Here is a 1,073,423-nt window from a genome sequence, read left to right as displayed (position 1 = left end):
GTTATATTGCCCTGTGCTAACTCTTCTTCCTCTTCTCCACACTGGCTCTTGTATCGAGAGAAGTCATATATTTAACAAGATGTATATGGGGAGTAACGCCGCAAACTAAGGAGAAATACTGTGGTATCAAAATGACATTGTAAGGAAATGGTATCGCCTAGGAAGCAATAACAATGCGTCAACAGTAAATATGCCTTCTAATGGAAGTAAAATATATTATTTGAATATGCAATTGTTAATTAAATGGATGGATTGGATGCGTACATATTATTAGAATTGTTAGAGTAACGAACCTACTGTGGTAAAAAAGTCACATTTCTTGATAATACAAAGATCAATTCGACGATTTTGAATGAATTTCTAACAAATGATATTGCTCACTGCGATTGACAGTATCATATATGATTGGCAAGCTCTCCCAATCGACCAGCTGACCAGCATGTCGTTCCATTCCTTTTTAATCAATGTTATATTCGCTGATGAAAGTTCGAACTTTTTTGATTGTAGAGCCTTTTACACTACAAACTATAAACCGCGTGTTAATACAAATCCAAACGGCATATATTTAAAGGCCTAGAAGTTAAAATACTTGGGACCAGTAATACAGAAGAATGTGACACCCACGATAGAAAGACAAGCCAATATATTAAAAGATCATATATAGGATTTATTGTATCAATAGGGTCTCAATGCTATCAATAAGTCATATTTTTCTTCCTTCAAATAAAAATTTAAGTTACACATAAGAGCTACAAATATATAATGCATTCTCGATATTATAGCATGTCACCATAGAATATAAAAATAGAGGTAACATGAAAGCGTTTAACACCTAGACTTATAATTATCTTCCAATGAACATGAAATTAAATAGTAGCCTAATTGTGCTGGAAGAATTAACATTTTTTTTATAGAAAACAAGTTAAAAACCGATAATCAGAAAATTTCACTTGAATAGTTTTATTAAAATTTAGAAAGAGATCACAAAACTAGCAGTTTTAGATCAGTAAACTGCAGTAATTATTAAGCCATGTACCGCAGTTCAAAACCGCATCTTGTTCATGAAGAAGGTTGGCTTACTACGTTCGGCGAGAGCCTGACGTAAGATTAGACCTAAGAAATAATTAGATATGCTATATTTATTATTTTACTTTTTCTTTAATAAAATTGAAACAAAGTAAAGTAACATAAAAAATACGTACATAATTATTTAGTTTATTAAACATATAATTATTTAGAAATTTAGTTACCCGAAACACAATCTGCTACAAAGAGAGCCCATCGGTTACACGGGGCAGCAGATACTTCAGAAGAGCAATCTACGTGCCCAGAGGGGTCAATCAAAATAATAAAGAAACCTTTCTTTTCCTTTTTAACGTTAATCAGGATTGGTAATGAAAAAATCCTTATCTTCGAGCTCAACATACATAGATATAGCGCTAAAATGAATTAATTATAATTTTTTTTAAACAATTACCCAGCTTTAAAGAGAAAAATCTTCAAAACATCTAATCGAAATTATCACATTCCTTCAATGGTTAGCAAATTTCATCATTCAATATTTCAAACGACTACATATTCTTAATATGCTTACGATGATTTAATGGTGATACATCTTTCTTGTTCATCTTTTCTGCTATTTGTAAAACGTGTTTCTCTAACTTTGGAACCAGCAATAATACCAGCTTTTGATACTAAGGAGTCTGTTAAAGAAGATTCTTCGTGATCTACGTGAGCTATGGCGGATATATTCGGATGTTCCGTTTATTGTCCTACATGGCAAGAATTTCATCTATTGTAAATTTCACCTGTAATAAAAATAAATTTTAGGCATTCTTAGAATTTCGAAACATAAAACAAAATTCTTTAATAACAGAAGAAAGCTCATAATAAATGAAAGTAACTTCACATATTGTTTGTGTATTAAAATAAAGTTCAACCATCTGGTGCATGTTATGTTATTGAATTAAATGCACTTTTCTTGTAGCTATTATACTAAGTATTAATCTCATGTATAATCTTACTATATTTGAAATAAATGGAGTAATAAAAATAAAATAATTCGCATTTTGATAATCAAAATCTATGTTATCAAATTAACATATTGTTAACTAATTCTCAAATATGTAAACACTTTACACCACATAGTCTGCATTTCATACTGTTGTGCAATGTTGAAATTCGAAACAGTTAGTCACTATGGCATTAATATTTTCAAAATATTTTTGGTTTAACTATATACAAAGAATGTAATCATATATTTAATTAATTAAAACAGTATTTACCATTTTGATATTTGATTTATTTCTGAAGAAATATAAATAAAATGCCATATTTAAATGCACTCGGTGAATTTCCTGTGGGTGCTTACATGCGAGTAATAAGTCCGAACTGTTCTATACTTCTGTAACGAATACCTATGTTAAATTTTGACGATAAAATTATTAAAACACATTAATTCTTAAATCAAGTAAAACGTCAAATTACTAACGAGAATAAAATCTTAATGCATCCGTTATGATTAAAACTTGAGCCTTTACCTTTTGATCGAAGGACCTCCATGTTCAATATCTCAAGTCTATCAATACGTTTTTCACTCTGCATGATATTCTCTCAATACGCATCACATACACGTCAGCTGCTGGGAACACAACTTAGGAAAACGATATAAAGGAACATTTTGATTTTTTAAAACATTTATTGCATTTCTTCGTCATCACTCAACTGTCTATATTAATATACTTCAGACATATCATAGATTTCGAAATATAAATAGGTCATACCTTAATGCCAATCCATCACTAGATTTATTTATTTTAAAATTGGTTTTATTGGTTACGTCCCAGTCTATGACGACATCTAATTTCAGGAGCAAAACCGTAACATTTACAACTAATATATAAAAAAATTTCAATTATGCCGTCCGTAAGACCCTTATAAGTTCACAGGTGCCATCATTGAATACCGTCTCTGTTTCCCGACCTAAAACTATCTGCATGAAATGTTTTATATGTTTGTCGATTTTTCAGAAATTTGTTGTGTTTAGGATGTTTCTGCAGTAGTTGAAACATTAGTTGTTTGTAGGATATTTCTCCCCCACAGTCATCTATTATATTAAAATGCTATGTCTTGTTATTAAACAACAGAATAATAATAGGGAATTTATGGAGATTTCTTTTGTTGTATAGTAGAGCAATTAATATTTCTTTTCACGCCATATAGCACGTTTACGCGAATTCAGTTATTTCTAGCTTCTGTTCTAATAAGATGACAAGCGAACTTTCTAGACAGTCTGATTTTACCACTTTTGAAGAGGATGGACCATTGACTATTTTATCACAATCACCACTTATGTCAATAAAGTAATTGTTATTTAACTTACTATTATACTTCATTTCTATATACTATTAGCACAAGTGGTCTAGTCAAATGTTCATTATATTCGAACCATACACACTTATACTTATACTAGTTTAATGGTCACACAGGTAAGACAATCTTAGGTATTTCTTGAGTTTTTTTTCAGATACTACTACTGGAAAAGTCTTCGATATTTCACAAAAAATATATAGATATTTTGAATACAAAATGAAAATATTTATATATAGGCCCAAAAAATATGATAAGGTGTTTTATTATTAAAGGCAGTTTGTTTATCAAGGCAGTACTTTTATTACACTAGTATCACCATAGTACCTGTCCAGATAAAAGCATATAGAATTGCAGCTAATAAAAGAAGGCAGCCAAGTTGCAAATTTGGTAACTTCTCTAGAATCTATTAAGCACCAACAGTTGATGATGTTTGAGATCGTGTAATTTATGATTTTATACAATCCTAATAATCTATAAATATATTTTTTCGTATTTTTAGTGTGAGGGCCCAACTTATAATACAGAGCAATATTGTCTCGAGCATCAAGTATTAAGACGTTTGAACACTGAGTCTGCTTCAAAGAGACGGTATTTTCACCCTTCTGAAAGAGAGAGATTTGGACAACTTAGATTCTGTCCTACCCAATAAATCCAAATTGAATAGTTGCCAGGATCGTGAAAAGGTAATGTAAACTTTTGAGCTTTTCTTCAAAATTAGACTTGTTTTGATTAGTTTCTTTTTAGAGAAACCTACCACCAATATCATTGGTTTCATCACGAACAAAAGACAAAACATTTGACGAAATAAGTGACATAATAATGAAAAAGTGAAAAAGTCCAAAAACTATATTACCTAAACCAAAAAAAAAAATTAAATATTTGTGTGCAAAAATATTAAATAAAGTGTGCGATATGAAGTGTTTCTATGATTTATTGGAAATTGTCTTTTTTATGTTAAGACATTTACGTTTTGTTTGAACCGATTTTGTAGAATCGATTTGGTGAAGGTGTTTGGGCAATTAAAAGACTGGATTCGACTTACTCCCTCTCTATTTATTTCGACAACCAACTCGGTCAAAGCCCCAACACAGAATGAATCAAGATGGCGGCATCTTCATCCTGTCCGGATGGCTTTAACACGAGCATGCGCCGTAGCGTTCATTATATTTTACAGAAAATTAATTTTTATAATTTCAATTTCTTGTAAAACTTATTCCATATTTTATTTTATTATTATTAACATAGTCATTGATTTTTTGTTATTCTATTACTTCGGTTAACAATATAGTGTCTGATAGTTAGTCAAGTCTTGATATGCTAATAAGTACAACTACTACTTGCTTAGTATTGAAAATTAATTCCAATTGAATATTTGATCAGTCGGAAGACATCGTGAAGATAGAAGATGGACATAACATATGTATATTATATTTTTAAGGGGGAAAAATTCTTTAGAAACCCATTTTATATTGGTGGTATGCAGCAAGAGTTTTAAGCTATGAAATACGTAGGTATTAAATAATAAATTTATTCAAATTGTTTTTTGTCTTTCCGCTCAAGGTAATGTTATTAGAGTGGTTGGACGGTAGTAAAGTAGGAAGTAATAAGTGTTGGTTGATTGTTTTACATAATGAAGATATACAGATACGATTTAGTACACACACGCATAGCTACTAGAAAGAATATCGATATCTAATAAAAATATATAGATATTCTGTATATTGGATATTCTCAGTATTGTTTGAGACGTCGTCGGCATGGAGTGTTAACTTAATACAAATAATTTCAGAATTGTTTTATGTGGTCTCAGCAGGAAAGCGCTGAGGACGTCATTTCGGTGAATTTCATCGGTTAGTTTAAATTACCATTACGGGCACCTGTAATAAAAATATGTTTTTAAGGAGAGCATTTCATTGGTCTAGGACTTTTAGCTCAGGGTTGACTTGCCTTAACAATTATCATGCTATCACTTACCCCTAATTCGAAGTTTAGATTAATAACATATCCAAACCATTCCCCATAAAATTGCTGCTATAATAGGATTCAAATTTGACAACATAATTGGCGGCACAGCTTGTGCACTCGAAGCATCAGATGAGGAAGTTTACCACGACATACAGCATTTTCATTCCCATTCCTTCTGTCATCCGGAGGAGAGAGTATTGCGCATAGACATAATAAACATCACAGAATCACTCTACATTGACGAGGTACGTAAACTTCTCTTTGATCAAGGCATAAATCTCAAATTTGTGCAAAGAGGGAAATTAAAATACGGGATAGAACTACCAATTGTTCAGGTAATAGTCCCTCGCTACGAGCAACAGATTATCTATATGACCAAACTCGGCGTCATCACTCTGAAGCTCGAGATCCAGAGAAGAAACGGCTGGCCAGTGCAGTGTTTCGGGCATTCGAACTCGCATTGCCGAGAAACCCCCCTCCCCTACATCAAATGTACCGGTCATCACAACACTAGATCCTGATCTTCCGTTCTGCTCTAAGTTTTTCAATAACCTTTGTCATTTCGACCTGCTTCTTTAAATTCCAGCAGCCTCTTAATGGCCGTTACAATATCTTTTATACTAATGACAAGGAATGCAAACAGCTTACGCGGAAAGGAATCAGAATTGGAAGACGCCATGACATTCTATGACATCGACATCGTTCTCATCCAAGAAACTATCTTAAATCCTTCGCATCGTCTCTCTTTCGAATACCTTTTTGCGTACAAAATCCAAAAAACCCCAGGTCGAGGCGGTGGAACCGCCATTCTCGTCAGAAAAGATCACAAACACGAGCTCCTACCCTCGTTATCAGCAAACAAATTCCAAACAACCTCCATTAAAATCGATATCCAAGATCGTCTCTTCGTGATTACATACCTGTATAGGACATCTTCTGCATTCAACTATACCGATCACAGACTCATTTATTTATCCTTCAAGGCGTGAATCACCCTTCCGTAGTTCGCATCCTTGACGAGCTAGACTTTGATTATTATCCGGCCCTTCTCTCGGAAACTGAGCCACCACTCAAGTCCCACTTACAATATTCAAGAAAAAGACCGAATGGAGGAACTACCAATCTCTTCTCCTGGAATCCGATCCAATTCCGAAAATTAACACTCCAGAACAGCTCGAGTGAGCCGTACTCAAGCTAATTCGTGATATTCAATCTGCTCACGAATCTGCCACAGTCGATATTTCATCACAAACCCAACTGTAGAGAAACAACCTTCCCGCTTCTCTTAAACTTGAAATTCGCATCAAAAACCGTTTACGCAGATTAGCTCGATTCACCCTTAATGCTGCAGACAAAATGGAGGCTAACAGAGCATGCAAGCATGGTTAAGGGTGGTTGTCTCGACCTGGCGACTGATGAACTGGAACTAATTTCTTGCGGACTAAAGACTGGATGCCCCCCCCCCTCCTTCTTTCTGACTTGTCTTTAAATGCCTCCTGGGGAAGATGCACATTGTCATATGCCTTGAAGTCAGCGGTTACAGGAAATTTCGCAGTCACTGAACAAGAAAATTCGAGATCCTTGCAGAGGCGAGGCTAAGATGAAATTACTCCCACCCCACCCGCAGAAAGCACTAAATCTAAAGACAACGACACTGTCATCAATGTTTGACGAAATATCGATTACCCAGTTAAAAAGCTCCCGCATAAGCAGCTCGAGGAACTGGCAAACATAATTAGATACATCATGCGACTGCAACATTTCCTTCCGTCTTGGAAACACGCACATATAGCGGGAATACCCAGAAAGGTGCAATATCACCTATATCTGATAACAGGCACATCCGCCTTCTCAGTGCCGTTGAGAAGCTTGGCGAGAGGGCAGTACTCTACGCTCTCAACTCTTTCACAAAGGAAAGCAACATCATTCCTGATGAACAATTCGGTTCTCGCTTTCACCATTCATCCATCCACGTACCTTTCAGAACGCTCTGTTGTAAAAACAAATATCTGTGTTACTGTTGGTGTCATAAAGCTACCGGTCATAAAAAGTGAAAACCTAGTCAAAACCATTGTGAACATGAAATTTAAAATTTATTTTTTATAAGCAAGGCTTTACCTTCTATGAATTTTCTTTCTGATTTTCGGAACGGTCAATCTAGTGAGCAAAACATGATGCGCGTAAAAAAAAATAAATTAAACATTTAATAACTATTAGGTGATCTGTACGGTTAATTTCAATAAATAATGGCTAATCTACAACATCTTTCTGCCGATTTATCAATTGTATCACTCGCTATTCGAAATGACGATCAACTGGCAATAACTGAAAGCCATCAAATGCACCAATGGAACATTGTTACAAACAAAAAACGTTTGAGAAATCCCGAAGAACAAGTCGTCCAAAAACAGACGAAAATATGCGAGTATTTAAAAAACCAATTTAAAGCAATTCCCAGACCACCCCCAATAACAATATATAATAATGACACAATAAAAACAATCGGATCTGAAACAATGAGGATTCAAGTGTTTGACCCCGAACATTTCAAATTTTTAATAAGAGAATTGGAGAATAGAAGCACGCAGTGTCATACTTTTCGATTATTGTCCGAAAAACTTTTAAATTTGTCATAAAAGGACTATATTACCGCAAAGTTGTCAATATACATAATATTCAACACCATGCAACAAAGAAGCCACTGCCAATGTTTTATATTGATTTGAAGCTAAAAGAATAATAAAAGATGTTTACGATATTAAGTACAGTATAACGCCAATCATCACTGACCCTGTGAGTACTAGTAGTAAATTAGCGGAAATGATGGGTAAACTTATGGAATAAATGAGTACAATGATGAATTTACTCACCGCCGTCATTACGAAGCCAGACTGAGCAATTACAGCAAATACAAAATAGCCATCTGGAATGCCAACAGACTCCAGCAACATGCCAGGGAGCTTAAAATATTCTTATATGAACAAACTATTGATATCATGATGGAATCCGAAATACATTGCACTCATAGACAAGCTGTATCACATAAAACATCCAAATGATAAATCACATGGAAGAACATCTGTAATTATTCGTAAAAACATAAAACAATGTGTAAGAGAGAAATTCAGCGAGGAATATTTACAAGCCACTAGTGCTTGTAAATATTCAATGGAGAAATGCACGGCCCATTACCAACAAGGCAGAACAATACAATGGTTTCTTTAACACGCTGGTTACTAAATGCATTGCCGGAGGAGACTGTAGTGCGGTGTTCTTGATTAATAACAGCAAAAGGCAGAGAATTGGTCAAAGCAATGAAGGCACATAACTTACAGCATATCTCTACTGGTGAGTCAACATATTAGCCGTCAGATATAAATAAAATTCCCGATACCATAGACTATTGTGTTAAAAAAAATTAACACCAAAACGTGCAAAGCTGAATCATGCTTCGATCTATCATCTGATCACTCACCAGTTAAACCACAGTGAACTCAAATATTCTCAAAAAAAAAACAAAACCACCTTCTTTTCATAACACAAAAACCAACTGACCATTATTTAGAGAAAAATTAGACAGTTTAATATCTATAAACTTACCTCTCGAAACAGAAAGAGATATAGAAATAGCAGCAAAATATATAACAAAATCTCTACAAAAGGCCGCATGTACGCAACACCTAATAGCGCGACATATCAAAAATATAATTATATTTCATCTATAATTAAACAAAAAATTGCCGAAAAGAAAAAACTGCGAAAAACCCGGCAACAAATCATAACAGAAGAAAACAAGAAAAAATTCAACAAGGCCACAAAAGAGCTGAAAGGGCTAAATAAGGAACAAAATCAAGGAATTCAAAACTGTTTAGAGAACTTAACGCCAACTGATGAAACAGAATATTCTCTGTGGAAAGTAACAAAAAATAAATAAAAAAATCTCAACAACATAATCCACCCATTAAAATTGACAACACCTGGGCTAGAAATGATAAATATAAAGCGGAAGTTTTATCCAAATATTTAAAGACAGTATTTAATGTTAAATATATAACTTGTCTCGATACAAGAGAGAGTATAGAAAGGAGAAAGAAAAGTTAGAAAAGGGCGCTGTGACTTGTATCGAGTGGATATAAATTACCAGGGATCAAAATAAAGTTTCTCTTTTGTTCCAAGGCCATAAGTGGTGCATTAATTCCGTCCCGTCCCGAATCATAAGTGATTCATAAAAGGTTATGGGCCCAGAATTCTCGGTGTAAATGAGAAGTAGTAGGGTGACGACGGAGAGTGCAGGGGAATATAGATTAGGTAAATTTTTTATGTATGCAACAGACGGAAATTAATTTGGGAGCACTAGAGCGCTCAAAGATCAATGACCATCAGAAGGAACACCAGAAAACTGGAAAAATGTGATCTTGAGTTATCAGTAAGAAGGAAGAAAACATTGTAATCAATGTAGTAAATAGTAATGGAGTAATTAAGAGTTTAGAGAATCAATCACGAGTATAATATTCAAGGATCAATTAAGCACTAGTAAACTAGTAACATGGGATCCAACAGAATTATCAGTAGTATAGAAGGAAACATTCTAATCAATGTAGACATTAAATTGGACAGTGTTTTGGCGACTATTGCTATGATTGTTCAAAGAGAGAATTGTTTTTAAGTAAAAAACTGACTGTTACCTTTGTTTATCACATAATTGTGTATATTCATTTGATAAAATTATTAATTAAAGATAAAATTCTCGAAATGTGGATATAGAATAGTTCTAAGTTCGAACAAATTTGTATATACAATTGTTATCTTTGTTTACGATCTTAATTAGGTTAAGTTATATAGTACATTTAAATTGAAGGGGAGTGTTAAATATATGACTTGTCTCGATACAAGAGCCAGTATAGAAAGGAGGAAGAAAAGTTAGTAGAGGGCGCTGTGATTTGTATCAAGTAGGTATAAATTACCGGGGATCAAAATAAAGTTTCTCTTTTGTTCCAAGGCCATAAGTGGTGCATTAATTCCGTCCCGTTCCGAATCATAAGTGATTCGTAAAATGTAATCCGTACCCGTCCGAAATATCCGCAACAGAAGAAAATAACATAGTTGACTTTCTTAGCACTTGATTTCAAATGGATCTGCCACATGAGAAATATACTGCTAAACAGGTAAAACAAACAATATATAAAGAAAACAATTTTTAAAAAGCTCCTGGTTGTGATCTAATAATTGAAAGAATCTTAAAAGAACTGTCTGGAAAGTGCATCAAATTAATAACATTCATATTTTATTCCATGCTAAGACTTAATTACTTTCCTAGCACTTGAAAAGTGGCTCAAATCATTATGATTCTCAAACCTATGAAAAACCTGTTACCTGTGATCTCTAAACTATTCGAAAAATAATACACTAAGAGACGTAAAATAATCGAAGAGGAGAGAAATATTATTCCAGGCCATCAATTTGATTTCTGTAATAAACACGGAACAACAGAACAAATATAAAGATTAGATATTTCTCAGGCATTCGACAAGGTGTGGCACAGTGGACAGCATATTAAATTGAAAAAGCTTTTGCGTCATACGCACTTTTAATTGCTAAAATTGTAGCTCAGACAGACATTTTATTTTCAAACAGGGTGACGAATACACTGACCTACACCCAATATATTCGAGTGTTCCCCAAGGCAGTGTTGTTGGCCCATTGTTATATCTTATGTATACAGCTGAACTATCGATCTCAAGAAACACTACTGTTGTAATATATGCTGACGCTACAGCGGTTTTGTCATCAGACGAGGATCCGATATCAGCCACAAGAAACCTCCAACTTCATCTTAACAAATGAGACAAAATCTACCCATGTGACATTCACCCTTTGTAGAAGAACATGTCCGTCAGTAAAATTGAATAATGACGAACTTCCGCAAGCAGACAATGTTAAATATCTGGGAATGCATTTCGATCGACATTTGACATCAAACCGATCTCAAGAAACACTACTGTTGTAATATATGCTGACGCTACAGCTGTTTTGTCATCAGACGAGGATCCGATATCAGCCACAAGAAACCTCCAACTTCATCTTAACAAATGAGACAAAATCTACCCATGTGACATTCACCCTTTGTAGAAGAACATGTCCGTCAGTAAAATTGAATAATGACGAACTTCCGCAAGCAGACAATGTTAAATATCTGGGAATGCATTTCGATCGACATTTGACATGGACTTAAACTAAACCAAATGTATCGGCAAATAGGACGTAAATCTAAATTATCGTTAGATAATAAGGTTTTGCTGTATAAGTCAATACTTAAGCACAGTAGAACCTATGGTATTGAACTGTGGAGTACTACTAGCAAATGTAACATAGATATCCTCCAGAGGTTCCAGAATAAAGAGCTGCCAGTCATCGTCCATGCCCCATATTGTGTCCAACAAACTGATTCAGCGTCATATACAAATAGAACCAATAACGAGTGTGATTCGAAGTGTTTGTGCGAGGTACTCGCCAAAGAGTTAAATGTGCGGGATGATAGTGAAGTGGTCAAACGATGGGTCAAACGCAAACTGCAATATGAACTGATTAATAGACACATAGAGAGAGATTTAATAATCTCTAAAATAAGCTAGAATAGGTTTTAGAATAAGTTAGGATATACTTTAAAATAAGTTAAAATAGCATCTAGAATAAGATTTAGATTAAAGTTGTACAGCAGATTACTTACTGAAGTGATCTACTACATGTCAGGATAGTTATATATAATTGAAATCATATAATAATACTTATTTCCCACGGGGAGATTGTTGACGTTCTAGGAGATTAATAAAAAAATTCAGGTGAACAATCTGGTTTTCGCGCTCACCACTCATACGTCCATCAGACTACCCGTCTGGCCGCACACATCTATCATGCTCTTGACCAACGTAAAAAGATTGGAGCTGTTCTTCTAGACCTAACCAAAGCTTTCGACAAGGTCTGGCACGACGATTTGATAGCAAAATGCGTGCGGTTGGACATCCCCACCCCACAACCCCCGAAGACCATCCAGTTCTCATCAAGGCCTATCTATTGTACAGATATTTCCACGTCAAGATCAGGAAATCAATTTCCAGTCGAAAACAAATCGAGGCTGGCTGTATCAATGCGATGTACCTCAAAGTTCCCCACCGGCCACAGCTTTATTTAACCTCTTTATTTCAGATCTGGCGAGAAAAGAGCACATTGCCGTTGCGTTTAACGCTGACGATCCTGCTATCTTCACGGTCGCCAGCTTCAAAGTTACAATTCATGAACGTTTGCAGAAGCAGCTCGATCATGCGGTCAAGTGCTTCAAATTCTGGAGGATGCAAATCAACCGGCTAAAAACCCAGGCATTCATTTTCCATAAGAAGCGTTACGCACTGCGCGTCTCACAACTTAAGATCGACACTGAAATAATTCTCAACAAACTCAATGAATTACATCCGATATGTTCAAAAATTCCGCAAGGCAGTGTATACAGTTCGATACTACGTTTCTTATATACCAACCACAAAAATCACTATTGTGGCAATATATGTAAGTGACATAGAAATTCTAACAACTCCAGAAGATCTTATAATAGTATCAAAGAATTTCCAAACACACATTGACGAAATACAACAATGGCAGAAGGCATAGCACATCAAAGCAAATTAAACAAAATCTACCTATGCAATATTCATTCTCAGTAGAAAAGCATGCCCGCCAATGAATATTAGTAGTTCTCAATGTCCCCAAGCTCAATGGAGACAGTGATGCGTAGTGGCATAGCTGAAGTCGAAAATAACGCCTTGGATCTAAAAAATTGTTCAAAAATCATTTTCCATAAGAAGTGTTACATACTGCGTGTCTCGCAACTTAAGATCGACGACGCAATAATTCCATGATTGGATAACGTCACGTACATAGGTTTTCACATCGACCGACGGTTGGGTTTTAATCTCCATCAAATGATTATTTTACAAGATGTTAATTCGGTCCTTACTCCTCTACGGATCTAATGTCTACTTCAAGTTTGTTACACCCAACCATGTGAAACCGCCGTTAAGTTTTCCAAAATAAGCTCCTCGAGAGAATCTTAAACACTCCATGGTTAGCCAGAAATAATGAAATTCATAGGGAAACACATTCCAGAAATCAAGCACATCATATCTCAATTATTCCACAAACAACTCAGCTCAAGTTCTTCGGAAAACGCGCTAGTTCACGAGCTGGTCGATAGGCTGGGAGCTTAGCACCGCATCACCACTTTTCCAGTCTGAAACGACCTAATCCGTCGCTGCAGTCATAACTTTTGCTCCCATACGACAGTATCCAGCCGTGTGTTAATTTAAGTTCGTGAATAAATAGAATCGCCAGGTCCTCGTGCCCAATAACGGCTGCTAGATCAGCGGATGCCATATCCCCAAATTTAATGCAGTAGCAGTAGCGATCCACAGGGGTCAACAGTGCGGCAGTCCTCCGGTCCAACTTGTCACTCCAGGGAAAGTCTCCGCGAACAAATATTCCACCGCCTGGTTTTAGGTCAGGACAAATAAAGACTTTTTATTAAGTTATTCTATAGATAACTAATATTCTATAACTAACTAATAAAATAAGTTTAAGCATAAATTACCCATTCAGCTTAACATATGCCCACGAATATCCAAGTTGGCAAATCACATAACCAAGATGTGTATTACATCAGCACAAGTCAGGTCTATCAAGCCGGCTAGCTTTAATAATTATCTAATATGACGGCTGTATTTTTCAGATATTCAACCAAAAATGGTAAGACGCTAGATTAAGAGATTTCCGAAAGGTAGATGTAACCTAATAAGCCTCATTTCTGAGCCATGTAGATATTCGTAGGTGATAGCATTTTAATATATAATTATCATCATTAATACTTATAGACTGTATAAGATTCAAGACAAATTTTTAGACAAGTAAAAAATAAAACTGCAAATTAGAATAGCCCTTACGTTAATATAATTAAAGAGCAGGTTTTAAAACTGAACAATAATTACAATTAAAAACATGAAACAATTTTAAACAAAAACATGTACATTATATACTTGGATGTTAAATGGCGTTAAAATTGAATTCCAGGCCTTAATAATTGAATAGATAGGGAGGAAAATCCTCGACCTCTGCCTTCTATTGAAGGAGAAAAATTACTACTGCTGCTAGTACTGATATTAGATTTGGCCTGGTAAGAAGACCCAAAAGCCATAAAAAACTAAAAATTTCCGAAACTCTAAAATCAAGGATAGATCACTTGAAGAAGACCATAGCGCTGCCCTATTATATATATGGAAAACCCCTTCCTTTTGGATTATATGTATCCTGTGTTCCATTGTCGGGTACTAAAACGGCATTGTTATTAGTAATCTATTAGATTAAGTTTTATTTGATTTCTACTTACTTGTTACTACTAATTGCTGCGATTCATTGTGGGTACTGAAGTTATCGATAAATATTATTAATAATTCTATAGACTAATTTCTACGTGATATTTGCTCACTTTTTGCTTTTGAATTCTAGGATCCCTTGCTGGGCACTGAAGGCATTGATAAATATCATTAGTTCAATTGATTAACCTTTACGTTATTTTTACTTACTTGTTACTGTCGATTTCTATGATATTTCCCTGGATGCTGAAAACAAAAAATATAATCACTGGTTTGATTAAGTTTTACCGCATTTTTACATACTTTTCCCTTAACAGTCTTCCAACTATCAGATTCGTCGCTAGTCCCAGTATTCTAAAATAATTAACATTTAATTTACACCATTTTTAATATATCCATCTTTAGTTAATTAATTAATGTAAATAATAAATTCAATAAATTAAATTAATCAAATACATAGAAGAACAAAACGATTCGAATTAACTTCCCAGTGTAAACTTCCTGAAAGTGTTGATAACACTTTCTTTACACAAGACAAATCGAAAGACAGAATGGTCAAGTCAGACGACATTCGGGGGTGTACATTTAAGATTTGGTATATAATGAAAAACAATCTGAAAGCAGGAAAATAAATATCACATATATACCGATAGATAGCGAGAAAAGGAGACACAAAATGGAAAATTATGCTTGCATTTAATAGTAACTCCAAAAATAATTAGGCATATATTAGAAGTCTAAATGAAAAACATCATGGTAATCTAACGATGTTTCATCGTAACGAGTTGATCCAAAATGAACAAAGCCAAGGTATTCTAAGGAAGTTTTCGAGAAATTATACATAAGAGGAATTTAGTTGGAACAATTAGGAATTTGGAAAACATCAATTTGGGTTTGGTAATACGCACGGGACTATAGTACAGGTGCATATATTTGTAAACAAAATAAGTACCGACTTAAATGCCAAAAGAATCTATATGTTAGCATTTAAATCCAATATACAATCCCTATGCAACAATCAGATATTAAGTCAGCATAAATGAACGATGCCAATACCACGGAATGATATCAGAAGTTTCCCTTGGATACAGATAGATATTGACACATTACCTGGTTTTACCTGTAGGACTAATAAACCAGCATTTTTGTCGAATAAAGGCCATTAATTTAAACAAGTTGGGCCTTTATTTATTATTCCTAACATATAGGTTGCTTTCCTGGACATATCTTAGTCTTTTCATAAAGTATAGCATACAGGGTTACAGTATAGTACAAAAGTTAAATAAAAAAAGTTTCTCCATCATTCTTGTAGTCATAAAGCTTAGTTTTAGTTACTAAAATCGAATTCAGAAATAGAGATTTACACTCTAAAAGAAGTCGATGAACCCAATGAATTACTTCTGATTTATTCAAGAATTCCGCAAGCTAGTGTACACAGTTCGATACTATATTTCCTATATACCAACCACAAAAATCACCATTGTGGTAACATATGCAAGTGACATAGTAATCTTAACAACTTTCCCAACACACATTGATAAAATACAATAATGGCAGAAGGCATAGCATTATAAAGCAAATTAAACAAATCTACACATGCAACATTATAATATCTGCCTAAATATCTTGATGCTTCTAAGGCACATCTATACCGACGCCTAGCCTAGCCTGGAAGAAGCACATACTAGCTAAGTGAAAACAACTAGAACTTAAACTATATTAAATGAATTATTTTATCGGGAACAAATCCAAGTTATCAGCCTATTTGACAATGTATAATCCTACTATGGGGTACTGCAAGCAAGTCTCGCGGTTCCAGATTTGCGATCCTAACTTAAATTGCAAAACAAACGTGTGAAATATATGGCGTAAAAGTCTGACGTATTTGACTCAGAAATTAAGAAAATGTCACTATCAAAAAATGTATCTGGGGCTCTCTCTGGGCTCACACGACGTCTTTCTCCACAGCGGATTATTTTCCAACACCGCTCATACAAAGCTACTGCCTCGTGCCTACAGATCAAGCGAGATGTTACCTCTTAATGGAGACAGCGACGCGCAGTGGCACAGCTGAGGTCGAAAATAACGCCTTGGATCCAATAGATCGTTTAAATATTTTAAATATAATTTTTAATATAATAATATTTTAATGATAATGTATTTTAATACTTTTTAATTAAGGCTCACCCCTGATTGTGACACTATTAGTGGTGGATATTCTTGTTCAAAAGTCGCAGCATTTGATCCGCTACTGGTTACTACTGTTTTTTCGCAATCAGAAACCAATGTTGAATATGTAGTTGAAGTAAAAGCAGATTCACACTCATTGCTGGGCTAAAAATAAAAGACATTAATGAGCTGAAACAAACATCATGAATTGAAAATATAAGAACTCAATTCTTACTGCATAATTACAGCTTCCACTCACAAAAGGAAGCAAGCCATTCTTGTATTGTAACATACTTGAGGCAGTATGTTGATCAGGAATCGGATCAATATTAAGTTCATCACAACAACAGTCACAAAGTACATAAACATATCTTATTACAGCAGACCGGCAACAATATTGGGGTTTTGATGTAGTTTTATGAAACTGAAGGTAAGAAAAGAATAAATAACTACAGTAAATAAACTACATTATATATCATTATCTTACTCTACATGCAATATCATGTACGTGTGAGTAAACATCCTTCTCCAGTAGCCTATCAGTCAGAGAGTAAGGAATACACTTTGTTGATTTTGAAACAATATTTTTAATTATGTTCAACAAATATTAAAAAGTGGAAACGATTGTCATCCTTCCATATAAATGCTTCTCAACACTTACCTGAAAGTTATAAATCTTATACTCTCCTTCTATATTATCAAATTTCTGACACCATCTGTTTAAAATCTCTGTGCATATATCAACATTTTTAGTGTCACCATAAATTATTGGGAACATATTATCACCTGATACATTCTGAAATAATACAATACTCCAAAATATAATTTAACCTGATGCCAAAAATTATTACTTGAAGAAATGCCTTGAAACGATGATAGACATCTTTTTGATTATCAGGGGCATTTTTTTCAAAAGGTACCGGCAGCAAGTGGGTCATATCAGAATGACTTTTGGCAATACACTTATATCCAGCAGGTAAGGGACCTGAAAAATAAACAAACCAAACCATAAAACTTATAAATAATTCCTACATGATGAAATAATCTTAAATTATTTACCGGAATCTACCATGGAGTAAATAAGATTAGCTTCAACTACTCCATCTTTGATGTTAAACTTCAAAACACTTATTTCAGCTGGATAGTATCTATTTGAGGTTTCACAATGACAGAAAATGTTAATATCAATTACAAAAAACTCTTTGGTTGCTAATTCTACAAAAAAAAAGATTAAAAGACATACAAAAGATATACAAATTTTTTACCTCCTTTTGCATAAGCCACTGATAGTACTTCATATATATCATTCTTTGCTTTTTGATCGGCATAATCTTTTTCTTTTTTTTGTTTTAAAATTGTGTCAACTAAAACTCCTTCGGATGTAAGGTTTGTAGATTTTCCGCCCTTCATCTGCTTGGCCTTCTCGTCGTAAGACTTCCGTTTCTCAAAGGGCATTTTCTAAAGATATAATAGCATGATTATTAGAGATTGAGTAAAAAATAATATTGCTTTCAGTGCAAGAACGTACCGACCAAATCGGAGCAGCTCCTTCGCGAGCTTCTTTTATTGATGGATATTTGATACTATCTTGTTTTTGAAGATCCAAAGCAAACAATAAAAAACCGTTGGGTTTTGCCTTCTTCTTGGATGCCATCAAAAGTGCCGTCCTATTCGAATCACACGATCTAAATAACAAGGTCACGAACTAGCTAACGAACGGAATAAAAAGTAGCAACTTTTTGTATCCCAAAGATTTCAGTATTAAAGGTTTGATGGCAACAAAACCAATTCAAGTAAATATACCAGAAATATCAATACATATTTCCATGGAAGCACCATCCAACCTCTGTCATTCGAGGACAAAATGACGGACTGCAACGTTGCCGATATTTTAAATTAGTATTTACATATAGGGAAAATATATATAACATTGATATAGTGGGGGATTTACAAATTTGCCGCCAGCTGCATATTGAGATTTTGCCGTTCATCTGAAGTCTGCAATCCGCTAACCTAATTCACGATCATACTAATGTCTCGTTTTCTTCATTTTTCAGCATTCTAATATTAAATTTTTAGGGCGCTTCGGTTTTGTTTGGATTATTTATTACATATGACTGTAAAGAAATCGGTTTTGTGCAACCAACCGCAAAAAAGAACATAAATTAATAAATTGAACTAAAATATATCCAGGCAAATAATTTAAATTTTCCTACAATAGATTCACCGATAAAAACTACTGTGTGATTGTAACTAAAATAATATTTTCAAAAAAATAGTTTATTAAGATGTCTTTGTATTTCAAGATTTCAAGATATGGTTTAAAATGATTTAGTGTTCCAAACAATTGACAATGATCCTATTTCGGTTATTGAGTATTTTATTTCCAAGTTTGTTAATATTCGAGAAGCTTTCGGTCATTCCATTTTATCATTATTCCTCCAGTTGAAAAAAACTACACGAGTGACAAAATTTGAAACATATGTTGTTAATATGATTTTTTTATCAAAGTTAGGAGTATTTTACTATAAAAGGTTTCACAATTTCATCGAATTTTTAATAAAATCAATCTATAATATTTAAAAAGACCTATAAATAATTGTATTTTATTCATTTTCATTTCTTGACATACGAAATCTACCATGGATTTCATTTTGTTAGTTGATCATGTATTTTCGGCACTACCCAAAATGGAGAATTCCATGATGATATTCTATGATGTATCCTTTGATATTAATATTTATCTTCTTATTTTTGGTAATATTTTATTTTACAACTGAAAGTTACAGGTTCATCTTTATCTAAAACAATGCCAAAACATTCTATACGTATATTTTTCAATTAAAACCACTATTTGTTCTTTTTGTCTTTTTAGTAATGAGTCATCACTGAATATAACAAGATGAACATTATCTTTCAAGCACAAGAAATAGTAATACTAAAATTGAGCTTACTCATTACCTCATTTCGTGTTCCATCTTTTAGGTGAATTTCTCAGTCCATACCGTGCTCAATTAAATTCATAGTATCTGGTTTAATTAATTAAATCCTCCAATTTCCTGATATAGACATCTAAATATATTTTTCTATTTATAATATGATCTAGTGTCAATTTGATTTTGTTCCACTTTAGATCCAATTGTGTTCGAATTGATAATTATATCAAAATTCTAATACCTTACAACGGAACTCTTCTCCATTGGTCTAAAAAAACTTTTCTATTCTACCTGCAGCTCTGTTAGACCTCATGTTTCTAGTTTTCAATACTTTTCTGGTCCTTGCAACTTATACATGGTTGATTTTCTAAACTCTTCTTCATTGATTACATTGTTTCTGTTTATCCTATATATAATTCTATTGGACCTCATGTATTTAGTTTTTCTATTGCTTCACTGGTCATTGTAAATTATACATGTTTGATTTTCTAAACTTTTCTGCATTACTGATTACTACATTGATTACAAAGTTTCTTTATCCTACTGATACTACTTCCGTTGAATCCCATGTTAATAAGTTTACTAGTGCTTCACTAATCCTTCTAAATTATACACGTGATTAATTCTCTAAACTCTTGATTACTTCATTACTAATTATTACATTGATTACAATATTTCTTTCCACCTTACTGATAATTTCAGATCACGTGTTCAAGTGGGTTAACGGAGTCAGTTAAAGAGGATTCTTCGTGATCTACGTGATCTATGACGGATGTATTACGGATGTTCCGTTTATTGTCCTTCATGGCAAGAGTTTCATCTACTGTAAATTTCACCTGTAATAAAAATAAATTTTAGGCATTCTTAGCATTTCGAAACATAAAACAAAATTCTTTAATAACAGAAGAAAGTTCATAATAAATGAAAGTAAATTCACATATTGTTTGTGTATTAAAATAAAATTCAACCATCTGGTATATGTTACGGTATTGAATTAAAATGCACTTTTCTTGTAGCTATTGTACTAAGTATCAATCTCATGTATAATCTTACTATATTTGAAATAAATGTATGAAACAAAAATAAAATAATTCGCATTTTGATAATAAAAATCTATCTAATCAAATTAACTTATTGTTAACTAATTCTCAAATATGTAAACACTTTACAACACATAGTCTGCATTTCATACTGTTGTGCAATGTTGAAATTCGAAATAGTTAGTCACTATGACATTAAAATTTTCAAAATATTTTTGGTTCAACTATATACAAAGAATGTAATCACATATTTAATTATATAAAACAATACTTATCATTTTGGATATTTGAAGATTTATTTCTAAAGAAATATAAATAAAATGCCACATTTAAATATACTCGGTGAATTTCCTGTGGGTGCTTACTGTTTTTTTTTTTAATTAAAAAAGTCATGAGAGTAATAAGTCTGAACTGTTCTGTACTTGTGTAACGAATATTTACGTTAAATTTTGACGATAAAATTATTAAAACACATAAGAATTAATGTGTCAAGTAAAATGTCAAATTACTAACGAGAATAAAATCTTAATGGAAAATTTAACTTATCAGTATTTAGCACGATGGCGCAGAAGATTCTTTGCACATCACTGTATTTTAGATAAGATCTCTAGTTAAGTTTTCTATTTTTAAATTGCCATTAAAATTCATTCTAATGAAATAAATCTGCTTAATTGCTTGAGATTCGTTCGGCCATTCTGCTAATAAATGGAAATATAAATTTTAAGTCTATAGAGGCATACAATATATCAAAATAAAAATAATGAAAACATCATAATAAATATGAAATATGGAATCAAAACGAATAGAAGAAACAGATAGAGCAAGTTTTTATAAGATTTATTCATTTTTAATGTAAACATTTAAGTCCACGTTGTTGTTGCTTAAGAGCTGCAACGATTATATAGTTTATAATAAGCTCATTTCGTTCATTAATCATTAATTTTATAATAAATGTTTCAAGTTAAATTTGTTTGCAACCTCAGCCGACTTCTACGTTCGAATACAAGCGTCCTTGCCCGCTCTTGCAAAATACACAATGCCGCTAAAGATCAAGCCAACATCCCGCCATCACTTCGCAGCTCTAATTTAATCCAAATTAAAGTAATGCAACTTGCAAAATGCAAATTTATTTCTTAAGGAAACCTGCAGTAATCTGAAAACAGTGCGGATCAAACGTTCCAAGGAAATTGCGAAAAGTTGCAGATGTAAATTGTGCTGCTCTATCTGCTATATTTCTTCGTGGTGTATTGTATTCATTTTAGTATTTTGTAGAAAATTGTCTACAGCAGTTATGTCTATCTAGTTGTTCGTCTGTAGTCTTGTTTATAATGAGATAACGCCAAAAGTATTTTTAAAAATGTATCCGTTATGATTAAAACTTGAGCATAGCCTTTGCCTTTTGATCGAATGACCTCCATGTTCAATATCTTAAGCATATCAATACGTTTTTCACTCTGCATGAAATTTTCTCATTACGCATCACATATACATCAGCTGCTGGGAACACATCTTAGGAAAACGAAATAAAGGAACATTTTGATTTTTTGAACATTTATTGCATTTCTTCGTCATCATACAACTGTCTATATTAATATACACAGATTTCGGAATATAAATAGGTCATACCTTAATGCCAATCCATCAGTAGATTTATTTATTTTAAAGTTGGTTTTATTGGTTACGTCCCAGTCTATGACAACGTCTAATTTCAGGAGTAAAGCCTTAACATTTACAACTAATATAAAAAAAATATCAATTTAAGATTTGTTGTGTTTAGGATGTTTCTGCATTAGTTGAAACATTATTTGTTTGTAGGATATTTCTGCCACACAGTCAGCAATATAATGAAATGCTATGTCTTGTTACCATACACTAGAATAAGAATAGGGAATTTATGTAGATTTCTTTTGTTGTATAGTAGAGCAATTAATATTTTTTACCACGCCATATAGCATGTTTACGTGAATTCAGTTATTTCTAGCTTCTGTTCTAATAAGATGACAAGCAAAGTTTCTACACAGTCTAATTTTACCATTTTTGAAGAGGATGGACCATTCACTGTTTCATCACAATCACCACTTATGTCAATAAAGTAATTGTTATTTAACTTAATATTATACTTCATTTCTATGCAGTATTAGCACAAATGTTCATTATATTCTAACCATACACACTTGACTGGATAAGAATCCCACTTCTGTTAGAAATTAATATAAAAAGGCCATATTTTTTTTAAAGAAAAATTTAATCGACAAAACTACTAGTTTATTGGTCACACAGTTAAGACAAGCCAATTTGTTTCTATCAACGAACCAAATGAGACAGTTCTGAAACCATTCGGTGGTGTGGCATGGGAACATATCGTCAACGTGCACTCGGCCTGATATCATTTTGCTCTCGAATGAACGAAATTGAATGGTATTTACATCCACTAGTGTCACTGTCCCACTGAGTTAATTTGGATAATTTTAGGTATTTCTTGAGTTTTTTTTACAAATACTACTACTGGAAAAGACTTCGATATTTCACAAAAATTATATAGGTATTTTTAATACAAAATAAAAATATTGATATATAGGCCCAAAAAATATGATAAGGTGTATTATTATTAAAGACAGTTTGGTTATCAAGGCAGTACTTTTTTACACCAGTGTACCTGTCCAGATAAAAGCGTACAGAATTGCAGCTAATAAAAGAAGGCAGCCAAGTTGCAAATTTGGTAACTTCTCTAGAATCTATTAAATCTGTAACAGTTGATGTTGTTTGGGATCGTGTAATTTATGATTTTAGACAATCCTAATATTCTATAAATATATTTTTTTGTATTTTTACTGTGAGGGCCCAACATATAATACAGAGCAATATTGTCTCGAACATCAAGTATTAAGATGTTTGGACACTGAGTCTGCTTCAAAGAGACGGTATTTTCACCCTTCTGAAAGAAAGAGTTTTGGACAACTTAGATTCAGTCCTATCCAATAAATCCAAATTGAATAGTTGTCAGGTTCGTGAAAATGTAATGTGAAATTTGACTTGTTTTGATTAGTTTATTGTTAGAGAAACCCGCCACCAACATCAGTGGTTTCATCACGAACAAAAGACAAAATATTTGACGAAATAAGTGACATAATAATGAAAAATTGAAAAAGTCCAAAAGCTATATTACCTAAACCAAAAAAAAAATTAAATATTTACTATAAGTGTGCGATATGAAGTGTTTCTACGATTTATTGAAAATTGTCTTTTTTATGTTAAGAAATTTACGTTTTGTTTGAACCGATTTTGTAGAATCGATTTGGTAAAGGTGTTTGGGCAATTAAAACACTGGATTCGACTGAGTCGCCCTCTATTTATTTCGACAACCAACTCGGTCAAAGCCCCAACACAGAATGAATCAAGATGACGGAATCTTCATCCTCTCCGGATGGCTTTCACACAAGCATGCGCCGTAGCGTTCATTATAATTTACAGGGAATTACTTTAATATATTTTTATGCGACCATGTATACATGAGGATGTTACATGTGGCGCATTCACCTAATTACTTATATATCCAACAATTTATTAACAATATATGATTTTACTTACGTAGTTGACAAATATTTTTAGAGATAAATAGTTTTCTATTTCTTGTAAAACTTATTCCACATTTTATTTTGTTATTATTAACGTAGTCATTGATTTTATGTTATTTTATTACTTCGGTTAACAATATAGTGTCTGATAGTTAGTCAAGTCTTGATATGCTAATAAGTACAAGCCTGTGAGGACCAACTACTGCTTGTTTAGGATTGAAAATTAATTCCAATTGAATATTTGATCAATTGGAAGTCATCGTGAAGACAGAAGACAGACATAACAATCTCTTCCCCTGGAATCCGATCCAATTCCGAAAACTAACACTCCAGAACAGTTCGAGTAAGCCATACTCAAGCTAATTCGTTATATTCAATCTGCTCACGAATCTGCCACAGTCGTTATTTCGTCACAAACCCAACTATGGAGAAACAACCTTCCCGCTTCTCTTCTTTTAGACTTGAAATTCGCATCAAAAACCGTCTATGCAGATTAGCTCGATTCACCCTTGATGCTGCAGATAAAATGGAGGCGAACAGAGCATGCAAGCCTGATTAAAGGTGGTCATCTCGAACTGGCGAGCGATGAACTGGAACTAATTTCTTGCGGACTAAAGACTGGATGCTCCCTCTTCTTTCTGACTTGTCTCTAAATACCTCCTGAGGAAGATGCACACTGTCATACCCCTTCTTATCTTGAAGTCAGCGGTTACAGGAAATTTCGCAGTCACTGACCAAGAAAAGTCGAGCTCCTTGCAGAGGCGAAGCTAAGATGAAATTCCTCCCACCCCACCCGCAGAAAACACTAAATCTAAAGACAACGACACTGTCATCAACGAATCCAACTGCATCAAGACCAGTAACCCCAGCCTTTCTTCTCAACCATTTCGTGTCTCTAAAGTCTACACAGACTATTATCGGCAAACTTCGAAACAAAAAATCTCCAGAGTTTGACGAAATATCGATTACCCAGTTAAAAAAGTTCCCGCATAAGTAGCTCGCGGAACTGGCAAACATAATTAGATACATCATGCGACTGCAACATTTCCTTCCGTCTTGGAAACACGCACATATAGCGGGAATACCCAAGAAAGGTGCAAAATCATCTCCATCTGACTACAGGCACTTCCGCCTTCATAGTGCCATTTCGAAGCTTGCTGAGAGGGCAGTACTCTCTCTCTCAACTCTTTCACAAAGGAAAGCAACATCATTCCTCATGAACAATTCGGTTCTCGCGCTCACCATTCATCCATCCACGTACATTTCAGAACGCTCTGTTGTAAAAACAAACATCTTTGTTACTGTTGGTGTTATAAAGCTGCCGGTCATAAAAAGTAAGTGAAAACCTAGTCCCAATCGTTCTGAACGTGAAATTTAAAATTTATTTTTTATAAGCAAGGCTTTACCTTTTATGAATTGTCTTTCTGATTTTCGGAACGGTCAATCTAGCGAGCAAAATATGAAGCGCGTAAAAAAATTAATTAAACATTTAATAACTATTGGGTGATCTGTACGGTTAACTTCAATAAATAATGGCTAATATACAACATCTTTCTGTCGATTTATCAATGTATCACTCGCTATTCAAAATAACGATCAACTGGCAATAACTGAAACCCATCAAATGCACCAATGGAACATTGTTACAAACAATAAACGTTAGAGAAATCCCGAAGGACAAGTCGTCCAAAAACAGACGCAAATATGCGACTATTAGCTTCAAAAACCTATCCAAACACACAACAGATTCAATGCCCTGACAGAAGAGACAGAAGAAACCACAACCAGAACAACAAAGAAAACTAATTTAAAGCAATTGTGAGACGACCCCCAATAACAATATATAATAATGACACAATAAAAACAATCTGAAACAATGAGGATTCAAGTATTTGACACTGAACATTTCAAATTTTTAATAAGAGAATTGGAGAATAGAAGCACGCAGTTTCATACTTTTCGATTAATATCCGAAAAACTTTTAAATTTGTCATAAAAGTATTATATTACGCCTCCGATACAAATACAATTAAAACAGTCCTAGCTGAACAAGGCCGCAAAGTTGTCAATATACATAATATTCAACACCATGCAACAAAGAAGCCACTGCCAATGTTTTATATTCATTTGAAGCTAATAGAATATTAAAACATGTTTACGATATTAAGTACAGTATAACGCCAATCATCACTGACCCTGTGAGTGCTATTAGTAAATTAGCGGAAATGATGGGTAAACTTATGGAACAAATGAGTACAATGATGAATTTATTCACCGCCGTCGTTACCAAGCAAGACTGAGCCATTACAGCAGATACAAAATAGCTATCTGGAATGCCAACGGACTCCAGCAACATGCAAGGGAGCTTAAAATATTCTTATATAAACAAACTATTGATATTATGATGGAATCCGAAATACAATGCACTCATAGACATTAATTACGGATTCCGAAATACAAGCTGTATCACACAAAACATCCAGATGATAAATCACATGGAGGAACATCTGTAATTATTCGTGAAAACATAAAACAATGTGTAAGAGAGTAATTCAGCGAGGAATATTTACAAACTACTAGTGCTTGTAAATATTCAATGGAGAAGTGCACGGCCCATTACCAACAAGGCAGAACAATACAATGGTTTCTTTAACACGCTGGGTACTAGATTCATTGCCGGAGGAGACTGTAATGCGGTGTTCTTGATTAATAACAGCAAAAGGCAGAGAATTGGTCAAATCAATGATGGCACATAACTTACAGCATATCTCTACTGGTGAGTCAACATATTGGCCGTCAGATATAAATAAAATTCCCGATACCATAGACTACAAGATCTTTACAAAAGGCCGCATGGTACGCAACACCTAATAGCGCGACATATCAAAAGTTTAATTATATTTCATCTATAATTCTATCATCTACAAAAAATTGCCGAAAAGGAAAAACTGCGAAAAACCCGGCAACATATCAGAACAGAAGAAAACAAGAGAGAATTCAACAAGGCCACAAAAGGGCTGAAAGAGCTAAATAAGGAACAAAAACAAGGAATTCAAAACTTAACGCTAACTGATGAAACAGAATATTCTCTGTGGAAAGTAACAAAAAAAAAATAAAAAGATCTCAACAACATTATCCACCCATTAAAATTGACAACAAAAGCTGGGCTAGAAATGATAAATATAAAGTGGAAGTTTTTTCTAAATATTTAAAGACAATATTTAATCCGTACCCGTCCGAAATATCCGGAACAGAAGAAAATAACATAATTGACTTTCTTAGCACTTCATTTAAATGGATCTGCCACATGAGAAATATACTGTTAAACAGATAAAACAAACAATATATAAAGAAATAAATTTTTAAAAAGCTCCTGGTTATAATCTAATTATTGAAAGAATGTTAAAAGAACTGTCTGGAAAGTGCATCAAATTAATAACATTCATATTTAATTCCATGCTAAGGCTTAATTACTTTCCTAGCACTTGAAAAGTGACTCAAATCATTATGATCCTTAAACCTGTGAAACAATCAGACGTCGCCTCTTGTCGTCCTATAAGCCTGTTACCTGTGATCTCTAAATTATTCGAAAAATTATACACTAAAAGACGTAAAATAATCGCAGAGGAGAGAAATATTATCCAGGCCATCAATTTGCTTTCTGTAATAAACACGGAACAACAGAACAAATACAAAGATTAGTCAACCAATTTAACAAAAGCTTGAATGATAAAAAGTATTGCTCCGCTGCAGTTCTCGATATTTCTCAGGCATTCCACAAGGTGTGACACACTGGACAGCATATTAAATTGAAAAAGCTTTTGCGTCATACACACTTTCAATTGCTGAAATTGTAGCTCAGACAGACATTTTATTGTCAAACAGGAGGACGAATACACTGACCTACACCCAATATATTCGGGTGTTCCGCAAGGCAGTGTTTTTGGCCCATTGTTATATCTTATGTATACAGCTGAACTACCGATATCAAGAAACACTACTGTTGCTCCAACCACTTAGAATTAAGAGTAACTGTACTTATACACCATACAAGTCTTCCAGCTGTATTGGATCCACATTTCTATAATTCAGTAACCTTAACTATGAACATTGGTAATTAATAGAAGTACTTTATCTTGGCAATGTTGGATTACCAGTTATATTGATGTTTTAGTGCAAAATCATATTTTCATTCCATAGGTGCAAATTGGCTAAATGATTGACAGATAAACTAATCTCTTTGATTAAAGATCAAGTTCAGAGTATTTTCCTACCAATCTATACAGTTGCTTGAGTTTGATTATGATTTGCTCAGCTTTTTGTCCAACGTGATGTTTCTGGTTTAATCCATCATCAATATGGATGCCGAGGTACTTAGTTGATTGTCCTTGAAATCGTTGATTGAAAAATCGGGAATCCATCAGATGATAATTAGATCAAACTGTATTTTTCCAGACTCTAGTCTATTTGTAGATATTGTTGGTTACGCCTTATGTTTTTTCTATATTAATGCTATATAGAACAGAGATAATATATTTGGCCATAATAACTGTGTCTTTATTAAATATTTCATATATTGTTTCTTGTGCTGTTGGGATTCAACAATGTAAAGCAGACAGAGGATTGGTCTCAAGACACTACCCAGGAAACTTTAGCCGAAATAAGTTTAAATATTAATAATGCCCCTTCATGCGAAACTCTAAATTTAGTTGACAATATTATTTCGCCGTAATGCAAAATTAGCATGAACAAATTTGGAGCTACTAAGTTGAATTTTCCAATCTTTCGTCCATTTGTAGATTTTGTTGATTGCTATTTGTACTTTTTCTACTACCCTATGTAGAGATATGTCTTTTGCCATAATAATTGTGTCGTCATCAAAAGTTCCAAGTAGTGTTTCTATAGCAACGCATCGTATACAACACCTAATAGAGTGACATATAAAAAGTTTAATTATAAATATATTTCTACAATTAAAAAAAATTGATGAAAAGAGGAAACTGCGAAAAACCTGGCAACAAATCAGATCAGAAAAAAAAAACAAGAGAAAATTCAGCAAGGCCACAAAACAACTGAAAGAGCTAATAAACAACGAACAGTAACAATTCAAGGAATAGAAAACTATTTAGAAAACTTAACGCCAACTGATTCAATGGAATATTCTCTCTGGAAAGTAACAAAAAGATTAAAAAACATCATCAACACAATCCACCCATTAAAATTTACAACAATATCTGGGTTAGGAATGATAAAGATAAAGCGGAAGTTTTCTCTAAACACTTAAAAAGTCCATCTAGTCAGTAGCCGGCTGAAATATCCGCAACAGAAGAAAATAACATAGTTCACTTTCTTAACATTCCGTTTCAAATGGATCTGTCACATGAGAAATTTACTGTTAAGGAAGTAAAACAAACAATACTTAAAGAAATCAAGAATAAAAAAGCTGCCTGTTTTGACCTAATTACTGGAAGAATTTTAAAAGAGCTCTCGGTAAAGTATATCAAATTAATAACATTTATATTTAATGCCACGCTAAAACTTAGTTATTTTCCCTACTTTACCCCTATGTGCATCTTACAAAGTTTACTGTGGAATAATTTGCTGTTTTCTGTGAGAAGATCTTCAAAAATATTCTTCCAATAGGTCTGCTTCTGTGTGAATGCTGTTGGATCCTTCTTTTCTTGTGTCCATGTAACTTTTGCATAACAGCCTATGTGTTATTTCCATCATTCCAACATCTATCTGCTTTTCTATAATAATGTACTCGAAACAAAATATTAATTAGCATTAATCCAAACTCATGTAGATTTACTACTTATACTACCAAACCTATGTTTCTAGTATTCTCTCACCCTACTAATTTTGTGTACATCAATTGGATGTTTATCTTACTTGCCTCAATCTTGTGTACTGGTAATATTTAATGCACGTGCTTGTTACCGACTTGCTTCTAAAACATGGCCATTGTTAACGTCTTTTACTGACTACATGGTTGACCTTTTAATTACTTGATTTTGTTTCTTAACAGCCTGTTTGTTTATGTCCACATTGTGGTGGTTCGTTTGATGAATGTTTGCTTATTGATAGCCTGTGTGTTGACATTCTCCATATTGGCAACATGTGTAATTCTAGAGGTTTTGTTTATTATTTTTGTTACTGTTTTATTACTACTTTATTTTCTATGATTACTACTTTTATTGTGTTTGGCTGTTAGATGACATTCACCATATTGGCAGCATGTGTATTTAGTGAGGTTTTGTTTACTAATTTTGATACTGATTAACAACTACTTTCATCACTACTTTGATATAAACCTTATTGGCTGTATATTTGCTTATCGCTGAAATTTTATTAATAGTTCTTTCTCTTGATGGCTCATTTGTTGACAACCACCTTGCTAGCGGCTTGTCAATTATTCTTCATAATCCTGATAGCTGGTTTGTTGACATTTACCTTATTACCACCTGGTCGTTAACATACATATTGGTGTACCACTTTTAGATGCTTATTTCTCAACATGGCAACCTGTTTGTGGCCAGTTGTCTAGTTGGCGACAGCTACTGGTTTCCTCCTAATGATGGCAGTCTGATTGCATACACCTATTAGGTTGGCATGACTGTTGCTGCTGTTCTCGATGGTAGTCGAAATAGTGGTCTGATTGCAGCCAACTATCTTGTTGGCCTGGAAGCCAATACTCACTCTAATAATACCCTGATTTCAAATGTCTGATTGCCGTGCGTGCTGTTGACCCCGTGTTGGTAGCCTGACTGCAGACATTCATCTGGTGGTAATGAATGATGCTGCCCTCATGTCGGTGGCCTGACTGCAGATATTCAACTGGTTCTCTTGGCTGTGCGTGTTCGCTGGAGTGTCTGCTTGGCGGTTCTGCAGGTGTTCGTCTTGTCAACCTATATGTTAATACTCACTGTAATCATGGCCTGATAGACTATCTGTATTGTTTGCGGATGCCTCTGTGATGGTGGTCTAAGTGTAGACCTCAATCTGACTGTTCTAACTGGCCATGGTGAAGGCCTGATGGCGGACAAACTTCTTGTTTGTCTGACAGCATGCATCCCCTGTGATGGCGGACTGGCTGCCGACATTCATGTGAATGTCCTGACTGCTATTGTCGTCTGTAGTGGAGACCTGGCTGTAAACGTGCAACGTCTCTCGTGGTGATCACCGGTTGGTTGGCCCCCTTTTGATGACTGCCGAGTTGTAGACTTTTACAGAAACGTCACTTGCGATGGCCACCGGTTGGTTGGACCCATTTTGCTAGCAGCCTGGTTGTAGACGTTCATAGAAACGTCGCTTGCAATAGCCACCGGTTGGTTGACCCCTATTGCCCTGGCAGTCTGGTTGTAGACGTTCATAGAAATGTCGCTCGTGATGATCACTCGTTAGTTGACCACCCTCTTGCATGCAGCCTTGTTGTAGACGTTCATGGAATGTCACTCGTGGTGGCAACCTTTTGGTTGACCCCCCTCTTGTAGGCGGCCTTTTTGTAGACGTTCATAGAAACGTCTCTGATGATGGTAGCAGATTGGCTGGCCCCTGTTTGGTTAGTACCCTTCATATTGGCGGCTAATTTGCTGTCGCTTGCATCGGTGACTTTAGTTGTTGTTCATCTCGTTGGCGTACCCCACATAGGTATGTACTTGCTGCAAGCTTTCTCGCTGTGTCGCCGTGCTTGGTGATTCTGTAGTGGTCTCTTGGATGGGCAGCTGGTCTGCGATGGCTCCACAAGGTTGGTGGTTCGTACGTGTGGCCTCCTTGGTTGCTTGCACGTCTGCTGCGTGGCCCCTGTTTAACGGACTGCCCGTTGTGGCCACCAGGTTGGTGGGACACTCATTGTGGACCTTCCTGGTTGACAGAACGCTTGTTGTGGCCTCATGAAGTTGACGGCCAGCTCGTTGTGGACCCCCCAGGTTGGATGGCAGCTCATTGTGGACCTTCTAGGTTAAAGCAACGCTCGTTGTTGCCCCCAGGTTGGTGGTCGGCTCATTGTGGACCCCCCTAGGTTAGTGTGCAGCTCGTTGTGGACCTTCCAGGTTGAAGGAATGCTCGTTGTAGCCGCCAGGTTGGTGGGCGTCTCGTTGCGGATTTCTCGGGTTGACGTCGCACCTGCCGTGCGACTGTCAGGTTGCGGTCATACTTGTTGTGGGCCCCTCGAAGAGGCTGCACGCTGATTGCAGACTCCCAGGTAGGCGGCACGCGCGTCTGGTAAGCGTCGTGCATGTCGTGGACCTTTGTATTGGACGTACGCATATAGCGAATTTTGTTGTGACAAGTTGGACCGGGTTATGTGGGACTGCCTCTGGGCGTACCAATACACTAAACCGAAACCGCCTCACTGATCACCGCTGTGGACTGTGGTGCTACTGCATTAAATTTGGGGATATGGCACCCGCTGATCGAGCAGCCGTTATTGGGCACGAAGACCTGGCGATTCAATTGATTCGCGAACTTAAGTTAACACACGGCTGGATAATGTCGTGTGGGAGCAAAAGTTATGACTGCAGCGACGAATTAGGTCGTTTCAGACTGGAAAAGTGGTGATGCGGTGCTGTGCTCTCAGCCTATCGACCAGCTCGTTAACTAGCGCGTTTTCAGAAGAACTTGAGCTGAGTTGTTTATGGAATGAGATATGAAGTACTTGATTTCTGGAATGTGTTTCCCTATGAATTTCATTATTTCTGACAAACCATGGAGTGTTTAAGATTCTCTCGAGGATCTTATTTTGGAAAACTTAACGGCGGTTTCACCTGGTTGGGTGTAACAAACTTAAAGTAGACATTAGATCTGTAGAGGAGAAAGGACCGAATTAACATCTTGTAAAATATTCATTTGATCTAGATTAAAAGTCTGCTAGAAGGGCAGATAAGAAAAGATAGCAGGTTTGTTATACCCGAACCTTTCTGGATTTGGGATTGCCAACCCAACCGTCGGTCGAAGTGAAGACTTAGGTACGTGACGTTATCCAATCATGGAATTATTGTCCAACCGGACGCATTTTGCTATCAAACCGTCCTGCCAGACCTTGTCGAAAGCTTTGGTTAGGTCCAGAAGGACAGCTCCAATCCTTTTACGTTGGTCAAGAGCGTGATGGATGTGTGCGGTCAGACGGGTAGTCTGATGGACGTATGGGTGGTGAGCGCGAAAACCAAATTGTTCACCTGGATTTTTTTATTAATCTCCTAGAACGTCAACAATCTGCCCGCGGGAAATAAGTATTATTATATGATTTCAGTTATATAATATAACTATCCTGACATGTAGTAGATCACTTCAGTAAGTAATCTGCTGTACAACTTTAATCTAAATCTTATTCTAGATGCTATTCTAACTTATTTCAAAGTATATCCTAACTTATTCTAAAAACTATTCCAGCTTATTCTAGAGATTATTAAATCTCACTTTAGGTGTTTATAAATCAGTTCGTAGGGCAGTTTGCGTTTGACCCTACGCACTTCACTATCATCCCGCACATTTAACTCTTTGGCGAGTACCTCGCACAAACACTTCGAATCACACTCGTTATTGGTTCTATTTGTATATGACGCTGAATCAGTTTGTTGGACACAATATGGGGCATCGACGGTGACTCGCAGCACTTTATTCTGGAACCTCTGGAGGATATCTATGTTAGATTTGCTATTTGTACTTCACAGTTCAATACCATGGGTCCAACTGTGCTTAAGTATTGACTTATACAGCAAAACATTATTATCTTACGATAATTTAGATTTACGCCCTATTAGCCGATACACTTGATTTAATTTAAGTCCAAGCTGCTGGCATTTTGTAACTATTTTTTTTTTCATGTCAAATGTCGATCGAAATACATTCCCAGATATTTAACATTGTCTGCTTGCGGAAGTTCATCATTATTCAATTTCACTGAGAGACATGTTCTTCTACAAAGTGTAAATGTCACATGGGTAGATTTTGTCTCATTTGTTAAGATGAAGTTCGAGCAACAGTAGTGTTTCTTGGGATCGGTAGTTCAGCTGTATACATAAGATATAACAATGGGCCAAAAACACTGCCTTGCGGAACACCCGAATATATTGGATGTAGGTCAGTGTATTCGTCCTCCTGTTTGACAATAAAATGTCTGTCTGAGCTACAATTTCAGCAATTGAAAGTGCGTATGACGCAAAAGCTTTTTCAATTTAATATGCTGTCCAGTGTGCCACACCTTGTGGAATGCCTGAGAAATATCGAGAAATGGAGCGGAGCAATATTTTTTATCATTCAAGCTTTTGTTAATTTGGTTGACTAATCTTTGTATTTGCTCTGTTGTTCCGTGTTTATTACAGAAACCAAATTGATGGCCTGGATAATATTTCTCTCCTCTGCGATTATTTTACGTCTTTTAGTGTATAATTTTTCGAATAATTTAGAGATCACAGGTAACAGGCTTACAGGACGACAAGAAGAGACGTCTGATTATTTTACAGGTTTAAGGATCATAATGATTTGAGTCACTTTTCAAGTGCAAGGAAAGTAATTAAGCCTTAGCATGGAATTAAATATGAATGTTATTAATTTGATGCACTTTCCAGACAGTTCTTTTAACATTCTTTCAATTATTAGATTATAACCAGGAGCTTTTTAAAAATTGATTATATATTGTTTGTTTTATCTGTTAAATAGTATATTTCTCATGTGGCAGATCCATTTAAATGAAGTGCTAAGAAAGTCAATTATGTTATTTTCTTCTCTTCCGGATATTTCGGACGGGTACGGATTAAATACTGTCTTTAAATATTTAGATAAAACTTCCACTTTATATTCATCATTTCTAGCCCAGGTTTTGATGTCAATTTTAATGGGTGGATAATGTTGTTGAGATCTTTTTATTTTTTTTTTTTGTTACTTTCCACAGAGAATATTCTGTTTCATCAGATGGCGTTAAGTTTTGAATTCCTTGATTTTGTTCCTTATTTAGCTCTTTCAGCACTTTTGTGGCCTTGTTGAATTTTCTCTTGTTTTCTTCTGTTCTGATTTGTTGCCGGGTTTTTCGCAGTTTTTTCTTTTCGCAATTTTTTGTAGATAATAGAATTATAGATGAAGTATAATTAAACTTTTGATATGTCGCGCTATTAGGTGTTGCGTACCATGCGGCCTTTTGTAAAGATCTTGTTGTATATTTTGCTGCTATTTCTATATCTATTTCTGTTTTGAGAGGTAAGTTTATAGATATTAAACTGTCCAATTATTCTCTAAATAATTGCCAGTTGGTTTTTGTGTTATACAAAGAAGGTGGTTTTGTTCTTTTTGAGAATATTTGAGTTCACTGTTATTTAACTGGTGAGTGATCAGATGATAGATCGAAGCATGATTCAGCTTTGCACGTTTTGGTGTTAATATTTTTTAACACAATAGCCTATGGTATCGGGAATTTTATTTATATCTGACGGCCAATATGTTGACTCACCAGTAGAGATATGCTGTAAGTTATGTGCCTTCATTGCTTTGACCAATTCTCTGCCTTTTACTGTTATTAATCTAGAACCCCGCATTACAGTCTCCTCCGGCAATGAATCTAGTACCCAGCGTGTTAAAGAAACCATTGTATTGTTCTGCCTTGTTGGTAATGAGCCGTGCACTTCTCCATTGAATATTTACAAGCACTAGTGGTTTGTATATATTCCTCGCTAAATTACTCTCTTACACATTGTTTTATGTTTTCACGAATAATTACAGATGTTCTTCCATGTGATTTATCATCTGGATGTTTTATGTGATACAGCTTGTCTATGAGTGCAATGTATTTCGGATTCCATCATGATATCAATAGTTTGTTCAAATAAGAATATTTCAAGCTCCCTGGCATGTTGCTGGAGTCTGTTGGCATTCCAGATGGCTATTTTGTATTTGCTGTAATTGCTCAGTCTGGCTTCGTAATGACGGCGGTGAGTAAATTCATCATTGTACTCATTTATTCCATAAGTTTACCCATCATTTCCGCTAATTTACTACTAATACTCACAGGGTCAGTGATGATTGGCGTTATACTGTACTTAATGTAGTAAACATCTTTTATTATTCTATTAGCTTCAAATCAATATAAAACATTGGCAGTGGCTTCTTTGTTGCATGGTGTTGAATATTATGTATATTGACAACTTTGCGGCCTTGTTCAGCTAGGACTGTTTTAACTGTATTTGTATCGGTGGCGTAATATAGTCCTTTTATGACAAATTTAAAAGTTTTTCGGACAATAATCGAAAAGTATGACACTGCGTGCTTCTATACTCCAATTCTCCTATTAAAAATTTGAAATGTTCGGGGTCAAACACTTGAATCCTGATTGTTTCAGATCCGATTGTTTTTATTGTGTCATTATTATATATTTATATTGGGGGTGGTCTGGGAATTGCTTTAAATTGGTTTTTTAAATAGTCGCATATTTTCGTCTGTTTTTGGACGACTTGTTCTTCGGGATTTCTCAAACGTTTTTTGTTTGTAACAATGTTCCATTGGTGCATTTGATGGCTTTCAGTTATTGCCAGTTGATCGTCGTTTCGAATAGCGAGTGATATAATTGATAAATCGGCAGAAAGATGTTGTATATTAGCCATTATTTATTGAAGTTAACCGTACAGATCACCCAATAGTTATTAAATGTTTAATTAATTTTTTTACGCGCGTCATGTTTTGCTCGCTAGATTGACCGTTCCGAAAATCAGAAAGACAATTCATAAAAGGTAAAGCCTTGCTTATAAAAAATAAGTTTTAAATTTCACGTTCAGAACGATTGGGACTAGGTTTTCACTTACTTTTTATGACCGGCAGCTTTATAACACCAACAGTAACAAAGATGTTTGTTTTTACAACAGAGCGTTCTGAAATGTACGTGGATGGATGAATGGTGAGCGCGAGAACCGAATTGTTCATGAGGAATGATGTTGCTTTCCTTTGTGAAAGAGTTGAGAGAGAGAATACTGCCCTCTCAGCAAGCTTCGAAATGGCACTAAGAAGGCGGAAGTGCCTGTAGTCAGATGGAGATGATTTTGCACCTTTCTTGGGTATTCCCGCTATATGTGCGTGTTTCCAAGACGGAAGGAAATGTTGCAGTCGCATGATGTATCTAATTATGTTTGCCAGTTCCGTGAGCTACTTATGCGGGAGCTTTTTTAACTGGGTAATCGATATTTCGTCAAACTCTGGAGATTTTTGTTTCGAAGTTTGCCGATAATAGTCTGTGTAGAGTTTAGAGACACGAAATGGTTGAGAAGAAAGGCTGGGGTTACTGGTCTTGACGCAGTTGGATTCGTTGATGACAGTGTCGTTGTCTTTTGATTTAGTGTTTTCTGCGGGTGGGGTGGGAGGAATTTCATCTTAGCCTCGCCTCTGCAAGGAGCTCGACTTTTCTTGGTCAGTGACTGCGAAATTTCCTGTAACCGCTGACTTCAAGGGGTATGACAGTGTGCATCTTCCTCAGGAGGTATTTAGAGACAAGTCAGAAAGAAGAGGGAGCATCCAGTCTTTAGTCCGCAAGAAATTAGTTCCAGTTCATCGCTCGCCAGTTCGAGACGACCACCTTTAATCAGGCTTGCATGCTCTGTTCGCCTCCATTTTATCTGCAGCATCAAGGGTGAATCGAGCTAATCTGCATAGACGGTTTTTGATGCGAATTTCAAGTCTAAGAGAAGAGAAGCGGGAAGGTTGTTTCTCCACAGTTGGGTTTGTGACGAAATATCGACTGTGGCAGATTCGTGAGCAGATTGAATATAACGAATTAGCTTGAGTATGGCTTACTCGAACTGTTCTGGAGTGTTAGTTTTCGGAATTGGATCGGATTCCAGGGGAAGAGATTGTTATGTCTGTCTTCTGTCTTCACGATGACTTCCAATTGATCAAATATTCAATTGGAATTAATTTTCAATCCTAAACAAGCAGTAGTTGGTCCTCACAAGGCTTGTACTTATTAGCATATCAAGACTTGACTAACTATCAGACACTATATTGTTAACCGAAGTAATAAAATAACAAAAAATCAATGACTACGTTAATAATAACAAAATAAAATGTGGAATAAGTTTTACAAGAAATAGAAAACTATTTATCTCTAAAAATGTTTGTCAACTACGTAAGTAAAATCATATATTGTTAATAAATTGTTGGATATATAAGTAATTAGGTGAATGCGCCACATGTAACATCCTCATGTATACATGGTCGCATAAAAATATATTAAAGTAATTCCCTGTAAATTATAATGAACGCTACGGCGCATGCTCGTGTGAAAGCCATCCGGTGAGGATGAAGATTCCGTCATCTTGATTCATTCTGTGTTGGGGCTTTGACCGAGTTGGTTGTCGAAATAAATAGAGGGCGACTCAGTCGAATCTAGTGTTTTAATTGCCCAAACACCTTTACCAAATCGATTCTACAAAATCGGTTCAAACAAAACGTAAATTTCTTAACATAAAAAAGACAATTTTCAATAAATCGTAGAAACACTTCATATCGCACACTTATAGTAAATATTTAATATTTTTTTTGGTTTAGGTAATATAGCTTTTGGACTTTTTCAATTTTTCATTATTATGTCACTTATTTCGTCAAATATTTTGTCTTTTGTTCGTGATGAAACCACTGATGTTGGTGGCGGGTTTCTCTAACAATAAACTAATCAAAACAAGTCAAATTTCACATTACATTTTCACGAACCTGACAACTATTCAATTTGGATTTATTGGATAGGACTGAATCTAAGTTGTCCAAAACTCTCTCTTTCAGAAGGGTGAAAATACCGTCTCTTTGAAGCAGACTCAGTGTCCAAACATCTTAATACTTGATGTTCGAGACAATATTGCTCTGTATTATAGGTTGGGCCCTCACAGTAAAAATACAAAAAAATATATTTATAGAATATTAGGATTGTCTAAAATCATAAATTACACGATCCCAAACAACATCAACTGTTACAGATTTAATAGATTCTAGAGAAGTTACCAAATTTGCAACTTGGCTGCCTTCTTTTATTAGCTGCAATTCTGTACGCTTTTATCTGGACAGGTACACTGGTGTAAAAAAGTACTGCCTTGATAACCAAACTGTCTTTAATAATAATACACCTTATCATATTTTTTGGGCCTATATATCAATATTTTTATTTTGTATTAAAAATACCTATATAATTTTTGTGAAATATCGAAGTCTTTTCCAGTAGTAGTATTTGTAAAAAAAACTCAAGAAATACCTAAAATTATCCAAATTAACTCAGTGGGACAGTGACACTAGTGGATGTAAATACAATTCAACTTCGTTCATTCGAGAGCAAAATGATATCAGGCCGAGTGCACGTTGACGATATGTTCCCATGCCACACCACCGAATGGTTCCAGAACTGTCTCATTTGGTTCATTGATAGAAACAAATTGGCTTGTCTTACCTGTGTGACCAATAAACTAGTAGTTTTGTCGATTAAATTTTTCTTTAAAAAAAATATGGCCTTTTTATATTAATTTCTAACAGAAGTGGGATTCTTATCCAGTCAAGTGTGTATGGTTAGAATATAATGAACATTTGTGCTAATACTGCATAGAAATGAAGTATAATATTATGTTAAATAACAATTACTTTATTGACATAAGTGGTGATTGTGATGAAACAGTGAATGGTCCATCCTCTTCAAAAATGGTAAAATTAGACTGTGTAGAAACTTTGCTTGTCATCTTATTAGAACAGAAGCTAGAAATAACTGAATTCACGTAAATATGCTATATAACGTGGTAAAAAATATTAATTGCTCTACTATACAACAAAAGAAATCTACATAAATTCCCTATTCTTATTCTAGTGTATGGTAACAAGACATAGCATTTCATTATATTGATGACTGTGTGGCAGAAATATCCTACAAACAAATAATGTTTCAACTAATGCAGAAACATCCTAAACACAACAAATTTTAAATTGATATTTTTTTTATATTAGTTGTAAATGTTAAGGCTTTACTCCTGAAATTAGATGTTATCATAGACTGGGACGTGACCAATAAAACCAACTTTAAAATAAATAAATCTACTGATGGATTGGCATTAAGGTATGACCTATTTATATTCCGAAATCTGTGATATGTCTGAAGTATATTAATATAGACAGTTGTATGATGACGAAGAAATGCAATAAATGTTTAAAAAAATCAAAATGTTCCTTTATTTCGTTTTCCTAAGATGTGTTCCCAGCAGCTGATGTATATGTGATGCGTAATGAGAAAATTTCATGCAGAGTGAAAAACGTATTGATATGCTTGAGATATTGAACATGGAGGTCATTCGATCAAAAGGCAAAGGCTATGCTCAAGTTTTAATCATAACGGATACATTTTTAAAAATACTTTTGGCCTTATCTCATTATAAACAAGACTACAGACGAACAACTAGATAGACATAACTGCTGTAGACAATTTTCTACAAAATACTAAAATGAATACAATACACCACGAAGAAATATAGCAGATAGAGCAGCACAATTTACATCTGCAACTTTTCGCAATTTCCTTGGAACGTTTGATCCGCACTGTTTTCAGTTTACTGCAGGTTTCCTTAAGAAATAAATTTGCATTTTGCAAGTTGCATTACTTTAATTTGGATTAAATTGGAGCTGCGAAGTGATGGCGGGATGTTGGCTTGATCTTTAGCGGCATTGTGTATTTTGCAAGAGCGGGCAAGGACGCTTGTATTCGAACGTAGAAGTCGGCTGAGGTTGCAAACAAATTTAACTTGAAACATTTTTTATAAAATTAATTATCTTGACTATAAACGATAAAATGATTTTATCAAATGAACGAAATGAGCTTATTATAAACTATATAATCGTTGCAGCTCTTAAGTAACAACAACGTGGACTTAAATGTTTACATTAAAAATGATTAAATCTTATAATTTTTTCTATTCTTCTATTCGTTTTGATTCCATATTTCATATTTATTATGATGTTTTCATTATTTTTATTTTGATATATTGTATGCCTCTATAGACTTAAAATTTATATTTCCATTTATTAGCAGAATGGCCGAACGAATCTCAAGCAATTAAGCAGATTTATTTCATTAGAATGAATTTTAATGGCAATTTAAAAATAGAAAACTTAACTAGAGATCTTACCTAAAATACAGTGATGTGCAAAGAATCTTCTGCGCCATCGTGCTAAATACTGATAAGTTAAATTTTCCATTAAAATTTTATTCTCGTTAGTAATTTGACATTTTACTTGATTTAAGAATTAATGTGTTTTAATAATTTTATCGTCAAAATTTAACGTAAATATTCGTTACACAAGTACAGAACAGTTCAGACTTATTACTCTCATGACTTTTTTAATTAAAAAAAAAAAACAGTAAGCACCCACAGGAAATTCACCGAGTATATTTAAATGTGGCATTTTATTTATATTTCTTTAGAAATAAATCTTCAAATATCCAAAATGATAAGTATTGTTTTATATAATTAAATATGTGATTACATTCTTTGTATATAGTTGAACCAAAAATATTTTGAAAATTTTAATGTCATAGTGACTAACTATTTCGAATTTCAACATTGCACAACAGTATGAAATGCAGACTATGTGTTGTAAAGTGTTTACATATTTGAGAATTAGTTAACAATAAGTTAATTTGATTAGATAGATTTTTATTATCAAAATGTGAATTATTTTATTTTTATTTCATCCATTTATTTCAAATATAGTAAGATTATACATGAGATTGATACTTAGTACAATAGCTACAAGAAAAGTGCATTTTAATTCAATACCGTAACATATACCAGATGGTTGAATTTTATTTTAATACACAAACAATATGTGAATTTACTTTCATTTATTATGAACTTTCTTCTGTTATTAAAGAATTTTCTTTTATGTTTCGAAATGCTAAGAATGCCTAAAATTTATTTTTATTACAGGTGAAATTTACAGTAGATGAAACTCTTGCCATGAAGGACAATAAACGGAACATCCGTAATACATCCGTCATAGATCACGTAGATCACGAAGAATCCTCTTTAACTGACTCCGTTAACCCACTTGAACACGTGATCTGAAATTATCAGTAAGGTGGAAAGAAATATTGTAATCAATGTAATAATTAGTAATGAAGTAATCAAGAGTTTAGAGAATTAATCACGTGTATAATTTAGAAGGATTAGTGAAGCACTAGTAAACTTATTAACATGGGATTCAACGGAAGTAGTATCAGTAGGATAAAGAAACTTTGTAATCAATGTAGTAATCAGTAATGCAGAAAAGTTTAGAAAATCAAACGTGTATAATTTACAATGACCAGTGAAGCAATAGAAAAACTAAATACATGAGGTCCAATAGAATTATATATAGGATAAACAGAAACATTGTAATCAATGAAGAAGAGTTTAGAAAATCAACCATGTATAAGTTGCAAGGACCAGAAAAGTATTGAAAACTAGAAACATGAGGTCTAACAGAGCTGCAGGTAGAATAGAAAAGTTTTTTTAGACCAATGGAGAAGAGTTCCGTTGTAAGGTATTAGAATTTTGATATAATTATCAATTCGAACACAATTGGATCTAAAGTGGAACAAAATCAAATTGACACTAGATCATATTATAAATAGAAAAATACATTTAGATGTCTATATCAGGAAATTGGAGGATTAATTAAACCAGATACTATGAATTTAATTGAGCACGGTATGGACTGAGAAATTCACCTAAAAGATGGAATACGAAATGAGGTAATGAGTAAGCTCAATTTTAGTATTACTATTTCTTGTGCTTGAAATTCATGTTGTTATATTCAGTGATGACTCATTACTAAAAGGACAAGAAGAACAAATAGTGGTTTTAATTGAAAAATATACGTATAGAATGTTTTGGCATTGTTTTAGATAAAGATGAACCTTTAACTTTCAGTTGTAAAATAAAATATTACCAAAAATAAGAAAATAAATATTAATATCAAAGGATACATCATAGAATATCATCATGGAATTCTCCATTTTGGGTAGTGCCGAAAATACATGATCAACTAACAAAATGAAATCAATGGTAGATTTCGTATGTCAAGAAATGAAAATGAATTAAAATACAATTATTTATAGGTCTTCTTAAATATTATAGATTGATTTTATTAAAAATTCGATGAAATTGTGGAACCTTTTATAGTAAAATACTCCTAACTTTGATAAATAAATCATATTAACAACATATGTTTCAAATTTTGTCACTCGTGTAGTTTTTTTCAACTGGAGGAATAATGATAAAATGGAATGACCGAAAGCTTCTCGAATATTAACAAACTTGGAAATAAAATACTCAATAACCGAAATAGGATCATTGTCAATTGTTTGGAACACTAAATCATTTTAAACCATATCTTGAAATCTTGAAATACAAAGACATCTTAATAAACTATTTTTTTGAAAATATTATTTTAGTTACAATCACACAGTAGTTTTTATCGGCGAATCTATTGTAGGAAAATTTAAATTATTTGCCTGGATATATTTTAGTTCAATTTATTAATTTATGTTCTTTTTTGCGGTTGGTTGCACAAAACCGATTTCTTTACAGTCATATGTAATAAATAATCCAAACAAAACCGAAGCGCCCTAAAAATTTAATATTAGAATGCTGAGAAATGAAGAAAACGAGACGTTAGTATGATCGTGAATTAGGTTAGCGGATTGCAGACTTCAGATGAACGGCAAAATCTCAATATGCAGCTGGCGGCAAATTTGTAAATCCCCCACTATATCAATGTTATATATATTTTCCCTATATGTAAATACTAATTTAAAATATCGGCAACGTTGCAGTCCGTCATTTTGTCCTCGAATGACAGAGGTTGGATGGTGCTTCCATGGAAATATGTATTGATATTTCTGGTATATTTACTTGAATTGGTTTTGTTGCCATCAAACCTTTAATACTGAAATCTTTGGGATACAAAAAGTTTGCTACTTTTTATTCCGTTCGTTAGCTAGTTCGTGACCTTGTTATTTAGATCGTGTGATTCGAATAGGACGGCACTTTTGATGGCATCCAAGAAGAAGGCAAAACCCAACGGTTTTTTATTGTTTGCTTTGGATCTTCAAAAACAAGATAGTATCAAATATCCATCAATAAAAGAAGCTCGCGAAGGAGCTGCTCCGATTTGGTCGGTACGTTCTTGCACTGAAAGCAATATTATTTTTTACTCAATCTCTAATAATCATGCTATTATATCTTTAGAAAATGCCCTTTGAGAAACGGAAGTCTTACGACGAGAAGGCCAAGCAGATGAAGGGCGGAAAATCTACAAACCTTACATCCGAAGGAGTTTTGGTTGACACAATTTTAAAACAAAAAAAAGAAAAAGATTATGCCGATCAAAAAGCAAAGAATGATATATATGAAGTACTATCAGTGGCTTATGCAAAAGGAGGTAAAAAATTTGTATATCTTTTGTATGTCTTTTAATCTTTTTTTTGTAGAATTAGCAACTAAAGAGTTTTTTGTAATTGATATTAACATTTTCTGTCATTGTGAAACCTCAAATAGATACTATCCAGCTGAAATAAGTGTTTTGAAGTTTAACATCAAAGATGGAGTAGTTGAAGCTAATCTTTTTTACTCCATGGTAGATTCCGGTAAATAATTTAAGATTATTTCATCATGTAGGAATTATTTATAAGTTTTATGGTTTGGTTTGTTTATTTTTCAGGTCCCTTACCTGCTGGATATAAGTGTATTGCCAAAAGTCATTCTGATATGACCCACTTGCTGCCGGTACCTTTTGAAAAAAATGCCCCTGATAATCAAAAAGATGTCTATCATCGTTTCAAGGCATTTCTTCAAGTAATAATTTTTGGCATCAGGTTAAATTATATTTTGGAGTATTGTATTATTTCAGAATGTATCAGGTGATAATATGTTCCCAATAATTTATGGTGACACTAAAAATGTTGATATATGCACAGAGATTTTAAACAGATGGTGTCAGAAATTTGATAATATAGAAGGAGAGTATAAGATTTATAACTTTCAGGCAAGTGTTGAGAAGCATTTATATGGAAGGATGACAATCGTTTCCACTTTTTAGTATTTGTTGAACATAATTAAAAATATTGTTTCAAAATCAACAAAGTGTATTCCTTACTCTCTGACTGATAGGCTACTGGAGAAGGATGTTTACTCACACGTACATGATATTGCATGTAGAGTAAGATAATGATATATAATGTAGTTTATTTACTGTAGTTATTTATTCTTTTCTTACCTTCAGTTTCATAAAACTACATCAAAACCCCAATATTGTTGCCGGTCTGCTGTAATAAGATATGTTTATGTACTTTGTGACTGTTGTTGTGATGAACTTAATATTGATCCGATTCCTGGTCAACATACTGCCTCAAGTATGTTACAATACAAGAATGGCTTGTTTCCTTTTGTGAGTGGAAGCTGTAATTATGCAGTAAGAATTGAGTTCTTTTGTTTTCAATTCATGATGTTTGTTTCAGCTCATTAATGTCTTTTATTTTTAGCCCAGCAATGAGTGTGAATCTGCTTTTACTTCAACTACATATTCAACATTGGTTTCTGATTGCGAAAAAACACTAGTAACCAGTAGCGGATCAAATGCTGCGACTTTTGAACAAGAATATCCACCACTAATAGTGTCACAATCAGGGGTGAGCCTTAATTAAAAAGTATTAAAATACATTATTATTAAAATATTATTACATTAAAAATTATATTTGAAATATTTAAACGATCTATTGGATCCAAGGCGTTATTTTCGATCTCAGCTGTGCCACTGCGCGTCGCTGTCTCCATTAAGAGGTAACATCTCGCTTGATCTGTAGGCACGAGGCAGTAGCTTTGTATGGGCGGTGTTGGAAAATAATCCGCTGTGGAGAAAGACGTCGTGTGAGCCCAGAGAGAGCCCCAGATACATTTTTTGATAGTGACATTTTCTTAATTTCTGAGTCAAATACGTCAGACTTTTACGCCATATATTTCACACGTTTGTTTTGCAATTTAAGTTAGGATCGCAAATCTGGAACCGCGAGACTTGCTTGCAGTACCCCATAGTAGGATTATACATTGTCAAATAGGCTGATAACTTGGATTTGTTCCCGATAAAATAATACATTTAATATAGTTTAAGTTCTAGTTGTTTTCACTTAGCTAGTATGTGCTTCTTCCAGGCTAGGCTAGGCGTCGGTATAGATGTGTCTTAGAAGCATCAAGATATTTAGGCAGATATTATAATGTTGCATGGGTAGATTTGTTTAATTTGCTTTATAATGCTATGCCTTCTGCCATTATTGTATTTTATCAATGTGTGTTTGGAAAGTTGTTAAGATTACTATGTCACTTGCATATGTTACCACAATGGTGATTTTTGTGGTTGGTATATAGGAAATATAGTATCGAACTGTGTACACTAGCTTGCGGAATTCTTGAATAAATCAGAAGTAATTCATTGGGTTCATCGACTTCTTTTAGAGTGTAAATCTCTATTTCTGAATTCGATTTTAGTAACTAAAACTAAGCTTTATGACTACAAGAATGATGTAGAAACTTTTTTTATTTAACTTTTGTACTATACTGTAACCCTGTATGCTATACTTTATGAAAAGACTAAGATATGTCCAGGAAAGCAACCTATATGTTAGGAATAATAAATAAAGGCCCAACTTGTTTAAATTAAAGGCCTTTATTCGACAAAAATGCTGGTTTATTAGTCCTACAGGTAAAACCAGGTAATGTGTCAATATCTATCTGTATCCAAGGGAAACTTCTGATATCATTCCGTGGTATTGGCATCGTTCATTTATGCTGACTTAATATCTGATTGTTGCATAGGGATTGTATATTGGATTTAAATGCTAACATATAGATTCTTTTGGCATTTAAGTCGGTACTTATTTTGTTTACAAATGTATGCACCTGTACTATAGTCCCGTGCGTATTACCAAACCCAAATTGATGTTTTCCAAATTCCTAATTGTTCCAACTAAATTCCTCTTATGTATAATTTCTCGAAAACTTCCTTAGAATACCTTGGCTTTGTTCATTTTGGATCAACTTGTTACGATGAAACATCGTTAGATTACCATGATGTTTTTCATTTAGACTTCTAATATATGCCTAATTATTTTTGGAGTTACTATTAAATGCAAGCATAATTTTCCATTTTGTGTCTCCTTTTCTCGCTATCTATCGGTATATATGTGATATTTATTTTCCTGCTTTCAGATTGTTTTTCATTATATACCAAATCTTAAATGTACACCCCCGAATGTCGTCTGACTTGACCATTCTGTCTTTCGATTTGTCTTGTGTAAAGAAAGTGTTATCAACACTTTCAGGAAGTTTACACTGGGAAGTTAATTCGAATTGTTTTGTTCTTCTATGTATTTGATTAATTTAATTTATTGAATTTATTATTTACATTAATTAGTTAACTAAAGATGGATATATTAAAAACGGTGTAAATTAAATGTTAATTATTTTAGAATACTGGGACTAGCGACGAATCTGATAGTTGGAAGACTGTTAAGGGAAAAGTATGTAAAAATGCGGTAAAACTTAGTCAAACCAGTGATTATATTTTTTGTTTTCAGCATCCAGGAAAATATCATTCGTCAGTAACAAGTAATTAAAAATAACGTAAAGGTTAATCAATTGAACTAATGATATTTACCAATGCCTTCAGTGCCCAGCAATGGATCCTAGAATTCAAAAGCAAAAAGTGAGCAAATATCACGTAGAAATTAGTCTATAGAATTATTAATAATATTTATCGATAACTTCAGTACCCACAATGAATCGCAGCAATTAGTAGTAACAAGTAAGTAGAAATCAAAAAAAACTTAATCTAACAGATTACTAATAACAATGCCGTTTTAGTACCCGACAATGGATCACAGGATACATATAATCCAAAAGGAAGGGGTTTTCCATCGATTTCCAAGTGATCTATCCTTGATTTTTGAGTTTCGGAAATTTTTAGTTTTTTATGGCTTTTGGGTCTTCTTACCAGGCCAAATCTAATATCAGTACTAGCAGCAGTAGTAATTTTTCTCCTTCAACAGAAGGCAGAGGTCGAGGATTTTCCTCCCTATCTATTCAATTATTAAGGCCTGGAATTCAATTTTAACGCCATTTAATATCCAAGTATATAATGTACATGTTTTTGTTTAAAATTGTTTCATGTTTTTAATTGTAATTATTGTTCAGTTTTAAAACCTGCTCTTTAATTATATTAACGTAAGGGCTATTCTAATTTGCAGTTTTATTTTTTACTTGTCTAAAAATTTGTCTTGAATCTTATACAGTCTATAAGTATTAATGATGATAATTACATATTAAAATGCTATCACCTACGAATATCTACATGGCTCAGAAATGAGGCTTATTAGGTTATATCTACCTTTCGGAAATCTCTTAAACTAGCGTCTTACCATTTTTGGTTGAATATCTGAAAAATACAGCCGTCATATTAGATAATTATTAAAGCTAGCCGGCTTGATAGACCTGACTTGTGCTGATGTAATACACATCTTGGTTATGTGATTTACCAACTTGGATATTCGTGGGCATAAGTTAAGCTGAATGGGTAATTTATGCTTAAACTTATTTTATTAGTTAGTTATAGAATATTAGTTATCTATAGAATAACTTAATAAAAAGTCTTTATTTGTCCTGACCTAGAACCAGGCGGTGGAATATTTGTTCGCGGAGACTTTCCCTGGAGTGACAAGTTGGACCGGGGGACTGCCGCACTGTTAACCCCTGTGGATCGCTACTGCTACTGCATTAAATTTGGGGATATGGCATCCGCTGATCTAGCAGACGTTATTGGGCACGAGGACCTGGCGATTCTATTTATTCATGAACTTAAATTAACACACGGCTGGATACTGTCGTATGGGAGCAAAAGTTATGACTGCAGCGACAGATTAGGTCGTTTCAGACTGGAAAAGTGGTGATGCGGTGCTAAGCTCCCAGCCTATCGACCAGCTCGTGAACTAGCGCGTTTTCCGAAGAACTTGAGCTGAGTTGTTTGTGGAATAATTGAGATATGAAGTGCTTGATTTCTGGAATGTGTTTCCCTATGAATTTCATTATTTCTGGCTAACCATGGAGTGTTTAAGAATCTCTCGAGGAGCTTATTTTGGAAAACTTAACGGCGGTTTCACATGGTTGGGTGTAACAAACTTGAAGTAGACATTAGATCCGTAGAGGAGTAAGGACCGAATTAACATCTTGTAAAATAATCATTTGATGGAGATTAAAAGTCTGCTAGAAGGGCAGATCAGAGAAGGTAGCCGGTTTGTTATACCCGAACCTTTTTGGATTTGGGATTGCCAATCCAACCGTCGGTCAAAGTGAAAACCTATGTACGTGACGTTATCCAATCATGGAATTATTGCGTTGTCGATCTTAAGTTGCGAGACACGCAGTATATAACGCTTCTTATGGAAAATGATTTTTGAACAATCTTTTAGATCCAAGGCGTTATTTTCGACCTAAGCTATGCCACTACGCATCACTGTCTCCACTGTGCTTGGGGACATTGAGAACTACTAATATTCATTGGCGAGCATGCTTTTCTACGGAGAATGAATTTTGCATGGGAAGATTTTGTTTAATTTGCTTGGATGTGCTATGCCTTCTGCCATTGTTGTATTTCATCAATGTGTGTTTGGAAATTCTTTGATACTATTATAAGATCTTCTGCAGATGTTATTATTTCTATGTCACTTGCATATATTGCCACAATAGTGATTTTTGTGGTTGGTATATAAGAAACGTAGTATCGAACTGTATACACTGCCTTGCGGAATTTTTGAACATATCGGATGTAATTCATTGAGTTTGTTGAGAATTATTACAGTGTCGATCTTAAGTTGTGAGACGCGCAGTGCGTAACGCTTCTTATGGAAAATGAATGCCTGGGTTTTTAGCCGGTTGATTTGCATCCTCCAGAATTTGAAGCACTTGACCGCATGATCGAGCTGCTTCTGCAAACGTTCATGAATTGTAACTTTGAAGCTGGCGACCGTGAAGATAGCAGGATCGTCAGCGTTAAACGCGACGGCAATGTGCTCTTTTCTCGCCAGATCTGATATAAAGAGGTTAAATAAAGCTGTGGCCGGTGGGGAACTTTGAGGTACGTCGCATTGATACAGCCAGCCTCGATTTGTTTTCGACTGGAAATTGATTTTCTGATCTTGACTTGGAAATATCTGTACAATAGATAGGCCTTGATGAGAACTGGATGGTCTTCGGGGGTTGTGGGGTGGGGATGTCCAACCGCACGCATTTTGCTATCAAATCGTCGTGCCAGACCTTGTCGAAAGCTTTGGTTAGGTCTAGAAGAACAGCTCCAATCTTTTTACGTTGGTCAAGAGCATGATAGATGTGTGCGGCCAGACGGGTAGTCTGATGGACGTATGAGTGGTGAGCGCGAAAACCAGATTGTTCACCTGGATATTTTTATTAATCTCCTAGAACGTGAACAAACTCCCCGTGGGAAATAAGTATTATTATATGATTTCAATTATATATAACTATCCTGACATGTAGTAGATCACTTCAGTAAGTAATCTGCTGTGCAACTTTAATCTAAATCTTATTCTAGATGCTATTTTAACTTATTTTAAAGTATATCCTAACTTATTCTAAAAACTATTCTAGCTTATTTTAGAGATTATTAAATCTCTCTCTATGTGTCTATTAATCAGTTCATATTGCAGTTTGTGTTTGACCCTACGCACTTCACTATCATCCCGCACATTTAACTCTTTGGCGAGTACCTCGCACAAACACTTCGAATCACACTCGTTATTGGTTCTATTTGTATATGACGCTGAATCAGTTTGTTGGACACAATATGGGGCATGGACGATGACTGGCAGCTCTTTATTCTGGAACCTCTGGAGGATATCTATGTTATATTTGCTAGTAGTACTCCACAGTTCAATACCATAGGTTCTACTGTGCTTAAGTATTGACTTATACAGCAAAACCTTATTATCTAACGATAATTTAGATTTACGTCCTATTAGCCGATACATTTGGTTTAGTTTAAGTCCATGTCAAATGTCGATCGAAATGCATTCCCAGATATTTAACATTGTCTGCTTGCGGAAGTTCGTCATTATTCAATTTTACTGACGGACATGTTCTTCTACAAAGGGTGAATGTCACATGGGTAGATTTTGTCTCATTTGTTAAGATGAAGTTGGAGGTTTCTTGTGGCTGATATCGGATCCTCGTCTGATGACAAAACCGCTGTAGCGTCAGCATATATTACAACAGTAGTGTTTCTTGAGATCGGTAGTTCAGCTGTATACATAAGATATAACAATGGGCCAAGAACACTGCCTTGGGGAACACCCGAATATATTGGGTGTAGGTCAGTGTATTCGTCACCCTGTTTGAAAATAAAATGTCTATCTGAGCTACAATTTTAGCAATTAAAAGTGCGTATGACGCAAAAGCTTTTTCAATTTAATATGCTGTCCACTGTGCCACACCTTGTCGAATGCCTGAGAAATATCTAATCTTTATATTTGTTCTGTTGTTCCGTGTTTATTACAGAAATCAAATTGATGGCCTGGAATAATATTTCTCTACTCTTCGATTATTTTACGTCTCTTAGTGTATTATTTTTCGAATAGTTTAGAGATCACAGGTAACAGGTTTTTCACAGGTTTGAGAATCATAATGATTTGAGCCACTTTTCAAGTGCTAGGAAAGTAATTAAGTCTTAGCATGGAATTAAATATGAATGTTATTAATTTGATGCACTTTCCAGACAGTTCTTTTAAGATTCTTTCAATTATTAGATCACAACCAGGAGCTTTTTAAAAATTGTTTTCTTTATATATTGTTTGTTTTACCTGTTTAGCAGTATATTTCTCATGTGGCAGATCCATTTGAAATCAAGTGCTAAGAAAGTCAACTATGTTATTTTCTTCTGTTGCGGATATTTCGGACGGGTACGGATTAAATTTTACGAATCACTTATGTTTCGGGACGGGACGGAATTAATGCACCACTTATGGCCTTGGAACAAAAGAGAAAATTTATTTTGATCCCCGGTAATTTATACCTACTTGATACAAATCACAACGCCCTCTACTAACTTTTCTTCCTCCTTTCTATACTGGCTCTTGTATCGAGACAAGTCATATATTTAACACTCCCCTTTAATTTAAATGTACTATATAACATAACCTAATTAAGATCGTAAACAAAGATAACAATTTTATATACAAATTTGTTCGAACTTAGAACTATTCTATATCCACATTTCGAGAATTTTATCTTTAATTAATAATTTTATCAAATGAATGTACACAATTATGTGATAAACAAAGGTAACAGTCAGTTTTTTTACTTAAAAACAATTCTCTCTTTGAACAATCATAGCAATAGTCGCCAAAACACTGTCCAATTTAATGTCTACATTGATTAGAATGTTTCCTTCTATACTACTGATAATTCTGTTGAATCCCATGTTACTAGTTTACTAGTGCTTAATTGATCCTTGAATATTATACTCGTGATTGATTCTCTAAACTCTTAATTACTCCATTACTATTTACTACATTGATTACAATGTTTTCTTCCTTCTTACTGATAACTCAAGATCACATTTTTCCAGTTTTCTGGTGTTCCTTCTGATGGTCATTGATCTTTGAGCGCTCTAGTGCTCCCAAATTAATTTCCGTCTCTTGCATACATAAAAAATTTACCTAATCTATATTCCCCTGCACTCTCCGTCGTCACCCTACTACTTCTCATTTACACCGAGAATTCTGGGCCCATAACCTTTTATGAATCACTTATGATTCGGGGCGGGACGGAATTAATGCACCACTTATGGCCTTGGAACAAAAGAGAAACTTTATTTTGATCCCTGGTAATTTATACCCACTCGATACAAGTCACAGCGCCCTTTTCTAACTTTTCTTTCTCCTTTCTATACTCTCTCTTGTATCGAGACAAGTTATATATTTAACATTAAATACTGTCTTTAAATATTTGGATAAAACTTCCGCTTTATATTTATCATTTCTAGCATAGGTGTTGTCAATTTTAATGGGTGGATTATGTTGTTGAGATTTTTTTATTTATTTTTTGTTACTTTCCACAGAGAATATTCTGTTTCATCAGTTGGCGTTAAGTTCTCTAAATAGTTTTGAATTCCTTGATTTTGTTCCTTATTTAGCTCTTTCAGCTCTTTTGTGGCCTTGTTGAATTTTCTCTTGTTTTTTTCTGTTATGATTTGTTGCCGGGTTTTTCGCAGTTTTTTCTTTTCGGCAATTTTTTGTTTAATTATAGATGAAATATAATTATATTTTTGATATGTCGCGCTATTAGGTGTTGCGTACCATGCAGCCTTTTGTAGAGATTTTGTTATATATTTTGCTGCTATTTCTATATCTCTTTCTGTTTCGAGAGGTAAGTTTATAGATATTAAACTGTCTAATTTTTCTCTAAATAATGGTCAGTTGGTTTTTGTGTTATGAAAAGAAGGTGGTTTTGTTTTTTTTTTTGAGAATATTTGAGTTCACTGTTGTTTAACTAGTGAGTGATCAGATGATAGATCGAAGCATGATTCAGCTTTGCATGTTTTGGTGTTAATATTTTTTAACACAATAGTCTATGGTATCGGGAATTTTATTTATATCTGACGGCTAATATGTTGACTCACCAGTAGAGATATGCTGTAAGTTATGTGCCTTCATTGCTTTGACCAATTATCTGCCTTTTGCTGTTATTAATCAAGAACACCGCACTACAGTCTCCTCCGGCAATGAATTTAGTAACCAGCGTGTTAAAGAAACCATTGTATTGTTCTGCCTTGTTGGTAATGGGCCGTGCATTTCTCCATTGAATATTTACAAGCACTAGTGGCTTGTAAATATTCCTCGCTGAATTTCTCTCTTACACATTGTTTTATGTTTTCACGAATAATTACAGATGTTCTTCCATGTGATTTATCATCTGGATATTTTATGTGATACAGCTTGTCTATGAGTGCAATGTATTTCGGATTCCATCATGATATCAATAGTTTGTTCATATAAGAATATTTTAAGCTCCCTGGCATGTTGCTGGAGTCTGTTGGCATTCCAGATGGCTATTTTGTATTTGCTGTAATTGCTCAGTCTGGCTTCGTAATGACGGCGGTGAATAAATTCATCATTGTACTCATTTATTCCATAAGTTTACCCATCATTTCCGCTAATTTACTACTAGTACTCACAGGGTCAGTGATGACTGGCGTTATACTGTACTTAATATCGTAAACATCTTTTATTATTCTTTTAGCTTCAAATCAATATAAAACATTGGCAGTGGCTTCTTTGTTGCATGGTGTTGAATATTATGTATATTGACAACTTTGCGGCCTTGTTCAGCTAGGACTGTTTTAACTGTATTTGTATCGGTGGCGTAATATAGTCCTTTTATGACAAATTTAGAAGTTTTTCGGACAATAATCGAAAAGTATGACACTGCGTGCTTCTATTCTCCAATTCTCTTATTAAAAATTTGAAATGTTCGGGGTCAAACACTTGAATCCTCATTGTTTCAGATCCGATTGTTTTTATTGTGTCATTATTATATATTGTTATTGGGGGTGGTCTGGGAATTGCTTTAAATTGGTTTTTTAAATACTCGCATATTTTCGTCTGTTTTTGGACGACTTGTTCTTCGGGATTTCTCAAACGTTTTTTGTTTGTAACAATGTTCCATTGGTGCATTTGATGGCTTTCAGTTATTGCCAGTTGATCGTCATTTCGAATAGCGAGTGATACAATTGATAAATCGGCAGAAAGATGTTGTAGATTAGCCATTATTTATTGAAATTAACCGTACAGATCATTAGTAGTTATTAAATGTTTAATTTATATTTTTTACGCGCATCATGTTTTGCTCACTAGATTGACCGTTCCGAAAATCAGAAAGAAAATTCATAGAAGGTAAAGCCTTGCTTATAAAAAATAAATTTTAAATGTCATGTTCACAATGGTTTTGACTAGGTTTTCACTTTTTATGACCGGTAGCTTTATGACACCAACAGTAACACAGATATTTGTTTTTACAACAGAGCGTTCTGAAAGGTACGTGGATGGATGAATGGTGAACACGAGAACCGAATTGTTCATCAGGAATGATGTTGCTTTCCTTTGTGAAAGAGTTGAGAGCGTAGAGTACTGCCCTCTCGCCAAGCTTCGCAACGGCACTGAGAAGGCGGATGTGCCTGTTATCAGATATAGGTGATATTGCACCTTTCTGGGTATTCCCGCTATATGTGCGTGTTTCCAAGACGGAAGGAAATGTTGCAGTCGCATGATGTATCTAATTATGTTTGCCAGTTCCTCGAGCTGCTTATGCGGGAGCTTTTTAACTGGGTAATCGATATTTCGTCAAACATTGATGACAGTGTCGTTGTCTTTAGATTTAGTGCTTTCTGCGGGTGGGGTGGGAGGAATTTCATCTTAGCCTCGCCTCTGCAAGGATCTCGAATTTTCTTGTTCAGTGACTGCGAAATTTCCTGTAACCGCTGACTTCAAGGGGTATGACAATGTGCATCTTCCCCAGGAGGCATTTAAAGACAAGTCAGAAAGAAGGGGGGGGCATCCAGTCTTTAGTCCGCAATTTCTTGCAGTTCCAGTTCATCAGTCGCCAGGTCAAGACGACCACCCTTAACCATGCTTGCATGCTCTGTTAGCCTCCATTTTGTCTGCAGCATTAAGGGTGAATCGAGCTAATCTGCGTAAACGGTTTTTGATGCGAATTTCAAGTTTAAGAGAAGCGGGAAGGCTGTTTCTCTACAGTTGGGTTTGTGATGAAATATCGACTGTGGCAGATTCGTGAGCAGATTGAATATCACGAATTAGCTTGAGTACGGCTCACTCGAGGTGTCCTGGAGTGTTAATTTTCGGAATTGGATCGGATTCCAGGAGAAGAGATTGGTAGTTCCTCCATTCGGTCTTTTTCTTGAATATTGTAAGTGGGACTTGAGTGGTGGCTCAGTTTCCGAGAGAAGGGCCGGATAATAATCAAAGTCTAGCTTGTCAAGGACGCGAACTACGGAGGGGTGATTCACGCCTTGAAGGATAAATAAATGAGTCTGTGATCGGTATAGTTGAATGCAGAAGATGTCCTATACAGGGATGTAATCACGAAGAGACGATCTTGGATATCGATTTTAATGGAGGTTGTTTCGAATTTGTTTGCTGATAACGAGGGTAGGAGCTCGTGTTTGTGATCTTTTCTGACGAGAATGGCGGTTCCACCGCCTCGACCTGGGGTTTTTTGGATTTTGTACGCAAAAAGGTATTCGAAAGAGAGACGATGCGAAGGATTTAAGATAGTTTCTTGGATGAGAACGATGTCGATGTCATAGAATGTCATGGCGTCTTCCAATTCTGATTCCTTTCCGCGTAAGCTGTTTGTATTCCTTGTCATTAGTATAAAAGATTGTAATGGCCATTAAGAGGCTGCTGGAATTTAAAGAAGCAGGTCGAAACGACAAAGGTTATTGAAAAATTTGGAGCAGGACGGAAGATCAGGATCTAGTGTTGTGATGACCGGTACATTTGATGTAGGGGAGGGGGGTTTCTCGGCAACCCTGAGCTAAAAGTCCTAGACCAATGAAATGCTCTCCTTAAAAACATATTTTTATTACAGGTGCCCGTAATGGTAATTTAAACTAACCGATGAAATTCACCGAAATGACGTCCTCAGCGCTTTCCTGCTGAGACCACATAAAACAATTCTGAAATTATTTGTATTAAGTTAACACTCCATGCCGACGACGTCTCAAACAATACTGAGAATATCCAATATACAGAATATCTATATATTTTTATTAGATATCGATATTCTTTCTAGTAGCTATGCGTGTGTGTACTAAATCGTATCTGTATATCTTCATTATGTAAAACAATCAACCAACACTTATTACTTCCTACTTTACTACCGTCCAACCACTCTAATAACATTACCTTGAGCGGAAAGACAAAAAACAATTTGAATAAATTTATTATTTAATACCTACGTATTTCATAGCTTAAAACTCTTGCTGCATACCACCAATATAAAATGGGTTTCTAAAGAATTTTTCCCCCTTAAAAATATAATATACATATGTTATGTCCGTCTTCTATCTTCACGATGTCTTCCAACTGATCAAATATTCAATTGGAATTAATTTTCAATACTAAGCAAGTAGTAGTTGTACTTATTAGCATATCAAGACTTGACTAACTATCAGACACTATATTGTTAACCGAAGTAATAGAATAACAAAAAATCAATGACTATGTTAATAATAATAAAATAAAATATGGAATAAGTTTTACAAGAAATTGAAATTATAAAAATTAATTTTCTGTAAAATATAATGAACGCTACGGCGCATGCTCCTGTTAAAGCCATCCGGACAGGATGAAGATGCCGCCATCTTGATTCATTCTGTGTTGGGGCTTTGACCGAGTTGGTTGTCGAAATAAATAGAGAGGGAGTAAGTCGAATCCAGTCTTTTAATTGCCCAAACACCTTCACCAAATCGATTCTACAAAATCGGTTCAAACAAAACGTAAATGTCTTAACATAAAGAAGACAATTTCCAATAAATCATAGAAACACTTCATATCGCACACTTTATTTAATATTTTTGCACCCAAATATTTAATTTTTTTTGGTTTAATATATGTTCTCTTTTTTTCCAAGGCAATAAATGGTGTTATTGATTCCGTCCCGTCCCGAATCATAAATGAATAGTGAAGGGTTATGGGCCCAGAATTCTTGGTGTAAAGTAGAACAAGTAGTAGGATGACTGTGCAGGGATATGGAGATTAGGTAAAGCTTGAGTTCGGTAAAGTATATATATATATATATATATATATATATATATATATATATATATATATATATATATATATATATATATATATATACATATATATATATAGATCAATGATCAATGACCATCAGAAGGAACACTAGAAAACTAGAAAAACGTGATCTGAAATTATCAGTAAGATGGAAAGAAACATTGTAATCAATGTAATAATTAGTGAAGAAGTAATCAAGTGTTTAGAGAATTAATTACGTGTTTAATTTACAAGGATTAGTGAAGCACTAGTAAACTACTAACATGGGATTTAACGGAATTGTCAGTAGTATAAAGAAACTTTGTAATCAATGTAGTAGTAATCAGTAATAGAGAAAAGTTTAGAAAATCAACCGTGTATAATTTACAATGACAAGTGAAGCAATAGAAAATCTAGATACATGGGGTCCAACAGAATTATAGATATGATAAACAGAAACATTGTAATCAATGGAGAAGAGTTTAGAAAATCAACCATGTATAAGTTGCAAGGACCAGACAAGTATTGAAAACTAGAAACATGAGGTCTAACAGAGCTGCAGGTAGAATAGAAAATTTTTTTAGAGCAATGGAGAAAAGTTTTGTTGTAAGGGATTAGAGTTTTGATATAATTATCAATTCAACAGAATTGGATCTAAAGTGGAAGAAAAATGAAACTGACACTAGATCATATTATAAATAGAAAAATATATCTAGATGTCCATGTCAGGAAATCGGAGGATTTAATTACTTAAACCAGATACTGTGAATTTAATTAAGCATGGTATGGACTGAGAAATTCATTTAAATGTTGGAACACGAAATAAGGTAATGAGCAAGCTCAATATTAGTATTACTATTTCTTGTGCTTGAATTATAATGTTCATGTTGTTATATTCAGTGATGACTCATTACTAAAAGGACTGGAAGAACAAATAATGGTTTTAATGGACAGTCTGTATGAAGTTAAATAGTTTATTGAAATGGAAAGAGCGAAGATAGAATAGATTAAAAATTCATTAAAAACACATAATTTAACAACTGCTTGAGAAATTCTATGGAGAAGATTGTTACACAAATTGAAATTAATATTAACACCAACAAAATTATAAAATAATTTAGTTATAATTTAATGGGTACTATATACAAGATTAAAATGCAGTTTTATATAAGTTTCGCTAGTTACAAGATCGCATCTAAACAGATCAATTTGGTAAGCCAATGGAAGTCAACTTCAACATGGATAATAGTAAAGAAATAATTAAAGATATACCGTTTAAAATTATATAAAGAGACCAATATAATGCGAGCATAGAAAATTCAATGAACAATCTGTGAGTAAACCGATGCAGACAGTTTTGCAACAGGAAAAAGAAAACAAGAATGATGATGATAAAAAAAGCATGCAAGAACAGATAACAGACAGTGATGACGAACCTATCTAAATTGGAGGAAACAAATTCTAGAAGAAAAACCTCGAGACCAACGAAATTAAACGACTATGACATATATGTCGCCTATTGTCTGCTTATTTAAACAGAAAAATTACCAACATTTGAAGGTGATACGTTTTCATGAAACCAAGTTAACGATAAGAGAAAGTTAAATAAAGTAATATATCAAGAACCTGATTATTTAGCTTCATCCGAAGACGAAGAAAAAAACCCTAAACAAAAATTTATTTTATTAAAAAACTTATTTAAGATATGATAAAGATGAACAGCACTTAGATAGTTCTGAGTTATATTAAAATGATTCTGATTTCTACTTGGAAATGGAAAGTGCTAATAAATCTGTTAATAATAGAAATAACAAAAATGGATTAGGATTTGATTCTGATGAATTTGATGTAGAGCAAAATAATAAAACAAAGGGAAGAATGTTAAAGGAAAAAGCTAAAGAGAACAGCTATTAATAACTGATTTAGACTATAGAAATAGAGAAAAGAAGAAAGCTTATAAAGCAAAATAATAGTTTTAAAGAGATATATTTAAGGATTTAATTGATGAAACAGTTGAGGATGCAGTGAATTGCTGTTAGTGAGTGATTAAGTTGAAAGTAATAGATGAAGGAAATGAACTAAAAGAAGTCGTGAAGAAGTTAAAACACTGGAGAAAATAAAATTAACAAAATGAAGTACAATATTAGAAGCAGAAAATGGGCATAATGGTGACTAATTAATATGATACCTCAGTGATACCAGAAAATCATGGATTAATAATGTAATGTTAGGTGGAAGTGGACTTGAAGGAGCAAGTTATGAAGACTGGGATGGCAACTAACTACAAAGTTTTAATAGATTCATACCATTTGATAAAAGCAACCCAGTGGCAGCATATAAATTCATTCGAAGACAAATACATGTGTATGTTTGGCAGCCTAAAAACAAACTACATAATCGATATTAAATTGTACAGCGTTTAGGCAACTATTTCTATGATTGTTCAAATTTTTTTTAATAATTGATATTGTTTAATAGATAATTGTTTTAAGTAGAAAATTGACTGTTACCTTTGTTTATCACATAATTGTACAAGCTTATTCGATTAAACCATTAAGTAAAGTTAAAATTCTCACCATGTAAAAATAGAATAAGTTGGATAATTATAAGTTGGAAAAAATTTGTATGTATAATGTAATGACTTTGTTCTGACAATTTAAATGTATTTTTGTAATTTTTGTTTATAATCTTAATTAGGTTAAGTTGTTTGGTACATTTAAATTGAGGTGGAGTGTTAAAAGGGGGAAAAGAGTTAGTAGAGGGCGCTGTAACGTGTATCGAATTCTGTATAAAATACCAGGAATAAAAATATAGTTTATCTTTTGTTCCAATGCCGTAAGTGGTGTTATTGATTCCGTCCCGTCCCGAATCATAAGTGAGCATTCTCCCTAAAGCATTTGCTATATCTGCAGAAGTATACTCTTTCTCTTTTCTTACATTTTTAACCTAATGCTTATGCATACTATTTTTATTGTAATCTTATCACGAATGACTCAATACCCCATTCCGAAATATCCATGTCTTATCTAAATAAATAAATTGAAACAATAAACCTCCCTTGATTTTATTGTATGCTTTTAAAAATTTTATACTTTTAAATGCAATGTATAGTTTACTAGACCTTTTCGTGTATTATATGTATGCCATTTAAATCCTATATATACGCCTTCCATTCTAACAATTTCCTCTGAAATAATTGTACATTTTAAACAGGAACAATTAAACATTTTCGGATCGTATGTTATTGTGAACATCTTGACGTATTTGTTTTATTGTCTAAATCAATTTTTCGCACTCTAATCAACACTCTTGAAACAATTATGTAATAATTAAAATATTGCAAAAAATATTCCTTTAAGCTGTTTATAAAATATATATATTTAAGCAACAAAACGTAATATACAACAAATTTCATTAAAATCATAATAATCAAAATACTCATGTAAATGAAATAATGAAACAAAAATAACTTTATAAAATATATTTTATTTTAACATTATAGTGCATCTAATGCATATTTATTGAAGGACTTAAAATACAGTTAATTAAAAAGACACAGTAGATTGTAGATTCATGTTTGAGTTAATTCAATCTATTTTAAACAATTAATTAGGATTACTCTAAAATTAGTAAAATGAAAAAGATATATGCTCCTGGCTTAAAAATAATTATACGTTTTACTAAATGTGGCAATACGTTCGACGGTTTTGATGACGTGCATTGACTGTTTTATTGGAAATACTATACGTATATTTACTCCTAATAACTTCTTTAAACTTCTTTAATTAAGAAAAAACAACTCTTATTGACAAAACAACACCAAATATCTATCATTGAATGGCAGCAAGTGTTAAATACGAAGTTAACATGTCAGGACGCAGGGTTTACTCAAGCAGATCACAGATTCGAATTCCTATGATTTTTAATTTTGATGTATGTTGATACATGTGGATTATTTACAGCACACATTACTAAGAATATAAATTTTTTAAATATATTTGTCCTAAATATATTTAGCTGTCGATCAGCACATATATAGAATTGTTGCGACAAACGTATGGTATAAGCGCCCATCAAAATAAACATTAATAATATACTAAAGATTATTATTATAATTAAGAAAAAGAAATCAACTTAATAATATACATGTGATCATATCTATTAATACAAGATTTTTACTTGTTGCTGTAGTATAAAACTAAAACAGCTAGTTTTTAATATAGTATATAGGTGGCCGGTTGGGGCGTAGAGGGGTGAGATAGTGACAGTGACACAATTATTCGAAAGTAAAACAACTGTTCTAACTGTTAAACATTGCGTGTTCATGTAGATATTAACGTTACCATCTACCGTTCTTATTATATATTCTTTATTATACCAGGTACAACCAAATACAGTATTTCAAGTACTCAAAGCTGATTTGATTTAGTTCGTTTATATCTGTTGTTGTTGATATCTGGTCTCTGAGTTTTCTGATCGAAAGCGAATACATTTTTTACGTTACCATAACGGCCAACGTCTATTTTATTGGCATACATTATAAACTAGTATGGTTCCTTCTAAAAAACGGAAAGTCGAGAATTAATTTCTATGCCTCTAGTGGCACTGATATCCTCTTATATGCGACGTTTAATTCATTAGAAAGTCACGTCATTTATGTGTAACATCAAGTTTTATTAACAATAAACATATAATTAAAGACATATACGAGGTGGATATCGAAAGAGCGTTTGTCCTTATAATCCTCTATAGAATATTATAAGGGGAATCTATATTTTTAATATTAGTTACTTCCATATAATCTCCCATAGAATATACAGTGTGATCTAACAATTTCAATGAAATATGATTTAGATATGCAGCCAAAAACACATATAACATGTAATTTGTAATGACACACTATAATATTATTATATATTTAATAATAAAATATTTAATAATAAAATATTTAATAATAAAACTATATTTAATAACAGCTTTCTTCTTAATGCTTTTGCCTTATCTTCAAAAGAGTATTGAGAGATGAAAGAGAAAAATGACGGTTTGATCATAATGATCAAACATGGCATTGCATTGTGCGTCTTTCCTACGAGGCATTTGGAGACACGCCAGTAAGAAGGTTGGCCATCCAGTCTTTGGTCCGCGAGAAATGAGTTCCATTCCATCACGCACCAGGTCGAGACGGCCTTTCTTACCCCCTTGCATGGTATGTTCGCCTCCCTTTTGTCTGCAGCATCAAGGGTGAAGCGAGCTAATCTGCATAGAACGTTTTTGATGCGAATTTCACGTTTAAGAGTAGCGGGAAGGTTGTTTCTGCGGTTGGCGGGAAACTTGGTTGGATCGGATTTCAGGAAAAGAGTCTGTCTTTTTCCTGAATCTCGTCAGTTTGACTTGAGTGGTGGCGCAGTTTTCGAGTTTGAGAAGGACCGGACGATGATCAAATTTTAGTTAGCCAAGGACTCGAACTTCGGAAGGGCGGTTTACGTCTTGACGAATAAAGAAATCAAGGACTCTTGCTGCGCCTTGAGAAGCTGAACTAGTGGGTTCATCTGGCAGGGAAATACCTCCAGATCTGCACTTAGAGCAACAATGACGCTATTTCTGACGGGAATGGAGGTTCCAACGCCTCGAGCCGTGGTTCTATCGTTTCTGGAAACAAGAAAGTGTTCAAAAAGTTTCCTGGATGAGAGCAATGTCGACGACATAGAATGTCACGACTTCTTCCAATTCTGCTTGCTTTCCGAGTAAGCTGTTTACATTCCATGTCACCAGTATAACAAATTCTGGAACAGCCAATTCAAAGATTTAAAAGGCTGTTGGAAATTAAATAAACAGGTAAATGTTGCCGCTTAGACGGCGACATTTGGGAAAACACGAGTATGTGTGTGGGCCAGGGCGGTCACTTGCAGAAAAGTCTGCGTCAGTAAATACTTGCATTGCAAAAGGAGTTTGAGTTGGAGCAGGCTGGGTAGCGTCGACTAGTTTTTGGGCTAGCTTCCTGCCACCATGGTTACTCCATACAGAACCTTGTGCAGGAATAGATTGGGTCGGAATTTTTAGTTTCCTCGGAGCAGGGCGGCAGCTGCAACCAGTAATACCGGTTTGCGGTATGAATTTCACCGCAGTTGCCTGCACTTTGGGTATGCTTCTGGGATTTTTGTACTGATCCTGTCAGTTTTTTGAAATAATTTTGGGGATGCCCGGCACATTTGATGCGGGGGGGCTCGGTAATGTGAGCTGGAATGCACGAAAAGCTGACAGTTGAACCACTGCACTGACTGGCTGTTTCCCCTCTGGACCTCGACCTTCACTGTGATGACGCCGAGTTTGGTCATATATATGATCTGTCGCTCTTCGCGAGGGACAACTACCTGAACAATTGGTAGTTCTATCCCGGATTTTAATTTCCATCTTTGCACCAATTTGGGATGGAAGCCTTGATCAAAGAGAAGTTCACGTACTTCGTCAATGCAGAGTGATTCTGGGATGTTTTTTATAATTACCCGGAATGCTCTCTCCTCCGGATGACAGAAGGAATGGTAACGGTAACTCCTTTCCTCGAGCAGGGTAGTGCGTTTACGGTAATTGTCGCTTGTGGCGACGAATAAGAAAATGCCCTCCTTTTTGTTTCGGGTTATGATGTCTATTGATTGTGCCTTAGTAATTCTAATGAGCTCCATGAACCTCTTCTTGTCACGGAGCACTATAGGCGGAATTTTTTCCTTTGGGGGACTTTGAGAAACAGTCGCCGAAACGGTTGGCACTGTTTTTGCTGTGGAGGTTAAGACTTGTTTAGTGGCCTGGCTACTTACCTGTGGTCTGGTGGCAAATTTTGTAATCGAAGGCTGTACGTTAGCCTTGGATTTCGATTGGGTAGATTTAGTGGCCGGCTTGGCTACCGGATTGGGTTGTGATTTGGGAGCCTGTTTTCCCTTGTTGCCGGCCTTCGGCAGCTGGCTTTCCTGAGGTGGAGAGACGGGCCCTCTTTTCCTTTTTCCCACCAAGGTGAAACAGTTTAGCTGGTGTCTGGGTCTGGATTTCTATGGCAGCGGGAATCTTTACTTCCATGGCATCTTTTTGATGCTTCATGAATTGTGTTATCGTAGCTGTGAGAGTTTTGATTTCTTCCTTGAGATCTTCGGAAGCCTTTTCGCTCTTTTCCAGCTTTTCCGTCTGTTTGGGCTTTTGCGAACGTTTTAACGTCAGCTATCTGCTTTCGCAGGTCTTCGTTCTGTATAAATATAAGGTCTAAAAGGATTAGTTTTCCAAACAATTGACAATGATCCTATTTCAATTGTTTAGTATTTTATTTACGTATTTGTTAATATTCGAGAAGCTACCCGGTCGTTCCGTTTTACCATTATCCCTCAAGTCGGAAAGAATTAAACAAGTTACAAAATTTTAAGCATCTGTTGTTAATATGAATTGCTTATCAAAGTTAGGATACATTAAAATACTATCAGATGTTATAATTTTTTTACATTTTTCAAAATATGTTCTTATTTTTTTTAATATGGAATTAAGAGATTTCAAGATATTTTAAACAAATTTAGAATATCAAAAAGACCTATAAATTTTTTTAAAATTGGAAAATATGGAATTAAGAGGTTTCAGAGATCTGACAAAAGGCTTGCCGGTGATAACCCCAAGTTGTCGTTATTGTGGGATATTTGTAATTTTTTCTATATATGTAGGGAACGACACCTGATCCATCTGTCTGACGGAGCCGTATCTACGTTTCAAGAATACGCACTGAATGGTTCCTTGTTTGTGGAATAGCCGCCACCGAAAGAATACGTTCGAGTGGCATACAATAATGATTAGTTTTTAATTTTTTGTTATATTAATTTTGGTTATAATTTATATTAACAGAAGAAGCCGTACAATTATTATTATTGGCTTGCCATAAATTGTGAATTATGATACACCTATATATACTAAACAAGTTCCTGTGGTTTGGTTCGCCTCGATCTTCTGATTTCCTGCGTGTTGTCCAATAGCTGTATAGCTTTCACGTTACTGTGATTATGCAACCGTATTTCAAGGCGAAATCTTGGATCACTTCTTGTATCCATTTGATTTCGAGGTCATTGATAATTATTCGCAAAACTGTTTGATGTTTGGCGTATTATCAATATATGGCATTTGTCAACCCCATATGTGCACACCATGGATCCAAATTGGCTTTATGATTGACTGATAAACCAATCTCTTTGATTTTAGGTTAAGTGGAGAGTATATTTCAATTAACCAATACATTTTCTTGACTTTGAATCTAATCTGCTCTGCTTTTTGTCTAACATGAGGTTTTTAGTTTAACCTACTATCGAGACATATTTCGACGTATTTAGCTGATTCTGCTTGAATCAGGCATCTATCAAGTGATATAATTATGTATTTGTCATTTTACTTCAATTCAAAATTAACATGGACGGATTTGGAGCGATTAAGCCATATTTTTCAGTCTCTAGTCCATTTGTAGATTTTTTTACCGCTACTTGTACGTTATCTACAGCCTTAGACAACTTAGACAATTTTTAATATGAAAACTGTGTCGTCGGCAAATGTTCCAAGTATTGTTTCTTCTGTTGTAGGGATACGTGGATCTTCAGCTGAAATAGGGTTGAGTGTAGAGATTGCTCGTGCATCTAAATCTCTAAATTTTTTCAAAATGTTATTATTCGAGGAGTCGACAGTAATTGGGCAGAAGCAATCTGTTCATTTTGCCAAAATCCCATTTTAATTCAGGATCATATAGGATAACAGGATTTGTATCTATTGCAGATTCTATAACTCTCGGTTGGAATACGTTATACGTTCTTGCATTATAAGACTAAACGGGTCTCTGCTAGTAAATGTGTTAGTAGGATTGGGTTTGTTTGTTTTTTTCAGATTTGTCGCATCTAGTGCTAACAATACTGGAGTGTGATCAAATGATACTTCGCAAAATCTCTCGATTTGTATTTAATTTGAAGAGATGCCTTTCGAAATGTAAAAGTCCAGTAGGTCTGATAATTTTTACTGCCCCAGTAAGTGGGTTTGCGCCCAGAGTAATAATTACGTGTAGTTATATTTATTGCTGCGAATAGTTCGCTGGGTTTTCCAGGTATTATTAATCGTGAACCTCAGGCTGTATGTTTAACATTTTATTATTATTTAGTTATTATATTGTTACTAGTCGTTTCCGTCTAACCTACGATTTGTCTTTATAATAACTTAAATCTGGGTATATAACTAGGAGGACCCATCGGCCCTCTCTCAGTCTCTGGTGAAATAATGTTTATACGTGTCACTGCTGAATTTTTTAATATATGCACCTCACTACACAATGCTATACAAGATCAGGTGATTTGATTTTTTTGAGTCTGTGTCGTGTTCTGGTGGTATCCAATAGATGCAATATTTCAATATTCGTATGAGAATGGAATCTTTCCTCATGCTCCCTTGCAATTCTCTTGATTTCTTGACTGACTGTGGGTATCTGAAGGTCTCGATGTAGGTAACAAGTCCTATAGTATTTGGGTGCACCCACAATACCTCTCAGGACTTTGTTCTGAAAAACTTATTTTATTTATGTTACTCTTTGCAGAACATCCCCATAATTGAACTCCGTATGTCCATATATGTTTTAGTAATTGCTTATATAATAGAAATTTATTATATACTGTTAATTGTGATTTTCTTCCAATTAGCCAGTAGATTTTCCTATTTTTCAACTCCAGTTCGTTTCTTTTCTTCTTTATATGTTCCTTCCAGCGAAGTTTTGCATCGAGATTCATTCGAAGATGTTTAGCGTTGTTGCTATATGGAAATATAGTGTTATTTAATCTTATTGGTGCTTGTACGGTCTGTTTATATTATGAACTGCACGTGTCCAATTATTTAAATTGTCACTTGCCTGTTGTAATTTTCGTGAGGCTTCTTCATTATTATTTCCGACAGCTATAATCGCAGTATCATCAGCAAATGTAGCCTTTTTCCATTTAGGGTATATCACAAGTGTAGAGCAGATAAAGCATTGATCCCAGTACACTTCCTTGTGGTACACCTGCTTTAGCTTCTTTTATTGTAGAGTAAGCTTCTTCTAGTTTGACTCTGAACATTATGGTTGTAATGTATGAATGTAATAGTTAGGTGTGTTGTTTTGGTAGTACTTTCTGTAGTTTATGCACAAGGCCTTCATGCCAAACCTTATTTCGTAGGCTTTTTCAATAACATCTGTTATTCTGTGAACCTGGTCAATTGTTGAGTGCTTGTTAAAAACCCAAACTGGTGTGTTGGTATTAGGCTTTTTTTCTTTATATGATCGGTTTTATTCTTTTCAACAGGAGTTTTTCAAAAACCTTAAATATTACTGGAAACAGTGATATAGGTCTAATTTCCACATAGGTCTCTTATAGACGAACTGTGTAGACATGAACGCTTTAAATATTTTGGGACTTTCCAGATTGAGTAATCAGTTTCTTTATCATGTGTTACATTTCTCAGATAATCATTTATGGTTTTGTTTTTTATTTCCATTATTTCCCTTTTCACTCTTTGGGTTATATTTTTTAAACTATTTTTATTTTCAGGTGTTCTGTTTTGTTGCCATTTTTTTCGTAATTTACGTTTTTCAGCTACCATTACCTTCACTTCTTTTGGATAATTAATTCCTTTAGTTGTACTATTAATTTGTGGAGTATTATTCCAAGCAGCTTGTTGAATATCAACTACGAATTTCTCTGCTTCAAAATTTAATTGTTCAGTTGTCTTGAGGATTACATTTAGTTAAGTTCGTTTGTTCAATTGTTCAGCAAATCGTTCCCAGTCTGTTCTCTTGATTGTTAATGTTTGGTTTCTTTCTCGTCTTATTATATTTTCGCTCAACGTCAGAATCACTGGCGTATAATCTGAACTTAGCTCAAAATTTTCTTCGATCTTTTTATATTTGACTTATATGTTTCTTACTATGAAGAAATCTAACAGGTCTGGGGTTTTCTCTTGATTAGTCGGCTAATAAGTTGGTTTTCCAGTTGACATGTAACTACATCTAAGTTCAGCAGCTGCTTTATGCCGTTCATTGCCTTTAGTTGATGTCATTGTGGGTCCCCATCTAGTATTTTCTGCATTGAAATCAACTCCAATTTTAAAATTTTCTCCCAGGTTGCTTAGGACATTCAAATAATTTTCCTTTTTTTGATTGTATCTTGGAGGACAATAAGTTGCGGCTATTGTACCCTTGTATCTGCTTGATTTAATAGTTAGTGCTGTTACCTAATTCTCTGCTGTACTGAGCCGGGGTTCTTGATGGAGGCAAATGTTCTTTTTTATTATTATTACACTTCCTTCTCTTGCGGTGTTAGCTGGATGTATGGTATGATAAAATGTATATCCTCTAGATTTTAAGACTCTTTTGTTAAATGGGTTTCTGATATTAGGCAAATATCTATTTTTTGCATACCTAGGAATACTTTTAGGGTAGCGTGATGTTTCTGGAAACCATTAGCATTCCAAATTGCTATTCGGATATATTTTTTGCCATTTAGGGTTTTTGGTGCCACAGCCCTAATATTTTTCATTTTTAGTTTTTTAATCCCTTCGGAAAAATATTCGATCATTTTTTCTTGTTTGTCCAGCTTTCCTATTAGTTTAAGTAGCAATTCGTTGGTGGTTGCTCCATCTTCCTTTGTGTCTCTTTGCTTATTTTGACTCATACTTTGGGCATAAGTCATTTCACCATGAACGTTATTATATTTTTTCGGTTGTTACTTTTCACTTATTGGTTCTTGAGGTTTAACTTGAGCTATTCTATTTCTCCTAACTTGTATTGATTTAGCAACTACATATCCTCTATAACTTGCCGGATGCGCTTCACTGCAGTTTACACATTTCGGCTTAGCTTCTTTGGGTCACACTCTATGGTGATATGTTTACCGGAACATTTTACACATCTGTTTTTTTGTGTCCGTATCATGTTCAAAGGCTAACATAAATAGACGTAATGGCTTCTTGTGGACTAAAAATTCTTCTTTGTTAATTTTGATTTTTTATTTCTTAAAACTATTTGTCGCATTTAAGCATTTAAGCCCATTTTGGTTTAGTTCTGCATTAATTTTTCACTTTTAGCTGATGATGGAAGCGCTCTTGCCATAGCTTTGATGCCTCTGTTTTTTTTTGTCGTTATAAGAGTGCCATTACAGTTTCAGCAACTCTAAACAATCTATTATTTTTGTGAATATTGTACGACATTCGGCGTCGAGTTTTATTTGTCCATTGTTTAGTACCGTTGCTTTGAATATTATATACTTGGACCTCATCGTAAAGCAAGTCAAAGTCGGTAATATTACTTACGATACTTGGGGGTGACCTGGGCATTCTAATTTCTTTATTTTGTTCATTATTTGGTTTTACTTTTATTTGCTGTGATGATGATCCTGGGGAATTATTTGCTTTTATTTTTTTACTTTTACCCGTTATTCAGCCTATTTCTTTCTGCAATTCTTCTTCATCTCTTTCGTATGTAACAATTGGACTGCTTTTGTTGGCTTGGTGGTTTGTTCTTGCCTTCAGAGCTTTGTTTATTTAGTTGTAGCTGGAGGGCATATATTTGTTTTTGAATATTGGTTAATGCAATTTCAAGACTCTCTGACTTCGTTCATCCACGCATTGTAGAGTGCCCGTTCGTTCTGGGTTCTAGTTGTGTTTTCTACATTCAAAACTGCAATATGTGATATCCTGATGTCGATATTTCCATTTTATCTAATTTTTGTGTAGTGTTCTCATATTTTTTTACGTGTTGTTGAAATAATACTGTTATTTTTATGTTTAAAATTATCCTACGCTGCATTTGTGGTCCAGATATTCAGTTTCGGCTCTTAACGTTTTATGGCATTTTGCATTTATTTTCTACTGTACTGACCTTTTTTTCCGATGGCACTTTCACTTTTTCGTATATTCTAAAATCTCCTCCAATAATATATCTTGGGCTTAATTTTAATAATAAATGTCTATAACATAAACATAATAAAGGAGGATTTAATAAATAATAAATGGAAATTAGAGAGAGAAAGATGGAAGACTCTATGAACAAATTATCATGAAACTCAATCAGGGTGGTACAAAAGACACTAGAAATAGAAAATAAGAAAAGCGTAGTGATTCTGAACATGGCGTCTTTGGAAATGATGTGTTATGAAGTTCTAACATCTCTAGGATGTGTTACAACAACATGTCGTCAAAATGTGGACAAATTGTACATTTAAAAAGAAGTGGCAATCCCGTCTAGTTCCTTTACACTTTCCTTCAAATTTAAGAAAAAACATAACTGACATTAAATGAAACGGTCTAAAATATCGCATTACTAGATCGAATTCTATGTACCATAGATATTTGGAACCATTCATGATTTTCTTGAATAGTATAAGTCTTCGTCGGTATTTTTGGCCAAAATATTGAGAAAATATTAACAGTAGAACTCGCTTTTATTCTATTATGTAATATCTAGAGGAATAATACTAAAATTATGGATTTATAAAAACATAAGGATTGATAATCAATTTATCATAAACATATAAGTTGCATTTAATATATCTTAATATTAAACTTGAAAATCCGTTGTAGATCCTTCAGGTCTCTCCTAAAACCTTCTCTGAATAACAATAATCAAAATTCCCAAATTTAAATAAATATATGCTACCTACCTAAATATACATATATTTATCTTAATCAATTTTAAGGCATATTGATATTTATTTTGCTTGTAAATACTCTAATATGCATCAATGATGCTGATGTTATAACAAAGCGATATTTAAGTTCAAAATAGCTATTCATTTCAAAAATATACGAAATATCTAATACCTGCATAACTAGACATTCAAAACTCTTTTGATTTATTTGTAATATAAATATTGTAAGATCAATTTCGTATTAAAATGGTACTGATAAAATAAATTGATTATGGCCAAAAGCATACCCTTAATCTAGTATTATTTTATCAACCACCTTATAATACACTAATATTAATGGTTTACTGAAATCCTTATTTGGGATTTTTATTAATTAGACCTCATAAATGAAATTGACGATGGGCGATAATTGAAATTACAATTACTGACATGTTTAAATGTACTAGGTAAACTAATACATATTTATCTCAAAATATCTACGTTTCACTTATGAAATTAGGAAAAATACAAAACAACAATATTACAATAAACATAATTTATTTAAGTATAAAGGACAATAGGATAAAGTTATGTTATTTGTGTTACATCCACTTCATCGATTTTCTCTGGACTATTTCTTAAGGGTCTAAGTTATATAGACTCACTAAGATTGTGGTAACATGGGCCAATAACTGCAAATTTATCATTTTCTTTATAATTGAGGTAGACGTCCATATATCCACCTTGTGGGTTATATAACAGTATACATCTTGTATCTTTCAACTCATTTGCCCATGGTTCCACACTTATGGCGTCATTTTCTTCTCTATTAGCTGTGGATTCAAAATCATAAGCTGCTTTTATGTTTTGGAACTCTTCATGAGTCACTAAATCTATTCTTCTTACATTAGTAATATCCACAACGTTTCTTACATCATCCTCTATAACATTAAATGGTATTTTAGCTGCTCATTTGGTTACAATTTATTCTCTATTTGTTTTCGAGAGCTGCAAGAGTTTAAGGTATTTTCATGTCCAAAATATGTTTTGGTGAATTCTACTTCATATTCTTCACCTTTGTTCTAATTTAATACTAGCTAGGCAATGTGTATTTATCTTGTTTCTTCCTTGAACTTCCTTGGACCCTGAAATATTATGCTAGCACAATATAAGGAAATATAGCTTCTTCTCTCTTGACACGAGGTTGGGGCTTGCTCCATATCATTTTCCCATATTTGAATTTCTTTAAAGGTATTAATTTTCAATAACTCCTTAACGTTTAAGTTATGAGTTGACTGTAAATAATTCATTAGAAGATTCGCTTACATTGTAGTATGCCCGCATAACTTACATGTGTACAGTATTTTTGTTATTTTGGTATCTTCATTAATAGCAGGATGCTTTGTTTTGGATCCACGCTGTTTCAATATTCGTTTGCTGCTATATTTATTTTCACAAGTAAAATATTTAAAAATGAATACACCCTTCAGATTTAATGCAGATATTTTTTTTAAAACATAAAATTATTGTAAGATTCAGCAGGAAAGTCTCTTGATATGGACATTCAAATTAGAGCAGGTATTTAACTTCGTACAGTTTTCAAAATAGAAAAGCTTCTTTTGTTCCATGTTTTGTCTTTCCATAGCAATTTGATTTTCTTATATAATTACTTAATTCTACTATTATAATATAAAACAAAGCAATATATATAGAAAAAATTAGTGTATACAATAATATAAACTAAATATTTCAATCAAAAACTAAATAAACTAAATAAACTATATTTCAATACAATCGTAAATTAAACTATCTAAAATTATAAAAAAGACTAATTAAGTAATAATTTGGTTAAAAAAATTTGCGTTTGCACTCGAAGAAGCCCACTTTTCCCCACTAAAAACACAAAGTGAAATTCACGTAACAGCCTTGGCGTGAAATTTAAATAAAAAACAATTTTTTTTTGAAATAAATTTGTTAAATTAAATACAATTAAATATATATATATATATATATATATATATATATATATATATAATATATAACAATAAATATAAATTTATAATGTAAATGTATCTACATTTATCTAAATTTATCTAAAAATATAAATATTATATACATAAATATAAACCATAAGCAAAAAACTTTGGTGCATAGCAAAATAAAATTACCTCTTCCATCTTTCCGTCAGTACTTTTAATATTTTATCCGAAAGATCATTATGGAATGTACAATTGAAGGAGTTTTAATTTACTTTTTTAAAACATTTGACAAAAATTTTGTTATATAATCGTCATGACAAAATCGCTGAATAATTTAAGATATAGCTCAAAGACCTACTGACTACTTGTATATTAAAACAATTTTGTTAGAGTTTGGGACACGATATATTGTCTTGTCTCTATAAAATCAGTCTCAATTTGTGGGTCTACTGATTTATTCATAATTGTATGTAAACAAAAATCACATTTCATATCTTTTTTAAAAAGTTATACTAATTAACCTGAGATATACACTACGGTACAACGTAAAACTTTGTTTGCTGTTATAGGAACAGCTGGACTGAAGTTATAGTCAAGTAATTAACAGTAAAAATGAGCAGAAAGGGGGATACTAGTTGAATAAATACAAACTTTACCATTACCTTCTGGAGTTTGTTCAAGTGTCAATGATACTTGCTTCGAACACCCTGGTTGCGGGCCTGGAATGATGGAAATAGGTACTATCAAGTAAGACAGTTTTGAAATTAACAATTATGAACAGAGATGTGACTGACTCCTTCAATTTACCTTCGATATAATTTTGATTTTGATCCACTTCCATTTGTACATGTTCTGGGCTCGTGGTATTATTTTCACCATCACTAAATTGTTCATAAGTACTTAAAGGAAGGTTTAAATGTATCACAAAAATGTCTCACGTGGTAACGATAATAAATTATGCCTCATGTTTAACCAACCAGTTTAGGATTTTGAAAGTTTTCTACTCATTTCTTAAGAATCGCTTTTTTAATGGAAAACAATGATGCATTTCCTCACTATCTATGCATCCGGGCACAGAACACCTCCTAGAATGGGAATGCATTTCAGCTACGGACTTGCACCTAGTAATAAAAAAAAATAATAAATTAATCTATAAACGTTATAAAAAGCTGACCACACTGTTCTCTACGTAGGGATTCCGTCGCGGCTCTTAGCATAGCGAATAAAACAAGAAATGTGTTAAAGGTAGCGACATTTACATGTTGGACGTGGCGAAACATTACGCCAAAACTTAACGTTAGAATATAACGAACATTTCAAAGGCTATAACATTTGTGCTGAGGTTGTAATAGTGAGTTAAATAAGAATTACTTTATTAACATAAGTGGTGACAGTGATAAAATAGCCTCCCCGTCAAAATGGTAAAATCAGACTGTGTAGGAACTTTGCTTATCATCTAAACATAATAGAAGCTAGAAATAACTGAATTAGCGTAAAAATGCTGTATGGCGTGGTAAACTTCCTCATCTGATGCTTCTAATGCATAAGCTGTGCCGTCAATCATGATGTCATAATTTGTTTGTCAAAAATATAAACTACAAATTAGGGCTAAGTGATAACATTATAATTGTTAAGGCAAGTCAATCTATCAAATTCCGGTACATTGTTACTATTTGAATGTCAAGCTATATATAATAGTAGAGGGAAAGAATGTAGTAGACCTTATTCTTGAGTTAGCTATAAATAATCTCCGAGTTAACTTGCCTATAATGCAACCACTCTCTGATATGGTGTCAATGTCCTGTAAGAAATACTTCTGTTTATTGGTAATTAAAATACAAATATTCAACAAACATTATAATGGTCACTATCTTGATAACATACTGGGGGTTGCATCGGTGATTACAATAACAATCGTATATCAACTACGTCAGTAAGATACTCTTCGAGAGACTCTAAGAAACTATATGATTTCCGGTCAAGGCGTCGTCCTTTGTATCCAAAAGTTTACATCTCAGCATTCCCATCGTTCGGACCCGTTACCACGTCCACCTCGATTAGCGAATGAGTCATTAGGTGCCCTCTATGTTATTGGTCAACAATGCCGATCTATATTTTCTTACGGTCATTTTGATGCACTGTATTCAGAATCATTGAATAGGGACTATGTCTTTTTAATCTGAAGCGGCAATAGAAATAAAAAGTTGTGGGAATATACGAATAGTTAATTTAAATTAAGAAAGAAAAGAATTTTATGCAAGTTCAAAGCCCCGTCCCCCATTCTTCCTGTTCTGTCGGAAATTAATTGTCGGTTAAAAAAATTTTAAACTAAATAATACTAATTATTTTACTATAGAACAAAAGAAATTTCCGTAAATTCCCTATTCCTACTCTGTTGTGTGATAACAAGACATAGCATTTCATTATAATGATGACAGTGGTGCAGAAACATCCTACAAACAACAAATTTCCGAGAAATCGACTGACATATTAATATAGACGATTAGTATTAATATAGATGGCGAAAAAATACAAAAAATGTTTTAAAATCCTCAAAATGTTCCTTTATTTCGTTTTCCTAAGATGTATTCGCAGCAGCTGTTGTATATGTGATGCGTATTGGGAAAATTCCATGAAGAGTGAAAAATATGTTGATATGCTTGAGATATTGATTATGAGGGTCTTTCGATCAAAAACAAGGGTTATACTCAAGTTCTGATCACAACGGATATAATTTTAAAAATGCTTTTGGCGTTATCTCGTAATAAACAAACAACTACAGACGCACTACTACACGGACATGACTACATATAGACAATTTTCTACAAAATACTAAAAGGAATACAATATACCACGAAGAGATATAACAGAGAGAGCAGCACAATTTACATTTGTAACTTTCGCAATTTCCTGGAACATGAAATGTGAAATTACGTCTCATCGCTATTGGAATGCCCCAAAATACATTATCTGTTGGAACTTTTGATCCGCACAGTTTTCAGTTTACTGAAGATCTGCTTAAAAATTAAGAAGGAAAGATAATAATTTGAATTAAAATATCTATCGGGTGTTGTGTTGCTTCGTTTTAATTTGGATTTAAATGGATTGTTAGTTGGACTGCTTCGATTTTGAACATTACACAACAGTATGAAATGCATAATGTATATAATATATATAGCAACTAAGTAGTAGCTATATATAATAACTATGTAGTTTAAATGTTTACATATTTATGAATTAGTTAATAAATAAATTATTTTGAATAGATTTCTATTATAAAATTGAGAATTATATTATTTTTATTACTCCAGTTATTTCAAATATGGTAAGAATATACATGGGATTGACCTTAGTTTAATAACTACAAGAAAATTTCATTTTAAATCAATAGCATAAAATACACCAGACGGTTAAGCTTTATTTTAATATACAAACAATAGTATGAGCTCTCTTCTGTTATTACAGAAATTTGTTTTATGTTTTTAAACATTACGAATTCTTGACATTTATTTTTGATATAGGTGAATTTTACAGCAGATGAAATTTGTGCCATGATGGTCAAAAAACGAAACATCCGTAATATATCCGTCATAGCTCACGTAGATAACGGAAAATCATTTTTAACAGACTCCTTAGTAGCAAAAACTGTTATTATTGCTGGTGCCAAAGTTAGAGAAATACATTTTACAGGCACCGGAAAAAATTAACAAGACAGAATTATAAGCATATTAAGAATATGTAGTCTTTTGAAATATTGATAATTTTGATTAGTGATTCTGAAGCTTTATCTCTTTAAAATAAAACTGGGTATTTGTTATAACAAAAATACTAACTTTTTTCATAAATAATATTGATTAACGCGAAAAAGAATAGAAAGTTTTCTTGATTAATTTGATTGGTTCCTCTGGGCACATAGATTTCCGTTCTGAAGTAACTACTGCCCTTCGTATAACTGATGGTGCTGTTGTAGTAGATTCTGTTTCGGATAAGAAAATTCCTAAATAATTATTTGTATAATAAATTAAATAATTATGTAAGTATTTTTGGTGTTACTTCACTTTGTATTAATTTTACTAAAGAACATGCATAATGCAATTCAATGCAAATGCAATAACGCATATCTAAATATATTTCTGTGGTAAAGACAATTTATTAAGAACTTCCGAATTACAGTAGGAAACATTGTAGTGTCATTACAATCTTTTAATTAATCGTGATGTCATCTCCAACCGCCCCAGGCCATCATCGGTTAATGATTGGTGCTACTGATGCTGCTAATTCGCTATAAATTATGAATTAAGTTAGAAACAATTTTGTAATAATGAATTATTTGCAGGTGTGTGTACAACCGGAAACTATGTAACGTCAGGCTATCGACGAACGTATTAAGCCAATCTTGTTCATGAACAAGATGGACCGTACCCATATGAAATTGCAGTTGGATGCTGAATAACTTTACCAAATTTTCTGACGTTTAACAATGTATGGGGTTAGGAATATTTCAACCCAAAAATAGGATAATGATAACAAAAGATCGTTTTGCATGTACATCTTGTATCACATCTACAATATTTTTGACTTGATTATGAACTGCAAGTAAACATTTGTTTTATTATAAAAAAAAATAATTCTTCAAACACAATTAGGCCACTATATGGTTTACAAAATAACTTTTATGAAGTCATTAGGAAATAAATATATTGTTGGCAGTGCATTGGAAGAAAATTATAAACCTAGGTATTAAACGCTTTCATATAACCTCTATCTTTATATCCTATGGTGACAAGCTATTATATCGAGAATGCATTATATATTTGGAGTTCTAGGGTGTAACTAAAATATTTATTTTAGGAAAGAATAATATGAAGCCCTTCTCTCCTCACTGCGCACTAACTTGAAATATGAAGACAAGGATAAGGATGGAAAACAATTTAGGCGGACATGGTTACCTGTTGGTGAGACCTTGCTTCAGATGATTGCCGCTCACTTACCATACTCAGTAACTGCTCTGAAATACAGAATGGAAATGTTATACGAAGGTCCACATGATGATGAAGCCGCTCTTGGTATGTGTCACCAGTATGGATTTTTAAAACGCTTTAAATTTTGGTATTTACTTGTACTTGATGATGAGTATGTTTACAACTCCAGGCTGATTCACTGTAAATGATTGGTATAAACTGAGCAACAATTACCAATTTTTATTATTTTTTTAAATATTTTCAAATGACTATACTTTGTTTTTTTGTTTAAAAAAAAAGCCCCTATCCCAAGACATAAATTCGTGGCATCATGAAAGAAGATTTAAACGAGAAGACAATTCAGGGAGCCATCCTCAGGATGGGTCGTTATGTAGAAGCCATTGAAGATGTCCCATAGGGAAACATTTACAGGTTGTTCGGTGTGGATCAATTTTTGGATAAGTCCGATACCATAACCACATTCACAAACATGCAGAACTTGAAAGTCATGAAATTCGGCGTAACTCTCGTAGTACGTGTAGCTGTGGAACCCAAGAATTCGGCCGATTCACCAAAACCTTTAGATGGTACGCAAATGTTCGCTTTTATTGTGTGATTATCACTAAGGTCTGTGTCATTTGACCTCAGGTTTGAAATGTTTGGCTAAGTCTGATCTTATGGTACAATGTGTCATTGAAGAATCTAGCGAAAACATCATTGCCGGTGCCAGAGAGCTCCACTTAGAAATCTGTCTGAAGGCCTTGGAGAAGGATCATGCTAGAATTCAAGTTACTTAATCCGACCCAGTAGTATCCTTCGTGTAACTGATGGTGCTCTTGTTCTAGTAGATAGTATTAGGGGTAAGTAAATTCCTAAATAATTATTTGTATAATAAATTAAATAATTATGCATGTATTTTTGGTGTTACTTCACTTTGCATTAATTTTACTAAAGAAATATGCATAATGCAATTCAATACAGATGCAAGAACGCATATCTAAATATATTTCTGTGGTAAAGACAATTTATCAAGAACTTAGGTATTAAACGCTTTCATATTACCTCTATCTTTATATCTTATGGTGACAAGCTATTATATCGAGAATGCATTATATATTTGGAGTTCTTGGGTGTAACTAAAATATTTATTTTAGGAAAGAATAATATGAAGCCCTTCTCTCCTCACTGCGCACTAACTTGAAATATGAAGACGAGGATAAGGATGGAAAACAATTTAGGCGGACATGGTTACCTGTTGGTGAGACTTTGCTTCAGATGATTGCCGTTCACTTACCATACTCAGTAACTGCTGTGAAATACAGAATGGAAATGTTATACGAAGGTCCACATGATCATGAAGCCGCTCTTTGTATGTCTCACCTATATGAATTTTTTAAACGTGTTAAATTTTAGTATTTATTTGTACATGATGATGTGTAGTTTACAACTCTAGGCTGACTCACTGCGAATGATTGGTATAAACTAAACAACAATTACCAATTTTTTTTAATATTTGCAAATGACTATATTTTGTTTTTTTGTTTTTAGGTATTAAGAACAGTGATCCTAACGGTCCTATGATGATGTGTCTAAAATGGTACTCACTTCTAATAAAGGTATTTTCTACGATTTTGGTCCTGTTTTTTCCGGTAAAGTAGCTACCGGCATGAAGACCTCTATCCTAGGACCTAACTATATGGCCTCAACAAAGAGGATTTATACGAGAAGGCAATTCAGGGAGCCATCCTCATGATTGGTCGTTATATAGAAGCCATGGAAGATGTCCCATCTGGAAATATTTGCACTTTGTTCGGTCTGGATCAATTTTTGGTTAAGCCCGATGCCATCGCCACATACACAAACAAGTAGAACTTGAATGTCAAGAAGTTTAGCTTATCTTCCGTAGTACGTGTAGCTGCGGAACCGAAGAATCCGACCGATTCAGAAAGACCTGTATAAGGTACGCAAGTGTTCGCTTTTATAGTGTGATTATCACTAAGTCGTCTTTACAATCTTTAATTAATCGTGATGTCATCTCCTACCGCCCCAGGCCGACATTGGTTAATGATTGGTGCTACTGATGCTGCTAATTCGCTATAAATTATTAATAAAGTTAGAAACAATTTTGTAATAATGAATTATTTCAGGTGTGTGTACAAACGGAAAATATGTTACGTCAGGCTATCGACGAACGTATTAAGCCTATCTTGTTCATGAACAACATGGACCATACCCATTTGAAATTGCAGTTGGGTGCTGAATAACTTTACCAAATCTTCTGACGTTTAAAAATCTATGGAGTTAGGAATATTTCAACCCCAAAATAGGATAATGATAACAAAAGATCGTTTTGCATGTACATCTTGAATCCCATCTACAAAATTTTTGACTTGATTATGAAGGGCAAGTAAACATGTGTTTTATTATTTAAAAAAAAATTAATTCTTCCAGTACAATTAGGCCACTATATAGTTTTCAAAATGACTTTTATAAAGTTATTAGGAAATAAACATATTGTTGGCAGTGGGTTGAAAGAAAATTATATGCCTAGGTATTAAATGCTTTCACGTTACCTCTATCTTAATATCCTATGGTGACATGCTATTATATTGAGAATGCATTATATATTTGTAGTTTTTGGGTGTAACTAAAATATTTATTTTAGGAAAGAAGAATATGAAGCCCTTCTCTCCACACTGCGCACTAACTTGAAATATGAAGACGAGGATAAGGATGGAAAACAATTTAGGCAGACATGGTTACCTGTTGGTGAGACTTTGCTTCAGATGATTACCGTTCACGGGCCATCCCCTGTAACTGCTCAGAAATACAGAATCGAAATGTTATACGAAGGTAAACATGTATGGATTTTTAAAACGCTTGAAATTTTAGTATTTATTTGTACATGGCGATATGTAGTTTACAACTCTATGGTTATTCACTGTGCATGATTGGTATAAACTGAACAACAATAACCAATTTTTTATTATTTTTTTAGTATATGCAAATTACTATACATTTTTCTGTTTTAAGGTATTACGAACTGTGACCCTAACGGTCCTCTAACGATGTATGTGTCCAAAATGGTAGCCACTTCTCATAAAGGTCGTTTCCACGCCTTTTTTTTCTGTCTTTTTCCGGTAAAGTAACCAACGGCGTGAAGGCCCCTATCCCAAGACCTAAATATGTGGCATCAAGAAAGAATATTTAAACGAGAAGACAATTCAGGGAGCCTTCCTCATGATTGGTCGTTATATAGAAGCCATGGAAGATGTCCCATCTGGAAATATTTGCACTTTGTTCGGAGTGGATCAATTTTTGGTTAAGCCCGATACCATCCCCTCATTCACAAACATACGCAACTTGAATGTCATCGTAGTACGTGTAGCTGTGGAACCCAAGAATCCGGCCGATTCACTAAAACTTTTAGAAGATACGCAATTGTTCGCTTTTATTGTGTGATTATCACTAAGGTCTATGTCATTTGACCTCAGGTTTGAAATGTTTGGCTTAGTCCGATCTTATGGTACAATGTGTCAGTGAAGAATCTAGCGACATCATTGCCGGTGCCAGAGAGCTCCACTTAGAAATCAGTCTGAAGGCCTTGGAGAAGGATCATGCTAGAATTCAAGTTACTTAATCCGACCCAGTAGTACCCTTCGTGATGGTGCTCTTGTTCTAGTAGATAGTATTAGGGGTAAGTAAATTCCTATATAATTATTTGTATAATAAATTAAATAATTATGCATGTATTTTTGGTGTTACTTCACTTTGTTTTAATTTTACTAAAGAAACATACATAATGCAATTCAATGCAGATGTAATAACCCATATCTAAATATATTTCTGTGGTAAAGACAATTTATCAAGAACTTCCGAATTAAAGTAGGAAACATTGTAGTGTCTTTGCTATATTTTAATTAATCGTGATGTCATCTCCAACCGCCAAAGGCCGACATTTGTTAATGATTGGTGCTACTCTTGCTGCTAATTTGCTATAAATCATGGATAAATTTAGAAACAATTTTGTAATAATGAATTATTTCAGGTGTGAGTACAAACGGAAAATATGTTACGTCAGGCTATCGACGAACATATTTAGCTAATCTTGTTCATGAACAAGATGGACCATACCCATATGAAATTGCAGTTGGGTGCTGAATAACTTTACCAAATTTTCCGACGTTTAACAATCTATGGAGTTAGGAATATTTCAACCCCAAAATAGGATAATGATAACAAAAGATCGTTTTGCATGTACATCTTGAATCCCATCTACAAAATTTTTGACTTCTATCTTAATATCCTATGGTGACAAGCTGTTATATCGAGAATGCATTATATATTTGTAGTTCTTGGGTGTAACTAAAATTTGTATTTTAGGAAAGAAGAATATGAAGCCCTTCTCTCCACACTGCGCATTAACTTGAAATATGAACTTTGCTGGTGGGACTTTGCATCAGATGATTGCCGTTTACTTACCATCCCCAGTAACTGCTCTGATATGCAGGATGAAAATGTTATACGAAGGTCCACATGATGATGAAGCAGCTCTTGGTATGTGTCACCTGTATGGATTTTTAAAACGCGTTAAATTTTGATATTTATTTGTACATGATGATGTGTAGTTTACAACTCCAGGCTGATTAACTGTGAATGATTGGTATAAAATAAACAACAATTACCAATTTTCATTTATGACTGTACTTTGTATTTTTGTTTTTAGGTATTAAAAACAATGATCCTAACGGCCCTATGTCTATAATGGTACCCACTTCTCATAAAGGTTTTTTCTACGATTTTGGTATTGTTTTTTCCGGTAAAGTAGCCACCGGCATGAAGGCCCCTATCCTGGGACCTAACTATATGGCCTCAACAAAGAGGATTTACACGAGAAGACAATTCAGGGAGCCATCCTCATGATTGGTCGTTATATAGAAGCAATGGAAGATGTTCCATCTGGAAATATCTGCACTTTGTTCGGTGTGGATCAATTTTTGGTTAAGCCCGGTATCATCGCCACATTCACAAACAAGTAAAACTTGAATGTCAAGAACTTCAGCTTATCTTCCGTAGTACGTGTAGCTGTGGATCCGAAGAATCCGGCCGATTCAGAAAAACCTTTAGATGGTACGCAAATGTTCGCTTTTATTGTGTGATTATCACTAAGATCTGTGTCATTTGACTTCAGGTTTGAAACGTTTGGCTAAGTCTGATCTTATGGTACAATGTGTCATTGAAGAATCTAGCGAAAATATCATTGCCGGTGCCAGAGAGTTCCACTTAGAAATCTCTCTGAGGCCTTGGGGGAGGATCGATCATGCGTAAATTCAAGTTACTTAATCCGGCCCAATAGTGCCCTTCGTGTAACAAGATGGACCATACCCATTTGAAATTGCAGTTGGATGCTGAATAACTTTACCAAATTTTGTGATGTTAAACAATCTATGGGGTTAGAAATATTTCAACCCAAAAACAGGATAATGATAACAACAGATTGTTTTGCATGTACATCTTGAATCCCATCTACAAAATTTTTGACCTGATTATAAGCTGCAAGTAAACATGTGATTTATTATTAAAAAAAATTAATTCTTCCAGCACAATTAGGCCACTATATAGTTTACCAAAAACACTTTTATGAAGTTATTAGGAAATAAATATATTGTTGGCAGTGTATTGGAAGAAAATTATAAGCCTAGGTATTAAACACTTTCATGTTACCTCTATCTTTATATCCTGTGGTGACAAGCTGTTATATCGAGAATGCTTTATATATTTGTAGTTCTTGGGTGTAACTAAAATTTTTATTTTAGTAAAGAAGAAAATGAACCCTTTCTCTCCACACTGCGCATTATCATGAGATGTGAAAACAAGTATAAGGATGGAAAACAATTTAGTGGGACATGGTTACTTGCTGGTGGGACTTTGCTTCAGATGATTGCCGTTCATTTACCATCCCCAGTGACTGCTCTGATATACAGAATGGAAATGTTATACGAAGGTACACATGATAATGAAGCCGCTTCTGGTATGCGTCACCTATATGGGTTTTTAAAACGCGTTAAATTTTGGCATTTATTTGTACATGATGATGTGTAGTTTACAACTCTCGGCTGATTCACTGTGAATGATTGATATAAACTAAATAACAATTACCAATTTTTTATTATTTTTTTAATATTTGCAAATGACTTTATTTTGCTTTTTTTATTTTTAGGTATTAAGAACTGTGATCCTAACGGTCCTATGATTATGTGTCTAAAATGGTACCTACTTCTCATAAAGTTTATTTCTTCGATTTTGGTCCTGTTTTTTCCGGTAAAGTAGCTACCGGCATGAAGGGCCCTATCCTGGGACCTAACTATGTGGCCTCAAGAAAGAGGATTTACACGAGAAGACAATTCAAGGAGCCATCCTCATGATTGGTCGTTACATAGAAGCCATGGAGGATGTCCCATCTGGAAATATTTGCACTTTGTTCGGTCTGAATCAATTTTTTTATGAAGCCCTTCTCTCCACACTAACTTGAAATATGAAGACAAGGATAAGGATGGAAAACAATTTAAGCGGACGTGGTTACCTGTTAGTGAGACTTTGCTTCAGATGATTGATGTTCACTGGCCATCCCCAGTAACTGCTTAGAAGTACAGAATGGAAATGTTATACGAGGGTCCACATGTATGGATGTTTAAAACGCGTGAAATTTTAGGTTTTATTTGTGCATGACGATATGTAGTTTACAACTCTATGCTGATTCACTGTGAATGATTGGTATAAACTGAGCAACAATTACCAATTTTTTATTATTTTTTTAGCATATGCAAATTACTATACTTCCCTTTTTGTTTTTAGGTATTACGAACTGTGATCCTAACTGTCCTCTGATGATGTATTTGTCTAAGATGGTACCCACTTCTCATAAAGGTCGTTTCCACGCTTTTTTTCCTGTCTTTTCCGGTAAATTAGCCAAAGGCATGAAGGCCCCTATCCTAAAATTGAAATATGTGGCATCAAGAACGAAGATTTAAACGATCAGACAATACATAGAACCATCCGCATGATGCGTCGTTATGTAGAAGTCATGAAAAATGTTCCATCTGGAAACATTTACAGGTTGTTCGGTGTGGATCAATTTTTGGTTAAGCCCGATACCATCACCACATTCACAAACAAGCAGAACTTGAATATCAAGAAGTTCAGCTTATCTTCCGTAGTACGTGTAGCTGTAGAACCGAAGAATCCGGCACGTTCAGAAAAACCCGTAGAAGGTACGGAAATATTCACTTTTATTGTGTGACTATCATTATCTGTGTCATTTGACTTCAGGTTTGAAACGTTTGGCCAAGTCCGATCCTATGGTACTATGTGTAATTGAAAAATCTGGCGAATACATCATTGCCGGTGCCGGAAAGTTCCACTTAGAAATCTGTCTGGAAGCCTTGGAGGGGGATCATCATTCGACCCTACTGGGTCTCTACTGGGACCCTACTTAGTCTAAACCGTCAGCGAAGAATCTGACCAGATGTGCCTGTCAAAGTCGCCAAACAAATACAACAGATATTGGCCCAAGTATTTTAGGTTCCAGGCTTTTAAATATATGCCGTTTGGATTTCTATCAACATGTAGTCTATAAGATGTAGTTTATAAGGCTCTGCAATATAAAAGCTTGGAGTCTCATCAGTGAATATAACATTGATTAAAAAGGATTGAAACGACATGCTAGTCAGCTAGTGGGATACCCATAAATTATTTAGACGGATATATAATTAGAGAATGATATATATTAGGTGAGTTAGTGTACAGTTCTTTTAGTTTAATTTTAAAATATTTCTTCCGTACTCTGGAATAAATAAAACACGCACTATATAGAGTTTTGAACGAAAAGTTGCAGGCATCTGAAAATTTTGAAACAAATGTGCTGTCTGGTATCTTGTACACTAAGATAAACGTTACTAATTATGTTTCTGTTTTTGTCTAGAAGTCTTCCACAGGCTTTTGGTTTATAGATCATACCAATTAATAAGCAAAAAAATGGCAACGCCCTCTTAATTTATTTTTTAAATCATATTTAATGGAGTGAGTTTTATTCTTAATTCTATTTGCAGGATTCCAATGGGCAACAAAGCAATCCATCGTGGTGGCGGTTAGATCATTCCTACAACCCGTCGTATGTTGTCTTTATGCTTGCCTATTAGTCAATATATTATTAGAAGTTCAATAGTCTCTGCAGACGTCCAGCCCAGACTCAATGAACTTGTTTGTCAGTGTGAAATTCAGGTAAATCTTTTATACAATTAAATTTTCTCTCCAACTTAGAAATACGTTCCATATCACAGAAAGCGGCACCAGATGATACAGCGTTGTATAAGTAGCAATTTTGAATTGTTTACATAATTATATCCCGGTTGATTTAGGACTTCTATCCATTCTCAGATGATTCTCTAGAATCGACTTGTTGTAGGTATTTGAGCAATTAAAGTACTGGATACAACTTAGTCCATGCATATTTATACTTTACAAACATCTCGATTAAAACCACAACACAGAAATGAATCAAGAGTGAGGGATCTTCATCTTGTCCGGGTGGTTTTATCACGAGCATGCACCGTAGTACCGAAATATACCAAAAACCATACCATAAGTCATGTATCTAATATTTCACTGAACTGCTTTATTATTGAATTTTCCATTTTAATATTATAATTTTTGTGGAAACATAAATATTTATCAGATTATTTATTTATTATAAAAGCTAGTACTGTACTAATATACGAAATTCTTTTCTAACATATCTAATATTTTATTTTGTTGTTTTTCAGGATACATATAAAATAAAGAAAGTTTTCCAGATCTCAGTCAATACTTGGACAAAATGAAAACGCGTCGTTATTGACAATCCATTTTTTCTATAGTACAAATAAAAAGGGCGTGATCCACGTTCTCATCAGAGAGTAGACGGCAGACTGCATCTGTTTTTTAATTCCCAAATATAACAACTTAAGGGAGTCCAAACTTGCTGGAGAAAGCGAATTATAGGAGCATTGGGGAATTGGACAGTAGGGGTTGATAGTACTTTGGTTGAAGGCTGCAATCCGACGAACTGTAGCATTTAAAAAGGATGAGCAATTTAATATATATTTGGGTATACATGTATGCTAGAGCCTGGTCTGGAATAGGGCGTAAAATAGAGCTATAAGTATCACTCGCTGTTCGGTGAACTTGAGAGGACAGTTTTGTCCATTTTTAAGGTCCACCCGATAGAGGTGCGGTGGGCGTGGGTAGAAGAATGAGTCCATAAAGATACCAGATAACTGAAGTAAGGTAGTACATTCCATCTTACCGTGAACTTGTTAGGTTTACTAAGTTGTCTTTTTATAGCATTCATATGAATCGTAAAATTCAATTAATGTTATCAACGTTTTTAGTATTTAAATTTCAAACGTTAATTCATCAATAAACTATTATATTTCTTGTCATAGATTTTATAATTAATTAATACATTTTTTTGGAAAAATGACTTGTTTTAATGCTTGACCATAAAAAATGACACAAAGTTTTAAAATTACTTTCCTGACGATGTGCATCCATTATAATATTTTTAGAACCTATTTGGTGAAGGTAATTGGGCAATTAAAATACTGAATTCAGCTGAGCCGCTCTGTATTTATACTTTATGAATAAGTCGGTTATGGCCACATCACAGAATTAATTAAGATGCCGGAATCTTCATCCTGCCCGTGAGGCTATAACTCGATCTTGCTCCGTAGCGTTTTACATATTTATATTTCAAGGCAAAACATTTATTTATGCAATCGTGCTTAAAACCGCATTTACCATATAGGCCTCTCTAATCAATTATTTGTGTCTAAAATTCGGCCACCCTGACCTCGCAAAACTTCACTCCGACCTGCTCTTGGAATATGGTGGTTGTTATTCTGGTTTTTCTATAATGGAGACATACTCTTAACTACTTGATCTTTTAAAATTTCTTACCTTGTTGATGATTTTTTCTTTATAGTTCCATTTTATACTTTCCATACTGTGTATTTTATAACTTCTGTGAAATCAATTTTTTTACTTTTTGGGGTGACCTGCAGTTTATTCCTTCGGTGAGGTCTGACTGCCAGACACCATTTTAAATTCTCTTAATGGTCTGGTATATTCAATGATTCTTTTTCTGTTTTCTTTTTTTTTATGATCCTTATAATATACGTCTTGCTCGGACAGTAGTTCGGTGGTACTATGAACTTAACTTAAATATTATCTATATATTTTGATCAAACGATGATAACTCTATTCCTAATTTTTGAACTATTCTATACTGCTGGCGTAAAAACTTTCTGTTCGTCAGACTGCATGCATCCTATGTGATGGAGGGCTGGCTGGCATCATACTGTTGTCCGTAATGTAGACCTTTCCACGTCTATTGTGGTGACCACCGATTGGTTGGCTACTCCTGTGCTGGCAGCCTGGCAGTAAACGTTCATAGCAACGTCGCTCGTGATGGCCCCCAGTTTTTAGTACCCTTCATATCATCAGCTAATTTGTTGTCACGTGCATTGGTTGTTCTTATCGTTGGAGTACCCCACATAGGTATGCCCCTTTTGCAAGCCCTCTTTACTTTAATAAATATAACAATATATTTCTATTAAATATCGATGTTATTTCCAGTTGCTCTATGTATTTGTGTTCTGAATCGCATCTTAAATTAATGACTTTATGTCTAACACGATCTGAGAATAGAATAAATATTTTCATTGTGTAAAACAATCGAACACTTGTTACCTCCTACTGTTCAAGCACTTTGATAAAATTATTTGAGCTGAAAGATAAAAAATAATTTGAATACATTTAGTGTTTAATATCTTACTATGTATTTTATAGCTTATCACTTTTGGCGCATAAAAAATATAACACACATTTATCTAATTTTTAGGCATTTAATTTTTAATCCTAAGCAGGCAGACCTTGATACTCAACAAGGCTTCTACTTATTGGCATATCAAAACACTAAATGATAGATAATCGAGGTAATAAAATAAAAAAATTAATGAATATGTTAACAATAAAAAAATAAAATACGGAATAAGTTTTACAAGGAATAGACTATTTATCTCTAAAAATATTTGTCAACTGTATAATTAAATAATATATAGTTAATAAACATACATTAAGCACATTTTTATGACATAAAACAATGAATTTTCAATAAATCACATAAACACTTCATATCGCACACTTATAATAAAATTTTAAAATAGAACATAATTTATTTGGTTTGGATAATATAGCTTTTGGACTTTTCCAATTTTTCGTAATTACATCACTTATTGCGTCAGGTGTTTTGTCTTTGTTTGTGATGAAACCACTGGTGTTAATGGTACGTTTGCCTAAAAAGAAACCAATCAAAGCAAGTCAAATTTTGAAGAAAAACTCAAAAATTCATATTACATTTTGACGATCCTGACAACTATTCAATTTGGATTTATTGGATACGGCAGTGTCTGTAAGTTGTCCTATTCTCTGTCTTTCAGAATTCCGAAAATTCCGTCTCTTTGAAGCAGGCTCTGTGTCTAAACGTCTCAATACTTGATGTTCGAGACAATATTGCTCTGCATTATAAGTTGGGCCCTCACTCTAAAAATACAAAAAAATAATAATATTTATAGATTATTAGGATTTTCTAAAATCATAAATTACGTTATCCCAACTATCATCAACTGGTACAAGTTTAATAGGTCCTAGAGTTGTTACCACCTTTTCAACTTCATTGCCTTCTTTTATTAGCTGCATTTCTATACACTTTTTATCCGGGCAGATACTATGGTGTAACTAGTATAAAAAAAAGTACTGTATTGGTTTTCTTTAATAAATAATACACCTTACATTTAATTCTTCTGGTGGTACACGGTGACATGTATTATAATCACAAGGGACTAGTACAATATTCCCGCTGTTAGCAGCTTTACATTTCTTCAAATGTAATTCCATCCTTGATACTCTTATGTGATGTGAGTTATTGTAAGGACAAATAACTTTTCCATTGGGACTGTAAAATATCGGTTAAGTATTATCTTTAAATTCTTTGCTCATACATTACTCTCTTAATATCTCCATTGTTTAAATTTCTGTATTATATGTTTTTAAGATATTTTAAAATATACACTAATATAAATTGTTAATAGTTAAATTATAAACGTTTATACGTGAATAAATGCACTTAAACTTTGAAATATTTCAAGGTAGCAAACATTGTTTATCAAATTCTTTTGTCAAAATATTTTATGTTTTTTTATTGATTACATATATGGAAGATCAAAGAATAAACTAGAGATGATGAAAGAAAATCGATTGTAACTTCCGATGTATCGATAGTTACATAAATTATTCCATAAATATTATAAAACCTTTTAATCATTTTTAATAAACTATTAAATTTGGTACTTAACCTTAAAAGATTAGCTTCTCTACACTAATTAAAATAAAATATTTATTAAAAAATTCGATACTTTACTGTACATTTTACAATCTTTAAATAATATCGATATTTTTTTGGGCCTGCCCTATGTGTATGTTAAATCGCAATTTAAAATACTGACTATATTTCTAACATGATCTTAGAAAAAAAAACATTTCTAAAATGTAAAACATAATCGAAACATAACGATTAATATACTTTGAAAACGGATATTTAATTTTATATACTAATATACTTATTAATATGCTTTTTACAGTATTTACAAAACATCGGCCTATATATCAATATTTTTATTTTTTATTAAAAAATCTACATATTTTTTGTGAAATATCGAAGTATTTTCCAGTAGCAGTAGCTGTTAAAAAATATTTATATTTTATTCATCCCTTATATCCATATACTTTTTTTAAAAGTTGACCTTGAAAGTGAAAGGAATACAACAAGGAATACATTCAACATCTTCCATTCAAGATCAAAATGATATTAAGTCGACTGCACGTTGTCGATATGTTCCCGTGCCGCACCACCGAATGGTTCCAGAACAGTCTCCGTTAGTTCGTTGATCGAAACGCATTGCCTTGTCTTACCTGTCGGACCAATAAGGTAGTATTTTTGTCGAATAAATGCCTCTTATTTAAACAAATAAGGTTAGAATATAATGAACATTTTAAAGACTAGAACATCTGTGCTGAGGTTATAACAGTGAGTTAAATAAAAATTTCTTTATTAAAATAAGTGGTGACAGTGATAAAATAGCCGATGGATTATCCCCTTCAAAAATGGTAAAATCAGACTGTGTAGAAACTTTGCTTTTCGTCTTATCAGAACAGAAGCTGGAAATAACTGAATTAGCGTAAAAATGCTGTATGGCGTGGTAAAATTCCTCATCTGGTGCTTCTAATGCACAAGCTAGAATGGTTTGGATATGCAATTAATCTAAACTAAAAATTAGGGGTAAGTGATAACATTATAATTGTTAAGGCAAGTCAATCTGTCAAAGTCCGGTACATACTATACAGTACATAGTTACTATTTGAATGTTAAGCTATATATAATAGTACAGGAAAAATATGTAACAGACCTTATTCTTGGGTTTACTAACAAATAATTTCCGAGTTAACTTGTCTATAATGCAACAACTCTCTGAATTGGCATCAATGTCCTGTATGAAATACTTTTATTTCTTGGTAAATAAAATACAAATAATCAAAATACAAATTCAAATATTATAATGGTCACTATCTTGATAATATACTAGGTGTTGCAACGGTGATTACAATAACAATCGTATATCAACTACGTCAGCAAAAAACTCTTCGAGAGACTCTAAGAAACTATATGATATCTGGTCAAGGCGTCGGCCTTTGTAGCCAAAAAGTGTACATCTCAGCATTCCCATCGCTCGGTCCCGATACCACGTCTGTCTCGATTAGCGAATGAGTCATCAGGTGCCCTCTATGTAATTGGTTAACAATACCGATCTATATTTTCTTATAGCCCATCTCTTAGTGATTATGGAGAATTTCACTTGATTCATTTACCACAACGATCTACTTTGACGCACTGTATTAAGTAACATTGAATACGGACTATATCTTTTTACTCTGCATAGAAATAAAAAATTCTGGGAATATACGAATAGTTAATTTAAATCCAGAAAGAAGTCATCCGTTTGTACTCAATCATTGCAAAAAGGCCCAATCAATAAAGGTCAATATCTTGATAATATACTAGGGGTTGCAATGGTGATTACAATAACAATCGTATATCAACTACGTCAGCAAAATACTCTTCGAGATACTCTAAGAAACTGTATTATTTCCGGTCAAGGCGTCGCTCTTTGTATCCAAAAAGTGTACATCTCAGTGTGGGAATGCGTTCGGACCCGTTACCACTTCGAATGAGTCGTTAGGTGCCCTCTATGTAATTGGTCAATAATGCCGATCTATATTTTCTTACGGTCCGTCTCTTAGTGATTATGGAAAATTTCACTTGATTGATTTACCACAACGACCTATTTTGATGCACTGTATTCAGTATCATTGAAAAATTCTGGGAATATACGAAAAGTTAATTTAAATTATGAAAGTAAAGAATTTTAAGCAAGTTCAAAGTACCGTTCCGCCTTCTTCCTGTTCTGTCATTATTGTAAAGTCATCCATTTATACTCAATCATTGCTAAAAGCATATTTGAAATATGTACATAATTATCGTTGTAATAACTAAATAAAAATAAACAAAAACCTTGGGTGTGTTCCTTATTTATTTTTTGAAGTCGGTTTAATTTTCTTGTTAAAAATATTATATTATTCTCTTTTTGGTGTTAGATATTTGCTCAAAAAATTATGCAGTTAATATATTAAGTATTACAATGTGTAGGCCAAGTAAAGTTGCATTCTGTTTGAGGAAATATAGGAATAAAGGAACAACGATTGAAAATAGGAAATTCTTCAGGCCTCGGGGTCCGGTATCTAACCTAACTGATTTAACAAATACATTAACCAAACTAGAACAACCACGAAAAGTCGTTGTTCCCACCGGGAATCGAACCCGCGACCGCCACGTGTGATCTGAAGACTCTAATAACTATACCATAGAAGCAGTTGCCTGCAATATTTCTACGGCTTCTGATATGATACGGTTAGTCTTTAAAAAGCAAACTGAACGAATTTGTAAGGATAAGTAATATAGAATAATTAACTTAGATATTATAGACATCATTTGTGCATTTTCTATTTTCCGTTCCCTTTTCAAGATCTTAGGAACCTTTAATTTACTTAATGAACTATCCTTTTCTTGGAGTCTTGGAGTTTCTGTTTGGTCAGCTGATTAAAGTCCTTGTTGATATGGAACCCCTGTTTGGTGATATTAAGGATTTGGTATAGGAATTTTGCGATTGTACTGCGGTGAATTTTTTGAAAAGGGATGAGTGAAAATTTCCTTTTGAACCTTTGTGCTAATGTATTTGGGTAATTCTGTATATGAGGTGGTCAAATTTTTTTTGCCCTCAATTTCTAAATTTGTTCATCTCTTCATGACCGATGTACTTAGACTACATTAACCCATCTAAATAAAGGAGTATGTCTGATAGAGCAGAACCATAATTATTGGAGACAATTTGCTTTTTCTACACGTGAGAGGATACAGGATTTTCTGTGGAATATAATGGCCTGGGTTTTCTTTGGGTTGATTTGCAACTTCCAAAAGTTTAACCATTTAACCTCAACATTTAATTGTCCTACAAAAACCTCAATGTGAGAAGATTTTTGTCTTCCGAGATATCGGGCTATGTATATCTGGATTGTGAATCCTTCACGCCATAAACAAAATCTAAAGGGCCGGCTTGGTTGGCACAGTGGTCAAAGGCGACAGGAAAGCCCTCTTACTGTTGTGATAGTAGCGGTTTCGAATCCTGCTGGGTAAATTTATGTTTTTGATTGTTTATAATCCGAAAAATAAAATCTGTGAGTGCGATCAGTCACGCCAGTAACCAAGCTGGGTAAAACCGGATTTCTTCTGGAATCATCTCGAGGACCATGGTTCGGAGTGGGGAACAGATAAACACTAGTTAGTAAAAAAGAGACGTTCAGTGTTGTACGTACTATGTACATACATATGTAAAATATTTTCATGTCAACCCAATATAAACCCAAAAATATCTGAAAAATATGTAAAACATTGTTTGAAAACGTCTATATTGTGTTGTAGAGCCAGAGAGAATTACAAGAAGATAAATCAAATTGTAGATATGTTAAGTCACTATGCTACAAAAGAGTGGAAGTTTGAGAACAACAACGTGAAAACGTTATGGAAAGAAATGAAAAAGAGCGACCGGTAACTATTTGATTTTGATATGGGTGCTTTGAATTGAGACATGTACTTTTACACTTGTATCCGAGGTAAATCTTACCTAGACTGAAGTTCATTAATGATTGAATGATTATAAATATTGGTTATATGACATAAGAACTGAAAAAATCCAAATTAGAAGTTATGTTTGTTATTTCATTTGAACTCATATATATGTTTACATACTAAATACACCCAATTTTTCAATGATTTTGATATACCTTAAAATATTATTTGTTATATCAATTTATTTATTCATCATACAAGGTAACAAAAATTGGACAATTTGAATTATGATCTGATAGGAAATGACACCGTCATACTGGACCCAATAGTGATTCCTAACTAGTGCTTTTCAAACTTTTCTATAATGTTTCGTCAGTATTATGTTCCGAATAAAAAATATTTAATACTATAACATTTCTATTTTCTTATAAGAACAATGTGTATAAATCTAGTAATACTTGTTAAACTGCTCGTAACCCCTAATAACATTTCTAACCTTACTAGCTAAATATTTTCAGCCTTCTTTCTATTAAGTGTTTTCATTTGTCTTCATCACACTCTGTGATGGGCCACACGAGTGGTCTAGGGATTAAAATACGGCCTAATATCGGTAATATTCACTATATCACAGAAATTGAGTTGGAGGAATTCTTTCCTCAGGTCTTGAAGTCTGAATAAAAACTGAAAATATGTCATTTCCCATTTGGTTGCCTTTGTGAACTTGTTTTTCAATTGCGAACAGTCGCCTTCGAAATAAAATACCGAGACATAGCTTTCGCCGTTTCTCACCACGAAAGGCACAAAATGATCTTCATTAATCTGCAGGAATCCGCAGGAATCTTCATGTATGTCAATATATATGTTATTAATCAAAACGAATATGATCCTGGTGCAGAATTTCAGAGAATTATACGTCTGCAGAAAGTCTTCCATCAATATTTTTCTATCTCTGCCTTCTACGAATAATAGCTTCCCAAATGAACCGTCACAATGTTTAAAATTGATCTCATTAAATAAAGAGGCTTCGTATTTGCTAAGGGGATAACAATTTTCTCGAAGGCACTGATAAACTTCTGGTGAAAATTTATTCATCGTGAAGAAAATTCTCTCATTTATAATTCGAACGGAGACATATTTTAAATTACTCACTATGATGTAAGGAATGTGTTGAGATTCGATAGTGCTAATCTAGTTCTGCTAACCTATCGGTATTACTTACTGAAGCTGCCGGTACACCATGCCGGTTTGATTCAATATTTTTACTGTGTTCGTCATTACAATTATTTCTTATTATTCTAATATATCTTTGGCTATTTGGCGACGATTTAATTATATCAGTTTTTTTATCTGGATCGTTATTTATCGACATTTTCACTTTTTATTTGAATTTAATCTCTTATTGTTTCCTAGAGACGCCTGCCGTCACGTTGATAACTAAACAATAACAAAAATTCATCACTAGCAACTTGATTTTACATCACCCCCTAACAAAATATATAAAAATATTTTTTTACGTTTATGTTATTATTATAACTTCTGATAAAATATTAATAAAGCAGAGGTGTATTATTCAAAAAGACACCTTACTAATTTAAATGTATTAATTTATATGCTTATATATAAAAATAATCATAATTATTATAGTGACAGTAATAACGTCATTTAAATTATTTTGCTGTCACGGTGACAATATAAATATTAGTAAATATATCAGTTTATCATTGAGATCGGTGTTTTATTACATCATAACAACTGTCAAATAATTATAAAGTTATTGTTATGTTAAATTAGTATTGTTGTTATAAAGGTGATTTTATTCATTTCTATATTATGTTTACAAATTTTATTACGAATATTTTAGGAGCTGGAGTTTATATTTTGAAGGACCCATTGGACACTATTCCAGAAGGAATAAGAAAATTCTATAAGTTTATATGTATGTTGTGTGTTATATTATATAGTGCTTTTTTAATTTTAAAATATTTCGTTATAAACATATGTTAATTTTTGCGTTTGTTTTAATAGTCTTGATAAATATAACTTACCCAAATATATTAACCATTTTTAATTATAACGTTTTTTATTAATAATAATCCTTATTGTATATGATATTTGTCTTTTATCCCTATTTACATTCTATGTCATGTTATATTACTATAAACAAAATACCAGTATATAAAAGAAAAAATAAACGTATAAATGAACAAAAATAAGCTGTTGTTTTTATGTCATCAATGTTTTTGAAATACCGATTATTTTGATTTTGTTTTATATTTGTAAGTAATTTGTAATCAGCTATATTCCTCGTTCAAACGAGTAGATGACAGTTAATTTTAGATATGACTTACCAACAGCTGTTATCAAATGAGTCATCTACTTGATGTTTTATAACTTGCAAAAATTAACAACTTGTTCAAAAGCACCTCTAACTGTAACTACCTCTCTTAATGATAAATAAAACATCATAGTTGATATTTCAACTCTGTAACTGAAAAAAAACCGAATAATTGAATGAAACTTCAAATCTAAACATAACCTCAGAGAAACATAAGGCTATATGGACATTCATACGAGCAGTTTTATGGACCACTATAATTTGTTCAACAATATTAAGCAGTAATTAATATAGTACGTTTATTGATGAAAAAACAAATTTCACATAATAAACAAAAACATGTTTAATTTCTTATAAGAAAAATATTAGTGAACTTAATACTAATTTAACAGCCTATAAAACTTATAACAATATTTGGAATGTTACTGACTAAAAATTCATCTTCTACTTAACATTTCCATTCATTGGACTGCCTACACTCATCCAAGTGCAATTTGCAACGGGCCATTTGGGAACGAAGCTTTCTTGATGATCAAAATATTGGCTAACATCCACAATATTCACTAAATCACAAGAGTTTAGTTAAATATCTTCTTTCTCTAGACCATGAAGTCTAAACAAAAAGCGCAAATAAGTTAACTCCCATTTGGTGGCCTTCACGAACTTGTCTTTCAGCTGCCAGCAGGTTCTTTCGACACAGAACATCGGTGAATATTTTTCGCCATGTTACCACAAAGAGTACAAAGTAATCTATGGAAAAGATGTTTTATGATACCATGGCAACTGTCAAATTGTTATAAGATTGTTGTTTTTAAATCAGTATTAGTTCTATATGTAATTTATATACTCTATTAACTTTAATATAAATAAATAAATTATAAGTTGATCGGAAATCTTTACCGAAACCGTGTTTTCTGTATATGCTGATCTCTGTGTCATTACAATTTTGGTATATGGCTTAAAGTCGTGACGAAAGTGTTTAGCAAACAAAAACTATTTATTTACTTGAAAATATTATGTTATTTATCGGAAAGAAGAGGGTACTGGCTGAACGGCGATACATTGCGGCACTGAGGGTAAAACACACCTACCCGTCTCACAAAAAAAGAACAGATCGCCGGATAGCCTGGGCCAAAGCGAATACCGAAGAAATAGTTATATCAACATCTAGGTTAAATTTGAGTTAGTGAAGTGTTTAATATATCTATAGATTGTATACATTAGAACAAACTGTGAACGGTTTGTTGTATGCACATATTATGCCATTTAATCATTTTTTCAATGAAATATTTTAAAATCGACTGCTTTCATTCTTATACACTTCAAACTTCTGATGATATTTCAACATTTTCCATTTGTTTTAATAACTCAGGGATAAATATCATTTTGAAGGTTTTTCTTAATAATAATCAATAAGCACGGAATTTGATTTTTTCTGGTAGCTATTTACAGCTGAATTTAATGAAATGGGGTACTTGAACTAATTATAAGTCTCGATGCATTCCATATATGTGTAATTGTTTTCTATATCGATATTTATGTGTTTTTATGAGATCTCAGGATTATAAATATAACAACTAACAAATAAATTAACTGAAAATATAATTAATAATTTTAAATTTTATACAATTTCATTGTTTTTACCTATTAAATATAAGTATTAATTAAATTATATTATTACCTCCAAGCAGTTAAAATTTATTATATTGAAAACAAAATAAATTTCCATATAATTATGAAATGAAATATTATTTCCAGAGCTACAAACTAATAATCTAAAGAGTTCTATAGAGAGAGTTCGTAAAAATAAAAATGTAGATATTATGGGAGTTCCTGTTTCTCCAAGTAGGTCAAATTAAAAAAAATTATAATTATAATTTATATGATATTTTAATAATAATTAATAAGTATTAACTCATTACTAAATTGAATTAGTTCATTATTACAATAATATATTTTACAACCTGTGGACGATCCGGTATTTGGAAACAAACTTCTTGTAGTATTCCGAAACAAAAAAATCCATCATTAGTAAACATATGGTTATGGCTGTTTTTTTTAACATTTTTGCATTTTTTTAATACCATACACAATAAAATCCCGTTATAGAATATATAAATACACTTAATATATAGGCATACTTCCTAACATAGTATAATTTTTAAAAATTTTGAGGAAGTGCGAAAATTGATCGATGATTTAATTGAAACTAACATCGTTCTTTAGACACGTATCGCCATGTGACCAGAAAGATGACCAAACACGCATTGCTTAATCGATAGTATACTATTTTTTCTCAACAAAAGTCTTTTTTAAGAGGAAAAATGATCAGAATACATGTAAGGACCTAATAAACAAAAACATTAAAATACATAAATAAAAAAATAGATACTTAGAAGGGAAGGGTCATTTGTGGTAGACGTTCAGTACAGGCTAATTAAGACTCCCATGGATTAATATCGGGCCCCACCAGCATGGTGGGGTAGTGGTAAAGGCGATAGGACGGTCCTCCTAATGATGCGATAGCAGCGGATTCGAATCCTGCTGGGGCATGGTCGTAAATTTATGTTTTTGATTGTGTAAAAATCGTGATTGTCCTAGACAAGAGTGTGAAATCAAGAAAACAACAAGGAAATGATCCCAGTCACGCCAGTAACCAGGCTGGGTAAGACCGGATGTCTTCTGGGATGATTTTTAAAGTTGGCTATTCGCCAGTCGGTACGCTTAATGCTGAGGACCGTGGTTTGATGCCCACTCCAAACTGTAGTATCAGTCCAGATAAACCCATAGTTTGTAAAAGGAGACTTTAAAATGAATTTTAAAAAAATCGAGAATAATATATGCATAGACAGAGTAGCCTCGACCAAGTATTGTAATGCAAGCGGATTAATCTGCTATGATATATTAACATCTATCGGTTTCACGGAGTTTAATTTGTGGCATTACTAAAAATTCACAAATTTTCGTGTCTTTAGATCCATACAGGTTTACTATTACTTTAGCCGCTTAACCAATAAATTTGTAAACAAAATAGTTAAAATAATATAAAATAGAATTAATAGTACGTTTCAATATTTTTGATATATTAACTGTATCTATAACCTATAAATAAAAAATAGATAACGATAATGAATGACCTTGGGATGAAAGATTGACCAACTCAAAAAACTAATTAATAGTTTTATATCACTATTAGAAAATATTTATAGAATTTATTATTTTTGGTTTTTATATATATGTTTTTTTGAAACATAAGAATAGGTGAAATAATTTTTATGCAAAAATTAAACTTATTTCATATTAACTGAGAGATCAAAGTAATCAAGAAAAACAGTTGGCATAAACTATTCAGCCGTTTTGATATTATTTTAATCGTCCAGTTTATTAGTCGTATTTTATTGTGTTTATAATTTACAATTTCTGGCTAAAGAAAATAAAATCATTTATAATGCCATCAAATATAGCAAGTTTTGTGAAACATTTACTGATATTGAATATCGAAACTCAAGAACCGTATCTAGGAAATGTTACAGATTTACCGGCCGGTACAAGTACGCCATTAAAGGAACAGATACCAAGGACTGCCTCTAAAACACTCGGATGGCTCTACATCGAATCGTCTAATATACCTTATATTATTGTTGATGATCTTTATGTTCGTATCAGAATCTTAAACGACAAAGTGTTTTCGCGTGTGAAGAAATTCTCGCTTGAAGTTTATAACTTGTTTTACGTGAAATGTAGTCGAATGAAAGTAGTAGAAGCAGATCTGTTCAATATGATTAACATTGCACATGAGGAAACTTTCGGAAGCAGATTTCTAGAGGGTAGTGATTATAAAATGTAGTCGAACAATTTTTTAGGGCTGTATTATTTTATAAAATTTTGCGAATATATTTTGTACGATTTAACAAGGAACATGTACCAAACTTTTCCTAAAAATACGTGCGGCTTTTTACAGATAACTGCTAATTGCCACATTCCATTTGTAGTGAGAAACAAAGAACTTTATGCACCCTTGTTTTACGTTGAAGGAGATTGTTCCTTTTTGGAAGACAAAATTATAGTTTGTACCAAGTAGGAAATGTCCTACTTTAAATTATTAGTCAGACTTCAAAATATTCAAATCCAATTAGGCAAACATGACTTGTGCCTAATGGTTAAAATTGATGATTTATTACCCTTCGTTGAAACCAAACAAGTGAATATCAAAATTGTATTGTCCAACATTAATAAATATTGTTTTCTTTTTTTTATATGAATTTATGTATTTGTTTATATTTCTAGAATTTCACAACGTAGTTTAGTAACATTTAAAAAACTAGTTTACAGTGTTTATGTATTAATGTAATATACAGATTAATAATTAATAAGAGTTTAATTTAACAAACTAAATTCATTTTATAATTTCTTGTGTCATTTAATAATAATAAATTGAATATAATTTAATATTAGCGTTGGGAACAATCGGCTCAAAACAGTGGATAATCGGAAAACAGCCGAAATAGTCGATAGTCAAAAAACTATATAAACTAGCGACCGAAAATAATAATTACCATTTTCAAATGCACATTATATTATAGTTCAAATGCACAAATTTATGTTTTTGATTATTTAAAAATCGTGATTGTCCTAGACAAGAGTGTAAAATCAAGAAAACAACAAGGAAAATGATCTCAGTCACTCCAGTAAGCAGGCTGGGTAAGACCGCATATGTTCTGGGATGATTTCTAAAGTTGGTCATTCGCCAGTCGGTATGCTTAATGCTGAGGACAGTGGTTTGGTGCCCACGCCAAACTGTAGGATCAGTCCAGATAAACCCATAGTTTGTAATAGAAACATTGACATTGAAATAGTCGATAGTGAAAAAACTTTATAAACTAGCGACAGAAAATAATAATTACCATTTTCAGATGCACATTATATTATAGTTCAAATGCACGGTTCGAATGTTTTTATCAATTCGTCAGAAGAAGATGTACGACCCCCTTTCCTGTATAAATTTTTGGAGAGGAAAGGACGGATATAATTGCTTGGAGCAATTAATTTTATTTATGCTAATATTTTCTAACGGTAGTATAAACGAGACGGAGATGTACATATTCCTTAACGTACTTTACAATAGAAAATTTAGAAACTTACTTTAAAATAGAAAAGGAGAAAAGTAATTAGTGAATATTATTAACTCGCAATTAATTCATTAATTATTCATTAGTAAATTTCATTTTAAACGAAGCAGAATTACTTTTATATTTGAATGTTCTCTGGATCTGTGAAAAGGTGATTCTGTGAACACATACATTTACCTACTCGACAGATGTTAATAGAGACTAAAGCCCTCATGTTTAAAAGAAAACATCGAAAGTATTAAATAATAGAAAAATAGAAACTTGGAAGACAAAATCAATTCTTGGATGATTTTCAAGAAAGACAATTTGGAAGACATTCAGTTTTGTTTAGCTAAGGTATTTATCGATTAATATCGTGAAGAATGTATGCGGAGATCATTGAGATGATTAACGATGATAAGTGTATTTATTATGCTATCGCTAATATTATCCACCAAAACTCGCTGGAAAGCTGAAATTCTTAAATACACCAGATCTCATTGTAAAAAATAATAAATATAAAATATAATAGGGCGTAGAGTGTCCACAGATCAATTGATTAACTTCAGTTAATGTACGATTGGTTAATAAGACAGATAAACGAGTAACATTGATTGATGTTTCCACGCGGAAAATAAACATCCAAGTTCTTGCATCAAGCAAGCAGTGGCAAAGGAAAATGAGCTGGGTCTGTACAAATATCTATCAAAATCATGCAAAAAGCATCTTTGTTAGTAACAACCTTTACATAATACTAAATCGAAAACCTGAAAAGAAAACTGGAAGAGAAGAAAGAATTTTGATATTTGTATCATTTTGATACTTATATTATCAGGTATATATAAATGTTTCATTTAGAAATAGTGAAAAAATCAACAATCAAATCAATAAAAATAAAACGAATACGTAACAACTGGATTCCTATAGACGAACTTCGATTACGTCGAAGTAATCTACTTTCAAATATTAATTATTTCCTTAGAAGATATCCTGCTTAGTTGATCAGTGTCATCAACTAAGCGGTTTCTGGTTTTACTGTGTTACATGTCCACCATTAAATGTAAAAAATTATATAAAAAATAAACATTAACTGTAAATGTTGTATATTATATAAAATTAATTATATATGCTTATTTCAAACATATTTAGTAACAACAGTATACATACCATCTATCTACAAAGACGGTTGGTATCAAGTAATCGGCCATTTTGATATTGTTTTAATCGTCAAGTTAATTACTTGCTTCTTGCCGGGTTTTTCACACCATTTGTGAATTCGGAAATAATTATAATGTCATCTAATACAGGAGGTAACAATTTAGGGCAAATACTAATATTGGAGATGGTACCTAACGAACCATCTCTAGGAAACGTTAGAGATTTACCGGCTGGTACTACTACGCAAGTTCAGGAAGAGGTGCTAACGCCTGTTACTTATACCTACGGATGGATTAACGTCTCATATTCCTTATATTATCGTTGATGATATTTATGTTAGTGTCAGAATATTAAACGACAAAGTGCTCTCAAGAATGAAGAGATTCTCATTTGAAGTGTATAACTTATTTTATCTGCAGTGTAGTATTATGAGTAAAGTGGAAGTAGATTTGTTCAATATGACTAACATTGCACATGGTGATTCTTTGGAAGCAGTTTTCGAGAGGGCCGTGAGAACAAAATACAGTTGTTTGAATTTTTAAGAATGTATTGTTTTTTAAAATTTTGTGAATATGTTTTGTACAATCTTATAAAACAAATGTACAAACAATTTCCTAAAAAGATATGCGGCTTTTCACAGATAACTGCTAAGTATCACGTACCATATATAGTGAGAGACAATGAAAGTTATACGCCTTTGTTTTTCTTTGAAGGAGATTTTTCCTTTTTGGGAGACTATATTATAGTGTACACTAATTGGAAAATAGCCTATTTTAAAATGTTATTCAAACTTCAGAAACTTAAAATCGAATTTGGGAAATATGACTTGTGTCAAATGGTTAAAGTTGATGATTTGTTACCCTTCGTTGGCACAAAATTAATATGGCCATTATCCTACATGCTCTGTATGAAGCCAGATAATGACTGAAAATCAAATATTTATTCTTCAACAATAATTAAAGCTGTATAATTTGTTCTTCAGTTTGACTTCAGATTCTAGGGATCAATCTTCTATTTTCTTAGATCAATTTTCTACCTGGCAAGTGACTTTCCCTCTCTTCTTTCTCTCTAGATTCTTAACACAAAAAAACATTTTAAAATAAAATATTTACATAATAATCGTTGTAATAACTAAATAAAAATAAACAAAAACCTATCTACTACCCGTATTTTTTATTCCACTACATACACACAATTTAACTTATACCTACCTAAACTTATTTATCTATTTACAATATTATTTTAATTACTACCAACTAATCACTTTGAGCGTGTGTGTCGAGCAACAAATTAGATTTGTTTTGTTCGTAATTTAATGTTTTGTATATGTCACAAAATTATATTACTATTTTTGTATTGTTTGGGTTCTGCACCGACTTCAAACTGATCAGTAGGTAGTAGTTAAAATAATAATAAAAAAATCATATCACATCAGCTCAGCGATAAAGTTGTACACAAATATCTGATTATTTTAGATAAAAAATATGTGAAAACTTTGAAATTTGAGCGTTTCCTTCGATTTCCCCCCTTCCCCCCAACATATCCTGTGCAAGTGCACTCTTTCTTGCAAATAATAAAAGAATTATGAAAATCGGTCTATTATTGATGGAGAAATTGGCGAACATACATTTATATATATATATATATATATATATATATATATATATATATATATATATATATATATATATATATATATATATATATATATATATATATATAGGTCCGTAGGTATAAGTAACAGGCGTTAGCACCTCTTCCTGCACTTGCGTAGTAGTACCAGCCGGTAAATCTCTAACGTTTCCTAGAGATGGTTCGTTAGGTACCATCTCCAATATTAGTATTTGCCCTAAATTGTTACCTCCTGTATTAGATGACATTATAATTATTTCCGAATTCACAAATGGTGTGAAAAACCCGGCAAGAAGCAAGTAATTAACTTGACGATTAAAACAATATCAAAATTGCCGATTACTTGATACCAACCGTCTTTGTAGATAGATGGTATGTATACTGTTGTAACTAAATATGTTTGAAATAAGCATATATAATTAATTTTATATAATATACAACATTTACAGTTAATGTTTATATTTTATGTAATTTTTTACATTTAATGGTGGACATGTAACACAGTAAAACCAGAAACCGCTTAGTTGATGACACTGATCAACTAAGCAGGATATCTTCTAAGGAAATAATTAATATTTGAAAGTAGATTACTTCGACATAATCGAAGTTCGTCTATAGGAATCCAGTTGTTACGTATTCGTTTTGTTTTTATTGATTTGATTGTTGATTTTTTCACTATTTCTAAATGAAACATTTATATATACCTGATAATATAAGTATCAAAATGATACAAATATCAAAATTCTTTCTTCTCTTCCAGTTTTCTTTTCAGGTTTTCGATTTAGTATTATGTAAAGGTTGTTACTAACAAAGATGCTTTTTGCATGGTTTTGATAGATGTTCGTACAGACCCAGCTCATTTTCCTTTGCCACTGCTTGCTTGATGCAAGACCTTAGATGTTTATTCCACTACATACACACAATTTAACTTATACCTACCTAAACTTATTTATATATTTACAATATTATTTTAACTACTACCAACTAATCACTTTGAGCGTGTGTGTCGAGCAACAAATTAGATTTGTTTTGTTCGTAATTTAATGTTTTGTATATGTCACAAAATTATGTTACTATTTTTGTATTGTTTGGGCTCGGCACCGACTTCAAACTGATCAGTAGGTAGTAGTTAAAATAATAATAAAAAAATCACATGACATCAGCTCAGCGATAAAGTTGTACACAAATATCTGATTATTTTATATAAAAAATATGTGAAAACTTTGAAATTTGAGCGTTTCCTTCGATTTCCCCCCTTCCCCCCAACATATCCTGTGCAAGTGCACTCTTTCTTGCAAATAATAAAAGAATTATGAAAATCGGACTATTATTGACGGAGAAATTGGCGAACATACATTATATATATATATATATATATATATATATATATATATATATATATATATATATATATATATATATATATATAACATATACATATATATATATATATATATATATAACATATACATATATATATATATATATATATATATATATATATATATATATATATATATATATAACATATACATATATATATATATATATATATATATATATATATATATATATATATATATAACATATACATATATATATATATATATATATATATATATAACATATACATATATATATATATATATATATATATATATATATATATATATATATATATATATATATATAACATAGAACCTCCACCTTTTACGAAGTTGACTAAAAGAAGTCGCGTAGGGCCAAATCTAGAGACTATGGAGGATGGGAGGGCGGTTCGTATCCGAATTAGGAAGTGGCGAACAACTAGAACACGATAACGAATAGCTGGCAACCCCGAAACGTTTATCTGGGATGTTATTGAAAGGTATTTCGATCGTTCAGTAACAGACCATCGTTTGATTCAAACGTCCCACCATCGACTGCCCAAGCCTCGTCACCAGCTAACACCGCTGCCATCCGTTTTATCTATTTTGTATTTTCCACATTTTTTATATTATTTCAATAAATGACGGTCACAAAATGTAAACCACCACACCATTCACCGAACCATCTAATTTACTCTAAAATGTCTTAAAGCAAAATTACAAAAAAAAACATGAAATAATGCCTAGAAGTAACACGAGTAGCAGTATTAATAAAGAAGATGATCTTATTATTTTTGTGAATAGGGAGAGTGACCAACTCTATATATATTTAACAAATATTAAAAATAAAGTTAGTTTCCTAAAAGATAAAAGCAAAATGCCTACTATCTTTGAACATTATCTAAAATATAGGGCCTATAAATTAATTTAAAAAATTTCATATCAATTAAATCGCATCGCATCAAACATGTATAACCAACTTCATATTGAAGCCTCACTGACAGGCTCCAGCTTTTAGTATGTGTCATTTTGTCGAAGTGTGAACAATTGTTTTCAATCCATTGAAGATGTCTGAATTTGTACCGAGTAAATCGCTTTTGTGGGAACTTTTACTTTTTTGTCAATTTTAAGAAAAAAGGCTTCGACGTTTTAGAAGTGGTGATTTTCATGCCGAACACAAATATTTGAAGGCATTACTCGATGAAACCATCCATGGGGATCGCTATCGACTACATTTGGCGCATTTGAGCTGAGCACTGCGCAAAAAACAACCGGAATACTAGCAGACGCAACAATGTTGTTCTTCAGCATGACAACGGTCGACTACATGTTGCTAAACTGGCAAAAACATACTTGGAAAGATTAAAATGAGAAGAGCTGCCCCACCTGCCATATTCTTCAGACCCGTTCTTTCGAGATGATATCCGTAAATTGCCTGGAAGATGAGAAAAAGTGCAACTATCGATAGACATTACTTTGAATAAAATACGTTGTATTTTATTCAGTACCGATTTTTAATAATAAAGCTTCAAATTAAAAAAATCCTTTAAAACTAATTATGGCTAAGGCCAATACAAGATGTGTTTATACAATATAACACAAGTTTGTGCTGATCCAGACCTGTAGAGAGACTGTTTTCTTTAGCAGATTTTTTTCATGTCCCCACAAGAGGTTGTTTAATGGTATATTTAAAAATTTAGTGTTCATGAAAGTTTTATTCTATATACATAATCTAACAGTTGATTGTATTTTGTAATTTGCGTTTTCAGTTTTAAGTAAATAGATTTAAAATACTGTATTTTGTATTTTAAATATTGTAATTAGTTAATTAGTATTTTGCATCTCGTATTTTAAAAATTATTTTGTAATTAAATATATCTTTTATATATTAATCGGCCTTGACGCTTTTTGGAGCAAAACGGGAGCACTTGTGTAATATGCGCTACAAATAAATAAATTTCAATAAAACGAAATAAGCTTAAATCAAATAACCAGGAATAGGTGTCGGATTGGCGGTACAAATTATATAAACAAATATTTTAGGCTCTGACTGACGCTCTGCCAGTTCCAACTCTTATACGGTAGATTAATCGCAAAATGCTTGTCAAAGCAATTTTTAATAGGAAAGCACGGTTCTGTATTATTCTGCCTTTAAAATGGAAAATTAATAAGTTAAAATATTATTAAATATGTTATTTAATTTTAAGCCATGTTGTTTATGATTTTGTATTCGTTTTGGATATTCCAGTATTGTTGGAACTATAAAAAAGTAATCGTAAGTTGGGAAACAAGTCTATATAGAATAATGTGATAATATAAAGTTACATTTTACATTTTTTGTAGGTATAGTCAGCTGTGAAATAAAAATATGACATGTTAAAATTTTATCCTAATATACAATGACAAAATTCCAGGATAACAAGAATTGTTTGGCCTGTATTCACAAGGTATTTACATTTTCGTAATTAACTTTTTCAAATACATAATATAAACATTAATGAATTGATTTTGAATTTTAAGAATGTCTGTAAATTTGATCTATGGAAAATATAGTACAGCTGAAAATTTATATTCATTTAAGAACCGAAGTAGTTCATATGGTAATGAAAACATAGTAGATCAGATATATTTGATGAACTGGGGAAAAAATATAATATAGACAATGAGTGAATGTGATAGTTATTGCCTTGAAGGTGAATTTTATTTGATAGGTAAATTGCTCTTTTACCAATTAAGCCCTGGTATTACCTTGAATGTAAATTTTAGGTGAAAAATATTATGTAGTAAAATGTGAAGATCCATAATAGATTAATCTGAGTTATTGAAACTATACAGAAAAATTAAGGAAGTAGACACACAATTTGTGTTGATGGTCCACAATCGATGTTGCAATTAAAAGAAATTGTGAATTTTTCACAGTAATTTAGTAAGTGCTTCAAAATATTTATACATTTCACTGTTATACATATTATATAATAAAATATGCTTTTTATCAATCATTATTTTAGTTATTTACTTGATAAACATAGTTGTTTAAAAGCCTAATGACCTTTTAATGACTGTATTAGAGTTCTTTTAATATATATATATAATAACCTTATATTTTCATTAATTGAAGAGTTTATTCTGTAAAAATAGTATTAAAAAGCATGTTTAATACAATAATCAGTAAATTAAAATAATGTTAAAGTGAGCTATTTAAACATGTCACATTCATATTATTATTTCAGTGTATAAGTCCGTTCAATCAAACACTGAAATCACGTCATCTAAATTGATGGCGTCCAAACATCGCAATGTTGCCGCATTAGTTCCAGCTTTAAGTCATTTTGGCTGTAGTATCTAAGTTTATTCTAAATAAACTAATGAATCATAAAATGTTATTAAATATAATTTATTTTAACATTATAATATATCTAGTGCATATTTTATCGGATTAAACTACAATTAATTATACAGTCATAATATTTTGGAGGTTAGGTTCTATTATATTTATATTGAACTCTTTGCCAGACCTTCTATGAGGTAGTTCTAGGAGCGTTTTTTATGTAGTATCCCCTGGATGCCTAATCAACCTAATTAACAATTGTATATCCAAGTACTGTATTTTACTTTAATTAGATTTAATATATTTATCTTTTACAGTTTGTTCTTGTTTCCTTGTAAAGTCATCCTCATTGATATCACTGTCTCTCCTTAATTTATTATCTTACTAGCTGTATACATCTCTCTTGATAAAACTAGATTTAGTGACAGCATTCTCCCTAATGGATTTGCCATATCTGCAAAACAGTGAGTATTCTTTCTCTCCTAGTACATTTTAACCAAATACTTATATATATTCTGAATAACTACACACATATATATGCACATAAGTCTTTCACACTCCTCAATATGATTTCCTACAGTTATTTTATATAAATTATATGTACACCTTCAGTTGTTTTCGCTCCCATCACCCTGTCTTGGAGATTGTCAGCATTCAATCATAATCCCATATCCACAAAGTTTTATTCAAGCGAATAACTAAGCCGTTAATTTTCCAGTCTATCTAACGCTTGTTCACAATTCCATCTTTTGTTAATTTCTTCTTCAATGTGTTTGATTGTGTTCATTCAAGCCGGACGTATTATTAACCATTACCGTTTCCAGCATGAAGCACAATATATCTGCAATGAATTACTAACAAAAATTAATCAATTGTTTTTCCAACCTTTACCTTTTCTCATCAATTTTTGTTTTATTAACACTTTTTATTATCATATTGCCATGAGTGACTCAATGTATAATTTTGCAATATATATATTTCATCTAAATACACAAATTGAAATAAGTCCTCCTTGATATTATATGCTTTCCTTTGTATTCTTTTGAATTCATAAGCATTGTCTGGACCTCTCTTTGAGTTATTTTTAAGTTATTTAAATCCAATATTACCCAAGAGTGTATAACGGATATTCTGAATGTCCCTAAGAGCTGCATATCTATAAGCTTTCTATCGATACTTTCCAGGCTGACAGTTTCTGAAATAATTGTATAAAATTATCTTTATAATGAAAAAATTACTCACTGTTTTATACATTTCATATATTTGATCTCTGATACAGATCAAATTGAGCTTGATTCGTCACCCGCTTCGTATTAGGACGGTTTCTTTTCGTTGAATCCAAGATTATATTTTTAATTTTTTGAGATATTTTAGTGACTGATAAAGCCCGGTGCAATCGGCATTTTAAATCAGAGTATTAATGTGAAGCGATTTGAAATTTATCAATAGAAATAAACCCTTAAAACAACGTTTGTCGCTTCTTAACCTGTAGTTTCTATATTATTTGAAAGAATTTTTTGAAAACGAAAATGTCTGTTTTTAAAACGGTTTTACAAAATGCGACAAGCAATACTATAAGCAACTAACGTGAGCTCACTCTGATTTTGAATAGTTAACTATCGTAATAACATAACTAATTTAACAAAGTATGCTGGAATTTCGACCACTATTATATATAAAGATTGGTTATAATATATCGTATTCGCTAATTTTGATAAATCCTATCGAAGATTAGTTACAATGCTAGTGAGCGGTCGTACCCGGTAGAGACGGGTGCGGGCGCCTACTCCAGGAACCGTCTTGACGGGTGGGGCCGCGTAGCCGTGTGCCTTATACCGCTTGTACGCTGTGAGTCAGTTGTTGCCACACCGGCGCCGTGAAAACGTCGATGACCGTCGACGCTCGTTCGCGCCGAAACGAATGATTTAGGTTATTTCGATATTGTTTTGCGACTTTGATGCCGGTTTAGTGCCAGTTATTTTTTACTTTTTTAATAAGATTTATTTTATATGTACACTCATGCAATAAGATTTTATGCTTTTTGTTCGTAATATAAGGTTTGTATTATTTTTATGACACATTATATTATCGCCATTATGTATCAGTTCGTTTAGATGATTATAAAATCTGAAAACAATGTTATTTTTTACATTAATAATCTTTTTAATAAGATTTCTAAACAGGATTTACATAGTTCCTTAATTCAATCTTAACACTGATTTTTTATTTAAATTTATATAGTTTCAGGTATTTTAATTAATTTAGTATAAAAGTTATCTATTTTCAGTATTAACATATATTTAACTTAACAATATATCGGTTTTTATTTCATTTATTTATATACTACATACATAATATTGAATTATATTGCGACTCAAATAAATTGTAATTTATTGAAAATATTTTTTACATAATATTGAAAACATAAATTTATTATTATTAATAAAAACAGTTTTAAAACAATTATTATTACTAAATATATTTATGATTAAATGTTTTCTTATTATTTTTAGCTACATTTTAATATTCCATTATAGAAACTAAAAAAATCCATGTAGGATGAATCAAATAACTTATAAAGTATTAAATAAAAAGATGCCTAATTATTGATATTTGAATAAATATACCTTTGTTTCGATCGATTTCGATATCATAAACACATTTATTTCTTACCACTCCAAGGAATATGTTTCCCTTTAATAGTTTTTCGAAAAATAAAAATTGTTGCTTGCCCGTTTCGGAAATAGTTTGTGCTATGTCTTATATTAAGTATGAATCTGTGAATTTTAGTGATGTGCAATTCAGGTTTATATTTATATAAAAGTAATTGAAAATAAAATGTAAATATTTTCCATGACATTTCTTGTTCGATGTCGAAATTATGAAAATCCTCGGCAGTGAAAGTAAATTTAATTAATTTCAATACAATTATAATATTTAATCAATATACTTATAATATTTATCATTACATTTGTTTAAATTTATATTATGTGTTTAAATTACTTCTATTATTATATTACTATACATTTATTTGACAGTTCAATTGTTGAATATGCATAAATAGAAAACTGAAAATAATTTAATTCGTGAATATCTAGTCTACAAATATTAAGCTCTATTACTATATTAGATAAAATTAATCGATAATATGATTATGTAAAATATTCCGGTATCATTTCAGTATTATCTTGCTTTTATGGTCGATTTTCACTGCTTGTTGAAGTTCGTCGATGTTGAAATTAATAAGTCAGTGTGCCCTGGAAACATTTCAGCATCAAACGTCATATTAATTTTGACAAAATAAAGTTATCGTCGCTATGAAAAGTTAAATTGTTTCAGTTCTTTGTAATTGTGATATATTATTAAGAGAATCTATAATAAGGAGGTGTTTCAAATATATATGAGTGTGTTATGGATACTCAACGTAACAATTGTGATACAAAATGGTTTATTCGGCGTAAGCACTGATAATTATTATGTTTATTTTATTTGTATTATATATTTAATATGATTTACCCGTAACGCATAAATAACATTTTTTTAACGTCCAGCACAGACATTCATATAGAATAGAATATTATTACATGAGTTTTTATTATTAATATTTAGTTAATTATTTTAAAGATGCTTGTAATACAAAAAATTAGCTTTATTACTTCTTTTTTCATCATTTTACTAGCGACCCGCCCCGGCTTCGCACGGGTACAATGCTGATACTAAATTAAATACACTACAGAAAAAATATGAACGTTGTATATAAAAACATAGCGGCCCGCTCCGACTTTGCACGGGCATAAAATATATATGCCTATGTCACTCAATGAAAACATGATTAAAATCGATCCAGTATTTTTAGTTCATTCACTACTGCCCTTGGCCTGCACGCATTAAATTTGGAGTAAAACAATTCCTCTTCCCCTATACTTACTATGAAGATTTCCTGCTATCTTTGGAATATCTAAATTCTTTGGAATATCTAAAATAATAATTTTTATTACATTACACATTTTTAAACGCAAATTTTAAATTTGTAATATCTCCGAAAATATTTGTTTAATTTACATGCTGTAAGGAACCATATTGATCTATATTAATTGCACACTGTATTTAAGGTACTTAATTCGATAAGGATTAATGCCGTATTGCTTAAAATAGCTTCGTAAATAAGCCATTTTCTCACGTAAAAAGTAAACAATAAAAATGGTTAATGTGGGTTATCCCTAAAAGTTAAACATATACCATCGCGGACTTTTTTGTAGACCTTTTTTTGGTGTACAATACTGTAGTACATTAATTTGACCTAACCCGTAGGGTTAGGCAGCGTTTTTGCTAATTGCTAAATAAGCCTAAAAAAATAGGTTAATTTACGACATCACGTTAGAAACCTCTAAAATTAGCAATGTTGCCTTGGTATATTATGCATGTATTATACATATAAACCTTCCTCTTGAATCACTCTATCTATTGAAATAAACCGCATCAAAATCCGTTGCGTAGTTTTAAAGATTTAAGCGCACATAAGGATATAGGGACAGAAAAGGTGACTTTGTTTTATACTATGTAGTGATGTAAATGATGATTAAAACTATTTTAATAACAAACCAATTATTTTGATAGCAGGTTTTGTAAATTTTGGTTTTTTCGTAGTGGTAAAAATACTTAAAATTACAACACTTTAATATATTTATTTTTATATTTTGTATAGAGCAACGTCTTTAGCAGTCTTTATTCTTATTATTATTATTAACTATTAACTCGGAATAATAATTAATTATTAGAAGTTCAATTATATGCCTTTATTGTTAAAAAACTAAAGAACCTTTTGATTTGATATACATGAATTAAGCCAATTTTGGTAATTTAATTAATATATGAGTTGTTGCTCGGATAAGTTATTCATTTCAGCAACTTGAACAACAAAATAAGTCCTAACTTGAATGAATCATGTCCAACGAATATGTCCATGGAATACAACGGATAAGTGATAGGATATAAGGGTTTTAACGTAGATTTTCAGAGATTCTGTTCAAAACTGGTTATTTCTTTCAATGCTAAACCCAAACACATTATTTTCAACGTTATATAAGTCTGTTCTTAAATTAGATGAATTATTGGTGACATATTTCTTTGGATATTGTTGTCTGTATGTTATATTAAAAATATATATTAAATTAGTTCAAATTAGATAAGATATGCACAGTTTAAATAAATTAATTGCTTTTTTATTTAATTAGCTTTTGTTAACTTCAGAATTGAGATTTCTATTCGTAGTAGCTGTTTATTTTAAATATTTAATTACGGATAAAAATAGGATGTTATATAACTTGAATTATTGGATCTATCATTTGAGATTTATACATGAGTGAATTATATATGTTGTACTTGTTTCGGTGGTCGGTAAATTCCGATGACCTTCACGCACAAATATTGAATTAGACGAAACACACTATTTCAATTTTTGACCGAACACAGACAGAATCGAGAACAGACTTCCGTCTATAGCAATTTTTTGGAAATAGAATGATGGAAGTCGTAGAATAACCAATTCAAACTTTAGAATTTTATAAAAGCACAACAACGTCCCAAATATATAATAAATAATAACATAGTTTTATTTGGTTATATATAATATATTTTTATTATACGTCTGCTTTAACCGTTCTATTATTTTTATTCCTTTTTTATCGGATTAACAGCTATCATGTATGTTTTGAATTTACAGGAAAAATATATATTCCGGAAATATATGAAGTATAATACAGTCTTGATACCGTGATAACGTAACTATTATCTCCCCTTAGTATTAATGATGAGTTTATTAATTTTACATTCCGTATAGATAAAATGTTTACAATTATATTTTTAATTGGTATATCATTAGCTATCTGTCTTCCTGTTATTAATAGCTTTAATTGTTGTTCTTTAGTTTGAGTGATTCAATAATTAAAATCACATGGCACGCATATTACAACTGGTTCCTAACTATAAGTATCTAGACATTTTTCCTTTATATTGTTTTTATAGCCCAAATAAAAGACCTAAACTGAATTGACATTTGATGGACGTACTTCCAGTAGTGCATTCCACATAGTTTTAAAGCATGGCGCAATTTTAACGAATAACTATGTTAGTTCAGATGGTATTTTGTCTCTTCAACCTCCGGATCCAAGTCCACTGTATGTTAATGTCCAATGTGGACGTCTTTTCGTAAATCTTTTAATATCTTCGTTGACCCTTGATATCTGTAGATCTTTGTGGATAACATCATTTCTAATGTACCATGGGTGTTAATATTGCTGCAGAGAACTTTAGTAGTAAATTCGTAATAGAAGGCTTCAAGATCTACGTCTTTAATAAACGTTTATTTCTGAAGTCCTAATTCAAATCGATCAAACAATCACCACATTCGTTTAAGCCTCATAATTATTAGTTGATAAATTGATAATGATTAACATATTATGGTATAATATGTCAAACTGTGGTATACTCAGTATACCACAGTTTGACATATCTATAAACATTTTGTTATATTATCGACATAGTAAAATCGCCGAATAATTTAAGATATAGCCAAACGACCTACTGAGAGTATATTAAAAAAATTTTGTTAGAGTTTGGGACACGAGATATTGCCTTGTCTCTATAAAATCAGTCTCAATTTGTGGGTCTACTGATTTATTCATAATTGTATGTAAACAAAAAGCACACTTCATTTCTTTTTTTAAAAGTTTTAGTAAATAACTTGAGATATACACTACGATACAACGTAAAACTTTGTTTGCTCTTATAGGAACATCTGGACTGAAGTTATAGTCAAGTAATTAATAGTAAAAATGAGCGGAAAGGAGGATACTGGCTGAATGAATACAAACTTACCTTGGACAAATACCATTACCTTCTGCAGTTTATTCAAGTATCGATGATATTTGCATCGAACAGCCTGGTTGTGGGCCTGGAATGACGGAAATAGGCACTACAAATGTAGTAAGACACTTTTGAAATTAATGGTAACAATTATGAACAGAAATGTGACTGACTCCTTCAATTTACCTTCTACATAATTTTGATTTTGATCCACTTCCATTTGTACATGTTCTGGGCTCGTGGTATTATTTTAATCATCACTAAATTGTTCATAAGTACTTAAAGGAAGGTTTAAATGTATCAAAAAATGTCTCACGTGGTAACTACAATAAATCTGCTTCATGTTTAATCAACCAGTTTAGGATTTTTAAAGTTTTCTACTCACTTCTTAAGGATCGCTTTTTTAACGGAAAACGATGAAGCATTTCCTCACTATCTGTGCATCCGAGCACACAGCACTTCCTAGAACGGGAATGTATTTCAACTACGGACTTGCACCTAGTAATAAACTAAAATAATAATTTAATCCATAAACGTTATAAACAAAGACTATAACATTTGTGCCGAGGTTGTAATAGTGAGTTAAATAATAATAATACTCTATTAACATAAGTGGTGACAGTGATAAAATAGCCTATGGACCATACCCGTCAAAAATGTAAAATCAGACTGTGTAGGAACTTTACTTGTCGTCTAATCAGAACAGAAGCTAGAAATAATTGAATTAGCGTAAAAATGTTGTATGGCGTGGTAAACTTCCTCATCTAATGCTTCTAGTGCACAAGCTGTGCCGTCAATCATGATGTCAACATTTGTTTGTCGAAAATCTAAACTACAAATTAGGGGTAAATGATAACATATAATTGTTAAGCAAGTTAATCTATCAAATTCCGGTACATTGTTACTATTTGAATGTCAAGCTATATATAATAGTAGAGGGAAGAATGTAATAGACCTTATTCTTGGTTTAGCTATAAATAATCTCCCAGTTAACTTGCCTATAATACAACCACTCTCTGATATGGTGTCAATATCCTGTAAGAAATACTTTTATCTCTTGGTAAATAAAATACAAATATTCAACAAACATTATAATGGTCACTATCTTGATAATATACTAGGGGTTGCAACGGTGATTACAAAAACAATCGTATCTCAACTACGTCAGCAAGATACTCTTCGAGAGACTCTAAGAAACTATATGATTTCCGGTCAAGGCGTCGCCCTTTGTATCCAAAAAGTATACATCTCAGCATTTCCATTGTTCGGACCCGTTACCACGTCCGCCTCGATTAGCGAATGAGTCATTAGGTGCCCTCTATGTAATTGGTCAACAATGCCGGTCTATATTTTCTAACGGTATATCTCTTAGTGATTATGGAAAATTTCACTTGATTCATTTACCACAACGACCTATTTTGATGCACTGTATTTAGTATCATTGAATAGGGCTATGTATTTTTAATCTGAAGCGGCAATAGAAATAAAAATTTGTGGGTATATACGAATAGTTAATTTAACTCAAGAAAGAAGTTCAAAAGCAAGTTCAAAACACCGTCCCGCCTTCTTCCTGTTCTGTAATCATTGTAAAGTCATCCCTTTGTACTGAATCATTGCAAAAAGCCCCATGCTGAACTTAGTTTTCGGCTAAATATTTTAAAACAAATAATACTAATTGTTCAACTCTAGAACAAATGAAATCTCCATAAATTCCCTATTCCTACTCAATTGTGCGATAACAAGACATAGCATTTCATTATAATGATGACTGGTGCAGAAACATCCTACAAACAACAAATTTCCGAGAAATCGACAGACCTAAAGCTTATGATGCAGATCTTTTCAAGTCGATGAACAAAGAGGGTATTCAATGTCGGCACCTGTGAACTTACAGCAGTATTACGGGCGGCCCATTTAATATTTTTATATATTAGCTATACATGATAAAGTTTTGCTCCAGGAATTAGATGTCGTCATAAACTGTAATGTGATCAGTAAAACTCAAGTTTCTGATATTAGGCAAATATCTATTTTTTGCATATCTAGGAATACTTTTAGGGTAGCGTGATGTTTCTGGATTCCATTAGCATTCCAAATTGCTATTCGGATATATTTTTTGCCATTTCGGGTTTTTGGTGCCACAGCCCTAATATTTTTCATTTTTAGTTTTTTAATCCATTCGGAAAAATATTCGATCATTTTTTCTTGTTTGTCCAGCTTTCCTATTAGTTTAAGTAGCAATTCGTTGGTGGTTGCTCCATCTTCCTTTGTGTCTCTTTGCTTATTTTGACTCATACTTCCATGAACGTTATTATATTTTTTCGGTTGTTTCTTTTCACTTATTGGTTCTTGAGGTTTAACTTGAGCTATTCTATTTCTCCTCCCTTGTATTGTTTTAGCAACTACACATCCTCTTTAACTTGCCGGATGCGCTTCATTGCAGTTTGCACATTTCGGCTTAGCTTCTTTGGGTCACACTCTGTGGTGATATGTTTACCTGAACATTTTACACATCTGTTTTTTGTGTCCGTATCATGTTCAAAGGCTAACATAAATAGACGTAATGGCTTCTTGTGGACTAAAAATTCTCCTTTGTTAATTTTGATTTTTTATATTTTAAAACTATTTGTCGCATTTAAGCATTTAAGCCCATTTTGGTTTAGTTCTGCATTAATTTTTCACTTTTAGCTGATGATGGAAGCGCTCTTGCCATAGCTTTGATGCCTCTGTTTTTTTTTTGTCGTCATAAGAGTGCCATTACAGTTTCAGCAACTGTAAACAATCTGTTATTTTTGTGAATATTGTACGACATTCGGCGTCGAGTTTTATTTGTCCATTGTTTAGTACCGTTGCTTTGAATATTATATATTTGGACCTCATCGTAAAGCAAGTCAAAGTCGGTAATATTACTTACGATACTTGGGGGTAACCTGGGCATTCTAATTTCTTTATTTTGTTCATTATTTGGTTTTACTTTTATTTGCTGTGATGATGATCCTGGGGAATTATTTGCTTTTATTTTTTTACTTTTACCCGTTATTCAGCCTATTTCTTTCTGCAAATCTTCTTCATCTGTTTCGTATGTAACAATTGGACTGATTTTGTTGGCTTGGTGATTTGTCCTTACCTTCAGAGCTTTGTTTATTTAGTTGTAGCTGGAGGGCATATATTTGTTTTTGAATATTGGTTAATGCAATTTCAAGACTCTCTGACTTTTCGTTCATCCACGCATTGTAGAGTGCCCGTTCGTTCTGGGTTCTAGTTGTGTTTTCTACATTCAAAACTGCAATATGTGATATCCTGATGTCGATATTTCCATTTTATCTATTTTTTGTGTAGTGTTCTCATATTTTTTTACGTGTTGTTGAAATAATACTGTTATTTTTATGTTTAAAATTATCCTACGCTGCATTTGTGGTCCAGATATTCAGTTTCGGCTCTTAACGTTTTATGGCATTTTGCATTTATTTTTTACTGTACTAACCTTTTTTTCCGATGGCACTTTCACTTTTTCTGTATATTCTAAAATCTCCTCCAATAATATATCTTGGGCTTATTTTTAATAATAAATGTCTATAACATGAACATAATAAAGGAGGATTTAATAAATAATAAATGGAAATTAGAAAGAGAAAACTGGCCCACTCTATGAACAAATTATCATTAAACTCAATCAGGGTGGTACAAAAGACACTAGAAATAGAAAATAAGAAAAGCGTAGTGATTCTGAACATGGCGTCTTTGGAAATGATGTGTTATGAAGTTCTAACATCTCTAGGATGTGTTACAACAACATGTCGTCAAAATGTGGACAAATTGTACATTTGAAAGGAAGTGGCAATCCCGTCTAGTTCATTTACACATTCCTTCAAATTTAAGAAAAAACATAACTGACATTACATGAAACGGTCTAAAATATCGCATTACTAGATCGAATTCTATGTACCTTAGATATTTGGAACCATTCATGATTTTCTTGAATAGTACAAGTCTTCGTCGGTATTTTTGGCCAAAATATTGAGAAAATATTAACATTAGAACTCGCTTTTATTCTATTATGTAATATCTAGAGGAATGATACTAAAATTATGGATTTATAAATACATAAGGATTGATAATCAATTTATCATAAACATATAAGTTGCATTTAATATATCTTAATATTAAACTTGAAAATCCGTTGTAGATCCTTCAGGTCTCTCCTAAAACCTTCTCTGAATAACAATAATAAAAATTCCCAAATTTAAATAAAAATATGCTACCTACCTAAATATACATATATTTATCTTAATCAATTTTAAGGCATATTGATATTTATTTTTCTTGTAAATACTCTAATATGCATCAATGATGCTGATGTTATAACAAAGCGATATTTAAGTTCAAAATAGCTATTCATTTCAAAAATATACGAAATATCTAATACCTGCATAACTAGACATTCAAAACTCTTTTGATTTATTTGTAATATAAATATTGTAAGATCAATTTCGTATTAAAATGGTACTGATAAAATAAATTGATTATGACCAAAAGCATACCTTTAATCTAGTATTATTTTATCAACCACCTTATAATAAACTAATATTAATGATTTACTGAAATCCTTATTTGGGATTTTTATTAATTAGACCTCATAAATAAAATTAACGATCGGCGATAATTGAAATTACAATTACTGACATGTTTAAATGTACTAGGTAAACTAATACATATTTATCTCAAAATATCTACGTTTCACTTATGAAATTAGGAAAAATACAAAACAACAATATTACAATAAACATAATTTATTTAAGTATAAAGGACAATAGGATAAAGTTATGTTATTTGTGTTGCATCCACTTCATCGATTTTCTCTGGACTATTTCTTAAGGGTCTAAGTTATATGGACTCACTAGGATTGTGGTAACATTGGCCATTAACTGCAAATTTATCATCTTCTTTCTAATTGAGGTAGACGTCCATATATCCACCTTGTGGGTTATATAACAGTATATATCTTGTTTCTTTCAACTCATTTGCCCATCGTTCTACACTTATGGCGTCATTTTCATCTCTATTAGCTGTGGATTCAAAATCATAAGCTGCTTTTATGTTTTGTAACTCTTCATGAGTCACTAAATCTATTCTTCTTACATTAGTAATATCCACAACGTTTCTTACATCATCCTCTATAACATTAAATGGTATTTTAGCTGCTCATTTGGTTACAATTTATTCTCTATTTGTTTTCGAGTGCTGCAAGAGTTTAAGGTATTTTCATGTCCAAAATATGTTTTGGTGAATTCTACTTCATATTCTTCACCTTTGTTCTAATTTAATACTAGCTAGGCAATGTGTATTTATCTCGTTTCTTCCTTGAACTTCCTTGGACCCTGAAATATTATGCTAGCACAATATAAAGAAATATAGCTTCTTCTCTCTTGACACGAGGTTGGGGCTTGCTCCATATCATTTTCCCATATTTGAATTTCTTTAAAGGTATTAAATTTCAATAACTCCTCAACGTTTAAGTTATGTGTTGAATGTAAATCATTCATTAGAAGATTCGCTTACATTGTAGTATGCTCGCATAACTTACATGTGTACAGTATTTTTGTTACTTTAGTATCTTCATTAATCGCAGAATGCTTTGTTTTGGATCCATGCTGTTTCAATATTTGTTTGCTGCTATATTTATTTTCGCAAGTAAAATATTTAAAAATGAATACACCCTTCAGATTTAATGCAGATATTTTTTCTAAAACATAAAATTATTGTAAGATTCAGCAGGAAAGTCTCTTGATATGGACATTCAAATTAGAGCAGGTATATAACTTCGTACAGTTTTTAAAATAGAAAAGCTTCTTTTGTTCCATGTTTTGTCTTTCCATAGCAATTTGATTTTCTTATATAATTACTTAATTCTACTATTATAATATAAAACAATGCAATATATATAGAAAAAATTAGTGTATACAATAATATAAACTAAATATTTCAATCAAAAACTAAATAAACTAAATAAACTATATTTCAATACAATAGTAAATTAAACTATCTAAAATTATAAAAAAGACTAATTAAGTAATAATTTGGTTAAAAAAATTTGCGTTTGCACTCGAAGAAGCGCACTTTTCCCCACTAAGAACACAAAGCGAAATGCACGTTAACAGCCTTGGCGTGAAATTCAAATAAAAAACAATTTTTTTCTGAAATAAATTTGTTAAATTAAATTTCAATTAAATATATATATATATATATATATATATATATATAATATATAACAATAAATATAAATTTATAATGTAAATTTATCTACATTTATCTAAATTTATCTAAAAATATAAATATAATAAAAAAAAACATATATCTATAAAATATAAATATTATATACATAAATATAAACCATAAGCAAAAAACTTTGGTGCATAGCAAAATAAAATTACCTCTTCCATCTTTCCGTCAGTACTTTTAATATTTTATCCGAAAGATCATTATGGAATGTACAATTGAAGGAGTTTTAATTTACTTTTTTAAAACATTTGACAAAAATTTTGTTATATAATCGACATGGCAAAATCGCTGAATAATTTAAGATATAGCTCAAAGACCTACTGACTACTTGTATATTAAAACAATTTTGTTAGAGTTTGGGACACGATATATTGTCTTGTCTCTATAAAATCAGTCTCAATTTGTGGGTTTACTGATTTATTCATAATTGTATGTAAACAAAAATCACATTTCATATCTTTTAAAAAGTTATACTAATTAACCTGAGATATACACTACGGTACAACGTAAAACTTTGTTTGCTGTTATAGGAACAGCTGGACTGAAGTTATAGTCAAGTAATTAACAGTAAAAATGAGCAGAAAGGGGGATACTAGTTGAATGAATAAAAACTTTACCATTACCTTCTGGAGTTTGTTCAAGTGTCGATGATATTTGCTTCGAACACCCTGGTTGCGGGCCTGGAATGATGGAAATAGGTACTACCAAGTAAGACAGTTTTGAAATTAACAATTATGAACAGAGATGTGACTGACTCCTTCAATTCACCTTCGATATAATTTTGATTTTGATCCACTTCCATTTGTACATGTTCTGGGCTCGTGATATTATTTTCACCATCACTAAATTGTTCATAAGTACTTAAAGGAAGGTTTAAATGTATCACACAAATATCTCAGGTGGTAACGATAATAAATTTGCTTCATGTTTAACCAACCAGTTTAGGATTTTTAAAGTTTTCTACTCACTTCTTAAGGATCGCTTTTTTAACGGAAAACGATGATGCATTTCCTCACTATCTGTGCATCCGGGCACACAACACTTCCTAGAACGGGAATACATTTCAACTACGGACTTCTACCTAGTAATAAAATAAAATAATAATTTAATCTATAAACGTTATAAAAAGCTGACCACACTGTTCTCTACATAGGGCACATTAAAAATGGGGTGCAAAATAAACAAACCATAGAACGAAATGAACGAATCAGATTCCGTCGCGGCTTTTAGCAGTTTCATGTTGGACGTGGCGAAACATTTCGCCAAAATTTCCATAAATTTCCATATATTCGCAAAATGTTACCAAAACACCCACTTACGAAACTTCCTGCCCTACTCGTATTTAACATAATAGTTAGGAGAGCATAATTGGCAACGCCTCCGACCGTTTTAATTTGGTAATATTAGGTAAGTCTGTATTTCTATCCGGTAGTTTCCAGAACAGTTTCAAATTTAAAAAATTAAAATAATATTTTTAAATTTTCAAACAAATTCCGGTACATTGTTACTATTTGAATGTCAAGCTATATATAATAGTACAGGGAAAGAATGTAATTGACCTTATTCTTGGGTTTGCTATAAATAATCTTGTTCGTTGATTGAAACATATTGCCTTATCTTACCTTTCGGACCAATAAACTAGTATTGAGGTCGAATAAAGGCCTTCTATTTATCCTGTCAAGTGTGTGTGTTTAGAATATAACGAACATTTCAAATACTACAACATTTGTGCTGAGGTTGTAAAAGTGAGTTAAATAAGAATTATTCTATTAACATAAATGGTGACAGTGATAAAATAGCCAATGGACCATCCCCGTTAAAATGGTAAAATCATACTGTGTAGGAACTTTGCTTATCGTCTAATCAGAAAATAAGCTATAAATAACTGAATTAGCGAAAAAATGCTGTATGGCGTGATAAACCTCTTCATTTGATGCTTCTAGTGCACAAGCTGTGCCGTCAACTATATAATTGTTGACATTATATACATATATATACATTGATAACATTATAATTGTTAAGACAAGTGAATCTAACAAATTCCGGTACATTGTTACTATTTGAATGTCAAGCTATATATAATAGTACAGGGAAAGAATAAAATTGACCTTATTCTTGGGTTTGCTATAAATAATCTCCGAGTTAACTTGCCAATAATGCAACCACTCTCTGATACGGTGTCAATGTCCTGTAAGAAATACTTTTATTTCTTGATAAATAAAATACAAATATTCAACAAACATTATAATGGTCACAATCTTGATAATATACTAGGGGTTGCAACGGTGATTACAATAACAATCGTATATCATCTATGTCAGCAAGATACTCTTCGAGAGACTCTAAGAACCTATATGAATTCCGGTCAAGGCATCGTCCGTTAAATGTACATCTCAGCATTCCCATCGTTCCGACCTCTATGTAATTGGTCAACAGTGCCGATCTATATTTTCTTACGGTCCATCTCTTAGTGACTATGGAAAATTTCACTTGATTCATTTACCACAACGACCTATTTTGATGCACTGTATGCAGCATCATTGATAAATTCTGGGAATATATGAAAAGTTAATTTAAGTTAATAAAAGCACCAGCCTTCTTTCTGTTCTGTCATCATTGTAAAGTCATCCATTTGTACTTAACCATTGCAAAAAGAATATTTGAAATATGTACATAATAATCCTTGTAATAACTAAATAAAAATAAACAAAAACCTTATCTGTGTTCCTTATTTATTTTTTGAAGTCGGATTAATTTTCTTGTTAAGAACTCTATATTTTTCTCTTTTTGGTGTTAGATATTTGCTCAACAAATTATGCAGTTATTATATTAAGTATTATAATGGGCATGTCAAGTAAAGTTGCAGTCTGTTTGAGGAAAAATATGAATAAAGGAACAATGATTGAAAATAAGAAATGCTTCAGGCACCGGTGTCCGCTACCTAACCTAACTGATTTGACAGGCATTAACCAAACTAGAACACCCACGAAAAGTCGTTGTTTCCACCGGGAATCGAACCCGCGACCTCCACGTGTGGTCTGAAGACTCTAATAACTAATCTCTACGGCTTCTCATATGATATGGTTAGTCTTTAAAAAGCAAACTGAACGAATTTGTACGGATAACTAAAATAGAATAATTAACTTAGATATTATAGACAAACATTTGTGCATTTTCAATTTTTCGTTCCCTTTTCAAGACCATAGGAACCTATAATTTACTTAATGAACTCTGCTTTTCTTGGAATCCTGTTTGGTCAGCTGATTAAAGTCCTTGTTGATGTGGAACGCGTGTTTGGTGTTGATAAGGATTTGGTATAGGAATTTTGCGATTATACTGCGGTGAATTTTTGAAAAGGGATGAGTGAAAAATTCCTTTTGAACCTTTGCACTAATGTATTTGAGTAATTCTGTATATGAGGCGCTCAAATTTTTTTCTCCACTATTTCTAAATTTGTTCATCTCTTCATGGCCGATGTACTTAGACTACTTTAACCCGTCTAAATAAAGGAGTATGTCTTATAGAGAACCATAATTATTAGAGACAATTTGCTTTTTCTACACGTGGGAGGATACAGGATTCTCTGTGGATTATAACGGCCTGGGTTTTCTTTGGGTTGAATTGCAACTTCCAAAAGTTTAACCATTTAACCTCAGTATTTAATTGTCCTACAAAAACTTCAATGTGAGAAGATTTTTGTCTTCAGAGATATCGAGCTATGTATATCTTGATTGTGAACTCTTCACCCTATAATCAAAATCTAAAGGGCCGGCTTGGTTGGCACAGTGGTCAAGGGCGACAGGAAGGCCCTCTTACTGTTGCGATAGTAGCAGTTTCGAATCCTGCTGGGTAAATTTATGTTTTTGACTATTTATAATACGAAAAAGAAAATCTGTGACTGCGATCAGCCACGCCAGTAACCAAGCTGGGTAAGACCGGATTTCTTCTGAAATCATCTCTTGGACCGTGGGGAACAGATAAACATTATTTAGTAAAAAAGAGACGTTCAGTGTTGTACATATTATGTACATACATATGTAAAATATTTTCTTGTCAACCCAATATAAACCCAAAAATATCTGAAAAATATGTAAAACATTATTTGAAAATGTCTATATTATGTTGTAGAGCCAGAGAGAATTACAAGAAAATAAATCAAATTGTAGATATATTAAGTTACTATGCTACAAATTATTGGAAGTTTGAGAACAGCAACGTGAAAACGCTATGGAAAGAAATGAGAAAGAGCGACCGGGAACTATTTGATTTTGATATTTGTGCTTTGAATTGGGACATGTACTTTTATACTTATATCCGAGGTAAATCTTACCTAGACTGAAGTTCATTAATGATTGATGCTAGATGAATGATTATAAATATCGATTATATGACAGAAGAACTGAAATAATCCAAATTAGAAGTTATTTTTGTTATTTCATTTCAACTCATATATATTTTTACATACTAATTACACCCAATTTTTCAATTATTTTGATATACCTTAAAATATTATTTGTTATATCAATTTATTTATGAATCATCATCTAAGTTAAAAAAAATTGGACAATTTGTATTATGATGTGATGGGAAATGATACAGTCATACTAGACCCAATAGTGATTCCTAACTAGTGCTCAAATATTTCAATATTTTAACGACAGATGACGCTGACTTCAAATTTTCCTATAATGTTTTGTCAGTATTATGTTCCGAATAAAAAAATATTTAATACTATAATATTTCTATTTCCTTATAAGAACAATATATATAAACCTAGTAATACTTGTTAAAAAGCTCGTAACACCTAATAACATTTCTAAGCTTACTAGCTAAAGAATTTCAGCCTTCCTTCTATTGAGTGTTTTCATTTGCCTTCATCAGATTGCCTATTTTTATCCAAGCACAGTCTGTGATGGGCCACATGAGAACAAAAGTGGTCTGGGGATTAAAATACGGCCTAATATCGGTAATATTCACTATATCACAGGAATTGAGATGGAGGAATTCTTTCTTCAGGTCTTCAAGTCTGAATAAAAACTGAAAATATGTCATTTCCCATTTGGTGGCCTTTATGAACTTGTTTTTAAACTGCAAACAGTCGCCTTTGAAATAGAATACCGGGGCATACCTTTCGTCGTTTCTCACCACGAAAAGTACCAAATTATCTACATTAATCTGCAGGAATCCACAGCAATCTTCATGTATGTCATTACATATATTATTAATCAAAACGAACATGATCCTGGTGCAGAATTTCAGAAAATAATACGTCTGCAGAAAGTCTTCCATCAATATTTTTCTATCTTTGCCTTCTACGAATAAAAGCTTCCCAGATGAACCGTCACAATGTTTAAAATTGGTCTCATTAAATAAATAAGCTTCGTATTCGCTAAGGGGATAACAATTTACTCGAAGGCTCTGATAAACTTCTGGTGAATATTTGTTCATCATGGAGAAAATTCTCTCATTTATAATTCGAACGGAGACATATAACAATAACAAAAATTCATCACCAGCCACTTGATTTTACATCAAATTAGTATTGTTGTTATAAAGGTGATTTTATTCATTTCTATATTCTATTTACAAATTTTATTGCGAATATTTTAGGAGCTTGAGTTTATATTTTGAAGAACCCATTGGACACTATTCCACAAGGAATAAGAAAAGTCTATAAGTTAATGATTATTTATTATTTAATATTATGTATATGTTGGTGTGTTATATTATATAGTGCTTTGTTAATTTTAAAATATTTCGTTATAAACATATGTTAATTTTTGCGTTTGTTTTAATAGTTTTCATACATATAACTCAGCCCAAATATTTAACCATTCTTAATTATAACCTTTTTTTTTCTTAATAATAATCCTTATTGTATATGATATTTCTCTTTTTTTTATCACTATTTACCTTTTATGCCATGTTATATTACTATAATCAAAATACCAGTATATAAAAGAAAAAATAAACGTACAAATGAACAAAAATAAGCCATTGTTGTTATATCATCAATGTTTTTGATATACCGATTATTTTGATTTTGTTTTCAAATTATATATTTATAAGTAATTTGTAATCAGCTATATTCCTCGTTCAAACGAGTAGACGACAGTGGCGATGACGAATCTGTAGTTAATTTTAGATATGACTTGCCCACAGCTGTTATCAAATGAGTCATCTACTTGAGGTTTTATAAATTGCAAGAATTCTCAACTTGTTCAAAACCACCTCTAACTATCTCACTTAATGATAAATAAAATGCCATAGTTGATATTTCAACTCTGTAACTGAAAAAAAAACCGAATAATTGAATCTAACCTGAAATCTAAACATAACCTCAGAGAAACATTAGGCTATATGGACATACATCCGAGCAGGTTTTATGGACCACTATAATTTGTTCAAAAATAATAAGCAGTAATTAACATAGTACGTTTATTGATGAAAAAACAAATTTCACATAATAGAACAAAAAATGTTAATTTCTTATAAGAAAAATATTACTGAACTTAATACTAATTTAACAGCCTATAAAACCTATAATAAGATTTGGAATGTTACTGACTAAAAATTTTTCTTTTATTTAACATTTCCATTCATTTGACTGCCTACACTCATCCAAGTGCAATCTACAACGGGCCATTTGGGAACGAAGCTTTCTTGATCAAAATATTGGCTAACATCCACAATATTCACTAAATCACAAGAACTTAGTTGAACATCTTCTTTCTCTAGGCCCTGAAGCCTAAACAAAAACCGCAAATAAGTTAACTCCCATTTGGTGACCTTCACGAACTTGTCTTTCAGCTGCCAGCAGGTTCCTTCGAAACAGAACATCGGTGAATATTTTTCGCCATTTCTTACCACAAAGGGTATGAATTTGTTTTCGTCAATTTGTAGAAATCCGCAGGAATCCTCGTTTATATCATTGTGCATGTTTTTACTTAAAGCGAACATAATTCTACCGCAGAATTGGAGAAAATCGTACATGTGCAGAAAGTCCTCCAACAACATCTTCGTATCTCTGCCTTCTATGAATAAAAGTTTTCCAAATTGACCATCGCAATGTTGCAAATTAATCTCATTAAATAAACACGCTTCCCATTTATTCAGAGGATCATAGTTTACTTGAAAACACTGGTGGACTTCTGGTGAAAACTTCGTAAAATTATTACACAACCTATGTTTTATAATTCTAACGGAGACATATTTTAATTCACCGACAATGATGTAAGGCAAATGCTGCAGGTCTATTGTGTGCCATCCAAATTTTACAACTGGAGAACATGGTGGTTCTTGCAATTCTGGTAACGTTTCGGTCTTACTCACTGCGTCTAGGACAACATGTCGGCTTAATTCGTTATCCATATTTTGTCGGTTCGCTGAGTTAATTGATGCCAATTTAACTACATAAACTTTTTTATTCGACATTTCACTTTTTACTTATATTATTTCAATTAACACTCTTCTTATATACTTAAAAAGTACACTACTCTTATAATCTCTACTTATATACTACCTTCTGTCACTGTCACTTCTGTCATTTCAATTGCGAATAATATATATCAAGTAATCTATGGAGAATGTTTTATGATACCATGGCAACTGTCGAATTGTTATAAGATTGTTGTTTTTAAATTAGTATTAGTTCTATATGCAATTTGTATGCTCTATTAACTTTAATATAAACAAATATATTATTACAGGCATATTAAGTATATGATTTTTTAGGTATAAGAGTTTATATTTTAAATTGTGTCGTTTTATATAGGACCTTTTTAATTTAAAAACATTTGAAGAAATTTGCGAGTGTTGCCTAAGTTTGCAATTGTGACATTACAAATAACTGAATGAACTAACCTAACTTCTATTTAATCTAGGGATATATTCTGAAAAATATGTTATTCTTTTTATAGTATAAATTAATCGTTGAATTTTAAATTGATCTAATTTAATATGTTTATGAGAGCAATAATTCGTTGAGATATACATTTATTTAGAGACATTGGTAATATTCTGCAGAAAATTTGTGCATGATTGAGAAAATCCTCTCACTTGTACCTAATTCGAAATGAAACGTGCTTCAGATCACTGATAGTGATGTAAAGGCTGCGGATATTCAATGGTGTGCCATTCGAATTTTAGAAATGAAGGTTTCTGAAGGAATGAAGAAGGCTGATGTTTCTTTCAATTCTGGCAATATCATTGTTGCCTACTGATTTAGCCATACCGGCTTTGTTATTTAAACTATTATTTATTAACCATTTGAATTTTTATAGCTTATGATGCATTTGATTTATTTAGGGATAAAAATATACTTTTAATTCATTTCAAATTTAAAACTAAAATATATTATTTCAAGAACAAGATGTACTGAATTGGTTCCACCAAGGGAATAACGACTCTGCCATAGGGCTGCCGAAAAAATATTCATATTTTTCTATGTTCATGGTTTCATATCTTTGGTGATATCATGTTCATATATGATATCATCTAAATTAAGGATTTCAAGCAATCTAAGGAGCTTAGATAGGTTTTCCGAAGCGAACAAGTGATAAACCGTGAAGGGAACTTAAGTTCGGTTTTCGATGTGGTCCAACTGTGGTATACTCAGTATACCACAGTGTGACATATCTATAAAAAATTTGTTATGTTATCGACATAGCAAAATCGCTGAATAATTTAAGATATAGCTGAAAGAACTACTGACAGTATATTAAAAAATTTAGTTAGAGTTTGGGACACGAGATATTGTCTTGTCTCTTGATACACTACGGTACAACGTAAAACTTTGTTTGCTCTTATAGGAACATCTGGACTGAAGTTATAGTCAAGTAATTAACAGTACAAATACGTAGAGAACAGTGTGGTCAGCTTTTTATAACGTTTATAGATTAATTTATTATTTTATTTTATTACTAGGTGCAAGTCCGTAGCTGAAATGCAGAAAGGGGGATACTAGCTGAATGAATACAAACTTTACCATTACCTTCTGGAGTTTGTTCAAGTGTCGATGATACTTGCTTCGAACACCCTGGTTGCGGGCCTGGAATGATGAAAATAGGTACTACCAAGTAAGACAATTTTGAAATTAATGGTAACAATTATAAACAGAAATGTGACTGAGTCCTTCAATTTACCTTCTATATAATTTTGATTTTGATTCACTTCCATTTGTACATGTTCTGGGCTCGTGGTATTATTTTCACCATCACTAAATTGTTCATAAGTACTTAAAGGAAGGTTTAAATGTATCACAAAAATGTCTCACGTGGTAACGATAATAAATTATGCCTCATGTTTAACCAACCAGTTTAGGATTTTGAAAGTTTTCTACTCATTTCTTAAGAATCGCTTTTTTAATGGAAAACAATGATGCATTTCCTCACTATCTATGCATCCGGGCACAAAACACCTCCTAGAACGGGAATGCATTTCAGCTACGGACTTGCACCTAGTAATAAAATAAAATAATAAATTAATCTATAAACGTTATAAAAAGCTGACCACACTGTTCTCTACGTAGGGATTCCGTCGCGGCTCTTAGCATAGCGAATAAAACAAGAAATGTGTTAAAGGTAGCGACATTTACATGTTGGACGTGGCGAAACATTACGCCAAAACTTAACGTTAGAATATAACGAACATTTCAAAGGCTATAACATTTGTGCTGAGGTTGTAATAGTGAGTTAAATAAGAATTACTTTATTAACATAAGTGGTGACAGTGATAAAATAGCCTCTGGACCATCCCCGTCAAAATGGTAAAATCAGACTGTGTAGGAACTTTGCTTATCGTCTAATCATAATAGAAGCTAGAAATAACTGAATTAGCGTAAAAATGCTGTATGGCGTGGTAAACTTCCTCATCTGATGCTTCTAATGCACAAGCTGTGCCGTCAATCATGATGTCATAATTTGTTTGTCAAAAATCTAAACTACAAATTAGGGCTAAGAGATAACATTGTAATTGTTAAGGCAAGTCAATCTATCAAATTCCGGTACATTGTTACTATTTGAATGTCAAGCTATATATAATAGTAGAGGGAAAGAATGTAGTAGAGCTTATTCTTGAGTTAGCTATAAATAATCTCCGAGTTAACTTGCCTATAATGTAACCACTCTCTGATATGGTGTCAATGTCCTGTAAGAAATACTTCTATTTATTGGTAATTAAAATACAAATATTCAACAAACATTATAATGGTCACAATCTTGATAATATACTAGGGGTTGCACGGTGTTGTACGGTGATTACAATAACAATCGTATATCAACTACGTCAGTAAGATACTCTTCGAGAGACTCTAAGAAACTATATGATTTCCGGTCAAGGCGTCGTCCTTTGTATCCAAAAGTGTCCATCTCAGCATTCCCATCGCTCGGTCCCGATACCACGTCTGTCTCGATTAGCGAATGAGTCATTAGGTGCCCTCTATGTTATTGGTCAACAATGCCAATCTATATTTTCTTACGGTCCATCTCTTAGTGATTATGGAAAATTTCACTTGATTCATTTACCACAACGACATATTTTGATGCACTGTATTCAGAATCATTGAATAGGGACTATGTCTTTTTAATCTGAAGCGGCAGTAGAAATAAAAAATTATGGGAATATAAGAAATAGTTAATTTAAATTAAGAAAGAAAAGAATTTTAAGCAAGTTCAAAGCACCGTCCCTCATTCTTCCTGTTCTGTCGGAAATTAATTATCGGTTAAAAAATTTTAAGCTAAATAATACTAATTGTTCTACTATAGAACAAAAGAAATCTCCGTAAATTCCCTATTCCTACTCTGTTGTGTGATAACAAGACATAGCATTTCATTATAATGATGACAGTGGTGCAGAAACATCCTACAAACAACAAATTTCCGAGAAATCGACAGACATAAAGCTTATGATGCAGATCTTTTCAAGTCGAGGAACAAAGAGGGTATTCAATGTCGGCACCTGTGAACATACAGGAGTTTTACGGGCGGCCCAATTGATATTTTTATATATTTGTTGTACATGATAAGGCTTTGCTCCAGGAATTAGATGTCGTCATAAACTGGAATGTGATCAGTAAAACCAATTTTAAAATATATAAAACTACTGATGGGTTGGAAATAAGGTATGACCTATTTATATTCCGAAAACTACGATAGATCTGAAGTATATTAATATAGATGATTAGTATTAATATAGATGGCGAAAAAATACAAAAAATGTTTTAAAAACGTTAAAATGTTCCTTTATTTCGTTTTCCTAAGATGTATTCGCAGCAGCTGTTGTATATGTGATGCGTATTGGGAAAATTCCATGAAGAGTGAAAAATATGTTGATATGCTTGAGATACTGATTATGAGGTTCTTTCGATCAAAAACAAGGGTTATACTCAAGTTCTGATCATAACGGATATAATTTTAAAAATGCTTTTGGCGTTATCTCGTAATAAACAAACAACTACAGACGCACTACTACACAGACATGACTACAGATAGACAATTTTCTACAAAATACTAAAAGGAATACAATATACCACGAAGAGATATAACAGAGAGAGCAGCACAATTTACATTTGTAACTTTTCGCAATTTCCTGGAACATGAAATGTGAAATTACGTCTCATCGCTATTGGAATGCCCCAAAATACATTATCTGTTGGAACTTTTGATCCGCACAGTTTTCAGTTTACTGAAGATCTGCTTAAAAATTAAGAAGGAAAGATAATAATTTGAATTAAAATATCTACCGGGTGTTGTGTTGCTTCGTTTTAATTTGGATTTAAATGGATTGTTAGTTGGACTGCTTCGATTTTGAACATTACACAACAGTATGAAATGCATAATGTATATAATATATATAGTAACTAAGTAGTAACTATATATAATAACTATGTAGTTTAAATGTTTACATATTTGTGAATTAGTTAACAATAAATTATTTTGAATAGATTTCTATTATAAAATTGAGAATTATATTATTTTTATTACTCCAGTTATTTCAAATATAGTAAGAATATACATGGGATTGACACTTAGTTTAATAACTACAAGAAAATTTCATTTTAAATCAATAGCATAAAATACACCAGACGGTTGAACTTTATTTTAATATACAAACAATAGTATGAGCTCTCTTCTGTTATTACAGAAATTTGTTTTATGTTTTTAAATATTACGAATTCTTGACATTTATTTTTGATATAGGTGAATTTTACAGCAGATGAAATTTGTGCCATGATGGTCAAAAAACGAAACATCCGTAATATATCCGTCATAGCTCACGTAGATAACGGAAAATCATTTTTAACAGACTCCTTAGTAGCAAAAACTGTTATTATTGCTGGTGCCGAAGTTAGAGAAATACATTTTACAGACACCGGAAAAAATTAACAAGACAGATTTATAAGCATATTAAGAATATGTAGTCTTTTGAAATATTGAACGACGAAATTTACAAACCACTGAACTTATGTGATAATTTTGATTAGTGATTCTGAAGCTTTATCTCTTTAAAATAAAACTGGGTATTTGTTATAACAAAAATACTAACTTTTTTCATAAATAATATTGATTAACGCGAAAAAGAATAGAAAGTTTTCTTGATTAATTTGATTGGTTCCTCTGGGCACATAGATTTCCGTTCTGAAGTACCTACTGCCCTTCGTATAACTGATGGTGCTCTTGTAGTAGATTGTGTTTCGGATAAGTAAATTCCTAAATAATTATTTGTATAATAAATTAAATAATTATGTATGTATTTTTGGTGTTACTTCACTTTGTATTAATTTTACTAAAGAACATGCATAATGCAATTCAATGCAAATGCAATAACGCATATCTAAATATATATCTGTGGTAAAGACAATTTATTAAGAACTTCCGAATTACAGTAGGAAACATTGTAGTGTCTTTACAATCTTTTAATTAATCGTGTTGTCATATCCAACGGCCCCAGGCCATCATCGGTTAATGATTGGTGCTACTGATGCTGCTAATTCGCTATAAATTATGAATTAAGTTAGAAACAATTTTGTAATAATGAATTATTTGCAGGTGTGTGTACAACCGGAAACTATGTGACGTCAGGCTATCGACGAACGTATTAAGCCAATCTTGTTCATGAACAAGATGGACCGTACCCATTTGAAATTGCAGTTGGATGCTGAATAACTTTACCAAACTTTCTGACGATTAACAATCTATGGGCTTAGGAATATTTCAACCCAAAAACAGAACAATAATCACAAAAGATCGTTTTATATGTACATCTTGAATCCATCTACAAAATTTTTGACTTGATTATGAACTGCAAGTAAACATCTGTTTTATTATTAAAAAAAAATTCTTCCAGCACAATTAGGCCACTATACAGTTTACAAAATAACTTTTATGAAGTCATTAGGAAATAAATATATTGTTGGCAGTGCATTGGAAGAAAATTATTAGCCTAGGTATTAAACTCTTTCATGTTACCTCTATCTTTATATCCTATGGTGACAAGCTGTTATATCCAGAATGCATTATATATTTTTAGCTCTTGGGTGTAACTAAAATTTTTATTTTAGGAAAGAAGAATATTCTCTCTACACTGCGCATTAACTTGAAATATGAAGACAAGGATAAGGATGGAAAACAATTTAGTTGGACATGGTTACCTGCTTGTGGGCCTTTGCTTCAGATGATTGCCGTTCACTTACCATCCCCAGTAACTGCTTTGAAATACAGAATGGAAATGTTATACGAAAGTCCACATGATGATGAAGCCGCTCTTGGTATGTGTCACCTATATGGTTTTTAAAACGCGTTAAATTTTGGTATTTATTTGTACGTGACGATTTGTAATTTACAACTCTAGGCTGATTCCTATGATGATGTGTCTAAAATGGTACTCACTTCTAATAAAGGTATTTTCTACGATTTTGGTCCTGTTTTTTCCGGTAAAGTAGCCACCGGCATGAAGGCCCCTATCCTGGGACCTAACTATATGGCCTCAACAAAGAGGATTTACACGAGAAGACAATTCAGGGAGCCATCCTCATGATTGGTCGTTATATAGAGGCCATGGAATATGTCCCATCTGGAAATATTTGCACTTTGTTCGGTCTGGATCAATTTTTGGTTAAGCCCGATGCCATCGCCACATACACAAACAAGTAGAACTTGAATGTCAAGAAGTTTAGCTTATCTTCCGTAATACGTGTAGCTGTGGAACAGAAGAATCCGACCGATTCAGAAAAACCTGTAGAAGGTACGCAAATGTTCGCTTTTATAGTGTGATTATCACTAAGTCGTCTTTACAATCTTTTAATTAATTGTGATGTCATCTCCTACCGCCCCAGGCCGACATTGGTTAATGATTGGTGCTACTGATGCTGCTAATTCGCTATAAATTATGGATAAAGTTAGAAACAATTTTGTAATAATGAATTATTTCAGGTGTGTGTACAAACGGAAATTATGTTACGTCAGGCTATCGACGAACGTATTAATATTATATCGAGAATGCATTATATATTTGGAGTTCTTGGGTGTAACTAAAATATTTATTTTAGGAAAGAATTATATGAAGCCCTTCTCTTCTCACTGCCAACTAACTTGAAATATGAAGACAAGGATAAGGATGGAAAACAATTTAGGCGGGCATGGTTACCTGTTGGTGAGACTTTGCTTCAGATGATTGCCGTTCACTTACCATACTCAGTAACTGCTCTGAAATACAGATTGGAAATGTTATACGAAGGTCCACATGATCATGAAGCCGCTCTTGGTATGTGTCACCTATATGGATTTTTTAAACGTGTTAAATTTTAGTATTTATTTGTACATGATGATGTGTAGTTTACAACTCTAGGCTGACTCACTGTGAATGATTGGTATAAACTAAACAACAATTACCAATTATTATTATTATTTTTTTAATATTTGCAAATGACTATATTTTGTTTTTTGTTTTTAGGTATTAAGAACAGTGATCCTAACAGTCCTATGATGATGTGTCTAAAATGGTACTCACTTCTAATAAAGGTATTTTCTACGATTTTGGTCCTGTTTTTTCCGGTAAAGTAGCCACCTGTATGAAGGCCCCTATCCTGGGACCTAACTATATGGCCTCAACAAAGAGGATTTACACGAGAAGACAATTCAGGGAGCCATCCTCATGATTGGTCGTTATCTAGAAGCAATGGAAGATGTTCCATCTGGAAATATCTGTACTTTGTTCGGTGTGGATCAATTTTTGGTTAAGCCTGATACCATCACCACATTCACAAACATGCAGATCTTGAATTTCATGAAATTCGGCGTAACTCTCGTAGTACGTGTAGCTGTGGAACCCAAGAATCCGGCCGATTCACCAAAACCTGTAGAAGGTACGCAAATGTTCGCTTTTATTGTATTATTATTACTAAGGTTTGTGTCATTTGTCTTAAGGTTTGAAACGTCTGGCTAGGTCTGATCTTATGGTACAATGTGTCATTGAAGAATCTAGCGAAAACATCATTGCCGGTGACAGAGAGCTCCACTTAGAAATCTCTCTGAAGGCCTTGGAGGAGGATCGATCATGCGTGAATTCAAGTTACTTAATCCGGCCCAATAGTGCCCTTCGTGTAACTGATTATGCTCTTGTTGTAGTAGATTGTATTACAGATAAGTACATTTCTAAATAATTATTTGTATAATAAATTAAATAATTATGGAAGTATTTTTGGTGTTACTTCACTTTGTACTAATTTTACTAAACAAAAATTAAAATTTTAAATAATGCATATATAAATATATTGCTGTAGTAAAGACAACTTATTAAGAATTTCCTAATTAAAGTAGGAAACATCGAAAAAAGAATTTTGTAGTATCTTTTCAATCTTTTAATTAATCGCGATGTCATCTCCAACCGCCCCAGGCCGACATTGGTTAATGATTGGTGCTACTGATGCTGCTAATTCGCTATAAATTATGAATAAAGTTAGAAACAATTTTGTAATAATGAATTATTTGCAGGGGTGTGTACAAATGGAAACTATGTTACGTCAGACTATCGACGAACGTATTAAGCTAATCTTGTTCATGAACAGTACCCATTTGAAATTGCAGTTGGATGCTGAATAACTTTACCAAATTTTCTGACGTTTAACAATCTATAGCGTTAGGAATATTTCAACCCAAAAACAGGATAATGATAGCAAAAGATGGTTTTGCATGTACTTCTTGAATCCCATATACAAAATTTTTGACTTGATTATGAACGGCAAATAAACATGTGTTTTATTATTTAAAAAAATTAATTCTTCCAGTACAATTAGGCCACTATATAGTTTACAAAATGATTTTTATGAAGTTATTAGGAAATAAACATATTGTTGGCAGTGTGTTGAAAGAAAATTATATGCCTAGGTATTAAATGCTTTCACGTTACCTCTATCTTTATATCCTATGGTGACATGCTATTATATTGAGAATGCATTATATATTTGTAGTTTTTGGGTGTAACTAAAATATTTATTTTAGGAAAGAAGAATATGAAGCCCTTCTCTCCACACTGCGCACTAACTTGAAATATGAAGACGAGGATAAAGATGGAAAACAATTTAGGCGGACATGGTTACCTGTTGGTGAGACTTTGCTTCAGATGATTACCGTTCACGGGCCATCCCCTGTAACTGCTCAGAAATACAGAATCGAAATGTTATACGAAGGTAAACATGTATGGATTTTTAAAAGGCTTGAAATTTTTGTATTTATTTGTACATGGCGATATGTAGTTTACAACTCTATGGTTATTCACTGTGAATGATTGGTATAAACTGAACAACAATTACCAATTTTTTATTATTTTTTTAGTATATGCAAATTACTATACATTTTTTTGTTTTAAGGTATTACGAACTGTGACCCTAACGGTCCTCTAACGATGTATGTGTCCAAAATGGTAGACACTTCTCATAAAGGTCGTTTCCACACCTTTTTTTTTCTGTCTTTTTCCGGTAAAGTAGCCAACGGCGTGAAGGCCCCTATCCCAAGACCTAAATATGTGGCATCAAGAAAGAAGATTTAAACGAAAAGACAATTCAAGGAGCCATCCCCATGATGGGTCGTTATGTAGAAGCTATTGAAGATGTCCCATCTGGAAATATTTACAGGCTGTTCGGAGTGGATCAATTTTTGGTTAAGCCCGATCCCATCCCCACATTCACAAACATACGCAACTTGAATGTCATCGTAGTACGTGTAGCTGTGGAACCCAAGAATCCGGCCGATTCACTAAAACTTTTAGAAGGTACGCAAATGTTCGCTTTTATTATGTGATCATCACTAAAGTCTGTGTTATTTGACTTCAGGTTTGAAACGAATGGCTAAGTCTGACCTTATGGTACAATGTGTCATGGAAGAATCTAGGGAAAACATCATTGCCGGTGCCAGAGAGTTCCACTTAGAAATCTCTCTGAAGGCCTTGGAGGAGGATCGATCATGCGTGAATTCAAGTTACTTAATCCGGCCCAATAGTGCCCTTCGTGTAACTGATGGTGCTCTTGTTCTAGTAGATAGTATTAGGGGTAAGTAAATTCCTAAATAATTATTTGTATAATAAATTAAATAATTATGCATGTATTTTTGGTGTTACTTCACTTTGTATTAATTTTACTAAAGAAACATGCATAATGCAATTCAATACAGATGCAAGAACGCATATCTAAATATATTTCTGTGGTAAAGACAATTTATCAAGAACTTCCGAATTAAAGTAGGAAACATTGTAGTGTCTTTGCTATATTTTAATTAATCGTGATGTCATCTCCAACCGCCCAAGGCCGACATTGGTTAATGATTGGTGCTACTGATGCTGCTAATTCGCTATAAATTATTAATAAAGTTAGAAACAATTTTGTAATAATGAATTATTTCAGGTGTGTGTACAAACGGAAACTATGTTACGTCAGGCTATCGACGAACGTATTAAGCCAAACTTGTTCATGAACAAGATGGACCATACCTATTTGAAATTGCTGTTAGGTGCTGAATAACTTTACCAAATTTTCTGACGTTTAACAATCTATGGGGTTAGGAATATTTCAACCCAAAAATAGGATATTGGTAACAAAAGATCGTTTTACATGTACATTTTGAATCCCATCTACAAAATTTTTGACTTGATTATGAACTGCAAGTAAACATGTGTTTTATTATTAAAAAAAATTAATTCTTCCATCACAATTAGGCTACTATATAGTTTCCAAATAACTTTTATGAAGTTATTAGGAAATAAATATATTCTTGGCAGTGCATTGGAAGAAAATTATAGGCCTAGGTATTAAACGCTTTCATGTTACCTCTATCTTTATATCTTATGGTGACAAGCTGTTATATCGAGAATGCATTATATATTTGTAGTTCTTCGGTGTAATTAAAATTTTTATTTTAGGAAAGAACAATATGAAGCCCTTCTCTCCACACTGCGCATTAACTTGAAATATGAAGACAAGGATAAGGATGGAAAACAATTTAGTCGGACATTGTTACCTCTTGGTGGGACTTTGCTTCAGATGATTGCCGTTCACTTAGCATCCCCAGTAACTGCTCTGAAATACAGAATGGAAATGTTATACGAAGGTCCACATGATGGTGAAGCCGCTCTTGGTATGTGTCACCTGCATGGATTTTTAAAACGCGTTAAATTTTGGTATTAATTTGTACTTGATGATGTGTAGTTTAAAACTCTAGACTGATTCACTGTGAATGATTGGTATAAACTAAACAACAACTACCAATTTTTTATTAATTTCTTAATATTTGCAAATGACTATACTTTGCTTGTTTTTGTTTTTAGGTATTAAAAATTGTAATCCTAACGGTCCTATGATGATATGTGTCTTAAATGGTGCCCACTTCTCATAAAGGTTATTTCTACGATTTTTGGTCCTGTTTTTTCCGGTAAAGTAGCCAAGGGCGTGAAGGCCCCTATCCCAAGACCTAAATATGTGGCTTCAAGAAAGAAGATTCGAGAAGACAATTCAGGGGGCCATCCTCATGATGGATCGTATGGTCGTTATATGTATAATTAGAGAATGATATATATTAGGTGAGTTAGTGTACAATTCTTTTGGTTTAATTTTAAAATATTTCTTCCGTACTCTGGAACAAATAAAACACGCACTATATAGAGTTTTGAACGAAAAGTTGCAGGCGTCTGAAAATTTTGAAACAAATGTGCTGTCTGGTATCTAGTACACTAAGAACAACGTTACTAATTATGTTCCTGTTTTTGTCTAGATGAATCTTCCACTGGCTTTTGGTTTATAGATCATACCAATTAATAAGCAAAAAAATGGCAACGCCCTCTTAATTTATTTTTTCAAATCATATTTAATGGAGTGAGTTTTATTCTTAATTCTATTTGCAGGATTCCAATGGGCAACAAAGCAATCCATCGTGGTGGCGGTTAGATCATTCCTACAACCCGTCGTATGTTGTCTTTATGCTTGCCTATTAGTCAATATATTATTAGAAGTTCAATAGTCTGGGCAGACGTCCAGCCCAAACTCATTGAACTTGTTTGTCAGTGTGAAATTCAGGTAAATCTTTTATACAATTATATTTTCACTCCATCTTAGAAATACGTTCCATATCACAGAAAGCGGCACCAGATGATACAGCGTTGTATAAGTAGCAATTTTGAATTGTTTACATAATTATATCCCGGTTGATTTAGAACTTCTATCCATTCTCAGATGATTCTCTAGAATCGACTTGTTGTAGGTATTTGAGTAATTAAAGTACTGGATACAACTTAGTCCATGCATATTTATACTTTACAAACATCTCGATTAAAGCCACAACACAGAAATGAATCAAGAGTGAGGGATCTTCATCTTGTCCGGGTGGTTTTATCACGAGCATGCGCCGTAGCATTTTTACGATTTTATATACAAAGTAACTACTCTTAACATTTAATTATTCAACAATATATAAGCCGATTCAGTATATAGGCGCATCCACCCAATTATTATATGTCCAACTATATGTGTTGTAACATTCGCAAGATATGTTATATTAATGGTATATTACTTTCGATTCTAAAGAATTCTTACTTTTTGGCCATTTGGAATAGGGGAACTAATAAAACATTAACAATCGTTAACAAAATTATTATATTAACAAATGTTTTATTAAAAGATATCCAAAATTACCTGATTTCTGCTATAGATTTAATTGGCTGGTTTTCACAATGTGTCAACATGCTTGTTGAAAAATATGATTTATAATGTTTCGCATTTATAATTTAATTTTTGGAGATATTTCTTCAAGTTTAATATGTTTAAAAAATATACCAAAAACCATACCATAAGTCATATATCTAATATTTGACCGAACTGCTTTATTATTGAATTTTCCGTTTTAATATTATAATTTTTCTGGAAACATAATTATTTATCAGATTATTTATTTATTATAAAAGCTAGTACTGTACTAATATACGAAATTCTTTTTTAACATATCTAATATTTTATTTTGTTGTTTTTCAGGATACATATAAAATAAAGAAAGTTTTCCATATCTCAGTCAATACTTGGAGAAAATGTAAACGCGTCGTTAATGACAATCCATTTTTTTCTATAGTACAAATAAAAAGGGCGTGATCCACGTTCTCATCAGAGAGTAGACGGCAGACTGCATCTGCTTTTTAAATCCCAAATATAACAACTTGAGGGAGTCCAAACTTGCTGGAGAAAGCGAATTATAGGAGAATTGGGGAATTGGACAGTAGGGGTTGACAGTACTTTGGTTGAAGGCTGCAATCCGACGAACTGTAGCATTTAAAAAGGATGAGCAATTTAATATATATTTGGGTATACATGTATGCTAGAGCCTGGTCTGGAATAAGGCGTAAAATACAGCTATAAGAATCACTCGCTGTTCGGTGAACTTGAGAGGACAGTTTTGTCCATTTTTAAGGTCCACCCGATAGAGGTGCGGTGGGCGTGGGTAGAAGAATGAGTCCATAAAGATACCAGATAACTGAAGTAAGGTAGTACATTCCATCTTACCGTGAACTTGTTAGGTTTATTAAGTTGTCTTTTTATAGCATTCATATGAATCGTAAAATTCAATTAATGTTATCAAAGTATTTAGTATTTAAATTTCAAACGTTAATTCATCAATAAACTATTATATTTCTTGTCATAGATTTTATAATTAATTAATAAATTTTTTTGGAAAAATGACTTGTTTTAATGCTTGACCATAAAAAATGACACAAAGTTTTAAAATTACTTTCCTGACGATGTGCATCCATTATAATATTTTTTAGAACCGATTTGGTGAAGGTAATTGGGCAATTAAAATACTGAATTCAGCTGAGCCGCTCTGTATTTATACTTTATGAATAAGTCGGTTATGGCTACATCACAGAATTAATTAAGATGCCGGAATCTTCATCCTGCCCGTGAGGCTATAACTCGATCTTGCTCCGTAGCGTTTTACATATTTATATTTCAAGGCAGCAAAACATTTATTTATGCAATCGTGCTTAAAAGCGCATTTACCATATAGGCGTCTCTAATCAATTATTTGTGTCTAAAATTCGGCCACCCTGACCTCGCAAAACTTCACTCCGACCTGCTCTTGGAATATGGTGGTTGTTATTCTGGTTTTTCTATAATGGAGACATACTCTTAACTACTTGATCTTTTAAAATTTCTTACCTTGTTGATGATTTTTTCTTTATAGTTCCATTTTATACTTTCCATACTGTGTATTTTATAACTTCTGTGAAATCAATTTTTTTACTTTTTGGGGTGACCTGCAGTTTATTCCTTCGGTGAGGTCTGACTGCCAGACACCATTTTAAATTCTCTTAATGGTCTGGTATATTCAATGACTCTTTTTCTGTTTTCTTTTTTTTGTTGTGGTGACTACCGATTGGTTGGCTACTCCTGTGCTGGCAGCCTGGCAGTAAACGTTCATAGCAACGTCGCTCGTGATGGCCCCCAGTTTTTGGTACCCTTCATATCATCAGCTAATTTGTTGTCACGTGCATTGGTTGTTCTTATCGTTGGAGTACCCCACATAGGTATGCCCCTTTTGCAAGCCCTCTTTACTTTCCTAAATATAACTATATATTTGTATTAGATATCGATGTTCTTTCCAGTTGCTCTATGTATTTGTGTTCTGAATCGCATCTTAAATTAATGACTTTATGTCTAACACGATCTGAGAATAGAATATATATTTTCATTGTGTAAAACTATCGAACACTTGTTACCTCCTACTGTCCAACCTCTTTGATAAAATTACTTTGAGCAGAAAGATAAAAAATAATTTGAATACATTTAGTGTTTAATATCTTACTATGTATTTTATAGCTTATCACTTTTGGCGCATAAAAAATATAACACACATTTATCTAATTTTTAGGCATTTAATTTTTAATCCTAAGCAAGCAGACCTTGATACTCAACAAGGCTTCTACTTATTGGCATATCAAAACACCAAATGATAGATAATCGAGGTAATAAAATAAAAAAATTAATGAATATGTTAACAATAAAAAAATAAAATACGGAATAAGTTTTACAAGGAATAGACTATTTATCTCTAAAAATATTTGTCAACTGTATAATTAAATAATATATAGTTAATAAACATACATTAAGCACATTTTTATAACATAAAACAATGAATTTTCAATAAATCACATAAACACTTCATATCGCACACTTATAATAAAATTTTAAAATAGAACATAATTTATTTGGTTTGGATAATATAGCTTTTGGACTTTTCCAATTTTTCGTTATTACATCACTTATTGCGTCAGGTGTTTTGTCTTTGTTTGTGATGAAACCACTGGTGTTTGTGGTACGTTTGCCTAAAAAGAAACCAATCAAAGCAAGTCAAATTTTTAAGAAAAACTCAAAAATTCATATTACATTTTGACGATCCTGACAACTATTCAATTTGGATTTATTGGATACGGCAGTGTCTGTAAGTTGTCCTATTCTTTGTCTTTCAGAATTCCGAAAATTCTGTCTCTTTGAAGCAGACTCTGTGTCTAAACGTCTCAATACTTGATGTTCGAGACAATATTGCTCTGCATTATAAGTTGGGCCCTCACTCTAAAAATACAAAAAAATTATAATATTTATAGATTATTAGGATTTTCTAAAATCATAAATTACGTTATCCCAACTATCATCAACTGGTACAAGTTTAATAGGTTCTAGAGGTGTTACCACCTTTTCAACTTCACTGCCTTCTTTTATTAGCTGCAATTCTATACACTTTTTATCCGGGCACATACTATGGTGTAACTAGTATAAAAAAAAGTACTGTATTGGTTTTCTTTAATAAATAATACACCTTACATTTAATTCTTCTGGTGGTACACGGTGACATGTATTATAATCACAAGGGACTAGTACAATATTCCCGCTGTTAGCAGCTTTGCATTTCTTCAAATGTAATTCCATCCTTGATACTCTTATGTGATGTGAGTTATTGTAAGGACAAATAACTTTTTCATTGGAACTGTAAAATATCGGTTAAGTATTATCTTTAAATTCTTTGGTCATACATTAATCTCTTAATATCTCCATTGTTTAAATTTCTGTATTATATGTTTTTAAGATATTTTAAAATATACACTAATATAAATTGTTAATAGTTAAATTATAAATGTTTATACGTGAATAAATGCACTTAACTTTGCAAAACTTTGAAATATTTCAATGTAGCAAACATTGTTTATCAAATTCTTTTGTCAAAATATTTTATGTTTTCTTATTGATTACATATATGGAAGATCAAAGAATAAACTAGAGATGATGAAAGAAAATCGTTTGTAACTTCCGATGTATCGATAGTTACATAAATTATTCCATAAATATTATAAAACCTTTTAATCATTTTTAATAAACTATTAAATTTGGTACTTAACCTTAAAAGATTAGCTTCTCTACACTAATTAAAATAAAATATTTATTAAAAAATTCGATACTTTAATGTACATTTTACAATCTTTAAATAATATCGATATTTTTTTGGGCCGTGCCCTGTATGTATGTAAAATCGCAATTTAAAATACTGACTTTATTTCTAACATGATCTTAGAAAAAAAAAACATTTCTAAAATGTAAAACATAATCGAAACATAACGATTAATATACTTTGAAAACGGATATTTAAATTTATATACTAATATACATATTAATATACTTTTTACAGTATTTACAAAACATCGGCCTATATATCAATATTTTTATTTTTTATTAAAAAATCTACATATTTTTTGTGAAATATCGAAGTATTTTCCAGTAGCAGTAGCTGTTAAAAAATATTTATATTTTATTCATCCCTTATATCCATATACTTTTTTTAAAACTTGACCTTGAAAGTGAAAGGAATACAACAAGGAATACATTCAACATCTTCCATTCAAGATCAAAATGATATTAAGTCGACTGCACGTTGTCGATATGTTCCCGTGCCGCACCACCGAATGGTTCCAGAACAGTCTCCGTTAGTTCGTTGATCGAAACGCATTGCGTTGTCTTACCTGTCGGACCAATAAGGTAGTATTTTTGTCGAATAAATGCCTCTTATTTAAACAAATAATGTTAGAATATAATGAACATTTTAAAGACTAGAACATCTGTGCTGAGGTTATAACAGTGAGTTAAATAAGAATTTCTTTATTAAAATAAGTGGTGACAGTGATAAAATAGCCGATGGATTATCCCCTTCAAAAATGGTTAAATCAGACTGTGTAGAAACTTTGCTTTTCGTCTTATCAGAACAGAAGCTGGAAATAACTGAATTAGCGTAAAAATACTGTATGGCGTGGTAAAATTCCTCATCTGTTGCTTCTAATGCACAAGCTAGAATGGTTTGGATATGCAATTAATCTAAACTAAAAATTAGGGGTAAGTGATAACATTATAATTGTTAAGGCAAGTCAATCTGTCAAAGTCCGGTACATACTATACAGTACATAGTTACTATTTGAATGTTAAGCTATATATAATAGTACAGGAAAAATATGTAACAGACCTTATTCTTGGGTTTACTAACAAATAATTTCCGAGTTAACTTGCCTATAATGCAACAACTCTCTGAATTGGCGTCAATGTCCTGTATGAAATACTTTTATTTCTTGGTAAATAAAATACAAATAATCAAAATACAAATTCAAATATTATAATGGTCACTATCTTGATAATATACTAGGTGTTGCAACGGTGATTACAATAACAATCGTATATCAACTACGTCAGCAAAAAACTCTTCGAGAGACTCTAAGAAACTATATGATTTCTGGTCAAGGCGTCGGCCTTTGTAGCCAAAAAGTGTCCATCTCAGCATTCCCATCGCTCGGTCCCGATACCACGTCTGTCTCGATTAGCGAATGAGTCATCAGGTGCCCTCTATGTAATTGGTTAACAATAACGATCTATATTTTGTTATAGCCCATCTCTCAGTGATTATGGAGAATTTCACTTGATTCATTTACCACAACGATCTACTTTGACGCACTGTATTAAGTAACATTGAATACGGACTATATCTTTTTACTCTGCATAGAAATAAAAAATTCTGGGAATATACGAATAGTTAATTTAAATCCAGAAAGAAGTCATCCGTTTGTACTCAATCATTGCAAAAAGGCCCATGCTGAAATTAGTTGTTGGTTAAAAAATTTTAAACCAAATAATACTAATTGTTCTACTATACAACAAAAGAAATCTCCATAAAATCCCTATTCCTACTCTGTTGTGTGATAACAAGACATAGCATTTCATTATAATGATGACTGTGGTGCAGAAACATCTACTAGAGGATAGAAACACCACTTAAAATCTGTCATTCGAGGGCAAAATGACGGCAAATCGACTGCTACGTTGTCGATATTTTAAATTATTATTTACATATAGGGAAAATAGTTTACTGGAGGATTTACAGATTTGCGGCTAGCTGCATATTAAAATTTTGCAGTAAGTCTTAAGTCTGCAATACGTTAACCTAATTCACAAACATACTGAATAATTTTTTCTGTTAAATAGATTTTGCAAATACTAAAATATCGCAATATAATATAGTTTTAAGCAATATAAATAAATATAGTTTTGCATAGTACTAGGATTTGTATTAAAAGTTTGAGTCTCGTTTTCCTCATTTTTCCGCTTTCTAACTTTTAAACTTTTAGGGCGCTTCGATTTCATTTGGATTATTTTATCATATTTCACATCACATCATAATGCAACCAGCAGCAAAAAGAACATAAATGAATAAATGGAACTAAAATGTATTAAGGCAAATAATCTAAATTTGCCTACAATATAACGACTACTGTGTGACTATAACTAAAATAATTTTAAAAATAGTTTAATAATATTTTTCTTTGTACTTCGAGATTTTGACTGTTTATGATCTGTGATCGGTGGTTAATTGAAATATTACTCCAAAAATATAAGGTTTTTTTTTGTTCTGGCCTAAAAACCAGGCGGTGGAATGCATGACGCATACCTGATCGCGGAGACTTGCCCTGGAGTGACAAGTTGGACCGGGTTATGTGGGACTGCCTCTGGGCTTACCAATACACTAAACCGAAACCGCCTCACAGTTGACCCCTGTGGATCACTACTGCTACTGCATTAGATTTGGGAATATGGCACCCGCTGATCGGGCAGCCGTTATTGGGCACGAGGGCCCGGCGATTCTATTGATTCTCGAACTTGAGTTAACACACAACTGGGTACTGTTCTATGGGGGCAAAAGTTATGACTGTAGCGACGGATGGGGTCGTTTCAGCCTGGAAAAGGGGGAGAGCTTAGCGGTGACGCGGTGCTAAGCTCCCAGCATGTGGACCAGCTCGCGAACAAGCGCGTTTTCAGAAGAACTTGAGCTGAGTTGTTGTTTGTGGAATGATTGAGATATGAAATGCTTGATCTGGAGTGTCAGTTTCCCTATGAATTTGATTATTTCTGACAAACCATGGAGCGTTTAATATTTTCCTGAGGAGCTTATTTTGGAAAACTTGAAGCCGTTTGACCTGGTTGGGTGCAACAAATTTGAAGTATACATTAGATCCGTAGAGGAGTACGGACCGAATTAACATCTTGTAAAATAAGCATTTGATGGAGATGGGAAGTCTGCTAGAAGATCAGATCAGAGAAGAAAGCAGGTTTGCTATCCCCGAACCTTTTTGGATTGCTTTCTGGATTTGGGAATGCCAACCGAACGCCGGTCGAAGTGAAGACCTAGGTACGTGACGTTATCCCGCCATGGAATTATTGCGGTGTCGATCTTAAGTTGCGAGACGCGCAGTGCGTAACGCTTCTTGTGGAAAATGATGGCCTGGGTTTTCAGGGGGTTGATTTGCAACCTCCAGAATTTGAACCACTTGACCGCATGATCGAGCTGCTTTTGTAAACTTCATGAATTGTAACTTCGAACCTGGCGGCCGTGAAGAAAGCAGTGTCGTCAGCGTAAAAGGCGACGTCAGTATGCTCTATTCTCGGCATATCTAAAATAAAGAGGTTAAATAAGGCTGGGGCCAGCCGGGAACCTTGAGGAACGCCAGCATCGATTTGTTTACGACTGGAAAGTGATGCCCTGATCTTGACCTGGAAAGATCTGTCCGAGAGATAGGACTTGAGAGCGGTTAGGTCTTCTGGGAGGCCTAACCGCACGCACTTTGCGAACAATCCGTCGTGCCAGACCTTGGCTTTGGTTAGGTCCAGAAGAACTGCTCTAAGCTTTTTACGTTGGTCAAGAGCCTGATGGATGCGTGCAGCCAGACGGGAAGTTTGATGGACGGATGAGTGGTGAGCGCGAAAGCCGAATTGTTCATCTAGAATGATGTTGTTTTCCTTTCTGAAAGAGTTGAGAGCGTAGAGTATTGCCCTCTCAGCAAGCTTCGAAATGGCGATGAGAAAGCTGATAGGCCTGTAATCAGATGGAGATGATTTTGCTCATTTCTTGGGTATAACCGCTATATGTGCGTGTTTCCAAGACGCCGGGAAGTGTTGCAGTCTCATGATGGAGTTAATGATGTTTGCCAGTTCTGCGAGCTGCTTATGCGGGAGCTTTTTTAACTGGGTAATCGATATTCCATCGAAACCTGGAGATTTTTTGTTTTGAAGTTTGGCGATCATAGTCTGTAGAGACTTTGGAGACACAAAATGGTTGAGAAGAAAGGCGGGGATTACTGGTCTTTTGACGGAGTTGGATTCGTTGATGACAGTGTCAATGTCTTTAGCTTTAGTGTTCTGTGCGGGTGGGAGGCATTTAATTTGAGCTTCGTAGGTCTCTGCAAGGAGCTCGACTTTTTCTTGGTTAGTGACTGCGAAATTTCCTGTAACCGCTGACTTCAGGGGAGGGATGACATTGTGCGTCTTCCCCATGAGGCATTTGGGGACACGCCAGAAGGAAGGGGGGCCATCCAGCCTTTGGTCCGCGAGAAATGAGTTCCAGTTCATTGATCGCCAAGTGGAGACGGCCGCCCTTACCCTCTTGCATGCTCTGTTCGCCTCCCTTTTGTCTGCAGCATCAAGGGTGAATCGAGCTAATCTGCATAAACCGTTTTTGATGCGAATTTCACGTTTAAGAGAAGCGGGAAGGTTGTTTTTCCACGGCTGGGGTTGTGATGAAATTTTGACTGTGGCAGATTCGTGAGCAAACTGAATATCGCGAGTTAGCTTCAGTACGGCTTCCTCGAGGCGTTCTGGTGTGTTAATTTTCGGAATTGGATCGGATTTCAGGAGAAGAGATTGGTAGTTTTTCCAGTCGGTTTTTTCCTGAATCTTGTTAGTGGGACTTGAGTGGTGGCGCAGATTCCGAGTTTGAGAAGGACCGGACGATGATCAGAGTCTAGTTCGTCAAGGACTCGAACTTCGGAATCACGATTTACGTCTTGAAGAATAAAGAAATCAAGGATTCTTGCTGCGCCTTGAGAGACTGTACTAGGGTGATGGGTGGGTTCATCTGGCAAGGCAAGACCGTAGCCCAGATCTGCACTTAGAGCTACGATGGCGTTACCTGCGGGATTCGCTCTGGAACACCCCCAGATGGGGTGGTGGGCGTTGAAGTCGCCACCTATTATTTTCGGAAATTTTCCTTCCACGAGTGATCGGTATTCGGCATAGTTGAATGCAGAAGATTTCCTGTACTGGGATTTAATCACGAAGGGACGTTCTTGGATATCGGTTTTAATGGAGGTTGTTTCGAAGTTGTTTACTGATAACGATGGAAGGAGCTCGTGTTTGACTCCTTTTCTGACGAGAATGGCGGTTCCACCGCCTCGACCCGGTGTTCTATCGTTTCTGTAGACAAAAAAGTGTTCGAAAGAGAGACGATGCGAAGGTTTCAGGAAAGTTTCCTGGATGAGCACGATGTCGACGTCATAGAATGTCATGACATCTTCCAATTCCGCTTGCTTTCCGCGTAAGCTATTTGCATTCCATGTCAGCAGTATAAGAGATTTCGGAACAGCCATTTCGAAGAGTTAAAGGCTGCTGGAAGTTATAGAGACAGGTAAGTGTTGCCGCCTAGGCAGCGACATTTGGAAAAAGACGAGCAAGTTGGTGAGCCAGGGCGATCACTTGCAGGAAAGCCTGCGGGTCAGTAAACGCCTGTATTGTGGAGTTAAGGTCCGGTGTATTGGTTGGAGCAGGAGTTTGAGTTGGGGCAGGCTGGGTGGCGCTGGCTAATTTTTGGGCTAGCTTCCTGCCACCTTGGTTACCCCATGCAGAACCTTGTGGAGGCCTGGTTTCGGTCGGAATTTTTGGTTTTCTTGGAGCAGGACGGCAGCTGCAACCGCTGAAGTTTGCGGTATGAATTTCACTGCAGTTGCTGCACTTTGGAGGTGCTTCTGGGATTTTGGTACAGTATCTAGTGTCGTGATGCCCGGCACATTTGACGCAACGTGGGGGGGTTCGGCAATATGAGCTGGAGTGCCCGAAAAGTTGGCAGTTGAAGCACTGCACTGACTGGCCGTTTCCCCTCTGGACCTCGACCTTCACTGTGATGACGCCGAGTTTGGTCATATATATGATCTGTCGCTCTTCGCGAGGGACAACTACCTGAACAATTGGTAGTTCTATCCCGGATTTTAATTTCCATCTTTGCACCAATTTTGGATGGAAGCCTTGATCAAAGAGAAGTTCACGTACTTCGTCAATGCAGAGTGATTCTGGGATGTTTTTATTATTACCCGGAATGCTCTCTCCTCCGGATGACAGAAGGAATGGTAAGGGTAATTCCTTTCCTCGAGCAGGGTAGTGAGTTTACGGTAATTGTTGCTTGTGGCGACGAATAAGAAAATGCCCTCCTTTTTGTTTCGGGCTATGATGTCTATTGATTGTGCCTTAGTAATTCTAATGAGCTCCATGTACCTCATCTTGTCACGGAGCACTATAGGCGGAATTTTTTCCTTTGGGGGACTTTGAGAAACAGTCGCCGAAACGGTTGGCACTGTTTTTGCTGTGGAGGTTAAGACTTGTTTAGTGGCCTGGCTTCTTACCTGCGCAGGTTGGGTTGGCCTTGTGGTAACTTGTTTCGGTACTGGCTGTGGGGCCGTCTTGGTGGTCGGCTTGTTTTGCACTGGTCTGGTGGCAAATTTTGTAATCGAAGGCTGTACGTTAGCCTTGGCTTTCGATTGGGTAGATTTAGTGGCCGGCTTGGCTACCGGATTGGGTTGTGATTTGGGAGCCTGTTTTCCCTTGTTGCCGGCCTTCGGCAGCTGGCTTTCCTGAGGTGGAGAGACGGGCCCTCTTTTCCTTTTTCCCACCAAGGTGAAACCGTTTAGCTGGTGTCTGGGTCTGGATTTCTATGGCAGCGGGAATCTTTACTTCCATGGCATCTTTTTGATGCTTCATGAATTGTGTTATCGTAGCTGTGAGAGTTTTGATTTCTTCCTTGAGATCTTCGGAAGCCTTTTCGCTCTTTTCCAGCTTTTCCGTCTGTTTGGGCTTTTGCGAACGTTTTAACGTCAGCTATCTGCTTTCGCAGGTCTTCGTTCTGTAAAAATATAAGGTCTAAAAGGATTAGTTTTCCAAACAATTGACAATGATCCTATTTCAATTGTTTAGTATTTTATTTACGTATTTGTTAATATTCGAGAAGCTACCCGGTCGTTCCGTTTTACCATTATCCCTCAAGTCGGAAAGAATTAAACAAGTTACAAAATTTTAAGCATCTGTTGTTAATATGAATTGTTTATCAAAGTTAGGATACATTAAAATACTATCAGATGTTATAATTTTTTTACATTTTTCAAAATATGTTCTTATTTTTCTTTAATATGGAATTAAGAGATTTCAAGAAATTTTAAACAAATTTAGAATATCAAAAAGGCCTATAATTTTTTTTAAAATTGGAAAATATGGAATTAAGAGGTTTCAAAGATCTGACAATTCATCCGGTGATAACCCCAAGTTGTCGTTATTGTGGAATATTTGTAATTTTTTCTATATATGTAGGGAACGACACCTGATCCATCTGTCTGACGGAGCCGTATCTACGTTTCAAGAATACGCTCTGAATGGTTCCTTGTTTGTGGAATAGCCGCCACCGAAAGAATACGTTCGAGTGGCATACAATAATGATTAGTTTTTAATTTTTTGTTATATTAATTTTGGTTATAATTTATATTAACAGAAGCAGCCGTACAATTATTATTATTGGCTTGCCATAAATTATGAATTATGATACACCTATATACACTAAACAAGTTCCTGTTGTTTGGTTCGCCTCGATCTTCTGATTTCCTGCGTGTTGTCCAATAGCTGTATAGCTTTCACGTTACTGTGATTATGCAACCGTATTTCAAGGCGAAATCTTGGATCACTTCTTGTCTCCATTTGATTTCGCGGTCATTGATAATTATTCGCAAAACTGTTTGATGTTTGGCGTATTATCAATATATGGCATTTGTCAACCCCATATGTGCACACCATGGATCTAAATTGGCTTTATGATTGACTGATAAACCAATCTCTTTGATTTTAGGTTAAGTGGAGAGTATATTTCAATTAACCAATACATTTTCTTGACTTTGAATCTAATCTGCTCTGCTTTTTGTCTAACATGAGGTTTTTAGTTTAACCTACTATCGAGACATATTTCGACGTATTTAGCTGATTCTGCTTGAATCAGGCATCTGTCAAGTGATATAATTATGTATTTGTCATTTTACTTCAATTCAAAATTAACATGGACGGATTTGGAGCGATTAAGCCATATTTTTCAGTCTCTAGTCCATTTGTAGATTTTTTTACCGCTACTTGTACGTTATCTACAGCCTTAGACAACTTAGACAATTTTTAATATGAAAACTGTGTCGTCGGCAAATGTTCCAAGTATTGTTTCTTCTGTTGTAGGGATACGTGGATCTTCAGCTGAAATAGGGTTGAGTGTAGAGATTGCTCGTGCATCTAAAACTCTAAATTTTTTCAAAATGTTATTATTCGAGGAGTCGACAGTAATTGGGCGGAAGCAATCTGTTCATTTTGTATATTAATCCCAAATGCCGTACCCGGTCAAAAGCTTGTGAGACGTCCAGTAATATTGCAGGGCAGTATTTCTTTTCTTCGAATTCCTTTTTAATTACCGCTGTTACTCTATGCGCTTTGTCCATTTTTGAGTGGTGATTTCAAACTGCAAATTGGAAATCTGGTATTTCTATAAATTACTTAATGCGTTTTAACAGCAGTTTCTCATATAATATTAATATCGTAGGTAACAGCGAAATACACTGGTAAGATCTAACTTGGTCTACTGGTTTATCAGGTTTTTTAAGCAAATGAATTCGAGCAACATTAAATAATTCCGAAACATGCCTCAGTCTCAAACAGGCATTGAATATTCAATATATCTTTTATTAACCAGCCTTTTTAGGATTGATGTTAATATAAATTTCTGTGGCAATTTCCATTGGAGAAATCTGATTTACAACAACATCGGCCTTATAAACAGGATTTGTATCTATTGCAGATTCTATAACCGTCGGTTGGAATACGTTATACGTTCTTGCATTATAAGACTAAACGGGTCTCTGATAGTAAATGTGTTAGTTGGATTGGGTTTGTTTGTTTTTTTCAGATTTGTCGCATCTAGTGCTAACAATACTGGAGTGTGATCAAATGATACTTCGCAAAATCTCTCGATTTGTATTTAATTTGAAGAGATGCCTTTCGAAATGTAAAAGTCCAGTAGGTCTGATAATTTTTGCTGCCCCAGTAAGTGGGTTTGCGCCCAGAGTAATAATTACATGTAGTTATATTTATTGCTGCGAATAGTTCGCTGGGTTTTCCAGGTATTATTAATCGTGAACCTCAGGCTGTATGTTTAACATTTTTTATTATTTAGTTATTATATTGTTACTAGTCGTTTCCGTCTAACCTACGATTTGTCTTTGTAATAACTTAAATCTAGGTATATAACTAGGAGGACCCATCGGCCCTATCTCAGTCTCTGGTGAAATAATGTTTATACGTGTCACTGCTGAATTTTTTAATATATGCACCTCACTACACAATGCTACCCAAGATCAAATGATTTGATTTTTTTGAGTCTGTGTTCTGGTGGTATCCAATAGTTGCAATATTTCAATATTCGTATGAGAATGGAATCTTTCCTCATGATCCCTTGCAATTCTCTTGATTTCTTGACTGACTGTGGGTATCTGAAGGTCTCGATGTAGGTAACAAGTGCTATAGTATTTGGGTGCACCCACAATACCTCTCAGGACTTTGTTCTGAAAAACTTATTTGATGTATGTTACTCTTTGCAGAACATCCCCATAATTGAACTCCGTATGTCCATATATGTGTTAGTAATTGCTTATATAATAGCAATTTATTATATACTGTTAATTGTGATTTTCTTGCAATTAGCCAGTAGATTTTCCTATTTTTCAACTCCAGTTCGTTTCTTTTCTTCTTTATATGTTCCTTCCAGCGAAGTTTTGCATCGAGATTCATTCGAAGATGTTTAGCGTTGTTGCTATATGGAAAGATAGTGTTATTTAATCTTATTGGTGCTTGTACGGTCTGTTTATATTATGAACTGCACGTGTCCAATTATTTAAATTGTCACTTGCCTGTTGTAATTTTCGTGAGGCTTCTTCATTATTATCTCCGACAGCTATAATCGCAGTATCATCAGCAAATGTAGCATTCGTAATATTTTCTATTTGAGGTATATCACAAGTGTAGAGCAGATAAAGCATTGATCCCAGTACACTTCATTGTGGTACACCTGCTTTAGCTTCTTTTATTGTAGAGTAAGCTTCTTCTAGTTTGACTCTGAACATTATGGTTGTAATGTATGATTTTAATAGTTAGGTGTGTTGTTTTGGTAGTATTTTCTGTAGTTTATGCACAAGGCCTTCATGCCAAACCTTATTTCGTTGGCTTTTTCAATAACATCTGTTATTCTGTGGACCTGGTCAATTGTTGAGTGCTTGTTAAAAACCCAAACTGGTGTGTTGGTATTAGGCTTTTTTTCTTTATATGATCGGTTTTATTCTTTTCAACAGGAGTTTTTCAAAAACCTTAGATATTACTGGGGGCAGTGATATAGGTCTAATTTCCACATAGGTCTCTTATAGACGAACTGTGTAGACATGAACGCTTTAAATATTTTGGGACTTTCCAGATTGAGTAATCAGTTTCTTTATCATGTGTTACATTTCTCAGATAATCATTTATGGTTTTGTTTTTTATTTTCCTTTTCACTCCTTGGGTTATATTGTTTAAACTATTTTTATTTTCAGGTGTTCTGTTTTGTTGCCATTTTTTTCGTAATTTACGTTTTTCAGCTACCATTTCCTTCACTTCTTTTGGATAATTAATTCCTTTAATTGTACTATTAATTTGTGGAGTATTATTCTAAGCAGCTTGTTGAATATCAACTACGAATTTCTCTGCTTCAAAATTTAATTGTTCAGTTGTCTTGAGGGGTACGTTTAGTTAAATTCGTTTGTTCAATTGTTCAGCAAATCGTTCCCAGTCTGTTCTCTTGATTGTTAATGTTGGGTTTCTTTCTTGTCTTATTATATTTTCGCTCAACGTCAGAATCACTGGCGTATGATCTGAACTTAGCTCAAAATTTTCTTCGATCTTTTTATAGTTGGCTGTTATGTTTCTTACTATGAAGAAATCTAACAGGTCTGGGGTTTTCTCTTGACTAGTCGGCTAATAAGTTGGTTTTCCAGTTGACATGTAACTACATCATTATTCAGCAGCTGCTTTATGCCGTTCATTGCCTTTAGTTGATGTCATTCTGTCATTGTTTTTATGATTGTATCTTCTTCTTCACTTCCTTCTCTTGCGGTGTTAGCTGGATGTATTGTATGATAAAATGTATATCCTCTAAATTTTATAAAGGACTCTTTTGTTAAATGGGTTTCTGATATTAGGCAAATATCTATTTTTTGCATATCTAGGAATACTTTTAAGGTAGCGTGATGTTTCTGCATTTTGCACTGTATTTTGGTTTAGTTCTGCATTAATTTTTCACTTTTAGCTGATTATGGAAGCGCTCTTGCCATAGCTTTGATGCCTCTGTTTTTTTTTGTAGTCATAAGAGTGCCATTACAGTTTCAGCAACTCTGAGCAATCTATTATTTTTGTGAATATTGTACGACATTCGGCGTCGAGTTTTATTTGTCCATTGTTTAGTACCGTTGCTTTGAATATTATATACTTGGACCTCATCGTAAAGCAAGTCAAAGTCGGTAATATTACTTACCATACTTGGGGGTGACCTGGGCATTCTAATTTCTTTATTTTGTTCATTATTTGGTTTTACTTTTATTTGCTGTGATGATGATCCCCGGGGAATTATTTGCTTTTATTTTTTACTTTTACCCGTTATTCAGCCTATTTCTTTCTGCAATTCTTCTTCATCTGTTTCGTATATAACAATTGCACTGCTTTTGTTGGCTTGGTGGTTTGTCCTTGCCTTCAGAGCTTTGTTTATTTAGTTGTAGCTGGAGGGCATATATTTGTTTTTGAATATTGGTTAATGCGATTTTAAGACTCTCTGACTTTTCGTTCATCCACGCATTGTAGAGTGCCCGTTCGTTCTGGGTTCTAGTTGTGTTTTCTACATTCAAAACTGCAATATGTGATATCCTGATGTCGATATTTAACATCGCATAACTTACATGTGTACAGTATTTTTGTTACTTTGGTATCTTCATTAATAGCAGGATGCTTTATTTTGGATCCACGCTGTTTCAATATTTGTTTGCTACTATATTTATTTTCGGAAGTAAAATATTTAAAAATGAATACACCCTTCAGATTTAATGCAGATATTTTTTCTAAAACATAAAATTATTGTAAGATTCAGCAGGAAAGTCTCTTGTTATGGACATTCAAATTAGAGCAGGTATATAACTTCGTACAATTTTCAAAATAGAAAAGCTTCTTTTGTTCCATGTTTTGTCTTTCCATAGCAATTTGATTTTCTTATATAATTACTTAATTCTACTATTATAATATAAAACAAAGCAATATATATAGAAAAAATTAGTGTATACAATAATATAAACTAAATATTTCAATCAAAAACTAAATAAACTAAATAAACTATATTTCAATACAATCGTAAATTAAACTATCTAAAATTATAAAAAAGACTAATTAAGTAATAATTTGGTTAAAAAAAATTTGCGGTTGCACTCGAAGAAGCGCAATTTTCCCCACTAAGAACACAAAGCGAAATGCACGTAACAGCCTTGGCGTGAAATTTAAATAAAAAACAATTTTTTTCTGAAATAAATTTGTTAAATTAAATTCAATTAAATATATATATATATATATATATATATATATATATATATATATATATATATATATATATATATATATATATATATATAAATATAATATATAACAATAAATATAAATTTATAATGTAAATTTATCTACATTTATCTAAATTTATCTAAAAATATAAATATAATATAAAAAATTTATATCTATAAAATATAAATATTATATACATAAATATAAACCATAAGCAAAAAACTTTGGTGCATAGCAAAATAAAATTACCTCTTCCATCTTTCCGTCAGTACTTTTAATATTTTATCCGAAAGATCATTATGGAATGTACAATTGAAGGAGTTTTAATTTACTTTTTTAAAACATTTGACAAAAATTTTGTTATATAATCGACATGGCAAAATCGCTGAATAATTTAAGATATAGCTCAAAGACCTACTGACTACTTGTATATTAAAACAATTTTGTTAGAGTTTGGGACACGATATATTGTCTTGTCTCTATAAAATCAGTCTCAATTTGTGGGTCTACTAATTTATTCATAATTGTATGTACACAAAAATCACATTTCGTATCTTTTTTAAAAAGTTATACTAATTAACCTGAGATATACACTACGGTACAACGTAAAACTTTGTTTGCTGTTATAGGAACAGCTGGACTGAAGTTATAGTCAAGTAATTAACAGTAAAAATGAGCAGAAAGGGGGATACTAGTTGAATGAATACAAACTTTACCATTACCTTCTGGAGTTTGTTCAAGTGTCGATGATACTTGCTTCGAACACCCTGGTTGCGGGCCTGGAATGATGGAAATAGGTACTACCAAGTAAGACAGTTTTGAAATTAATAATTATGAAAAGAGATGTGACTGACTCCTTCAATTTACCTTCGATATAATTTTGATTTTGATCCACTTCCATTTGTACATGTTCTGGGCTCGTGATATTATTTTCACCATCACTAAATTGTTCATAAGTACTTAAAGGAAGGTTTAAATGTATCACACAAATATCTCACGTGGTAACGATAATAAATTATGCCTCATGTTTAACCAACCAGTTTAGGATTTTAGAAGTTTTCTACTCACTTCTTAAGGATCGCTTTTTTAACGGAAAACGATGATGCATTTCCTCACTATCTGTGTATCCGGGCACACAACACTTCATAGATCGGGAATGCATTTCAACTACGGACTTCTACCTAGTAATAAAATAAAATAATAATTTAATCTATAAACGTTATAAAAAGCTGACCACACTGTTCTCTACATAGGGCACATTAAAAATGGGGTGCAAAATAGACAAACCATAGAACGAAATGAACGAATCAGATTCCGTCGCGGCTCTTAGCAGTTTCATGTTGGACGTGGCGAAACAAAATTTCCATAAATTTCCATATATTCGCAAAATGTTACCAAAACACCCACATACAAAACTTCCTTCCCTACTCGTATTTAACATAATAGTTAGGAGAGCATAATTGGCAACGCCTCCGACCGTTTTAATTTGGTAATATTAGGTACGTCTGTGTTTCTATCCGGTAGTTTCCAGAACAGTTTCAAATTTAAAAAATTAAAATAATATTTTTAAATTTTCAAACAAATTCCGGTACATTGTTACTATTTGATTGTCAAGCTATATATAATATAGTACAGGGCAAGAATGTAATTGACCTTATTCTTGGGTTTGCTATAAATAATCTTGTTCGTTGATTGAAACATATTGCCTTGTCTTACCTTTCGGACCAATAAACTAGTATTGTGGTCGAATAAAGGCCTTCTATTTATCCTGTCAAGTGTGTGTGTTTAGAATATAACGAACATTTCAAATACTATAACATTTGTGCTGAGGTTGTAATAGTGAGTTAAATAAGAATTATTCTATTAACATAAGTGGTGACAGTGATAAAATAGCCAATGGACCATCCCCGTTAAAATGGTAAAATCAGACTGTGTAGGAACTTTGCTTATCGTCTAATCAGAACAGAAGCTAGAAATAACTGAATTAGCGAAAAAATGCTGTATGGCGTGATAAACCTCCTCATTTGATGCTTCTAGTGCACAAGCTGTGCCGTCAACTATGATGTCAAAATTTGTTTGTCAAAAATCTAAACTACAAATTGTAAGTGATAACATTATAATTGTTAAGACAAGTGAATCTATCAAATTCCGGTACATTGTTACTATTTGAATGTCAAGCTATATATAATAGTACAGGTAAAGAATGTAATTGACCTTATTCTTGGGTTTGCTATAAATAATCTCCCAGTTAACTTGCCTATAATGCAACCACTCTCTGATACGGTGTCAATGTCCTGTAAGAAATACCTTTATTTCTTGATAAATAAAATACAAATATTCAACAAACATTATAATGGTCACAATCTTGATAATATACTAGGGGTTGCAACGGTAATTACAATTTCGAATTCGTATTTCGAATTTTGATTTTTTGTGATCTGTGATCGGTGGTTAATTGAAATATTACTCCAAAAATATAAGGTCTAAAAGGATTAGTTTTCCAAACAATTGACAATGATCCTATTTCAATTGTTTAGTATTTTATTTCCGTGTTTGTTAATATTCGAGAAGATACCCGGTCGTTCCGTTTTACCATTATCCCTCAAGTCGGAAAGAATTAAACAAGTTACAAAATTTAAGCATCTGTTGTTAATATGAATTGTTTATCAAAGTTAGGATACATTAAAATACTATCAGATATTATAATGTTTTTACATTTTTCAAAATATGTTCTTATTTTTTTAATATGGAATTAAGAGGTTTCAAGAAATTTTAAACAAATTTAGAATATCAAAAAGACCTATAGATTTTTTTAAAATTGGAAAATATGGAATTAAGAGGTTTCACAATTTCATCGAAATTTTAAACAAATTTAGAATATCAAAAAGACATATATTTTTTAAAATTCACTTTCATTTCTTGATATACGAAATCTACAATGGATTTCAAAACCTGAAAAACATTCACTAGAAAATATAAATCCTAAATACCATCGAAAGGAGATTTTTTGAAAACATATTAAGAGATTTATGCTGTCAGAGTGTAATAGAGGTTACATTTATTCCAAGTATATTAAATTTTTCTATTTCATTTTTACTATAAAAAAAGAATAATTCAAAATAAAGAAGCTACCGAATCCACAAATTATTTTAATAGCGACTGACTACTTATATGAAAGATTGTAATGCCGTCTGGGGATATTTGTTTACCATGAAGCTTTGGGGGTAAAAATTTGATCTAGCTCTATTGCAATTTCGTCGTTTTTATCAATATTTTCTTCATTAAAAGAAGCGTTGGGAGCCATTTTAATTTTAAAAGTTTAATAACAAATTTCGGAATTATATCTAATTGTATTGTACGTTCTCCATTTAGAATATTTAAGTTTCAAGCTACAAACATGTTAATTATACTAACTGCATTATCAAAATATAAAGTATAGCCAGTTTGAGTTGGATTTATTAAATAATATTTCATATTATTTTACTAATTTGATGTATATTCACTTTTATTTAATAATAGAATTTGAAAAACTTACAATTCACCTATTGTCTAAGACTTGCAGACGTTTCTTCGTCAGAACGATTTAGTCAAAACATTCAATAAATCAGATCTGACAAAAGGCTTGCCGGTGATAACGCCAAGTTGTCGTTATAGTGGAATATTTGTAATTTTTCCTGTATATGTAGGGAACGACATCTGATCCATCTGTTTGACGGAGCCGTATCTACGTTTCAAGAATACGCTCTGAATGGTTCCTTGTTTGTGGAATAGCCGCCACCGAAAGAATACGTTCGAGTGTCATACAATAATGATTAGTTTTTAATTTTTTGTTATATTAATTTTGGTTATAATTTATATTAACAGAAGCAACCATACAATTATTATTATTGACTTGCCATAAATTATGAATTATGGGTAATATAACACCTATACACTGATACATTTATACACACTAAACAAGTTCCTGTGGTTTGGTTCGCTTCGATCTTCTGATTTCCTGCGTGTTGTCCAATAGCTGTAGAGCTTCCACGTTACTGTGATTATGCAACCGTATTTCAAGGCGAAATCTTGGATCACTTCTTGTATCCATTTGATTTCGAGGTCATTGATAATTATTCGCAAAATTGTTTGATGTTTGGCGTATTATCAATATATGGCATTTGTCAACCCCATATGTGCACACCATGGATCCAAATTAGCTTTATGATTGACTGATAAACCAATCTCTTTAATGTTAGCTCAAGTGAAAAGTATATTCCAATTAACCAATACAATTGCTTGACTTTGAGTCTAATCTGCTCTGCTTTTTGTCTAACATGATATTTTTAGTTTAACCTACCATCGAGGCGTATTCCGACGTATTTAGCTGATTCTGCTTGAATCAGGCATCTGTCAAGTGATATAATTATGTATTTGTCATTTTACTTCAATTCAAAATTAACATGGACGGATTTGAAGCGATTAAGCCATATTTTTCAGTCTCTAGTCCATTTGTAGATTTTTTTACCGCTACTTGTACGTTATCTACAGCTTTAGACAACTTAGACAATTTTTAATATGAAAACTGTGTCGTCGGCAAATGTTCCAAGTACTGTTTCTTCTGCTGTAGGGATACGTGGATCTTCAGCTGAAATAGGGTTGAGTGTAGAGATTGCTCGTTCATCTAAAACTCTAAATTTTTTCAAAATGTTATTATTCGAGGAGTCGACAGTAATTGGGCGGAAGCAATCTGTTCATTTTGTATATTAATCCCAAATGCCATACCCGGTCAAAAGCTTGTGAGACGTCCAGTAATATTGCAGGGCAGTATTTCCTTTCTTCGAATTCCTTTTTAATTACCGCTGTTACTCTATGCGCTTCGTCCATTTTTGGTAAGATCTAACTTGGCCTACTGGTTTATCAGGTTTTTTAAGCAAATGAATTCGAGCAACATTAAATAATTCCGAAACATGCTTCAGTCTCAAACAGGCATTGAATATTCAATATATCTTTTATTAACCAGCCTTTTTAGGATTGATGTTAATATAAATTTATGTGGCAATTGGAGAAATCTGATTTACAGTAACATCGGCCTTATGAACAGGATTTGTATCTATTGTAGATTCTATAACTCTCGGTTGGAATACGTTATACGTTCTTGCATTATAAGACTAAACGGATCTCTGCTAGTAAATGTGGTAGTAGGATTGGGTTTGTTTGTTTTTTCAGATTTATCGCATCTAGTGCTAACAATACTTGAGTACAATACTGGAGTGTGATTAAATGATACTTCGCAAAATTTCTCGATTTGTGTTTAATTTGAAGAGATGCCTTTCGAAATGTAAAAGTCTAGTAGGTCTGATAATTGTTACTGCCCCAGTAAGTGGATTTGCGCCCAGAGTAATAATTACATGTAGTTATATTTATTGCTGCGAATAGTTCGTTGAGTTTTCCAGGTATTATTAATCGTGAACCTCAGGCTGTATGTTTAACATTTTTTTATTATTTAGTTATTATATTGTTACCAGTCGTTTCCGTCTAACCTACGATTTGTTTTTATAATAACTTAAATCTAGGTATATAACTCTGCTGAAATAATGTTTATACGTGTCACTGCTGAATTTTTTAATATATGCACTTCACTACATAATGCTACACAAGATCAGGTTTGATTTTTTTGAGTCTGTGTCGTGTTCTGGTGGTATCCAATAGTTGCAATATTTCAATATTCGTATGAGAATGGAATCTTTCCTCATGCTCCCTTGCAATTCTCTTGATTTCTTGGCTGACTGTGGGTATCTGAAGGTCTCGATATAGGTAACAAGTCCTATAGTATTTGGGTGCACCCACAATACCTCTCAGGACTTTGTTCTGAAAAACTTATTTGATTTATGTTACTCTTTGCAGAACATCCCCATAATTGAACTCCGTATGTCCATATATGTTTTAGTATTTGCTTATATAATAGCAATTTATTATATACTGTTAATTGTGATTTTCTTCCAATTAGCCAGTAGATTTTCCTATTTTTCAACTCCAGTTCGTTTCTTTTCTTCTTTATATGTTCCTTCCAGCGAAGTTTTGCATCGAGATTCATTCGAAGATGTTTAGCGTTGTTGCTATATGGAAATATAGTGTTATTTAATCTTATCGGTGCTTGTACGGTCTGTTTATATTATGAACTGCACATGTACATGTGTATTATTTTCCAAGCTTGTGTCCAATTTTTTAAATTGTCACTTGCCTTTTGTAATTTTCGTGAGGCTTCTTCAGTATTATCTCCGACAGCTATAATCGCAGTATCATCAGCAAATGTAGCCTTCGTAATATTTTCCATTTGAGGTATATCACAAGTGTAGAGCAGATAAAGCATTGATCCCAGTACACTTCCTTGTGGTACACCTGCTTTAGCTTCTTTTATTGTAGAGTAAGCTTGTTCTAGTTTGACTCTGAACATTATGGTTGTAATGTATGATTTTAATAGTTAGGTGTGTTGTTTTGGTAGTATTTTTTGTAGTTTATGCACAAGGCCTTCATGTCAAACCTTATCGAAGGCTTGTGTTACATCTAAAAATATAGCTATGCATACTTTTTTACTTTCGTAGGCTTTTTCAATAACATCTGTTATTCTGTGGACCTGGTTATTTCTTGAGTGCTTGTTAAAAACCCAAACTGGTGTGTTGGTATTAGGCTTTTATTCTTTATATGATCGGTTTTATTCTTTTCAACAGGAGTTTTTCAAAAACCTTAAATATTACTGGGAGCAGTGATATAGGTCTAATTTCCACATAGGTCTCTTATAGACGAACTGTGTAGACATGGACGCTTTAAATATTTTGGGACTTTCCAGATTGAGTAATCAGTTTCTTTATCATGTGTTACATTTCTCAGATAATAATTTATGGTTTTGTTTTTTATTTCCAATATTTCCTTGCTTCCTTCCTTCCTAGACTTGCCCTAGAGTGACAAGTTGGACAGGGTTATGTGGGACTGCCTCTGGGCTTACCAATACACTAAACCGAAACCGCCTCACAGTTGACCCCTGTGGATCACTACTGCTACTGCATTAAATTTGGGGATATGGCACCCGCTGATCGGGCAGCCGTTATTGGGCACGAGGGCCCGGCGATTCTATTGATTCGTGAACCTAAGTTAACACACAACTGGGTACTGTTGTATGGGGGAAAAAGTTATGACTGTAGCGACGGATGAGTTCGTTTCAGATTGGAAAAGGGGGAGAGCTTAGCGGTGACGCGGTGCTAAGCTCCCAGCATGTCGACCAGCTCGCGAACAAGAGCGTTTTCAGAAGAACTTGAGCTGAGTTGTTGTTTGTGGAATGATTGAGATATGAAATGCTTGATTCCTGGAGTGTCAGTTTCTTAAGTTGCGAGACGCGCAGTGCGTAACGCTTCTTGTGGAAAATGATGGCCTGGGTTTTCAGGGGGTTGATTTGCAACCTCCAGAATTTGAACCACTTGACCGCATGATCGAGCTGCTTCTGTAAACGTTCATGAATTGTAACTTCGAACCTGGCGGCCGTGAAGGAAGTAGTGTCGTCAGCGTAAAAGGCGACGTCAGTATGCTCTATTCTCGCCATATCTGAAATAAAGAGGTTAAATAAGGCTGGGGCCAGCGGGGAACCTTGAGGAACGCCAGCATCGATTTGTTTACGACTGGAAAGTGATGCCCTGATCTTGACCTGGAAAGATCTCTCCGAGAGATAGGACTTGATGAGAGCGGTTAGGTCTTCTGGGAGGCCTAACCGCACGCACTTTGCGAACAATCCGTCGTGCCAGACCTTGTCGAAGGCTTTGATTAGGTCCAGAGGAACTGCTCCAAGCTTTTTACGTTGGTCAAGAGCATGATGGATGCGTGCAGCCAGACGGGAAGCTTGATGGACGGATGAGTGGTGAGCGCGAAAGCCGAATTGTTCATCTAGAATGATGTTGTTTTCCTTTCTGAAAGAGTTGAGAGCGTAGAGTATTGCCCTCTCGGCAAGCTTCGGAATGGCGCTGAGAAGGCTGATAGGCCTGTAATCAGATGGAGATGATTTTACTCCTTTCTTGGGTATAACCGCTATATGTGCGTGTTTCCAAGACGCCGGGAAGTGTTGCAGTCTCATAATGGAGTTAATGATGTTTGCCAGTTCTGCGAGCTGCTTATGCGGGAGCTTTTTTAACTGGGTAATCGATATTCCATGGAAACCTGGAGATTTTTTGTTTTGAAGTTTGGCGATCATAGTCTGTAGAGACTTTGGAGACACAAAATGGTTGAGAAGAAAGGCGGGGATTACTGGTCTTTTGACGGAGTTGGATTCGTTGATGACAGTGTCAATGTCTTTAGCTTTAGTGTTCTGTGCGGGTGGGAGGCATTTCATTTGAGCTTCGTAGGTCTCTGCAAGGAGCTCGACTTTTTCTTGGTCAGTGACTGCGAAATTTCCTGTAACCGCTGACTTCAGGGGAGGGATGACATTGTGCGTCTTCCCCACGAGGCATTTGGAGACACGCCAGAAGGAAGGGATGCCATCCAGCCTTTGGTCCGCGAGAAATGAGTTCCATTTCATTGCTCGCCAAGTGGAGACGGCCGCCCTTACCCTCTTGCATGCTCTGTTCACCTCCCTTTTGTCTGCAGTATCAAGGGTGAATCGAGCTAATCTGCATAAACCGTTTTTGATGCGAATTTCACGTTTAAAAGAAGCGGAAGGTTGTTTTTCCACGGCTGGGGTTGTGATGAAATTTTGACTGTGGCAGATTCGTGAGCAGACTGAATATCGCGAGTTAGCTTAAGTACGGCTTCCTCGAGGTGTTCTGCTGTGTTAATTTTCGGAATTGGATCGGATTTCAGGAGAAGAGATTGGTAGTTTTTCCAGTCGGTTTTTTCCTGAATCTTGTTAGTGGGACTTGAGTGGTGGCGCAGTTTCCGAGTTTGAGAAGGACCGGACGATGATCAGAGTCTAGTTCGTCAAGGACTCGAACTTCGGAATCACGATTTACGTCTTGAAGAATAAAGAAATCAAGGATTCTTGCTGCGCCTTGAGAGATTGTACTAGGGTGATGGGTGGGTTCATCTGGCAAGGCAAGACCGTAGCCCAGATCTGCACTTAGAGCTACGATGGCGTTACCTGCGGGATTCGCTCTGGAACACCCCCAGGTGGGGTGGTGGGCGTTGAAGTCGCCATCTATTATTTTCGGAAATTTTCCTTCGACGAGTGATCGGTATTCGGCATAGTTGAATGCAGAAGATTTCCTGTACAGGGATTTAATCACGAAGGGACGTTCTTGGATATCGATTTTAATGGAGGTTGTTTCGAAGTTGTTTACTGATAACGATGGAAGGAGCTCGTGTTTGACTCCTTTTCTGACGAGAATGGCGGTTCCACCGCCTCGACCCAGAGTTCTGTCGTTTCTGTAGACAAAAAAGTGTTCGAAAGAGAGATGATGCGAAGGTTTCAGGAAAGTTTCTGGGTCTGGGGTTTTCTCTTGATCAGTCGGCTAATAAGTTGGTTTTCCAGTTGACATGTAACTACATCATTGTTCAGCAGCTGCTTTATGCCGTTCATTGTTTTTAGTTGATGTCATTCTGGGTCCCCATCTAGTATTTTCTGCATTGAAATCAACTCCAATTTTAAATTTTTCTCCCAGGTTGCTTAGGACATTCAAATAATTTTCCTTTTTTTGATTGTATCTTGGAGGACAATAAATTGCGGCTATTGTACCCTTGTATCTGCTTGATTTAATAGTTAGTGCTGTTACCTGATTTTCTGCTGTACCGAGCCGGGGTTCTTGATGGAGGCAAATGTTCTTTTTTTTTATTATTACACTTCTTCTCTCTCTCTCTCTATTTTGACTGATACTATTATATTTTTTCGGTTGTTTCTTATTGGTTCTTGAGGTTTAACTTGAGCTATTCTATTTCTCCTCCCTTGTATTGTTTTAGCAACTACACATCCTCTATAACTTGCCGGATGCGCTTCATTGCGGTTTACACATTTCGGCTTAGCTTCTTTGGGTCACGCTCTGTAGTAATATGTTTACCTGAACATTTTACACATCTGGGTTCTCTTCTGCACAATTTAATCATTGGCATCTTTTACATTGCGGTATTATGTTTGATTTTTTTAGAGGTTTGTTTTTTATTTCAACCCCTAAAATTCTTTTATACCTATTCTAAAATACCAAAAATGTTTTTTGTGCCCGTATCATGTTCAAAGGCTAATAATAAATAGACGTAATGACTTCTTGTATACTAAAAATTCTCTAATTAATTTTGGTTTTTTATTTTTTTAAACTATTTGTCGCATTTAAGCATTTAAGCTCATTTTGGTTTAGTTCTGCAGTAATTTTTCACTTTTAGCTGTTGATGGAAGCGCTCTTGCCATAGTTTTGATGCCTCTGTTTTTTTTGTCGTCATAAGAGTGCCATTACAGTTTCAGCAACTCTATCAATCTATTATTTTTGTGAATATTGTACGATATTCGGCGTCGAGTTTTATTTGTCCATTGTTTAGTATCGTTGCTTTAAATATTATATACTTGGACCCCATCGTAAAGCAAGTCAAAGTCGGTAATATTACTTACGATACTTGGGGGTGATCTGGGCATTCTAATTTCTTTATTTTGTTCATTATTTTGTTTTACTTTTATTTGCTGTGATGATGATCCTTGGGAATTATTTGCTTTTATTTTTTTACTTTTACCCGTTATTCAGCCTATTTCTTTCTGCAATTCTTCTTCATCTGTTTCGTATTTAACAATTGGACTGCTTTTGTTGGCTTGGTGGTTTGTCCTTGCCTTCAGAGCTTTGTTTATTTAGTTGTAGCTGGAGGGCATATATTTGTTTTTGAATATTGGTTAATGCAATTTCAAGACTCTCTGACTTTTCTTTCATCCACGCATTGTAGAGTGCCCGTTCGTTCTGGGTTCTAGTTGTGTTTTCTACATTCAGAACTGCAATATGTGATATCATGATGTCGATATTTCCATTTTATCTATTTTTTGTGTAGTGTTCTCATATTTTTTTACTTGTTGTTGAAATAATACTGTTATTTTTATGTTTCAAATTATCCTACGCTGCATTTGTGGTCCAGATATTCAGTTTCGGCTCTAAACGTTTTATGGCATTTTGCATTTATTTTCTACTGTACTGACCTTTTTTTCCGATGGCACTTTCACTTTTTCTGTATATTCTAAAATCCCCTCCAATAATATATCTTGGGCTTAATTTTAAAAATAAATGTCTATAACATGAACATAATAAAAGATGATTTAATAAATAATAAATGACACGAGGTTGGGGCTTGCTCCATATCATATTCCCATATTTTAATTTCTTGAAAGGTATTACATTTCAATAACTCCTCAACGTTTAAATTATGAGTTGACTGTAAATAATTCATTAGAAGATTCACTTACATTGTAGTATGCTCGCAAAACTTACATGTATACAATATTTTTGCTACTTTGGTATCTTCATTAATAGGAGGATGCTTTGTTTGGAACCACGCTGTTTCAATATTTGTCTGCTGCTATATTTATTTTCGCAAGTAAAATATTTAAAAATGAATACACCCTTCAGATTTTATGCAGGTATTTTTTCTAGAATATAAAATTATTGTAAGATTCAGTAGGAAATGCTCTTGATATGGATATTCAAATTAGAGCAGGTATATAACTTCGTAAAGTTTTCAAAATAGAAAAGCTTCTTTTGTTCCATGTTTTGTCTTTCCATAGCAACTTGATTTTCTTATATAATTACTTAATTCTAGTATTATAATATAAAACAAAGCAATATATATATATAGAAAAAATTAATGTATACAATAATATAAACTAAATATTTCAATCAAAACTAAATAAACTATATTTCAATACAATCGTAAATTAAACTATCTAAAATTATAAAAAAAAGACTAATTAAGTAATAATTTGGTTAAAAAAATTTTGCGTTTGCACTCGAAGAAGCGCACTTTTCCCCATTAAGAACACAAAGCGAAATGCACGTAACAGCTATAAAATATAAATATTATATACATAAATATAAACCATAAGCAAAAAACTTCGGTGCATAGCAAAATAAAATTATCTCTTCCATCTTTCCGTCAGTACTTTTAATATTTTATCCGAAAGATCATTATGGAATGTACAATTGAAGAGTTTTTAAGTTACTTTTTTTAAAACATTTGACAAAAATTTTGTTATATTATCGACATGGCAAAATCGCTGAATAATTTAAGATATAGCTCAAAGACCTACTGACTACTTGTATATTAAAGCAATTTTGTTAGAGTTTGGGACACGAGATAATTCTCTTGTCTCTATAAAATCAGTCTCAATTTGTGGGTTTACTGATTTATTCATAATCGTATGTAAACAAAAATCACATTTCATTTCTTTTTTAAAAAGTTTTACTAAATAACCTGAGATATACACTACGGTACAACGTACAACTTTGTTTGCTGTTATAGGAACATCTGGACTGAAGTTATAGTCAAGTAACTAACAGTAAGAATGAGCAGAAAGGGGGATACAAATTTTACCATTACTTTCTGGAGATTGTTCAAGTGTCGATGATACTTGTTTCGAACACCCTGGTTGTAGGCCTGGAATGATGGAAATAGGCACTACAAATATAGTAAGACAGTTTTGAAATTAATGGTAACAATTATGAACAGAGATGTGACTGACTCCTTCAATTTACCTTCTATATAATTTTGATTTTAATCCACTTCCATTTGTACATGTTCTAGGCTCGTGGTATTATTTTCACCGTCACTAAATTGTTCATAAATACTTAAAGGAAGGTTTAAATGTATCACACAAATGTCTCACCTGGTAACGATAATAAATCTGCTTCATGTTTAACCAACCAGTTTAGGATTTTTAAAGTTTTTTACTCATTTCTTAACGATCGCTTATTTAACGGAAAACGATGATGCATTTCCTCATTATCTGTGCATCCGGGCACACAACACTTCCTAGAACGGGAATGCATTTCAACCACGGACTTCTACCTAGTAATAAAATAAAATAATAATTTAATCTATATACGTTATAAAAAGCTGACCACACTGTTCTCTACATAGGGCACATTAAAAATAGGGTGCAAAATAAACAAACTATAGAACGAAATGAACGAATCAGATTCCGTCGCTGATCTTAGCATAGCGAATAAAACAAGAAATGTATTAAAGGTAGCGACATCTACATGTTGGACGTGGCGAAACATTTCGCCAAAATTTCCATAAATTTCCATATATTCGCAAAATATTACCAAAACTACAATATTAGGTACGTCTGTGTTTCTATCCGGTAGTTTCCAGAACAGTTTCCGTTAGTTCGTTGATTGAAACATATTGCCTTGTCTTACCTGTCGGACCAATAAACTAGTATTGTGGTCGAATAAATGCCTTCTATTTATCCTGTCAAGTGTCTGTGTTTAGAATATAACGAACATTTCAAATACTATAACATTTGTGCTGAGGTTGTAATAGTGAGTTAAATAAGAATTACTCTATTAACATAAGTGGTGACAGTCAAAAAATAGCCGATGGACCATCCCCATCAAAAATGGTAGAATCAGACTGTGTAGGAATTTTGCTTGTCCTCTAATCAGAACAGAAGCTAGAAATAACTGAATTAGCGTAAAAATGCTGTATGGCGCGGTAAACTTCCTCATCTGAAGCTTCTAGTGCACAAGCTGTGCCGTCAACTATGATGTCAAAATTTGTTTGCCAAAAATCGACAAATTAGGGGTAAGTGATAACATTATAATTGTTAAGGCAAGTCAATCTATCAAATTACGGTACATTGTTACTATTTGAATGTCAAGCTATATATAATAGTACAGGGAAAGTATATAATAGACCTTATTCTTGGGTTTGCTATAAATAATCTCCAAGTTAACTTGCCTATAATGCAACCATTCTCTGATATGGTGTCAATGTCTTGTAAGAATTACTTTTATTTCTTGGTAAATAAAATACAATTGAATATTTGTATTAAAAAATCATTATAATGGTCAATATCTTGATAATATACTAGCGGTTGCAACGGTGATTACAATAACAATCGTATATCAACTACGTCAGCAAAATACTCTTCGAGATACTCTAAGAAACTGTATTATTTCCGGTCAAGGCGTCGCTCTTTGTATCCAAAAAGTGTATATCTCAGTATGGAAATGCGTTCGGGCCCGTTACCATGTCGAATGAGTCATTAGATGCCCTCTATGTAATTGGTCAATAATGCCGATCTATATTTTCTTACGGTCCGTCTCTTAGTGATTATGGAAAATTTCACTTGATTCATTTACCACAACGACCTATTTTGATGCACAGTATTCAGTATCATTGAAACATTCTGGGAATATACGAAAAGTTAATTTAAATTATGAAAGTAAAGAATTTTAAGCAAGTTCAAAGTACCGTTCCGCCTTCTTCCTGTTCTGTCATTATTGTAAAGTCATCCAGTTATACTCAATCATTGTTAAAAGCATATTTGAAATATGTATATAATTATCGTTATAATAACTAAATAAAAATAAACAAAAACCTTGGGTGTGTTCCTTATTTATTTTTTGAAGTCGGTTTGATTTTCTTGTTAAAAACATTATATTTTTCTCTTTTTGGTGTTAGATATTTGCTCAAAAAATTATGCAGTTATTATATTAAGTATTACAATGGGTAGGCCAAGTAAAGTTGCATTCTGTTTGAGGAAATATAGGAATAAAGGAAAAACGATTGAAAATAGGAAATGCTTCAGGCCTCGGGGTCCGGTACCTAACCTAACTGATTTGACAAATACATTAACCAAACTAGAACAACCACGAAAAGTCGTTGTTCCCACCGGGAATCGAACCCGCGACCTCCACGTGTGATCTGAAGACTCTAATAACTATACCATAGAAGTACTTGCCTGCAATATTTCTACGGCTTCTCATATGATATGGTTAGTCTTTAAAAAGCAAACTGAACGAATTTGTACGGATAAGTAATATAGAATAATTAACTTAGATATTATAGACATCATTTGTGCATTTTCTATTTTCCGTTCCCTTTTCAAGATCTTAAGAACCTTTAATTTACTTAATGAACTATCCTTTTCTTGGAGTCTTGGAGTTTCTGTTTGGTCAGCTGATTAAAGTCCTTGTTGATGTGGAACCCCTGTTTGGTGATGTTAAGGATTTGGTATAGGAATTTTGCGATTGTACTGCGGTGAATTTTTTGAAAAGGGATGAGTGAAAATTTCCTTTTGAACCTTTGTGCTAATGTATTTGGGTAATTCTGTATATGAGGTGGTCAAATTTTTTTTGCCCTCAATTTCTAAATTTGTTCATCTCGTCATGACCGATGTACTTAGACTACTTTAACCCATCTAAATAAAGGAGTATGTCTGATAGAGCAGAACCATAATTATTGGAGACAATTTGCTTTTTCTACACGTGAGAGGATACAGGATTTTCTGTGGAATATAATGGCTTGGGTTTTCTTTGGGTTGATTTGCAACTTCCAAAAATTTAACCATTTAACCTCAACATTTAATTGTCCTACAAAAACTTCAATGTGAGAAGATTTTTGTCTTCAGAGATATCGGGCTATGTATATCTAGATTGTGAATCCTTCACGCCATAAACAAAATCTAAAGGGCCGGCTTGGTTGGCACAGTGGTCAAGGGCGACAGGAAAGCCCTCTTACTGTTGTGATAGTAGCGGTTTCGAATCCTGCTGGGTAAATTTATGTTTTTGATTGTTTATAATCCGAAAAATAAAATCTATGAGTGCGATCAGTCACGCCAGTAACCAAGCTGGGTAAAACCGGATTTCTTCTGGAATCATCTCGAGGACCGTTGTTCGGAGTGGGGAACAGATAAACACTAGTTAGTAAAAAAGAGACGTTCAGTGTTGTACGTACTATGTACATACATATGTAAAATATTTTCATGTCAACCCAATATAAACCCAAAAATATCTGAAAAATATGTAAAACATTGTTTGAAAACGTCTATATTGTGTTGTAGAGCCAGAGAGAATTACAAGAAGATAAATCAAATTGTAGATATGTTAAGTCACTATGCTACAAAAGAGTGGAAGTTTGAGAACAACAACGTGAAAACGTTATGGAAAGAAATGAGAAAGAGCGACCGGTAACTATTTGATTTTGATATGGGTGCTTTGAATTGGGACATGTACTTTTACACTTGTATCCGAGGTAAATCTTACCTAGACTGAAGTTCATTAATGATTGAATGATTATAAATATTGGTTATATGACATAAGAACTGAAAAAATCCAAATTAGAAGTTATGTTTGTTATTTCATTTCAACTCATATATATTTTTACATACTAAATACACCCAATTTTTCAATTATTTTGATATACCTTAAAATATTATTTGTTATATCAATTTATTTATTCATCATACAAGGTAACAAAAATTGGACAATTTGAATTATGATCTGATAGGAAATGACACAGTCATACTGGACCCAATAGTGATTCCTAACTAGTGCTTTTCAAACTTTTCTATAATGTTTCGTCAGTATTACGTTCCGAATAAAAAATATTTAATACTATAACATTTCTATTTCCTTATAAGAACAATGTGTATAAATCTAGTAATACTTGTTAAACCGCTCGTAACCCCTAATAACATTTCTAACCTTACTAGCTAAAGAATTTCAGCCTTCTTTCTATTAAGTGTTTTCATTTGTCTTCATCACACTCTGTAATGGGCCACATGAGTGGTCTAGGGATTAAAATACGGCCAAATATCGGTAATATTTACTATATCACAGGAATTGAGTTGGAGGAATTCTTTCCTCAGGTCTTGAAGTCTGAATAAAAACTGAAAATATGTCATTTCCCATTTGGTTGCCTTTATGAACTTGTTTTTCAATTGCGAACAGTCGCCTTCGAAATAAAATACCGAGACATAGCTTTCGCCGTTTCTCACCACGAAAGGCACAAAATGATCTACATTAATCTGCAGGAATCCGCAAGAATCTTCATGTATGTCAATATATATATTATTAATCAAAACGAATATGATCCTGGTGCAGAATTTCAGAAAATTATACGTCTGCAGAAAGTCTTCCATCAATATTTTTCTATCCCTGCCTTCTACGAATAATAGCTTCCCAAATGAACCGTCACAATGTTTAAAATTGATCTCATTAAATAAAAAGGCTTCGTATTTGCTAAGGGGATAACAATTTTCTCGAAGGCACTGATAAACTTCTGGTGAAAATTTATTCATCGTGAAGAAAATTTTCTCATTTATAATTCGAACGGAGACATATTTTAAATTACTCACTATGATGTAAGGAATGTGTTGAGATTCGATAGTGCTAATCTAGTTCTGCTAACCTATCGCTATTACTTACTGAAGCTGCCGGTACACCATGCCGGTTTGATTCAATATTTTTACTGTGTTCGTCATTACAATTATTTCTTATTATTCTAATATATCTTTGGCTATTTGGCGACGACTTAATTATATCAGTTTTTTTATCTGGATCGTTATTTATCGACATTTTCACTTTTTATTTGAATTTAATCTCTTATTGTTTCCTAGAGACGCCTGCCGTCACGTTGATAACTAAACAATAACAAAAATTCATCACTAGCAACTTGATTTTACATCACCCCCTAACAAAATATATAAAAATATTTTTTTATGTTTATGTTATTATTATAACTTCTGATAAAATATTAATAAAGCAGAGGTGTATTATTCAAAAAGACACCTTACTAATTTAAATGTATTAATTTATATGCTTATATATAAAAATAATCATAATTATTATAGTGACAGTAATAACGTCATTTAAATTATTTTGCTGTCACGGTGACAATATAAATATTAGTAAATATATCAATTTATCATTGGGATCGGTGTTTTATTACATCATAACAACTGTCAAATAATTATAAAGTTATTGTTATGTTAAATTAGTATTGTTGTTATAAAGGTGATTTTATTCATTTCTATATTATGTTTACAAATTTTATTACGAATATTTTAGGAGCTGGAGTTTATATTTTGAAGGACCCATTGGACACTATTCCAGAAAGAATAAGAAAATTCTATAAGTTTATATGTATGTTGTGTGTTATATTATATAGTGCTTTTTTAATTTTAAAATATTTCGTTATAAACATAAGTTAATTTTTGCGTTTGTTTTAATAGTTTTGATAAATATAACTTGCCCAAATATATTAACCATTTTTAATTATAACGTTTTTTATTAATAATAATCCTTATTGTATATGATATTTGTCTTTTATCCCTATTTACATTCTATGTCATGTTATATTACTATAAACATAATACCAGTATATAAAAGAAAAAATAAACGTATAAATGAACAAAAATAAGCTATTGTTTTTATGTCATCAATGTTTTTGAAATACCGATTATTTTGATTTTGTTTTCAAGTTTTATATTTGTAAGTAATTTGTAATCAGCTATATTCCTCGTTCAAACGAGTAGATGACAGTGGCGATGACGAATCTGCAGTTAATTTTAGATATGACTTACCAACAGCTGTTATCAAATGAGTCATCTACTTGATGTTTTATAACTTGCAAAAATTAACAACTTGTTCAAAAGCACCTCTAACTGTAACTACCTCAGTTAATGATAAATAAAACATCATAGTTGATATTTCAACTCTGTAACTGAAAAAAAAACCGAATAATTGAATGAAACTTCAAATCTAAACATAACCTCAGAGAAACATAAGGCTATATGGACATTCATACGAGCAGTTTTATGGACCACTATAATTTGTTCAACAATATTAAGCAGTAATTAATATAGTACGTTTATTGATGAAAAAACAAATTTCACATAATAAACAAAAACATGTTTAATTTCTTATAAGAAAAATATTAGTGAACTTAATACTAATTTAACAGCCTATAAAACTTATAACAATATTTGGAATGTTACTGACTAAAAATTCATCTTCTACTTAACATTTCCATTCATTGGACTGCCTACACTCATCCAAGTGCAATTTGCAACGGGCCATTTGGGAACGAAGCTTTCTTGATGATCAAAATATTGGCTAACATCCAGAATATTCACTAAATCACAAGAGTTTAGTTAAATATTTTCTTTCTCTAGACCCTGAAGTCTAAACAAAAAGCGCAAATAAGTTAACTCCCATTTGGTGACCTTCACGAACTTGTCTTTCAGCTGCCAGCAGGTTCTTTCGAAACAGAACATCGGTGAAGATTTTTCGCCATTTTACCACAAAGAGTACAAAGTAATCTATGGAAAAGATGTTTTATGATACCATGGCAACTGTCAAATTGTTATAAGATTGTTGTTTTTAAATCAGTATTAGTTCTATATGTAATTTATATACTCTATTAACTTTAATATAAATAAATAAATTATAAGTTGATCGGAAATCTTTACCGAAATCGTGTTTTCTGTATATGCTGATCTCTGTGTCATTACAATTTTGGTATATGGCTTAAAGTCGTGACGAAAGTGTTTAGCAAACAAAAACTATTTATTTACTTGAAAATATTATGTTATTTATCGGAAAGAAGAGGGGACTGGCTGAACGGCGATACATTGCGGCACTGAGGGTAAAACACACCTACCCGTCTCACAAAAAAAGAACAGATCGCCGGATAGCCTGGGCCGAAGCGAATACCGAAGAAATAGTTATATCAACATCTAGGTTAAATTTGAGTTAGTGAAGTGTTTAATATATCTATAGATTGTATACATTAGAACAAACTGTGAACGGTTTGTTGTATGCACATATTATGCCATTTAATCATTTTTTCAATGAAATATTTTAAAATCGACTGCTTTCATTCTTATACACTTCAAACTTGTGATGATATTTCAACATTTTCCATTTGTTTTAATAACTCAGGGATAAATATCATTTTGAAGGTTTTTCTTAATAATAATCAATAAGCACGGAATTTGATATTCTATTAAAATTATTAAGATTTTTTCTGGTAGCTATTTACAGCTGAATTTAATGAAATGGGGTACTTGAACTAATTATAAGTCTCGATGCATTCCATATATGTGTAATTGTTTTCTATATCGATATTTATGTGTTTTTGTGACATCTCAGGATTATAAATATAATAACTAACAAATAAATTAACTGGAAATATAATTAATAATTTTAAATTTTATACAATTTCATTGTTTTTACCTATTAAATATAAGTATTAATTAAATTATATTATTACCTCCAAGCAGTTAAAATTTATTATATTGAAAACAAAATAAATTTCCATATAATTATGAAATGAAATATTATTTCCAGAGCTACAAACTAATAATCTAAAGAGTTCTATAGAGAGAGTTCGTAAAAATAAAAATGTAGATATTATGGGAGTTTCTGTTTCTCCAAGTAGGTCAAATTAAAAAAAATTATAATTATAATTTATATGATATTTTAATAATAATTAATAAGTATTAACTCATTACTAAATTGAATTATTTCATTATTACAATAATATATTTTACAACCTGTGGACGATCCGGTATTTGGAAACAAACTTCTTGTAGTATTCCGAAACAAAAAAATCCATCATTAGTAAACATATGGTTATGGCTGTTTTTTTTAACATTTTTGCATTTTTTTAATACCATACACAATAAAATCCCGTTATAGAATATATAAATACACTTAATATATAGGCATACTTCCTAACATAGTATAATTTTTAAAAATTTTGAGGAAGTGCGAAAATTGATCGATGATTTAATTGAAACTAACATCGTTCTTTAGACACGTATCGCCATGTGACCAGAAAGATGACCAAACACGCATTGCTTAATCGATAGTATACTATTTTTTCTCAACAAAAGTCTTTTTTAAGAGGAAGGACCTAATAAGCAAAAACATTAAAATACATAAATAAAAAAAATAGATACTTAGAAGGGAAAGGTCATTTGTGGTAGACGTTCAGTACAGGCTAATTAAGACTCCCATGGATTAATATCGGGCCCCACCAGCTTGGTGGGGTAGTGGTAAAGGCGATGGGACGGTCCTCCTAATGATGCGATAGCAGCGGATTCGAATCCTGCTGGGGCATGGTCGTAAATTTGTGTTTTTGATTGTGTAAAAATCGTGATTGTCCTAGACAAGAGTGTGAAATCAAGAAAACAACAAGGAAATGATCCCAGTCACGCCAGTAACCAGGCTGGGTAAGACCGGATGTCTTCTGGGATGATTTTTAAAGTTGGCTATTCGCCAGTCGGTACGCTTAATGCTGAGGACCGTGGTTTAATGCCCACTCCAAACTGTAGTATCAGTCCAGATAAACCCATAGTTTGTAAAAGGAGACTTTAAAATGTATTTAAAAAAAATCGAGAATAATATATGCATAGACAGAGTAGCCTCGACCAAGTATTGTAATGCAAGCGGATTAATCTGCTATGATATATTAACATCTATCGGTTTCACGGAGTTTAATTTGTGGCATTACTAAAAATTCACAAATTTTCATGTCTTTAGATCCATACAGGTTTACTATTACTTTAGCCGCTTAACCAATAAATTTGTAAACAAAATAGTTAAAATAATATAAAATAGAATTAATAGTACGTTTCAATATTTTTGATATATTAACTGTATCCATAACCTATAAATAAAAAATAGATAACGATAAAGAATGACCTTGGGATAAAAGATTGACCAACTCAAAAAACTAATTAATAGTTTTATATCACTATTAGAAAATATTTATAGAATTTATTATTTTTGGTTTTTATATATATGTTTTTTTGAAACATAAGAATAGGTGAAATAATTTTTATGCAAAAATTAAACTTATTTCATATTAACTGAGAGATCAAAGTAATCAAGAAAAACAGTTGGCATAAACTATTCAGCCGTTTTGATTTTATTTTAATCGTCCAGTTTATTAGTCGTATTTTATTGTGTTTATAATTTACAATTTCTGGCTAAAGAAAATAAAATCATTTATAATGCCATCAAATATAGAAAGTGTTGTGAAACATTTACTGATATTGAATATCGAAACTCAAGAACCGTATCTAGGAAATGTTACAGATTTACCGGCCGGTACAAGTACGCCATTAAAGGAAAAGATACCAAGGCCTGCCTCAAAAACACTCGGATGGCTCTACATCGAATCGTCTAATATACCTTATATTATTGTTGATGATCTTTATGTTCGTATCAAAATCTTAAACGACAAAGTGTTTTCGCGTGTGAAGAAATTCTCGCTTGAAGTTTATAACTTGTTTTACGTGATGTGTAGTCGAATGAAAGTAGTAGAAGCAGATCTGTTCAATATGATTAACATTGCACATGAGGAAACTTTCGGAAGCAGATTTCTGGAGGGTAGTGATTATAAAATGTAGTCGAATAATTTTTTAGGGCTGTATTATTTTATAAAATTTTGCGAACATATTTTGTACGATTTAACAAGGAACATGTACCAAACTTTTCCTAAAAATACGTGCGGCTTTTTACAGATAACTGCTAATTGTTACATTCCATTTGTAGTGAGAAACAAAGAACTTTATGCACCCTTGTTTTACGTTGAAGGAGATTGTTCCTTTTTGGAAGACAAAATTATAGTTTGTACCAAGTGGGAAATGTCCTACTTTAAATTATTAGTCAGACTTCAAAATATTCAAATCCAATTAGGCAAACATGACTTGTGCCTAATGGTTAAAATTGATGATTTATTACCCTTCGTTGAAACCAAACAAGTGAATATCAAAATTGTATTGTTCAACAATAATAAATATTGTTTTCTTTTTTTTATATGAATTTATGTATTTGTTTATATTTCTAGAATTTCACAACGCAGTTTAGTAACATTTAAAAAACTAGTTTACAGTGTTTATGTATTAATGTAATATACAGATTAATAATTAATAAGAGTTTAATTTAACAAACTAAATTCATTTAATAATTTATTGTGTCATTTAATAATAATAAATTGAATATAATTTAATATTAGCGTTGGGAACAATCGGCTCAAAACAGTCGATAATCGGAAAACAGCCGAAATAGTCGATAGTCAAAAAACTATATAAACTAGCGACCGAAAATAATAATTACCATTTTCAAATGCACATTATATTATAGTGCAAATGCACAAATTTATGTTTTTGATTGTTTAAAAATCGTGATTGTCCTAGACAAGAGTGTAAAATCAAGAAAACAACAAGGAAAATGATCCCAGTCACTCCAGTAAGCAGGCTGGGTAAGACCGGATATGTTCTGGGATGATTTCTAAAGTTTTACATACAAGTTTTACAGTTTGGTGCCCACGCCAAACTGTAGTATCAGTCCAGATAAACCCATAGTTTGTAATAGAAACATTGACATTGAAATAGTCGATAGTGAAAAAACTTTATAAACTAGCGACAGAAAATAATAATTACCATTTTCAAATGCACATTATATTATAGTTCAAATGCACGGTTCGAATGTTTTTATCAATTCGTGATGTCAGAAGAAGATGTACGACCCCTTTCCTGTATAAATTTTTGGAGAGGAAAGGACGGATATAATTGCTTGGAGCAATTAATTTTATTTATGCTAATATTTTCTAACGGTAGTATAAACGAGACGGAGATGTACATATTCCTTAACGTACTTTACAATAGAAAATTTAGAAACTTACTTTAAAATAGAAAAAGAGAAAAGTAATTACTGAATATTATTAACTCGCAATTAATTCATTAATTATTCATTAGTAAATTTCATTTTAAACGAAGCAGAATTACTTTTATATTTGAATGTTCTCTGAATCTGTGAAAAGGTGATTCTGTGAACACATACATTTACCTACTCGACAGATGTTAATAGAGACTAAAGCCCTCATGTTTAAAAGAAAACATCGAAAGTATTAAATAATAGAAAAATAGAAACTTGGAAGACAAAATCAATTCTTGGATGATTTTCAAGAAAGACAATTTGGAAGACATTCAGTTTTATTTAGCTATGGTATTTATCGATTAATATCGTGAAGAATGTATGCGGAGATCATTGAGATGATTAACGATGATAAGTTTATTATGCTATCGCTAATATTATCCACCAAAACTCGCTGGAAAGCTGAAATTCTTAAATACACCAGATCTCATTGTAAAAAATAATAAATATAAAATATAATAGGGCGTAGAGTGTCCACAGATCAATTGATTAACTTCAGTTAATGTACGATTGGTTAATAAGACTGATAAACGAGTAACATTGATTGATGTTTCCACGCGGAAAATAAACATCCAAGTTCTTGCATCAAGCAAGCAGTGGCAAAGGAAAATGAGCTGGGTCTGTACGAACATCTATTAAAACCATGCAAAAAGCATCTTTGTTAGTAACAACCTTTACATAATACTAAATCGAAAACCTGAAAAGAAAACTGGAAGAGAAGAAAGAATTTTGATATTCGTATCATTTTGATACTTATATTATCAGGTATATATAAATGTTTCATTTAGAAATAGTGAAAAAATCAACAATCGAATCAATAAAAATAAAACGAATACGTAACAACTGGATTCCTATAGACGAACTTCGATTATGTCGAAGTAATCTACTTTCAAATATTAAATATTTCCTTAGAAGATATCCTGCTTAGTTGATCAGTGTCATCAACTAAGCGGTTTCTGGTTTTACTGTGTTACATGTCCACCATTAAATGTAAAAAATTACATAAAAAATAAACATTAACTGTAAATGTTGTATATTATATAAAATTAATTATATATGCTTATTTCAAACATATTTAGTTACAACAATATACATACCATCTATCTACAAAGACGGTTGGTATCAAGTAATCGGCCATTTTGATATTGTTTTAATCGTCAAGTTAATTACTTGCTTCTTGCCGGGTTTTTCACACCATTTGTGAATTCGGAAATAATTATAATGTCATCTAATACAGGAGGTAACAATTTAGGGCAAATACTAATATTGGAGATGGTACCTAACGAACCATCTCTAGGAAACGTTAGAGATTTACCGGCTGGTACTACTACGCAAGTGCAGGAAGAGGTGCTAACGCCTGTTACTTATACCTATATATATATATATATATATATATATATATATATATATATATATATATATATATATATATATATATATATATATATATATATATATATATATATATATATATAAATACAAAACAATACAAAATTGGTAATATAATTTTGTGACATATACAAAACATTAAATTACGAACAAAACAAATCTAATTTGTTGCTCGACACACACGCTCAAAGTGATTAGTTGGTAGTAGTTAAAATAATATTGTAAATAGAATAAATAAGTTTAGGTAGGTATAAGTTAAATTGTGTGTATGTAGTGGAATAAAAAATACGGGTAGTAGATAGGTTTTTGTTCATTTTTATTTAGTTATTACAACGATTATTATGTACATATTTTATTTTAAAATGTTTTTTTGTGTTAAAAATCTAGAGAGAAAGAAGAGAGGGAAAGTCACTTGCCAGGTAGAAAATTGATTCAAACGAGATCATCGCCTGCCTACTTTGCAGTCCTCGAAAAACCGTAATTTTCCAACGGGTTAAAATGAAGGTCGGAAATTATGGATTAAAATCGTCGGAAATTAAAATTGGAAAATATGACTTGTGTCAAATGGTTAAAGTTGATGATTTGTTACCCTTCGTTGACACAAAATTAATATGGCCATTATCCTACATGCTCTGTATGAAGCCAGATAATGACTGAAAATCAAATATTTATTCTTCAACAATAATTAAAGCTGTATAATTTGTTCTTCAGTTTGACTTCAGATTCTAGGGAATAATAAAATATTCATCTTGACGATAACAGTGTATACATACGCTGATCAGACCTATGGAATGCTCGATATTGCATATTTGACATTAATTACTTTCGTTGTGAAATCTGTTGCTGAATAAGCAAAGTGCTTTAAAGGTATATACTCAACCGAGTGAAACTGACCAGCTGATAGCGAGTAACAAACGCAAAGTTAGGATATACTGTTGCAGCTCGAATGACAAGTTACTCACCGGATTTTAAAATGCTGAAGATTTGCGAAACAACCAAATTACCAACATGGTTCTTTCAGCACAGTATCGTCACAAATATGAGGAAGCACTTATTTAATATGTCGTTTTTGCCCCTGTTATAACTATGGTATCTGTATGATTATGTCTCCTAATAATAGTCTCCTAAGTTTTTCTTGTACTATATTTTTTATGTATATATTGACATACATAGTTCGTCAACGTCTCAAAAAGCCAACATAATATCGTTGTTATATTGGCTGATTTTCGTATTGTTTGATGTACTAATAGAAGCATAATTTGATTTTTTGATAAAAATAATTAATATTTAAGAACAACAATACAGCTGTAAGTAAAGCAGGTTTTATTTCTCACTGCCTGAAAGACAAAAATAAATGCAATTGAAATCAGAATAAATTAGTTTCCAAATTCTGAGGATATGTGGGAATATATAAGTTGTAGAAAAAATATTTTGATTTATGTATATTGTGCCAATTTATAATTTAATTAATTTATCTACTATTATTAATTTATTGTTTTAATTAATAAAAATATTACTGAAATGATTATATGATTTATGATATTACTAAACTGAAATTGAGCTCGAACAGTTAATGAAAGAGCAAACCAATAATTACTGGCATGATTTTGTTTAATTGACGTCGGTAGACATCTGCAAAAACAGTTACATTGTATTTTCTGTTTTGTTTAACCCATGAATTGGTGCCTTGGGCTTGGGATTGTCGTAGTACAACCTCTTTTCATCGAATCACAATACACTACAGAAAAATATCCTGTCTTTTTGTCTGTTAAGCTGTATGAGAGTTCCTTGAGCAGAGTTTCCGTTCAATAAGTTTTACGATTTATTGTCGTCTAACTGATATCAATTTCGCCACTTTTAAGTCATTGCAGCCTATACCAACAATTGGAATATCACGAAGCAGCATGACAATACATTTTTAAAAGTGTTTCATGGGCTTCGGTAAGTGATTTCTTCGGTACTAAAAGCAACGAATATCGAAAATACATTTCTGAGAAGTAAATTATTAGCGTTTCCATACAACAAATAAATTAATAATCATAAGAGAATGCCCTTTATAACTATCTGAGATTCTTTATATTGATACAATGCATTTCCAGCAATAAATATCGCTAATTACGCAAATACACGCAAGCTCCTTGTAAATTGTATGACAATTTATCCACTAAGGATGGAGGTTACTGTTCAGTGGACATTTTAGTGCGTAAAATGGATTTAGTTCGTGGGTTACCTATAAACTGACAAAACAACAAACTATAAATATTATTCACATTTTTGTAATGAAACAATTCCTGAATAAAGATTTAATTTGCAGGTTAAAAAATACTTTTATTAAATGAGAAATAATTAGTTGCCATTGAGAGATATTTTATTCAGCATCCAGAAAACCATTATTAGTATGTAATTTTTTTATGTTTACGCATTTTTTGAACAACATGTTGATAGTACAAACCATAATGAGAGTTTGAAAGTAATGTCTGAAATTAAATTGTCATCACTATGGTTATATATTATAAAGCAACATCCCATGCTGCCTTTGTCCATTCGTGATAAACTGAAAATCGACTATACAGAGTTTTATGCGGTTTCGGAAAATTATGCGGAGAAAGGCCCGGGTGTGTATTATCTTGAGGTTTTAAAAATATCGATTGAAATACGAGGATGAACCAATAAGTACTTAGCCAAAAAAAGAAAAATGAAAATTTTGGAAAAGTGTTGATTTATTTCTCAACAGTCTCCTTTTAGCTCAATATACTTGACTCAGAGATGCTTCAACTTCTTTACCCGACCTTCATTTTAACCCGTTGGAAAATTACGGTTTTTCGAGGACTGCAAAGTAGGCAGGCGATGATCTCGTTTGAATCAATTTTCTACCTGGCAAGTGACTTTCCCTCTCTTCTTTCTCTCTAGATTTTTAACACAAAAAAACATTTTAAAATAAAATATGTACATAATAATCGTTGTAATAACTAAATAAAAATGAACAAAAACCTATCTACTACCCGTATTTTTTATTCCACTACATACACACAATTTAACTTATACCTACCTAAACTTATTTATTCTATTTACAATATTATTTTAACTACTACCAACTAATCACTTTGAGCGTGTGTGTCGAGCAACAAATTAGATTTGTTTTGTTCGTAATTTAATGTTTTGTATATGTCACAAAATTATATTACCAATTTTGTATTGTTTTGTATTATATATATATATATATATATATATATATATATATATATATATATATATATATATATATATATATATATAGGTATAAGTAACAGGCGTTAGCACCTCTTCCTGCACTTGCGTAGTAGTACCAGCCGGTAAATCTCTAACGTTTCCTAGAGATGGTTCGTTAGGTACCATCTCCAATATTAGTATTTGCCCTAAATTGTTACCTCCTGTATTAGATGACATTATAATTATTTCCGAATTCACAAATGGTGTGAAAAACCCGGCAAGAAGCAAATAATTAACTTGACGATTAAAACAATATCAAAATGGCCGATTACTTGATACCAACCGTCTTTGTAGATAGATGGTATGTATACTGTTGTAACTAAATATGTTTGAAATAAGCATATATAATTAATTTTATATAATATACAACATTTGCAGTTAATGTTTATTTTTTATGTAATTTTTTACATTTAATGGTGGACATGTAACACAGTAAAACCAGAAACCGCTTAGTTGATGACACTGATCAACTAAGCAGGATATCTTCTAAGGAAATAATTAATATTTGAAAGTAGATTACTTCGACATAATCGAAGTTCGTCTATAGGAATCCAGTTGTTACGTATTCGTTTTATTTTTATTGATTTGATTGCTGATTTTTTCACTATTTCTAAATGAAACATTTATATATACCTGATAATATAAGTATCAAAATGATACAAATATCAAAATTCTTTCTTCTCTTCCAGTTTTCTTTTCAGGTTTTCTATTTAGTATTACGTAAAGGTTGTTACTAACAAAGATGCTTTTTGCATGGTTTTGATAGATGTTCGTACAAACCCAGCTCATTTTCCTTTGCCACTGCTTGCTTGATGCAAGAACTTAGATGTTTATTCCACTACATACACACAATTTAACTTATACCTACCTAAACTTATTTATCTATTTACAATATTATTTTAACTACTACCAACTAATCACTTTGAGCGTGTGTGTCGAGCAACAAATTAGATTTGTTTTGTTCGTAATTTAATGTTTTGTATATGTCACAAAATTATATTACTATTTTTGTATTGTTTGGGCTCGGCACCGACTTCAAACTGATCAGTAGGTAGTAGTTAAAATAATAATAAAAAAAATCACATCACATCAACACATTCATCAATCACATTCATCAGCTCAGCGATAAAGTTGTACACAAATATCTGATTATTTTAGATAAAAAATATGTGGAAACTTTGAAATTTGAGCGTTTCCTTCGATTTCCCCCCTTCCCCCCAACATATCCTGTGCAAGTGCACTCTTTCATGCAAATAATAAAAGAATTATAAAAATCGGTCTATTATTGACGGAGAAATTGGCGAACATACATTTATATATATATATATATATATATATATATATATATATATATATATATATATATATATATATATATATATATATATATATACATACATATATATGTACAGGCTAACATAGAACCTCCACCTTTTACGAAGTTGACTAAAAGAAGCCGCGTAGGGCCAAATCTAGAGACTATGGAGGATGGGAGGGCGGTTCGTATCCTAATTAGGAAGTGGCGAACAACTAGAACACGATAACGAATAGCTGGCAACCCCGAAACTTTTATCTGGGATGTTATTGAAGGGTATTTCGATCGTTCAGTAACAGACCATCGTTTGGTTCAAACGTCCCACCATCGACTGCCCAAGCCTCGTCACCAGCTAACACCGCTGCCATCCGTTTTATCTATTTTGTATTTTCCACATTTTTTATATTACTTCAATAAATAACGGTCACAAAATGTAAACCACCACTGTTCCATTTCGTTTTACCACCATTCACCGAACCATCTAATTTACTCTAAAATGTCTTAAAGGCAAATTACAAAAAAAACATGAAAAAATGCCTGGAAGTAACACGAGTAGCAGTATTAATAAAGAAGATGATCTTATTATTTTTGTGAATAGGGAGAGTGACCAACTCTAAAATATAGGGCCTATAAATTAATTTAAGAAATTTCATATCAATTAAATCGCATCGCATCAAACATGTATAACCAACTTCATATTGAAGCCTCACTGACAGGCTCCAGCTTTTAGTATGTGTCATTTTGTCGAAGTGTGAACAATTGTTTTCAATCCATTGAAGATGTCTGAATTTGTACCGAGTAAATCGCTTTTGTGGGAACTTTTTTGTCAATTTGAAGAAAAAAGGCTTCGACGTTTTAGAAGTGGTGATTTTCATGCCGAACACAAATATTTGAAGGCATTACTCGATGAAACCATCCATGGGGATCGCTATCGACTACATTTGGCGCATTTGAGCTGAGCACTGCGCAAAAAACAACCGGAATACTAGCAGACGCAACAATGTTGTTCTTCAGCATGACAACGGTCGACTACATGTTGCTAAACTGGCAAAAACATACTTGGAAAGATTAAAATGAGAAGAGCTGCCCCACCTGCCATATTCTTCAGACCCGTTCTTTCGAGATGATATCCGTAAATTGCCTGGAAGATGAGAAAAAGTGCAACTATCGATAGACATTACTTTGAATAAAATACGTTGTATTTTATTCAGTACCGATTTTTAATAATAAAGCTTCAAATTAAAAAAATCCTTTAAAACTAATTATGGCTAAGGCCAATACAAGATGTGTTTATACAATATAACACAAGTTTGTGCTGATCCAGACCTGTAGAGAGACTGTTTTCTTTAGCAGATTTTTTTCATGTCCCCACAAGAGGTTGTTTAATGGTATATTTAAAAATTTAGTGTTCATGAAAGTTTTATTCTATATACATAATCTAACAGTTGATTGTATTTTGCAATTTGCGTTTTCAGTTTTAAGTAAATAGATTTAAAATACTGTATTTTGTATTTTAAATATTGTAATTAGTTAATTAGTATTTTGCATCTCGTATTTTAAAAATTCTTTTGTAATTAAATATATCTTTTATATATTAATCGGCCTTGACACTTTTTGGAGCAAAACGGGAGCACTTGTGTAATATGCGCTACAAATAAATAAATTTCAATAAAACGAAATAAGCTTAAATCAAATAACCAGGAATAGGTGTCGGATTGGCGGTACAAATTATATAAACAAATATTTTGGCTCTGACTGACGCCCTGCCAGTTCCAACTCTTATACGGTAGATTAATCGCAAAATGCTTGTCAAAGCAATTTTTAATAGGAAAGCACGGTTCTGTATTATTCTGCCTTTAAAATGGAGAATTAATAAGTTAAAATATTATTAAATCTGTTATTTAATTTTAAGCCATGTTGTTTATGATTTTGTATTCGTTTTGGATATTCCAGTATTGTTGGAACTATAAAAAAGTAATCGTAAGTTGGGAAACAAGTTTATATAGAATAATGTGATAATATAAAGTTACATTTTACATTTTTTGTAGGTATAGTCAGCTGTGAAATAAAAATATGACATGTTAAAATTTTATCCTAATATACAATGACAAAATTCCAGGATAACAAGAACTGTTTGGCCTGTATTCACAAGGTATTTACATTTTCGTAATTAACTTTTTCAAATACATAATATAAACATTAATGAATTGATTTTGAATTTTAAGAATGTCTGTAAATTTGATCTATGGAAAATATAGTACAGCTGAAAATTTATATTCATTTAAGAACCGAAGTAGTTCATATGGTAATGAAAACATAGTAGATCAGATATATTTGATGAACTGGGGAAAAAATATAATATAGACAATGAGTGAATGTGATAGTTATTGCCTTGAAGGTGAATTTTATTTGATAGGTAAATTGCTCTTTTACCAATTAAGCCCTGGTATTACCTTGAATGTAAATTTTAGGTGAAAAATATTATGTAGTAAAATGTGAAGATCCATAATAGATTAATCTGAGTTATTGAAACTATACAGAAAAATTAAGGAAGTAGACACACAATTTATGTTGATGGTCCACAATCGATGTTGCAATTAGAAGAAATTGTGAATTTTTCACAGTAATTTAGTAAGTGCTTCAAAATATTTATACATTTCACTGTTATACATATTATATAATAAAATATGCTTTTTATCAATCATTATTTTAGTTATTTACTTGATAAACATAGTTGTTTAAAAGCCTAATGACCTTTTAATGACTGTATTAGAGTTCTTTTAATATATATATATATATATATATATATATATAATAACCTTATATTTTCATTAATTCAAGAGTTTATTCTGTAAAAATAGTATTAAAAAGCAAGTTTAATACAATAATCAGTAAATTAAAATAATGTTAAGGTGAGCTATTTAAACATGTCACATTCATATTATTATTTCAGTGTATAAGTCCGTTCAATCAAACACTGAAATCACGTCATCTAAATTGATGGCGTCCAAACATCGCAATGTTGCCGCATTAGCTCGAGCTTTAAGTCATTTTGGCTGTAGTATCTAAGTTTATTCTAAATAAACTAATGAATCATCAAATGTTATTAAATATAATTTATTTTAACATTATAATACATCTAGTGCATATTTTATCGGATTAAACTACAATTAATTATACAGTCATAATATTTTGGAGGTTAGGTTCTATTATATTTATATTGAACTCTTTGCCAGACCTTCTATGAGGTAGAGTTCTAGGAGCATTTTTTATGTAGTATCCCCTGGATGCCTAATCAACCTAATTAACAATTGTATATCCAAGTACTGTATTTTACTTTAATTAGATTTAATATATTTATCTTTTACAGTTTGTTCTTGTTTCCTTGTAAAGTCATCCTCATTGATATCACTGTCTCTCCTTAATTTATTATCTTACTAGCTGTATACATCTCTCTTGATAAAACTAGATTTAGTGACTGCATTCTCCCTAATGGATTTGTCATATCTGCAAAACAGTGAGTATTCTTTCTCTCCTAGTACATTACAATTACAAACATATCTATGCACATAAGTTTTTCACACTCCTCAATATGATTTCCTACAGTTATTTTATATAAATTTTATGTACACCTTCAGTTGTTTTCGCTCCCATCACCATGTCTTGGAGATTGTCAGCATTCAATCATAATCCCATATCCACAAAGTTTTATTCAAGCGAATAACTAAGCCGTTAATTTTCCAGTCTATCTAACGCTTGTTCACAATTCCATCATTTGTTAATTTCTTCTTCGATGTGTTTGATTGTGTTCATTCAAGCCGGACGTATTATTAACCATTACCGTTTCCAGCATGAAGCACAATATATCTGCAATGAATTACTAACAAAAATTAATCAATTGTTTTTCCAACCTTTACCTTTTCTCATCAATTTTTGTTTTATTAACACTTTTTATTATCATATTGCCATGAGTGACTCAATGTATAATTTTGCAATATATATATATATATTTCATCTAAATACACAAATTGAAATAAGTCCTCCTTGATATTATATGCTTTTGAAAATTGTATTCTTTTGAATTCATAAGCATTGTCTGGACCTCTCTTTGAGTTATTTTTAAGTTATTTAAATCCTATATTACCCAAGAGTGTATAACGGATATTCTGAATGCCCCAAAGAGCTGCATATCTATAAGCTTTCTATCGATACTTTCCAGGCTGACAGTTTCTGAAATAATTGTATAAAATTATCTTTATAATGAAAAAATTACTCACTGTTTTATACATTTCATATATTTGATCTCTGATACAGATCAAATTGAGCTTGATTCGTCACCCGCTTCGTATTAGGACGGTTTCTTTTCGTTGAATCCAAGATTATATTTTTAATTTTTTGAGATATTTTAGTGACTGATAAAGCCCGGTGCAATCGGCATTTTAAATCAGAGTATTAATGTGAAGCGATTTGAAATTTATCAATAGAAATAAACCCTTAAAACAACGTTTGTCGCTTCTTAACCTGTAGTTTCTATAACTATTATTTGAAAGAATTTTTTAAAAACGAAAATGCCTGTTTTTAAAACGGTTTTACAAAATGCGACAAGCAATACTATAAACAACTAACGTGAGCTCACTCTGATTTTGAATAGTTAACTATCGTAATAACATAACTAATTTAACAAAGTATGCTGGAATTTCGACCACTATTATATATAAAGATTGGTTATAATATATCGTATTCGCTAATTTTGATAAATCCTATCGAAGATTAGTTACAATGCTAGTGAGCGGTCGTACCCGGTAGAGACGGGTGCGGGCGCCTACTCCAGGAACCGTCTTGACGGGTGGGGCCGCGTAGCCGTGTGCCTTATACCGCTTGTACGCTGTGAGTCAGTTGTTGCCACACCGGCGTCGCGGAGACGTCGATGACCGTCGACGCTCGTTCGCGCCGAAACGAATGATTTAGGTTATTTCGATATTGTTTTGCGACTTTAATGCCGGTTTAGTGCCAGTTATTTTTTACTTTTTTAATAAGATTTATTTTATATGTACACTCATGCAATAGGATTTTATGCTTTTTGTTCGTAATATAAGGTTTGTATTATTTTTATGACACATTATATTATCGCCATTATATATCAGTTCGTTTAGATGATTATAAAATCTGAAAACAATGTTATTTTTTACATTAATAATCTTTTTAATAAGATTTCTAAACAGGATTTACATAGTTCCTTAATTCAATCTTAACACTGATTTTTTATTTAAATTTATATAGTTTCAGGTATTTTAATTAATTTAGTATAAAAGTTATCTATTTTCAGTATTAACATATATTTAACTTAATAATATATCGGTTTTTATTTCATTTATTTATATACTACATACATAATATTGAATTATATTGCGACTCAAATAAATTGTAATTTATTGAAAATATTTTTTACATAATATTGAAAACATAAATTTATTATTATTAATAAAAACAGTTTTAAAACAATTATTATTACTAAATATATTTATGATTAAGTGTTTTCTTATTATTTTTAGCTGCATGTTAATATTCCATTATAGAAACTAAAAAAATCAATGTAGGATGAATCAAATAACTTATAAAGTATTAAATAAAATGATGCCTAATTATTGATATTTGAATAAATATACCTTTGTTGTAACTAACACTATTTACATTTAATTAAAGTAATATAAAAGTTGATTGTTTTCATTATTATATTTTTTAATATTTAACATATTTTTAATATCAATAAGTTTAATTTTGGTAAATTTGTTGCCAAGTTGCTTAATTATTTCGATATCATAAACACATTTATTTCTTACCACTCCAAGGAATATGTTTCCCTTTAATAGTTTTTCGAAAAATAAAAATTGTTGCTTGCCCGTTTCGGAAATAGTTTGTGCTATGTCTTATATTAAGTATGAATCTGTGAATTTTAGTGATGTGCAATTCAGGTTTATATTTATATAAAAGTAATTGAAAATATAATGTAAATATTTTCCATGACATTTCTTGTTCGATGTCGATATTATGAAAATCCTCGGCAGTGAAAGTAAATTTAATTAATTTCAATACATAAATTATAATATTTAATCAATATACTTATAATATTTATCATTACATTTGTTTAAATTTATATTATGTGTTTAAATTACTTCTATTATTATATTACTATACATTTATTTGACAGTTCAATTGTTGAATATGCATAAATAGAAAACTGAAAATAATTTAATTCGTGAATATCTAGTCTACAAATATTAAGCTCTATTACTATATTAGATAAAATTAATCGATAATATGATTATGTAAAATATTCCGATATCATTTCAGTATTATCTTGCTTTTATGGTCGATTTTCACTGCTTGTTGAAGTTCGTCGATGTTGAAATTAATAAGTCAGTGTGCCCTGGAAACATTTCAGCATCAAACGTCATATTAATTTTGACAAAATAAAGTTAATCGTCGCTATGAAAAGTTAAATTGTTTCAGTTCTTTGTAATTGTGATATATTATTAAGAGAATCTATAATATAGGAGGTGTTTCAAATATATATGAGTGTGTTATGGATACTCAACGTAACAATTGTGATACAAAATGGTTTATTCGGCGTAAGCACTGATAATTATTATGTTTATTTTATTTGTATTATATATTTAATATGATTTACCCGTAACGCATAAATAACATTTTTTTAACGTCCAGCACAGACATTCATATAGAACAGAATATTATTACATGAGTTTTTATTATTAATATTTAGTTAATTATTTTAAAGATGCTTGTAATACAAAAAATTAGCTTTATTACTTCTTTTTTTATCATTTTACTAGCGACCCGCCCCGGCTTCGCACGGGTACAATGCTGATACTAAATTAAATACACTACAGAAAAAATATGAACGTTGTATATAAAAACAAAGCGGCCCGCTCCGACTTTGCACGGACATAAAATATATATGCCTATGTCACTCAATGAAAACATGATTAAAATCGATCCAGTATTTTTGATTCATTCATTACTGCCCTTGGCCTGCACGCATTAAATTTGGAGTAAAACAATTCCTCTTCCCCTATACTTACTATGAAGATTTCCTGCTATCTTTGGAATATCTAAATTCATACAATTTTTATTACATTACACATTTTTAAACGCAAATTTTAAATTTGTAATATCTCCGAAAATATTTGTTTAATTTACATGCTGTAAGGAACCATATTGATCTATATTAATTGCACACTGTATTTAAGGTACTTAATTCGATAAGGATTAATGCCGTATTGCTTAAAATAGCTTCGTAAATAAGCCATTTTCTCACGTAAAAAGTAAACAATAAAAATGGTTAATGTGGGTTATCCCTAAAAGATAAACATATACCATCGCGGACTTTTTTGTAGACCTTTTTATGGTGTACAATACTGTATTACATTAATTTGATCTAACTCGTAGGGTTAGGCAGCGTTTTTGCTAATTGCTAAATAAGCCTAAAAAAATAGGTTAATTTACGACATCACGTTAGAAACCTCTAATATTAGCAATGTCGCCTTAGTATATTATGCATGTATTATACATATAAACCTTCCTCTTGAATCACTCTATCTATTGAAAAAAACCGCATCAAAATCCGTTGCGTAGTTTTAAAGATATAAGCGCACATAGGGACATAGGGACAGAAAAGGCGACTTTGTTTTATACTATGTAGTGATGTAAATGATGATTAAAACTATTTTAATAACAAACCAATTATTGATAGCAGGTTTTGTAAATTTTGGTTTTTTTCGTAGTGGTAAAAATACTTAAAATTACAACACTTTAACATATTTATTTTTATATTTTGTGTAAAGCAACGTCTTTAGCAGTCTTTATTCTTATTATTATTATTAACTATTAACTCGGAATAATAATTAATTATTAGAAGTTCAATTATATGCCTTTATTGTCAAAAAACGAAAGAACTTTTTGATTTGATATACATGAATTAAGCCAATTTTGGTAATTTAATTAATATATGAGTTGTTGCTCGGATAAGTTATTCATTTCAGCAACTAGAACAACAAAATAAGTCCTAACTTGAATGAATCATGTCCAACGAATATGTCCATGGAATACAACGGATAAGTGATAGGATATAAGGGTTTTAACGTAGATTTTCAGAGATTCTGTTCAAAACTGGTTATTTCTTTCAATGCTAAACTCAAACACATTATTTTCAACGTTATATAAGTCTGTTCTTAAATTAGATGAATTATTGGTGACATATTTCTTTGGATATTTTTGTCTGTATGTTATGTTAAAAATCTATATTAAATTAGTTCAAATTAGATAAGATATGCACTGGAAATATACAGTTTAAATAAATTAATTGCTTTTTTATTTAATTAGCTTTTGTTAACTTCAGAATTGAGATTTCTATTCGTAGTAGCTGTTTATTTTAAATATTTAATTACGGATAAAAATAGGATGTTATATAACTTGAATTATTGGATCTATCATTTGAGATTTATACATGAGTGAATTATATATGTTGTACTTGTTTCGGTGGTCGGTAAATTCCGATGACCTTCACGCACAAATATTGAATTAGACGAAACACACCTATTTCAATTTTTGACCGAACACAAACAGAATCGAGAACAGACTTCCGTCCATAGCAATTTTTTGGAAATAGAATGATGGAAGTCGTAGAATGGCCAATTCAAACTTTAGAATTTTATAAAAGCACAACAACGTCCCAAATATATAATAAATAATAACATAGTTTTATTTGGTTATATATAATATATTTTTATTATAAGTCTGCTTTAACCGTTCTATTATTTTTATCGGATTAACAGCTATCATGTATGTTTTGAATTTACAGGAAAAATATATATTCCGGAAATATATGAAGTATAATACAGTCTTGATACCGTGATAACGTATCTATTATCTCCCCTTAGTATTAATGATGAGTTTATTAATTTTACATTCAGTATAGATAAAATGTTTACAATTATATTTTTAATTGGTATATCATTAGCTATCTGTCTTCCTGTTATTAATAGCTTTAATTGTTGTTCTTTAGTTTGAGTGATTCAATAATTAAAATCACATGGCACGCATATTACAACTGGTTCCTAACTATAAGTATCTAGACATTTTTCCTTTATATTGTTTTTATAGCCCAAATAAAAGACCTAAACTGAATTGACATTTGATGGACGTACTTCCAGTAGTGCATTCCACATAGTTTTAAAGCATGGCGCAGTTTTAACGAATAACTATGTTAGTTCAGATGGTATTTTGTCTCTTCAACCTCCGGATCCTGACAATCCAAGTATGTTAATGTCCAATGTGGACGTCTTTTCGTAAATCTTTTAATATCTTCGTTGACCCTTGATATCCGTAGATCTTTGTGGATAACATCATTTCTAATGTACCATGGGTGTTAATATTGCTGCAGAGAACTTAAGTAGTAAATTCGTAATAGAAGGCTTCAAGATCTACGTCTATAATAAACGTTTATTTCTGAAGTCCTAATTCAAATCGATCAAACAATCACCACATTCGTTTAAGCCTCATAATTATTAGTTGATAAATTGATAATGATTAACATATTATGGTATAATATGTCAAACTGTATGACATATCTATAAACATATCTATAAACATTTTGTTATATTATCGACATAGTAAAATCGCCGAATAATTTAAGATATAGCCAAACGACCTACTGAGAGTATATTAAAACAATTTTGTTAGAGTTTGGGCCACGAGATATTGCCTTGTCTCTATAAAATCAGTCTCAATTTGTGGGTCTACTGATTTACTCATAATTGTATGTAAACAAAAAGCACACTTCATTTCTTTTTTTAAAAGTTTTACTAAATAACTTGAGATATACACTACGATACAACGTAAAACTTTGATTGCTCTTATAGGAACATCTGGACTGAAGTTATAGTCAAGTAATTAATAGTAAACATGAGCGGAACTTACTTACTTACTTACTTACTTACTTACTTACTTACAAACTTACCTTCTGGACAAATACCTTTACCTTCTGGAGTTTATTCAAGTATCGATGATACTTGCTTCGAACAGCCTGGTTGTGGGCCTGGAATGACGGAAATAGGCACTACAAATGTAGTAAGACACTTTTGAAATTAATGGTACCAATTATGAACAGAAATGTGACTGACTCCTTCAATTTACCTTCTACATAATTTTGATTTTGATCCACTTCCATTTGTACATGTTCTGGGCTCGTGGTATTATTTTAATCATCACTAAATTGTTCATAAGTACTTAAAGGAAGGTTTAAATGTATCAAAAAATGTCTCACGTAGTAACTACAATAAATCTGCTTCATGTTTAATCAACCAGTTTAGGATTTTTAAAGTTTTCTACTCACTTCTTAAGGATCGCTTTTTTAACGGAAAACGATGAAGCATTTCCTCACTATCTGTGCATCCGAGCACCCAGCACTTCCTAGAACGGGAATGTATTTCAACTACGGACTTGCACCTAGTAATAAACTAAAATAATAATTTAATCCATAAACGTTATAAAAAGCTGACCACACTGTCCTCTACATAAGGCACATTGAAAATGGTGTGCAAAATAAACAAACCATAGAACGAAATGAACGAATCAGATTCCGTCACGGTTCTTAGCATAGCGAATAAAACAAGGAATGTGTTAAAGGTAGCGACTTCTACATGTTGGACGGAAACTTCCTGCCCTACCCGTATTTAACATAATAGTTTGGAGAGCATAATTGGCAACGCCTCTGACCGTTTTAATTTGGTAATATTAGGTACGTCTGTGTTTCTATCCGGTAATTTCCAGAACTGTATCCGTTAGTTGGTTGATCGAAACACATTGCCCTGTCTTACCTGTTGGCCCAATAAACTTTTTATCTTAATTAATTACTGACATCAGAAGTGAGATTCTTATCCTGTCAAGTGTGTGTGGTTAAAATATAACGAATATTTCAAAGACTATAACATTTGTGCCGAGGTTGTAATAGTGGGTTAAATAAGAATTACTCTATTAACATAAGTGGTGACAGTGATAAAATAGCCTATGGACCATACCCGTCAAAAATGTAAAATCAGACTGTGTAGGAACTTTACTTGTCGTCTAATCAGAACAGAAGCTAGAAATAATTGAATTAGCGTAAAAATGTTGTATGGCGTGGTAAACTTCCTCATCTGATGCTTCTAGTGCACAAGCTGTGCCGTCAATCATGATGTCAACATTTGTTTGTCGAAAATCTAAACTACAAATTAGGGGTAAATGATAACATATAATTGTTAAGCAAGTTAATCTATCAAATTCCGGTACATTGTTACTATTTGAATGTCAAGCTATATATAATAGTAGAGGGAAGAATGTAATAGACCTTATTCTTGGTTTAGCTATAAATAATCTCCCAGTTAACTTGCCTATAATGCAACCACTCTCTGATATGGTGTCAATGTCCTGTAAGAAATACTTTTATCTCTTGATAAATAAAATACAAATATTCAACAAACATTATAATGGTCACTATCTTGATAATATACTAGGGGTTGCAACGGTGATTACAAAACCAATCGTATCTCAACTACGTCAGCAAGATACTCTTCGAGAGACTCTAAGAAACTATATGATTTCCGGTCAAGGCGTCGCCCTTTGTATCCTAAAAGTATACATCTCAGCATTTCCATTGTTCGGACCCGTTACCACGTCCGCCTCGATTAGCGAATGAGTCATTAGGTGCCCTCTATGTAATTGGTCAACAATGCCGGTCTATATTTTCTAACGGTATATCTCTTAGTGATTATGGAAAATTTCACTTGATTCATTTACCACAACGACCTATGTTGATGCACTGTATTTAGTATCATTGAATAGGGCTATGTATTTTTAATCTGAAGCGGCAATAGAAATAAAAATTTGTGGGTATATACGAATAGTTAATTTAAATCAAGAAAGAAAATAATTTTAAGCAAGTTCAAAACACCGTCCCGCCTTCTTCCTGTTCTGTAATAATTGTAAAGTCATCCCTTTGTACTCAATCAGTGTAAAAAGCCCCATGCTGAAATTAGTTTTCGGTTAAAAATTTTAAAACAAATAATACTAATTGTTCAACTCTAGACCAAAAGAAATCTCCATAAATTCCCTATTCCGACTCAATTGTGCGATAACAAGACATAGCATTTCATTATAATGATGACTGGTGCAGAAACATCCTACAAACAACAAATATCCGAGAAATCGACAGACCTAAAGCTTATGATGCAGATCTTTTCAAGTCGATGAACAAAGAGGGTATTAAATGTCGGCACCTGTGAACTTCAGCAGTTTTACGGGCGGTCCATTTAATATTTTTATATATTAGCTATACATGATAAAGTTTTGCTCCAGGAATTAGATGTCTTCATTACCTAATATTTTTCTTTTTTAGTTTTTTAATACCTTCGGGAAAATATTCGATCATTTTTTCTTGTTTGTCCAGCTTTCCTATTAGTTTAAGTAGTCCTTTGTGTCTCTTTGCTTATTTTGACTCATACTTCCATGAACGTTATTATATTTTTTCGGTTGTTTCTTTTCACTTATTGGTTCTTGAGGTTTAACTTGAGCTATTCTATTTCTCCTCCCTTGTATTGTTTTAGCAACTACACATCCCCTATAACTTGCCGGATGCGCTTCATTGCAGTTTACACATTTCGGCTTAGTTTCTTTGGGTCACACTCTGTGGTGATATGTTTACCTGAACATTTTACACATCTGTTTTTTTGTGTCCGTATCATGTTCAAAGGCTAACATAAATAGACGTAATGGCTTCTTGAGGACTAAAAGTTCTCCTTTGTTAATTTTGATTTTTTATATTTTAAAACTATTTGTCGCATTTAAGCATTTAAGCCCATTTTGGTTTAGTTCTGCATTAATTTTTCACTTTTAGCTGATGATGGAAGCGCTCTTGCCATAGCTTTGATGCCTCTGTTTTTTTTTGTCGTCATAAGAGTGCCATTACAGTTTCAGCAACTCTGAACAATCTATTATTTTTGTGAATATTGTAATTCGGCGTCGAGTTTTATTTGTCCATTGTTTAGTACCGTTGCTTTGAATATTATATACTTGGACCTCATCGTAAAGCAAGTCAAAGTCGGTAATATTACTTACGATACTTGGGGGTGACCTGGGCATTCCAATTTCTTTATTTTGTTCATTATTTGGTTTTACTTTTATTTGCTGTGATGATGATCCTGGTGAATTATTTGCTTTTATTTTTTTACTTTTACCCGTTATTCAGCCTATTTCTTTCTGCAATTCTTCTTCATCTGTTTCGTATGTAACAATTGGACTGCTTTTGTTGGCTTGGTGGTTTGTCCTTACCTTCAGAGCTTTGTTTATTTAGTTATAGCTGGAGGGCATATATTTGTTTTTGAATATTGGTTAATGCAATTTCAAGACTCTCTGACTTTTCGTTCATCCACGCATTGTAGAGTGCCCGTTCGTTCTGGGTTCTAGTAGTGTTTTCTACATTCAGAACTGCAATATATGATATCCTGATGTCGATGTTTCCATTTTATCTATTTTTTGTGTAGTGTTCTCATATTTTTTTACGTGTTGTTGAAATAATACTGTTATTTTTATGTTTAAAATTATCCTACGCTGCATTTGTTGTCCAGATATTCAGTTTCGGCTCTTAACGTTTTATGGCATTTTGCATTTATTTTTTACAGTACTGACCTTTTTTTCCGATGGCACTTTCACTTTTTCTGTATATTCTAAAATCTCCTCCAATAATATATCTTGGGCTTATTTTTAATAATAAATGTCTATAACGTGAACATAATAAAGGAGGATTTAATAAATAATAAATGGAAATTAAAAAGAGAAAACTGGAACACTCTATGAACAAATTATCATTAAACTCAATCAGGGTGGTACAAAAGACACTAGAAATAGTAAATAAGAGAAGCGTAGTAATTCTGAACATGGCGTCTTTGGAAATGATGTGTTATGAAGTTCTAACATCTCTAGGATGTGTTACAACAACATGTCGTCAAAATGTAGACAAATTGTACATTTAAAAAGAAGTGGCAATCCCGTCTAGTTCATTTACACTTTCCTTCAAATTTAAGAAAAAACATAACTGACATTAAATGAAACGGTCTAAAATATCGCATTACTAGATCGAATTCTATGTACCATAGATATTTGGAACCATTCATGATTTTCTTGAATAGTACAAGTCTTCGTCGGTATTTTTGGCCAAAATATTGAGAAAATATTAACATTAGAACTCGGTTTTATTCTATTATGTAATATCTAGAGGAATAATACTAAAATTATGGATTTATAAATACATAAGGATTGATAATCAATTTATCATAAACATATAAGTTGCATTTAATATATCTTAATATTAAACTTGAAAATCCGTTGTAGATCCTTCAGGTCTCTCCTAAAACCTTCTCTGAATAACAATAATCAAAATTCCCAAATTTAAATAAAAATATGCTACCTACCTAAATATACATATATTTATCTTAATCAATTTTAAGGCATATTGATATTTATTTTTCTTGTAAATACTCTAATATGCATCAATGATGCTGATGTTATAACAAAGCGATATTTAAGTTCAAAATAGCTATTCATTTCAAAAATATACTAAATATCTAATACCTGCATAACTAGACATTCAAAACTCTTTTGATTTATTTGTAATATAAATATTGTAAGATCAATTTCGTATTAAAATGGTACTGATAAAATAAATTGATTATGGCCAAAAGCATACCCTTAATCTAGTATTATTTTATCAACCACCTTATAATACACTAATATTAATGATTTACTGAAATCCTTATTTGAGATTTTTATTAATTAGACCTCATAAATAATATTGACGATCGGCGATGATTGAAATTACAATTACTGACATGTTTAAATGTACTAGGTAAACTAATACATATTTATCTCAAAATATCTACGTTTCACTTATGAAATTAGGAAAAATACAAAACAACAATATTACAATAAACATAATTTATTTAAGTATAAAGGACAATAGGATAAAGTTATGTTATTTGTGTTGCATCCACTTCATCGATTTTCTCTGGACTATTTCTTAAGGGTCTAAGTTATATGGACTCACTAGGATTGTGGTAACATTGGACATTAACTGCAAATTTATCATCTTCTTTCTAATTGAGGTAGACGTCCCATATATCCACCTTGTGGGTTATATAACAGTATATATCTTGTATCTTTCAATTCATTTGCCCATCGTTCTACACTTATGGCGTCATTTTCATCTCTATTAGCTGTGGATTCAAAATCATAAGCTGCTTTTATGTTTTGTAACTATTCATGAGTCACTAAATCTAATCTTCTTACATTAGTAATATCCACATCGTGTCTTACATCATCCTCTATAACATTAAATGGTAATTTAGCTGCTCATTTGGTTACAATTTATTCTCTATTTGTTTTCGAGAGCTGCAAGAGTTTAAGGTATTTTCATGTCCAAAATATGTTTTGGTGAATTCTACTTCATATTCATCTTTGTTCTAATTTAATACTAGCTAGGCAATATGTATTTATCTTGTTTCTTCCTTGAAATTCCTTGGACCCTGAAATATTATGCTAGCACAATATAAAGAAATATAGCTTCTTCTCTCTTGACACGAGGTTGGGGCTTGCTCCATATCATTTTCCCATATTTGAATTTCTTTAAAGGTATTAAATTTCAATAACCCCTCAACGTTTAAGTTATGAGTTGAATGTAAATGATTCATTAGAAGATTCGCTTACATTGTAGTATGCTCGCATAACTTACATGTGTACAGTATTTTTGTTACTTTGGTATCTTCATTAATCGCAGAATGCTTTGTTTTGGATCCAGGCTGTTTCAATATTTGTTTGCTGCTATATTTATTTTCGCAAGTAAAATATTTAAAAATGAATACACCCTTCAGATTTAATGCAGATATTTTTTCTAAAACATAAAATTATTGTAAGATTCAGCAGGAAAGTCTCTTGATATGGACATTCAAATTAGAGCAGGTATATAACCTCTTACAGTTTTCAAAATAGAAAAGCTTCTTTTGTTCCTTGTTTTGTCTTTCCATAGCAATTTGATTTGCTTATGTAAATACTTAATTTTACTATTATAATATAAAACAAAGCTAATATATATAGAAAAAATTAGTGTATACAATAATATAATCTAAATATTTCAATCAAAAACTAAATAAACTAAATAAACTATATTTCAATACAACCGTAAATTAAACTATCTAAAATTATAAAAAAGACTAATTATGTAATAATTTGGTTAAAAAAATTTGCGTTTGCACTCGAAGAAGCGTACTTTTCCCCAATGAGAACACAAAGCGAAATGCACGTAACAGCCTTGGCGTGAATTTCAAATAAAAAACAATTTTTTTTGAATTAAATTTGTTAAATTAAATTTCAATTAAATATATATATATATATATATATATATATATATATATATATATATATATATATATATATATATATATATATATATAATATATAACAATAAATATAAATTTATAATGTCAATTTATCTACATTTATCTAAATTTATCTAAAAATATAAATATAATATAAAAAACATAAAAAAATAAAAATCTATAAGATATAAATATAAACCATAAGCAAAAAACTTTGGTGCATAGCAAAATAAAATTACCTCTTCCATCTTTCCGTCAGTACTTTTAATATTTTATCCGAAAGATCATTATGGAATGTACAATTGAAGGAGTTTTAATTTACTTTTTTAAAACATTTGACAATAATTTTGTTACATAATCGACATGGCAAAATCGCTGAATAATTTAAGATATAGCTCAAAGACCTACTGACTACTTGTATATTAAAACAATTTTGTTAGAGTTTGGGACACGATATATTGTCTTGTCTCTATAAAATCAGTCTCAATTTGTGGGTTTACTGATTTATTCATAATTGTATGTAAACAAAAATCACATTTCATATCTTTTAAAAAGTTATACTAATTAACCTGAGATATACACTACGGTACAACGTAAAACTTTGTTGGCTGTTATAGGAACAGCTGGACTGAACTTATAGTCAAGTAATTAACAGTAAAAATGAGCAGAAAGGGGGATACTAGTTGAATGAATACAAACTTTACCATTACCTTCTGGAGTTTGTTCAAGTGTCGATGATACTTGCTTCGAACACCCTGGTTGCGGGCCTGGAATGATGGAAATAGGTACTACCAAGTAAGACAGTTTTGAAATTAACAATTATGAACAGAGATGTGACTGACTCCTTCAATTCGCCTTCGATATAATTTTGATTTTGATCCACTTCCATTTGTACATGTTCTGGGCTCGTGATATTATTTTCACCATCCCTAAATTGTTCATAAGTACTTAAAGGAAGGTTTAAATGTATCACACAAATATCTCACGTGGTAACGATAATAAATTTGCTTCATGTTTAACCAACCAGTTTAGGATTTTTAAAGTTTTCTACTCACTTCTTAAGGATCGCTTTTTTAACGGAAAACGATGATGCATTTCCTCACTATCTGTGCATCCGGGCACACAACACTTCCTAGAACGGGAATACATTTCAACTACGGACTTCTACCCAGTAATAAATTAAAATAATAATTTAATCTATAAACGTTATAAAAAGCTGACCACACTGTTCTCTACATAGGGCACATTAAAAATGGGGTGCAAAATAAAAAAACCATAGAACGAAAAGAACGAATCAGATTCCGTCGCGGCTCTTAGCAGTTTCATGTTAGACGTGGCGAAACATTTCGCCAAAATTTCCATAAATTTCCATATATTCGCAAAATGTTACCAAAACACCCACCTACGAAATTTCCTGCCCTACTCGTATTTAACGTAATAGTTAGGAGAGCATAATTGGCAACGCCTCCGACCGTTTTAATTTGGTAATATTAGGTAAGTCTGTGTTTCTATCCGGTAGTTTCCAGAACAGGTTCAAATTTAAAAAATTAAAATAATATTTTTAAATTTTCAAACAAATTCTGGTACATTGTTACCTTTCGGACCAATAAACTAGTATTGTGGTCGAATAAAGGCCTTCTATTTATCCTGTCAAGTGTGTGTGTTTAGAATATAACGAACATTTCAAATACTATAACATTTGTGCTGAGGTTGTAATAGTGAGTTAAATAAGAATTATTCTATTAACATAAGTGGTGACAGTGATAAAATAGCCAATGGACCATCCCCGTTAAATTGGTAAAATCAGACTGTGTAGGAAATTTGCTTATCGTCTAATCAGAACAGAAGCTAGAAATAACTGAATTAGCGAAAAAATGCTGTATGGCGTGATAAACCTCCTCATTTGATGCTTCTAGTGCACAAGCTGTGCCGTCAACTATGATGTCAAAATTTGTTTGTCAAAGATCTAAACTACACATTGTAAGTGATAACATTATAATTGTTAAGACAAGTGAATCTATCAAATTCCGGTACATTGTTACTATTTGAATGTCAAGCTATATATAATAGTACAGGGAACGAATGTAATTGACCTTATTCTTGGGTTTGCTATAAATAATCTCCGAGTTAACTTGCCTATAATGCAACAACTCTCTGATACGGTGTCAATGTCCTGTAAGAAATACTTTTATTTCTTGATAAATAAAATACAAATATTCAACAAACATTATAATGGTCTCAATCTTGATAATATACTAGGGGTTGCAACGGTGATTACAATAACAATCGTATATCAACTACGTCAGCAAGATACTCTTCGAGAGACTCTAAGAACCTATATGAATTCCGGTCAAGGCGTCGTCCGTTGTATCCGAAAAATGTACATCTCAGCATTCCCATCGTTCCGACCCGTTGTCCGCCTCGATTAGCGAATGAGTCATTAGGTGCCCTCTATGTAATTGGTCAACAATGCCGATCTATATTTTCTTACGGTCCATCTCTTAGTGACTATGGAAAATTTCACTTGATTCATTTACCACAACGACCTATTTTGATGCACTGTATGCAGCATCATTGAAAAATTCTGGGAATATATGACAAGTTAATTTAAGTTAATAAAAGCACCAGCCTTCGTTCTGTTCTGTCATCATTGTAAAGTCATCCATTTGTACTTAACCATTGCAAAAAGAATATTTGAAATATGTATATAATAATCCTTGTAATAACTAAATAAAAATAAACAAAAACCTTATCTGTGTTCCTTATTTATTTTTTGAAGTCGGATAAATTTTCTTGTTAAAAATATTATATTTTTCTCTTTTTGGTGTTAGATATTTGCTCAACAAATTGTGCAGTGATTATATTAAGTATTACAATGGGCATGTCAAGTAAAGTTGCAGTCTGTTTGAGGAAAAATATGAATAAAGGAACAATGATTGAAAATAAGAAATGCTTCAGGCACCGAGGTCCGCTACCTAACCTAACTGATTTGGCAAAGGCATTAACCAAACTAGAACACCCACGAAAAGTCGTTGTTTCCACCGGGAATCGAACCCGCGACCACCACGTGTGATCTGAAGACTCTAATAACTAATCTCTACGGCTTCTCATATGATATGGTTAGTCTTTAAAAAGCAAACTGAACGAATTTGTACGGATAACTAACATAGAATAATTAACTTAGATATTATAAACAAACATTAGTGCATTTTCCATTTTTCGTTCCCGTTTCAAGACCATAGGAACCTTTAATATACTTAATGAACTCTGCTTTTCTTGGAATCCTGTTTGGTCAGCTGATTAAAGTCCTTGTTGATGTGGAACGCGTGTTTGGTGTTGATAAGGATTTGGTATAGGAATATTGCGATTATACTGAGGTGAATTTTTGAAAAGGGATGAGTGAAAAATTCCTTTTGAACCTTTGCACTAATGTATTTGAGTAATTCTGTATATGAGACGCTCAAATTTTTTTCTTCGCTATTTCTAAATTTGTTCATCTCTTCATGGCCGATGTACTTAGACTACTTTAACCCGTCTAAATTAAGGAGTATGTCTTATAGAGCAGAACCATAATTATTAGAGACAATTTGCTTTTTCTACACGTGGGAGGATACAGAATTCTCTGTGGATTATAACGGCCTGGGTTTTCTTTGGGTTGAATTGCAACTTCCAAAAATTTAATCATTTAACCTCAGTATTTAATTGTCCTACAAAAACTTCAATGTGAGAAGATTTTTGTCTTCAGAGATATCGAGCTATGTATATCTTGATTGTGAATTCTTCACGCTATAAACAAAATCTAAAGGGCCGGCTTGGTTGGCACAGTGGTCAAGAGCGACAGGAAGGCCCTCTTACTGTTGCGATAGTAGCGGTTTCGAATCCGGCTGGGTAAATTTATGTTTTTGATTGTTTATAATACGAAAAAGAAAATCTGTGACTGCGATCAGCCACGTCGGTAACCAAGCTGGGTAAGACCGGATTTCTTCTGAAATCATATCTAGGGCCGTGGGGAACAGATAAACACTATTTAGTAAAAAAGAGACGTTCAGTGTTGTACATACTATGTACATACATATGTAAAATATTTTCTTGTCAACCCAATATAAACCCAAAAATATCTGAAAAATATCTAAAACATTATTTGAAAATGTCTATATTATGTTGTAGAGCGAGAGAATTACAAGAAGATAAATCAAATTGTAGATATGTTAAGTTACTATGCTACAAAGGAGTGGAAGTTTGAGAACAGCAACGTGAAAACGCTATGGAAAGAAATGAGAAAGAGCGACCGGGAACTATTTGATTTTGATATTTGTGCTTTGAATTGGGACATGTACTTTTACACTTGTATCCGAGGTAAATCTTACCTAGACTGAAGTTCATTAATGATTGATGCTAGATGAATGATTATAAATATCGATTATATGACAGAAGAACTGAACAAATCCAAATTAGAAGTTATTGTTGTTATTTCATTTCAACTCATATATATTTTTACATACTAATTACACCCAATTTTTCAATTATTTTGATATATATTAAAATATTATTTGTTATATCAATTTATTTATGAATCATCATCTAAGTTAAAAAAAATTCGACAATTTGTATTATGATGTGATGGGAAATGATACAATCATACTAGACCCAATAGTGATTCCTAACTAGTGCTCAAATATTTCAATATTTTAACGACAGATGACGCTGACTTCAAATTTTCCTATAATGTTTCGTCAGTATTACGTTCCGAATAAAAAAATATTTAATACTATAATATTTCTATTTCCTTATAAGAACAATATATATAAATCTAGTAATACTTGTTAAAAAGCTCGTAACACCTAATAACATTTCTAACCTTACTAGCTAAAGAATTTCAGCATTCCTTCTATTGAGTGTTTTCATTTGTCTTCATCAGATTGCCTATTTTTATCCAAGCACAGTCTGTGATGGGCCACATGAGAACAAAAGTGGTCTGGGGATTAAAATACGGCCTAATATCGGTAATATTCACTATATCACAGGAATTGAGATGGAGGAATTCTTTCTTCAGGTCTTGAAGTCTGAATAAAAACTGAAAATATGTCATTTCCCATTTGGTGGCCTTTATGAACTTGTTTTTCAACTGCAAACAGTCGCCTTTGAAATAGAATACCGGGGCATACCTTTCGCCGTTTCTCGCCGTTTTCACAGAAAAGTACCAAATTATCTACATTAATTTGCAGGAATCCACAGGAATCTTCATGTATGTCATTACATATATTATTAATCAAAACGAACATGATCCTGGTGCAGAATTTCAGAAAATTATACGTCTGCAGAAAGTCTTCCATGAATATTTTTCTATCTTTGCCTTCTACGAATAAAAGCTTCCCAGATGAACCGTCACAATGTTTAAAATTGATCTCATTAAATAAAGAAGCTTCGTATTCGCTAAGGGGATAACAATTTACTCGAAGGCTCTGATAAACTTCTGGTGAAAATTTGTTCATCGTGGAGAAAATTCTCTCATTTATAATTCGAACGGAGACATATAACAATAACAAAAATTCATCACCAGCCACTTGATTTTACATCAAATTAGTATTGTTGTTATAAAGATGATTTTATTCATTTCTATATTCTATTTACAAATTTTATTGCGAATATTTTAGGAGCTTGAGTTTATATTTTGAATGACCCATTGGACACTATTCCACAAGGAATAAGAAAATTCTATAAGTTAATGATTATTTATTATTTAATATTATGTGTATGTTGGTGTGTTACATTATATAGTGCTTTGTTAATTTTAAAATATTTCGTTATAAACATATGTTAATTTTTGCCTTTGTTTTAATAGTTTTTATACATATAACTCAGCCCAAATATTTAACCATTCTTAATTATAACCTTTTTTTTCTAATAATAATCCTTATTGTATATGATATTTCTCTTTTTTTTATCACTATTTACCTTCTATGCCATGTTATATTACTATAAACAAAGTACCAGTATATAAAGAAAAAATAAACGTACAAATCAACAAAAATAAGCCATTGTTGTTATATCATCAATGTTTTTGATATACCGATTATTTTGATTTTGTTTTCAAATTATATATTTGTAAGTAATTTGTAATCAGTTATATTCCTCGTTCAAACGAGTAGATGATAGTGGCGATGACGAATCTGTAGTTAATTTTAGATATGACTTACCAACAGCTGTTATCAAATGAGTCATCTACTTGAGGTTTTATAAATTGCAAGAATTCACAACTTGTTCAAAACCACCTCTAACTATCTCACTTAATGATAAATAAAATGCCATAGTTGATATTTCAACTCTGTAACTGAAAAAAAACCGAATAATTGAATCTAACCTGAAATCTAAACATAACCTCAGAGAAACATTAGGCTATATGGACATTCATCCGAGCAGGTTTTATGGACCACTATAATTTGTTCAAAAATAATAAGCAGTAATTAACATAGTACGTTTATTGATGAAAAAACAAATTTCACATAACAGAACAAAAAATTTTAATTTCTTATAAGAAAAATATTAGTGAACTTAATACTAATTTAACAGCCTATAAAACCTATAATAAGATTTGGAATGTTACTGACTAAAAATTTTTCTTTTATTTAACATTTCCATTCATTTGACTGCCTACACTCATCCAAGTGTAATCTGCAACGGGCCATTTGGGAACGAAGCTTTCTTGATGATCAAAATATTGGCTAACATCCACAATATTCACTAAATCACAAGAACTTAGTTGAACATCTTCTTTCTCTAGGCCCTGAAGCCTAAACAAAAACCGCAAATAAGTTAACTCCCATTTGGTGACCTTCACGAACTTGTCTTTCAGCTGCCAGCAGGTTCCTTCGAAACAGAACATCGGTGAATATTTTTCGCCATTTCTTACCTCAGAGGGTACAAATTTGTTTTCGTCAATTTGTAGAAATCCGCAGGAATCCTCGTTTATATCATTGTGCATGTTATTACTTAAAGCGAACATAATTCTACCGCAGAATTTGAGAAAATCGTACATGTGCAGAAAGTCCTCCAACAACATCTTCGTATCTCTGCTTTCTATGAATAAAAGTTTTCCAAATTGACCATCGCAATGTTGCAAATTAATCTCATTAAATAAACACGCTTCCCATTTATTCAGAGGATCATAGCTTACTTGAAAACACTGGTGGACTTCTGGTGAAAACTTCGTAAAATTATTACACAACCTATGTTTTATAATTCTAATGGAGACATATTTTAAATCACCGACAATGATGTAAGGCAAATGCTGCAGGTCTATTGTGTGCCATCCAAATTTTACAACTGGAGAACATGATGCTTCTTGCAATTCTGGTAACGTTTCGGTCTTACTCACTGCGTCTAGGACAACATGTCGACTTAATTCGTTATCCATATTTTGTCGGTTCGCTGAGTTAATTGATGCCAATTTAATTACTTAAACTTTTTTATTCGACATTTCACTTTTTACTTATATTATTTCAATTAACACTCTTCTTATATACTTAAAAAGTACATTACTCTTATAATCTCTACTTATATACTACCTTCTGTCACTGTCACCTTTGTCATTTCAATTGCGAATAATATATATCAAGTAATCTATGGAGAATGTTTTATGATACCATGGCAACTGTCAAATTGTTATAAGATTGTTGTTTTTAAATTAGTATTAGTTCTATATGCAATTTGTATGCTCTATTAACTTTAATATAAACAAATATATTATTACAGGCATATTAAGTATATGATTTTTTAGGTATAAGAGTTTATATTTTAAATTGTGTCGTTTTATATAGGACCTTTTTAATTTAAAAACATTTGAAGAAATTTGCGAGTGTTGCCTAAGTTTGCAATTGTGACATTACAAATAACTGAATGAACTAACCTAACTTCTATTTAATCTAGGGATATATTCTGAAAAATATGTTATTCTTTTTATAGTATAAATTAATCGTTGAATTTTAAATTGATCTAATTTAATATGTTTATGAGAGCAATAATTCGTTGAGATATACATTTATTTAGAGACATTGGTAATATTCTGCAGAAAATTTGTGCATGATTGAGAAAATCCTCTCACTTGTACCTAATTCGAAATGAAACGTGCTTCAGATCACTGATAGTGATGTAAAGGCTGCGGATATTCAATGGTGTGCCATTCGAATTTTAGAAATGAAGGTTTCTGAAGGAATGAAGAAGGCTGATGTTTCTTTCAATTCTGGCAATATCATTGTTGCCTACTGATTTAGCCATACCGGCTTTGTTATTTAAACTATTATTTATTAACCATTTGAATTTTTATAGCTTATGATGCATTTGATTTATTTAGGGATAAAAATATACTTTTAATTCATTTCAAATTTAAAACTAAAATATATTATTTCAAGAACAAGATGTACTGAATTGGTTCCACCAAGGGAGTTCCACCAACGACTCTGCCATAGGGCTGCCGAAAAAATATTCATATTTTTCTATGTTCATGGTTTCATATCTTTGGTGATATCATGTTCATATATGATATCATCTAAATTAAGGATTTCAAGCAATCTAAGGAGCTTAGATAGGTTTTCCGAAGCGAACAAGTGATAAACCGTGAAGGGAACTTAAGTTCGGTTTTCGATGTGGTCCAACTGTGGTATACTCAGTATACCACAGTGTGACATATCTATAAAAAATTTCTATGTTATCGACATAGCAAAATCGCTGAATAATTTAAGATATAGCTGAAAGAACTACTGACAGTATATTAAAAAATTTAGTTAGAGTTTGGGACACGAGATATTGTCTTGTCTCTTGATACACTACGGTACAACGTAAAACTTTGTTTGCTCTTATAGGAACATCTGGACTGAAGTTATGGTCAAGTAATTAACAGTAAAAATGAGCGGAAAGGAGAATACTGGCTGAATGAATACAAACTTACCTTCTGGACAAATACTATTACCTTCTGGAGTTTATTCAAGCGTCGATGATACTTGCTTAGAACAGCCTGGTTGTGGGCCTGGAATGATGGAAATAGGCACTACAAATGTAGTAAGACGCTTTTGAAATTAATGGTAACAATTATGAACAGAAATGTGACTGACTCCTTCTATTTACCTTCTACATAATTTTGATTTTGATCCACTTCCATTTGTACATGTTCTGGGCTCGTGGTATTATTTTCATCATCACTAAATTGTTCATAAGTACTTAAAGGAAGGTTTAAATGTACCAAAAAATGTCTCACGTGGTAACTATAATAAATCTGCTTCATGTTTAATCAACCAGTTTAGGATTTTTAAAGTTTTCTACTCATTTCGTAAGGATCGCTATCTGTGCATCCGAGCACACAACACTTCCTAGAACGGGAATGCATTTCAACTACGGACTTGCACCTAGTAATAAAATAAAATAATAATTTAATCCATAAACGTTATAAAAAGCTAACCACTCTGTCCTCTACATAAGGCACATTGAAAATGGTGAGCAAAATAAACAAACCATAGAACGAAATGGACGAATCAGATTCCGTCACGGTTCTTAGCATAGCGAATAAAACAAGGAATGTGTTAAAGGTAGCGACTTCTACATGTTGGACGGAAACTTCCTGCCCTACCCGTATTTAACATAATAGTCTGGAGAGCATAATTGGCAACGCCTCCGACCGTTTTAATTTGGTAATATTAGAAGTTTTCAGAACAGTCTCCGTTAGTTGGTTGATCGAAACACATTGCCTTGTCTTACCTGTTGGACCAATAAACTAGTATTGTGGTCGAATAAAAGTCTTTTATTTAAAAAAATACGACCTTTTTATCTTAATTAATTACTGACGTCAGAAGTGAGATTCTTCTCCTGTCAAGTGTGTGTGGTGGTAAAATACAACGAATATTTCAAAGACTATAACATTTGTTCCGAGGTTGTAATAGTAAGTTAAATAAGAATTACTCTTTTAACATAAATGGTGACAGTGATAAAAATAGCCTATGGACCATCCCCGTCAAAAATGTAAAATCAGACTGTGTAGGAACTTTGCTTGTCGTCTAATCAGAACAGAAGCTATAAATAACTGAATTAGCGTAAAATGTTGTATGGCGTGGTAAACTTCCTCATCTGATGCTTCTAGTGCACAAGCTGTGCCGTCAATCATGATGTCAAAATTTGTTTGTCAAAAATCTAAACTACAAATTAGTGGTAAGTGATAAAATTATAATAGTTAAGGCAAGTTGATCTATCAAATTCCGGTACATTGTTACTATTTGAATCTCAAGCTATATATAATAGTAGAGGGTAAGAATGTAATAGACCTTATTCTTGGTTTAGCTTTAAATAATCTCCCAGTTAACTTGCCTAAAATGCAATCACTCTCTGATATGGTGTCAATGTCCTGTAAGAAATACTTTTATCTCTTGTTAAATAAAATACAAATATTCAACAAACAATTACAAAAACAATCGTTTATCAACTACGTCAGCAAGATACTCTTCGAAAGACTCTAAGGAACTATATGATTTCCGGTCAAGGCGTCGCCCTTTGTATCCAAAAAGAGTACATCTCAGCGTTCCCATTGTTCGGACCCGTTACCACGTCCGCCTCGATTAGCGAATGAGTCATTAGGTGATCTCTATGTAATTGGCCAACAATGCCGGTCTATATTTTCTAACGGTATATCTCTTAGTGGTTATGGAAAATTTCACTTGATTCATTTACCACAACGACCTATTTTGATGCACTGTATTCAGTATCATTGAATAGGGCTATGTATTTTTAATCTGAAGCGGCAATAGAAATAAAAAATTGTGGGTATATACGAATAGTTAATTTAAATCAAGAAAGAAAAGAATTTTAAACAAGTTCAAAACACCGTCCCGCCTTCTTCCTGTTCTGTAATAATTGTAAAGTCATCCCTTTGTACTCAATCATTGCAAAAAGCCCCATGCTGAAATTATTTTTCGGTTAAAAATTTTAAAACAAATAATACTAATTGTTCTACTCTAGAACAAAAGAAATCTCCATAAATTCCCTATTCCTACTCAATTGTGCGATAACAAGACATAGCATTTCATTATAATGATGACTGTGGTGCAGAAACATCCTACAAACAACAAATTTCCGAGAAATCGACAGACCTAAAACTTATGATGCAGATCTTTTCAAGTCGATGAACAAAGAGGGCATTCAATGTCGGCACCTGAAAACTTACAGCAGTTTTACGGGCGGCCCATTTGATGTTTTTATATATTAGCTATACATGATAAAGTTTTGCTCCAGGAATTAGATGTCGTCATAAACTGTAATGCGATCAGTAAAACCAATTTTAAAATATATAAATCTACAGATGGATTAGAAATAAGGTATGACCTATTTATATTCTGAAAACTATGATAGGTCTGAAGTATATTAATATAGACGACTACTGTTAACATAGAAAGCGAAAAATACAAAAAATGTTTTAAAAACGTCAAAATGTTCCTTTATTTCGTTTTCCTAAGATGTATTCGCAGCAGCTGTTGTATATGTGACGCGTATTGGGAAAATTCCATGAAGAGTAAAAAATATGTTGATATGCTTGAGATATTGATTATGAGGCTCCTTCGATCAATTAACAAGGGTTATACTCAAGTTCTGATCACAACGGATGCAATTTTGAAAATGCTTTTGGCGTTATCTCGTAATAAACAAACAACTACAGACGCACTACTACACAGACATGACTACAGATAGACAATTTTCTACAAAATTCTAAAAGGAATACAATATACCACGAAGAGATATAGCAGCACAATTTACATCTGTAACTTTTCGCAATTTCCTGGAACATGAATTGTGAAATTACGTCTCATCGCTACTGGAATGCCTCAAAATACATTATCTGTTGGAACTTTTGATTCGCACAGTTTTTAGTTTACTGCAGATCTACTTAAAAATTAAGAAGGAAAGATAATTGAATTAAAATATCTAAGGGGTGTTGTGTTGCTTTGTTTTAATTTGGATTTAAATGGATTGTTAGTTGGTCTGTTTCGATTTTCAACATTACACAACAGTATGAAATGCATACTATATATATACATATATATATATATATATATATATATATATATATATATATATATATATATATATATATATCTATATATACATATATATATAATAACAATATAGTTTAAATGTTTAATATTTGTGAATTAGTTTATCTATTCAAAATAACAATAAGTTATTTTGAATAGATTTTTATTGTAAAATTTCGAATTATATTATTTTTATTACTCCAGTTATTTCAAATAAGGTAAGAATATATATGGGATTGACAGTTTAATAACTACAAGAAAAGTTCATTTTAAATCAATAGCATAAAATACACCAGATGGTTGAACTTTTATATACTATTTTTAATTTTAATATTCAAACAATATTATGAGCTTTCTTCTGATATTACAGAAATTTATTTTATGTTTCTAAACATTACGAATTCTTAACATTTATTTTTGATATAGGTGAATTTTATAGCAGATGAAATTTGTGCCATGATGGTCTAAAAACCAGACATCCGTAATATATCTGTCATAGCTCACGTAGATAACGGAAAATCATCTTTAACAGACTCCTTAATATCAAAAACTGGTATTATTGCTGGTGCCAAAGTTAGAGAAAAACATTTTACAGACACCAGTATAAATGAACAAGACAGATTTATTACCGTTATATCATATAATCATATATCAATATATAATTACCATATAATCATATGATAATTATATATAATCATATTCATAGCAACGTCGCTCGTGATGGCCCCCGGTTTTTGGTACCCTTCATATCGGAAGCTAATTTGTTGTCACTTGCATTGGTAACTTTAGTGGTTGTTATTATCGTTGGAGTACCCCACATAGGTATGCCCCTTTTGCAAGCCCTCTTTACATTTTTAAATATAACTATACATTTGTATTACATATCGATGTACTTTCCAGTTGCTCTTTGTGTTCTGAATCGCATCTTAAATTAATGACTTTATGTCTAATACGATCTGATAATAGAATATATATTTTCATTGTGTAAAACAATCGAACACTTGTTACCTCCTACTGTTCAACCACTTTGATAAAATTACTTTGAGCGGAAAGACAAAAAATAATTTGAATACATTTAGTGTTTAATATTTTACTATGCATTTTATAGCTTATCACTTTTGGCGCATAACACCAATATAAAATGAATTTCTGGAGAATTTATCTTCCTTAAAAATATAACACACATTTATCTAATGCTGTCTTCTAATTGATCCAATATTCAATTGGAATTAAATTGAGTTATATGGTGGCATTTTCTATGGAGGAATGTTGTTTTGTATATAGATTTCTTATTATTTTGATTATTTTTAGTCATTTAATTTTTAATCCTAAGCAAGCAGAACTTGGTACTCAACAAGGCTTCTACTTATTGGCATATCAAAACACCAAATGATGAGATAACCGAAGTAATAAAATAAAAAAATCAATGAATATGTTAACAATAAAAAAATAAAATACGGAATAAGTTTAACAAAGAATAAACTATTTATCTCTTAAAATATTTGTCAACTGCATAAGTAAATCATATATAGTTAATAAACACAAATTAAGCACATTTTTATAACATGAAACAATGAATTTTCAATAAATCGCATAAACACTTCATATCGCACACTTATAATAAAATTTTTAAATAGAACATAATTTATTTGGTTTGGATATTATAGCTTTTGGACTTTTCCAATTTTTCATTATTACATCACTTATTGCGTCAGGTGTTTTGTCTTTGTTTGTGATGAAACCACTGGTGCTTGTGGTACGTTTGTCTAAAATGAAAACAATCAAAGCAAGTCAAATTTTGAAGAGAAACTCAAAACTTCATATTACATTTTCACGATCCTGACAACTATTCAATTTGGATTTATTGGGTACGGCAGTGTCTGTAAGTTGTCCTATTCTCTGTCTTTCAGAATTCCGAAAATTCCGTCTTTTTAAAGCAGACCCTGTGTCTAAACTTCTCAATACTTGATGTTCGAGACCAATATTGCTCTGCATTATAAGTTGGGCCCTCACACTAAAAATACAAAAAAATTATAATATTTATAGATTATTAGGATTTTCTAAAATCATAAATTACATTATCTCAACTATCATCAACTGGTACAAGTTTAATAGGTTCTAGAGGTGTTTTCACCTTCACTGCCTTCTTTTATTAGCTGCAATTCTATACACTTTTTATCCGGGCAGATACTATGGTGTAACTAGCATAAAAAAACTTGTATTGGTTTTCTTTAATAAATAATATACCTTACATTTAATTCTTCTGGTGGTACACGGTGACATGTATTGTAATCACAAGGGACTAGTACAATATTCCCGCTGTTAGCAGCTTTGCACTTCTTCAAATATATGTACATAATGTAATTCTTCAAATGTAATTCCATCCTTGATACTCTCTGTATGATGTGTGATGTGAGTTATTGTATGGACAAATAACTTTTTCATTGGGACTGTAAAATATCGGTTAAGTATTATCTTTAAATTCTTTGGTCATACATTACTCTCTTAATATCTCCATTGTTTAAATTTCTGTATTATATGTTTTTAAGATATTTTAAAAAATACACTAATATAAATTGTTAATAGTTAAATTATAAACTTTTATACGTGAATAAATGCACTTAAACTTCAAAATATTTCAAGGTAGCAAATATTGTTTATCAAATTCTTTTGTCAAAATATTTTATGTTTTCATATTGGTTACATATAAGGAAGATCAAAGAATAAACTAGAGATAACGAAACAAAATCGATTGTAACCTCCGATATATCGATAGTTACGTCAACAGATATTTTTAAAAAAATTTTAAAAGTATTACATAAATATTATTAAACCTTCTAACTATTTTTAATAAACTATTAAATTTGGTACTTAATTTTAAAAGATTAGGTTCACTTCACTACTTAATATAAAAGATTTATTAATAAATTCGATACTTTAATGTACATTTTACAATATTTAAATAATATCAATCTTTTTTTGGGCCGTGCGCTGTGTGTATGTTAAATCGCAATTTAAAATACTGACTTTATTTCTAACACGATCTAAAAAAAAACATTTCTAAAATGTAAAATATAATCGAACAACACTTACAACAATAACATTTGCAGCATTTTTAAGAAAGTTTGGAAGAAATTTGAGTTATATCATAAGCGATTCACACATAAATAAACGCATTTAAAGTTTAAAATATTTCAAAGGAGCAATTCTTTTTTCAAATTTTTTAGCAATTTGTGGTAGATCACAGCGTAAACTAGAGATAGCGAATGAAAATCGATGTTTTCGATTGATAAATCCATATTTATATTTTTGATATTTCCTTCAATAATATTTTGAAAACGGATATTTCATTTTAAAAATTAGATGCACCTTGCTACTTAATTTTAAAAATTTATTAATATTACCATATTTTAATATACTTTTTACACTATTTACAAAACATCAGCCTATATATCAATATTTTTATTTTTTATTAAATCAACATCAAATGTCTACAAATTTTTTGTGAAAGATCGAAGTATTTTCTAGTAGCAGTAGCTGTTAAAAATATCTATATTTCATTCATCCTTTATATCCATATACTTTTTTAAAAGTTGACCTTGAAAGTGAAAGGAACACATAAAATTAAACAAATTAACTCGGCGGGAATGTGACACTAGAAGTTGGAAATATCATTCAACTTCTTCCATTCAAGATCAAAATGATATTAGGTCGACTGCACGTTGTCGATATGTTCCCGTGCCGCACCACCGAATGGTTCCAGAACAGTCTCCTTTAGTTCGTTGATCGAAACGCATTGCCTTGTCTTACCTGTCGGACCAATAAGGTAGTATTTTTGTCGAATAAAGGCCTCTTACTTAAACAAATAAGGTTAGAATATAATGAATATTTTAAAGACTAGAACATCTGTGCTGAGGTTATAAGAGTGAGTTAAATAAGAATTTCTGTATTAAAATAAGTGGTGACAGTGACAAAATAGCCGATGGATTATCCCCTTCAAAAATGGTAAAATCAGACTGTGTAGAAACTTTGCTTGTCGTCTTATCAGAACAGAAGCTACAAATAACTGAACTGAATTAGCGTAAAAACGCTGTATGGCGTGGTAAAATTCCTTATCTGATGCTGCTAGTGCACAAGCTAGAATGGTTTGGATATGCAATTAATCTAAACTAAAAATTAGGGGTAAGTGATAACATTATAATTGTTAAGGCAAGTCAATCTGTCAAAGTTCGGTACATACCATACAGTACATACTTACTATTTGAATGTTAGCTATATATATATAATAGTACAGGAAAAATATGTAACAGACCTTATTCTTGGGTTTACTAACAAATAATTTCCGAGTTAACTTGCCTATAATGCAACAACTCCCTGAATTGGCGTCAATGTCCTGTATGAAATACTTTTATTTCTTGGTAAATAAAATACAAATATTCAACAAACATTATAATGGTCACTATCTTGATAATATACTGGGTATTGCAATGGTGATTACAATAACAAACGTATTGTATCGTAACATCAACTACGTCAGCAAAATATTCTTCGAGAGACTCTAAGAAACTATATGATTTCTGGTCAAGGCGTCGGCCTTAGTATCCAAAAAGTGTACATCTCAGCATTCCCATCGCTCGGTCCTGATACCACGTCTGCCTCGATTAGCGAATGAGTCATCAGGTGCCCTCTATGTAATTGGTTAAAAATACCGATCTATATTTTCTTATAGCCCATCTCTTAGTGATTATGGAAAATTTCACTTGATTCATTTACCACAACGACCTACTTTGAGGCACTGTATTAAGTAACATTGAATACGTACTATATCTTTTTAATCTGAAGCGGCAATAGAAATAAAAAAATCTGGGAATATACGAATAGTTAATTTAAATCAAGAAATAAGTCATCCGTTTGTACTCAATCATTGCCAAAAGGCCCATGCTGAAATTAGTTGTTGGTTAAAAAATTTTAAACCAAATAATACTAATTGTTCTACTATACGACAAAAGAAATCTCCATAAAATCCCTATTCCTACTCTGTTTTGTGATAACAAGACATAGCATTTCATTATGACTGTGGTGCAGAAACATCTACTAGAGGATACAAACACCACTTAAAATCTGTCATTCGAGGGCAAAATGACGGCAAATCGACTGCTACGTTGTCGATATTTTAAATTATTATTTACATATAGGGAAAAGAGTGTAGGATTTACAGATTTGCGGCTAGCTGCATATTGAAATATTGCAGTTTATCTTAAGTCTACAATACGTTAACCTAATTCACAAACATACTAAATACATTTTTTTGTTAATTAGATTTTGCAAATACTAAAATATTTTACGAATCACTTATGATTCGGAACGGGACGGAATTAATACACCACTTATGGCCTTGGAACAAAAGAGAAACTTTATTTTGATCCCTGGTAATTTATACCCACTCGATTCAAGTCACAGCGCCCTCTACTAACTTTTCTTCCTCCTTTCTATACTGGCTCTTGTATCGAGACAAGTCATATATTAAACACTCCCCTTCAATTTAAATGTACTATATAACTTAACCTAACTAAGATTGTAAATAAAGATTACAAAAGTACATTTAAATGGCCAGAACAAAACTATTACATTGTACATACAAATTTGTTCAAACTTAAAGAACTATTTTATTTATACATCGCGAGAATTTTGACTTTAATTAATAATTTAATCAAATAAATCTACACAATTATGTGACAAACAAACGTAACGGTCAGTTTTCTACTTAAAAACAATTCTCTCTTTGAACAATCATATAAATAGTCGCTACAACACTGTCAATTTAATATCGATTTTATAGTTTGTTCTTGGGATGCCAAATATACACATGTATTTCTCTTCATTGAATTTCTTCCATGCCTCTGGGATGCTTTTATCAAATAGTATGAATCCATTAAAACTTCCTAGTTGATTACCGTACCAGTCTTCATAACTTGCTCCTTCAAGTCCACTTCCGCCTTAGATTAGTCCAGGGCCTTCTGGTATCACTGAGGTATCATGACTAATTCATCACTACTATCTCCATTTTCTGCTTCTAATATTGTACTCAATTTGGTTTTCTCCAGTTTTCTAACTCTATCACCTTTATTTATTACTTTCAACTCAATGATTCACTAACATTATTCTGCTTTATGAGCTTTCTTCTGATCTTTATCTCTATACTCCAAATCAATTATTAATGGGTGTTCACTTTTGTTTTTTCTTTTCTTTTAACATTCTTCACAGTTCCCTTTGTTTTATTCTTATTTTCATCTAGACCAGATTCATCAGAATCAAATCCTAATATGTTTGTTATTTCCATTACTATCAGATTCATTATCACTCCATTTCCAGCTCGAAATCAGAATCTTTTTAATATAACCCTGAACTGTCTAAGTGCTGTTCGTCTTTATCATATCTTAAATATTTTTGCTTAGGGCTTTCTTCTATGTCTTCGGATAAAGCTTCAGCTGTTGGTGTCTTTTCTGTTGAAATAAGCAGACAATAGGCGACACATATCTCATGGTCGTCTAATTTCCTTTCTCTTGCAAAATTATCTGTATCGGTTTACTCACAGATTCTTGTTTGGAATTTTATCTGCTCATCTTATATATATTCTCTAGTCTCTCTATATATTTTCAAATTGGTCTGTTTAGATGCGATTTTGTAACTAACGAAACTTATATAAAACTGCCTTTTAATCTTCTTTATAGTACCCTTTAAATTATAACTAAATTATTTTCCACTTTTGCTGGTATTAATATTAATATCAATTTGTGTAATAATCTCCGCTTTTTCCATTCCAATAAACTGTTTAACTTCATAAAGACAGTCCATTAAATCCACTATATGCTCTTCATGTCATTTTGTATTCCAACCTTTAGGTGAATTTCTCATCTATACAATGCTCGATTTAATCGATGGTATCTTGTTTAGTTCGTATACAGAACTAAATTTAATTAATTAATAATGTCCTATTTAATCTTTCCGCTTTTCCATTACTTTGTGATGAATGGGCTATTGCTATATTCTAAATGAATTCCTTTTTTCCTCCAAAATAGCTTTACTCCATGCTGTTTTTCTAATTCATTAATGTATTGTTTGAAATTATCTTCAGCTTCGTTTTCTGTCTTAAGGATTTTTACTGGTAAAATGGGACAAATCATCTAGTATTTTCTATCCTTTATAAATATCTTCCTCCATCTTCAGATATTGGGTTTACTAGTCTATAAATATCTGAATAAATTAACTCTTCGATTACACTTGTGCTTGCCTCTTTAAAGTAGAAAGGGCTCCTGGTTGCTTTAGCTTCTACTCTCATAGAACAAGATTTATCCTTCTTCTTAAGTCCCAATCGTATTGATATTTATATCAAAGTTCTAATATTTTGTAATTAAACTCTGCTAAGTAACTTTGTTCTCTATCCTTAAAAATTAAAAATTCTTCATTGGGTTCAATAGATTTCATTCTACCTGTAATTCTGTTCGACCCCTTGTTCCTAGTTTTCAATAATTCTCTGATCCTTGCAACACACATGGTTGATTTTCTAAACTCTTCTTCATTACTAATTGCTACATTGATTACAATGTTTCTTTGTCCTACCGATAATTATGTTGGACCCCATGTTACTCGTTTTCACACTAGTTTCCCTGATCGTTGTAAATCATACACGTGGTTAGTTTTCTAAACTGTTGATTACTTCATTACTAATTACTACATTGATTGCAATGTTTTCTTCTATCCTACTGATAATTCTGTTGGATCCCATGTTACTAGTTTACTAGTGCTTCATTGATCCTTGAATATTATACACGTTATTGATTTTCCAAACTCTTGGTTACTCCATAAATATTTACTACATTGATTACAATCTTTCCTTCTATCCTACTGGTAATTCTGTCAATTCTCATGTTACTAGTTTACTAGTGCTTCACTGATCCTTGTATATTATACATGTGATTGATTTTCTAAAATCTTAATTACTCCATAACTATTTACTACATTGATTACAATCTTTCCTCCTATCCTACTGATAATTCTGTTAGATCTCATGTTACTAGTTTACTAGTGCTTCACTGATCCTTGTATATTATACATATGATTGATTTACTAAACTCTTAATTACTGCATTACTATTTACTACATTGATTACAATGTTTTCTTCCTTCTTACTGATAACTCAAGATCACATGTTTCTAGTTTTCTGGTGTTCCTTCTGATGGTCATTGATCTTTGAGTGCTCTAGTGCCCCGAAATTAATTTCCGTCTGTTGCATACAACCATCTTGTTACTTCCACTTTCCTTCGTGTATATATAATTATATATACACTATACCGAACTAAAAACTTTACCTAATTTACATTCCCCTGCACCCTCCGTCGTGACCCTACTACTTCTCATTTACACCGAGAACTCTGGGCCCATAACCTTTTACGAATCACTTATGATTCGGGACGGGACGGAATTAATACACCACTTATGGCCTTGGAACAAAAGAGAAACTTTATTTTGATCCCTGGTAATTTATACCCACTCGATACAAGTCACAGCGCCCTCTACTAACTTTTCTTCCTCCTTTCTATACTGGCTCTTGTATCGAGGCAAGTCATATATTTAACAAAATATCGCAATATAATATAGTTTTAAGCAATATAAATATAGTTTTGCATAGTACTAGTATTTGTATTAAAATTTTCAGTCTCGTTTTCTTCATTTTTCCGATTTCTAACATTTAAACTTTTAGGGCGCTTCGATTTCATTTGGATAATTTATCATATTTCACAGTAAAAAAAATAGAACATAAATGAATAAATGGGACTAAAATATATTAAGGCAAATAATCTAAATTTGCCTACAATATAACGATTTTAAAAATAGTTTATTAAAATTTTTCTTTGTATTTCGAGATTTTGATTGTTTCTGATCTGTGGTCGGCGGCTAATTGAAATATTACTCCAAAAATATAAGGTCTAAAAGGATTAGTTTTCCAACCAATTGACAATGATCCTATTTCAATTGTTTAGTATTTTATTTCCGTGTTTGTTTATATTCGAGAAGCTACCCGGTCGTTCCGTTTTACCATTATCCCTCAAGTCGGAAAGAATTAAACAAGTTACATAATTTTAAGCATCTGTTGTTAATATGAATCGTTTATCAAAGTTAGGATACATTAAAATACTATCAGATGTTATAATTTTTTTAAATTTTTAAAAATATGTTCTTATTTTTTTAATATGGAATTAAGAGGTTTTACAATTTCATCGAAATTTTAAACAAATTTAGAATATCAAAAAGACCTACATATTTTTTTAAAATTCACTTTCATTTCATGATATACTAAATCTACAATGGATTTCATTTTCTTAGTTAGTCAAGTATTTTCGGCACTACCCCAGTTGGAGAATTCCATGGCGATATTCTAATATTCTCTAATCAAATAACTTTTAAATTTGATTTTTAATTTCTTGTTTTAGGTTATAACAGCACCCATAGGTTTAGTAATTGTGGGATACTCAAAATTTGTTTTTATGTGATATTTTATTTTACAACTGAAAGTCAAAGGATCACCCTTATCCCAAACAATGCCAAAACATATATACGTACATATTTAATTTTATTTTGTAAATCAAAATTTAAATATTTTGTTAAAAAATTGTTTCACGTAATTTGCTTCTTTGCATCTTTTGAATTGGATGAATATTTGGATGAGGATTGTCTTTGATTAAAAAAATAGTTGATAGCTTTCCCCGCTTATAAGCTATAAGAATTCAAAACCTGAAAAATATTCACTAGAAAATATAAATCCTAAATACCATCGAAAGGAGATTTTTTGAAAACATATTAAGAGATTTATGCTGTGAGAGTGTGTAACATAGGTTACATTTATTCCAAGTATATTAAATTTTTCTATTTCATTTTTACCATAAAAAAAGAATAATTCAAAATAAAGAAATTATTATTTATATTAACACAAATTATTTTAATAGCGACTGATTACTTTTATAAAAGGTTGTAATGCCGTCTGGGGATATTCGTTTACCATAAAGCTTTGGGGGTAAAAATTTAATCTAGCTCTATTGCAATTTCGTCGTTTTTATCAATATTTTCTTCGTTAAAAGAAGCGTTGGGAGAAATTTTAATTTTAAAAGTTTAATAACAATTTCCGGAATTATATCTAATTGTATTGTACGTTCTACATTTAGAATATTTAAGTTTCAAGCATCAAACATGTTAATTACACTAACTGCATTATCAAAATATAAAGTATAGCCAGATTGAGTTGGATTTATTAAATAATATTTCATATTATTTTACTAATTTAATGTATTATTCACTTTTATTTAATAATAGAATTTGATAAAACTTATAATTCACCTATTGTCTAAGATTTGCAGACGTTTCTTCGTCAGAACAATGATTTAGTCAAAACAATCAATATATCAGATCTGACAAAAGGCTTGCCGGTGATAACGCCAAGTTGTCGTTATTGTGGAATATTTGTAATTTTTCCTATATATGTAGGGTACGACACCTGATCCATCTATCTGACGGAGCCGTATCTATGTTTCAAGAATACGGTCTGAATGGTTCCTTGTTTGTGGAATAGCCGCCACCGAAAGAATACGTTAGAATGGCATACAATAATGATTAGTTTTTAATTTATTTATACACTGATGCACTTATACACACCAAAGAAGTTCCTGTGGGTTGGTTCGCTTCGCTCTTCTGATTTCCTGCGTCTTGTCCAATAGCTGTATAGCTTCCACGTTACTGTGATTATGCAACCGTATTTCAAGGCGAAATCTTGGATCACTTCTTGTATCCATTTGATTTCGAGGTCATTGATAATTATTCGCAAAACTGTTTGATGTTTGGCGTATTATCAATATATGGCATTTGTCAACCCCATATGTGCATACCAATTATTGATCCAAATTAGCTTTATGATTGACTGATAAACCAATCTCTTTGATTTTAGATCAAGTGGAGGGTATATTCCAATTAACCAATGCAATTGCTTGACTTTGAGTCTAATCTGCTCTGCTTTTTGTCTAACATGAGCTTTTTAGTTTAACCTACTATCGAGACGTATTTCGACGTATTTAGCTGAATCTGCTTGAATCAGGCATCTGTCAAGTGATTTAATTATGTTTTTGTCATTTTACTTCAATTCAAAATTATGGACGGATTTAGAGCGATTAAGCAATATTTTTCAGTCTCTAGTCCATTTCTAGATTTTTTTACCGCTACTTGTACGTTATATACCGCCTTAGACAACTTAGACAATTTTTAATATGAAAACTGTGTCGTCGGCAAATGTTCCAAGTATTGTTTCTTCTGTTGTAGGGATACGTGGATCTTCAGCTGAAATAGGGTTGAGTGTAGAGATTGCTCGTTCATCTAAAACTCTAAATTTTTTCAAAATGTTATTATTCGAGGAGTCAACAGTAATTGGGCGGAAGCAATCTGTTCATTTTGTATATTAATCCCAAACGCCATACCCGGTCAAAAGCTTGTGAGACGTCCAGTAATATTGCAGGGCAGTATTTCTTTTCTTCGAATGCCTTTTTAATCACCGCTGTTACTCTATGCGCTTGGTCCATTTTTGAGAGGTGATTTCAAACTGCAAATTGGAAATCTTGTATTTCCATAAATTACTTAATGCGTCTTAACAGCAGTTTCTCATATAATAATGATATCGTAGGTAACAGCGAAATACGCTGGTAAGATCTAACTTGGTCTACTGGTTTATCAGGTTTTTTAAGCAATGTCAACATGATTGTTACTTTTCGTGGAAGCTCTTTTATTAACCAGCCTTTTTAGGATTGATGTTAATATAAATTTCTATGGAAACTTCCATAGGAAAAATCTGATTTACAGCAACATCGGCCTTATGAACAGGATTTGTATCTAGTGTAGATTCTATAACTCTCGGTTGGTATACGTTATAGGTTCTTGCATTATAAGACTAAACGGGTCTCTGCTAGTAAAAGTGTTAGTAGGATTGGGTTTGTTTGTTTTTTTCAGATTTGTCGCACCTAGTACTAACAATACTGGAGTGTGATCAAATGATACTTCGCAAAATCTCTCGATTTGTATTTGATTTGAAGAGATGCCTTTCGAAATGTAAAAGTCCAGTAGGTCTGATAATTTTTACTGCCCCAATAAGTGGGTTTACACCCAGAGTAATAATTACATGTAGTAATATTTATTGCTGCGAATAGTTCAATGGGTTTTCCAGGTATTATTAATCGTGAACAACAGGCTGTAACATTTTTTAAATTATTTAATTACCATATTGTTACTAGTAGTTTCCGTCTAACCTACGATTTGTCTTTATAATAACTTAAATCTAGGTATATAACTCTGGTGAAATAATGTTTATACGTGTCACTGCTGAATTTTTTAATATATGCACTTCACTACACAACGCTACACAAGATCAGGTGATTTGATTTTTTTGAGTCTGTGTCGTGTTCTTGTGATATCCAATAGTTGCAATATTTCAATATTCGGATGAGAATGGAATCTTTCCTCACGCTCCCTTGCAATTCTCTTAATTTCTTGACTGACTTGACTTATTTGATTTATGTTACTCTTTGCAGAACATCCCCATCATAATTGAACTCCATATGTCCATATAGGTTTTAGTATTTGCTTATATAATAGCAATTTATTATATACTGTTAACTGTGATTTTCTTCCAATTAGCCAGTAGATTTTCCTATTTTTCAATTCCAGTTCGTTTCTTTTCTTCTTTATATGTTACTTCCAGCGAAGTTTTGCATCGATATTCATTCAAAGATGTTTAGCATTGTTGCTATATTAAATGATACTGTTATTTAATCTTATTGGTGCTTGTACGGTTTGTTTATATTATGAACTGCACATGTACAGATTTACTTTCATTAATTCTTATTTTCCAAGCTTGTGTCCAATTATTGAAACTGTCACTTACCTTTCGTAATTTTCGTGAGGCTTCTTCAGTATTATCTCCGACAGCTATAATTGCAGTATCATCAGCAAATGTAGCCTTCGTAATATTTTCCATTTGAGGTATATCACAAGTGTAGAGCAGATAAAGCATTGATCCCAGTACACTTCCTTGTGGTACACCTCCTTTAGCTTCTTTTATTATAGAGTAAGCTTCTTCTAGTTTGACTCTGAACATTCTGGTTGTAATGTATGATTTTAATAGTTAGGTGTGTTGTTTTGGTAGTATTTTCTGTAGTTTAAGCACAAGGCCTTCATGCCAAACCTTATCGAAGGCTTGTGTTACATCTAAAAATATAGCTAAGCATCTAAATGCTGTATTGATCTAGTTGGTGAGTTTTATAATTCCCTTTCTTATTAGTTTTTGCAGTAGTTCTCCTGTTATTAAATAGTAGCCTGGTGATTTCCTGGGGTTAATGTCAGTTTTAATAACTTTGTTTAACTCTTTCGACGTCACTAATTCAATCATCGAATTTTCAGCTTCTATATCCGGCAAAATATGTTCAATATTAGTTTCGTTTGGTTTGAAAGTATTTTCTAGATATTCAGCAGATGCTTCTGCTTTTTGGTGATTGTCACGTGCCTAATTTCCACATAGGTCTCTTATAGACGAACTGTGTAGACATGAACGCTTTAAATATTTTGGTGCTTTCCAGATTGAGTAATCAGTTTCTTTATCATGTGTCAAATTTCTCAGATAGTCATTAATGGTTTTGTTTTCAATTTCCTGTATTTCCCTTTTCACTCTTTGGGTTATATTGTTTAAATTATTTTTATTTTCAGGTGTTCTGTTTTGTTGCCATTTTTTTCGTAATTTACGTTTTCCAAGCAGCTTGTTGAATATCAACTACGAATTTTTCTGCTTCAAAATTTAATTTTTCAGTTGTCTTGAGGGGTACATTTAGTTAAATTCGTTTGTTCAATTCTTCAGCAAATCGTTCCCAGTCTGTTCTCTTGATTGTTAACGTTGGGTTTCTTTCTTGTCTTATTATATTTTCGCTCAACGTCAGAATCACTGGCGTATGATCTGAACTTATCTCAAAATTTTCTTCGATCTTTTTATAGTTGGATGTTATGTTTCTTACTATGAAGAAATCTAACAGGTCTGGGGTTTTCTCTTGATCAGTCGGCTAATAAGTTGGTTTTCCAGTTGACATGTAACTACATCTTAGTTCAGCAGCTGCTTTATGCCGTTCATTGCCTTTAGTTGTTGTCATTCTGGATCCACATCTAATATTTTTTGCATTGGAATCAACTCCAATTATAAATTTTTCTCCCAGGTTGCTTAGGACATTCAAATAATTTTCCTTTTTTTGATTGTATCTTGGAGGACAATAAATTGCGGCTATTGCACTCTTGTATCTGCTCGATTTAATAGTTAGTGCTATTACCTAATTTTCTTCTTTACTGAGCCGGGGTTCTTGATGGAGGTAAATGTTCTTTTTTGTTATTATTATACTTCCTTCTCTTGCGGTGTTAGCTGGATGTATGGTATGATAAAATGCATATCCTCTAAATTTTATAAAGGACTCTTTTGTTAAATGGGTTTCTGATATTAGGCAAATATCTATTTTTTGCATATCTAGGAATACTTTTAGGGTAGCGTATATAAAGCGTAAAAATATTCGATCATTTTTTCTTGTTTGTCCAGCTTTCCTATTAGTTTAAGTAGCAATTCGTTGGTGGTTGCTTCATCTTCCTTTGTGTCTCTTTGCTTATTTTGACTGATACTTTGGGCATAAGTCATTTCACCATGAACGTTATTATATTTTTTCGGTTGTTTCTTTTCACTTATTGGTTCTTGAGGTTTAACTTGAGCTATTCTATTTCTCCTCCCTTGTATTGTTTTAGCAACTACACATCCTCTATAACTCGCCGGATGCGCTTCATTGCAGTTTGCACATTTCGGCTTAACTTCTTTGGGTCACACTCTGTGGTGATATGTTTACATGAATATTTTACACATCTGGGTTCTGTTCTGCAGAATTACTGTATGTGTCCATGCAATTGGCATCATTTACATTGCGGTATTAAGTTTGATTTTTTTAGAGGTTTTATTTTTATTTCAACCCCAAAAATACTTTTATACCTGTTCTAAAATACCAAAAATGTTTTTTGTGTCCGTATCTTATCAAAGGCTAACATAAATAGACGTAATGGCTTCTTGTGGACTAAAAATTCTCCTTTGTTAATTTTGGTTTTTCCTTTTTTTTTAACTATTTGTCGCATTTAAACATTTAAGTCCATTTCGGTGTAGTTCTGCATTAATTTTTCATTTTTTGCTGTTGATGGAGGCGCTTTTGTCATAGTTTTGATGCCTCTGTTTTTTTGTCGTCATAAGAGTGCCATTACAGTTTCAGCAACTGTAAACAATCTGTTATTTTTGTGAATATTGTACGACATTCGGCGTCGAGTTTTATTTGTCCATTGTTTAGTACCGTTGCTTTGAATATTATATATTTGGACCTCATCGTAAAGCAAGTCAAAGTCGGTAATATTACTTACGATACTTGGGGGTAACCTGGGCATTCTAATTTTTTTATTTTGTTCATTATTTTGTTTTACTTTTATTTGCTGTGATCCTGGGGAATTATTTGCTTTTATTTTTTTACTTTTAACCGTTATTCAGCCTATTTCTGTCTGCAATTCTTCTTCATCTGTTTCGTATGTAACAATTGGACTACTTTTGTTGGCTTGGTGGTTTGTCCTTGCCTTCAGAGCTTTGTTTATTTAGTTGTAGCTTTAGGGCATTTATTTGTTTTTGAATATTAGTTAATGCAATTTCGAGAATCTCTGTCTTTTTGTACAAATTGTACAATTAAAAAGAAGTGGCAATCCCCTCTAGTTCCTTTACACTTTCCTTCAAATATAAGAAAAAACATAACTGACCCTAAATGAAACGGTCTAAAATATCGCACTACTAGATCGAAAGTTATGGATTTTTAAATACATTAGGATTGATAATCAATTTATCATAAAGATATAAGTTGCTTTTAATATATCTTAATATTAAACTTGAAAATCCGTTGTAGATCCTTCAGGTCTCTCCTAAAACGTTCTCTGAATAACAACAATCTAAATTCCGAAATTTAAATAAAATTAATAATTAACGATATTTAAGTTCAAAATAGCTATTCATTTCAAAAATATACGAAATATCTAATACCTGCATAACTAGACCTTCAAAACTCTTTTGATTTATTTGTAATATAAATATTGTAAGATCAATATCGTATTAAAATGGTACTGATAAAATACTTTGATTATGGCCAAAAGCATACCCTTAATCTAGTATTATTTTATCAACCACCTTATAATACACTAATATTAATGATTTACTGAATTCCTTATTTGGGATTTTTATTAATTAGACCTCATAAATGAAATTGACATTACTGTGATAATTGAAATTACAATTACTAACATGTTTAAATGTACTAGGTAAGCTAATACATATTTATCTCAAAATATCTACGTTTCACTTATGAAATTAGGAAAAATACAAAACAACAATATTACAATAAACATAATTTATTTAAATATAAAGGACAATAGGAGAATGTTATTTTATTTATGTTGCAGCCACTTCATCGATTTTCTATGGGCTATTCCTTAAGGATCTCAGTTATATGGACACACTAAGATTGTGGTAACATTGGCCAATAACTGCAAATTTATCATCTTTTTTCTAATTGGGGTAGATGTCCATATACCTTTTGGGTTATATAACACTACACATCCTGTATCTCTCAACTCATTTGCCCATGGTTCTACACTTAAGGCGTCATTTTCATTTCTATTAGCTGCAGATTTAAAATCATAAGCTGCTTTTATGTTTTGTAAATAATTATGAGTTACTAAATCTATTCTTCTTACATTAGTAATATCCACATCGTCTCTTAGATCATGCTTTATAATATTAAATAGTATTTTAGCTGCTCATTTGGTTACAATTTATTCTCTATTTGTTTTCGAGAGCTGCAGGAGTTTAAGGTATTTTCATGTCCAAAATATGTTTTGGTGAATTCCACTTCATATTCTTCACCTTTGTTCTAATTTAATACTAGCTAGGCAATGTGTATTTATCTTGTTTCTTCCTTGAACTTCCTTGGACACTGAAATATTATGCTAGCACAATATAAAGAAATATAGCTTCTTCTCTCTTGACACGAGGTTGGGGTTTGCTCCATATGATTTTCGCATATTTGAAATTCTTTAAAGGTATTAAATTTCAATAACTCCTCAACGTTTAAGTTATGAGTTGACTGTTGATTCATTAGAAGATTCGCTTTCATGGTAGTGTGCTCGCATAACTTACATGTGTAAAGTATTTTTGTTACTTTGGTATCTTCATTAATAGCAGGATGCTTTGTTTTGGATCCACGCTATTTCAATATTTGCTTGCTGCTATATTAATTTTCACAAGTAAAATATTTAAAAATGAATACACCCTTCAGATTTAATGCAGATAATTTTTCTAAAACATAAAATTATCTTAAGATTCGGCAGGAGAGTATCTTGATATGAACATTCAAATTAGTGCAGGTATATAACTTCGTACAGTTTTCAAAATAGAAAAGCTTCTTTTGTTCCATATTTTGTCCTTCCATAGCAATTAGATTTGTTTTGATTAAATACTTAATTCTACTATTATAATATAAAACAAAGCATTATATATAGAAAAAAGTTAATAAATAATATAAACTAAATATTTCAATCAAAAACTAAATAAACTATATTTCAATACAATCGTATATTAAACTATCTAAAATTATAAAAAAAAGACTTATTAAGTAATAATTTGGTTACCAAAATTTTGCGTTTGCACTCGAAGAAGCGCACCTTTCCCCACTAAGAACACAAAGCGAAATTCACGTAACAACCTTGGCGTGACCTTTAAATAAAAAACAATTTTTTTCTGAACTAAATTTATTCAATTAAATTCATTTAAATATACATATAAATATAATCTATAACAATAAATATAAATTTATAATGTAAATTTATCTACATTTATCTAAATTTATCTAAAAATATAAATATAATATAAAAAATATATATCTATATATATATATATATATAATATATATATATATATATATATATATATATATATATATATATAATATATATATATATATATATATATATATATATATATATAATATATATATATATATATATATATATAATCATAAGCAAAAAACTTTGGTGCATAGCAAATTAAAATTATCTCTTCCATCTTTCCGTCAGTACTTTTAATATTTTATCCGAAAGATCATTATGGAATGTACAATTGAAGGAGTTTTAATTTACTCTTTTTTAACATTTGACAAAAATTTTGTTATATTATCGACATGGCAAAATCGCTGAATAATTTAAGATATAGCTCAAAGACCTACTGACTACTTGTTGTATATTAAAACAATTTTGTTAGAGTTTCGGACTCGATATATTGTCTTGTCTCTATAAAATCAGTCTCAATTTGTGGGTCTACTGATTTATTCATAATTGTATGTAAATAAAAATCACACTTCATTTCTTTTTTAAAAAGTTTCACTAAATAACCTGAGATATACACTACGGTACAACGTAAAACTTTGTTTGCTCTTATAGGAACATCTGGACTGAAGTTATAGTCAAGTAACTAACAGTAAGAATGAGCAGAAAGGGGGATATTGGCTGAATGAATACAAACTGTACCATTACTTTCTGGAGTTTGTTCAAGTGTCGATGATACTTGTTTCGAACACCCTGGTTGTAGGCCTGGAATGATGGAAATAGGCACTACAAATATAGTAAGACAATTTTGAAATTAATGGTAATAATTATGAACAGAAATGTGACTGACTCCTTCAATATACCTTTTATATAATTTTGATTTTGATCCACTTCTATTTGTACATGTTCTGGGCTCGTGGTATTATTTTCACCATCACTAAATTGTTCATAAGTACTTAAAGGAAGGTTTAAATGTATCGCAAAAATGTCACGCGTAGTAACGATAATAAAACTGCTTCATGTTTAACCAACCAGTTTAGGATTTTTAAAGTTTTCTACTCATTTCTTAAGGATCGCTTTTTTAACGGAAAACGATGATGCATTTTCTAACTGTGCATCCGGGCACACAACACTTTCTAGAACGGGAATGCATTTCAGCTACGAACTTTCACCTAGTAATAAAATAAAATAATAATTTAATATATAAACGTTATAAAAAGCTGACCACACTATTCTCTACATTAGCATGGCGAATAAAACAAGAAATATGTTAAAGGTAGCGATATCTACATGTTGGACGTGGCGAAACATTTCGCCAAAATTTCCTAAGAAATTAAATTTCTATTTCTCTATGAGTATATTCGCAAAATATTACCAAAACACCCACCTACGAAACTTCCTGCCCTCATATTTAACATAATAGTTTGGAGAGCATAATTGTATTTGTATCCGGTAGCTTCCAGAACAGTCTCCGTTAGTTCGTTAATTGAAACATATTGCCTTGTCTTTCTTACCTGTCGGACCAATAAACTAGTGTTGTGGTCGAATAAAGGCCTTCTATTTATCCGGTCAAGTGTGTGTGTTTAGAAAATAAAGCACATTTCAAAGACTATAACATTTGTGCTGAAGTTGTAATAGTCAGTTAAATAAGAATTACTCTATTAACATATGTGGTGACAGTGATAAAATAGCCGATATACCATCACCGTCAAAAATGGTAAAATCAGACTGTGTAGGAACATTGCTTGTCGTCTAATCAGAACAGAAGCTAGAAATAACAGAATTAGCGTAAAAATGCTTTATGGCGTGGTAAACTTCCTTATCTGATGCTTCTAGTGCACAAGCTGTGCCGTCAACTATGATGTCAAAATTTGTTTGTCAAAAATCGACATATTAGGGGTAAGTGATAACATTATAATTATTAAGGCAAGTCAATCTATCAAATTCCGGTACATTGTTACTATTTGAATGTCAAGCTATATATAATAGTACAGGGAAAGAATGTAATAGACCTTATTCTTGGGTTTGCTATAAGTAATCTCCGAGTTAACTTGCCTATAATGTTAATTAATACTTTTATTTCTTGGTAAATAAAATACAAATATTCAACAAACATTTTAATGGTCACTATCTTGATAATATACTAGGGGTTGCAACGGTGATTACAATAACAATCGTATATCAACTACCTCAGCAAGATACTCTTTGAGAGACTCTAAGAAACTATATGATTTCCGGTCAAGGCGTCGTCCTTTGTATCCAAAAAGTGTACATCTCCCAATCAAAAAGCATTCCCATCGTTCGGACCCGTTACCACGTCCGCCTCATTTAGCTTCTGTTCTGATTAGACGACAAGCAATGTTCCTACACAGTCTGATTTTACCATTTTTGACGGTGATGGTATATCGGCTATTTTATCACTGTCACCACATATGTTAATAGAGTAATTCTTATTTAACTGACTATTACAACTTCAGCACAAATGTTATAGTCTTTGAAATGTGCTTTATTTTCTAAACACACACACTTGACCGGATAAATAGAAGGCCTTTATTCGACCACAACACTAGTTTATTGGTCCGACAGGTAAGAAAGACAAGGCAATATGTTTCAATTAACGAACTAACGGAGACTGTTCTGGAAGCTACCGGATACAAATACAATTATGCTCTCCAAACTATTATGTTAAATATGAGGGCAGGAAGTTTCGTAGGTGGGTGTTTTGGTAATATTTTGCGAATATACTCATAGAGAAATAGAAATTTAATTTCTTAGGAAATTTTGGCGAAATGTTTCGCCACGTCCAACATGTAGATATCGCTACCTTTAACATATTTCTTGTTTTATTCGCCATGCTAATGTAGAGAATAGTGTGGTCAGCTTTTTATAACGTTTATATATTAAATTATTATTTTATTTTATTACTAGGTGAAAGTTCGTAGCTGAAATGCATTCCCGTTCTAGAAAGTGTTGTGTGCCCGGATGCACATTAGGTGCCCTCTATGTAATTGGTCAACAATGCCGATCTATATTTTCTTACGGTCCATCTCTTAGTGATTATGGAAAATTTCACTTGATTCATTTACCACCACGACCTATTTTGATGCACTGTATTCAGTATCATTGAAAAATTCTGAGAATATAAGAAAAGTTAATTTAAATCACGAAAGAAAAGAATTTTAAGCAATTTCAAAGTACCGTCCTGCTTTCTTTCTGGGCTGTCATTATTATAAAGTCATCGGTTTGTACTCAATCATTGCAAAAAGCATATTTGAAATATGTACATAATAATCGTTGTAATAACAAAGTAAAAATAAACAAAAACCTTGTGTGTGTTCCTTATTTATTTTTTGAAGTCGGTTTAATTTTCTTGTTAAAAACATTATATTATTCTCTTTTTGGTGTTAGATATTTGCTCAATAAATATGCAGTTATTATATTAAGTATTACATAGGGTAGGCCAAGTAAAGTTGCAGCTTGTTTGAAGAAATATAGGAATAAAGGAACAATGATTGAAAATAAGAAATGCTTCAGGCCGGTACCTAACCTAACTGATTTGACAAATGCATTAACCAAACTAGATCAACCACGAAAAGTCGTTGTTCCCATCGGGAATCGAACACGCGATCTCCACGTGTGATCTGAAGACTCTAATAACTATACCATAGAAGCAGTTGCCTGCAATATTTCTACGGCTTCTCATACGATATGGTTAGTCTTTAAAAAGCAAACTGAACGAATTTGTACGGATAATTAACATAGAATAATTAACCTAGATATTATAGACAAACGTTTGTGCATTTTCTATTTTCCCTTCCCTTTTCAAGATCTTAGGAACCTTTAATTTACTTAATGAACTATCCTTTTCTTGGGGTCTTGGAGTTTCTGTTTGGTCAGCTGATTAAAGTCCTTGTTGATGTGGAACCCCTGTTTGGTGATGATAAGGACTTGGTATAGGAATTTTGCGATTGTACTGCGGTGAATTTTTTGAAAAGGGATGAGTGAAAAATTCCTTTTGAACCTTTGTGGTAATGCATTTGAGTAATTCTGTATATGACGCGCTCAAATTTTTTTCTCCCCTCTTTCTAAATTTGTTCATCCCTTCATGACCGATGTACTTGGACTACTTTAACCCGTCTAAATAAAGGAGTATATCTTTTAGAGCAGAACCATAATTATTGGAGACAATTTGCTTTTTCTACAGGTGAGAGGATATAGGATTTTCTGTGGAATAAATTGGCCTAGGTTTTTTCTGGGTTGATTTGCAACGTCCAAAATTTTAACAATTTGACCTCAGCATTTAATTGTCCTACAAAAACTTCAATGTGAGAAGATTTTTGTCTTCAGAGATATCGGGCTATGTATATCTGGATTGCGAATCCTTCACGCCTTAAACAAAATGTAAAGGGCCGGCTTGGTTGGCACAGTGGTCAAGGGCGACAGGAAGGCCCTCTTACTGTTGCGATAGTAGCCGTTTCGAATCTTGTTGGGTAAATTTATGTTCTTGATTGTTTATAATCCGAAAAAGAAAATCTGTGACTACGATTAGTCACGCCAGTAACCAAGCTGGGTAAAACCGGATTTATTCTGGAATCATCTCTAGGACCGTGGTTCGGAGTGGGGAACAGATAAACACTAGTTAATAAAAAAGAGACGTTCAGTGTTGTACGTACTATGTACATAGATATGTAAAATATTTTCTTGTCAACCCAATATAAACCCAAAAATATCTGAAAAATATGTAAAACATTATTTAAAAATGCCTATATTGTATTGTAGAGTCAGAAAGAATTACAAGAAGATAAATCAAATTGTAGATATGTTAAGTTACTATGCTACAAAAGAGTGGAAGTTTGAGATCAACAACGTGAAAACGATATGGAAAGAAATGAGAAAGAGCGACCGGGAACTATTTGATTTTGATATGGGTGCTTTGAATTGGGACATGTACTTTTACACTTGTATCCGAGGTAAATCTTACCTAGACTGAAATTCATTAATCATTGATGCTAGATGAACGATTATAAATATCGGTTATATGACAGAAGAACTAAAAAAATCCAAATTAGATGTTATTTTTGTTATTTCATTTCAACTCATATATATTTTTACATACTAATTACACCCAATTTTTCAATTATTTTTATATCAATTCATTTATTCATCATATAAGGTAACAAAAATTGGATAATTTGTATTATGATGTGATGGGAAGTCATACTGGACCCAATAGTGATTCTTAACTAGTGCTTTTCAAACTTTTCTATAATGTTTCGTCAGTATTATGTTCCAAATAAAAAATTATTTAATACTATAACATTTCTATTTCCTTATTAGAACAATATATATAAATCAAGTAATACGTGTTAAACTGCTCGTAACACCTAATAACATTTCTAACCTTTCTAGCTAAAGAATTTTAGCCTTCTTTCTATTGATAAATTTACAAATGAAGGTTTCTGAAGGAATGAAGAAGGCTATGCTGCCGAAAAAATATTCATATTTTTCAATGTTCATGGTTTTATATCTTTCATGATATCATGTTCATATATGATATCAAGTAAATTAAGGATTTCAAGCAATCTAAGGAGATTAGATATGTTTTCCGAAGTGAACAAGTGATAAACAGTGAAGGGAAGTTAAGTTCGGTTTTCGATGTGGTCAAACTGTGGTATACTCAGGTTGGAGAGCCATAGCGAGCACACCGAGGAGGGGGTATCCCTTCAGAAAATGGGAATATGTGCATTTATAACGACTTAGCGTAAGTGGGTTAGGCATAACTTGGCAGGATCATTAAGTATGAGCGTCAATTATTAATGGATGATCACATGAATATGCTTGAATTGCGTTCAGCGTAGTATAGAAATCCGTGCAGAATAGCTATTCACCAGGCCCTTCTTTCAATAGCTATCGAAGCTATCTCCAAACGGCAAACCTGTCAGCAGTAAAAATTATTATGTGTTTTGGGGTGCTGAAAATTAAGGAACTCGAAGGGCCTATAACGGACATGTTAACGCTCTCATTGCGTTTTAATCCATCGTTATTTGGGTAGGGATGTAAGTTGATCGGAAATCTTCACCGAAATCGTGTTTTCTGTATACGCTGATCTCTGTGTCATTACAATTTTAGTATATGGCTTAGAGTCGTGACAACAAACAAAAACTATCTTGGAGCATGGTCGTAAATTTATGTTTTTGATTGTTTAAAAAACGTGATTGTCCTAGGCAAGAGTGTAAAATCAAGAAAACAACAAGGATAATAATCCCAGTCACGCCAGTAACTAGGCTGGGTAAGACCGGATGTCTTCTGGGATGATTTCTAAAGTTGGTCATTCGCCAGTCGGTACGCTTAATGCTGAGGACCGTGGTTTGATGCCCACGCCAAACTGTAGTATCAGTCCAGATAAACCCATAGTTTGTAAAAGGAGACTTTAAAATGTATTTTAAAAAAAGCGAGAATAATATATGCATAGACGGAGTAGCCTCGACCAAGTATTGTAATGCAAGCGGATTAATCTGCTATGATATATTAACATCTATCGGTTTCACGGAGTTTAATTGGTGGCATTACTAAAAATTCACAAATTTTCATGTCTTAAGATCCATACAGGTTTACTATTACTTTAACCGCTTAACCAATAAATTTGTAAACAAAATAGTTAAAATAATATAAAATAGAATTAATAGTACGTTTCAATATTTTTAATATATTAGGCAAAATCCATTCTTGGAAGACATTCAGTTTGAGATGATTGACGATGATAAATGTATCATGCTATGGCTAATATTAACCACCAAAACTCGCTGGAAAGCTGAAATTCTTAAATACACCAGATCTCATTGTAAAAAATAATAAATATAAAATATAATGGGGCGTACAGTGTTCACAGATCAATTGATTAACTTCAGTTAATGTACAATGGTTAATAAAACAGATAAACGAGTAACATTGATTAATGTTTCCACACGGAATATAAACATCCAAGTTCTTGCATCAAGCAAGCATTGGCAAAGGAAAATGAGCTTGGTCTCTACGAACATCTACTAAAACCATGCAAAAAGCATCTTTGTTAGTAACAACCTTTACATAATACTAAATCGAAAACCTGAAAAGAAAACTGGAAGAGAAGAAAGAATTTTGATATTTGTATCATTTTGATACTTATATTATCAGGTATATATAAATGTTTGATTTAGAAATAGTGAAAAAATCAACAATCAAATCAATAAAAATAAAACGAATACTTAACAACTGGATTCCTATAGACGAACTTCGATTATATCGAAGTAATCTACTTTCAAATATTAATTTTTTCCTTAGAAGATATCCGGCTTAGTTGATCAGTGTCATCAACTAAGCGGTTTCGGGTTTTACTGTGTAACATGTCCACTTTACTCGCTTTACCAATAAACCATTTTGTTGTAAACGAAGTAGTACTATTCAACATCTCTAGAATATTAGTTATGGTGTAAACCTTAACCTATAAATTGATTCTGGACATTGGTAATGAATGACATTAGAATTACAGGTTGGCCAACTAAAAAATAATTAATATTATAAATATATAAGTTAAAAAAAGTTATAAATATTTAATCTTTACGGATTATATAATTGTTGTATATTATATAAAATTAATTATATATGCTTATTTCAAACATATTTAATTCCAACAGTATACATACCATCTATTTACAAAGACGGTTGGTATCAAGTACTCGGCCATTTTGACATTGTTTTAATCGTCAAGTTAATTACTTGCATCTTGCCGGGTTTTTCACACAATTTGTGATTTCGAAAACAGTTATAATGTCATCTAATACAGGAGGTAACAATTTAGAACAAATACTAATATTGGAGATGGTATCTAACGAACCATCTCTAGGAAACGTTAGAGATTTACCTTCTGGTACTACTACGCAAGTGCAAGAAGAGGTGCCAACGCCTGTTACTTATACCTACGGATGGATTAACGTCGAATCATCTAATATTCCTTATATTATCGTTGATGATATTTATGTTAGTGTCAGAATATTAAACGACAAAGTGCTCTCAAGAATGAAGAGATTCTCAGTTGAAGTGTATAACTTATTTTATATGCAGTGTAGTGTTATGAATAAAGTGGAAGTAGATCTGTTCAATATGATTAACATTGCACATGGTGATTCTTTTGGAAGCAGTTTTCGAGAGGGCCGTGAATACAAATTGCAGTTGTTTGAATTTTTAAGATTGTATTGTTTTTTAAAATTTTGTGAATATGTTTTGTACAATCTTATAAAACATATGTACGAACAATTTCCTAAAGAGATATGCGGCTTTTTACAGATAACTGCTAAGTATCACATACCATTTATAGTGAGAGACAATGAAAGTTACACGCCTTTGTTTTACTTTGAAGGAGATTTTTCCTTTTTGGAAGACAAAATTATAGTGTGCACTAATTGGGAAATGGCCTATTTTAAATTGTTATTCAAACTTCAGAAACTTAAAATCAAATTTGGAAAATATGACTTGTGTCGAATGATTAAAGTTGATGATTTGTTACCCTTCGTTGAAGGGGTTGTTGACACAAAATTAACTTGGCCATTATCCGATATGCTCTGGATGAAGCCAGATAATAACTGAAAATCAAATATTTATTCTTCAACAATAATTAAAATTGATGTTATTTTCAAATTTCTATATTTTAGTTTATGTTTGAGAACTTTCTCTAAATATTTTGTTGCAGAATACTTATAATCCTAGTTATAGTATTGTAATCATGTTTAAACACATTAATATTTAATAAAATTTTGATTTAACGAATCATATTCGTTTTAATTTTTATTGTGCCGTTTAATAATAATGAATTGAATATATTATTTGTATATAGTTTAAAAGTTGTTTTAAATAACATTAATTGATAGTGTTTATAGTTATTTAAAATTAAACATTTAAACCTCTCTATTTCGTTTAATATTTGTTTTTTTCCCTTGTTCATTTTAAATTTACTATTCATACATTTAGCCTATTTTTTAGTATGTGTCTTTTTTACCTGTTGTAACTATGGTATCTGTATGATTATGTCCCCAAATAATAGTCCGCTAACTGTTTCTTGTACTATATTTTTTATGTACGCCAATCTATATCGAAGGCCCATCTAAGAATATAACTGAGCTTATTTTTTAGCTTTCTTCTGTTATTACAGAAATAATTTTTATGTTTCTAAACATTACAAATTCTTAACATTTATTTTTCATAGAGGTGAATTTTACAGCAGATGAAATTTGTGCCATGATGGTCTAAAAACGAAACATCCGTAATATATCCGTCATAGCTTACGTAGATAACGGAAAATCATATTTAACAGACTCCTTAGTATCAAAAACTGGTATTATTGCTGGTGCCAAAGTTAGAGAAATACATTTTACAGACGCCAGAAAAAATGAACAAGACAGATTTATTACGAATATGTAGAATAAGAACTTGTAGTATTTTGAAATATTGAACGACGAAATTTACAAACGACTGAACATGTGGGATAATTTTGATTAGTCATTCTGAAGCTTTATCTCTTTAAAATAAAGCTGGGTATTTGTTTTAACAAAAATACTAACTAATCTATTTTTAGCGCCATATTTATGTATTTTGAGCTCGAAGATAGGGATTTTTTCACAAATAATATTGATTAACGCGAAAACGAATAGAAAGTTTTTTGATTAATTTGATTGGTTCCTCTGGGCACATAGATTTCCGTTCTGAAGTAACTGCTGCCCTTCATGTAACTGATGATGCTCTTGTTGTAGTAGATTGTGTTTCCTATAAGTAAATTCCTAAATAATTATTTGTATAATAAATAAAATAATTATGTATGTAATATTGGTGTAACTTCAGTGTGTATTAATTTTACTAAAGAAACATGCATAATGCAATTTAATGCAGATGCAATAACGCTTATCTAAATATATTTCTGTGGTAAAGACAATTTATTAAGAACTACCGAATTAAAGTAGGAAACATTGTAGTGTCTTTACAATCTTTTAATTAATCGTGATATCATCTCCAACCGCCCTAGGCCGACATTTCTACAATTTTGGTCCTGTTTTTTCCGGTAAAGTAGCCATCGCCATGAAGGCCCCCATCCTGGGACCTAACTATGTGGCCTCAAGAAAGAGGATTTAAACGAGAAGACAATTCAGGGAGCCATCCTTTTGATTGGTCATTATATAGAAGCCATGGAATATGTCCCATCTGGAAATATTTGCACTTTGTTCGGTCTGGATCAATTTTTGGTTAAGCCCGATACCATCTTCACATTCACAAACATGCAGAACTTGAATGCCATGAAATTCGGCGCAACTCTCGTAGAAGGTGTAGCTGTGGAACCCAAGAATCCGGCCGATTCACTAAAACCTGTAGAAGGTACGCAAATATTCGCTTTTATTGTGTGATTATCACTAAGGTCTGTGTGATTTGACTTCAGGTTTGAGACGTTTGGCTAAGTCTGATCTTATTGTACAATGTATCATTGAAGAATCTAGCGAAAACATCATTGCCGTTGCCAGAGAGGTCCACTTAGAAATCTGTCTGAAGGCCTTGTAGGAGGATCATGCTAGAATTCAAGTTACTTAATCCGACCCAGTAGTGCCCTTCGTGTAACTGATGGTGCTCTTGATGTAGTAGATTGTAAAATGTAAAATTTGTATTTTAGGAAAGATGAATATGAAGGCCTTCTCTCCACACTGTGCACTAACTTGAAATATGATAACAAGGATAAGGATGGAAAACAATTTAGGCGGACATGGTTACCTGTTGGTGAGACTTTGCTTCAGATGATTGCCGTTCACTTACCATACCCAGTAACTGCTCTGAAATACAGAATGGAAATGTTATAGGAAGGTCCACAAGATGATGAAGCCGCTCTTGGTATGTGTCACCTGTATGGATTTTTAAAACGCGTTAAACTTTGGTATTAATTTTTACTTGATGATGTGTAGTTTAGAACTCTAGGCTGATTCACTTTGAATGATTGGTATAAACTAAACAACAATTACCAATTTTTTATTATTTTTTTAATATTTGCGAATGACTATACTTAGCTTTGTTTGTTTTTAGGTATTAAAAATTGTAATCCTAACGGTCCTATGATGATATGTGTCTAAAATGGTGCCCACTTCTCATAAAGGTTATTTCTACGATTTTGGTCCTGTTTTTTCCGGTAAAGTAGCCACCGGCAGCAAGGCCCCTATCCCAAGAGCTAAATACGTGGCATCATTTAAGAAGATTTAAACGAGAAGACAATTCAGGGAGCCATCCTCATGATGGGTCGTTATGTAGAAGCTATTGAAGATGTCCCATCTGGAAATATTTACAGGCTGTTCGGAGTGGATCAATTTTTCCCGATCCCATCCCCACATTCACAAACATACGCAACTTGAATGTCATCGTAGTACGTGTAGCTGTGGAACCCAAGAATCCGGCCGATTCACCAAAACCTTTGGAAGGTACGCAAATGTTCGCTTTTATTGTGTGTTTATCACTAAGGTCTGTGTCATTTGACCTCAGGTTTGAAATGTTTGTCTAAGTCCGATCTTATGGTACAATGTGTCAGTGAAGAATCTAGCGAGAACATCATTGCCGGTGCCAGAGAGCTCCACTTAGAAATCTGTCTGAAGGCATTGGAGGAGGATCGATCATGCTAGAATTCAAGTTACTTAATCCGACCCAGTAGTACCCTTCGTGTAACTAATTGTGCTCTTGTTGTAGTAGATTGTATTACGGGTAGGTAAATTCCTAGATAATTATTTATATAATAAATTAAATAATTATGTATGTATTTTAGGTGTTACTTCACTTTGTATTAATTTTACTAAACAAAAATTAAAATTTTAAATAATGCATATATAAATATATTTCCGTAGTAAAGACAACTTATTAAGAATTTCTGAATCAAAGTAGGAAACATCAAAAAAAGGATATTGTAGTGTCTTTACAATATATTATTTAATCGTCATGTTATCTCCATCTGCCCTAGGCCGACATTCGTTAATGTTTGGTGGTACTGATGCTGCTAATTCGCTATAAATTGAGAAACAATTTTGTAATAATAAATTATTTGCAGGTGTGTGTGTACAAACGGAAACTGTCTTACGTCAGGCTATCGACGAACGTTTTAAACCAATCTTGTTCATGAACAAGATGAACCCGTACTCTTTTGCAATTGCAGTTGGACCCTGAATAACTTTACCAAACTTTCTAATGTTAAACAGTCTATGGGTTTAGAAATATTTTAACCCAAAAACAGGATAATGGTAACAAAAGATCGTTTTGCATGTACATCTTGAATCCCATCTACAAAATTTTTTACCTGATAATTAACAACAAGTAAACATGTGTTTAATTATTTAAACAAAATTAATTCTTCCAGCACAATTAGGTCACTATAACAATTTATCGAGAATGCATTATATATTTGTAGTTCTTGGGTGTAACTAAAATTTTTATTTTAGTAAAGAAGAAAATGAAGCCCTTCTCTCCATACTGCGCCTTAACTTGAAATGTGAAGACAAGGATAATGATAGAAAACAATTTAGTCAGACATGGTTACCTGCTGGTGGGACTTTGCTTCAGATGATTGCCGTTCATTTTCCGTCCCCAGTAACTGCTCTGAAATAGTGAATGGAAATGTTATACGAAGGTCCACATGATGATGAAGCCGCTCTTGGTATGTGTCACCTGCATGGATTTTTAAAACGCGTTAAATTTTGGTATTAATTTGTACTTGATGATGTGTAGTTTAGAACTCTAGGCTGATTCACTGTGAATGATTGGTATAAACTAATCAACAACTACCAATTTTTTATTATTTTTTTAATATTTGCAAATGACTATACTTTGCTTGTTTTTGTTTCTAGGTATTAAAAATTGTAATCCTAACGGTCCTATTATGATAAGTGTCTTAAATGGTGCCCAGTTCTCATAAAGTTTATTTCTACGATTTTGGTCCTGTTTTTTCCGGTAAAGTAGCCACCGGCAGCAAGGCCTCTATCCCAAGAGCTAAATATGTGGCAACATTAAAGAAGATTTAAACGAGAAGATAATTCAGGGAGCCATCCTCATGATGGGTCGTTATGTAGAAGTTATTGAAGATGTCCCATCTGGAAACATTTACAGGTTGTTCGGAGTGGATCAATTTTTGGTTAAGCCCGATACCATCCCCACATTCACAAACATGCAGAAGTTGAATGTTATGAAATTCGGTGTAACTCTCGAATGTTATGAAATTCACGTGTATCTGTGGAAACCAAGAATCCGGCCGATTCACCAAAACTTTTAGAAGGTACGCAAATGTTCGCTTTTATTGTGTGATTATCACTAAGATCTGTGTCATTTGACTTCAGGTTTGAGACGTTTGGCTAAGTCTGACCTTATGGTACAATGTGTCATTGAAGAATCTAGCGAAAATATCATTGCCGGTGCCAGAGAGTTCCACTTAGAAATCTCTCTGAGGCCTTGGGGGAGGATCGATCATGCGTGAATTCAAGTTACTTAATCCTGCCCAATAGTGCCCTTCGTGTAACAAGATGGACCATACCCATTTGAAATTGCAGTTGGATGCTGAATAACTTTACCAAATTTTCTGATGTTAAACAGTCTATGGGGTTAGAAATATTTCAACCCAAAAACAGGATAATGATAACAAAAGATTGTTTTGCATGTACATCTTGAATCCCATCTACAAAATTTTTGACCTGATTATAAGCTGCAAGTAAACATGTGATTTATTATTAAAAAAAAATTAATTCTTCCGGCACAATTAGGCCACTATATAGTTTACCAAAAACACTTTTATGAAGTTATTAGGAAATAAATATATTGTAGGCAGTGCATTGGAAGAAAATTATAAGCCTAGGTATTAAACACTTTCATGTTACCTCTATCTTTATATCCTATGGTGACAAGCTGTTATATCGAGAATGCATTATATATTTGTAGTTCTTGATTGTAACTAAAATTTTTATTTTAGTAAAGAAGAAAATGAACCCTTTCTCTCCACACTGCGCATTATCTTGAGATGTGAAAACAAGTATAAGGATGGAAAACAATTTAGTGGGACATGGTTACCTGCTAGTGGGACTTTGCTTCAGATGATTGCCGTTCATTTACCATCCCCAGTGACTGCTCTGATATACAGAATGGAAATGTTATACGAAGGTACACATGATAATGAAGCCGCTTCTGGTATGCGTCACCTATATGAGTTTTTAAAACGCGTTAAATTTTGGTATTTATATGTACATGATGATGTGTAGTTTACAACTCCCGGCTGATTCACTGTGAATGATTGATATAAACTAAATAACAATTACCAATTTTTTATTATTTTTTTAATATTTGCAAATGACTTTATTTTGCTTTTTTTATTTTTAGGTATTAAGAACTGTGATCCTAACGGTCCTATGATTATGTGTCTAAAATGGTACCTACTTCTCATAAAGTTTATTTCTTCGATTTTGGTCCTGTTTTTTCCGGTAAAGTAGCTACCGGCATGAAGGGCCCTATCCTGGGACCTAACTATGTGGCCTCAAGAAAGAGGATTTACACGGGAAGACAATTCAGGGAGCCATCCTCATGATTGGTCGTTACATAGAAGCCATGGAGGATGTCCCATCTGGAAATATTTGCACTTTGTTCGGTCTGAATCAATTTTTTTATGAAGCCCTTCTCTCCACACTAACTTGAAATATGAAGACAAGGATAAGGATGGAAAACAATTTAAGCGGACGTGGTTACCTGTTAGTGAGACTTTGCTTCAGATGATTGATGTTCACTGGCCATCCCCAGTAACTACTTAGAAGTACAGAATGGAAATGTTATACGAGGGTCCACATGTATAGATGTTTAAAACGCGTGAAATTTTAGGTTTTATTTGTACATAACGATATGTCGTTTACAACTCTATGCTGATTCACTGTGAATGATTGGTATAAACTGAGCAACAATTACCAATTTTTTATTATTTTTTTAGCATATGCAAATTACTATACTTCCCTTTTTGTTTTTAGGTATTACGAACTGTGATCCTAACTGCCCTCTGACGATGTATGTGTCTAAGATGGTACCCACTTCTCATAAAGGTCGTTTCCACGCTTTTTTTCCTGTATTTTCCGGTAAATTAGCCAAAGGCATGAAGGCCCCTATCCTAAAACTGAAATATGTGGCATCAAGAAAGAACATTTAAACGAGCAGACAATACATAGAACCATCCGCATGATGCGTCGTTATGTAGAAGTCATGGAAAATGTCCCATCTGGAAACATTTACAGTTTGTTCGGTGTGGATCAATTTTTGGTTAAGCCCGATACCATCACCACATTCACAAACAAGCAGAACTTGAATATCAAGAAGTTCAGCTTATCTTCCGTAGTACGTGTAGCTGTGGAACCGAAGAATCCGGCCCGTTCAGAAAAACCCGTAGAAGGTACGGAAATATTCGCTTTTATTGTGTGACTATCATTGTCTGTGTCATTTGACTTCAGGTTTGAAACCTTTGGCCAAGTCCGATCCTATGGTACTATGTGTAATTGAAGAATCTGGCGAATACATCATTGCCGGTGCCGGAGAGTTCCTCTTAGAAATTTGTCTGGAAGCCTTGGAGGGGGATCATCATTCGACCCTACTGGGTCGAATGATGATCTACGTGTTAAGGTATACTACTGTATCTTACCGTTAAACCGTCAGCGAAGAATCTGACCAGATGTGCCTGTCAAAGTCGCCAAACAAATACAACAGATATTGGCCCAAGTATTTTAGGTTCCAGGCTTTTAAATATATGCCGTATGGATTTCTATCAACATGTAGTCTATAAGATGTAGTTTATAAGGCTCTGCAATATAAAAGCTTGGAGTCTCATCAGTGAATATAACATTGATTAAAAAGGATTGAAACGACATGCTAATCAGCTAGTGGGATACTCATAAATTATTTAGACGGATATATAATTAGAGAATGATATATATTAGGTGAGTTAGTGTACAGTTCTTTTGGTTTAATTTTAAAATATTTCTTCCGTACTCTAGAACAAATAAAACACGCACTATATAGAATTTTGAACGAAAAGTTGCAGGCGTCTGAAAATTTTGAAGCAAATGTGCTGTCTGGTATCTAGTACACTAAGAACAACGTTACTAATTATGTTCCTGTTTTTGTCTAGATGAATCTTCCACTGGCTTTTGGTTTATAGATCATACCAATTAATAAGCAAAAAAATGGCAACGCCCTCTTAATTTATTTTTTCAAATCATATTTAATGGAGTGAGTTTTATTCTTAATTCTATTTGCAGGATTCCAATGGGCAACAAAGCAATCCATCGTGGTGGCGGTTAGATCATTCCTACAACCCGTCGTATGTTGTCTTTATGCTTGCCTATTAGTCAATATCTTATTAGAAGTTCAATAGTCTGGGCAGACGTCCAGCCCAGACTCATTGAACTTGTTTGTCAGTGTGAAATTCAGGTAAATCTTTTATACAATTAAATTTTCACTCCATCTTAGAAATACGTTCCATATCTCAGAAAGCGGCACCAGATGATACAGCGTTGTATAAGTAGCAATTTTGAATTGTTTACATTATTATATCCCGGTTGATTTAGGCCTTCTATCCATTCTCAGATGATTCTCTAGAATCGACTTGTTGTAGGTATTTGAGTAATTAAAGTACTGGATACAACTTAGTCCATGCATATTTATACTTTAAAAACATCTCGATTAAAGCCACAACACAGAAATGAATCAAGAGTGAGGGATCTTCATCTTGTCCGGGTGGTTTTATCACGAGCATGCGCCGTAGCGTTTTTACGATTTTATATACAAAACAACTACTCTTAACATTTAATTATTCAACAATATATAAGCCGATTCAGTATATAGGCGCATCCACCCAATTATTATATGTCCAACTATATGTGTTGTAACATTCGCAAGATATGTTATATTAATGGTATATTACTTTCGATTCTAAAGAATTCTTACTTTTTGGCCATTTGGAATAGCGGAACTAATAAAACATTAACGATCGTTAACAAAATTATTATATTAACAAATGTTTTATTAAAAGATATCCAAAATTACCTGATTTCTGCTATAGATTTAATTGGCTGGTTTTCACAATGTGTCAACATGCTTGTTGAAAAATATGATTATAATGTTTCGCATTTATAATTTAATTTTTGGAGATATTTCTTCCAGTTTAATATGTTTAAAAAATATACCAAAAACCATACCATAAGTTATGTATCTAATATTTGACCGAACTGCTTTATTATTGAATTTTCCGTTTTAATATTATAATTTTTCTGGAAACATAATTATTTATCAGATTATTTATTTATTATAAAAGCTAGTACTGTACTAATATACGAAATTCTTTTTTAACATATCTAATATTTTATTTTGTTGTTTTTCAGGATACACATAAAATAAAGAAAGTTTTCCAGATCTCAGTCAATACTTGGACAAAATGTAAACGCGTCGTTAATGACAATCCATTTTTTTCTATAGTACAAATAAAAAGGGCGTGATCCACGTTCTCATCAGAGAGTAGACGGCAGACTGCATCTGCTTTTTAATTCCCAAATATAACAACTTGAGGGAGTCCAAACTTGCTGGAGAAAGCGAATTATAGGAGAATTGGGGAATTGGACAGTAGGGGTTGACAGTACTTTGGTTGAAGGCTGCAATCCGACGAACTGTAGCATTTAAAAAGGATGAGCAATTTAATATATATTTGGGTATACATGTATGCTAGAGCCTGGTCTGGAATAAGGCGTAAAATACAGCTATAAGAATCACTCGCTGTTCGGTGAACTTGAGAGGACAGTTTTGTCCATTTTTAAGGTCCACCCGATAGAGGTGCGGTGGGCGTGGGTAGAAGAATGAGTCCATAAAGATACCAGATAACTGAAGTAAGGTAGTACATTCCATCTTACCGTGAACTTGTTAGGTTTATTAAGTTGTCTTTTTATAGCATTCATATGAATCGTAAAATTCAATTAATGTTATCAACGTTTTTAGTATTTAAATTTCAAACGTTAATTCATCAATAAACTATTATATTTCTTGTCATAGATTTTATAATTAATTAATAAATTTTTTTGGAAAAATGACTTGTTTTAATGCATCCATTATAATATTTTTTAGAACCGATTTGGTGAAGGTAATTGGGCAATTAAAATACTGAATTCAGCTGAGCCGCTCTGTATTTATACTTTATGAATAAGTCGGTTATGGCCACATCACAGAATTAATTAAGATGCCGGAATCTTCATCCTGCCCGTGAGGCTATAACTCGATCTTGCTCCGTAGCGTTTTACATATTTATATTTCAAGGCAGCAAAATACTTATTTATGCAATCGTGCTTAAAAGCGCATTTACCATATAGGCGTCTCTAATCAATTATTTGTGTCTAAAATTCGGCCACCCTGACCTCGCAAAACTTCACTCCGACCTGCTCTTGGAATATGGTGGTTGTTATTCTGGTTTTTCTATAATGGAGACATACTCTTAACTACTTGATCTTTTAAAATTTCTTACCTTGTTGATGATTTTTTCTTTATAGTTCCATTTCATACTGTGTACTTTCTTTATACTTTCCATACTGTGTATTTTATAACTTCTGTGAAATCAATTTTTTTACTTTTTGGGGTGACCTGCAGATTATTTCTTCGGTGAGGTCTGACTGCCAGACACCATTTTAAATTCTCTTAATGGTCTGGTATATTCAATGATTCTTTTTCTGTTTTCTTTTTTTTATGATCCTTATAATATACGTCTTGCTCGGACAGGAGTTCGGTGGTACTATGAACTTAACTTAAATATTATCTATATATTTTGATCAAACGATGATAACTCTATTCCTAATTTTTGAACTATTCTATACTGCTGGCGTAAAAACTTTCTGTTCGTCAGACTGCATGCATCCCATGTGATGGAGGGCTGGCTGTCATCATATTGTCGTCCGTAATGTAGACCTTTCCACGTCTGTTGTGGTGACTACCGATTGGTTGGCTACTCCTGTGCTGGCAGCCTGGCAGTAAACGTTCATGGCTACGTCGCTCGTGATGGCCCCCAGTTTTTGGTACCCTTCATATCATCAGCTAATTTGTTGTCACGTGCATTGGTTGTTCTTATCGTTGGAGTACCCCACATAGGTATGCCCCTTTTGCAAGCCCTCTTTACTTTCCTAAATATAACTATATATTTGTATTAGATATCGATGTTCTTTCCAGTTGCTCTATGTATTTGTGTTCTGAATCGCATCTTAAATTAATGACTTTATGTCTAACATGATCTGAGAATAGAATATATATTTTCATTGTGTAAAACTATCGAACACTTGTTACCTCCTAATGTCCAACCTCTTTGATAAACTTACTTTGAGCGGAAAGACAAAAAATAATTTGAATTCATTTAGTGTTTAATATCTTACTATGTATTTTATAGCTTATCACTTTTGGCGCATAAAAAATATAATACACATTTATTTAATTTTTAAGCATTTAATTTTTAATCCTAAGCAAGCAGACCTTGATACTTAACAAGGCTTCTACTTATTGGCATATCAAGACACCAAATGATAGATAATCGAGGTAATAAAATAAAAAAATTAATGAATATGTTAACAATAAAAAAATAAAATACGGAATAAGTTTTACAAGGAATAGACTATTTATTTCTAAAAATATTTGTCAACTGTATAATTAAATCATATATAGATAATAAACATACATTAAGCACATTTTTATAACATAATTTATTAGATACGGCAGTGTCTGTAAGTTGTCCTATTCTCTGTCTTTCTGAATTCCGAAAATTCCGTCTCTTTGAAGCAGACTCTGTGTCTAAACGTCTTAATACTTGATGTTCGAGACAATATCGCTCTGCATTATAAGTTGGGCCCTCACTCTAAAACGTTATCCCAACTATCATCAACTGGTACAAGTTTAATAGGTTCTAGAGGTGTTACCACCTTTTCAACTTCACTGCCTTCTTTTATTAGCTGCAATTCTATACACTTTTTATCCGGGCAGATACTATGGTGTAACTAGTATAAAAAAAGTACTGTATTGGTTTTCTTTAATAAATAATACACCTTACATTTAATTCTTCTGGTGGTACACGGTGACATGTATTATAATCACAAGGGACTAGTACAATATTCCCGCTGTTAGCAGCTTTGCATTTCTTCAAATGTAATTCCATCCTTGATACTCTTATGTGATGTGAGTTATTGTAAGGACAAATAACTTTTTCATTGGGACTGTAAAATATCGGTTAAGTATTATCTTTAAATTCTTTGGTCATACATTACTCTCTTAATATCTCCATTGTTTAAATTTCTGTATTATGTGTTTTTAAGATATTTTAAAGTATACACTAATATAAATTGTTAATAGTTAAATTATAAACGTTTATACGTGAATAAATGCACTTAAACTTTGAAATATTTCAAGGAAGCAAACATTGTTTATCAAATTCTTTTATCAAAATATTTTATGTTTTCTTATTGATTACATATATGGAAGATTAAAGAATAAACTAGAGATGATGAAAGAAAATCGTTTGTAACTTCCGATGTATCGATAGTTACATAAATTATTCCATAAATATTATAAAACCTTTAAATAAACTATTAAATTTGGTACTTAACCTTAAAAGATTAGCTTCTCTACACTAATTAAAATAAAATATTTATTAAAAAATTCGATACTTTAATGTACATTTTACAATCTTTAAATAATATCGATATTTTTTTGGGCCGTGCCCTGTGTGTATGTTAAATCGCAATTTAAAATACTGACTTTATTTCTAACATGATCTGTGAAAAAAAACCTTTCTAAAATGTAAAACATAATCGAAACATAACGATTAATATACTTTGAAAACGGATATTTAATTTTATATATTAATATACTTATTAATATACTTTTTACAGTATTTACAAAACATCGGCCTATATATCAATATTTTTATTTTTTATTAAAAAATCTACATATTTTTTGTGAAATATCGAAGTATATTCCAGTAGCAGTAGCTGTTAAAAAATATTTATATTTTATTCATCCCTTATATCCATATACTTTTTTTAAAAGTTGACCTTGAAAGTGAAAGGAATACATAAAATTAAACAAATTAACTCGGCGGGAATGTGACACTAGTTGGAAATATCATTCAACATCTTCCATTCAAGATCAAAATGATATTAAGTCGACTGCACGTTGTCGATATGTTCCCGTGCCGCACCTCCGAATGGTTCCAGAACAGTCTCCGTTAGTTCGTTGATCGAAACGCATTGGCTTGTCTTACCTGTCGGACCAATAAGGTAGTATTTTTGTCGAATAAAGGCCTCTTATTTAAACAAATAAGGTTAGAATATAATGAACATTTTAAAGACTAGAACATCTGTGCTGAGGTTATAACAGTGAGTTAAATAAGAATTTCTTTATTAAAATAAGTGGTGACAGTGATAAAATAGCCGATGGATTATCCCCTTCAAAAATGGTAAAGTCAGACTGTGTAGAAACTTTGCTTTTCGTCTTATCAGAACAGAAGCTGGAAATAACTGAATTAGCTTAAAAATGCTGTATGGCGTGGTAAAATTACTCATCTGGTGCTTCTAATGCACAAGCTAGAATGGTTTGGATATGCAATTAATCTAAACTAAAAATTAGGGGTAAGTGATAACATTATAATTGTTAAGGCAAGTCAATCTGTCAAAGTCCGGTACATACTATACAGTACATAGTTACTATTTGAATGTTAAGCTATATATAATAGTACAGGAAAAATATGTAACAGACCTTATTCTTGGGTTTACTAACAAATAATTTCCGAGTTAACTTGCCTATAATGCAACAACTCTCTGAATTGGCGTCAATGTCCTGTATGAAATGCTTTTATTTCTTGGTAAATAAAATACAAATTCAAATATTATAATGGTCACTATCTTGATAATATACTAGGTGTTGCAACGGTGATTACAATAACAATCGTATATCAACTACGTCAGCAAAATACTCTTCGAGACTCTAAGAAACTATATGATTTCTGGTCAAGGCGTCGGCCTTTGTAGCCAAAAAGTGTCCATCTCAGCATTCCCATCGCTCGGTCCCGATACCACGTCTGTCTCGATTAGCGAATGAGTCATCAGGTGCCATCTATGTAATTGGTTAACAATACCGATCTATATTTTCTTATAGCCCATCTCTTAGTGATTATGGAAAATTTCACTTGATTCATTTACCACAACGACCTATTTTGACGCATGGGAATATACGACAAAAAGGCCCATGCTGAATCCAACAAAAGAAATCTTCATAAAATCCCTATTCCTACTCTGTTGTGTGATAACAAGACATAGCATTTCATTATAATGATGACTGTGGTGCAGAAACATCTACTAGATGATAGAAACACCACCTAAAATCTGTCATTCGATGGCAAAATGACGGCAAATCGACTGCTACGTTGTCGATATTTTAAATTATTATTTACATATAGGGAAAATAGTTTAGTGGGGGATTTACAGATTTGCGGCTAGCTGCATATTGAAATTTTGCAGTTAGTCTTAAGTCTGCAATACGTTAACCTAATTCACAAACATACTAAATAATTTTTTCTGTTAATTAGATTTTGCAAATACTAAAATATCGCAATATAATATAGTTTTAAGCAATATAAATAAATATAATTTTGCATAGTACTAGGATTTGTATTAAAAGTTTGAGTCTCGTTTTCCTCATTTTTCCGCTTTCTAACATTTAAATTTTTAGGGCGCTTCGATTTCATTTGGATTATTTTATCATATTTCATATCACATCATAGTGCAACCAGCAGCAAAAAGAACATAAATGAATAAATGGAACTAAAATGTATTAAGGCAAATAATGTAAATTTGCCTACAATATAACGACTACTGTGTGACTATAACTAAAATAATTTTAAAAATAGTTTAATATTTTTCTTTGTACTTCGAGATTTTGACTGTTTATGATCTGTGATCGGTGGTTAATTGAAATATTACTCCAAAAATATAAGGTTTTTTTTTGTTCTGGCCTAAAATCAGGCGGTGGAATGCATGACGCATACCTGGTCGCGGAGACTTGCCCTGGAGTGACAAGTTGGACCGGGTTATGTGGGACTGTTGATGAATGATGTTGTTTTCCTTTGTGAAAGAGTTGAGAGCGTAGAGTATTGCCCTCTTGGCAAGCTTCGAAATGGCGCTGAGAAGGCTGATAGGCCTGTAATCAGATGGAGATGATTTTGCTCCTTTCTTGGGTATAACCGCTTTATGTGCGTGTTTCCAAGACGCCGGGAAGTGTTGCAGTCTCATGATGGAGTTAATGATGTTTGCCAGTTCTGCAAGCTGCTTATGCGGGAGCTTTTTTAACTGGGTAATCGACATTCCATCGAAACCTGGAGATTTTTTGGTTTGAAGTTTGGCGATCATAGTCTGTAGAGACTTTGGAGACACAAAATGGTTGAGAAGAAAGGCGGGGGTTACTGGTCTTTTGACGGAGTTGGATTCGTTGATGACAATGTCAATGTCTTTAGCTTTAGTGTTCTGTGCGGGTGGGAGGCATTTCATTTGAGCTTCGTAGGTCTCCGCAAGGAGCTCGACTTTTTCTTGGTCAGTGACTGTGAAATTTCCTGTAACCGCTGACTTCAGGGGAGGGATGACATTGTGCGTCTTCCCCACGAGGCATTTGGAGACACGCCAGAAGGAAAGGGGGCCATCCAGCCTTTGGTCCGCGAGAAATGAGTTCCATTTCATTGCTCGCCAAGTCGAGACGGCCGCCCTTACCCTCTTGCATGCTCTGGGTGAAGCAGCATCAAGGGTGAATCGAGCTAATCTGCATAAACCGTTTTTGATGCGAATTTCACGTTTAAGAGAAGCGGGAAGGTTGTTTTTCCACGGCTGGGGTTGTGATGAAATTTTGACTGTGGCAGATTCGTGAGCAGACTGAATATCGCGAGTTAGCTTCAGTACGGCTTCCTCGAGGTGTTCTGGTGTGTTAATTTTCGGAATTGGATCGAATTTCAGGAGAAGAGATTGGTAGTTTTTCCAGTCGGTTTTTTTCCTGAATCTTGTTAGTGGGACTTGAGTGGTGGCGCAGATTCCGAGTTTGAGAAGGACCGGACGATGATCAGAGTCTAGTTCGTCAAGGACTCGAACTTCGGAATCACGATTTACGTCTTGAAGAATAAAGAAATCAAGGATTCTTGCTGCGCCTTGAGAGACTGTACTAGGGTGATGGGTGGGTTCATCTGGCAAGGCAAGACCGTAGCCCAGATCTGCACTTAGAGCTACGATGGCGTTACCTGCGGGATTCGCTCTGGAACACCCCCAGATGGGGTGGTGGGCGTTGAAGTCGCCACCTATTATTTTCGGAAATTTTCCTTCCACGAGTGATCGGTATTCGGCATAGTTGAATGCAGAAGATTTCCTGTACAGGGATTTAATCACGAAGGGACGTTCTTGGATATCGGTTTTAATGGAGGTTGTTTCGAAGTTGTTTACTGATAACGATGGAAGGAGCTCGTGTTTGACTCCTTTTCTAACGAGAATAGCGGTTCCACCGCCTCGACTCGGTGTTCTATCGTTTCTGTAGACCAAAAAGTGTTCGAAAGAGAGACGATGCGAAGGTTTCAGGAAAGTTTCCTGGATGAGCACGATGTCGACGTCATAGAATGTCATGACATCTTCCAATTCCGCTTGCTTTCCGCGTAAGCTATTTGCATTCCATGTCATCAGTATAAGAGATTTCGGAACAGCCATTTCGAAGAGTTAAAGGCTGCTGGAAGTTATAGAGACAGGTAAGTGTTGCCGCCTAGGCAGCGACATTTGGAAAAAGACGAGCAAGTTGGTGAGCCAGGGCGATCACTTGCAGGAAAGCCTGCGGGTCAGTAAACGCCTGTATTGTGGAGTTAAGGTCCGGTGTATTGGTTGGAGCAGGAGTTTGAGTTGGAGCAGGCTGGGTGGCGCTGGCTAATTTTTGGGCTAGCTTCCTGCCACCTTGGTTACTCCATGCAGAACCTTGTGGAGGCCTGGTTTCGGTCGGAATTTTTGGTTTTCTTGGAGCAGGAAGGCAGCTGCAACCGCTGAAGTTTGCGGTATGAATTTCACTGCAGTTGCTACACTTTCGAGGTGCTTCTGGGATTTTGGTACAGTATCTAGTGTCGTGATGCCCGGCACATTTGACGCAACGTGGGGGGGCTCGGCAATATGAGCTGGAGTGCCCGAAAAGTTGGCAGTTGAAGCACTGCACTGACTGGCCGTTTCCCCTCTGGACCTCGACCTTCACTGTGATGACGCCGAGTTTGGTCATATATATGATCTGTCGCTCCTTCGCGAGGAACAACTACCTGAACAATTGGTAGTTCTATCCCGGATTTTAATTTCCATCTTTGCACCAATTTGGGATGGAAGCCTTGATCAAAGAGAAGTTCACGTACTTCGTCAATGCAGAGTGATTCTGGGATGTTTTTTATTATTACCCGGAATGCTCTCTCCTCCGGATGACAGAAGGAATGGTAAGGGTAATTCCTTTCCTCGAGCAGGGTAGTAAGTTTACGGTAATTGTCGCTTGTGGCGACGAATAAGAAAATGCCCTCCTTTTTGTTTCGGGTTATGATGTCTATTGATTGTGCCTTAGTAATTCTAATGAGCTCCATGAACCTCTTCTTGTCACGGAGCACTATAGGCGGAATTTTTTCCTTTGGGGGACTTTGAGAAACAGTCGCCGAAACGGTTGGCACTGTTTTTGCTGTGGAGGTTAAGACTTGTTTAGTGGCCTGGCTACTTACCTACGCAGGTTGGGTTGGTCTTGTGGTAACTTGTTTCGGTACTGGCTGTGGGGCCGTCTTGGTGGTCGGCTTGTTTTGCACTGGTCTGGTGGCAAATTTTGTAATCGAAGGCTGTACGTTAGCCTTGGCTTTCGAGTGATTTGGGAGCCTGTTTTCCCTTGTTGCCGGGCCCTCTTTTCCTTTTTCCCACCAAGGTGAAACCGTTTAGCTGGTGTCTGGGTCTGGATTTCTATGGCAGCGGGAATCTTTACTTCCATGGCATCTTTTTGATGCTTCATGAATTGTGCTATCGTAGCTGTGAGAGTTTTGATTTCTTCCTTGAGATCTTCGGAAGCCTTTTCGCTCTTTTCCAGCTTTTCCGTCTGTTTGGGCTTTTGCGAACATTTTAACGTCAGCTATCTGCTTTCGCAGGTCTTCGTTCTGTAAAAATATAAGGTCTAAAAGGATTAGTTTTCCAAACAATTGACAATGATCCTATTTCAATTGTTTAGTATTTTATTTACGTATTTGTTAATATTCGAGAAGCTACCCGGTCGTTCCGTTTTACCATTATCCCTCAAGTCGGAAAGAATTAAACAAGTTACAAAATTTTAAGCATCTGTTGTTAATATGAATTGCTTATCAAAGTTAGGATACATTAAAATACTATCAGATGTTATAATTTTTTTACATTTTTCAAAATATGTTTTATTTTTTTAATATGGAATTAAGAGATTTCAAGAAATTTTAAACAAATTTAGAATATCAAAAAGACCTATAAATTTTTTTAAAATTGGAAAATATGGAATTAAGAGGTTTCAGAGATCTAACAAAAGGCTTGCCGGTGATAACCCCAAGTTGTCGTTATTGTGGAATATTTGTAATTTTTTCTATATATGTAGGGAACGACACCTGATCCATCTGTCTGACGGAGCCGTATCTACGTTTCAAGAATACGCTCTGAATGGTTACGCTTGTTTGTGGAATAGCCGCCACCGAAAGAATACGTTCGAGTGGCATACAATAATGATTAGTTTTTAATTTTTTGTTATATTAATTTTGGTTATAATTTATATTAACAGAAGCAACCGTACAATTATTATTATTGGCTTGCCATAAATTATGAATTATGGGTAATGTAACACCTATACACTGATACACCTATATACACTAAACAAGTTCCTGTGGTTTGGTTCGCTTCGATCTTCTGATTTCCCGCGTGTTGTCCAATAGCTGTATAGCTTTCACGTTACTGTGATTATGCAACCGTAGTTCAAGGCGAAATCTTGGATCACTTCTTGTATTCATTTGATTTCGAGGTCATTGATAATTATTCGCAAAACTGTTTGATGTTTGGCGTATTATCAATATATGGCATTTGTCAACCCCTTATGTGCACACCATGGATCCAAATTGGCTTTATGATTGACTGATAAACCAATCTCTTTGATTTTAGGTTAAGTGGAGAGTATATTTCAATTAACCAATACATTTTCTTGACTTTGAATCTAATCTGCTCTGCTTTTTGTCTAACATGAGGTTTTTAGTTTAACCTACTATCGAGACATATTTCGACGTATTTAGCTGATTCTGCTTGAATCAGGCATCTGTCAAGTGATATAATTATGTATTTGTCATTTTACTTCAATTCAAAATTAACATGGACGGATTTGGAGCGATTAAGCCATATTTTTCAGTCTCTAGTCCATTTGTAGATTTTTTTACCGCTACTTGTACGTTATCTACAGCCTTAGATAACTTAGACAATTTTTAATATGAAAACTGTGTCGTCGGCAAATGTTCCAAGTATTGTTTCTTCTGTTGTAGGGATACGTGGATCTTCAGCTGAAATAGGGTTGAGTGTAGAGATTGCTCGTGCATCTAAAACTCTAAATTTTTTCAAAATGTTATTATTCGAGGAGTCGACAGTAATTGGGGGGAAGCAATCTGTTCATTTTGTATATTAATCCCAAATGCCGTACCCGGTCAAAAGCTTGTGAGACGTCCAGTAATATTGCAGGGCAGTATTTCTTTTCTTCGAGTTCCTTTTTAAGTACCGCTGTTACTCTATGCGCTTCGTCCATTTTTGAGTGGTGATTTCAAACTGCAAATTGGAAATCTGGTATTTCTATAAATTACTTAATGCGTTTTAACAGCAGTTTCTCATATAATATTGATATCGTAGGTAACAGCGAAATACACTGGTAAGATATAACTTGGTCTACTGGTTTATCAGGTTTTTTAAGCAAATGAATTCGAGCAACATTAAATAATTCCGAAACATGCTTCAGTCTCAAACAGGCATTGAATATTCAATATATCTTTTATTAACCAGCCTTTTTAGGATTGATGTTAATATAAATTTCTGTGGCAACTTCTATTGGAGAAATCTGATTTACAACAACATCGGTCTTATGAACAGGATTTGTATCTATTGCAGATTCTATAACCGTCGGTTTGTCGCATCTAGTGCTAACAATACTGGAGTGTGATCAAATGATACTTCGCAAAATCTCTCGATTTGTATTTAATTTGAAGAGATGCCTTTCGAAATGTAAAAGTCCAGTAGGTCTGATAATTTTTACTGCCCCAGTAAGTGGGTTTGCGCCCAGAGTAATAATTACATGTAATTCCAGGTATTATTAATCGTGAACCTCAGGCTGTATGTTTAACATTTTTTTATTATTTAGTTATTATATTGTTACTAGTCGTTTCCGTCTAACCTACGATTTGTCTTTGTAATAACTTAAATCTAGGTATATAACTAGGAGGACCCATCGGCCCTATCTCAGTCTTTGGTGAAATAATGTTTATACGTGTCACTGCTGAATTTTTTAATATATGCACCTCACTACACAATGCTACACAAGATCAGGTGATTTGATTTTCTTGAGTCTATGTCGTGTTCTGGTGGTATCTTTCCTCATGCTCCCTTGCAATTCTCTTGATTTCTTTACTGACTGTGGGTATCTGAAGGTCTCGATGTAGGTAACAAGTGCTATAGTATTTGGGTACACCCACAATACCTCTCAGGACTTTGTTCTGAAAAACTTATTTGATTTATGTTACTCTTTGCAGAACATCCCCATAATTGAACTCCGTATGTCCATATATGTGTTAGTAATTGCTTATATATTAGCAATTTATTATATACTGTTAATTGTGATTTTCTTCCAATTAGTCAGTAGATTTTCCTATTTTTCAACTCCAGTTCGTTTCTTTTCTTCTTCATATGTTCCTTCCAGCGAAGTTTTGCATCGAGATTCATTCGAAGATGTTTAGCGTTGTTGCTATATGGAAATATAGTGTTATTTAATCTTATTGGTGCTTGTACGGTCTGTTTATATTATGAACTGCACGTGTCCAATTATTTAAATTGTCACTTGCCTGTTGTAATTTTCGTGAGGCTTCTTCAGTATTATCTCCGACAGCTATAATCGCAGTATCATCAGCAAATGTAGCCTTCGTAATATTTTCCATTTGAGGTATATCACAAGTGTAGAGCAGATAAAGCATTGATCCCAGTACACTTCATTGTGGTACACCTGCTTTAGCTTCTTTTATTGTAGAGTAAGCTTCTTCTTGTTTGACTCTGAAGATTATGGTTGTAATGTATGATTTTAATAGTTAGGTGTGTTGTTTTGGTAGTATTTTCTGTAGTTTATGCATAAGGCCTTCATGCCAAACCTTATCGAAGGCTTGTGTTACATCTAAAAATATAGCTGAGCATACTTTTTTACTTTCGTAGGCTTTTTCAATAACATCTGTTATTCTGTGGACCTGGTCAATTGTTGAGTGCTTGTTAAAAACCCAAACTGGTGTGTTGGTATTAGGCTTTTTTTCTTTATATGATCGGTTTTATTCTTTTCAACAGGAGTTTTTCAAAACCTTAGATATTATTGGGAGCAGTGATATAGGTCTAATTTCCACATAGGTCTCTTATAGACGAACTGTGTAGACATGAACGCTTTAAATATTTTGGGACTTTCCAGATTGAGTAATCAGTTTCTTTATCACGTGTTACATTTCTCAGATAATCATTTATGGTTTTGTTTTTTATTTCCCTTTTCACTCTTTGAGTTATATTGTTTAAACTATTTTTATTTTCAGGTGTTCTGTTTTGTTGCCATTTTTTTCGTAATTTACGTTTTTCAGCTACCATTTCCTTCACTTCTTTTGGATAATTAATTCCTTTAGTTGTACTATTAATTTGTGGAGTATTATTCCAAGCAGCTTGTTGAATATCAACTACGAATTTCTCTGCTTCAAAATTTAATTGTTCAGTTGTCTTGAGGGGTACGTATAGTTAAATTCGTTTGTTCAATTGTTCAGCAAATCGTTCCCAGTCTGTTCTCTTGATTGTTAATGTTGGGTTTCTTTCTTGTCTTATTATATTTTCGCTGAACGTCAGAATCACTGGCGTATGATCTGAACTTATCTCAAAATTTTCTTCGATCTTTTTATAGTTGGCTGTTATGTTTCTTACTATGAAGAAATCTAACAGGTCTGGGGTTTTCTCTTGATTAGTCGGCTAATAAGTTGGTTTTCCAGTTGACATGTAACTACATCATTGTTCAGCAGCTGCTTTATGCCGTTCATTGCCTTTAGTTGATGTCATTCTGGGTCCCCATCTAATATTTTCTGCATTGAAATCAACTCCAATTTTAAATATTTCTCCCAGGTTGCTTAGGACATTCAAATAATTTTCCTTTTTTTGATTGTATCTTCTTCTTCACTTCCTTCTCTTGCGGTGTTAGCTGGATGTATGGTATGATAAAATGTATATCCTCTAAATTGTATAAGGACTCTTTTGTTAAATGGGTTTCTGATATTAGGCAAATATCTATTTTTTGCATATCTAGGAATACTTTTAAGGTAGCGTGATGTTTCTGCATTTTGCACTGTATTTTGGTTTAGTTCTGCATTAATTTTTCACTTTTAGCTGATGATGGAAGCGCTCTTGCCATAGCTTTGATGCCTCTGTTTTTTTTGTCGTCATAAGAGTGCCATTACAGTTTCAGCAACTCTGAACAATCTATTATTTTTGTGAATATTGTACGACATTCGGCGTCGAGTTTTATTTGTCCATTGTTCAGTACCGTTGCTTTGAATATTATATACTTGGACCTCATCGTAAAGCAAGTCAAAGTCGGTAATATTACTTACCATACTTGGGGGTGACCTGGGCATTCTAATTTCTTTATTTTGTTCATTATTTGGTTTTACTTTTATTTGCTGTGATGATGATCCCCGGGGAATTATTTGCTTTTATTTTTTTACTTTTACCCGTTATTCAGCCTATTTCTTTCTGCAATTCTTCTTCATCTGTTTCGTATATAACAATTGGACTGCTTTTGTTGGCTTGGTGGTTTGTCCTTGCCTTCAGAGCTTTGTTTATTTAGTTGTAGCTGGAGGGCATATATTTGTTTTTGAATATTGGTTAATGCGATTTCAAGACTCTCTGACTTTTCGTTCATCCACGCATTGTAGAGTGCCCGTTCGTTCTGGGTTCTAGTTGTGTTTTCTACATTCAAAACTGCAATATGTGATATCCTGATGTCGATATTTCCATTTTATCTATTTTTTGTGTAGTGTTCTCATATTTTTTACGTGTTGTTGAAATAATACTGTTATTTTTATGTTTAAAATTATCCTACCCTGCATTTGTGGTCCAGATATTCAGTTTCGGCTCTTAACGTTTTATGACATTTTGCATTTATTTTCTACTGTACTGACCTTTTTTTCCGATGGCACTTTCACTTTTTCTGTTTATTCTAAAATCTCCTCCAATAATATATCTTGGGCTTAATTTTAACAATAAATATCTATAACATGAACATAATAAAGGAGGATTTTATAAATAATAAATGGAAATTAGAAAGAGAAAACTGGAACACTCTATGAACAAATTATCATGAAACTCAATCAGGGTGGTACAGACACTAGAAATAGAAAATAAGAAAAGCGTAGTGATTCTGAACATGGCGTCTTTGGAAATGATGTGTTATGAAGTTCTAACATCTCTAGGATGTGTTACAACAACATGTCGTCAAAATGTGGACAAATTGTACATTTAAAAAGAAGTGGCAATCCCGTCTAGTTCATTTACACTTTCCTTCAAATTTAAGAAAAAACATAACTGACATTAAATTAAACGGTCTAAAATATCGCATTACTAGATCGATTTCTATGTACCATAGATATTTGGAACCATTCATGATTTTCTTGAATAGTACAAGTCTTCGTCGGTATTTTTGGCCAAAATGTTGAGAAAATATTAACAGTAGAACTCGCTTTTATTCTATTATGTAATATCTAGAGGAATAATACTAAAATTATGGATTTATAAATACATAAGGATTGATAATCAATTTATCATAAACATATAAGTTGCATTTAATATATCTTAATATTAAACTTGAAAATCCGTTGTAGATCCTTCAGGTCTCTCCTAAAACCTTCTCTGAATATCAATAATCAAAATTCCCAAATTTAAATAAAAATATGCTACCTATCTAAATATACATATATTTATCTTAATCAATTTTAAGGCATATTGATATTTATTTTTCTTGTAAATACTCTAATATGCATCAATGATGCTGATGTTATAACAAAGCGATATTTAAGTTCAAAATAGCTATTCATTTCAAAAATATACGAAATATCTAATACCTGCATAACTAGACATTCAAAACTCTTTTGATTTATTTGTAATATAAATATTGTAAGATCAATTTCGTATTAAAATGGTACTGATAAAATAAATTGATTATGGCCAAAAGCATACCCTTTATCTAGTATTATTTTATCAACCACCTTATAATACACTAATATTAATGATTTACTGAAATCCTTATTTGGGATTTTTATTAATTAGACCTCATAAATGAAATTGACGATGGGCGATAATTGAAATTACAATTACTGACATGTTTAAATGTACTAGGTAAACTAATACATATTTATCTCAAAATATCTACGTTTCACTTATGAAATTAGGAAAAATACAAAACAACAATATTACAATAAACATAATTTATTTAAGTATAAAGGACAATAGGATAAAGTTATGTTATTTGTGTTACATCCACTTCATCGATTTTCTCTGGACTATTTCTTAAGGGTCTAAGTTATATAGACTCACTAAGATTGTGGTAACATTGGCCAATAACTGCAAATTTATCATCTTCTTTCTAATTGAGGTAGACGTCCATATATCCACCTTGTGGGTTATATAACAGTATACATCTTGTATCTTTCAACTCATTTGCCCATGGTTCTACACTTATTGCGTCATTTTCATCTCTATTAGCTGTGGATTCAAAACCATAAGCGGTTTTTATGTTTTGGAACTCTTCGTGAGTCACTAAATCTATTCTTCTTACATTAGTAATATCCACATCGTGTCTTACATCATCCTCTATAACATTAAATGGTATTTTAGCTGCTCATTTGGTTACAATTTATTCTCTATTTGTTTTCGAGAGCTGCAGGAGTTTAAGGTATTTTCATGTCCAAAATATGTTTTGGTGAATTCTACTTCATATTCTTCACCTTTGTTCTAATTTAATACTTGCTAGGCAATGTGTATTTATCTTGTTTCTTCCTTGAACTTCCTTGGACCCTGAAATATTATGCTAGCACAATATAAAGAAATATAGCTTCTTCTCTCTTGACACGAGGTTGGGGCTTGCTCCATATCATTTTCCCATATTTGAATTTCTTTAAAGGTATTAAATTTCAATAACTCCTCAACGTTTAAGTTATGAGTTGACTGTAAATGATTCATTAGAAGATTCGCTTACATTATAGTATGCTCGCATAACTTACATGTGTACAGTATTTTTGTTACTTTGGTATCTTCATTAATAGCAGGATGCTTTGTTTTGGATCCACGCTGTTTCAATATTTGTTTGCTGCTATATTTATTTTCGCAAGTAAAATATTTAAAAATGAATACACCCTTCAGATTTAATGCAGATATTTTTCTAAAACATAAAATTATTGTAAGATTCAGCAGGAAATTCTCTTGTTATGGACATTCAAATTAGAGCAGGTATATAACTTCGTACAGTTTTCAAAATAGAAAAGCTTCTTTTGTTCCATGTTTTGTCTTTCCATAGCAATTTGATTTTCTTATATAATTACTTAATTCTACTATTATAATATAAAACAAAGCAATATATATAGAAAAAATTAGTGTATACAATAATATAAACTAAATATTTCAATCAAAAACTAAATAAACTAAATAAACTATATTTCAATACAATCGTAAATTAAACTATCTAAAATTATAAAAAAGACTAATTAAGTAATAATTTGGTTAAAAAAAATTTGCGGTTGCACTCGAAGAAGCGCAATTTTCCCCACTAAGAACACAAAGCGAAATGCACGTAACAGCCTTGGCGTGAAATTTAAATAAAAAACAATTTTTTTCTGGAAATAAATTTGTTAAATTAAATTCAATTAAATAAATATATATATATATATATATATATATATATATATATATATATATATATATATATTTTTATATATATATATATAAAATATGATATATAACAATAAATATAAATTTATAATGTAAATTTATATACATTTATCTAAATTTATCTAAAAATATAAATATAATATAAAAAATATATATCTATAAAATATAAATATTATATACATAAATATAAACCATAAGCAAAAAACTTTGGTGCATAGCAAAATAAAATTACCTCTTCCATCTTTCCGTCAGTACTTTTAATATTTTATCCGAAAGATCATTATGGAATGTACAATTGAAGGAGTTTTAATTTACTTTTTTAAAACATTTGACAAAAATTTTGTTATATAATCGACATGGCAAAATCGCTGAATAATTTAAGATATAGCTCAAAGGCCTACTGACTACTTGTATATTAAAACAATTTTGTTAGAGTTTGGGACACGATATATTGTCTTGTCTCTATAAAATCAGTCTCAATTTGTGGGTCTACTAATTTATTCATAATTGTATGTAAACAAAAATCATATTTCATATCTTTTTTAAAATGTTATACCAATTAACCTGAGATATACACTACGGTACAACGTAAAACTTTGTTTGCTGTTATAGGAACAGCTGGACTGAAGTTATAGTCAAGTAATTAACAGTAAAAATGAGCAGAAAGGGGGATACTAGTTGAATGAATACAAACTTTACCTTTACCTTCTGGAGTTTGTTCAAGTGTCGATGATACTTGCTTCGAACACCCTGGTTGCGGGCTTGGAATGATGGAAATAGGTACTACCAAGTAAGACAGTTTTGAAATTAACAATTATGAACAGAGATGTGATTGAGTCCTTCAATTTACCTTCGATATAATTTTGATTTTGATCCACTTCAATTTGTACATGTTCTGGGCTCGTGATATTATTTTCACCATAACTAAATTGTTCATAAGTACTTAAAGGAAGGTTTAAATGTATCACACAAATATCTCACGTGGTAACGATAATAAATTATGCCTCATGTTTAACCAACCAGTTTAGGATTTTAAAAGTTTTCTACTCACTTCTTAAGGATCGCTTTTTTAACGGAAAACGATGATGCATTTCCTCACTATCTGTGCATCCGGACACACAACACTTCATAGATCGGGAATACATTTCAACTACGGACTTCTACCTAGTAATAAAATAAAATAATAATTTAGTCTATAAACGTTATAAAAAGCTGACCACACTGTTCTCTACATAGGGCACGTTAAAAATGGGGTGCAAAATAAACAAACCATAGAACGAAATGAACGAATCAGATTCCGTCGCGGCTCTTAGCAGTTTCATGTTGGCGTGAAACTTCCTGCCCTACTCGTATTTAACATAATAGTTAGGGGAGCATAATTGCCAACGCCTCCGACCGTTTTAATTTGGTAATATTAGGTACGTCTGTGTTTCTATCCGGTAGTTTCCAGAACAGTTTCAAATTTAAAAAATTAAAATAATATTTTTAAATTTTCAAACAAATTCCGGTACATTGTTACTATTTGATTGTTAAGCTATATATAATAGTACAGGGAAAGAATGTAATTGACCTTATTCTTGGGTTTGCTATAAATAATCTTGTTCGTTGATTGAAACATATTGCCTTGTCTTACCTTTCGGACCAATAAACTAGTATTGTGGTCGAATAAAGGCCTTCTATTTATCCTGTCAAGTGTGTGTGTTTAGAATATAACGAACATTTCAAATACTATAACATTTGTGCTGAGGTTGTAATAGTGAGTTAAATAAGAATTATTCTATTAACATAAGTGGTGACAGTGATAAAATAGCCAATGGACCATCCCCGTTAAAATGGTAAAATCAGACTGTGTAGGAACTTTGCTTATCGTCTAATCAGAACAGAAGCTAGAAATAACTGAATTAGCGAAAAAATGCTGTATGGCGTGATAAACCTCCTCATTTGATGCTTCTAGTGCACAAGCTGTGCCGTCAACTATGATGTCAAAATTTGTTTGTCAAAAATCTAAACTACAAATTGTAAGTGATAACATTGTAATTGTTAAGACAAGTGAATCTATCAAATTCCGGTACATTGTTACTATTTGAATGTCAAGCTATATATAATAGTACAGGTAAAGAATGTAATTGACCTTATTCTTGGGTTTGCTATAAATAATCTCCCAGTTAACTTGCCTATAATGCAACCACTCTCTGATACGGTGTCAATGTCCTGTAAGAAATACTTTTATTTCTTGATAAATAAAATACAAATATTCAACAAACATTATAATGGTCACAATCTTGATAATATACTAGGGGTTGCAACGGTGATTACAATAACAATCGTATATCAACTACGTCAGCAAGATCTTCTTCGAGAGACTCCAAGAACCTATATGAATTCCGGTCAAGGCGTCGTCCGTTGTATCCGAAAAATGTACATCTCAGCATTCCCATCGTTCCGACCCGTTACCACGTCCGCCTCGATTAACGAATGAGTCATTAGGTGCCCTCTATGTAATTGGTCAACAATGCCGATCTATATTTTCTTACGGTCCATCTCTTAGTGACTATGGAAAATTTCACTTGATTCATTTACCACAACGACCTATTTTGATGCACTGTATGCAGCATCATTGAAAAATTCTGGGAATATATGAAAAGTTAATTTAAGTTAATAAAAGCACCAGCCTTCTTTCTGTTCTGTCATCATTGTAAAGTCATCCATTTGTACTTAACCATTGCAAAAAGAATATTTGAAATATGTACATAATAATCCTTGTAATAACTAAATAAAAATAAACAAAAACCTTATCTGTGTTCCTTATTTATTTTTTGAAGTCGGATTAATTTTCTTGTTAAAAACATTATGTTTTTCTCTTTTTGGTGTTAGATATTTGCTCAACAAATTATGCAGTTATTATATTAAGTATTATAATGGGCATGTCAAGTAAAGTTGCAGTCTGTTTGAGGAAAAATATGAATAAAGGAACAATGATTGAAAATAAGAAATGCTTCAGGCACCGGGGTCCGCTACCTAACCTAACTGATTTGACAGGCATTAACCAAACTAGAACACCCACGAAAAGTCGTTGTTTCCACCGGGAATCGAACCCGCGACCTCCACCTGTGGTCTGAAGACTCTAATAACTAATCTCTACGGCTTCTCATATGATATGGTTAGTCTTTAAAAAGCAAACTGAACGAATTTGTACGAATAACTAATAAAGAATAATTAACTTAGATATTATAGACAAACATATGTGCATTTTCAATTTTTCGTTCCCTTTTCAAGACCATAGGAACCTTTAATTTATTTAATAAACTCTGCTTTTTTTGGAATTCTGTTTGGTCAGCTGATTAAAGACCTTGTTGATGTGGAACGCGTGTTTGGTGTTGATAAGGATTTGGTATAGGAATTTTGCGATTATACTACGGTGAATTTTTGAAAAGGGATGAGTGAAAAATTCCTTTTGAACCTTTGCACTAATGTATTTGAGTAATTCTGTATATGAGGCGCTCAAATTTTTTTCTCCGCTATTTCTAAATTTGTTCATCTCTTCATGGCCGATGTACTTAGACTACTTTAACCCGTCTAAATAAAGGAGTATGTCTTATAGAGAACCATAATTATTAGAGACAATTTGCTTTTTCTACACGTGGGAGGATACAGGATTCTCTGTGGATTATAACGGCCTGGGTTTTCTTTGGGTTGAATTGCAACTTCCAAAAGTTTAACCATTTAACCTCATTATTTAATTGTCCTACAAAAACTTCAATGTGAGAATATTTTTGTCTTCAGAGATATCGAGCTATGTATATCTTGATTGTGAATTCTTCACGCCATAAACAAAATCTAAAGGGCCGGCTTGGTTGGCACAGTGGTCAAGGGCGACAGGAAGGCCCTCTTACTGTTGCGATAGTAGCAGTTTCGAATCCTGCTGGGTAAATTTATGTTTTTGACTATTTATAATACGAAAAAGAAAATCTGTGACTGCGATCAGCCACGCCGGTAACCAAGCTGGGTAAGACCGGATTTCTTCTGAAATCATCTCTTGGACCGTGGGGAACAGATAAACACTATTTAGTAAAAAAGAGACGTTCAGTGTTGTACATACTATGTACATACATATGTAAAATGTTTTCTTGTCAACCCAATATAAACCCAAAAATATCTGAAAAATATGTAAAACATTATTTGAAAATGTCTATATTATGTTGTAGAGCCAGAGAGAATTACAAGAAGATAAATCAAATTGTAGATATATTAAGTTACTATGCTACAAAGGAGTGGAAGTTTGAGAACAGCAACGTGAAAACGCTATGGAAAGAAATGAGAAAGAGCGACCGGGAACTATTTGATTTTGATATTTGTGCTTTGAATTGGGACATGTACTTTTACACTTGTATCCGAGGTAAATCTTACCTAGACTGAAGTTCATTAATGATTGATGCTAGATAAATGATTATAAATATCGATTATATGACAGAAGAACTGAAAAAATCCAAATTAGAAGTTATTTTTGTTATTTCATTTCAACTCATATATATTTTTACATACTAATTACACCCAATTTTTCAATTATTTTGATATACCTTAAAATATTATTTGTTATATCAATTTATTTATGAATCATCATCTAAGTTAAAAAAAATTGGACAATTTGTATTATGATGTGATGGGAAATGATACAGTCATACTAGACCCAATAGTGATTCCTAACTAGTGCTCAAATATTTCAATATTTTAACGACAGATGACGCTGACTTCAAATTTTCCTATAATGTTTCGTCAGTATTATGTTTCGAATAAAATATAAATATAAAATTTAATACTATAATATTTCTATTTCCTTATAAGAACAATATATATAAATCTAGTAATACTTGTTAAAAAGCTCGTAACACCTAATAACATTTCTAACCTTACTAGCTAAAGAATTTCAGCCTTCCTTCTATTGAGTGTTTTCATTTGTCTTCATCAGATTGCCTATTTTTATCCAAGCACAGTCTGTGATAGGCCACATGAGAACAAAAGTGGTCTGGGGATTAAAATACGGCCTAATATCGGTAATATTCACTATATCACAGGAATTGAGATGGAGGAATTCTTTCTTCAGGTCTTCAAGTCTGAATAAAAACTGAAAATATGTAATTTCCCATTTGGTGGCCTTTATGAACTTGTTTTTCAACTACAAACAGTCGCCTTTGAAATAGAATACCGGGGCATACCTTTCGCCGTTTCTCACCACGAAAAGTACCAAATTATCTACATTAATCTGCAGGAATCCACAGCAATCTTCATGTATGTCATTACATATATTATTAATCAAAACGAACATGATCCTGGTGTAGAATTTCAGAAAATTATACGTCTGCAGAAAGTCTTCCATCAATATTTTTCTATCTTTGCCTTCTACGAATAAAAGCTTCCCAGATGAACCGTCACAATGTTTAAAATTGATCTCATTAAATAAAAAAGCTTCGTATTCGCTAAGGGGATAACAATTTACTCGAAGGCTCTGACAAACTTCTGGTGAATATTTGTTCATCGTGGAGAAAATTCTCTCATTTATAATTCGAACGGAGACATATAACAATAACAAAAATTCATCACCAGCCACTTGATTTTACATCAAATTAGTATTGTTGTTATAAAGGTGATTTTATTCATTTCTATATTCTATTTACAAATTTTATTGCGAATATTTTAGGAGCTTGAGTTTATATTTTGAAGGGCCCATTGGACACTATTCCACAAGGAATAAGAAAATTCTATAAGTTAATGATTATTTATTATTTAATATTATGTGTATGTTGGTGTGTTATATTATATAGTGCTTTGTTAATTTTAAAATATTTCGTTATAAACATATGTTAATTTTTGCGTTTGTTTTAATAGTTTTGATACATATAACTCAGCCCAAATATTTAACCATTCTTAATTATAACCTTTTTTTTCTTAATAATAATCCTTATTGTATATGATATTTCTCTTTATTTATCACTATTTACCTTTTATGCCATGTTATATTACTATAATCAAAATACCAGTATATAAAAGAAAAAATAAACGTACAAATGAACAAAAATAAGCCATTGTTGTTATATCATCAATGTTTTTGATATACCGATTATTTTGATTTTGTTTTCAAATTATATATTTGTAAGTAATTTGTAATCAGCTATATTCCTCGTTCAAACGAGTAGATGACAGTGGCGATGACGAATCTGTAGTTAATTTTAGATATGACTTACCAACAGCTGTTATCAAATGAGTCATCTACTTGAGGTTTTATAAATTGCAAGAATTCACAACTTGTTCAAAACCACCTCTAACTATCTCACTTAATGATAAATAAAATGCCATAGTTGATATTTCAACTCTGTAACTGAAAAAAGCCGAATAATTGAATCTAACCTGAAATCTAAACATAAACTCAGAGAAACATTAGGCTATATGGACATGCATCCGAGCAGGTTTTATGGACCACTATAATTTGTTCAAAAATAATAAGCAGTAATTAACATAGTACGTTTATTGATGAAAAAACAAATTTCACATAATAGAACAAAAAATTTTAATTTCTTATAAGAAAAATATTAGTGAACTTAATACTAATTTAACAGCCTATAATAAGATTTGGAATGTTACTGACTAAAAATTTTTATTTATTTAACATTTCCATTCATTTGACTGCCTACACTCATCCAAGTGCAATCTACAACGGGCCATTTGGGAACGAAGCTTTCTTGATCAAAATATTGGCTAACATCCACAATATTCACTAAATCACAAGAACTTAGTTGAACATCTTCTTTCTCTAGGCCCTGAAGCCTAAACAAAAACCGCAAATAAGTTAACTCCCATTTGGTGACCTTCACGAACTTGTCTTTCAGCTGCCAGCAGGTTCCTTCGAAACAGAACATCGGTGAATATTTTTCGCCATTTCTTACCACAAAGGGTATAAATTTGTTTTCGTCAATTTGTAGAAATCCGCAGGAATCCTCGTTTATATCATTGTGCATGTTTTTACTTAAAGCGAACATAATTCTACCGCAGAATTTGAGAAAATCGTACATGTGCAGAAAGTCCTCCAACAACATCTTCGTATCTCTGCCTTCTATGAATAAAAGTTTTCCAAATTGACCATCGCAATGTTGCAAATTAATCTCATTAAATAAACACGCTTCCCATTTATTCAGAGGATCATAGTTTACTTGAAAACACTGGTGGACTTCTGGTGAAAACTTCGTAAAATTATTACACAACCTATGTTTTATAATTCTAACGGAGACATATTTTAAATCACCGACAATGATGTAAGGCAAATACTGCAGGTCTATTGTGTGCCATCCAAATTTTACAACTGGAGAACATGGTGGTTCTTGCAATTCTGGTAACGTTTCGGTCTTACTCACTGCGTCTAGGACAACATGTCGGCTTAATTCGTTATCCATATTTTGTCGGTTCGCTGAGTTAATTGATGCCAATTTAACTACATAAACTTTTTTATTCGACATTTCACTTTTTACTTATATTATTTCAATTAACACTCTTCTTATATACTTAAAAAGTACACTACTCTTATAATCTCTACTTATATACTACCTTCTGTCACTGTCACTTCTGTCATTTCAATTGCGAATAATATATATCAAGTAATCTATGGAGAATGTTTTATGATACCATGGCAACTGTCAAATTGTTATAAGATTGTTGTTTTTAAATTAGTATTAGTTCTATATGCAATTTGTATGCTCTATTAACTTTAATATAAACAAATATATTATTACAGGCATATTAAGTATATGATTTTTTAGGTATAAGAGTTTATATTTTAAATTGTGTCGTTTTATATAGGACCTTTTTAATTTAAAAACATTTGAAGAAATTTGCGAGTGTTGCCTAAGTTTGCAATTGTGACATTACAAATAACTGAATGAACTAACCTAACTTCTATTTAATCTAGGGATATATTCTGAAAAATATGTTATTCTTTTTATAGTATAAATTAATCGTTGAATTTTAAATTGATCTAATTTAATATGTTTATGAGAGCAATAATTCGTTGAGATATACATTTATTTAGAGACATTGGTAATATTCTGCAGAAAATTTGTGCATGATTGAGAAAATCCTCTCACTTGTACCTAATTCGAAATGAAACGTGCTTCAGATCACTGATAGTGATGTAAAGGCTGCGGATATTCAATGGTGTGCCATTCGAATTTTAGAAATGAAGGTTTCTGAAGGAATGAAGAAGGCTGATGTTTCTTTCAATTCTGGGAATATCATTGTTGCCTACTGATTTAGCCATACCGGCTTTGTTATTTAAACTATTATTTATTAACCATTTGAATTTTTATAGCTTATGATGCATTTGATTTATTTAGGGATAAAAATATACTTTTAATTCATTTCAAATTTAAAACTAAAATATATTATTTCAAGAACAAGATGTACTGAATTGGTTCCACCAAGGGAATAACGACTCTGCCATAGGGCTGCCGAAAAAATATTCATATTTTTCTATGTTCATGGTTTCATATCTTTGGTGATATCATGTTCATATATGATATCATCTAAATTAAGGATTTCAAGCAATCTAAGGAGCTTAGATAGGTTTTCCGAAGCGAACAAGTGATAAACCGTGAAGGGAACTTAAGTTCGGTTTTCGATGTGGTCCAACTGTGGTATACTCAGTATACCACAGTGTGACATATCTATAAAAAATTTGTTATGTTATCGACATAGCAAAATCGCTGAATAATTTAAGATATAGCTGAAAGAACTACTGACAGTATATTAAAAAATTTAGTTAGAGTTTGGGACACGATATATTGTCTTGTCTCTTGATACACTACGGTACAACGTAAAACTTTGTTTGCTCTTATAGGAACATCTGGACTGAAGTTATAGTCAAGTAATTAACAGTACAAATGAGCAGAAAGGGGGATACTAGCTGAATGAATACAAACTTTACCATTACCTTTTGGAGTTTGTTCAAGTGTCGATGATACTTGCTTCGAACACCCTGGTTGCGGGCCTGGAATGATGAAAATAGGTACCAAGTAAGACAGTTTTGAAATTAATGGTAACAATTATAAACAGAAATGTGACTGAGTCCTTCAATTTACCTTCTATATAATTTTGATTTTGATCCACTTCCATTTGTACATGTTCTGGGCTCGTGGTATTATTTTCACCATCACTAAATTGTTCATAAGTACTTAAAGGAAGGTTTAAATGTATCACAAAAATCTCTCACGTGGTAACGATAATAAATTATGCCTCATGTTACTATTTGAATGTCAAGCTATATATAATAGTAGAGGGAAAGAATGTAGTAGAGCTTATTCTTGAGTTAGCTATAAATAATCTCCGAGTTAACTTGCCTATAATGTAACCACTCTCTGATATGGTGTCAATGTCCTGTAAGAAATACTTCTATTTATTGGTAATTAAAATACAAATATTCAACAAACATTATAATGGTCACAATCTTGATAATATACTAGGGGTTGCACGGTGTTGTACGGTGATTACAATAACAATCGTATATCAACTACGTCAGTAAGATACTCTTCGAGAGACTCTAAGAAACTATATGATTTCCGGTCAAGGCGTCGTCCTTTGTATCCAAAAGTGTACATCTCAGCATTCCCATCGTTCGGACCCGTTACCACGTCCACCTCGATTAGCGAATGAGTCATTAGATGCCCTCTATGTTATTGGTCAACAATGCCAATCTATATTTTCTTACGGTCCATCTCTTAGTGATTATGGAAAATTTCACTTGATTCATTTACCACAACGACATATTTTGATGCACTGTATTCAGAATCATTGAATAGGGACTATGTCTTTTTAATCTGAAGCGGCAGTAGAAATAAAAAATTATGGGAATATAAGAAATAGTTAATTTAAATTAAGAAAGAAAAGAATTTTAAGCAAGTTCAAAGCACCGTCCCTCATTCTTCCTGTTCTGTCGGAAATTAATTATCGGTTAAAAAATTTTAAGCTAAATAATACTAATTGTTCTACTATAGAACAAAAGAAATCTCCGTAAATTCCCTATTCCTACTCTGTTGTGTGATAACAAGACATAGCATTTCATTATAATGATGACAGTGGTGCAGAAACATCCTACAAACAACAAATTTCCGAGAAATCGACAGACATAAAGCTTATGATGCAGATCTTTTCAAGTCGAGGAACAAAGAGATTTTTATATATTTGTTGTACATGATAAGGCTTTGTTCCAGGAATTAGATGTCGTCATAAACTGGAATGTGATCAGTAAAACCAATTTTAAAATATATAAAACTACTGATGGGTTGGAAATAAGGTATGACCTATTTATATTCCGAAAACTACGATAGATCTGAAGTATATTAATATAGATGATTAGTATTAATATAGATGGCGAAAAAATACAAAAAATGTTTTAAAAACGTTAAAATGTTCCTTTATTTCGTTTTCCTAAGATGTATTCGCAGCAGCTGTTGTATATGTGATGCGTATTGGGAAAATTCCATGAAGAGTGAAAAATATGTTGATATGCTTGAGATACTGATTATGAGGTTCTTTCGATCAAAAACAAGGGTTATACTCAAGTTCTGATCATAACGGATATAATTTTAAAAATGCTTTTGGCGTTATCTCGTAATAAACAAACAACTACAGACGCACTACTACACAGACATGACTACAGATAGACAATTTTCTACAAAATACTAAAAGGAATACAATATACCACGAAGAGATATAACAGAGAGAGCAGCACAATTTACATTTGTAACTTTTCGCAATTTCCTGGAACATGAAATGTGAAATTACGTCTCATCGCTATTGGAATGCCCCAAAATACATTATCTGTTGGAACTTTTGATCCGCACAGTTTTCAGTTTACTGAAGATCTGCTTAAAAATTAAGAAGGAAAGATAATAATTTGAATTAAAATATCTACCGGGTGTTGTGTTGCTTCGTTTTAATTTGGATTTAAATGGATTGTTAGTTGGACTGCTTCGATTTTGAACATTACACAACAGTATGAAATGCATAATGTATATAATATATATAGTAACTAAGTAGTAACTATATATAATAACTATGTAGTTTAAATGTTTACATATTTGTGAATTAGTTAACAATAAATTATTTTGAATAGATTTCTATTATAAAATTGAGAATTATATTATTTTTATTACTCCAGTTATTTCAAATATAGTAAGAATATACATGGGATTGACACTTAGTTTAATAACTACAAGAAAATTTCATTTTAAATCAATAGCATAAAATACACCAGACGGTTGAACTTTATTTTAATATACAAACAATAGTATGAGCTCTCTTCTGTTATTACAGAAATTTGTTTTATGTTTTTAAATATTACGAATTCTTGACATTTATTTTTGATATAGGTGAATTTTACAGCAGATGAAATTTGTGCCATGATGGTCAAAAAACGAAACATCCGTAATATATCCGTCATAGCTCACGTAGATAACGGAAAATCATTTTTAACAGACTCCTTAGTAGCAAAAACTGTTATTATTGCTGGTGCCGAAGTTAGAGAAATACATTTTACAGACACCGGAAAAAATTAACAAGACAGATTTATAAGCATATTAAGAATATGTAGTCTTTTGAAATATTGAACGACGAAATTTACAAACCACTGAACTTATGTGATAATTTTGATTAGTGATTCTGAAGCTTTATCTCTTTAAAATAAAACTGGGTATTTGTTATAACAAAAATACTAACTTTTTTCATAAATAATATTGATTAACGCGAAAAAGAATAGAAAGTTTTCTTGATTAATTTGATTGGTTCCTCTGGGCACATAAATTTCCGTTCTGAAGTACCTACTGCCCTTCGTATAACTGATGGTGCTCTTGTAGTAGATTGTGTTTCGGATAAGTAAATTCCTAAATAATTATTTGTATAATAAATTAAATAATTATGTATGTATTTTTGGTGTTACTTCACTTTGTATTAATTTTACTAAAGAACATGCATAATGCAATTCAATGCAAATGCAATAACGCATATCTAAATATATATCTGTGGTAAAGACAATTTATTAAGAACTTCCGAATTACAGTAGGAAACATTGTAGTGTCTTTACAATCTTTTAATTAATCGTGTTGTCATATCCAACGGCCCCAGGCCATCATCGGTTAATGATTGGTGCTACTGATGCTGCTAATTCGCTATAAATTATGAATTAAGTTAGAATCAATTTTGTAATAATGAATTATTTGCAGGTGTGTGTACAACCGGAAACTATGTGACGTCAGGCTATCGACGAACGTATTAAGCCAATCTTGTTCATGAACAAGATGGACCGTACCCATTTGAAATTGCAGTTGGATGCTGAATAACTTTACCAAACTTTCTGACGATTAACAATCTATGGGCTTAGGAATATTTCAACCCAAAAACAGAACAATAATCACAAAAGATCGTTTTATATGTACATCTTGAATCCATCTACAAAATTTTTGACTTGATTATGAACTGCAAGTAAACATCTGTTTTATTATTAAAAAAAAATTCTTCCAGCACAATTAGGCCACTATACAGTTTACAAAATAACTTTTATGAAGTCATTAGGAAATAAATATATTGTTGGCAGTGCATTGGAAGAAAATTATTAGCCTAGGTATTAAACTCTTTCATGTTACCTCTATCTTTATATCCTATGGTGACAAGCTGTTATATCCAGAATGCATTATATATTTTTAGCTCTTGGGTGTAACTAAAATTTTTATTTTAGGAAAGAAGAATATTCTCTCTACACTGCGCATTAACTTGAAATATGAAGACAAGGATAAGGATGGAAAACAATTTAGTTGGACATGGTTACCTGCTTGTGGGCCTTTGCTTCAGATGATTGCCGTTCACTTACCATCCCCAGTAACGGCTTTGAAATACAGAATGGAAATGTTATACGAAAGTCCACATGATGATGAAGCCGCTCTTGGTATGTGTCACCTATATGGTTTTTAAAACGCGTTAAATTTTGGTATTTATTTGTACATGACGATTTGTAATTTACAACTCTAGGCTGATTCCTATGATGATGTGTCTAAAATGGTACTCACTTCTAATAAAGGTATTTTCTACGATTTTGGTCCTGTTTTTTCCGGTAAAGTAGCCACCGGCATGAAGGCCCCTATCCTGGGACCTAACTATATGGCCTCAACAAAGAGGATTTACACGAGAAGACAATTCAGGGAGCCATCCTCATGATTGGTCGTTATATAGAGGCCATGGAATATGTCCCATCTGGAAATATTTGCACTTTGTTCGGTCTGGATCAATTTTTGGTTAAGCCCGATGCCATCGCCACATACACAAACAAGTAGAACATGAATGTCAAGAAGTTTAGCTTATCTTCCGTAGTACGTGTAGCTGTGGAACAGAAGAATCCGACCGATTCAGAAAAACCTGTAGAAGGTACGCAAATGTTCGCTTTTATAGTGTGATTATCACTAAGTAGTCTTTACAATCTTTTAATTAATCGTGATGTCATCTCCTACCGCCCCAGGCCGACATTGGTTAATGATTGGTGCTACTGATGCTGCTAATTCGCTATAAATTATGGATAAAGTTAGAAACAATTTTGTAATAATGAATTATTTCAGGTGTGTGTACAAACGGAAATTATGTTACGTCAGGCTATCGACGAACGTATTAATATTATATCGAGAATGCATTATATATTTGGAGTTCTTGGGTGTAACTAAAATATTTATTTTAGGAAAGAATTATATGAAGCCCTTCTCTTCTCACTGCCAACTAACTTGAAATATGAAGACAAGGATAAGGATGGAAAACAATTTAGGCGGACATGGTTACCTGTTGGTGAGACTTTGCTTCAGATGATTGCCGTTCACTTACCATACTCAGTAACTGCTCTGAAATACAGATTGGAAATGTTATACGAAGGTCCACATGATCATGAAGCCGCTCTTGGTATGTGTCACCTATATGGATTTTTTAAACGTGTTAAATTTTAGTATTTATTTGTACATGATGATGTGTAGTTTACAACTCTAGGCTGACTCACTGTGAATGATTGGTATAAACTAAACAACAATTACCAATTATTATTATTATTTTTTTAATATTTGCAAATGACTATATTTTGTTTTTTGTTTTTAGGTATTAAGAACAGTGATCCTAACAGTCCTATGATGATGTGTCTAAAATGGTACTCACTTCTAATAAAGGTATTTTCTACGATTTTGGTCCTGTTTTTTCCGGTAAAGTAGCCACCTGTATGAAGGCCCCTATCCTGGGACCTAACTATATGGCCTCAACAAAGAGGATTTACACGAGAAGACAATTCAGGGAGCCATCCTCATGATTGGTCGTTATCTAGAAGCAATGGAAGATGTTCCATCTGGAAATATCTGTACTTTGTTCGGTGTGGATCAATTTTTGGTTAAGCCTGATACCATCACCACATTCACAAACATGCAGATCTTGAATTTCATGAAATTCGGCGTAACTCTCGTAGTACGTGTAGCTGTGGAACCCAAGAATCCGGCCGATTCACCAAAACCTGTAGAAGGTACGCAAATGTTCGCTTTTATTGTATTATTATTACTAAGGTTTGTGTCATTTGTCTTAAGGTTTGAAACGTCTGGCTAGGTCTGATCTTATGGTACAATGTGTCATTGAAGAATCTAGCGAAAACATCATTGCCGGTGACAGAGAGCTCCACTTAGAAATCTCTCTGAAGGCCTTGGGGGAGGATCGATCATGCGTGAATTCAAGTTACTTAATCCGGCCCAATAGTGCCCTTCGTGTAACTGATTATGCTCTTGTTGTAGTAGATTGTATTACAGATAAGTACATTTCTAAATAATTATTTGTATAATAAATTAAATAATTATGGAAGTATTTTTGGTGTTACTTCACTTTGTACTAATTTTACTAAACAAAAATTAAAATTTTAAATAATGCATATATAAATATATTACTGTAGTAAAGACAACTTATTAAGAATTTCCTAATTAAAGTAGGAAACATCGAAAAAAGAATTTTGTAGTATCTTTTCAATCTTTTAATTAATCGCGATGTCATCTCCAACCGCCCCAGGCCGACATTGGTTAATGATTGGTGCTACTGATGCTGCTAATTCGCTATAAATTATGAATAAAGTTAGAAACAATTTTGTAATAATGAATTATTTGCAGGGGTGTGTACAAATGGAAACTATGTTACGTCAGACTATCGACGAACGTATTAAGCTAATCTTGTTCATGAACAGTACCCATTTGAAATTGCAGTTGGATGCTGAATAACTTTACCAAATTTTCTGACGTTTAACAATCTATAGCGTTAGGAATATTTCAACCCAAAAACAGGATAATGATAGCAAAAGATGGTTTTGCATGTACTTCTTGAATCCCATATACAAAATTTTTGACTTGATTATGAACGGCAAATAAACATGTGTTTTATTATTAAAAAAAATTAATTCTTCCAGTACAATTAGGCCACTATATAGTTTACAAAATGATTTTTATGAAGTTATTAGGAAATAAACATATTGTTGGCAGTGTGTTGTAAGAAAATTATATGCCTAGGTATTAAATGCTTTCACGTTACCTCTATCTTTATATCCTATGGTGACATGCTATTATATTGAGAATGCATTATATATTTGTAGTTTTTGGGTGTAACTAAAATATTTATTTTAGGAAAGGAGAATATGAAGCCCTTCTCTCCACACTGCGCACTAACTTGAAATATGAAGACGAGGATAAAGATGGAAAACAATTTAGGCGGACATGGTTACCTGTTGGTGAGACTTTGCTTCAGATGATTACCGTTCACGGGCCATCCCCTGTAACTGCTCAGAAATACAGAATCGAAATGTTATACGAAGGTAAACATGTATGGATTTTTAAAAGGCTTGAAATTTTTGTATTTATTTGTACATGGCGATATGTAGTTTACAACTCTATGGTTATTCACTGTGAATGATTGGTATAAACTGAACAACAATTACCAATTTTTTATTATTTTTTTAGTATATGCAAATTACTATACATTTTTTTGTTTTAAGGTATTACGAACTGTGACCCTAACGGTCCTCTAACGATGTATGTGTCCAAAATGGTAGACACTTCTCATAAAGGTCGTTTCCACACCTTTTTTTTTCTGTCTTTTTCCGGTAAAGTAGCCAACGGCGTGAAGGCCCCTATCCCAAGACCTAAATATGTGGCATCAAGAAAGAAGATTTAAACGAAAAGACAATTCAAGGAGCCATCCCCATGATGGGTCGTTATGTAGAAGCTATTGAAGATGTCCCATCTGGAAATATTTACAGGCTGTTCGGAGTGGATCAATTTTTGGTTAAGCCCGATCCCATCCCCACATTCACAAACATACGCAACTTGAATGTCATCGTAGTACGTGTAGCTGTGGAACCCAAGAATCCGGCCGATTCACTAAAACTTTTAGAAGGTACGCAAATGTTCGCTTTTATTATGTGATCATCACTAAAGTCTGTGTTATTTGACTTCAGGTTTGAAACGAATGGCTAAGTCTGACCTTATGGTACAATGTGTCATGGAAGAATCTAGGGAAAACATCATTGCCGGTGCCAGAGAGTTCCACTTAGAAATCTCTCTGAAGGCCTTGGAGGAGGATCGATCATGCGTGAATTCAAGTTACTTAATCCGGCCCAATAGTGCCCTTCGTGTAACTGATGGTGCTCTTGTTCTAGTAGATAGTATTAGGGGTAAGTAAATTCCTAAATAATTATTTGTATAATAAATTAAATAATTATGCATGTATTTTTGGTGTTACTTCACTTTGTATTAATTTTACTAAAGAAACATGCATAATGCAATTCAATACAGATGCAAGAACGCATATCTAAATATATTTCTGTGGTAAAGACAATTTATCAAGAACTTCCGAATTAAAGTAGGAAACATTGTAGTGTCTTTGCTATATTTTAATTAATCGTGATGTCATCTCCAACCGCCCCAGGCCGACATTGGTTAATGATTGGTGCTACTGATGCTGCTAATTCGCTATAAATTATTAATAAAGTTAGAAACAATTTTGTAATAATGAATTATTTCAGGTGTGTGTACAAACGGAAACTATGTTACGTCAGGCTATCGACGAACGTATTAAGCCAAACTTGTTCATGAACAAGATGGACCATACCTATTTGAAATTGCTGTTAGGTGCTGAATAACTTTACCAAATTTTCTGACGTTTAACAATCTATGGGGTTAGGAATATTTCAACCCAAAAATAGGATATTGGTAACAAAAGATCGTTTTACATGTACATTTTGAATCCCATCTACAAAATTTTTGACTTGATTATGAACTGCATGTAAACATGTTTTATTATTAAAAAAAATTAATTCTTCCATCACAATTAGGCTACTACCCAAAGAACTACTTTCCAAATAACTTTTATGAAGTTATTAGGAAATAAATATATTCTTGGCAGTGCATTGGAAGAAAATTATAGGCCTAGGTATTAAACGCTTTCATGTTACCTCTATCTTTATATCTTATGGTGACAAGCTGTTATATCGAGAATGCATTATATATTTGTAGTTCTTCGGTGTAATTAAAATTTTTATTTTAGGAAAGAACAATATGAAGCCCTTCTCTCCACACTGCGCATTAACTTGAAATATGAAGACAAGGATAAGGATGGAAAACAATTTAGTCGGACATTGTTACCTCTTGGTGGGACTTTGCTTCAGATGATTGCCGTTCACTTAGCATCCCCAGTAACTGCTCTGAAATACAGAATGGAAATGTTATACGAAGGTCCACATGATGGTGAAGCCGCTCTTGGTATGTGTCACCTGCATGGATTTTTAAAACGCGTTAAATTTTGGTATTAATTTGTACTTGATGATGTGTAGTTTAAAACTCTAGACTGATTCACTGTGAATGATTGGTATAAACTAAACAACAATTACCAATTTTTTATTAATTTCTTAATATTTGCAAATGACTATACTTTGCTTGTTTTTGTTTTTATGTATTAAAAATTGTAATCCTAACGGTCCTATGATGATATGTGTCTTAAATGTTGCCCACTTCTCATAAAGGTTATTTCTACGATTTTTGGTCCTGTTTTTTCCGGTAAAGTAGCCAACGGCGTGAAGGCCCCTATCCCAAGACCTAAATATGTGGCTTCAAGAAAGAAGATTCGAGAAGACAATTCAGGGGGCCATCCTCATGATGGATCGTATGGTCGTTATATATATAATTAGAAAATGATATATATTAGGTGAGTTAGTGTACAGTTCTTTTGGTTTAATTTTAAAATACTTCTTCCGTACTCTGGAACAAATAAAACACGCACTATATAGAGTTTTGAACGAAAAGTTGCAGGCGTCTGAAAATTTTGAAACAAATGTGCTGTCTGGTATCTAGTACACTAAGAACAACGTTACTAATTATGTTCCTGTTTTTGTCTAGATGAATCTTCCACTGGCTTTTGGTTTATAGATCATACCAATTAATAAGCAAAAAAATGGCAACGCCCTCTTAATTTATTTTTTAAATCATATTTAATGGAGTGAGTTTTATTCTTAATTCTATTTACAGGATTCCAATGGGCAACAAAGCAATCCATCGTGGTGGCGGTTAGATCATTCCTACAACCCGTCGTATGTTGTCTTTATGCTTGCCTATTAGTCAATATATTATTAGAAGTTCAATAGTCTGGGCAGACGTCCAGCCCAAACTCATTGAACTTGTTTGTCAGTGTGAAATTCAGGTAAATCTTTTATACAATTATATTTTCACTCCATCTTAGAAATACGTTCCATATCACAGAAAGCGGCACCAGATGATACAGCGTTGTATAAGTAGCAATTTTGAATTGTTTACATAATTATATCCCGGTTGATTTAGAACTTCTATTCATTCTCAGATGATTCTCTAGAATCGACTTGTTGTAGGTATTTGAGTAATTAAAGTACTGGATACAACTTAGTCCATGCATATTTATACTTTACAAACATCTCGATTAAAGCCACAACACAGAAATGAATCAAGAGTGAGGGATCTTCATCTTATCCGGGTGGTTTTATCACGAGCATACGCCGTAGCGTTTTTACGATTTTATATACAAAGCAACTACTCTTAACATTTAATTATTCAACAATATATAAGCCGATTCAGTATATAGGCGCATCCACCCAATTATTATATGTCCAACTATATGTGTAACATTCGCAAGATATGTTATATTAATGGTATATTACTTTCGAATCTAAAGAATTCTTACTTTTTGGCCATTTGGAATAGGGGAACTAATAAAACATTAACAATCGTTAACAAAATTATTATATTAACAAATGTTTTATTAAAATATATCCAAAATTACCTGATTTCTGCTATAGATTTAATTGGCTGGTTTTCACAATGTGTCAACATGCTTGTTGAAAAATATGATTTATAATGTTTCGCATTTATAATTTAATTTTTGGAGATATTTCTTCAAGTTTAATATGTTTAAAAAATATACCAAAAACCATACCATAAGTCATATATCTAATATTTGACCGAACTGTTTTATTATTGAATTTTCCGTTTTAATATTATAATTTTTCTGGAAACATAATTATCAGATTATTTATTTATTATAAAAGCTAGTACTGTACTAATATACGAAATTCTTTTTTAACATATCTAATATTTTATTTTGTTGTTTTTCAGGATACATATAATATAAAGAAAGTTTTCCAGATCTCAGTCAATACTTGGAGAAAATGTAAACGCGTCGTTAATGACAATCCATTTTTTTCTATAGTACAAATAAAAAGGGCGTGATCCACGTTCTCATCAGAGAGTAGACGGCAGACTGCATCTGCTTTTTAAATCCCAAATATAACAACTTGAGGGAGTCCAAACTTGCTGGAGAAAGCGAATTATAGGAGAATTGGGGAATTGGACAGTAGGGGTTGACAGTACTTTGGTTGAAGGCTGCAATCCGACGAACTGTAGCATTTAAAAAGGATGAGCAATTTAATATATATTTGGGTATACATGTATGCTAGAGCCTGGTCTGGAATAAGGCGTAAAATACAGCTATAAGAATCACTCTCTGTTCGGTGAACTTGAGAGGACAGTTTTGTCCAATTTTAAGGTCCACCCGATAGAGGTGCGGTGGGCGTGGGTAGAAGAATGAGTCCATTAGGTTTATTAAGTTGTCTTTTTATAGCATTCATATGAATCGTAAAATTCAATTAATGTTATCAACGTTTTTAGTATTTAAATTTCAAACGTTAATTCATCAATAAACTATTATATTTCTTGTCATAGATTTTATAATTAATTAATAAATTTTTTTGGAAAAATGACTTGTTTTAATGCTTGACCATAAAAAATGACACAAAGTTTTAAAATTACTTTCCTGACGATGTGCATCCATTATAATATTTTTTAGAACCGATTTGGTGAAGGTAATTGGGCAATTAAAATACTGAATTCAGCTGAGCCGCTCTGTATTTATACTTTATGAATAAGTCGATTATGGCCACATCACAGAATTAATTAAGATGCCGGAATCTTCATCCTGCCCGTGAGGCTATAACTCGATCTTGCTCCGTAGCGTTTTACATATTTATATTTCAAGGCAGCAAAACATTTATTTATGCAATCGTGCTTAAAAGCGCATTTACCATATAGGCGTCTCTAATCAATTATTTGTGTCTAAAATTCGGCCACCCTGACCTCGCAAAACTTCACTCCGACCTGCTCTTGGAATATGGTGGTTCTGGTTTTTCTATAATGGAGACATACTCTTAACTACTTGATCTTTTAAAATTTCTTACCTTGTTGATGATTTTTTCTTTATAGTTCCATTTTATACTTTCCATACTGTGTATTTTATAACTTCTGTGAAGTCAATTTTTTTATTTTTTGGGGTGACCTGCAGTTTATTCCTTCGGTGAGGTCTGGCTGCCAGACACCATTTTAAATTCTCTTAATGGTCTGGTATATTCAATGACTCTTTTTCTGTTTTCTTTTTTTTGTTGTGGTGACTACCGATTGGTTGGCTACTCCTGTGCTGGCAGTAAACGTTCATAGCAACGTCGCTCGTGATGGCCCCCAGTTTTTGCTACCCTTCATATCATCAGCTAATTTGTTGTCACGTGCATTGGTTGTTCTTATCGTTGGAGTACCCCACATAGATATGCCCCTTTTGCAAGCCCTCTTTACTTTCCTAAATATAACTATATATTTGTATTAGATATCGATGTTCTTTCCAGTTGCTCTATGTATTTGTGTTCTGAATCGCATCTTAAATTAATGATTTTTGTCTAACACGATCTCAGAATAGAATATATATTTTTATTGTGTAAAACTATCGAACACTTGTTACCTCCTACTGTCCAACCTCTTTGATAAAATTACTTTGAGCGGAAAGATAAAAAATAATTTGAATACATTTAGTGTCTAATATCTTACTATGTATTTTATAGCTTATCACTTTTGGCGCATAAAAAATATAACACACATTTATCTAATTTTTAGGCATTTAATTTTTAATCCTAAGCAAGCAGACCTTGATACTCAACAAGGCTTCTACCTATTGGCATATCAAAACACCAAATGATAGATAATCGAGGTAATAAAATAAAAAAATTAATGAATATGTTAACAATAAAAAAATAAAATACGGAATAAGTTTTACAAGGAATAGACTATTTATCTCTAAAAATATTTTTCAACTGTATAATTAAATAATATATAGTTAATAAACATACATTAAGCACATTTTTATAACATAAAACAATGAATTTTCAATAAATCACATAAACACTTCATATCGCACACTTATAATAAAATTTTAAAATAGAACATAATTTATTTGGTTTGGATAATATAGCTTTTGGACTTTTCCAATTTTTCGTTATTACATCACTTATTGCGTCAGGTGTTTTGTCTTTGTTTGTGATGAAACCACTGGTGTTTGTGGTACGTTTGCCTAAAAAGAAACCAATCAAAGCAAGTCAAATTTTGAAGAAAAACTCAAAAATTCATATTACATTTTGACGATCCTGACAACTATTCAATTTGGATTTATTGGATACGGCAGTGTCTGTAAGTTGTCCTATTCTCTGTCTTTCAGAATTCCGAAAATTCCGTCTCTTTGAAGCAGACTCTGTGTCTAAACGTCTCAATACTTGATGTTCGAGACAATATTGCTCTGCATTATAAGTTGGGCCCTCACTCTAAAAATACAAAAAAATTATAATATTTATAGATTATTAGGATTTTCTAAAATCATAAATTACGTTATCCCAACTATCATCAACTGGTACAAGTTTAATAGGTTCTAGAGGTGTTACCACCTTTTCAACTTCACTGCCTTCTTTTATTAGCTGCAATTCTATACACTTTTTATCCGGGCACATACTATGGTGTAACTAGTATAAAAAAAGTACTGTATTGATTTTCTTTAATAAATAATACACCTTACATTTAATTCTTCTGGTGGTACACGGTGACATGTATTATAATCACAAGGGACTAGTACAATATTCCCGCTGTTAGCAGCTTTGCATTTCTTCAAATGTAATTCCATCCTTGATACTCTTATGTGATGTGAGTTATTGTAAGGACAAATAACTTTTTCATTGGGACTGTAAAATATCGGTTAAGTATTATCTTTAAATTCTTTGGTCATACATTACTCTCTTAATATCTCCATTGTTTAAATTTCTGTATTATATGTTTTTAAGATATTTTAAATATACACTAATATAAATTGTTAATAGTTAAATTATAAACGTTTATACGTGAATAAATGCACTTAAACTTTGAAATATTTCAAGGTAGCAAACATTGTTTATCAAATTCTTTTGTCAAAATATTTTATGTTTTCTTATTGATTACATATATGGAAGATCAAAGAATAAACTAGAGATGATGAAAGAAAATCGATTGTAACTTCCGATGTATCGATAGTTACATAAATTATTCCATAAATATTATAAAACCTTTTAATCATTTTTAATAAACTATTAAATTTGGTACTTAACCTTAAAAGATTAGCTTCTCTACACTAATTAAAATAAAATATTTATTAAAAAATTCGATACTTTAATGCACATTTTACAATCTTTAAATAATATCGATATTTTTTTGGGCCTGCCCTGTGTGTATGTTAAATCGCAATTTAAAATGCTGATTTTATTTCTAACATGATCTTAGAAAAAAAAACATTTCTAAAATGTAAAACATAATCGAAACATAACGATTAATATACTTTGAAAACGGATATTTAATTTTATATACTAATATACTTATTAATATACTTTTTACAGTATTTACAAAACATCGGCCTATATATCAATATTTTTATTTTTTATTAAAAAATCTACATATTTTTTGTGAAATATCGAAGTATTTTCCAGTAGCAGTAGCTGTTAAAAAATATTTATATTTTATTCATCCCTTATATCCATATACTTTTTTTAAAAGTTGACCTTGAAAGTGAAAGGAATACAACAAGGAATACATTCAACATCTTCCATTCAAGATCAAAATGATATTAAGTCGACTGCACGTTGTCGATATGTTCCCGTGCCGCACCACCGAATGGTTCCAGAACAGTCTCCGTTAGTTCGTTGATCGAAACGCATTGCCTTGTCTTACCTGTCGGACCAATAAGGTAGTATTTTTGTCGAATAAATGCCTCTTATTTAAACAAATAAGGTTAGAATATAATGAACATTTTAAAGACTAGAACATCTGTGCTGAGGTTATAACAGTGAGTTAAATAAGAATTACTTTATTAACATAAGTGGTGACAGTGATAAAATAGCCTCTGGACCATCCCCGTCAAAATGGTAAAATCAGACTGTGTAGGAACTTTGCTTATCGTCTAATCATAATAGAAGCTAGAAATAACTGAATTAGCGTAAAAATGCTGTATGGCGTGGTAAACTTCCTCATCTGATGCTTCTAATGCACAAGCTGTGCCGTCAATCATGATGTCATAATTTGTTTGTCAAAAATCTAAACTACAAATTAGGGCTAAGAGATAACATTGTAATTGTTAAGGCAAGTCAATCTATCAAATTCCGGTACATTGTTACTATTTGAATGTCAAGCTATATATAATAGTAGAGGGAAAGAATGTAGTAGAGCTTATTCTTGAGTTAGCTATAAATAATCTCCGAGTTAACTTGCCTATAATGTAACCACTCTCTGATATGGTGTCAATGTCCTGTAAGAAATACTTCTATTTATTTGTAATTAAAATACAAATATTCAACAAACATTATAATGGTCACAATCTTGATAATATACTAGGGGTTGCACGGTGTTGTACGGTGATTACAATAACAATCGTATATCAACTACGTCAGTAAGATACTCTTCGAGAGACTCTAAGAAACTATATGATTTCCGGTCAAGGCGTCGTCCTTTGTATCCAAAAGTGTCCATCTCAGCATTCCCATCGCTCGGTTCCGATACCACGTCTGTCTCGATTAGCGAATGAGTCATTAGGTGCCCTCTATGTTATTGGTCAACAATGCCAATCTATATTTTCTTACGGTCCATCTCTTAGTGATTATGGAAAATTTCACTTGATTCATTTACCACAACGACATATTTTGATGCACTGTATTCAGAATCATTGAATAGGGACTATGTCTTTTTAATCTGAAGCGGCAGTAGAAATAAAAAATTATGGGAATATAAGAAATAGTTAATTTAAATTAAGAAAGAAAAGAATTTTAAGCAAGTTCAAAGCACCGTCCCTCATTCTTCCTGTTCTGTCGGAAATTAATTATCGGTTAAAAAATTTTAAGCTAAATAATACTAATTGTTCTACTATAGAACAAAAGAAATCTCCGTAAATTCCCTATTCCTACTCTGTTGTGTGATAACAAGACATAGCATTTCATTATAATGATGACAGTGGTGCAGAAACATCCTACAAACAACAAATTTCCGAGAAATCGACAGACATAAAGCTTATGATGCAGATCTTTTCAAGTCGAGGAACAAAGAGATTTTTATATATTTGTTGTACATGATAAGGCTTTGTTCCAGGAATTAGATGTCGTCATAAACTGGAATGTGATCAGTAAAACCAATTTTAAAATATATAAAACTACTGATGGGTTGGAAATAAGGTATGACCTATTTATATTCCGAAAACTACGATAGATCTGAAGTATATTAATATAGATGATTAGTATTAATATAGATGGCGAAAAAATACAAAAAATGTTTTAAAAACGTTAAAATGTTCCTTTATTTCGTTTTCCTAAGATGTATTCGCAGCAGCTGTTGTATATGTGATGCGTATTGGGAAAATTCCATGAAGAGTGAAAAATATGTTGATATGCTTGAGATACTGATTATGAGGTTCTTTCGATCAAAAACAAGGGTTATACTCAAGTTCTGATCATAACGGATATAATTTTAAAAATGCTTTTGGCGTTATCTCGTAATAAACAAACAACTACAGACGCACTACTACACAGACATGACTACAGATAGACAATTTTCTACAAAATACTAAAAGGAATACAATATACCACGAAGAGATATAACAGAGAGAGCAGCACAATTTACATTTGTAACTTTTCGCAATTTCCTGGAACATGAAATGTGAAATTACGTCTCATCGCTATTGGAATGCCCCAAAATACATTATCTGTTGGAACTTTTGATCCGCACAGTTTTCAGTTTACTGAAGATCTGCTTAAAAATTAAGAAGGAAAGATAATAATTTGAATTAAAATATCTACCGGGTGTTGTGTTGCTTCGTTTTAATTTGGATTTAAATGGATTGTTAGTTGGACTGCTTCGATTTTGAACATTACACAACAGTATGAAATGCATAATGTATATAATATATATAGTAACTAAGTAGTAACTATATATAATAACTATGTAGTTTAAATGTTTACATATTTGTGAATTAGTTAACAATAAATTATTTTGAATAGATTTCTATTATAAAATTGAGAATTATATTATTTTTATTACTCCAGTTATTTCAAATATAGTAAGAATATACATGGGATTGACACTTAGTTTAATAACTACAAGAAAATTTCATTTTAAATCAATAGCATAAAATACACCAGACGGTTGAACTTTATTTTAATATACAAACAATAGTATGAGCTCTCTTCTGTTATTACAGAAATTTGTTTTATGTTTTTAAATATTACGAATTCTTGACATTTATTTTTGATATAGGTGAATTTTACAGCAGATGAAATTTGTGCCATGATGGTCAAAAAACGAAACATCCGTAATATATCCGTCATAGCTCACGTAGATAACGGAAAATCATTTTTAACAGACTCCTTAGTAGCAAAAACTGTTATTATTGCTGGTGCCGAAGTTAGAGAAATACATTTTACAGACACCGGAAAAAATTAACAAGACAGATTTATAAGCATATTAAGAATATGTAGTCTTTTGAAATATTGAACGACGAAATTTACAAACCACTGAACTTATGTGATAATTTTGATTAGTGATTCTGAAGCTTTATCTCTTTAAAATAAAACTGGGTATTTGTTATAACAAAAATACTAACTTTTTTCATAAATAATATTGATTAACGCGAAAAAGAATAGAAAGTTTTCTTGATTAATTTGATTGGTTCCTCTGGGCACATAGATTTCCGTTCTGAAGTACCTACTGCCCTTCGTATAACTGATGGTGCTCTTGTAGTAGATTGTGTTTCGGATAAGTAAATTCCTAAATAATTATTTGTATAATAAATTAAATAATTATGTATGTATTTTTGGTGTTACTTCACTTTGTATTAATTTTACTAAAGAACATGCATAATGCAATTCAATGCAAATGCAATAACGCATATCTAAATATATATCTGTGGTAAAGACAATTTATTAAGAACTTCCGAATTACAGTAGGAAACATTGTAGTGTCTTTACAATCTTTTAATTAATCGTGTTGTCATATCCAACGGCCCCAGGCCATCATCGGTTAATGATTGGTGCTACTGATGCTGCTAATTCGCTATAAATTATGAATTAAGTTAGAAACAATTTTGTAATAATGAATTATTTGCAGGTGTGTGTACAACCGGAAACTATGTGACGTCAGGCTATCGACGAACGTATTAAGCCAATCTTGTTCATGAACAAGATGGACCGTACCCATTTGAAATTGCAGTTGGATGCTGAATAACTTTACCAAACTTTCTGACGATTAACAATCTATGGGCTTAGGAATATTTCAACCCAAAAACAGAACAATAATCACAAAAGATCGTTTTATATGTACATCTTGAATCCATCTACAAAATTTTTGACTTGATTATGAACTGCAAGTAAACATCTGTTTTATTATTAAAAAAAAATTCTTCCAGCACAATTAGGCCACTATACAGTTTACAAAATAACTTTTATGAAGTCATTAGGAAATAAATATATTGTTGGCAGTGCATTGGAAGAAAATTATTAGCCTAGGTATTAAACTCTTTCATGTTACCTCTATCTTTATATCCTATGGTGACAAGCTGTTATATCCAGAATGCATTATATATTTTTAGCTCTTGGGTGTAACTAAAATTTTTATTTTAGGAAAGAAGAATATTCTCTCTACACTGCGCATTAACTTGAAATATGAAGACAAGGATAAGGATGGAAAACAATTTAGTTGGACATGGTTACCTGCTTGTGGGCCTTTGCTTCAGATGATTGCCGTTCACTTACCATCCCCAGTAACTGCTTTGAAATACAGAATGGAAATGTTATACGAAAGTCCACATGATGATGAAGCCGCTCTTGGTATGTGTCACCTATATGGTTTTTAAAACGCGTTAAATTTTGGTATTTATTTGTACGTGACGATTTGTAATTTACAACTCTAGGCTGATTCCTATGATGATGTGTCTAAAATGGTACTCACTTCTAATAAAGGTATTTTCTACGATTTTGGTCCTGTTTTTTCCGGTAAAGTAGCCACCGGCATGAAGGCCCCCTATCCTGGGACCTAACTATATGGCCTCAACAAAGAGGATTTACACGAGAAGACAATTCAGGGAGCCATCCTCATGATTGGGCGTTATATAGAGGCCATGGAATATGTCCCATCTGGAAATATTTGCACTTTGTTCGGTCTGGATCAATTTTTGGTTAAGCCCGATGCCATCGCCACATACACAAACAAGTAGAACTTGAATGTCAAGAAGTTTAGCTTATCTTCCGTAATACGTGTAGCTGTGGAACAGAAGAATCCGACCGATTCAGAAAAACCTGTAGAAGGTACGCAAATGTTCGCTTTTATAGTGTGATTATCACTAAGTCGTCTTTACAATCTTTTAATTAATCGTGATGTCATCTCCTACCGCCCCAGGCCGACATTGGTTAATGATTGGTGCTACTGATGCTGCTAATTCGCTATAAATTATGGATAAAGTTAGAAACAATTTTGTAATAATGAATTATTTCAGGTGTGTGTACAAACGGAAATTATGTTACGTCAGGCTATCGACGAACGTATTAATATTATATCGAGAATGCATTATATATTTGGAGTTCTTGGGTGTAACTAAAATATTTATTTTAGGAAAGAATTATATGAAGCCCTTCTCTTCTCACTGCCAACTAACTTGAAATATGAAGACAAGGATAAGGATGGAAAACAATTTAGGCGGACATGGTTACCTGTTGGTGAGACTTTGCTTCAGATGATTGCCGTTCACTTACCATACTCAGTAACTGCTCTGAAATACAGATTGGAAATGTTATACGAAGGTCCACATGATCATGAAGCCGCTCTTGGTATGTGTCACCTATATGGATTTTTTAAACGTGTTAAATTTTAGTATTTATTTGTACATGATGATGTGTAGTTTACAACTCTAGGCTGACTCACTGTGAATGATTGGTATAAACTAAACAACAATTACCAATTATTATTATTATTTTTTTAATATTTGCAAATGACTATATTTTGTTTTTTGTTTTTAGGTATTAAGAACAGTGATCCTAACAGTCCTATGATGATGTGTCTAAAATGGTACTCACTTCTAATAAAGGTATTTTCTACGATTTTGGTCCTGTTTTTTCCGGTAAAGTAGCCACCTGTATGAAGGCCCCTATCCTGGGACCTAACTATATGGCCTCAACAAAGAGGATTTACACGAGAAGACAATTCAGGGAGCCATCCTCATGATTGGTCGTTATCTAGAAGCAATGGAAGATGTTCCATCTGGAAATATCTGTACTTTGTTCGGTGTGGATCAATTTTTGGTTAAGCCTGATACCATCACCACATTCACAAACATGCAGATCTTGAATTTCATGAAATTCGGCGTAACTCTCATAGTACGTGTAGCTGTGGAACCCAAGAATCCGGCCGATTCACCAAAACCTGTAGAAGGTACGCAAATGTTCGCTTTTATTGTATTATTATTACTAAGGTTTGTGTCATTTGTCTTAAGGTTTGAAACGTCTGGCTAGGTCTGATCTTATGGTACAATGTGTCATTGAAGAATCTAGCGAAAACATCATTGCCGGTGACAGAGAGCTCCACTTAGAAATCTCTCTGAAGGCCTTGGAGGAGGATCGATCATGCGTGAATTCAAGTTACTTAATCCGGCCCAATAGTGCCCTTCGTGTAACTGATTATGCTCTTGTTGTAGTAGATTGTATTACAGATAAGTACATTTCTAAATAATTATTTGTATAATAAATTAAATAATTATGGAAGTATTTTTGGTGTTACTTCACTTTGTACTAATTTTACTAAACAAAAATTAAAATTTTAAATAATGCATATATAAATATATTGCTGTAGTAAAGACAACTTATTAAGAATTTCCTAATTAAAGTAGGAAACATCGAAAAAAGAATTTTGTAGTATCTTTTCAATCTTTTAATTAATCGCGATGTCATCTCCAACCGCCCCAGGCCGACATTGGTTAATGATTGGTGCTACTGATGCTGCTAATTCGCTATAAATTATGAATAAAGTTAGAAACAATTTTGTAATAATGAATTATTTGCAGGGGTGTGTACAAATGGAAACTATGTTACGTCAGACTATCGACGAACGTATTAAGCTAATCTTGTTCATGAACAGTACCCATTTGAAATTGCAGTTGGATGCTGAATAACTTTACCAAATTTTCTGACGTTTAACAATCTATAGCGTTAGGAATATTTCAACCCAAAAACAGGATAATGATAGCAAAAGATGGTTTTGCATGTACTTCTTGAATCCCATATACAAAATTTTTGACTTGATTATGAACGGCAAATAAACATGTGTTTTATTATTAAAAAAAATTAATTCTTCCAGTACAATTAGGCCACTATATAGTTTACAAAATGATTTTTATGAAGTTATTAGGAAATAAACATATTGTTGGCAGTGTGTTGAAAGAAAATTATATGCCTAGGTATTAAATGCTTTCACGTTACCTCTATCTTTATATCCTATGGTGACATGCTATTATATTGAGAATGCATTATATATTTGTAGTTTTTGGGTGTAACTAAAATATTTATTTTAGGAAAGAAGAATATGAAGCCCTTCTCTCCACACTGCGCACTAACTTGAAATATGAAGACGAGGATAAAGATGGAAAACAATTTAGGCGGACATGGTTACCTGTTGGTGAGACTTTGCTTCAGATGATTACCGTTCACGGGCCATCCCCTGTAACTGCTCAGAAATACAGAATCGAAATGTTATACGAAGGTAAACATGTATGGATTTTTAAAAGGCTTGAAATTTTTGTATTTATTTGTACATGGCGATATGTAGTTTACAACTCTATGGTTATTCACTGTGAATGATTGGTATAAACTGAACAACAATTACCAATTTTTTATTATTTTTTTAGTATATGCAAATTACTATACATTTTTTTGTTTTAAGGTATTACGAACTGTGACCCTAACGGTCCTCTAACGATGTATGTGTCCAAAATGGTAGACACTTCTCATAAAGGTCGTTTCCACACCTTTTTTTTTCTGTCTTTTTCCGGTAAAGTAGCCAACGGCGTGAAGGCCCCTATCCCAAGACCTAAATATGTGGCATCAAGAAAGAAGATTTAAACGAAAAGACAATTCAAGGAGCCATCCCCATGATGGGTCGTTATGTAGAAGCTATTGAAGATGTCCCATCTGGAAATATTTACAGGCTGTTCGGAGTGGATCAATTTTTGGTTAAGCCCGATCCCATCCCCACATTCACAAACATACGCAACTTGAATGTCATCGTAGTACGTGTAGCTGTGGAACCCAAGAATCCGGCCGATTCACTAAAACTTTTAGAAGGTACGCAAATGTTCGCTTTTATTATGTGATCATCACTAAAGTCTGTGTTATTTGACTTCAGGTTTGAAACGAATGGCTAAGTCTGACCTTATGGTACAATGTGTCATGGAAGAATCTAGGGAAAACATCATTGCCGGTGCCAGAGAGTTCCACTTAGAAATCTCTCTGAAGGCCTTGGAGGAGGATCGATCATGCGTGAATTCAAGTTACTTAATCCGGCCCAATAGTGCCCTTCGTGTAACTGATGGTGCTCTTGTTCTAGTAGATAGTATTAGGGGTAAGTAAATTCCTAAATAATTATTTGTATAATAAATTAAATAATTATGCATGTATTTTTGGTGTTACTTCACTTTGTATTAATTTTACTAAAGAAACATGCATAATGCAATTCAATACAGATGCAAGAACGCATATCTAAATATATTTCTGTGGTAAAGACAATTTATCAAGAACTTCCGAATTAAAGTAGGAAACATTGTAGTGTCTTTGCTATATTTTAATTAATCGTGATGTCATCTCCAACCGCCCCAGGCCGACATTGGTTAATGATTGGTGCTACTGATGCTGCTAATTCGCTATAAATTATTAATAAAGTTAGAAACAATTTTGTAATAATGAATTATTTCAGGTGTGTGTACAAACGGAAACTATGTTACGTCAGGCTATCGACGAACGTATTAAGCCAAACTTGTTCATGAACAAGATGGACCATACCTATTTGAAATTGCTGTTAGGTGCTGAATAACTTTACCAAATTTTCTGACGTTTAACAATCTATGGGGTTAGGAATATTTCAACCCAAAAATAGGATATTGGTAACAAAAGATCGTTTTACATGTACATTTTGAATCCCATCTACAAAATTTTTGACTTGATTATGAACTGCAAGTAAACATGTGTTTTATTATTAAAAAAAATTAATTCTTCCATCACAATTAGGCTACTATATAGTTTCCAAATAACTTTTATGAAGTTATTAGGAAATAAATATATTCTTGGCAGTGCATTGGAAGAAAATTATAGGCCTAGGTATTAAACGCTTTCATGTTACCTCTATCTTTATATCTTATGGTGACAAGCTGTTATATCGAGAATGCATTATATATTTGTAGTTCTTCGGTGTAATTAAAATTTTTATTTTAGGAAAGAACAATATGAAGCCCTTCTCTCCACACTGCGCATTAACTTGAAATATGAAGACAAGGATAAGGATGGAAAACAATTTAGTCGGACATTGTTACCTCTTGGTGGGACTTTGCTTCAGATGATTGCCGTTCACTTAGCATCCCCAGTAACTGCTCTGAAATACAGAATGGAAATGTTATACGAAGGTCCACATGATGGTGAAGCCGCTCTTGGTATGTGTCACCTGCATGGATTTTTAAAACGCGTTAAATTTTGGTATTAATTTGTACTTGATGATGTGTAGTTTAAAACTCTAGACTGATTCACTGTGAATGATTGGTATAAACTAAACAACAACTACCAATTTTTTATTAATTTCTTAATATTTGCAAATGACTATACTTTGCTTGTTTTTGTTTTTAGGTATTAAAAATTGTAATCCTAACGGTCCTATGATGATATGTGTCTTAAATGGTGCCCACTTCTCATAAAGGTTATTTCTACGATTTTTGGTCCTGTTTTTTCCGGTAAAGTAGCCAACGGCGTGAAGGCCCCTATCCCAAGACCTAAATATGTGGCTTCAAGAAAGAAGATTCGAGAAGACAATTCAGGGGGCCATCCTCATGATGGATCGTATGGTCGTTATATGTATAATTAGAGAATGATATATATTAGGTGAGTTAGTGTACAATTCTTTTGGTTTAATTTTAAAATATTTCTTCCGTACTCTGGAACAAATAAAACACGCACTATATAGAGTTTTGAACGAAAAGTTGCAGGCGTCTGAAAATTTTGAAACAAATGTGCTGTCTGGTATCTAGTACACTAAGAACAACGTTACTAATTATGTTCCTGTTTTTGTCTAGATGAATCTTCCACTGGCTTTTGGTTTATAGATCATACCAATTAATAAGCAAAAAAATGGCAACGCCCTCTTAATTTATTTTTTCAAATCATATTTAATGGAGTGAGTTTTATTCTTAATTCTATTTGCAGGATTCCAATGGGCAACAAAGCAATCCATCGTGGTGGCGGTTAGATCATTCCTACAACCCGTCGTATGTTGTCTTTATGCTTGCCTATTAGTCAATATATTATTAGAAGTTCAATAGTCTGGGCAGACGTCCAGCCCAAACTCATTGAACTTGTTTGTCAGTGTGAAATTCAGGTAAATCTTTTATACAATTATATTTTCACTCCATCTTAGAAATACGTTCCATATCACAGAAAGCGGCACCAGATGATACAGCGTTGTATAAGTAGCAATTTTGAATTGTTTACATAATTATATCCCGGTTGATTTAGAACTTCTATCCATTCTCAGATGATTCTCTAGAATCGACTTGTTGTAGGTATTTGAGTAATTAAAGTACTGGATACAACTTAGTCCATGCATATTTATACTTTACAAACATCTCGATTAAAGCCACAACACAGAAATGAATCAAGAGTGAGGGATCTTCATCTTGTCCGGGTGGTTTTATCACGAGCATGCGCCGTAGCATTTTTACGATTTTATATACAAAGTAACTACTCTTAACATTTAATTATTCAACAATATATAAGCCGATTCAGTATATAGGCGCATCCACCCAATTATTATATGTCCAACTATATGTGTTGTAACATTCGCAAGATATGTTATATTAATGGTATATTACTTTCGATTCTAAAGAATTCTTACTTTTTGGCCATTTGGAATAGGGGAACTAATAAAACATTAACAATCGTTAACAAAATTATTATATTAACAAATGTTTTATTAAAAGATATCCAAAATTACCTGATTTCTGCTATAGATTTAATTGGCTGGTTTTCACAATGTGTCAACATGCTTGTTGAAAAATATGATTTATAATGTTTCGCATTTATAATTTAATTTTTGGAGATATTTCTTCAAGTTTAATATGTTTAAAAAATATACCAAAAACCATACCATAAGTCATATATCTAATATTTGACCGAACTGCTTTATTATTGAATTTTCCGTTTTAATATTATAATTTTTCTGGAAACATAATTATTTATCAGATTATTTATTTATTATAAAAGCTAGTACTGTACTAATATACGAAATTCTTTTTTAACATATCTAATATTTTATTTTGTTGTTTTTCAGGATACATATAAAATAAAGAAAGTTTTCCATATCTCAGTCAATACTTGGAGAAAATGTAAACGCGTCGTTAATGACAATCCATTTTTTTCTATAGTACAAATAAAAAGGGCGTGATCCACGTTCTCATCAGAGAGTAGACGGCAGACTGCATCTGCTTTTTAAATCCCAAATATAACAACTTGAGGGAGTCCAAACTTGCTGGAGAAAGCGAATTATAGGAGAATTGGGGAATTGGACAGTAGGGGTTGACAGTACTTTGGTTGAAGGCTGCAATCCGACGAACTGTAGCATTTAAAAAGGATGAGCAATTTAATATATATTTGGGTATACATGTATGCTAGAGCCTGGTCTGGAATAAGGTGTAAAATACAGCTATAAGAATCACTCTCTGTTCGGTGAACTTGAGAGGACAGTTTTGTCCATTTTTAAGGTCCACCCGATAGAGGTGCGGTGGGCGTGGGTAGAAGAATGAGTCCATAAAGATACCAGATAACTGAAGTAAGGTAGTACATTCCATCTTACCGTGAACTTGTTAGGTTTATTAAGTTGTCTTTTTATAGCATTCATATGAATCGTAAAATTCAATTAATGTTATCAAAGTATTTAGTATTTAAATTTCAAACGTTAATTCATCAATAAACTATTATATTTCTTGTCATAGATTTTATAATTAATTAATAAATTTTTTTGGAAAAATGACTTGTTTTAATGCTTGACCATAAAAAATGACACAAAGTTTTAAAATTACTTTCCTGACGATGTGCATCCATTATAATATTTTTTAGAACCGATTTGGTGAAGGTAATTGGGCAATTAAAATACTGAATTCAGCCGAGCCGCTCTGTATTTATACTTTATGAATAAGTCGATTATGGCCACATCACAGAATTAATTAAGATGCCGGAATCTTCATCCTGCCCGTGAGGCTATAACTCGATCTTGCTCCGTAGCGTTTTACATATTTATATTTCAAGGCAGCAAAACATTTATTTATGCAATCGTGCTTAAAAGCGCATTTACCATATAGGCGTCTCTAATCAATTATTTGTGTCTAAAATTCGGCCACCCTGACCTCGCAAAACTTCACTCCGACCTGCTCTTGGAATATGGTGGTTGTTATTCTGGTTTTTCTATAATGGAGACATACTCTTAACTACTTGATCTTTTAAAATTTCTTACCTTGTTGATGATTTTTTCTTTATAGTTCCATTTTATACTTTCCATACTGTGTATTTTATAACTTCTGTGAAATCAATTTTTTTACTTTTTGGGGTGACCTGCAGTTTATTCCTTCGGTGAGGTCTGACTGCCAGACACCATTTTAAATTCTCTTAATGGTCTGGTATATTCAATGACTCTTTTTCTGTTTTCTTTTTTTTGTTGTGGTGACTACCGATTGGTTGGCTACTCCTGTGCTGGCAGCCTGGCAGTAAACGTTCATAGCAACGTCGCTCGTGATGGCCCCCAGTTTTTGGTACCCTTCATATCATCAGCTAATTTGTTGTCACGTGCATTGGTTGTTCTTATCGTTGGAGTACCCCACATAGGTATGCCCCTTTTGCAAGCCCTCTTTACTTTCCTAAATATAACTATATATTTGTATTAGATATCGATGTTCTTTCCAGTTGCTCTATGTATTTGTGTTCTGAATCGCATCTTAAATTAATGACTTTATGTCTAACACGATCTGAGAATAGAATATATATTTTCATTGTGTAAAACTATCGAACACTTGTTACCTCCTACTGTCCAACCTCTTTGATAAAATTACTTTGAGCAGAAAGATAAAAAATAATTTGAATACATTTAGTGTTTAATATCTTACTATGTATTTTATAGCTTATCACTTTTGGCGCATAAAAAATATAACACACATTTATCTAATTTTTAGGCATTTAATTTTTAATCCTAAGCAAGCAGACCTTGATACTCAACAAGGCTTCTACTTATTGGCATATCAAAACACCAAATGATAGATAATCGAGGTAATAAAATAAAAAAATTAATGAATATGTTAACAATAAAAAAATAAAATACGGAATAAGTTTTACAAGGAATAGACTATTTATCTCTAAAAATATTTGTCAACTGTATAATTAAATAATATATAGTTAATAAACATACATTAAGCACATTTTTATAACATAAAACAATGAATTTTCAATAAATCACATAAACACTTCATATCGCACACTTATAATAAAATTTTAAAATAGAACATAATTTATTTGGTTTGGATAATATAGCTTTTGGACTTTTCCAATTTTTCGTTATTACATCACTTATTGCGTCAGGTGTTTTGTCTTTGTTTGTGATGAAACCACTGGTGTTTGTGGTACGTTTGCCTAAAAAGAAACCAATCAAAGCAAGTCAAATTTTTAAGAAAAACTCAAAAATTCATATTACATTTTGACGATCCTGACAACTATTCAATTTGGATTTATTGGATACGGCAGTGTCTGTAAGTTGTCCTATTCTTTGTCTTTCAGAATTCCGAAAATTCCGTCTCTTTGAAGCAGACTCTGTGTCTAAACGTCTCAATACTTGATGTTCGAGACAATATTGCTCTGCATTATAAGTTGGGCCCTCACTCTAAAAATACAAAAAAATTATAATATTTATAGATTATTAGGATTTTCTAAAATCATAAATTACGTTATCCCAACTATCATCAACTGGTACAAGTTTAATAGGTTCTAGAGGTGTTACCACCTTTTCAACTTCACTGCCTTCTTTTATTAGCTGCAATTCTATACACTTTTTATCCGGGCACATACTATGGTGTAACTAGTATAAAAAAAGTACTGTATTGGTTTTCTTTAATAAATAATACACCTTACATTTAATTCTTCTGGTGGTACACGGTGACATGTATTATAATCACAAGGGACTAGTACAATATTCCCGCTGTTAGCAGCTTTGCATTTCTTCAAATGTAATTCCATCCTTGATACTCTTATGTGATGTGAGTTATTGTAAGGACAAATAACTTTTTCATTGGAACTGTAAAATATCGGTTAAGTATTATCTTTAATTCTTTGGTCATACATTAATCTCTTAATATCTCCATTGTTTAAATTTCTGTATTATATGTTTTTAAGATATTTTAAAATATACACTAATATAAATTGTTAATAGTTAAATTATAAATGTTTATACGTGAATAAATGCACTTAACTTTGCAAAACTTTGAAATATTTCAATGTAGCAAACATTGTTTATCAAATTCTTTTGTCAAAATATTTTATGTTTTCTTATTGATTACATATATGGAAGATCAAAGAATAAACTAGAGATGATGAAAGAAAATCGTTTGTAACTTCCGATGTATCGATAGTTACATAAATTATTCCATAAATATTATAAAACCTTTTAATCATTTTTAATAAACTATTAAATTTGGTACTTAACCTTAAAAGATTAGCTTCTCTACACTAATTAAAATAAAATATTTATTAAAAAATTCGATACTTTAATGTACATTTTACAATCTTTAAATAATATCGATATTTTTTTGGGCCGTGCCCTGTATGTATGTAAAATCGCAATTTAAAATACTGACTTTATTTCTAACATGATCTTAGAAAAAAAAAACATTTCTAAAATGTAAAACATAATCGAAACATAACGATTAATATACTTTGAAAACGGATATTTAAATTTATATACTAATATACATATTAATATACTTTTTACAGTATTTACAAAACATCGGCCTATATATCAATATTTTTATTTTTTATTAAAAAATCTACATATTTTTTGTGAAATATCGAAGTATTTTCCAGTAGCAGTAGCTGTTAAAAAATATTTATATTTTATTCATCCCTTATATCCATATACTTTTTTTAAAACTTGACCTTGAAAGTGAAAGGAATACAACAAGGAATACATTCAACATCTTCCATTCAAGATCAAAATGATATTAAGTCGACTGCACGTTGTCGATATGTTCCCGTGCCGCACCACCGAATGGTTCCAGAACAGTCTCCGTTAGTTCGTTGATCGAAACGCATTGCGTTGTCTTACCTGTCGGACCAATAAGGTAGTATTTTTGTCGAATAAATGCCTCTTATTTAAACAAATAATGTTAGAATATAATGAACATTTTAAAGACTAGAACATCTGTGCTGAGGTTATAACAGTGAGTTAAATAAGAATTTCTTTATTAAAATAAGTTGTGACAGTGATAAAATAGCCGATGGATTATCCCCTTCAAAAATGGTTAAATCAGACTGTGTAGAAACTTTGCTTTTCGTCTTATCAGAACAGAAGCTGGAAATAACTGAATTAGCGTAAAAATACTGTATGGCGTGGTAAAATTCCTCATCTGTTGCTTCTAATGCACAAGCTAGAATGGTTTGGATATGCAATTAATCTAAACTAAAAATTAGGGGTAAGTGATAACATTATAATTGTTAAGGCAAGTCAATCTGTCAAAGTCCGGTACATACTATACAGTACATAGTTACTATTTGAATGTTAAGCTATATATAATAGTACAGGAAAAATATGTAACAGACCTTATTCTTGGGTTTACTAACAAATAATTTCCGAGTTAACTTGCCTATAATGCAACAACTCTCTGAATTGGCGTCAATGTCCTGTATGAAATACTTTTATTTCTTGGTAAATAAAATACAAATAATCAAAATACAAATTCAAATATTATAATGGTCACTATCTTGATAATATACTAGGTGTTGCAACGGTGATTACAATAACAATCGTATATCAACTACGTCAGCAAAAAACTCTTCGAGAGACTCTAAGAAACTATATGATTTCTGGTCAAGGCGTCGGCCTTTGTAGCCAAAAAGTGTCCATCTCAGCATTCCCATCGCTCGGTCCCGATACCACGTCTGTCTCGATTAGCGAATGAGTCATCAGGTGCCCTCTATGTAATTGGTTAACAATAACGATCTATATTTTGTTATAGCCCATCTCTCAGTGATTATGGAGAATTTCACTTGATTCATTTACCACAACGATCTACTTTGACGCACTGTATTAAGTAACATTGAATACGGACTATATCTTTTTACTCTGCATAGAAATAAAAAATTCTGGGAATATACGAATAGTTAATTTAAATCCAGAAAGAAGTCATCCGTTTGTACTCAATCATTGCAAAAAGGCCCATGCTGAAATTAGTTGTTGGTTAAAAAATTTTAAACCAAATAATACTAATTGTTCTACTATACAACAAAAGAAATCTCCATAAAATCCCTATTCCTACTCTGTTGTGTGATAACAAGACATAGCATTTCATTATAATGATGACTGTGGTGCAGAAACATCTACTAGAGGATAGAAACACCACTTAAAATCTGTCATTCGAGGGCAAAATGACGGCAAATCGACTGCTACGTTGTCGATATTTTAAATTATTATTTACATATAGGGAAAATAGTTTACTGGAGGATTTACAGATTTGCGGCTAGCTGCATATTAAAATTTTGCAGTAAGTCTTAAGTCTGCAATACGTTAACCTAATTCACAAACATACTGAATAATTTTTTCTGTTAAATAGATTTTGCAAATACTAAAATATCGCAATATAATATAGTTTTAAGCAATATAAATAAATATAGTTTTGCATAGTACTAGGATTTGTATTAAAAGTTTGAGTCTCGTTTTCCTCATTTTTCCGCTTTCTAACTTTTAAACTTTTAGGGCGCTTCGATTTCATTTGGATTATTTTATCATATTTCACATCACATCATAATGCAACCAGCAGCAAAAAGAACATAAATGAATAAATGGAACTAAAATGTATTAAGGCAAATAATCTAAATTTGCCTACAATATAACGACTACTGTGTGACTATAACTAAAATAATTTTAAAAATAGTTTAATAATATTTTTCTTTGTACTTCGAGATTTTGACTGTTTATGATCTGTGATCGGTGGTTAATTGAAATATTACTCCAAAAATATAAGGTTTTTTTTTTGTTCTGGCCTAAAAACCAGGCGGTGGAATGCATGACGCATACCTGATCGCGGAGACTTGCCCTGGAGTGACAAGTTGGACCGGGTTATGTGGGACTGCCTCTGGGCTTACCAATACACTAAACCGAAACCGCCTCACAGTTGACCCCTGTGGATCACTACTGCTACTGCATTAGATTTGGGAATATGGCACCCGCTGATCGGGCAGCCGTTATTGGGCACGAGGGCCCGGCGATTCTATTGATTCTCGAACTTGAGTTAACACACAACTGGGTACTGTTCTATGGGGGCAAAAGTTATGACTGTAGCGACGGATGGGGTCGTTTCAGCCTGGAAAAGGGGGAGAGCTTAGCGGTGACGCGGTGCTAAGCTCCCAGCATGTGGACCAGCTCGCGAACAAGCGCGTTTTCAGAAGAACTTGAGCTGAGTTGTTGTTTGTGGAATGATTGAGATATGAAATGCTTGATCTGGAGTGTCAGTTTCCCTATGAATTTGATTATTTCTGACAAACCATGGAGCGTTTAATATTTTCCTGAGGAGCTTATTTTGGAAAACTTGAAGCCGTTTGACCTGGTTGGGTGCAACAAATTTGAAGTAGACATTAGATCCGTAGAGGAGTACGGACCGAATTAACATCTTGTAAAATAAGCATTTGATGGAGATGGGAAGTCTGCTAGAAGATCAGATCAGAGAAGAAAGCAGGTTTGCTATCCCCGAACCTTTTTGGATTGCTTTCTGGATTTGGGAATGCCAACCGAACGCCGGTCGAAGTGAAGACCTAGGTACGTGACGTTATCCCGCCATGGAATTATTGCGGTGTCGATCTTAAGTTGCGAGACGCGCAGTGCGTAACGCTTCTTGTGGAAAATGATGGCCTGGGTTTTCAGGGGGTTGATTTGCAACCTCCAGAATTTGAACCACTTGACCGCATGATCGAGCTGCTTTTGTAAACTTCATGAATTGTAACTTCGAACCTGGCGGCCGTGAAGAAAGCAGTGTCGTCAGCGTAAAAGGCGACGTCAGTATGCTCTATTCTCGGCATATCTAAAATAAAGAGGTTAAATAAGGCTGGGGCCAGCCGGGAACCTTGAGGAACGCCAGCATCGATTTGTTTACGACTGGAAAGTGATGCCCTGATCTTGACCTGGAAAGATCTGTCCGAGAGATAGGACTTGAGAGCGGTTAGGTCTTCTGGGAGGCCTAACCGCACGCACTTTGCGAACAATCCGTCGTGCCAGACCTTGGCTTTGGTTAGGTCCAGAAGAACTGCTCTAAGCTTTTTACGTTGGTCAAGAGCCTGATGGATGCGTGCAGCCAGACGGGAAGTTTGATGGACGGATGAGTGGTGAGCGCGAAAGCCGAATTGTTCATCTAGAATGATGTTGTTTTCCTTTCTGAAAGAGTTGAGAGCGTAGAGTATTGCCCTCTCAGCAAGCTTCGAAATGGCGATGAGAAGGCTGATAGGCCTGTAATCAGATGGAGATGATTTTGCTCATTTCTTGGGTATAACCGCTATATGTGCGTGTTTCCAAGACGCCGGGAAGTGTTGCAGTCTCATGATGGAGTTAATGATGTTTGCCAGTTCTGCGAGCTGCTTATGCGGGAGCTTTTTTAACTGGGTAATCGATATTCCATCGAAACCTGGAGATTTTTTGTTTTGAAGTTTGGCGATCATAGTCTGTAGAGACTTTGGAGACACAAAATGGTTGAGAAGAAAGGCGGGGATTACTGGTCTTTTGACGGAGTTGGATTCGTTGATGACAGTGTCAATGTCTTTAGCTTTAGTGTTCTGTGCGGGTGGGAGGCATTTAATTTGAGCTTCGTAGGTCTCTGCAAGGCGCTCGACTTTTTCTTGGTTAGTGACTGCGAAATTTCCTGTAACCGCTGACTTCAGGGGAGGGATGACATTGTGCGTCTTCCCCATGAGGCATTTGGGGACACGCCAGAAGGAAGGGGGGCCATCCAGCCTTTGGTCCGCGAGAAATGAGTTCCAGTTCATTGCTCGCCAAGTGGAGACGGCCGCCCTTACCCTCTTGCATGCTCTGGGTGAAGCAGCATCAAGGGTGAATCGAGCTAATCTGCATAAACCGTTTTTGATGCGAATTTCACGTTTAAGAGAAGCGGGAAGGTTGTTTTTCCACGGCTGGGGTTGTGATGAAATTTTGACTGTGGCAGATTCGTGAGCAAACTGAATATCGCGAGTTAGCTTCAGTACGGCTTCCTCGAGGCGTTCTGGTGTGTTAATTTTCGGAATTGGATCGGATTTCAGGAGAAGAGATTGGTAGTTTTTCCAGTCGGTTTTTTCCTGAATCTTGTTAGTGGGACTTGAGTGGTGGCGCAGATTCCGAGTTTGAGAAGGACCGGACGATGATCAGAGTCTAGTTCGTCAAGGACTCGAACTTCGGAATCACGATTTACGTCTTGCTGAATAAAGAAATCAAGGATTCTTGCTGCGCCTTGAGAGACTGTACTAGGGTGATGGGTGGGTTCATCTGGCAAGGCAAGACCGTAGCCCAGATCTGCACTTAGAGCTACGATGGCGTTACCTGCGGGATTCGCTCTGGAACACCCCCAGATGGGGTGGTGGGCGTTGAAGTCGCCACCTATTATTTTCGGAAATTTTCCTTCCACGAGTGATCGGTATTCGGCATAGTTGAATGCAGAAGATTTCCTGTACTGGGATTTAATCACGAAGGGACGTTCTTGGATATCGGTTTTAATGGAGGTTGTTTCGAAGTTGTTTACTGATAACGATGGAAGGAGCTCGTGTTTGACTCCTTTTCTGACGAGAATGGCGGTTCCACCGCCTCGACCCGGTGTTCTATCGTTTCTGTAGACAAAAAAGTGTTCGAAAGAGAGACGATGCGAAGGTTTCAGGAAAGTTTCCTGGATGAGCACGATGTCGACGTCATAGAATGTCATGACATCTTCCAATTCCGCTTGCTTTCCGCGTAAGCTATTTGCATTCCATGTCAGCAGTATAAGAGATTTCGGAACAGCCATTTCGAAGAGTTAAAGGCTGCTGGAAGTTATAGAGACAGGTAAGTGTTGCCGCCTAGGCAGCGACATTTGGAAAAAGACGAGCAAGTTGGTGAGCCAGGGCGATCACTTGCAGGAAAGCCTGCGGGTCAGTAAACGCCTGTATTGTGGAGTTAAGGTCCGGTGTATTGGTTGGAGCAGGAGTTTGAGTTGGAGCAGGCTGGGTGGCGCTGGCTAATTTTTGGGCTAGCTTCCTGCCACCTTGGTTACCCCATGCAGAACCTTGTGGAGGCCTGGTTTCGGTCGGAATTTTTGGTTTTCTTGGAGCAGGACGGCAGCTGCAACCGCTGAAGTTTGCGGTATGAATTTCACTGCAGTTGCTGCACTTTGGAGGTGCTTCTGGGATTTTGGTACAGTATCTAGTGTCGTGATGCCCGGCACATTTGACGCAACGTGGGGGGGCTCGGCAATATGAGCTGGAGTGCCCGAAAAGTTGGCAGTTGAAGCACTGCACTGACTGGCCGTTTCCCCTCTGGACCTCGACCTTCACTGTGATGACGCCGAGTTTGGTCATATATATGATCTGTCGCTCTTCGCGAGGGACAACTACCTGAACAATTGGTAGTTCTATCCCGGATTTTAATTTCCATCTTTGCACCAATTTTGGATGGAAGCCTTGATCAAAGAGAAGTTCACGTACTTCGTCAATGCAGAGTGATTCTGGGATGTTTTTATTATTACCCGGAATGCTCTCTCCTCCGGATGACAGAAGGAATGGTAAGGGTAATTCCTTTCCTCGAGCAGGGTAGTGAGTTTACGGTAATTGTTGCTTGTGGCGACGAATAAGAAAATGCCCTCCTTTTTGTTTCGGGCTATGATGTCTATTGATTGTGCCTTAGTAATTCTAATGAGCTCCATGTACCTCATCTTGTCACGGAGCACTATAGGCGGAATTTTTTCCTTTGGGGGACTTTGAGAAACAGTCGCCGAAACGGTTGGCACTGTTTTTGCTGTGGAGGTTAAGACTTGTTTAGTGGCCTGGCTTCTTACCTGCGCAGGTTGGGTTGGCCTTGTGGTAACTTGTTTCGGTACTGGCTGTGGGGCCGTCTTGGTGGTCGGCTTGTTTTGCACTGGTCTGGTGGCAAATTTTGTAATCGAAGGCTGTACGTTAGCCTTGGCTTTCGATTGGGTAGATTTAGTGGCCGGCTTGGCTACCGGATTGGGTTGTGATTTGGGAGCCTGTTTTCCCTTGTTGCCGGCCTTCGGCAGCTGGCTTTCCTGAGGTGGAGAGACGGGCCCTCTTTTCCTTTTTCCCACCAAGGTGAAACCGTTTAGCTGGTGTCTGGGTCTGGATTTCTATGGCAGCGGGAATCTTTACTTCCATGGCATCTTTTTGATGCTTCATGAATTGTGTTATCGTAGCTGTGAGAGTTTTGATTTCTTCCTTGAGATTTTCGGAAGCCTTTTCGCTCTTTTCCAGCTTTTCCGTCTGTTTGGGCTTTTGCGAACGTTTTAACGTCAGCTATCTGCTTTCGCAGGTCTTCGTTCTGTAAAAATATAAGGTCTAAAAGGATTAGTTTTCCAAACAATTGACAATGATCCTATTTCAATTGTTTAGTATTTTATTTACGTATTTGTTAATATTCGAGAAGCTACCCGGTCGTTCCGTTTTACCATTATCCCTCAAGTCGGAAAGAATTAAACAAGTTACAAAATTTTAAGCATCTGTTGTTAATATGAATTGTTTATCAAAGTTAGGATACATTAAAATACTATCAGATGTTATAATTTTTTTACATTTTTCAAAATATGTTCTTATTTTTCTTTAATATGGAATTAAGAGATTTCAAGAAATTTTAAACAAATTTAGAATATCAAAAAGGCCTATAATTTTTTTTAAAATTGGAAAATATGGAATTAAGAGGTTTCAAAGATCTGACAATTCATCCGGTGATAACCCCAAGTTGTCGTTATTGTGGAATATTTGTAATTTTTTCTATATATGTAGGGAACGACACCTGATCCATCTGTCTAACGGAGCCGTATCTACGTTTCAAGAATACGCTCTGAATGGTTCCTTGTTTGTGGAATAGCCGCCACCGAAAGAATACGTTCGAGTGGCATACAATAATGATTAGTTTTTAATTTTTTGTTATATTAATTTTGGTTATAATTTATATTAACAGAAGCAGCCGTACAATTATTATTATTGGCTTGCCATAAATTATGAATTATGATACACCTATATACACTAAACAAGTTCCTGTTGTTTGGTTCGCCTCGATCTTCTGATTTCCTGCGTGTTGTCCAATAGCTGTATAGCTTTCACGTTACTGTGATTATGCAACCGTATTTCAAGGCGAAATCTTGGATCACTTCTTGTCTCCATTTGATTTCGCGGTCATTGATAATTATTCGCAAAACTGTTTGATGTTTGGCGTATTATCAATATATGGCATTTGTCAACCCCATATGTGCACACCATGGATCCAAATTGGCTTTATGATTGACTGATAAACCAATCTCTTTGATTTTAGGTTAAGTGGAGAGTATATTTCAATTAACCAATACATTTTCTTGACTTTGAATCTAATCTGCTCTGCTTTTTGTCTAACATGAGGTTTTTAGTTTAACCTACTATCGAGACATATTTCGACGTATTTAGCTGATTCTGCTTGAATCAGGCATCTGTCAAGTGATATAATTATGTATTTGTCATTTTACTTCAATTCAAAATTAACATGGACGGATTTGGAGCGATTAAGCCATATTTTTCAGTCTCTAGTCCATTTGTAGATTTTTTTACCGCTACTTGTACGTTATCTACAGCCTTAGACAACTTAGACAATTTTTAATATGAAAACTGTGTCGTCGGCAAATGTTCCAAGTATTGTTTCTTCTGTTGTAGGGATACGTGGATCTTCAGCTGAAATAGGGTTGAGTGTAGAGATTGCTCGTGCATCTAAAACTCTAAATTTTTTCAAAATGTTATTATTCGAGGAGTCGACAGTAATTGGGCGGAAGCAATCTGTTCATTTTGTATATTAATCCCAAATGCCGTACCCGGTCAAAAGCTTGTGAGACGTCCAGTAATATTGCAGGGCAGTATTTCTTTTCTTCGAATTCCTTTTTAATTACCGCTGTTACTCTATGCGCTTTGTCCATTTTTGAGTGGTGATTTCAAACTGCAAATTGGAAATCTGGTATTTCTATAAATTACTTAATGCGTTTTAACAGCAGTTTCTCATATAATATTAATATCGTAGGTAACAGCGAAATACACTGGTAAGATCTAACTTGGTCTACTGGTTTATCAGGTTTTTTAAGCAAATGAATTCGAGCAACATTAAATAATTCCGAAACATGCCTCAGTCTCAAACAGGCATTGAATATTCAATATATCTTTTATTAACCAGCCTTTTTAGGATTGATGTTAATATAAATTTCTGTGGCAACTTCCATTGGAGAAATCTGATTTACAACAACATCGGCCTTATGAACAGGATTTGTATCTATTGCAGATTCTATAACCGTCGGTTGGAATACGTTATACGTTCTTGCATTATAAGACTAAACGGGTCTCTGATAGTAAATGTGTTAGTTGGATTGGGTTTGTTTGTTTTTTTCAGATTTGTCGCATCTAGTGCTAACAATACTGGAGTGTGATCAAATGATACTTCGCAAAATCTCTCGATTTGTATTTAATTTGAAGAGATGCCTTTCGAAATGTAAAAGTCCAGTAGGTCTGATAATTTTTGCTGCCCCAGTAAGTGGGTTTGCGCCCAGAGTAATAATTACATGTAGTTATATTTATTGCTGCGAATAGTTCGCTGGGTTTTCCAGGTATTATTAATCGTGAACCTCAGGCTGTATGTTTAACATTTTTTATTATTTAGTTATTATATTGTTACTAGTCGTTTCCGTCTAACCTACGATTTGTCTTTGTAATAACTTAAATCTAGGTATATAACTAGGAGGACCCATCGGCCCTATCTCAGTCTCTGGTGAAATAATGTTTATACGTGTCACTGCTGAATTTTTTAATATATGCACCTCACTACACAATGCTACCCAAGATCAGGTGATTTGATTTTTTTGAGTCTGTGTCGTGTTCTGGTGGTATCCAATAGTTGCAATATTTCAATATTCGTATGAGAATGGAATCTTTCCTCATGATCCCTTGCAATTCTCTTGATTTCTTGACTGACTGTGGGTATCTGAAGGTCTCGATGTAGGTAACAAGTGCTATAGTATTTGGGTGCACCCACAATACCTCTCAGGACTTTGTTCTGAAAAACTTATTTGATGTATGTTACTCTTTGCAGAACATCCCCATAATTGAACTCCGTATGTCCATATATGTGTTAGTAATTGCTTATATAATAGCAATTTATTATATACTGTTAATTGTGATTTTCTTGCAATTAGCCAGTAGATTTTCCTATTTTTCAACTCCAGTTCGTTTCTTTTCTTCTTCATATGTTCCTTCCAGCGAAGTTTTGCATCGAGATTCATTCGAAGATGTTTAGCGTTGTTGCTATATGGAAATATAGTGTTATTTAATCTTATTGGTGCTTGTACGGTCTGTTTATATTATGAACTGCACGTGTCCAATTATTTAAATTGTCACTTGCCTGTTGTAATTTTCGTGAGGCTTCTTCATTATTATCTCCGACAGCTATAATCGCAGTATCATCAGCAAATGTAGCATTCGTAATATTTTCTATTTGAGGTATATCACAAGTGTAGAGCAGATAAAGCATTGATCCCAGTACACTTCATTGTGGTACACCTGCTTTAGCTTCTTTTATTGTAGAGTAAGCTTCTTCTAGTTTGACTCTGAACATTATGGTTGTAATGTATGATTTTAATAGTTAGGTGTGTTGTTTTGGTAGTATTTTCTGTAGTTTATGCACAAGGCCTTCATGCCAAACCTTATTTCGTTGGCTTTTTCAATAACATCTGTTATTCTGTGGACCTGGTCAATTGTTGAGTGCTTGTTAAAAACCCAAACTGGTTTGTTGGTATTAGGCTTTTTTTCTTTATATGATCGGTTTTATTCTTTTCAACAGGAGTTTTTCAAAAACCTTAGATATTACTGGGAGCAGTGATATAGGTCTAATTTCCACATAGGTCTCTTATAGACGAACTGTGTAGACATGAACGCTTTAAATATTTTGGGACTTTCCAGATTGAGTAATCAGTTTCTTTATCATGTGTTACATTTCTCAGATAATCATTTATAGTTTTGTTTTTTATTTCCCTTTTCACTCCTTGGGTTATATTGTTTAAACTATTTTTATTTTCAGGTGTTCTGTTTTGTTGCCATTTTTTTCGTAATTTACGTTTTTCAGCTACCATTTCCTTCACTTCTTTTGGATAATTAATTCCTTTAATTGTACTATTAATTTGTGGAGTATTATTCTAAGCAGCTTGTTGAATATCAACTACGAATTTCTCTGCTTCAAAATTTAATTGTTCAGTTGTCTTGAGGGGTACGTTTAGTTAAATTCGTTTGTTCAATTGTTCAGCAAATCGTTCCCAGTCTGTTCTCTTGATTGTTAATGTTGGGTTTCTTTCTTGTCTTATTATATTTTCGCTCAACGTCAGAATCACTGGCGTATGATCTGAACTTAGCTCAAAATTTTCTTCGATCTTTTTATAGTTGGCTGTTATGTTTCTTACTATGAAGAAATCTAACAGGTCTGGGGTTTTCTCTTGACTAGTCGGCTAATAAGTTGGTTTTCCAGTTGACATGTAACTACATCATTATTCAGCAGCTGCTTTATGCCGTTCATTGCCTTTAGTTGATGTCATTCTGTCATTGTTTTTTTGATTGTATCTTCTTCTTCACTTCCTTCTCTTGCGGTGTTAGCTGGATGTATTGTATGATAAAATGTATATCCTCTAAATTTTATAAAGGACTCTTTTGTTAAATGGGTTTCTGATATTAGGCAAATATCTATTTTTTGCATATCTAGGAATACTTTTAAGGTAGCGTGATGTTTCTGCATTTTGCACTGTATTTTGGTTTAGTTCTGCATTAATTTTTCACTTTTAGCTGATTATGGAAGCGCTCTTGCCATAGCTTTGATGCCTCTGTTTTTTTTTGTAGTCATAAGAGTGCCATTACAGTTTCAGCAACTCTGAGCAATCTATTATTTTTGTGAATATTGTACGACATTCGGCGTCGAGTTTTATTTGTCCATTGTTTAGTACCGTTGCTTTGAATATTATATACTTGGACCTCATCGTAAAGCAAGTCAAAGTCTTTAATATTACTTACCATACTTGGGGGTGACCTGGGCATTCTAATTTCTTTATTTTGTTCATTATTTGGTTTTACTTTTATTTGCTGTGATGATGATCCCCGGGGAATTATTTGCTTTTATTTTTTTACTTTTACCCGTTATTCAGCCTATTTCTTTCTGCAATTCTTCTTCATCTGTTTCGTATATAACAATTGGACTGCTTTTGTTGGCTTGGTGGTTTGTCCTTGCCTTCAGAGCTTTGTTTATTTAGATGTAGCTGGAGGGCATATATTTGTTTTTGAATATTGGTTAATGCGATTTTAAGACTCTCTGACTTTTCGTTCATCCACGCATTGTAGAGTGCCCGTTCGTTCTGGGTTCTAGTTGTGTTTTCTACATTCAAAACTGCAATATGTGATATCCTGATGTCGATATTTAACATCGCATAACTTACATGTGTACAGTATTTTTGTTACTTTGGTATCTTCATTAATAGCAGGATGCTTTGTTTTGGATCCACGCTGTTTCAATATTTGTTTGCTACTATATTTATTTTCGCAAGTAAAATATTTAAAAATGAATACACCCTTCAGATTTAATGCAGATATTTTTTCTAAAACATAAAATTATTGTAAGATTCAGCAGGAAAGTCTCTTGTTATGGACATTCAAATTAGAGCAGGTATATAACTTCGTACAATTTTCAAAATAGAAAAGCTTCTTTTGTTCCATGTTTTGTCTTTCCATAGCAATTTGATTTTCTTATATAATTACTTAATTCTACTATTATAATATAAAACAAAGCAATATATATAGAAAAAATTAGTGTATACAATAATATAAACTAAATATTTCAATCAAAAACTAAATAAACTAAATAAACTATATTTCAATACAATCGTAAATTAAACTATCTAAAATTATAAAAAAGACTAATTAAGTAATAATTTGGTTAAAAAAAATTTGCGGTTGCACTCGAAGAAGCGCAATTTTCCCCACTAAGAACACAAAGCGAAATGCACGTAACAGCCTTGGCGTGAAATTTAAATAAAAAACAATTTTTTTCTGAAATAAATTTGTTAAATTAAATTCAATTAAATATATATATATATATATATATATATATATATATATATATATATATATATATATATATATATATATATATATAAATATAATATATAACAATAAATATAAATTTATAATGTAAATTTATCTACATTTATCTAAATTTATCTAAAAATATAAATATAATATAAAAAATTTATATCTATAAAATATAAATATTATATACATAAATATAAACCATAAGCAAAAAACTTTGGTGCATAGCAAAATAAAATTACCTCTTCCATCTTTCCGTCAGTACTTTTAATATTTTATCCGAAAGATCATTATGGAATGTATAATTGAAGGAGTTTTAATTTACTTTTTTAAAACATTTGACAAAAATTTTGTTATATAATCGACATGGCAAAATCGCTGAATAATTTAAGATATAGCTCAAAAACCTACTGACTACTTGTATATTAAAACAATTTTGTTAGAGTTTGGGACACGATATATTGTCTTGTCTCTATAAAATCAGTCTCAATTTGTGGGTCTACTAATTTATTCATAATTGTATGTACACAAAAATCACATTTCATATCATTTTTAAAAAGTTATACTAATTAACCTGAGATATACACTACGGTACAACGTAAAACTTTGTTTGCTGTTATAGGAACAGCTGGACTGAAGTTATAGTCAAGTAATTAACAGTAAAAATGAGCAGAAAGGGGGATACTAGTTGAATGAATACAAACTTTACCATTACCTTCTGGAGTTTGTTCAAGTGTCGATGATACTTGCTTCGAACACCCTGGTTGCGGGCCTGGAATGATGGAAATAGGTACTACCAAGTAAGACAGTTTTGAAATTAACAATTATGAAAAGAGATGTGACTGACTCCTTCAATTTACCTTCGATATAATTTTGATTTTGATCCACTTCCATTTGTACATGTTCTGGGCTCGTGATATTATTTTCACCATCACTAAATTGTTCATAAGTACTTAAAGGAAGGTTTAAATGTATCACACAAATATCTCACGTGGTAACGATAATAAATTATGCCTCATGTTTAACCAACCAGTTTAGGATTTTAGAAGTTTTCTACTCACTTCTTAAGGATCGCTTTTTTAACGGAAAACGATGATGCATTTCCTCACTATCTGTGTATCCGGGCACACAACACTTCATAGATCGGGAATGCATTTCAACTACGGACTTCTACCTAGTAATAAAATAAAATAATAATTTAATCTATAAACGTTATAAAAAGCTGACCACACTGTTCTCTACATAGGGCACATTAAAAATGGGGTGCAAAATAAACAAACCATAGAACGAAATGAACGAATCAGATTCCGTCGCGGCTCTTAGCAGTTTCATGTTGGACGTGGCGAAACAAAATTTCCATAAATTTCCATATATTCGCAAAATGTTACCAAAACACCCACATACAAAACTTCCTTCCCTACTCGTATTTAACATAATAGTTAGGAGAGCATAATTGGCAACGCCTCCGACCGTTTTAATTTGGTAATATTAGGTACGTCTGTGTTTCTATCCGGTAGTTTCCAGAACAGTTTCAAATTTAAAAAATTAAAATAATATTTTTAAATTTTCAAACAAATTCCGGTACATTGTTACTATTTGATTGTCAAGCTATATATAATATAGTACAGGGAAAGAATGTAATTGACCTTATTCTTGGGTTTGCTATAAATAATCTTGTTCGTTGATTGAAACATATTGCCTTGTCTTACCTTTCGGACCAATAAACTAGTATTGTGGTCGAATAAAGGCCTTCTATTTATCCTGTCAAGTGTGTGTGTTTAGAATATAACGAACATTTCAAATACTATAACATTTGTGCTGAGGTTGTAATAGTGAGTTAAATAAGAATTATTCTATTAACATAAGTGGTGACAGTGATAAAATAGCCAATGGACCATCCCCGTTAAAATGGTAAAATCAGACTGTGTAGGAACTTTGCTTATCGTCTAATCAGAACAGAAGCTAGAAATAACTGAATTAGCGAAAAAATGCTGTATGGCGTGATAAACCTCCTCATTTGATGCTTCTAGTGCACAAGCTGTGCCGTCAACTATGATGTCAAAATTTGTTTGTCAAAAATCTAAACTACAAATTGTAAGTGATAACATTATAATTGTTAAGACAAGTGAATCTATCAAATTCCGGTACATTGTTACTATTTGAATGTCAAGCTATATATAATAGTACAGGTAAAGAATGTAATTGACCTTATTCTTGGGTTTGCTATAAATAATCTCCCAGTTAACTTGCCTATAATGCAACCACTCTCTGATACGGTGTCAATGTCCTGTAAGAAATACCTTTATTTCTTGATAAATAAAATACAAATATTCAACAAACATTATAATGGTCACAATCTTAATAATATACTAGGGGTTGCAACGGTGATTACAATTTCGAATTCGTATTTCGAATTTTGATTTTTTGTGATCTGTGATCGGTGGTTAATTGAAATATTACTCCAAAAATATAAGGTCTAAAAGGATTAGTTTTCCAAACAATTGACAATGATCCTATTTCAATTGTTTAGTATTTTATTTCCGTGTTTGTTAATATTCGAGAAGCTTCCCGGTCGTTCCGTTTTACCATTATCCCTCAAGTCGGAAAGAATTAAACAAGTTACAAAATTTAAGCATCTGTTGTTAATATGAATTGTTTATCAAAGTTAGGATACATTAAAATACTATCAGATATTATAATGTTTTTACATTTTTCAAAATATGTTCTTATTTTTTTAATATGGAATTAAGAGGTTTCAAGAAATTTTAAACAAATTTAGAATATCAAAAAGACCTATAGATTTTTTTAAAATTGGAAAATATGGAATTAAGAGGTTTCACAATTTCATCGAAATTTTAAACAAATTTAGAATATCAAAAAGACATATATTTTTTAAAATTCACTTTCATTTCTTGATATACGAAATCTACAATGGATTTCAAAACCTGAAAAACATTCACTAGAAAATATAAATCCTAAATACCATCGAAAGGAGATTTTTTGAAAACATATTAAGAGATTTATGCTGTCAGAGTGTAATAGAGGTTACATTTATTCCAAGTATATTAAATTTTTCTATTTCATTTTTACTATAAAAAAAGAATAATTCAAAATAAAGAAGCTCCCGAATCCACAAATTATTTTAATAGCGACTGACTACTTATATGAAAGATTGTAATGCCGTCTGGGGATATTTGTTTACCATGAAGCTTTGGGGGTAAAAATTTGATCTAGCTCTATTGCAATTTCGTCGTTTTTATCAATATTTTCTTCATTAAAAGAAGCGTTGGGAGCCATTTTAATTTTAAAAGTTTAATAACAAGTTTCGGAATTATATCTAATTGTATTGTACGTTCTCCATTTAGAATATTTAAGTTTCAAGCTACAAACATGTTAATTATACTAACTGCATTATCAAAATATAAAGTATAGCCAGTTTGAGTTGGATTTATTAAATAATATTTCATATTATTTTACTAATTTGATGTATATTCACTTTTATTTAATAATAGAATTTGAAAAACTTACAATTCACCTATTGTCTAAGACTTGCAGACGTTTCTTCGTCAGAACGATTTAGTCAAAACATTCAATAAATCAGATCTGACAAAAGTCTTGCCGGTGATAACGCCAAGTTGTCGTTATAGTGGAATATTTGTAATTTTTCCTGTATATGTAGGGAACGACATCTGATCCATCTGTTTGACGGAGCCGTATCTACGTTTCAAGAATACGCTCTGAATGGTTCTTTGTTTGTGGAATAGCCGCCACCGAAAGAATACGTTCGAGTGGCATACAATAATGATTACTTTTTAATTTTTTGTTATATTAATTTTGGTTATAATTTATATTAACAGAAGCAACCATACAATTATTATTATTGACTTGCCATAAATTATGAATTATGGGTAATATAACACCTATACACTGATACATTTATACACACTAAACAAGTTCCTGTGGTTTGGTTCGCTTCGATCTTCTGATTTCCTGCGTGTTGTCCAATAGCTGTAGAGCTTCCACGTTACTGTGATTATGCAACCGTATTTCAAGGCGAAATCTTGGATCACTTCTTGTATCCATTTGATTTCGAGGTCATTGATAATTATTCGCAAAATTGTTTGATGTTTGGCGTATTATCAATATATGGCATTTGTCAACCCCATATGTGCACACCATGGATCCAAATTAGCTTTATGATTGACTGATAAACCAATCTCTTTAATGTTAACTCAAGTGAAAAGTATATTCCAATTAACCAATACAATTGCTTGAATTTGAGTCTAATCTGCTCTGCTTTTTGTCTAACATGATATTTTTAGTTTAACCTACCATCGAGGCGTATTCCGACGTATTTAGCTGATTCTGCTTGAATCAGGCATCTGTCAAGTGATATAATTATGTATTTGTCATTTTACTTCAATTCAAAATTAACATGGACGGATTTGGAGCGATTAAGCCATATTTTTCAGTCTCTAGTCCATTTGTAGATTTTTTTACCGCTACTTGTACGTTATCTACAGCCTTAGACAACTTAGACAATTTTTAATATGAAAACTGTGTCGTCGGCAAATGTTCCAAGTACTGTTTCTTCTGCTGTAGGGATACGTGGATCTTCAACTGAAATAGGGTTGAGTGTAGAGATTGCTCGTTCATCTAAAACTCTAAATTTTTTCAAAATGTTATTATTCGAGGAGTCGACAGTAATTGGGCGGAAGCAATCTGTTCATTTTGTATATTAATCCCAAATGCCATACCCGGTCAAAAGCTTGTGAGACGTCCAGTAATATTGCAGGGCAGTATTTCCTTTCTTCGAATTCCTTTTTAATTACCGCTGTTACTCTATGCGCTTCGTCCATTTTTGGTAAGATCTAACTTGGCCTACTGGTTTATCAGGTTTTTTAAGCAAATGAATTCGAGCAACATTAAATAATTCCGAAACATGCTTCAGTCTCAAACAGGCATTGAATATTCAATATATCTTTTATTAACCAGCCTTTTTAGGATTGATGTTAATATAAATTTATGTGGCAATTGGAGAAATCTGATTTACAGTAACATCGGCCTTATGAACAGGATTTGTATCTATTGTAGATTCTATAACTCTCGGTTGGAATACGTTATACGTTCTTGCATTATAAGACTAAACGGATCTCTGCTAGTAAATGTGGTAGTAGGATTGGGTTTGTTTGTTTTTTCAGATTTATCGCATCTAGTGCTAACAATACTTGAGTACAATACTGGAGTGTGATTAAATGATACTTCGCAAAATTTCTCGATTTGTGTTTAATTTGAAGAGATGCCTTTCGAAATGTAAAAGTCTAGTAGGTCTGATAATTGTTACTGCCCCAGTAAGTGGATTTGCGCCCAGAGTAATAATTACATGTAGTTATATTTATTGCTGCGAATAGTTCGTTGAGTTTTCCAGGTATTATTAATCGTGAACCTCAGGCTGTATGTTTAACATTTTTTTATTATTTAGTTATTATATTGTTACCAGTCGTTTCCGTCTAACCTACGATTTGTTTTTATAATAACTTAAATCTAGGTATATAACTCTGCTGAAATAATGTTTATACGTGTCACTGCTGAATTTTTTAATATATGCACTTCACTACATAATGCTACACAAGATCAGGTTTGATTTTTTTGAGTCTGTGTCGTGTTCTGGTGGTATCCAATAGTTGCAATATTTCAATATTCGTATGAGAATGGAATCTTTCCTCATGCTCCCTTGCAATTCTCTTGATTTCTTGGCTGACTGTGGGTATCTGAAGGTCTCGATGTAGGTAACAAGTCCTATAGTATTTGGGTGCACCCACAATACCTCTCAGGACTTTGTTCTGAAAAACTTATTTGATTTATGTTACTCTTTGCAGAACATCCCCATAATTGAACTCCGTATGTCCATATATGTTTTAGTATTTGCTTATATAATAGCAATTTATTATATACTGTTAATTGTGATTTTCTTCCAATTAGCCAGTAGATTTTCCTATTTTTCAACTCCAGTTCGTTTCTTTTCTTCTTTATATGTTCCTTCCAGCGAAGTTTTGCATCGAGATTCATTCGAAGATGTTTAGCGTTGTTGCTATATGGAAATATAGTGTTATTTAATATTATCGGTGCTTGTACGGTCTGTTTATATTATGAACTGCACATGTACATGTGTATTATTTTCCAAGCTTGTGTCCAATTATTTAAATTGTCACTTGCCTGTTGTAATTTTCGTGAGGCTTCTTCAGTATTATCTCCGACAGCTATAATCGCAGTACCATCAGCAAATGTAGCCTTCGTAATATTTTCCATTTGAGGTATATCACAAGTGTAGAGCAGATAAAGCATTGATCCCAGTACACTTCCTTGTGGTACACCTGCTTTAGCTTCTTTTATTGTAGAGTAAGCTTGTTCTAGTTTGACTCTGAACATTATGGTTGTAATGTATGATTTTAATAGTTAGGTGTGTTGTTTTGGTAGTATTTTTTGTAGTTTATGCACAAGGCCTTCATGTCAAACCTTATCGAAGGCTTGTGTTACATCTAAAAATATAGCTATGCATACTTTTTTACTTTCGTAGGCTTTTTCAATAACATCTGTTATTCTGTGGACCTGGTTATTTCTTGAGTGCTTGTTAAAAACCCAAACTGGTGTGTTGGTATTAGGCTTTTTTTCTTTATATGATCGGTTTTATTCTTTTCAACAGGAGTTTTTCAAAAACCTTAAATATTACTGGGAGCAGTGATATAGGTCTAATTTCCACATAGGTCTCTTATAGACGAACTGTGTAGACATGGACGCTTTAAATATTTTGGGACTTTCCAGATTGAGTAATCAGTTTCTTTATCATGTGTTACATTTCTCAGATAATAATTTATGGTTTTGTTTTTTATTTCCAATATTTCCTTGCTTCCTTCCTTCCTAGACTTGCCCTAGAGTGACAAGTTGGACAGGGTTATGTGGGACTGCCTCTGGGCTTACCAATACACTAAACCGAAACCGCCTCACAGTTGACCCCTGTGGATCACTACTGCTACTGCATTAAATTTGGGGATATGGCACCCGCTGATCGGGCAGCCGTTATTGGGCACGAGGGCCCGGCGATTCTATTGATTCGTGAACCTAAGTTAACACACAACTGGGTACTGTTGTATGGGGGAAAAAGTTATGACTGTAGCGACGGATGAGGTCGTTTCAGATTGGAAAAGGGGGAGAGCTTAGCGGTGACGCGGTGCTAAGCTCCCAGCATGTCGACCAGCTCGCGAACAAGAGCGTTTTCAGAAGAACTTGAGCTGAGTTGTTGTTTGTGGAATGATTGAGATATGAAATGCTTGATTCCTGGAGTGTCAGTTTCTTAAGTTGCGAGACGCGCAGTGCGTAACTCTTCTTGTGGAAAATGATGGCCTGGGTTTTCAGGGGGTTGATTTGCAACCTCCAGAATTTGAACCACTTGACCGCATGATCGAGCTGCTTCTGTAAACGTTCATGAATTGTAACTTCGAACCTGGCGGCCGTGAAGGAAGTAGTGTCGTCAGCGTAAAAGGCGACGTCAGTATGCTCTATTCTCGCCATATCTGAAATAAAGAGGTTAAATAAGGCTGGGGCCAGCGGGGAACCTTGAGGAACGCCAGCATCGATTTGTTTACGACTGGAAAGTGATGCCCTGATCTTGACCTGGAAATATCTCTCCGAGAGATAGGACTTGATGAGAGCGGTTAGGTCTTCTGGGAGGCCTAACCGCACGCACTTTGCGAACAATCCGTCGTGCCAGACCTTGTCGAAGGCTTTGATTAGGTCCAGAGGAACTGCTCCAAGCTTTTTACGTTGGTCAAGAGCATGATGGATGCGTGCAGCCAGACGGGAAGCTTGATGGACGGATGAGTGGTGAGCGCGAAAGCCGAATTGTTCATCTAGAATGATGTTGTTTTCCTTTCTGAAAGAGTTGAGAGCGTAGAGTATTGCCCTCTCGGCAAGCTTCGAAATGGCGCTGAGAAGGCTGATAGGCCTGTAATCAGATGGAGATGATTTTACTCCTTTCTTGGGTATAACCGCTATATGTGCGTGTTTCCAAGACGCCGGGAAGTGTTGCAGTCTCATAATGGAGTTAATGATGTTTGCCAGTTCTGCGAGCTGCTTATGCGGGAGCTTTTTTAACTGGGTAATCGATATTCCATGGAAACCTGGAGATTTTTTGTTTTGAAGTTTGGCGATCATAGTCTGTAGAGACTTTGGAGACACAAAATGGTTGAGAAGAAAGGCGGGGATTACTGGTCTTTTGACGGAGTTGGATTCGTTGATGACAGTGTCAATGTCTTTAGCTTTAGTGTTCTGTGCGGGTGGGAGGCATTTAATTTGAGCTTCGTAGGTCTCTGCAAGGAGCTCGACTTTTTCTTGGTCAGTGACTGCGAAATTTCCTGTAACCGCTGACTTCAGGGGAGGGATGACATTGTGCGTCTTCCCCACGAGGCATTTGGAGACACGCCAGAAGGAAGGGATGCCATCCAGCCTTTGGTCCGCGAGAAATGAGTTCCATTTCATTGCTCGCCAAGTGGAGACGGCCGCCCTTACCCTCTTGCATGCTCTGTTCACCTCCCTTTTGTCTGCAGTATCAAGGGTGAATCGAGCTAATCTGCATAAACCGTTTTTGATGCGAATTTCACGTTTAAAAGAAGCGGAAGGTTGTTTTTCCACGGCTGGGGTTGTGATGAAATTTTGACAGATTCGTGAGCAGACTGAATATCGCGAGTTAGCTTAAGTACGGCTTCCTCGAGGTGTTCTGCTGTGTTAATTTTCGGAATTGGATCGGATTTCAGGAGAAGAGATTGGTAGTTTTTCCAGTCGGTTTTTTCCTGAATCTTGTTAGTGGGACTTGAGTGGTGGCGCAGTTTCCGAGTTTGAGAAGGACCGGACGATGATCAGAGTCTAGTTCGTCAAGGACTCGAACTTCGGAATCACGATTTACGTCTTGAAGAATAAAGAAATCAAGGATTCTTGCTGCGCCTTGAGAGATTGTACTAGGGTGATGGGTGGGTTCATCTGGCAAGGCAAGACCGTAGCCCAGATCTGCACTTAGAGCTACGATGGCGTTACCTGCGGGATTCGCTCTGGAACACCCCCAGGTGGGGTGGTGGGCGTTGAAGTCGCCACCTATTATTTTCGGAAATTTTCCTTCGACGAATGATCGGTATTCGGCATAGTTGAATGCAGAAGATTTCCTGTACAGGGATTTAATCACGAAGGGACGTTCTTGGATATCGATTTTAATGGAGGTTGTTTCGAAGTTGTTTACTGATAACGATGGAAGGAGCTCGTGTTTGACTCCTTTTCTGACGAGAATGGCGGTTCCACCGCCTCGACCCAGAGTTCTGTCGTTTCTGTAGACAAAAAAGTGTTCGAAAGAGAGATGATGCGAAGGTTTCAGGAAAGTTTCTGGGTCTGGGGTTTTCTCTTGATCAGTCGGCTAATAAGTTGGTTTTCCAGTTGACATGTAACTACATCATTGTTCAGCAGCTGCTTTATGCCGTTCATTGTTTTTAGTTGATGTCATTCTGGGTCCCCATCTAGTATTTTCTGCATTGAAATCAACTCCAATTTTAAATTTTTCTCCCAGGTTGCTTAGGACATTCAAATAATTTTCCTTTTTTTGATTGTATCTTGGAGGACAATAAATTGCGGCTATTGTACCCTTGTATCTGGTTGATTTAATAGTTAGTGCTGTTACCTGATTTTCTGCTGTACCGAGCCGGGGTTCTTGATGGAGGCAAATGTTCTTTTTTTTTATTATTACACTTCTTCTCTCTCTCTCTATTTTGACTGATACTATTATATTTTTCGGTTGTTTCTTATTGGTTCTTGAGGTTTAACTTGAGCTATTCTATTTCTCCTCCCTTGTATTGTTTTAGCAACTACACATCCTCTATAACTTGCCGGATGCGCTTCATTGCGGTTTACACATTTCGGCTTAGCTTCTTTGGGTCACGCTCTGTAGTAATATGTTTACCTGAACATTTTACACATCTGGGTTCTCTTCTGCACAATTTAATCATTGGCATCTTTTACATTGCGGTATTATGTTTGATTTTTTTAGAGGTTTGTTTTTTATTTCAACCCCTAAAATTCTTTTATACCTATTCTAAAATACCAAAAATGTTTTTTGTGCCCGTATCATGTTCAAAGGCTAATAATAAATAGACGTAATGGCTTCTTGTATACTAAAAATTCTTCTTTGTTAATTTTGGTTTTTTATTTTTTTAAACTATTTGTCGCATTTAAGCATTTAAGCCCATTTTGGTTTAGTTCTGCATTAATTTTTCACTTTTAGCTGTTGATGGAAGCGCTCTTGCCATAGTTTTGATGCCTCTGTTTTTTTTGTCGTCATAAGAGTGCCATTACAGTTTCAGCAACTCTATCAATCTATTATTTTTGTGAATATTGTACGATATTCGGCGTCGAGTTTTATTTGTCCATTGTTTAGTATCGTTGCTTTAAATATTATATACTTGGACCCCATCGTAAAGCAAGTCAAAGTCGGTAATATTACTTACGATACTTGGGGGTGATCTGGGCATTCTAATTTCTTTATTTTGTTCATTATTTTGTTTTACTTTTATTTGCTGTGATGATGATCCTTGGGAATTATTTGCTTTTATTTTTTTACTTTTACCCGTTATTCAGCCTATTTCTTTCTGCAATTCTTCTTCATCTGTTTCGTATTTAACAATTGGACTGCTTTTGTTGGCTTGGTGGTTTGTCCTTGCCTTCAGAGCTTTGTTTATTTAGTTGTAGCTGGAGGGCATATATTTGTTTTTGAATACTGATTAATGCAATTTCAAGACTCTCTGACTTTTCTTTCATCCACGCATTGTAGAGTGCCCGTTCGTTCTGGGTTCTAGTTGTGTTTTCTACATTCAGAACTGCAATATGTGATATCATGATGTCGATATTTCCATTTTATCTATTTTTTGTGTAGTGTTCTCATATTTTTTTACTTGTTGTTGAAATAATACTGTTATTTTTATGTTTCAAATTATCCTACGCTGCATTTGTGGTCCAGATATTCAGTTTCGGCTCTAAACGTTTTATGGCATTTTGCATTTATTTTCTACTGTACTGACCTTTTTTTCCGATGGCACTTTCACTTTTTCTGTATATTCTAAAATCCCCTCCAATAATATATCTTGGGCTTAATTTTAAAAATAAATGTCTATAACATGAACATAATAAAAGATGATTTAATAAATAATAAATGACACGAGGTTGGGGCTTGCTCCATATCATATTCCCATATTTTAATTTCTTGAAAGGTATTACATTTCAATAACTCCTCAACGTTTAAATTATGAGTTGACTGTAAATAATTCATTAGAAGATTCACTTACATTGTAGTATGCTCGCAAAACTTACATGTATACAATATTTTTGCTACTTTGGTATCTTCATTAATAGGAGGATGCTTTGTTTGGAACCACGCTGTTTCAATATTTGTCTGCTGCTATATTTATTTTCGCAAGTAAAATATTTAAAAATGAATACACCCTTCAGATTTTATGCAGGTATTTTTTCTAGAATATAAAATTATTGTAAGATTCAGTAGGAAATGCTCTTGATATGGATATTCAAATTAGAGCAGGTATATAACTTCGTAAAGTTTTCAAAATAGAAAAGCTTCTTTTGTTCCATGTTTTGTCTTTCCATAGCAACTTGATTTTCTTATATAATTACTTAATTCTAGTATTATAATATAAAACAAAGCAATATATATATATAGAAAAAATTAATGTATACAATAATATAAACTAAATATTTCAATCAAAACTAAATAAACTAAATAAACTATATTTCAATACAATCGTAAATTAAACTATCTAAAATTATAAAAAAAAGACTAATTAAGTAATAATTTGGTTAAAAAAATTTTGCGTTTGCACTCGAAGAAGCGCACTTTTCCCCATTAAGAACACAAAGCGAAATGCACGTAACAGCTATAAAATATAAATATTATATACATAAATATAAACCATAAGCAAAAAACTTCGGTGCATAGCAAAATAAAATTATCTCTTCCATCTTTCCGTCAGTACTTTTAATATTTTATCCGAAAGATCATTATGGAATGTACAATTGAAGAGTTTTTAAGTTACTTTTTTTAAAACATTTGACAAAAATTTTGTTATATTATCGACATGGCAAAATCGCTGAATAATTTAAGATATAGCTCAAAGACCTACTGACTACTTGTATATTAAAGCAATTTTGTTAGAGTTTGGGACACGAGATAATTCTCTTGTCTCTATAAAATCAGTCTCAATTTGTGGGTTTACTGATTTATTCATAATCGTATGTAAACAAAAATCACATTTCATTTCTTTTTTAAAAAGTTTTACTAAATAACCTGATATATACACTACGGTACAACGTACAACTTTGTTTGCTGTTATAGGAACATCTGGACTGAAGTTATAGTCAAGTAACTAACAGTAAGAATGAGCAGAAAGGGGGATACAAATTTTACCATTACTTTCTGGAGATTGTTCAAGTGTCGATGATACTTGTTTCGAACACCCTGGTTGTAGGCCTGGAATGATGGAAATAGGCACTACAAATATAGTAAGACAGTTTTGAAATTAATGGTAACAATTATGAACAGAGATGTGACTGACTCCTTCAATTTACCTTCTATATAATTTTGATTTTAATCCACTTCCATTTGTACATGTTCTAGGCTCGTGGTATTATTTTCACCGTCACTAAATTGTTCATAAATACTTAAAGGAAGGTTTAAATGTATCACACAAATGTCTCACCTGGTAACGATAATAAATCTGCTTCATGTTTAACCAACCAGTTTAGGATTTTTAAAGTTTTTTACTCATTTCTTAACGATCGCTTATTTAACGGAAAACGATGATGCATTTCCTCATTATCTGTGCATCCGGGCACACAACACTTCCTAGAACGGGAATGCATTTCAACCACGGACTTCTACCTAGTAATAAAATAAAATAATAATTTAATCTATATACGTTATAAAAAGCTGACCACACTGTTCTCTACATAGGGCACATTAAAAATAGGGTGCAAAATAAACAAACTATAGAACGAAATGAACGAATCAGATTCCGTCGCTGATCTTAGCATAGCGAATAAAACAAGAAATGTATTAAAGGTAGCGACATCTACATGTTGGACGTGGCGAAACATTTCGCCAAAATTTCCATAAATTTCCATATATTCGCAAAATATTACCAAAACTACAATATTAGGTACGTCTGTGTTTCTATCCGGTAGTTTCCAGAACAGTTTCCGTTAGTTCGTTGATTGAAACATATTGCCTTGTCTTACCTGTCGAACCAATAAACTAGTATTGTGGTCGAATAAATGCCTTCTATTTATCCTGTCAAGTGTCTGTGTTTAGAATATAACGAACATTTCAAATACTATAACATTTGTGCTGAGGTTGTAATAGTGATTTAAATAAGAATTACTCTATTAACATAAGTGGTGACAGTCAAAAAATAGCCGATGGACCATCCCCATCAAAAATGGTAGAATCAGACTGTGTAGGAATTTTGCTTGTCCTCTAATCAGAACAGAAGCTAGAAATAACTGAATTAGCGTAAAAATGCTGTATGGCGCGGTAAACTTCCTCATCTGAAGCTTCTAGTGCACAAGCTGTGCCGTCAACTATGATGTCAAAATTTGTTTGCCAAAAATCGACAAATTAGGGGTAAGTGATAACATTATAATTGTTAAGGCAAGTCAATCTATCAAATTACGGTACATTGTTACTATTTGAATGTCAAGCTATATATAATAGTACAGGGAAAGTATATAATAGACCTTATTCTTGGGTTTGCTATAAATAATCTCCAAGTTAACTTGCCTATAATGCAACCATTCTCTGATATGGTGTCAATGTCCTGTAAGAATTACTTTTATTTCTTGGTAAATAAAATACAATTGAATATTTGTATTAAAAAAACATTATAATGGTCAATATCTTGATAATATACTAGGGGTTGCAACGGTGATTACAATAACAATCGTATATCAACTACGTCAGCAAAATACTCTTTGAGATACTCTAAGAAACTGTATTATTTCCGGTCAAGGCGTCGGTCTTTGTATCCAAAAAGTGTATATCTCAGTATGGAAATGCGTTCATTATTAGATGCCCTCTATGTAATTGGTCAATAATGCCGATCTATATTTTCTTACGGTCCGTCTCTTAGTGATTATGGAAAATTTCACTTGATTCATTTACCACAACGACCTATTTTGATGCACAGTATTCAGTATCATTGAAACATTCTGGGAATATACGAAAAGTTAATTTAAATTATGAAAGTAAAGAATTTTAAGCAAGTTCAAAGTACCGTTCCGCCTTCTTCCTGTTCTGTCATTATTGTAAAGTCATCCATTTATACTCAATCATTGTTAAAAGCATATTTGAAATATGTATATAATTATCGTTATAATAACTAAATAAAAATAAACAAAAACCTTGGGTGTGTTCCTTATTTATTTTTTGAAGTCGGTTTGATTTTCTTGTTAAAAACATTATATTTTTCTCTTTTTGGTGTTAGATATTTGCTCAAAAAATTATGCAGTTATTATATTAAGTATTACAATGGGTAGGCCAAGTAAAGTTGCATTCTGTTTGAGGAAATATAGGAATAAAGGAAAAACGATTGAAAATAGGAAATGCTTCAGGCCTCGGGGTCCGGTACCTAACCTAACTGATTTGACAAATACATTAACCAAACTAGAACAACCACGAAAAGTCGTTGTTCCCACCGGGAATCGAACCCGCGACCTCCACGTGTGATCTGAAGACTCTAATAACTATACCATAGAAGTACTTGCCTGCAATATTTCTACGGCTTCTCATATGATATGGTTAGTCTTTAAAAAGCAAACTGAACGAATTTGTACGGATAAGTAATATAGAATAATTAACTTAGATATTATAGACATCATTTGTGCATTTTCTATTTTCCGTTCCCTTTTCAAGATCTTAAGAACCTTTAATTTACTTAATGAACTATCCTTTTCTTGGAGTCTTGGAGTTTCTGTTTGGTCAGCTGATTAAAGTCCTTGTTGATGTGGAACCCCTGTTTGGTGATGTTAAGGATTTGGTATAGGAATTTTGCGATTGTACTGCGGTGAATTTTTTGAAAAGGGATGAGTGAAAATTTCCTTTTGAACCTTTGTGCTAATGTATTTGGGTAATTCTGTATATGAGGTGGTCAAATTTTTTTTGCCCTCAATTTCTAAATTTGTTCATCTCGTCATGACCGATGTACTTAGACTACTTTAACCCATCTAAATAAAGGAGTATGTCTGATAGAGCAGAACCATAATTATTGGAGACAATTTGCTTTTTCTACACGTGAGAGGATACAGGATTTTCTGTGGATTATAATGGCTTGGGTTTTCTTTGGGTTGATTTGCAACTTCCAAAAATTTAACCATTTAACCTCAACATTTAATTGTCCTACAAAAACTTCAATGTGAGAAGATTTTTGTCTTCAGAGATATCGGGCTATGTATATCTAGATTGTGAATCCTTCACGCCATAAACAAAATCTAAAGGGCCGGCTTGGTTGGCACAGTGGTCAAGGGCGACAGGAAAGCCCTCTTACTGTTGTGATAGTAGCGGTTTCGAATCCTGCTGGGTAAATTTATGTTTTTGATTGTTTATAATCTGAAAAATAAAATCTATGAGTGCGATCAGTCACGCCAGTAACCAAGCTGGGTAAAACCGGATTTCTTCTGGAATCATCTCGAGGACCGTTGTTCGGAGTGGGGAACAGATAAACACTAGTTAGTAAAAAAGAGACGTTCAGTGTTGTACGTACTATGTACATATATATGTAAAATATTTTCATGTCAACCCAATATAAACCCAAAAATATCTGAAAAATATGTAAAACATTGTTTGAAAACGTCTATATTGTGTTGTAGAGCCAGAGAGAATTACAAGAAGATAAATCAAATTGTAGATATGTTAAGTCACAATGCTACAAAAGAGTGGAAGTTTGAGAACAACAACGTGAAAACGTTATGGAAAGAAATGAGAAAGAGCGACCGGTAACTATTTGATTTTGATATGGGTGCTTTGAATTGGGACATGTACTTTTACACTTGTATCCGAGGTAAATCTTACCTAGACTGAAGTTCATTAATGATTGAATGATTATAAATATTGGTTATATGACATAAGAACTGAAAAAATCCAAATTAGAAGTTATGTTTGTTATTTCATTTCAACTCATATATATTTTTACATACTAAATACACCCAATTTTTCAATTATTTTGATATACCTTAAAATATTATTTGTTATATCAATTTATTTATTCATCATACAAGGTAACAAAAATTGGACAATTTGAATTATGATCTGATAGGAAATGACACAGTCATACTGGACCCAATAGTGATTCCTAACTAGTGCTTTTCAAACTTTTCTATAATGTTTCGTCAGTATTACGTTCCGAATAAAAAATATTTAATACTATAACATTTCTATTTCCTTATAAGAACAATGTGTATAAATCTAGTAATACTTGTTAAACCGCTCGTAACCCCTAATAACATTTCTAACCTTACTAGCTAAAGAATTTCAGCCTTCTTTCTATTAAGTGTTTTCATTTGTCTTCATCACACTCTGTAATGGGCCACATGAGTGGTCTAGGGATTAAAATACGGCCAAATATCGGTAATATTTACTATATCACAGAAATTGAGTTGGAGGAATTCTTTCCTCAAGTCTTGAAGTCTGAATAAAAACTGAAAATATGTCATTTCCCATTTGGTTGCCTTTATGAACTTGTTTTTCAATTGCGAACAGTCGCCTTCGAAATAAAATACCGAGACATAGCTTTCGCCGTTTCTCACCACGAAAGGCACAAAATGATCTACATTAATCTGCAGGAATCCGCAAGAATCTTCATGTATGTCAATATATATATTATTAATCAAAACGAATATGATCCTGGTGCAGAATTTCAGAAAATTATACGTCTGCAGAAAGTCTTCCATCAATATTTTTCTATCCCTGCCTTCTACGAATAATAGCTTCCCAAATGAACCGTCACAATGTTTAAAATTGATCTCATTAAATAAAAAGGCTTCGTATTTGCTAAGGGGATAACAATTTTCTCGAAGGCACTGATAAACTTCTGGTGAAAATTTATTCATCGTGAAGAAAATTTTCTCATTTATAATTCGAACGGAGACATATTTTAAATTACTCACTATGATGTAAGGAATGTGTTGAGATTCGATAGTGCTAATCTAGTTCTGCTAACCTATCGCTATTACTTACTGAAGCTGCCGGTACACCATGCCGGTTTGATTCAATATTTTTACTGTGTTCGTCATTACAATTATTTCTTATTATTCTAATATATCTTTGGCTATTTGGCGACGACTTAATTATATCAGTTTTTTTATCTGGATCGTTATTTATCGACATTTTCACTTTTTATTTGAATTTAATCTCTTATTGTTTCCTAGAGACGCCTGCCGTCACGTTGATAACTAAACAATAACAAAAATTCATCACTAGCAACTTGATTTTACATCACCCCCTAACAAAATATATAAAAATATTTTTTTATGTTTATGTTATTATTATAACTTCTGATAAAATATTAATAAAGCAGAGGTGTATTATTCAAAAAGACACCTTACTAATTTAAATGTATTAATTTATATGCTTATATATAAAAATAATCATAATTATTATAGTGACAGTAATAACGTCATTTAAATTATTTTGCTGTCACGGTGACAATATAAATATTAGTAAATATATCAATTTATCATTGGGATCGGTGTTTTATTATATCATAACAACTGTCAAATAATTATAAAGTTATTGTTATGTTAAATTAGTATTGTTGTTATAAAGGTGATTTTATTCATTTCTATATTATGTTTACAAATTTTATTACGAATATTTTAGGAGCTGGAGTTTATATTTTGAAGGACCCATTGGACACTATTCCAGAAAGAATAAGAAAATTCTATAAGTTTATATGTATGTTGTGTGTTATATTATATAGTGCTTTTTTAATTTTAAAATATTTCGTTATAAACATAAGTTAATTTTTGCGTTTGTTTTAATAGTTTTGATAAATATAACTTGCCCAAATATATTAACCATTTTTAATTATAACGTTTTTTATTAATAATAATCCTTATTGTATATGATATTTGTCTTTTATCCCTATTTACATTCTATGTCATGTTATATTACTATAAACATAATACCAGTATATAAAAGAAAAAATAAACGTATAAATGAACAAAAATAAGCTATTGTTTTTATGTCATCAATGTTTTTGAAATACCGATTATTTTGATTTTGTTTTCAAGTTTTATATTTGTAAGTAATTTGTAATCAGCTATATTCCTCGTTCAAACGAGTAGATGACAGTGGCGATGACGAATCTGCAGTTAATTTTAGATATGACTTACCTACAGCTGTTATCAAATGAGTCATCTACTTGATGTTTTATAACTTGCAAAAATTAACAACTTGTTCAAAAGCACCTCTAACTGTAACTACCTCAGTTAATGATAAATAAAACATCATAGTTGATATTTCAACTCTGTAACTGAAAAAAAAACCGAATAATTGAATGAAACTTCAAATCTAAACATAACCTCAGAGAAACATAAGGCTATATGGACATTCATACGAGCAGTTTTATGGACCACTATAATCTGTTCAACAATATTAAGCAGTAATTAATATAGTACGTTTATTGATGAAAAAACAAATTTCACATAATAAACAAAAACATGTTTAATTTCTTATAAGAAAAATATTAGTGAACTTAATACTAATTTAACAGCCTATAAAACTTATAACAATATTTGGAATGTTACTGACTAAAAATTCATCTTCTACTTAACATTTCCATTCATTGGACTGCCTACACTCATCCAAGTGCAATTTGCAACGGGCCATTTGGGAACGAAGCTTTCTTGATGATCAAAATATTGGCTAACATCCAGAATATTCACTAAATCACAAGAGTTTAGTTAAATATTTTCTTTCTCTAGACCCTGAAGTCTAAACAAAAAGCGCAAATAAGTTAACTCCCATTTGGTGACCTTCACGAACTTGTCTTTCAGCTGCCAGCAGGTTCTTTCGAAACAGAACATCGGTGAAGATTTTTCGCCATTTTACCACAAAGAGTACAAAGTAATCTATGGAAAAGATGTTTTATGATACCATGGCAACTGTCAAATTGTTATAAGATTGTTGTTTTTAAATCAGTATTAGTTCTATATGTAATTTATATACTCTATTAACTTTAATATAAATAAATAAATTATAAGTTGATCGGAAATCTTTACCGAAATCGTGTTTTCTGTATATGCTGATCTCTGTGTCATTACAATTTTGGTATATGGCTTAAAGTCGTGACGAAAGTGTTTAGCAAACAAAAACTATTTATTTACTTGAAAATATTATGTTATTTATCGGAAAGAAGAGGGGACTGGCTGAACGGCGATACATTGCGGCACTGAGGGTAAAACACACCTACCCGTCTCACAAAAAAAGAACAGATCGCCGGATAGCCTGGGCCGAAGCGAATACCGAAGAAATAGTTATATCAACATCTAGGTTAAATTTGAGTTAGTGAAGTGTTTAATATATCTATAGATTGTATACATTAGAACAAACTGTGAACGGTTTGTTGTATGCACATATTATGCCATTTAATCATTTTTTCAATGAAATATTTTAAAATCGACTGCTTTCATTCTTATACACTTCAAACTTGTGATGATATTTCAACATTTTCCATTTGTTTTAATAACTCAGGGATAAATATCATTTTGAAGGTTTTTCTTAATAATAATCAATAAGCACGGAATTTGATATTCTATTAAAATTATTAAGATTTTTTCTGGTAGCTATTTACAGCTGAATTTAATGAAATGGGGTACTTGAACTAATTATAAGTCTCGATGCATTCCATATATGTGTAATTGTTTTCTATATCGATATTTATGTGTTTTTGTGACATCTCAGGATTATAAATATAATAACTAACAAATAAATTAACTGGAAATATAATTAATAATTTTAAATTTTATACAATTTCATTGTTTTTACCTATTAAATATAAGTATTAATTAAATTATATTATTACCTCCAAGCAGTTAAAATTTATTATATTGAAAACAAAATAAATTTCCATATAATTATGAAATGAAATATTATTTCCAGAGCTACAAACTAATAATCTAAAGAGTTCTATAGAGAGAGTTCGTAAAAATAAAAATGTAGATATTATGGGAGTTTCTGTTTCTCCAAGTAGGTCAAATTAAAAAAAATTATAATTATAATTTATATGATATTTTAATAATAATTAATAAGTATTAACTCATTACTAAATTGAATTAGTTCATTATTACAATAATATATTTTACAACCTGTGGACGATCCGGTATTTGGAAACAAACTTCTTGTAGTATTCCGAAACAAAAAAATCCATCATTAGTAAACATATGGTTATGGCTGTTTTTTTTAACATTTTTGCATTTTTTTAATACCATACACAATAAAATCCCGTTATAGAATATATAAATACACTTAATATATAGGCATACTTCCTAACATAGTATAATTTTTAAAAATTTTGAGGAAGTGCGAAAATTGATCGATGATTTAATTGAAACTAACATCGTTCTTTAGACACGTATCGCCATGTGACCAGAAAGATGACCAAACACGCATTGCTTAATCGATAGTATACTATTTTTTCTCAACAAAAGTCTTTTTTAAGAGGAAGGACCTAATAAGCAAAAACATTAAAATACATAAATAAAAAAAATAGATACTTAGAAGGGAAAGGTCATTTGTGGTAGACGTTCAGTACAGGCTAATTAAGACTCCCATGGATTAATATCGGGCCCCACCAGCTTGGTGGGGTAGTGGTAAAGGCGATGGGACGGTCCTCCTAATGATGCGATAGCAGCGGATTCGAATCCTGCTGGGGCATGGTCGTAAATTTGTGTTTTTGATTGTGTAAAAATCGTGATTGTCCTAGACAAGAGTGTGAAATCAAGAAAACAACAAGGAAATGATCCCAGTCACGCCAGTAACCAGGCTGGGTAAGACCGGATGTCTTCTGGGATGATTTTTAAAGTTGGCTATTCGCCAGTCGGTACGCTTAATGCTGAGGACCGTGGTTTAATGCCCACTCCAAACTGTAGTATCAGTCCAGATAAACCCATAGTTTGTAAAAGGAGACTTTAAAATGTATTTAAAAAAAATCGAGAATAATATATGCATAGACAGAGTAGCCTCGACCAAGTATTGTAATGCAAGCGGATTAATCTGCTATGATATATTAACATCTATCGGTTTCACGGAGTTTAATTTGTGGCATTACTAAAAATTCACAAATTTTCATGTCTTTAGATCCATACAGGTTTACTATTACTTTAGCCGCTTAACCAATAAATTTGTAAACAAAATAGTTAAAATAATATAAAATAGAATTAATAGTACGTTTCAATATTTTTGATATATTAACTGTATCCATAACCTATAAATAAAAAATAGATAACGATAAAGAATGACCTTGGGATAAAAGATTGACCAACTCAAAAAACTAATTAATAGTTTTATATCACTATTAGAAAATATTTATAGAATTTATTATTTTTGGTTTTTATATATATGTTTTTTTGAAACATAAGAATAGGTGAAATAATTTTTATGCAAAAATTAAACTTATTTCATATTAACTGAGAGATCAAAGTAATCAAGAAAAACAGTTGGCATAAACTATTCAGCCGTTTTGATTTTATTTTAATCGTCCAGTTTATTAGTCGTATTTTATTGTGTTTATAATTTACAATTTCTGGCTAAAGAAAATAAAATCATTTATAATGCCATCAAATATAGAAAGTGTTGTGAAACATTTACTGATATTGAATATCGAAACTCAAGAACCGTATCTAGGAAATGTTACAGATTTACCGGCCGGTACAAGTACGCCATTAAAGGAAAAGATACCAAGGCCTGCCTCAAAAACACTCGGATGGCTCTACATCGAATCGTCTAATATACCTTATATTATTGTTGATGATCTTTATGTTCGTATCAAAATCTTAAACGACAAAGTGTTTTCGCGTGTGAAGAAATTCTCGCTTGAAGTTTATAACTTGTTTTACGTGATGTGTAGTCGAATGAAAGTAGTAGAAGCAGATCTGTTCAATATGATTAACATTGCACATGAGGAAACTTTCGGAAGCAGATTTCTGGAGGGTAGTGATTATAAAATGTAGTCGAATAATTTTTTAGGGCTGTATTATTTTATAAAATTTTGCGAACATATTTTGTACGATTTAACAAGGAACATGTACCAAACTTTTCCTAAAAATACGTGCGGCTTTTTACAGATAACTGCTAATTGTTACATTCCATTTGTAGTGAGAAACAAAGAACTTTATGCACCCTTGTTTTACGTTGAAGGAGATTGTTCCTTTTTGGAAGACAAAATTATAGTTTGTACCAAGTGGGAAATGTCCTACTTTAAATTATTAGTCAGACTTCAAAATATTCAAATCCAATTAGGCAAACATGACTTGTGCCTAATGGTTAAAATTGATGATTTATTACCCTTCGTTGAAACCAAACAAGTGAATATCAAAATTGTATTGTTCAACAATAATAAATATTGTTTTCTTTTTTTTATATGAATTTATGTATTTGTTTATATTTCTAGAATTTCACAACGCAGTTTAGTAACATTTAAAAAACTAGTTTACAGTGTTTATGTATTAATGTAATATACAGATTAATAATTAATAAGAGTTTAATTTAACAAACTAAATTCATTTAATAATTTATTGTGTCATTTAATAATAATAAATTGAATATAATTTAATATTAGCGTTGGGAACAATCGGCTCAAAACAGTCGATAATCGGAAAACAGCCGAAATAGTCGATAGTCAAAAAACTATATAAACTAGCGACCGAAAATAATAATTACCATTTTCAAATGCACATTATATTATAGTGCAAATGCACAAATTTATGTTTTTGATTGTTTAAAAATCGTGATTGTCCTAGACAAGAGTGTAAAATCAAGAAAACAACAAGGAAAATGATCCCAGTCACTCCAGTAAGCAGGCTGGGTAAGACCGGATATGTTCTGGGATGATTTCTAAAGTTTTACATACAAGTTTTACAGTTTGGTGCCCACGCCAAACTGTAGTATCAGTCCAGATAAACCCATAGTTTGTAATAGAAACATTGACATTGAAATAGTCGATAGTGAAAAAACTTTATAAACTAGCGACAGAAAATAATAATTACCATTTTCAAATGCACATTATATTATAGTTCAAATGCACGGTTCGAATGTTTTTATCAATTCGTGATGTCAGAAGAAGATGTACGACCCCTTTCCTGTATAAATTTTTGGAGAGGAAAGGACGGATATAATTGCTTGGAGCAATTAATTTTATTTATGCTAATATTTTCTAACGGTAGTATAAACGAGACGGAGATGTACATATTCCTTAACGTACTTTACAATAGAAAATTTAGAAACTTACTTTAAAATAGAAAAAGAGAAAAGTAATTACTGAATATTATTAACTCGCAATTAATTCATTAATTATTCATTAGTAAATTTCATTTTAAACGAAGCAGAATTACTTTTATATTTGAATGTTCTCTGAATCTGTGAAAAGGTGATTCTGTGAACACATACATTTACCTACTCGACAGATATTAATAGAGACTAAAGCCCTCACGTTTAAAAGAAAACATCGAAAGTATTAAATAATAGAAAAATAGAAACTTGGAAGACAAAATCAATTCTTGGATGATTTTCAAGAAAGACAATTTGGAAGACATTCAGTTTTATTTAGCTATGGTATTTATCGATTAATATCGTGAAGAATGTATGCGGAGATCATTGAGATGATTAACGATGATAAGTTTATTATGCTATCGCTAATATTATCCACCAAAACTCGCTGGAAAGCTGAAATTCTTAAATACACCAGATCTCATTGTAAAAAATAATAAATATAAAATATAATAGGGCGTAGAGTGTCCACAGATCAATTGATTAACTTCAGTTAATGTACGATTGGTTAATAAGACAGATAAACGAGTAACATTGATTGATGTTTCCACGCGGAAAATAAACATCCAAGTTCTTGCATCAAGCAAGCAGTGGCAAAGGAAAATGAGCTGGGTCTGTACGAACATCTATTAAAACCATGCAAAAAGCATCTTTGTTAGTAACAACCTTTACATAATACTAAATCGAAAACCTGAAAAGAAAACTGGAAGAGAAGAAAGAATTTTGATATTCGTATCATTTTGATACTTATATTATCAGGTATATATAAATGTTTCATTTAGAAATAGTGAAAAAATCAACAATCGAATCAATAAAAATAAAACGAATACGTAACAACTGGATTCCTATAGACGAACTTCGATTATGTCGAAGTAATCTACTTTCAAATATTAAATATTTCCTTAGAAGATATCCTGCTTAGTTGATCAGTGTCATCAACTAAGCGGTTTCTGGTTTTACTGTGTTACATGTCCACCATTAAATGTAAAAAATTACATAAAAAATAAACATTAACTGTAAATGTTGTATATTATATAAAATTAATTATATATGCTTATTTCAAACATATTTAGTTACAACAATATACATACCATCTATCTACAAAGACGGTTGGTATCAAGTAATCGGCCATTTTGATATTGTTTTAATCGTCAAGTTAATTACTTGCTTCTTGCCGGGTTTTTCACACCATTTGTGAATTCGGAAATAATTATAATGTCATCTAATACAGGAGGTAACAATTTAGGGCAAATACTAATATTGGAGATGGTACCTAACGAACCATCTCTAGGAAACGTTAGAGATTTACCGGCTGGTACTACTACGCAAGTGCAGGAAGAGGTGCTAACGCCTGTTACTTATACCTATATATATATATATATATATATATATATATATATATATATATATATATATATATATATATATATATATATATATATATATATATATATATATATATAAATACAAAACAATACAAAATTGGTAATATAATTTTGTGACATATACAAAACATTAAATTACGAACAAAACAAATCTAATTTGTTGCTCGACACACACGCTCAAAGTGATTAGTTGGTAGTAGTTAAAATAATATTGTAAATAGAATAAATAAGTTTAGGTAGGTATAAGTTAAATTGTGTGTATGTAGTGGAATAAAAAATACGGGTAGTAGATAGGTTTTTGTTCATTTTTATTTAGTTATTACAACGATTATTATGTACATATTTTATTTTAAAATGTTTTTTTGTGTTAAAAATCTAGAGAGAAAGAAGAGAGGGAAAGTCACTTGCCAGGTAGAAAATTGATTCAAACGAGATCATCGCCTGCCTACTTTGCAGTCCTCGAAAAACCGTAATTTTCCAACGGGTTAAAATGAAGGTCGGAAATTATGGATTAAAATCGTCGGAAATTAAAATTGGAAAATATGACTTGTGTCAAATGGTTAAAGTTGATGATTTGTTACCCTTCGTTGACACAAAATTAATATGGCCATTATCCTACATGCTCTGTATGAAGCCAGATAATGACTGAAAATCAAATATTTATTCTTCAACAATAATTAAAGCTGTATAATTTGTTCTTCAGTTTGACTTCAGATTCTAGGGAATAATAAAATATTCATCTTGACGATAACAGTGTATACATACGCTGATCAGACCTATGGAATGCTCGATATTGCATATTTGACATTAATTACTTTCGTTGTGAAATCTGTTGCTGAATAAGCAAAGTGCTTTAAAGGTATATACTCAACCGAGTGAAACTGACCAGCTGATAGCGAGTAACAAACGCAAAGTTAGGATATACTGTTGCAGCTCGAATGACAAGTTACTCACCGGATTTTAAAATGCTGAAGATTTGCGAAACAACCAAATTACCAACATGGTTCTTTCAGCACAGTATCGTCACAAATATGAGGAAGCACTTATTTAATATGTCGTTTTTGCCCCTGTTATAACTATGGTATCTGTATGATTATGTCTCCTAATAATAGTCTCCTAAGTTTTTCTTGTACTATATTTTTTATGTATATATTGACATACATAGTTCGTCAACGTCTCAAAAAGCCAACATAATATCGTTGTTATATTGGCTGATTTTCGTATTGTTTGATGTACTAATAGAAGCATAATTTGATTTTTTGATAAAAATAATTAATATTTAAGAACAACAATACAGCTGTAAGTAAAGCAGGTTTTATTTCTCACTGCCTGAAAGACAAAAATAAATGCAATTGAAATCAGAATAAATTAGTTTCCAAATTCTGAGGATATGTGGGAATATATAAGTTGTAGAAAAAATATTTTGATTTATGTATATTGTGCCAATTTATAATTTAATTAATTTATCTACTATTATTAATTTATTGTTTTAATTAATAAAAATATTACTGAAATGATTATATGATTTATGATATTACTAAACTGAAATTGAGCTCGAACAGTTAATGAAAGAGCAAACCAATAATTACTGGCATGATTTTGTTTAATTGACGTCGGTAGACATCTGCAAAAACAGTTACATTGTATTTTCTGTTTTGTTTAACCCATGAATTGGTGCCTTGGGCTTGGGATTGTCGTAGTACAACCTCTTTTCATCGAATCACAATACACTACAGAAAAATATCCTGTCTTTTTGTCTGTTAAGCTGTATGAGAGTTCCTTGAGCAGAGTTTCCGTTCAATAAGTTTTACGATTTATTGTCGTCTAACTGATATCAATTTCGCCACTTTTAAGTCATTGCAGCCTATACCAACAATTGGAATATCACGAAGCAGCATGACAATACATTTTTAAAAGTGTTTCATGGGCTTCGGTAAGTGATTTCTTCGGTACTAAAAGCAACGAATATCGAAAATACATTTCTGAGAAGTAAATTATTAGCGTTTCCATACAACAAATAAATTAATAATCATAAGAGAATGCCCTTTATAACTATCTGAGATTCTTTATATTGATACAATGCATTTCCAGCAATAAATATCGCTAATTACGCAAATACACGCAAGCTCCTTGTAAATTGTATGACAATTTATCCACTAAGGATGGAGGTTACTGTTCAGTGGACATTTTAGTGCGTAAAATGGATTTAGTTCGTGGGTTACCTATAAACTGACAAAACAACAAACTATAAATATTATTCACATTTTTGTAATGAAACAATTCCTGAATAAAGATTTAATTTGCAGGTTAAAAAATACTTTTATTAAATGAGAAATAATTAGTTGCCATTGAGAGATATTTTATTCAGCATCCAGAAAACCATTATTAGTATGTAATTTTTTTATGTTTACGCATTTTTTGAACAACATGTTGATAGTACAAACCATAATGAGAGTTTGAAAGTAATGTCTGAAATTAAATTGTCATCACTATGGTTATATATTATAAAGCAACATCCCATGCTGCCTTTGTCCATTCGTGATAAACTGAAAATCGACTATACAGAGTTTTATGCGGTTTCGGAAAATTATGCGGAGAAAGGCCCGGGTGTGTATTATCTTGAGGTTTTAAAAATATCGATTGAAATACGAGGATGAACCAATAAGTACTTAGCCAAAAAAAGAAAAATGAAAATTTTGGAAAAGTGTTGATTTATTTCTCAACAGTCTCCTTTTAGCTCAATATACTTGACTCAGAGATGCTTCAACTTCTTTACCCGACCTTCATTTTAACCCGTTGGAAAATTACGGTTTTTCGAGGACTGCAAAGTAGGCAGGCGATGATCTCGTTTGAATCAATTTTCTACCTGGCAAGTGACTTTCCCTCTCTTCTTTCTCTCTAGATTTTTAACACAAAAAAACATTTTAAAATAAAATATGTACATAATAATCGTTGTAATAACTAAATAAAAATGAACAAAAACCTATCTACTACCCGTATTTTTTATTCCACTACATACACACAATTTAACTTATACCTACCTAAACTTATTTATTCTATTTACAATATTATTTTAACTACTACCAACTAATCACTTTGAGCGTGTGTGTCGAGCAACAAATTAGATTTGTTTTGTTCGTAATTTAATGTTTTGTATATGTCACAAAATTATATTACCAATTTTGTATTGTTTTGTATTTATATATATATATATATATATATATATATATATATATATATATATATATATATATATATATATATATATATATATAGGTATAAGTAACAGGCGTTAGCACCTCTTCCTGCACTTGCGTAGTAATACCAGCCGGTAAATCTCTAACGTTTCCTAGAGATGGTTCGTTAGGTACCATCTCCAATATTAGTATTTGCCCTAAATTGTTACCTCCTGTATTAGATGACATTATAATTATTTCCGAATTCACAAATGGTGTGAAAAACCCGGCAAGAAGCAAATAATTAACTTGACGATTAAAACAATATCAAAATGGCCGATTACTTGATACCAACCGTCTTTGTAGATAGATGGTATGTATACTGTTGTAACTAAATATGTTTGAAATAAGCATATATAATTAATTTTATATAATATACAACATTTACAGTTAATGTTTATTTTTTATGTAATTTTTTACATTTAATGGTGGACATGTAACACAGTAAAACCAGAAACCGCTTAGTTGATGACACTGATCAACTAAGCAGGATATCTTCTAAGGAAATAATTAATATTTGAAAGTAGATTACTTCGACATAATCGAAGTTCGTCTATAGGAATCCAGTTGTTACGTATTCGTTTTATTTTTATTGATTTGATTGCTGATTTTTTCACTATTTCTAAATGAAACATTTATATATACCTGATAATATAAGTATCAAAATGATACAAATATCAAAATTCTTTCTTCTCTTCCAGTTTTCTTTTCAGGTTTTCTATTTAGTATTACGTAAAGGTTGTTACTAACAAAGATGCTTTTTGCATGGTTTTGGTAGATGTTCGTACAAACCCCGCTCATTTTCCTTTGCCACTGCTTGCTTGATGCAAGAACTTAGATGTTTATTCCACTACATACACACAATTTAACTTATACCTACCTGAACTTATTTATCTATTTACAATATTAATTTAACTACTACCAACTAATCACTTTGAGCGTGTGTGTCGAGCAACAAATTAGATTTGTTTTGTTTGTAATTTAATGTTTTGTATATGTCACAAAATTATATTACTATTTTTGTATTGTTTGGGCTCGGCACCGACTTCAAACTGATCAGTAGGTAGTAGTTAAATTAATAATAAAAAAAATCACATCACATCAGCTCAGCGATAAAGTTGTACACAAATATCTGATTATTTTAGATAAAAAATATGTGGAAACTTTGAAAATTGAGCGTTTCCTTCGATTTCCCCCCTTCCCCCCAACATATCCTGTGCAAGTGCACTCTTTCATGCTAATAATAAAAGAATTATAAAAATCGGTCTATTATTGACGGAGAAATTGGCGAACATACATTTATATATATATATATATATATATATATATATATATATATACATACATATATATGTACAGGCTAACATAGAACCTCCACCTTTTACGAAGTTGACTAAAAGAAGCCGCGTAGGGCCAAATCTAGAGACTATGGAGGATGGGAGGGCGGTTCGTATCCTATAGGAAGTGGCGAACAACTAGAACACGATAACGAATAGCTGGCAACCCCGAAACTTTTATCTGGGATGTTATTGAAGGGTATTTCGATCGTTCAGTAACAGACCATCGTTTGGTTCAAACGTCCCACCATCGACTGCCCAAGCCTCGTCACCAGCTAACACCGCTGCCATCCGTTTTATCTATTTTGTATTTTCCACATGTTTTATATTACTTCAATAAATAACGGTCACAAAATGTAAACCACCACTGTTCCATTTCGTTTTACCACCATTCACCGAACCATCTAATTTACTCTAAAATGTCTTAAAGGAAAATTACAAAAAAAAACATGAAATAATGCCTGGAAGTAACACGAGTAGCAGTATTAATAAAGAAGATGATCTTATTATTTTTGTGAATAGGGAGAGTGACCAACTCTAAAATATAGGGCCTATAAATTAATTTAAGAAATTTCATATCAATTAAATCGCATCGCATCAAACATGTATAACCAACTTCATATTGAAGCCTCACTGACAGGCTCCAGCTTTTAGTATGTGTCATTTTGTCGAAGTGTGAACAATTGTTTTCAATCCATTGAAGATGTCTGAATTTGTACCGAGTAAATCGCTTTTGTCAATTTGAAGAAAAAAGGCTTCGACGTTTTAGAAGTGGTGATTTTCATGCCGAACACAAATATTTGAAGGCATTACTCGATGAAACCATCCACGGGGATCGCTATCGACTACATTTGGCGCATTTGAGCTGAGCACTGCGCAAAAAACAACCGGAATACTAGCAGACGCAACAATGTTGTTCTTCAGCATGACAACGGTCGACTACATGTTGCTAAACTGGCAAAAACATACTTGGAAAGATTAAAATGAGAAGAGCTGCCCCACCTGCCATATTCTTCAGACCCGTTCTTTCGAGATGATATCCGTAAATTGCCTGGAAGATGAGAAAATGTGCAACTATCGATAGACATTACTTTGAATAAAATACGTTGTATTTTATTCAGTACCGATTTTTAATAATAAAGCTTCAAATTAAAAAAATCCTTTAAAACTAATTATGGCTAAGGCCAATACAAGATGTGTTTATACAATATAACACAAGTTTGTGCTGATCCAGACCTGTAGAGAGACTGTTTTCTTTAGCAGATTTTTTTCATGTCCCCACAAGAGGTTGTTTAATGGTATATTTAAAAATTTAGTGTTCATGAAAGTTTTATTCTATATACATAATCTAACAGTTGATTGTATTTTACAATTTGCGTTTTCAGTTTTAAGTAAATAGATTTAAAATACTGTATTTTGTATTTTAAATATTGTAATTAGTTAATTAGTATTTTGCATCTCGTATTTTAAAAATTATTTTGTAATTAAATATATCTTTTATATATTAATCGGCCTTGACACTTTTTGGAGCAAAACGGGAGCACTTGTGTAATATGCGCTACAAATAAATAAATTTCAATAAAACGAAATAAGCTTAAATCAAATAACCAGGAATAGGTGTCGGATTGGCGGTACAAATTATATAAACAAATATTTTGGCTCTGACTGACGCCCTGCCAGTTCCAACTCTTATACGGTAGATTAATCGCAAAATGCTTGTCAAAGCAATTTTTAATAGGAAAGCACGGTTCTGTATTATTCTGCCTTTAAAATGGAAAATTAATAAGTTAAAATATTATTAAATCTGTTATTTAATTTTAAGCCATGTTGTTTATGATTTTGTATTCGTTTTGGATATTCCAGTATTGTTGGAACTATAAAAAAGTAATCGTAAGTTGGGAAACAAGTCTATATAGAATAATGTGATAATATAAAGTTACATTTTACATTTTTTGTAGGTATAGTCAGCTGTGAAATAAAAATATGACATATTAAAATTTTATCCTAATATACAATGACAAAATTCCAGGATAACAAGAACTGTTTGGCCTGTATTCACAAGGTATTTACATTTTCGTAATTAACTTTTTCAAATACATAATATAAACATTAATGAATTGATTTTGAATTTTAAGAATGTCTGTAAATTTGATCTATGGAAAATATAGTACAGCTGAAAATTTATATTCATTTAAGAACCGAAGTAGTTCATATGGTAATGAAAACATAGTAGATCAGATATATTTGATGAACTGGGGAAAAAATATAATATAGACAATGAGTGAATGTGATAGTTATTGCCTTGAAGGTGAATTTTATTTGATAGGTAAATTGCTCTTTTACCAATTAAGCCCTGGTATTACCTTGAATGTAAATTTTAGGTGAAAAATATTATGTAGTAAAATGTGAAGATCCATAATAGATTAATCTGAGTTATTGAAACTATACAGAAAAATTAAGGAAGTAGACACACAATTTATGTTGATGGTCCACAATCGATGTTGCAATTAGAAGAAATTGTGAATTTTTCCGCGAAAACACCGTCCCGCCTTCTTCCTGTTCTGTAATAATTGTAAAGTCATCATATTTGTAAAGTCACTCAATCATTGCAAAAAGCCCCATGCTGAAATTATTTTTCGGTTAAAAATTTTAAAACAAATAATACTAATTGTTCTACTCTAGAAAAAAAGAAATCTCCATAAATTCCCTATTCCTACTCAATTGTGCGATAACAAGACATAGCATTTCATTATAATGATGACTGTGGTGCAGAAACATCCTACAAACAACAAATTTCCGAGAAATCGACAGACCTAAAACTTATGATGCAGATCTTTTCAAGTCGATGAACAAAGAGGGCATTCAATGTCGGCACCTGAAAACTTACAGCAGTTTTACGGGCGGCCCATTTGATGTTTTTATATATTAGCTATACATGATAAAGTTTTGCTCCAGGAATTAGATGTCGTCATAAACTGTAATGCGATCAGTAAAACCAATTTTAAAATATATAAATCTACAGATGGATTAGAATTAAGGTATGACCTATTTATATTCTGAAAACTATGATAGGTCTGAAGTATATTAATATAGACGACTACTGTTAACATAGAAAGCGAAAAATACAAAAAATGTTTTAAAAACGTCAAAATGTTCCTTTATTTCGTTTTCCTAAGATGTATTCGCAGCAGCTGTTGTATATGTGATGCGTATTGGGAAAATTCCATGAAGAGTAAAAAATATGTTGATATGCTTGAGATATTGATTATGAGGCTCCTTCGATCAATTAACAAGGGTTATACTCAAGTTCTGATCACAACGGATGCAATTTTGAAAATGCTTTTGGCGTTATCTCGTAATAAACAAACAACTACAGACGCACTACTACACAGACATGACTACAGATAGACAATTTTCTACAAAATTCTAAAAGGAATACAATATACCACGAAGAGATATAGCAGCATAATTTACATCTGTAACTTTTCGCAATTTCCTGGAACATGAATTGTGAAATTACGTCTCATCGCTACTGGAATGCCTCAAAATACATTATCTGTTGGAACTTTTGATTCGCACAGTTTTTAGTTTACTGCAGATCTACTTAAAAATTAAGAAGGAAAGATAATTGAATTAAAATATCTAAGGGGTGTTGTGTTGCTTTGTTTTAATTTGGATTTAAATGGATTGTTAGTTGGTCTGTTTCGATTTTCAACATTACACAACAGTATGAAATGCATACTATATATATACATATATATATATATATATATATATATATATATATATATATATATATATATATATATATATATATATATATATATATATATATACATATATATATAATAACAATATAGTTTAAATGTTTAATATTTGTGAATTAGTTTATCTATTCAAAATAACAATAAGTTATTTTGAATAGATTTTTATTGTAAAATTTCGAATTATATTATTTTTATTACTCCAGTTATTTCAAATAAGGTAAGAATATATATGGGATTGACAGTTTAATAACTACAAGAAAAGTTCATTTTAAATCAATAGCATAAAATACACCAGATGGTTGAACTTTTATATACTATTTTTAATTTTAATATTCAAACAATATTATGAGCTTTCTTCTGATATTACAGAAATTTATTTTATGTTTCTAAACATTACGAATTCTTAACATTTATTTTTGATATAGGTGAATTTTATAGCAGATGAAATTTGTGCCATGATGGTCTAAAAACCAGACATCCGTAATATATCCGTCATAGCTCACGTAGATAACGGAAAATCATCTTTAACAGACTCCTTAATATCAAAAACTGGTATTATTGCTGGTGCCAAAGTTAGAGAAAAACATTTTACAGACACCAGTATAAATGAACAAGACAGATTTATTACCGTTATATCATATAATCATATATCAATATATAATTACCATATAATCATATGATAATTATATATAATCATATTCATAGCAACGTCGCTCGTGATGGCCCCCGGTTTTTGGTACCCTTCATATCGGAAGCTAATTTGTTGTCACTTGCATTGGTAACTTTAGTGGTTGTTATTATCGTTGGAGTACCCCACATAGGTATGCCCCTTTTGCAAGCCCTCTTTACATTTTTAAATATAACTATACATTTGTATTACATATCGATGTACTTTCCAGTTGCTCTTTGTGTTCTGAATCGCATCTTAAATTAATGACTTTATGTCTAATACGATCTGATAATAGAATATATATTTTCATTGTGTAAAACAATCGAACACTTGTTACCTCCTACTGTTCAACCACTTTGATAAAATTACTTTGAGCGGAAAGACAAAAAATAATTTGAATACATTTAGTGTTTAATATTTTACTATGCATTTTATAGCTTATCACTTTTGGCGCATAACACCAATATAAAATAAATTTCTGGAGAATTTATCTTCCTTAAAAATATAACACACATTTATCTAATGCTGTCTTCTAATTGATCCAATATTCAATTGGAATTAAATTGAGTTATATGGTGGCATTTTCTATGGAGGAATGTTGTTTTGTATATAGATTTCTTATTATTTTGATTATTTTTAGTCATTTAATTTTTAATCCTAAGCAAGCAGAACTTGGTACTCAACAAGGCTTCTACTTATTGGCATATCAAGACACCAAATGATGAGATAACCGAAGTAATAAAATAAAAAAATCAATGAATATGTTAACAATAAAAAAATAAAATACGGAATAAGTTTAACAAAGAATAAACTATTTATCTCTTAAAATATTTGTCAACTGCATAAGTAAATCATATATAGTTAATAAACACAAATTAAGCACATTTTTATAACATGAAACAATGAATTTTCAATAAATCGCATAAACACTTCATATCGCACACTTATAATAAAATTTTTAAATAGAACATAATTTATTTGGTTTGGATATTATAGCTTTTGGACTTTTCCAATTTTTCATTATTACATCACTTATTGCGTCAGGTGTTTTGTCTTTGTTTGTGATGAAACCACTGGTGCTTGTGGTACGTTTGTCTAAAATGAAAACAATCAAAGCAAGTCAAATTTTGAAGAGAAACTCAAAACTTCATATTACATTTTCACGATCCTGACAACTATTCAATTTGGATTTATTGGGTACGGCAGTGTCTGTAAGTTGTCCTATTCTCTGTCTTTCAGAATTCCGAAAATTCCGTCTTTTTAAAGCAGACCCTGTGTCTAAACTTCTCAATACTTGATGTTCGAGACCAATATTGCTCTGCATTATAAGTTGGGCCCTCACACTAAAAATACAAAAAAATTATAATATTTATAGATTATTAGGATTTTCTAAAATCATAAATTACATTATCTCAACTATCATCAACTGGTACAAGTTTAATAGGTTCTAGAGGTGTTTTCACCTTCACTGCCTTCTTTAATTAGCTGCAATTCTATACACTTTTTATCCGGGCAGATACTATGGTGTAACTAGCATAAAAAACTTGTATTGGTTTTCTTTAATAAATAATACACCTTACATTTAATTCTTCTGGTGGTACACGCTGACATGTATTGTAATCACAAGGGACTAGTACAATATTCCCGCTGTTAGCAGCTTTGCACTTCTTCAAATATATGTACATAATGTAATTCTTCAAATGTAATTCCATCCTTGATACTGTCTGTATGATGTGTGATGTGAGTTATTGTATGGACAAATAACTTTTTCATTGGGACTGTAAAATATCGGTTAAGTATTATCTTTAAATTCTTTGGTCATACATTACTCTCTTAATATCTCCATTGTTTAAATTTCTGTATTATATGTTTTTAAGATATTTTAAAAAATACACTAATATAAATTGTTAATAGTTAAATTATAAACTTTTATACGTGAATAAATGCACTTAAACTTCAAAATATTTCAAGGTAGCAAATATTGTTTATCAAATTCTTTTGTCAAAATATTTTATGTTTTCATATTGGCTACATATAAGGAAGATCAAATAATAAACTAGAGATAACGAAACAAAATCGATTGTAACCTCCGATATATCGATAGTTACGTCAACAGATATTTTTAAAAAAATTTTTAAAAGTATTCCATAAATATTATTAAACCTTCTAACTATTTTTAATAAACTATTAAATTTGGTACTTAATTTTAAAAGATTAGGTTCACTTCACTACTTAATATAAAAGATTTATTAATAAATTCGATACTTTAATGTACATTTTACAATATTTAAATAATATCAATCTTTTTTTGGGCCGTGCGCTGTGTGTATGTTAAATCGCAATTTAAAATACTGACTTTATTTCTAACACGATCTAAAAAAAAACATTTCTAAAATGTAAAATATAATCGAACAACACTTACAACAATAACATTTGCAGCATTTTTAAGAAAGTTTGGAAGAAATTTGAGTTATATCATAAGCGATTCACACATAAATAAACGCATTTAAAGTTTAAAATATTTCAAAGGAGCAATTCTTTTTTCAAATTTTTTAGCAATTTGTGGTAGATCACAGCGTAAACTAGAGATGGCGAATGAAAATCGATATTTTCGATTGATAAATCCATATTTATATTTTTGATATTTCCTTCAATAATATTTTGAAAACGGATATTTCATTTTAAAAATTAGATGCACCTTGCTACTTAATTTTAAAGATTTATTAATATTACCATATTTTAATATACTTTTTACACTATTTACAAAATATCAGCCTATATACCAATATTTTTATTTTTTATTAAATCAACATCAAATGTCTACAAATTTTTTGTGAAAGATCGAAGTATTTTCTAGTAGCAGTAGCTGTTAAAAATATCTATATTTCATTCATCCTTTATATCCATATACTTTTTTAAAAGTTGACCTTGAAAGTGAAAGGAACACATAAAATTAAACAAATTAACTCGGCGGGAATGTGACACTAGAAGTTGGAAATATCATTCAACTTCTTCCATTCAAGATCAAAATGATATTAGGTCGACTGCACGTTGTCGATATGTTCCCGTGCCGCACCACCGAATGGTTCCAGAACAGTCTCCTTTAGTTCGTTGATCGAAACGCATTGCCTTGTCTTACCTGTCGGACCAATAAGGTAGTATTTTTGTCGAATAAAGGCCTCTTACTTAAACAAATAAGGTTAGAATATAATGAATATTTTAAAGACTAGAACATCTGTGCTGAGGTTATAAGAGTGAGTTAAATAAGAATTTCTGTATTAAAATAAGTGGTGACAGTGACAAAATAGCCGATGGATTATCCCCTTCAAAAATGGTAAAATCAGACTGTGTAGAGGCTTTGCTTGTCGTCTTATCAGAACAGAAGCTACAAATAACTGAATTAGCGTAAAAACGCTGTATGGCGTGGTAAAATTCCTTATCTGATGCTGCTAGTGCACAAGCTAGAATGGTTTGGATATGCAATTAATCTAAACTAAAAATTAGGGGTAAGTGATAACATTATAATTGTTAAGGCAAGTCAATCTGTCAAAGTTCGGTACATACCATACAGTACATACTTACTATTTGAATGTTAGCTATATATATATAATAGTACAGGAAAAATATGTAACAGACCTTATTCTTGGGTTTACTAACAAATAATTTCCGAGTTAACTTGCCTATAATGTAACAACTCCCTGAATTGGCCTCAATGTCCTGTATGAAATACTTTTATTTCTTGGTAAATAAAATACAAATATTCAACAAACATTATAATGGTCACTATCTTGATAATATACTGGGTGTTGCAATGGTGATTACAATAACAAACGTATTGTATCGTAACATCAACTACGTCAGCAAAATATTCTTCGAGAGACTCTAAGAAACTATATGATTTCTGGTCAAGGCGTCGGCCTTAGTATCCAAAAAGTGTACATCTCAGCATTCCCATCGCTCGGTCCTGATACCACGTCTGCCTCGATTAGCGAATGAGTCATCAGGTGCCCTCTATGTAATTGGTTAAAAATACCGATCTATATTTTCTTATAGCCCATCTCTTAGTGATTATGGAAAATTTCACTTGATTCATTTACCACAACGACCTACTTTGAGGCACTATATTAAGTAACATTGAATACGTACTATATCTTTTTAATCTGAAGCGGCAATAGAAATAAAAAAATCTGGGAATATACGAATAGTTAATTTAAATCAAGAAATAAGTCATCCGTTTGTACTCAATCATTGCCAAAAGGCCCATGCTGAAATTAGTTGTTGGTTAAAAAATTTTAAACCAAATAATACTAATTGTTCTACTATACGACAAAAGAAATCTCCATAAAATCCCTATTCCTACTCTGTTTTGTGATAACAAGACATAGCATTTCATTATGACTGTGGTGCAGAAACATCTACTAGAGGATACAAACACCACTTAAAATCTGTCATTCGGGGTCAAAATGACGGCAAATCGACTGCTACGTTGTCGATATTTTAAATTATTATTTACATATAGGGAAAAGAGTGTAGGATTTACAGATTTGCGGCTAGCTGCATATTGAAATATTGCAGTTTATCTTAAGTCTACAATACGTTAACCTAATTCACAAACATACTAAATACATTTTTTTGTTAATTAGATTTTGCAAATACTAAAATATTTTACGAATCACTTATGATTCGGAACGGGACGGAATTAATACACCACTTATGGCCTTGGAACAAAAGAGAAACTTTATTTTGATCCCTGGTAATTTATACCCACTCGATTCAAGTCACAGCGCCCTCTACTAACTTTTCTTCCTCCTTTCTATACTGGCTCTTGTATCGAGACAAGTCATATATTAAACACTCCCCTTCAATTTAAATGTACTATATAACTTAACCTAACTAAGATTGTAAATAAAGATTACAAAAGTACATTTAAATGGCCAGAACAAAACTATTACATTGTACATACAAATTTGTTCAAACTTAAAGAACTACTATTTTATTTATACATCGCGAGAATTTTGACTTTAATTAATAATTTAATCAAATAAATCTACACAATTATGTGATAAACAAACGTAACGGTCAGTTTTCTACTTAAAAACAATTCTCTCTTTGAACAATCATATAAATAGTCGCTACAACACTGTCAATTTAATATCGATTTTATAGTTTGTTCTTGGGATGCCAAATATACACATGTATTTCTCTTCATTGAATTTCTTCCATGCCTCTGGGATGCTTTTATCAAATAGTATGAATCCATTAAAACTTCCTAGTTGATTACCGTACCAGTCTTCATAACTTGCTCCTTCAAGTCCACTTCCGCCTTAGATTAGTCCAGGGCCTTCTGGTATCACTGAGGTATCATGACTAATTCATCACTACTATCTCCATTTTCTGCTTCTAATATTGTACTCAATTTGGTTTTCTCCAGTTTTCTAACTCTATCACCTTTATTTATTACTTTCAACTCAATCATTCACTAACATTATTCTGCTTTATGAGCTTTCTTCTGATCTTTATCTCTATACTCCAAATCAATTATTAATGGGTGTTCACTTTTGTTTTTTCTTTTCTTTTAACATTCTTCACAGTTCCCTTTGTTTTATTCTTATTTTCATCTAGACCAGATTCATCAGAATCAAATCCTAATATGTTTGTTATTTCCATTACTATCAGATTCATTATCACTCCATTTCCAGCTCGAAATCAGAATCTTTTTAATATAACCCTGAACTGTCTAAGTGCTGTTCGTCTTTATCATATCTTAAATATTTTTGCTTAGGGCTTTCTTCTATGTCTTCGGATAAAGCTTCAGCTGTTGGTGTCTTTTCTGTTGAAATAAGCAGACAATAGGCGACACATATCTCATGGTCGTCTAATTTCCTTTCTCTTGCAAAATTATCTGCATCGGTTTACTCACAGATTCTTGTTTGGAATTTTATATGCTCATCTTATATATATTCTCTAGTCTCTCTATATATTTTCAAATTGGTCTGTTTAGATGCGATTTTGTAACTAACGAAACTTATATAAAAATGCCTTTTAATCTTCTTTATAGTACCCTTTAAATTATAACTAAATTATTTTCCACTTTTGCTGGTATTAATATTAATATCAATTTGTGTAATAATCTCCGCTTTTTCCATTCCAATAAACTGTTTAACTTCATAAAGACAGTCCATTAAATCCACTATATGCTCTTCATGTCATTTTGTATTCCAACCTTTAGGTGAATTTCTCATCTATACAATGCTCGATTTAATCGATGGTATCTTGTTTAGTTCGTATACAGAACTAAATTTAATTAATTAATAATGTCCTATTTAATCTTTCCGCTTTTCCATTACTTTGTGATGAATGGGCTATTGCTATATTCTAAATGAATTCCTTTTTTCCTCCAAAATAGCTTTACTCCATGCTGTTTTTCTAATTCATTAATGTATTGTTTGAAATTATCTTCAGCTTCGTTTTCTGTCTTAAGGATTTTTACTGGTAAAATGGGACAAATCATCTAGTATTTTCTATCCTTTATAAATATCTTCCTCCATCTTCAGATATTGGGTTTACTAGTCTATAAATATCTGAATAAATTAACTCTTCGATTGCACTTGTTCTTGCCTCTTTAAAGTAGAAAGGGCTCCTGGTTGCTTTAGCTTCTACTCTCATAGAACAAGATTTATCCTTCTTCTTAAGTGCCAATCGTATTGATATTTATATCAAAGTTCTAATATTTTGTAATTAAACTCTGCTAAGTAACTTTGTTCTCTATCCTTAAAAATTAAAAATTCTTCATTGGGTTCAATAGATTTCATTCTACCTGTAATTCTGTTCGACCCCTTGTTCCTAGTTTTCAATAATTCTCTGATCCTTGCAACACACATGGTTGATTTTCTAAACTCTTCTTCATTACTAATTGCTACATTGATTACAATGTTTCTTTGTCCTACCGATAATTATGTTGGACCCCATGTTACTCGTTTTCACACTAGTTTCCCTGATCGTTGTAAATCATACACGTGGTTAGTTTTCTAAACTGTTGATTACTTCATTACTAATTACTACATTGATTGCAATGTTTTCTTCTATCCTACTGATAATTCTGTTGGATCCCATGTTACTAGTTTACTAGTGCTTCATTGATCCTTGAATATTATACACGTTATTGATTTTCCAAACTCTTGGTTACTCCATAAATATTTACTACATTGATCACAATCTTTCCTTCTATCCTACTGGTAATTCTGTCAATTCTCATGTTACTAGTTTACTAGTGCTTCACTGATCCTTGTATATTATACATGTGATTGATTTTCTAAAATCTTAATTACTCCATAACTATTTACTACATTGATTACAATCTTTCCTCCTATCCTACTGATAATTCTGTTAGATCTCATGTTACTAGTTTACTAGTGCTTCACTGATCCTTGTATATTATACATATGATTGATTTACTAAACTCTTAATTACTGCATTACTATTTACTACATTGATTACAATGTTTTCTTCCTTCTTACTGATAACTCAAGATCACATGTTTCTAGTTTTCTGGTGTTCCTTCTGATGGTCATTGATCTTTGAGTGCTCTAGTGCCCCGAAATTAATTTCCGTCTGTTGCATACAACCATCTTGTTACTTCCACTTTCCTTCGTGTATATATAATTATATATACACTATACCGAACTAAAAACTTTACCTAATTTACATTCCCCTGCACCCTCCGTCGTGACCCTACTACTTCTCATTTACACCGAGAACTCTGGGCCCATAACCTTTTACGAATCACTTATGATTCGGGACGGGACGGAATTAATACACCACTTATGGCCTTGGAACAAAAGAGAAACTTTATTTTGATCCCTGGTAATTTATACCCACTCGATACAAGTCACAGCGCCCTCTACTAACTTTTCTTCCTCCTTTCTATACTGGCTCTTGTATCGAGGCAAGTCATATATTTAACAAAATATCGCAATATAATATAGTTTTAAGCAATATAAATATATTAAGGCAAATAATCTAAATTTGCCTACAATATAACGATTTTAAAAATAGTTTATTAAAATTTTTCTTTGTATTTCGAGATTTTGATTGTTTCTGATCTGTGGTCGGCGGCTAATTGAAATATTACTCCAAAAATATAAGGTCTAAAAGGATTAGTTTTCCAACCAATTGACAATGATCCTATTTCAATTGTTTAGTATTTTATTTCCGTGTTTGTTTATATTCGAGAAGCTACCCGGTCGTTCCGTTTTACCATTATCCCTCAAGTCGGAAAGAATTAAACAAGTTACATAATTTTAAGCATCTGTTGTTAATATGAATCGTTTATCAAAGTTAGGATACATTAAAATACTATCAGATGTTATAATTTTTTTAAATTTTTAAAAATATGTTCTTATTTTTTTAATATGGAATTAAGAGGTTTTACAATTTCATCGAAATTTTAAACAAATTTAGAATATCAAAAAGACCTACATATTTTTTTAAAATTCACTTTCATTTCATGATATACTAAATCTACAATGGATTTCATTTTCTTAGTTAGTCAAGTATTTTCGGCACTACCCCAGTTGGAGAATTCCATGGCGATATTCTAATATTCTCTAATCAAATAACTTTTAAATTTGATTTTTAATTTCTTGTTTTAGGTTATAACAGCACCCATAGGTTTAGTAATTGTGGGATACTCAAAATTTGTTTTTATGTGATATTTTATTTTACAACTGAAAGTCAAAGGATCATCCTTATCCCAAACAATGCCAAAACATATATACGTACATATTTAATTTTATTTTGTAAATCAAAATTTAAATATTTTGTTAAAAAATTGTTTCACGTAATTTGCTTCTTTGCATCTTTTGAATTGGATGAATATTTGGATGAGGATTGTCTTTGATTAAAAAAATAGTTGATAGCTTTCCCCGCTTATAAGCTATAAGAATTCAAAACCTGAAAAATATTCACTAGAAAATATAAATCCTAAATACCATCGAAAGGAGATTTTTTGAAAACATATTAAGAGATTTATGCTGTGAGAGTGTGTAACATAGGTTACATTTATTCCAAGTATATTAAATTTTTCTATTTCATTTTTACCATAAAAAAAGAATAATTCAAAATAAAGAAATTATTATTTATATTAACACAAATTATTTTAATAGCGACTGATTACTTTTATAAAAGGTTGTAATGCCGTCTGGGGATATTCGTTTACCATAAAGCTTTGGGGGTAAAAATTTAATCTAGCTCTATTGCAATTTCGTCGTTTTTATCAATATTTTCTTCGTTAAAAGAAGCGTTGGGAGAAATTTTAATTTTAAAAGTTTAATAACAATTTCCGGAATTATATCTAATTGTATTGTACGTTCTACATTTAGAATATTTAAGTTTCAAGCATCAAACATGTTAATTACACTAACTGCATTATCAAAATATAAAGTATAGCCAGATTGAGTTGGATTTATTAAATAATATTTCATATTATTTTACTAATTTAATGTATTATTCACTTTTATTTAATAATAGAATTTGATAAAACTTATAATTCACCTATTGTCTAAGATTTGCAGACGTTTCTTCGTCAGAGCAATGATTTAGTCAAAACAATCAATATATCAGATCTGACAAAAGGCTTGCCGGTGATAACGCCAAGTTGTCGTTATTGTGGAATATTTGTAATTTTTCCTATATATGTAGGGTACGACACCTGATCCATCTATCTGACGGAGCCGTATCTATGTTTCAAGAATACGGTCTGAATGGTTCCTTGTTTGTGGAATAGCCGCCACCGAAAGAATACGTTAGAATGGCATACAATAATGATTAGTTTTTAATTTATTTATACACTGATGCACTTATACACACCAAAGAAGTTCCTGTGGGTGGTTCGCTTCGCTCTTCTGATTTCCTGCGTCTTGTCCAATAGCTGTATAGCTTCCACGTTACTGTGATTATGCAACCGTATTTCAAGGCGAAATCTTGGATCACTTCTTGTATCCATTTGATTTCGAGGTCATTGATAATTATTCGCAAAACTGTTTGATGTTTGGCGTATTATCAATATATGGCATTTGTCAACCCCATATGTGCATACCAATTATTGATCCAAATTAGCTTTATGATTGACTGATAAACCAATCTCTTTGATTTTAGATCAAGTGGAGGGTATATTCCAATTAACCAATGCAATTGCTTGACTTTGAGTCTAATCTGCTCTGCTTTTTGTCTAACATGAGCTTTTTAGTTTAACCTACTATCGAGACGAATTTCGACGTATTTAGCTGAATCTGCTTGAATCAGGCATCTGTCAAGTGATTTAATTATGTTTTTGTCATTTTACTTCAATTCAAAATTATGGACGGATTTAGAGCGATTAAGCAATATTTTTCAGTCTCTAGTCCATTTCTAGATTTTTTTACCGCTACTTGTACGTTATATACCGCCTTAGACAACTTAGACAATTTTTAATATGAAAACTGTGTCGTCGGCAAATGTTCCAAGTATTGTTTCTTCTGTTGTAGGGATACGTGGATCTTCAGCTGAAATAGGGTTGAGTGTAGAGATTGCTCGTTCATCTAAAACTCTAAATTTTTTCAAAATGTTATTATTCGAGGAGTCAACAGTAATTGGGCGGAAGCAATCTGTTCATTGTAGGATTTGTATCTAGTGTAGATTCTATAACTCTCGGTTGGTATACGTTATAGGTTCTTGCATTATAAGACTAAACGGGTCTCTGCTAGTAAATGTGTTAGTAGGATTGGGTTTGTTTGTTTTTTTCAGATTTGTCGCACCTAGTACTAACAATACTGGAGTGTGATCAAATGATACTTCGCAAAATCTCTCGATTTGTATTTGATTTGAAGAGATGCCTTTCGAAATGTAAAAGTCCAGTAGGTTTGATAATTTTTACTGCCCCAATAAGTGGGTTTACACCCAGAGTAATAATTACATGTAGTAATATTTATTGCTGCGAATAGTTCAATGGGTTTTCCAGGTATTATTAATCGTGAACAACAGGCTGTATGTTTAACATTTTTTAAATTATTTAATTACCATATTGTTACTAGTAGTTTCCGTCTAACCTACGATTTGTCTTTATAATAACTTAAATCTAGGTATATAACTCTGGTGAAATAATGTTTATACGTGTCACTGCTGAATTTTTTAATATATGCACTTCACTACACAACGCTACACAAGATCAGGTGATTTGATTTTTTTGAGTCTGTGTCGTGTTCTTGTGATATCCAATAGTTGCAATATTTCAATATTCGGATGAGAATGGAATCTTTCCTCACGCTCCCTTGCAATTCTCTTAATTTCTTGACTGACTTGACTTATTTGATTTATATTACTCTTTGCAGAACATCCCCATCATAATTGAACTCCATATGTCCATATAGGTTTTAGTATTTGCTTATATAATAGCAATTTATTATATACTGTTAACTGTGATTTTCTTCCAATTAGCCAGTAGATTTTCCTATTTTTCAATTCCAGTTCGTTTCTTTTCTTCTTTATATGTTACTTCCAGCGAAGTTTTGCATCGATATTCATTCAAAGATGTTTAGCATTGTTGCTATATTAAATGATAGTGTTATTTAATCTTATTGGTGCTTGTACGGTTTGTTTATATTATGAACTGCACATGTACAGATTTACTTTCATTAATTCTTATTTTCCAAGCTTGTGTCCAATTATTGAAACTGTCACTTACCTTTCGTAATTTTCGTGAGGCTTCTTCAGTATTATCTCCGACAGCTATAATTGCAGTATCATCAGCAAATGTAGCCTTCGTAATATTTTCCATTTGAGGTATATCACAAGTGCAGAGCAGATAAAGCATTGATCCCAGTACACTTCCTTGTGGTACACCTCCTTTAGCTTCTTTTATTGTAGAGTAAGCTTCTTCTAGTTTGACTCTGAACATTCTGGTTGTAATGTATGATTTTAATAGTTAGGTGTGTTGTTTTGGTAGTATTTTCTGTAGTTTAAGCACAAGGCCTTCATGCCAAACCTTATCGAAGGCTTGTGTTACATCTAAAAATATAGCTAAGCATACTTTTTTACTTTCGTAGGCTTTTTCAATAAGATCTGTTATTCTGTGGAACTGGTCAATTGTTGAGTGCTTGTTAAAAACCCAAACTGGTGTGTTGGTATTAGGCTTTTTTTCTCTATATGATCGGTTTTATTCTTTTCAACGGGAGTTTTTCAAAAACCTTAAATATTACTGGCAGTAGTGATATAGGTCTATAGGCCCTTATTTCGTTTGGTGACCTCCCAGGTTTTGGGATCATTATAATTTCCTACAATCTTCAAATGTCTGGGACATGTTTTAATCTAAATGCTGTATTGATCTAGTTGGTGAGTTTTATAATTCCCTTTCTTGGTAGTTTTTGCAGTAGTTCTCCTGTTATTAAATAGTAGCCTGGTGATTTCCTGGGGTTAATGTCAGTTTTAATAACTTTGTTTAACTCTTTCGACGTCACTAATTCAATCATCGAATTTTCAGCTTCTATATCCGGCAAAATATGTTCAATATTAGTTTCGTTTGGTTTGAAAGTATTTTCTAGATATTCAGCAGATGCTTCTGCTTTTTGGTGATTGTCACGTGCCTAATTTCCACATAGGTCTCTTATAGACGAACTGTGTAGACATGAACGCTTTAAATATTTTGGTGCTTTCCAGATTGAGTAATCAGTTTCTTTATCATGTGTCAAATTTCTCAGATAGTCATTAATGGTTTTGTTTTCAATTTCCTGTATTTCCCTTTTCACTCTTTGGGTTATATTGTTTAAATTAATTTTATTTTCAGGTGTTCTGTTTTGTTGCCATTTTTTTCGTAATTTACGTTTTCCAAGCAGCTTGTTGAATATCAACTACGAATTTTTCTGCTTCAAAATTTAATTTTTCAGTTGTCTTGAGGGGTACATTTAGTTAAATTCGTTTGTTCAATTCTTCAGCAAATCGTTCCCAGTCTGTTCTCTTGATTGTTAACGTTGGGTTTCTTTCTTGTCTTATTATATTTTCGCTCAACGTCAGAATCACTGGCGTATGACCTGAACTTAGCTCAAAATTTTCTTCGATCTTTTTATAGTTGGATGTTATGTTTCTTACTATGAAGAAATCTAACAGGTCTGGGGTTTTCTCTTGATCAGTCGGCTATTAAGTTGGATTTCCAGTTGACATGTAACTACATCTTAGTTCAGCAGCTGCTTTATGCCGTTCATTGCCTTTAGTTGTTGTCATTCTGGATCCACATCTAATATTTTTTGCATTGGAATCAACTCCAATTATAAATTTTTCTCCCAGGTTGCTTAGGACATTCAAATAATTTTCCTTTTTTTGATTGTATCTTGGAGGACAATAAATTGCGGCTATTGCACTCTTGTATCTGCTCGATTTAATAGTTAGTGCTATTACCTAATTTTCTTCTTTACTGAGCCGGGGTTCTTGATGGAGGTAAATGTTCTTTTTTGTTATTATTATACTTCCTTCTCTTGCGGTGTTAGCTGGATGTATGGTATGATAAAATGCATATCCTCTAAATTTTATAAAGGACTCTTTTGTTAAATGGGTTTCTGATATTAGGCAAATATCTATTTTTTGCATATCTAGGAATACTTTTAGGGTAGCGTATATAAAGCGTAAAAATATTCGATCATTTTTTCTTGTTTGTCCAGCTTTCCTATTAGTTTAAGTAGCAATTCGTTGGTGGTTGCTTCATCTTCCTTTGTGTCTCTTTGCTTATTTTGACTGATACTTTGGGCATAAGTCATTTCACCATGAACGTTATTATATTTTTTCGGTTGTTTCTTTTCACTTATTGGTTCTTGAGGTTTAACTTGAGCTATTCTATTTCTCCTCCCTTGTATTGTTTTAGCAACTACACATCCTCTATAACTCGCCGGATGCGCTTCATTGCAGTTTGCACATTTCGGCTTAACTTCTTTGGGTCACACTCTGTGGTGATATGTTTACATGAATATTTTACACATCTGGGTTCTGTTCTGCAGAATTACTGTATGTGTCCATGCAATTGGCATCATTTACATTGCGGTATTAAGTTTGATTTTTTTAGAGGTTTTATTTTTATTTCAACCCCAAAAATACTTTTATACCTGTTCTAAAATACCAAAAATGTTTTTTGTGTCCGTATCTTATTCAAAGGCTAACATAAATAGACGTAATGGCTTCTTGTGGACTAAAAATTCTCCTTTGTTAATTTTGGTTTTTCCTTTTTTTTTTAACTATTTGTCGCATTTAAACATTTAAGTCCATTTCGGTGTAGTTCTGCATTAATTTTTCATTTTTTGCTGTTGATGGAGGCGCTTTTGTCATAGTTTTGATGCCTCTGTTTTTTTGTCGTCATAAGAGTGCCATTACAGTTTCAGCAACTGTAAACAATCTGTTATTTTTGTGAATATTGTACGACATTCGGCGTCGAGTTTTATTTGTCCATTGTTTAGTACCGTTGCTTTGAATATTATATATTTGGACCTCATCGTAAAGCAAGTCAAAGTCGGTAATATTACTTACGATACTTGGGGGTAACCTGGGCATTCTAATTTTTTTATTTTGTTCATTATTTTGTTTTACTTTTATTTGCTGTGATCCTGGGGAATTATTTGCTTTTATTTTTTTACTTTTAACCGTTATTCAGCCTATTTCTGTCTGCAATTCTTCTTCATCTGTTTCGTATGTAACAATTGGACTACTTTTGTTGGCTTGGTGGTTTGTCCTTGCCTTCAGAGCTTTGTTTATTTAGTTGTAGCTTTAGGGCATTTATTTGTTTTTGAATATTAGTTAATGCAATTTCGAGAATCTCTGTCTTTTTGTACAAATTGTACAATTAAAAAGAAGTGGCAATCCCGTCTAGTTCCTTTACACTTTCCTTCAAATTTAAGAAAAAACATAACTGACCCTAAATGAAACGGTCTAAAATATCGCACTACTAGATCGAAAGTTATGGATTTTTAAATACATTAGGATTGATAATCAATTTATCATAAAGATATAAGTTGCTTTTAATATATCTTAATATTAAACTTGAAAATCCGTTGTAGATCCTTCAGGTCTCTCCAAAACGTTCTCTGAATAACAACAATCTAAATTCCGAAATTTAAATAAAATTAATAATTAACGATATTTAAGTTCAAAATAGCTATTCATTTCAAAAATATACGAAATATCCAATACCTGCATAACTAGACCTTCAAAACTCTTTTGATTTATTTGTAATATAAATATTGTAAGATCAATATCGTATTAAAATGGTACTGATAAAATACTTTGATTATGGCCAAAAGCATACCCTTAATCTAGTATTATTTTATCAACCACCTTATAATACACTAATATTAATGATTTACTGAATTCCTTATTTGGGATTTTTATTAATTAGACCTCATAAATGAAATTGACATTACTGCGATAATTGAAATTACAATTACTAACATGTTTAAATGTACTAGGTAAGCTAATACATATTTATCTCAAAATATCTACGTTTCACTTATGAAATTAGGAAAAATACAAAACAACAATATTACAATAAACATAATTTATTTAAATATAAAGGACAATAGGAGAATGTTATTTTATTTATGTTGCAGCCACTTCATCGATTTTCTATGGGCTATTCCTTAAGGATCTCAGTTATATGGACACACTAAGATTGTGGTAACATTGGCCAATAACTGCAAATTTATCATCTTTTTTCTAATTGGGGTAGATGTCCATATACCTTTTGGGTTATATAACACTACACATCCTGTATCTCTCAACTCATTTGCCCATGGTTCTACACTTATGGCGTCATTTTCATTTCTATTAGCTGCAGATTTAAAATCATAAGCTGCTTTTATGTTTTGTAAATAATTATGAGTTACTAAATCTATTCTTCTTACATTAGTAATATCCACATCGTCTCTTAGATCATGCTTTATAATATTAAATAATATTTTAGCTGCTCATTTGGTTACAATTTATTCTCTATTTGTTTTCGAGAGCTGCAGGAGTTTAAGGTATTTTCATGTCCAAAATATGTTTTGGTGAATTCCACTTCATATTCTTCACCTTTGTTCTAATTTAATACTAGCTAGGCAATGTGTATTTATCTTGTTTCTTCCTTGAACTTCCTTGGACACTGAAATATTATGCTAGCACAATATAAAGAAATATAGCTTCTTCTCTCTTGACACGAGGTTGGGGTTTGCTCCATATGATTTTCGCATATTTGAAATTCTTTAAAGGTATTAAATTTCAATAACTCCTCAACGTTTAAGTTATGAGTTGACTGTTGATTCATTAGAAGATTCGCTTTCATGGTAGTGTGCTCGCATAACTTACATGTGTAAAGTATTTTTGTTACTTTGGTATCTTCATTAATAGCAGGATGCTTTGTTTTGGATCCACGCTATTTCAATATTTGCTTGCTGCTATATTAATTTTCACAAGTAAAATATTTAAAAATGAATACACCCTTCAGATTTAATGCAGATAATTTTTCTAAAACATAAAATTATCTTAAGATTCGGCAGGAGAGTATCTTGATATGGACATTCAAATTAGTGCAGGTATATAACTTCGTACAGTTTTCAAAATAGAAAAGCTTCTTTTGTTTCATATTTTGTCCTTCCATAGCAATTTGATTTGCTTTGATTAAATACTTAATTCTGCTATTATAATATAAAACAAAGCAATATATATAGAAAAAAGTTAATAAATAATATAAACTAAATATTTCAATCAAAAACTAAATAAACTATATTTCAATACAATCGTATATTAAACTATCTAAAATTATAAAAAAAAGACTTATTAAGTAATAATTTGGTTACCAAAATTTTGCGTTTGCACTCGAAGAAGCGCACCTTTCCCCACTAAGAACACAAAGCGAAATTCACGTAACAACCTTGGCGTGACCTTTAAATAAAAAACAATTTTTTTCTGAACTAAATTTATTCAATTAAATTCATTTAAATATACATATAAATATAATCTATAACAATAAATATAAATTTATAATGTAAATTTATCTACATTTATCTAAATTTATCTAAAAATATAAATATAATATAAAAAATATATATCTATATATATATATATATATATATATATATATATATATATATATATATATATATGTATATATATATATATATATATATATATAATATATATATATATAATATATATATATATATATATATATATATATATATATATGTATATATATATATATATATATATATATATATATATATATAATATATATATATATAATATATATATATATATATATATATATATATATATATATATATATATATATGTATATATATATATATGTATATATATATATATATATATATATATATATATATATATGTATATATATATATATGTATATATATATATATATATATATATATATATATATGTATATATATATATATATATATATATATATATGTATATATATATATATATATATATATGTATATATATATATATATATATATATAATATATATATATATATAATATATATATATATATAATATATATATATATATATATATGTATATATATATATATATATATATATATATATATATATACATAAGCAAAAAACTTTGGTGCATAGCAAATTAAAATTATCTCTTCCATCTTTCCGTCAGTACTTTTAATATTTTATCCGAAAGATCATTATGGAATGTACAATTGAAGGAGTTTTAATTTACTCTTTTTTAACATTTGACAAAAATTTTGTTATATTATCGACATGGCAAAATCGCTGAATAATTTAAGATATAGCTCAAAGACCTACTGACTACTTGTTGTATATTAAAACAATTTTGTTAGAGTTTCGGACTCGATATATTGTCTTGTCTCTATAAAATCAGTCTCAATTTCTGGGTCTACTGATTTATTCATAATTGTATGTAAATAAAAATCACACTTCATTTCTTTTTTAAAAAGTTTCACTAAATAACCTGAGATATACACTACGGTACAACGTAAAACTTTATTTGCTCTTATAGGAACATCTGGACTGAAGTTATAGTCAAGTAACTAACAGTAAGAATGAGCAGAAAGGGGGATATTGGCTGAATGAATACAAACTTTACCATTACTTTCTGGAGTTTGTTCAAGTGTCGATGATACTTGTTTCGAACACCCTGGTTGTAGGCCTGGAATGATGGAAATAGGCACTACAAATATAGTAAGACAATTTTGAAATTAATGGTAATAATTATGAACAGAAATGTGACTGACTCCTTCAATATACCTTTTATATAATTTTGATTTTGATCCACTTCTATTTGTACATGTTCTGGGCTCGTGGTATTATTTTCACCATCACTAAATTGTTCATAAGTACTTAAAGGAAGGTTTAAATGTATCGCAAAAATGTCACGCGTAGTAACGATAATAAAACTGCTTCATGTTTAACCAACCAGTTTAGGATTTTTAAAGTTTTCTACTCATTTCTTAAGGATCGCTTTTTTAACGGAAAACGATGATGCATTTTCTAACTGTGCATCCGGGCACACAACACTTTCTAGAACGGGAATGCATTTCAGCTACGGACTTTCACCTAGTAATAAAATAAAATAATAATTTAATATATAAACGTTATAAAAAGCTGACCACACTATTCTCTACATTAGCGTGGCGAATAAAACAAGAAATATGTTAAAGGTAGCGATATCTACATGTTGGACGTGGCGAAACATTTCGCCAAAATTTCCTAAGAAGTTAAATTTCTATTTCTCTATGAGTATATTCGCAAAATATTACCAAAACACCCACCTACGAAACTTCCTGCCCTCATATTTAACATAATAGTTTGGAGAGCATAATTGTATTTGTATCCGGTAGCTTCCAGAACAGTCTCCGTTAGTTCGTTGATTGAAACATATTGCCTTGTCTTTCTTACCTGTCGGACCAATAAACTAGTGTTGTGGTCGAATAAAGGCCTTCTATTTATCCGGTCAAGTGTGTGTGTTTAGAAAATAAAGCACATTTCAAAGACTATAACATTTGTGCTGAAGTTGTAATAGTCAGTTAAATAAGAATTACTCTATTAACATATGTGGTGACAGTGATAAAATAGCCGATATACCATCACCGTCAAAAATGGTAAAATCAGACTGTGTAGGAACATTGCTTGTCGTCTAATCAGAACAGAAGCTAGAAATAACAGAATTAGCGTAAAAATGCTTTATGGCGTGGTAAACTTCCTTATCTGATGCTTCTAGTGCACAAGCTGTGCCGTCAACTATGATGTCAAAATTTGTTTGTCAAAAATCGACATATTAGGGGTAAGTGATAACATTATAATTATTAAGGCAAGTCAATCTATCAAATTCCGGTACATTGTTACTATTTGAATGTCAAGCTATATATTATACTACAGGGAAAGAATGTAATAGACCTTATTCTTGGGTTTGCTATAAGTAATCTCCGAGTTAACTTGCCTATAATGTTAATTAATACTTTTATTTCTTGGTAAATAAAATACAAATATTCAACAAACATTTTAATGGTCACTATCTTGATAATATACTAGGGGTTGCAACGGTGATTACAATAACAATCGTATATCAACTACGTCAGCAAGATACTTTTTGAGAGACTCTAAGAAACTATATGATTTCCGGTCAAGGCGTCGTCCTTTGTATCCAAAAAGTGTACATCTCCCAAACAAAAAGCATTCCCATCGTTCGGACCCGTTACCACGTCCGCCTCATTTAGCGAATGAGTCATTAGGTGCCCTCTATGTAATTGGTCAACAATGCCGATCTATATTTTCTTACGGTCCATCTCTTAGTGATTGTGGAAAATTTCACTTGATTCATTTACCACCACGACCTATTTTGATGCACTGTATTCAGTATCATTGAAAAATTCTGAGAATATAAGAAAAGTTAATTTAAATCACGAAAGAAAAGAATTTTAAGCAATTTCAAAGTACCGTCCTGCTTTCTTTCTGGGCTGTCATTATTATAAAGTCATCGGTTTGTACTCAATCATTGCAAAAAGCATATTTGAAATATGTACATAATAATCGTTGTAATAACAAAGTAAAAATAAACAAAAACCTTGTGTGTGTTCCTTATTTATTTTTTGAAGTCGGTTTAATTTTCTTGTTAAAAACATTATATTATTCTCTTTTTGGTGTTAGATATTTGCTCAATAAATATGCAGTTATTATATTAAGTATTACATAGGGTAGGCCAAGTAAAGTTGCAGCTTGTTTGAAGAAATATAGGAATAAAGGAACAATGATTGAAAATAAGAAATGCTTCAGGCCGGTACCTAACCTAACTGATTTGACAAATGCATTAACCAAACTAGATCAACCACGAAAAGTCGTTGTTCCCATCGGGAATCGAACACGCGATCTCCACGTGTGATCTGAAGACTCTAATAACTATACCATAGAAGCAGTTGCCTGCAATATTTCTACGGCTTCTCATACGATATGGTTAGTCTTTAAAAAGCAAACTGAACGAATTTGTACGGATAATTAACATAGAATAATTAACCTAGATATTATAGACAAACGTTTGTGCATTTTCTATTTTCCCTTCCCTTTTCAAGATCTTAGGAACCTTTAATTTACTTAATGAACTATCCTTTTCTTGGGGTCTTGGAGTTTCTGTTTGGTCAGCTGATTAAAGTCCTTGTTGATGTGGAACCCCTGTTTGGTGATGATAAGGACTTGGTATAGGAATTTTGCGATTGTACTGCGGTGAATTTTTTGAAAAGGGATGAGTGAAAAATTCCTTTTGAACCTTTGTGGTAATGCATTTGAGTAATTCTGTATATGACGCGCTCAAATTTTTTTCTCCCCTCTTTCTAAATTTGTTCATCCCTTCATGACCGATGTACTTGGACTACTTTAACCCGTCTAAATAAAGGAGTATATCTTTTAGAGCAGAACCATAATTATTGGAGACAATTTGCTTTTTCTACAGGTGAGAGGATATAGGATTTTCTGTGGAATAAATTGGCCTGGGTTTTTTCTGGGTTGATTTGCAACGTCCAAAATTTTAACAATTTGACCTCAGCATTTAATTGTCCTACAAAAACTTCAATGTGAGAAGATTTTAGTCTTCAGAGATATCGGGCTATGTATATCTGGATTGCGAATCCTTCACGCCTTAAACTAAATGTAAAGGGCCGGCTTGGTTGGCACAGTGGTCAAGGGCGACAGGAAGGCTCTCTTACTGTTGCGATAGTAGCCGTTTCGAATCTTGCTGGGTAAATTTATGTTCTTGATTGTTTATAATCCGAAAAAGAAAATCTGTGACTACGATTAGTCACGCCAGTAACCAAGCTGGGTAAAACCGGATTTATTCTGGAATCATCTCTAGGACCGTGGTTCGGAGTGGGGAACAGATAAACACTAGTTAATAAAAAAGAGACGTTCAGTGTTGTACGTACTATGTACATAGATATGTAAAATATTTTCTTGTCAACCCAATATAAACCCAAAAATATCTGAAAAATATGTAAAACATTATTTAAAAATGCCTATATTGTATTGTAGAGTCAGAAAGAATTACAAGAAGATAAATCAAATTGTAGATATGTTAAGTTACTATGCTACAAAAGAGTGGAAGTTTGAGAACAACAACGTGAAAACGCTATGGAAAGAAATGAGAAAGAGCGACCGGGAACTATTTGATTTTGATATGGGTGCTTTGAATTGGGACATGTACTTTTACACTTGTATCCGAGGTAAATCTTACCTAGACTGAAATTCATTAATCATTGATGCTAGATGAACGATTATAAATATCGGTTATATGACAGAAGAACTAAAAAAATCCAAATTAGATGTTATTTTTGTTATTTCATTTCAACTCATATATATTTTTACATACTAATTACACCCAATTTTTCAATTATTTTTATATCAATTCATTTATTCATCATATAAGGTAACAAAAATTGGACAATTTGTATTATGATGTGATGGGAAATGATACAGTCATACTGGACCCAATAGTGATTCTTAACTAGTGCTTTTCAAACTTTTCTATAATGTTTCGTCAGTATTATGTTCCAAATAAAAAATTATTTAATACTATAACATTTCTATTTCCTTATTAGAACAATATATATAAATCAAGTAATACGTGTTAAACTGCTCGTAACACCTAATAACATTTCTAACCTTTCTAGCTAAAGAATTTTAGCCTTCTTTCTATTGATAAATTTACAAATGAAGGTTTCTGAAGGAATGAAGAAGGCTAATGTTTCTATGGGAACAACGACTCTGTCATAGGGATGCCGAAAAAATATTCATATTTTTCAATGTTCATGGTTTTATATCTTTCATGATATCATGTTCATATATGATATCAAGTAAATTAAGGATTTCAAGCAGTCTAAGTAGATTAGATATGTTTTCCGAAGTGAACAAGTGATAAACAGTGAAGGGAAGTTAAGTTCGGTTTTCGATGTGGTCAAACTGTGGTATACTCAGGTTGGAGAGCCATAGCGAGCACACCGAGGAGGGGGTATCCCTTCAGAAAATGGGAATATGTGCATTTATAACGACTTAGCGTAAGTGGGTTAGGCATAACTTGGCAGGATCATTAAGTATGAGCGTCAATTATTAATGGATGATCACATGAATATGCTTGAATTGCGTTCAGCGTAGTATAGAAATCCGTGCAGAATAGCTATTCACCAGGCCCTTCTTTCAATAGCTATCGAAGCTATCTCCAAACGGCAAACCTCTCAGCAGTAAAAATTATTATGTGTTTTGGGGTGCTGAAAATTAAGGAACTCGAAGGGCCTATAACGGACATGTTAACGCTCTCATTGCGTTTTAATCCATCGTTATTTGGGTAGGGATGTAAGTTGATCGGAAATCTTCACCGAAATCGTGTTTTCTGTATACGCTGATCTCTGTGTCATTACAATTTTAGTATATGGCTTAGAGTCGTGACAACAAACAAAAACTATCTTGGAGCATGGTCGTAAATTTATGTTTTTGATTGTTTAAAAAACGTGATTGTCCTAGGCAAGAGTGTAAAATCAAGAAAACAACAAGGATAATAATCCCAGTCACGCCAGTAACTAGGCTGGGTAAGACCGGATGTCTTCTGGGATGATTTCTGAAGTTGGTCATTCGCCAGTCGGTACGCTTAATGCTGAGGACCGTGGTTTGATGCCCACGCCAAACTGTAGTATCAGTCCAGATAAACCCATAGTTTGTAAAAGGAGACTTTAAAATGTATTTTAAAAAAAGCGAGAATAATATATGCATAGACGGAGTAGCCTCGACCAAGTATTGTAATGCAAGCGGATTAATCTGCTATGATATATTAATGGCATTACTAAAAATTCACAAATTTTCATGTCTTAAGATCCATACAGGTTTACTATTACTTTAGCCGCTTAACCAATAAATTTGTAAACAAAATAGTTAAAATAATATAAAATAGAATTAATAGTACGTTTCAATATTTTTGATATATTAGGCAAAATCCATTCTTGGAAGACATTCAGTTTGAGATGATTGACGATGATAAATGTATCATGCTATGGCTAATATTAACCACCAAAACTCGCTGGAAAGCTGAAATTCTTAAATACACCAGATCTCATTGTAAAAAATAATAAATATAAAATATAATGGGGCGTACAGTGTTCACAGATCAATTGATTAACTTCAGTTAATGTACAATGGTTAATAAAACAGATAAACGAGTAACATTGATTAATGTTTCCACACGGAAAATAAACATCCAAGTTCTTGCATCAAGCAAGCATTGGCAAAGGAAAATGAGCTTGGTCTCTACGAACATCTACTAAAACCATGCAAAAAGCATCTTTGTTAGTAACAACCTTTACATAATACTAAATCGAAAACCTGAAAAGAAAACTGGAAGAGAAGAAAGAATTTTGATATTTGTATCATTTTGATACTTATATTATCAGGTATATATAAATGTTTGATTTAGAAATAGTGAAAAAATCAACAATCAAATCAATAAAAATAAAACGAATACTTAACAACTGGATTCCTATAGACGAACTTCGATTATATCGAAGTAATCTACTTTCAAATATTAATTTTTTCCTTAGAAGATATCCGGCTTAGTTGATCAGTGTCATCAACTAAGCGGTTTCGGGTTTTACTGTGTAACATGTCCACTTTACTCGCTTTACCAATAAACCATTTTGTTGTAAACGAAGTAGTACTATTCAACATCTCTAGAATATTAGTTATGGTGTAAACCTTAACCTATAAATTGATTCTGGACATTGGTAATGAATGACATTAGAATTACAGGTTGGCCAACTAATAAATAATTAATATTATAAATATATAAGTTAAAAAAAGTTATAAATATTTAATCTTTACGGATTATATAATTGTTGTATATTATATAAAATTAATTATATATGCTTATTTCAAACATATTTAATTCCAACAGTATACATACCATCTATTTACAAAGACGGTTGGTATCAAGTACTCGGCCATTTTGACATTGTTTTAATCGTCAAGTTAATTACTTGCATCTTGTCGGGTTTTTCACACAATTTGTGATTTCGAAAACAGTTATAATGTCATCTAATACAGGAGGTAACAATTTAGAACAAATACTAATATTGGAGATGGTATCTAACGAACCATCTCTAGGAAACGTTAGAGATTTACCTTCTGGTACTACTACGCAAGTGCAAGAAGAGGTGCCAACGCCTGTTACTTATACCTACGGATGGATTAACGTCGAATCATCTAATATTCCTTATATTATCGTTGATGATATTTATGTTAGTGTCAGAATATTAAACGACAAAGTGCTCTCAAGAATGAAGAGATTCTCAGTTGAAGTGTATAACTTATTTTATATGCAGTGTAGTGTTATGAGTAAAGTGGAAGTAGATCTGTTCAATATGATTAACATTGCACATGGTGATTCTTTTGGAAGCAGTTTTCGAGAGGGCCGTGAATACAAATTGCAGTTGTTTGAATTTTTAAGATTGTATTGTTTTTTAAAATTTTGTGAATATGTTTTGTACAATCTTATAAAACATATGTACGAACAATTTCCTAAAGAGATATGCGGCTTTTTACAGATAACTGCTAAGTATCACATACCATTTATAGTGAGAGACAATGAAAGTTACACGCCTTTGTTTTACTTTGAAGGAGATTTTTCCTTTTTGGAAGACAAAATTATAGTGTGCACTAATTGGGAAATGGCCTATTTTAAATTGTTATTCAAACTTCAGAAACTTAAAATCAAATTTGGAAAATATGACTTGTGTCGAATGATTAAAGTTGATGATTTGTTACCCTTCGTTGAAGGGGTTGTTGACACAAAATTAACATGGCCATTATCCGATATGCTCTGGATGAAGCCAGATAATAACTGAAAATCAAATATTTATTCTTCAACAATAATTAAAATTGATGTTATTTTCAAATTTCTATATTTTAGTTTATGTTTGAGAACTTTCTCTAAATATTTTGTTGCAGAATACTTATAATCCTAGTTATAGTATTGTAATCATGTTTAAACACATTAATATTTAATAAAATTTTGATTTAACGAATCATATTCGTTTTAATTTTTATTGTGCCGTTTAATAATAATGAATTGAATATATTATTTGTATATAGTTTAAAAGTTGTTTTAAATAACATTAATTGATAGTGTTTATAGTTATTTAAAATTAAACATTTAAACCTCTCTATTTCGTTTAATATTTGTTTTTTTCCCTTCTTCATTTTAAATTTACTATTCATACATTTAGCCTATTTTTTAGTATGTGTCTTTTTTACCTGTTGTAACTATGGTATCTGTATGATTATGTCCCCAAATAATAGTCCGCTAACTGTTTCTTGTACTATATTTTTTATGTATGCCAATCTATATCGAAGGCCCATCTAAGAATATAACTGAGCTTATTTTTTAGCTTTCTTCTGTTATTACAGAAATAATTTTTATGTTTCTAAACATTACAAATTCTTAACATTTATTTTTCATAGAGGTGAATTTTACAGCAGATGAAATTTGTGCCATGATGGTCTAAAAACGAAACATCCGTAATATATCCGTCATAGCTTACGTAGATAACGGAAAATCATATTTAACAGACTCCTTAGTATCAAAAACTGGTATTATTGCTGGTGCCAAAGTTAGAGAAATACATTTTACAGACACCAGAAAAAATGAACAAGACAGATTTATTACGAATATGTAGAATAAGAACATGTAGTATTTTGAAATATTGAACGACGAAATTTACAAACGACTGAACATGTGGGATAATTTTGATTAGTCATTCTGAAGCTTTATCTCTTTAAAATAAAGCTGGGTATTTGTTTTAACAAAAATACTAACTAATCTATTTTTCGCGCCATATTTATGTATTTTGAGCTCGAAGATAGGGATTTTTTCACAAATAATATTGATTAACGCGAAAACGAATAGAAAGTTTTTTGATTAATTTGATTGGTTCCTCTGGGCACATAGATTTCCGTTCTGAAGTAACTGCTGCCCTTCATGTAACTGATGATGCTCTTGTTGTAGTAGATTGTGTTTCCTATAAGTAAATTCCTAAATAATTATTTGTATAATAAATAAAATAATTATGTATGTAATATTGGTGTAACTTCAGTGTGTATTAATTTTACTAAAGAAACATGCATAATGCAATTCAATGCAGATGCAATAACGCTTATCTAAATATATTTCTGTGGTAAAGACAATTTATTAAGAACTACCGAATTAAAGTAGGAAACATTGTAGTGTCTTTACAATCTTTTAATTAATCGTGATATCATCTCCAACCGCCCTAGGCCGACATTTCTACAATTTTGGTCTTGTTTTTTCCGGTAAAGTAGCCATCGCCATGAAGGCCCCCATCCTGGGACCTAACTATGTGGCCTCAAGAAAGAGGATTTAAACGAGAAGACAATTCAGGGAGCCATCCTTTTGATTGGTCATTATATAGAAGCCATGGAATATGTCCCATCTGGAAATATTTGCACTTTGTTCGGTCTGGATCAATTTTTGGTTAAGCCCGATACCATCTCCACATTCACAAACATGCAGAACTTGAATGCCATGAAATTCGGCGCAACTCTCGTAGAAGGTGTAGCTGTGGAACCCAAGAATCCGGCCGATTCACTAAAACCTGTAGAAGGTACGCAAATATTCGCTTTTATTGTGTGATTATCACTAAGGTCTGTGTGATTTGACTTCAGGTTTGAGACGTTTGGCTAAGTCTGATCTTATTGTACAATGTATCATTGAAGAATCTAGCGAAAACATCATTGCCGTTGCCAGAGAGGTCCACTTAGAAATCTGTCTGAAGGCCTTGTAGGAGGATCATGCTAGAATTCAAGTTACTTAATCCGACCCAGTAGTGCCCTTCGTGTAACTGATGGTGCTCTTGATGTAGTAGATTGTAAAATGTAAAATTTGTATTTTAGGAAAGATGAATATGAAGGCCTTCTCTCCACACTGTGCACTAACTTGAAATATGATGACAAGGATAAGGATGGAAAACAATTTAGGCGGACATGGTTACCTGTTGGTGAGACTTTGCTTCAGATGATTGCCGTTCACTTACCATACCCAGTAACTGCTCTGAAATACAGAATGGAAATGTTATAGGAAGGTCCACAAGATGATGAAGCCGCTCTTGGTATGTGTCACCTGTATGGATTTTTAAAACGCGTTAAACTTTGGTATTAATTTTTACTTGATGATGTGTAGTTTAGAACTCTAGGCTGATTCACTTTGAATGATTGGTATAAACTAAACAACAATTACCAATTTTTTATTATTTTTTTAATATTTGCGAATGACTATACTTAGCTTTGTTTGTTTTTAGGTATTAAAAATTGTAATCCTAACGGTCCTATGATGATATGTGTCTAAAATGGTGCCCACTTCTCATAAAGGTTATTTCTACGATTTTGGTCCTGTTTTTTCCGGTAAAGTAGCCACCGGCAGCAAGGCCCCTATCCCAAGAGCTAAATACGTGGCATCATTTAAGAAGATTTAAACGAGAAGACAATTCAGGGAGCCATCCTCATGATGGGTCGTTATGTAGAAGCTATTGAAGATGTCCCATCTGGAAATATTTACAGGCTGTTCGGAGTGGATCAATTTTTCCCGATCCCATCCCCACATTCACAAACATACGCAACTTGAATGTCATCGTAGTACGTGTAGCTGTGGAACCCAAGAATCCGGCCGATTCACCAAAACCTTTGGAAGGTACGCAAATGTTCGCTTTTATTGTGTGTTTATCACTAAGGTCTGTGTCATTTGACCTCAGGTTTGAAATGTTTGTCTAAGTCCGATCTTATGGTACAATGTGTCAGTGAAGAATCTAGCGAGAACATCATTGCCGGTGCCAGAGAGCTCCACTTAGAAATCTGTCTGAAGGCATTGGAGGAGGATCGATCATGCTAGAATTCAAGTTACTTAATCCGACCCAGTAGTACCCTTCGTGTAACTAATTGTGCTCTTGTTGTAGTAGATTGTATTACGGGTAGGTAAATTCCTAGATAATTATTTATATAATAAATTAAATAATTATGTATGTATTTTAGGTGTTACTTCACTTTGTATTAATTTTACTAAACAAAAATTAAAATTTTAAATAATGCATATATAAATATATTTCCGTGGTAAAGACAACTTATTAAGAATTTCTGAATCAAAGTAGGAAACATCAAAAAAAGGATATTGTAGTGTCTTTACAATATATTATTTAATCGTCATGTTATCTCCATCTGCCCTAGGCCGACATTCGTTAATGTTTGGTGGTACTGATGCTGCTAATTCGCTATAAATTATAAATATATTGAGAAACAATTTTGTAATAATAAATTATTTGCAGGTGTGTGTGTACAAACGGAAACTGTCTTACGTCAGGCTATCGACGAACGTTTTAAACCAATCTTGTTCATGAACAAGATGAACCCGTACTCTTTTGCAATTGCAGTTGGACCCTGAATAACTTTACCAAACTTTCTAATGTTAAACAGTCTATGGGTTTAGAAATATTTTAACCCAAAAACAGGATAATGGTAACAAAAGATCGTTTTGCATGTACATCTTGAATCCCATCTACAAAATTTTTGACCTGATAATTAACAACAAGTAAACATGTGTTTAATTATTTAAACAAAATTAATTCTTCCAGCACAATTAGGTCACTATAACAATTTATCGAGAATGCATTATATATTTGTAGTTCTTGGGTGTAACTAAAATTTTTATTTTAGTAAAGAAGAAAATGAAGCCCTTCTCTCCATACTGCGCCTTAACTTGAAATGTGAAGACAAGGATAATGATAGAAAACAATTTAGTCAGACATGGTTACCTGCTGGTGGGACTTTGCTTCAGATGATTGCCGTTCATTTTCCGTCCCCAGTAACTGCTCTGAAATAGTGAATGGAAATGTTATACGAAGGTCCACATGATGATGAAGCCGCTCTTGGTATGTGTCACCTGCATGGATTTTTAAAACGCGTTAAATTTTGGTATTAATTTGTACTTGATGATGTGTAGTTTAGAACTCTAGGCTGATTCACTGTGAATGATTGGTATAAACTAATCAACAACTACCAATTTTTTATTATTTTTTTAATATTTGCAAATGACTATACTTTGCTTGTTTTTGTTTCTAGGTATTAAAAATTGTAATCCTAACGGTCCTATTATGATAAGTGTCTTAAATGGTGCCCAGTTCTCATAAAGTTTATTTCTACGATTTTGGTCCTGTTTTTTCCGGTAAAGTAGCCACCGGCAGCAAGGCCTCTATCCCAAGAGCTAAATATGTGGCAACATTAAAGAAGATTTAAACGAGAAGACAATTCAGGGAGCCATCCTCATGATGGGTCGTTATATAGAAGTTATTGAAGATGTCCCATCTGGAAACATTTACAGGTTGTTCGGAGTGGATCAATTTTTGGTTAAGCCCGATACCATCCCCACATTCACAAACATGCAGAAGTTGAATGTTATGAAATTCGGTGTAACTCTCGAATGTTATGAAATTCACGTGTATCTGTGGAAACCAAGAATCCGGCCGATTCACCAAAACTTTTAGAAGGTACGCAAATGTTCGCTTTTATTGTGTGATTATCACTAAGATCTGTGTCATTTGACTTCAGGTTTGAGACGTTTGGCTAATTCTGACCTTATGGTACAATGTGTCATTGAAGAACCTAGCGAAAATATCATTGCCGGTGCCAGAGAGTTCCACTTAGAAATCTCTCTGAGGCCTTGGGGGAGGATCGATCATGCGTGAATTCAAGTTACTTAATCCTGCCCAATAGTGCCCTTCGTGTAACAAGATGGACCATACCCATTTGAAATTGCAGTTGGATGCTGAATAACTTTACCAAATTTTCTGATGTTAAACAGTCTATGGGGTTAGAAATATTTCAACCCAAAAACAGGATAATGATAACAAAAGATTGTTTTGCATGTACATCTTGAATCCCATCTACAAAATTTTTGACCTGATTATAAGCTGCAAGTAAACATGTGATTTATTATTAAAAAAAATTAATTCTTCCGGCACAATTAGGCCACTATATAGTTTACCAAAAACACTTTTATGAAGTTATTAGGAAATAAATATATTGTAGGCAGTGCATTGGAAGAAAATTATAAGCCTAGGTATTAAACACTTTCATGTTACCTCTATCTTTATATCCTATGGTGACAAGCTGTTATATCGAGAATGCATTATATATTTGTAGTTCTTGATTGTAACTAAAATTTTTATTTTAGTAAAGAAGAAAATGAACCCTTTCTCTCCACACTGCGCGTTATCTTGAGATGTGAAAACAAGTATAAGGATGGAAAACAATTTAGTGGGACATGGTTACCTGCTAGTGGGACTTTGCTTCAGATGATTGCCGTTCATTTACCATCCCCAGTGACTGCTCTGATATACAGAATGGAAATGTTATACGAAGGTACACATGATAATGAAGCCGCTTCTGGTATGCGTCACCTATATGAGTTTTTAAAACGCGTTAAATTTTGGTATTTATATGTACATGATGATGTGTAGTTTACAACTCCCGGCTGATTCACTGTGAATGATTGATATAAACTAAATAACAATTACCAATTTTTTATTATTTTTTTAATATTTGCAAATGACTTTATTTTGCTTTTTTTATTTTTAGGTATTAAGAACTGTGATCCTAACGGTCCTATGATTATGTGTCTAAAATGGTACCTACTTCTCATAAAGTTTATTTCTTCGATTTTGGTCCTGTTTTTTCCGGTAAAGTAGCTACCGGCATGAAGGGCCCTATCCTGGGACCTAACTATGTGGCCTCAAGAAAGAGGATTTACACGGGAAGACAATTCAGGGAGCCATCCTCATGATTGGTCGTTACATAGGAGCCATGGAGGATGTCCCATCTGGAAATATTTGCACTTTGTTCGGTCTGAATCAATTTTTTTATGAAGCCCTTCTCTCCACACTAACTTGAAATATGAAGACAAGGATAAGGATGGAAAACAATTTAAGCGGACGTGGTTACCTGTTAGTGAGACTTTGCTTCAGATGATTGATGTTCATTGGCCATCCCCAGTAACTACTTAGAAGTACAGAATGGAAATGTTATACGAGGGTCCACATGTATAGATGTTTAAAACGCGTGAAATTTTAGGTTTTATTTGTACATAACCATATGTAGTTTACAACTCTATGCTGATTCACTGTGAATGATTGGTATAAACTGAGCAACAATTACCAATTTTTTATTATTTTTTTAGCATATGCAAATTACTATACTTCCCTTTTTGTTTTTAGGTATTACGAACTGTGATCCTAACTGTCCTCTGACGATGTATGTGTCTAAGATGGTACCCACTTCTCATAAAGGTCGTTTCCACGCTTTTTTTCCTGTATTTTCCGGTAAATTAGCCAAAGGCATGAAGGCCCCTATCCTAAAACTGAAATATGTGGCATCAAGAAAGAACATTTAAACGAGCAGACAATACATAGAACCATCCGCATGATGCGTCGTTATGTAGAAGTCATGGAAAATGTCCCATCTGGAAACATTTACAGATTGTTCGGTGTGGATCAATTTTTGGTTAAGCCCGATACCATCACCACATTCACAAACAAGCAGAACTTGAATATCAAGAAGTTCAGCTTATCTTCCGTAGTACGTGTAGCTGTGGAACCGAAGAATCCGGCCCGTTCAGAAAAACCCGTAGAAGGTACGGAAATATTCGCTTTTATTGTGTGACTATCATTGTCTGTGTCAATTGACTTCAGGTTTGAAACCTTTGGCCAAGTCCGATCCTATGGTACTATGTGTAATTGAAGAATCTGGCGAATACATCATTGCCGGTGCCGGAGAGTTCCACTTAGAAATTTGTCTGGAAGCCTTGGAGGGGGATCATCATTCGACCCTACTGGGTCTTACTGTACTACGTGTTAAGGTATACTACTGTATCTTACCGTTAAACCGTCAGCGAAGAATCTGACCAGATGTGCCTGTCAAAGTCGCCAAACAAATACAACAGATATTGGCCCAAGTATTTTAGGTTCCAGGCTTTTAAATATATGCCGTATGGATTTCTATCAACATGTAGTCTATAAGATGTAGTTTATAAGGCTCTGCAATATAAAAGCTTGGAGTCTCATCAGTGAATATAACATTGATTAAAAAGGATTGGAACGACATGCTAATCAGCTAGTGGGATACTCATAAATTATTTAGACGGATATATAATTAGAGAATGATATATATTAGGTGAGTTAGTGTACAGTTCTTTTGGTTTAATTTTAAAATATTTCTTCCGTACTCTGGAACAAATAAAACACGCACTATATAGAATTTTGAACGAAAAGTTGCAGGCGTCTGAAAATTTTGAAGCAAATGTGCTGTCTGGTATCTAGTACACTAAGAACAACGTTACTAATTATGTTCCTGTTTTTGTCTAGATGAATCTTCCACTGGCTTTTGGTTTATAGATCATACCAATTAATAAGCAAAAAAATGGCAACGCCCTCTTAATTTATTTTTTCAAATCATATTTAATGGAGTGAGTTTTAGTCTTAATTCTATTTGCAGGATTCCAATGGGCAACAAAGCAATCCATCGTGGTGGCGGTTAGATCATTCCTACAACCCGTCGTATGTTGTCTTTATGCTTGCCTATTAGTCAATATCTTATTAGAAGTTCAATAGTCTGGGCAGACGTCCAGCCCAGACTCATTGAACTTGTTTGTCAGTGTGAAATTCAGGTAAATCTTTTATACAATTAAATTTTCACTCCATCTTAGAAATACGTTCCATATCTCAGAAAGCGGCACCAGATGATACAGCGTTGTATAAGTAGCAATTTTGAATTGTTTACATTATTATATCCCGGTTGATTTAGGCCTTCTATCCATTCTCAGATGATTCTCTAGAATCGACTTGTTGTAGGTATTTGAGTAATTAAAGTACTGGATACAACTTAGTCCATGCATATTTATACTTTAAAAACATCTCGTTTAAAGCCACAACACAGAAATGAATCAAGAGTGAGGGATCTTCATCTTGTCCGGGTGGTTTTATCACGAGCATGCGCCGTAGCGTTTTTACGATTTTATATACAAAACAACTACTCTTAACATTTAATTATTCAACAATATATAAGCCGATTCAGTATATAGGCGCATCCACCCAATTATTATATGTCCAACTATATGTGTTGTAACATTCGCAAGATATGTTATATTAATGGTATATTACTTTCGATTCTAAAGAATTCTTACTTTTTGGCCATTTGGAATAGCGGAACTAATAAAACATTAACGATCGTTAACAAAATTATTATATTAACAAATGTTTTATTAAAAGATATCCAAAATTACCTGATTTCTGCTATAGATTTAATTGGCTGGTTTTCACAATGTGTCAACATGCTTGTTGAAAAATATGATTATAATGTTTCGCATTTATAATTTAATTTTTGGAGATATTTCTTCCAGTTTAATATGTTTAAAAAATATACCAAAAACCATACCATAAGTTATGTATCTAATATTTGACCGAACTGCTTTATTATTGAATTTTCCGTTTTAATATTATAATTTTTCTGGAAACATAATTATTTATCAGATTATTTATTTATTATAAAAGCTAGTACTGTACTAATATACGAAATTCTTTTTTAACATATCTAATATTTTATTTTGTTGTTTTTCAGGATACATATAAAATAAAGAAAGTTTTCCAGATCTCAGTCAATACTTGGAGAAAATGTAAACGCGTCGTTAATGACAATCCATTTTTTTCTATAGTACAAATAAAAAGGGCGTGATCCACGTTCTCATCAGAGAGTAGACGGCAGACTGCATCTGCTTTTTAATTCCCAAATATAACAACTTGAGGGAGTCCAAACTTGCTGGAGAAAGCGAATTATAGGAGAATTGGGGAATTGGACAGTAGGGGTTGACAGTACTTTGGTTGAAGGCTGCAATCCGACGAACTGTAGCATTTAAAAAGGATGAGCAATTTAATATATATTTGGGTATACATGTATGCTAGAGCCTGGTCTGGAATAAGGCGTAAAATACAGCTATAAGAATCACTCGCTGTTCGGTGAACTTGAGAGGACAGTTTTGTCCATTTTTAAGGTCCACCCGATAGAGGTGCGGTGGGCGTGGGTAGAAGAATGAGTCCATTAGGTTTATTAAGTTGTCTTTTTATAGCATTCATATGAATCGTAAAATTCAATTAATGTTATCAACGTTTTTAGTATTTAAATTTCAAACGTTAATTCATCAATAAACTATTATATTTCTTGTCATAGATTTTATAATTAATTAATAAATTTTTTTGGAAAAATGACTTGTTTTAATGCATCCATTATAATATTTTTTAGAACCGATTTGGTGAAGGTAATTGGGCAATTAAAATACTGAATTCAGCTGAGCCGCTCTGTATTTATACTTTATGAATAAGTCGGTTATGGCCACATCACAGAATTAATTAAGATGCCGGAATCTTCATCCTGCCCGTGAGGCTATAACTCGATCTTGCTCCGTAGCGTTTTACATATTTATATTTCAAGGCAGCAAAATACTTATTTATGCAATCGTGCTTAAAAGCGCATTTACCATATAGGCGTCTCTAATCAATTATTTGTGTCTAAAATTCGGCCACCCTGACCTCGCAAAACTTCACTCCGACCTGCTCTTGGAATATGGTGGTTGTTATTCTGGTTTTTCTATAATGGAGACATACTCTTAACTACTTGATCTTTTAAAATTTCTTACCTTGTTGATGATTTTTTCTTTATAGTTCCATTTCATACTGTGTACTTCCTTTATACTTTCCATACTGTGTATTTTATAACTTCTGTGAAATCAATTTTTTTACTTTTTGGGGTGACCTGCAGATTATTTCTTCGGTGAGGTCTGACTGCCAGACACCATTTTAAATTCTCTTAATGGTCTGGTATATTCAATGATTCTTTTTCTGTTTTCTTTTTTTTATGATCCTTATAATATACGTCTTGCTCGGACAGGAGTTCGGTGGTACTATGAACTTAACTTAAATATTATCTATATATTTTGATCAAACGATGATAACTCTATTCCTAATTTTTGAACTATTCTATACTGCTGGCGTAAAAACTTTCTGTTCGTCAGACTGCATGCATCCCATGTGATGGAGGGCTGGCTGTCATCATATTGTCGTCCGTAATGTAGACCTTTCCACGTCTGTTGTGGTGACTACCGATTGGTTGGCTACTCCTGTGCTGGCAGCCTGGCAGTAAACGTTCATGGCTACGTCGCTCGTGATGGCCCCCAGTTTTTGGTACCCTTCATATCATCAGCTAATTTGTTGTCACGTGCATTGGTTGTTCTTATCGTTGGAGTACCCCACATAGGTATGCCCCTTTTGCAAGCCCTCTTTACTTTCCTAAATATAACTATATATTTGTATTAGATATCGATGTTCTTTCCAGTTGCTCTATGTATTTGTGTTCTGAATCGCATCTTAAATTAATGACTTTATGTCTAACATGATCTGAGAATAGAATATATATTTTCATTGTGTAAAACTATCGAACACTTGTTACCTCCTACTGTCCAACCTCTTTGATAAAATTACTTTGAGCGGAAAGATAAAAAATAATTTGAATACATTTAGTGTCTAATATCTTACTATGTATTTTATAGCTTATCACTTTTGGCGCATAAAAAATATAACACACATTTATCTAATTTTTAGGCATTTAATTTTTAATCCTAAGCAAGCAGACCTTGATACTCAACAAGGCTTCTACTTATTGGCATATCAAAACACCAAATGATAGATAATCGAGGTAATAAAATAAAAAAATTAATGAATATGTTAACAATAAAAAAATAAAATACGGAATAAGTTTTACAAGGAATAGACTATTTATCTCTAAAAATATTTTTCAACTGTATAATTAAATAATATATAGTTAATAAACATACATTAAGCACATTTTTATAACATAAAACAATGAATTTTCAATAAATCACATAAACACTTCATATCGCACACTTATAATAAAATTTTAAAATAGAACATAATTTATTTGGTTTGGATAATATAGCTTTTGGACTTTTCCAATTTTTCGTTATTACATCACTTATTGCGTCAGGTGTTTTGTCTTTGTTTGTGATGAAACCACTGGTGTTTGTGGTACGTTTGCCTAAAAAGAAACCAATCAAAGCAAGTCAAATTTTGAAGAAAAACTCAAAAATTCATATTACATTTTGACGATCCTGACAACTATTCAATTTGGATTTATTGGATACGGCAGTGTCTGTAAGTTGTCCTATTCTCTGTCTTTCAGAATTCCGAAAATTCCGTCTCTTTGAAGCAGACTCTGTGTCTAAACGTCTCAATACTTGATGTTCGAGACAATATTGCTCTGCATTATAAGTTGGGCCCTCACTCTAAAAATACAAAAAAATTATAATATTTATAGATTATTAGGATTTTCTAAAATCATAAATTACGTTATCCCAACTATCATCAACTGGTACAAGTTTAATAGGTTCTAGAGGTGTTACCACCTTTTCAACTTCACTGCCTTCTTTTATTAGCTGCAATTCTATACACTTTTTATCCGGGCACATACTATGGTGTAACTAGTATAAAAAAAGTACTGTATTGGTTTTCTTTAATAAATAATACACCTTACATTTAATTCTTCTGGTGGTACACGGTGACATGTATTATAATCACAAGGGACTAGTACAATATTCCCGCTGTTAGCAGCTTTGCATTTCTTCAAATGTAATTCCATCCTTGATACTCTTATGTGATGTGAGTTATTGTAAGGACAAATAACTTTTTCATTGGGACTGTAAAATATCGGTTAAGTATTATCTTTAAATTCTTTGGTCATACATTACTCTCTTAATATCTCCATTGTTTAAATTTCTGTATTATATGTTTTTAAGATATTTTAAATATACACTAATATAAATTGTTAATAGTTAAATTATAAACGTTTATACGTGAATAAATGCACTTAAACTTTGAAATATTTCAAGGTAGCAAACATTGTTTATCAAATTCTCTTGTCAAAATATTTTATGTTTTCTTATTGATTACATATATGGAAGATCAAAGAATAAACTAGAGATGATGAAAGAAAATCGATTGTAACTTCCGATGTATCGATAGTTACATAAATTATTCCATAAATATTATAAAACCTTTTAATCATTTTTAATAAACTATTAAATTTGGTACTTAACCTTAAAAGATTAGCTTCTCTACACTAATTAAAATAAAATATTTATTAAAAAATTCGATACTTTAATGCACATTTTACAATCTTTAAATAATATCGATATTTTTTTGGGCCTGCCCTGTGTGTATGTTAAATCGCAATTTAAAATACTGACTTTATTTCTAACATGATCTTAGAAAAAAAAACATTTCTAAAATGTAAAACATAATCGAAACATAACGATTAATATACTTTGAAAACGGATATTTAATTTTATATACTAATATACTTATTAATATACTTTTTACAGTATTTACAAAACATCGGCCTATATATCAATATTTTTATTTTTTATTAAAAAATCTACATATTTTTTGTGAAATATCGAAGTATTTTCCAGTAGCAGTAGCTGTTAAAAAATATTTATATTTTATTCATCCCTTATATCCATATACTTTTTTTAAAAGTTGACCTTGAAAGTGAAAGGAATACAACAAGGAATACATTCAACATCTTCCATTCAAGATCAAAATGATATTAAGTCGACTGCACGTTGTCGATATGTTCCCGTGCCGCACCACCGAATGGTTCCAGAACAGTCTCCGTTAGTTCGTTGATGGAAACGCATTGCCTTGTCTTACCTGTCGGACCAATAAGGTAGTATTTTTGTCGAATAAATGCCTCTTATTTAAACAAATAAGGTTAGAATATAATGAACATTTTAAAGACTAGAACATCTGTGCTGAGGTTATAACAGTGAGTTAAATAAAAATTTCTTTATTAAAATAAGTGGTGACAGTGATAAAATAGCCGATGGATTATCCCCTTCAAAAATGGTAAAATCAGACTGTGTAGAAACTTTGCTTTTCGTCTTATCAGAACAGAAGCTGGAAATAACTGAATTAGCGTAAAAATGCTGTATGGCGTGGTAAAATTCTTCATCTGGTGCTTCTAATGCACAAGCTAGAATGATTTGGATATGCAATTAATCTAAACTAAAAATTAGGGGTAAGTGATAACATTATAATTGTTAAGGCAAGTCAATCTGTCAAAGTCCGGTACATACTATACAGTACATAGTTACTATTTGAATGTTAAGCTATATATAATAGTACAGGAAAAATATGTAGCAGACCTTATTCTTGGGTTTACTAACAAATAATTTCCGAGTTAACTTGTCTATAATGCAACAACTCTCTGAATTGGCGTCAATGTCCTGTATGAAATACTTTTATTTCTTGGTAAATAAAATACAAATTCAAATATTATAATGGTCACTATCTTGATAATATACTAGGTGTTGCAACGGTGATTACAATAACAATCGTATATCAACTACGTCAGCAAAAAACTCTTCGAGAGACTCTAAGAAACTATATGATTTCTGGTCAAGGCGTCGACCTTTGTAGCCAAAAAGTGTCCATCTCAGCATTCCCATCGCTCGGTCCCGATACCACGTCTGTCTCGATTAGCGAATGAGTCATCAGGTGCCCTCTATGTAATTGGTTAACAATACCGATCTATATTTTGTTATAGCCCATCTCTCAGTGATTATGGAGAATTTCACTTGATTCATTTACCACAACGATCTACTTTGACGCACTGTATTAAGTAACATTGAATACGGACTATATCTTTTTACTCTGCATAGAAATAGAAAATTCTGGGAATATACGAATAGTTAATTTAAATCCAGAAAGAAGTCATCCGTTTGTACTCAATCATTGCAAAAAGGCCCATGCTGAAATTAGTTGTTGGTTAAAAAATTTTAAACCAAATAATACTAATTGTTCTACTATACAACAAAAGAAATCTCCATAAAATCCCTATTCCTACTCTGTTGTGTGATAACAAGACATAGCATTTCATTATAATGATGACTGTGGTGCAGAAACATCTTCTAGAGGATAGAAACACCACTTAAAATCTGTCATTCGAGGGCAAAATGACGGCAAATCGACTGCTACGTTGTCGATATTTTAAATTATTATTTACATATAGGGAAAATAGTTTACTGGAGGATTTACAGATTTGCGGCTAGCTGCATATTAAAATTTTGCAGTAAGTCTTAAGTCTGCAATACGTTAACCTAATTCACAAACATACTGAATAATTTTTTCTGTTAATTAGATTTTGCAAATACTAAAATATCGCAATATAATATAGTTTTAAGCAATATAAATAAATATAGTTTTGCATAGTACTAGGATTTGTATTAAAAGTTTGAGTCTCGTTTTCCTCATTTTTCCGCTTTCTAACTTTTAAACTTTTAGGGCGCTTCGATTTCATTTGGATTATTTTATCATATTTCATATCACATCATAATGCAACCAACAGCAAAAAGAACATAAATGAATAAATGGAACTAAAATGTATTAAGGCAAATAATCTAAATTTGCCTACAATATAACGACTACTGTGTGACTATAACTAAAATAATTTTAAAAATAGATTAATAATATTTTTCTTTGTACTTCGAGATTTTGACTGTTTATGATCTGTGATCGGTGGTTAATTGAAATATTACTCCAAAAATATAAGGTTTTTTTTTGTTCTGGCCTAAAAACCAGGCGGTGGAATGCATGGCGCATACCTGGTCGCGGAGACTTGCCCTGGAGTGACAAGTTGGACCGGGTTATGTGGGACTGCCTCTGGGCTTACCAATACACTAAACCGAAACCGCCTCACAGTTGACCCCTGTGGATCACTACTGCTACTGCATTAGATTTGGGGATATGGCACCCGCTGATCGGGCAGCCGTTATTGGGCACGAGGGCCCGGCGATTCTATTGATTCTCGAACTTGAGTTAACACACAACTGGGTACTGTTCTATGGGGGCAAAAGTTATGACTGTAGCGATGGTTGGGGTCGTTTCAGCCTGGAAAAGGGGGAGAGCTTAGCGGTGACGCGGTGCTAAGCTCCCAGCATGTGGACCAGCTCGCGAACAAGCGCGTTTTCAGAAGAACTTGAGCTGAGTTGTTGTTTGTGGAATGATTGAGATATGAAGTGCTTGATTTCTGGAGTGTCAGTTTCCCTATGAATTTGATTATTTCTGACAAACCATGGAGCGTTTAATATTTTCCTGAGAAGCTTATTTTGGGAAACTTGAAGCCGTTTGACCTGGTTGGGTGCAACAAACTTGAAGTAGACATTAGATCCGTAGAGGAGTACGGACCGAATTAACATCTTGTAAAATAAGCATTTGATGGAGATGGGAAGTCTGCTAGAAGGGCAGATCAGAGAAGATAGCAGGTTTGCTATCCCCGAACCTTTATGGATTGCTTTCTGGATTTGGGAATGCCAACCGAACGCCGGTCGAAGTGAAGACCTAGGTACGTGACGTTATCCCGCCATGGAATTATTGCGGTGTCGATCTTAAGTTGCGAGACGCGCAGTGCGTAACGCTTCTTGTGGAAAATGATGGCCTGGGTTTTCAGGGGGTTGATTTGCAACCTCCAGAATTTGAACCACTTGACCGCATGATCGAGCTGCTTCTGTAAACTTCATGAATTGTAACTTCGAACCTGGCGGCCGTGAAGAAAGCAGTGTCGTCAGCGTAAAAGGCGACGTCAGTATGCTCTATTCTCGGCATATCTAAAATAAAGAGGTTAAATAAGGCTGGGGCCAGCGGGGAACCTCAAGAGCATGATGGATGCGTGCAGCCAGACGGGAAGCTTGATGGACGGATGAGTGGTGAGCGCGAAAGCCGAATTGTTCATCTGGAATGATGTTGTTTTCCTTTCTGAAAGAGTTGAGAGCGTAGAGTATTGCCCTCTCAGCAAGCTTCGAAATGGCGCTGAGAAGGCTGATAGGCCTGTAATCAGATGGAGATGATTTTGCTCCTTTCTTGGGTATAACCGTTATATGTGCGTGTTTCCAAGACGCCGGGAAGTGTTGCAGTCTCATGATGGAGTTAATGATGTTTGCCAGTTCTGCGAGCTGCTTATGCGGGAGCTTTTTTAACTGGGTAATCGATATTCCATCGAAACCTGGAGATTTTTTGTTTTGAAGTTTGGCGATCATAGTCTGTAGAGACTTTGGAGACACAAAATGGTTGAGAAGAAAGGCGGGGATTACTGGTCTTTTGACGGAGTTGGATTCGTTGATGACAGTGTCAATGTCTTTAGCTTTAGTGTTCTGTGCGGGTGGGAGGCATTTAATTTGAGCTTCGTAGGTCTCTGCAAGGAGCTCGACTTTTTCTTGGTCAGTGACTGCGAAATTTCCTGTAACCGCTGACTTCAGGGGAGGGATGACATTGTGCGTCTTCCCCACGACGCATTTGGAGACACGCCAGAAGGAAGGGGGGCCATCCAGCCTTTGGTCCGCGAGAAATGAGTTCCAGTTCATTGCTCGCCAAGTGGAGACGGCCGCCCTTACCCTCTTGCATGCTCTGGGTGAAGCAGCATCAAGGGTGAATCGAGCTAATCTGCATAAACCGTTTTTGATGCGAATTTCACGTTTAAGAGAAGCGGGAAGGTTGTTTTTCCACGGCTGGGGTTGTGATGAAATTTTGACTGTGGCAGATTCGTGAGCAGACTGAATATCGCGAGTTAGCTTCAGTACGGCTTCCTCGAGGTGTTCTGGTGTGTTAATTTTCGGAATTGGATCGAATTTCAGGAGAAGAGATTGGTAGTTTTTCCAGTCGGTTTTTTTCCTGAATCTTGTTAGTGGGACTTGAGTGGTGGCGCAGATTCCGAGTTTGAGAAGGACCGGACGATGATCAGAGTCTAGTTCGTCAAGGACTCGAACTTCGGAATCACGATTTACGTCTTGAAGAATAAAGAAATCAAGGATTCTTGCTGCGCCTTGAGAGACTGTACTAGGGTGATGGGTGGGTTCATCTGGCAAGGCAAGACCGTAGCCCAGATCTGCACTTAGAGCTACGATGGCGTTACCTGCGGGATTCGCTCTGGAACACCCCCAGATGGGGTGGTGGGCGTTGAAGTCGCCACCTATTATTTTCGGAAATTTTCCTTCCACGAGTGATCGGTATTCGGCATAGTTGAATGCAGAAGATTTCCTGTACAGGGATTTAATCACGAAGGGACGTTCTTGGATATCGGTTTTAATGGAGGTTGTTTCGAAGTTGTTTACTGATAACGATGGAAGGAGCTCGTGTTTGACTCCTTTTCTGACGAGAATAGCGGTTCCACCGCCTCGACTCGGTGTTCTATCGTTTCTGTAGACCAAAAAGTGTTCGAAAGAGAGACGATGCGAAGGTTTCAGGAAAGTTTCCTGGATGAGCACGATGTCGACGTCATAGAATGTCATGACATCTTCCAATTCCGCTTGCTTTCCGCGTAAGCTATTTGCATTCCATGTCATCAGTATAAGAGATTTCGGAACAGCCATTTCGAAGAGTTAAAGGCTGCTGGAAGTTATAGAGACAGGTAAGTGTTGCCGCCTAGGCAGCGACATTTGGAAAAAGACGAGCAAGTTGGTGAGCCAGGGCGATCACTTGCAGGAAAGCCTGCGGGTCAGTAAACGCCTGTATTGTGGAGTTAAGGTCCGGTGTATTGGTTGGAGCAGGCTGGGTGGCGCTGGCTAATTTTTGGGCTAGCTTCCTGCCACCTTGGTTATTCCATGCAGAACCTTGTGGAGTCCTGGTTTCGGTCGGAATTTTTGGTTTTCTTGGAGCAGGAAGGCAGCTGCAACCGCTGAAGTTTGCGGTATGAATTTCACTGCAGTTGCTGCACTTTCGAGGTGCTTCTGGGATTTTGGTACAGTATCTAGTGTCGTGATGCCCGGCACATTTGACGCAACGTGGGGGGGCTCGGCAATATGAGCTGGAGTGCCCGAAAAGTTGACAGTTGAAGCACTGCACTGACTGGCCGTTTCCCCTCTGGACCTCGACATTCACTGTGATGACGCCGAGTTTGGTCATATATATGATCTGTCGCTCTTCGCGAGGAACAACTACCTGAACAATTGGTAGTTCTATCCCGGATTTTAATTTCCATTGTTGTGATTTGGGAGCCTGTTTTCCCTTGTTGCCGGCCTTCGGCAGCTGGCTTTCCTAAGGTGGAGAGACGGGCCCTCTTTTCCTTTTTCCCACCAAGGTGAAACCGTTTAGCTGGTGTCTGGGTCTGGATTTCTATGGCAGCGGGAATCTTTACTTCCATGGCATCTTTTTGATGCTTCATGAATTGTGTTATCGTAGCTGTTAGAGTTTTGATTTCTTCCTTGAGATCTTCGGAAGCCTTTTCGCTCTTTTCCAGCTTTTCCGTCTGTTTGGGCTTTTGCGAACGTTTTAACGTCAGCTATCTGCTTTCGCAGGTCTTCGTTCTGTAAAAATATAAGGTCTAAAAGGATTAGTTTTCCAAACAATTGACAATGATCCTATTTCAATTGTTTAGTATTTTATTTACGTATTTGTTAATATTCGAGAAGCTACCCGGTCGTTCGGTTTTACCATTATCCCTCAAGTCGGAAAGAATTAAACAAGTTACAAAATTTTAAGCATCTGTTGTTAATATGAATTGCTTATCAAAGTTAGGATACATTAAAATACTATCAGATGTTATAATTTTTTTACATTTTTCAAAATATGTTTTATTTTTTTTAATATGGAATTAAGAGATTTCAAGAAATTTTAAACAAATTTAGAATATCAAAAAGACCTATAAATTTTTTTAAAATTGGAAAATATGGAATTAAGAGGTTTTAGAGATCTGACAAAAGGCTTGCCGGTGATAACCCCAAGTTGTCGTTATTGTGGAATATTTGTAATTTTTTCTATATATGTAGGGAACGACACCTGATCCATCTGTCTGACGGAGCCGTATCTACGTTTCAAGAATACGCTCTGAATGGTTAGCTTGTTTGTGGAATAGCCGCCACCGAAAGAATACGTTCGAGTGGCATACAATAATGATTAGTTTTTAATTTTTTGTTATATTAATTTTGGTTATAATTTATATTAACAGAAGCAACCGTACAATTATTATTCTTGGCTTGCCATAAATTATGAATTATGGGTAATGTAACACCTATACACTGATACACCTATATACACTAAACAAGTTCCTGTGGTTTGGTTCGCTTCGATCTTCTGATTTCCCGCGTGTTGTCCAATAGCTGTATAGCTTTCACGTTACTGCGATTATGCAACCGTAGTTCAAGGCGAAATCTTGGATCACTTCTTGTATCCATTTGATTTCGAGGTCATTGATAATTATTCGCAAAACTGTTTGATGTTTGGCGTATTATCAATATATGGCATTTGTCAACCCCTTATGTGCACACCATGGATCCAAATTGGCTTTATGATTGACTGATAAACCAATCTCTTTGATTTTAGGTTAAGTGGAGAGTATATTTCAATTAACCAATACATTTTCTTGACTTTGAATCTAATCTGCTCTGCTTTTTGTCTAACATGAGGTTTTTAGTTTAACCTACTATCGAGACATATTTCGACGTATTTAGCTGATTCTGCTTGAATCAGGCATCTGTCAAGTGATATAATTATGTATTTGTCATTTTACTTCAATTCAAAATTAACATGGACGGATTTGGAGCGATTAAGCCATATTTTTCAGTCTCTAGTCCATTTGTAGATTTTTTTACCGCTACTTGTACGTTATCTATAGCCTTAGACAACTTAGACAATTTTTAATATGAAAACTGTGTCGTCGGCAAATGTTCCAAGTATTGTTTCTTCTGTTGTAGGGATACGTGGATCTTCAGCTGAAATAGGGTTGAGTGTAGAGATTGCTCGTGCATCTAAAACTCCTCTTTGTATTTTAATCCCAAATGCCGTACCCGGTCAAAAGCTTGTGAGACGTCCAGTAATATTGCAGGGCAGTATTTCTTTTCTTCGAGTTCCTTTTTAATTACCGCTGTTACTCTATGCGCTTCGTCCATTTTTGAGTGGTGATTTCAAACTGCAAATTGGAAATCTGGTATTTCTATAAATTACTTAATGCGTTTTAACAGCAGTTTCTCATATAATATTGATATCGTAGGTAACAGCGAAATACACTGGTAGGATATAACTTGGTCTACTGGTTTATCAGGTTTTTTAAGCAAATGAATTCGAGCAACATTAAATAATTCCAAAACATGCTTCAGTCTCAAACAGGCATTGAATATTCAATATATCTTTTATTAACCAGCCTTTTTAGGATTGATGTTAATATAAATTTCTGTGGCAACTTCCATTGGAGAAATCTGATTTACAACAACATCGGTCTTATGAACAGGATTTGTATCTATTGCAGATTCTATAACCGTCGGTTGGAATACGTTATACGTTTTTGCATTATAAGACTAAACGGGTCTCTGCTAGTAAATGTGTTAGTTGGATTGGGTTTGTTTGTTTTTTTCAGATTTGTCGCATCTAGTGCTAACAATACTGGAGTGTGATCAAATGATACTTAGCAAAATCTCTCGATTTGTATTTAATTTGAAGAGATGCCTTTCGAAATGTAAAAGTCCAGTAGGTCTGATAATTTTTACTGCCCCAGTAAGTGGGTTTGCGCCCAGAGTAATAATTACATGTAGTTATATTTATTGCTGCGAATAGTTCGCTGGGTTTTCCAGGTATTATTAATCGTGAACCTCAGGCTGTATGTTTAACATTTTTTTATTATTTAGTTATTATATTGTTACTAGTCGTTTCCGTCTAACCTACAATTTGTCTTTGTAATAACTTAAATCTAGGTATATAACTAGGAGGACCCATCGGCCCTATCTCAGTCTTTGGTGAAATAATGTTTATACGTGTCACTGCTGAATTTTTTAATATATGCACCTCACTACACAATGCTACACAAGATCAGGTGATTTGATTTTCTTGAGTCTATGTCGTGTTCTGGTGGTATCTTTCCTCATGCTCCCTTGCAATTCTCTTGATTTCTTGACTGACTGTGGGTATCTGAAGGTCTCGATGTAGGTAACAAGTGCTATAGTATTTGGGTACACCCACAATACCTCTCAGGACTTTGTTCTGAAAAACTTATTTGATTTATGTTACTCTTTGCAGAACATCCCCATAATTGAACTCCGTATGTCCATATATGTGTTAGTAATTGCTTATATATTAGCAATTTATTATATACTGTTAATTGTGATTTTCTTCCAATTAGTCAGTAGATTTTCCTATTTTTCAACTCCAGTTCGTTTCTTTTCTTCTTCATATGTTCCTTCCAGCGAAGTTTTGCATCGAGATTCATTCGAAGATGTTTAGCGTTGTTGCTATATGGAAATATAGTGTTATTTAATCTTATTGGTGCTTGTACGGTCTGTTTATATTATGAACTGCACGTGTCCAATTATTTAAATTGTCACTTGCCTGTTGTAATTTTCGTGAGGCTTCTTCAGTATTATCTCCGACAGCTATAATCGCAGTATCATCAGCAAATGTAGCCTTCGTAATATTTTCCATTTGAGGTATATCACAAGTGTAGAGCAGATAAAGCATTGATCCCAGTACACTTCATTGTGGTACACCTGCTTTAGCTTCTTTTATTGTAGAGTAAGCTTCTTCTTGTTTGACTCTGAAGATTATGGTTGTAATGTATGATTTTAATAGTTAGGTGTGTTGTTTTGGTAGTATTTTCTGTAGTTTATGCATAAGGCCTTCATGCCAAACCTTATCGAAGGCTTTTGTTACATCTAAAAATATAGCTGAGCATACTTTTTTACTTTCGTAGGCTTTTTCAATAACATCTGTTATTCTGTGGACCTGGTCAATTGTTGAGTGCTTGTTAAAAACCCAAACTGGTGTGTTGGTATTAGGCTTTTTTCTTTATATGATCGGTTTTATTCTTTTCAACAGGAGTTTTTCAAAACCTTAGATATTATTGGGAGCAGTGATATAGGTCTAATTTTCACATAGGTCTCTTATAGACGAACTGTGTAGACATGAACGCTTTAAATATTTTGGGACTTTCCAGATTGAGTAATCAGTTTCTTTATCACGTGTTACATTTCTCAGATAATCATTTATGGTTTTGTTTTTTATTTCCCTTTTCACTCTTTGAGTTATATTGTTTAAACTATTTTTATTTTCAGGTGTTCTGTTTTGTTGCCATTTTTTTCGTAATTTACGTTTTTCAGCTACCATTTCCTTCACTTCTTTTGGATAATTAATTCCTTTAGTTGTACTATTAATTTGTGGAGTATTATTCCAAGCAGCTTGTTGAATATCAACTACGAATTTCTCTGCTTCAAAATTTAATTGTTCAGTTGCCTTGAGGGGTACGTTTAGTTAAATTCGTTTGTTCAATTGTTCAGCAAATCGTTCCCAGTCTGTTCTCTTGATTGTTAATGTTGGGTTTCTTTCTTGTCTTATTATATTTTCGCTGAACGTCAGAATCACTGGCGTATGATCTGAAATTATCTCAAAATTTTCTTCGATCTTTTTATAGTTGGCTGTTATGTTTCTTACTATGAAGAAATCTAACAGGTCTGGGGTTTTCTCTTGATTAGTCGGCTAATAAGTTGGTTTTCCAGTTGACATGTAACTACATCATTGTTCAGCAGCTGCTTTATGCCGTTCATTGCCTTTAGTTGATGTCATTCTGGGTCCCCATCTAGTATTTTCTGCATTGAAATCAACTCCAATTTTAAATATTTCTCCCAGGTTGCTTAGGACATTCAAATAATTTTCCTTTTTTTGATTGTATCTTCTTCTTCACTTCCTTCTCTTGCGGTGTTAGCTGGATGTATGGTATGATAAAATGTATATCCTCTAAATTTTATAAGGACTCTTTTGTTAAATGGGTTTCTGATATTAGGCAAATATCTATTTTTTGCATATCTAGGAATACTTTTAAGGTAGCGTGATGTTTCTGCATTTTGCACTGTATTTTGGTTTAGTTCTGCATTAATTTTTCACTTTTAGCTGATGATGGAAGCGCTCTTGCCATAGCTTTGATGCCTCTGTTTTTTTTGTCGTCATAAGAGTGCCATTACAGTTTCAGCAACTCTGAACAATCTATTATTTTTGTGAATATTGTACGACATTCGGCGTCGAGTTTTATTTGTCCATTGTTCAGTACCGTTGCTTTGAATATTATATACTTGGACCTCATCGTAAAGCAAGTCAAAGCCGGTAATATTACTTACCATACTTGGGGGTGACCTGGGCATTCTAATTTCTTTATTTTGTTCATTATTTGGTTTTACTTTTATTTGCTGTGATGATGATCCCCGGGGAATTATTTGCTTTTATTTTTTTACTTTTACCCGTTATTCAGCCTATTTCTTTCTGCAATTCTTCTTCATCTGTTTCGTATATAACAATTGGACTGCTTTTGTTGGCTTGGTGGTTTGTCCTTGCCTTCAGAGCTTTGTTTATTTAGTTGTAGCTGGAGGGCATATATTTGTTTTTGAATATTGGTTAATGCGATTTCAAGACTCTCTGACTTTTCGTTCATCCACGCATTGTAGAGTGCCCGTTCGTTCTGGGTTCTAGTTGTGTTTTCTACATTCAAAACTGCGTTATGTGATATCCTGATGTCGATATTTCCATTTTATCTATTTTTTGTGTAGTGTTCTCATATTTTTTACGTGTTGTTGAAATAATACTGTTATTTTTATATTTAAAATTATCCTACCCTGCATTTGTGGTCCAGATATTCAGTTTCGGCTCTTAACGTTTTATGACATTTTGCATTTATTTTCTACTGTACTGACCCTTTTTTCCGATGGCACTTTCACTTTTTCTGTTTATTCTAAAATCTCCTCCAATAATATATCTTGGGCTTAATTTTAACAATAAATGTCTATAACATGAACATAATAAAGGAGGATTTAATAAATAATAAATGGAAATTAGAAAGAGAAAACTGGAACACTCTATGAACAAATTATCATGAAACTCAATCAGGGTGGTACAAAAGACACTAGAAAAGAAAATAAGAAAAGCGTAGTAATTCTGAACATGGCGTCTTTGGAAATTATATGTTATGAAGTTCTAACATCTCTAGGATGTGTTACAACAACATGTCGTCAAAATGTGGACAAATTGTACATTTAAAAAGAAGTGGCAATCCCGTCTAGTTCATTTACACTTTCCTTCAAATTTAAGAAAAAACATAACTGACATTAAATTAAACGGTCTAAAATATCGCATTACTAGATCGATTTCTATGTACCATAGATATTTGGAACCATTCATGATTTTCTTGAATAGTACAAGTCTTCGTCGGTATTTTTGGCCAAAATGTTGAGAAAATATTGACAGTAGAACTCGCTTTTATTCTATTATGTAATATCTAGAGGAATAATACTAAAATTATGGATTTATAAATACATAAGGATTGATAATCAATTTATCATAAACATATTGTTGCATTTAATATATCTTAATATTAAACTTGAAAATCCGTTGTAGATCCTTCAGGTCTCTCCTAAAACCTTCTCTGAATATCAATAATCAAAATTCCCAAATTTAAATAAAAATATGCTACCTATCTAAATATACATATATTTATCTTAATCAATTTTAAGGCATATTGATATTTATTTTTCTTGTAAATACTCTAATATGCATCAATGATGCTGATGTTATAACAAAGCGATATTTAAGTTCAAAATAGCTATTCATTTCAAAAATATACGAAATATCTAATACCTGCATAACTAGACATTCAAAACACTTTTGATTTATTTGTGATATAAATATTGTAAGATCAATTTCGTATTAAAATGGTACTGATAAAATAAATTGATTATGGCCAAAAGCATACCCTTTATCTAGTATTATTTTATCAACCACCTTATAATACACTAATATTAATGATTTACTGAAATCCTTATTTGGGATTTTTATTAATTAGACCTCATAAATGAAATTGACGATGGGCGATAATTGAAATTACAATTACTGACATGTTTAAATGTACTAGGTAAACTAATACATATTTATCTCAAAATATCTACGTTTCACTTATGAAATTAGGAAAAATACAAAACAACAATATTACAATAAACATAATTTATTTAAGTATAAAGGACAATAGGATAAAGTTATGTTATTTGTGTTACATCCACTTCATCGATTTTCTCTGGACTATTTCTTAAGGGTCTAAGTTATATAGACTCACTAAGATTGTGGTAACATTGGCCAATAACTGCAAATTTATCATCTTCTTTCTAATTGAGGTAGACGTCCATATATCCACCTTGTGGGTTATATAACAGTATACATCTTGTATCTTTCAACTCATTTGCCCATGGTTCTACACTTATGGCGTCATTTTCATCTCTATTAGCTGTGGATTCAAAACCATAAGCTGCTTTTATGTTTTGGAACTCTTCGTGAGTCACTAAATCTATTCTTCTTATATTAGTAATATCCACATCGTGTCTTACATCATCCTCTATAACATTAAATGGTAATTTTAGCTGCTCATTTGGTTACAATTTATTCTCTATTTGTTTTCGAGAGCTGCAGGAGTTTAAGGTATTTTCATGTCCAAAATATGTTTTGGTGAATTCTACTTCATATTCTTCACCTTTGTTCTAATTTAATACTTGCTAGGCAATGTGTATTTATCTTGTTTCTTCCTTGAACTTCCTTGGACCCTGAAATATTATGCTAGCACAATATAAAGAAATATAGCTTCTTCTCTCTTGACACGAGGTTGGGGCTTGCTCCATATCATTTTCCCATATTTGAATTTCTTTAAAGGTATTAAATTTCAATAACTCCTCAACGTTTAAGTTATGAGTTGACTGTAAATGATTCATTAGAAGATTCGCTTACATTGTAGTATGCTCGCATAACTTACATGTGTACAGTATTTTTGTTACTTTGGTATCTTCATTAATAGCAGGATGCTTTGTTTTGGATCCACGCTGTTTCAATATTTGTTTGCTGCTATATTTATTTTCGCAAGTAAAATATTTAAAAATGAATACACCCTTCAGATTTAATGCAGATATTTTTCTAAAACATAAAATTATTGTAAGATTCAGCAGGAAATTCTCTTGTTATGGACATTCAAATTAGAGCAGGTATATAACTTCGTACAGTTTTCAAAATAGAAAAGCTTCTTTTGTTCCATGTTTTGTCTTTCCATAGCAATTTGATTTTCTTATATAATTACTTAATTCTACTATTATAATATAAAACAAAGCAATATATATAGAAAAAATTAGTGTATACAATAATATAAACTAAATATTTCAATCAAAAACTAAATAAACTAAATAAATTATATTTCAATACAATCGTAAATTAAACTATCTAAAATTATAAAAAAGACTAATTAAGTAATAATTTGGTTAAAAAAAATTTGCGGTTGCACTCGAAGAAGCGCAATTTTCCCCACTAAGAACACAAAGCGAAATGCACGTAACAGCCTTGGCGTGAAATTTAAATAAAAAACAATTTTTTTCTGGAAATAAATTTGTTAAATTAAATTCAATTAAATAAATATATATATATATATATATATATATATATATATATATATATATATATATATATATATATTTATATATATATATATATATATATATATATATATATATATATATTTATATATATATATATATATATATATATTTATATATATATATATATATAAAATATGATATATAACAATAAATATAAATTTATAATGTAAATTTATATACATTTATCTAAATTTATCTAAAAATATAAATATAATATAAAAAATATATATCAATAAAATATAAATATTATATACATTTATCTAAATTTATCTAAAAATATAAATATAATATAAAAAATATATATCAATAAAATATAAATATTATATACATTTATCTAAATTTATCTAAAAATATAAATATAATATAAAAATATATATCAATAAAATATAAATATTATATACATAAATATAAACCATAAGCAAAAAACTTTGGTGCATAGCAAAATAAAATTACCTCTTCCATCTTTCCGTCAGTACTTTTAATATTTTATCCGAAAGATCATTATGGAATGTACAATTGAAGGAGTTTTAATTTACTTTTTTAAAACATTTGACAAAAATTTTGTTATATAATCGACATGGCAAAATCGCTGAATAATTTAAGATATAGCTCAAAGACCTACTGACTACTTGTATATTAAAACAATTTTGTTAGAGTTTGGGACACGATATATTGTCTTGTCTCTATAAAATCAGTCTCAATTTGTGGGTCTACTAATTTATTCATAATTGTATGTAAACAAAAATCATATTTCATATCTTTTTTAAAATGTTATACTAATTAACCTGAGATATACACTACGGTACAACGTAAAACTTTGTTTGCTGTTATAGGAACAGCTGGACTGAAGTTATAGTCAAGTAATTAACAGTAAAAATGAGCAGAAAGGGGGATACTAGTTGAATGAATACAAACTTTACCTTTACCTTCTGGAGTTTGTTCAAGTGTCGATGATACTTGCTTCGAACACCCTGGTTGCGGGCCTGGAATGATGGAAATAGGTACTACCAAGTAAGACAGTTTTGAAATTAACAATTATGAACAGAGATGTGATTGAGTCTTTAGGGTATTATGATGTGGCTCGGTGAATGGAGGTAAATCGTAATAAAACAGTGGTGTTTACATGATGTGACCGTTATTTATTGACAATAAAAAAATGAGAAAAATACAAAGATAAAAAGGATGGCAGCGGAGTTACCTGTTGACGAGGCTTGGGCAGTCGATGGTGGCACGTCTAAACCAAACGAGGGTTGAGCACTGAATGACCGAAATACCCTTCAGTAATATCCCAGATAAACGTCTCGGGGTTGCCGCCAGCTATTCGGTGTCGGGTTCCAATTGGCACCCCGCCCGTATTCAACATCTGGGATTATATTTCTGGGTATTTTGTAGACCGTTATTCCACGATGTAAAATTCGACATGCCTCAATTCGCTACAAGTCCTTCAATTTACCTTCGATATAATTTTGATTTTGATCCACTTCAATTTGTACATGTTCTGGGCTCGTGATATTATTTTCACCATAACTAAATTGTTCATAAGTACTTAAAGGAAGGTTTAAATGTATCACACAAATATCTCACATGGTAACGATAATAAATTATGCCTCATGTTTAACCAACCAGTTTAGGATTTTAAAAGTTTTCTACTCACTTCTTAAGGATCGCTTTTTTAACGGAAAACGATGATGCATTTCATCACTATCTGTGCATCCGGACACACAACACTTCATAGATCGGGAATACATTTCAACTACGGACTTCTACCTAGTAATAAAATAAAATAATAATTTAGTCTATAAACGTTATAAAAAGCTGACCACACTGTTCTCTACATAGGGCACGTTAAAAATGGGGTGCAAAATAAACAAACCATAGAACGAAATGAACGAATCAGATTCCGTCGCGGCTCTTAGCAGTTTCATGTTGGACGTGGCGAAACATTTCGCCAAAATTTCCATAAATTTCCATATATTCGCAAAATTTTACCAAAACACCCACCTACGAAACTTCCTGCCCTACTCGTATTTAACATAATAGTTAGGGGAGCATAATTGCCAACGCCTCCGACCGTTTTAATTTGGTAATATTAGGTACGTCTGTGTTTCTATCCGGTAGTTTCCAGAACAGTTTCAAATTTAAAAAATTAAAATAATATTTTTAAATTTTCAAACAAATTCCGGTACATTGTTACTATTTGATTGTTAAGCTATATGTAATAGTACAGGGAAAGAATGTAATTGACCTTATTCTTGGGTTTGCTATAAATAATCTTGTTCGTTGATTGAAACATATTGCCTTGTCTTACCTTTCGGACCAATAAACTAGTATTGTGGTCGAATAAAGGCCTTCTATTTATCCTGTCAAGTGTGTGTGTTTAGAATATAACGAACATTTCAAATACTATAACATTTGTGCTGAGGTTGTAATAGTGAGTTAAATAAGAATTATTCTATTAACATAAGTGGTGACAGTGATAAAATAGCCAATGGACCATCCCCGTTAAAATGGTAAAATCAGACTGTGTAGGAACTTTGCTTATCGTCTAATCAGAACAGAAGCTAGAAATAACTGAATTAGCGAAAAAATGCTGTATGGCGTGATAAACCTCCTCATTTGATGCTTCTAGTGCACAAGCTGTGCCGTCAACTATGATGTCAAAATTTGTTTGTCAAAAATCTAAACTACAAATTGTAAGTGATAACATTATAATTGTTAAGACAAGTGAATCTATCAAATTCCGGTACATTGTTACTATTTGAATGTCAAGCTATATATAATAGTACAGGTAAAGAATGTAATTGACCTTATTCTTGGGTTTGCTATAAATAATCTCCCAGTTAACTTGCCTATAATGCAACCACTCTCTGATACGGTGTCAATGTCCTGTAAGAAATACTTTTATTTCTTGATAAATAAAATACAAATATTCAACAAACATTATAATGGTCACAATCTTGATAATATACTAGGGGTTGCAACGGTGATTACAATAACAATCGTATATCAACTACGTCAGCAAGATCTTCTTCGAGAGACTCCAAGAACCTATATGAATTCCGGTCAAGGCGTCGTCCGTTGTATCCGAAAAATGTACATCTCAGCATTCCCATCGTTCCGACCCGTTACCACGTCCGCCTCGATTAGCGAATGAGTCATTAGGTGCCCTCTATGTAATTGGTCAACAATGCCGATCTATATTTTCTTACGGTCCATCTCTTAGTGACTATGGAAAATTTCACTTGATTCATTTACCACAACGACCTATTTTGATGCACTGTATGCAGCATCATTGAAAAATTCTGGGAATATATGAAAAGTTAATTTAAGTTAATAAAAGCACCAGCCTTCTTTCTGTTCTGTCATCATTGTAATGTCATCCATTTGTACTTAACCATTGCAAAAAGAATATTTGAAATATGTACATAATAATCCTTGTAATAACTAAATAAAAATAAACAAAAACCTTATCTGTGTTCCTTATTTATTTTTTGAAGTCGGATTAATTTTCTTGTTAAAAACATTATGTTTTTCTCTTTTTGGTGTTAGATATTTGCTCAACAAATTATGCAGTTATTATATTAAGTATTATAATGGGCATGTCAAGTAAAGTTGCAGTCTGTTTGAGGAAAAATATGAATAAAGGAACAATGATTGAAAATAAGAAATGCTTCAGGCACCGGGGTCCGCTACCTAACCTAACTGATTTGACAGGCATTAACCAAACTAGAACACCCACGAAAAGTCGTTGTTTCCACCGGGAATCGAACCCGCGACCTCCACCTGTGGTCTGAAGACTCTAATAACTAATCTCTACGGCTTCTCATATGATATGGTTAGTCTTTAAAAAGCAAACTGAACGAATTTGTACGGATAACTAATAAAGAATAATTAACTTAGATATTATAGACAAACATATGTGCATTTTCAATTTTTCGTTCCCTTTTCAAGACCATAGGAACCTTTTGAAGACCATAGGAATTTATTTAATAAACTCTGCTTTTTTTGGAATTCTGTTTGGTCAGCTGATTAAAGTCCTTGTTGATGTGGAACGCGTGTTTGGTGTTGATAAGGATTTGGTATAGGAATTTTGCGATTATACTACGGTGAATTTTTGAAAAGGGATGAGTGAAAAATTCCTTTTGAACCTTTGCACTAATGTATTTGAGTAATTCTGTATATGAGGCGCTCAAATTTTTTTCTCCGCTATTTCTAAATTTGTTCATCTCTTCATGGCCGATGTACTTAGACTACTTTAACCCGTCTAAATAAAGGAGTATGTCTTATAGAGAACCATAATTATTAGAGACAATTTGCTTTTTCTACACGTGGGAGGATACAGGATTCTCTGTGGATTATAACGGCCTGGGTTTTCTTTGGGTTGAATTGCAACTTCCAAAAGTTTAACCATTTAACCTCATTATTTAATTGTCCTACAAAAACTTCAATGTGAGAATATTTTTGTCTTCAGAGATATCGAGCTATGTATATCTTGATTGTGAATTCTTCACGCCATAAACAAAATCTAAAGGGCCGGCTTGGTTGGCACAGTGGTCAAGGGCGACAGGAAGGCCCTCTTACTGTTGCGATAGTAGCAGTTTCGAATCCTGCTGGGTAAATTTATGTTTTTGACTATTTATAATACGAAAAAGAAAATCTGTGACTGCGATCAGCCACGCCGGTAACCAAGCTGGGTAAGACCGGATTTCTTCTGAAATCATCTCTTGGACCGTGGGGAACAGATAAACACTATTTAGTAAAAAAGAGACGTTCAGTGTTGTACATACTATGTACATACATATGTAAAATGTTTTCTTGTCAACCCAATATAAACCCAAAAATATCTGAAAAATATGTAAAACATTATTTGAAAATGTCTATATTATGTTGTAGAGCCAGAGAGAATTACAAGAAGATAAATCAAATTGTAGATATATTAAGTTACTATGCTACAAAGGAGTGGAAGTTTGAGAACAGCAACGTGAAAACGCTATGGAAAGAAATGAGAAAGAGCGACCGGGAACTATTTGATTTTGATATTTGTGCTTTGAATTGGGACATGTACTTTTACACTTGTATCCGAGGTAAATCTTACCTAGACTGAAGTTCATTAATGATTGATGCTAGATAAATGATTATAAATATCGATTATATGACAGAAGAACTGAAAAAATCCAAATTAGAAGTTATTTTTGTTATTTCATTTCAACTCATATATATTTTTACATACTAATTACACCCAATTTTTCAATTATTTTGATATACCTTAAAATATTATTTGTTATATCAATTTATTTATGAATCATCATCTAAGTTAAAAAAAAATGGACAATTTGTATTATGATGTGATGGGAAATGATACAGTCATACTAGACCCAATAGTGATTCCTAACTAGTGCTCAAATATTTCAATATTTTAACGACAGATGACGCTGACTTCAAATTTTCCTATAATGTTTCGTCAGTATTATGTTTCGAATAAAATATAAATATAAAATTTAATACTATAATATTTCTATTTCCTTATAAGAACAATATATATAAATCTAGTAATACTTGTTAAAAAGCTCGTAACACCTAATAACATTTCTAACCTTACTAGCTAAAGAATTTCAGCCTTCCTTCTATTGAGTGTTTTCATTTGTCTTCATCAGATTGCCTATTTTTATCCAAGCACAGTCTGTGATAGGCCACATGAGAACAAAAGTGGTCTGGGGATTAAAATACGGCCTAATATCGGTAATATTCACTATATCACAGGAATTGAGATGAAGGAATTCTTTCTTCAGGTCTTCAAGTCTGAATAAAAACTGAAAATATGTCATTTCCCATTTGGTGGCCTTTATGAACTTGTTTTTCAACTACAAACAGTCGCCTTTGAAATAGAATACCGGGGCATACCTTTCGCCGTTTCTCACCACGAAAAGTACCAAATTATCTACATTAATCTGCAGGAATCCACAGCAATCTTCATGTATGTCATTACATATATTATTAATCAAAACGAACATGATCCTGGTGTAGAATTTCAGAAAATTATACGTCTGCAGAAAGTCTTCCATCAATATTTTTCTATCTTTGCCTTCTACGAATAAAAGCTTCCCAGATGAACCGTCACAATGTTTAAAATTGATCTCATTAAATAAAAAAGCTTCGTATTCGCTAAGGGGATAACAATTTACTCGAAGGCTCTGACAAACTTCTGGTGAATATTTGTTCATCGTGGAGAAAATTCTCTCATTTATAATTCGAACGGAGACATATAACAATAACAAAAATTCATCACCAGCCACTTGATTTTACATCAAATTAGTATTGTTGTTATAAAGGTGATTTTATTCATTTCTATATTCTATTAACAAATTTTATTGCGAATATTTTAGGAGCTTGAGTTTATATTTTGAAGGACCCATTGGACACTATTCCACAAGGAATAAGAAAATTCTATAAGTTAATGATTATTTATTATTTAATATTATGTGTATGTTGGTGTGTTATATTATATAGTGCTTTGTTAATTTTAAAATATTTCGTTATAAACATATGTTAATTTTTGCGTTTGTTTTAATAGTTTTGATACATATAACTCAGCCCAAATATTTAACCATTCTTAATTATAACCTTTTTTTTCTTAATAATAATCCTTATTGTATATGATATTTCTCTTTATTTATCACTATTTACCTTTTATGCCATGTTATATTACTATAATCAAAATACCAGTATATAAAAGAAAAAATAAACGTACAAATGAACAAAAATAAGCCATTGTTGTTATATCATCAATGTTTTTGATATACCGATTATTTTGATTTTGTTTTCAAATTATATATTTGTAAGTAATTTGTAATCAGCTATATTCCTCGTTCAAACGAGTAGATGACAGTGGCGATGACGAATCTGTAGTTAATTTTAGATATGACTTACCAACAGCTGTTATCAAATGAGTCATCTACTTGAGGTTTTATAAATTGCAAGAATTCACAACTTGTTCAAAACCACCTCTAACTATCTCACTTAATGATAAATAAAATGCCATAGTTGATATTTCAACTCTGTAACTGAAAAAAGCCGAATAATTGAATCTAACCTGAAATCTAAACATAAACTCAGAGAAACATTAGGCTATATGGACATGCATCCGAGCAGGTTTTATGGACCACTATAATTTGTTCAAAAATAATAAGCAGTAATTAACATAGTACGTTTATTGATGAAAAAACAAATTTCACATAATAGAACAAAAAATTTTAATTTCTTATAAGAAAAATATTATTGAACTTAATACTAATTTAACAGCCTATAATAAGATTTGGAATGTTACTGACTAAAAATTTTTATTTATTTAACATTTCCATTCATTTGACTGCCTACACTCATCCAAGTGCAATCTACAACGGGCCATTTGGGAACGAAGCTTTCTTGATCAAAATATTGGCTAACATCCACAATATTCACTAAATCACAAGAACTTAGTTGAACATCTTCTTTCTCTAGGCCCTGAAGCCTAAACAAAAACCGCAAATAAGTTAACTCCCATTTGGTGACCTTCACGAACTTGTCTTTCAGCTGCCAGCAGGTTCCTTCGAAACAGAACATCGGTGAATATTTTTCGCCATTTCTTACCACAAAGGGTATAAATTTGTTTTCGTCAATTTGTAGAAATCCGCAGGAATCCTCGTTTATATCATTGTGCATGTTTTTACTTAAAGCGAACATAATTCTACCGCAGAATTTGAGAAAATCGTACATGTGCAGAAAGTCCTCCAACAACATCTTCGTATCTCTGCCTTCTATGAATAAAAGTTTTCCAAATTGACCATCGCAATGTTGCAAATTAATCTCATTAAATAAACACGCTTCCCATTTATTCAGAGGATCATAGTTTACTTGAAAACACTGGTGGACTTCTGGTGAAAACTTCGTAAAATTATTACACAACCTATGTTTTATAATTCTAACGGAGACATATTTTAAATCACCGACAATGATGTAAGGCAAATGCTGCAGGTCTATTGTGTGCCATCCAAATTTTACAACTGGAGAACATGGTGGTTCTTGCAATTCTGGTAACGTTTCGGTCTTACTCACTGCGTCTAGGACAACATGTCGGCTTAATTCGTTATCCATATTTTGTCGGTTCGCTGAGTTAATTGATGCCAATTTAACTACATAAACTTTTTTATTCGACATTTCACTTTTTACTTATATTATTTCAATTAACACTCTTCTTATATACTTAAAAAGTACACTACTCTTATAATCTCTACTTATATACTACCTTCTGTCACTGTCACTTCTGTCATTTCAATTGCGAATAATATATATCAAGTAATCTATGGAGAATGTTTTATGATACCATGGCAACTGTCAAATTGTTATAAGATTGTTGTTTTTAAATTAGTATTAGTTCTATATGCAATTTGTATGCTCTATTAACTTTAATATAAACAAATATATTATTACAGGCATATTAAGTATATGATTTTTTAGGTATAAGAGTTTATATTTTAAATTGTGTCGTTTTATATAGGACCTTTTTAATTTAAAAACATTTGAAGAAATTTGCGAGTGTTGCCTAAGTTTGCAATTGTGACATTACAAATAACTGAATGAACTAACCTAACTTCTATTTAATCTAGGGATATATTCTGAAAAATATGTTATTCTTTTTATAGTATAAATTAATCGTTGAATTTTAAATTGATCTAATTTAATATGTTTATGAGAGCAATAATTCGTTGAGATATACATTTATTTAGAGACATTGGTAATATTCTGCAGAAAATTTGTGCATGATTGAGAAAATCCTCTCACTTGTACCTAATTCGAAATGAAACGTGCTTCAGATCACTGATAGTGATGTAAAGGCTGCGGATATTCAATGGTGTGCCATTCGAATTTTAGAAATGAAGGTTTCTGAAGGAATGAAGAAGGCTGATGTTTCTTTCAATTCTGGCAAATATCATTGTTGCCTACTGATTTAGCCATACCGGCTTTGTTATTTAAACTATTATTTATTAACCATTTGAATTTTTATAGCTTATGATGCATTTGATTTATTTAGGGATAGAAATATACTTTTAATTCATTTCAAATTTAAAACTAAAATATATTATTTCAAGAACAAGATGTACTGAATTGGTTCCACCAAGGGAATAACGACTCTGCCATAGGGCTGCCGAAAAAATATTCATATTTTTCTATGTTCATGGTTTCATATCTTTGGTGATATCATGTTCATATATGATATCATCTAAATTAAGGATTTCAAGCAATCTAAGGAGCTTAGATAGGTTTTCCGAAGCGAACAAGTGATAAACCGTGAAGGGAACTTAAGTTCGGTTTTCGATGTGGTCCAACTGTGGTATACTCAGTATACCACAGTGTGACATATCTATAAAAAATTTGTTATGTTATCGACATAGCAAAATCGCTGAATAATTTAAGATATAGCTGAAAGAACTACTGACAGTATATTAAAAAATTTAGTTAGAGTTTGGGACACGAGATATTGTCTTGTCTCTTGATACACTACGGTACAACGTAAAACTTTGTTTGCTCTTATAGGAACATCTGGACTGAAGTTATAGTCAAGTAATTAACAGTACAAATGAGCAGAAAGGGGGATACTAGCTGAATGAATACAAACTTTACCATTACCTTCTGGAGTTTGTTCAAGTGTCGATGATACTTGCTTCGAACACCCTGGTTGCGGGCCTGGAATGATGAAAATAGGTACTACCAAGTAAGACAGTTTTGAAATTAATGGTAACAATTATAAACAGAAATGTGACTGAGTCCTTCAATTTACCTTCTATATAATTTTGATTTTGATCCACTTCCATTTGTACATGTTCTGGGCTCGTGGTATTATTTTCACCATCACTAAATTGTTCATAAGTACTTAAAGGAAGGTTTAAATGTATCACAAAAATGTCTCACGTGGTAACGATAATAAATTATGCCTCATGTTTAACCAACCAGTTTAGGATTTTGAAAGTTTTCTACTCATTTCTTAAGAATCGCTTTTTTAATGGAAAACAATGATGCATTTCCTCACTATCTATGCATCCGGGCACAAAACACCTCCTAGAACGGGAATGCATTTCAGCTACGGACTTGCACCTAGTAATAAAATAAAATAATAAATTAATCTATAAACGTTATAAAAAGCTGACCACACTGTTCTCTACGTAGGGATTCCGTCGCGGCTCTTAGCATAGCGAATAAAACAAGAAATGTGTTAAAGGTAGCGACATTTACATGTTGGACGTGGCGAAACATTACGCCAAAACTTAACGTTAGAATATAACGAACATTTCAAAGGCTATAACATTTGTGCTGAGGTTGTAATAGTGAGTTAAATAAGAATTACTTTATTAACATAAGTGGTGACAGTGATAAAATAGCCTCTGGACCATCCCCGTCAAAATGGTAAAATCAGACTGTGTAGGAACTTTGCTTATCGTCTAATCATAATAGAAGCTAGAAATAACTGAATTAGCGTAAAAATACTGTATGGCGTGGTAAACTTCCTCATCTGATGCTTCTAATGCACAAGCTGTGCCGTCAATCATGATGTCATAATTTGTTTGTCAAAAATCTAAACTACAAATTAGGGCTAAGAGATAACATTGTAATTGTTAAGGCAAGTCAATCTATCAAATTCCGGTACATTGTTACTATTTGAATGTCAAGCTATATATAATAGTAGAGGGAAAGAATGTAGTAGAGCTTATTCTTGAGTTAGCTATAAATAATCTCCGAGTTAACTTGCCTATAATGTAACCACTCTCTGATATGGTGTCAATGTCCTGTAAGAAATACTTCTATTTATTGGTAATTAAAATACAAATATTCAACGAACATTATAATGGTCACAATCTTGATAATATACTAGGGGTTGCAACGGTGATTACAATAACAATCGTATATCAACTACGTCAGTAAGATACTCTTCGAGAGACTCTAAGAAACTATATGATTTCCGGTCAAGGCGTCGTCCTTTGTATCCAAAAGTGTACATCTCAGCATTCCCATCGTTCGGACCCGTTACCACGTCCACCTCGATTAGCGAATGAGTCATTAGGTGCCCTCTATGTTATTGGTCAACAATGCCAATCTATATTTTCTTACGGTCCATCTCTTAGTGATTATGGAAAATTTCACTTGATTCATTTACCACAACGACATATTTTGATGCACTGTATTCAGAATCATTGAATAGGGACTATGTCTTTTTAATCTGAAGCGGCAGTAGAAATAAAAAATTATGGGAATATAAGAAATAGTTAATTTAAATTAAGAAAGAAAAGAATTTTAAGCAAGTTCAAAGCACCGTCCCTCATTCTTCCTGTTCTGTCGGAAATTAATTATCGGTTAAAAAATTTTAAGCTAAATAATACTAATTGTTCTACTATAGAACAAAAGAAATCTCCGTAAATTCCCTATTCCTACTCTGTTGTGTGATAACAAGACATAGCATTTCATTATAATGATGACAGTGGTGCAGAAACATCCTACAAACAACAAATTTCCGAGAAATCGACAGACATAAAGCTTATGATGCAGATCTTTTCAAGTCGAGGAACAAAGAGGGTATTCAATGTCGGCACCTGTGAACTTACAGGAGTTTTACGGGCGGCCCAATTGATATTTTTATATATTTGTTGTACATGATAAGGCTTTGCTCCAGGAATTAGATGTCGTCATAAACTGGAATGTGATCAGTAAAACCAACTTTAAAATATATAAAACTACTGATGGGTTGGAAATAAGGTATGACCTATTTATATTCCGAAAACTACGATAGATCTGAAGTATATTAATATAGATGATTAGTATTAATATAGATGGCGAAAAAATATAAAAAATGTTTTAAAAACGTCAAAATGTTCCTTTATTTCGTTTTCCTAAGATGTATTCGCAGCAGCTGTTGCATATGTGATGCGTATTGGGAAAATTCCATGAAGAGTGAAAAATATGTTGATATGCTTGAGATACTGATTATGAGGTTCTTTCGATCAAAAACAAGGGTTATACTCAAGTTCTGATCATAACGGATATAATTTTAAAAATGCTTTTGGCGTTATCTCGTAATAAACAAACAACTACAGACGCACTACTACACAGACATGACTACAGATAGACAATTTTCTACAAAATACTAAAAGGAATACAATATACCACGAACAGATATAACAGAGAGAGCAGCACAATTTACATTTGTAACTTTTCGCAATTTCCTGGAACATGAAATGTGAAATTACGTCTCATCGCTATTGGAATGCCCCAAAATACATTATCTGTTGGAACTTTTGATCCGCACAGTTTTCAGTTTACTGAAGATCTGCTTAAAAATTAAGAAGGAAAGATAATAATTTGAATTAAAATATCTACCGGGTGTTGTGTTGCTTCGTTTTAATTTGGATTTAAATGGATTGTTAGTTGGACTGCTTCGATTTTGAACATTACACAACAGTATGAAATGCATAATGTATATAATATATATAGTAACTAAGTAGTAACTATATATAATAACTATGTAGTTTAAATGTTTACATATTTGTGAATTAGTTAACAATAAATTATTTTGAATAGATTTCTATTATAAAATTGAGAATTATATTATTTTTATTACTCCAGTTATTTCAAATATAGTAAGAATATACATGGGATTGACACTTAGTTTAATAACTACAAGAAAATTTCATTTTAAATCAATAGCATAAAATACACCAGACGGTTGAACTTTATTTTAATATACAAACAATAGTATGAGCTCTCTTCTGTTATTACAGAAATTTGTTTTATGTTTTTAAATATTACGAATTCTTGACATTTATTTTTGATATAGGTGAATTTTACAGCAGATGAAATTTGTGCCATGATGGTCAAAAAACGAAACATCCGTAATATATCCGTCATAGCTCACGTAGATAACGGAAAATCATTTTTAACAGACTCCTTAGTAGCAAAAACTGTTATTATTGCTGGTGCCGAAGTTAGAGAAATACATTTTACAGACACCGGAAAAAATTAACAAGACAGATTTATAAGCATATTAAGAATATGTAGTCTTTTGAAATATTGAACGACGAAATTTACAAACCACTGAACTTATGTGATAATTTTGATTAGTGATTCTGAAGCTTTATCTCTTTAAAATAAAACTGGGTATTTGTTATATCAAAAATACCAACTTTTTTCATAAATAATATTGATTAACGCGAAAAAGAATAGAAAGTTTTCTTGATTAATTTGATTGGTTCCTCTGGGCACATAGATTTCCGTTCTGAAGTACCTACTGCCCTTCGTATAACTGATGGTGCTCTTGTAGTAGATTGTGTTTCGGATAAGTAAATTCCTAAATAATTATTTGTATAATAAATTAAATAATTATGTATGTATTTTTGGTGTTACTTCACTTTGTATTAATTTTACTAAAGAACATGCATAATGCAATTCAATGCAAATGCAATAACGCATATCTAAATATATATCTGTGGTAAAGACAATTTATTAAGAACTTCCGAATTACAGTAGGAAACATTGTAGTGTCTTTACAATCTTTTAATTAATCGTGTTGTCATATCCAACGGCCCCAGGCCATCATCGGTTAATGATTGGTGCTACTGATGCTGCTAATTCGCTATAAATTATGAATTAAGTTAGAAACAATTTTGTAATAATGAATTATTTGCAGGTGTGTGTACAACCGGAAACTATGTGACGTCAGGCTATCGACGAACGTATTAAGCCAATCTTGTTCATGAACAAGATGGACCGTACCCATTTGAAATTGCAGTTGGATGCTGAATAACTTTACCAAACTTTCTGACGATTAACAATCTATGGGCTTAGGAATATTTCAACCCAAAAACAGAACAATAATCACAAAAGATCGTTTTATATGTACATCTTGAATCCATCTACAAAATTTTTGACTTGATTATGAACTGCAAGTAAACATCTGTTTTATTATTTAAAAAAAATTCTTCCAGCACAATTAGGCCACTATACAGTTTACAAAATAACTTTTATGAAGTCATTAGGAAATAAATATATTGTTGGCAGTGCATTGGAAGAAAATTATTAGCCTAGGTATTAAACTCTTTCATGTTACCTCTATCTTTATATCCTATGGTGACAAGCTGTTATATCCAGAATGCATTATATATTTTTAGCTCTTGGGTGTAACTAAAATTTTTATTTTAGGAAAGAAGAATATTCTCTCTACACTGCGCATTAACTTGAAATATGAAGACAAGGATAAGGATGGAAAACAATTTAGTTGGACATGGTTACCTGCTTGTGGGCCTTTGCTTCAGATGATTGCCGTTCACTTACCATCCCCAGTAACTGCTTTGAAATACAGAATGGAAATGTTATACGAAAGTCCACATGATGATGAAGCCGCTCTTGGTATGTGTCACCTATATGGTTTTTAAAACGCGTTAAATTTTGGTATTTATTTGTACGTGACGATTTGTAATTTACAACTCTAGGCTGATTCCTATGATGATGTGTCTAAAATGGTACTCACTTCTAATAAAGGTATTTTCTACGATTTTGGTCCTGTTTTTTCCGGTAAAGTAGCCACCGGCATGAAGGCCCCTATCCTGGGACCTAACTATATGGCCTCAACAAAGAGGATTTACACGAGAAGACAATTCAGGGAGCCATCCTCATGATTGGTCGTTATATAGAGGCCATGGAATATGTCCCATCTGGAAATATTTGCACTTTGTTCGGTCTGGATCAATTTTTGGTTAAGCCCGATGCCATCGCCACATACACAAACAAGTAGAACTTGAATGTCAAGAAGTTTAGCTTATCTTCCGTAGTACGTGTAGCTGTGGAACAGAAGAATCCGACCGATTCAGAAAAACCTGTAGAAGGTACGCAAATGTTCGCTTTTATAGTGTGATTATCACTAAGTCGTCTTTACAATCTTTTAATTAATCGTGATGTCATCTCCTACCGCCCCAGGCCGACATTGGTTAATGATTGGTGCTACTGATGCTGCTAATTCGCTATAAATTATGGATAAAGTTAGAAACAATTTTGTAATAATGAATTATTTCAGGTGTGTGTACAAACGGAAATTATGTTACGTCAGGCTATCGACGAACGTATTAATATTATATCGAGAATGCATTATATATTTGGAGTTCTTGGGTGTAACTAAAATATTTATTTTAGGAAAGAATTATATGAAGCCCTTCTCTTCTCACTGCCAACTAACTTGAAATATGAAGACAAGGATAAGGATGGAAAACAATTTAGGCGGACATGGTTACCTGTTGGTGAGACTTTGCTTCAGATGATTGCCGTTCACTTACCATACTCAGTAACTGCTCTGAAATACAGAATGGAAATGTTATACGAAGGTCCACATGATCATGAAGCCGCTCTTGGTATGTGTCACCTATATGGATTTTTTAAACGTGTTAAATTTTAGTATTTATTTGTACATGATGATGTGTAGTTTACAACTCTAGGCTGACTCACTGTGAATGATTGGTATAAACTAAACAACAATTACCAATTATTATTATTATTTTTTTAATATTTGCAAATGACTATATTTTGTTTTTTGTTTTTAGGTATTAAGAACAGTGATCCTAACAGTCCTATGATGATGTGTCTAAAATGGTACTCACTTCTAATAAAGGTATTTTCTACGATTTTGGTCCTGTTTTTTCCGGTAAAGTAGCCACCTGTATGAAGGCCCCTATCCTGGGACCTAACTATATGGCCTCAACAAAGAGGATTTACACGAGAAGACAATTCAGGGAGCCATCCTCATGATTGGTCGTTATCTAGAAGCAATGGAAGATGTTCCATCTGGAAATATCTGTACTTTGTTCGGTGTGGATCAATTTTTGGTTAAGCCTGATACCATCACCACATTCACAAACATGCAGATCTTGAATTTCATGAAATTCGGCGTAACTCTCGTAGTACGTGTAGCTGTGGAACCCAAGAATCCGGCCGATTCACCAAAACCTGTAGAAGGTACGCAAATGTTCGCTTTTATTGTATTATTATTACTAAGGTTTGTGTCATTTGTCTTAAGGTTTGAAACGTCTGGCTAGGTCTGATCTTATGGTACAATGTGTCATTGAAGAATCTAGCGAAAACATCATTGCCGGTGACAGAGAGCTCCACTTAGAAATCTCTCTGAAGGCCTTGGAGGAGGATCGATCATGCGTGAATTCAAGTTACTTAATCCGGCCCAATAGTGCCCTTCGTGTAACTGATTATGCTCTTGTTGTAGTAGATTGTATTACAGATAAGTACATTTCTAAATAATTATTTGTATAATAAATTAAATAATTATGGAAGTATTTTTGGTGTTACTTCACTTTGTACTAATTTTACTAAACAAAAATTAAAATTTTAAATAATGCATATATAAATATATTACTGTAGTAAAGACAACTTATTAAGAATTTCCTAATTAAATTAGGAACCATCGAAAAAAGAATTTTGTAATATCTTTTCAATCTTTTAATTAATCGCGATGTCATCTCCAACCGCCCCAGGCCGACATTGGTTAATGATTGGTGCTACTGATGCTGCTAATTCGCTATAAATTATGAATAAAGTTAGAAACAATTTTGTAATAATGAATTATTTGCAGGGGTGTGTACAAACGGAAACTATGTTACGTCAGACTATCGACGAACGTATTAAGCTAATCTTGTTCATGAACAGTACCCATTTGAAATTGCAGTTGGATGCTGAATAACTTTACCAAATTTTCTGACGTTTAACAATCTATAGCGTTAGGAATATTTCAACCCAAAAACAGGATAATGATAGCAAAAGATGGTTTTGCATGTACTTCTTGAATCCCATATACAAAATTTTTGACTTGATTATGAACGGCAAATAAACATGTGTTTTATTATTAAAAAAAATTAATTCTTCCAGTACAATTAGGCCACTATATAGTTTACAAAATGATTTTTATGAAGTTATTAGGAAATAAACATATTGTTGGCAGTGTGTTGAAAGAAAATTATATGCCTAGGTATTAAATGCTTTCACGTTACCTCTATCTTTATATCCTATGGTGACATGCTATTATATTGAGAATGCATTATATATTTGTAGTTTTTGGGTGTAACTAAAATATTTATTTTAGGAAAGAAGAATATGAAGCCCTTCTCTCCACACTGCGCACTAACTTGAAATATGAAGACGAGGATAAAGATGGAAAACAATTTAGGCGGACATGGTTACCTGTTGGTGAGACTTTGCTTCAGATGATTACCGTTCACGGGCCATCCCCTGTAACTGCTCAGAAATACAGAATCGAAATGTTATACGAAGGTAAACATGTATGGATTTTTAAAAGGCTTGAAATTTTTGTATTTATTTGTACATGGCGATATGTAGTTTACAACTCTATGGTTATTCACTGTGAATGATTGGTATAAACTGAACAACAATTACCAATTTTTTATTATTTTTTTAGTATATGCAAATTACTATACATTTTTTTGTTTTAAGGTATTACGAACTGTGACCCTAACGGTCCTCTAACGATGTATGTGTCCAAAATGGTAGACACTTCTCATAAAGGTCGTTTCCACACCTTTTTTTCTGTCTTTTTCCGGTAAAGTAGCCAACGGCGTGAAGGCCCCTATCCCAAGACCTAAATATGTGGCATCAAGAATGAAGATTTAAACGAAAAGACAATTCAAGGAGCCATCCCCATGATGGGTCGTTATGTAGAAGCTATTGAAGATGTCCCATCTGGAAATATTTACAGGCTGTTCGGAGTGGATCAATTTTTGGTTAAGCCCGATCCCATCCCCACATTCACAAACATACGCAACTTGAATGTCATCGTAGTACGTGTAGCTGTGGAACCCAAGAATCCGGCCGATTCACTAAAACTTTTAGAAGGTACGCAAATGTTCGCTTTTATTATGTGATCATCAATAAAGTCTGTGTTATTTGACTTCAGGTTTGAAACGAATGGCTAAGTCTGACCTTATGGTACAATGTGTCATGGAAGAATCTAGGGAAAACATCATTGCCGGTGCCAGAGAGTTCCACTTAGAAATCTCTCTGAAGGCCTTGGAGGAGGATCGATCATGCGTGAATTCAAGTTACTTAATCCGGCCCAATAGTGCCCTTCGTGTAACTGATGGTGCCCTTGTTCTAGTAGATAGTATTAGGGGTAAGTAAATTCCTAAATAATTATTTGTATAATAAATTAAATAATTATGCATGTATTTTTGGTGTTACTTCACTTTGTATTAATTTTACTAAAGAAACATGCATAATGCAATTCAATACAGATGCAAGAACGCATATCTAAATATATTTCTGTGGTAAAGACAATTTATCAAGAACTTCCGAATTAAAGTAGGAAACATTGTAGTGTCTTTGCTATATTTTAATTAATCGTGATGTCATCTCCAACCGCCCCAGGCCGACATTGGTTAATGATTGGTGCTACTGATGCTGCTAATTCGCTATAAATTATTAATAAAGTTAGAAACAATTTTGTAATAATGAATTATTTCAGGTGTGTGTACAAACGGAAACTATGTTACGTCAGGCTATCGACGAACGTATTAAGCCAAACTTGTTCATGAACAAGATGGACCATACCTATTTGAAATTGCTGTTAGGTGCTGAATAACTTTACGAAATTTTCTGACGTTTAACAATCTATGGGGTTAGGAATATTTCAACCCAAAAATAGGATATTGGTAACAAAAGATCGTTTTACATGTACATTTTGAATCCCATCTACAAAATTTTTGACTTGATTATGAACTGCAAGTAAACATGTGTTTTATTATTAAAAAAAATTAATTCTTCCATCACAATTAGGCTACTATATAGTTTCCAAATAACTTTTATGAAGTTATTAGGAAATAAATATATTCTTGGCAGTGCATTGGAAGAAAATTATAGGCCTAGGTATTAAACGCTTTCATGTTACCTCTATCTTTATATCTTATGGTGACAAGCTGTTATATCGAGAATGCATTATATATTTGTAGTTCTTCGGTGTAATTAAATTCACCAAAACCTGTAGAAGGTACGCAAATGTTCGCTTTTATTGTATTATTATTACTAAGGTTTGTGTCATTTGTCTTAAGGTTTGAAACGTCTGGCTAGGTCTGATCTTATGGTACAATGTGTCATTGAAGAATCTAGCGAAAACATCATTGCCGGTGACACAGAGCTCCACTTAGAAATCTCTCTGAAGGCCTTGGAGGAGGATCGATCATGCGTGAATTCAAGTTACTTAATCCGGCCCAATAGTGCCCTTCGTGTAACTGATTATGCTCTTGTTGTAGTAGATTGTATTACAGATAAGTACATTTCTAAATAATTATTTGTATAATAAATTAAATAATTATGGAAGTATTTTTGGTGTTACTTCACTTTGTACTAATTTTACTAAACAAAAATTAAAATTTTAAATAATGCATATATAAATATATTACTGTAGTAAAGACAACTTATTAAGAATTTCCTAATTAAAGTAGGAAACATCGAAAAAAGAATTTTGTAATATCTTTTCAATCTTTTAATTAATCGCGATGTCATCTCCAACCGCCCCAGGCCGACATTGGTTAATGATTGGTGCTACTGATGCTGCTAATTCGCTATAAATTATGAATAAAGTTAGAAACAATTTTGTAATAATGAATTATTTGCAGGGGTGTGTACAAACGGAAACTATGTTACGTCAGACTATCGACGAACGTATTAAGCTAATCTTGTTCATGAACAGTACCCATTTGAAATTGCAGTTGGATGCTGAATAACTTTACCAAATTTTCTGACGTTTAACAATCTATAGCGTTAGGAATATTTCAACCCAAAAACAGGATAATGATAGCAAAAGATGGTTTTGCATGTACTTCTTGAATCCCATATACAAAATTTTTGACTTGATTATGAACGGCAAATAAACATGTGTTTTATTATTAAAAAAAATTAATTCTTCCAGTACAATTAGGCCACTATATAGTTTACAAAATGATTTTTATGAAGTTATTAGGAAATAAACATATTGTTGGCAGTGTGTTGAAAGAAAATTATATGCCTAGGTATTAAATGCTTTCACGTTACCTCTATCTTTATATCCTATGGTGACATGCTATTATATTGAGAATGCATTATATATTTGTAGTTTTTGGGTGTAACTAAAATATTTATTTTAGGAAAGAAGAATATGAAGCCCTTCTCTCCACACTGCGCACTAACTTGAAATATGAAGACGAGGATAAAGATGGAAAACAATTTAGGCGGACATGGTTACCTGTTGGTGAGACTTTGCTTCAGATGATTACCGTTCACGGGCCATCCCCTGTAACTGCTCAGAAATACAGAATCGAAATGTTATACGAAGGTAAACATGTATGGATTTTTAAAAGGCTTGAAATTTTTGTATTTATTTGTACATGGCGATATGTAGTTTACAACTCTATGGTTATTCACTGTGAATGATTGGTATAAACTGAACAACAATTACCAATTTTTTATTATTTTTTTAGTATATGCAAATTACTATACATTTTTTTGTTTTAAGGTATTACGAACTGTGACCCTAACGGTCCTCTAACGATGTATGTGTCCAAAATGGTAGACACTTCTCATAAAGGTCGTTTCCACACCTTTTTTTCTGTCTTTTTCCGGTAAAGTAGCCAACGGCGTGAAGGCCCCTATCCCAAGACCTAAATATGTGGCATCAAGAAAGAAGATTTAAACGAAAAGACAATTCAAGGAGCCATCCCCATGATGGGTCGTTATGTAGAAGCTATTGAAGATGTCCCATCTGGAAATATTTACAGGCTGTTCGGAGTGGATCAATTTTTGGTTAAGCCCGATCCCATCCCCACATTCACAAACATACGCAACTTGAATGTCATCGTAGTACGTGTAGCTGTGGAACCGAAGAATCCGGCCGATTCACTAAAACTTTTAGAAGGTACGCAAATGTTCGCTTTTATTATGTGATCATCACTAAAGTCTGTGTTATTTGACTTCAGGTTTGAAACGAATGGCTAAGTCTGACCTTATGGTACAATGTGTCATGGAAGAATCTAGGGAAAACATCATTGCCGGTGCCAGAGAGTTCCACTTAGAAATCTCTCTGAAGGCCTTGGAGGAGGATCGATCATGCGTGAATTCAAGTTACTTAATCCGGCCCAATAGTGCCCTTCGTGTAACTGATGGTGCTCTTGTTCTAGTAGATAGTATTAGGGGTAAGTAAATTCCTAAATAATTATTTGTATAATAAATTAAATAATTATGCATGTATTTTTGGTGTTACTTCACTTTGTATTAATTTTACTAAAGAAACATGCATAATGCAATTCAATACAGATGCAAGAACGCATATCTAAATATATTTCTGTGGTAAAGACAATTTATCAAGAACTTCCGAATTAAAGTAGGAAACATTGTAGTGTCTTTGCTATATTTTAATTAATCGTGATGTCATCTCCAACCGCCCCAGGCCGACATTGGTTAATGATTAGTGCTACTGATGCTGCTAATTCGCTATAAATTATTAATAAAGTTAGAAACAATTTTGTAATAATGAATTATTTCAGGTGTGTGTACAAACGGAAACTATGTTACGTCAGGCTATCGACGAACGTATTAAGCCAAACTTGTTCATGAACAAGATGGACCATACCTATTTGAAATTGCTGTTAGGTGCTGAATAACTTTACGAAATTTTCTGACGTTTAACAATCTATGGGGTTAGGAATATTTCAACCCAAAAATAGGATATTGGTAACAAAAGATCGTTTTACATGTACATTTTGAATCCCATCTACAAAATTTTTGACTTGATTATGAACTGCAAGTAAACATGTGTTTTATTATTAAAAAAAATTAATTCTTCCATCACAATTAGGCTACTATATAGTTTCCAAATAACTTTTATGAAGTTATTAGGAAATAAATATATTCTTGGCAGTGCATTGGAAGAAAATTATAGGCCTAGGTATTAAACGCTTTCATGTTACCTCTATCTTTATATCTTATGGTGACAAGCTGTTATATCGAGAATGCATTATATATTTGTAGTTCTTCGGTGTAATTAAAATTTTTATTTTAGGAAAGAACAATATGAAGCCCTTCTCTCCACACTGCGCATTAACTTGAAATATGAAGACGAGGATAAGGATGGAAAACAATTTAGTCGGACATTGTTACCTCTTGGTGGGACTTTGCTTCAGATGATTGCCGTTCACTTAGCATCCCCAGTAACTGCTCTGAAATACAGAATGGAAATGTTATACGAAGGTCCACATGATGGTGAAGCCGCTCTTGGTATGTGTCACCTGCATGGATTTTTAAAACGCGTTAAATTTTGGTATTAATTTGTACTTGATGATGTGTAGTTTAAAACTCTAGACTGATTCACTGTGAATGATTGGTATAAACTAAACAACAATTACCAATTTTTTATTAATTTCTTAATATTTGCAAATGACTATACTTTGCTTGTTTTTGTTTTTAGGTATTAAAAATTGTAATCCTAACGGTCCTATGATGATATTTATACGATTGATTATTTCTACGATTTTTGGTCCTGTTTTTTCCGGTAAAGTAGCCAACGGCGTGAAGGCCCCTATCCCAAGACCTAAATATGTGGCTTCAAGAAAGAAGATTCGAGAAGACAATTCAGGGGGCCATCCTCATGATGGATTAGTGTACAGTTCTTTTGGTTTAATTTTAAAATACTTCTTCCGTACTCTGGAACAAATAAAACACGCACTATATAGAGTTTTGAACGAAAAGTTGCAGGCGTCTGAAAATTTTGAAACAAATGTGCTGTCTGGTATCTAGTACACTAAGAACAACGTTACTAATTATGTTCCTGTTTTTGTCTAGATGAATCTTCCACTGGCTTTTGGTTTATAGATCATACCAATTAATAAGCAAAAAAATGGCAACGCCCTCTTAATTTATTTTTTAAATCATATTTAATGGAGTGAGTTTTATTCTTAATTCTATTTACAGGATTCCAATGGGCAACAAAGCAATCCATCGTGGTGGCGGTTAGATCATTCCTACAACCCGTCGTATGTTGTCTTTATGCTTGCCTATTAGTCAATATGTTATTAGAAATTCAATAGTCTGGGCAGACGTCCAGCCCAAACTCATTGAACTTGTTTGTCAGTGTGAAATTCAGGTAAATCTTTTATACAATTATATTTTCACTCCATCTTAGAAATACGTTCCATATCACAGAAAGCGGCACCAGATGATACAGCGTTGTATAAGTAGCAATTTTGAATTGTTTACATAATTATATCCCGGTTGATTTAGAACTTCTATCCATTCTCAGATGATTCTCTAGAATCGACTTGTTGTAGGTATTTGAGTAATTAAAGTACTGGATACAACTTAGTCCATGCATATTTATACTTTACAAACATCTCGATTAAAGCCACAACACAGAAATGAATCAAGAGTGAGGGATCTTCATCTTGTCCGGGTGGTTTTATCACGAGCATGCGCCGTAGCGTTTTTACGATTTTATATACAAAGCAACTACTCTTAACATTTAATTATTCAACAATATATAAGCCGATTCAGTATATAGGCGCATCCACCCAATTATTATATGTCCAACTATATGTGTAACATTCGCAAGATATGTTATATTAATGGTATATTACTTTCGAATCTAAAGAATTCTTACTTTTTGGCCATTTGGAATAGGGGAACTAATAAAACATTAACAATCGTTAACAAAATTATTATATTAACAAATGTTTTATTAAAAGATATCCAAAATTACCTGATTTCTGCTATAGATTTAATTGGCTGGTTTTCACAATGTGTCAACATGCTTGTTGAAAAATATGATTTATAATGTTTCGCATTTATAATTTAATTTTTGGAGTTATTTCTTCAAGTTTAATATGTTTAAAAAATATACCAAAAACCATACCATAAGTCATATATCTAATATTTGACCGAACTGTTTTATTATTGAATTTTCCGTTTTAATATTATAATTTTTCTGGAAACCTAATTATTTATCAGATTATTTATTTATTATAAAAGCTAGTACTGTACTAATATACGAATATTTTATTTTGTTGTTTTTCAGGATACATATAAAATAAAGAAAGTTTTCCAGATCTCAGTCAATACTTGGAGAAAATGTAAACGCGTCGTTAATGACAATCCATTTTTTTCTATAGTACAAATAAAAAGGGCGTGATCCACGTTCTCATCAGAGAGTAGACGGCAGACTGCATCTGCTTTTTAAATCCCAAATATAACAACTTGAGGGAGTCCAAACTTGCTGGAGAAAGCGAATTATAGGAGAATTGGGGAATTGGACAGTAGGGGTTGACAGTACTTTGGTTGAAGGCTGCAATCCGACGAACTGTAGCATTTAAAAAGGATGAGCAATTTAATATATATTTGGGTATACATGTATGCTAGAGCCTGGTCTGGAATAAGGCGTAAAATACAGCTATAAGAATCACTCGCTGTTCGGTGAACTTGAGAGGACAGTTTTGTCCATTTTTAAGGTCCACCCGATAGAGGTGCGGTGGGCGTGGGTAGAAGAATGAGTCCATTAGGTTTATTAAGTTGTCTTTTTATAGCATTCATATGAATCGTAAAATTCAATTAATGTTATCAACGTTTTTAGTATTTAAATTTCAAACGTTAATTCATCAATAAACTATTATATTTCTTGTCATAGATTTTATAATTAATTAATAAATTTTTTTGGAAAAATGACTTGTTTTAATGCTTGACCATAAAAAATGACACAAAGTTTTAAAATTACTTTCCTGACGATGTGCATCCATTATAATATTTTTTAGAACCGATTTGGTGAAGGTAATTGGGCAATTAAAATACTGAATTCAGCTGAGCCGCTCTGTATTTATACTTTATGAATAAGTCGGTTATGGCCACATCACAGAATTAATTAAGATGCCGGAATCTTCATCCTGCCCGTGAGGCTATAACTCGATCTTGCTCCGTAGCGTTTTACATATTTATATTTCAAGGCAGCAAAACATTTATTTATGCAATCGTGCTTAAAAGCGCTTTTACCATATAGGCGTCTCTAATCAATTATTTGTGTCTAAAATTCGGCCACCCTGACCTCGCAAAACTTCACTCCGACCTGCTCTTGGAATATGGTGGTTGTTATTCTGGTTTTTCTATAATGGAGACATACTCTTAACTACTTGATCTTTTAAAATTTCTTACCTTGTTGATGATTTTTTCTTTATAGTTCCATTTTATACTTTCCATACTGTGTATTTTATAACTTCTGTGAAGTCAATTTTTTTATTTTTTGGGGTGACCTGCAGTTTATTCCTTCGGTGAGGTCTGGCTGCCAGACACCATTTTAAATTCTCTTAATGGTCTGGTATATTCAATGACTCTTTTTCTGTTTTCTTTTTTTTGTTGTGGTGACTACCGATTGGTTGGCTACTCCTGTGCTGGCAGCCTGGCAGTAAACGTTCATAGCAACGTCGCTCGTGATGGCCCCCAGTTTTTGGTACCCTTCATATCATCAGCTAATTTGTTGTCACGTGCATTGGTTGTTCTTATCGTTGGAGTACCCCACATAGGTATGCCCCTTTTGCAAGCCCTCTTTACTTTCCTAAATATAACTATATATTTGTATTAGATATCGATGTTCTTTCCAGTTGCTCTATGTATTTGTGTTCTGAATCGCATCTTAAATTAATGATTTTTGTCTAACACCATCTCAGAATAGAATATATATTTTCATTGTGTAAAACTATCGAACACTTGTTACCTCCTACTGTCCAACCTCTTTGATAAAATTACTTTGAGCGGAAAGATAAAAAATAATTTGAATACATTTAGTGTCTAATATCTTACTATGTATTTTATAGCTTATCACTTTTGGCGCATAAAAAATATAACACACATTTATCTAATTTTTAGGCATTTAATTTTTAATCCTAAGCAAGCAGACCTTGATACTCAACAAGGCTTCTACTTATTGGCATATCAAAACACCAAATGATAGATAATCGAGGTAATTAAAGGGTAAAATTAATGAATATGTTAACAATAAAAAAATAAAATACGGAATAAGTTTTACAAGGAATAGACTATTTATCTCTAAAAATATTTTTCAACTGTATAATTAAATAATATATAGTTAATAAACATACATTAAGCACATTTTTATAACATAAAACAATGAATTTTCAATAAATCACATAAACACTTCATATCGCACACTTATAATAAAATTTTAAAATAGAACATAATTTATTTGGTTTGGATAATATAGCTTTTGGACTTTTCCAATTTTTCGTTATTACATCACTTATTGCGTCAGGTGTTTTGTCTTTGTTTGTGATGAAACCACTGGTGTTTGTGGTACGTTTGCCTAAAAAGAAACCAATCAAAGCAAGTCAAATTTTGAAGAAAAACTCAAAAATTCATATTACATTTTGACGATCCTGACAACTATTCAATTTGGATTTATTGGATACGGCAGTGTCTGTAAGTTGTCCTATTCTCTGTCTTTCAGAATTCCGAAAATTCCGTCTCTTTGAAGCAGACTCTGTGTCTAAACGTCTCAATACTTGATGTTCGAGACAATATTGCTCTGCATTATAAGTTGGGCCCTCACTCTAAAAATACAAAAAAATTATAATATTTATAGATTATTAGGATTTTCTAAAATCATAAATTACGTTATCCCAACTATCATCAACTGGTACAAGTTTAATAGGTTCTAGAGGTGTTACCACCTTTTCAACTTCACTGCCTTCTTTTATTAGCTGCAATTCTATACACTTTTTATCCGGGCACATACTATGGTGTAACTAGTATAAAAAAAGTACTGTATCGGTTTTCTTTAATAAATAATACACCTTACATTTAATTCTTCTGGTGGTACACGGTGACATGTATTATAATCACAAGGGACTAGTACAATATTCCCGCTGTTAGCAGCTTTGCATTTCTTCAAATGTAATTCCATCCTTGATACTCTTATGTGATGTGAGTTATTGTAAGGACAAATAACTTTTTCATTGGGACTGTAAAATATCGGTTAAGTATTATCTTTAAATTCTTTGGTCATACATTACTCTCTTAATATCTCCATTGTTTAAATTTCTGTATTATATGTTTTTAAGATATTTTAAATATACACTAATATAAATTGTTAATAGTTAAATTATAAACGTTTATACGTGAATAAATGCACTTAAACTTTGAAATATTTCAAGGTAGCAAACATTGTTTATCACATTCTTTTGTCAAAATATTTTATGTTTTCTTATTGATTACATATATGGAAGATCAAAGAATAAACTAGAGATGATGAAAGAAAATCGATTGTAACTTCCGATGTATCGATAGTTACATAAATTATTCCATAAATATTATAAAACCTTTTAATCATTTTTAATAAACTATTAAATTTGGTACTTAACCTTAAAAGATTAGCTTCTCTACACTAATTAAAATAAAATATTTATAAAAAAATTCGATACTTTAATGCACATTTTACAATCTTTAAATAATATCGATATTTTTTTGGGCCTGCCCTGTGTGTATGTTAAATCGCAATTTAAAATACTGACTTTATTTCTAACATGATCTTAGAAAAAAAAACATTTCTAAAATGTAAAACATAATCGAAACATAACGATTAATATACTTTGAAAACGGATATTTAATTTTATATACTAATATACTTATTAATATACTTTTTACAGTATTTACAAAACATCGGCCTATATATCAATATTTTTATTTTTTATTAAAAAATCTACATATTTTTTGTGAAATATCGAAGTATTTTCCAGTAGCAGTAGCTGTTAAAAAATATTTATATTTTATTCATCCCTTATATCCATATACTTTTTTTAAAAGTTGACCTTGAAAGTGAAAGGAATACAACAAGGAATACATTCAACATCTTCCATTCAAGATCAAAATGATATTAAGTCGACTGCACGTTGTCGATATGTTCCCGTGCCGCACCACCGAATGGTTCCAGAACAGTCTCCGTTAGTTCGTTGATCGAAACGCATTGCCTTGTCTTACCTGTCGGACCAACAAGGTAGTATTTTTGTCGAATAAATGCCTCTTATTTAAACAAATAAGGTTAGAATATAATGAACATTTTAAAGACTAGAACATCTGTGCTGAGGTTATAACAGTGAGTTAAATAAGAATTTCTTTATTAAAATAAGTGGTGACAGTGATAAAATAGCCGATGGATTATCCCCTTCAAAAATGGTAAAATCAGACTGTGTAGAAACTTTGCTTTTCGTCTTATCAGAACAGAAGCTGGAAATAACTGAATTAGCGTAAAAATGCTGTATGGCGTGGTAAAATTCTTCATCTGGTGCTTCTAATGCACAAGCTAGAATGGTTTGGATATGCAATTAATCTAAATTAAAAATTAGGGGTAAGTGATAACATTATAATTGTTAAGGCAAGTCAATCTGTCAAAGTCCGGTACATACTATACAGTACATAGTTACTATTTGAATGTTAAGCTATATATAATAGTACAGGAAAAATATGTAGCAGACCTTATTCTTGGGTTTACTAACAAATAATTTCCGAGTTAACTTGTCTATAATGCAACAACTCTCTGAATTGGCGTCAATGTCCTGTATGAAATACTTTTATTTCTTGGTAAATAAAATACAAATTCAAATATTATAATGGTCACTATCTTGATAATATACTAGGTGTTGCAACGGTGATTACAATAACAATCGTATATCAACTACGTCAGCAAAAAACTCTTCGAGAGACTCTAAGAAACTATATGATTTCTGGTCAAGGCGTCGGCCTTTGTAGCCAAAAAGTGTCCATCTCAGCATTCCCATCGCTCGGTCCCGATACCACGTCTGTCTCGATTAGCGAATGAGTCATCAGGTGCCCTCTATGTAATTGGTTAACAATACCGATCTATATTTTGTTATAGCCCATCTCTCAGTGATTATGGAGAATTTCACTTGATTCATTTACCACAACGATCTACTTTGACGCACTGTATTAAGTAACATTGAATACGGACTATATCTTTTTACTCTGCATAGAAATAAAAAATTCTGGGAATATACGAATAGTTAATTTAAATCCAGAAAGAAGTCATCCGTTTGTACTCAATCATTGCAAAAAGGCCCATGCTGAAATTAGTTGTTGGTTAAAAAATTTTAAACCAAATAATACTAATTGTTCTACTATACAACAAAAGAAATCTCCATAAAATCCCTATTCCTAGTCTGTTGTGTGATAACAAGACATAGCATTTCATTATAATGATGACTGTGGTGCAGAAACATCTACTAGAGGATAGAAACACCACTTAAAATCTGTCATTCGAGGGCAAAATGACGGCAAATCGACTGCTACGTTGTCGATATTTTAAATTATTATTTACATATAGGGAAAATAGTTTAGTGGAGGATTTACAGATTTGCGGCTAGCTGCATATTAAAATTTTGCAGTAAGTCTTAAGTCTGCAATACGTTAACCTAATTCACAAACATACTGAATAATTTTTTCTGTTAATTAGATTTTGCAAATACTAAAATATCGCAATATAATATAGTTTTAAGCAATATAAATAAATATAGTTTTGCATAGTACTAGGATTTGTATTAAAAGTTTGAGTCTCGTTTTCCTCATTTTTCCGCTTTCTAACTTTTAAACTTTTAGGGCGCTTCGATTTCATTTGGATTATTTTATCATATTTCATATCACATCATAATGCAACCAACAGCAAAAAGAACATAAATGAATAAATGGAACTAAAATGTATTAAGGCAAATAATCTAAATTTGCCTACAATATAACGACTACTGTGTGACTATAACTAAAATAATTTTAAAAATAGTTTAATAATATTTTTCTTTGTACTTCGAGATTTTGACTGTTTATGATCTGTGATCGGTGGTTAATTGAAATATTACTCCAAAAATATAAGGTTTTTTTTTGTTCTGGCCTAAAAACCAGGCGGTGGAATGCATGACGCATACCTGGTCGCGGAGACTTGCCCTGGAGTGACAAGTTGGACCGGGTTATGTGGGACTGCCTCTGGGCTTACCAATACACTAAACCGAAACCGCCTCACAGTTGACCCCTGTGGATTACTACTGCTACTGCATTAGATTTGGGGATATGGCACCCGCTGATCGGGCAGCCGTTATTGGGCACGAAGGCCCGGCGATTCTATTGATTCTCGAACTTGAGTTAACACACAACTGGGTACTGTTCTATGGGGGCAAAAGTTATGACTGTAGCGATGGTTGGGGTCGTTTCAGCCTGGAAAAGGGGGAGAGCTTAGCGGTGACGCGGTGCTAAGCTCCCAGCATGTGGACCAGCTCGCGAACAAGCGCGTTTTCAGAAGAACTTGAGCTGAGTTGTTGTTTGTGGAATGATTGAGATATGAAGTGCTTGATTTCTGGAGTGTCAGTTTCCCTATGAATTTGATTATTTCTGACAAACCATGGAGCGTTTAATATTTTCCTGAGGAGCTTATTTTGGGAAACTTGAAGCCGTTTGACCTGGTTGGGTGCAACAAACTTGAAGTAGACATTAGATCCGTAGAGGAGTACGGACCGAATTAACATCTTGTAAAATAAGCATTTGATGGAGATGGGAAGTCTGCTAGAAGGGCAGATCAGAGAAGATAGCAGGTTTGCTATCCCCGAACCTTTATGGATTGCTTTCTGGATTTGGGAATGCCAACCGAACGCCGGTCGAAGTGAAGACCTAGGTACGTGACGTTATCCCGCCATGGAATTATTGCGGTGTCGATCTTAAGTTGCGAGACGTGCAGTGCGTAACGCTTCTTGTGGAAAATGATGGCCTGGGTTTTCAGGGGGTTGATTTGCAACCTCCAGAATTTGAACCACTTGACCGCATGATCGAGCTGCTTCTGTAAACTTCATGAATTGTAACTTCGAACCTGGCGGCCGTGAAGAAAGCAGTGTCGTCAGCGTAAAAGGCGACGTCAGTATGCTCTATTCTCGGCATATCTAAAATAAAGAGGTTAAATAAGGCTGGGGCCAGCGGGGAACCTTGAGGAACGCCAGCATCGATTTGTTTACGACTGGAAAGTGATGCCCTGATCTTGACCTGGAAAGATCTGTCCGAGAGATAGGACTTGATGAGAGCGGTTAGGTCTTCTGGGAGGCCTAACCGCACGCACTTTGCGAACAATCCGTCGTGCCAGACCTTGGCTTTGGTTAGGTCCAGAAGAATTGCTCCAAGCTTTTTACGTTGGTCAAGAGCATGATGGATGCGTGCAGCCAGACGGGAAGCTTGATGGACGGATGAGTGGTGAGCGCGAAAGCCGAATTGTTCATCTGGAATGATGTTGTTTTCCTTTCTGAAAGAGTTGAGAGCGTAGAGTATTGCCCTCTCAGCAAGCTTCGAAATGGCGCTGAGAAGGCTGATAGGCCTGTAATCAGATGGAGATGATTTTGCTCCTTTCTTGGGTATAACCGTTATATGTGCGTGTTTCCAAGACGCCGGGAAGTGTTGCAGTCTCATGATGGAGTTAATGATGTTTGCCAGTTCTGCGAGCTGCTTATGCGGGAGCTTTTTTAACTGGGTAATCGATATTCCATCGAAACCTGGAGATTTTTTGTTTTGAAGTTTGGCGATCATAGTCTGTAGAGACTTTGGAGACACAAAATGGTTGAGAAGAAAGGCGGGGATTACTGGTCTTTTGACGGAGTTGGATTCGTTGATGACAGTGTCAATATCTTTAGCTTTAGTGTTCTGTGCGGGTGGGAGGCATTTAATTTGAGCTTCGTAGGTCTCTGCAAGGAGCTCGACTTTTTCTTGGTCAGTGACTACGAAATTTCCTGTAACCGCTGACTTCAGGGGAGGGATGACATTGTGCGTCTTCCCCACGACGCATTTGGAGACACGCCAGAAGGAAGGGGGGCCATCCAGCCTTTGGTCCGCGAGAAATGAGTTCCAGTTCATTGCTCGCCAAGTGGAGACGGCCGCCCTTACCCTCTTGCATGCTCTGGGTGAAGCAGCATCAAGGGTGAATCGAGCTAATCTGCATAAACCGTTTTTGATGCGAATTTCACGTTTAAGAGAAGCGGGAAGGTTGTTTTTCCACGGCTGGGGTTGTGATGAAATTTTGACTGTGGCAGATTCGTGAGCAGACTGAATATCGCGAGTTAGCTTCAGTACGGCTTCCTCGAGGTGTTCTGGTGTGTTAATTTTCGGAATTGGATCGAATTTCAGGAGAAGAGATTGGTAGTTTTTCCAGTCGGTTTTTTTCCTGAATCTTGTTAGTGGAACTTGAGTGGTGGCGCAGATTCCGAGTTTGAGAAGGACCGGACGATGATCAGAGTCTAGTCCGTCAAGGACTCGAACTTCGGAATCACGATTTACGTCTTGAAGAATAAAGAAATCAAGGATTCTTGCTGCGCCTTGAGAGACTGTACTAGGGTGATGGGTGGGTTCATCTGGCAAGGCAAGACCGTAGCCCAGATCTGCACTTAGAGCTACGATGGCGTTACCTGCGGGATTCGCTCTGGAACACCCCCAGATGGGGTGGTGGGCGTTGAAGTCGCCACCTATTATTTTCGGAAATTTTCCTTCCACGAGTGATCGGTATTCGGCATAGTTGAATGCAGAAGATTTCCTGTACAGGGATTTAATCACGAAGGGACGTTCTTGGATATCGGTTTTAATGGAGGTTGTTTCGAAGTTGTTTACTGATAACGATGGAAGGAGCTCGTGTTTGACTCCTTTTCTGACGAGAATAGCGGTTCCACCGCCTCGACTCGGTGTTCTATCGTTTCTGTAGACCAAAAAGTGTTCGAAAGAGAGACGATGCGAAGGTTTCAGGAAAGTTTCCTGGATGAGCACGATGTCGACGTCATAGAATGTCATGACATCTTCCAATTCCGCTTGCTTTCCGCGTAAGCTATTTGCATTCCATGTCATCAGTATAAGAGATTTCGGAACAGCCATTTCGAAGAGTTAAAGGCTGCTGGAAGTTATAGAGACAGGTAAGTGTTGCCGCCTAGACAGCGACATTTGGAAAAAGACGAGCAAGTTGGTGAGCCAGGGCGATCACTTGCAGGAAAGCCTGCGGGTCAGTAAACGCCTGTATTGTGGAGTTAAGGTCCGGTGTATTGGTTGGAGCAGGAGTTTGAGTTGGAGCAGGCTGGGTGGCGCTGGCTAATTTTTGGGCTAGCTTCCTGCCACCTTGGTTATTCCATGCAGAACCTTGTGGAGTCCTGGTTTCGGTCGGAATTTTTGGTTTTCTTGGAGCAGGAAGGCAGCTGCAACCGCTGAAGTTTGCGGTATGAATTTCACTGCAGTTGCTGCACTTTCGAGGTGCTTCTGGGATTTTGGTACAGTATCTAGTGTCGTGATGCCCGGCACATTTGACGCAACGTGGGGGGGCTCGGCAATATGAGCTGGAGTGCCCGAAAAGTTGACAGTTGAAGCACTGCACTGACTGGCCGTTTCCCCTCTGGACCTCGACCTTCACTGTGATGACGCCGAGTTTGGTCATATATATGATCTGTCGCTCTTCGCGAGGAACAACTACCTGAACAATTGGTAGTTCTATCCCGGATTTTAATTTCCATTGTTGTGATTTGGGAGCCTGTTTTCCCTTGTTGCCGGCCTTCGGCAGCTGGCTTTCCTAAGGTGGAGAGACGGGCCCTCTTTCCTTTTTCCCACCAAGGTGAAACCGTTTAGCTGGTGTCTGGGTCTGGATTTCTATGGCAGCGGGAATCTTTACTTCCATGGCATCTTTTTGATGCTTCATGAATTGTGTTATCGTAGCTGTGAGAGTTTTGATTTCTTCCTTGAGATTTTCGGAAGCCTTTTCGCTCTTTTCCAGCTTTTCCGTCTGTTTGGGCTTTTGCGAACGTTTTAACGTCAGCTATCTGCTTTCGCAGGTCTTCGTTCTGTAAAAATATAAGGTCTAAAAGGATTAGTTTTCCAAACAATTGACAATGATCCTATTTCAATTGTTTAGTATTTTATTTACGTATTTGTTAATATTCGAGAAGCTACCCGGTCGTTCGGTTTTACCATTATCCCTCAAGTCGGAAAGAATTAAACAAGTTACAAAATTTTAAGCATCTGTTGTTAATATGAATTGCTTATCAAAGTTAGGATACATTAAAATACTATCAGATGTTATAATTTTTTTACATTTTTCAAAATATGTTTTATTTTTTTTAATATGGAATTAAGAGATTGCAAGAAATTTTAAACAAATTTAGAATATCAAAAAGACCTATAAATTTTTTTAAAATTGGAAAATATGGAATTAAGAGGTTTCAGAGATCTGACAAAAGGCTTGCCGGTGATAACCCCAAGTTGTCGTTATTGTGGAATATTTGTAATTTTTTCTATATATGTAGGGAACGACACCTGATCCATCTGTCTGACGGAGCCGTATCTACGTTTCAAGAATACGCTCTGAATGGTTAGCTTGTTTGTGGAATAGCCGCCACCGAAAGAATACGTTCGAGTGGCATACAATAATGATTAGTTTTTAATTTTTTGTTATATTAATTTTGGTTATAATTTATATTAACAGAAGCAACCGTACAATTATTATTCTTGGCTTGCCATAAATTATGAATTATGGGTAATGTAACACCTATACACTGATACACCTATACACTGATACACCTATATACACTAAACAAGTTCCTGTGGTTTTGTTCGCTTCGATCCTCTGATTTCCCGCGTGTTGTCCAATAGCTGTATAGCTTTCACGTTACTGTGATTATGCAACCGTAGTTCAAGGCGAAATCTTGGATCACTTCTTGTATCCATTTGATTTCGAGGTCACTGATAATTATTCGCAAAACTGTTTGATGTTTGGCGTATTATCAATATATGGCATTTGTCAACCCCATATACACCATGGATCCAAATTGGCTTTATGATTGACTGATAAACCAATCTCTTTGATTTTAGGTTAAGTGGAGAGTATATTTCAATTAACCAATACATTTTCTTGACTTTGAATCTAATCTGCTCTGCTTTTTGTCTAACATGAGGTTTTTAGTTTAACCTACTATCGAGACATATTTCGACGTATTTAGCTGATTCTGCTTGAATCAGGCATCTGTCAAGTGATATAATTATGTATTTGTCATTTTACTTCAATTCAAAATTAACATGGACGGATTTGGAGCGATTAAGCCATATTTTTCAGTCTCTAGTCCATTTGTAGATTTTTTTACCGCTACTTGTACGTTATCTACAGCCTTAGACAACTTAGACAATTTTTAATATGAAAACTGTGTCGTCGGCAAATATTCCAAGTATTGTTTCTTCTGTTGTAGGGATACGTGGATCTTCAGCTGAAATAGGGTTGAGTGTAGAGATTGCTCGTGCATCTAAAACTCTAAATTTTTTCAAAATGTTATTATTCGAGGAGTCGACAGTAATTGGGGGGAAGCAATCTGTTCATTTTGTATATTAATCCCAAATGCCGTACCCGGTCAAAAGCTTGTGAGACGTCCAGTAATATTGCAGGGCAGTATTTCTTTTCTTCGAGTTCCTTTTTAATTACCGCTGTTACTCTATGCGCTTCGTCCATTTTTGAGTGGTGATTTCAAACTGCAAATTGGAAATCTGGTATTTCTATAAATTACTTAATGCGTTTTAACAGCAGTTTCTCATATAATATTGATATCGTAGGTAACAGCGAAATACACTGGTAAGATCTAACTTGGTCTACTGGTTTATCAGGTTTTTTAAGCAAATGAATTCGAGCAACATTAAATAATTCCGAAACATGCTTCAGTCTCAAACAGGCATTGAATATTCAATATATCTTTTATTAACCAGCCTTTTTAGGATTGATGTTAATATAAATTTCTGTGGCAACTTCCATAGGAAAAATCTGATTTACAGCAACATCGGCCTTATGAACAGGATTTGTATCTAGTGTATATTCTATAACTCTCGGTTGGTATACGTTATAGGTTCTTGCATTATAAGACTAAACGGGTCTCTGCTAGTAAATGTGTTAGTAGGATTGGGTTTGTTTGTTTTTTTCAGATTTGTCGCACCTAGTGCTAACAATACTGGAGTGTGATCAAATGATACTTAGCAAAATCTCTCGATTTGTATTTAATTTGAAGAGATGCCTTTCGAAATGTAAAAGTCCAGTAGGTCTGATAATTTTTACTGCCCCAGTAAGTGGGTTTGCGCCCAGAGTAATAATTACATGTAGTTATATTTATTGCTGCGAATAGTTCGCTGGGTTTTCCAGGTATTATTAATCGTGAACCTCAGGCTGTATGTTTAACATTTTTTTATTATTTAGTTATTATATTGTTACTAGTCGTTTCCGTCTAACCTACGATTTGTCTTTGTAATAACTTAAATCTAGGTATATAACTAGGAGGACCCATCGGCCCTATCTCAGTCTTTGGTGAAATAATGTTTATACGTGTCACTGCTGAATTTTTTAATATATGCACCTCACTATACAATGCTACACAAGATCAGGTGATTTGATTTTCTTGAGTCTATGTCGTGTTCTGGTGGTATCTTTCCTCATGCTCCCTTGCAATTCTCTTGATTTCTTGACTGACTGTGGGTATCTGAAGGTCTCGATGTAGGTAACAAGTGCTATAGTATTTGGGTGCACCCACAATACCTCTCAGGACTTTATTCTGAAAAACTTATTTGATTTATGTTACTCTTTGCAGAACATCCCCATAATTGAACTCCGTATGTCCATATATGTGTTAGTAATTGCTTATGTATTAGCAATTAATTATATACTGTTAATTGTGATTTTCTTCCAATTAGTCAGTAGATTTTCCTATTTTTCAACTCCAGTTCGTTTCTTTTCTTCTTCATATATTCCTTCCAGCGAAGTTTTGCATCGAGATTCATTCGAAGATGTTTAGCGTTGTTGCTATATGGAAATATAGTGTTATTTAATCTTATTGGTGCTTGTACGGTCTGTTTATATTATGAACTGCACGTGTCCAATTATTTAAATTGTCACTTGCCTGTTGTAATTTTCGTGAGGCTTCTTCAGTATTATCTCCGACAGCTATAATCGCAGTGTCATCAGCAAATGTAGCCTTCGTAATATTTTCCATTTGAGGTATATCACAAGTGTAGAGCAGATAAAGCATTGATCCCAGTACACTTCCTTGTGGTACCCCTGCTTTAGCTTCTTTTATTGTAGAGTAAGCTTCTTCTAGTTTGAATCTGAACATTCTGGTTGTAATGTATGATTTTAATAGTTAAGTGTGTTGTTTTTTTAGTATTTTTAGTAGTTTATGCTCAAGGCCTTCATGCCAAACCTTATCGAAGGCTTGTGTTATATCTAAAAATATAGCTATACATACTTCTTTTACTTTCGTAGGCTTTTTCAATAACATCTGTTATTCTGTGGACCTGGTCAATTGTTGAATGCTTGTTAAAAACCCAAACTGGTGTGTTGGTATTAGGCTTTTTTTCTCTATATGATCGGTTTCATTCTTTTCAACAGGAGTTTTTCAAAAACCTTAGATATTACTGACAGCAGTGATATAGGTCTATAGGCTCTTATTTCGTTTGGTGACCTCCCAGGTTTTGGGATCATTATAATTTCCTACATTCTTCAAATGTCTGGGACATGTTTTAATCTAAATGCTGTATTGATCCAGTTGGTTCTATAATTCCCTTTCTTCGTAGTTTTTGCAGTAGTTCTCCTCTTATTAAATCGTAGCCTGGTGATTTCCTGCGGTTAATGTCAGTTTCAATAACTTTGTTTAACCCTTTCGGCGTCACTAATTCAATCGTTGAATTTTCAGCTTCTATATCCGGCAAAATATGTTCAATATTAGTTTCGTTTGGTTTGATATTATTGATGATGATTAGTATTTTCTAGATATTCAGCAAATGCTTCTGCTTTTTGGTGATTGTCATGTGCCTAATTTCCACATAGGTCTCTTATAGACGAACTGTGTAGACATGAACGCTTTAAATATTTTGGGGCTATCCAGATTGAGTAATCAGTTTCTTTATCATGTGTCAAATTTCTCAGATAGTCATTAATGGTTTTGTTTTCAATTTTCAGTATTTCCCTTTTCACTCTTTGGGTTATATTGTTTAAATTATTTTTATTTTCAGGTGTTCTGATTTGTTGCCATTTTTTTCGTAATTTACGTTTTTCAGCTACCATTTCCTTCACTTCTATTGGATAATTAATTCCTTTAGTTGTACTATTAAATTGTGGAGTATTATTCCAAGCAGCTTGTTGAATATCAACTACGAATTTCTCTGCTTCAAAATTTAATTGTTCAGTTGTCTTGAGGGGTACATTTAGTTAAATTCGTTTGTTCAATTGTTCAGCAAATCGTTCCCAGTCTGTTCTCTTGATTATTAATGTTGGGTTTCTTTCTTGTCTTATTATGTTTTCGCTCAACGTCAGAATCACTGGCGTATGATCTGAACTTAGCTCAAAATTTTCTTCGATCTTTTTATAGTTGGCTGTTATGTTTCTTACTATGAAGAAATCTAACAGGTCTGGGGTTTTCTCTTGATCAGTCGGCTAATAAGTTGGTTTTCCAGTTGACATGTAACTACATCATTGTTCAGCAGCTGCTTTATGCCGTTCATTGTCTTTAGTTGATGTCATTCTGTGTCCCCATCTAGTATTTTCTGCATCGAAATCAACTCCAATTTTAAATTTTTCTCCCAGGTTGCTCAGGACATTCAAATAATTTTCCTTTTTTTGATTGTATCTTGTAGGACAATAAATTGCGGCTATTGTACCCTTGTATCTGCTTGATTTAATAGCTAGTGCTGTTACCTGATTTTCTGCTGTACTGAGCTGGGAGCTTAGGTTCTTGATGGAGGCAAATGTTTTTTTTTATTATTATTACACTTCCTTCTCTTGCGGTGTTAGCTGGATGTATGGTATGATAAAATCTATATTCTCTAAATTTTATAAAGGACTCTTTTGTTAAATGGGTTTCTGATATTAGGCAAATATCTATTTTTTGCATATCTAGGAATACTTTTAGGGTAGCGTATATATAGCGTTAAAATATTCGTTCATTTTTCTTGTTTGTCCAGCTTTCCTATTAGTTTAAGTAGCAATTCGTTGGTGGTTGCTTCATCTTCCTTTTTGTCTCTTTGCTTATTTTGACTGATACTTTGGGCATAAGTCATTTCACCATGAACGTTATTATATTTTTTCGGTTGTCTCTTTTCACTTATTGGTTCTTGAGGTTTAACTTGAGCTATTCTATTTCTCCTCCCTTGTATTGTTTTAGCAACTACACATCCTCTATAACATGCCGGATGCGCTTCATTGCAATTTGCACATTTCGACTTAGCTTCTTTGGGTCACACTCTGTGGTGATATGTTTACCTGAATATTTTACACATCTGGGTTCTCTTCTGCAGAATTACTGTATGTGTCCATGCAATTGGCATCATTTACATTGCGGTATTAAGTTTGATTTTTTTAGAGGTTTTATTTTTATTTCAACCCCAAAAATACTTTTATACCTGTTCTAAAATACCAAAAATGTTTTTTGTGTCCGTATCTTATTCAAAGGCTAACATAAATAGACGTAATGGCTTCTTGTGGACTAAAAATTCTCCTTTGTTAATTTTGGTTTTTTCTTTTTTAAAACTATTTGTCGCATTTAAGCATTTATGCCCATTTTGGTTTAGTTCTGCATTAATTTTTCACTTTTGTTGATGACTTTCACGACTGTTGATGGAAGCGCTCTTGCCATTTGATGCCTCTGTTTCTTTTGTCGTCATAAGAGTGCCATTACAGTTTCAGTAACTCTAAACAATCTATTATTATTGTGAATATTGTAAGACATTCGGCGTCGAGTTTTATTGGTCCATTGTTTAGTACCGCTGCTTTGAATATTATATACTTGGACCTCATCGTAAAGCAAGTCAAAGTCGGTAATATTATTTACGATACTTGGGGGTGACCTGGGCATTCTAATTTCTTTATTTTGTTCATTATTTTGTTTTACTTTTATTTGCTGTGATCCTGGGGAATTATTTGCTTTTATTTTTTTTACTTTTAACCGTTATTCAGCCTATTTCTATCTGTAATTCTTCTTCATCTGTTTCGTATGTAACAATTGGACTGCTTTTGTTAGCTTGGTGGTTTGTCCTTGCCTTCAGAGCTTTGTTTATTTAGTTGTAGTTTTAGGGCATTTATTTGTTTTTGAATATTAGTTAATGCAATTTCAAGACTCTCTGTCTTTTCGTTCATCCATTGTAGAGTGCCTATTCGTTCTGGGTTCTAGTTGTGTTCTCTATATTTAAAACTGCAATATGTGATATCCTGATGTCGATATTTCCATTTTATCTATTTTTTGTGCAGTGTTCTTCTTAATATTTTTTTACGTATTGTTGAAATAATACTGTTATTTTTATATTTCAAATTATCCTACGCTGCATTTATGGTCCAGATATTCAGTTTCGGCTCTTAACGTTTTATGGCATTTTGCATTTATTTTCTACTGTACTGACCTTTTTTTCCGATGGCACTTTCACTTTTTTTATATATTCTAAAATCCGCTCCAATAATATATCTTGGGCTTAATTTTAAAAATAAATGTCTATAACACGAACATAATAAAAGAGGATTTAATAAGTAATAAATGGAAATTAGAAAGGGAAAACTGGAACACTCTATGAACAAATTATCATGAAACTCAACCAGGGTGGTACAAAAGACACTAGAATAAACTGAATAAGAAAAGCTTAGTGATTCTGAGCATCGCGTTTTTGGAAATGATGTGTTATGAAGTTTTAGCACCTCTAGGATCTGTTACAACAACATGTCGTCAAAATATGGACAAATTGTACAATTAAAAAGAAGTGGCAATCCTGTCTAGTTCCTATATACTTTCCTTCAAATTTAAGAAAAAACATAACTGATATTAAATGAAACTGCCTAAAATATCGCATTACAAGATCGAATTCTACCATAGATAGTACCATAGATATTTGGAACCATTCATGATTTTCTTGAATGGTACAAGTCTTCGTCGGTGTTTTAGTTCAAAATATTGAGAAAATATTAACAATAGAACTCGCTTTTATTCTATGATGTAATATATAGAGGAATAATACTAAAATTATAAATTTTTAAATACATTAGGATTCATAATCAATTTGTCATAAAGATATAAGTTGCATTTAATATATCTTAATATTAAACTTGAAAATACGTTGCAGATCCTTCAGGTCTCTCCTAAAACCTTCTCTGAATAACAACAATCGAAATTCCCAAATTTAAATAAAATTAATAATTAACGATATTTAAGTTCAAAATAGCTATTCATTTCAAAAATATACGAAATATCTAATACCTGCATAACTAGACCTTCAAAATTCTTTTGATTTATTTGTAATATAAATATTGTAAGATCAATATCGTATTAAAATGGTACTGATAAAATACTTTGATTATTGCCAAAAGCATACCCTTAATCTAGTATTATTTCATCAACCACCTTATAATACACTAATATTAATGATTTACTGAATTCCTTATTTGGGATTTTTATTAATTAGACCTCATAAATTAAATTGATATTACTGCGATAATTGAAATTACAATTACTAACATGTTTAAATGTACTAGGTAAACTAATACATATTTATCTCAAAATATCTACGTTTCACTTATGAAACTAGGAAAAATACAAAACAACAATATTACAATAAACATAATTTATTTAAATATAAAGGACAATAGGAGAATGTTATGTTATTTGTGTTACATCCACTTCATCGATTTTCTATGGGCTATTCCTTAAGGGTATGGACTTAAGTTATATGGACTCACCAGGATTGTGGTAATATTGGCCAGTAACTGCAAATTTATCATCTTTTTTCTAATTGGGGTAGATGTCCATATATTCACCTTTTGGGTTATATAACACTACACATCCTGTATCTTTCACCTCATTTGCCCATGCTTCTACACTTATGGCGTCATTTTCATTTCTATTAGCTGTATATTTAAAATCATAAGCTCCTTTTATGTTTTGTAAATAATTATGAGTTACTAAATCTATTCTTCTTACATTATTAATATCCACATCGTCTCTTACATCATCCTTTATAACAGTAAATGTTATTTTAGGTGCTCATTTGGTTACAATATATTCTCTATTTATTTTCGAGAGCTGCAGGAGTTTAAGGTATTTTCATGTCCAAAATATGTTTTGATGAATTCTACTTCATATTCTTCACCTTTGTTCTAATTTAATACTAGCTAGGCAATGTGTATTTATCTTGTTTCTTCCTTGAACTTTCTTGGTCCCTGAAATATTATGCTAGCGCAATATAAAGAAATATAGCTTCTTCTCTCTTGACACGAGGTTGGGGCTTGCTCCATATGATTTTCCAATATTTGAAATTCTTTACAGGTATTAAATTTCAATAACTCTTCAACGTTTAAGTTATGAGTTGACTGTAAATGATTCATTAGAAGATTTGCTTTCATTGTAGTGTGCTCGCATAACTTACATGTGTACAGTATTTTTGTTACTTTGGTATCTTCATTAATAGCAGGATGCTTTGTTTTATGCTGCTATATTAATTTTCACAATTAAAATATTTAAAAAGGAATACACCCTTCAGATTTAATGCAGATAATTTTTCTAAAACATAAAATTATTGTAAGATTCAGCAGGAAAGTATCTTGATATGGACATTCAAATTAGAGCAGGTATATAACTTCGTACAGTTTTCAAAATAGAAAAGCTTCTTTTGTTCCATGTTTTGTCCATCCATAGCAATTTGATTTGCTTCGATTAAATACTTAATTCTACTATTATAATATAAAACAAAGCAATATATATATATATATATAGAAAAAAATTAGTGTATGCATATTAACTAAATTAATTAACTGTATGTAATATAAACTAAATATATCAATCAAAAACTAAATAAACTATATTTCAATACAATCGTATATTAAACTATCTAAATTCACGTAACAGCCTTGGCGTGACCTTTAAATAAAAAAAAATTTCTGAACTGAATTTATTCAATTAAATTCATTTAAATATACATATAAACATAATCTATTACAATAAATATAAATTTATAATGTAAATTTATCTAAAAATATAAATATAATATAAATATATATATATATATATATATATATATATATATATATATATATAAAATATAAATATTATATATATATATATATATATATATATATATATATATATATATATATATAAAATATAAATATTATATATATATATATATATATATATATATATATATATAAAATATAAATATTATATATATATATATATATATATATATATATATAAAATATAAATATTATATATATATATATATATATATATATATATATATATATATATATATATATAAACCATAAGCAAAAAACTTTGGTACATAACAAATTAAAATAATCTCTTCCATCTTTCCGTCAGTACTTTTAATATTTTATCCGAAAGATCATTATGGAATGTACAATTGAAGGAGTTTTAATTTACGTTTTTTTAACATTTGACAAAAATTTTGATATATTATTGACATGGCAAAATCGCTGAATAATTTAAGATATAGCTCAAAGACCTACTGACTACTTGTTGTTTATTAAAACAATTTTGTTAGAGTTTGAGGCACGCGATATTCTCTTGTCTCTATAAAATCAGTCTCAATTTGTGGGTCTACTGATTTATTCATAATTGTATGTAAACAAAAATCACACTCTATTTCTTTTTTAAAAAGTTTCACTAAATAAAATGAGATATACACTACGGTACAACGTAAAACTTTGTTTGCTGTTATAGGAACATCTGGACTGAAGTTATAGTCAAGTAATTAACAGTAAGAATGAGCAAAAAGGGGGATACTGGCTGAATGAATACAAACTTTACCATTACCTTCTGGAGTTTATTCAAGTGTCCATGATACTTGCTTCAAACACCTTGTTTGTGGGCCTGGAATGATGGAAATAAGCACTACAAATTTAGTAAGACAGTTTTGAAATTAATGGTAATAATTATGAACAGAAATGTGACTGACTCCTTCAATATACCTTCTATATAATTTTGATTTTGATCCACTTCCATTTGTACATATTCTGGGGTCGTGGTATTATTTTCACCATCAGTAAATTGTTCATAAGTACTTAAAGGAAGGTTTAAATGTGTCGCAAAAATTTCATGCGTAGTAACGATAATAAATCTGCTTCATGTTTAACCAACCAGTTTAAGATTTTTAAAGTTTTCTACTCATTTCTTAAGGATAGCTTTTTTAACGGAAAATGATGATGCATTTCCTCACTGTGCATCCGGGCACACAACACTTTCTATAACGGGAATGCATTTCAGCTACGGATTTTCACCTAGTAATAAAATAAAATAATAATTTAATATATAAACGTTATAAAAAGCTGACCACACTGTTCTCTACATTAGCATGGCGAATAAAACAAGAAATATGTTAAAGGTAGCGAGATGTAACATGTTGGACGTGGCGAATCATTTCGCCAAAATTTCCTAAGAAGTTAAATTTCTATTTCTCTATGAGTATATTCGCAAAATATTACCAAAACACCCACCTACGAATCTTCCTGCCCTACTCGTATTTAACATAATAGTTTGGAGAGCATAATTGTGTTTCTATCCAGTAGCTTCCAGAACAGTCTCCGTTAGTTCGTTGATTGAAACATATTGCCTTGTCTTACCTGTCGGACCAATAAACTAGTATTGTGGTCGAATAAAGGCCTTCTATTTATCCTGTCTAGTGTGTGTGTTTAGAATATAACGTACATTTCAAAAACTATAACATTTGTGCTGAGGTTGTAATAGTCAGTTAAATAAGAATTACTCTATTAACATAAGTGACAGTGATAAAATAGCCGATGGGCCATCTCAGACTGTGTAGGAACTTTGCTTGTCGTCTAATCAGATCAGAAGCTAGAAATAACAGAATTAACGTAAAAATGCTTTATGGCGTGGTAAAGTTCCTCATCTGATGCTTCTAGTGCACAAGCTGTGCCGTCAACTATGATGTCAAAATTTGTTTGTCAAAAATCGACAAATTAGGGGTAAGTGATAACATTATAATTGTTAAGGCAAGTCAATCTATCAAATTCCGGTACATTGTTACTATTTGAATGTCAAGCTATATATAATAGTAGAGGGAAAGAATGTAGTAGACCTTATTCTTGAGTTAGCTATAAATAATCTCCGAGTTAGCTTGCCTATAATGCAACCACTCTCTGATATGGTGTCAATGTCCTGTAAGAAATACTTTTATTTCTTGGTAAATAAAAGACAAATATTCAACAAACATTATGATGGTCACTATCTTGATAATATACTAGGGGTTGCAACGGTGATTACAATAACAATCGTATATCAACTACGTCAGCAAGATACTCTTTGGAGAGACTCTAAGAAACTATATGATTTCCGGTCATGGCGTCGTCCTTTGTATCCAAAAAGTGTACATCTCCCAAACAAAAAGCATTCCCATCGTTCGGACCCGTTACCACGTCCGCCTCGTTTAGCGAATGAGTCATTAGGTTCCCTCTATGTAATTGGGCAACAATGCCGATCTATATTTTCTTACGGTCCATCTCTTAGTGATTATGGAAAATTTCACTTGATTCATTTACCACAACGACCTATTTTGATGCACTGTATTCAGTATCGTTGAAAAATTCTGGGAATATACGAAAAGTTAATTTAAATCACGAAAGAAAAGAATTTTAAGCAATTTCAAAGTACCGTCCCGCTTTCTTCCTGTTCTATCATTATTATAAAGTCATCCGTTTGTACTCAATCATTGCAAAAAGCATATTTGAAATATGTACCTAATAATCGTTGTAATAACAAAATAAAAATAAACAAAAATCTTGTGTGTGTTCCTTATATATTTTTTGAAGTCGGTTTAGTTTTCTTGTTAAAAACATTATATTTTTCTCTTTTTGGTGTTAGATATTTGCTCAATAAATTATGCAGTTATTATATTAAGTATTACATTGGGTAGGCCAAGTATAGTTGCAGCTTCTTTTAGGAAATATAGGAATAAAGGAACAACGATTGAAAATAAGAAATGCTTCAGGCCGGTACCTAACCTAACTGATTTGACAAATACATTAACCAACTAGATCAACCACGAAAATTTGTTGTTCCCATCGGGAATCGAACCCGCGATCTCCAGGTGTGATCTGAAGACTCTAATAACTATACCAGGGAAGCAGTTGCCTGCAGTATTTCTACGGCTTCTCATATGATATGATTAGTCTTTAAAGAGCAAACTGAACGAATTTGTACGAATAATTAACATAGAATAATTAACTTATATATTATAGACAACCATTTGTGCATTTTCTATTTTCCCTTCCCTTTTCAAGATCTTAGGAACCTTTAATTTACTTACTACTAATGAACTATCCTTTTCTTGGAGTCTTGGAGATTCTGTTTGGTCAGCTGACTAAAGTCCTTGTTGATGTGGAACCCCTGTTTGGTGATGATAATGACTTGGTATAGGAATTTTGCGATTGTACTACGGTGAATTTTTTGAAAAGGGATGACTGAAAAATTCCTTTTGAACCTTTGTGGTAATGCATTTGAGTAATTCTGTATATGAGGCGCTCAAATTTTTTTCTCCGCTATTTCTAAATTTGTTCATCTCTTCATGGCCGATGTACTTAGACTACTTTAACCCGTCTAAATAAAGGAGTATGTCTTATAGAGCAGAACCATAATTATTAGAGACAATTTGCTTTTTCTACACATGAGAGGTTACAGGATTTTCTGTGGAATATAATGGCCTGGGTTTTCTCTGGGTTGATTTGCAACTTTCAAAAGTTTAACCATTTGACCTCAGCATTTAATTATCCTACAAACACTTCAATGTTAGGAGATTTTTGTCTTCAGAGATATCGGGCTATGTATATCTGGATTGTGAATCATTCACGCCTTAAACAAAATCTTAAGGGCCGGCTTGGTTGGCACAGTGGTCAAAGGCGACAGAAAGGCCCTCTTACTGTTGCGATAGTAGCCGTTTCGAATCCTGCTGGGTAAATTTATGTTGTTGATTGTTTATAATCCGAAAAAGAAAATCTGTGACTTCAATTAGTCACGCCAGTAACCAAGCTGGGTAAAACCGGATTTATTCTGGAATCATCTCTAGGGCCGTGGTTCGGAGTGGGGAACAGATAAACACTATTTAATAAAAAAAGAAACGTTCAGTGTTGTACGTACTATGTACATAGATATGTAAAATATTTTCTTGTCAACCCAATATAAACCCAAAAATATCTGAAAAATATGTAAAACATTATTTGAAAATGTCTATATTGTATGGTAGAGCCAGAGAGAATTACAAGAAGATAAATCAAATTGTAGATATGTTAAGTTACTATGCTACAAAAGAGTGGAAGTTTGAGAACAACAACGTGAAAACGCTATGGAAAGAAATGAGAAAGAGCGACCGGGAACTATTTGATTTTGATATGGGTGCTTTGAATTGGGACATGTACTTTTACGCTTGCATCCGTGGTAAATCTTACCTGGACTGAAGTTCATTAATGACTGATGCTAGATGAACGATTATAAATATCGGTTATATGACAGAGGAACTAAAAAAAGATCATATAAGGTAACAAAAATTGGACAATTTGTATTATGATGTGATGGGAAATGATACAGTCATACTGGACCCAATAGTGATTCTTAACTAGTGCTTTTCAAACTTTTCTATAATGTTTCGTCAGTATTATGTTCCGAATAAAAAATTATTTAATACTATAACATTTCTATTTCCTTATTAGAACAATATGTATAAATCTAGTAATACGTGTTAAACTGCTCGTAACACCTAATAACATTTCTAACCTTACTAGCTAAATAATTTTAGCCTTCTTTCTATTGAGTGTTTTCATTTATCTTCATCCGATTGCCTATTTTAATGGTCTGCGATCCGAAATTTACAAATGAAGGTTTCTGAAGGAATGAAGAAGGCTAATGTTTCTTTCAATTCTGGCAATATCGTTGCTGGTTACTGATTTAACCATACCGGCTTTATGATTTAAACGATTATTTATTAATCATTTCAATTTTTATAGCTTATGACGCATTTGATTCATTTACGTATAAAAATATACTTTTATTTCATTTGAAATTTAAAACTAAAATATATTATTTTAAGAACAAGTAATGAATTGGATCCACTAAGGGAACAACGACTCTGTCATAGGGATGCCGAAAAAATATTCATATTTTTCAATGTTCTTGGTTTTATATCTTTAATGATATCATGTTCATATATGATATCAAGTAAATTAAGGATTGCAAGCAATCTAAGGAGCTTAGATATGTTTTCCGAAGTGAACAAGTGATAAACAGTGAAGGGAAGTTAAGTTCAGTTTTCGATGTGCTCAAACTGTGGTATACTCAGGTTCGAGAGCCATAGCGAGAACACTGAGGAGGGGGTATCCCTTCAGAAAATGGGAATATGTGCATTTATAACGACTTAGCGTAAGTGGGTTAGGCATAACTTGGCAGGATCATTAATTATGAGCATCAATTATTAATGGATGATCACATGAATATGCTTGAATTGCGTTCAGCGTAGTATAGAAATCCGTGCAGATCAGCTATTCACCAGGCCCTTCTTTCAATAGCTATCGAAGCTATCTCCAAATGGCAAACCTCTCAGCAGTAAAAATTGTTATGTGTTTTGGGGTGCTGAAAATTAAGGAACTCGAAGGGACTATAACGGACATGTTAACGCTCTCATTGCGTTTTAATCCATCGTTATTTAGGTAGAGATGTAAGTTGATCGGAAATCTTCACCGAAATCGTGTTTTCTGTATACGCTGATCTCTGTGTCATTACAATTTTAGTATATGGTTTAAAGTCGTGGCAACAAACAAAAACTATCAATTTACCTGAAAATATTATTTTATTTAATGGAAAGAAGAGGCAACTGGCTGAACAGCGATACATAGTGACACTGAGGGTAAAACACACCTACCCGTGTCACAAAAAAAGAACAGATCGCCGGATAGCCCTGGGCCGAAGCGAATACCCAAGAAATAGTTATATCAGCTTCTAGGTTAAATTTGAGTTAGCGAATTGTTTAATATATCTATAGATTGTATACATTAGAACAAACTGTGAACGGCTTGTTGTATGCACATATTTTGCCTTTTAATAATTTTTTCAATGAAATATTTTAAAACCGACTGCTTTCATTCTTATACACTTCAAACTTGTGATGATATTTCAACATTTTCCACTTGTTTTAATAACTCAGGGATAAATTTCATTTTGAAGGTTTTTCTTAATAATAATCAATAAGCACGGAATTTGATACTCTATTAAAATTATTAAGATTTTTTTCTGGTAGCTAATTACAGCTGAATTTAATGAAATGGGGTACTTGAATTAATTATAAGTCTCGATGCATCCCATATATGTGTAATTGTTTTCTAGATCGATATTTATGTGTTTTTTGTAACATCTCAGGTTTATAAATATAATAACTAACAAACAAAGTAACTGAAAGTATAATTAATAATTTTAAATTTTATACAATTTCATTGTTTTTACCTATTAAATAAAGAAATAATTAAATTACATTATTACCTCCAAGCAGGTAAAATTTATTATATTGAAAACAAAATAAATTTCCATACAATTATGAAGTGAAATATTATTTCCGGAACTACAAACTAATAATCTAAAGAGTTCTATAGAGAGGGTTCATAAAAATAAAGAGGTAGATATTATGGGAGTTTCTGAATCTGAGAGATTCTGAATCATTTCTCCAAGTAGTTCCAATTAAAAAATTTTAATAATTATAATTTATATGATATTTTAATAATAATTAATAAGTATTAACTCATTACTAAATTGAATTAATTCATTATTACAATAATATATTTTACAACCTGTGGACGATCCGGTATTTGGAAACAAACTTCTTGTAGTATTCCTAAACTAAAATAAAATCTATCATTGGTAAAGATATGGTTATGGCTGTTTTCTTTAACATTTTTGAATTTTTTTAATACCATACACAATAAAATCCCGTTATACAATATATAAATACACATAATATATAGGCATACTGTCTAACAGTATAATTTTTAAAAATTTTGAGGAAGTGCAAAAATTGATCGATGATTTAATTGAAACCAACATCGTTTTTATCACGTATTGCTTAATCCATAATCTACTATTTTTTCTCAACAAATGTCTTTTTTAAGAGGAAAAATGATCAGAATACATGTAAGGACCTAATAAACAAAAACATTAAAATACATAAATAAAAAAAACAAACTTAGAAGGGAAAGGTCATTTGTGGTAGACGTTCAGTACAGGCTATTTAAGACTCCCATGGATTAATATCGGGCCCCACCAGTTTGGTGGGGCAGTGGTAAAGGTCATAGGACGGTCCTCCTAATGATGCGATAGCCACGGTTTCGAATCCTGCTGGAGCATGGTCGTAAATTTATGTTTTTGATTGTTTAAAAATCGTGATTGTCCTAGGCAAGAGTGTAAAATCAAGAAAACAACAAGGAAAATGATCCCAGGCACGCCAGTAACCAGGCTGGGTAAGACCGGATGTCTTCAGGGATGATTTCTAAAGTTGGTCATTCGCCAGTCGGTACGCTTAACGTTGAGGACCGCGGTTTGGTGCCCACTTCCAACTGTGGTATCAATCCTGATAAACCCATAGTTTGTAAAAGGAGACTTTAAAATGTATTTAAAAAAAAATCGAGAATAATATATGCATAGACGGAGTAGCCTCGACCAAGTATTGTAATGCTGACAGAATGGAAGCCAAGGCAGGTAACCTTTACAATATGCCATGTGACAGCTAAGATAATCCATCAAGAACTGATAAATTGCTAAGTTGCACATCTGTCAACCACAAAGAGTTGCATGTTATAGGTATACACCACGACTATTTAATGTGTTGATAAAGAACAAAATAAATAACATAAAATGTATTGTAAATGTACAGAAAGCGGTTTTATTAGCGACAGCCTAAGTGTAATAGTGAATGTAAAACCTGGAAACGCATTAGAATTCAACCATTTTAATATTTATAACATCAGGTATATATCAATATTTTTCTAAAGGCCTACTGGAATTCATAATAAAATCAGTAAAACATTATCTAACAGATTTCAATTTTTAAAAATTATACATTTACGAAGTAATCTACTTTCAAATATTAATTTTTTCCTTACAAGATATCCGGCTTAGTTAATCAGTGTCATCAACTAAGCGGTTTCTGGTTTTACTGTGTTACATGTCCACTTTACGCGCTTTATCAATAAACCATTTTGTTGTAAGCGAAGTAGTAGTATTCAACATCTCTAGAATATTAGTTATGGTGCAAACCTTAACCTATAAATTGATTCTGGACATCGGTAATGAATGACATTAGAATTACAGGTTGGCCAACTAAAAAATAATTAATATTATAAATATATAAGTTAAAAAAAAGTTATAAATATTTAATCTTTAAGGATTATATAATTGTTGTATATTATATAAAATTAATTATATATGCTTATTTCAAACATTTTAATTACAACACTATACATACCATCTATTTACAAAGACGGTTGGTATCAAGTACTCGGCCATTTTGACATTGTTTTAATCGTTAAGTTAATTACTTGCATCTTGCCGAGTTTTTCACACAATTTGTGATTTCGAAAATAGTTATAATGTCATATAATACAGGAGGTAACAATTTAGAACAAATACTAATATTGGAGATGGTATCTAACGAACCATCTCTAGGAAACATTAGAGATTTACCGGCTGGTACTACCACGCAAGTGCAAGAAGAGGTGCCAACGCCTGTTACTTATACCTACGGATGGATTAACGTCGAATGATCTAATATTCCTTATATTATCGTTGATGATATTTATATTAGTGTCAGAATATTAAATGACAAAGTGCTCTCAAGAATGAACAGATTCTCAGTTGAAGTGTATTACTTATTTTATATGCAGTGTAGTGTTATGAGTAAAGTGGAAGTAGATCTGTTCAATATGATTAACATTGCACATGGTGATTTTTTTGGAAGCAGTTTTCGAGAGGGCCGTGAATACAAAATGCTGTTATTTGAATTTTTAAGATTGTATTGTTTCTTAAAAATTTGTGAATATGTTTTGTACAATCTTATAAAACAAATGTACAAACAATTTCCTAAAGAGATATGCGGCTTTTTACAGATAACTGCTAAGTATCACGTACCATTTATAGTGAAAGATAATGAAAGTTACACTTCTTTGTTTTACTTTGAAGAAGATTTTTCCTTTTTGGGGGACAAAATTATAGTGTGCACTAATTGGGAAATGGCCTATTTTAAATTGTTATTCAAAGTTCAGAAACTTAAAATCAAATTTGAAAATATGACTTGTGTCGAATGATTAAAGTTGATGATTTGTTACCCTTCGTTGAGGGGGTTGTTGACACAAAATTAACTTGGCCATTATCCGATATGCTCTGGATGAAGCCAGATAATAACTGAAAACCAAATATTTATTCTTCAAGAATAATTAAAATTGATGTTATTTTCAAATTTCTATATTTTAGTTTATGTTTGAGAACTTTCTCTACATATTTTGTTGCAGAATACTTATAATCCTAGTTATAGTATTGTAGTCATGTTTAAACACATTAATATTTAATAAAAGTTTGATTTAACGAATCATATTTGTTTTAATTTTTATTGTGCCATTTAATAATAATGAATTGAATATATTATTTGTATATAGTTTAAAAGTTATTTTAAATAACATTAATTGATAGTGTTTATAGTTATTTAAAATTAGACATTTAAACCTCTATATTTCGTTTAATATTTGTTTTTTTTCCCTTGTTCATTTTAAATTAACTATTCATACATTTAGCCAATTTTTTAATATGTCTTTTTTGCCTGTTGTAACTATGGTATCTGTATGATTATGTCCCCATGTAAATAATAGTCCGCTAACTGTTTCTTGTACTATATTTTTTATGTATGCCAAACTATATCGAAGGCCCATCTAAGAATATAACTGAGCTTATTTTTTAGCTTTCTTCTGTTATTACAGAAGTTAGTTTTATGTTTTTAAACATTACGAATTCTTAACATTTATTTTTCATAGAGATGAATTTTACAGCAGATGAAATTTGTGCCATGATGGTCTAAAAACAAAACATCCGTAATATATCCGTCATAGCTTACGTAGATAACGGAAAATCATCTTTAACAGACTCCTTAGTATCAAAAACTGGTATTATTGCTGGTGCCAAAGTTATAGAAATACATTTTACAGACACCATAAAAAATGAACAAGACAGATTTATTACCATTAAATCATCGTAAGCATATTAAGAATATGTAGTCTTTTGAAATATTGAACGACGAAATTTACAAAATACTGAACATGTGTGATAATTTTGATTAGTCATTCTGAAGCTTTATTTCTTTAAAATAAAGCTGGGTATTTGTTTTAACAAAAATACTAACTAATCTATTTTTAGCGCCGTATTTATGTATTTTGAGCTCGAAGATAGGGATTTTTTCACAAATAATATTGATTAACGCGAAAAAGAATAGAAAGTTTTTTTGATTAATTTGATTGGTTCCTCAGGGCACATAGATTTCCGTTCTGAAGTAACTGCTGCCCTTCGTGTAACTGATGATGCTCTTGTTATAGTAGATTGTATTTCCTATAAGTAAATTCCTAATTAATTATTTGTATAATAAATTAAATAATTATGTATGTATTTTTAGTGTTACTTCACTTTGTATTAATTTTACTAAAGAAACGTGCATAATACAATTCAACTCAAATGCAATAACGCATATCTAAATATATTTCTGTGGTAAAGGCTACCGAATTAAAGTAGGAAACATAGTAGTGTCTTTACAAACTTTTAATTAATCGGGATGTCATGTCCAAACGCCCTAGGCCGACATTGGTTAATGATTGGTGCTACTGATGCTGCTAATTCGCTATAAATTTGAATAAAGTTAGAAACAATTTTGTAATAATGAATTATGTGCAGGTGCGTGCACTTCTCATATAGGTTATTTCTACAATTTTGGTCCTGTTTTTTTCCGGTAAAGTAGCTATCGCCATGAAGGCCCCCATCCTGGGACCTATGTGGCCTCAAGAAAGAGGATTTACACGAGAAGGCAATTCAGGGAGCCATCCTCTTGATTGGTCGTTATATAGAAGCCATGGAAGATGTCCCATCTGGAAATATTTGCACTTTGTTCGGTCTGGATCAATTTTTGATGAAGCCCGATACCATCCCCACATTCACAAACATGCAGAACTTGAATGTCATGAAATTCGGCGTAACTCTCGTAGTACGTGTAGTTGTGGAACCCAAGAATCCGGCCGATTCATCAAAACCTGTAGAAGGTACGCAAATGTTCGCTTTTATTATGTAATTATCACTAAGGTCTGTGTCATTTGACTTCAGGTTTGAAACGTTTGGCTAAGTCTGATCTTATTGTACAATGTGTCATTGAAGAATCTAGCGAAAACATCATTGCCATTGCCAGAGAGCTCCACTTAGAAATCTGTCTAAAGGCCTTGGAGGAGGATCATGCTAGAATTCAAGTTACTTAATCCGACCCAGTATTGCCCTTCGTGTAACTGATGGTGCTCTTGTTGTAGTAGATTGTATTACGGGTGAGTAAATTCCTAAATAATTATTTGTATAATAAATTAACTAATTATATGTGTATTTTTGGTGTTACTTAACTTTGTATTAATTTTACTAAAGAAACATGCACAATGCAATTCAATGCAGATGCAATAACGCATATTTAAATATATTTCTGTGGTAAAGACAATTTATTAAGAACTTCCGAATTAATGTAGGAAACATTGTAGTGTCTTTACAATCTTTAATTAATCGTGATGTCATCTCCATCCGCCCCAGGCAGACATTGGTTAATGATTGGTGCTACTGATGCTGCTAATTCGCTATAAATTATGGATAAAGTTAGAAACAATTTTGTAATAATGAATTATTTCATGTGTGTGTACAAACGGAAACTATGTTACGTCAAGATATCGACGAACGTATTAAGCCAATCTTGTTCAAGAACAAGATGGACCATACCCATTTGAAATTGCACTTGGGTGCTGAATAACTTTACCAAATTTTCTGAAGTTTAACAATCTATAGGGTTGGGAGTATTTCAACCCAAAAACAGGATAATAATGACAAAAAATCGTTTTGCATGTACATATTGAATCCCATCTACAAAATTTTTGACTTGATTATAAATTGCAAGTAAACATGTGTTTTATTATTAAAAATAAATTAATTCTTCCAACACAATTAGGCCACTATATAGTTTACAAAATAACTTTTATGAAGTTAATATATTGTTGGCATTGCATTGGAAGAAAATTATAAGCCTAGGTATTAAACGCTTTCATGTTACCTCTATCTTTATATCTTATGGTGACAAGCTGTTATATCGAGAATGCATTATATATTTGTAGTTCTTGGGTGTAATTAAAATTTTTATTTTAGGAAAGAACAATATGAAGTCCTTCTCTCCACACTGCGCACTAACTTGAAATGACAAGGATAAGATGGATCCTCATGATGGGTCGTTATGTAGAAGTCATGGAAGATGTCCCATCAGGAAACATTTACAGGTTGTTCGGTGTGGATCAATTTTTGGTTAAGCCCGATACCATCCCCACATTCACAAACATGCAAAATTTGAATGTCATGAAATTCGGCGTAACTCTCGTAGTACGTATAGCTGTAGAACCAAAGATTCCGGCCGATTCGAAAAAATAATATTGTAGTGTCTTTACTATCTTTTTATTAAGCGCGATGTCATCTGCAACCACCCCAGGCCGCCATTGGTTAATGATTGGTGCTACTGATGCTGCTAATTCGCTATAAATTATGAATAAAATTAGAAACAATTTGGTAATACAATTTGGCAATCGGCAACTTAATTGACATGCCGAATATTACTTGTAATATGAATAGGAACGAAATCATTAATTCATAGGACCATTTTACAATTTGGGCCCAAGTAGAAACAGAGCCTAAGGCGTAAAATTACGTAGTACGTGTAGCTGTGGAAGCCAAGAATCCCGCTGATTCACCTAAACCTGTAGAATGTACGCAAGTGTTCGCTATTATTGTGTGAATATCATTAAGGTCTGTGTCATTCGACTTCAGGTTTGAAATGTTTGGCAAAGTCTGATCTTATGGTACAATGTGTCATTGAAGAATCTAGCGAAAACATCATTGCCGTTGCCAGAGAGCTCCACTTAGAAATCTGTCTGAAGGCCTTGGAGGAGTATCATGCTAGAATTCAAGTTACTTAATTCGACCCAGTAGTGCCCTTCGTGTAACTGATGGTGCCCTTGTTGTAGTAGATTGTATTACGGGTGAGTAAATTCCTAAATAATTATTTGTATAATAAATTAAATAATTATGTATGTATTCTTGGTGTTACTTCACTGTGTATTAATTTTACTAAAGAAACGTGCATAATGCAATTCAATGCAGATGCAATAACGCATTTCTAAATATATTTCTGTGGTAAAGACAATTTTAAGAACTTCCGAATTAAAGTAGGAAATATTGTAGTGTCTTCACAATGTCTTAATTAATCGTGATGTCATCTCCAACCGCCCCAGGCCGACATTGGCTAATGATTGGTGCTACTAATTCGCTATAAATTATGGATAAAGTTAGAAAGAATTTTGTAATAATGAATTATTTCAGGTGTGTGTACAAATAGAAACTATGTTACATCAGGATATCGACGAACGTATTAAGCCAATCTTGTTCACAAACAAGATGGACCATACCCATTTGAAATTGCAGTTTGGTGCTGAATATTTTCTCACGTTTAACAATCTATGGGGTTGGGAATATTTCAACCCAAAAACAGGATAATGATAACAAAAGATCGTTTTCGTGTACATCTTGAATCCCATCTACAAAATTTTTGACTAGATTTTGAACTGCAAGCAAACATGTGTTTTATTATTAAAAAAAAAATTAATTCTTCCAGCACAATTAGGCCACTATATAGTTTACAAAATAACTTTTATGAAGTTATTAGGAAATAAATATGTTGTTGGCAGTGCATTGGAAGAAAATTCTAAGCCTAGGTATTAAACGCTTTCATGTTACCTCTATCTTTATATGCTATGGTGACAAGCTGTTATATCGAGAATGCATTATATATATGTACTTCTTGGGTCTTACTAAAATTTGTATTTTAGAAAAGAAGAATATAAAGGCCTTCTCTCCACACTGCGCACTAACTTGAAATATGAAGACAAGGATAAGGATGCAAAACAATTTAGGCGGACATGGCTACCTGTTGGTGAGACTTTGATGATGATGAAGCCGCTTCTGGTATGTGTCACCTATATGGATTTTTTAAACTCGTTAAATTTTGGTATTTATTTGTACATGATGATGTGTAGTTTACAACTCTAGACTGATTCACTGTGAATGATTGGTATAAACTAAACAACAATTACCATTTTTTATTACATTTTTTAATATTTGCAAATGACTATACTTTGTTTTTTTGTTTTTAGGTATTAAGAACAGTGATCCTAACGGTCCTATGATGATGTGTCTAAAATGGTACCCACTTCTCATAAAGGTTTTTTTCTACAATTTTGTTGCAGTTTTTTTCAGTAAAGTAGCCACCGGCATGAAGGCCCCTATCCTGGGACCTCATGATTGGTCGTTACATAGAAGCCATGGAGGATGTCCCATCTGGAAATATTTGCACTTGTGTAGTGTAGTAGATTGTATTACAGGTGAGTAAATTCCTAAATAATTATTTGTATAATAAATTAAATAATTATGTATGTATTTTTGGTGTTACTTCACTTTGTATTAATTTTACTAAAGAAACATGCATAATGCAATTCAATGCAGATGCAATAACGCATATCTAAATATATTTCTGTGGTAAGGACAATTAAAATTATACCTAAAAACTAACTTAAAATTATGACTAAAATTATTATTTTAGTAAAGAAGAAAATGAAGCCTTTCTCTCCACACTGCGCATTAACTTGAAATGTGAAAACAAGTATAAGGATGGAAAACAATTTAGTGGGACATGGTTACTTGCTGGTGGGACTTTGCTTCAGATGATTGCCGTTCATTTGCCATCCCCAGTGACTGCTCTGAAATACAGAATGGAAATGTTATACGAAAGTCCACATGATGATGAAGCCGCTGATGGTATGTGTCACCTATATGGGTTTTTAAAACTCGTTAAATTTTTTTATTTATTTGTACATGTTGATGTGCAGTTTACAACTCTAGGCTGATTCACTGTGAATGATTGGTATAAACTAAATAACAATTACCAATTTTTTATTATTTTTTTAATATTTGCAAATGATTATATTTTGCTTTTTTTGTTTTTAGGTATTAAGAACTGTGATCCTAACGGTCCTATGATGATGTGTCTAAAATGGTACCCACTTCTCATAAAGGTTATTTCTACGATTTTGGTCCTGTTTTTTCCGGTAAAGTAGCCACCGGCATGAAGGGCCCTATCCTGGGACCTCATGATTGGTCGTTACATAGAAGCCATGGAGGATGTCCCATCTGGAAATATTTGCACTTGTTGTAGTAGATTGTATTACAGGTGAGTAAATTCCTAAATAATTATTTGTATAATAAATTAAATAATTATGTATGTATTTTTGGTGTTACTTCACTTTGTATTAATTTTACTAAAGAAACATGCATAATGCAATTCAATGCAGATGCAATAACGCATATCTAAATATATTTCTGTGGTAAGGACAATTAAAATTATACCTAAAAACTAACTTAAAATTATGACTAAAATTATTATTTTAGTAAAGAAGAAAATGAAGCCTTTCTCTCCACACTGCGCATTAACTTGAAATGTGAAAACAAGTATAAGGATGGAAAACAATTTAGTGGGACATGGTTACTTGCTGGTGGGACTTCGCTTCAGATGATTGCCGTTCATTTGCCATCCCCAGTGACTGCTCTGAAATACAGAATGGAAATGTTATACGAAAGTCCACATGATGATGAAGCCGCTGATGGTATGTGTCACCTATATGGGTTTTTAAAACTCGTTAAATTTTTTTATTTATTTGTACATGATGATGTGCAGTTTACAACTCTAGGCTGATTCACTGTGAATGATTGGTATAAACTAAATAACAATTACCAATTTTTTATTATTTTTTTAATATTTGCAAATGATTATATTTTGCTTTTTTTGTTTTTAGGTATTAAGAACTGTGATCCTAACGGTCCTATGATGATGTGTCTAAAATGGTACCCACTTCTCATAAAGGTTATTTCTACGATTTTGGTCCTGTTTTTTCCGGTAAAGTAGCCACCGGCATGAAGGGCCCTATCCTGGGACCTCATGATTGGTCGTTACATAGAAGCCATGGAGGATGTCCCATCTGGAAATATTTGCACTTTGTTCGGTTTGAATCAATTTTTTATGAAGCCCTTCTCTCCACACTAACTTGAAATATGAAGACAAGGATAAGGATGGAAAACAATTTAAGCGGACATGGTTACCTGTTAGTGAGACTTTGCTTCAGATGATTGCCGTTCACTGGCCATCCCCAGTAACTGCTCAGAAATACAGAATGGAAGTGTTATACGAAAGTCCACATGTATGGATGTTTAAAACGCGTGAATTTTTAGGTTTTATTTGTACATGACGATATGTAGTTTACAACTCTATGCTCATTCACTGTGAATGATTGGTATGAACTGAACAACAATTACCAATTTTTTATTATTTTTTTAGCATATCCAAATTACTATACTTCGTTTTTTGTTTTTAGGTATTACGAACTGTGGTCCTAACGGTCCTCTGACAATGTATGTATCTAAAATGGTATCCACTTCTCATAAAGGTCGTTTCCAAGCTTTTTTTCCTGTCTTTTCCGGTAAATTAGCCAAAGGCATAAAATCCCCAATCCTAAGACCTAAATATGTGGCATCAAAAATGAAGATTTAAACGGGCAGACAATACATGGAACCATCCTCATGATGCGTCGTTATGTAGAACTCATGGAAGATGTCCCATCTATAAACATTTACAAGTTGTTTGGTGTAGATCAATTTTTGGTTAAGCCCGATACCATTACCACATTCACAAACAAGCAGAACTTGAATATCAAGGAGTTCAGCTTATCTTCCGTAGTACGTGTAGCTGTGGAACCGAAGAATCCGGCCCATTCAAAAAAACCTGTAGAAGGTACGGAAATATTCGCTTTTATTGTGTGACTATCACTAAGGTCTGTGACATTTAACTTCAGGTTTGAAATTTTTGGCCAAGTCCGATCCTATGGTACAATGTGTCATTGAAGAATCTGGCGAATACATTATTGCCGGTGCCGGAGAGCTCCGTTTAGAAATCTGTCTGGTAGCCTTGAAGGGGTATCATGCTAGCATTCAATTTAATTTATTCGACCCTACTGGGTCTTACTGTACTACGTGTTACGGTATACTACTGTATCTTACCGTGAAACCGTCAGCGAAGAATCTGACCAGATGTGCCTGTCAAAGTCGTCAAACAAATACAACAGATATTGGCCCAAGTATTTTAGCTTCCAGGCTTTTAAATATATGCCGTTTGGATTTCTATCAACATGTAGTCTATAAGATGAAGTTTATAAGGCTTTGCAATATAAAAGCTTGAAGTCTCATCAGTGAATATAACATTGATTAAAAAGGATTGAAACGACATTCTAGTCAGCTAGTGGGACACCCATAAACTATTTAGATGAATATATAATTAGAGAATGATAGATATTAGGTGAGATAGTGTACAATTCTTTTGGTTTAATTTTTAAATATTTCTTCCGTACTCTGGAACAAATAAAACACGCACTATATAGAGTATTGAACGAGAAGTTGCAGGCGTCTGAAAATTTCGAAACAAATGTGCTGTCTGGTATCTTGTACACTAAGAACAACGTTACTAGTTTATACCAATCATTCACAGTGAATCAGCATAGAGTTGTAAACTACATATCGCCATGTACAAATAAATACTAAATTTTCACGCGTTTTAAAAATCTATACATCTTTACCTTCGTATAACATATCCATTCTGTATTGTTGAGCAGTTACTGGGGATGGCCTGTGAACGGTAAACATCTGAAGCAAAGTCGCACCAACAGGTAACCATGTCCGCCTAAATTGTTTTCCATCCTTATCCTTGTCTTCATATTTCAAGTTAGTGCGCAGTGTGGGGAGAAGGGCTTCATATTATTCTTTCCTAAAATAACTATTTTAGTTACACCCAAGCACTACAAATATATAATGCATTCTCGATATAACAGCTTGTCACCATAGGATATAAAGATAGAGGTAACATGAAAGCGTTTAATACCTAATTTTATGTTCATGAACAAGATTGGCTTAATACGTTCATCGATATCCTGACGTAACATAGTTTCCGTTTGTACACATACCTGAAATAATTCATTATTACAATATTGTTTCTAACTTTATCCATAATTTACAGCGAATTAGCAGCATCAGTAGCACCAATCATTAACCAATGTCGGCCTGGGGCCGTTGGAGATGTCATCACGATTAATTAAAAGATTGTAAAAACACTACAATGTTTCCTACTTTAATTCGGAAGTTCCTAATAAATCGTCTTTACCACAAAAATATATTTAGATAAGCGTTATTGCATCTGCATTGAATTGCATTATGCATGTTTCTTTAGTAAAATTATTACAATGTGAAGTAACACCAAAAATACATACATAATTATTTAGTATATTATAGAAATAATTATTTAGGAATTTACTTACCGGTAATACAATCTACTGCAACAAGAATACCATCAGTTTCACGAAGGGCACTACTGGGTCGGATTAAGTAACTTGAATTCTAGCATGATCGATCCTCCTCCAATGCCTTCAGACAGATTTCTAAGTGGAGCTCTCTGGCACCGGTAATGATATTTTCGCTAGATTCTTCAATGACACATTGTACCATAAGGTCAGACTTAGCCAAACGTTTCAAACCTGATGTCAAATGACACAGACCTTAGTGATAATCACACAATAAAAGCGAACATTTGCGTACCTTCTACAGGTTTATGGTGAATCGGCCGGATTCATGGGTTCCACAGCTACACGTACTACGAGAGTTACGCCGAATTTCATGACATTCAAGTTCTGCATGTTTGTGAATGTTGGGATGGTATCGGGAAAAATTGATCCAGACTGAACAAAGTGCAAATATTTCCAGATGGGACATCTTCCATGGCTTCTATGTAACGACCAATCATGAGGATGGTAGTAGAAAATCGTAGAAATAAACTTTATGAGAAGTGGGTACCATTTTAAACGCATCATAATAGGACCGTTAGGATCACAGTTCTTAATACCTAAAAACAAAAAAGCAAAATATAGTCATTCGCAAATATTAAAAAACAAATAAAAAATTGGTAATTGTTGTTTAGTTTATACTAATCATTCACAGTGAATCAGCCTAGAATTGTAAACTACACATCATCATGTACAAATAAATACCAAAATTTAACGCGTTTTAAAAATCCATATAGGTGACACATACCAAGAGTGGCTTCATCATCATGTGGATTTTCGTATAACATTTCCATTCTGTATTTCAGAGCAGTTACTGGGGACGGTAAATGAACAGCAATCATCTGAAGCAAAGTCCCACCAGCAGGTAACCATGTCCGACTAAATTGTTTCCTATTCTTATCCTTGTCTTCACATTTCAAGTAAATGCGCAGTATGGAGAGAAGGGCTTCATTTTCTTCTTTACTAAAATAAAAATTTTAGTTACACCCAAGAATTACAACTATATAATGCATTCTCGATATAACAAATTGTCACCATAGGATATAAAGATAGAGGTATACATGAAAGCGTTTAATACCTAGGCTTATAATTTTCTTCCATTGCACTGCCTGCAATATATTAATTTACTAATAACTTCATAAAGGTTTTTTTGTAAACTATATAGTGGCCTAATTGTGCTGGAAGAATTAATTTTTTTTTAAGTAATAAAACACATGTTGACTTGTAGTTTATAATCAGGTCAAAAATTTTGTTGATGGGATTCAAGATGTACATGCAAAACGATCTTTTATTATCATTATCCTGTTTTTGGGAATTTGATATATTTCTAAACCCATTGACTGTTTAACATCAGAAAATTTGGTAAAGTTATTCAGCATCCAACTGCAATTTCAAATGGTTACGGTCCATCTTGTTCATGAACAAGATTGTGTATCAATAGCACCCTCAACGAAGGGTAATAAATCATCAATTTTAACCATTAGGCACAAGTCATGTTTGCCTAATTGGATTTGAATATTTTGAAGTCTGATTAATAATTTAAAATAGGACATTTCCCACTTGGTACAAACTATAATTTTGTCTTCCAAAAAGGAACAATCTCCTTCAACGTAAAACAAGGGTGCATAAAGTTCTTTGTTTCTCACTACAAATGGAATGTGACAATTAGCAGTTATCTGTAAAAAGCCGCACGTATTTTTAGGAAAAGTTTGGTACATGTTCCTTGTTAAATCATACAAAATATATTCGCAAAATTTTAAAAAATAATACAGCCCTAAAAAATCATTCAACTGCATTTTATAATCACTTCCCTCTAGAAATCTGCTTCCGAAAGTTTCCTCATGTGCAATGTTAATCATATTGAACAGATCTGCTTCTACTTTTTTCATTCGACTACATTTCACGTAAAACAAGTTATAAACTTCAAGCGAGAATTTCTTCACTCGCGAAAACACTTTGTCGTTTAAGATTCTAATACTAACATAAATATCATCAACAATAATATAAGGTATATTAGACGATTCGATGTAGAGCCATCCGAAGGTTTTAGGGGCAGGCGTTGGTATCTGTTCCTTTAATGGCGTACTTGTACCGGCCCGTAGATCTATAACATTCCCTAGATACGGTTCTTGAGTTTCGATATTCAATATCAGTAAATGTTTCACAGCACTCTCTATATTTGATGACATTATAAATGGTTTTATTTTCTTGAGCCACAAATTGTAAATTATAAACTCAATAAAATACGACTAATGAACTGGACAATTAAAATAATAACAAAATGGCTGAAAAGTTTATGCCAACGGTTTTTCTTGATTACTTTAATCTCTCAGTTAATATGAAATAAGTTAAATTTTTGCATAAAAATTATTTCACATATTCTTATGTTTCAAAAACACATCTATAAAAGCCAAAAATAATAAATTCTATAAATATTTTGTAATAGTGATATAATTTTGTTAATTAGTTTTTTGAGTTGGTCAATCTTTTATACCAAGGTCATTCATTATCGTTATCCATTTTTTATTTATAGGTTATGGTTACAGTTAATATATCAAAAATATTGAAACGTACTATTAATTTTATTTTATATTATTTAAACTATTTTGTTTACAAATTTATTGGCTAAGCGGCTAAAGTAATAGTAAATTTGTATGGATCTGGATAAGACATGAAAATTTGTGAATTTTTAGTAATGCCACCAATTAAACTCCGTGAAACCGATAGATGTTAATATATCATAGCAGATTAATCCGTGGGAATCCTGATTGAAGTTCGCCTGTAAAAATCAGGTTATTAGTTTTTTAAATTTAAGGGTAAATGTATAATTTTAAAAAAATGAAATTTGTTAGATAATGTTTTTTTTGATTTTATTATGAATTCCAGTAAGCCTTTAGGAAAATATTGATATATACCTGATGTTATAAATATTAAAATGGTTGAATTCTAATGCGTTTCCAGGTTTTCCATTCACTATTACACTTAGGCTGTCTCTAATAAAACCGCTTTCTGTACATTTACAATACATTTTATGTTATTTATTTTGTTCTTTATCAACACATTAAATAGTCGTGATGTATACCTATAACATGCAACTCTTTGTGGTTGACAGATGTGCAACTTAGCAATTTATCAGTTCTTGATGGATTATCTTAGCTGTCACATGGCATATTGTAAAGGTTACCTGCCTTGGCATCCATTCTGCTTGCATTACAATACTTGGTCGAGGCTACTCCGCCTATTATGCTCGATTTTTTAAAAATACGTTTCAAAGTCTCCTTTTACAAACTATGGGTTTATCTGGACTGATACTACAGTTTGGCGTGGGCATCAAACCACGGTCCTCAGCATTAAGCATACCGACTGGCGAATGACCAACTTTAGAAATCATCCGGTCTTACCCAGCCTAGTTACTGGCGCGACTGGGATCATTATCCTTGTTGTTTTCTTGATTTTACACTCTTGCCTAGGACAATCACGATTTTTAAACAATCAAAAACATAAATTTACGACCATGCCCCAGCAGGATTCGAACCCGCGGCTATCGCATCATTAGATATTAATCCATGGGAGTCTTAATTAGCCTGTACTGAACGTCTACCACAAATGACCTTTCCCTTCTAAGTTTCTTTTTTTTTTTCATTTATGTATTTTAATGTTTTTGTTTATTAGGTCCTTACATGTATTCTGATCATTTTTCCTCTTAAAAAAGACATTTGTTGAGAAAAAATAGTAGATTATGGATTAAGAAATGCGTGTTTCGTCATCTTTCTGGCGATACGTGTCTAAAGAACGATGTTGGTTTCAATTAAATCATCGATCAATTTTTGCACTTCCTCAAAATTTTGAAAAATTATGCTGTTATGGAAGTATGCCTATATATTATGTGTATTTATATATTGTATAACGGGATTTTATTGTGTATGGTATTAAAAAAATTCAAAAATGTTAAAGAAAACAGCCATAACCATATCTTTACTAATGATGTTTTTTTTTTGTTTAGGAATACTACAAGAAGTTTGTTTCCAAATACCGGATCGTCCACAGGTTGTAAAATATATTATTGTAATAATGAATTAATTCAATTTAGTAATGAGTTAATACTTATTAATTATTATTAAAATATCATATAAATTATAATTATTAAAAGTTTTTAATTTGGCCTACTTGGCTCTCTCAGATTCAGAAACTCCCATAATATCTACCTCTTTATTTTTATGAACCCTCTCTATAAAACTCTTTAGATTATTAGTTTGTAGCTCCGGAAATAATATTTCATTTCATAATTGTATGGAAATTTATTTTGTTTTTAATATAATAAATTTTACCTGCTTGGAGGTAATAATATAATTTAATTAATTCTTTATTTAATAGGTACAAACAATGAAATTGTATAAAATTTAAAATTATTAATTATACTTTCAGTTAATTTGTTTGTTAATTAGTATATTTATAAATCTGAGATGTCACAAAAAACACATAAATATCGATATAGAAAACAATTACACATATATGGGATGCATCGAGACTTTAATTAATTCAAGTACCCCATTTCATTAAATTCAGCTGTAAATCAGCTACCAGAAAAAATCTTAATAATTTTAATAGAGTATCAAATTCCGTACTTATTGATTGTTGTTAAGAAAAACCTTCAAAATGATATTTATCCCTCAGTTATTAAAAGAAATGGAAAATGTTGATATATCATCACAAGTTTGAAGTGTATAAATATGAAAGCAGTCGATTTTAAATTATTTCATTGAAAAAATGATTAAATGGCATAATATGTGCATACAACAAGCCGTTCACAGTTTGTTCTAATATGTACAATCTATAGATATATTAAACAATTCACTAACTTAAATTTAACCTATAAGCTGATATAACTATTTCTTCGGTATTCGCTTCGGCCCAAGGCTATCCGGGGATCTGTTCTTTTTTTGTGACACGGGTAGGTGTGTTTTACCCTCAGTGTCACTATGTATCGCCGTTCAGCCAGTCGCCTCTTCTTTCAATTAAATAAGGTAATATTTTCAGGTAAATTGATAGTTTTTGTTTGTTGTCACTACTTTATGCCATATACTAAAATTGTAATGACACAGAGATCAGCATATACAGAAAACACGATTTCGGTGAAGATTTCCGATCAACTTACATCCCTACCCAAATAACGATGGATTAAAACGCGAACATTAACATGTCCGTTATAGGCCCTTCGGGTTCCTTAATTTTCAGCACCCCAAAACACATAATAATTTTTACTGCTGAGAGGTTTGCCATTTGGAGATAGCTTCGATAGCTATTGAAAGAAGGGCCTGGTGAATAGTTGATCTGCACGGATTTCTATACTACGCTGAACGCAATTCAAGTATATTGATGTGATCATCCATTAATAATTGATGCTCACAATTAATGATCCTGCCAAGTTATACCTAACCCACTTACGCTAAGTCGTTATAAATGCATATATTCCCATTTTCTGAAGGGATACCCCCTCTTCAGTGTTCTCGCTATGGCTCTCCAACCTGAGTATACCACAGTTTGATCACATCGAAAACCGAACTTAACTTCCCTTCACTGTTTATCACTTGTTTACTTCGGAAAACATATCTAAGCTCTTTAGATTGCTTGAAATCCTTAATTTACATGATATCATATATGAACATGATATCATGAAAGATATAAAACCATGAACATAGAAAAATATGAATATTTTTTCGGCATCCCTATGACAGAGTCGTTGTTCCCTTAGTGGATCCAATTCAGTACTTGTTCTTAAAATAATATATTTTAGTTTTAAATTTCAAATAAAATAAAAGTATATTTTTATCCATAAATGAATCAAATGCGTCATAAGCTATAAAAATTGAAATGATTAATGAATAATCGTTTAAATAATAAAGCCGGTATGGTTTAATCAGTAAGCAGCAATGATATTGCCAGAATTGAAAGAAACATTAGCCTTCTTCATTCCTTCAGAAACCTTCATTTGTAAATTTCGGATCGCTGACCTTTGAATACTCGCATCCTTTACATCACTATCAGTGACCTGAAGCACGTTTCATCTCGAATTAGGCACAAGTGAGAGGATTTTCTCAATCATGCACAAATTTTCTCCAGAAGATTGCCAATGTTTTCAAATAAATGTATATCAACGAATTTTTGCTCTCAGTATATTTATTAAATTAGATTAATTTTTATATCCGACGATTAATTTATATTATAAAAAGTATAATATATTTTTCAGAATATATCTCTAGATTAAAGAGAGGTTTGGTTAGTTTATTCAGTTATTTATAATGTCACAATTGCAAACTTAGGCAACACTCGCAAATTTCTTCAAATATTTTTAAATTAAAAAGGTCCTATATAAAACAAGACAATTTAAAATATAAACTCTTATACCTAAAAACTCATATACTTAATACGCCTGTTATAATTTATTTATTTATATTAAAATTAATAGAGCATACAAATTACATATAGAACTAATACTAATTTAAAAACAACAATCTTATAACAATTTGACAGTTGCCATGGTATTATAAAACATCTTTTCCATAGATTAGTTGATTAATATTACTCGTAGTTGAAATGTGATGAATGTTTAAAGAAAACCAAAAAAATATATACTGAACGTTAACGGGTGTTTTTTAAATAATATGTTATTATCTTAATATATTTTTCCGAACAAGTTATAATGAACAAAAAATATTTCTATGTAAATTATTGAAATCGGATTTAAAATCAAGTAGCTTGTGGGGAGTTGTGCAAATGTTTAATTGTGACAGTGACAGAAGGTAGTATATAAGTAGAGATTATAAGAGTAGTGTACTTCTTAAATATATAACAAGAGTGTTAATTGAAATAATATAAGTAAAAAGTGAAATGTCGAATAAAAATCATTCGAATTACAAAGTTTATATAATTAAATTGTCATAAATTAACTCAGCGAACCGACAAAATATAGATAACGAATTAAGCCGACATGTTATCCTAGATGCAGTGAGTAAGACCGAAACGTTACCAGAATTGCAAGAAGCATCATGTTTTCCAGTTGTAAAATTTGGATGGCACGCAATAGACCTGCAGCATTTGCCTTACATCATTGTCGGTGATTTAAAATAGAACAGAAGTCTACCAATGTTTTCAAGTAAACTATGATACTCTGAATAAATGGGAAGCGTGTTTATTTAATGAGATTAATTTAGTCATTGTAACATAGCGATGGTCAATTTGGAAAACTTTTATTCATAGAAAGCAGAGATACGAAGATGTTGTAGGAGGACTTTCTGCACATGTATGATTTCCTCAAATCCTGCGCTAGAATTATGTTCGCTTTAAATAATAACATGCACAATGACATAAACGAGGATTCCTGCGGATACTTACAAATTGACGCAAACAAATTTGTACCCTTTGTGGTAAGAAATGGCGAAAAATATTCACCGATGTTCTGTTTCGAAAGAACCTGCTGGCAACTGAAAGACAAGTTGGTGACGGCCACCAAATGGGAGTTAACTTATTTGCGGTTTTTGTTTAGACTTCAGGGTCTAGAGAAAGAAGTTATTCAACTAAATTCTTGTGATTTAGTGAATATTGTGGATGTTAGCCAATATTTTGATCATCAAGAAAGCTTCGTTCCCAAATGGCCCGTTGCAAATCGCACTTGGATGAGTATAGGCAGTCAAATGAATGGAAATGTTAAGTAGAAGATGAATTTTTAGCCAGTAACATTCCAAATATTGTTATAAGTTTTATAGGCTGTTAAATTAGTATTAAGTTCACTAATATTTTTCTTATAAGAAATTAAACATGTTTTTGTTCTATTATGTGAAATTTGTTTCTTCATCTATAAACGTACTATATTAATTACTGCTTGATATTTTTGAACAAATTATAGTGATCCATAAAACTGCTCGTATGAATGTCCATATAGCCTTATGTTTCTCTGAGATTATGTTTAGATTTGAAGTTTCATTCAATTATTCGTTTTTTTTTTCAGTTACAGAGTTGAAATATCAACTATGATGTTTTATTTATCATTAAGTGAGGTAGTTACAGTTAGAGGTGCTTTTGAACAAGTTGTTAATTTTTGCAAGTTATAAAACATCAAGTAGATGACTGATTTGATAACAGCTGTTGATAAGTCATATCTAAAATTAACTACAGATTCGTCATCGCCATTGTCATCTACTCGTTTGAACGAGGAATATAGCTAATTAGAAATATATAAAACTTGAAAACAAAATCAAAATAATCGGTATTCCAAAAACATTGATGATATAAAAACAATGGCTTATTTTTGTTAATTTGTACGTTTATTTTTTCCTTTATATACTGGTATTTTGTTTATAGTAATATAACATCACATAGAAGGTAAATAGGGATAAAAAAGACAAATATCATACACAATAAGGGTTATTATTAATAAAAAACGTTATAATTAAAAATTGTTAATATATTTTTTGAACGAAGGATATAGCTAATTACATATATATAAAACTTAAGACGAAATCAAAATAATAGGTTTTTCAAAAGCATTGATATAAAAACAATGGCTTATTTTTGTTCATTTGTACGATTATTTTTTCTTTTATATTCTGGTATTTTGTTTATAGTAATATAACATGGCATAGAAGGTAAATAGTGATAAAAAAGAGAAATATCATATACAATAAGGATTATTATTAATAAAAAAACGTTATAATTAAAAATGGTTAATATATTTGGGCTAAGTTATATTTATCAAAACTATTAAAACAAACGCTAAAACTAACATATGTTTATAACGAAATTTTAAAATTAAAAAAACACTATATAATATAACACACCAACATATACATAATATTAAATAGTAAATAATCATTAACTTATAGAATTTTCTTATTCCTTCTAGAATAGTGTCCAATGGGTCCTTCAAAATATAAACTCGAGCTCCTAAAATATTCGTAATAAAATTTGTAAACATAATATGGAAATAAATAAAATCACCTTTATAACAACAATACTAATTTAACATAACAATACATTTATAATTACTTAACAGTTGTTATGATGTAATAAAACACCGATCCCAATGATAACTTGATATATTTACTAATATTTATATTGTCACCGTGATAGCAAAATAATATAAATTACGTTGTTACTGTCACTATAATAATTATGGTTATTTTTATATATAAGCATATAAATTAATTCATTTTAATTGGTAAGGTATCTTTTTGAATAATACACCTCTGCTTTATTAATATTTTTATCAGAAGTTATAATAATATCATAATTATAAAAAAATATTTTTTTATATTTTGTTAGGGGGTGATGTAAAATCAATGTGCTGGTGATGAATTTTTGTTATTGTTTAGTTACCAACGTGACGGAAGGCGTCTCTAGATAACAATAAGAGATTAAATTCAAATAAAAAGTGAAAATGTCGATAAATAACGATCCAGATAACAAAATTGATATAATTAAATCGTCGCCAAATAGCCAAAGATATATTAGAATAATCAGAAATAATTCGAATGACGAACACAGTAAAATTATTGAATCAAACCGGCATGGTGTACCGGCAGCTTCAGTAAGTAATACCGATAGATTAGCAGAACTACATTAGCACTATCGAATCTCAACACATTCCTTACATCATAGTGAGTAATTTAAAATATGTCTCCGTTCGAATTATAAATGAGAGAATTTTCTCCACGATGAATAAATTTTCACCAGAAGTTTATCAGTGCCTTCGAGTAAATTGTTATCCCCTTAGCAAATACGAAGCTTCTTTATTTAATAAGATCAATTTTAAACATTGTGACGGTTCATTTGGGAAGCTATTGTTCGTAGAAGGCAGAGAAAAATATTGATGGAAGACATCCTGCAGACCTATAATTTTCTGAAATCTGCACCAGGATCATATTCGTTTTTATTAATAATATATATAATGACATAATGTAGATAATTTTGTACCTTTCGTGGTGAGAAACGGCGAAAGGTATGCCACGGTATTCTATTTCGAAGGCGACTGTTTGCAGTTGAAAAACAAGTTCATAAAGGCAACCAAATGGGAAATGACATATTTTCACTTTTTATTCAAACTTCAAGACCTGAAGAAAGAATTCCTCTGACTCAATCGGGACCGAGCGATGGGAATGCTGAGATGTACACTTTTGGATACAAAGGACGACGCCTTGACCGGAAATCATATAGTTTCTTAGAGTCTCTCGAAGAGTATCGTGCTGACGTAGTTGATATACGATTCTTATTGTAATTACCGTTGCAACCCCTAGTATATTATCAAGATAGTGACCATTATAATGTTTGTTGAATATTTGTATTTTATTTACCAAGAAATAAAAGTATTTCTTACAGGACATTGACACCATATCAGAGAGTGGTTGCATTATAGGCAAGTTAACTCGGAGATTATTTATAGCAAACCCAAGAATAATGTCTATTACATACTTTCCCTGTACTATTATATATAGCTTGCCATTCAAATAGTAACAATGTACCGGAATTTCATAGATTGACTTGCCTTAACAATTATAATGTTATCACTTACCCCTAATTTGTCGATTTTTGACAAACAAATTTTGACATCATAGTTGACGGCACAGCTTGTGCTCTAGAAGCATCAGATGAGGAAGTTTACGACGCCATACAGCATTTTTACGCTAATTCAGTTATTTCTAGCTTCTGTTCTGATTAGACGACAGGCAAAGTTCCTACACAGTCTGATTTTACCATTTTTGACGGAGATAGTCCATCGGCTATTTTATCACTGTCACCACTTATGTTAATAGAGTAATTCTTATTTAACTGACTATTTCAACCTCAGCACAAATGTTATAGTCTTTGAAATGTACGTTATATTCTAAACACACACACTTGACAGGATAAATAGAAGGCCTTTATTCGACCACATTACTAGTTTATTGGTCCGACAGGTAAGACAAGGCAACATGTTTCAATCAACGAACTAACGGAGACTGTTCTGGAAGCTACCGGATAGAAGCACAATTATGCTCTCCAAACTATTATGTTAAATACGAGTAGGGCAGGAAGTTTCGTAGGTGGGTGTTTTGGTAATATTTTGCGAATATACTCATAGAGTAATAGAAATTTAACTTCTTAGGAAATTTTGGCGAAATGTTTCGCCAAGTCCAACATGTAGATCTCGCTACCTTTAACACATTTCTTGTTTTATTCGCCACGCTAAGAGCCGCGACGGAATCTGAAACGTTCATTTCGTTTTATGGTTTGTTCATTTTGCACCCCATTTTCAATGTGCCCTACGTAGAGAACAGTGTGGTCAGCTTTTTATAACGTTTATAGATTAAATTATTATTTTATTTTATTACTAGGTGAAAGTCCGTAGCTGAAATGCATTCCCGTTCTAGAAAGTGTTGTGTGCCCGGATGCACAGTGAGGAAATCATCGTTTTCCGTTAAAAAAGCGATCCTTAAGAAATGAGTAGAAAATTTTAAAAATCTTAAACTGGTTGGTTAAACATGAAGCAGATTTATTTCCGTCACTACGTGTGACATTTTTGTGATATATTTAAATCTTCCTTTAATTACTTATGAACAATTTAGTAATGGTGAAAATAATACCACGAGCCCAGCACATGTACAAATGGAAGTGGATCAAAATCAAAATTATATAGAAGGTATATTGAAGGAGTCAGTCACATTTCTGTTCATAATTATTACCATTAATTTCAAAACTGTCTTACTATATTTGTAGTGCCTATTTCCATCATTCCAGGCCCACAAACAAGGTGTTTGAAGCAAGTATCATGGACACTTGAACAAACTCCAGAAGGTAATAGTAAAGTTTGTATTCATTCAGCCAGTATCCCCCTTTTTGCTCATTCTTACTGTTAATTACTTGACTATAACTTCAGTCCAGATGTTCCTATAAGAGCAAACAAAGTTTTACGTTGTATCGTAGTGTATATCTCAGGTTATTTAGTGAAACTTTTTAAAAAAGAAATGAAGTGTGATTTTTGTTTACATACAATTATGAATAAATCAGTATACCCACAAATTGAGACTGATTTTATAGAGACAAGAGAATATCTCGTGTCCCAAACTCTAACAAAATTGTTTTAATATACAAGTATTCAGTAGGACTTTGAGCTATATCTTAAATTATTCAGCAATTTTGCCATGTCGATAATATAACAAAATTTTTATCAAATATTTAAAAAAAAGTAAATTAAAACTCCTTCAATTGTACATTCCATAATGATCTTTATGATTAATGATTAAGGGTATGCTTTTGGCCATAATCAAATTATTTTATCAGTACCATTTTAATACGATATTGATCTTACAATATTTATATTACAAATAAATCAAAAGAGTTTTGAAGGTCTAGTTATGCAGGTATTGGATATTTCGTATATTTTTGAAATGAATAGCTATTTTGAACTTAAATATCGTTTTGTTATAACATCAGCATCATTGATGCATATTAGAGTATTTACAAGAAAAATAAATACCAATATGCCTTAAAATTGATTACTTTTATTTAAATTTGGGAATTTTGATTATTGTTATTCAGAGAAGGTTTTAGGAGAGACCTGAAGGATCTGCAACGGATTTTCAAGTTTAATATTAAGATATATTAAATGCAACTTACATCTTTATGATAATGTGATTGTCAATCATAATGTATTTAAAAATCCATAATTTTAGTATTATTCCTCTGTATATAATACATAATAGAATAAAAGCGAGTTCTATTGTTAATATTTTCTCAATATTTTGACCAAAAACACCGACGAAGACTTGTATCATTCAAGATTGTCATGAATGGTTCCAAATATCTATGGTACATAGAATTCGATCTAGTAGTGCGATATTTTAGACCGTTTCATTTAGGGTCAGTTATGTTTTTTTTTAAATTTGAAGGAAGGTGTATAGGAACTAGACGGGATTGCCACTTCTTTTTAATTGTAAAATTTGTCCATATTTTGACGACATGTTGTTGTAAAACATCCTAGAGCTGTTAGAACTTCAAAACACATCATTTCCAAGGACGCGATGCTCATAATCACTAAGATTTTCTTATTCAGTTTATTCTAGTGTCTTTTGTACCACCCTGGTTGAGTTTTATGATAATTTATTCATAGAGTGTTCCAGTTTTCAAGATATATTATTGGAGCAGATTTTAGAATATACAGAAAAAGTGAAAGTGCCATCGGAAAAAAAGGTCAGTACAGTAGAAAATAAATGCAAAATGCCATAAAACGTTAAGAGCCGAAACTGAATATCTGGACCACAAATGCAGCGTAGGATAATTTGAAACATAAAAATAACAGTATTATTTCAACAATACGTAAAAAAATATTGAGAAGAACACTGCACAAAAATTAGATAAAACAAAGTAATATTACCGACTTTGACTTGCTTAACGATGAGGTCCAAATATATGATATTCAAAGCAAGGGTACTTAACAATGGATAAATAAAACTCGACGCCGAATGTCTTACAATATTCACAATAATAATAGATTGTTTAGAGTTGCTGAAACTGTAATAGCACTCTTATGACGACAAAAGAAACAGAGGCCTCAAAGCTATGGCAAGAGCGCTTCCATCAACAGTCGTGAAAGTCATCAACAAAAGTGAAAAATTAATACAGAACTAAACCAAAATGGGCTTAAATGCTTAAACGCGACAAATAGTTTTAAAAAAGAAAAAACCAAAATTAACAAAGGAGAATTTTTAGAAAATGATACGGACACAAAAAACATTTTTGGTATTTTAGAACAGGTATAAAAGAATTTTAGGGGTTGAAATAAATATAAAACCTCTAAAAAATCAGACTTAATACCGCAATGTAAATGATGCCAATTGCATGGACACATACAGTAATTCTGCAGAAGAGAACCCAGATGTGTAAAATATTCAGGTAAACATATCACCACAGAGTGTGACCCAAAGAAGCTAAGCCGAAATGTGCAAACTGCAATGAAGCGCATCCGGCAAGTTATAGAGGATGTGTAGTTGCTAAAACAATACAAGGGAGGAGAAATAGAATAGCTCAAGTTAAAATTCAAGAAATAGTAAGTGAAAAGAAACAACTGAGAAAATATAATAACGTTCATGGTGAAATGACTTATGCCCAAAGTATCAGTGAAAATAAGCAAAGAAGGAAGGAAGATGAAGCAACCACCAACGAATAGCTACTTAAACTAATAGGCAAGCTGGACAAACAAGAAAAAATTATCGAATATTTTTACGCTTGAAAAATATTAGTCCTGTGGCATCAAAAACCAGAAATGGCAAAAAATATATCCGAATAGCAATTTGGAATGCTAATGGAATCCAAAAACATCACGCTACCCTAAAAGTATTCCTAGATATGCAAAAAATAGATATTTGCCTAATATCAGAAACCCATTTAACAAAAGAGTCCTTTAAAAAATTTAGAGGATATACATTTTATCATACCATACATCCAGCTAACACCGCAAGAGAAGGAAGTGTAATAATAATAAAAAAGAACATTTGCCTCCATCAAGAACCCCGGCTCAGTACAGCAGAAAATCAGGTAACAGCACTAACTACAAGGGTACAATAGCCGCAATTTATTGTCCTCCAAGATACAATCAAAAAAAGAAAAATTATTTGAATGCCCTAAGCAACCTGGGAGAAAAATTTATAATTGGAGTTGATTTCAATGCAAAAAATATTAGATGTGGATCCAGAATGACAATAACTAAAGACAATGAACGGCATAAAGCAGCTGCTGAACTACGACGTAGTTACATGTCAACTGGAAAACCAACTTATTAGCCGACTGATCAAGAGAAAACCCCAGACTTGTTAGATTTCTTCATAGTAAGAAACATAACATCCAACTATAAAAAGATCGAAGAAAATTTTGAGCTAAGTTCAGATCATACGCCAGTGATTCTGACGTTGAGCGAAAATATAATAAGACAAGAAAAAAACCTAACGTTTACAATCAAGAGAACAGACTGGGAACGATTTGCTGAAGAATTGAACAAACGAATTTAACTAAATGTACCCCTCAAGACAACTGAACAATTAAATTTTGAAGCAGAGAAATTCGTAGTTGATATTCAACAAGCTGCTTTGAATAATTCTCCAGAAATTAATAGTACAACTAAAGGAATTAATTATCCTAAAGAAGTGAAGGAAATGGTAGCTGAAAAACGTAAATTACAAAAAAAATGGCAACAAAACAGAACACCTGAAAATAAAAATAGTTTAAACAATATAACTCAAAGAGTGAAAAGGGAAATACTGGAAATTAAAAACAAAACCATAAATGACTATCTGAGAAATTTGGCACATGATAAAGAAACTGAATACTCAATCTGGAAAGCCCTAAAATATTTAAAGCGTTCATGTCTACACAGTTCGTCTATAAGAGACCTATGTAGAAATTAGGCACGTGACAATCACCAAAAAGCAGAAGCATTTGCTGAATATCTAGAAAACACTTTCAAACCAAACGAAACTAATATTGAACATATTTTGCCGGATATAGAAGCTGAAAATTCGACGATTGAACTAGTGACGCCGAAAGAGTTAAACAAAGTTATTGAAACTGGCATTAACCCCAGGAAATCACCAGGCTACGATTTAATAACAGGAGAACTACTGCAAAAACTACCAAGAAAGGGAATTATAAAACTCACCAACTGGATCAATACAGCATTTAGATTAAAACATGTCCCAGACATTTGAAGATTGAGGAAATTATAATGATCCCAAAACGTGGGAGGTCCCCAAACGAAATAAGAGCCTATAGACCTATATCACTGCTGCCAGTAATATCTAAGGTTTTTGAGAAACTTCTGTTGAAAAGGATAAAACCGATCATATAAAGAAAAAAATCCTAATACCAACACACCAGTTTGGGTTTTTAACAAGCACTCAACAATTGAGCAGGTCCACAGAATAACAGATGTCATTGAAAAAGCCTACGAAAGTAAAAAAGTATGCTCAGCTATATTTTTAGATGTAACACAAGCCTTCTATAAGGTTTGACATGAAGGCCTTGTGCATAAACTACAGAAAATACTACCAAAACAACACACCTAACTATTAAAATTATACATTACAACCAGAATGTTCAGAGTCAAACTAGAAGAAGCTTACTCTACAATAAAAGAAGCTAAAGCAGGTGTACCACAAGGAAGTGTACTGGGATCAATGCTTTATCTGCTCTACACTTGTGTTATACCTCAAATGGAAAATATTACGAAGGCTACATTTGCTGATTGATACTGCGATTATAGCTGTCGTAGATAATACTGAAGAAGCCTCACGAAAATTACAACAGGCAAGTGACAGTTTAAATAATTGGACACAAGCATGGAAAATAAGAATTAATGAAAGTAAATCTGTACATGTGCAGTTCATAATATAAACAGACCGTACAAGCACCAATAAGTTTAAATAACACTATCATTCCATATAGCAACAACGCTAAACATCTTTGAATGAATCTCGATGCAAAACTTCGCTGGAAGGAATATATAAAGAAGAAAAGAAACGAACTGGGGTTGCAAAATAGGAAAATCTACTGGCTAATTGGAAGAAAGTCACAATTAACAGTATATAATAAATTGCTATTATATAAGCAAATGCTAAAACCTATATGAACATACGGAGTTCAATTATGGGGATGTTCTGCAAAGAGTAACATAAATCAAATAAGTTTTTCAGAACAAAGTCCTGAGAGGTATTGTGGGTGCACCCAAATACCATAGGACCTGTTACCTACATCAAGACCTTCAGACACCCACAGTCAGTCAAGAAATCAAGAGAATTGCAAGGGAGCATGAGGAAAGATTCCATTCTCATACGAATATTGAAATATTGCAACTATTGGATATCACCGGAATACGCCACAGACTCAAAAAAATCAAATCACCTGATCTTGTGTAGCGTTATGTAGTGAGGTGCATATATTAAAAAATTCAGCAGTGACACGTATTACAATATATACACAATATAGTAATTAAATAATTAAAAAAATGTTAAACATACAGCCTGTGGTTCACGATTAATAATACCCGGAAAACCCATCGAACTATTCGCAGCAATATATATACTACATGTAATTATTGTATTATATTATATATAATTATGCAATTATCAGACCTACTGGACTTTTACATTTCGGAGGGCATCTCTTCAAATCAAATACAAATCGAGAGATTTTGCGAAGTATCATTTGATCACACTCCAGTGCTGTTAGCACTAGGTGCGACAAATCTGAAAAAACAAACAAACCCAATTCTACTAACACATTTACTAGCAGAGACCCGTTTAGTCTTATAATGCAAGAACGTATAACCTATTCCAACCGAGAGTTATAGGATCTACAATAGATACAAATCCTGTTCATAAGGCCGATGTTGCTGTAAATCAGATTTTTCCAATGGAAGTTGCCATAGAAATTTATATTAACATCAATCCTAAAAAGGCTGGTTAATAAAAGAGCTTCCACGAAAAGTAACAATCATGTTGACATTGCTTATAAAACCTGATAAACCAGTATACCAAGTTAGATCTTACCAGCGTATTTCGCTGTTACCTACGATATCAATATTATATGAGAAACTGCTGTCAAAACGCATTAAGTAATTTATAGAAATACCAGATTTCCAATTTGCAGTTTGAAATCACCACTCAAAAATGGACCAAGCGCATAGAGTGACAGCGGTGATTAAAAAGGCATTCGAAGAAAAGAAATACTGCCCTGCAATATTACTGGACGTCTCACAAGCTTTTGACCGGGTATGGCATTTGGGATTAATATACAAAATGACCAGATTGCTTCCGCCCAATTACTAGCGACTCCTCGAATAATAACATTTTGAAAAAATTTAGAGTTTTAGATGAACGAGCAATCTCTACACTCAATGCTATTTCAGCTGAAGGTCCACGTATCCCTACAACAGTTTTAGCAGTTTTCATATTAAAAATTGTCTAACTAAGGCTATAGATAACGTACAAGTAGCAGTAAAAAAATCTACAAATGGACTAGAGAAAAAATATGGCTTAATCGCTCCAAATCCGTCCATGTTAATTTTGAATTGAAGCAAAATGACAAAAACATAATTATATCACTAGACAGATGCTCAAAAATATGGCGTAATCGCTCCAAATCCGTCCATGTTAATTTTGGATTGAAGCAAAATGACAAAAGCATAATTATATCACTTGACAGATGCCTGATTCAAGCAGAATCAGCTAAATACGTCGAAATACGAATAAATATTTTTTTTAGATTTATATTTAGGTTAAACTAAAAACCTCATGTTAGACAAAAAGCAGAGCAGGTTAGACTCAAAGTCAAGCAATTGTATTGGTTAATTGGAATATACTCTCTACCTGACCTAAAATCAAAGAGATTGGTTTATCAGTCAATCATAAAGCCAATTTGGAACCATGGTGCGCACATACGGGGTTGACAAATGCCATATATTTATAATACGCCAAACATCAAACAGTTTTGCGAATAATAATCAATGACCTCGAAATCAAATGGTTACAAGAAGTGATCCAAGATTTCGCCTTGAAATACGGTTACATAATCACAGTAACGTGGAAGCTATACAGCTATTGGACAACACGCAGGAAATCAGAAGATCGAAGCGAACCAAACCACAGGGACTTGTTTAGTGTGTATAAGTGTATCAGTGTATAGGTGTTATATTACCCATAATTCATAATTTAAGGCAAGTCAATAATAATAACTGTGTGGTTGCTTCTGTTAATATAAACTATAACTAAAATTAATATAACAATAAATTAAACACTAATCATTATTGTATGTCACTCGAACGTATTCTTTCGGTGGCGGCTATTCCACAAACAAGGAACCATTCAGAGCGTATTCTTGAAACGTAGATACGGCTCCGTCAGACAGATGGATCATGTGTCGTTCCCTACATATATAGAAAAAATTACAAATATTCCACAATAACGACAACTTGGCGTTACCACCGGCAAGCCTTTTGTCAGATCTGATATATTGATTGTTTTGATTAAATCGTTCTGACGAAGAAACGTCTGCAAGTCTTAGACAATAGGTCAATTGTAAGTTTATCAAATTCTATTATTAAATAAAAGTGAAAAATACATCAAATTAGTAAAATGATATGAAATATTATTTAATAAATCCAACTCAATCTGGCCATACTTTATATTTCGATAATGCAGTTAGTGTAATTAACATGTTTTTCGCTTGAAACTTAAATATTCTAAATGTAGAACGTACCATACAATTAGACATAATTCCTAAAATTGTTATTAAACTTTTAAAATTAAAATTGGCCCCAACGCTTCTTTTAGTGAAGAAAATATTGCTTAAAATGACGAAATTGCAGTAGAGCTAGATCAAATTTTTATCCCCAAAGCTTTATGGTAAACGAATATCCCCAGACGGCATTACAACATTTCATATAAGTAATCTGTCGGTATTAAAATAATTTGTGGATTCGGGAGCTTCTTTATTTTGAATTATTCTTTTTTTATAGTAAAAATGAAATAGAAAAATTTAATATACTTGGAATAAATGTAACCTCTATTACATACTCTCACAGCAAAAATCTCTTAATATGTTTTCAAAAAATCTCCTTTCGATGGTATTTAGGATTTATATTTTCTAGTTAATGTTTTTCAGGTTTTGAATTCTCATGGCTTATAAGCGGGGAAAGCTATCAACTATTTTTAATCAAAGACAATCCTCGTCCAAATATTCATCCAATTCAAAAGATACAAAGAAGCAAATTAGGTGAAACAAATTTTTAACAAAATATTTAAATTTTGATTTACAACATAAAATTAAATATGTACATATATATGTTTTGGCATTGTTTTGGATAAGGATGAACCTTTGACTTTCAGTTGTAAAATAAAATATCACATAAAAACAAATTTTGAAAATCCCAAAATTACTAAATCTATGGGTGCTGTTATAACCTAAAACAAGAAATTAAAATTCAAATTTAAAATTTATTTGATTAGAGAATATTAGAATATCGCCATGAAATTCTCCAATTGGGGTAGCGCCGAAAATACTTGACCAACTAAGAAAATGAAATCCATGGTAGATTTCGTATATCAAGAAATTAAAGTGAATTTTAAAAAAATATATAGGTCTTTTTGATATTCTAAATTTGTTTAAAATTTCGATGAAATTGTGAAACCTCTTAATTCCATATTTTCCAATTTTAAAAAAACTATAGGTCTTTTTGATATTCTAAATTTGTTTAAAATTTCTTGAAACCTCTTAATTCCATATTAAAAAAATAAGAACATATTTTGAAAAATGTAAAAAAATTATAACATCTGATAGTATTTTAATGTATCCTAACTTTGATAAACAATTCGTATTAACAACAGATGCTTAAAATGTTGTAACTTGTTTAATTCTTTCCGACTTGAGGGATAATGGTAAAACGGAACGACCGGGAAGCTTCTCGAATATTAACAAACACGGAAATAAAATACTAAACAATTGAAATAGGATCATTGTCAATTGTTTGGAAAACTAATCCTTTTAGACCTTATATTTTTGGAGTAATATTTCAATTAGCCACAGATCAGAAATAATCAAAATCTCGAAATACAAAGAAAAATATTAATAAACTATATTTAAAATTATTTTAGTTATAGTCACACAGTAGTCGTATATTGTAGGCAAATTTAGATTATTTGCCTTAATACATTTTAGTTCCATTTATTCATTTATGGTTTTTTGCTGCTGGTGGCACTAAACTTATTTTTGTTTCTGTGAAATATGATAAATAATCCAAATGAAATCGAAGCGCCCTAAAGGTTTAAATGTTAGAAATCGGAAAAATGAATAAAACGAAACTCAAACTTTTAATACAAATCCTAGTACTATGCAAAACTATATTTATATTGCTTAAAACTATATTATATTGCGATATTTTAGTATTTGAAAAATCTAATTAACAGAAAAAATTATTTAGTATGTTTGTGAATTAGGTTAACGTATTGCAGACTTAAGATAAACTGCAATATTTCAATATGCAGCTAGCCGCAAATCTGTAAATCCTCCACTAAACTATATGTAAATAATAATTCTCATTCTCATTCTCATTCTCATGATCTGTCGTCAATTTGCCCTCGAATGACAGATTTTAAGTGGTGTTTCTATCCTTTAGTAGATGTTTCTGCACCACAGTCATCATTATAATGAAATGCTATGTCTTGTCATCACACAACAGAGTAGGAATAGGGATTTTATGGAGATTTCTTTTGTTGTGTAGTAGAACAATTAGTATTATTTGGTTTAAAATTTTTTAACCAACAACTAATTTCAGCATGGGCCTTTTTGCAATGATTGAGTACAAACGGATGACTTCTTTCTTGATTTAAATTAACTATTCGTATATTCCCAGAATTTTTTATTTCTATTGCCGCTTCACCGTAAAAAGATATAGTCCGTATTCAATGTTATTTAATACAGTGCCTCAAATTAGGTCGTTGTGGTAAATGAATCAAGTGAAATTTTCCATAATCACTAAGAAATGGGCTATAAGAAAATATAGATCGGTATTGTTAACCAATTACATAGAGGGCACCTGATTCGCTCATCGAGGCAGACGTGGTATCGGGACCGAGCGATGGGAATGCTGAGATGTACACTTTTTGGATACAAAGGCTGACGTACTTGATATACGATTGATATTGTAATCACCGTTACAACGCCTAGTATATTATCAAGATAGTGACCATTATAATATTTGTAGAATATTTGTATTTTATTTACCAAGAAATAAAAGTATTTCATACAGGACATTGACGCCAATTCAGATAGTTGTTGCATTATAGGCAAGTTAACTCGGAAATTATCTGGTAGTAAACCCAAGAATAAGGTCTGTTACATATTTTTCCTGTACTATTATATATAGCTTAACATTCAAATAGTAACTATTTACTGTATAGCATGTACCGGACTTTGACAGATTGACTTGCTTTAACAATTATAATGTTATCACTTACCCCTAATTTTTAGTTTAGATTAATTGCATATCCAAACCATCCTAGCTTGTGCACTAGAAGCACCAGATGAGGAATTTTACCACGCCATACAGCATTTTTACGCTAATTCAGTAATTTCTAGCTTCTGTTCTGATAAGACGACAAGCAAAGTTTCTACACAGTCTGATTTTACCATTTTTGTTGGGGATAATCCATCGGCTATTTTATCACTGTCACCACTTATTTTAATACAGAAATTCTTATTTAACTCACTGTTATAACCTCAGCACAGATGTTATAGTCTTTAAAATGTTCATTATATTCTAACCTTATTTGTTTAAATAAGAGGCCTTTATTGGTCCGACAGGTAAGACAAGCCAATGCGTTTCGATCAACGAACTAACGGAGACTGTTCTGGAACCATTCGGTTGTGCGGCACGGGAACATATCGACAACGTGCAGTCGACCTAATATTATTTTGATCTCGAATGGAAGTTGTTGAATAATATTTCCAACTTCTAGTATCACATTCCCGCCGTGTTAATTTGTTTAATTTTATGTATTTCTTTCACTTCCAAGGTCAACTATTAAAAAAAGTATATGGATATAAGGGATGAATAAAATATAGATATATTTTAACAGCTACTGCTACTGGAAAATACTTCGATATTTCACAAAAAATATGTAGATATTTTTAATAAAAAATGAAAATATTGGTATGTAGGCCGATGTTCTGTAAATACTGTAAAAAGTATATTAAAATATGGAAATATTTATAAACCTTTAAAATTAAGTAGCGAGGTAAACCTAATTTTTAAAATTAAATATCCTTTTTCAATGTATATTAAAAATAATGTAAAGGATTTTATTATGTTTATAGAATGAATATCTTTAAATATTGAAGGAAATATCGAAAAATATAAATATCGGTTTATCAATCGAAAACATCGATTTTCATTCGCCATCTCTAGTTTACTCTGTGATCTATAACAAATTGCTAAAAAATGTGAAAAAAAAATTGCTCCTATGAAATATTTTAAAGTTTAAGTGCGTTTATTTATGTGTGAATCGCTTATGATATCACTCAAATTTATTCCAAACTTTCTTAAACATGCTGCAACTGTTATTGTTGTAAGTGTTGTTCGATTATGTTTTACATTTTGGAAATGTTTTTTTTTCAGATCGTGTTAGAAATAAAGTCAGTATTTTAAATTAAGATTTAACATACACACGGGGCACGGCCCAAAAAATATCGATATTATTTAAATATTGTAAAATGTACATTAAAGTATCGAATTTATTAATAAATCTTTTATATTAAGTAGTGAAGTGAACCAAATCTTTTAAAATTAAGTACCAAATTTAATTGTTTATTAAAAATGGTTAGAAGGTTTTATAATATTTATGGAATACTTTTAAAAAATATCGGTTGACGTAACTATCGATATATCGGAGGTTACAATCGATTTGGTTTCGTCATATCTAATTTATTCTTTGATCTTCAGTATATGTAACCAATAAGAAAACATAAAATATTTTGACAAAAGAATTTGATAAACAATATTTGCTACCTTGAAATATTTTAAGTGCATTTATTCACTTATAAACGTTTATGATTTAACTTAAAAACATATAATACAGAAATTTAAACAATGGAGATATTAAGAGACTAATATATGACCAAAGAATTTAAAACTAATACTTACCGATATTTTACAGTCCCAATGAAAAAGTTATTTGTCTATACAATAACTCACATCACATAAGAGTATCAAGGATGGAATTACATTTGAAGAATTACATTACCTACATACATTTGAAGAAGTGCAAAGCTGCTAACAGCGGGAATATTGTACTAGTCCCTTGTGATTACAATACATGTCACCGTATATTATTTATTAAAGAAAACCAATACAGTACTTTTTTATATATTAGTTACACCATAGTACCTGCCCCGATAAAAATTGTATAGAATTGCAGCTAATAAAAGAAGGCAGTGGAGTTGAAAAGGTGGTAACACCTCTAGAACCTATTAAACTTGTACCAGTTGATGATAGTTGGGATAATGTAATTTATGATTTTAATAAAAGAATATAATGCAGAGCAATATTGTCTCGAACATAAAGTATTGAGAAGTTTAGACACACGGTCTGCTTTAAAGAGACGGAATTTTCAGAATTCTGAAAGACAGAGAACAGGACAACTTACAGACACTGCCGTATCCAATAAATCCAAATTGAATAGTTGTCAGGATCGTGAAAATGTAATATGAAGTTTTGAGTTCTTCTTCAAAAATTGGTTTCTTTTAGACAAACGTACCACAAGCACCAGTGGTTTCATCACAAACAAAGACAAAACACCTGACGCAATAAGTGATATAATAATGAAAAATTGGAAAAGTCCAAAAGCTATTTTATCCAAACCAAATAAATTATGTTCTATATTAAAATTTTATTATAAGTGTGCGATATGAAGTGTTTATGCGATTTATTGAAAATTCATTGTTTTATGTTATAAAAATGTGCTTAATTTGTGTTTATTAACTATATGTCATTGACTTATGCAGTTGACAAATTTTTTAAGAGATAAATAGTTTATTCTTTGTAAAACTTATTCTTATTCTATTTTTTTATTGTTAACATATTCATTGATTTTTTTTATTTTATTACTTCGTTTATCTCATCATTTGGTGTCTTGATATGCCAATAAGTAGAAGCCTTGTTGAGTACCAAGTTCTGCTTGCTTATGATTAAAAACTAGATGACTAAAAATAATCAAAATAATAAGAAATCTATATACAAAACTACATTCCTCCATAGAAAATGCCGCCATATAACCCAATTTAATTTCAAATGAACATTGGATCAATTAGAAGACAGCATTAGATAAATGTGTGTTATATTTTTAAGGGGGATAAATTCTCCAGAAATTCATTTTATATTGGTGTTATGCGCCAAAAGTGATAAGCTATAAAATACATAGTAAGATATTAAACACTAAATGTATTCAAATTATTTTTTGTCTTTCCGCTCAAAGTAGTTTTATCAAAGAGGTTGGACAGTAGGAGGTAACAAGTGTTCGATTGTTTTACACAATGAAAATATTTATTCTATTCTCAGATCGTATTAGACATAAAGTCATTAATTTAAGATGCGATTCAGAACACAAATCCACAGAGCAACTGGAAAGAACATCGTATTTGTAGTACAAATATATAGTTATATTTAAGAAAGTAAAGAGGGCTTGCAAAAGGGGCATACCTATGTGGGATACTCAAAAACCGGGGGCCATTACGAGCGACGTTACTATGAACGTTTACGGCCAGGCTGCCAGCACAGGAGTAGCCAACCAATCTGTGGTCACCACAACAGACGTGGATAGGTCTACATTACGGACGAGAGTAGCAGACACGACATGCATATAAATGTCGGCAGCCAGCCCTCCATTCCATGGGATACCTGCAGTCTGACGAACAGGAAGCTTTTCCGCCAGCAGTATAGAATAATTCAAAAATTAGGAATAGAGTTGACATCGTTTGATCAAAATATATAGATAATGTTTATGTTAAGTTCATAGTACCACCGAACTCCTGCCCGAGCAAGACGTATATTATAAGGATCATAAGAAAAAAAAAAGAAAACAGAAAAAGAATCATTGAATATACCAGGATATTAAGAGAATTTAAAATGGTGTCTGGCAGTCGGACCTCACCGAAGGAATAAACTGCAGGTCACCCCCAAAAAGTAAAAAAATTTATTTCACAGAAGTTATAAAATACACAGTATGGAAAGTATAAAATGGAACTATAAAGAAAAAATCATCAACAAGGTAAGACATTTTAAAAGATCAAGTAGCTAAAAGTATGTCTCCGTTATAGAAAAACCAGAATAAAAACCACCATATTCCAAGAGCAGGCCGGAGTGAAGTCTTGCAAGGTCAGGGTGGCCGAATGTTAGACACAAATAATTGATTAGAGACGCCTATATGGTAAATGCGCTTTTATGCACGATTGCATAAATAAATGTTTTGCTGCCCTGAAATACAAATATGTAAAACGCTACGGGGCAAGCTCGAGTTAAAGCCTCACGGGCACGATGAAGATTCCAGCTTGATTAATTCTGTGATGTGGCCATAACCGACTTATTCATAAAGTATAAATACAGAGCGGCCCAGTTGAACTCAGTATTTTAATTGCCCAATTACCTTCATCAAATCTGTTCTAAAAATATTATAATGGATGCACATCGCCTGTAGAGTAATTTTTTAACTTTGTGTCATTTTTTATGGTCAAGCATTAAAACAAGTCATTTTTCCAAAAAATTTATTAATTAATTATAAAATCTATGACAAGAAATATAATAGTTTATTGATGAATTAACGTTTGAAATTTAAATTCTAAAAACGTTGATAACATGAACTCGTAATAAAAATAAATATTTAGCTATTGAACTTTACGATTCATATGAATGCTACAAAAAGACAACTTAATAAACCTAACAAGTTCACGGTAAGATGGAATGTATTACCTTACTTCAGTTATCTGGTATCTTTATGGACTCATTCTTCTACCCACGCCCACCACACCTCTATCGGGTGGACCTTAAAAATGGACAAAACTGTCCTCTCAAGTTCACCGAACAGCGAGTGATTCTTATAGCTGTATTTTACGCCTTATTCCAGACCAGGCTCTAGCATACATGTATACCCAAATATATATTAAATTGCTCATCCTTTTTCCAAAGTACTGTCAACCCCTACTGTCCAATTCCCCAATTCTCCTATAATTGGCTTTCTCCAGCAAGTTTGGACTCCCTCAAGTTGTTATATTTGGGAATTAAAAAGCAGATGCAGTCTGCCGTCTACTCTCTGATGAGAACGTGGATCACGCCCTTTTTATTTGTACTATAGAAAAAAATGGATTGTCATTAACGACGCGTTTACATTTTGTCCAAGTATTGACTGAGATCTGGAAAACTTTCTTTATTTTATGTGTATCCTGAAAAACAACAAAATAAAATATTAGATATGTTAAAAAAGAATTTCGTATATTAGTACAGTACTAGCTTTTATAATAAATAAATAATCTGATAAATAATTATGTTTCCAGAAAAATTATAATATTAAAACGTAAAATTCAATAATAAAACGATCGAATATTAGATTCATGACTTAAGGTATGGTATTTGGTCTATATTTTAGACATATTAAACTTGAAGAAATATCTCCAAAAATTAAATTATAAATGCGAAACATTTTAAGGCATATTTTTTCAACAAGCATGTTTACACATCCAATTAAATCTATAGAAGAAATCAGGTATTTTTTTGTTTGGTATTTTCATTAAAAGTTGAAACATTTGTTAATATAATAATTTGTTAACGATTGTTAATGTTTTATTAGTCCCCCTATTCCAAATGGCCAAAAAGTAAGAATTCTTTAAACCGAAAGTAATATACCATTAATCTAACATATCTTGCGAATGTTACAATACATATGTTAGACATATAATAATTGGGTGGATGCGCCTATATACTGAATCGGCTTCTATATTGTTGAATAATTAAATATTAAGAGTAGTTGTTTTGTATATAAAATCGTAAAACAGCTACGGCGCATGCTCGTGATAAAGCCACCCAGATAGGTTGAAGATCCCTCCCTCTTGATTCATTTATCTGTTGTGGCTTTAACCAAGTTGTTTGAAAAGTATAAATATAGATGGACTAAATTGTATCCAGTACTTTAATTGTCCAAACCCTTACACCAAGTCGATTCTGGAGAATTATCTGAGAATGGATAGAAATCCTAAATCAACCGGGATATAATTATTTCAACAATTCAAAATTGCTACTTATACACCGCTGTATCATCAGGTGAGGCTTTCTGCGATATCGAACGGATTTCTAACATTCAATACCAAATAAAGATGGAGTGAAAATTTAATTGTATAAAAGATTTATCTGAATTTCACACTGACAAACATGTTCAATAAGTCTGGGCTGGACGTCTGCCCAGACTACTGACCTGTTAATAATATATTAACTAATAGGCAAGCATACAAGACAACATACGACGGGTAGTAGGAATGATCTAACCGCCACCACGATGGATTCCTTTGTTACTCATTGGAATCCTGTAAATAGAATTAAGAATAAAATTCACTCCATTAAATATGATTTGAAAAAATTAATTAAGAGCGCGTTGCCATTTTTTTGCTTAATAATGGGTATGATCTATAAATCAAAAGTAAATATATATATATATATATATATATATATATATATATATATATATATATATATATCAAAATAAATCAAACAGAGACATAATTAATATCGTTGTTCTTAATGTTCAAGATACCAGACAGCACATTTGTTTCGAAATTTTCACACGTCTGCAAATTTTCGTTCAATACTCTATATAGTGCGTGTTTTATTTGTTCCAGAGTACGGAAGAAATATTTAAAAATGAAACCAAAAGAACTGTACACTAACTCTCCTAATATATATCATTCTCTAATTATATATTCATCTAAATAATTTATGAGTATCCCACTAGCTGACTAGCATGCCGTTTCAATCCTCTTTAATCAATGCTATATTCACTTAGGAGACTTTGAGCTTTTTTATTGCAGAGCCTTATAAACTAACAATAGAAATAAGTCAATTGAAATCCAAACGGCATATATTTAAAAGCCTGGAAGCTAAAATACTTGGGGCCAGGAATACGGAAGAATGTGAAACCCACGATAGAAATACAAGCCTATATCTGTTGTAATTTTTGGCGATTTTGACAGGCACATCTGGTCAGATTGTTCGCTGACGGTTTCACGGTAACGTACTACTGGCTCGGATAAATTAACTTGAATGCTACCATGATCCCCCTCCAAGGCCTTCAGACAGATATCTAAGTGGAACTCTCCGGCACCGACAATGATGTATTCGCCAGATTTTTCAATGCCACATTGTATCATAGGATCGGATTTGGCCAAACGTTTCAAACCCGAAGTCAACAAGTCAAACCTGCAAATATTTCCAGATGGGACATCTTCATGGAAAAAAGCATGGAAACGATTTTTATGAGAAGTGGGTATCATTTTAGACACATATATCGTCAGAGGACCTTTAGGTACACAGTTCTTAATACCTTAAAACAAAAAAGCGAAGTACAGTAATTTGCATATACTAAAAAATAATAAAAAATTGATAATTGTTCAGTTTATAACAATCATTCATAGTGAATCAGCATAGAGTTGTAAACTACATATAGCCATGTATAAATAAATACTAAAATTTCACGCGTTTTAAAAATTCATACATGTGGACCTTCGTATAACATTTCGATTCTGTATTTCTCAGCAGTTACAGGGGATGGCCCGTGAACGGTAATCATCTGAAGCAAAGTCTCAACAACAGGTAACCATGTCCGCCTAAATTGTTTTCCATCCTTATCCTCGTGGTCATATTTCAAGTTAGTGCGCAGTGTAGAGAGAAGGGCTTCATATTCTTCTTTCCTAAAATAAATATTTATTTACACCCAAAAACTACAAATATATAATGCATTCTCAATATAATAGCATGTCACCATAGGATATAAAGATAGAGGTAACGTGAAAGCATTTAATACCTAGGCATATAATTTTCTTGCAACGAACTGCCAACAATATAATTATTTCCTAATTACTTAATAAAAGTTATTTTGTAATCTATGTAGTGGCCTAAATGTGCTGGAAAATTATTTTTTTTAAATAATAAAACACATGTTTACTTGCAGTTCATAATCAAGTCAAAAATTTTGTATAAGGAATTCAAGAAGTATATGCAAAACGACCTTTTGTTATCATTATCCTATTTTTGGGTTGAAATATTCCTAACCCCATAGATTGTTAAACGTCAGAAAATTTGGTAAAGTTATTCAGCATCCAACTGCAATTTCAAATGGGTATGGTCCGTATTGTTCATGAACAAGATTGGCTTAATACGTTCGTCGATAGCCTGACGTAACATAGTTTCCGTTTGTAAACACACCTGCAAATAATTCATTATTACCAAATTGTTTCTAACTTTATTCATAATTTATAGCGATTTAGCAGCATCAGTAGCACCAATCATTAACCAATGTCAGCCTGGGGCGGTTGGAGATGACATCGCGATTAATTAAAAGATTGTAAAGACACTACAAGATTCTCTTTTCGATGTTTCCTACTTTACTTCGGAAATTCTTAATAAGTTTTCTTTACCACAGAAATATATTTATATATGCATTATTTAAAATTTTAATTTTTGTTTAGTAAAATTAGTACAAAGTGAAGTAACACCAAAAATACTTCCATAATTATTTAATTTATTATAAAAATAATTATTTAGGAATTTACATACCCATAACACAATCTACTACAACAAGAGCACCATCAGTTACACCAAGTGTACTACTAGGTCGGATTAAGTTACTTGAATTCTAGCATGATCCTCCTCCAAGGCCTTCAGACAGATTTCTAAGTGGAGGTCTCTGTCACCGGCAATGATGTTTTCGCTAGATTCTTCAACGACACATTGTACCATAAGATCAGACGTAGCCAAACGTTTCAAACCTGAAGACAAATGACACAGACCTTAGTAATAATCACACAATAAATGCGAACATTTGCGTACCTTCTACAGGTTTTGGTGAATCGGCCGGATTCTTGGATTCCACAGCTACACGAATTTCATGACATTCAAGATCTGCATGTTTGTGAATGTGGTGATGGTATCGGGCTTAACCAAAAATTGATCCAGACCGAACAAAGTGCAAATATTTCCAGATGAGACATCTTCCATGGCTTCTATATACCGACCAATCATGAGGATGGCATGAGGATGGATGGCAGGATAGCACCCTTCATGCCGCTGGCTACATCACCGGAACAAACAGGACTAAAATCGTAGAAATAACCTTTATGAGAAGTGGGTACCATTATAGACACATATCATCATTTTACCGTTAGGATAACAGTTCTTAATACCTAAAAACAAATAAAGCAAAGTATAGTCATTTGCAAATATTAAAAAAATAATAAATTGGTAATTGTTGTTTAGTTTATACCAATCATTCACAGTGAATCAGCCTAGAGTTGTAAACTACAAATCTTCATGTACAAATAAACACCAAAATTTAATGCGTTTTAAAAATCCATATAGGTGACACATACCAAGAGCGGCTTCATCATCATGTGGACCTTCGTATAACACTTTCATTCTGTATTTCAGAGCAGTTACTGGGGATGGTAAATGAACGGCAATCATCTGAAGCAAAGGCCCACAAGCAGGTAACCATGTCCGACTAAATTGTGTTCCATCCTTATCCTTGTCTTCACATTTCAGGTCAATGCGCAGAGTGGAGTGAAGAGCTTCATATACTTCTTTACTAAAATAGAAATTTTAGTTACACCCAAGAACTACAAGTATATAATGCATTCTCGATATAACAACTTGTTACCATAGGATATAAAGATAGAGGTAACATGAAAGCGTTTAATACTTGGCTTATAATTTTCTTCCAATGCACTGCCAACAATATATTTATTAATAATAATTTCATAAAAGTTATTTTGTAAACTATATAGTGGCCTAATTGTGCTGGAAGAATTAATTTTTTTTTAAAATAACAAAATACATGTTTACTTGCAGTTCATAAACAGGTCAAAAATTTTGTAGATGGGATTCAAGATGTACATGCAAAACAATATTTTGTGATCATTATCCTGTTTTTGGGTTGAAATATTCCTAACCCCATAGATTGTTAAACGTCAGAAAATTTGGTAAAGTTAATCAGCATCCAACTGTAATTTCAAATGGGTATGGTCCATCTTGTTCATGAACAAGATTGGCTTAATACGTTCGCCGATAGCCTGACTTAACATAGTTTCCGTTTGTACATACACCTGCAAATAATTCATTATTACAAAATTGTTTCTAACTTTATTCATAATTTATAGCGAATTAGCAGCATCAGTAGCACCAATCATTAACCAATGTCGGCCTGGGGCGGTTGGAGATGACATCGCGATTAATTAAAAGATTGTAGACACTACAAGATTCTTTTTTCGATGTTTCCTACTTTAATTCGGAAATTCTTAATAAGTTGTCTTTACCACAGAAATATATTTATATATGCATTATTTAAAATTTTAATTTTTGTTTAGTAAAATTAATATAAAGTGAAGTAACACCAAAAATACTTACATAATTATTTTATTTATTATACAAATAATAATTTAGGAATTTACATACCCATGACACAATCTACTACAACAAGAGCACCACCAGTTATACCAACGGTATTACTGGCACCGGCAATGATGTTTTCGCTAGATTCTTCAATGACACATTGTACCATAAGGCCAAACGTTTCAAACGTAAAGTCAAATGACGAAGACCTTAGTGATAATCACACAATAAAAGCGAACATTTGCATACCTTCTACAGGTTTTAGTGAATCGGCCGGATTCTTGGGTTCCACAGCTACGTACAACGAGAGTTACGCTGAATTTCATGACATTTAAGTTCTGCATGTTTATGAATGTGGGGATGGTATCGGGCTTAACCAAAAATTGATCCAAACCGAACAAAGTGCAAATATTTCCAGATGGGACATCTTCAATGACTTCTATATAACGGCCAATCATGAGGATGGCTCCCTGAATTGTCTTCTCGTTTAAATCTTCTTTCCTGATGCCACATATTTAGGTTTTGGAATAGGAGCCTTCATGCCGGTGGCTACTTTACCGGATAAAATAGGACCAAAATCGTAGAAATAACCTTTATGAGAAGTGGGTACCATTTTAGACACATATCATCATAGAACCAGGATTCTTCGGTTCCTCAGCTACGCGTACTACGGAAGATAAGCTGAACTTCTTGAAATTCAAGTTCTGCTTGTTTGTAAATGTGGGGATGGTATCGGGTTTAACCAAAAATTGATCCACACCGAACAACCTGCAAATGTTTCCAGAAGGGACATCTTCAATGGCTTCTGCATAACGACCCATCATGAGGATGGCTCCCTGAATTGTCTTCTCGTTTAAATCTTCTTTCCTGATGCCACATATTTAGGTCTTGGGATAGGGGCATTCATGCCGGTGTCTACTTTACTGGAAAAAAACAGGACCAAAATCGTAGAAATAACTCTTATGAGAAATGGGTACCATTTTAGACACATATCATCATAGGACCGTTAGGATCACAGTTCTTAATACCTAAAAACAAAAAAAGCAAAGTATTGTCATATGCAAATATTAAAAAAATAATAAAAAATTGGTAATTGTTGTTTAGTTTATACCAATCATTCACAGTGAATCAGCCTAGAGTTGTAAATTACAAATAATCACGTACAAATAAATACCAAAATTTAAGACGTTTTAAAAACCATATAGGTGACACATACCAAGAGCGGCTTCATCATCATGTGGACTTTCGTATAAAATTTCCATTCTGTATTTCAGAGCAGTTACTGGGGATGGTAAATGAACGGCAATCATCTGAAGCAAAGACCCACAAGCAGGTAACCATATCCAACTAAATTGTTTTCCATCCTTATCCTTGTCTTCATATTTCAAGTTAATGCGCAGTGTAGACAGAATATTCTTCTTTCCTAAAATAAAAATTTTAGTTACACCCAAGAACTAAAAATATATAATGCATTCTGGATATAACAGCATGTCACCATAGGATATAAAGATACAGGTAACATGAAAGAGTTTAATACCTAGGCTTATAATTTTCTTTCAATGCACTGCCAACAATATATTTATTTCCTAATAACTTCATAAAAGTTATTTTGTAAACTATATAGTGGCCTAATTGTTCTGGAAGAATTTTTTTGTTAATAATAAAACAGATGTTTACTTGCAGTTCATAATCAAGTCAAAAATTTTGTAGATGGGATTCAAGATGTACATGTAAAACGACCTTTTGTAATTATTATTCTGTTTTTGGGTTGAAATATTCCTAACTCCATAGATTGTTAATCGTCAGAAAGTTTGATAAAGTTATTCAGCATCCAACTGCAATTTCAAATGGGTACGGTCCATCTTGTTCATGAACAAGAATGTCTTAATACGTTCGTCGATAGCCTGACGTCACATAGTTTCCGGTTGTAAATTGTTTCTAACTTAATTCATAATTTATAGCGAATTAGATCAGTAGCACCAATCATCAACCGATGACGGCCTGGGGCGTTTGGAGATGACATCACGATTAATTAAAAGATTGTAAAGACACTACAATGTTTCCTACTTTAATTCGGAATAAATAAATTGTCTTTACAACAGAAATATATTTAGATATGCGTTATTGCATTTGCATTGAATTGCATTATGCATGTTCTTTAGTAAAATTAATACAAAGTGAAGTAATACCAAAAATACATACATAATTATTTAATTTATTATACAAATAATTATTTAGGAATTTACTTATTCGAAACACAATCTACTACAAGAGCACCATCAGTTATACGAAGGGCAGTAGTTACTTCAGAACGGAAATCTATGTGCCCAGAGGAACCAATCAATTTAATCAAGAAAACTTTCTATTCTTTTTCGCGTTAATCAATATTATTTATGAAAGAAGTTAGTATTTTTGTTATAACAAATACCCAGTTTTATTTTAAAGAGATAAAGCTTCAGAATCACTAATCAAAATTATCACATAAGTTCAGTTTTTTGTAAATTTCGTCTTTCAATATTTCAAAAGACTACATATTCTTGATATGCTTATAAATCTGTCTTGTTAATTTTTTCCGGTGTCTGTAAAATGTATTTCTCTAACTTTGGCATCAGCAATAATAACAGTTTTTGCTACTAAGGAGTCTGTTAAAAATGATTTTCCGTTATCAGCGTGAGCTATGACGGATATATTACGGATGTTTCGTTTTTTGACCATCATGGCACAAATTTCATCTGCTGTAAAATTCACCTATATCAAAAATAAATGTCAAGAATTCGTAATGTTTAAAAACATAAAACAAATTTCTGTAATAACAGAAGAGAGCTCATACTATTGTTTGTATATTAAAATAAAGTTTAACCGTCTGGTGTATTTTATGCTATTGGTTTAAAATGACATTTTCTTGTAGTTATTAAACTAAGTGTCAATCCCATGTATATTCTTACCATATTTGAAATAACTGGAGTAATAAAAATAATAAAATTCTCAATTTTATAATAGAAATCTATTCAAAATAATTTATTGTTAACTAATTCACAAATATGTAAACATTTAAACTACATAGTTATTATATATAGATACTACTTAGTTACTATATATATTATATACATTATGCATTTCATACTGTTGTGTAACATTCAAAATCGAAGCAGTCCAACTAACAATCCATTTAATACCAAATTAAAACGAAGCAATACAACACCCGGTAGATATTTTAATTCAAATTATTATCTTTCCTTCTTAATTTTTAAGCAGATCTTCACTAAACTGAAAACTGTGCGGATCAAAAGTTCCAACATATAATGTATTTTGGGGCATTCCAATAGCGATGAGACGTAATTTCACATTTCATGTTCCAGGAAATTGCGAAAAGTTACAAATGTAAATTGTGCTGCTCTCTCTGTTATATCTCTTCGTGGTATATTGTATTCCTTTTAGTATTTTGTAGAAAATTGTCGATCTGTAGTCATGTCTGTGTAGTAGTGCGTCTGTAGTTGTTTGTTTATTACGAGATAACGCCAAAAGCATTTTTAAAATTGTATCCGTTATGATCAGAACTTGAGTATAACCCTTGTTTTTGATCGAAAGACCCTCATAATCAATATCTCAAGCATATCAACATATTTTTCACTCTTCATGGAATTTTCCCAATACGCATCACATATACAACAACTGCTGCGAATACATCTTAGGAAAACGAAATAAAGGAACATTTTGACGTTTTTAAAACATTTGTTGTATTTCTTCGCCATCCATATTAATACTAATTGTCTATATTAATATACTTCAGACCTATCATAGTTTTCGGAATATAAATAGGTCATACCTTATTTCCAATCCATCAGTAGTTTTATATATTTTAAAATTGGTTTTACTGATCACATCCCAGTTTATGACGACATCTAATTCCTGGAGCAAACCCTTATCATGTACAACAAATATATAAAAATATCAATTGGGCCGCCCGTAAAACTCCTGTAAGTTCACAGGTGCGGACATTGAATACCCTCTTTGTTCCTTGACTTGAAAATATCTGCATCATAAGCTTTATGTCTGTCGATTTCTCGGAAATTTGTTGTTTGTAGGATGTTTCTGCACCACTGTCATCATTATAATGAAATGCTATGTCTTGTTATCACACAACAGAGTAGGAATAGGGAATTTACGGAGATTTCTTTTGTTCTATAGTAGAACAATTAGTATTATTTAGTTTAAAATTTTTTAACCGACAATTAATTTCCGACAGAACAAGAAGAATGAGGGACGGTGCTTTGAACTTGCTTAAAATTCTTTTTTTTCTTAATTTAAATTAACTATTCGTATATTCCCACAATTTTTTGTTTCTATTGCCGCTTCAGATTAAAAAGACATAGTCCCTATTCAACGATTCTGAATACAGTGTATCAAAATATGTCGTTGTGGTAAATGAATCAAGTGAAATTTTCCATAATCACTAAGAGATGGACCGTAAGAAAATATAGATCGGCATTGTTGACCAATAACATAGAGGGCACCTAATGACTCATTCGCTAATCGAGGTGGACGTGGTAACGGGTCCGAACGATGGGAATGCTGAGATATACACTTTTGGATACAAAGGACGACGCCTTGACCGGAAATCATATAGTTTCTTAGAGTCTCTCGAAGAGTATCTTACTGACGTAGTTTATATACGATTGTTATTGTAATCACCGATGAAACCCCTAGTATATTATCTAGATAGTGACCATTATAATGTTTGTTGAATATTTGTATTTTAATTACCAATAAATAGAAGTATTTCTTACAGGACATTGACACCATATCAGAGAGTGGTTGCATTATAGGCAAGTTAACTCGGAGATTATTTATAGCTAACTCAAGAATAAGGTCTACTACATTCTTTCCCTCTACTATTATATATAGCTTGACATTCAAATAGTAACAATGTACCGGATTTTGATAGATTGACTTGCCTTAACAATTATAATGTTATCACTTAGCCCTAATTTGTAGTTTAGATTTTTGACAAACAAATTATAACATCATGATTGACGGCACAGCTTGTGCATTAGAAGCATCAGATGAGGAAGTTTACCACGCCATACAGTAATTTTACGCTAATTCAGTTATTTCTAGCTTCTATAATGATTAGACGATAAGCAAAGTTCCTACACAGTCTGTTTTTACCATTTTGACGGGGATGGTCCAGAGGCTATTTTATCACTGTCACCACTTATGTTAATAAAGTAATTCTTATTTAACTCACTATTACAACCTCAGCACAAATCTTATAGCCTTTGAAATGTTCGTTATATTCTAACCACATACACTTGACGGGATAAGAATGCCACTTCTGATGTTAGTAATTAAGATAAAAAGGCCGTATTTGTTTAAATAAAAGGCCTTTATTCGACCACAATACTAGTTTATTGGTCCGACAGGTAAGACAAGGCAATGTGTTTCGATCAACGAACTAACGAAGACTGTTTTGGACACAACCGGATAGAAACGCAGGTCAAACTATTATGTTAAATACGAGTAGGACAAGAAGTTTGGTAGGTGTAGGTTCTGGTAATATTTTGCGAATATACTCATAGAGAAGTATAAATTTAACTTCATGGGAAATTTTGGCGTAATGTTTCGCCACGTCCAACATGCAAATGTCGCTACCTTTAACACATTCCTTGTTTTATTCGCTATGCTAAGAGCCGCGACGGAATCTGATTCGTTCATTTCGTTCTATGGTTTGTTTATTTTGCGCACCATTTTCAATGTACCCTACGTAGAGAACAGTGTGGTCAGCTTTTTATAACGTTTATAGATTAATTTATTATTTTATTTTATTACTAGGTGCAAGTCCGTAGCTGAAATGCATTCCCATTCTAGGAGGTGTTGTGTGCCCGGATGCATAGGTAGTGAGGAAAACATAGGTTGTGTAATAATTTTACGAAGTTTTCACCAGAAGTCCACCAGTGTTTTCAAGTAAACTATGGTCCTCTGAATAAATGGGAAGCGTGTTTATTTAATGAGATTAATTTTCAACATTGCGATGGTCAATTTGGAAAACTTTTATTCATAGAAGGCAGAGATACGTAGATGTTGTTGGAGGACTTTCTACACATGTATGATTTTCTCAAATTCTGCGCTAGATTTATGTTCGCTTTAATTAATAACATGCACAATGACATAAACGAGGATTCTTGCGGATTTCTACAAATTTACGAAAACAAATTTGTACCCTTTGTGGTAAGAAATGGCGAAAAATATTCACTGATGTTCTGTTTCGAAGGAACCTGCTGGCAGCTGAAAGACAAGTTCGTGAAGGTCACCAAATGGGAGTTAACTTATTTGCGGTTTTTGTTTAGGCTTCAGGGTCTAGAGAAAGAAGATGTTCAACTAAATTCTTGTGATTTAGTGAATATTGTGGATGTTAGCCAATATTTTGATCATCAAGAAAGCTTCGTTCCCAAATGGCTCGTTGCAGATTGCACTTGGATGAGTGTAGGCAGTCAAATGAATGGAAATGTTAAATAAAATAAAACATTTTAGTCAGTAATATTCCAAATCTTATTATAAGTTTTATAGGCTATTAAATTAGTATTAAGTTCACTAATATTTTTCTTATAAGTAATTAAAATGTTTTTGTTCTATTATGTGAAATTTGTTTTTTCATCAATAAACGTACTATGTTAATTACTGCTTATTATTTTTGAACAAATTATAGTGGTCCATGAAACCTGCTCGGATGAATGTCCATATAGCCTTATGTTTCTCTGAGGTTATGTTTAGATTTCAGGTTAGATTCAATTATTCGGTTTTTTTCAGTTACACAGTTGAAATATCAACTATGGTATTTTATTTATCATTAAGTGAGATAGTTAGAGTTAGAGGTGGTTTTGAACAAGTTGTGAATTCTTGCAACTTATAAAACCTCAAGTAGATGACTCATTTGATAACAGCTGTTGGCAAGTCATATCTAAAATTAACTACAGATTCGTCATCGTCATTGTCATCTACTCGTTTGAACGAGGAATATAGCTGATTACAAATTACTTACAAATATATAACTTGAAAACAAAATCAAAATAATCGGTATTTCAAAAACATTGATGATATAACAAGAATGGCTTATTTTTGTTCATTTGTGAAGGTAAATAGTGATAAAAAAGAGAAATATCATATACAATAAGGATTATTATTAATAAATAAAGGTTATAATTAAAAATGGTTAAATATTTGGGCTAAGTTATATTTATCAAAACTATGAAAACAAACGCAAAAATTAACATATGTTTATAACGAAATATTTTAAAATTAACGAAGCACTATATAATATAAAACACCAACATACACATAATATTAAATAATAAATAATCATTAATTTATAGAATTTTCTTATTCCTTGTGGAATAGTGTCCAATGGGTCCTTCAAAATATAATCTCGAGCTCCTAAAATATTCGCAATAAAATTTGTAAACAGAATATATAAATGAATAAAATCACCTTTATAACAACAATACTAATTTAACATAACAATAACTTTATAATTATTTGGCAGTTGTTATGATGTAATAAAACACCGATCCCAACTATAACTTGATATATTTACTAATATTTATATTGTCACCGTGCCAGCAAAATAATTTAGATGACGTTATTACTGTCACTATAATGGTTATTTTTATATATAAGCATATAAATTAATACATTTAAATTAGTAAGGTATCTTCTTGAATAATACACCAATGCTATATTAATATTTTTTTCAGTAGTTATAATAACATAAATATAAAAAACTGTTTTTATATATTTTGTTAGGGGGTGATGTAAAATCAAGTGGCTGGTGATGAATTTATGTTATTATTTAGTTGTCAACGTGACGAAAGGCATCTCTAGGACACAATAACAGATTAAATTCAAATAAAAAGTGAAAATGTCTATAAATAACGATCCAGATAACAAAATTTACATAATTAAATCGTCGCCAAATAGCCAAAGATATATTAGAATAATCCGAAATAATTCGAATGACGAACACAGTAAAAATATTGAATCAAACCGGCATGGTGTACCGGCAGCTTCAATAAGTAATACCGATAGATTAGCAGAACTAGATTAGCACTATCGAATCTCAACACATTCCTTGCATCATAGTGAGTAATTTAAAATATGTCTCCGTTCGAAATATAAATGAGAGAATTTTCTCCACGATGAATAAATTTTCACCAAAAGTTTATCAGAGCCTTCGAGTAAATTGTTATCCCCTTAGCAAATACGAAGCTTCTTTATTTAATGAGATCAATTTTAAACATTGTGACGGTTCATCTGGGAAGCTTTTATTCGCAGAAGGTAAAAATATTGATGGAAGACTTTCTGCAGACGTATAATTTTCTGAAATTCTGCACCAGGATCATATTCGTTTTGATTAATAATATATGTAATGACATACATGAAGATTCCTATGGATTCCTGCAGATTAATGTAGATAATTTTGTACCTTTCGTGGTGAGAAACGGCGAAAGGTATGCCCCGGTATTCTATTTCGAAGGCGACTGTTTGCAGTTGAAAAACAAGTTCATAAAGGCCACCAAATGGGAAATGACATATTTTCAGTTTTCATTCAGACTTCAAGACCTGAAGAGAGAATTCCTCCATCTCAATTCCTGTGATATAGTGAATATTACCAATATTAGGCCGTATTTTAATCCCTAGGCCACTTTTGTTCTCAAGTGGCCCATCACAGACTGTGCTTGGATAAAAATAGGCAATCTGATGAAGACAAATGAAAACACTCAATAGAAGGAAGGCTGAAATTCTTTAGCTAGTACGGTTAGAAATGTTATTAGGTGTTACGAGCTTTTTAACAAGTATTACTAGATTTATACATATTGTTCTTATAAGGAAGTAGAAATATTATAGTATTAAATATTTTTTTATTCGGAACATAATACTGACGAAACATTATAGGAAAGTTTGAAGTCAGCGTCATCTGTCGTTAAAATATTGAAATATTTGAGCACTTGTTAGGAATCACTATTGGGTCTAGTATGACTGTATCATTTCCCATCACATCATAATACAAATTGTCCAATTTTTTTAACATAGATGATGATTCATAAATAAATTGATATAACAAATAATATTTTAAGGTATATCAAAATAATTGAAAAATTGGGTGTAATTAGTATGTAAAAATATATATGAGTTGAAATGAAATAACAAAAATAACTTCTAATTTGGATTTCTTCAGTTCTTCTGTCATATAACCGATATTTATAACCATTCATCTAGCATCAATCATTAATGAACTTCAGTCTAGGTAAGATTTACCTCGGATACAAGTGTAAAAGTACATGTCCCAATTCAAAGCACCCATATCAAAATCAAATAGTTCCCGGTCGCTCTTTCTCATTTCTTTCCATAGCGTTTTCACGTTGTTGTTCTCAAACTTCCACTCTTTTGTAGCATAGTAACTTAACATATCTACAATTTGATTTATCTTCTTGTAATTCTCTCTGGCTCTAGAACATAATATAAACATTTTCAAATAATGTTTTACATATTTAGTATGTACAACACTGAACGTCTCTATTTTACTAAATAGTGTTTATCTATTCCCCACGGTCCTAGAGCTGATTTCAAGAAGAAATCCGGTCTTACCCAGCTTGGTTACTGGCGTGGCTGATCGCAGTCACAGATTTCCTTTTTCGGATTATAAACTAGCAAAAGCATAAATTTACCCAGCAGGATTCAAAACCGCTACTATCGCAACAGTAAGAGGGCCTTCCTGTCGCCCTTGACCACTGTGCCAACCAAGCCGGCCCTTTAGATTTTGTTTATGGCGTGAAGAATTCACAATCAAGATATACATAGCTCGATATCTCTGAAGATAAAAATATTCTCACATTGAAGTTTTTGTAGGACAATTAAATGCTGAGGTTAAATGGTTAAACTTTTAGAAGTTGCAAATCAATCCAAAGAAAACCCAGGCCGTTATAATCGACAGAAAATCCTGTATCCTCCCACGTGTAGAAAAAGCAAATTGTCTCTAATAATTATGGTTCTGCTCTATAAGACATACTCCTTTATTTAGACGGGCAAAAATAGTCTAAGTACATCGGCCATGAAGAGATGAACAAATTTAGAAATAGCAGAGAAAAAAATTTGAGCGCCTCATATACAGAATTACTCAAATACATTAGCGCAAATGTTCAAAAGGAATTTTTCACTCATCCCTTTTCAAAAATTCACCGCAGTATAATTGCAAAATTCCTATACCAAATCCTTATCAACACCAAACACGCGTTCCACATCAACAAGGACTTTAATCAGCTGACCAAACAGGATTCCAAGAAAAGCAGAGTTCATTAAGTAAATTAAAGATTCCTAAGGCCTTGAAAAGGTAACGGAAAATGGAAAATGCACAAATGTTTGTCTATAATATCTAAGTTAATTATTCTATGTTAATTATCCGTACAAATTCATTCAGTTTGCTTTTTAAAGACTAACCATATCATATGAGAAGCCGTAGAAATATTGCAGGCAACTACTTCTATGGTATAGTTATTATAGTCTTCAGATCACACGTGGAGGTCGCGGGTTCGATTCCCGGTGGGAACAAAGACTTTTCGTGGTTGTTCTAGTTTGGTTAATGCCTTTGTCAAATCAGTTAGGTTAGGTAGCGGACCCCGGTGCCTGAAACATTTCTTGTTTTCAATAATTGTTCCTTTATTCATATTTTTCTTCAAACGGACTGCAAGTTTACTTGGCATACCCATTTTAATACTTAATATAATAACTGCATAATTTATTGAGCAAATATCTAACACCAAAAAGAGAAAAATATAATGTTTTTAACAAGAAAATTAATCAGATTTCAAAAAATAAATAAGGAACACAGACAAGGTTTTTGTTTATTTTTATTTAGTTATTACAACGATTATTATATACATATTTCAAATATCCCTTTTGCAATGGTTAAGTACAAATGGATGACTTTACAATGATGACAGAACAGGAAGAAGGCTGGTGATTTTATTAACTTAAATTACCTTTTCATATATTCCCATAATTTTTCAATGATACTGAAAATACAGTGCATCAAAATAGGTCATTGTGGTAAATGATTCAAGTGATATTTTCCATAATCACTAAGAGATGGACCGTAAGAAAATATAGATCGGCATTGTTGACCAATTACATAGAGGGCACCTAATGACTCATTCGATAATCGAGGCGGACGTGGTAACGGGTCGGAACGATGGGAATGCTGAGATGTACATTTTTCGGATACAAAGGACGACGCCTTGACCGGAATTCATATAGTTTCTTAGAGTCTCTCGAAGAGTATCTTGCTGACGCAGTTGATATGCGATTGTTATTGTAATCACCGTTGCAACACCTAGTATATTATCAAGATAGTGACCATTAAAATGTTCGTTGAATATTTGTATTTTATTTATCAAGAAATAAAAGTATTTCTTACAGGACATTGACACCATATCAAGGAGTGGTTGCATTATAGGCAAGTTAACTCGTAGATTATTTATCAACCCAAGAATAAGGTCAATTACATTCTTTCCCTGTACTATTATATATAGCTTGACATTCAAATAGTAACAATGTACCGGAATTTGATAGATTCACTTGTCTTAACAATTATAATGTTATCACTTACCCCTAATTTTTAGTTTAGATTTTTGACAAACAAATTTTGACATCATAGTTGACGGCACAGCTTGTGCACTAGAAGCATCAGATGAGGAAGTTTACCACGCCATACAGCATTTTTTCGCTAATTCAGTTATCTGAATCTGTTAATGATATCTAGCTTCTGTTCTGATTAGACGATAAGCAAAGTTCCTACACAGTCTGATTTTACAATTTTAACGGGGATGGTCCATTGGCTATTTTATCACTGTCACCACTTATGTTAATAGAGTAATTCTTATTTAACTCACTATTACAACCTCAGCACAAATGTTGTAGTAATTGAAATGTTCTTTATATTCTAAACACACACACTTGACAGGATAAATAGAAGGCCTTTATTCGACCACAATACTAGTTTATTGGTCCGAAAGGTAAGATAAGGCAATATGTTTCTATCAACGAACTAACGAAAACTGTTCTGGAAACTACCGGATAGAAACACAGACGTACCTAATATTACCAAATTAAAACGGTCGGAGGCGTTGGCAATTATGCTCTCCAAACTATTATGTTAAATATGAGTAAGGCAGGAAGTTTCGTAGGTGGGTGTTTTGGTAATATTTTGCGAATATATGGAAATTTATGGAAATTTTGGCAAGATGTTTCGCCACGTCCAACATGTAGATGTCGCTATCTTTAACACATTTCTTATTTTATTCGCTATGCTAAGAGCCGCGACGGAATCTGATTCGTTCATTTCGTTCTATGGTTTGTTTATTTTGCACCCCATTTTTAATGTGCCCTATGTAGAGAACAGCGTGGTCAGCTTTTTATAAAGTTTATAGAATAAATTGTTATTTTATTTCATTACTAGGTAGAAGCCCGTAGTTGAAATGCACTCCCGTTCTAGGAAGTGTTGTGTACTCAGATGCACAGAAAGTGAGGAAATGCATCATCGTTTTCCGTTAAAAAAGCGATCCTTAAGAAATGAGTAGAAAATTTTAAAAATCCTAAACTGGTTGGTTAAACATGAAGCAGATTTATTATCGTTACCACGTGAGACATTTGTGTGATACATTTTAACCTTCCATTAAGTACTTATGAACAATTTAGTGATGGTGAAAATAATACCACGAGCCTAGAACAACACAAATGGAAGTGGATCTAAATCAAAATTATATCGAAGGTAAATTGAAGGAGTCAGTCACATCTCTGTTCATAATTGTTAATTTCAAAACTGTCTTACTTGGTAGTACCTATTTCCATCATTCCAGGCCCGCAACCAGTGTGTCCGAAGCAAGTATCATCGAAACTTGAATAAACTCCGGAAGGTAATGGTAAAGTTTGTATTCATTCAGCCAGTATCTCCCTTTTTGCTCATTCTTACTGTTAATTACTTGACTATAACTTCAGTCCAGATGTTCCTATAACAGCAAACAAAGTTTTACGTTGTACAGTAGTGTATATCTCAGGTTATTTAGTAAAACTTTTTAAAAAAGAAATGAAATGTGATTTTTGTTTACATACAATTATGAATAAATCAGTAGACCCACAAATTGAGACTGATTTTATAGAGACAAGACAATATATCGTGTCCCTAACTCTAACAAAATTGTTTTAATATACAAGTAGTCAGTAGGTCTTTGATCTATATCTTAAATTATTCAGCGATTTTGCCATGTCGATTATGTTACAAAATTTTTGTCAAATGTTTTAAAAAAAGTAAATTAAAACTCCGTCAATTGTACATTCCATAATGATCTTTCGGATAAAATATTAAAAGTACTGACGGAATGATGGAAAAGATAATTTTATTTTGCTATGCACCTATGTTTTTTGCTTATGGTTTATATTTATGTATATAATATTTATATTTTATGGATATATATTTTTTATATTATATTTATATTTTTAGATAAATTTAGCTAAATGTAGATAATATATATATATATATATATATATATATATATATATATATATATATATATATATATATATATATATATATATATATATATATATTTAATTGAATTTAATTTAATAAATTTATATATTTCACGCCAAGGGGAAAAGTGCGCTTCTTCGAGTGCAAACGCAAAATTTTTTTAACCAAATTATTACTTAATTAGTCTTTTTTTATAATTTTAGATAGTTTAATTTACGATTGTATTGAAATATAGTTTGTTTAGTTTATTTAGTTTTTGATTGAAATATTTAGTTTATATTATTGTATACACTAATTTTTTCTATATATATTGCTTTGTTTTATATTATAATAGTAGAATTAAATAATTATATAAGAAAATCAAATTGCTGTGGAAAGACAAAACATGGAACAAAAGAAGCTTTTCTATTTTGAAAACTGAACGAAGTTATATACCTGCTCTAATTTGAATGTCCATATCAAGAGACTTTCCTGCTGAATCTTACAATAATTTTATGTTTTAGAAAAAATATCTGCATTATATCTGAGGGCTGTATTCATTTTTAAATATTTTACTTGCGAAAATAAATATAACAGCAAACAAATATTGAAATAGCGTGGATCCAAAACAAAGCATCCTGCTATTAATGATACCAAAGTAACAAAAATACTGTACACATGTAAGTTATGCGAGCATACTACAATGTAAGCGAATCTTCTAATGAATAATTTACAGTCAACTTATAACTTAAACGTTGAGGAGTTATTGAAATTTAATAGCTTTAAAGAAATTCAAATATGGGAAAATGATATGGAGCAAACCCCAAGCACGTGTCAAGAGAGAAGAAGCTATATTTCTTTATATTGTGCTAGCACAATATTTCTGGGTCCAAGGAAGTTCAAGGAAGAGACAAGATAAATACACATTGCCTAGCTAGTATTAAATTAGAACAAAGGTGAAGAATATGAAGTAGAATTCACCAAAACATATTTTGGACATGAAAATACTTTAAACTCCTGCAGCTCTCAAAAACAAATAGAGAATAAATTGTAACCAAATGAGCAGCTAAAATACCATTTAATGTTATAATGTATGATGTAAGAGACGATGTGGATATTACTAATGTAAGAAGAATAGATTTAGTGACTCATAAATATTTACAAAACATAAAAGCAGCTTATGATTTTGAATCCACAGCTAGTAGAGATGAAAATGACGCCATAAGTGTAGAACCGTGGGCAAATGAGTTGAAAGATACAAGATGTATACTGTTATATAACCCACAAGGTGGATATATGGACGTCTACCTCAATTAGAAAGAAGATGATAAATTTGCAGTTATTGGCCAATGTTACCACAATCTTAGTGAGTCCATATAACTTAGACCCTTAAGAAATAGTCCAGAGAAAATCGATGAAGTGGATGCAACACAAATAACATAACTTTATCCTATTGTCCTCTATATTTAAATAAATTATGTTTATTGTAATATTGTTGTTTTGTATTTTTCCTAATTTCATAAGTGAAACGTAGATATTTTGAGATAAATATGTATTAGTTTACCTAGTACATTTAAACATGTTAGTAATTGTAATTTCAATTATCGCAGTAATATCAATTTCATTTATGAGGTCTAATTAATAAAAATCCCAAATAAGGAATTCAGTAAATCATTAATATTAGTGTATTATAAGGTGGTTGATAAAATAATGCTAGATTAAGGGTATGCTTTTGGCCATAATTCAATTAATTTATCAGTACCATTTTAATGCGATATTGATCTTACAATATTTATATTACAATTAAATCAAAAGGGTTTTGAAGGTCTAGTTATGCAGGTATTAAATATTTCGTATATTTTTGAAATGAATAACTATTTTGAACTTAAATATCGCTTTGTTATAACATCAGCATCATTGATGCATATTAGAGTATTTACAAGAAAAATAAATACCAATATGTCTTAAAATTGACTAAGATAAATAAACGTATATTTAAGTAGGTAGCATACTTTTATTTAAATTTGTGAATTTTGATTATTGTTATTCAGAGAAGGTTTTAGGAAAGATCTGAAGGATCTACAACGGATTTTCAAGTTTAATATTAACATATATTAAATGCAACTTATATGTTTATTTCAAGGTCAACTTTTAAAAAAAGTATATGGATATAAGGGATGAATAAAATTTAGATATTTTTTAACAGCTACTGCTACTCTAAAATACTTCGATATTTGACAAAAAATATGTAGATGTTTTTAATAAAAAGAAAATATTGATATATAGGCCGATGTTTTGTAAATACTGTAAAAATTATATTAAAATATGGAAATATTTATAAACCTTTAAAATTAAGTAGCGAGGTGTACATAATTTTTAAATTTAAATATCCGTTTTCAAATTATATTAATCGTTATGTTTCTATTATGTTTTACATTTTAGAAATTTTTTTTCTCTGATCATGTTAGAAATAAAGTCAGTATTTTAAATTGCGATTTAACATACACACAGGGTACGGCCCAAAAAAATATCGATATTATTTAAAGATTGTAAAATGTACATTAAAGTATCGAATTTTTTAATAAATCTTTTATTTTAATTAGTGTAGTGAAGCTAATCTTTTAAAGTTAAGTACCAAATTTAATAGTTTATTAAAAATAATTAAAAAGTTTTATAATATTTATGGAATAATTTATGTAATTATCGATACATCGGAAGTTACAATCGATTTTATTTCATCCTTTCTGGTTTATTCATTGATCTTCCATATATGTAATCAATAAGAAAACATAAAATATTTTGACAAAAGAATTTGATAAACAATGTTTGCTACCTTGAAATATTTCAAAGTTTAAGTGCATTTATTCAGGTATAAACGTTTATAATTTAACTATTAACAATTTATACAAGTGTATATTTTAAAATATCTTAAAAACATATAATACAGAAATTTAAATAATGGAGATATTAAGAGAGTAATATATGACCAAAGAATTTAAAGATAATACTTATCGATATTTTACAGTTCCAATGAAAAAGTTATTTGTCTATACAATAACTCACATCATATAAGAGTACCAAGGATGGAATTATATTTGAAGAATTACATTACGTACATACATTTGATAAAGTGCGAAGCTGTTAACAGCGGGAATATTGTACTAGTCCCTTGTGATTACAATATATGTCACCGTGTATTATTTATTAAAGAAGACCAATACAGTACTTTTTTTATAATAGTTACACCATAGTACCAGCCCAGATAAAAGTGTATAGAATTGCAGCTAATAAAAGAAGGCAGTGAATTTGAAAAGGTGGTAACACCTCTAGAACCTATTAAACTTGTACCAGTTGATGATAGTTGAGATAATGTAATTTATGATTTTAGAAAATCCTAATAATCTATAAATATATTTTTTTTGTATTTTTAGTGTGAGGGCCCAATTTAAAATGCAGAGCAATATTGTCTCGAACATCAAGTATTGAGAAGTTTAGACACAGGGTCTTCTTTAAAGAGACAGAATTTTCAGAATTCTGAAAGACAGAGACCAGGACAACTTACAGACACTGCCGTATCCAATAAATCCAAATTGAATAGATGTCAGGATCGTGAAAATATAATATGAGGATTTGAGTTTTTCTTCAAAACTTGACTTGCTTTGATTGGTTTCTTTTTAGACAAACGTACCACAAGCACCAGTGGTTTCATCACAAACAAAGACAAAACACCTGACGTAATAAGTGATGTAATAATGAAAAATTGGAAAAGTCCAAAAGCTATGTTATCCAATAAATTATGTTCTATTTTAAAATTTTATTATAAGTGTGCGATATGAAGTGTTTATGTGATTTATTGAAAATTCATTGTTTTATGTTATAAAAATATGCTTAATTTGTGTCTATTAACTATATATGATTTACTTATGCAGTTGACAAATGTTTTTAGAGATAAATAGTTTATTCCTTGTAAAACTTATTCCGTATTTTATTTTTTTATTGTTAACATATTCATTGATTTTTTTTATTTTATTACTTCGGTTATCTCATCATTTGGTGTCTTGATATGCTAATAAGTAGAAGCCTTGTTGAGTACCAAGTTGTGCTTGCTTAGGATTACAAATTAAATGACTAAAAATAATCAAAATAATAAGAAATCTATATACAAAGCAACATTCCATAGAAAATGCCAGCATATAACTCAATTTAATTCCAATTGAATATTGGATCAATTAGAAGACAGCATTAGATAAATATGTGTTATATTTTTAAAGGGGATAAGTTCTCCAGAAATTCATTTTATATTGGTGTTATGCGCCAAAAGTGATTAGCTATAAAATACGTAGTAAGATATTAAACACTAAATGTATTCAAATTATTTTTTGTCTTTCCTCTCAAAGTAATTTTATTAAAGCGGTTGAACAGTAGGAGGTAACAAGTGTTCCATTGTTTTACACAATGAAAATATATATTCTATTCTCAGTTCGTATTAGACAAAAAGTCATTAATTTAAGATGCAATTCAGAACACAAATACACAGAGCAACTGGAAAGAACATCGTATTTGTAATACAAATATATAGTTATATTTAAGAAAGTAAAGAGAGCATGCAAAAGGGGCATACCTATGTGGGGTATTCAAAAACCGGGGGCCATCACGAGCGACGTTGATTTGAACGTTTACGGCCAGGCTGCCAGCACAGGAGTAGGCAACTTATCTGTGGTCACCACAACAGACGTGGATAGGTCTACATTACGGACGACAGTAGCAGACACGACATGCATATAAATGTCGGCAGCCAGCCCTCCATCCCATGGGATACATGCAATCTGACGAACAGGAAGCTTTTCCGCCAGCAGCATAGAATAATTGAGAATTAGGAATAGAGTTATCATCGTTTGATCAAAATATATAGATAATGTTTAAGTTAAGTTCATAGTACCACTGAACTCCTGCCTGAGCAAGACATATATTATAAGGATCATAAAAAAAAAAGAAAACAGAAAAAGAATCATTGAGTACAACAGACCATTATAAAGAAAAAATCATCAACAAGGTAAGAAATTTTAAAAGATCAAGTAGTTAAGAGTATGTCTCCATTATAGAAAAACCAGAATAACAACCACTATATTCCAAGAACAGGCCGGAGTGAAGTTTTGCGAGGTCAGGGTGGCCGAATGTTAGACACAAATAATTGATTAGAGACGCCTATATGGTAAATGCGCTTTTATGCACGATTGCATAATTAAATGATTTGCTGCCTTGAAATATAAATATGTAAAACGCTACGGGGCAAGATCGAGTTATAGCCTCACGGGCAGGATTAAGATTCCGGCATCTTAATTAATTCTGTGATGTGGCCATAACCGACTTACTCATAATGTATAAATACAGAGCGGCTCAGCTGAATTCAGTATTTTAATTGCCCAATTACCTTCACCAAATCGGTTCTAAAAAATATTATAATGGATGCACATCGCCTGGAAAGTAATTTTACAACTTTGTGTCATTTTTTATGGTCAAGAATTAAAACAAGTCATTTTTCCAAAAAAATTAATTAATTAATTATAAAATCTATGACAAGAAATATAGTAGTTTATTGATGAATTAACGTTTGAAATTTAAATACTAAAAACGTTGATAACATTAATTGAATTTTACGATTCATATGAATGCTATAAAAACAACTTAATAAACCTAACAAGTTCACGGTAAGATGGAATGTACTACCTTACTTCAGTTATCTGGTATCTTTATGGACTCATTCTTCTACCCACACCTACCGCACTTCTATCGGGTGGACCTTAAAAATGGACAAAACTGTCCTCTCAAGTTCACCGAACAGCGAGTGATTCTTATAGCTGTATTTTACGCCTTATTCCAGACCAGGCTCTAGCATACATGTATACCCATATATATATTAAATTGCTCATCCTTTTCAAATGCTACAGTTCGTCGGATTGCAGCCTTTAACCAAAGTACTGTCAACCCCTACTGTCCAATTCCCCAATTCTCCTATAATTCGCTTTCTCCAGCAAGTTTGGACTCCCTCAAATTGTTATATTTGGGAATTAAAAAGCAGATGCAGTCTGCCGTCTACTCTCTGATGAGAACGTGGATCACGCCCTTTTTATTTGTACTGTAGAAAAAAATGAATTGTCATTGACGACGCGTTTACATTTTGTCCAAGTATTGACTGAGATCTGGAAAACTTTCTTTATTTTATGTGTATTCTGAAAAATAACAAAATAAAATATTAGATATGTTAAAAAAGAATTTCGTATTTTAGTACACTACTAGCTTTTATAATAAATAAATAATCTGACAAATAATTATGTTTTCAGAAAAATTATAATATTAAAACGGAAAATTCAATAATAAAGCAGTTCGGTCATATATTAGATACATGACTTATGGTATGGTTTTTGGTATATTTCGGTACTACGGCGCATGCTCGTGATAAAACCACCCGGACAAGATGAAGATCCCTCACTCTTGATTCATTTCTGTGTTGTGGCTTTAACCAAGTTGTTTGTAAAGCATAAATATGCATGGACTAAGTTGTATCCAGTACTTTAATTGCTCAAACACCTACACCAAGTCGATTCTAGAGAATTATCTGAGAATGGATAGAAGTCCTAAATCAATCGGGATATAATTATGTAAACAATTCAAAATTGCTACTTATACAACGCTGTATCATCTGGCGCCTTTTTCTGTGATATCGAACTTATTTCTAAGATGGAGTGAAAATTTAATTGTATAAAAGATTTACTTGAATTTCACACTGACAAACACGTTCAATGAGTCTGGGCTGGACGTCTGCCCAGACTATTAACCAGACTTTTAATATTAACTAATAGGCAAGCATACAAGACAACATACGCCGGGTTGTAGGAATGATCTAACCGCCACCACGATGGATTGTTTTGTTGCCCATTGGAATCCTGTAAATAGAATTAAGAATAAAACCAACTCTATTAAATATGATTTGAAAAAATAAATTAAGAGGGCGTTGCCATTTTTTTGCTTATTAATTGGTATGATCTATAAACCAAAAGCCAGTGGAAGATTCATCTAGACAAAAACAGAATCATAATTAGTAACGTTGTTCTTAGTGTACAAGATACCAGACAGCACATTTGTTTCGACATTTTCGGAAGCCTGCAACTATTCGTTCAATATTCTATATAGTGCGTGTTTTATTTGTTCCAGAGTACGGAAGAAATATTTAAAAATTAAACCAAAAGTACTGTACACTAACTCACCTAATATATATCATTCTCTATTTATATATCCGTCTAAATAATTTATGAGTATCCCACTAGCTGACTAGCATGTCGTTTCAATCCTTTTTAATCAATGTTATATTCACTGATGAGACTCCAAACTTTTATATTGCAGAGCCTTATAAACTACATCTTATAGACTACATGTTGATAGAAATCCAAACGGCATATATTTAAAAGCCTGGAAGCTAAAATACTTGGGCCAATATCTGTTGTATTTGTTTGGCGACTTTGACAGGCACATCTGGTCAGATTCTTCGCTGATGGTTTAACGGTAAGATACAGTAGTATACCGTAACACGTAGTACAGTAAGACCCAGTAGGGTCGAATGATGATCCCCCTCCAGTTCCACTCAGAACTTCCAGACAGATTTCCAAGTGGAACTCTCCGGCACCGGCAATGATGTGTTCCAGATTCTTCATTGACACATAGTACCATAGGATCGGATTTGGCCAAACGTTTCAAACCTGAAGTAAAATGACACAGACAATGATAGTCACACAATAAAAGCGAATATTTCCGTACCTTCTACAGGTTTTTCTGAACGAACCGGATTCTTCGGTTCCACAGCTACACGTACTACGGAAGATAAGCTGAACTCCTTGATATTCAAGTTCTGCTTGTTTGTGAATGTGGTAATGGTATCGGGCTTACCCAAAAATTGATCCACACCGAACAACCTGTAAATGTTTCCAGATGGGACATCTTCAATGACTTCTACATAACGACGCACCATGAGGATGGTTCCATGTATTGTCTGCTCGTTTAAATCTTCTTTCTTGATGCCACATATTTAGGTCTTAGGATAGGGACATCCATGCCTTTGTCTAATTTACCGGAAAAGACAGGAAAAAAAGCGTGGAAACGATCTTTATGAGTACCATTTTAGACACATACATCAGAGGACCGTTAGGATCACAGTTCGTAATACCTAAAAACAAAAAGCGAAGTATAGTAATTTGCATATGCTAAAAATATTAAAAAATAGGTAATTGTTGTTCAGTTTATACCAATCATTCACAGTGAATCAGCATAGAGTTGTAAACTACATATCGTCATATACAAATAAAACCTAAAATTTCACACGTTTTAAACATCCATACATGTGGACCTTCGTATAACATTTCCATTCTGTACTTCTGAACAGTTACTGGGGATGGCCAGTGAACGGCAATCATCTGAAGCAAAGTCACACCAACAGGTAACCATGTCCGATTAAATTGTTTTCCATTCTTATCCTAGTCTTCATATTTCAAGTTAGTGCACAGTGTGGAGAGAAGGCCTTCATATTCTTCTTTCCTAAAATACAAATTTTAGTCACACCCAAGAACTACAAGAATTACACCCAAGAACTACAACATGAAAGCGTTTAATACCTAGGCTTAAAATTTCTTCCAATGCACTGCCAACAATATATTTAATTTCTAATAACTTCATAAAAGTTATTTTGTAAACTATATAGTGGCCTAATTGAGCTGGAAGAATTAATTTTTTTTAAATAATAAAACACATGTTTGCTTACAGGTCATAATTAAGTCAAAAATTTTGTAGACGGGATTCAAGATGTACATGCAAAACGATCATTTTTTATCATTATCCTGTTTTTGGGTTGAAATATTCCCAACCCCATAGATTGTTAAACGTCGATTGTTATTCAGCACCCAACTGCAATTTCAAATGGGTATAGTCCATCTTGTTCATGAACAAGATTGGCTTAATACGTTCGTCGATATCCTGACGTAACATAGTTTCTGTTTGTACATACACCTGAAATAATTCATTATTACAAAATTCTTTCCAAATTTATCCATAATTTATAGCGAATTAGCTGCATCAGTAGGACCAATCATTAGCCAATATCGGCCTGCGGCGGTTGGAGATGATATCACGGTTAATTAAAAGATTGTAAAGACACTACAATGTTTCCTACTTTAATTCGGAAGTTCTTAAAATTGTCGTAAACGCAGAAATATATTTAGATATGCGATATTGCATCTGCATTGAATTGCATTATGCATGTTTCTTTAGTAAAATTAATTCAAAGTGAAGTAACACCAAGAATACATACATAATTATTTAATTTATTATACAAATAATTGTTTAGGAATTTACTCACCCGTAATACAATCTACTGCAACAAGGGACCATCACTTACACAAAGGGTACTACTGGGTCGGATCAAGTAACTTGAATTCTAGCATGATCCTTCTCCAAGACCTTCAGAGAGATTTTTAAGTGGAGCTCTCTGGCACCGGCAATGATGTTTTCGCTAGGTTCTTCAATGACACATTGTACCATAAGGTCAGACTTAGCCAACCGTTTCAAACCTGAAGTCAAATGACACCGACCTTAGTGATAATCATACAATAAAGGCGAACATTTGCGTACCTTCTAAAGGTTTTGGTGAATCGGCCGGATTCTTGGGTTCCACAGCTACACGTACTACGAGAGTTACACCGAATTTCATGACATTCAAGTTCTGCATGTTTGTGAATGTGGGGATGGTATCGGGCTTAATCATAAATTATTCTACTCCGAACAACCTGTAAATGTTTCCAGATGGGACATCCTCAATGGCTTCTACATAACGACCGATCATGAGGATGGCTCCCTGAATTGTCTTCTCGTGTAAATCTTCTTTCTTGATGCCACATATTTAGGTCTTGGGATAGGGACCTCCATCCCGATGGCTACTTTACCGGAAAAGACAGAAAGAAGCGTGGAAACGACCTTTATGAGAAGTGGGTACCATTTTAGACACATAAATCGTCAGAGGACCATTAGGATCAAAGTTTTTTAACACCTTAAAGCAAAAAAATCAGAAAAAAAGCCAGAAAATTTGGTAAAGTTATTCAGCACCCAACTGCAATTTCATATGGGTATGGTCCATCTTGTTCATGAACAAGATTGGTTTAATATGTTCGTCGATAGCCTGACGTAACATAATTTCCGTTTGTACTTACACCTGAAATAATTGATTATTACAAAATTGTTTCTAAATTTATCCATAATTTATAGCGAATTAGCAGCAAGAGTAGCACCAATCATTAACAAATGTCGGCCGGGGCCGGTTGGAGATGACATCACGTTTAATTAAAATATACTAAAGAAACATGAACAAGATGGACCGTACCTATTTGAAATTGCAGTTGGATGCTGAATAACTTTACCAAATTTTCTGATCTTAAACAATCTATGGGGTTAGAGATATTTCAACTCAAAAACAGGATAATGATAAAAGATCGTTTTGCATGTACATATTGAATCCCAACTACAATATTTTTGACCTGATCATAAACTGCAAGTAAACATGTATGTTATTATTAAAAAAAAATTAATTCATCCAGCACAATTAGGCCACAAATTTGAAGCCTAGGTATTAAACGCTTTCATGTTACCTCTATCTTAATATCCTATGGTGACAAGCTATTATATCGAGAATGCATTATATATTTGTAGTTCTTGGGTGTAATTAAAATTTGTATTTTAGGAAAGAAGAATACGAAGGCCTTCTCTTCACACTGTGTACTAACTTGAAATATGAAGACAAGGATAAGGGTGGAAAGCAATTTAGGCGGACATGGTTACCTGTTGATGGAGACTTTGCTTCAGATGATTGCCGTTCACTTACCATACCCAGTAACTGCTCTGAAATACAGAATGGAAATGTTATACGAATTATACGAAGGTCCACATGATGATGAAGCCGCTCCTGGTATGTGTCACCTATATGGATTTTTTAAACGAGTTAAATTTTGGTATTAATTTGTACTTGATGATGTGTAGTTTAGAACTCTAGGCGGATTCACTGTGAATGATTGGTAAAAAGTAAACCATAATTACCAATTTTTTATTAATTTTTTAATATTTGCAAATAACTATACTTTGATTTTTTGTCTTTAGACATTAAGAACCGTGATCCATCCTAACGGTTCTATGATAATGTGTCTAAAATGGTACTCACTTCTCATAAAGGTATTTTCTACGATTTTGGTCCTGTTTTTTCCGGTAAAGTAGCCACCGGCGTGAAGGCCCCTATCCTGGGACCTAACTATGTGGCCTCAACAGAGAGGATTTACACGAGAAGACAATTCAGGGAGCCATCCTCATGATTGGTCGTTATATAGAAGCCATGGAAGATGTCCCATCTGGAAATATTTGCACTTTGTTCGGTCTGGATCAATTTTTGTTTAAGCCCGATACCACCGCCATATTCACAAACAAGCAAAACTTGAATGTCAAGAACTGCAGCTTATCTTCCGTAGTACGTGTAGCTGTGGAACCGAAGAATCCGGCCGATTCAGAAAAACCTGTAGAAGGTACGCAAATATGCCCTTTTAGTGTGTGTTTATCACTAAGGTCTGTGTCACTTGACTTCAAGTTTGAAACGTTAGGCTAAGTCTGATCTTATGGTACAATGTGTCATTGACGAATCTAGAGAAAACATCATTGCCGGTACTAGAGAGCTCCACTTAGAAATCTGTCTGAAGGCCTTGGAGGAGTATCCTGCTAGAATTCAAGTTACTTAATCCGACCCTGTAGTTGCCTTCGTTTAAATGATGGTGCTCTTGTTGTAGTAGATTGTGTTACGGGTAGGTAAATTCCTAAATAATTATTTATATAATAAATTAAATAATTATGTATGTATTTTAGATGTTACTTCACTTTGTATTAATTTTACTAAACAAAAATTAAAATTTTAAATAATGCGTATATAAATATATTTCTGTGGTAAAGACAACTTATTAAGAATGTCTGAATTAAAGCATGAAACATCGAAAAAAGAATCTTGTGGTGTCTTTACAATATATTAATTAATCGTGATGTCATCTCCATCTGCCCTAGGCAGACATTCGTTAATGTTTGGTGGTACTGATGCTGCTAATTCGCTATAAATTATGAATAAAGTTAGAAACAATTTTATAATAATAAATTATTTGCAGATGTGTGTGTGTACAAACGGAAACTGTCTTACGTCAGGCTATCGACGAACGTTTTAAACCAATCTTGTTCATGAACAAGATTAACCCGTACTCTTTTGCAATTGCAGTTGGACGCTGAATAACTTTACGAAACTTTCTGATGTTAAACAGTCTATGGGGTTAAAAATATTTGAACCCAAAAACAGGATAATGTTAACAAAGGATCGTTTTGGATGTACATTTGAATCCAATCTACAAAATTTTTGACTTAATTATGAACTGCAAGTAAACATTTTATTATTAAAAAAAAAATAATTCTTCCACCACAATTAGGCCACTATATAGTTTACAAAATAACTTTTATGAAGTCATTAGGAAATAAATATAGTGTTGGCAGTGCATTGGAAGAAAATTATAAACCTAGGTATTAAACGCATTCATATTACCTCTATCTTTATATCCTATGGTGACAAGCTATTATATCGAGAATGCATTATATATTTGTAGTTCTTGGGTGTAACTAAAATGTTTATTTCAGAAAAGAATAATATGAAGCCCTTCTCTCCACACTGCGCACTAACTTGAAATATGAAGACAAGGATAAGGATGAAAACAATTTAGGCGGAGACTTTGCTTCAGATGACTGCCGTTCACTTACCATACACAGTAACTGCTCTGAAATACAGAATGGAAATGTTATATGAAGGTCCACATGATGATGAAGCCGCTCTTGGTATGTGTTACCTATATGGATTTTTTAAATGTGTTAAATTTTAGTATTTATTTGTACATGATGATATGTAGTTTACAACTCTAGGCTGATTCACTGTGAATGATTGGTATAAACTAAACAACAATTACCAATTTTTTATAATTTTTTTAATATTTGCAAATGACTATACTTTGCTTTTTTTTGTTTTTAGGTATTAAAAATTGTAATCCTAACGGTCCTATGATGATATGTGTCTAAAATGGTGCCCACTTCTCATAAAGATTATTTCTACGATTTTGGTCCTGTTTTTTCCGGTAAAGTAGCCACCGGCAGCAAGGCCCCTATCCCAAGACCTAAATACATGGCATCAAGAAAGAAGATTTACACGAGAAGACAATTCAGGGAGCCATCCTCATGATGGGTAATTATGTAGAAGCCATTGGAGATGTCCCATCTGGAAACATTTACAGGTTGTTCGGTGTGGATCAATTTTTGATTAAGCCCGATACCATCCCCACATTCACAAACATGCAGAACTTGAAAGTCATGAAATTCGGCGTAACTCTCGTAGTACGTGTAGCTGTGGAACCCAAGAATCCGGCCGATTCATCAAAACCTGTAGAAGGTACGCAAATGTTCGCTTTTATTGTGTGATTATCACTAATGTCTGTGTCATTTGACTTCAAGTTTGAAAGTTTGGGTAAGTCTGATCTTATGGTACAATATGTCATTGAAGAATCTATCGAAAACATCATTGCCGTTGCCAGAGAGCTCCACTTAGAAATCTGTCTGAAGGCCTTGGAGGAGGATCATGCTAGAATTCAATTTACTTAATCCTACCCAGTAGTGCCCTTCATGTAATTGATGGTTCTCTTGTTCTAGTAGATTGTATTAGGGGTAAGTAAATTCCTAAATAATTATTTGTATAATAAATTAAATAATTATCTATGTATTTTTGGTGTTACTTCACTTTGTATTAGTTTTACTTAAGAAACATGCATAATGCAATTCAATTCAAATGCAATAACGCTTATCTAAATATATTTCTATGGTAAAGACAATTCATTAAGAACTTTCGAATTAAAGTAGGTAACAATGTAGTGTCTTTACTATATTTTAATTAATCGTGATGTCATCTCCAAACGCCCCAAGCCGACATTGGTTAACGATTGGTGCTACTGATGCTGCTAATTCGCTATAAATTATGGATAAAGTTAGAAACAATTTTGTAATAATGAATTATTTCAGGTGTGTGTACAAACGGAAACTATGTTACGTCAGGCTATCGACGAACGTTTTAAGCCAATCTTGTTCATGAACAAGATGGACCATACCCATTTGAAATTGCAGTCGGGTGCTGAATAACCTTACCAAATTTTCCGACGTTTAACAATCTATGGGGTTAGGAATATTTCAACGCAAAAACAGTATAATGATAACAAAAGGTCGCTTTGCATGTACATCTTGAAACCCATCTACAAAATTTTTGACCTGATTGTGAAATGCAAGTAAACATGTGTTTTATTATTAAAAAAAATTAATACTTCCAGCACAATTAGACCACTATATAGTTTACAAAATAACTTTTATGAAGTTATTAGGAAATAAATATATTGTTGGCAGTGCATTGGAAGAATATTATAAGCCTAGGTATTAAACGCTTTCATGTTACCTCTATCTTTACATCCTATGGTGAAAAGCTGTTATATCGAGAATGCATTATATATTTGTAGTTTTTGGGAGTAACTAAAATTTTTATTTTAGGAAAGAAGAATATGAAGCCCTTCTCTCCACACTGTGCACTAACTTGAAATATGAAGACAAGGATAAGGATGGAAAACAATTTAGGTGAACAGGGTTACCTGTTGGTGAGACTTTGCTTCAGATGATTGCCGTTCAATTACCATACCCAGTAACTGCTCTGAAATACAGAATAGAAATGTTATACGAAGGTCCACATGATGATGAAGCCGCTCTTGGTATGTGTCACCAGTATGGATTTTTAAAGCGCACTAAATTTTGGTATTTACTTGTACTTGATGATGAGTATGTTTACAACTCCAGGCTGATTCACTATGAATGATTGGTATAAACTAAACAACAATTACCAATTTTTTATTATTTTTTTAAATATTTTCAAATGACTATATTTTGTTTTTTTTTTATTTATAGGTATTAAGAACAATGACCCTAACGGTTCTGTGATGATATGTGTCTAAAATGGTGCCCACTTCTCATAAAAGTTATATCTACGATTTTGGTCCTGTTTTTTCCGGTAAAGTAGCCACCGGCAGCAAGGCCCCTAGAAGAAGAAGAAGAAGTAGAAGCCATTGAAGATGTCCCAACGGGTTGTTCGGTGTGGATCAATTTTTGGTTAAGCCCGATACCATCCCCTCATTCACAAACATGCAGAACTTGAAAGTCATGAAATTCGGCGTAACTCTCGTAGTACGTGTAGCTGTGGAACCCAAGAATCCGGCCGATTCGAAAAAAGAATCTTGTAGTGTCTTTACTATCTTTCAATTGATCGCGATATCATTTCCAACCGCCCCAGGCCACATTGGTTAATGATTGGTGCTACTGATGCTACTAATTCGCTATAAATTATGAATAAAGTTAGAAACAATTTGGTAATGCAATTTGGCACTCGGCAACGTAATTGACATGCCGAATATTACTTGAAATGTGAATTGGAACTAAATCATTAATTCATAGGACCATTTTACAATTTGGGCCCAAGTAGAAACAGAGCCTAAGGGTAAAATTTCGATTGCCCATATCTCGGAAAAAATAAGAGATAATGCAATCTGGCAATCGGCAACGTAATTCGCATGCGGAATATTACTTGCAATGTGAATTGGAACGAAATCGGTAATTTTTAGGATCATTTTACAATTTGGGCCGAAGTAGAAACAGAACCTAAGATGTAAAATTTCGATTGCCCATATCTCGGAAACTATAAGATATAATGTCATCTGGCAATCGGCAACGGAGTTAGCATGCCGAATATTACTTGGACTGTGAATTGGAACGAAATCGATAATTCATAGGACTATTTTACAATTTGGGCTCAAGTAGAAACAGAGCCTAAGGTGTAAAATTTGAATTGCCCATATCTCGGAAACTATAAGAGGTAATACAATTTGGCAAGCGGCAACGTAATTGACATGCCGACTATTACTTGGAATATGAATTGGAACGAAATCGGTAACTCTAGAATCTAGCGAAAACATCATTGCCGGTGCCAGAGAGCTCCACTTAGAAATCTGTCTGAAGGCCTTGGAGGAGGATCATGCTTGAATTCAAGTTACTTAATCCGACCCAGTAGTGCCCTTTGTGTAACTGATGGTGTACTTGTTGTAGTAGATTGCTTTAGGGGTAAGTAAATTCCTAAGTAATTATTTGTATAATAAATTAAATAACTATGTATGTATTTTTGGTGTTACTTCACTTTGTATTAATTTTACTAATGAAACATGCATAATATAATTCAATGCAGATGCAATAACGCATGTCTAAATAAATTTTTGTGGTAAAGACAATTTATTAATAAATTCCGAATTAAAGTAGGAAACATTGTAGTGTCTTTACAATCTTTTAATTAGTCGTAATGTCATCTCCAATTGCACCAGGCCGACATTGGTTAATGATTGGTGCTACTCTTGCTGCTAATTTGCTATAAATTATGGATAAAGTTAGAAACAATTTTGTAATAATGAATTATTTGCAGGTGTGTGCACTTCTCATAACGGTTATTTTTACAATTTTGGTCCTGTTTTTTCGGGTAAAGTAGCCACCGACATGAAGGCCCCTATCCTGGGACCTAGCTATGTCGCCTCAAGAAAGAGGATTTACACGAAAAGACAATTCAGGGAGCCATCCTCGTGATTAGTCGTTATACAGAAGCCATGGAAGATGTCCCATCTGGAAATATTTGCACTTTGTTCGGTCTGGATCAATTTTTGGTTAAGCCCGATGCCATCGCCACATACACAAACAAGCAGAACTTGAATGTCAAGAAGTTCAGCTTATCTTCTGTAGTACGTGTTGCTGTGGAACTCAAGAATCCGGCCGATTGTACAAAAGCTGTAGAAGGTATGCAAATGTTCGCTTTTATAGTGTGATTATCACTAAGTCGTCTTTACAATCTTTTAATTAATCGTGATGTCATCTCCTACCGCCCCAGGCCGATATTGGTTAATGATTGGTGCTACTGATGCTGCTAATTCGCTATAAATTATGGATAAAGTTAAAAAATAATTTTGTAATAATGAATTATTTCAGGTGTGTGTACAAACGGAAACTATGTTACGTCAGGCTATCGACGAACGTATTAAGCCAATCTTGTTCATGAACAAGATGGACCATACCCATTTGAAATTGCAGTTATGTGCTGAATAACTTTACCAAATTTTCTGACGTTTAACAATCTATGGGGTTAGGAATATTTCAACCCAAAAATAGGATAATGATAACAAAAGATCGTTTTGCATGTACTTTTTGAATCCCATCTACAAAATTTTTGACTTGATTATGAACTGCAAGTAAACATGTGTTTTATTATTAAAAAAAAATAATTCTTCCATCACTATTAGGCTACTATATAGTTTCCAAATAACTTTTATGAAGTTATTAGGAAATAAATATATTCTTGGTAGTGCGTTGGAAGAAAATCATAAGCCTAGGTATTAATTGCTTTCATGTTACCTCTATCTTTATATCCTATGGTGACAAGCTATTATATCGAGAATGCATTATATATTTGTAGTTCTTGGGTGTAATTAAAATTTTTATTTTAGGAAAGAACAATATGAAGCAATTCTCTCCACAATGTGCATTAACTTGAAATATGAAGACAAGGATAAGGATGGAAAACAATTTAGTCGGATATGGTTACCTGCTGGTGGGACTTTGCTCCTGATGATTGCCGTTCACTTAGCATCCCCAGTAACTGGTTTGAAATACAGAATGGAAATGTTATACGAAGGTCCACATGATGATGAAGCCGCTCTTGGTATGTGTCACCTGTATGGATTTTTAAAACGCGTTAAACTTTGGTATTAATTTTTACTTGATGATGTGTAGTTTAGAACTCTAGGCTGATTCACTTTGAATGATTGGTATAAACTAAACAACAATTACCAATTTTTTATTATTTTTTTAATATTTGCGAATGACTATACTTAGCTTTGTTTGTTTTTAGGTATTAAAAATTGTAATCCTAACGGTCCTATGATGATATGTGTCTTAAATGGTGCCCACTTCTCATAAAGGTTATTTGTACAATTTTTGGTCCTGTTTTTTCCGGTAAAGTAGCCACTGGCAGCAAGGCCCCTATCCCGAGAGCTAAATACGTGGCATCATGATAGAAGATTTAAACGAGAAGAAAATTCAGGGGGCCATCCTCGTGATGGGTCGTTATGTAGAAGCCATTGAAGATGTCCCATCTGGAAACATTTACAGATTGTTCGGTGTAGATAAATTTTTGGTTAAGCCCGATACCATCTCCACATTCACAAACATGCAGAACTTGAATGTCATGAAATTCGGCGTAACTCTCGTAGTACGTGTAGCTGTGGAACCCAAGAATCCGGCCGATTCACCAAAACCTTTAGAAGGTACGCAAATGTTCGCTTTTATTGTGTGATTATCACTAAGGTCTGTGTCATTTGACCTCAGGTTTGAAATGTTTGGCTAAGTCCGATCTTATGGTACAATGTGTCATTGAAGAATCTAGCGAAAACATCATTGCCGGTGCCAGAGAGCTCCACTTAGAAATCTGTCTGAAGGCCTTGGAGGAGGATCGATCATGCTAGAATTCAAGTTACTTAATCCGACCCAGTAGTACCCTTCGTGTAATTGATGGTTCTCTTGTTCTAGTAGATTGTATTAGGGGTAAGTAAATTCCCAAATAATTATTTGTATAATAAATTAAATAATTATGTATGTATTTTTGGTGTTACTTCACTTTGTATTAATTTTACTAAAGAAACATGCATAATGCAATTCAATGCAGATGCAATAACGCATATCTAAATACATTTCTGTGGCAAAGACAATTTATTAAGAACTTTCGAATTAAAGTAGGAAACAATGTAGTGTCTTTACTATATTTTAATTAATCGTGATGTCATCTCCAACCGCCCCAGGCCGACATTGGTTAATGATTGGTGCTACTGATGCTGCTAATTCGCTATAAATTATGGATAAGGTTAGAAACAATTTTGTAATAATGAATTATTTAAGGTGTGTGTACAAACGGAAACTATGTTACGTCAGGCTATCGACCAACGTATTAAGCTAATCTTGTTCATGAACAACATTGACCATACCCATTTGAAATTGCAGTTGGGTGCTGAATAACTTTACTAAATTTTCTGACGTTTAACAATCTATGGGGTTAGGTATATTTCAACCCAAAAATAGGATAATGATAACAAAAGATCGTTTTGCATGTACAGCTTGAATCCCATCTACAAAATTTTTGACTTGATTATGAACTGCAAGCAAACATATGTTTTATTATTAAAAAAAAAATTAATTCCGCCACCACAATTAGGCCACTATATAGTTTACAAAATAACTTTTATGAAGTTATTAGGAAATAAATATATTGTTGGCAGTGCATTGGAAGAAAATTATAAGCCTAGGTATTAAACGCTTTCATGTTACCTCTATCTTTATATCCTATGGTGACAAGCTATTATATCGAGAATGCATTATATATTTGTAGTTCTTGGGTGTAACTAAAATGTTTATTTCAGAAAAGAATAATATGAAGCCCTTCTCTCCACACTGCGCACTAACTTGAAATATGAAGACAAGGATAAGGATGAAAACAATTTAGGCGGAGACTTTGCTTCAGATGACTGCCGTTCACTTACCATACACAGTAACTGCTCTGAAATACAGAATGGAAATGTTATATGAAGGTCCACATGATGATGAAGCCGCTCTTGGTATGTGTTACCTATATGGATTTTTTAAATGTGTTAAATTTTAGTATTTATTTGTACATGATGATATGTAGTTTACAACTCTAGGCTGATTCACTGTGAATGATTGGTATAAACTAAACAACAATTACCAATTTATTATTTTTTTAATATTTGCAAATGACTATACTTTGCTTTATTTGTTTTTAGGTATTAAGAACTGTTATCCTAACGGTAAAATGATGATATGTGTCTATAATGGTACCCACTTCTCATAAAGGTTATTTCTACGATTTTAGTCCTGTTTGTTCCGGTGATGTAGCCAGCGGCATGAAGGGTGCTATCCTGCCATCCATCCTCATGCCATCCTCATGATTGGTCGGTATATAGAAGCCATGGAAGATGTCTCATCTGGAAATATTTGCACTTTGTTCGGTCTGGATCAATTTTTGGTTAAGCCCGATGCCATCGCCACATACACCAACAAGCAGAACTTGAATGTCAAAAAGTTCAGCTTATCTTCAGTAGTACGTGTAGCTGTGGAACTCAAGAATCCGGTCGATTGTACAAAGCCTGGAGAAGGTACGCGAATGTTCGTTTTTATAGTGTGATTATCACTAAGTCGTCTTTACAATCTCTTAATTAATCATGATGTCATCTCCTACCGCCCCAGGCCGACGTTGGTTAATGATTGGTGCTACTGATGCTGCTAATTCGCTATAAATTATGGATAAAGTTAAAAACAATTTTGTAATAATGAATTATTTCAAGTGTGTGTACAAACGGAAACTATGTTACGTCAGGCTATCGACGAACGTATTAAGCCAATCTTGTTCATGAACAAGACGGACCATACCCATTTGAAATTGCAGTTAGGTGCTGAATAACTTTACCAAATTTTCTGACGTTTAACAATTTATGGGGTTAGGAATATTTCAACCCAAAAATAGGATAATGATAACAAAAGATCGTTTTGCATGTACATTTTGAATCCCATCTACAAAATTTTTGACTTGATTATGAACTGCAAATAAACATGTGTTTAATTATTTAAAAAAAAATAATTCTTCCATCACAATTAGGCTACTATATAGTTTCCAAATAACTTTTATGAAGTTATTAGGAAATATATTCTTGGCAGGGCATTGGAAGAAAATTATAGGCCTAGGTATTAAACGCTTTCATGTTACCTCTATCTTTATATCTTAAGGTGACAAGCTGTAATATCGAGAATGCATTATATATTTGTAGTTCTTGGGTGTAATTAAAATTTTTATTTTAGGAAAGAACATTATGAAGGCCTTCTCTCCACACTGCGCATGAACTTGAAATATGAAGACAAGGACAACGATGGAAAACAATTTAGTCGGACATAGTTACCTGCTGGTGGGACTTTGCTTCAGATGATTGCCGTTCAGTTAGCATCCCCAGTAACTGCTCTGAACTACAGAATGGAAATGTTATACGAAGGTCCACATGATGATGATGCCGCTCTTGGTATGTGTCACCTGTATGGATTTTTAAAACGCGTTAAATTTTGGTATTAATTTGTACTTAATGATGTGTAGTTTAGAACTCTAGGCTGACTAGAGTGTGAATGATTGGTATAAACTATACAACAACTACCAATTTTTTATTATTTTTTTAATATTTGCAAATGACTATACTTTGCTTGTTTTTGCTTTTAGGTATTAAAAATTGTAATCCTAACGGTCCTATGAAGATATATGTCTTAAATGATGCCCACTTCTCATAAAGTTTAATTCTACGATTTTGGTCCGGTTTTTTCCGGTAAAGTAGCCACCGGCAGCAAGGCCCCTGTCCCAGGAGCTAAATATGTGGCATCATGAAAGAAGATTTAAACGAGAAGACAATTCAGGGAGCCATCCTTATGATGGGTCGTTATGTAGAAGTTATTGAAGATGTCCCATCTGGAAATATTTAGAGGTTGTTCGGAGTGGATCAATTTTTGGTTAAGCCCAATACCATCCCCACATTCACAAACATGCAGAAGTTGAATGTCATGAAATTCGGCGTAACTCTCGTAGTACGTGTAGCTGTGGAAAGAAAGAATCCGGCCGATTCACCAAAACTTTTAGAAGGTACGCAAATGTTCGCTTTTATTGTATGATTATCACTAAGGTCTGTGTCATTTGACTTCAGGTTTGAAACGTTTGGCTAAGTCTGATCTTATGGTACCATATGTCATGGAAGAATCTAGGGAAAACATCATTGCCGGTGCCAGAGAGTTCCACTTAGAAATCTCTCTGAAGGCCTTGGGGGAGGATCGATCATGCGTGAATTCAAGTTACTTAATCCGGCCCAATAGTGCCCTTCGTGTAACTGATGGTGCTCTTGTTGTAGTAGATTGTATTACAGATAAGTACATTTCTAAATTAATTATTTGTATAATAAATTAAATAATTATGTATGTATTTTTGGTGTTACTTCACTTTGTATTAATTTTACTAAAGATACGTGCATAATGCCATTCAATGCAGATGCAATAACGCTTATATAAATATATCTCTGTGGTAAAGACAATTTATTAAGAAATTCCGAATTAAAGTAGGAAACATTGTAGTGTCTTTACAATCTTATAATTAATCGTGATGTTATCTCCAACCGCCCCAGGCCGACATTGGTTAAAGATTGGTGCTACTGATGCTGCTAATTCGCTATATATTATGAATAAATTTAGAAATAATTTTGTAATAATGAATTATTTCAGGTGTGAGTACAAACGGAAACTATGTTACGTCAGGCTATCGACGAACGTATTAAGCCAATCTTGTTCATGAACAAGATGGACCATACCCATTTGAAATTGCAGTTGGATGCTGAATAACTTTACCAAATTTTCTGATGTTAAACAGCCTATGGGGTTAGAAATATTTCAACCTAAAAACAGGATAATGATAACAAAATATTGTTTTGCATGTACATCTTGAATCCCATCTACAAAATTTTTGACCTGATTATAAGCTGCAAGTAAACATGTGATTTATAATTTGAAAAAAATAATTCTTCCAGCTCAATTAGGCCACTATATAGTATACCAAAAAAACTTTTATGAAGTTATTAGGAAATAAATATATTGTAGGCAGTGCATTGGAAGAAAATTATAAGCCTAGTTATTAAACGCTTTCATGTTACCTCTATCTTAATATCCTATGATGACAAGCTGTTATATCGGGAATGCATTATATATTTGTAGTTCTTGGGTGTAACTAAAATGTGTATTTTAGGAAAGAAGAATATGAAGGCCTTCTCTCCACACTGTGCACTATCTTGAAATATGAAGACAAGGATAAGGATGGAAAACAATTTAGTCAGACATGGTTACCTGCTGGTGGGACTTTGCTTCAGATTATTGCCGTTCATTTACCGTCCCCAGTAACTGCTCTGAAATACAGAATGGAAATGTTATACAAAAGTCCACATGATGATGAAGCCACTCTTGATATGTGTCACCTATATGGATTTTTAAAACGCGTTAAATTTTGGTATTTATTTGTACATGATGATGTGTAGTTTACAACTCTAGGCTGACTCACTGTGAATGATTGGTATAAACTAAACAACAATTACCAATTATTTAATACTTTTTTTAATATTTGCAAAGGACTATACTTTGTTATTTTGTTTTTAGGTATTAAGAACAGTGATCCTAACAGTCCTATGATGATGTGTCTAAAATGGTACCCACTTCTCATAAAGGTATTTTCTACGATTTTGGTAATTATCTTAAATTATCTTACGCTGCATTTGTGGTCCAGATATTCAGTTTCGGCTCTTAACGTTTTATGTCATTTTGCATTTATTTTCTACTGTACTGACCTTTTTTTCCGATGGCACTTTCACTTTTTCTGTATATTCTAAAATCCCTTCCAATAATATATCTTGGGCTTAATTTTAATAATAAATGTCTATAACATGAACATAATAAAGGAGGGTTTAATAAATAATAAATGGAAATTAGAAAGAGAAAACTGGAACACTCTATGAACAAATTATCATGAAACTCAATCAGGGTGGTACAAAAGACACTAGAAATAGAAAAGAAGAAAAGCGTAGTGATTCTGAACATGGCGTCTTTGGAAATGATGTGTTATGAAGTTCTAACATCTCTAGGATGTGTTACAACAACATGTCGTCAAAATGTGAAGAAATTGTACTTTTAAAAAGAAGTGGCAATCCCGTCTAGTTCCTTTACACTTTCCTTCAAATTTAAGAAAAAAACATAACTGACATTAAATGAAACGGTCTAAAATATCGCATTACTAGATCGAATTCTATATACCATAGATATTTGGAACCATTCATGAATTTCTTGAATAGTACAAGTCTTCGTCGGTATTTTTGGCCAAAATATTGAGAAAATATTAACAGTAGAACTCGCTTTTATTCTATTATGTAATATCTAGAGGAATAATACTAAAATTATGGATTTATAAATACATTAGGATTGATAATCAATTTATCATAAACATATAAGTTGCATTTAATATATCTTAATATTAAACATGGAAATCAGTTGTAGATCCTTCAGGTCTTTCCTAAAACCTTCTCTGAATAACAATAATCAAAATTCCCAAATTTAAATAAAAATATGCTACCTACCTAAATATACATTTAATACGAAATATCTAATACCTGCATAACTAGACATTCAAAACTCTTTTAATTTATTTGTAATATAAATATTGTAAGATCAATGTCGTATTAAAATGGTACTGATAAAATAAATTGATTATGGCCAAAAGCATACCCTTAATCTAGTATTATTTTATCAACCACCTTATAATACACTAATTTTAATGATTTAGTGAAATCCTTATTTGGGATTTTTATTAATTAGACCTCATAAATGAAATTGACGATGGGCGATAATTGAAATTACAATTACTGACATGTTTAAATGTACTAGGTAAACTAATACATATTTATCTCAAAATATCTACGTTTCACTTATGAAATTAGGAAAAATACAAAACAACAATATTGCTATAAACATAATTTATTTAAATATAAAGGACAATAGGATAAAGTTATGTTATTTGTGTTGCCTCCACTTCATCGATTTTCTCTGGACTATTTCTTAAGGGTCTAAGTTATATGGACTCACTAAGATTGTGGTAACATTGGCCATTAACTGCAAATTTATCATCTTCTTTCTAATTGAGGTAGACGTCCATATATCCACCTTGTGGGTTATATAACAGTATACATCTTGTTTCTTTCAACTCATTTGCCCATGGTTCTACTCTTATGGCGTCATTTTCATCTCTATTAGCTGTGGATTCAAAATCATAAGCTGCTTTTATGTTTTGTAACTCTTTATTAGTCACTAAATCTATTCTTCTTACATTAGTAATATCCACATCGTCTCTTACATCATCCTTTATAACACTAAATGGTATTTTAGCTCCTCATTTGGTTACAATTTATTCTGTATTTGTTTTCGAGAGCTGCAGGAGTTTAAGGTATTTTCATATCCAAAATATGTTTTGGTGAATTCTACTTCATATTCTTCACCTTTGTTCTAATTTAATACTAGCTAGGCAATGTGTATTTATCTTGTTTCTTCCTTGGGACACGAGATATTCTCTTGTCTCTATAAAATCAGTCTCAATTTGTGGGTTTACTGATTTATTCATAATTGTATGTAAACAAATATCACATTTCATTTTTTTTTAAGTTTTACTAAATAACCTGAGATATACACTACGGTACAACGTAAAACTTTGTTTGCTCTTATAGGAACATCTGGACTGAAGTTATAGTCAAGTAACTAACAGTAAGAATGAGCAGAAAGGGGGATACTGGCTGAATGACTATAAACTTTACCATTATTTTCTGGAGTTTGTTCAAGTGTCGATGATACTTGTTTCGAACACCCTGGTTGTAGGCCTGGAATGATGGAAATAGGCACTACAAATTTAGTAAGACAGTTTTGAAATTAATGGTAACAATTATGAACAGAGATGTGACTGACTCCTTCAATTTACCTTCTATATAATTTTGATTTTAATCCACTTCCATTGGTACATGTTCTAGGCTTGTGGTATTATTTTCACCATCACTAAATTGTTCATAAGTACTTAAAGGAAGGTTTAAATGTATCACACAAATGTCTCACTTGGTAACGATAATAAATCTGCTTCATGTTTAACCAACCAGTTTAGGATTTTTAAAGTTTTCTACTCATTTCTTAAGGATCGCTTATTTAACGGAAAACTATGATGCATTTCCTCACTATCTGTGCATCCGTGCACACAACACTTCCTAGAACGGGAATGAATTTCAACTACGGACTTCTACCTAGTAATAAAATAAAATAATAATATAATCAATAAACGTTATAAAAAGCTGACCACACTGTTCTCTACATAGGGCACATTAAAAATAGGGTGCAAAATAAACAAACTATAGAACGAAATGAACGAATCAGATTCCGTCGCGGCTCTTAGCATAGCGAATAAAACAAGAAATGTGTTAAAGGTAGCGACATCTACATGTTGGACGTGGCGAAACATTTCGCCAAAATTTCCATAAATTTCCATATATTCGCAAAATATTACCAAAACACCCACCTACGAAATATCCTGCCCTACTCGTATTTAACATAATAGTTTAGAGAGCATAATTGGCAACGCCTCCGACCGTTTTAATTTGGTAATACTAGATACGTCTGTGTTTCTATCCGGTAGTTTCCAGAACAGTTTCCGTTAGTTCGTTGATTGAAACATATTGCCTTGATTTAACTGTCGGACCAATAAACTAGTATTGTGGTCGAATAAAGGCCTTCTATTTATCCTGTCAAGTGTGTGTGTTTAGAATATAACGAACATTTCAAATACTATAACATTTGTGCTAAGGTTGTAAAGTTAAATAAGAATTACTCTATTAACATAAGTGGTGACAGCCATAAAATAACCGATGGACCATCCCCATCAAAAATGGTAAAATCAGACTGTGTAGGAACTTTGCTTGTCCTCTAATCAGAACAGAAGCTAGAAATAACTGAATTAGCGTAAAAATGCTGTATGGCGTGGTAAACTTCCTCATCTGATGCTTCTAGTGCACAAGCTGTGCCGTCAACTATGGTGTTAAAATTTGTTTGTCAAAAATCTAAACTACAAATTAGGGGTAAGTGATAACATTATAATTGTTAAGACAATTATTATTCTTGGGTTTGCTATAAATAATCTCCCAGTTAACTTGCCTATAATGCAACCAATCTCTGATATGGTGTCAATGTCCTGTAAGAAATACTTTTATTTCTTGGTAAATAAAATACAAATATTCAACAAACATTATAATGGTCAATATCTTGATAATATACTAGGTGTTGCAACGGTGATTACAATAACAATCGTATATCAACTACGTCAGCAAAATACTCTTCGAGATACTCTAAGAAACTATATGATTTTCGGTCAAGGCATCGTTCTTAAAAGGCAAGTCAAGGCATCGTATCCAAAAAGTATACATCTCAGCATGGGAATGCGTTCGGACCCGTTACCACGTCGAATGAGTCATTAGGTACCCTCTGTGTAATTGGTCAACAATGCCGATCTATATTTTCTTACGGTCCATCTCTTAGTGATTATGGAAATTTTCACTTGATTCATTTACCACAATGACCTATTTTGATGCACTGTATTTTCAGTATCATTGAAAAATTCTGGGAATATATGAAAAGGTAATTTAAATTATGAAAGTAAAGAATTTTAAGCAAGTTCAAAGTACCGTTCCGCCTTCTTCCTGTTCTGTCATTATTGTAAAGTCATCCATTTAAACTCAATCATTGCTAAAAGCATATTTGAAATATGTACATAATTATCGTTGTAATAACTAAATAAAAATAAACAAAAACCTTGGGTGTGTTCCTTATTTATTTTTTGAAGTCGGTTTAATTTTCTTGTTAAAAACATTATATTTTTCTCTTTTTGGTGTTAGATATTTGCTCAAAAAATTATGCAGTTATTATATTAAGTATTACAATGGGTAGGCCAAGTAAAGTTGCATTCTGTTTGAGGAAATATAGGAATAAAGGAACAACGATTGAAAATAGGGAATGCTTCAGGCCTCGGGGTCCGGTAACTAACCTAACTGATTTGACAAATACATTAACCAAACTAGAACAACCACGAAAAGTCGTTGTTCCCACAGGGAATCGAACCCGCGACCTCCACGTGTGATCTGAGGACTCTAATAACTATACCGTAGAAGCAGTTGCCTGCAATATTTCTATTGCTTCTCATATGGTATGGTTAGTCTTTAAAAAGCAAACTTAACGAATTTGTACGGATAAGTAATATAGAATAATTAACTTTGATATTATAGATATCATTTGTGCATTTTCTATTTCCCGTTCCCTTTTCAAGATCTCAGTAACCTTTAATTTACTTAATGAACTATCCTTTCCTTGGAGTCTTGGAGTTTCTGTTTGGTCAGCTAATTAAAGTCCTTGTTGATGTGGAACCCCTGTTTGGTGATGTTAAGGACTTGGTATAGGAATTTTGCGATTGTACTGCGGTGAATTTTTTGAAAAGGGATGAGTAAAAAATTCCTTTTGAACCTTTGTGCTAATGTATTTGTGCTAATGTATTTAGGTAATTCTGTATTTGAGGTGGTCAAATTTTTTTTTGCCTTCAATTTCTAAATTTGTTCATCTCTTCATGACCGATGTACTTAGACTACTTTAACCCGTCTAAATAAAGGAGTATGTTTGATAGAGCAGAACCATAATTATTGGAGACAATTTGCTTTTTCTACACGTGAGAGGATACAGGATTTTCTATGGAATATAATGGCCTGGGTTTTCTTTGGGTTGATTTGCAACTTCCAATAGTTTAACCATTTAACCTCAGCATTTAATTGTCCTACAAAAACTTCAATGTGGGAAGATTTTTGTCGTCAGAGATATCGGGCTATGTATATCTGGATTGTGAATCCTTCACGCCATAAACAAAATCTAAAGGGCCGGCTTGATTGGCAAAGCGGTCAAGGGCGACAGGAAAGCCCTCTTACTGTTGTGATAGTAGCGGTTTCGAATCCTGCTGGGTAAATTTATGTTTTTGATTGTTTATAATCCGAAAAAGAAAATCTGTGAGTGCGATCAGTCACGTCAGCAACCAAGCTGGGTAAAACCGGATTTCTTCTGGAATCATCTCGAGGACCGTGGTTCGGAGTGGGGAACAGATAAACACTAGTTAGTAAAAAAGAGACGTTAATTGTTGTACGTACTATGTACATACATATGTAAAATATTTTCATGTCAACCCAATATAAACCCAAAAATATCTGAAAAATATGTAAAACTTTGTTTGAAAACGTCTATATTGTGTTGTAGAGCCAGGGAGAATTACAAGAAGATAAATCAAATTGTAGATATGTTATCACTATGCTACAAAAGAGTGGAAGTTTGAGAACAACAACGTGAAAACGTTATGCAAAGAAATGAGTAAGAGCGACCGGTAACTATTTGATTTTGATATGGGTGCTTTGAATTGGGACATGTACTTTTACACTTGTATCCGAGGTAAATCTTACCTAGACTGAAGTTCATTAATGATTGATGCTAGAGGAACGATTATAAATATCGCTTATATGACAGAAGAACTAAAAAAATCCAAATTAGATGTTATTTTTGTTATTCCATTTCAACTCATATATATTTTTACATACTAATTACACCCAATTTTTCAATTATTTTGATATACCTTAAAATATTATTTGTTATATCAATTTATTTATTCATCATACAAGGTAACAAAAATTGGACAATTTGTATTATGATGTGATGGGAAATGACACAGTCATACTGGACCCAATAGTGATTCCTAACTAGTGCTTTTCAAACTTTTCTATAATGTTTCGTCAGTATTATGTTCCGAATAAAAAATATTTAATACTATAACATTTCTATTTCCTTATAAGAACAATGTGTATAAATCTAGTAATACTTGTTAAACTGCTCGTAACACCTAATAACATTTCTAATCTTACTAGCTAAAGAATTTCAGCCTTCTTTCTATTAAGTGTTTTCATTTGTCTTCATCACACTCTGTAATGGGCCACATGAGAACAAAAGTGGTCCAGGGATTAAAATACGGCCTAATATCGGTAATATTCACTATATCACAGGAATTGAGTTGGAGGAATTCCTTCCTCCGGTCTTGAAGTCTGAATAAAAACTGAAAGTATGACATTTCCCATTTGGTTGCCTTTATGAACTTGTTTTTCAATTGCGAACAGTCGCCTTCGAAATAGAATACCGGGACATAGCTTTCGCCGTTTCTCACCACGAAAGTCACAAAATGATCTACATTAATCTGCAGGAATCCGCAGGAATCTTCATGTATGTCAATATATATGTTATTAATCAAAACGAATATGATCCTGATGCAGAATTTCAGAAAATTATACGTCTGCAGAAAGTCTTCCATCAATATTTTTCTATCTCTGCCTTCTACGAATAATAGCTTCCCAAATGAACCGTCACAATGTTTAAAATTAATAAAGCTTAAATAATAACATTAAATAAAGAAGCTTCGTATTTGCTAAGGGGATAACAATTTTCTCGAAGGCACTGATAAACTTCTGGTGAAAATTTATTCATCGTGGAGAAAATTCTCTCATTTATAATTCGAACGGAGACATATTTTAAATTACTCACTATGATGTAAGGAATGTGTTGAGATTCGATAGTGCTAATCTAGTTCTGCTAACCTATCGGTATTACTTACTGAAGCTGCCGGTACACCATGCCGGTTTGATTCAATATTTTTACTGTGTTCGTCATTACAATTATTTCTTATTATTCTAATATATCTTTGGCTATTTGGCGACGATTTAATTATATCAGTTTTATTATCTGGATCGATATTTATCGACATTTTCACTTTTTATTTGAATTTAATCTCTTATTATTTTCTAGAGACGCCTGCCGTCACGTTGATAACTAAACAATAACAAAAATTCATCACCAGCAACTTGATTTTACATCACCCCTAACAAAATATATAAAAATATTTTTTTATGTTTATGTTATTATTATAACTTCTGATAAAATATTAACAAAGCAAAGGTGTATTATTCAAAAAGACACCTTACTAATTTAAATGTATTAATTTATATGCTTATATATAAAAATAACCATAATTATTATAGTGACAGTAATAACGTCATTTAAATTATTTTGCTGTCACGGTGACAATATAAATATTAGTAAATATATCAAGTTATCATTGGGATCGGTGTTTTATTACATCATAACAACTGTCAAATATTTATAAAGTTATTGTTATGTTAAATTAGTATTGTTGTTATAAAGGTGATTTTATTCACTTCTATATTATGTTTACAAATTTGATTACGAATATTTTAGGAGTTGGAGTTTATATTTTGAAGGACCCATTGGACACTATTCCAGAAGGAATAAGAAAATTCTATAAGTTAATGATTATTTATTATTTGATATTATGTGTATGTTGTGTGTTATATTATATAGTGCTTTTTTAATTTTAAAATATTTCGTTATAAACATATGTTAATTTTTGCATTTGTTTTAATAGTCTTATATATTTAATAGTCTAATCTTATATAATATAACTTGCCCAAATATATTAACCATTTTTAATTATAACGTTTTTTATTAATAATAATCCTTATTGTATATGATATTTGTCTTTTATCCCTATTTACATTCTATGTCATGTTATATTACTATAAACATAATACCAGTATATAAAAGAAAAAATAAACGTATAAATGAACAAAAATAAGCTATTGTTTTTATGTCATCAATGTTTTTGAAATACCGATTATTTTGATTTTGTTTTCAAGTTTTATATTTGTAAGTAATTTGTAATCAGCTATATTCCTCGTTCAAACGAGTAGATGACAGTGGCGATGACGAATCTGTAGTTAATTTTAGATATGACTTACCAACAGCTGTTATCAAATGAGTCATCTACTTGAGGTGTTATAACTTGCAAAAATTCACAACTTCTTCAAAAGCACCTCTAACTCTAACTATCTCACTTAATGATAAATTAAACATCATAGTTGATATTTCAACTCTGTAAATGAAAAAAAAACCGAATAATTAAATCTAACTTCAAATCTAAACGTAACCTCAGAGAAACATAAGGCTATATGGACATTCATACGAGCAGTTTTATGGACCACTATAATTTGTTCAACAATAGTAAGTAGTAATTAATATGGTACGTTTATTGATGAAAAAACAAATTTCACATAATAAACAAAAACATGTTTAATTTCTTATAAGAAAAATATTAGTGAACTTAATACTAATTTAACAGCCTATAAAACTTATAACAATATTTGGAATGTTACTGACTAAAAATTCATCTTCTACATAACATTTCCATTCATTGGACTGCCTACACTCATCCAAGTGCAATCTGCAACGGGCCATTTGGGAACGAAGCTTTCTTGATGATCAAAGTATTGGCTAACATCCACAATATTCACTAAATCACAAGAATTTAGTTAAATATCTTCTTTCTCTAGACCCTGAAGTCTAAACAAAAAGCGCAAATAAGTTAACTCCAATTTGGTGTCCTTCACGAACTTGTCTTTCAGCTGCCAGCAGGTTCTTTCGAAACAGAACATCGGTGAATATTTTTCGCCATCTTACCACAAAGAGTACAAAGTAATCTATGGAAAAGATGTTTTATGATACCATGGCAACTGTCAAATTGTTATAAGATTGTTGTTTTTAAATCAGTATTAGTTCTATATGTAATTTATATGCTCTATTAACTTTAATATAAATAAATAAATTATAAGTTGATCGGAAATCTTTACCGAAATCGTGTTTTCTGTATATGCTGATCTCTGTGTCATTACAATTTTGGTATATGGCTTAAAGTCGTAACGAAAGTATTTAGCAAACAAAAACTATTTATTTACTTGAAAATATTATGTTATTTATCGAAAAGAAGAGGGGACTGGCTGAACGGCGATACATTGCGGCACTGAGGGTAAGACACATCTACCCGTCTTACAAAAAAAGAACAGATCGCCGGATAGCCTGGGCCGAAGCGAATACCAAAGAAATAGTTATATCAACATCTAGGTTAAAATTGAGTTAGTGAAGTGTTTAATATATCTATAGATTGTATACATTAGAACAAACTCAGAATGGCTTGTTGTATACACCTATTATGCCATTTAATCATTTTTTCAATGAAATATTTTAAAATCGACTGCTTTCATTCTTATACACTTCAAACTTGTGATGATATTTCAACATTTTCCATTTGTTTTAATAACTCAGGGATAAATATCATTTTGAAGGTTTTTCTTAATAATAATCAATAAGCACGGAATTTGATATTCTATTAAAATTATTAAGATTTTTTCTGGTAGCTATTTACAGCTGAATTTAATGAAATGGGGTACTTGGACTAATTATAAGTCTCGATGCATCCCATATATGTGTAATTGTTTTCTATATCGATATTTATGTGTTTTTGTGACATCTCAGGATTATAAATATAATAACTAACAAATAAATTAACTGAAAATATAATTAATAATTTTAAATTTTATACAATTTCATTGTTTTTACCTATTAAATAAAGTATTAATTAAATTATATTATTACCTCCAAGCAGTTAAAATTTATTATATTGAAAACAAAATAAATTTCCATATAATTATGAAGTGAAATATTATTTCCAGAGCTACAAACTAATAATCTAAAGAGTTCTATAGAGAGAGTTCGTAAAAATAAATATGAAGATATTATGGGAGTTTCTGTTTCTCCAAGTAGGTCAAATAAAAAAATTTATAATTATAATTTATATGATATTTTAATAATAATTAATAAGTATTAACTCATTACTAAATTGAATTAGTTCATTATTACAATAATATATTTTACAACCTGTGGACGATCCGGTATTTGGAAACTTCTTGTAGTATTCCGAAACAAAAAAATCCATCATTAGTAAACATATGGTTATGGCTGTTTTTTTTTAACATTTTTGAATTTTTTTAATACCATACGCAATAATATCCCGTTATAGAAAATATAAATACACTTAATATATAGGTATACTTCCTAACATAGTATAATTTTTAAAAATTTTGAGGAAGTGCGAAAATTGATCGATGATTTAATTGAAACTGACATCGTTCTTTAGACGATGTTAGTATCGCCATGTGACCAGAAAGATGACCAAACACGCATTGCTTAATCGATAATATACTATTTTTTCTCATATGTCTTTTTTAAGAAGAAAAATGATCAGAATACATGTAAGGACCTAATAAACAAAAACATTAAAATACATAAATAAAAAAATAGAAACTTAGAAGGGAAAGGTCATTTGTGGTAGACGTTCAGTACAGGCTAATTAAGACACCCATGGATTAATATCGGGCACCACCAGCTTGGTGGGGTAGTGGTAAAGGCGATATGACGGTCCTCCTAATGATGCGATAGCCGCGGGTTCGAATCCTGCTGGGGCATGGTCGTAAATTTATGTTTTGATTGTTTAAAAATCGTGATTGTCCTAGACAAGAGTGTGAAATCAAGAAAACAAGAAGGAAAATGATCCCAGTCACGCCAGTAACCAGGCTGGGTAAGACCGGATGTCTTCTGGGATGATTTTTAAAGTTGGCCATTCGCCAGTCGGTACGCTTAATGCTGAGGACCGTAGTTTGATACCCACGCCAAACTGTAGTATCAGTCCAGATAATCCCACAGTTTGTAAAAGGAGACTTTAAAATGTATTTTTAAAAAATCGAGAATAATATATGCATAGACTGAGTAGCCTCGACCAGGTATTGTAATGCAAGCGGATTAATCTGCTATGATATATTAACATCTATCGGTTTCACGGAGTTTAATTGGTGTCATTAAAAATTCACAAATTTTCATGTCTTAAGATTCATACAGGTTTACTATTACTTCAGCCGCTTAACCAAAAAATTTGTAAACAAAATAGTTAAAATAATATAAAATAGAATTAATAGTACGTTTCAATATTTTTGATATATTAACTGTATCCATAACCTATAAATAAAAAATAGAAAACGATAATGAATGACCTTGGGATAAAAGATTGACCAACTCAAAAAACTAATTAATAGTTTTATAATATTTGGCATAAACTACTATGTCAATTATTTCAGTATTTTATTGTGTTTATAATTTACAATTTGTGGCTAAAGAAAATAAAATCATTTATAATGCCATCAAATATAGAAAGTGTTGTGAAACATTTACTGATATTGAATATCGAAACTCAAGAACCGTATCTAGGAAATGTTACAGATTTACCGGCCGGTACAAGTACGCCATTAAAGGAACAGATACCAAGGCCTGCCTCTAAAACCCTCGGATGCCTCTACATCGAGTCGTCTAATATACCTTATATTATTGTTGATGATCTTTATGTTCGTATCAGAATCTTAAACGACAAAGTGTTTTCGCGAGTGAAGAAATTCTCGCTTGAAGTTTATAACTTGTTTTACGTGAAATGTAGTCGAATGAAAAAAGTAGAAGCAGATCTGTTCAATATGATTAACATTGCACATGAGGAAACTTTCGGAAGCAGATTTCTAGAGGGTAGTGATTATAAAATACAGTTGAATGATTTTTAGGGCTGTATTATTTTTTAAAAATTTGCGAATATATTTAGTACGATTTAATAAGGAACAAGTACCAAACTTTTCCTAAAAATACGTGCGGCTTTTTACAGATACTGCTAATTGTCACATTCCATTTGTAGTGAGAAACAAAGAACTTTATTCACCCTTGTTTTACGTTGAAGGAGATTGTTCCTTTTTGGAAGACAAAATTATAGTTTGTACCAAGTGGAAAATGTCCTACTTTAAATTATTATTCAGACTTCAAAATATTCAAATCCAATTAGGCAAACATGACTTGTACTTAATGGTTAAAATTGATGATTTATTACCCTTCGTTGAAACCAAATAAGTGAATATCAAAATTGTATTGTCCAACAATAATAAATATTGTTTTCTTTTTTTTATATGAATTTATGTATTTGTTTATATTTCTAGAATTTCACAACGCAGTTTAGTAACATTCAAAAAACTAGTATACAGTGGTTAGGTATTAATGTAATATACAGATTAATAATTAATAAGAGTTTAATTTAACAAACTAAATTCATTTTATAATTTATTGTGTCATTTAATAATAATAAATTGAATATAATTTAATATTAGCGTTGGGAACAATCGACTCAAAACCGTCGATAATCGCAAAACAGCCGAAATAGTCGATAGTCAAAAAACTATATAAACTAGCGACCGAAAATAATAATTACCATTTTTAAATGCACATTATATTATAGTTCCAATGCACAAATTTATGTTTTTGATTGTTTAAAAATCGTGATTGTCCTAGACAAGAGTGTAAAATCAAGAAAACAATAAGGAAAATGATCCCAGTCACGCCAGTAAGCAGGCTGGGTAAGACCGGATGTGTTCTGGGATACGGTACGCTTAATGCTGAGGTCCGTGGTTTGGTGCCCACGCCAAACTGTAGTATCAGTCTATATCAGTCCATAGAAACATTGACATCGAAATAGTCGATAGTCAAAAAACTATATAAACTAGCGACCGAAAATAATAATTACCATTTTCAAATGCACATTATATTATAGTTCAAATGCACGGTTCGAATGTTTTTATCAATTCGTGATGTCAGACGAAGATGTATGACCCTTTTCCTGTATAAATTTTTGGAGAGGAAAGGACGGATATAATTGCTTGGAGCAATTAATTTTATTTATGCTAATATTTTCTAACGATAGTATAAAAGAGACGGAGATGTACATATTCCTTAACGTACTTTACAATAGAAAACTTAGAAACTTACTTTAAAATAGAAAAGGAGAAAAGTAATTACTGAATATTATTAGCTCGCAATTAATTTATTAATTATTCATTAGTTAATTTCATTTTAAACGAAGCAGAATTACTTTTATATTTGAATATTCTCTGGATCTGTGAAAAGGTGATTCTGTGAACACATACGTTCACCTACTCGACAGATATTAATAGAGACTAAAGCCCTCATGTTTAAAAGAAAACATCGAAAGTATTAAATAATAGAAAAATAGAAACTTGGAAGACAAAATCAATTCTTGGATGATTTTCAAGAAAGACAATTTGGAAGACATTCAGTTTTGTTTAGCTAAGGTATTTATCTATTAATATCGTGAAGAATGTATGCGGAGCTCATTGAGATGATTAACGATGATAAGTGTATTATGCTATCGCTAATATTATCCACAAAAACTCGCTGGAAAGCTGAAATTCTTAAATACACCAGATCTCATTGTAAAAAATAATAAATATAAAATATAATAGGGCGTAGAGTGTCCACAGATCAATTGATTAACTTCAGTTAATGTACGATTGGTTAATAAGACAGATAAACGAGTAACATTGATTGATGTTTCCACGCGGAAAATAAACATCCAAGTTCTTGCATCAAGCAAGCAGTGGCAAAGGAAAATGAGCTGGGTCTGTACGAACATCTATCAAAACCATGCAAAAAGCATCTTTGTTAGTAACAACCTTTACATAATACTAAATCGAAAATCTGAAAAGAAAACTGGAAGACAAGAAAGAATTTTGATATTTGTATCATTTTGATACTTATATTATCAGGTATATATAAATGTTTCTTTTAGAAATAGTGAAAAAATTAACAATCAAATTAATAAAAATAAAACGAAATCATAACAACTGGATTCCTATAGACGAATTTCGATTATGTCAAAGTAATCTACTTTCAAATATTAATTATTTCCTTAGAAGATATCTTGCTTAGTTGATCAGTGTCATCAACTAAGCGGTTTGTGGTTTTACTGTGTAACATGTCCACCATTAAATGTAAAAAATTACATAAAAATAAACATTAACTGTAAATGTTGTATATTATATAAAATTAATTATATATGCTTATTTCAAACATATTTAGTTACAACAGTATACAAACCATCTATCTACAAAGGCGGTTGGTATCAAGTAATCGGCCATTTTGATATTGTTTTAATCATCAAGTTAATTACTTGCTTCTTGCCGGGTTTTCCACACCATTTGTGATTTCGAAAATAGTTATAATGTCATCTAATACAGGAGATAACAATTTAGGACAAATACTAATATTGGAGATGGTACCTAATGAACCGCCTCTAGGAAACGTTAGAAATTTACCGGCTGGTACTACTACGCAAGTGCAGGAAGAGGTGCTAACGCCTGTTACTTATACCTACGGATGGATTAACGTCGAATCATCTAATATTCCTTATATTATCGTTGATGATATTTATGTTAGTGTCAAAATATTAAACGACAAAGTGCTCTCAAGAATGAAGAGATTCTCAGTTGAAGTGTATAACTTATTTTATATGCAGTGTAGTGTTATGAGTAAAGTGGAAGTAGATCTGTTCAATATGATTAACATTGCACATGGTTATTCTTTTGGAAGCAGTTTTCGAGAGGGCCGTGAATACAAAATGCAGTTGTTTGAATTTTTAAGATTGTATTAAAATTTTGTGAATATGTTTTGTACAATCTTATAAAACAAATGTACAAACAATTTCCTAAAGAGATATGCGGCTTTTTACAGATAACTGCTAAGTATCACGTACCATTTATAGTGAGAGACAATGAGTTTACACGCCTTTGTTTTACTTTGAAGGAGATTTTCCCTTTTTGTTAGACAAAATTATAGTGTGCACTAATTGGGAAATGGCCTATTTTAAATTGTTATTCAAGCTTCAGAAACTTAAAATCAAATTTGGAAAATATGACTTATATCGAATGATTAAAGTTGATGATTTGTTACCCTTCGTTGAAGAGGTTGTTGACACAAAATTAATATGGCCATTATCCGATATGCTCTGGATGAAGCCAGATAATAACTGAAAATCAAATATTTATTCTTCAACAATAATTAAAATTGATATTATTTTCAAATTTCTATATGTTAGTTTATGTTTGAGAACTTTCTCTACATATATTGTTGCAGAATACTTGTAATCCTAGTTATAGTATTGTAATCATGTTTAAACACATTAATAGTTAATAAAAGTTTGATTTAACGAATCATACTTGTTCTAATTTTTATTGTGCCATTTAATAATAATGAATTGAATATATTATTTGTATATAGTTTAAAAGTTGTTTTAAATAACATTAATTGATAGTGTTTATAGTTATTTAAAATTAGACATTTAAACCTGTCTATTTCGTTTAATATTTGTTTTTTCCCCTTGTTCATTTTTAATTTACTATTCATACATTTAGCCTATTTTTAGTATGTGTCTTTTTTGGCTGTTATAACTATGGTATCTGTATAATTATGTCCCCAAATAATAATCCGCTATCTGTTTTTTGTACTATATTTTTTATGTATGCCAAACTATATCGAAGGTCCATCTAAGAATATAACTGTGCTTATTTTTTATCCTCGAAAACTGTGAATCTATTTACCTGGTATATTGTTGAATATTTGTTCATATAATAAAACTGACGAATGAATGAATATATTTCTTTTTTGTATAAATGGTTTTAGTATTTTCAAAAAGAGTTTATCAAATACCTTAGCTATTTTAGTTCATTTTGTAGTTTTCCTTATGCTGCTTCAAATACAAAATAATTGAAATAAAATGGTATACAGTCTGATGACGATGTATTGTCGTCGAACTAATATCAAAATCGCCACTTTTTAGTCATTGCAGCCTATACCAACAATTGGAATATCACGAAGCAGCATGACAATAAATTTTTAAAAGTGTTTCATGGGCTTCGGTAACTGATTTCTTCGGTAGTAAAAGCAACGAATATCGAAAATACATTTCTGAGAACTAAATTATTAGTGTTTCCATACACCAAATAACTTAATAATCATAAGAGAATGCCCTTTATAATTAGCTGAGATTCTTTATATCGATACAATACATTTCCAGCAGTAAATATCGCTGATTACGCAAATACACGCAAGCTCCTTGTATATTGTATGACAATTTATCCACTAAGGATGGAGGTTACTGTTCAGTGGACATTTTAGTGCGTAAAATGGATTTAGTTCGTGGGTTACCTCTAAACTGACAAAACAACAAACTATAAATATTATTCACATGTTTGTAATGAAACAATTCCTGAATAAAGATTTAATTTGCAGGTTAAAAAATACTTTTATTAAAAGAAAGATAATCAGTTGCCATTGAGAGATATTTTATTCAGCATAAACCATTATTAGTATGTAATTTTTTTATGTTTACGCATTTTTTGAACAACATGTAGATAGTACAAACCATAATGAGAGTTTGAAAGTAATGTCTGAAATTAAATTGTCATCACTATGGTTATATATTATAAAGCAACATCCCATGCTGCATTTGTCCATTCGTGATAAACTCAAAATCGACTAAACAGAGTTTTATGCGGTTTCGGAAAATTATGCGGAGAAAGGTCCAGGTGTGTATTTTCTTGAGGTTTTAAAAATATCGATTGAAATACGAGGGTGAACCAATAAGAACTTAGCCAACAAGAGAAAAACAAAAATTTTGGAAAAGTGTTGATTTATTTCTCAACAGTCTCCTTTTAGCTCAATATACTTGACTCAGCGATGCTTCAACTTCTTTACCCGACCTTCATTTTAACCCGTTGGAAAATTACAGTTTTTCAAGGACTGCAAAGAGGGCGGGCGATGATCTCGTTTGAATCAATTTTCTACCTGGTGAGTGACTTTCCCTCTCTTTTTTCTCTCTAGATTTTTAACACAAAAAAACATTTTAAAATAAAATATGTACATAATAATCGTTGTAATAACTAAATAAAAATAAACAAAAAGCTATCTACTACCCGTATTTTTTATTCCACTACATACACACAATTTAACTTATACCTACCTAAACTTATTTATCTATTTACAATATTTTTTTAACTACTACCAACTACTCACTTTGAGCGTGTGTGTCGAGCAACAAATTAGATTTGTTTTGTTCGTAATTTAATGTTTTGTATATGTCACAAAATTATATTATTATTTTTGTACTGTTTGGGCTCGGCATCGACTTCAACCTGATCAGTAGGTAGTAGTTAAAATAATAATAAAAAATCACATCACATCAGCTCAGCAATAAAGTTGTACACAAATATCTCATTATTTTAGATAAAAAATATGTGAAAACTTTGAAATTTGAACGTTTCCTTCGATTTCCCCCCTTCCCCCCAACATATCCTGTGCAAGTGCACTCTTTCTTGCAAATAATAAAAGAATTATGAAAATCGGTCTTTATTGACGGAGAAATTGGTGAACATACATTTATATATATATATATATATATATATATATATATATATTATTCCGTTTTACCGCCATTCACCGAACCATCTAATTTACCCTAAAATGTCTTAAAGGAAAATTACAAAAAAAAAAACATGAAATAATGTCTGGAAGTAACACGAGTAGCAGTATTAATAAAGAAGATGATCTTATTATTTTTGTGAATAGGGAGAGTGACCAACTCTATATATATTTAACAAATATTAAAAATAAAGTCAGTTTCCTAAAAGATAAAAGCAAAATGCCTACTATCCTTGAACGTTATCTAAAATATAGTGCCTATAAATTAATTTAAAAAATTTCATATCAATTAAATCGCATCGCATCAAACATGTATAACCAACTTCATATTGAAGCCTCACTGACAGGCTCCAGCTTTTAGTATGTGTCATTTTGTCGAAGTGTGAACAATTGTTTTCAATCCATTGAAGATGTCTGAATTTGTACCGAGTAAATCGCATTTGTGGGAAGTTTTACTTTTTTGTTTCAATTTGAAGAAAAAAGCGGCTGAAGGTCAGCGAATATTAGGCTTCGACGTTTTAAAAGTGGTGATTTTCATGCCGAACACAAATATTTGAAGGCATTACTCGATGAAACCATCCATGGGAATCGCTACCGACTACATTTGGCGCATTTGAGCTGAGCACTGCGCAAAAAACAACCGGAATACTAGCAGACACAACAATGTTGTTCTTCAGCAAGACAACGGTCGACCACATGTTGCTAAACTGGCAAAAACATACTTGAAAAGATTAAAATGAGAAGAGCTGCCCTCGTGCTGCTTGCGTTTTCAGTTTTAAGTAAATAGATTTAAAATACTGTATTTTGTATTTTAAATATTTTAATTAGTTAATTAGTATTTTGCATCTCGTATTTCAAAAATTATTTTGTAATTAAATATATCTTTTATATATTAATCGGCCTTGACCCTTTTTGGAGCAAAACGGGAGCACTTGTGTAATATGCGCTACAAATAAATAAATTTTAATAAAACAAAATAAGCTTAAATCAAATAACCAGGAATAGGTGTCGGATTGGCGGTACAAATTATATAAACAAATATTTTAGGCTCTGACTGACGCCCTGCCAGTTCCCACTCTTATACGGTAGATTAATTGCCGTTTCTGTTGTTCGTAGACTGACCAGGAACGTGTAATTTCAATGTTTAAAATCTGGCAACGCTGTCGCAAAATGCTTGTCAAAGCAATTTTTAATAGGAAAGCACGGTTCTATATTATTCTGCCTTTAAAATGGAAAATTTATAAGTTAAAATATTATTAAATGCTGTTATTTAATTTTAAGCCATGTTGTTTATGATTTTGTATTCGTTTTGGATATTCCAGTATTGTTGGAACTATAAAAAAGTAATCGTAAGTTGGGAAACAAGTCTATATAGAATAATGTGATAATATAAAGTTACATTTTACATTTTTTGTAGGTATAGTCAGCTGTGAAATAAAAATATGACATGTTAAAATTTTATCCTAATATACAATGACAAAATTCCAGGATAACAAGAATTGTTTGGTCTGTATTAACAAGGTATTTACATTTTCGTAACTAACTTTTTTAAATACATAATATAAACATTAATGAATTGATTTTGAATTTTAAGAATGTCTGTAAATTTGATCTATGGAAAATATAGTACAGCTGAAAATTTATATTCATTTAAGAACCGAAGTAGTTCATATGGTAATGAAAACATAGCAGATCAGATATATTTGATGAACTGGGGAAAAATATAATATAGACAATGAGTGAATGTGATAGTTATTGCCTTGAAGGTGAATTTTATTTGATAGGTAAATTGCTCTTTTACCACTTAAGCCCTGGTATTACCTAGAATGTAAATTTTAGGTGAAAAATTTTATGGAGTAAAATGTGAAGATCCATAATAGATTAATCTGAGTTACTGAAACTATACAGAAAAATTAAGAAAGTAGACACACAATTTACGTTGATGGTCCACAATCGATGTTGCACTTAGAAGAAATTGTGAATTTTTCACAGTAATTTAGTAAGTGTTTCAAAATATTTATACATTTCACTATTATACATATTATACAATAAAATATTTTTTTTATCAATCATTATTTTAGTTATTTACTTGATAAACATAGTTGTTTAAAAGCCTAATGACCTTTTAATAACTGTATTAGAGTTCTTTTAATATATATAATAACCTTATATTTTGATTAATTGAATAGTTTATTCTGTAAAAATAGTATTAAAAAGTATGTTTAATACAATAATCAGTAAATTAAAATAATATTAAGGTGAGCTATTTAAACATGTCACATTTATATTATTATTTTAGTGTATATATCCGTTCAATCAAACAGTGAAATCACGTCATCTAAATTGATGGCGTCCAATCATCGCAATGTTGCCGCATTAGCTCGAGCTTTAAATCATTTTGACTGTAGTATCTATGTTTATTCTAAATAAACTAATGAATCATCAAATGTTATTAAATATAATTTATTTTAACATTATAATACATCTAGTGCATATTTTATCGGATTAAACTACAATTAATTATACAGTCATAATATTTTGGAGGTTAGGTTTTATTATATTTATATTGAACTCTTTGCCAGACCTTCTATGAGGTAGAGTTCTAGGAGCGTTTTTTATGTAGTATCCCCTGGATGCCTAATCAACCTAATTAACAATTGTATATCCAAGTACTGTATTTTACTTTAATTAGATTTAATATATTTATCTTTTACAGTTTGTTCTTGTTTCCTTGTAAAGTCATCCTCATTGATATCACTGTCTCTCCTTAATTTATTATCTTACTAGCTGTATACATCTCTCTTGATAAAACTAGATTTAGTGACTGCATTCTCCCTAATGGATTTGCCATATCTGCAATACAGTGAGTATTCTTTCTCTCCTAGTACATTTTAACCAAACACTCATATATATTCTGAATAATTACACACATATCTATGCACTTGCTATTATATGCTTTTGAAAATTGTATTCTTTTTCATTCATAAGCATTGTCTGGACCTCTCTTTGAGTTATTTTTAAGCTATTTAAATCCTATATTACCCAAGAGTGTATAACGGATATTCTGAATGCCTCAAAGAGCTGCATATCTATAAGCTTTCTATCGATACTTTCCAGGCTGACAATTTCTGAAATAATTGTATAAAATTATCTTTATAATGAAAAAATTACTCACTGTTTTATACATTTCATATATTTGTTCTCTGATACAGATCAAATTGAGCTTGATTCGTCACCCGCTTCGTATTAGGACGGTTTCTTTTCGTTGAATCCAAGATTATATTTTTAATTTTTTAAGATATTTTAGTGACTGATAAAACCCGCAGCAATCGGCATTTTAAATCAGAGTATTAATGTGAAGCGATTCGAAATTTATCAATAGAAGTAAAGCCTTAAAACAACGTTTGTCGCTTCTTAACCTGTAGTTTCTATAACTATTATTTGAAAGAATTTTTTGAAAACGAAAATGTCTGTTTTTAAAACGGTTTTACAAAATGCGACAAGCAATACTATAAACAACTAACGTGAGCTCACTCTGATTTTGAATAGTTAACTATCGTAATAACATAACTAATTTAACAAAGTATGCTGGTATTTCGACCACTATTATATATAAAGATTGGTTATAATATATCGTATTCGCTAATTTTGATAAATCCTATCGAAGATTAGTTACAATGCTAGTGAGTGGTCGTACCCGGTAGAGGCCGGTGCGGGCGCCTACTCCAGGAACCGTCTTGACGGGTGGGGCCGCATAGCCGTGTGCCTTATACCGCTTGTACGCTGTGAGTCAGTTGTTGCCACACCGGCGTCGCGGAAACACCTAAAACCGTCGACGCTCGTTCGCGCCGAAACGCATGATTTAGGGTATTTCGATATTGTTTTGCGACTTTGATGCCGGTTTATTGCCAGTTATTTTTTACTTTTTTAATAAGTTTTATTTTATATGTACACACATGCAATAGGATTTATTGCTTTTTGTTCGTAATATAAGGTTTGTATTATTTTTATGACACATTATATTATCGCCATTATGTATCAGTTCGTTTAGATGATTATAAAATCTGAAAACAATGTTATTTTTTACTTTAATAATCTTTTTAATAAGATTTCTGAACAGGATTTACATAGTTCCTTAATTCAATCTTAACACTGATTTTTTATTTTAATTATATAGTTTCAGGTATTTTAATTAATTTAGTATAAAAGTTATCTATTTTCAGTATTAACATATATTTAACTTAACAATATATCGGTTTTTATTTCATTTATTTATATACTGAATATTGAATTATATTGCGACTCAAATAAATTGTAATTTATTGAAAATATTTTTTACGTAATATTGAAAACCTAAATTTATTATTAATAAAAACAGTTTAAAACAATTATTATTACTAAATGTATTTATGATTAAGTGTTTTCTTAATTATTTTTAGCTACATTTTAATATTCCATTATAGAAACTAAAAAAATCAATGTAGGATGAAACAAATAACTTATAAAGTGTTAACTAAAATGATGCCTAATTTTTTATATTTGAATAAATATACCTTTGTTGTAACTAACACTATTTACATTTAATTAAAGTAATATAATAGTTGATTGTTTTCATTATTACACTTTTTAATATTTAACATATTTTTAATATCAATAAGTTTTATTTTGGTAAAATTGTTGCCAAGTTGCTTAATTATTTCGATATCATAAACACATTTATTTCTTACCACTCCAAGGAATATGTTTCCCTTTAATAGTTTTTCGAAAAATAAAAATTGTTGCTTGTCCGTTTCGGAAATAGTTTGTGCTATGTCTTATATTAAGTATGAATTTGTGAATTTTAGTGATGTACAATTCAGGTTTATATTTATATAAAACTAATTGACAATAAAATGTAAATATTTTCCATGACATTTCTTGTTCGATGTCGAAATTATGAAAATCCTCGGCAGTGAAACTATATTTAATTAATTTCAATACAATTATAATATTTAATCAATATACTTATAATATTTATCATTACATTTGTTTAAATTTATATTATGTGTTCAAATTACTTCTATTATTATATTACTATACATTTATTTGACAGTTCAATTGTTGAATATGCATAAATAGAAAACTGAAAATAATTTAATTCGTAAATATTTAGTCTACAAATATTAAGCTCTATTACTATATTAGATAAAATTAATCGATAATATGATTATGTAAAATATTCAGGTATCATTTCAGTATTCTCTTGCTTTTATGGTCGATTTTCACTTCTTGTTGAAGTTTGTCGATGTTGAAATTAATAAGTCAGTGTGCCCTGGAAACATTTCAGCATCAAACGTCATATTAATTTTGACAAAATAAAGTTATCGTCGCTATGAAAAGTTAAATTGTTTCAGTTCTTTGTAATTGTGATATATTATTAAGAGAATCTATAATATAGGAGGTGTTTCAAATATATATGAGTGTGTTATGGATACTCAACGTAACAATTGTGATACAAAATGGTTTATTCGGCGTAAGTACTGATAATTATTATGTTTATTTAATTTGTATTATATATTTAATATGATTTACCCGTAACGCATAAATAACATTTTTTTTAACGTCCAGTACAGACATTCATATAGAACAGAATATTATTAGATGAGTTTTTAATATTAATATTTAGTTGATTATTTTAAAGATGCTTGTAATACAAAAAATTAGCTTTATTACTCCTTTTTTTATAATTTTATGCAAATGATGATTAAAACTATTTTAATAAAAAACCGATTATTTTGATAGCAGGTTTTGTAAATTTTGGTTTTTTCGTAGTGGTAAAAATACTTAAAATTACAATAATTTAACATATTTATTTTTATATTTTGTGTAATGCAACGTCGTTAGCAGTCTTTATTCTTATTATTATTATTAACTATTAACTCGGAATAATAATTGATTATTAAAGTTCAATTATATGCCTTTATTGTCAAAAAACGAAAGAACTTTTTGATATAATATACATGAATTAAGCCAATTTTGGTAATTTAATTAATATATGAGTTGTTGCTCGGATAAGTTATTCATTTCAGTAACTTGAACAACAAAACAAGTCCTAACTTGAATGAATCATATCCAGGGAATACAACGGATAAGTGATAGGATATAAGGGTTTTAACGTAGATTTTCAGAGATTCTGTTCAAAACTGGTTGTTTCTTTCAATGCTAAACTCAAACACATTATTTTCAACGTTATATAAGTCTGTTCTTAAATTAGATGAATTATTGGTGATATATTTCTTTGGATATTGTTGTCTGTATGTTATGTTAAAAATCTATATTAAATTAGTTCAAATTAGATAAGATATGCACTGGAAATATACAGTTTAAATAAATTAATTGCTTTTTTATTTAATTAGCTTTTGTTAAATTCAGAATTGAGATTTCCATTCGTAGTAGCAGTTTATTTTAAATATTTAATTACGGATAAAAATAGGATGTTATATAACTTGAATTATTGGATCTATCATTTGAGATTTATACATGACTGAATTATATATGTTGTACTTGTTTCGGTGGTCGGTAAATTCCGATGACCTTCACGCGCAAATATTGAATTAGACGAAACACACCTATTTCAATTTTTGGCCGAACACAAACAGAATCGAAAACAGACTTCCGTCTATAGCAATTTTTTGGAAATAGAATGATGGAAGTCGTAGAATGACCAATTCAAACTTTAAAATTTTATAAAAGCACAACAACGTCCCAAATATATAATAAATAATAACATAGTTTTATTTGGTTATATATAATATATTTTTATTATAAGTCTGCTTTAACCGTTCTATTATTTTTATTCATTTTTTATCGGATTAACAGCTATCATGTATGTTTTGAATTTACAGGAAAAATATATATTCCGGAAATATATGAAGTATAATACAGTCTTGATACCGTGATAACGTAACTATTATCTCCCCTTAGTATTAACGATGAGTTTATTAATTTTACATTCAGTATAGATAAAATGTTTACAATTATATTTTTAATTGGTATTTATATATTTATATTATATAATTTGTATCATTAGCTATCTGTCATACTGTTATTAATAGCTTTAATTATTGTTTTTTTGGTTTGAGTGATTAAATAATTAAAATCACATGGCACGCATATTACAACTGGATCCTAACTATAAGTATCTAGACATTTTTCCTTTATATTGTTTTTATAGCCCAAATAAAAGACCTAAACTGAATTGACATTTGATGGACGTACTTCCAGTAGTGCATTCCACATAGTTTTAAAGCATGGCGCAGTTTTAACGAATAACTATGTTAGTTCAGATGGTATTTTGTCTCTCCAACCTCCGGATCCAAGTCCATTGTATGTTAATTTCCAATGTGGACGTCTTTTCGTAAATCTTTTAATTTCTTCGTTGACCCTTGATATCCGTAGATCTTTGTGGATAACATCATTTCTAATGTACCAAGGGTGTTAATATTGCTGCAGAGAACTTTGTTTTAGTAAATTCGTAATAGACGGCTTCAAGATCTGCGTCTATAATAAACGTTTATTATGAAGTGCTAATTCAAATCGGTGAAACAATCACCACATTCGTTTAAGCCTCATAATTATTAGTTGATAAATTGATAATGATTAACATATTATGGTACAATATGTCAAACTGTGGTATACTCAGTATACCTCAGTTTGACATATCTATAAGCATTTTTTTATTTATTAGTTTATCGACATAGTAAAATCGCCGAGTAATTTAAGATATAGCCAAATGACCTACTGACAGTATATTAAAACAATTTTGTTAAGAGTTTGGGACACGAGATATTGCCTTGTCTCTATAAAATCAGTCTCAATTTGTGGGTTTACTTATTTATTCATAATTGCATGTAAACAAAAAGCACACTTCATTTGTTTTTTTAAAAGTTTTACTAAATAACCTGAGATATACACTTCGATACAACGTAAAACTTTGTTTGCTCTTATAGGAACATCTGGACTGAAGTTATAGTCAAGTAATTAACAGTAAAAATGAGCGGAAAGGAGAATACTGGCTGAATGAATACAAACTTACCTTCTGGACAAATACTATTACCTTCTGGAGTTTATTCAAGCGTCGATGATACTTGCTTAGAACAGCCTGGTTGTGGGCCTGGAATGATGGAAATAGGCACTACAAATGTAGTAAGACGCTTTTGAAATTAATGGTAACAATTATGAACAGAAATGTGACTGACTCCTTCAATTTACCTTCTACATAATTTTGATTTTGATCCACTTCCATTTGTACATGTTCTGGGCTCGTGGTATTATTTTCATCATCACTAAATTGTTCATAAGTACTTAAAGGAAGGTTTAAATGTACCAAAAAATGTCTCACGTGGTAACTATAATAAATCTGCTTCATGTTTATTCAACCAGTTTAGGATTTTTAAAGTTTTCTACTCATTTCGTAAGGATCGCTATCTGTGCATCCGAGCACACAACACTTCCTAGAACGGGAATGCATTTCAACTACGGACTTGCACCTAGTAATAAAATAAAATAATAATTTAATCCATAAACGTTATAAAAAGCTAACCACACTGTCCTCTACATAAGGCACATTGAAAATGGTGAGCAAAATAAACAAACCATAGAACGAAATGGACGAATCAGATTCCGTCACGGTTCTTAGCATAGCGAATAAAACAAGGAATGTGTTAAAGGTAGCTACTTCTACATGTTGGACGGAAACTTCCTGCCCTACCCGTATTTAACATAATAGTCTGGAGAGCATAATTGGCAACGCCTCCGACCGTTTTAATTTGGTAATATTAGAAGTTTTCAGAACAGTCTCCGTTAGTTGGTTGATCGAAACACATTGCCTTGTCTTACCTGTTGGACCAATAAACTAGTATTGTGGTCGAATAAAAGTCTTTTATTTAAAAAAATAAGACCTTTTTATCTTAATTAATTACTGACATCAGAAGTGAGATTCTTCTCCTGTCAAGTGTGTGTGGTGGTAAAATACAACGAATATTTCAAAGACTATAACATTTGTTCCGAGGTTGTAATAGTAAGTTAAATAAGAATTACTCTTTTAACATAAATGGTGACAGTGATAAAAATAGCCTATGGACCATCCCCGTCAAAAATGTAAAATCAGACTGTGTAGGAACTTTGCTTGTTGTCTAATCAGAACAGAAGCTATAAATAACTGAATTAGCGTAAAATGTTGTATGGCGTGGTAAACTTCCTCATCTGATGCTTCTAGTGCACAAGCTGTGCCGTCAAGCATGATGTCAAAATTTGTTTGTCAAAAATCTAAACTACAAATTAGTGGTAAGTGATAAAATTATAATAGTTAAGGCAAGTTGATCTATCAAATTCCGGTACATTGTTACTATTTGAATCTCAAGCTATATATAATAGTAGAGGGTAAGAATGTAATAGACCTTATTCTTGGTTTAGCTATAAATAATCTCCCAGTTAACTTGCCTAAAATGCAACCACTCTCTGATATGGTGTCAATGTCCTGTAAGAAATACTTTTATCTCTTGTTAAATAAAATACAAATATTCAACAAACAATTACAAAAACAATCGTTTATCAACTACGTCAGCAAGATACTCTTCGAAAGACTCTAAGGAACTATATGATTTCCGGTCAAGGCGTCGCCCTTTGTATCCAAAAAGAGTACATCTCAGCGTTCCCATTGTTCGGACCCGTTACCACGTCCGCCTCGATTAGCGAATGAGTCATTAGGTGATCTCTATGTAATTGGCCAACAATGCCGTTCTATATTTTCTAACGGTATATCTCTTAGTGGTTATGGAAAATTTCACTTGATTCATTTACCACAACGACCTATTTTGATGCACTGTATTCAGTATCATTGAATAGGGCTATGTATTTTTAATCTGAAGCTTCAATAGAAATAAAAAATTGTGGGTATATACGAATAGTTAATTTAAATCAAGAAAGAAAAGAATTTTAAGCAAGTTCAAAACACCGTCCCGCCTTCTTCCTGTTCTGTAATAATTGTAAAGTCATCCTTTTGTACTCAATCATTGCAAAAAGCCCCATGCTGAAATTATTTTTCGGTTAAAAATTTTAAAACAAATAATACTAATTGTTCTACTCTAGAACAAAAGAAATCTCCATAAATTCCCTATTCCTACTCAATTGTGCGATAACAAGACATAGCATTTCATTATAATGATGACTGTGGTGCAGAAACATCCTACAAACAACAAATTTCCGAGAAATCGACAGACCTAAAACTTATGATGCAGATCTTTTCAAGTCGATGAACAAAGAGGGCATTCAATGTCGGCACCTGAAAACTTACAGCAGTTTTCCGGGCGGCCCATTTGATGTTTTTATATATTAGCTATACATGATAAAGTTTTGCTCCAGGAATTAGATGTCGTCATAAACTGTAATGCGATCAGTAAAACCAATTTTAAAATATATAAATCTACAGATGGATTAGAAATAAGGTATGACCTATTTATATTCTGAAAACTATGATAGGTCTGAAGTATATTAATATAGACGACTACTGTTAACATAGAAAGCGAAAAATACAAAAAATGTTTTAAAAACGTCAAAATGTTCCTTTATTTCGTTTTCCTAAGATGTATTCGCAGCAGCTGTTGTATATGTGATGCGTATTGGGAAAATTCCATGAAGAGTAAAAAATATGTTGATATGCTTGAGATATTGATTATGAGGCTCCTTCGATCAATTAACAAGGGTTATACTCAAGTTCTGGTCACAACGGATGCAATTTTGAAAATGCTTTTGGCGTTATCTCGTAATAAACAAACAACTACAGACGCACTACTACACAGACATGACTACAGATAGACAATTTTCTACAAAATTCTAAAAGGAATACAATATACCACGAAGAGATATAGTAGCACAATTTACATCTGTAACTTTTCGCAATTTCCTGGAACATGAATTGTGAAATTATGTCTCATCGCTACTGGAATGCCTCAAAATACATTATCTGTTGGAACTTTTGATTCGCACAGTTTTTAGTTTACTGCAGATCTACTTAAAAAATTAAGAAGGAAAGATAATTGAATTAAAATATCTAAGGGGTGTTGTGTTGCTTTGTTTTAATTTGGATTTAAATGGATTGTTATGCATACTATATATATATATATATATATATATATATATATATATATATATATAATAACAATATAGTTTAAATGTTTAATATTTGTGAATTAGTTTATCTATTCAAAATAACAATAAGTTATTTTGAATAGATTTTTATTGTAAAATTTCGAATTATATTATTTTTATTACTCCAGTTATTTCAAATAAGGTAAGAATATATATGGGATTGACAGTTTAATAACTACAAGAAAAGTTCATTTTAAATCAATAGCATAAAATACACCAGATGGTTGAACTTTTATATACTATTTTTAATTTTAATATTCAAACAATATTATGAGCTTTCTTCTGATATTACAGAAATTTATTTTATGTTTCTAAACATTACGAATTCTTAACATTTATTTTTGATATAGGTGAATTTTATAGCAGATGAAATTTGTGCCATGATGATGATGATGTCATAGCTCACGTAGATAACGGAAAATCATCTTTAACAGACTCCTTAATATCAAAAACTGGTATTATTGCTGGTGCCAAAGTTAGAGAAAAACATTTTACAGACACCAGTATAAATGAACAAGACAGATTTATTACCGTTATATCATATAATCATATATCAATATATAATTACCATATAATCATATGATAATTATATATAATCATATTCATAGCAACGTCGCTCGTGATGGCCCCCGGTTTTTGGTACCCTTCATATCGGAAGCTAATTTGTTGTCACTTGCATTGGTAACTTTAGTGGTTGTTATTATCGTTGGAGTACCCCACATAGGTATGCCCCTTTTGCAAGCCCTCTTTACATTTTTAAATATAACTATACATTTGTATTACATATCGATGTACTTTCCAGTTGCTCTTTGTGTTCTGAATCGCATCTTAAATTAATGACTTTATGTCTAATACGATCTGATAATAGAATATATATTTTCATTGTGTAAAACAATCGAACACTTGTTACCTCCTACTGTTCAACCACTTTGATAAAATTACTTTGAGCGGAAAGACAAAAAATAATTTGAATACATTTAGTGTTTAATATTTTACTATGCATTTTATAGCTTATCACTTTTGGCGCATAACACCAATATAAAATGAATTTCTGGAGAATTTATCTTCCTTAAAAATATAACACACATTTATCTAATGCTGTCTTCTAATTGATCCAATATTCAATTGGAATTAAATTGAGTTATATGGTGGCATTTTCTATGGAGGAATGTTGTTTTGTATATAGATTTCTTATTATTTTGATTATTTTTAGTCATTTAATTTTTAATCCTAAGCAAGCAGAACTTGGTACTCAACAAGGCTTCTACTTATTGGCATATCAAGACACCAAATGATGAGATAACCGAAGTAATAAAATAAAAAAATCAATGAATATGTTAACAATAAAAAAATAAAATACGGAATAAGTTTAACAAAGAATAAACTATTTATCTCTTAAAATATTTGTCAACTGCATAAGTAAATCATATATAGTTAATAAACACAAATTAAGCACATTTTTATAACATGAAACTATGAATTTTCAATAAATCGCATAAACACTTCATATCGCACACTTATAATAAAATTTTTAAATAGAACATAATTTATTTGGTTTGGATATTATAGCTTTTGGACTTTTCCAATATTTCATTATTACATCACTTATTGCGTCAGGTGTTTTGTCTTTGTTTGTGATGAAACCACTGGTGCTTGTGGTACGTTTGTCTAAAATGAAAACAATCAAAGCAAGTCAAATTTTGAAGAGAAACTCAAAACTTCATATTACATTTTCACGATCCTGACAACTATTCAATTTGGATTTATTGGGTACGGCAGTGTCTGTAAGTTGTCCTATTCTCTGTCTTTCAGAATTCCGAAAATTCCGTCTTTTTAAAGCAGACCCTGTGTCTAAACTTCTCAATACTTGATGTTCGAGACCAATATTGCTCTGCATTATAAGTTGGGCCCTCACACTAAAAATACAAAAAAATTATAATATTTATAGATTATTAGGATTTTCTAAAATCATAAATTACATTATCTCAACTATCATCAACTGGTACAAGTTTAATAGGTTCTAGAGGTGTTTTCACCTTCACTGCCTTCTTTTATTAGCTGCAATTCTATACACTTTTTATCCGGGCAGATACTATGGTGTAACTAGCATAAATAAAACTTGTATTGGTTTTCTTTAATAAATAATACACCTTACATTTAATTCTTCTGGTGGTACACGGTGACATGTATTGTAATCACAAGGGACTAGTACAATATTCCCGCTGTTAGCAGCTTTGCACTTCTTCAAATATATGTACATAATGTAATTCTTCAAATGTAATTCCATCCTTGATACTCTCTGTATGATGTGTGATGTGAGTTATTGTATGGACAAATAACTTTTTCATTGGGACTGTAAAATATCGGTTAAGTATTATCTTTAAATTCTTTGGTCATACATTACTCTCTTAATATCTCCATTGTTTAAATTTCTGTATTATATGTTTTTAAGATATTTTAAAAAATACACTAATATAAATTGTTAATAGTTAAATTATAAACTTTTATACGTGAATAAATGCACTTAAACTTCAAAATATTTCAAGGTAGCAAATATTGTTTATCAAATTCTTTTGTCAAAATATTTTATGTTTTCATATTGGTTACATATAAGGAAGATCAAAGAATAAACTAGAGATAACGAAACAAAATCGATTGTAACCTCCGATATATCGATAGTTACGTCAACAGATATTTTTAAAAAAATTTTTTAAAGTATTCCATAAATATTATTAAACCTTCTAACTATTTTTAATAAACTATTAAATTTGGTACTTAATTTTAAAAGATTAGGTTCACTTCACTACTTAATATAAAAGATTTATTAATAAATTCGATACTTTAATGTACATTTTACAATATTTAAATAATATCAATCTTTTTTTGGGCCGTGCGCTGTGTGTATGTTAAATCGCAATTTAAAATACTGACTTTATTTCTAACACGATCTAAAAAAAAACATTTCTAAAATGTAAAATATAATCAAACAACACTTACAACAATAACATTTGCAGCATTTTTAAGAAAGTTTGGAAGAAATTTGAGTTATATCATAAGCGATTCACACATAAATAAACGCATTTAAAGTTTAAAATATTTCTAAGGAGCAATTCTTTTTTCAAATTTTTTAGCAATTTGTGGTAGATCACAGCGTAAACTAGAGATGGCGAATGAAAATCGATGTTTTCGATTGATAAATCCATATTTATATTTTTGATATTTCCTTCAATAATATTTTGAAAACGGATATTTCATTTTAAAAATTAGATGCACCTTGCTACTTAATTTTAAAAATTTATTAATATTACCATATTTTAATATACTTTTTACACTATTTACAAAACATCAGCCTATATATCAATATTTTTATTTTTTATTAAATCAACATCAAATGTCTACAAATTTTTTGTGAAAGATCGAAGTATTTTCTAGTAGCAGTAGCTGTTAAAAATATCTATATTTCATTCATCCTTTATATCCATATACTTTTTTAAAAGTTGACCTTGAAAGTGAAAGGAACACATAAAATTAAACAAATTAACTCGGCGGGAATGTGACACTAGAAGTTGGAAATATCATTCAACTTCTTCCATTCAAGATCAAAATGATATTAGGTCGACTGCACGTTGTCGACATGTTCCCGTGCCGCACCACCGAATGGTTCCAGAACAGTCTCCTTTAGTTCGTTGATCGAAACGCATTGCCTTGTCTTACTTGTCGGACCAATAAGGTAGTATTTTTGTCGAATAAAGGCCTCTTACTTAAACAAATAAGGTTAGAATATAATGAATATTTTAAAGACTAGAACATCTGTGCTGAGGTTATAAGAGTGAGTTAAATAAGAATTTCTGTATTAAAATAAGTGGTGACAGTGACAAAATAGCCGATGGATTATCCCCTTCAAAAATGGTAAAATCAGACTGTGTAGAAACTTTGCTTGTCGTTTTATCAGAACAGAAGCTACAAATAACTGAATTAGCGTAAAAACGCTGTATGGCGTGGTAAAATTCCTTATCTGATGCTGCTAGTGCACAAGCTAGAATGGTTTGGATATGCAATTAATCTAAACTAAAAATTAGGGGTAAGTGATAACATTATAATTGTTAAGGCAAGTCAATCTGTCAAAGTTCGGTACATACCATACAGTACATACTTACTATTTGAATGTTAGCTATATATATATAATAGTACAGGAAAAATATGTAACAGACCTTATTCTTGGGTTTACTAACAAATAATTTCCGAGTTAACTTGCCTATAATGCAACAACTCCCTGAATTGGCGTCAATGTCCTGTATGAAATACTTTTATTTCTTGGTAAATAAAATACAAATATTCAACAAACATTATAATGGTCACTATCTTGATAATATACTGGGTGTTGCAATGGTGATTACAATAACAAACGTATTGTATCGTAACATTAACTACGTCAGCAAAATATTCTTCGAGAGACTCTAAGAAACTATATGATTTCTGGTCAAGGCGTCGGCCTTAGTATCCAAAAAGTGTACATCTCAGCATTCCCATCGCTCGGTCCTGATACCACGTCTGCCTCGATTAGCGAATGAGTCATCAGGTGCCCTCTATGTAATTGGTTAAAAATACCGATCTATATTTTCTTATAGCCCATCTCTTAGTGATTATGGAAAATTTCCCTTGATTCATTTACCACAACGACCTACTTTGAGGCACTGTATTAAGTAACATTGAATACGTACTATATCTTTTTAATCTGAAGCGGCAATAGAAATAAAAACATCTGGGAATATACGAATAGTTAATTTAAATCAAGAAATAAGTCATCCGTTTGTACTCAATCATTGCCAAAAGGCCCATGCTGAAATTAGTTGTTGGTTAAAAAATTTTAAACCAAATAATACTAATTGTTCTACTATACGACAAAAGAAATCTCCATAAAATCCCTATTCCTACTCTGTTTTGTGATAACAAGACATAGCATTTCATTATGACTGTGGTGCAGAAACATCTACTAGAGGATACAAACACCACTTAAAATCTGTCATTCGAGGGCAAAATGACGGCAAATCGACTGCTACGTTGTCGATATTTTAAATTATTATTTACATATAGGGAAAAGAGTGTAGGATTTACAGATTTGCGGCTAGCTGCATATTGAAATATTGCAGTTTATCTTAAGTCTACAATACGTTAACCTAATTCACAAACATACTAAATACATTTTTTTGTTAATTAGATTTTGCAAATACTAAAATATTTTACGAATCACTTATGATTCGGAACGGGACGGAATTAATACACCACTTATGGCCTTGGAACAAAAGAGAAACTTTATTTTGATCCCTGGTAATTTATACCCACTCGATTCAAGTCACAGCGCCCTCTACTAACTTTTCTTCCTCCTTTCTATACTGGCTCTTGTATCGAGACAAGTCATATATTAAACACTCCCCTTCAATTTAAATGTACTATATAACTTAACCTAACTAAGATTGTAAATAAAGATTACAAAAGTACATTTAAATGGCCAGAACAAAACTATTACATTGTACATACAAATTTGTTCAAACTTAAAGAACTATTTTATTTATACATCGCGAGAATTTTAACTTTAATTAATAATTTAATCAAATAAATCTACACAATTATGTGATAAACAAACGTAACGGTCAGTTTTCTACTTAAAAAGAATTCTCTCTTTGAACAATCATATAAATAGTCGCTACAACACTGTCAATTTAATATCGATTTTATAGTTTGTTCTTGGGATGCCAAATATACACATGTATTTCTCTTCATTGAATTTCTTCCATGCCTCTGGGATGCTTTTATCAAATAGTATGAATCCATTAAAACTTCCTAGTTGATTACCGTACCAGTCTTCATAACTTGCTCCTTCAAGTCCACTTCCGCCTTAGATTAGTCCAGGGCCTTCTGGTATCACTGAGGTATCATGACTAATTCATCACTACTATCTCCATTTTCTGCTTCTAATATTGTACTCAATTTGGTTTTCTCCAGTTTTCTAACTCTATCACCTTTATTTATTACTTTCAACTCAATCATTCACTAACATTATTTTGCTTTATGAGCTTTCTTCTGATCTTTATCTCTATACTCCAAATCAATTATTAATGGGTGTTCACTTTTGTTTTTTCTTTTCTTTTAACATTCTTCACAGTTCCCTTTGTTTTATTCTTATTTTCTTCTAGACCAGATTCATCAGAATCAAATCCTAATATGTTTGTTATTTCCATTACTATCAGATTCATTATCACTCCATTTCCAGCTCGAAATCAGAATCTTTTTAATATAACCCTGAACTGTCTAAGTGCTGTTCGTCTTTATCATATCTTAAATATTTTTGCTTAGGGCTTTCTTCTATGTCTTCGGATAAAGCTTCAGCTGTTGGTGTCTTTTCTGTTGAAATAAGCAGACAATAGGCGACACATATCTCATGGTCGTCTAATTTCCTTTCTCTTGCAAAATTATCTGCATCGGTTTACTCACAGATTCTTGTTTGGAATTTTATCTGCTCATCTTATATATATTCTCTAGTCTCTCTATATATTTTCAAATTGGTCTGTTTAGATGCGATTTTGTAACTAACGAAACTTATATAAAACTGCCTTTTAATCTTCTTTATAGTACCCTTTAAATTATAACTAAATTATTTTCCACTTTTGCTGGTATTAATATTAATATCAATTTGTGTAATAATCTCCGCTTTTTCCATTCCAATAAACTGTTTAACTTCATAAAGACAGTCCATTAAATCCACTATATGCTCTTCATGTCATTTTGTATTCCAACCTTTAGGTGAATTTCTCATCTATACAATGCTCGATTTAATCGATGGTATCTTGTTTAGTTCGTATACAGAACTAAATTTAATTAATTAATAATGTCCTATTTAATCTTTCCGCTTTTCCATTACTTTGTGATGAATGGGCTATTGCTATATTCTAAATGAATTCCTTTTTTCCTCCAAAATAGCTTTACTCCATGCTGTTTTTCTAATTCATTAATGTATTGTTTGAAATTATCTTCAGCTTCGTTTTCTGTCTTAAGGATTTTTACTGGTAAAATGGGACAAATCATCTAGTATTTTCTATCCTTTATAAATATCTTCCTCCATCTTCAGATATTGGGTTTACTAGTCTATAAATATCTGAATAAATTAACTCTTCGATTGCACTTGTTCTTGCCTCTTTAAAGTAGAAAGGGCTCCTGGTTGCTTTAGCTTCTACTCTCATAGAACAAGATTTATCCTTCTTCTTAAGTCCCAATCGTATTGATATTTATATCAAAGTTCTAATATTTTGTAATTAAACTCTGCTAAGTAACTTTGTTCTCTATCCTTAAAAATTAAAAATTCTTCATTGGGTTCAATAGATTTCATTCTACCTGTAATTCTGTTCGACCCCTTGTTCCTAGTTTTCAATAATTCTCTGATCCTTGCAACACACATGGTTGATTTTCTAAACTCTTCTTCATTACTAATTGCTACATTGATTACAATGTTTCTTTGTCCTACCGATAATTATGTTGGACCCCATGTTACTCGTTTTCACACTAGTTTCCCTGATCGTTGTAAATCATACACGTGGTTAGTTTTCTAAACTGTTGATTACTTCATTACTAATTACTACATTGATTGCAATGTTTTCTTCTATCCTACTGATAATTCTGTTGGATCCCATGTTACTAGTTTACTAGTGCTTCATTGATCCTTGAATATTATACACGTTATTGATTTTCCAAACTCTTGGTTACTCCATAAATATTTACTACATTGATTACAATCTTTCCTTCTATCCTACTGGTAATTCTGTCAATTCTCATGTTACTAGTTTACTAGTGCTTCACTGATCCTTGTATATTATACATGTGATTGATTTTCTAAAATCTTAATTACTCCATAACTATTTACTACATTGATTACAATCTTTCCTCCTATCCTACTGATAATTCTGTTAGATCTCATGTTACTAGTTTACTAGTGCTTCACTGATCCTTGTATATTATACATATGATTGATTTACTAAACTCTTAATTACTGCATTACTATTTACTACATTGATTACAATGTTTTCTTCCTTCTTACTGATAACTCAAGATCACATGTTTCTAGTTTTCTGGTGTTCCTTCTGATGGTCATTGATCTTTGAGTGCTCTAGTGCCCCGAAATTAATTTCCGTCTGTTGCATACAACCATCTTGTTACTTCCACTTTCCTTCGTGTATATATAATTATATATACACTATACCGAACTAAAAACTTTACCTAATTTACATTCCCCTGCACCCTCCGTCGTGACCCTACTACTTCTCATTTACACCGAGAACTCTGGGCCCATAACCTTTTACGAATCACTTATGATTCGGGACGGGACGGAATTAATACACCACTTATGGCCTTGGAACAAAAGAGAAACTTTATTTTGATCCCTGGTAATTTATACCCACTCGATACAAGTCACAGCGCCCTCTACTAACTTTTCTTCCTCCTTTCTATACTGGCTCTTGTATCGAGGCAAGTCATATATTTAACAAAATATCGCAATATAATATAGTTTTAAGCAATATAAATATAGTTTTGCATAGTACTAGTATTTGTATTAAAATTTTCAGTCTCGTTTTCTTCATTTTTCCGATTTCTAACATTTAAACTTTTAGGGCGCTTCGATTTCATTTGGATAATTTATCATATTTCACAGTAAAAAAAATAGAACATAAATGAATAAATGGGACTAAAATATATTAAGGCAAATAATCTAAATTTGCCTACAATATAACGATTTTAAAAATAGTTTATTAAAATTTTTCTTTGTATTTCGAGATTTTGATTGTTTCTGATCTGTGGTCGGCGGCTAATTGAAATATTACTCCAAAAATATAAGGTCTAAAAGGATTAGTTTTCCAACCAATTGACAATGATCCTATTTCAATTGTTTAGTATTTTATTTCCGTGTTTGTTTATATTCGAGAAGCTACCCGGTCGTTCCGTTTTACCATTATCCCTCAAGTCGGAAAGAATTAAACAAGTTACATAATTTTAAGCATCTGTTGTTAATATGAATCGTTTATCAAAGTTAGGATACATTAAAATACTATCAGATGTTATAATTTTTTTAAATTTTTAAAAATATGTTCTTATTTTTTTAATATGGAATTAAGAGGTTTTACAATTTCATCGAAATTTTAAACAAATTTAGAATATCAAAAAGACCTACATATTTTTTTAAAATTCACTTTCATTTCATGATATACTAAATCTACAATGGATTTCATTTTCTTAGTTAGTCAAGTATTTTCGGCACTACCCCAGTTGGAGAATTCCATGGCGATATTCTAATATTCTCTAATCAAATAACTTTTAAATTTGATTTTTAATTTCTTGTTTTAGGTTATAACAGCACCCATAGGTTTAGTAATTGTGGGATACTCAAAATTTGTTTTTATGTGATATTTTATTTTACAACTGAAAGTCAAAGGATCATCCTTATCCCAAACAATGCCAAAACATATATACGTACATATTTAATTTTATTTTGTAAATCAAAATTTAAATATTTTGTTAAAAAATTGTTTCACGTAATTTGCTTCTTTGCATCTTTTGAATTGGATGAATATTTGGATGAGGATTGTCTTTGATTAAAAAAATAGTTGATAGCTTTCCCCGCTTATAAGCTATAAGAATTCAAAACCTGAAAAATATTCACTAGAAAATATAAATCCTAAATACCATCGAAAGGAGATTTTTTGAAAACATATTAAGAGATTTATGCTGTGAGAGTGTGTAACATAGGTTACATTTATTCCAAGTATATTAAATTTTTCTATTTCATTTTTACCATAAAAAAAGAATAATTCAAAATAAAGAAATTATTATTTATATTAACACAAATTATTTTAATAGCGACTGATTACTTTTATAAAAGGTTGTAATGCCGTCTGGGGATATTCGTTTACCATAAAGCTTTGGGGGTAAAAATTTAATCTAGCTCTATTGTTTGTAATCTAGCTAGCTCTATTGTAGCTCTCCTAATTGTATTGTACGTTCTACATTTAGAATATTTAAGTTTCAAGCATCAAACATGTTAATTACACTAACTGCATTATCAAAATATAAAGTATAGCCAGATTGAGTTGGATTTATTAAATAATATTTGATATTATTTTACTAAATTAATGTATTATTCACTTTTATTTAATAATAGAATTTGATAAAACTTATAATTCACCTATTGTCTAAGATTTGCAGACGTTTCTTCGTCAGAACAATGATTTAGTCAAAACAATCAATATATCAGATCTGACAAAAGGCTTGCCGGTGATAACGCCAAGTTGTCGTTATTGTGGAATATTTGTAATTTTTCCTATATATGTAGGGTACGACACCTGATCCATCTATCTGACGGAGCCGTATCTATGTTTCAAGAATACGGTCTGAATGGTTCCTTGTTTGTGGAATAGCCGCCACCGAAAGAATACGTTAGAATGGCATACAATAATGATTAGTTTTTAATTTATTTATACACTGATGCACTTATACACACCAAAGAAGTTCCTGTGGGTTGGTTCGCTTCGCTCTTCTGATTTCCTGCGTCTTGTCCAATAGCTGTATAGCTTCCACGTTACTGTGATTATGCAACCGTATTTCAAGGCGAAATCTTGGATCACTTCTTGTATCCATTTGATTTCGAGGTCATTGATAATTATTCGCAAAACTGTTTGATGTTTGGCGTATTATCAATATATGGCATTTGTCAACCCCATATGTGCATACCAATTATTGATCCAAATTAGCTTTATGATTGACTGATAAACCAATCTCTTTGATTTTAGATCAAGTGGAGGGTATATTCCAATTAACCAATGCAATTGCTTGACTTTGAGTCTAATCTGCTCTGCTTTTTGTCTAACATGAGCTTTTTAGTTTAACCTACTATCGAGACGTATTTCGACGTATTTAGCTGAATCTGCTTGAATCAGGCATCTGTCAAGTGATTTAATTATGTTTTTGTCATTTTACTTCAATTCAAAATTATGGACGGATTTAGAGCGATTAAGCAATATTTTTCAGTCTCTAGTCCATTTCTAGATTTTTTTACCGCTACTTGTACGTTATATACCGCCTTAGACAACTTAGACAATTTTTAATATGAAAACTGTGTCGTCGGCAAATGTTCCAAGTATTGTTTCTTCTGTTGTAGGGATACGTGGATCTTCAGCTGAAATAGGGTTGAGTGTAGAGATTGCTCGTTCATCTAAAACTCTAAATTTTTTCAAAATGTTATTATTCGAGGAGTCAACAGTAATTGGGCGGAAGCAAACTGTTCATTTTGTATATTAATCCCAAATGCCATACCCGGTCAAAAGCTTGTGAGACGTCCAGTAATATTGCAGGGCAGTATTTCTTTTCTTCGAATGCCTTTTTAATCACCGCTGTTACTCTATGCGCTTGGTCCATTTTTGAGAGGTGATTTCAAACTGCAAATTGGAAATCTTGTATTTCCATAAATTACTTAATGCGTCTTAACAGCAGTTTCTCATATAATAATGATATCGTAGGTAACAGCGAAATACGCTGGTAAGATCTAACTTGGTCTACTGGTTTATCAGGTTTTTTAAGCAATGTCAACATGATTGTTACTTTTCGTGGAAGCTCTTTTATTAACCAGCCTTTTTAGGATTGATGTTAATATAAATTTCTATGGCAACTTCCATAGGAAAAATCTGATTTACAGCAACATCGGCCTTATGAACAGGATTTGTATCTAGTGTAGATTCTATAACTCTCGGTTGGTATACGTTATAGGTTCTTGCATTATAAGACTAAACGGGTCTCTGCTAGTAAATGTGTTAGTAGGATTGGGTTTGTTTGTTTTTTTCAGATTTGTCGCACCTAGTACTAACAATACTGGAGTGTGATCAAATGATACTTCGCAAAATCTCTCGATTTGTATTTGATTTGAAGAGATGCCTTTCGAAATGTAAAAGTCTAGTAGGTCTGATAATTTTTACTGCCCCAATAAGTGGGTTTACACCCAGATTAATAATTACATGTAGTAATATTTATTGCTGCGAATAGTTCAATGGGTTTTCCAGGTATTATTAATCGTGAACAACAGGCTGTATGTTTAACAATTTTTAAATTATTTAATTACCATATTGTTACTAGTAGTTTCCGTCTAACCTACGATTTGTCTTTATAATAACTTAAATCTAGGTATATAACTCTGGTGAAATAATGTTTATACGTGTCACTGCTGAATTTTTTAATATATGCACTTCACTACACAACGCTACACAAGATCAGATGATTTGATTTTTTTGAGTCTGTGTCGTGTTCTTGTGATATCCAATAGTTGCAATATTTCAATATTCGGATGAGAATGGAATCTTTCCTCACGCTCCCTTGCAATTCTCTTAATTTCTTGACTGACTTGACTTATTTGATTTATGTTACTCTTTGCAGAACATCCCCATCATAATTGAACTCCATATGTCCATATAGGTTTTAGTATTTGCTTATATAATAGCAATTTATTATATACTGTTAACTGTGATTTTCTTCCAATTAGCCAGTAGATTTTCCTATTTTTCAATTCCAGTTCGTTTCTTTTCTTCTTTATATGTTACTTCCAGCGAAGTTTTGCATCGATATTCATTCAAAGATGTTTAGCATTGTTGCTATATTAAATGATAGTGTTATTTAATCTTATTGGTGCTTGTACGGTTTGTTTATATTATGAACTGCACATGTACAGATTTACTTTCATTAATTCTTATTTTCCAAGCTTGTGTCCAATTATTGAAACTGTCACTTACCTTTCGTAATTTTCGTGAGGCTTCTTCAGTATTATCTCCGACAGCTATAATTGCAGTATCATCAGCAAATGTAGCCTTCGTAATATTTTCCATTTGAGGTATATCACAAGTGTAGAGCAGATAAAGCATTGATCCCAGTACACTTCCTTGTGGTACACCTTCTTTAGCTTCTTTTATTGTAGAGTAAGCTTCTTCTAGTTTGACTCTGAATATTCTGGTTGTAATGTATGATTTTAATAGTTAGGTGTGTTGTTTTGGTAGTATTTTCTGTAGTTTAAGCACAAGGCCTTCATGCCAAACCTTATCGAAGGCTTGTGTTACATCTAAAAATATAGCTAAGCATACTTTTTTACTTTCGTAGGCTTTTTCAATAAGATCTGTTATTCTGTGGAACTGGTCAATTGTTGAGTGCTTGTTAAAAACCCAAACTGGTGTGTTGGTATTAGGCTTTTTTTCTCTATATGATCGGTTTTATTCTTTTCAACGGGAGTTTTTCAAAAACCTTAAATATTACTGGCAGCAGTGATATAGGTCTATAGGCCCTTATTTCGTTTGGTGACCTCCCAGGTTTTGGGATCATTATAATTTCCTACAATCTTCAAATGTCTGGGACATGTTTTAATCTAAATGCTGTATTGATCTAGTTGGTGAGTTTTATAATTCCCTTTCTTGGTAGTTTTTGCAGTAGTTCTCCTGTTATTAAATAGTAGCCTGGTGATTTCCTGGGGTTAATGTCAGTTTTAATAACTTTGTTTAACTCTTTCGACGTCACTAATTCAATCATCGAATTTTCAGCTTCTATATCCGGCAAAATATGTTCAATATTAGTTTCGTTTGGTTTGAAAGTATTTTCTAGATATTCAGCAGATGCTTCTGCTTTTTGGTGATTGTCACGTGCCTAATTTCCACATAGGTCTCTTATAGACGAACTGTGTAGACATGAACGCTTTAAATATTTTGTGGCTTTCCAGATTGAGTAATCTGTTTCTTTATCATGTGTCAAATTTCTCAGATAGTCATTAATGGTTTTGTTTTCAATTTCCTGTATTTCCCTTTTCACTCTTTGGGTTATATTGTTTAAATTATTTTTATTTTCAGGTGTTCTGTTTTGTTGCCATTTTTTTCGTAATTTACGTTTTCCAAGCAGCTTGTTGAATATCAACTACGAATTTTTCTGCTTCAAAATTTAATTTTTCAGTTGTCTTGAGGGGTACATTTAGTTAAATTCGTTTGTTCAATTCTTCAGCAAATCGTTCCCAGTCTGTTCTCTTGATTGTTAACGTTGGGTTTCTTTCTTGTCTTATTATATTTTCGCTCAACGTCAGAATCACTGGCGTATGATCTGAACTTAGCTCAAAATTTTCTTCGATCTTTTTATAGTTGGATGTTATGTTTCTTACTATGAAGAAATCTAACAACTGGTCTGGGGTTTTCTCTTGATCAGTCGGCTAATAAGTTGGTTTTCCAGTTGACATGTAACTACATCTTAGTTCAGCAGCTGCTTTATGCCGTTCATTGTCTTTAGTTATTGTCATTCTGGATCCACATCTAATATTTTTTGCATTGAAATCAACTCCAATTATAAATTTTTCTCCCAGGTTGCTTAGGACATTCAAATAATTTTCCTTTTTTTGATTGTATCTTGGAGGACAATAAATTGCGGCTATTGCACCCTTGTATCTGCTCGACTTAATAGTTAGTGCTATTACCTAATTTTCTTCTTTACTGAGCCGGGGTTCTTGATGGAGGCAAATGTTCTTTTTTGTTATTATTATACTTCCTTCTCTTGCGGTGTTAGCTGGATGTATGGTATGATAAAATGCATATCCTCTAAATTTTATAAAGGACTCTTTTGTTAAATGGGTTTCTGATATTAGGCAAATATCTATTTTTTGCATATCTAGGAATACTTTTAGGGTAGCGTATATAAAGCGTAAAAATATTCGATCATTTTTTCTTGTTTGTCCAGCTTTCCTATTAGTTTAAGTAGCAATTCGTTGGTGGTTGCTTCATCTTCCTTTGTGTCTCTTTGCTTATTTTGACTGATACTTTGGGCATAAGTCATTTCACCATGAACGTTATTATATTTTTTCGGTTGTCTCTTTTCACTTATTGGTTCTTGAGGTTTAACTTGAGCTATTCTATTTCTCCTCCCTTGTATTGTTTTAGCAACTACACATCCTCTATAACTCGCCGGATGCGCTTCATTGCAGTTTGCACATTTCGGCTTAACTTCTTTGGGTCACACTCTGTGGTGATATGTTTACATGAATATTTTACACATCTGGGTTCTGTTCTGCAGAATTACTGTATGTGTCCATGCAATTGGCATCATTTACATTGCGGTATTAAGTTTGATTTTTTTAGAGGTTTTATTTTTATTTCAACCCCAAAAATACTTTTATACCTGTTCTAAAATACCAAAAATGTTTTTTGTGTCCGTATCTTATTCAAAGGCTAACATAAATAGACGTAATGGCTTCTTGTGGACTAAAAATTCTCCCTTGTTAATTTTGGTTTTTCCTTTTTTTTAACTATTTGTCGCATTTAAACATTTAAGTCCATTTCGGTGTAGTTCTGCATTAATTTTTCATTTTTTGCTGTTGATGGAGGTGCTTTTGTCATAGTTTTGATGCCTCTGTTTTTTTGTCGTCATAAGAGTGCCATTACAGTTTCAGCAACTGTAAACAATCTGTTATTTTTGTGAATATTGTACGACATTCGGCGTCGAGTTTTATTTGTCCATTGTTTAGTACCGTTGCTTTGAATATTATATATTTGGACCTCATCGTAAAGCAAGTCAAAGTCGGTAATATTACTTACGATACTTGGGGGTAACCTGGGCATTCTAATTTTTTTATTTTGTTCATTATTTTGTTTTACTTTTATTTGCTGTGATCCTGGGGAATTATTTGCTTTTATTTTTTTACTTTTAACCGTTATTCAGCCTATTTCTGTCTGCAATTCTTCTTCATCTGTTTCGTATGTAACAATTGGACTACTTTTGTTGGCTTGGTGGTTTGTCCTTGCCTTCAGAGCTTTGTTTATTTAGTTGTAGCTTTAGGGCATTTATTTGTTTTTGAATATTAGTTAATGCAATTTCGAGAATCTCTGTCTTTTTGTACAAATTGTACAATTATAAAGAAGTGGCAATCCCGTCTAGTTCCTTTACACTTTCCTTCAAATTTAAGAAAAAACATAACTGACCCTAAATGAAACGGTCTAAAATATCGCACTACTAGATCGAAAGTTATGGATTTTTAAATACATTAGGATTGATAATCAATTTATCATAAAGATATAAGTTGCTTTTAATATATCTTAATATTAAACTTGAAAATCCGTTGTAGATCCTTCAGGTCTCTCCTAAAACGTTCTCTGAATAACAACAATCTAAATTCCGAAATTTAAATAAAATTAATAATTAACGATATTTAAGTTCAAAATAGCTATTCATTTCAAAAATATACGTAATATCAAATACCTGCATAACTAGACCTTCAAAACTCTTTTGATTTATTTGTAATATAAATATTGTAAGATCAATATCGTATTAAAATGGTACTGATAAAATACTTTGATTATGGCCAAAAGCATACCCTTAATCTAGTATTATTTTATCAACCACCTTATAATACACTAATATTAATGATTTACTGAATTCCTTATTTGGGATTTTTATTAATTAGACCTCATAAATGAAATTGACATTACTGCGATAATTGAAATTACAATTACTAACATGTTTAAATGTACTAGGTAAGCTAATACATATTTATCTCAAAATATCTACGTTTCACTTATGAAATTAGGAAAAATACAAAACAACAATATTACAATAAACATAATTTATTTAAATATAAAGGACAATAGGAGAATGTTATTTTATTTATGTTGTAGCCACTTCATCGATTTTCTATGGGCTATTCCTTAAGGATCTCAGTTATATGGACCCACTAAGATTGTGGTAACATTGGCCAATAACTGCAAATTTATCATCTTTTTTCTAATTGGGGTAGATGTCCATATACCTTTTGGGTTATATAACACTACACATCCTGTATCTCTCAACTCATTTGCCCATGGTTCTACACTTATGGCGTCATTTTCATTTCTATTAGCTGCAGATTTAAAATCATAAGCTGCTTTTATGTTTTGTAAATAATTATGAGTTACTAAATCTATTCTTCTTACATTAGTAATATCCACATCGTCTCTTAGAACATGCTTTATAATATTAAATAGTATTTTAGCTGCTCATTTGGTTACAATTTATTCTCTATTTGTTTTCGAGAGCTGCAGGAGTTTAAGGTATTTTCATGTCCAAAATATGTTTTGGTGAATTCCACTTCATATTCTTCACCTTTGTTCTAATTTAATACTAGCTAGGCAATGTGTATTTATCTTGTTTCTTCCTTGAACTTCCTTGGACACTGAAATATTATGCTAGCACAATATAAAGAAATATAGCTTCTTCTCTCTTGACACGAGGTTGGGGTTTGCTCCATATGATTTTCGCATATTTGAAATTCTTTAAAGGTATTAAATTTCAATAACTCCTCAACGTTTAAGTTATGAGTTGACTGTTGATTCATTAGAAGATTCGCTTTCATGGTAGTGTGCTCGCATAACTTACATGTGTAAAGTATTTTTGTTACTTTGGTATCTTCATTAATAGCAGGATGCTTTGTTTTGGATCCACGCTATTTCAATATTTGCTTGCTGCTATATTAATTTTCACAAGTAAAATATTTAAAAATGAATACACCCTTCAGATTTAATGCAGATAATTTTTCTAAAACATAAAATTATCTTAAGATTCGGCAGGAGAGTATCTTGATATGGACATTCAAATTAGTGCAGGTATATAACTTCGTACAGTTTTCAAAATAGAAAAGCTTCTTTTGTTCCATATTTTGTCCTTCCATAGCAATTAGATTTGCTTTGATTAAATACTTAATTCTACTATTATAATATAAAACAAAGCAATATATATAGAAAAAAGTTAATAAATAATATAAACTAAATATTTCAATCAAAAACTAAATAAACTATATTTCAATACAATCGTATATTAAACTATCTAAAATTATAAAAAAAAGACTTATTAAGTAATAATTTGGTTACCAAAATTTTGCGTTTGCACTCGAAGAAGCGCACCTTTCCCCACTAAGAACACAAAGCGAAATTCACGTAACAACCTTGGCGTGACCTTTAAATAAAAAACAATTTTTTTCTGAACTAAATTTATTCAATTAAATTCATTTAAATATACATATAAATATAATCTATAACAATAAATATAAATTTATAATGTAAATTTATCTACATTTATCTAAATTTATCTAAAAATATAAATATAATATAAAAAATATATATATCTATATATATATATATATATATATATATGTATATATATATATATATGTATATATATATATAATATATATATATATATATATATATATATATATATATATATATATATATATATATGTATATATATATATAATATATATATATATATATATATATATAATATATATATATATATATATATATATATATAATCATAAGCAAAAAACTTTGGTGCATAGCAAATTAAAATTATCTCTTCCATCTTTCCGTCAGTACTTTTAATATTTTATCCGAAAGATCATTATGGAATGTACAATTGAAAGAGTTTTAATTTACTCTTTTTTAACATTTGACAAAAATTTTGTTATATTATCGACATGGCAAAATCGCTGAATAATTTAAGATATAGCTCAAAGACCTACTGACTACTTGTTGTATATTTAAACAATTTTGTTAGAGTTTCGGACTCGATATATTGTCTTGTCTCTATAAAATCAGTCTCAATTTGTGGGTCTACTGATTTATTCATAATTGTATGTAAATAAAAATCACACTTCATTTCTTTTTTAAAAAGTTTCACTAAATAACCTGAGATATACACTACGGTACAACGTAAAACTTTGTTTGCTCTTATAGGAACATCTGGACTGAAGTTATAGTCAAGTAACTAACAGTAAGAATGAGCAGAAAGGGGGATATTGGCTGAATGAATACAAACTTTACCATTACTTTCTGGAGTTTGTTCAAGTGTCGATGATACTTGTTTCGAACACCCTGGTTGTAGGCCTGGAATGATGGAAATAGGCACTACAAATATAGTAAGACAATTTTGAAATTAATGGTAATAATTAAGAACAGAAATGTGACTGACTCCTTCAATATACCTTTTATATAATTTTGATTTTGATCCACTTCTATTTGTACATGTTCTGGGATCGTGGTATTATTTTCACCATCACTAAATTGTTCATAAGTACTTAAAGGAAGGTTTAAATGTATCGCAAAAATGTCACGCGTAGTAACGATAATAAAACTGCTTCATGTTTAACCAACCAGTTTAGGATTTTTAAAGTTTTCTACTCATTTCTTAAGGATCGCTTTTTTAACGGAAAACGATGATGCATTTTCTAACTGTGCATCCGGGCACACAACACTTTCTAGAACGAGAATGCATTTCAGCTACGGACTTTCACCTAGTAATAAAATAAAATAATAATTTAATATATAAACTTTATAAAAAGCTGACCACACTATTCTCTACATTAGCATGGCGAATAAAACAAGAAATATGTTAAAGGTAGCGATATCTACATGTTGGACGTGGCGAAACATTTCGCCAAAATTTCCTAAGAAGTTAAATTTCTATTTCTCTATGAGTATATTCGCAAAATATTACCAAAACACCCACCTACGAAACTTCCTGCCCTACTCATATTTAACATAATAGTTTGGAGAGCGTAATTGTATTTGTATCCGGTAGCTTCCAGAACAGTCTCCGTTAGTTCGTTGATTGAAACATATTGCCTTGTCTTACCTGTCGGACCAATAAACTAGTGTTGTGATCGAATAAAGGCCTTCTATTTATCCGGTCAAGTGTGTGTGTTTAGAAAATAAAGCACATTTCAAAGACTATAACATTTGTGCTGAAGTTGTAATAGTCAGTTAAATAAGAATTACTCTATTAACATATGTGGTGACAGTGATAAAATAGCCGATATACCATCACCGTCAAAAATGGTAAAATCAGACTGTGTAGGAACATTGCTTGTCGTCTAATCAGAACAGAAGCTAGAAATAACAGAATTAGCGTAAAAATGCTTTATGGCGCGGTAAACTTCCTCATCTGATGCTTCTAGTGCGCAAGCTGTGCCGTCAACTATGATGTCAAAATTTGTTTGTCAAAAATCGACATATTAGGGGTAAGTGATAACATTATAATTATTAAGGCAAGTCTATCTATCAAATTCCGGTACATTGTTACTATTTGAATGTCAAGCTATATATAATAGTACAGGGAAAGAATGTAATAGACCTTATTCTTGGGTTTGCTATAAGTAATCTCCGAGTTAACTTGCCTATAATGTTAATTAATACTTTTATTTCTTGGTAAATAAAATACAAATATTCAACAAACATTTTAATGGTCACTATCTTGATAATATACTAAGGGTTGCAACGGTGATTACAATAACAATCGTATATCAACTACGTCAGCAAGATACTCTTTGAGAGACTCTAAGAAACTATATGATTTCCGGTCAAGGCGTCGTCCTTTGTATCCAAAAAGTGTACATCTCCCAAACAAAAAGCATTCCCATCGTTCGGACCCGTTACCACGTCCGCCTCATTTAGCGAATGAGTCATTAGGTGCCCTCTATGTAATTGGTCAACAATGCCGATCTATATTTTCTTACGGTCCATCTCTTAGTGATTATGGAAAATTTCACTTGATTCATTTACCACCACGACCTATTTTGATGCACTGTATTCAGTATCATTGAAAAATTCTGAGAGTATAAGAAAAGTTAATTTAAATCACGAAAGAAAAGAATTTTAAGCAATTTCAAAGTACCGTCCTGCTTTCTTTCTGGGCTGTCATTATTATAAAGTCATCGGTTTGTACTCAATCATTGCAAAAAGCATATTTGAAATATGTACATAATAATCGTTGTAATAACAAAGTAAAAATAAACAAAAACCTTGTGTGTGTTCCTTATTTATTTTTTGAAGTCGGTTTAATTTTCTTGTTAAAAACATTATATTATTCTCTTTTTGGTGTTAGATATTTGCTCAATAAATATGCAGTTATTATATTAAGTATTACATAGGTTAGGCCAAGTAAAGTTGCAGCTTGTTTGAAGAAATATAGGAATAAAGGAACAATGATTGAAAATAAGAAATGCTTCAGGCCGGTACCTAACCTAACTGATTTGACAAATGCATTAACCAAATTAGATCAACCACGAAAAGTCGTTGTTCCCATCGGGAATCGAACACGCGATCTCCACGTGTGATCTGAAGACTCTAATAACTATACCATAGAAGCAGTTGCCTGCAATATTTCTACGGCTTCTCATACGATATGGTTAGTCTTTAAAAAGCAAACTGAACGAATTTGTACGGATAATTAACATAGAATAATTAACCTAGATATTATAGATATTATAGACAAACGTTTGTGCATTTTCTATTTTCCCTTCCCTTTTCAAGATCTTAGGAACCTTTAATTTACTTAATGAACTATCCTTTTCTTGGGGTCTTGGAGTTTCTGTTTGGTCAGCTGATTAAAGTCCTTGTTGATGTGGAACCCCTGTTTGGTGATGATAAGGGCTTGGTATAGGAATTTTGCGATTGTACTGCGGTGAATTTTTTGAAAAGGGATGAGTGAAAAATTCCTTTTGAACCTTTGTGGTAATGCATTTGAGTAATTCTGTATATGACGCGCTCAATTTTTTTTCTCCCCTCTTTCTAAATTTGTTCATCCCTTCATGACCGATGTACTTGGACTACTTTAACCCGTCTAAATAAAGGAGTATATCTTTTAGAGCAGAACCATAATTATTGGAGACAATTTGCTTTTTCTACAGGTGAGAGGATATAGGATTTTCTGTGGAATAAATTGGCCTGGGTTTTTTCTGGGTTGATTTGCAACGTCCAAAATTTTAACAATTTGACCTCAGCATTTAATTGTCCTACAAAAACTTCAATGTGAGAAGATTTTTGTCTTCAGAGATATCGGGCTATGTATATCTGGATTGCGAATCCTTCACGCCTTAAACAAAATGTAAAGGGCCGGCTTGGTTGGCACAGTGGTCAAGGGCGACAGGAAGGCCCTCTTACTGTTGCGATAGTAGCCGTTTCGAATCTTGCTGGGTAAATTTATGTTCTTGATTGTTTATAATCCGAAAAAGAAAATCTGTGACTACGATTAGTCACGCCAGTAACCAACCTGGGTAAAACCGGATTTATTCTGGAATCATCTCTAGGACCGTGGTTCGGAGTGGGGAACAGATAAACACTAGTTAATAAAAAAGAGACGTTCAGTGTTGTACGTACTATGTACATAGATATGTAAAATATTTTCTTGTCAACCCAATATAAACCCAAAAATATCTGAAAAATATGTAAAACATTATTTAAAAATGCCTATATTGTATTGTAGAGCCAGAAAGAATTACAAGAAGATAAATCAAATTGTAGATATGTTAAGTTACTATGCTACAAAAGAGTGGAAGTTTGAGAACAACAACGTGAAAACGATATGGAAAGAAATGAGAAAGGGCGACCGGGAACTATTTGATTTTGATATGGGTGCTTTGAATTGGGACATGTACTTTTACACTTGTATCCGAGGTAAATCTTACCTAGACTGAAATTCATTAATCATTGATGCTAGATGAACGATTATAAATATCGGTTATATGACAGAAGAACTAAAAAAATCCAAATTAGATGTTATTTTTGTTATTTCATTTCAACTCATATATATTTTTACATACTAATTACACCCAATTTTTCAATTATTTTTATATCAATTCATTTATTCATCATATAAGGTAACAAAAATTGGACAATTTGTATTATGATGTGATGGGAAATGATACAGTCATACTGGACCCAATAGTGATTCTTAACTAGTGCTTTTCAAACTTTTCTATAATGTTTCGTCAGTATTATGTTCCAAATAAAAAATTATTTAATACTATAACATTTCTATTTCCTTATTAGAACAATATATATAAATCAAGTAATACGTGTTAAACTGCTCGTAACACCTAATAACATTTCTAACCTTTCTAGCTAAAGAATTTTAGCCTTCTTTCTATTGATAAATTTACAAATGAAGGTTTCTGAAGGAATGAAGAAGGCTAATGTTTCTATGGGAACAACGACTCTGTCATAGGGATGCCGAAAAAATATTCATATTTTTCAATGTTCATGGTTTTATATCTTTCATGATATCATGTTCATATATGATATCAAGTAAATTAAGGATTTCAAGCAATCTAAGGAGATTAGATATGTTTTCCGAAGTGAACAAGTGATAAACAGTGAAGGGAAGTTAAGTTCGGTTTTCGATGTGGTCAAACTGTGGTATACTCAGGTTGGAGAGCCATAGCGAGCACACCGAGGAGGGGGTATCCCTTCAGAAAATGGGAATATGTGCTTTTATAACGACTTAGCGTAAGTGGGTTAGGCATAACTTGGCAGGATCATTAAGTATGAGCGTCAATTATTAATGGATGATCACATGAATATGCTTGAATTGCGTTCAGCGTAGTATAGAAATCCGTGCAGAATAGCTATTCACCATGCCCTTCTTTCAATAGCTATCGAAGCTATCTCCAAACGGCAAACCTGTCAGCAGTAAAAATTATTATGTGTTTTGGGGTGCTGAAAATTAAGGAACTCGAAGGGCCTATAACGGACATGTTAACGCTCTCATTGCGTTTTAATCCATCGTTATTTGCGTAGGGATGTAAGTTGATCGGAAATCTTCACCGAAATCGTGTTTTCTGTATACGCTGATCTCTGTGTCATTACAATTTTAGTATATGGCTTAGAGACGTGACAACAAACAAAAACTATCTTGGAGCATGGTCGTAAATTTATGTTTTTGATTGTTTAAAAAACGTGATTGTCCTAGGCAAGAGTGTAAAATCAAGAAAACAACAAGGATAATAATCCCAGTCACGCCAGTAACTAGGCTGGGTAAGACCGGATGTCTTCTGGGATGATTTCTAAAGTTGGTCATTCGCCAGTCGGTACGCTTAATGCTGAGGACCGTGGTTTGATGTCCACGCCAAACTGTAGTATCAGTCCAGATAAACCCATAGTTTGTAAAAGGAGACTTTAAAATGTATTTTAAAAAAAGCGAGAATAATATATGCATAGACGGAGTAGCCTCGACCAAGTATTGTAATGCAAGCGGATTAATCTGCTATGATATATTAACATCTATCGGTTTCACGGAGTTTAATTGGTGGCATTACTAAAAATTCACAAATTTTCATGTCTTAAGATCCATACAGGTTTACTGTTACTTTAGCCGCTTAACCAATAAATTTGTAAACAAAATAGTTAAAATAATATAAAATAGAATTAATAGTACATTTCAATATTTTTGATATATTAGGCAAAATCCATTCTTGGAAGACATTCAGTTTGAGATGATTGACGATGATAAATGTATCATGCTATGGCTAATATTAACCACCAAAACTCGCTGGAAAGCTGAAATTCTTAAATACACCAGATCTCATTGTAAAAAATAATAAATATAAAATATAATGGGGCGTACAGTGTTCACAGATCAATTGATTAACTTCAGTTAATGTACAATGGTTAATAAAACAGATAAACGAGTAACATTGATTAATGTTTCCACACGGAATATAAACATCCAAGTTCTTGCATCAAGCAAGCATTGGCAAAGGAAAATGAGCTTGGTCTCTACGAACATCTACTAAAACCATGCAAAAAGCATCTTTGTTAGTAACAACCTTTACATAATACTAAATCGAAAACCTGAAAAGAAAACTGGAAGAGAAGAAAGAATTTTGATATTTGTATCATTTTGATACTTATATTATCAGGTATATATAAATGTTTGATTTAGAAATAGTGAAAAAATCAACAATCAAATCAATAAAAATAAAACGAATACTTAACAACTGGATTCCTATAGACGAACTTCGATTATATCGAAGTAATCTACTTTCAAATATTAATTTTTTCCTTAGAAGATATCCGGCTTAGTTGATCAGTGTCATCAACTAAGCGGTTTCGGGTTTTACTGTGTAACATGTCCACTTTACTCGCTTTACCAATAAACCATTTTGTTGTAAACGAAGTAGTACTATTCAACATCTCTAGAATATTAGTTATGGTGTAAACCTTAACCTATAAATTGATTCTGGACATTGGTAATGAATGACATTAGAATTACAGGTTGGCCAACTAAAAAATAATTAATATTATAAATATATAAGTTATAAAGAGTTATAGGTATTTTATCTTTACGGATTATATAATTGTTGTATATTATATAAAATTAATTATATATGCTTATTTCAAACATATTTAATTACAACAGTATACATACCATCTATCTACAAAGACGGTTGGTATCAAGTACTCGGCCATTTTGATATTGTTTTAATCGTCGAGTTAATTACTTGCAACTTGTCGGGTTTTTCACACAATTTGTGATTTCGAAAATAGTTATAATGTCATCTAATACAGGAGGTAACAATTTAGAACAAATACTAATATTGGAGATGGTATCTAACGAACCATCTCTAGGAAACGTTAGAGATTTACCGGCTGGTACTCCTACGCAAGTGCAGAAAGAGGTGCCAACGCCAGTTACTTACACCTACGGATGGATTAACGTCGAATCATCTAATATTCCTTATATTATCGTTGATGATATTTATGTTAGTGTCAGAATATTAAACGACAAAGTGCTCTCAAGAATGAAGAGATTCTCAGTTGAAGTGTATAACTTATTTTATATGCAGTGTAGTGTTATGAGTAAAGTGGAAGTAGATCTGTTCAATATGATTAACATTGCACATGGTGATTCTTTTGGAAGCAGTTTTCGAGAGGGCCGTGAATACAAATTGCAGTTGTTTGAATTTTTAAGATTGTATTGTTTTTTAAAATTTTGTGAATATGTTTTGTACAATCTTATAAAACATATGTACGAACAATTTCCTAAAGAGATATGCGGCTTTTTACAGATAACTGCTAAGTATCACATACCATTTATAGTGAGAGACAATGAAAGTTACACGCCTTTGTTTTACTTTGAAGGAGATTTTTCCTTTTTGGAAGACAAAATTATAGTGTGCACTAATTGGGAAATGGCCTATTTTAAATTGTTATTCAAGCTTCAGAAACTTAAAATCAAATTTGGAAAATATGACTTGTGTCGAATGATTAAAGTTGATGATTTGTTACCCTTCGTTGAAGGGGTTGTTGACACAAAATTAACATGGCCATTATCCGATATGCTCTGGATGAAGCCAGATAATAACTGAAAATCAAATATTTATTCTTCAACAATAATTAAAATTGATGTTATTTTCAAATTTCTATATTTTAGTTTATGTTTGAGAACTTTCTCTAAATATTTTGTTGCAGAATACTTATAATCCTAGTTATAGTATTGTAATCATGTTTAAACACATTAATATTTAATAAAATTTTGATTTAACGAATCATATTCGTTTTAATTTTTATTGTGCCGTTTAATAATAATGAATTGAATATATTATTTGTATATAGTTTAAAAGTTGTTTTAAATAACATTAATTGATAGTGTTTATAGTTATTTAAAATTAAACATTTAAACCTCTCTATTTCGTTTAATATTTGTTTTTTTCCCTTGTTCATTTTAAATTTACTATTCATACATTTAGCCTATTTTTTAGTATGTGTCTTTTTTACCTGTTGTAACTATGGTATCTGTATGATTATGTCCCCAAATAATAGTCCGCTAACTGTTTCTTGTACTATATTTTTTATGTATGCCAATCTATATCGAAGGCCCATCTAAGAATATAACTGAGCTTATTTTTTAGCTTTCTTCTGTTATTACAGAAATAATTTTTATGTTTCTAAACATTACAAATTCTTAACATTTATTTTTCATAGAGGTGAATTTTACAGCAGATGAAATTTGTGCCATGATGGTCTAAAAACGAAACATCCGTAATATATCCGTCATAGCTTACGTAGATAACGGAAAATCATATTTAACAGACTCCTTAGTATCAAAAACTGGTATTATTGCTGGTGCCAAAGTTAGAGAAATACATTTTACAGACACCAGAAAAAATGAACAAGACAGATTTATTACGAATATGTAGAATAAGAACATGTAGTATTTTGAAATATTGAACGACGAAATTTACAAACGACTGAACATGTGGGATAATTTTGATTAGTCATTCTGAAGCTTTATCTCTTTAAAATAAAGCTGGGTATTTGTTTTAACAAAAATACTAACTAATCTATTTTTAGCGCCATATTTATGTATTTTGAGCTCGAAGATAGGGATTTTTTCACAAATAATATTGATTAACGCGAAAACGAATAGAAAGTTTTTTGATTAATTTGATTGGTTCCTCTGGGCACATAGATTTCCGTTCTGAAGTAACTGCTGCCCTTCATGTAACTGATGATGCTCTTGTTGTAGTAGATTGTGTTTCCTATAAGTAAATTCCTAAATAATTATTTGTATAATAAATAAAATAATTATGTATGTAATATTGGTGTAACTTCAGTGTGTATTAATTTTACTAAAGAAACATGCATAATGCAATTCAATGTAGATGCAATAACGCTTATCTAAATATATTTCTGTGGTAAAGACAATTTATTAAGAACTACCGAATTAAAGTAGGAAACATTGTAGTGTCTTTACAATCTTTTAATTAATCGTGATATCATCTCCAACCGCCCTAGGCCGACATTTCTACAATTTTGGTCCTGTTTTTTCCGGTAAAGTAGCCATCGCCATGAAGGCCCCCATCCTGGGACCTAACTATGTGGCCTCAAGAAAGAGGATTTAAACGAGAAGACAATTCAGGGAGCCATCCTTTTGATTGGTCGTTATATAGAAGCCATGGAATATGTCCCATCTGGAAATATTTGCACTTTGTTCGGTCTGGATCAATTTTTGGTTAAGCCCGATACCATCTCCACATTCACAAACATGCAGAACTTGAATGCCATGAAATTCGGCGCAACTCTCGTAGAAGGTGTAGCTGTGGAACCCAAGAATCCGGCCGATTCACTAAAACCTGTAGAAGGTACGCAAATATTCGCTTTTATTGTGTGATTATCACTAAGGTCTGTGTGATTTGACTTCAGGTTTGAGACGTTTGGCTAAGTCTGATCTTATTGTACAATGTATCATTGAAGAATCTAGCGAAAACATCATTGCCGTTGCCAGAGAGGTCCACTTAGAAATCTGTCTGAAGGCCTTGTAGGAGGATCATGCTAGAATTCAAGTAACTTAATCCGACCCAGTAGTGCCCTTCGTGTAACTGATGGTGCTCTTGATGTAGTAGATTGTAAAATGTAAAATTTGTATTTTAGGAAAGATGAATATGAAGGCCTTCTCTCCACACTGTGCACTAACTTGAAATATGATGACAAGGATAAGGATGGAAAACAATTTAGGCGGACATGGTTACCTGTTGGTGAGACTTTGCTTCAGATGATTGCCGTTCACTTACCATACCCAGTAACTGCTCTGAAATACAGAATGGAAATGTTATAGGAAGGTCCACAAGATGATGAAGCCGCTCTTGGTATGTGTCACCTGTATGGATTTTTAAAACGCGTTAAACTTTGGTATTAATTTTTACTTGATGATGTGTAGTTTAGAACTCTAGGCTGATTCACTTTGAATGATTGGTATAAACTAAACAACAATTACCAATTTTTTATTATTTTTTTAATATTTGCGAATGACTATACTTAGCTTTGTTTGTTTTTAGGTATTAAAAATTGTAATCCTAACGGTACTATGATGATATGTGTCTAAAATGGTGCCCACTTCTCATAAAGGTTATTTCTACGATTTTGGTCCTGTTTTTTCCGGTAAAGTAGCCACCGGCAGCAAGGCCCCTATCCCAAGAGCTAAATACGTGGCATCATGTAAGAAGATTTAAACGAGAAAACAATTCAGGGAGCCATCCTCATGATGGGTTGTTATGTAGAAGCTATTGAAGATGTCCCATCTGGAAATATTTACAGGCTGTTCGGAGTGGATCAATTTTTCCCGATCCCATCCCCACATTCACAAACATACGCAACTTGAATGTCATCGTAGTACGTGTAGCTGTGGAACCCAAGAATCCGGCCGATTCACCAAAACCTTTGGAAGGTACGCAAATGTTCGCTTTTATTGTGTGTTTATCACTAAGGTCTGTGTCATTTGACCTCAGGTTTGAAATGTTTGTCTAAGTCCGATCTTATGGTACAATGTTTCAGTGAAGAATCTAGCGAGAACATCATTGCCGGTGCCAGAGAGCTCCACTTAGAAATCTGTCTGAAGGCATTAGAGGAGGATCGATCATGCTAGAATTCAAGTTACTTAATCCGACCCAGTAGTACCCTTCGTGTAACTAATTGTGCTCTTGTTGTAGTAGATTGTATTACGGGTAGGTAAATTCCTAGATAATTATTTATATAATAAATTAAATAATTATGTATGTATTTTAGGTGTTACTTCACTTTGTATTAATTTTACTAAACAAAAATTAAAATTTTAAATAATGCATATATAAATATATTTCCGTGGTAAAGACAACTTATTAAGAATTTCTGAATCAAAGTAGGAAACATCAAAAAAAGGATATTGTAGTGTCTTTACAATATATTATTTAATCGTCATGTTATCTCCATCTGCCCTAGGCCGACATTCGTTAATGTTTGGTGGTACTGATGCTGCTAATTCGCTATAAATTATAAATAAATTTAGAAACAATTTTGTAATAATAAATTATTTGCAGGTGTGTGTGTACAAACGGAAATTGTCTTACGTCAGGCTATCGACGAACGTTTTAAACCAATCTTGTTCATGAACAAGATGAACCCGTACCTTTTGCAATTGCAGTTGGACCCTGAATAACTTTACCAAACTTTCTAATGTTAAACAGTCTATGGGTTTAGAAATATTTTAACCCAAAAACAGGATAATGGTAACAAAAGATCGTTTTGCATGTACATCTTGAATCCCATCTACAAAATTTTTGACCTGATAATTAACAACAAGTAAACATGTGTTTAATTATTTAAACAAAATTAATTCTTCCAGCACAATTAGGTCACTATAACAATTTATCGAGAATGCATTATATATTTGTAGTTCTTGGGTGTAACTAAAATTTTTATTTTAGTAAAGAAGAAAATGAAGCCCTTCTCTCCATACTGCGCCTTAACTTGAAATGTGAAGACAAGGATAATGATAGAAAACAATTTAGTCAGACATGGTTACCTGCTGGTGGGACTTTGCTTCAGATGATTGCCGTTCATTTTCCGTCCCCAGTAACTGCTCTGAAATAGTGAATGGAAATGTTATATGAAGGTCCACATGATGATGAAGCCGCTCTTGGTATGTGTCACCTGTATGGATTTTTAAAACGCGTTAAATTTTGGTATTAATTTGTACTTGATGATGTGTAGTTTAGAACTCTAGGCTGATTCACTGTGAATGATTGGTATAAACTAATCAACAACTACCAATTTTTTATTATTTTTTTAATATTTGCAAATGACTATACTTTGCTTGTTTTTGTTTCTAGGTATTAAAAATTGTAATCCTAACGGTCCTATTATGATAAGTGTCTTAAATGGTGCCCAGTTCTCATAAAGTTTATTTCTACGATTTTGATCCTGTTTTTTCCGGTAAAGTAGCCACCGGCAGCAAGGCCTCTATCCCAAAAGCTAAATATGTGGCAACATTAAAGAAGATTTAAACGAGAAGACAATTCAGGGAGCCATCCTCATGATGGGTCGTTATGTAGAAGTTATTGAAGATGTCCCATCTGGAAACATTTACAGGTTGTTCGGAGTGGATCAATTTTTGGTTAAGCCCGATACCATCCCCACATTCACAAACATGCAGAAGTTGAATGTTATGAAATTCGGCGTAACTCTCGAATGTTATGAAATTCACGTGTATCTGTGGAAACCAAGAATCCGGCCGATTCACCAAAACTTTTAGAAGGTACGCAAATGTTCGCTTTTATTGTGTGATTATCACTAAGATCTGTGTCATTTGACTTCAGGTTTGAGACGTTTGGCTAAGTCTGACCTTATGGTACAATGTGTCACTGAAGAATCTAGCGAAAATATCATTGCCGGTGCCAGAGAGTTCCACTTAGAAATCTCTCTGAGGCCTTGGGGGAGGATCGATCATGCGTGAATTCAAGTTACTTAATCCTGCCCAATAGTGCCCTTCGTGTAACAAGATGGACCATACCCATTTGAAATTGCAGTTGGATGCTGAATAACTTTACCAAATTTTCTGATGTTAAACAGTCTATGGGGTTAGAAATATTTCAACCCAAAAACAGGATAATGATAACAAAAGATTGTTTTGCATGTACATCTTGAATCCCATCTACAAAATTTTTGACCTGATTATAAGCTGCAAGTAAACATGTGATTTATTATTAAAAAAAATTAATTCTTCCGGCACAATTAGGCCACTATATAGTTTACCAAAAACACTTTTATGAAGTTATTAGGAAATAAATATATTGTAGGCAGTGCATTGGAAGAAAATTATAAGCCTAGGTATTAAACACTTTCATGTTACCTCTATCTTTATATCCTATGGTGACAAGCTGTTATATCGAGAATGCATTATATATTTGTAGTTCTTGATTGTAACTAAAATTTTTATTTTAGTAAAGAAGAAAATGAAACCTTTCTCTCCACACTGCGCATTATCTTGAGATGTGAAAACAAGTATAAGGATGGAAAACAATTTAGTGGGACATGGTTACCTGCTGGTGGGACTTCGCTTCAGATGATTGCCGTTCATTTACCATCCCCAGTGACTGCTCTGATATACAGAATGGAAATGTTATACGAAGGTACACATGATAATGAAGCCGCTTCTGGTATGCGTCACCTATATGGGTTTTTAAAACGCGTTAAATTTTGGTATTTATATGTACATGATGATGTGTAGTTTACAACTCCCGGCTGATTCACTGTGAATGATTGATATAAACTAAATAACAATTACCGATTTTTTATTATTTTTTTAATATTTGCAAATGACTTTATTTTGCTTTTTTTATTTTTAGGTATTAAGAACTGTGATTCTAACGGTCCTATGATTATGTGTCTAAAATGGTACCTACTTCTCATAAAGTTTATTTCTTCGATTTTGGTCCTGTTTTTTCCGGTAAAGTAGCTACCGGCATGAAGGGCCCTATCCTGGGACCTAACTATGTGGCCTCAAGAAAGAGGATTTACACGAGAAGACAATTCAGGGAGCCATCCTCATGATTGGTCGTTACATAGAAGCCATGGAGGATGTCCCATCTGGAAATATTTGCACTTTGTTCGGTCTGAATCAATTTTTTTATGAAGCCCTTCTCTCCACACTAACTTGAAATATGAAGACAAGGATGAGGATGGAAAACAATTTAAGCGGACGTGGTTACCTGTTAGTGAGACTTTGCTTCAGATGATTGATGTTCACTGGCCATCCCCAGTAACTGCTTAGAAGTACAGAATGGAAATGTTATACAAGGGTCCACATGTATAGATGTTTAAAACGCGTGAAATTTTAGGTTTTATTTGTACATAACGATATGTAGTTTACAACTCTATGCTGATTCACTGTGAATGATTGGTATAAACTGAGCAACAATTACCAATTTTTTATTATTTTTTTAGCATATGCAAATTACTATACTTCCCTTTTTGTTTTTAGGTATTACGAACTGTGATCCTAACTGTCCTCTGACGATGTATGTGTCTAAGATGGTACCCACTTCTCATAAAGGTCGTTTCCACGCTTTTTTTCCTGTATTTTCCGGTAAATTAGCCAAAGGCATGAAGGCCCCTATCCTAAAACTGAAATATGTGGCATCAAGAAAGAACATTTAAACGAGCAGACAATACATAGAACCATCCGCATGATGCATCGTTATGTAGAAGTCATGGAAAATGTCCCATCTGGAAACATTTACAGATTGTTCGGTGTGGATCAATTTTTGGTTAAGCCCGATACCATCACCACATTCACAAACAAGCAGAACTTGAATATCAAGAAGTTCAGCTTATCTTCCGTAGTACGTGTAGCTGTGGAACCGAAGAATCCGGCCCGTTCAGAAAAACCCGTAGAAGGTACGGAAATATTCGCTTTTATTGTGTGACTATCATTGTCTGTGTCATTTGACTTCAGGTTTGAAACTTTTGGCCAAGTCCGATCCTATGGTACTATGTGTAATTGAAGAATCTGGCGAATACATCATTGCCGGTGCCGGAGAGTTCCACTTAGAAATTTGTCTGGAAGCCTTGGAGGGGGATCATCATTCGACCCTACTGGGTCTTACTGTACTACGTGTTAAGGTATACTACTATATCTTACCGTTAAACCGTCAGCGAAGAATCTGACCAGATGTGCCTGTCAAAGTCGCCAAACAAATACAACAGATATTGGCCCAAGTATTTTAGGTTCCAGGCTTTTAAATATATGCCGTATGGATTTCTATCAACATGTAGTCTATAAGATGTAGTTTATAAGGCTCTGCAATATAAAAGCTTGGAGTCTCATCAGTGAATATAACATTGATTAAAAAGGATTGAAACGACATGCTAATCAGCTAGTGGGATACTCATAAATTATTTAGACGGATATATAATTAGAGAATGATATATATTAGGTGAGTTAGTGTACAGTTCTTTTGGTTTAATTTTAAAATATTTCTTCCGTACTCTGGAACAAATAAAACACGCACTATATAGAATTTTGAACGAAAAGTTGCAGGCGTCTGAAAATTTTGAAGCAAATGTGCTGTCTGGTATCTAGTACACTAAGAACAACGTTACTAATTATGTTCCTGTTTTTGTCTAGATGAATCTTCCACTTGGCTTTTGGTTTATAGATCATACCAATTAATAAGCAAAAAAATGGCAACGCCCTCTTAATTTATTTTTTCAAATCATATTTAATGGAGTGAGTTTTATTCTTAATTCTATTTGCAGGATTCCAATGGGCAACAAAGCAATCCATCGTGGTGGCGGTTAGATCATTCCTACAACCCGTCGTATGTTGTCTTTATGCTTGCCTATTAGTCAATATCTTATTAGAAGTTCAATAGTCTGGGCAGACGTCCAGCCCAGACTCATTGAACTTGTTTGTCAGTGTGAAATTCAGGTAAATCTTTTATACAATTAAATTTTCACTCCATCTTAGAAATACGTTCCATATCTCAGAAAGCGGCACCAGATGATACAGCGTTGTATAAGTAGCAATTTTGAATTGTTTACATTATTATATCCCGGTTGATTTAGGCCTTCTATCCATTCTCAGATGATTCTCTAGAATCGACTTGTTGTAGGTATTTGAGTAATTAAAGTACTGGATACAACTTAGTCCATGCATATTTATACTTTAAAAACATCTCGATTAAAGCCACAACACAGAAATGAATCAAGAGTGAGGGATCTTCATTTTGTCCGGGTTGTTTTATCACGAGCATGCGCCGTAGCGTTTTTACGATTTTATATACAAAACAACTACTCTTAACATTTAATTATTCAACAATATATAAGCCGATTCAGTATATAGGCGCATCCACCCAATTATTATATGTCCAACTATATGTGTTGTAACATTCGCAAGATATGTTATATTAATGGTATATTACTTTCGATTCTAAAGAATTCTTACTTTTTGGCCATTTGGAATAGCGGAACTAATAAAACATTAACGATCGTTAACAAAATTATTATATTAACAAATGTTTTATTAAAAGATATCCAAAATTACCTGATTTCTGCTATAGATTTAATTGGCTGGTTTTCACAATGTGTCAACATGCTTGTTGAAAAATATGATTATAATGTTTCGCATTTATAATTTAATTTTTGGAGATATTTCTTCCAGTTTAATATGTTTAAAAAATATACCAAAAACCATACCATAAGTTATGTATCTAATATTTGACCGAACTGCTTTATTATTGAATTTTCCGTTTTAATATTATAATTTTTCTGGAAACATAATTATTTATCAGATTATTTATTTATTATAAAAAGTACTGTACTAATATACGAAATTCTTTTTTAACATATCTAATATTTTATTTTGTTGTTTTTCAGGATACACATAAAATAAAGAAAGTTTTCCAGATCTCAGTCAATACTTGGACAAAATGTAAACGCGTCGTTAATGACAATCCATTTTTTTCTATAGTACAAATAAAAAGGGCGTGATCCACGTTCTCATCAGAGAGTAGACGGCAGACTGCATCTGCTTTTTAAATCCCAAATATAACAACTTGAGGGAGTCCAAACTTGCTGGAGAAAGCGAATTATAGGAGAATTGGGGAATTGGACAGTAGGGGTTGACAGTACTTTGGTTGAAGGCTGCAATCCGACGAACTGTAGCATTTAAAAAGGATGAGCAATTTAATATATATTTGGGTATACATGTATGCTAGAGCCTGGTCTGGAATAAGGCGTAAAATACAGCTATAAGAATCACTCGCTGTTCGGTGAACTTGAGAGGACAGTTTTGTCCATTTTTAAGGTCCACCCGATAGAGGTGCGGTGGGCGTGGGTAGAAGAATGAGTCCATAAAGATACCAGATAACTGAAGTAAGGTAGTACATTCCATCTTACCGTGAACTTGTTAGGTTTATTAAGTTGTCTTTTTATAGCATTCATATGAATCGTAAAATTCAATTAATGTTATCAATGTTTTTAGTATTTAAATTTCAAACGTTAATTCATCAATAAACTATTATATTTCTTGTCATAGATTTTATAATTAATTAATAAATTTTTTTGGAAAAATGACTTGTTTTAATGCTTGACCATAAAAAATGACACAAAGGTTAAAATTACTTTCCTGACGATGTGCATCCATTATAATATTTTTTAGAACCGATTTGGTGAAGGTAATTGGGCAATTAAAATACTGAATTCAGCTGAGCCGCTCTGTATTTATACTTTATGAATAAGTCGGTTATGGCCACATCACAGAATTAATTAAGATGCCGGAATCTTCATCCTGCCCGTGAGGCTATAACTCGATCTTGCTCCGTAGCGTTTTACATATTTATATTTCAAGGCAGCAAAATACTTATTTATGCAATCGTGCTTAAAAGCGCATTTACCATATAGGCGTCTCTAATCAATTATTTGTGTCTAAAATTCGGCCACCCTGACCTCGCAAAACTTCACTCCGACCTGCTCTTGGAATATGGTGGTTGTTATTCTGGTTTTTCTATAATGGAGACATACTCTTAACTACTTGATCTTTTAAAATTTCTTACCTTGTTGATGATTTTTTCTTTATAGTTCCATTTCATACTGTGTACTTTCTTTATACTTTCCATACTGTGTATTTTATAACTTCTGTGAAAACAATTTTTTTACTTTTTGGGGTGACCTGCAGATTATTTCTTCGGTGAGGTCTGACTGCCAGACACCATTTTAAATTCTCTTAATGGTCTGGTATATTCAATGATTCTTTTTCTGTTTTCTTTTTTTTATGATCCTTATAATATACGTCTTGCACGGACAGGAGTTCGGTGGTACTATGAACTTAACTTAAATATTATCTATATATTTTGATCAAACGATGATAACTCTATTCCTAATTTTTGAACTATTCTATACTGCTGGCGTAAAAACTTTCTGTTCGTCAGACTGCATGCATCCCAAGTGATGGAGGGCTGGCTGTCATCACATTGTCGTCCGTAATGTAGACCTTTCCACGTCTGTTGTGGTGACTACCGATTGGTTGGCTACTCCTGTGCTGGCAGCCTGGCAGTAAACGTTCATAGCTACGTCGCTCGTGATGGCCCCCAGTTTTTGGTACCCTTCATATCATCAGCTAATTTGTTGTCACGTGCATTGGTTGTTCTTATCGTTGGAGTACCCCACATAGGTATGCCCCTTTTGCAAGCCCTCTTTACTTTCCTAAATATAACTATATATTTGTATTAGATATCGATGTTCTTTCCAGTTGCTCTATGTATTTGTGTTCTGAATCGCATCTTAAATTAATGACTTTATGTCTAACATGATCTGAGAATAGAATATATATTTTCATTGTGTAAAACTATCGAACACTTGTTACCTCCTAATGTCCAACCTCTTTGATAAACTTACTTTGAGCGGAAAGACAAAAAATAATTTGAATTCATTTAGTGTTTAATATCTTACTATGTATTTTATAGCTTATCACTTTTGGCGCATAAAAAATATAATACACATTTATTTAATTTTTAAGCATTTAATTTTTAATCCTAAGCAAGCAGACCTTGATACTTAACAAGGCTTCTACTTATTGGCATATCAAGACACCAAATGATAGATAATCGAGGTAATAAAATAAAAAAATTAATGAATATGTTAACAATAAAAAAATAAAATACGGAATAAGTTTTACAAGGAATAGACTATTTATTTCTAAAAATATTTGTTAACTGTATAATTAAATCATATATAGATAATAAACATACATTAAGCACATTTTTATAACATAATTTATTGGATACGGCAGTGTCTGTAAGTTGTCCTATTCTCTGTCTTTCTGAATTCCGAAAATTCCGTCTCTTTGAAGCAGACTCTGTGTCTAAACGTCTTAATACTTGATGTTCGAGACAATATCGCTCTGCATTATAAGTTGGGCCCTCACTCTAAAAATACAAAAAAATTGTAATATTTATAGATTATTAGGATTTTCTAAAATCATAAATTACGTTATCCCAACTATCGTCAACTGGTACAAGTATAATAGGTTCTAGAGGTGTTACCACCTTTTCAACTTCACTGCCTTCTTTTATTAGCTGCAATTCTATACACTTTTTATCCGGGCAGATACTATGGTGTAACTAGTATAAAAAAAGTACTGTATTGGTTTTCTTTAATAAATAATACACCTTACATTTAATTCTTCTGGTGGTACACGGTGACATGTATTATAATCACAAGGGACTAGTACAATATTCCCGCTGTTAGCAGCTTTGCATTTCTTCAAATGTAATTCCATCCTTGATACTCTTATGTGATGTGAGTTATTGTAAGGACAAATAACTTTTTCATTGGGACTGTAAAATATCGGTTAAGTATTATCTTTAAATTCTTTGGTCATACATTACTCTCTTAATATCTCCATTGTTTAAATTTCTGTATTATGTGTTTTTAAGATATTTTAAAGTATACACTAATATAAATTGTTAATAGTTAAATTATAAACGTTTATACGTGAATAAATGCACTTAAACTTTGAAATATTTCAAGGAAGCAAACATTGTTTATCAAATTCTTTTATCAAAATATTTTATGTTTTCTTATTGATTACATATATGGAAGATTAAAGAATAAACTAGAGATGATGAAAGAAAATCGATTGTAACTTCCGATGTATCGATAGTTACATAAATTATTCCATAAATATTATAAAACCTTTTAATCATTTTAAATAAACTATTAAATTTGGTACTTAACCTTAAAAGATTAGCTTCTCTACATTAATTAAAATAAAATATTTATTAAAAAATTCGATACTTTAATGTACATTTTACAATCTTTAAATAATATCGATATTTTTTTGGGCCGTGCCCTGTGTGTATGTTAAATCGCAATTTATAATACTGACTTTATTTCTAACATGATCTGTGAAAAAAAACCTTTCTAAAATGTAAAACATAATCGAAACATAACGATTAATATACTTTGAAAACGGATATTTAATTTTATATATTAATATACTTATTAATATACTTTTTACAGTATTTACAAAACATCGGCCTATATATCAATATTTTTATTTTTTATTAAAAAATCTACATATTTTTTGTGAAATATCGAAGTATATTCCAGTAGCAGTAGCTGTTAAAAAATATTTATATTTTATTCATCCCTTATATCCATATACTTTTTTTAAAAGTTGACCTTGAAAGTGAAAGGAATACATAAAATTAAACAAATTAACTCGGCGGGAATGTGACACTAGTTGGAAATATCACTCAACATCTTCCATTCAAGATCAAAATGATATTAAGTCGACTGCACGTTGTCGATATGTTCCCGTGCCGCACCTCCGAATGGTTCCAGAACAGTCTCCGTTAGTTCGTTGATCGAAACGCAATGGCTTGTCTTACCTGTCGGACCAATAAGGTAGTATTTTTGTCGAATAAAGGCCTCTTATTTAAACAAATAAGGTTAGAATATAATGAACATTTTAAAGACTAGAACATCTGTGCTGAGGTTATAACAGTGAGTTAAATAAGAATTTCTTTATTAAAATAAGTGGTGACAGTGATAAAATAGCCGATGGATTATCCCCTTCAAAAATGGTAAAGTCAGACTGTGTAGAAACTTTGCTTTTCGTCTTATCAGAACAGAAGCTGGAAATAACTGAATTAGCGTAAAAATGCTGTATGGCGTGGTAAAATTACTCATCTGGTGCTTCTAATGCACAAGCTAGAATGGTTTGGATATGCAATTAATCTAAACTAAAAATTAGGGGTAAGTGATAACATTATAATTGTTAAGGCAAGTCAATCTGTCAAAGTCCGGTACATACTATACAGTACATAGTTACTATTTGAATGTTAAGCTATATATAATAGTACAGGAAAAATATGTAACAGACCTTATTCTTGGGTTTACTAACAAATAATTTCCGAGTTAACTTGCCTATAATGCAACAACTCTCTGAATTGGCGTCAATGTCCTGTATGAAATACTTTTATTTCTTGGTAAATAAAATACAAATTCAAATATTATAATGGTCACTATCTTGATAATATACTAGGTGTTGCAACGGTGATTACAATAACAATCGTATATCAACTACGTCAGCAAAATACTCTTCGAGACTCTAAGAAACTATATGATTTCTGGTCAAGGCGTCGGCCTTTGTAGCCAAAAAGTGTCCATGTCAGCATTCCCATCGCTCGGTCCCGATACCACGTCTGTCTCGATTAGCGAATGAGTCATCAGGTGCCCTCTATGTAATTGGTTAACAATACCGATCTATATTTTCTTATAGCCCATCTCTTAGTGATTATGGAAAATTTCACTTGATTCATTTACCACAACGACCTATTTTGACGAACTGTATTAAGTAACATTGAATACGGACTATATCTTTTTACTCTGAAGCGGCAATAGAAATAAAAAATTCTGGGAATATACGAATAGTTAATTTAAATCAAGAAAGAAGTCATCTGTTTGTACTCAATCATTGCAAAAAGGCCCATGCTGAATCCAACAAAAGAAATCTTCATAAAATCCCTATTCCTACTCTGTTGTGTGATAACAAGACATAGCATTTCATTATAATGATGACTGTGGTGCAGAAACATCTACTAGATGATAGAAACACCACCTAAAATCTGTCATTCGAGGGCAAAATGACGGCAAATCGACTGCTACGTTGTCGATATTTTAAATTATTATTTACATATAGGGAAAATAGTTTAGTGGGGGATTTACAGATTTGCGGCTAGCTGCATATTGAAATTTTGCAGTTAGTCTTAAGTCTGCAATACGTTAACCTAATTCACAAACATACTAAATAATTTTTTCTGTTAATTAGATTTTGCAAATACTAAAATATCGCAATATAATATAGTTTTAAGCAATATAAATAAATATAATTTTGCATAGTACTAGGATTTGTATTAAAAGTTTGAGTCTCGTTTTCCTCATTTTTCCGCTTTCTAACATTTAAATTTTTAGGGCGCTTCGATTTCATTTGGATTATTTTATCATATTTCATATCACATCATAGTGCAACCAGCAGCAAAAAGAACATAAATGAATAAATGGAACTAAAATGTATTAAGGCAAATAATGTAAATTTGCCTACAATATAACGACTACTGTGTGACTATAACTAAAATAATTTTAAAAATAGTTTAATATTTTTCTTTGTACTTCGAGATTTTGACTGTTTATGATCTGTGATCGGTGGTTAATTGAAATATTACTCCAAAAATATAAGGTTTTTTTTTTGTTCTGGCCTAAAATCAGGCGGTGGAATGCATGACGCATACCTGGTCGCGGAGACTTGCCCTGGAGTGACAAGTTGGACCGGGTTATGTGGGACTGTTGATGAATGATGTTGTTTTCCTTTGTGAAAGAGTTGAGAGCGTAGAGTATTGCCCTCTTGGCAAGCTTCGAAATGGCGCTGAGAAGGCTGATAGGCCTGTAATCAGATGGAGATGATTTTGCTCCTTTCTTGGGTATAACCGCTTTATGTGCGTGTTTCCAAGACGCCGGGAAGTGTTGCAGTCTCATGATGGAGTTAATGATGTTTGCCAGTTCTGCAAGCTGCTTATGCGGGAGCTTTTTTAACTGGGTAATCGACATTCCATCGAAACCTGGAGATTTTTTGGTTTGAAGTTTGGCGATCATAGTCTGTAGAGACTTTGGAGACACAAAATGGTTGAGAAGAAAGGCGGGGGTTACTGGTCTTTTGACGGAGTTGGATTCGTTGATGACAATGTCAATGTCTTTAGCTTTAGTGTTCTGTGCGGGTGGGAGGCATTTCATTTGAGCTTCGTAGGTCTCCGCAAGGAGCTCGACTTTTTCTTGGTCAGTGACTGTGAAATTTCCTGTAACCGCTGACTTCAGGGGAGGGATGACATTGTGCGTCTTCTCCACGAGGCATTTGGAGACACGCCAGAAGGAAAGGGGGCCATCCAGCCTTTGGTCCGCGAGAAATGAGTTCCATTTCATTGCTCGCCAAGTCGAGACGGCCGCCCTTACCCTCTTGCATGCTCTGGGTGAAGCAGCATCAAGGGTGAATCGAGCTAATCTGCATAAACCGTTTTTGATGCGAATTTCACGTTTAAGAGAAGCGGGAAGGTTGTTTTTCCACGGCTGGGGTTGTGATGAAATTTTGACTGTGGCAGATTCGTGAGCAGACTGAACATCGCGAGTTAGCTTCAGTACGGCTTCCTCGAGGTGTTCTGGTGTGTTAATTTTCGGAATTGGATCGAATTTCAGGAGAAGAGATTGGTAGTTTTTCCAGTCGGTTTTTTTCCTGAATCTTGTTAGTGGGACTTGAGTGGTGGCGCAGATTCCGAGTTTGAGAAGGACCGGACGATGATCAGAGTCTAGTTCGTCAAGGACTCGAACTTCGGAATCACGATTTACGTCTTGAAGAATAAAGAAATCAAGGATTCTTGCTGCGCCTTGAGAGACTGTACTAGGGTGATGGGTGGGTTCATCTGGCAAGGCAAGACCGTAGCCCAGATCTGCACTTAGAGCTACGATGGCGTTACCTGCGGGATTCGCTCTGGAACACCCCCAGATGGGGTGGTGGGCGTTGAAGTCGCCACCTATTATTTTCGGAAATTTTCCTTCCACGAGTGATCGGTATTCGGCATAGTTGAATGCAGAAGATTTCCTGTACAGGGATTTAATCACGAAGGGACGTTCTTGGATATCGGTTTTAATGGAGGTTGTTTCGAAGTTGTTTACTGATAACGATGGAAGGAGCTCGTGTTTGACTCCTTTTCTAACGAGAATAGCGGTTCCACCGGTGTTCTATCGTTTCTGTAGACCAAAAAGTGTTCGAAAGAGAGACGATGCGAAGGTTTCAGGAAAGTTTCCTGGATGAGCACGATGTCGACGTCATAGAATGTCATGACATCTTCCAATTCCGCTTGCTTTCCGCGTAAGCTATTTGCATTCCATGTCATCAGTATAAGAGATTTCGGAACAGCCATTTCGAAGAGTTAAAGGCTGCTGGAAGTTATAGAGACAGGTAAGTGTTGCCGCCTAGGCAGCGACATTTGGAAAAAGACGTGCAAGTTGGTGAGCCAGGGCGATCACTTGCAGGAAAGCCTGCGGGTCAGTAAACGCCTGTATTGTGGAGTTAAGGTCCGGTGTATTGGTTGGAGCAGGAGTTTGAGTTGGAGCAGGCTGGGTGGCGCTGGCTAATTTTTGGGCTAGCTTCCTGCCACCTTGGTTACTCCATGCAGAACCTTGTGGAGGCCTGGTTTCGGTCGGAATTTTTGGTTTTCTTGGAGCAGGAAGGCAGCTGCAACCGCTGAAGTTTGCGGTATGAATTTCACTGCAGTTGCTGCACTTTTGAGGTGCTTCTGGGATTTTGGTACAGTATCTAGTGTCGTGATGCCCGGCACATTTGACGCAACGTGGGGGGGCTCGGCAATATGAGCTGGAGTGCCCGAAAAGTTGGCAGTTGAAGCACTGCACTGCTCTCTCCTCCGGATGACAGAAGGAATGGTAAGGGTAATTCCTTTCCTCGAGCAGGGTAGTAAGTTTACGGTAATTGTCGCTTGTGGCGACGAATAAGAAAATGCCCTCCTTTTTGTTTCGGGTTATGATGTCTATTGATTGTGCCTTAGTAATTTTAATGAGCTCCATGAACCTCTTCTTGTCACGGAGCACTATAGGCGGAATTTTTTCCTTTGGGGGACTTTGAGAAACAGTCGCCGAAACGGTTGGCACTGTTTTTGCTGTGGAGGTTAAGACTTGTTTAGTGGCCTGGCTACTTACCTACGCAGGTTGGGTTGGTCTTGTGGTAACTTGTTTCGGTACTGGCTGTGGGGCCGTCTTGGTGGTCGGCTTGTTTTGCACTGGTCTGGTGGCAAATTTTGTAATCGAAGGCTGTACGTTAGCCTTGGCTTTCGATTGGGTAGATTTAGTGACCGGCTTGGCTACCGGATTGGGTTGTGATTTGGGAGCCTGTTTTCCCTTGTTGCCGGGCCCTCTTTTCCTTTTTCCCACCAAGGTGAAACCGTTTAGCTGGTGTCTGGGTCTGGATTTCTATGGCAGCGGGAATCTTTACTTCCATGGCATCTTTTTGATGCTTCATGAATTGTGTTATCGTAGCTGTGAGAGTTTTGATTTCTTCCTTGAGATCTTCGGAAGCCTTTTCGCTCTTTTCCAGCTTTTCCGTCTGTTTGGGCTTTTGCGAACATTTTAACGTCAGCTATCTGCTTTCGCAGGTCTTCGTTCTGTAAAAATATAAGGTCTAAAAGGATTAGTTTTCCAAACAATTGACAATGATCCTATTTCAATTGTTTAGTATTTTATTTACGTATTTGTTAATATTCGAGAAGCTACCCGGTCGTTCCGTTTTACCATTATCCCTCAAGTCGGAAAGAATTAAACAAGTTACAAAATTTTAAGCATCTGTTGTTAATATGAATTGCTTATCAAAGTTAGGATACATTAAAATACTATCAGATGTTATAATTTTTTTACATTTTTCAAAATATGTTTTATTTTTTTTAATATGGAATTAAGAGATTTCAAGAAATTTTAAACAAATTTAGAATATCAAAAAGACCTATAAATTTTTTTAAAATTGGAAAATATGGAATTAAGAGGTTTCAGAGATCTAACAAAAGGCTTGCCGGTGATAACCCCAAGTTGTCGTTATTGTGGAATATTTGTAATTTTTTCTATATATGTAGGGAACGACACCTGATCCATCTGTCTGACGGAGCCGTATCTACGTTTCAAGAATACGCTCTGAATGGTTACGCTTGTTTGTGGAATAGCCGCCACCGAAAGAATACGTTCGAGTGGCATACAATAATGATTAGTTTTTAATTTTTTGTTATATTAATTTTGGTTATAATTTATATTAACAGAAGCAACCGTACAATTATTATTATTGGCTTGCCATAAATTATGAATTATGGGTAATGTAACACCTATACACTGATACACCTATATACACTAAACAAGTTCCTTTGGTTTGGTTCGCTTCGATCTTCTGATTTCCCGCGTGTTGTCCAATAGCTGTATAGCTTTCACGTTACTGTGATTATGCAACCGTAGTTCAAGGCGAAATCTTGGATCACTTCTTGTATTCATTTGATTTCGAGGTCATTGATAATTATTCGCAAAACTGTTTGATGTTTGGCGTATTATCAATATATGGCATTTGTCAACCCCTTATGTGCACACCATGGATCCAAATTGGCTTTATGATTGACTGATAAACCAATCTCTTTGATTTTAGGTTAAGTGGAGAGTATATTTCAATTAACCAATACATTTTCTTGACTTTGAATCTAATCTGCTCTGCTTTTTGTCTAACATGAGGTTTTTAGTTTAACCTACTATCGAGACATATTTCGACGTATTTAGCTGATTCTGCTTGAATCAGGCATCTGTCAAGTGAATAATTATGTATTTGTCATTTTACTTCAATTCAAAATTAACATGGACGGATTTGGAGCGATTAAGCCATATTTTTCAGTCTCTAGTCCATTTGTAGATTTTTTTACCGCTACTTGTACGTTATCTACAGCCTTAGACAACTTAGACAATTTTTAATATGAAAACTGTGTCGTCGGCAAATGTTCCAAGTATTGTTTCTTCTGTTGTAGGGATACGTGGATCTTCAGCTGAAATAGGGTTGAGTGTAGAGATTGCTCGTGCATCTAAAACTCTAAATTTTTTCAAAATGTTATTATTCGAGGAGTCGACAGTAATTGGGGGGAAGCAATCTGTTCATTTTGTATATTAATCCCAAATGCCGTACCCGGTCAAAAGCTTGTGAGACGTCCAGTAATATTTCAGGGCAGTTTTTCTTTTCTTCGAGTTCCTTTTTAAGTACCGCTGTTACTCTATGCGCTTCGTCCATTTTTGAGTGGTGATTTCAAACTGCAAATTGGAAATCTGGTATTTCTATAAATTACTTAATGCGTTTTAACAGCAGTTTCTCATATAATATTGATATCGTAGGTAACAGCGAAATACACTGGTAAGATATAACTTGGTCTACTGGTTTATCAGGTTTTTTAAGCAAATGAATTCGAGCAACATTAAATAATTCCGAAACATGCTTCAGTCTCAAACAGGCATTGAATATTCAATATATCTTTTATTAACCAGCCTTTTTAGGATTGATGTTAATATAAATTTCTGTGGCAACTTCTATTGGAGAAATCTGATTTACAACAACATCGGTCTTATGAACAGGATTTGTATCTATTGCAGATTCTATAACCGTCGGTTTGTCGCATCTAGTGCTAACAATACTGGAGTGTGATCAAATGATACTTCGCAAAATCTCTCGATTTGTATTTAATTTGAAGAGATGCCTTTCGAAATGTAAAAGTCCAGTAGGTCTGATAATTTTTACTGCCCCAGTAAGTGGGTTTGCGCCCAGAGTAATAATTACATGTAATTATATTTATTGCTGCGAATAGTTCGCTGGGTTTTCCAGGTATTATTAATCGTGAACCTCAGGCTGTATGTTTAACATTTTTTTATTATTTAGTTATTATATTGTTACTAGTCGTTTCCGTCTAACCTACGATTTGTCTTTGTAATAACTTAAATCTAGGTATATAACTAGGAGGACCCATCGGCCCTATCTCAGTCTTTGGTGAAATAATGTTTATACGTGTCACTGCTGAATTTTTTAATATATGCACCTCACTACACAATGCTACACAAGATCAGGTGATTTGATTTTCTTGAGTCTATGTCGTGTTCTGGTGGTATCTTTCCTCATGCTCCCTTGCAATTCTCTTGATTTCTTGACTGACTGTGGGTATCTGAAGGTCTCGATGTAGGTAACAAGTGCTATAGTATTTGGGTACACCCACAATACCTCTCAGGACTTTGTTCTGAAAAACTTATTTGATTTATGTTACTCTTTGCAGAACATCCCCATAATTGAACTCCGTATGTCCATATATGTGTTAGTAATTGCTTATATATTGGCAATTTATTATATACTGTTAATTGTGATTTTCTTCCAATTAGTCAGTAGATTTTCCTATTTTTCAACTCCAGTTCGTTTCTTTTCTTCTTCATATGTTCCTTCCAGCGATGTTTTGCATCGAGATTCATTCGAAGATGTTTAGCGTTGTTGCTATATGGAAATATAGTGTTATTTAATCTTATTGGTGCTTGTACGGTCTGTTTATATTATGAACTGCACGTGTCCAATTATTTAAATTGTCACTTGCCTGTTGTAATTTTCGTGAGGCTTCTTCAGTATTATCTCCGACAGCTATAATCGCAGTATCATCAGCAAATGTAGCCTTCGTAATATTTTCCATTTGAGGTATATCACAAGTGTAGAGCAGATAAAGCATTGATCCCAGTACACTTCATTGTGGTACACCTGCTTTAGCTTCTTTTATTGTAGAGTAAGCTTCTTCTTGTTTGACTCTGAAGATTATGGTTGTAATGTATGATTTTAATAGTTAGGTGTGTTGTTTTGGTAGTATTTTCTGTAGTTTATGCATAAGGCCTTCATGCCAAACCTTATCGAAGGCTTGTGTTACATCTAAAAATATAGCTGAGCATACTTTTTTACTTTCGTAGGCTTTTTCAATAACATCTGTTATTCTGTGGACCTGGTCAATTGTTGAGTGCTTGTTAAAAACCCAAACTGGTGTGTTGGTATTAGGCTTTTTTTCTTTATATGATCGGTTTTATTCTTTTCAACAGGAGTTTTTCAAAACCTTAGATATTATTGGGAGCAGTGATATAGGTCTAATTTCCACATAGGTCTCTTATAGACGAACTGTGTAGACATGAACGCTTTAAATATTTTGGGACTTTCCAGATTGAGTAATCAGTTTCTTTATCACGTGTTACATTTCTCAGATAATCATTTATGGTTTTGTTTTTTATTTCCCTTTTCACTCTTTGAGTTATATTGTTTAAACTATTTTTATTTTCAGGTGTTCTGTTTTGTTGCCATTTTTTTCGTAATTTACGTTTTTCAGCTACCATTTCCTTCACTTCTTTTGGATAATTAATTCCTTTAATTGTACTATTAATTTGTGGAGTATTATTCTAAGCAGCTTGTTGAATATCAACTACGAATTTCTCTGCTTCAAAATTTAATTGTTCAGTTGCCTTGAGGGGTACGTTTAGTTAAATTCGTTTGTTCAATTGTTCAGCAAATCGTTCCCAGTCTGTTCTCTTGATTGTTAATGTTGGGTTTCTTTCTTGTCTTATTATATTTTCGCTGAACGTCAGAATCACTGGCGTATGATCTGAACTTATCTCAAAATTTTCTTCGATCTTTTTATAGTTGGCTGTTATGTTTCTTACTATGAAGAAATCTAACAGGTCTGGGGTTTTCTCTTGATTAGTCGGCTAATAAGTTGGTTTTCCAGTTGACATGTAACTACATCATTGTTCAGCAGCTGCTTTATGCCGTTCATTGCCTTTAGTTAATGTCATTCTGGGTCCCCATCTAGTATTTTCTGCATTGAAATCAACTCCAATTTTAAATATTTCTCCCAGGTTGCTTAGGACATTCAAATAATTTTCCTTTTTTTGATTGTATCTTCTTCTTCACTTCCTTCTCTTGCGGTGTTAGCTGGATGTATGGTATGATAAAATGTATATCCTCTAAATTTTATAAGGACTCTTTTGTTAAATGGGTTTCTGATATTAGGCAAATATCTATTTTTTGCATATCTAGGAATACTTTTAAGGTAGCGTGATGTTTCTGCATTTTGCACTGTATTTTGGTTTAGTTCTGCATTAATTTTTCACTTTTAGCTGATGATGGAAGCGCTCTTGTCATAGCTTTGATGCCTCTGTTTTTTTTGTCGTCATAAGAGTGCCATTACAGTTTCAGCAACTCTGAACAATCTATTATTTTTGTGAATATTGTACGACATTCGGCGTCGAGTTTTATTTGTCCATTGTTCAGTACCGTTGCTTTGAATATTATATACTTGGACCTCATCGTAAAGCAAGTCAAAGTCGGTAATATTACTTACCATACTTGGGGGTGACCTGGGCATTCTAATTTCTTTATTTTGTTCATTATTTGGTTTTACTTTTATTTGCTGTGATGATGATCCCCGGGGAATTATTTGCTTTTATTTTTTTACTTTTACCCGTTATTCAGCCTATTTCTTTCTGCAATTCTTCTTCATCTGTTTCGTATATAACAATTGGACTGCTTTTGTTGGCTTGGTGGTTTGTCCTTGCCTTCAGAGCTTTGTTTATTTAGTTGTAGCTGGAGGGCATATATTTGTTTTTGAATATTGGTTAATGCGATTTCAAGCCTCTCTGATTTTTCGTTCATCCACGTATTGTAGAGTGCCCGTTCGTTCTGGGTTCTAGTTGTGTTTTCTACATTCAAAACTGCAATATGTGATATCCTGATGTCGATATTTCCATTTTATCTATTTTTTGTGTAGTGTTCTCATATTTTTTACGTGTTGTTGAAATAATACTGTTATTTTTATGTTTAAAATTATCCTACCCTGCATTTGTGGTCCAGATATTCAGTTTCGGCTCTTAACGTTTTATGACATTTTGCATTTATTTTCTACTGTACTGACCTTTTTTTCCGATGGCACTTTCACTTTTTCTGTTTATTCTAAAATCTCCTCCAATAATATATCTTGGGCTTAATTTTAACAATAAATGTCTATAACATGAACATAATAAAGGAGGATTTTATAAATAATAAATGGAAATTAGAAAGAGAAAACTGGAACACTCTATGAACAAATTATCATGAAACTCAATCAGGGTGGTACAAAAGACACTAGAAATAGAAAATAAGAAAAGCGTAGTGATTCTGAACATGGCGTCTTTGGAAATGATGTGTTATGAAGTTCTAACATCTCTAGGATGTGTTACAACAACATGTCGTCAAAATGTGGACAAATTGTACATTTAAAAAGAAGTGGCAATCCCGTCTAGTTCATTTACACTTTCCTTCAAATTTAATAAAAAACATAACTGATATTAAATTAAACGGTCTAAAATATCGCATTACTAGATCGATTTCTATGTACCATAGATATTTGGAACCATTCATGATTTTCTTGAATAGTACAAGTCTTCGTCGGTATTTTTGGCCAAAATGTTGAGAAAATATTAACAGTAGAACTCGCTTTTATTCTATTATGTAATATCTAGAGGAATAATACTAAAATTATGGATTTATAAATACATAAGGATTGATAATCAATTTATCATAAACATATAAGTTGCATTTAATATATCTTAATATTAAACTTGAAAATCCGTTGTAGATCCTTCAGGTCTCTCCTAAAACCTTCTCTGAATATCAATAATCAAAATTCCCAAATTTAAATAAAAATATGCTACCTATCTAAATATACATATATTTATCTTAATCAATTTTAAGGCATATTGATATTTATTTTTCTTGTAAATACTCTAATATGCATCAATGATGCTGATGTTATAACAAAGCGATATTTAAGTTCAAAATAGCTATTCATTTCAAAAATATACGAAATATCTAATACCTGCATAACTAGACATTCAAAACTCTTTTGATTTATTTGTAATATAAATATTGTAAGATCAATTTCGTATTAAAATGGTACTGATAAAATAAATTGATTATGGCCAAAAGCATACCCTTAATCTAGTATTATTTTATCAACCACCTTATAATACACTAATATTAATGATTTACTGAAATCCTTATTTGGGATTTTTATTAATTAGACCTCATAAATGAAATTGACGATGGGCGATAATTGAAATTACAATTACTGACATGTTTAAATGTACTAGGTAAACAAATACATATATATCTACGTTTCACTTATGAAATTAGGAAAAATACAAAACAACAATATTACAATAAACATAATTTATTTAAGTATAAAGGACATTAGGATAAAGTTATGTTATTTGTGTTACATCCACTTCATCGATTTTCTCTGGACTATTTCTTAAGGGTCTAAGTTATATAGACTCACTAAGATTGTGGTAACATTGGCCAATAACTGCAAATTTATCATCTTCTTTCTAATTGAGGTAGACGTCCATATATCCACCTTGTGGGTTATATAACAGTATACATCTTGTATCTTTCAACTCATTTGCCCATGGTTCTACACTTATGGCGTCATTTTCATCTCTATTAGCTGTGGATTCAAAACCATAAGCGGCTTTTATGTTTTACTCTTTACTTTACTCTTCGTGAGTCACTAAATCTATTCTTCTTACATTAGTAATATCCACATCGTGTCTTACATCATCCTCTATAACATTAAATGGTATTTTAGCTGCTCATTTGGTTACAATTTATTCTCTATTTGTTTTCGAGAGCTGCAGGAGTTTAAGGTATTTTCATGTCCAAAATATGTTTTGGTGAATTCTACTTCATATTCTTCACCTTTGTTATAATTTAATACTTGCTAGGCAATGTGTATTTATCTTGTTTCTTCCTTGAACTTCCTTGGACCCTGAAATATTATGCTAGCACAATATAAAGAAATATAGCTTCTTCTCTCTTGACACGAGGTTGGGGCTTGCTCCATATCATTTTCCCATATTTGAATTTCTTTAAAGGTATTAAATTTCAATAACTCCTCAACGTTTAAGTTATGAGTTGACTGTAAATGATTCATTAGAAGATTCGCTTACATTGTAGTATGCTCGCATAACTTACATGTGTACAGTATTTTTGTTACTTTGGTATCTTCATTAATAGCAGGATGCTTTGTTTTGGATCCACGCTGTTTCAATATTTGTTTGCTGCTATATTTATTTTCGCAAGTAAAATATTTAAAAATGAATACACCCTTCAGATTTAATGCAGATATTTTTCTAAAACATAAAATTATTGTAAGATTCAGCAGGAAATTCTCTTGTTATGGACATTCAAATTAGAGCAGGTATATAACTTCGTACAGTTTTCAAAATAGAAAAGCTTCTTTTGTTCCATGTTTTGTCTTTCCATAGCAATTTGATTTTCTTATATAATTACTTAATTCTACTATTATAATATAAAACAAAGCAATATATATAGAAAAAATTAGTGTATACAATAATATAAACTAAATATTTCAATCAAAAACTAAATAAACTAAATAAATTATATTTCAATACAATCGTAAATTAAACTATCTAAAATTATAAAAAAGACTAATTAAGTAATAATTTGGTTAAAAAAAATTTGCGGTTGCACTCGAAGAAGCGCAATTTTCCCCACTAAGAACACAAAGCGAAATGCACGTAACAGCCTTGGCGTGAAATTTAAATAAAAAACAATTTTTTTCTGGAAATAAATTTGTTAAATTAAATTCAATTAAATAAATAAATAAATATATATATATATATATATATATATATATATATATATATATATATATATATATATATATATCACAAAAAATATAAATTTATAATGTAAATTTATATACATTTATCTAAATTTATCTAAAAATATAAATATAATATAAAAAATATATATCTATAAAATATAAATATTATATACATAAATATAAACCATAAGCAAAAAACTTTGGTGCATAGCAAAATAAAATTACCTCTTCCATCTTTCCGTCAGTACTTTTAATATTTTATCCGAAAGATCATTATGGAATGTACAATTGAAGGAGTTTTAATTTACTTTTTTAAAACATTTGACAAAAATTTTGTTATATAATCGACATGGCAAAATCGCTGAATAATTTAAGATATAGCTCAAAGACCTACTGACTACTTGTATATTAAAACAATTTTGTTAGAGTTTGGGACACGATATATTGTCTTGTCTCTATAAAATCAGTCTCAATTTGTGGGTCTACTAATTTATTCATAATTGTATGTAAACAAAAATCATATTTCATATCTTTTTTAAAATGTTATACTAATTAACCTGAGATATACACTACGGCACAACGTAAAACTTTGTTTGCTGTTATAGGAACAGCTGGACTGAAGTTATAGTCAAGTAATTAACAGTAAAAATGAGCAGAAAGGGGGATACTAGTTGAATGAATACAAACTTTACCTTTACCTTCTGGAGTTTGTTCAAGTGTCGATGATACTTGCTTCGAACACCCTGGTTGCGGGCCTGGAATGATGGAAATAGGTGCTACCAAGTAAGACAGTTTTGAAATTAACAATTATGAACAGAGATGTGATTGAGTCCTTCAATTTACCTTCGATATAATTTTGATTTTGATCCACTTCAATTTGTACATGTTCTGGGCTCGTGATATTATTTTCACCATAATTAAATTGTTCATAAGTACTTAAAGGAAGGTTTAAATGTATCACACAAATATCTCACGTGGTAACGATAATAAATTATGCCTCATGTTTAACCAACCAGTTTAGGATTTTAAAAGTTTTCTACTCACTTCTTAAGGATCGCTTTTTTAACGGAAAACGATGATGCATTTCCTCACTATCTGTGCATCCGGACACACAACACTTCATAGATCGGGAATACATTTCAACTACGGACTTCTACCTAGTAATAAAATAAAATAATAATTTAGTCTATAAACGTTATAAAAAGCTGACCACACTGTTCTCTACATAGGGCACGTTAAAAATGGGGTGCAAAATAAACAAACCATAGAACGAAATGAACGAATCAGATTCCGTCGCGGCTCTTAGCAGTTTCATGTTGGACGTGGCGAAACATTTCGCCAAAATTTCCATAAATTTCCATATATTCGCAAAATGTTACCAAAACACCCACCTACGAAACTTCCTGCCCTACTCGTATTTAACATAATAGTTAGGGGAGCATAATTGCCAACGCCTCCGACCGTTTTAATTTGGTAATATTAGGTACGTCTGTGTTTCTATCCGGTAGTTTCCAGAACAGTTTCAAATTTAAAAAATTAAAATAATATTTTTAAATTTTCAAACAAATTCCGGTACATTGTTACTATTTGATTGTTAAGCTATATATAATAGTACAGGGAAAGAATGTAATTGACCTTATTCTTGGGTTTGCTATAAATAATCTTGTTCGTTGATTGAAACATATTGCCTTGTCTTACCTTTCGGACCAATAAACTAGTATTGTGGTCGAATAAAGGCCTTCTATTTATCCTGTCAAGTGTGTGTGTTTAGAATATAACGAACATTTCAAATACTATAACATTTGTGCTGAGGTTGTAATAGTGAGTTAAATAAGAATTATTCTATTAACATAAGAGGTGACAGTGATAAAATAGCCAATGGACCATCCCCGTTAAAATGGTAAAATCAGACTGTGTAGGAACTTTGCTTATCGTCTAATCAGAACAGAAGCTAGAAATAACTGAATTAGCGAAAAAATGCTGTATGGCGTGATAAACCTCCTCATTTGATGCTTCTAGTGCACAAGCTGTGCCGTCAACTATGATGTCAAAATTTGTTTGTCAAAAATCTAAACTACAAATTGTAAGTGATAACATTATAATTGTTAAGACAAGTGAATCTATCAAATTCCGGTACATTGTTACTATTTGAATGTCAAGCTATATATAATAGTACAGGTAAAGAATGTAATTGACCTTATTCTTGGGTTTGCTATAAATAATCTCCCAGTTAACTTGCCTATAATGCAACCACTCTCTGATACGGTGTCAATGTCCTGTAAGAAATACTTTTATTTCTTGATAAATAAAATACAAATATTCAACAAACATTATAATGGTCACAATCTTGATAATATACTAGGGGTTGCAACGGTGATTACAATAACAATCGTATATCAACTACGTCAGCAAGATCTTCTTCGAGAGACTCCAAGAACCTATATGAATTCCGGTCAAGGCGTCGTCCGTTGTATCCGAAAAATGTACATCTCAGCATTCCCATCGTTCCGACCCGTTACCACGTCCGCCTCGATTAGCGAATGAGTCATTAGGTGCCCTCTATGTAATTGGTCAACAATGCCGATTTATATTTTCTTACGGTCCATCTCTTAGTGACTATGGAAAATTTCACTTGATTCATTTACCACAACGACCTATTTTGATGCACTGTATGCAGCATCATTGAAAAATTCTGGGAATATATGAAAAGTTAATTTAAGTTAATAAAAGCACCAGCCTTCTTTCTGTTCTGTCATCATTGTAAAGTCATCCATTTGTACTTAACCATTGCAAAAAGAATATTTGAAATATGTACATAATAATCCTTGTAATAACTAAATAAAAATAAACAAAAACCTTATCTGTGTTCCTTATTTATTTTTTGAAGTCGGATTAATTTTCTTGTTAAAAACATTATGTTTTTCTCTTTTTGGTGTTAGATATTTGCTCAACAAATTATGCAGTTATTATATTAAGTATTATAATGGGCATGTCAAGTAAAGTTGCAGTCTGTTTGAGGAAAAATAGGAATAAAGGAACAATGATTGAGAATAAGAAATGCTTCAGGCACCGGGGTCCGCTACCTAACCTAACTGATTTGACAGGCATTAACCAAACTAGAACACCCACGAAAAGTCGTTGTTTCCACCGGGAATCGAACCCGCGACCTCCACCTGTGGTCTGAAGACTCTAATAACTAATCTCTACGGCTTATCATATGATATGGTTAGTCTTTAAAAAGCAAACTGAACGAATTTGTACGGATAACTAATAAAGAATAATTAACTTAGATATTATAGACAAACATATGTGCATTTTTAATTTTTCGTTCCCTTTTCAAGACCATAGGAACCTTTAATTTATTTAATAAACTCTGCTTTTTTTGGAATTCTGTTTGGTCAGCTGATTAAAGTCCTTGTTGATGTGGAACGCGTGTTTGGTGTTGATAAGTATTTGGTATAGGAATTTTGCGATTATACTACGGTGAATTTTTGAAAAGGGATGAGTGAAAAATTCCTTTTGAACCTTTGCACTAATGTATTTGAGTAATTCTGTATATGAGGCGCTCAAATTTTTTTCTCCGCTATTTCTAAATTTGTTCATCTCTTCATGGCCGATGTACTTAGACTACTTTAACCCGTCTAAATAAAGGAGTATGTCTTATAGAGAACCATAATTATTAGAGACAATTTGCTTTTTCTACACGTGGGAGGATACAGGATTCTCTGTGGATTATAACGGCCTGGGTTTTCTTTGGGTTGAATTGCAACTTCCAAAAGTTTAACCATTTAACCTCATTATTTAATTGTCCTACAAAAACTTCAGTGTGAGAATATTTTTGTCTTCAGAGATATCGAGCTATGTATATCTTGATTGTGAATTCTTCACGCCATAAACAAAATCTAAAGGGCCGGCTTCGTTGGCACAGTGGTCAAGGGCGACAGGAAGGCCCTCTTACTGTTGCGATAGTAGCAGTTTCGAATCCTGCTGGGTAAATTTATGTTTTTGACTATTTATAATACGAAAAAGAAAATCTGTGACTGCGATCAGCCACGCCGGTAACCAAGCTGGGTAAGACCGGATTTCTTCTGAAATCATCTCTTGGACCGTGGGGAACAGATAAACACTATTTAGTAAAAAAGAGACGTTCAGTGTTGTACATACTATGTACATACATATGTAAAATGTTTTCTTGTCAACCCAATATAAACCCAAAAATATCTGAAAAATATGTAAAACATTATTTGAAAATGTCTATATTATGTTGTAGAGCCAGAGAGAATTACAAGAAGATAAATCAAATTGTAGATATATTAAGTTACTATGCTACAAAGGAGTGGAAGTTTGAGAACAGCAACGTGAAAACGCTATGGAAAGAAATGAGAAAGAGCGACCGGGAACTATTTGATTTTGATATTTGTGCTTTGAATTGGGACATGTACTTTTACACTTGTATCCGAGGTAAATCTTACCTAGACTGAAGTTCATTAATGATTGATGCTAGATAAATGATTATAAATATCGATTATATGACAGAAGAACTGAAAAAATCCAAATTAGAAGTTATTTTTGTTATTTCATTTCAACTCATATATATTTTTACATACTAATTACACCCAATTTTTCAATTATTTTGATATACCTTAAAATATTATTTGTTATATCAATTTATTTATGAATCATCATCTAAGTTAAAAAAAATTGGACAATTTGTATTATGATGTGATGGGAAATGATACAGTCATACTAGACCCAATAGTGATTCCTAACTAGTGCTCAAATATTTCAATATTTTAACGACAGATGACGCTGACTTCAAATTTTCCTATAATGTTTCGTCAGTATTATGTTTCGAATAAAATATAAATATAAAATTTAATACTATAATATTTCTATTTCCTTATAAGAACAATATATATAAATCTAGTAATACTTGTTAAAAAGCTCGTAACACCTAATAACATTTCTAACCTTACTAGCTAAAGAATTTCAGCCTTCCTTCTATTGAGTGTTTTCATTTGTCTTCATCAGATTGCCTATTTTTATCCAAGCACAGTCTGTGATAGGCCACATGAGAACAAAAGTGGTCTGGGGATTAAAATACGGCCTAATATCGGTAATATTCACTATATCACAGGAATTGAGATGGAGGAATTCTTTCTTCAGGTCTTCAAGTCTGAATAAAAACTGAAAATATGTCATTTCCCATTTGGTGGCCTTTATGAACTTGTTTTTCAACTACAAACAGTCGCCTTTGAAATAGAATACCGGGGCATACCTTTCGCCGTTTCTCACCACGAAAAGTACCAAATTATCTACATTAATCTGCAGGAATCCACAGCAATCTTCATGTATGTCATTACATATATTATTAATCAAAACGAACATGATCCTGGTGTAGAATTTCAGAAAATTATACGTCTGCAGAAAGTCTTCCATCAATATTTTTCTATCTTTGCCTTCTACGAATAAAAGCTTCCCAGATGAACCGTCACAATGTTTAAAATTGATCTCATTAAATAAAAAAGCTTCGTATTCGCTAAGGGGATAACAATTTACTCGAAGGCTCTGACAAACTTCTGGTGAATATTTGTTCATCGTGGAGAAAATTCTCTCATTTATAATTCGAACGGAGACATATAACAATAACAAAAATTCATCACCAGCCACTTGATTTTACATCAAATTAGTATTGTTGTTATAAAGGTGATTTTATTCATTTCTATATTCTATTTACAAATTTTATTGCGAATATTTTAGGAGCTTGAATTTATATTTTGAAGGACCCATTGGACACTATTCCACAAGGAATAAGAAAATTCTATAAGTTAATGATTATTTATTATTTAATATTATGTGTATGTTGGTGTGTTATATTATATAGTGCTTTGTTAATTTTAAAATATTTCGTTATAAACATATGTTAATTTTTGCGTTTGTTTTAATAGTTTTGATACATATAACTCAGCCCAAATATTTAACAATTCTTAATTATAACCTTTTTTTTCTTAATAATAATCCTTATTGTATATGATATTTCTCTTTATTTATCACTATTTACCTTTTATGCCATGTTATATTACTATAATCAAAATACCAGTATATAAAAGAAAAAATAAACGTACAAATGAACAAAAATAAGCCATTGTTGTTATATCATCAATGTTTTTGATATACCGATTATTTTGATTTTGTTTTCAAATTATATATTTGTAAGTAATTTGTAATCAGCTATATTCCTCGTTCAAACGAGTAGATGACAGTGGCGATGACGAATCTGTAGTTAATTTTAGATATGACTTACCAACAGCTGTTATCAAATGAGTCATCTACTTGAGGTTTTATAAATTGCAAGAATTCACAACTTGTTCAAAACCACCTCTAACTATCTCACTTAATGATAAATAAAATGCCATAGTTGATATTTCAACTCTGTAACTGAAAAAAGCCGAATAATTGAATCTAACCTGAAATCTAAACATAAACTCAGAGAAACATTAGGCTATATGGACATGCATCCGAGCAGGTTTTATGGACCACTATAATTTGTTCAAAAATAATAAGCAGTAATTAACATAGTACGTTTATTGATGAAAAAACAAATTTCACATAATAGAACAAAAAATTTTAATTTCTTATAAGAAAAATATTAGTGAACTTAATACTAATTTAACAGCCTATAATAAGATTTGGAATGTTACTGACTAAAAATTTTTATTTATTTAACATTTCCATTCATTTGACTGCCTACACTCATCCAAGTGCAATCTACAACGGGCCATTTGGGAACGAAGCTTTCTTGATCAAAATATTGCCTAACATCCACAATATTCACTAAATCACAAGAACTTAGTTGAACATCTTCTTTCTCTAGGCCCTGAAGCCTAAACAAAAACCGCAAATAAGTTAACTCCCATTTGGTGACCTTCACGAACTTGTCTTTCAGCTGCCAGCAGGTTCCTTCGAAACAGAACATCGGTGAATATTTTTCGCCATTTCTTAGCACAAAGGGTATAAATTTGTTTTCGTCAATTTGTAGAAATCCGCAGGAATCCTCGTTTATATCATTGTGCATGTTTTTACTTAAAGCGAACATAATTCTACCGCAGAATTTGAGAAAATCGTACATGTGCAGAAAGTCCTCCAACAACATCTTCGTATCTCTGCCTTCTATGAATAAAAGTTTTCCAAATTGACCATCGCAATGTTGCAAATTAATCTCATTAAATAAACACGCTTCCCATTTATTCAGAGGATCATAGTTTACTTGAAAACACTGGTGGACTTCTGGTGAAAACTTCGTAAAATTATTACACAACCTATGTTTTATAATTCTAACGGAGACATATTTTAAATCACCGACAATGATGTAAGGCAAATGCTGCAGGTCTATTGTGTGCCATCCAAATTTTACAACTGGAGAACATGGTGGTTCTTGCAATTCTGGTAACGTTTCGGTCTTACTCACTGCGTCTAGGACAACATGTCGGCTTAATTCGTTATCCATATTTTGTCGGTTCGCTGAGTTAATTGATGCCAATTTAACTACATAAACTTTTTTATTCGACATTTCACTTTTTACTTATATTATTTCAATTAACACTCTTCTTATATACTTAAAAAGTACACTACTCTTATAATCTCTACTTATATACTACCTTCTGTCACTGTCACTTCTGTCATTTCAATTGCGAATAATATATATCAAGTAATCTATGGAGAATGTTTTATGATACCATGGCAACTGTCAAATTGTTATAAGATTGTTGTTTTTAAATTAGTATTAGTTCTATATGCAATTTGTATGCTCTATTAACTTTAATATAAACAAATATATTATTACAGGCATATTAAGTATATGATTTTTTAGGTATAAGAGTTTATATTTTAAATTGTGTCGTTTTATATAGGACCTTTTTAATTTAAAAACATTTGAAGAAATTTGCGAGTGTTGCCTAAGTTTGCAATTGTGACATTACAAATAACTGAATGAACTAACCTAACTTCTATTTAATCTAGGGATATATTCTGAAAAATATGTTATTCTTTTTATAGTATAAATTAATCGTTGAATTTTAAATTGATCTAATTTAATATGTTTATGAGAGCAATAATTCGTTGAGATATACATTTATTTAGAGACATTGGTAATATTCTGCAGAAAATTTGTGCATGATTGAGAAAATCCTCTCACTTGTACCTAATTCGAAATGAAACGTGCTTCAGATCACTGATAGTGATGTAAAGGCTGCGGATATTCAATGGTGTGCCATTCGAATTTTAGAAATGAAGGTTTCTGAAGGAATGAAGAAGGCTGATGTTTCTTTCAATTCTGGCAATATCATTGTTGCCTACTGATTTAGCCATACCGGCTTTGTTATTTAAACTATTATTTATTAACCATTTGAATTTTTATAGCTTATGATGCATTTGATTTATTTAGGGATAAAAATATACTTTTAATTCATTTCAAATTTAAAACTAAAATATATTATTTCAAGAACAAGATGTACTGAATTGGTTCCACCAAGGGAATAACGACTCTGCCATAGGGCTGCCGAAAAAATATTCATATTGTTCTATGTTCATGGTTTCATATCTTTGGTGATATCATGTTCATATATGATATCATCTAAATTAAGGATTTCAAGCAATCTAAGGAGCTTAGATAGGTTTTCCGAAGCGAACAAGTGATAAACCGTGAAGGGAACTTAAGTTCGGTTTTCGATGTGGTCCAACTGTGGTATACTCAGTATACCACAGTGTGACATATCTATAAAAAATTTGTTATGTTATCGACATAGCAAAATCGCTGAATAATTTAAGATATAGCTGAAAGAACTACTGACAGTATATTAAAAAATTTAGTTAGAGTTTGGGACACGAGATATTGTCTTGTCTCTTGATACACTACGGTACAACGTAAAACTTTGTTTGCTCTTATAGGAACATCTGGACTGAAGTTATAGTCAAGTAATTAACAGTACAAATGAGCAGAAAGGGGGATACTAGCTGAATGAATACAAACTTTACCATTACCTTCTGGAGTTTGTTCAAGTGTCGATGATACTTGCTTCGAACACCCTGGTTGCGGGCCTGGAATGATGAAAATAGGTACTACCAAGTAAGACAGTTTTGAAATTAATGGTAACAATTATAAACAGAAATGTGACTGAGTCCTTCAATTTACCTTCTATATAATTTTGATTTTGATCCACTTCCATTTGTACATGTTCTGGGCTCGTGGTATTATTTTCACCATCACTAAATTGTTCATAAGTACTTAAAGGAAGGTTTAAATGTATCACAAAAATGTCTCACGTGGTAACGATAATAAATTATGCCTCATGTTTAACCAACCAGTTTAGGATTTTGAAAGTTTTCTACTCATTTCTTAAGAATCGCTTTTTTAATGGAAAACAATGATGCATTTCCTCACTATCTATGCATCCGGGCACAAAACACCTCCTAGAACGGGAATGAATTTCAGCTACGGACTTGCACCTAGTAATAAAATAAAATAATAAATTAATCTATAAACGTTATAAAAAGCTGACCACACTGTTCTCTACGTAGGGATTCCGTCGCGGCTCTTAGCATAGCGAATAAAACAAGAAATGTGTTAAAGGTAGCGACATTTACATGTTGGACGTGGCGAAACATTACGCCAAAACTTAACGTTAGAATATAACGAACATTTCAAAGGCTATAACATTTGTGCTGAGGTTGTAATAGTGAGTTAAATAAGAATTACTTTATTAACATAAGTGGTGACAGTGATAAAATAGCCTCTGGACCATCCCCGTCAAAATGGTAAAATCAGACTGTGTAGGAACTTTGCTTATCGTCTAATCATAATAGAAGCTAGAAATAACTGAATTAGCGTAAAAATGCTGTATGGCGTGGTAAACTTCCTCATCTGATGCTTCTAATGCACAAGCTGTGCCGTCAATCATGATGTCATAATTTGTTTGTCAAAAATCTAAACTACAAATTAGGGCTAAGAGATAACATTGTAATTGTTAAGGCAAGTCAATCTATCAAATTCCGGTACATTGTTACTATTTGAATGTCAAGCTATATATAATAGTAGAGGGAAAGAATGTAGTAGAGCTTATTCTTGAGTTAGCTATAAATAATCTCCGAGTTAACTTGCCTATAATGTAACCACTCTCTGATATGGTGTCAATGTCCTGTAAGAAATACTTCTATTTATTGGTGATTAAAATACAAATATTCAACAAACATTATAATGGTCACAATCTTGATAATATACTAGGGGTTGCATGGTGTTGTACGGTGATTACAATAACAATCGTATATCAACTACGTCAGTAAGATACTCTTCGAGAGACTCTAAGAAACTATATGATTTCCGGTCAAGGCGTCGTCCTTTGTATCCAAAAGTGTACATCTCAGCATTCCCATCGTTCGGACCCGTTACCACGTCCACCTCGATTAGCGAATGAGTCATTAGGTGCCCTCTATGTTATTGGTCAACAATGCCAATCTATATTTTCTTACGGTCCATCTCTTAGTGATTATGGAAAATTTCACTTGATTCATTTACCACAACGACATATTTTGATGCACTGTATTCAGAATCATTGAATAGGGACTATGTCTTTTTAATCTGAAGCGGCAGTAGAAATAAAAAATTATGGGAATATAAGAAATAGTTAATTTAAATTAAGAAAGAAAAGAATTTTAAGCAAGTTCAAAGCACCGTCCCTCATTCTTCCTGTTCTGTCGGAAATTAATTATCGGTTAAAAAATTTTAAGCTAAATAATACTAATTGTTCTACTATAGAACAAAAGAAATCTCCGTAAATTCCCTATTCCTACTCTGTTGTGTGATAACAAGACATAGCATTTCATTATAATGATGACAGTGGTGCAGAAACATCCTACAAACAACAAATTTCCGAGAAATCGACAGACATAAAGCTTATGATGCAGATCTTTTCAAGTCGAGGAACAAAGAGGGTATTCAATGTCGGCACCTGTGAACTTACAGGAGTTTTACGGGCGGCCCAATTGATATTTTTATATATTTGTTGTACATGATAAGGCTTTGCTCCAGGAATTAGATGTCGTCATAAACTGGAATGCGATCAGTAAAACCAATTTTAAAATATATAAAACTACTGATGGGTTGGAAATAAGGTATGACCTATTTATATTCCGAAAACTACGATAGATCTGAAGTATATTAATATAGATGATTAGTATTAATATAGATGGCGAAAAAATACAAAAAATGTTTTAAAAACGTTAAAATGTTCCTTTATTTCGTTTTCCTAAGATGTATTCGCAGCAGCTGTTGTATATGTGATGCGTATTGGGAAAATTCCATGAAGAGTGAAAAATATGTTGATATGCTTGAGATACTGATTATGAGGTTCTTTCGATCAAAAACAAGGGTTATACTCAAGTTCTGATCATAACGGATATAATTTTAAAAATGCTTTTGGCGTTATCTCGTAATAAACAAACAACTACAGACGCACTACTACACAGACATGACTACAGATAGACAATTTTCTACAAAATACTAAAAGGAATACAATATACCACGAAGAGATATAACAGAGAGAGCAGCACAATTTACATTTGTAACTTTTCGCAATTTCCTGGAACATGAAATGTGAAATTACGTCTCATCGCTATTGGAATGCCCCAAAATACATTATCTGTTGGAACTTTTGATCCGCACAGTTTTCAGTTTACTGAAGATCTGCTTAAAAATTAAGAAGGAAAGATAATAATTTGAATTAAAATATCTACCGGGTGTTGTGTTGCTTCGTTTTAATTTGGATTTAAATGGATTGTTAGTTGGACTGCTTCGATTTTGAACATTACACAACAGTATGAAATGCATAATGTATATAATATATATAGTAACTAAGTAGTAACTATATATAATAACTATGTAGTTTAAATGTTTACATATTTGTGAATTAGTTAACAATAAATTATTTTGAATAGATTTCTATTATAAAATTGAGAATTATATTATTTTTATTACTCCAGTTATTTCAAATATAGTAAGAATATACATGGGATTGACACTTAGTTTAATAACTACAAGAAAATTTCATTTTAAATCAATAGCATAAAATACACCAGACGGTTGAACTTTATTTTAATATACAAACAATAGTATGAGCTCTCTTCTGTTATTACAGAAATTTGTTTTATGTTTTTAAATATTACGAATTCTTGACATTTATTTTTGATATAGGTGAATTTTACAGCAGATGAAATTTGTGCCATGATGGTCAAAAAACGAAACATCCGTAATATATCTGTCATAGCTCACGTAGATAACGGAAAATCATTTTTAACAGACTCCTTAGTAGCAAAAACTGTTATTATTGCTGGTGCCGAAGTTAGAGAAATACATTTTACAGACACCGGAAAAAATTAACAAGACAGATTTATAAGCATATTAAGAATATGTAGTCTTTTGAAATATTGAACGACGCAATTTACAAACCACTGAACTTATGTGATAATTTTGATTAGTGATTCTGAAGCTTTATCTCTTTAAAATAAAACTGGGTATTTGTTATAACAAAAATACTAACTTTTTTCATAAATAATATTGATTAACGCGAAAAAGAATAGAAAGTTTTCTTGATTAATTTGATTGGTTCCTCTGGGCACATAGATTTCCGTTCTGAAGTACCTACTGCCCTTCGTATAACTGATGGTGCTCTTGTAGTAGATTGTGTTTCGGATAAGTAAATTCCTAAATAATTATTTGTATAATAAATTAAGTAATTATGTATGTATTTTTGGTGTTACTTCACTTTGTATTAATTTTACTAAAGAACATGCATAATGCAATTCAATGCAAATGCAATAACGCATATCTAAATATATATCTGTGGTAAAGACAATTTATTAAGAACTTCCGAATTACAGTAGGAAACATTGTAGTGTCTTTACAATCTTTTAATTAATCGTGTTGTCATATCCAACGGCCCCAGGCCATCATCGGTTAATGATTGGTGCTACTGATGCTGCTAATTCGCTATAAATTATGAATTAAGTTAGAAACAATTTTGTAATAATGAATTATTTGCAGGTGTGTGTACAACCGGGAACTATGTGACGTCAGGCTATCGACGAACGTATTAAGCCAATCTTGTTCATGAACAAGATGGACCGTACCCATTTGAAATTGCAGTTGGATGCTGAATAACTTTACCAAACTTTCTGACGATTAACAATCTATGGGCTTAGGAATATTTCAACCCAAAAACAGAACAATAATCACAAAAGATCGTTTTATATGTACATCTTGAATCCATCTACAAAATTTTTGACTTGATTATGAACTGCAAGTAAACATCTGTTTTATTATTAAAAAAAAATTCTTCCTGCACAATTAGGCCACTATACAGTTTACAAAATAACTTTTATGAAGTCATTAGGAAATAAATATATTGTTGGCAGTGCATTGGAAGAAAATTATTAGCCTAGGTATTAAACTCTTTCATGTTACCTCTATCTTTATATCCTATGGTGACAAGCTGTTATATCCAGAATGCATTATATATTTTTAGCTCTTGGGTGTAACTAAAATTTTTATTTTAGGAAAGAAGAATATTCTCTCTACACTGCGCATTAACTTGAAATATGAAGACAAGGATAAGGATGGAAAACAATTTAGTTGGACATGGTTACCTGCTTGTGGGCCTTTGCTTCAGATGATAGCCGTTCACTTACCATCCCCAGTAACTGCTTTGAAATACAGAATGGAAATGTTATACGAAAGTCCACATGATGATGAAGCCGCTCTTGGTATGTGTCACCTATATGGTTTTTAAAACGCGTTAAATTTTGGTATTTATTTGTACGTGACGATTTGTAATTTACAACTCTAGGCTGATTCCTATGATGATGTGTCTAAAATGGTACTCACTTCTAATAAAGGTATTTTCTACGATTTTGGTCCTGTTTTTTCCGGTAAAGTAGCCACCGGCATGAAGGCCCCTATCCTGGGACCTAACTATATGGCCTCAACAAAGAGGATTTACACGAGAAGACAATTCAGGGAGCCATCCTCATGATTGGTCGTTATATAGAGGCCATGGAATATGTCCCATCTGGAAATATTTGCACTTTGTTCGGTCTGGATCAATTTTTGGTTAAGCCCGATGCCATCGCCACATACACAAACAAGTAGAACTTGAATGTCAAGAAGTTTAGCTTATCTTCCGTAGTACGTGTAGCTGTGGAACAGAAGAATCCGACCGATTCAGAAAAACCTGTAGAAGGTACGCAAATGTTCGCTTTTATAGTGTGATTATCACTAAGTCGTCTTTACAATCTTTTAATTAATCGTGATGTCATCTCCTACCGCCCCAGGCCGACATTGGTTAATGATTGGTGCTACTGATGCTGCTAATTCGCTATAAATTATGGATAAAGTTAGAAACAATTTTGTAATAATGAATTATTTCAGGTGTGTGTACAAACGGAAATTATGTTACGTCAGGCTATCGACGAACGTATTAATATTATATCGAGAATGCATTATATATTTGGAGTTCTTGGGTGTAACTAAAATATTTATTTTAGGAAAGAATTATATGAAGCCCTTCTCTTCTCACTGCCAACTAACTTGAAATATGAAGACAAGGATAAGGATGGAAAACAATTTAGGCGGACATGGTTACCTGTTGGTGAGACTTTGCTTCAGATGATTGCCGTTCACTTACCATACTCAGTAACTGCTCTGAAATACAGAATGGAAATGTTATACGAAGGTCCACATGATCATGAAGCCGCTCTTGGTATGTGTCACCTATATGGATTTTTTAAACGTGTTAAATTTTAGTATTTATTTGTACATGATGATGTGTAGTTTACAACTCTAGGCTGACTCACTGTGAATGATTGGTATAAACTAAACAACAATTACCAATTATTATTATTATTTTTGTAATATTTGCAAATGACTATATTTTGTTTTTTGTTTTTAGGTATTAAGAACAGTGATCCTAACAGTCCTATGATGATGTGTCTAAAATGGTACTCACTTCTAATAAAGGTATTTTCTACGATTTTGGTCCTGTTTTTTCCGGTAAAGTAGCCACCTGTATGAAGGCCCCTATCCTGGGACCTAACTATATGGCCTCAACAAAGAGGATTTACACGAGAAGACAATTCAGGGAGCCATCCTCATGATTGGTCGTTATCTAGAAGCAATGGAAGATGTTCCATCTGGAAATATCTGTACTTTGTTCGGTGTGGATCAATTTTTGGTTAAGCCTGATACCATCACCACATTCACAAACATGCAGATCTTGAATTTCATGAAATTCGGCGTAACTCTCGTAGTACGTGTAGCTGTGGAACCCAAGAATCCGGCCGATTCACCAAAACCTGTAGAAGGTACGCAAATGTTCGCTTTTATTGTATTATTATTACTAAGGTTTGTGTCATTTGTCTTAAGGTTTGAAACGTCTGGCTAGGTCTGATCTTATGGTACAATGTGTCATTGAAGAATCTAGCGAAAACATCATTGCCGGCGACAGAGAGCTCCATTTAGAAATCTCTCTGAAGGCCTTGGGGGAGGATCGATCATGCGTGAATTCAAGTTACTTAATCCGGCCCAATAGTGCCCTTCGTGTAACTGATTATGCTCTTGTTGTAGTAGATTGTATTACAGATAAGTACATTTCTAAATAATTATTTGTATAATAAATTAAATAATTATGGAAGTATTTTTGGTGTTACTTCACTTTGTACTAATTTTACTAAACAAAAATTAAAATTTTAAATAATGCATATATAAATATATTACTGTAGTAAAGACAACTTATTAAGAATTTCCTAATTAAAGTAGGAAACATCGAAAAAAGAATTTTGTAGTATCTTTTCAATCTTTTAATTAATCGCGATGTCATCTCCAACCGCCCCAGGCCGACATTGGTTAATGATTGGTGCTACTGATGCTGCTAATTCGCTATAAATTATGAATAAAGTTAGAAACAATTTTGTAATAATGAATTATTTGCAGGGGTGTGTACAAATGGAAACTATGTTACGTCAGACTATCGACGAACGTATTAAGCTAATCTTGTTCATGAACAGTACCCATTTGAAATTGCAGTTGGATGCTGAATAACTTTACCAAATTTTCTGACGTTTAACAATCTATAGCGTTAGGAATATTTCAACCCAAAAACAGGATAATGATAGCAAAAGATGGTTTTGCATGTACTTCTTGAATCCCATATACAAAATTTTTGACTTGATTATGAACGGCAAATAAACATGTGTTTTATTATTAAATAAAATTAATTCTTCCAGTACAATTAGGCCACTATATAGTTTACAAAATGATTTTTATGAAGTTATTAGGAAATAAACATATTGTTGGCAGTGTGTTGAAAGAAAAGTATATGCCTAGGTATTAAATGCTTTCACGTTACCTCTATCTTTATATCCTATGGTGACATGCTATTATATTGAGAATGCATTATATATTTGTAGTTTTTGGGTGTAACTAAAATATTTATTTTAGGAAAGAAGAATATGAAGCCCTTCTCTCCACACTGCGCACTAACTTGAAATATGAAGACGAGGATAAAGATGGAAAACAATTTAGGCGGACATGGTTACCTGTTGGTGAGACTTTGCTTCAGATGATTACCGTTCACGGGCCATCCCCTGTAACTGCTCAGAAATACAGAATCGAAATGTTATACGAAGGTAAACATGTATGGATTTTTAAAAGGCTTGAAATTTTTGTATTTATTTGTACATGGCGATATATAGTTTACAACTCTATGGTTATTCACTGTGAATGATTGGTATAAACTGAACAACAATTACCAATTTTTTATTATTTTTTTAGTATATGCAAATTACTATACATTTTTTTGTTTTAAGGTATTACGAACTGTGACCCTAAGGGTCCTCTAACGATGTTTGTGTCCAAAATGGTAGACACTTCTCATAAAGGTCGTTTCCACACCTTTTTTTTTTCTGTCTTTTTCCGGTAAAGTAGCCAACGGCGTGAAGGCCCCTATCCCAAGACCTAAATATGTGGCATCAAGAAAGAAGATTTAAACGAAAAGACAATTCAAGGAGCCATCCCCATGATGGGTCGTTATGTAGAAGCTATTGAAGATGTCCCATCTGGAAATATTTACAGGCTGTTCGGAGTGGATCAATTTTTGGTTAAGCCCGATCCCATCCCCACATTCACAAACATACGCAACTTGAATGTCATCGTAGTACGTGTAGCTGTGGAACCCAAGAATCCGGCCGATTCACTAAAACTTTTAGAAGGTACGCAAATGTTCGCTTTTATTATGTGATCATCATTAAAGTCTGTGTTATTTGACTTCAGGTTTGAAACGAATGGCTAAGTCTGACCTTATGGTACAATGTGTCATGGAAGAATCTAGGGAAAACATCATTGCCGGTGCCAGAGAGTTCCACTTAGAAATCTCTCTGAAGGCCTTGGAGGAGGATCGATCATGCGTGAATTCAAGTTACTTAATCCGGCCCAATAGTGCCCTTCGTGTAACTGATGGTGCTCTTGTTCTAGTAGATAGTATTAGGGGTAAGTAAATTCCTAAATAATTATTTGTCTAATAAATTAAATAATTATGCATGTATTTTTGGTGTTACTTCACTTTGTATTAATTTTACTAAAGAAACATGCATAATGCAATTCAATACAGATGCATGAACGCATATCTAAATATATTTCTGTGGTAAAGACAATTTATCAAGAACTTCCGAATTAAAGTAGGAAACATTGTAGTGTCTTTGCTATATTTTAATTAATCGTGATGTCATCTCCAACCGCCCCAGGCCGACATTGGTTAATGATTGGTGCTACTGATGCTGCTAATTCGCTATAAATTATTAATAAAGTTAGAAACAATTTTGTAATAATGAATTATTTCAGGTGTGTGTACAAACGGAAACTATGTTACGTCAGGCTATCGACGAACGTATTAAGCCAAACTTGTTCATGAACAAGATGGACCATACCTATTTGAAATTGCTGTTAGGTGCTGAATAACTTTACCAAATTTTCTGACGTTTAACAATCTATGGGGTTAGGAATATTTCAACCCAAAAATAGGATATTGGTAACAAAAGATCGTTTTACATGTACATTTTGAATCCCATCTACAAAATTTTTGACTTGATTATGAACTGCAAGTAAACATGTGTTGTATTATTAAAAAAAATTAATTCTTCCATCACAATTAGGCTACTATATAGTTTCCAAATAACTTTTATGAAGTTATTAGGAAATAAATATATTCTTGGCAGTGCATTGGAAGAAAATTATAGGCCTAGGTATTAAACGCTTTCATGTTACCTCTATCTTTATATCTTATGGTGACAAGCTGTTATATCGAGAATGCATTATATATTTGTAGTTCTTCGGTGTAATTAAAATTTTTATTTTAGGAAAGAACAATATGAAGCCCTTCTCTCCACACTGCGCATTAACTTGAAATATGAAGACAAGGATAAGGATGGAAAACAATTTAGTCGGACATTGTTACCTCTTGGTGGGACTTTGCTTCAGATGATTGCCGTTCACTTAGCATCCCCAGTAACTGCTCTGAAATACAGAATGGAAATGTTATACGGAGGTCCACATGATGGTGAAGCCGCTCTTGGTATGTGTCATCTGCATGGATTTTTAAAACGCGTTAAATTTTGGTATTAATTTGTACTTGATGATGTGTAGTTTAAAACTCTAGACTGATTCACTGTGAATGATTGGTATAAACTAAACAACAATTACCAATTTTTTATTAATTTCTTAATATTTGCAAATGACTATACTTTGCTTGTTTTTGTTTTTAGCTATTAAAAATTGTAATCTTAACGGTCCTATGATGATATGTGTCTTAAATGTTGCCCACTTCTCATAAAGGTTATTTCTACGATTTTTGGTCCTGTTTTTTCCGGTAAAGTAGCCAACGGCGTGAAGGCCCCTATCCCAAGACCTAAATATGTGGCTTCAAGAAAGAAGATTCGAGAAGACAATTCAGGGGGCCATCCTCATGATGGATCGTATGGTCGTTATATGTATAATTAGAGAATGATATATATTAGGTGAGTTAGTGTACAGTTCTTTTGGTTTAATTTTAAAATACTTCTTCCGTACTCTGGAACAAATAAAACACGCACTATATAGAGTTTTGAACGAAAAGTTGCAGGCGTCTGAAAATTTTGAAACAAATGTGCTGTCTGGTATCTAGTACACTAAGAACAACGTTACTAATTATGTTCCTGTTTTTGTCTAGATGAATCTTCCACTGGCTTTTGGTTTATAGATCATACCAATTAATAAGCAAAAAAATGGCAACGCCCTCTTAATTTATTTTTTAAATCATATTTAATGGAGTGAGTTTTATTCTTAATTCTATTTACAGGATTCCAATGGGCAACAAAGCAATCCATCGTGGTGGCGGTTAGATCATTCCTACAACCCATCGTATGTTGTCTTTATGCTTGCCTATTAGTCAATATGTTATTAGAAATTCAATAGTCTGGGCAGACGTCCAGCCCAAACTCATTGAACTTGCTTGTCAGTGTGAAATTCAGGTAAATCTTTTATACAATTATATTTTCACTCCATCTTAGAAATACGTTCCATATCACAGAAAGCGGCACCAGATGATACAGCGTTGTATAAGTAGCAATTTTGAATTGTTTACATAATTATATCCCGGTTAATTTAGAACTTCTATCCATTCTCAGATGATTCTCTAGAATCGACTTGTTGTAGGTATTTGAGTAATTAAAGTACTGGATACAACTTAGTCCATGCATATTTATACTTTACAAACATCTCGATTAAAGCCACAACACAGAAATGAATCAAGAGTGAGGGATCTTCATCTTATCCGGGTGGTTTTATCACGAGCATGCGCCGTAGCGTTTTTACGATTTTATATACAAAGCAACTACTCTTAACATTTAATTATTCAACAATATATAAGCCGATTCAGTATATAGGCGCATCCACCCAATTATTATATGTCCAACTATATGTGTAACATTCGCAAGATATGTTATATTAATGGTATATTACTTTCGAATCTAAAGAATTCTTACTTTTTGGCCATTTGGAATAGGGGAACTAATAAAACATTAACAATCGTTAACAAAATTATTATATTAACAAATGTTTTATTAAAAGATATCCAAAATTACCTGATTTCTGCTATAGATTTAATTGGCTGGTTTTCACAATGTGTCAACATGCTTGTTGAAAAATATGATTTATAATGTTTCGCATTTATAATTTAATTTTTGGAGATATTTCTTCAAGTTTAATATGTTTAAAAAATATACCAAAAACCATACCATAAGTCATATATCTAATATTTGACCGAACTGTTTTATTATTGAATTTTCCGTTTTAATATTATAATTTTTCTGGAAACCTAATTATTTATCAGATTATTTATTTATTATAAAAGCTAGTACTGTACTAATATACGAATATTTTATTTTGTTGTTTTTCAGGATACATATAAAATAAAGAAAGTTTTCCAGATCTCAGTCAATACTTGGAGAAAATGCATTTTTTTCTATAGTACAAATAAAAAGGGCGTGATCCACGTTCTCATCAGAGAGTAGACGGCAGACTGCATCTGCTTTTTAAATCCCAAATATAACAACTTGAGGGAGTCCAAACTTGCTGGAGAAAGCGAATTATAGGAGAATTGGGGAATTGGACAGTAGGGGTTGACAGTACTTTGGTTGAAGGCTGCAATCCGACGAACTGTAGCATTTAAAAAGGATGAGCAATTTAATATATATTTGGGTATACATGTATGCTAGAGCCTGGTCTGGAATAAGGCGTAAAATACAGCTATAAGAATCACTCGCTGTTCGGTGAACTTGAGAGGACAGTTTTGTCCATTTTTAAGGTCCACCCGATAGAGGTGCGGTGGGCGTGGGTAGAAGAATGAGTCCATTAGGTTTATTAAGTTGTCTTTTTATAGCATTCATATGAATCGTAAAATTCAATTAATGTTATTAACGTTTTTAGTATTTAAATTTCAAACGTTAATTCATCAATAAACTATTATATTTCTTGTCATAGATTTTATAATTAATTAATAAATTTTTTTGGAAAAATGACTTGTTTTAATGCTTGACCATAAAAAATGACACAAAGTTTTAAAATTACTTTCCTGACGATGTGCATCCATTATAATATTTTTTAGAACCGATTTGGTGAAGGTAATTGGGCAATTAAAATACTGAATTCAGCTGAGCCGCTCTGTATTTATACTTTATGAATAAGTCGGTTATGGCCACATCACAGAATTAATTAAGATGCCGGAATCTTCATCCTGCCCGTGAGGCTATAACTCGATCTTGCTCCGTAGCGTTTTACATATTTATATTTCAAGGCAGCAAAACATTTATTTATGCAATCGTGCTTAAAAGCGCTTTTACCATATAGGCGTCTCTAATCAATTATATGTGTCTAAAATTCGGCCACCCTGATCTCGCAAAACTTCACTCCGACCTGCTCTTGGAATATGGTGGTTGTTATTCTGGTTTTTCTATAATGGAGACATACTCTTAACTACTTGATCTTTTAAAATTTCTTACCTTGTTGATGATTTTTTCTTTATAGTTCCATTTTATACTTTCCATACTGTGTATTTTATAACTTCTGTGAAGTCAATTTTTTTATTTTTTGGGGTGACCTGCAGTTTATTCCTTCGGTGAGGTCTGGCTGCCAGACACCATTTTAAATTCTCTTAATGGTCTGGTATATTCAATGACTCTTTTTCTGTTTTCTTTTTTTTGTTGTGGTGACTACCGATTGGTTGGCTACTCCAGTGCAGGCAGCCTGGCAGTAAACGTTCATAGCAACGTCGCTCGTGATGGCCCCCAGTTTTTGGTACCCTTCATATCATCAGCTAATTTGTTGTCACGTGCATTGGTTGTTCTTATCGTTGGAGTACCCCACATAGGTATGCCCCTTTTGCAAGCCCTCTTTACTTTCCTAAATATAACTATATATTTGTATTAGATATCGATGTTCTTTCCAGTTGCTCTATGTATTTGTGTTCTGAATCGCATCTTAAATTAATGATTTTTGTCTAACACGATCTCAGAATAGAATATATATTTTCATTGTGTAAAACTATCGAACACTTGTTACCTCCTACTGTCCAACCTCTTTGATAAAATTACTTTGAGCGGAAAGATAAAAAATAATTTGAATACATTTAGTGTCTAATATCTTACTATGTATTTTATAGCTTATCACTTTTGGCGCATAAAAAATATAACACACATTTATCTAATTTTTAGGCATTTAATTTTTAATCCTAAGCAAGCAGACCTTGATACTCAACAAGGCTTCTACTTATTGGCATATCAAAACACCAAATGATAGATAATCGAGGTAATAAAATAAAAAAATTAATGAATATGTTAACAATAAAAAAATAAAATACGGAATAAGTTTTACAAGGAATAGACTATTTATCTCTAAAAATATTTTTCAACTGTATAATTAAATAATATATAGTTAATAAACATACATTAAGCACATTTTTATAACATAAAACAATGAATTTTCAATAAATCACATAAACACTTCATATCGCACACTTATAATAAAATTTTAAAATAGAACATAATTTATTTGGTTTGGATAATATAGCTTTTGGACTTTTCCAATTTTTCGTTATTACATCACTTATTGCGTCAGGTGTTTTGTCTTTGTTTGTGATGAAACCACTGGTGTTTGTGGTACGTTTGCCTAAAAAGAAACCAATCAAAGCAAGTCAAATTTTGAAGAAAAACTCAAAAATTCATATTACATTTTGACGATCCTGACAACTATTCAATTTGGATTTATTGGATACGGCAGTGTCTGTAAGTTGTCCTATTCTCTGTCTTTCAGAATTCCGAAAATTCCGTCTCTTTGAAGCAGACTCTGTGTCTAAACGTCTCAATACTTGATGTTCGAGACAATATTGCTCTGCATTATAAGTTGGGCCCTCACTCTAAAAATACAAAAAAATTATAATATTTATAGATTATTAGGATTTTCTAAAATCATAAATTACGTTATCCCAACTATCATCAACTGGTACAAGTTTAATAGGTTCTAGAGGTGTTACCACCTTTTCAACTTCACTGCCTTCTTTTATTAGCTGCAATTCTATACACTTTTTATCCGGGCACATACTATGGTGTAACTAGTATAAAAAAAGTACTGTATCGGTTTTCTTTAATAAATAATACACCTTACATTTAATTCTTCTGGTGGTACACGGTGACATGTATTATAATCACAAGGGACTAGTACAATATTCCCGCTGTTAGCAGCTTTGCATTTCTTCAAATGTAATTCCATCCTTGATACTCTTATGTGATGTGAGTTATTGTAAGGACAAATAACTTTTTCATTGGGACTGTAAAATATCGGTTAAGTATTATCTTTAAATTCTTTGGTCATACATTACTCTCTTAATATCTCCATTGTTTAAATTTCTGTATTATATGTTTTTAAGATATTTTAAATATACACTAATATAAATTGTTAATAGTTAAATTATAAACGTTTATACGTGAATAAATGCACTTAAACTTTGAAATATTTCAAGGTAGCAAACATTGTTTATCAAATTCTTTTGTCAAAATATTTTATGTTTTCTTATTGATTACATATATGGAAGATCAAAGAATAAACTAGAGATGATGAAAGAAAATCGATTGTAACTTCCGATGTATCGATAGTTACATAAATTATTCCATAAATATTATAAAACCTTTTAATCATTTTTAATAAACTATTAAATTTGGTACTTAACCTTAAAAGATTAGCTTCTCTACACTAATTAAAATAAAATATTTATTAAAAAATTCGATACTTTAATGCACATTTTACAATCTTTAAATAATATCGATATTTTTTTGGGCCTGCCCTGTGTGTATGTTAAATCGCAATTTAAAATACTGACTTTATTTCTAACATGATCTTAAAAAAAAAACATTTCTAAAATGTAAAAGATAATCGAAACATAACGATTAATATACTTTGAAAACGGATATTTAATTTTATATACTAATATACTTATTAATATACTTTTTACAGTATTTACAAAACATCGGCCTATATATCAATATTTTTATTTTTTATTAAAAAATCTACATATTTTTTGTGAAATATCGAAGTATTTTCCAGTAGCAGTAGCTGTTAAAAAATATTTATATTTTATTCATCCCTTATATCCATATACTTTTTTTAAAAGTTGACCTTGAAAGTGAAAGGAATACAACAAGGAATACATTCAACATCTTCCATTCAAGATCAAAATGATATTAAGTCGACTGCACGTTGTCGATATGTTCCCGTGCCGCACCACCGAATGGTTCCAGAACAGTCTCCGTTAGTTCGTTGATCGAAACGCATTGCCTTGTCTTACCTGTCGGACCAATAAGGTAGTATTTTTGTCGAATAAATGCCTCTTATTTAAACAAATAAGGTTAGAATATAATGAACATTTTAAAGACTAGAACATCTGTGCTGAGGTTATAACAGTGAGTTAAATAAAAATTTCTTTATTAAAATAAGTGGTGACAGTGATAAAATAGCCGATGGATTATCCCCTTCAAAAATGGTAAAATCAGACTGTGTAGAAACTTTGCTTTTCGTCTTATCAGAACAGAAGCTGGAAATAACTGAATTAGCGTAAAAATGCTGTATGGCGTGGTAAAATTCTTCATCTGGTGCTTCTAATGCACAAGCTAGAATGGTTTGGATATGCAATTAATCTAAACTAAAAATTAGGGGTAAGTGATAACATTATAATTGTTAAGGCAAGTCAATCTGTCAAAGTCCGGTACATACTATACAGTACATAGTTACTATTTGAATGTTAAGCTATATATAATAGTACAGGAAAAATATGTAGCAGACCTTATTCTTGGGTTTACTAACAAATAATTTCCGAGTTAACTTGTCTATAATGCAACAACTCTCTGAATTGGCGTCAATGTCCTGTATGAAATACTTTTATTTCTTGGTAAATAAAATACAAATAATCAAAATACAAATTCAAATATTATAATGGTCACTATCTTGATAATATACTAGGTGTTGCAACGGTGATTACAATAACAATCGCATATCAACTACGTCAGCAAAAAACTCTTCGAGAGACTCTAAGAAACTATATGATTTCTGGTCAAGGCGTCGGCCTTTGTAGCCAAAAAGTGTCCATCTCAGCATTCCCATCGCTCGGTCCCGATACCACGTCTGTCTCGATTAGCGAATGAGTTATCAGGTGCCCTCTATGTAATTGGTTAACAATACCGATCTATATTTTGTTATAGCCCATCTCTCAGTGATTATGGAGAATTTCACTTGATTCATTTACCACAACGATCTACTTTGACGCACTGTATTAAGTAACATTGAATACGGACTATATCTTTTTACTCTGCATAGAAATAAAAAATTCTGGGAATATACGAATAGTTAATTTAAATCCAGAAAGAAGTCATCCGTTTGTACTCAATCATTGCAAAAAGGCCCATGCTGAAATTAGTTGTTGGTTAAAAAATTTTAAACCAAATAATACTAATTGTTCTACTATACAACAAAAGAAATCTCCATAAAATCCCTATTCCTACTCTGTTGTGTGATAACAAGACATAGCATTTCATTATAATGATGACTGTGGTGCAGAAACATCTACTAGAGGATAGAAACACCACTTAAAATCTGTCATTCGAGGGCAAAATGACGGCAAATCGACTGCTACGTTGTCGATATTTTAAATTATTATTTACATATAGGGAAAATAGTTTAGTGGAGGATTTACAGATTTGCGGCTAGCTGCATATTAAAATTTTGCAGTAAGTCTTAAGTCTGCAATACGTTAACCTAATTCACAAACATACTGAATAATTTTTTCTGTTAATTAGATTTTGCAAATACTAAAATATCGCAATATAATATAGTTTTAAGCAATATAAATAAATATAGTTTTGCATAGTACTAGGATTTGTATTAAAAGTTTGAGTCTCGTTTTCCTCATTTTTCCGCTTTCTAACTTTTAAACTTTTAGGGCGCTTCGATTTCATTTGGATTATTTTATCATATTTCATATCACATCATAATGCAACCAACAGCAAAAAGAACATAAATGAATAAATGGAACTAAAATGTATTAAGGCAAATAATCTAAATTTGCCTACAATATAACGACTACTGTGTGACTATAACTAAAATAATTTTAAAAATAGTTTAATAATATTTTTCTTTGTACTTCGAGATTTTGACTGTTTATGATCTGTGATCGGTGGTTAATTGAAATATTACTCCAAAAATATAAGGTTTTTTTTTGTTCTGGCCTAAAAACCAGGCGGTGGAATGCATGACGCATACCTGGTCGCGGAGACTTGCCCTGGAGTGACAAGTTGGACCGGGTTATGTGGGACTGCCTCTGGGCTTACCAATACACTAAACCGAAACCGCCTCACAGTTGACCCCTGTGGATCACTACTGCTACTGCATTAGATTTGGGGATATGGCACCCGCTGATCGGGCAGCCGTTATTGGGCACGAGGGCCCGGCGATTCTATTGATTCTCGAACTTGAGTTAACACACAACTGGGTACTGTTCTATGGGGGCAAAAGTTATGACTGTAGCGATGGTTGGGGTCGTTTCAGCCTGGAAAAGGGGGAGAGCTTAGCGGTGACGCGGTGCTAAGCTCCCAGCATGTGGACCAGCTCGCGAACAAGCGCGTTTTCAGAAGAACTTGAGCTGAGTTGTTGTTTGTGGAATGATTGAGATATGAAGTGCTTGATTTCTGGAGTGTCAGTTTCCCTATGAATTTGATTATTTCTGACAAACCATGGAGCGTTTAATATTTTCCTGAGGAGCTTATTTTGGGAAACTTGAAGCCGTTTGACCTGGTTGGGTGCAACAAACTTGAAGTAGACATTAGATCCGTAGAGGAGTACGGACCGAATTAACATCTTGTAAAATAAGCATTTGATGGAGATGGGAAGTCTGCTAGAAGGGCAGATCAGAGAAGATAGCAGGTTTGCTATCCCCGAACCTTTATGGATTGCTTTCTGGATTTGGGAATGCCAACCGAACGCCGGTCGAAGTGAAGACCTAGGTACGTGACGTTATCCCGCCATGGAATTATTGCGGTGTCGATCTTAAGTTGCGAGACGCGCAGTGCGTAACGCTTCTTGTGGAAAATGATGGCCTGGGTTTTCAGGGGGTTGATTTGCAACCTCCAGAATTTGAACCACTTGACCGCATGATCGAGCTGCTTCTGTAAACTTCATGAATTGTAACTTCGAACCTGGCGGCCGTGAAGAAAGCAGTGTCGTCAGCGTAAAAGGCGACGTCAGTATGCTCTATTCTCGGCATATCTAAAATAAAGAGGTTAAATAAGGCTGGGGTCAGCGGGGAACCTTGAGGAACGCCAGCATCGATTTGTTTACGACTGGAAAGTGATGCCCTGATCTTGACCTGGAAAGATCTGTCCGAGAGATAGGACTTGATGAGAGCGGTTAGGTCTTCTGGGAGGCCTAACCGCACGCACTTTGCGAACAATCCGTCGTGCCAGACCTTGGCTTTGGTTAGGTCCAGAAGAATTGCTCCAAGCTTTTTACGTTGGTCAAGAGCATGATGGATGCGTGCAGCCAGACGGGAAGCTTGATGGACGGATGAGTGGTGAGCGCGAAAGCCGAATTGTTCATCTGGAATGATGTTGTTTTCCTTTCTGAAAGAGTTGAGAGCGTAGAGTATTGCCCTCTCAGCAAGCTTCGAAATGGCGCTGAGAAGGCTGATAGGCCTGTAATCAGATGGAGATGATTTTGCTCCTTTCTTGGGTATAACCGTTATATGTGCGTGTTTCCAAGACGCCGGGAAGTGTTGCAGTCTCATGATGGAGTTAATGATGTTTGCCAGTTCTGCGAGCTGCTTATGCGGGAGCTTTTTTAACTGGGTAATCGATATTCCATCGAAACCTGGAGATTTTTTGTTTTGAAGTTTGGCGATCATAGTCTGTAGAGACTTTGGAGACACAAAATGGTCGAGAAGAAAGGCGGGGATTACTGGTCTTTTGACGGAGTTGGATTCGTTGATGACAGTGTCAATGTCTTTAGCTTTAGTGTTCTGTGCGGGTGGGAGGCATTTAATTTGAGCTTCGTAGGTCTCTGCAAGGAGCTCGACCTTTTCTTGGTCAGTGACTGCGAAATTTCCTGTAACCGCTGACTTCAGGGGAGGGATGACATTGTGCGTCTTCCCCACGACGCATTTGGAGACACGCCAGAAGGAAGGGGGGCCATCCAGCCTTTGGTCCGCGAGAAATGAGTTCCAGTTCATTGCTCGCCAAGTGGAGACGGCCGCCCTTACCCTCTTGCATGCTCTGGGTGAAGCAGCATCAAGGGTGAATCGAGCTAATCTGCATAAACCGTTTTTGATGCGAATTTCACGTTTAAGAGAAGCGGGAAGGTTGTTTTTCCACGGCTGGGGTTGTGATGAAATTTTGACTGTGGCAGATTCGTGAGCAGACTGAATATCGCGAGTTAGCTTCAGTACGGCTTCCTCGAGGTGTTCTGGTGTGTTAATTTTCGGAATTGGATCGAATTTCAGGAGAAGAGATTGGTAGTTTTTCCAGTCGGTTTTTTTCCTGAATCTTGTTAGTGGGACTTGAGTGGTGGCGCAGATTCCGAGTTTGAGAAGGACCGGACGATGATCAGAGTCTAGTTCGTCAAGGACTCGAACTTCGGAATCACGATTTACGTCTTGAAGAATAAAGAAATCAAGGATTCTTGCTGCGCCTTGAGAGACTGTACTAGGGTGATGGGTGGGTTCATCTGGCAAGGCAAGACCGTAGCCCAGATCTGCACTTAGAGCTACGATGGCGTTACCTGCGGGATTCGCTCTGGAACACCCCCAGATGGGGTGGTGGGCGTTGAAGTCGCCACCTATTATTTTCGGAAATTTTCCTTCCACGAGTGATCGGTATTCGCCATAGTTGAATGCAGAAGATTTCCTGTACAGGGATTTAATCACGAAGGGACGTTCTTGGATATCGGTTTTAATGGAGGTTGTTTCGAAGTTGTTTACTGATAACGATGGAAGGAGCTCGTGTTTGACTCCTTTTCTGACGAGAATAGCGGTTCCACCGCCTCGACTCGGTGTTCTATCGTTTCTGTAGACCAAAAAGTGTTCGAAAGAGAGACGATGCGAAGGTTTCAGGAAAGTTTCCTGGATGAGCACGATGTCGACGTCATAGAATGTCATGACATCTTCCAATTCCGCTTGCTTTCCGCGTAAGCTATTTGCATTCCATGTCATCAGTATAAGAGATTTCGGAACAGCCATTTCGAAGAGTTAAAGGCTGCTGGAAGTTATAGAGACAGGTAAGTGTTGCCGCCTAGGCAGCGACATTTGGAAAAAGACGAGCAAGTTGGTGAGCCAGGGCGATCACTTGCAGGAAAGCCTGCGGGTCGGAAAACGCCTGTATTGTGGAGTTAAGGTCCGGTGTATTGGTTGGAGCAGGAGTTTGAGTTGGAGCAGGCTGGGTGGCGCTGGCTAATTTTTGGGCTAGCTTCCTGCCACCTTGGTTATTCCATGCAGAACCTTGTGGAGTCCTGGTTTCGGTCGGAATTTTTGGTTTTCTTGGAGCAGGAAGGCAGCTGCAACCGCTGAAGTTTGCGGTATGAATTTCACTGCAGTTGCTGCACTTTCGAGGTGCTTCTGGGATTTTGGTACAGTATCTAGTGTCGTGATGCCCGGCACATTTGACGCAACGTGGGGGGGCTCGGCAATATGAGCTGGAGTGCCCGAAAAGTTGACAGTTGAAGCACTGCACTGACTGGCCGTTTCCCCTCTGGACCTCGACCTTCACTGTGATGACGCCGAGTTTGGTCATATATATGATCTGTCGCTCTTCGCGAGGAACAACTACCTGAACAATTGGTAGTTCTATCCCGGATTTTAATTTCCATTGTTGTGATTTGGGAGCCTGTTTTCCCTTGTTGCCGGCCTTCGGCAGCTGGCTTTCCTAAGGTGGAGAGACGGGCCCTCTTTTCCTTTTTCCCACCAAGGTGAAACCGTTTAGCTGGTGTCTGGGTCTGGATTTCTATGGCAGCGGGAATCTTTACTTCCATGGTATCTTTTTGATGCTTCATGAATTGTGTTATCGTAGCTGTGAGAGTTTTGATTTCTTCCTTGAGATCTTCGGAAGCCTTTTCGCTCTTTTCCAGCTTTTCCGTCTGTTTGGGCTTTTGCGAACGTTTTAACGTCAGCTATCTGCTTTCGCAGGTCTTCGTTCTGTAAAAATATAAGGTGTAAAAGGATTAGTTTTCCAAACAATTGACAATGATCCTATTTCAATTGTTTAGTATTTTATTTACGTATTTGTTAATATTCGAGAAGCTACCCGGTCGTTCGGTTTTACCATTATCCCTCAAGTCGGAAAGAATTAAACAAGTTACAAAATTTTAAGCATCTGTTGTTAATATGAATTGCTTATCAAAGTTAGGATACATTAAAATACTATCAGATGTTATAATTTTTTTACATTTTTCAAAATATGTTTTATTTTTTTTAATATGGAATTAAGAGATTTCAAGAAATTTTAAACAAATTTAGAATATCAAAAAGACCTATAAATTTTTTTAAAATTTTAAAATATGGAATTAAGAGGTTTCAGAGATCTGACAAAAGGCTTGCCGGTGATAACCCCAAGTTGTCGTTATTGTGGAATATTTGTAATTTTTTCTATATATGTAGGGAACGACACCTGATCCATCTGTCTGACGGAGCCGTATCTACGTTTCAAGAATACGCTCTGAATGGTTAGCTTGTTTGTGGAATAGCCGCCACCGAAAGAATACGTTCGAGTGGCATACAATAATGATTAGTTTTTAATTTTTTGTTATATTAATTTTGGTTATAATTTATATTAACAGAAGCAACCGTACAATTATTATTCTTGGCTTGCCATAAATTGTGAATTATGTGTAATGTAACACCTATACACTGATACACCTATATACACTAAACAAGTTCCTGTGGTTTGGTTCGCTTCGATCTTCTGATTTCCTGCGTGTTGTCCAATAGCTGTATAGCTTTCACGTTACTGTGATTATGCAACCGTAGTTCAAGGCGAAATCTTGGATCACTTCTTGTATCCATTTGATTTCGAGGTCACTGATAATTATTCGCAAAACTGTTTGATGTTTGGCGTATTATCAATATATGGCATTTGTCAACCCCTTATGTGCACACCATGGATCCAAATTGGCTTTATGATTGACTGATAAACCAATCTCTTTGATTTTAGGTTAAGTGGAGAGTATATTTCAATTAACCAATACATTTTCTTGACTTTGAATCTAATCTGCTCTGCTTTTTGTCTAACATGAGGTTTTTAGTTCAACCTACTATCGAGACATATTTCGACGTATTTAACTGATTCTGCTTGAATCAGGCATCTGTCAAGTGATATAATTATGTATTTGTCATTTTACTTCAATTCAAAATTAACATGGACGGATTTGGAGCGATTAAGCCATATTTTTCAGTCTCTAGTCCATTTGTAGATTTTTTTACCGCTACTGGTACGTTATCTACAGCCTTAGACAACTTAGACAATTTTTAATATGAAAACTGTGTCGTCGGCAAATGTTCCAAGTATTGTTTCTTCTGTTGTAGGGATACGTGGATCTTCAGCTGAAATAGGGTTGAGTGTAGAGATTGCTCGTGCATCTAAAACTCTAAATTTTTTCAAAATGTTATTATTCGAGGAGTCGACAGTAATTGGGGGGAAGCAATCTGTTCATTTTGTATATTAATCCCAAATGCCGTACCCGGTCAAAAGCTTGTGAGACGTCCAGTAATATTGCAGGGCAGTATTTCTTTTCTTCGAGTTTCTTTTTAATTACCGCTGTTACTCTATGCGCTTCGTCCATTTTTGAGTGGTGATTTCAAACTGCAAATTGGAAATCTGGTATTTCTATAAATTACTTAATGCGTTTTAACAGCAGTTTCTCATATAATATTGATATCGTAGGTAACAGCGAAATACACTGGTAAGATATAACTTGGTCTACTGGTTTATCAGGTTTTTTAAGCAAATGAATTCGAGCAACATTAAATAATTCCGAAACATGCTTCAGTCTCAAACAGGCATTGAATATTCAATATATCTTTTATTAACCAGCCTTTTTAGGATTGATGTTAATATAAATTTCTGTGGCAACTTCCATTGGAGAAATCTGATTTACAACAACATCGGTCTTATGAACAGGATTTGTATCTATTGTAGATTCTATAACCGTCGGTTGGAATACGTTATACGTTTTTGCATTATAAGACTAAACGGGTCTCTGCTAGTAAATGTGTTAGTTGGATTGGGTTTGTTTGTTTTTTTCTCATCTAGTGCTAACAATACTGGAGTGTGATCAAATGATACTTAGCAAAATCTCTCGATTTGTATTTAATTTGAAGAGATGCCTTTCGAAATGTAAAAGTCCAGTAGGTCTGATAATTTTTACTGCCCCAGTAAGTGGGTTTGCGCCCAGAGTAATAATTACATGTAGTTATATTTATTGCTGCGAATAGTTCGCTGGGTTTTCCAGGTATTATTAATCGTGAACCTCAGGCTGTATGTTTAACATTTTTTTATTATTTAGTTATTATATTGTTACTAGTCGTTTCCGTCTAACCTACGATTTGTCTTTGTAATAACTTAAATCTAGGTATATAACTAGGAGGACCCATCGGCCCTATTTCAGTCTTTGGTGAAATAATGTTTATACGTGTCACTGCTGAATTTTTTAATATATGCACCTCACTACACAATGCTACACAAGATCAGGTGATTTGATTTTCTTGAGTCTATGTCGTGTTCTGGTGGTATCTTTCCTCATGCTCCCTTGCAATTCTCTTGATTTCTTGACTGACTGTGGGTATCTGAAGGTCTCGATGTAGGTAGCAAGTGCTATAGTATTTGGGTACACCCACAATACCTCTCAGGACTTTGTTCTGAAAAACTTATTTGATTTATGTTACTCTTTGCAGAACATCCCCATAATTGAACTCCGTATGTCCATATATGTGTTAGTAATTGCTTATATATTAGCAATTTATTATATACTGTTAATTGTGATTTTCTTCCAATTAGTCAGTAGATTTTCCTATTTTTCAACTCCAGTTCGTTTCTTTTCTTCTTCATATGTTCCTTCCAGCGAAGTTTTGCATCGAGATTCATTCGAAGATGTTTAGCGTTGTTGCTATATGGAAATATAGTGTTATTTAATCTTATTGGTGCTTGTACGGTCTGTTTATATTATGAACTGCACGTGTCCAATTATTTAAATTGTCACTTGCCTGTTGTAATTTTCGTGAGGCTTCTTCAGTATTATCTCCGACAGCTATAATCGCAGTATCATCAGCAAATGTAGCCTTCGTAATATTTTCCATTTGAGGTATATCACAAGTGTAGAGCAGATAAAGCATTGATCCCAGTACACTTCATTGTGGTACACCTGCTTTAGCTTCTTTTATTGTAGAGTAAGCTTCTTCTTGTTTGACTCTGAAGATTATGGTTGTAATGTATGATTTTAATAGTTAGGTGTGTTGTTTTGGTAGTATTTTCTGTAGTTTATGCATAAGGCCTTCATGCCAAACCTTATCGAAGGCTTTTGTTACATCTAAAAATATAGCTGAGCATACTTTTTTACTTTCGTAGGCTTTTTCAATAACATCTGTTATTCTGTGGACCTGGTCAATTGTTGAGTGCTTGTTAAAAACCCAAACTGGTGTGTTGGTATTAGGCTTTTTTTCTTTATATGATCGGTTTTATTCTTTTCAACAGGAGTTTTTCAAAACCTTAGATATTATTGGGAGCAGTGATATAGGTCTAATTTTCACATAGGTCTCTTATAGACGAACTGTGTAGACATGAACGCTTTAAATATTTTGGGACTTTCCAGATTGAGTAATCAGTTTCTTTATCACGTGTTACATTTCTCAGATAATCATTTATGGTTTTGTTTTTTATTTCCCTTTTCACTCTTTGAGTTATATTGTTTAAACTATTTTTATTTTCAGGTGTTCTGTTTTGTTGCCATTTTTTTCGTAATTTACGTTTTTCAGCTACCATTTCCTTCACTTCTTTTGGATAATTAATTCCTTTAGTTGTACTATTAATTTGTGGAGTATTATTCCAAGCAGCTTGTTGAATATCAACTACGAATTTCTCTGCTTCAAAATTTAATTGTTCAGTTGTCTTGAGGGGTACGTTTAGTTAAATTCGTTTGTTCAATTGTTCAGCAAATCGTTTCCAGTCTGTTCTCTTGATTGTTAATGTTGGGTTTCTTTCTTGCCTTATTATATTTTCGCTCAACGTCAGAATCACTGGCGTATGATCTGAACTTATCTCAAAATTTTCTTCGATCTTTTTATAGTTGACTGTTATGTTTCTTACTATGAAGAAATCTAACAGGTCTGGGGTTTTCTCTTTATTAGTCGGCTAATAAGTTGGTTTTCCAGTTGACATGTAACTACATCATTGTTCAGCAGCTGCTTTATGCCGTTCATTGCCTTTAGTTGATGTCATTCTGGGTCCCCATCTAGTATTTTCTGCATTGAAATCAACTCCAATTTTAAATATTTCTCCCAGGTTGCTTAGGACATTCAAATAATTTTCCTTTTTTTGATTGTATCTTCTTCTTCACTTCCTTCTCTTGCGGTGTTAGCTGGATGTATGGTATGATAAAATGTATATCCTCTAAATTTTATAAGGACTCTTTTGTTAAATGGGTTTCTGATATTAGGCAAATATCTATTTTTTGCATATCTAGGAATACTTTTAAGGTAGCGTGATGTTTCTGCATTTTGCACTGTATTTTGGTTTAGTTCTGCATTAATTTTTCACTTTTAGCTGATGATGGAAGCGCTCTTGCCATAGCTTTGATGCCTCTGTTTTTTTTGTCGTCATAAGAGTGCCATTACAGTTTCAGCAACTCTGAACAATCTATTATTTTTGTGAATATTGTACGACATTCGGCGTCGAGTTTTATTTGTCCATTGTTCAGTACCGTTGCTTTGAATATTATATACTTGGACCTCATCGTAAAGCAAGTCAAAGCCGGTAATATTACTTACCATACTTGGGGGTGACCTGGGCATTCTAATTTCTTTATTTTGTTCATTATTTGGTTTTACTTTTATTTGCTGTGATGATGATCCCCGGGGAATTATTTGCTTTTATTTTTTTACTTTTACCCGTTATTCAGCCTATTTCTTTCTGCAATTCTTCTTCATCTGTTTCGTATATAACAATTGGACTGCTTTTGTTGGCTTGGTGGTTTGTCCTTGCCTTCAGAGCTTTGTTTATTTAGTTGTAGCTGGAGGGCATATATTTGTTTTTGAATATTGGTTAATGCGATTTCAAGACTCTCTGACTTTGTAGAGTGCCCGTTCGTTCTGGGTTCTAGTTGTGTTTTCTACATTCAAAACTGCATTATGTGATATCCTGATGTCGATATTTCCATTTTATCTATTTTTTGTGTAGTGTTCTCATATTTTTTACGTGTTGTTGAAATAATACTGTTATTTTTATGTTTAAAATTATCCTACCCTGCATTTGTGGTCCAGATATTCAGTTTCGGCTCTTAACGTTTTATGACATTTTGCATTTATTTTCTACTGTACTGACCCTTTTTTCCGATGGCACTTTCACTTTTTCTGTTTATTCTAAAATCTCCTCCAATAATATATCTTGGGCTTAATTTTAACAATAAATGTCTATAACATGAACATAATAAAGGAGGATTTAATAAATAATAAATGGAAATTAGAAAGAGAAAACTGGAACACTCTATGAACAAATTATCATGAAACTCAATCAGGGTGGTACAAAAGACACTAGAAATAGAAAATAAGAAAAGCGTAGTAATTCTGAACATGGCGTCTTTGGAAATTATGTGTTATGAAGTTCTAACATCTCTAGGATGTGTTACAACAACATGTCGTCAAAATGTGGACAAATTGTACATTTAAAAAGAAGTGGCAATCCCGTCTAGTTCATTTACACTTTCCTTCAAATTTAAGAAAAAACATAACTGACATTAAATTAAACGGTCTAAAATATCGCACTACTAGATCGATTTCTATGTACCATAGATATTTGGAACCATTCATGATTTTCTTGAATAGTACAAGTCTTCGTCGGTATTTTTGGCCAAAATGTTGAGAAAATATTAACAGTAGAACTCGCTTTTATTCTATTATGTAATATCTAGAGGAATAATACTAAAATTATGGATTTATAAATACATAAGGATTGATAATCAATTTATCATAAACATATAAGTTGCATTTAATATATCTTAATATTAAACTTGAAAATCCGTTGTAGATCCTTCAGGTCTCTCCTAAAACCTTCTCTGAATATCAATAATCAAAATTCCCAAATTTAAATAAAAATATGCTACCTATCTAAATATACATATATTTATCTTAATCAATTTTAAGGCATATTGATATTTATTTTTCTTGTAAATACTCTAATATGCATCAATGATGCTGATGTTATAACAAAGCGATATTTAAGTTCAAAATAGCTATTCATTTCAAAAATATACGAAATATCTAATACCTGCATAACTAGACATTCAAAACTCTTTTGATTTATTTGTAATATAAATATTGTAAGATCAATTTCGTATTAAAATGGTACTGATAAAATAAATTGATTATGGCCAAAAGCATACCCTTTATCTAGTATTATTTTATCAACCACCTTATAATACACTAATATTAATGATTTACTGAAATCCTTATTTGGGATTTTTATTAATTAGACCTCATAAATGAAATTGACGATGGGCGATAATTGAAATTACAATTACTGACATGTTTAAATGTACTAGGTAAACTAATACATATTTATCTCAAAATATCTACGTTTCACTTATGAAATTAGGAAAAATACAAAACAACAATATTACAATAAACATAATTTATTTAAGTATAAAGGACAATAGGATAAAGTTATGTTATTTGTGTTACATCCACTTCATCGATTTTCTCTGGACTATTTCTTAAGGGTCTAAGTTATATAGACTCACTAAGATTGTGGTAACATTGGCCAATAACTGCAAATTTATCATCTTCTTTCTAATTGAGGTAGACGTCCATATATCCACCTTATATAACAGTATACATCTTGTATCTTTCAACTCATTTGCCCATGGTTCTACACTTATGGCGTCATTTTCATCTCTATTAGCTGTGGATTCAAAACCATAAGCTGCTTTTATGTTTTGGAACTCTTCGTGAGTCACTAAATCTATTCTTCTTACATTAATAATATCCACATCGTGTCTTACATCATCCTCTATAACATTAAATGGTATTTTAGCTGCTCATTTGGTTACAATTTATTCTCTATTTGTTTTCGAGAGCTGCAGGAGTTTAAGGTATTTTCATGTCCAAAATATGTTTTGGTGAATTCTACTTCATATTCTTCACCTTTGTTCTAATTTAATACTTGCTAGGCAATGTGTATTTATCTTGTTTCTTCCTTGAACTTCCTTGGACCCTGAAATATTATGCTAGCACAATATAAAGAAATATAGCTTCTTCTCTCTTGACACGAGGTTGGGGCTTGCTCCATATCATTTTCCCATATTTGAATTTCTTTAAAGGTATTAAATTTCAATAACTCCTCAACGTTTAAGTTATGAGTTGACTGTAAATGATTCATTAGAAGATTCGCTTACATTGTAGTATGCTCGCATAACTTACATGTGTACAGTATTTTTGTTACTTTGGTATCTTCATTAATAGCAGGATGCTTTGTTTTGGATCCACGCTGTTTCAATATTTGTTTGCTGCTATATTTATTTTCGCAAGTAAAATATTTAAAAATGAATACACCCTTCAGATTTAATGCAGATATTTTTCTAAAACATAAAATTATTGTAAGATTCAGCAGGAAATTCTCTTGTTATGGACATTCAAATTAGAGCAGGTATATAACTTCGTACAGTTTTCAAAATAGAAGAAGAAGCTTCTTTTGTTCCATGTTTTGTCTTTCCATAGCAATTTGATTTTCTTATATAATTACTTAATTCTACTATTATAATATAAAACAAAGCAATATATATAGAAAAAATTAGTGTATACAATAATATAAACTAAATATTTCAATCAAAAACTAAATAAACTAAATAAATTATATTTCAATACAATCGTAAATTAAACTATCTAAAATTATAAAAAAGACTAATTAAGTAATAATTTGGTTAAAAAAAATTTGCGGTTGCACTCGAATAAGCGCAATTTTCCCCACTAAGAACACAAAGCGAAATGCACGTAACAGCCTTGGCGTGAAATTTAAATAAAAAACAATTTTTTTCTGGAAATAAATTTGTTAAATTAAATTCAATTAAATAAATAAATATATATATATATATATATATATATATATATATATATATATATATATTTATATATATATATTTATATATATATATATATATATATATATATATATAAAAATATGATATATAACAATAAATATAAATTTATAATGTAAATTTATATACATTTATCTAAATTTATCTAAAAATATAAATATAATGTAAAAAATATATATCTATAAAATATAAATATTATATACATAAATATAAACCATAAGCAAAAAACTTTGGTGCATAGCAAAATAAAATTACCTCTTCCATCTTTCCGTCAGTACTTTTAATATTTTATCCGAAAGATCATTATGGAATGTACAATTGAAGGAGTTTTAATTTACTTTTTTAAAACATTTGACAAAAATTTTGTTATATAATCGACATGGCAAAATCGCTGAATAATTTAAGATATAGCTCAAAGACCTACTGACTACTTGTTTATTAAAACAATTTTGTTAGAGTTTGGGACACGATATATTGTCTTGTCTCTATAAAATCAGTCTCAATTTGTGGGTCTACTAATTTATTCATAATTGTATGTAAACAAAAATCATATTTCATATCTTTTTTAAAATGTTATACTAATTAACCTGAGATATACACTACGGTACAACGTAAAACTTTGTTTGCTGTTATAGGAACAGCTGGACTGAAGTTATAGTCAAGTAATTAACAGTAAAAATGAGCAGAAAGGGGGATACTAGTTGAATGAATACAAACTTTACCTTTACCTTCTGGAGTTTGTTCAAGTGTCGATGATACTTGCTTCGAACACCCTGGTTGCGGGCCTGGAATGATGGAAATAGGTACTACCAAGGAAGACAGTTTTGAAATTAACAATTATGAACAGAGATGTGATTGAGTCCTTCAATTTACCTTCGATATAATTTTGATTTTGATCCACTTCAATTTGTACATGTTCTGGGCTCGTGATATTATTTTCACCATAACTAAATTGTTCATAAGTACTTAAAGGAAGGTTTAAATGTATCACACAAATATCTCACGTGGTAACGATAATAAATTATGCCTCATGTTTAACCAACCAGTTTAGGATTTTAAAAGTTTTCTACTCACTTCTTAAGGATCGCTTTTTTAACGGAAAACGATGATGCATTTCCTCACTATCTGTGCATCCGGACACACAACACTTCATAGATCGGGAATACATTTCAACTACGGACTTCTACCTAGTAATAAAATAAAATAATAATTTAGTCTATAAACGTTATAAAAAGCTGACCACACTGTTCTCTACATAGGGCACGTTAAAAATGGGGTGCAAAATAAACAAACCATAGAACGAAATGAACGAATCAGATTCCGTCGCGGCTCTTAGCAGTTTCATGTTGGACGTGGCGAAACATTTCGCCAAAATTTCCATAAATTTCCATATATTCGCAAAATGTTACCAAAACACCCACCTACGAAACTTCCTGCCCTACTCGTATTTAATATAATAGTTAGGGGAGCATAATTGCCAACGCCTCCGACCGTTTTAATTTGGTAATATTAGGTACGTCTGTGTTTCTATCCGGTAGTTTCCAGAACAGTTTCAAATTTAAAAAATTAAAATAATATTTTTAAATTTTCAAACAAATTCCGGTACATTGTTACTATTTGATTGTTAAGCTATATATAATAGTACAGGGAAAGAATGTAATTGACCTTATTCTTGGGTTTGCTATAAATAATCTTGTTCGTTGATTGAAACATATTGCCTTGTCTTACCTTTCGGACCAATAAACTAGTATGTGGTCGAATAAAGGCCTTCTATTTATCCTGTCAAGTGTGTGTGTTTAGAATATAACGAACATTTCAAATACTATAACATTTGTGCTGAGGTTGTAATAGTGAGTTAAATAAGAATTATTCTATTAACATAAGTGGTGACAGTGATAAAATAGCCAATGGACCATCCCCGTTAAAATGGTAAAATCAGACTGTGTAGGAACTTTGCTTATCGTCTAATCAGAACAGAAGCTAGAAATAACTGAATTAGCGAAAAAATGCTGTATGGCGTGATAAACCTCCTCATTTGATGCTTCTAGTGCACAAGCTGTGCCGTCAACTATGATGTCAAAATTTGTTTGTCAAAAATCTAAACTACAAATTGTAAGTGATAACATTATAATTGTTAAGACAAGTGAATCTATCAAATTTCGGTACATTGTTACTATTTGAATGTCAAGCTATATATAATAGTACAGGTAAAGAATGTAATTGACCTTATTCTTGGGTTTGCTATAAATAATCTCCCAGTTAACTTGCCTATAATGCAACCACTCTCTGATACGGTGTCAATGTCCTGTAAGAAATACTTTTATTTCTTGATAAATAAAATACAAATATTCAACAAACATTATAATGGTCACAATCTTGATAATATACTAGGGGTTGCAACGGTGATTACAATAACAATCGTATATAAACTACGTCAGCAAGATCTTCTTCGAGAGACTCCAAGAACCTATATGAATTCCGGTCAAGGCGTCGTCCGTTGTATCCGAAAAATGTACATCTCAGCATTCCCATCGTTCCGACCCGTTACCACGTCCGCCTCGATTAGCGAATGAGTCATTAGGTGCCCTCTATGTAATTGGTCAACAATGCCGATCTATATTTTCTTACGGTCCATCTCTTAGTGACTATGGAAAATTTCACTTGATTCATTTACCACAACGACCTATTTTGATGCACTGTATGCAGCATCATTGAAAAATTCTGGGAATATATGAAAAGTTAATTTAAGTTAATAAAAGCACCAGCCTTCTTTCTGTTCTGTCATCATTGTAAAGTCATCCATTTGTACTTAACCATTGCAAAAAGAATATTTGAAATATGTACATAATAATCCTTGTAATAACTAAATAAAAATAAACAAAAACCTTATCTGTGTTCCTTATTTATTTTTTGAAGTCGGATTAATTTTCTTGTTAAAAACATTATATTTTTCTCTTTTTGGTGTTAGATATTTGCTCAACAAATTATGCAGTTATTATATTAAGTATTATAATGGGCATGTCAAGTAAAGTTGCAGTCTGTTTGAGGAAAAATATGAATAAAGGAACAATGATTGAAAATAAGAAATGCTTCAGGCACCGGGGTTCGCTACCTAACCTAACTGATTTGACAGGCATTAACCAAACTAGAACACCCACGAAAAGTCGTTGTTTCCACCGGGAATCGAACCCGCGACCTCCACCTGTGGTCTGAAGACTCTAATAACTAATCTCTACGGCTTCTCATATGATATGGTTAGTCTTTAAAAAGCAAACTGAACGAATTTGTACGGATAACTAATAAAGAATAATTAACTTAGATATTATAGACAAACATATGTGCATTTTCAATTTTTCGTTCCCTTTTCAAGACCATAGGAACCTTTAATTTATTTAATAAACTCTGCTTTTTTTGGAATTCTGTTTGGTCAGCTGATTAAAGTCCTTGTTGATGTGGAACGCGTGTTTGGTGTTGATAAGGATTTGGTATAGGAATTTTGCGATTACACTACGGTGAATTTTTGAAAAGGGATGAGTGAAAAATTCCTTTTGAACCTTTGCACTAATGTATTTGAGTAATTCTGTATATGAGGCGCTCAAATTTTTTTCTCCGCTATTTCTAAATTTGTTCATCTCTTCATGGCCGATGTACTTAGACTACTTTAACCCGTCTAAATAAAGGCGTATGTCTTATAGAGAACCATAATTATTAGAGACAATTTGCTTTTTCTACACGTGGGAGGATACAGGATTCTCTGTGGATTATAACGGCCTGGGTTTTCTTTGGGTTGAATTGCAACTTCCAAAAGTTTAACCATTTAACCTCAGTATTTAATTGTCCTACAAAAACTTCAATGTGAGAATATTTTTGTCTTCAGAGATATCGAGCTATGTATATCTTGATTGTGAATTCTTCACGCCATAAACAAAATCTAAAGGGCCGGCTTGGTTGGCACAGTGGTCAAGGGCGACAGGAAGGCCCTCTTACTGTTGCGATAGTAGCAGTTTCGAATCCTGCTGGGTAAATTTATGTTTTTGACTATTTATAATACGAAAAAGAAAATCTGTGACTGCGATCAGCCACGCCGGTAACCAAGCTGGGTAAGACCGGATTTCTTCTGAAATCATCTCTTGGGCCGTGGGGAACAGATAAACACTATTTAGTAAAAAAGAGACGTTCAGTGTTGTACATACTATGTACATACATATGTAAAATGTTTTCTTGTCAACCCAATATAAACCCAAAAATATCTGAAAAATATGTAAAACATTATTTGAAAATGTCTATATTATGTTGTAGAGCCAGAGAGAATTACAAGAAGATAAATCAAATTGTAGATATATTAAGTTACTATGCTACAAAGGAGTGGAAGTTTGAGAACAGCAACGTGAAAACGCTATGGAAAGAAATGAGAAAGAGCGACCGGGAACTATTTGATTTTGATATTTGTGCTTTGAATTGGGACATGTACTTTTACACTTGTATCCGAGGTAAATCTTACCTAGACTGAAGTTCATTAATGATTGATGCTAGATAAATGATTATAAATATCGATTATATGACAGAAGAACTGAAAAAATCCAAATTAGAAGTTATTTTTGTTATTTCATTTCAACTCATATATATTTTTACATACTAATTACACCCAATTTTTCAATTATTTTGATATACCTTAAAATATTATTTGTTATATCAATTTATTTATGAATCATCATCTAAGTTAAAAAAAATTGGACAATTTGTATTATGATGTGATGGGAAATGATACAGTCATACTAGACCCAATAGTGATTCCTAACTAGTGCTCAAATATTTCAATATTTTAACGACAGATGACGCTGACTTCAAATTTTCCTATAATGTTTCGTCAGTATTATGTTTCGAATAAAATATAAATATAAAATTTAATACTATAATATTTCTATTTCCTTATAAGAACAATATATATAAATCTAGTAATACTTGTTAAAAAGCTCGTAACACCTAATAACATTTCTAACCTTACTAGCTAAAGAATTTCAGCCTTCCTTCTATTGAGTGTTTTCATTTGTCTTCATCAGATTGCCTATTTTTATCCAAGCACAGTCTGTGATAGGCCACATGAGAACAAAAGTGGTCTGGGGATTAAAATACGGCCTAATATCGGTAATATTCACTATATCACAGGAATTGAGATGGAGGAATTCTTTCTTCAGGTCTTCAAGTCCGAATAAAAACTGAAAATATGTCATTTCCCATTTGGTGGCCTTTATGAACTTGTTTTTCAACTACAAACAGTCGCCTTTGAAATAGAATACCGGGGCATACCTTTCGCCGTTTCTCACCACGAAAAGTACCAAATTATCTACATTAATCTGCAGGAATCCACAGCAATCTTCATGTATGTCATTACATATATTATTAATCAAAACGAACATGATCCTGGTGTAGAATTTCAGAAAATTATACGTCTGCAGAAAGTCTTCCATCAATATTTTTCTATCTTTGCCTTCTACGAATAAAAGCTTCCCAGATGAACCGTCACAATGTTTAAAATTGATCTCATTAAATAAAAAAGCTTCGTATTCGCTAAGGGGATAACAATTTACTCGAAGGCTCTGACAAACTTCTGGTGAATATTTGTTCATCGTGGAGAAAATTCTCTCATTTATAATTCGAACGGAGACATATAACAATAACAAAAATTCATCACCAGCCACTTGATTTTACATCAAATTAGTATTGTTGTTATAAAGGTGATTTTATTCATTTCTATATTCTATTTACAAATTTTATTGCGAATATTTTAGGAGCTTGAGTTTATATTTTGAAGGACCCATTGGACACTATTTCACAAGGAATAAGAAAATTCTATAAGTTAATGATTATTTATTATTTAATATTATGTGTATGTTGGTGTGTTATATTATATAGTGCTTTGTTAATTTTAAAATATTTCGTTATAAACATATGTTAATTTTTGCGTTTGTTTTAATAGTTTTGATACATATAACTCAGCCCAAATATTTAACCATTCTTAATTATAACCTTTTTTTTCTTAATAATAATCCTTATTGTATATGATATTTCTCTTTATTTATCACTATTTACCTTTTATGCCATGTTATATTACTATAATCAAAATACCAGTATATAAAAGAAAAAATAAACGTACAAATGAACAAAAATAAGCCATTGTTTGTTATATCATCAATGTTTTTGATATACCGATTATTTTGATTTTGTTTTCAAATTATATATTTGTAAGTAATTTGTAATCAGCTATATTCCTCGTTCAAACGAGTAGATGACAGTGGCGATGACGAATCTGTAGTTAATTTTAGATATGACTTACCAACAGCTGTTATCAAATGAGTCATCTACTTGAGGTTTTATAAATTGCAAGAATTCACAACTTGTTCAAAACCACCTCTAACTATCTCACTTAATGATAAATAAAATGCCATAGTTGATATTTCAACTCTGTAACTGAAAAAAGCCGAATAATTGAATCTAACCTGAAATCTAAACATAAACTCAGAGAAACATTAGGCTATATGGACATGCATCCGAGCAGGTTTTATGGACCACTATAATTTGTTCAAAAATAATAAGCAGTAATTAACATAGTACGTTTATTGATGAAAAAACAAATTTCACATAATAGAACAAAAAATTTTAATTTCTTATAAGAAAAATATTAGTGAACTTAATACTAATTTAACAGCCTATAATAAGATTTGGAATGTTACTGACTAAAAATTTTTATTTATTTAACATTTCCATTCCTTTGACTGCCTACACTCATCCAAGTGCAATCTACAACGGGCCATTTGGGAACGAAGCTTTCTTGATCAAAATATTGGCTAACATCCACAATATTCACTAAATCACAAGAACTTAGTTGAACATCTTCTTTCTCTAGGCCCTGAAGCCTAAACAAAAACCGCAAATAAGTTAACTCCCATTTGGTGACCTTCACGAACTTGTCTTTCAGCTGCCAGCAGGTTCCTTCGAAACAGAACATCGGTGAATATTTTTCGCCATTTCTTACCACAAAGGGTATAAATTTGTTTTCGTCAATTTGTAGAAATCCGCAGGAATCCTCGTTTATATCATTGTGCATGTTTTTACTTAAAGCGAACATAATTCTACCGCAGAATTTGAGAAAATCGTACATGTGCAGAAAGTCCTCCAACAACATCTTCGTATCTCTGCCTTCTATGAATAAAAGTTTTCCAAATTGACCATCGCAATGTTGCAAATTAATCTCATTAAATAAACACGCTTCCCATTTATTCAGAGGATCATAGTTTACTTGAAAACACTGGTGGACTTCTGGTGAAAACTTCGTAAAATTATTACACAACCTATGTTTTATAATTCTAACGGAGACATATTTTAAATCACCGACAATGATGTAAGGCAAATGCTGCAGGTCTATTGTGTGCCATCCAAATTTTACAACTGGAGAACATGGTGGTTCTTGCAATTCTGGTAACGTTTCGGTCTTACTCACTGCGTCTAGGACAACATGTCGGCTTAATTCGTTATCCATATTTTGTCGGTTCGCTGAGTTAATTGATGCCAATTTAACTACATAAACTTTTTTATTCGACATTTCACTTTTTACTTATATTATTTCAATTAACACTCTTCTTATATACTTAAAAAGTACACTACTCTTATAATCTCTACTTATATACTACCTTCTGTCACTGTCACTTCTGTCATTTCAATTGCGAATAATATATATCAAGTAATCTATGGAGAATGTTTTATGATACCATGGCAACTGTCAAATTGTTATAAGATTGTTGTTTTTAAATTAGTATTAGTTCTATATGCAATTTGTATGCTCTATTAACTTTAATATAAACAAATATATTATTACAGGCATATTAAGTATATGATTTTTTAGGTATAAGAGTTTATATTTTAAATTGTGTCGTTTTATATAGGACCTTTTTAATTTAAAAACATTTGAAGAAATTTGCGAGTGTTGCCTAAGTTTGCAATTGTGACATTACAAATAACTGAATGAACTAACCTAACTTCTATTTAATCTAGGGATATATTCTGAAAAATATGTTATTCTTTTTATAGTATAAATTAATCGTTGAATTTTAAATTGATCTAATTTAATATGTTTATGAGAGCAATAATTCGTTGAGATATACATTTATTTAGAGACATTGGTAATATTCTGCAGAAAATTTGTGCATGATTGAGAAAATCCTCTCACTTGTACCTAATTCGAAATGAAACGTGCTTCAGATCACTGATAGTGATGTAAAGGCTGCGGATATTCAATGGTGTGCCATTCGAATTTTAGAAATGAAGGTTTCTGAAGGAATGAAGAAGGCTGATGTTTCTTTCAATTCTGGCAATATCATTGTTGCCTACTGATTTAGCCATACCGGCTTTGTTATTTAAACTATTATTTATTAACCATTTGAATTTTTATAGCTTATGATGCATTTGATTTATTTAGGGATAAAAATATACTTTTAATTCATTTCAAATTTAAAACTAAAATATATTATTTCAAGAACAAGATGTACTGAATTGGTTCCACCAAGGGAATAACGACTCTGCCATAGGGCTGCCGAAAAAATATTCATATTTTTCTATGTTCATGGTTTCATATCTTTGGTGATATCATGTTCATATATGATATCATCTAAATTAAGGATTTCAAGCAATCTAAGGAGCTTAGATAGGTTTTCCGAAGCGAACAAGTGATAAACCGTGAAGGGAACTTAAGTTCGGTTTTCGATGTGGTCCAACTGTGGTATACTCAGTATACCACAGTGTGACATATCTATAAAAAATTTGTTATGTTATCGACATAGCAAAATCGCTGAATAATTTAAGATATAGCTGAAAGAACTACTGACAGTATATTAAAAAATTTAGTTAGAGTTTGGGACACGAGATATTGTCTTGTCTCTTGATACACTACGGTACAACGTAAAACTTTGTTTGCTCTTATAGGAACATCTAGACTGAAGTTATAGTCAAGTAATTAACAGTATAAATGAGCAGAAAGGGGGATACTAGCTGAATGAATACAAACTTTACCATTACCTTCTGGAGTTTGTTCAAGTGTCGATGATACTTGCTTCGAACATCCTGGTTGCGGGCCTGGAATGATGAAAATAGGTACTACCAAGTAAGACAGTTTTGAAATTAATGGTAACAATTATAAACAGAAATGTGACTGAGTCCTTCAATTTACCTTCTATATAATTTTGATTTTGATCCACTTCCATTTGTACATGTTCTGGGCTCGTGGTATTATTTTCACCATCACTAAATTGTTCATAAGTACTTAAAGGAAGGTTTAAATGTATCACAAAAATGTCTCACGTGGTAACGATAATAAATTATGCCTCATGTTTAACCAACCAGTTTAGGATTTTGAAAGTTTTCTACTCATTTCTTAAGAATCGCTTTTTTAATGGAAAACAATGATGCATTTCCTCACTATCTATGCATCCGGGCACAAAACACCTCCTAGAACGGGAATGCATTTCAGCTACGGACTTGCACCTAGTAATAAAATAAAATAATAAATTAATCTATAAACGTTATAAAAAGCTGACCACACTGTTCTCTACGTAGGGATTCCGTCGCGGCTCTTAGCATAGCGAATAAAACAAGAAATGTGTTAAAGGTAGCGACATTTACATGTTGGACGTGGCGAAACATTACGCCAAAACTTAACGTTAGAATATAACGAACATTTCAAAGGCTATAACATTTGTGCTGAGGTTGTAATAGTGAGTTAAATAAGAATTACTTTATTAACATAAGTGGTGACAGTGATAAAATAGCCTCTGGACCACCCCCGTCAAAATGGTAAAATCAGACTGTGTAGGAACTTTGCTTATCATCTAATCATAATAGAAGCTAGAAATAACTGAATTAGCGTAAAAATGCTGTATGGCGTGGTAAACTTCCTCATCTGATGCTTCTAATGCACAAGCTGTGCCGTCAATCATGATGTCATAATTTGTCAAAAATCTAAACTACAAATTAAGGCTAAGAGATAACATTGTAATTGTTAAGGCAAGTCAATCTATCAAATTCCGGTACATTGTTACTATTTGAATGTCAAGCTATATATAATAGTAGAGGGAAAGAATGTAGTAGAGCTTATTCTTGAGTTAGCTATAAATAATCTCCGAGTTAACTTGCCTATAATGTAACCACTCTCTGATATGGTGTCAATGTCCTGTAAGAAATACTTCTATTTATTGGTAATTAAAATACAAATATTCAACAAACATTATAATGGTCACAATCTTGATAATATACTAGGGGTTGCACGGTGTTGTACGGTGATTACAATAACAATCGTATATCAACTACGTCAGTAAGATACTCTTCGAGAGACTCTAAGAAACTATATGATTTCCGGTCAAGGCGTCGTCCTTTGTATCCAAAAGTGTACATCTCAGCATTCCCATCGTTCGGACCCGTTACCACGTCCACCTCGATTAGCGAATGAGTCATTAGGTGCCCTCTATGTTATTGGTCAACAATGCCAATCTATATTTTCTTACGGTCCATCTCTTAGTGATTATGGAAAATTTCACTTGATTCATTTACCACAACGACATATTTTGATGCACTGTATTCAGAATCATTGAATAGGGACTATGTCTTTTTAATCTGAAGCGGCAGTAGAAATAAAAAATTATGGGAATATAAGAAATAGTTAATTTAAATTAAGAAAGAAAAGAATTTTAAGCAAGTTCAAAGCACCGTCCCTCATTCTTCCTGTTCTGTCGGAAATTAATTATCGGTTAAAAAATTTTAAGCTAAATAATACTAATTGTTCTACTATAAAACAAAAGAAATCTCCGTAAATTCCCTATTCCTACTCTGTTGTGTGATAACAAGACATAGCATTTCATTATAATGATGACAGTGGTGCAGAAACATCCTACAAACAACAAATTTCCGAGAAATCGACAGACATAACGCTTATGATGCAGATCTTTTCAAGTCGAGGAACAAAGAGGGTATTCAATGTCGGCACCTGTGAACTTACAGGAGTTTTACGGGCGGCCCAATTGATATTTTTATATATTTGTTGTACATGATAAGGCTTTGCTCCAGGAATTAGATGTCGTCATAAACTGGAATGTGATCAGTAAAACCAATTTTAAAATATATAAAACTACTGATGGGTTGGAAATGAGGTATGACCTATTTATATTCCGAAAACTACGATAGATCTGAAGTATATTAATATAGATGATTAGTATTAATATAGATGGCGAAAAAATATAAAAAATGTTTTAAAAACGTCAAAATGTTCCTTTATTTCGTTTTCCTAAGATGTATTCGCAGCAGCTGTTGCATATGTGATGCGTATTGGGAAAATTCCATGAAGAGTGAAAAATATGTTGATATGCTTGAGATACTGATTATGAGGTTCTTTCGATCAAAAACAAGGGTTATACTCAAGTTCTGATCATAACGGATATAATTTTAAAAATGCTTTTGGCGTTATCTCGTAATAAACAAACAACTACAGACGCACTACTACACAGACATGACTACAGATAGACAATTTTCTACAAAATACTAAAAGGAATACAATATACCACGAAGAGATATAACAGAGAGAGCAGCACAATTTACATTTGTAACTTTTCGCAATTTCCTGGAACATGAAATGTGAAATTACGTCTCATCGCTATTGGAATGCCCCAAAATACATTATCTGTTGGAACTTTTGATCCGCACAGTTTTCAGTTTACTGAAGATCTGCTTAAAAATTAAGAAGGAAAGATAATAATTTGAATTAAAATATCTACCGGGTGTTGTGTTGCTTCGTTTTAATTTGGATTTAAATGGATTGTTAGTTGGACTGCTTCGATTTTGAACATTACACAACAGTATGAAATGCATAATGTATATAATATATATAGTAACTAAGTAGTAACTATATATAATAACTATGTAGTTTAAATGTTTACATATTTGTGAATTAGTTAAAAATAAATTATTTTGAATAGATTTCTATTATAAAATTGAGAATTATATTATTTTTATTACTCCAGTTATTTCAAATATAGTAAGAATATACATGGGATTGACACTTAGTTTAATAACTACAAGAAAATTTCATTTTAAATCAATAGCATAAAATACACCAGACGGTTGAACTTTATTTTAATATACAAACAATAGTATGAGCTCTCTTCTGTTATTACAGAAATTTGTTTTATGTTTTTAAATATTACGAATTCTTGACATTTATTTTTGATATAGGTGAATTTTACAGCAGATGAAATTTGTGCCATGATGGTCAAAAAACGAAACATCCGTAATATATCCGTCATAGCTCACGTAGATAACGGAAAATCATTTTTAACAGACTCCTTAGTAGCAAAAACTGTTATTATTGCTGGTGCCGAAGTTAGAGAAATACATTTTACAGACACCGGAAAAAATTAACAAGACAGATTTATAAGCATATTAAGAATATGTAGTCTTTTGAAATATTGAACGACGAAATTTACAAACCACTGAACTTATGTGATAATTTTGATTAGTGATTCTGAAGCTTTATCTCTTTAAAATAAAACTGGGTATTTGTTATAACAAAAATACTAACTTTTTTCATAAATAATATTGATTAACGCGAAAAAGAATAGAAAGTTTTCTTGATTAATTTGATTGGTTCCTCTGGGCACATAGATTTCCGTTCTGAAGTACCTACTGCCCTTCGTATAACTGATGGTGCTCTTGTAGTAGATTGTGTTTCGGATAAGTAAATTCCTAAATAATTATTTGTATAATAAATTAAATAATTATGTATGTATTTTTGGTGTTACTTCACTTTGTATTAATTTTACTAAAGAACATGCATAATGCAATTCAATGCAAATGCAATAACGCATATCTAAATATATATCTGTGGTAAAGACAATTTATTAAGAACTTCCGAATTACAGTAGGAAACATTGTAGTGTCTTTACAATCTTTTAATTAATCGTGTTGTCATATCCAACGGCCCCAGGCCATCATCGGTTAATGATTGGTGCTACTGATGCTGCTAATTCGCTATAAATTATGAATTAAGTTAGAAACAATTTTGTAATAATGAATTATTTGCAGGTGTGTGTACAACCGGAAACTATGTGACGTCAGGCTATCGACGAACGTATTAAGCCAATCTTGTTCATGAACAAGATGGACCGTACCCATTTGAAACTGCAGTTGGATGCTGAATAACTTTACCAAACTTTCTGACGATTAACAATCTATGGGCTTAGGAATATTTCAACCCAAAAACAGAACAATAATCACAAAAGATCGTTTTATATGTACATCTTGAATCCATCTACAAAATTTTTGACTTGATTATGAACTGCAAGTAAACATCTGTTTTATTATTTAAAAAAAATTCTTCCAGCACAATTAGGCCACTATACAGTTTACAAAATAACTTTTATGAAGTCATTAGGAAATAAATATATTGTTGGCAGTGCATTGGAAGAAAATTATTAGCCTAGGTATTAAACTCTTTCATGTTACCTCTATCTTTATATCCTATGGTGACAAGCTGTTATATCCAGAATGCATTATATATTTTTAGCTCTTGGGTGTAACTAAAATTTTTATTTTAGGAAAGAAGAATATTCTCTCTACACTGCGCATTAACTTGAAATATGAAGACAAGGATAAGGATGGAAAACAATTTAGTTGGACATGGTTACCTGCTTGTGGGCCTTTGCTTCAGATGATTGCCGTTCACTTACCATCCCCAGTAACTGCTTTGAAATACAGAATGGAATTGTTATACGAAAGTCCACATGATGATGAAGCCGCTCTTGGTATGTGTCACCTATATGGTTTTTAAAACGCGTTAAATTTTGGTATTTATTTGTACGTGACGATTTGTAATTTACAACTCTAGGCTGATTCCTATGATGATGTGTCTAAAATGGTACTCACTTCTAATAAAGGTATTTTCTACGATTTTGGTCCTGTTTTTTCCGGTAAAGTAGCCACCGGCATGAAGGCCCCTATCCTGGGACCTAACTATATGGCCTCAACAAAGAGGATTTACACGAGAAGACAATTCAGGGAGCCATCCTCATGATTGGTCGTTATATAGAGGCCATGGAATATGTCCCATCTGGAAATATTTGCACTTTGTTCGGTCTGGATCAATTTTTGGTTAAGCCCGATGCCATCGCCACATACACAAACAAGTAGAACTTGAATGTCAAGAAGTTTAGCTTATCTTCCGTAGTACGTGTAGCTGTGGAACAGAAGAATCCGACCGATTCAGAAAAACCTGTAGAAGGTACACAAATGTTCGCTTTTATAGTGTGATTATCACTAAGTCGTCTTTACAATCTTTTAATTAATCGTGATGTCATCTCCTACCGCCCCAGGCCGACATTGGTTAATGATTGGTGCTACTGATGCTGCTAATTCGCTATAAATTATGGATAAAGTTAGAAACAATTTTGTAATAATGAATTATTTCAGGTGTGTGTACAAACGGAAATTATGTTACGTCAGGCTATCGACGAACGTATTAATATTATATCGAGAATGCATTATATATTTGGAGTTCTTGGGTGTAACTAAAATATTTATTTTAGGAAAGAATTATATGAAGCCCTTCTCTTCTCACTGCCAACTAACTTGAAATATGAAGACAAGGATAAGGATGGAAAACAATTTAGGCGGACATGGTTACCTGTTGGTGAGACTTTGCTTCAGATGATTGCCGTTCACTTACCATACTCAGTAACTGCTCTGAAATACAGAATGGAAATGTTATACGAAGGTCCACATGATCATGAAGCCGCTCTTGGTATGTGTCACCTATATGGATTTTTTAAACGTGTTAAATTTTAGTATTTATTTGTACATGATGATGTGTAGTTTACAACTCTAGGCTGACTCACTGTGAATGATTGGTATAAACTAAACAACAATTACCAATTATTATTATTATTTTTTTAATATTTGCAAATGACTATATTTTGTTTTTTGTTTTTAGGTATTAAGAACAGTGATCCTAACAGTCCTATGATGATGTGTCTAAAATGGTACTCACTTCTAATAAAGGTATTTTCTACGATTTTGGTCCTGTTTTTTCCGGTAAAGTAGCCACCTGTATGAAGGCCCCTATCCTGGGACCTAACTATATGGCCTCAACAAAGAGGATTTACACGAGAAGACAATTCAGGGAGCCATCCTCATGATTGGTCGTTATCTAGAAGCAATGGAAGATGTTCCATCTGGAAATATCTGTACTTTGTTCGGTGTGGATCAATTTTTGGTTAAGCCTGATACCATCACCACATTCACAAACATGCAGATCTTGAATTTCATGAAATTCGGCGTAACTCTCGTAGTACGTGTAGCTGTGGAACCCAAGAATCCGGCCGATTCACCAAAACCTGTAGAAGGTACGCAAATGTTCGCTTTTATTGTATTATTATTACTAAGGTTTGTGTCATTTGTCTTAAGGTTTGAAACGTCTGGCTAGGTCTGATCTTATGGTACAATGTGTCATTGAAGAATCTAGCGAAAACATCATTGCCGGTGACAGAGAGCTCCACTTAGAAATCTCTCTGAAGGCCTTGGGGGAGGATCGATCATGCGTGAATTCAAGTTACTTAATCCGGCCCAATAGTGCCCTTCGTGTAACTGATTATGCTCTTGTTGTAGTAGATTGTATTACAGATAAGTACATTTCTAAATAATTATTTGTATAATAAATTAAATAATTATGGAAGTATTTTTGGTGTTACTTCACTTTGTACTAATTTTACTAAACAAAAATTAAAATTTTAAATAATGCATATATAAATATATTACTGTAGTAAAGACAACTTATTAAGAATTTCCTAATTAAAGTAGGAAACATCGAAAAAAGAATTTTGTAGTATCTTTTCAATCTTTTAATTAATCGCGATGTCATCTCCAACCGCCCCAGGCCGACATTGGTTAATGATTGGTGCTACTGATGCTGCTAATTCGCTATAAATTATGAATAAAGTTAGAAACAATTTTGTAATAATGAATTATTTGCAGGGGTGTGTACAAATGGAAACTATGTTACGTCAGACTATCGACGAACGTATTAAGCTAATCTTGTTCATGAGCAGTACCCATTTGAAATTGCAGTTGGATGCTGAATAACTTTACCAAATTTTCTGACGTTTAACAATCTATAGCGTTAGGAATATTTCAACCCAAAAACAGGATAATGATAGCAAAAGATGGTTTTGCATGTACTTCTTGAATCCCATATACAAAATTTTTGACTTGATTATGAACGGCAAATAAACATGTGTTTTATTATTAAAAAAAATTAATTCTTCCAGTACAATTAGGCCACTATATAGTTTACAAAATGATTTTTATGAAGTTATTAGGAAATAAACATATTGTTGGCAGTGTGTTGAAAGAAAATTATATGCCTAGGTATTAAATGCTTTCACGTTACCTCTATCTTTATATCCTATGGTGACATGCTATTATATTGAGAATGCATTATATATTTGTAGTTTTTGGGTGTAACTAAAATATTTATTTTAGGAAAGAAGAATATGAAGCCCTTCTCTCCACACTGCGCACTAACTTGAAATATGAAGACGAGGATAAAGATGGAAAACAATTTAGGCGGACATGGTTACCTGTTGGTGAGACTTTGCTTCAGATGATTACCGTTCACGGGCCATCCCCTGTAACTGCTCAGAAATACAGAATCGAAATGTTATACGAAGGTAAACATGTATGGATTTTTAAAAGGCTTGAAATTTTTGTATTTATTTGTACATGGCGATATGTAGTTTACAACTCTATGGTTATTCACTGTGAATGATTGGTATAAACTGAACAACAATTACCAATTTTTTATTATTTTTTTAGTATATGCAAATTACTATACATTTTTTTGTTTTAAGGTATTACGAACTGTGACCCTAAGGGTCCTCTAACGATGTTTGTGTCCAAAATGGTAGACACTTCTCATAAAGGTCGTTTCCACACCTTTTTTTTTCTGTCTTTTTCCGGTAAAGTAGCCAACGGCGTGAAGGCCCCTATCCCAAGACCTAAATATGTGGCATCAAGAAAGAAGATTTAAACGAAAAGACAATTCAAGGAGCCATCCCCATGATGGGTCGTTATGTAGAAGCTATTGAAGATGTCCCATCTGGAAATATTTACAGGCTGTTCGGAGTGGATCAATTTTTGGTTAAGCCCGATCCCATCCCCACATTCACAAACATACGCAACTTGAATGTCATCGTAGTACGTGTAGCTGTGGAACCCAAGAATCCGGCCGATTCACTAAAACTTTTAGAAGGTACGCAAATGTTCGCTTTTATTATGTGATCATCACTAAAGTCTGTGTTATTTGACTTCAGGTTTGAAACGAATGGCTAAGTCTGACCTTATGGTACAATGTGTCATGGAAGAATCTAGGGAAAACATCATTGCCGATGCCAGAGAGTTCCACTTAGAAATCTCTCTGAAGGCCTTGGAGGAGGATCGATCATGCGTGAATTCAAGTTACTTAATCCGGCCCAATAGTGCCCTTCGTGTAACTGATGGTGCTCTTGTTCTAGTAGATAGTATTAGGGGTAAGTAAATTCCTAAATAATTATTTGTATAATAAATTAAATAATTATGCATGTATTTTTGGTGTTACTTCACTTTGTATTAATTTTACTAAAGAAACATGCATAATGCAATTCAATACAGATGCAAGAACGCATATCTAAATATATTTCTGTGGTAAAGACAATTTATCAAGAACTTCCGAATTAAAGTATGAAACATTGTAGTGTCTTTGCTATATTTTAATTAATCGTGATGTCATCTCCAACCGCCCCAGGCCGACATTGGTTAATGATTGGTGCTACTGATGCTGCTAATTCGCTATAAATTATTAATAAAGTTAGAAACAATTTTGTAATAATGAATTATTTCAGGTGTGTGTACAAACGGAAACTATGTTACGTCAGGCTATCGACGAACGTATTAAGCCAAACTTGTTCATGAACAAGATGGACCATACCTATTTGAAATTGCTGTTAGGTGCTGAATAACTTTACCAAATTTTCTGACGTTTAACAATCTATGGGGTTAGGAATATTTCAACCCAAAAATAGGATATTGGTAACAAAAGATCGTTTTACATGTACATTTTGAATCCCATCTACAAAATTTTTGACTTGATTATGAACTGCAAGTAAACATGTGTTGTATTATTAAAAAAAATTAATTCTTCCATCACAATTAGGCTACTATATAGTTTCCAAATAACTTTTATGAAGTTATTAGGAAATAAATATATTCTTGGCAGTGCATTGGAAGAAAATTATAGGCCTAGGTATTAAACGCTTTCATGTTACCTCTATCTTTATATCTTATGGTGACAAGCTGTTATATCGAGAATGCATTATATATTTGTAGTTCTTCGGTGTAATTAAAATTTTTATTTTAGGAAAGAACAATATGAAGCCCTTCTCTCCACACTGCGCATTAACTTGAAATATGAAGACAAGGATAAGGATGGAAAACAATTTAGTCGGACATTGTTACCTCTTGGTGGGACTTTGCTTCAGATGATTGCCGTTCACTTAGCATCCCCAGTAACTGCTCTGAAATACAGAATGGAAATGTTATACGAAGGTCCACATGATGGTGAAGCCGCTCTTGATATGTGTCACCTGCATGGATTTTTAAAACGCGTTAAATTTTGGTATTAATTTGTACTTGATGATGTGTAGTTTAAAACTCTAGACTGATTCACTGTGAATGATTGGTATAAACTAAACAACAATTACCAATTTTTTATTAATTTCTTAATATTTGCAAATGACTATACTTTGCTTGTTTTTGTTTTTAGGTATTAAAAATTGTAATCCTAACGGTCCTATGATGATATGTGTCTTAAATGTTGCCCACTTCTCATAAAGGTTATTTCTACGATTTTTGGTCCTGTTTTTTCCGGTAAAGTAGCCAACGGCGTGAAGGCCCCTATCCCAAGACCTAAATATGTGGCTTCAAGAAAGAAGATTCGAGAAGACAATTCAGGGGGCCATCCTCATGATGGATCGTATGGTCGTTATATATATAATTAGAGAATGATATATATTAGGTGAGTTAGTGTACAGTTCTTTTGGTTTAATTTTAAAATACTTCTTCCGTACTCTGGAACAAATAAAACACGCACTATATAGAGTTTTGAACGAAAAGTTGCAGGCGTCTGAAAATTTTGAAACAAATGTGCTGTCTGGTATCTAGTACACTAAGAACAACGTTACTAATTATGTTCCTGTTTTTGTCTAGATGAATCTTCCACTGGCTTTTGGTTTATAGATCATACCAATTAATAAGCAAAAAAATGGCAACGCCCTCTTAATTTATTTTTTAAATCATATTTAATGGAGTGAGTTTTATTCTTAATTCTATTTACAGGATTCCAATGGGCAACAAAGCAATCCATCGTGGTGGCGGTTAGATCATTCCTACAACCCATCGTATGTTGTCTTTATGCTTGCCTATTAGTCAATATGTTATTAGAAATTCAATAGTCTGGGCAGGCGTCCAGCCCAAACTCATTGAACTTGTTTGTCAGTGTGAAATTCAGGTAAATCTTTTATACAATTATATTTTCACTCCATCTTAGAAATACGTTCCATATCACAGAAAGCGGCACCAGATGATACAGCGTTGTATAAGTAGCAATTTTGAATTGTTTACATAATTATATCCCGGTTGATTTAGAACTTCTATCCATTCTCAGATGATTCTCTAGAATCGACTTGTTGTAGGTATTTGAGTAATTAAAGTACTGGATACAACTTAGTCCATGCATATTTATACTTTACAAACATCTCGATTAAAGCCACAACACAGAAATGAATCAAGAGTGAGGGATCTTCATCTTATCCGGGTGGTTTTATCACGAGCATGCGCCGTAGCGTTTTTACGATTTTATATACAAAGCAACTACTCTTAACATTTAATTATTCAACAATATATAAGCCGATTCAGTATATAGGCGCATCCACCCAATTATTATATGTCCAACTATATGTGTAACATTCGCAAGATATGTTATATTAATGGTATATTACTTTCGAATCTAAAGAATTCTTACTTTTTGGCCATTTGGAATAGGGGAACTAATAAAACATTAACAATCGTTAACAAAATTATTATATTAACAAATGTTTTATTAAAATATATCCAAAATTACCTGATTTCTGCTATAGATTTAATTGGCTGGTTTTCACAATGTGTCAACATGCTTGTTGAAAAATATGATTTATAATGTTTCGCATTTATAATTTAATTTTTGGAGATATTTCTTCAAGTTTAATATGTTTAAAAAATATACCAAAAACCATACCATAAGTCATATATCTAATATTTGACCGAACTGTTTTATTATTGAATTTTCCGTTTTAATATTATAATTTTTCTGGAAACATAATTATTTATCAGATTATTTATTTATTATAAAAGCTAGTACTGTACTAATATACGAATATTTTATTTTGTTGTTTTTCAGGATACATATAAAATAAAGAAAGTTTTCCAGATCTCAGTCAATACATGGAGAAAATGTAAACGCGTCGTTAATGACAATCCATTTTTTTCTATAGTACAAATAAAAAGGGCGTGATCCACGTTCTCATCAGAGAGTAGACGGCAGACTGCATCTGCTTTTTAAATCCCAAATATAACAACTTGAGGGAGTCCAAACTTGCTGGAGAAAGCGAATTATAGGAGAATTGGGGAATTGGACAGTAGGGGTTGACAGTACTTTGGTTGAAGGCTGCAATCCGACGAACTGTAGCATTTAAAAAGGATGAGCAATTTAATATATATTTGGGTATACATGTATGCTAGGGCCTGGTCTGGAATAAGGCGTAAAATACAGCTATAAGAATCACTCGCTGTTCGGTGAACTTGAGAGGACAGTTTTGTCCATTTTTAAGGTCCACCCGATAGAGGTGCGGTGGAAGTGGGTAGAAGAATGAGTCCATTAGGTTTATTAAGTTGTCTTTTTATAGCATTCATATGAATCGTAAAATTCAATTAATGTTATCAACGTTTTTAGTATTTAAATTTCAAACGTTAATTCATCAATAAACTATTATATTTCTTGTCATAGATTTTATAATTAATTAATAAATTTTTTTGGAAAAATGACTTGTTTTAATGCTTGACCATAAAAAATGACACAAAGTTTTAAAATTACTTTCCTGACGATGTGCATCCATTATAATATTTTTTAGAACCGATTTGGTGAAGGTAATTGGGCAATTAAAATACTGAATTCAGCTGAGCCGCTCTGTATTTATACTTTATGAATAAGTCGGTTATGGCCACATCACAGAATTAATTAAGATGCCGGAATCTTCATCCTGCCCGTGAGGCTATAACTCGATCTTGCTCCGTAGCGTTTTACATATTTATATTTCAAGGCAGCAAAACATTTATTTATGCAATCGTGCTTAAAAGCGCATTTACCATATAGGCGTCTCTAATCAATTATTTGTGTCTAAAATTCGGCCACCCTGACCTCGCAAAACTTCACTCCGACCTGCTCTTGGAATATGGTGGTTGTTATTCTGGTTTTTCTTTAATGGAGACATACTCTTATCTACTTGATCTTTTAAAATTTCTTACCTTGTTGATGATTTTTTCTTTATAGTTCCATTTTATACTTTCCATACTGTGTATTTTATAACTTCTGTGAAGTCAATTTTTTTACTTTTTGGGGTGACCTGCAGTTTATTCCTTCGGTGAGGTCTGGCTGCCAGACACCATTTTAAATTCTCTTAATGGTCTGGTATATTCAATGACTCTTTTTCTGTTTTCTTTTTTTTGTTGTGGTGACTACCGATTGGTTGGCTACTCCTGTGCTGGCAACCTGGCAGTAAACGTTCATAGCAACGTCGCTCGTGATGGCCCCCAGTTTTTGGTACCCTTCATATCATCAGCTAATTTGTTGTCACGTGCATTGGTTGTTCTTATCGTTGGAGTACCCCACATAGGTATGCCCCTTTTGCAAGCCCTCTTTACTTTCCTAAATATAACTATATATTTGTATTAGATATCGATGTTCTTTCCAGTTGCTCTATGTATTTGTGTTCTGAATCGCATCTTAAATTAATGATTTTTGTCTAACACGATCTCAGAATAGAATATATATTTTCATTGTGTAAAACTATCGAACACTTGTTACCTCCTACTGTCCAACCTCTTTGATAAAATTACTTTGAGCGGAAAGATAAAAAATAATTTGAATACATTTAGTGTCTAATATCTTACTATGTATTTTATAGCTTATCACTTTTGGCGCATAAAAAATATAACACACATTTATCTAATTTTTAGGCATTTAATTTTTAATCCTAAGCAAGCAGACCTTGATACTCAACAAGGCTTCTACTTATTGGCATATCAAAACACCAAATGATGGATAATCGAGGTAATAAAATAAAAAAATTAATGAATATGTTAACAATAAAAAAATAAAATACGGAATAAGTTTTACAAGGAATAGACTATTTATCTCTAAAAATATTTTTCAACTGTATAATTAAATAATATATAGTTAATAAACATACATTAAGCACATTTTTATAACATAAAACAATGAATTTTCAATAAATCACATAAACACTTCATATCGCACACTTATAATAAAATTTTAAAATAGAACATAATTTATTTGGTTTGGATAATATAGCTTTTGGACTTTTCCAATTTTTCGTTATTACATCACTTATTGCGTCAGGTGTTTTGTCTTTGTTTGTGATGAAACCACTGGTGTTTGTGGTACGTTTGCCTAAAAAGAAACCAATCAAAGCAAGTCAAATTTTGAAGAAAAACTCAAAAATTCATATTACATTTTGACGATCCTGATAACTATTCAATTTGGATTTATTGGATACGGCAGTGTCTGTAAGTTGTCCTATTCTCTGTCTTTCAGAATTCCGAAAATTCCGTCTCTTTGAAGCAGACTCTGTGTCTAAACGTCTCAATACTTGATGTTCGAGACAATATTGCTCTGCATTATAAGTTGGGCCCTCACTCTAAAAATACAAAAAAATTATAATATTTATAGATTATTAGGATTTTCTAAAATCATAAATTACGTTATCCCAACTATCATCAACTGGTACAAGTTTAATAGGTTCTAGAGGTGTTACCACCTTTTCAACTTCACTGCCTTCTTTTATTAGCTGCAATTCTATACACTAACTAGTGTAACTAGTATAAAAAAAGTACTGTATCGGTTTTCTTTAATAAATAATACACCTTACATTTAATTCTTCTGGTGGTACACGGTGACATGTATTATAATCACAAGGGACTAGTACAATATTCCCGCTGTTAGCAGCTTTGCATTTCTTCAAATGTAATTCCATCCTTGATACTCTTATGTGATGTGAGTTATTGTAAGGACAAATAACTTTTTCATTGGGACTGTAAAATATCGGTTAAGTATTATCTTTAAATTCTTTGGTCATACATTACTCTCTTAATATCTCCATTGTTTAAATTTCTGTATTATATGTTTTTAAGATATTTTAAATATACACTAATATAAATTGTTAATAGTTAAATTATAAACGTTTATACGTGAATAAATGCACTTAAACTTTGAAATATTTCAAGGTAGCAAACATTGTTTATCAAATTCTTTTGTCAAAATATTTTATGTTTTCTTATTGATTACATATATGGAAGATCAAAGAATAAACTAGAGATGATGAAAGAAAATCGATTGTAACTTCCGATGTATCGATAGTTACATAAATTATTCCATAAATATTATAAAACCTTTTAATCATTTTTAATAAACTATTAAATTTGGTACTTAACCTTAAAAGATTAGCTTCTCTACACTAATTAAAATAAAATATTTATTAAAAAATTCGATACTTTAATGCACATTTTACAATCTTTAAATAATATCGATATTTTTTTGGGCCTGCCCTGTGTGTATGTTAAATCGCAATTTAAAATACTGACTTTATTTCTAACATGATCTTAAAAAAAAACATTTCTAAAATGTAAAACATAATCGAAACATAACGATTAATATACTTTGAAAACGGATATTTAATTTTATATACTAATATACTTATTAATATACTTTTTACAGTATTTACAAAACATCGGCCTATATATCAATATTTTTATTTTTTATTAAAAAATCTACATATTTTTTGTGAAATATCGAAGTATTTTCCAGTAGCAGTAGCTGTTAAAAAATATTTATATTTTATTCATCCCTTATATCCATATACTTTTTTTAAAAGTTGACCTTGAAAGTGAAAGGAATACAACAAGGAATACATTCAACATCTTCCATTCAAGATCAAAATGATATTAAGTCGACTGCACGTTGTCGATATGTTCCCGTGCCGCACCACCGAATGGTTCCAGAACAGTCTCCGTTAGTTGGTTGATCGAAACGCATTGCCTTGTCTTACCTGTCGAACCAATAAGGTAGTATTTTTGTCGAATAAATGCCTCTTATTTAAACAAATAAGGTTAGAATATAATGAACATTTTAAAGACTAGAACATCTGTGCTGAGGTTATAACAGTGAGTTAAATAAAAATTTCTTTATTAAAATAAGTGGTGACAGTGATAAAATAGCCGATGGATTATCCCCTTCAAAAATGGTAAAATCAGACTGTGTAGAAACTTTGCTTTTCGTCTTATCAGAACAGAAGCTGGAAATAACTGAATTAGCGTAAAAATGCTGTATGGCGTGGTAAAATTCTTCATCTGGTGCTTCTAATGCACAAGCTAGAATGGTTTGGATATGCAATTAATCTAAACTAAAAATTAGGGGTAAGTGATAACATTATAATTGTTAAGGCAAGTCAATCTGTCAAAGTCCGGTACATACTATACAGTACATAGTTACTATTTGAATGTTAAGCTATATATAATAGTACAGGAAAAATATGTAGCAGACCTTATTCTTGGGTTTACTAACAAATAATTTCCGAGTTAACTTGTCTATAATGCAACAACTCTCTGAATTGGCGTCAATGTCCTGTATGAAATACTTTTATTTCTTGGTAAATAAAATACAAATTCAAATATTATAATGGTCACTATCTTGATAATATACTAGGTGTTGCAACGGTGATTACAATAACAATCGTATATCAACTACGTCAGCAAAAAACTCTTCGAGAGACTCTAAGAAACTATATGATTTCTGGTCAAGGCGTCGGCCTTTGTAGCCAAAAAGTGTCCATCTCAGCATTCCCATCGCTCGGTCCCGATACCACGTCTGTCTCGATTAGCGAATGAGTTATCAGGTGCCCTCTATGTAATTGGTTAACAATACCGATCTATATTTTGTTATAGCCCATCTCTCAGTGATTATGGAGAATTTCACTTGATTCATTTACCACAACGATCTACTTTGACGCACTGTATTAAGTAACATTGAATACGGACTATATCTTTTTACTCTGCATAGAAATAAAAAATTCTGGGAATATACGAATAGTTAATTTAAATCCAGAAAGAAGTCATCCGTTTGTACTCAATCATTGCAAAAAGGCCCGTGCTGAAATTAGTTGTTGGTTAAAAAATTTTAAACCAAATAATACTAATTGTTCTACTATACAACAAAAGAAATCTCCATAAAATCCCTATTCCTACTCTGTTGTGTGATAACAAGACATAGCATTTCATTATAATGATGACTGTGGTGCAGAAACATCTACTAGAGGATAGAAACACCACTTAAAATCTGTCATTCGAGGGCAAAATGACGGCAAATCGACTGCTACGTTGTCGATATTTTAAATTATTATTTACATATAGGGAAAATAGTTTAGTGGAGGATTTACAGATTTGCGGCTAGCTGCATATTAAAATTTTGCAGTAAGTCTTAAGTCTGCAATACGTTAACCTAATTCACAAACATACTGAATAATTTTTTCTGTTAATTAGATTTTGCAAATACTAAAATATCGCAATATAATATAGTTTTAAGCAATATAAATAAATATAGTTTTGCATAGTACTAGGATTTGTATTAAAAGTTTGAGTCTCGTTTTCCTCATTTTTCCGCTTTCTAACTTTTAAACTTTTAGGGCGCTTCGATTTCATTTGGATTATTTTATCATATTTCATATCACATCATAATGCAACCAACAGCAAAAAGAACATAAATGAATAAATGGAACTAAAATGTATTAAGGCAAATAATCTAAATTTGCCTACAATATAACGACTACTGTGTGACTATAACTAAAATAATTTTAAAAATAGTTTAATAATATTTTTCTTTGTACTTCGAGATTTTGACTGTTTATGATCTGTGATCGGTGGTTAATTGAAATATTACTCCAAAAATATAAGGTTTTTTTTTTGTTCTGGCCTAAAAACCAGGCGGTGGAATGCATGACGCATACCTGGTCGCGGAGACTTGCCCTGGAGTGACAAGTTGGACCGGGTTATGTGGGACTGCCTCTGGGCTTACCAATACACTAAACCGAAACCGCCTCACAGTTGACCCCTGTGGATCACTACTGCTACTGCATTAGATTTGGGGATATGGCACCCGCTGATCGGGCAGCCGTTATTGGGCACGAGGGCCCGGCGATTCTATTGATTCTCGAACTTGAGTTAACACACAACTGGGTACTGTTCTATGGGGGCAAAAGTTATGACTGTAGCGATGGTTGGGGTCGTTTCAGCCTGGAAAAGGGGGAGAGCTTAGCGGTGACGCGGTGCTAAGCTCCCAGCATGTGGACCAGCTCGCGAACAAGCGCGTTTTCAGAAGAACTTGAGCTGAGTTGTTGTTTGTGGAATGATTGAGATATGAAGTGCTTGATTTCTGGAGTGTCAGTTTCCCTATGAATTTGATTATTTTTGACAAACCATGGAGCGTTTAATATTTTCCTGAGGAGCTTATTTTGGGAAACTTGAAGCCGTTTGACCTGGTTGGGTGCAACAAACTTGAAGTAGACATTAGATCCGTAGAGGAGTACGGACCGAATTAACATCTTGTAAAATAAGCATTTGATGGAGATGGGAAGTCTGCTAGAAGGGCAGATCAGAGAAGATAGCAGGTTTGCTATCCCCGAACCTTTATGGATTGCTTTCTGGATTTGGGAATGCCAACCGAACGCCGGTCGAAGTGAAGACCTAGGTACGTGACGTTATCCCGCCATGGAATTATTGCGGTGTCGATCTTAAGTTGCGAGACGCGCAGTGCGTAACGCTTCTTGTGGAAAATGATGGCCTGGGTTTTCAGGGGGTTGATTTGCAACCTCCAGAATTTGAACCACTTGACCGCATGATCGAGCTGCTTCTGTAAACTTCATGAATTGTAACTCTCTATTCTCGGCATATCTAAAATAAAGAGGTTAAATAAGGCTGGGGCCAGCGGGGAACCTTGAGGAAAACCAGCATCGATTTGTTTACGACTGGAAAGTGATGCCCTGATCTTGACCTGGAAAGATCTGTCCGAGAGATAGGACTTGATGAGAGCGGTTAGGTCTTCTGGGAGGCCTAACCGCAAGCACTTTGCGAACAATCCGTCGTGCCAGACCTTGGCTTTGGCTAGCTCCAGAAGAATTGCTCCAAGCTTTTTACGTTGGTCAAGAGCATGATGGATGCGTGCAGCCAGACGGGAAGCTTGATGGACGGATGAGTGGTGAGCGCGAAAGCCGAATTGTTCATCTGGAATGATGTTGTTTTCCTTTCTGAAAGAGTTGAGAGCGTAGAGTATTGCCCTCTCAGCAAGCTTCGAAATGGCGCTGAGAAGGCTGATAGGCCTGTAATCAGATGGAGATGATTTTGCTCCTTTCTTGGGTATAACCGTTATATGTGCGTGTTTCCAAGACGCCGGGAAGTGTTGCAGTCTCATGATGGAGTTAATGATGTTTGCCAGTTCTGCGAGCTGCTTATGCGGGAGCTTTTTTAACTGGGTAATCGATATTCCATCGAAACCTGGAGATTTTTTGTTTTGAAGTTTGGCGATCATAGTCTGTAGAGACTTTGGAGACACAAAATGGTCGAGAAGAAAGGCGGGGATTACTGGTCTTTTGACGGAGTTGGATTCGTTGATGACAGTGTCAATGTCTTTAGCTTTAGTGTTCTGTGCGGGTGGGAGGCATTTAATTTGAGCTTCGTAGGTCTCTGCAAGGAGCTCGACCTTTTCTTGGTCAGTGACTGCGAAATTTCCTGTAACCGCTGACTTCAGGGGAGGGATGACATTGTGCGTCTTCCCCACGACGCATTTGGAGACACGCCAGAAGGAAGGGGGGCCATCCAGCCTTTGGTCCGCGAGAAATGAGTTCCAGTTCATTGCTCGCCAAGTGGAGACGGCCGCCCTTACCCTCTTGCATGCTCTGGGTGAAGCAGCATCAAGGGTGAATCGAGCTAATCTGCATAAACCGTTTTTGATGCGAATTTCACGTTTAAGAGAAGCGGGAAGGTTGTTTTTCCACGGCTGGGGTTGTGATGAAATTTTGACTGTGGCAGATTCGTGAGCAGACTGAATATCGCGAGTTAGCTTCAGTACGGCTTCCTCGAGGTGTTCTGGTGTGTTAATTTTCGGAATTGGATCGAATTTCAGGAGAAGAGATTGGTAGTTTTTCCAGTCGGTTTTTTTCCTGAATCTTGTTAGTGGGACTTGAGTGGTGGCGCAGATTCCGAGTTTGAGAAGGACCGGACGATGATCAGAGTCTAGTTCGTCAAGGACTCGAACTTCGGAATCACGATTTACGTCTTGAAGAATAAAGAAATCAAGGATTCTTGCTGCGCCTTGAGAGACTGTACTAGGGTGATGGGTGGGTTCATCTGGCAAGGCAAGACCGTAGCCCAGATCTGCACTTAGAGCTACGATGGCGTTACCTGCGGGATTCGCTCTGGAACACCCCCAGATGGGGTGGTGGGCGTTGAAGTCGCCACCTATTATTTTCGGAAATTTTCCTTCCACGAGTGATCGGTATTCGCCATAGTTGAATGCAGAAGATTTCCTGTACAGGGATTTAATCACGAAGGGACGTTCTTGGATATCGGTTTTAATGGAGGTTGTTTCGAAGTTGTTTACTGATAACGATGGAAGGAGCTCGTGTTTGACTCCTTTTCTGACGAGAATAGCGGTTCCACCGCCTCGACTCGGTGTTCTATCGTTTCTGTAGACCAAAAAGTGTTCGAAAGAGAGACGATGCGAAGGTTTCAGGAAAGTTTCCTGGATGAGCACGATGTCGACGTCATAGAATGTCATGACATCTTCCAATTCCGCTTGCTTTCCGCGTAAGCTATTTGCATTCCATGTCATCAGTATAAGAGATTTCGGAACAGCCATTTCGAAGAGTTAAAGGCTGCTGGAAGTTATAGAGACAGGTAAGTGTTGCCGCCTAGGCAGCGACATTTGGAAAAAGACGAGCAAGTTGGTGAGCCAGGGCGATCACTTGCAGGAAAGCCTGCGGGTCAGTAAACGCCTGTATTGTGGAGTTAAGGTCCGGTGTATTGGTTGGAGCAGGAGTTTGAGTTGGAGCAGGCTGGGTGGCGCTGGCTAATTTTTGGGCTAGCTTCCTGCCACCTTGGTTCAATGCAAATCAATCCTGCAATTCCATGCAGAACCTTGTGGAGTCCTGGTTTCGGTCGGAATTTTTGGTTTTCTTGGAGCAGGAAGGCAGCTGCAACCGCTGAAGTTTGCGGTATGAATTTCACTGCAGTTGCTGCACTTTCGAGGTGCTTCTGGGATTTTGGTACAGTATCTAGTGTCGTGATGCCCGGCACATTTGACGCAACGTGGGGGGGCTCGGCAATATGAGCTGGAGTGCCCGAAAAGTTGACAGTTGAAGCACTGCACTGACTGGCCGTTTCCCCTCTGGACCTCGACATTCACTGTGATGACGCCGAGTTTGGTCATATATATGATCTGTCGCTCTTCGCGAGGAACAACTACCTGAACAATTGGTAGTTCTATCCCGGATTTTAATTTCCATTGTTGTGATTTGGGAGCCTGTTTTCCCTTGTTGCCGGCCTTCGGCAGCTGGCTTTCCTAAGGTGGAGAGACGGGCCCTCTTTTCCTTTTTCCCACCAAGGTGAAACCGTTTAGCTGGTGTCTGGGTCTGGATTTCTATGGCAGCGGGAATCTTTACTTCCATGGCATCTTTTTGATGCTTCATGAATTGTGTTATCGTAGCTGTGAGAGTTTTGATTTCTTCCTTGAGATCTTCGGAAGCCTTTTCGCTCTTTTCCAGCTTTTCCGTCTGTTTGGGCTTTTGCGAACGTTTTAACGTCAGCTATCTGCTTTCGCAGGTCTTCGTTCTGTAAAAATATAAGGTCTAAAAGGATTAGTTTTCCAAACAATTGACAATGATCCTATTTCAATTGTTTAGTATTTTATTTACGTATTTGTTAATATTCGAGAAGCTACCCGGTCGTTCGGTTTTACCATTATCCCTCAAGTCGGAAAGAATTAAACAAGTTACAAAATTTTAAGCATCTGTTGTTAATATGAATTGCTTATCAAAGTTAGGATACATTAAAATACTATCAGATGTTATAATTTTTTTACATTTTTCAAAATATGTTTAATTTTTTTTAATATGGAATTAAGAGATTTCAAGAAATTTTAAACAAATTTAGAATATCAAAAAGACCTATAAATTTTTTTAAAATTGGAAAATATGGAATTAAGAGGTTTCAGAGATCTGACAAAAGGCTTGCCGGTGATAACCCCAAGTTGTCGTTATTGTGGAATATTTGTAATTTTTTCTATATATGTAGGGAACGACACTTGATCCATCTGTCTGACGGAGCCGTATCTACGTTTCAAGAATACGCTCTGAATGGTTAGCTTGTTTGTGGAATAGCCGCCACCGAAAGAATACGTTCGAGTGGCATACAATAATGATTAGTTTTTAATTTTTTGTTATATTAATTTTGGTTATAATTTATATTAACAGAAGCAACCGTACAATTATTATTCTTGGCTTGCCATAAATTATGAATTATGTGTAATGTAACACCTATACACTGATACACCTATATACACTAAACAAGTTCCTGTGGTTTGGTTCGCTTCGATCTTCTGATTTCCCGCGTGTTGTCCAATAGCTGTATAGCTTTCACGTTACTGTGATTATGCAACCGTAGTTCAAGGCGAAATCTTGGATCACTTCTTGTATCCATTTGATTTCGAGGTCATTGATAATTATTCGCAAAACTGTTTGATGTTTGGCGTATTATCAATATATGGCATTTGTCAACCCCTTATGTGCACACCATGGATCTAAATTGGCTTTATGATTGACTGATAAACCAATCTCTTTGATTTTAGGTTAAGTGGAGAGTATATTTCAATTAACCAATACATTTTCTTGACTTTGAATCTAATCTGCTCTGCTTTTTGTCTAACATGAGGTTTTTAGTTTAACCTACTATCGAGACATATTTCGACGTATTTAGCTGATTCTGCTTGAATCAGGCATCTGTCAAGTGATATAATTATGTATTTGTCATTTTACTTCAATTCAAAATTAACATGGACGGATTTGGAGCGATTAAGCCATATTTTTCAGTCTCTAGTCCATTTGTAGATTTTTTTACCGCTACTTGTACGTTATCTACAGCCTTAGACAACTAAGACAATTTTTAATATGAAAACTGTGTCGTCGGCAAATGTTCCAAGTATTGTTTCTTCTGTTGTAGGGATACGTGGATCTTCAGCTGAAATAGGGTTGAGTGTAGAGATTGCTCGTGCATCTAAAACTCCTCTTTGTATATTAATCCCAAATGCCGTACCCGGTCAAAAGCTTGTGAGACGTCCAGTAATATTGCAGGGCAGTATTTCTTTTCTTCGAGTTCCTTTTTAATTACCGCTGTTACTCTATGCGCTTCGTCCATTTTTGAGTGGTGATTTCAAACTGCAAATTGGAAATCTGGTATTTCTATAAATTACTTAATGCGTTTTAACAGCAGTTTCTCATATAATATTGATATCGTAGGTAACAGCGAAATACACTGGTAAGATATAACTTGGTCTACTGGTTTATCAGGTTTTTTAAGCAAATGAATTCGAGCAACATTAAATAATTCCGAAACATGCTTCAGTCTCAAACAGGCATTGAATATTCAATATATCTTTTATTAACCAGCCTTTTTAGGATTGATGTTAATATAAATTTCTGTGGCAACTTCCATTGGAGAAATCTGATTTACAACAACATCGGTCTTATGAACAGGATTTGTATCTATTGCAGATTCTATAACCGTCGGTTGGAATACGTTATACGTTTTTGCATTATAAGACTAAACGGGTCTCTGCTAGTAAATGTGTTAGTTGGATTGGGTTTGTTTGTTTTTTTCAGATTTGTCGCATCTAGTGCTAACAATACTGGAGTGTGATCAAATGATACTTAGCAAAATCTCTCGATTTGTATTTAATTTGAAGAGATGCCTTTCGAAATGTAAAAGTCCAGTAGGTCTGATAATTTTTACTGCCCCAGTAAGTGGGTTTGCGCCCAGAGTAATAATTACATGTAGTTATATTTATTGCTGCGAATAGTTCGCTGGGTTTTCCAGGTATTATTAATCGTGAACCTCAGGCTGTATGTTTAACATTTTTTTATTATTTAGTTATTATATTGTTACTAGTCGTTTCCGTCTAACCTACGATTTGTCTTTGTAATAACTTAAATCTAGGTATATAACTAGGAGGACCCATCGGCCCTATCTCAGTCTTTGGTGAACTAATGTTTATACGTGTCACTGCTGAATTTTTTAATATATGCACCTCACTACACAATGCTACACAAGATCAGGTGATTTGATTTTCTTGAGTCTATGTCGTGTTCTGGTGGTATCTTTCCTCCTGCTCCCTTGCAATTCTCTTGATTTCTTGACTGACTGTGGGTATCTGAAGGTCTCGATGTAGGTAGCAAGTGCTATAGTATTTGGGTACACCCACAATACCTCTCAGGACTTTGTTCTGAAAAACTTATTTGATTTATGTTACTCTTTGCAGAACATCCCCATAATTGAACTCCGTATGTCCATATATGTGTTAGTAATTGCTTATATATTGGCAATTTATTATATACTGTTAATTGTGATTTTCTTCCAATTAGTCAGTAGATTTTCCTATTTTTCAACTCCAGTTCGTTTCTTTTCTTCTTCATATGTTCCTTCCAGCGAAGTTTTGCATCGAGATTCATTCGAAGATGTTTAGCGTTGTTGCTATATGGAAATATAGTGTTATTTAATCTTATTGGTGCTTGTACGGTCTGTTTATATTATGAACTGCACGTGTCCAATTATTTAAATTGTCACTTGCCTGTTGTAATTTTCGTGAGGCTTCTTCAGTATTATCTCCGACAGCTATAATCGCAGTATCATCAGCAAATGTAGCCTTCGTAATATTTTCCATTTGAGGTATATCACAAGTGTAGAGCAGATAAAGCATTGATCCCAGTACACTTCATTGTGGTACACCTGCTTTAGCTTCTTTTATTGTAGAGTAAGCTTCTTCTTGTTTGACTCTGAAGATTATGGTTGTAATGTATGATTTTAATAGTTAGGTGTGTTGTTTTGGTAGTATTTTCTGTAGTTTATGCATAAGGCCTTCATGCCAAACCTTATCGAAGGCTTGTGTTACATCTAAAAATATAGCTGAGCATACTTTTTTACTTTCGTAGGCTTTTTCAATAACATCTGTTATTCTGTGGACCTGGTCAATTGTTGAGTGCTAGTTAAAAACCCAAACTGGTGTGTTGGTATTAGGCTTTTTTTCTTTATATGATCGGTTTTATTCTTTTCAACAGGAGTTTTTCAAAACCTTAGATATTATTGGGAGCAGTGATATAGGTCTAATTTTCACATAGGTCTCTTATAGACGAACTGTGTAGACATGAACGCTTTAAATATTTTGGGACTTTCCAGATTGAGTAATCAGTTTCTTTATCACGTGTTACATTTCTCAGATAATCATTTATGGTTTTGTTTTTTATTTCCCTTTTCACTCTTTGAGTTATATTGTTTAAACTATTTTTATTTTCAGGTGTTCTGTTTTGTTGCCATTTTTTTCGTAATTTACGTTTTTCAGCTACCATTTCCTTCACTTCTTTTGGATAATTAATTCCTTTAGTTGTACTATTAATTTGTGGAGTATTATTCCAAGCAGCTTGTTGAATATCAACTACGAATTTCTCTGCTTCAAAATTTAATTGTTCAGTTGTCTTGAGGGGTACGTTTAGTTAAATTCGTTTGTTCAATTGTTCAGCAAATCGTTCCCAGTCTGTTCTCTTGATTGTTAATGTTGGGTTTCTTTCTTGTCTTATTATATTTTCGCTCAACGTCAGAATCACTGGCGTATGATCTGAACTTATCTCAAAATTTTCTTCGATCTTTTTATAGTTGGCTGTTATGTTTCTTACTATGAAGAAATCTAACAGGTCTGGTTTTTTCTCTTTATTAGTCGGCTAATAAGTTGGTTTTCCAGTTGACATGTAACTACATCATTGTTCAGCAGCTGCTTTATGCCGTTCATTGCCTTTAGTTGATGTCATTCTGGGTCCCCATCTAGTATTTTCTGCATTGAAATCAACTCCAATTTTAAATATTTCTCCCAGGTTGCTTAGGACATTCAAATAATTTTTCTTTTTTTGATTGTATCTTCTTCTTCACTTCCTTCTCTTGCGGTGTTAGCTGGATGTATGGTATGATAAAATGTATATCCTCTAAATTTTATAAGGACTCTTTTGTTAAATGGGTTTCTGATATTAGGCAAATATCTATTTTTTGCATATCTAGGAATACTTTTAAGGTAGCGTGATGTTTCTGCATTTTGCACTGTATTTTGGTTTAGTTCTGCATTAATTTTTCACTTTTAGCTGATGATGGAAGCGCTCTTGCCATAGCTTTGATGCCTCTGTTTTTTTTGTCGTCATAAGAGTGCCATTACAGTTTCAGCAACTCTGAACAATCTATTATTTTTGTGAATATTGTACGACATTCGGCGTCGAGTTTTATTTGTCCATTGTTCAGTACCGTTGCTTTGAATATTATATACTTGGACCTCATCGTAAAGCAAGTCAAAGCCGGTAATATTACTTACCATACTTGGGGGTGACCTGGGCATTCTAATTTCTTTATTTTGTTCATTATTTGGTTTTACTTTTATTTGCTGTGATGATGATCCCCGGGGAATTATTTGCTTTTATTTTTTTACTTTTACCCGTTATTCAGCCTATTTCTTTCTGCAATTCTTCTTCATCTGTTTCGTATATAACAATTGGACTGCTTTTGTTGGCTTGGTGGTTTGTCCTTGCCTTCAGAGCTTTGTTTATTTAGTTGTAGCTGGAGGGCATATATTTGTTTTTGAATATTGGTTAATGCGATTTCAAGACTCTCTGACTTTGTAGAGTGCCCGTTCGTTCTGGGTTCTAGTTGTGTTTTCTACATTCAAAACTGCATTATGTGATATCCTGATGTCGATATTTCCATTTTATCTATTTTTTGTGTAGTGTTCTCATATTTTTTACGTGTTGTTGAAATAATACTGTTATTTTTATGTTTAAAATTATCCTACCCTGCATTTGTGGTCCAGATATTCAGTTTCGGCTCTTAACGTTTTATGACATTTTGCATTTATTTTCTACTGTACTGACCCTTTTTTCCGATGGCACTTTCACTTTTTCTGTTTATTCTAAAATCTCCTCCAATAATATATCTTGGGCTTAATTTTAACAATAAATGTCTATAACATGAACATAATAAAGGAGGATTTAATAAATAATAAATGGAAATTAGAAAGAGAAAACTGGAACACTCTATGAACAAATTATCATGAAACTCAATCAGGGTGGTACAAAAGACACTAGAAATAGAAAATAAGAAAAGCGTAGTAATTCTGAACATGGCGTCTTTGGAAATTATGTGTTATGAAGTTCTAACATCTCTAGGATGTGTTACAACAACATGTCGTCAAAATGTGGACAAATTGTACATTTAAAAAGAAGTGGCAATCCCGTCTAGTTCATTTACACTTTCCTTCAAATTTAAGAAAAAACATAACTGACATTAAATTAAACGGTCTAAAATATCGCACTACTAGATCGATTTCTATGTACCATAGATATTTGGAACCATTCATGATTTTCTTGAATAGTACAAGTCTTCGTCGGTATTTTTGGCCAAAATGTTGAGAAAATATTAACAGTAGAACTCGCTTTTATTCTATTATGTAATATCTAGAGGAATAATACTAAAATTATGGATTTATAAATACATAAGGATTGATAATCAATTTATCATAAACATATAAGTTGCATTTAATATATCTTAATATTAAACTTGAAAATCCGTTGTAGATCCTTCAGGTCTCTCCTAAAACCTTCTCTGAATATCAATAATCAAAATTCCCAAATTTAAATAAAAATATGCTACCTATCTAAATATACATATATTTATCTTAATCAATTTTAAGGCATATTGATATTTATTTTTCTTGTAAATACTCTAATATGCATCAATGATGCTGATGTTATAACAAAGCGATATTTAAGTTCAAAATAGCTATTCATTTCAAAAATATACGAAATATCTAATACCTGCATAACTAGACATTCAAAACTCTTTTGATTTATTTGTAATATAAATATTGTAAGATCAATTTCGTATTAAAATGGTACTGATAAAATAAATTGATTATGGCCAAAAGCATACCCTTTATCTAGTATTATTTTATCAACCACCTTATAATACACTAATATTAATGATTTACTGAAATCCTTATTTGGGATTTTTATTAATTAGACCTCATAAATGAAATTGACGATGGGCGATAATTGAAATTACAATTACTGACATGTTTAAATGTACTAGGTAAACTAATACATATTTATCTCAAAATATCTACGTTTCACTTATGAAATTAGGAAAAATACAAAACAACAATATTACAATAAACATAATTTATTTAAGTATAAAGGACAATAGGATAAAGTTATGTTATTTGTGTTACATCCACTTCATCGATTTTCTCTGGACTATTTCTTAAGGGTCTAAGTTATATAGACTCACTAAGATTGTGGTAACTGCAAATTTATCATCTTCTTTCTAATTGAGGTAGACCTTATATAACAGTATACATCTTGTATCTTTCAACTCATTTGCCCATGGTTCTACACTTATGGCGTCATTTTCATCTCTATTAGCTGTGGATTCAAAACCATAAGCTGCTTTTATGTTTTGGAACTCTTCGTGAGTCACTAAATCTATTCTTCTTACATTAATAATATCCACATCGTGTCTTACATCATCCTCTATAACATTAAATGGTATTTTAGCTGCTCATTTGGTTACAATTTATTCTCTATTTGTTTTCGAGAGCTGCAGGAGTTTAAGGTATTTTCATGTCCAAAATATGTTTTGGTGAATTCTACTTCATATTCTTCACCTTTGTTCTAATTTAATACTTGCTAGGCAATGTGTATTTATCTTGTTTCTTCCTTGAACTTCCTTGGACCCTGAAATATTATGCTAGCACAATATAAAGAAATATAGCTTCTTCTCTCTTGACACGAGGTTGGGGCTTGCTCCATATCATTTTCCCATATTTGAATTTCTTTAAAGGTATTAAATTTCAATAACTCCTCAACGTTTAAGTTATGAGTTGACTGTAAATGATTCATTAGAAGATTCGCTTACATTGTAGTATGCTCGCATAACTTACATGTGTACAGTATTTTTGTTACTTTGGTATCTTCATTAATAGCAGGATGCTTTGTTTTGGATCCACGCTGTTTCAATATTTGTTTGCTGCTATATTTATTTTCGCAAGTAAAATATTTAAAAATGAATACACCCTTCAGATTTAATGCAGATATTTTTCTAAAACATAAAATTATTGTAAGATTCAGCAGGAAATTCTCTTGTTATGGACATTCAAATTAGAGCAGGTATATAACTTCGTACAGTTTTCAAAATAGAAGAAGAAGCTTCTTTTGTTCCATGTTTTGTCTTTCCATAGCAATTTGATTTTCTTATATAATTACTTAATTCTACTATTATAATATAAAACAAAGCAATATATATAGAAAAAATTAGTGTATACAATAATATAAACTAAATATTTCAATCAAAAACTAAATAAACTAAATAAATTATATTTCAATACAATCGTAAATTAAACTATCTAAAATTATAAAAAAGACTAATTAAGTAATAATTTGGTTAAAAAAAATTTGCGGTTGCACTCGAATAAGCGCAATTTTCCCCACTAAGAACACAAAGCGAAATGCACGTAACAGCCTTGGCGTGAAATTTAAATAAAAAACAATTTTTTTCTGGAAATAAATTTGTTAAATTAAATTCAATTAAATAAATAAATATATATATATATATATATATATATATATATATGTATATATATATATATATATATATATATATATATATATATATATATATATTTTTATATATATATATATATATATATATATATAAATATATATATATAAATATATATATATATTTATATATATATATATATATATATATATATATAAAAATATGATATATAACAATAAATATAAATTTATAATGTAAATTTATATACATTTATCTAAATTTATCTAAAAATATAAATATAATGTAAAAAATATATATCTATAAAATATAAATATTATATACATAAATATAAACCATAAGCAAAAAACTTTGGTGCATAGCAAAATAAAATTACCTCTTCCATCTTTCCGTCAGTACTTTTAATATTTTATCCGAAAGATCATTATGGAATGTACAATTGAAGGAGTTTTAATTTACTTTTTTAAAACATTTGACAAAAATTTTGTTATATAATCGACATGGCAAAATCGCTGAATAATTTAAGATATAGCTCAAAGACCTACTGACTACTTGTATATTAAAACAATTTTGTTAGAGTTTGGGACACGATATATTGTCTTGTCTCTATAAAATCAGTCTCAATTTGTGGGTCTACTAATTTATTCATAATTGTATGTAAACAAAAATCATATTTCATATCTTTTTTAAAATGTTATACTAATTAACCTGAGATATACACTACGGTACAACGTAAAACTTTGTTTGCTGTTATAGGAACAGCTGGACTGAAGTTATAGTCAAGTAATTAACAGTAAAAATGAGCAGAAAGGGGGATACTAGTTGAATGAATACAAACTTTACCTTTACCTTCTGGAGTTTGTTCAAGTGTCGATGATACTTGCTTCGAACACCCTGGTTGCGGGCCTGGAATGATGGAAATAGGTACTACCAAGGAAGACAGTTTTGAAATTAACAATTATGAACAGAGATGTGATTGAGTCCTTCAATTTACCTTCGATATAATTTTGATTTTGATCCACTTCAATTTGTACATGTTCTGGGCTCGTGATATTATTTTCACCATAACTAAATTGTTCATAAGTACTTAAAGGAAGGTTTAAATGTATCACACAAATATCTCACGTGGTAACGATAATAAATTATGCCTCATGTTTAACCAACCAGTTTAGGATTTTAAAAGTTTTCTACTCACTTCTTAAGGATCGCTTTTTTAACGGAAAACGATGATGCATTTCCTCACTATCTGTGCATCCGGACACACAACACTTCATAGATCGGGAATACATTTCAACTACGGACTTCTACCTAGTAATAAAATAAAATAATAATTTAGTCTATAAACGTTATAAAAAGCTGACCACACTGTTCTCTACATAGGGCACGTTAAAAATGGGGTGCAAAATAAACAAACCATAGAACGAAATGAACGAATCAGATTCCGTCGCGGCTCTTAGCAGTTTCATGTTGGACGTGGCGAAACATTTCGCCAAAATTTCCATAAATTTCCATATATTCGCAAAATGTTACCAAAACACCCACCTACGAAACTTCCTGCCCTACTCGTATTTAATATAATAGTTAGGGGAGCATAATTGCCAACGCCTCCGACCGTTTTAATTTGGTAATATTAGGTACGTCTGTGTTTCTATCCGGTAGTTTCCAGAACAGTTTCAAATTTAAAAAATTAAAATAATATTTTTAAATTTTCAAACAAATTCCGGTACATTGTTACTATTTGATTGTTAAGCTATATATAATAGTACAGGGAAAGAATGTAATTGACCTTATTCTTGGGTTTGCTATAAATAATCTTGTTCGTTGATTGAAACATATTGCCTTGTCTTACCTTTCGGACCAATAAACTAGTATGTGGTCGAATAAAGGCCTTCTATTTATCCTGTCAAGTGTGTGTGTTTAGAATATAACGAACATTTCAAATACTATAACATTTGTGCTGAGGTTGTAATAGTGAGTTAAATAAGAATTATTCTATTAACATAAGTGGTGACAGTGATAAAATAGCCAATGGACCATCCCCGTTAAAATGGTAAAATCAGACTGTGTAGGAACTTTGCTTATCGTCTAATCAGAACAGAAGCTAGAAATAACTGAATTAGCGAAAAAATGCTGTATGGCGTGATAAACCTCCTCATTTGATGCTTCTAGTGCACAAGCTGTGCCGTCAACTATGATGTCAAAATTTGTTTGTCAAAAATCTAAACTACAAATTGTAAGTGATAACATTATAATTGTTAAGACAAGTGAATCTATCAAATTTCGGTACATTGTTACTATTTGAATGTCAAGCTATATATAATAGTACAGGTAAAGAATGTAATTGACCTTATTCTTGGGTTTGCTATAAATAATCTCCCAGTTAACTTGCCTATAATGCAACCACTCTCTGATACGGTGTCAATGTCCTGTAAGAAATACTTTTATTTCTTGATAAATAAAATACAAATATTCAACAAACATTATAATGGTCACAATCTTGATAATATACTAGGGGTTGCAACGGTGATTACAATAACAATCGTATATAAACTACGTCAGCAAGATCTTCTTCGAGAGACTCCAAGAACCTATATGAATTCCGGTCAAGGCGTCGTCCGTTGTATCCGAAAAATGTACATCTCAGCATTCCCATCGTTCCGACCCGTTACCACGTCCGCCTCGATTAGCGAATGAGTCATTAGGTGCCCTCTATGTAATTGGTCAACAATGCCGATCTATATTTTCTTACGGTCCATCTCTTAGTGACTATGGAAAATTTCACTTGATTCATTTACCACAACGGCCTATTTTGATGCACTGTATGCAGCATCATTGAAAAATTCTGGGAATATATGAAAAGTTAATTTAAGTTAATAAAAGCACCAGCCTTCTTTCTGTTCTGTCATCATTGTAAAGTCATCCATTTGTACTTAACCATTGCAAAAAGAATATTTGAAATATGTACATAATAATCCTTGTAATAACTAAATAAAAATAAACAAAAACCTTATCTGTGTTCCTTATTTATTTTTTGAAGTCGGATTAATTTTCTTGTTAAAAACATTATATTTTTCTCTTTTTGGTGTTAGATATTTGCTCAACAAATTATGCAGTTATTATATTAAGTATTATAATGGGCATGTCAAGTAAAGTTGCAGTCTGTTTGAGGAAAAATATGAATAAAGGAACAATGATTGAAAATAAGAAATGCTTCAGGCACCGGGGTCCGCTACCTAACCTAACTGATTTGACAGGCATTAACCAAACTAGAACACCCACGAAAAGTCGTTGTTTCCACCGGGAATCGAACCCGCGACCTCCACCTGTGGTCTGAAGACTCTAATAACTAATCTCTACGGCTTCTCATATGATATGGTTAGTCTTTAAAAAGCAAACTGAACGAATTTGTACGGATAACTAATAAAGAATAATTAACTTAGATATTATAGACAAACATATGTGCATTTTCAATTTTTCGTTCCCTTTTCAAGACCATAGGAACCTTTAATTTATTTAATAAACTCTGCTTTTTTTGGAATTCTGTTTGGTCAGCTGATTAAAGTCCTTGTTGATGTGGAACGCGTGTTTGGTGTTGATAAGGATTTGGTATAGGAATTTTGCGATTACACTACGGTGAATTTTTGAAAAGGGATGAGTGAAAAATTCCTTTTGAACCTTTGCACTAATGTATTTGAGTAATTCTGTATATGAGGCGCTCAAATTTTTTTCTCCGCTATTTCTAAATTTGTTCATCTCTTCATGGCCGATGTACTTAGACTACTTTAACCCGTCTAAATAAAGGCGTATGTCTTATAGAGAACCATAATTATTAGAGACAATTTGCTTTTTCTACACGTGGGAGGATACAGGATTCTCTGTGGATTATAACGGCCTGGGTTTTCTTTGGGTTGAATTGCAACTTCCAAAAGTTTAACCATTTAACCTCAGTATTTAATTGTCCTACAAAAACTTCAATGTGAGAATATTTTTGTCTTCAGAGATATCGAGCTATGTATATCTTGATTGTGAATTCTTCACGCCATAAACAAAATCTAAAGGGCCGGCTTGGTTGGCACAGTGGTCAAGGGCGACAGGAAGGCCCTCTTACTGTTGCGATAGTAGCAGTTTCGAATCCTGCTGGGTAAATTTATGTTTTTGACTATTTATAATACGAAAAAGAAAATCTGTGACTGCGATCAGCCACGCCGGTAACCAAGCTGGGTAAGACCGGATTTCTTCTGAAATCATCTCTTGGGCCGTGGGGAACAGATAAACACTATTTAGTAAAAAAGAGACGTTCAGTGTTGTACATACTATGTACATACATATGTAAAATGTTTTCTTGTCAACCCAATATAAACACAAAAATATCTGAAAAATATGTAAAACATTATTTGAAAATGTCTATATTATGTTGTAGAGCCAGAGAGAATTACAAGAAGATAAATCAAATTGTAGATATATTAAGTTACTATGCTACAAAGGAGTGGAAGTTTGAGAACAGCAACGTGAAAACGCTATGGAAAGAAATGAGAAAGAGCGACCGGGAACTATTTGATTTTGATATTTGTGCTTTGAATTGGGACATGTACTTTTACACTTGTATCCGAGGTAAATCTTACCTAGACTGAAGTTCATTAATGATTGATGCTAGATAAATGATTATAAATATCGATTATATGACAGAAGAACTGAAAAAATCCAAATTAGAAGTTATTTTTGTTATTTCATTTCAACTCATATATATTTTTACATACTAATTACACCCAATTTTTCAATTATTTTGATATACCTTAAAATATTATTTGTTATATCAATTTATTTATGAATCATCATCTAAGTTAAAAAAAATTGGACAATTTGTATTATGATGTGATGGGAAATGATACAGTCATACTAGACCCAATAGTGATTCCCAACTAGTGCTCAAATATTTCAATATTTTAACGACAGATGACGCTGACTTAAAATTTTCCTATAATGTTTCGTCAGTATTATGTTTCGAATAAAATATAAATATAAAATTTAATACTATAATATTTCTATTTCCTTATAAGAACAATATATATAAATCTAGTAATACTTGTTAAAAAGCTCGTAACACCTAATAACATTTCTAACCTTACTAGCTAAAGAATTTCAGCCTTCCTTCTATTGAGTGTTTTCATTTGTCTTCATCAGATTGCCTATTTTTATCCAAGCACAGTCTGTGATAGGCCACATGAGAACAAAAGTGGTCTGGGGATTAAAATACGGCCTAATATCGGTAATATTCACTATATCACAGGAATTGAGATGGAGGAATTCTTTCTTCAGGTCTTCAAGTCTGAATAAAAACTGAAAATATGTCATTTCCCATTTGGTGGCCTTTATGAACTTGTTTTTCAACTACAAACAGTCGCCTTTGAAATAGAATACCGGGGCATACCTTTCGCCGTTTCTCACCACGAAAAGTACCAAATTATCTACATTAATCTGCAGGAATCCACAGCAATCTTCATGTATGTCATTACATATATTATTAATCAAAACGAACATGATCCTGGTGTAGAATTTCAGAAAATTATACGTCTGCAGAAAGTCTTCCATCAATATTTTTCTATCTTTGCCTTCTACGAATAAAAGCTTCCCAGATGAACCGTCACAATGTTTAAAATTGATCTCATTAAATAAAAAAGCTTCGTATTCGCTAAGGGGATAACAATTTACTCGAAGGCTCTGACAAACTTCTGGTGAATATTTGTTCATCGTGGAGAAAATTCTCTCATTTATAATTCGAACGGAGACATATAACAATAACAAAAATTCATCACCAGCCACTTGATTTTACATCAAATTAGTATTGTTGTTATAAAGGTGATTTTATTCATTTCTATATTCTATTTACAAATTTTATTGCGAATATTTTAGGAGCTTGAGTTTATATTTTGAAGGACCTATTGGACACTATTCCACAAGGAATAAGAAAATTCTATAAGTTAATGATTATTTATTATTTAATATTATGTGTATGTTGGTGTGTTATATTATATAGTGCTTTGTTAATTTTAAAATATTTCGTTATAAACATATGTTAATTTTTGCGTTTGTTTTAATAGTTTTGATACATATAACTCAGCCCAAATATTTAACCATTCTTAATTATAACCTTTTTTTTCTTAATAATAATCCTTATTGTATATGATATTTCTCTTTATTTATCACTATTTACCTTTTATGCCATGTTATATTACTATAATCAAAATACCAGTATATAAAAGAAAAAATAAACGTACAAATGAACAAAAATAAGCCATTGTTGTTATATCATCAATGTGTTTGATATACCGATTATTTTGATTTTGTTTTCAAATTATATATTTGTAAGTAATTTGTAATCAGCTATATTCCTCGTTCAAACGAGTAGATGACAGTGGCGATGACGAATCTGTAGTTAATTTTAGATATGACTTACCAACAGCTGTTATCAAATGAGTCATCTACTTGAGGTTTTATAAATTGCAAGAATTCATAACTTGTTCAAAACCACCTTTAACTATCTCACTTAATGATAAATAAAATGCCATAGTTGATATTTCAACTCTGTAACTGAAAAAAGCCGAATAATTGAATCTAACCTGAAATCTAAACATAAACTCACAGAAACATTAGGCTATATGGACATGCATCCGAGCAGGTTTTATGGACCACTATAATTTGTTCAAAAATAATAAGCAGTAATTAACATAGTACGTTTATTGATGAAAAAACAAATTTCACATAATAGAACAAAAAATTTTAATTTCTTATAAGAAAAATATTAGTGAACTTAATACTAATTTAACAGCCTATAATAAGATTTGGAATGTTACTGACTAAAAATTTTTATTTATTTAACATTTCCATTCATTTGACTGCCTACACTCATCCAAGTGCAATCTACAACGGGCCATTTGGGAACGAAGCTTTCTTGATCAAAATATTGGCTAACATCCACAATATTCACTAAATCACAAGAACTTAGTTGAACATCTTCTTTCTCTAGGCCCTGAAGCCTAAACAAAAACCGCAAGTAAGTTAACACCCATTTGGTGACCTTCACGAACTTGTCTTTCAGCTGCCAGCAGGTTCCTTCGAAACAGAACATCGGTGAATATTTTTCGCCATTTCTTACCACAAAGGGTATAAATTTGTTTTCGTCAATTTGTAGAAATCCGCAGGAATCCTCGTTTATATCATTGTGCATGTTTTTACTTAAAGCGAACATAATTCTACCGCAGAATTTGAGAAAATCGTACATGTGCAGAAAGTCCTCCAACAACATCTTCGTATCTTTGCCTTCTATGAATAAAAGTTTTCCAAATTGACCATCGCAATGTTGCAAATTAATCTCATTAAATAAACACGCTTCCCATTTATTCAGAGGATCATAGTTTACTTGAAAACACTGGTGGACTTCTGGTGAAAACTTCGTAAAATTATTACACAACCTATGTTTTATAATTCTAACGGAGACATATTTTAAATCACCGACAATGATGTAAGGCAAATGCTGCAGGTCTATTGTGTGCCATCCAAATTTTACAACTGGAGAACATGGTGGTTCTTGCAATTCTGGTAACGTTTCGGTCTTACTCACTGCGTCTACGACAACATGTCGGCTTAATTCGTTATCCATATTTTGTCGGTTCGCTGAGTTAATTGATGCCAATTTAACTACATAAACTTTTTTATTCGACATTTTACTTTTTACTTATATTATTTCAATTAACACTCTTCTTATATACTTAAAAAGTACACTACTCTTATAATCTCTACTTATATACTACCTTCTGTCACTGTCACTTCTGTCATTTCATTTGCGAATAATATATATCAAGTAATCTATGGAGAATGTTTTATGATACCATGGCAACTGTCAAATTGTTATAAGATTGTTGTTTTTAAATTAGTATTAGTTCTATATGCAATTTGTATGCTCTATTAACTTTAATATAAACAAATATATTATTACAGGCATATTAAGTATATGATTTTTTAGGTATAAGAGTTTATATTTTAAATTGTGTCATTTTATATAGGACCTTTTTAATTTAAAAACATTTGAAGAAATTTGCGAGTGTTGCCTAAGTTTGCAATTGTGACATTACAAATAACTGAATGAACTAACCTAACTTCTATTTAATCTAGGGATATATTCTGAAAAATATGTTATTCTTTTTATAGTATAAATTAATCGTTGAATTTTAAATTGATCTAATTTAATATGTTTATGAGAGCAATAATTCGTTGAGATATACATTTATTTAGAGACATTGGTAATATTCTGCAGAAAATTTGTGCATGATTGAGAAAATCCTCTCACTTGTACCTAATTCGAAATGAAACGTGCTTCAGATCACTGATAGTGATGTAAAGGCTGCGGATATTCAATGGTGTGCCATTCGAATTTTAGAAATGAAGGTTTCTGAAGGAATGAAGAAGGCTGATGTTTCTTTCAATTCTGGCAAATATCATTGTTGCCTACTGATTTAGCCATACCGGCTTTGTTATTTAAACTATTATTTATTAACCATTTGAATTTTTATAGCTTATGATGCATTTGATTTATTTAGGGATAGAAATATACTTTTAATTCATTTCAAATTTAAAACTAAAATATATTATTTCAAGAACAAGATGTACTGAATTGGTTCCACCAAGGGAATAACGACTCTGCCATAGGGCTGCCGAAAAAATATTCATATTTTTCTATGTTCATGGTTTCATATCTTTGGTGATATCATGTTCATATATGATATCATCTAAATTAAGGATTTCAAGCAATCTAAGGAGCTTAGATAGGTTTTCCGAAGCGAACAAGTGATAAACCGTGAAGGGAACTTAAGTTCGGTTTTCGATGTGGTCCAACTGTGGTATACTCAGTATACCACAGTGTGACATATCTATAAAAAATTTGTTATGTTATCGACATAGCAAAATCGCTGAATAATTTAAGATATAGCTGAAAGAACTACTGACAGTATATTAAAAAATTTAGTTAGAGTTTGGGACACGAGATATTGTCTTGTCTCTTGATACACTACGGTACAACGTAAAACTTTGTTTGCTCTTATAGGAACATCTGGACTGAAGTTATAGTCAAGTAATTAACAGTACAAATGAGCAGAAAGGGGGATACTAGCTGAATGAATACAAACTTTACCATTACCTTCTGGAGTTTGTTCAAGTGTCGATGATACTTGCTTCGAACACCCTGGTTGCGGGCCTGGAATGATGAAAATAGGTACTACCAAGTAAGACAGTTTTGAAATTAATGGTAACAATTATAAACAGAAATGTGACTGAGTCCTTCAATTTACCTTCTATATAATTTTGATTTTGATCCACTTCCATTTGTACATGTTCTGGGCTCGTGGTATTATTTTCACCATCACTAAATTGTTCATAAGTACTTAAAGGAAGGTTTAAATGTATCACAAAAATGTCTCACGTGGTAACGATAATAAATTATGCCTCATGTTTAACCAACCAGTTTAGGATTTTGAAAGTTTTCTATTCATTTCTTAAGAATCGCTTTTTTAATGGAAAACAATGATGCATTTCCTCACTATCTATGCATCCGGGCACAAAACACCTCCTAGAACGGGAATGCATTTCAGCTACGGACTTGCACCTAGTAATAAAATAAAATAATAAATTAATCTATAAACGTTATAAAAAGCTGACCACACTGTTCTCTACGTAGGGATTCCGTCGCGGCTCTTAGCATAGCGAATAAAACAAGAAATGTGTTAAAGGTAGCGACATTTACATGTTGGACGTGGCGAAACATTACGCCAAAACTTAACGTTAGAATATAACGAACATTTCAAAGGCTATAACATTTGTGCTGAGGTTGTAATAGTGAGTTAAATAAGAATTACTTTATTAACATAAGTGGTGACAGTGATAAAATAGCCTCTGGACCATCCCCGTCAAAATGGTAAAATCAGACTGTGTAGGAACTTTGCTTATCGTCTAATCATAATAGAAGCTAGAAATAACTGAATTAGCGTAAAAATACTGTATGGCGTGGTAAACTTCCTCATCTGATGCTTCTAATGCACAAGCTGTGCCGTCAATCATGATGTCATAATTTGTTTGTCAAAAATCTAAACTACAAATTAGGGCTAAGAGATAACATTGTAATTGTTAAGGCAAGTCAATCTATCAAATTCCGGTACATTGTTACTATTTGAATGTCAAGCTATATATAATAGTAGAGGGAAAGAATGTAGTAGAGCTTATTCTTGAGTTAGCTATAAATAATCTCCGAGTTAACTTGCCTATAATGTAACCACTCTCTGATATGGTGTCAATGTCCTGTAAGAAATACTTCTATTTATTGGTAATTAAAATACAAATATTCAACAAACATTATAATGGTCACAATCTTGATAATATACTAGGGGTTGCAACGGTGATTACAATAACAATCGTATATCAACTACGTCAGTAAGATACTCTTCGAGAGACTCTAAGAAACTATATGATTTCCGGTCAAGGCGTCGTCCTTTGTATCCAAAAGTGTACATCTCAGCATTCCCATCGTTCGGACCCGTTACCACGTCCACCTCGATTAGCGAATGAGTCATTAGGTGCCCTCTATGTTATTGGTCAACAATGCCAATCTATATTTTCTTACGGTCCATCTCTTAGTGATTATGGAAAATTTCACTTGATTCATTTACCACAACGACATATTTTGATGCACTGTATTCAGAATCATTGAATAGGGACTATGTCTTTTTAATCTGAAGCGGCACTAGAAATAAAAAATTATGGGAATATAAGAAATAGTTAATTTAAATTAAGAAAGAAAATAATTTTAAGCAAGTTCAAAGCACCGTCCCTCATTCTTCCTGTTCTGTCGGAAATTAATTATCGGTTAAAAAATTTTAAGCTAAATAATACTAATTGTTCTACTATAGAACAAAAGAAATCTCCCTAAATTCCCTATTCCTACTCTGTTGTGTGATAACAAGACATAGCATTTCATTATAATGATGACAGTGGTGCAGAAACATCCTACAAACAACAAATTTCCGAGAAATCGACAGACATAACGCTTATGATGCAGATCTTTTCAAGTCGAGGAACAAAGAAGGTATTCAATGTCGGCACCTGTGAACTTACAGGAGTTTTACGGGCGGCCCAATTGATATTTTTATATATTTGTTGTACATGATAAGGCTTTGCTCCAGGAATTAGATGTCGTCATAAACTGGAATGTGATCAGTAAAACCAATTTTAAAATATATAAAACTACTGATGGGTTGGAAATAAGGTATGACCTATTTATATTCCGAAAACTACGATAGATCTGAAGTATATTAATATAGATGATTAGTATTAATATAGATGGCGAAAAAATATAAAAAATGTTTTAAAAACGTCAAAATGTTCCTTTATTTCGTTTTCCTAAGATGTATTCGCAGCAGCTGTTGTATATGTGATGCGTATTGGGAAAATTCCATGAAGAGTGAAAAATATGTTGATATGCTTGAGATACTGATTATGAGGTTCTTTCGATCAAAAACAAGGGTTATACTCAAGTTCTGATCATAACGGATATAATTTTAAAAATGCTTTTGGCGTTATCTCGTAATAAACAAACAACTACAGACGCACTACTACACAGACATGACTACAGATAGACAATTTTCTACAAAATACTAAAAGGAATACAATATACCACGAAGAGATATAACAGAGAGAGCAGCACAATTTACATTTGTAACTTTTCGCAATTTCCTGGAACATGAAATGTGAAATTACGTCTCATCGCTATTGGAATGCCCCAAAATACATTATCTGTTGGAACTTTTGATCCGCACAGTTTTCAGTTTACTGAAGATCTGCTTAAAAATTAAGAAGGAAAGATAATAATTTGAATTAAAATATCTACCGGGTGTTGTGTTGCTTCGTTTTAATTTGGATTTAAATGGATTGTTAGTTGGACTGCTTCGATTTTGAACATTACACAACAGTATGAAATGCATAATGTATATAATATATATAGTAACTAAGTAGTAACTATATATAATAACTATGTAGTTTAAATGTTTACATATTTGTGAATTAGTTAACAATAAATTATTTTGAATAGATTTCTATTATAAAATTGAGAATTATATTATTTTTATTACTCCAGTTATTTCAAATATAGTAAGAATATACATGGGATTGACACTTAGTTTAATAACTACAAGAAAATTTCATTTTAAATCAATAGCATAAAATACACCAGACGGTTGAACTTTATTTTAATATACAAACAATAGTATGAGCTCTCTTCTGTTATTACAGAAATTTGTTTTATGTTTTTAAATATTACGAATTCTTGACATTTATTTTTGATATAGGTGAATTTTACAGCAGATGAAATTTGTGCCATGATGGTCAAAAAACGAAACATCCGTAATATATCCGTCATAGCTCACGTAGATAACGGAAAATCATTTTTAACAGACTCCTTAGTAGCAAAAACTGTTATTATTGCTGGTGCCGAAGTTAGAGAAATACATTTTACAGACACCGGAAAAAATTAACAAGACAGATTTATAAGCATATTAAGAATATGTAGTCTTTTGAAATATTGAACGACGAAATTTACAAACCACTGAACTTATGTGATAATTTTGATTAGTGATTCTGAAGCTTTATCTCTTTAAAATAAAACTGGGTATTTGTTATAACAAAAATACTAACTTTTTTCATAAATAATATTGATTAACGCGAAAAAGAATAGAAAGTTTTCTTGATTAATTTGATTGGTTCCTCTGGGCACATAGATTTCCGTTCTGAAGTACCTACTGCCCTTCGTATAACTGATGGTGCTCTTGTAGTAGATTGTGTTTCGGATAAGTAAATTCCTAAATAATTATTTGTATAATAAATTAAATAATTATGTATGTATTTTTGGTGTTACTTCACTTTGTATTAATTTTACTAAAGAACATGCATAATGCAATTCAATGCAAATGCAATAACGCATATCTAAATATATATCTGTGGTAAAGACAATTTATTAAGAACTTCCGAATTACAGTAGGAAACATTGTAGTGTCTTTACAATCTTTTAATTAATCGTGTTGTCATATCCAACGGCCCCAGGCCATCATCGGTTAATGATTGGTGCTACTGATGCTGCTAATTCGCTATAAATTATGAATTAAGTTAGAAACAATTTTGTAATAATGAATTATTTGCAGGTGTGTGTACAACCGGAAACTATGTGACGTCAGGCTATCGACGAACGTATTAATATTATATCGAGAATGCATTATATATTTGGAGTTCTTGGGTGTAACTAAAATATTTATTTTAGGAAAGAATTATATGAAGCCCTTCTCTTCTCACTGCCAACTAACTTGAAATATGAAGACAAGGATAAGGATGGAAAACAATTTAGTTGGACATGGTTACCTGCTTGTGGGCCTTTGCTTCAGATGATTGCCGTTCACTTACCATACTCAGTAACTGCTCTGAAATACAGATACATGGATTTTTTAAACGTGTTAAATTTTAGTATTTATTTGTACATGATGATGTGTAGTTTACAACTCTAGGCTGACTCACTGTGAATGATTGGTATAAACTAAACAACAATTACCAATTATTATTATTATTTTTTTAATATTTGCAAATGACTATATTTTTTTTTTGTTTTTAGGTATTAAGAACAGTGATCCTAACAGTCCTATGATGATGTGTCTAAAATGGTACTCACTTCTAATAAAGGTATTTTCTACGATTTTGGTCCTGTTTTTTCCGGTAAAGTAGCCACCTGTATGAAGGCCCCTATCCTGGGACCTAACTTTATGGCCTTAACAAAGAGGATTTACACGAGAAGACAATTCAGGGAGCCATCCTCATGATTGGTCGTTATATAGAAGCAATGGAAGATGTTCCATCTGGAAATATCTGTACTTTGTTCGGTGTGGATCAATTTTTGGTTAAGCCTGATACCATCACCACATTCACAAACATGCAGATCTTGAATTTCATGAAATTCGGCGTAACTCTCGTAGTACGTGTAGCTGTGGAACCCAAGAATCCGGCCGATTCACCAAAACCTGTAGAAGGTACGCAAATGTTCGCTTTTATTGTATTATTATTACTAAGGTTTGTGTCATTTGTCTTAAGGTTTGAAACGTCTGGCTAGGTCTGATCTTATGGTACAATGTGTCATTGAAGAATCTAGCGAAAACACACATTGCCGGTGACAGAGAGCTCCACTTAGAAATCTCTCTGAAGGCCTTGGGGGAGGATCGATCATGCGTGAATTCAAGTTACTTAATCCGGCCCAATAGTGCCCTTCGTGTAACTGATTATGCTCTTGTTGTAGTAGATTGTATTACAGATAAGTACATTTCTAAATAATTATTTGTATAATAAATTAAATAATTATGGAAGTATTTTTGGTGTTACTTCACTTTGTACTAATTTTACTAAACAAAAATTAAAATTTTAAATAATGCACATATAAATATATTACTGTAGTAAAGACAACTTATTAAGAATTTCCTAATTAAAGTAGGAAACATCGAAAAAAGAATTTTGTAATATCTTTTCAATCTTTTAATTAATCGCGATGTCATCTCCAACCGCCCCAGGCCGACATTGGTTAATGATTGGTGCTACTGATGCTGCTAATTCGCTATAAATTATGAATAAAGTTAGAAACAATTTTGTAATAATGAATTATTTGCAGGGGTGTGTACAAACGGAAACTATGTTACGTCAGACTATCGACGAACGTATTAAGCTAATCTTGTTCATGAACAGTACCCATTTGAAATTGCAGTTGGATGCTGAATAACTTTACCAAATTTTCTGACGTTTAACAATCTATAGCGTTAGGAATATTTCAACCCAAAAACAGGATAATGATAGCAAAAGATGGTTTTGCATGTACTTCTTGAATCCCATATACAAAATTTTTGACTTGATTATGAACGGCAAATAAACATGTGTTTTATTATTAAAAAAAATTAATTCTTCCAGTACAATTAGGCCACTATATAGTTTACAAAATGATTTTTATGAAGTTATTAGGAAATAAACATATTGTTGGCAGTGTGTTGAAAGAAAATTATATGCCTAGGTATTAAATGCTTTCACGTTACCTCTATCTTTATATCCTATGGTGACATGCTATTATATTGAGAATGCATTATATATTTGTAGTTTTTGGGTGTAACTAAAATATTTATTTTAGGAAAGAAGAATATGAAGCCCTTCTCTCCACACTGCGCACTAACTTGAAATATGAAGACGAGGATAAAGATGGAAAACAATTTAGGCGAACATGGTTACCTGTTGGTGAGACTTTGCTTCAGATGATTACCGTTCACGGGCCATCCCCTGTAACTGCTCAGAAATACAGAATCGAAATGTTATACGAAGGTAAACATGTATGGATTTTTAAAAGGCTTGAAATTTTTGTATTTATTTGTACATGGCGATATGTAGTTTACAACTCTATGGTTATTCACTGTGAATGATTGGTATAAACTGAACAACAATTACCAATTTTTTATTATTTTTTTAGTATATGCAAATTACTATACATTTTTTTGTTTTAAGGTATTACGAACTGTGACCCTAACGGTCCTCTAACGATGTATGTGTCCAAAATGGTAGACACTTCTCATAAAGGTCGTTTCCACACCTTTTTTTTCTGTCTTTTTCCGGTAAAGTAGCCAACGGCGTGAAGGCCCCTATCCCAAGACCTAAATATGTGGCATCAAGAAAGAAGATTTAAACGAAAAGACAATTCAAGGAGCCATCCCCATGATGGGTCGTTATTTAGAAGCTATTGAAGATGTCCCATCTGGAAATATTTACAGGCTGTTCGGAGTGGATCAATTTTTGGTTAAGCCCGATCCCATCCCCACATTCACAAACATACGCAACTTGAATGTCATCGTAGTACGTGTAGCTGTGGAACCCAAGAATCCGGCCGATTCACTAAAACTTTTAGAAGGTACGCAAATGTTCGCTTTTATTATGTGATCATCACTAAAGTCTGTGTTATTTGACTTCAGGTTTGAAACGAATGGCTAAGTCTGACCTTATGGTACAATGTGTCATGGAAGAATCTAGGGAAAACATCATTGCCGGTGCCAGAGAGTTCCACTTAGAAATCTCTCTGAAGGCCTTGGAGGAGGATCGATCATGCGTGAATTCAAGTTACTTAATCCGGCCCAATAGTGCCCTTCGTGTAACTGATGGTGCTCTTGTTCTAGTAGATAGTATTAGGGGTAAGTAAATTCCTAAATAATTATTTGTATAATAAATTAAATAATTATGCATGTATTTTTGGTGTTACTTCACTTTGTATTAATTTTACTAAAGAAACATGCATAATGCAATTCAATACAGATGCAAGAACGCATATCTAAATATATTTCTGTGGTAAAGACAATTTATCAAGAACTTCCGAATTAAAGTAGGAAACATTGTAGTGTCTTTGCTATATTTTAATTAATCGTGATGTCATCTCCAACCGCCCCAGGCCGACATTGGTTAATGATTGGTGCTACTGATGCCGCTAATTCGCTATAAATTATTAATAAAGTTAGAAACAATTTTGTAATAATGAATTATTTCAGGTGTGTGTACAAACGGAAACTATGTTACGTCAGGCTATCGACGAACGTATTAAGCCAAACTTGTTCATGAACAAGATGGACCATACCTATTTGAAATTGCTGTTAGGTGCTGAATAACTTTACGAAATTTTCTGACGTTTAACAATCTATGGGGTTAGGAATATTTCAACCCAAAAATAGGATATTGGTAACAAAAGATCGTTTTACATGTACATTTTGAATCCCATCTACAAAATTTTTGACTTGATTATGAACTGCAAGTAAACATGTGTTTTATTATTAAAAAAAATTAATTCTTCCATCACAATTAGGCTACTATATAGTTTCCAAATAACTTTTATGAAGTTATTAGGAAATAAATATATTCTTGGCAGTGCATTGGAAGAAAATTATAGGCCTAGGTATTAAACGCTTTCATGTTACCTCTATCTTTATATCTTATGGTGACAAGCTGTTATATCGAGAATGCATTATATATTTGTAGTTCTTCGGTGTAATTAAAATTTTTATTTTAGGAAAGAACAATATGAAGCCCTTCTCTCCACACTGCGCATTAACTTGAAATATGAAGACGAGGATAAGGATGGAAAACAATTTAGTCGGACATTGTTACCTCTTGGTGGGACTTTGCTTCAGATGATTGCCGTTCACTTAGCATCCCCAGTAACTGCTCTGAAATACAGAATGGAAATGTTATACGAAGGTCCACATGATGGTGAAGCCGCTCTTGGTATGTGTCACCTGCATGGATTTTTAAAACGCGTTAAATTTTGGTATTAATTTGTACTTGATGATGTGTAGTTTAAAACTCTAGACTGATTCACTGTGAATGATTGGTATAAACTAAACAACAATTACCAATTTTTTATTAATTTCTTAATATTTGCAAATGACTATACTTTGCTTGTTTTTGTTTTTAGGTATTAAAAATTGTAATCCTAACGGTCCTATGATGATATGTGTCTTAAATGTTGCCCACTTCTCATAAAGGTTATTTCTACGATTTTTGGTCCTGTTTTTTCCGGTAAAGTAGCCAACGGCGTGAAGGCCCCTATCCCAAGACCTAAATATGTGGCTTCAAGAAAGAAGATTCGAGAAGACAATTCAGGGGGCCATCCTCATGATGGATTAGTGTACAGTTCTTTTGGTTTAATTTTAAAATACTTCTTCCGTACTCTGGAACAAATAAAACACGCACTATATAGAGTTTTGAACGAAAAGTTGCAGGCGTCTGAAAATTTTGAAACAAATGTGCTGTCTGGTATCTAGTACACTAAGAACAACGTTACTAATTATGTTCCTGTTTTTGTCTAGATGAATCTTCCACTGGCTTTTGGTTTATAGATCATACCAATTAATAAGCAAAAAAATGGCAACGCCCTCTTAATTTATTTTTTAAATCATATTTAATGGAGTGAGTTTTATTCTTAATTCTATTTACAGGATTCCAATGGGCAACAAAGCAATCCATCGTGGTGGCGGTTAGATCATTCCTACAACCCGTCGTATGTTGTCTTTATGCTTGCCTATTAGTCAATATGTTATTAGAAATTCAATAGTCTGGGCAGACGTCCAGCCCAAACTCATTGAACTTGTTTGTCAGTGTGAAATTCAGGTAAATCTTTTATACAATTATATTTTCACTCCATCTTAGAAATACGTTCCATATCACAGAAAGCGGCACCAGATGATACAGCGTTGTATAAGTAGCAATTTTGAATTGTTTACATAATTATATCCCGGTTGATTTAGAACTTCTATCCATTCTCAGATGATTCTCTAGAATCGACTTGTTGTAGGTATTTGAGTAATTAAAGTACTGGATACAACTTAGTCCATGCATATTTATACTTTACAAACATCTCGATTAAAGCCACAACACAGAAATGAATCAAGAGTGAGGGATCTTCATCTTGTCCGGGTGGTTTTATCACGAGCATGCGCCGTAGCGTTTTTACGATTTTATATACAAAGCAACTACTCTTAACATTTAATTATTCAACAATATATAAGCCGATTCAGTATATAGGCGCATCCACCCAATTATTATATGTCCAACTATATGTGTAACATTCGCAAGATATGTTATATTAATGGTATATTACTTTCGAATCTAAAGAATTCTTACTTTTTGGCCATTTGGAATAGGGGAACTAATAAAACATTAACAATCGTTAACAAAATTATTATATTAACAAATGTTTTATTAAAAGATATCCAAAATTACCTGATTTCTGCTATAGATTTAATTGGCTGGTTTTCACAATGTGTCAACATGCTTGTTGAAAAATATGATTTATAATGTTTCGCATTTATAATTTAATTTTTGGAGATATTTCTTCAAGTTTAATATGTTTAAAAAATATACCAAAAACCATACCATAAGTCATATATCTAATATTTGACCGAACTGTTTTATTATTGAATTTTCCGTTTTAATATTATAATTTTTCTGGAAACCTAATTATTTATCAGATTATTTATTTATTATAAAAGCTAGTACTGTACTAATATACGAATATTTTATTTTGTTGTTTTTCAGGATACATATAAAATAAAGAAAGTTTTCCAGATCTCAGTCAATACTTGGAGAAAATGTAAACGCGTCGTTAATGACAATCCATTTTTTTCTATAGTACAAATAAAAAGGGCGTGATCCACGTTCTCATCAGAGAGTAGACGGCAGACTGCATTTGCTTTTTAAATCCCAAATATAACAACTTGAGGGAGTCCAAACTTGCTGGAGAAAGCGAATTATAGGAGAATTGGGGAATTGGACAGTAGGGGTTGACAGTACTTTGGTTGAAGGCTGCAATCCGACGAACTGTAGCATTTAAAAAGGATGAGCAATTTAATATATATTTGGGTATACATGTATGCTAGAGCCTGGTCTGGAATAAGGCGTAAAATACAGCTATAAGAATCACTCGCTGTTCGGTGAACTTGAGAGGACAGTTTTGTCCATTTTTAAGGTCCACCCGATAGAGGTGCGGTGGGCGTGGGTAGAAGAATGAGTCCATTAGGTTTATTAAGTTGTCTTTTTATAGCATTCATATGAATCGTAAAATTCAATTAATGTTATCAACGTTTTTAGTATTTAAATTTCAAACGTTAATTCATCAATAAACTATTATATTTCTTGTCATAGATTTTATAATTAATTAATAAATTTTTTTGGAAAAATGACTTGTTTTAATGCTTGACCATAAAAAATGACACAAAGTTTTAAAATTACTTTCCTGACGATGTGCATCCATTATAATATTTTTTAGAACCGATTTGGTGAAGGTAATTGGGCAATTAAAATACTGAATTCAGCTGAGCCGCTCTGTATTTATACTTTATGAATAAGTCGGTTATGGCCACATCACAGAATTAATTAAGATGCCGGAATCTTCATCCTGCCCGTGAGGCTATAACTCGATCTTGCTCCGTAGCGTTTTACATATTTATATTTCAAGGCAGCAAAACATTTATTTATGCAATCGTGCTTAAAAGCGCTTTTACCATATAGGCGTCTCTAATCAATTATTTGTGTCTAAAATTCGGCCACCCTGACCTCGCAAAACTTCACTCCGACCTGCTCTTGGAATATGGTGGTTGTTATTCTGGTTTTTCTATAATGGAGACATACTCTTAACTACTTGATCTTTTAAAATTTCTTACCTTGTTGATGATTTTTTCTTTATAGTTCCATTTTATACTTTCCATACTGTGTATTTTATAACTTCTGTGAAGTCAATTTTTTTATTTTTTGGGGTGACCTGCAGTTTATTCCTTCGGTGAGGTCTGGCTGCCAGACACCATTTTAAATTCTCTTAATGGTCTGGTATATTCAATGACTCTTTTTCTGTTTTCTTTTTTTTGTTGTGGTGACTACCGATTGGTTGGCTACTCCTGTGCTGGCAGCCTGGCAGTAAACGTTCATAGCAACGTCGCTCGTGATGGCCCCCAGTTTTTGGTACCCTTCATATCATCAGCTAATTTGTTGTCACGTGCATTGGTTGTTCTTATCGTTGGAGTACCCCACATAGGTATGCCCCTTTTGCAAGCCCTCTTTACTTTCCTAAATATAACTATATATTTGTATTAGATATCGATGTTCTTTCCAGTTGCTCTATGTATTTGTGTTCTGAATCGCATCTTAAATTAATTATTTTTTCTAACACGATCTCAGAATAGAATATATATTTTCATTGTGTAAAACTATCGAACACTTGTTACCTCCTACTGTCCAACCTCTTTGATAAAATTACTTTGAGCGGAAAGATAAAAAATAATTTGAATACATTTAGTGTCTAATATCTTACTATGTATTTTATAGCTTATCACTTTTGGCGCATAAAAAATATAACACACATTTATCTAATTTTTAGGCATTTAATTTTTAATCCTAAGCAAGCAGACCTTGATACTCAACAAGGCTTCTACTTATTGGCATATCAAAACACCAAATGATAGATAATCGAGGTAATAAAATAAAAAAATTAATGAATATGTTAACAATAAAAAAATAAAATACGGAATAAGTTTTACAAGGAATAGACTATTTATCTCTAAAAATATTTTTCAACTGTATAATTAAATAATATATAGTTAATAAACATACATTAAGCACATTTTTATAACATAAAACAATGAATTTTCAATAAATCACATAAACACTTCATATCGCACACTTATAATAAAATTTTAAAATAGAACATAATTTATTTGGTTTGGATAATATAGCTTTTGGACTTTTCCAATTTTTCGTTATTACATCACTTATTGCGTCAGGTGTTTTGTCTTTGTTTGTGATGAAACCACTGGTGTTTGTGGTACGTTTGCCTAAAAAGAAACCAATCAAAGCAAGTCAAATTTTGAAGAAAAACTCAAAAATTCATATTACATTTTGACGATCCTGACAACTATTCAATTTGGATTTATTGGATACGGCAGTGTCTGTAAGTTGTCCTATTCTCTGTCTTTCAGAATTCCGAAAATTCCGTCTCTTTGAAGCAGACTCTGTGTCTAAACGTCTCAATACTTGATGTTCGAGACAATATTGCTCTGCATTATAAGTTGGGCCCTCACTCTAAAAATACAAAAAAATTATAATATTTATAGATTATTAGGATTTTCTAGAATCATAAATTACGTTATCCCAACTATCATCAACTGGTACAAGTTTAATAGGTTCTAGAGGTGTTACCACCTTTTCAACTTCACTGCCTTCTTTTATTAGCTGCAATTCTATACACTAACTAGTGTAACTAGTATAAAAAAAGTACTGTATCGGTTTTCTTTAATAAATAATACACCTTACATTTAATTCTTCTGGTGGTACACGGTGACATGTATTATAATCACAAGGGACTAGTACAATATTCCCGCTGTTAGCAGCTTTGCATTTCTTCAAATGTAATTCCATCCTTGATACTCTTATGTGATGTGAGTTATTGTAAGGACAAATAACTTTTTCATTGGGACTGTAAAATATCGGTTAAGTATTATCTTTAAATTCTTTGGTCATACATTACTCTCTTAATATCTCCATTGTTTAAATTTCTGTATTATATGTTTTTAAGATATTTTAAATATACACTAATATAAATTGTTAATAGTTAAATTATAAACGTTTATACGTGAATAAATGCACTTAAACTTTGAAATATTTCAAGGTAGCAAACATTGTTTATCAAATTCTTTTGTCAAAATATTTTATGTTTTCTTATTGATTACATATATGGAAGATCAAAGAATAAACTAGAGATGATGAAAGAAAATCGATTGTAACTTCCGATGTATCGATAGTTACATAAATTATTCCATAAATATTATAAAACCTTTTAATCATTTTTAATAAACTATTAAATTTGGTACTTAACCTTAAAAGATTAGCTTCTCTACACTAATTAAAATAAAATATTTATTAAAAAATTCGATACTTTAATGCACATTTTACAATCTTTAAATAATATCGATATTTTTTTGGGCCTGCCCTGTGTGTATGTTAAATCGCAATTTATATTACTGACTTTATTTCTAACATGATCTTAGAAAAAAAAAACATTTCTAAAATGTAAAACATAATCGAAACATAACGATTAATATACTTTGAAAACGGATATTTAATTTTATATACTAATATACTTATTAATATACTTTTTACAGTATTTACAAAACATCGGCCTATATATCAATATTTTTATTTTTTATTAAAAAATCTACATATTTTTTGTGAAATATCGAAGTATTTTCCAGTAGCAGTAGCTGTTAAAAAATATTTATATTTTATTCATCCCTTATATCCATATACTTTTTTTAAAAGTTGACCTTGAAAGTGAAAGGAATACAACAAGGAATACATTCAACATCTTCCATTCAGATCAAAATGATATTAAGTCGACTGCACGTTGTCGATATGTTCCCGTGCCGCACCACCGAATGGTTCCAGAACAGTCTCCGTTAGTTCGTTGATCGAAACGCATTGCCTTGTCTTACCTGTCGGACCAATAAGGTAGTATTTTTGTCGAATAAATGCCTCTTATTTAAACAAATAAGGTTAGAATATAATGAACATTTTAAAGACTACAACATCTGTGCTGAGGTTATAACAGTGAGTTAAATAAAAATTTCTTTATTAAAATAAGTGGTGACAGTGATAAAATAGCCGATGGATTATCCCCTTCAAAAATGGTAAAATCAGACTGTGTAGAAACTTTGCTTTTCGTCTTATCAGAACAGAAGCTGGAAATAACTGAATTAGCGTAAAAATGCTGTATGGCGTGGTAAAATTCTTCATCTGGTGCTTCTAATGCACAAGCTAGAATGGTTTGGATATGCAATTAATCTAAACTAAAAATTAGGGGTAAGTGATAACATTATAATTGTTAAGGCAAGTCAATCTGTCAAAGTCCGGTACATACTATACAGTACATAGTTACTATTTGAATGTTAAGCTATATATAATAGTACAGGAAAAATATGTAGCAGACCTTATTCTTGGGTTTACTAACAAATAATTTCCGAGTTAACTTGTCTATAATGCAACAACTCTCTGAATTGGCGTCAATGTCCTGTATGAAATACTTTTATTTCTTGGTAAATAAAATACAAATTCAAATATTATAATGGTCACTATCTTGATAATATACTAGGTGTTGCAACGGTGATTACAATAACAATCGTATATCAACTACGTCAGCAAAAAACTCTTCGAGAGACTCTAAGAAACTATATGATTTCTGGTCAAGGCGTCGGCCTTTGTAGCCAAAAAGTGTCCATCTCAGCATTCCCATCGCTCGGTCCCGATACCACGTCTGTCTCGATTAGCGAATGAGTCATCAGGTGCCCTCTATGTAATTGGTTAACAATACCGATCTATATTTTGTTATAGCCCATCTCTCAGTGATTATGGAGAATTTCACTTGATTCATTTACCACAACGATCTACTTTGACGCACTGTATTAAGTAACATTGAATACGGACTATATCTTTTTACTCTGCATAGAAATAAAAAATTCTGGGAATATACGAATAGTTAATTTAAATCCAGAAAGAAGTCATCCGTTTGTACTCAATCATTGCAAAAAGGCCCATGCTGAAATTAGTTGTTGGTTAAAAAATTTTAAACCAAATAATACTAATTGTTCTACTATACAACAAAAGAAATCTCCATAAAATCACTATTCCTACTCTGTTGTGTGATAACAAGACATAGCATTTCATTATAATGATGACTGTGGTGCAGAAACATCTACTAGAGGATAGAAACACCACTTAAAATCTGTCATTCGAGGGCAAAATGACGGCAAATCGACTGCTACGTTGTCGATATTTTAAATTATTATTTACATATAGGGAAAATAGTTTAGTGGAGGATTTACAGATTTGCGGCTAGCTGCATATTAAAATTTTGCAGTAAGTCTTAAGTCTGCAATACGTTAACCTAATTCACAAACATACTGAATAATTTTTTCTGTTAATTAGATTTTGCAAATACTAAAATATCGCAATATAATATAGTTTTAAGCAATATAAATAAATATAGTTTTGCATAGTACTAGGATTTGTATTAAAAGTTTGAGTCTCGTTTTCCTCATTTTTCCGCTTTCTAACTTTTAAACTTTTAGGGCGCTTCGATTTCATTTGGATTATTTTATCATATTTCATATCACATCATAATGCAACCAACAGCAAAAAGAACATAAATGAATAAATGGAACTAAAATGTATTAAGGCAAATAATCTAAATTTGCCTACAATATAACGACTACTGTGTGACTATAACTAAAATAATTTTAAAAATAGTTTAATAATATTTTTCTTTGTACTTCGAGATTTTGACTGTTTATGATCTGTGATCGGTGGTTAATTGAAATATTACTCCAAAAATATAAGGTTTTTTTTTGTTCTGGCCTAAAAACCAGGCGGTGGAATGCATGACGCATACCTGGTCGCGGAGACTTGCCCTGGAGTGACAAGTTGGACCGGGTTATGTGGGACTGCCTCTGGGCTTACCAATACACTAAACCGAAACCGCCTCACAGTTGACCCCTGTGGATCACTACTGCTACTGCATTAGATTTGGGGATATGGCACCCGCTGATCGGGCAGCCGTTATTGGGCACGAGGGCCCGGCGATTCTATTGATTCTCGAACTTGAGTTAACACACAACTGGGTACTGTTCTATGGGGGCAAAAGTTATGACTGTAGCGATGGTTGGGGTCGTTTCAGCCTGGAAAAGGGGGAGAGCTTAGCGGTGACGCGGTGCTAAGCTCCCAGCATGTGGACCAGCTCGCGAACAAGCGCGTTTTCAGAAGAACTTGAGCTGAGTTGTTGTTTGTGGAATGATTGAGATATGAAGTGCTTGATTTCTGGAGTGTCAGTTTCCCTATGCATTTGATTATTTCTGACAAACCATGGAGCGTTTAATATTTTCCTGAGGAGCTTATTTTGGGAAACTTGAAGCCGTTTGACCTGGTTGGGTGCAACAAACTTGAAGTAGACATTAGATCCGTAGAGGAGTACGGACCGAATTAACATCTTGTAAAATAAGCATTTGATGGAGATGGGAAGTCTGCTAGAAGGGCAGATCAGAGAAGATAGCAGGTTTGCTATCCCCGAACCTTTATGGATTGCTTTCTGTAGAGACCTTGGAGACACAAAATGGTTGAGAAGAAAGGCGGGGATTACTGGTCTTTTGACGGAGTTGGATTCGTTGATGACAGTGTCAATATCTTTAGCTTTAGTGTTCTGTGCGGGTGGGAGGCATTTAATTTGAGCTTCGTAGGTCTCTGCAAGGAGCTCGACTTTTTCTTGGTCAGTGACTGCGAAATTTCCTGTAACCGCTGACTTCAGGGGAGGGATGACATTGTGCGTCTTCCCCACGACGCATTTGGAGACACGCCAGAAGGAAGGGGGGCCATCCAGCCTTTGGTCCGCGAGAAATGAGTTCCAGTTCATTGCTCGCCAAGTGGAGACGGCCGCCCTTACCCTCTTGCATGCTCTGGGTGAAGCAGCATCAAGGGTGAATCGAGCTAATCTGCATAAACCGTTTTTGATGCGAATTTCACGTTTAAGAGAAGCGGGAAGGTTGTTTTTCCACGGCTGGGGTTGTGATGAAATTTTGACTATGGCAGATTCGTGAGCAGACTGAATATCGCGAGTTAGCTTCAGTACGGCTTCCTCGAGGTGTTCTGGTGTGTTAATTTTCGGAATTGGATCGAATTTCAGGAGAAGAGATTGGTAGTTTTTCCAGTCGGTTTTTTTCCTGAATCTTGTTAGTGGGACTTGAGTGGTGGCGCAGATTCCGAGTTTGAGAAGGACCGGACGATGATCAGAGTCTAGTCCGTCAAGGACTCGAACTTCGGAATCACGATTTACGTCTTGAAGAATCAAGAAATCAAGGATTCTTGCTGCGCCTTGAGAGACTGTACTAGGGTGATGGGTGGGTTCATCTGGCAAGGCAAGACCGTAGCCCAGATCTGCACTTAGAGCTACGATGGCGTTACCTGCGGGATTCGCTCTGGAACACCCCCAGATGGGGTGGTGGGCGTTGAAGTCGCCACCTATTATTTTCGGAAATTTTCCTTCCACGAGTGATCGGTATTCGGCATAGTTGAATGCAGAAGATTTCCTGTACAGGGATTTAATCACGAAGGGACGTTCTTGGATATCGGTTTTAATGGAGGTTGTTTCGAAGTTGTTTACTGATAACGATGGAAGGAGCTCGTGTTTGACTCCTTTTCTGACGAGAATAGCGGTTCCACCGCCTCGACTCGGTGTTCTATCGTTTCTGTAGACCAAAAAGTGTTCGAAAGAGAGACGATGCGAAGGTTTCAGGAAAGTTTCCTGGATGAGCACGATGTCGACGTCATAGAATGTCATGACATCTTCCAATTCCGCTTGCTTTCCGCGTAAGCTATTTGCATTCCATGTCATCAGTATAAGAGATTTCGGAACAGCCATTTCGAAGAGTTAAAGGCTGCTGGAAGTTATAGAGACAGGTAAGTGTTGCCGCCTAGGCAGCGACATTTGGAAAAAGACGAGCAAGTTGGTGAGCCAGGGCGATCACTTGCAGGTAAGCCTGCGGGTCAGTAAACGCCTGTATTGTGGAGTTAAGGTCCGGTGTATTGGTTGGAGCAGGAGTTTGAGTTGGAGCAGGCTGGGTGGCGCTGGCTAATTTTTGGGCTAGCTTCCTGCCACCTTGGTTATTCCATGCAGAACCTTGTGGAGTCCTGGTTTCGGTCGGAATTTTTGGTTTTCTTGGAGCAGGAAGGCAGCTGCAACCGCTGAAGTTTGCGGTATGAATTTCACTGCAGTTGCTGCACTTTCGAGGTGCTTCTGGGATTTTGGTACAGTATCTAGTGTCGTGATGCCCGGCACATTTGACGCAACGTGGGGGGGCTCGGCAATATGAGCTGGAGTGCCCGAAAAGTTGACAGTTGAAGCACTGCACTGACTGGCCGTTTCCCCTCTGGACCTCGACCTTCACTGTGATGACGCCGAGTTTGGTCATATATATGATCTGTCGCTCTTCGCGAGGAACAACTACCTGAACAATTGGTAGTTCTATCCCGGATTTTAATTTCCATTGTTGTGATTTGGGAGCCTGTTTTCCCTTGTTGCCGGCCTTCGGCAGCTGGCTTTCCTAAGGTGGAGAGACGGGCCCTCTTTTCCTTTTTCCCACCAAGGTGAAACCGTTTAGCTGGTGTCTGGGTCTGGATTTCTATGGCAGCGGGAATCTTTACTTCCATGGCATCTTTTTGATGCTTCATGAATTGTGTTATCGTAGCTGTGAGAGTTTTGATTTCTTCCTTGAGATTTTCGGAAGCCTTTTCGCTCTTTTCCAGCTTTTCCGTCTGTTTGGGCTTTTGCGAACGTTTTAACGTCAGCTATCTGCTTTCGCAGGTCTTCGTTCTGTAAAAATATAAGGTCTAAAAGGATTAGTTTTCCAAACAATTGACAATGATCCTATTTCAATTGTTTAGTATTTTATTTACGTATTTGTTAATATTCGAGAAGCTACCCGGTCGTTCGGTTTTACCATTATCCCTCAAGTCGGAAAGAATTAAACAAGTTACAAAATTTTAAGCATCTGTTGTTAATATGAATAGCTTATCAAAGTTAGGATACATTAAAATACTATCAGATGTTATAATTTTTTTACATTTTTCAAAATATGTTTTATTTTTTTTAATATGGAATTAAGAGATTGCAAGAAATTTTAAACAAATTTAGAATATCAAAAAGACCTATAAATTTTTTTAAAATTGGAAAATATGGAATTAAGAGGTTTCAGAGATCTGACAAAAGGCTTGCCGGTGATAACCCCAAGTTGTCGTTATTGTGGAATATTTGTAATTTTTTCTATATATGTAGGGAACGACACCTGATCCATCTGTCTGACGGAGCCGTATCTACGTTTCAAGAATACGCTCTGAATGGTTAGCTTGTTTGTGGAATAGCCGCCACCGAAAGAATACGTTCGAGTGGCATACAATAATGATTAGTTTTTAATTTTTTGTTATATTAATTTTGGTTATAATTTATATTAACAGAAGCAACCGTACAATTATTATTCTTGGCTTGCCATAAATTATGAATTATGGGTAATGTAACACCTATACACTGATACACCTATATACACTAAACAAGTTCCTGTGGTTTTGTTCGCTTCGATCCTCTGATTTCCCGCGTGTTGTCCAATAGCTGTATAGCTTTCACGTGACTGTGATTATGCAACCGTAGTTCAAGGCGAAATCTTGGATCACTTCTTGTATCCATTTGATTTCGAGGTCACTGATAATTATTCGCAAAACTGTTTGATGTTTGGCGTATTATCAATATATGACATTTGTCAACCCCATATACACCATGGATCCAAATTGGCTTTATGATTGACTGATAAACCAATCTCTTTGATTTTAGGTTAAGTGGAGAGTATATTTCAATTAACCAATACATTTTCTTGACTTTGAATCTAATCTGCTCTGCTTTTTGTCTAACATGAGGTTTTTAGTTTAACCTACTATCGAGACATATTTCGACGTATTTAGCTGATTCTGCTTGAATCAGGCATCTATCAAGTGATATAATTATGTATTTGTCATTTTACTTCAATTCAAAATTAACATGGACGGATTTGGAGCGATTAAGCCATATTTTTCAGTCTCTAGTCCATTTGTAGATTTTTTTACCGCTACTTGTACGTTATCTACAGCCTTAGACAACTTAGACAATTTTTAATATGAAAACTGTGTCGTCGGCAAATATTCCAAGTATTGTTTCTTCTGTTGTAGGGATACGTGGATCTTCAGCTGAAATAGGGTTGAGTGTAGAGATTGCTCGTGCATCTAAAACTCTAAATTTTTTCAAAATGTTATTATTCGAGGAGTCGACAGTAATTGGGGGGAAGCAATCTGTTCATTTTGTATATTAATCCCAAATGCCGTACCCGGTCAAAAGCTTGTGAGACGTCCAGTAATATTGCAGGACAGTATTTCTTTTCTTCGAGTTCCTTTTTAATTACCGCTGTTACTCTATGCGCTTCGTCCATTTTTGAGTGGTGATTTCAAACTGCAAATTGGAAATCTGGTATTTCTATAAATTACTTAATGCGTTTTAACAGCAGTTTCTCATATAATATTGATATCGTAGGTAACAGCGAAATACACTGGTAAGATCTAACTTGGTCTACTGGTTTATCAGGTTTTTTAAGCAAATGAATTCGAGCAACATTAAATAATTCCGAAACATGCTTCAGTCTCAAACAGGCATTGAATATTCAATATATCTTTTATTAACCAGCCTTTTTAGGATTGATGTTAATATAAATTTCTGTGGCAACTTCCATAGGAAAAATCTGATTTACAGCAACATCGGCCTTATGAACAGGATTTGTATCTAGTGTATATTCTATAACTCTCGGTTGGTATACGTTATAAGTTCTTGCATTATAAGACTAAACGGGTCTCTGCTAGTAAATGTGTTAGTAGGATTGGGTTTGTTTGTTTTTTTCAGATTTGTCGCACCTAGTGCTAACAATACTGGAGTGTGATCAAATGATACTTAGCAAAATCTCTCGATTTGTATTTAATTTGAAGAGATGCCTTTCGAAATGTAAAAGTCCAGTAGGTCTGATAATTTTTACTGCCCCAGTAAGTGGGTTTGCGCCCAGAGTAATAATTACATGTAGTTATATTTATTGCTGCGAATAGTTCGCTGGGTTTTCCAGGTATTATTAATCGTGAACCTCAGGCTGTATGTTTAACATTTTTTTATTATTTAGTTATTATATTGTTACTAGTCGTTTCCGTCTAACCTACGATTTGTCTTTGTAATAACTTAAATCTAGGTATATAACTAGGAGGACCCATCGGCCCTATCTCAGTCTTTGGTGAAATAATGTTTATACGTGTCACTGCTGAATTTTTTAATATATGCACCTCACTATACAATGCTACACAAGATCAGGTGATTTGATTTTCTTGAGTCTATGTCGTGTTCTGGTGGTATCTTTCCTCATGCTCCCTTGCAATTCTCTTGATTTCTTGACTGACTGTGGGTATCTGAAGGTCTCGATGTAGGTAACAAGTGCTATAGTATTTGGGTGCACCCACAATACCTCTCAGGACTTTATTCTGAAAAACTTATTTGATTTATGTTACTCTTTGCAGAACATCCCCATAATTGAACTCCGTATGTCCATATATGTGTTAGTAATTGCTTATGTATTAGCAATTAATTATATACTGTTAATTGTGATTTTCTTCCAATTAGTCAGTAGATTTTCCTATTTTTCAACTCCAGTTCGTTTCTTTTCTTCTTCATATATTCCTTCCAGCGAAGTTTTGCATCGAGATTCATTCGAAGATGTTTAGCGTTGTTGCTATATGGAAATATAGTGTTATTTAATCTTATTGGTGCTTGTACGGTCTGTTTATATTATGAACTGCACGTGTCCAATTATTTAAATTGTCACTTGCCTGTTGTAATTTTCGTGAGGCTTCTTCAGTATTATCTCCGACAGCTATAATCGCAGTGTCATCAGCAAATGTAGCCTTCGTAATATTTTCCATTTGAGGTATATCACAAGTGTAGAGCAGATAAAGCATTGATCCCAGTACACTTCCTTGTGGTACCCCTGCTTTAGCTTCTTTTATTGTAGAGTAAGCTTCTTCTAGTTTGAATCTGAACATTCTGGTTGTAATGTATGATTTTAATAGTTAAGTGTGTTGTTTTTTTAGTATTTTCAGTAGTTTATGCTCAAGGCCTTCATGCCAAACCTTATCGAAGGCTTGTGTTATATCTAAAAATATAGCTATACATACTTCTTTTACTTTCGTAGGCTTTTTCAATAACATCTGTTATTCTGTGGACCTGGTCAATTGTTGAATGCTTGTTAAAAACCCAAACTGGTGTGTTGGTATTAGGCTTTTTTTCTCTATATGATCGGTTTCATTCTTTTCAACAGGAGTTTTTCAAAAACCTTAGATATTACTGACAGCAGTGATATAGGTCTATAGGCTCTTATTTCGTTGGGTGACCTCCCAGGTTTTGGGATCATTATAATTTCCTACATTCTTCAAATGTCTGGGACATGTTTTAATCTAAATGCTGTATTGATCCAGTTGGTTCTATAATTCCCTTTCTTCGTAGTTTTTGCAGTAGTTCTCCTCTTATTAAATCGTAGCCTGGTGATTTCCTGCGGTTAATGTCAGTTTCAATAACTTTGTTTAACCCTTTCGGCGTCACTAATTCAATCGTTGAATTTTCAGCTTCTATATCCGGCAAAATATGTTCAATATTAGTTTCGTTTGGTTTGATATTATTGATGATGATTAGTATTTTCTAGATATTCAGCAAATGCTTCTGCTTTTTGGTGATTGTCATGTGCCTAATTTCCACATAGGTCTCTTATAGACGAACTGTGTAGACATGAACGCTTTAAATATTTTGGGGCTATCCAGATTGAGTAATCAGTTTCTTTATCATGTGTCAAATTTCTCAGATAGTCATTAATGGTTTTGTTTTCAATTTTCAGTATTTCCCTTTTCACTCTTTGGGTTATATTGTTTAAATTATTTTTATTTTCAGGTGTTCTGATTTGTTGCCATTTTTTTCGTAATTTACGTTTTTCAGCTACCATTTCCTTCACTTCTATTGGATAATTAATTCCTTTAGTTGTACTATTAAATTGTGGAGTATTATTCCAAGCAGCTTGTTGAATATCAACTACGAATTTCTCTGCTTCAAAATTTAATTGTTCAGTTGTCTTGAGGGGTACATTTAGTTAAATTCGTTTGTTCAATTGTTCAGCAAATCGTTCCCAGTCTGTTCTCTTGATTATTAATGTTGGGTTTCTTTCTTGTCTTATTATGTTTTCGCTCAACGTCAGAATCACTGGCGTATGATCTGAACTTAGCTCAAAATTTTCTTCGATCTTTTTATAGTTGGCTGTTATGTTTCTTACTATGAAGAAATCTAACAGGTCTGGGGTTTTCTCTTGATCAGTCGGCTAATAAGTTGGTTTTCCAGTTGACATGTAACTACATCATTGTTCAGCAGCTGCTTTATGCCGTTCATTGTCTTTAGTTGATGTCATTCTGGGTCCCCATCTAGTATTTTCTGCATCGAAATCAACTCCAATTTTAAATTTTTCTCCCAGGTTGCTCAGGACATTCAAATAATTTTCCTTTTTTTGATTGTATCTTGGAGGACAATAAATTGCGGCTATTGTACCCTTGTATCTGCTTGATTTTATAGCTAGTGCTGTTACCTGATTTTCTGCTGTACTGAGCTGGGAGCTTAGGTTCTTGATGGAGGCAAATGTTTTTTTTTATTATTATTACACTTCCTTCTCTTGCGGTGTTAGCTGGATGTATGGTATGATAAAATCTATATCCTCTAAATTTTATAAAGGACTCTTTTTTTAAATGGGTTTCTGATATTAGGCAAATATCTATTTTTTGCATATCTAGGAATACTTTTAGGGTAGCGTATATATAGCGTTAAAATATTCGATCATTTTTCTTGTTTGTCCAGCTTTCCTATTAGTTTAAGTAGCAATTCGTTGGTGGTTGCTTCATCTTCCTTTTTGTCTCTTTGCTTATTTTGACTGATACTTTGGGCATAAGTCATTTCACCATGAACGTTATTATATTTTTTCGGTTGTTTCTTTTCACTTATTGGTTCTTGAGGTTTAACTTGAGCTATTCTATTTCTCCTCCCTTGTATTGTTTTAGCAACTACACATCCTCTATAACATGCCGGATGCGCTTCATTGCAATTTGCACATTTCGACTTAGCTTCTTTGGGTCACACTCTGTGGTGATATGTTTACCTGAATATTTTACACATCTGGGTTCTCTTCTGCAGAATTACTGTATGTGTCCATGCAATTGGCATCATTTACATTGCGGTATTAAGTTTGATTTTTTTAGAGGTTTTATTTTTATTTCAACCCCAAAAATACTTTTATACCTGTTCTAAAATACCAAAAATGTTTTTTGTGTCCGTATCTTATTCAAAGGCTAACATAAATAGACGTAATGGCTTCTTGTGGACTAAAAATTCTCCTTTGTTAATTTTGGTTTTTTCTTTTTTAAAACTATTTGTCGCATTTAAGCATTTATGCCCATTTTGGTTTAGTTCTGCATTAATTTTTCACTTTTGTTGATGACTTTCACGACTGTTGATGGAAGCGCTCTTGCCATTTGATGCCTCTGTTTCTTTTGTCGTCATAAGAGTGCCATTACAGTTTCAGTAACTCTAAACAATCTATTATTATTGTGAATATTGTAAGACATTCGGCGTCGAGTTTTATTTGTCCATTGTTTAGTACCGCTGCTTTGAATATTATATACTTGGACCTCATCGTAAAGCAAGTCAAAGTCGGTAATATTATTTACGATACTTGGGGGTGACCTGGGCATTCTAATTTCTTTATTTTGTTCATTATTTTGTTTTACTTTTATTTGCTGTGATTCTGGGGAATTATTTGCTTTTATTTTTTTTTACTTTTAACCGTTATTCAGCCTATTTCTATCTGTAATTCTTCTTCATCTGTTTCGTATGTAACAATTGGACTGCTTTTGTTAGCTTGGTGGTTTGTCCTTGCCTTCAGAGCTTTGTTTATTTAGTTGTAGTTTTAGGGCATTTATTTGTTTTTGAATATTAGTTAATGCAATTTCAAGACTCTCTGTCTTTTCGTTCATCCATTGTAGAGTGCCTATTCGTTCTGGGTTCTAGTTGTGTTCTCTATATTTAAAACTGCAATATGTGATATCCTGATGTCGATATTTCCATTTTATCTATTTTTTGTGCAGTGTTCTTCTTAATATTTTTTTACGTATTGTTGAAATAATACTGTTATTTTTATATTTCAAATTATCCTACGCTGCATTTATGGTCCAGATATTCGGTTTCGGCTCTTAACGTTTTATGGCATTTTGCATTTATTTTCTACTGTACTGACCTTTTTTTCCGATGGCACTTTCACTTTTTTTATATATTCTAAAATCCGCTCCAATAATATATCTTGGGCTTAATTTTAAAAATAAATGTCTATAACACGAACATAATAAAAGAGGATTTAATAAGTAATAAATGGAAATTAGAAAGGGAAAACTGGAACACTCTATGAACAAATTATCATGAAACTCAACCAGGGTGGTACAAAAGACACTAGAATAAACTGAATAAGAAAAGCTTAGTGATTCTGAGCATCGCGTTTTTGGAAATGATGTGTTATGAAGTTTTAGCACCTCTAGGATCTGTTACAACAACATGTCGTCAAAATATGGACAAATTGTACAATTAAAAAGAAGTGGCAATCCTGTCTAGTTCCTATATACTTTCCTTCAAATTTAAGAAAAAACATAACTGATATTAAATGAAACTGCCTAAAATATCGCATTACAAGATCGAATTCTACCATAGATAGTACCATAGATATTTGGAACCATTCATGATTTTCTTGAATGGTACAAGTCTTCGTCGGTGTTTTTGTTCAAAATATTGAGAAAATATTAACAATAGAACTCGCTTTTATTCTATGATGTAATATATAGAGGAATAATACTAAAATTATAAATTTTTAAATACATTAGGATTCATAATCAATTTGTCATAAAGATATAAGTTGCATTTAATATATCTTAATATTCAACTTGAAAATACGTTGCAGATCCTTCAGGTCTCTCCTAAAACCTTCTCTGAATAACAACAATCGAAATTCCCAAATTTAAATAAAATTAATAATTAACGATATTTAAGTTCAAAATAGCTATTCATTTCAAAAATATACGAAATATCTAATACCTGCATAACTAGACCTTCAAAATTCTTTTGATTTATTTGTAATATAAATATTGTAAGATCAATATCGTATTAAAATGGTACTGATAAAATACTTTGATTATTGCCAAAAGCATACCCTTAATCTAGTATTATTTCATCAACCACCTTATAATACACTAATATTAATGATTTACTGAATTCCTTATTTGGGATTTTTATTAATTAGACCTCATAAATTAAATTGATATTACTGCGATAATTGAAATTACAATTACTAACATGTTTAAATGTACTAGGTAAACTAATACATATTTATCTCAAAATATCTACGTTTCACTTATGAAACTAGGAAAAATACAAAACAACAATATTACAATAAACATAATTTATTTAAATATAAAGGACAATAGGAGAATGTTATGTTATTTGTGTTACATCCACTTCATCGATTTTCTATGGGCTATTCCTTAAGGGTATGGACTTAAGTTATATGGACTCACCAGGATTGTGGTAATATTGGCCAGTAACTGCAAATTTATCATCTTTTTTCTAATTGGGGTAGATGTCCATATATTCACCTTTTGGATTATATAACACTACACATCCTGTATCTTTCACCTCATTTGCCCATGCTTCTACACTTATGGCGTCATTTTCATTTCTATTAGCTGTATATTTAAAATCATAAGCTCCTTTTATGTTTTGTAAATAATTATGAGTTACTAAATCTATTCTTCTTACATTATTAATATCCACATCGTCTCTTACATCATCCTTTATAACAGTAAATGTTATTTTAGGTGCTCATTTGGTTACAATATAATCTCTATTTATTTTCGAGAGCTGCAGGAGTTTAAGGTATTTTCGTGTCCAAAATATGTTTTGATGAATTCTACTTCATATTCTTCACCTTTGTTCTAATTTAATACTAGCTAGGCAATGTGTATTTATCTTGTTTCTTCCTTGAACTTTCTTGGTCCCTGAAATATTATGCTAGCGCAATATAAAGAAATATAGCTTCTTCTCTCTTGACACGAGGTTGGGGCTTGCTCCATATGATTTTCCAATATTTGAAATTCTTTACAGGTATTAAATTTCAATAACTCTTCAACGTTTAAGTTATGAGTTGTCTGTAAATGATTCATTAGAAGATTTGCTTTCATTGTAGTGTGCTCGCATAACTTACATGTGTACAGTATTTTTGTTACTTTGGTATCTTCATTAATAGCAGGATGCTTTGTTTTATGCTGCTATATTAATTTTCACAATTAAAATATTTAAAAATGAATACACCCTTCAGATTTAATGTAGATAATTTTTCTAAAACATAAAATTATTGTAAGATTCAGCAGGAAAGTATCTTGATATGGACATTCAAATTAGAGCAGGTATATAACTTCGTACAGTTTTCAAAATAGAAAAGCTTCTTTTGTTCCATGTTTTGTCCATCCATAGCAATTTGATTTGCTTCGATTAAATACTTAATTCTACTATTATAATATAAAACAAAGCAATATATATATATATATAGAAAAAAATTAGTGTATGCATATTAACTAAATTAATTAACTGTATGTAATATAAACTAAATATATCAATCAAAAACTAAATAAACTATATTTCAATACAATCGTATATTAAACTATCTAAAATTATAAAAAAAGACTTATTAAGTAATAATTTGGTTACCAAAATTTTCCGTTTGCACTCGAAGAAGCGCACCTTTCCCCACTAAGAACACAAAGCGAAATTCACGTAACAGCCTTGGCGTGACCTTTAAATAAAAAAAATTTCTGAACTGAATTTATTCAATTAAATTCATTTAAATATACATATAAACATAATCTATTACAATAAATATAAATTTATAATGTAAATTTATCTAAAAATATAAATATATATATATATATATATATATATATATATATATATATATATAATATAAATATTATATACATATATATATATATATATATATATATATATATATATATATATATATATATATATATATATATATATAAACCATAAGCAAAAAACTTTGGTGCATAACAAATTAAAATTATCTCTTCCATCTTTCCGTCAGTACTTTTAATATTTTATCCGAAAGATCATTATGGAATGTACAATTGAAGGAGTTTTAATTTACGTTTTTTTAACATTTGACAAAAATTTTGATATATTATTGACATGGCAAAATCGCTGAATAATTTAAGATATAGCTCAAAGACCTACTGACTACTTGTTGTTTATTAAAACAATTTTGTTAGAGTTTGAGGCACGCGATATTCTCTTGTCTCTATAAAATCAGTCTCAATTTGTGGGTCTACTGATTTATTCATAATTGTATGTAAACAAAAATCACACTCTATTTCTTTTTTAAAAAGTTTCACTAAATAAAATGAGATATACACTACGGTACAACGTAAAACTTTGTTTGCTGTTATAGGAACATCTGGACTGAAGTTATAGTCAAGTAATTAACAGTAAGAATGAGCAAAAAGGGGGATACTGGCTGAATGAATACAAACTTTACCATTACCTTCTGGAGTTTATTCAAGTGTCCATGATACTTGCTTCAAACACCTTGTTTGTGGGCCTGGAATGATGGAAATAAGCACTACAAATTTAGTAAGACAGTTTTGAAATTAATGGTAATAATTATGAACAGAAATGTGACTGACTCCTTCAATATACCTTCTATATAATTTTGATTTTGATCCACTTCCATTTGTACATATTCTGGGGTCGTGGTATTATTTTCACCATCAGTAAATTGTTCATAAGTACTTAAAGGAAGGTTTAAATGTGTCGCAAAAATTTCATGCGTAGTAACGATAATAAATCTGCTTCATGTTTAACCAACCAGTTTAAGATTTTTAAAGTTTTCTACTCATTTCTTAAGGATAGCTTTTTTAACGGAAAATGATGATGCATTTCCTCACTGTGCATCCGGGCACACAACACTTTCTATAACGGGAATGCATTTCAGCTACGGATTTTCACCTAGTAATAAAATAAAATAATAATTTAATATATAAACGTTATAAAAAGCTGACCACACTGTTCTCTACATTAGCATGGCGAATAAAACAAGAAATATGTTAAAGGTAGCGAGATGTAACATGTTGGACGTGGCGAATCATTTCGCCAAAATTTCCTAAGAAGTTAAATTTCTATTTCTCTATGAGTATATTCGCAAAATATTACCAAAACACCCACCTACGAATCTTCCTGCCCTACTCGTATTTAACATAATAGTTTGGAGAGCATAATTGTGTTTCTATCCAGTAGCTTCCAGAACAGTCTCCGTTAGTTCGTTGATTGAAACATATTGCCTTGTCTTACCTGTCGGACCAATAAACTAGTATTGTGGTCGAATAAAGGCCTTCTATTTATCCTGTCTAGTGTGTGTGTTTAGAATATAACGTACATTTCAAAAACTATAACATTTGTGCTGAGGTTGTAATAGTCAGTTAAATAAGAATTACTCTATTAACATAAGTGACAGTGATAAAATAGCCGATGGGCCATCTCAGACTGTGTAGGAACTTTGCTTGTCGTCTAATCAGATCAGCAGCTAGAAATAACAGAATTAGCGTAAAAATGCTTTATGGCGTGGTAAAGTTCCTCATCTGATGCTTCTAGTGCACAAGCTGTGCCGTCAACTATGATGTCAAAATTTGTTTGTCAAAAATCGACAAATTAGGGGTATGTGATAACATTATAATTGTTAAGGCAAGTCAATCTATCAAATTCCGGTACATTGTTACTATTTGAATGTCAAGCTATATATAATAGTAGAGGGAAAGAATGTAGTAGACCTTATTCTTGAGTTAGCTATAAATAATCTCCGAGTTAGCTTGCCTATAATGCAACCACTCTCTGATATGGTGTCAATGTCCTGTAAGAAATACTTTTATTTCTTGGTAAATAAAAGACAAATATTCAACAAACATTATGATGGTCACTATCTTGATAATATACTAGGGGTTGCAACGGTGATTACAATAACAATCGTATATCAACTACGTCAGCAAGATACTCTTTGGAGAGACTCTAAGAAACTATATGATTTCCGGTCATGGCGTCGTCCTTTGTATCCAAAAAGTGTACATCTCCCAAACAAAAAGCATTCCCATCGTTCGGACCCGTTACCACGTCCGCCTCGTTTAGCGAATGAGTCATTAGGTTCCCTCTATGTAATTGGGCAACAATGCCGATCTATATTTTCTTACGGTCCATCTCTTAGTGATTATGGAAAATTTCACTTGATTCATTTACCACAACGACCTATTTTGATGCACTGTATTCAGTATCGTTGAAAAATTCTGGGAATATACGAAAAGTTAATTTAAATCACGAAAGAAAAGAATTTTAAGCAATTTCAAAGTACCGTCCCGCTTTCTTCCTGTTCTGTCATTATTATAAAGTCATCCGTTTGTACTCAATCATTGCAAAAAGCATATTTGAAATATGTACCTAATAATCGTTGTAATAACAAAATAAAAATAAACAAAAACCTTGTGTGTGTTCCTTATATATTTTTTGAAGTCGGTTTAGTTTTCTTGTTAAAAACATTATATTTTTCTCTTTTTGGTGTTAGATATTTGCTCAATAAATTATGCAGTTATTATATTAAGTATTACATTGGGTAGGCCAAGTATAGTTGCAGCTTCTTTTAGGAAATATAGGAATAAAGGAACAACGATTGAAAATAAGAAATGCTTCAGGCCGGTACCTAACCTAACTGATTTGACAAATACATTAACCAACTAGATCAATCACGAAAATTTGTTGTTCCCATCGGGAATCGAACCCGCGATCTCCAGGTGTGATCTGAAGACTCTAATAACTATACCAGGGAAGCAGTTGCCTGCAGTATTTCTACGGCTTCTCATATGATATGATTAGTCTTTAAAGAGCAAACTGAACGAATTTGTACGAATAATTAACATAGAATAATTAACTTATATATTATAGACAACCATTTGTGCATTTTCTATTTTCCCTTCCCTTTTCAAGATCTTAGGAACCTTTAATTTACTTAATGAACTATCCTTTTCTTGGAGTCTTGGAGATTCTGTTTGGTCAGCTGACTAAAGTCCTTGTTGATGTGGAACCCCTGTTTGGTGATGATAATGACTTGGTATAGGAATTTTGCGATTGTACTACGGTGAATTTTTTGAAAAGGGATGACTGAAAAATTCCTTTTGAACCTTTGTGGTAATGCATTTGAGTAATTCTGTATATGAGGCGCTCAAATTTTTTTCTCCGCTATTTCTAAATTTGTTCATCTCTTCATGGCCGATGTACTTAGACTACTTTAACCCGTCTAAATAAAGGAGTATGTCTTATAGAGCAGAACCATAATTATTAGAGACAATTTGCTTTTTCTACACATGAGAGGTTACAGGATTTTCTGTGGAATATAATGGCCTGGGTTTTCTCTGGGTTGATTTGCAACTTTCAAAAGTTTAACCATTTGACCTCAGCATTTAATTATCCTACAAACACTTCAATGTTAGGAGATTTTTGTCTTCAGAGATATCGGGCTATGTATATCTGGATTGTGAATCATTCACGCCTTAAACAAAATCTTAAGGGCCGGCTTGGTTGGCACAGTGGTCAAAGGCGACAGAAAGGCCCTCTTACTGTTGCGATAGTAGCCGTTTCGAATCCTGCTGGGTAAATTTATGTTTTTGATTGTTTATAATCCGAAAAAGAAAATCTGTGACTTCAATTAGTCACGCCAGTAACCAAGCTGGGTAAAACCGGATTTATTCTGGAATCATCTCTAGGGCCGTGGTTCGGAGTGGGGAACAGATAAACACTATTTAATAAAAAAAGAAACGTTCAGTGTTGTACGTACTATGTATATAGATATGTAAAATATTTTCTTGTCAACCCAATATAAACCCAAAAATATCTGAAAAATATGTAAAACATTATTTGAAAATGTCTATATTGTATAGTAGAGCCAGAGAGAATTACAAGAAGATAAATCAAATTGTAGATATGTTAAGTTACTATGCTACAAAAGAGTGGAAGTTTGAGAACAACAACGTGAAAACGCTATGGAAAGAAATGAGAAAGAGCGACCGGGAACTATTTGATTTTGATATGGGTGCTTTGAATTGGGACATGTACTTTTACGCTTGCATCCGTGGTAAATCTTACCTGGACTGAAGTTCATTAATGACTGATGCTAGATGAACGATTATAAATATCGGTTATATGACAGAGGAACTAAAAAAAGATCATATAAGGTAACAAAAATTGGACAATTTGTATTATGATGTGATGGGAAATGATACAGTCATACTGGACCCAATAGTGATTCTTAACTAGTGCTTTTCAAACTTTTCTATAATGTTTCGTCAGTATTATGTTCCGAATAAAAAATTATTTAATACTATAACATTTCTATTTCCTTATTAGAACAATATGTATAAATCTAGTAATACGTGTTAAACTGCTCGTAACACCTAATAACATTTCTAACCTTACTAGCTAAATAATTTTAGCCTTCTTTCTATTGAGTGTTTTCATTTATCTTCATCCGATTGCCTATTTTAATGGTCTGCGATCCGAAATTTACAAATGAAGGTTTCTGAAGGAATGAAGAAGGCTAATGTTTCTTTCAATTCTGGCAATATCGTTGCTGGTTACTGATTTAACCATACCGGCTTTATGATTTAAACGATTATTTATTAATCATTTCAATTTTTATAGCTTATGACGCATTTGATTCATTTACGTATAAAAATATACTTTTATTTCATTTGAAATTTAAAACTAAAATATATTATTTTAAGAACAAGTACTGAATTGGATCCACTAAGGGAACAACGACTCTGTCATAGGGATGCCGAAAAAATATTCATATTTTTCAATGTTCTTGGTTTTATATCTTTAATGATATCATGTTCATATATGATATCAAGTAAATTAAGGATTGCAAGCAATCTAAGGAGCTTAGATATGTTTTCCGAAGTGAACAAGTGATAAACAGTGAAGGGAAGTTAAGTTCAGTTTTCGATGTGCTCAAACCGTGGTATACTCAGGTTCGAGAGCCATAGCGAGAACACTGAGGAGGGGGTATCCCTTCAGAAAATGGGAATATGTGCATTTATAACGACTTAGCGTAAGTGGGTTAGGCATAACTTGGCAGGATCATTAATTATGAGCGTCAATTATTAATGGATGATCACATGAATATGCTTGAATTGCGTTCAGCGTAGTATAGAAATCCGTGCAGATCAGCTATTCACCAGGCCCTTCTTTCAATAGCTATCGAAGCTATCTCCAAATGGCAAACCTCTCAGCAGTAAAAATTGTTGTGTGTTTTGGGGTGCTGAAAATTAAGGAACTCGAAGGGACTATAACGGACATGTTAACGCTCTCATTGCGTTTTAATCCATCGTTATTTAGGTAGAGATGTAAGTTGATCGGAAATCTTCACCGAAATCGTGTTTTCTGTATACGCTGATCTCTGTGTCATTACAATTTTAGTATATGGTTTAAAGTCGTGGCAACAAACAAAAACTATCAATTTACCTGAAAATATTATTTTATTTAATGGAAAGAAGAGGCAACTGGCTGAACAGCGATACATAGTGACACTGAGGGTAAAACACACCTACCCGTGTCACAAAAAAAGAACAGATCGCCGGATAGCCCTGGGCCGAAGCGAATACCCAAGAAATAGTTATATCAGCTTCTAGGTTAAATTTGAGTTAGCGAATTGTTTAATATATCTATAGATTGTATACATTAGAACAAACTGTGAACGGCTTGTTGTATGCACATATTTTGCCTTTTAATAATTTTTTCAATGAAATATTTTAAAACCGACTGCTTTCATTCTTATACACTTCAAACTTGTGATGATATTTCAACATTTTCCACTTGTTTTAATAACTCAGGGATAAATTTCATTTTGAAGGTTTTTCTTAATAATAATCAATAAGCACGGAATTTGATACTCTATTAAAATTATTAAGATTTTTTTCTGGTAGCTAATTACAGCTGAATTTAATGAAATGGGGTACTTGAATTAATTATAAGTCTCGATGCATCCCATATATGTGTAATTGTTTTCTAGATCGATATTTATGTGTTTTTTGTAACATCTCAGGTTTATAAATATAATAACTAACAAACAAAGTAACTGAAAGTATAATTAATAATTTTAAATTTTATACAATTTCATTGTTTTTACCTATTAAATAAAGAAATAATTAAATTACATTATTACCTCCAAGCAGGTAAAATTTATTATATTGAAAACAAAATAAATTTCCATACAATTATGAAGTGAAATATTATTTCCGGAACTACAAACAATAGAGAGGGTTCATAAAAATAAAGAGGTAGATATTATGGGAGTTTCTGAATCTGAGAGATTCTGAATCATTTCTCCAAGTAGTTCAAATTAAAAAATTTTAATAATTATAATTTATATGATATTTTAATAATAATTAATAAGTATTAACTCATTACTAAATTGAATTAATTCATTATTACAATAATATATTTTACAACCTGTGGACGATCCGGTATTTGGAAACAAACTTCTTGTAGTATTCCTAAACTAAAATAAAATCTATCATTGGTAAAGATATGGTTATGGCTGTTTTCTTTAACATTTTTGAATTTTTTTAATACCATACACAATAAAATCCCGTTATACAATATATAAATACACATAATATATAGGCATACTGTCTAACAGTATAATTTTTAAAAATTTTGAGGAAGTGCAAAAATTGATCGATGATTTAATTGAAACCAACATCGTTTTTATCACGTATTGCTTAATCCATAATCTACTATTTTTTCTCAACAAATGTCTTTTTTAAGAGGAAAAATGATCAGAATACATGTAAGGACCTAATAAACAAAAACATTAAAATACATAAATAAAAAAAACAAACTTAGAAGGGAAAGGTCATTTGTGGTAGACGTTCAGTACAGGCTATTTAAGACTCCCATGGATTAATATCGGGCCCCACCAGCTTGGTGGGGCAGTGGTAAAGGTCATAGGACGGTCCTCCTAATGATGCGATAGCCACGGTTTCGAATCCTGCTGGAGCATGGTCGTAAATTTATGTTTTTGATTGTTTAAAAATCGTGATTGTCCTAGGCAAGAGTGTAAAATCAAGAAAACAACAAGGATAATGATCCCGGTCACGCCAGTAACTAGGCTGGGTAAGACCGGATGTCTTCAGGGATGATTTCTAAAGTTGGTCATTCGCCAGCCGGTACGCTTAACGTTGAGGACCGCGGTTTGGTGCCAACTTCCAACTGTGGTATCAATCCTGATAAACCCATAGTTTGTAAAAGGAGACTTTAAAATGTATTTAAAAAAAATCGAGAATAATATATGCATAGACGGAGTAGCCTCGACCAAGTATTGTAATGCTGACAGAATGGAAGCCAAGGCAGGTAACCTTTACAATATGCCATGTGACAGCTAAGATAATCCATCAAGAACTGATAAATTGCTAAGTTGCACATCTGTCAACCACAAAGAGTTGCATGTTATAGGTATACACCACGACTATTTAATGTGTTGATAAAGAACAAAATAAATAACATAAAATGTATTGTAAATGTACAGAAAGCGGTTTTATTAGCGACAGCCTAAGTGTAATAGTGAATGTAAAACCTGGAAACGCATTAGAATTCAACCATTTTAATATTTATAACATCAGGTATATATCAATATTTTTCTAAAGGCCTACTGGAATTCATAATAAAATCAGTAAAACATTATCTAACAGATTTCAATTTTTAAAAATTATACATTTACGAAGTAATCTACTTTCAAATATTAATTTTTTCCTTACAAGATATCCGGCTTAGTTAATCAGTGTCATCAACTAAGCGGTTTCTGGTTTTACTGTGTTACATGTCCACTTTACGCGCTTTATCAATAAACCATTTTGTTGTAAGCGAAGTAGTAGTATTCAACATCTCTAGAATATTAGTTATGGTGCAAACCTTAACCTATAAATTGATTCTGGACATCGGTAATGAATGACATTAGAATTACAGGTTGGCCAACTAAAAAATAATTAATATTATAAATATATAAGTTAAAAAAAAGTTATAAATATTTAATCTTTAAGGATTATATAATTGTTGTATATTATATAAAATTAATTATATATGCTTATTTCAAACATTTTAATTACAACACTATACATACCATCTATTTACAAAGACGGTTGGTATCAAGTACTCGGCCATTTTGACATTGTTTTAATCGTTAAGTTAATTACTTGCATCTTGCCGAGTTTTTCACACAATTTGTGATTTCGAAAATAGTTATAATGTCATATAATACAGGAGGTAACAATTTAGAACAAATACTAATATTGGAGATGGTATCTAACGAACCATCTCTAGGAAACATTAGAGATTTACCGGCTGGTACTACCACGCAAGTGCAAGAAGAGGTGCCAACGCCTGTTACTTATACCTACGGATGGATTAACGTCGAATGATCTAATATTCCTTATATTATCGTTGATGATATTTATATTAGTGTCAGAATATTAAATGACAAAGTGCTCTCAAGAATGAACAGATTCTCAGTTGAAGTGTATTACTTATTTTATATGCAGTGTAGTGTTATGAGTAAAGTGGAAGTAGATCTGTTCAATATGATTAACATTGCACATGGTGATTTTTTTGGAAGCAGTTTTCGAGAGGGCCGTGAATACAAAATGCTGTTATTTGAATTTTTAAGATTGTATTGTTTCTTAAAAATTTGTGAATATGTTTTGTACAATCTTATAAAACAAATGTACAAACAATTTCCTAAAGAGATATGCGGCTTTTTACAGATAACTACTAAGTATCACGTACCATTTATAGTGAAAGATAATGAAAGTTACACTTCTTTGTTTTACTTTGAAGAAGATTTTTCCTTTTTGGGGGACAAAATTATAGTGTGCACTAATTGGGAAATGGCCTATTTTAAATTGTTATTCAAAGTTCAGAAACTTAAAATCAAATTTGAAAATATGACTTGTGTCGAATGATTAAAGTTGATGATTTGTTACCCTTCGTTGAGGGGGTTGTTGACACAAAATTAACTTGGCCATTATCCGATATGCTCTGGATGAAGCCAGATAATAACTGAAAACCAAATATTTATTCTTCAAGAATAATTAAAATTGATGTTATTTTCAAATTTCTATATTTTAGTTTATGTTTGAGAACTTTCTCTACATATTTTGTTGCAGAATACTTATAATCCTAGTTATAGTATTGTAGTCATGTTTAAACACATTAATATTTAATAAAAGTTTGATTTAACGAATCATATTTGTTTTAATTTTTATTGTGCCATTTAATAATAATGAATTGAATATATTATTTGTATATAGTTTAAAAGTTATTTTAAATAACATTAATTGATAGTGTTTATAGTTATTTAAAATTAGACATTTAAACCTCTATATTTCGTTTAATATTTGTTTTTTTTCCCTTGTTCATTTTAAATTAACTATTCATACATTTAGCCAATTTTTTAATATGTCTTTTTTGCCTGTTGTAACTATGGTATCTGTATGATTATGTCCCCATGTAAATAATAGTCCGCTAACTGTTTCTTGTACTATATTTTTTATGTATGCCAAACTATATCGAAGGCCCATCTAAGAATATAACTGAGCTTATTTTTTAGCTTTCTTCTGTTATTACAGAAGTTAGTTTTATGTTTTTAAACATTACGAATTCTTAACATTTATTTTTCATAGAGATGAATTTTACAGCAGATGAAATTTGTGCCATGATGGTCTAAAAACAAAACATCCGTAATATATCCGTCATAGCTTACGTAGATAACGGAAAATCATCTTTAACAGACTCCTTAGTATCAAAAACTGGTATTATTGCTGGTGCCAAAGTTATAGAAATACATATTACAGACACCATAAAAAATGAACAAGACAGATTTATTACCATTAAATCATCGTAAGCATATTAAGAATATGTAGTCTTTTGAAATATTGAACGACGAAATTTACAAAACACTGAACATGTGTGATAATTTTGATTAGTCATTCTGAAGCTTTATTTCTTTAAAATAAAGCTGGGTATTTGTTTTAACAAAAATACTAACTAATCTATTTTTAGCGCCGTATTTATGTATTTTGAGCTCGAAGATAGGGATTTTTTCACAAATAATATTGATTAACCGCGAAAAAGAATAGAAAGTTTTTTTGATTAATTTGATTGGTTCCTCAGGGCACATAGATTTCCGTTCTGAAGTAACTGCTGCCCTTCGTGTAACTGATGATGCTCTTGTTATAGTAGATTGTATTTCCTATAAGTAAATTCCTAATTAATTATTTGTATAATAAATTAAATAATTATGTATGTATTTTTAGTGTTACTTCACTTTGTATTAATTTTACTAAAGAAACGTGCATAATACAATTCAACTCAAATGCAATAACGCATATCTAAATATATTTCTGTGGTAAAGGCTACCGAATTAAAGTAGGAAACATAGTAGTGTCTTTACAAACTTTTAATTAATCGGGATGTCATGTCCAAACGCCCTAGGCCGACATTGGTTAATGATTGGTGCTACTGATGCTGCTAATTCGCTATAAATTTGAATAAAGTTAGAAACAATTTTGTAATAATGAATTATGTGCAGGTGCGTGCACTTCTCATATAGGTTATTTCTACAATTTTGGTCCTGTTTTTTTCCGGTAAAGTAGCTATCGCCATGAAGGCCCCCATCCTGGGACCTATGTGGCCTCAAGAAAGAGGATTTACACGAGAAGGCAATTCAGGGAGCCATCCTCTTGATTGGTCGTTATATAGAAGCCATGGAAGATGTCCCATCTGGAAATATTTGCACTTTGTTCGGTCTGGATCAATTTTTGATGAAGCCCGATACCATCCCCACATTCACAAACATGCAGAACTTGAATGTCATGAAATTCGGCGTAACTCTCGTAGTACGTGTAGTTGTGGAACCCAAGAATCCGGCCGATTCATCAAAACCTGTAGAAGGTACGCAAATGTTCGCTTTTATTATGTAATTATCACTAAGGTCTGTGTCATTTGACTTCAGGTTTGAAACGTTTGGCTAAGTCTGATCTTATTGTACAATGTGTCATTGAAGAATCTAGCGAAAACATCATTGCCATTGCCAGAGAGCTCCACTTAGAAATCTGTCTAAAGGCCTTGGAGGAGGATCATGCTAGAATTCAAGTTACTTAATCCGACCCAGTATTGCCCTTCGTGTAACTGATGGTGCTCTTGTTGTAGTAGATTGTATTACGGGTGAGTAAATTCCTAAATAATTATTTGTATAATAAATTAACTAATTATATGTGTATTTTTGGTGTTACTTAACTTTGTATTAATTTTACTAAAGAAACATGCACAATGCAATTCAATGCAGATGCAATAACGCATATTTAAATATATTTCTGTGGTAAAGACAATTTATTAAGAACTTCCGAATTAATGTAGGAAACATTGTAGTGTCTTTACAATCTTTAATTAATCGTGATGTCATCTCCATCCGCCCCAGGCCGACATTGGTTAATGATTGGTGCTACTGATGCTGCTAATTCGCTATAAATTATGAATAAAGTTAGAAACAATTTTGTAATAATGAATTATTTCATGTGTGTGTACAAACGGAAACTATGTTACGTCAAGATATCGACGAACGTATTAAGCCAATCTTGTTCAAGAACAAGATGGACCATACCCATTTGAAATTGCACTTGGGTGCTGAATAACTTTACCAAATTTTCTGAAGTTTAACAATCTATAGGGTTGGGAGTATTTCAACCCAAAAACAGGATAATAATGACAAAAAATCGTTTTGCATGTACATATTGAATCCCATCTACAAAATTTTTGACTTGATTATAAATTGCAAGTAAACATGTGTTTTATTATTAAAAATAAATTAATTCTTCCAACACAATTAGGCCACTATATAGTTTACAAAATAACTTTTATGAAGTTAATATATTGTTGGCATTGCATTGGAAGAAAATTATAAGCCTAGGTATTAAACGCTTTCATGTTACCTCTATCTTTATAACTTATGGTGACAAGCTGTTATATCGAGAATGCATTATATATTTGTAGTTCTTGGGTGTAATTAAAATTTTTATTTTAGGAAAGAACAATATGAAGTCCTTCTCTCCACACTGCGCACTAACTTGAAATGACAAGGATAAGATGGATCCTCATGATGGGTCGTTATGTAGAAGTCATGGAAGATGTCCCATCAGGAAACATTTACAGGTTGTTCGGTGTGGATCAATTTTTGGTTAAGCCCGATACCATCCCCACATTCACAAACATGCAAAATTTGAATGTCATGAAATTCGGCGTAACTCTCGTAGTACGTATAGCTGTAGAACCAAAGATTCCGGCCGATTCGAAAAAATAATATTGTAGTGTCTTTACTATCTTTTTATTAAGCGCGATGTCATCTGCAACCACCCCAGGCCGCCATTGGTTAATGATTGGTGCTACTGATGCTGCTAATTCGCTATAAATTATGAATAAAATTAGAAACAATTTGGTAATACAGTTTGGCAATCGGCAACTTAATTGACATGCCGAATATTACTTGTAATATGAATAGGAACGAAATCATTAATTCATAGGACCATTTTACAATTTGGGCCCAAGTAGAAACAGAGCCTAAGGCGTAAAATTACGTAGTACGTGTAGCTGTGGAAGCCAAGAATCCCGCCGATTCACCTAAACCTGTAGAATGTACGCAAGTGTTCGCTATTATTGTGTGAATATCATTAAGGTCTGTGTCATTCGACTTCAGGTTTGAAACGTTTGGCAAAGTCTGATCTTATGGTACAATGTGTCATTGAAGAATCTAGCGAAAACATCATTGCCGTTGCCAGAGAGCTCCACTTAGAAATCTGTCTGAAGGCCTTGGAGGAGTATCATGCTAGAATTCAAGTTACTTAATTCGACCCAGTAGTGCCCTTCGTGTAACTGATGGTGCCCTTGTTGTAGTAGATTGTATTACGGGTGAGTAAATTCCTAAATAATTATTTGTATAATAAATTAAATAATTATGTATGTATTCTTGGTGTTACTTCACTGTGTATTAATTTTACTAAAGAAACGTGCATAATGCAATTCAATGCAGATGCAATAACGCATATCTAAATATATTTCTGTGGTAAAGACAATTTTAAGAACTTCCGAATTAAAGTAGGAAACATTGTAGTGTCTTCACAATGTCTTAATTAATCGTGATGTCATCTCCAACCGCCCCAGGCCGACATTGGCTAATGATTGGTGCTACTAATTCGCTATAAATTATGGATAAAGTTAGAAAGAATTTTGTAATAATGAATTATTTCAGGTGTGTGTACAAATAGAAACTATGTTACATCAGGATATCGACGAACGTATTAAGCCAATCTTGTTCACAAACAAGATGGACCATACCCATTTGAAATTGCAGTTTGGTGCTGAATATTTTCTCACGTTTAACAATCTATGGGGTTGGGAATATTTCAACCCAAAAACAGGATAATGATAACAAAAGATCGTTTTCGTGTACATCTTGAATCCCATCTACAAAATTTTTGACTAGATTTTGAACTGCAAGCAAACATGTGTTTTATTATTAAAAAAAAAATTAATTCTTCCAGCACAATTAGGCCACTATATAGTTTACAAAATAACTTTTATGAAGTTATTAGGAAATAAATATGTTGTTGGCAGTGCATTGGAAGAAAATTCTAAGCCTAGGTATTAAACGCTTTCATGTTACCTCTATCTTTATATGCTATGGTGACAAGCTGTTATATCGAGAATGCATTATATATATGTACTTCTTGGGTCTTACTAAAATTTGTATTTTAGAAAAGAAGAATATAAAGGCCTTCTCTCCACACTGCGCACTAACTTGAAATATGAAGACAAGGATAAGGATGCAAAACAATTTAGGCGGACATGGCTACCTGTTGGTGAGACTTTGCTTCAGATGATTGCCGTTCACTTACCATACCCAGTAACTGCTCTGAAACACAGAATGGAAATGTTATACGAAGGTCCACATGATGATGAAGCCGCTTCTGGTATGTGTCACCTATATGGATTTTTTAAACTCGTTAAATTTTGGTATTTATTTGTACATGATGATGTGTAGTTTACAACTCTAGACTGATTCACTGTGAATGATTGGTATAAACTAAACAACAATTACCATTTTTTATTACATTTTTTAATATTTGCAAATGACTATACTTTGTGTTTTTGTTTTTAGGTATTAAGAACAGTGATCCTAACGGTCCTATGATGATGTGTCTAAAATGGTACCCACTTCTCATAAAGGTTTTTTTCTACAATTTTGTTGCAGTTTTTTCCAGTAAAGTAGCCACCGGCATGAAGGCCCCTATCCTGGGACCTAACTATGTGGCCTCAACAAAGAGGATTTACACGAGAGGCAATTCAGGGAGCCATCCTCATGATTCATCGTTATATAGAAGCCATGGAAGATGTCCCATCTGGAAATATTTGCACTTTGTTCGGTCTGGATCAATTTTTGTTTAAGCCCGATACCATCGCCACATTCACAAACAAGCAGAACTTGAATGTCAAGAACTGCAGCTTATCTTTCGTAGTACGTGTAGCTGTGGAACCCAAGAATCCGGCCGATTCAGAAAAACCTGTAGAAGGTACGCAAATGTTCGATTTTATTGTGTGATTATCACTAAGGTCTGTGTCATTTGATTTCAGGTTTAAAACATTTGGCTAAGTCTGACCTTATGGTACAATGTGTCATTGAAGAATCTAGCGGAAATGTCATTGCCGGTGCCAGAGAACTCCACTTAGAAATCTGTCTAAGGCCTTGGAGGAGGATCATGCTAGAATTCAAGTTACTTAATCCGACCCAGTAGCACCCTTCGGGTAACTAATTGTGCTCTTGTTGTAGTAGATTGTATTACAGGTGAGTAAATTCCTAAATAATTATTTGTATAATAAATTAAATAATTATGTATGTATTTTTGGTGTTACTTCACTTTGTATTAATTTTACTAAAGAAACATGCATAATGCAATTCAATGCAGATGCAATAACGCATATCTAAATATATTTCTGTGGTAAGGACAATTAAAATTATAACCTAAACACTAACTTAAAATTATGACTAAAATTATTATTTTAGTAAAGAAGAAAATGAAGCCTTTCTCTCCACACTGCGCATTAACTTGAAATGTGAAAACAAGTATAAGGATGGAAAACAATTTAGTGGGACATGGTTACTTGCTGGTGGGACTTTGCTTCAGATGATTGCCGTTCATTTGCCATCCCCAGTGACTGCTCTGAAATACAGAATGGAAATGTTATACGAAAGTCCACATGATGATGAAGCCGCTGATGGTATGTGTCACCTATATGGGTTTTTAAAACTCGTTAAATTTTTTTATTTATTTGTACATGTTGATGTGCAGTTTACAACTCTAGGCTGATTCACTGTGAATGATTGGTATAAACTAAATAACAATTACCAATTTTTTATTATTTTTTTAATATTTGCAAATGATTATATTTTGCTTTTTTTGTTTTTAGGTATTAAGAACTGTGATCCTAACGGTCCTATGATGATGTGTCTAAAATGGTACCCACTTCTCATAAAGGTTATTTCTACGATTTTGGTCCTGTTTTTTCCGGTAAAGTAGCCACCGGCATGAAGGGCCCTATCCTGGGACCTCATGATTGGTCGTTACATAGAAGCCATGGAGGATGTCCCATCTGGAAATATTTGCACTTGTTGTAGTAGATTGTATTACAGGTGAGTAAATTCCTAAATAATTATTTGTATAATAAATTAAATAATTATGTATGTATTTTTGGTGTTACTTCACTTTGTATTAATTTTACTAAAGAATCATGCATAATGCAATTCAATGCAGATGCAATAACGCATATCTAAATATATTTCTGTGGTAAGGACAATTAAAATTATACCTAAAAACTAACTTAAAATTATGACTAAAATTATTATTTTAGTAAAGAAGAAAATGAAGCCTTTCTCTCCACACTGCGCATTAACTTGAAATGTGAAAACAAGTATAAGGATGGAAAACAATTTAGTGGGACATGGTTACTTGCTGGTGGGACTTCGCTTCAGATGATTGCCGTTCATTTGCCATCCCCAGTGACTGCTCTGAAATACAGAATGGAAATGTTATACGAAAGTCCACATGATGATGAAGCCGCTGATGGTATGTGTCACCTATATGGGTTTTTAAAACTCGTTAAATTTTTTTATTTATTTGTACATGATGATGTGCAGTTTACAACTCTAGGCTGATTCACTGTGAATGATTGGTATAAACTAAATAACAATTACCAATTTTTTATTATTTTTTTAATATTTGCAAATGATTATATTTTGCTTTTTTTGTTTTTAGGTATTAAGAACTGTGATCCTAACGGTCCTATGATGATGTGTCTAAAATGGTACCCACTTCTCATAAAGGTTATTTCTACGATTTTGGTCCTGTTTTTTCCGGTAAAGTAGCCACCGGCATGAAGGGCCCTATCCTGGGACCTCATGATTGGTCGTTACATAGAAGCCATGGAGGATGTCCCATCTGGAAATATTTGCACTTTGTTCGGTTTGAATCAATTTTTTATGAAGCCCTTCTCTCCACACTAACTTGAAATATGAAGACAAGGATAAGGATGGAAAACAATTTAAGCGGACATGGTTACCTGTTAGTGAGACTTTGCTTCAGATGATTGCCGTTCACTGGCCATCCCCAGTAACTGCTCAGAAATACAGAATGGAAGTGTTATACGAAAGTCCACATGTATGGATGTTTAAAACGCGTGAATTTTTAGGTTTTATTTGTACATGACGATATGTAGTTTACAACTCTATGCTCATTCACTGTGAATGATTGGTATGAACTGAACAACAATTACCAATTTTTTATTATTTTTTTAGCATATCCAAATTACTATACTTCGTTTTTTGTTTTTAGGTATTACGAACTGTGGTCCTAACGGTCCTCTGACAATGTATGTATCTAAAATGGTATCCACTTCTCATAAAGGTCGTTTCCAAGCTTTTTTTCCTGTCTTTTCCGGTAAATTAGCCAAAGGCATAAAATCCCCAATCCTAAGACCTAAATATGTGGCATCAAAAATGAAGATTTAAACGGGCAGACAATACATGGAACCATCCTCATGATGCGTCGTTATGTAGAACTCATGGAAGATGTCCCATCTATAAACATTTACAAGTTGTTCGGTGTAGATCAATTTTTGGTTAAGCCCGATACCATTACCACATTCACAAACAAGCAGAACTTGAATATCAAGGAGTTCAGCTTATCTTCCGTAGTACGTGTAGCTGTGGAACCGAAGAATCCGGCCCATTCAAAAAAACCTGTAGAAGGTACGGAAATATTCGCTTTTATTGTGTGACTATCACTAAGGTCTGTGACATTTAACTTCAGGTTTGAAATTTTTGGCCAAGTCCGATCCTATGGTACAATGTGTCATTGAAGAATCTGGCGAATACATTATTGCCGGTGCCGGAGAGCTCCGTTTAGAAATCTGTCTGGTAGCCTTGAAGGGGTATCATGCTAGCATTCAATTTAATTTATTCGACCCTACTGGGTCTTACTGTACTACGTGTTACGGTATACTACTGTATCTTACCGTGAAACCGTCAGCGAAGAATCTGACCAGATGTGCCTGTCAAAGTCGCCAAACAAATACAACAGATATTGGCCCAAGTATTTTAGCTTCCAGGCTTTTAAATATATGCCGTTTGGATTTCTATCAACTTGTAGTCTATAAGATGTACTTTATAAGGCTGTGCAATATAAAAGCTTGAAGTCTCATCAGTGAATATAACATTGATTAAAAAGGATTGAAACGACATTCTAGTCAGCTAGTGGGACACCCATAAACTATTTAGATGAATATATAATTAGAGAATGATAGATATTAGGTGAGATAGTGTACAATTCTTTTGGTTTAATTTTTAAATATTTCTTCCGTACTCTGGAACAAATAAAACACGCACTATATAGAGTATTGAACGAGAAGTTGCAGGCGTCTGAAAATTTCGAAACAAATGTGCTGTCTGGTATCTTGTACACTAAGAACAACGTTACTAGTTTATACCAATCATTCACAGTGAATCAGCATAGAGTTGTAAACTACATATCGCCATGTACAAATAAATACTAAATTTTCACGCGTTTTAAAAATCTATACATCTTTACCTTCGTATAACATATCCATTCTGTATTGTTGAGCAGTTACTGGGGATGGCCTGTGAACGGTAAACATCTGAAGCAAAGTCGCACCAACAGGTAACCATGTCCGCCTAAATTGTTTTCCATCCTTATCCTTGTCTTCATATTTCAAGTTAGTGCGCAGTGTGGGGAGAAGGGCTTCATATTATTCTTTCCTAAAATAACTATTTTAGTTACACCCAAGCACTACAAATATATAATGCATTCTCGATATAACAGCTTGTCACCATAGGATATAAAGATAGAGGTAACATGAAAGCGTTTAATACCTAATTTTATGTTCATGAACAAGATTGGCTTAATACGTTCATCGATATCCTGACGTAACATAGTTTCCGTTTGTACACATACCTGAAATAATTCATTATTACAATATTGTTTCTAACTTTATCCATAATTTACAGCGAATTAGCAGCATCAGTAGCACCAATCATTAACCAATGTCGGCCTGGGGCCGTTGGAGATGTCATCACGATTAATTAAAAGATTGTAAAAACACTACAATGTTTCCTACTTTAATTCGGAAGTTCCTAATAAATCGTCTTTACCACAAAAATATATTTAGATAAGCGTTATTGCATCTGCATTGAATTGCATTATGCATGTTTCTTTAGTAAAATTATTACAATGTGAAGTAACACCAAAAATACATACATAATTATTTAGTATATTATAGAAATAATTATTTAGGAATTTACTTACCGGTAATACAATCTACTGCAACAAGAATACCATCAGTTTCACGAAGGGCACTACTGGGTCGGATTAAGTAACTTGAATTCTAGCATGATCGATCCTCCTCCAATGCCTTCAGACAGATTTCTAAGTGGAGCTCTCTGGCAACGGTAATGATATTTTCGCTAGATTCTTCAATGACACATTGTACCATAAGGTCAGACTTAGCCAAACGTTTCAAACCTGATGTCAAATGACACAGACCTTAGTGATAATCACACAATAAAAGCGAACATTTGCGTACCTTCTACAGGTTTATGGTGAATCGGCCGGATTCATGGGTTCCACAGCTACACGTACTACGAGAGTTACGCCGAATTTCATGACATTCAAGTTCTGCATGTTTGTGAATGTTGGGATGGTATCGGGAAAAATTGATCCAGACTGAACAAAGTGCAAATATTTCCAGATGGGACATCTTCCATGGCTTCTATGTAACGACCAATCATGAGGATGGTAGTAGAAAATCGTAGAAATAAACTTTATGAGAAGTGGGTACCATTTTAAACGCATCATAATAGGACCGTTAGGATCACAGTTCTTAATACCTAAAAACAAAAAAGCAAAATATAGTCATTCGCAAATATTAAAAAACAAATAAAAAATTGGTAATTGTTGTTTAGTTTATACTAATCATTCACAGTGAATCAGCCTAGAATTGTAAACTACACATCATCATGTACAAATAAATACCAAAATTTAACGCGTTTTAAAAATCCATATAGGTGACACATACCAAGAGTGGCTTCATCATCATGTGGATTTTCGTATAACATTTCCATTCTGTATTTCAGAGCAGTTACTGGGGACGGTAAATGAACAGCAATCATCTGAAGCAAAGTCCCACCAGCAGGTAACCATGTCCGACTAAATTGTTTCCTATTCTTATCCTTGTCTTCACATTTCAAGTAAATGCGCAGTATGGAGAGAAGGGCTTCATTTTCTTCTTTACTAAAATAAAAATTTTAGTTACACCCAAGAATTACAACTATATAATGCATTCTCGATATAACAAATTGTCACCATAGGATATAAAGATAGAGGTATACATGAAAGCGTTTAATACCTAGGCTTATAATTTTCTTCCATTGCACTGCCTGCAATATATTAATTTACTAATAACTTCATAAAGGTTTTTTTGTAAACTATATAGTGGCCTAATTGTGCTGGAAGAATTTATTTTTTTTTTAAGTAATAAAACACAAGTTGACTTGTAGTTTATAATCAGGTCAAAAATTTTGTTGATGGGATTCAAGATGTACATGCAAAACGATCTTTTATTATCATTATCCTGTTTTTGGGAATTTGATATATTTCTAAACCCATTGACTGTTTAACATCAGAAAATTTGGTAAAGTTATTCAGCATCCAACTGCAATTTCAAATGGTTACGGTCCATCTTGTTCATGAACAAGATTGGCTTAATATGTTCGTCGAAGATTGTAAAAACACTACAATGTTTCCTACTTTAATTCGGAAGTTCCTAATAAATTGTCTTTACCACAGAAATAAATTTAGATATGCGTTATTGCATCTGCATTTAATTGCATTATGCATGTTTCTTTAGTAAAATTAATACAAAGTGAAGTAACAACAAAAATACATACATAATTACTTAATTTATTATACAAATAATTATTTAGGAATTTACTTACCCGTAATACAATCTACTACAACAAGAAACCATCAGTTACACGAAGGGCACTACTAGGTCGGATTAAGTAACTTGAATTCTAGCATGATCCTCCTCCAAGGCCTTCAGACAGATTTCTAACAGGAGCTCTCTGGCAACGGCAATGATGTTTTCGCTAGATTCTTCAATGACACATTGTACAATAAGATCAGACTTAGCTAAAGACACTACTATGTTTCCTACTTTAATTTGGTAGCCTTTACCACAGAAATATATTTAGATATGCGTTATTGCATTTGCATTGAATTGCATTATGCATGTTTCTTTAGTAAAATTAATACAAAGTGAAGTTACACCAAACATACATACATATTTATTTAATTTATTATACAAATAATTATTATGAATTTACTTATAGGAAACACAATCTACCACAACAAGAGCATCATCAGTTACACGAAGGGCAGCAGTTACTTCAGAACGGAAATCTATGTGCCCAGAGGAACCAATCAAATTAATCAAAAAAACTTTCTATTCTTTTTCGCGTTAATCAATATTATTTGTGAAAAAATCCCTATCTTCGAGTTCAAAATACATAAATATGGCGCTAAAAATAGATTAGTTATTATTTATGTTAAAACAAATACCCAGCTTTATTTTAAAGAGATAAAGCTTCAGAATGACTAATCAAAATTATCATACATTTTCAGTGGTTTCTAAATTTCGTCGTTCAATATTTCAAAAGACTACATATTCTTAATATGCTTACGATGATTTAATGGTAATAAATCTGTTTTGTTAATTTTTTCTGGTGTCTGTAAAATGTATTTCTCTAACTTTGGCACCAGCAATAATACTAGTTTTTGATACTAAGGAGTCTGTTAAAGATGATTTTCCGTTATCTACGTAAGCTATGACGGATATATTACGGATGTTTCGTTTTTAGACCATCATGGCACAAATTTCAGCTGCTGTAAAATTCACTTCTATGAAAAATAAATGTTAAGAATTCGTAATGTTTAAAAACATAAAACAAATTTCTGTAATAACAGAAGAGAACTCATACTATTGTTTGTATATTAAAATAAAGTAATCAATTGATCTGTGGACACTCTACGCCCTATTATATTTTATATTTATTATTTTTTACAATGAGACCTGTTGTATTTAAGAATTTCAGCTTTCCAGCGAGTTTAGGTGGATAATATTAGCCATAGCATGATACATTTATCATCGTCAATCATCTCAATGATCTTCGGATACATTCTTCACGATATTACCCGATAAATGCCTTAGCTAGACAAAACTGAATGTCTTCCAATAATGGATTTTGCCTTCCAAGTTTCTATTTTTCTATTATTTAATACTTTCGATGTTTTCTTTTAAACATAACGGCTTTAGTCTCTATTAATATCTGTCGAGAACTAATTGCGAGTTAATAATATTCAGTCATTACTTTTCTCCTCTTCTATTTTAAAGTTGGTACGTTAAGGAATATGTACGTTTCCGTCTCGTTTATACTACCTTAAAAAAAATACTACCTTTCGTCTCCTAAAATTTATATAGGAAAGGGGTCGTACATCTTCGACTGACATCACGAATTGATAAAAATATTCGAACCGTGCATTTGAACTATAATATAATGTGCATTTGAAAATGGTAATTATTATTTTCGGTCGCTAGTTTATATAGTTTTTTGACTATCGACTATTTCGGCTCTTTTGCGACTATCGACTTTTTTCAGTCGATTGTTCCCAACGCTAATATTAAATTATATTCAATTTATTATTATTAAATGACACAATAAATTATAAAATGAATTTAGTTTGTTAAATTAAACTCTTATTAATTATTAATCTGTATATTACATTAATACATAAACACTGTAAACTAGTTTTTTAAATATTATTAAACTGCGTTGTAAAATTCTAGAAATATAAACCAATACATAAATTCATATAAAAAAAAATAAAAACAATATCTATTATTGTTGGACAATACAATTTTGATATTCACTTGTTTGGTTTCATCCAGCTCATATCAGTTAATGACCATGTCAATTGTGTATCAATAGCACCCTCAACGAAGGGTAATAAATCATCAATTTTAACCATTAGGCACAAGTCATGTTTGCCTAATTGGATTTGAATATTTTGAAGTCTGATTAATAATTTAAAATAGGACATTTCCCACTTGGTACAAACTATAATTTTGTCTTCCAAAAAGGAACAATCTCCTTCAACGTAAAACAAGGGTGCATAAAGTTCTTTGTTTCTCACTACAAATGGAATGTGACAATTAGCAGTTATCTGTAAAAAGCCGCACGTATTTTTAGGAAAAGTTTGGTACATGTTCCTTGTTAAATCATACAAAATATATTCGCAAAATTTTAAAAAATAATACAGCCCTAAAAAATCATTCAACTGCATTTTATAATCACTTCCCTCTAGAAATCTGCTTCCGAAAGTTTCCACATGTGCAATGTTAATCATATTGAACAGATCTGCTTCTACTTTTTTCATTCGACTACATTTCACGTAAAACAAGTTATAAACTTCAAGCGAGAATTTCTTCACTCGCGAAAACACTTTGTCGTTTAAGATTCTAATACTAACATAAATATCATCAACAATAATATAAGGTATATTAGACGATTCGATGTAGAGCCATCCGAAGGTTTTAGGGGCAGGCGTTGGTATCTGTTCCTTTAATGGCGTACTTGTACCGGCCCGTAGATCTATAACATTCCCTAGATACGGTTCTTGAGTTTCGATATTCAATATCAGTAAATGTTTCACAGCACTCTCTATATTTGATGACATTATAAATGGTTTTATTTTCTTGAGCCACAAATTGTAAATTATAAACTCAATAAAATACGACTAATGAACTGGACAATTAAAATAATAACAAAATGGCTGAAAAGTTTATGCCAACGGTTTTTCTTGATTACTTTAATCTCTCAGTTAATATGAAATAAGTTAAATTTTTGCATAAAAATTATTTCACATATTCTTATGTTTCAAAAACACATCTATAAAAGCCAAAAAAATAAATTCTATAAATATTTTGTAATAGTGATATAATTTTGTTAATTAGTTTTTTGAGTTGGTCAATCTTTTATACCAAGGTCATTCATTATCGTTATCCATTTTTTATTTATAGGTTATGGTTACAGTTAATATATCAAAAATATTGAAACGTACTATTAATTTTATTTTATATTATTTAAACTATTTTGTTTACAAATTTATTGGCTAAGCGGCTAAAGTAATAGTAAATTTGTATGGATCTGGATAAGACATGAACATTTGTGAATTTTTAGTAATGCCACCAATTAAACTCCGTGAAACCGATAGATGTTAATATGTCATAGCAGATTAATCCGTGGGAATCCTGATTGAAGTTCGCCTGTAAAAATCAGGTTATTAGTTTTTTAAATTTAAGGGTAAATGTATAATTTTAAAAAATTGAAATTTGTTAGATAATGTTTTTTTTTATTTTATTATGAATTCCAGTAAGCCTTTAGGAAAATATTGATATATACCTGATGTTATAAATATTAAAATGGTTGAATTCTAATGCGTTTCCAGGTTTTCCATTCACTATTACACTTAGGCTGTCTCTAATAAAACCGCTTTCTGTACATTTACAATACATTTTATGTTATTTATTTTGTTCTTTATCAACACATTAAATAGTCGTGATGTATACCTATAACATGCAACTCTTTGTGGTTGACAGATGTGCAACTTAGCAATTTATCAGTTCTTGATGGATTATCTTAGCTGTCACATGGCATATTGTAAAGGTTACCTGCCTTGGCATCCATTCTGCTTGCATTAAAATACTTGGTCGAGGTTACTCCGTCTATGCATACATTATTTTCGATTTTTTTAAAAATACATTTTAAAGTCTCCTTTTACAAACTATGGGTTTATCTGGACTGATACTACAGTTTGGCGTGGGCACCAAACCACGGTCCTCAGCATTAAGCATACCGACTGGCGAATGACCAACTTTAGAAATCATCCGGTCTTACCCAGCCTAGTTACTGGCGCGACTGGGATCATTATCCTTGTTGTTTTCTTGATTTTACACTCTTGCCTAGGACAATCACGATTTTTAAACAATCAAAAACATAAATTTACGACCATGCCCCAGCAGGATTCGAACCCGCGGCTATCGCATCATTAGATATTAATCCATGGGAGTCTTAATTAGCCTGTACTGAACGTCTACCACAAATGACCTTTCCCTTCTAAGTTTCTTTTTTTTTTCATTTATGTATTTTAATGTTTTTGTTTATTAGGTCCTTACATGTATTCTGATCATTTTTCCTCTTAAAAAAGACATTTGTTGAGAAAAAATAGTAGATTATGGATTAAGCAATGCGTGTTTCGTCATCTTTCTGGCGATACGTGTCTAAAGAACGATGTTGGTTTCAATTAAATCATCGATCAATTTTTGCACTTCCTCAAAATTTTGAAAAATTATGCTGTTATGGAAGTATGCCTATATATTATGTGTATTTATATATTGTATAACGGGATTTTATTGTGTATGGTATTAAAAAAATTCAAAAATGTTAAAGAAAACAGCCATGACCATATCTTTACTAATGATGTTTTTTTTTTTGTTTAGGAATACTACAAGAAGTTTGTTTCCAAATACCGGATCGTCCACAGGTTGTAAAATATATTATTGTAATAATGAATTAATTCAATTTAGTAATGAGTTAATACTTATTAATTATTATTAAAATATCATATAAATTATAATTATTAAAAGTTTTTAATTTGGCCTACTTGGCTCTCTCAGATTCAGAAACTCCCATAATATCTACCTCTTTATTTTTATGAACCCTCTCTATAAAACTCTTTAGATTATTAGTTTGTAGCTCCGGAAATAATATTTCATTTCATAATTGTATGGAAATTTATTTTGTTTTTAATATAATAAATTTTACCTGCTTGGAGGTAATAATATAATTTAATTAATTCTTTATTTAATAGGTACAAACAATGAAATTGTATAAAATTTAAAATTATTAATTATACTTTCAGTTAATTTGTTTGTTAATTAGTATATTTATAAATCTGAGATGTCACAAAAAACACATAAATATCGATATAGAAAACAATTACACATATATGGGATGCATCGAGACTTTAATTAATTCAAGTGCCCCATTTCATTAAATTCAGCTGTAAATCAGCTACCAGAAAAAATCTTAATAATTTTAATAGAGTATCAAATTCCGTGCTTATTGATTGTTGTTAAGAAAAACCTTCAAAATGATATTTATCCCTCAGTTATTAAAAGAAATGGAAAATGTTGATATATCATCACAAGTTTGAAGTGTATAAATATGAAAGCAGTCGATTTTAAATAATTTCATTGAAAAAATGATTAAATGGCATAATATGTGCATATAACAAGCCGTTCACAGTTTGTTCTAATATGTACAATCTATAGATATATTAAACAATTCACTAACTTAAATTTAACCTATAAGCTGATATAACTATTTCTTCGGTATTCGCTTCGGCCCAAGGCTATCCGGGGATCTGTTCTTTTTTTGTGACACGGGTAGGTGTGTTTTACCCTCAGTGTCACTATGTATCGCCGTTCAGCCAGTCGCCTCTTCTTTCAATTAAATAAGGTAATATTTTCAGGTAAATTGATAGTTTTTGTTTGTTGTCACTACTTTATGCCATATACTAAAATTGTAATGACACAGAGATCAGCATATACAGAAAACACGATTTCGGTGAAGATTTCCGATCAACTTACATCCCTACCCAAATAACGATGGATTAAAACGCGAACGTTAACATGTCCGTTATAGGCCCTTCGGGTTCCTTAATTTTCAGCACCCCAAAACACATAATAATTTTTACTGCTGAGAGGTTTGCCATTTGGAGATAGCTTCGATAGCTATTGAAAGAAGGGCCTGGTGAATAGTTGATCTGCACGGATTTCTATACTACGCTGAACGCAATTCAAGTATATTGATGTGATCATCCATTAATAATTGATGCTCACAATTAATGATCCTGCCAAGTTATACCTAACCCACTTACGCTAAGTCGTTATAAATGCATATATTCCCATTTTCTGAAGGGATACCCCCTCTTCAGTGTTCTCGCTATGGCTCTCCAACCTGAGTATACCACAGTTTGATCACATCGAAAACCGAACTTAACTTCCCTTCACTGTTTATCACTTGTTTACTTCGGAAAACATATCTAAGCTCTTTAGATTGCTTGAAATCCTTAATTTACATGATATCATATATGAACATGATATCATGAAAGATATAAAACCATGAACATAGAAAAATATGAATATTTTTTCGGCATCCCTATGACAGAGTCGTTGTTCCCTTAGTGGATCCAATTCAGTACTTGTTCTTAAAATAATATATTTTAGTTTTAAATTTCAAGTAAAATAAAAGTATATTTTTATCCATAAATGAATCAAATGCGTCATAAGCTATAAAAATTGAAATGATTAATGAATAATCGTTTAAATAATAAAGCCGGTATGGTTTAATCAGTAAGCAGCAATGATATTGCCAGAATTGAAAGAAACATTAGCCTTCTTCATTCCTTCAGAAACCTTCATTTGTAAATTTCGGATCGCTGACCTTTGAATACTCGCATCCTTTACATCACTATCAGTGAACTGAAGCACGTTTCATTTCGAATTAGGCACAAGTGAGAGGATTTTCTCAATCACGCACAAATTTTCTCCAGAAGATTGCCAATGTTTTCAAATAAATGTATATCAACGAATTTTTGCTCTCAGTATGTTTATTAAATTAGATTAATTTTTATATCCGACGATTAATTTATATTATAAAAAGTATAATATATTTTTCAGAATATATCTCTAGATTAAAGAGAGGTTTGGTTAGTTTATTCAGTTATTTATAATGTCACAATTGCAAACTTAGGCAACACTCGCAAATTTCTTCAAATATTTTTAAATTAAAAAGGTCCTATATAAAACAACACAATTTAAAATATAAACTCTTATACCTAAAAACTCATATACTTAATACGCCTGTTATAATTTATTTATTTATATTAAAATTAATAGAGCATACAAATTACATATAGAACTAATACTAATTTAAAAACAACAATCTTATAACAATTTGACAGTTGCCATGGTATTATAAAACATCTTTTCCATAGATTAGTTGATTAATATTACTCGTAGTTGAAATGTGATGAATGTTTAAAGAAAACCAAAAAAATATATACTGAACGTTAACGGGTGTTTTTTAAATAATATGTTATTATCTTAATATATTTTTCCGAACAAGTTATAATGAACAAAAAATATTTCTATGTAAATTATTGAAATCGGATTTAAAATCAAGTAGCTTGTGGGGAGTTGTGCAAATGTTTAATTGTGACAGTGACAGAAGGTAGTATATAAGTAGAGATTATAAGAGTAGTGTACTTCTTAAATATATAACAAGAGTGTTAATTGAAATAATATAAGTAAAAAGTGAAATGTCGAATAAAAATCATTCGAATTACAAAGTTTATATAATTAAATTGTCATAAATTAACTCAGCGAACCGACAAAATATAGATAACGAATAAAGCCGACATGTTATCCTAGACGCAGTGAGTAAGACCGAAACGTTACCAGAATTGCAAGAAGCATCATGTTTTCCAGTTGTAAAATTTGGATGGCACGCAATAGACCTGCAGCATTTGCCTTACATCATTGTCGGTGATTTAAAATAGAACAGAAGTCTACCAATGTTTTCAAGTAAACTATGATACTCTGAATAAATGGGAAGCGTGTTTATTTAATGAGATTAATTTAGTCATTGTAACATAGCGATGGTCAATTTGGAAAACTTTTATTCATAGAAAGCAGAGATACGAAGATGTTGTAGGAGGACTTTCTGCACATGTATGATTTCCTCAAATCCTGCGCTAGAATTATGTTCGCTTTAAATAATAACATGCACAATGACATAAACGAGGATTCCTGCGGATACTTACAAATTGACGCAAACAAATTTGTACCCTTTGTGGTAAGAAATGGCGAAAAATATTCACCGATGTTCTGTTTCGAAAGAACCTGCTGGCAACTGAAAGACAAGTTGGTGACGGCCACCAAATGGGAGTTAACTTATTTGCGGTTTTTGTTTAGACTTCAGGGTCTAGAGAAAGAAGTTATTCAACTAAATTCTTGTGATTTAGTGAATATTGTGGATGTTAGCCAATATTTTGATCATCAAGAAAGCTTCGTTCCCAAATGGCCCGTTGCAAATCGCACTTGGATGAGTATAGGCAGTCAAATGAATGGAAATGTTAAGTAGAAGATGAATTTTTAGTCAGTAACATTCCAAATATTGTTATAAGTTTTATAGGCTGTTAAATTAGTATTAAGTTCACTAATATTTTTCTTATAAGAAATTAAACATGTTTTTGTTCTATTATGTGAAATTTGTTTCTTCATCAATAAACGTACTATATTAATTACTGCTTGATATTTTTGAACAAATTATAGTGATCCATAAAACTGCTCGTATGAATGTCCATATAGCCTTATGTTTCTCTGAGATTATGTTTAGATTTGAAGTTTCATTCAATTATTCGTTTTTTTTTTTCAGTTACAGAGTTGAAATATCAACTATGATGTTTTATTTATCATTAAGTGAGGTAGTTACAGTTAGAGGTGCTTTTGAACAAGTTGTTAATTTTTGCAAGTTATAAAACATCAAGTAGATGACTGATTTGATAACAGCTGTTGATAAGTCATATCTAAAATTAACTACAGATTCGTCATCGCCATTGTCATCTACTCGTTTGAACGAGGAATATAGCTAATTAGAAATATATAAAACTTGAAAACAAAATCAAAATAATCGGTATTCCAAAAACATTGATGATATAAAAACAATGGCTTATTTTTGTTAATTTGTACGTTTATTTTTTCCTTTATATACTGGTATTTTGTTTATAGTAATATAACATCACATAGAAGGTAAATAGGGATAAAAAAGACAAATATCATACACAATAAGGGTTATTATTAATAAAAAACGTTATAATTAAAAATTGTTAATATATTTTTTGAACGAAGGATATAGCTAATTACATATATATAAAACTTAAGACGAAATCAAAATAATAGGTTTTTCAAAAGCATTGATATAAAAACAATGGCTTATTTTTGTTCATTTGTACGATTATTTTTTCTTTTATATTCTGGTATTTTGTTTATAGTAATATAACATGGCATAGAAGGTAAATAGTGATAAAAAAGAGAAATATCATATACAATAAGGATTATTATTAATAAAAAAACGTTATAATTAAAAATGGTTAATATATTTGGGCTAAGTTATATTTATCAAAACTATTAAAACAAACGCTAAAACTAACATATGTTTATAACGAAATTTTAAAATTAAAAAAACACTATATAATATAACACACCAACATATACATAATATTAAATAGTAAATAACCATTAACTTATAGAATTTTCTTATTCCTTCTAGAATAGTGTCCAATGGGTCCTTCAAAATATAAACTCGAGCTCCTAAAATATTCGTAATAAAATTTGTAAACATAATATGGAAATAAATAAAATCACCTTTATAACAACAATACTAATTTAACATAACAATACATTTATAATTACTTAACAGTTGTTATGATGTAATAAAACACCGATCCCAATGATAACTTGATATATTTACTAATATTTATATTGTCACCGTGATAGCAAAATAATATAAATTACGTTGTTACTGTCACTATAATAATTATGGTTATTTTTATATATAAGCATATAAATTAATTCATTTTAATTGGTAAGGTATCTTTTTGAATAATACACCTCTGCTTTATTAATATTTTTATCAGAAGTTATAATAATATCATAATTATAAAAAAATATTTTTTTATATTTTGTTAGGGGGTGATGTAAAATCAATGTGCTGGTGATGAATTTTTGTTATTGTTTAGTTACCAACGTGACGGAAGGCGTCTCTAGAAAACAATAAGAGATTAAATTCAAATAAAAAGTGAAAATGTCGATAAATAACGATCCAGATAACAAAATTGATATAATTAAATCGTCGCCAAATAGCCAAAGATATATTAGAATAATCAGAAATAATTCGAATGACGAACACAGTAAAATTATTGAATCAAACCGGCATGGTGTACCGGCAGCTTCAGTAAGTAATACCGATAGATTAGCAGAACTACATTAGCACTATCGAATCTCAACACATTCCTTACATCATAGTGAGTAATTTAAAATATGTCTCCGTTCGAATTATAAATGAGAGAATTTTCTCCACGATGAATAAATTTTCACCAGAAGTTTATCAGTGCCTTCGAGTAAATTGTTATCCCCTTAGCAAATACGAAGCTTCTTTATTTAATAAGATCAATTTTAAACATTGTGACGGTTCATTTGGGAAGCTATTGTTCGTAGAAGGCAGAGAAAAATATTGATGGAAGACATCCTGCAGACCTATAATTTTCTGAAATCTGCACCAGGATCATATTCGTTTTTTTTAATAATATATATAATGACATACATGAAGATTCCTGCTGATTCCTGCAGATTAATGTAGATAATTTTGTACCTTTCGTGGTGAGAAACGGCGAAAGGTATGCCACGGTATTCTATTTCGAAGGCGACTGATTGCAGTTGAAAAACAAGTTCATAAAGGCAACCAAATGGGAAATGACATATTTTCACTTTTTATTCAAACTTCAAGACCTGAAGAAAGAATTCCTCTGACTCAATCGGGACCGAGCGATGGGAATGCTGAGATGTACACTTTTGGATACAAAGGACGACGCCTTGACCGGAAATCATATAGTTTCTTAGAGTCTCTCGAAGAGTATCGTGCTGACGTAGTTGATATACGATTCTTATTGTAATTACCGTTGCAACCCCTAGTATATTATCAAGATAGTGACCATTATAATGTTTGTTGAATATTTGTATTTTATTTACCAAGAAATAAAAGTATTTCTTACAGGACATTGACACCATATCAGAGAGTGGTTGCATTATAAGCAAGTTAACTCGGAGATTATTTATAGCAAACCCAAGAATAATGTCTATTACATACTTTCCCTGTACTATTATATATAGCTTGCCATTCAAATAGTAACAATGTACCGGAATTTCATAGATTGACTTGCCTTAACAATTATAATGTTATCACTTACCCCTAATTTGTCGATTTTTGACAAACAAATTTTGACATCATAGTTGACGGCACAGCTTGTGCTCTAGAAGCATCAGATGAGGAAGTTTACGACGCCATACAGCATTTTTACGCTAATTCAGTTATTTCTAGCTTCTGTTCTGATTAGACGACAGGCAAAATTCCTACACAGTCTGATTTTACCATTTTTGACGGAGATAGTCCATCGGCTATTTTATCACTGTCACCACTTATGTTAATAGAGTAATTCTTATTTAACTGACTATTTCAACCTCAGCACAAATGTTATAGTCTTTGAAATGTACGTTATATTCTAAACACACACACTTGACAGGATAAATAGAAGGCCTTTATTCGACCACATTACTAGTTTATTGGTCCGACAGGTAAGACAAGGCAACATGTTTCAATCAACGAACTAACGGAGACTGTTCTGGAAGCTACCGGATAGAAGCACAATTATGCTCTCCAAACTATTATGTTAAATACGAGTAGGGCAGGAAGTTTCGTAGGTGGGTGTTTTGGTAATATTTTGCGAATATACTCATAGAGTAATAGAAATTTAACTTCTTAGGAAATTTTGGCGAAATGTTTCGCCAAGTCCAACATGTAGATCTCGCTACCTTTAACACATTTCTTGTTTTATTCGCCACGCTAAGAGCCGCGACGGAATCTGAAACGTTCATTTCGTTTTATGGTTTGTTCATTTTGCACCCCATTTTCAATGTGCCCTACGTAGAGAACAGTGTGGTCAGCTTTTTATAACGTTTATAGATTAAATTATTATTTTATTTTATTACTAGGTGAAAGTCCGTAGCTGAAATGCATTCCCGTTCTAGAAAGTGTTGTGTGCCCGGATGCACAGTGAGGAAATCATCGTTTTCCGTTAGAAAAGCGATCCTTAAGAAATGAGTAGAAAATTTTAAAAATCTTAAACTGGTTGGTTAAACATGAAGCAGATTTATTTCCGTCACTACGTGTGACATTTTTGTGATATATTTAAACCTTCCTTTAATTACTTATGAACAATTTAGTAATGGTGAAAATAATACCACGAGCCCAGCACATGTACAAATGGAAGTGGATCAAAATCAAAATTATATAGAAGGTATATTGAAGGAGTCAGTCACATTTCTGTTCATAATTATTACCATTAATTTCAAAACTGTCTTACTATATTTGTAGTGCCTATTTCCATCATTCCAGGCCCACAAACAAGGTGTTTGAAGCAAGTATCATGGACACTTGAACAAACTCCAGAAGGTAATAGTAAAGTTTGTATTCATTCAGCCAGTATCCCCCTTTTTGCTCATTCTTACTGTTAATTACTTGACTATAACTTCAGTCCAGATGTTCCTATAAGAGCAAACAAAGTTTTACGTTGTATCGTAGTGTATATCTCAGGTTATTTAGTGAAACTTTTTAAAAAAGAAATGAAGTGTGATTTTTGTTTACATACAATTATGAATAAATCAGTATACCCACAAATTGAGACTGATTTTATAGAGACAAGAGAATATCTCGTGTCCCAAACTCTAACAAAATTGTTTTAATATACAAGTATTCAGTAGGACTTTGAGCTATATCTTAAATTATTCAGCAATTTTGCCATGTCGATAATATAACAAAATTTTTATCAAATATTTAAAAAAAAGTAAATTAAAACTCCTTCAATTGTACATTCCATAATGATCTTTATGATTAATGATTAAGGGTATGCTTTTGGCCATAATCAAATTATTTTATCAGTACCATTTTAATACGATATTGATCTTACAATATTTATATTACAAATAAATCAAAAGAGTTTTGAAGGTCTAGTTATGCAGGTATTAGATATTTCGTATATTTTTGAAATGAATAGCTATTTTGAACTTAAATATCGTTTTGTTATAACATCAGCATCATTGATGCATATTAGAGTATTTACAAGAAAAATAAATATCAATATGCCTTAAAATTGATTAAGATAAATAAATGTATATTTAAGTAGGTAGCATACTTTTATTTAAATTTGGGAATTTTGATTATTGTTATTCAGAGAAGGTTTTAGGAGAGACCTGAAGGATCTGCAACGGATTTTCAAGTTTAATATTAAGATATATTAAATGCAACTTACATCTTTATGATAATGTGATTGTCAATCATAATGTATTTAAAAATCCATAATTTTAGTATTATTCCTCTGTATATAATACATAATAGAATAAAAGCGAGTTCTATTGTTAATATTTTCTCAATATTTTGACCAAAAACACCGACGAAGACTTGTACCATTCAAGATTGTCATGAATGGTTCCAAATATCTATGGTACATAGAATTCGATCTAGTAGTGCGATATTTTAGACCGTTTCATTTAGGGTCAGTTATGTTTTTTTTAAATTTGAAGGAAAGTGTATAGGAACTAGACGGGATTGCCACTTCTTTTTAATTGTAAAATTTGTCCATATTTTGACGACATGTTGTTGTAAAACATCCTAGAGCTGTTAGAACTTCAAAACACATCATTTCCAAGGACGCGATGCTCATAATCACTAAGATTTTCTTATTCAGTTTATTCTAGTGTCTTTTGTACCACCCTGGTTGAGTTTTATGATAATTTATTCATAGAGTGTTCCAGTTTTCCAGATATATTATTGGAGCAGATTTTAGAATATACAGAAAAAGTGAAAGTGCCATCGGAAAAAAAGGTCAGTACAGTAGAAAATAAATGCAAAATGCCATAAAACGTTAAGAGCCGAAACTGAATATCTGGACCACAAATGCAGCGTAGGATAATTTGAAACATAAAAATAACAGTATTATTTCAACAATACGTAAAAAAATATTGAGAAGAACACTGCACAAAAATTAGATAAAACAAAGTAATATTACCGACTTTGACTTGCTTAACGATGAGGTCCAAATATATGATATTCAAAGCAAGGGTACTTAACAATGGATAAATAAAACTCGACGCCGAATGTCTTACAATATTCACAATAATAATAGATTGTTTAGAGTTGCTGAAACTGTAATAGCACTCTTATGACGACAAAAGAAACAGAGGCCTCAAAGCTATGGCAAGAGCGCTTCCATCAACAGTCGTGAAAGTCATCAACAAAAGTGAAAAATTAATACAGAACTAAACCAAAATGGGCTTAAATGCTTAAACGCGACAAATAGTTTTAAAAAAGAAAAAACCAAAATTAACAAAGGAGAATTTTTAGAAAATGATACGGACACAAAAAACATTTTTGGTATTTTAGAACAGGTATAAAAGAATTTTAGGGGTTGAAATAAATATAAAACCTCTAAAAAATCAGACTTAATACCGCAATGTAAATGATGCCAATTGCATGGACACATACAGTAATTCTGCAGAAGAGAACCCAGATGTGTAAAATATTCAGGTAAACATATCACCACAGAGTGTGACCCAAAGAAGCTAAGCCGAAATGTGCAAACTGCAATGAAGCGCATCCGGCAAGTTATAGAGGATGTGTAGTTGCTAAAACAATACAAGGGAGGAGAAATAGAATAGCTCAAGTTAAAATTCAAGAAACAGTAAGTGAAAAGAAACAACTGAGAAAATATAATAACGTTCATGGTGAAATGACTTATGCCCAAAGTATCAGTGAAAATAAGCAAAGAAGGAAGGAAGATGAAGCAACCACCAACGAATAGCTACTTAAACTAATAGGAAAGCTGGACAAACAAGAAAAAATTATCGAATATTTTTACGCTTGAAAAATATTAGTCCTGTGGCATCAAAAACCAGAAATGGCAAAAAATATATCCGAATAGCAATTTGGAATGCTAATGGAATCCAAAAACATCACGCTACCCTAAAAGTATTCCTAGATATGCAAAAAATAGATATTTGCCTAATATCAGAAACCCATTTAACAAAAGAGTCCTTTAAAAAATTTAGAGGATATACATTTTATCATACCATACATCCAGCTAACACCGCAAGAGAAGGAAGTGTAATAATAATAAAAAAGAACATTTGCCTCCATCAAGAACCCCGGCTCAGTACAGCAGAAAATCAGGTAACAGCACTAACTACAAGGGTACAATAGCCGCAATTTATTGTCCTCCAAGATACAATCAAAAAAAGAAAAATTATTTGAATGTCCTAAGCAACCTGGGAGAAAAATTTATAATTGGAGTTGATTTCAATGCAAAAAATATTAGATGTGGATCCAGAATGACAATAACTAAAGACAATGAACGGCATAAAGCAGCTGCTGAACTACGACGTAGTTACATGTCAACTGGAAAACCAACTTATTAGCCGACTGATCAAGAGAAAACCCCAGACTTGTTAGATTTCTTCATAGTAAGAAACATAACATCCAACTATAAAAAGATCGAAGAAAATTTTGAGCTAAGTTCAGATCATACGCCAGTGATTCTGACGTTGAGCGAAAATATAATAAGACAAGAAAAAAACCTAACGTTTACAATCAAGAGAACAGACTGGGAACGATTTGCTGAAGAATTGAACAAACGAATTTAACTAAATGTACCCCTCAAGACAACTGAACAATTAAATTTTGAAGCAGAGAAATTCGTAGTTGATATTCAACAAGCTGCTTTGAATAATTCTCCAGAAATTAATAGTACAACTAAAGGAATTAATTATCCTAAAGAAGTGAAGGAAATGGTAGCTGAAAAACGTAAATTACAAAAAAAATGGCAACAAAACAGAACACCTGAAAATAAAAATAGTTTAAACAATATAACTCAAAGAGTGAAAAGGGAAATACTGGAAATTAAAAACAAAACCATAAATGACTATCTGAGAAATTTGGCACATGATAAAGAAACTGAATACTCAATCTGGAAAGCCCTAAAATATTTAAAGCGTTCATGTCTACACAGTTCGTCTATAAGAGACCTATGTGGTAATTAGGCACGTGACAATCACCAAAAAGCAGAAGCATCTGCTGAATATCTAGAAAATACTTTCAAACCAAACGAAACTAATATTGAACATATTTTGCCGGATATAGAAGCTGAAAATTCGATGATTGAATTAGTGACGTCGAAAGAGTTAAACAAAGTTATTGAAACTGACATTAACCCCAGGAAATCACCAGGCTACGATTTAATAACAGGAGAACTACTGCAAAAACTACCAAGAAAGGGAATTATAAAACTCACCAACTGGATCAATACAGCATTTAGATTAAAACATGTCCCAGACATTTGAAGATTGAGGAAATTATAATGATCCCAAAACGTGGGAGGTCCCCAAACGAAATAAGAGCCTATAGACCTATATCACTGCTGCCAGTAATATCTAAGGTTTTTGAGAAACTCCTGTTGAAAAGGATAAAACCGATCATATAAAGAAAAAAATCCTAATACCAACACACCAGTTTGGGTTTTTAACAAGCACTCAACAATTGAGCAGGTCCACAGAATAACAGATGTCATTGAAAAAGCCTACGAAAGTAACAAAGTATGCTCAGCTATATTTTTAGATGTAACACAAGCCTTCTATAAGGTTTGACATGAAGGCCTTGTGCATAAACTACAGAAAATACTACCAAAACAACACACCTAACTATTAAAATTATACATTACAACCAGAATGTTCAGAGTCAAACTAGAAGAAGCTTACTCTACAATAAAAGAAGCTAAAGCAGGTGTACCACAAGGAAGTGTACTGGGATCAATGCTTTATCTGCTCTACACTTGTGTTATACCTCAAATGGAAAATATTACGAAGGCTACATTTGCTGATTGATACTGCGATTATAGCTGTCGTAGATAATACTGAAGAAGCCTCACGAAAATTACAACAGGCAAGTGACAGTTTAAATAATTGGACACAAGCATGGAAAATAAGAATTAATGAAAGTAAATCTGTACATGTGCAGTTCATAATATAAACAGACCGTACAAGCACCAATAAGTTTAAATAACACTATCTTTCCATATAGCAACAACGCTAAACATCTTCGAATGAATCTCGATGCAAAACTTCGCTGGAAGGAACATATGAAGAAGAAAAGAAACGAACTGGAGTTGAAAAATAGGAAAATCTACTGGCTAATTGCAAGAAAATCACAATTAACAGTATATAATAAATTGCTATTATATAAGCAATTACTAACACATATATGGACATACGGAGTTCAATTATGGGGATGTTCTGCAAAGAGTAACATAAATCAAATAAGTTTTTCAGAACAAAGTCCTGAGAGGTATTGTGGGTGCACCCAAATACCATAGGACCTGTTACCTACATCAAGACCTTCAGACACCCACAGTCAGTCAAGAAATCAAGAGAATTGCAAGGGAGCATGAGGAAAGATTCCATTCTCATACGAATATTGAAATATTGCAACTATTGGATATCACCGGAATACGCCACAGACTCAAAAAAATCAAATCACCTGATCTTGTGTAGCGTTATGTAGTGAGGTGCATATATTAAAAAATTCAGCAGTGACACGTATTACAATATATACACAATATAGTAATTAAATAATTAAAAAAATGTTAAACATACAGCCTATAATACCCGGAAAACCCATCGAACTATTCGCAGCAATATATATACTACATGTAATTATTGTATTATATTATATATAATTATGCAATTATCAGACCTACTGGACTTTTACATTTCGGAGGGCATCTCTTCAAATCAAATACAAATCGAGAGATTTTGCGAAGTATCATTTGATCACACTCCAGTGCTGTTAGCACTAGGTGCGACAAATCTGAAAAAACAAACAAACCCAATTCTACTAACACATTTACTAGCAGAGACCCGTTTAGTCTTATAATGCAAGAACGTATAACCTATTCCAACCGAGAGTTATAGGATCTACAATAGATACAAATCCTGTTCATAAGGCCGATGTTGCTGTAAATCAGATTTTTCCAATGGAAGTTGCCATAGAAATTTATATTAACATCAATCCTAAAAAGGCTGGTTAATAAAAGAGCTTCCACGAAAAGTAACAATCATGTTGACATTGCTTATAAAACCTGATAGACCAGTATACCAAGTTAGATCTTACCAGCGTATTTCGCTGTTACCTACGATATCAATATTATATGAGAAACTGCTGTCAAAACGCATTAAGTAATTTATAGAAATACCAGATTTCCAATTTGCAGTTTGAAATCACCACTCAAAAATGGACCAAGCGCATAGAGTGACAGCGGTGATTAAAGAGGCATTCGAAGAAAAGAAATACTGCCCTGCAATATTACTGGACGTCTCACAAGCTTTTGACCGGGTATGGCATTTGGGATTAATATACAAAATGAACAGATTGCTTCCGCCCAATATTTTGAAAAAATTTAGAGTTTTAGATGAACGAGCAATCTAAGTTGTCTAACTAAGGCTATAGATAACGTACAAGTAGCAGTAAAAAAATCTACAAATGGACTAGAGAAAAAATATGGCTTAATCGCTCCAAATCCGTCCATGTTAATTTTGAATTGAAGCAAAATGACAAAAACATAATTATATCACTAGACAGATGCTGAAAAATATGGCGTAATCGCTCCAAATCCGTCCATGTTAATTTTGGATTCCTGATTCAAGCAGAATCAGCTAAATACGTCGAAATACGAATAAATATTTTTTTTAGATTTATATTTAGGTTAAACTAAAAACCTCATGTTAGACAAAAAGCAGAGCAGGTTAGACTCAAAGTCAAGCAATTGTATTGGTTAATTGGAATATACTCTCTACCTGACCTAAAATCAAAGAGATTGGTTTATCAGTCAATCATAAAGCCAATTTGGAACCATGGTGCGCACATATGGGGTTGACAAATGCCATATATTTATAATACGCCAAACATCAAACAGTTTTGCGAATAATAATCAATGACCTCGAAATCAAATGGTTACAAGAAGTGATCCAAGATTTCGCCTTGAAATACGGTTACATAATCACAGTAACGTGGAAGCTATACAGCTATTGGACAACACGCAGGAAATCAGAAGATCGAAGCGAACCAAACCACAGGGACTTGTTTAGTGTGTATAAGTGTATCAGTGTATAGGTGTTATATTACCCATAATTCATAATTTAAGGCAAGTCAATAATAATAACTGTGTGGTTGCTTCTGTTAATATAAACTATAACTAAAATTAATATAACAATAAATTAAACACTAATCATTATTGTATGTCACTCGAACGTATTCTTTCGGTGGCGGCTATTCCACAAACAAGGAACCATTCAGAGCGTATTCTTGAAACGTAGATACGGCTCCGTCAGACAGATGGATCATGTGTCGTTCCCTACATATATAGAAAAAATTACAAATATTCCACAATAACGACAACTTGGCGTTACCACCGGCAAGCCTTTTGTCAGATCTGATATATTGATTGTTTTGATTAAATCGTTCTGACGAAGAAACGTCTGCAAGTCTTAGACAATAGGTCAATTGTAAGTTTATCAAATTCTATTATTAAATAAAAGTGAAAAATACATCAAATTAGTAAAATGATATGAAATATTATTTAATAAATCCAACTCAATCTGGCCATACTTTATATTTCGATAATGCAGTTAGTGTAATTAACATGTTTTTCGCTTGAAACTTAAATATTCTAAATGTAGAACGTACCATACAATTAGACATAATTCCTAAAATTGTTATTAAACTTTTAAAATTAAAATTGGCCCCAACGCTTCTTTTAGTGAAGAAAATATTGCTTAAAATGACGAAATTGCAGTAGAGCTAGATCAAATTTTTATCCCCAAAGCTTTATGGTAAACGAATATCCCCAGACGGCATTACAACATTTCATATAAGTAATCTGTCGGTATTAAAATAATTTGTGGATTCGGGAGCTTCTTTATTTTGAATTATTCTTTTTTTATAGTAAAAATGAAATAGAAAAATTTAATATACTTGGAATAAATGTAACCTCTATTACATACTCTCACAGCAAAAATCTCTTAATATGTTTTCAAAAAATCTCCTTTCGATGGTATTTAGGATTTATATTTTCTAGTTAATGTTTTTCAGGTTTTGAATTCTCATGGCTTATAAGCGGGGAAAGCTATCAACTATTTTTAATCAAAGACAATCCTCGTCCAAATATTCATCCAATTCAAAAGATACAAAGAAGCAAATTAGGTGAAACAAATTTTTAACAAAATATTTAAATTTTGATTTACAACATAAAATTAAATATGTACATATATATGTTTTGGCATTGTTTTGGATAAGGATGAACCTTTGACTTTCAGTTGTAAAATAAAATATCACATAAAAACAAATTTTGAAAATCCCAAAATTACTAAATCTATGGGTGCTGTTATAACCTAAAACAAGAAATTAAAAATCTAATTAAAAAGTTATTTGATTAGAGAATATTAGAATATCACCATGGAATTCTCCAATTGGGGTAGTGCCGAAAATACTTGACCAACTAAGAAAATGAAATCCATGGTAGATTTCGTATATCAAGAAATGAAAGTGAATTTTAAAAAAATATATAGGTCTTATTGATATTCTAAATTTGTTTAAAATTTCTATGAAATTGTGAAACGTCTTAATTCCATATTTTCCAATTTTAAAAAAATTCTATAGGTCTTCTTGATATTCTAAATTTGTTTAAAATTTCGATGAAATTGTGAAAACTCTTAATTCCATATTAAAAAAATAAGAACATATTTTGAAAAATGTAAAAAAATTATAACATCTTATAGAATTTTAATGTATCCTAACTTTGATAAACAATTCATATTAACAACAGATGCTTAAAATTTTGTAACTTGTTTAATTCTTGATTTTAATTAATTTAATTAATTAGTTTAATTAATTAGTTTAATTCTTCCGACTTGAGGGATAATGGTAAAACGGAACGACCGGGTAGCTTCTCGAATATTAACAAACACGGAAATTAAATACTAAACAATTGAAATAGGATCATTGTCAATTGTTTGGAAAACTAATCCTTTTAGACCTTATATTTTTGGAGTAATATTTCAATTAGCCACAGATCAGAAATAATCAAAATCTCGAAATACAAAGAAAAATATTAATAAACTATATTTAAAATTATTTTAGTTATAGTCACACAGTAGTCGTATATTGTAGGCAAATTTAGATTATTTGCCTTAATACATTTTAGTTCCATTTATTCATTTATGGTTTTTTGCTGCTGGTGGCACTAAACTTATTTTTGTTTCTGTGAAATATGATAAATAATCCAAATGAAATCGAAGCGCCCTAAAGGTTTAAATGTTAGAAATCGGAAAAATGAATAAAACGAAACTCAAACTTTTAATACAAATCCTAGTACTATGCAAAACTATATTTATATTGCTTAAAACTATATTATATTGCGATATTTTAGTATTTGAAAAATCTAATTAACAGAAAAAATTATTTAGTATGTTTGTGAATTAGGTTAACGTATTGCAGACTTAAGATAAACTGCAATATTTCAATATGCAGCTAGCCGCAAATCTGTAAATCCTCCACTAAACTACATGTAAATAATAATTCTCATTCTCATTCTCATTCTCATGATCTGTCGTCAATTTGCCCTCGAATGACAGATTTTAAGTGGTGTTTCTATCCTTTAGGAGATGTTTCTGCACCACAGTCATCATTATAATGAAATGCTATGTCTTGTCATCACACAACAGAGTAGGAATAGGGATTTTATGGAGATTTCTTTTGTTGTGTAGTAGAACAATTAGTATTATTTGGTTTAAAATTTTTTAACCAACAACTAATTTCAGCATGGGCCTTTTTGCAATGATTGAGTACAAACGGATGACTTCTTTCTTGATTTAAATTAACTATTCGTATATTCCCAGAATTTTTTATTTCTATTGCCGCTTCACCGTAAAAAGATATAGTCCGTATTCAATGTTATTTAATACAGTGCCTCAAATTAGGTCGTTGTGGTAAATGAATCAAGTGAAATTTTCCATAATCACTAAGAGATGGGCTATAAGAAAATATAGATCGGTATTGTTAACCAATTACATAGAGGGCACCTGATTCGCTCATCGAGGCAGACGTGGTATCGGGACCGAGCGATGGGAATGCTGAGAAGTACACTTTTTGGATACAAAGGCCGACGTCTTGAGGAGAAATCATATAGTTTCTTAGAGTCTCTCGAAGAGTATTTTGCTGACGTAGTTGATATACGATTGTTATTGTAATCATCGTTGCAACACCTAGTATATTATCAAGATAGTGACCATTATAATATTTGTAGAATATTTGTATTTTATTTACCAAGAAATAAAAGTATTTCATACAGGACATTGACGCCAATTCAGATAGTTGTTGCATTATAGGCAAGTTAACTCGGAAATTATCTGTTAGTAAACCCAAGAATAAGGTCTGTTACATATTTTTCCTGTACTATTATATATAGCTTAACATTCAAATAGTAACTATTTACTGTATAGCATGTACCGGACTTTGACAGATTGACTTGCTTTAACAATTATAATGTTATCACTTACCCCTAATTTTTAGTTTAGATTAATTGCATATCCAAACCATCCTAGCTTGTGCACTAGAAGCACCAGATGAGGAATTTTACCACGCCATACAGCATTTTTACGCTAATTCAGTAATTTCTAGCTTCTGTTCTGATAAGACGACAAGCAAAGTTTCTACACAGTCTGATTTTACCATTTTTGTTGGGGATAATCCATCGGCTATTTTATCACTGTCACCACTTATTTTAATACAGAAATTCTTATTTAACTCACTGTTATAACCTCAGCACAGATGTTATAGTCTTTAAAATGTTCATTATATTCTAACCTTATTTGTTTAAATAAGAGGCCTCTATTGGTCCGACAGGTAAGACAAGCCAATGCGTTTCGATCAACGAACTAACGGAGACTGTTCTGGAACCATTCGGTGGTGCGGCACGGGAACATATCGACAACGTGCAGTCGACCTAATATTATTTTGATCTCGAATGGAAGTTGTTGAATAATATTTCCAACTTCTAGTGTCACATTCCCGCCGTGTTAATTTGTTTAATTTTATGTATTTCTTTCACTTCCAAGGTCAACTATTAAAAAAAGTATATGGATATAAGGGATGAATAAAATATAGATATATTTTAACAGCTACTGCTACTGGAAAATACTTCGATATTTCACAAAAAATATGTAGATATTTTTAATAAAAAATGAAAATATTGGTATGTAGGCCGATGTTCTGTAAATACTGTAAAAAGTATATTAAAATATGGAAATATTTATAAACCTTTAAAATTAAGTAGCGAGGTAAACCTAATTTTTAAAATTAAATATCCTTTTTCAATGTATATTAAAAATAATGTAAAGGATTTTATTATGTTTATAGAATGAATATTGTGAAAAAAAAATTGCTCCTATGAAATATTTTAAAGTTTAAGTGCGTTTATTTATGTGTGAATCGCTTATGATATCACTCAAATTTATTCCAAACTTTCTTAAACATGCTGCAACTGTTATTGTTGTAAGTGTTGTTCGATTATGTTTTACATTTTGGAAATGTTTTTTTTTCAGATCGTGTTAGAAATAAAGTCAGTATTTTAAATTAAGATTTAACATACACACAGGGCACGGCCCAAAAAATATCGATATTATTTAAATATTGTAAAATGTACATTAAAGTATCGAATTTATTAATAAATCTTTTATATTAAGTAGTGAAGTGAACCAAATCTTTTAAAATTAAGTACCAAATTTAATTGTTTATTAAAAATGGTTAGAAGGTTTTATAATATTTATGGAATACTTTTAAAAAATATCGGTTGACGTAACTATCGATATATCGGAGGTTACAATCGATTTGGTTTCGTCATATCTAATTTATTCTTTGATCTTCAGTATATGTAACCAATAAGAAAACATAAAATATTTTGACAAAAGAATTTGATAAACAATATTTGCTACCTTGAAATATTTTAAGTGCATTTATTCACTTATAAACGTTTATGATTTAACTTAAAAACATATAATACAGAAATTTAAACAATGGAGATATTAAGAGACTAATATATGACCAAAGAATTTAAAACTAATACTTACCGATATTTTACAGTCCCAATGAAAAAGTTATTTGTCTATACAATAACTCACATCACATAAGAGTATCAAGGATGGAATTACATTTGAAGAATTACATTACCTACATACATTTGAAGAAGTGCAAAGCTGCTAACAGCGGGAATATTGTACTAGTCCCTTGTGATTACAATACATGTCACCGTGTATTATTTATTAAAGAAAACCAATACAGTACTTTTTTATATATTAGTTACACCATAGTACCTGCCCCGATAAAAATTGTATAGAATTGCAGCTAATAAAAGAAGGCAGTGGAGTTGAAAAGGTGGTAACACCTCTAGAACCTATTAAACTTGTACCAGTTGATGATAGTTGGGATAATGTAATTTATGATTTTAATAAAAGAATATAATGCAGAGCAATATTGTCTCGAACATAAAGTATTGAGAAGTTTAGACACACGGTCTGCTTTAAAGAGACGGAATTTTCAGAATTCTGAAAGACAGAGAACAGGACAACTTACAGACACTGCCGTATCCAATAAATCCAAATTGAATAGTTGTCAGGATCGTGAAAATGTAATATGAAGTTTTGAGTTCTTCTTCAAAAATTGGTTTCTTTTAGACAAACGTACCACAAGCACCAGTGGTTTCATCACAAACAAAGACAAAACACCTGACGCAATAAGTGATATAATAATGAAAAATTGGAAAAGTCCAAAAGCTATTTTATCCAAACCAAATAAATTATGTTCTATATTAAAATTTTATTATAAGTGTGCGATATGAAGTGTTTATGTAATTTGTGTTTATTAACTATATGTCATTGACTTATGCAGTTGACAAATTTTTTAAGAGATAAATAGTTTATTCTTTGTAAAACTTATTCTTATTCTATTTTTTTATTGTTAACATATTCATTGATTTTTTTTATTTTATTACTTCGTTTATCTCATCATTTGGTGTCTTGATATGCCAATAAGTAGAAGCCTTGTTGAGTACCAAGTTCTGCTTGCTTATGATTAAAAACTAGATGACTAAAAATAATCAAAATAATAAGAAATCTATATACAAAACTACATTCCTCCATAGAAAATGCCGCCATATAACCCAATTTAATTTCAAATGAACATTGGATCAATTAGAAGACAGCATTAGATAAATGTGTGTTATATTTTTAAGGGGGATAAATTCTCCAGAAATTCATTTTATATTGGTGTTATGCGCCAAAAGTGATAAGCTATAAAATACATAGTAAGATATTAAACACTAAATGTATTCAAATTATTTTTTGTCTTTCCGCTCAAAGTAGTTTTATCAAAGAGGTTGGACAGTAGGAGGTAACAAGTGTTCGATTGTTTTACACAATGAAAATATTTATTCTATTCTCAGATCGTATTAGACATAAAGTCATTAATTTAAGATGCGATTCAGAACACAAATCCACAGAGCAACTGGAAAGAACATCGTATTTGTAGTACAAATATATAGTTATATTTAAGAAAGTAAAGAGGGCTTGCAAAAGGGGCATACCTATGTGGGATACTCAAAAACCGGGGGCCATTACGAGCGACGTTACTATGAACGTTTACGGCCAGGCTGCCAGCACAGGAGTAGCCAACCAATCTGTGGTCACCACAACAGACGTGGATAGGTCTACATTACGGACGAGAGTAGCAGACACGACATGCATATAAATGTCGGCAGCCAGCCCTCCATTCCATGGGATACATGCAATCTGACGAACAGGAAGCTTTTCCGCCAGCAGTATAGAATAATTCAAAAATTAGGAATAGAGTTGACATCGTTTGATCAAAATATATAGATAATGTTTATGTTAAGTTCATAGTACCACCGAACTCCTGCCCGAGCAAGACGTATATTATAAGGATCATAAGAAAAAAAAAAGAAAACAGAAAAAGAATCATTGAATATACCAGGATATTAAGAGAATTTAAAATGGTGTCTGGCAGTCGGACCTCACCGAAGGAATAAACTGCAGGTCACCCCCAAAAAGTAAAAAAATTTATTTCACAGAAGTTATAAAATACACAGTATGGAAAGTATAAAATGGAACTATAAAGAAAAAATCATCAACAAGGTAAGACATTTTAAAAGATCAAGTAGCTAAAAGTATGTCTCCGTTATAGAAAAACCAGAATAAAAACCACCATATTCCAAGAGCAGGCCGGAGTGAAGTCTTGCAAGGTCAGGGTGGCCGAATGTTAGACACAAATAATTGATTAGAGACGCCTATATGGTAAATGCGCTTTTATGCACGATTGCATAAATAAATGTTTTGCTGCCCTGAAATACAAATATGTAAAACGCTACGGGGCAAGCTCGAGTTAAAGCCTCACGGGCACGATGAAGATTCCAGCTTGATTAATTCTGTGATGTGGCCATAACCGACTTATTCATAAAGTATAAATACAGAGCGGCCCAGTTGAACTCAGTATTTTAATTGCCCAATTACCTTCATCAAATCTGTTCTAAAAATATTATAATGGATGCACATCGCCTGTAGAGTAATTTTTTAACTTTGTGTCATTTTTTATGGTCAAGCATTAAAACAAGTCATTTTTCCAAAAAATGTTTTAATTAATTATAAAATCTATGACAAGAAATATAATAGTTTATTGATGAATTAACGTTTGAAATTTAAATACTAAAAACGTTGATAACATGAACTCGTAATAAAAATAAATATTTAGCTATTGAACTTTACGATTCATATGAATGCTACAAAAAGACAACTTAATAAACCTAACAAGTTCACGGTAAGATGGAATGTATTACCTTACTTCAGTTATCTGGTATCTTTATGGACTCATTCTTCTACCCACGCCCACCACACCTCTATCGGGTGGACCTTAAAAATGGACAAAACTGTCCTCTCAAGTTCACCGAACAGCGAGTGATTCTTATAGCTGTATTTTACGCCTTATTCCAGACCAGGCTCTAGCATACATGTATACCCAAATATATATTAAATTGCTCATCCTTTTTCCAAAGTACTGTCAACCCCTACTGTCCAATTCCCCAATTCTCCTATAATTCGCTTTCTCCAGCAAGTTTGGACTCCCTCAAGTTGTTATATTTGGGAATTAAAAAGCAGATGCAGTCTGCCGTCTACTCTCTGATGAGAACGTGGATCACGCCCTTTTTATTTGTACTATAGAAAAAAAAGGATTGTCATTAACGACGCGTTTACATTTTGTCCAAGTATTGACTGAGATCTGGAAAACTTTTTTATTTTATGTGTATCCTGAAAAACAACAAAATAAAATATTAGATATGTTAAAAAAGAATTTCGTATATTAGTACAGTACTAGCTTTTATAATAAATAAATAATCTGATAAATAATTATGTTTCCAGAAAAATTATAATATTAAAACGTAAAATTCAATAATAAAACGATCGAATATTAGATACATGACTTAAGGTATGGTATTTGGTATATTTTTTAGACATATTAAACTTGAAGAAATATCTCCAAAAATTAAATTATAAATGCGAAACATTTTAAGGCATATTTTTTCAACAAGCATGTTTACACATCCAATTAAATCTATAGAAGAAATCAGGTATTTTTTTTGTTTGGTATTTTCATTAAAAGTTGAAACATTTGTTAATATAATAATTTGTTAACGATTGTTAATGTTTTATTAGTCCCCCTATTCCAAATGGCCAAAAAGTAAGAATTCTTTAAACCGAAAGTAATATACCATTAATCTAACATATCTTGCGAATGTTACAATACATATGTTAGACATATAATAATTGGGTGGATGCGCCTATATACTGAATCGGCTTCTATATTGTTGAATAATTAAATATTAAGAGTAGTTGTTTTGTATATAAAATCGTAAAACAGCTACGGCGCATGCTCGTGATAAAGCCACCCAGATAGGTTGAAGATCCCTCCCTCTTGATTCATTTATCTGTTGTGGCTTTAACCAAGTTGTTTGAAAAGTATAAATATAGATGGACTAAGTTGTATCCATTACTTTAATTGTCCAAACCCCTACAAGTCGATTCTGGAGAATTATCTGAGAATGGATAGAAATCCTAAATCAACCGGGATATAATTATTTCAACAATTCAAAATTGCTACTTATACACCGCTGTATCATCAGGTGAGGCTTTCTGCGATATCGAACGGATTTCTAACATTCAATACCAAATAAAGATGGAGTGAAAATTTAATTGTATAAAAGATTTATCTGAATTTCACACTGACAAACATGTTCAATAAGTCTGGGCTGGACGTCTGCCCAGACTACTGACCTGTTAATAATATATTAACTAATAGGCAAGCATACAAGACAACATACGACGGGTAGTAGGAATGATCTAACCGCCACCACGATGGATTCCTTTGTTACCCATTGGAATCCTGTAAATAGAATTAAGAATTAAATTCACTCCATTAAATATGATTTGAAAAAATTAATTAAGAGCGCGTTGCCATTTTTTGCTTAATAATGGGTATGATCTATAAATCAAAAGTAAATATATATATATATATATATATATATATATATATATATATATATATATATATATATCAAAATAAATCAAACAGAGACATAATTAATATCATTGTTCTTAATGTTCAAGATATCAGACAGCACATTTGTTTCGAAATTTTCACACGTCTGCAAATTTTCGTTCAATACTCTATATAGTGCGTGTTTTATTTGTTCCAGAGTACGGAAGAAATATTTAAAAATGAAACCAAAAGAACTGTACACTAACTCTCCTAATATATATCATTCTCTAATTATATATTCATCTAAATAATTTATGAGTATCCCACTAGCTGACTAGCATGCCGTTTCAATCCTCTTTAATCAATGCTATATTCACTTAGGAGACTTTGAGCTTTTTTATTGCAGAGCCTTATAAACTAACAATAGAAATAAGTCAATTCAAATCCAAACGGCATATATTTAAAAGCCTGGAAGCTAAAATACTTGGGGCCAGGAATACAGAAGAATGTGAAACCCACGATAGAAATACAAGCCTATATCTGTTGTAATTTTTGGCGATTTTGACAGGCACATCTGGTCAGATACTTCGCTGACGGTTTCACGGTAACATACTACTGGCTCGGATAAATTAACTTGAATGCTACCATGATCCCCTCCAAGGCCTTCAGACAGATATCTAAGTGGAACTCTCCGGCACCGACAATGATGTATTCGCCAGATTTTTCAATGCCACATTGTATCATAGGATCGGATTTGGCCAAACGTTTCAAACCCGAAGTCAACAAGTCAAACCTGCAAATGTTTCCAGATGGGACATCTTCATGGAAAAAAGCATGGAAACGATTTTTATGAGAAGTGGGTATCATTTTAGACACATATATCGTCAGAGGACCTTTAGGTACACAGTTCTTAATACCTTAAAACAAAAACGCGAAGTACAGTAATTTGCATATACTAAAAAATAATAAAAAATTGATAATTGTTCAGTTTATACCAATCATTCATAGTGAATCAGCATAGAGTTGTAAACCACATATAGCCATGTATAAATAAATACTAAAATTTCACGCGTTTTAAAAATTCATACATGTGGACCTTCGTATAACATTTCGATTCTGTATTTCTCAGCAGTTACAGGGGATGGCCCGTGAACGGTAATCATCTGAAGCAAAGTCTCAACAACAGGTAACCATGTCCGCCTAAATTGTTTTCCATCCTTATCCTCGTGGTCATATTTCAAGTTAGTGCGCAGTGTAGAGAGAAGGGCTTCATATTCTTCTTTCCTAAAATAAATATTTTATTTACACCCAAAAACTACAAATATATAATGCATTCTCAATATAATAGCATGTCACCATAGGATATAAAGATAGAGGTAACGTGAAAGCATTTAATACCTAGGCATATAATTTTCTTGCAACGCACTGCCAACAATATAATTATTTCCTAATTACTTAATAAAAGTTATTTTGTAATCTATGTAGTGGCCTAAATGTGCTGGAAAATTATTTTTTTTAAATAATAAAACACATGTTTACTTGCAGTTCATAATCAAGTCAAAAATTTTGTAGATGGAATTCAAGAAGTATATGCAAAAATACCTTTTGTTATCATTATCCTATTTTTGGGTTGAAATATTCCTAACCCCATAGATTGTTCAACGTCAGAAAATTTGGTAAAGTTATTCAGCATCCAACTGCAATTTCAAATGGGTATGGTCCGTATTGTTCATGAACAAGATTGGCTTAATACGTTCGTCGATAGCCTGACGTAACATAGTTTCCGTTTGTAAACACACCTGCAAATAATTCATTATTACCAAATTGTTTCTAACTTTATTCATAATTTATAGCGATTTAGCAGCATCAGTAGCACCAATCATTAACCAATGTCGGCCTGGGGCGGTTGGAGATGACATCGCGATTAATTAAAAGATTGTAAAGACACTACAAGATTCTCTTTTCGATGTTTCCTACTTTACTTCGGAAATTTTTAATAAGTTTTCTTTACCACAGAAATATATTTATATATGCATTATTTAAAATTTTAATTTTTGTTTAGTAAAATTAGTACAAAGTGAAGTAACACCAAAAATACTTCCATAATTATTTAATTTATTATACAAATAATTATTTAGGAATTTACATACCCATAACACAATCTACTACAACAAGAGCACCATCAGTTACACCAAGTGTACTACTAGGTCGGATTAAGTAACTTGAATTCTAGCATGATCCTCCTCCAAGGCCTTCAGACAGATTTCTAAGTGGAGGTCTCTGTCACCGGCAATGATGTTTTCGCTAGATTCTTCAACGACACATTGTACCATAAGATCAGACGTAGCCAAACGTTTCAAACCTGAAGACAAATGACACAGACCTTAGTAATAATCACACAATAAATGCGAACATTTGCGTACCTTCTACAGGTTTTGGTGAATCGGCCGGATTCTTGGATTCCACAGCTACACGAATTTCATGACATTCAAGATCTGCATGTTTGTGAATGTGGTGATGGTATCGGGCTTAACCAAAAATTGATCCAGACCGAACAAAGTGCAAATATTTCCAGATGAGACATCTTCCATGGCTTCTATATACCGACCAATCATGAGGATGGCATGAGGATGGATGGCAGGATAGCACCCTTCATGCCGCTGGCTAGATCACCGGAACAAACAGGACTAAAATCGTAGAAATAACCTTTATGAGAAGTGGGTACCATTATAGACACATATCATCATTTTACCGTTAGGATAACAGTTCTTAATACCTAAAAACAAATAAAGCAAAGTATAGTCATTTGCAAATATTAAAAAAATAATAAATTGGTAATTGTTGTTTAGTTTATACCAATCATTCACAGTGAATCAGCCTAGAGTTGTAAACTACAAATCTTCATGTACAAATAAACACCAAAATTTAATGCGTTTTAAAAATCCATATAGGTGACACATACCAAGAGCGGCTTCATGATCATGTGGACCTTCGTATAACACTTTCATTCTGTATTTCAGAGCAGTTACTGGGGATGGTAAATGAACGGCAATCATCTGAAGCAAAGGCCCACAAGCAGGTAACCATGTCCGACTAAATTGTGTTCCATCCTTATCCTTGTCTTCACATTTCAGGTCAATGCGCAGAGTGGAGTGAAGGGCTTCATATACTTCTTTACTAAAATAGAAATTTTAGTTACACCCAAGAACTACAAGTATATAATGCATTCTCGATATAACAACTTGTTACCATAGGATATAAAGATAGAGGTAACATGAAAGCGTTTAATACTTGGCTTATAATTTTCTTCCAATGCACTGCCAACAATATATTTATTTCCTAATAATTTCATAAAAGTTATTTTGTAAACTATATAGTGGCCTAATTGTGCTGGAAGAATTAATTTTTTTTTAATAACAAAATACATGTTTACTTGCAGTTCATAATCCGGTCAAAAATTTTGTAGATGGGATTCAAGATGTACATGCAAAACAATATTTTGTGATCATTATCCTGTTTTTGGGTTGAAATATTCCTAACCCCATAGATTGTTAAACGTCAGAAAATTTGGTAAAGTTAATCAGCATCCAACTGTAATTTCAAATGGGTATGGTCCATCTTGTTCATGAACAAGATTGGCTTAATACGTTCGCCGATAGCCTGACTTAATAATAATTTAGGAATTTACATACCCATGACACAATCTACTACAACAAGAGCACCACCAGTTATACCAACGGTATTACTGGCACCGGCAATGATGTTTTCGCTAGATTCTTCAATGACACATTGTACCATAAGGCCAAACGTTTCAAACGTAAAGTCAAATGACGAAGACCTTAGTGATAATCACACAATAAAAGCGAACATTTGCATACCTTCTACAGGTTTTGGTGCACAGCTACGTACAACGAGAGTTACGCTGAATTTCATGACATTTAAGTTCTGCATGTTTATGAATGTGGGGATGGTATCGGGCTTAACCAAAAATTGATCCAAACCGAACAAAGTGCAAATATTTCCAGATGGGACATCTTCAATGACTTCTATATAACGGCCAATCATGAGGATGGCTCCCTGAATTGTCTTCTCGTTTAAATCTTGTTTCCTGATGCCACATATTTAGGTTTTGGGATAGGAGCCTTCATGCCGGTGGCTACTTTACCGGAAAAAATAGGACCAAAATCGTAGAAATAACCTTTATGAGAAGTGGGTACCATTTTAGACACATATCATCATAGAACCAGGATTCTTCGGTTCCACAGCTACGCGTACTACGGAAGATAAGCTGAACTTCTTGAAATTCAAGTTCTGCTTGTTTGTAAATGTGGGGATGGTATCGGATTTAACCAAAAATTGATCCACACCGAACAACCTGCAAATGTTTCCAGAAGGGACATCTTCAATGGCTTCTGCATAACGACCCATCATGAGGATGGCTCCCTGAATTGTCTTCTCGTTTAAATCTTCTTTCCTGATGCCACATATTTAGGTCTTGGGATAGGGGCATTCATACCGGTGTCTACTTTACTGGAAAAAAACAGGACCAAAATCGTAGAAATAACCCTTATGAGAAATTGGTACCATTTTAGACACATATCATCATAGGACCGTTAGGATCACAGTTCTTAATACCTAAAAACAAAAAAAGCAAAGTATAGTCATATGCAAATATTAAAAAAATAATAAAAAATTGGTAATTGTTGTTTAGTTTATACCAATCATTCACAGTGAATCAGCCTAGAGTTGTAAATTACAAATAATCACGTACAAATAAATACCAAAATTTAAGGCGTTTTAAAAACCATATAGGTGACACATACCAAGAGCGGCTTCATCATCATGTGGACTTTCGTATAAAATTTCCATTCTGTATTTCAGAGCAGTTACTGGGGATGGTAAATGAACGGCAATCATCTGAAGCAAAGACCCACAAGCAGGTAACCATATCCAACTAAATTGTTTTCCATCCTTATCCTTGTCTTCATATTTCAAGTTAATGCGCAGTGTAGAAAGAATATTCTTCTTTCCTAAAATATAAATTTTAGTTACACCCAAGAACTAAAAATATATAATGCATTCTGGATATAACAGCTTGTCACCATAGGATATAAAGATACAGGTAACATGAAAGAGTTTAATACCTAGGCTTATAATTTTCTTTCAATGCACTGCCAACAATATATTTATTTCCTAATAACTTCATAAAAGTTATTTTGTAAACTATATAGTGGCCTAATTGTTCTGGAAGAATTTTTTTGTTAATAATAAAACAGATGTTTACTTGCAGTTCATAATCAAGTCAAAAATTTTGTAGATGGGATTCAAGATGTACATGTAAAACGACCTTTTGTAATTATTATTCTGTTTTTGGGTTGAAATATTCCTAACTCCATAGATTGTTAATCGTCAGAAAGTTTGATAAAGTTATTCAGCATCCAACTGCAATTTCAAATGGGTACGGTCCATCTTGTTCATGAACAAGAATGTCTTAATACGTTCGTCGATAGCCTGACGTCACATAGTTTCCGGTTGTAAATTGTTTCTAACTTAATTCATAATTTATAGCGAATTAGATCAGTAGCACCAATCATCAACCGATGACGGCCTGGGGCGTTTGGAGATGACATCACGATTAATTAAAAGATTGTAAAGACACTACAATATTTCCTACTTTAATTCGGAAGTTCTTAATAAATTGTCTTTACCACAGAAATATATTTAGATATGCGTTATTGCATTTGCATTGAATTGCATTATGCATGTTCTTTAGTAAAATTAATACAAAGTGAAGTAATACCAAAAATACATACATAATTATTTAATTTATTATACAAATAATTATTTAGGAATTTACTTATCCGAAACACAATCTACTACAAGAGCACCATCAGTTATACGAAGGGCAGTAGTTACTTCAGAACGGAAATCTATGTGCCCAGAGGAACCAATCAAATTAATCAAGAAAACTTTCTATTCTTTTTCGCGTTAATCAATATTATTTATGAAAGAAGTTAGTATTTTTGTTATAACAAATACCCAGTTTTATTTTAAAGAGATAAAGCTTCAGAATCACTAATCAAAATTATCACATAAGTTCAGTGGTTTGTAAATTTCGTCGTTCAATATTTCAAAAGACTACATATTCTTAATATGCTTATAAATCTGTCTTGTTAATTTTTTCCGGTGTCTGTAAAATGTATTTCTCTAACTTTGGTATCAGCAATAATAACAGTTTTTGCTACTAAGGAGTCTGTTAAAAATGATTTTCCGTTATCAGCGTGAGCTATGACGGATATATTACGGATGTTTCGTTTTTTGACCATCATGGCACAAATTTCATCTGCTGTAAAATTCACCTATATCAAAAATAAATGTCAAGAATTCGTAATGTTTAAAAACATAAAACAAATTTCTGTAATAACAGAAGAGAGCTCATACTATTGTTTGTATATTGAAATAAAGTTTAACCGTCTGGTGTATTTTATGCTATTGATTTAAAATGACATTTTCTTGTAGTTATTAAACTAAGTGTCAATCCCATGTATATTCTTACCATATTTGAAATAACTGGAGTAATAAAAATAATATAATTCTCAATTTTATAATAGAAGTCTATTCAAAATAATTTATTGTTAACTAATTCACAAATATGTAAACATTTAAACTACATAGTTACTATATATAGATACTATTTAGTTACTATATATATTATATACATTATGCATTTCATACTGTTGTGTAATGTTCAAAATCGAAGCAGTCCAACTAACAATCCATTTAATACCAAATTAAAACGAAGCAAGACAACACCCGGTTAATATTTTTATTCAGATTATTATCTTTCTTTCTTAATTTTTAAGCAGATCTTCAGTAAACTGAAAACTGTGCGGATCAAAAGTTCCAACATATAATGTATTTTGGGGCATTCCAATAGCGATGAGACGTAATTTCACATTTCATGTTCCAGGAAATTGCGAAAAGTTACAAATGTAAATTGTGCTGCTCTCTCTGTTATATCTCTTCGTGGTATATTGTATTCCTTTTAGTATTTTGTAGAAAATTGTCTATCTGTAGTCATGTCTGTGTAGTAGTGCGTCTGTAGTTGTTTGTTTATTACGAGATAACGCCAAAAGCATTTTTAAAATTGTATCCGTTATGATCAGAACTTGAGTATAACCCTTGTTTTTGATCGAAAGACCCTCATAATCAATATCTCAAGCATATCAACATATTTTTCACTCTTCATGGAATTTTCCCAATATGCATCACATATACAACAACTGCTGCGAATACATCTTAGGAAAACGAATTAAAGGAACATTTTGACGTTTTTAAAACATTTTTTGTATTTCTTCGCCATCCATATTAATACTAATCGTCTATATTAATATACTTCAGACCTATCATAGTTTTCGGAATATAAATAGGTCATACCTTATTTCCAATCCATCAGTAGTTTTATATATTTTAAAATTGGTTTTACTGATCACATCCCAGTTTATGACGACATCTAATTCCTGGAGCAAAGCCTTATCATGTACAACAAATATATAAAAATATCAATTGGGCCGCCCGTAAAACTCCTGTAAGTTCACAGGTGCGGACATTGAATACCCTCTTTGTTCCTTGACTTGAAAATATCTGCATCATAAGCTTTATGTCTGTCGATTTCTCGGAAATTTGTTGTTTGTAGGATGTTTCTGCACCACTGTCATCATTATAATGAAATGCTATGTCTTGTTATCACACAACAGAGTAGGAATAGAGAATTTACGGAGATTTCTTTTGTTCTATAGTAGAACAATTAGTATTATTTAGTTTAAAATTTTTTAACCGACAATTAATTTCCGACAGAACAGGAAGAATGAGGGACGGTGATTTGAACTTGCTTAAAATTCTTTTTTTTCTTAATTTAAATTAACTATTCGTATATTCCCACAATTTTTTATTTCTATTGCCGCTTCACATTAAAAAGACATAGTCCCTATTCAACGATTCTGAATACAGTGCATCAAAATATGTCGTTGTGGTAAATGAATCAAGTGAAATTTTCCATAATCACTAAGAGATGGACCGTAAGAAAATATATATCGGCATTGTTGACCAATAACATAGAGGGCACCTAGTGACTCATTCGCTAATCGAGGTGGACGTGGTAACGGGTCCGAACGATGGGAATGCCGAGATGTACACTTTTGGATACAAAGGACGACGCCTTGACCGGAAATCATATAGTTTCTTAGAGTCTCTCGAAGAGTATTTTGCTGACGTAGTTGATATACGATTGTTATTGTAATCACCGATGCAACCCCTAGTATATTATCAAGATAGTGACCATTATAATGTTTGTTGAATATTTGTATTTTAATTACCAATAAATAGAAGTATTTCTTACAGGACATTGACACCATATCAGAGAGTGGTTGCATTATAGGCAAGTTAACTCGGAGATTATTTATAGCTAACTCAAGAATAAGGTCTACTACATTCTTTCCCTCTACTATTATATATAGCTTGACATTCAAATAGTAACAATGTACCGGATTTTGATAGATTGACTTGCCTTAACAATTATAATGTTATCACTTAGCCCTAATTTGTAGTTTAGATTTTTGACAAACAAATTATGACATCATGATTGACGGCACAGCTTGTGCATTAGAAGCATCAGATGAGGAAGTTTACCACGACATATAGCATTTTTACGCTAATTCAGTTATTTCTAGCTTCTATAATGATTAGACGATAAGCAAAGTTCCTACACAGTCTGTTTTTACCATTTTGACGGGGATGGTCCAGAGGCTATTTTATCACTGTCACCACTTATGTTAATAAAGTAATTCTTATTTAACTCACTATTACAACCTCAGCACAAATGTTATAGCCTTTGAAATATTCGTTATATTCTAACCACATACACTTGACAGGATAAGAATCCCACTTCTGATGTTAGTAATTAAGATAAAAAGGCCGTATTTGTTTAAATAAAAGGCCTTTATTCGACCACAATACTAGTTTATTGGTCCGACAGGTAAGACAAGGCAATGTGTTTCGATCAACGAACTAACGGAGACTGTTTTGGACACAACCGGATAGAAACGCAGGTCAAACTATTATGTTAAATACGAGTAGGACAAGAAGTTTGGTAGGTGTAGGTTCTGGTAATATTTTGCGAATATACTCATAGATAAATATAAATTTAACTTCATAGGAAGTTTTGGCGTAATGTTTCCCACGTCCAACATGTAAATGTCGCTACCTTTAACACATTCCTTGTTTTATTCGCTATGCTAAGAGCCGCGACGGAATCTGATTCGTTCATTTCGTTCTATGGTTTGTTTATTTTGCGCACTATTTTCAATGTACCCTACGTAGAGAACAGTGTGGTCAGCTTTTTATAACGTTTATAGATTAATTTATTATTTTATTTTATTACTAGGTGCAAGTCCGTAGCTGAAATGCATTCCCATTCTAGGAGGTGTTGTGTGCCCGGATGCATAGATAGTGAGGAAAACATAGGTTGTGTAATAATTTTACGAAGTTTTCACCAGAAGTCCACCAGTGTTTTCAAGTAAACTATGGTCCTCTGAATAAATGGGAAGCGTGTTTATTTAATGAGATTAATTTTCAACATTGCGATGGTCAATTTGGAAAACTTTTATTCATAGAAGGCAGAGATACGAAGATGTTGTTGGAGGACTTTCTACACATGTATGATTTTCTCAAATTCTGCGCTAGATTTATGTTCGCTTTAATTAATAACATGCACAATGACATAAATGAGGATTCCTGCGGATTTCTACAAATTTACGAAAACAAATTTGTACCCTTTGTGGTAAGAAATGGCGAAAAATATTCACCGATGTTCTGTTTCGAAGGAACCTGCTGGCAGCTGAAAGACAAGTTGGTGAAGGTCACCAAATGGGAGTTAACTTATTTGCGGTTATTGTTTAGGCTTCAGGGTCTAGAGAAAGAAGATGTTCAACTAAATTCTTGTGATTTAGTGAATATTGTGGATGTTAGACAATATTTTGATCATCAAGAAAGCTTCGTTCCCAAATGGCCCGTTGCAGATTGCACTTGGATGAGTGTAGGCAGTCAAATGAATGGAAATGTTAAATAAAATAAAACATTTTAGTCAGTAATATTCCAAATCTTATTATAAGTTTTATAGGCTATTAAATTAGTATTAAGTTCACTAATATTTTTCTTATAAGAAATTAAAATGTTTTTGTTCTATTATGTGAAATTTGTTTTTTCATCAATAAACGTACTATGTTAATTACTGCTTATTATTTTTGAACAAATTATAGTGGTTCATGAAACCTGCTCGGATGAATGTCCATATAGCCTTGTGTTTCTCTGAGGTTATGTTTAGATTTCAGGTTAGATTCAATTATTCGGTTTTTTTCAGTTACACAGTTGAAATATCAACTATGGTATTTTATTTATCATTAAGTGAGATAGTTAGAGTTAGAGGTGGTTTTGAACAAGTTGTGAATGCTTGCAACTTATAAAACCTCAAGTAGATGACTCATTTGATAACAGCTGTTGGCAAGTCATATCTAAAATTAACTACAGATTCGTCATCGTCATTGTCATCTACTCGTTTGAACGAGGAATATAGCTGACTACAAATTACTTACAAACATATAACTTGAAAAAAAATCAAAATAATCGGTATTTCAAAAACATTGATGATATAACAACAATGGCTTATTTTTGTTCATTTGTACGTTTATTTTTTCTTTTATATACTGGTATTTTGTTTATAGTAATATAACATGGCATAGAAGGTAAATAGTGATAAAAAAGAGAAATATCATATACAATAAGGATTATTATTAATAAATAAAGGTTATAATTAAAAATGGTTAAATATTTGGGCTAAGTTATATTTATCAAAACTATTAAAACAAACGCAAAAATTAACATATGTTTATAACGAAATATTTTAAAATTAACGAAGCACTATATAATATAAAACACCAACATACACATAATATTAAATAATAAATAATCATTAATTTATAGAATTTTCTTATTCCTTGTGGAATAGTGTCCAATGGGTCCTTCAAAATATAATCTCGAGCTCCTAAAATATTCGCAATAAAATTTGTAAACAGAATATATAAATGAATAAAATCACCTTTATAACAACAATACTAATTTAACATAACAATAACTTTATAATTATTTGGCAGTTGTTATGATGTAATAAAACACCGATCCCAACTATAACTTGATATATTTACTAATATTTATATTGTCACCGTGCCAGCAAAATAATTTACATGACGTTATTACTGTCACTATAATGGTTATTTTTATATATAAGCATATAAATTAATACATTTAAATTAGTAAGGTATCTTCTTGAATAATACACCAACGCTATATTAATACTTTTTTCAGTAGTTATAATAACATAAATATAAAAGACTGTTTTTATATATTTTGTTAGGGGGTGATGTAAAATCAAGTGGCTGGTGATGAATTTATGTTATTATTTAGTTGTCAACGTGACGAAAGGCGTCTCTAGGACACAATAACAGATTAAATTCAAATAAAAAGTGAAAATGTCTATAAATAACGATCCAGATAACAAAATTGACATAATTAAATCGTCGCCAAATAGCCAAAGATATATTAGAATAATCCGAAATAATTCGAATGACGAACACAGTAAAAATATTGAATCAAACCGGCATGGTGTACCGGCAGCTTCAGTAAGTAATACCGATAGATTAGCAGAACTAGATTAGCACTATCGAATCTCAACACATTCCTTGCATCATAGTGAGTAATTTAAAATATGTCTCCGTTCGAAATATAAATGAGAGAATTTTCTCCACGATGAATAAATTTTCACCAAAAGTTTATCAGAGCCTTCGAGTAAATTGTTATCCCCTTAGCAAATACGAAGCTTCTTTATTTAATGAGATCAATTTTAAACATTGTGACGGAAGACTTTCTGCAGACGTATAATTTTCTGAAATTCTGCACCAGGATCATATTCGTTTTGATTAATAATATATGTAATGACATACATGAAGATTCCTGTGGATTCCTGCAGATTAATGTAGATAATTTTGTACCTTTCGTGGTGAGAAACGGCGAAAGGTATGCCCCGGTATTCTATTTCGAAGGCGACTGTTTGCAGTTGAAAAACAAGTTTATAAAGGCCACCAAATGGGAAATGGCATATTTTCAGTTTTCATTCAGACTTCAAGACCTGAAGAGAGAATTCCTCCATCTCAATTCCTGTGATATAGTGAATATTACCAATATTAGGCCGAATTTTAATCCCCAGGCCACTTTTGTTCTCAAGTGGCCCATCACAGACTGTGCTTGGATAAAAATAGGCAATCTGATGAAGACAAATGAAAACACTCAATAGAAGGAAGGCTGAAATTTTTTAGCTAGTACGGTTAGAAATGTTATTAGGTGTTACGAGCTTTTTAACAAGTATTACTAGATTTATACATATTGTTCTTATAAGGAAGTAGAAATATTATAGTATTAAATATTTTTTTATTCGGAACATAATACTGACGAAACATTATAGGAAAGTTTGAAGTCAGCGTCATCTGTCGTTAAAATATTGAAATATTTGAGCACTTGTTAGGAATCACTATTGGGTCTAGTATGACTGTATCATTTCCCATCACATCATAATACAAATTGTCCAATTTTTTTAACATAGATGATGATTCATAAATAAATTGATGTAACAAATAATATTTTAAGGTATATCAAAATAATTGAAAAATTGGGTGTAATTAGTATGTAAAAATATATATGAGTTGAAATGAAATAACAAAAATAACTTCTAATTTGGATTTTTTCAGTTCTTCTGTCATATAATCGATATTTATAATCATTTATCTAGCATCAATCATTAATGAACTTCAGTCTAGGTAAGATTTACCTCGGATACAAGTGTAAAAGTACATGTCCCAATTCAAAGCACAAATATCAAACTCAAATAATTCCCGGTCGCTCTTTCTCATTTCTTTCCATAGCGTTTTCACGTTGTTGTTCTCAAACTTCCACTCCTTTGTAGCATAGTAACTTAACATATCTACAATTTGATTTATCTTCTTGTAATTATCTCTGGCTCTCGAACATAATATAGACATTTTCAAATAATGTTTTACATATTTTTGGGTTTATATTGGGTTGACAAGAAAATATTTTACATATGTATGTACATAGTATGTACAACACTGAACGTCTCTATTTTACTAAATAGTGTTTATCTGTTCCCCACGGTCCTAGAGCTGATTTCAGAAGAAATCCGGTCTTACCCAGCTTGGTTACTGGCGTGGCTGATCGCAGTCACAGATTTTCTTTTTCGGATTATAAACTAGCAAAAACATAAATTTACCCAGCAGGATTCAAAACCGCTACTATCGCAACAGTAAGAGGGCCTTCCTGTCGCCCTTGACCACTGTGCCAACCAAGCCGGCCCTTTAGATTTTGTTTATGACGTGAAGAATTCACAATCAAGATATACATAGCTCGATATCTCTGAAGACATTCTCACATTGAAGTTTTTGTAGGACAATTAAATGCTGAGGTTAAATGTTTAAACTTTTAGAAGTTGCAAATCAATCCAAAGAAAACCCAGGCCGTTATAATCGACAGAAAATCCTGTATCCTCCCACGTGTAGAAAAAGCAAATTGTCTCTAATAATTATGGTTCTGCTCTATAAGACATACTCCTTTATTTAGACGGGCAAAAATAGTCTAAGTACATCGGCCATGAAGAGATGAACAAATTTAGAAATAGCAGAGAAAAAAATTTGAGCGCCTCATATACAGAATTACTCAAATACATTAGCGCAAATGTTCAAAAGGAATTTTTCACTCATGCCTTTTCAAAAATTCACCGCAGTATAGTTGCAAAATTCCTATACCAAATCCTTATCAACACCAAACACGCGTTCCACATCAACAAGGACTTTAATCAGCTGACCAAACAGGATTCCAAGAAAAGCAGAGTTCATTAAGTAAATTAAAGGTTCCTAAGGTCTTGAAAAGGGAACGGAAAATGGAAAATGCACAAATGTTTGTCTATAATATCTAAGTTAATTATTCTATGTTAATTATCCGTACAAATTCATTCAGTTTGCTTTTTAAAGACTAACCATATCATATGAGAAGCCGTAGAAATATTGCAGGCAACTGCTTCTATGGTATAGTTATTATAGTCTTCAGATCACACGTGGAGGTCGCGGGTTCGATTCCCGGTGGGAACAAAGACTTTTCGTGGTTGTTCTAGTTTGGTTAACGCCTTTGTCAAATCAGTTAGGTTAGGTAGCGGACCCCGGTGCCTGAAGCATTTCTTGTTTTCAATCATTGTTCCTTTATTCATATTTTTCTTCAAACAGACTGCAAGTTTACTTGGCATACCCATTTTAATACTTAATATAATAACTGCATAATTTATTGAGCAAATATCTAACACCAAAAAGAGAAAAATATAATGTTTTTAACAAGAAAATTAATCAGATTTCAAAAAATAAATAAGGAACACAGACAAGGTTTTTGTTTATTTTTATTTAGTTATTACAACGATTATTATATACATATTTCAAATATCCCTTTTGCAATGGTTAAGTACAAATGGATGACTTTACAATGATGACAGAACAGGAAGAAGGCTGGCGATTTTATTAACTTAAATTACCTTTTCATATATTCCCAGAATTTTTCAATGATACTGAAAATACAGTGCATCAAAATAGGTCATTGTGGTAAATGATTCAAGTGATATTTTCCATAATCACTAAGAGATGGACCGTAAGAAAATATAGATCGGCATTGTTGACCAATTACATAGAGGGCACCTAATGACTCATTCGATAATCGAGGCGGACGTGGTAACGGGTCGGAACGATGGGAATGCTGAGATGTACATTTTTCGGATACAAAGGACGACGCCTTGACCGGAATTCATATAGTTTCTTAGAGTCTCTCGAAGAGTATCTTGCTGACGCAGTTGATATGCGATTGTTGTTGTAATCACCGTTGCAACACCTAGTATATTATCAAGATAGTGACCATTAAAATGTTTGTTGAATATTTGTATTTTATTTATCAAGAAATAAAAGTATTTCTTACAGGACATTGACACCCTATCAAGGAGTGGTTGCATTATAGGCAAGTTAACTCGTAGATTATTTATCAACCCAAGAATAAGGTCAATTACATTCTTTCCCTGTACTATTATATATAGCTTGACATTCAAATAGTAACAATGTACCGCAATTTGATAGATTCACTTGTCTTAACAATTATAATGTTATCACTTACCCCTAATTTTTAGTTTAGATTTTTGACAAACAAATTTTGACATCATAGTTGACGGCACAGCTTGTGCACTAGAAGCATCAGATGAGGAAGTTTACCACGCCATACAGCATTTTTTCGCTAATTCAGTTATCTGAATCTGTTAATGATATCTAGCTTCTGTTCTGATTAGACGATAAGCAAAGTTCCTACAGAGTCTGATTTTACCATTTTAACGGGGATGGTCCATTGGCTATTTTATCACTGTCACCACTTATGTTAATAGAGTAATTCTTATTTAACTCACTATTACAACCTCAGCAGAAATGTTGTAGTAATTGAAATGTTCTTTATATTCTAAACACACACACTTGACAGGATAAATAGAAGGCCTTTATTCGACCACAATACTAGTTTATTGGTCCGAAAGGTAAGATAAGGCAATATGTTTCAATCAACGAACTAACGAAAACTGTTCTGGAAACTACCGGATAGAAACACAGACGTACCTAATATTACCAAATTAAAACGGTCGGAGGCGTTGGCAATTATGCTCTCCAAACTATTATGTTATATACGAGTAAGGCAGGAAGTTTCGTAGGTGGGTGTTTTGGTAATATTTTGCGAATATATGGAAATTTATGGAAATTTTGGCAAGATGTTTCGCCACGTCCAACATGTAGATGTCGCTATCTTTAACACATTTCTTGTTTTATTCGCTATGCTAAGAGCCGCGACGGAATCTGATTCGTTCATTTCTTTCTATGGTTTGTTTATTTTGCACCCCATTTTTAATGTGCCTTATGTAGAGAACAGCGTGGTCAGCTTTTTATAAAGTTTATAGATTAAATTATTATTTTATTTCATTACTAGGTAGAAGCCCGTAGTTGAAATGCACTCCCGTTCTAGGAAGTGTTGTGTACTCAGATGCACAGAAAGTGAGGAAATGCATCATCGTTTTCCGTTAAAAAAGCGATCCTTAAGAAATGAGTAGAACACTTTAAAAATCCTAAACTGGTTGGTTAAACATGAAGCAGATTTATTATCGTTACCACGTGAGACATTTGTGTGATACATTTTAACCTTCCATTAAGTACTTATGAACAATTTGGTGATGGTGAAAATAATACCACGAGCCTAGAACAACACAAATGGAAGTGGATCTAAATCAAAATTATATCGAAGGTAAATTGAAGGAGTCAGTCACATCTCTGTTCATAATTGTTAATTTCAAAACTGTCTTACTTGGTAGTACCTATTTCCATCATTCCAGGCCCGCAACCAGGGTGTTCGAAGCAAGTATCATCGACACTTGAATAAACTCCGGAAGGTAATGGTAAAGTTTGTATTCATTCAGCCAGTATCTCCCTTTTTGCTCATTCTTACTGTTAATTACTTGACTATAACTTCAGTTCAGATTTTTAAAACGCGTGAAAATTTAGTATTTAATTGTACATGGCGATATGTAGTTTACAACTCTATGCTGATTCACTGTGAATGATTGGTATAAACTAGTAACGTTGTTCTTAGTGTACAAGATACCAGACAGCACATTTGTTTCGAAATTTTCAGACGCCTGCAACTTCTCGTTCAATACTCTATATAGTGCGTGTTTTATTTGTTCCAGAGTACGGAAGAAATATTTAAAAATTAAACCAAAAGAATTGTACACTATCTCACCTAATATCTATCATTCTCTAATTATATATTCATCTAAATAGTTTATGGGTGTCCCACTAGCTGACTAGAATGTCGTTTCAATCCTTTTTAATCAATGTTATATTCACTGATGAGACTTCAAGCTTTTATATTGCAAAGCCTTATAAACTTCATCTTATAGACTACATGTTGATAGAAATCCAAACGGCATATATTTAAAAGCCTGGAAGCTAAAATACTTGGGCCAATATCTGTTGTATTTGTTTGGCGACTTTGACAGGCACATCTGGTCAGATTCTTCGCTGATGGTTTAACGGTAAGATACAGTAGTATACCGTAACACGTAGTTCAGTAAGACCCAGTAGGGTCGAATGATGATCCCCCTCCAGTTCCACTCAGAACTTCCAGACAGATTTCCAAGTGGAACTCTCAGGCACCGGCAATGATGTGTTCTCCAGATTCTTCATTGACACATAGTACCATAGGATCGGATTTGGCCAAACGTTTCAAACCTGAAGTAAAATGACACAGACAATGATAGTCACACAATAAAAGCGAATATTTCCGTACCTTCTACAGGTTTTTCTGAACGAACCGGATTCTTCGGTTCCACAGCTACACGTACTACGGAAGATAAGCTGAACTCCTTGATATTCAAGTTTTGCTTGTTTGTGAATGTGGTAATGGTATCGGGCTTATCCAAAAATTGATCCACACCGAACAACCTGTAAATGTTTCCAGATGGGACATCTTCAATGACTTCTACATAACGACGCATCATGAGGATGGTTCCATGTATTGTCTGCTGGTTTAAATCTTCTTTCTTGATGCCACATATTTAGGTCTTAGGATAGGGACATCCATGCCTTTGTCTAATTTACCGGAAAAGACAGGAAAAAAAGCGTGGAAACGATCTTTATGAGTACCATTTTAGACACATACATCAGAGGACCGTTAGGATCAGAGTTCGTAATACCTAAAAACAAAAAGCGAAGTATAGTAATTTGCATATGCTAAAAATAATAAAAAATTGGTAATTTTTGTTCAGTTTATACCAATCATTCACAGTGAATCAGCATAGAGTTGTAAACTACATATCGTCATATAAAAATAAAACCTAAAATTTCACACGTTTTAAACATCCATACATGTGGACCTTCGTATAACATTTCCATTCTGTACTTCTGAACAGTTACTGTAACTGCTCTGAAATACAGAATGGAAATGTTATACGAATTATACGAAGGTCCACATGATGATGAAGCCGCTCCTGGTATGTGTCACCTATATGGATTTTTTAAACGCGTTAAATTTTGGTATTAATTTGTACTTGATGATGTGTAGTTTAGAACTCTAGGCGGATTCACTGTGAATGATTGGTAAAAAGTAAACCATAATTACCAATTTTTTATTAATTTTTTAAAATTTGCAAATAACTATACTTTGATTTTTTGTCTCTAGACATTAAGAACCGTGATCCATCCTAACGGTTCTATGATAATGTGTCTAAAATGGTACTCACTTCTCATAAAAGTATTTTCTACGATTTTGGTCCTGTTTTCTCCGGTAAAGTAGCCACCGGCGTGAAGGCCCCTATCCTGGGACCTAACTATGTGGCCTCAACAGAGAGGATTTACACGAGAAGACAATTCAGGGAGCCATCCTCATGATTGGTCGTTATATAGAAGCCATGGAAGATGTCCCATCTGGAAATATTTGCACTTTGTTCGGTCTGGATCAATTTTTGTTTAAGCCCGGTACCACCGCCATATTCACAAACAAGCAGAACTTGAATGTCAAGAACTGCAGCTTATCTTCCGTAGTACGTGTAGCTGTGGAACCGAAGAATCCGGCCGATTCAGAAAAACCTGTAGAAGGTACTCAAATATGCGCTTTTAGTGTGTGTTTATCACTAAGGTCTGTGTCACTTGACTTCAAGTTTGAAACGTTAGGCTAAGTCTGATCTTATGGTACAATGTGTCATTGACGAATCTAGAGAAAACATCATTGCCGGTACTAGAGAGCTCCACTTAGAAATCTGTCTGAAGGCCTTGGAGGAGGATCCTGCTAGAATTCAAGTTACTTAATCCGACCCTGTAGTTGCCTTCGTTTAAATGATGGTGCTCTTGTTGTAGTAGATTGTGTTACGGGTAGGTAAATTCCTAAATAATTATTTATATAATAAATTAAATAATTATGTATGTATTTTAGATGTTACTTCACTTTGTATTAATTTTACTAAACAAAAATTAAAATTTTAAATAATACGTATATAAATATATTTCTGTGGTAAAGACAACTTATTAAGAATTTCTGAATTAAAGTATGAAACATCGAAAAAAGAATCTTGTGGTGTCTTTACAATATATTAATTAATCGTGATGTCATCTCCATCTGCCCTAGGCAGACATTCGTTAATGTTTGGTGGTACTGATGCTGCTAATTCGCTATAAATTATGAATAAAGTTAGAAACAATTTTGTGATAATAAATTATTTGCAGATGTGTGTGTGTACAAACGGAAACTGTCTTACGTCAGGCTATCGACGAACGTTTTAATCCAATCTTGTTCATGAACAAGATTAACCCGTACTCTTTTGCAATTGCAGTTGGAAGCTGAATAACTTTACGAAACTTTCTGATGTTAAACAGTCTATGGGGTTAAAAATATTTGAACCCAAAAACAGGATAATGATAACAAAGGATCGTTTTGGATGTACATTTGAATCCCATCTACAAAATTTTTTACTTAATTATGAACTGCAAGTAAATATTTTATTATTAAAAAAAATAATTCTTCCACCACAATTAGGCCACTATATAGTTTACAAAATAACTTTTATGAAGTCATTAGGAAATAAATATAGTGTTGGCAGTGCATTGGAAGAAAATTATAAACCTAGGTATTAAACGCTTTCATATTACCTCTATCTTTATATCCTATGGTGACAAGCTATTATATCGAGAATGCATTATATATTTGTAGTTCTTGGGTGTAACTAAAATGTTTATTTTAGGAAAGAATAATATGAAGCCCTTCTCTCCACACTGTGCACTATCTTGAAATATGAAGATTGAAATATGACAATTTAGTCAGACATGGTTACCTGCTGGTGGGACTTTGCTTCAGATTATTGCCGTTCATTTACCGTCCCCAGTAACTGCTCTGAAATACAGAATTGAAATGTTATACAAAAGTCCACATGATGATGAAGCCACTCTTGATACGTGTCACCTATATGGATTTTTAAAACGCGTTAAACTTTGGTATTTATTTGTACATGATGATGTGTAGTTTACAACTCTAGACTGATTCACTGTGAATGATTGGTATAAACTAAACAACAATTACCAATTATTTATTATTTTGTTAATATTTGCAAAGGACTATACTTTGTTATTTTGTTTTTAGGTATTAAGAACAGTGATCCTAACAGTCCTATGATGATGTGTGGTCCAGATATTCAGTTTCGGCTCTTAACGTTTTATGGCATTTTGCATTTATTTTCTACTGTACTGACCTTTTTTTCCGATGGCACTTTCACTTTTTCTGTATATTCTAAAATCCCTTCCAATAATATATCTTGGGCTTAATTTTAATAATAAATGTCTATAACATGAACATAATAAAGGAGGGTTTAATAAATAATAAATGGAAATTAGAAAGAGAAAACTGGAACACTCTATGAACAAATTATCATGAAACTCAATCAGGGTGGTACAAAAGACACTAGAAATAGAAAAGAAGAAAAGCGTAGTGATTCTGAACATGGCGTCTTTGGAAATGATGTGTTATGAAGTTCTAACATCTCTAGGATGTGTTACAACAACATGTCGTCATAATGTGGAGAAATTGTACTTTTAAAAAGAAGTGGCAATCCCGTCTAGATCCTTTACACTTTCCTTCAAATTTAAGAAAAAAACATAACTGACATTAAATGAAACGGTCTAAAATATCGCATTACTAGATCGAATTCTATATACCATAGATATTTGGAACCATTCATGAATTTCTTGTATAGTACAAGTCTTCGTCGGTATTTTTGGCTAAAATATTGAGAAAATATTAACATTAGAACTCGCTTTTATTCTATTATGTAATATCTAGAGGAATAATACTAAAATTATGGATTTATAAATACATTAGGATTGATAATCAATTTATCATAAACATATAAGTTGCATTTAATATATCTTAATATTAAACATGAAAATCCGTTGTAGATCCTTCAGGTCTTTCCTAAAACCTTCTCTGAATAACAATAATCAAAATTCCCAAATTTAAATAAAAATATGCTACCTACCTAAATATACATTTAATACGAAATATCTAATACCTGCATAACTAGACATTCAAAGCTCTTTTGATTTATTTGTAATATAAATATTGTAAGATCAATGTCGTATTAAAATGGTACTGATAAAATAAATTGATTATGGCCAAAAGCATACCCTTAATCTAGTATTATTTTATCAACCACCTTATAATACACTAATATTAATGATATAGTGAAATCCTTATTTGGGATTTTTATTAATTAGACCTCATAAATGAAATTGACGATGGGCGATAATTGAAATTACTGACATGTTTAAATGTACTAGGTAAACTAATACATATTTATCTCAAAATATCTACGTTTCACTTATGAAATTAGGAAAAATACAAAACAACAATATTGCAATAAACATAATTTATTTAAATATAAAGGACAATAGGATAAAGTTATGTTATTTGTGTTGCCTCCACTTCATCGATTTTCTCTGGACTATTTCTTAAGGGTCTAAGTTATATGGACTCACTAAGATTGTGGTAACATTGGCCATTAACTGCAAATTTATCATCTTCTTTCTAATTGAGGTAGACGTCCATATATCTACCTTGTGGGTTATATAACAGTATACATCTTGTATCTTTCAACTCATTTGCCCATGGTTCTACACTTATGGCGTCATTTTCACCTCTATTTGCTGTGGATTCAAAATCATAAGCTGCTTTTATGTTTTGTAACTCTTTATTATTCACTAAATCTATTCTTCTTACATTAGTAATATCCACATCGTCTCTTACATCATCCTTTATAACACTAAATGGTATTTTAGCTACTCATTTGGTTACAATTTATTCTCTATTTGTTTTCGAGAGCTGCAGGAGTTTAAGGTATTTTCATATCCAAAATATGTTTTGGTGAATTCTACTTCATATTCTTCACCTTTGTTCTAATTTAATACTAGCTAGACAATGTGTATTTATCTTGTTTCTTCCTTGGGACACGAGATATTCTCTTGTCTCTATAAAATCAGTCTCAATTTGTGGGTTTACTGATTTATTCATAATTGTATGTAAACAAATATCACATTTCATTTTTTTTTAAGTTTTACTAAATAACCTGAGATATACACTACGGTACAACGTAAAACTTTGTTTGCTCTTATAGGAACATCTGGACTGAAGTTATAGTCAAGTAACTAACAGTAAGAATGAGTAGAAAGGGGGATACTGGCTGAATGACTATAAACTTTACCATTATTTTCTGGAGTTTGTTCAAGTGTCGTTGATACTTGTTTCGAACACCCTGGTTGTAGGCCTGGAATGATGGAAATAGGCACTACAAATTTAGTAAGACAGTTTTGAAATTAATGGTAACAATTATGAACAGAGATGTGACTGACTCCTTCAATTTACCTTCTATATAATTTTGATTTTAATCCACTTCCATTGGTACATGTTCTAGGCTTGTGGTATTATTTTCACCATCACTAAATTGTTCATAAGTACTTAAGGAAGGTTTAAATGTATCACACAAATGTCTCACTTGGTAACGATAATAAATCTGCTTCATGTTTAACCAACCAGTTTAGGATTTTTAAAGTTTTCTACTCATTTCTTAAGGATCGCTTATTTAACGGAAAACGATGATGCATTTCTTCACTATCTGTGCATCCGGGCACACAACACTTCCTAGAACGGGAATGAATTTCAACTACGGACTTCTACCTAGTAATAAAATAAAATAATAATATAATCAATAAACGTTATAAAAAGCTGACCACACTGTTCTCTACATAGGGCACATTAAAAATAGGGTGCAAAATAAACAAACTATAGAACGAAATGAACGAATCAGATTCCGTCGCGGCTCTTAGCATAGCGAATAAAACAAGAAATGTGTTAAAGGTAGCGACATCTACATGTTGGACGTGGCGAAACATTTCGCCAAAATTTCCATAAATTTCCATATATTCGCAAAATATTACCAAAACACCCACCTACGAAATATCCTGCCCTACTCGTATTTAACATAATAGTTTAGAGAGCATAATTGGCAACGCCTCCGACCGTTTTAATTTGGTAATACTAGATACGTCTGTGTTTCTATCCGGTAGTTTCCAGAACAGTTTCCGTTAGTTCGTTGATTGAAACATATTGCCTTGTTTTAACTGTCGGACCAATAAACTAGTATTGTGGTCGAATAAAGGCCTTCTATTTATCCTGTCAAGTGTGTGTGTTTAGAATATAACGAACATTTCAAATACTATAATATTTGTGCTAAGGTTGTAAAGTTAAATAAGAATTACTCTATTAACATAAGTGGTGACAGCCATAAAATAACCGATGGACCATCCCTATCAAAAATGATAAAATCAGACTGTGTAGGAACTTTGCTTGTCCTCTAATCAGAACAGAAGCTAGAAATAACTGAATTAGCGTAAAAATGCTGTATGGCGTGGTAAACTTCCTCATCTGATGCTTCTAGTGCACAAGCTGTGCCGTCAACTATGGTGTTAAAATTTGTTTGTCAAAAATCTAAACTACAAATTAGGGGTAAGTGATAACATTATAATTGTTAAGACAATTATTATTCTTGGGTTTGCTATAAATAATCTCCCAGTTAACTTGCCTATAATGCAACCAATCTCTGATATGGTGTCAATGTCCTGTAAGAAATACTTTTATTTCTTGGTAAATAAAATACAAATATTCAACAAACATTATAATGGTCAATATCTTGATAATATACTAGGTGTTGCAACGGTGATTACAATAACAATCGTATATCAACTACGTCAGCAAAATACTCTTCGAGATACTCTAAGAAACTATATGATTTTCGGTCAAGGCATCGTTCTTAAAAGGCAAGTCAAGGCATCGTATCCAAAAAGTATACATCTCAGCATGGGAATGCGTTCGGACTCGTTACCACGTCGAATGAGTCATTAGGTACCCTCTGTGTAATTGGTCAACAATGCCGATCTATGTTTTCTTACGGTCCATCTCTTAGTGATTATGGAAATTTTCACTTGATTCATTTACCACAACGACCCATTTTGATGCACTGTTTTCAGTATCATTAAAACATTCTGGGAATATACAAAAAGTTAATTTAAATTATGAAAGTAAAGAATTTTAAGCAAGTTCAAAGTACCGTTCCGCCTTCTTCCTGTTCTGTCATTATTGTAAAGTCATCCATTTAAACTCAATCATTGCTAAAAGCATATTTGAAATACGTACATAATTATCGTTGTAATAACTAAATAAAAATAAACAAAAACCTTGGGTGTGTTCCTTATTTATTTTTTGAAGTCGGTTTAATTTTCTTGTTAAAAACATTATATTATTCTCTTTTTGGTGTTAGATATTTGCTCAAAAAATTATGCAGTTATTATATTAAGTATTACAATGGGTAGGCCAAGTAAAGTTGCATTCTGTTTGAGGAAACATAGGAATAAAGGAACAACGATTGAAAATAGGAAATGCTTCAGGCCTCGGGGTCCGATAACTAACCTAACTGATTTGACAAATACATTAACCAAACTAGAACAACCACGAAAAGTCGTTGTTCCCACAGGGAATCGAACCCGCGACCTCCACGTGTGATCTGAGGACTCTAATAACTATACCATAGAAGCAGTTGCCTGCAATATTTCTATTGCTTCTCATATGGTATGGTTAGTCTTTAAAAAGCAAACTTAACGAATTTGTACGGATAAGTAATATAGAATAATTAACTTTGATATTATAGATATCATTTATGCATTTTCTATTTTCCGTTCCATTTTCAAGATCTCAGTAACCTTTAATTTACTTAATGAATTATCCTTTCCTTGGAGTCTTGGAGTTTCTGTTTGGTCAGCTAATTAAAGTCCTTGTTGATGTGGAACCCCTGTTTGGTGATGTTAAGGACTTGGTATAGGAATTTTGCGATTGTACTGCGGTGAATTTTTTGAAAAGGGATGAGTAAAAAATTCCTTTTGAACCTTTGTGCTAATGTATTTAGGTAATTCTGTATATGAGGTGGTCAAATTTTTTTTGCCTTCAATTTCTAAATTTGTTCATCTCTTCATGACCGATGTACTTAGACTACTTTAACCCGTCTAAATAAAGGAGTATGTTTGATAGAGCAGAACCATAATTATTGGAGACAATTTGCTTTTTCTACACGTGAGAGGATACAGGATTTTCTATGGAATATAATGGCCTGGGTTTTCTTTGGGTTGATTTGCAACTTCCAAAAGTTTAACCATTTAACCTCAGCATTTAATTGTCCTACAAAAACTTCAATGTGGGAAGATTTTTGTCGTCAGAGATATCGGGCTATGTATATCTGGATTGTGAATCCTTCACGCCATAAACAAAATCTAAAGGGCCGGCTTGATTGGCACAGTGGTCAAGGGCGACAGGAAAGCCCTCTTACTGTTGTGATAGTAGCGGTTTCGAATCCTGCTGGGTAAATTTATGTTTTTGATTGTTTATAATCCGAAAAAGAAAATCTGTGAGTGCGATCAGTCACGTCAGTAACCAAGCTGGGTAAAACCGGATTTCTTCTGGAATCATCTCGAGGACCGTGGTTCGGAGTGGGGAACAGATAAACACTAGTTAGTAAAAAAGAGACGTTAATTGTTGTACGTACTATGTACATACATATGTAAAATATTTTCATGTCAACCCAATATAAACCCAAAAATATCTGAAAAATATGTAAAACATTGTTTGAAAACGTCTATATTGTGTTGTAGAGCCAGGGAGAATTACAAGAAGATAAATCAAATTGTAGATATGTTATCACTATGCTAAAAAAGAGTGGAAGTTTGAGAACAACAACGTGAAAACGTTATGCAAAGAAATGAGTAAGAGCGACCGGTAACTATTTGATTTTGATATGGGTGTTTTGAATTGGGACATGTACTTTTACACTTGTATCCGAGGTAAATCTTACCTAGACTGAAGTTCATTAATGATTGATGCTAGAAGAACGATTATAAATATCGTTTATATGACAGAAGAACTAAAAAAATCCAAATTAGATGTTATTTTTGTTATTCCATTTCAACTCATATATATTTTTACATATTAATTACACCCAATTTTTCAATTATTTTGATATACCTTAAAATATTATTTGTTATATCAATTTATTTATTCATCATACAAGGTAACAAAAATTGGACAATTTGTATTATGATGTGATGGGAAATGACACAGTCATACTGGACCCAATAGTGATTCCTAACTAGTGCTTTTCAAACTTTTCTATAATGTTTCGTCAGTATTATGTTCCGAATAAAAAATATTTAATACTATAACATTTCTATTTCCTTATAAGAACAATGTGTATAAATCTAGTAATACGTGTTAAACTGCTCGTAACACCTAATAACATTTCTAACCTTACTAGCTAAAGAATTTCAGCCTTCTTTCTATTAAGTGTTTTCATTTGTCTTCATCACACTCTGTAATGGGCCACATGAGAACAAAAGTGGTCCAGGGATTAAAATACGGCCTAATATCGGTAATATTCACTATATCACAGGAATTGAGTTGGAGGAATTCCTTCCTCCGATCTTGAAGTCTGAATAAAAACTGAAAGTATGACATTTCCCATTTGGTTGCCTTTATGAACTTGTTTTTCAATTGCGAACAGTCGCCTTCGAAATAGAATACCGGGACATAGCTTTCGCCGTTTCTCACCACGAAAGGCACAAAATGATCTACATTAATCTGCAGGAATCCGCAGGAATCTTCATGTATGTCAATATATATGTTATTAATGAAAACGAATATGATCCTGGTGCAGAATTTCAGAAAATTATACGTCTGCAGAAAGTCTTCCATCAATATTTTTCTATCTCTGCCTTCTACGAATAATAGCTTCCCAAATGAACCGTCACAATGTTTAAAATTAATAAAGCTTAAATAATAACATTAAATAAAGAAGCTTCGTATTTGCTAAGGGGATAACAATTTTCTCGAAGGCACTGATAAACTTCTGGTGAAAATTTATTCATCGTGGAGAAAATTCTCTCATTTATAATTCGAACGGAGACATATTTTAAATTACTCACTATGATGTAAGGAATGTGTTGAGATTCGATAGTGCTAATCTAGTTCTGCTAACCTATCGGTATTACTTACTGAAGCTGCCGGTACACCATGCCGGTTTGATTCAATATTTTTACTGTGTTCGTCATTACAATTATTTCTTATTATTCTAATATATCTTTGGCTATTTGGCGACGATTTAATTATATCAGTTTTATTATCTGGATCGATATTTATCAACATTTTCACTTTTTATTTGAATTTAATCTCTTACTATTTTCTAGAGACGCCTGCCGTCACGTTGATAACTAAACAATAACAAAAATTCATCACCAGCAACTTGATTTTACATCACCCCTAACAAAATATATAAAAATATTTTTTTATGTTTATGTTATTATTATAACTTCTGATAAAATATTAACAAAGCAGAGGTGTATTATTCAAAAAGACACCTTACTAATTTAAATGTATTAATTTATATGCTTATATATAAAAATAACCATAATTATTATAGTGACAGTAATAACGTCATTTAAATTATTTTGCTGTCACGGTGACAATATAAATATTAGTAAATATATCAAGTTATCATTGGGATCGGTGTTTTATTACATCATAACAACTGTCAAATATTTATAAAGTTATTGTTATGTTAAATTAGTATTGTTGTTATAAAGGTGATTTTATTCACTTCTATATTATGTTTACAAATTTGATTACGAATATTTTAGGAGCTGGAGTTTATATTTTGAAGGACCCATTGGACACTATTCCAGAAGGAATAAGAAAATTCTATAAGTTAATGATTATTTATTATTTGATATTATGTGTATGTTGTGTGTTATATTATATAGTGCTTTTTTAATTTTAAAATATTTCGTTATAAACATATGTTAATTTTTGCATTTGTTTTAATAGTCTTATATATTTAATAGTCTAATCTTATATAATATAACTTGCCCAAATATATTAACCATTTGTAATTATAACGTTTTTTATTAATAATAATCCTTATTGTATATGATATTTGTCTTTTTTATCCCTATTTACATTCTATGTCATGTTATATTAGTATAAACAAAATATCAGTATATAAAAGAAAAAATAAACGTATAAATGAACAAAAATAAGCTATTGTTTTTATGTCATCAATGTTTTTGAAATACCGATTATTTTGATTTTGTTTTCAAGTTTTATATTTGTAAGTAATTTGTAATCAGCTATATTCCTCGTTCAAACGAGTAGATGACAGTGGCGATGACGAATCTGTAGTTAATTTTAGATATGACTTACCAACAGCTGTTATCAAATGAGTCATCTACTTGAGGTGTTATAACTTGCAAAAATTCACAACTTCTTCAAAAGCACCTCTAACTCTAACTATCTCACTTAATGATAAATTAAACATCATAGTTGATATTTCAACTCTGTAAATGAAAAAAAAAACCGAATAATTAAATCTAACTTCAAATCTAAACGTAACCTCAGAGAAACATAAGGCTATATGGACATTCATACGAGCAGTTTTATGGACCACTATAATTTGTTCAACAATATTAAGTAGTAATTAATATGGTACGTTTATTGATGAAAAAACAAATTTCACATAATAAACAAAAACGTGTTTAATTTCTTATAAGAAAAATATTAGTGAACTTAATACTAATTTAACAGCCTGTAAAACTTATAACAATATTTGGAATGTTACTGACTAAAAATTCATCTTCTACTTAACATTTCCATTCATTGGACTGCCTACACTTATCCAAGTGCAATCTGCAACGGGCCATTTGGGAACGAAGCTTTCTTGATGATCAAAGTATTGGCTAACATCCACAATATTCACTAAATCACAAGAATTTAGTTAAATATCTTCTTTCTCTAGACCCTGAAGTCTAAACAAAAAGCGCAAATAAGTTAACTCCGATTTGGTGGCCTTCACGAACTTGTCTTTCAGCTGCCAGCAGGTTCTTTCGAAACAGAACATCGGTGAATATTTTTCGCCATCTTACCACAAAGAGTACAAAGTAATCTATGGAAAAGATGTTTTATGATACCATGGCAACTGTCAAATTATTATAAGATTGTTGTTTTTAAATCAGTATTAGTTCTATATGTAATTTATATGCTCTATTAACTTTAATATAAATAAATAAATTATAAGTTGATCGGAAATCTTTACCGAAATCGTGTTTTCTGTATATGCTGATCTCTGTGTCATTACAATTTTGGTATATGGCTTAAAGTCGTAACGAAATTATTTAGCAAACAAAAACTATTTATTTACTTGAAAATATTATGTTATTTATCGAAAAGAAGAGGGGACTGGCTGAACGGCGATACATTGCGGCACTGAGGGTAAAACACATCTACCCGTCTTACAAAAAAAGAACAGATCTCCGGATAGCCTGGGCCGAAGCGAATACCAAAGAAATAGTTATATCAACATCTAGGTTAAAATTGAGTTAGTGAAGTGTTTAATATATCTATAGATTGTATACATTAGAACAAACTCAGAATGGCTTGTTGTATACACATATTATGCCATTTAATCATTTTTTCAATGAATTATTTTAAAATCGACTGCTTTCATTCTTATACACTTCAAACTTGTGATGATATTTCAACATTTTCCATTTGTTTTAATAACTCAGGGATAAATATCATTTTGAAGGTTTTTCTTAATAATAATCAATAAGCACGGAATTTGATATTCTATTAAAATTATTAAGATTTTTTCTGGTAGCTATTTACAGCTGAATTTAATGAAATGGGGTACTTGGACTAATTATAAGTCTCGATGCATCCCATATATGTGTAATTGTTTTCTATATCGATATTTATGTGTTTTTGTGACATCTCAGGATTATAAATATAATAACTAACAAATAAATTAACTGAAAATATAATTAATAATTTTAAATTTTATACAATTTCATTGTTTTTACCTATTAAATAAAGTATTAATTAAATTATATTATTACCTCCAAGCAGTTAAAATTTATTATATTGAAAACAAAATAAATTTCCATATAATTATGAAGTGAAATATTATTTCCAGAGCTACAAACTAATAATCTAAAGAGTTCTATAGAGAGAGTTCGTAAAAATAAATATGAAGATATTATGGGAGTTTCTGTTTCTCCAAGTAGGTCAAATAAAAAAAATTATAATTATAATTTATATGATATTTTAATAATAATTAATAAGTATTAACTCATTACTAAATTGAATTAGTTCATTATTACAATAATATATTTTACAACCTGTGGACGATCCGGTATTTGGAAACTTCTTGTAGTATTCCGAAACAAAAAAAATCCATCATTAGTAAACATATGGTTATGGCTGTTTTTTTTAACATTTTTGAATTTTTTTAATACCATACGCAATAATATCCCGTTATAGAAAATATAAATACACTTAATATATAGGCATACTTCCTAACATAGTATAATTTTTAAAAATTTTGAGGAAGTGCGAAAATTGATCGATGATTTAATTGAAATTGACATCGTTCTTTAGACGATGTTAGTATCGCCATGTGACCAGAAAGATGACCAAACACGCATTGCTTAATCGATAATATACTATTTTTTCTCATATGTCTTTTTTAAGAAGAAAAATGATCAGAATACATGTAAGGACCTAATAAACAAAAACATTAAAATACATAAATAAAAAAATAGAAACTTAGAAGGGAAAGGTCATTTGTGGTAGACGTTCAGTACAGGCTAATTAAGACACCCATGGATTAATATCGGGCACCACCAGCTTGGTGGGGTAGTGGTAAAGGCGATATGACGGTCCTCCTAATGATGCGATAGCCGCGGGTTCGAATCCCGCTGGGGCATGGTCGTAAATTTATGTTTTGATTGTTTAAAAATCGTGATTTTCCTAGACAAGAGTGTGAAAACAAGAAAACAAGAAGGAAAATGATCCCAGTCACGCCAGTAACCAGGCTGGGTAAGACCGGATGTCTTCTGGGATGATTTTTAAAGTTGGCCATTCGCCAGTCGGTACGCTTAATGCTGAGGACCGTGGTTTGATAGCCACGCCAAACTGTAGTATCAGTCCAGATAAACCCACAGTTTGTAAAAGGAGACTTTAAAATGTATTTTTAAAAAATCGAGAATAATATATGCATAGCCTGAGTAGCCTCGACCAGGTATTGTAATGCAAGCGGATTAATCTGCTATGATATATTAACATCTATCGGTTTCACGGAGTTTAATTGGTGTCATTAAAAATTCACAAATTTTCATGTCTTAAGATCCATACAGGTTTACTATTACTTCAGCCGCTTAACCAAAAAATTTGTAAACAAAATAGTTAAAATAATATAAAATAGAATTAATAGTACGTTTCAATATTTTTGATATATTAACTGTATCCATAACCTATAAATAAAAAATAGAAAACGATAATGAATGACCTTGGGATAAAAGATTGACCAACTCAAAAAACTAATTAATAGTTTTATAACATTTGGCATAAACTACTATGTCAATTATTTCAGTATTTTATTGAGTTTATAATTTACAATTTGTGGCTAAAGAAAATAAAATCATTTATAATACCATCAAATATAGAAAGTGTTGTGAAACATTTACTGATATTGAATATCGAAACTCAAGAACCGTATCTAGGAAATGTTACAGATTTACCGGCCGGTACAAGTACGCCATTAAAGGAACAGATACCAAGGCCTGCCTCTAAAACCCTCGGATGGCTCTACATCGAGTCGTCTAATATACCTTATATTATTGTTGATGATCTTTATGTTCGTATCAGAATCTTAAACGACAAAGTGTTTTCGCGAGTGAAGAAATTCTCGCTTGAAGTTTATAACTTGTTTTACGTGAAATGTAGTCGAATGAAAAAAGTAGAAGCAGATCTGTTCAATATGATTAACATTGCACATGAGGAAACTTTCGGAAGCAGATTTCTAGAGGGTAGTGATTATAAAATACAGTTGAATGATTTTTAGGGCTGTATTATTTTTTAAAAATTTGCGAATATATTTAGTACGATTTAACAAGGAACATGTACCAAACTTTTCTTAAAAATACGTGCGGCTTTTTACAGATACTGCTAATTGTCACATTCCATTTGTAGTGAGAAACAAAGAACTTTATGCACCTTTGTTTTACGTTGAAGGAGATTGTTCCTTTTTGGAAGACAAAATTATAGTTTGTACCAAGTGGAAAATGTCCTACTTTAAATTATTATTCAGACTTCAAAATATTCAAATCCAATTAGGCAAACATGACTTGTACTTAATGGTTAAAATTGATGATTCATTACCCTTCGTTGAAACCAAATAAGTGAATATCAAAATTGTATTGTCCAACAATAATAAATATTGTTTTCTTTTTTTATATGAATTTATGTATTTGTTTATATTTCTAAAATTTCACAACGCAGTTTAGTAACATTCAAAAAACTAGTTTACAGTGGTTAGGTATTAATGTAATATACAGATTAATAATTAATAAGAGTTTAATTTAACAAAATAAATTCATTTTATAATTTATTGTGTCATTTAATAATAATAAATTGAATATAATTTAATATTAGCGTTGGGAACAATCGACTCAAAACCGTCGATAATCGCAAAACAGCCGAAATAGTCGATAGTCAAAAAACTATATAAACTAGCGACCGAAAATAATAATTACCATTTTTAAATGCACATTATATTATAGTTCCAATGCACAAATTTATGTTTTTGATTGTTTAAAAATCGTGATTGTCCTAGACAAGAGTGTAAAATCAAGAAAACAATAAGGAAAATGATCCCAGTCACGCCAGTAAGCAGGCTGGGTAAGACCGGATGTGTTCTGGGATGATTTCTAAAGTTGGTCATTCGCCAGTCGGTACGCTTAATGCTGAGGTCCGTGGTTTGGTGCCCACGCCAAACTGTAGTATCAGTCCAGATAAACCCATAGTTTTTAATAGAAACATTGACATCGAAATAGTCGATAGTCAAAAAACTATATAAACTAGCGACCGAAAATAATAATTACCATTTTCAAATGCACATTATATTATAGTTCAAATGCACGGTTCGAATGTTTTTATCAATTCGTGATGTCAGACGAAGATGTATGACCCTTTTCCTGTATAAATTTTTGGAGAGGAAAGGACGGATATAATTGCTTGGAGCAATTAATTTTATTTATGCTAATATTTTCTAACGATAGTATAAAAGAGACGGAGATGTACATATTCCTTAACGTACTTTACAATAGAAAACTTAGAAACTTACTTTAAAATAGAAAAGGAGAAAAGTAATTACTGAATATTATTAGCTCGCAATTAATTTATTAATTATTCATTAGTTAATTTCATTTTAAACGAAGCAGAATTACTTTTATATTTGAATATTCTCTGGATCTGTGATAAGGTGATTCTGTGAACACATACGTTCACCTACTCGACAGATATTAATAGAGACTAAAGCCCTCATGTTTAAAAGAAAACATCGAAAGTATCAAATAATAGAAAAATAGAAACTTGGAAGACAAAATCAATTCTTGGATGATTTTCAAGAAAGACAATTTGGAAGACATTCAGTTTTGTTTAGCTAAGGTATTTATCTATTAATATCGTGAAGAATGTATGCGGAGCTCATTGAGATGATTAACGATGATAAGTGTATTATGCTATCGCTAATATTATCCACCAAAACTCGCTGGAAAGCTGAAATTCTTAAATACACCAGATCTCATTGTAAAAAATAATAAATATAAAATATAATAGGGCGTAGAGTGTCCACAGATCAATTGATTAACTTCAGTTAATGTACGATTGGTTAATAAGATAAACGAGTAACATTGATTGATGTTTCCACGCGGAAAATAAACATCCAAGTTCTTGCATCAAGCAAGCAGTGGCAAAGGAAAATGAGCTGGGTCTGTACAAATATCTATCAAAACCATGCAAAAAGCATCTTTGTTAGTAACAACCTTTACATAATACTAAATCGAAAATCTGAAAAGAAAACTGGAAGACAAGAAAGAATTTTGATATTTGTATCATTTTGATACTTATATTATCAGGTATATATAAATGTTTCATTTAGAAATAGTGAAAAAATTAACAATCAAATTAATAAAAATAAAACGAAATCATAACAACTGGATTCCTATAGACGAACTTCGATTATGTCGAAGTAATCTACTTTCAAATATTAATTATTTCCTTAGAAGATATCCTGCTTAGTTGATCAGTGTCATCAACTAAGCGGTTTGTGATTTTACTGTGTAACATGTCCACCATTAAATGTAAAAAATTACATAAAAATAAACATTAACTGTAAATGTTGTATATTATATAAAATTAATTATATATGCTTATTTCAAACATATTTAGTTACAACAGTATACAAACCATCTATCTACAAAGGCGGTTGGTATCAAGAAATCGGCCATTTTGATATTGTTTTAATCATCACGTTAATTACTTGCTTCTTGCCGGGTTTTTCACACCATTTGTGATTTCGAAAATAGTTATAATGTCATCTAATACAGGAGGTAACAATTTAGGACAAATACTAATATTGGAGATGGTACCTAACGAACCGCCTCTAGGAAACGTTAGAAATTTACCGGCTGGTACTACTACGCAAGTGCAGGAAGAGGTGCTAACGCCTGTTACTTATACCTACGGATGGATTAACGTCGAATCATCTAATATTCCTTATATTATCGTTGATGATATTTATGTTAGTGTCAGAATATTAAACGACAAAGTGCTCTCAAGAATGAAGAGATTCTCAGTTGAAGTGTATAACTTATTTTATATGCAGTGTAGTGTTATGAGTAAAGTGGAAGTAGATCTGTTCAATATGATTAACATTGCACATGGTTATTCTTTTGGAAGCAGTTTTCGAGAGGGCCGTGAATACAAAATGCAGTTGTTTGAATTTTTAAGATTGTATTGTTTTTTAAAATTTTGTGAATATGTTTTGTACAATCTTATAAAACAAATGTACAAACAATTTCCTAAAGAGATATGCGGCTTTTTACAGATAACTGCTAAGTATCACGTACCATTTATAGTGAGAGACAATGAGTTTACACGCCTTTGTTTTACTTTGAAGGAGATTTACCCTTTTTGTTAGACAAAATTATAGTGTGCACTAATTGGGAAATGGCCTATTTTAAATTGTTATTCAAGCTTCAGAAACTTAAAATCAAATTTGGAAAATATGACTTATATCGAATGATTAAAGTTGATGATTTGTTACCCTTCGTTGAAGAGGTTGTTGACACAAAATTAATATGGCCATTATCCGATATGCTCTGGATGAAGCCAGATAATAACTGAAAATCAAATATTTATTCTTCAACAATAATTAAAATTGATATTATTTTCAAATTTCTATATGTTAGTTTATGTTTGAGAACTTTCTCTACATATATTGTTGCAGAATACTTATAATCCTAGTTATAGTATTGTAATCATGTTTAAACACATTAATAGTTAATAAAAGTTTGATTTAACGAATCATACTTGTTCTAATTTTTATTGTGCCATTTAATAATAATGAATTGAATATATTATTTGTATATAGTTTAAAAGTTGTTTTAAATAACATTAATTGATAGTGTTTATAGTTATTTAAAATTAGACATTTAAACCTGTCTATTTCGTTTAATATTTGTTTTTTCCCCTTGTTCATTTTTAATTTACTATTCATACATTTAGCCTATTTTTTGTATGTGTCTTTTTTGGCTGTTATAACTATGGTATCTGTATAATTATGTCCCCAAATAATAATCCGCTATCTGTTTTTTGTACTATATTTTTTATGTATGCCAAACTATATCGAAGGTCCATCTAAGAATATAACTGAGCTAATTTTTTATCCTCGAAAACTGTGAATCTATTTACCTGGTATATTGTTGAATATTTGTTCATATAATAAAACTGACGAATGAATGAATATATTTCTTTTTTGTATAAATGGTTTTAGTATTTTCAAAAAGAGTTTATCAAATACCTTAGCTATTTTAGTTCATTTTGTAGTTTTCCTTATGCTGCTTCAAATACAAAATAATTGAAATAAAATGGTATACAGTTTGATGACGATGTATTGTCGTCGAACTAATATCAAAATCGCCACTTTTAAGTCATTGCAGCCTATACCAACAATTGGAATATCACGAAGCAGCATGACAATAAATTTTTAAAAGTGTTTCATGGGCTTCGGTAACTGATTTCTTCGGTAGTAAAAGCAACGAATATCGAAAATACATTTCTGAGAACTAAATTATTAGCGTTTCCATACACCAAATAACTTAATAATCATAAGAGAATGCCCTTTATAATTAGCTGAGATTCTTTATATCGATACAATGCATTTCCAGCAGTAAATATCGCTGATTACGTAAATACACGCAAGCTCCTTGTATATTGTATGACAATTTATCCACTAAGGATGGAGGTTACTGTTCAGTGGACATTTTAGTGCGTAAAATGGATTTAGTTCGTGGGTTACCTCTAACCTGACAAAACAACAAACTATAAATATTATTCACACATTTGTAATGAAACAATTCCTGAATAAAGATTTAATTTGCAGGTTAAAAAATACTTTTATTAAAAGAAAGATAATCAGTTGCCATTGAGAGATATTTTATTCAGCATCCGGGAAACCATTATTAGTATGTAATTTTTTTATGTTTACGCATTTTTTGAACAACATGTAGATAGTACAAACCATAATGAGAGTTTGAAAGTAATGTCTGAAATTAAATTGTCATCACTATGGTTATATATTATAAAGCAACATCCCATGCTGCATTTGTCCATTCGTGATAAACTCAAAATCGACTAAACAGAGTTTTATGCGGTTTCGGAAAATTATGCGGAGAAAGGCCCAGGTGTGTATTTTCTTAAGGTTTTAAAAATATCGATTGAAATACGGGGGTGAACCAATAAGAACTTAGCCAACAAAAGAAAAACAAAAATTTTGGAAAAGTGTTGATTTATTTCTCAACAGTCTCCTTTTAGCTCAATATACTTGACTCAGCGATGCTTCAACTTCTTTACCCGACCTTCATTTTAACCCGTTGGAAAATTACAGTTTTTCAAGGACTGCAAAGTGGGCGGGCGATGATCTCGTTTGAATCAATTTTCTACCTGGCGAGTGACTTTCCCTCTCTTTTTTCTCTCTAGATTTTTAACACAAAAAACATTTTAAAATAAAATATGTATATAATAATCGTTGTAATAACTAAATAAAAATAAACAAAAAGCTATCTACTACCCGTATTTTTTATTCCACTACATACACACAATTTCACTTATACCTACCTAAACTTATTTATCTATTTACAATATTTTTTTAACTACTACCAACTAATCACTTTGAGCGTGTGTGTCGAGCAACAAATTAGATTTGTTTTGTTCGTAATTTAATGTTTTGTATATGTCACAAAATTATATTATTATTTTTGTACTGTTTGGGCTCGGCATCGACTTCAACCTGATCAGTAGGTAGTAGTTAAAATAATAATAAAAAATCACATCACATCAGCTCAGCAATAAAGTTGTACACAAATATCTGATTATTTTAGATAAAAAATATGTGAAAACTTTGAAATTTGAACGTTTCCTTCGATTTCCCCCCTTCCCCCCAACATATCCTGTGCAAGTGCACTCTTTCTTGCAAATAATAAAAGAATTATGAAAATCGGTCTTTATTGACGGAGAAATTGGTGAACATACATATATATATATATATATATATATATATATATATATATATATATATATATATATATATATATATATATATATATATATATATATATATATTATTATTTCGTTTTACCACCATTCACCGAACCATCTAATTTACCCTAAAATGTCTTAAATGAAAATTACAAAAAAAACATGAAATAATGTCTGGAAGTAACACGAGTAGCAGTATTAATAAAGAAGATGATCTTATTATTTTTGTGAATAGGCAGAGTGACCAACTCTATATATATTTAACAAATATTAAAAATAAAGTCAGTTTCCTAAAAGATAAAAGCAAAATGCCTACTATCCTTGAACGTTATCTAAAATATAGGGCCTATAAATTAATTTAAAAAATTTCATATCAATTAAATCGCATCGCATCAAACATGTATAACCAACTTCATATTGAAGCCTCACTAACAGGCTCCAGCTTTTAGTATGTGTCATTTTGTCGAAGTGTGAACAATTGTTTTCAATCCATTGAAGATGCCTGAATTTGTACCGAGTAAATCGCATTTGTGGGAAGTTTTACTTTTTTGTTTCAATTTGAAGAAAAAAGCGGCTGAAGGTCAGCGAATATTAGGCTTCGACGTTTTAAAAGTGGTGATTTTCATGCCGAACACAAATATTTGAAGGCATTACTCGATGAAACCATCCATGGGGATCGCTACCGACTACATTTGGCGCATTTGAGCTGAGCACTGCGCAAAAAACAACCGGAATACTAGCAGACACAACAATGTTGTTCTTCAGCAAGACAACGGTCGACCACATGTTGCTAAACTGGCAAAAACATACTTGAAAAGATTAAAATGGGAAGAGCTGCCCTCGTGCTGCTTGCGTTTTCAGTTTTAAGTAAATAGATTTAAAATACTGTATTTTGTATTTTAAATATTTTAATTAGTTAATTAGTATTTTGCATCTCGTATTTCAAAAATTATTTTGTAATTAAATATATCTTTTATATATTAATCGGCCTTGACCCTTTTTGGAGCAAAACGGGAGCACTTGTGTAATATGCGCTACAAATAAATAAATTTCAATAAAACGAAATAAGCTTAAATCAAATAACCAGGAATAGGTGTCGGATTGGCGGTACAAATTATATAAACAAATATTTTAGGCTCTGACTGACGCCCTGCCAGTTCCAACTCTTATACGGTAGATTAATTGCCGTTTCTGTTGTTCGTAGACTGACCAGGAACGTGTAATTTCAATGTTTAAAATCTGGCAACGCTGTCGCAAAATGCTTGTCAAAGCAATTTTTAATAGGAAAGCACGGTTCTATATTATTCTGCCTTTAAAATGGAAAATTTATAAGTTAAAATATTATTAAATGCTGTTATTTAATTTTAAGCCATGTTGTTTATGATTGAATGAATGAATTTTTCACAGTAATTTAGTAAGTGTTTCAAAATATTTATACATTTCACTATTATACATATTATACAATAAAATATTTTTTTTATCAATCATTATTTTAGTTATTTACTTGATAAACATAGTTGTTTAAAAGCCTAATGACCTTTTAATAACTGTATTAGAGTTCTTTTAATATATATAATAACCTTATATTTTGATTAATTGAATAGTTTATTCTGTAAAAATAGTATTAAAAAGTATGTTTAATACAATAATCAGTAAATTAAAATAATGTTAAGGTGGGCTATTTAAACATATCACATTTATATTATTATTTTAGTGTATATATCCGTTCAATCAAACAGTGAAATCACGTCATCTAAATTGATGGCGTCCAATCATCGCAATGTTGCCGCATTAGCTCGAGCTTTAAATCATTTTGACTGTAGTATCTATGTTTATTCTAAATAAACTAATGAATCATCAAATGTTATTAAATATAATTTATTTTAACATTATAATACATCTAGTGCATATTTTATCGGATTAAACTACAATTAATTATACAGTCATAATATTTTGGAGGTTAGGTTTTATTATATTTATATTGAACTCTTTGCCAGACCTTCTATGAGGTAGAGTTCTAGGAGTGTTTTTTATGTAGTATCCCCTGGATGCCTAATCAACCTAATTAACAATTGTATATCCAAGTACTGTATTTTACTTTAATTAGATTTAATATATTTATCTTTTACAGTTTGTTCTTGTTTCCTTGTAAAGTCATCCTCATTGATATCACTGTCTCTCCTTAATTTATTATCTTACTAGCTGTATACATCTCTCTTGATAAAACTAGATTTAGTGACTGCATTCTCCCTAATGGATTTGCCATATCTGCAATACAGTGAGTATTCTTTCTCTCCTAGTACATTTTAACCAAACACTCATATATATTCTGAATAATTACACACATATCTACGCACTTGCTATTATATGCTTTTGAAAATTGTATTCTTTTTCATTCATAAGCATTGTCTGGACCTCTCTTTGAGTTATTTTTAAGCTATTTAAATCCTATATTACCCAAGAGTGTATAACGGATATTCTGAATGCCTCAAAGAGCTGCATATCTATAAGCTTTCTATCGATACTTTCCAGGCTGACAATTTCTGAAATAATTGTATAAAATTATCTTTATAATGAAAAAATTACTCACTGTTTTATACATTTCATATATTTGTTCTCTGATACAGATCAAATTGAGCTTGATTCGTCACCCGCTTCGTATTAGGACGGTTTCTTTTCGTTGAATCCAAGATTATATTTTTAATTTTTTAAGGTATTTTAGTGACTGATAAAACCCGCAGCAATCGGCATTTTAAATCAGAGTATTAATGTGAAGCGATTTGAAATTTATCAATAGAAGTAAAGCCTTAAAACAACGTTTGTTGCTTCTTAACCTGTAGTTTCTATAACTATTATTTGAAAGAATTTTTTGAAAACGAAAATGTCTGTTTTTAAAACGGTTTTACAAAATGCGACAAGCAATACTATAAACAACTAACGTGAGCTCACTCTGATTTTGAATAGTTAACTATCGTAATAACATAACTAATTTAACAAAGTATGCTGGTATTTCGACCACTATTATATATAAAGATTGGTTATAATATATCGTATTCGCTAATTTTGATAAATCCTATCGAAGAGTAGTTACAATGCTAGTGAGTGGTCGTACCCGGTAGAGGCGGGTGCGGGCGCCTACTCCAGGAACCGTCTTGACGGGTGGGGCCGCGTAGCCGTGTGCCTTATACCGCTTGTACGCTGTGAGTCAGTTGTTGCCACACCGGCGTCGCGGAAGCATCTGTAACCGTCGACGCTTGTTCGCGCCGAAACGCATGATTTAGGTTATTTCGATATTGTTTTGCGACTTTGATGCCGGTTTAGTGCCAGTTATTTTTTACTTTTTTAATAAGTTTTATTTTATATGTACACACATGCAATAGGATTTAATGCTTTTTGTTCGTAATATAAGGTTTGTATTATTTTTATGACACATTATATTATCGCCATTATGTATCAGTTCGTTTAGATGATTATAAAATCTGAAAACAATGTTATTTTTTACTTTAATAATCTTTTTAATAAGATTTCTGAACAGGATTTACATAGTTCCTTAATTCAATCTTAACACTGATTTTTTATTTAAATTTATATAGTTTCAGGTATTTTAATTAATTTAGTATAAAAGTTATCTATTTTCAGTATTAACATATATTTAACTTAACGATATATCGGTTTTTATTTCATTTATTTATATACTGAATATTGAATTATATTGCGACTCAAATAAATTGTAATTTATTGAAAATATTTTTTACGTAATATTGAAAACATAAATTTATTATTAATAAAAACAGTTTAAAACAATTATTATTACTAAATATATTTATGATTAAGTGTTTTCTTAATTATTTTTAGCTACATTTTAATATTCCATTATAGAAACTAAAAAAATCAATGTAGGATGAAACAAATAACTTATAAAGTGTTAAATAAAATGATGCCTAATTTTTGATATTTGAATAAATATACCTTTGTTGTAACTAACACTATTTACATTTAATTAAAGTAATATAATAGTTGATTGTTTTCATTATTACACTTTTTAATATTTAACATATTTTTAATATCAATAAGTTTTATTTTGGTAAATTTGTTGCCAAGTTGCTTAATTATTTCGATATCATAAACACATTTATTTCTTACCACTCCAAGGAATATGTTTCCCTTTAATAGTTTTTCGAAAAATAAAAATTGTTGCTTGCCCGTTTCGGAAATAGTTTGTGCTATGTCTTATATTAAGTATGAATTTGTGAATTTTAGTGATGTACAATTCAGGTTTATATTTATATAAAACTAATTGACAATAAAATGTAAATATTTTCCATGACATTTCTTGTTCGATGTCGAAATTATGAAAATCCTCGGCAGTGAAACTATATTTAATTAATTTCAATACAATTATAATATTTAATCAATATACTTATAATATTTATCATTACATTTGTTCAAATTTATATTATGTGTTCAAATTACTTCTATTATTATATTACTATACATTTATTTGACAGTTCAATTGTTGAATATGCATAAATAGAAAACTGAAAATAATTTAATTCGTAAATATTTAGTCTACAAATATTAAGCTCTATTACTATATTAGATAAAATTAATCGATAATATGATTATGTAAAATATTCAGGTATCATTTCAGTATTCTCTTGCTTTTATGGTCGATTTTCACTTCTTGTTGAAGTTTGTCGATGTTGAAATTAATAAGTCAGTGTGCCCTGGAAACATTTCAGCATCAAACGTCATATTAATTTTGACAAAATAAAGTTATCGTCGCTATGAAAAGTTAAATTGTTTCAGTTCTTTGTAATTGTGATATATTATTAAGAGAATCTATAATATAGGAGGTGTTTCAAATATATATGAGTGTGTTATGGATACTCAACGTAACAATTGTGATACAAAATGGTTTATTCGGCGTAAGTACTGATAATTATTATGTTTATTTAATTTGTATTATATATTTAATATGATTTACCCGTAACGCATAAATAACATTTTTTTTAACGTCCAGTACAGACATTCATATAGAACAGAATATTATTAGATGAGTTTTTAATATTAATATTTAGTTGATTATTTTCAAGATGCTTGTAATACAAAAAATTAGCTTTATTACTCCTTTTTTTATAATTTTATGCAAATGATGATTAAAACTATTTTAATAAAAAACCGATTATTTTGATAGCAGGTTTTGTAAATTTTGTTTTTTTCGTAGTGGTAAAAATACTTAAAATTACAATAATTTAACATATTTATTTTTATATTTTGTGTAATGCAACGTCGTTAGCAGTCTTTATTCTTATTATTATTATTAACTATTAACTCGGAATAATAATTGATTATTAGAAGTTCAATTATATGCCTTTATTGTCAAAAAACGAAAGAACTTTTTGATTTGATATACATGAATTGTTGCTCGGATAAGTTATTAATTTCTGCAACTTGAACAACAAAACAAGTCCTAACTTGAATGAATCATGTCCAGGGAATACAACGGATAAGTGATAGGATATAAGGGTTTTAACGTAGATTTTCAGAGATTCTGTTCAAAACTGGTTGTTTCTTTCAATGCTAAACTCAAACACATTATTTTCAACATTATATAAGTCTGTTCTTAAATTAGATGAATTATTGGTGATATATTTCTTTGGATATTGTTGTCTGTATGTTATGTTAAAAATCTATATTAAATTAGTTCAAATTAGATAAGATATGCACTGGAAATATACAGTTTAAATAAATTAATTGCTTTTTTATTTAATTAGCTTTTGTTAAATTCAGAATTGAGATTTCCATTCGTAGTAGCAGTTTATTTTAAATATTTAATTACGGATAAAAATAGGATGTTATATAACTTGAATTATTGGATCTATCATTTGAGATTTATACATGACTGAATTATATATGTTGTACTTGTTTCGGTGGTCGGTAAATTCCGATGACCTTCACGCGCAAATATTGAATTAGACGAAACACACCTATTTCAATTTCTGGCCGAACACAAACAGAATCGAAAACAGACTTCCGTCTATAGCAATTTTTTGGAAATAGAATGATGGAAGTCGTAGAATGACCAATTCAAACTTTAAAATTTTATAAAAGCACATCAACGTCCCAAATATATAATAAATAATAACATAGTTTTATTTGGTTATATATAATATATTTTTATTATAAATCTGCTTTAACCGTTCTATTATTTTTATTCATTTTTTATCGGATTAACTGCTATCATGTATGTTTTGATTTTACAGGAAAAATATATATTCCGGAAATATATGAAGTATAATACAGTCTTGATACCGTGATAACGTAACTATTATCTCCCCTTAGTATTAACGATGAGTTTATTAATTTTACATTCAGTATAGATAAAATGTTTACAATTATATTTTTAACTGGTATATCATTAGCTATCTGTCATACTGTTATTAATAGCTTTAATTATTGTTTTTTTGGTTTGAGTGATTAAATAATTAAAATCACATGGCACGCATATTACAACTGGATCCTAACTATAAGTATCTAGACATTTTTCCTTTATATTGTTTTTATAGCCCAAATAAAAGACCTAAACTGAATTGACATTTGATGGACGTACTTCCAGTAGTGCATTCCACATAGTTTTAAAGCATGGCGCAGTTTTAACGAATAACTATGTTAGTTCAGATGGTATTTTGTCTCTCCAACCTCCGGATCCAAGTCCACTGTATGTTAATTTCCAATGTGGACGTCTTTTCGTAAATCTTTTAATTTCTCCGTTGACCCTTGATATCCGTAGATCTTTGTGGATAACATCATTTCTAATGTACCAAGGGTGTTAATATTGCTGCAGAGAACTTTGTTTTAGTAAATTCGTAATAGACGGCTTCAAGATCTGCGTCTATAATAAACGTTTATTATGAAGTGCTAATTCAAATCGGTGAAACAATCACCACATTCGTTTAAGCCCCATAATTATTAGTTGATAAATTGATAATGATTAACATATTATGGTACAATATGTCAAACTGTGGTATACTCAGTATACCTCAGTTTGACATATCTATAAGCATTTTTTTATTTATTAGTTTATCGACATAGTAAAATCGCCGAGTAATTTAAGATATAGCCAAATGACCTACTGACAGTATATTAAAACAATTTTGTTAAGAGTTTGGGACACGAGATATTGCCTTGTCTCTATAAAATCAGTCTCAATTTGTGGGTTTACTTTACTTGCTTAGAACAGCCTGGTTGTGGGCCTGGAATGATGGAAATAGGCACTACAAATGTAGTAAGACGCTTTTGAAATTAATGGTAACAATTATGAACAGAAATGTGACTGACTCCTTCAATTTACCTTCTACATAATTTTGATTTTGATCCACTTCCATTTGTACATGTTCTGGGCTCGTGGTATTATTTTCATCATCACTAAATTGTTCATAAGTACTTAAAGGAAGGTTTAAATGTACCAAAAAATGTCTCACGTGGTAACTATAATAAATCTGCTTCATGTTTAATCAACCAGTTTAGGATTTTTAAAGTTTTCTACTCATTTCGTAAGGATCGCTATCTGTGCATCCGAGCACACAACACTTCCTAGAACGGGAATGCATTTCAACTACGGACTTGCACCTAGTAATAAAATAAAATAATAATTTAATCCATAAACGTTATAAAAAGCTAACCACACTGTCCTCTACATAAGGCACATTGAAAATGGTGAGCAAAATAAACAAACCATAGAACGAAATGGACGAATCAGATTCCGTCACGGTTCTTAGCATAGCGAATAAAACAAGGAATATGTAAAAGGTAGCGACTTCTACATGTTGGACGGAAACTTCCTGCCCTACCCGTATTTAACATAATAGTCTGGAGAGCATAATTGGCAACGCCTCCGACCGTTTTAATTTGGTAATATTAGAAGTTTTCAGAACAGTCTCCGTTAGTTGGTTGATCGAAACACATTGCCTTGTCTTACCTGTTGGACCAATAAACTAGTATTGTGGTCGAATAAAAGTCTTTTATTTAAAAAAATACGACCTTTTTATCTTAATTAATTACTGACATCAGAAGTGAGATTCTTCTCCTGTCAAGTGTGTGTGGTGGTAAAATACAACGAATATTTCAAAGACTATAACATTTGTTCCGAGGTTGTAATAGTAAGTTAAATAAGAATTACTCTTTTAACATAAGTGGTGACAGTGATAAAAATAGCCTATGGACCATCCCCGTCAAAAATGTAAAATTAGACTGTGTAGGAACTTTGCTTGTCGTCTAATCAGAACAGAAGCTATAAATAACTGAATTAGCGTAAAATGTTGTATGGCGTGGTAAACTTCCTCATCTGATGCTTCTAGTGCACAAGCTGTGCCGTCAATCATGATGTCAAAATTTGTTTGTCAAAAATCTAAACTACAAATTAGTGGTAAGTGATAAAATTATAATAGTTAAGGCAAGTTGATCTATCAAATTCCGGTACATTGTTACTATTTGAATCTCAAGCTATATATAATAGTAGAGGGTAAGAATGTAATAGACCTTATTCTTGGTTTAGCTATAAATAATCTCCCAGTTAACTTGCCTAAAATGCAACCACTCTCTGATATGGTGTCAATGTCCTGTAAGAAATACTTTTATCTCTTGTTAAATAAAATACAAATATTCAACAAACATTATAATGTTCACTATCTTGATAATATACTAGGGTTTGCAACGGTGATTACAAAAACAATCGTATATCAACTACGTCAGCAAGATACTCTTCGAAAGGCTCTAAGGAACTATATGATTTCCGGTCAAGGCGTCGCTCTTTGTATCCAAAAAGAGTACATCTCAGCGTTCCCATTGTTCGGACCCGTTACCACGTCCGCCTCGATTAGCGAATGAGTCATTAGGTGATCTCTATGTAATTGGCCAACAATGCCGGTCTATATTTTCTAACGGTATATCTCTTAGTGGTTATGGAAAATTTCACTTGATTCATTTACCACAACGACCTATTTTGATGCACTGTATTCAGTATCATTGAATAGGGCTATGTATTTTTAATCTGAAGCAGCAATAGAAATAAAAAATTGTGGGTATATACGAATAGTTAATTTAAATCAAGAAAGAAAAGAATTTTAAGCAAGTTCAAAACACCGTCCCGCCTTCTTCCTGTTCTGTAATAATTGTAAAGTCATCCCTTTGTACTCAATCATTGCAAAAAGCCCCATGCTGAAATTATTTTTCGGTTAAAAATTTTAAAACAAATAATACTAATTGTTCTACTCTAGAACAAAAGAAATCTCCATAAATTCCCTATTCCTACTCAATTGTGCGATAACAAGACATAGCATTTCACTATAATGATGACTGTGGTACAGAAACATCCTACAAACAACAAATTTCCGAGAAATCGACAGACCTAAAACTTATGATGCAGATCTTTTCAAGTCGATGAACAAAGAGGGCATTCAATGTCGACACCTGAAAACTTACAGCAGTTTTACGGGCGGCCCATTTGATGTTTTTATATATTAGCTATACATGATAAAGTTTTGCTCCAGGAATTAGATGTCGTCATAAACTGTAATGCGATCAGTAAAACCAATTTTAAAATATATAAATCTACAGATGGATTAGAAATAAGGTATGACCTATTTATATTCTGAAAACTATGATAGGTCTGAAGTATATTAATATAGACGACTACTGTTAACATAGAAAGCGAAAAATACAAAAAATGTTTTAAAAACGTCAAAATGTTCCTTTATTTCGTTTTCCTAAGATGTATTCGCAGCAGCTGTTGTATATGTGATGCGTATTGGGAAAATTCCATGAAGAGTAAAAAATATGTTGATATGCTTGAGATATTGATTATGAGGCTCCTTCGATCAATTAACAAGGGTTATACTCAAGTTCTGATCACAACGGATGCAATTTTGAAAATGCTTTTGGCGTTATCTCGTAATAAACAAACAACTACAGACGCACTACTACACAGACATGACTACAGATAGACAATTTTCTACAAAATTCTAAAAGGAATACAATATACCACGAAGAGATATAGCAGCACAATTTACATCTGTAACTTTTCGCAATTTCCTGGAACATGAATTGTGAAATTATGTCTCATCGCTACTGGAATGCCTCAAAATACATTATCTGTTGGAACTTTTGATTCGCACAGTTTTTAGTTTACTGCAGATCTACTTAAAAATTAAGAAGGAAAGATAATTGAATTAAAATATCTAAGGGGTGTTGTGTTGCTTTGTTTTAATTTGGATTTAAATGGATTGTTAGTTGGTCTGTTTCGATTTTCAACATTACACAACAGTATGAAATGCATACTATATATAATATATATAATAACAATGTAGTTTAAATGTTTAATATTTGTGAATTAGTTTATCTATTCAAAATAACAATAAGTTATTTTGAATAGATTTTTATTGTAAAATTTCGAATTATATTATTTTTATTACTCCAGTTATTTCAAATAAGGTAAGAATATATATGGGATTGACAGTTTAATAACTACAAGAAAAGTTCATTTTAAATCAATAGCATAAAATACACCAGATGGTTGAACTTTTATATACTATTTTTAATTTTAATATTCAAACAATATTATGAGCTTTCTTCTGATATTACAGAAATTTATTTTATGTTTCTAAACATTACGAATTCTTAACATTTATTTTTGATATAGGTGAATTTTATAGCAGATGAAATTTGTGCCATGATGGTCTAAAAACCAGACATCCGTAATATATCCGTCATAGCTCACGTAGATAACGGAAAATCATCTTTAACAGACTCCTTAATATCAAAAACTGGTATTATTGCTGGTGCCAAAGTTAGAGAAAAACATTTTACAGACACCAGAAAAAATGAACAAGACAGATTTATTACCGTTATATCATATAATCATATATCAATATATAATTACCATATAATCATATGATAATTATATATAATCATATTCATAGCAACGTCGCTCGTGATGGCCCCCGGTTTTTGGTACCCTTCATATCGGAAGCTAATTTGTTGTCATTGCATTGGTAACTTTAGTGGTTGTTATTACCGTTATAACTATATATTTGTATTACATATCGATGTTCTTTCCAGTTGCTCTTTGTGTTCTGAATCGCATCTTAAATTAATGACTTTATGTCTAATACGATCTGATAATAGAATATATATTTTCATTGTGTAAAACAATCGAACACTTGTTACCTCCTACTGTTCAACCACTTTGATTAAATTACTTTGAGCGGAAAGACAAAAAATAATTTGAATACATTTAGTGTTTAATATTTTACTATGCATTTTATAGCTTATCACTTTTGGCGCATAACACCAATATAAAATGAATTTCTGGAGAATTTATCTTCCTTAAAAATATAACACACATTTATCTAATGCTGTCTTCTAATTGATCCAATATTCAATTGGAATTAAATTGAGTTATATGGTGGCATTTTCTATGGAGGAATGTTGTTTTGTATATAGATTTCTTATTATTTTGATTATTTTTAGTCATTTAATTTTTAATCCTAAGCAAGCAGTACTTGGTACTCAACAAGGCTTCTACTTATTGGCATATCAAGACACCAAATGATGAGATAACCGAAGTAATAAAATAAAAAAATCAATGAATATGTTAACAATAAAAAAATAAAATACGGAATAAGTTTAACAAAGAATAAACTATTTATCTCTTAAAATATTTGTCAACTGCATAAGTAAATCATATATAGTTAATAAACACAAATTACTAAACACACTTATAATAAAATTTTTAAATAGAACATAATTTATTTGGTTTGGATATTATAGCTTTTGGACTTTTCCGATTTTTCATTATTACATCACTTATTGCGTCAGGTGTTTTGTCTTTGTTTGTGACGAAACCACTGATGCTTGTGGTACGTTTGTCTAAAATGAAAACAATCAAAGCAAGTCAAATTTTGAAGAGAAACTCAAAACTTCATATTACATTTTCACGATCCTGACAACTATTCAATTTGGATTTATTGGGTACGGCAGTGTCTGTAAGTTGTCCTATTCTCTGTCTTTCAGAATTCCGAAAATTCCGTCTTTTTAAAGCAGACCCTGTGTCTAAACTTCTCAATACTTGATGTTCGAGACCAATATTGCTCTGCATTATAAGTTGGGCCCTCACACTAAAAATACAAAAAAATTATAATATTTATAGATTATTAGGATTTTCTAAAATCATAAATTACATTATCTCAACTATCATCAACTGGTACAAGTTTAATAGGTTCTAGAGGTGTTTTCACCTTCACTGCCTTCTTTTATTAGCTGCAATTCTATACACTTTTTATCCGGGCAGATACTATGGTGTAACTAGCATAAAAAAAACTTGTATTGGTTTTCTTTAATAAATAATACCCCTTACATTTAATTCTTCTGGTGGTACACGGTGACATGTATTGTAATCACAAGGGACTAGTACAATATTCCCGCTGTTAGCAGCTTTGCACTTCTTCAAATATATGTACATAATGTAATTCTTCAAATGTAATTCCATCCTTGATACTCTCTGTATGATGTGTGATGTGAGTTATTGTATGGACAAATAACTTTTTCATTGGGACTGTAAAATATCGGTTAAGTATTATCTTTAAATTCTTTGGTCATACATTACTCTCTTAATATCTCCATTGTTTAAATTTCTGTATTATATGTTTTTAAGATATTTTAAAAAATACGCTAATGTAAATTGTTAATAGTTAAATTATAAACTTTTATACGTGAATAAATGCACTTAAACTTCAAAATATTTCAAGGTAGCAAATATTGTTTATCAAATTCTTTTGTCAAAATATTTTATGTTTTCATATTGGTTACATATAAGGAAGATCTCAAAGAATAAACTAGAGATAACGAAACAAAATCGATTGTAACCTCCGATATATCGATAGTTACGTCAACAGATATTTTTAAAAAAATTTTAAAAGTATTCCATAAATATTATTAAACCTTCTAACTATTTTTAATAAACTATTAAATTTGGTACTTAATTTTAAAAGATTAGGTTCACTTCACTACTTAATATAAAAGATTTATTGATAAATTCGATACTTTAATGTACATTTTACAATATTTAAATAATATCAATCTTTTTTTGGGCCGTGCGCTGTGTGTATGTTAAATCGCAATTTAAAATACTGACTTTATTTCTAACACGATCTAAAAAAAAACATTTCTAAAATGTAAAATATAATCGAACAACACTTACAACAATAACATTTGCAGCATTTTTAAGAAAGTTTGGAAGAAATTTGAGTTATATCATAAGCGATTCACACATAAATAAACGCATTTAAAGTTTAAAATATTTCAAAGGAGCAATTCTTTTTTCATAAACTAGAGATGGCGAATGAAAATCGATGTTTTCGATTGATAAATCCATATTTATATTTTTGATATTTCCTTCAATAATATTTTGAAAACGGATATTTCATTTTAAAAATTAGATGCACCTTGCTACTTAATTTTAAAGATTTATTAATATTACCATATTTTAATATACTTTTTACACTATTTACAAAACATCAGCCTATATACCAATATTTTTATTTTTTATTAAATCACCATCAAATGTCTACAAATTTTTTGTGAAAGATCGAAGTATTTTCTAGTAGCAGTAGCTGTTAAAAATATCTATATTTCATTCATCCTTTATATCCATATACTTTTTTAAAAGTTGACCTTGAAAGTGAAAGGAACACATAAAATTAAACAAATTAACTCGGCGGGAATGTGACACTAGAAGTTGGAAATATCATTCAACTTCTTCCATTCAAGATCAAAATGATATTAGGTCGACTGCACGTTGTCGATATGTTCCCGTGCCGCACCACCGAATGGTTCCAGAACAGTCTCCTTTAGTTTGTTGATCGAAACGCATTGCCTTGTCTTACCTGTCGGACCAATAAGGTAGTATTTTTGTCGAATAAAGGCCTCTTACTTAAACAAATAAGGTTAGAATATAATGAATATTTTAAAGACTAGAACATCTGTGCTGAGGTTATAAGAGTGAGTTAAATAAGAATTTCTGTATTAAAATAAGTGGTGACAGTGACAAAATAGCCGATGGATTATCCCCTTCAAAAATGGTAAAATCAGACTGTGTAGAAACTTTGCTTGTCGTCTTATCAGAACAGAAGCTACAAATAACTGAATTAGCGTAAAAACGCTGTATGGCGTGGTAAAATTCCTTATCTGATGCTGCTAGTGCACAAGCTAGAATGGTTTGGATATGCAATTAATCTAAACTAAAAATTAGGGGTAAGTGATAACATTATAATTGTTAAGGCAAGTCAATCTGTCAAAGTTCGGTACATACCATACAGTACATACTTACTATTTGAATGTTAGCTATATATATAATAGTACAGGAAAAATATGTAACAGACCTTATTCTTGGGTTTACTAACAAATAATTTCCGAGTTTACTTGCCTATAATGCAACAACTCCCTGAATTGGCGTCAATGTCCTGTATGAAATACTTTTATTTCTTTGTAAATAAAATACAAATATTCAACAAACATTATAATGGTCACTATCTTGATAATATACTGGGTGTTGCAATGGTGATTACAATAACAATCGTATTGTATCGTAACATCAACTACGTCAGCAAAATACTCTTCGAGAGACTCTAAGAAACTATATGATTTCTGGTCAAGGCGTCGGCCTTAATATCCAAAAAGTGTACATCTCAGCATTCCCATCGCTCGGTCCTGATACCACGTCTGCCTCGATTAGCGAATGAGTCATCAGGTGCCCTCTATGTAATTGGTTAAAAATACCGATCTATATTTTCTTATAGCCCATCTCTTAGTGATTATGGAAAATTTCACTTGATTCATTTACCACAACGACCTACTTTGAGGCACTGTATTAAGTAACATCGAATACGTACTATATCTTTTTAATCTGAAGCGGCAATAGAAATAAAAAAATCTGGGAATATACGAATAGTTAATTTAAATCAAGAAATAAGTCATCCGTTTGTACTCAATCATTGCCAAAAGGCCCATGCTGAAATTAGTTGTTGGTTAAAAAATTTTAAACCAAATAATACTAATTGTTCTACTATACGACAAAAGAAATCTCCATAAAATCGCTATTCCTACTCTGTTTTGTGATAACAAGACATAGCATTTCATTATGACTGTGGTGCAGAAACATCTACTAGAGGATACAAACACCACTTAAAATCTGTCATTCGAGGGCAAAATGACGGCAAATCGACTGCTACGTTGTCGATATTTTAAATTATTATTTACATATAGGGAAAAGAGTGTAGGATTTACAGATTTGCGGCTAGCTGCATATTGAAATATTGCAGTTTATCTTAAGTCTACAATACGTTAACCTAATTCACAAACATACTAAATACATTTTTTTGTTAATTAGATTTTGCAAATACTAAAATATTTTACGAATCACTTATGATTCGGAACGGGACGGAATTAATACACCACTTATGGCCTTGGAACAAAAGAGAAACTTTATTTTGATCCCTGGTAATTTATACCCACTCGATTCAAGTCACAGCGCCCTCTACTAACTTTTCTTCCTCCTTTCTATACTGGCTCTTGTATCGAGACAAGTCATATATTAAACACTCCCCTTCAATTTAAATGTACTATATAACTTAACCTAACTAAGATTGTAAATAAAGATTACAAAAGTACATTTAAATGGCCAGAACAAAACTATTACATTGTACATACAAATTTGTTCAAACTTAAAGAACTATTTTATTTATACATCGCGAGAATTTTAACTTTAATTAATAATTTAATCAAATAAATCTACACAATTCTGTGATAAACAAACGTAACGGTCAGTTTTCTACTTAAAAACAATTCTCTCTTTGAACAATCATATAAATAGTCGCTACAACACTGTCAATTTAATATCGATTTTATAGTTTGTTCTTGGGATGCCAAATATACACATGTATTTCTCTTCATTGAATTTCTTCCATGCCTCTGGGATGCTTTTATCAAATAGTATGAATCCATTAAAACTTCCTAGTTGATTACCATACCAGTCTTCATAACTTGCTCCTTCAAGTCCACTTCCGCCTTAGATTAGTCCAGGGCCTTCTAGTATCACTGAGGTATCATGACTAATTCATCACTACTATCTCCATTTTCTGCTTCTAATATTGTACTCAATTTGGTTTTCTCCAGTTTTCTAACTCTATCACCTTTATTTATTACTTTCAACTCAATCATTCACTAACATTATTCTGCTTTATGAGCTTTCTTCTGATCTTTATCTCTATACTCCAAATCAATTATTAATGGGTGTTCACTTTTGTTTTTTCTTTTCTTTTAACATTCTTCACAGTTCCCTTTGTTTTATTCTTATTTTCATCTAGACCAGATTCATCAGAATCAAATCCTAATATGTTTGTTATTTCCATTACTATCAGATGCATTATCACTCCATTTCCAGCTCGAAATCAGAATCTTTTTAATATAACCCTGAACTGTCTAAGTGCTGTTCGTCTTTATCATATCTTAAATATTTTTGCTTAGGGCTTTCTTCTATGTCTTCGGATAAAGCTTCAGCTGTTGGTGTCTTTTCTGTTGAAATAAGCAGACAATAGGCGACACATATCTCATGGTTGTCTAATTTCCTTTCTCTTGCAAAATTATCTGCATCGGTTTACTCACAGATTCTTGTTTGGAATTTTATCTGCTCATCTTATATATATTCTCTAGTCTCTCTATATATTTTCAAATTGGTCTGTTTAGATGCGATTTTGTAACTAACGAAACTTATATAAAACTGCCTTTTAATCTTCTTTATAGTACCCTTTAAATTATAACTAAATTATTTTCCACTTTTGCTGGTATTAATATTAATATCAATTTGTGTAATAATCTCCGCTTTTTCCATTCCAATAAACTGTTTAACTTCATAAAGACAGTCCATTAAATCCACTATATGCTCTTCATGTCATTTTGTATTCCAACCTTTAGGTGAATTTCTCATCTATACAATGCTCGATTTAATCGATGGTATCTTGTTTAGTTCGTATACAGAACTAAATTTAATTAATTAATAATGTCCTATTTAATCTTTCCGCTTTTCCATTACTTTGTGATGAATGGGCTATTGCTATATTCTAAATGAATTCCTTTTTTCCTCCAAAATAGCTTTACTACATGCTGTTTTTCTAATTCATTAATGTATTGTTTGAAATTATCTTCAGCTTCGTTTTCTGTCTTAAGGATTTTTACTGGTAAAATGGGACAAATCATCTAGTATTTTCTATCCTTTATAAATATCTTCCTCCATCTTCAGATATTGGGTTTACTAGTCTATAAATATCTGAATAAATTAACTCTTCGATTGCACTTGTTCTTGCCTCCTTAAAGTAGAAAGGGCTCCTGGTTGCTTTAGCTTCTACTCTCATAGAACAAGATTTATCCTTCTTCTTAAGTCCCAATCGTATTGATATTTATATCAAAGTTCTAATATTTTGTAATTAAACACTGCTAAGTAACTTTGTTCTCTATCCTTAAAAATTAAAAATTCTTCATTGGGTTCAATAGATTTCATTCTACCTGTAATTCTGTTCGACCCCTTGTTCCTAGTTTTCAATAATTCTCTGATCCTTGCAACACACATGGTTGATTTTCTAAACTCTTCTTCATTACTAATTGCTACATTGATTACAATGTTTCTTTGTCCTACCGATAATTATGTTGGACCCCATGTTACTCGTTTTCACACTAGTTTCCCTGATCGTTGTAAATCATACACGTGGTTAGTTTTCTAAACTGTTGATTACTTCATTACTAATTACTACATTGATTGCAATGTTTTCTTCTATCCTACTGATAATTCTGTTGGATCCCATGTTACTAGTTTACTAGTGCTTCATTGATCCTTGAATATTATACACGTTATTGATTTTCCAAACTCTTGGTTACTCCATAAATATTTACTACATTGATTACAATCTTTTCTTCTACCCTACTGGTAATTCTGTCAATTCTCATGTTTCTAGTTTACTAGTGCTTCACTGATCCTTGTATATTATACATGTGATTGATTTTCTAAAATCTTAATTACTCCATAACTATTTACTACATTGATTACAATCTTTCCTCCTATCCTACTGATAGTTCTGTTAGATCTCATGTTACTAGTTTACTAGTGCTTCACTGATCCTTGTATATTATACATATGATTGATTTACTAAACTCTTAATTACTGCATTACTATTTACTACATTGATTACAATGTTTTCTTCCTTCTTACTGATAACTCAAGATCACATGTTTCTAGTTTTCTGGTGTTCCTTCTGATGGTCATTGATCTTTGAGTGCTCTAGTGCCCCGAAATTAATTTCCGTCTGTTGCATACAACCATCTTGTTACTTCCACTTTCCTTCGTGTATATATAATTATATATACACTATACCGAACTAAAAACTTTACCTAATTTACATTCCCCTGCACCCTCCGTCGTGACCCTACTACTTCTCATTTACACCGAGAACTCTGGGCCCATAACCTTTTACGAATCATTTATGATTCGGGACGGGACGGAATTAATACACCACTTATGGCCTTGGAACAAAAGAGAAACTTTATTTTGATCCCTGGTAATTTATACCCACTCGATACAAGTCACAGCGCCCTCTACTAACTTTTCTTCCTCCTTTCTATACTGGCTCTTGTATCGAGGCAAGTCATATATTTAACAAAATATCGCAATATAATATAGTTTTAAGCAATATAAATATAGTTTTGCATAGTACTAGTATTTGTATTAAAATTTTCAGTCTCGTTTTCTTCATTTTTCCGATTTCTAACATTTAAACTTTTAGGGCGCTTCGATTTCATTTGGATAATTTATCATATTTCACAGTAAAAAAAATAGAACATAAATGAATAAATGGGACTAAAATGTATTAAGGCAAATAATCTAAATTTGCCTACAATATAACGATTTTAAAAATAGTTTATTAAAATTTTTCTTTGTATTTCGAGATTTTGATTGTTTCTGATCTGTGGTCGGCGGCTAATTGAAATATTACTCCAAAAATATAAGGTCTAAAAAGATTAGTTTTCCAACCAATTGACAATGATCCTATTTCAATTGTTTAGTATTTTATTTCCGTGTTTGTTTATATTCGAGAAGCTACCCGGTCGTTCCGTTTTACCATTATCCCTCAAGTCGGAAAGAATTAAACAAGTTACATAATTTTAAGCATCTGTTGTTAATATGAATCGTTTATCAAAGTTAGGATACATTAAAATACTATCAGATGTTATAATTTTTTTAAATTTTTAAAAATATGTTCTTATTTTTTTATTATGGAATTAAGAGGTTTTACAATTTCATCGAAATTTTAAACAAATTTAGAATATCAAAAAGACCTACATATTTTTTTAAAATTCACTTTCATTTCATGATATACTAAATCTACAATGGATTTCATTTTCTTAGTCAAGTATTTTCGGCTCTACCCCAATTGGAGAATTCCATGGCGATATTCTAATATTCTCTAATCAAATAACTTTTAAATTTTATTTTTAATTTCTTGTTTTAGGTTATAACAGCACCCATAGGTTTAGTAATTGTGGGATACTCAAAATTTGTTTTTATGTGATATTTTATTTTACAACTGAAAGTCAAAGGATCATCCTTATCCCAAACAATGCCAAAACATATATACGTACATATTTAATTTTATTTTGTAAATCAAAATTTAAATATTTTGTTAAAAAATTGTTTCACGTAATTTGCTTCTTTGCATCTTTTGAATTGGATGAATATTTGGATGAGGATTGTCTTTGATTAAAAAAATAGTTGATAGCTTTCCCCGCTTATAAGCTATAAGAATTCAAAACCTGAAAAATATTCACTAGAAAATATAAATCCTAAATACCATCGAAAGGAGATTTTTTGAAAACATATTAAGATATTTATGCTGTGAGAGTGTGTAACATAGGTTACATTTATTCCAAGTATATTAAATTTTTCTATTTCATTTTTACCATAAAAAAAGAATAATTCAAAATAAAGAAGCTCCCGAATCCACAAATTATTTTAATAGCGACTGATTACTTTTATAAAAGGTTGTAATGCCGTCTGGGGATATTCGTTTACCATAAAGCTTTGGGGGTAAAAATTTAATCTAGCTCTATTGCAATTTCGTCGTTTTTATCAATATTTTCTTCGTTAAAAGAAGCGTTGGGAGAAATTTTAATTTTAAAAGTTTAATAACAATTTCCGGAATTATATCTAATTGTATTGTACGTTCTACATTTAGAATATTTAAGTTTCAAGCATCAAACATGTTAATTACACTAACTGCATTATCAAAATACAAAGTATAGCCAGATTGAGTTGGATTTATTAAATAATATTTCATATTATTTTACTAATTTAATGTATTATTCACTTTTATTTAATAATAGAATTTGATAAAACTTATAATTCACCTATTGTCTAAGATTTGCAGACGTTTCTTCGTCAGAACAATGATTTAGTCAAAACAATCAATATATCGGATCTGACAAAAGGCTTGCCGGTGATAACGCCAAGTTGTCGTTATTGTGGAATATTTGTAATTTTTCCTATATATGTAGGGTACGACACCTGATCCATCTATCTGACGGAGCCGTATCTATGTTTCAAGAATACGGTCTGAATGGTTCCTTGTTTGTGGAATAGCCGCCACCGAAAGAATACGTTAGAATGGCATACAATAATGATTAGTTTTTAATTTATTTATACACTGATGCACTTATACACACCAAAGAAGTTCCTGTGGGTGGTTCGCTTCGCTCTTCTGATTTCCTGCGTCTTGTCCAATAGCTGTATAGCTTCCACGTTACTGTGATTATGCAACCGTATTTCAAGGCGAAATCTTGGATCACTTCTTGTATCCATTTGATTTCGAGGTCATTGATAATTATTCGCAAAACTGTTTGATGTTTGGCGTATTATCAATATATGGCATTTGTCAACCCCATATGTGCATACCAATTATTGATCCAAATTAGCTTTATGATTGACTGATAAACCAATCTCTTTGATTTCTGATCAAGTGGAGGGTATATTCCAATTAACCAATGCAATTGCTTGACTTTGAGTCTAATCTGCTCTGCTTTTTGTCTAACATGAGCTTTTTAGTTTAACCTACTATCGAGACGTATTTCGACGTATTTAGCTGATTCTGCTTGAATCAGGCATCTGTCAAGTGATTTAATTATGTTTTTGTCATTTTACTTCAATTCAAAATTATGGACGGATTTAGAGCGATTAAGCAATATTTTTCAGTCTTTAGTCCATTTCTAGATTTTTTTACCGCTACTTGTACGTTATATACCGCCTTAGACAACTTAGACAATTTTTAATATGAAAACTGTGTCGTCGGCAAATGTTCCAAGTATTGTTTCTTCTGTTGTAGGGATACGTGGATCTTCAGCTGAAATAGGGTTGAGTGTAGAGATTGCTCGTTCATCTAAAACTCTAAATTTTTTCAAAATGTTATTATTCGAGGAGTCAACAGTAATTGGGCGGAAGCAATCTGTTCATTTTGTATATTAATCCCAAATGCCATACCCGGTCAAAAGCTTGTGAGACGTCCGGTAATATTGCAGGGCAGTATTTCTTTTCTTCGAATGCCTTTTTAATCACCGCTGTTACTCTATGCGCTTGGTCCATTTTTGAGAGGTGATTTCAAACTGCAAATTGGAAATCTTGTATTTCCATAAATTACTTAATGCGTCTTAACAGCAGTTTCTCATATAATAATGATATCGTAGGTAACAGCGAAATACGCTGGTAAGATCTAACTTGGTCTACTGGTTTATCAGGTTTTTTAAGCAATGTCAACATGATTGTTACTTTTCGTGGAAGCTCTTTTATTAACCAGCCTTTTTAGGATTGATGTTAATATAAATTTCTATGGCAACTTCCATAGGAAAAATCTGATTTACAGCAACATCGGCCTTATGAACAGGATTTGTATCTAGTGTAGATTCTATAACTCTCGGTTGGTATACGTTATAGGTTCTTGCATTATAAGACTAAACGGGTCTCTGCTAGTAAATGTGTTAGTAGGATTGGGTTTGTTTGTTTTTTTCAGATTTGTCGCACCTAGTACTAACAATACTGGAGTGTGATTAAATGATACTTCGCAAAATCTCTCGATTTGTATTTGATTTGACGAGATGCCTTTCGAAATGTAAAAGTCCAGTAGGTCTGATAATTTTTACTGCCCCAATAAGTGGGTTTACACCCAGAGTAATAATTACATGTAGTAATATTTATTGCTGCGAATAGTTCAATGGGTTTTCCAGGTATTATTAATCGTGAACAACAGGCTGTATGTTTAACATTTTTTAAATTATTTAATTACTATATTGTTACTAGTAGTTTCCGTCTAACCTACGATTTGTCTTTATAATAACTTAAATCTAGGTATATAACTCTGGCGAAATAATGTTTATACGTGTCACTGCTGAATTTTTTAATATATGCACTTCACTACACAACGCTACACAAGGTCAGGTGATTTGATTTTTTTGAGTCTGTGTCGTGTTCTTGTGATATCCAATAGTTGCAATATTTCAATATTCGGATGAGAATGGAATCTTTCCTCACGCTCCCTTGCAATTCTCTTAATTTCTTGACTGACTTGACTTATTTGATTTATGTTACTCTTTGCAGAACATCCCCATCATAATTGAACTCCATATGTCCATATAGGTTTTAGTATTTGCTTATATAATAGCAATTTATTATATACTGTTAACTGTGATTTTCTTCCAATTAGCCAGTAGATTTTCCTATTTTTCAATTCCAGTTCGTTTCTTTTCTTCTTTATATGTTACTTCCAGCGAAGTTTTGCATCGATATTCATTCAAAGATGTTTAGCATTGTTGCTATATTAAATGATAGTGTTATTTAATCTTATTGGTGCTTGTACGGTTTGTTTATATTATGAACTGCACATGTACAGATTTACTTTCATTAATTCTTATTTTCCAAGCTTGTGTCCAATTATTGAAACTGTCACTTACCTTTTGTAATTTTCGTGAGGCTTCTTCAGTATTATCTCCGACAGCTATAATTGCAGTATCATCAGCAAATGTAGCCTTCGTAATATTTTCCATTTGAGGTATATCACAAGTGTAGAGCAGATAAAGCATTGATCCCAGTACACTTCCTTGTGGTACACCTGCTTTAGCTTCTTTTATTGTAGAGTAAGCTTCTTCTAGTTTGACTCTGAACATTCTGGTTGTAATGTATGATTTTAATAGTTAGGTGTGTTGTTTTGGTAGTATTTTCTGTAGTTTAAGCACAAGGCCTTCATGCCAAACCTTATCGAAGGCTTGTGTTACATCTAAAAATATAGCTAAGCATACTTTTTTACTTTCGTAGGCTTTTTCAATAAGATCTGTTATTCTGTGGAACTGGTCAATTGTTGAGTGCTTGTTAAAAACCCAAACTGGTGTGTTGGTATTAGGCTTTTTTTCTCTATATGATCGGTTTTATTCTTTTCAACGGGAGTTTTTCAAAAACCTTAAATATTACTGGCAGCAGTGATATAGGTCTATAGGCCCTTATTTCGTTTGGTGACCTCCCAGGTTTTGGGATCATTATAATTTCCTACAATCTTCAAATGTCTGGGACATGTTTTAATCTAAATGCTGTATTGATCTAGTTGGTGAGTTTTATAATTCCCTTTCTTGGTAGTTTTTGCAGTAGTTCTCCTGTTATTAAATAGTAGCCTGGTGATTTCCTGGGGTTAATGTCAGTTTCAATAACTTTGTTTAACTCTTTCGACGTCACTAATTCAATCATCGAATTTTCAGCTTCTATATCCGGCAAAATATGTTCAATATTAGTTTCGTTTGGTTTGAAAGTATTTTCTAGATATTCAGCAGATGCTTCTGCTTTTTGGTGATTGTCACGTGCCTAATTACCACATAGGTCTCTTATAGACGAACTGTGTAGATATGAACGCTTTAAATATTTTGGTGCTTTCCAGATTGAGTAATCAGTTTCTTTATCATGTGTCAAATTTCTCAGATAGTCATTAATGGTTTTGTTTTCAATTTCCTGTATTTCCCTTTTCACTCTTTGGGTTATATTGTTTAAATTATTTTTATTTTCAGGTGTTCTGTTTTGTTGCCATTTTTTTCGTAATTTAAGTTTTCCAAGCAGCTTGTTGAATATCAACTACGAATTTTTCTGCTTCAAAATTTAATTTTTCAGTTGTCTTGAGGGGTACATTTAGTTAAATTCGTTTGTTCAATTCTTCAGCAAATCGTTCCCAGTCTGTTCTCTTGATTGTTAACGTTGGGTTTCTTTCTTGTCTTATTATATTTTCGCTCAACGTCAGAATCACTGGCGTATGATCTGAACTTAGCTCAAAATTTTCTTCGATCTTTTTATAGTTGGATGTTATGTTTCTTACTATGAAGAAATCTAACAGGTCTGGGGTTTTCTCTTGATCAGTCGGCTAATAAGTTGGTTTTCCAGTTGACATGTAACTACATCTTAGTTCAGCAGCTGCTTTATGCCGTTCATTGCCTTTAGTTGTTGTCATTCTGGATCCACATCTAATATTTTTTGCATTGGAATCAACTCCAATTATAAATTTTTCTCCCATGTTGCTTAGGACATTCAAATAATTTTCCTTTTTTTGATTGTATCTTGGAGGACAATAAATTGCGGCTATTGCACCCTTGTATCTGCTCGATTTAATAGTTAGTGCTATTACCTAATTTTCTTCTTTACTGAGCCGGGGTTCTTGATGGAGGCAAATGTTCTTTTTTATTATTATTATACTTCCTTCTCTTGCGGTGTTAGCTGGATGTATGGTATGATAAAATGCATATCCTCTAAATTTTATAAAGGACTCTTTTGTTAAATGGGTTTCTGATATTAGGCAAATATCTATTTTTTGCATATCCAGGAATACTTTTAGGGTAGCGTATATAAAGCGTAAAAATATTCGATCATTTTTTCTTGTTTGTCCAGCTTTCCTATTAGTTTAAGTAGCAATTCGTTGGTGGTTGCTTCATCTTCCTTTGTGTCTCTTTGCTTATTTTGACTGATACTTTGGGCATAAGTCATTTCACCATGAACGTTATTAAATTTTTTCGGTTGTTTCTTTTCACTTATTGGTTCTTGAGGTTTAACTTGAGCTATTCTATTTCTCCTCCCTTGTATTGTTTTAGCAACTACACATCCTCTATAACTCGCCGGATGCGCTTCATTGCAGTTTGCACATTTCGGCTTAACTTCTTTGGGTCACACTCTGTGGTGATATGTTTACATGAATATTTTACACATCTGGGTTCTCTTCTGCAGAATTACTGTATGTGTCCATGCAATTGGCATCATTTACATTGCGGTATTAAGTTTGATTTTTTTAGAGGTTTTATTTTTATTTCAACCCCAAAAATACTTTTATACCTGTTCTAAAATACCAAAAATGTTTTTTGTGTCCGTATCTTATTCAAAGGCTAACATAAATAGACGTAATGGCTTCTTGTGGACTAAAAATTCTCCTTTGTTAATTTTGGTTTTTCCTTTTTTTTTAACTATTTGTCGCATTTAAACATTTAAGTCCATTTCGGTGTAGTTCTGCATTAATTTTTCATTTTTTGCTGTTGATGGAGGCGCTTTTGTCATAGTTTTGATGCCTCTGTTTTTTTGTCGTCATAAGAGTGCCATTACAGTTTCAGCAACTGTAAACAATCTGTTATTTTTGTGAATATTGTACGACATTCGGCGTCGAGTTTTATTTGTCCATTGTTTAGTACCGTTGCTTTGAATATTATATATTTGGACCTCATCGTAAAGCAAGTCAAAGTCGGTAATATTACTTACGATACTTGGGGGTAACCTGGGCATTCTAATTTTTTTATTTTGTTCATTATTTTGTTTTACTTTTATTTGCTGTGATCCTGGGGAATTATTTGCTTTTATTTTTTTACTTTTAACCGTTATTCAGCCTATTTCTGTCTGCAATTCTTCTTCATCTGTTTCGTATGTAACAATTGGACTACTTTTGTTGGCTTGGTGGTTTGTCCTTACCTTCAGAGCTTTGTTTATTTAGTTGTAGCTTTAGGGCATTTATTTGTTTTTGAATATTAGTTAATGCAATTTCGAGAATCTCTGTCTTTTTGTACAAATTGTACAATTAAAAAGAAGTGGCAATCCCGTCTAGTTCCTTTACACTTTCCTTCAAATTTAAGAAAAAACATAACTGACCCTAAATGAAACGGTCTAAAATATCGCACTACTAGATCGAAAGTTATGGATTTTTAAATACATTAGGATTGATAATCAATTTATCATAAAGATATAAGTTGCTTTTAATATATCTTAATATTAAACTTGAAAATCCGTTTTAGATCCTTCAGGTCTCTCCTAAAACGTTCTCTGAATAACAACAATCTAAATTCCGAAATTTAAATAAAATTAATAATTAACGATATTTAAGTTCAAAATAGCTATTCATTTCAAAAATATACGAAATATCTAATACCTGCATAACTAGACCTTCAAAACTCTTTTGATTTATTTGTAATATAAATATTGTAAGATCAATATCGTATTAAAATGGTACTGATAAAATACTTTGATTATGGCCAAAAGCATACCCTTAATCTAGTATTATTTTATCAACCACCTTATAATACACTAATATTAATGATTTACTGAATTCCTTATTTGGGATTTTTATTAATTATACCTCATAAAAGAAATTGACATTACTGCGATAATTGAAATTACAATTACTAACATGTTTAAATGTACTAGGTAAGCTAATACATATTTATCTCAAAATATCTACGTTTCACTTATGAAATTAGGAAAAATACAAAACAACAATATTACAATAAACATAATTTATTTAAATATAAAGGACAATAGGAGAATGTTATTTTATTTATGTTGCAGCCACTTCATCGATTTTCTATGGGCTATTCCTTAAGGATCTCAGTTATATGGACACACTAAGATTGTGGTAATATTGGCCAATAACTGCAAATTTATCATCTTTTTTCTAATTGGGGTAGAAGTCCATATATTCACCTTTTGGGTTATATAACACTACACATCCTGTATCTCTCAACTCATTTGCCCATGGTTCTACATTTATGGCGTCATTTTCATTTCTATTAGCTGCAGATTTAAAATCATAAGCTGCTTTTATGTTTTGTAAATAATTATGAGTTACTAAATCTATTCTTCTTACATTAGTAATATCCACATCGTCTCTTAGATCATGCTTTATAATATTATATAGTATTTTAGCTGCTCATTTGGTTACAATTTATTCTCTATTTGTTTTCGAGAGATGCAGCAGTTTAAGGTATTTTCATGTCCAAAATATGTTTTGGTGAATTCCACTTCATATTCTTCACCTTTGTTCTAATTTAATACTAGCTAGGCAATGTGTATTTATCTTGTTTCTTCCTTGAACTTCCTTGGACACTGAAATATTATGCTAGCACAATATAAAGAAATATAGCTTCTTCTCTCTTGACACGAGGTTGGGGTTTGCTCCATATGATTTTCGCATATTTGAAATTCTTTAAAGGTATTAAATTTCAATAACTCCTCAACGTTTAAGTTATGAGTTGACTGTTGATTCATTAGAAGATTCGCTTTCATGGTAGTGTGCTCGCATAACTTACATGTGTAAAGTATTTTTGTTACTTTGGTATCTTCATTAATAGCAGGATGCTTTGTTTTGGATCCACGCTATTTCAATATTTGCTTGCTGCTATATTAATTTTCACAAGTAAAATATTTAAAAATGAATACACCCTTCAGATTTAATGCAGATAATTTTTCTAAAACATAAAATTATCTTAAGATTCGGCAGGAGAGTATCTTGATATGGACATTCAAATTAGTGCAGGTATATAACTTCGTACAGTTTTCAAAATAGAAAAGCTTCTTTTGTTCCATATTTTGTCCTTCCATAGCAATTAGATTTGCTTTGATTAAATACTTAATTCTACTATTATAATATAAAACAAAGCAATATATATAGAAAAAAGTTAATAAATAATATAATATAACTAAATATTTCAATCAAAAACTAAATAAACTATATTTCAATACAATCGTATATTAAACTATCTAAAATTATAAAAAAAGACTTATTAAGTAATAATTTGGTTACCAAAATTTTGCGTTTGCACTCGAAGAAGCGCACCTTTCCCCACTAAGAACACAAAGCGAAATTCACGTAACAACCTTGGCGTGACCTTTAAATAAAAAACAATTTTTTTCTGAACTAAATTTATTCAATTAAATTCATTTAAATATACATATAAATATAATCTATAACAATAAATATAAATTTATAATGTAAATTTATCTACATTTATCTAAAAATATAAATATAATATAAAAAATATATATCTATATATATATATATATATATATATATATATATATATATATATGTATATATATATATATATGTATATATATATATATATATATATATATATATATATATATATATATATATATATATATGTATATATATATATATATATATATATGTATATATATATATATATATATATGTATATATATATATATATATATATATGTATATATATATATATATATATATATATATATATATATATATATATATATATATGTATATATATATATATATATATATGTATATATATATATATATATATATGTATATATATACATATATATATATATATATATATATATATATATATATATATATATATGTATATATATATATATATATATATGTATATGTATATATATATATATATATATATATATATATATATATATATATGTATATATATATATATATATATATATATGTATATATATATATATATATATATATATATGTATATATATATATATATATATATATATATATATATATATATATATATATATATATATAATATATATATAATCATAAGCAAAAAACTTTGGTGCATAGCTAATTAAAATTATCTCTTCCATCTTTCCGTCAGTACTTTTAATATTTTATCCGAAAGATCATTACGGAATGTACAATTGAAGGAGTTTTAATTTACTCTTTTTTTACATTTGACAAAAATTTTGTTATATTATCGACATGGCAAAATCGCTGAATAATTTAAGATATAGCTCAAAGACCTACTGACTACTTGTTGTATATTAAAACAATTTTGTTAGAGTTTCGGACTCGATATATTGTCTTGTCTCTATAAAATCAGTCTCAATTTGTGGGTCTACTGATTTATTCATAATTGTATGTAAATAAAAATCACACTTCATTTCTTTTTTAAAAAGTTTCACTAAATAACCTGAGATATACACTACGGTACAACGTAAAACTTTGTTTGCTCTTATAGGAACATCTGGACTGAAGTTATAGTCAAGTAACTAACAGTAAGAATGAGCAGAAAGGGGGATACTGGCTGAATACAAACTTTACCATTACTTTCTGGAGTTTGTTCAAGTGTCGATGATACTTGTTTCGAACACCCTGGTTGTAGGCCTGGAATGATGGAAATAGGCACTACAAATATAGTAAGACAATTTTGAAATTAATGGTAATAATTATGAACAGAAATGTGACTGACTCCTTCAATATACCTTTTATATAATTTTGATTTTGATCCACTTCCATTTGTACATGTTCTGGACTCGTGGTATTATTTTCACCATCACTAAATTGTTCATAAGTACTTAAAGGAAGGTTTAAATGTATCGCAAAAATGTCACGCGTAGTAACGATAATAAAACTGCTTCATGTTTAACCAACCAGTTTAGGATTTTTAAAGTTTTCTACTCATTTCTTAAGGATCGCTTTTTTAACGGAAAACGATGATGCATTTCCTAACTGTGCATCCGGGCACACAACACTTTCTAGAACGGGAATGCATTTCAGCTACGGACTTTCACCTAGTAATAAAATAAAATAATAATTTAATATATAAACCTTATAAAAAGCTGACCACACTATTCTCTACATTAGCATGGCGAATAAAACAAGAAATATGTTAAAGGTAGCGATATCTACATGTTGGACGTGGCGAAACATTTCGCCAAAATTTCCTAAGAAGTTAAATTTCTATTTCTCTATGAGTATATTCGCAAAATATTACCAAAACACCCACCTACTAAACTTCCTGCCCTACTCATATTTAACATAATAGTTTGGAGAGCATAATTGTGTTTGTATTCGGTAGCTTCCAGAACAGTCTCCGTTAGTTCGTTGATTGAAACATATTGCCTCGTCTTACCTGTCGGACCAATAAACTAGTGTTGTGGTCGAATATAGGCCTTCTATTTATCCGGTCAAGTGTGTGTGTTTAGAAAACAAAGCACATTTCAAAGACTATAACATTTGTGCTGAAGTTGTAATAGTCAGTTAAATAAGAATTACTCTATTAACATAAGTGGTGACAGTGATAAAATAGCCGATATACCATCACCGTCAAAAATGGTAAAATCAGACTGTGTAGGAACTTTGCTTGTCGTCTAATCTTGGGTTTGCTATAAGTAATCTCCGAGTTAACTTGCCTATAATGTTAATTAATACTTTTATTTCTTGGTAAATAAAATACAAATATTCAACAAACATTTTAATGGTCACTATCTTGATAATATATTAGGGGTTGCAACGGTGATTACAATAACAATCGTATATCAACTACGTCAGCAAGATACTCTTTGAGAGACTCTAAGAAACTATATGATTTCCGGTCAAGGCGTCGTCCTTTGTATCCAAAAAGTGTACATCTCCCAAACAAAAAGCATTCCCATCGTTCGGACCCGTTACCACGTCCGCCTCATTTAGTGAATGAGTCATTAGGTGCCCTCTATGTAATTGGTCAACAATGCCGATCTATATTTTCTTATAGCCCATCTCTTAGTGATTATGGAAAATTTCACTTGATTCATTTACCACAACGACCTACTTTGACGTACTGTATTAATTACTACTACTGTATTACGGTCCATCTCTTAGTGATTATGGAAAATTTCACTTGATTCATTTACCACCACGACCTATTTTGATGCACTGTATTCAGTATCATTGAAAAATTCTGAGAATATACGAAAAGTTAATTTAAATCACGAAAGAAAAGAATTTTAAGCAATTTCAAAGTACCGTCCTGCTTTCTTCCTGTGCTATCATTATTATAAAGTCATCGGTTTGTACTCAATCATTGCAAAAAGCATATTTGAAATATGTACATAATAATCGTTGTAATAACAAAGTAAAAATAAACAAAAACCTTGTGTGTGTTACTTATTTATTTTTTGAAGTCGGTTTAATTTTCTTGTTAAAAACATTATATTATTCTCTTTTTGGTGTTAGATATTTGCTCAATAAATATGCAGTTATTATATTAAGTATTACATAGGGTAAGCCAAGTAAAGTTGCAGCTTGTTTGAAGAAATATAGGAATAAAGGAACAATGATTGAAAATAAGAAATGCTTCAGGCCGGTACCTAACCTAACTGATTTGACAAATGCATTAACCAAACTAGATCAACCACGAAAAGTCGTTGTTCCCATCGGGAATCGAACACGCGATCTCCACGTGTGATCTGAATACTCTAATAACTATACCATAGAAGCAGTTGCCTACAATATTTCTACGGCTTCTCATACGATATGGTTAGTCTTTAAAAAGCAAACTGAACGAATTTGTACGGATAATTAACATAGAATAATTAACCTAGATATTATAGACAAACGTTTGTGCATTTTCTATTTTCCCTTTTCAAGATCTTAGGAACCTTTAATTTACTTAATGAACTATCCTTTTCTTGGGGTCTTGGAGTTTCTGTTTGGTCAGCTGATTAAAGTCCTTGTTGATGTGGAACCCCTGTTTGGTGATGATAAGGACTTGGTATAGGAATTTTGCGATTGTACTGCGGTGAATTTTTTGAAAAGGGATGAGTCAAAAATTCCTTTTGAACCTTTGTGGTAATGCATTTGAGTAATTCTGTATATGACGCGCTCAAATTTTTTTCTCCCCTCTTTCTAAATTTGTTCATCCCTTTATAACCGATGTACTTAGACTACTTTAACCCGTCTAAATAAAGGAGTATGTCTTTTAGAGCAGAACCATAATTATTGGAGACAATTTGCTTTTTCTACAGGTGAGAGGATATAGGATTTTCTGTGGAATAAATTGGCCTGGGTTTTTTCTGGGTTGATTTGCAACGTCCAAAATTTTATCAATTTAATTCATTCATTCATTAGACCTCAGCATTTAATTGTCCTACAAAAACTTCAATGTGAGAAGATTTTTGTCTTCAGAGATATCGGGCTATGTATATCTGGATTGCGAATCCTTCACGCCTTAAACAAAATGTAAAGGGCCGGCTTGGTTGGCACAGTGGTCAAGGGCGACAGGAAGGCCCTCTTACTGTTGCGATAGTAGCCGTTTCGAATCTTGCTGGGTAAATTTATGTTCTTGATTGTTTATAATCCGAAAAAGAAAATCTGTGACTACGATTAGTCACGCCAGTAACCAAGCTGGGTAAAACCGGATTTATTCTGGAATCATCTCTAGGACCGTGGTTCGGAGTGGGGAACAGATAAACACTAGTTAATAAAAAAGAGACGTTCAGTGTTGTACGTACTATGTACATAGATATGTAAAATATTTTCTTGTCAACCCAATATAAACCCAAAAATATCTGAAAAATATGTAAAACATTATTTAAAAATGCCTATATTGTATTGTAGAGCCAGAAAGAATTACAAGAAGATAAATCAAATTGTAGATATGTTAAGTTACTATGCTACAAAAGAGTGGAAGTTTGAGAACAACAACGTGAAAACGATATGGAAAGAAATGAGAAAGAGCGACCGGGAACTATTTGATTTTGATATGGGTGCTTTGAATTGGGACATGTACTTTTACACTTGTATCCGAGGTAAATCTTACCTAGACTGAAATTCATGAATCATTGATGCTAGATGAACGATTATAAATATCGGTTATATGACAGAAGAACTAAAAAAATCCAAATTAGATGTTATTTTTGTTATTTCATTTCAACTCATATATATTTTTACATACTAATTACACCCAATTTTTCAATTATTTTTATATCAATTCATTTATTCATCATATAATGTAACAAAAATTGGACAATTTGTATTATGATGTGATGGGAAATGATACAGTCATACTGGACCCAATAGTGATTCTTAACTAGTGCTTTTCAAACTTTTCTATAATGTTTCGTCAGTATTATGTTCCGAATAAAAAATTATTTAATACTATAACATTTCTATTTCCTTATTAGAACAATATATATAAATCTAGTAATACGTGTTAAACTGCTCGTAACACCTAATAACATTTCTAACCTTACTAGCTAAAGAATTTTAGCCTTCTTTCTATTAATAAATTTACAAATGAAGGTTTCTGAAGGAATGAAGAAGGCTAATGTTTCTAAGGGAACAACGACTCTGTCATAGGGATGCCGAAAAAATATTCATATTTTTCAATGTTCATGGTTTTATATCTTTCATGATATCATGTTCATATATGATATCAAGTAAATTAAGGATTTCAAGCAATCTAAGGAGATTAGATATGTTTTCCGAAGTGAACAAGTGATAAACAGTGAAGGGAAGTTAAGTTCGGTTTTCGATGTGGTCAAACTGTGGTATACTCAGGTTGGAGAGCCATAGCGAGCACACCGAGGAGGGGGTATCCCTTCAGAAAATGGGAATATATGCATTTATAACGACTTAGCGTAAGTGGGTTAGGCATAACTTGGCAGGATCATTAAGTATGAGCGTCAATTATTAATGGATGATCACATGAATATGCTTGAATTGCGTTCAGCGTAGTATAGAAATCCGTGCAGAATAGCTATTCACCAGGCCCTTCTTTCAATAGCTATCGAAGCTATCTCCAAACGGCAAACCTCTCAGCAGTAAAAATTATTATGTGTTTTGGGGTGCTGAAAATTAAGGAACTCGAAGGGCCTATAACGGACATGTTAACGCTCTCATTGCGTTTTAATCCATCGTTATTTGGGTAGGGATGTAAGTTGACCGGAAATCTTCACCGAAATCGTGTTTTCTGTATACGCTGATCTCTGTGTCATTACAAATTTAGTATATGGCTTAGAGTCGTGACAACAAACAAAAACTATCTTGGAGCATGGTCGTAAATTTATGTTTTTGATTGTTTAAAAAACGTGATTGTCCTAGGCAAGAGTGTAAAATCAAGAAAACAACAAGGATAATAATCCCAGTCACGCCAGTAACTAGGCTGGGTAAGACCGGATGTCTTCTGGGATGATTTCTAAAGTTGGTCATTCGCCAGTCGGTACGCTTAATGCTGAGGACCGTGGTTTGATGCCCACGCCAAACTGTAGTATCAGTCCAGATAAACCCATAGTTTGTAAAAGGAGACTTTAAAATGTATTTTAAAAAAAGCGAGAATAATATATGCATAGACGACCTCGACCAAGTATTGTAATGCAAGCGGATTAATCTGCTATGATATATTAACATCTATCGGTTTCACGGAGTTTAATTTGTGGCATTACTAAAAATTCACAAATTTTCATGTCTTAAGATCCATACAGGTTTACTATTACTTTAGCCGCTTAACCAATAAATTTGTAAACAAAATAGTTAAAATAATATAAAATAGAATTAATAGTACGTTTCAATATTTTTGATATATTAGGCAAAATCCATTCTTGGAAGACATTCAGTTTGAGATGATTGACGATGATAAATGTATCATGCTATGGCTAATATTAACCACCAAAACTCGCTGGAAAGCTGAAATTCTTAAATACACCAGATCTCATTGTAAAAAATAATAAATATAAAATATAATGGTGTACGCCCCATGTGTTCACAGATCAATTGATTAACTTCAGTTAATGTACAATGGTTAATAAAACAGATAAACGAGTAACATTGATTAATGTTTCCACACGGAAAATAAACATCCAAGTTCTTGCATCAAGCAAGCATTGGCAAAGGAAAATGAGCTTGGTCTCTACGAACATCTACGAAAACCATGCAAAAAGCATCTTTGTTAGTAACCACCTTTACATAATACTAAATCGAAAACCTGAAAAGAAAACTGGAAGAGAAGAAAGAATTATGATATTTGTATCATTTTGATACTTATATTATCAGGTATATATAAATGTTTGATTTAGAAATAGTGAAAAAATCAACAATCAAATCAATAAAAATAAAACGAATACTTAACAACTGGATTCCTATAGACGAACTTCGATTATGTCGAAGTAATCTACTTTCAAATATTAATTTTTTCCTTAGAAGATATCCTGCTTAGTTGATCAGTGTCATCAACTAAGCGGTTTCTGGTTTTACTGTGTAACATGTCCACTTTACTCGCTTTACCAATAAACCATTTTGTTGTAAACGAAGTAGTACTATTCAACATCTCTAGAATATTAGTTATGGTGTAAACCTTAACCTATAAATTGATTCTGGACATTGGTAATGAATGACATTAGAATTACAGGTTGGCCAACTAAAAAATAATTAATATTATAAATATATAAGTTAAAAAAAGTTATAAATATTTAATCTTTACGGATTATATAATTGTTGTATATTATATAAAATTAATTATATATGCTTATTTCAAACATATTTAATTCCAACAGTATACATACCATCTATTTACAAAGACGGTTGGTATCAAGTACTCGGCCATTTTGACATTGTTTTAATCGTCAAGTTAATTACTTGCATCTTGCCGGGTTTTTCACACAATTTGTGATTTCGAAAACAGTTATAATGTCATCTAATACAGGAGGTAACAATTTAGAATAAATACTAATATTGGAGATGGTATCTAACGAACCATCTCTAGGAAACGTTAGAGATTTACCTTCTGGTACTACTACGCAAGTGCAAGAAGAGGTGCCAACGCCTGTTACTTATACCTACGGATGGATTAACGTCGAATCATCTAATATTCCTTATATTATCGTTGATGATATTTATGTTAGTGTCAGAATATTAAACGACAAAGTGCTCTCAAGAATGAAGAGATTCTCAGTTGAAGTGTATAACTTATTTTATATGCAGTGTAGTGTTATGAGTAAAGTGGAAGTAGATCTGTTCAATATGATTAACATTGCACATGGTGATTCTTTTGGAAGCAGTTTTCGAGAGGGCCGTGAATACAAATTGCAGTTGTTTGAATTTTTAAGATTGTATTGTTTTTTAAAATTTTGTGAATATGTTTTGTACAATCTTATAAAACATATGTACGAACAATTTCCTAAAGAGATATGCGGCTTTTTACAGATAACTGCTAAGTATCACATACCATTTATAGTGAGAGACAATGAAAGTTACACGCCTTTGTTTTACTTTGAAGGAGATTTTATCTTTTTGGAAGACAAAATTATAGTGTGCACTAATTGGGAAATGGCCTATTTTAAATTGTTATTCAAACTTCAGAAACTTAAAATCAAATTTGGAAAATATGACTTGTGTCGAATGATTAAAGTTGATGATTTGTTACCCTTCGTTGAGGGGGTTGTTGACACAAAATTAACATGGCCATTATCCGATATGTTCTGGATGAAGCCAGATAATAACTGAAAATCAAATATTTATTCTTCAACAATAATTAAAATTGATGTTATTTTCAAATTTCTATATTTTAGTTTATGTTTGAGAACTTTCTCTAAATATTTTGTTGCAGAATACTTATAATCCTAGTTATAGTATTGTAATCATGTTTAAACACATTAATATTTAATAAAATTTTGATTTAACGAATCATATTCGTTTTAATTTTTATTGTGCCGTTTAATAATAATGAATTGAATATATTATTTGTAGATAGTTTAAAAGTTGTTTTAAATAACATTAATTGATAGTGTTTATAGTTATTTAAAATTAGACATTTAAACCTCTCTATTTCGTTTAATATTTGTTTTTTTCCCTTGTTCATTTTAAATTTACTATTCATACATTTAGCCTATTTTTTAGTATGTGTCTTTTTTACCTGTTGTAACTATGGTATCTGTATGATTATGTCCCCAAATAATAGTCCGCTAACTGTTTCTTGTACTATATTTTTTATGTATGCCAATCTATATCGAAGGCCCATCTAAGAATATAACTGAGCTTATTTTTTAGCTTTCTTCTGTTATTACAGAAATAATTTTTATGTTTCTAAACATTACAAATTCTTAACATTTATTTTTCATAGAGGTGAATTTTACAGCAGATGAAATTTGTGCCATGATGGTCTAAAAACGAAACATCCGTAATATATCCGTCATAGCTTACGTAGATAACGGAAAATCATATTTAACAGACTCCTTAGTATCAAAAACTGGTATTATTGCTGGTGCCAAAGTTAGAGAAATTCATTTTACAGACACCAGAAAAAATGAACAAGACAGATTTATTACAAATATGTAGAATAAGAACATGTAGTATTTTGAAATATTGAACGACGAAATTTACAAACGACTGAACATGTGGGATAATTTTGATTAGTCATTCTGAAGCTTTATCTCTTTAAAATAAAGCTGGGTATTTGTTTTAACAAAAATACTAACTAATCTATTTTTAGCGCCATATTTATGTATTTTGAGCCCGAAGATAGGGATTTTTTCACAAATAATATTGATTAACGCGAAAACGAATAGAAAGTTTTTTGATTAATTTGATTGGTTCCTCTGGGCACATAGATTTCCGTTCTGAAGTAACTACTGCCCTTCATGTAACTGATGATGCTCTTGTTGTAGTAGATTGTGTTTCCTATAAGTAAATTCCTAAATAATTATTTGTATAATAAATAAAATAATTATGTATGTAATATTAGTGTAACTTCAGTGTGTATTAATTTTACTAAAGAAACGTGCATAATGCAATTCAATGCAGATGCAATAACGCTTATCTAAATATATTTCTGTGGTAAAGACAATTTATTAAGAACTACCGAATTAATCGTGATATCATCTCCAACCGCCCTAGGCCGACATTTCTACAATTTTGGTCCTGTTTTTTCCGGTAAAGTAGCCATCGCCATGAAGGCCCCCATCCTGGGACCTAACTATGTGGCCTCAAGAAAGAGGATTTAAACGAGAAGACAATTCAGGGAGCCATCCTTTTGATTGGTCGTTATATAGAAGCCATGGAATATGTCCCATCTGGAAATATTTGCACTTTGTTCGGTCTGGATCAATTTTTGGTTAAGCCCGATACCATCCCCACATTCACAAACATGCAGAACTTGAATGCCTTGAAATTCGGCGCAACTCTCGTAGAAGGTGTAGCTGTGGAACCCAAGAATCCGGCCGATTCACTAAAACCTGTAGAAGGTACGCAAATATTCGCTTTTATTGTGTGATTATCACTAAGGTCTGTGTGATTTGACTTCAGGTTTGAGACGTTTGGCTAAGTCTGATCTTATTGTACAATGTATCATTGAAGAATCTAGCGAAAACATCATTGCCGTTGCCAGAGAGGTCCACTTAGAAATCTGTCTGAAGGCTTTGTAGGAGGATCATGCTAGAATTCAAGTTACTTAATCCGACCCAGTAGTGCCCTTCGTGTAACTGATGGTGCTCTTGATGTAGTAGATTGTATTAGGGGTGAGTAAATTCCTAAATAATTATTTGTATAATAAATTAAATAATTGTATGTGTATTTTTGATGTTACTTACCTTAACTTAACTTTGTATTAATTTTACTAAAGAAACATTCATAATGCAATTAAATGCAGATGCAATAACGCATATCTAAATATATTTATGTGGTAAAGACAATTTATTAAAAACTTCCGAATTAAAGTAGGAAACATTGTAGTGTCTTTACAATCTTTTAATTAATCGTGATGTCATCTCCAACCGCCCCAGGCATACATTGGTTCTGCTGATGCTGCTAATTCGCTATAAATTATGGATAAAGTTAGGAACAATTTTGTAATAATGAATTATTTCAGGTGTGTGTACAAATGGAAACTATGTTACGTCAGGCTATCGACGAATGTATTAAGCCAATCTTGTTCATGAACAAGATAGACCATACCCATTTGAAATTGCAGTAGGGTGCTGAATAACCTTACCTAATTTTCTGACGTTTAACAATCTATGGGGTTAAGAATATTTCAACGCAAAAACAGGATAATGATAACAAAAGATCGTTTTGCATGTACATCTTGAATCCCATCTACAACATTTTTGACCTGATTGTGAAATGCAAGTAAACATGTGTTTTATTATTAAAAAAAATTAATTCTTCCAGCACAATTAGACCACTATAATAAATTATCGAGAATGCTTTATATATTTGTAGTTCTTGGGTGTAACTAAAATTTGTATTTTAGGAAAGATGAATATGAAGGCCTTCTCTCCACACTGTGCACTAACTTGAAATATGATGACAAGGATAAGGATGGAAAACAATTTAGGCGGACATGGTTACCTGTTGGTGAGACTTTGCTTCAGATGATTGCCGTTCACTTACCATACCCAGTAACTGCTCTGAAATACAGAATGGAAATGTTATACGAAGGTCCACATGATGATGAAGCCGCTCTTTGTATGTGTCACCTATATGGATTTTTTAAACGCGTTAAATTTTGGTATTTATTTATACATGATGATGTGTAGTTTACAACTCTAGGCTGATTCACTGTGAATGATTGTTATAAACTAAACAACAATTACCAATTTTTTATTATTTTTTTTTAATATTTGCAAATGACTATACTTTGTTTTTTTGTTTATATGTATTAAGAGCAATGATCCTAACGGTCCTATGATGATGTGTCTAAAATGGTACCCACTACTCATCAAATCATCAAAGGTTTTTTCCACGATTTTGGTCCTGTTTTTTCCGGTAAAGTAGCCACCGGCAGCAAGGCCCCTATCCCAAGACCTAAATACGTGGCATCATGAAAGAAGATTTAAACGAGAGGACAATTCAGGGAGCCATCCCCATGATGGGTCGTTATGTAGAAGCCATTGAAAATGTCCCATCTGGAAACATTTACAGGTTGTTCGGTGTGGATCAATTTTTGAAGCCAGGTACCATCCCCACATTCACAAACATGCAGAACTTGAAAGTCATGAAATTCGGCGTAACTCTCGTAGTACGTGTAGCTGTGGAACCCAAGAATCCGGCCGATTCACCAAAACTTTTAGAAGGTACGCAAATTTTCGCTTCTATTGTGTGATTATCACTAAGGTCTGTGTCATTTGACCTCAGGTTTGAAATGTTTGGCTAAGTCTGATCTTATGATAAAATGTGTCATTTATGAATCTAGCGAAAACATCATTGCCGGTGCCAGAGAGCTCCACATAGAAATCTGTCTGAAGGCCTTGGAGAAAGATCATGCTAGAATTCAAGTTACTTAATCCGACCCAGTGGTACCCTTCGTGTAACTGATGGTGCTCTTGTTCTAGTAGATAGTATTAGGGGTGAGTAAATTCCTAAATAATTATTTGTATAATAGATTAAATAATTGTATGTGTATTTTTGATGATACTTCACTGTGTATTAATTTTACTAAAGAAACATGCATAATGCAATTCAATACAGATGCAATAACGCTTATCTAAATATATTTCTGTGGTAAAGACATTTTTTTAAAAACTTTCGAATTAAAGTAGGAAACATTGTAGTGTCTTTACTATATTTTAATTAATCGTGATGTCATCTCCAACCGCCCCAGGCCGACATTTGTTAATGATTGGTGCTACTCTTGCTGCTAATTAGCTATAAATTATGGATATATTTAGAAACAATTTTGTAATAATGAAATATTTCAGGTGTGTGTACAAACGGAAACTATGTTACGTCAGGCTATCGACGAACGTATTAAGCCAATCTTGTTCATGAACAAGATAGACCATACCCATTTGAAATTGCAGTAGGGTGCTGAATAACCTTACCAAATTTTCTGACGTTTAACAATCTATGGGGTTAGGAATATTTCAACGCAAAAACAGGATAATGTTAACAAAAGATCGTTTTGCATGTACATCTTGAATACCATCTACAAAATTTTTAACCTGATTGTGAAATGCAAGTAAACTTGTGTTTTATTATTAAAAAAAATTAATTCTTCCAGCACAATTAGACCACTATATAGTTTAAAAAATAACTTTTATGAAGTTATTAGGAAATAAATATATTGTTGGCAGTGCATTGGAAGAAAATTATAGGCCTAGGTATTAAACGCTTTCATGTTACCTCTATCTTTATATCTTATGGTGACAAGCTGTTATATCGAGAATGCATTATATATTTGTAGTTCTTGGGTGTAATTAAAATTTGTATTTTAGGAAAGAAGAATATGAAGGCCTTCTCTCCACACTGTGCACTAACTTGAAATATGAAGACAAGGATAAGGATGGAAAACAATTTAGGCGGAAATGGTTACCTGTTGGTGAGACTTTGCTTCAGATGGTTGCCGTTCACTTATCATACCCAGTAACTGCTCTGAAATACAGAATGGAAATGTTATAGGAAGGTCCACATGATGATGAAGCCGCTCTTGGTATGTGTCACCTGTATGGATTTTTAAAACGCGTTAAACTTTGGTATTAATTTTTACTTGATGATGTGTAGTTTAGAACTCTAGGCTGATTCACTGTGAATGATTGGTATAAACTAAACAACAATTACCAATTTTTTATTATTTTTTTAATATTTGCAAATGACTATACTTAGCTTTTTTTGTTTTTAGGTATTAAAAATTGTAATCCTAACGGTCCTATGATGATATGTGTCTAAAATGGTGCCCACTTCTCATAAAGGTTATTTCTACGATTTTGGTCCTGTTTTTTCCGGTAAAGTAGCCACCGGCAGCAAGGCCCCTATCCCAAGAGCTAAATACGTGGCTTCATGTAAGAAGATTTAAACGAGAAGACAATTCAGGGAGCCATCCTCATGACTGATCGTTACATAGAAGCCATGGAAGATGTCCCATCTGGAAATATTTGCACTTTGTTCGGTCTGGATCAATTTTTCCCAATACCATCCCCACATTCACAAACATGCAGAACTTGAATGTCATGAAATTCGGCGTAACTCTCGTAGAACGTGTAGCTGTGGAACCCAAGAATCCGGCCGATTCACCAAAACCTATAGAAGGTACGCAAATGTTCGCTTTTATTGTGTGATTATCACTAAGGTCTTCCTCATTTGACTTCAGGTTTGAAACGTTTGGCCTTATGGTACAATGTGTCATTAAAGAATCTAGCGAAAACATCATTGCCGGTGACAGAGAGCCCCACTTAGATATATGTCTGAGGGCCTTGGAGGATTATCATGCTGGAATTCAAGTTACTTAATCCGACCCAGTAGTACCCTTCGTGTAACTAATTGTGCTCTTGTTGTAGTAGATTGTACTACGGGTGAGTAAGTTCCTAAATAATTATTTGTATAATAAATTAAATAATTATGTATGTATTTTTGGTGTTACTTAACTTTTTATTAATTTTACTAAAGAAACGTGCATAATGCCATTCAATGCAGATGCAATATCGCATATATAAATATATTTCTGTGGTAAAGACAATTTATTAAGAACTTCCGAATTAAAGCAGGAAACATTGTAGTGTCTTTACAATCTTTCAATTAATCGTGATGTCATCTGCAACTGTTCCATGCCGTCATTGGTTAATGTTTGGTGCTACTGATGCTGTTAATTCGCTATAAATTATGAATCAAGTTAGAAACAATTTTGTAATAATGAATTATTTGCAGGTGTGTGCGTATAAACGGAAACTGTCCTATGTCAGGCTATCGACGAACGTAATAAGCCAATCTTGTTCATGAAGAAGATGAACCGTATTCTTTTAGAATTGCAGTTGGATGCTGAATAACTTTACCAAACTTTTTGACATTGAACAATCTATGATGTTAGATATATTTCAACCCAAAATCAAAAGTATAATCATAACAAAAGATCGTTCTGCATGTACATCTTGAATCCAATCTAAAAAATCTTTGACTTTATTATGAACTGCAAAAGTAAGCATTGTGTTTTATTATTTAAAATAAAAGGTAGTTCTTCCAGCACAATTAGGCCACTATATAGTTTACAAAATAACTTTTATGAAGTTATTAGGAAATAAAGATATTGTTTACAGTGCGTTGCAAGAAAATTATAAGCCTAGGTATTAAACGCTTTCACGTTACCTCTACCTTTATATCCTATGGTGACAAACTACTTTATCGAGAATGCATTATATATTTGTAGTTCTTGGGAGTAACTAAAATTTTTATTTTAGGAAAGAAGAATATGAAGCCCTTCTCTCCACACTGCACATTAACTTGAAATATGAAGATAAGGATAAGGATGGAAAACAATATTGTCGGACATGGTTAACTGCTGGTGGGACTTTGCTTCAGATGATTGCCGTTCATTTACCATCCTCAGTGACTGCTCTGAAATACAGAATGGAAATATTATACGAAAGTCCACACGATAATGAAGCCGCTCTTGGTATGTGTCACCTATATGGATTTTTTAAATGTGTTAAATTTTAGTATTTATTTGTACATAATGATGTATAGTATACAACTCTAGGCTGACTCACTGTGAATGATTGGTATAAACTAAACAACAATTACCTATTTTTTATTATTTTTTTTTAATATTTGCAAATGACTATACTTTGTTTTTTTGTTTATAGGTATTAAGAACAATGATCCATTGGTCCTATGATGATGTGTCTAATATGGCACCCACTTCTCATAAAGGTTTTTTTAACGATTTTGGTATTGTTTTTTCCGGTAAATTAGCCACCGGCATGAAGGCCCCTATCCTGGGACTTAACTATGTGGTCTCAACAAAGAGGATTTACACGAGAAGACAATTCAGGGAGCCAACCTCATGATTGGTCGTTACATAGAAGCCATGGAAGATGTCCCATCTGGATATATTTGTACTTTGTTCGGTGTGGATCAATTTTTGGTTAAGCTCCGATACCATCGCCTCATTCACAAACAAGCAGATCTTGAATGTCAAGAACTTCAGCTTATCTTCTGTAGTATGTGTAGCTTTGGAACGGAATAATCCGGCCGATTCAGAAAAACCTGTAGAAGGTACGCATATGTTCGCTTTTATTGTGTGATTATCACTAAGGTCTGTGTCATTTGACTTCAGGTTTGAAACGTTTGGCTAAGTCTGATCTTATGGTACAATATGTCATTGACGAATCTAACGAAAACATCATTGCCAGTGCTAGAGAGCTCCACTTAGAAATCTGTCTGAAAACCTTGGAGGATTATCATGCTAGAATTCAAGTTACTTAATCCGACCCATTAGTACCCTTGGTATAACTGATGGTGCTCTTGTTGTAGTAGATTATGTTATGGGTATGTAAATTCATAAATAATTATTTGTATAATAAATTAAATAATTATGTAAGTATTTTAGGTGTTACTTTACTTTATATTAATTTTACTAAACAAAAATGAAAATTTTAAATAATGCATATATCAATATATTTCTGTGGTAAAGGCAACTTATTAAAAATTTCCGAATTAAAGTAGGAAACATCGAAAAAAGAATCTTGTAGTGTCTTTACAATCTTTTAATTACAACGGAGTACAAACGGAAACTATGTTACGTTAGGCTATCGACGAATGTATTAAGCCAATCTTGTTCATGAACAAGATGGACCATACCCAGTTGAAATTGCAGTTGGGTGCTGAATAACTTTACCAAATTTTCTGAACTTTAACAATTTTTGGGGTTAGGAATATTTCAACCCAAAAACAGGATAATGATAACAATAGATCGTTTTGCATGTACATCTTGAATCCCATCTACAAAATTTTTGAATTTATTACGAACTGCAAGTAAACATGTGTTTTATTATTAAACAAAAATTTAATTCTTCCACCTCAATTAGGTCACTATATAGTTTACAAAATAACTTTTATGAAGTTATTAGGAAATAAATATATTGTTGGCAGTGCAGTGGAAGAAAATTATAAGCCTAGGTATTAATCACTTTCATGTTACCTCTATCTTTATATCCTATGGTGACAAGCTACTATATCGAGAATGCATTATATATTTGTAGTTCTTGGGAGTAACTAAAATTTTTATTTTAGGAAAGAAGAATATGAAGCCCTTCTCTCCACACTGCACATTAACTTGAAATATGAAGACAAGGATAAGGATGGAAAACAATTTTGTCGGACATGTTTAACTGTTGGTGGGCCTTTGCTTCAGATGATTGCCGTTTACTTACCATCCCCAGTAACTGCTCTGATATGCAGAATCGAAATGTTATACGAAGGTCCAGATGATGATGAAGCAGCTCTTGGTATGTGTCACCCGCATGGATTTTTAAAACGCGTTAAATTTTGGTATTAATTTGTACTTGATGATGTGTAGTTTAAAACTCTAGACTGATTCACTGTGAATGATTGGTATAAACTAAACAACAATTATCAATTTTTTATTAATTTCTTAATATTTGCAAATGACTATACTTTGCTTGTTTTTGTTTTTAGGTATTAAAAATTGTAATCCTAACGGTCCTATGATGATATGTGTCTTAAATGGTGCCCACTTCTCATAAAGGTTATTTCTACGATTTTTAGTCCTGTTTTTTCCAGTAAAGTAGCCAACGGCGTGAAGGCCCCTATCCCAAGACCTAAATATGTGGCCTCAACAAAGAGGATTTACGCGAGAAGACAATTCAGGGAGCCATCCTCATGATTGGTCGTTATATAGAAGCCATGGAAGATGTTCCATCTGGAAATATCTGCACTTTGTTCAGTGTGGATCAATTTTTGGTTAAGCCCGATATCATCGCCACATTCACAAACAAGCAGAACTTGAATGTCAAGAACTTCAGCTTATCTTCCGTAGTACGTGTAGCTGTGGAACCGAAGAATCCGGCCGATTCAGAAAAACCTGTAGAAGGTTCGCAAATGTATGATTTATTGTAAGATTATCATTAAGGTCTGTATCATTTGACTTCAGGTTTGAAACGTTTGGCTAAGTCTGACCTTATGGTACAATGTGTCAATGAAGAATCTAGCGAAAACATCATTGCCGGTGCCAGAGAGCTCCACATATAAATCTGCCTGAAGGCCTTGGAGAAGGATCATGCTAGAATTCAAGTTACTTAATCCGACCGAGTAGTACCCTTCGTGTAACTAATTGTGCTCTTGTTGTTGTAGATTGTTTTATGGGTGAGTAAATTCCTAAATAATTATTTGTATAATAAATTAAATAATTATATATGTATTTTTGGTGTTACCTAACTTTGTATTAATTTTACTAAAACAACATGCATAATGCAATTCAATGCAGATGCAATAACGCATATCTAAATATATTTCTGTGGTAAAGACAATTTATTAAGATCTTCCGAATTAAAGTAGGAAACATGGAAGTGTCTTTACTATATTTTAATTAATCGTGATGTCATCTCCAACCGCCCCAGGCCGACATTTGTTAATGCTTGGTGCTACTCTTGCTGCTAATTCGCTATAAATTATGGATAAATTTAGAAACAATTTTGTAATAATGAATTATTTCAGGTGTGAGTACAAACGGAAACTATGTTACGTCAGGCTATCGACGAACGTATTAAGACATTCTTGTTCATGAACAAGATGGACCGTACCCATTTGAAATTGCAGTTGGATGCTGAATAACTTTACCAAATTTTCTAACGTTTAACAATATATGGGGTTAGGAATATTTCACCCCAAAAATAGGATAATGATAACAAAAGATCCTTTTACATGTATATCTTGAATCCCATCTACAATATTTTTGACTTGATTATGAACTGCAAGTAAACATGTGTTTTATTATTAAAAAAAAATTAATTCTTCCAACACAATTAGGCCACTATAGAGTTTACAAAATAACTTTTATGAAGTCATTAGGAAATAAATATAGTGTTGGGAGTGCATTGGAAGAAAATTATAAACCTAGGTATTAAACGCTTTCATATTACCTCTATCTTTATATCCTATGGTGACAAGCTATTATATCGAGAATGCATTATATGTTTATAGTTCTTGGGTGTAACTAAAATATTTATTTTAGGAAAGAATAATATGAAGCCCTTCTCTCCACACTGCGCACTAACTTGAAATATGAAGACAAGGATTAGGATGAAAAGCAATTTAGGCGGATATGGTTACCTGTTGGTGAGACTTTGCTTGAGATGACTGCCGTGCACTTACCATACCCGGTAACTGCTGTGAAATACAGAATGGAAATGTTATACGGAGGTCCACATGATGATGAAGCCGCTCTTGGTATGTGTCACCAATATTGATTTTTTAAATGTGTTAAATTTTAGTATTTATTTGTACATGATGAGGTGTAGTTTACAACTCTAGGCTGACTCACTGTGAATGATTGGTATAAACTAAACAACAATTACCAATTTTTTATTATTTTTTTTAATATTTGCAAATGACTATATTCTGTTTTTTTGTTTATAGGTATTAAGAACAATGATCCTAACGGTCCTTTGATGATGTGTCTAAAATGGTATCCACTTCTCATAAAGGTTTTTTCTACGATGTTGTTATTGTTTTTTGCGGTAAAGTAGCCACCGGCATGAAGGCCCTTATCCTGGGACCTAATTATGTGGCCTCATCAAAGAGGATTTACACGAGAAGACAATTCAGGGAGCGATCCTCATGATTGGTCGTTATATAGAAGCCATGGAAGATGTCCCATCTGGAAATATTTGCACATTGTTCGGTGTGGATCAATTTTTGGTTAAGCCCGATACCATCGCCACATTCATAAACAAGCAGATCTTGAATGTCAAGAACTTCAGCTTATCTTCCGTAGTATGTGTAGCTGTGGAACCGAATAATCCGCCCGATTCAGAAAAACCTGCAGAAAACCTGTTCGCTTTTATTGTGTGATTATCACTAAGGTCTGTGTCATTTGACTTCAGGTTTGAAACGTTTTGCCAAACCTGATCTTATGGTACAATGTGTCATTACGAATCTAGCGAAAACATCATTGCCGGTGCTAGAGAGCTCCACTTAGAAATCTGTCTGAAGGCCTTGGAGGAGGATCACGCTAGAATTCAAGTTACTTAATCCGACCCTGTAATGCCCTTCGTGTAAATGATTGTGCTCTTGTTGTAGTAGATTGTGTTACGGGTAGGTAAATTCCCAAATAATTATTTATATAATAAATTAAATAATTATATATGTATTTTAGGTGTTACTTCACTTTGTATTAATTTTACTAAACAAAAATTAAAATTTTAAATAATGCATATATAAATATATTTCTGTGTTAAAGACATCTTATTAAGAATGTCGCATTAGAGTAGGAAACATCGAAAAAAGAATATTGTAGTGTCTTTACAATGTATTAATTAATCGTGATGTGCGTGATCTCCATCTGCCCTAGGCCGACATTCGTTAATGTTTGGTGGTACTGATGCTGCTAATTCGCTATAAATTATGAATAAAGTTAGAAATAATTTTGTAATAATAAATTATTTGCCGGTGTGTGTGTACAAACGGAAACTGTCTTACGTCAGGCTATCGACGAACGTTTTAAAACAATCTTGTTTATGAACAAGATGAACCCGTACTCTTTTGCAATTGCAGTTGGACCCTGAATAACTTTACCAAACTTTCCGATGTTAAACAGTCTATGGGGTTAGAAATATTTCAACCCAAAAACAGGATAATGATAACAAAAGATCGTTTTGTATGTACATCTCGAATCCCATCCACAAAATTTTTGACCTGATTATGAACAGCAAGTAAACATGTGTTTTATTATTAAAAAAAAATTAATTCTTCCAGCAAAATTAGGCCACTATAACAAATTATAGAGAACGAATTATATATTTGTAGTTCTTGGGTGTAACTAAAATTTTTATTTTAGTAAAGAAGAAAATGAAGCCCTTCTTTCCATACTGCACATTAACTTGAAATGTGAAGATAAGGATAAGGATAGAAAACCATTTAGTCAGACATGGTTACCTGCTGGTGGGACTTTGCTTCAGATGATTGCCGTTCATTTACCGTCCCCAGTACCTGCTCTGAAATACAGAATGGAAATGTTATACGAAAGTCCACACGATGATGAAGCCGCTCTTGGTATGTGTCACCTATATGGATTTTTTAAACGTGTTAAATTTTAGTATTTATTTGTACATGATGATGTATAGTATACAACTCTAGGCTGACTCACTGTGAATGATTGGTATAAACTAAACAACAATTACCAATTTTTTATTATTTTTTTAATATTTGCAAATGACTATATTTTGCTTTTTTTGTTTTTAGGTATTAAAAACTGTGATCCTAACGGTCCTATGATGATGTGTCTAAAATGGTACCCACTTCTCATAAAGTTTTTATCTACGATTTTGGTTCTGTTTTTTCCGGTAAAATAGCCACCGGCATGAAGGCCCCTATCCTGGGACCTAACTATGTGGCCTCAAGAAAGAGGATTTACATTAGAAGACAATTCAGGGAGCCATCCTCATGATTGGTCGTTACATAGAAGCCATGGAAAATTTGTGCACTGAAAATGTTTGCACTTTGTTCGGTCTGGATCAATTTTTCCCGATACCATCCCCACATTCACAAACATGCAGAACTTGAATGTCATGAAATTCGGCGTAACTCTCATAGTACGTGTAGCTGTGGTAAAGACAATTTATTAGGAACTTCCTAATTAAAATAGGAAACATTGTAGTGTTTTTACAATCTTTTAATTAATCGTGATGTCATCTCCAACCGCCCCAGGCCGACATTGGTTAATGATTGGTGCTACTGATGCTGCTAATTCGCTGTAATTTATGGATAAAGTTAGAAACAATTTTGTAATAATGAATTATTTCAGGTGTATGTACAAACGGAAACTATGTTACATCAGGCTATCGACGAACGCATTAAGAAAATCTTGTTCATGAACAAGATGGACCGTACCCATTTGAAATTGCAGTTGGGTGCTGAATAACTTTACCAAATTTTATGACGTTTAACAATCTATGGGGTTAGGAATATTTTAACCCAAAAACAGGATAATGATAACAAAAGGTCGTTTTGCATGTACATCTTGAATCCCATCTACAAAATTTTTGACATGATTATGAACTGCAAGCCAACAAGTGTTTTATTATTAAAAAAAAATTAATTCTTCCACCACAAATAGGCCACAATATAATTTACAAAATAACTTTTATGAAGTTATTAGGAAATAAATATATTGTTGGCAGTGCGTTGGAAGAAAATTTTAAGCCTAGGTATTAAACGCTTTCATGTCATCTCTATCTTAATATCCTATGGTGACAAGCTGTTATATCGAGTATGCATTATATATTTGTAGTTCTTGGGTGTAACTAAAATTTGTATTTTAGGAAAGAAGAATATGAAGGCCTTCTCTCCACACTGTGCACTAACTTGAAATATGGAGATAAGGATAAGGATGGAAAATAATTTATGCGGATATGGTTACCTGTTGGTGAGACTGCTTCAGATGTTTGCCGTTCACTTACCATGCCCAGTAACTGCTCTGAAATACAGAATGGAAATGTTATATGAAGGTCCACATGATGATGAAGCCGCTCTTGGTATGTGTCACCTATATGGATTTTTTAAACGAGTTAAATTTTGGTTTTTATTTGTACATGGTGATGTGTAGTTTACAACTCTAGTCTGATTCACTGTGAGTGATTGGTATAAAGTAAACAACAATTACCAATTTTTTGTTATTTTTTTTAATATTTGCAAACGGCTATACTTTGTTTTTTTGTTTTTAGGTATTAAGAACAGTGATCCTGGTACCCACTACTTATCATATCATCAAAGGTTTTTTCTAAGATTTTGGTCCTGTTTTTTCCGGTAAAGTAGCCACCGGCAGCAAGGCCCCTATCCCAAGACTTAAATACGTGGCATCAAGAAAGAATATTTAAACGAGAAGACAATTCAGGGAGCCATCCTCATGATTGGTCGTTATATAGAAGCCATGGAAGATGTCCCATCTGGAAATATTTGCACTTTGTTCGGAGTGGATCAATTTTTGGTTAAGCCCGATATCATCCCCACATTCAAAAACGTGCAGAAGTTGAATGTCATGAAATTCGGCGTAACTCTCGTAGTACGTGTAGCTGTGGAGACCAAGAATCCGGCCGATTCACCAAAACTTTTAGAAGGTACGCAAATGTTCGCTTTTATTGTGAGATTATCACTAAGGTCTGTGTCATTTGACTTCAGGTTTGAAACGTTTGGCTAAGTCTGACCTTATGGTACAATGTGTCTTGGAAGAATCTAGGGAAAACATCATTGCCGGTGCCAGAGAGTTCCACTTAGAAATCTCTCTGAAGGCCTTGGGGGAGGATCTTTCATGCGTGAATTTAAGTTACTTAATCCGGCCCAATAGTGCCCTTCGTGTAACTGATGGTGCTCTAGTAGATTGTATTACAGATAAGTACATTTCTAAATAATTGTTTGTATAATAAATTGAATAAATATGTATGTATTTTTGGTGTTACTTCACTTTGTATTAATTTTACTAAAGAAACGTGCATAATGCCATTCAATGCAGATGCAATATCGCATATATAAATATATTTCTGTGGTAAAGACAATTTATTAAGAACTTCCGAATTAAAGTAGGAAACATTGTAGTGTCTTTACAATCTTATAATTAATCGTGATGTTATCTCCAACCGCCCCAGGCCGACATTGGTTAATGCTATTGATTAGTGCTACTGATGCTGCTAATTCGTTATACCTTATGAATAAAGTTAGAAACAATTTTGTAATAATGAGTTATTTCAGTTGTGAGTACAAACAGAAACTATGTTACCTCACTGGCCATCCCCAGTAACTGCTCAGAAATACAGAATGGAAATGTTATACGAAAGTCCACATGGATGGATGTTTAAAACGCGTGAAATTTTAGGTTTTATTTGTACATGACGATATGTAGTTTACAACTCTATACTGATTCACTGTGAATGATTGGTATAAACTGAACAACAATTAAAAATTTTTTATTATTTTTTTAGTATATGCAAATTACTATACATTTTTTTGTTTTAAGGTATTATGAACTGTGATCCTAACGGTCCTCTAACGATGTATATGTCCAAAATGGTAGCCACTTCTCATAAAGGCCGTTTCCACGCCTTTTTTTTCTGTCTTGACCGGTAAAGTAGCCAACGGCATGAAGGCCCCTATCCCAAGACCTAAATATGTGGCATCAAGAAAGAAGATTTAAACAAGAAGACAATTCAAGCAGCCATCCTAATGATGGGTCGTTATGTAGAAGCTATTGTAGATGTCCCATCTGGAAACATTTACAGGTTGTTCGGAGTGGATCAATTTTTGGTTAAGCCCGATGCCATCCCCACATTCACAAGCATGCACAACTTGAATGTCAGGAAATTCGGCGTAACTCTCGTAGTACGTGTAACTGTTGAACCCAAGAATCCGGCCGATTCACTAAAACATTTAGAAGGTACGCAAATGTTCACTTTTATTTTGTGATTATCACTAAGGTCTGTGTCATTTGACTTCAGATTTGAAACGTTTGGCTTAGTCTGACCTTATGGTACAATGTGTCATGGAAGAATCTAGGGAAAACATCATTGCCTTTGCCAGAGACTTCCACTTAGAAATCTCTCTGAAGGCCTTGGAGGAGGTTCGATCATGCTAGAATTCAAGTTACTTAATCCGATCCAATAGTGCAATTCGTGTAACTGATGGTGCTCTTGTTGTTGTAGATTGTATTACAGATAAGTAAATTTCTAAATAATTATTTGTATAATAAATTAAATAATTATGTATGTATTTTTGGTGTTACTTCACTTTGTATTAATATTACTAAAGAAACGTGCATAATGCAATTCAATGCAGATGAAATAACGCATATATAAATATATTTATGTTGTAAAGACAATTTATTAAGAACTTCCGAATTAAAGTAGGAAACATTGTAGTGTCTTTACAACTTATAATTAATCGTGATGTTATCTCCGACCGCCCCAGGCCGACATTAGTTAATGATTGGTGCTACTGATGCTGCTAATTCGTTATACTTTATGGATAAAGTTAGAAACAATTTTGTAATAATGAGTTATTCCAGTTGTGAGTACAAACGGAAACTATGTTACCTCACTGGCCATCCCCAGTAACTGCTCAGAAGTACAGAATGGAAATGTTATACGAAGGTTCACATGGATGGATGTTTAAAACGCGTGAAATTTTAGGTTTTATTTGTACATGACGATATGTAGTTTACAACTCTATGCTGATTCACTGTGAATGATTGGTATAAATTGAACAACAATTACCAATTTTTTATTATTTTTTTAGCATATGCAAATTACTATACTTCGCTTTTTGTTTTTAGGTATTACGAATTGTGATCCTAAGGGTCCTCTGACGATGTATGTGTCTAAAATAGTACCCACTTCTCATAAAGGTCGTTTCCACGCTTTTTTTCCTGTCTTTTCCGGTAAATTAGCCAAAGGCATGAAGGCCCCTATCCTAAGACCTAAATATGTGGCATCAAGAAAGAAGATTTAAATGAGTAGACAATACATGGAACCATCCTCATGATGCGTCGTTATGTAGAAGTCATGGAAGATGTCCTATCTGGAAACATTTACAGGTTGTTCGGTGTGGATCAATTTTTGGTTAAGCCCGATACCATCACCACATTCACAAACAAGCAGAACTTGAATATCAAGGAGATCAGCTTATCTTCCATAGTACGTGTAGTTGTAGAACCGAAGAATCCGGCCCATTCAGAAAAACTTGTAGAAGGTACGGAAATATTCGCTTTTATTGTGTGACTATCACTAAGGTTTGTGTCATTTAACTTCAGGTTTGAAACGTTTGGCCAAGTCCGATCCTTTGGTAAAAAATGGCAACGCCCCCTTAATTTATTTTTTCAAATCATATTTTATGGAGTGAGTTTTATTCTTAATTCTATTTGCAGGATTCCAATGGGCAACAAAGCAATCCATCGTGGTGGCGGTTAGATCATTCCTACAACCCGTCGTATGTTGTCTTGTCTGCTTGCCTATTAGTCAATATATTATTAAAAGGTCAATAGTCTGGGCAGACGCCCAGCCCAGACTCATTGGACTTGTTTGTCAGTGTGAAATTCAGGTAAATCTTTTATACAATTAAATTTTCACTCCATCTTAGAAATACGTTCGATATCACAGAAAGCGGCACCAGATGATACAGCGTTGTATAAGTAGCAATTTTGAATTGTTTACATAATTATATCCCGGTTGATTTAGGACTTCTATCCATTCTCAGATGATTCTCTAGAATCTACTTGGTGTAGGGGTTTGAGTAATTAAAGTACTGGATACAACTTAGTCCATGCATATTTATACTTTACAAACATCTCGATTAAGGCCACAACACAGAAATGAATCAAGAGTGAGGGATCTTCATCTTGTCCGGGTGGTTTTATCACGAGCATGCGCCGTAGCGTTTTTACGATTTTATATACAAAGCAACTACTTTTAACATTTAATTATTCAACAATATATAAGCCCATTCAGTATATAGGCGCATCCACCCAATTATTATATGTCCAACTATATGTGTTGTAACATTCGCAAGATATGTTATATTAATGGTATATTACTTTCGGATCTAAAGAATTCTTACTTTTTGGCCATTTGGAATAGGGGAACTAATAAAACATTAACAATCGTTAACAAAATTATTATATTAACAAATGTTTTACTAAAAGATATCAAAAATTACCTGATTTCTTCTATAGATTTAATTGGCTGGTTTTCACAAAGTGTCAACGTGCTTGTTGAAAAATATGATTTATAATGTTTCGCATTTATAATTTAATTTTTGGAGATATTTCTTCAAGTTTAATGTGTTTAAAAAATATACCAAAAACGATACCATAAGTCGTGTATCTAATATTTGACCGAACTGCTTTATTATTGAATTTTCCGTTTTAATATTATAATTTTTCTGGAAACATAATTATTTATCAGGTTATTTATTTATTATAAAAGCTAGTACTGTACTAATATACGAAATTCTTTTTTAACATATCTAATATTTTATTTTGTTGTTTTTCAGGATACACATAAAATAAAGAAAGTTTTCCAGATCTCAGTCAATACTTGGACAAAATGTAAACGCGTCGTTAATGACAATCCATTTTTTTCTATAGTACAAATAAAAAGGCCGTGATCTACGTTCTCATCAGAGAGTAGACGGCAGACTGCATCTGCTTTTTAATTCCCAAATATAACAACCTGAGGGAGTCCAAACTTGCTGGAGAAAGCGAATTATAGGAGAATTGGGGAATTGGACAGTAGGGGTTGACAATACTTTGGTTGAAGGCTGCAATCCGACGAACTGTCGCAGTTAAAAAGGATGAGCAAACGTTAATTCATCAGTAAACTATTATATTTCTTGTCATAGATTTTATAATTAATTAATAAATTTTTTTGGAAAAATGACTTGTTTTAATGCCTGACCATAACAAATGACACAAAGTTTTAAAATTACTTTCCAGGCGATGTGCATCCATTACAATATTTTTTAGAACCGATTTGGTGAAGGTAATTGGGCAATTAAAATAGTGAATTCAGCTGAGCCGCTCTGTATTTATACTTTATGAATAAGTTGGTTATGGCCACATCACAGAATTAATTAAGATGCCGGAATCTTCATCCTGCTCGTGAGGCTATAACTCGATCTTGCCCCGTGGCGTTTTACATATTTATATTTCAAGGCAGCAAAACATTTATTTATGCAATCGTGCTTAAAAGCGCATTTACCATATAGGCGTCTCTAATCAATTATTTGTGTCTAACATTCGGCCACCCTGACCTCGCAAAACTTCACTCCGACCTGCTCTTGGAATATGGTGGTTGTTATTCTGGTTTTTCTATAATGGAGACATACTCTTAACTACTTGATCTTTTAAAATTTCTTACCTTATTGATGATTTTTTCTTTATAGTTCCATTTTATACCTTCCATACTGTGTATTTTATAACTTCTGTGAAATCAATTTTTTTACTTCTTGGGGTGACCTGCAGTTTATTCCTTCGGTGAGGTCCGACTGCCAGACACCATTTTAAATTCTCTTAATGGTCTGGTATATTCAATGATTCTTTTTCTGTTTTCTTTTTTTTTATGATCCTTATAATATACGTCTTGCTCGGACAGGAGTTCGGTGGTACTATGAACTTAACTTAAACATTATCTATATATTTTGATCAAACGATGATAACTCTATTCCTAATTTTTGAATTATTCTATACTGCTGGCGTAAAAACTTTCTGTTCGTCAGACTGCATGCATCCCATGTGATGGAGGGCTGGCTGCCTCCATACTGTCGTCCGTAAAGTAGACCTTTCCACGTCTGTTGTGGTGACCACCGATTGGTTGGCTACTCCTGTGCTGGCAGCCTGGCTGTAAACGTTCATAGCAACGTCGCTCGTGATGGCCCCCAGTTTTTGATACCCTTCATATCATCAGCTAATTTGTTGTCACGTGCATTGGTTGTTCTTATCGTTGGAGTACCCCACATAGGTATGCCCCTTTTGCAAGCCCTCTTTATTTTAATAAATATAACTATATATTTCTATTAGATATCGATGTTATTTCCAGTTGCTCTATGTATTTGTGTTCTGAATCGCATCTTAAATTAATGACTTTATGTCTAACACGATCTGAGAATAGAATATATATTTTCATTGTGTAAAACAATCGAACACTTGTTACCTCCTACTGTCCAACCTCTTTGATAAAATTACTTTGCGGAAAGACAAAAAATAATTTGAATACATTTAGTGTTTAATATCTTACTATGTATTTTATAGCTTATCACTTTTGGCGCATAAAAAATATAACACACATTTATCTAATTTTTAGGCATTTAATTTTTAATCCTAAGCAAGCAGACCTTGATACTCAACAAAGCTTCTACTTATTGGCATATCAAGACACCAAATGATAGATAATCAAGGTAATAAAATGAAAAAATTAATGAATATGTTAACAATTAAAAAATAAAATACGGAAAAAGTTTTACAAGGAATAGACTATTTATCTCTAAAAATATTTGTCAACTGCATAAGTAAATGATATATAGTTATTAAACATACATTAAGCACATTTTTATAACATAAAACAATGAATTTTCAATAAATCACATAATCACTTAATATCGCACACTTATAATAAAATTTTAAAATAGAACATAATTTATTTGCTTTGGATAATATAGCTTTTGGACTTTTCCAAATTTCATTATTACATCACTTATTGTGTCAAGTGTTTTGTCTTTGTTTGTGATGAAACCACTGGTGTTTGTGGTACGTTTGCCTAAAAAGAAACCAATCAAAGCAAGTCAAATTTTGAAGAAAAACTCAAAAATTCATATTACATTTTGACGATCCTGACAACTATTCAATTTGGATTTATTGGATATGGCAGTGTCTGTAAGTTGTCCTATTCTCTGTCTTTCAGAATTCCGAAAATTCCGTCTCTTTAAAGCAGACTCTGTGTCTAAATTTCTCAATACTTGATGTTCGAGATAATATTGCTCTGCATTATAAGTTGGGCCCTCACACTAAAAATACAAAAAAATTATAATATTTATAGATTATTAGGATTTTCTAAAATCATAAATTACATTATCCCAACTATCATCAACTGGTACAAGTTTAATAGGTTCTAGAGGTGTTACCACCTTTTCAACTTCACTGCCTTCTTTTATTAGCTGCAATTCTATACACTTTTTATCCCGGCAGATACTATGGTGTAACTAGTATAAAAAAAGTACTGTATTGGTTTTCTTTAATAAATAATACACCTTACATTTAATTCTTCTGGTGGTACACGGTAACATGTATTATAATCACAAGGGACTAGTACAATATTCCCGCTGTTAGCAGCTTTGCATTTCTTCAAATGTAATTCCATCCTTGATACTCTTATGTGATGTGAGTTATTGTAAGGACAAATAAATTTTTCATTGGGACTGTAAAATATCGGTTAAGTATTATCTTTAAATTCTTTGGTCATACATTACTCTCTTAATATCACCATTGTTTAAATTTCTGTATTATGTGTTTTTAAGATATTTTAAAGTATACACTAATATAAATTGTTAATAGTTAAATTATAAACGTTTATACGTGAATAAATGCACTTAAACTTTGAAATATTTCAAGGAAGATTTCAAGAAAATTCATTGTTTATCAAATTCTTTTATCAAAATATTTTATGTTTTCTTATTGATTACATATATGGAAGATTAAAGAATAAACTAGAGATGATGAAAGAAAATCGATTGTAAGTTCCGATGTATCGATAGTTACATAAATTATTCCATAAATATTATAAAACCATTTAATTATTTTTAATAAACTATTAAATTTGGTACTTAACCTTAAAAGATTAGCTTCTCTACACTAATTAAAATAAAATATTTATAAAAAAATCTATAAATAATATCGATATTTTTTTGGGCCGTGCCCTGTGTATATGTTAAATCGCAATTTAAAATACTGACTTTATTTCTAACATGATCTGAGAAAAACACATTTCTAAAATATAAAACATAATCGAAACATAACGATTAATATACTTTGAAAACGTATATTTTATTTTAAAAATTAGATGCACCTCGCTACTTAATTTTAAAGGTTTATAAATATTTCCATATTTTAATATACTTTTTACAGTATTTACAAAACATCGGCCTATATATCAATATTTTTATTTTTTATTAAAAAATCTACATATTTTTTGTGAAATATCGAAGTATTTTCCAGTAGCAGTAGCTGTTAAAAAATATCTATATTTTATTCATCCCTTATATCCATATACTTTTTTAAAAGTTGACCTTGAAAGTGAAAGGAATACATAAAATTAAACAAATTAACTCGGCGGGAATGTGACACTAGAAGTTGGAAATATCATTCAACATCTTCCATTCAAGATCAAAATGATATTAGGTCGACTGCACGTTGTCGATATGTTCCCGTGCCGCACCTCCGAATGGTTCCAGAACAGTCTCCGTTAGTTCGTTGATCGAAACGCATTGCCTTGTCTTACCTATCGGACCAATAAGGTAGTATTTTTGTCGAATAAAGGCCTCTTATTTAAACAAATAAGGTTAGAATATAATGAACATTTTTAAGACTAGAACATCTGTGCTGAGGTTACATAAGTGGTGACAGTGATAAAATAGCCGACGGATTATCCCGTTCAAAAATGGTAAAATCAGACTGTGTAGAAACTTTGCTTTTCGTCTTATCAGAACAGAAGCTGGAAATAACTGAATTAGCATAAAAATGCTGTATGGCGTGGTAAAATTCCTCATCTGGTGCTTCTAGTGCACAAGCTAGAATGGTTTTGATATGCAATTAATATAAACTAAAAATTAGGGGTGAGTGATAACATTATAATTGTTAAGGCAAGTCAATCTGTCAAAGTCCGGTACATACTATACAGTACATAGTTACTATTTGAATGTTAAGCTATATATAATAGTACAGGAAAAATATGTAACAGACCTTATTCTTGGGTTTACTAACAAATAATTTCCGAGTTAACTTATCTATAATGCAACAACTCTCTGAATTGGCGTCAATGTCCTGTATGAAATACTTTTATTTCTTGGTAAATAAAATACAAATAATCAAAATACAAATTCAAATATTATAATGGTCACTATCTTGATAATATACTAGGTGTTGCAACGGTGATTACAATAACAATCGTATATCAACTATGTCAGCAACTCTTCGAGAGACTCTAAGAAACTATGTGATTTTTGGTCAAGGCGTCGGCCTTTGTAGCCAAAAAGTGTCCATCTCAGCTTTCCCATCGGTCGGTCCCGATACCACGTCTGCCTCTATTAGCGAATGAGTCATCTGGTGCCCTCTATGTAATTGGTTAACAATACCGATCTATATTTTCTTATAGCCCATCTCTTAGTGATTATGGAAAATTTCACTTGATTCATTTACCACAACGACCTACTTTGACGTACTGTATTAAGTAACATTGAATACGGACTATATCTTTTTACTCTGAAGCGGCAATAGAAATAAAAAATAATTTAAATCAAGAAAGAAGTCATCCGTTTGTACTCAATCATTGCAAAAAGGCCCTTGCTGAAATTAGTTGTTGGTTAAAAAATTTTGAACCAAATACAACAAAAGAAATCTCCATAAAATCCCTATTCCTACTCTGTTGTGTGATAACAAGACATAGCATTTCATTATAATGATGACTGTGGTGCAGAAACATCTACTAGAGGATAGAAACACCACTTAAAATCTGTCATTCGAGGGTAAAATGACGGCAAATCGACTGCTACGTTCTCGATATTTTAAATTATTATTTACATATAGGGAAAATAGTTTAGTGGAGGATTTACAGATTTGCGGCTAGCTGCATATTGAAATTTTGCAGTTAGTCTTAAGTCTGCAATACGTTAACCTAATTCACAAACATACTAAATAATTTTTTTGTTAATTAGATTTTGCAAATACTAAAATCGCAATATAATATAGTTTTAAGCAATATAAATAAATATAGTTTAGCATAGTACTAGGATTTGTATTAAAAGTTTGAGTCTCGTTTTCCTCATTTTTCCGCTTTCTAACATTTAAACTTTTAGGGCGCTTCGATTTCATTTGGATTATTTTATCATATTTCACAGAAAAAAAAATAGGTTTAGTGCAACCAGCAGCAAAAAGAACATAAATGAATAAATGGAACTAAAATGTATTAAGGCAAATAATCTAAATTTGCCTACAATATAACAACTACTGTGTGACTATAACTAAAATAATTTTAAAAATAGTTTAATAATATTTTTCTTTGTATTTCGAGATTTTGATTGCTTATGATCTGTGATCGGTGGTTAATTGAAATATTACTCCAAAAATATAAAGTCTAAAAGGATTAGTTTTCCAAACAATTGACAATGATCCTATTTCAATTGTTTAGTAATTAATTTACGTATTTGTTAATATTCGAGAAGCTACCCGGTCGTTTCGTTTTACCATTATCCCTCAAGTCGGAAAGAATTAAACAAGTTACAAAATTTAAGCATCTGTTGTTAATATGAATTGTTTATCAAAGTTAGGATACATTAAAATACTATCAGATGTTATAATTTTTTTACATTTTTCAAAATATGTTCTTATTTTTTTAATATGGAATTAAGAGGTTTCAAGAAATTTTAAACAAATTTAGAATATTAATAAACCTATAAATTTTTTTAAAATTGGAAAATATGGAATTAAGAGGTTTCACAATTTCATTGAAATTTTAAACAAATTCAGAATATCAAAAAGACCTATATATTTTTTTTTAAATTCACTTTCATTTCTTGATATACGAAATCTACCATGGATTTCATTTTCCTAGTTGGTCATGTATTTTCGGCACTACCCGAATTGGAGAATTCCATGGCGATATTCTAATATTATCTAATCAAATAACTTTTAAATTTGATTTTTAATTTCTTATTTTAGGTTATAACAGCTCCCATAGATTTAGTAATTGTGGGATTTTCAGAATTTGTTTTTATGTGATATTTTATTTTACAACTAAAAGTCGAAGGTTCATTCTTATCCAAAACAATGTCAAAACATATATACGTACATATTTAATTTTATTTTGTAAATCAAAATTTAAATATTTTGTTAAAAATTTGTTTCACGTAATTTACTTCCTTGCATCTTTTGAATTGGATGAATATTTGGATGAGGATTGTCTTTGATTGAAAATAGTTGATAGCTTTCTCCGCTTATAAGCCATGAGAATTCAAAACCTGAAAAACATTCACTAGAAAATATAAATCCAAAATACCATCAAAAGGAGATTTTTTGAAAACATATTAAGAGATGTATGCTGTGAGAGTGTGTAACGTAGGTTACATTTATTCCAAGTATATTAAATTTTTCTATTTCATTTTTACTATAAAAAAAGAGTAATTCAAAATAAAGAAGCTCCCGAATCCACAAATTATTTTAATAGCGACTGATTACTTATATGAAAGATTGTAATGCCGTCTGGGGATATTCGTTTACCATGAAGCTTTGGGGGTAAAAATTTAATCTAGCTCTATTACAATTTCGTCGTTTTTATCAATATTTTCTTCATTAAAAGAAGCGTTGGGAGCAATTTTAATTTTAAAAGTTTAATAACAACTTTCGGAATTATGTCTAATTGTATTGTACGTTCTACATTTAGAATATTTAAGTTTCAAGCGACAAACATGTTAATTATACTAACTGCATTATCAAAATATAAAGTATAGCCAGTTTGAGTTGGATTTATTAAATAATATTTCATATTATTTTACTAATTTGATGTATTATTCACTTTTATTTAATAATAGAATTTGATAAACTTACAATTCACCTATTGTCTAAGACTTGCAGACGTTTCTTTGTCAGAATAACGATTTAGTCAAAACAATCAATATATCAGATCTGACAAAAGGCTTGCCTGTGGTAACCCCAAGTTGTCGATATTGTGGAATATTTGTAATTTTTTCTATATACGTAGGGAACTACACCTGATCCATCTGTCTGACGGAGCCGTATCTACGTTTCAAGAATACGCTCTGAATGGTTCCTTGTTTGTGGAATAGTCGACACCGAAAGAATACGTTCGAGTGGCATACAATAATGATTAGTTTTTAATTTATTGTTATATTAATTTTGGTTATAATTTATATTAACAGAAGCAACCATACAATTATTATTATTGACTTGCCATAAATTATGAATTATGGGTAATATAACACCTATACACTGATACACCTATACACACTAAACAAGCTCCTGTGGTTTGGTTGGCTTCGATCTTCTGATTTCCTGCGTGTTGTCCAATAGCTGTATAGCTTCCACGTTACTGTGATTATGCAACCGTATTTCAAGGCGAAATCTCGGATGGCTTCTTGTATCCATTTGATTTCGAGGTCATTGATAATTATTCGCAAAACTGTTTGATGTTTGGCGTATTATCGATATATGGCATTTGTCAACCCCATATGTGCATACCAATTATTGATCCAAATTAGCTTTATGATTGACTGATAAACCAATCTCTTTGATTTTAGATCAAGTGGAGGGTATATTTCAATTAACCAATGCAATTGCTTGACTTTGAATCTAATCTGCTCTGCTTTTTGTCTAACATGAGCTTTTTAGTTTAACCTACTATCGAGACGTATTTCGACGTATTTAGCTGATTCTGCTTGAATCAGGCATCTGTCAAGTGATTTAATTATGTTTTTGTCATTTTACTTCAATTCAAAATTATGGACGGAATTGGAGCGATTAAGCAATATTTTTCAGTCTCTAGTCCATTTGTAGATTTTTTTACCGCTACTTGTACGTTATCTACAACCTTAGACAACTTAGACAATTTTTAATATGAAATCTGTGTCGTCGGCAAATGTTCCAAGTATTGTTTCTTCTGTTGTATGGATACGTGGATCTTCAGCTGAAATAGGGTTGAGTGTAGAGATTGCTCATTCATCTAAAACTCTAAATTTTTTCAAAATGTTATTATTCGAGGAGTCGACAGTAATTGGGCGGAAACAATCTGTTCATTTTGTATATTAATCCCAAATGCCATACCCGGTCAAAAGCTTGTGAGACGTGCAGTAATATTGTAGGTAGTATTTCTTTTCTTCGAATGCCTTTTTAATTACCGCTGTTACTCTATGCGCTTCGTCCATTTTTGAGTGGTGATTTCAAACTGCAAATTGGTAATCTGGTATTTCTATAAATTGCTTAATGCGTTTTAACAGCAATTTCTCATATAATATTGATATCGTAGGTAACAGCGAAATACGCTGGTAAGATCTAACTTGGTCTACTGGTTTATCAGGTTTTTTAAGCAAATGAATTCGAGCAACATTAAATAATTCCGAAACATGCTTCAGTCTCAAACAGGCATTGAATATTCAATATAACTTTTATTAACCAGCCTTTTTAGGATTGATGTTAATATAAATTTCTGTGGCAACTTCCATTGGAGAAATCTGATTTACAGCAACATCGGCCTTATGAACAGGATTTGTATCTATTGCAGGTTCTATAACTCTCGGTTGGAATAAGTTATACTTTCTTGCATTATAAGACTAAACGGGTTTCTGCTAGTAAATGTGTTAGTAGGATTGGGTTTGTTTGTTATTTCAGATTTGTCGCATCTAGTGCTAACAATACTGGAGTGTGATCAAATCTCTCGATTTGTATTTAATTTGAAGAGATACCTTTCGAAATGTAAAAGTCCAGTAGGTCTGATAATTTTTACTGCCCGAATAAGTGGGTTTGCGCCCAGAGTAATAATTACATGTGGTTATATTTATTGCTGCGAATAGTTCGCTGAGTTTTCCAGGTATTATTAATCGTGAACCTCAGGCTGTATGTTTAACATTTTTTTATTATTTAGTTATTATATTGTTACTAGTCGTTTCCGTCTAACCTACGATTTGTCTTTATAATAACTTAAATCTAGGCATATAACTAATAATACCCATTGGCCCTATCTCAGTCTCTGGTGAAATAATATTTATACGTGTCACTGCTGAATTTTTTAATATATGCATCTCACTACACAACGCTACACAAGATCAGGTGATTTGATTTTTTTGAGTCTGTGTCGTGTTCTGGTGGTATCCAATAGTTGCAATATTTCAATATTCGTATGAGAATGGAATCTTTCCTCATGCTCCCTTGCAATTCTCTTGATTTCTTGACTGACTGTGGGTGTCTGAAGGTCTTGATGTAGGTAACAGGTCCTATAGTATTTGGGTGCACCCACAATACCTCTCAGGACTTTGTTCTGAAAAACTTATTTGATTTATGTTACTCTTTGCAGAACATCCCCATAATTGAACTCCGTATGTCCATATATGTTTTAGTATTTGCTTATATAATAGCAAATTATTATATACTGTTAATTGTGATTTTCTTCCAATTAGTCAGTAGATTTTCCTATTTTTCAACTCCAGTTCGTTTCTTTTCTTTTTATATGTTCCTTCCAGCGAAGTTTTGCATCGAGATTCATTCGAAGAAGTTTAGCGTTGTTGCTATATGTAATGATAGTGTTATTTAATCTTATTGGTGCTTGTACGGTCTGTTTATATTATGAACTGCACATGTACAGATTTACTTTCATTAATTCTTATTTTCCAAGCTTGTGTGCAATTATTTAAATTGTCACTTGCCCGTTGTAATTTTCGTGAGGCTTCTTCAGTATTATCTCCGACAGCTATAATCGCAGTATCATCAGCAAATGTAGCCTTCGTAATATTTTCCATTTGAGGTATATCACAAGTGTAGACCAGATAAAGCATTGATCCCAGTACACTTCCTTGTGGTACACCTGCTTTAGCTTCTTTTATTGTAGAGTAAGCTTCTTCTAGTTTGACTCTGAACATTCTGGTTGTAATGTATAATTTTAATAGTTAGGTGTGTTGTTTTGGTAGTATTTTCTGTAGATTATGCACAAGGCCTTCATGCCAAACCTTATCGAAGGCTTGTGTTACATCTAAAAATATAGCTGAGCATAATTTTTTACTTTCGTTGGCTTTTTCAATAACATCTGTTATTCTGTGGACCTGGTCAATTGTTGAGTGCTTGTTAAAAACCCAAACTGGTGTGTTGGTATTAGGCTTTTTTTCTTTATATGATCGGTTTTATTCTTTTCAATAGGAGTTTTTCAAAAACCTTAGATATTACTGGGAGCAGTGATATAGGTCTAATTTCCACATAGATCTCTTGTAGACGAACTGTGTAGACATGAACGCTTTAAATATTTTGGGACTTTCCAGATTGAGTAATCAGTTTCTTTATCATGTGTTAAATTTCTCAGATAATTATTGATGGTTTTGTTTTTTATTTCCAATATTTCCCTTTTCACTCCTTGGGTTATATTGTTTAAACTATTTTTATTTTCAGGTGTTCTGTTTTGTTGCCATTTTTTTTGGTAATTTACGTTTTTCAGCTACCATTTCCTTCACTCTTTTGGATAATTAATTCCTTTATTTGTACTATTAATTTGTGGAGTATTATTCCAAGCAGCTTGTTGAATATCAACTACGAATTTCTCTGCTTCAAAATTTAATTGTTCAGTTGTCTTGATTGTTCAGCAAATCGTTCCCAGTCTGTTCTCTTGATTGTTAATGTTGGGTTTCTTTCTTGTCTTATTATATTTTCGCTCAACGTCAGAATCACTGGCGTATGATCTGAACTTAGCTCAAAATTTTCTTCGATTTTTTTTATAGTTGGCTGTTATGTTTCTTACTATGAAGAAATCTAACAGGTCTGGGTTTTCTCTTGATCAGTCGGCTAATAAGTTGGTTTTCCAGTTGACATGTAACTACATCATTGTTCAGCAGCTGCTTGATGCCGTTCATTGCCTTTAGTTGATGTCATTCTGGATCCCCATCTAGTATTTTCTGCATTGAAATCAACTCCAATTTTAAATTTTTCTCCCAGGTTGCTTAGGACATTCAAATAATTTTCCTTTTTTTGATTGTATCTTGGAGGACAATATATTGCGGCTATTGTACCCTTCTATCAGCTTAATTTAATAGTTAGTGCCGGGGTTTTTGATGGAGGCAAATGTTCTTTTTTATTATTATTACACTTCCTTCTCTTGCGGTGTTAGCTGGATGTATGGTATGATAAAATGTATATCCTCTAAATTTTTTAAAGGACTCTTTTGTTAAATGGGTTTCTGATATTAGGCAAATATCTATTTTTTGCATATCTAGGAATACTTTTAGGGGTAGCGTATATATAGCGTAAAAATATTCGGTAATTTTTTCTTGTTTGTCCAGCTTTCCTATTAGTTTAAGTAGCAATTCGTTGGTGGTTGCTTCATCTTCCTTTGTGTCTCTTTGCTTATTTTCACTGATACTTTGGGCATAAGTCATTTCACCATGAACGTTATTATATTTTTTCAGTTGTTTCTTTTCACTTATTGTTTCTTGAGGTTTAATTTGAGCTATTCTATTTCTCCTCCCTTGTATTGTTTTAGCAACTACACATCCTCTATAACTTCTATTCTGCATATTCTCTTTTGCAGTATTACTGTATGTGTCCATGTAATTGGCATCATTTACATTGCGGTATTAAGTTTGATTTTTTTAGAGGTTTTATTTTTATTTCAACCCCAAAAATTCTTTTATGCCTGTTCTAAAATACCAAAAATGTTTTTTGTGTCCGTATCATGTTCAAAGGCTAACATAAATATACGTAATGGCTTCTTGTGGACTAAAAATTCTGCTTTGTTAATTTTGGTTTTTTCTTTTTTAAAACTATTTATTGCATTTAAGCATTTAAGCCCATTTTGGTTTAGTTCTGCATTAATTTTTCACTTTTGTTGATGACTTTCACGACTGTTGATGGAAGCGCTCTTGCCATAGCTTTGATGCCTCTGTTTCTTTTGTCGTCATAAGAGTGCCATTACAGTTTCAGCAACTCTAAACAATCTATTATTATTGTCAATATTGTACGACATTCGGCGTCGAGTTTTATTTGTCCGTTGTTTAGTACCGTTGCTTTGAATATTATATACTTGGACCTCATCGTAAAGCAAGTCAAAGTCGGTAATATTACTTACGATACTTGGGGGTGACCTGGGCATTCTAATTTCTTTATTTTGTTCATTATTTTGTTTCACTTTTATTTGCTGTGATCCTGGGTAATTATTTGCTTTTATTTTTAACCCTTATTACTTTTTTACTTTTTACTATTTACTTTTAACCCTTATTCAGCCTATTTCTTTCTGCAATCCTTCTTCATCTGTTTCGTATGTAACAATTAGACTGCTTTTTTTGGCTTGGTGGTTTTCCCTTGCCTTCAGAGCTTTGTTTATTTAGTTGTAGCTTTAGGGCATTTATTTGTTTTTGAATATTAGTTAATGCAATTTCAAAAATCTCTGTCTTTTCGTTCATTCATTGTAGAGTGCCTGTTCGTTCTGGGTTCTAGTAGTGTTCTCTACATTTAAAACTGCAAAAATGCCATTTTATCTATTTTTTGTGCAGTGTTATTCTCAATATTTTTTTACGTATTGTTGAAATAATACTATTATTTTTATATTTCAAATTATCCTACGCTGCATTTGTGGTCCAGATATTCAGTTTCGGTTCTTAACGTTTCTTGGCATTTTGCATTTATTTTCTACTGCACTGACCTTTTTTTCCGATGGCACTTTCACTTTTTCTATTTTTTCTAAAATCCGCTTCAATAATATATCTTGGGCTTAATTTTAAAAATAAATGTCTATAACATGAACATAATAAAGGAAAATAAATAATAAACCTGATAAAGGATTTAATAAATAATAAATGGAAATTAGAAAGGGAAAACTGGAACACTCTATGAACAAATTATCATGAAACTCAACCAGGGTGGTACAAAAGACACTAGAATAAACTGAATAAGAAAAGCGTAGTGATTCTGAGCATCGCGTGTGTTATGAAGTTCTAATACCTCTAGGATGTGTTACAATAACATGTCGTCAAAATGTGGACAAATTGTACATTTTAGAAAAAGTGGCAATCCCGTCTAGTTCCTTTACACTTTCCTTCAAATTTAAGAAAAAATATAACTGACCCTAAATGAAACGGTCTAAAATATCGCACTATTAGATCGAACTCTATGTACCATAGATATTTGGAACCATTCATGATTTTCTTAAATGGTACAAGTCTTCGTCGGTGTTTTTGGCAAAATATTGAGAAAATATTAATAATAGAACTCGCTTTTATTCTATTACGTAATATATAGAGGAATAATACTAAAGTTATGGATTTTTAAATACATTAGGATTGGTAATCAATTTATCATAAAGATATAATTTGCATTTAATATATCTTAATATTAAACTTGAAAATCCGTTGCAGATCCTTCAGGTCTCCCCTAAAACCTTCTCTGAATAACAACAATCAAAATTCCCAAATTTAAATAAAATTAATAGTTAACGATATTTAAGTTCAAAATAGCTAATACCTGCATAACTAGGCCTTCAAAACTCTTTTGATTTATTTCTAATATAAATATTGTAAGATCAATGTCGTATTAAAATGGTACCGATAAAATAATTTGATTATGGCCAAAAGCATACCCTTAATCTAGTATTATTTTATCAACCACCTTATAATACACTAATATTAATGATTTACTGAAATCCTTATTTGGGATTTTTATTAATTAGACCTCATAAATTAAATTGACGATGGGCGATAATTGAAATTACAATTACTAACATATTTAAATGTACTAGGTAAACTAATACATATTTATCTCAAAATATCTACGTTTCACTTATGAAATTAGGAAAAATACAAAACAACAATATTATAATAAACATAATTTATTTAAATATAAAAGACAATAGGAGAATGTTATGTTATTTGTGTTGCATCCACTTCATCGATTTTCTCTGGGCTATTCCTTAAGGGTCTAAATTATATGGACTCACTAAGATTGTGGTAACATTGGCCAATAACTGCAAATTTATCATCTTTTTTCTAATTGGGGTAGATGTCCATATATTCACCTTTTAGGTTATATAACACTACACATCCTGTATCTTTCAACTCATTTGCCCATGCTTCTACACTTATGGAGTCATTTTCATTTCTATTAGCTGTAGATTTAAATCATAAGCTGCTTTTATGTTTTGTAAATAATTATGAGTTACTAAATCTATTCTTCTTACCTTAGTAATATCCACATCGTCTCTTACATCATCCTTTATAACATTAAATGGTATTTTAGCTGCTCATTTGGTTACAATTTATTCTCTATTTGTTTTCGAGAGCTGCAGGAGTTTAAGGTATTTTCATGTCCAAAATATGTTTTGGTGAATTCTACTTCATATTCTTCACCTTTGTTCTAATTAAATACTAGCTAGGCAATGTGTATTTATCTTGTTTCTACCTTGAACTTCCTTGGACCCTGAAATATTATGCTAGCTCAATATAAAGAAATATAGTTTCTTCTCTGTTGACACGAGGTTGGGGCTGGCTCCATATGATTTTCCCTCCATATGAACAACTCCTCAACGTTTGAGTTATGAGTTGACTGTAAATGATTCATCAGAAGATTTGCTTTCATCGTAGTGTGCTCGCATAACTTACAAGTGTACAGTATTTTTGTTACTTTGGTATCTTCATTAACAGCAGGATGCTTTGTTTTGGATCCACGCTATTTCAATATTTGTTTGCTGCTATATTAATTTTCACAAGTAAAATATTTAAAAATGAATACACCCTTCAGATTTAATGCAGATAATTTTTCTAAAACATAAAATTATTGTAAGATTCAGCAGGAAAGTATCTTGATATGGACTTTCAAATTAGAGCAGGTATATAACTTCGTACAGTTTTCAAAATAGAAAAGCTTTTTTGTTCCATGTTTTGTCCTTCCATAGCAATTTGATTTGCTTTGATTAAATACTTAATTCTACTATTATAATATAAAACAAAGCAATATATATAGAAAAAATTAGTGTATACAATAATATAAACTAAATGATTCAATCAAAAACTAAATAAACTGTATTTCAATACAATCGTATATTAAACTATCTAAAATTATAAAAAAAAGACTTATTAAGTAATCATTTGGTTACCAAAATTTTGCGTTTGCACTCGAAGAAGCGCACCTTTCCCCACTAAGAACACAAAGCGAAATTCACGTAACAGCCTTGGCGCGACCTTTAAATAAAAAACAATTTTTATCTGAACTAAATTTATTCAATTAAATTCATTTAAATATACATATAAATATAATCTATAACAATAAATATAAATTTATAATGTAAGTTTATATACTTTTATCTAAATTTATCTAAAAATATAAATATAATATAAAAAATATATATCTATAAAATATAAATATTACATACATACATATATATATATATATATATATATATATATATATATATATATATATATATATATATATATATAAACCATAAGCAAAAAACTTTGGTGCATAGCAAATTAAAATTATCTCTTCCATCTTTCCGACAGTACTTTTAATATTTTATCCGAAAGATCATTATGGAATGTACAATTGAAGGAGTTTTAATTTACTTTTTTTAAAACATTTGACAAAAATTTTGTTATATTATCGACATGGCAAAATCGCTGAATAATTTAAGATATAGCTCAAAGACCTACTGACTACTTATTAAACAATTTTGTTAGAGTTTGGGACACGAGATATTCTCTTGTCTCTATAGAATCAGTCTCAATTTATGGGTCTACTGATTTATTCATAATTGTATGTAAACAATAACCACACCTCATTTCTTTTTTAAAAAGTTTCACTAAATAACCTGGGATATACACCACGGTACAACGTAAAACTTTGTTTGCTCTTATAGGAATATCTGGACTGAAGTTATAGTCAAGTAATTAACAGTAAGTATGAGCGAAAAGGGGGAAACTGGCTGAATGAATACAAACTTTACTATTACCTTCTGGAGTTTATTCAAGTGTCTATGATACTAAATTCAAACACCTTAGTTGTGGGCCTTGAATGATGGAAATAGGCACTACAAATATAGTAAGACAGTTTTGAAATTAATGGTAATAATTATGAACAGAAATATGACTGACTCCTTCAATATAGCTTCTATATAATTTTGGTATTAATCCACTTCCATTTGTACATGTTCTAGGCTCGTGGTATTATTTTCACCATCACTAAATTGTTCATAAGTACTTAAAGGAAGGTTCAAATGTATCGCAAAAATGTCACGCGTAGTAACGATAATAAATCTGCTTCATGTTTAACCAACCAGTTTAGGATTTTTAAAGTTTTCTACTCATTTCTTAAGGATCGCTTTTTTAACGGAAAACGATGATGCATTTCCTCACTGTGCATCCGGGCACACAACACTTTCTAGAACGGGAATGCATTTCAGCTACGGACTTTCACCTAGTCATAAAATAAAATAATAATTTAATCTATAAACTTTATAAAAAGCTGACCACACTGTTCTCTACATTAGCATGGCGAATAAAACAAGAAATGTGTTAAAGTTAGCGAGATCTACATGTTGGACGAGGCGAAACATTTCGCCAAAATTTCCTAAGAAGTTAAATTTCTATTTCTCTATGAGTATATTCTCAAAATATTACCAAAACACCCACCTACGAAACTTCCTGCCCTACTCATATTTAACATAATAGTTTGGAGAGCATAATTGTATTTGTATCCGGTAGCTTCCAGAACAGTCTCCGTTAGTTCGTTGATTGAAACATATTGCCTTGTCTTTCTTACCTGTCGGACCAATAAACTAGTGTTGTGGTCGAATAAAGGCCTTCTATTTATCCGGTCAAGTGTGTGTGTTTAGAAAATAAAGCACATTTCAAAGACTATAACATTTGTGCTGAAGTTGTAATAGTCAGTTAAATAAGAATTACTCTATTAACATATGTGGTGACAGTGATAAAATAGCCGATATACCATCACCGTCAAAAATGGTAAAATCAGACTGTGTAGGAACTTTGCTTATCGTCTAATCAGAACAGAAGCTAGAAATAACAGAATTAGCGTAAAAATGCTTTATGGCGTGGTAAACTTCCTCATCTGATGCTTCTAATGCACAAGCTGTGCCGTGAACTATGATGTCAAAATTTGTTTGTCAAAAATCGACAAATTAGGGGTAAGTGATAACATTATAATTGTTAAGGCAAGTCAATCTATCAAATTCCGGTACATTGTTACTATTTGAATGTCAAGCTATATATAATAATACAGGGAAAGAATGTAATAGGCCTTATTCTTGGGTTTGCTATAAATAATCTCCGAGTTAACTTGCCTATAAGGCAACCACTCTCTGATACGGTGTCAATGACCTGTAAGAAATGCTTTTATTTCTTGGTAAATAAAATAAAAATATTCAACAAACATTATAATGGTCACAATCTTGATAATATACTAGGGGTTGCAACGGTGATTACAATAACAATCGTATATCAACTACGTCAGCAAGATACTCTTCGAGAGACTCTAAGAAACTATATGATTTCCGGTCAAGGCGTCGTCCTTTGTATCCAAAAAGTGTACATCTCCCAAACAAAAAGCATTCCCATCGTTCGGACCCGTTACCACGTCCGCCTCATTTAGCGAATGAGTCATTAGGTGCCCTCTATGTAATTGGTCAACAATGCCGATCTATATTTTCTTACGGTCCATCTCTTAGTGATTGTGGAAAAATTCACTTGATTCATTTACCACAACGACCTATTTTGATGCACTGTATTCAGTATCATTGAAAAATTGGGAATATACGAAAAGTTAATTTAAATCACGAATGAAAAGAATTTTAAGCAATTTCAAAGTACTGTCCCGCTTTCTTCCTGTTCTGTCATTATTATAAAGTCATTTGTTTGTACTCAATCATTGCAAGAAGCATATTTGTACATAATAATCGTTGTAATAACAAAATAATATTAAACCTTGTGTGTGTTCCTTATATATTTTTTGAAGTCCGTTTAATTTTCTTGTTAAAAACATTACATTTTTCTCCTTTTGGTGTTAGATATTTGCTCAATAAATTATGCAGTTATTATATTAAGTATTACATTGGGTAGGCCAAGTAAAGTTGCAGCTTGTTTGAGGAAATATAGGAATAAAGGAACAACGATTGAAAATAAGAAATGCTTCAGGCCGGTACCTAACCTAACTGATTTGACAAATGCATTGACCAAACTAGAACAACCACGAAAAGTCGTTGTTCCAATCGGGAATCGAACCCGCGATCTCCACGTGTGATCTGAAGACTCTAATAACTAATAACTCTAATACCATAGAAGCAGTTGCCTGCAATATTTCTACGGCTTCTCATATGATATGGTTAGTCTTTAAAAAGCAAACTGGGCGAATTTGTACGGATAATTAACATAGAATAATTAACTTAGACATTATAGACAAACATTTGTGCATTTTCTATTTTCCCTTCCCTTTTCAAGATCTTAGGAACCTTTACTTTACTTAATGAACTGTCCATTTCTTGGAGTCTTGAAGTTTCTGTTTGGTCAGCTGATTAAAGACCTTGTTGATGTGGAACCCCTGTTTGGTGATGATAAGGACTTGGTATAGGAATATTGCGATTGTACTACGGTGAATTTTTTGAAAAGGGATGAGGGAAAAATTTCTTTTGAACCTTTGTGGTAATGCGTTTGAGTAACTCTGTATATGAGGCACTCAAATTTTTTTCTCTGTTATTTCTAAATTTGTTCATCTCTTCATGGCCGATGTACTTAGACTACTCTAACCCATCTAAATAAAGGAGTATGTCTTATAGAGCAGAGCCATAATTATTGGAGACAATTTGCTTTTTCTACACGTGAGAGGATATAGGATTTTCTGTGGAATATAATGGCCTGGGTTTTCTCTGGGTTGATTTGCAACTTCCAATATTTTAACCATTTAACCTCAGCATTTAATTGTCCTACAAAAACTTCAATGTGAGAAGATTTTTGTCTTCAGAGATATCGGGCTATGTATATCTGAATTGTGAATCCTTCACGCCTTAAACAAAATCTAAAGGGCCGGCACAGTGGTCAAGGGCGACAGGAAGGTCCTCTTACTGTTGCGATAGTAGCCGTTTCGAATCCTGCTGGGTAAATTTATGTTTTTATTGTTTATAATCCGAAAAAGAAAATCTGTGACTGCGATTAATCACGCCAGTAACCAAGCTGGGTAAAACCGGATTTATTCTGGAATCATCTCTAGGACCGTGGTTCGGAGTTGGGAACAGATACACACTAGTTAATAAAAAAAGAAACGTTCAATATTTTACGTACTATGTACATAGATATGTAAAATATTTTCTTGTCAACCCAATATAAACCCAAAAATATGTAAAACATTATTTGAAAATGTTTATATTGTATAGTAGAGCCAGAGAGAATTACAAGAAGAAGTCAAATTGAAGATATGTTAAGTTACTGTGCTACAAAAGAGGGGAAGTTTGAAAACAACAACGTGAAAACGCTATGGGAAGAAATGAGAAAGAACGACCGGGAACTATTTGATTTTGATATGGGTGGTTTGAATTGGACCATGTACTTTTGCACTTGTATCCCAGGTAAATCTTACCTAGACTAAAGTTCATTAATGATTGATGCTAGATGAACGATTATAAATATCGGTTATATGACAGAAGAACTAAAAAAATCCAAATTAGATGTTATTTTTGTTATTTCATTTCAACTCATATATTTTTACATACTAATTACACCCTATTTTTCAATTATTTTGATATACCTTAAAATATTATTTGTTATATCAATTCATTTGTTTATCATATAAGGTAACAAAAATTGGACAATTTGTATTATGATGTGATGGGAAATGACACAGTCACACTGGACCCAATAGTGATTCCTAACTAGTGCTTTTCAAACTTTTCTATAATGTTTCGTCAGTATTATGTTCCGAATAAAAAATTATTTAATACTATAACATTTCTATTTTCTTATTAGAACAATATGTATAAATCGAGTAATACTTGTTAAACTGCTCGTAACACCTAATAACATTTCTAACCTTACTAGCTAAAGAATTTTTTTTTCTATCTATTGAGTGTTTTCATTTATCTTCATCCGATTGCCTATTTTAATGGTCTGCGATCCGAAATTTACAAATGAAGGTTTCTGAAGGAATGAAGAAGGCTAATGTTTCTTTCAATTCTGGCAATATAATTGCTGCTTACTGATTTACCCGTACCGGCTTTATTATTTAAACGATTATTTATTAATTATTTCAATTTTTATAGCTTATGACGCATTTGATTCATTTACGGATAAAAATATACTTTTATTTCATTTGAAATTTAAAACTAAAATATATTATTTCAAGAACAAGTACTGAATTGGATCCACTAAGGGAACAACGACTCTGTGATAGGGATTCCGAAAAAATATTTATATTTTTCAATGTTCATGGTTTTATATCTTTCATGATATCATGTTCGTATATGCTATCAAGTAAATTAAGGATTTCAAGCAATCTAAGGAGCTTAGATATGTTTTCCGAAGTGAACAAGTGATAAACAGTGAAGGGAAGTTAAGTTCGGTTTTCGATGTAGTCAAACTGTGGTATACTCAGGTTGGAGAGCCATAGCGAGAACACTGAGGAGTGGGTAACCCTTCAGGAAATGGGAATATGTGCATTTATAACGACTTAGCGTAAGTGGGTTAGGCATAACTTGGCAGGATCATTAATTATGAGCGTCAATTATCAATAGATGATCACATGAATATGCTTGAATTACGTTCAGCGTAGTATAGAAATCCGTGCAGATCTGCAATTCACCAGGCCCTTCTTTCAATAGCTATCGAACCTATCTCCAAATGGCAAACCTCTCAGCAGTAAAAATTATTATGTGTTTTGGGGTGCTGAAAATTAAGGAACTCGAAGGGCCTATAACGGACATGTTAACGTTCTCATTGCGTTTTAATCCATCGTTATTTGGGTAGGGATGTAAGTTGATCGGAAATCTTCACCGAAATCCTGTTTTCTGTATACGCTGATCTCTGTGTCATTACAATTTTAGTATATGGTTTAAAGTCGTGACAACAAACAAAAACTATCAATTTACCTGAAAATATTATTTTATTTAACGGAAGAAGAGGCAACTGGCTGAACGGCGATACATAGTGACACTGAAGGTAAAACACACCTACCCGTGTCACAAAAAAAGAACAGATCGCCGAAAAGCCGAAGCGAATACCGAAAAAATAGTTATATCAACTTCTAGGTTAAATTTGAGTTAGTGAATTGTTTAATATATCTATAAATTGTATACATTAGAACAAACTGTGAACGGCTTGTTGTATGCACATATTATGCCATTTAATCATTTTTTCAATGAAATATTTTAAAATCGACTGCTTTCATTCTTATACACTTCAAACTTGATAAATACAATTTTGAAGGATTTTCTTAATAATAATCAATAAGCACGGAATTTGATACTCTATTAAAATTATTAAGATTTTTTCTGGTAGCTATTTACAGCTGAATTTAATGAAATGGGTACTTGAATTAATTATAAGTCTCGATGCATTCCATATATGTGTAATTGTTTTCTATATCGATATTTATATGGTTTTGTGACATCTCAGGTTTATAAATATAATAACTAACAAACAAATTAACTGAAAGTATAGTTAATAATTTTAAATTTTATACTTATAATTTCATTGTTTTTACCTATTAAATAAAGAATTAATTAAATGATATTATTACCTTCAAGCAGGTAAAATTTATTATATTGAAAACAAAATAAATTTCCATACAATTATGAAATGAAATATTATTTCCGGAGCTACAAGCTAATAATCTAAAGAGTTCTATAGAGAGGGTTCATAAAAAAAAGAGGTAAATATTATGGGAGTTTCTGAATCTGAGAGATTCTGAATCATTTCTCCAAGTAGGCCAAATTAAAAAATTTTAATAATTGTGATTTATATGATATGTATAAATTATAAGTATTAACTCATTACTAAATTGAATTAATTCATTATTACAATAATATATTTTACAACCTGCGGACGATCCGGTATTTGGGAACAAACTTCTTGTAGTATTCCGAAACTAAAAAATCCATCATTAGTAAAGATATGGTTATGACTGTTTTCTTTAACATTTTTGAATTTTCAACAAATGTCTTTTTTAAGAGGAAAAATGACCAGAATACATGTAAGGACCTAATAAATATAAACATTAAAATACATAAATAAAAAAAGAAACTTAGAAGGGAAAGGTCATTTGTGGTAGACGTTCAGTGCAGGCTAATTAAGACTCCCATGGATTAATATCGGGTCCCACCAGCTTGGTGGGGCAGTGGTAAAGGCGATAGGACGGTCCTCCTAATGATGCGATAGCCGCGGGTTCGAATCCTGCTGGGGCATGGTCGTAAATTTATGTTTTTGTTTGTTTAAAAATCGTGATTGTCCTAGGCAAGAGTGTAAAATCAAGAAAACAACAAGGATAATGATCCCAGTTACGCCAGTAACTAGGCTGGGTAAGACCGGATGTCTTCTGGGATGATTTGTAAAGTTGGTCATTCGCCAGTCGGTATGCTTAATGTTGAGGACCGTGGTTTGGTGCCCACGCCAAACTGTAGTATCAGTCCTGATAAACCCATAGTTTGTAAAAGGATACTTTAAAATGTATTTTTACAAAAATCGAGAATAATGTATGCATAGACGGGGTAGCCTCGACCAAGTATTGTAATGCAAGCAGAATGGATGCCAAGGCAGGTAACCTTTACAATATGCCATGTGACAGCTAAGATAATCCTTCAAGAACTGATAAATTGCTAAGTTGCACATCTGTCAACCACAAAGAGTTGCATGTTATAGGTATACACCACGACTATTTAATGTATTGATAAAGAACAAAATAAAAAACATAAAATGTATTGTAAATGTCCAGAAAGCGGTTTTATTAGCGACAGCCTAAGTGTAATAGTGAATGGAAAACCTGGAAACGCATTAGAATTCAACCATTTTAATATTTATAACATCAGGTATATATCAATATTTTCCTAAAGGCCTACTGGAATTCATAATAAAATCAATAAAACATTATCTAACAAATTTCAATTTTTAAAAATTATACATTTACCCTTAAATTTAAAAAATTAATAACCTGATTTTTACAGGCGAAATTCAATCAGGATTCCCACGGATTAATCTGCTATGATATATTAATATAAATCTATCGGTTTCACGGAGTTTGGTTGGTGGCATTACTAAAAATTCACAAATTTTCATGTCTTAAGATCCATACAGGTTTACTATTACTTTAGCCGCTTAACCAATAAATTTGTAAACAAATTAGTTAAAATAATATAAAATAGAATTAATGGTACGTTTCAATATTTTTGATATATTAGGCACAATCCATTCTTGGAAGACATTCAGTTTTGTCTAGCTAAGGCATTTATCGATTAATATCGTGAAGAATGTATCCGGAGATCATTTGAGATGATTGACGATGATAAATGTATCATGCTCTGGCTAATATTATCCACCAAACTCGCTGGAAAGCTGAAAATCTTAAATACACCAGATCTCATTGTAAAAAATAATAAATATAAAATATAATGGGGCGTACAGAGTCCTCAGATCAATTGAATAACTTCAATTAATGTACAATGGTTAATAAGACAGATAAACGAGTAACATTGATTAATATTTCCACGCGGAAAATAAACATCCAAGTTCTTGCATCAAGCAAGCAGTGGCAAAGGAAAATGAGCTAGATCTCTACGCACATCTATCAAAACCATGTGAAAAGCATCTTTGTTAGTAACAACCTTTACATAATACTAAATCGAAAACCTGAAAAGAAAATTGGAAGAGAAGAAAGAATTTTGATATTTGTATCATTTTGATACTTATATTATCAGGTATATATAAATGTTTGATTTAGAAATAGTGAAAAAATCAACAATCAAATCAATAAAAATAAAACGAATATGAAACAACTGGATTCCTATAGACGAACTTCCATTATGTCGAAGTAATGTGCTTTCAAATATTAATTTTTTCCTTAGAAGATATCCGCCTTAGTTGATTAGTGTCATCAACTAAGCGGTTTCTGGTTTTACTGTGTTACATGTCCACTTTACTCGCTTTATTAATAAACCATTTTGTTGTAAACGAAGTAGTACTATTCAATATCTCTAGAATATTAGTTATGGTGTAAACCTTAACCTATAAATTGATTCTGGACATCGGTAACGAATGACATTAGAATTACAGGTTGGCCAACTAAAAAATAATTAATATTATAAATATATAAATTAAAAGAAAGTTATAAATATTTAATCTTTACGGATTATATAATTGTTGTATATTATATAAAATTAATTATATATGCTTATTTCAAACATATTTAATTCCAACAGTATACATACCATCTATTTACAAAGACGGTTGGTATCAAGTACTCGGCCATTTTGACATTGTTTTAATCGTCAACTTAATTACTTGCATCTTGCCGGGTTTTTAACACAATTTGTGATTTCGAAAATAGTTATAATGTCATCCAATACAGGAGGTAACAATTTAGAACAAATACTAATATTGGAGCTGGTATCTAACGAACCATCTCTAGGAAACATTAGAGATTTACCGTCTGGTACTACTACGCAAGTGCAAGAAGAGGTGCCAACGCCTGTTACTTATACCTACGGATGGATTAACGTCGAATCATCTAATATTCCTTATATTAGTGTCAGAATATTAAACGACAAAGTGCTCTCAAGAATGAAGAGATTCTCAGTTGAAGATAACTTATTTTATATGCAGTGTAGTGTTATGAGTAAAGTGGAGGTAGATCTGTTCAATATGATTAACATTGCACATGGCGATTCTTTTGGAAGCAGTTTTCGAGAGAGCCATGAATACAAAATGCAGTTGTTTGAATTTTTAAGATTGTATTGTTTTTCAAAATTTTGTGAATATGTTTTGTACAATCTTATAAAACAAATGTACAAACAATTTCCTAAAGAGATATGCGGCTTTTTACAGATAACTGCTAAGTATCACGTACCATTTATAGTGAGAGACAATGAAAGTTTACTTTGAAGGAAATTTTTCCTTTTTGGGAGACAAAATTATAGTGTGCACTAATTGGGAAATGGCCTATTTTAAATTGTTATTCAAACTTCAGAAACTTAAAATCAAATTTGGAAAATATGACTTGTGTCGAATGATTAAAGTTGATGATTTGTTGAGGGGGTTGTTGACACAAAATTAACATGGCCAATATCCGATATGCTCTGGATGAAGCCAGATAATAACTAAAAATCAAATATTTATTCTTCAACAATAATTAAAATTGATGTTATTTTCAAATTTCTATAATTTAGTTTATGTTTGAGAACATTTTCTACATATATTGTTGCAGAATACTTATAATCCTAATTATAGTATTGTAATCATGTTAATATTTAATAACATGATTACAATACTACAAACATTAATATTTAATTAAAGTTTGATTTAACGAATCATATTTATTTTAATTTTTATTGTGCCATTTAATAATAATGAATTGAATATATTATTTGTATATAGATTAAAAGTTGTTTTAAATAACATTAAGTGATAGTGTTTATAGTTATTTAAAATAAGACATTTAAACCTGTCTATTTCGTTTAATATTTGTTTTTTCCCCTTGTTCATTTTAAATTTACTATTCATACATTTAGCCTATTTTTTAGTATGTGTCTTTTTTGCCTGTTGTAACAATGGTATCTGTATGATTATGTCCCAAAATAATAGTCCGCTAACTGTTTCTTGTACTATATTTTTTATGTGTGCCAAACTATATCGAAGGCCCATCTAAGAATATAACTGAGCTTATTTTTTAGCTTTCTTCTTTTATTACAGAAATTAGTTTTATATTTCTAAACATTACGAATTCTTAACATTTATTTTTCATAGTCTTCTCCAACCACCCCAGGCCGACATTAGTTAATGATTGGTGCTATTGATTCTGCTAATTCGCTATAAATTATGAATAAATTTAGAAACAGTTTGGTAATACAATTTGGCAATTGGCAACGTATCGACATGCCGAATATTACTTGGAATGTGAATAGGAACGAAATCATTAATTCATATGACTATTTTACAATTTGGGCCCAAGTAGAAACAGAGCCTAAGGGGTAAAATTTCGATTGCCCATATCTCGGAACCTATAATAGATAATGCAATTTGGCAATCGGCAACGTAATTGACATGCCGAATATTACCTCGAAAGTTACTTGGAACAATATCATAAATTCAAAGGGCCATTTTACAATTTGGACCCATAGAAACAGAGCCTATGGTGCAAAATTTCGATTGCCCATATCTCGGAAAAAATAAGAGATAATGCAATTTGGTAATCGGCGACGTAATTAGCATGCCGAATATTACTTGGACTGTGAATTGGAACGAAATCGATAATTCATAACACCATTTTACTATTTGGGACCAAGTAGAAACAAAGCCTAAGGTGTAAAATTTCGATTGCCCATATCTCGGAAACTATAAGAGATAATGCAATCTGGCAATCGGCAACGGAATTAGCATGCCGAATATTACTCGGAGTGTGAATTGGACGAAATCGGTAATTCATAGGACCATTTTACAATTTGGGCCCAAGTAGAAACAGAGCCTAAGGGTAAAGTTTCGATTGCCCATATCTCCGAACCTATAATAGATAATGCAATTTGGCAATCGGAAACCTAATTGGGATGTCAAGTATTACTTGGAATGTGAATTGGGACGAAATCGGTAATTCATAGGACCGTTTTACCATTTGGGCCCAAGTAGAAACAGAGCCTAAGGTGTAAAATTTCGATTGCCCATATCTCGGAAACCTTAAGAGATAATGCAATCTGGCAATCGGCAACGGAATTAGCATGCCGAATATTACTTGGAGTGTGAATTGGAACGAAATCGGTAATTCATAGGACCATTTTTCAATTTGGATCCAAGTAGAAACAGAACCTAAGGTGTAAAATTGCGATTGCCTATATCTCGGAAACTATAAGAGATAATGCAATTTGGCAATCGGCGACGTAATTAGCATGCCAAATATTACTTGGAACGTGAATTGGAACGAAATTGGTAATTCTAGAATCTAGCGAAAACATCATTGCCGGTGCCAGAGAGCTCCACTTAGAAATCTGTCTGAAGGCCTTGGAGGAGGATCATGCTAGAATTCAAGTTACTTAATCCGACCCAGTAGTACCCTTCGTGTAACTGATGGTGACCTTGTTGTAGAAGATTGTATTACGGGTGAGTAAATTTATAAATAATTATTTGTATTATAAATTAAATAATTATGTATGTATTCTTGGTGTAACTTCACATTGTATTAATTTTACTTAAGAAACATATATAATGCAATTCAATGCAGATGCAATAATGCATATCTAAATATATTTCTGTGGTAAAGACAATTTTAAGAACTTCCGAATTAAGGTAGGAAACATTGTAGTGTCTTTACAATCTTTTAATTAATCGTGATGTCATCTCCAACCACCCCAGGCCGACATTTGTTAATGCTTGGTGCTACTCTTGCTGCTAATTCGCTATAAATTATGGATAAATTTAGAAACAATTTTGTAATAATGAATTATTTCAGCTGTGAGTACAAACGGAAAATATATTACGTCAGGCTATCGACGAATATATTAAGCCAATCTTGTTCATGAACAATTTGAATTTGCAGTAGGGTGCTGAATAACTTTACCAAATTTTCTGACGTTTAACAATATATGGGGTTAGGAATATTGCAACCCAAAAACAGGATAATGATAGATCGTTTTGCATGTACATCTTGAATCTTGAATCATTTGAAGCAAAGTCCCACCAGCAGTTAACCATGTCCGTCTAAATTGTTTTCCATCCTTATCCTTGTCTTATTATTATAAGTTAATGCACGGTGTGGAGAGAAGGGCTTCATATTCTTCTTTCCTAAAGTACAAATTTTATTTACACCCAAGAACTACAAATATAAAATGCATTCTCGATATAACAGCTTGTCAACATAGGATATAAAGATAGAGGTAACATGAAAGCGTTTAATACGTTATTTCCTAATAACTTCATAAAAGATATTTTGAAAACTATATAGTGGCATAATTGTGGTGGAATAATTTTTTTTTAAATAAAGCACGTGTGAACACACACGTGCACACAACTGAAATAATTAATTATTACAAAATTATTTCTAACTTTATCCATAATTTATAGCGAATTAGCAGCATCAGTAGCACCAATCATTAACCAATGTGGGCCTGAGGCGGTTGGAGATGACATCACGATTAATTAAAAGATTGTAAAGATTAAAAGATTGTAATGTTTCCTACTTTAATTCGGAAGTTCTTAATAAATTGTCTTTACCACAGAAATATATTTAGATATGCGTTATTACATCTGCATTTAATTGCATTATGCATGTTTCATTAATAAAATTAATACAAAGTGAAGTAACACCAAAAATACATACATAATTATTTAATATATTATAGAAATAATTATTTAGGAATTTACTTACCCGTAATACAATCTACTGCAACAAGAACACCATCAGTTACACGAAGGGCACTACTGGGTCGGACTAAGTAACTTGAATTGTAGCATGATCCTCCTCCAAGGCCTTCAGACAGATTTCTAACAGGAGCTCTCTGGCAACGGCAATGATGTTTTCGCTAGACTCTTCAATGACACATTGTACAATAAGATCAGACTTAGCCAAACGTTTCAAACCTGAAATCAAATGACACAGACCTTAGTGATACTTACACAATAAATGTACCTTCTACAGGTTTTGGTGAATCGGCCGGATTCTTGTGTTCCACAGCTACACGTATTACGAGACTTACGCCGAATTTTATGACATTCAAGTTCTGCATGTTTGTGAATGTGGGGATGGTATGTAAAATTAATACAAAGTGAAGAACACCAAAAATACATACATAATTATTTAATTTATTATACAAATAATTATTTAGGGATTTACTGATAGGAAACACAATCTACTACAACAAGAGCATCATCAATTACACGAAGGGCAGCAGTTACTTCAGAACGGAAATCTATGTGCCCAGAGGAACCAACCAAATTAGTCAAAAAAACTTTCTATACTTTTTCGCGGTAATCAATATTATTTGTGAAAAAATCCCTATCTTGTAGCTCAAAATACATAAATATGGCGCTAAAAATAGATTAGTTAGTATTTTTGTTAAAACAAATTCCCAGCTTTATTTTAAAGAGATAAAGCTTCAGAATGACTAATCAAAATTATCACACATGTTCAGTGGTTTCTAAATTTCGTCGTTCAATATTTCAAAAGACTACATATTCTTAATATGCTTACGATGATTTAATGGTAATAAATCTGCCTTCTTCATTTTTTCTGGTGTCTGTAAAATGTATATCTCTAACTTTGGCACCAGCAATAATACCAGTTTTTAATACTAAGGAGTCTGTTGAAAGATGATTTTCCGTTATCTATGTAAGCTATGACGGATATATTACGGATGTTTCGTTTTTAGACCATCAAGGCACAAATTTCATCTGCTGTAAAATTCACCTCTATGAAAAATAAATGTTAAGAATTCGTAATGTTTAGAAACATAAAACTAATTTCTGTAATAACAGAAGAAAGCTAAAAAATAAGCTCAGTGATATTTTTAGATGGGCCTTCGATATAGTTTGGCATACATAAAAAATATAGTACAAGAAACAGTTAGCGGACTATTATTTGGGGACACAATCATACAGATATCGTAGTTACAACAGGCAAATAAGACACATACTAAATAATAGGCAAATTGTATGAATAGTAAATTTAAAATGAACAATGGAAATAAAAAACAAATATTAAACGAAATAGAGAGGTTTAAATGACTAATTTTAAATAACTATAAACACTATCAATTAATGTTATTTAAAACAACTTTTGAACTATATACAAATAATATATTCAATTCATTATTATTAAATGGCAAAATAAAAATTAAAACAAATATGATTCGTTACTATAACTAGGATTATAAGTATTCTGCAACAAAATATGTAGAGAAATTTCTCAAACATAAACTAAAATATAGAAATTTGAAAATATCATCAACTTTAATTATTGTTGAAGAATAAATATTTGGTTTTCAGTTATTATCTGGCTTCATCTAGAGCATATCGGATAATGGCCATGTTAATTTTGTGTCAACAACCCCCTCAATGAAGGGTAACAAATCATCAACTTTAATCATTCGACACAAGTCATATTTTCCAAATTTAATTTTAAGTTTCTGAAGTTTGAATAACCAATTAAAATAGGCCATTTGCCAATTAGTGCACACTATAATTTTGTCTCCCAAAAAAGAAAAATCTCCTTCAAAGTAAAACAAAGGCGTGTAACTTTCATTGTCTCTCGCTATAAATGATACGTGATACTTAGCAGTTATCTGTAAAAAGCCGCATATCTCTTTAGGAAATTGTTTGTACATTTGTTTTATAAGATTGTACAAAGCATATTCACAAATTTTTAAGAAACAATACAATCTTAAAAATTCAAATAACAGCATTTTGTATTCACGGCCCTCTCGAAAACTGCTTCCAAAAGAATCGCCATGTGCAATGTTAATCATATTAAACAGATCTACTTCCACTTTACTCATAACACTACACTGCATATAAAATAAGTTATACACTTCAACTGAGAATCTCTTCATTCTTGGGAGCACTTTGTCGTTTAATATTCTGACACTAATATAAATATCATCAACGATAATATAAGGAATATTAGATGATTCGACGTTAATCCATCCGTAGGTATAAGTAACAGGCGTTGGCACCTCTTCTTGTACTTGCGTAGTAGTACCAGCCGGTAAATCTCTATCGTTTCCTAGAGATGGTTCGTTAGATACCATCTCCAATATTAGTATTTGTTCTAAATTGTTACCTCCTGTATTAGATGACATTATAACTATTTTCGAAATCACAAATTGTGTGAAAAACCCGGCAAGATGCAAGTAATTAACTTGAGGATTGAAACAATGTCAAAATGGCCGAGTACTTGATACCAACCCTCTTTGTAAATAGATGGTATGTATACTGTTGGAATTAAATATGTTTGAAATAAGCATATATAATTAATTTTATATAATATACAACAATTATATAATCCTTAAAGATTAAATATTTATAACTTTTTTTTAACTTATATATTTATAATAATAATTATTTTTTAGTTGGCCAACCTGTAATTCTAATGTCATTCATTACCGATGTCCAGAATCAATTTATAGGTTAAGGTTTACACCATAACTAATATTCTAGAGATATTGAATAGTACTACTTCGTTTACAACAAAATGGTTTATTGATAAAGCGAGTAAAGGACTGTCATTTAATAGATCTGTATCGATCACAAGACATGAAATTTTGTTTTTTTTACAGTTAATGGTGGACATGTAAACCAGTAAAACCAGAAACCGCTTAGTTGATGACACTGATCAATTAAGCCGGATATCTTCTAAGGAAAAAATTAATATTTGAAAGTAGATTACTTCCACATAATCGAAGTTCGTCTATAGGAATCCAGTTGTAGCATATTCGTTTTATTTTTATTGATTTGATTGTTGATTTTTTCACTATTTCTAAATGAAACATTTATATATACCTGGTAATATAAGTATCAAAATGATACAAGTATCAAAATTCTTTCTTCTCTTCCAGTTTTCTTTTCAGGTTTTCGATTTAGTATTATGTAAAGGTTGTTACTAACAAAGATGCTTTTTGCATGGTTTTGACAGATGTTCGTAGAGACCCAGCTCATTTTCCTTTGTCACTGCTTGCTTGATGCAAGAACTTGGATGTTTATTTTCCGCGTGGAAACATCAATCAATGTTACTCGTTTATCTGTCTTATTAACCAATCGTACATTAACTGAAGTTAATCAATTCATCTGTGGACCCTCTACGACCCATTATATTTTATATTTATTATTTTTTATAATAAGACCTGGTGTATTTAAGAATTTCAGCTTTCCAGCGAGTTTTGGTGGATAATATTAGCCATAGCATGGTACATTTATCATCGTCAATCATCTCAATGATCTCCGGATACATTCTTCACGATATTAATCGATAAATGCCTTAGCTAGACAAAACTGAATGTGTTCCAAGAATGGATTTTGTCTTCCATGTTTTTTTTTGTCTTTTTCTATTATTTAATACTTTCGATGTTTTCTTTTAAACATAACGGCTTTAGTCTCTATTAATATCTGTCGAGAACTAATTGCGAGTTAATAATATTCAGTAATTACTTTTCTCCTTTTCTATTTTAAAGTTAGTACGGTAAGGAATATGTACGTTTCCGTCTCGTTTATACTACCGTTAGAAAATACTACCTTTTGTCTCCTAATATTTATACAGGAAAGGGGTCGTACATCTTCGTCTGACATCACGAATTGATAAAAACATTCGAACCGTGCATTTGAACTATAATATAATGTGCGTTTGAAAATGGTAATTATTATTTTCGGTCGGTAGTTTATATAATTTTTTGATTATCGATTATTTCGGCTCTTTTGCGACTATCGACTGTTATAATTCCCATTCCAAGTAATATTCGGCGTGCTAATTACGTAGCTGTTTGCCAAATTGGATTATTTCTTATAGTTTTCGACATACAGGCTATCGCAATTTTATATTTTAGTCTCTGTTTTTTGAAATAGGCAAAAATTTTAAAATAGTATTATTAATATCGGATTTCGTTTCAATTCATATTCCAAGTAATATTCGGAATGCTAATTACGTAGCATTTTGCCAATTGGATTATTTCTTATAGTTTCCGAAACACAGGCTATCGGAATTTTACGTTTTAGTCTATGGTTTTAAAATAGGCCAAAACTGTATAATCGTCTTATTAATTTCGGATTCCGTCCCAATTCACATTCACACACGCTAATATTAAATTATATTCAATTTATCATTATTAAATGACACAATAAATTATAAAATGAATTTAGTTTGTTAAATTAAACTCTTATTAATTATTAATCTGTATATTACATTAATACATAAACACTGTAAACTAGTTTTTTAAATATTATTAAACTGCGTTGTGAAATTCTAGAAATATAAACCAATACATAAATTCATATAAAAAAAAAAAAGAAAAACAATATCTATTATTGTTGGACAATACAATTTTGATATTCATTTGTTTGGTTTCATCCAGCTCATATCAGTTAATGACCATGTCAATTGTGTATCAATAGCACCCTCAACGAAGGGTAATAAATCATCAATTTTAACCATTAGGCACAAGTCATGTTTGCCTTATTCGATTTGAATATTCTGAAGAAGAAAATTCAAAAAGGCACAATCTCCTTCAACGTAAAACAAGGGTGCATAAAGTTCTTTGTTTCTCACTACAAATGGAATGTGACAATTAGCAGTTATCTGTAAAAAGCCGCACGTATTTTTAGGAAAAGTTTGGTACATGTTCCTTGTTAAATCGTACAAAATATATTCGCAAAATTTTAAAAAATAATACGGCCCTAAAAAATCATTCAACTGCATTTTATAATCACTACCCTCTAGAAATCTGCTTCCGAAAGTTTCCTCATGTGCAATGTTAATCATATTGAACAGATCTGCTTCTACTTTTTTCATTCGACTACATTTCACGTAAAACAAGTTATAAACTTCAAGCGAGAATTTCTTCACTCGCGAAAACACTTTGTCGTTTAAGATTCTAATACTAACATAAATATCATCAACAATAATATAAGGTATATTAGACGATTCGATGTAGAGCCATCCGAAGGTTTTAGGGGCAGGCGTTGGTATCTGTTTCTTTAATGGCGTACTTGTACCGGCCGATAGATCTGTAACATTTCCTAGATACGGTTCTTGATTTTCGATATTCAATATCAGTAAATGTTTTACAGCACTTTCTATATTTGATGACATTATAAATGATTTTATTTTCTTGAGCCTCATTGTAAATTATAAACTCAATAAAATACGAATAATGAACTGGACGATTAAAATAATATCAAAATGGCTGAAAAGTTTATGCCAACAGTTTTTCTTGATTACTTTAACCTCTCAGTTAATATGAAATAAGTTAAATTTTTGTATAAAAATTATTTCACCTATTCTTATGTTTCAAAAAACACATCTATAAAAGCCAAAAATAATAAATTCTATAAATATTTTGTAATAGTGATATAATTTTATTAATTAGTTTTTTGAGTTGGTCAATCTTTTATCCCAAGGTCATTCATTATCGTTATCCATTTTTTATTTATAGGTTATGGTTACAGTTAGTATATCAAAAATATTGAAACGTACTATTAATTCTATTTAATATTATTTTAACTACTTTGTTTACAAATTTATTGGTTAAGCGGTTAAAGTAATAGTAAACTTGTATGGATCTTAAGACATGAAAATTTGTGAATTTTTAGTAATGCCACCAATTAAACTCCGTGAAACCGATAGATGTTAATATATCATAACAGATTAATCCGTGGGAATCCTGATTGAAGCTCGCCTGTAAAAATCAGGTTTTTAATTTTTTAAATTTAAGGGTAAATGTATAATTTTTAAAAATTGAAATTTGTTAGATAATGTTTTATTGATTTTATTATGAATTCTAGTAGGCCTTTAGGTAAATATTGATATATACCTGATGTTATAAATATTAAAATGGTTGAATTCTAATGCGTTTCCAGGTTTTCCATTCCCTATTACATTTAGGCTGTCGCTAATAAAACCGCTTTCTGTACATTTACAATACATTTTATGTTATTTATTTTGTCCTTTATCAACACATTAAATAGTCGTAGTGTATACCTATAACATGCAACTCTTTGTGGTTGACAGATGTGCAACTTAGCAATTTATCAGTTCTTAATGGATTATCTTAGCTGTCACATGGCATATTGTAAAGGTTACCTGCCTTGGCATCCATTCTGCTTGCATTACAATACTTGGTCGAGGTTACTCCGTCTATGCATACATTATCCTCGATTTTTTTAAAAATACATTTTAAAGTCTCCTTTTACAAACTATGGGTTTATCTGGACTGATACTACAGTTTCACTGGCGAATGACCAACTTTAGAAATCATCCCAGAAGACATCCGGTCTTTCCCAGCCTAGTTACTGGCGTGACTGGGATCATTACCCTTGTTGTTTTCTTGATTTTACACTCTTGCCTAGGACAATCACGATTTTTAAACAATCAAAAACATAAATTTACGACCATGCCCCAGCAGGTTTCGAACCCACGGCTATCGCATCATTAGGAGGACCGTCCTATCGCCTTTACCACTGCTCCACCAAGCTGGTGGGGCCCGATATTAATCCATGGGAGTCTTAATTAACCTGTACTGAACGTCTACCTTAAATGATCTTACCCTTCTAAGTTTCTTTTTTTTTCATTTATGTATTTTAATGTTTTTGTTTATTAGGTCCTTACATGTATTCGGATCATTTTTCCTCTCAAAAAAGAAATTAGCAATGCGTGTTTCGTCATCTTTCTGGTCACATGGCGATACGTGTCTAAAGAACGATGTTGGTTTCAATTAAATCATGGATCAATTTTTGCACTCACATATATAGTATGTGTATTTATATATTGTATAACGGGATTTTATTGTGTATGGTATTAAAAAAATTAAAAAATGTTAAAGAAAACAGCAATAACCATATCTTTACAATGATGGATTTTTTTTTTGTTTCGGAATACTACAAGAAGTTTGTTTCCAAATACCGGATCGTCCACAGGTTGTAAAATATATTATTGTAATAATGAATTAATTCAATTTAGTCTTTCAATTCAAACTTATTAATTATTATTAAAATATCATATAAATTATAATTGTTAAAAGTTTTTAATTTGGCCTATTTGGAGAAATGATTCAGAATCTCTCAGATTCAGAAACTCCCATAATATCTACCTCTTTATTTTTATGAACCCTCTCTATAGAACTCTAGATTATTAGTTTGTAGCTCCGGAAATAATATTTCATTTCATAATTGTATGGAAATTTATTTTGTTTTCAGTATAATAAATTTTACTTGCTTGGAGGTGATAATATAATTTAATTAATTCTTTATTTAATAGGTAAAAACAATGAAATTGTATAACATTTAAAATTATTAATTATACTTTCAGTTAATTTGTTTGTTAGTTATTATATTTATATATCTGAGATGTTACAAAAAACTCATAAATATCGATATAGAAAACAATTACACATATACGGGATGCATCGAGAGTTACAATTAATACAAGTACCCCATTTCATTAAATTCAGCTGTAAATCAGCAACCAGAAAAAATCTTAATAATTTTAATAGAATATCAAATTCCGTGCTTATTGATTATTATTAAGAAAAACCTTCAAAATGATATTTATCCCTGAGTTATTAAAACAAATGGAAAATGTTGATATATCATCACAAGTTTGAAGTGTATAAGTATGAAAGCAATGGATTTTAAAATATTTCATTGAAAAAATGATTAAATGGCATAATATGTGCATACAACAAGCCGTTCACAGTTTGTTTTAATGTATACAATCTATAGATATATTAAACAATTCACTAACTTAAATTTAACCTATAAGCTGATATAACTATTTCTTCGGTATTCGCTCCGGCCCAGGGCTATCCGAGGATCTGTTCTTTTTTTGTGACACGGGTAGGTGTGTTTTACCCTCAGTGTCACTATGTATCGCCGTTCAGCCAGTCGCCTCTTCTTTCCGTTAAATAAAATAATATTTTCAGGTAAATTGATAGTTTTTGTTTGTTGTTACGACTTTAAGCCATATACTAAAATTGTAATGAAACAGAGATCAGCGTATACAGAAAACACGATTTCGGTGAAGATTTCCGATCAACTTACATCCCTACCCAAATAACGATGAGAACGTTAACATGTCCGTTATAGGCCCTTTAGGTTCCTTAATTTTCAGCACCCCAAAAAACATAATAATTTTTACTGCTGAGAGGTTTGCCATTTGGAGATAGCTTCGATAGCTATTGAAAGAATGGCCTGGTGAATAGCTGATCTGCACGGATTTCTATACTACGCAGAACGCAATTCAAGCATATTCATGTGATCATCCATTAATAATTGACGCTCATAATTAATGATCCTGCCAAGTTATGCCTAACCCACTTACGCTAAGTCGTTATAAATACACATATTCCCATTTTCTGAAGGGATACCCCCTCTTCAGTGTTCTCGCTATGGCTCTCCAGCCTAAGTATACCACAGTTTGACGACATCGAAAACCGAACTTAACTTCCCTTCACTGTTTATCACTTGTTTACTTCGGAAAACATATCTAAGCTCTTTAGATTGCTTGAAGTCCTTAATTTACATGATATCATATATGAACATGATATCATGAAAGATATAAAACCATGAACATTGAAAAATATGAATATTTTTTCGGCATCCCTATGACAGAGTCGTTGTTCCCTTAGTGGATCCAATTCAGTACTTGTTTTTGAAATAATATATTTTAGTTTTAAATTGCAAATGAAGTAAAAGTATATTTTTATCCGTAAATGAATCAAATGCATCATAAGCTATAAAAATTGAAATGATTAATAAATAATCGTTTAAATAATAAAGCCGGTATGGTTAAATCAGTAAGCAGCAATGATATTGCCAGAATTGAAAGAAACATTAGCCTTCTTCATTCCTTCAGAAACCTTCATTTGTAAATTTCGGATCGCAGACTTTTGAATAATCGCATCCTTTACATCACTATCAGTGACCTGAAGCACGTTTCATTTCGAATTAGGCACAAGTGAGAGGATTTTCTCAATCATGCACAAATTTTCTCCAGAAGATTACTAATGTTTTCAAATAAATGTATAACAACGAATTTTTGCTCTCAGTATGTTTATTAAATTAGATCAATTTTAAATCCGACGATTAATTTATATTATAAAAAGTATAACATATTTTTCAGAATATATCTCTAGATTAAAGAGAGGTTTGGTTAGTTTATTCAGTTATTTGTAATGTCACAATTGCAAACTTAGGCAACACTCGCAAATTTCTTCAAATATTTTATATTAAAAAGGTCCTATATAAAACAACACAATTTAACATATAAACTCTTATACCTAAAAACTCATATACTTAATACGCCTGTTATAATTTATTTATTTATATTAAAGTTAATAGAGCATACAAATTACATATAGAACTAATACTAATTTAAAAACAACAATCTTATAACAATTTGACAGTTGCCATGGTATTATAAAACATTTTTTCCATAGATTACTTGATATATATTACTATAGTTGAAATGTGATGAATGTTTAAAGAAAACTGTAGAAATATATACTGAACGTTAACGGGTGTTTTTTTAATAATATGTTATTATCTTAATATATTTTTCCGAACAAGTTATAACGAACAAAAAGTATTTCTATGTAATTTATTGAAATCGGATTTAAAATCAAGTAGGTTGTGGGGAGTTGTGCAAATGTTTAATTGTGACAGTGACAGAAGGTAGTATATATGTAGAGATTATAAGAGTAGTGTACTTATTAAATATATAACAAGAGTGTTAATTGAAATAATATAAGTAAAAAGTGAAATGTCGAATAAAAATCATTCGAATAAGTTTATATAATTAAATTGTCATAAATAAACTCAGCGAACCGACAAAATATGGATAACGAATTAAGCCGACATGTTGTACTAGACGCAGTGAGTAAGACCGAAACATTACCAGAATTGCAAGAAGCATCATGTTTTCCAGTTGTAAAATTTGGATGGCACGCAATAGACCTGCAGCATTTGCCTTACATCATTGTCGGTGATTTAAAATATGTCTCCGTTAGAATTATAAATCATAGGTTGTGAAATAATATTAAGAAGTTTTCACCAGAAGTCTACCAATGTTTTCAAGTAAACTATGATACTCTGAATAAATGGGAAGCGTGTTTATTTAGTGAGATTAATTTTCAACATAGCGATGGTCAATTTGGAAAACTTTTATTCATAGAAAGCAGAGATACGAAGATGTTGTAGGAGGACTTTCTGCACATGTAAGATTTCCTCAAATTCTGCGCTAGAATTATGTTCGCTTTAAATAATAACATGCATAATGACATAAACGAGAAACAAATTTGTACCCTTTGTGGTAAGAAATGGCGAAAAATATTCACCGATGTTCTGTTTCGAAAGAACCTGCTGGCAGCTGAAAGACAAGTTCGTGACGGCCACCAAATGGGAGTTAACCTATTTTGCGCTTTTTGTTTAGACTTCAGGGTCTAGAGAAAGAAGTTATTCAACTAAATTCTTGTGATTTAGTGAATATTGTGGATGTTAGCCAATATTTTGATCATCAAGAAAGCTTCGTTCCCAAATGGCCCGTTGCAGATTGCACTTGTTTTATAGCCTGTTAAATTAGTATTAAGTTCACTAATATTTTTCTTATAAGAAATTAAACATGTTTTTGTTCTATTATGTGAAATTTGTTCTTTCAGCAATAAACGTACTATATTAATTACTGCTTAATATTTTTGAACCAATTATAGTGGTCCATAAAACTGCTCGTATGAATGTCCATATAGCCTTATGTTTCTCTGAGGTTATGTTTAGATTTGAAGTTTGATTCAATTATTCGGTTTTTTTTTCAGTTGCAGAGTTGAAATATCAACTATGACGTTTTATTTATCATTAAGTGAGGTAGTTACAGTTAGAGGTGCTTTTGAACAAGTTGTGAATTTTTGCAAGTTATAAAACCTCAAGTAGATGACTCATTTGATAACAGCTGTTGATAAGTCATATATAAAATTAACTACAGATTCGTCATTGCCATTGTCATTTACTCGTTTGAACGAGGAATATAGCTAATTACAAATATATAATCAAAATAATCGGTATTTCAAAAACATTGATGATATAAAAACAATGGCTTATTTTTGTTCATTTGTACGTTTATTTTTTCCTTTATAAACTGGTATTTTGTTTATAGTAATATAACATCACAGAGAAGGTAAATAGGGATAAAAAGACAAATATCATACACAATAAGGGTTATTATTAATAAAAAACGTTATAATTAAAAATTGTTAATATATTTTTTGAACGAATAATATAGCTAATTACAAATATATAAAACTTGAAAACGAATGGTTTATTTTTGTTCATTTGTACGTTTATTTTTTCTTTAATATACTGGTATTATGTTTATAGTAATACAACATGGCGTCGAAAGTAAATAGTGATAAAAAAGAGAAATATCATATACAATAAGGATTATTATTGATAAAAAAATGTTATAATTAATAATGGTTAATATATTTGGGCTAAGTTATATTTATCAAAACTATTAAAACAAACGCAAAAATTAACATATGTTTATAACGAAATTTTAAAATTAAAAAAAACACTATATAATATAACACACCAACATGTACATAATATTAAATAGTAAATAATCATTAACTTATAGAATTTTCTTATTCCTTCTGGAATAGTGTCCAATGGGTCCTTCAAAATATAAACTCCAGCTCCTAAAATATTCGTAATAAAATTTGTAAACATAATATGGAAATGAATAAAATCATCTTTATAACAACAATACTAATTTAATATAACAATAAATTTATAATTATTGAACAGTTGTTATGATGTAATGAAACACCGATCCCAATGATAACTTGATATATTTACTAATATTTATATTGTCACCGTGATAGCAAAATAATTTAAATTACGTTATTACTGTCACTATAAAAATTATGGTTATTTTTATATATAAGCATATAAATTAATACATTTAAATTAGTACGGTTTCTTTTTGAATAATACACCAATGCTTTATTAATATTTTTATCAGAAGTTATAATAATAACATAATTATTAAAAAAATATTTTTTTATATTTTGTTAGGGGGTGATGTAAAATCAAGGGTGCTGGTGATGAATTTTTGTTATTGTTTAGTTATCAACGTGACGGAAGGCATCTCTAGGAAACAATAAGAGATTACATTCAAATAAAAAGTGAAAATGTCGATAAATAACGATCCAGATAACAAAATTGATATAATTAAATCGGCGCGAAATAGCCAAAGATATATTAGAATAATCAGAAATAATTCTAATGACGAACACAGTAAAAATATTGAATCAAACCGGCATGGTGTACCGGCAGCTTCAGTAAGTAATTCCGATAGATTAGCAGAACTAGATTAGCACTATCGAATCTCAACACATTCCTTACATCATAGTGAGTAATTTAAAATATGTCTCCGTCCGAATTATAAATGAGAGAATTTTCTCCACGATGAATAAATTTTCATCAGAAGTTTATCAGTGCCTTCGAATAAATTGTTATCCCTTTAACAAATACGAAGCTTCTTTATTTAATGAGATCAATTTTAAACATTGTGACGGTTCATTTGGGAAGCTATTATTCGTAGAAGGCAGAGATAGAAAAATACTGATGGAAGACTTCCTGCAGACGTATAATTTTCTGAAATCTGCACCAGGATCATATTCGTTTTTATTAATAATATATATAATGACATACGTGAAGATTCCTGCGGATTCCTGCAGATTAATATAGATAATTTTGTGCCTTTCGTGGTGAGAAACGGCGAAAGGTATTCCCCGGTATTCTATTATGAAGGCGACTGTTCGCAGTTGAAAAACAAGTTCATAAAGGCAACCAACTGGGAAATGACATATTTTCAGTTTTTATTCAGACTTCAAGACCTGAAGAAAGGATTCCTCTAACTCAATCCCTGTGATATAGTGAATATTACTGATATTAGTCCGTATTTTAATCCCCAGACAACTTTTGTTCTTATGTGGCCCATCACAGACTGTGCTTGGATAAAAATAGGCAATCTGATGAAGACAAATGAAAACACTCAATAGAAAGAAGGCTGAAATTTTTAGCTAGTAAGGTTAGAAACGTTATTAGGTATTACGAGCAGTTTAACACGTATTACTAGATTTACACATATTGTTCTAATAAGGAAATATAAATGTTATAGTATTAAATAATTTTTTATTCGTAACATAATACTGACGAAACATTATAGAAAAGTTTGAAAAGAACTAGTTAGGAATCACTATTGGGTCCAGTATGACTGTATCATTTCCCATCACATCATAATACAAATTGACCAATTTTTGTTACCTTATATGTTGAACAAATGAATTGATATGACAAATAGTATTTTAAGTTATATCAAAATAATTGAATAATTGGGTGTAATTAGTATGTAAAAATATATATGAGTTGAAATGAAATAACAAAAATAACATCTAATTTGGATCTTTTTAGTTCTTCTGTGATATAACCGATATTTATAATCGTTCATCTAGCATCAATCATTAATGAACTTCAGTCTAGGTAAGATTTACCTCGGATACAAGTGTAAAAGTACATGTCCCAATTCAAAGCACCCATATCAAAATCAAATAGTTCCCGGTCGCTCTTTCTCATTTCTTTCCATAGCTTTTTCACGTTGTTGTTCTCAAACTTAAACTCTTTTGTAGCATAGTAACTTTTTAACATATCTACAATTTGATTTATCGTCTTGTAATTCTCTCTGGCTCTACAACACAATATAGACGTTTTCAAAAAATGTTTTACATATTTTTTATTCTATGTTAATTATCCGTACAAATTCGTTCAGTTTGCTCTTTAAAGACTAACCATATCATATGAGAAGCCGTAGAAATATTGCAGGCAACTGCTTCTATGGTATAGTTATTAGAGACTTCAGATCACACGTGGAGATCGCGGGTTCGATTCCCGATGGGAACAACGACTTTTCGTGGTTGTTCTAGTTTGGTTAATGCATTTGTCAAATCAGTTAGGTTAGGTAACGGCCTGAAGCATTTCTTATTTTCAATCGTTGTTCCTTTATTCCTATATTTCCTCAAACAGGCTGCAACTTTACTTGGCCTACCCAATGTAATACTTAATATAATAACTGCATAATTTATTGAGCAAATATCTAACACCAAAAAGAGAAAAATATGTTTTTAACAAGAAAATTAAACCGACTTCAAAAAATAATTAAGGAACACACACAAGGTTTTGTTTATTTTTATTTTGTTATTACAACGATTATTATGTACATATTTCAAATATGCTTTTTGAAATGATTGAGTACAAACGGATGACTTTACAATAATGACAGAACAGGAAGAAATCGGGACGGTACTTTGAAATTGCTTAAAATTCTTTTCTTTCGTGATTTGAATTAACTTTTCCTATATTCCCAGAATTTTTTAATGATACTGAATACAGTGCATCAAAATAGGTCGTTGTGGCAAATGAATCAAGTGAAATTTTCCATAATCAGTAAGAGATGGACCGTAAGAAAATATAGATCGGCATTGTTGACCAATTACATAGAGGGCACCTAATGACTCATTCGCAAAACGAGGCGGACGTGGTAACGGGTCCGAACGATGGGAACGCTGAGATGTACACTTTTTGGATACAAAGGACGACGCCTTGACCGGAAATCATATAGTTTCTTAGAGTCTCTCGAAGAGTATCTTGCTGACGTAGTTGATATACGATTGTTATTGTAATCACCGTTGCAACCCCTAGTATATTATCAAGATAGTGACCATTATAATGTTTGTTGAATATTTGTATATTATTTACCAAGAAATAAAAGTATTTCTTACAGGACATTGACACCATATCAGAGAGTGGTTGCATTATAGGCAAGTTAACTCGGAGATTATTTATAGCAAACCCAAGAATAATGTCTATTACATTCTTTCCCTGTACTATTATATATAGCTTGACATAGTACTGGATAAATAGTAACAATGTACTGGAATTTGATAGATTGACTTGCCTTAACAATTATAATGTTATCACTTACCCCTAATTTGTCGATTTTTGACAAACAAATTTTGACATCATAGTTGACGGCACAGCTTGTGCACTAGAAGCATCAGATGAGGAAGTTTACCACGCCATACAGCATTTTTACGCTAATTCAGTTATTTCTAGCTTCTGTTCTGATTAGACGACAAGCAAAGTTCCTACACAGTCTGATTTTACCATTTTTGACGGGGATGGTCCATCGGCTATTTTATCACTGTCACCGCTTATGTTAATAGAGTAAATCTTATTTAACTGACTATTACAACCTCAGCACAAATGTTATAGTCTTTGAAATGTACGTTATATTCTAAACACACACACTTGACAGGATAAATAGAAGGCCTTTATTCGACCACAATACTAGTTTATTGGTCCGACAGGTAAGACAAGGCAATATGTTTCAATCAACGAACTAACGGAGACTGTTCTGGAAGCTACCGGATAGAAACACAGACGTACCTAAAATTAGCAAATTAAAACGGTCGGAGGCGTTGCCAATTATGCTCTCCAAACTATTATGTTAAATACGAGTAGGGCGGGAAGTTTCGTAGGTGGATGTTTTGGTAATATTTTGCGAATATACTCATAGAGAAATAGAAATTTAAATTCTTAGGAAATTTTGGCGAAATGTTTCGCCACGTCCAACATGTAAATCTCGCTACCTTTAACACATTTCTTGTTTTATTCGCCATGCAAAGAGCCGGGACGGAATCTGATTCGTTCATTTCATTGTATGGTTTGTTCATTTTGCACCCCATTTTCAATGTGCCCTATGTAGAGAACAGTGTGGTCAGCTTTTTATAACGTTTATAGATTAAATTATTATTTTATTTTATTACTAGCTAAAATGCATTCCCGTTCTAGAAAGTATTTTGTGCCCGGATGTACAGTGAAGAAATGCATCATCGTTTTCCGTTAAAAAAGCGATCCTTAAGAAATGAGAAGAAAACTTTAAAAATCTTAAACTGGTTGGTTAAACATGAAGCAGATTTATTATCGTTACTACGTGTGACATTTTTGTGATACATTTAAACCTTCCTTTAAGTACTTATGAACAATTTAGTGATGGTGAAAATAATACCACGAGCCCTGAACATGTACAAATGGAAGTGGATCAATATCAAAATTATATAGAAGGTATTATATTGAAGGAGTCAGTCACATTTCTGTTCATAATTATTACCATTAATTTCAAAACTGTCTTACTATATTTGTAATGCCTATTTCCATCATTCCAGGCCTACAACCAGGGTGTTCGAAACAAGTATCATCGACACTTGAACAAACTCCAGAAAGTAATGGTAAAGTTTGTATTCATTCAGCCAGTATCCCCCTCTCTGCTCATTCTTACTGTTAGTTACTTGACTATAACTTCAGTCCAGGTGTTCCTATAAGAGCAAACAAAATTTTACGTTGTACCGTAGTGTATATCTCAGGTTATTTAGTGAAACTTTTTAAAAAAGAAATGAAGTGTGATTTTTGTTTACATACAATTATGAATAAATAATAAACAATATATAGTGTCCGAAACTCTAACAAAATTGTTTTAATATACAACAAGAAGTCAGAAGGTCTTTGAGCTATATCTTAAATTATTCAGCGATTTTGCCATGTCGATAATATAACAAAATTTTTGTCAAATGTTAAAAAAAAGTAAATTAAAACTCCTTCAATTTTACATTCCATAATGATCTTTCGGATAAAATATTAAAAGTACTGGCGGAAAGATGGAAGAGAAAATTTTAAAAAAACTATGCACCAAAGTTTTTGCTTATGGTTTATATATATGTATATAATATTTATATTTTATAGATATATATTTTTTATATTATATTTATATTTTAGATAAATTTAGATAAATATAAATAAATTTACATTATAAATTTATATTTATTGTTATAGATTATATTTATATGTATATCTAAAGGAATTTAATTGAATAAATTTAGTTCAGAAAAAAATTGTTTTTTATTTAAATTTCACGCCAATGCTGTTACGTGCATTTCGCTTTGTATTCTTAGTGGGGAAAGGTGCGCTTCTTCGAGTGCAAACGCAAAATTTTGCTAACCAAATTATTACTTAATTAGTTTTTTTTTATAATTTTAGATAGTTTAATATACGATTGTATTGAAATATAGTTTATTTAGTTTTTGATTGAAATATTTAGTTTATATTATTGTATACACTAATTTTTTTCTATATATATTGCTTTGTTTTATATTATACTAGTAGAATTAAGTAATTATATAAGAAAATCAAATTGCTATGGAAAGACAAAACATGGAACAAAAGAAGTTTTTCTATTTTGAAAAGTGTACGAAGTTATATACCTGCTCTAATTTGAATGTCCATATCAAGAGACTTTCCTGCTGAATCTTACAATAATTTTATGTATTAGAAAAAATATCTGCATTAAATCTGAAGGGTGTATTCATTTTTAGATATTTTACTTGCGAAAATAAATATAGCAGCAAACAAATATTGAAACAACGTGGATCCAAAACAAAGCATCCTGCTATTAATGAAGATAACAAAGTAACAAATATACTGTACACATGTAAGTTATGCGAGCATACTACAATGTAAGCCAATCTTCTAATGAATCATTTACAGTCAACTCATAACTTAAATGTTGAGGAGTTACTGAAAGTTAATACCTTTAAAGAAATTCAAATATGGGAAAATGATATGAAGCAAGCCCTAACCTCGAGTCAAGAGAGAAGAAGCTATATTTCTTTATATTGTGCTAGCATAATATTTCAGGGTCCAAGGAAGTTCAAGGAAGAAACAAGTTAAATACACATTGCCTAGCTAGTATTAAATTAGAACAAAGGTGAAGAATATGAAGTAGAATTCACCAAAACATATTTTGGACATGAAAATACTTTAAACTCCTGCAGCTCTCGAAAACAAATAGAGAATAAATTGTAACCAAATGAGCAGCTAAAATACTATTTAATATTATAAAGGATGATGTAAGAGACGATGTGGATATTACTAATGTAAGAAGAATAGATTTAGTAACTCATAATTGTTTACAAAACATAAAAGCAGCTTATGATTTTAAATCTACAGCTAATAGAAATGAAAATGACGCCATAAGTTTAGAACCATGGGCAAATGAGTTGAATGATACAGGGTGTATACTGTTATATAACCCACAAGGTGAATATACGGACATCTAGCCCAATTAGAAAGAAGATGATAAATTTACAGTTATTGGCCAATGTTACCACAATCTTAGCGAGTTCATATAACTTAGACCCTTAAGAAATAGTCCATAGAAAATCGATGAAGTGGCTGCAACACAAATAACATAACATTCTCCTATTGTCCTTTATATTTAAATAAATTATGTTTATTGTAATATTGTTGTTTTGTATTTTTCCTAATTTCATAAGTGAAAGGTAGATATTTTGAGGTAAATATATATTAGTTTACCTAGTACATTTGAACATGTTAGTAATTGTAATTTCAATTATCGCAATAATGTCAATTTCATTTATGAGGTCTAATTAATAAAAATCCCAAATAAGGATTTCAGTAAATCATTAATATTAGTGTATTATAAGGTGGTTGATAAAATAATACTAGATTAAGGGTATGCTTTTGGCCATAACCAAATAATTTTATCAGTACCATTTTAATACTATATTGATCTTACAATATTTATATTACAAATAAATCAAATGAGTTTTGAAGGTCTAGTTATGCAGGTATTAGATATTTCGTATATTTTTGAAATGAATAGCTATTTTGAACTTAAATATCGTTTTGTTATAACATCAGCATCATTGATGCATCTTAGAGTATTTACAAGAAAAATAAATATCAATATAGCTTAAAATTGTTTAAGATAAATAAATGTATATTCAAGTAGGTAGCATACTTTTATTTAAATTTGGGAATTTTGATTATTGTTATTCAGAGAAGGTTTTAGGAGAGACCTGAAGGATCTACAACGGATTTTCAAGTTTAATATTAAGATATATTAAACGCAACTTATATGTTTATGATAAATTGATTATCAATTCTAATGTATTCATGAATCCGTAATTTTAATATTATTCCTCTAGATATTACATAATAGAATAAAAGCGAGTTCTACTGTTAATTTTCTCAATATTTTGCCCAAAAATACCGACGAAGACTTGTACCATTCAAGAAAATCATGAATGGTTCCAAACATCTATGGTACATAGAATTCGATCTAGTAATGCGATATTTTAGACCGTTTCATTTAATGTCAGTTATATTTTTTCTTAAATTTGAAGGAAAGTGTAAAGGAACTAGACGGGATTGCCACTTCTCTTTAATTCTACAATTTGTCCACATTTTGACGACATGTTGTTGTAACACATCCTAGAGATGTTAGAACTTCATAACACATCATCTCCAAAGACGCCATGCTCAGAATCACTACGCTTTTCTTATTTTATATTTCTAGTGTCTTTTGTACCTCCCTGGTTGAGTTTCATGGTAATTTGTTCATAGAGTGTTCCAGTTTTCTCTTTCTAATTGCCATTTATTATTTATTAAATCCTCCTTTATTATGTTCATGTTATAGACATTTATTTTTAAAATTAAGCCCAAGATATATTATTGGAGGGGATTTTAGAATATACAGAAAAAGTGAAAGTGCCATCGGAAATAAAGGTCAGTACAGTAGAAAATAAATGCAAAATGCCATAAAACGTTAAGAGCCGAAACTGAATATCTGGACCACAAATGCAACGTAGGATAATTTGAAACATAAAAATAACAGTATTATTTCAACAGCACGTAAAAAAATATGAGAACACTACACAAAAAATAGATAAAATGGAAATATTGACATCAGAATATCACATATTGCAGTTTTGAATGTAGAAAACACAACTAGAACCCAGAACGAACGAGCACTCTACAATGCGTGGATGAACGAAAAGTCAGAGAGTCTTGAAATTGCATTAACCCATATTCAAAAACAAATAAATGCCCTCCAGCTTCAACTAAATAAACAAAGTTCTGAAGGCAAGGACAAACCACCAAGCCAACAAAAGCAGCCCAATTGTTACATAAGAAACAGACGAAGAAGAATTGCAGAAAGAAATAGGCTGAATAACGGGTAAAAGTAAAAAAATAAAAGCAAATAATTCCCCAGGATCATCATCACAGCAAATAAAAGTAAAACAAAATAATGAACAAAATAAAGAAATTAGAATGCCCAGGTCACCCCCAAGTATCGTAAGTAATATTACCGACTTTGACTTGCTTTACGATGAGGCCCAAGTATATAATATTCAAAGCAACGGTACTAAACAATGGACAAATAAAACTCGACGCCGAATGTCGTACAGTATTCACAAAAATAACAGATTGTTTACAGTTGCTGAAAATGTAATGGCACTCTTATAACGACAAAAAAACAGAGCAAAGCGCAAAACAAAGCGCCTCCATCAACAGCTAAAAGTGAAAAATTAATGCAGAACTAAACCAAAATGGACTTAAATGTTTAAATGCGACAAATAGTTTAAAAAAAGAAAAAACCAAAATTAACAAAGGAGAATTTTTAGTCCACAAGAAGCCATTACGTCTATTTATGTTAGCCTTCGAATAAGATACGGACAGAAAAAACATTTTTGGTATTTTAGAACAGGTATTAAAGTATTTTTGGGGTTGAAATAAAAATAAAACCTCTAAAAAAATCAAACTTAATACCGCAATGTAAATGATGCCAATTGCATGGACACATACAGTAATTCTGCAGAAGAGAACCCAGATATGTAAAATATTCATGTAAACATATCACCACAGAGTGTGACCCAAAGAAGCTAAGCCGAAATGTGCAAACTGCAATGAAGCGCATCCGGCGAGTTATAGAGGATGTGTAGTTGCTAAAACAATACAAGGGAGGAGAAATAGAATAGCTCAAGTTAAACCTCAAGAACCAATAAGTGAAAAGAAACAACCGAAAAAATATAATAACGTTCATGGTGAAATGACTTATGCCCAAAGTATCAGTCAAAATAAGCAAAGAGACACAAAGAAAGATGAAGCAACCACCAACGAATTGCTACTTAAACTAATAGGAAAGCTGGACAAACAAGAAAAAATGATCGAATATTTTTACCCTATATATACGCTACCCTAAAAGTATTCCTAGATATGCAAAAAATAGATATTTGCCTAATACCAGAAACCCATTTAACAAAAGAGTTATTTATAAAATTTAGAGGATATACATTTTATCATACCATACATCCAGCTAACACCGCAAGAGAAGGAAGTGTTATAATAATAAAAAAAGAATATTTGCCTCCATCAAGAACCTCGGCTTAGTACAGCAGCAAATTAGGTAATAGCACTAACTATTAAATCAGGCAGATACAAGGGTACAATAGCCGCAATTTATTGTCCTCCAAGATACAATCAAAAAAAGGAAAATTCTTTGAATGTCCTAAGCAACCTGGGAGAAAAATTTATAATTGGAGTTGATTCCAATGCAGAATGACAACAACTAAAGGCAATGAACGACATAAAGCAGCTGCTGAACAATGATGTAGTTACATGTCAACTGGAAAACCAACTTATTAGCCGACTGATCAAGAGAAAACCCCAGACCTGTTAGATTTCTTCATAGTAAGAAACATAACAGCCAACTATAAAAAGATCGAAGAAAATTTTGAGCTAAGTTCAGATCATACGCCAGTGATTCTGACGTTGAGCGAAAATATAATAAGACAAGAAAGAAACCCAACATTAGCAATCAAGAGAACAGACTGGGAACGATTTGCTGAACAATAGAACAAACGAATTTAACTAAATGTACCCCTCAAGACAATTGAACAATTAAATTATGAAGCAGAGAAATTCATGATTATATAGTATTTATAAACCTATAAAATTAAATAGCGAGGTGCATCTAATTTTTAAAATTAAATATCCGTTTTCAAAGTATATTAATCGTTATGTTTCGATTATGTTTTACATTTTAGAAATGTTTTTTTTTCTCAGATCATGTTAGAAATAAAGTCAGTGTTTTAAATTGCGATTTAATATACACACAGGGCACGGCCCAAAAAATATCGATATTATTTAAATATTGTAAAATATACATTAAAGTATCGAATTTTTTAATAAATATTTTATTTTAATTAGTGTAGGGAAGCTAATCTTTTAAAGTTAAGTACAAAATTTAATAGTTTATTAAAAATAATTAAAAGGTTTTATAATATTTATGGAATAATTTATGTAACTATCGATACATCGGAAGTTACAATCGATTTTCTTTCATCTCTAGTTTATTCTTTGATCTTCCATATATGTAATCAATAAGAAAACATAAAATATTTTGACAAAAGAATTTGATAAACAATGTTTGCTACCTTGAAATATTTCAAAGTTTAAGTGCATTTATTCACGTATAAACGTTTATAATTTAACTATTAACAATTTATATTAATGTATATTTTAAAATATCTTAAAAACATATAATACAGAAATTTAAACAATGGAGATATTAAGAGAGTAATGTATGACCAAAGAATTTAAAGATTGGTTTCTTTTTAGACAAACGTACCACAAACACCAGTGGTTTCATCACAAACAAAGACAAAACACCTGACGCAATAAGTGATGTAATAATGAAAAATTGGAAAAGTCCAAAAGCTATATTATCCAAACCAAATAAATTATGTTCTATTTTAAAATTTTAAGTGTGGGATATGAAGTGTTTATGTGATTTATTAAAAATTCATTGTTTTATGTTATAAAAATGTGCTTAATGTATGTTTATTAACTATATATGATTTACTTATATAGTTGACAAATATTTTTAGAGATAAATAGTCTATTCCTTGTAAAACTTATTCCGTATTTTATTTTCTTATTGTTAGCATATTCATTAATTTTTTTATTTTATTACCTCGATTATCTATCATTTGGTGTCTTGATATGCCAATAAGTAGAAGCCTTGTTGAGTATCAAGGTCTGCTTGCTTAGGATTAAAAATTAAATGTCTAAAAAATAGATACATGTGTGTTATATTTTTAGTAAGATATTAAAAACTAAATGTATTCAAATTATTTTTTGTCTTTCCGCTCAAAGTAATTTTATCAAAGAGGTTGGACAATAGGAGGTAACAAGTGTTCGATTTTTTACACAATGAAAATATATATTCTATTCTCAGATCGTGTTAGACATAAAGTCATTAATTTAAGTTGCGATTCAGAACACAAATACATAGAGCAACTCGAAATAACATCGATATCTAATAGAAATATATAGTTATATTTAGGAAAGTAAAGAGGGCTTGCAAAAGGGGCATATCTATGTGGGGTACTCCAACGATAAGAACAACCAATGCACGTGACAACAAATTAGCTGATGATATGAAGGGTACCAAAAACTGGGGGCCATCACGAGCGACGTTGCTATGAACGTTTACAGCCAGTCTGCCGGCACAGGAGTAGCCAACCAATCGGTGGTCACCACAACAGACGTGGAAAGGTCTACATTACGGACGACAGTATGGAGGAAGCCAGCCCTCCATCATATGGGATGCATTCAGTCTGACGAACAGATAGTTTTTACGCCAGCAGTTTAGAATAATTCAAAAATTAGGAATAGAGTTATCATCGTTTGATCAATATATATATATAATGTTTAAGTTAAGTTCATAGTACCACCGAACTCCTGTCCGAGCAAGACGATCATAAGAAAAAAACAGAGAACAGAAAAAGAATCATTGAATATACCAGGCCATTAAGAGAATTTAAAATGGTGTCTGGCAGTCGGACCTCACCGAAGGAATAAACTGCAGGTCACCCAAAAATGTAAAAAAAATTGTTTTCACAGAAGTTATAAAATACACAGTATGGAAAGTATAAAATGGAACTATAAAGAAAAAATCATCAACAAGGTAAGAAATTTTAAAAGATCAAGTAGTTAAGAGTATGTCTCCATTATAGAAAAACCAGAATAACAACCACCATATTCCAAGAGCAGGTCGGAGTGAAGTTTTGCGAAGTCAGGGTGGCCGAATGTTAGACACAAATAATTTATTAGAGACGCCTATATGGTAAATGTGCTTTTAAGCACGATTGCATAAATAAATGTTTTGCTGCCTTGAAATATAAACATGTAAAACGCTACGGGGCAAGATCGAGTTATAGCCCCACGGGCAGGATGAAGATTCCGGCATCATAATTAATTCTGTGATGTGGCCATAACCGACTTATTCATAAAGTATAAATACAGAGCGGCTCAGCTGAATTCAGTATTTTAATTGCCCAATTACCTCTACCAAATCGGTTCTAAAAAATATTGTAATGGATGCACATCGCCTGGAAAGTAATTTTAAAACTTTGTGTCATTTTTTATGGTCAAGCATTAAAACAAGTCATTTTTCCAAAAAAAATTATTAATTAATTATAAAATCTATGACAAGAAATATAATAGTTTATTGATGAATTAACGTTTGAAATTTAAATACTAAAAACGTTGATAATATTAATTGAATTTTACGATTCATATGAATGCTATAAACAGACAAGTTCAAAGTAAGATGGAATGTACTACCTTACTTCAGTTATCTGGTATCTTTATGGACTCATTCTTCTACCCACGCCCACCACACCTCTACCGGGTGGACCTTAAAAATGGACAAAACTGTCCTCTCAAGTTCATCGAACAGCGAATGATTCTTATAGCTGTATTTTACGCTTTATTCTAGAACAGGCTCTAGCATACATGTATACCCAAATATATATTAAATTGCTCATCCTTTTTAACTGCTACAGTTCGTCGGATTTCAGCCTTCAACCAAAGTACTGTCAACCCCTACTGTCCAATTCCCCAATTCTCCTATAATTCGCTTTCTCCAGCAAGTTTGGACTCCCTCAAGTTGTTATATTTGGGAATTAAAAAGCAGATGCAGTCTGCCGTCTACTCTCTGATGAGAACGTGGATCACGCCCTTTTTATTTGTACTATAGAAAAAAATGGATTGTCATTAACGACGCGTTTACATTTTGTCCAAGTATTGACTGAGATCTGGAAAACTTTCTTGTGTATCCCGAAAAATAACAAAATAAAATATTAGATATGTTAAAAAAGAATTTCGTATATTAGTACAGTACTAGCTTTTATAATAAATAAATAATCTGATAAATAATTATGTTTCCAGAAAAATTATAATATTAAAACGGAAAATTCAATAATAAAGCAGTTCGGTCAAATATTAGATACATGACTTATGGTATGGTTTTTGATATATTTTTTAAACATTTTAAACTTGAAGAAATATCTCCAAAAATTAAATTATAAATGCGAAACATTATAAATCATATTTTTCAACAAACATGTTGACACATTGTGAAAACCAGCCAATTAAATCTATAGAAGAAATCAGGTAATTTTGGATATCTTTTAATAAAACATTTGTTAATATAATAATTTTGTTAACGATTGTTAATGTTTTATTAGTTCCCCTATTCCAAATGGCCAAAAAGTAAGAATTCTTTAGAACCGAAAGTAATATACCATTAATATAACATATCTTGCGAATGTTACAACACATATAGTTGGACATATAATAATTGGGTGGATGCGCCTATATACTGAATCGGCTTATATATTGTTGAATAATTAAATGTTAAGAGTAGTTGCTTTGTATATAAAATCGTAAAAACGCTACGGCGCATGCTCGTGATAAAACCACCCGGACAAGATGAAGATCCCTCACTCTTGATTCATCTCTGTGTTGTGGCTTTAATCGAGATGTTTGTAAAGTATAAATATGCACGGACTAAGTTGTCTCCAGTACTTTAATTGCTCAAATACCTACACCAAGTAGATTCTAGAGAATCATCTGAAAATGGATAGAAGTCCTAAATCAACCGGGATATAATTATATAAACAATTCAAAATTGTTACTTATACAACGCTGTATCATCTGGTACCGCTTTCTGTGATATCGAACGTATTTCTAAGATGGAGTGAAAATTTAATTGTATAAAAGATTTACCTGAATTTCACACTGACAAACAAGTTCAATGAGTCTGGGCTGGACGTCTGCCCAGACTATTGAACTTCTAATAATATATTGACTAATAGGCAAGCATAAAGACAACATACGACGGGTTGTAGGAATGATCTAACCGCCACCACGATGGATTGCTTTGTTGCCCATTGGAATCCTGCAAATAGAATTAAGAATAAAACTCACTCCATTAAATATGATTTGAAAAAATAAATTAAGAGGGCGTTACCATTTTTTTGCTTATTAATTGGTATGATCTATAAACCAAAAGCTAGCCTTTTCGTTCAATACTCTATATAGTGTGTGTTTTATTTGTTCCAGAGTACGGAAGAAATATTTAAAAATTAAACCAAAAGAACTGTACACTAACTCACCTAATATACATCATTCTCTAATTATATATTCGTCTAAATAATTTATGAGTATCCCACTAGCTGACTAGCATGTCGTTTCAATCCTTTTTAATCAATGTTATATTCACTGATGAGACTCCAAGCTTTTATATTGCAGAGCCTTATAAACTACATCTTATAGACTACATGTTGATAGAAATCCAAACGGCATATATTTAAAAGCCTGGAAGCTAAAATACTTACAGACAGGCACATCCGGTCAGATTCTTCGCTGACGGTTTAACGGTAAGATACAGTAGTATACCGTAACACGTAGTACAGTAAGACCCAGTAGGGTCGAATGATGATCCCCCTCCAAGGCTTCCAGACAGATTTCTAAGTTGAACTCTCCGGCACCGGCAATGATGTATTCGCCAGATTCTTCAATGACACATAGTACCATAGGATCGGACTTGGCCAAACGTTTCAAACCTGAAGTCAAATGACACAGACCTTAATGATAGTCACACAATAAAAGCGAATATTTCCGTACCATCAACAGGTTTTTCTGAACGGGCCGGATTCTTCGGTTCCACAGCTACACGTACTACGGAAGATAAGCTGAACTTATTGATATTCAAGTTCTGCTTGTTTGTGAATGTGGTGATGGTATCGGGCTTAACCAAAAATTGATCCACACCGAAAAACCTGTAAATGTTTCCAGATGGGACATCTTCCATGACTTCTACATAACAATGCATCATGAGGATGGTTCCATGTATTATCTGCTCGTTTAAATCTTCTTTCTTGATGCCACATATTTCAGTCTTAGGATAGGGGCCTTCATGCCTTTGGCTAATTTACCGGAAAAGACAGGGAAAAAAGCGTAGAAACGACCTTTTTGAGAAGTGGGTACCATTTTAGACACATACATTGTCAGAGGACCGTTAGGATTACAGTTCGTAATACCTAAAAACAAAAAGCGAAGTATAGTAATTTGCATATGCTAAAAAAATAATAAAAAATTGGTAATTGTTGTTCAGTTTATACCAATCATTCAGTGAATCAGCAGAGAGTTGTAAACTACATATCGTTATGTACAAATAAAACCTAAAATTTCACGCGTTTTAAACATCTATACATGTGGACCTTCGTATAACATTTCCATTCTGTACTTCTGAGCAGTTACTGGGGATGGCCAGTGAACGTCAATCATCTGAAGCAAAGTCTCACTAACAGGTAACAATGTCCGCTTAAATTGTTTTCCATTCTTATCCTTGTCTTCATATTTCAAGTTAGTGTAGAGAGAAGGGCTTCATAAAAAATTGATTCAGACCGAACAAAGTGTAAATATTTCCAGATGGGACATCCTCCATGGCTTCGAACATGTAACGACCAATCATGAGGATGGCTCCCTGAATTGTCTTCTCGTGTAAATCCTCTTTCTTGAGGCCACATAGTTAGGTCGCAGGATAGGGCCCTTCATGCCGGTGGCTACTTTACCGGAAAAAACAGGGCCAAAATCGAAGAAATAACCTTTATGAGAAGTAGATACCATTTTAGGCACATAATCATAGGACCGTTAGGATCGCAGTTCTTAATACCTAAAAAAAAGTAAAATATAGTCATTTGCAAATATTAAAAAAATAATAAAAAGTTGGTAATTGTTATTTAGTTTATACCAATCATTCACAGTGAATCAGTCGAGAGTTGTAAACTACACATCATCATGTACAAATAAATACCAAAATTTAACGCGTTTTAAAAACCTATATAGATGACACATACCAAGAGCAGCTTCATCATCATGTGGACTTTCGTATAACATTACCATTCTGTATTTCAGAGCAGTCACTGGGGTTGGTAAATGAACGGCAATCACCTGAAGCAAAGTGCCACCAGCAGGTAACCATGTCCCTCTAAATTGTTTTCCATCCTTATACTTGTTTCCACATCTTAAGTTAATGCGCATTGTGGAGAGAAAGGCTTCATTTTTTTCTTTACTAAAATAAAAATTTTAGTTACACCCAAGAAGTACAAATATATAATGCATTCTCGATATGACAACTTGTCACCAAAGCGTTTAATACCTTGGCTTATAATTTTCTTCCAATGCACTGCCTACAATATATTTATTTCCTAATAACTTCATAAAAGTTTTTTTGGTAAACTATATAGTAGCCTAATTGTGCAGGAAGAATTAATTTTTTTTAAATAATAAAACATATGTTTACTTGCAAGTTATAATCAGGTCAAAAATTTTGTAGATGGGATTCAAGATGTACATGCAAAACAATCTTTTGTTATCATTATCCTGTTTTTGCGTTGAAATATTCCTAACCCCATAGACTGTTTAACATCAGAAAATTTGGTAAAGTTATTCAGCATCCAACTGCAATTTCAAATGGGTACAGTCCATCTTGTTCATGAACAAGATTGGCTTAATATGCTTGTCGACAGCCTGACGTAACATAGTTTCCGTTTGTACTCACACCTGAAATAATTCATTATTACAAAATTGTTTCTAACTTTATCTATAATTTATAGCGAATTAGCAGCATTAGTAGCACCAATCATTAACCAATGACGGCCTGGGGCGGTTGGAGATAATATCACGATTAATTATAAGGTTGTAAAGACACTACAATGTTTCCTACTTTAATTCGGGAGTTCTTAATAAATTGTCTTTACCACAGAAATATATTTATATATGCCTTATTGCATCTGCATTGAATTACATTATGCATGTTTCTTTAGTAAAATTAATACAAAGTGAAGTAACACCAAAAATACATACATAATTATTTAATTTATTATACAAATAATTATTTAGAAATTTACTTATCTGTAATACAATCTACTACAACAAGAGCACCATCAGTTACACGAAGGGCACTATTGGGTCGGATTAAGTAACTTGAATTCTAGCATGATCGATCCTCCGCCAAGGCCTTCAGAGAGATTTCTAAGAGGAACTCTCTGGCAACAGCAATGGTGTTTTCCCTAGATTCTTCCATGACACATTGTACCATAAGGTCAGACTTAGCCAAATATTTCAAACCTGAAGTAAAATGACACAGACCTTAGTGATAATCACACAATAAAAGCGAACATTTGCGTACCTTCTAAAAGTTTTGGTGAATCGGCCGGATTCTTGGGTTCCACAGCTACACGTACTACGACAGTTACGCCGAATTTCATGACATTCAAGTTGTGCATGTTTATGAATGTGGGGATGGTATCGGCCTTAACCAAAAATTGATCCACTCCGAAAAACCCGTAAATGTTTCCAGATGGGACATCTTCAATAGCTTCTACATAACGACTCATCATGAGGATAGCTCCCTGAATTGTCTTCTCGTTTAAATCTTCTTTCTTGATGCTACGTATTTAGGTCTTGGGATAGGGGCCTTGCTGCCGGTGTCTACTTTACCGGAAGAAAACAGGACCAAAATCGTAGAAAAAACCTTTATGAGTAGTGGGCACCATTTTAGACACATATCATCATAGGACCGTTAGGATTACAATTTTTAATATCTAAAAACAAAAACAAGCAAAGTATAGTCATTTGCAAATATTAAAAAAATAATAAAAAATTGGTAGTTGTTGTGTAGTTTATACCAATCATTCACAGTGAATCAGCCTAGAGTTCTAAACTACACATCATCAAGTACAAATTAATACCAAAATTTAACGCGTTTTAAAAATCCATACAGGTGACACATACCAAGAGAGGCTTCATCATCATATGGACCGTCGTATAACATTTCCACTCCGTATTTCAGAGCAGTTACTGGGGATGCTAAGTGAACGGCAATCATCTGAAACAAAGTCCCACCAGCAGGTAACCACGTCCGACTAAATTGTTTTCCATCCTTATCTTTGTCTTCATATTTCAAGTTAGTGCGCAGTGTGGAGGGAAGGGCTTCATATTGTTCTTTCCTAAAATAAAAATTTTAATTACACCCAAAAACTACAAATATATAATGCATTCTCGATATAATAGCTTGTCACCATAAGATATAAAGATAGAGGTAACATGAAAGCGTTTAATACCTAGGCCTATAATTTTCTTCCAATGCACTGCCAACAATATATTTATTTCCTAATGACTTCATAAAAGTTATTTTGTAAACTATATAGTGGCCTAATTGTGTTGGAAGAATTAACTTTTTTTTAATAATAAAACACATGTTTACTTGCAGTTCATAATCAAGTCAAAAATATTGTAGATGGGATTCAAGATGTACATGCAAAACGATCTTTTGTTATCATTATCCTATTTTTGGGTTGAAATATTCCTAACCCCATAGATTTTTAAACGACAGAAAATTTGGTAAGGTTATTCAGCACCCGACTGCAATTTCAAATGGGTATGGTCCATCTTGTTCATGAACAAGATTGGCTTAATACGTTCGTCGATAGCCTAACGTAACATAGTTTCCGTTTGTACACACACCTGAAATAATTCATTATTACAAAATTGTTTCTAACTTTATCCATAATTTATAGCGAATTAGCAGCATCAGTAGCACCAATCGTTAACCAATGTGGGCCTGGGGCGGTTTGAGATAACATCACGATTAATTAAAACATTGTAAAGACACTACAAGTTTCTTTTTTCGATGGTTCCTACTTTAATTCGGAAATTCTTAATAAGTTGTCTTTACCACAGAAATATATTAATATATGCATTATTTAAAATTTTCATTTTTGTTTAGTAAAATTAATATAAAGTAAAGTAACACCTAAAATATTTACATTATTATTTAATTTATTATACAAATAATTATTTAGGAATTTACATACCCATAACACAATCTACTACAACAAGAGCACCATCAGTTATACCAAAGTTATACCAAGGGTACCACTGGGTCGGATTAAGTAACTTGAATTCTAGCATGATAATCCTCCAAGGCCTTCAGACAGATTTCTAAGTGGAGCTCTCTAGCACCGGCAATGATGTTTTCTCTAGATTCGTCAATGACATATTGTAACATAAGATCAGACTTAGCCAAACGTTTCAAACCTGAAGTCAAATGACACAGATCTTAGTGATAATCACACAATAAAAGCGAACATATGCGTACCTTCTACAGGTTTTTCTGAATCGGCCGGATTATTCGGTTCCACAACTACACATACTACGGAAGATAAGCTGAAGTTCTTGACATTCAAGATCTGTTTGTTTGTGAATGAGGCGATGGTATCGGGCTTAACCAAAAATTGATCCACACCGAACAAAGTGCAAATATTTCCAGATGGGACATCTTCCATGGCTTCTATGTAACGACCAATCATGAGGATGGCTCCCTGAATTGTCTTCTCGTTTAAATCTTCTTTCATGATGCCACGTATTTAGCTCTTGGGATAGGGGCCTTGCAAAGTCTCACCAACAGGTAACCATGTCCGCATAAATTGTTTTCCATCCTTATCCTTGTCTTCATATTTCAAGTTAATGCGCAGTGTGGAGAGAAGGGTTTCATATTCTTCTTTCCTAAAATACAAATTTTAGTTACACCCAAGAACTACAAATATATAATGCATTCGCGATATAACAGCTTGTCACCATAGGATATTAAGATAGAGGTAACATGAAAGCATTTAATACCAAGGCTTAAAATTTTCTTTCAATGCACTGCCAACAATATATTTATTTCCTAATAACTTCATAAAAGTTATTTTGTAAACTATATAGTGGCCTAATTGTGGTGGAAGAATTAATTTTTTTTTTTAAATAATAAAACACATGTTGGCTTGCAGTTCATAATGAAGTCAAAAATGTTGTAGATGGGATTCAAGATGTACATGCCAAACGATCTTTTGTTATCCTTATCCTGTTTTTGGGTTGAAATATTCCTAACCCCATAGATTGTTAAACGTCAGAAAATTTGGTAAAGTTATTCAGCATCCAACTGGAATTTCAAATGGGTACGGTCCATCTTGTTCATGAACAAGACTGCCTTAATAGGTTCGTCGATAGCCTGACGTAACATAGTTTCCGTTTGTACTCACACCTGAAATAATTTATTATTACAAAAGTGTTTCTAAATGTATCCATAATTTATAGCGAATTAGCAGCAACAGTAGCACCAATCATTAACAAATATCGGCCTCGGGCGGTTGGAGATGACATCACGATTAATTAAAGTATAGTAAAGACACTACAATGTTTCCTACTTTAATTCGAATGTTCTTAGTAAATTGTCTTTACCACAGAAATATATTTAGATATGCGTTGTTACCTCTGCATTGAATTGCATTATGCATGTTTCTTTAGAAAAATTAATACAAAGTGAAGTAACACCAAAAATACATGTATAATTATTTAATTTATTATACAAATAATTATTTAGGGATTTACTTACCCCTAATACTATCTACTAGAACAAGAGCACCATCAGTTACACGAAGGGTACTACCGGGTTGGTTTAAGTAACTTGAATTCTAGCATGATCCTTCTCCAAGGCCTTCAGCAGATTTCTATGTGGAGCTCTCTGGCACCGGCAATGATGTCTTCGCTAGATTCTTCAATGACACATTGTACCATAAGATCAGACTTAGCCAAATATTTCAAACCTGAGGTCAAATGACACAGACCTTAGTGATAATCACAAAATAAAAGTGAATATTTGCGTACCTTCTACAGGTTTTTCTGAATCTGGCGGCTTCTTCGGTTCCAAAGCTACACGTACTACGGAAGATAAGCTGAAGTTCTTGACATTCAAGTTCTGTTTGTTTGTGAATGTGGCGATGGTATCGGGCTTAGCCAAAAATTGATCCACACCGAACAACCTGTAAATGTTTCCAGATGGGACATCTTCAATGGCTTCTACATAACGACCCATCATGAGGATGGCTCCCTGAATTGTCTTCTCGTTTAAATCTTCTTTCATGATGCCACGTATTTAGCTCTTGGGATAGGGGCCTTGCTGCCGGTGGCTACTTTACCGGAAAAAACAGGACCAAAATCGTAGAAATAACCTTTATGAGAAGTGGGCACCATTTTAGACACATATCATCATAGGACCGTTAGGATTACAATTTTTAATACCTAAAAACAAAAAAAGCTAAGTATAGTAATTTGCAAATATTAAAAAAATAATAAAAAATTGGTAATTGGTGTTTAGTTTATACCAATCATTCACAGTGAATCAGCCTAGAGTTCTAAACTACACATCATCAAGTACAAATTAATACCAAAATTTAACGCGTTTTAAAAATCCATACAGGTGACACATACCAAGAGCGGCTTCATCATCATGTGGACCTTCGTATAACATTTCCATTCTGTATTTCAGAGCAGTTACTGGGTATGGTAAGTGAACGGCAACCATCTGAAGCAAAGTCTCACCAACAGGTAACCATGTCCGCCTAAATTGTTTTCCATCCTTATCCTTGTCTTCATATTTCAAGTTAGTGCACAGTGTGGAGAGAAGTCCTTCATATTCTTCTTTCCTAAAATACAAATTTTAATTACACCCAAGAATTACAAATATATAATGCATTCTCGATATAACAGCTTATTACCATAAGATATAAAGATAGAGGTAACATGAAAGCGTTTAATACCTAGGCCTATAATTTTCTTCCAATGCACTGCCAACAATATATTTATTTCCTAATAACTTCATAAAAATTATTTTGTAAACTATATAGTGGTCTAATTGTGCTGGAAGAATTAATTTTTTTTAATAATAAAACACATGTTTACTTGCATTTCACAATCAGGTCAAAAATTTTGTAGATGGGATTCAAGATGTACATGCAAAACGATCTTTTGTTATCATTATCCTGTTCTTGCGTTGAAATATTCCTAACCCCATAGATTGTTAAACGTCAGAAAATTTGGTAAGGTTATTCAGCACCCTACTGCAATTTCAAATGGGTATGGTCTATCTTGTTCATGAACAAGATTGGCTTAATACGTTCGTCGATAGCCTGACGTAACATAGTTTCCGTTTGTACACACACCTGAAATAATTCATTATTACAAAATTGTTTCTAACTTTATCCATAATTTATAGCGAATTAGCAGCATCAGCAGAACCAATGTATGCCTGGGGCGGTTGGAGATGACATCACGATTAATTAAAAGATTGTAAAGACACTACAATGTTTCCTACTTTAATTCGGAAGTTCTTAATAAATTGTCTTTACCACAGAAATATATTTAGATATGCGTTATTGCATCTGCATTTAATTGCATTATGCATGTTTCTTTAGTAAAATTAATACAAAGTTAAGTAACATTCAAAATACACATACAATTATTTAATTTATTATATAAATAATTATTTAAGAATTTACTCACCCCTAATACAATCTACTACAACAAGAGCACCATCAGTTACACGAAGGGCACTACTGGGTCGGATTAAGTAACTTGAATTCTAGCATGATCCTCCTACAAGGCCTTCAGACAGATTTCTAAGTGGACCTCTCTGGCATCGGCAATGATGTTTTCGCTATATTCTTCAATGATGCATTGTACAATAAGATCAGACTTAGCCAAACGTCTCAAACCTGATGTCAAATCACACAGACCTTGGTGATAAATACACAATAAAAGCGAATATTTGCGTACCTTCTACAGGTTTTAGTGAATCGGCCGGATTCTTGGGTTCCACAGCAACACGTTCTACGAGAGTTGCGCCGAATTTCATGGCATTCAAGTTCTGCATGTTTGTGAATGTGGGGATGGTATCGGGCTTAACCAAAAATTGATCCAGACCGAACAAAGTGCAAATATTTCCAGATGGGACATATTCCATGGCTTCTATATAACGACCAATTAAGAGGATGGCTCCCTGAATTGTCTTCTCGTTTAAATCCTCTTTCTTGAGGCCACATAGTTAGGTCCCAGGATGGGGGCCTTCATGGCGATGGCTACTTTACCGGAAAAAACAGGACCAAAATTGTAGAAATGTTGGCATAGGGCGGTTAGAGATGACATCACGATTAATTAAAAGATTGTAAAGACACTACTATGTTTCCTACTTTAATTCGGTAGCCTTTACCACCGAAATATATTTAGATAAGCGTTATTGCATCTGCATTGAATTGCATTATGCATGTTTCTTTAGTAAAATTAATACACACTGAAGTTACACCAATATTACATACATAATTATTTTATTTATTATACAAATAATTATTTAGGAATTTACTTATAGGAAACACAATCTACTACAACAAGAGCATCATCAGTTAGATGAAGGGTAGCAGTTACTTCAGAACGGAAATCTATGTGCCCAGAGGAACCAATCAAATTAATCAAAAAACTTTCTATTCGTTTTCGCGTTAATCAATATTATTTGTGAAAAAATCCCTATCTTCGAGCTCAAAATACATAAATATGGCGCTAAAAAGAGATTAGTTTGTATTTTTGTTAAAACAAATACCCAGCTTTATTTTAAAGAGATAAAGCTTCAGAATGACTAATCAAAATTATCCCACATGTTCAGTCGTTTGTAAATTTCGTCGTTCAATATTTCAAAATACTACATGTTCTTACTCTACATATTCGTAATAAATCTGTCTTGTTCATTTTTTCTGGTGTCTGTAAAATGTATTTCTCTAACTTTGGCACCAGCAATAATACCAGTTTTTGATACTAAGGAGTCTATTAAAGATGATTTTCCGTTATCTACGTAAGCTATGACGGATATATTACGGATGTTTCGTTTTTAGACCATCATGGCACAAATTTCATCTGCTGTAAAATTCGCCTCTATGAAAAATAAATGTTAAGAATTCGTAATGTTTAGAAACATAAAAATTATTTCTGTAATAACAGAAGAAAGCTAAAAAATAAGCTCAGTTATATTCTTAGATGGGCCTTCGATATAGTTTGGCATACATTAAAAATATAGTACAAGAAACAGTTAGCGGACTATTATTTGGGGACATAATTATACAGATACCATAGTTACAACAGGCAAAAAAGACACATACTAAAAAATAGGCTAAATGTATGAATAGTAAATTTAAAATGAACAAGAGAAAAAAAACAAATATTAAACGAAATAGAGAGGTTTAAATGTCTAATTTTGAATAACTATAAACACTATCAATTAATGTTAGTTAAAACAACTTTTAAACTATATACAAATAATATATTCAATTCATTATTATTAAACGGCACAATAAAAATTAAAACCAATATGATTCGTTAAATCAAAATTTTATTAACTATTAATGTGTTTAAACATGATTACAATACTATAACTAGGATTATAAGTATTCTGCAACAAAATATTTAGAGAAAGTGCTTAAACATAAACTAAAATATAGAAATTTGAAAATAACATCAATTTTAATTATTGTTGAAGAATAAATATTTGATTTTCAGTTATTATCTGGCTTCATCCAGAGCATATCGGATAATGGCCATGTTAATTTTGTGTCAACAACCCCCTCAACGAAGGGTAACAAATCATCAACTTTAATCATTCGACACAAGTCATATTTTCCAAATTTGATTTTAAGTTTCTGAAGTTTGAATAACAATTTAAAATAGGCCATTTCCCAATTAGTGCACACTATAATTTTGTCTTCCAAAAAGGAAAAATCTCCTTCAAAGTAAAACAAAGGCGTGTAACTTTCATTGTCTCTCACTATAAATGGTATGTGATACTTAGCAGTTATCTGTAAAAAGCCGCATATCTCTTTAGGAAATTGTTTGTACATTTGTTTTATAAGATTGTACAAAACATATTCACAAAATTTTAAAAAACAATACAATTTTAAAAATTCAAACAACTGCATTTTGTATTCACGGCCCTCTCGAAAACTGCTTCCAAAAGAATCGCCATGTGCAATGTTAATCATATTGAACAGATCTACTTCCACTTTACTCATAACACTACACTGCATATAAAATAAGTTATACACTTCAACTGAGAATCTCTTCATTCTTGAGAGCACTTTGTCGTTTAATATTCTGACACTAACATAAATATCATCAACGATAATATAAGGAATATTAGATGATTCGATGTTAATCCATCCGTAGGTATAAGTAACAGGCGTTGGCACCTCTTCTTGCACTAGCGTAGTAGTACCAGAAGGTAAATCTCTAACGTTTCCTAGAGATGGTTCGTTAGATACCATCTCCAATATTAGTATTTGTTCTAAATTGCTACCTCCTGTATTAGATGACATTATAACTGTTTTCGAAATCACAAATTGTGTGAAAAACCCGGCAAGATGCAAGTAATTAACTTGACGATTAAAACAATGTCAAAATGGCCGAGTACTTGATACCAACCGTCTTTGTAAATAGATGGTATGTATACTGTTGGAACTAAATATGTTTGAAATAAGCATATATAATTAATTTTATATAATATACAACAATTATATAGTCCGTAAAGATTAAATATTTATAACTTTTTTTAACTTATATATTTATAATATTAATTATTTTTTAGTTGGCCAACCTGTAATTCTAATGTCATTCATTACCGATGTCAAGAATCAATTTATAGGTTAAGATTTACACCATAACTAATATTCTAGAGATGTTGAATAGTACTACTTCGTTTACAATAAAATGGTTTATTGGTAAAGCGAGTAAAGTGGACATGTTACACAGTAAAACCAGAAACCGCTTAGTTGATGACACTGATCAACTAAGCCGGATATCTTCTAAGGAAAAAATTAATATTTGAAAGTAGATTACTTCGACATAATCGAAGTTCGTCTATAGGAATCCAGTTGTTACGTATTCGTTTTATTTTTATTGATTTGATTGTTGATTTTTTCACTATTTCTAAATCAAACATTTATATATACCTGATAATATAAGTATCAAAATGATTCAAATATCAAAATTCTTTCTTCTCTTCCAGTTTTCTTTTCAGGTTTTAGATTTAGTATTATGTAAAGGTTGTTACTAACAAAGATGCTTTTTGCATGGTTTTAATAGATGTTCGTAGAGACCCAGCTCATTTTCCTTTGCCACTACTTGCTTGATGCAAGAACTTGGATGTTTATTTTCCGTGTGGAAACATTAATGAATGTTACTCGTTTATCTGTTTTATTAACCATTGTACATTAACTGAAGTTAATCAATTGATCTGTGGACACTGTACGCCCCATTATATTTTATATTTATTATTTTTTACAATGAGATCTGGTGTATTTAAGAATTTCAGCTTTCCAGCGAGTTTTGCTGGTTAATACTAGCCATAGCATGATACATTTATCATCGTCAATCATCTCAAACTGAATGTCTTCCAAGAATGGATTTTGCCTAATATATCAAAAATATTGAAACGTACTATTAATTCTATTTTATATTATTTTAACTATTTTGTTTACGTATTTATTGTTTAAGCGGCTAAAGTAATAGTAAACCTGTATGGATCTTAAGACATGAAAATTTGTGAATTTTTAGTAATGCCACCAATTAAACTCCGTGAAACCGATAGATGTTAATATATCATAGCAGATTAATCCGCTTGCATTACAATACTTGGTCGAGGCTACTCCGTCTATGCATATATTATTCTCGATTTTTTTAAAATACATTTTAAAGTCCCCTTTTACAAACTATGGGTTTATCTGGACTGATACTACAGTTTGGCGTGGGCATCAAACCACGGTCCTCAGCATTAAGCGTACCGACTGGCGAATGACCAACTTTAGAAATCATCCCAGAAGACATCCGGTCTTACCCAGCCTAGTTACTGGCGTGACTGGGATTATTATCCTTGTTGTTTTCTTGATTTTACACTCTTGCCTAGGACAATCACGTTTTTTAAACAATCAAAAACATACATTTACGACCATGCCCCAGCAGGATTCGAACCCGCGGCTATCGCATCATTAGGAGGACCGTCCTATCGCCTTTACCACTGCCCCACCAAGCTGGTGGGACCTGATATTAATCCATGGGAATCTTATTAGCCTGTACTGACTGGCTACCACAAATGACCTTTCATCAAACAGCCATAACCATATCTTTACTAATGATGGGATTTTTTAGTTTCGGAATACTACAAGAAGTTTGCTTCCAAATACCGGTTCGTCCACAGGTTGTAAAATATATTATTGTAATAATGAATTAATTCAATTTAGTAATGAGTTAATACTTATTAATTATTATTAAAATATCATGTAAATTATAATTATTAAAATTTTTTAATTTGCCTTACTTGGAGAAATGATTCAGAATCTTTCAGATTCAGAAACTCCCATAATATCTACCTCTTTATTTTTATGAACTCTCTCTATAGAACTCTTTAGATTATTAGTTTGTAGCTCCGGAAATAATATTTCATTTCATAATTGTATGGAAATTTATTTTGTTTTCAATATAATAAATTTTACCTGCTTGGAGGTAATAATATAATTTAATTAATTCTTTATTTAATAGGTAAAAACAATGAAATTGTATAAAATTTAAAATTATTAATTATACTTTCAGTTAATTTGTTTGTTAGTTATTACATTTATAAACCTGAGATGTCACAAAAAACACATAAATATCGATCTAGAAAACAATTACACATATATGGGATGCATCGAGACTTATAATTAATTCAAGTACCCCATTTCATTAAATTCAGCTGTAAATAGCTACCAGAAAAAATCTTAATAATTTTAATAGAGTATCAAATTCCGTGCTTATTGATTATTATTAAGAAAAACCTTCAAAATGAAATTTCTCCCTGAGTTATTAAAACAAATGGAAAATGTTGATATATCATCACAAGTTTGAAGTGTATAAGAATGAAAGCACCCGATTTTAAAATATTTCATTGAAAAAATGATTAAATGGCATAATATGTGCATACAACAAGCCGTTCACAGTTTGTTCTAATGTATGCAATCTGTAGATACATTAAACAATTCGCTAACTCAAATTTAACCTAGAAGCTGATATAACTATTTCTTCGGTATTCGCTTCGGCCCAGGGCTATCCGGCGATCTGTTCTTTTTTTGTGACACGGGTAGGTGTGTTTTACCCTCAGTGTCACTATGTATCGCCGTTCACCCAGTTTCCTCTTCTTTCCGTTAAATAAATATAGTTTTATTTCAAAAGATAGTTTTTGTTTGTTGTCACGACTTTAAGCCATATACTAAAATAGTAATGACACAGAGATCAGCGTATACAGAAAACACGATTTCGGTGAAGATTTCCGATCAACTTACATCCCTACCCAAATAACGATGGATTAAAACGCAATGAGAGCGTTAACATGTCCGTTATAGGCCCTTCGAGTTCCTTAATTTTCAGCACCCCAAAAACACATAATAATTTTTACTGCTGAGAGGTTTGCCGTTTGGAGATAGCTTCGATAGCTATTGAAAGAAGGGCCTGGTGAATAGCTGTTCTGCACGGATTTCTATACTACGCTGAACGCAATTCAAGCATATTCATGTGATCATCCATTAATAATTGACGCTCATACGCTAAGTCGTTATAAATGCACATATTCCCATTTTCTCCCATACTCCTGAGTATGCCACAGTTTGACCACATCGAAAACCGAACTTAACTTCCCTTCACTGTTTATCACTTGTTCACTTCCGAAAACATATCTAATCTCCTTAGATTGCTTGAAATCCTTAATTTACTTGATATCATATATGAACATGATATCATGAAAGATATAAAACCATGAACATTGAAAAATATGAATATTTTTTCGGCATCCCTATGACAGAGTCGTTGTTCCCTTAGAAACATTAGCCTTCTTCATTCCTTCAGAAACCTTCATTTGTAAATTTATGAATAGAAAGAAGGCTAAAATTCTTTAGCTAGTAAGGTTAGAAATGTTATAAGGTGTTACGAACAGTTTAACACGTATTACTAGATTTATACGTATTGTTCTAATAAGGAAATAGAAATGTTATGGTATTAAATAATTTTTTATTCGGAACATAATACTGACGAAACATTATAGAAAAGTTTGAAAAGCACTAGTTAAGAATCACTATTGGGTCCAGTATGACTGTATCATTTCCCATCACATCATAATACAAATTGTCCAATTTTTGTTACCTTATATGATGAACAACTGAATTGATATAACAAATAATATTTTAAGGTATATCAAAATAATTGAAAAATTGGGTGTAATTAGTATGTAAAAATATATATGAGTTGAAATGAAATAACAAAAATAACATCTAATTTGGATTTTTTTAGTTCTTCTGTCATATAACCGATATTTATAATCGTTCATCTAGCATCAATTATTAATGAACTTCAGTCTAGGTAAGATTTACCTCGGACACAAGTGTAAAAGTACATGTCCCAATTCAAAGCACCCATATCAAAATCAAATAGTTCCCGGTCGCTCTTTCTCATGTCTTTCCATATCGTTTTCACGTTGTTGTTCTCAAACTTCAACTCTTTTGTAGCATAGTAATTTAACATGTCTACAATTTGATTTATCTTCTTGTAATTATTTCTGGCTCTACAATACAATATAGGCATTTTCAAATAATGTTTTACATATTTTTCAGATATTTTTGGGTTTATAATGGGCTGACAAGAAAATATTTTACGTATCTATGTACATAGTACGTACAACACTGAACGTCTCTTTTTATTAACTAGTGTTTATCTGTTCCCCACTCCGAAACACGCTCTTATAGATGATTCCAGAATAAATCCGGTTTTACCCAGCTTAGTTACTGGCGTGACTAATCGCAGTCACAGATTTTCTTTTTCGGATTATAAACAATCGAAAACATAAATTTACCCAGCAGGATTCGAAACGGCTACTATCGCAACAGTAAGAGGGCCTTCCTGTCGCCCTTGACCACTGTGCCAACCAAGCCGGCCCTTTAGATTTTGTTTAAGGCGTGAAGGATTCACAATCCAGATATACACATAGCCCAATATCTCTGAAGACAAAAATTTTCTCACATTGATGTTTTTGTAGGACAATTAAATGCTGAGGTCAAATGGTTAATATTTTTGAAGTTGCAAATCAACTCAGAGAAAACTCAGGCCTCATCCAGAAAAAGCAAATTGTCTCCAATAATTATAGTTCTGCTCTAAAAGACATACTCCTTTATTTAGACCGGTTAAAGTAGTCTGAGTACATCGTTCATGAAGAGTTGAACAAATTTAGAAATAGCGGAGAAAAAAATTTGAGCGCCTCATATACAGAATTACTCAAGTGCTTTACCACAAAGGTTCAAAATGAATTTTTCACTCATCCCTTTTCAAAAAATTCACCGCAGTACAATCGCAAAATTCCTATACCAAGTCCTTATCATCACCAAACAGGGGTTCCACATCAACAAGGACTTTAATCAGCTGACCAAACAGAAACTCCAAGACTCCAAGAAAAGGTTAGTTCATTAAGTAAATTAAAGGTTCCTAAGATCTTGAAAAGGGAAGGGAAAATAGAAAATGCACAAATGTTTGTCTATAATATCTAAGTTAATTATTCTATGTTAATTATCCGTACAAATTCGTTCAGTTTGCTTTTTGAAGACTAACCATATCATATGAGAAGCCGTAGAAATATTGCAGGCAACTGCTTCTATGGTATAGTTATTAGAGTCTTTAGATCACACGTGGAGATCGCGGGTTCGATTCCCGATGGGAACAACGACTTTTCGTAGTTGTTCTAGTTTGGTTAATGCATTTGTCAAATCAGTTAGGTTAGGTACCGGCCTGAAGCATTTCTTATTTTCAATCATTGTTCCTTTATTCCTATATTTCCTCAAACAAGCTGCAACTGTACTTGGCCTACCCAATGTAATACTTAATATAATAACTGCATAATTTATTGAGCAAATATCTAACACCAAAAAGAGAATAATATAATGTTAATAACAAGAAAATTAAACCGACTTCAAAAAATAAATAAGGAACACACACAAGGTTTTTGTTAATTTTATTATTACAACGATTATTATGTACATATTTCAAATATGCATTTTGCAATGATTGAGTACAAACGGATGACTATATAATAATGACAGAACAGGAAGAAAGCGGGACGGTACTTTGAAATTGCTTAAAATTCTTTTCTTTCGTGATTTAAATTAACTTTTCGTATATTCCCAGAATTTTTCAATGATACTGAATACAGTGCATCAAAATAGGTCGTTGTGGTAAATGAATCAAGTGAAATTTTCCATAATCACTAAGAGATGGACCGTAAGAAAATATAGATCGGTATTGTTGACCAATTACATAGAGGGCACCTAATGACTCATTCGCTAAACGAGGCGGAAGTGGTAACGGGTCCGAACGATGGGAATGCTGAGATGTACACTTTTTGGATACAAAGGAAGAACGCCGTGACCGGAAATCATATAGTTTCTTAGAGTCTCTCGAAGAGTATCTTGCTGACGTAGTTGATATACGATTGTTATTGTAATCACCGTTGCAACCCCTAGTACATTATCAAGATAGTGACCATTAAAATGTTTGTTGAATATTTGTATTTTATTTACCAAGAAATAAAAGTATTAATTCACATTATAGGCAAGTTATCTCGGAGATTATTTATAGCAAACCCAAGAATAAAGTCTATTACATTTTTTCCCTGTACTATTATATATAGCTTGACATTCAAATAGTAACAATGTACCGGAATTTGATAGATTGACTTACCTTAACAATTATAATGTTATCACTTACCCCTAATTTGTCGATTTTTGAGAAACAAATTTTGACATCATAGTTGATGGCACAGCTTGTGCACTAGAAGCATCAGATAAGGAAGTTTACCACGCCATAAAGCATTTTTACGCTAATTCTGTTATTTCTAGCTTCTGTTCTGATTAGACGACAAGCAAAGTTCCTACACAGTCTGATTTTACCATTTTTGTCGGGGATGCTCCATCGGCTATTTTATCACTGTCACGACTTATGTTAATAGAGTAATTCTTATTTAACTGACTATTACAACCTCAGCACAAATGTTATAGTCTTTGAAATGTACGTTATATTCCAAACATACACACTTGACAGGATAAATAGAAGGCCTTTATTCGACCACAATACGAGTTTATTGGTCCGACAGGTAAGACAAGGCAATGTGTTTCAATCAACGAACTAACGGAGACTGTTCTGGAAGCTACCGGATAGAAACACAATTATGCTCTCCAAACTATTATGTTAAATACGAGTAGGGCGGGAAGTTTCGTAGGTGGATGTTTTGGTAATATTTTGCAAATATACTCATAGAGAAATAGAAATTTAACTTCTTAGGAAATTTTGGCGAAATGTTTCGCCACGTCCAACATGTAGATCTCGCTACCTTTAACACATTTCTTGTTTTATTCGCCATGCTAATGTAGAGAACAGTGTGGTCAGCTTTTTATAACGTTTATATATTAAATTATTAATTTATTTTATTACTAGGTGAAAGTCCGTAGCTGAAATGCATTCCCGTTCTAGAAAGTGTTGTGTGCATGGATGCACAGTGAGGAAATGCATTATCGTTTTCCGTTAAAAAAGCGATCTTTAAGAAATGAGTAGAAAACTTTAAAAATCCTAAACTGGTTGGTTAAACATGAAGCAGATTTATTATCGTTACTACGCCTGACATTTTTGTTATACATTTAAACCTTCCTTTAAGTACTTATGAACAATTTAGTGATGGTGAAAATAATACCACGAGCCCAGAACATGTACAAATGGAAGTGGATCAAAATCAAAATTATATAGAAGGTATATTGGAGGAGTCAGTCACATTTCTGTTCATAATTATTACCATTAATTTCAAAACTGTCTTACTATATTTGTAGTGCCTATTTCCATCATTCCAGGCCAAACTCCAGAAGGTAATAGTAAAGTTTGTATTCATTCAGCCAGTATCCCCCTTTTTGCTCATTCTTACTGTTAATTACTTGACTATAACTTCAATCCGGATGTTCCTATAAGAGCAAACAAAGTTTTACGTTGTACCGTAGTGTCTATCTCAGGTTATTTAGTGAAACTTTTTAAAAAAGAAGTGAAGTGTGATTTTTGTTTACATACAATTATGAATAAATCAGTAGACCCACAAATTGAGACTGATTTTATAGAGACAAGAGAATATATCGTGTCCCAAACTCTAACAAAATTGTTTTAATATACAACAAGTAGTCAGTAGGTCTTTGAGCTATATAAGTAAATTAAAACTCCTTCAATTGTACATTCCATAATGATCTTTCGGATAAAATATTAAAAGTACTGACGGAAATATGGAAGAGATAATTTTAATTTGCTATGCACCAAAGTGTTTTGCTTATGGTTTATATATATATATATATATATATATATATATATATATATATATATATATATATGTATATAATATTTATATTTTATAGATATATATTTCTTATATTATATTTATATTTTTAGATAAATTTAGATAAATGTAGATAAATTTATACTTATTGTAATAGATTATATTTATATGTATATTTAAATGAATTTAATTGAATAAATTTAGTTCAGAAAAAAATTGTTTTTTATTTAAAGGTCACGCCAAGGCCATTACGTGAATTTCGCTTTATGTTCTTAGTGGGGAAAGGTGTGTTTCTTCGTGTGCAAACGCAAAATTTTGATAACCAAATTATTACTTAATAAGTCTTTTTTTATAATTTTAGATAGTTTAATATACGATTGTATTGAAATATAGTTTATTTAATTTTTGATTGAAGTATTTAGTTTACATTATTGTATACACTAATTTTTTTCTATATATATTGCATTGTTTTATATTATAATAGTAGAATTAAGTATTTAATCAAAGCAAATCAAATTGCTATGGAAGGAAAAAACATGGAATAAAAGAAGCTTTTCTATTCTGAAAACTGTTGTATTATATACCTGCTCTAATTTGAATGTCCATATCAAGATACTTTCCTGCTGAATCTTACAATAATTTTATGTTTTAGAAAAAATATCTGCATTAAAACTGAAGGGTGTATTCATTTTTAAATATTTTACTTGCGAAAATAAATATAGCAGCAAACAAATATTGAAACAGCGTGGATCTAAAACAAACAAAAATACTGTACACATGTAAGTTATGCGAGCATACTACAATGTAAGCCAATCTTCTAATGAATCATTTACAGTCAACTTATAACTTAAACGTTGAGGAGTTATTGAAATTTAATACCTTTAAAGAATTTCAAATATGGGAAAATCATATGGAGCAAGCCCCAACCTCGTGTCAAGAGAGAAGAAGCTATATTTCTTTATATTGTGCTAGCATAATATTTCAGGGTCCAAGGAAGTTCAAGGAAGAAACAAGATAAATACACATTGCCTAGCTAGTATTAAATTAGAACAAAGGTGAAGAATATGAAGTGGAATTCACCAAAACATATTTTGGACATGAAAATACCTTAAACACCTGCAGCTCTCGAAAACAAATAGAGAATAAATTGTAACCAAATGAGCAGCTAAAATACTATTTAATATTATAAAGGATGATGTAAGACTGATGTGGATATTACTAATGTAAGAAGAATAGATTTAGTAACTCATAATTATTTACAAAACATAAAAGCAGCTTATGATTTTAAATCTACAGCTAATAGAAATGAAAATGACGCCATAAGTGTAGAACCATGGGCAAATGAGTTGAAAGATACAGGGTGTATACTGTTATATAACCCACAAGGTGAATATATGGACATCTACCCCAATTAGAAAAAAGATGATAAATTTGCAGTTATTGGCCAAAGTTACCACAATCTTAGTGAGTCCATATAACTGAGATCCTTAAGGAATAGCCCAGAGAAAATCGATGAAGTGGCTGCAACACAAATAACATAACATTTTCCTATTGTCTTTTATACTTAAATAAATTATGTTTATTGTAATATTGTTGTTTTGTATTTTTCCTAATTTCATAAGTGAAATGTAGATATTTTGAGATAAATATGTATTAGCTTATCTAGTACATTTAAACATGTTAGTAATTGTAATTTCAATTACCGCAGTAATGTCATTTTCATTTATGAGGTCTAATTAATAAAAATCCCAAATAAGGAATAATAGGAATAAGGAATTCAGTAAATCATTAATATTAGTGTATTATAAGGTGGTTGATAAAATAATACTAGATTAAGGGTATGCTTTTGGCCATAATCAAAGTATTTTATCAGTACCATTTTAATACGATATTGATCTTACAATATTTATAATACAAATAAATCAAAAGAGTTTTGAAGGTCTAGTTATGCAGGTATTAGATATTTCGTATATTTTTGAAATGAATAGCTATTTTGAACTTAAATATCGTTAATTATTAATTTTATTTAAATTTCGGAATTTTGATTGTTGTTATTCAGAGAACGTTTTAGGAGAGACCTGAAGGATCTACAAAAGATTCTCAAGTTTAATATTAAGATATATTAAATGCAACTTATATCTTTATGATAAATTGTTTATCAATCCATTCAAGAAAATCATGAATGGTTCCAAATATCTATGGTACATAGAATTCGATCTAGTAGTGCGATATTTTAGACCGTTTCATTTAGGGTCAGTTATGTTTTTTCTTAAATTTGAAGGAAAGTGTAAAGAACTAGACGGGATTGCCACTTCTTTTTAATTGTACAATTTGTCCATATTTTGACGACATGTTGTTGTAACACATCCTAGAGGTGTTAGAACTTCATAACACATCATTTCCAAAAACGCAATGCTCAGAATCACTACGCATTTCTTATTCAGATTATTCTAGTGTCTTTTGTACCACCCTGGTTGAGTTTCATGATAATTTGTTCATAGAGTGTTCCAGTTTTCCCTTTCTAATTTCCATTTATTATTTATTAAATCCTCCTTTATTATGTTCATGTTATAGACATTTATTTTTAAAATTAAGCCCAAGATATATTATTGGAGCGGATTTTAGAAAATATAGAAAAAGTGAAAGTGCCATCGGAAAAAAAGGTCAGTGCAGTAGAAAATAAATGCAAAATGCCATAAAACGTTAAGAACCGAAACTGAATATCTAGACCACAAATGCAGCGTAGGATAATTTGAAATATAAAAATAATAGTATTATTTCAACAATACGTAAAAAAATATTGAGAATAATACTGCACAAAAAATAGATAAAATGGAAATATCGACATCAGGATATCACATATTGCAGTTTTAAATGTAGAGAACACAACTAGAACCCAGAACGAACAGGCACTCTACAATGGATGAACGAAAAGACAGAGAGTCTTGAAATTGCATTAACTAATATTCAAAAACAAATACATGCCCTAAAGCTACAACTAAATAAACAAAGCTCTGAAGGCAAGGACAAACCACCAAGCCAACAAAAGCAGTCCAATTGTTACATACGAAACAGATGAAGAAGAATTACAGATAGAAATGGGTTGAATAACGGTTAAAAGTAAAAAAATGAAAGCAAATAATTCCCCAGGATCACAGCAAATAAAAGTAAAACAAAATAATGAACAAAATAAAGGAATTAGAATGCCCAGGTTACCCCCAAATATCGTAAGTAATATTACCGACTTTGACTTGCTTTACGATGAGGCCCAAGTATATAATATTCAAAGCAACGGTACTAAACAATGGACAAATAAAATAAACAAATTTTAGGGGTTGAAATGAAAATAAAACGTCTAAAAAAATCAAACTTAATACCGCAATGTAAATGATGCCTATTGCATGGACACATACAGTAATTCTGCAGAAGAGAACCCAGATGTGTAAAATATTCAGGTAAACATATCACCACAGAGTGTGACCCAAAGAAGTTAAGCCGAAATGTGCAAACTGCAATGAAGCGCATCCGGCAAGTTATAGAGGATGTGTAGTTGCTAAAACAATACAAGGCAGGAGAAATAGAATAGCTCAAGTTAAACCTCAAGAACCAATAAGTGAAAGGAAACAACCGAAAAAATATAATAACGTTCATGGTAAAATGACTTATGTCCAAAGTATCAGTCAAAATAAGCAAAGAGACACAAAGGAAGATGAAGCAACCACCAACGAATTGCTACTTAAACTAATAGGAAAGCTGGACAAACAAGAAAAAATGATCGAATATTTTTACGCTATATATACGCTACCCTAAAAGTATTCCTAGATATACAAAAAATAGATATTTGCCTAATATCAGAAACCCATGTAACAAAAGAGTCCTTTATAAAATTTAGAGGATATGCATTTTATCATACTATACATCCAGCTAACACCGCAAGAGAAGGAAGCGTAAAAATTATAAAAAAGAACATTTGCCTCCATCAAGAACCCCGGCTCAGTAAAGAAGAAAATTAGGTAACAGCACTAACTATTAAATCAAGCAGATACAAGGGTACAATAGCCGCAATTTATTGTCCTCCAAGATACAATCAAAAAAAAAGGAAAATTATTTGAATGTCCTAAGCAACCTGGGAGAAAAATTTATAATTGGAGTTGATTTCAACGCAAAAAATACTAGATGTGGATCCAGAATGACAACAACTAAAGGCAATGAACGCAATGAACATAAAGCAGCTGCTGAACTAAGATGTAGTTACATGTCAACTGGAAAACCAACTTATTAGCCGACTGATCAAGAGAAAACCCCAGACCTGTTAGATTTCTTCATAGTAAGAAACATAACAGTCAACTATAAAAAGATCGAAGAAAATTTTGAGCTAAGTTCAGATCATACGCCAGTGATTCTGACGTTGAGCGAAAATATAATAAGACAAGAAAGAAACCCAACGTTAACAATCAAGAGAACAGACTGGGAACGATTTGCTGAAGAATTGAACAAACGAATTTAACTAGATGTACCCCTCAAGACAACTGAACAATTAAATTTTGAAGCAGAGATATTCGTAGTTGATATTCAACAAGCTGCTTGGAAAACGTAAATTACGAAAAAAATGGCAACAAAACAGAACACCTGAAAATAAAAATAATTTAAACAATATAACCCAAAGAGTGAAAAGGGAAATACTGGAAATTGAAAACAAAACCATTAATGACTATCTGAGAAATTTGACACATGATAAAGAAACTGATTATTCAATCTGGAAAGCCCCAAAATATTTAAAGCGTTCATGTCTACACAGTTCGTTTATAAGAGACCTATGTGGAAATTAGGCACGTGACAATAACCAAAAAGCAGAAGCATCTGCTGAATATCTAGAAAATACTTTCAAACCAAACGAAACTAATATTGAACATATGTTGCCGGATATAGAAGCTGAAAATTCGATGATTGAATTAGTGACGTCGAAAGAGTTAAACAAAGTTATTGAAACTGACATTAACCCCAGGAAATCACCAGGCTACTATTTAATAACAGGAGAACTACTGCAAAAACTACCAAGAAAGGGAATTATAAAACTCACCAACTAGATCAATACAGCATTTAGATTAAAACATGTCCCAGACATTTGAAGATTGTAGGAAATTATAATGATCCCAAAACCTGGGAGTTTTGAGCCAAACGAAATAAGAGCCTATAGACCTATATCACTGCTGCCAGTAATATCTAAGGTTTTTGAAAAACTCCTGTTGAAAAGAATAAAACCGATTATATAGAGAAAAAAAGCTTAATACCAACACACCAAATTGGGCTTTTAACAAGCACTCAACAATTGACCAGGTTCACAGAATAACAGATCTTATTGAAAAAGCCTACGAAAGTAAAAAAGTATGCTTAGCTATATTTTTAGATGTAACACAAGCCTTCGATAAGGCCTTGTGCATAAACTACAGAAAATACTACCAAAACAACACACCTAACTATTAAAATCATACATTACAACCAGAATGTTCAGAGTCAAACTAGAAGAAGCTTACTCTACAATAAAAGAAGCTAAAGCAGGTGTACCACAAGGAAGTGTACTGGGATCAATGCTTTATCTGCTCTACACTTGTGATATACCTCAAACGGAAAATATTACGAAGGCTACATATGCTGATGATACTGCGATTATAGCTGTCGGAGATAATACTGAAGAAGCCTCACGAAAATTACAACAGGCAAGTGACAGTTTCAATAATTGGACACAAGCTTGGAAAATAAGAATTAATGAAAGTAAATCTGTACATGTGCAGTTCATAATATAAACAGACCGTACAAGCACCAATAAGATTAAATAACACTACCATTCCATATAGCAACAACGCTAAACATCTTTGAATGAATATCGATGCAAAACTTCGCTGGAAGAAACATATAAAGAAGAAAAGAAACGAACTGGAATTGAAAAATAGGAAACTGTGGTTCACGATTAATAATACCTGGAAAACCCATCGAACTATTCGCAGCAATAAATATTACTACATGTAATTATTACTCTGGGTGTAAACCCACGTATTGGGGCAGTAAAAATTATCAGACCTACTGGACTTTTACATTTCGAAAGGCATCTCTTCAAATCAAATACAAATCGAGAGATTTTGCGAAGTATCATTTGACCACACTCCAGTATTGTTAGCACTAGGTGCGACAAATCTGAAAAAAAACAAACCCAATAATACTAACACATTTACTAGCAGAGACCGTTTAGTCTTATAATGCAAGAACGTATAACGTATTCCAACCGAGAGTTATAGAATCTATACTTTTAATATGAAAACCGACGACACAGTTTTCATATTAAAAATTGTCTAACTAAGGCTGTAGATAACGTACAAATCCGTCCATGTTAATTTTGAATTGAAGCAAAAAAACAAAAACATAATTATATCACTTGACAAATGTCTGATTCCTCAAGCAGAATCAGTTAAATACGTCGAAATACGTTTCGATGGTAGGTTAAACTAAAAACCTCATGTTAGACAAAAAGCAGAGCAGATTAGACTCAAAGTCAAGCAATTGTATTCGTTAATTGGAATATACTCTCCACTTGATCTAAAATCAAAGAGATTGGTTTATCAGTCAATCATAAAGCCAATTTGGATCCATGGTGTGCACATATGGGGTTGACAAATGTCATATATTGATAATACGCCAAACGTCAAACAGTTTTGCGAATAATTATCAATGACCTCGAAATCAAATGGTTACAAGAAGTGATCCAAGATTTCGCCTTGAAATACGGTTACATAATCAGAGTAACGTGGTAGCTATACAGCTATTGGACAACACGCAGGAAATCAGAAGAGCGAAGCGAACCAAACCACAGGAACTTGTTTGGTGTGTATAAGTGCATCAGTGTATAGGTGTTACATTACCCATAATTCAAAATTTATGGCAAGTCAATAATAATAATTTTATGGTTGCTTCTGTTAATATAAATTATAACCAAAATAAATATAACAATAAATTAAAAACTAATCATTATTGTATGCCACTCTAACGTATTCTTTCGGTGGCGGCTATTCCACAAACAAGGAACCATTCAGACCGTATTCTTGAAACATAGATACGGCTCCGTCAGATAGATGGATCAGGTGTCGTACCCTACATATATAGGAAACATTACAAATATTCCACAATAACGACAATTTGGCGTTATCACCGGCAAGCCTTTTGTCAGATCTGATATATTGATTGTTTTGACTAAATCATTGTTCTGGCGAAGAAACGTCTACAAATCTTAGACAATAGGTGAATTATAAGTTTTATCAAATTCTATTATTAAATAAAAGTGAATAATACATCAAATTAGTAAAATAATATGAAATATTATTTAATAAATCCAACTCAATCTGGCTATACTTTATATTTTGATAATGCAGTTAGTGTAATTAACATGTTTGATGCTTGAAACTTAAATATCCTAAATGTAGAACGTACAATACAATTAGATATAATTCCGAAAATTGTTATTAAACTTTTAAAATAATAAATTTCTCCCAACGCTTCTTTTAACGAAGAAAATATTGATAGAAGCGACGAAATTGCAATAGAGCTAGATCAAATTTTTACCCCCAAAGCTTTATGGTAAACGAATATCCCCAGACGGCATTACAACCTTTCATAAAAGTAATCAGTCGCTATTAAAATAATTTGTGGAATCGGGAGCTTCTTTATTTTGAATTATTCTTTTTTGTTAGTAAAAATGAAATAGAAAAATTTAATATACTTGGAATAATATACTTGTAACCTCTATTACACACTCTCACAGCATAAATCTCTTAATATGTTTTCAAAAAATCTCCTTTCGGTGGTATTTAGGATTTATATTTTCTAGTGAATATTTTTCAGGTTTTGAATTCTCATAGCTTATAAGCGGGGAAATCTATCAACTACTTTTAATCAAAGACAATCCTCATCCAAATATTCATCCAATTCAACAGATGCAAAGAAGCAAATTACGTGAAACAAATTTTTAACAAAATATTTAAATTTTGATTTACAAAATAAAATTAAATATGTACGTATATATGTTTTGGCATTGTTTTGGATAAGGATGATCCTTTGACTTTCAGTTGTAAAATAAAATATCACATAAAAACAAATTTTGAGTATCCCACAATTACTAAACCTATGGGTGCTGTTATAACCTAAAACAAGAAATTAAAAATCAAATTTAAAAGTTATTTGATTAGATAATATTAGAATATCGCCATGGAATTCTCCAATTGGGGTAGTACCGAAAATACTTGACCAACTAAGAAAATGAAATCCATTGTAGATTTCGTATATCAAGAAATGAAAGTGAATTTAAAAAAAATATATAGGTCTTTTTGATATTCTAAATTTGTTTAAAATTTCGATGAAATTGTAAAACCTCTTAATACCATATTAAAAAAGTAAGAACATATTTTAAAATATGTAAAAAAATTATAATATCTGATAGTATTTTAATGTATCCTAACTTTGATAAACAATTCATATTAACAACAGATGCTTAAAATTATGTAACTTGTTTAATTCTTTCCGACTTGAGGGATAATGGTAAAACGGAAAGACCGGGTAGCTTCTCGAATATAAACAAACACGGAAATAAAATACTAAACAATTGAAATAGGATCATTGTTAATTGTTTGGAAAACTAATCCTTTTAGACCTTATATTTTTGGAGTAATATTTCAATTAGCCGCCGACCACAGATCAGAAACAATCAAAATCTCGAAATTCAAAGAAAAATATTAATAAACTATTTTTAAAATTGTTATATTGTAGGCAAATTTGGATTATTTGCCTTAATACATTTTAGTCCCATTTATTTATTTGTGTTCTTTTTGCTGCTGGTTGTACTAAACCTATTTTTTTTACTGTGAAATATGATAAATAATCCAAATGAAATCGAAGCGCCCTAAAATTTAAATGTTAGAAATCGGAAAAATGAAGAAAACGAGACTGAAAATTTTAATACAAATACTAGTACTATGCAAAACTATATTTATATTGCTTAAAACTATATTATATTGCGATATTTTGTTAAATATATGACTTGCCACGATACAAGAGCCAGTATAGAAAGGAGGAAGAAAAGTTAGTAGAGGGCGCTGTGACTTGTATCGAGTGGGTATAAATTACTAGGGATCAAAATAAAGTTTCTCTTTTGTTCCAAGGCCATAAGTGGTGTATTAATTCCGTCCCGTCCCGAATCATAAGTGATTCGTAAATGGTTATGGGCCCAGAGTTCTCGGTGTAAATGAGAAGTAGTAGGGTGACGACGGAGAGTGCAGGGGAATGTAAATTAGGAAAAGTTTTTAGTTCGGTATAGTATATATATAATTATATATACACGAAGGAAAGTGGAAGTAACAAGATGGTTGTATGCAACAGACGGAAATTAATTTCGGGGCACTAGAGCACTCAAAGATCAATGACCATCAGAAGGAACACCAGAAAACTAGAAACATGTGATCTTGAGTTATCAGTAAGAAGGAAGAAAACATTGTAATCAATGTAGTAAATAGTAATGCAGTAATTAAGAGTTTAGAAAATCAATCATATGTATAATATACAAGGATCAGTGAAGCACTAGTAAACTAGTAACATGAGATCTAACAGAATTATCAGTAGGATAGGAGGAAAGATTGTAATCAATGTATTATGTAGTAAATATTTATGGAGTAACCAAGAGTTTGGAAAATCAATAACGTGTATAATATTCAAGGATCAATGAAGCACTAGTAAACTAGTAACATGGGATCCAACAGAATTATCAGTAGGATAGAAGGAAACATTGCAATCAATGTAGTAATTAGTAATAAAGTAATCAACAGTTTAGAAAATTAACCACGTGTATGATTTACAAAGATCAGGGAAACTAGTGTGAAAACGAGTAACATGGGGTCCAACATAATTATCGGTAGGACAAAGAAACATTGTAATCAATGTAGCAATTAGTAATGAAGAAGAGTTTAGAAAATCAACCATGTGTGTTGCAAGGACCAGAGAATTATTGAAAACTAGGAACAAGGGGTCGAACAGAATTACAGGTAGAATGAAATCTATTGAACCCAATGAAGAATTTTTAATTTTTAAGGATAGAGAACAAAGTTACTTAGCAGAGTTTAATTACAAAATATTAGAACTTTGATATAAATATCAATACGATTGGGACTTAAGAAGAAGGATAAATCTTGTTCTATGAGCGTAGAAGCTAAAGCAACCAGGAGCCCTTTCTACTTTAAGGAGGCAAGAACAAGTGCAATCGAAGAGTTAATTTATTCAGATATTTATAGATTAATAAACGCAATATCTGAAGATGGAGGAAGATATTTATAAAGGATAGAAAATACTAGATGATTTGTCCCATTTTACCAGAGTAAAAATCCTTAAGACAGAAAACGAAGCTGAAGAGAATTTCAAACAATACATTAATGAGTTAGAAAAACAGCATGGAGTAAAGCTATTTTGGAGGAAAAAAGGAATTCATTTAGAATATAGCAATAGCCCATTCATCACAAAGTAATGAAAAAGCGGAAAGATTAAATAGGACATTATTAATTAATTAAATTTAGTTCTGCATACGAATTAAACAAGATACCATCGATTAAATCGAGCATTGTATAGATGAGAAATTCACCTAAAGGTTGGAATACAAAATGACATGAAGAGCATATAGTGGATTTAATGGACTGTCTTTTTGAAGTTAAACAGTTTATTGGAATGGAAAAAGCGGAGATTTATACACAAATTAAAATTAATATTAATACCAGCAAAAGTGGAAAATAATTTAGTTATAATTTAAAGGGCACTATAAAGAAGATTAAAAGGGAGTTTTATATAAGTTTCGTTAGTTACAAAATCGCATCTAAACAGACCAATTTGAAAATATATAGAGAGACTAGAGAATATATATAAGATGAGCAGATAAAATTCCAAACAAGAATCTGTGAGTAAACCGATGCAGATAATTTTGCAAGAGAAAGGAAATTAGACGACCATGAGATATATGTCGCCTATTATCTACTTATTTCAACAGAAAAGACACCAACAGCTGAAGCTTTATCCGAAGACATAGAAGAAAGCCCTAAGCAAAAATATTTAAGATATGATAAAGGCGAACAGCACTTAGAGAGTTCTGGGTTATATTAAAAAGATTCTGATTTCGAGCTGGAAATGGAGTGATAATGAATCTGATAGTAATGGAAATAACAAACATATTAGGATTTGATTCTGATGAACCTGGTCTAGATGAAAATAAGAATAAAACAAAGGAAACTGTGAAGAATGTTAAAAGAAAAGAAAAAACAAAAGTGAACACCCATTAATAATTAATTTGGAGTATAGAGATAAAGATCAGAAGAAAGCTCATAAAGCAGAATAATGTTAGTGAATGATTGAGTTGAAAGTAATAAATAAAGGTGATAAAGTTAGAAAACTGGAGAAAACAAAATTGAGTACAATATTAGAAGCAGAAAATGGAGATAGTAGTGACGAATTAGTCATGATACCTCAGTGATATCAGAAGGCCTTGGACTAATGTAAGGCGGAAGTGGACTTGAAGGATCAAGCTATGAAGACTGGTATGGTAATCAACTAGGAAGTTTTAATGGATTCATACTATTTGATAAAAGCATCCCAGAGGCATGGAAGAAATTTAATGAAGAGAAATACATGTGTATGTTTGGCATCCCAAGAACAAACTATAAAATCGATATTAAATTGACAGCGTTGTGGCGACTATTTATATGATTGTTCAAAGAGAGAATTGTTTTTAAGTAGAAAACTGACTGTTATGTTTGTTTATCACATAATTGTGTAGATTTATTTGATTAAATTATTAATTAAAGTTAAAATTCTCGCGATGTATAAATAAAATAGTTCTAAGTTTGAACAAATTTGTATGTACCATGTAATAGTTTTGTTCTGGCAATTTAAATGTACTTTTGTAATCTTTGTTTACAATCTTAGATAGATTAAGGAGATAAGATTAATTTGAAGGGGAGTGTTAAATATATGACTTGTCTCGATACAAGAGCCAGTATAGAAAGGAGGAAGAAAAGTTAGTAGAGGGCGCTGTGACTTGTATCGAGTGGGTATAAATTACCAGGGAACAAAATAAAGTTTCTCTTTTGTTCCAAGGCCATAAGTGGTGTATTAATTCCGTCCCGTTCCGAATCATAAGTGATTCGTAAAATATTTTAGTATTTGCAAAATCTAATTAACAGAAAAATGTATTTAGTATGTTTGTGAATTAGGTTCACGTATTGTAGACTTAAGATAAACTGCAAAATTTCAATATGCAGCTAGCCGCAAATCTGTAAATCCTCCACTACACTCTTTTCCCTATATGTAAATAATAATTTAAAATATCGAGAACGTAGCAGTCGATTTGCCGTCATTTTACCCTCGAATTACAGATTTTAAGTGGTGTTTGTATCCTCTAGTAGATGTTTCTGCACCACAGTCATAATGAAATGCTATGTCTTGTTATCACAAAACAGAGTAGGAATAGGGATTTTATGGAGATTTCTTTTGTCGTATACTAGAACAATTAGTATTATTTGGTTTAAAATTTTTTAACCAACAATTAATTTCAGCATGGGCCTTTTTGCAATGATTGAGTACAAACGGATGACTTATTTCTTGATTTAAATTAACCATTCGTATATTCCGAGATTTTTTTATTTATATTGCCGCTTCAGATTAAAAAGATATAGTCCGTATTCAATGTTACTTAATACAGTGCCTCAAAGTAGGTCGTTGTGGTAAATGAATCAAGTGAAATTTTCGATAATCACTAAGAGATGGGCTATAAGAAAATATAGATCGGTATTTTTAACCAAATACATAGAGGGCACCTGATGACTCATTCGTTAATCGAGACAGACGTGGTATCAGGACCGAGCGATGGGAATGCTGAGATGTACACTTTTTGGATACTAAGGCCGACGCCTTGACCCGAAATCATATAGTTTCTTAGAGTCTCTCGAAGAGTATCTTGCTGACGTAGTTGATATACGATTTTTATTGAAATCACCATTGCAACACCCAGTATATTATCAAGATAGTGACCATTATAATGTTTGTTGAATATTTGTATTTTATTTACCAAGAGATAAAAGTATTTCTTACAGGACATTGACACCATATCAGAGAGTGGTTGCATTATATTCAAGTTAACTGGGAGATTATTTATAACTAAACCAAGAATAAGGTCTATTACATTCTTACCCTCTACTATTATATATAGCTTGAGATTCAAATAGAACAATGTACCGGAATTTGATAGATTTAGATTTTTGACAAACAAATTTTGACATCATAATTGACGGCACGGCTTGTGCACTAGAAGCATCAGATGAGGAAGTTTACCACGCCATACAACATTTTTACGCTAATTCAGTTATTTATAGCTTCTGTTCTAATTAGACGACAAGCAAAGTTCCTACACAGTCTGATTTTACCATTTTTGACGGGGATGCTCCATCGGCTATTTTTGTCACTGTCACCACTTATGTTATAAGAGTAATTCTTATTTAACTCACTATTACAACCTCGGCACAAATGTTATAGTCTTAGAAATATTCGTTATATTTTAACCACACACACTTGACAGGAGAAGAATCTCACTTCTGATGTCAGTAATTAATTAAGATAAAAAGGCCGTATTTTTTTAAATAAAAGACTTTTATTCGACCACAATACTAGTTTATTGGTCCAACAGGTAAGACAAGGCAATGTGTTTCGATCAACCAACTAACGGAGACTGTTCTGGAAACTACCGGATAGAAACACAGACGTACCTAATATTACCAAATTAAAACGGTCGGAGGCGTTGCCAATTATGCTCTACAAAATATTATGTTAAATACGGATAGGGCAGGAAGTTTCCGTTCAACATGTAGAAGTCGCTACCTTTAACACATTCCTTGTTTTATTCGCTATGCTAAGAACCGCGACGGAATCTGATTCGTTCATTTCGTTCTATGGTTTGTTTATTTTGCACACCATTTTCAATGTGCCTTATGTAGAGGTCAGTGTGGTCAGCTTTTTATAACGTTTATGGATTAAATTATTATTTTATTTTATTACTAGGTGCAAGTCCGTAGTTGAAATACATTCCCGTTCTAGGAAGTGCTGTGTGCTCGGATGCAGAGATAGTGAGGAAATGCTTCATCGTTTTCCGTTAAAAAAGCGATCCTTAAGAAGTGAGTAGAAAACTTTAAAAATCCTAAACTGGTTGATTAAACATGAAGCAGATTTATTGTAGTTACCACGTGAGACATTTTTTGATACATTTAAACCTTCCTTTAAGTACTTATGAACAATTTAGTGATGATTAAAATAATACCACGAGCCCAGAACATGTAAAAATGGAAGTGGACCAAAATCAAAATTATGTAGAAGATAATTGAAGGAGTCACATTTCTGTTCATAATTGTTACCATTAATTTCAAAAGTGTCTTACTACATTTGTAGTGCCTATTTCTATCATTCCAGGCCCACAACCAGGCTGTTCTAAGCAAGTATCATCGACACTTGAATAAACTCCGGAAGGTAATGGTATTTGTCCAGAAGGTAAGTTTGTATTCATTCAGCCAGTATCCTCCTTTCCGCTCATTTTTACTGTTAATTACTTGACTATAACTTCAGTCCAGATGTTCCTATAAGAGCAAACAATGTTTTACGTTCTATCGTAGTGTATATCTCAGGTTATTTAGTAAAACTTTTAAAAAAAGAAATGAAGTGTGCTTTTTGTTTACATACAATTATGAATAAATCAGTAGACCCACAAATTGAGACTGATTTTATAGAGACAAGGCAATATCTCGTGTCCCAAACTCTAACAAAATTGTTTTAATATACTGTCAGTAGGTCGTTTGGCTATATCTTAAATTATTCGGCGATTTTACTATGTCGACAATATAACAAAATGTTTATAGATATGTCAAACTGAGGTATACTGAGTATACCACAGTTTGACATATTATACCATAATATGTTAATCATTATCAATTTATCAACTCATAATTATGAGGCTTAAACGAATGTGGTGATTGTTTGACCGATTTGAATTATCACTTCACAATAAACGTTTATTATAGACGCAGATCTTGAAGCCTTCTATTACGAATTTACTAAAACAAAGTTCTCTGCAGCAATATTAACACCCTTGGTACATTAGAAATGATGTTATCCACAAAGATCTACGGATATCAAGGGTCAACGAAGAAATTAAAAGATTTACGAAAAGACGTCAACATTGGACATTAACATACAGTGGACTTGGATCCGGAGGTTGAAGAGACAAAATACCATCTGAACTAACATAGTTATGCGTTAAAACTGCGCCATGCTTTAAAACTATGTGGAATGCACTACTGGAAGTACGTCCATCAAATGTCAATTCAGTTTAGGTCTTTTATTTGGGCTATAAAAACAATATAAAGGAAAAATGTCTAGATACTTACAGTTAGGAACCAGTTGTAATATGCGTGCCATGTGATTTTAATTATTGAATCACTCAAACTAAAAAAACAACAATTAAAGCTATTAATAACAGGAAGACAGATAGCTAATGATATACTAATTAAAAATGTAATTGTAAACATTTTATCTATACTGAATATAAAATTAATAAACTCATCGTTAATGCTAAGGAGAGATAATAGTTACGTTATCACGATATCAAGACTGTATTATACTTCATATATTTCCGGAATATATATTTTTTCTGTAAATTCAAAACATACATGATAGCTGTTAATCCGATAAAAAAGGAATAAAAATAATAGAACGGTTAAAGCAGACTTATAATAAAAATATATTATATATAACCAAATAAAACTATGTTATTATTTATTATATATTTGGGAAGTTGTTGTGCTTTTATAAAATTCTAAAGTTTGAATTGGTCAATCTACGTCATCGGAATTTACCGACCACCGAAACAAGTACAACATATATAATTCACTCATGTATAAATCTCAAATGATAGATCCAATATTTCTAGTTATATAACATCCTATTTTTATCCGTAATTAAATATTTAAAATAAACAGCTACTACGAATAGAAATCTCAATTCTGAATTTAACAAAAGCTAATTAAATAAAAAAGCAATTAATTTATTTAAACTGTATATTTCCAGTGCATAGCTTATCTAATTTGAACTAATTTAATATAGATTTTTAACATAACATACAGACAACAATATCCAAAGAAATATGTCACCAATAATTCATCTAATTTAAGAACAGACTTATATAACGTTGAAAATAATGTGTTTGAGTTTAGCATTGAAAGAAATAACCAGTCTTGAACAGAATCTCTGAAAATCTACGTTAAAACCCTTATATCCTATCACTTATTCGTTGTATTCCCTGGACATGATTTATTCAAATTAGGACTTGTTTTGTTGTTCAAGTTGCTGAAATGAATAACTTAACCGAGCAACAACTCATATATTAATTAAATTACCAAAATTGGCTTAATTCATATATATTAAATCAAAAGGTTCTTTCATTTTTTGACAATAAAGGCATATAATTGAACTTCTAATAATCAATTATTATTCCGAGTTAATAGTTAATAATAATAATAAGAATAAAGACTGCTAACGACGTTGCATTACACAAAATATAAAAATAAATATGTTAAATTATTAAAATTTTAAGTATTTTTACCACTACAAAAAAACCAAAATTTACAAAACCTGCTATCAAAATAATCGGTTTGTTATTAAAATAGTTTTAATCATCATTTACATAAAATGATAAAAAAAGGAGTAATAAAGCTAATTTTTTGTATTACAAGCATCTTTAAAATAATTAACTAAATATTAATATTAAAAACTCATGTAATAATATTCTGTTCTATATGAATGTCTGTACTGGACGTTAAAAAAAATGTTATTTATGCTTTACGGGTAAATCATATTAAATATATAATACAAATAAAATAAACATAATAATTATCAGTACTTATGCCGAATAAACCATTTTGTATCACAATTGTTACGTTGAGTATCCATAACACACTTTAGGGTAAATGATGTGGCTCGGTGAATGGAGGTAAAACGAAATGAAACAGTGGTGTTTACATTATGTGACCGTTATTTATTGGCAATATAAAAAAAAATGTGAAAAATACAAATAAATAAAACGGCTGGCAGCGGAGTTACCTGTTGACGAGGCTTGGGCAGGCGATGGTGGCACGTCTAAACCAAACGAGGGTTGAGCACTGAATCACCGAAATACCCTTCAATAACATCCCAGATAAACGTCTCGGGGTTGCCGCCAGCTATTCGTTGTCGGGTTCTTGTTGGCGCTGCAGGCACCCCGCCCGTGTTCAACATCTGGGATTATATTTCTCGGTATTTTGTAGACCCTTATTCCACGATGTAAAATTCGACATGCATCAAGGTCGCTACAATACTCCTCTGCCAGAATTTTACATAAAATTACTTCAAGCAACAAAAATACAAAAAATGTATGAAAAAATAACAAATACCAAAAAAATATACCAAACAAAATGTGCTGTGTAAAATAGGCTTTGAAAAATATGACAGTTCGAAATGGTTGTGGTTGGTACGGTTTCGATCTGGTACGGCTGTTGATATCTTCCGGTCCTACAGATACCGTTGCATCATCGTCGCTTTGGCACTTGAATGTGGTCCATCGACGACGTTGAAAACAAGCTATTCTTCGGATAGGGTTCCCGTAATCGACGCTGTGGGAGGATCGACTGTTCGACGACGTGGCAGCTTATTTTCTTCGACGACGAGACGTTAGCAATTCTGGTACTTCGGCGAAGACATAACGAGTCTACGGTAAACTGCAATCGGTACCTAGCTTCTGGAGCTGCTCTGTGACTAATCCGTAGTCACATACGTTAGGTTAATTCAGAAAAAACAAATAACGACGGCATCCGACCGAAGCTGCCCAAAGCCTTTCAAATCAAAATATCTGCCATTATGACAGAGACGGCGAGCGAAGGAAGACATTATGATTTAAACATAGCGCCGAAAGAAGTGTTTAGCCGAGACGCTGATGATTAAGCAGTGATCTAAAAATATTCAAAAGATTGTGAAATAATATTTTGACAAAAAAAATTTAAAAAATAAATAGGAATAAAATGAAAAAGAATATTGAAGATAAAATCGAATTAAAAATATTTAAAATTTTGAAACAGAAAATATAACGGTCACGTAAAATACACCATTTTCTACGTACCCTCCATTCACGAGTCCAAACCCAATTTTCCGAAAGATCACGTCGGGGTCACCACTTTAGAGTAAATGATGTGGCTCGGTGAATGGAGGTAAAACGAAATGAAACAGTGGTGTTTACATTATGTGACCGTTATTTATTGGCAATATAAAAAAAATGTGAAAAATACAAATAAATAAAACGGATGGCAGCGGAGTTACCTGTTGACAAGGCTTGGGCAGTCGATGGTGGCACGTCTAAACCAAACGAGGGTTGAGCACTGAATCACCGAAATACCCTTCAATAACATCCCAGATAAACGTCTCGGGGTTGCCGCCAGCTATTCGTTGTCGGGTTCTTGTTGGCGCTGCGGGCACCCCGCCCGTGTTCAACATCTGGGATTATATTTCTCGGTATTTTGTAGACCCTTATTCCACGATGTAAAATTCGACATGCATCAAGGTCGCTACAACACTAATATATATTTGAAACATCTCCTATATTATAGATTCTCTTAATAATATATCATAATTACAAAGAACTGAAACATTTTAACTTTTCATAGCGACGATAACTTTATTTTGTCAAAATTATTATGACGTTTGATGCTGAAATGTTTCCAGAGCACACTGACTTATTAATTTCAACATCCACAAACTTCAACAAGAAGTGAAAATCGACCATAAAAGCAAGAGAATACTGAAATGATACCTGAATATTTTACATAATCATATTATCGATTAATTTTATCTAATATAGTGATAGAGCTTAATATTTGTAGACTAAATATTTACGAATTAAATTATTTTCAGTTTTCTATTTATGCATATTCAACAATTGAACTGTCAAATAAACGTATAGTAATATAATAATAGAAGTAATTTGAACACATAATATAAATTTAAACAAATGTAATGATAAATATTATTAGTATATTGATTAAATATTATAATTGTGACATGTTTAAATAGCTCACCTTAACATTATTTTATTTTACTGATTATTGTATTAAACATACTTTTTAATACTATTTTTACAGAATAAACTCTTCAATTAATCAAAATATAAGGTTATTATATATATTAAAAGAACTCTAATACACTCATTAAAAGGTCATTAGGCTTTTAAACAACTATGTTTATCAAGTAAATAACTAAAATAATGATTGATAAAAAGCATATTTTATTGTATAATATGTATAATAGTGATATGTATAAATATTTTGAAACACTTACTAAATTACTGTGAAAAATTCACAATTTCTTCTAACTGCAACATCGATTGTGGGCCATCAACATAAATTGTATGTCTACTTCCTTAATTTTTCTGTATAGTTTCAGTAACTCAGATTAATCCATTATGGATCTTCACATTTTACTCCATAAAATTTTTTACCTAAAATTTACATTCAAGGTAATACCAGGGCTTAATTGGTAAAAGAGCAATTTACCTATCAAATAAAATTCACCTTCAAGGCAATAACTATCACATTCACTCATTGTCTATATTATATTTTTTCCCTAGTTCATCAAATATATCTGATCTACTATGATTTCATTACCATATGAACTACTATCGGTTCTTAAATGAATATAAATTTTCAGCTGTACTATATTTTCCATAGATCAAATTTACAGACATTCTTAAAATTCAAAATCAATTCATTAATGTTTATATTATGTATTTGAAAAAGTTACGAAAATGTAAATACCTTGTGAATACAGGCCAAACAATTCTTGTTATCCTGGAATTTTGTCATTGTATATTAGGATAAAATTTTAACATGTCATATTTTTATTTCACAGCTGACTATACTTACAAAAAATGTAATATGTGACTTTATATTATCACATTACTCTATATAGACTTGTTTCCCAACTTGCGATTACTTTTTTATAGTTCCAACAATACTGGAATATCCAAAACGAATACAAAATCATAAACAACATGGCTTAAAATTAAATAACAGCTTTTAATAATATTTTAATTTATTAATTTTCCATTTTAAAGGCAGAATAATGCAGAACTGTGCTTTCCTATTAAAAATTGCTTTGACAAGCATTTTGCGATACAGCGTTGCCAGATTTTAAACATTGAAATTACACGTTCCTGGTCAGTCTACGAACAACAGAAACGGCAATTAATCTACCGTATAAGAGTTGGAACTGGCAGGGCGTCAGTCAGAGCCTAAAATATTTGTTTATATAATTTGTACCGCCAATCCGACACCTATTCCTGGTTATTTGATTTAAGCTTATTTCGTTTTATTGAAATTTATTTATTTGTAGCGCATATTACACAAGTGCTCCCGTTTTGCTCCAAAAAGGGTCAAGGCCGATTAATATATAAAAGATATATTTAATTACAAAATAATTTTAAAATACGAGATGCTTTTTTTAATTTGAAGCTTTATTATAAAAATCGGTACTGAATAAAATAAAACGTATTTTATTCAAAGTAATGTCTATCGATAGTTGCACTTTTTCTCATCTTCCAGGCAATTTACGGATTTCATCTCGAAAGAACGGGTCTGAAGAATATGGCAGGTGGGGCAGCTCTTCTCATTTTAATCTTTCCAAGTATGTTTTTGCCAGTTTAGCAACATGTGGTCGACCGTTGTCATGCTGAAGAACAACATTGTTGTGTCTGCTAGTATTCCGGTTGTTTTTTGCGCAGTGCTCAGCTCAAATGCGCCAAATGTAGTCAATAGCGATCCCCATGGATGGTTTCATCGAGTAATGCCTTCAAATATTTGTGTTCGGCATGAAAATCACCACTTTTAAAACGTCGAAGCCTAATATTCGCTGACCTTCAGCCGCTTTTTTCTTCAAATTGAAACAAAAAAGTAAAACTTCCCACAAAAGCGATTTAGTCGGTACAAATTCAGACATCTTCAGTGGATTGAAAACAATTGTTCACACTTCGACAAAATGACACATACTAAAAGCTGGAGCCTGTCAGTGAGGCTTCAATATGAAGTTGGTTATACATGTTTGATGCGATGCGATTTAATTGATATGAAATTTTTTAAATTAATTTATAGGCCCTATATTTTAAATAACGTTCAAGGATAGTAGGCATTTTGCTTTTATCTTTTAGGAAACTAACTTTATTTTTAATATTTGTTAAATATATATATAGAGTTGGCCATTCTCCCTATTCACAAAAATAATAAGATCATCTTCTTTATTAATACTGCTACTCGTGTTACTTCCAGGCATTATTTCATGTTTTTTTTTTGTAATTTTCCTTTAAGACATTTTAGATTAAATTAGATGGTTCGGTGAATGGTGGTGAAATGAAATTGAACAGTGGTGGTTTACATTTTGTGGCCGTTATTTATTGAAGTAATATAAAAAATGTGGAAAATACAAAATAGATGAAACGGATGGCAGCGGTGTTAGCTGGTGACGAGACTTGGGCAGTCGATGGTGGGATGTTTGAACCAAACGATGGTCTGTTACTGAACAATCGAAATACCCTACAATAACATCCCAGATAAACGTTTCGGGGTTGCCAGCTATTCGTTATCGTGTTCTAGGTGTTCGCCACTTCCTAATTCGGATACGAACCGCCCCCCCATCCGCCATAGTCTCTAGATTTGGCCCTACGCGACTTCTTTTAGTCAACTTCGTAAAAGGTAGAGGTTCTATGTTCGCCTGTTTATATATATATATATATATATATATATATATATTTTTTTTTTTTCATAATTCTTTTATTATTTGCAAGAGTGCACTTGCACAGGATATGTTGGGGGGAAGGGGAGAAATCGAAGGAAACGTTCAAATTTTAAAGTTTTCACATATTTCTTATCTAAAATAATCAGATATTTGTGTACAACTTTATTGCTGAGCTGATGTGATGTGATTTTTTTATTATTATTTTAACTACTACCTACTGATCAGTTTGAAGTCGATGCCGAGCCCAAACAATACAAAAATAATAATATAATTTTGTGACATATACAAAACATTAATTTACGAACAAAACAAATCTAATTTGTTGCTCGAAACACACGCTCAAAGTGATTAGTTGGTAGTAGTTAAAATAATATTGTAAATAGATAAACAGTTTAGGTAGATATAAGTTAAATTGTGTATATGTAGTGGAATAAAAAATACGGGTAGTAGATAGCTTTTTGTTTATTTTTATTTAGTTATTACAACGATTATTATGTATATATTTTATTTTAAAATGTTTTTTTTTTAGTTCAGTTCCAACCTTCGTAGGGTGAAGACGTATTTTCAATACGGTCCAAGCTAAAAAAGATACCTTTCTTTAAAAAAACCCAGTATTTTATTACGGTTATTTAATTGAGTGAGCTATGAAACAATTAAAATCCAATTGTTCGAAGCGGATCACTTTAAAGTTCTTATAAAAGAATTAGATGAAAGAAACACCCAATACCATACATTCAGGCCAAAATCCGAGTGAACATTTAAATTCGTATTAAAAGAATTACATCACGGGACGGACTTTAACACCATCAAGGTAGCACTAGCAGAAAAAGGCCACGAGGTCGTAAATATTCACAATATACGACATCACACGACAAAAAAACCTCTGCCTATGTTTTATATAGACATAAAACCTAATGGAAATAATAAGGCGGTGTATGAAATCACCAAATTGGAAAATAATATTATTAAATGCGAACCACCATATATAAAAAGAATTATACCACAATGCACAAGGTGCCAAGCGCACGGGCACACAAAGACTTACTGTCGCAAATCATATAGATGCGTAAAATGTGCAGGAGAACATAAGACAGGAGATTGTACTCGTAAAGTTCGCGATGAAAAAGTGAAATGTGTTAACTGTAACGGAAATCATCCAGCGAACTACAAGGGTTGCGCAGTTCACAAGCAACTACAGCAGAAACTCTATCCGGCATTAAGGGAAAAAAGGCTTCAACAAAACAATCCACTACAACCAATCTACCACTACCAACCAGAACAAGTCAACCAGACATAACTTATGCCCAAATAGTTGAAAATGGTTCAGCACAAAAACGAGAGACAATATCTCAACCTACTGAAACTAGCAACATCTCAAGATTAGAAAATATGATGGCCAAACTAATGGATCAAATGAGTACGATGCTTGGTCTACTCACAACCGTCGTAAGCAAACTTGCCTAATGCCTGAAACCAATAGCTACAAAATCGCCGTCTGGAATGCCAATGGGCTCCAACAACACGCCAGGGAACTAAAAATGTTCGTAATTGAACAAAATATTGACGTTATGATGGTTTCCGAAACACACTTTACGGACAAAAATTATTTGAAAGTTCCTAAATATAAGCTTTATCATACAAATCACCCTGATGATAAAGCACATGGAGGTACAGCCATAATAATTCGAGATGATATAAAGCATTTCGAAAAAGAAAAATTCCGCAAAGACTACCTGCAAGCCACCAGTATAACCATAGAGGAAGCCCATGGACCATTAACAATTTCTGCGATTTATTGCCCACCCAAACATAACAACAAGGCAGAACAATTTCAAGAATTCTTCAGTACGCTAGGTAATAGATTTATAGCAGGAGGAGATTATAATGCAAAACATTTAATGTGGGGTTCAAGAATAATAACCTCAAAAGGTAGAGAACTGCTCAAAGCCATAAGGAAAGATAACTTACAACATATCTCTACTGGTGAACCAACATATTGGCCTTCAGACAGAAATAAAAAACCAGATACAATAGATTTCTGTATTACAAAAAATATTGATCCAAAAAAGTGTCAGGCAGAATCATGTTTCGACCTGTCTTCTGATCATTCACCAATAATAATAACAATTTCTTCAAAAATTACCATCAAAGATAAACCCCCTTCTCTGTGCAATAATAGAACTAACTGGCCCTCATTTAGAGAAAACTTAGACCAAAATATCTCTCTAAACTTACCGTTACAAACTAAAATGGATATAAAAATAGCAGCAATAAATCTTACAAAAACATACAGGAGGCAGCATATTCCGCGACTCCCAACAGTGAAACATTTCCAAGAAAAAATACACATATATCATGTACAATACAGAAAAAGATAGCAGAAAAAAGAAAGTTACGACGAAATTGGCAACAGCAAAGGACTGAAGAGAATAAAAGAAAATTTAATAGGGCCATAAAAGAGCTGAGAGATCTAATCCAAATCGAACAGAACCAAGGCATTCAAGAATACCTAGAAAACTTGACATCAACTGAGGCTACAGACTATTCGTTGTGGAAAGCAACAAAAAAGCTTAGGAGATCCCAGCAGCATAACCCACCTATTAAAACAAGCGAAAATAATTGGGCGAGAAGCAATAAAGAGAAGGCCGACATTTTCTCAAAACACTTAAAAAATGTTTTTAAACCTTTCCAGTCTCAGCTACATAAAGATGACGAAAATAAAATTACTAGCTTTCTAGATTCGCCATTTCAAATGGATTTACCGCACGAGAAATTAACGGTCAAAAAAGTTAAACATACAATAATGAAAGAGATTAATATTAAAAAAGCTACTGGTTATGACTTAATTACTGGCAAAATTTTAAAAGAACTATCAGAAAAGGCTATAAAACTATTAACATATATATTTAATGCTATGCTACGAATTAATTACTTCCCTGGTATCTGGAAAGTAGCTAAAATATTAATGATACTTAAACCAGGAAAAATACCAGAAGATGTGACCTCCTACCGACCTATAAGTTTATACCAATAATCTCGAAAGTTTTCGAGAAATTATACATAAAAAAACTAAACTATATAATAGAAAAAAGAAAAATTATTCCAGAACATCAGTTTGGCTTTCGCAATAAGCATGGGACCATAGAACAAGTGCATAGACTTGTAAACCAAATAAACGCTGACCTAAATGCCAAAAGATATTGTTCGGCTGCTTTCCTAGACCTATCTCAGGCTTTTGACAAAGTATGGCATACGGGCTTGCAGGTTAAACTAAAGAAACTTCTCCCTCATCCGGACTATCAGCTACTAAAATCGTATCTCACTGACAGACATTTTATTGTAAATCAAGGCGATAAACATACCGAATTAAATCCCATATATTCAGGAGTTCCGCAAGGTAGTGTACTGGGTCCAGTACTGCATCTTCTGTATACGGCTGATCTGCCCACCACAAAAATAACTACTGTGGCAACATATGCAGACGATACAGTAATCTTAGCATCCCATGAAGATCCAGTCACAGCATCAATAAACCTACAAACCCACCTGGAGCAAATACAATTATGGTTGAAGATATGGCGCATTAAAGCCAATGAATCAAAATCCACGCATATAACGTTTACCCTGCGTAGAAGAACATGTCCACCAGTAAATATCAATCATCGTCAACCCCCCCAAGCAGAGCATGTTAAATATCTTGGTATGCATTTAGATCGACGCCTAACCTGGAAGAAGCACATACTCTCTAAACGGAAACAACTAGGACTAAAATTATATCAAATGTATTGGCTCATTGGGCGCAAATCCAAGTTATCATTAGATAATAAGGTATTGCTGTATGAGTCAATACTCAAGCCCATTTGGACATATGGAATTCAACTATGGGGTACCGCTAGCAAATCTAATATAACCATCATTCAACGGTTCCAAAATAAGGTGTTGCGTGCCATTGTTGATGCTCCGTACTATATTTCAAATAAAGTTATACAACGCGATATTGCTCTAGAACCTATAACGAGTGTAATCCAACGTGTTTGTGTGAAGTATTTCGAAAGAGTGTCAGTGCATCCCAATGTACTCGCTAATCAGCTAAATATGCGACGTGATAGTGAAGTGCGTAGACTAAAACGTTTAACACCACTTGATCTGATTACTGGACATATGTAGAGTTTAGAATAAGCATTAGAATAAGACTAATTAATTAAGATAATATTTTATACAGAAGATTGCTTAATGAAGTGATTTTCTACATGCCATGTATATATAATATAAATAGAAGAAATACTTATTGCCAATAGGGCAGATTGTGGACTCACGAAGAGTAATAAAAAAAAATATTTTTTGTGTAAAAAATCTAGAGAGAAAAAAGAGAGGGAAAGTCACTCGCCAGGTAGAAAATTGATTCAAACGAGATCATCGCCCGCCTATTTTGCAGTCCTCGAAAAACTGTAATTTTCCAACGGGTTAAAATGAAGGTCGGGTAAAAAAGTTGAAGCATCGCTGAGTCAAGTATATTGAGCTTAAAGGAGACTGTTGAGAAATAAATCAACACTTTTCCAAAATTCTTGTTTTTCTTTTTTTGGCTAAGTACTTATTGGTTCATCCTCGTATTTCAATCGATATTTTTAAAACCTCAAGATAATACACACCCGGGTCTTTCTCCGCATAATTTTCCGAAACCGCATAAAACTCTGTTTAGTCGATTTTGAGTTTATCACGAATGGACAAATGCAGCATGGGATGTTGCTTTATAATATATAACCATAGTGATGACAATTTAATTTCAGACATTACTTTCAAACTCTCATTATGGTTTGTACTATCTACATGTTGTTCAAAAAATGCGTAAACATAAAAAATTACATACTAATAATGGTTTTCCGGATGTTGAATAAAATATCTCTCAATGGCAACTAATTATCTCTCATTTAATAAAAGTATTTTTTAACCTGCAAATTAAATCTTTATTCAGGAATTGTTTCATTACAAACATGTGAATAATATTTATAGTTTGTTGTTTTGTCAGTTTAGAGGTAACCCACGAACTAAATCCATTTTACGCACTAAAATGTCCACTGAACAATAACCTCCATCCTTAGTGGATAAATTGTCATACAATTTACAAGGAGCTTGCGTGTATTTGCGTAATCAGCGATATTTATTGCTGGAATTTTTTTTTTGTTCTGGCCTAAAAACCAGGCGGTGGAATGCGTGACGCATACCTGGTCGCGGAGACTTGCCCTGGAGTGACAAGTTGAACCGGGTTATGTGGAACTGCCTCTGGGCTTACCAATACACTAAACCGAAACCGCCTCACAGTTGACCCCTGTGGATCACTACTGCTACTGCATTAAATTTGGGATATGGCACCCGCTGATCGGGCAGCCGTTATTGGGCACGAGGGCCCGGCGATTCTATTGATTCGCGAACCTGCAAATTAAATCTTTATTCAGGAATTGTTTCATTACAAACATGTGAATAATATTTATAGTTTGTTGTTTTGTCAGTTTAGAGGTAACCCACGAACTAAATCCATTTTACGCACTAAAATGTCCACTGAACAATAACCTCCATCCTTAGTGGATAAATTGTCATACAATTTACAAGGAGCTTGCGTGTATTTGCGTAATCAGCGATATTTATTGCTGGATTTTTTTTGTTCTGGCCTAAAAACCAGGCGGTGGAATGCATGACGCATACCTGGTCGCGGAGACTTGCCCTGGAGTGACAAGTTGAACCGGGTTATGTGGAACTGCCTCTGGGCTTACCAATACACTAAACCGAAACCGCCTCACAGTTGACCCCTGTGGATCACTACTGCTACTGCATTAAATTTGGGATATGGCACCCGCTGACCGGGTAGCCGTTATTGGGCACGAGGGCCCGGCGATTCTATTGATTCGCGAACCTGAGTTAACACACAACTGGGTACTGTTGTATGGGGGCAAAAGTTATGACTGTAGCGACGGATGAGGTCGTTTCAGCCTGGAAAAGGGGGAGAGCTTAGCGGTGACGCGGTGCTAAGCTCCCAGCATGTCGACCAGCTCGCTAACAAGCGCGTTTACAGAAGAACTTGAGCTGAGTTGTTGTTTGTCGAATGATTGAGATATGAAGTGCTTGATTTCTGGAGTGTCAGTTTCCCTATGAATTTGATTATTTCTGACAAACCATGGAGCGTTTAATATTCTCCTGAGGAGCTTATTTTGGAAAACTTGAAGCCGTTTGACCTGGTTGGGTGTAACAAACTTGAAGTAGACATTAGATCCGTAGAGGAGTACGATATGCATTGTATCGATATAAAGAATCTCAGCTAATTATAAAGGGCATTCTCTTATGATTATTAAGTTATTTGGTGTATGGAAACGCTAATAATTTACTTCTCAGAAATGTATTTTCGATATTCGTTGCTTTTACTACCGAAGAAATCAGTTACCGAAGCCCATGAAACACTTTTAAAAATTTGTTGTCATGCTGCTTCGTGATATTCCAATTGTTGGTATAGGCTGCAATGACTTAAAAGTGGCGATTTTGATATCAGTTCGACGACAATACATCGTCATCAGAGTGTATACCATTTTATTTCAATTATTTTGTATTTGAAGCAGCATAAGGAAAACTACAAAATGAACTAAAATAGCTAAGGTATTTGATAAACTCTTTTTGAAAATACTAAAACCATTTATACAAAAAAGAAATATATTCCTTCATTCGTCAGTTTGATTATATGAACAAATATTCAACAATATACCAGGTAAATAGATTCAGAGTTTTCGAGGATAAAAAATAAGCTCAGTTATATTCTTAGATGGACCTTCGATATAGTTTGGCATACATAAAAAATATTGTACAAGAAACAGTTAGCGGACTATTATTTGGGGACATAATCATACAGATACCATAGTTACAACAGGCAAAAAAGACACATACTAAAAAATAGGCTAAATGTATGAATAGTAAATTTAAAATGAACAATGGAAAAAAAATATTAATCGAAATAGAGAGGTTTAAATGTCTAATTTTAAATAACTATAAACACTATCAATTAATGTTATTTAAAACAACTTTTAAACTATATACAAATAATATATTCAATTCATTATTATTAAATGGCACAATAAAAATTAAAACAAGTATATTTCCTTAAATCAAACTTTTATTAACTATTAATGTGTTTAAACATGATTGCAATACTTTAACTAGAATTATAAAGTATGCTGCAACAATATATGTAGGGAAAGTTCTCAAACATAAACTAACATATAGAAATTTGAAAATAATATCAATATTAATTATTGTTGAAGAATAAATATTTGATTTTCAGTCATTATCTGGCTTCATCCAGACCATATCGGATAATGGCCATATTAATTTTGTGTCACCAACCTCCCCAACGAAAGGTAACAAATCATCAACTTTAATCATTCGACACAAGTCATATTTTCCAAATTTGATTTTAAGTTTCTGAAGCTTGAATAACAATTTAAAATAGGCCATTTCCCAATTAGTGCACACTATAATTTTGTCTCCCAAAAAGGAAAAATCTCCTTCAAAGTAAAACAAAGGCGTGTAACTTTCATTGTCTCTCACTATAAATGGTACGTGATACTTAGCAGTTATCTGTAAAAAGCCGCATATCTCTTTAGGAAATTGTTTGTACATTTGTTTTATAAGATTGTACAAAACATATTCACAAAATTTTAAAAAACAATACAATCTTAAAAATTCAAACAACTGCATTTTGTATTCACGGCCCTCTCGAAAACTGCTTCCAAAAGAATCACCATGTGCAATGTTAATCATATTGAACAGATCTACTTCCACTTTACTCATAACACTACACTGCATATAAAATAAGTTATACACTTCAACTGAGAATCTCTTCATTCTTGAGAGCACTTTGTCGTTTAATATTCTGACACTAACATAAATATCATCATATTAGATGATTCGACGGTAATCCATCCGTAGGTATAAGTAACAGGCGTTAGCACCTCTTCCTGCACTTGCGTAGTAGTACCAGCCGGTAAATCTCTAACGTTTCCTAGAGATGGTTCGTTAGATACCATCTCCAATATTAGTACTTGTCCTAAATTGTTACCTCCTGTATTAGATGACATTATAACTATTTCCGAAATCACAAATGGTGTGAAAAACCCGGCAAGAAGCAAGTAATTAACTTGACGATTAAAACAATATCAAAATGGCCGATTACTTGATACCAACCGTCTTTGTAGATAGATGGTATGTATACTGTTGTAACTAAATATGTTTGAAATAAGCATATATAATTAATTTTATATAATATACAACATTTACAGTTAATGTTTATTTATTATGTAAGTTTTTACATTTAATGGCGGACATGTAACACAGTAAAACCAGAAACCGCTTAGTTGATGACACTGATCAACTAAGCAGGATATCTTCTAAGGAAATAATTAATATTTGAAAGTAGATTACTTCGACATAATCGAAGTTCGTCTATAGGAATCCAATTGTTACGTATTCGTTTTATTTTTATTGATTTGATTGTTGATTTTTTCACTATTTCTAAATGAAACATTTACATATACCTGATAATATAAGTATCAAAATGATACAAATATCAAAATTCTTTCTTCTCTTCCAGTTTTCTTTTCAGGTTTTCGATTTAGTATTATGTAAAGGTTGTTACTAACAAAGATGCTTTTTGCATGGTTTTGATAGATGTTGGTACAGAGCCTGCTCATTTTCCTTTGCCACTGCTTGCTTGATGCAAGAACTTGGATGTTTATTTTCCGCGTGGAAACATCAATCAATGTTACTCGTTTATCTGTCTTATTAACCAATCGTATATTAACTGAAGTTAATCAATTGATCTGTGGACACTCTACGCTCTATTATATTTTATTATTTTTTAAAATGAGATCTGGTGTATTTAAAAATTTCAGCTTTCCAGCGAGTTTTGGTGGATAATATTAGCGATAGCATAATACACTTATCATCGTCAATCATCTTAATGATCTCCGCATACATTCTTCACGATATTAATCGATAAATACCTTAGCTAAACAAAACTGAATGCCTTCCAAATTGTCTTTCTTGAAAATCATCCAAGAATTGATTTTGTCTTCCAAGTTTATATTTTTCTAATATTTAATACTTTCGATGTTTTCTTTTAAACATGATGGCTTTAGTCTCTATTAATATCTGTCGAGTAGGTGAATGTACGTGTTCACAGAATCACCTTCTCACAGATCCAGAGAACATTCAAATATAAAAGTAATTCTGCTTCGTTTAAAATGAAATTAACTAATGAATAATTAATGAATTAATTGCGAGTTAATAATATTCAGTAATTACTTTTCTCCTTTTCTATTTTAAAGTAAGTTTCTAAGTTTTCTATTGTAAAGTACGTTAAGGAATATGTACATCTCCGTCTCGTTTATACTACCGTTAGAAAATATTAGCATAAATAAAATTAATTGCTCCAAGCAATTATATCCGTCCTTTCCTCTCCAAAAATTTATACAGGAAAGGGGTCGTACATCTTCGTCTGACATCACGAATTGATAAAAACATTCGAACCGTGCATTTGAACTCTAATATAATGTGCATTTGAAAATGGTAATTATTATTTTCAGTCGCTAGTTTATATAGTTTTTTCACTATCGACTATTTCGATGTCAATGTTTCTATTACAAACTATGGGTTTATCTGAACTGATACTACAGTTTGGCGTGGGCATCAAACCACGGTCCTCAGTATTAAGCGTACCGACTGGCGAATGACCAACTTTAGAAATCATCCCAGAACACATCCGGTCTTACCCAGCCTGCTTACTGGCGTGACTGGGATTTTCCTTGTTGTTTTCTTGATTTTACACTCTTGTCTAGGACAATCACGATTTTTAAACAATCAAAAACATAAATTTGTGAACATGCATTTGAACAATAATATAATGTGCATTTGAAACTGGTAATTATTATTTTCGGTCGCCAGTTTATATAGTTTTTTGACTATCGACTATTTCGGCTGTTTTGCGATTATCGACTGTTTTGAGTCGATTGTTCCCAACGCTAATATTAAATTATATTCAATTTATTATTATTAAATGATACAATAAATTATAAAATGAATTTAGTTTGTTAAATTAAACTCTTATTAATTATTAATCTGTATATTACATTAATACATAAACACTGTAAACTAGTTTTTTAAATGTTACTAAACTGCGTTAAAATACAATTTTAATATTTACTTGTTTGGTTTCAACGAAGGGTAATAAATCATCAATTTTAACCATTAGGCACAATTCATGTTTGCCTAATTGGATTTGAATATTTTGAAGTCTGACTAATAATTTAAAGTAGGACATTTCCCACTTGGTATAAACTATAATTTTGTCTTCCAAAAAGGAACAATCTCCTTCAACGTAAAACAAGGGTGCATAAAGTTCTTTGTTTCTCACTACAAATGGAATGTGACAATTAGCAGTTATCTGTAAAAAGCCCCACGTATTTTTAGGAAAAGTTTGGTACATGTTCCTTGTTAAATCGTACAAAATATATTCGCAAAATTTTAAAAAATATTACAGCCCTAAAAAATCATTCAACTGCATTTTATAATCACTACCCTCTAGAAATCTGTTTCCGAAAGTTTCCTCACGTGCAATGTTAATCATATTGAACAGATCTGCTTCTACTATTTTCTTTCGACTATATTTCACGTAAAACAAGTTGTAAACTTCAAGCGAGAATTTCTTCACTCGCAAAAACACTTTGTCGTTTAAGATTCTGATACGAACATAAAGATCATCAACAATAATATAAGGTATATTAATAAATAATAAGAGATTAAATTCAAATGAAAAGTAAAAATGTCGATAAATAACAATCCAGATAATAAAATTGATATAATTAAATCGTCGCCAAATAGCCAAAGATATATTAGAATAATCAGAAATAATTCTAAAGACGAACACAGTAAAAATATTGAATCAAACCAGCATGGTGTACCGACAGCTTCAGTAAGTAATACCGATAGATTAGCAGAACTAGATTAGCAGTATCGAATCTCAACACATTCCTTACATCATAGTGAGTAATTTAAAATATGTCTCCGTTCGAATTATAAATGAGAGAATTTTCTCCACGATGAATAAATTTTCACCAGAAGTTTATCAGTGCCTTCGAGTAAATTGTTATCCCCTTAGCAAATACGAAGCTTTTTACTAGATGGGGACCCAGAATGACATCAACTAAAAGCAATGAACGGCATCAAGCAGCTGCTGAACTAAGATGTAGTTACATGTCAACTGGAAAACCAACTTATTAGCCGACTGATCAAGAGAAAACCCCAGACCTGTTAGATTTCTTCATAGTAAGAAACATAACAGCCAACTATAAAAAGATCGAAGAAAATTTTGAGCTAAGTTCAGATCATACGCCAGTGATTCTGACGTTGAGCGAAGATATAATATGACAAGAAAGAAACCCAACATTAACAATCAAGAGAACAGACTGGGAACGATTTGCTGAACAATCGAACAAACGAATTTAACTAAATATACCCCTCAAGACAATTGAACAATTAAATTTTGAAGCAGAGAAATTCGTAGTTGATATTCAACAAGCTGCTTGGAATAATACTCCACAAATTAATAGTACAACTAAAGGAATTAATTATCCAAAAGAAGCTAAGGAAATGGTAGCTGAAAAACGCAAATTACGAAAAAACTAGCAACAAAACAGAACACCTGAAAATAAAAATAGTTTAAACAATATAACCCAAAGAGTGAAAAGGGAAATACTGGAAATAAAAAACAAAACCATAAATGATTATCTGAGAAATTTTACACATGATAAAGAAACTGATTACTCAATCTGGAAAGTCCCAAAATATTTAAAGCGTTCATGTCTACACCGTTCGTCTATAAGAGTCCTATGTGGAAATTAGACCTATATCACTGCTCCCAGTAATATCTAAGGTTTTTGAAAAACTCATGTTGAAAAGAATAAAACCAATCATATAAAGAAAAAAAGCCTAATACCAACACACCAGTTTGGGTTTTTAACAAGCACTCAACAATTGATCAGGTCCACAGAATAACAGATGTTATTGAAAAAGCCAACGAAAGTAAAAAAGTATGCTCAGCTATATTTTTAGATGTAACACAAGCCTTCGATAAGATACTGAAGAAGCCTCACGAAAATTACAACAGGCAAGTGACAATTTAAATAATTGGACATGTGCAGTTCATAATATAAACAGACCGTACAAGCACCAATAATATTAAATAACACTATCTTTCCATATAGTAACAACGCTAAACATCTTCGAATGAATCTCGATGCAAAACTTCGCTGGAAAGAACATATAAAGTAGAAAAGAAACGAACTGGAGCTGAAAAATAGGAAAATCTACTGGCTAATTGGATGAAAATCACAATTAACAGTATATAATAAATTGCTATTATATAAGCAAATACTAAAACATATATGGACATACGGAGTTCAATAATGGGGATGTTCTGCAAAGAGTAACATAAATCAAATAAGTTTTTCAGAACAAAATCCTGAGAGGTATTGTGGGTGCACCCAAATACTATAGGACTTGTTACATACATCGAGACCTTCAGATACCCACAGTCAGTCAATAAATCAAGAGAATTGCAAGGGAGCATGAGGAAAGATTCCATTCTCATACGAATATTGAAATATTGTAACTATTGGATACCACCAGAACACGACACAGACTCAAAAAAATCAAATCACCTGATCTTGTGTAGCGTTGTGTAGTGAGGTGCATATATTAAAAAATTCAGCAGTGACACGTATAAACATTATTTCACCAGAGACTGAGATAGGGCCAATGGGTCCTCCTAGTTATATACCTAGATTTAAGTTATTATAAAGACAAATCGTAGGTTAGACGGAAACGACTAGTAACAATATAATAACTAAATAATAAAAAAATGTTAAACGTACAGCCTGAGGTTCACGATTAATAATACCTGGAAAACCCAGCGAACTATTCGCAGCAATAAATATAACTACATGTAATTATTACTCTGGGCGCAAACTCACTTACTGGGGCGGTAAAAATTATCAGACCTACTGGACTTTTACATTTCGAAAGGCATCTCTTCAAATTAAATACAAATCGAGAGATTTTGCGAAGTATCATTTGATCACACTCCAGTATTGTTAGCACTAGATGCGACAAATCTGGAAAAAACAAACAAATCCAATCCTACTAACACATTTACTAGCAGAGACCCGTTTAGTCTTATAATGCAAGAACGTATAACGTATTCCAACCGAGAGTTATAGAATCTGCAATAGATACAAATCCTGTTCATAAGGCCGATGTTACTGTAAATCAGATTTATCCAATGGAAGTTGCCACAGAAATTTATATTAACATCAATCCTACAAAGGCTGGTTAATAGGTAGATACGGCTCCGTCAGACAGATGGATCAAGTGTCGTTCCCTACATATATAGAAAAAATTACATATATTCCACAATAACGACAACTTGGGGTTATCACCGACAAGCCTTTTGTCAGATCTGATATATTGATTGTTTTGACTAAATCGTTGTTCTGACGAAGAAACGTCTGCAAGTCTTAGACAATAGGTGAATTGTAAGTTTATCAAATTCTTTTATTAAATAAAAGTGAATAATACATCAAATTAGTACAATAATATGAAATATTATTTAATAAATCCAACTCAAACTGGCTATACTTTATATTTTGATAATGGAGCTAGTATAATTAACGTGTTTGTCGCTTGAAACTTAAATATTCTAAATGTAGAACCTACAATACAATTAGACATAATTCCGAAAATTGTTATTAAACTTTTAAAATTAAAATTGGTCCCAACGCTTCTTTTAATGAAGAAAATATTGATAAAAACGACGAAATTGCAATAGAGCTAGATCGAATTTTTACCCCCAAAGCTTCATGGTAAACGAATATCCCTAGAAGGCATTACGATCTTTCATATAAGTAATCAGTCGCTATTAAAATAATTTGTGGATTCGGGAGCTTCTTTATTTTGAATTATTCTTTTTTTATAGTAAAAATGAAATAGAAAAATTTAATATACTTGGAATAAATGTAACCTATGTTACACACTCTCACAGCATAAATCTCTTAATATGTTTTCAAAAAATCTCCTTTTGATGGTATTTTGGATTTATATTTTCTAGTGAATGTTTTTCCGGTTTTGAATTCTCATGGCCTATAAGCGGAGAAAGCTATCAACTATTTTCAATCAAAGACAATCCTCATCCAAATATTCATCCAATTCAACAGATGCAAAGAAGCAAATTACGTGAAACAAATTTTTAACAAAATATTTAAATTTTGATTTACAAAATAAAATTAAATATGTACGTATATATGTTTTGACATTGTTTTGGATAAGGATGAACCTTTGACTTTCAGTTGTAAAATAAAATATCACATAAAAACAAATTCTGAAAATCCCACAATAGCTAAATCTATGGGTGCTGTTATAACCTAAAACAAGAAATTAAAAATCAAATTTAAAAGTTATTTGATTAGATAATATTAGAATATCGCCATGGAATTCTACAATTGGGGTAGTGCCGAAAATACATGACCAACTAAGAAAATGAAATCCATAGCAGATTTCGTATATCAAGAAATGAAAGTGAATTAAAAAAAATATATATAAATCTTTTTGATATTCTGAATTTGATTAAAATTTCGATGAAATACTAAACAATTGAAATACGATCATTGTCAATTCTTTGGAAAACTAATCCTTTTAGACCTTATATTTTTGGAGTAATATTTCAATTAACCACCGATCACAGATCATAAACAATCAAAATCTCGAAATACAAAGAAAAATATTATTAAACTATTTTTAAAATTATTTTAGTTATAGTCACACAGTAATCGTTATATTGTAGGCAAATTTAGATTATTTGCCTTAATACATTTTAGTTCCATTTATTCATTTATGTTCTTTTTGCTGCTGGTTGCACTAAACCTATTTTTTTTTCTGTGAAATATGATAAAATAATCCAAATGAAATCGAAGCGCCCTAAAAGTTTAAATGTTAGAAAGCGGAAAAATGAGGAAAACGAGACTGAAACTCTTAATACAAATCCTAGTACTATGCAAAACTATATTTATTTATATTGCTTAAAACTATATTATATTGCGATATTTTAGTATTTGCAAAATCTAATTAACAGAAAAAATTATTTAGTATGTTTGTGAATTAGGTTAACGTATTGCAGACTTAAGACTAACTGCAAAATTTCAATATGCAGCTAGCGGCAAATCTGTAAATCCTCCACTAAACTATTTTCCCTATATGTAAATAATAATTTAAAATATCGACAACGTAGCAGTCGATTTGCCGTCATTTTGCCCTCGAATGCCAGATTTTAAGTGGTGTTTCTATCCTCTAGTAGATGTTTCTGCACCACAGTCATCATTATAATGAAATGCTATGTCTAAATTATAATAATAATAATAAATATTATTTAAAGATTGTAAAATGTACATTAAAGTATCGAATTTTTTAATAAATATTTTATTTTAATTAGTGTAGAGAAGCTAATCTTTTAAAGTTAAGTACCAAATTTAATAATTTATTAAAAATAATTAAAAGGTTTTATAATATTTATGGAATAATTTATGTAACGATCGATACGTCGGAAGTTACAATCGATTTTCTTTCATCATCTCTAATTTATTCTTTGATCTTCCACATGTGTAATCGATAAGAAAACATAAAATATTTTGACAAAAGAACTTGATAAACAATGTTTGCTAACTTAAAATATTTCAAAGTTTAAGTGCATTTATTCACGTATAAATGTTTATAATTTAACTATTAACAATTTATATTAGTGTATATTTTAAAATATCTTAAAAACATATAATACAGAAATTTAAACAATGGAGATATTAAGAGAGTAATGTATGACCAAAGAATTTAAAGAATTGAATTGAATAGTTGTCAGGATCGTCAAAATGTAATATGAATTTTTGAGTTTTTCTTCAAAATTTGACTTGCTTTGTCCTTCCAGAATATGGAAGAAATATTTAAAAATTAAACCAAAAGAACTGTACACTAACTCACCTAATATATATCATTCTCTAATTATATATTCGTCTAAATAATTTATGAGTATCCCACTAGCTGGCTAGCATGTCGTTTCAATCCTTTTTAATCAATGTTATATTCACTGATGAGATGCTTTTATATTGCAGAGCCTTATAAACTCCATCTTATAGACTACATGTTGATAGATATCCAAACGTCACATATTTAAAAGCCTGGAAGCTAAAATACTTGGTCCAATATCTGTTGTATTTGTTTGGCGACTTTGACAGGCACATTTGGTCAGATTTTTCGCTGACGGTTTAAAGGTAAGATACAGTAGTATACCGTAACACGTAGTACAGTAAGGTCCAGTAGGGTCGAATAAATTAACTTGAATGCTAGCATGATCCCCCTCCAAGGCTTCCAGACAGATTTCTAAGTGGAACTCTCCGGCACCGGTAATGATGTATTCGCCAGATTCTTCAATGACACATTGTACCATAGGATCGGACTTGGCCAAACGTTTCAAACCTGAAGTCAAATGACACAGACCTTAGTGATAGTCACACAATAAAAGCGAATATTTCCGTACCTTCTACAGATTTTTCCGAACGGGCCGGATTCTTCGGTTCCACAGCTACACGTACTACGGAAGATAAGCTGAACTTCTTGATATTCAAATTCTGATTGTTTGTGAATGTGGTGATGGTATCGGGCTTAACCAAAAATTGATCCACACCGAACAACCTGTAAATGTTTCCAGATGGGACATCTTCCATGACTTCTACATAACGACGCCTTATGAGGATGGTTCCATGTATTGTCTGCTCGTTTAAATCTTCTTTCTTGATGCCATATATTTCAGTTTTAGGATATGGACCTTCATGCCTTTCGCTAATTTACAGGAAAAGACAGGGAAAAAAGCGTGGAAACGACCTTTATGAGAAGTGGGTACCATTTTAGACACATACATCGTCAGAGGACCGTTAGGATCACAGTTCGTAATACCTAAAAATAAAAAGCGAAGTATAGTAATTTGCATATGCTAAAAAAATAATAAAAAATTGGTAATTGTTGCTCAGTTTATACCAATCATTCACACTGAATCAGCATAGAGTTGTAAACTACATATCGTCATGTAAAAATAAAACCTAAAATTTCACGCGTTTTAAACATAAATACATGTGGACCTTCGAATAACATTTCCATTCTGTACTTCTGAGCAGTTACTGGGGATGGCCAGTGAACATCAATCCTCTGAAGCAAAGTCTCACTAACAGGTAACCATGTCCGCTTAAATTGTTTCCCATCCTTATCCTGGTCTTCATATTTCAAGTTAGTGAGGAGAGAAGGGCTTCATAAAAAAATTGATTCAGACCGAACAAAGTGCAAATATTTCCAGATAGGACATCCTCCATGACTTCTATGTAACGACCAATCATGATGATGGCTCCCTGAATTGTCTTCTCGTGTAAATCCTCTTTCTTGAGGCCACATAGTTAGGTCCCAGGATAGGGCCCCTTATGCCGATGGCTACTTTACCGGAAAAAAACAGGACCAAAGTCGAAGAAATAACCTTTATGAGAAGTAGGTACCATTTTAGACACATAATCATAGGACCGCTAGGATCGCAGTTCTTAATAACTAAAAATAAAAAAAGCAAAATATAGTCATTTGCAAATATTAAAAAAATAATAAAAAATTGGTAATTGTTATTAGTTTATACAAATCATTCACAGTGAATCACCATAGAGTTGTGAACTACATATCGTCATGTACAAATAAAACCTAAAATTTCACGCGTTTTAAACATCTATACATGTGGACCTTCGTATAACATTTCTATTCTGTACATCTGAGCAGTTACTGGGAATGGCCAGTGAACGTCAATCATCTGAAGCAAAGTCTCACTAACAGGTAACCATGTCCGCTTAAATAGTTTTCCATCCTTATCCATGTCTTCATATTTCAAGTTAGTGTGGAGAGAAGGGCTTCATAAAAAATTGATTCAGACCGAACAAAGTGCAAATATTTCCAGATGGGACATCCTCCATGGCTTCTATGTAACGACCAATCATGAGGATGGCTCCCTGAATTGTCTTCTCGTGTAAATCCTCTTTCTTGAGGCCACATAGTTAGGTCTCAAGAGAGGGCCCTTCATGCCGGTGGCTACTTTACCGGAAAAAACAGGACCAAAATCGAAGAAATAACCTTTATGAGAAGTAGGTACCATTTTAGACACATAATCATAGGACCGTTAGGATCGCAGTTCTTAATACCCACAAATAAAAAAAGCAAAATATAGTCATTTGCAAATATTAAAAAAATAATAAAAAATTGGTAATCAATCATTCACAGTGAATCAGCCGAGAGAGTACAAATTAATACCAAAATTTAACGCGTTTTAAAATCCCATATAGGTGACACATACCAAGAGCTTCTTCATCATCATGTGGACTTTCGTATAACATTTCCATTCTGTATTTCAGAGCAGTCACTGGGGTTGGTAAATGAACGGCAATCACCTGAAGCAAAGTCCCACCAGCAGGTAACCATGTCCCACTAAATTGTTTTCCATCCTTATACTTGTTTTCACATCTCAAGTTAATGTGCAGTGTGGAGAGAAAGGCTTCAGTTTTTTCTTTACTAAAATAAAAATTTTAGTTACACCCAAGAACTACAAATATATAATGCATTCTCGATATAGTAGCTTGTCACCATAGGATATAAAGATAGAGGTAACATGAAAGTGATTAATACCTAGGCTTATAATTTTCTTCCAATGCACTGCCTACAATATATTTATTTCCTAATAACTTCATAAAAGTTATTTTGTAAACTATATAGTGGCCTAATTGTGCTGGAAGAATTAATTTTTTTTTAAATAATAAAATACATGTTTACTTGCTGTTCATAATCAGGTGAAAAATTTTGTAGATGGAGTTCAAGAAGTACATGCAAAACGATCTTTTGTTATCATTGTCCTGTTTTTGGGTTGAAGTATTTCTAACCCCTTAGACTGTTTAACATCAGAAAGTTTGGTAAAGTTATTCAGGGTCCAACTGCAATTGCAAAAGAGTACGGGTTCATCTTGTTCATGAACAAGATTGGTTTAAAACGTTCGTCGATAGCCTGACGTAAGACAGTTTCTGTTTGTACACACACACCTGCAAATAATTAATTATTACAAAATTATTTCTAACTTTATTCATAATTTATAGCGAATTAGCAGCATCAGTACCACCAAATATTAACGAATGTCGGTCTAGGGCAGATGGAGATGACATCACGATTAATTAATATTTTGTAAAGACACTACAATATTCTTTTTTCGATGTTTCCTACTTTAATTCAGAAATTCTTAATAAGTTGTCTATACCACAGAAATATATTTATATATGCATTATTTAAAATTTTTGTTTAGTAAAATTAATAAAAGTGAAGTAACACCTAAAATACATACATAATTATTTAATTTATTATATAAATAATTATTTAGGAATTTACCTACCCGTAACACAATCTATTACAACAAGAGCACAATCATTTACACGAAGGGCACTACAGGGTCGGATTAAGTAACTTGAATTCTAGCATGATCCTCATCCAAGGCCTTCAGACAGATTTCTAAGTGGAGCTCTCTAGCACCGGCAATGATGTTTTCGCTAGATTCGTCAATGACACATTGTACCATAAGATCAGGCTTAGCCAAACGTTTCAAACCTGAAGTCAAATGACACAGACCTTAGTGATAATAATACAATAAAAGTGAACATTTGCGTACCTTCTACAGGTTTTTCTGAATCGGCCGGATTTTTCGGTTCCACAGCTACACGTACTACGGAAGATAAGCTGAAGTTCTTGACATTTAAGTTCTGCTTGTTTGTGAATGTGACGATGGTATCGGGCTTAACACAAAATTGATCCACACCGAACAAAGTGCAAATAATTCCAGATGGGACATCTTCCATGGCTTCTATATAACGACCAATCATGAGGATGGCTCCCTGAATTATCTTCTCGTATAAATACTCTTTGTTGAGGACACATAATTAGGTCCCAGGATAGGGGCCTTCATGCCGGTGGCTACTTTACCGGAAAAAACAATACCAAAATCGTAGAAAAAACCTTTATGAGAAGTGGGTACCATTTTAGACACATCATCATAGGACCGTTAGGATCATTGTTCTTAATACCTATAAACAGAAAAACAAAGTATAGTCATTTGCAAATATTAAAAAAAATAATAAAAAATTGGTAATTGTTGTTTAGTTTATAACAATCATTCACAGTGAGTCAGCCTAGAGTTGTAGACTACACATCATCATGTACAAATAAATACTAAAATTTAACACGTTTAAAAAATCCATATAGGTGACACATACCAAGAGCGGCTTCATCATCATGTGGACCTTCGTATAACATTTCCATTCTGTATTTCAGAGCAGTTACTGGGTATGGTAAGTGAACGGCAGTCATCTGAAGCAAAGACTCACCAACAGGTAACCATGTCCGCCTAAATTGCTTTTCATCCTTATCCTTGTCTTCATATTTCAAGTTAGTGCGCAGTGTGAAGAGAAGGGCTTCATATTATTCTTTCCTAAAATAAATATTTTAGTTACACACAAGAATTACAAATATATAATGCATTCTCGATATAATAGCTTGTCACTAACTAGGATATATCGATAGAGGTAACATAAAAGTGATTAATACCTAGGCTTATAATTTTCTTCCACTGCCTACAATATATTTATTTCCTAATAACTTCATAAAAGTTATTTTGTAAACTATATAGTGGCCTAATTGTGGTGGAAGAATTAATTTTTTTTTAATAATAAAACATATGTTTACTTGCAGTTCATAATAAAGTCAAAAATTTTGTAGATGGGATTCAAAATGTACATGCAAAACGATCTTTTGTTATCATTATCCTATTTTTGGGTTGAAATATTCCTAACCCCATAGATTGTTAAACGTCAGAAAATTTGATAAGGTTATTCAGCACCCGACTGCAATTTCAAATGGGTATGGTCCATCTTGTTCATGAACAAGATTGGCTTAATACGTTCGTCGATAGCCTGAGGTAACATAGTTTCCGTTTGAACACACACCCGAAATAATTCATTATTACAAAATTGTTTCTAAATTTATCCATAATTTATAGCGAATTAGCAGCATTAGCAGAACCAATGTCTGCCTGGGGCGGTTGGAGATGACATCACGATTAATTAAAAGATTGTAACGACACTACAATGTTTCCTACTTTAATTCGGAAGTTCTTAATAAATTGTCTTTACCACAGAAATATATTTAGATATGCGTTATTGCATCTGCATTGAATTGCATTATGCATGTTTCTTTAGTAAAATTAATACAAAGTTAAGTAACACCATAAATACATACATAATTATTTAATTTATTATACAAATAATTATTTAGGAATTTACTCACCCGTAAAACAATCTACTACAACAAGAGCACAATTAGTTACACGAAGGGTACTACTGTGTCAGATTAAGTATCTTGAATTCTAGCATGATCCTCCTCCAAGGCCTTCAGACAGATTTCTAAATGGAGCTCTCTAGCACCGGCAATGATGTTTTCGCTAGATTCGTCAATGATACATTGTACCATAAGATCAGACTTAGCCAAACGTTTCAAACCTGAAGTCAAATGACACAGACCTTAGTGATAATCACAAAATAAAAGTGAACATTTGCGTGCCTTCTTCAAGTTTTTCTGAATCGGGCGGATTCTTCGGTTCCACAGCTGCACGTACTACGGAAGATAAACTGAAGTTCTTGACATTCAAGTTCTGCTTGTTGAAGTGAGTTCAGTTCCAACCTTCGTAGGGTGAAGACGTATTTTCAATACGGTCCAAGCTATAAAAAGATACCTTTCTTTAAAAAAAAACAGTATTTTATTACGGTTATTTAATTGAGTGTTAAAAACGCATAACAGATGCGGCTATCCGTCTCTCAGTGGACCTAAAGTGTAGTGAATACGTGTTTACGTGACCAGACAAAAGGACTGCATCTCATTTTTATTAGTGTTTAAAATTATTTCATCTTATTTTACAACAGTCCTTTTGAAATTCATTTATAGTATTTATAGTAAAAAACTAGTGCTAAAATAACGTAAGTGAAAAATGAAGTGCGTGAAATAAACAATGTATTTATTTTATTTTTTTATCCTCTGGAAGTAAATTAAATAAAATATTAAAAATTAAAAAATGGCAAACCATAGCGATTCAACCAAATCACCTGCACACTTTGATATAAGATTAGAACAAACAGCAATAACGTAAACTCCACCATCAGAATGGACTACAGTCATTAACAAAAAAACGATTGAGAAGTCCAGAAGAAGAAATCGCGAGGAAACAAACAAGAATCGGTGACTATTGGTAGCAGAAACCGATAGAGACAAAAAACAGTTTTAGCAACCTGTCGGAAAAAATTGAAGAGAACATACAACCAAGCCCTGAAAAAATTGTTCCCAAACCACCACCAATAACAGTCTATAAGGTAGGAATAATAAAAAACATCCATGACTTATTGAAAACCATTACTACGAACTACACAATTAAAACAGTGAGCTATGAAACAATTAAAATCCAATTGTTCGAAGCGGATCACTTTAAAGTTCTTATAAAAGAATTAGATGAAAGAAACACCCAATACCATACATTCAGGCCAAAATAGAGAGAACATTTAAATTCGTATTAAAAGGATTACATCACGGGACGGACTTTAACACCATCAAGGTAGCACTAGCTGAAAAAGGCCACGAGGTAGTAAATATTCACAATATACGACATCACACGACAAAAAACCTCTGCCTATGTTTTATATAGACATAAAACCTAATGGAAATAATAAGGCGGTGTATGAAATCACCAAATTGGAAAATAATATTATTAAATGCGAACCACCACATATAAAAAGAATTATACCACAATTCACAAGGTGTCAAGCGCACGGGCACACAAAGACTTACTGTCGCAAATCATATAGATGCGTAAAATGTGCAGGAGAACATAAGACAGGAGATTGTACTCGTAAAGTTCGCGATGAAAAAGTGAAATGTGTTAACTGTAACGGAAATCATCCAGTGAACTACAAGGGTTGCGCAGTTCACAAGCAACTACAGCAGAAACTCTATCCTGCCTTAAGGGAAAAAAGGCATCAACAAAAACAATCCACTACTACCAATCTACCACTACCCACCAGAACAAGTCAACCAGACATAACTTATGCCCAAATAGTTCAAAATGGTTCAGCACAAAAACGAGAGACAATATCTCAACCTACTGAAACTAGCAACATCTCAAGATTAGAAAATATGATGGCCAAACTAATGGATCAAATGAGTACGATGCTTGGTCTACTCACAACCGTCGTAAGCAAACTTGCCTAATGCCTGAAACCAATAGCTACAAAATCGCCGTCTGGAATGCCAATGGGCTCCAACAACACGCCAGGGAACTAAAAATGTTCGTAAATGAACAAAATATTGACGTTATGATGGTTTCCGAAACACACTTTACGGACAAGAATTATCTGAAAGTTCCTAAATATAAGCTTTATCATACAAATCACCCTGATGATAAAGCACATGGAGGTACAGCCATAATAATTCGAGATGATATAAAGCATTTCGAAAAAGAAAATTCCGCAAAGACTACCTGCAAGCCACCAGTATAACCATAGAGGAAGCCCATGGACCATTAACAATTTCTGCGATTTATTGCCCACCCAAACATAACAACAAGGCAGAACAATTTCAAGAATTCTTCAGTACGCTAGGTAATAGATTTATAGCAGGAGGAGATTATAATGCAAAACATTTAATGTGGGGTTCAAGAATAATAACCTCAAAAGGTAGAGAACTGCTCAAAACCATAAGGAAAGATAACTTACAACATATCTCTACTGGTGAACCAACATATTGGCCTTCAGACAGAAATAAAAAACCAGATACAATAGATTTCTGTATTACAAAAAATATTGATCCAAAAAAGTGTCTGGCAGAATCATGTTTCGACCTGTCTTCTGATCATTCACCTATAATAATAACAATTTCTTCAAAAATTACCATCAAAGATAAACCCCCTTCTCTGTGCAATAATAGAACTAACTGGCCCACATTTAGAGAAAACTTAGACCAAAATATCTTTCTAAACTTACCGTTACAAACTGAAATGGATATAGAAATAGCAGCAATAAATCTTACAAAAAATATACATGAGGCAGCATATTCCGCGACTCCCAATAGTGAAACATTTCCAAGAAAAAATACACATATATCATGTACAATACAGAAAAAGATAGCAGAAAAAAGAAAGTTACGACGAAATTGGCAACAGCAAAGGACTGAAGAGAATAAAAGAAAATTTAATAGGGCCATAAAAGAGCTGAGAGATCTAATCCAAATTGAACAAAACCAAGGCATTCAAGAATACCTAGAAAACTTGACATCAACTGAGGCTACAGACTATTCGTTGTGGAAAGCAACAAAAAAGCTTAGGAGATCCCAGCAGCATAACCCACCTATTAAAACAAGCGAAAATAATTGGGCGAGAAGCAATAAAGAGAAGGCCGACATTTTCTCAAAACACTTAAAAAATGTTTTTAAACCTTTCCAGTCTCAGCTACATAAAGATGACGAAAATAAAATTACTAGCATTCTAGATTCGCCATTTCAAATGGATTTACCGCACGAGGTAAACCACACGCATGGTAATTGTTGTTTAGTTTATACCAATCATTCACGGTGAGTCAGCCTAGAGTTGTACATTATACATCAGCATGTACAAATAAATACTAAAATTTAACATGTTTAAAAAATCCATATAGGTGACACATACCAAGAGCGGCTTCACCATCATGTGGACTTTCGTATAATATTTCCATTCTGTATTTCAGAGCAGTCACTGGGGATGGTAAATGAACGGCAATTATCTGAAGCAAAGTCCCACCAGCAGTTAACCATGTCCGACAAAATTGTTTTCCATCCTTATCCTTGTCTTCATATTTCAAGTTAATGCGCAGTGTGGAGAGAAGGGCTTCATATTCTTCTTTCCTAAAATAAAAATTTTAGTTACTCCCAAGAACTACAAATATATAATGCATTCTCGATATAGTAGCTTGTCGCCATAGGATATAAAGATAGAGGTAACGTGAAAATGTTTATTACCTAGGCTTATAATTTTCTTGCAACGCACTGCAAATAATATCTTTATTTCCTAATAACTTCATAAAAGTTATTTTGTAAACTATATAGTGGCCTAATTGTGGCCTACATGCAGAACGATCTTTTGTTATCATTAAACTTTTGTTTTTGGGTTGAAATATATCTAACCCCATAGACTGTTTAACGTCAAAAAGGTTGGTAAAGTTATTCAGCATCCAACTGCAATTCCAAAAGAATACGGTTCATCTTGTTCATGAGCAAGATTGGCTTATTTCGTTCGTCGATAGCCTGACGTAAGACAGTTTCCGTTTATACGCACACACCTGCAAATAATTCATTATTACAAAATTGTTTCTAACTTAATTCATAATTTATAGCGAAATAACAGCATCAGTAGCACCAAATATTAACCAATGACGGCCTGGAGCAGTTGCAGAGACATCACGATTAATTGAAGGATTGTAAAGACACTACAATGTTTTCTACTTTAATTCGGAAGTACTTAATAAATTTTTTTTACCACAGAAATATATTTATATATGCATTATTGCATCTGCATTGAATTGCATTATGCACGTTTCTTTAGTAAAATTAATACAAAGTTAAGTGACACCAAAAATACATACATAATTATGTAATTTATTATACAAATAATTATTTAGGAATTTACTCACCCGTAATACAATCTACAACAACAAGAGCACAATTAGTTACACGAACGGTACTACTGGGTCGGATTATATAACTTGCATTCTAGCATGATAATCCTCCAAGGCCTTCAGACAGATTTCTAAGTGGGGCTCTCTGACACAGGCAATGATGTTTTCGCTAGATTCTTTAATGACACATTGTACCATAAGGCCAAACGTTTCAAACCTGAAGTCAAATGACGAAGACCTTAGTGATAATCACACAATAAAAGCGAACATTTGCGTACCTTCTACAGGTTTTGGTGAATCGGCCGGATTCTTGGGTTCCACAGCTACACATACTACGAGAGTTACGCCGAATTTCATGACATTCAAGTTCTGCATGTTTGTGAATGTGGGGATAGTATCGGAAAAAATTGATCCAGACCGAACAAAATGCAAATATTTCCAGATGGGACATCTTCCACGGCTTCTATGTAACGACCAATCATGAGGATGGCTCCCTGAATTGTCTTCTCGTTTAAATCTTCTTTCATGATGCCACGTATTTAGATCTTGGGATAGGGGCCTTGCTGCCGGTGGCTACTTTATCGGAAAAAACAGGACCAAAATCGTAGAAATAAACCTTATGAGAAGTGGGCACCATTTTAGACACATATCATCATAGGACCGTTAGGATTACAATTTTTAATACCTAAAAACAAAAAAAGCAAAGTATAGTCATTTGCAAATATTAAAAAAATAATAAAAAATTGGTAATTGTTGTTTAGTTTATACCAATCATTCACAGTGAATCAGCCTAGAGTTCTACACTACACATCATCAAGTACAAATTAATACCAAAATTTAATGCGTTTTAAAAATCCATACAGGTGACACATACCAAGAGCGGCTTCATCATCATGTGGACCTTCGTATAACATTTCCATTCTGTATTTCAGAGCAGTCACTGGGTATGGTAAGTGGACGGCAATCATCTGAAGCAAAGTCTGACCAACAGGTAACCATGTCTGCCTAAATCGTTTTTCATCCTTATCCTTGTCTTGATATTTCAAGTTAGTGCACAGTGTGGAGAGAAGGCCTTCATATTCTTCTTTCCTAAAATACAAATTTTAATTACACCCAAGAACTACAAATATATAATGCATTCTCGATATAACAGCTTGTCACCATAAGATATAAAGATAGAGGTTACATGAAAGCGTTTAATACCTAGGCCTATAATTTTCTTCCAATGCACTGCCAACAATATATTTATTTCCTAATGACTTCATAAAAGTAATTTTGTAAACTATAATGTGGCCTAATTGTGTTGGAAGAATTAACTTTTTTTTTAATAATAAAACACATGTTTACTTGCAGTTCATAATCAAGTCAAAAATTTTGTAGATGGGATTCAAGATGTAAATGCAAAACGATCTTTTGTTATCATTATCCTATTTTTGGGTTGAAATATTCCTAACCCCATAGATTGTTAAACGTCAGGAAATTTGGTAAAGTTATTCAGCACCCAGCTGCAATTTCAAATGGTTATGGTCCATCTTGTTCATGAACAAGATTGGCTTAATACGTTCGTCGATAGCCTGACGTAACATAGTTTCCGTTTTTACACAAACCTGAAATAATTCATTATTACAAAATTGTTTCTAAATTTATCCATAATTTATAGCGAATTAGCAGCATCAGTAGCACCAATCATTAACCAATGTAGGCCTGGGGCGGTAAGAGATGACATCACGATTAATTAAAAGATTGTAAAGACGACTTAGTGATAATCACACTATAAAAGCGAACATTTGCGTACCTTCTACAGGTTTTGTACAATCGGCCGGATTCTTGAGTTCCACAGCTATACGTACTACGGAAGATAAGCTGAACTTCTTGACATTCAAGTTCTGCTTGTTAATGTATGTGGCGATGGCATCGGGCTTAACCAAAAATTGATCCAGACCGAACAAAGTGCAAATATTTCTAAATGGGACATCTTCCATGGCTTCTACATAACGACTAATCACGAGGATGGCTCCCTGAATTGTCTTCTCGTGTAAATCCTCTTTCTTGAGGCGACATAGTTAGGTTCCAGGATAGGGGCCTTCATGTCGGTGGCTACTTTACACGAAAAAACAGGTCCAAAATTGTAGAAATAACCTTTATGAGAAGTGCACACATCTGCAAATAATTCATTATTACAAAATTGTTTCTAACTTTATCCATAACTTATAGCAAATTAGCAGCAAGACTAGCACCAATCATTAACCAATGTCAGCCTGGGGCAGTTGGAGATGACATCACGACTAATTAAAAGATTGTAAAGACACTACAATGTTTCCTACTTTAATTCGAAAGTTCTTAATAAATTGTCTTTACCACAGAAATATGTTTAGATATGCGTTATTGCATCTGCATTGAATTGCATTATGCATGTTTCATTAGTAAAATTAATACAAAGTGAAATAACACCAAAAATACATACATAGTTATTTCATTTATTATACAAATAATTACTTAGGAATTTACTTACCCCTAATACAATCTACTACAACAAGAACACCATCAGTTACACAAAGGGCACTACTGGGTCGGGTTGTTAAGTAACTTGACTTCAAGCATGATCCTCCTCCAAGGCCTTCAGACAGATTTCTAAGTGGAGCTCTCTGGCACCGGCAATGATGTTCTCGCTAGATTCTAGAATTACCTTTCGTTCCAATTCACATTCAAAGTAATATTTGGCATGCCAATTAAGTTGCCGCTTGCCAAATTGCATTACCTCTTATAGTTTCCGAGATATGGGCAATTCAAATTTTACACCTTAGGCTCTGTTTCTACTTGAGCCCAAATTGTAAAATAGTCCTATGAATTATCGATTTCGTTCCAATTCATATTCCGAGTAATGTTCGGCATGTTAATTCCGTTGCCGATTGCCAGATTAAAAGATGCTACCCCAATTGCAAGAGAGAAATCAGAATATGAAGTACTTTACCCCCTCGAAATTAGAGAAATGATAAAAGAAAGGCGAAAAGCTAGAAGAGTATGGCACAAGACCAGAAATGCTGCTGACAAAACCACGTTTAATAGAATTAGTAATCAGACAAATCAAAAGATCAAAGAATATAAACAGAATTGCTTTCAAAAGTATTTAAGTGAATTAAGCCCACAAGCAGACAAAAATTAATCACTATGGAAAGCAACTCAAAGATTTAAAAGACCAATTATTCGAGTACCGCCTATTAAAAATGATCGAAATGAATGGGTTCGAAGCGACAATGAAAAAGCAGAATATTTAGCTAACATTTTTCATTTCATGGAGTCATATTTATTCGGACGAAAATTTAGAGTATCGCACGAAATGGCGTTCTCGACATTTAAAAATATCTCGGCCGGAGTTCCACAAGGTAGCTGGCGTCTTAGGACCTCTCCTGTATCTGCTCTACACTGCTGACATTCCAACAGCAAAAGAAACACTTCTTGGAACCTTTGCTGATGACACAGTTATTATGGCAAAAGATATATCTCTGCCTAGGGCAATAGAAAAAGTGCAAGTGGCAGTCAACAAAATCTACAAATGGACAAAAGATTGGAAAATTCAATTTAATAGCTCCAAATCTGTCCACGTTAATTTTGCATTAAGGCGAAATAATAAAAATTTAATTATATCACTCAATGGATGCCCGATTCCTCAAGCAGAATCAGCAAAATACCTTGGAATCCATCTTGACGGTAGATTAAATTAGATGCATCACTTTAGACAAAAAGCAAAACACATTAGAACCAAAATAAAACAACTATACTGGTTAGTCGGAAGATACTCTCAACTTGATCTAAAATCAAAGAGGTTGATCTATAATAGAATTATAAAGCCAATTTGGACCTATGGGGTGCAAATATGGGGTTGCATTAAAAAAAAATCAGTTAGTCATACAGCGCTGTCAAAACAAGATTCTTCGGTTGATTACCAATGCCTATCGCTATGTAACCAATGAAGAACTGCACGATGACCTGGAAATCAAATGGATTTGCGAAGTTGTGCAGGATTTCGCCTTGAAACACGAAAGAAGATTACTAAATCATTCTAACGTGGAAGTAATACAACTGCTGGACAGCGCACAGGATGTCAGGTGATTGAAACGAACAAAACCATACGAACTTGTGTGAACATTTAGTGTGTATTATTAGTGTAAACTATAAGTTAATAATTAATAAATAATTGTAATTTTATAATTGAGGAATACATACTGATGTATTTTCTCGCACTCGTCTTGCTTGCTAATTAATCCAAGCACATAGGAAAAATAGTAATAAATTAATTGTAATAATAATAATAATAATTAAGATTGTACTAAGCGTATCTAATAAAGATGTTATAAAAAAAAATTGCCAGATTGCATTATCTCTTATTTTTTCCGAGATATGGGCTATCGAAATTTTACACCTTAGGCTCTGTTTCTACTTGGGCTCAAATTGTAAAATGGTCCTATGAATTAATGATTTAGTTCCAATTCATATTCCAAGTAATGTTTGGAATGTCAATTACGTCGTCGATTGCCAAATTGCATTATCTCTTATTTTTTCCGAGATATGGGCTATCGAAATTTTACACCTTAGATTCTGTTTCTACTTGGGGCCAAATTGTAAAATAGTCCTATGAATTACCGATTTCGTTCCAATTCACCTTCCAAGTAATATTCCGCATGCGAATTACGTTGCCGATTGCCAAATTGCATTATCTCTTATAGTTTCCGAGATATGGGCAATCGAAATTTTACCCTTAGGCTCTGTTTCTACTTGGGCCCAAGTTGTAAAATGGTCCTATAAATTAATGATTTAGCTCCAATTCACATTCCAAGTAATATTCGGCATGTCAATTACGTTGCCGATTGCCAAATTGCATTACCAAATTGTTTCTGATTTTATTCATAATTTATAGCGAATTAGCAGCATCAGTAGCACCAATCATTAACCAATATGGCCTGGGGCGGTTGGAGATGACATCGCGATCAATTAAAAGATAGTAAAGACACTACAAGACTCTTTTCGAATCAGCCGGAATCTTGGGTTTGTACAGCTACACGTACTACGAGAGTTACGCCGAATTTCATGACATTCAAGTTCTGCATGTTTGTGAATGTGGGGATGGTTTCGGGATTAACCAAAAATCGATCCACACCGAACAACCTGTAAATGTTTCTAGATAGGACATCTTCAATGGCTTCTACATAACGACCGATCATGAGGATCAATCTTATCCTTGTCTTCATATTTCAAGTTAGTACGCAGTGTGGAGAGAAGGGCTTCATATTGTTCTTTCCTAAAAAAAATTAAAAACACACAAGAACTACAAATATATAATTCATTCTCAATATAACAGCTTGTCACCATAAGATATAAAGATAGAGGAAAGCGTTTAATATCTAGGCCTATAATTTTCTTCCAATGCACTGCCAACAATATATTTATTTCCTAATAACTTCATAAAAGTTATTTGGAAACTATATAGTAGCCTAATTGTGATGGAAGAATTATTTTTTTTAAATAATAAAAGACATGTTTACTTGCAGTTCATAATCAAATCAAAAATTTTGTAGATGGGATTCAAAATGTACATGCAAAACGATCTTTTGTTATCATTATCCTATTTTTAGGTTGAAATATTCCTAATCCCATAGATTGTTAAACGTCAGAAAATTTGGTAAAGTTATTCAGCATCCAACTGCAATTTCAAATGGGTACGGTCCATCTCGTTCATGAACAAGATTGGCTGAATACGTTCGTCGATAGCCTGACGTAACATAGTTTCCGTTGGTACACACACCTGCAAATAATTCATTATTACCAAATTGTTTCTAACTTTATTCATAATTTATAGCGAATTAGCAGCATCAGTACCACCAGACATTAACGATTGTCGGCCTAGGGCAGATGGAGATGACATCACGATTAGTTAATATATTGTAAAGAGACTACAAGATTCTTTTTTCGATGTTTCCTACTTTAATTCAGAAGTTCTTAATAAATTGTCTTTACCACAGAAATATATTTATATATGCATTATTTAAAATTTTAATTTTTGTTTAGCAAAATTAATACAAAGTGAAGTAACACCTAAAATACATATATAATTATTTAATTTGTTATATAAATAATTATTTAGGAATTTACCTATCCGTAACACAATCTACTACAACAAGAGCACCATCATTTACACGAAGGGCACTACAGGGTCGGATTAAGTAACTTGAATTCTAGCATGATCCTCCTCCAAGGCCTTCAGACAGATTTCTAAGATGAGCTCTCTAGCACCGACAATGATGTTTTCGCTAGATTCGTCAATGACACATTGTACCATAAGATCAGGCTTAGCCAAACCTTTCAAACCTGAAGTCAAATGACACAGACCTTAGTGATAATAACACAATAAAAGCGAACATTTGCGTACCTTCTACAGGTTTTTCTGAATCGGCCGGATTCTTCGGTTCCACAGCTACACGTACTACGGAAGAAAAGCTGAAGTTCTTGACATTCAAGTTCTGCTTGTTTGTGAATGTGGCGACCGTATCGGGCTTAAACAAAAATTGATCCAGACCGAACAAAGTGCAAATATTTCCAGATGGGACATCTTCCATGGCTTCAATATAACGACCAATCATGAGGATTCCTGAATTGTCTTCTCGTGTAAATCCTCTATGTTGAGGCCGCATAGTTAGGTCCCAGGATAGGGGCCTTCTTGCCGGTGGCTACTTTACCGGAAAAAACAATACCAAAATCGTAGAAAAAACCTTTTTGAGAAGTGGGTACCATTTTAGACACATTATCATAGGACCGTTAGGATCATTGTTCTTAATACCTAAAAACAAAAAAACAAAGTATAGTCATTTTCAAATATTAAAAAAAAATAATAAAAAATTGGTAATTGTTGTTTAGTTTATAACAATCATTCACAGTGAATCAGCCTAGAGTTGTAAACTACACATCATCATGTATAAGTAAATACCAAAATTTAACGCGTTTAAAAAATCCATATAGGTGACACATACCAGAAGCGGCTTCATCATCATGTGGACCTTCATATAACATTTCCATTCTGTATTTCAGAGCAGTTACTGGATATGGTAAGTGAACGGCAATCATCTGAAGCAAAGTCTCAGCAACAGGTAACCATGTCCACCTAAATTGTTTTCCATTCTTATCCTTGTCTTCATATTTCAAGTTAGTGCACAGTGTGGAGAGAAGGCCTTCATATTCTTCTTTCCTAAAATATAAATTTTAGTTACACCCAAGAACTACAAATATATAATGCATTCTCGATATAACAGCTTGTCACCATAGGATATTAAGATAGAGGTAACATGAATTCGTTTAATACCTAGGCTTAAAATATTCTTCCAATGTACTGCCAACAATATATTTATTTCCTAATAACTTCATAAAAGTTATTTTGTAAACTATATAGTGGCCTAATTGCGATGGAAGAATTAATATTTTTTTAAATAATAAAACACATGTTTGCTTGCAGTTCATAATCAAGTCAAAAATTTTGTAGATGAGATTCAAGATGTAAATGAAAAACGATCTTTTGTTATCATTATCCTATTTTTGGGTTGAAATATTCCTAACCCCATAGATTGTTAAACGTCAGAATATTTGGTAAAGTTATTCAGCACCCAGCTGCAATTTCAAATGGGTATGGTCCATCTTGTTCATGAACAAGATTGGCTTAATACGTTCGTCGATAGCCTGACGTAACATAGTTTCCGTTTGAACACACACCTGAAATAATTCATTATTACAAAATTGTTTCTAACTTTATCCATAATTTATAGCGAATTAGCAGCATCAGTAGCACCAATCATTAACCAATGTCGGCCTGGGGCGGTTGGAGATGACATAACGTTAATTAAAATATAGTAAAGACACTACAATGTTTCCTACTTTAATTCGAAAGTTCTTAATAAATTGTCTTTACCACAGAAATATATTTAGATATGCGTTATTGCATCTGCATTGAATTGCATTATGCATGTTTCTTTAGTAAAATTAATACAAAGTGAAGTAACACCGTAAATACATACATAATTATTTAATTTATTATACAAATAATTGTTTAGGAATTTACTTACCCCTAATACAATCTATTAGAACAAGAGAACCATCAATTACACGAAGGGCACTACTGGGTCGGATTAAGTAATTTGAATTCTAGCATGATCCTCCTCCAAGGCCTTCAGACAGATTTCTAAGTGGAGCTCTCTGGCAACGGCAATGATGTTTTCGATAGATTCTTCAATGACACATTGTACCATAAGATCAGACTTAGCCAAAATTTCAAACCTGAAGTCAAATGATACAGACCTTCTACAGGTTTTGGTGAATCGGCCGGATTCTTGGATTCCACAGCTACATATACTACCAGAGTTACGCCGAATTTCATGACATTCAAGTTCTGCAAGTTTGTGAATGTGGGGATGGTATCGGGAAAAACTGATCCAGACCGAACAAAGTGCAAATATTTCCAGATGGGACATCTTCCATGGCTTCTATGTAACGACTAATCATGAGGATGGCTCCCTGAATTGTCTTCTCGTGTAAATCCTCTTTCTTGAGGCCACATAGTTAGGTCCCAGGATAGGGGCCTTCATGCCGGTGGCTACTTTACCGGAAAAAACAGGACCAAAATCGTAGAAATAAACTTTATGAGAAGTGGATACCATTTTAGACACATCATCATAGGACCGTTAGGATCACAGTTCTTAATACCTAAAACAAAAAAACAAAATATAGTCATTTGCAAATATTAAAAAAATAATAAAAAATTGGTAATTGTTGTTTAGTTTATACCAATCATTCACAGTGAATCAGCCTAGAATTGTAAACCACACATCATCATGTACAAATAAATACCAAAATTTAACGCGTTTTAAAAATCCATATAGGTGACATATACCAAGGCGGCTTCATCATCATGTGGACTTTCGTATAACATTTCTATTCTGCATTTCAGAGCAGTTACTGGGAACGGTAAATGAACGGCAATCATCTGAATCAAAGTCCCACCAGCAGGTAACTATGTCTGACTAAATTGTTTTCTATCCTTATCCTTGTCTTCATATTTCAAGTTAATGCGCAGTATGGAGAAAAGGGCTTCATTTTCTTCTTTACTAAAATAAAAATTTTAGTTTCACCCAAGAACTACAAATATATAATGCATTGTCGATATAACAAATTGTCACCATAGGATATAAAGATAGGGGTAACATGAAAGCGTTTAATACCTAGGCTTATAATTTTCTTCCTATGCACTGCCTACAATATATTTATTTCCGAATAACTTCATAGAAGTTTATTTCTAAACTATATAGTGGCCTAATTGTGCTGGAAGAATAAATTTTTATTTAAATAATAAAACATATGTTTTCTTGCTTTTCATAATCAGGTCAAAAATTTTGTAGATGGGATTCAAGATGTACATGCAAAACGACCATTTGTTATCATTATCCTGTTTTTGGGTTGAAATATTTCTAACCCCATAGACTGTTTAACATCAGAAAGTTTGGTAAAGTTATTCAGGGTCCAACTGCAATTGCAAAAGAGTACGGGTTCATCTTGTTCTTGAACAAGATTGGTTTAAAACGTTCGTCGATAGCCTGACGTAAGACAGTTTCCGTTTGTACACACACAGCTGCAAATAATTTATTATTACAAAATTGTTTCTAACTTTATTCATAATTTATAGCGAATTAGCAGCATCAGTGCCACCAAACATCAACGAATGTCGGCCTAAAGCAGATGGAGATGACATAACGATTAATTAATATATTGTAAAAAGACTACAAGATTCTTTTTTCGATGTTTCCTACTTTAATTCAGAAATCCTTAATAAGTTGTCTTTACCACAGAAATATATTTATATATGCATTATTTAAAATTTTAATTTTTGTTTAGTAAAATTAATACAAAGTGAAGTAACACCTAAAATACATACATAATTATTTAATTTATTATATAAATAATTATTTAGTAATTTACCTACCCGTAACACAATCTACTACAACAAGAGCACCATCATTTACACGAAGGGCACTACAGGGTCGGATTAATTAACTTGAATTATCATGATCCTCCTCCAAGGCCTTCAGACATATTTCTAAGTGGCGCTCTCTAGCACCGGCAATGATGTTTTCGCTAGATTCGTCAATGACACATTGTACCATAAGATCAGACTTAGCCAAACGTTTCAAACCTGAAGTTAAATGACACAGACTTTAGTGATAATCACACAATAAAAGCGAACATTTGCGTACCTTCTACAGGTTTTGGTGAATCGGCCGAATTCTTGGGTTCCACAGCTACATGTACTACGAGAGTTACGCCGAATTTCATGACATTCAAGTTCTGCATGTTTGTGAATGTGGGGATGGTATCGGGCTTAACCAAAAATTGATCCACACCGAACAACCTGTAAATGTTTCCAGATGGGACATGTTCAATGGCTTCTACGTAACGACCCATAATGAGGACGGCTCACTGAATTGTCTTCTCGTTTAAATCTTCTGTCATGATGCCACGTATTTAGCTCTTGGAATAGGGGCCTTGCTGCGGTGGCTACTTTACCGGAAAAAACAGGACCAAAATCGTAGAAATAACCTTTATGAGAAGTGGGCACCATTTTATTCACATATCATCATAGGACCGTTAGGATCATTGTTCTTAATACCTATAAACAAAAAAACAAAGTATAGTCATTTGCAAATATTAAACAAAATAATAAAAAATTGGTAATTGTTGTTTAGTTTATACCAATCATTCACAGTGAATCAGCCTGGACTTGTAAACTACACATCATCAAGTACAAATATATACCAAAATTTAATGCGTTTTAAAAATCCATACAGGTGACACATACCACGAGCGGCTTCATCATCATGTGGACCTTCGTATAACATTTCCATTCTGTATTTCAGATCAGTTACTGGGTATGGTAATTGAACGGAAATCATCTGAAGCAAAGTCTCACCAACAGGTAACCATGTCCGCCTAAATTGTTTTACATCCTTATCCTTGTCTTCATATTTCAAGTTAATGCGCAGTATGGAGAGAAGGACTTCATTTTCTTCCTTAATAAAATAAAAATTTTAGTTACACCCAAGAATTACAAATATATAATGCATTCTCGATATAACAGCTTTTCACCATAGGATGTAAAGATAGAGGTAACATGGAAGCGTTTATTACCTAGGCTTATAATTTTCTTCCAATGCACTGCCGACAATATATTTATTTCCTAATAACTTCATAAAAGTTATTTTGTAAACTATATAGTGGTCTAATTGTGCTGGAAGAATTAATTTTTTTTAATAATAACACACATGTTTACTTGCATTTCACAATCAGGTCAAAAATTTTGTAGATGGGATTCAAGATGTACATGCAAAACGATCTTTTGTTATCATTATCCTGTTTTTGCGTTGAAATATTCCTAACCCCATAGATGGTTAAACGTCAGAAAATTTGGTAAGGTTATTCAGCACCCGACTGCAATTTCAAATGGGTATGGTCCGTCTTGTTCATGAACATGATTGGCTTAATACGTTCGTCGATAGCCTGACGTAACATAGTTTCCGCTTGTACACATACCTGAAGTAATTCATTATTACAAAATTGTTTCTAACTTTATCCATAATTTATAGCGAATTAGCATCAGCAGAACCAATGTATGCCTGGGGCGGTTGGAGATGACATCACGATTAATTAAAAGATTGTAAAGACACTACAATGTTTCCTACTTTAATTCGGAAGTTCTTAATAAATTGTCATTACCACAGAAATATATTTAGATATGCGTTATTGCATCTGCATTTAATTGCATTATGCATGTTTCTTGAGTAAAATTAATACATAGTTAAGTAACATCAAAAATACACATATAATTATTTAATTTATTATACAAATAATTATTTAGGAATTTACTCACCCCTAATACAATCTACTACAACAAGAGCACCATCAGTTACACGAAGGGCACTACTGGGTCGGATTAAGTAACTTGAATTCTAGCATGATCATCCTTTAAGGCCTTCAGACAGATTTCTAAGTGGAGCTCTCTGGCAATGGCAATGATGTTTTCGCTAGATTCTTCAATGACACATTGTACAATAAGATCAGACTTAGCCAAACGTCTCAAACCTGAAGTCAAATGACACAGACTTTAGTGATAATTACACAATAAAAGCGAACATTTGCGTACCTTCTAAAGGCCTAATGTCTAATGTCTAATCGGCCGGATTCTGGGGTTCCACAGCTACACGTACTACGAGAGTTACGCCGAATTTCATGACATTCAAGTTCTGCATGTTTGTGAATGTGGGGATGGTATCGGGCTTAACCAAAAATTGAACCAGACCGAACAAAGTGCAAATATTTCCAGATGGGACATATTCCATGGCTTCTATATAACGACCAATCAAGAGGTTGGCTCCCTGAATTGTCTTCTCGTTTAAATCCTCTTTCTTGAGGCCACATAGTTAGGTCCCAGGATGGTGACCTTCATGGCGATGGCTACTTTACCGAAAAAAACAGGACCAAAATTGTAGAAATGTCGGCCTAGGGCGGTTGGAGATGACATCACGATTAATTAAAAGATTGTAAAGACACTACTATGTTTCCTACTTTAATTCGGTAGCCTTTACCACAGAAATATATTTAGATATGCGTTATTGCATTTGCATTGAATTGCATTATGCATGTTTCTTTAGTAAAATTAATACAAAGTTAAGTAACATCAAAAATACACATATAATTATTTAATTTATTATACAAATAATTATTTAGGAATTTACTTATAGGAAACACAATCTACTACAACAAGAGCATCATCAGTTACACGAAGGGCAGCAGTTACTTCAGAACGGAAATCTATGTGCCCAGAGGAACCAATAAAATTAATCAAAAAAACTTTCTATTCTTATTCGCGTTAATCAATATTTCTTGTGAAAAAATCCCTATCTTCGAGCTCAAAATACATAAATATGGCGCTAAAAATAGATTAGTTAGTATTTTTGTTAAAACAAATACCCAGCTTTATTTTAAAGAGATAAAGCTTCAGAATGACTAATCAAAATTATCCCACATGTTCAGTGGTTTGTAAATTTCGTCGTTCAATATTTCAAAATACTACATGTTCTTATTCTACATATTCGTAATAAATCTGTCTTGTTCATTTTTTCTTGTGTCTGTAAAATGTATTTCTCTAATTTTGGCACCAGCAATAATACCAGTTTTTGATACTAAGGAGTCTGTTAAAGATGATTTTCCGTTATCTACGTAAGCTATGACGGATCTATTACGGATGTTTCGTTTTAGACCATCATGGCACAAATTTCATCTGCTGTAAAATTCACCTATGTGAAAAATAAATGTTAAGAATTCGTAATGTTTAGAAACACATAACTAATTTCTGTAATAACAGAAGAAAGCTAAAAGATAAGCTCAGTTATAGTCTTAGATGAGCCTTCGATATAGTTTGGCATACATAAAATATATAGTACAAGAAGCAGTTAGCAGACTATTATTTGGGGACATAATCATACAGATACCATAGTTACAACAGGCAAATAAGACACATACTAAAAATAGGCTAAATGTATGAATAGTAAATTTAAAATAAACAAGGGAAAAAAAACAAATATTAAACGAAATAGAGAGGTTTAAATGTCTAGTTTTAAATAACTATAAACACTATCAATTAATGTTATTTAAAACAACTTTTAAACTATATACAAATAATATATTCAATTCATTATTATTAAACGGCACAATAAAAATTAAAACGAATATGATTCGTTAAATCAAACTTTTATTAATGTGTTTAAACATGATTACAATACTATAACTAGGATTATAGGTATTCTGCAACAAAATATGTAGAGAAAGTTCTTAAACATAAACTAAAATATAGTTATTTTGAAAATAACATCAATTTTAATTATTGTTGAAGAATAAATATTTGATTTTCAGTTATTATCTGGCTTCATCCAGAGCATATCGGATAATGGCCATGTTAATTTTGTGTCAACAACCCCCTCAACGAAGGGTAACAAATCATCAACTTTAATCATTCGACACAAGTCATATTTTCCAAATTTGATTTTAAGTTTCTGAAGTTTGAATAACAATTTAAAATAGGCCATTTCCCAATTAGTGCACACTATAATTTTGTCTTCCAAAAAGGAAAAATCTCCTTCAAAGTAAAACAAAGGCGTGTAACTTTCATTGTCTCTCACTATAAATGGTATGTGATACTTAGCAGTTATCTGTAAAAAGCCGCATATCTCTTTAGGAAATTGTTTGTACATTTGTTTTATAAGATTGTACAAAACATATTCACAAAATTTTAAAAAACAATACAATCTTAAAAATTCAAACAACTGCATTTTGTATTCACGGCCCTCTCGAAAACTGCTTCCAAAAGAATCGCCATGTGCAATGTTAATCATATTAAACAGATCTACTTCCACTTTGCTCATAACACTACACTGCATATAAAATAAGTTATACACTTCAACTGAGAATCTCTTCATTCTTGAGAGCACTTTGTCGTTTAATATTCTGACACTAACATAAATATCATCAACGATAATATAAGGAATATTAGATGATTCGACGTTAATCCATCCGTAGGTATAAGTAACAGGCGTAACGTTTCCTAGAGATGGTTCGTTAGATACCATCTCCAATATTAGTATTTGTTCTAAATTGTTACCTCCTGTATTAGATGACATTATAACTATTTTCGAAATCACAAATTGTGTGAAAAACCCGGCAAGATGCCAGTAATTAACTTGACGATTAAAACAATGTCAAAATGGCCGAGTACTTGATACCAACCGTCTTTGTAAATAGATGGTATGTATACTGTTGTAATTAAATATGTTGGAAATAAGCATATATAATTAATTTTATATAATATACAACAATTATATAATCTGTAAAGATTAAATATTTATAACTATTTTTTAACTTATATATTTATAATATTAATTATTTTTTATTTGGCCAACCTGTTATTCTAATGTCATTCATTACCGATGTCCAGAATCAATTTATAGGTTAAGGTTTACACCATAACTAATATTCTAGAGATTTTGAATAGTACTACTTCGTTTACAACAAAATGGTTTATTGGTAAAGCGAGTAAAGTGGACATGTTACACAGTAAAACCAGAAAAAGCTTAGTTGATGACACTGATCAACTAAACCGGATATCTTCTAAGGAAAAAATTAATATTTGAAAGTAGATAACTTCTACATAATCGAAGTTCGTCTATAGGAATCCAGTTGTTACGTATTCGTTTTGGTTTTATTGATTTGATTGTTGATTTTTTCACTATTTCTAAATCAAACATTTATATATACCTGATAATATAAGTATCAAAATGATACAAATATCAAAATTCTTTCTTCTCTTCCAGTTTTCTTTTCAGGTTTTCGATTTAGTATTATGTAAAGGTTGTTACTAACAAAGATGCATTTTGCATGGTTTTGATAGATGTTCGTAGAGACCCAGCTCATTTTCCTTTGCCACTGCTTGCTTGATGCAAGAACTTGGATGTTTATTTTCCGTGTGGAAACATTAATCAATGTTACTCGTTTATCTGTCTTATTAACCATTGTACATTAACTGAAGTTAATCAATTGATCTGTGGACACTGTACGCCCCATTATATTTTATATTTATTATTTTTTACAATGAGATCTGGTGTATTTAAGAATTTCAGCTTTCCAGCGAGTTTTGGTGGATAATACTAGCCATAGCATGATACATTTATCATCGTCAATCATCTCAATGATCTCCGGATACATTCTTCCCGATATTAATTGATAAATGTATTAGCTAGACAAAACTGAATGTCTTCCAAGAATGGATTTTGCCTAATATATCAAAAATATTGAAACGTACTATTAATTCTATTTTATATTATTTTAACTATTTTGTTTACAAATTTATTGGTTAAGCGGCTAAAGTAATAGTAAACCTGTATGGATCTTAAGACATGAAAATTTGTGAATTTTTAGTAATGCCACCTATTAAACTCCGTGAAACCGATAGATGTTAATATATCATAGCAGATTAATCCGCTTGCATTACAATACTTGGTCGAGGCTACTCCGTCTATGCATATATTATTCTCGATTTTTTTTAAATACATTTTAAAGACTCCTTTTACAAACTATGGGTTTATCTGGACTGATACTACAGTTTCGCGTGGGCATCAAACCACGGTCCTCAGCATTAAGCGTACCGACTGGCGAATGACCAACTTTGGAAATCATCCCAGAAGACATCCGGTCTTACCCAGCTAGTTACTGGCGTGACTGGTATTCTTATCCTTGTTGTTTTCTTGATTTTACACTCTTGCCTAGGACAATCACGATTTTTAAACAATCAAAAACATAAATTTAAGACCATGCCCCAGCAGGATTCGAACTCGCGGCTATCGCATCATTAGGAGGACCGTCCTATCGCCTCTGCCATTACCCCACCAAGCTGGTGGGACCCGATATTAATCCATGGGAGTCTTATTAGCCTGTACTGTCCGTCTACCACAAATGACCTTTCCCTTCTAAGTTTCTATTTTTTCATTTATGTATTTTAATGTTTTTGTTTATTAGGTCCTTACATGTATTCTGATCATTTTTCCTCTTAAAAAAGACATTTGTTTAGAAAAAATAGTAGATTATGGATTAAGCAATGCGTGTTTCGTCATCTTTTTAGTCACATGGCGATACGTGTCTAAAGGACGATGTTGGTTTCAATTAAATCATCGATCAATTTCTGCACTTCCTCAAAATTTTGAAAATTTATACTGTTAGGAAGTATGCCTATATATTATGTGTATTTATATATTGTATAACGGGATTTTATTGCGTATGGTATTAAAACAATTCAAAAATGTTAGAAGAAAACAGCCATAACCATATCTTTACTAATGATGTATTTTTTTTTAGTTTCGGAATACTACAAGAAGTTTGTTTCCAAATACCGGATCGTCCACAGGTTGTAAAATATATTATTGTAGTAATGAATTAATTTAATTTAGTAATGAATTAATACTTATTAATTATTATTAAAATATCATATAAATTATAATTATTAAAATTTTTTAATTTGGCCTACTTGGAGAAATGATTCAGAATCTCTCAGATTCAGAAACTCCCTTAACATCTACCTCTTTATTTTTATGAACCCTCTCTATAGTACTCTTTAGATTATTAGTTTGTAGCTCCGGAAATAATATTTCATTTCATAATTGTATGGAAATTTATTTTGTTTTCAATATAATACATTTTACCTGCTTGGAGGTAATAATATAATTTAATTAATTCTTTATTTAATAGGTAAAAACAATGAAATTGTATAAAATTTAAAATTACTAATTATACTTTCAGTTAATTTGTTTGTTAGTTATTATATTTATAAACCTGAGATGTCACAAAAAACACATAAATATCGATCTAGAAAACAATTATACATATATGGGATGCATCGAGACTTATAATTAATTCCCCAAGTACCCCATTTCATTAAATTCAGCTGTAAATAGCTACCAGAAAAAATCTTAATAATTTTAATAGAGTATCAAATTCCGTGTTTATTGATTATTATTAAGAAAACCTTCAAAATAAAATTTATCCCTGAGTTATTAAAACAAATGGAAAATGTTGATATATCATCACAAGTTTGAAGTGTATAAGAATGAAAGCAGTCGATTTTAAAATATTTCATTGAAAAAATGATTAAATGGCATAATATGTGCATACAACAAGCTGTTCACAGTTTGTTCTAATGTATACAATCTATAGATATATTAAACAATTCGCTAACTCAAATTTAACCTAGAAGCTGATATAACTATTTCTTCGGTATTCGCTTCGGCCCAGGGCTATCCGGCGATCTGTTCTTTTTTGTGACACGGGTAGGTGTGTTTTACCCTCAGTGTCACTATGTATCGCCGTTCAGCCAGTTGCCTCTTCTTTCCGTTAAATAAATATAGTTTTATTTCAAAAGATAGTTTTTGTTTGTTGTCACGACTTTAAGCCATATACTAAAATTGTAATGACACAGAGATCAGCGTATACAGAAAACACGATTTCGGTGAAGATTTCCGATCAACTTACATCCCTACCCAAATAACGATGGATTAAAACGCAATGAGAGCATTAACATGTCCGTTATAGGCCCTTCGAGTTCCTTAATTTTCAGCACCCTAAAACACATAATAATTTTTACTGCTGAGAGGTTTGCCATTTGGAGATAGGTTCGATAGCTATTGAAAGAAGGGCCTGGTGAATAGCTGATCTGCACGGATTTCTATACTACGCTGAACGCAATTCAAGCATATTCATGTGATCATCCATTAATAATTGACGCTCATAATTAATGATCCTGCCAAGTTATGCCTAACCCACTTACGCTAAGTCGTTATAAATGCACATATTCCCATTTTCTGAAGGGATAACCCCTCTTCAGTGTTCCCTGAGTGTTCTCGCTATGGCTCTCCAACCTGAGTATACCACAGTTTGACCACATCGAAAACCGAATTTAACTTCCTTTCACTGTTTATCACTTGTTCACTTCGGAAAACATATCTAAGCTCCTTAGATTGCTTGAAATCCTTAATTTACTTGATATCATATATGAACATGATATTATGAAAGATAAAAAACCATGAACATTGAAAAATATGAATATTTTTTCGGCATCCCTATGCCAGAGTCGTTGTTCCCTTAGTGGATCCAATTCAGTACTTGTTCTTGAAATAATATATTTTAGTTTTAAATTTCAAATGAAATAAAAGTATTTTTATCCGTAAATGAATCAAGTGATAAAAATTGAAATGATTAATAAATAATCGTTTAAATAATAAAGCCGGTATGGTTAAATCAGTAAGCAGCAATGATATTTCCAGAATTGAAAGAAACATTAGCCTTCTTCATTCCTTTAGAAACCTTCATTTGTAAATTTCGGATCGCAGACCATTAAAATAGGCAATCGGATGAAGATAAATGAAAACACTCAATAGATAGAAAAAAATCTTTAGCTAGTAAGGTTAGAAATGTTATTAGGTGTTACGAGCAGTTTAACACGTATTACTAGATTTATACATATTGTTCTAATAAGGAAATAGAAATGTTATAGTATTAAATAATTTTTTATTCGGAACATAATACTGACGAAACATTATAGAAAAGTTTGAAAAGCACTAGTTAGGAATCACTATTGGGCCCCGTATGACTGTGTCATTTCCCATCACATCATAATACAAATTGTCCAATTTTTGTTACCTTATATGATGAACAAATGAATTGATATAAAAAATAATATTTTAAGGTATATCAAAATAATTGAAAAATTGGGTGTAATTAGTATGTAAAAATATATATGAGTTGAAATGAAATAACAAAAATAACATCTAATTTGGATTTTTTTAGTTCTTCTGTCATATAACCGATATTTATAATCTTTCATCTAGCATCACTTATTAATGAACTTCAGTCTAGGTAAGATTTACCTCGGATACAAGTGTAAAAGTACATGTCCCAATTCAAAGCACCCATATCAAAATCAAATAGTTCCCGGTTGCTCTTTCTCATTTCTTTCCATATCGTTGTCACGTTGTTGTTCTCAAACTTCCACTCTTTTGTAGCATAGTAACTTAACATATCTACAATTTTATTTATCTTCTTGTAATTCTCTCTGGCTCTACAATACAATATAGGCATTTTCAAGTAATGTTTTACATATTTTTCAGATATTTTTGGGTTTATTTTGGGTCAAATGATTAAAATTTTGGAAGTTGCAAATCAACCCAGAGAAAACCCAGGCCATTATATTCCACCGAAAATCCTATATCCTCTCACGTGTACTCCTTTATTTAGACGGGTTAAAGTAGTCTAAGTACATCGGTCATGAAGAGATGAACAAATTTAGAAATAGCGGAGATAAAAATTTGAGCGCCTCATATACAGAATTACTCAAATGCATTACCACAAAGGTTCAAAAGGAGTTTTTCACTCATCCCTTTTCAAAAAATTCACCACAGTACAATAGCAAAATTCCTATACCAAGTCCTTATCATCACCAAACAGTGGTTCCACATCAACAAGGACTTTAATCAGCTGACCAAACAGAAACTCCAAGACTCCAAGAAAAGGATAGTTCATTAAGTAAATTAAAGGTTCCTAAGATCTTGAAAAAGGAAGGGAAAATAGAAAATGCATAAACGTTTGTCTATAATATCTAAGTTAATTATTCTATGTTAATTATCCATACAAATTCGTCCAGTTTGCTTTTTAAAGACTAACCATATCATATGACAAGCCGTAGAAATATTGCAGGCAACTGCTTCTATGGTATAGTTATTAGAGTCTTCAGATCACACGTGGAGATCGCGGGTTCGATTTCCGATGGGAACAATGACTTTTCGTGGGTGTTCTAGTTTGGTTAATGCCTCTAATGTCAGATCAGTTAGGTTAGGTAGCGGACCCCGGTGCCTGAAGCATTTCTTATCTTCAATCATTGTTCCTTTATTCCTATATTTCCTCAAACAAGCTGCAGCTTTACTTGGCCTACCCAATGTAATACTTAATATAATAACTGCATAATTTATTGAGAAAATATCTAACACCAAAAAGAGAATAATATAATGTTTTTAACAAGAAAATTGAACCGACTTCAAAAAATAAATAAGGAACACAAATGACAGAACAGGAAGAAAGCGGGACGGTACTTTGAAATTGCTTAAAATTCTTTTCTTTCGTGATTTAAATTAACTTTTCGTATATTCTCAGAATTTTTCAATGATACTGAATACAGTGCATCAAAATAGGACATTGTGGTAAATGAATCAAGTGAAATTTCCCATAATCACTAAGAGATGGACCGTAAGAAAATATAGATCGGCATTGTTGACCAATTACATAGAGGGCACCTAATGACTCATTCGCTAAACGAGGCGGACGTGGTAACGGGTCCGAACGATATGAATGCTGAGATGTACACTTTTTGGATACAAAGACGACGCCTTGACCAGAAATCATATAGTTTCTTAGTCTCTCGAAGAGTATCTTGCTGACGTAGTTGTTATACGATTGTTATATATTGTAATCACCGTTGCAACCCCTAGTATATTATTAAGATAGTGACCATTAAAATATTTGTTGAATATTTGTATTTTATTTACCAAGAAATAAAAGTATTAATTCACATTATAGGCAAGTTAACTCGGAGATTATTTATAGCAAACCCAAGAATAAAGTCTATTACATTCTTTCCCTGTACTATTATATATAGCTTGACATTCAAATAGTAACAATGTACCGGAATTTGATAGATTGACTTGCCTTAACAATTATAATGTTATCACTTACCCCTAATTTGTCGATTTTTGACAAACAAATTTTGACATCATAGTTGACGGCACAGCTTGTGCACTAGAAGTATCAGATGAGGAAGTTTACCACGCCATAAAACATTTTTACGCTAATTCTGTTATTTCTAGCTTCTGTTCTGATTAGACGACAAGCAAAGTTCCTACACAGTCTGATTTTACCATTTTTGACGGGGATGGTCCATCGGCTATTTTATCACTGTCACCACTTATCTTAATAGAGTAATTCTTATTTAACTGACTATTACAACCTCAGCACAAATGTTATAGTCTTTGAAATGTACGTTATATTCTAAACACACACACTTGACAGGATAAATAGAAGGCCTTTATTCGACCACAATACTAGTTTATTGGTCCGACAGGTAAGACAAGGCAATATGTTTCAATCAACGAACTAACGGAGACTGTTCTTGAAGCTACCGGATAGAAGCACAACTATGCTCTCCAAACTATTATGTTAAATACGAGTAGGGCAGGAAGTTTCTTAGGTGGGTGTTTTGGTAATATTTTGCGAATATACTCATTGAGAAATTTAACTTCTTAGGAAATTTTGGCGAAATGTTTCGCCACGTCCAACATGTAGATCTCGCTACCTTTAACACTTTTCTTGTTTTATTCGCCATGCTAAGAGCCGCGACGGAATCTGATTCGTTCATTTCGTTTTATGGTTTGTTCATTTTGCACCCCATTTTCAATATGCCCTACGTAGAGAACAGTGTGGTCAGCTTTTTATAACGTTTATAGATTAAATTATTATTTTATTTTATTACTAGGTGAAAGTTCGTAGCTGAAATGCATTCCTGTTCTAGAAAGTGTTGTGTGCCCGGATGCACAGTGAGGAAATGCATCATCGTTTTCGTTAAAATCGTTTCGTCAAAAAAGCGATCCTTAAGAAATGAGTAGAAAACTTTAAAAATCTTAAACAGGTTGGTTAAACATGAAGCAGATTTATTATCGTTACTACGCGTGACATTTTTTGTGATACATTTAAACCTTCCTTTAAGTACTTATGAACAATTTAGTGATGGTGAAAATAATACCACGTGCCCAGAACATGTACAAATGGAAGTGGATCAAAATCAAAATTATATAGAAGGTAAATTGAAGGACTCAGTCACATTTCAGTTTATATATACCAGTCTTACTTGGTAGTACCTATTTCCATCATTCCAGGCCCGCAACCAGGGTGTTCGAAGCAAGTATCATCGACACTTGAACAAACTCCAGAAGGTAATGGTAAAGTTTGTATTCATTCAGTTAGTATCCCCCTTTCTGCTCATTTTTATTGTTAATTACTTGACTATAACTTCAGTCCAGATGTTCCTATAAGAGCAAACAAAGTTTTACGTTGTACCGTACTGTATATCTCAGGTTATTTAGTGAAACTTTTTTAAAAAGAAATGAAGTGTGATTTTTGTGTACATACAATTATGAATAAATCAGTAGACCCACAAATTGAGACTGATTTTATAGAGACAAGAGAATATCTCGTGTCCCAAACTTTAACAAAATTGTTTTAATATACAAGTAGTCAGTAGGTTTGAGGTAAATTTTAAATTATTCAGCGATTTTGCCATGTCGATAATATAACAAAATTTTTGTCAAATGTTTAAAAAAAAGTAAATTAAAACTCCTTCAATTGTACATTCCATAATGATCTTTCGGATAAAATATTAAAAGTACTGACGGAAAGATGGAAGAGATAATTTTAATTTGCTATGCACCAAAGTTTTTTGCTTATGGTTTATATATACGTATATAATATTTATATTTTATAGATATATATTTATTATATTATATTTATATTTTTAGATAAATTTAGATAAATGTAGATAAATTTATATTTATTGTTATAGATTATATTTATATGTATATTTAAATGAATTTAATTGAATAAATTTAGTTCAGAAAGAAATTGTTTTTATTTAAAGGTCACGCCAAGAATGTTACTTAAATTATTACTTAATAAGTCTTTTTTTATAATTTTAGATAGTTTAATATACGATTGTATTGAAATATAGTTTATTTAGTTTTTGATTGAAATATTTAGTTTATATTATTGTATACACTAATTTTTTCTATATATATATATATATATATATATATATATATATATATATATATATATATATATATATATATATATATATATATATATAGCTTTGTTTTATATTATAATAGTAAAATTAAGTATTTACATAAGCAAATCAAATTGCTATGGAAAGACAAAACAAGGAACAAAAGAAGCTTTTCTATTTTGAAAACTGTAAGAAGTTATATACCTGCTCTAATTTGAATGTCCATATCAAGAGACTTTCCTGCTGAATCTTACAATAATTTTATGTTTTAGAAAAATTATCTGCATTAAATCTGAAGCGTGTATTAATTTTTAAATATTTTACTTGCGAAAATAAATATAGCAGCAAACAAATATTGAAATAGCGTGGACACAAAACAAAGCATCCTGCTATTAATGAAGATACCAAAGTAACAAAAATACTGTACACATGTAAGTTATGCGAGCACACTACAATGAAAGCGAATCTTCTAATGAATCATTTACAGTCAACTCATAACTTAAACGTTGAGGAGTTATTGAAATTTAATACCTTTAAAGAATTTGAAATATGGGAAAATCATATGGAGCATGCCCCAACCTCGTGTCAAGAGAGAAGAGGCTATATTTCTTTATATTGTGCTAGCCTAATATTTCAGGGTCCAAGGAAGTTCAAGGAAGAAACAAGATAAATACACATTGACCAGCTAGTATTAAATTAGAACAAAGGTGAAGAATATGTAGAATTCACCAAAACATATTTTGGACATGAAAATACCTTAAACTCCTGCAGCTCTCGAAAACAAATAGAGAATAAATTGTAACCAAATGCGCAGCTAAAATACCATTTAATGTTATAAAGGATGATGTAAGAGACGATGTGGATATTACTAATGTACGAAGAATAGATTTAGTGACTCATAAAGATTTACAAAACATAAAAGCAGCTTATGATTTTAAATCCACAGCTAATAGAAATGAAAAAGACGCCATAAGTGTAAAACCATGGGCAAATGAGTTGAAAGATACAGGATGTATACTGTTATATAACCCACAAGGTGAATATATGGACATCTACCCCAATTAGAAAAAATATGATAAATTTGCAGTTATTGGATAATGTTACCACAATATTAGTGAGTCCATATAACTTAGACCCTTAAGGAATAGCCCAGAGAAAATCGATGAAGTGGATGCAATACAAATAACATAACATTCTCCTATTGTCCTTTATATATAAATAAATTATGTTTATTGTAATATTGTTGTTTTGTATTTTTCCTAATTTCATAAGTGAAAAGTAGATATTTCGAGATAAATATGTATTAGTTTACCTAGTACATTTAAACCTGTTTGTAATTTCTATTATCGCAGTAATGTCAATTTCATTTATGAGGTCTAATTAAAAAAAATACCAAATAAGGATTTCAGTAAATCATTAATATTAGTGTATTATAAGGTGGTTGATAATATAATACTAGATTAAGGGTACCTTATTAAGATTAAGATATAAGAGATTAAGGAACTTATCAGTACCATTTTAATACGATATTGACCTTACAATATTTATATTACAAATAAATCAAAATAATTTTGAAGGTCTAGTAATGCAGGTATTAGATATTTCGTATATTTTTGAAATGAATAGCTATTTTGAACTTAAATATCGTTTTGTTATAATATCAGCATCATTGATATATATTAGAGTATTTGGAAGAAAAATAAATACCAATATGCCTTAAAATTGATTAATTTTATTTAAATTTGGGAATTTTGATTGCTGTTATTCAGAGAAGGTTTTAGGAGAGACCTGAAGGATCTGCAACGGATTTTCAAGTTTAATATTAAGATATATTAAATGCAACTTATATCTTTATGGTAAATGGATTATCAATCCTAATGTATTTAAAAATCCATAATTTTAGTATTATTTTAGTATTAAAAACTCCAACAAAGACTTGTACCATTCAAGAAAATCATGAATGGTTCCAAATATCTAAGGTACATAGAATTCGATCTAGTAGTGCGATATTTTAGACCGTTTCATTTAGGGTCAGTTATGTTTTTCTTAAATTTGAAGGAAAGTATAAAGGAACTAGATGGGATTGCCACTTCTTTTTAATTGTACAATTTGTCCATATTTTGACGACATGTTGTTGTAACGCATCCTGGAGGTGTTAGAACTTCATAACACATCATCTCCAAAGACGCGATGCTCAGAATCACTACGCTTTTATTATTCAGTTTATTCTAGTGTCTTTTGTAACACCCTGGTTGAGTTTCATGATAATTTGTTCATAGAGTATTCCAGTTTTCCCATTCTAATTTCCATTTATTATTTATTAAATTCTCCTTTATTATGTTCATGTTATAGACATTTATTTTTAAAATTAAGCCCAAGATATATTATTCGAGCGGATTTTAGAATATATAGAAAAAGTGAAAGTGCCATCGGAAAAAAACTTCAGTGCAGTAGAAAATAAATGCAAAATGCCATAAAACGTTAAGAGCCGAAACTGAATATCTGGACCACAAATGCAGCGTAGGGTAATTTGAAACATAAAAATAACAGTATTATTTCAACAATACGTAAAAAAATATTGAGACATCAATATTTTTCGATATCAGGATATCACATATTTCAGTTTTAAATGTAGAGAACACAACTAGAACCCAGAACGAACAGGCACTCTACAATGCGTGGTTGAACGAAAAACAGAGAGTCTTGAAATTGCATTAACTAATATTCAAAAACAAATAAATGCCCTCCAGCTACAACTAAATAAACAAAGCTCTGAAGGCAAGGACAAACCACCAAGCCAACAAAAGCAGTCAAATTGTTACATACGAAACAGATGAAGAATTACAGATAGAAATAGGCTGAATAACGGTTAAAAGTAAAAGAAAAAAACCAAAATTAACAAAGGAGAATTTTTAGTCCACAAGAAGCCATTACGTCTATTTATGTTAGCCTTTGAACATGATACGGACACGAAAAACATTTTTGGTAGTTTAGCAACAGGTATAAAAGTATATTAGGGGTTGAAATAAAAATCAAACCTCTAAAAAAAACAAACAATACCGCAATGTAAATGATGCCAATTGCATTGACACATAAAGAAATTCTGCAGAAGAGAACCGAGATGTGTAAAATATTAAAATATGTGTATAATATTGTAAAACATATCACCACAGAGTGTGACCCAAAGAAGCTAAGCCGAAATGTGGAAACTGCAATGAAGCGCATCTGGCAAGTTATAGAGGATGTTTAGTTGCTAAAACAATACAAGGGAGGTGAAATAGAATAGCTCAAGTTAAACCTCAAGAACCAATAAGTGAAAATAAACAACCGAAAAAAAGTTGAAACAATAAAACCGATCATATAGAGAAAAAAAGCCTAATACCAACACACCAGTTTGGGTTTTTAACAAGCACTCAACAATTGACCAGGTCCACAGAATAACAGATGTTATTGAAAAAGCCTACGAAAGTAAAAAAGTATGCTCAGCTATATTTTTAGATGTAACACAAGCCTTCGATAAGGTTTGACATGAAGGCCTTGAGCATAAACTACAGAAAATACTACCAAAACAACACACCTAACTATTAAAATCATACATTACAACCAGAATGTTCAGAGTCAAACTAGAAGCTAGAAGAAGCAGGTGTACCACAAGGAAGTATACTGGGATCAATGCTTTATCTGCTCTACACTTGTGATATACCTCAAATGGAAAATATTACGAAGGCTACCTTTGCTGATGATACCGCGATTATAGCTGCTGGAAATAATACTGAAGAAGCCTCACGAAAATTACAACAGGCAAGTGACAATTTAAATAATTGGACACAAGCTTGGAAAATAAGAATTAATGAAAGTAAATCTGTACATGTGCAGTTCATAATAAAAACAGACCGTACGAGCAGCAATAAGATTAAATAACACTATCATTCCATATAGCAACAACGCTAAACATCTTTGAATGAATCTCGATGCAAAACTTCGCTGGATGAAACATATAAAGAAGAAAAGAAACGAACTGGAATTGAAAAACAGGAAAATCTACTGGCTAATTGGAAGAAAATCATAGTTAACAGTATATAATAAATTGCTATTATATAAGCAAATACTAAAACCTATATGGACATACGGAGTTCAATTATGGGGATGTTCTGCAAAGAGTAACATAAACCAAATAAGTTTTTCGGAACAATGTCCTGAGAGGTATTGTGGGTGCACCCAAATACTATAGGACTTGTTACCTACATCGAGACCTTCAGATTCCCTCAGTCTGTTAAGAAATCAAGAGAATTGCAAGGGAGCATGAGGAAAGATTCCATTCTCATACGAATATTGAAATATTGCTACTATTGGATATCACCAGAACACGACACAGACGTAGCGTTGTGTAGTGAGGTGCATATATTAAAAAATTCAGCAGTGACACGTATAAACATTATTTCAGCAGAGTTATATACCTAGATTTAAGTTATTATAAAGACAAATCGTAGGTTAGACAGAAACGACTAATAATATAGTAATTAAATAATTTAAAAAATGTTAAACATACAGCCTATGGTTCACGATTAATAATACCTGGAAAAACCAACGAACTATTAGCAGCAATAAATATTACTACATGTAATTATTACTCTGGGCGCAAGCCCACTTATTGGGGCAGTAAAAATTATCAGGCCTACTGGACTTTTACATTTCGAAAGGCATCTTTTCAAATCAAATACAAATCGAGAGATTTTGCGAAGTATCATTTGATCACACTCCAGTATTGTTAGCACTAGGTGCGACAAATTTGAAAAAAACAAACAAACCCAATCCTACTAACACATTTACTAGCAGAGACCCGTTTAGTCTTATAATGCAAGAATAATATAATGCAAAAAATATAATGCAAGAAATATAATGCAAAAAATATAATGCAAAAAAGGCTGGTTAATAAAAAAGCTTCCACGAAAAGTAACAATCATGATAACATTGCTTAAAAAACCTGATAAACCAGTAGACCAAGTTAGATCTTACCAGCGTATTTCGCTGTTACCTACGATATCAATATTATATGAGAAACTGCTGTTAAAACGCATTAAGTAATTTATAGAAATACCAGATTTCCAATTTGCAGTTTGAAATCACCACTCAAAAATGGACCAAGCGCATAGAGTAACAGAGGTAATTAAAAAGGCATTCGAAGAAAAGAAATACTGCCCTGCAATATTACTGGACGTCTCATAAGCTTTTGACCGGGTATGGCATTTGGGATTATTAAACAAAATGAACAGATTGCTTCCGCCCAATTGCTGGCGACTTCTCGAATAATAATATTTTGAAAAAAATTAGAGTTTTAGATGAACGAGCAATCTCTACACTCAACCCTATTTCAGCTGAAGGTCCACGTATCCATACAACAGAAGAAAAAATACTTGGAGCATTTGCCGACGACACAGTTTTCATATTAAAAATTGTCTAAGTTGTTTAAGGCGGTAAATAACGTACAAGTAGCGGTAAAAAAATCTACAAATGGACTAGAGACTGAAAAATATGGCTTAATCGCTCCAAATCCGTCCATGTTAATTTCGAATTGAAGCAAAATGACAAAAACATAAATATATCACTTGACAGATGCCTGATTCCTCAAGCAGAATCAGTTAAGTACGTCGAAATACGTCTCGATGGTAGGTTAAACCAAAAACCTCATGTTAGACAAAAAGCAGAGCAGATTAGACTCAAAGTCAAGCAATTGGATTGGTTAATTGGAATATACTCTCCACTTGACCTAAAATCAAAGATATTGGTTTATCAGTCAATCATAAAACCAATTTGGATCCATGGTGTGCACATATGGTGTTGACAAATGCCATATATTGATAATACGCCAAACATCAAACAGTTTTGCGAATAATTATCAATGACCTCGATATCAAATGGATACACGAAGTGATCCAAGATTTCGCCTTGATATACGCTTGCATAATCACAGTAACATGGAAGCTATACAGCTATTGGACAACACGCAGGAAATCAGAAGAGCGAAGCGAACCAAACCACAGGAACTTGTTTGATGTGTATAAGTGTATCAGTGTATAGGTGTTATATTACCCATAATTCATAATTTATGGCAAGTCAATAATAATAATTATATGGTTGCATCTGTTAATATAAATTATAATCAAAATAAATATAACAATAAATTAAAAACTAATCATTATTGTATGCCACTGGAACGTATTCTTTCGGTGGCGGCTATTCCACAAACAAGGAACCATTCAGAACCGTATTCTTGAAACGTAGATACGGCTCCATCAGATAGATGGATCAGGTGTCGTACGCTACATATATAGAAAAAATTACAAATATTCCACAATAACGACAACTTGGGGTTATCACCGGCAAGCCTTTTGTCAGATCTGATATATTGATTGTTTTGACTAAATCGTTGTTCTGACGAAGAAACGTCTGCAAATCTTAGACAATAGGTGAATTATAAGTTTTATCAAATTCTATTATTAAATAAAAGTAAATAATACATCAAATTAGTAAAATAATATGATATATTATTTAATAAATCCAACTCAATCTGGCTACGGAAATTTAAACAATGGAGATATTAAGAGAGTAATATATGACTAAAGAATTTAAAGATAATACTTACCGATATTTTACAGTCCCAATGAAAAAGTTATTTGTCCCTACAATAACTCACATCACATAAGAGTATCAAGGATGGGAATTACATTTGAAGAATTATATTATGTACATATATTTGAAGAAGTGCAAAGCTGTTAACAGCGGGAATATTGCACTAGTCCCTTGTGATTACAATACATGTCACCGTGTACCACCAGAAGAATTAAATGTAAGGTGTATTATTTATTAAATAAAACCAATACAGTACTTTTTTTATACTAGTTACACCATAGTACCTGCCCAGATGAAAAGTGTATAGAATTGCAGCTAATAAAAGAAGGCAGTGAAGTTGAAAAGGTGATAATACCTCTAGAACCTATTAAACTTGTACCAGTTGATGATAGTTGGGATAATGTAATTTACGATTTTAGAAAATCCTAATAATCTATAAATATTATAATTTTTTTGTATTTTTAGTGTGAGGGCCCAACTTATAATGCAGAGCAATATTGTCTCGAACATCAAGTATTGAGAAGTTTAGACACAGGGTCTGCTTTAAAGAGACGGAATTTTCGGAATTCTGAAAGACAGAGAATAGGACAACTTACAGACACTGCCGTATCCAATAAATCCAAATTGAATAGTTGTCAGGATCGTGAAAATGTAATATGAAGTTTTGAGATTTTCTTCAAAATTTGACTTGGTTTGATTGGTTTCTTTTTAGACAAACATACCACAAGCATCAGTGGTTTCATCACAAACAAAGACAAAACACCTGACGCAATAAGTGATGTAATAATGAAAAATAGGAAAAATCCAAAAGCTATATTATCCAAATCAAATAAATTATGTTCTATTTTAAAATTTTATTATAAGTGTGCGATATGAAGTGTTTATGCGATTTATTGAAAATTCATTGGTTTAAGTTATACAAATGTGCTTAATTTGTGTTTATTAACTATGTATGATTTACTTATGCAGTTAACAAATGTTTTTAGAGATAAATAGTTTATTCCTTGTAAAACTTAATCCGTATTTTATTTTTTTATTGTTAACATATTCATTGATTTTTTTTATTTTATTACTTCGGTTATCTCATCATTTGGTGTCTTGATATGCCAATAAGTAAAAGCCTTGTTGAGTACCAAGTTCTGCTTGCTTAGGATTAAAAATTAAATGACTAAAAATAATCAAAATAATAAGAAATTTATATACAAAACAACATTCCTCTATAGAATATGCCACAATATAACTCAATTTAATTCCAATTATATATTGGATCAATTAGAAGACAGCATTAGATAAATGTGTGTTATATTTTTAATGGGGATAAATTCTCCAGAAATTCATTTTATATCGGTGTTATGCGCCAAAAGTGATAAGCTATAAAATACATAGTAAGAAATTAAACACTAAATGTATTCAAATTATTTTTTTTCTTTCTGCTTAAAGTAATTTTATCAAAGCGGTTGAACAGTAGGAGGTAACAAGTGTTCGATTGTTTTACACAATGAAAATATATATTCTATTCTCAGATGGTATTAGACATAAAGTAATTAATTTAAGATGCGATTCAGAACACAAATACACAGAGCAACTGGAAAGAACATCGTATTTGTAATACAAATATATAGTTATATTTAAGAAAGTAAAGAGGGCTTGCAAAAGGGGCATACCTATGTGGGGTACTCCAACGATAATAACAACCACTAAAGTTACTAAGGCAAGTGAGTGACAACAAATTAGCTTCAGATATGAAGGGTACCAAAAACCGGGGGCCATCACGAGCGACGTTGCTATGAACGTTAATTATATGGTAATTATATATTGATATATGATTATATGATATAATGGTAATAAATCTCTCTTGTTCATTTTTTCTGGTGCCTGTAAAATGTATTTCTCTAACTTTGGCATCAGCAATAATACCAGTTTTTGATACTAAAGAGTCTGTTAAAGATGATTTTCCGATCTACGTGAGCTATGACGGATATATTACGGATGTTTCGTTTTTAGACCATCATGGCACAAATTTCATCTGCTGTAAAATTCACCTATATCAAAAATAAATGTTAAGAATTCGTAATGTTTAGAAACACAAAACAAATTTCTGTAATAACAGAAGAGAGCTCATAATATTGTTTGTATATTAAAATTAAAAATAGTATATAAAAGTTTAACCATCTGATATATTCTATGCAATTGATTTAAAATGAACTTTTCTTGTAGTTATTAAACTAAGTGTCAATCCCATACATATTCTTACCTTATTTGAAATAACTGAAGTAATAAAAAAAATATAATTCGAAATTTTATAATAGAAATCTATTCAAAATAACTTATTGTTAACTAATTCACAAATATGTAAACATTTAAACTACATAGTTACTATATATATTATATATAGTATGCATTTCATACTGTTGTGTAATGTTGAAAATCGAAACAGACCAACTAACAATCCATTTAAATCCAAATTAAAACAAAGCAACACAACACCCGTTAGATATTTTAATTCAATTATCTTTCCCTCTTAATTTTAAGTAGATCTGCAGTAAACTGAAAACAGTGCGAATCAAAAATTTCAAAAGATAATGTATTTTAGGGCATTCCAATAGCGATGGGACATAATTTCACAATTCATGTTCCAGGAAATTGCGAAAAGTTACAGATGTAAATTGTGCTGCTATATCTCTTCGTGGTATATTGTATTCCTTTTAGAATTTTGTGGAAAATTGTCTATCTGTAGTCATGTCTGTGTAGTAGTGCGTCTGTAGTTGTTTGTTTATTACGAGATAACGCCAAAAGAATTTTTAAAATTGCATCCGTTATGATCAGAACTTGAGTATAACCCTTGCTTTTTGATCGAAGGACCCTCATAATCAATATCTCAAGCATATCAACATACTTTTCACTCTTCATGGAATTTTCCCAATACGCATCACATATACAACAGCTGCTGCGAATAATTCTTAGGAAAACGAAATAAAGGAACATTTTGACGTTTTTAAAACATTTTTTGTATTTTTCGCCATCTATGTTAACAGTAGTCGTCTATATTAATATACTTCAGACCTATCATAGTTTTCAGAATATAAATAGGTCTTACCTTATTTCTAATCCATCAGTAGATTTATATATTTTAAAATTGGTTTTATTGATCACATTACAGTTTATGATGACATCTAATTCCTGGAGCAAAGCTTTATCATGTACAGCTAATATATAAAAATATCAAATGGGCCGCCCGTAAAACTGCTGTAAGTTCACAGGTGCCGACATTGAATACCCTCTTTGTTCCTCGATTTGAAAAGATCTGCATCATAAGCTTTAGGTCTGTCGATTTCGCGGAAATTTGTTGTCTGTAGGATGTTCGCTACCTTTAACACATTTCTTGTTTTATTCGCTATGCTAAGAACTGCGACGGAATCTGATTCGTTCATTTCGTTCTATGGTTTGTTTATTTTGCACACCATTTTCAATGTGCCTTATGTAGAGGACAGTGTGGTCAACTTATTATAACATTTATGGATTAAATTAGTATTTTATTTTATTACTAGGTGCAAGTCCGTAGTTGAAATGCATTCCCGTTCTAGGAAGTGATATGTGCTCGGATGCACAGATAGTGAGCAAATGCTTCATCGTTTTCCGTTAAAAAAGCGATCCTTAAGAAATGTGTAGAAAACTTTAAAAATCCTAAACTGGTTGATTAAACATGAAGCAGATTTATTATAGTTACCACGTGAGACATTTTTTGATACATTTAAACCTTTCTTTAAGTACTTATGAACAATTTAGTGATGGTGAAAATAATACCGCGAGTCCAGAACATGTACAAATGGAAGTGGATCAAAATCAAAATTATGTAGAAGGTAAATTGAAGGAGTCAGTCACATTTCTGTTCATAATTGTTACCGTTAATTTCAAAAGTGTCTTACTACATTTGTAGTGCCTATTTCCATCATTCCAGACCCATAACCAGGGTGTTCGAAGCAAGTATCATCGACACTTGAATAAACTCCAGAAGGTAATGGTAAAGTTTGTATTCATTCAGCCAGTATCCTCCTTTCCGCTCATTTTTACTGTTAATTACTTGACTATAACTTCAGTCTAGATGTTCCTATGCAAACAAAGTTTTACGTTGTATCGTATTGTATATCCCTGGTTATTTAGTAAAACTTTTAAAAAAAGAAACGAAGTGTGCTTTTTGTTTACATACAATTATGAATAAATAAGTAGACCCACAAATTGAGACTGATTTAATAGAGACAACCTGAATCGCATATCACTAAAATTCACAGATTCATACTTAATATAAGACATAGCACAAACTATTTCCGAAACGGGCAAGCAGAATTTTTATTTTTCGATAAACTATTAAAGGGAAACATATTCCTTGGAGTGGTAAGAAATAAATGTGTTTATGATATCGAAATAATTAAGCATCTTGGCAACAAATTTACCAAAATAAAACTTATTGATATTAAAAATATGTTAAATATTAAAAAGTATAATAATGAAAACAATCAACTATTATATTACTTTAATTAAATGTAAATAGTGTTAGTTACAACAAAGCTATATTTATTCAAATATCAAAAATTATGCATTATTTTATTTAATACTTTATAAGTTATTTGTTTCATCCTACATTGATTTTTTTAGTTTCTATAATGGAATATTAAAATGTAGCTAAAAATAATTAAGAAAACACTTAATCATAAATATATTTAGTAATAATAATTGTTTGAAAACTGTTTTTATTAATAATAATAAATTTACGTTTTCAGTATTATGTAAAAAATATTTTCAATAAATTACAATTTATTTGAGTCCCAATATTAATCAATATTCAGTATATAAACTAATGAAATAAAAACCGATATATTGTTAAGTATATGTTAATAATGAAAATAGATAACTTTTATACTAAATTAATCAAATATAATTAATTAAAATACCTGAAACCATATAAATTTAAATAAAAAATCAGTGTTAAGATTGAATTAAGGAACTATGTAAATCCTGTTCAGAAATCTTTTTAAAAAGGTTATTAAAGTAAAAAATAACACTGTTTTCGGATTTTATAATCATCTAAACGAACTGATACATAATGGCGATAATATAATGTGTCATAAAAATAATACAAACCTTATATTACGAACAAAAAGCATTAAATCCTATTGTATGTGTGTACATAGAAGATTAATCTTATTAAAAAAGTAAAAAATAACTGGCACTAAACTGGCATCAAAGTCGCAAAACAATATCGAAAAAACCTAAATCATGCATTTCGGCGCGAACGAACATCGACGGTCATCAGCGTTTGCGCGAGACCAGTGTGGCAACGACTGACCATAGAAAAAATAGAAATTTCACGGTATAGGCGACCTTGGGGAAATGTTTTGTTTAGTTCAATCAACTGTAGCGCTGTGATCGCAAATTGTGATTGGCAGTTTAAATTGCAGGTGCCGCCACTAACATGAAATGTGATTGGTCGATCAAATTGTGTGAAATCAGCATTTTCTATAGGCGTCCATTTTTATGTTTGTTGTTTGTAGGTTATGGTTTTTGTTTAGATCACGAAATTTTCGTTTTACGTTGTGCATATTTTCTGTTTTACATTAATTATTATGGGGTAATAATATAAAAATTGATGACAATACGTCAGTGTAGTAAAAGATGTAGTGTACCGGGGTAAAATTCTACTACGGAAATTAGACATCGTTTCCCAAAGAATGATCTCGATACTTTCCAAAAATGGGTTGATCAAGTAAATAATAGTAAGTTACCTGGATAAACCACAATGCAAATATATCAACGTCATGGTGTTTGTTATGGACATATTAGTGAAAAATTTAGAATTATCCTTCCTTCACGAACAGGTATTTGGGTAAATGCATATCCATCATTGGTTTTATCAGGTACATATAAAATTATCTATCTACTACATGTCTGTTTATATATTGTTTGTTTACAGAAACTCAAAAACTTATGAAGATGTTAGTAGTAATAAAATTCAATTAATCTACCAAGTTGTGCGTATGTTGTCAATGTGATGTCTCTACATAAAGAAGTCTTACAAGAAGGTAATAATTAATATAACTGGATAATTAGTAGTAATAAATACTACTTTTAATTGTAAAATATCCCTAAAATATTTGCAATACTTTAACTTTTTAGAACAATCAGTGTTCAATCATTTTATAGTAGAGGAATTATATATTTAAATTTGATTGCCTTGTTAAGAAAATATTTGTTATGGTGCCATCAATTAAAAATTTAATTGCTACTTTTAGGGGATTTATTAACTTAAAGAAAACTATTTTGTCTAAATTTACAAATAACTACATTTGTTTAACAAATCTTAACCAAGATTGCTTAAAGATTTTTGTTGGATCTATTAGAGGTCATAGAGGTAGAAACAGCATCCTTCCCCTAGTATGTTCGAGAAATTTCTAAAAGGGCTCATCATTTCATTTTTTTCACATCATTCGCCCGGAGCAAATTGTGAAGAAGATGAACATGTTGGCGCTTTAGATAACTTACATTATTTTTTAACTGGAGATGTAGCATCACCAGAGGTTGTAGAATCACCAGTTGAGTCTATATTTTCAGTTCCAGAGAACTTTGCTCTGAGGAAAACAAGAGTGGAACGTTGCACGTTAGTCTATATTTCAGGCTATTTGATAAAACTTCTGAGAAAAAAGACAACGTGCAATATCTGTCTACATTCTACATTAAGTAGTTCCACAGATCAAAAACTCGATACTGATTTTATAGAAGCGATGCAGCCGCGTAGACCCAAATTAACAACTCCATCAAGACTGTTTTACTATACTGTTTGTAGATCTTTAAGCTATCTCTTTTATTTAATACCTAGATTTTGTCATAAAAATAGCATATCTGTTATTCTGAGAGATGTCTTAAAAAAACACATAAATTTTAAACGTTTCAACTGCCCAGTCCATAGCGATTTTGAAGACCACATTTTAAATCTTATTGTCAAATGTTCATTGTATTTTTGGGTTAAACAAGTTAATTCAATATTAACAGGGAAGGACTTAAAGTTTACCTTCAGTATAGCACAAATACAAGATAGAACTCTAATAGATCCTATAAAATTGATGGCACTAAACAAATACGAAAAAGGGAGCAGGCGTTATAGAAGAGTATTTTAATTATTTTGTCTGGAGTATGGGGCTTTTAATTTTTTTTATTTACATTTTTGTAGTTTATTTATTTTTGCTTTTTGCAATTATGTATATTTCTGTTGTTTTTTATTATTATTTATATTATTTACATTTATGTATATTTGTATAGGATTTTATTTTAATAAATTAGTTTTTTAAATTAAATTCGATTTTCATTCAAATATTATTGGCCAGCAAATGTGACGTCATAAAATAGTCACGTGAAATGGCTGACCAATCAAAGCAAATTATTTTCCTTACAGGATTCTATATAATATTTTTAAACTAACCAATCAAATTCACGTTGTCAGCGCCACCAATGATTGGACTAAACAAGATTTTGCCCCACCACTTAGCATTGTAGTTGTACACCCCTGCGACTGACTCACAGCGTACAAGCGGTATAAGGCACACGGCTAGGCGGCCCCACCCGTCAAGACGGTTCCTGGAGTAGGCGCCCGCACCCGTCTCTACCGGGTACGACCGCTCACTAGCATTGTAACTAATCTTCGATAGGATTTATCAAAATTAGCGAATACGATATATTATAACCAATCTTTATATATAATAGTGGTCGAAATTCCAGCATACTTTGTTAAATTAGTTATGTTATTACGATAGTTAATTATCTTTATTAATTATAAAATAATATCTATTCAAAATCAGAGTGAGCTCACGTTAGTTGTTTATAATATCGCTTGTCGCATTTTGTAAAACCGTTTTAAAATCAGACATTTTCGTTTTCAAAAAATTCTTTCAAATAATAGTTATAGAAACTACAGGTTAAGAAGCGACAAACGTTGTTTTAAGGCTTTACATGTATTGATAAATTTCAAATCGCTTCACATTAATACTCTGATTTAAAATGCCGCGGGTTTGCTGCGGGTTTTATCAGTTACTAAAATATCTCAAAAAATTAAAAATATAATCTTGGATTCAACGAAAAGAAACCGTCCTAATACGAAGCGGGTGATGAATCAAGCTCAATTTGATCTGTATCAGAGATCAAACATATGAAATGTATGAAACAGTGAGTAATTATAAAGATAATTTTATACAATTATTTCAGAAACTGTCAGCCTGGAAAGTATCGATAGAAATCTTATAGATATGCAGCTCTTTGAGGCATTCAGAATATCTGTTAGACACTCTTGGGTAATATAGGATTTAAATATCTTAAAAATAACTCAAAGAGAGGTCCAGACAATGCTTTTAAAAGAATACAATTTTCAAAAGCATATAATAGCAAAGAGGACTTATTTCAATTTGTGTATTTAGATGAAATATATATATTACAGAATTATACATTGAGTCACTCATGGCAATATGATAATAAAAAGTGTTAATAAAACAAAGATTGATGAGAAAAGGGAAAGGTTCATTGGTATAAAAGGTATATTGTGCTTCATGCTGGAAACAGTAATGGTTAATAATACGTCCGGCTTGAATGAACACAATCAGACACATTGAAGAAGAAATTAACAAATGATGGAATTGTGAACAGGCGTTAGATACACTGGAAAATTAACAGCTTAGTTATTCGCTTGAATAAAACTTTGTGGATGTGGGATTATGATTGAATGCTGACAATCTCCAAGACAGGGTGATGGGAGCGGAAACAACTGAAAGTGTACATATAATTAATATAAAATAGCTGTAGTATATCATATTCTAGAGTGTGAAAGACTTATGTGCATAGATATGTGTGTAATTATTCAGAATATATATGAGTATTTGGTTAAAATGTACTAGGAGAGAAAGAATACTCACTGTTTTGCAGATATGGCAAATCCATTAGGGAAAATGCAGTCACTAAATCTAGTTTTATCAAGAGAGATGTATAGAGCTAGTAAGAGAATAAGTGATATCAATGAGGATGACTTTACAAGGAAACAAGAACAAACTGTAAAAGATAAATATATTAAATCTAATTAAAGTAAAATACAGTACTTGGATATACAATTGTTAATTAGGTTGATTAGGCATCCAGGGGATACTACATAAAAAACGCTCCTAGAACTCTACCTCATAGAAGGTCTGGCAAAGAGTTCAATATAAATATAATAAAACCTAACCTCCAAAATATTATGACTGTATAATTAATTGTAGTTTAATCCGATAAAATATGCACTAGATGTATTCTAATGTTAAAATAAATTATATTAAATAACATTTGATGATTCATTAGTTTATTTAGAATATACATAGATACTACAGCCAAAATGACTTAAAGCTCGAGCTAATGCGGCAACATTGCGATGTTTGGACGCCATCAATTTAGATGACGTGATTTCACTGTTTGATTGAACGGACTTATACACTGAAATAATAATATGAATGTGACATGTTTAAATAGCTCACCTTAACATTATTTTAATTTACTGATTATTGTATTAAACATACTTTTTAATACTATTTTTACAGAATAAACTCTTCAATTAATGAAAATATAAGGTTACTTTTAGATCAAATCTCCATACATAACAAACTACCAACAAGTTCAATATACGGTAGTACTAAAAATAATAACAAAAGTATTATAATTAAGATTATTTTTAAAACTATAATGGTTTCAGAGAACTATATATATATATATATATATATATATATATATATATATATATATATATATATATATATATATATATATATATATATATATATATATTAAAAGAATTTTAATACAGTCATTAAAAGGTCATTAGGCTTTTAAACAACTATGGTTATCAAGTAAATAACTAAAATAATGATTGATAAAAAGCATATTTTATTGTATAATAGTGAAATGTATAAATATTTTGAAACACTTGCTAAATTACTGTGAAAAATTCACAATTTCTTCTAATTGCAACATCGATTGTGGACCATCAACGTAAATTGTGTGGCTACTTCCTTAATTTTTCTGTATAGTTTCAGTAACTCAGATTAATCTATTAATGGATTTTCACATTTTACTCCATAATATTTTTCACCTAAAATTTACATTCAAGGTAATACTAGGGCTTAATTGGTAAAAGAGCAATTTACCTATCAAATAAAATTTACCTTCAAGGCAAAACTATCACATTCACTCTTTGTTTATATTATATTTTTCCCCAGTTCATCAAATTGTCAGATTCCTTCCAGTATGAAAACTTATTTATCACAGGCAATTGCAGGTAAATCATTTCAAGTTTATTTTTAGACTCGTTACTACTTCACATCCAACTTTGTGTTAGTATCCTAAATTTGAACATACTCACCTACAAAAGTCCAATTAAAACATTATAAAGTTTTTATCTAATCATTAATATTCTTTGCAACACTCGTTTTAACTCTTGATGTACATATTAATATATGTTTTACCTGCAATACTTGATTAGTGCTTAATTACGAAATTCCTTTCCTAACGAAACCTGAAATTAATAAAGAATTAATACCAATAAAATAAAATCAGAAAAAGCTTAATAACCTTTACAAATACCTCTGGACTCTGATATAATATGTCTTCATTACCATATGAACTACTATCGGTTCTTAAATGAATATAAATTTTCAGCTGTACTATATTTTCCATAGATCAAATTCACAGACATTCTTAAAATTTAAAATCAATTGATTAATGTTTATATTATGTATTTGAAATAGTTAGTTACGAAAATGTAAATACCTTGTGAATACAGGTCAAACTATTCTTGTTATCCTGGAATTTTGTCATTGTATATTGGGATAAAATTTTAACATATCATATTTTTATTTCACAGCTGACTATACCTACAAAAAATGTAAAATGTAACTTTATATTATCACATTATTCTATATAGACTTGTTTCCCAACTTAGGATTACTTTTTTATAGTTCCACCAATACTGGAATATCCAAAACGAATACAAAATCATAAACAACATGGCTTAAAATTAAATAACAGCATCTAATAATATTTTAACTAACTAATTTTCCATTTTAAAGGCAGAATAATACAGAACCGTGCTTTCCGATTAAAAATTGCTTTGACAAGCATTTTGCGATACAGCGTTGCCAGATTTTAAACATTCAAATTACACGTTCCTGGTCAGTCTACGAACAACAGAAACGGCAATTAATCTACCGTATAAGAGTTGAAACTGGCAGGGCGTCAGTCAGAGCCTAAAATATTTGTTTATATAATTTGTACCGCCAATCCGACACCTATTCCTGGTTATTTGATTTAAGCTTATTTCGTTTTATTGAAATTTATTTATTTGTAGCGCATATTACACAAGTGCTCCCGTTTTGCTCCAAAAAGGGTCAAGGCCGATTAATATATAAAAGATATATTTAATTACAAAATAATTTTTAAAATACGAGATGCAAAAAACTAATTAACTAATTACAATATTTAAAATACAAAATACAGTAATTTAAATCTATTTACTTAAAACTGAAAACGCAAATTACAAAATACAATCAACTGTTAGATTATGTATATAGAATAAAACTTTCATGAACACTAAATTTTTAAATATTCCGTTAAACAACCTCTTGTGGGGACATGAAAAAAATCTGCTAAAGAAAACAGTCTTTCTGCAGGTCTGGATCAGCACAAACTTGTGTTATATTGTATAAACACATCTTGTATTGGCCTTATAAATTAGTTTTAAAGGTTTTTTTTTAATTTGAAGCTTTATTATTAAAAATCGGTACAACGTATTTTATTCAAAGTAATGTCTATCGATAGTTGCACTTTTTCTCATATTCCAGGCAATTTACGGATTTCATCTCGAAAGAACGGGTCTGAAGAATATGGCAGGTGGGGCAGCTCTTCTCATTTTAATCTTTCCAAGTATGTTTTTGCCAGTTTAGCAACATGTGGTCGACCGTTGTCATGCTGAAGAACAACATTGTTGTGTCTGCTAGTATTCCGGTTGTTTTTGGCGCAGTGCTCAGCTCAAATGCGCCAATTGTAGTTAAAGGCGATCCCCATGGATGGTTTCATCGAGTAATGCCTTGAAATATTTGTGTTCGGCGTGAAAATCACCACTTTTAAAACGTCGAAGCCTAATATTCGCTGACCTTCAGCCGCTTTTTTCTTCAAATTGAAACAAAAAAGTAAAACTTCCCACAAATGCGATTTACTCGGTACAAATTCAGACATCTTCAATGGATTGAAAACAATTGTTCATACTTCGACAAAATGACACATACTAAAAGCTGGAGCCTGTCAGTGAGGCTTCAATATGAAGTTGGTTATACATGTTTGATGCGATGCGATTTAATTGATATGAAATTTTTTAAATTAATTAATAGGCCCTATATTTTAGATAACGTTCAAGGATAGTAGGTATTTTGCTTTTATCTTTTAGGAAACTGACTTTTATTTTTAATATTTGTTAAATATATATAGAGTTGGTCACTCTCCCTATTCACAAAAATAATAAGATCATCTTCTTTATTAATACTGCTACTCGTGTTACTTCCAGGCATTATTTCATGTTTTTTTTTTGTAATTTTCCTTTAAGACATTTTAGGGTAAATTAGATGGTTCGGTGAATGGTGGTGAAACGAAATTGAACAGTGGTGGTTTACATTTTGTGACCGTTATTTATTGAAGTAATATAAAAAATGTGGAAAATACAAAATAGATAAAACGGATGGCAGCGGTGTTAGCTGGTGACGAGGCTTGGGCAGTCGATGGTGGGACGTTTGAACCAAACGATGGTCTGTTACTGAACGATCGAAATAGCCTTCTGTGTTCTAGTTGTTCGCCACTTCCTAATTCGGATACGAATCGCCCCCCCCCCCCATCCTCCGTAGTCTCTAGATTTGGCCCTTCAAATTTCAAAGTTTTCACATATTTTTTATCTAAAATAATCAGATATTTGTGTACAACTTTATTGCTGAGCTGATGTGATGTGATTTTTTTATTATTATTTTAACTTCTACCTACTGATCAGTTTGAAGTCGGTGCCGAGCCCAAACAATACAAAAATAATAATATAATTTTGTGATATATACAAAACATTAAATTGCGAACAAAACAAATCTAATTTGTTGCTCGACAAAAATAATATTGTAAATAGATAAATAAGTTTAGTTAGGCATAAGTAAAATTGTGTGTATGTAGTGGAATAAAAAATACGGGTAGTAGATAGGTTTTTATTTATTTTTATTTAGTTATTACAACGATTATTATGTAGATATTTTATTTTAAAATATTTTTTTGTGTTAAAAATCTAGAGAGAAAGAAGAGAGGGAAAGTCACTCGCCAGGTAGAAAATTGATTCAAACGAAATCATCGCCCGCCTACTTTGCAGTCCTCGAATAACCGTAATTTTCCAACGGGTTAAAATGAAGGTCGGGTAAAGAAGTTAAAGCATCGCTGAGTCAAGTATATTGAGCTAAAAGGAGACTGTTGAGAAATAAATCAACACTTTTCCAAAATTTTCGTTTTTCTTTTGTTGGCTAAGTACTTATTGGTTCACCCTCGTATTTCAATCGATATTTTTAAAACCTCAAGAAAATACACACCTGGGCCTTTCTTCGCATAATTTTATTCCGAAATCATTATTTCCGAAACCGCATAAAACTCTGTTTAGTCGATTTTGAGTTTGTCACGATTGGACAAATGCAGCATGGGATGTTGCTTTATAATATATAACCATAGTGATGACAATTTAATTTCAGACATTACTTTCAAACTCTCATTATGGTTTGTACTATCTACATGTTGTTCAAAAAATGCGTAAACATAAAAAAATTACATACTAATAATGGTTTTCCGGATGCTGAGTAAAATATCTCTCAATGGCAACTAATTATCTCTCATTTATTAAAAGTATTTTTTAACCTGCAAATTAAATCTTTATTCAGGAATTGTTTCATTACAAATATGTGAATAATATTTATAGTTTGTTGTTTTGTCAGTTTAGAGGTAACCCACGAACTAAATCCATTTTACGCACTAAAATGTCCACTTAACAGTAACCTCCATCCTTAGTGAATAAATTGTTATACAATATACAAGGAGCTTGCGTGTATTTGCGTAATGAGCGATATTTATTGCTGGAAATGCATTGTATCGATATAAAGAATCTCAGCTAATTATAAACGGCATTCTCTTATGATTATTAAATTATTTGGTGTATGCAAACGCTAATAATTTACTTCTCAGAAATGTATTTTCGATATTCGTTGCTTTTACTACCGAAGAAATCAGTTCTTCGGTAGCCAACAAACGAATCAGGCTTCGGTAGCCCATGAAACACTTTTAAAAATTTATTGTCATGCTGCTTCGTGATATTCCAATTGTTGGTATAGACTGCAATGACTTAAACGTGGCGATTTTGATATCAGTTCGACGACAATAAATCGCAAAACTTATTGAACGGAAACTCTGCTTAAGAAACTCTCATACAGTTTAACAGACAAAGAGACTGGATATTTTTCTGTAGTGTATTGCGATTCGATGAAAAGAGGTTGTACTACGACAATCCTAAGCCCAATCATGGGTTAAACAAAACAGAAAATGCAATGTAACTGCTTTCGCAGATGTCTACCGACGTCAATTAAACAAAATCATGCCAGTAATTATTGGCTTGCTCTTTCATTAACTGTTCGAGCTCAATTTCAGTTTAGTAATATTATAAATCATATAATCATTTCAGTAATTTTTTTATTAATTAAAGCAATAAATTAATAATAGTAGATAAATTAATTAAATTATAAATTGGCACAATATACATTAATCAAAATATTTTTTCTACAACTTCTTTTCAGCTTTCTGGCAACTTATATATTCCCACATATCCTCAGAATTTGGAAACTAATTTATTCTGATTTCTATTGCATTTATTTTTGTCTTTCAGGCAGTGAGAAATAAAACCTGCTTTACTTACAGCTGTATTGTTCTTCTTAAAAATTAATTATTTTTATCAAAAAATCAAATTATGCTTTTATTAGTACATCAAACAATACGAAAATCAGCCAATATAACAACAATATTATGTTGGCTTTTTGAGACGCTGACGAACTATGTATGTCAATATATACATAAAAAATATAGTACAACAAACACTTAGGAGACTATTATTAGGAGACATAACCATACAGATACCATAGTTATAACAAAAAAGACATATTAAATAAGTGCTTCCTCATATTTGTGACGATACTGTGCCGAAAGAACCATGTTGGTAATTTGGTTGTTTCGCAACTGTTCAGCATTTCGAAATCCGGTGAGTAACTTCTCATTCGAGTTGCAACAGTATATCCTAACTTTGCGTTTGTTACTCGCTGATCAGCTGGTCAGTTTCACTCGGTTGAGTATATACCTTTAAAGCACTTTGCTTATTCAGCAGCAGATTTCACAACGAAAGTAATTAATGTCAAAGATGCAATATCGAGCATTCAGGCCTGATCAGCGTATGTATACACTGTTATCGTCAAGATGAATATTTTATTACTCCCTAGAATCTGAAGTCAAACTGAGAAACAAATTATACAGCTTGTGAGGCCACAGAATGGAGACTATTTTTTTAAATTTTACATACCCCACACGGAATACCTCTTTTACGAAAAAAAGTGAGAAAATGACCATTTATACAAAAAAGAAATATATTCCTTCATTCGTCAGTTTGATTATATGAACAAATATTCAACAATATACCAGGTACATAGATTCACAGTTTTCGAGGATAAAAAATAAGCTCAGTTATATTCTTAGATGGACCTTGGATATAGTTTGGCATATATAAAAAATATAGTACAAGAAACAGTTAGCGGACTATTATTTGGGGACATAATCATACAGATACCATAGTTGCAATAGGCAAAAAAGGCACATACTAAAAAATAGGCTAAATTTATGAATAGTAAATTAAAAATGAACAAGGGGAAAAAACAAATATTAAACGAAATAGACAGGTTTAAATGTCTAATTTTAAATAACTATAAACACTATCAATTAATGTTAGTTAAAACAACTTTTAAACTATATACAAATAATATATTCAATTCATTATTATTAAATGGCGCAATAAAAATTAAAACAAATATAATTCGTTAAATCAAACTTTTATTAACTATTAATGTGTTTAAACATGATTACAATACTGTAACTAGGATTATAAGTATTCTGCAACAATATATGTAGAGAAAGTTCTCAAACATAACCTAACATATAGAAATTTGAAAATAACATCAATTTTAATTATTGTTGAAGTATAAATATTTGATTTTCAGTCATTATCTGGCTTCATCCAGAGCATATCGGATAATGGCCATATTAATTTTGTGTCAACAACCCCCTCAACGAAGGGTAATAAATCATCAACTTTAACCATTTGACACAAGTCATATTTTCCAAATTCAATTTTAAGTTTCTGAATTTTGAATAACAATTTAAAATAGGCCATTTCCCAATTAGTGTACACTATAATTTTGTCTCCCAAAAAGTAAAAATCTCGCTTCAAAGTAAAACAAAGGCGTGTAACTTTTATCAGTGAAAAGCCGCATATCTCTTTAGGTAATTGTTTGTAAATTTGTTTTATAAGATTGTACAAAACATATTCACAAAATTTTAAAAAACAATACATTCATAAATTTTAAACAACTGCATTTTGTACTCACGGCCCTCACAAAAACTGCTTCCAAAAGAATCACCATGTGCAATGTTAATCATATTGAACAGATCTACTTCCATTTTACTCATAATACTACACTGCAGATAAAATAAGTTATACACTTCAAATGAGAATCTCTTCATTCTTGAGAGCACTTTGTCGTTTAATATTCTGACACTAACATAAATATCATTAACGATAATATAAGGAATATTAGATGATTCGACATTAATCCATCCGTAGGTATAAGTAACAGGCGCTAGCACCTCTTCCTGCACTTGCGTAGTAGTACCAGCCGATAAATCTCTAACGTTTCCTAGAGATATTAGATACCATCTCCAATATTAGTATTTGTTCAAAATTGTTACCTCCTGTATTAAATGACATTATAACTATTTCCGAAGTTCGTCTATAGCAATCCAGTTGTTACATATTCGTTTTATTTTTATTGATTTGATTGTTTATTTTTTCACTATTTCTAAATGAAACATTTATATATACCTGATAATATAAGTATCAAAATGATACAAATATCAAAATTCTTTCTTCACTTCCAGTTTTCTTTTCAGGTTTTCGATTTAGTATTATGTAAAGGTTGTTACTAACAAAGATGCTTTTTGCATGGTTTTGATAGATGTTCGTACAGACCCAGCTCATTTTCCTTTGCCACTGCTTGCTTGATGCAAGAACTTGGATGTTTATCTTCCGCGTGGAAACATCAATCAATGTTACTCGTTTATCTGTCTTATTAACCATTGTACATTAATTGAAGTTAATCAATTGATCTGTGGACACTCTACGCCCTATTATATTTTATATTTATTTTTTTTACAATGAAATCTGGTGTATTTAAGAATTTTTTGCGAGTTTTGGTGGATAATATTAGCCATAGCATGATACACCTATCATCGCCAATCATCTCAACGATCTCCGGATACATTCTTCACGATATTAATCGATAAATACCTTAGCTAAACAAAACTCAATGTCTTCCAAGAATGGATTTTGTCTTCCAAGTTTCTATTTTTCTATTATTTAATACTTTCGATATTTTCTTGTAAACATAGCGGCTTTAGTCTCTATTAATATCTGCCGAGTAGGTGATGCACGTGTTCACAGAATCACCTTTTCACAGATCCAGAGAACATTTAAATATAAAAGGAATTCTGCTTCGTTTATAATGAAACTAACTAATGAATAATTGATGAATTAATTGCGAGTTAATAGTATTCAGTAATTACTTTTCTCCTTTTCTATTTTAAAGTATGTTTCTAAGTTTTCTATTGTAAAGTACGTTAAGGAACATGTACATCTCGGCCTCGTTTATACTACCGTTAGAAAATATTAGCATAAATAAACTTAATTGCTCCAAACAATAAACAATATAATTATAATTTTTTTTAATTTGGCCTATTTGAAGAAATGATTCAGAATCTCTCAGATTCAGAAACTCCCATAATATCTACATTTTTATTTTTATGAACTCTCTCTATAGAACTCTTTAGATTATTAGTTTGTAGCTCTGGAAATAATATTTCATTTCATAATTATTTGGAAATTTATTTTGTTTTCAATATAATAAATATTAACTGCTTGGAGGTAATAATATAATTTAATTAATACTTTATTTAATAGGTAAAAACAATGAAATTGTATAAAATTTAAAATTATTAATTATATTTTCAGTTAATTTATTTGTTAGTTATTATATTTATAATCCTGAGATGTCACAAAAAACATGAATATCGATATAGAAAACAATTACACATATATAGGATGCATCGAGACTTATAATTAGTTCAAGTACCCCATTTCATTAAATTCAGCTGTAAATAGCTACCAGAAAAAATCTTAATAATTTTAATAGAATATCAAATTCCATGCTTATTGATCATTATTAAGAAAAACCTTCAAGATGATATTTATCACTGAGTTATTAAAACAAATGGAAAATGTTGAAATACCATGACAAGTTTGAAGTGTATAAGAATGAAAGCAGTCGATTTTAAAATATTTCATTAAAAAATGATTAAATGGCATAATACAACAAGCCGTTCACAGTTTGTTCTAATGTATACAATCTATAGATATATTAAACACTTCACTAACTCAAATTTAACCTAGATGTTGATATAACTATTTCTTCGGTATTCGCTTCGGCCCAGGCTATCCGGCGATCTGTTCTTTTTTTGTGAGACGGGTAGGTTTGTTTTACCCTCAGTGTCGCAATGTATCGCCGTTCCGCCAATCCCTACTTCTTTCCGATAAATAACATAATATTTTAAAGTAAATAAATAGTTTTTGTTTGCTAAACACTTTCGTCACGACTTTAAGCCATATACCAAAATTGTAATGACACAGATATCAGCATATACAGAAAACACGGTTTCGGTGAAGATTTCCGATCAACTTATAATTTATTTATTTACACTGAAGTTAATAGAGCATATAAATTACATATAGAACTAATACTAATTTAAAAACAACAATATTACAACAATTTGACAGTTGCCATGGTATCATAAAACATCTTTTCCATATATTACTTGATATATATTACTCGTAGGTGAAATGTAATATACCGTCACACCAAAGAGATGTATACGATACAGCTAAAGAACTAGTAATATATATTTTTTAAAGAAAACCGTAAAAATATATACTGAACGATAACCGGTGTTTTTTTAATAAGTTATTATCTTAATATATCTTTCCGAACAAGTTATAACGAACAAAAAATATTTCTACGTAATTTATTGAAGTCGGATTTAAAATCAAGTAATCTGTGGGGAGTTGTGCAAATGTTTAATTGTGACAGTGACAGAAGGCAGTATATAAGTAGAGATTATAAGAGTAGCGTATTTTTTAAGTATATAACAAGATTGTTAATTGAAATAATATAAGTAAAAAGTGAAATGTCGAATAAAAATAATTCAAATGAAATAATTCAAAAGAATTCAATTCAAAAAACAATGTTTATATAAATAAATTGTCATCAATTAACTCAGCGAACCAACAAAATATGGATAACGAATTAAGCCGACATGTTGTCTTAGACGCAGTGAGTAAGACCGAAACGTTACCAGAATTGCAAGAAGCATCATATTCTCCAGTTGTACAATTTGAATGGCACACAATAGACCTGCAGCATTTGCCTTACATCATTGTCGGTGATTTAAAATATGTCTCCGTTAGAATTATAAACCATAGGTTGTGTAATAATATTAAGATGTTTTCACCAGAAGTCCTCCAGTGTTTTCAAGTAAACTATAATCCTCTGAATAAATGGGAAGCGTGATTATTTAATGAGATTAATTTTCAACATTACGATGGTCAATTTGGAAAACTTTTATTCATAGAAGGCAGAGATACGAAGATATTGTTGGAGGACTTTCTGCACATGTATGATTTTTTCAAATTCTGCGCTAGAATTATATTCGCTTTAAATAATAACATGCATAATGACATAAACGAGGATTTCTGCGGATTTCTACAAATTCACGAAAACAAATTTGTACCCTTTGTGGTAAGAAATGGCGAAAAATATTCACCGATGTTCTGTTTCGAAAGAACCTGCTGGCAGCTGAAAGATAAGTTCGTGAAGGCCACCAAATGGGAGTTAACTTATTTGCGCTTTTTGTTGACTTCAGGGTCTAGAGAAAGAAGATATTCAACTAAATTCTTGTGATTTAGTGAATATTGTGGATGTTAGCCAATATTTTGATCATCAAGGAAGCTTCGTTCCCAAATGGCCCGTTGCAGATTGCACTTGGATGAGTGTAGGCAGTCAAATGAATGGAAGTGTTAAGTAGAAGATGAATTTTTAGTCAGTAACATTCCAAATATTGTTATAAGTTTTATAGGCTGTTAAATTAGTATTAAGTTCACTAATATTTTTCTTATAAGAAATTAAACATGTTTTTGTTTATTATGTGAAATTTGTTTTTTCATCAATAAACGTACTATATTAATTATTGCTTAATATTGTTGAACAAATTATAGTGGTCCATAAAACTGCTCGTATGAATGTCCATATAGCCTTATGTTTCTCTGAGGTTATGTTTAGATTTTAAGTTAGATTCAATTATTCGGTTATTTTTTCATTTACAGAGTTGAAATATCAACTATGATGTTTAATTTATCATTAAGTGAGATAGTTAGAGTTAGAGGTGCTTTTGAACAAGTTGCGAATTTTTGCAAGTTATAAAACCTCAAGTAGTTGACTCATTTGATAACAGCTGTTATTAAGTCATATCTAAAATTAACTATAGATTCGTCATCGCCATTGTCATCTACTGGTTTGAACAAGGAATTACAAATAAATTACAAATATTACAAATATATTACTAATTACAAATATATAAAACTTGAAAACAAAATCAAAATAATCGGTATTTCAAAAACATTAATGATATAAAAACGATAGCTTATTTTTGTTCATTTGTACGTTTATTTTTTCTTTTATATACTGGTATATTGTTTATAGTAATATAACATGACATAGAAGGTAAATAGGGAAAAAAAGAAAAATATCATATACAATAAGGATTATTATTAATAAAAAACGTTATAATTAAAAATGGTTAATATATTTGGGCTAAGTTATATTTATCAAGACTATTACAGAAAACGCAAATATTAATATATGTTTATAACGAAATATTTTAAAATTACAAAAGCACTATATAATATAACACACAACATACACATAATATTAAATAATAAATAATCATTAATTTATAGAATTTTCTTATTCCTTATGGAATAGTGTCCAATGGGTCCTTCAAAATATAAACTCCAGCTCCTAAAATATTCGTAATAAAATTTGTAAACATAATATAGAAATGAATAAAATCACCTTTATAACAACAATACTAATTTAACATCACAATAACTTTATAATTATTTGACAGTTGTTATGATGTAATAAAACACCGATCCCAATGATAACTTGATATATTTACTAATATTTATATTGTCACCGTGACAGCAAAATAATTTAAATGACGTTATTACTGTCACTATAATAATTATGGTTATTTTTATATATAAGCATATAAATTAATACATTGTTAGAACCGATTGTGTAGAATGGATTTGGTGAAGGTGTTTGGGCAATTAAAACACTGAATTCAACTGAGTCTCTCTCTATTTATTTCGACAAACATATCGGCCAAAGCCCCAACACAGAATGAATCAAGATGGCGGGATCTTCATCCTGCCTGGATGGCATTAGTACGAGCATGCGCCGTAGCGTTTATTATAATTTACAGGAAACTACTAATCGTCTATGCAACCATACATACATCGTCAGAGTATGTCAGATGTAGGCACACCCACCGAATTATTTATATATCCAACATTAGGCTATCCTGACTTCGCAGCGTCCTCGCAAGGCTTCACTCCGTCTGCTCTTGGAACATTGTAGTTGGTGGCTTTGGTCTTTCTATAATGGAAACAGTCTTTACAACATGATCTTTTAAAATGTCTCACCTTGATGATTTCTTCCTTCGTCGTTTCATTTTATACCTTCCATGCGGTTTGTTTTATAACTGTGAAGTCAATTTCATACTTTTTGGCTGAACTGCGGTCAATGCCTTCGGTGAGGTTCAACTGCTAGACTCCATTTTAACTTTACTGATTGACCTGGTGCATTACATGCTTCTTCTTCTGCTATTTTTCTAACGAACCTTATAAATTTATATCCTTTTGCGTTTGATATTTAGAATTTTACATTCAACAATAGTCTTAACTATTTACTTGAAATAATTACTTTGCCAATTTCCACATTGTTTAATAGCTTCGCACACCTCTATATTCTCAAGTTCTACTTCGATCCCCAAATTTCTTGTTTCGTTTTTTGTTTTCCAACTGAATTTATTTTAATTGCATTTACTACAATATTTTATAACATTTTGAAACTTTATAACCAATAAAACTATCCAAAAACTACAATATTATCCTTTTTCAATGTTCACCTCAACTGAACAATCAAACTTATGTTTGCTGTATACTTATTATTTACTTTACTCAACTATAAACTGTTTATACTTATTGATGTTCTGCAAACCTTCGTTGTATTTTACTTTCACACTATTCTTATTCATGTATTTCCTTACTTGATTTCTATTTTGATCATTTATTGCCTTTTAATTGTATATATCTACCTATTTACTGGTCTGATTTCATGACTATTGTTCTTCATCACTATGTTCTTAATAGATTTATTTTAAATTCCATGTATTCATTAAAACACATACATTCTTGTATTTGCGTTTAAAAGTTAATTTATTCTCTGATTAGTTGCCTTTTAACAAAAGTTTTGTAAGTTATTGTTATGTTGCCTTCATTTTAATCATAAATGTTACAGAATCATATTGAATGTATGTATATATAGAGAATGTATGTATATACTACAGCTTTTGAATTTACAATTCCAAAATTTTAACTTATGTCCTTAGTGTAAGCGTTTACCTATGATTATATCCATGTCTAGAGAATTATTGACGAAAGTAGGTGATTTCTCGAACAGAAAAATTGTTAATTCAGGTTAACATCATGCATGAATTCTTTCAAAGATACAACCTCTAAATTGATAATAATCTCAAGCCATATCTAAATACAAAATTCATGCATCTACAATTGGCACATTCATTAGATTTAAGAAGGTTGTTCTGCTATCTTTTTTTTATGTTAATTATAATATTCCATTCCAGGAAATCACCAAAATTAATGAATGAATAATGATGAAACCCAAGTTATAAAAAGTTTTTGTTTTGTTTAATGCTCAAATGTTTGAACTAATAAATTAAATCATAGATAATTTAACAAATGAAATGTGAGTATCTTCCTTTAGAGAAAATATTTTATTTTTATCATTTGCTATTTTATATATTTGCAACAAAATATAAACTGTACAATTACTGTATTTTCAATATCAATAGTCCTATTCAAGATTATTACTAAATTAGACTACCATTTTGATTTTATTCCCAAAGTATTTTAAATTTTCTGGACTAAACTATCCATTTGAAGCCTTTATTTGTATTCATTTATTCAAACTATTCACACATTGATATGATCTGTTGTCAATCCTAACATTGAATTAAAAGTAATGAACTTCAAAATTTTGTCAAGAATGTTATTAGAGCAGTACAATGTTGTCTGAAAATTTTATAATCTTGCACTTTATAACATTTCTTTCGTCTGAGGGTTAAAAATCTGTTCTTTAAATGTTTATTTTGAAATTCTCAGAATGTATTATACTAACTAAAATATATTGATATTATGCAAAAATACATATTGTTTATAGGAAATATTATCATTATGCTACAATTGAGCTTCTTTCTATTAATTAAATTTAAACAAAATGAAATTTACATTTAACTTGAAATATAGCAACATTATTATTTAACATAATTTATCCTATAACTTTATTACCTAATTTTGCTGAAATTATTTAGCGACCAATCAGATTATCCTATTAAATATGTATTTTAATGAATTATGTTTGTATTTAAATTGAATTGTCATAATTGGTATATTTGTTGATTGCAAATTATTTAAATCTTGTTTGAAATTAATAAAGTCTATTCTTTCTAATTTAGACATGGAATTTAAAATAGTAATCTTGGATGTTAAAAATATCTCGATTCTTAATTTTTGCGTTATTGTATACTAATTTTGGCTGATTTAATAACAATGGTTACTTTACCCCTATGTGCATCTTACAAAGTTTACTGTGGAATAATTTGCTGTTTTCCGTGAGTGATCTTCAAAAATATTCTTCCAATGGTCTGCTTCTGTGAATGCTGCTGGTTCCTTCTTTTCTTGTGTCCATGTAACATTTGCATAACAGCCGATGTGTTATTTCCTAATCTCTATCTGCTTTTCTATAATAATGTACTCGAAACAAAATACTAATTAGTTTTAATCCAAACTCATGTGGATTTACTACTAATACTACCAAACCAATGATTTCTAGTATTCTCTCACCTTACTAATTTTGTGCATATTAATAGGATGTCTATCTTACTTGCATCAATTTTGTGTATTGGTAATGCTGAATGCTTGTGCTTGCTACTGACTTGCTTCTAAAACCTGGCCATTGTTGTCGTCTTCTACTGACTACATGATTGACTTTGTAACGACTTGATTTTGTTTCTCAACAGCCTGTTTGTTTATGTCCACATTGTGGTGGTGCGTTTGTTGAATTTTTGCTTATTGATAGCCTGTATATTGACATTCGCCATATTGGCAACATGTGTAATTCTAAAGGTTTTGTTTACTATTTTTGTTACTGTTTGATTACTACTTGATTTTCTATGATTGCGACTTTTATTGTGCTTGGCTGTTTGATGACATCCACCATATTGGCAGCATGTGTATTTATTGATGTTTTGTTTACTAATTTGGATACTGCTTAATTACTACTTTCATCACTACTTTGATATAAACCTTATTGGCCGTATATTTACTGATTAATAGTTCTTCATCTTGATGGCTCGTTTATTGACAACCACTTTGCTAGCGGATTGTCTACTATTCTGCATAATCTGGATAGCTGGTATGTTGACCTTTAGCTTATTACCACCTGGTGGTTAACATACATTTTGGTGTGCCCCTTTTAGACGCTTATTTGTCAACATGGCAACCTTTTTGTGGCCAGTTGTCTAGTTAGCGACAGCTACTGGGTTCCCCCTAATGATGGTAGTCTGATTGCAAACGCCCATTAGGTTGGCATGGCTGTTGCTGCTGTTGTCGATGTTAGTGGTCTAATTACAGACAACTATCTTGTCGGCCTGGAAGCTAATACTCACTCTAATAATGTCCTGATTTCACATACACATAATATTAAATAATAAATAATCATTAATTTATAGAATTTTCTTATTCCTTATGGAATAGTGTCCAATGGGTCCTTCAAAATATAAACTCCAGCTCCTAAAATATTCGTAATAAAATTTGTAAACATAATATAGAAATGAATAAAATCACCTTTATAACAACAATACTAATTTAACATCACAATAACTTTATAATTATTTGACAGTTGTTATGATGTAATAAAACACCGATCCCAATGATAACTTGATATATTTACTAATATTTATATTGTCACCGTGACAGCAAAATAATTTAAATGACGTTATTACTGTCACTATAATAATTATGGTTATTTTTATATATAAGCATATAAATTAATACATTGTTAGAACCGATTGTGTAGAATGGATTTGGTGAAGGTGTTTGGGCAATTAAAACACTGAATTCAACTGAGTCTCTCTCTATTTATTTCGACAAACATATCGGCCAAAGCCCCAACACAGAATGAATCAAGATGGCGGGATCTTCATCCTGCCTGTATATTGACATTCGCCATATTGGCAACATGTGTAATTCTAAAGGTTTTGTTTACTATTTTTGTTACTGTTTGATTACTACTTGATTTTCTATGATTGCGACTTTTATTGTGCTTGGCTGTTTGATGACATCCACCATATTGGCAGCATGTGTATTTATTGATGTTTTGTTTACTAATTTGGATACTGCTTAATTACTACTTTCATCACTACTTTGATATAAACCTTATTGGCCGTATATTTACTGATTAATAGTTCTTCATCTTGATGGCTCGTTTATTGACAACCACTTTGCTAGCGGATTGTCTACTATTCTGCATAATCTGGATAGCTGGTATGTTGACCTTTAGCTTATTACCACCTGGTGGTTAACATACATTTTGGTGTACCCCTTTTAGACGCTTATTTGTCAACATGGCAACCTTTTTGTGGCCAGTTGTCTAGTTAGCGACAGCTACTGGGTTCCCCCTAATGATGGTAGTCTGATTGCAAACGCCCATTAGGTTGGCATGGCTGTTGCTGCTGTTGTCGATGTTAGTGGTCTAATTACAGACAACTATCTTGTCGGCCTGGAAGCTAATACTCACTCTAATAATGTCCTGATTTCGAATGTCTATCTGATTGCCGTGCGTGCTGTTGGCCCCGTGTTGGTAGCCTGACTGCAGACATTCATCTGGTTGTAATGAATGATGCTGGCCCCATGTTGGTGGCCTGACTGCAGATATTCAACTCGTTCGCTTGGCTGTGCGTGTTCGCGCTGGAGTGTCTGCTTGGCGGTTCTGTAGATGTTCGTCTTGTCAACCTAGATGTTAATACTCATTGTAATTGTGGCCTGATATACTATCTGTATTGGTTGCGGATGCCTCTGTGATGGTGGTCTGACTGTAGACCTCAATCTGATTGTTCTAACTGCTGCTGTCGGCTATGGCGAAGGCCTGATGGCGGATAAACTTCTTGTTCGTCTGACTGCATGCATCCCCTGTGATGGAGGACTGGCTGCCGACATTCATTTGAATGTCGTGACTGCTACTGTCGTCCGTAGTGGAGACCTGGCTGTAGACGTTCATAGAAACGTCGCTTGCGATGGCCACCGGTTGGTCGGCACCCCTTGCGCTGGCAATCTGGTTGTAGACGTACATAGAACGTCACTCATGGTGGCAACAGGCTGGTTGACCCCCCTCTTGCAGGCAGCTTTGTTGTAGACGTCCAGGGAACGTCACTCGTGGCGGCAACAGGCTGGTTGACCCCCCTCTTGCAGGCAGTCTTGTTGTAGACGTTCATGGAACGTCTCTGATGATGCTGGCCGATTGGCTGGCCCCTGTTCGGTTAGTACCCTTCATACTGGCAGCTAATTTGTTGTCGCTTGCATTGATGACTCTAGTTGTTGGTCATCTCGTTGGCTTACCCCACATAGGTGTGTATCTGCTGCAAGCTTTCTCAGTATGTCACCGTGCTTGGTGATTCTGTAGTGGTCTCTTGGCTAGGCAGCTGGTCTGCGATGGCTCCACAAGGTTGGTGGTTCGTACGTGTGGCCCCCTTGGTTGCACGTCTGCTGCGTGGCCCCTGTTTAATGGACTGCCCGTTGTGGCCCCCAGGTTGGTGGGACGCTCATTGTGGACGTTCCTGGTTGACGGAACGCTCGTTGTGGCCCCCTCAGATTGACGGCCAGCTCGTTGTGGACCCCCAGGTTAGTGAGCAGCTCGTTGTGGGCCCCCCGGTTTGGTGGGCAGCGCGTTGTGGACCTTCTAGGTTGAAGGAACGCTCGTTGTGGACCTTCTCTGTAAGAGAAACGCTCGTTGTGGACCCCAGATGGGTGGGCGCCTCGTTGTGGACCCCCTCAGGTTGGTGGGCAGCTCATTGTGGAACTTCCATGTTGAAGGAACGCTCGTTGTGGCCCCCAGGTTGGTGGGCGGCTCGTTGAAGACCCCCTCAGGTTGGTGGGCAGCTCGTTGTGGCCCCCAGATTGGTGGGTCGCTCGTTGTGGACCCCCCTCAGGTTGGCGGACAGCTCGTTGTAGATCTTCTCTGTAAGAGAAACGCTCGTTGTGGACCCCAGGCTGGTGGGCGGCTCGTTGTGGATCCCAGATTGGTGGGCGGCTCGTTGTGGACCCCCCTCAGGTTGGTGGGCAGCTCATTGTGGATTTCTCGAGTTGACGTCACACCTGTTGTGCGACCGTCGGGTAGGTTGCAGGGCCCTTGAAGAGCCTGCACGGTGATTGCAGACCCCAGGTAGATGACACGCTGGTTCCACGCCCGTCAGGTAGGAGGCATGCATATTGCGGGCCCCTCGAAGAGGCATCACGTTGATTGCGGACCCCAGGTAGGCGGCACGATGATTGCACGCCCGTCAGGTAGGCGGCATGCATGTTGCGGGCCCTTCGAAGAAGCTGCACGCTGACTGCGGACCCCAGGAAGGCGGCACGCTCGTCTGGTAGGCGTCATGTCGTGGAACACTCAGCTTGGCGGATCGTTTGTCATGGCTTCCCAGATTGACGTCGATCTTGTTTACATACCTGATACTAAGTCTACGAACTCATGGTGAAGTTCCAGTGGCACCCCTTTTGTTGGTGTACCTCGTACTCTCTCATGATGCAGGCCTAGTTGGCGCCCATCCTGTTGATGTACACCTTTCTGTCTCTCATCGTGCAGGACTTCTAAGTGGCGTCAATCTTGTTGATATACCTGGTGTTATCTTTCACTATAGCGAACTTGTGTAGTTCATCATGTCTGTGGCTTGCCAGTTGCGAGTTGTATCACAGGTTATTGCTCTCTATGTAGACAATGATTTGCAACACAACCCTTGTGGAAAAAAAAAACAGATGAATCAGAAAAATATAATTTTCAAATTTATCTACTCCCTATAATAAATAGAAAGTACGTCTGTTGCACTTGAAAATGTTGTCGCTTGTAAAAAAAATAAAAAATAAATAAATAAAAAAAATATTTTACCAGATCCGGTCCTGTGCCATTGTGCCCAGAGGCGGACAATCAATTTGTGTCGCCTATTACCTAGAACTAATTCGGCACGCCGAATTTTTTTTCAACATTTCTTTTTCAGAATTGAAAGAAAGTTCCCTTTTCTTGCTACAGTGTAATTAAAATGTTTTAAATTCATACCTGCATCCTTTGTTTACGTTTCATCCATTTCGGCGCCATTTTGTGGCTTGGGTACGCGCCGATGTTTGTTTAAATTATGTTATTTTCGTGTTAATGGCTAATTACTAATAAATAATCAAACTGCCCTTGTGGCGATTGATCTAAAACAATAGTGTTTTAGTAATATTCCTTTGTATTACCTTGTTCGCCTCATGGATTCTAGTTTGCGTCGTTTACACACTAAACACTACTTTAAACAATCACTATAAATCACTGTACACGCGTTGTTCTTTATCCCACTTCTGATTTGTTAGAACCGATTGTGTAGAATCGATTTGGTGAAAGTGTTTTGGCAATTAAAACACTGGGTTCAACTGAGTCTCTCTCTATTTATTTCGACAAACATATCGGCCAAAGCCCCAACACAGAATGAATCGAGATGGCGGGATCTTCATCCTGTCTGGATGGCATTAGTACGAGCATGCGCCGTAGCGTTTATTATAATTTACAGGAAACTACTAATCGGCTATGCAACCATACATACATCGTCAGAGGATGTCAGATGTAGGCGCACCCACCGAATTATTTATATATCCAACAACATTTAAATTAGTAAGGTGTCTTTTTGAATAATACACCAATGCTTTATTAATATTTTATCAAAAGTTATAATAATAACATAAACATAGAAAAATATTTTTATATATTTTGTTAGGGGGTGATGTAAAATCAAGTTGCTGGTGATGAATTTATGTTATTGTTTAGTTATCAACGTGACGGCAGGCGTCTCTAGGAAACAATAAGAAATTAAATTCAAATAAAAAGTGAAAATGTCGATGAATAACGATCCAGATAATAAAATTGATATAATTAAATCGTCGCCAAATAGCCAAAGATATATTAGAATAATCAGAAATAATTCTAATGACGAACACAGTAAAAATATTGAATCAAACCGGCATGGTGTACCGGCAGCTTCAGTAAGTAATACCGATAGATTAGCAGAACTAGATTAGCACTATCGAATCTCAACACATTCCTTACATAATAGTGAGTAATTTAAAATATGTCTCCGTCCGAATTATAAATGAGAGAATTTTCTGCACGATGAATAAATTTTCACCAGAAGTTTATCAGTGTCTTCGAGTAAATTGTTATCCCCTTAGCAAATACGAAGCTTCTTTATTTAATGAGATCAATTTTAAACATTGTGACGGTTCATTTGGTAAGCTATTATTCGTAGAAGGCAGAGATAGAAAATATTGATGGAAGACTTTCTGCAGATGTATAATTTTCTGAAATTCTGCACCAGGATCACATTCGTTTTGATTAACAATATATATAATAACATACATGAAGATTGACGACTGTTCGCAATTGAAAAACAAGTTCATAAAGGCAACCAAATAGGAAATGACATTTTTTCAGTTTTTATTCAGACTTCAAGACCTGAAGAAAGAATTCCTCCAACTCAATTCCTGTGATATAGTGAATATTACCGATATTAGGCCGTATTTTAATCCCCAGACCACTTTTGTTCTCATGTGGCCCATCACAGAATGTGCTTGGATAAAAATAGGCTATCTGATGAAGATAAATGAAAACACTCAATAGAAAGAAGGCTGAAATTCTTTAGCTAGTAAGGTTAGAAATGTTATTAGGTGTTACGAGCAGTTTAACAAGTATTACTAGAGTTAAACACATTGTTCTTATATATAACATAATATTGACGAAACATTATAGAAAAGTTTGAAAAGCACTAGTTAGGAATCACTATTGGGTCCAGTATGACTGTGTCATTTCCCATCACATCATAATACAAATTGTCCAAATTGATATAACAAATAATATTTTAAGGTATATCAAAATAATTGAAAAATAGGGTGTAATTAGTATGTAAAAACATATATGAGTTGAAATGAAATAATAAAAATAACATCTAATTTGGATTTTTTTAGTTCTTCTGTCATATAACCGATATTTATAATCTTTCATCTAGCATCAATTATTAATGAACTTCAGTCTAGGTAAGATTTACCTCGGATACAAGTGTAAAAGTACATGTCCCACTTCAAAGCACCCATATCAAAATCAAATAGTTCCCGGTCGCTCTTTCTCATTTCTTTCCATAGCATTTTCACGTTGTTGTTCTCAAACTTCCACTCTTTTGTAGCATAGTGACTTAACATATCTACAATTTGATTTATCTTCTTGTAATTCTCTCTGGCTCTACAACACAATATAGACATTTTCAAATAATATTTTACATATTTCTCAGATATTTTTGGGTTTATATTGGGTTGACAAGAAAATATTTTACATATGTATGTACATAGTACGTACAACACTGAACGTCTCTTTTTTACTAACTAGTGTTTATCTGTTCCCCACTCCGAACCACGGTTCTCGAGATGATTCCAGAAGAGATGAGGTTTTACCCAGCTTGGTTACTGGCGTGACTGACCCCAGTCACAGATTTTCTTTTTCGGATTATAAACAATCAAAAACATAAATTTACCCAGCAGGATTCGAAACCGCTACTATCACAACAGTAAGAGGGCCTTCCTGTCGCCCTTGACCACTGAGCCAACCAAGCCGGCCCTTTAGATTTTGTTTATGGCGTGAAGGATTCACAAACCAGATATACATAGCCCGATATCTCTGAAGAAAAAAATCTTCTCACATTGAAGTTTTTGTAGGACAATTAAATGCTTAAATGGTTAAACATTTGGAAGTTGCAAATCAACCCAAAGAAAACCCAGGCCATTATATTCCACAGAAAATCGGTCATGAAGTACATCGGTCATGAAGAGATGAACAAATTTAGGAATAGCGGAGAAAAGAATTTGACCGCCTCATATACAGAACTACCCAAACACATTAGCACAAAGGTTCAAAGGAATTTTTCACCCATCCCTTTTAAAAAAATTCACCGCAGTATAATCGCAAAATTCCTATACCAAGTCTTTATCATCACCAAACAGAATCCACATCAACAAGGACTTTAATCAGCTGACCAAACAGAAAATCCAATACTCCAAGAAAATGATAGTTCATTAAGTAAATTAAAGGTTCCTAAGATCTTGAAAAGGGAACGGAAAATTGAAAATGCACAAATGTTTGTCTATAATATCAAAGTTAATTATTCTATGTTAATTATCCGTACAAATTCGTTCAGTTTGCTTTTTAACGACTAACCATATCATCTGAGAAGCCGTAGAATTATTGCAGGCAACTGCTTCTATGGTATAGTTATTCGAGACTTCAGATCACACGTGGAGGTCGCGGGTTCGATTCCCGGTGGGAACAATGACTTTTCGTGGTTGTTCTAGTTTGATTAATGTATTTGTCAAATCAGTTAGGTTAGGTACCGGACTCCGAGGCCTGAAGCATTTCCTATTTTCAATCGTTGTTCCTTTATTCCTATATTTCCTCAAACAGAATGCAACTTTATTTGGCCTACCCATTGTAATACTTAATATAATAACTGCATAATTTTTTGAGCAAATATCTAACACCAAAAGGAGAAAAATATAATGTTTTTAACAAGAAAATTAAACCGATTTCAAAAAATAAATAAGGAACACACACAAGGTTTTTGTTTATTTTTATTTAGTTATTACAACAATTATTATGTACATATTTCAAATATGCTTTGAATATTTTTGCTTTGAATGCTATGCAAAAATGATTGAGTACAAACGGATGACTTTACAATAATGAGAGAACAGGAAGAAGGCGGGACGGTACTTTGAACTTAATTAAAATTCTTTTATTTCATGATTTAAATTAACTTTTCGTATATTCCCAGAATTTTTCAATGATACTGAATACAGTGCATCAAAATAGGTCGTTGTGGTAAATGAATCGAGTAAAATTTTCCATAATCACTAAGAGATGGGCCGTAAGAAAATATAGATCGGCATTGTTGACCAATTACATAGAGGGCACCTAATGACTCATTCGATGTGGTAACGGGTCCGAACGCATTCCCATGCTGAGATGTACACTTTTTGGATACAAAGAACGATGCCTTGACCGGAAATAATACAGTTTCTTAGAGTATCTCGAAGAGTATTTTGCTGACGTAGTTGATATACGATTGTTAGTGTAATCACCTAGTTAATATTATGTATAATGCTATGTAACCCCTAGTATATTATCAAGATATTGACCGTTATAATGTTTGTTGAATATTTGTATTTTATTTACCAAGAAATAAAAGTATTTCAGGTATTGCATTTCAAGTATTACAGGACATTGACACCATATCAGAGAATAGTTGCATTATAGGCAAGTTAACTTGGAGATTATTTATAGCAAATCCAAGAATAAGGTCTATTACATTCTTTCCCTGTACTATTATATATAGGTTGACATACAAATAGTAACAATGTACCGGAATTTGATAGATCGACTTGCCTTAACAATTATAATGTTATCACTTACCCCTAATTTGTCGAATTTTGACAAACAAATTTTGACATCATAATTGACGGCACAGCTTGTGCACTAGAAGTATCAGATGACTAAGTTTACCACGCCATACATCATTTTTACGCTAATTCAGTCATTTTTAGTTTCTGTTTTGATTAGATGACAAGCAAGGTTCCTACACAGTCTGATTTTACCATTTTTGAAGGGGATGGTCCATCGGCTATTTTATCACTGCCACCACTTACGTTAATAGAGTAATTCTTATTTAACTCACTATTACAACCTCAGCACAAATGTTATAGTATTTGAAATGTTCGTTATATTCTAAACACACACACTTGACAGGATAAATAGAAGGCCTTTATTCGACCACAATACTAGTTTATTGGTCCGACAGGTAAGACAAGGCAATATGTTTCAATTAACGAACTAACGGAAACTGTTCTGGAAACTACCGGATAGAAACACAGACGTACTTAATATTACCAAATTAAAACGGTCGGAGGCGTTGCTAATTATGCTCTCCAAAGTATTATTTTAAATACGAGTAGGGCAGGAAGTTTCGTAGGTGGGTGTTTTGGTAATATTTTGCGAGTATATGGAAATTTATGGAAATTTTGGCAAAATGTTTCTTTAACACATTTCTTGTTTTATTCGCTATGCTAAGAGCCGCGACGGAATCTTATTCGTTCATTTCGTTCTATGGTTTATTTATTTTGCACCCCATTTTTAACGTGCCCTATGTAGAGAACAGTGTGGTCAGCTTTTTATAACGTTTATAGATTAAATTATTATTTTAATTCATTACTAGGTATCAGTCCGTAGTTGAAATGCATTCCCGTTCCAGGAAGTGTTGTGTGCCCGGATGCACAGATAGTAAGGAAATGCGTAATCGTTTTCCGTTAAAAAAGCGATACTTAAGAAATGAGTAGAAAACTTTAAAAATCCTAAACTGGTTGGTTAAACATGAAGCAGATTTATTATCGTTACCACGTGATACATTTGTGTGATATATTTAAACCTTCCTTTAAGTACTTATGAATAATTTAGTGATGGTGAAAATAATACCACGAGCCCAGAACATGTACAAATGGAAGTGGATCAAAATCAAAATTATATAGAAGGTAAATTGAAGGAGTCAGTCACATCTCTGTTCATAATTGTTACCATTAATTTCAAAACTGTCTTATTATATTTGTAGTGCCTATTTCCATCATTCCAGTCCTACAACCAGGGTGTTCGAAACAAGTATCATCGACACTTGAACAAACTCCAGAAGGTAATGGTAAAGTTTGTACTCATTCAGCCAGTATCCCCCTTTCTGCTCATTCTTACTGTTAGTTACTTGACTATAACTTCAGTCCAGATGTTCCTATAACAGCAAACTAAGTTTTACGTTGTACCGTAGTGTATATCTCAGGTTATTTAGTAAAACTTTTTAAAAAAGAAATGAAATGTAATTTTTGTTTACATTCAATTATGAATAAATCAGTAGAAACACAAATTGAGACTGATTTTATAGAGATAATACAATATCTCGTGTCCCAAACTCTAACAAAATTGTTTTAATATACAAGTAGTCAGTAGGTCTTCGAGCTATATCTTAAATTACTCAGCGATTTTGCCATGTCGATAATATAACAAAATTTTTGTCAAATGTTTTAAAAAAAGTAAATTAAAAACACTTCAATTGTACATTCCATAATGATCTTTCGGATAAAATATTAAAAGTACTGACGGAAATATGGAAGAGATAATTTTATATTGCTATGCACCAAAGTTTTTTGCTTATGGTTTATATGTGTATATAATATTTATATTTTATAGATATATATTTTTTATATTATATTTATATTTTTAGATAAATTTAGATAAATGTAGATAAATTTAGATTATAAATTTATATTTATTGTTAATCATTATATCTATATATATATATATAAATAAATATGTATATATATATATATATATATATATATATATATATATATATATATATATATATATATATATATAAATATAGGAGTTCAGTTCCAACCTTCGTAGGGTGAAGACGTATTTTCAATACGATCCAAGCTATAAAAAGATACCTTTCTTTAAAAAAAACCCAGTATTTTATTACGGTTATTTAATTGAGTGTTAAAAACGCATAACAGATGCGGCTATCCGTCTCTCAGTGGACCTAAAGTGTAGTGAATACGTGTTTACGTGACCAGACAAAAGGACTGCATCTCATTTTTATTAGTGTTTAAAATAATTTCATCTTATTTTACAACAGTCCTTTTGAAATTCATTTATAGTATTTATAGTAAAAAACTAGTGCTAAAATAACGTAAGTGAAAAATGAAGTGCGTGAAATAAACAATGTATTTATTTTATTTTTTTTATCCTCTGGAAGTAAATTAAATAAAATATTAAAAATTAAAAAATGGCAAACAATAGCGATTCAACCAAATCACCTGCACACTTTGATATAAGATTAGAACAAACAGCAATAACGCAAACTCCACCATCAGAATGGACTACAGTCGTTAACAAAAAACGATTGAGAAGTCCAGAAGAAGAAATCGCGAGGAAACAAACAAGAATCAGTGACTATTGGTTGCAGAAACCGATAGAGACAAAAAACAGTTTTAGCAACCTGTCGGAAGAAATTGAAGAGAACATACAACCAAGCCCTGAAAAAGTTGTTCCCAAACCACCACCAATAACAGTCTATAAGGTAGGAATAATAAAAAACATCCATGATTTATTAAAAACCATTACTACGAACTACACAATTAAAACAGTGAGCTATGAAACAATTAAAATCCAATTGTTCGAAGCGGATCACTTTAAAGTTCTTATAAAAGAATTAGATGAAAGAAACACCCAATACCATACATTCAGGCCAAAATCCGAGAGAACATTTAAATTCGTATTAAAAGGATTACATCACGGGACGGACTTTAACACCATCAAGGTAGCACTAGCTGAAAAAGGCCACGAGGTCGTAAATATTCACAATATACGACATCACACGACAAAAAAACCTCTGCCTATGTTTTATATAGACATAAAACCTAATGGAAACAATAAGGCGGTGTATGAAATCACCAAATTGGAAAATAATATTATTAAATGCGAACCACCACATATAAAAAGAATTATACCACAATGCACAAGGTGTCAAGCGCACGGGCACACAAAGACTTACTGTCGCAAATCATATAGATGCGTAAAATGTGCAGGAGAACATAAGACAGGAGATTGTACTCGTAAAGTTCGCGATGAAAAAGTAAAATGTGTCAACTGTAACGGAAATCATCCAGCGAACTACAAGGGTTGCGCAGTTCACAAGCAACTACAGCAGAAACTCTATCCTGCCTTAAGGGAAAAAAGGCATCAACAAAAACAATCCACTACTACCAATCTACCACTACCCACCAGAACAAGTCAACCAGACATAACTTATGCCCAAATAGTTGAAAATGGTTCAGCACAAAAACGAGAGACAATATCTCAACCTACTGAAACTAGCAACATCTCAAGATTAGAAAATATGATGGCCAAACTAATGGATCAAATGAGTACGATGCTTGGTCTACTCACAACCGTCGTAAGCAAACTTGCCTAATGCCTGAAACCAATAGCTACAAAATCGCCGTCTGGAATGCCAATGGGCTCCAACAACATGCCAGGGAACTGAAAATGTTCGTAATTGAACAAAATATTGACGTTATGATGGTTTCCGAAACACACTTTACGGACAAAAATTATTTGAAAGTTCCTAAATATAAGCTTTATCATACAAATCACCCTGATGATAAAGCACATGGAGGTACAGCCATAATAATTCGAGATGATATAAAGCATTTCGAAAAAGAAAAATTCCGCAAAGACTACCTGCAAGCCACCAGTATAACCATAGAGGAAGCCCATGGACCATTAACAATTTCTGCGATTTATTGCCCACCCAAACATAACAACAAGGCAGAACAATTTCAAGAATTCTTCCGTACGCTAGGTAATAGATTTATAGCAGGAGGAGATTATAATGCAAAACATTTAATGTGGGGTTCAAGAATAATAACCTCAAAAGGTAGAGAACTGCTCAAAGCCATAAGGATAGATAACTTACAACATATCTCTACTGATGAACCAACATATTGGCCTTCAGACAGAAATAAAAAACCAGATACAATAGATTTCTGTATTACAAAAAATATTGATCCAAAAAAGTGTCAAGCAGAATCATGTTTCGACCTGTCTTCTGATCATTCACCAATAATAGTAACAATTTCTTCAAAAATTACCATCAAAGATAAACCCCCTTCTCTGTGCAATAATAGAACTAACTGGCCCTCATTTAGAGAAAACTTAGACCAAAATATCTCTCTAAACTTACCGTTACAAACTGAAATGGATATAGAAATAGCAGCAATAAATCTTACAAAAAATATACAGGAGGCAGCATATTCCGCGACTCCCAACATTGAAACATTTCCAAGAAAAAATACACATATATCATGTACAATACAGAAAAAGATAGCAGAAAAAAGAAATTTACGACGAAATTGGCAACAGCAAAGGACTGAAGAGAATAAAAGAAAATTTAATAGGGCCATAAAAGAGCTGAGAGATCTAATACAAATCGAACAGAACCAAGGCATTCAAGAATACCTAGAAAACTTGACATCAACTGAGGCTACAGACTATTCGTTGTGGAAAGCAACAAAAAAGCTTAGGAGATCCCAGCAGCATAACCCACCTATTAAAACAAGCGAAAATAATTGGGCGAGAAGCAATAAAGAGAAGGCCGACATTTTCTCAAAACACTTAAAAAATGTTTTTAAACCTTTCCAGTCTCAGCTACATAAAGATGACGAAAATAAAATTACTAGCTTTCTAGATTCGCCATTTCAAATGGATTTACCGCACGAGAAATTAACGGTCAAAAAAGTTAAACATACAATAATGAGAGAGATTAATATTAAAAAAGCTCCTGGTTATGACTTAATTACTGGCAAAATTTTAAAAGAACTATCAGAAAAGGCTATAAAACTATTAACATATATATTTAATGCTATGCTACGAATTAATTACTTCCCTAGTATCTGGAAAGTAGCTAAAATATTAATGATACTTAAACCAGGAAAAATACCAGAAGATGTGACCTCCTACCGACCTATAAGTTTATTACCAATAATCTCGAAAGTTTTCGAGAAGTTATACATAAAAAAACTAAACTATATAATAGAAAAAAGAAAAATTATTCCAGAACATCAGTTTGGCTTTCGCAATAAGCATGGGACTATAGAACAAGTGCATAGACTTGTAAACCAAATAAACGCTGACCTAAATGCCAAAAGATATTGTTCGGCTGCTTTCCTAGACATATCTCAGGCTTTTGACAAAGTATGGCATACGGGCTTGCAGGTTAAACTAAAGAAACTTCTCCCTCATCCGGACTATCAGCTACTAAAATCGTATCTCACTGACAGACATTTTATTGTAAATCAAGGCGATGAACATACCGAATTAAATCCCATATATTCAGGAGTTCCGCAAGGTAGTGTACTGGGTCCAGTACTGTATCTTCTGTATACGGCTGATCTGCCCACCACAAAAATAACTACTGTGGCAACATATGCAGACGATACAGCAATCTTAGCATCCCATGAAGATCCAGTCACAGCATCAATAAACCTACAAACCCACCTGGAGCAAATACAATTATGGTTGAAGACATGGCGCATTAAAGCCAATGAATCAAAATCCACGCATATAACGTTTACCCTGCGTAGAAGAACATGTCCACCAGTAAATATCAATCATCGCCAACTCCCCCAAGCAGACCATGTTAAATATCTTGGTATGCATTTAGATCGACGCCTAACCTGGAAGAAGCACATACTCTCTAAACGGAAACAACTAGGACTAAAATTATATCAAATGTATTGGCTCATTGGGCGCAAATCCAAGTTATCATTAGATAACAAGGTATTGCTGTATGAGTCTATACTCAAGCCCATTCTCAAGCTCATTCCCAACTATGGGGTACCGCTAGCAAATCCAATATATCCATCATTCAACGGTTCCAAAATAAGGTGTTGCGTGCCATTGTTGATGCTCCGTACTATATTTCAAATAAAGTGATACAACGCGATATTCCTCTAGAACCTATAACGAGTGTAATCCAACGTGTTTGTGTGAAGTACTTCGAAAGAGTGTCAGTGCATCCCAATGTACTCGCTAATCAGCTAAATATGCGACGTGATAGTGAAGTGCGTAGACTAAAACGTTTAGAACTTAGGTTTAGAATAAGCATTAGAATAAGACTAATTAATTAAGATAATATTTTATACAGAAGATTGCTTATTGAAGTGATTTTCTAAACAGAAGAAACAGAAGAAATACTTATTGCCAATAGGGCAGATTGTGGACTCACGAAGAGTAATAATAAAAAAAAAAAATAAAAAGCTGACCACACTGTTCTCTACATAGGGCACGTTAAAAATGGGGTGCAAAATAAATAAACCATAGAACGAAATGAACGAATAAGATTCCGTCGCGGCTCTTAGCATAGCGAATAAAACAAGAAATGTGTTAAAGAAACATTTTGCCAAAATTTCCATAAATTTCCATATACTCGCAAAATATTACCAAAACACCCACCTACGAAACTTCCTGCCCTACTCGTATTTAACATAATACTTTGGAGAGCATAATTAGCAACGCCTCCGACCGTTTTAATTTGGTAATATTAAGTACGTCTGTGTTTCTATCCGGTAGTTTCCAGAACAGTTTCCGTTAGTTCGTTAATTGAAACATATTGCCTTGTCTTACCTGTCGGACCAATAAACTAGTATTGTGGTCGAATAAAGGCCTTCTATTTATCCTGTCAAGTGTGTGTGTTTAGAATATAACGAACATTTCAAATACTATAACATTTGTGCTGAGGTTGTAATAGTGAGTTAAATAAGAATTACTCTATTAACGTAAGTGGTGGCAGTGATAAAATAGCCGATGGGCCATCCCCTTCAAAAATGGTAAAATCAGACTGTGTAGGAACCTTGCTTGTCATCTAATCAAAACAGAAACTAAAAATGACTGAATTAGCGTAAAAATGATGTATGGCGTGGTAAACTTAGTCATCTGATACTTCTAGTGCACAAGCTGTGCCGTCAATTATGATGTCAAAATTTGTTTGTCAAAATTCGACAAATTAGGGGTAAGTGATAACATTATAATTGTTAAGGCAAGTCGATCTATCAAATTCCGGTACATTGTTACTATTTGAATGTCAACCTATATATAATAGTACAGGGAAAGAATGTAATAGACCTTATTCTTGGATTTGCTATAAATAATCTCCAAGTTAACTTGCCTATAATGCAACTATTCTCTGATATGGTGTCAATGTCCTGTAATACTTGAAATGCAATACCTGAAATACTTTTATTTCTTGGTAAATAAAATACAAATATTCAACAAACATTATAACGGTCAATATCTTGATAATATACTAGGGGTTACATAGCATTATACATAATATTAACTAGGTGATTACACTAACAATCGTATATCAACTACGTCAGCAAAATACTCTTCGAGATACTCTAAGAAACTGTATTATTTCCGGTCAAGGCATCGTTCTTTGTATCCAAAAAGTGTACATCTCAGCATGGGAATGCGTTCGGACCCGTTACCACATCGAATGAGTCATTAGGTGCCCTCTATGTAATTGGTCAACAATGCCGATCTATATTTTCTTACGGCCCATCTCTTAGTGATTATGGAAAATTTTACTCGATTCATTTACCACAACGACCTATTTTGATGCACTGTATTCAGTATCATTGAAAAATTCTGGGAATATACGAAAAGTTAATTTAAATCATGAAATAAAAGAATTTTAATTAAGTTCAAAGTACCGTCCCGCCTTCTTCCTGTTCTCTCATTATTGTAAAGTCATCCGTTTGTACTCAATCATTTTTGCATAGCATTCAAAGCAAAAATATTCAAAGCATATTTGAAATATGTACATAATAATTGTTGTAATAACTAAATAAAAATAAACAAAAACCTTGTGTGTGTTCCTTATTTATTTTTTGAAATCGGTTTAATTTTCTTGTTAAAAACATTATATTTTTCTCCTTTTGGTGTTAGATATTTGCTCAAAAAATTATGCAGTTATTATATTAAGTATTACAATGGGTAGGCCAAATAAAGTTGCATTCTGTTTGAGGAAATATAGGAATAAAGGAACAACGATTGAAAATAGGAAATGCTTCAGGCCTCGGGGTCCGGTACCTAACCTAACTGATTTGACAAATACATTAACCAAACTAGAACAACCACGAAAAGTCATTGTTCCCACCGGGAATCGAACCCGCGACCTCCACGTGTGATCTGAAGTCTCGAATAACTATACCATAGAAGCAGTTGCCTGCAATAATTCTACGGCTTCTCAGATGATATGGTTAGTCTTTAAAAAGCAAACTGAACGAATTTGTACGGATAATTAACATAGAATAATTAACTTTGATATTATAGACAAACATTTGTGCATTTTCAATTTTCCGTTCCCTTTTCAAGATCTTAGGAACATTTAATTTACTTAATGAACTATCATTTTCTTGGAGTATTGGATTTTCTGTTTGGTCAGCTGATTAAAGTCCTTGTTGATGTGGATTCTGTTTGGTGATGATAAAGACTTGGTATAGGAATTTTGCGATTATACTGCGGTGAATTTTTTTAAAAGGGATGGGTGAAAAATTCCTTTGAACCTTTGTGCTAATGTGTTTGGGTAGTTCTGTATATGAGGCGGTCAAATTCTTTTCTCCGCTATTCCTAAATTTGTTCATCTCTTCATGACCGATGTACTTCATGACCGATTTTCTGTGGAATATAATGGCCTGGGTTTTCTTTGGGTTGATTTGCAACTTCCAAATGTTTAACCATTTAAGCATTTAATTGTCCTACAAAAACTTCAATGTGAGAAGATTTTTTTCTTCAGAGATATCGGGCTATGTATATCTGGTTTGTGAATCCTTCACGCCATAAACAAAATCTAAAGGGCCGGCTTGGTTGGCTCAGTGGTCAAGGGCGACAGGAAGGCCCTCTTACTGTTGTGATAGTAGCGGTTTCGAATCCTGCTGGGTAAATTTATGTTTTTGATTGTTTATAATCCGAAAAAGAAAATCTGTGACTGGGGTCAGTCACGCCAGTAACCAAGCTGGGTAAAACCTCATCTCTTCTGGAATCATCTCGAGAACCGTGGTTCGGAGTGGGGAACAGATAAACACTAGTTAGTAAAAAAGAGACGTTCAGTGTTGTACGTACTATGTACATACATATGTAAAATATTTCCTTGTCAACCCAATATAAACCCAAAAATATCTGAGAAATATGTAAAATATTATTTGAAAATGTCTATATTGTGTTGTAGAGCCAGAGAGAATTACAAGAAGATAAATCAAATTGTAGATATGTTAAGTCACTATGCTACAAAAGAGTGGAAGTTTGAGAACAACAACGTGAAAATGCTATGGAAAGAAATGAGAAAGAGCGACCGGGAACTATTTGAATTTGATATGGGTGCTTTGAAGTGGGACATGTACTTTTACACTTGTATCCGAGGTAAATCTTACCTAGACTGAAGTTCATTAATAATTGATGCTAGATGAAAGATTATAAATATCGGTTATATGACAGAAGAACTAAAAAAATCCAAATTAGATGTTATTTTTATTATTTCATTTCAACTCATATATGTTTTTACATACTAATTACACCCAATTTTTCAATTATTTTGATATACCTTAAAATATTATTTGTTATATCAATTTGGACAATTTGTATTATGATGTGATGGGAAATGACACAGTCATACTGGACCCAATAGTGATTCCTAACTAGTGCTTTTCAAACTTTTCTATAATGTTTCGTCTAAATTTATATTTATTGTTAATCATTATATCTATATATATATATAAATAAATATGTATATAT

The 1,073,423-nt window shown here is 32.4% G+C and overlaps 19 protein-coding genes, 8 long non-coding RNA genes and 51 pseudogenes across 68 annotated transcripts; 51 read left to right on the top strand and 27 right to left on the bottom strand.

Moving 5' to 3' along the window:
- Positions 1 to 14,308: 14,308 nt before the first annotated feature.
- LOC143205687 (uncharacterized) lies at positions 14,309 to 17,529 on the bottom strand. The gene is made up of 7 exons (XR_013007853.1): positions 17,410 to 17,529; positions 17,158 to 17,346; positions 16,941 to 17,087; positions 15,057 to 15,107; positions 14,964 to 14,999; positions 14,768 to 14,902; positions 14,309 to 14,708 (listed from the first exon to the last, which is right to left on the bottom strand). It is a non-coding gene; the product is annotated as an uncharacterized LOC143205687 (long non-coding RNA).
- Positions 17,530 to 18,643, bottom strand: LOC143205771 (protein maelstrom homolog). Its single transcript, XM_076418809.1, has 5 exons — positions 18,451 to 18,643; positions 18,188 to 18,380; positions 17,982 to 18,137; positions 17,774 to 17,907; positions 17,530 to 17,718 (listed from the first exon to the last, which is right to left on the bottom strand). Exons 1-5 carry the CDS (start codon positions 18,574 to 18,576, stop codon positions 17,530 to 17,532), a joined length of 798 nt encoding a protein of 265 aa, XP_076274924.1. The 5' UTR covers positions 18,577 to 18,643.
- A 25,693-nt stretch (positions 18,644 to 44,336) lies between these two features.
- LOC143205770 (protein maelstrom homolog) lies at positions 44,337 to 48,744 on the top strand. Its single transcript, XM_076418808.1, has 12 exons — positions 44,337 to 44,634; positions 44,705 to 44,897; positions 44,947 to 45,102; positions 45,177 to 45,310; positions 45,366 to 45,500; positions 45,555 to 45,674; positions 45,738 to 45,926; positions 45,997 to 46,143; positions 47,977 to 48,027; positions 48,085 to 48,115; positions 48,177 to 48,311; positions 48,371 to 48,744. The coding sequence occupies exons 1-11, from the start codon at positions 44,509 to 44,511 to the stop codon at positions 48,194 to 48,196; spliced, it is 1,302 nt and encodes a 433-aa protein (XP_076274923.1). The 5' UTR covers positions 44,337 to 44,508; the 3' UTR covers positions 48,197 to 48,311; positions 48,371 to 48,744.
- A 28,690-nt stretch (positions 48,745 to 77,434) lies between these two features.
- LOC143205769 (translation elongation factor 2-like) lies at positions 77,435 to 78,464 on the top strand (annotated as a pseudogene).
- Positions 78,465 to 79,285: 821 nt separating this feature from the next.
- LOC143205768 (translation elongation factor 2 pseudogene) lies at positions 79,286 to 83,148 on the top strand (annotated as a pseudogene). Its single transcript, XR_013007898.1, has 3 exons — positions 79,286 to 79,541; positions 79,603 to 79,814; positions 83,003 to 83,148. The product of XR_013007898.1 is annotated as a translation elongation factor 2 pseudogene (transcript).
- On the top strand, positions 80,119 to 80,860 carry LOC143205767 (eukaryotic translation elongation factor 2 pseudogene; annotated as a pseudogene).
- On the top strand, positions 80,831 to 87,180 carry LOC143205766 (translation elongation factor 2-like; annotated as a pseudogene). Its single transcript, XR_013007896.1, has 9 exons — positions 80,831 to 80,859; positions 80,939 to 81,014; positions 81,282 to 81,361; positions 81,620 to 81,807; positions 83,485 to 83,511; positions 85,175 to 85,434; positions 86,071 to 86,225; positions 86,284 to 86,744; positions 87,063 to 87,180. The product of XR_013007896.1 is annotated as a translation elongation factor 2-like (transcript).
- Positions 87,181 to 137,391: 50,211 nt separating this feature from the next.
- LOC143205765 (translation elongation factor 2-like) lies at positions 137,392 to 139,054 on the top strand (annotated as a pseudogene). Its single transcript, XR_013007895.1, has 5 exons — positions 137,392 to 137,424; positions 137,535 to 137,602; positions 137,907 to 138,121; positions 138,311 to 138,722; positions 138,784 to 139,054. The product of XR_013007895.1 is annotated as a translation elongation factor 2-like (transcript).
- Positions 139,055 to 139,457: 403 nt separating this feature from the next.
- LOC143205664 (eukaryotic translation elongation factor 2-like) lies at positions 139,458 to 141,952 on the top strand (annotated as a pseudogene). Its single transcript, XR_013007848.1, has 4 exons — positions 139,458 to 140,045; positions 140,226 to 140,626; positions 140,688 to 140,903; positions 141,770 to 141,952. The product of XR_013007848.1 is annotated as a eukaryotic translation elongation factor 2-like (transcript).
- A 544-nt stretch (positions 141,953 to 142,496) lies between these two features.
- Positions 142,497 to 144,566, top strand: LOC143205707 (uncharacterized). The gene is made up of 2 exons (XR_013007867.1): positions 142,497 to 142,919; positions 143,871 to 144,566. It is a non-coding gene; the product is annotated as an uncharacterized LOC143205707 (long non-coding RNA).
- Positions 144,567 to 145,745: 1,179 nt separating this feature from the next.
- Positions 145,746 to 146,366, bottom strand: LOC143205705 (uncharacterized). Its single transcript, XR_013007865.1, has 2 exons — positions 146,277 to 146,366; positions 145,746 to 146,215 (listed from the first exon to the last, which is right to left on the bottom strand). It is a non-coding gene; the product is annotated as an uncharacterized LOC143205705 (long non-coding RNA).
- Positions 146,367 to 194,639: 48,273 nt separating this feature from the next.
- On the top strand, positions 194,640 to 250,083 carry LOC143205655 (eukaryotic translation elongation factor 2-like; annotated as a pseudogene). Its single transcript, XR_013007840.1, has 11 exons — positions 194,640 to 194,869; positions 246,428 to 246,732; positions 246,794 to 246,965; positions 247,022 to 247,236; positions 247,426 to 247,814; positions 247,876 to 248,091; positions 248,153 to 248,368; positions 248,432 to 248,694; positions 248,820 to 249,034; positions 249,225 to 249,649; positions 249,711 to 250,083. The product of XR_013007840.1 is annotated as a eukaryotic translation elongation factor 2-like (transcript).
- Positions 210,439 to 237,612, top strand: LOC143205699 (putative fatty acyl-CoA reductase CG5065). The gene is made up of 2 exons (XM_076418795.1): positions 210,439 to 210,610; positions 236,950 to 237,612. Exons 1-2 carry the CDS (start codon positions 210,460 to 210,462, stop codon positions 236,970 to 236,972), a joined length of 174 nt encoding a protein of 57 aa, XP_076274910.1. The 5' UTR covers positions 210,439 to 210,459; the 3' UTR covers positions 236,973 to 237,612.
- A 1-nt stretch (position 250,084) lies between the features above and the next one.
- Positions 250,085 to 254,471, top strand: LOC143205651 (eukaryotic translation elongation factor 2-like; annotated as a pseudogene). Its single transcript, XR_013007836.1, has 6 exons — positions 250,085 to 250,222; positions 250,337 to 250,524; positions 251,376 to 251,791; positions 251,850 to 252,332; positions 252,654 to 252,825; positions 253,776 to 254,471. The product of XR_013007836.1 is annotated as a eukaryotic translation elongation factor 2-like (transcript).
- Positions 254,472 to 256,013: 1,542 nt separating this feature from the next.
- On the bottom strand, positions 256,014 to 256,865 carry LOC143205683 (uncharacterized). Its single transcript, XM_076418780.1, has 3 exons — positions 256,680 to 256,865; positions 256,466 to 256,628; positions 256,014 to 256,412 (listed from the first exon to the last, which is right to left on the bottom strand). The coding sequence occupies exons 1-3, from the start codon at positions 256,694 to 256,696 to the stop codon at positions 256,269 to 256,271; spliced, it is 324 nt and encodes a 107-aa protein (XP_076274895.1). The 5' UTR covers positions 256,697 to 256,865; the 3' UTR covers positions 256,014 to 256,268.
- Positions 256,866 to 284,197: 27,332 nt separating this feature from the next.
- Positions 284,198 to 285,694, top strand: LOC143205653 (eukaryotic translation elongation factor 2-like; annotated as a pseudogene). Its single transcript, XR_013007838.1, has 4 exons — positions 284,198 to 284,293; positions 284,410 to 284,624; positions 284,814 to 285,225; positions 285,287 to 285,694. The product of XR_013007838.1 is annotated as a eukaryotic translation elongation factor 2-like (transcript).
- A 559-nt stretch (positions 285,695 to 286,253) lies between these two features.
- Positions 286,254 to 291,012, top strand: LOC143205735 (eukaryotic translation elongation factor 2-like; annotated as a pseudogene). The gene is made up of 6 exons (XR_013007882.1): positions 286,254 to 286,288; positions 286,361 to 286,548; positions 286,729 to 287,129; positions 287,191 to 287,406; positions 288,279 to 289,427; positions 290,372 to 291,012. The product of XR_013007882.1 is annotated as a eukaryotic translation elongation factor 2-like (transcript).
- Positions 291,013 to 292,299: 1,287 nt separating this feature from the next.
- Positions 292,300 to 293,562, bottom strand: LOC143205670 (uncharacterized). The gene is made up of 5 exons (XM_076418764.1): positions 293,356 to 293,562; positions 293,142 to 293,304; positions 292,957 to 293,088; positions 292,708 to 292,893; positions 292,300 to 292,646 (listed from the first exon to the last, which is right to left on the bottom strand). Exons 1-5 carry the CDS (start codon positions 293,370 to 293,372, stop codon positions 292,584 to 292,586), a joined length of 561 nt encoding a protein of 186 aa, XP_076274879.1. The 5' UTR covers positions 293,373 to 293,562; the 3' UTR covers positions 292,300 to 292,583.
- A 5,183-nt stretch (positions 293,563 to 298,745) lies between these two features.
- Positions 298,746 to 300,384, top strand: LOC143205734 (eukaryotic translation elongation factor 2-like; annotated as a pseudogene). Its single transcript, XR_013007881.1, has 5 exons — positions 298,746 to 298,754; positions 298,865 to 298,932; positions 299,237 to 299,451; positions 299,641 to 300,052; positions 300,114 to 300,384. The product of XR_013007881.1 is annotated as a eukaryotic translation elongation factor 2-like (transcript).
- A 403-nt stretch (positions 300,385 to 300,787) lies between these two features.
- Positions 300,788 to 303,275, top strand: LOC143205663 (eukaryotic translation elongation factor 2-like; annotated as a pseudogene). The gene is made up of 4 exons (XR_013007847.1): positions 300,788 to 301,375; positions 301,556 to 301,956; positions 302,018 to 302,233; positions 303,100 to 303,275. The product of XR_013007847.1 is annotated as a eukaryotic translation elongation factor 2-like (transcript).
- A 543-nt stretch (positions 303,276 to 303,818) lies between these two features.
- LOC143205706 (uncharacterized) lies at positions 303,819 to 305,896 on the top strand. The gene is made up of 2 exons (XR_013007866.1): positions 303,819 to 304,249; positions 305,201 to 305,896. It is a non-coding gene; the product is annotated as an uncharacterized LOC143205706 (long non-coding RNA).
- Positions 305,897 to 307,075: 1,179 nt separating this feature from the next.
- Positions 307,076 to 308,228, bottom strand: LOC143205676 (uncharacterized). Its single transcript, XM_076418771.1, has 4 exons — positions 308,041 to 308,228; positions 307,856 to 307,987; positions 307,607 to 307,792; positions 307,076 to 307,545 (listed from the first exon to the last, which is right to left on the bottom strand). The coding sequence occupies exons 1-4, from the start codon at positions 308,143 to 308,145 to the stop codon at positions 307,483 to 307,485; spliced, it is 486 nt and encodes a 161-aa protein (XP_076274886.1). The 5' UTR covers positions 308,146 to 308,228; the 3' UTR covers positions 307,076 to 307,482.
- Positions 308,229 to 382,926: 74,698 nt separating this feature from the next.
- On the top strand, positions 382,927 to 386,078 carry LOC143205700 (translation elongation factor 2-like; annotated as a pseudogene). Its single transcript, XR_013007860.1, has 7 exons — positions 382,927 to 382,949; positions 383,006 to 383,220; positions 383,410 to 383,798; positions 383,860 to 384,075; positions 384,137 to 385,029; positions 385,220 to 385,644; positions 385,706 to 386,078. The product of XR_013007860.1 is annotated as a translation elongation factor 2-like (transcript).
- LOC143205764 (translation elongation factor 2-like) lies at positions 385,268 to 386,844 on the top strand. The gene is made up of 6 exons (XM_076418806.1): positions 385,268 to 385,322; positions 385,385 to 385,566; positions 385,614 to 385,644; positions 385,706 to 385,838; positions 386,331 to 386,545; positions 386,735 to 386,844. Exons 1-6 carry the CDS (start codon positions 385,268 to 385,270, stop codon positions 386,842 to 386,844), a joined length of 726 nt encoding a protein of 241 aa, XP_076274921.1.
- A 271-nt stretch (positions 386,845 to 387,115) lies between these two features.
- On the top strand, positions 387,116 to 390,408 carry LOC143205657 (translation elongation factor 2-like; annotated as a pseudogene). Its single transcript, XR_013007842.1, has 5 exons — positions 387,116 to 387,288; positions 387,370 to 387,785; positions 387,844 to 388,324; positions 388,646 to 388,817; positions 389,768 to 390,408. The product of XR_013007842.1 is annotated as a translation elongation factor 2-like (transcript).
- Positions 390,409 to 391,784: 1,376 nt separating this feature from the next.
- Positions 391,785 to 393,114, bottom strand: LOC143205669 (uncharacterized). The gene is made up of 5 exons (XM_076418763.1): positions 392,964 to 393,114; positions 392,750 to 392,912; positions 392,565 to 392,696; positions 392,316 to 392,501; positions 391,785 to 392,254 (listed from the first exon to the last, which is right to left on the bottom strand). Exons 1-5 carry the CDS (start codon positions 392,978 to 392,980, stop codon positions 392,192 to 392,194), a joined length of 561 nt encoding a protein of 186 aa, XP_076274878.1. The 5' UTR covers positions 392,981 to 393,114; the 3' UTR covers positions 391,785 to 392,191.
- Positions 393,115 to 415,601: 22,487 nt separating this feature from the next.
- Positions 415,602 to 424,054, top strand: LOC143205660 (translation elongation factor 2-like; annotated as a pseudogene). Its single transcript, XR_013007845.1, has 5 exons — positions 415,602 to 417,447; positions 421,408 to 421,666; positions 421,920 to 423,121; positions 423,311 to 423,722; positions 423,784 to 424,054. The product of XR_013007845.1 is annotated as a translation elongation factor 2-like (transcript).
- Positions 424,055 to 424,583: 529 nt separating this feature from the next.
- Positions 424,584 to 426,730, top strand: LOC143205763 (eukaryotic translation elongation factor 2-like; annotated as a pseudogene). The gene is made up of 4 exons (XR_013007894.1): positions 424,584 to 424,597; positions 424,858 to 425,045; positions 425,226 to 425,624; positions 425,686 to 426,730. The product of XR_013007894.1 is annotated as a eukaryotic translation elongation factor 2-like (transcript).
- A 229-nt stretch (positions 426,731 to 426,959) lies between these two features.
- On the top strand, positions 426,960 to 429,986 carry LOC143205667 (translation elongation factor 2-like; annotated as a pseudogene). Its single transcript, XR_013007851.1, has 4 exons — positions 426,960 to 428,097; positions 428,390 to 428,676; positions 428,738 to 428,953; positions 429,820 to 429,986. The product of XR_013007851.1 is annotated as a translation elongation factor 2-like (transcript).
- Positions 429,987 to 430,706: 720 nt separating this feature from the next.
- On the top strand, positions 430,707 to 432,467 carry LOC143205695 (uncharacterized). Its single transcript, XR_013007857.1, has 2 exons — positions 430,707 to 430,899; positions 431,827 to 432,467. It is a non-coding gene; the product is annotated as an uncharacterized LOC143205695 (long non-coding RNA).
- Positions 432,468 to 433,920: 1,453 nt separating this feature from the next.
- Positions 433,921 to 434,971, bottom strand: LOC143205646 (uncharacterized). Its single transcript, XM_076418756.1, has 5 exons — positions 434,825 to 434,971; positions 434,611 to 434,773; positions 434,426 to 434,557; positions 434,177 to 434,362; positions 433,921 to 434,115 (listed from the first exon to the last, which is right to left on the bottom strand). Exons 1-5 carry the CDS (start codon positions 434,839 to 434,841, stop codon positions 434,053 to 434,055), a joined length of 561 nt encoding a protein of 186 aa, XP_076274871.1. The 5' UTR covers positions 434,842 to 434,971; the 3' UTR covers positions 433,921 to 434,052.
- A 25,936-nt stretch (positions 434,972 to 460,907) lies between these two features.
- LOC143205733 (eukaryotic translation elongation factor 2-like) lies at positions 460,908 to 469,664 on the top strand (annotated as a pseudogene). The gene is made up of 12 exons (XR_013007880.1): positions 460,908 to 461,122; positions 461,285 to 461,473; positions 462,794 to 462,918; positions 463,973 to 464,112; positions 464,711 to 464,772; positions 465,801 to 466,015; positions 466,205 to 466,243; positions 467,085 to 467,299; positions 467,353 to 467,451; positions 467,589 to 468,041; positions 468,103 to 468,258; positions 468,294 to 469,664. The product of XR_013007880.1 is annotated as a eukaryotic translation elongation factor 2-like (transcript).
- Positions 461,885 to 463,869, top strand: LOC143205682 (eukaryotic translation elongation factor 2-like). The gene is made up of 4 exons (XM_076418779.1): positions 461,885 to 462,174; positions 462,236 to 462,447; positions 463,304 to 463,531; positions 463,588 to 463,869. Exons 1-2 carry the CDS (start codon positions 461,988 to 461,990, stop codon positions 462,382 to 462,384), a joined length of 336 nt encoding a protein of 111 aa, XP_076274894.1. The 5' UTR covers positions 461,885 to 461,987; the 3' UTR covers positions 462,385 to 462,447; positions 463,304 to 463,531; positions 463,588 to 463,869.
- A 26,520-nt stretch (positions 469,665 to 496,184) lies between the features above and the next one.
- On the bottom strand, positions 496,185 to 993,330 carry LOC143205649 (eukaryotic translation elongation factor 2-like; annotated as a pseudogene). Its single transcript, XR_013007835.1, has 7 exons — positions 993,287 to 993,330; positions 992,680 to 993,225; positions 992,207 to 992,421; positions 990,368 to 990,783; positions 989,812 to 990,306; positions 932,199 to 932,370; positions 496,185 to 496,644 (listed from the first exon to the last, which is right to left on the bottom strand). The product of XR_013007835.1 is annotated as a eukaryotic translation elongation factor 2-like (transcript).
- LOC143205732 (eukaryotic translation elongation factor 2-like) lies at positions 498,113 to 506,674 on the bottom strand (annotated as a pseudogene).
- Positions 522,209 to 754,517, bottom strand: LOC143205762 (eukaryotic translation elongation factor 2-like; annotated as a pseudogene).
- LOC143205731 (eukaryotic translation elongation factor 2-like) lies at positions 525,950 to 527,227 on the top strand (annotated as a pseudogene).
- On the top strand, positions 528,260 to 529,166 carry LOC143205730 (translation elongation factor 2 pseudogene; annotated as a pseudogene).
- LOC143205728 (eukaryotic translation elongation factor 2-like) lies at positions 529,462 to 530,666 on the top strand (annotated as a pseudogene).
- On the top strand, positions 532,241 to 539,107 carry LOC143205727 (eukaryotic translation elongation factor 2-like; annotated as a pseudogene).
- On the top strand, positions 596,068 to 599,218 carry LOC143205701 (translation elongation factor 2-like; annotated as a pseudogene). Its single transcript, XR_013007861.1, has 7 exons — positions 596,068 to 596,090; positions 596,147 to 596,361; positions 596,551 to 596,939; positions 597,001 to 597,216; positions 597,278 to 598,169; positions 598,360 to 598,784; positions 598,846 to 599,218. The product of XR_013007861.1 is annotated as a translation elongation factor 2-like (transcript).
- Positions 600,246 to 603,601, top strand: LOC143205658 (translation elongation factor 2-like; annotated as a pseudogene). Its single transcript, XR_013007843.1, has 5 exons — positions 600,246 to 600,428; positions 600,510 to 600,925; positions 600,984 to 601,464; positions 601,787 to 601,958; positions 602,906 to 603,601. The product of XR_013007843.1 is annotated as a translation elongation factor 2-like (transcript).
- On the bottom strand, positions 605,204 to 606,102 carry LOC143205673 (gametocyte-specific factor 1 homolog). Its single transcript, XM_076418768.1, has 4 exons — positions 605,917 to 606,102; positions 605,703 to 605,865; positions 605,518 to 605,649; positions 605,204 to 605,454 (listed from the first exon to the last, which is right to left on the bottom strand). The coding sequence occupies exons 1-4, from the start codon at positions 605,931 to 605,933 to the stop codon at positions 605,215 to 605,217; spliced, it is 552 nt and encodes a 183-aa protein (XP_076274883.1). The 5' UTR covers positions 605,934 to 606,102; the 3' UTR covers positions 605,204 to 605,214.
- LOC143205652 (eukaryotic translation elongation factor 2-like) lies at positions 634,134 to 635,579 on the top strand (annotated as a pseudogene). Its single transcript, XR_013007837.1, has 4 exons — positions 634,134 to 634,315; positions 634,432 to 634,646; positions 634,836 to 635,247; positions 635,309 to 635,579. The product of XR_013007837.1 is annotated as a eukaryotic translation elongation factor 2-like (transcript).
- Positions 635,569 to 638,471, top strand: LOC143205666 (translation elongation factor 2-like; annotated as a pseudogene). The gene is made up of 4 exons (XR_013007850.1): positions 635,569 to 636,570; positions 636,751 to 637,152; positions 637,214 to 637,429; positions 638,296 to 638,471. The product of XR_013007850.1 is annotated as a translation elongation factor 2-like (transcript).
- On the top strand, positions 638,765 to 640,883 carry LOC143205696 (uncharacterized). The gene is made up of 3 exons (XR_013007858.1): positions 638,765 to 638,952; positions 639,273 to 639,444; positions 640,372 to 640,883. It is a non-coding gene; the product is annotated as an uncharacterized LOC143205696 (long non-coding RNA).
- Positions 642,168 to 643,552, bottom strand: LOC143205668 (uncharacterized). Its single transcript, XM_076418762.1, has 5 exons — positions 643,347 to 643,552; positions 643,133 to 643,295; positions 642,948 to 643,079; positions 642,699 to 642,884; positions 642,168 to 642,637 (listed from the first exon to the last, which is right to left on the bottom strand). Exons 1-5 carry the CDS (start codon positions 643,361 to 643,363, stop codon positions 642,575 to 642,577), a joined length of 561 nt encoding a protein of 186 aa, XP_076274877.1. The 5' UTR covers positions 643,364 to 643,552; the 3' UTR covers positions 642,168 to 642,574.
- On the top strand, positions 669,725 to 677,072 carry LOC143205665 (translation elongation factor 2-like; annotated as a pseudogene). The gene is made up of 5 exons (XR_013007849.1): positions 669,725 to 671,555; positions 674,491 to 675,111; positions 675,292 to 675,692; positions 675,754 to 675,969; positions 676,836 to 677,072. The product of XR_013007849.1 is annotated as a translation elongation factor 2-like (transcript).
- Positions 672,458 to 674,120, top strand: LOC143205726 (eukaryotic translation elongation factor 2-like; annotated as a pseudogene). The gene is made up of 5 exons (XR_013007879.1): positions 672,458 to 672,490; positions 672,601 to 672,668; positions 672,973 to 673,187; positions 673,377 to 673,788; positions 673,850 to 674,120. The product of XR_013007879.1 is annotated as a eukaryotic translation elongation factor 2-like (transcript).
- Positions 680,845 to 682,390, bottom strand: LOC143205725 (uncharacterized). Its single transcript, XM_076418800.1, has 5 exons — positions 681,893 to 682,390; positions 681,679 to 681,841; positions 681,511 to 681,612; positions 681,262 to 681,447; positions 680,845 to 681,200 (listed from the first exon to the last, which is right to left on the bottom strand). Exons 1-5 carry the CDS (start codon positions 681,907 to 681,909, stop codon positions 681,138 to 681,140), a joined length of 531 nt encoding a protein of 176 aa, XP_076274915.1. The 5' UTR covers positions 681,910 to 682,390; the 3' UTR covers positions 680,845 to 681,137.
- Positions 707,067 to 711,168, top strand: LOC143205724 (translation elongation factor 2-like; annotated as a pseudogene). Its single transcript, XR_013007878.1, has 5 exons — positions 707,067 to 707,073; positions 709,543 to 709,615; positions 710,079 to 710,226; positions 710,446 to 710,835; positions 710,897 to 711,168. The product of XR_013007878.1 is annotated as a translation elongation factor 2-like (transcript).
- LOC143205688 (eukaryotic translation elongation factor 2-like) lies at positions 711,958 to 713,876 on the top strand (annotated as a pseudogene). Its single transcript, XR_013007854.1, has 4 exons — positions 711,958 to 712,159; positions 712,340 to 712,739; positions 712,801 to 713,016; positions 713,368 to 713,876. The product of XR_013007854.1 is annotated as a eukaryotic translation elongation factor 2-like (transcript).
- On the top strand, positions 714,546 to 716,550 carry LOC143205694 (uncharacterized). Its single transcript, XR_013007856.1, has 2 exons — positions 714,546 to 714,982; positions 715,910 to 716,550. It is a non-coding gene; the product is annotated as an uncharacterized LOC143205694 (long non-coding RNA).
- Positions 742,748 to 749,109, top strand: LOC143205722 (eukaryotic translation elongation factor 2-like; annotated as a pseudogene). The gene is made up of 9 exons (XR_013007876.1): positions 742,748 to 742,883; positions 743,933 to 744,149; positions 744,312 to 744,501; positions 745,822 to 745,931; positions 747,001 to 747,140; positions 747,184 to 747,212; positions 748,059 to 748,273; positions 748,462 to 748,873; positions 748,935 to 749,109. The product of XR_013007876.1 is annotated as a eukaryotic translation elongation factor 2-like (transcript).
- On the top strand, positions 744,833 to 746,699 carry LOC143205723 (eukaryotic translation elongation factor 2 pseudogene; annotated as a pseudogene). The gene is made up of 5 exons (XR_013007877.1): positions 744,833 to 744,840; positions 744,919 to 745,202; positions 745,264 to 745,475; positions 746,332 to 746,559; positions 746,616 to 746,699. The product of XR_013007877.1 is annotated as a eukaryotic translation elongation factor 2 pseudogene (transcript).
- LOC143205721 (eukaryotic translation elongation factor 2-like) lies at positions 751,231 to 753,684 on the top strand. Its single transcript, XM_076418798.1, has 4 exons — positions 751,231 to 751,605; positions 751,667 to 752,001; positions 753,465 to 753,553; positions 753,621 to 753,684. Exons 1-4 carry the CDS (start codon positions 751,395 to 751,397, stop codon positions 753,682 to 753,684), a joined length of 699 nt encoding a protein of 232 aa, XP_076274913.1. The 5' UTR covers positions 751,231 to 751,394.
- Positions 754,551 to 757,666, bottom strand: LOC143205761 (eukaryotic translation elongation factor 2-like; annotated as a pseudogene).
- Positions 783,348 to 788,961, bottom strand: LOC143205760 (eukaryotic translation elongation factor 2-like; annotated as a pseudogene).
- Positions 789,001 to 793,093, bottom strand: LOC143205759 (eukaryotic translation elongation factor 2-like; annotated as a pseudogene).
- On the bottom strand, positions 800,357 to 802,015 carry LOC143205758 (translation elongation factor 2-like; annotated as a pseudogene).
- LOC143205757 (translation elongation factor 2 pseudogene) lies at positions 802,038 to 802,664 on the top strand (annotated as a pseudogene).
- On the top strand, positions 824,844 to 860,860 carry LOC143205685 (eukaryotic translation elongation factor 2-like). Its single transcript, XM_076418781.1, has 4 exons — positions 824,844 to 825,028; positions 859,746 to 860,050; positions 860,112 to 860,323; positions 860,674 to 860,860. Exons 2-3 carry the CDS (start codon positions 859,864 to 859,866, stop codon positions 860,228 to 860,230), a joined length of 306 nt encoding a protein of 101 aa, XP_076274896.1. The 5' UTR covers positions 824,844 to 825,028; positions 859,746 to 859,863; the 3' UTR covers positions 860,231 to 860,323; positions 860,674 to 860,860.
- Positions 860,809 to 862,747, top strand: LOC143205756 (eukaryotic translation elongation factor 2-like; annotated as a pseudogene). Its single transcript, XR_013007892.1, has 5 exons — positions 860,809 to 860,933; positions 861,058 to 861,277; positions 861,468 to 861,880; positions 861,942 to 862,153; positions 862,505 to 862,747. The product of XR_013007892.1 is annotated as a eukaryotic translation elongation factor 2-like (transcript).
- Positions 862,843 to 868,654, top strand: LOC143205656 (translation elongation factor 2-like; annotated as a pseudogene). Its single transcript, XR_013007841.1, has 12 exons — positions 862,843 to 862,906; positions 863,021 to 863,235; positions 863,425 to 863,831; positions 863,893 to 864,094; positions 864,447 to 864,713; positions 864,974 to 865,188; positions 865,379 to 865,790; positions 865,852 to 866,063; positions 866,808 to 867,022; positions 867,213 to 867,627; positions 867,688 to 867,899; positions 868,251 to 868,654. The product of XR_013007841.1 is annotated as a translation elongation factor 2-like (transcript).
- Positions 867,417 to 870,201, top strand: LOC143205755 (eukaryotic translation elongation factor 2-like; annotated as a pseudogene). Its single transcript, XR_013007891.1, has 7 exons — positions 867,417 to 867,627; positions 867,688 to 867,719; positions 867,888 to 867,899; positions 868,431 to 868,510; positions 868,768 to 868,982; positions 869,172 to 869,849; positions 869,911 to 870,201. The product of XR_013007891.1 is annotated as a eukaryotic translation elongation factor 2-like (transcript).
- On the top strand, positions 869,676 to 873,207 carry LOC143205754 (eukaryotic translation elongation factor 2-like; annotated as a pseudogene). Its single transcript, XR_013007890.1, has 7 exons — positions 869,676 to 869,777; positions 869,838 to 869,849; positions 870,348 to 870,466; positions 870,592 to 870,806; positions 870,996 to 871,146; positions 872,578 to 872,869; positions 872,931 to 873,207. The product of XR_013007890.1 is annotated as a eukaryotic translation elongation factor 2-like (transcript).
- On the top strand, positions 871,197 to 872,663 carry LOC143205691 (translation elongation factor 2-like). Of its 4 annotated transcripts, none has more exons than XM_076418792.1 (5): positions 871,197 to 871,345; positions 871,411 to 871,506; positions 871,558 to 871,710; positions 872,075 to 872,287; positions 872,477 to 872,663. In XM_076418792.1, exons 4-5 carry the CDS (start codon positions 872,125 to 872,127, stop codon positions 872,560 to 872,562), a joined length of 249 nt encoding a protein of 82 aa, XP_076274907.1. In that variant the 5' UTR covers positions 871,197 to 871,345; positions 871,411 to 871,506; positions 871,558 to 871,710; positions 872,075 to 872,124; the 3' UTR covers positions 872,563 to 872,663. The 4 variants fall into 4 exon arrangements, with proteins under 4 accessions (XP_076274907.1, XP_076274906.1, XP_076274903.1 ...); XM_076418791.1 differs by having other exon boundaries at positions 871,558 to 871,754; XM_076418788.1 differs by having other exon boundaries at positions 871,558 to 871,960.
- LOC143205675 (uncharacterized) lies at positions 873,355 to 877,171 on the top strand. Of its 2 annotated transcripts, XM_076418770.1 has the most exons (5): positions 873,355 to 874,179; positions 874,241 to 874,460; positions 875,074 to 875,489; positions 875,665 to 875,837; positions 876,789 to 877,171. In XM_076418770.1, exons 3-5 carry the CDS (start codon positions 875,279 to 875,281, stop codon positions 876,900 to 876,902), a joined length of 498 nt encoding a protein of 165 aa, XP_076274885.1. In that variant the 5' UTR covers positions 873,355 to 874,179; positions 874,241 to 874,460; positions 875,074 to 875,278; the 3' UTR covers positions 876,903 to 877,171. The 2 variants fall into 2 exon arrangements, with proteins under 2 accessions (XP_076274885.1, XP_076274884.1); XM_076418769.1 differs by having other exon boundaries at positions 874,241 to 875,489.
- Positions 878,710 to 879,699, bottom strand: LOC143205677 (uncharacterized). The gene is made up of 4 exons (XM_076418773.1): positions 879,545 to 879,699; positions 879,360 to 879,491; positions 879,111 to 879,296; positions 878,710 to 879,049 (listed from the first exon to the last, which is right to left on the bottom strand). The coding sequence occupies exons 1-4, from the start codon at positions 879,647 to 879,649 to the stop codon at positions 878,987 to 878,989; spliced, it is 486 nt and encodes a 161-aa protein (XP_076274888.1). The 5' UTR covers positions 879,650 to 879,699; the 3' UTR covers positions 878,710 to 878,986.
- LOC143205693 (elongation factor 2-like) lies at positions 905,687 to 906,958 on the bottom strand. The gene is made up of 2 exons (XM_076418794.1): positions 906,082 to 906,958; positions 905,687 to 906,032 (listed from the first exon to the last, which is right to left on the bottom strand). The coding sequence occupies exons 1-2, from the start codon at positions 906,176 to 906,178 to the stop codon at positions 905,884 to 905,886; spliced, it is 246 nt and encodes an 81-aa protein (XP_076274909.1). The 5' UTR covers positions 906,179 to 906,958; the 3' UTR covers positions 905,687 to 905,883.
- Positions 932,826 to 940,997, bottom strand: LOC143205654 (eukaryotic translation elongation factor 2-like; annotated as a pseudogene). Its single transcript, XR_013007839.1, has 6 exons — positions 940,863 to 940,997; positions 940,263 to 940,522; positions 939,792 to 940,006; positions 939,450 to 939,602; positions 935,668 to 935,959; positions 932,826 to 933,037 (listed from the first exon to the last, which is right to left on the bottom strand). The product of XR_013007839.1 is annotated as a eukaryotic translation elongation factor 2-like (transcript).
- Positions 993,323 to 994,365, bottom strand: LOC143205753 (eukaryotic translation elongation factor 2 pseudogene; annotated as a pseudogene). The gene is made up of 3 exons (XR_013007888.1): positions 994,161 to 994,365; positions 993,560 to 993,971; positions 993,323 to 993,498 (listed from the first exon to the last, which is right to left on the bottom strand). The product of XR_013007888.1 is annotated as a eukaryotic translation elongation factor 2 pseudogene (transcript).
- A 4,796-nt stretch (positions 994,366 to 999,161) lies between these two features.
- LOC143205752 (uncharacterized) lies at positions 999,162 to 1,011,161 on the bottom strand (annotated as a pseudogene). Its single transcript, XR_013007887.1, has 9 exons — positions 1,010,992 to 1,011,161; positions 1,006,655 to 1,006,869; positions 1,006,057 to 1,006,464; positions 1,005,838 to 1,005,995; positions 1,001,403 to 1,001,680; positions 1,000,507 to 1,000,721; positions 999,911 to 1,000,317; positions 999,648 to 999,849; positions 999,162 to 999,296 (listed from the first exon to the last, which is right to left on the bottom strand). The product of XR_013007887.1 is annotated as an uncharacterized LOC143205752 (transcript).
- LOC143205698 (translation elongation factor 2 pseudogene) lies at positions 1,000,589 to 1,005,835 on the bottom strand (annotated as a pseudogene). The gene is made up of 3 exons (XR_013007859.1): positions 1,005,780 to 1,005,835; positions 1,002,145 to 1,005,722; positions 1,000,589 to 1,000,721 (listed from the first exon to the last, which is right to left on the bottom strand). The product of XR_013007859.1 is annotated as a translation elongation factor 2 pseudogene (transcript).
- LOC143205720 (eukaryotic translation elongation factor 2-like) lies at positions 1,009,308 to 1,010,834 on the bottom strand (annotated as a pseudogene). The gene is made up of 5 exons (XR_013007875.1): positions 1,010,808 to 1,010,834; positions 1,010,521 to 1,010,731; positions 1,009,919 to 1,010,331; positions 1,009,648 to 1,009,857; positions 1,009,308 to 1,009,586 (listed from the first exon to the last, which is right to left on the bottom strand). The product of XR_013007875.1 is annotated as a eukaryotic translation elongation factor 2-like (transcript).
- LOC143205751 (translation elongation factor 2-like) lies at positions 1,011,135 to 1,014,394 on the bottom strand (annotated as a pseudogene).
- Positions 1,011,588 to 1,012,378, bottom strand: LOC143205674 (eukaryotic translation elongation factor 2-like; annotated as a pseudogene). Its single transcript, XR_013007852.1, has 2 exons — positions 1,011,862 to 1,012,378; positions 1,011,588 to 1,011,800 (listed from the first exon to the last, which is right to left on the bottom strand). The product of XR_013007852.1 is annotated as a eukaryotic translation elongation factor 2-like (transcript).
- Positions 1,014,395 to 1,035,113: 20,719 nt separating the features above from the next.
- On the top strand, positions 1,035,114 to 1,037,120 carry LOC143205703 (uncharacterized). Its single transcript, XR_013007863.1, has 2 exons — positions 1,035,114 to 1,035,686; positions 1,035,743 to 1,037,120. It is a non-coding gene; the product is annotated as an uncharacterized LOC143205703 (long non-coding RNA).
- The last annotated feature ends 36,303 nt before the right edge of the window (positions 1,037,121 to 1,073,423 follow it).

Source organism: Rhynchophorus ferrugineus, unplaced genomic scaffold (assembly GCF_030347505.1).
Source record: "Rhynchophorus ferrugineus isolate W39M unplaced genomic scaffold, kcgeb_rfMv2 rfM14, whole genome shotgun sequence".
Classification (NCBI taxonomy): Eukaryota; Metazoa; Arthropoda; class Insecta; order Coleoptera; family Curculionidae; genus Rhynchophorus; species Rhynchophorus ferrugineus.
The sequence above is the reverse complement of the archived record's forward strand: the minus strand, read 5'-3'. Positions and strand labels throughout refer to the sequence as shown.

Excerpts from the sequence above, each read along its gene's own strand:
- LOC143205771 (XM_076418809.1), bottom strand. The coding sequence starts at position 18,576 with ATGGCATCCAAGAAGAAGGCAAAACCCAACGGTTTTTTATTGTTTGCT. Across the intron at positions 18,138-18,187 it reads AGTGGCTTATGCAAAAGGAG|AATTAGCAACCAAAGAGTTT; the intron begins GTAAAAAATTTG and ends TTTTTTTTGTAG. Across the intron at positions 17,719-17,773 it reads GTTTCAAGGCATTTCTTCAA|AATGTATCAGGTGATAATAT; the intron begins GTAATAATTTTT and ends GTATTATTTCAG.
- LOC143205770 (XM_076418808.1), top strand. The coding sequence starts at position 44,509 with ATGGCATCCAAGAAGAAGGCAAAACCCAACGGTTTTTTATTGTTTGCT. Across the intron at positions 45,675-45,737 it reads TACATGATATTGCATGTAGA|TTTCATAAAACTACATCAAA; the intron begins GTAAGATAATGA and ends TCTTACCTTCAG. Across the intron at positions 46,144-47,976 it reads TAATAGTGTCACAATCAGGG|AATACTGGGACTAGCGACGA; the intron begins GTGAGCCTTAAT and ends TAATTATTTTAG.
- LOC143205699 (XM_076418795.1), top strand. The coding sequence starts at position 210,460 with ATGTTAAGTTACTATGCTACAAAGGAGTGGAAGTTTGAGAACAGCAAC. Across the intron at positions 210,611-236,949 it reads CTTTTACACTTGTATCCGAG|GAACATCTGGACTGAAGTTA; the intron begins GTAAATCTTACC and ends TTGCTCTTATAG.
- LOC143205683 (XM_076418780.1), bottom strand. Across the intron at positions 256,413-256,465 it reads TACCACCAGAAGAATTAAAT|TTACACCATAGTATCTGCCC; the intron begins GTAAGGTGTATT and ends TTTTTATACTAG.
- LOC143205670 (XM_076418764.1), bottom strand. Across the intron at positions 292,894-292,956 it reads TTGATGATAGTTGGGATAAC|AGTGAGGGCCCAACTTATAA; the intron begins GTAATTTATGAT and ends TTGTATTTTTAG. Across the intron at positions 292,647-292,707 it reads GTTGTCAGGATCGTCAAAAT|GCAAACGTACCACAAACACC; the intron begins GTAATATGAATT and ends GTTTCTTTTTAG.
- LOC143205676 (XM_076418771.1), bottom strand. The coding sequence starts at position 308,145 with ATGGAATTACATTTGAAGAAATGCAAAGCTGCTAACAGCGGGAATATT. Across the intron at positions 307,793-307,855 it reads TTGATGATAGTTGGGATAAC|AGTGAGGGCCCAACTTATAA; the intron begins GTAATTTATGAT and ends TTGTATTTTTAG. Across the intron at positions 307,546-307,606 it reads GTTGTCAGGATCGTCAAAAT|GCAAACGTACCACAAACACC; the intron begins GTAATATGAATT and ends GTTTCTTTTTAG.
- LOC143205764 (XM_076418806.1), top strand. The coding sequence starts at position 385,268 with ATGGTGCCCAGTTCTCATAAAGTTTATTTCTACGATTTTGGTCCTGTT. Across the intron at positions 385,567-385,613 it reads TGAATGTTATGAAATTCGGT|AATCCGGCCGATTCACCAAA; the intron begins GTAACTCTCGAA and ends GTGGAAACCAAG. Across the intron at positions 385,839-386,330 it reads TGGGGGAGGATCGATCATGC|TAAAGAAGAAAATGAACCCT; the intron begins GTGAATTCAAGT and ends TTTTTATTTTAG.
- LOC143205669 (XM_076418763.1), bottom strand. Across the intron at positions 392,697-392,749 it reads TACCACCAGAAGAATTAAAT|TTACACCATAGTATGTGCCC; the intron begins GTAAGGTGTATT and ends TTTTTATACTAG. Across the intron at positions 392,502-392,564 it reads TTGATGATAGTTGGGATAAC|AGTGAGGGCCCAACTTATAA; the intron begins GTAATTTATGAT and ends TTGTATTTTTAG.
- LOC143205646 (XM_076418756.1), bottom strand. Across the intron at positions 434,558-434,610 it reads TACCACCAGAAGAATTAAAT|TTACACCATAGTATGTGCCC; the intron begins GTAAGGTGTATT and ends TTTTTATACTAG. Across the intron at positions 434,363-434,425 it reads TTGATGATAGTTGGGATAAC|AGTGAGGGCCCAACTTATAA; the intron begins GTAATTTATGAT and ends TTGTATTTTTAG.
- LOC143205682 (XM_076418779.1), top strand. The coding sequence starts at position 461,988 with ATGGAAGATGTCCCATCTGGAAATATTTGCACTTTGTTCGGTCTGGAT. Across the intron at positions 462,175-462,235 it reads TTCATCAAAACCTGTAGAAG|GTTTGAAACGTTTGGCTAAG; the intron begins GTACGCAAATGT and ends ATTTGACTTCAG.
- LOC143205673 (XM_076418768.1), bottom strand. Across the intron at positions 605,650-605,702 it reads TACCACCAGAAGAATTAAAT|TTACACCATAGTATCTGCCC; the intron begins GTAAGGTGTATT and ends TTTTTATACTAG. Across the intron at positions 605,455-605,517 it reads TTGACGATAGTTGGGATAAC|AGTGAGGGCCCAACTTATAA; the intron begins GTAATTTATGAT and ends TTGTATTTTTAG.
- LOC143205668 (XM_076418762.1), bottom strand. Across the intron at positions 643,080-643,132 it reads TACCACCAGAAGAATTAAAT|TTACACCATAGTATGTGCCC; the intron begins GTAAGGTGTATT and ends TTTTTATACTAG. Across the intron at positions 642,885-642,947 it reads TTGATGATAGTTGGGATAAC|AGTGAGGGCCCAACTTATAA; the intron begins GTAATTTATGAT and ends TTGTATTTTTAG.
- LOC143205725 (XM_076418800.1), bottom strand. Across the intron at positions 681,613-681,678 it reads TACCACCAGAAGAATTAAAT|TGTATAGAATTGCAGCTAAT; the intron begins GTAAGGTGTATT and ends TACACTAGTTAG. Across the intron at positions 681,448-681,510 it reads TTGATGATAGTTGGGATAAC|AGTGAGGGCCCAACTTATAA; the intron begins GTAATTTATGAT and ends TTGTATTTTTAG.
- LOC143205721 (XM_076418798.1), top strand. The coding sequence starts at position 751,395 with ATGATGCGTCGTTATGTAGAACTCATGGAAGATGTCCCATCTATAAAC. Across the intron at positions 751,606-751,666 it reads TTCAAAAAAACCTGTAGAAG|GTTTGAAATTTTTGGCCAAG; the intron begins GTACGGAAATAT and ends ATTTAACTTCAG. Across the intron at positions 753,554-753,620 it reads ATGACATTCAAGTTCTGCAT|ATGGGACATCTTCCATGGCT; the intron begins GTTTGTGAATGT and ends AAATATTTCCAG.
- LOC143205685 (XM_076418781.1), top strand. The coding sequence starts at position 859,864 with ATGGAATATGTCCCATCTGGAAATATTTGCACTTTGTTCGGTCTGGAT. Across the intron at positions 860,051-860,111 it reads TTCACTAAAACCTGTAGAAG|GTTTGAGACGTTTGGCTAAG; the intron begins GTACGCAAATAT and ends ATTTGACTTCAG.
- LOC143205691 (XM_076418792.1), top strand. The coding sequence starts at position 872,125 with ATGGAGATAAGGATAAGGATGGAAAATAATTTATGCGGATATGGTTAC. Across the intron at positions 872,288-872,476 it reads TGATGATGAAGCCGCTCTTG|GTATTAAGAACAGTGATCCT; the intron begins GTATGTGTCACC and ends TTTTGTTTTTAG.
- LOC143205675 (XM_076418770.1), top strand. The coding sequence starts at position 875,279 with ATGATGCGTCGTTATGTAGAAGTCATGGAAGATGTCCTATCTGGAAAC. Across the intron at positions 875,490-875,664 it reads TTCAGAAAAACTTGTAGAAG|GATTCCAATGGGCAACAAAG; the intron begins GTACGGAAATAT and ends TTCTATTTGCAG. Across the intron at positions 875,838-876,788 it reads TTTGTCAGTGTGAAATTCAG|GATACACATAAAATAAAGAA; the intron begins GTAAATCTTTTA and ends GTTGTTTTTCAG.
- LOC143205677 (XM_076418773.1), bottom strand. The coding sequence starts at position 879,649 with ATGGAATTACATTTGAAGAAATGCAAAGCTGCTAACAGCGGGAATATT. Across the intron at positions 879,492-879,544 it reads TACCACCAGAAGAATTAAAT|TTACACCATAGTATCTGCCG; the intron begins GTAAGGTGTATT and ends TTTTTATACTAG. Across the intron at positions 879,050-879,110 it reads GTTGTCAGGATCGTCAAAAT|GCAAACGTACCACAAACACC; the intron begins GTAATATGAATT and ends GTTTCTTTTTAG.
- LOC143205693 (XM_076418794.1), bottom strand. The coding sequence starts at position 906,178 with ATGCAGAACTTGAATGTCATAAAATTCGGCGTAAGTCTCGTAATACGT. Across the intron at positions 906,033-906,081 it reads TTCACCAAAACCTGTAGAAG|GTTTGAAACGTTTGGCTAAG; the intron begins GTACATTTATTG and ends ATTTGATTTCAG.